The following is a 1086360-nucleotide window of genomic DNA, read 5'->3' on the forward strand; positions in this document are numbered from 1 at the left end:
AAATATTAAATGATTTTTCTGACTGCAATAAAAATTACATTCAATAAAGGTACTTTGAAGCATAGATTAAAAATTAATTGGAAATTGCATAACCTAATCCCAAAGAATGGGTGGGTTAAAGAACAAATCATAGAAACAATAATTTCATTAAAGATAATGACAACAACAAGACAATTTACCAAAATTTGTGGGATATAGCCAAAGCAGTACTTAGGGGAAAATTCATATCTCTAAATGCTTACATCAAAAAGATAAAGAGCAGATCAATGAATTGGGCATGCAACTAAAAAACCTAGAAAACCAACATTTTTTTTAAAAAACCTCCAAGTAAACACCAAAATAAAATTCTGAAAATCAAAGGAGAGATTAATAAAATTGAAAGTTTAAAAAAATCCAATGAACTAAAAAAGTGAAGCTAGGACATGGTTTTATGGGGGTGGGGGGGTGGACCTGATTAAATAGATAAATCATTGGCTAATTTGATTTTTTTAAAAGTAGAAAACAAAACTACCAGCATCACAAATGAAAAGGATGAATCTACAAAGAAGATGAAATCAAAGCAATTATCAGGAGATATTTTGCCCAGTTATATGCCAAAAAAAAAAACCACCAACAATCTAAATGAAATGGATGAATATTAACATTTTTAAATTGCTCAGATTAACAAAAGAGGAAATAAGATACTTAAATAACCTTATTTTAGAAAAAAAGAAATTGAAGAAATCATAGATAAGCTACATAAGAAAAAAGAAAGACCAGATATATTTACAAGTGAATTCTTTCAAACAATTAAATAACAAATACTACATAAACTAATTGAAAAAGAGGTAAACAAGGAGTCCTTCCAAATTCCTTTATAACACAAATGTAGTTTTGATACCTAAACCAGTGAGAACAAAAACCAAGAAAGAAAACTACAGACCAAAAACCAAGAAGAAAAACTATAGACCTATTTCCCTGATGAATTTTGATGCAAAAATAAATAAATAAAATTTAAAGGAGACTACAGCAATATATCACTGAGATCATACACTATGACTGGATGGGATTTATACCAGGAATGAAGAGCTGGTTCAATGATAGGAAAACTATAAGCATAACTGATCATATTTTTTAAAAAACCAAAAATCACATGATTATTTCAACAAATGCAGAAAAAGCTTTTGACAAAATACAACATCCATTCCTATAGTTTTTCTTAAAAGGATAAGCAGTATTTATTTAAAATCAAGAGCAAGCAATATCTACAATGGGGATCAATTAGAAGCCTTTCCAATAAGATCAGGAGTGAAAAAGGGATGTACATTATCATCATCATTATTTAATATTATGCTTGCTATAGTAATAAAACAAGAAAAAGAAGTTGAAGGAATAAGCAGAGGCAATGAGGAAATAAAACTATCATTTTTTGCTGATGATATATTGGTATATTTAGAGAACCCTAGAGAATCAGCTAAAAAACTAGTTGAAACAATTAACAACTTCAGCAAAGTTGCAGAATATAAAATAAGCCCACACAAATCATTAGCATTTCTATATATTGCCAACAAAATGTAAAAAGAAGAGATAGAAAGAAAAATTCCATTTAAAATAACTACAGATAGTAGAAAGTGCTTGGGAGTCTACTTGCCAAGACATGCACACAGGAATCATATGAATACAATTACAAAATGCTGTTCTCATAAATAAAGACAAAACTAAATAATTGGAAAAATATTGACAACTGAACAACAACAAAGAGATAGAGAGCTTGATCAATAGAACAGCTTAGGTACCCAATATACAGAAGTAAACGAACATAGCAATCTAGGTTTGTTTGGTTTGAGGTTTTTTGTTTTTTTCTTTTTTTTTGATAAACCAAAAGAACCCATCTGTTGGGGCTATTCAGAAAAAAAAAAAACTGCTGGGAAAACTAGAATGTAGAGTGGCAGAAACTAGGCATAGCCCGACATCTCATATTGTATATCAAGATAAGCTCAAAATAAGTAAGTGATTTAGACATAAAGGGTGTTATAAGCAAATTAATGGAGAGCAGGAAAGAAATTGCTTATCAAATCTATATATAGGGAAAGAGTTCATGATGAAAGAAGAGCTAGAGAGGTTCACAGGAGGTAAAATGGATAATTTTGATTATATAAAATTGAAAAGGTTTTGGACAAACAAAACCAAATGCAGCCAAAATCAGAGGAAAAACAGGAGACTGGGGAAAATTTTTGCAGAATGTTTCCCTGATAAAGGTCTTATCTCCAATAAGAGTCATTTCTCAAATAATAAATGGTCAAAGGATATGAACAGACTGTTTTCAGAGGAAGAAATCAAAACTATCAATAGTCGTCTGAAAAAATGCTCTAAATCACTAATCAGAGAAATGCAAACCAAAATAACTCTAAATTACCATCTCACACCAGATTGGCTAAGATGATTAAAAAGGGGGGCAGTTAGGTGGCACAGTGAGTAGAGCACCAGCCCTGGAGTCAGGAGGACCTGAGTTCAAATGCAGCCTCAGACACTTGACACATGTACTAGCTGTGTGACTTTGGGCAAGTCACTTAACCCCAATTGCCCTGCCAAAAAACAAACAAAAAAAACTGCAAAAAAATTGGAAAAAAATAAGATGATTAAAAAAAGGAAAATGACAAATGCTAGAAGGTATGTGAGAAAATGAGTATGCTGGGAGAGGATTCTGGGAAGATGGCCCAGTAGGTCAGAAAATTCCAAACTCTCAAAATTTTCCCCAACAAAAGAACAAAGTGCAAGTAAAAATAGATTAGAATAGAGGCACAACAAGGATCTTCCTGGGACAATTTAAGAAGATCTGAAGAAAAATACCAGGAGAAGGTTTGGTCCCAGGAAAGAGTAAACACCTTCAGGCTAGCATCTGCTTTAAGAACAGGTCACAATCCACTTAAACTACAAATGGAAAGCCCTGGGGTTAGTTGGTTTGAGAGGCTGCCTCTACCCTAACCCTAGGAACTTTCCCCCAGGATAGTGAAGGGAGTTTGGCTTCTGAGCCTGGGAAGATCAAGGGAACCTCTGATGACCAGGAATGCCAGACCCAGATGTGCTGATGATGGGGTGCTTGAGTGCTTGTGCTTGGACCCTAATTCTACCAGCCTCTGTTTGGGTGCCTGTGCCTGAACACAATTCCAAAACCACATCCAGTTCTAAAATAACATCTCTCTCTAGCCTCAAAATACTCTAACTCGAGGGCAGCATGCCCCAGCAACATACTTATCTCTACTCCTTTCACAGCAGGCAGCCCTGTGTACTGATAATTGGCTGTGCACTGAGTCATGACCATATTTACTACTTACTGACCTTATTGATATATATCCTAGATATAATCAAATGTATACTCTCTTACATTTTTGTTTAACAAGACATTTGATGAAAGCCACTTAGATATTCCCAGTCAGTCCTGACCACTAATTAAATTAGTGACGTTTCACAATCAAAACCACACCCCCTAGTAATCCCTCCTTGGGCTATTTCCCAGTGAACTCTGGGTAATGTGCCTGTGCAGTAGATTCAAAAAGTGCATGTTCCTTTAAGAACTGACCACCCTTTAACCACTCCCTAATCCCACCCCAAAACACCTAATTGACATGTTTCATCACTAAATCTCTTATAAAAGATCTTCTTGCACCCCTATAAGGTTGCAGGTTCCCTAAGAACTCTTGCCCGCTGTAAAGCATAATAAATCTTTGCCACCTTGACTTAAAGAATGCTTGAGATGGTGAATTCATTCCGGACAGCCCCGACCCTCTCCAGTACTCAGGTCCTTGAGGGGCACTCCCCTTCAACTGGGAACTCCAGTCCTGGGAACTTTAGTTTTGAGATTCCTGATTCCTTGGTTTTTCCCCCTCAACACTGAGAAGAGCAGGGGTGGAGTGGAAGGTGATGATAAGGGACCAGCACACAAGCCCCTGGCTGTGAGCACTTACAGGAGATTGGATGTTTGGCTTTGGTTCCAGGCTAGAGGAGAGAACTGAAGATCTGGGGCAAGAGGCACCATCCCCAATACCCCAGGTCTAGAGGTGATTACAAAAATTAAGTTATTAACACAAAAAATGCACAGGGAAAGGAGAAAGACTCCAAGCACAGAAGGCTATTATGGGAATAGAGACCAGTGTTAATCTTCAGAAGGGAATATTGAAGTAAAGAAACCCCTAAAGAGTATCATCAAATGGTCACCTGCTCAAAAAGAATTTATAGGAGTTCTTTAAAAAGACTTTAAAAATCAAATGACAGGGATGGAGGAAAAAGTTTTTAAAAAAAGAATAATCCAAGAAAAATGAGAATATGCCATTAATGCACTGTTGGTAAAGCTCTGAACTATCCAACCATTGTGGAAATCAATTTGGAACAATGCCTAAAAAGTTATTAAACCATGCAAACCTTTTAACCCAGCAATACCATTACTAGCACTATGCCCCAAAGAAAGAGGAAAAAGACCCATACGTACAAAAATATTATAGCAGCTCTTCTTATGGTAGCAAAGAATTGTCACAGGACAGTCTAGTTCCTTTACCTTTATAGAGATGGACAATGGAAACATCCTTGAACTCCTGGGGGCTAACTTGTCATATAACCTGGAAAATTTCAATGAAGTTTTATATGAGCAATGGACCACCTGGTTTGTAAATCTCAGCTGGCATAGAATCAGCACTAGGCTCTTTGCTGCACAAGAGGAGCCCAATGGCATTCAAAATCTCCCCTTCAGTTGGAAACTCTGCTAGAGAGGGAATGACTTTGACCTAAGATGTAGAGTCAATGGCTTCAGGTCTTTTGGGAACATTATGAAAGTATTCAGTCCACCTCTCCAGGATCATGTCTTTATCACTAACCAATGTGGCTCCACCAACAAGAAGTAGCTTTGGATTGTTACTAACATCTTAAAACTGCCTTCATAGTGAGCCAAGAATCCTCCATCTCTCTAAGCTTTGCTTGCACTTTGCTTTTGATGGAGTTAAATGTTACCTTCTTTGAGATGGATGAACTAACTATTCTCTTGGTAAACACTAAATGGTAAAAGCCTTTTAGAAGCTTCTGAATTTCCCCATCATTTTCATCATTTTCGTCAAACCAGTCCTGATGTTTGTGAGTGTTCTGTCCCAGATGAATAAATGTGGTGCTATACACCAAATCTCTGAAAGCTGCCTACTCCTTTGCTGCTCCACTGTTACCAACTGTGGGTTGGCTAAGTTTTCCTTCCAAGTTGCAATGAACTCTTCCCATTCAGAGAAGCACTCTAATCTTTTGACATTAAGTTTTCTGGTAGTCATCTTGCTTTGGGGCTGCTGCTTTTGTTGAATGTGAATATTTAGCTTGGAGAGGATAAGTCTATGATCAGTCCAGCACACTGTATCACACATCACCTTCATCACTCTCACACCTTTCTCTTCTCCTTACAACGACATAGTTGATTAAATGCCAATGTTTGTTGCAAGGGTGTATCCACAAAGATTCATTGTGTTTAGGTAAACAGAAGATACCAACAGAAGTGTTAGTGATGAGAAGGTCATGAAACACACAAGTCTTCAGTAGTAAGTGACCATTGCTGTTGCTGTTTTCCACTTGACTTCTCCCAAGGACTTCTTGCCATGTCTGTTAGTCTGTGCCTACTCTTGCATTGAAGTCACCTAGAATTATAAGTATGCCCTCTTTCAGTACATTGATGATAAGGGTCTCCAGGTCTTACTAAAATTTTTCTTTGACCCCATCGGGTTTCATCATGGTGGGAGCATACACATTGATAATGGTGGCATAGAGTTTTCCTGCAAGTGGCAATCACATTGTCATGAGCCTGTTATTCAGTCCTTTGGGGAGACATACAAGCTTGTTAAATAGATTAGTTTTGACTGCAAAACCTAAGCCAGTTTTATGGCACTCCCCTTCACTGTAGCCACTCTAGAAAAATGTGTATCTAGCTCCAGCTTCACTAAGCTGTTCTTCATTTGCCAGTTTTGTTTCCCTCAGTCTGCTATTTGGATATGATACCTTCTGGGTTCTCTTGCAACAAGAGCTATCCATCTTTAGGTCTACTGGATTTCATGTTGTCCATAAGCATGTGCACATTGCATGTACTGGTGGTGAGTGGAGTCATCTTTGCAGAAGTTTTTGTACATTTTTTTGTGTTTTAACCACTGGGTGGGATCCCCATCTGCCATGGGAAGCAGGCTAGGATTGGGTAAAGCAGACAATTTTTAGGGCACCTTTACTAGCCCCTTCATCATGCCAGGAAGTGAGTAGCATAGTCCTTAAAAGGCTGCTCAGACAACCAGGGGCTGCTGAATTCCACTGCTGCTTCCAATGAGAAGATTACCCTATGACCTAGGCTGCCTGTGTTCAGGGTTGTGACTACAGCTCCCAGTGTATCTGCACCTGCTACTTCATCACCTGCCTGTCAACACAGGACTTCGAGATAACTAAAAATGGTAAAATGGTATGGGCAAGATCTTTTGATGCATGCCTAAATTACATTTAAGCGAGGCAGAGTTGTGAAGTAGTCAGCCTCATTTTCTCTTCCAGAGTCAATACAGTCCAGTGGCAAGACAAAGTCAAGATGACTGGTGATGGCCTAGGATGCAGTGTGGACTTCAACGTCTTCAGTGTCCAACCAAGCTCTAAGCACCCCATAGTAACTGCTTCAGTCACCTTCATGGTTGTTGGAACAAATTGTTCTTATCTGTCCATTCCTCCAAAGAAGTCTTCACGTGCTTGGGGTAGACACCCTACTAATGTACAGAAGCGTTTGAGACTCTTTGGTTACCCTCAATCTGGCTTAGCCTGTCTGCTGAAATGGTTTACCTGGGTGTGGCTACTGTGGTGCTACAGCTTCTCAGAGCCACAGTTGCAAATTGGGTGGAGCAGGTGGACACCAAAGGTGGAAAGTAGCCCAGAAAAATGCTCAGCAGCAATCACAACAGAGGTACTAGTCTTCCCTGAACACACCCTATACCCCACCAATGTACTACAAGCACTATAAAAGCAGGGAGTGGTCCTGGAATGAAGGGAAGTTATATTTGCAACTCTGCTATGAACTAGCTATATGACCTTGGAAAATCCCGATAACCTCTTTGGACTTTATTTTCCTCATCAGTAGAATGAGGAAGAAGTATTCTAGAAGATCATTAAAGTTCCTTCTAATTCCAAAATTCTACAATCCTATGATTTTTTTTAAATTTATTTATTTATTTTTAGTTTACAACATTCAGTTCCACAAGCTTTTGAGTTCCAAATTTTCTCTCCCTCCCTCCCCTGCCTCCTCCCCTCCTCCCCAAGATGGCACACAATTTGATATAGGTTCTACATATATATTCACATTAAACATATTTTCACATTAGTCATCTTGCAAAAAAGAATTATAACCAATGGAATGAACTACAAGAAGAAACAAAACAAAAAAGAGAACAAATTGTATGCTTTGATCTGCATTCAGACTCCATAATTCTTTCTCTAGATGTGGATAGCATTTTCATCATGAGTCTTTTGGAGTTGTCTTAGAACCTCACATTGCTGAGAAGAGCCAAGTCTATCAAAGTCAGTCATCGCACAATGTTGCCGTTACTGTGTACAATATTCTCCTGGTTCTGCTTCCCTCACTCAGCATCAGTTCCTATAAGTCTTTCCAGGTTTTTCTGAAGTCCGTCTGCTCATCATTTCTTATAGCACAACAATATTCCATTACATTCATATAACACAACTTGTTCAGTCATTCCCCAATTGATGGGCATCCCCTCAATTTCCAATTTTTTGCCACCATAATGAAAGCTGCTATAAATATTTTTGTACACGTGGGTCCTTTTCCCATTTGTATGATCTCTTTGGGATACAGCCCTAGAAGTGATATTGCTGGGCTATGACTTTTTCTTAAGTTCCATGTATTTGTACTATTTGTGTTACTCATTGTATCTAGCTGACCCAAAGACATGTTTTATATTCTGTACAACCATTCACCAGGAAATCAGGGCCTACCCCATGCTAGGACTCTGCCTCTGGCCACTACATGTAGCACACTCCTATCTTCCCCTTCTTCACCTCTAGCCCCTTCCTCTTCTTGCTGAAGCTTTGGGAACAACGATCATTATAATGCTTTCATAACAATCACTGTCTCTGTCCTTGAAGAGCTTACATTCAAATTAGGGTAGAGTGGGAGAGATAATATGCATATAGAAAATTAAATACAAAATAGATACTAAGTAATTTCTGAGGAGTGGGCACAGGTCATATATTAGGAGCAGTTTGTTAACAATGGAAGAGGATTTCCAAAGGGCACAATGGAAAAGTGAGATAGTCAGGAGAGGGATCAAGCTGTGATAAATGTCTATAAGGGAATATGGAGTGGTGGCCAAGGAAAGGATTTTCAGCTTAAGTAGTTAATGACTCAAAATCACAAGGACTCTGAGTAAACATACAGGACAGTAAATTGCCATGCCTGTCATAGTTGTTGTTCAGTTATTTCAGTCATGTCTGACTCTTCATGACCCCATTTGGCATTTTCTTGGCAAAGATTCTGGACTGGTTTGCCATTTCCTTCTCCACATCATTTTACAGGTGAGGAACTGAGACAAGAAGATTTAAGTGACTTGCCCAAGGTCAGACAGCTAGTAAGTGTCTGAGGCTGCATTTGAACTCAAGTCTTCTGACTCCAGATCTGGTGCTCTATCCACTGTGCCACCTAGCTGCTCTTCATAGTAACAATGTTGATTTGATTACCAACAGAATCAAATCACCTATTCATCATGCCAGAATTTTTTTGCCCTATTAATCAAATTGGCAGCTCTTCAAAATGAAGAACTGCATAATTCGTGGATATTTGCTTTAATTCCTGAAGGATGTGTGATTTCATCAGTGTGGGTGCTTTGATGAAATGAATCAACAGATGGATGTAGTGGCCAAACAAATCTAATTTGATCTTATGTTACATTAAGAGGAGTATAGAATCCAGAAGGAGGGAAGTGATTGTCTTGCTACCTTTTGCTTTGGCCATACAATAGATAGGGCTTAAGTTTAGTCCTGGGTGTCACATTTTAGTTAGGACACTAATAATTAGAAATGTGTCCAGAGAAGGATAAGCAGGTTGGTGGGGGCACTCAAACCCAAACTACTTATAAAATCATAAACCTAGAGCTGGAAAGAATTGCAGAAGCCATGTAGCCCAATCCCTTCATTTTATCCCTGACACTCAGACAGATTTAGACTTGCCTAAGGTCGCACGTGCACCAAGCATTAGAGATGGGATTCTAGCATTTGTTTGAGAAACTTCAAATGTTCAGCCTAGTCAAGGGAAGATTGGAGGAAAAGGGAAAGGGCTGTATTCGAGATTAGGACTGTCATGTGGAAGAAAGCTAGGTTTGTTTTGTTTCCCCATCTTCCACCCCCGGGCAGAAGTGAAAAAAAATGGGTAAAAGTTAGAGATTTAGGCTTGATAAAAGGAAAACTTTTCCTAGTATTTTGAATTATCCAAAAGTGGAACAGACTGCTTCAGGAAGGATCAAATTTTCCTTTTACTGGAAATCTTCAAGCAAATTGGATGGTCAATTTTCTAGGATGGCATAGAAGGGATTCTAATTTTTAAATGCCGATTCTGTTCTAACAATCATGCCCCCACCCCCAACCCTGAAGTTTTCTCCAAGTTAAACATCCTCAGTTCTTTCAAATATTTCTTATGTAATATTTTTTCAAGATGCCCTCATCTGAACTTGTTTATCTGGAAATTTTCTCTTCCCCTTAAATATCATTAAATGTCTCTTAATCCATTCAATAAGTCTCAAGTCAAATATTTCCTTCCCAGGTCTCATAAGGAACATTCTATCCCTAGACAGAAACCTATAATGCCATTATCTTAATCCACAGTCTAGAATATCCTTCAGTGTCATCCCATGTAGTTCCCATAGCTTTCTCTTTCTCAAAATCATAGGATCATTGAATTTAGAGCCAGAAGGGGCCTTAGAATATAGGATGTTTGAATTGGGAGGAATCCTAGAGATCATACAGTTCTACCCTTGCATTTAAAAAAATTCTATGAACCTAAATATCAATTTAAATGTGAATATCTTAATATACTAATATAACAGAAAATAGGATTATATATTAAACTATGAACTACTGAATAATTCAAATGTATATTAAATTTAACATGATAGTTTAAAAAACCCTGCTGTTTTTCTGTATTCTCTTATGAACTCTTCTAATATTTTTGTATATTTTAATACTTCATTGATGCTTTTTTCATCTTTTTGTATCATAATCAATGCCCATCAACTCCTCCCCCAAAGTTCTGTCTTCTAATATATAAGTATAGTTAACCCACACATGCGCTATATTCATAAATGTATTTATCATCTGAATGTTAAGTCCATCATCTCTCTGTCAGTAGATAGGTAGCATGTTTCAGCATCAGTTTTATGAAATCGCAGTTGGTCACTGCATTAATTATAGTTCTTAAGTCTTTCAAAAAGTTTGTTCCTTTACATCATTGTAGTGGTACAAATTGTTCCCCCAGTCCTATTCACCTCACTCTGAGTCAGTTCTTTCAAATCTTCCCAGGTTTCTCTGAATTGGTCCTTTTTATCATTTTTACAATGTAATATTATTCCATTACATTCACATATGATAATTTCTTTAATAATTCCCCAATTGATAGACATATCTTTGGTTTTCAGTTCTTTCCTATAATAAAAAGTGCTGCTATAAACATTTTCCTACATATGGCTCCTTTCCCTTTATCTTTGACCTTATTGAGGTATGTATCTAATAATATATTGCTGAGTCAAAGGGTATATTGATATAGTAACGTTCTGCAATACCTTCATTTTGCAGATGAGTGAACTGCTACTTGTCACTCTCTTTACTTACAATCATTTGCAAAGTCTTGTTCATTCTACTTCCACAATGTTAATTGCATCCATCCTCTCCTTTCCACTCAAACTACAACCACTCTAATTCAGGTCTTTATTATCTCTTACCTATACAATTGCAGTAGCCTCCTAATTTGTTTTCCAGCCTTTCCTTGTTTTTTTTTTTTAATATTTTATTAATTATTTATTTCCTATGTTCTCTAGTGTTTTTAACATGAATGGGTACTGTATTTTGTCAAAAGCTTTTCCTGCGTCTATTGAGATAATCATATGATTTCTGTTGGTTTTGTTATTGATATGGTCAATTATGCTGACCTAATATTGATCCAGCCTTACATTCCAGGTATAAATCTCACCTGGTCATAGTTTATGATCCTTATGATATATTGCTGTAATCTCTCTGCAAGTATTTTATTTATAATTTTTGCAACCATATTCATTAGGGAAATTGGCCTATAGTTTTCTTTCTCTGTTTTTGTTCTTTCTGGTTTAGGTATCAGCACAATATTTTATCATAAAAGAGATTTGGCAGGACTCCTTCACCGATTTTTCCAAATAGTTTATATAGTATTGGAATTAATTGTTCTTTAAATGTTTGGTAAAATTCACTTGTGAACCCATCTGGTCCTGGAGATTTTTCCTTAGGGAGTTCATTGATGGTGTGTTCAATTTCTTCTTCTAAGATAGGGTTATTTATGTATTCTATTTTCTCTTTTGTCAATCCAGGCAATTTATAGTTTTGTAAATATTCATCGACTTCACTTAGATTTTCAGATTTACTGACATATAACTGGACAAAATAGCTCCTAATTATTGCTTTGATTTCCTCCTCATTGGTGGTGAATTCATGCTTTTCATTTTTAATATTGGAAATTTCATTTTCTTCTTTATTTTTAAAATCAAATTAGCCAATGGTTTATCTATCTTATTGGTTCCCCGCCCCCCCCCCCCCCATAAAACCAGCTGCTAGTTTTATTTGTTAGTTCAATAGTTTTCTTACTTTCAGTTTTATTAATCTCACCTTTGGTTTTCAGGATTTCCAATTTGGTGCTTAATAAGGGATTTTTAATCTATTCTTTTTCTAGTTTTTTTTAATTGCATGCCCAATTCATTGGTTTACTCTTTCTCTATTTTATTGATGTAAGAAGTTAGAGAAATAAAATTTTCCATAAATATTGCTTTGGTTGCATCCCACAAATTTTGGTATGTTGACTCATGTAATGCTGACAAGAGAATATTCTACAATGCATTGAATTGTTTTAGGTATGTGGCAGGTCCTCAATAAATACACATTGACTAACAAAAATAAATAAATAAATATTAGTATGTTGTCTCATTGTTATCATTCTCTTTAATGATATTGATTATTACTCTGATTTGTTCTTTGACCCACTTCTTTTTTAGGATTAGATTATTTAGGTTACAATTAATTTTTAATCTTTTCACTACACTTTGTTGAATGTAATTTTTATTGCATTATGGTCTTAAAAGGATGCATTTAATATTTCTGCCTTTCTACATTTGATTTTGAGGTTTTTGTGCTCTAATACATGGTCAACATTTGTGTGGGTGCCAGGTACCACTGAGAAAAAGATATATTCTTTTCTATCCCCATTCCAGAGGTCTGTCATATCTAACTTTTCTAAAAATTTTATTTACCTCCTTAACTTCTTTCTTATTTATTTTGTGCTTATACTTATCTAGTTCTTAGAAGGTAAAGGTGAGGTCCCCCATTAGTGTAGTTTTGCAGTTTATTTCTTTCTGTAACTCACTTAATTTCTCCTTTAAAAATCTGGATGCTGAGCTGTGGAAACCAGCCAGCGATCCAGACTGGGAGAAAGCTGGGCACCTGAAACTGGTGGAGATCCCCAGGCCTCCCAGCACAGGAGGGGAGTCTGTCGAAGCAACAAGAGGCAGTAGCACAACACCAGGGGCCATAAGACATATTCTCCTGAGGCTTACAGCCCAAAGGTTTGAAACTCGCCTTCTTGAACTTCCAGGAGGCATAATGGCTGGGTAAACTGCTCTCATCCCTCTCTCCCTCACTGACCCAGAAAATTCCTCGGGAAAAACCCTGGAATAGAGGAGAATGAAGTGGGGCTTCAGTAACCACCCAGTGGGAATTCCGGAGTCCCAGAAGGGTGGAGCCAGCAAGGGTCAACACCAGGAACCCAGATGTGCCTTTGTACAGCCAGGGGAAGTGGCAGACACGAGCACAGGCAACAGCTGAGACTACTGGCACTGGAAAGCATCCCCAGGGGAAGAGGAGACTTCCGGCTGCCAGACAACCCCTCCCCCCACACCTCAGGAAACCCAAGGCCATAATACACAAAGCCAGTAACTAGGCTCACAATTCCCAGAGCAAGAAACCTGGGACGGAGATCCCTGAGCCCCAAAAGCAGAAATCCACTGTAAAGCCAGGAAAAAGCTAACCAACACAAAGAACACAAAAAAACTGAGGACTATTAATTCTTTTTATGGAGACAGGGAAGATCAAAATACCAATTCGGAAGAGGACAGCATTGACACTATACACACATCTGATACCTCAAAAGGGAATGTGAACTGGTTTCAAGCCCAAAAAGCATTCCTGGAAGAGCTAAAGGAGGATTTTAAAAACCAAATTAGGGAGGTAAAAGAAAAAATGGAAAAAAAAAAACTACGGATGAGATCAAATCTTTAAAAAGTAAAATTGGTGAAATGACTAAGGAGATTCAGAATCTAAATAGAGAAAATCACACCATGAAAGGTAAAATCAACCAACTGGAAAAGGAGACTCAAAAGCAAAATGAAGACAGCAACTCATTAAAAATTAGAATTGAGAAAGTGGAAGCTAATAACTCTATGAGGCATCAAGAAGTAGTCAAACAAAATATAAAGAATGAAAAAATAGAAGAAAATGTGACATATCTCATTGGAAAAAAACTGACCTGGAAAATAGATCCAGGAAAGACAATTTAAGAATTATTGGTCTACCGGAAAGCCACGATGAAAAAAAGAGCCTGGACAGTATCTTTGAAAAAATTATCTAAGATAACTGCCCAGAGGTCCTAGAACCAGAGGGGAAAATAGTCATTGAAAGAATCGACCGATCATCCCCTGAAAGAGATCCCAAATTGAAAACTCCAAGAAATATTATAGCCAAATTTCAGAATTACAAAGCCAAGGAGAAAATACTGCAAGCAGCCAAAAAGAAGCAATTCAAATATTGTGAAACTACAGTCAGGATCATGCAGGATCTTTCAGCTTCTGCACTAAATGACAGGAAAAACTGGAATATGATATTCCAAAGGGCAAAGGAGCTTGGACTACAACCAAGGATCAACTACCCAGCAAAACCGAGCATAATTTTTCAGGCAAGGAGATGGACATTCAATGAAATAAGGGAATTCCAGACCTTCCTGATGAAAAGGCCAGAACTCAATGGAAAATTTTATCTTCAAATACAAAACTCAAGAGAGACATAAAGAGGTAAACGGAGGAAAAACCTCCATAAACCTTGATAGTCAATAAAGGCACATTGTTTACATCCTTATATAGGATTATATTGTTTTATATATGTTTCATATATATATATATATATATATATAATACATATATATGTCAATCTTGAGAATAGTACAGTTATTATGACAATTGAAAAGGATACACATAGACTGTGGGTGTCAGTATAAAATAACTGATATAATGATAAAAAAATTAAGAGATGTAAAGGGAGGGTTCTGGGAGAAGAGGTAAGGAGGTAGTCAAAAAGGGTAAATTACATCAAATGAAAAGGCCAAAAACACATTATAGTAGAGGGAAAGACATGAGAGAGTAGTATACAATCTTTACTCTTATCAGATTTGGTCCAAGAAGAGAATAACATACTCCGAAAAGTATAGAAATCAAATTTGTCTACAGGCAGTAGCAGGGGAAAGGGGAAAGAAAAGGGGAGGGGAGTGGTCAGAAGAGAGGGAAGAAGTAGCAAGGGGAAAAAGGTAAGATAAGGGAGGGAAATCAAGAGGGAGCGTAAATTGAGGAAGGTGGTGGTCAAAAGCAAAACTCTTTTGAGGAGTGGAAGGGAGAAGGGAGAAATAAAAGCATAAATGGGAGGGAGGAAACAGGATGGAGAGAAAGACAAAGCTTGTTATCATAACTGTGAACGTGAATGGGATGAACTCTCCCATAAAACAGAGGTGGGTAGCAGAATGGATTAAAACCCATAATCCAGGGGCAGCTAGATGGTGCAGTGAGTAGAGCACTGGCCCTGGAGTCAGGAGGACCTGAGTTCAAATCCAGCTTCAGACACTTGACACACTTACAAGCTGTGTGTCCTTGAGCAAGTCACTTAACCCCAATTGCCCTGCCTTCCCCCCTGCAAAAAAAAATTTAAAAAAACAAACAAACCCATAATCCTACAATATGTTGTTTACAAGAAACATATTTGAAACAGGGGGATACACACAGGGTAAAAGTAAAAGGATGGAGTAGAATATACTGAGGTTCAGCTAAAGTAAAAAAAGTAGGAGTAGCAATACTAATCTCAGACAAAGCAAAAGCAAACATAGATCTAATTAAAAGAGATAAGGAAGGACACTATATCCTGCTAAAAGGCACCATAGACAATGAAGCAATATCATTATTAAACATATATGCACCAAGTGGTGTAGCATGCAGATTCTTAGAGGAGAAGTTAAGGGAGTGACAGGAAGAAATAGACAGCAAAACCATACTAATGGGGGACCTCAACCTTCCCATCTCTGAACTTGATAAATCTAACCTCAAAATAAACAAGAAAGAAGTTAAGGAGGTGAATAGAATTTTAGAAAAGGCAGATATGACAGATCTCTGGAGAAAACTGAATGGAGATAAAAAGGAATATACTTTTTTCTCAGCGGTACGTGGCACATACTCAAAAACTGACCATGTACTAGGGCATAAAAATGTCACAGTCCAGTGCAGAAAAGCTGAAATAGTCAATGTATCCTTCTCAGATCATGACGTGATAAAAATTATTTGTAATAAAGGACCATGGAAAGAGGAACTAAAACTTAATTGGAAACTAAATAATCTAATTCTAAAGAATGAGTGGGCCAAAGAACAAATCAGAGAAACAATAACTTCATTCAAGAAAATGACAATAATGAGACAACATACCAAAACTTATGGGATGCAGCAAAAGCAATTCTTAGGGGAAGTTTTGTATCTCTAAATTCTTACATGAATAAAACAGATAAAAAGCAGATCAATGAAATGGGCATGCAACGAAAAAAACTAGGAAAAGAACTGAAAATCCCCAATTAGATACCAAATTAGAAATACTGAAAATCAAAGGAGAGATTAATAAAATAGAAATCAAGAAAACTATTGAACTAATAAATAAAACTAAGAGATGGTTTTATGAAAAAAACAATAAAATTGATAAACCTTTGGTCAACTTGATTAAAAAAAAGAAGAAAACCAAATTACCAGTATAAAAAATGAAAAAGGTGAATTCACCTCCAATGAAGAGGAAATTAAAACAATAATTAGGAATTATTTTGCCCAATTGTATGCCCATAAATTTGGTAACCTCAGGGAAATGGATGAATGTTTACAAAAATACAAATTTCCCATGTTAACAAAAGAGGAAGTTAATTACCTAAATAATCCCATCTCAGAAAAAGAAATTGAGCAAGCCATCAATGAACTCCCTAGGAAAAAATCTCCAGGGCCAGATGGCTTTACATGTGAATTCTATCAAACATTTAAAGAACAACTAATTCCCATACTTTATAGACTGTTTGGGAAAATAGGTGAAGAAGGAGTCCTGCCAAATTCTTTTACGACACAAATATGGTACTAATACCTAAACCAGGAAGAGTAAAAACAGAGAAAGAAAATCATAGACCAATTTCCCTAATGAATATTGATGCCAAAATTTTAAATAAAATATTAGCAAAAAGATTGCAGATAATTATTAGGAGAATAATACACTACAACCAGGTAGGATTTATTCCAGGAATGCAAGGCTGGTTCAATATTAGGAAAACTATCCGCATAACTGGCCACATCAATAACAAAACTAGAAGAAACCATATGATTATCTCAATAGATGTAGAAAAGGGTTTTGACAAAATACAACACCCATTCCTATTAAAAACACTAGAAAGCATAGGAATAAATGGAGTCTTCCTTAAAATTAAAAATAGCATCTACCTAAAACCATCAGCAAGCATTATATGTAATGGGGATAAGCTAGATGCATTCCCAATAAGATCCGGGGTGAAATAAGGATGTCCATTATCACCTCTATTATTCAATTTAGTACTAGAAATGTTAGCTTTAGCATTAGGAGAAGAAAAAGAAATTGAAGGAATTAGAATAGGCAAAGAAGAAACTAAATTATCACTTTTTGCAGATGATATGATGATTTACTTAGAGAATCTTAGAGATTCAAGTAAAAAACTACTTGAAATAATAAACAACTTTAGCAAAGTTGAAGGATATAAAATAAACCCACATAAATCCCCAGCATTCCTGTACATTACTAACAAAGCACAACAGCAAGAAATAGAAAGAGAAATTCCAGTTAAAGTTACTGTAGACAGTATAAAATATTTGGGAGTCTACCTGCCAAGATAAACCCAGGGCCTATATGAACACAATTATGAAATGCTTCTTACACAAATAAAGTCAGATCTAATTAAATGGAACAACATCAGTTGCTCGTGGTTAGGCCAAGCTAATATGATAAAAATGACAATTTTACCTAAATTAATTTACTTAGTCAGTGCCATACCAATCGAACTACCAAAAAATTATTTTACAGAGCTGGATAAAATAATAACAAAATTCATCTAGAAAAACAAGAAGTCCAGAATATCAAGGGAATTAATGAAAAGAAATGCTAAGGAAGGTGGTCTAGCCATACCAGCTATCAAACTGTACTATAAAGCAGCAGTCCTCAAAACTACTTGGTACTGGCTAAGAAATGGAGTGGTAGATCAGTGGAATAGGTTAGGTACACAAGACGCAGAAGTCACCAACTATAGCAATCGACTCTTTGATAAACCCAAAGAATCCCGCTTCTGGGTTCAGAATTCACTATTTCACAAAAACTGCCGGGAAAATTGGAAAATAGTATGGCAGAAACTGGGCATGGACCCATATCTTACACCATATACCAACATAAAGTCAAAATGGGTACATGATTTAGACAGATTTATGGGAAAGGGAAGAATTCATGACCCAAAAAGAGATAGAGAGCATTATAAAATGCACAGTGGGTAATTTTGATTATGCTAAACTGAGAAGTTTTTGCATAAGCAAAGCCAATGCAACAAAGATTAAGAGGGAAGCAGAAAATTGGGAGATAATCTTTACAACCAATGTCTCTGATAAAGTCCTCATATCTAAAATATACAGGGAACTTTCCTATAGAATAAAAGTCATTCTCCAATTGAGAAATGGTCAAAGGATATGAAGAGGCAGTTTTCAGAAAAAGAAATTAAAGATATCTATAAGCATATGAAAAAATGCTCTAAATCGCTATTGAGTAGAGAAATGCAAATCAAAATAACTCTTAGGTACCACATCTCTCCTGTCAGATTGGCTAACATGACAAAACAGGAAAATGATAAATGCTGGAGAGGATGTGGGAAAACTGGAACACTAATACATTGTTGGTGGAGTTGTGAACAGATCCAGCCATTTTGGAGAGCAGTTTGGAGCTGTACCCAAATGGCTATAAAGATGTGCAATAATGTAATGGAATACTATTGTGTTGTGGGAAATGGGGAGGATATAGACTTCACAATAACCTGGAAAGACCTACATGATCTGATGCTGAGTGAGAGGAGCAGAACCAGGAGAACACTGTACACAACCACAGACATATTGATTCTGTGATGACTAACCTTGATGGACTTGGCTCTCCTCAGCAATACAAGGCTCAGGGACCACTCCAAAGGACTCACGATGGAAAAAACTAGCTACATCCAGAGAAAGAACTGTGGAGTCTGAATGCAGATTGAGGCAAACTATTTGCTCTCTTTTTTTTCTTTTTTCTTTTGGTTTTGTTTCTTCTCTCTCATGATTCATTCCATTGGTCATAATTCTGCTTTGCAACTTGACTATTGTGTAAATAAGTTTAATGCAAAGGTTTATGTAGAATCTATATTGGACTACATGCCGTCTTGGGAATGAGAGGGGAGGGGAAGGAAGGGAAGAAAATTTGAAACCCAGGAACATATAGAGCCGGGTGTTGTGAACTAAAAATAAAAAAATCTAATTAAAAATATTTTGGATGCTATACCACTTGATGAATGTATGTTTAGAATTGATAGTACTTTATTGTCTATGGTACCTTTTAGCAAGATGTAGTTTTTTCCTTTTCTCTTTTATTTAGATCAGTTTTTGTTTTTTCTTTGTCTGAAATCATTATTGCTACCCCTGGTTTTGTTTTGTTTTGTTTTTTAGCTTCAGCTGAAGCATGATAGACTTTGTTCTAGCCCTTTACCTTTACTCTCTGTGTGTAGATCTCTGCTTCAAGTGTGTTTCTTGTAAACAACATATTGTGGGATTCTGGTTTTTAATTCATTCTATCTACTTCCATTTATTTTATGGGAGAGTTCATCCCATTATAATTCACAGTTATGATTACTGTGTATGTCCCTCCATCCTATTTTTTCCTCCTGTTTATCTTTCTCTCTCTCTTTTCACCCTTTCCCTCCTCACCAGTGTTTTGCTTCTGACCACCACCTCCCCCATTCTGCTCTCTCTTCTGTTAGTCTCCTCCCTCCATTTATTTAACTCCCTCCCCTCTTACTTCCCTATAGGGTAAGATAGATTTCTATTCCCAATTGATTGTGTTTGCTATTCCCTCTTTGAATCAATTTCAATGAGAGTAAGGTTCAAGTGATGCCCATTACCCACCCTCCCATCTTCCCCTTCACCGTAATAGGTCTTTTGTGCCTCTTCATGTGAGATAATTTATCCCAGTCTACCTCTCCTTTTCTCCTGTTCCACGTATAATCCTCTTTCTAACTCCCTTATACCTGCATCCTCTATCTATATATACTCCAAACTGCACTAATACAGTTCTTAAGAATTACAAGTATCATCTTCCCATGGAGGAATGTAAACAGTTTAACCTTACTGAATAACTTTTTTCTTTTCTGTTTAACTTTTTATGCTTCTCTTGAGTCTTGTATTTGAAAATCAAATTTTCTGTTCACCTCAGGTCTTTTCGTCAGGAATGTTTGAAAGTCCCCTATTTCACTGAATGATCATTTTTTTTCCCCTGAAGGACTATGCTTAGCTTCACCAGGTGGGTGACTCTTGGTTGTAGTCCTATCTCCTTTGCCTTCTGAAATATCATATTCCATGCCTTCCAATCCTTTAATAATGAAGCTGCTAAATCCTGTGTAATCCTGACTGTGTCTCCCTGATATTTAAATTGTTTCTTTTTAGCTGTTTATAGTATTTTCACATTGACCTAGGAATTCTGGAATTTGTCTATAACATTCCTAGGAGTTTTCATTTTATGATCTCTTTCCAGAAGTGATCAATGGATTCTTTTAATGTCTATTTACCCTCTTGTTCTAGGATATCAGGGCAGTTTTCTTTGATAATTTATTGAAATACTATGTCCAAGGCCTTTTTATTCACATAGTCCAACAATTCTTAAATTATCTCTTCTGGGTCTATTTTCTAGGCCAGTTGTTTTTACAATGAGGTATTTGACATTTTCTCCTATTTTTTCATTCTTTTGATTTTGTTTGATTGATTCTTGATGTCTCATAGAGTCTTTAGCTTCCCCTTGTCCAATTCTAAGTTTTAAGGAGTTATTTTCTTCAGTGAGCTTTTTTTACCTTCTTTTCCATTTGGCCAATTCTGCTTTTTAAGGAGCTGTTTTCTTCAGTAAATTTTTGTACCCCCTTTCCCATTTTTCATGCTTCCTTTATCAAGCTGTTGATTTTTTCATGATTCTCTTGCATCACTCTCATTTCTTTTCCCAATTTTTCTTCTACCTCTCTTATTTGATTTTTAAATTCCCTTTTAGTCTCCTAGGAGTTCTTCTGAGGCTTGAAACCAATTCACATTTTTCTTTGAGGCTTTGCATGTAGGCATTTTGACATTGTTGTCCTCCTCTGAGTTTGTGTCTTGATATTTCCTATCACCACAATAACTTTCTACAGTCAGGTGTTTTGTTGTTGTTGTTTGTCTACCTTTTCCAGCCCATTTCATTACTTTTAAAGTTGAGCTCTGCTCTTGGGGTGGAAGGGGCCCTTTTTGGCCCTGATTATTTTCCTGGTGATATGACTGTGCTATGCTGAGGCCTACAGGGGACCCTCATGCTCTGCCAGGACTATGGGGGTCTGCCTGTTCACCTGGTGCTGTGCTGAGGCACATGGGGGAAACTGATGATGTGCCAGAGCCATAGTCTGGTACTATACTGGGGCAGAAGGGTAAGGTGGGCAGTGGTTGATACTGTGTGGTACCATGGGGGTCTGGCAGTTCCCCTGGTGTTGCACTGAGGCTGGGGGGCTGTGTGCTGTGCCAGGGCTATGAAGGTCTGCCTGTTCACCTGTGCTGTGCTGAGCCAAGTGGAGGGAGGGGTTGTTGCTGCATTGGGAATGTGGAGGGGAGGGACCTTAGCCATTTGCCCACTGCTGCAACAGGGCCTCAGGACCTCAGTCACTGACCTGCACTGGGGCTATAGGTCTATCACTGGTTTGCTGGGGCAAGGCCTGCTGCTGGCTTGCTGGGATGCTGCCTGCCCTAGGCTGTGCTCCATTTTCACCCAAGTGAGATAGATCTTTCCTGCCAACCTTCCAAGTTGTCGTGGGCTAAAAAATAGTTTCACCCCATCTTTTTGTTGGTCTGACCATTCCAGAATTCATTTTGACATGCTATTTTATAGTCGTTTGGAGGTGAATATGGGAAAGTTGAGATGATATCCTGCTTACTCAGCCATCTTGGCTCTCAGAAGTCATTACAGCCTTTTTAATGCAACTTCCACACAGTTGCCAAAGTGATATTTCCAACAGACAGGTTTAACCATGTCATTGCTTGCCGTGGCCAAAAATCTATTGTCTATAGGATGAAATGCAAAGTCCTCTGTTTGACATTTAAAAGCCATTCCAATCTGGCTCTACTCTGCTTTAGCAGGCTTACTACATATCCCCCCCCCCCCTTTCCATACTCTAGAGTTCTGCTAGACTGGCCTGTTTTCTGTTCCTTGTGTAGCAAAGTTGAATTGATAACAGGAACCATCATGTGGATCATGCTCTGCGCTGCCATCCCTGGTTCCATGGCAGCTAGGAGGCCTGTTTATGGACATGTCTGACTCAGGGCTAAAGTCTTTGTACTCTGAGATAATGAAAACTCTTTTTACTGGCTTCAGAACTAGAAAAGTTGATGATTCAAAAGATGTATAAAAGGGAGCAACAGTCACCTCAGCTTCTCTCTTCCACTTTCCAGGGAGCCTCGTGTGAAGACTATTTCAAACTGCTTCCCAAGACAGGCACAGAGGAAAGAACAATTTGCCCTAATCCCTACCTCAGGCATCTGGGTGCTCTGCTATGTGGCTGTGAGCACAGAGCATCTACAATATATTTCCTTTCTAGGTGAGGCTAAATCTGGCTTTTGGCAGTCTTTTTTGTGCTTGTTCTTTCAAGAACTTAGGAAAATTAGTGCCTATCCTGAGATGGAAGTCCAGTTGTATGGCAAAGGGAGGGCAAGGAGTAGAGAGTCCTGGAAACTATTCCAAAGCTCTTTAGAGGACAACCACTAACAAGAAGATTAGCCCAAACCAGACTGTTTTTACCAGCAAAATAGTTGTTTAGACAGTGCAAAACTGATTTGAAATGTAAAATGTCTAGTTAGCAGTCCTGCAAACTGCTTTATGTTCTGATGGGGTTTAGATGTCAGTCTTAGCACAGATGATAATGATAGCTATAAGTTAAGTTACTGAATCCTATTTTAAGTTATTCTGTTAATGTGCATTATTGTTTAAGCTTAGCATTTCTTTTGCATGTAGAAATGAAAGACCCACCCCATATCTGATTTATATTATACTTTGAGTACTTTTCTACTCCTCCACTTGGGGGAAAACCAAGATGTGAGCCATGACCTAAGCTATAAGTAAATTTGTCCTATAAGTGTCGGGGTAGAGATTTAATGGGACAAAGAATTTGACAAAAGGATACCTAACCCCTCTAATTAGAGACCAGGATCCCCTGGGTCAGAACTTACACTGCATATCTGACTCCAGAACAGAGAGGCCCTAACCCCTCAGGCACAGCAGGAATTCCTAAAAGCTAGACTCATACAGGATAATCTATTTCCATGTCTTTTCACAAGTTGTCCCCAATTCTTGGAATTCAGTCCTTCATCCCTACCTCTTAGATTCCCTAATTTCCTTAAAAATTCAACTCAAGTATTACCCCTTATATAAAGCCTTTCCTGATTCCTCAGGTTGGTGGTAGTGCCCCTCCAACCCAAAACTGCTTCGAATTCATTTTTTAAAATTTGTTGTTTTATTTGTAGTTTACGACATTCATTTCCACGGGTTTGGGGGTTCCAAATTTTCTCTCCTTCCCTCTCCTCCTCCCTCCCCCCAAGATATACATGCCATTGTGGGTTCTACATTTATCTTCACATAGAACTTATTTACATAAACAAGAATTACAACCAATGGAATGAATCATGAGAGAGGAGAAACAAAACCAAAACAGAAAGAAAAGAAAAGAGAGCAAACAGTTTGCCTCAATCTGCATTCCAATTCCATAATTCTTTCTCTGGATGTGTATACCTTTTTTCATCATGAGTCTTTTGGAGCTGTCTTTGAACCTTGCACTGATGAGAAGAGTCAAGTCTATCAAAGTTAGTCCTTACAGATACCATGTGTCTGTAATTGCGTATAACAATCTCCTGGTTCGGCTCCCCTCACTCAGCATCAGTTCATATATGTCTTTCCAGGTTGTAACGAAGTCCATCTGTTCCTCATTTCTTATTGCACAACAGTATCCCATTACATTCATATACCACAGTTTGTTTAGCCATTCCCCAATTGGTGGGCATCCCCTTGATTTCCAATTCTTTACCACCACAAAGAGAGCTGCTATAAATATTTTTGTACATATGGGTCCATTTCCCACTTGTATGATCTCTTTGGGATATAGCCCTAGAAGTGGTATTGCTGGGTCAAAAGGTATGCACATTTTTATAGGTCTTTGGGCATAATTCCAAAATGCTCTTCACAATGGCTGGATCAGTTCACAACTCAACCAACAATGTAGCAATGTACTTTGAATTCATTCTGCATTAAATTATGTGTCATTTTGTTTCTCCATTAGAATATGAATATGAATTGTTTTGTTTTAGCTTTTGTATCCCTAAAGTCTAACACAATGTCTAGAACATAGTGGATGCTTAATAAATACTGCCTGATTAATAGAACCCTAGACCACAAATTAATATCAATAAGAAACTTATACACTCCAAATGCCTTATCATCCAAATTTGTAAAGAACATATTAATTGAATTACAAGAAGATATAGTCATACAAGAGTAATAGGAGACTTCAATACTTTAAAACTCCAAGACTCAATTTTGGATAAGTCCAAAAGAAAGATGAACAAAAGGGAAAACGTGGAACTGAACAAATTGCTGAAGAACTAGAGTTAAAAGATATGGCATCTGGTGGAGCCAAGATGGCAGCTGGAAAGCAGGGACTAGCTTAAGCTCTCCCCAATGTGGGCCATGCCAGGACCAACCGACTGGGAGCCGGGTGGAACAGGTGGTAGGGCCCTGAATCATTGAGCTGTGGCAGTTACCAGACTTCTCAACCCACAAAAGCCAAAGACAACAGAGAAGGTTAGTGCAAAAACTGCTAGCGTGAAAGGACTTGAGGAGGGAATAACATACACACCCAGTTGGGTATCTTACCCCACATGAAAGTAGGGGGAAGGGGATAAGAAAGGGGGGACGACAGAATGGAGGGCATATGGGGAAGAAGTAATCAAAAGCAAACACTTTTGAAAAGGGACAGGGTCAAGTGAGATAATTGAATAAAGAGGGGACAGGATAGGATGGAGGGAAGTATAGCTAGTCTTTCACAACATGACTATTTATGGGAGTGTTTTGCATAATGATACATGTGTGGCCTATGTTGAGTTGCTTGCCTTCTTAGTGAGTGTGGGGAGGGAAGAGAAGAGAGAATTTGGAATCCAAAGTTTTAAAAGAAGATACTCAAAAAAAGTTGGTTTTGCACGCAACTGGGAAATAAGATATACAGGCAATGGGGCACAGAAATCTATCTTGCCCTACAAGAAAGTAAGGGGAAAAGGGATGGGGGGGAGGGTGAGTGGGGTGACAGAAGGGAGGGCTGACTGGGGAACAGGGCAATCAGAACATATGCCATCTTGGAGTGGGGGGAGGGTAGAAATGGGGAGAAAATTTGTAACTCAACATCTTGTAGAAATCAATGCTGAAAACTAAAAAATATTAAATAATAAAGTATGGAATAAAAAAAGAGAAAAAGAAGTTTAGAAGCAGACAAAGATAAGCAGGACAATGCTGGTACTACTGTGTTAAATTTAATATTTACTTTAAAAAATAAGTGGTAACTATAGAAAGTCATGCTTTCGTATATAATCCTCTTTATTCACATTTGATGATGCTATCAAGTTTATAATTAAAAAATAAAATTTAAAAAGTATAAAAAAAGATATGGCATCTTCCAAATGGGACTGCTCAAGAATATACATATTTCTCAGTACTATTTGACATTTTTACTAAAAGTGACCATGTATTAAGGTACAGAGACGTTATAAACAAATATAAAAGGGAAGAAATAGTTTTATATCTTTTATAGACCAAACCATATTTAAGAGTCATTGGTTCAGGGACCACAAATAAAAGACAAAGACCCAAATAAAGACTTACCAATGAAATACTGTGCAATGAGTGGGTCAAAGAACAACTCTTAGAAATAATTAATAATTATGTGAAAGAAAATTATAATAACAAAACAACATTCCAAAATGTCTAGTGTGTAGCTAAAGAAGTCCTCAGGGGAAAAATAATATTTCTACAAGTGTACATTTAAAAATAGAGGACTAGCAAACTGATTATGAATTTTTAAAAATTAGAAAGACAACAAGTAAATAAACCCAAAATAAATGAAAAAGAGGACATCTTAATGAGTAGGGAGAAATAGATAAATTGTGGGGAAACCCATAGAAATGATAAATAAAACTTAAAGCTCATTCTTTGATAAGACTAACAAAATTGATAAACCTTTAGTTAATCTTATTTTTAAAAGAGGGAAGAAAAATCAAAACAATAAAATAACAAATGAATGATGTGATATCACAAAAAACTCAGAAGAAAGAAAAGGAATAATCAGAACATATTACGCATAGTTATGTGCTGACAAAACTGAGAACACAAAAGAAACAAAGGAATATCTTCAAAAACTATAAAATACTGAAACAATTAGAAGGCCAAATAAACATATTAAATAATCAACTCTCAGAAAAGGAAATAGATATAGCTACAGAGGAGGAAAAACAAACTCCTGGTCTTAATTGGTTCATAGGATAATTCTATCAAACCTTTAAAGAACAATTAGTCCCAATACTTCACAAATTATTCTCAAAAATTGAGAAAGAAGGTACCCTCCCAGAATCCTTTTATGAGATAAATATGGTCCTAATATCTAAACCAAAAAAAAGCCAAAACACAGAAGATATAGACTAATATAATTAATGGATATTGACTCAAAAATTTTAAACAAATTTCTGTCAAACACATTAGAGTGTTTATCAAAGAAATGATTCATTATGACTAAGTGGAATTTATACCAGGAATGTAAAGATGGTTCAACAACAATCAACATAAATTATCAAATTGTAACCCAAGTCCCAAGATTCATTGGTATAGGACTGTCTCCTCACTGGTGAAGATCAGTGCCTCCAGCCTACATGAAGAACTGGATGAAGTCTGAGAGATTAAAAGAGACGAGAGGTCCACTCTCTTTGAGCTCTCGAGTCTTTTCAAGTCTTTGGACCTTCTTTGCTCTTTTAGGAATCTCCTCAGGCTCTGTAATTGCTTTGGATGCTTCTGCCTTTCAACTTCAAGAGAGAAGACATATGATGCCAACTCCACTTCAGGTTGTTCCTTAAAGAACTAAAGAACAACTTAAATAGCTAGAGGAATATTCAGCACTCATGACTATTTTGTTGTTGTTGTTTAGTCATTTTCAGTCATGTCCAACTCTTCATGACCTTTTTTTGGAATTTTCTTGGCAAAGATACTGGAGTGGTTTGCCATTTTTTTTCTCCAGCTCATTTTACAGATGAGAAAACTGAAGAAAACAGGGTTAAGTGACTTGCTCAGAATCACACAGTTAGTAAGTGTCTGAGGCCAGATTTCAATTCAGGTCTTCTTGTCTCCAGGTTTGGCACTCTATCCACTGTACCACCTAGGTACATACCAATAAAATAAAAATGACAATACTTCCAAAGATAATTTCCATTTTTACTGCTACACTAATCAAGTTACAAAGGAGATACTTTATCAAACTTGATAAATTAATAACAAAATTCATCTGGAAAACAAAAATTTAGAATATCAAGGGTAATGATGAAAGGAAACAGGGACAAAAGGGGATTAACACTTTCAGGCCTCAAACCATATTATAAAGCAGCTGTCATCAAAAACATCTGATATTGGTTTAAAAAATAGAGAGAAATAGCAATGGAACAGACCAAAGGAGGGAGAGTCAGAAACAATGGAATTCAGTAACCCAGTATTTGATAAAATGGAAAACAAATTATGTAGGAAAAAACTCCTTATTTGATGAAGACTACTGGGAAAATTGGAAAGCAGTCTGGCAGAAATGAGGCTTAGGCCAATACCTTTCAACATATTCCACAACACTTTCTAAATGGATATGCAACCTTAATATTAAAGATCTACTATGAAAAAATTAGAAGAAAAACTGACCATATACTTCTTATTGCTATGGATAGAAGATACATTCTTAATCAAACAAGAGATCAAGGCAATTACAAAATAAAAATAGATAGCTTTGATTACATGGAACTGAAAAGCTTTTGCACAGACAAAATTAATGCCCCTAAAATTAGAAGGGAAGAGTTAGAATGGAGGGGGGGATCTTTAAATCAAATTGCTTTGATAAGGGTTTAATATACAAGATGTATAAACAGTACATGTATTCTATATGTATATATATGTATGTATTTGTATATGCATAGTATATATGTGTATGACTAATAGTCATTCCCTAATAGACAAGTGGTCAAAAAATATGAACAATTCTCAAGAGTATTGCAAAGTATTCACAATCACATGAAAGAATGCTCCAAATCACTAATAATAAGAGAAATGAAAAATTAAAACAACTCTGATGCTTCACCTCACACCCCATAAATTAGCAAAGATGACCAGACATGGCAATACTCAATGTTGGAGGGGTTGTGGAATGCTAAGTATATTAGTACATTGTTGTTGGAGCTGTGAAATGGTACAACCAATTTGGAAAGTCATTTTGAATTCTACAAATAAAGTCACTAGGGGCAGCTAGGTGGCTCAGTGAGTAGAGGCCTGACTGGCCCTGGAGTCAGGAGGACCTGAGTTCAAATCTGGCCTCAGACACTTGACACGCTTACTAGCTGTGTGACCTTGGGCAAGTTACTTAACCCCAATTGCCCTGTCTTTCCCCCTCCCTAAAAAAATAAATAAAAGATTGGATTTTAAAAAAAAAAGGGGGCAGCTAGGTGGTGCAGTGAGTAGAGCGCCAGCCCTGGAGTCAGGAGGACCTGAGTTCAAATCTGACCTCAGACACGTGACAAATGTACTAGCTGTGTGACCTTGGGCAAGTCACTTAACCCCAATTGCCCTGCCCCCCCAAAAGAAAACAAAAACCAAACCACAAATAAAGTCACTAAAATGTCCATACTTTTTGAATCAAAGACTCCATTACTGAGCTTATACTCCAAAGAAGGGATTGATAAGAAGTTCCTATACACACTAAAATATTTACAGCAGTACTTTTTGTAGTAATAAAAAACTGGAAATAAAATAGAGGTCCATTGATTGGGAAATGGCTAAACCAATTATGGTACATGAATGTAATGGAATATTAATGTGCTGTAAGAAATTATGTATGTGATGAATATTGAGAAGCATGGAAAGATCTACATGAACTGAAGCTGACTGAAGCAAGAAGAGGAAGGAAACAACATACACAATGACAACCACAGTGTAAATAGAAATAACTACACATCAAAATAAATCAAAAGTGAATGTAATAAAATAAAATTATAAAGATCAAGGATAACTTGAATGAAAAGATAGGAGAGGACACCCCTAACTCATCCCTTCATAGAAGTCGGAAGTCCTCAGATGTTACACAGTGCACATGTTTTAGGGCTCTTTTTTACTGTATCAATCAGTAAAAACTTATTAAAATAAAAACAAAAAGGATGTGAGAAAGAGAAATTAAAACCTAGAAAACAATGCTACAATAAAAAATGAAAACATTACAAAAATCAAATCAAAGGAGCAGAAAAATAGACATACTGGTCGCTTGGGATTTGTTAATGCAAAAAAATGTTTATTTTGTACCCATGATCTGCAAAGTGTTATGCTAAAGATTGAACACAATACTCCAGAGAGATACAATACTGCAGGAGGACAGTGAGGCAGCATGGCCTAATGAAAATAAGAGACGGCTTGGAATCAAAAGCCTGTGGTTGGATTTTACTAGTCAAATCATCTCTGGGTCACCCTTTCTTCATCTATAATTTGACTATTTGAAAATAATATGTTCATTACTTACATTAGAGGGCTGGTATAAGGAAAGTACTTTGTAAATTATATAATGCCATATATATGTGAATTATTGCTATTATTAAAATTATGGTGTTATAATTAATATTATTACAAAAATAAATGACAGTTTCTCCCATAAGAGTTCTTAACATTTTAGTAGAGGCAGCAATACGTCCACAAATGCCTGCAATACAAGGAAAAATGTCTAAATGTCTTAAGAGTGGTACAAACTAAATGTTATGGGGGCTACAAGGAGGGAAAGATGATTTCTGGCTGGAGGATCAGAAAAGGGTTCATGGAAGAAGTTTGAACTGGATCTTGAAGGATGAGAAGGCAAAAGATGGAAATATGGTGCAAAAAAAAACCCAGAAGAAATAATATGTGTGGCATATTGTTTTTTCTGAAGATGCATCAAGGTTGAAAGTTGCTGAGCATGCTTGGGTTGGGTGTGTGTCAAAGGAGGATGACAAAGATGGTGAGGGCAATGGGAACCATGTTATTCACAAATCAGTTAAAGGAGCTGGAAGTGTGTAGCACTATATAAAAAATGAGTAAGCTCAGGAAACATGATCTCTGGCATTAAGTATTTGAAGAACTGTCACATAGAAGAGGCATTAGATTTGTTCTGCTTATCCCCAATGAGCTGATCTAGGAACAACAGATGGCAGGAGCAAAAGCAGGGTTAGGCTGAATATCAGGAAATACTAGAGTAGAACCAAGGTGGAAGAAGTAAAGCTAAGCTCCCCCAATAGAATTCATCCACAAAGATCTAGAAAACATACCAGACCAAGTCCTGATTGAGAAATTTAAAAAACAAAAACAGTTTTTTACTATGAGTCATATTTCTAAGTCAAGGTCAGACTAGGAAAAGCTTGACCTAGTCATTCTCCCCAGAAGGACATGGAGTCCAGCCATACATAAAGTCTCAAGTCAGAAAGTATGCTAGAAGAACGGACCAAAAAAAAAAAAGAATCCTGCCATAAAGAGCTATTATGGTGCCAAACCCAGAAGAGGAGAATGACTTCAGAACATCTACAACCGAAGCTTCAAAGAAAAACACACTCTCAGCATAAGTCCAACCAGAATTCCTGGAAGAGATGAAGCAAAAGCAAAACAAAAAAATAAAAACAAAAACAAAAAATCTAATGATGGGAGCCATCCAAAAAAGAAGACTGCCTAAAAAACAAAAACAAACCAAAAAACACAGCGGTTTCAGAATCATCAGAGATTTTCAAATGGGATGACCCTTTATTGATTATGTTATAGAGGGAATTCATACTTCATCTATGAATTGGATTAGATCTCTGAGGTCTATTCTAACTCTGAAATTCTATGATTATTGGACCAGGAACTGTATGTCAAAAAGCAAAGATTTTAATTCTGGAAGAACAGTAATATAATAATATATATTAACTAGCAGTGCTAGAATCTATGTTGGGAGGGATTTCTATGTATGTGTATAGTATAGCATATAACACGTAGTAATATATAGAAGATACATATCTTCTATATATTACTATAGGCTATACTATGTATACAGTAATAAGAGAAATCATTCCCAACATAGATTCCAGCACTACTGGTAGGGGAGGGGCAACTTGCCTTGGGTTCTGTCCTCCTAGAATATATCTCATCACTCTAGCTCCTCACAATTGACTATTTTCTGACTGCTACTCCACCCCATCTCTGTAGCTGCTGTTCCTCTATGCTTCCATAACTGTTGTTTGATAGTCCTCCCTTCAACTGCTGCTTATCCACTGAAGTGTTGCCACTTGTGAAACAGAATTGACTGTTGGGCCTTCAGAGAACCTGTTCTCCTTCTTTCGTGAGAATACTTGCCCAAAATAAGCCCAAGATTAATAAATATATTTACAACTCATATATTTGTCAGAGTCCCCTGGGCCTTACTTACCCTAGGCAGGGCAGCCTGCTGGATAGACATTCAATGGAAAGCTGCAATCTTTTTCCACCTTTAGCCACAGGCTTGGCTGGATGGTACCATACACTCTTCAGCTGGATTGTTACTGTGCTCTTTTCAGCTACTATGATCTTTCAGGTAAGGCACCACTCTTCTTTAGGATTGGCAGAAGCTTCTACCTTTTGATTCCCTCAGCCTCAGCCTCAGCCTCAACTTTGAGATCTTCATCTCCAGGCAGTAGATGGAAAAAAGCATGGTATTTTTAAGGGACAATCTTCTTGACTCAAAAACATCTCCTCATTCCTCAATAAGCCATTCCATATTTCCTTAGGGTGATTAGTTTTAATTTAGTTATTTTCATTATCTAATATCATCTAATCATTTATGTAGATAGATGGCTAGGGAGAAAAGTCTGAATGCAGTCTATGACTGGGAGGCCAGTTCACAGTCTTGCTGGCCTCTTCATATGCAACTGAAGTCTCCCACTGCATCCAGGGCCATCTCCAGTCATCCTGATCTATATTTCACCACTGGACTCACATGGCTCCAGAGGAGAAAGTAAGGTTTGTGATCTTGCACAGCCCTCCCTTGCTTAAATCCAATTCATTTGCATGTCATGGCATCACCTCCCTGATGTCATGGTCTTCTTCAAGAATGAAAAACAAACAATAACCTATGTGAGTAGAAATAGGAGCTGCCCGATTGCGGACCCAATTGGAACTGGCCAGCTGAGCAACACAGCTCTTTCTCTCTTTCTCTTTTCCTTCCTTCCTTCACCCCCCCTCTCTCTATCTCCTTCTTTCTCTCTCTTTCTCTTCCCTCTGTTCATATAGGGTATCAATCCTTACCTGGGGGTGCTCTGCCCCAAGGAATGTAAATTTTGATTGCTGAAACCTATTTTTAACACCTTAAACCCAAATCACTCTGCTCTTATTGACTGACCAAAAATAGGTCCCAGGCCAAGCCCCAGTTGGTCACTGCTTGGGCCCAGATTGGCTCAGAGTGAATGTAAATGGCAATTATTTCTGTTTTGGCCAGAAACCCTGAGGGTCTTCCTCTCCTAGATTGGTTGGGTTTTTTTTTTTTTACTAGGTAAAGAGGCCACTCTGCCTCATTTCTTACCTAGCTTTAATCACTGAATAAGTATTACCTAAGTTAAATTGAGACCTGTTAAAAAGGCCAAGGTCTCCCATCGCATCCAGGGTCATCTCCAGTTATCCTGATCTATATCTGGCCACTGGACCCAGATAATTCTGGATGAGAAAGTGATGCTAGTGACTCTGCACAGCCCTCCCTCACTTAAATCCAATTCACTTGCATATTACGGAATCCCCTTCCTGACACCATGGTCCTCTTCAAAAACAAAGGACAAACAACAACAATATGTAGGAAATATTTAAGCCACCAAGCCTTGGTAACGTACGTCTGAAGGCTTTCCCTTTACGATGCAATGTCATGGTCTTTTAGTCGTAGCAGACTTTCCCCTTCCACTGTCTCACTAGGGTACCCCTTCTAACACCAGGTTGAAGTCAGAATACAAAGAGCTTTGAAGATTAAGTTTGGACTTCATTTTGTTAGGCCATGAATTTGTCTTGAAAGTTTTCGAACATGATGAAACAGGGAGCAGCGTGTAGGATGGGTTGAGGAAGGATTCTCTGTGCTAACGAATAGTGCTGCAGTCTTGCAGGCAGTAAAAGCTTAAACTAAGATGGTGGAAATGGAAGAGTAGAGGAAGGGGATGGGTACAAGAGGCATTGTAAAAGCAGGAAGAGTTGAAAGCCCTTGGTGACTTTTTGGGAGAAAGGGAGAGGAAAGAATCAAAGAGACACCAAAATATTGTACTGCCTGGACGGATTCAATTCAGATCAATAGACATTTGTTAATAGGGCCTACTATATGCCAGGCACTGTGCTAAGTGCTGAGACTACTTACAATATGATAAACCCAGATAAGGGAAAGGTAGAGGGAAGATGGCTTAGTCAGTATTCAGACTTTTCCCTAGATCAGACTACTTTGGGAGCACTGAAAATTTGTAGGTCCCCAATCTGTCCCTGAAATCCTGGAATAACATAATCAATGTCCCAAGAAGGCAACAACCAGGACAGTCCAGATCTTCCCTCCAGGAGAGTGGCAGAGCCCAGCCCTAACATAAAGGCTTAAGTCAGGAAGAAAAGAAGAAAAGGCAAACAAACAACAACAACAAAAAAGAACTCCATCATAATGAGCAGGGATGCTCAAGACTTAGACCCAAAAGAAGAACATGAATCCAAAACATCTACAAGCAATGCCTCAGATAAAAACATAGCTTGGGCACAAACTCAACAAGATTTCCTAGAAGAGATAAAGAAAGGGCTTTTAGAAAAAGGGCTTAAAATGTTTTTATAAATGACATGAAAGCACCTGAGGAAAAAGAAAATAAGTGAGAGCTATGGAAGAAAGAATTGAAAAGAGAGTTAACAGCTTCTCACAAGATGTACAAAAGCTTGCCCAGGCAATTAGAATGAAATTTAGAAAGAAAATTAGAATGGACCAAATTTAAGCCAATTACTTCATGAGGCAATAAGAAATAGTAAAACAAAATCAAAAAGGCTAAAAAAAAGAAGAAAATATAAGCTATCTCATAGTAAAAACAACTCATCTGGAAAATAGATAAAAGAGAAAAAAAAATTAAGAATCTTTGACCTGTATGAATGCTATGCCTCCAAAAAGCCTAGAGATCATATTTCAAGAAATCTTAAAATAAAACTTTCTAGATCTCTTAGAACCAGAAGGCAAAATAGAAATAGAATCTTCAAATCACCTCCTGAAAGAAACGCCCAAATGAAAACCCCCGGAACATCATCACCAAAATTCAGAACTTCTAGAAGGAAAAATATTGCAAGCAGACAGAGAAAAAGCAAATACCAAGAAACCACAGTCAGTATTACACATGATTTAACAGAGAACTTGCAATATGATATACCTGAAAGGAAAAAATAGGGGCTTATAGCCAAGAATAAGTTTCCCAGAAAAAAAAATGAATATAGTGTTACAGGAGAAAAAAATGGCTCTTTAATGAAACAGAGGACTTGCAAGCATTCCTGATGAAAATACCAGAGCTGTGAAGAAATTCTGAAGTTCAAACACAGGCATAAGAAGAACACACAAAAAAAATAAACATGAATGAGCAATGATAAAGGACTAAACCAGGATGAACTACCTACATACAAATGTGTGGTGATGATACATGTTTCACCTCTGAACCCTATCATCATCAGGGGTCATAGAGGGAGTCTAATTAGACAAAGCCTGGGAATGCTTCTGTTATGCTTTGATGAGCTTGACAAAAGAATGGAAAGAGAGGGGAGGAGGAATGGAGGAGGAATACACTGGCAGGAAAGGAAAGGAAGGTTAGGGAAGAGTATCTCATGAAATAAGGCCATACGAAGAGATATCTAAACAGAGAGGAGGGAATGGAAAGGAGTGGCTGACACTTGAAACTCATTTTTATCTGAACTGGTCAAAAGAAGGTCAAAACACCCAAATATTGTTGGGCATAGAAACACATTTCACTAAACAGGGAAATAGGATGGAATGGGGAGAAGTAGGAAGGGGGAATTAGAGGGAAGATAGAGTAACTGAGGAATTAGTCTTAAGCAAAACAAACAACAACAACAACCAAAAAAAACCAGAAAGTTTTTCTCCAAACTCAAACTCATAGTTCTTCCAGACTTTCCTATTTCTGTCAAGGGTACCCCCATCCTTCTAACCATTTTGGCTTTTCACAAGTCTTGACTCCTCATTCTCACTCTTGCTACATTACCAATCTGTTGCCAAATCCTATAATTTCTACCTCCACAAAATTTTTCTCACCTGTCTCCTTTCTACTCACACAGCCACCACCCTAGCTGGACTACTTCAATAATCTCCTAAGTGGTCTCCTTGCCTCAAGTCTTTCCCCTCTCTAACTCATCCTCTACATAGACACAAAAGGCTTTTCTTAAACTTTTCCTAAATGTGTCTCTTTTCTATTCAATAAACTCTAGTGGCTACCTGTTGATTCAAATATAAACTCCTTTGTTCACCATTTATAAACTTTTATAACCTGGACTCAACCTACTTTTCCAAACTTACACAGTATCCTTCCCCTTTCTGTTCTCTATAGTCCAGATAAATATTCTTTATATTGCTTCTACAAAAACACAATGTTACCATCCACTAAGACGAACCATGTAAAGAAGAGTTGATTCTTGCTGCTAAGTTGAAAAAAGAGATATTTCATTTTTGCTAATTTTTCTTTGCAATGTGATTTGTGAATATCTAACTATAAAGAAATATGACTCCAGACAAAGGGTGTTATGTTCATTGATCTTCAAAATGTGTTATTTGATTGTTACAAAACACCTGCTCTGGAGATCCTTTTCAAACCTACACTAGCACTGATCCCTAAGTCTCAAGTGGTTACACCTCCCTTAAGGTTCTTGAGGTAAATATGAGCAGCTTGGAAGGTACCAGGAAAGCATGGTGTCCCTAAAATCTAGAGAGGAGAAAGTATCAAACAGCATCAAAAATTGCAGAGATAAAGGAGAATGAGGATAGAGAAAAGGTCATTGGATTAGGCAACTAAGAAGTCATTGATAACTCTGGAGAGAACAGTTTCAGTGGGATAAGATTGGAAGCCAAACTGTAAGAGGTTAAGACAAGACAGCTTCTTAACTGAAGAACTAGGGTTCAAAGCCGGCCTCAGACACTTACTAGCTGTGTGACCTTGGGCAAGTCACTTAACCCTGTTTGCCTCAGTTCCTCATCTGTAAAATGAGCTGCAGAAGAAAATGGCAAACCACTCCAGTATCTTTGGTAAGAAAACTCCAAATAAGGTCACCAAGAGTGGACTGAAATGACTCAACAACAACAAAAGAAGAAAATTGGAGGAGAAAAAGTGAAAGCAGCTTTCTCAAGGAGTTTAGCTACAAAAAGCAGAAAAGTTATAGAACTATAGTTAGCAGTGATGGAAGGATCAAGTGATTTTCTTTGTCAGGATAGGGGAGACATGGGCATGTTTTCAGACAGAAGGGAAGAAACCACTAGATATAGGGAGAGATTAAAAACAAGTGATAGAGTGGGGATGACAGAGGGGTCAATCTGTTAAAGGAGACAGAATGGAATGGGATAACTTGAAAAAGTAGAGAGGTTAGTTTTGGTAAGGAGTGTGTGAGACAAGGATGAAGGAGCAGATAGTGGAAGAAGGCACCTGAGGAGATAAAGAGGAGGGGAGAAGAGGGAGCTCACTGAAAATGGCCTTAATTTTTTCCTGTAAAATATGAGGCAAGGTTCTCAGCAAAGACAATGGGGGAGGGAGAGACATGGGAGGTTTGGGGAGAGATGAAAAGGGTTGGAAGAGCCACTGTGGAGAGTGGGATTGTGGTTTGTGGTTCATGTTTCATTCTCCTAGAGGACCATGACATCAGGAAGGTGATGACATGACTGGAAAATCCAATTCATTTGGAGAGGGGGATAATGAGTTGATACGGGAGGTATAGTAGGTATAGTAGGATTGCCTAGTAGCAGTGAGGCCCCTTCCTGTTCAATGTGACTCCAGTTTATCCCGTAGTTTTCAGAGACATCTAAATTGATCAAAGACTTCATTACACTTAGTATAAAGCCTATGATTAGATATGATAGGTAGAAATATATTCTTAACTGACAAAGGTGTCAGGGCATAGCATCTTGTCAGTTATTTAATAAAAGCTAATAGTTTTGCCAAAAAAAAGTTTTTACATATATTATCTCATATAATCTTCACAATAACCCTATGAGGTAGATGCTATAATTATCCCCATTTCACAGATGAAGAAACTTAGAGTTAGTAGGCTAGTATATGTCTGACGCAGAATTTGAAGAAAGATCTTAACTGCCAAGTCCAATACTTTATTTATTGTACCACCTAGTGGACAAGTAGCGTAAGGGTGATTTCATTTATTAACTCAATCAGCCAATAACCTGATATTGTATTGTGTATATTTTGTTGAAAGTGGATTTTGGGGAGAGCACAACTGACTCCATTTTGTGCTTTATTTGCTGTTATTATATTTCTTTCTTTTTCCAGGTGATCCAGAAAGTACTGACAATCTCTTTCCGTACCTTTCTCCTCCCAATCACTTAGGGATAACAAAAGAAGACCTATTGGACTTTGAATATTTAGTGGAACTCACCAGCTTCCCTTTATCCTATCTAATTAGACAAGTACGTGGAGCTTAACAAATGTTAATTAAGTAACTGACTGATAAAGAAGATATTGTTTTCTCTGGTCAGGTGTAAATAGCTATGCTAATGACCTTTGTAAGTTTAAGCATCCTCTTTTCTTTTCCTAAAATGCCACCTTTTCCTGTCTACTGGACTACCTCTTACACAAAGCTGTTTTGTAAGCTTGCCTCCGTGCCCTACCAGATCTTTCTCAAACTTCTCTGGGTCACATACGCAGCCAGACACAGACAATCACATACACACATATGTACATATGTAGCGTTTATATATACACTATACTATATAGACACATACATATATAATATATATATATAATACATTATATATTATATATATGGGGGGAGAGAAAGAAAGAGAGAGGGAGGGGGAGAGAGAGAGAGAAAGAGAGAGAGAGTCAGTCTTTCTCATCTATATGTCGGCTGTGGAATTGTGAGACACTCATATCCATTACCCATTGATGAAGTATATCACACTCTTGAGTAGATAAATAAAATGCAGTGTACACGTCTGTCTGTATCCTGTGCTGTGCCTAGCAAGGACCCTGAAAAGTCTTGTAACACTTTCAGTTAAAAAAAAAAGAAATTAACCTGCTTGTCTAACTACATTGAATAATTATTATTTGCAAATCCACCCTGTGCCCCAGGATACATATAGGTGTTTTTCCCTAAAAATTATGAAGCATATTAATCACATTGCTCTCAATAAAATATTATTAACTAATCTATGATAATTTTAATACAGGCAAAATGGTGAGGTGTTTTTTGCCATTATTAAACTAAAGTTATTTTAAAAATCACTTATTTCATTTTCGTCTCAACCTTTTTTTCTGTTTTTGTTCATATTTTATAAGGTATACAACATAGCAATACAGTAATGCAAATATAGTTTTAAGTAAAAAACAGACATATATTGAGAGGTACCCAATTTTTTTTTCTTTTTAACAAATAGGTTGTATGCTTAAAAAAATTGGAAACCATTTTTAGATGCAATGGGGATAACTGCAAGTTTTTGAGTGAAATAGTCATACTTATGCACAAGGATGAAAATAAGGTAAAAATGTAAATGGCCATGAGTATCACCTCATTTTCCTTGTCTGCTCTACACTATTGCCTCTGCTCTAAAGATGAACAACTTAGACAATCAAATTCAATCCAATAAATATTTATTAATCATCTACTATGTATAAGGTGCTACATAAAGGTTAAACTTTTAAATATGCAGCAGAAAGTCTTGTTGGGTCTGATACATCCAGTTTTCTTCAAGAACCAATGGGTCTGGAGAGAAAGAGGTTTAGAAATAGTTTATTTTTCCTGATCCCTCCAACTAGGCATTTCTTCTATGACTCATAAAAAAGAAATTCCTACAAAAGCTTCTGGTAACCTGAACCTACTCTTGACTGTTGAAGGGGACTGACTTTTTAAGGTTATTAATCAATCAACCACATTTACTAAGTGCCTACTATGTGCCAGGCACTGTACGGGACATGGGAAACGCAAAGACAAAAGTGAAACAAATGGTCCCTGCCCTCAAAGAGCTTGAATTCTATCAAGGAAGACATGTTTATATAGAGACATATAAAGAGAGAGATAAGGAAACCTGGAAGAGGGATGGGGAAAGGTGAGCAGCCAGAGGGATCAGGAAAGGGTTTATGTAAAAGATAGTGCTTGAGCTGAGGTATGAAGGAAAATTGGGTTTCTAAGAACTAGAAGTGCGAAGGCGTGCACATCAAGAATGAGAGACAGCTAGTAGAGTGGAACAAAAACAGGAAATGGAGGGTCTTGTATGAGGAACAGCAGGAAAGCCAGTTTGGTTGGACCATAGGGTGCATGAAGGGGAATAATGTGTAATAGAAGGAAAAAGGTAGTTTATTATACATTACTACCCTTCATGTACTTTATGGTCCAGCCAAAACGGCTTTCTTGAGGTTCCTTACGTACAATATTTCACCTCTCTTCTATGTGACTTTGTATAGGCTAACCCTCATGCCTGGAATGCACTCGTCTCATCTCTGCCTAGGAGAATTTCTAGTTCCTTCATAGTTTAGTTCAAGTACACCTTCTAGACAGGGCTTTCCTTGATACCCCCAGTTGCTAGTATCCCATCACCCCCCAAATTATCTTTTTACTTTTATAATGTATCAATATTTATACATTTTTCTCTCCCAAGAGAATGTAAGCTCCTTAAGGGAAGGCTCATTTCATTTTTCCCTCTGAATTTCCAGTGCCTAGGCCAAGGTTTGATACACGGTAGGTTTTGGGAGGGGGGTAGCTAGATGGCTCAAGAGTGCTAGGCCTGGAGTCAGGAAGACCTCAGTTCAAATCCAACCTCAGAAACTTACTAGCCATGTGACCTAGGGCAAGTCACTTAAGCTCTGTTTGCCTTAATCTACTGGAGAAGGAAATGGCAAACCACTGCAGAATCTTTGCCAAGAAAACTTCATGGACAGTTTGGTGCATGGGACCATGAAGAGTCAGCCAAGGCTGAACAACAAGGTGTTTAGTAAATGCATATTGATTGACTGCACGTAGTCTGTGTTCAAGGATGCCTTATAAGACCTGGGATATATGAAGGTAAGGGTGCTAGGAGGCAAGGGAGGTAAGTGTTGGTAACTAGCACCTTTGTGGATTGCCAAATCCATTCTAAGACCTAAAGAACTAAGGCTAACCTAGGTTACTGGAGGTTCAGGGTAAGAAGGTCAAGGGAGCATAAGGAAAAAAAGCTACCTAAAGCTACCTCCTCCCCAACATAAGATACAGGATTCTCTCATAATACACATTTCTATAGTACTCTGAAGTTCATAAAGTGCCTTCCTCACAACAACCTTGTGTGGCAGGTAGGATAAATATAATTATTCCCATTTCACAAAGAAGGAAACCAAGTATTTAAGAGGTGAGGTGGCTTGCTCAAGGTTACACAGCTATTTACTGGGCAAAGCCGATACAAACCTAGGCCATCTGACTCCAAATTCAGTGCTCTTTCCACTGCACGAGGACACTAATAATAAGCTTAAGTGGTCCAGAGGAAGCTGGCCAGGATGTTGAAGGAACTGGAAAAGATTACATAGAAGAATGGTGGGAAGGAATTGTTTTTGTTTTTCAGCTTGGAAATGATTTGATGGAGGTGGGGGGTGGGGCATTGGGAGCAGAAGGGAAGAGAAGACGTGATGGCCACATTCAAATATTTGAAGGGACGTCGTGGGGAAAGGGATTAGACATGTTTTGCCTGGTCTCACAAGGCAGATTAGGAGCAATGGGTGGAAGTTGTAGAGGTAGATTTCAGCTCAATGTCAAGGAAAATAGATATAGTCATAATTCTCTCACTTTTTATTATGTTTTTTCTAATAGTATCAAAGATGGTTTAAGCAATAAAAAGTAAAGAGGGGATTGGGGTGGCATTTCTTTTTACTTGATGGCTAATTTATGGCTTTAAGTGAATGTCACTTCAACACTTTGTAGGAGAGCTGGTGTCTGTATGGAGGCCACAGGGAGCTCAGAATGAAGATGGGTTTTGAAGTCAATGTACTTATGTGGAGATGGGCAATGGCTGTGATGAGTGGGGTAAAGGTAATTGTGTGCGTGTGTGTGTTCATTCATATTATGCAAGGAGGTGAGAGTGGCATGTGCATAGTAGGCTGTTAGTGTTCAGAGGTCAAGGTCTGTGTTTGGAGGTGTGGGGTGTACAGGTGTAGGGAAGGGGCTGAGCTATGTATGGACAGTATTATGGGGGAAATCATGAGGTCAGTCTGTATGTAGGGAGGGTTGGCATATGGGCTCAGAATGGGTACTAGGTCTCTATTTGGGGTGATTAGAAGGTAGAAGGATGTAGATGCTGTGTGAGAGGGGATCAGTGGGCATACGGGGGCAGTGTAAGTGAATACTATATGTAGAGGTCAGTATATGTGAATGATTGTTATATGGGGAAGTGAGTGGGAGTGGGGAGGGTTCAGTGTACAGCCTGTGAGATGAGTCAGTGTAATTGTAGGTCAATCTTTGTGGGTAGGCACGGGTAGGTGGGAGGGGTCAGCACGTGTGGGTAGTTGATATATATGTTTGGGTCAGGGTATATGAGGAGTATGCATGTATGGAGGACAGTGGTATATATGGGGGTGAATATATGTGGGAGGCATTGGTATGTCTGTGAGTCACCTGGTAGGGGTGGTTAGTGTACACGATAGGGCTGTGTGTGAAGGCAGTGCAATTGGAGAGGGAGGGTAGAGCTACTGGAGTATACACACACACACATATAGATTCAATATGGGTATGGGTTGGTGTACATATGAAGGATATGAGTATGTATGTGGTGGCTCTATGTACAGGCAGAACACTGGTGTATGGAGAGAATCAGGACTTCAAATTGAAAAAGGAGAGCCTAGAGAAAGAAAACTGCTAGAGGAAGTAACTACAGTGTAGCTATTGAGATATATCCAACCTCACAGGAGACAAAAATATAAGAAAAGAGCCAGTGGTAAAACCAATGACTTCAAATGTCTATACAAAAATGCATAAAATTTAAGCAACAAGCAAGATGAACTAGACGATTCAGAAGAAGGATAGGTAGGATCCCATGTGAGAAATTTTTACAGGTCAAGTCAGCCAGAAATGGATGGGAAATTCTCAAAAATGAAATTAAGACATAAAGGAAAACAATTACAACAAGGAGGGAAGGTGGTAGTTGTCTGACAGGTGTCACATTAGTGTCACATTAGAGTCACACTGACTCACCCCACCTCACTATCCACTAATATTGATATACAGAAACCCCACCAATTTGTATTTTAAAAACATACATACAGAAGATGGAAGCATGGACAGAGAAATAGAAATATATACAAAATCATGGAACAATGGTGTAAGAATAGTGTCAGGGATGCTAAGGCTCAGAAGGAACTGAGGCTAATCAAGAAAGCTAAGGAGAACAAAAAGTATTTTTTTTCTTAAAGCTATATTGAAGAAAAGAGGGGATGATTCTTAGAAGAAGGTATAGGTCTGCTGTTCAGGGTTGATGGGACCAAAAGAACTGACAAGTGAGAAAGAAGAGTGCTCCTCAATTCTATCTTGCTTCTGTTTTCTCTGCCAAATAGAATGACCTGTTGACTAGAACAGACAGAACAAAATGGCTAATAGGGAGTTAATACCCAATGTAAGTAAAGAGACAGAAAAAGAACACCTAGCTGCCCTCAATGAATTCAGGTCAACTGGCTCAGATGATTATCTCCAGGGAAGTCAAAGAAGTGGCAGATATTATTGCTGAGCAACTGTCAGTGATATGTAAAAAGATCATGGAGAGCAGGAGAGGGACATCTGAGTTGGAGAGGGGCAAATGTTCTGATTCTTTAAAAAAGAAAAAGAAAGAAAAGGAGAATAAAGTTTGCAAATTATAGATCAGTGAGTTTCACTTTAATTCTTAAAAATGTTCTAGAATAAACTATTAAATAGATACTTAGTGAATATTTAGTAATGTAGGCTATGATCACAAAGAAACAGCATTATTTCATTCAGAACAAGCCAGGACAGAGTAATCTTACTTCCTTTTTTGACAAGGTTCCTAGGCTAGTAGAACAGGAAGGTGCTATAGAGTTTACTTGGAGATTAGCAAACTATTTGATTAAGCCTCTCATGCTATTCTTGTGGACAAGATAGTGAGATGTAGGGCTAGATAAAGTACAAATAGAGGGATTTTGAACTGGTTGCATTGTGGGACTCACAGTCAATGTTAACTTGGAAGGTTTTAAGTGGAGTGCCCCAGCAATCTGGCCCTGTGCCAATTAATTTTTTTTTAATTAAAAATGACTTGGATAAAGGCATAGATAGCATGTGTTGTGGAAGTTCTCTTCACAAATGGTTATTTTTGCAGATTACGAAAGACATGACTAATGAAGTAGAAGTCAAAATCAGACCCTAAAGGATCCTGACAGGCACTCATTAGAACACTGGGGTGGAAATTTAAGATAAAATTTAATAAGAACAAATACAAAAGTCTTACTCTTGGGTTCAAAAAAATCATCTTCACAGGTGCAAGATAAGGGAGGCATGGTTACACAGCAGTTTGCCTGAAAAAGATCTGGGAGATTTAGTGGGGTGCAAATCCAGCATATTAACAGTTCATTCAATAAACCTCATGGGATCCCTATCACAGGATCTCTATAAAATCCACTGTTTGGCTTTCAAAGGCCTTCATAACCTGATCCTTTCCTGTCTTTCCAGTCTTCTTACATCTCACTCCCCCTCACTTATTCTACAATCCACAGACATTAACCTACTTGCTATTTCTTGCACATTGACACTCTCATCTCCCCATTTCAGCATTTTCACTGGCAGTCCTCTATGTCTGACATGATTTCCCTCCACATCTCTACTTGCTAACTTCCTAGCTTCCTTTTGCAAAAAGTCCTTCTCAGTCCTTAATCATAGTGCTTTCCCTCCGAGATTACTCCCAATTTGTTCTGTATATATCTTATTTACACACCATTGCTTGTTGGTTGTCTTCTCATTATACTATGAGCCTGAGAGCAGGATTGTTTTTTGTCTTTCTTTTTATCTCCAACACTTATGTGGCAAATAGCAGGTGCTTAATAAATGTTAGGTGACTGTGTGATATGGTAGGCATACAAGCTATTTTTATCTTGGGTCTCATCAAGAAGCATGATCAGATGATATCTAGAGTACTGAGTTCAGTTGTGAACCCACAGCTTAACTTGTAACTTGTGTAGTACTCTCAGGAAATAGCAACTATGATGGAAAAAAAAAAGCCTTTCATGCAGGTTTCATGAGGATCAGTTGAAGGAATTAAGGGTATTTAGCCTGGAGAAGAAAAAACTTAAGGAATGACATAATAGCTGTCCAAGTATTTGAAGGGACACCGTGTAAAAGGATTAGACTTGTTCTCTTTGGCCCCACAGAGCAGAAGCAGAAGCAGAAGCAGTGGGGTTGTCACAGGTGACATGTGGGTGGGTGTGAAATTTCCTAACAAGCTATTCCAGAATGGAATGCACTGCCTCCTAGATCTGGTGTTAGAAGGCATTTCAGAGACCACCTTGTCCAATCCCTTCATTTTACATATGAGGAAACTGAGGCCAAGAGAGATCGTGACTTGCCCAAGGTCACAAGGGTAGCAAGCAACTTTGAACCAGGTCTACTGACCCAAGATTGACAGATCTCTTTCCATTTCCCACTCATTGGAGATCTTTAAGCAGAAGCTGGATGACACTTAGGAAGTTCACTGTGAAGGGTTTTCTTTTACCCTGAAGTTCTGTGATTCAGTGCACAGAATTAGGGTAGGAGTGAGGGGGAAAGAGTCATGTACATAGGGTATGTGTGTGAGATTCAGTGCACAGGATTAGTGTGGAAATGAGCTGTCTGCGTGTGTGTGTGTTCAGGGTGGTGTGTGTGTGTGTGTGTGTTCAGGGTGGGGTGCTACGTACTGTGTGTGTGTGTGTGTGTGTGTGTGTGTGTGTGTGTGTGTTCAGGGTGGGGTGCTACGTACAGGCAGCCCGGTCTGGTCCCCGACCGCTACTCTGAGATCTTGCCAGAACGCGCCTTTCTCCGAGCAGGTAGATGAGGGCGCGCTCCCCACGTACCTTAGAGCGTGCGCGCATGCGCGCTCTCCGACCCTCCCTTACTCCTTACCGCGACTGGTCTCTCTGCCCCGCCCCGTCCCTCCTCTTCCCGCGGCCCCTCCTCCTCTCCCCGCCCCTCCCCGCTGTGTACGTGTATGGTGGGGGTGTGTGTGAATGTGAGTAGAGGTGGACGTGAGAACAAACGCGTACGGTCCGCCTTCTCTCCGATAAATCCCTACCAGCCCCGCCCCTAGCCCCGCCCCCACCTCACTCCCACCCTCCCACCCCCACCGCGCTTGTCTCGGCTTCCCGGCCTCCCTCGTTCTCTCCTGCCGGAAGTGCCTGGAAAAGCTTCCGGGTGGGCACGGGTCTGAGGCAGCGGCGGCGGCGGCGGCTGCTGCTGGGGCGGTTGGAGGGGGGCAGCGGGGCCAAGCTGGGGCCAGTTCCCAACGGCTGAGGCGGAGGAGGGCGAGGGGAAAGGCTGCCGCAGGGCGAGGGAGCGATGTAAGAGGCCAACGCCCAGGTGAGGCCCGCTGGTCGGGTCGGGGGACGGGACCCTAAGATCCAGCCTTGCCGAGGCCTGGCCCGTCAGGAGTCGGTTGAAAGTTGGCTCGAGGCCCGGTCGGGGGTGGGGGTGGGTGTTGGAGCATGGGCTTGTCCCTGCGCCGGCCTTCGTGGCCGCCACTCTGCCGCGGACGCGGAGCCCAAGGTCCAGGCAGCGCCTGGCCCGGCTCGGCGAGTCTTGTCTGGGGGAAACGGGGCTGCCGCCCTCCGGTGGGGCAGGGACTAGGTGAGCCTGGGGCCCTCGGCGGCCTGAGAGCCTCTTGACTCAGCGGCCCTGACTCACAGGGGCCTCGCCCGGCGCGGCCTCTGTACACGGGCAGCCCCGGGTGGCGGCGAGAGCGCTGGGGGCTTCATTTTGGGGCTGTCACTGATTGGGCATGTGACCTTGTTCAAGTCACTTACAATCTCACCAACTTAGTTTCACTTAAAAAGTAAAAGTAGTTAAAAACGTCTCTGAGATTCCTTACGTCCCTAATGTTCGGTGATTTTGTCAGTTTTTGTGAGTTGTATGGATGTATGTTTGTGCATGTGCAGTGTACTTGCCTGAGAACGATAGGTAACATTTGTGCCTGTGTGTGTGCAATGTTTGTATGGGCATATTTCTTACATGGTAGAAGTTGCAGTGGGTTTAGAATTAGAAGATCTAAGTTCAGGTCCCACCTCCGCTTATTACTCCCTATCCGATCTTGGGCAAATCATTTCATTTACTAGCTTGGGTCTCAGTTTCCTCATCTGTAAGATATGAGAGATTGGCTAGGTGTTTTCCAAGGCCCAACTTTTACTACTGTGTAGAGGAGCCTCTTCCCACTAACTAAATCCATAAAGGGAAAGGGCCAGTTCAGGACTTCTGACCAGGAGAGCTTCATTTTGGGACACAAACTAGCTCTGTAGATACATAGGATGACAAACTTTGACCTACAGCCGAGCCTGAGAGCTGCACTGGAAAAAGAGCATTGTAAAAGTTACAAAGAGAAAATTTTCAAGCAGGCACGGGATTTTTCCTACCAAAAATATGGTTCAAGAGAATAGAAAAGATAGGGGTTAAAATGTTACTATGTAAATGTTATATACAGCCTGTACATAGTGGAAATCAGTCAATCAACTCTGGACTTGGAACCAGAAGACCTGATCTTGTATTCCAGAGCTTCCACTTACTAATAGTTTGACCCAGGATCAAGTCACTTCAGCTCCAAAACTGTTTCCTCATCTGGGTCAAATGGTAAAATGAATGCTTGCAGTAAACAATAGGGAGTGTTATGAAAAAAAAAAAGCACTTTGTAAATCTTAAGGCCTTAGAGAAATAAATTGGTACTATTCTTTTTTTCCTATGCAGCGCTTGGAAAGAGTCTAAGACATCATCTATAGAAATTTGAGATTTGAATTTAGTGCTGTGCTTTATGTTGATGGTCTTAATGTGGATTTGACTAAAACGATAAATCATGGCATTACTATTTTTAAACATTAATTTTCATTCGGTATACATATACTAAGTACCTATTGTGTACTGCATGCTGTTGCTCTCCTGGGAGATATGCAGAATTTAAGTTAGATATGGTCTCTGCCAGGTGGAGCTTACATTTTAATAGGATTATAAAACCCAAATGCAAGTGACTAATACACAATGGTACATGAGGATATTAAAGAGACAAAAAGTCTAAAGGAAAAAGTCTTTATGGACAGGAATATTTTAACATCCAACCAATAGAATACTATTATCCTGCCCCAAAAACTGTTTCTCGGAAAGAATACATACTTTTAAATTTATATAGTCTGTGCAATAATAATAACCTCAACTTTTTTAGCACATTAAGGCTTACCAAGTGCTCTCCTCAGAACCATGTGAGATTGGTAATGCCAGGTATTCCTGCCTTATTGTGTGCAGATGAAGAAACCCACTGTGTCCTCATACATAATTCTACTTTAAAGTATTACAAGTGTTGTCCTCACAACAACCCTATGTGATAGGTAGTGTAAGTATTATGATCTCCATTTGACAGATAAGAAGAATGAGTATCAGAGAGATTAAACTGCTTGCTTCATCTGTTAACTGTTGGAGCCAAGATTTGATGCTAGGTCTCCTGACTCCAAATCCAGCACTTTCCCCCAGACTGTGACTTTTCTGATGACTTGGTAGACCTAAGTCCTCAGTTTTTTTTGACAAATGTCACTGGGCGCAATAAATAGTTTAGGCAACCTGGAGTAACTTTTGACCATGGGTAATCAGTTTTAACCTCTCTCTTCCCCAATTGTAAGTTTCCTCCTCTGTGACATGGAAATACTACTACTTGCATCATTAACGTCATTCTGGGAAAGTGCTTTGCAAATGATAATGTGCTTTATGTAGAACTTTACTTCTATGAACTCAGAGCTGTCTCTGAACATGGAACATGTTCAGGAGGTGTGTTCCCTATCACTGGAAGACTTCAGGTGGCTTTTAAATAACATGTAGGAATATTATAGAAGGAATTCTTGTTCAGGTATAGGTTCCAGGGGTGGGGAACCTATAGCCTCAAGGCCACAATTAGCCCTTTGACTTGAATCTGAACTTCACAGAACAAATCTCGTTAATAAAAGGATTTGTCCTGTAAAACTTGGACTCAGAAGGCCGCACCCAGGGACCCAGCCACATGTTCCCCACCCCTGGGTTAGACTGTATTACTTCCAAGGTTTTTTTCAGATCTGAGGTTATGAAAAAGAAATGATCTTATGATTGATAAAACTATAATACCTCCATTTTCTTGAAAAGAACCTTTTGGAAGTTTGCTAACTTGCCATTACTTAATGACACAAATGTAGCTGTACCTTTGATAACCAAGGCATTAATTTTATTTTATGGTAAAATTGCAGTAATTAACTTCATTGAGTGCTTACTACTTACAAATATTTTTAAGTGGAAATTTTAAAGTATAATAGAATCATAGAATTTCAGAATGGAAAGAGACCTCAAAGATAATCCAATCTAATTTGTACCTGAACAGGAATTCTTTTTATACCCAAAAGTGGTTGGTCATCCAGCCTTTGCTTGAAGACCTCCAGTGAGAGGAAACCCATCTCTACCTGAAGCATTCCATTTTATTTCTGGACATTTATAATCATTAGGAAGTCTTTTCCTTACATCAAGCTTAAATCTTCCTTCAACTTCCACTTATTGCTCCTAATTCTACTCTTTGGGATATAGCAGAACAAGTATAATCCCTCTTCCAATTCTATAAGATACTTGAAGACCACTATTGTAAATATCAGTCTGTCCACTTATCCTCATGGCCTCATCTTCAGACCTCTCGCCATGAGATTATCCTTCTTTGGAAATCCTTAACTCCGTGTCTGTCTTAAAATATGGTGGTAGAATTGAACATCTATGTGGTATGACCAGGGATTAATACTGCAAGACAGTAACCTCCCTAGGTAGAAAAAATTTTTATCACCTTCGTGGGTAGTAAAAACCTGCTGCAGTTGTATCTTTTATAGACTTGCTATAGATTTGTTTTGTTGATGCCTTTTTTGAACATCATATTCATTTCTGAATGTACATCTCACTACCCCTATGATAGCTATATGTGAGGTGATGGGTCAGGCAGAGCTGGAAAAATCACAGGTGTAGTTTGAAAGATGCTGAATGCCATCTTATATAGTTTGAGGAGATTTGACTTCAAAATCATATATGGACATAATTTATTTTGAACAAACTTAGTATGTACAAAACCAGATTATAAAACAATCATTAGGTGCTTCTTTGTTTCACATGTTGCACTTAAAATGTGAAATAAAATTTTATTTTACAACTTTCGGTATCATGTTAAATAAGCAAAAAATCATATACTTGTTTATAGTCAGTACCTTTGTAAGATGTATTTTCAAAGCACTTAACTGTGAATCAAGACCTCGGTGGACTTAATGCAATTAAAACAAAGCCAAATTCTGCCTATAACTTCCCCTCCCACAGTCTTTTGGGATTCAATGTAAGAATTTTCTCTGTGTAGGAAATTTCAGTAAGGCTTTGTTTTCCCTGTGAAGGAAACTTTTAGGTTGAAAAATGGACCTTTTATTACCATAGTGACATTCAAAATGATTTATTTACTTCCTTACTATGGTAGGGAATAAGGACTTTGTTTTATGTTCTTTAATTTAAACTAGTAGTTGTTCTGAGGGAGCTATTCAGAAAGTCTTAATATCAGATACAGCACCTACAGTATTATATCAATTCCATAAACTTTTCTTTTTGAATCCTAATTGTGTTTACAAATGGAGATTTTATGATAGTGCCTGTGTCTTATGAAACAATGAAAAATTTCATCCCGATTTTACTTTATATACTTTGTATGGAGCTGTGGGTGTTATTTTCTCCATTCTTGTTTTTAGAGTTGATATTCCTGAGTTACATTTTATGTTTTGTTTATTTGAGGTAGCTAGGTGGCCCAATGGATAGAGCACTAGACCTTTCAGGAAGACTTGAGTTCAAATTCAGCCTCAGATGCTAGCTTTGTGACCCTGGACAAGTCACTTGACCTGTCTACCTCAGTTTCTTCATCTAGAATATTTATGAGGTAAGGATAAAATAAGATATTTATAAAGTGCTTTACTATTATTTAAAGAGCTATATAAATGCTATCATTATTATTTATAACTAAAATATTTCATTAATTTTTTCATAATGAATTAGGATGAGGAATATTAACAGGGATGTGGTCCTGAGAACAAAAGTATCACTTGAGATTTACAAATAGTATTATCTGGTAATCCTTTAGCACTTGAATTTTATAAGCAAAATCTTTTGCTGTTGATTTGAAATTCATGTTTGCAAGCATACATATTTTAAACTTCTGCAATCTGAAAATGTATATATAAAACCCTAAACTAAATCACATTTTCTCTTTAGTTTCTCATACATCACTGTCATTAAGTCCAATCTGAGAACCAGTACCTAGTATAGCTCCTCATATGTAGTCACGTATTTAATAGATATGTGTTGATTTTTAATTTGACACTTGGAATGTAGGACACATTTTTTCCTAAATCTTGAAGTTTTGGTAGAAGAAAGCTTATAAATACTTCCAAAATAACAGTTTGCACTTATTGTTTATTATTAAGGTTCAGCTAACCTAAAAAGCATTAAGAAAAGGAAAGAATGGAGCGCTTCATTTTGTGCATTGGACAAAAATTTATAACTAGGAATAAGTTTTATATGCCCTGATAATAGCCAGAGACCTGAAAACAATTTTTAAAAGGATGTGGTTTATGTTTCTACAAAAAAGCACAGGCAGAAATAGATAATAAAATTAACATAGGAACATAAACAGCACTAGGGGTACTTTTGAATTCTTTTCCTGACTACTTTTTTAGATCTTTAGTATTTTTATTGGTAATAAACATATGATAGATAACACCATTGTCTGTTTCAATGAAATTTGTTAAGTAACTGTCAGACATTTTTATTAGTGATAAATGGGGGCCTGTGATCTGTGCTGTTACATATGTCCACACTGGTGTAATCATAGAATCTCATAATTGGAAAGGACCTTGAGTCATCTAGTCCAACCAGTAAGCCCCTCCATACATAGCATGTTCAATGAGTAAACATTCAGTCACTATTTGACTTCTAATGATAGGAAACCTGCCACCTGCAGAACCAGTCCATTCCACTTTTGGACAGCTCTCATTGTTAAGTTTTTCTTGTATGGAGTTGAAATCTCTGAAAATTCCAGCCACTGCTTATTATGCCCTCTGGGGCTTCAAGAAGCACATTTCCAAGAACTGGTGAAGTATTAGCTGCAAAGCCCACTACCTCAGGGATAGTGCTTTACATGATTTAAGGTAACAAGATGCCAATATAGCATCCACATTTTTCTGTTATTTGTGTAAAATGGCTTCTGTTTCTCTTTCAGTTATTAAAAATAGCTATCAAAGTTTGTCCAGAGTCGCAGTCTTTTTGGTTTCAGCCCTATTCAAGAAGGCCTCTTCTAAAATTCATGGTTTAAAGCTAATTAAGATTTGTGGTAGATACTTAGACTTTGAACTTAATTGTTACTAGATCCTTTACCGAAGTTCTATCAAGATATTTCATTGTGGTATTGAGGTGACTCTGTGGTGGTGAGCTAGGTTGAGAGGTTTTATTTATTTATTTTTTTTGCCCCCTAGCAATTCTCAAAGATGAACTGCAAAAAAAAAAAAAAGATGGTCTGCTGGGTTTTGGGAACATTGCAATCTGCATTGGTAGAGGGAGGCAAGGACCTACAACAATGAAATTATAAATCCTTGAAGTGTTGGATGCTGATAGCTATGTGCCCTTTGAATTAGAATGTCACCATTTCCCTGGATTTTTTTTAAGTTTACTTTATTTAAAAACATTTTTTCATTTCACTGGCGATTAAACCTTTTGGTTAACTGGTGTTCTATTAAACAACGAAGAAGCTAACTAACATTGCCCAGGATATGTGTTCTCTAGACCAATACTATTGCTATTTTTGTACATTTCCCAGCAGTCTTTAGATAACTGATACTAATAAGCTTATGTTTGAAAATATAGCCTTGAGAATGACCATATAAAATTGTCATCTGTTGAAGTAAAGGCAAGCAATTTGTGGGTCAGTCAGAAGTTTGACAGTTCTGCTTATCTATTACACTGTTGCTTTCTTTGATGGGTTTCGTGGAAAGTTATATTTGTGGGTAAATTTGGAGTATGTAGCTTCAGATATGTGCTTGTGTTTCCTCAACCTAGTGATAAGGTAGGAACGAGGAAGGAAGGTAGGAAGGAGGGACTTGTGAGTATTTTGAAGTATGGGTGGGCCAATTTTGGGGTAGAGAGAGATAGGCAATTGCATACCACATATTGAACCATTAATGTCTTGTAAAATTTGACAATGGTGAAAATCACTTGTCTTGGAAACTACCATTCCAGAGTAATGTATAGATGTTTTATGTATAGATAATTTCCAGATTGAACTCACCAGACTCTACCCTTTTCATTCTATTTCTTCCCTCTTCTCACCCTCTGCCCTCAAATGTCAGGTCCTTCTCCTTCTGTATTTCTGTTCAAAGATATCACCATTCTCCTTGTTACTGAACTAGTCATTTAGATTCCTTCCTCTACCCCCACATTGAATCAGACAGCAAGGGGTTTTGACTCTGTCTCTGCAGTAGTTCTTATCAGCCTCTTTTCCTTTTAATCCTACTGCCAACACCTTCATTACCTTTGTATATTTCCATAAGCTGTGGAAGGGACCTTAGGAATTATCTCATCCTGTTTTTTCGTTTTACAAAAGAAGAAACTGAGGTCCAAAGATATAGTGACTCACCCAAGGAAATAAGGGGCAGAGTCAGCATTCCAACCCTGAACTTGGGGCTTGAAGTTCAGTACTGTTTTCATCATACTGTGCTCACTTACTGTTTTGCTAACTTATCAATTCAATTCAGTATGCATGTATTAAGCACCTATTCTGTGAATGGCCCTATTTTATCGTGGGGATACAAAGATGAAAAACCATGCAGTACTTGTCATGTCTTTAAGGATCTTTTAATGAGGGTCATGGAAAACTGACATTTTGTAACTCTTTGTGTAATATAAAGCTAATCCACAGCCATAGTAGAAAGAAGACACATATGCAAATAGTTGTGCAAATCAGAATAAGTGCATAGAAGAGTTTCAACAGAAGAGATGAGAGATTTGAGGGTAAGGTCAGATCACTTCTAGCTAAAGTAATGAGAATGACATTGTCAAGGGAGGACATGACACCTGAACTTGACTTTGAAAGAGCATGATTTCAGCTGGCAGAGATATAGAGGAAATCCCTTCTAGGCATGGAGAATGGCTTGGCAAAATCCTCAAAGACTGGAGAGGAGAAGACAAGATAGTGAGAACAGTTTGCTTAGTTTGGTTGGAATGTACTGTGTGTGAAGAAAGAGTGGTGTAAGATAAGACAAAAAAAGATGACTAGATCCAGATTATAGAGAGTTTTGAAAGCAAATTTAGATCCGATGTAAGGAAAAACTTTACCAGTTGGAGCTATCCAGAAGTAAAATAGGCTGCCTTTGAAGGAAAGTGGTTTCTTTTTGTCAAACCAAAGACTGAACTGACCATTTGTTGGCATTTATTAAATATCTAGTATGTGCCAGACACTGTACTAGGTGCTGTTGATACAAAGATAAAAGTGAAATAGTCCCTGCCTTCAAGGAGCTTACAAGGATGCTTTTGGGAGAGACATTATGTACATATATCAAATTATCTACAGTGTAATTTTTTGGGAAGAGGTACTAGTAACTTGGGAATTCAGGAAAGACTTCTTGTTGAAAGTGTCATTTGAGCCAAATCTTAAAGGAAGACAGGGATCCTGAAAGACAGAAGTGAGGGTCAAATGTATTCCAGAGATTGAGGACAATCCAGGCAGAGGCTAGAGACAAGAAATGGAATGTGATATATGAGAAACAGCAAAATGTCATTTATGAAGAACAGTTTAAAAGCCAGTTTGAAAGATGTTGTGAAGGTAGAATCAACACAACTTGTCAACAGATTGGATGTATGGGGTAGAAGAGATTAATGAGTTGAGGATGACACCTAGGTTTCATCATCCTGGATGACTAGGATATTGGTGTTCTCTAGTATAAGAGGAAAGTTATGAAGAATGAATGGCTTGGGAAAGAGAATGAATTGAGTTTTGGACATGTTGAATTTAAGATGTCCAATAGCCAATTGGAGATGTGTGTGGTCCTTGTGGAGGCATCTAGGTAGTACAGGTGGTAGACCCCTGGACTTTGAAGTCAGGAAGACCTGAGTTCAAATCTTGCTTCAGACACTTGCTAGTTGTGGCCCTAGACAAGTCACTTAATCCCTATCTGCCTCAGTCTCCTCCCAGGGTTGTTGTGAGGATAAAATGAGGTATTTGTAAAGTGCTTCGCAAATTTTAAAAAGCATTCTATAAAATGTTAGCTATTGTCGTTATTATTTGATGTGAAACTATAGGTTAGTGCTACATAAATAGATCTGAGAATCATCCACATAGAGATGGAAATTGAATCCTTGGGAAGCTGATGAGATAACCAAGCAAATGGTAGAGAGAGAAAAAAGAAGGGGACCCATGGACAAAGCCTTCAGGGACACCCATGGCTAGTGGGTGTGACCTGTACAAAGATCCAGCAAAGGAGACTGAGAAGGAATGGTTAGACAGGGAGGAGAACTAGGAGAGAGTAGTGTCATGAAATCTCAAGAGAAGAGAGTATCAAGGAGAAGAGGCTGCAGAGATGTCAAGAAGGATAAGGTTTGAGAAAAGACTTAGACCTGGCAATTAAGATATCCTTGGTAACTTTGTGGAGAACATTTTCAGTTGGATGATAAGGTCACAATCCAGACTGTAAATCGTTAAGAAGAGGGTAAGAGGAGAGTAAATGGAATTACTGGTTGTAGCTAGCTTTCTCAAAGAGTTTAACCACAAAATGGAGGCAAAATATAGGATGATAGCAGGAATGGATGGATCAAGGGAGGGTTTTTTGAAGATGGGAGAGACATGAGCTTGTTTGTAGAGAGTAGGGAAGTAGCCAGTAGACCAAAAGTAATTGGAGATTAGTGAATGTAAGGAGTGTCAAGGACGATACTGGCATTACAAATTTTGATGACTGGAAGGATGATGGTGCCCTTGACAAAAGATAGGGAAGTTTGTTAGGTAGTCACTTTTGGGGACAAGATCAGTACTATTTTGGAAATCTAGAGTTTGAGATACTTAGGGGAGATCCAAGTAGAAATGTCTTAAGAGGCAGTTGATGATGTGGGACTAGAACTCCAGAGACAAGTTCTGTATATGTACAAGAGAGAATCATTTGCACAGAGACGATAACTAAACCTGTGGGAGTTTATGAAAACTCCCCAAGTGAGACAGTGTAGAAAACAAAGAGAAAGAGGGACCAGGGCAGAACCTTGGGGTATACTCACAATTGGCATATGGAGAATGATCAAGCAGAGGAGATTGAAAAAGATTGGTCAAACAAAAAGAAGTAGAACTGAGAAAGATCAACATTGTGATAACCCAAGGAAGAGAGAGTATCCAGGAGGGAGAAGGTAGTCAGAAATATCAGATTCTTCAGAAAGGTCAAGATGGATAAGGGTTGACAAAAGGCCATTAGATTTGGTAAGTAAGAAGTCATTGGTGATGTTGGAGAACAGTTTAAATGGAGGATTGAGGAGTGAGTAAGAAAGGAAGGTAATGAAGAATTGTCTGAGATAGATTTTGTTTTGTTTTTAGGAGTTTGGCTGAGAAAAAGGAGAGAGATACAGCATGACAATTTGAGGGCATTGTCAAGATTTAGAGAGGTTTTAAAAAAATAATGAGGGAGATTTGAGTGTGTTTGTAAAGCAACGAGGATGGAACTAGTAGATATAGAGAGCTTGAAGATTAGAAGGGGGATGATTTTGAGGGCAGTCTGTTAGAGAATATGGGAGGGCATGGGATCAAGGAATCAGAGGGGTTGGCCTTGGTGAGAAAAAGAACTTGTTTGTTTTTCATTTTGAAGAGGACCAGAGACATCAGGGGGCGATATCTTGACTCCGTGGTGAATTGGATTTAAGTAAGGCAGAGTTGCACAGAGTCGTCAGCCTCTTCCAGAGTCATCACAGTCCAGTGGCAAAGACAAAAGTCAGGACCACTGACAGTGGATGCAGTGGATGACCTTGGCATCTTCTATGTCTGACCAAGCTCTGAGCATTCCATAGGGCCTACTTCAGCCACTTTCATGATTGTTGGAAGAAATTATTCTCATCTGTCCATTCGCCTGAGAGAAGTCTTCATGTGCTTGGGGTTGACACTTGCTAACTCACCAATGGGTTTGAGGCCCGTTGGTTACCCTAAACCTGGTTTAGCCTGTCTGCTTATATGGTTTACTGGGTTATGGCTGCTGTTCATGTTACAGCTTCTTGGAGCCATAGGTGAGAGTTGAGTGCCAGGTAGACACCAAAGGTGAATGGGCAACCCCAAAAAGGATTAGTCCTCGTTTACTACCCCATATACCCCGGAAAAAGAGCTAGCTATTCACTGGAGACTGGAGTAAAGGAATAGAATAGGGAAATAATATCAGGGAATTGTTAGATGTAGTGAAGAGAGGGAGCCCATGGCTAATGGACTCAGTTTTCTTGTTAAGGGAGGTCCTCAGCTAAGAGAGTGGGTGAGAGGTCCTGGTAATAGAGGCTTGAGGAAAGAAAAGATTTTTGATAACTTGTAGATCTGTGGTGAGTGGGAATAAGAAGCAATTAGGATGGAGTAAAAGGGTTATCGTTTTGCTGTGAGGACCTAGTTGAGATTAGATAACATAGGTTTGAAGTATACCTAATCATCTTGGTTGCCAGACTTTTCTAGCTCTGTTAATAGCACATGAAAAGGAGCAGAGGAAGGCAGATATCTAGGGGTTTGACAAAGCATGAATAGACAGGGAGTCAAGACTAAATGGTATTTTAGAGTTGAATGGGTTAACTAAAGGATCTGTGTACATACAGAAAAGTGAAGCCAGAACAGTGATGATAGCATAGAAAAGTATTTAGGACTGGAGTAATTAGAGCTTATGGTGAGGACAGTAGGTAGGTTTAGGAGGCATAGGGTATAGAGGAGATAGGATGATAACAGATTGTGATGGGCTAAAGGAATTTCAGAGTTATTGATCATGGAAGATGAACTCTTGTGGTACTGGCAAGATCAAAGTTGTTGTCATTTTTGTATGTAGTTGAGAGTGGAGGAATAAACTATGGGAACTGAGTGGATTAAGAAACAGGATGATTAGAGTGTTTTAGAGATCATCAACATGTGTGTTGATGTTCCTTAATATAAGGGCTTCTTGAGAAAGGAAAGAAAATGACTATGGAGCCAGTAAATAACAGATATCTATATTTTGATTGGGTCACTGGTGTCAGTAGAGAACCTCAAAGAAGGAGAGTTTGCTAGGTGACTTTGGCACTAGGAGAATCAGAAAGTGTCCATGGGGAATGAGTGTCTGAGTCTCATTTCAGGACCATTATATTGTGAAATATGAGATGAAGTACAACCAGTATTGCAGAGGGTGGACAGGGATACAGTATCAACCAGAAGATGGTAAGAGTACAAGAGGAAAAAGGTCAAAAAGGGAGGCAAAGTTTGTTAGTTACAGAACAGCTAGAACTAAAGTGGGGCATTGGAGGTGTCCTGTTAGGAATGGGGTTGAGAGATCAGGAAGTTTGAGTTGACCGTGTGTGGGGGCAGGGTGGGAATATACTCTTTGGCAATTAGATATTCATTGTCATCAGGGCTGGGAGAAATAAGGAAGGATAGGAGTTTAAAGTATGAGTAGATGGGAGCATCTCTGCTTATAATGCCCGGTAAGTCGGATTCTCTCTCTCTCTCTCTCTCTCTCTCTCTCTCTCTCTCTCTCTCTCTCTCTGTCACTCTCATTCTCTCACTCAGTTCTACCTTGCTGTCTCGGTGTTTCTGCAAGGATCATAGATCTTAGAGCTGGAAAAACCTTCCACTCAAAGTACGTCATGGCCCTTTTATTAGTTGGGTCCGTATAGTGTTGGACAAACCACTTCACCTCCCTAGGCCTTTAGTGTTTACATCTCTAGTATTGCTTTATCTGAAGGCTCTTCTCAATCATGATTGTCCTCTGCTTTGTAAATTTTCTTCTTAAAATATAGCAACCAGAACTGAACACAGTATTTCAGATGTTGTCTGACCAGGAGAGAGCTTGTGGCACTTTCATCTCCAGTTTCCTGGACCCTATAGCTCTCTTAAAGCAGCTTAAAATAACATTAGTATTTTTTATTTCTGTATCACACTGTTACCTCAGTTACTTGCAGTCTACTGAAACCCTTTTCTTCTTCAGATGAAGTGCTATCTTATACTTGTGATTTGTTCTTAGTAAATTTCATCTTAGTTTATTTGACTCACTGATCTTTTTGAATCTTGACACTATCATGTTGTACATTAGCCGTCTCTCTCAGCTTTGTGTCATTTTCAGACTTGACAAGGATACCATTTATTTCTTTATCTAAGTCATTAATAAGAATTTAAAACAACAGAAGGCCAAGCAACTCCAGTTCGCTTCACTGGAAAGCTCCCAAGTTGACATCAAATCATTAATAATTGATAACTCTTTGGGTCCAGGCACTAACCCATTTCTGAATTCTCCCAATTTTGATGTTGTCTAGTCCATGTCTAATCATCTTTTCTGCAAGAATTATATGATAGATAAAATATATTTGTAGCATTCCTCCCTTCTATCAGATTAGTAAACCTGTCAGAAAAAGGAAATGAGGTTAGTTTGACATGACCTCTGGATGAAGCCTTTTTTGCTTTGTGACAGTTGTTTCTTTTCTCATTAACCATACTTTGAATAATATAGTCAACTCACTGGCTTATGGTTTGCAGGTTCTACTTTCATCACTTTTTTGAAAATTGAGACAATATTTGTCATTCCTTTATTTTTTAGATGTCTTTGTACAATCTTTAGAAGCTTTCCTATTAATGACTCAGCAATTATATATCATAATTCTCTGATTAGCTGTTAGAAGATAAGCACTGAGGGCAGAGACTTTTACATAAACAGATAAAGCATTTATTAAGTGTTTATTGTGTCAGGCGCTGTGCCAAGTGCTGGGATTTTTTTTTCTTTTTCTCCTCAGTGCCAAAGTATAGTTCCTGGAACATAGTAAGCACTTAATGGTTGTTAAGTTTCCCAAGAATGTAGTTCATCTCTGCCTGTGACTGGATCTCATAAAGGATAGGTGATTGCTCTCATTATCTCCCTGTTAGCCATTTCTGTTCCCTCTTTTCCAATCTAAAGATCATTCTCCTTTGCCAGAGGGCACAGAAACAAAATAAGATTGTAATAGCTCTGCCCTCTCTCCATTTCCTGTCCTCCAGCCACCCTGAAGAGAGGGTCTTCTCTCTTCCTTTATTATCTTCTTTTCCCATCTTTGTTATCCTTCTTTTTCCTTGCCAATTTAAACACATTGTGAGCTGTTGCCCTCTTAAGCATTCCTAAAGGATCATGCCACTCATGTATTTATTCTCCATTATCTATCCTTGCTTCCAACCTCTCTTGTCTTTCAAAAATCTTAAAGTTGATTGAATTACCTGTACATCCATTTTAATCTTTTTAGACGTTTCCCCTTCTGCCTTCCCTTTTCCTCATCAGAATTTTTTCTCTTTGTATCTTTGAAATTCCATTACTGAGATTTTGCCATCCTTCCTGGCCTTACTACCCTCAGAGAATTTTTGATTATGGGATTCTACCTGTTCCTTCTTTGTGCACTGTTAAATTCATTCTCCTAGAATGTAGAATTGAAAGACTCATCGGGTAGAGGAGGTTACATTTAGAAATGAAAGTGATATAAAAGAATCAATACCATTTTTAATAAGCAAAAAAATCTACACTGCATTAAATCTTGCCTGACTTACTCTTTCTTCAATTCTACAATGGAGTGGTCACTTATCTCAAAGTTACAATCATCATTTCTACCCCAAGGAGCTAGTTTTTCAAAACTTCTTGGTGACAATCAAATCCAGAATAGAAGTTCTCCATATTGGTTCCTTTACTGTTTGAAGCATGAAGTTATCAATAAAGCAAATAAAGAAATTTTTAGCTGCTCTGCTTTTGGCAGAGAGAATTATGCTGAAAAATTGAAGTCCACCGTTATTATTATATTATGTCTCAGTGCCAGGCTTGTGATTTATTTCCTGCACTTCTCATCTTTTTCCTCTTGCTGGCCAGGTGGTCTGGACAGAATATAAGTTTGTAATGATATTCTTTCAGCTTCTGCCTCCACTGATACTTACCCAAATGCTTTCCAACATGCTCTTCCCACCTCCCACTCCCTTTCACACTACTATATATATCTTCTTAATATACATCCAGTGCTCCTTGACCCTTGCTCCTTTGTTTGTCCTGTTGCTTTTGAATAAGGCACAATTTTCCGGAAAAAAAAAACCATTCCAGGTATGGATCTTGTCCCTACCAAGTGTCTTGATAGAGGAGAGGTCAAATTTGCCTCTTTGGTTAGAATTTCTAGTTCATTTTGCTAATTACTCATACATTCTTCTTTGATGTATAGGCATCTTGAGGCCATGGGATTTCATTATTTGCTCCTTTTTTGGGTTTTGTGTTCTATGAATTTCTTGCTACTATTTTTCATTAATTTCACACATTTATTCAGCACCTGCTATGTCTAGTCAGTCAAATTGCATTTATCAAGTGCTTATTTGTACCATATACTGTCCTAAGCATTGGGGATACAAACAAAAGCAAAAACACAGTCCCTGCCCTCAAGGATGTCAAATTCTAAGGGAGGGACAAAATTTAAATAACCTTATACCAGATAAATAATCATGTAAAGGGAAGGTAATCTCCAGAGGGAAGGCACTAGGAAGGGGTAGGGAGAACTTGGAAAGGCTTCTAGCAGAAGGAGAGATTTGAGCTGACTCTTAAAGGAAGCTGAAGGTGAGGAGGGAGAGCATTCCAGGAATGAGGGACAGGCAGCAAAAGGCACAGAGTTGGGAGAGAGAGTATCCTGTGTAATGAATAGGAAGTAGGCCAATGATGCTGAATTGTAGAATATGTGAAGGGGGGAGTAAAGTGCAAGAAGGAAAATAGGAAAGGGCCTGGTTGTGAAGGGCTTTGCATTCCAAACAGGATTTTATAGGGATCCACTGGAGTGTATTGAGTGGGGAAAATGGTATATGATATGGTCAGACATGTGCTTTTGGAAAATACCTTGGCAGCTTAGGGGAGAATAGTCTCAGTGGGAAGATACTTGAGGCAGGGAAATCAACAGAAGACTATTGTAATAGTCTAGGTCGAAGGTGATGAGGGTCTGCCACCGGAGGTTTAGTTGTGTGAGTGGGAAGAAAGAGGCATAGGAAAGGTAAGACGTAACAATAATAATAATAATAGCTAACATTTATGTAGGGTGCAAGGCATTGTGGTAAGTGCTTTACAATTACTATCTTATTTGATCCTCACAACATTCCTGAGAAGTAGATGGTATTTATTATCCTCATTTTATAGATGAGGATACTAAGGCAAATAGAGGTTAAATAACTTGTCACACACTGGCTAAGTTATTTATATATAAATCTAAGAGTCATCTGCACTGAGATGATAATTTAACTTAATGAGATAACCAAGTGAGATAGTACGACTGAGGAGAGGGTCCAGGACCAGCCTTAAGACACACCCAGGATTTAGTGACCTGGATGAATTCTGGGAAGGAACTGTTAGATAGGTAGGAAGGAAAACCAGAAGAGGGCTGAGTGTCATGAAGATCTATAGAGAAGAGGGTGTGTGGGAGAAACAGGTGATCAGTAGTGTCACAGGCAACAGAGAGGTCAAGAAAGATGAGGATTGAGAAAAGGCTGACAGAGTAGTTTTAGTAGAATTATGAGTTCCAGATTGCAGAGAGTTCAGAAGTGAGTAAAGAAAGTAGAAGCACAGAATATAGACAGTTTAAGGGAAGAGAGGAGAAATACAGGATAGTGGCTAGTGGGGATGTTGGGATTAAGTGTTTTTTAAGGATGGGAGGTGGAAAGGGTTCATTTGTATGCAGTATGGAAGCAGTCAGTACCTGGGAAAAATTGTGGTGAGGATGATGATGAGGGGGTTGAACAGCCAGAGTGGGGTCAAGGATGCATGAAGGAAGGTTTTCCTTGGCAAAGAAAAAGGTTACCTCTTTGTGAGAGTCAGGTGAAGGAGGAGATAGTAGGGGAAGATGTCTGAATGATATGAGATGAGGAAAAGAGAAGAGGGAGCTCTTGAAAAATGGCCTTAGTTTTCTCTGTGAAGTATGAGGTTAAGTCTTCAGCAAGGGGGAGGTGGGTGGGAAGGGCTATGGGGAGGAAGACTTGAGGAGGAATGAAAAGGTTTGGAATAGCTGCTATAGTGTGTGTGATAGGGAATCAGGGAAATGTAAAAAGATTGCCTTACTGAAGCGAGAACCTAGTTGAGATTACGTTGTAGTCAACCTAGGCAAAGCACTACAACAGCAAAAAGGAAACTGTCCCTGACTTTCAAGTGCTTATATTCTTTTAGGAGGCAGCAATGATAAAAGTCAATACAAAATAAACATAAAGTAATTTCTGGGGGAGAGGTCAACAGCAGCTGAGAGGATCACCATAGGCCTCTTGTAAGAAGTGACACTTAAGCTGAGCCTTAAAGGAAGCTGGGAATTCTAGAAGTTGGAAGTGAGAAGGGAGTGATTCCAGACCTGCAGGATAGCCTTTACAGAATCTGGGACAGTAGAGGTGAAATGTGCTGTCTAGGGAGCAATGAATAGGTCTATGTGTCTGGAACATAGAATGTTTTTGTAAAGGAGCCTGGAAAATTAGCCTATTCTTCTCACAAATTGTAATGTCTATGCCTAGCTTGCTCGATATATGTAGACAATCCATTTCCTTTATATTTTCAGGTCCTTTTGACTAGATTTGCAAAATTGCAGGCAAATAGATAATTAGCAGCTCTTACTAGGTGCCTTCCATCCATCCTTGGCTGAGAGCTTATCATTTTCCTTCCTCATCTATAAAAAGAGGAAGCTGGACAAAAGCATCTCTTAGTGTACCTCCTTGTGCTTTTGAAGAAAGGAGCTTTGTTATATTTATCTTTGTAGCTTTCACAATACCTTGTATATAGTAGGTATATAATAAATTGTTGAATGATTGAATGAATAATAAATACAAAAGAAGCCTTTAATAAATGAATTCATATTTGCCATTTTGCATGGGTCAGGAGTGTGAGTGTGGGGGTGTTGGTTTGGTGAGTATCATTATTTGTCTGGGTTGCCAGCAGGAACCATAGGGGAGAGGTCAAGGACTGGCTGTTGCTAAATGTGAAAACTGCATTAAAAAAGGGCCTCATATCCAGTTAAGAAAAGTTCAGCTGCTTGATAAAATACTCTGTGACTTAATCTGCTAGCTGCCACATTGGCAGTGTTGCTATGAAGAACATGTGGTGTTTAACATTTGAACTAGTTTATTAATCTGGTTCCCAGATATTTTCTGATATAAAATAATGAGATACTTGGAAAAGAATCTTTTCACTGACGACATTTTCTTAAAGTTTAAAAAATATAAATCCGTGGATTTCAATTTAATATACCAGCTTCTCCTTCTGAAAATTTATACTTAAACAATGTAACTACTACCTAAATAACTAAAATGTTTTTGCAATACCTCACTTGACATGGGGATGACCTTGGGCTATTGCATAAATTGCTTTGCCTGCAGAGCACAAACTTTGGCAAAGCCCTACTAAGTCGAAAAGGCTTTGAGTATGTGTCTGACAATGAATCACAATTCTGTTGAACTGAGGAGCCATCTACTAAAGGTGTTGCAGGTGTTGTGCTCTGTGTCAGTAGAGAAAGTACCCACATCAGTATATGAAATCATGGATCTTTTTGAAGTAGTGAAGAAATACATATGTTAAGATGGATAAAACTGTACCTTGATACTTGATTCTACAAATATGAGATTTACGTAACAATAATCAGTAATAATTTAATAAACTAGTATTTTGGTGTCTTTTGACAATGTGAAATTTATTTCAGGTTTTGTCTGTCGGGTATTTATAATATATTATCTATTATGGTGTTATTCTGAATTATTGGGGAAGGTCTGATTTTTTTTAGTGGAAACTCCTGTGGCATGCCCAAAATACTGAATTTGGCAATTTCCATTTACTTACAATATGATTGCCAATAGTTAGATTGCCTATAAGTTATAGACAATAAAATGTAGATCCTAATAGTTACTTATATTCGTTATCCTTTGTTTAGACTTACTATTTAATATCAATTCGTGATAACTTCTGTAAGAATTGAGTTCATTTAATAAGGGGCAGCTGTATGAAAAAAAACACTGGACTAGTAGTCAGGAATATTCTGTATTAGCTCTGTCACCAACTTGCTCTGTGACTCTGGGCAAGGAACTTCATTGAGCTGCCTTAGTTTCTAGGCTCATTTTCCTTCACTGTAGAATGGAGAGGGCAGGTGAACTACATCAGTGGTGACAAAGTCAAATAGAAACAGGGTTCACTAAATTGTACATAAGGATTCCTACAGCCACATATTGACCTAGAAAACAACATATTGACGTTGTGTTTTGCTGCATTATTCATTTTGTAAAATATTTCCCAATTACATTTTAATTTGTTTCTGGATACACTCGGGAGTGTCTTGAGACCTTTGGATTAGATAATCACTAGTGTTCCTTCTAGGTCTGATTCTTTGGAAGAGGGATGAAATATTGAGTCTAAAATCATCTGAGCATTTTGACTTAGGGCAGCTATAGGATAAAAGATTTAATAAAATAATTAGATTTTTATGTAGACTTAGAATCCTGTCTTTTGAGAAATAATTTAGTTCAACCCCATATTTTGTAGATTTGTATCAGATTATGTGATTTTATTCATTGGAATACATTTAAGTAACATATATAGAAGGTTGGGAGAATTACTTCATCCTAAATAAGAAAAACGATGATCTAGAAAGGTCTTGGAAAACCAACCCCTTTTGCTTGATGATTGAAGATCATAGGATTTAGACCTGGTAGAGACTTTAGATATCCTCCAGTTCAGCTCCTTCATTTTATAGAGGAGGAAGCTAGGGCCCAAAGAGGTAAAGCGACCTGCCTGAGGTTATTAGTGTCATTTTTTTGTTATTTGCTGTGAACTAGAAATGTTTACTTTTTTCTCCTTCTCTGTAGTTTGTGACATGTGTGAAATATTGAACATGTTTTCTTTTTGAGTTGTCTTCAGAGCTTAATTGCCTAAATACAGTAAGACTGATTTACTATGTAAAGCAGAATCACTTAGAAGTACATAAGATTAGATATATGGGGAAATGACATGAATGTGTAGGGCTAGGAGCTATTCCTCTACAGAAAACTATTCAAAGGACATGAATGGTTTTCAAAAGAAGAATGACAAACTGTTAATGACTATATGCAGTCATACTCCAGAATCACTGAGAAGAGAATGTAAAAACAACACTAATATTTTATTTTATACTCAGCAAATCAGTAAAGGTGACAAAAAATGGTAATATTCTGTGTTGAAGAGGCTATAAAGGAAGACAGGCACATTAATAGTCTGTAGTTGGAGCTGTGAATTGGTCCAACTGTTCTGGAAACCTATGTGGAATTTTATGAGAGGAATAATTAATTCTCTTACTCTTTGACTCATCAGTCTCACTACTGGGCACATATCCTAAGAAAGTCAAAGACAAAAAGGTCCAATATATAGCACTATGTTCATAGCATCACTTATTGTGGTAGTAATGAACCGAAAGCAAAGTGAGTACTTACAATATTGGGGAACAGGTGAGCAAACTGCAGTTTATGAATATAATGGACTATTTTTATGCAGTAAGAAAGAACAAATATGAGGGATTCAGAGAAATATGGCAAGATTTATTTGAACTGATGCAAAGTGAAGTAAAACGAGAACATGATACTCAGCAACTGCAGTAATGTAAACAAAAAGAATACTTTAAGGAATTGAACTCTTGAGTAATTGTAATAGCTATTCTTAGCCTCAGAGAACCAGTAATGAAACCTTCCTCTCCACACAACAGAATAGGACTCCTGCCGCTGTGTAAATTGACAAGTCACCATATCAATCGTTGTTCATTAACTGTTTTTCTTTGTTACAGGGGAGAGTTTGATTCAGAAGGAGGAGTGGGGTAATATGTGCAGAAATGACTGATGTAAAAACAAAAGGCATCAATAATTTTTTTAAAGTAAAGAAGTGAATGAGGTTGTCAAAGGGGCCTGCCTTACTCCCTTGCTTTTCACTGGCCTTCTGTTCTTGTCCTTATAGGATCCAGAATATTAGTGTTAGAAGTTATTTAGTCCCACCTCATCCCTTGCACCTGCCAATGAATACTCATTTCTTCGTAGAGAGACTTTAGTGTGTATTAAACCAGGTCCCAGTAAACTTTGCTAAAAAGGCTCCAGGGCCCTAGACCAAGGGATTCCTAAATTTTGCCCTTCCTTCTCTCCAGACTCTGTCTCATTCTTACTGAAGGGCTAACTGATTCCTTTGTGGGTTATTTTCTATTAGAGGAAAAGATGTAATTTGTTAGAAAATAAAAGTGTACAGTCTGTTTCTTAGTGCTTTACATCTTCCCTCTCTCCCAGTAGATACAGGTAAACAGAAGAACCTGGGAAATAACACTAGATGTCTTCAGCTATTCCCAAGCGGTGATGTTTATTTTTTGCTCATTTTGGCAGGCCTTATTCAGTCCTATCATAGACTATGTCAGAATCTTAATCGCACCATATACATACATACACACATGTGCACATATATGTCAAGTGAGGAAAAGACAAAAACAAGCTGTTTACTCTGGTGGTACTTGGAGAAGGGCGGTGGTTTGGGTGACTTTGTGGGGTTTGAAGATGTTGAGTGACAAGGAGGCAGAGCAGATTTCTCACTAGCTCGGAATCAGTAATAATTTTTCTTTCTCTTGCAGTACTGAACTAGATCTGTAATGAGATGGAGTCTGGAGCCAGTTCTTTTCGAGTGGAATTTCCTGATTTTTCTAGCACCATTTTGCAGAAACTGAACCAGCAGAGACAACAAGGACAGTTATGTGATGTTTCCATTGTAGTCCAAGGACACCTTTTCAGGGCTCACAAGGCTGTTCTCGCGGCCAGCTCACCCTACTTCTGTGACCAGGTGCTACTGAAAAACAGCAGAAGAATAGTTTTGCCTGATGTCATGAATCCAAGGGTTTTTGAGAACATCCTTCTCTCTACTTACACAGGACGGCTAGTAATGCCTGCTTTGGAAATTGTCAGTTATCTGACAGCGGCCAGCTTCCTCCAGATGTGGCATGTGGTAGACAAATGCACTGAGGTTTTAGAAGGAAATCCTACAGTCCTTTGTCAAAAGCTAAATCATGGCAGTGATCATCAGTCACCCAGCAGCAGTAGCTACAATGGCCTAGTTGAAAACTTTGAGCTTGGTTCCAGCGGACACCCAGATTTCCCTAAAACCCAAGAACTGAGAGATGGAGAGAATGAAGAAGAGAGTTCTAAGGATGAATTGTCATCCCAGCTAACTGAACATGAATATCTTCCTAGCAACTCCTCAACGGAACATGATAGACTAAGTACTGAAATGACCAGTCAGGATGGTGAAGAAGGGGCCAGTGATAGTGCTGAGTATCATTATACAAGGCCCATGTATAGCAAGCCCAGCATCATGTCTCACAAACGTTGGATCCATGTGAAGCCGGAAAGATTTGAACAGGACTGTGAGGGTGTCGATGTGCATGCTGCTTATGACGAGCACCAGGTCACTGAATCAATCAATACTATTCAGACAGATCACTCTATCCAGTCTTCAGGGGTGGATGAGGATTTTCACATGGGTGAAAAAAAAGTTGAAGCTGAGTTTGATGAACAAGCTGATGAAAGTAATTACGACGAGCAGGTTGATTTCTATGGCTCTTCTATGGAAGAGTTTTCCGGAGAAAGAGCAGATGGGAATCTTAGTAGCCACAGACAGGATACGATTATAGCAGCAGGCTATAGTGATAGCATTGAAATGGTGACAGGCATTAAAGAAGAAACTTCCCACTTGGGATTCTCAGCTGCTGACAAGCTGTACCCTTGTCAGTGTGGGAAAAGCTTCACTCACAAGAGTCAGAGAGATCGGCATATGAGCATGCATCTTGGTCTTCGGCCTTATGGCTGTGGTGTCTGTGGTAAGAAATTCAAAATGAAACATCACCTTGTTGGCCACATGAAAATTCACACAGGCATAAAGCCATATGAGTGTAATATCTGTGGGAAACGATTTATGTGGCGGGACAGTTTTCACCGGCATGTGACTTCTTGTACCAAGTCATATGAAGCTGCAAAGGCTGAGCAAAATACTACTGATGTTAATTAAAAATAGGACATGGATTTTTTTTTAGTGGTGTGCACAAAAATAAACTATTATAATTATGCAAATTGTGTGCACAGATGATGTGTGGTACTTGCTATTATGAGACTAGCTTAAAAATTGGAGGATATTTCTGAAAGACTGTATGTAAGTAGGCCAATTTTTAAAGTCTAATTTCTCAAGTCAATATGCTTCAGTCCTGCCCTGAGAGTTCAGTCTCTGCTATCCCACCTCCCAGCTAACTTTTCAACCTTCAAGTCAGTTGTTATATAGGTGGGCTGTTTTTGTTTTATTTTGTTTTTAATGTAGCCACCTGCATTTAGTACTGGGCTGAAAATGTAAGGTTTTGGGTTGTTTTTTTTTTTCCCAGATAGTAACAACTTTTGGTCACTCATGACTTGGTCCTGTTAAAATGTTATTTTGCCTTTATTAATGAAACTTGGAGTAGACAATTTGTTTAGGTTAAATAGCTATCTCACCAAACAAATCCTCTGCTATGTAAAAAGCTCAAATGATACAGCTCCTAGAAGGAGAAATTAAGTAGAATTCTTTCGTTTTAAGTTTTATCTTTTTAAAAGCTATTTTAATTAAAACCATGAAGGAGGATGCAAAGTAGGTAACATTCTAACTTGGTTCAATAGTAATGTGGTACAAGCTTCATTTTTTTTGTTTGTGATACTACAGTAATGTATATCAAGTTCTTGATATAACCCACACAAGGTTTTATATTTTAGTATACTAAAGTTTAAAAAATTATATCTAGTTGTAATTCACTAGGTGTAGAACTAATTACCAGAAATTAGTATTTCTAATTGGCTTGATGTTCCAGTTTCCTGTTCATGTGAGTGACTGGAAGCTACCACTCCAGCAGAATTCCTAGGTGAGCTCTTCATATTGGACCTGCTGTGACCCTGATTATAAGTCCTACCTGCTGCTGCTCAGAGTTGTGGGCCTATTGCAAATAGTTGAGCTTTCTAATGAAAATCTGTCGCTCATAGGTAACAGGGAAGAAAAAATTACAGATAAAGCTTATAGTTAAGGAGCCCTTGTGTTTCAGGAGTTAGGTTTAATATAGCCCAGTAGCTATGAAGCCACAAAAGACTAGAAACAGAATGCAGCATGAGTGAGGCAGAGAAGAGGTGGTAACAAATTGTTTGGGTGACACATTGTGTTTTCTGATTCAGTGTCACCCAACTTGAGCATCGATACCTGTATGAAAGGAGGTGGTAGCTCTTGAAAACAAATAGATTCACAGGAGCCCATGGTGCAAGTCTTTTTAGGGAGCTGGAAAGTATTTCAGAATGGAAAAGAAGAAAAAAATCCTGATTTTAGTAGAGCAGTTTGGAGAGTCAAGCTCCCAAATTATACTGCTGCATAAATTAACAAGTCCACACATCTGTACATATAGAAAACAAGAAAGTGGCAATTCTGAGATTTTTTTTTCTCCCTACTAGTCTGATGTTTTGGACTGAAGACTGCTTTTCAGAAAAAAAATAAATCATATTCCGAATACTCGTAAGCTCTGTGATATACCTAGATTTCTTACTGGGGTGGGACAGGGTGCTATAATTATACTAACTTCTTTTGACTTACTGGTTGATTGTTTCCAAATTTTAAGTATAAATATTTTCATTTTGTAGGAAAAATAGCTTTTCTTTGGACTCTTAACTAAAATCTGGTTTTAAAAAATTGGCTTTGCACAAATAAGGTTGCCATTGCTGGCAATGGACTTGCTCAAACTGCTATCTCCTAGGAATTCAAGTTCTGAACACTGTATGCGGACAAAGGGAAAGTAGCTCACTCTTGTAATCAACGTAATTAACAGGGATCTACTCACTAACACTGTATCCTTCTCAATATAGAAAAGCACTTTGTATTTAAATCTCTTTATACATATGTTGTTTTTTAACCTAGAAACTATATATTACCTCCTGATTGATTGCCACATTAATACTGTTTCCTTAATATTGAAACATCTGCCAGTTGCCAGTCTTTTTCTTTGTTTACATGACTGGAATTGTGTAGAGGTGACTATACAATCCAACTCAATTCTTTCCTACTCTTTGAAGTGGTCCTAGTCCTTTTGTGTGATAAGAAATTGCTTTATGACTAATATTATTAATGATGTTGTGAAACAATTACTTCTGCCAAATAAATTCACCCTCTGCTGAGGTGTTAGCAAAGTATATTTCTTATCTAATTTGAAAGCTTTCCTTTAAAAAATTAGGTTGGGAAGTTTTTTAAGAGTTTGAGGTAGAAACTACAAATATAGGGAATGCCTGTCTTTCAACTGTTCATTTCAGCGAAACAGTCTTGTCTTGAATAATTTGAAGATTTTTTAGTCTCTTTCACTACTTTCTTATTTAATCTCCAAATCTTTATCCTGTGTCATCTCTGACATCAGTTTTTGCAAGGATTTAATGTTAACTGCATTTTACTTTCTTCAAATAAATTGGTACCTTTTGTAGGAGTCCTGATGTGTATACCAACTGCTAATTTATAATTCTTATTTTTAAATCCATGCCCAACTTGTCTGTTGTCCTATGCAGTTTATATAATATATTGGGTTTCGTTTAAAAAAACTGGTATGTGTAAGCAAATCAACCCCAGACACTCTTAGTGGGACCACTCTAATGCTGACCCCATTCAGATAGCACAAAATCTTCACCCAGCGTGAGTTGGGCTGGGGGAGAGGGATGGGGTCAGGAGGCAGGGAGAGGCTTGAAGAAGAATGCTTACTATATCTATTAAGAGAGAAATTTTGCAAACCTTACCTTTTCAAGATAAAATAATTCTATCCCCTTTGGAATCCTCTCTCAATTACCATCTTGGTGTTGAGGATGATTACCCTCTCTCTTTTTTTCTCTAGCCTCAGCATTGGTTTAGAAATATCTTTTTTCAAAATTATTGTGCAGAAGGGAGTGGGAGAGGTCACACTTAGCCTTCTGTAGATACAGTAGTGACATCATCCCCTTCAGTATCGACAGTTTTTGTTCAAGTCTTAGCTTGAGCTCTTTCCCTCATCCTGATTTTTTAAAAAAGGCTCCACTTAATGAGGACTGTGAATGTTACATGACATTATTAATGCTAGCACTTATATCATGCTTTTAATTTTAGAAGCACTGACAGGACATGAAAATCATCTACTTCATAAGGTAGATATCACCATTTTACAAAAAAAGGAACTGAGACAAAGGTTAAGTGCCTTTTCCCAAGGCCACCCTGGGATCATATGGAATTAACCTCAGGAGTTCTTGGGTCCCAGCCCTTTGATTCTGACTACTAGACCAGACCTTTCTCAGTTCCCTTCTTATGGTCACCAGTTCAGACTGAATAGAAAAGAATTTATAACTAATATCCCCTTGTTCCCCCTCCCCCAGTTTAGGGGCGACAACCAAGTTTTAAGGCTATTATTCTTGAAGAGCCCATTAGGATACTCCCCAAAACTCTATGGTCTAGTTCCTCTCTTCTATATGTGGTGTGCATTGCCAGGTACTTTGGAAGTGAAATTGGAACATGTGTACACAAGAACAACATTGATACCTTTTCTTCTCCTAGGGCAAGAGGTACTACAGACTACGTGTATAAAGATTGAATAGAGTTCAGATACTGCCAAATCAGGGTCTTAGTTTCATAAGGTCCATGTTTTGATGACTTGGGAGTAGTAAGGATTGAGACTAAGCCCATGCAGAATCTCCTCCAATATAATCTTAAGTGAATTTTATTTGACTTGTGCCACTAATATTTATTGAAGATGCTATATTGGGTTACTAACTCAGAAGGTTCCATCTTTATTCAGCGAAACCAGAGATTTTCTCTGAAAAGGCAAAGTATTTGCTACTTAACTATTTCAATGAATCTGTTTTTAATTTAGAATAACTATACTGAACAGTGCCCTGAGGGAAAATGCTGGAACACATTTCTTAAAATGTGATTTTTTTTTTTCCTTGCTTGAAGCTTGTGTCATATGTCAGTTGTTGCTGCTTTGTTTCCTTTTTTATAGGGTTTCCAATATTTCTTCCAGAAATTTACTTTTATTTATGCAAGTCAGGTGAATCTTCCTTGAGCTACAAACATAGTTTTATTCTAAGGAAATTGTCATTTAAGGTTGCATATCTTATTGATATTTTGTGAAATGTTATGCCTGTATTGCAAAGGTTGAATAGTTTTGTCTTTATATAATATTGCTGTCTTCACTGTACAGCATGGTTTTACTTAATTTAATGTTACTGTTTAATATTTTCTTCTTATAGAAGAGACCATGCCCTTTTGTATGACATGTTTTAATAAATGTTATCTGTCAACTTCGTAAAAGCTTTGTTTTCACTTTGGGTTGATTATCTTTGATCTGGTGTGCCTTCATTATTTTTCTGGTTTTTGCCATGTGTGGAAAAGTAAGATTCCTTTCAAAAGTGCCAAGTTGGTAGCAGTGTTGTAGAGAGGACAGCCTCTTCTCTCATCCTTAAAGACTACATAGGCTTCTGTCCTGTTGCCTCTTCCAGTTATTCCTGCCCCCTAACTTCTCTGCTGTAATCCCACCAGACACCTTTCCGTTCTGCCCAGACCCTGTGATACCTTTCATAGCCCAGTCCCACAAATCCCTTTTTCCCTACACATAATGCTTCTAAGTTCTGCTTACCCTCAGACCACTTATCCTTCTTAGAGGCAGCTGGTGGCAAATTGGATAGAGTGCTGGCCTGGAGTCAGGAAGACCTGAATTCAAATCAAGCCTCAGATACTAGCTATGTGACCCTGGGGAAGTTAGTTAACCTCTGTAAAATGAGGATAAGGTAGGTATCTGCCTTGCAAGGTTGTTGTGAGGATCAAATGAGATAATTAAAAATTGCTTAGCACAGTGCTTGGCACATGGTGGGTGCTATATAAATAATATATAAATGTTTATTCCCTTCCTTCTCCTTCCCTCTCAGCCTTGAACACTATGCTTCTCCCCTTATTTCAGCCCTCTGCCCTCACCTCTTATCGCCAAAAGCACTGTTCTTTAAATGTGGTTCAGACTGGTGAACCAGCAAATTATAGCACTGAGAGAGCCCTACTTCCCAGCAACAGCTCATTACAAGAGACACTGCTCATTTTAGACCTAAACTTATCATCATCCCACACAAACCTTCTGTTATCACTGTTGTTTGTTATAAACCTCTCCCCACCCCCTGAATTTTTAAATGGGCTCTAGATTTCCTGGGCTAGCTGTGCTGTGGATGGTAAAGATGGAACCTGGGCATATTTCCTCTTTCTTCTCTGGTCAGTGAATACCTTTTCCTGACCGGCAACACCACCTTCCTCTCTCTAGCTTTGTACCCTTTGCCATATCCTTTCTCTTCACATGCATTCCTCTACAAAGTAACATAATAGGATCCCCTTGTTAAGTGGGAGGAAGCTTCTGGATGCTTGGATATGTACATATTTTAAATCTACAGATATTTAAGTCCTTCCCGTGTATATGGCACTCTGTTAGGTCCTGGAGATACAAAGACAAAAAGAGTTCCTGTCCTTTAGGAGCTTACATTCTTCTAGGAGCTATGTACAGAGCTATAGTAGATACTAAGTATAAAATGAAGTAAATTCAGAAAGGAGAGTCCTAACACCCCAGGAGATTAAGAAGCTTTATGTAGAAAGGCAGCATTTGAGTTGTGCTTTGAAGGAAGCTAGGAATTCTGGGAGGTGGAGAGGGAGGGCATTCAGGTTATGCAGGAGTGATTCCATGGAATGTTGGGTACAGAGAGCAGCTGGCAGGCCAATTTTGCTTATATGGAGTGACCATAACAGGTCATAATGAGAAATAACACCGGAAAGGTAGGTGAAAAACCTGCCTTTTCCTTAGGTAATGGAAATCCCACCACTAATCTCCATCATAGTATGGAGCTGATCTATGGACTTGAAAATTTGACTGGCTGCCAGAGTGAAGCTCTGACAGTACCATCAAATCTAGAGAGGCTTCAGATACAGACCTGGTGATGGACTCTGGTTCCGTCATCCAAGGACAGATCTACAGCCTACGCTAAGTGCAGAGACTCATCACTAGAAGGTTGGTTGCCAGAAGAGGGATTTTTTTGGTGGGGGGTGGGGGGGTGGGAAGGGACACCACCTGGGGGAGGATGGTATATGTAATAATCTTACCAAAACTTTGTTCTTAGAAGGTTGTCTAGAGGGGCTTCATTCTGCATCAGTAGAGAGAATACACATGTATATAAATCACAGAACTTAAAGTAATATGTTAGCAGGAGCAAATGTATCAACTGCCTCTTACATTCAGCACATATATTTGTGCTCCAAGCTGGGATGAATACATTGAGATAGATAAGAACCCTGCCCTTGTGAGTTCTCAGTCTACTGTCAGAATAAAATACTATACAGCAGAGATAGCACAGAATTGCAGGATGAGTACATTAGAAAGGTATAAGCAAAAAGCATTATCTGGTCTGAAAGTTGCTAAGGCTACATATTCCCAGTAAATAATGGAAAAATGAGAATGTTGAGTGCAGAGGGAAAAGCGTAGTTTATTTAGGTGTCCTCAAGATTCTTGCAGTGATCACTTCACTTTCTGCCAACTGAGGTATGCCTTCATGAAATAAATCTCCCTTCCCAGAGGGTTAGTCACTCAGTAAAAGGCAGCATAAGCTTTTAAAGAGACCTTGAGAGTCATCTAACGCCTCACTTTACAAAGAGTCAGAAGAGATCCAAGAGATGGACTCCAGAACCAATATTTTCCTTGATTAACAATGCTATGGGCTAAGAGCTCACACAGCTCTCTACCTTGTACATAACACGGCAACTTAGCTAATAATAAAGTATGGGGGGGGGGCAACACAATGTAGTGAAAAGAGTACTGAATTTGGGATCAGAAGAACTGGATTCACATAACAAGCCCCTGTACTTAGACTCGAATAAATTGCTTCCCCTTTCTGGGCCTAGGTTTCCTTTACTGAAAAATGAGGGGATCTATTACAACCCTAAAATCTTATGATTCCTAATATAATTGCTCAGTCTATATCAGTAAAAAGTTTAATATTTAATTTGATTTTTATACATAAATGTTGTCAGAAGTTTCATTTGAAGACATGACATGGTTTCCCCAAAACTTATTTTTTCTAATGAATTCCCTCTGATTAGTTTGGGAAAGTTGACATTCTTAGACTTCGGATTTTTTAAAATGAGGATGAAATAACAAACTATGATACAGATGTATTGATTCGAGATATTTGAAGAAAAACAAGAACAGAAACATTCCAACAATAGTTTGTTGTTTTTTTTTTTTTTAATCACAAACTGGTTTGACTGGCCGTGCAAACTGGTCTTAGTCATTAGCCATTAGCCACTTGTATTTGATTCCATTTAAAATCTAGTATCACTTTTAACACACAGATGGATAAGCCAGCCTTGTACTGCAAAAATTCTAGAATGACGTAGTAGGAGAATTACAACTACCTTTTGAGGGAATATACAGGCAGTATGAAAATATGACAATTCAAGGGGAGAATTTTATGTGAGTATAGTATTTTTGAAATTAGTGGCATTTCATTTCTACTATAGTGGTTGAATACTATTTTTTCCTCTTGTAATATTCCAAACTGAGAAACAAATACTGAAGCTATTAAATGTATTTATAACTTAATAAGATATTAGTCACCCTCTAGGGCATGCTAGGCTGAGGCTTGCCTAAATTTTATAGTTAAACTGCCACTAATTGGGGCCATGGTCCCAGGGGGAGAGCCCTTCCTCTTAGAAGTGACCCTGTATGGCTAATTTGTAGGCAGCAGTGATCGAACCTTTAACAAGTTAAGTTTTATGTGAAGGTACCTTAGTGCCCAATTTCTGGAATAGAAAGTTTAAGAAATGAAGAAAATAAACTATTTCCATAAAACTAGGCAAGAATGGACGTGTTTTAAATAATGATAATATATGAATTTGGCAATGCTTATCCATTTTTTAAAAAATCTAGGTCATTATACAGCTTTTGTTATATTGAATAATATTAACAAATTGAGTTAGATCTTTGCTTCTCAGGGCTTTGGAAAGTGTCAGGACTGCATATTTGTAACAGTAGTCCAAAGTGGTCACTAAATGTGTTCAAGCAGAGGCTGGATGACCACTTTGATCATGGCTGCTTCTTCAAGCAAGGGCTTGGATTAGATGACCTTCATGATCCTTTCAGCTCTAAGATACTCTGATTTTATATCCCAAATCTTCCAGTTCAAATGTGTAGAGTAATGTGCTAGCTACTGGGGGAGATACAAAATTAAATCATAATCTCTCACCACCTGAAGTTGAGTCAAATAAAGGAATAGCATGTATACAGATAACTATAATATACAATGATTTGTGAGAAGTGCATTAGAGAGGTATAATTCAAAGCATTATTTGTGAGGTACAAGGAGCAGAATTCTTACTGACAGGATTGGAGAAGGTATTACTGAGGAAATGGCATGTGAGTTGGTCTTCGCATTTAGTACCTGGCACATAGTAGGCACTTAATGAATGTTGATTGATAGATGATTGCAAGGTTAGAATTCAATTGGTTAGAGAAAGAGATGGCTTTCTAGACATAGGGAACTACGGCATGGAAGTAGGAATAGAGTGTATTCAGAGGACAACAGAGCTTAGAGTGGTGTAATCTGAGATAAAACTAGGTAGGCTAGTACTAAATTGTGGAGGACCTTAAATGTCAGGTCAAAGAGTTTGTACTTAAACAATGTGAATTTTTTAGCAGAAAGGCGATTTGGCCAGATGTGTGCTCTAATTCAGGCAGTGCACTGAGGGATGTATTGGAGTGGTGTGACTGGAGGTAGGAAGACTTGTTAAGAAGTTATAGCAATGGTTCTGGCCCTGTGTCAGCAAGACTTGGATTTAGAGTGGTAGCAGTGAAACTAGAGATGGGAAGACAAGTGGGAACAGTGTTGAAGAGGTAGAATCAAGACAGTTTGATAGATGACTCGAGTAAATGGCAGGGCCACTTGAAAGAAAAGCAGAAAAAAGAAGAGCAGATTTGGGGAAATGATAAGCTCTGTTTTGGGCATGATGAGTTTGAAGTTGATTGTTCTAGTAGAGATTGCCTTGTCAGCAGTTGTAGAGGCGATGTGAGCTCTTACAAAGAATTGTCCTGTGTATTTCAGGATTTCCTCTGGTTTTTGAACCACGTGCTTTAAAGCCTTTCCTAGCTTATTTAGTAACTTTTCAGAGAAGTCAGGGATGACAAAACAGACTTGGGAGCCTTCTGTCTAGGAGTGGTAATTGAAGTTATTGGAGGGCATAAGATGGCCAAGAGAGACTATCATCAGTGGATGAAAAAAATTAGGAAATGCTACCAGAATTTAAATGGAAGGATTTAGAAATTCCAGGCACTTCAATAGTAAAACTTCAGACGTTAGTACTGAGTGAGCCTAAATTAGTTAAACATAGTATCATAATGGGAGGCAGTGTGGTTTGTGGAGAGAGTTCTGAATTTGGAGTCAAGACCTAAATTATAATCTCTGCTCTGGTGGTTATTAGCTGTGACCCTGGGCACAAGACTTGACCATTCTGAACCTCAGTTTCCTCACCATAAAATAGCTGTACCACTCACAAGGAGTTGCCGCAAACCTTTAAGCGGTATATAAATATAAGTTGCAACGAGCAAGTGAAATTTAAATAAAAATCTTTGATGGATCCTTATTTCATTGGTAGGTACTCCCCCCACTGATGCAAATCCCTGCCTCCTTTGCAATTCTTGTTCCTAGATTTCCTTAGACTATTCATTGGGCCACTCAAAGCACTTGCAGCCTTCCTGTGGTTTTGGAAGCCCACATCTCCAGGTTAGGTGTGCTTGCTAGACATTGTACCACTGGCATTTCTATCCGGAACCCAAGGTCTCTTCCATGTCACAATGAGAAATAGAAGGAGGTTAGTGATATTCACCTAAGCCTCCCCTTTCTAATTCAAAACATGTATGTTTTGAAGGGCACAGGGCCTGTATACTATAGGCCATGGTCAGCGAGCGTGACTGCTGTTTGGGTGTCTATCAGTTTTATAAAACTCTGCCTTCCAGAAGAATGTCCCCACTTGGGTATTGCTAGAATGTATTGGCATGTAAGAGTTAACAACACTGAGATAAGTATGGGTTATTTTGCCTAATTAAAAAAAAAGACTAAAGCTTTTTTTGTTTTTATATTTAGTGTATTGTTGGAATTAAGGTTGGATAATGGTTTACAATGAAGTCTTCCTCCCATGCCTTATTATGGGGGTGTCTCTGAGTTCTTAAAAATTAAACCAGCAGAGGACAGACTCAAGCAGATCCTAACAAATTGGAAGGGCCCAAGATGCACTGTGTGTCTGTTGTCTGAAGACCAGTCAACCAGCCAATTAGTAAGGATTTATTAAGTGCATGCTACATGCCAGGCAGGAGGCAGCAAGGTGGCTCAGTTGATAGAGCACTGGTTTTAGAGTCAGGAAGACCTGAGTTCAGATCTGGCCTCAGACACTAGCTGTGTGATCCTGGGCAAATCGCTCACCCTATGTTTGCCTTAATCCATTGGAGAAGGAAATAGCAAGCTACTCTGTTATCTTTGCCAAGAAAACCCCATGGATATTATTGTCTATGGGGTCATGAAGAGTTGAACATGACTGAACACCATTAACACAAACCACACATGCCAGGCAGGCACTGTGCTAAGACTGGGAATTCAAAGAAAGGCAAAAGACAGTCCCTGCCTTTGAAGAATTCATAATCTAATGGGGAAGATAATATACAATCAACTGTACAAATATACAGGAACTATACAGGAAAAAATACACAAATATACAGGAAAAATAAATAATCAAGACAAGGAAGGCACTAGAATTGAGAGGGAAAAGCTTCCTTGTAGAAGGTAGGACTTTAGCTGGGACTTGAAGGAAGCCAGGAGGCAGAGATGAGGAGGGGGATCATTGCAGTCCTTGGTGGGGCAGCAAGTGAATATGCCCAGAGCCAAGAGATGGAGTATCTCATTTGAGGAATAGTGAGGAGGCCAATGTCACTGGATTGAAAAGGATGTTATGTAAAATGTAAGAAGACTGGAAAGGGGTGCGTGTATATGGGAGGGGTATATTGTGGGGGGTGGTTATGATGGGCTTTGAATTCCAGAGGATTTTGTTGAAGGCAATAGGAAACCATTGGAGTTTATTGAGTAGGGAGGTTTGACATAGTTGGACCTGGGCTTTAGAAAAATCACTTCGCAGCTGAATGGAAGATGTGCTGGAGTGGGGAGAGACTTGGTAGGCAGACCAACCAGCTGGCTATTATGGTAATTCAGGCATGAGGAGATGAGGGCCTGCACCAGGGTGGTGGCAGTATCAGAGGAGAGGAGGGGGTATATTTTAGAGATGTTGCAAAGGTGAAATCAACAGGTCTTAGCAACAGATTGAATATGGGTTTGAGAGATAATGAGGAGTTGAGGGTGATGCCTAGGTTGCAAGCCTGGGGAACTAGGAGGATAGTGGTACCCTCACCAGCAATAGAGAAATTTAGAAAGTGGGGAGGGTTTAGGAAGAAAGGTAATGAGTTCAGTTTTGAACATATTGAGTTTAAGATTTCTACAGGACCTCCAGTTTGAGATTCTAATAGGCATTTGGAGATGTGAGAGTGGAGGTGAGCAGAGAGGATATGGCTAGATAAGTAGATTTGAGAATCATCAGTATAGAGATGGTGATTAAATTCATGGGAGGTGATGAAATCACCAAGTGGAGTTGTATAGAGGGAGAAGAGACGAGAACCCAGAAGAGGGAAACAGCCTTGGTTTGATGGCATTGCCCGGATGAAGATCTAGTAAAGCAGAGCAAAGAGCAGTCAGATAGGCAGGAAGAGAACCAGAAAAAGGGTGATTGGCAATGTCAGAGGCTGCAGAGAGGTCAAGAAGGATGAGGATTCAGAAAAGGCCATTAGATTTGGCAATTAAGAGATCACCGGTAACTTAGCCAAACTAAGTGCAGAGAGGCTCATCATCAGGAGGTTGGCTACCCAAGGGACGAATTTTCTTGGACACACTACTCATGGAACTCTATTAAGTAACAGAAAATTGAAATTGGCTACAGTATGGGGAGCATTAGCCCTCATGAAATTGTGGGTCTTTTAAAGTATTAAATAAAGGTTTACAATGTTAGCAGAAGAATACAAATCAGTATTTACTTTGGAAGTATTTCAGCCAAAATTTGAAAGGCGGAGTAATTTCAGCTGTAAAATTGTTACAAGTAGAATGAACCTCATAGAAAAAGAATATTAATAATTTGCATTTCTATAGTACTTTGAATGTTTTCTTTAAAACAATCCTGTGAGGTGTATGATATGTGCAGATATCATCCTTATTTTAGTTACGGGGAAACAATTTCAAAGAATTAGACTAGTAAGTGGCAGATTTTAATCTCAGGGCCATAGGTTTTAGAGTGGATATAGAATTAGAAATCATCTAATCCAGACTCAGCAGGCCAAATCTAGCCTGCCACCAGTATTTAAAAATGTAAGAACTATTCTTAACTCCTGGGCTGAACAAAAACAGGCCGCTGGCCAGATTTGGCCCTGAGTTATGGTTTGCCAACCTCCTGATCTAGTCTGATACCCTCATTTTATGGATGAGGAAATAAAGTGAGAGAAAGGAAGTGACTTGCCTCATATTTGCACCCTATCTACTGGCTTCTTGCCTATGCATGCGCCCAAGTCTCCTTTCTCTTTAAAAAACCCAAAAAACCAAAACACCAGAACCCTTCACTTGACCTTGCTGCCCCCCTCAAGGTGTTGTTTCATCTCTTTTCTCCCTTTCACTGCTAAACTCTAGAAAGTTTTTGCCTTTGCTTTCTCACTACCTGTTAATTTTCAGACCAGACCTCTTAAAGTTTGACTTCCAAAGCTGATGTTATTTTCACAGTCTTTATCCTCTGGCCTTTCTGTAGTTTTTAGCACCTCACCACCATTCCCCCACACTGCCCCCCCCCCCCCATACTTTCTCATCTCTTGGTGTCCTTATCACAACTTTCTTTTGGTTCTCCTAGTAGTCTTCCTATTTGTTCTAAGTCTCCTTTGCTGGATCATCATCCATTTCTTTTCTCCTAAGTATGAATATTGCTCAGGTTTCTGTCTTGAAACCTCTAATCATCTCTACATTTTCCTCCTTAGTGATGTCATCCGCTCCAGTGGATGTAATTCTTTTCTCTATATAAATGACTCTTGTGTCTTCATAGACAGCCCTAGAGTCCCTCTTGAACTCCATTCTCAACTGGAATCCAGTTGCCTTTTGCACATCTTTAGCTGGTTGTCCCACTGACACTTCAAACTCAGTTTTCCCCAAACCGAATTCATTATCTTTTCGCTAACTCTACTTCGTGTTCCCCTACTTCTATTGAGGGTACTATGGGCTTGTCAGTTCTATCTTAATGGCGTCTTTCATGTCTTCTTTCTCTGTATTCTTGTTGTTAATCACCCTAGTAAAGGCCTTCATCACTACTCATCTAGATTTTTAGAAATAACCCTACTTGTTCTCTCTGCCTTCGAGTGTTTTTTCTTCCCTTTCCAATACATCCTTCACATAGCCACCCAGATAATTTTGCATCAACCATATCGTGCCCTTGCTCAAAAACCTTCAGTGACTCCTTGTTGCTTCTCCTATAAAATACAGACTCCTTAGTTTATTTAAAACTCTTCATAGTCAAGCTCCAAGCTTTTTTTTCATCTTTATTATTCCCCATTAGGTACACTCTGTTTCAACTAAGCTAGATTATAAACTGTTCCGTAATCTCAATCTCAATGCTGTCTTTTGCTTATGCTCATTCATACAAGCCTGATGCCTGGAATCAATTCTTCCTCATTGCCACTTTTAAGATTCCTGTTATTTCTTCAAGCCTCAGCTCAATTGCCCTGGATTTTATAAATCCCTCTCTATCCATTGTACTCTACCTCTGCCAGCTGTCAGTGCTTCGTCCCTTTTCAGGAATTCCTATGATTCTATTCTTGATTTCTCCTTTGGTCCCATCACTTTCTACCCCATCTACTTCCCATGTGTGATAGTGAATCTATATCTCTATACGTCATCTATAATGTAAGCTTCTTGTTTTTGTCTTTCCATCCCTAGTGCCTATTCCAATGTTTTGCATTTAATTTTCATTTATTAACTATCTGTCAAATTGAATTGCTCAATATCACACAAATGACACATGTATCTGAGCCAAGGGTTTCCTGACTCTTAAATGCAGGGCTTTTTCCATTATACTTTTTCAATACATTTTTCTAAAAGACTCCCCAATAAGGTTTAGCTTGGACTATGAAATTTTTACACACCCTAAAACTGATTAGGTAAAGTATTTATAAAAATCAAATGCATGTGCTTCACTATTTAATATCTCTTTGGTTTCATAAATATGGGATCCTCTTCCAGTAGTCCGGATCTCAGTCATCTCTGCCTTCTCATCCTCTCTGCCTCTTTTCCACATCCTCCAGTCTGCCTAGTCCGTGCAATGAAGAGCAAAATTAAACTCCCATTTATGAAAAAGTTGTTGGAATTTACAAAGGAATCAGTTATGTTGAAATAGTTAATAAAACATTGAAAACAAAACACAAGTTCATGGACCTCAGCTTAAGAACCTCTACTTGAAGACATTTCTAAAAAGATGGTGAAAGTTCTACTGGTGACTGAAGTGCACAGGAATCACAGTATTTTGCCTTTGCAGTGATTGTTGCAGTTTTCACATAGTTGGATAAAGCATTGAATAAAGTACCATAGACAATGTTTAACCACCAATTTTGTAGGAGACTTTGAAACCAAATGTAATGATACGTGAAGAGCAGAGTTCTTAGCCATGAATTTCCTCTCCTGCTTAAGTTGTTGGTTTCTCTAATAATCAATATACACTGAGATTAACTGAAGGCTTTAACAACCAGGAGCCCCCCCCCCCCATTTGTTGCTTTCTGGCTTTTGGGTGAACTTCTTGTTGCCACAGCCAAAACATGAAAAGAGTTCTCCCTCAAAAATCATGCTCTTAGGTCCTGATCATTTATTACTCTCTTGTGTTCTCTGACTATAAGACTCTACTCCCTATAATTCTTCACAGTTCAAATATATAGCTAAATTTTGCCTACCTTAAACACTTAAAAATAATTTGGGATCTTGTTGGTGGAACCTACCTCTACCTACGCAGATTTCATCCCCTCACTATTGTGGCCCAGCTCATCTAGTAAAGAGTTTCTCTGCACTTAGATGGGCTAGTTTTCAAAAGAGGGAGTCTGTCAATAGACTCATTCTCTAAAACCTATCGAGCTTGGTAATAGGACCTGCCGGAACTTATATTCTGCTCACATATCCTTTGAGAATGCAAGTGCCATAGTGAGCCATTGGAAGAGAGCATTATATAATAGTAATAACTCATCTTCATGTAACACTTTATAGTTTTCAAAGAACTTTGCTTACCCTGGGAGGTAGTTAGGACAAGTGTTATTGTCCCATGAAGAAACAGGCTCATAGAAGTTGTGACTTGTCTAGAAACATTCATTTATTTCTGTTCCATAAATAGAATTTTTCAATCTTTGCTCACTTTTTGGCAAGAGGTATATTTTTGATAGTCCCTCTTCTTTATTACTCAGACATGAACTACAAGTGCACTTACTGTACTTTGGATTTCCCCAGTATTTCACATGAGGACTAAATGCCTATCAAAACAAAACCTACCCCTCCAGGAAATAGCCTTGAAGTAAAATGAAATCAATTTCTTTAGAGTCTCAGGCCCACTACTACTGCCTGTGTGACCTTGGACAAGTCACTGCCTGTCTCTGGACCTCAGGCTACTGATCTGTAAAATGAGAAGGTTGGACTGGACCTCCAGTGCCCATTCTGGCCCTTGTATTTTATCATTCTATAAAATCAATATCATAAAACCATCCTGGGTGAGTGCCTCAATAGCCAAACGATCAAAGGGAAAGGAAAATCATTCTCCTTGTTCAACTTCACGTTATGTGTTTTATGGGTGTTTGCCATTTAGACTGCCTTATAATCATTCAGTGCCTAGCACAGTACTACTTACACAATGGATGCTCTGCAAATATTGATTTATTATGATAAGAGGAAAGGCTCATGAAGCTCCACTTCCGCAATCAGAGTACCTGATTCACAGAATGCCAGAGCAAGAAAGGGCCTGAGAGGTCATCTTGAAGGGACCTGAGAGATCATCTAATCCAGGGTTTATTAAGCTGGGATGTGTGAACTTAATAATCCCATGTATTTTATGTTGAGTATTTAAAAACATTTTTTCTAAAGGAGAGGTTGTCTATGGGTTTTACCAGACTGCACAAAGAGTCCATGACCGAAAAAAAGGTTAAGGACCCTTGATCTAGTTCAACACCCTCATTTTACATATGAAGAAACTGGGGCTCAGAAAAAGTTAATCAGTTGTGGGGAAGTAACTGTGATGTAATAGAAAGTCCTAGACAGAAGACCTAGGTCAGAAGACCTCAGTTTGCATCCTACTCTGCCATTTACTAGCTGAGTGACCTTAGGTCAGTTGCTTATCATTCTCTGGAACCTCAGTATTTTCTTATGTAAAATCAAGGCAATAATCTTTGCATGACCTGCCACATAGGGTATTTGTCTTATAAAAAATGTAAGCTATTTATTGTTCTAATCAGATAAGGTCTTGCTTATTTTGGCTCCAGCACAGCCTTACTAAGTCATGAAAGAAACAAGGTTAGAAATCTAAAGTTGAAGGGAAAAGTATGTGTGTGTGTGCGTGCACATGCGCGAGTGAAATGCCAGTCCACGGAGTATACAGGAACATTCTTCTTTGGCTAAGAATTCCTACATATCTATATGGGGAATTAATTGAGAACTCCAGAATGCTTAACACTGAAATGTACAGAGTTAACCACTTCCTCTTATCCCCTAGGCAATTAGCAGCAGAGCCACAGCATTGCATCTTGGTGTCTTTTGGAAAGAGTACTGCATGTTTAGTTAGGACCTGACTTCAGATCTTGACTGCCATTTACTCTCTTCGAGGACTTGAGAGAGTTCCTACCTCCCCTGATCTGTTTCCTTCTTTGTAAAATGAGGGGGATGGTCTGGATGACCTCTTACAGCACTAAATTTATGATTTTATAAATCACAGAATTCCATCTCAGAGTTGAAATGGACTTCAGAGGGAACCTTGTGTAACTCCATCCTGAACAGCAGTAAAATTTGAGCATCTCTGGCAAGTGACTATGCAGTCTACTAGAACACCTCCAGCAACGGGGACTTAGTGTGTCCTGAAGTAACCCATTTGCCTTTTGGACAGCTCTCTTTGTTAGGATTCCTTATATGGAATTGAAATCTTTCTCCCTGCAACCTCTGTCAATGGTTTGTAGTTTTAACTTCTGGGACCAAGCAGAACAGACCTAATCTTTCTTCCATGTTATAGTTGTTTACATCTTAGAAGGTACTCCATTCCCTCCAGCTGTTCTTTGCATGACAAGATCTCCAGTTCCCTTACTGTCCTGGTTGCCTTTTTTTTTTAAATGAACTGTAGTTTGTCTGAATTACCAATGTTCTGACCAGGGTAGAAGACAGTGGGATTTTTCATCTCTCTATTATACTTTATACTTCAGATTATACCATTGACCCATACTGTACCTTCCTGGAGAGGAAAATCATACCATGGTATATTTCTGTGGTCTGACACTCCCCATTCCCACTTCCCATTCACTATTCCTACTTCCCTCTGATGATATAACAACAGTTTATATTCTATGGTGCCTTAAGCTTTATTCGGTGGGTTTCTCTACAACAAACTTGGTGAGGCAAATACTCTAAACTTTATATGCTCAATTTTACAAATGATGAAACTGAGGCTGAAAGAGATAAAATGACCTCTGTGGTACCTCCCAGCTCTGAAATTCCATTTTTTTGTGACTAGAACCATTATTGTTTAGTGGGGTGGTGCAGTGGATAGAATGCCAGGCCTGGAGTCAAGAAAACCTGAGTTCTAATCCAGCCTCAGACACTTACTTATCAGCCATGTGACCCAGGGAAAGTCATTTAACCTCTGTTTGCCACAGTCTCCTCATCTGTAAAATGGGGATAATAAATAGCACCTACTTCCCAGGGTTGTTGTGCAGATCAAAGAGGTAACAATTGTAAAGCGCTTCCCTAGTACTTGACACACAGTAGGCGCCATATAATTGTTAGCTGTGATTAGCTATTATTCTTCCATTTGCGTTTAACTAAGGAGCTGTTCAGGCAGGATGTGCACTCAGATCTCCTTGCCCTAGATCCTATGTTTTTGTACAATATGTTGAGTGGTTTCAGCATTTGTGAAGCTCTTTTGAAAACATATCAACAACCAAGGCCCGATCCATAGGCCTTCATACAACTGTCATAACTGTCATCTGCAAATTTAAGATAAGGAGCTGAATGTTTACTTTGAAAACAAAATATAGACCAGCTTTAGTGTATAATAGGTCACTCATCAGTAGTTCCATGGGAAAATCAATACTCACACCCACAGCAACACTGGTTTTCTACTTCACACTTCTTCCCTGCCCCCTTGAAAAACTGAAGCATATGGTAATGAGCTATATATTTTCTGTAATTGGTAAAATAAATTTAAAACACTGATTTAAAAAAAATTCAGTGCCTTCACTTTCTGATTCTCTTCTAAAAACTGCATTCTGATATTCCACAAAATTTTTTCCCTCCAACGTTATCGATGATTTCTTAAGTGCTAAATCTAATGGCTTCTTCTCAGCCCTCATTCTTAACTTCTGTTCAGAATCTGACACTGTTGAGCACCCTCTCCTCCTAGACATGCTCATTCTTCTCTCCTATCATGTCATCCCCCCATCCCTACCCCCAGACCCCAGTGGCTCCATAGTACCTCCAAGATCAAGTATAAAATCTTCTGGCTTTTAAAATTCTTCATAACCCAGCCCCTTACTCCCTTTCCAGTTTTCTTACACCTTCATGATACTTTGCAATCCAGTCCATCCCCAGACTTCTGGCATTTTCAGTGACAGTTTCTCCTGCCCAGTACTCTCTCCTTATCTCCACCTCCTGAATTATCTGGCTCTCCTTCAATTCTCAGCTAAAGTACTGTCTTCGCAAAGAAGTCTTTAATCTTAATGCCTTCCCTCCGAGACTACTCCTTATTTACCTTTACCTTTTATGTATCTTATTTGTACAAAGTTGTTTGCATGTTGTCTTCCCCATTAGATTGTGAGCTTCTTGGGAGCAAGGACTATTTTTTGCCTGGTTTTTTTTTTTTTTTGTATCCTTAGGGCTTAGTACAGTACCTGGCATAAGTAGTAGCACATAAATGCCAGTTGACTATCTGTCTGACCTACTCAGCTTTGTGGGATCTTCATTCATGTCATACCCATTAACTATGGTATACCTCAAAGTTCTATCCTGAGTCTTATTTACATTTCTCTCTCACTGGGTAATCTAATCAATTTTCATGGGTTCACTTACCATCTCTAAGCAGATGGCTATGTAGATCTTTATATCCAGCCCTAACTTCTCTCCTGAGCTTCAGGCCCATGTCACAAACTGCCTCTCGGACCTTTTGAATTGGATTTCCCATAGGCACCCCAAACCCATCATGTCTAAAACCAGAACTCTTTATTTTCCCTCCCCAACCCATCCCTTTCCCGAATTTCCCTATCATTGTCAAGGTTACCACCATCTTTTCAGTTACCTTGATTAGAAACTTTAGTGTCACTCTTGACTCCTCACTCTTACACACTAGATATCTCCAATCATTGACCGAATCTTATGATTTTTTTCTCCACAACTTCTCTCAGATATGTCCCTTTCTCTTCACTCACACAGTCTATGCTTTGGTCCAGGAGTCTATCACCTCTCATCTGGACTATTTTATTAGCTATCTAGTTGGTCTCCCTCCTACAAGTCTCTTCCCTATTCTAGTCCATCCTTTTCATATCCACTAGTCATTTTCTCAAAAACATGAGTCTGACTATGTCACTTCCTGAACAGTAAATTCTAATGGCTCCCTATTACCTCTAGGAGCAGATACAGACTTCTCCTGTGTTTGTCATTTAAAGCTCTCCACAACCTTGCCCCTTCCTGCCTTTATAGTCTTCTTGCACATAACTTCCCTTCCTATACTCTTTGGTCTAGTGATATTGACCTCCTTACCATATCTCATACATGATATGCTATCTCCTACCTCCATGCCATTACATTGTCTTTCCTCCAGACCTGGAATGTACTCCCTCTTCACTCCTTTCTCCTGGAGTCCCTGGTTTCCTTTAAGACTCAACGCAAGTGGTATTTTTTTTGCAGGAGAACTTTATTGATCCCTCCAGGAGCTAGTGCCATCCCCTCTAAGGTTACCTTGTGCCTACCCTCTATGCATCTTGTATATCCCCATAGATATACGCGTCACCCGGATTAGAATGTGAGCTCCTTGGGAAAAGAGACTTTCACTTTCACTTTCACATGCATAGTTTCAGTGCTTAGCTTCCAGTGTCTTTTAAAGGATGGATACCAGTTTTATCAAGGCGAACAACCACACCTTTATTCCTAAGGAGAAACTAGGGCTGTCCAGAAGTGGAGTAGAGTGCCTCAGGAAGTAATCGTTTCCTCTCCCTAGAGGATGAGTAAGCCAAGTAACCACTTATCAGGTATATTGAAAAGGGCCTCTGGTTCAGGTTTTAGATTAAACTAGAACTCAGAACTTTTGGCTCTGAGAATCTTTGATGGATGCAGTCAGAAGAGTCCCTTCTATTTGAAAGAATAAGCAGTCCTTTTGTTCTTATAGTGACCCTGCACATAATTGGGAAAGATAGCTGTTTTCACCTTAGAACTTATTTCTAAGTAATGACCTGTTTACCCCTTCTCTCAACATGGAGTTATGCCGTGCACTAGGTGAAATTTAATCACATCCTTAAAATACATTGTTTATGGCATAGGAACAAAATGATTGCTAACTTCATTTTGTAGGAACACCCCCCCCCACACACACACTTTTTTTTTTGGTGTGGAGAAGGGAAAGTTTCAGAAAAAAGTTTTTGGTTGGGTCCAGACCTGTCATTTGTTGGTGTAGTGAAATCCCAGTGAGGAAACTGATCCCTGCAAATCAGCAGTTCTTTTGCAATTTATAGTTTTTGAGAGCTGCCTGAGAAGTTGAGGTTAAGTAACATGTCCAGGGTCACATAACCGTTGTCAGAAGTTACACTCAAATGTAGATCTTCAAGACTCCAAGGCCAGCTCTCCATTCATAGTGTCTCTCTTGCAGAAGCTCTGAGTAGTGAATTCTACATCCCTTTGAGATGTATTTTTTCTGTTGTCCTCCTCTGGAGCCTCATATCTCATGGTGACATGAGTCACCTGGCATAGCTTTCAAGACACTCAGAGTTTCTGTAAGAGAGACACAATGGATGCAGGGCTGGCCTTGGAGTCTTGAAGACTTACACTCAAGTGGTCCTATGGAAAAACCATTGATAATAGTTCTTTTACCTTTTAGACATGCTAAAACTGTATTCAATATAGTTCAGGAGCCACTGTACAAAGTAGAAAACTTGTTCAGTTTGCTGAATTGTTCCTTGAGTAAAGAAAGCATTATTTAATGTAAACTGTTAGAGGTGGAAGGGACCATGGAATTGCAGAGCCAGAGAGAACCTTAAAGCTTAGAAAATTAGAACAACAGGGTGTCAGAGCAGGAGGAAAAAGATTTTTAGAACATAGAAAGTTTAAACTGGAAAGGATTTTAATAATGTAATGACAGTTAACCTTTGCCTTAAGTTTTTCAAAGCCTTAAACTATTCTTAGAACATAGAATGTCTTTTGAAATTATGTTAGAATACAAAATGTCTTTTGAAATAATTTAGCCCAGCTCCCTCATTTTTTTTGAAGCTTGGACTTATTATAGGAAACCTACCTTTGATTTCATTCAACAATTAAACAGATTTATTCAGTATCTCCCTTATACAAAATTCTGTGTACAGAAACTTAAACCAAAATGGCCCTTGACCTCATAGAGCTTGCATCTGACTGGGAAATTTGTGGGTAGACAGGTAAACATGAAGTAATGAGGAATGGTAAAAAAGCATTAACCATGGGGATGAAGGCAGGTTTCACATTGGCACATGTGGTGAGTGAGGTAGGAGGAGCAGTCAAGGGTGACTAAGGTTATGAACCTGAGTGATTGGGAGAAATCACAGCAGAAATAGGGAAAGTTTTTTTGGGCGGGGTGTTATGGGAACAAATGATAATTTCAGTTTTGAACCTGTTAAATTTAAGATGCCAGGAGATATCCAGCCTGCAGTTGACTCTATGGGCCTGGAATTCAAAAGGGAAGTTAAGGAAGGCTGTGTAGATTTGGTAGTCATTTGTGTGTAGATGATATTGAACCTATGGTAACTGATGAGATCCTTAAGGAGTGTAAAGTATGAATATATGGTCGAGGATGGCTTTGAAGAACACCCATGATAAAGGAGAAAAAAATAGATAGTAAACAAGTATGAGAGACTGAAAAGGGTCAATCAGGTAGGTAGGAAAACCAGGGAAGAGTAATGTCATTGAAATCAAGTGATGAGAGAAGTCCCAACAAATGGCTTCTATTTCCTCAATAAATTAGATGGTAAGTGATCCTACTTGGGAGTAAGGGGAGAAAAATCTATGTGCTTGAGGAGAGAGATTTGGAATATCTGCTGAAGGGAGTGGTGTAGAGAGAATCAAGAAAGAAAAAGGGTAGTTGTACAGTAGTGAGCATCCAATTGAGATTTGATAATATGAATTTGTAGTTGATAGCACAGTTGTATGTCTTCCTTTAGTTATGCTTAGTAGAACAGAAGTAGGAATTAAATGAAGTGGATGATAGGGGTTACCCAGGGAAGAAGATTGGCAGTTATCAAGAGAGAGATGTTCAAGACTGGAGGACAATGTTTAGTTAAACTAGTCAGCTATAGAATCAAGATTGTACAGGGTGCTCCTAAAGTCTGGACACATAGGCAAAAATGCATATTTTCAAGAAATGAAATGAATGAAATTTTCAAGAAATGAAATGAATGAAATTTTCAACATTTTATTTAATTGGAATATTAACAAATAACTTCTTCAATATGATTTCCATCATTTGTGATGCAAAGGTTGATGTGCTTTGCAAGATTCACATGAACTCAATGCAATAACTACACATTGCCGTCAATTTTAGCACATTCAGTCTTTATGCATTCAATCAAGTCTGTTGCATCTGTGGTTTTCATTGAGTACACCATCTCCTTTAGCATACCCCAGAAAAAGAAGTCAAGAGGGCTAAGGTCTGTTAATATTCCAAATATTTCAAAATATGCATTTTTGCCTGTGTGTCCAGACTTTAGGGACACCCAGAAGAATGGGAAGTGAGGCCAGAGCAGAGGTAATAAATTAGGAGAACAGAGGATGAGAAGGGACTGGATGTTGCAGAGAAAATAAAGAATAGGTTTAGGAGGAAAGGGTTATAAGGAGAAATGGAAGTAGAGAAGATCATAATTAAAAAAGGGAACTTCAGATTTTGAAATCATGAATGCTATCTCTGCATCCAGGTTTTCCTCCTATCCATCCATTTTTCACAAAGCTCAATGAGCTCACATTCTGGTGGGGGAGATGTCTACATCTATCTGTATATTTAAGGTACATAGAGGATAGACTCAAGATAACCTTAGAGGAGAAGCATCAGGTAAGAATTTGCTAATCATAGGGTGGAGAAAAAAGATTGAGGTTTATAGTCTTAAAGGTGGAGGCATCAGCTTCTATAGCTTCAGATAGTGAAGAACTAAGAGTGTAGGCAGCAGGAAGTTCTGCCCCCATTCTGTGATCAGTAGATACCTCTACATCAAGTAGAATTTACACTTGGTCAAGGCCATAGCCTCATCCCAAGATAAATCAGCAATGTGATGTGGTAGCCAAAAAAGTTAATGCAGTCTTAGGTTACAATCCGGTATAGTGGGAAGAGTGCCAGGCGTAATATCACAGGACCCAAGATTGAATCTGAATGCTATTTCGTGTTACTTATGTGACTCTGAACAAGTGACCCCTATGCATGCTTCCAGCTCCGGATCTATGGTCCTGTGAAGCATAGTGTCCAGAGTATTATATAAAAGGCTTGGTATTCCATTTTAGAAATGGCATTGAGTAACTAAAACATTCCCAGGAGAGGTCAGCCAGGATGATGAGAACACCAGAGACCAGGACTTCAGAGGATTGGTTGAAGGAATTTGGAATGTTTAACTCAGAAAAGTTGCAAGAGGAGCCATGATCACTGTCTTCAGGTATTTGAAGAGCCATTTTGTGGATTTGCTTGACCTCAAAGAGCACAACTAAGATCAGTGAGTGGAAGTTGAAAGGAGGAGAGGCAGATTTAGGTTTCATGTAGAGGAAGAAACTTCCTAACAGTCACTGCTGTGCAAGATGAGAGCGAGCTGCCTCAAGAGATAGTGAGTTCTTTCCAACCCTGGAAGTATTCAGAGTCTGGCTTACTACTTATTGAGGATGCTCCATAAGGACTTTCCTTTCAGGTGTTGGACCAGATGCTCCAGGGTTGAGGCTCCTTCCCGTTTTGATATTCTAGGAGTCTGTGTCCAGGAAGTGTAGTCTTCTTTCTATTGCATTAAGCTTGGTGATGAACTTAGATTTCCTTTTCCTCTGTCTGCTGTTCATGCAGCAGAATAAGTTCTTCTTTTCTTTTTATTTCTTTATTTATTTTCATATTGAAAATAAAGCTTTATAAATGTTCACTCCAAATCAAGTATCCTTAGTTTCTGTTGAAGTAACACCCTAATGAACATAATTACACTAGTTCTAATCCCAAAGTCATTTCCATGGTGTATCAAGAGATATAAAGTCAACAAGAATCTCTCAGAATAAATGAAACCATTTACAACAAACAGATTGAGTAGGACACATGATTCCTGCTGCTAACTGCCTCTGAGGTCCTAATGTCAAGGTCACTACAAACATTCAAAATGACATCACTATTATAGAAAATACTATTAACGATTGAGTCATTTCTCCAGTTATCAAAAGGGGAGGGGGGAGGAGACAAATGAGGGGGGAGTGGAGAATGATGGGGGGCATAAAGTACAGTGTGGCATCTGGATTCCATCTGGTCAAGTGCCAAGTTCACCAGTAGCCAAGGCAGGGACAATTCCATTTCAGCTTGTGCCAGCCCTCTGGGAATCGAAGAGCATGATCCTCCAAAAAAGTCTCTTCTGTTAGTTGTTCCAGAATGGTCAATGAGCCTGTAACTGAATTAGCATCTTCTTTTCTTTTTGAAAAAAGACTTATGTGGACTACAGCCAAAGAAAACCTTTATTTTCTTTCAATATTATAGATTATACAAGAATCATCATTGCCAGGACTGTGTTTCTTTTGGTCTTTTGCACTAGGACATGGGAATAAGCTTGATCTCTAAGGTTCCCTCTAGCATTTCTATTCTATGTTATAAATATATTATCTCTTATGATCCCTTTTCAATTCTATTATTCTTGCTTTGCAATTATTATCTCATTTGATCCTTACAACAACCCTGGGAGGTAGGTGGTATTATTACTCTCATTTTATAGTTGAGGAAATGGAGGCCAGGAGAGATCATGTGACTTGCCCAGGGTCACACAGCTAGTAAGTGTCCGAGGCCTGATTTGAACTCAGGTCTTCTGGACTCCAGGCCTGGAGCTCTATCCACTGTGCCATCTTAACTGCTATTCATCTCTCTCCCTCTCCCTCTCCACTTTACACAGGGAAGGAGTTCAGTATCTAAGAGCCTAGGGAAGCTTCTGGACAGCATGTGAAGACTTGTTTCCTGAGGTTTAGTCGGAACAAGCAAATACACACAAACAGCCCAACAGACCAAAGTGATGCAAGAACTGAAGCTCAAGTTGTCCTCTACTTTGACTACAGATTTCTCCCTGGTGGTCCAGACTGACAAAAGTGTGCTGAGATCAGGGGAAGGTCCAACAGGACCTCATAGCTCCCCCAGAGTAGTAAGATTGTAGCTGTGGGGCTTCTTCACCTGCATTTCTGGGAGAGGACAACAATAATGATAAAGATAATAATTCCCATTTCTGTAACGCCTTGGAATTTACAAAACACTTTACTCAAGCCTGTGAAGGAGGTAAGGCAGTATTAGATAAGGGTTAAGGAAGTTGTGCCTTGCCTATGGTTACACAGCTGGTTAATGTCACAAGAGGAATTTGAACCTTGGTTTCCTGACTCCAAGTCCACTAAACCAGGCTTGTTGGAATGAAATAGGAGAGCTCCCTTTGACTAAATGGAAAATTAACTTGGGGAAATGGAAAGGACCTCCAGGTGTTACTTATTGCATCTTCTCTGATGATGAGTGTTAAGATTACAAGGATGGAAAATTCATAGGATTGTTGAATTTAGAACTAACAGCTCTATCTGGTCCTATCATTTCTTTTATAGAAAACTAAGGCCCAGAAAGGGAAAAGGACTTGCTTAGTGTCACACAGGTATTAAGCAGGAGAGCCAAAATTCAAACTTATGTCCTCTTGACTCCAAATCCAGTTTTTCAGTGTCATAGAGTTACATTTACCAATATATCCCATCTTATTCAATACATTGCTTCGTATGCTCCAAATGAATAAATGTAAGAGGGAAGCAATTATGTAAAACTTTATTTTTGCAGACAAAAGGGATGCCCATCAGTTGGGAAATACATGAGCAAATTATGGCATGAGTATATAATAGAATATTATTGTGCTATAAGAAGCAATGAAATGGATGGGTTCAGAGAAACTTGGGAAGACTCTGTGAATGGATACAGAGTGGAGTGATCAGAACCAAGAGCACAATTTGTACAAGGATTGTAACACTGTAAAGTAAAACAATTTTGAAAAATTTAAGAACTCTGATTAACACAACTCTGGAGGACCAGTGATGAAGCATGCTTCCCACCTCTTGACAGAGATGTGATGGACAGAATGAGGCATACCTTTTCAGAAACATCCAACATGTGGGTTTGCTTCATGTCGGTGTTGGCACTGCTGCCACTAGCTCTGGAAGGGCTTGGGGGATGCAGAAGAATTGTTGAATTCTACAAAATTAGATGGTTTTACTTATTACTCAGCTGTTATGGCTCCTGTTAACAAACTAGCTCTCTCTATCCTATGGACACCTGTCATTTCTGTACTGGTGAAGAAAGCTGAGAGGAGACTCACACATGGTATCCCCAAGTTAGGGGATGTGAGGCTATTTATCAAAGTGAGAAGTTTTGCTAGCCAAAGACTTTGTCATTTAATTCAACTCAAATTTATTAAGCATCTGCTCCGTTCAGAGCTCAGTGCTGTTGCAATATTTTGATAAGGCATAGGCCCAGTCTAGTAAGGAAGATAAGAGACAAATACAGATAACTGTTACACAGCAACATTTGTATATTAGAAATGCAGAGTGCTTTGTGAAATTAAAGAAGGAGAGAGGTTTATCAACTGAGGAGATCAGGAGACTTTCTGGAGGAAGGGCCATGTGCATTAATTAGGCTTTAAATTAGACGTAAGGATTCTAGTGGTGGGATCTGAGAGGGGACAGGTCATATTATATACAGAGAGCAGCATGTGTATGTCACAGGAATGAATGGCAGAGATACCCCAGTTTGACAGGGGGCAGTAGTATGGCATAGAGATGGAAAGGCAAGGAAGTGGCAGCCACACTATGGAAGGATTTGCATAAAGAATTTGAACTTAAGAATTTCTGCCTGTTGAATTTTCTCTTTTCAGGGCTCAGTTCAGGGTGCCTCCTATTCCATGGAAGTCCCTTAAACTTTCCATCTTTACCGGCCCAAGTCTCCTTTTCAATGACAATGATAGCTAACATTTATGTAGCAGGCATTGCGCTAAGATTTGATCCTCCCAGCAGCTTTGGGAGGTAGGAGCTATTGTTACCTCCATTTTATAGGTGAGGAAACTGAGGTAAGCTGTGGTTAAGTGACATGTGAGGTCTGAATTTGACTTCCTGACTGCAGTCCCAGTGCTCTATCCCCTGAGCCACATAACTGGCCCTAATTCCTTAAAATTCGCCTAGCACTTTCCTTGCATCTCTCCGGTAGACTTACCTGTACACTTATCTCAACCTATCTACCTACACACACACACACACACACACACACACACACAGACATACACACACACATATCTATATCTATATATATATCTCCGTGTCCCGTCCCCCCCACGCTCCCACCCCCACCCCCCAGAACATTGTCTTCTTGATGACTGGGCACTCATGAGCTTGGTGAGACAGTATTTTCTGTTGTCCTGGGATCAGTCTAGGCAAGTTCAGAAGACCGTTGTCGTTAGCTTGGATGCAGTGTGATACATTTTTTCTGCCACAACTTTAGAAGACGCATCGTTGAAGTCAGAGAAGGGGTGATTTGGAGGAAGTATGCACACCAAATAAAATCACAGATCCTTGACACATAAGTAAAAAGTCTCCCTAGTGCTTAGGAAGCGCTTTGCACTTAATGCGTGTTGACTTTGACAAAATATAAACACAGGATCTTAAGACTAAGAGAAGTCCCCCTGAAATGTGGGGCCAGGAGGCTCCTTTGCTCTGTGGCGTCCCCGGGAGCTGTGACTGCTGCGGGAAAGGGTGCTACCCTGGGGCCACATGGAGAGCGCCCTAGAAGCCCGGGCACTTTCCTACTGCAGCTGGCGGGGCTGGCAGGGGTGCTGGGGAACTTGTTCCTACTCTTTCTAAGATCTGCAAAGGCCGGGCCCCTTCACAAGAGGAAAGGGAGGGCCACCGAGAGGCCAGGGCTCGGCGCCGCTCAGCAGAAGCAGGACTTGAACCCGAGTCTGAAGGCTCTGCTGGTGCCTCCGGGGTTCTCCGTCCAGGGAAGCAGGGCTGGAAGGAGCCTCGGGGGCCGGGAGTCAGACGTCCCGGAAAGTTTCAGCAACTTGCCCGAGGTGAAGGGCAATCGACCAGCGGAGCCGAGCCCGGAGACCCGGTCCTTGGACTCAAGAACCACTGTCTTGAGACTTGGGTTCGAATCCGGTCCCTGCCTCGTGAGGCTCTGGATACAGTTTCCTCGTCTTTAATAGGACGGGACCGCGGCCCCAAGGACTCGTTTCAGCATCTAGAACCCTGGTCTAGCCCGCGCTTCCGGGCCCCTGGGAACTTCGCCTCGCTTCGCCCCGCCCCTCCCTCCGGCCGGAAGCGGTGGCGCCCGAGGGGGCGGGGCTCAGGGGAAGCGCTTCCGGGTGGACGAGGGTCTGAGGCGGCGGTGGTGGCGGCGGCGGCGGCGGGAGCGGCTGGGACGGGCCCGGGGCCTGGCGGAGGTGGACGCCGAGGAAGCGATGTGAGAGGCCAGCGCCCAGGTGAGCCCCGCGAGCTCGGACAGATCGAGGCGGCCTCGGACCATGCCATTGGCCCGGCCGGGTTCTCCCGAGCTGGCGGGGACCCCCGGGGGCTCCGAACTGGCCGGCGGGGGTTCCGGGTCCGCCCCCGTCGAAGTGCGTCCCGGGCTCGGGTCTCCGGCTCAGCCCGTCCCCGGGGGAGGGAGGGTGAGGAGCCAGGACTCGAGCCTCTTCCCCAATTTGCCCCACTTCCTCGCCTGCTACAGCCGTCCGCGGGGCGGGGAGGGAGGATGGGGAAGAGCGGGCGCCCGTGTTCGGCCGGGGCCGGAGCCCGACGTGGGGAGCGATAGCCGAGAGCGGAGCAGAGATGGACCGGACCCAGACATTGAGGGAGAGGGTCAGGGAAGGCTTCTCGGAGGAGGTGGCACCGGGGCTGAGCCTGGGGGAAAGGGGAAGATGCTGAGAGGTGGAGAAGGACTTGTCCCGTTCGTGCAAAGGCGCGGAAGCAGGAGATGAGATGCGTTCGGGCAGTAGAGAAGAGTCTAGTTTGGCAGGAACCTAAATGGGAGAAGGGGAGTGGTATGAGGGAATAAGCCTGGAAAAGCAAGTTGGAGCCGGATTGTGGAGAGCCTCAAATGCTAAACTAAGGAGTTGTCGTTTTTACCCCAGAGGCTGCTTTATGTTCTGGAGCCGGGAACCTTCAGGGTCAGGCCTCTGCTTTAGGGTGATAGTGTGACACCTGTGTGAAGGACGGCTTTGAGACTAGAGGTGGGGAGACCAACTGAGTGGAGAGGAAGGTGGACTCGGGAGATGTTGTGGAGGTAGAATCTAAAAATACTGGCCACTGATTGTCAGTTCACAGTCCTCACTAGGCTTCTTGGTCTAGGGATCTGGGCTAATTTTGATGGCCGGTTTGTCCAAGGTGCCTAGAGACAGTTATCCAAGCGGGCAGCTGTTTACTTGAAAGGGGAAATCCAGCACTCTTCTCCTTTCCCGAGAAGTATTTAGACTTCCTGTGGGAAATTGATCCACAGAATCATCGATCTTTATAGATGGAAGGGACCTTTGAGAGCTTGTTCCATCCCATCATATTACAGATGGGGAAACTGAGGCCCAGAGAGGGGAAGTGACTTACTAATGTGTCAGAGTTGGGACTCAATTCCACGTTTTCTGATTGTCAGCCCGGTGTTTTTTTCCACCGTAGCATGCTTCTTCCCCCACCTCCCCAACCTTGTTAGGAATTCTGTTTGAAAGTAGCAAGAGTTGCTTGTTCTTACCCTACCCTGGTCAGGAGCTCTCAAATGAGACAGAGGTTTTTGTGATTATAATTTTAGGTTCTGCCAAAATCACTTCTGAAAACCAATGCAGTAATATATTAGCAACTTCTCTTTCTCCTTCTTCCCCACCTCCCCAGACTTATGCACAGATCAGGATGATTTATTGCCTACTAGATTTCTCACCTCAGTCACTTGCAGAGATGTTCTTTACTCCTGGCCTGGGTCACAGATATAACATATTCCCCAGAGATGAAAGTCATCCTGGTCATCTAACCCCCTGTTTTTACAAAGGTATAATTCTTTGTTATGAAAGACTGGAAGACCCATTTTATTACATATTAATTCCTTGCAGACTCAACCTGTGCTGAAGGTCAGTATGTTACATCTTTTGGCTGAATTGTCCAGGAGGTCATTACACCTTGATACTTTTTACTAAGTAAAAATGATCATATTCTTTCTCTGAGTAAAATCTGTCAGATTGGGTGTGTCTTGTCATGACTTTATATAATAACTTTCCCCCTGATATCAGTCTATCATTTTATTGTGAAGCCTACCCTTTGGGCATATACAGTGCCTAAAGGAATTGTAATGGGAGTTCTGGGTGCAGTTTAAAAGAGGTTGACATAGTGCAGCTAAGAATAATTGTGTAATTTTACTGAAGACAGTTGTACTGTGGACCCTTTGCAGTAATCACAAAAAATTCCCTAAAATCAGAGAATTCCAGATTGCTAGGGTTTGGTATTTTTACTCCCCTTCTGTACTTTGTTCCAGGACAGCTCTAAAACTAACTGTAGAAGCTAGAAATTTTGTTCTACACCTTGGTATCACCTTTTAATTCATCCTTGTCTTTCATCATTTATAGCAGTCTGTCTTGTCAGGTCTTTTTTGGAGGCAGAAATTAATCCTTCCTTTTTCCTTCTTGCCATAAGCCTTAGTCCAAATTCAGTCACTTCACGTCTGAATTTGTGTAACAACTTCTCAGAAGTTTTTATGTATACAACCTACCTTAATCTGGCCTACTTTGTGTATACAACCTACTCCTTAATCTGACTTTATAGAATGCCAGATTTTGTATAGTTAATTAGCAGGGATTTGTCAAAGTCCTACTTTGGCCATCACCAAATCTTTGTTTCCCTTCAAATCCTGGTACAGTTCTCTGTACACAGTAATAAAAATACCTGGCATTTACATAGCACTTTAAGGTTTGCAAGGAACTTGACAAATATCTCATTGGATCCTCACAATCCTGGGAAGGAGATGCTGTTTATTATGTCCATTTTTAGAAATGGAGAAACTGAGTTAGGCAGAGAGGTTCAGTGACTTGCCCACAGTCGCAGAGCTAGTGTTCTTCTATCCATTATGCTACCTAGGATCTTTTCTTTAGATTTTTTTTTTAACTATCAATTTGACAGACATCAATACACATGCACATTTCCATATGTAAAAAATGGAAAAATGTCATTAGGCTCTTAATTCATCCTTACTGAATGAGTGAATAAATGAATGGAAGTACTGTGCTACCTTCTGTGCCTGAGGTTTCTCATCTGTCAAGTGGGTATAATGATTGCACCTGCCTCACCTCACAGATTGTGAGGATCAAATGAAATAATAATGTACTTAAAACATTTAGCTATTACTAGGAGCTGCATTGTGGTATACAAAGTAGTGTAATATAATTCCTGCCTTCAAGAAGTTTACAGTCTAGTATTCGTGCAAAAAGATAATATTAACCAAGAGCCTATTAAAGTTTTATTTCCCAGTGCACCTTATTACACTGTCAAGTTTATTAAAGGAATTGAATGAGGTAATAAAATGAATGATACTGTAGTATAGTGGAGAGAGTAATGGACTTGGAATCAGAATTACCTGAGTTCAAGTCCTGGCTCTGACACTTTCTAGCTAGTTAGCTCATTTCCTTAACTGGGGCCTCAGTTTACTCTTCTGTAAAATGGAAATCATAGGCCTTTGTACTACCTACCTAATAAGAGTATTGTGGTGAAAACACTTTGTAAACCTTAAGACACTATAGAAATGTGAATTGTCAATATATGTGAAAATACGTGTAAGAGTATTCTTACTGCCTCTTAGATTTTGCTTATCTGGCTTTGCCCCTTCTGGAATTCTCTTTTTTCTTCTTCAGAGTTCCTTTAATCCCATGTATTCTTACTTAAGTCCCTTATTGAGTCCACATAAACTATCTCCCTTTTCTGATTAAAAGATCACCACCAGTATTATTCATTTTAAATCTGTTAAATATTTTGTGTGATATTATTTTCTAATTGTTTCATGTGTTCTTGTCTCAACTAGATTGGAAATCTTTTGAGAGTATATTTCTCCCATCACCTTACACAGTGATGGACACATAGTTGGAGCTTAAAAAATACCTATTGATTTTATTAGCAGACATTTTTAAGAGTTTAACTCCTTTCTTTTCTTCCCTTTGAAAGAAAAACTGCGACTATCGTTACATCTCTCTTGCCTGGTGTTGCCAGTGTTAATTCTTCTTCATCTGAGATCATGAGGCTATTTCTTCCAACTTTCACACTTTATGGCACAGTGAATGTTAAAATTAAGTGCTTGAGTTGGCTAAGTAAATCATTGTTATTCATAGTGTAGACTAGGCTTTTGAGGGATGGTCTGTCACTTCAACAAATGCCCACTAAATCCCTCATGTGCAAGGGAGGATACAGAGACAAAAACAAAATAACTTCTGCCTCCAAGGAACTCTGTTGCAACAGGATACAATACGGATACATATAGGTAAATACAAAGGATATATGAAATAACACCAAATAATTTTGAGAGAGAGTCCTGACGGTAGATCAGGGAAGGGGATGCCTGAGCTGTGCTCTGAGGTGGAGGTGAAAAGACTTCATTCCTGACATGGGGAACCATTTGGTCAAAGGCACAGAAACAGCATGTGGAATGTCATGGATAAGAACCACTAACAGTCCATTTTGACTGAAGGAGAGCAATAACACTGGAAGGGTAGGTAGGAGACAGATTGTGAAGGGCTTTAAATGCTTGGCTAAGGAGTATCTATTTTATTCTAGGAGCAATTGAAGATGGCTACAGGGGGATGTTTGTTCATTCATTTTAAGCTCTGAATAAAGAAAAATTTCCAAAAAATCAGAGCTGTGTAAAAATGGAATGAGATCTCTCGGAATGTCCTCATCACTGGACATCTTGAGCAGAGATTAGATGACTACAAATCAGGGCTGTTGTGCAAGAGTGGAGGGAGGAGCTCTGCTCAGGTAACAGACTAAAAGACTTCCCAGGTCTCTTTCAACTTTTGAAATTCTATGATTCAATAAAATGAGAGTATACTAAATACTACAAATTTTTTTAACCAAGTGACTTATTGGGAAAATATTTCCCTGTTTTTTCCTTTTTCCTATAATTCCAGCTAATACTTGATGAGTAGTTTTTGTGAGTCATAAATGTATGCCTGCCAAGGTATAGAGTAGATTGACTCTTGGAATACCTGGGCCTCTGCTTGTCTATGAAGGTATCATTTTTCACAAGTGTGTCTATGTATCAAGTAACCTGACAGAAACATTCAGTTTTAAAAACCTAGCATGTTGTTTTATTTAATTTTTTTTTATCAGTTTTCATTTTTGCCAAAGCTGATATCAGCCTGAGAATTTTGGATTGTTTGGAAACTCCTAATTGTGTTCCTTTAACGTTAATAGGATTTAGATCGGAAAAGGACCCCTTAGAGGTCCATCTATTTCAGTCTTCTCATTTTACCAAGGAGGAAACTGAAACCTAAACAGGTAAAGTGAGTTGTCCAAGGTCACACAGATACTAGCTAGGATTTAAACCTGGGTCTTCTGATTCTAAAGCCAGTGTTCTTTACACTACTATGATACTAGAAGCCACCTTAGAGATTATCTAGCCCAGTGTCTTTAGAAATTAATTTTAGTTTAATAAAAGTCATCTTTAATAGAAATCCACATTAATTTCTAGGGGGCATTGTCACCTAGTTGGTTCATATTCTTACTAGGTGAACAGCTAGTGAGTGAGCCTTTCTGGTCTTTTTGTCATCAGAGGAATGAGTGCCTTGCTATATTTGTTAAATCTAATGCCTCCTAAAATGCCAGCTGTCATAGGGAAGGGGAAAAAAAAAACTCTTAACACTTTTATTTTGAGCACTGAGTTGATGATCATTTAAGAAAGGACCTTTTTTTTTTTAACCTGAAGCAGGTATCACTATTTAGTGAAATAGATTTGTAAATTATAAATCATTTTTCCTGCCTCACTTTGATAATCATTCGTCTTTTCTTTATTATAAACACTGGGGGTTGGGGCAGGGGGAGGAGAATGTAGAGAGAGGAAGTGGTAGCAAACCATTTGAACTGTAACATATTAAAACTCCTTAATTTGGAATTTGTCAAAACAAGTCTTCTCTTTGTCCATGGGATACAACGAAACATCCTTAATATGAAAGCCACCAAACCTAGAAAAACTGATTGTTCAAAAATCCTGCATGTGAAACATTCCAGAGCACCACATTACTGTAATATTCCTTACCTCCCCAAGTCAGTTACAGTTTCTGGTCTTTCTTGTAGTCAGGAGTTTTAGAATATGACTTTTAAGGTCCACATTAATTTGAAAAATATTCCCTCTCTAAATTTCCAGTATTTCTGAACAGACCTGAAAAATGTTAACACCTTAGTAGAAAATATAACAGTTTGGATAAAAATGTTCTTTCAGGCGCACATGAATTAATGCAGTAAGAACTCTAGATTTGTTTTCTTTTAAATTAGGATAAGCTCTTCATGAATATCCATTACAGCATGCCATTTTATTTATTTTTTGCTGCATTTTGGGTTGGGCCGAATCAGATTGTTGTATGCAGCCCTGGTGGCAAACTGCTCCTTCTTTTTAACTCTATAAAGTATTTAGTTGCAATTTGTGACCACTCTATTTTGTTTGAGCTAGACTTAAGCAGAAATACATAGAAAAGTTATTTTTATACATTCGTTGGCTGCATGTATGATGCCTGACCGCGTGGACCCTTCTGTCTGGGGGCTTTTCTTTTTAAAATAAGCATTATGTGTAGGAATGAAGTTTTGGTCTCCTCATGTACAGAAATCATAATAGCTGACATTTTGATAGTACTTCAGTGTTTATAAAGTGCTGTAAAACCCATTATCTCATTTGATCTTCACAATGACCCTTTGATCGAGTTAACACAAATATTGAGAACAGTCCTTTGAGCAGAATATTTTGTATTACTAGATATATATCAGCAAATGAATGGAAGTCATCAGGTACATAATATAGGTTGCATATAATGAATACCTCTTGGCACCTTAAAAATGAGCTACCAAGTATATAATGCTACTTTTCATTATTATAAGTTTAATTGGAAATTTTTTTAATGAGGCATGGTATTTTCATGGCACAGATTAGAGCTTTTAAGTCCAGGTAAAATGGGTTAAGCCATCATGTATGCTTCTTATTGGTGAGAAGACAGCTGTAACTGCATTATCAAATCCATATAGGTAGCAGTGGAAGTTGGGTGTATTTAGAAAAGTGTCTTTGAGGTACTTTTTCTGAGGTGATTGCTGTTGTGTTTGAATAGCATTTTGTTTGATCTCAGGCCTGGGCTGCAAACTTCATTTTACATACTTTCCAACTTTCTCAGAAAATGCCTAAGAATTTCTGCTTACAAGTACATGTCTTAGGAAGCAAAGATGAGGAGTGATGAATTTCAAGGGTTTGGTGAGAGTGTAGGGAGCTCAGTTATATGGACTGCATCTAATCCAGGAATAGAAATGATGCATGGTATGATACAAAACAGTGAATTTGAAGTCAGCAGACCAGGTTCAAAGGTCGGCCTTACTACATGTTATCTCTTGTAACCACTTTTATCCCTGTACTTCAATTTTTGCTATACCTTATATATACTTAATAAACGTTTATTTAATTGAAATTGTAAAAGCAGATGTGCTCTAAGTTTCCTAACCAACTCTAAACCTTTAATAGGTGTAATTTTCTAAATTGAAAATGGCACAAATGAAGGAGAAAGAGGCAGAAGGGAGAATTTTGACAAAGACTTAATTTTGACTAACCTCCACTAAGATCTTTCTGTGGCATGGTAGTGAGTCTTGAAAGATGAGCCAATAAAGCTCAAGCTCTGGTAGAGTCTTCCTATCAGGAAAATCTTTGAATATGAGCCAGGTGGCAAAATGCATCTTTCATTAGTGGACTAGCCTAACTAAATGCAGAGAAGCTCATTACCAGACAATTAACTATTATTAGTAGATGAATTTTTTCAATATCAGCAACTTGTGTAACTCAACCAAATCGTGGATTGTCTAGTGAGTGGAAGGCTCACGTTGATGAAATTGTAAATCCTTGACGCTTGGAGGTATTCTTGACTAAAGAGAGTTTTGGACTCTTTGGCTTCATGGGGTAAGGGTTAGACAAAGATTTGGGAATGAGCCCAACTTCTCTTTATATTAAGAATTCAAAAGTGCCCTCTTTGGGGCATGGATGGAACTGAGTTTATGGTTGGTAAGGTAGATGGAAAAAGCAGCCTTATTACTTACTATTACTTCCCTTCACACACTCAGTAGTAGCTAAGCTGGCCTTTCTTTTTCTCATATATGACAATACCATCCATATCTGGAGTGCATTCTGTCCTTACCTGTACCTCTTAGAATTTTCCTTTAGAGCCCAGCTAAAGTGTCACTTTCTGCAGAAAGCTTTACCTAATCCCCCTAGCTACTAGCATTACCATATATGTATATGTGCATACACACACATATACACAAATATATGTGTAATTGTTGTTCCCCTGATTGACTGTAGGTTCCTTGAGAGCAAGAACTTTCTTTGGGAGTGGGGCATTTGTGTCCCCAGTATCTGGCACATTATAATATTTATTAAATGTTTAGTTAGCAAATGATTGATTGATTATAAAGAGTAGCAGGTTGGCCTACCTCCAGTTACGGTTCCCAGTTCCTCTGCATAATTTATAAATAATCTATATAGATTCCTCTCTCAGTGTAGTTGAGCTGATTGAAGCTCTCATTATTCTGCCCTTACCTTAACTGTAAGCTAGAGAGGCAGGGTAGCATAGTGTTAAAATGCTCTGTGGTCTTAGAAAGCTGAGATTTGAGTTCTAGCTCTAAAACTTAATAACTTTCTGACCTGGGGCAAATTTTAAAGTTGGAACCCCAGTTTTCTTCTGTAAAATGGGGATAATTACATGCACTACCTGCCTCATAGGGGTATTGAAAGGAAAGTACTTTGTGATCCTTAAAATGCCACAGAAATGAGTTTTTATTCATTATCATAATATTGAAGATCATATGGCTTTCCTTAACCCAAAAGGAGAATTTCACTCACCTCATTAAAGGTCATAAGTACAACCTATATATTACACCACATGTACAGGAACTAATGGAAAAACAAAATATTTTTAAAAATCAGAAAAAAAAATGAATTGAAAAAAAAACCTTATGACTCAGAGCTTACATAGGAAATTTTTAGTTCTTTAGAATGCTTAGGGAATGCAACTAATCTGATACCTAGTTAAACAAAAGTTAACACTTTTTGTTTAAACCCACATCAGAATTCCTTCTGAAATACCTGTATATTTTCTTTTCTTATTATAGAATATATTGAACATAATTTAATATTACTTTGTCATTTCTGGATCTTTTTCTTTTCAGTTATTTGAAGGGCTGTTATGTAGAGAGGAATGAGACTTGCTTTGCTTAGACCTAGAAGAAAAAGTGAGGACCAAGTGGGGTAAAATTTCAGAGACAGATTGCAGCAATTAAACGTAGTTGTTCAAAAGTGGAATGATTTGCCTTGGGACATACTGAATTATCTGTCACTGAAGGTCTTCAGGTAGAGACTAGATGACCACTTTTTAGGGGTGGTCTTGGCAGAATTCATGTTCAAATAGTAATACCTCTATGGTTCTGTCCATTTCTGACATTCTCTCCTCCACAATAATCAGACAACTAAAGTTATTAAGTGCTTATTTTGTGCCAAGCACTGGGCTAAAGCCTGGGGATACAAAGACAAAAAACAAACCACAAAATGGGCTTTGCCCTCAAGGCATTTTGTATTTTGTATTTTTTGTATTTTGTATTTTGTATTTTACAAAATGAATTCAAGGGCACTAGGTTGGGGAGGATGTTCTGAAAAGGCTTTAAGTAGAAGGTGAGTTGAGTCTTGAAGGAAACCAGGGATTCTAAGAGTCTGCCTCTTGGAGGTGAGGAAGGAAAGCATTTCAAGCATGGGGGAAAGCCAGCGTGTACAAAGGCACAGGGATGGGAAATGAAGGATCAGACATGCAGAAGAGCAAGTAAACCAGTGCAGCTGGATCAGATAGTGTGGAGAAGGGCAGAGTGTGTACCAAGACTGGAGAGATAGAAAGAAGTCAGGTTGTAAAAAGCTTTAAATGCCTAACAAAGAAATTTAAATTCGATCCTCAGGATATGGGGAGCCACTGGAGTTTGTTGAAGGGGGCGCAGCGTGTCCAGGCCTCTACTTTAGGAAAGGACTCCAGTGGTCATGGATGTTAGGATGGAATAGGAAGAGGCAGAGAGACCAAAAAGACTCCAGGCCAGAACTGGTGAGGGCCTGAACTAGGGCATTAGTGGAGACGGGGTTGTTTGTAAGAGATGTTGCAGAGATGAGATTTAAGACCTGATTAGTTCTATGAGATAAGTGAGAATGATAAGTCTAGGAATACACCAAGGTTTCAAATCAGGCAGACTAGGAACATGGTGGTACCCTTAACAAAGTGAAGTGTCTTGTTTGAGGAACAACGAGACCATTGTCACTGGATCACTGAGTAGTGGAGGAGAGTAAGTTCTAAGCAGACTGGAGAGGTAGGAGGGGACCAAGTTGGGAAGGGCTGTGAATGCCAAAAAGGAGAACTTGGTTTTGATTTTGGAGGTAATAAGGAGCTATTGGACTTTATTGAATAAGGGGATGACATGGGCAGGTCTGCATTGTAGGGAGAATGATTTGACAGTTTTGAGGAGGGATTATAGTGGAAAGAGAACTTGAGGCAGAGAGATCAACCAGCAGGCTGTTGTAACTGTGTTGGTGTCACGTGATGAGGCCTGCACCAGGGTGGTGGCGGTGTCAGAGGAGAGAAGGTGGAGTATTGGAGAGATATAAAGGTAACATTGCCAGGCCTTGATGACAGATTGGTTATGGGAAGTGAGAGAAAATGAGGAGTTAAGGATGGCAACCTGAGCCCTTGGGAGGATTATGGTGTCCTCAACAGTAATAATGAAGTTAAGAAAAGGGGAAGATCTGGGGGGAAAGATAAGTTAAGTTGTTGAGTATAAGATGTCTACTGGACATCTAGTTTGAAATAAGCAATTGGAGATGCAAGTCTGGGGGTGCCTGGATAGGTAGATCCAAGAATAAATCTTCAGCATAGAGATTATAATTGAATTCATGGGAGCTGGTAAGATAGCAAATATCTATTTTTAATAATATAGTGAAATAGTATTCTATAGAAGGCAAAGAGAAGAAGGCCTAGGACAGAGCCCTGGGGGATATCTACCTTTAAGCAGGTGTGACTTGGGTAAACATTCAGCAGAAGAGACTGAGGAGTGGTCAGACAGGTAGGAGGAGAACTAGGATAGAGTAGTGTCAAGGAGATCTAGAGAGCAGAAGGTATGAAGGAGAAGAGGGTGATGAATAATGTCAGAGGCTGCAGAGAGGTCAAGCAGGATGAGGATTGAGAAAAGTCTCTTAGATTTGGAAGTTAAGAGGTCATTGATAACTTTAGAGAGATTGTTTTGGTTGAATGATGATATTAGAAGCCAGACTATAGAGATTCAAGAAGAGAGAGGAATGAAAGGAAATGGAGCCACCTATTATACAGGGTGTCCCTAAAGTCTGGACACACAGGCAAAAATGCATATTTTGAAATATTTGGAATATTAACAGACTTTAGCCCCCCTTGACTTCTTTTTCTGGGGTATGCTAAAGGAGAAGGTGTACTCAATGAAAATCACAGAGGCAACAGACTTGATTGAACGCATAAAGACTGAATGTGCTAAAATTGACAGCAGTGTGTAGTTATTACATCAACTTCATGTGAATTTTGCAAAGCATATCAACTTTTGCATCACAAATGATGGAAACCATATTGAAAATGTTATTTGTTAACATCCCAATTAAATAAAATGTTGTTGAAAATTTGATTCATTTCAGTTCTTGAAAATATGCATTTTTGCCTGTGTCCAGACTTTAGGAACACCCTGTAGATAGCCTTCTCAAGAAGTTTAGCCACAAAAGGGAGGGTAGACATGGGGCTATAGCTAATGAGGATAGATGGATCAAGTGAATATTTTTTGAAGATAGGGATAACAGGCATTTTTGTAAATAGTAGGGAAGCAGCCAGTAAACAGGAAGAAATTGAAGAGTGAGAGAGTTGGGAGGATAGAGAGGGCAATCTGTTGGAGAAGACAGATGGAATAGGAAAACTCATACATGTAGAGGGGTTTGCCTTGGGTAGGAGAAGGGCTACTTCTTCATGTGAGACAAGAATGAAGGAGGACAGTAGTAGAAAACATCTGGTTTATGTGAGATGAAGAGGGAATTCTCTGCAAATGGCGTCAGTTTTTTTTTCAGTGAAATATGAGGCAAGGCCCTCAGCTGAGAAGGTGGAGGGAGAGGGAGCCATGGTGTTTTGAGGAGGGTTGACAGAGTTGGGAAGCACCACTGAGATGAATGGGATAGTGGGTTAATTAGGGAAGTATAAAAGTATTGCCTTGCCATAGTGAATGCCCAATTGAAACTACGCAACATAAATTTGTAGTGGACCCAGTCAGCACAGTTTCCCGATTTTCTTCAGCTTCATTCAGCAGCATATGAGTTTGAAGCAAAGGCAGCAGATGGGAGTCATCTAAGGCAGAGGCATTGCAGAGCAAGATACAATAAAGGGGGCAAGGGACTTACTTGAAAGAAAAGGACAGTATAGAGTTGCTGAAGTAGTTCACCATGGGGTCAGGTTGGGGAAGGGAGGAAAGTAGTAGTGCAAGGGTGATGTGATGGCTTTGGAAAGAATTGAGGGCTCAAGGGATTGGAGATAGGGAGAGAGCTTGAAGATTAGAAAGGGAGAAAGTAGGGGCAATCTGCTGAATAAGGCTACAAGGGATGGATCAAGGGTGCAAGTAGAGTGCCTAATATGGCTGGGTCAAAGAGTATAGGGACAAGAGTAATATGTAAGAAGATTGGAAAAGAAGGGCGGGGCCTGGTTATGAAGAGCCTTAAATGCCAAAAGGTAGAGTTTAAGTTTGATCGTTGAGGGAGTGGGAAATCACTGGAGTTGAGCTAGATGGTGACATGATCCGACCTACACTATAGGAAAAATACTTTGACAGCTGTGTGAGGGTGTTAGGAGTAGGGAGAGGCTTGAGGCAAGGAGACTAAATTGGGGAAGGAAGAAACATTACAACAGCCCAGAAAGAAGTGATGAGGACTAGGATTGTGACTGTGTTAGTGGAGAAAGGGGGAGACTATATGAAAGATGTTGCGAAGGTAAAAATTGCAATATTTTTTGCAATGGATTTGATACGTGAGGTTAAGTAAGAGTTAGTAGATGATGCTAACACTGAAATTTTGTGTCTTAGTCAGTGGTAAACTTCATAGTAATACGCAATTGGAAGAGGCAGGGTTTAGGGGAAAGTTTTGGACATGTCGAGTTTGAGGTAGCTGTGGGACACTATAGTACCTATGGGCAGCTAGGTGGCACAGCGGATAGAGTTCCAAGCCTGGAGTCAAGAAGACTTCTCTTCCTGAGTTCAAATCTGGGCTCAGACACTAGCTTGTATGATCCTGGGCAAGTCACTTAACCCTGTCTTCCTCAGTTGCCTCATCTGTAAAGTGAGCTGGAGAAGGTAATGACAAACCACTCCAGTATCTTTGCCAAGAAAACTCCTAAATGGGGTCATACAGAGTCGGACACAGCTGAAAACAACTGAACAACGGCAACAAAAGGGACATCTAGTTTGAGGTCCTTCCTAGCTATAAACCTTGTGATCCTATGAACCTATAACATCAAGTTAGGTATGTTGGGTATAAAAATTTGTGATAAATTGTGCCTCTTGGACCTATTAGTTTGATAGTGTGCTTAGAATTTAAAATATTAAGTGTAAGTTCACTACATTGGGACTTTAAAACCTTCTTGTTAAAGTGTTACTTGTTAGCAGGTTTAAGGGGAAAAAAAAACTTTGTATCTAATTTTCACTCTGAAAGGAAAGTGGTAATGTAAGCAATAGAGAAGAGAATTGTGACTTTCCATTCTCATTTTTACCAAAAAATGGAATACCTCCACTAGGTGTAAATGGTAATGTTTGGGTTTTTTGCTGAGGGTGCCATTCTCCTGAGAAGACAGGGAAAGGTGAGTTTTCGTTTCATTACCTGATTCCAGTGTCTCTCTATCCCATCTACATTGCACAGGACTCCAGATTCATCTTCTTAACACCCAGCTTTGAGCATGTTGCTCTTCTACTCAGAAACCTTCAGTGACTCTCCTTTGTCTTCTAAAATATGGGTAAACTATTGATCGTTTCTGGGTATTTCACCCAGTGCAATATGATGTAAAAAGTACTGGACTTGGAGTCAGGAGACCTGGGTTTGAGCCCTTGTACTAATACTGTCTTACCTGAATGAGTCTCATTGCTTGTTTGAACCTATTTCCTTAATTGTAAAATGGAAATAAGAATACTTATACTACATAATTCACAGCATTGTTATTAAGAAAGTAGTTGGGGGGGGGGAGCTAGGTGGCACAGTAAGTAGAGCACCGGCCTTGGAGTCAGGAGGACCTGAGTTCAAATCCAGCCTCAGACACTTGACACATTTACTAGCTGTGTGACCTTGGGCAAGTTTGCCAATTGCCCTGCCTTCCCCCCTCCAAAAAAAAAAAGAAAGTAGTTTGGAATTTTAAAAACACTGAATAAATGTGAGCTACAGTTAATTTTGATAATAGTATAATTGTTAATATCCTTTAGAATGGAATAGTGGAAAAGAGTATGAAGTTTAAATTCAGAAGACTTAGATTCGAGTCCCCTCCTCAACCCCTAGAAACAGTGTGTGTGTGAGTGTGTGTGTGTATAATATTGCGCAAGGTACCTCTTTGAGTTGAGTCTTTGAGACTTAACTTCCCCATATCTGAAATAGGAACAATCACACTTAACCTACCTACTTGGAAGAGTTATTACAGTTTATTGTGTCCATGTTTTTATTTACTGCACTATTGTTCCTACTTGTCTATAAGTTCCTGGAGAATGTTGTTCCTGTTATGTGTTCAATAATTATTTGAATGAATACATTTTCTCTTTTACTTCAGCTTTAGTTTTTTGGAGATAGGGTAACAGGAAAGATAGTACTACTGTGAAACTGTTCTTAATGGCCCTGAAGAAAACTAGATCTAAACAGAAATTTGACTGAAGCATGTTCAACCTGAATGGCTCCACTTAAACATGACATTTTCAAAGATGGATTTTACAGATTCTCAGATGTAGAAAGGACCCTAGAGATCATCTAATTTAATCCCTATCTGAGAGCGTGTCCCCTGTATAGTGTGCCTGACAAATGACACAGCTGCTTCTTACAGACCTTCAATGATAAGAAGCTCAGCGCCTCCTAAGGCAGCCCTTTCTACTTTTTAGAAACTTGAATTGTTGCAGACTTTTTCCTACTGTCGAGGTAAAGCCTTACTGCTGCAATTTTCACACATTGTTCATAGTTTGTTCCCTCAACAAATATTTATTTGTTGATCTCAGGAAAATCATTTAATCACCCCCCGCCCCCCCCCCCCAGTCTCATTTTCTTTACCTATAAAATGAGGGGATTGGACCAGATGATCTCATGTTCTTTTCAGTTTAGGGTCCATGATCCTATAATCTACCATGTTCTGGGTCTGCCTTTTATGGCCAATTTAATTATTCTTCAGCAGGACTGTCCTTCTTTATGTCCTAAGTCTTTTCTTCTCCAGACTAACTATTCCCAAGTACTTCACTTATCTTATGGCATGGTCTCCACTATTGTCACCATCCTGTCACCATACTCAAGCTTATGAATTTCTTCCTAAAATGTATTACTCAGAACTGAATATGGTGCTCTAGATGTGTTTTGATCAGTTAGTATAGTAGTACTGTTACCACCTTTGTTTTGGAAACTGCCTCTGGCCTGGAATATAGCCTAAGATCATGTTAAATTTTTGACTGTCATATCCTTCTGTTGATTCTTTGTGTTTAATGTACAAGATCATGTTGAATAGCAGCGTTTTACATGATTAATGTCAGTTAAATGAAGGTGATGTGATGGTTGTGCTATTTTATTTTAAAAATCTACAATGGTTAATCTGGAATCAAAACCTTGGGAAAGTTGGAACCATTAGAATTTTATCAATGGGTATAAACTGGAGAGAGCTACCCGAGGAGAACTAAAAGTTTAAATGAATGCTTGTGTTTTTTTTTTCTTGTTGAACAGGCCAAAGGCCAATGATGCTGCTAGTGCCGAAGTGGAGAGAATGGGGAAAAGGATGTGATTTGAGGAAGGCAGAAGAAGGAAAGTGGCAAGGGAGGAGAGAAGGTAAACAGCCATTTGAGGTAAATGAAGGAAAAGAGGGAAACTGAGGGGAAGCAAGAGAAGTCAGTATTGTATAAAACAATATATAGTGTACCTGGTACTATTTCAGGGGAGGGTATATTAGCAAGGCAATAAACATAACATTGATGATAACTGTGAAAATGCCTATGTAGTTCTGTATCGCAAATATGAGAACTCTCCAAAGGTAGAAGGAGTAAAACATTTATTCAGACACCAGAGGACCAAATCCCATAACCAGTAAGTCTAATGCATCATAGCAGCAACCAACTCCCAAAACCAATAAGCCCACTTTATCATAACAGCAAGGAACTTAATACACAATATCACAGCATGGAGCCTCACTATCCCATAGCCTTCCACCCCCCTGCTAGGGCCTTCCCATAAACACACACACTCATAGCACAGCACGTGTCTGTTCTTTCCCTCAGCTCTAACTGCTCCCTCCCAGCATTTCCTGTGACTCGCTTTCCTTTTATTCTCAGCAAGCTCCTCCCGTGACATGTGACTTAGGTTTCCTGTGATGTAAGCAGGTCACATGGCTTATTAATGGGTGGGAAAGATCTTCAGATCTAAATTGTCATTACAGAGCAGGGGAATGGGCTTTCTTGGGCAGTGAGGTGTGTATCAACTGGACACATTAAGCAAAGACCTTTCTATTTACTCTGTGGATGAGACAGCCTACTGGATCCTCACCATATTTGAAGCTGTTGAAATCAAGGTGGGAGCTGCCTTATCACAAGTAAATCCTTTGTCTTTATGGGCACTGATTAGACCCATTATAGCATTCACAGCCATATTACCAAAGTCTGTGGTGACTGCTGTCATGAAGTCCTAACCTGGCTTACATCTACCCCATGCTGAATCATCACTTTCCCCGTTCCTGGCGACAGATCCATGGAATGCATGAGCCACATAAATTATTATCATCAGTGTATTTGCAAATGAAGAGTAAAATAGAGAATGTACTGATGAGGTGGAAAAGAACAGCAGCAGAAGAGATAAAGCTGCATTTTCCTGTAAATGATAATAATTCATTTATAAACTATATTGCTATATATGTATACATGCATGTATGTATATGTACATATATATGTCTTTCAAAATAACTTATAAAAAGCAAGAGAATTAAAACTTAAACTTGTGTCAAACTAAAGAAAGATCAGTGATAATGATGTCTGTGCACATCTGTGTATGTTTTGAAGTGATCAAGAAGAGAAATATATTGATGTAAGAGTAAGGTTATGGGCACAGAGCTAGCAGAGGTCATAGAGATCATATAATCTTATTTGTGTTATGATATCAAGCTTCAGAAAGGACATTTGATGTATTACTCTCTATTTCAGGATTGTTGTGAAGAAAACAGTTTGTAAATTTGTAAACCTTAAAGCACTATCAAAATGCAAGTTACTATTTGGTGTTATGCATTTTGAAGTTCATCATAGCATTATAAGACAGAAAGACTATTGAACTTGAAGGCAGAAGACCTGTCTTTGAGCTTAGTCTTTGCCACTTCCTAGCTGCAGTCTTGTAAGATTAAGTCACTTAAACTTTCTGAGCCTCATTTTTGTTTTCTGTGATATGTGGATGATAATATTTGTCTTAACTCACAGAATTTAGTAAGCTGTAAACAACAATATAAATGTGAATGATAATAATTTCTTATTACTGTTATTGATAACTGGCTTCCTCCCTTCCTTCACAAGCAATGGAGCTAAAATGCAGCAAAATAATTTTGTTAATTAAAATAGCCAACGTTGTCTAGTCCCTGAGCAATCTGGTCACAGATAGTGTTGGCTATTGTAACCATATCCTTTCCTGGTAGGTTTTACTGACTCAGTGCTGCTAGTTAAGTAGAGTCTAGGAAGATAAGCTTATGGGGTCTAATGATTTGGTTGCTTGTAAAATTAACAGTCCAGTGAGTTGGAAAATATAAATTGCCCTGAAACTTGCAAAAGTTAGACTTGTTGCTTAAAAAGTATAAGGATGGACATGAGTATTTTTTTCCTTTTATTTGTGTCATTCTGTCTTTGTATATGCAGGGAAAGAATGTTTTAGAAGCATAAGTTTACTTGAGGATAGCAGACAACTCTCCAGCTCATCTTCATGAAGCTGAGTTAGCATCAGGTAATGTATTAATCATTTTCTTTCTTTTTTTCTTTCTTTCTTTCTCTTTTTTGGGGGGGGAGGAAATTGGGGTTAAGCGACTGGCCAAGGATCACATAGCTAGTAAGTGTCTGAGGCCACATTTGAACTCAGGTGCTCCTGACTCCATGGCCTCTATCCACTCTGCCACTTACCTGCCCCTTAATCATTTTCTCACTGGCCATTATTACCTCTTGTTAACTATGCTAATCAGTCACAGCCGTGATTTGAACTTTATAGAGGGACCTTATAGTAGTCATCTAATTCAACTCCTTTAATTTCACAGATGAAATGACTATGGAACGGTGTTCCTGAGGGAAAAAAATTAGCTATGATATGAACATCCAATAATTATACCTTTATTATATTGACCATAATACATTTTAAGGCAAATTGTGAACTATTTAAAAGCATGTTTGTTTACAAAGTTTTGAAGAAAATCATACCGGTGAACAGTAAGCATCATGGGTTTTTTTTAACAGTAGTTTCCGTACATATAGGAATTTTTTTTCTTCCCAAACTAATACATTTTTTCTTTAAATTTTTTTCAATTAACAAAAATCTTTTTTTTCTCTTTCCCCAGTGGGAAAAAAAAATAAAAACCACGTAACAAATACATAGTCAAGCAAAACAAATTCCTTCATTGTTCATTTCCAAAAAATAAATATTTCATTCTGTATTTTGAATTGATAACTTCTCTGTCAGGAGATGCGTAACATGCTTGATTTGTTCTCAGAAGTCATAGTTATTTATTGTGTTGAGAATTCTTAAGTTTTTCTAAGTTGTTTGATATTAGGGTTGTTGTTTTTTTTAGTCTAGCTTTTTTTTCTGTTTTTTTTTCCTGGTTCTGCTTATGTTACTCTGTACCAGTTCATACATACAAGTCTTTCCATCTTTCTCTGACAATTTCATCATTTTTTATGACTCAGTAGTATTCTGTTATAACATATACCATAATGTGTTCAGCCAGTTCTCATAAATCATTCTTAATGAGAAGACATTTGGTACTTGAATATCATGAAAACTTTTTTTTTCCCATGTTGATACAGAAGAAGAAGGAGTTGAAGTGCAGCTACATAACCCAGTAGTTTTCATTTTTCGTTTTTACATCTATCTTGAAGGTTTTTCTGTTTTGTTTTTAAAGACCCATTCATAATTAAAATATAAATGTTTGTTTTGTTAAAAATGAATGTGTTTGTTGAAGAAAAAATTCAGAATATTAGCTTGCTATTTTTGGTAACAAGGACAACCACAAGTGAGACAATATCATGTAGAAGATGGAAACGCACCCTTGAAATCAGGAGCAAACCTTTGCCAAATACTAGTTTTGCCACCCTGGTCAAGTCATTTAACCTCTCAGGGCCCCAAGAAGCTCTCTAGGGCTATAAGTTCCAGTTGAATGTCAGAGTTGTCTTGGTACAGGGTATTTTCTACACTTATGCAACCACAACTCTGCCTCCTACTCCTCCTAAAAGGTAATATATAAATAGTTGATATAGCTTAAAATAGCTGAAAGGGAACTTAGAAATCATCTAGCCGATCTCCATTTTACAGAGAAGGAAACTGAGACCCATGGATCTATGAAATTGATAATTACATAGCACCTGTCACATTTTCTTATCTGCTTTTACGAATAATCATAATAAAACTTCATGTTGTATTCTCTATTTAGCAAAATATTTTTCTCTTCATTTTCTCATTTTAGCCAGTAGTAACCCTAACACACCCATGACATAGCTAGGTATACCCACTTTACAGGTGAGGAATCCGAGGTCCATCAAGGTGAATTAACTTATCAGTCATGATACAGGTGTTGTCTTATAATTTGGGAGTCTTGTAACTGGTCTCGAGTGGTTTGTAGTATAGCGGCCTGTAGCCTTGTCTTTATCGGACAGTCAGCACAGCTTTATACCCTTTGGTGTGGGAAGTAGTATAAGATAACTGGCATAGATGCAGACAGTTCACGTTAACCTCAGGTTAAGCTTTGAGTTGGGTACTGTAGCGCAGGACTCCCGGGGAACACTCGTTCTAAACCATTCAGGAGAAGAGAACCTGGGCTTTGAGGAGACAACTTCAGGACTTTGTTTACAAAGCACCTTTCTCACAACAACCCTGTAAACTAGGAAATATTAGCAACTACTCAGGTTTCTGTGGTACTTTCTTTTACAAAGTTCTTTCCCCACAAACAATCCTGTAAAGTATGATATTGTTAAATATAATTATCCCCATTGTAGAAAACTGAGGCTGAGGGGAAGTAATTTGCCAAGATCCTGTAGCTTATAAATAGTGGAGCTAAGCCTCTGAGGGCCCTTTCAGCACTGAAATTTTATGTTTTCATGTTATTCTGTCTTTGAAAGAGAATCTTTTTATCTGATCAAAGAGGCATAAATTTGTCCATTAAAGTTAAAGGGAAACATCTGCTAAATTTAGATATGGAAAGGTTGGTGTAAAACTAGAGACATTGGACATCTGGGACATTTTCATTTTAATCCAAAGGAGTTGTATAGGTGACATTTCTGTAGGCTTCAGGACCAAAGCACGGAACAGCTTAATAATCGTAAACTAATGTAAAGAGTACCAAATTTCTATTTGTATTGATAGGACCAGATTTTAAATATCAGTTGCTTTTTACCACCTGTGTGACCTTAGGCAACTCACTTGCCTCCTTTAGACTTCATTGTAAAAATAATAGGGTTGGACTAAATTATTTATGAAGTCCCTTCCAGGGGACTGCCAGCCAAGGTGGCTGCCTGAACAGAGGCAGACTGCTCAGCTCCCACATACCATTGCAGCAAAAACTGGAAATTCACACTGGACCAAATAATGATTGAGAAATCCAGTGAGAAACTGTATTAAATTACTTTTTTAACCTCAAGAATGCCTAGAAATGTCAGCCAGAACACTATGGCCAGTAGGAAATGGAGCCACCAGTGCTGGCCAAAGCCAGTACTGGCAAACAAGTCACTATTATCCCAGTAAAACCAAAGAAATATGGTCTCCAAGGCTTTGTGTCCAGAGACAATAAGAAGGAAAGTTCCCCTGAGAAATCCCCAGGGTGGTTGGGAAGCCACCTGGAGTGGCAGCAATTGGCATGGTCAAGATTTGAAATTACTAGCATTCTGTCCTGAGATACTATAAAAGACCCCAAAGAGCCAGCATTCTGAACCTCAAAAAACCAGTGAGGCCTAACTCTAGAAGGTAGAGGTCAGCACAGACGACTCAAGTGAGACCAAGCCAAGCTGATCACCCACCCGTAAGTCCAGCAGGAGGCGGAACCTGACCCTGACTCACAGCCCAATTCAGGAAATAAAGTTGGAGAGATGAGTAAACCAAAGAATGTATAGCCCATTATAAAAAAAAAATTATTGTAGATCTGGAGATCCAGAAAAATTCTACGTAGGAGGAGAAAGTACCTATGTAACACCTCTAAGCAGACTCACAGACACACACAAAAAAAATGGATTTTCCACAAGGACTACATGAATACCTAGAAGAAAGGAAGTGAAGGATAAATTGTGAAATAATGCACTGGAGACAAGAATTAGAAGAAGAATAAATAGGAGAGAAAGCATTAAGCCTTTCTTAAGAAATGGAATCTCTGAAAATCAGAAGATATTAAAAAAAAATCAGTGACTTCAGAAATAGCTCAAAATCAAGTTTGGAAAAAAATGGAAGATTAAGGTAAATGCTTTTAAAAACAGATACCCTAGAGAACAGGTCAGATTGAGAATTTAAGAATCCTTGTATTCCTGAAAACCATGATTTTTTTTTTTTAGGCTTTGATATTATATTTTAAAATAATGTAAATGAAAACTAACTAGCTCTTTGGGGACAGTAGAGTAAAGCAAAGGTAGGAAGAATCCATCTGTCACCTCCTGAAAGAAAGCCTAAAATGAAAGGTCCTGGGAATGTCATAACCAAAATTCAGAGTACATATATCAAAGAAAAAAATACTACAAGCATCCATCCAGAAAGGGAGGAACACAGGGATTAAGCCTTAGTCACTAAGGTATTCCAATCAGGGTCACAGAAGACTTGGCAGCTTCTGCTCTAAATGAGAAGAGCTTGGAATATAATATCTTTTTATTTTTCTTTTTTTATAAATTTATTTATTTATTTTTAGTTTACCACACTCGGTTCTACATAATTTTGAGTTCCAGATTTTCTCCCCTCCCTCCCCCCTCCCTCTCCAAGACGGCATGGAATCTCATATAACTATCATGTATAACTTCGCGTTGAATTAATTTATACACTAGTCAAGTTGTGGAGAAGAATTATGACCAATGGAATGAATCATGAGAAAGAAGAAACAGATCCAAAAAAAAAAAACAACCCAAAAACAAAAACAAAAGAGAAGCAAAAAAGGCGAGCATGTAGTGCGCCTCAATCTGTATTCAAACTTCACAGTTCTTTCTCTGGATGAAGGTAGCATTCTCCATCGTGAGTCTCCTGGAGTTGTCCTTGCACCTTAGGTTGCTGAGAAGAGTGCAGTATGTCAGGGTTGGTCCTCACGGAATCCATATATCTGTGGCTGTGCACAACGTTCTCCTGGCTCTGCTCCGCTCACTCAGCATTATGTCGTGTAGGTTTTTCCAGGTTGTTATGAAGTCTGCATCATCCCCATTTCTTGTGGCACAATAGTATTCCATCACCTTCATATACCACAGCTTGTTCAACCATTCCCCAATTGATGGGCATCCCTTTGATTTCCAATTCTTGGCTACCGCAAAAAGAGCCGCTATAAATATCCTTGTACATATGGGTCCTTTTCCTGCTTGTGTGATTTCTTTGGGATACAACCCTAGAAGTGGTATTGCTGGGTCAAAGGGTACGAACATTTCTATAACCCTTTGGGCATAGTTCCAAACTGCTCTCCAAAATGGCTGGATCAGCTCACAACTCCACCAGCAATGCAACAATGTTCCAATTTCCCCACATCCTCTCCAGCATTTATCATTTTCCTGTTTTGTTATTTTAGCCAATCTTACAGGAGAGATGTGGTATCTAAGAGTTGTTTTGATTTGCATTTCTCTAATCAGTAGTGATCCAGATCATTTTTTCATATGCCTACAGATAGCTTTAATTTCTTCCTCTGAAAACTGCCTGTTCATATCCTTTGACCATTTCTCAATTGGGGAATGGCTTGTATTTGGAATATAATATCTTAAAGTCAAAAGATACAGGTTCACAACCAAAAATACCTTGGCCTGCAAGGCTGAGTATAATCCTACAGGAAGAAAAAATTGACCTTTAATGGAATAGAGGACTTTCAAGCATTTAAATGAAAAGATCAGATCTGTGTAAGAAATTTGAAATACAAATATAAGAGTCCAGAAAAACATAGATAAATTTATTTGAATAATCAGAAGGCTCTGTATGATGATGTAGAGCTAATATTTTTTTTAAATTAAGATTTTTTATTTTTAGTTTACAACACTCAGTTGCACATGATTTTGAGTTCCAGATTCTCCGCCCCCCCCAAAAGACAGCATGGAATCCAATATATCTTCTACATATAACTTCGCATTAAACTTACTTACACAGTAGTCAAGTTGTAAAGAAGAATTATGACCAACGGAATGAATCATGAGAAAGAAGAAACAAAACAAAAAAAGGAAGAAAAACAAGAGAGAAAAAAAAAACAAAAGAAAAAAAAGGAGAGCAAACAGTTTGCCTCAATCTGCATTTAGACTCCATAGTTCTTTCTCTGGATGTAGATAGCTCTCTCCATCATGAGTCCTTTGGAGTTGTCTTTGAACCTTGTATTGCTGAGAAGAGCCAAGTGTATCAAGGTTAGTCATCACAGAATCAATATATTTGTGGCTGTGTACAGTGTTCTCCTGGTTCTGTTCCCTTCACTCAGCATTATATCATGTAGGCTTTTCCAGGTTATTATGAAGTCCATATCTTCCCCATTTCTTATAGCACAGTGGGTAGTGAGGGAGTTAAATGAGAAGAACGGAGGTCCTGGGATGGCAAGGTAGACTAGTTCTGTTCTGCTTCATGTAAGAAAAGGAGCCACATCTTCCTCTGCACACTTTCTACTTCTTACTGTGCTTCATGTCCCCTGAGAGAAGGTTGCAAGGGACCCATATTCCATCTGCCCCAAAGTGATTTCCCCCTCAACTGAGTCTCCTCCTTCTTGCTATACTGCCTGGGGATTGGACTAATTTCCATCTGTACAAGTACAGAGCAACTTCTACCCTGTGCTAGTCCAGTATCCCAACTTTGATGCAGGGAACCTCCAGTGGAGAGTCCCAACCTTCCTTTGATATCAAGCCTTCCCTTTCTTGTACCTGTTCCTTGAAGGAAGCCAGAGGGGAAAATCAGTGAGGATTGGGACTTCCTTCTCCTGCTTCACCTTTTTCTTGCCTAATCTACACCCTTTAGAAGGAAGAGGAATAGTGAAATGTGGCCTTCCATCTGACCATCTGTCTTCCACCTCATATTATACTTGTCTCCAGCCTGATCTGTAGGGCGGAGGCGGGTTGTTTTTGACTTAATGATGAACATTCTCACACCTAGTCATATCCCACATATCCCAAATGATTCTGAACTCCCATAGATCATCTTCTAAACCCTATTCCCCATTCCTCACCTCTTGATTCCTTATTCTCATCCCCTTCCACTTTCCCACTCCAAAGTTAAAAAAAGAATCACCCACTCTTTCCACTATGTCCTCAGGAATGCCTGTTCCATAGGTAACAACCTTCTTTGTTCTAAATATTTTCCTCTCCCACACTTCCATCTACTAGCTGTTATTGAAACCTAGCTCCCTCCTAAACACAGTTTCCTTGGCCACCCTTTCTGTCTCTGGCTACACACCTTCCCTCATTCCCCTCAGCTGACTAGCCAAGGCCAGGGAGTTATAATACTCCTTGAGCTCCCTTTTGCCACTTTCAGGTTCTCTCTCTGCCTTCATCATTAAATAACTTATCCTCCTTTGAAGTTCATGCTGTTAGTCTCTACCACCAAATTAAAATCCTGGTAACTGTTGTCTACAGACCTCCAACTCACTCTCCTTCCTTACTCAGTGACTTCAGTATGTGGTTCACAATTTTCTGTCCTCCCTGACTCCTGCCGTTATGTTAAGGAACTTCAACATACATATTGACTCTCCCTCAGATACCTTAACCACTCAGTTCCTCAACCTGTTCATTTTTTATGACCTCCACCTCACCTTAGCCACACAAAAAGATGGTCATCCTCTTCCTCTTAACATCACCCACAAATATACTACCTCCCTGTTCCAGAATTCTGAAATCCCCTTATGTGGCCTAACATCTGACATAACCTATTGGCTTTTCACCTCTCCCTCTGCTTTTCTTTTCAAAAAGCTTGTTCTTCATCCGTAATGTGACCTCCAGTCCCTTGACCCCCTCAATTCTTTCTGAGGCCATCTCCCTTGCACTAGCCATTCTCTCCTCTTTTCTCCATCTCTATCCTTTGTTGAACCAATTCAACTTTACACTGTTCTGTTCTCTTGAATACATCCTTCTCCCACAGCATCTTTTCACCACTTATCCTCTGCAATACCTCAACCTTGGATCACTCCTACCTCTCTCCTATACATGTTTTGTTGAATGAAGGTAGAAAAAGAAATATAGGTGTTTTGAGTGGGTCCAGTATAAATCTATGTTACACAACCTCAAATGGACCCTCGCTGCTACTAGGCAATCCTATTACTCCTCTCTTTTCAACTTACTATCCCACTCTCCATGGTAGCTCTTCCAGACCTTTTTCATTCCTCCTGAAGCTATCTGTGTCTCCTCTCCCCTAGTTCTCTCAGTTAAGAACCTTACCTCATTTAAGAGAAAAAAAAAATTGAGACCATTCATTTTGAACTCCCTCTTTACCATCTCGTAGAACTTTTATGCCACATGTAACTTCTGCCACTATTTCTTTCACTATTGTCTCACATGATGAGGTGGCCTTATTCTTTACCAAAGCTAACTCCTCTACCTGACAGTTTCACCTTTGCAACACCTCTCAAATAAGACTTCTTCTCGTCTCTGACACTGTCACCACTCTGTTGCAGGCCCTCCTCATCTCATGCCTAGACCATTGCAATAGCCTGCTGGTTGGACTGTCTCCCTCAAGTCTTTCCCTACTCCAGTCCATCCTTCAGTCAGCCACCAAAGTTATTTTCCCAAAGCTCAGGCCTGACCATTTGCTCCCTAGTAAATGAACTCTTGTGGCTCCCTGTTATCCCTATGATCAAATACAAAATCCACTTTTTGGCATTCAAAGCCCTTCATAACCAACACATTACTCCCTGCCACAAACTCTTTGATCCAGTGACACTGAATGAACACACAGAAACACACAACAAAGTTTGGTAGAGAGTTGAGGGAGGATAATACCAGGGAAGGAACAGTTGGAACCAAAACAAATTTCCTGATCTGGAAAGGGGCATTAAAAGGAAAAAAGAAAAGCAAAGAGTTTGAATATAAAGAAGAGGGAAGGTATGATCATGAATTAAGGAATGGTTGCTGAATGGTAGTCTGTGAGTAATAAAATATTATTGTGCCAGAAGAAATGACCAAAAAAAAATATTTCAGAGAATCCTGTGTCGTGTGAATTAATACTTCAATATGGAGTATACAGAGCAAGGAAAACAATTCATTCAGTAAGAACAACATTGTAAAGAAAAACAACTTTAAAGACTCAAGAACTATGATCAATGCAATGACCATCACTCCAGGGGACTTAGAATGATGCATATTACCCTTTTCTGACAGAGAAATGATGGACTTAAGGTGCAGACAGAGACATGCTTTTTTGGACATGACTATTATATAGATTTGTTTTGCTCAATTATATTTATTTGCTTTACTTTTTTCTCTTCTCTTGGTTTTCAGTGAGGTTAGGGGACAGGACACAGAGAAGGTTAGCAATAGTGATGCCACAAAAAAGAGGGCCATTGAAACACTTTATAATCTACAGAAGAAAGCACAAATAAACAGGATAGTTTTGAAAATGTGTGTGAGATATGTATATAAAACCAAGCAGTATGAAAGTCACAATTTATGTTTTGTGTGTATGGAAGTACTCATTTTTTGGTGTTTTAAGTTCAGAATTTTTAAAACTTAAAAAATAATGAAGTCATTCCAATTCTAAATCTGAGTGTTCCATGATTCTCTTCTGGCTCTTGAATCTTATGATCCTATGAACAAAAGAATGTTCAGATATAGCTTATGTTAGAAGCATTAGTAGTTACCTGTCACACACTCACAAACTTATACCCATGCTATTTTTACCACGTGATGTAGAATGTAAATGGATTACAAGCCTCTCTGTCTATCACTCTTTCCCTCCCTCTCCCTCTTTTTCTCTCTAGATTACACTTCATGTCAGTAGAAATGGACAGCAGCAGTTTTATTCAGTTTGATGTGCCCGAGTACAGCAACACAGTTCTGAGCCAGTTAAATGAACTCCGCCTTCAAGGAAAACTGTGTGACATCATTGTGCATATTCAGGGCCAGCCATTCCGAGCCCACAAAGCCGTCCTTGCTGCCAGCTCTCCCTATTTTCGTGACCATTCAGCACTAAGTACCATGAGTGGCTTATCCATCTCAGTGATTAAGAATCCTAATGTCTTTGAACAGTTGCTCTCTTTCTGTTACACTGGAAGAATGTCCTTACAGCTGAAGGATGTTGTCAGTTTTCTCACTGCTGCTAGCTTTCTTCAGATGCAATGTGTCATTGACAAGTGCACACAGATCCTGGAGAGCATCCATTCAAAAATCAGCATTGGGGATGTTGACTCTGTTACCATTGGTGCTGATGAAAACTCAGAAAACCGCAATGGAGTTAAAGAGAGCAGCTTCTTTGCCAACCCAGTAGAGATCTCGCCTCCATATTGCTCTCAGGTGCGTCAGCCAACCACTGGCAATGATCTACGGATGGAGGCAACTCCGAGCAAATCTCTGCGTGGCCGCTTACAAGAAGAAGGCCACTCAGACCGAGGAAGCAGCGGGAGTGTCTCTGAGTATGAGATTCAGATAGAGGGTGACCATGAACAAGGGGACCTGATTGTGAGGGAGAGCCAGATCACAGAGGTAAAAGTGAAAATTGAGAAATCAGACCGACCCAGCTGTTCAGACAGTTCTTCCTTGGGTGATGATGGCTACCACACTGAGATGGTAGACGGTGAACAAGTGGTGGCAGTGAATGTAGGCTCCTATGGCTCTGTGTTACAGCATGCATACTCCTTTTCCCAAGTAGCCTCTCAGCCATCAAGTATATCAGAAACTTTTGGGAACCTGAGCAACTCCAGCCCATCCAGGTCTATGCTAAGTTGCTTCCGAGGGGGCCGGGCCCGCCAAAAGCGCCCCTCCTCTGTCCATCTGCACAGTGATCTGCAGAGTTTGGTGCAAGGGTCAGATAGTGAAGCTCTTGTGAGCAATCCTGGGTATGAGAGTAGCCCCCGGGAGAGGAGTGCACGAGGCCACTGGTATCCATACAATGAAAGGTTGATCTGCATTTACTGTGGAAAATCCTTTAACCAAAAGGGGAGCCTTGACCGGCATATGCGACTCCATATGGGAATTACCCCTTTCGTATGCAAGTTCTGCGGTAAAAAGTACACACGAAAGGACCAGTTGGAGTACCACATCCGTGGCCATACTGATGACAAGCCTTTCCGCTGTGAGATCTGTGGGAAGTGCTTTCCCTTCCAGGGAACACTTAACCAGCACCTGCGGAAAAATCACCCAGGTGTGGCCGAAGTCCGAAGTCGCATTGAGTCCCCAGAAAGAACAGATGCATATGCAGAACAGAAAATTGAGAATGATGCCTCCAACTCAGAGGTGGGGCTGGATTCCAGTATGGAAGTTCACACAGTGTCTAATGCCCCTGATTAACATGTTGAATAAGTGCAACCCAAACAAAGCACACTCATCAATGCATTTAAAAATTTTTTGCTGTAGGTAACTCTTAGCCCAGTTACTGACCTGACCACCTTGAAACCTAGTAGGTGCACAGTAAATTTTCCCAAGGTTTCTAGATAGCACACTTTGCCATTTTTGTTCTTTGCTTCCAAGGAGACTTGGGTATATGTGCGTTGAAAGAGTTTAGAATCCGAAAGGCCGAAAATACAGGGAAAACATGGGCTGATGCTATTCCTCTGGATGAATTACTTTAATCCCAATTCTGGCAGTAGCATAGCTAAGCCAACTGGGTTCACCCTACCTTTGCTACCCTGGGGCACATATTCTCTCTCTGTGTGCATGTAGGTTTCTATGCATGTGCATGGAGAGAGAATAGCATGTCCAGAAGATCTGATGATTACCTTTTAGAGTTGAAAATTACTTTTTTTGGTAGTTAGAAAATTTATACATATATATATATATATAATAAAGCATTTATTATATATATTACATATATACATTCTTAAATTTGCTTTTATTCTGGTTGAGGTGAATGTAAGAGGAATATGTAAGTTAATATAGTGTGTACAGGGCTTTTTGACTCTTAATCTCATCTCTGCCTAATATATTTTAAGACCTTGCTCCTTTATCCCTTGAAGAATGTTATTTGGTTTTCTTATATATTAATCATAGCATCCAAAAGTCAGCAAAGCAAATGATCCTGTTTTTTATAACTCCATAACAAACACATAAACCAAATGCCATAAATCTATTCAACTAGTTAGAATTGTTTGGAATTTTTGTTAGTTGTCCAGTAGGTAAGCTGGATGACATGTGGTGCTGCCCTTTTTTACACAGCTGTAATGTAATTATCCAACCCTAAAGTAACAGTGGTTTTAAATGTTTTTACTGGCCTAAGAATCTACCTTCATTTCGTACTGTAGAAATTTAAATACCAGGTAACTAAATCAAATCACTCTACAAGATGAGTTGCTACTCTCACTAAAGGAAGAGGGGGTTGTAACTCTGACTATATCTCCACACAGTGTTGATATATATATATATATACATATATATACATATATATATTTTTTGTTGTTGTTTTCTCCAAACAGCCAGTTCAGGTGCATAGTAACTTTCTATATTGCGGTTCCTTGTGAAACTGCGAACTTGGAAATTTGTACTTTTTGTAAAGATATATTCTACGGGAATCGCAAGCAATATGTCTATCTTGTGTGCTACACAAAGCCACAGTGGCTTCCCCATTCTTTCAGTGGCTAATCAGTGTTTCCTGCTTAAAGAAACCAACCATAAGAAACCCTCTTTAAGATACTTTGTGTGTGTCACCAAATATTTGTGTGTCACCCATTTTTGTTTTATGTGGTGCTACTTTTATGTTTAATATCAGTTAGGTCAGTATAATATAAAAAAATGTGAAACCTAATGGTGATAGTGAATTACAAAGCAACAGGTTTTTTTCCTCTCTCTTTTTAGTTTGCTTGAAAAAGAGACCTCAAAATCTTGTGCTGGCAAACACATTACTGTATAAGAACAGATGTGATCCCTATTTGAAGATTTTTTTTTAATTCATTAGGAAATGTTTTTAGTTCTCGACAGAGTGCTCATATGTGCTTATAGTGTACCAAAAGATGCTTTACACAAAAAAGTTGATTTGGTTTGGTACTGTCTATTCTGGTCAATTGAGAACGAGTCATAGTCATGAGCAGGGGCTCTGGAGGTTGCCACAAAGATGGCCAGCCTTCCGTAAGCTCCCTTCTGGAGCAGTAACTTAGCTCTGCAGACTTGCTGTGGAGAAGCTTCTCAGCTGAAAAAGAGTAAAATAATTTTAAAAAATGAGCTGTGATTTAGTTTACAGGATTACCAAAAAATAAAATATATATATATGTATGTATGTATACAAAAGGTATATATACATATGTTTGCTGGTTTGCAATGCTTTTGTGGCTCTTATAACTTAAATAGCGGGGTTTTTTTTTTATTTTTAAGAAAAAAAATTCAAGCCCTCGTACATAATGACCCCTTGTGGGGTGTGGCTGTGTGGTAGCTGCTTTCTTTAAACACAGTGTCTGCTAACCTTATAACCAGCTGCACTATGGATCAGTGTTACTACATACAGATTACACTATAAATCCAGCTGCTCCGGAGGAGTAGTTTTTAGCTAAATCGGGTATATAATATGCCTTTTTTCCTCTTAAAACTGCCTAAATAAGGGGTTTGTTCTCTCCATGAAGCACCTGTGTGACTCCTGTTAAAGCCTTGTGCCTCATGGGGAGACCGGACTCTTAAGTGTTTACCCAATTAAATACATTCTGGGGTTTCAGGTAAATGTTTGTGGTGTTTTTTCTTACATGAATGAATTTTTGTTTTGTTTTGTTTTTTAAAGAAATTAAATGCAAAAAAATTGTGTTTTGATACAACTAAGTATGTGACAAGAAATGGCCAAATCAAGGACACAGGAGGTTGGGCTCAGGGAACCCCCTTCTCCTTTCAGGCTTGGAACCCTTGAGTGGGCTTCCATAGCATTTGTGTGAACTAAGGCAAGTTAGGAGAGGGGAAGTTTGGGCGGCACCTTATACGTCCTGGCTCTTGTCATTGTGTCACAGTCTTAACCTTATTTAAATGGAGTTCTTTGTATTTGTAAATCTATTAAACTGGTTTGAGTTTACCAAAGAGTGACTTATCCAAAATTGTCTCTGACAAAAAATATATATATACATTGCTTTGATTGTACAGTTCAGGTTCAAAACATTGTAATGGGACTGTTAAGGGGCAGGAAATTGATTCATTTTCTCGATAATAATCATGATTCAACATTTTTGCAAGTTCCACTTGCCTCCCATTCATGTTGCTAACACTTTACCCTTTCCACTGCTAGCAGTGTTAAGAATGAATTCTCAAGCCATAACACAGTACTGTAACCACTCAGACACCTAGGCCAGCGTAGGGCTCCCTCAGTCTCTTGGAGCATTCCTAAAGTCACACTACCCAGTGTGAAGTCTGGTACAAGATGAACTTCCAATCTGGCAGCAGCAGTTAAATTGTGCCTTGTCACATGAGGATATGCCAGGGAGGGTTGTCGTGACCACAACCTAGACACATTGTCTACCCGAAGTTCATTTCATGTCTCTTCAAAGCAGAAATATGCTGAGTGGTAACTGCTTAAAGCAACTTTTTTTAAAAGTACAGTACCTATTTCTGTACAGTTTGGGGTTAACACAGTACTGTTTTACATTTCATTTATAACAGATGCAGAAGTCAATAAAATACTACAAGTGATATGTGAAATCTTTTAACAGTGAAATATATCCTGAATTCATATAGGCTTGTTCATAATTGAGTCTCTTCTTGAGCTACCTTTTTCAATAAATAGACAATGTGAAGACAGTGACAGCGTCCTTTTCTATATTTAACCTGTTATTACAAACTGTGAAAACAAAGACTTTTATACTTTTGCTAATGTTTGTGGTTTTAAACAGTTACTTTGGTTCTCCTAATCTGTTCTCTACCGTATCATTTCTATGAAACTTGTAAATACATTTAGAAATTATATTTGTAAATACAACATATTATATGTTTCATTTATTTTAGTGAGTGGAAAGACTCATGATTGGATTCTGCCTTTAATTTTTGTTGTATTAGCAGAAAGGATACTGTCAGTTCACTGTTAAGCAAAATATACTGTAGAACTAAATTGATTTCTAATATTCTTCCCAGGCATGAGTAGGAAACTCATGTTTTCCAAAAACATAACCAAGTCTTCACTTTGCTCATAGCCCAAATGGTAAGGCCTGTGTTATAATAATAATTAAAAAATAAGCCCAAAGCATGGGAAGAACTTGCAGAAATACAAAATAAGGGCTGGGTAAGGGAGGGTGAAAATTTATGTGAATGAGCTTTACTTTAAAGAAATCAGTGTATTTTATTTTAATAGCTTTTTATATTAGTTACTGTGATTCTTTTATTACGGTATTCTGAAAGGGTTTCCTGTGAAGCCTCCTGAAAGGGACTCAAATATGCAACACCGAATCTATTTTCCAAGGGAGTGTTCCCCTTGGATGGTGCTTCTAGACTGGTCAGGGTTATTTATTAAATTTTATATATGAAAAGTATTTGGGAATTGTGTAAATTCTTTATATAAATCTAGTTCATAAATCATAGATTTCATAATTGCTCAGTGCAACTGAACTAGAGGTTCAGGAAAGTCATTCACTTTGTTCCAAGTTTATAATGGCTATTGTGCATTTCTTACATATCTTGTTCAAAAAGTGCCAGTGTGGTTTAGCTGCCTCTACCCGATATGGGACTCCCCAGGCCAGGCAATGACCTGCTTTCTCAGGATTCTTGAATCTGTGTGAAGACTGCTTGGCCTAGCTGAAAGGGAGCCTGGGACGCCCCACACTGTCCCAGTATTTTGTTCAAGTGGAGCAATGAGCCTTGCTTAGGACCCCCTAAGCATCTTCCCTTGTGGCAGCCACAGTAAACAAACCTCTTGCTGTTCCTCCTCAACAAGAATGCTGTGAATTCAATCTTTGGATTTATGTCCAAGGCCTTGGTTGTTGCCCTGACTATATAGTAAGAGGTAAATTAAATTGATTTGTAATGAGAATAACCATTTATTAATGTGAAAAGCATCTCTGGCCACTTTCCTTGGTAGGGCTAACATTCTCCATTATAAATGGTGGAACAATCAGAATGATTTAACTCTCAGTGTCATTATCTTGCAATATAAACTGGTAACCTCACAAGTCCCCACTTCATCACTATGTGAAGTAATGAAGCTAGCTAAGCTGATGCTGTCAGGACAGTAACTTGCCATAAGGATTCTTTTATAAGCATGAATTTAAACTATTTATTCAAATGCTATTTTACTCTTGTACCCATTGGGTTTTAGATTTGTGACACGGATACTTCAGTGCTGCTTAATTTTGTTTGGATGAATTCTTGGTTCTTGCTTGTAAATGGCTTTTTTTTATGGTATCAATAAAGTCCATGGAAATTGCTGTTTGTAAATAAAAATTGCTTATAGAGCAAAAGTAGTGTGGGCTGACTTTTTATATTCCTCCTGATTGTCCCAAGTGTCATTTATTCTGACATCCATTCATTCAACAAACCTGTTTTAGATGCTGGCTAAAGAGGTAAGACAAGGTCCTTGTCCTTATGGAGCTTACACTCTGGTAGGAGGGTGGAGAGGGGACAAGCTGAGCTAAGAATGGTTTTTATATTTTAAAATATGATAAAACTTTAAACATGGAAAAGCCATTCGGGCAGCATTTGGGATTTGTTGGCTGACCCCTGGTGTAGTGGAAAGGGAAGGGAATGGGACAAGCATTTATATAGATACAATGTGCCAAGCATTTACGAATGTTTTACGAATACCTTATTTGATCCTCACAACAGCCCAATGATGTAGGTGCTATTATTATCTTCATTTTACTGTTGTGGAAACTGAGGCAGAGGCTAGATGACAAGCCCAGGATCAGTCACACAGCTAGTAAATATCTGAGGCCAGATTTGAACTCTGGTCTTCCTGACTCCAGACCCAGTGCTCTATCCGCTGTGCCACCAACGTTCAAACATGGAGCTAACACTAGCCTTGATTCTGGATGTGTCATTTCCATTCCATGATCCTGATTCAGTTTCCTTGCCTGCAGGGTAGAAGTACTATTGACATTTGTACTACTTAACTCATAGGCTTATCATGAAGGAGAGCAATTTTTAAGCATTAAAGTACTATAGAAACATGAGCTACTCATAAGGCATTCCATAAGAGTGTTTAGAGAAGTATAGAACAAAATGCATCTACTGGCACTGACACTTTGAAAGGCTTTGATTTTCTGAAGGTTAAACCATTGTCTAGGGTACAGAGAAGAGAAGCATGACCTACTGTTTGTCCTGCCATGATGTAGTAGAAAAGAGAACTGGTTATGAAATCAGAACAGTTTTCATCTTTGCTCTTTCAACTACCAGTTGTTTAACCAGCTATTTCCCCTTTCTGGGCCCCAGTTTCCTTGTATAAAGTGAGAATATTAAACTATTTCTTCCAGTTCTAGGTCCAATGACCTTAGTGTTTTGCAAAGTTTATTGATTGCCAAGGGTCTTGGCTTTACTTTGGCATGTATATTGGAGAGTTGGAGCATGGGCCTCCAGAGGACAACTAGTTCATCCCCCCATCATAGGGTCAAATCCTCTCCAGACAGAATAATGATCATTTTCCTCCAGTGGAGACTCTACTTATTTCATCTCAAGGTTCTGTGCCCCCTTATTGTCATTAATGTATAACCTGACACTCAGCCCCTGTGGGTACTTCACTTTTTATGTTGAGTGAGTGTACAGTCACTGATGATACACTGATAGACACACACATATATGCATCTATATACTATTTGAGAGAAATTTGTGAATGAATCAATATGTTTAAGGATCCAGCAAGACTAGTTACTACCAACAGAACTAGAAGCCCTGTTACACCTTAGTTTTTGTAAGTTGGTGTGACCAATAATAATAATGATTGATGGCCAACCTAGTGAAAAGCCTCTCCCAGGAGCTCAGCTAGTCCTCAGAGGACTATCCGTTTGCTAGATCTGTATGCAAATACCAGCTTGATTGAACTGGCCAACCGGTACATGGCCTGGGGCCAAAGATAAGATTTCACATAGACAGGAACATGGCAGCCCCAAAGAAGCAGAGTCCAGTGTATTCTGCTAGAGCGCTCAAAAAATCCTCCATCACTTCCGCACTATTGGAAGGCATTGGTGGAAGCGATTAGGGGAGTAAATGGGATCCAAGCTGCAGAGTTACAGTATGTGTGGAGCTTTAGAATGTATCATGGGATTTTTCTGCAGGTCAAACTTCATAATTCATTCCTGGGCTAAATATTGAAATTAGTTTATATTCCTTGAAATTTGTGACTGAGTGGGGTGGGAGTACCAAGCCAAGTTAAATGCTTCATACAAGCCACACATGGATACATTGAGTGCTATCTCTAAATGAATATAGCTTTATGATTGACTGTTAACCTATCAAATATTTTAAGGGAGTTAAATGGGTGTAACAACAATATTACTAGCGGCTGCTGTGGCTGTGCAAGGTCAACAACACCAGCACACAGGAGGGCTGCTAGCACAGGTTCTTCGATCTGCTTTTCTGAGGAAAGCAACTTTAAGGTTAGGTTTACAATCTCACTTTAATGAAACATACATATATCATTCACTTAGTTGAGGGGGAAAAGCCAGCACCCTGAACTTCAGATCAAATACAAACAGAAATTACTAACAGAAAATATAAACAGAGCAAATAACACGGATCAACAGATAGGCTTCTAGCTGTCTGACCAAAGTTATACATGCGTAGTTACCAGAGACACAACAACATCTGGGTTTTCAAAAACTGGGGAGGCGGGGTGCAGCACTCCTTAATGGCTACCCAGAGTCTCCACACTAGCACTCTTCCAATGAGTGAGCCCCAAACAAAATGCTAACTTCAGAGAGTCAGAGCGCTTCACACCTCTTGAGGGTTTCATACCTCTCATGACCTAACTAGCAAAGGGGTATGGGCCTTCTTACAAAGGCAAGACTCAATTGAAGGCACTTGATTGCCTTAGTGCTGAGAAGCCCTCCCAAACAAAAGACAACAAAAAGTCCCACTTTGCTTGCCCTTACAGTGTTTAGCACACCAAGCTTTGAGAATGCTTCTCTCATTCAGTGTAGTTCTTTAGTTAAGGTTATAGAGAACCTCTGAAAGAAGCATTGTGGAGTAATAGAGCAGAAGACAATCCAGGAGCCTGGGACTGAGTCGGCTCTGTCAGTGAATGGCTGAATGACCTTGGTCAGATCATTTTCCCTCTTAGGGTCTTGATCTCTCCATCTGTAAAATGGCATGTCAAAATAGAAGACCCCTGAAACCCTTTTCAGTTCTGATAGCCCATGTTCTAAGATGTCTTCCTAAAGTGGTAATGGGAAGACCTGGGTTCATTCACCTTCTATCTCTGACACTACCTATAAGTGACTTTGGGCAAGTCACGTAACATCCATGGGCCTCAGTTTCTTCATCTATAAAATGGGAGGATAGACTAGATCTAGCTCTATAATTCTATGATATAATGCTGACAATCTATGTTCTAAGGTATCTATCCTAAAATATTCCATGTTCTAGGGTCCAAAGAGCGGTCTACTTATGGCCACAAAACATTATTCTCTTGGTTTTGGGGTAATCTATAATGGTGATTCTTCTGAGGTTATGGTGTCCCATTATTTATAGACATATAGTATAGCTAGCTAGCATTTATACAGCGCTTTAAGGTTTGCAAAATGCTTTACATGTTATCTCACAACAACCTTATAGAGTAGGTGCTATGTTTTTTTTTTTCTTCCCATTTTACAAATGAAGAAGCTGAAGCTAAGAGAAGTTAAGTGACTTGCCCAGGGTCATACCGCTTATAAGTGTTCAAGGCTGGATTTGAACTCAGGTCTTCCTGACTCCTGGCCTAATGCTCTATCCACTGTGCCACATAGCTAGCTGCCCTCTCAAGGGAATAATCACTCAGACACTCAGTGGCATCTGTTATTTATCAGAATATCAGATCAGATCAAGATCTTCAAAAACTACAGATTAGAACTCATCCATGCTTGTTTATCTTCTATGATTCTTGGACATGTCCTCCCATAAGTTTGACACCACCAGGTCTACCCAATGTGCTAGAGGCCTTCCTCCAATTTGTCATTCCACAAGAATAGCACTGGTATTCAAGAGAAGAGCTTCTGTAGCAGCAAGCCGGTTAGAAGCATTGAAAGTGCTTCATGATTTCTTAGATGTTTTTTCAGCGTAATGTTCTCTTCCTACTCAGTTCTGGACCCAGTTCATTAATCATTGGTAGCATTTATCTGAGGCATGCACTAATAAACTGATTTGACACCTTGTGTAGTATAATGGAAAGGACATTGATGTAGAGTCACCTGACATGAGTCCAAATTTTGCCTTCACTGCCTATGTAACCTTGAACAATGATAATAGCTAGTATATCTACACTGCTTTAAGTTCTGCCAAGCACTTTACATATATTTTCTCATTTGAGCTTCACAATAAATTTGTGAGGAGCTGTTATTATCCCCATTTTACAGATGTTGAAACTAAGGCTGAGGGAGGTTAAGTGACTTGCCCGGAACCATAACTGACTCAGAAACACCCAGAGTTAGTGTTTCTGTGTTAGGATTTGAGCCCAGAGGTTCTCCTTGACTCCAAGTCCAACATTATCTACTGAGCCACTTAGCTGCCTCAAGGAAATTTCTTAACCTCTCCTTATCTGCAAAGTGAGAGGAGGTGGACTAGATTAGGGATTCTTCGCCTAGAACCTATGGACCATAGGTTGTGGGGGGGGGGTTGTCTATTAAATTAGATAAGAAAATAATGACATCTTTATTTTCACTCATCCCTAACTGAAATTTAGACTTTCCTTCAATTATAAACGCAGGCAACAAGCATCAACCTGCGAAGGCTTCACTAGACTTCCAAAGGGGTCCAGGACCCAAGATGGTGAAGGAAGTCTAGCCTGGATGATGTCTATGGTCACTTCTTACTCTAAATCCTATCAAATTGAGTTTCACATGCCATCATCTGGGCAACATGTGTCATTTATGCACTTTGGGTTATTTTCCCCCTCTGTAGTTTGGTAGGTAGATATCTTCAATTAGTCAGTAAACATTTATTAAGCACCTACTGTGTGCTGGGCACTCTACTAAGCACTGGAGAAACAAAGAAAGACAAAAGACAGTCCCTACCCTCAAGGGGCTCACAGTCTAATGAGGGAGACAACAAGCAAACAGCTATGTACAAGCAAGCTCCATACGGGAGTGATTGCTAATTTCATTGAGAATACTGAATGGGGTGTTCCAGGGATGGATGTAAACAGCCCAGTTTCATCCTTAGATAGCATTATCTGAAGAACCTTTCTGTCAATAGGGAGCCCCTCTTTGGGAGTTTTCTTATAGGACACCTTCCATGGTATAAGGCAAACACTTTGGGCTTTTGTTTTGTGCCTTGCCTTGATATTCAGTGGAGCTTGAACAAAATTACTTCCTGAAAATTGCCTTTTGTTTTCTGGGAGTCCCAGGTAAGGCAGGCTATAATAAGGGCAAGATAGAGACATTACCCATTGATCTCTTTGGGAAACTGATTATGATTAATCTTTTAACCCATCCCTTCCTTTCTCAAGTTGTTTGCTTTCAGCTTCAGATTCCTGGGACAATTCTGAGGTGTGCCTTCCTCTGCCTACCACTGCCCCCTTACTCCTTTCCTTTTTCTTCTCCACTGTTAAGATGTCATTTTTTTTCGCAGAGAGGGGATTAAAGGATCAGACTATCTCTAAGCATCTTTCAAATCTGTACCTTTCTCTCTATTGCCAACATTCTGTACAGTTACTCACGAACACCACCCACCTCCCCTCGGACTGTTGTAATAGTTTCCAACAGATCTGCCTTTTTTCTCAGACACGCATACGTCCCCTTCCAATTCATCTTTCTCATGCTTCCAGAATCATCTTTCTTAAGCTTAGATCTGGTCCTTTTACAGACCTGCTTAAAAATGCTCAGTGAATAAGCAACCACTAATTGCCAGGCACTGCACTAAGTTCTGGGGATACAAAGAAAGGCAAAAGACAGTTCCCTGCTCTTGAGAATTTCATTATCTAATGGTAAAGAAACCTTTCTGCTAGGTATTTAAGACCTTCCACAGTCTGACACTAACTGATCTTTACCTTTCTAGCCTTGCTACTCTCCTGTGTGCATCCTATGCTCTAGCCCAGGGGGTAGGGAACCTGCAGCCTTGAGACCACATGTGGCCCTCTAGGTTCTCAAGTGCAGCCCTTTGACTGAATTCAAACCTCACAGGACAAATCCCCTTAATAAAAGGATTTGCTCTGTAAAACAGACTCACTTAAAGGGCTGCACCGGAGGACCTAGAAGGCCATGTGGCCACCTTGAGGCTAGTTCAAATCAGTACTCATGTCTTTACCCTTTGTCTAGAATGTCCCTATTCCTCCTCTCCACCTATTGAATTCCTACTATTCTTTAAAGCCATACTCGAATGCTACCTTCTCCAGGGAGTCTTCCCTTTCCCCCTGGCCAATAATAACTTTCCCCACTTAGAACCACGACACTTTGCTTGGATCTCTTTTATAAACTTATGTTTTGAAATTAGTTCTGTATTTGTCACATCCTCCTAGACTATGACTGCTAGACTAGACTTCTACTAGACTTGGGGGAGGGGGCACAGAATATTTGTTTTTATCTAAACTATGACCCTCTCCCAGAGCTGAGCTCCAGCTCCACACAGAGCAGGCTTTTGGTGCATATTTATTGAATTGTACCAAAAGCTTAATGCTGACTCAGGAACTACATTTATCCCTTTTGTATGATAATAGACATTGGAAGGAAGGACTCATTCTCTTCTCTTTGCTGCTATTAACATTCACATCTCCTTGCAGGTCCATCTTCCTGCCCCTTCACGGGCTCCTCTCCTTAATCCATCCATTTTATTGGGAGCTCCTGCTCTCACTGAGAGTTGGGATACTTAGTTACTTTCATCCTAGAGGGGCTGCCTGCCTACCTGAACTGTCACCCTTGCAGCTCAAGAGGCTCGAGTGGGTTTGCTGGTTTTACACCACTTCCTTCCTATCCTTACAACATACCTACTTGTGCTTTCCCCCTTTCTTGTCCCCGCCCCCACCCTCATCACCCTTCATGGCCACTGTCTCTCTCCTCAGTGCCTACTTCTTTGCCAACCCCTATCCTGTTGCCAAATTTCTGGGCTCTGCACCATAACTCAGCTTTACAGATACTGCTGCTCTCAATCTTCTATTTAATTGACTATTTGTAGCACATTCTGATCTACAGTTGTCTCTGCTTAAATCTCTCTTCTGCTTTCTCTGTGAATTCATGAGGCAAATTCATCTTTTAAATCTATGTAGCATATTTAGGTGCTGGGCTTACTCTCCCAAACATAATTCCACTGGTGGGTTGGGGCCCCAAAGCAAGGAGGGTTTGGGGTGGGGTTAGGGAGGCTCTGAGGGACTTCAAAGTTCTTTTTTTTTGTATTCCATACTTCATTATTTAATATTTTTTAGTTTTCGGCATTGATTTCCACAAGATTTTGAGTTACAAATTTTCTCCCCATTTCTACCCTCCCCCCCCACTCCAAGATGGCATATATTCTGATTGCCCCATTCCCTAGTCAGCCCTCCCTTCTGTCACCCCATTCCCCCCCCCACATCCCTTTTCTGCTTACTTTCTTGTAGGGCAAGATAGATTTCTATGCCCCATTGCCTATATATCTTATTTCCCAGTTGCATGCAAAACCAACTTTTTTTGAGCATCTGCTTTTAAAACTTTGAGTTCCAAATTCTCTCCCTTCTTCACTTCCCACCCACTCTCCCTAAGAAGGCGAGCAATTCAACACAGGCCACACATGTATCATTACACAAAACACTCCCATAAGTGGTCATGTTGTGAAAGACTAACTATATTTCTCTCCATCCTATCCTGTCCCCCTTTAATCAGTTTTCTCCCTTGACCCTGTCCCTTTTCAAAAGTGTTTGCTTTTGATTACTTCTTCCCCCGTCTGCCCTCCCTTCTATCATCCTCCCTTTTTTATCCCCTTCCCCCTATTTTCAGGTGGGGTAAGATACCCAATTGAGTGTGTATGTTATTCCCTCCTCAAGTCAAATCCAATGAGAGCAAAATTCACTCATTCCCCCTCATCTGCCCCCTCTTTCCTTCTAACAGAACTACTTTTTCTTGCCACTTTTATGTGAGATAATTTACTCCATTCTATCTGTCCCTTTCTCCTTCTCTCAATATATTCCTCTCTCATCCCTTAATTTGATTTTATTTTTTTTAGCTATCATCCCTTCATATTCAACTCACCCTGTGCCCTCTATCTATATATATATGTATATTCCCTTCAACTACCCTAATACTGAGAAAAGTCTCATGAATTACACACATCATCTTTCCATGTAGGAATGTAAACAAAACAGTTCAACTTTAGTAAGTCCCTTATGATTTCTCTTTCTTGTTTACCTTTTCATGCTTCTCTTGCTTCTTGTGTTTAAAAGTCAGATTTTCTATTCAACTCTGGTCTTTTCACTGAGAAAGCTTGAAAGTCCTCTATTTTATTGAAAATCCATATTTTGCCTTGGAGCATGATACTCAGTTTTGCTGGGTAGGTGATTCTTGGTTTTAATCCTAACTCCTTTGACCATTGGAATATCATATTCCAAGCCATTTAATGTAGAAGCTGCTAGAGCTTGTGTTATCCTGATTGTGTTTCCACAATATTCAAATTGTTTCTTTCTGGCTGCTTGCAATATTTTCTCCTTGATCTGGGAGCTCTGGAACTTGGCAACAATATTCCTAGGAGTTTTCTTTTTGGGATCTTTATCAGGAGGCAATTGGTGGATTCTTTCGATTTCTTTTTTACCCTCTGGCTCTAGAATATCAGGGCAGTTTTCCCTGATAATTTCTTGAAAGGTGATGTCTAGGCTCTTTTTTTGATCATGGCTTTCAGGTAGTCCAGTAATTTTTCAGTGATCTCTCCTGGATCTATTTTCCAGGTCAGTGGTTTTTCCAATGAGATATTTCACATTGTCTTCCATTTTTTCATTCCTTTGGTTCTGTTTTATAATATCTTGATTTCTCATAAAGTCACTAACTTCCATTTGCTCCAATCTAATTTTTAAGGTAGTATTTTCTTCAGTGGTCTTTTGGACCTCCTTTTCTATTTGGCTAATTCTGCCTTTCAAGGCAATCTTCTCCTCATTGGCTTTTTGGAGCTCTTTTGACATTTGAGGTAGTCTATTTTTTAAGGTGTTATTTTCTTCAGTATTTTTTTGGGTCTCCTTTAGCAAGTCATTGACTTGTTTTTCATGATTTTCTTGCATCACTCTCATTTCTCTTTCTAATTTTTCCTCTACTTCCCTTACTTGCTTTTCTAAATCCTTTTTGAGCCCTTCCATGGCCTGAGACCAATTCATATTTTTCTTGGAGGCTTTTGATGTAGGCTCTTTGACTTTGTTGACTTCTTCTGGCTGTATGTTTTGATCTTGTTTGTCACCAAAAAAGATTCTAAAGTCTAAGTCTGAATCTGAGTCCGTTTTCACTGCCTGTTCATGTTCCCAGCCAACTACTTGACCCTTGAGCTTTTTGTCAGAGTATGACTGCTTGTAGAGTAGAGAGTACTTTGTCCCAAGCTTGAGGGGCTGAACTGCTGTTTTCAGAGCTACTTCTCCACAGCAAGCTCTGCCACACCAGTGCCCCTCTTCCCCCAAGAACTGCCAGCCAGGACCTGACTCAGATCCAAGCAGGCTTTGCACTCCTGCTCTAATCTGCCACTTAATTCCTCCCACCAGGTGGGCCTGGGCCCAGAAGCAACTGAAACTGGAGTTCTGGAAGCAGCCCCAGAGCTGCACCACCCCTGCCGCCCCCGGTGCTAGGGTCAACTGTGAACTCCTTTCACTCAGATCCAGCAGTTTTTCCACTATCCTGCTCTGTTGTCTTTCACATTTATGGGTTGAGAAGTCTGGTAACTGCCACAGCTCAATGATTCAGGGCCCTACCGCCTGTTCTGCCAGGCTCCTGGTCTGGTTGGTCCTGGCACAGCCAATTCTGGGCTGTGCTCCGCTCCACTCCTATCTCCATGTGATAGACCCTTCCCAGCGACCATCCAGGCTGTCCTGGGCTGGAGCCCTGCTTCCCTTTGCTATTTCATGGGTTCTGCAGTTCTAGAAATTGTTCAGGGCAGGGATTCTTGAGTTCATGGCCCTGATTAAGGTGGAGGGTGTGTGTGTGTGTATGTGTGTGTGTGTGTGTGTGTGCATGCGCGCTCGCGCGCGTGCACGCATGTGTATATCTTGGGAAGGCAAGTCTTGAGACTTGGCAGAGCATTTGTACAAAGTATGGAGTACTTCCTATGGCTGTTCCAAGATGGTTCTACTTTGTTCCTAGGGAGCTTAAGGAATGGACTACATTTCCCAGAGGATCCTGTTGCTCCCAGGGAAGAAGTTCCAGGGCACCTCAGTATGTGGTGGGAGATTTAGTTCCCCAGTTGGCCTGAGACAGGAACCTGACAAAAGAGTCATGGAAGAAACTAGCTCCATCCTGACTTAGCCCGGTGGCCAGCTCTACATCCTGCACTGCCAGATCATGTGGAAGAAAGTGGGACTTCAGGGATGAGGGAGGGGGCACTCTGGGGTTGGAGCTTGTCTCATAGAAGTGGCTGCTTGGTTAGACTCCAGGCCCATAGTGTTTGGGGTTTGCTCTTTCAACTTATCCCTTAGTGAGAGCGTAGGGGGTGGGGTAAGAGGAAGAGAGAGGATTTGGGACCACATTTATTCCTGAATATATTTGATTTGGAGTCTGGCATTTCCAAAAAAAGCCTGCAAGGCTATGGATACCACAAGCAATGATATTCAAAAGATCTTACGGAGGGAAGCTACAGGACTGGAGAAGGGTTAATGGCATCCAGGTCTTTAAGAAAAATAAGGAAAACGGATCTTGAAAACTCTAGGTCAATCAGATTGATTTTGATTTGGGGCAAAATCCTAGGAGGTGTTAATGTAGAGGTGATTATAGTAGGTCTAGAAAAGTAGGCAGCCATCACAAAGAACCATTATGACATCATCAAGAATGGATACGTTCTCTGCCCTTCCTGCAGCTGCTACCTGTTTCCTCCCTCGCTTCTTCCCTCCTTCTCTTTGAGATTCTCTGCTTTCTAGAGCTGGTCAACAGAGACTCTTTCAACAATGGCAGATGAGACCAGCAAACCTCACACCAGTCGTTGGAGAGGAGACTCAATCTTTGGGAAAATAATTCGCAAGGAAATCCCAGCCAACATAATTTTTGAGGATGACCAATGTCTTGCTTTCCACGACATTTGCCCCCAAGCCCCAACTCATTTCCTAGTGATTCCAAAGAAACCCATTATCCAGTTATCTGTAACGGAGGATGATGATGAAAGTCTTCTTGGACACTTGATAATTGTTGGCAAGAAATGTGCCAGTGCTCTGGGCCTGAAGAGGGGATACCGGATGGTAATCAATGAAGGTGCAGATGGGGGACAAACAGTCTTTCATATCCATCTCCATGTACTTGGAGGCCGTCAAATGAAATGGCCTCCTGGATAAATTGGCAGTATAAAGAAGAACTTCCCCTTATCTAGGCAGTAAGCAGGTTCACAACTTACAACATACTAAATTCAATGTACTTAACTGTTTTCTGTGAAATAGGAAATTGAGAAATCTCTTTATGATGTACACAATAAAAACACAGTTGACTTTTTAAAAAATCATGTCAGACTAATCTTACTTCCTTTTTGATAGGGTTTCTGAACTAGTAAGGTGGGAGAATGCTATAGAAATAGTTTAACTAGATTTTTTTTCATAATGTTTGATAAATCATCTCATGTGGCCTAGCCACTGATACAATTAGATGGATTTGGGACTGGGTATATGGTAATTCAATTTGAAAGGAGACCTCCAATGGAGGTCTTATGATTCTGTATGTGGTCCTACACTATTTAACATTTTTTATCAATGAATGACTTGAGTAAAGTTATAGATGATTTGCTGATCAAATTTGCAAATGACTACAAATCTGGGAGTAATAACTAACATGTTATGACAGTCAGGAACAACAACGACAAAAAAGAACTTGACAGACTAGAACACTGGGAGGAAATTAGTAAAATATGATTTGATAGCGATCAATGTAATATATACTTGGGTTAAAAAACTCATCTTCACAAAATGTGAGACGAGAGTGCTTAGTAAATGTGTGTTGACTGACTGACCAATAGCTACCTTCAAGTGTCTATGGCACTGTTGTGTAGAACAGGATTAGCTCTAGATGGCTCCCATCAGGAACAATGGTTGAAAATTGCAGAGGGAATTTTAGACTTATGGTCAGTTAGCCAGTTAACAAACATTTATTATGTGCTTATTATGCACTAGACATTGTGCTAAGGGCTGGGGATACAAAGAAGGACAAAACATGGTCCCTGACCTCAGGACGCTCCCATCCCAATGAAGAAGACAACATGCAAACAACTTTGTGTAAACAACATCAGGAAAAACTTCCTAACACTCAGAGTACGCCAAACGCTGCATGGGCTGTCACAGAAATGTAGAAGAAAAAACAAAAAGAACTGCTTTTGCATTTTAGCCAAATCTGTCAGAGACATATAACTTGATAAATGTGTAAGCATCTGCTTGGGGAGAAGTTCTGACCAACAAAATTCCTTCTGCTAAAACAGAAATGACTCCCACACTCCTTCCCCAACTCACATTTCATAGTAATTGGAGGGAGGGGAGATGAAGTTCTACAACCAGGATAAAAACAAAAAGACATTATTTAATTTGGGCTTTTTAGAATTACTAAGCAAAGAGACAAATGCTGAGGGCACCCTGGGAGAAGATGTCTTCTCAAAACTAATGACCTTAGTGACTGTCTTTAAGTCTGATCAATGGTAAATAAAAGGTATATTTGGTTAAATATCTCTCCCTTTGGTTCAAAAAAAAGATATTCCCACTTTCATCTTGATTCCCCTAAATTACTACTTATGATCTAGTTATGGGTTCAGCCTTCTTTGGGGAGTCAAATATGCACCCTATTTTGATGAAATATTTTACTTAAGGGAGATTCATTTGGCTCTTATTCAAGGGAGACTAAAGACTTGGAACTAGAATATTGGCAATATTGATTCTTAATCTTCATAGAATAACTGAGGTCTCAGCGTTGAAGGCTCCTATAGGAGGTGAGCTATAGTGAGTTCTCACTCATTGAAAGTCTTAACCCAAATGCTCTAGGACCACTTGTCAAGCATGGGGCGGGCAGGTGACACAGTGGACAGGGTGCTGGGCATGGAGTCAAGAAGACCCAAGCTCAAATCCAGTCACAGACAATGACTAGCTATGTAACCCTGGACAAGTCATTCACTAAACCTCTATTTGTCTCAGTTTCCTCAACTGTGAAATGAGAATAAAAACAGCACCTACCTCTCAGGGTAAATATTTTATCCCCCACCCCAATTACACGTAAAAACAATTTTTAACATCAATTTTGAAAACTTTTTGAGTTCTAAATTCTCTTCCTCCTTCTCTTGTTCCCACCCCCCACTGAGAAGACAAGAAATTTTATATAGTTTATACATATGCAATCATGCAAAACATATTTCTACATTAGTCATGTTGTGAAAGAAAACAGACAAAAAAACAAGAAAAAAAGAAAGTAAAGAAAAAGTATGCTTTTATCAGCATTCAGACACCACCAGCTCTTTCTATGAAGATGGATAGCATTTTTCATCATGATTCCTTCAGAACTGTCTTGCCTCATTGTGTTGCTGAGAAGAGCTAAGTCATTCACAGTTGATCATCATACAGAATTGCTGTTACTGTATACAATGTTCTCCTGGTTCTGCTCATTTAACCTTGCATTAGTTGCATTTCTCTAATAGTAAGTTAGAGCATTTTTTCTTATAAATATTGAGAGCTTTGATTACTTTGTCTGAAATCTGCTTGTTCATATCCTTTGATCATTTATCAACTGAGGAAGGACTCTTATTTCTATAAATTTGATTCACTTCTCTATATATTTTAGAAATGAAGTAGATCTTTGTCAGAAACTTGATGTAAATTTTTTTCACAGTTATGATTGCTAACTATGTATTTCCTTCCATCCTATTTTCCACATCTATCCTACTTTCTTTCTCCTTTCACCCTGTCCATTCTCAAACATGTTTTGTTTCTGACTTTTACCTCCCCCAAGCTGACCTCCTTTCTATCAGTGCCACTTTGACCCCCCTTCTCTTATCCCCTTCATCTCCCTTTTTTCCTGTATGGTAAGATAGATTTCTATACACAACTGAGTGTGTATATTATTCTATGTTTGAGTCAATTCTGATGAGAGTAAGGCTCCTTTGCTTCCCCCCCCCCACAACTCTCATCTTCTTCACTATAAAAGCTCTTTTGTTCCTCTTTTAGTCAGATAATTTATTCCATTCTCCTCTCCCTTTCCCCTTCTCCCAATGCATTCATATTTCTCACTCCTTAATTTAATTTTTTTAAGATAATCATCCCATCATATTCAACTCACACCTGTGCCCTCTGTCTATGTATATTCCTTCTAACTGCCCTAATAATGAGAAAGTTTTTAGCAATTACAAATAACATTTTCCCATGTAGGAATGTAAACAGTTTAAACCTTACTGAATATTTTATGATTTCTCTTTCCTGTTTCCTTTTTTATGCTTCTCTAGTTTTATATTTGAAAGTAAAATTTTCTATTCAGCTCTGAGCTTTTCATCAAGAATGTTTGAATGTCCTCTATTTCATTGAATATCCATTTTTTCCTCTGAAGGATTATACTCAGTTTTGCTGAATAGGTGATTTTTAGTTGTGATCCTATCTCTTTTTGCCCTCTATATCATATTCCAAACCATCCAATCCTTTTATGTAGAAGCTGCCAAATCTTGTGCTAACCTGACCATGGCTCCACGATATTAGAATTGTTTCTTTTTGACTGCTTGCAATAGATTCTCCTTGACCTGGGAGCTCTGGAATTTGGCTATAATATTCCTTGGGAGTTTTCATTTTGAGATCTGTTTCAGGAGGTGACCAGTGGATTCTTTCAATTTTTACCCTCTGGTTCTAGAATATCAGGGCAGTTTTCCTTGATAATTTCTTTTTTTTAATTATTTATTTAATATTTTTAGTTTTCAGCATTGATTTCCACAACATTTTGAATTACAAATTTTCTCCCCATTTCTACCCTCCCCCCACTCCAAGATGGCATATATTCTGATTGCCCCACTCCCCAGTCAGCCCTCCCTTCTGTCACCCCACTTCTCCCACCCCCCATCCCCTTTTCCCCTACTTTCTTGTAGGGCAAGATAGATTTCTATGCCCCATTGCCTGTATATCTTATTTCCCAGTTGCATGCAAAACAAGCCCTTGGATCGCTTAATGTAGAAGCTGCTAGATCTTGTGTTATCCTGATTGTGTTTCCACAATACTCAAATTGTTTCTTTCTGGCTGCTTGCAGTATTTGCTCCTTGATCTGGGAGCTCTGGAATTTGGCAACAATATTCCTAGGAGTTTTCTTTTTGGGATCTTTTTCAGGAGGTGATCGGTGGGTTCTTTCAGTTTCTATTTTACCCTCTGCTTCTAGAGTATCAGGGCAGTTCTCTTTGATAATTTCTTGAAAGATGGTATCTAGGCTCTTTTTTGATCATGGCTTTCAGGTAGTCCAATAATTTTTCAGTGATCTCTCCTGGATCTATTTTCCAGGTCAGTGGTTTTTCCAGTGAGATATTTCACATTGTCTTCCATTTTTTCATTCCTTTGGTTCTGTTTTATAATATCTTGATTTCTCATAAAGTCACTAGCTTCTACTTGCTCCAATCTAATTTTTAAGGTAGTATTTTCTTCAGTGGTCTTTTGGACCTCCTTTTCTATTTGGCTAATTCTGCCTTTCAAGGCATTCTTCTCCTCTTTGGCTTTTTGGAATTCTTTTGCCATTTGAGGTAGTCTATTTTTTAAGGTGTTATTTTCTTCAGTATTTTTTTGGGTCTCCTTTTGCAAGTCATTGACTTGTTTTTCATGATTTTCTTGCATCACTCTCATTTCTCTTTCTAATTTTTCCTCTACTTCCCTTACTTGCTTTTCTAAATCCTTTTTGAGCCCTTCCATGGCCTGAGACCAATTCATATTTTTCTTGGAGGCTTTTGATGTAGGCTCTTTGACTTTGTTGACTTCTTCTGGCTGTATGTTTTGATCTTGTTTGTCACCAAAAAAAGATTCCAAAGTCTGAGTCTGGATCTGAGTCCGTTTTCACTGCCTGTTCATGTTCCTAGCCAACTACTTGTCCCTTCAGCTTTTTGTCAGGGTACTACTGCTTGTAGAGTATAGAGTACTTTGTCCCAAGCTTGAGGGGCTGAACTGCTATTTTCAGAGCTACACAACAAGCTCTGCCACACCAGTGCTCCTTCTCCCCCAAGAACCGCCAACCAGGATTGTGGCCCAGATCCAGGCAGGGCAAAGCAGGCTTTGCACTCCTGCTCTAATCTGCTGCTTAATTCCTCCCATCGGGTGGGCCTGGGCCTGGAAGCAACTGAAGCCATAGTTCTGGACGCAGCCTCAGAGCTGAACCACCTCTGCTGCCCCTGGAGCAGTAGCCAACTGTGAATTCCTTTCACTCTGTCCCAGCAGCTTTTCCCACTAACCTTCTCTTTTGTCTTTGGCATTCGTGGGTTGAGAAGTCTGGTAACTGCCACAGCTCGCTGATTCAGGGTGCTACGCCTGTTCTGTCCTGCTCTTGGTCTGATTGGTCCTGCCAAGGGCCTCTCTGGGCTGTGCTCCACTCTGCTCCCAGCTCCGTGTGATAGACCCTTCCCAGCAACCATCCAGGCTGTCCTGGGCTGGAACCCTGCTTTCCTTTGCTATTTTGTGTATTCTGCAGCTCTAGAATTTGTTCAGAGCCATTTTTAATAGGTGTTTGGAGGGACCTGGGGGAGAGCTTAAGCAAGTCCTTGCTTTCCAGCTGCCATCTTGGCTCCACCCCCGATAATTTCTTGAAAGATTTTGTCTATGCTCTTTTTTGATCATGGCTTTCAGGTAATCCAATAATTCTTGAATTCTCTCTCCCAGATCTATTTTCCAGGTCAGTTGTTTTTCTAGTGAGACATTTCACATTTTCTTCTATTTTTTCATTCTTTTGATTTTGTTTTATTGTTTCCTAATGTTTCATAAAGTCATTAGCTTACACTTGCCCAGTTGTAATTTTTTAGGAATTACATTCTTCAGTGAGCTTTTGTGCTTTTTTTCCATTTGGCCAATTCTAATTTTTGAGGAAATCTTCTCTTCAGTGGATTTTTGTGCCTCTTTTGCCATTTGGCCTATTGTATTTCTTAAGGAGTTATTTTCTTCAGTATTTTTTTGTGCCTCTTTTACCAAGCTGTTCATTCTTTCTTGCATCACTTTCATTTCTTTTTCTCGTTTTCACTCTGCCTTTCTTATTTGATTTTTAAAATAATTTGTGAGCTCTTCTAGGGCCTGAGATCAATTCATATTTTTCTTTGAGATTTTGGATGTAGCAGTTTTGATTTTCTTGTTGTTTTCTTTTTTAATTAATTAATTTTTAGTTTTTAACATTCACTTCCTTAAGATTTTGAGTTCTAAATTTTCTCCCTTTCCTTCCTTTCCCCCTCCCCAAGATGGCGTGCAATCTATTACAGTTACAGTATCAACCTTTATATCCAAATCGTGTAGCCATTTTGACTTTATCTTGGCATATGGTATAAGATGTTGATCTATGCCTAGTTTCTGCCATACTGTATTCCAGTTTTCCCAGCAGTTTTGTTAAATAGTGAATTATTATCCCAGAAGCTGGAGTCTTTGGGTTTATCGAACAGTAGATTACTGTAGTCATTGATTATTGTGTCTTGTGTACCTAACCTATTCCACTGATCCATCACTCTGTTTCTTAGCCAGTACCATGTAGTTTTGATGACTGCTGCTTTATAATACAATTTAAGCTCTCATATGGCTAGGCCACCTTCCCTTCCATTTCTTTTTGTTAATTCCCTTGATATTCTGGACCTTTTGTTCTTCCAGATGAATTTTGTCATTATTTTGTCTAGCTCTATAAAATAATTTTTGGTAGTTTGACTGGTACGGCACTGAATAAGTAAATTAATTTAGATAGAATTGTCATTTTTGCTATATTAGCTCAGCCTATCCATGAGCAACCGATATTTTTCCAATTATTTAGATCTGACTCTATTTGTGTCAGAAGAATTTTGTAATTGTTTTCATGTAGTTCCTGGGTTTGTCTTGGCAAGTAGGGTCCCAAATATTTTATATTGTCTATAGTAACTTTAAATGGAATTTCTCTTTCTATCTCTTGCTGTTTGGGTTTCTTAGTAATATATAGAAGTGCTGATGATTTATGTGGGTTTATTTTATATCCTGCATCTTTGCTAAAGTTGTTTATTATTTCAAATAGTTTTTAGTTGATTCTCTAAGTATACCATCATATGATCTGCAAAGAATGATAACTTCATTTCTTCTTTGCCTTCCTTCATTTTCTTTTTCTTCTCTTATTTCTAAAGCTAACATTTCTAGTACTATATTGAATAACAATGGTGATAATGGACTATAACAACAGTGCTGCTAGCAGTTGCTGTGGAGGTGTAAGATCAGCGACAAGACCACCAACACCAGCAGATAGGAAGGCTGCTAGCACAGGTTCTTTGACCTGCTTTTCTAAGGAAAGCAACTTTAAGGGCTTTACAATCTCATTTTAATTAAACATACATATATCATTCACTTAGTTCAGGGGGAAAAGTCAGCACCCTGAACTTCAGAGAAAACACAAATGGAAATTACAAGTAGAAATTATATAAACAACACAATTCAGCAGACAGGGTTTCTGTCTGTTCATAGTGGTACATACATAGTTGCCAGAGAGAGAAGCACCAACATCTGGGTTTCAAAGCTGGGGTCTCCTTAACAGTTACCCAGAGTCTCATCTGGTCAAATCACAGGAATGCTCTTCAATGAGTGAGCCCCCAAAGCAAAATTCTAACCTCAGGGTATATATACACTTCTTCAGGGTCAGCCCACAGAGGGAGTCACAATCATGTGGCTCAAACTCATGTGACTTAGGCTTTCTTATGACCTAAGTAGGTCATCAAAGACTCTTTTTTTTTTGGAGGGGGGAGGACAGGACAATTGGGGTTAAGTTACTTGTCCAAGGTCACACAGCTAGTAAGTGTCAAGTGTCTGAGGCTGGATTTGAACTCAGGTCCTCCCGAATCCAGGGCTAGTGCTCTACTCACTGCACCACCTAGCTGCTCCCCCATCAAAGACTCTTGTTTCAATCAAAGACTCTTGATTCAAACAAAGGCACTTGATTACCTTAGTGCTGAGAAGCACTCTGAAAGAAAAAACAGCGAAAAGTCCCACTTGCTTGCCATTACATGGACATCCTTGTTTTACCTCTACTCTTACTGGAAATGCTTCTAGCTTGACCCCAACCTTGTTGCCTTTTTCTGAATTGTGTTTTAGTCTTCCCTGTCACCCCAGTAACTTTCTATAGTCAGGATATTTTTCTGCTGTTTACTTACATTTCCAGTCTATTTCTTGACTTTTAAGTCCATGCTAAAGTGGGGTTCTGCTTCTGGAGTGGAGGGGGCACTGTCCCAAGCTTCAGGTTTTTTGTGCAGTTGCTTTCAGAGATAATTATGGGGACCTGTAAGTTTGCAGTTCTTCCAAAGTGGTCTAGGGAAAGGTGTGTTTACTACTCTCCTGGCCTGTGCTCTGGTTTGTGAGTGACCCCAAATGCTATTTTCCACCCTGGAACTGTGACTAGGGTCCCTGCCCACTGTGGCTGCAAGCTCTGGTGTACTAGTACCCTTCCTTCCCTAGGGACTGAGGCCCAAGATTGCAACCCTGATCCAAGTATGGACAATGCAACTGAGTCCTGCCCCCAGTGATAGCAAACAGCCCCCTGTAATTTCCTTCTGACCAGTTGTATGTCCCCCTTACCATCTGTGGCCTGAGAGGTCCAGAAACTACCATTTCTGCCACTGATTCAGTTGTCCCCAAGGCCTGCTGCTGGTTTTCTGGGGTGGCCTGTGCTGGACCGCACTCCACACTCACCCTGTTACAACAGTCATTTTTTGCCATCCTTTTAAGTTGTTTTAGGCTGGAAAATTGTTTCACTCCATCCTTTTTGTGGGTTCTGCCGCTCTAGAATTTGTTTCGAGGTATTTTATAAAGTTGTTTGAAAGAGTTTTGGAGAGAGCTCAGGTGATTCCCTGCCTTTTCTCCACCATCTTGGTTCCACCTCTCCACCTCCCAGTGTAAATGGGGATAATTACAGCACCTACCTCCCTGGGTTGTTGTGAGGATCAAATGGCATAGTATTTGTAAAGGGCCTGGTACAATATAAATGTTTATTCCTTTTTCTTCCCTACTGTGTTGTCCTGGGGATTCCTTTTGGTTTTGAGTTGCACTAGTTGGCTGCTAGCTCCCTTCCAACCCTAAAATTCTGTGAGTCGATGAATCTCTGACTAGGTCATCTCTAGATTTAGATCTCTAGATCATCTCCAGTTCTAAACCTGTGACCTAAGTCCAGCCACTGGCCAGTCAAGAGTGTGTATGGCTCAATGTGACCCATTCTCACTACAGAAGAAATAGTTTCTATGTTAAGTTCACACAGCGAGTGGCATATAGTAGGTGCTTAATAAATATAAGCTGACTGACAGTTAAGAGTGTTACACCTGCTAGTGTGGTGGCATGTTCCTATACCTTCTGCTTCTGAGGAGGCTGAAAGATTGTTTGAGGTCAGGAGTTTGGTGTCCTCAGTAAGTCTGGCAACAATATGGTGATCCCTGGTCCAGACCAAAAATGGAGCAAGTCAAATCTTTAATGTTGGTCAGCAGTGGGATTAGGTCTTTGAGTGGCCACAGAGCTTCCAGATAGGGAGAGCCAGTCTTTAATAAAAACACCAATGTAACTAAACTACTCTTTTCAACTCTCTTATTTATGTTTGTAGTACCATTTTTCTTCCAGTTTTTCAAGTGAGAGATCCCTTTTTGACAACCACTCCCATTCTCTTAGTCTCAGTTTCTTTCTCTGTCAAATGAGAGGGTTGGATTATATAATCTCCAAGGCACCCTCCAGCTCTGATATTCTACAATTCTGAGTTTTTAGATTGGGATGACTTTGTCTTCCATTTGGAGCCAGTCCAGCTTCAAGATCCTTCAAAGCATATATGATTTCTGTGGTCTATTCCTTCAGTAAGTACTGATTGATGATTCTAGGCAACATCATAGAAGAGACAAAAGAACTAGGGCTTTTTGCGCTTTTCAGGGCCTCGTTTCCTTCCCTGAGAAAAGCAACTTCTTCATGGAAAATATTTGAATACTGATGTAACTCTAGTCCTAAAGCCCATTGCCATGGGATTCTCTCTTCACTGGGGGAGATAAATGCCTTGCCTCATGCTATGTGTGTATTTAGGGGTGGTAGTGGAGTTGAGGGGGCAGACAGGGGTAGGGATGGGAGGAGTGGAATTGTCCAAAGCAGAAGAGTTCTGGTCTCTCCAAGTCTCTCTAAGTGTCCTTTGATTGAGTTGACTGAGTTTCTTTGGGCTTTGGGTACTTCTGGCTGCCAGCTTTGAGAGAGAGAAAGCCAACCTCATTTCAATTTGCTGAAGGAAAAGATTCTGGGAAGAAGCCAACATGAGAGGAGCTGGCAGTCTTCATCATGTCCCTGTCCCCAGATTGCTACATTACCCCTTGAGTAAGATCTAGGACTCTAGGTTATCTTACTCCCAATGGGAAAGTTCCTTCTTTATATATTATCTGCCCATACATTCCTTTATGTGTACTTTCTCTAATTTCTGTTTTGTTACCATTTTGGAGAAATGGATTTTATGGATATGTTGTATATGCTCATTGCAGAACTGGTATTTTGTGGGAAAGGGGTCAAGCCTTGGCTGTAGATCTTGGGGTCCTCCTTTCTCCAGTAATGAAACATCAATCAGAAGTTAGATTAAACCTGAAAACCATATCCCCACCCTTGTGGGCCTAGACAGATACTATTTAAGGGAGCAGATAGAATTCTAGCCCAGAAGGAGAACCAAAGTGGCCAAGCTTCTGGCCCCAATCTCTTGCTTCCCCTCCTGGCAGGAAATAAAGTCTCAGAAGATTAGGGAGAGAAGGGACTAGACATGTTTTTTTCTGCTTCCCTTTGAGTCACACAATGACACTCCCATGCTATATGTAGGGGTCAGCCCTCAAAACATTAACCTCCCTTTGCCCCCAAGCCCCTGCTTCCTTGAAAACTTGAGTTCTGCAGAGCAGAATCATTTCACCTTCAATTTATTTACGGCTAAATTAAATAACTTTCCCAGAGTCACATAGTACTAGCTGTGTAATCTTCTGTAAGTCACTTTACCTTCCAGGGCCTCAGTTTCCACCTTTGTAAAACAGAAACCATACTTGTACTCTCTACCTCATAGAGTTGTTGTGAGAAAAGTGCCTTGTAGGGAGCAGCTAGGTGGCCCAGTGGATAGAGCACTGGGCCTGGGGTCCAGAAGACTTGAGTTCAAATTTGGTCTCAGACTCTTACTAGCTGTGTGACCCTGGGCAAATCATTTAACCCTGTTTGCCTCAGTTTCCTCATTTGTAAAATGAGCTGAAGAAGAAAATGGCAAACCACTCTGGTATCTTGGCCTAGAAAACCACAAATAAGGTCACAAAGAGTTGGACATGACTGAAAATGACTGAACAACAACAGTCTCAGCCATCACCACACCATGCCGCTTGTATGGCATCACTTCCGTCCTCTTCCTAATTTCTAAATCTCCTTTATATGTTGTGTCCCACCATTAGAATATAAGCACCTTGAGGACAGGGATTGATGGGCTTGTTTATGTCTGTGTTCCTAGCATGAAACACTGACAATGAATGAGACCTGGTTCAGCCATATAAATTAGAAATTTTACCCAACAAGGAGGGGAGATGGAGTCAGATTACTCTGAACACTGTTCCAACTGTGCAAAGCATAGCCACATACTTTAACAGGTTTCTGGATGAGTGTCACTGTCAACAAGGAAAATATCAACAATGACTAGAATGTTTTTCTGGGTTTGGTTTTGTCCTGGATCAGAGAGGAGAAATAGTTGCTGGTACACAGTGCTTTATAAACAATTTTGGTAGCTGACGTCACTAGGTCTTTTACTAATACAGTTCCTTGTTCAACATGGAATGGGTCTTGCTCTCTTTTCTCAACACAATGCTTGAGATACTAATACTAAGCACTTAATATATGCTTGCTCTATCTCTCTGTTATCTATTATGTGCAAGGAATTATCATTTTAATTGGAATCTAACATGGTTGTTTAATTCTCACTTGGAGGTAAATTGAGGTATATAAAAATCTCAACATTGGAAGGGAACTCACAGGCCATTTTATCTAATCTCTTTCTATGTAAGAATCCTTGTCTTCAACAAGCAAGGAAGTCCTGGCTCAATTTTATGCGTTCACCTCCTCATCCACTTGATGAGATTACAAGGCAGGGACCTTTGTGAGTAGGGCTACTCCCATGGACCTAAACTTGTGTTCTAACATCTTGCTGATAGGACACAAGGAAATTCTCTAACTGGTCCTCCATGACTTAGACTCCCTCTAAGGTGATTAGAAGCTGAGAATCAAGGGAGGCAGACCCTTGTCAGAAGTGATGCCCTTCCCCCATAGCCTATAAAGATGATCTGCGAAAAAGTTCAGCTTTGCTTTTTTTTTTTCTTACCCTTTCCCCTTCCTTGGACTTCCAGACACAAATACAGTAAAGGGTGTAGAATTTCTGCCTCTCCCACCTCCACCCCAGGAGCAGAAAGTGACAACTTGGAGTAGAAGCACAAGGGGAATGATTGCCCTAGTGAAACTGAGAGGGGAGCTCATGGATACTGACTTTCTGACTCCCTTCTGCCTCTCTCTTTCCATATTCTAGGAGCAATTCAGAGACTAGCATTCCTGAGAACAGTTATGACTGGCAAATTCTAGGTCAGCTGCTTGGTGCAATGCAAAGAGCATTTGACTCTGGGTTGATATTCAAATCTTGCCTTTGACATATATACACACATATATATGTGTGTGTATATGTGTGTATGTATGTGTATATGTGTGTGTATGTATGTATCTGTGTGTGTACATGTGTGTGTATATATGTGTGTACCTGTGTGTATATATGTATGTATATGTATATATGGGTGTGTATGTATGTATATATGTGTATGTATGTATATATGTATGTGTGTATATATGTGTCTATCTGTGTATGTATGTATATATGCATATTTGTGTGTGTATATATGTGTATCTGTGTATATATGCATATATTTGTATATATACGTGTGTATGTGTGTATATATGTGTATGTGTGTATGTATGTGTATGTGTGTGTATAGATATATGTGTATGTGAACCCAGAATCCCAGGGAAAGGGAGAGATAGAGAAGAGACATAGATACTATGATATATTTTGAATAGAGTAATACAATCATACAACCATCATATCATATCATATCATATCATATCATAGTAATAGATTTAGATCTAAAAGGAATTGTGGAGGTTATTGTGTCTAATTGGGAAATATCAAACACAATAAATAAAATACAATAAAACATAGGAAATGCTAATATGTAGTTTTCTAAGTCAATATGAAGCCTGAAGAGATCCTTATGTAGGGTTTAGTAGCACTTGGTTTTATTAGAGTTTAACACCACTGGAGTTGATTCCACCTAAGTGGAATCCACCATGCAGAATGGACTTTGGCAAAATAGATTTCAAAGATTTCAGATGAAAGATAGATAGGATTCCATGAACTAAAATGCTACTGGGGAAGTCAGCTCAGAAACTATGGGAGATACTCAAGATAAAAATTCTAAAGATCTGAAAAGAAACAATTGTCATGAAGGGGGGAAATGGGGTTTATTAGAATAGACCTATATGAATGCACAGGGTAATCGCCAACTAACTTATATTTTTAAAAGAAGCATAATGAAGGTAAAAGTAAGGCATGAATGTAAGAGTATGGTATGTTCCTGTAAAAATAGTGTTAGTGGAATCAACCACTATTCCAGAGGATTAATGATTAACTATGTTGCCCACCTCCTAATAGAGAGAGGACAGATGCAAGATGCAGAATGAGACATACATATTTGGACATGGACAATGTAATCATTTCTTTTGATTCACCATGCATATTTGTTACAGGAATTTATTTTTCTTTTGAAAATTTAAATTGGGGGCAAGAGGGAGAAAAACAAGTCTTTGTTAACTGAAAAATAAAATGAAGTGGAAAAAATTAAAATGTTGGGAGTGCTAAAAATCACAATGATTTGAAGCTAATTAGTGAGGGGAGATGAAGCCAACAAAAAGATATAGATATATATCATAGTAATACATTATGTATTATGTTATCTATAATACATAATACTATTTATTATTTAATATACCTGTGTAGTAGCACTTTTGATAACTGATGAGAGACAACAGAACTCCTTAGTTCTTATTTTGTTTCTGTTTCCTCAGTCGAGGAGAATGACTTTTGCCTTGGAGATGACAGAACAAAAGTGACTAACAGGGAATTGATACCCAGGACAAGTAAGGAGATAATAAGCACCGAGCTGCCCTTGATGAATCATCAGCATTGCTGTTTGAAAGACCATGGAGATCGGGAGAGACAGAGCAAGCCTGGACAAGAGTGAAAACAAAGTAGGGTGAGGGAAAATAGAATGGAATCTACACACTATAGGTCAGTCAGTCTGTCAACAAACTTTTTTTAGGTATTTACTATGTGCCAGGCACTGTGCTAAGTATTGGGCATACAAAGAAAGGCAGAAAACGGTCCTTATTTTCAAGAGGATTCTAATGGGGGAAACAGCAATAAGTAGGTATTTACACTGTATATATTTATATACATAGATATATGTACTTATATACATATATAACATATATATATACACAGAGAGAGAGAGAGAGAGAGAGAGAGAGAGAGAGAGAGATCTACTCAGGAGAGATAATGGTACAGAGACGTTTCAATTAGTACATTAGTAGCGAAGGAGATGGTAAAGGCCTGAGTACTGTAAGAATTTGACAATTCATGGAAAATTCAAGATGTGCCATAAGAAGAGAAAATGTTCCAATTCTCAAAAAAGGGAAGGAAATGGTTTTCAAACAATAGGTCAGTGATCTTGACTCTAATTCTTGGAAGAAGTCTAGAATGGTTAGTGAACATCTATAAAGGGAGCAGTGATTACATGAGCCCCCAGGATTAGAAAGATCCAAGTTCAAATCCAACTGTAGACACTTATTAATTGTGTGACTTTGAGTAAATTACTTAACTTCTGTTTGCTTCAGTTCCCTCACCTGCAAAATGAGAATAATTAAAAATACCCCATCTTACAGGGTTGTTGTGAAGATCAAATGATGTTTGTAAAGTAATTTGCATATTTGTAAAGTACTTTGCATAGTCTCTGGAACATAGTAAGTGCTTAATAAATGCTTGCTACCTTCCTGCATTCCCACCTTTCATCAAGAACAGGTCATGCTAGACCAACCTGATTTCCTCTTTTGAAGGATTACTAAACTAGTTGATGAGGGGAATGCTATGGCTATACTTCCCTAGATTTTAGCAAAAGTTTTGATAAACTATCTTATATTATTCCTGTGAAGAAGGTGAAGAAACATGGACTACATAATAATATGATGAGATTGATTCAAAAAAGGTTGGATAGTGGGAATCAAAGAGTAGGTGATGTTTTTAAGTGACTTGTATTGATAACTTTCGATTTTACAGTGCCCAGGTTCCTAATGTACATCTCCCCCCTTCCTGCTCCCAGAACAATATCCCATATTTGGAAGTATGTCAAACCCCACCCCTTTTGCCTCTTTAGGCTTCATATTGCAAAATAATATTAAAATGATACCCTTGGGGTAGAGCCAAGATGGCAAAGTAAAGGTAGAGACTTGCCTGAGCTCTCCAAAATTCCCCTCCAAAGAACATTAAAATAACATCTCAAAATGAATTCTGGAGTGGCAGAACCCACAAAAGGATGGAGTGAAACAGTTTCCCAGCCCATGACAACTTAGAACGTTGGTAAGAAAGGTCTGTCTCACTGGGGTGAGGGTGGAGTATAGTTCAGTGCAGGCTGTGCCAGCACAGGCCCCAGTGAACTGGCAGCAGGCCTTGGGGGCAACTGAATTGGTGGTGGTGGTTTCTAGAGTTCTCAGAATGCAAATGATATGGGGGTTGAACACATTGGCTTTCCTCCAAGATTGGAATGCTTTCCCTTTTCACAGCTGTCTCTTGGAATCCCTAGTTTCCTTTAAGACTCAATTCAGGTGGTACTTTCTGCAGTAGGCCTTTATTGATCCTCCCAGGAGCTAGTTCCATCCCCTCTAAGGTTGCCTTGTGTCTATCCTCTATGCATCTTGTATATACAGATAGATGTACGTGTCTCCCTCATTAGAATATGATCTCCTTGAGAGCAGAGACTTTCACTTTCAAATATGTATTTCCAGTGTTTAGCACATTACCTGGCACGTAGTAGTTGCTTAATAAATGCTTATTGGGTGATTCTATGTCTTTTTAAAAATGATACCAGTTTTATCATTGTAATGTTAATGGAATAGGAAGATCTTCCCCATCCATTAATAGGCCTATGTGACCACATGTGTTCAATCAATCACAGCTGTGATCCATCCTGAGTCACATAGATCCCATTGGGGGAGGAACTTGCCTAAGGAGGAGCTTGCCTAGGGGGAGGCTTGCTTACTGGGAGGCTTGCTTGTAGGAAGGCTTTCACACCTTTTGGTACAAAGCTAATTAGGCGCTGAGTCAGGAGGGTTGTGATGCCTTCTGGCTCTGAGTCTATTAGCCAAAAGTGTATATATATTCTGAGGTGAGATTTTGCTTTGAGGGCTTGCTTATGAGAAGGACCTTTTGATTCCCTGGACGGAACTCTGAGTAGCTGTTTGTTAAGAGCCCCCTGACTACTCAGATGCTAGTGCTCTCTTGATCCAGTGGTGTATGTACATGGCTGTATTACTTTGTTCAGACAGTTGGAACCCTATCTGTTGATCTCTGTGCTAATTTTTCTACTTGTATTTTCTCCACATTCAGGTGCTGACCTTTCCCCTGAACTAGTGAATGTGATTAAAGTAAGATTGTTGACCCCTTTAAAGTTTCTTTCCTTTAAAAAAGCAGATCAAAGAACCTGTGCTAGCAGGCCATCCTGGCTGTACCAGGGTGCTTGCTGTTACAATCATGTGGACACTCACTCCAATATTCCTAAAGAAAAGCTAGTGTTGTCCACAAGTGGAATAGAGTGCCTTAAGAGTTAATCATTTCCTTTCCCTAGAGGTCAAGTAAGTCAAGTAACCATTTGTCAGGTCTATTGAAAAGGGTACTCTGGCTCAGATTTTAGATTAGATTCAAACTCAGAACTTTTGGCTCTGAGTCTGATGGATGGAGTTAAGAGTCCCCTCTATTTGAAAGAATAAAGTCTTCTTTTTTCTTATAGTGACCTGGCACATGACATCAGTAATAGGGTAGGATGTCTATTTTCATTTATAATTTATTTCTAGGAAGGGGGTGGAGCCAATATGGCTGAGTAAAGGCAGGGTTTTGCCTGAGCTCTCCCAAATTTCTCTACAAGCAACATTAAAACAATGGCTCAAAACAAATTCTAGAGCAGCAGAACCAACAAAAGGATGGAGTGAAACAATTTTCTAGTCTAAGATAACTTAGAAGGTTGACAAGAAATGTCTGTCTCACTGACAGTAGAGTGCAGTCCAGCTCAGGCTGCACCCAGGAGCAACTGAATCAACAGTAGTGGTGGAAATTTCTGAGGGCAACTGCATCAACAATGGTGGTAGCAGCTTCTGGAGCTTTCAGCCCATAGATGGTAATGGGGTTGGAAAACTGGCCAGAAGGAGATTACAGTAGATCCTTTACTGGTACTGGATACAAGACTCTGTTGCATTGCACATACACTGTTCTGGGACACAGTCCAGGGCCAGGAGGAGGACTAGCAGGAGTAGGGACACTGGTCACAGTTCTAGGATGGGAAGGAGCTGGTAATTGCTCACAAGCCAGAGCACAGGCCAGAAGAGCAGTGACTACACCTCTCCTCAGATCATATCTCCTTAGGTCTGGAACTTACAGACCCCAAGAACTAGCTCTGAACACAAAAATATGAAAATCCTAAAGCTTGGGACAGTGATCCCTCCACCATAGCAGCAGAGCCCAACTTTAACATAAAGTTAAAAATCAAGAAAAAGGCTGGAAAAATGAGCAAACATCAAAAAAAGAACCTGATCATTGAGAGTTACTGTGGTGATGGGGAAGATGAAAACACAAACTCAGAAGAAGATGAGATCAAAGCAGCTATATGCAAATCCACAAAGAAAAATATAAATTGGTCTCAGGACATGGAAGAGCTCAAAAAGGATTTTAAAAATCAAATAAGAGAGGCACAGGAAAAATTGGGAAAAGAAATGAAAGTGATGCAAGAAAGAATCAACAGCTTGGTAAAGGAGGCACAAAAATACTGAAGAAAATAACACCTTAAAAAACAAAATAGGCACAATAGGTAAAAGAGGCACAAAAATCCACTGAAAAGAATACCTAAAAAGTATAATTGGCCAAATGGAAAAAGAGGTACAAAAGTAATTGGGCAAGTGGAAGCTGACTCCATGGGACATCAAGAAACAATAAAACAAAATCAAAAGAATGAAAAAAATGGAAGAAAATGTAGAATATAGCACTGGAAAAAAACAATTGACCTGGAAAACAGATCCAGGAGAGAGAATTTAAGAATTACTGGATTACCTGAAAGCCATGATCAAAAAAAAGAGCCTAGACATCATATTTCAAGAAATTATCAAGGAAAACTTCCCTGATATTCTAGAACCAGAGGGTAAAATAGAAATTGGAAGAATTCACCGGTCACCCCCTGAAAGAAATCCCAAAATGAAAACTCCCAAGGAATATCATAGCTGAATTCCAGAGCTCCCAGGTGAAGGAGAACATATTGCAAGAATCCAGAAAGAAACAACTCAAATATTGTGGAGCCACAGTTAGGATAACACAAGATTTAGCAACTTCTACATTAAAGGAGCAGAGGGATTGGAATATGCTATTCTGGAGGGCAAAGGATAATCTACCCAGCAAAACTGAGTATAATCCCTCTGGGGAAAATGGATATTTAATAAAATAGAGAACTTTCAAGAATTCCTGATGAAAAGACCAGAGCTGAATAGAAAATTTGACATTCAAACACAAGACTCAAGAGAAGCATGAAAAGGTAAATAGGAAAGAGAAATCATAAGGGATTCAATAAGATTAAACTATTTACATCCTACATGGGAAGATGATACTTGTAACTCCTAAGAACTCTCTCATTGTTAGAGCAGTTGGAAGGAATATACATAGACAGAGGGCACAGATATGAGTTGAATATGATAGGATGACTATATAAAAAATAAAAAAAATATAAGATGAATGCACTGGGAGAAGTGGAAGGGGAAAGGTAGAATGGGGCAAATTAAATGGAATGGGAATAGAAAGTAATATATCTTTTTTTCAGTGGTACATGATATCTATATACAAATTGACCATGTATGAGGGCATAAAGCCCTCACAACCAAATGTAGAAAAATAGAGATATTAAATGCATCCATTTCATAATAAAATTACATTCTATAAAGAGCTATGTGAACATAGATTAAAATTAATTGGAAACTAAATAATCTAATCTTAAAGAATGAATGGATCAAAGAACAAATCATAGAAGCAATCAATAATTTCATTTAAAAGAATGACAACAACTAGAAAACATATAAAAATTTATGGGTTGCAACCAAAGCAGTATTGAGGGGGAAAAAGTAGATCAATGAATTGAGCATACAACTTAAATTAGAAAAAGAAAAATTAAAAATATTCAGTTAAACATTAGAAATCCAGAGAATCAATGGAGAGATTAATAAAACTGAAAGTAAGAAAAACAATGAACTAATAAAACTGGTTTTATGAAAAAAAAAACAATAAAATAGATAAACCACTAAAAAATTTGATTTAAAAAAGAAAGAAAACCAAGTTACCAGTATCAAAAATGAAAAGAGTGAATGTACCACCAATGAAGATGAAATTTAAGCAACTATTAGGAGTTATTTTGTCAGTTATATGCCAATAAGTCTGACAATCTAAGCAGAATGGATGAAAATTTACAAAAGTATAAATTGCCCAGATTAACAGAAAAGGAAATAGAATACTTAAGTGACCCTATCTTAGAAAAAAAAAAGAAATTGAATAAGCCATCAATGAGCCCCCTAAGGAAAAATCCTCAGGCTCAATTGGAGTCACAAGTGGCTTGTACCAAACCTTTAAAGAACAACTAATTCCAGTACTATATAAATTACTTGGGAAAATAGGCAAAGAACTATTTCTTCCAAATTCTTTTTACAGCACAAATATGGTGCTGATAGTTAAACCAGGAAGAGCACAAATAGAGAAAGAAAACTATAGAGCCATTTCACTAATGAACATTGATGCAAAAAATCTTAAATAAAATACTAGCAGGGAGATTACAGCAATATAGCACAAAGATGATACACCATGACCAGGTGGGATTTATTCCAGGAATGTAGGGTTGGTTCAATATTAGGAAAACTGTCAGTATAATTGACCATGTTAATAACAAAACCAACAGAAATCATATTATTATCTCAATAGATGCAGAAAAACCTTTTGACAAAATACAACATTCATTCCTATTTAAAAAACACTAGAAAACATAGAAACAAATGGAGCTTTCCTTAAAATGATAAGTAGTATTTATCTAAAACCATCAGCAAGCATCATCTGTAATGGGGATTAGCTAGAAGACTTCCAAATACAATCATGGGTGAAGGAAGGGTTCCCATTATCACCATTTTTATTCAATAATGAACAAGAAATGTTAGCTATAGCAATAAGAGAAGAAAAAGAAATAGAAGGAATTAGAATAGGCAACAAGGAAACAAAACTATCACTTCTTGCAGATGATATGATGGTATACTTAGAGAATCCTAGAGAATCAACTAAAAAACTACTTGAAATAATAAACAACTTTAGCAAAAGTTGCAGGATATAAAATAAGCCCAGCAGCAAGAGATAGAAAGAGAAATTCCATTTAAAATATAAATAATTGGGAGTCTACCTACCAAAACAAACCCAGGAACTGTATGAACACAATTACAAAACACTTTTCACAGAAATAAAGTCAGATCTGAACAACTGGAAAACTATTAATCGCTCATGGGTAGACTAAGCCAAAATAATAAAAATGACAATTCTACCTAATCAAACTACCAAAAAAAATTTCATAGAGCAAGAAAAATAATAACAAAACTGGAAGAATAAAAGATCACAAATATCAAGGGAATTAATGAAAAAAATGTGCAGGAAGGTAGCCTAGCCATACCAGCTCTCAAACTATATTATAAAGAGGTAATCATCAGAATAGTCTGGTACTGGCTAAGAAATAGACTGGTGGATCAGTGGAATAGATTAGCTACACAATACACAGTAGTAAATGACCATAGTAATCAAGTGTTTGATAAACCCCAACATTGAAATTTTTGGGACAAGAACTCATTATTTGCCAAAAATTAGTGGGAAAACTAGAAAACAGGTTGGCACAAAGTAGGTATAGACCAACATCTCACACCATATACCAAGATAAAATCAAAATGGGTATGTGATTTAGACACAAAAGTGATACCATAAGCAAATTAAGGAAACAGGGAATAGTTTACTTGTCAGATCTATGGATAAGTGAAGAATTTTTGACCAAACAAGAGACAGAGAGTATTGCAAGGTGTAAAATGGCTAATTTTGATTATATTAAATTTAAAAGCTTTTGCAGAAACAAAACCAATGCAACTAATGTTAGAAGGAAAGCAGAAAGCTGGGAAAGAATGTCTTTAATAAAGGCTTTGTTTTTCAAATATATAGAGAAGGGAGTCAAATTTATAAGAATACAATTCATTGCCCAATTGATAAATGGTCAAAGGATATGAAGAGATATGAAGTTTTCAGATGAAGAAATCAAAGCTATCTATAGTCATATAAAAATGCTCTAAATCACCATTGATTAGAGAAATGCAAATTAAAACAACTCTGAGATATCACCTCACAGCTATCATATTGGCTAATATGACAAAAAAAGAAAATGATAAATGTTGGAAGGGATATGGGAAAATTGGGAGACTAATGTACTGTTGGTGGAATTGTGAACTGATCCAATCATTCTGGAAAGCAATTTGGAATTATGCCCAAAGGGCAATCAAACTGTCCATACCCTTTGCTCCAGCGATACCATCACTAGATCTTTATTCCAAAGAGATTTTTAAAAAAGAGAGAAAAGGACCTATTTGTACAAAAATATTTATAGCAGGTCTTTTTGTGGTGGCAAACAATTGGAAGTTGAGGAAGTCTATCAAATACAAAATGGCTGAACAAGTTGTGGTATATGATTATGATTGAATACTATTGTGCTATAAAAATGATGAGCAGTAGGCTTTCAGAAAAACCTGTAAAGACTTACATGAACAGAAGCAAAGTGAAGTGAGCAGAACCAGGAGAACATTGTACATAGTAACAGCAACATTATATGATGATCAGCCATGAATAACTTAGGTATTCCCAGAAATACAATGATCCAAGACACTTTCAAAGGATTCAGGATGAAAAATGCTATCCACCTCCAGAGAAAGAACTGATAGAGGCTGAATGCAGTTCAATGCATACCATTTTCCACAATTTTTGTGGGTTTTTTGGTCTATGTTTTCTTTTACAACATGACAATATGGAAATATGTTTTGCGTGATTGCACATATATAACCTATATAAAACTGCTTGCTATCTCAGGGAGGCAGGATAGAAGGAAGAGGGAGAGAATTTGGATCTCAAAATTTTTTTAAAAGAATGTTTGAATTGTTTTTACATGTAATTGATAAAAACAACAACATATTCTTTTAAAAAAGATAACACATTTGTCTGAAGTATTTGGTCCTAAATGAATGAAAAACCTGTATCTGTCTTCCTTTAACTATCAATTTCAAAACAATGTTGTGCCCTGAAATCTTTTCACATCATTCTTACCAAGGAACTAACTGTCCTCTATGAGGAGGATGAGTAAAAGTTTAAGAAGGGACTCAAAACTCCTGGAAAATGGATGAGAATGTTAACCAGATTTAGAGAGAGTAGGAACAACTAAATCTCATTAATGTCATTACCTATCTCTATGCTCGAATGGATTGTACAGTTTAAGAAAATGATTCTCCAGGATATGCTGACAATTAACTATTGTTCTGTTTAAAATCGACACTGTTGACTACTGTTCTGTTTCAAATATTTCTCATTGAACTTTCACCTGAGTTTTGTAACTATGTTTTATTTTATTGTAGAATTTTGTCTTTGTTTGGGAATACTATAAATTGTGGGTGAAAATAGCTTGTGGCAGAAACAGGTTTTCAAAGATAGGATGAATAGGATGAATATCTCTCTCTCTCTCTCTCTCTCTCTCTCTCTCTCTCTCTCTCTCTCTCTCTCTCTCCCTCCCTCTCTCTCTCCCTCCCTCTCTCTCTCTCTCTCTCTCTCTCTCTCTCTCTCTCTCTCTCTCTCTCTCTCTCTCCCTCTCTCTTCCCCCCACTCTCTCTCTCTCTCTCTCTTCCCTTTCTGTCTTGGATTTCACTTTCTAGGGATTGAGGCTTAAAATTAGAATAACTTAATGAATAAATTCCCTCTCTGGCAGACATGTGTTCATAATGCAGAGTTCAGGATTTTTCTTCCACACATAACAAATAAGGAAAAAAAGGGAAAAATAACCAGTTCAGCAAAACTAACTGACACATCAAAAAACTGTGACATTATTTGTAGTGTTCCATAACTATAATTCCTTTACTCTGCAAAGAAGGGAATGGGGATACCTTTTCATATTTTGGGGGGGATCAAGCTTGGTTATTAAATTTTTATTGCATTCCGTTTCAGTTGTTTTGTTGATGTTTTTCCATTTATATTTCTGTAGATTGGCTTCCTGCTTCTCCATACTCCTCTTTGCATTAGTTCAAAAATTTTCCTGCACTTCTCTATATTTACAATACAGTAATACTATATTACATTTCTATACCACAGCTTATTTAACCATTATGTGATTCATGGGTATCTATTTTGTTTCTAGTTTTTCTTACTTTGGAAAGGGCTGCAATAATAGGGTCTTTCTTTTTATGATTGTTGGGGCATATGACTAACAGTAGACTCTCTGAATCCTTAAAACATATGGACAATTTAAACATTTTCTTAATAAAATCTAATGCTCTTTTAGGAAGTATGATGAAATCCCATCATCAATTTTATGTAAATATAGAGCTGCTGGCTATTAACTAGCATAAGGACTAATCACATGACTAGAGGCCTATAGAAAGCTAGCTGGCTCTGCAGAGATTCTATTAAGGAATCAGTCCAGAGGAGAGTCATTTCTTATAGGCAAGACAGAATCTCTGAGAGCAAGAAACGAGCCAACTATGGAGGAAGAACACATTTTTTATTTTTATAACATTAATTTTTTAAAAAACGTTTTGAGTTTCAAATTTTCTCCCTCCTTCCCCTCCGTCCTCCCTAAGAGAGTAAGCAATTTGATACAGGTTATATATGTGCAATCATGTAAAATATATTTCCATGTTATTCATGTTGTGAAATAGAACAAAAGGAAAAAATTATGAAAAAAATAAAGAAAGGGAAAATAGTAAGCTTTGATCTGTATTCAGATTCCACCATTTCTTTCTTTGGATGTGGATAGCATGTTAGACCATGAGTCTTTTGGAATTGTCTTGAGTCATTGTATTGCTGAGAAGAGCTAAGTCAATCATAGTTGATCATTGCACAATGTTGCTGTTACTGTGCACAGTGTTCACTTGGAAGAACTCACTTTGCAAAAGAGAATTACCCTTCACCTTTTCCCTTGATCTTCTTCTAGATTCTAGTGGGAGGTGAGATTTCTGGGCCCTGCCCTTGGCGTCTTGCTGTGGACTAACATGGCCTTAAGAGATACTGCACTCAGGGGGAACAGGGCAAAGATACTGGGAGAAAAGATGTTGAGGCCTTGCAGTTCTGGAACTGTGAATTGCCATGATCAAATGTTCCCAAATGTGCTCTGTATAGACTTCATTTTCCATTGATGCTATTTATATTTTTGAGCAACTGTGGCTTATAGGGATATATTTTATTACTACTGTTCATGGAATGCATTTTAATAGATGGATTTTCTTTAGCAAATTGTGGCAAGTAGCTGACTATTAAAGGAGAATTCAATAATGGGGGTCCAGAAGTTATAATTTTAACAGTGAAGACACACAGAGTACCTTAGATCTAGAATAATTATTCTCTACAGTAACCAACACAAAATATAGAGCCGAGATGGTTATTCCAGAGTGAGGGGTACAACATATTGATACTTACAATAGAGTGTAGTGGAGAGAGAGCTGGATGTGGAGTCAATAAAGCTTCAGTTTCAATCTTGCCTCTGACTCTAGCTATGTGATGATGAACGAGTCATTTAACCTCTCTGTGCCTCAGTTTCCTTAATTGTAAAATAAAGAAGGTGTACTTAATGGCTTCTAAGTTCCTTACATCTCTAGCTGTTGTTTCCTTTAATATTACATTTTGTATGTCTTATTTTAATGTCTGTATCTTGTGAATGCACTGCCTGAGTGCTGGTCAGGCCTGCCTTATGCTTTGCCTCCATTGGGGCTACCTGATTGTTGGGCACTGATATGCTTGAGTGCTGAGATTGCCCTGTCTACTTCAGTGCCTTTATCAAGTTTCCTAGGCACTGGGCTGCCTAGGTGCTAGGTGTTCTGTGTTTACTTGGTCTAGCCTTGTTTCCTGATTATGGTTCATACTTTACCTTCTGGCTACTCAGGCTTCTCTCTTCTCTATGTCTTCTTGTGTAGTTCTGGACTGGATGAAAGAGGTTACAGCTATTTTTCTTTATCATTATTCCTTCTGGTGCATTTTTAGAGCTTTTCTGGGGGTGTTTGTAGGTGGTTTGATCTCCTCTAGGTCTCAACACACCACTATCTTCCCACAATTTTCTTCCACTGATGCACATCACAATCCACCCATGCTTTCTCTTCCTGTGCAATTCTATTTCATGTCCTTCCACAAATAATCTAGAGCAGATTTACCTCTTGGCTGGGTCATATCAATTTGATAAACATAATGATACTACCTAAATTAACACACACACACACACACACACACACACACACACACACACACATATATATATATACACATATATGCCACACCAATCATACTACCAAGGAAATACTTTATTACTATAATAACACAATATAAAGGCAATAAAATTCATCAAAATGAAGAAAAGACCAAGGATCTCAAGTGAGATAATGAAAAATCTTGGACAAATGAAAAAGAGCCTAATATTACCAGATCTCAACAATATTATGAAGTAATTATAAAAAGTGTTTGTTATCAGTTAAAAATAGAAATGTTCAAAGGAACAGATCTAGTAAGACTTAGAAACAGTGAAATATAATGTTCAATAAACCCATGAATATACACAGATTATTGGGATAAGCCTTATTTGACAATACTCTTGGGAAAACTTGAGAGAAGTCTGGCAAAAACTAGTTTCAGCTCAACATCTTTTACCACAAATTACAATAATCTCAAAATGGATACATGATTTCAATATAAAAGGTCACATATGTAGCAAAGGTGATCAGGAGAAGCTCTGCTCCATTTGATAATTCTCCCAAATCCACTTGATGAGATTATAGGTCATGGATTTTTTCCAGAAGGAGGTAACTGTCACGGAGCTGGATGTGCCCATGGGTGTCTTGCTCAGGAACCTGTGCACTGACTCCTTGCTGTGAGCACACAGTGAATACTTGATTGGCCCCAGTGAAGAGGACTGTCTTGATGATGATTGGCCACTGAGTGTCGAGGAGGTTGGACTCTTGTCAGAGGACTCTTCCCACTTTGAGGTCTCTAAGAGTGAGTTAAAGAAATATCCCTGTCTTCTTCTGGGATCTGTTCATATTCTTTCTCTCATTTATATATCCAGCAAAGATGGGAGGGAGGATATTTCTTATACCCTCAATCCCATCTCCCTAGTAGCAATGATGACTCAAAGCAGATACATTTAACAGTCAGAAGGGAGTTTGAGGTTCTAGTTTCTGGTACACTGAGTTCCTGACTGCCTTTTGCCTTTCTGTTTCCTTTCATGAGTATAAATTAAAAACTAGAAATAGTTCAAGGTGAACATTTACATTCTTGAGGGTTGCCTCATGCATAATCTGAAGTCAGAGAGTTCCAGAGTTGAATACCAGCTCCCCAGAAAAAGAATTTCACAAGAACATTGCAAAGGTTATGGTCAATAGGATCACCCCAAAGTTGAAGGACTGAAGCCATAAAATAAGGGCTGAAGAGATCTGGAACTTACCTATCTTCCATAACAATTTCTGTGAGTGTCTCAGTGCAGATCTGAGGTGAATATGAACTAGCTGTTCAGCAGCCTCACAAAGGCTCTTTACCTTCTGTGGGCAATACAATACGTCCTATGGGCTATCTAAATGTATCCTGTATTTTTCATGTGCCTTTGAGTACTTTGTGTCTTATGTAATTTCTATTGTAGAGGAAATAAAAGGGGTCCCAAACCAAAGTCTCTATTATACATTCAGCATCCTTGGGGGTGGAGGCCTTTTTTTTTTACCAAGCTTTAAGAAAATCCAAAAAAATAACAAATAGTGGAAAGGATATTGGCTCTGGTGTCAGATCCCATCTCAAACTTAATATTTCTATGACCTTGGACAAGTTGTTTAATTGTTGTGTAGCATTTGTTGTTCTGTAACATGACTAGATGTTATGTTTGGATTTATCTGTTTGGACTAGATGACCTCCTAGGTCTCTTACAGCTCTAAATTTATGATTCTATGACCCAAATTTTGCTTCAAAGATTTTCCTGGAAGAATCCATGTGGAGACATTAATAAACCAAAAAAGTGACCACTTTTGGATCAGCCCTTTGTAGGAAGTCCTTATAGGTACATCTTGAGGCCTTGTCAAGGTAAGGGGTAGTACAAAAAAATCAGAGAACGATGTAAGGAGATAGATTTCACAATTATGGTTGGAAATGAGGAGCTTGAGGTCATTGTAAAGATAAAAGACAGTTTGGGTAACATTTTAAAAGTTTTTTCATAAACATAGTCAGGGTAGTAACAATGAAAAACCTGTTAAACGGGAAAAACACTTCGCACTAATATTTCTGATAAAGGTCCTATATCTAAGCTATATAAGGAATTGATATAAATCTATAAGAGCAAATGCCATTCACTAACCGATAAGCAGTCAAAAGATATAGACAATTTTCAAGAGCTCAACCATGTGCGATAATGCTCCAAATCACTAATAAGAGAAATGCTAATTAAAACACCACTCAGGTTTCAGTTCATACCCATCAAATAGACAAAGACAATAAAAGACGAGTATGATAAATATTGTAGGGTCTGTGGGAAGATAGGGCATACTAATACACTGTTGATAGAGGTATGATTTAGTCCAACAATTCTGGAAGGTAATTTGGAATTATACTTAATAATTTAGTGAAATATCACTTAACTGTATATGTCACAATACCATACTAGGGATACAGCTCTAAGGAAGTTCAAGGCTAAGGAAGATGTCCCATATGTATAAAATTATAGCTGTACTTGTGTGGCAACAACAACAAAACAAACCCAGAAACAAAAAAGAGTCTATCAATTATGGAATGGCTGAAACGTTATATGAGTGTAATGGAATATTATTGTAATGTAAGGAATGTCAAATATGAAGACTTCAGAGAAACCTGAGAAAACTTATGATAAATGAGGTAAACCTAAGAGAACAATTTGCACATTGACCAAAATGATGTAAAGGAAAACAACACTGAAAGAAAGCAGATTTCAGATCAATGCAGTGACCAATCTTAGTTCTAGGGCACTGTTAGTAATACATGCCTCCTTCTTTCTAGCTGAGAGGTGATATGCAGTATAGCCACAGAATGAGTAATATGTTGAACTCCTGGTTTGGAGAGTGACACATATAGTAGGTGCCCAATAAAGATCTGTTAAATGGAATTGAAGGTGGCTAATGCATTGTTTTGTAAACCCCATACTTTTGTTACATGGGGGAGTCATGTGTTTGTTGTTTGTTTGTTTTGAGGGAGAAGAGTCATCAAGAAGTTAGATCATGTTTTAAAAATATGTAATTTTATTGGTAAAAATAAAGAAGAAATTAAAGGTTCATTTTAGAGTGCCCTTCCTGTGAGTCTTGATATTTTGTGAATGTTATTATAACACTGGACTGACAATCTGGTACCCCTCATTACTGACCCACATCCCTTTTTGGTCATGCATGTTACAGATGATATTGTCTACGCCACTTCTCATGTATAAACCATTTCTTTTTTCCAATTATTTATTTATTTATTTAATATTTTTAGTTTTCAGCATTGATTTCCACAAGAGTTTGAATTACAAATTTTTTCCCCATTTCTACCCCCCCCACTCCAATATGGCATATATTCTGATTGCCCTGTTCCCCAGTCAGCCTTCCCTTCTGTCACCCCACTCCCACCCATCCCCTTTTCCCTTACTTTCTTGTAGAGCAAGATAGATTTCTATGCCCCATTGCCTTTATATCTAATTTCCTAGTTGCATGTAAAAACTTTTTTTTAACATCTGCTTTTAAAACTTTGAGTTCCATATTCTCTCCCTTCTTCCCTCCCCACCCATCTTCCCTAATAAGGCAAGCAATTCAGCATAGGCCACATGTGTATCATTATGTAAAACCCTTCCACAATACTCATGTTGTGAAAGACTAACTATATTTTGCTCCTTCCTATCCTATCCCCCTTTATTCAATTTTCTCCCTTGACCCTGTCCCTTTTTGAAAGTGTTTGCTTTTGATTACCTCCTCCCCCTATCTGCCCTCCATTCTATTGTACCCCCTTTTTATCTCCTTCCTTCTTCTTTCCTGTGGGGTAAGATACCCAATTGAGTGTGTATGGTATTCCCTCCTCAGGTCAAATCCAATGAGAGCAAGATTCACTCATTCCCCCTCACCTGCCCCCTCTTTCCTTCCTATAGAAGTGCTTTATCTTGCCACTTTTATGTGAGATAATTTACCCCATTCTATCTCTCCCTTTCTCCCTCTCTGAATATATTCCTCTCTCATCCCTTAATTTGATTTTATTTTTTTAGAGATCATCCCTTCATATTCAACTCACCCTGTGCCCTCTGTCTATATATATATATATATATATATATACACATACACACATATATATTCATATATATATATATGTATATGTATATGTATATGTATATGTATATGTATATGTATATGTATATGTATATTCCCTTCAGCTACCTTAATACTGAGGTCTCATGAATTATACACATCATCTTTCCATGTAGGAAGGTAAACAAAACAGTTCAACTTTAGTAAGTCCCTTATGATTTCTCCTTCTTGTTTACCTTTTCATGCTTCCCTTGATTCTTATGTTTGAAAGTCAAATTTTCTATTCAACTCTGGTCTTTTCACTGAGAAAGCTTGAAAGTCCTCTATTTTATTGAAAATCCATATTTTGCCTTGGAGCATGATACTCAGTTGTGCTGGGTTGGTGATTCTTGGTTTTAATCCTAGCTCCATCGACCTCTGGAATATCATATTCCAAGCCCTTCAATCCCTTAACGTAGAAGCTGCTAGAGCTTGTGTTATCCTGATTGTGTTTCCACAATACTCAAATTGTTTCTTTCTGGCTGCTTGCAATATTTTCTTCTTGATCTGAGAGCCCCGAAATTTGGCGACAATATTCCTAGGAGTTTTCTTTTTGGGATCTTTTCAGGAGGCAATTGGTAGATTCTTTCAATTTCTATTTTACCCTCTGGCTCTAGAATATCAAGGCAGTTCTCCTTGATAATTTCTTGAAAGACAATATCTAGGATCTTTTTTTGGTCATGGCTTTCACGTAGTCCAATAATATTAAATTATCTCTCCTGGATCTATTTTCCAGGTCAGTGGTTTTTCCAATGAGATATTTGACATTGTCTTCCATTTTTTCATTCCTTTGGTTCTGTTTTATAATATCTTGATTTCTCATAAAGTCACTAGCTTCCACTTGCTACAATCTAATTTTTAAGGTAGCATTTACTTCAGTTGTCTTTTGGACCTCCCTTTCTATTTGGCTAATTCTACCTTCCTCATTGGCTTTTTGGAGCTCTTTTGCCATTTGAGTTAGTCTATTTTTTAAGGTGTTATTTTCTTCAGTATTTTTTTGGGTCTCCTTTAGCAAGTCATTGACTTGTTTTTCATGGTTTTCTCACATCACTCTCATTTCTCTTCCCAATTTTTCCTCTACTTCTCTAACTTGCTTTTCCACATCCTTTTTGAGCTCTTCCATGGCCTGAGACCAGTTCATGTTTTTTTGTGGAGGCTTTTGATGTAGGCTCTCTGACTTTGTTGACTTCTTCTGGCTGTATGTTTTGGTCTTCTTTGTCACCAAAGAAAGATTCCAAATTCTGAGTCTGAATCTGAGTCTGTTTTCACTGCCTGTTCATGTTCCCAGACAACTACTTGACCCTTGAGCTTTTTGTCAGGGTATGACTGCTTGTAGAGTAGAGAGTACTTTGTCCCAAGTTTGAGGGGCTGTGTTGTTGTTTTCCAAGCTATTTCTCCACAGCAAGCTCTGCCACACCAGCACTCCTCCTCCCCCAAGTACTGCCAGCCAGGACCTGACTCAGATCTAAGCAGGCTCTGCACTCCTGCTCTGATCTGCCACTTAATTCCTCCCACTAGGTGGGCCTGGGACCAGAAGCAACTGCAGCTGTAGCTCTGGAAGTGGCCTCAGAGCTGTACCACCTCTGCTGCCCCCAGGGTGCATACCATGAACTCCTGTCATTCTGTGCCCCACCCCCGCAGGTTTTTCCCACTAACCTTCTCTGTTTTCTTTGATGTTTGTGGGTTGAAAAGTCTGGTAACTGCCACAGCTCACTGATTCAGGCCGCTAAGACCTGTTCAGCCTGGTTCCCAGTCTGGTTGGTCTGGGCGTGGCACACACTGGGCTCTGCTCTGCTCCCAGCACAGTGCAATAGACCTTAGCTAGCAACCATCCAAGCTGTGCTGGGCTGGAGCCCTGCTTTCCTCTGCTATTTCGTGGTTTCTGCTTTTCTAGAATTTGTTCAGAGTCATTTTTATAGGTATTTGGAGGGAATTTTAGGTAAGTCCCTGCTTTCCAGCTGCCATCTTGGCTCCACCCCCCTATAAACCATTTCTAACAATGCTATAGCCCGCTTATCATTTTTATTCACCTGCAAGGATAAATAGGGCTCTTTCTCTTGAGAACTTTCCTTGGAGAGACTTTTAGTATTCCACCATTGATGAAATTAACATGCTATGTCCAAACAGAAATATCTGCTGAATTTCACCATTTATAGGAAATCTGTCTTCCATTTAGGTTTTGTACAGAGTATCATGACAATAACAAATACTTTTGCCATCTGTCTTTTTGTTTATCTCTTGCAAAATAACAATAGTTTTTAGCAAAAAAAATCTTTTTAGCGAACTAATGGGATATAAACTAAATCCACATAAATCATCAGCATTCCTATACAAAACAAAAAAAATCATGCAAGAAGAGATAGTAAGAGATATCTCATTTAAAATAGCTCTAGACATTATAAAATATCTGGGAGTACACCTGACAAAACAAACACAGGAACTATATAAACACAATTATAAAAAACCTTTTATACAAATAAAGTCAGATTTAAATACTTGGAGAAATATTATTTTTCATGGGTAGGTAGGGCTAATGTAAGAAAAATGATAATTTTACCTAAACTAATTAATGTATTCAATGCCATCCTAATTCAATTACCAAAAAATTGTCTTACTGAATTAGAGCAAATAATAACAAATTTCATTTGGAAGAATAAAATGTCAAGAATATCAAAGGAAATAATGACAAAAATGTAGAAGAAGGAGATTTAGCAGTACCAGACCTTAAACTATATTATAAGGCAGTAATTATTAAAACTACCTGGTAATGGCCAAGAAATAGAAGGGCAGATCAATAATACAAAATAAACATATAATTTGCAGCTCATATTTGATAAATGTAAAGACTGAAGACTTGGGGATATGAATATGGGATTTGAATTCTTAAATTCATTATTTGGTAAAAAGCTATTGGGAAAACTGGAAAGCAATGTGGTAGAAACTGGGCAAAGACCAATATCTTACATTTACCAAGATAAGGTCAATATGCACACATGACCTATATATAAAGAGAGATATTACAAGAAAATTTGAAGAATGTGGAATATATTACTTATCAGACTTATTGGTAGGCAAACAATTTATGAATAAACAAGAGATAGAGAGCAGAGTGAGGTATAAAATGGATAATTTTGATTACATTAAATTATAAACTTTATATAATAAAACAAATGTAGCCAAGATCAGAAGGAAAGCAGAAAATTGGGGGAAAATTTTTATAGACAGTGTCTCAGATAAAGTCTGATACCTCAGCTATATAAAGATTTTGTCAAATCTATAAGAATAATAGTCATTCCCCAATTGATAACTGGTCAAAGGATGTGAATAAACACTTTTTTGATGAAGAAATCAAAACAATTTATAGTCACATAAAATGCTCTAAATCATTACTGAAATGCACATTAAAATAACCTTGATATATCATTTTACACCTATCAGATTGGCTAAAATGATTGCAGGGGAAAGCAAAAAATGGGACACCAATTCATGGTTGGTAGAACTGTGAACTGATCTGACCATTTTAGAGAGCAATCTGGAATTATGCCCAGAAAGTCATTAAACTATACCTTTTGATCCAGTAATACCACTACTAGGTCTATTTCCAAAGATGATTAGGGGAAAAAAGAACCTATATGTTCTAAGATATTTATAGCAGTTCTCTTTGTGGTAGCTAAAAATGGGAAATCGTGGAGATGCCCATCAATTGGGGAATGGCTGATCAAGTTGTGGTATATGATAATGATGAAATACTACTGCACTATAAGAAATTATGAGCTAATCAATTTTAGAAAAAGATGGGTAGACTTGCACAAAATAATGAAGTGGTGTTTCCACAATCTGGCTCGCAGCTTCTGTGGGGGTGTAAGATCCACCCACAGCCAGCACCCGGAAAGCTGCCAACAGCACAGGTTCTTTGGATCTGCTTAACTAAGGAAAGCAAGGTGAAGGGGTTGGCAAGCTTACTTTAATTAAGCACACAAATATCATTCACTTAGTTCATGGGAAAAAGCCAGCACCCTGAACTTCAGAACAAAATACAAACAAATTACAAATATCAACAGACAGACCCAATACAATTCATAGTTACCAACATCTAGGTTCAGCCCAGGAGCTCAGAACAAGGGCTGGCCCAGAGTCACGCACCACCACTGCTGTGGCAAAGAGCTCCAAAGAACAAACAGCTAGCCCCTGGTTTTTATACCTTTTTCAGCGTCAGGGGTGAGTCACATATGCGACTCACCCACGTGACCTAGCATCGTCACAAAGAGGCGGACTTAAACCCATGGGGTCTAAAAGCCTCTGCTCTCCCAGACATGTAAACTAGGACCTCCCTGGAGTTATCCCCACTTTGGGCCCCACCTTAGTTGCCAATTCACACCCACATAGGTTTTACACCTCACAGGGGTTTGGGCCTGGGGCTTAGCACTTAGTAAGACTCAATGAAATACACTGAATTACTCAAAGCAAACAAAAGCCTAACTCTTCAAGGGCACTTGTTGAACTAAGTGCTAAGGAGCCCATTTTGCTTACCAACACAAGAGGGAAATGAGCAGAACCAAGAGAACATTGTATACGGTAACAGAAATATTGTCTTAAGAATAACTTTGAATGAATAAGTCATTTTGACTATTATAAATACCCAAATTAACTACAAAGGACCTATGAAAGAAAACACTATCTGCATCCAGAGAAATAATTGATAAATAGAAGTATGTATAGAATGATTTTACATATACACACATATTTGTGTCCAATGATAGCCATCTCTAGGGTGGGGGGAGGGAAGAAAAAAAGAATGTTGCATGATAACTTTACTATATATTTAAAAGGAATAGCAAGTTGTACATAATAGAGGTGCAGTTCTGTGTGCAATTATTTTTTTATTATAGTATGTTATGGAAATTCTTGTTTCATTTCATAAATTAAAAATAAAATAAAATAATTTTTTAAAAAAGTTCAGTTCTATTCACCTGGGATTGGGGAGGTACTATCCCAAGCTTCAGGCTTTTTTCTGCTGCTATTTTCAGAACCAGTTTCAAATCTCTTGGTGCTTCCAAGGTGGTGTGATCCAGGGAGAGGTGTGGCTACTGCTGTACTGGTCTGGGCTCTGGTCTTTACCCAGGAAGGACCTCTGGTCCCCTGTAGCCACAGGTACTAGCACTCTCTTTGCCTTGGAACTGCAACCAGGGCCTTTGCTCCCTTGTAACAGACCAGTAGCTGTCCTCTCCATCCTGGAACTATGACTCAGAATTGCATATTGATAATGGAATTGCCAATCAGTGCCAGCTGTACCTAATTCTAGGAAAGGATCTTCTGTAATTTCTTTCTGACCAGTTGTCTGCCTCCTTTCCTAGCTCTGGGCTGAGAGCTCCCAAAGTTGCTGTTTTTGTAGCCATTGCTGCTGCTGAGGAGTGTATGGGCTCTGGATAGACTTCCACTCTTGTGCCAAAAACTTCTGTGCTGACCTCCTAAGGGCCAGAAAATATCTCCCTCTGACTGTGTGAGTTGGCTGTGCCACTCCAAAATTTGATTTAAGTTGTTATTTTAAAGTTGTTTGGAGGAGGATGTTGAAAGAGTTCAGCTGGGTTGCCTCTAATCCACCATCTTGGCTCCTCTACCTCTGAAGGCATTTGTTGCTTGGGAAAGGTTTTATACCTTTTATTCTAAACTTTATTCACCTTCCTAGTCCTTCTTCTAAAGCTCTCATTTGTTTTTCAATTCCTTTCTTTAGCATTCTAATTTCACTTATATCATTTTCTTTTTTAAATTTTTTTCCTAATTGCAAATAAAAACAATTTTTAACATTCATTAAAAAATTTTGAGTTTCAAATTCTCTCCCTTCTTTCCTTCTTCCCCCCACCCCAAGATGTTAAGTAACTTGATATAGGTTATAGATGAGTGATCATGCAAAATATATTTCCATATTTGTCATATTGTGAAAGAAAACACAGACCAGAAAAAATCAAGTGAAAAATGGTATGCTTTGATTTGCATTCAGACTCCATAAGTTCTTTCTCGGGAGGTGGATAGCATATAACATCACTTTCAAGAGTTTTGTTTCATTTTTTCCAACAATTCTAGCTGACTTTGTGGCCAACCCATATTTTTTAACAGGCTCGTAGGTATTCTGGGATTATTCTCTTCTTCTGGGTTTCTGTCTTGGTAATCCCTGGCATCATGGTATCTCTTTATTTGGGGAGTCTTTTTTGTTAAATGATCCTTCTTGCTTTACTTTCTGAATTCAAACTTTGTGTTAGAGGCAGACTTTCTGAACTTCTGGAAGAAATATCAGGGCCTTGTATGGTACTGGTCTGTGTTATCTGGGACCCTGATTCTATATTCTTTGGGAATTGACTACTGTTTTCTTCAAGGGCCACCAGGGCACTTCAAACTAAAGAGCTGAAAGCTATCAGCAGATCCTAATTTGTCTGATCTAGAGGATGATCTGGTTGCTGCCCTCCTGGATTTTCCAGGATCTGGATCTTAGTTTGGGTCTAGGCAACACAACTACAGACTTGTCCCTGGGTGGAGCTCTAGTAGGAAGTTGCTATTGCCAGCCACTGTCAATTAGGTGGAAGGCTTTGCAGATTCAGAGTGACAGAGTTGGAGGCCTACCAAAAATATGGAATGCTTCAGAAATTTGCATGTCATCTTTGTGCCAGGGCCATACTAATCTTGTCTGTATCTTTCCAATTTTAGTATATGTGCTGTCAAAGCAAGTATCTTCACACTTTTATTAAGGATACCAGCTTTTCATGTGCAGGCCATTTTCATAAAGATTTTATAAAGATAAGAGAGTAGGCAAGGAGTCAGGAGTTATTGATGTCCTTTGGGTTGCCATTTTTGGTATTAGTGCTATCTGTGATTTTTTTCTTTTGGAAAGAAATTCCTCTCTTTTGGAATTTTCTCTTTTAGATATCTTCATTGCTAGGGTTTCTTCCCTTTTCCCTTCTGTCATGCCATATCATTAAAAAATCATAAATATAGCTAAAGTTGTCTCTGAAAGCCCTCACCACATACTTAACCATTGCTGTAACACTCACTCTTTGCCAAGTAGGGATTGTACCAGGACACCAGATACCATGGAGAGGCACACAGGCATATGCAATTCTCTGGCTGTCTTTCCATGGTTTAGCTCAGGGGTGGGGGGGAGGGGAAGAAGTATAAGGACACAGTCACTTCAGGGTCAGACAACAAAGTGCTGTTCTTCCTTCTCCAAACATTTTTTACCTGGTTCTTGTTCTACCTAAACCTAAATTAACTAAAGGCAAACAGGTTGTTCAGCCTAATTAAATCTACCAGCCTTTCCTCAGGATGGTGCAACAGACAAAGAAATGAACTTGCAGCTACAGCGATGAGTTCTCATCCCCACTCTGGGCCTTACTATTTTGTGTCCTTGGGCAAGTCATTTAATCTCTTATTTCATAGTATGTAAAATGGAATAGAACTAGATGACTTCTAAGATTCCATACAGCTTTAAATCTACATTTTTGTGTTTATTTTAAAACATTCCTAAACATGCTGCCCTGCGGGCATATGGACAGTGCATTACAGTCCTCTTCTGCTGCTATCCACCTCTCTGGTGCTGAACCAGGCAACTACGGTACTCTGATTTTCCATAAGTGCTATCCATGGTGCTTACTGCTGTCTCTTCTAAGAACCATATTAATACTTTTCATCTCTAATATTCTATGAATCTATAATGCTTAAGCATATCATGGAATACAGATTATAATCTCTAATTGTATCATGCTTGAAAACGCGGATTCATATGACCTTATACAAAAGTTTTATTTTCAGAATTCACTAGGCTGTATTGATGATCTTAGATCATTTTCTTGTCAATATTCACAACGTCCCTCCGTAAAATCCTACACTGATGTCTCTTCATGACATGGAAGTGATGCTGAGTTCTTGAGGACTATGCTTTAAATTCAGTACTGGTGACAGACAGGGCCAACTTTTTGAGGACTACGCTAGCTGAGAAGGGAGAAACTCATTACCAGCTGATTACCAGATTTGCTTAGTAGGTGGTACATTCTTAGGTCATACCAATCCATGAAAAAACAAAAATTTCCCATTTAGCTCTTGAGAGTAATATTTACCTGCTGAAGTTAGCATTTTATCATTAGGCCAACTCTAATAACTGTCATGTCACTAAATTGATAAAGTTCATACGCATCTAGATTTAATACTGAATAATATTCATTCACCAAACATTTACTGAACCACCTACAATAAAAAAGATCCATTGACCAATGATTCATTAAGCACCTACTATGTATCCAGATTCTGTGGGTACAGATACAAGAACAACCCATTTACTTCCCTCAAAGAGCTTATATTCTTCAAAACATTGTAATGGCCATTTTGAGAGATACAGTGAAGAACCCCTTCTTATAAGGGGTTTTCAATTTAGTGGGGAGGGGGAGATAATATATGCATAGAAATAAATATAACATGATGCTGAATATGAAAAGTACCACAAAATATGTATATTCCAAATACTATGAAAGAGATTAATTTTTTAATTGCAATAGCAGGCCTGGAAAAATTTCCTTCTTTAGACTTTTTATGACAGTAAAAAGAAGACTAGATCTGGAGGCAGGAGAACTGAACATGAATACCTGTTTTTACATTTATTATCTGTGTGATCTTCATGGGCAAATCACTTAATGTCTCTGACTTTCAATTTTCTTACCTGTCATATAAGGATAATTATACTTGAACCACATACCTCACAGATGGAAAGCATTTTGTAAACCTTAAAGTGCTATAGAAATGTAAGTTACCATTATTGCTTTTCCTAATTAAGAAATTATGCAGGAACTGGAAAACCATGAAAATGAATTTTTCCTTACCAGAGCAAGCTTCCCATCTTAGCCTGCATTACAAATATGTTATGTTAATATGATTTAAAGTTGATTCAATTATTTGCCCCAATTTCATATTCATAAATAAAATTCAAAATTACAGAAATTTATTTTGCTAAAATTATAAGCATATTATAGAAGAGAAATATAAGAAATAATTAAGCTTGTTTTAGTTAAATAAAACAACTTAAGTGTCTGTGGTTAAATGTAGGAAATATTGATCTCCTAATTCATTATAGCAAAAATATTCTTAAAATATCCCTAAATAACATTTTGATTTGGAGATAATTCACTTCTAATGGCTTTCATGGTTTGTAAAAAAATCAACAAACCCTTATTGAGCAGGTGCACACGTGCCTGCTATGTGCAAGACCCTGGACTACACACATCAATTTTCTGAGGTTGCACAATTTATCTCCAAACTCCTAATATATTGAAGTAAATCTCTGCTTTAAAATGTAGCTTTAAATACATCAATTCTAAAAATGAAATGATAAGAGTGGCTAGTATACAGTAAAAGACTGGAAATCAGGAAGCTACTACTGGTTATCATTAACAGTGTGATTATAGTCAAATCACTTCCTCTCTCTGGATCTTAATTTTCTCATGTATACAATTAATGGACTTGACTTGATTCATTCATTCAACACTCACTGGAGCATTTAAAAGTGCCTACTGTGTGTAAGGTACTGTTCTACTCTCTTAATGTACAGAGGTAGAATAGCTGACCACATATTCTCTTAAGAAATATTCAATTTATTGTCTGGCCATGGGAGATACCATGTATACAATTGAATAGGAAACAAGAAGCAATCCAGATGAAGTTTTCTGGGAAAATTTGAGGGGAAAAGAAATCACTTTTAGTTGAAAGCAAGAATTAGGGAATACTTTGTAGAGAAATTGGTTTTGAATGAAGAGAAAAATTTCAACAGGTAGCCATGGAGGGAGTCCATTTCAGACAGAAGGGACACTTTATACAGATACATGGAGGTGAGAGAGGACAGGACAAAACCTAGAAATAGGTAGAAGTCATACCTGACTGGAAGATAGATGAATGAAGGTGACTAGAATGAAACAGGTGTGGAAAGGCAGGTCTGAGCCAGATTATAGAGGGTTTAAAGCCACGGAGTTTGTATTTTATATTAGAGGCAATAGGGAGTCACCAAGCATTTTTAAACATGAGCAGACTTGGTTCAACTCATGTATTAGGCACATTAATGAGGTAACGGTGTTGAAAAAGCTGAAAGAATTGGACTTGTCTCTTGAAAATAGAAAAAAACAAACTTGAAAAATACTGCACTCTAATTCCTTTTGCTATAACTTAAGAACAGGATCAGAATTAAATTTTGGGGACAAAATTTTAGTTTTGAATATGGTGGGAGTTCAGTGCTTCTTAATTTTGATCATTCCTTTGAAAATTGCTGCAGGAAAACTTGTGCATAGTTGACCCCCAAATATGGGTGGCATAACTCCTTATCAAATCACCACCTTATCTGATTCATTGTCCTGGACCACTAGGCTACAAGCTTAAATAAAAATGATTCATTGTATTCTAAAGGTTTAAAAAACAGTATTTGTATAAAACCACTTTTTAAGGCAGTAGATATCAAGTCAGAAATATTAATTGCTGTTTCCATTAAAACTTTCTTTTGGGGAAAATACTCATCGTAATGATTCTTCATCCTCTGTAACTGGATTTTTAATGTAACATTTCATAAACATTATTTTTATTGTCAGATTATTGCCTTGTTTTAATATGATAGAGTGGAGGTAATTTTTTAAAAGGAAGATTGGAGAAGGGAGGAGCCTTCAGGCAGGAGACTAGGTTCAGAAGTTATTATAACAATCCAGATGAGAGGTGACGATAACCTAAACAGGGAGCTGGCTGTATGGGGGAAAAGAAGGATATGGATACAGGAGATTTGGGAGGTAGAATCATCAGAATTTGGCAAATAATTGTGAAGAAGAAGGAATAGTCAAAGATGACTTTAAGGTTATGGGTCTGGGTGCTGGTGATTCTTTCAATGGAAATAGAGAGGTTAGGGGAGGAGAAGATTTTTTGTTTTGCAAGGGGGAAATTAGTTCAGTTTTTAAAGGTCCCTTCCAACTAACTACACTCTTCAGAATCTATGATTTAACTGAATTGTGAAGATAATATATCCTGAGTGTGTCACATAAAATGCGTTTTTTAAAAGGAAATAACAAGGCAGAATAGTGTAGTAATAACGATAATGATGGCTTACATTTATATAGCACTTTTAACGTTTATGGGCCCCCTTCTCTTACCATCCCCACTTGATCTTAAGGGTAACCTTATCAGGCTCTAGAGATATTATTATCTCCCTATTACAGATGAGGAAATCGAGGCTCAGAGAAGTAGTTTGGAAGTGTTAGAAGCAGAATCTAAACCCAGGTCTTTCCTGACTCCAAGTTCAGCACTCTTTAACCTGCACCACACTGCTCTTCGCTGGAAAGAACGCTAGACTAGAAGTACAGACCAGTGGGAGTTCCAATCATGCCACGAACTTTCCGTTTGACCTTGGACAAGTCTCTCTCAAACCCCACGCCAACATAGTCTAAGTAATTTATAAAGTGTCTTGCAGTTTTTACATTTTATGGTCTAAGGTTCCTTACAACTCTGTCATTCTATGACTTCAGTTGATCCTAAGTAGGGAAGAAAATCGATTTGATTTAAATAAAGCCAGGCCACGGGGTCTAACGGGTGCAAGGCCTTTTCGAGGGATCTAGGAATCAGTGCAGAGCTGTTTCAAGGGAGGGAGTTTGGGGGGCCAGGCCAGCTTCCAAGTTGTACCAAGCGATGGCTGGCATGGAGATGCACTAGGAGGGAAGCGCTCAGCCCCACTCACTCACCCCTGGGCCTTTTACTGGCTTGCAGCTCCCGCTGTTGCGCACTGGGGGCTCGGCAGGGCTGATTTACCTATCCCCGCCCCTGCTCTAAGATGGTTGGTGAGAATGTCTAGCTTCGGGCAAGGATTGGCTGATGGTCTTGTCGCTCCGGCCCTGGAGCGGACGTTTCCCGCTGCGGCTGGGCTTGGGCTTCGGCTCTGCTCCCGCGGCTCCAGCGGCTCGGGCTAGGGCTCTGGCCGGGCTCGGGCCATCTCTGGCTGCAGGCGCTGCTGCCGCCAGCCCGCTGCTCTCGGCGTGGCCATGAGGAGACGGCGGCGGCCGCTGCGGCCTGTGTCAAGGTGACCGGCCGGGACTGCGGCGGCCCCGACCACGACAGCGGCCCCGACATTGACAGCGGGCCCCCGGGCCCAGTGCAGGAGAGCTGGGAGGTGAGATTCAGTCCTGGCTAAACCCGGGGCGGGGCAGGGTGGGGCCGGCAGAGGGGAGCTGGAGAGATGCAGGGGGCGGGGCCCGGCACTGCGCGAGGCCGGACCGCAGGTGCAGGGGGCGGGGCGGCTAGGGGTGTAGGAGGCTTCTCTCGGTGAGGGGCGGGGGATGCTGGGGGACCACAGAGGTGGCTGGCTATAGGTACAGGGGGTGGGGTGGCTATACGAGCAAAGGCGGACCTACAGGAGCAGGGGGTGGAATATCAATGAGAGCAGGAGGGCCCTACAGGTGTAAGGGCCGGGGTGGCAATAGGAACGGGAGGGCCTTACAGGTGTAGAGGGCAGGGCAGCTAGAAGTATGAGACCCTACAGGTGCAGGGGGTGGGGCTGATATAGTTAGAGGCGCTATGGGTGCAGGCTCGGGTGGTTATGGGAGTAAGAAGAGGAGGGGTCCTACAGGTGGGGGACGAGGGGTAGCTAGAAGTGCAGTGAGGATCCTGCTGGGACAGGGGACAGGGTGCCTCTAGGTGCAGAGAAGGTAAAGACTAAGGAGGAAAAAGAACCTTGTAGGTAGAGGAGGTGATATGGATGGAAGGAAGGAGACATACAGCTTATAAAGAAGAGGATAGAGTCTGTAGGAAAAGCACCCCAAGGAGACCTACGTGTTAGGGGGCAGTCTTGGGGTTCAGGGTCAGAGAATCAGGAGATACAGAATTCCAAACTAGATTTAACATTAGTATTTGGGTTCAATTACTTATTAGCTGAGTAACCCTGGGAAAGTCATTCACTTTTTTTTTGAGCCTTTTCTCGTGTATAAAATGAAGGGGTTGACTGGCTCTCTAAGGTTCCTTCCATTTCTAAACACTATAGTCATAAAGACATAACAAAGGCAGGCTTAGCAGGTGATACAGGTTCAGAGGACAGAGGAGATGTCTATAGGTACGGGGGGGGGTGGGACCTGGAGAGAGAGGGCCAACAAATGGTGGGTGGATGCCCATGCACAAGTTCTGGGGCAAGGGCATCAGACACATGACCACTGAGCATTCTTGCATCCTTATGTCCTATTTTTTAGGATGTAAGTTGTAAATTTGGCAGAGGGGCTTAGGTACCCCTTACTTCCTGAGCACTTCTTTGAGGGAACCAGGCTTTGGGGTCTCAGGTGTCAATCATGCAACCCTGTGCTTTAGCATCCTAGATATCCTGGGCTTCTGGATGAGGTGGTGTAGCTTTTTGCTACAATTTTTACCACTTACTACCTAGGGTAGCCCCCAAAGGGCTAAGAATGTGGTGATGATTCCTGAAATTCTGTTTTTGGATGGATTCCATTTAAATGGAAAGTAGCTTGTTTTCTGCCACCCTCTCCTCTCTGTTGGCAACTGCCTGCATAGCTAAGAGCCTAATCAAGGGTTAGAGTGGAAGGACACCTGCTGATGGCCTAGATCAAAATAAGGTTGAGGCTGAAGCCAAGAGAAAGCAAGAGGTAGAGTGAAAAGAAGAGTGGAGTCAGAGGACCAGGGTTTGAATCATGACTCTGTGTGACACAGGCAGGTCATTTAATTTCTCATCTGGAAGTGAAGACATCAGACTAGATGATAGCTAAGGTTCCTTACAGCACTAAATTCTATAAATGTTGGTTTTTGCACAGAGCAGTGGTTACATTAGAGAAGCATTTGTGCATTCAAGGAGTAGCTACTCAGCTACTGCTGAGCGTGGTAAACTGGTTTGATGGTTTCACATACCAGGTGTTTATTACAAACTAACTGCTGATATCCTTTCTTACTCTAAAAAGACAGAGGTAGTAGTCTGGTAGTGGAGAGAACACTGGCCTGGGCATCAGGAGACTTGGGGTCTATTCTAACTTCCCCTTCCTCTAACATGCTTGTGTGACCTTGGGAAGTGTCTTCCTTTTGGAGTTTCCATATCAAAAGAAGAGAGGTTTGATCCTTTCAGTTCTAAAATGACATATTTTGGCTACGTTTTCTGAGGTTGCCTGGATGGACTCAGACTTTGTGATTATTGTAATAACGAAATTCTGGAGTTGTAAGAACTCATCCACCTAATAGCACACTCCTACAGATAATGTCCCCAGGAATACGAGGGAAGAAAATACACAGAGAAATTGCTCAAATAAAAGTGCATTTTAGGGCCATACTACTCTGCCATGAGCAGTATACTTTCCTTTTCAAGACTGTCAGCTATAGTGTAAGGGCTAGTTTAGGAATCAGAACCTTGAGATTCCAGATCTCCCTTTTATTTATCTATTGACTGTAGGTGACCACAGAGTTGGAGAGAACCTGGTGTCCTAAATAACCAAATGCGGTTGGCAGCAGGTGTTGCCTTCCTGTTCCCAAAGTTCAACTGCCCTGATGTCTGTTCCCAAAGGTCAACTGCTCTGGTAGTGGTAACAGTATTTGACTATTCATAATCTATCTGCCTAGGGACTGTCATAGAAATTCTGTTCAACTTGCATCTGGCTATACTTGATCTTCAGGCATTTTAATTATTCATGTGATGGTAAAGCCCAGCACTGTATTGTATTCAGGAGTTCTATGGTAAGATGCTGATGGTAATGAAGAGGATGATTATGATTTGAGAAGCAGCCATTTGGGTAACCAGAGGAACTTACCTAAGAACGTAGCTCAGCCTGGATTGAGAGTAGGAGCTGGTTGAAACTGGAAAGACTATAGAAACTTCATCTAGATGTCAGGGAACTTCATCTGTACAAAACTGGTTTTAATACCTGTAAAGGCTGTTAACACCTGACACTAAGAAGTCAAATTTTATTTACTGACCTGTTCTTCTGATAGGCCAGAAGAAAAAGTTTCTTTCTTTTTTTAAAGGAGTTGGGGCATGTTGAAAGATAAATAAGGAAAGACCTTATCTTCAAAAATATCTTCCTGGGACATTCATGAACTTTTAGATATTTAGGATTAGAAGACACCATAGATTAATAGATTCACAGAGTCTGAGAGAGAAGGGTCCTGGTTGGGGAGGAGTATCTAATCCAGCCTGTACCTGAAAAGGAATCACAACTTGTATCACTCATAGTAGTCGTCTAACTTCCCCTTGAACACCACCACGGATAGGGAGCGATCATTTTATGAGGCTTTAAGTTCCACTCTTGGACCAATCAACTGAAAAACATTTGTTGAAAGATCTCTTTGTGGCATGGGACATAAAAGTGAAAACAAAACAATCTTTGTCCTCAGGGTCAAATAAAGTCAACAAGCATTCATCAAGATCTTATGTGCCAGGCACTGGAGTAAGTGCTAGGGTTACAAATAAAAGTAAAACAGTTCTTGCCCTCGAGGAGCTCACAGTCCAATAGGGAAGATAATGTGCAATAACTGTAAACAAACCGTATATATATATATATATATATGTATATGTGTGTGTGTGTGTGTGTATACATATATCTGTCTACACATACATATAAGAGAAAATTTAGAGGTGATCTCAGAGGGAAGGCACTAACATTAAAAGGGACTGGAAAAAGCAGATTGCTGAAGGTGAGATTTTAGTTGAGACCTGAAGGAAGCCAGGGAAGCTAGGAGTCAGGTTGAGAAGAAAGAAAGCATTCCAGGTTTTGGGGACAGCCAGTGAAAATTCCTGGTTCAGGAGACAGTGTCTTGTTGGAGGAATAGCAAGGAGATCAGTGTTTCTGGATTGTAGAGTACATGGATCAGAGTAACGTGTGAGAAGCCTGGAAAGATAGGAAGAGGCCATGTTATGGAGGACTTTAAAAGCCAAACAGAGGATTTTATATTTGATCCTGGAGGCAGTGGGGAGCCCCTGGAGTTTATTGAATAGGGGAATGACCATCAAGTCTGAACTTTAAGAAGATAACACTGATATCTGAATGAAGGATGGTACTGGGGTGTGGTCATTTGAGGCAGGGAGACCAACTGGCAGACTATTTCAATAGTACAGGCATGAGGTGATGAGGACCTATACCAGGGTGATGGCAGTGTTGGAGAAGAGAAGGGGGAATATACAAAATGTGTTGTGAAAGTAGAATAGGAACATGGCAACAGGTTGGATAAGGAAAGGGTAAAAGCATGAAGATTAGGGGATGATGACACCTAGGTTGCTAGTCTGGGTGACTGGGAGACTAGTACTGCCATAGCAGTAATAGGGAAGTTAGAAAAGCATGTGGTTTTCAGTGGAAAGATACTGAGTTCAGTCTTGTACATGTTGCATTTAAGATGTCTATGGGATGTCCAGTTGGAGATGGGAGCCCAGAGGTCAGGAGAGAGGGCTGGATAAACAGATCCGGGAATTTTCTATATAAGAGATGATTACTAAATCCATGGGAGCTGATGAGATGAAGCAAAATATAACTCTTATTTTTTGAGGAAAACAATATGTACATAAGTACAAAATATGTGCAGGGTAATTTGGGGATGATAGGTACAGCTAGGAAGGTGTTGAGAAACAAGTCATGTATGAGGTGGTTGACTTTTGAAAGAAACCAGCGATTCTTCAAGGCAGAGCTATTGAGGATGTTGTGAAGAAGGAATGTATTCCAAGCATGAAATGAAGTGTACATGAAGGATTATAGTATTTAATAACCCTGGAAAGATAGATTGGACCCAGATTGCGAAGGGTCCAACCTTACATGTTCCCCCCCTCCCCGAAGGAGGAGTTTGCATTCTATCCTAGAAATAATGAATGGGGAGCTACTGTACCTTTTTGAGTGAATTTGGCAGTTGTGAAGAAGAAGGACTGGACAGCGGGGAGACAGATAGGGGACCAGTTAAGAGGCTGTTACAGCAGTCTGGGCCAGAGGTGATTAGGAACCGAACTAAAGGAATTTTGGTGTGATTGGAGATACTAAGAATGATGGGCGCAGCTATAATTCTTATGAGTTTTTTTCTCACAACAATTTGAAATCTGCTTTTCCACAATTTTCAGCTCCTTTTACCAACCTGAAGTTTATGCCAACAAGCTCCTCTTTTATAGTATATATATAGTGGAATAAATAAATAATTTATAATATAAATACAGTGAATCAATAAAGTACAGTGGAAAGGGCATGGGATTTGGAGTATGAGGACATGACTTTGGATTCTCTGGTCTGCCATTTTGCTGCCTGTGTGACTTTCGGCAAGTCAGTTAACCTTTCTGAGCCCTAGTTTGCTAATCAGTAAAATGAGGGGGTGGAAGGTTGGATGCAAGGTTGTCTGCAGTCCTTTCCAGTTCTAAATCTGTGAGCCTCAGGTAGGCAGAAAACCTAGCAATCAGTAGTTCCTCATTGTGAATGGATTCAGTCAGATGCTTATTGTTTTCCATCTGGGATAAATCCCTGAAGGAATGGGGGAGTTAGTGAGTCATACCTTAGACCTAAAAGAAACCTTAAAGATAATAACTCAAATATGGGGTTTTACAGTTTATAAAGGGCTTCCTTAGACCAACCCTTTGAGGTAGATAATGCAAGCTGTATTATCATTCCAGGCCTGGGATTCCATCTCTGTAGGGAATTCCCTGCAAGTAAATTGCCTTTGCCAACTTAGTCTTAGAGAGTTGTTTGGGGTCACTGAGAGGTTGGCAGAACCTATTTTGTCACAAGCCTGTGAGTATTATCTTAGTCTTGTGAAGGAGGAAACTGAGGTCCACAAAGTAAAAGTGACTTGATTTAAGGAGGGTTATTTTACAGTCTGGGGCACTTCAGGGCAGCCTGAGAGGAACCAGTTGGGACAGAAGGAATGAGAAGGGAGATTGGAGGGGGATGGGGCAGGAGGGGGGTGATGTTGATAAAGACACATTTATATTTAACCATCATCAAGGCCCTGGACAAAACCAAATGGGCCTCCTGGAATTCCTTTGACATTTTTCTCTTCTGCTGCCTTTGGGCCTTACTCCAGATGGCTGTTCTGTAAACCCCTGAAAATTTTAAGCCCTCCTGATTAGTTCTTGCCTATAGTACAGTTTTTTTCTTTCACTTAAAAGACAACTACCCTGAAACTATGTTGAAATGTAATTGAATCTCGCAAATGTTTATTGACCCCTACTTTGTTTAGAGCAGTGTGGTGTCAAACAAATAGAAACCATACATGAGGATCCCTGAGGGTGCATACTGACTTAGAAAATGACATATTAACATTATCTATGTTTTATTGTATCTTTATTTCATTAAATATTTCCCAATTACATTTTAATCTGGTTGTGGCAGCACTCCTGCCTGTGGGCCGAGTCTTTGACATATCTGTTGGAGAGCACTGTCTTTGATACTTTAGATATAAAGTTTAGATAAGATATAGTCCCTGGCCTCATGAATCTCAAATACATAGCTAATATATGAAGATATATACATGAGTATTTTAAGGATGGTCAACAGGGAATAAGTGTGGTATTAAAGTCCTGATGCTATAGCCAATACCTTGAATCCTTGTATGGTGGAAAGAAAGGTCAGGTGCTAGCTAGGCTATGTCAAGAGTTGGAGTAATGGTAGGGATGTTATAGAGAATATTATTTCATTATGTATTATATAATATATGATAATTATGTAACATGGAATGTATTATATATAATAATTATATATTATAGTTGTTTTGCAAATGATGAAACTCAGAGCCAGAGGATGAAATAATCTTCCTAAGGTCACACAGCTAATAAATGGCAGGATTAAGCTTCAAGTTCAAGCCTCCTGCCCCCTGTTCTTTGTAAATCCATTTTTGATTGGTTCTCTAATCAGAACATTATAGTCATCCCTCTTTGGTTGTCTCAGTCATTCAGGGTTTCTTTATATAATAGTTACTGTCACATTCCTGTGCTTCCTTGAAAGAGTTTGTGTTGAAGACATGGTTTGTATACTATAGGCCTTCCCATTTAAACATCAAGAATTTTAGTATATTTTTTCTTTTGTTACCCTGATTGTAAAATGGAATATGTATTCCATATGTACTGGACCCATCATTTTATTGAATTGTTGTTGCTAGTCGTGTTCAACTCTTCGTGACCCTGTACGAGGTTTTCTTAGCAAAGATATTGGAGTGTTTTCCTATTTCCTTCTTCTGTGGGTTAAGGCAAACAGAGGTTAAATGACCTGCCCAGGGTCACAGAGCTAATAACTGTCTGAAGCTAGATTTGAATTCAGCTCTTCTTGCCTCCAGGCCCAGTGCTCTATCCACTAAACCACCTAACTGCCTTTTCTAGCTTGGTGTAGGACCTATTAAAGCTTGTGCTCCATTGGCATAGCTTTTGAGACCCTAGCTTCGCTGCTATACTATTGAGGCATCCATCAGAGGAGGACTTTAGTAGAAGTGAAGATTCACATGAGACATCTTGTCCAACTCAAGAAAGAATACCAATACTCCAAACATGCCTGAAAAGTCATGATCTGTCCTCCCCTTGAAGATGTGTATCTTTCTACTTGTCTAGACTATTTGATTTTGGACAGGTTAAGGAAATGTTTTCCTCATATCAAGCTAAAGTCTGCCTCACTACTACTCTCATCCACTGGTCTAAGTTCTACCTTCTCATGTTGTGCAGGACAAATATAATCACTTGTCTTCAGATATTTGAAGACAACTATCATGTGTCCCTAAAACCTTCACATATCCAGGCAAAATATCCCCTATGATTTTAATAGATCTAAATGGTTTCCAGTCCTGTCTGCCTTCTTGCCCTCGTTTGGACATGGAATTTTTTTTTCAGTGTATTTTGTAAAATGTGACAGTGTTTAATTCAGTCCTGCAGATGCCATCTAATGAGGGAACAGGACAAATATTCTCTGTCTCTGGATATTGTTATGCTTTTGTTAATGTAGCCCAAGATCACGATAGGGTTTTTGGCTACCATATCCCATTCATTACTCATATTGAATCTCCAGGTGTTTTTTACACACGGTGTAGCACATTTTACCCTTCCTTTTTAAAAAGCTCAAGTGTACACTAACTTTGGACTTATTACCTTTGGCTCATTGTTCTAATATATCCCGGATCCTAATTCTGTCATCCAATGTATTAGCTAGATCTGCTAGCTTTGCTGTCATTTGCAAATGTCAACAAGACTTTGGTGGGGACTAACTAAATAGTCAACTTATGATAATGTGTATTAATGTAGCACATGAATACTCCATCCACAAGTGTAGATTACAAACTATCTGAGTTACTATATAGTTTACTAATACTTTTTATCCCTCCATGGCTGGGTCTCTAACTTATCCAGGCTAGTATAAGGAAACACAGGAGCTACTCATGGACGTGGTCCCAGTCTGATCAGCATGGGAGTTCTGACCTGCTCCTTTTCTCATCTAGACTGGTTCACAATTATGCAGTCTTGTATGCTATCACTCCCCACTCCCATTCCCAGGGTCTCACCCAATGCCAAACTTAGTTTGGATGCCTGATTAGCTTAACCCAGTGCAGCTCTGAACTTCTGAACTCAGGCAGTCCACCAGCCTCAGCTTTTCTAGTAGCAAGGATTACAGGCATGTGTCGTCACCACGTTCAGCTATATAATCCTTTTCTACGTTTTCTCACAAACCCTCTGTGGAAGAGCTGCCCAATATACAAGACGCCTTTCTATGACTCTTTTAATATTTTGTGGCTTGATGATGAGCACTTGAAGTCTTTCTTTTTATTTCTTAGTTCATGATCAGCTCACCTTCTCTAGGCAGACTGATGCACTTCAGTCTCCTCAAGAGATTTATGATCTCATTGATACAGGTATTCTCTCCACAAATTCTATCACAGCTTCTTATCCATTTCCCACTATGAATGCCCTAAAATAATCCATTAAATATGCTAGGTTTTTCTTCTAGAGCTTGAGATACTCTGTAGGTACCAGTTCAGCATGCACAGTCCTTGTTTTAGCCCTTACTCTTACTAACAACCAGTCTACTTCCTTTTCCCAACATACAGCTCTTTGGTATCTTATGCTGTTCTTTATATGTAATTCATGAGAGTTGCAGACTATAATCACTGTGTCTATCCATTGCCCTTTGGATGACCCTCAATTTTGATTCCTCAAAGATTGTTGTATTCTATGATTCATATCATCAGGAGAATGTCGGTGTTTAAAAAGATGTGTTTTTGTTTAAGAGAGAAGCATGAGGTCATTGAAGATGCTGTGCCATTTCCAAATGCAGTCTTTCATGCTCTCTTCTTCCTAATTTCTGGGCACAGTTCAGTGTCAATCCATAGTATCTGTCCAAGATATATGTATACTGATGATCAAACACTATGGACTAGCTATCCAACTTGTATATTGTAGTCTGGTCAATAGACATTCTTCATCCACTGTGTGGATTTTTAAGTTTAACTCACATTGATTATGGACCTCATCTAAGAAGTTTTGAAATGTTTTGAGTTTTGTACAATCAGCCCAATGTAAACTGTAAAGAAGATCTGCCGGAGGACCTCACTGCCCATGAGGAACCCTCTTATATTTGGACTCTGCACTGAACATCTTCCATGACAATGATGAATACCTTTAGGAAACGTGTCTATTAAATCATAAAACAGAGGATTATGCAATGAGGTTGTATCTATTGAGGAATCTTTTATGATGGTAATATAACATGGGCAACACCTTTTCGAAGGAGAACCAAATCAAATGCTTTCTCATAGCAAACAACGAACAGTGAGATCTTGTAATTTCTGCCCTTTTGTGCAAATTTTATAGCTGTAAAGATGTGGTCTTCTATAGAATGTTGTTTGCAAAATTCTGACTATTTCCTTTTTGTATTTTCATAAAAGATAAATGTATAGATTATTCTTATAAAGATTACTGATTTTCGGCAGTAACATCTGTGATTTTTAAAAATTAAATTTTTTTCTTTCACATATCAGTCATATATAGCCCTAGTTATATTTCCTCCCCTTCCCAGGCAATCCTAGAGAATGCAGTGCAACAGAAATAATTGAAAATACCGAATAATAAAAAGTTATTTCTAACAACCTTTGAAGTTCTTCCCCTCAGCAGGTTTACTTTCCTTATTTGGATTTCATAGGCTGTTTTTTTAAATTGTGAAGGCATTGCCCTTTTGGGGAACATAGGGACAGGAGAATGATTAACTGTTTATGTGTAGTATGTTTTTTTTCTGTCTTCAAAAGTCTGTAGTAATTTTCTGAAACTTATTTTATAAAGATGTTAAACTAACTTTAGCAGTTTAGTGGTTTAAACTGGGAATCTCAACCCTTACCCCACATGAGGGATAGAGAGTGGGAGGCAGGTAGAAATATTATGTGGTTGATGGGAATGCAACTAGCAAGCGTCTGCTAAGAAAAATGCATTTAGATTGTGCTAATACAAATTTCCCTCTACCAGGTTGGATTTTATTAATTATACTTGCCTCATATATCACTAAAGTTGTTTCTAGCTCTTACTTCCCATGTCTTAGATTCTTCATTCCAGAATTGTTTAGTTGGGGTCTCCCTGAAGTCAAGGAAACCATTTCTTAAGACACCTTTCAATTTCATTGTTTCTTGTATGTTTAAACCTGAGTAAGTTATTTCAATTCTCTAAGCCTCAATTTCCAACATAGGAAATAGTGATCCTTGACCTATACACTTCATGGGATTTCTGTGAGGAAAGCATTTTGTAAACCATAAAGTGCTACTGAAATGTGAGAGTATTATTTCTGCAGCTAAATAAACTCTCCCCTCCCCCACTTAGGGCATCTTCTGTTGACTTCCTTATAGCTTGGGGCGGGGGTGACCCTGAGTTCTCATAGTCTATGTCAGCAGAACTCACTCTCTTTCAGGTTCTATCAAGATGGCAAAGCTTTGAGTATGGGACTGATAATGGACTTTGTCCTCTGAACAACAAACTAGCCTGCTTTGGAGAGGCTTGGCTTGTCACCAGGTTGTCCGCGGGGTGACGATTTTTTTCCCATAGCAACTTTCCTAGGCTATATGCCAGTTTCACTGGTGGAAGGAGTGCCCCACACCTATGAAACCACAGGTCAAATTAAATATTTAAGAAATAAACTTTTACTTCTTTTGGAAATGTATAGAAAGCTAATATTCCCTTGACCTAATTATCAGATTTGAATGAGAGCAATCATCAATCAAACATCATGTTATTCTCTTCTTTTGGCTTTTTTTTATTACACAGTTAAGACAATTAATTACTTGGGTATTCAAAACAAAATTAAAATTCCTGTAACCTTAGTGTTTAAGAGATTCTTTGAAAATGTTCTTATTAAGGATGAGGAGAGTATAATGAATTTGATTAAATTCTAATTTGGTAGGACCACATTAATTCTCATTTGCTCTTATTTGAGCCCGATAACTAGGTCAAGGGAATCTGAGCTTTCTCTACACTTCTGAACTTACGGAATGAATTTTTTGTTGTTGCTGTAAATAAATGAGTTATAAAAAAGAAAAACAAAAAGTACTTGGCAAAGTACATCAGAACTCGGTTTAAATTCTCATAGTTCCAATTCCTTTTATGGAGTAACAAATTTAATTGGAAAATCCTGAACTCTTATTTCTAAGATGCTTTTGGTGTTTTATCATTCCCAATGCTAGTTTTTCCAAAAGAGGTCATTGGTGTGCAATAGCCCACATGTCCCTGTGGAGGCCTGCTACTGAACCATCACTTATTGGCATAATGGGTGGGTATTGAAGTGGATTTTCATTGAGGAAAGGCTTTTGAAAAATGGATCCATTTCTCTGGGTTTTTGCCTTTGAGATTACAAATGAAGAAGATGAATTTTGGATTGTGAATAATGTGTAGCCAGGTTGAAACTATGAGATAGAAATATTTAGATCATCTGAAGGCATACGACTACCATTTGTTAAACCTCAAAGATATATTAATCATTGCAGAACATGGCAGTTTTCTGATCAGATGTATGATACCATGTGCAACTAAAATTCAGAATCATAGGGCTGGAAGGGACCTCAAAGGCCATTTAATCCAGTCTTTATATAATGCCATTTGATCTAATCTATATGTAAACAAAGTTCCTCTCTATAACACTCCCTTACAAATGGCCATCCAGCCTTTGCTTGAAGACCACTACCAAACATGCCTGAGGCCTTCCTTTGGATATTTTTATGCTTCTTAGGTTTTCTCTCTACTATGCCTTGTTCTTACTATATGACCAGGCCATTTCCTTTTCCAGTTGTATATTTGTATATATGCATGTTTAGACATATGCACACATGCATGTTCATAAGCACACATGGGTATATGTACATGTGTTATATGTTTTATATAAATATTTTTTATGTCTTTTATTCAATCTCTTGTGCATGAGACATCATTGGTAATATGATCTACACTTCCACCATGTATCTTTCTATTGCCCTTTTGGTCACCCGCAATTTTGACCTAGAAGGGTTTCATGATTCACAGCCATATAATATAGAAACATGGGCTCTTTCATAGGGAGCAGCTTGGGATCATTGAAAGAATTACACAATTTTCCCACTGTGATTAAACCTTCTCTTCTCCACCCATGTAATTCTGGGCTTGCCTTATTGTTTTGCCTGAGAGACTTGTCTAAGATACTGATTGACTAACTCATTGGACTTCCAGGTCATCTACATGCTAAAATCTGTACTATACACATTTTTCATCCACTTCATTTTCTTGTGTAGATAACTAGGCTGCTTTTTTGTTGCAGTAACAATAGATCTTATTAAGGAGACCCTAATAGTGTTCTAGGATTTGATGCAAAAAATATAATCTAATCTGCAAACAGGAGTATCTAGAACACTTATTTTCTCTAAGGAATTCCTCTGATGATATAATTGAACAAAATTTATCTCTCTATATTTATCTAACCCTTTAACTATCAAAGCATTTTATGATATCATTGTTGTATTCTTGCTTATATTGCAATATCTTTTTTTGTTCAAATTACTTTGAAACTTTGAGAGCTCTGCAGTCTCATCAATGCCAGTCCTCCTTCCACAGACTCAGGTTGCAGCCCCTCAGTGAGGTGAGGAGGCTACTAAGGTCCTTACGGACATAGATAACAATTATACAGACCAAAGAAGGCATGAAAAGGTTGTGATTTATAGGGTGTTACAAAAATCTTAGTGCCATTTTAAGCTTCTAAAGCTTACCCTGTATGCTTGTGGGGGGAAAAGTACCTAAATGAATGAGATTATAGATCTATTAAAGAGCACAAAAATACACTATTTCTTACTTGCAATCCATCACTGGTGTCACAGTGGAGCCTATTATATCTACCATATGTCTTTCCTTTGCCCTATGAGTTATTTGTCACTTTAGTTTTTCTGAGATTCTAAAATTGCTTTACATAATGGTAGCCATGTAACATTCTAGGAACACAGTGGCCTTGGAGACATGTGCTCTTGGAGTGGCAGTTTGAGGTTAGCAAAAAAAACCTAGTGATTTCAAGATAAGCAGTTTTCCAGATGTGATCCAGCCTGACTTCCTCTTGTGATATCCTGGGCACATAGACAATAGATTTTCTTGTAGTTCTGGGGAAATTATTCTTCTATGGATGAATTTATTAGCAATGGCTTCTTCTAGACTGTAGGATGGCAGAATAAGAAGCAATGGGTGGAAGTTGAAGAGGAACATATTTTGTTTTGAAATAAAGTGAAATTTCCTAACAATTTAGAAAGTCCAAAAACAAGCAACTTCTGTACCTAGGTCTTTTAAGTGTAGCCCAGGCTGAATTTAGGAGATGATCCTCATTCTTAGACTGCAGGATCCTGTTGATCAAGGAGCCTGTTTAAACAGATTAAAAATGCAGAGAGGAAATGGTTGAAACCAATATTATGTAGGAGTTCAGTGGGCCAAGGAAGGACAGAGCCTTGAGAAGCATCCATTTTGAGGACAGGAGAAGAGGAGCCAGCAAAAAGAAATGGAGAATATGAAAGTGATCTTAGAACCTGCAGTGATGGAGCTGGAAGGATGCTAGATCCTTGGAACAGGAAAGGCCCTTAGAGATGACCTCGCAGCTAGATCCATAGACCATTGTAGTCTAATAGCCTAATTCTGTGGATGAGGTGACTACAGGCCCAATAGGATGAAACCACTTCAAATGTTTAGTAAACAAATTGGAAGCTTTTTCTTTTATTTTGAATGTGTTTTTAATCACCTTTTTCCCTAGAAGAGATAAAGGCTATTTAGAAGAACTCCTCAGGAGTAGAAGTTAGTAACTGAAGGAAAATTGAGGGTGGCTATGAAGGAGCTGTTAAGGAACAATGGTGTTTAAAGCAGAATAAAAGCTCCATCTTTGTGGCAAAATGGGACATAAGGAGCTACTTGGTACAGTGGAAAGAATAGTGGTTCTGGAGTTCAAATTATGTATTTGATGTATGACCTTACTTGTTCAATGAGGCCTTAGTTTCCTCATCTGTAAAATGAGGAGGTTGGATAGGATGCCCTCTTAGGGCCATTGCAGCTCTCAGCCTATGGTCCCAATGCATTTGGGCAAGGAAAGTTGTGTCATGATGGTTTTGTAATTTTAAAAATGTTTCTTTTTGAGAAATGAGCTTGTTTTCTATTCAAGCCAATGTAGTTGATTAGGAGGGATTTAAGTTTGAGAATTTCCTGGGATGTGATGGTGTAACCTTGCTGAGATTCAGTTTTCTGATCTGAAAAATAGGGATAATAATATCTGCCTTGCTTTGAGGATCAAAGGATATATAATATATGTATGTGTGTATGTATACTTGTGTATGCACACACTGATACACTATATTTACATGCATGTATATATGTGTATATGTACGTATATGTAAATGTCAAGTCCTTTATTACCATGCTTAAAAAGAACCTCTATATCATCCCCCTCTAACTGTGAAAATTGTACCTTCTTCATGCCTTTTCACATACTCTTTGTGAACTTCTGTGACCAAGGAGAAAAACAAGGCTATCATCGCCTGGTGGCCAATCTTATGGTTACAGGTGTCTTCTAATTTAGCTAAGCAGATACTCCACAATTAACATATATTCCTTTGCTCAACCTTTCCGTATTGTTACGACCTTCCAGAACTGGTGCCCTTGCTGAAATTGCTTTTAAGAAACCAAGTTCCCCTCCATTCTTGGATGTGGCATCAGAGTAGGACTTTAATCAAGCTATGTTTTTATAACTCAATTCTCTTCATGTGAGATGGCATCAGATATGTTGCCAGTTACTAAACAAATCCTCTTCACCAAAAAGGAGTGGTTCTGGGAAGTTGTGTATTTCTCCTCATGGTTGCTTTCCATCCTCCTGAAAAGGGAATGTTGCAGGAGTTCCAGATCCAATGAGCAGAACCAAGAGAATGTTGTACACGGTAACAACAATATTGTTCTAAGAACAGCTTTGAAGGAAGGTACTACATGATACATGATAAATAGAAGTATGTATAGCATGGTTTTACACATATAAAAATAACATATATATATATAATATAACACACACACACATATATATATGTGTGTGTATATATATATATGTGTGTGTGTATATATATGTGTGTGTGTGTGTGTGTGTGTGTATATATATATATATATATATATATATATATATATATATATACAGCCTTCTCTAGGGCAGGGTGGGGAGGGAGGGAGGAAAAAAATAAAAAGTGCATAGCAAAGAACAAAAGAAAACTTAAAAGGAAGTATAGAAAAGCAGGGTAGCTCTAAAAATGATGTGTAGTATATATTACATAATTTTTCAAAAAAAGTAACAATGTGAAATGGAAATTCATGGTTTTATATTGAATCCTGTTTTTTGTTGTGCTGTGTACATGGAAATGTTCTTTTTTGGTCTTTTTGTATTTAAGTTCAAAATGAATAAAATAAAAAAGTTCCAGGTCCTCTGTGGTTCTTAGAGAATGGGTGACCTTCCATCTCTCAGTGCTAGCTCTTTGGGTAGCCATACTTGTCTCATTAGTATAATGGTATAATTAGTATGGATTTACCCAGGTAAAAATGGCCTTTGAGCTCCCATCTACCAGAATGATCCTGCCTCCTTCTTAGTCTACTATATTTTACTGAGCTTTAATTATTAATTATGTGACCTCGTTGTATGGAGTTGGCCACCCATAAAGAAAGGCCTGCTCTGCTGTCTAGAGGATCTTTTTTGTTATATAGATTCAATAAAAGGAATAAGCAGTACATAATATAACATTTGCCATGCTGTGGGCTGCCTTCCCACAGCTTCTAGAGCCAGGTTGACCTCAGGCAATATATAATAAGCATTCTCTGAGCCCAGCAGTTCTAGCAAAGATACAGTTCATCTGCTTTCTCCACAGAAGTGGTAAAAAGAGTGAAGGATGTACAACACAGCTCCCAAACTCTATTCAGTGTATGGTTTCTCCAAATTGGGGACCAATGTCCAGATCAAGGGCATAGAAAGAGTAGGAGCTGCAAACAACTTTTGATGACACCATGTTTTTGCTTACAGTTTAGTCAGGGACAGAAATCTCCAATCCTGTCTCTGACTGCTAATTCCAACCATCCTTTTGGCTTGTCCATCCCTAGTGGAATGCTGGGGTGTAGGTAGGGGGAAACCAGGCATGGAGAGAGATGCTATCCTACCTCACTGGCTTCTTTCCTTGTCTATCCCTTTCAGTCCTTGAGCTCTCCTTTGTCCTAATGTCCAAGTACATTAATTCCATCCAGGTCTCTTCTGACCAACACCCTAGTGTTCCTGCTCCCCGCTCAAGAGGAGGAGCTATAATTCAAGAGGGACAGGTAATATTCATACATTAGATCAATAAAGCATTTATTAAGCCTTTTCTCTATGCCAAAGACTATACTCAGTGCATTACATATGAGAACTATGCATAAAAGCTCTGGTCTTTTCAGTAGTTTGACTTGTATGTTGTATACTAACATTTCCAAGTGCAGCTAAAGGTCTGGTGAAAAGAATAACTTCAAAGATCCTGTTAAAGTTTAGCCAAGAGAAGATAGGATGGTAATCTTTAAATACTTAAAGGGTTGACCTGTGGAAGAGGGATTCCATTTGTTTTTGCTTAGCCCTGGAGAGGGTGAAGGGAAGAGATGCAGGGAGGCAGATTTCTAAGAGAGTCAGGGAGGCTCAACATAAGGAAAAACTTTCTACCTATAGCTGTCAAGTAATGGAATGGGTATCCTCTGGAGGCAGAGTTCCCTGTCATTGCAGGTCTTCGGATAGAGGCTGGCTTCTCCTTGTAAGGGAAGTTGTGGAGCTGATTCATACATTAAGCAGGAGTTTGACTTCACTCCAGATAGCTGAGGTCCATTCCCCATTCTGCAGTTCTGTGACTCTAGTATTCATTTAAAATATTTTACCGATGCTCTTTTTGTTGCTTTTTTTAGACAACTACCACTTTGCAGTTACCTCCCATGGTTTCCAGTCCCCAAATCAAGCTCTCCCTTGTCACAAAGAAAAACAGTTAAACAAAACAAGTCATCACAGCAGTAGTATATGACAGCATACAAAAATGACACACCTATAGTGCACCCCCTCTCTGAAGAGGAAGGAAATGTTTTTTTTCTCATTATTCCTCTGAAACCAAGATTGCATTACATGTATTATTTTGAAGTAAAAATTTAAAAAAAATAGTGATTTTGATTTGTTAATGTGACCATTGTGTTTATTGTTCATTTGATTCTGCCTACTTGCCCTTTGTATTAGTTCTTATAATTTTTTCATTTATTTCTTAAGGCACAATAATTATGACTCTTATATTTCTCATACTCTGAGGGAGATATTAGGACTCACAGGATTAAATCAGGGCTTGTTGATTCCTTGAGCCCACTCAGGTGAGCAGCATTCTCCTTGAGCTGGGAGAGTAGCCATCCATCTGAGTAGCTGAGCCAACTGGTATAGCAGCTATGGAATCCTTATCAGATTTTGACTCAGTCATTTACAAATGCTTGTCTTGCTGAGGACTCTAGTAGCAGTGGAGAATTTTGTGAACAGGAAACTGACTCCAGAGGGTAGGCAGGAACATTGCCTGCGAGACAAAATACTAGGGACACTCAGTCTGGTGGACAAGTTACTAGTGAGGTAGATTGACAGTTGAACTAAACAAATCAGAGTATATCCAGACCAGGATGTCAAGAGAACTGGAGACCATGCTGTATGAAGATCAGTTGAAGGAACTGGAAAGTTTAGCTTGGATAAGTATCTGAAAGACTATTATTTTTTTAAAAAAAGGATTAGATTTACTGTCTTGGGAAGAAGACAGAATTAGGAGCAATGAATGGAAAATGGAGAGAGGTTAATTTCATTTGGATAATGAAGACAGACAGCTGTCATTGTTTAACAATGGGACTAGTAGGGACACTGGATGGGGCACTCCCCATCACTGAAGCTCTTCAAACAGAGGCTAGATGATCATTTGTTGGGGATTTGATGTTAGGGGATTGTTAGGGGATTTCATGTTCGTGTATGAAATTCTGATTCTGGGGAAGTAAGCAATATCTGACTAATAGAAGAGCCATTTCAAAATCGAGATGAAGCCAAGCCAAGCAAGGAGGCAGTCAAGTCAACAAGAATTTATTAAACACCTCCAATTACCAGACACTGTGCTAAGCGCTGAACGTCATCAGTGATAACAACTGAAACAGATTGCCCCAATGGCTTTTTTGGGACATAAGGCACACTTGTATCAGCCAAGGTGTCTTTCCCTTCTCTAAGCCTTAACGATTTTAGGTTATCCCAGCTGATTGGAGTGGTCATGCCATACCCACATTCTTCTATTCCTATTCCCTACCTTTAGGCCCCTCCAGGCACATCACAAAGTATTTGCAGTCTGAATTCGGATAAAGGCATGTCTTCATGATCTAACAGAAGAGGTATTGGACAAAATGGGGAAACCTGATTTGAATGCCATTTCTATCATTAATGAACTGTGCCATTTGACCTCTCTCACTTTCAGTTTTCAAGTGCCATCACTGACAAATATTGGCCATGGGATCATGGGCAAATCACTTAGCTGCTCAGTGCTCTACGTAATTCTTTGAAGTGCTTAGTTACAGAGAAGGTGATAGCCTGTATTGGTAGAGGGAGTTTCTTCACCTGGGAGCTCCCTCTACCAATTAACTATCAGAAGGTTGATTTTTTTAACAGAAGGTTGACTCCTTATTGACTGTACGACAACCACCCTCTTGGCTTATCCATCCCTAGTGGAATGCTGGGGTGTAGGTAGGGGGAAACCAGGCATAGAGAGAGATGCTGTCCTCCCTCACTGGCTTCTCGCCTTGTCTGTCCCTTTTAGTCCTTTAACTCTCCTTTGTCCTGGCTACCTAGTACATTAATTCCATCCAGGTCTCTTCAGATCAACACCCTAGTGTTCCTGCTTCCCACTCAAGAGGAGGAGCTATAATTCAAGAGGCACAGGTTATTTGACAGGGAAATTGATGGCAGTTGGACATCAGGAAATGAGACAGATTATATGTTTTTTGTAAGCACATATTATTGTACATCTATATCCTTCCTTTTCTGTCTTCTTGCCTACATTTCTGGAACATCTATGCTCTTACCATTTAGAAACAACCTATTTGTAGCTTATCTCCTGGTAGAATAGATAGAGCTTTGGATCAAGAGTTGGGCGATTTGAGTATTAGTCCCAGCCTGGCCACTTACTCACTTTGTGACCTTGGGGAAAATCAGTCCTCCTTACTGAGCTTCAGTTTCCTCACCTATACAATAAAAGAGTTGGACTAAATGGTTTCTTAGTGCCTTTCTGCGTCTAATAATCTTTAGGCTAGCCTAGTTGTCTAAATTGGCCATCCTCTTCTAGAAATGGACTTTTTTCATTCTGGTTTAGAAGTGGGTGAGCCTGCTAGCTTCCTTCATTTTTAATATGTCAGAGAACATGTCTTGTGGGATAGGGATTACTTATGAGCTTTTAGAAAGTGAAGTGGTGATCACTGTGTCAGCACACAGTTAATTAAGAAGAGGTCATGCCAGACTACCACAATTGTGTTGAGGGACCTGGTCTACTTTTGTCTGTGTCTCCATCACTTGGCACAGTACCTAGAACGTTGTATATGCTTAATAAATACTTGTTGACTAATTGGTCCCTCCTTTTTTGATGGGATTATTTAGTTGGTACTTCAGGGGATTGCTTAACATATGTTAGAGCTGGATTTTAGCAAAGCATTTAACAAAGTCTGTCTTGCTGTCCTTGTGGACAAATTAGGGAGATGTGGCGTAGATGATAGTATGCTCGGGTTAATTTATCCTGATCAAATAATGTCAAGAAAGAGTGATCATTATTAGATAGATAATAAATCTAATGCTCTCTGTACTGTTTCACTCAACTTTTCTGTATCTATCATATATACTTGTGATTACCTTACTTGTGTTATGGGGGAATTAGCCAATGAGGACTCTGTCTGCTGCCAGTCTGTGTGAAGGCTTGGTGACCCCTGTTTCCAGTTGATGAGGGGATCTTTGGCTCTTTCAGACTTTCAAAGCTCACAAGGTCGTAATCTGATTAATTTTCTCTCTGGCACTCATTCATCTCATGGGAAGGGTGCAGGGAGGGAGAGAAAGAGGGAGAGGAAACAGCACCATGTTTTCATGGCCATATGACTGCTATGTGGGGAGATAAGGCATCTGGGGCAGCAACCATTGTAATTGCTACTACCTTTCCCTCCATCTGGAGGCCCACAACATTTCTTCTCTCGCCTTACTTGAAAGGAGACAGAGAAAAGAGTGAGAGTTTGTGGAGTTCAACATTTTGTATGCTTACTCAGTTCTAGCTCAATAGGTGGAACTAAAAACCTTTCTATCACCCCTCAGCAAGCTGACAGAAAACAAAACATCTGCACATGCTATGAATGATGGGGAGAAAGGGCCCCTCCATCCATATATATGTGGCATCAGGCTCACCAAGCCTGGATGGCTTGGCAGTGGCTAGAGCATATTGTACAGACTCTGAAGTCTGTGGCCCAGTCTTTCCTTTACACTTGTAAATACATATGTAGGATCACAGGATTTATCACTGGAAGGAGCCCAGTTCTCTATAAAAACCATTAAGACTGAGGCCCAGAGTCCTAATGTAACCTGCCCAAGGTCCAACCGGTCAAAATATTTTTCTTCTCACTGGTTGGAGTAAAGTAGTTATTGTTGCCTTTTCAAGAAGATTGTCTTAGAGACACTGCAGACATGGGGACAGGGAGTTAGAGATAGGGAGGAGTAGGCATGGTGCCTGGTATATAGTAGGTGCCTAATAAATGCTTGTTTCTTTCCCCCTTTCCTGTATTCTCAAAGCTATTGCTTGAATTGTTATAATATGCTTTCCATCTTTCCCATCTGCAATAGTCCTTCACACAGGTGCCACAATAAGCTGAGAAAGGTCTAAGCACAACTATGCATATATGTCATGCCTCTGCTCAGAAACATTCAGTGGTTTGTAAGCTTCTCGAGGGCAGGGACTGTCTTTTGCCTCTTTTTGTATCCCCTGCACTTAGCTCAGTGCCTGGCACATAGTAGGCACCTAATAGAAGTTTACTGGTTGATTGAGTGGTTGCGTTTTAAGCTCCTTAGCTTACTTTTTCAACTTGTTTTAATATGACCATAGCCTACATTATTTCATATGATTTTCTTCATTTCCATTCATTGTATATACTGCGCCAAATTAATTTCTAGCTGTTCTTGTTCTTGTCATGCTGTCTCTTGCCTCTACACTTGGGACACCTTCTCTCCTCATTTCTCATCTGTTGGGATCCTTTTTTTCCTTCAAGGTCTAGTTCTGGGGTTGCCTTTACTGATCTCTTATCTTTTGGGCCTCCCTGCTTTGCAGCTAAAGGTAATCTCTCATGAACTTTGCACAGAGTACTTTGTCTGGATTTCCCCTTAGCCTCTATCACATTCTGCCTTGGATGGATGGAAGGAAGGCAAGGAGAGGAATAAGCATTTATTAAGTACCTACTATGTGCCAGGTACTGTGCTAAGCATTTAAAAAATATTATCTCATTTAAAACTCATAACTCTTAGAGGAGGGTGTTATTATTACCATCATTTTACAGTAGAGGAAACTGAGTCAGACAGAGGTTACGTGACTTGCTCAGGGTTATAGCTAGTGTCTGATACTGAATCTGAACTCAGGCCTTCCTGACTCTAGACTCAGCACTCTATCCAACGCACCCCTTGTCTATCTCTAAATGACATTGATTATCGTATTTGTATCTATTCTAGTTAAACATCAGCTCCTTGAGGGCAGGGACTGGTTTTTGTATCCCCTGTGCCCAGCAAGGTGCCCTATCCACAGTGGATGCTTGATAAATGCCTGCTGAAGGGATATTACTACAAGAGAGCAACCCCTATGTGCATTAAAGAATTTATTCAGCTTCTCTTGAAATTCTCATCGCTAGACAATACTTAAAGTTTTCAGCTTTAGTTTACTAAACAAGTTATTTTACTAGCTTGACATATTCCTTTAGTAATCAGGATTATTATGTGGCTTTATTTCTTCCATCAGTTAAGAAGTTCTCATTATAGACAAATTTGTCCTTAATAAAATAATATTGATGTTTGGTAAATAACAAATTTCTGAAGTAACTAGCCAATTCACAGTCTGCTGGAGGAGGAGATGACTTGTTCATGTGAATAAATGGCTTATTTCTTTAGCACTTTGAGGTTTATAAAATATTTTTCTACAGTAATTCCAAGAAACCCGTAGGACAAATATTATACCCACTTTGCAGGTAAGGAAGGTAATAAAGTGATATTGTAGTTATACAGTAAATAGCAGAGCTGGGATTTGACTTCAGTCCTCTTGATTGCAGAATCAGGCTTTTTTAACTTCTATATAATGATCTTTAAACCTATGCATTCAGTATGAATAGTATTTGCAGATAGAAAGAAAATGGAAAATCTCCCTTTCCTTAAGGAATTTATCATCCAGAATCCCTTGGGCAGAGAAAATTCAAAGCGACAAGCGTTGAATTTTCATTGATACTGTTTGTTTTTATATCACCTTTATATATATATTTGGAAAATAGAAGAGTCATCCATTGTAACAAAGAATAAAAAAGAGGGGGAAGAAAACAATCTAGCAGAACTAACCTAAATGTCAGCCAAGTCTGACAGCATGTGGAATGTTCCCTCCCTACTCCGCCTCCCCCCTCCATGCCTCCCTCCTCTCAATCATTCTCCTACCTCTGCAAAGAAGGGGAGAAGGATCAAGCATGGGTATCATCATTACACATCATTCATTTTCATTGTCTTTTTGTTTTCCACTGACATCATTGTCCTGTATATCCCAGTAAACACTCATTAAATATGCACTATTTATAATACATTGAGCTTTGTGCTGGGATGGGAAAAACAAGAACAATCTCTCTTCTCAAAGAACCTGCATTCTACTGGAAGCTTCAACATAGGTATAGATAAATAGATACAAGATAATTTGAGGAAAGAGAGAGTATTAACAACTAGAGGAGTCAAGAAAGGCTTACCGAAGGAGGTTGAACCTCAAATAGATCCCTGAAGGAAGCTAAGGATTTTATGAGGAGGATGTGAATTTTGGGTTTGTGTAAAGGCTTGGCCAGTTGGCTGGAAGGTAGTGTAAAGTAAGTCTGAAAAGATAGATTAAAGTCAGCCAATAAAGGATTTTAAATACCAAGCTAAGGAGGCTGTATTGTCCTGGATGCAATAGGGAGCCACTGAAGACTTTTGAGGAGAGGAGAGACATGGTAAGACTTGTACTTTAGGAAGATTATTTTAGCAACTGTGTGGAAAATAAATAGAGGGGAAAGGAAGATAGTGGAAGCAGAGAACAAGGTTAATTATAAAAGTTAGGTAAGAATAGGATTTTCAGTATAGAACTGAAAGAAGTCTAAAAGTCTATATAATTGAAAACCCTCATCTTGTAGATAAGGAAACTAAGGCCAGGGGAGGTTAAGTGACTTTTCCAAGGTCACACAGGTAGTAAGTGATAGAAGGAGAATTTGAACCCAAGTGTTTTGACTCCAGAGCCAGTGATCTTGCCGTGGTACCATTAACTGATGAAGCAAGTCAACCCAAAGACAAGTATAGACATGCATTTATTTTACCCACAGGCACTACTACCGAAATGTTCTCTGATATTGATGAATTTCTCATTCAGTGTTATGAATTATATTGAGTAAGATTTCGATTTGATAGAGGAAAGACCTTCCAAAGAGTAACAGCTGTCCAAAGTTGAAGTGAGTTACCTTACGAGCTAATGAGTTCTTCATGCCTGGAGGTGTTCAAACAGAGGCTAGATTGAGATCCAGGGTATCGTAGAAGGAATTCCTGCTAGGGGTGCTATAGGACTCCAGATACAAATGAATGACTTGGTGTGAGCAGTCCTGGAGCAGTACAAAGTTACAAACTAGTAGAGGTCTAAAAAGCAACAACTGGTAACAGAGAGGCCATGTGGTACAATGGGAAGGGTGCTGAACTTGGAGTCGGAATCCCAGGGACTGATTCCTGGCTCTCCCACTTATATGTGACCTTGGACAAGCTATTTAACCTCCTGTATCATTTTTGAACAATATCCTTTTGGAGGCAGTAGATGACACAGTGGATAGAGTCCTAAGCCTGGATTTAGGAAGACCTGAGTTCAAATGTGACTGCAGATACTGATTAGCTGTGTGACTCTGGATGAGTTTGCCTCGGTTTCCTTATTTGTAAAATGAACTGGAGAAGGAAATGGTAAACTACTCTAGTATCTTTGCCAACAAAACTCCAAATGAGGTCACGAAGAGTAAAAGATGACTGAAAAACAATCTTTTATTTGACAATCCTGGGTTTCAGTTCTGTTCTAGTGTTTCTAGGTATGCATATACATATGCATACCTATTTGGCCTAATCTCTTTGATTATAGTCACTGCAATACTCTGATATGTCCGGTAATCCAAAAAAAAAAAAAGAAATTAAGTTAGTTTGATAAGATTCTCCTCACATCCCTGTGATATAATAGCTACATTTATTATCTCCATTTTACAATTGAGGAAAGCTAGGGCATCTAGGTGGCTCAGTGAATAGAGTGTCGGGCCTAGAGTCAGGAAGACTCATCTTCATGCCTTAGACAATTAGTAGCTGTGTGACCCTGGGTAAATCACTTAACCATGTTTGCCTCAGTTTTCTCATCTATAAAATGAACTGGAAAAGGAATTGGCAAAACACTCCAGTATTTTTGCCAAGAAAACCCCAAATGGGGTTATGAAGAGTCAGACGAAAATAACTAAACAACAACAACACAATTGAGGAAACTGAGATTTGGAGAGGTTAAGTGGTATATCCATGGTCACACAACAGAATCTGACAGAATTTGAAATCAAGTTTCCCTTGGCTCCAAGCCCAGCACTCTTCACTGTGCCCTATTGCTATCTCTTATCTTGAATCGGAAAATCTCTGTGACCAGACTCCAAAGTCATTGCACATACGGATGATTTGTTTTTCCCAGGTTATATATCAGTTATTGGGTAACCCAAGTGAATTTCACAATATCTGTACTACTAATACTTAATCACTGGAAAGAAGTAATTATTTCGTATGCTTGTTCGATTTTGTTTTCTCTTGAACTATTGTTTTCCACAGAAAGGAAGACAACCAATAGAATTGCAGAAAGAGGCCCGGAGAGAATAGCATTCATTAATTTATTATAACTGTTATTTAGTTCCCGATGTGTACAAAACATTGTGCTTGGTGGGGTGAGGATGCAGAATGTTGGTGGCAGGAGAGATGTTATGTAAAGTCAAGGGAAGAAAGTTCATTACTGATAAGGAGAGGTGGAATTAGTTGGGCTTTAAAGGAGGGGTAGGAATTCAGCAGGTAAAAGAGGACATTTCAGGCACAGGGAACAGTTTGAACAAAAGCAAGGAAGTAGGAAGGCACCTGCCATCTTCAGGGGGAATTCTGTTGTGTGGTCTGGCTACAGTAAATAGTACATGGAGGAGAGTAGTAAGAGAGAAATCTGGGCAGGCAGAGGAGTGCCAGATTGTAGAGGGCCTTCCATGCAAAGCAGAAGTATCTGCCCTGTTCTCCTGGAGAGGGATTTGAGCAGAGGAGAGACATGGCCAAATCTACGTGTAAGGAAGATTAGTGTGACGTCTATTTCCATGAGCTGGTACCTCTTCACCAAAGCGATAAATAATGATGTTTTGCTGACCTGTTTGCCAATTTTTCTGCAAAGAACAATCTCATTCAGTTAATGTTTTCTCAAATCCCTGTCTATACTGATGGCCACACTCCATGGGAGTATTGCAGAAAACACAGAAATATGGAGTTAGAGGAGCCTTTGAGATCGTCTTGGCCAGTGTCATTTTCCTGGGAGCTGAGGTCCCAAGAAAAGCAGTGACTGGCCCCAGATCACACAGCAAGTTAGTGACAGAGCCAGGATTGGAATTTGTCTCAAAGTCCAGTGTTCCCTCCATGAGGTCAGGATGTGTGATGATCTGCTGTTTTCCAGAGCATTTCTCTCTTGCTAATTCACAGTGACTGCCTAAGAAGATTGCTGAGGGGGCAGAGATCCTCTCCATTTCTTTTTTCCTGTCAGCAAGCAGCCATCACGGTTTCAACTACTCTCATCCCTCTCCATTCCTAGCACAGAAGAACAAAGCTGCCAAATGTCTCACCCAACCAAAACTACATCCTCCCAGAAAGAATGGAAAGAGGAGGGGAAAAAGGCATGGGTGACTCTTTTCTATTTAGTCTACCTCTGCACTGGCCGCTTTTACATTCTGCGTTGGTTGGGGAGAGGAGTGAGTTTGGATTCTGATGACTTGCGTTCAAGTCTTGGCTCCTCTACTGGCCCTGTGATCTGTACATTGCACTTTAACTCTATAGGCTCAGTTTCCCTCTTTATGTAATAAGAGAGTTAGACCAGATAATCTCAAAGGCCCTCTCTAACTCCAGATGCTTTATTACTTACATTTATAGTGAGCTTTGTGGTTTACAGAATACTTTATTATCTCATCTGATCCTCAAAATCCTGTGTAGTAAATGGCAGTGGTATTCTTTTCTCCTTCTTATAAAGCAGAAAAGTTTTCAAAGGGAGTACATAGTGAAAAGACCCCTGGCTTTAGAGGGACCTAGAATCATATATCTAGAGCTGATAGGGCCTTTAGAAGTCATTTGGTTCAATCCTCTCATTTTACTGTTGAGGAAACTGAGGCAGAAAGCAGTTAAGTGACTTGCCCAGGGTCACACAGCTAATAAGTATCTGAGGTCAAATTTGAACTCAAGTCTTCTTGACTCCAGGCCTAGCACTCTATCTACAGTACTATTTAGGTGAGGAACTAAGGAATTGGAGTCAGAGGGCCTGCGTTTGAATCCCACTTATAATATTTGTTACATCTGACTTTGGGCAAGGCACTTGAACTCTTTGGTCTTTCATTTTTCTCATCTGTAAAATGATGGGGGTGGTAGGGGGAATTGTATTAGAAGTCTCCTAAAGTCCCTTTTATATCTAGATCTGTAATACACTACTTCACAAAGTTTTCTTTAGACCAACTCTGTGAAGCTGAGAGTGAGAACATTGCTATTCCCATTTTGTTGAGGAAGAAACTGAGGCTCAGGGAGGAGGAAACTTGTAGACAACAAATGAACAACGAGTGAGCAGATTTCAGTATTGTCAAAGCAATTAAAAACACCACAAGCAGCAAGGTGGAACTGTGGTTAGAGCTCCAAGCCTGGAGTCAGGAAGACCAGGGTTCAAATGTGGCCTCAGACACTTAGGAACTGTGTGACTCTGGGCAAGTCACTTAACCTCTGCTTGGGAATAATAATCCCCTACTACCTCCTAAGATTGTTGTGAGTATAAAATGTGATGTTAATTGTAAAGCACTTACACAGTTGCTGGCACGTAGTAAGCACTATTTTCATTATGTATTCAAATGTCTAGCACAATGGCTTCCCCAAGTCAAACCTCACATTGTTTCTCTTAAAGTGCTTTTTAGATGTGTGTATCCTGCTTATTTTTATTACTTTAAAATAAAGCCATGCAGTTTGACAGAGCTACGCATTGTGGTTTTTCCTCTATGATCTTCTTCTAGAAGGATTTTCTTCTGGAAATACTGCCAGAGTTAATGACAGTCAGCATTCACCTCACTCATTCCTGCTGAATCATAAGTTATTATTTGTAACATACACTTTGGTACTTGATTATATTCAATTGATCATTTTACTATATGTTATTCTCAATCATTTCACATGGGTTTTTCCCCAAAAAAAATTTGTTTTAAATAAACTTCCTTAAGGACAAAAAAAAAAAGCCAGAAAGGAGGCTCGAGTCTTTCCAGAGAGCAGCAGGGGGCCTGCCGTGAACAGCAGTCTTCCGCTGGTTTCTGGGTCTTCTCACGGACTGCTTTTCTGCTATCAGAGGAGGATGGAGCTCTCTGTCATCCTCCTAAACCTGTGTTTCCTGGACTTAATTGGGCTTGGGATGCCAGTGAATTTGGGGACAGAAGTTTTGGGAATTCTTTTTGGGTGAGCTAGACTGAAGTTCTTGACCTAATCTGAAAAGGAGAGAGGAGAGGCTTCTATATATGTACATCACATGAAAAATAGCACCGCCTGTTAGGGGACTTGCAGCTTTCCAAGTGTAGGGAAATCCTTGTGTCTGTCTATCTCTTATTTTGATTTCTATCTCTTATCTCTATCACTCTATATTTTATGTCTACTTTTATCTAGCTTCTATCTCTATATATCTGTTTCTCTTGTCTCTTTTGCCACATCTCTTCTCTTTCTCTCGTTATATCTCATCTCTTTCTCTTACCATGTCTCATCTTTCTCTTGCTATTCCTCACCTCTTTCTCTTTTATCCTATATATCTCTTATTTGCACAAATTTCTCTCCTCTCCTCCTGTCTCTTCCCTCTCCCCCATCCCCTCTCCCCCAGAGGTATAGAGTGCTGGGCCTAGAATCAGGAAGATCCAAGTTCCAATCTGGTCTCAGACACTTCCCAGCTGTGTGACCATTTCTCCTCTGTTTGCCTCAATTCCTTCATCTGTAAAATGGGGATAATAATAGCACCTACCTCCAAAGGTTGTTATGAGGCTCAAAGGAGATAATACTTGTAAGGCATTTAGCACAGTGCATGATACATGGCAGGCACTTAATAAATGTCTCCCCCTTCTCTTTTATTATATATGATGTATTTAGCCTTAGAGTAACCTGAGTAACTCCACTTATTTGTTTCCTGAGGGGTCATTGGGTGAGTTGGAACTAGGGGCTCAGTTGTGCTGGGTTGGTGATTCTTGGTTTTAATTCTAGCTCCATTGACCTCCAGAATATCATATTCCAAGCCTGTTGATCCCTTAATGTAGAACCTGCTAGATCTTGTGTTATTCTGATTATGTTTCCACAATGCTCAAATTGTTTCTTTCTGGCTACTTGCAGCATTTTCTCCTTAATCTCGGAGCTCTGGAATTTGGTGACAATATTACTAGGAGTTTTCTTTTTGGGATCTTTGTCAGGAGGTGACCGGTGGATTCTTTCAATTTCTATTTTACCCTCTGGCTCTAGAATATCAGGACAATTCTCCTTGATAATTTCTTGAAAGATGATATCTATGCTCTTTTTTTGATCATGGCTTTCAGGTAGTCCAATAATTTTAAAATTATCTCTCCTGGATCTATTTTCCAGGTCAGTGGTTTTTCCAATGAGTGGTTTTTACTTTGGTTCTGTTTTATAATATCTTGGTTTCTCATAAAGTCAGTAGCTTCCACTTGCTCCAATCTAATTTTTAAGGTAGTATTTTCTTCCGTGGTCTTTTGGACCTCCTTTTCCATTTGGCTAATTCTGCCTTTCAAGGCATTCTTCTCCTCATTGGCTTTTTGGAGCTCTTTTGCCATTTGAGTTAGTCTATTTTTTAAGGTGTTATTTTCTTCAGTATTTTTTTGCGTCACCTTTAGCAAGTCATTGACTTGTTTTTCACGGTTTTCTCACATCACTCTCATTTCTCTTCCAAATTTTTCCTCTACTTCTCTAACTTGCTTTTCCAAATCCTTTATGAGCTCTTCCATGGCCTGAGACCAGTTCATGTTTTCTTGGGGGATTTTGATGTAGGCTCTTTGACTTTGTTGACTTCTTCAGGCTGTATGTTTTGGTCTTCTTTGTCACCAAAGAAAGATTCCAAAGTCTGAGTCTGAATCTGAGTCCGTTTTTGTTGCCTGGTCATGTTCCCAGCCAACTACTTGACCCTTGAGCTTTTTGTCAGAGTATGACTGCTTGTAGAGAGTACTTTGTCCTAAGCTTGAGGGAATGCACTGTTGTTTTCAGAGCTATTTCTATCCAGCAAGCTCTGCCATACCAGTGCTCCTCCTCCCCCAAGAACCACCAACCCAGATTGCAACTCAGATCTTAAGCAGGCTCTGCACTCCTGCTCTGATCTGCCACTTAATTCCTCCCACCAGGTGGGCCTGGGGCCAGAAGCAACTGTGGCTGTAGTTCTGTTCTCAGAGCTGTACCACCTCTGCTGCCCAGGGGGCAGGCAGTGGCCGAACCGCAAACTCCTTTCACTCTGTCCCTGCAGCTTTTCCCACTAACCTTCTGTGTTGTCTTTGGTGTTTGTAGGTTGAGAAGTCTGGTAACTGCCACAACTCACTGATTCAGGGTGCTAGGGCCTGTTCCACCCAGCTCTGGTCCTGGCGCGGCCCATGCTGGGCTCTGCTCTGCTCTCAGCTCCATGGGATAGACCCTTCCCTGCGACAATCCAGTCTTTCCTGGGTTGGAGCCCTGTTCTGTTATTTTGTGGGTTCTGCAGGTCTAGAATTTGTACAGAGCCGTTTTTATAGGTTTTTGGAGGGACCTGGGGTGGGGGAGCTCACACAAGTCCCTGCTGCCATCTTGGCTCCGCCCCCCACATACAGATTCTTATGAGAATCCTTAAATGGATCAACACAAATTTAAAATGTCAAGCTCCAACATCTTAACATGATATGATATGAGATAATCTTGGGTTTTCAAAGGCCACTTTAGTGGAATGCAAGTTCTATCATGGTAGAAAGATCATGAACACAGTTTTGGGGGCAAACAGTGCCTGCTTTATTTTAGGCTGGTTACTAATTGATTTGGTGACTAATTCTTTGTAATGGTAATCCACAAATCAAAGAAAAACACAAAATGATCCTAGGACAGTCCCATTGCTGTAGTGAAAGTGGCCGATTGGTAGATAAAGGGACAAAGAATCATGTAGTTCCTAGACAATTTATAAGCATTACTTAGAATGTTATAATTCAAATGTGAAGTCCTTGTAAAGAAGCAATAAGCTGACATATCACTAGAAGAGCTAAATCGTATATTGACATTCTTATTATAACTAAAACCAGAAGACATGAGAAATTTCAGCCTAAGAAAACAGGATAGATCGTAGATTCTCCTTGGAGAGGCAAATAAAGGAATTGGTAGAGTTGGTTTTTAACCATACATCCAAAGGCATTAAGAAATGTTACTTCATGAGGTAGTTGGTTGTTTTGCCTTATGGAGCTCATGATCGTAATAAAAAAAGACTACCATGAAGATAATTGTAGTTTTTGCGGCAACATCTGTCACAGAAGATGGGGTGTCAGAGAAATTCTGTGAAGGACTTAACAAGACCCTCTAATAGTAATTTGACAACAGTTATTAATGATCACAATAATAAGATCCTGTAATAAACATTTTTACACTTGCTTACTTCTATGCAAAGGTAGTCATAGGTACAATTGGTAAAGAATGTTGGAAGATGTAGCTCAGGATCAAGAGATAAAAGAAGACAAAGTTTTGTTGGTTACACAAAAGCCTTACGCCTATAAATCATCAATACTTTATACAGAGAATCTGGAAGACCAGTTATGCCAAACACCTCATGCTCTTATTGTATTTATATATAACATAAATTATAAAATTATATATATTATTTGAGTATATGTTTATTATACATTATAACATATAAATTATAAAAAATGAAATTGACTTAGCAGACAGAAAATATTTAGCTTCTGATATAGAAGTAATGTCCAAATTTACCAAATTACCTGTTAATGCAAAGATAAAACATCAATACTAATCTAAAAGAAAGGATAAAGCTGAGAAAAGATGTAATGTGCAATTTAGAAAAGGTTGTGATGATGAAAAAGGAAAAGTATCTAAAGAAACGGATCAACATAATGTGTCACCATTTCCTTTGGATGTTTCACCAATATAAAGTTATGGCCACAACAAGGAGGTCAAAAGAAACTTAAAAGTACCTTAGTCAGCAAGCAGTTGATTTCTTTGCCAACTGGAGAGACCTGAGAGTGAAGAGCAACACCCATTTAGAATATAAACTCGTTTTCACAGGTTCACAGAAGAAGGTGGTGGAAGATGATGGGTAATTATCTTATAAAATGAAGAGTAGTAAAGGGATAAATAAATTTACAGAGAGGTTGGCATGAAAATCAATTAAGCCAGATTATCCCCAAAGCATTTAAAAGTGAGATTGAAGTAGGATAGTGAAGATATTTAAAAAATGAAAAAAACTCTAAAAAAAACTATTTTCTCCACGAATGACAGTGGAATCTCCCTAATCTAAATATTAATGTCAAGTTCCACATGTGCTACATCAAGGAATAGAAGTGGCACTCAAACAAACACACCACAAGAACAGTTGGATCAGAGGAGCTATGTGTTGGAAGTGATACAATTTTGAGGGCATTGAGATATATGTGAAGGAAAGATTTCAATTTTTTTCAATGTCATGGACAGTAGGATGGTATTACTATTTAAAAGTGATTAAGAAGATATCAGCAACTATTGATCCATATTTTCTTGTCTTTACGAGAATCATCTATGGACCAAGGTTATCCCTGATGAAAACAGGAGAATAGAATAGTCAGCTTTTTACAAAATTATATCCTATATCAGACTGTATCTTTAGAGTTGCATTGAAAACTATAGAAAATGGATGTCACTGTGATGATTTGTTTCTTTAATATATAATCAAAGTTCCCCTGCCTTCTAAAATAAGTGTCTCCTATCTATATATTGCAATCTTTTAAGATTCTTCAATAGACTCAACAAGAGACCTTTATTAGATGACTTCTATGCCATAAAACAAGGAATGTATGTCTCCATTGTCATGGAGGCTGCTTAGCACACAGTCTAAATAGAAGAGGGATTCATTATAGATGATGAGATTCTGCAGATGTTAATCTTTGCAGATGGCATTGTGCTGTATTGTCTTGCATTAATATAGGACCTTTTAAAATATTGTTTGGGGATGAAGAAGAATTTGGCCTTATAATCCGTGCAAGAAAAACCAAGTGGATGAGGAATGACTAGTGTCTAAACCATTAGGTGAACAGCCTTTTGAATTGGTTCATCAGTATGTATCTCTTGGACATATACTGCAGTTGTACAGTGCAGTGCCTTGGAATGAATAGAAGCCTGAATTATGTTTTGAGAAATTATGTAGCTCTTTTGGTGACACTGAGGTTCTCTGTGAAATGAATCTACAATTTTTTAAACATCAATATTCTCTGGTGATGCAATACGACTTGGAATGATACAATAACAACAGGCATTCACAGCACATTTCATTAGAATAGGCACTCAGGGAAGTTTTAAAAAATTTATGGTAAACTTTTATTGAATATTGTATTAAATCACAAAGGAGGATTTTATTCAAACAAACAAAAGGAGCTTAAACAAACAAAACTAAATTTTATTTAAAGCATAAAATACTAAAAAAAATTTGGAGATAGTGTAAGCCTGGGCACAACTAAGTACACATATGATAACTTTTTTATAGTGCTTTAATGAATTCTTTTGAAAACAGTATGGCAGAGTGAACAGGGCTGGCCTTAGAGTCTGGGAGACTTGGCAAAATTTCTGCTTCTAACTTATATTGGCTGTGTGACTGTAGGCAAGTCATTTAACCTCTCAGTGCCCCAGATAACTGTTTGATGCTTATCTGCATCACTGCCCTGGAGTTATTACATCTGAAATTCCGGACGCTGATGACATCACAGGTCTAGATCAAGACACAGACACATAAATTTGCAAAGTACTTTACACATATTATCTCATTTGGCACTCACAACAATCCTATGAGGTAGGTAGACTATTATACTAATTTTACAGATGAGGGAACTAAGGCTCAGAAAAATCAAATAACTTGCCCAAAGTCTCAGAGTTAATGATTGTCAGTTAATAATTGAACTCAGATCTTCTTGGCTCCAACTTTGGCAAAGCCATCCATAACACTAAGCTACTTTTTTCATAACCTCAGAAGAGTGAAAGTTGTGGGCCATCTGAAGGGCAAAGGAGAAATGTGTAACAAGCATAAAGAGGTTGCAGTATATTACTAGTCTAGCACTGAGAAGCTACTTGATTGAGCTCACAGGGTTTGGGGCCCTTGCCCTTCCGTGTCTTGTACCTCACCATATGGTTTGGACAGGATTAGAAGCCAGGAAGCCTGCCTCTGGTGAGAAGGGATCTCTTGTCTCACACTTACTAGCTCATGAAATCCCCTACCCCAGTACCTCTTGAGAATAATTTTCCTTAAGGCCTTCCCAGAGAGAGAAGTAGTTAACAAAAATATTCCGTGTACAGTATGAATCAGATCTGTGTCAGGCACCTTATTCCCACTTACACAAGAAAGTCAAAATATTAAAAAAGAGATACTCCACAAGATTGTTTTAATAGAACAGGATTCAGTATTTTGACTAGTAAAATATGCTAAGAGACTGACACCTAAACTTCATCAGACCATAAAGCAATTTGCAAGATTGATAATTAAGAATCTCCAAGAGTGCTGGTCTAGTAGCTGGGGCCTCATTCCCTACTGTCATTTAATCTTGAGGAGATGGAACAACCTCCAGGCCTTTCAAATTTTCCAGATACTCATTTGGTTGAGATCAAGAAAGAACAAACACAAAGGGAGCAAAGGCATCTAGGGGCCCTGGCTTAAGTATGGCTCCTTAGTGGTGGATCATACATGGCCAGAAGCTGACCTCAAAGCTTCCAAGAGGTATACTAGAATGAGGAAGGGCAGTGCTGAACTCTTACTATACTCACTCATGAGAATACAGGTTAAAGACGGCATCAAAGAAATATGAAGGAAAAGGTGGGCTTATCATGTAGTAAGAGGGAGAATATGAGACAGCTTGCTGCATGGATACCCATATCATATTAACAAACCAGTGTAATTGGTGGACCCTCCATCCCCTCTTTACTCCCTCTGACCCCACCCCATTTATGGAAGGACATGGATAAGAATCGCATGCGAAGGTGTAGATTGGTTGTAATGCTCTCCTGGAGGGAATACCACATTAGTGAGATCAGAGATCCATTAATATAAGAGCAAATTAGCCACATTAAAACAGACAAATCAGATGACTGGAAATAGTGGAAAGTACACTGGATTTGGTATCTGTCCTTGCACAAGTAATTTCTCCTGTCTATTAAATAAAGTTTCTTTCTCTGTCAAATGAAGTGGCTGAATAAAATAATCTTAGTTGCATCCTGTGCTTCTAGGTCTGTAGCCTTTGAGGCTATCAATCACCCTTTTCTCCTTGATAATCTCTTCGCTCCAGGTTTTAATGACACTCCCTCCTGGTTCTCTTCTTATCTATTTGACTGTTCCCTCTCAGTTTCCTTGGCTAGATCTTTATCCACTTAGTTATCCCCAAGGGCTCTGTCCTGGGACCTTTTCTCTTCTCTCCATATTATTTCATCTGGTGATCTCATCAGCTCCCATGTATTAAGTTATCATCTCTATGCTAATGAGTCTCAAGTCTACTTATCCAGCCCTAACCTCTTTGGTGACCTTTAGTCCTGCATCTTCAGCTGCCTTTCATACATCTCAAACTGGATGTCTCGTAGGCATTTTAATCTCAACATGTCCAAAACTGAACTCATTATCTTTCCCCCCTCTTGCTAACTTTTCTAGTGTTGTGGACGGTGCCACCATCTTCCCAATCACCCAGGCGTGACTCCCTACTCTCTCTTACCCCTCCAATATCCAGTCTGTTGCCAGACTGGACTTTCCCTTCATAATATGTCTTGCATATGCCTCCTTCTCGCCTCTGACACTGCCACAACTCTGGGGCAGGTCCTTATAACCTCTTGCCCAGATTGTTGTAGTAGCCTGCCTCCTGGTTGGTCTCCCTGCCTTAAGTCTCTACCCTCTCCAGCCCATCCTTCACTTACCTGTCAAAGTGACCTTCCCAAAGTGCAAGTCTGTCCATGTCACACCCCTCCCACCCCATTCAATAAACTCCAGTGGCTGCCTGTCTCTTCCCGTATTAAATGTAAACCCCTGTTTGGCATCCAAAGAACTTTATAACCTGACCCTTTCCTACCTTTCCAATCATCTTACATGTTACTCCCCTTCATGTACTCTGCAGTTTAGTGATGCAGACTCCTTGTGATTTCTCACACCAGATGTCTCCTGATTCTGGGCATTTTCATCCTCTGTGCCCCATGCCTTCCTCCTCATTTCTGCCTTCTGGTTTCCTTCAAGTCTCAGCTAAAATCCAACCTTTCATAAGAAGTCTTTCCTGATCCCACTTAATTCTAATGCCTTCTCTCTGTTGACTATAAGTTATCTTCTATATAGCTCATTGCTACGTAGTTGTTTGTATGTCGTCTTTCCTATTAAATTGTGAGCTCCATGAAAGCAGGGACTGTATCTTGCCAGTGCTTAGCACAGTAGGTCCTTAATAAATGTTTATTGACTGGGTGAGTTAACCTTTAAAAATTTTTATTTCATGGATGAAGAAAAAGCTCCTTTGAGAGCTGTGAGTAACAGGGAAGAAAAATCACAACATTGTTTCAAGGTGTTTGACAACAATTTGTTTCAAATGACAATGTGGTCATTTGTTCTTAGCTTTCAAATTTAGACTAAGCAATTATCAGGTTCCCTAGAATTGTAGCACTTCATTGTGAGCTCTCTCTCCCTACTCCAGCCTGTTATGAGTTTTTATTTATTTAAAAAATTTTGTGACGTCCCTTATGAAAAAATGAGATCACAATAAGGTATCTCTGAATGGCAGATTTGCTGATTAGATTTTTTTTGCTCCCTTGGCTAATATTGAGTTAGTACCTTGCTCCCAGTGTTAGAAGGTGGATTGCTTTTTGTCGGTCTGATGAATATGAGATGGACCCTAAGAATTGTTATCACTTGCATTTCTCTAACTATTAATGATTTGAAGCATTTTCATGTGGCTACTTATAGCTTGGAGTTTTTTTTTTGAAACATTTATCAATCGGGGAATAACATTATAATTTAAATCACCTCCTTATGTATTTTGGAAATGAGACCTTTATCAAATAAACTCACTGCAGAGATGTTTCGTCTAAATATCTTAGCACAGACACACAATTGTGCCTTTTGTACTTTTTGTGTATCCTTCTAAACAACAATCCCCATATTTCATAGACTTAGGCAGTGCCAGAAGTAGAAGAGACTTTAACTTAGCTTTACAGCTGAGAAAATGGAGTCTTAGAGAGATAGAGTAATTTGTGTAAGGTTAGTAGCAGAGCTGAGAAGGAGGAGATATTGGCATTTAGGGTAGCTCTTCAACCCATATCAGTTATCTAATTCAGGTTGTTTGTTGCACTAGAAATGGTTCATTAACCCCATTAAAGCACTCCTTGGCAGTCAGGTGCCTGATGCCATAAGACTAGTCCCTGTGTCTTCTAAAAGCTCTGGGCTTCTTGCCTTGTCTCACATGGTTATCTCACACCCTTTTGAAACCTCGAAGTTGGAGGGGAGCTCAGAGCTCACCTTATCCAATTGGTGCCGGAGCAGGAGTATCCTCTACAACAGAGATGTCGGATGGTCTGCATATGGCTCCTAACACCTGAGTGTGATCTGAACCTGATTAAAATATAATTGAGAAATATTGAACAAAAGAAATAAAAATACAATAAAACATAGATAATAGCACATTTTTAAAACTAAGTCAGCCTGCACAGATGCTTCTGTACAGAATAATGGCCCCAATTTCTATTGGAGTTGGATGCAACATTTGTAACAAGTAGCTGTTCAGTTTTTAGTTATGGGGAGAGAACCTGCAACCTTCCAGGGCAGCCATTTTGCTTTCAGACAATTCTAATTAATAGGAAGTTTTTCCTTCTGCTCTCTTGGACCTAATCTGCCGTTGTTTCTAGTTCTGCCCTCTGGGGCCAAGCAGCATAAGACCTATCATTCTTCTCCTTAACAGCCTTTCTAATACTTGAAGACAATTTTCATGTGTCCCTCCCCCAACTCCTCTCTAGGCTCAACGTCAACAGATGGTTGAATCTAGTTATCTCCTACTTTTAAGGGCAGCTAGGTGGCACAGTGGATAGAGCACCAGGCGTGGAGCCAGGAAGACCCGAGTTCAGATCCGGCCTCAGACACTTACTAGCTGTCTGACCCTGGGCAGGTCACTTAACCTTGTTTGCCTCAGTTTCCTCATCTGTAAAATGAACTAGAAAAGGAAATGGCAAACCAGTCCAGAATCTTTGCCAAGAAAATGCCAAATGGGGTCATGAAGAGTCAGACAAGACTGAAACAACTCCACAGTAACAAAAATCTCTTTCTCTTAGAAGGCTCTCTCTCCTCATCTCCCCCTCTTAGAATCCCTGGCTTCCTTCAAGACAAAGCTCAAATTCCACCTTGTGTAAGAGGCTTTTCCTGGTTCCCCCAGCTGCTGATGCTTTTTCCTCCAAGGTTACCTTACATCTATTCTCTATGCTTGCATCTTGCATATGCCTATTTATGTACATTACAATGTAAACTCCTTGAGGGCAGGGACTGGCTTGCTCATTTGTATTTGTATCACTTTAGCGCAGTGTTTGACACAAAGCATAAATGAATGCTTATTGGTTAGGAGGAGGACTGAAAACTTTAAAATACTATATGAATGCTGCTCCTCTTGAGGCCAAAACAAGTTTTCCCTTCAGCTTCAAAAGATTCTATGATCTCATTGGTGTGAGTGTTCCCTCCACTGACTCAGATCCCAACCTCTCCGTGTCTCATTATATGACTTCAGGAGTTGTTGTGGCCAAAAAACATTTATCCCCTAGTGGCAAACCTTCTGGTGATAAGTTTCTCTGTACTCAGCCAGACTGACCTGAGGAGGAGAGACTCACAGTCCCTTGCCAGCCACATACTTGAAGCATTTCCAGTTGGAGGGTGTGCCAGAGGCCATATTCTATTGGCAGAGTCTTCAGGAACCCAGGGTTACCTCCAAACTTTGATTAGGCGTTATAACAGGATAATTGTTCAGTATACAAATTGGAGGGGCGGGGAGGATCCTATCTCTTAAAAAGAAGCCTCATCCCTGTTTGTGACACAGGGCTGAACTCGTAGCATCACTGCCTGGACTAGAGAGCGTTGGAAAGAGGCCAGTGAGTGAAAGAGGAGAAGACATGGGGAGAAGAGTTCAGAAGGATCATTTTATTCTTCTCCATAAACAAAACTTTGAAGGCTTGTGGAAATCCTACCTTATCTTCCAAGGGCCAGCTTAACTAACAGTGTGGTGTAACAGAAAGAGTACTGGTCAGAAGCAAAAAGCCTGCATTCAGGTGCCTATTCTGCCATTCGTTGCCTTTGTGACCTAGGGCAAGTCACATACCCTCTCTGAGTCTCAATTTCAGCCTCTGTACAGTTGGGGAGGTGGATTAGAATGATATCCAAAGTCTCTTCATGCCCCAAATATCAGATTTCTAAGGCTCCCTCCTTCACAACACTTTCCTTTGTTTCCTCCAGTTGGAAACATTTTCTTCCTTGTTCCTAACAGCAGTTTGTATCACTTATTAAATCAAATAGATTTTTCTGTGACAATCACAGTGGGGTCTCTCTCTTAGTCATTGCTGGCAAGATTCTTGCCAGAGTCCTCCTTTATAGGCTGATCCTTCGCCTGGAAGATGGTCATCTTCCTGAGAGCAAGTGTGGCTTCAGAAAGGGCAGAGGAACAGTCAATATGGTGTATGCTGCCTGACAACCCCAGGAGAAATGCCAGGAGTGGAAGAGAGATCTGCGCGCAATGTTTACAGAACTGACCAAGGCCTTTGATACTGTTAGTCGTGAGGGCTTATGGAAAATTATGTCAAAATCTGGTTGCCCAGAGAAGTTCATCAGCGTTGTACGTCAATTTTATGACAGCATGCTTGCCCTGGTTCTAGATAATGGACAATGCTCTCATGCCTTTCCAGTCACCAATGGAGTGGAACAAGGCTGTGTGCCTGCTCCCATGCTTTTTAGCATGAGGTTTTCCAGCCATGTTGTCAAATGCTTTCAGTAAGGATGAACACCACACCAAGGTCAGCTTCCGAACTGATGGTAAATTCTTCAACTTGAAAAGGCTACAAGCCAAGACCAAAGTGGAGAGAGTGTTGGTGCGTGATTTTCTGTTTGTGGATGATTGTGCACACAATGCAGCCTCTGAAAATGAGATGCAACAAAGTATGGATCAATTCTCTGCTGCCTGTGCTAATTTTGGCCTAAAAATTAACACCAAGAAAACTCAAGTGCTCCATCAGCCACCACCACACCATCCATACATGGAACCATCGGTTACAGCAAATGGAGAAGTTTTGAATGCTGTGGATAGGTTCATTTACCTTGGTAGTGTACTTTCCAGGGATGTACACATTGATAACGAGGTTGACACACTCATTGCCAGAGCTAGCTCAGTGTTTGGGAGGCTCCGAAGGAAAGTATGGGATAGAAGAGGTATTAGACTGACTACCAGACTGAAAGTCTACAGAGCCATAGTGCTGACCTCATTGTTGTATGCCTGTGAAACCTGGACAGTCTACCAGCACCATGCCAGGAAACTAAATCACTTCCATTCTAATTGTCTTAGGAAGATTCTGAAGATCACCTGGCAAGATAAGGTAACTGCCACTGAGGTCCTTACTCGAACTAAACTGCCAAGCATTCAAACTCTGCTTCAGAGAGCGCAACTCTGATGGGCTGGTCATGTTGTTCAAATGTGAAATGTACACTTGCCAAAAAGACTGTTTTATAAAGGAAAACTCACACAGGGCAAGTGTTCACATGGTGGTCAGAAGAAGCGATACAAGGAAACTCTCAAGGTCTCTCTTAAAAACTTGATTGTGTGACATAGGAGATACTGACACAGGACTGCTCAGCATGGTGTGCCCACATCAGAGAAGCTGCTGTGCTCTATGAGCAGAGCAGAATTGAAACAGTTCAAAGGAAATGCAGGATGTGCAAATTTAGATATCTGTCCCATGATAGTTTAGAGTATCTATTACATGGACTATTTGTGCCTGAGCTGTAGAGCACTGCGAGCAGCTATTGGTCTGATCAGCCACAGCTAGACACGTTGAAACTTGACTCTAGCATAGTGATGTCATCTTGGTCCTCTGTGAGAATGAAGGACAACAACCGCCAATCAAGCTCCACGAGGAGAGGGACTGTGTCCGATTTAAGCTTTGAGTATTTCTTACTGTTTTGCTGAATGAATGAATGAAGTAACCCTCTTCCTTATCTACATCCCTTAACTTAACATTGTTTGGTTCATTTTGAAAGCTTCAACTAACACACACATTTTTAGGAATACTTCATTTGCACAAAGTACCTGCTGTTCTCATGGGCCCAGTCTTATGCATCTGGATGGCTCAGACTCAGCAGCAATATTGGTGTGCGTGTGATGCTCTTCTTTTGCAATGTCTTTTGTCAGTTAGAACGTGACTAGCATGGCTATTGAGAAATGGTGTGGCATTTTCTAATAATGTTAAACTTTGTCAAAAGACCTATATTTGAACACTCAAATTATATGACCATGGACAAATCACTTAACCATAGGACCATAAAATTCTAGGGCTAGGAGAGACCCCTCACTTTACAGATGAGTTAACTGAGGCCTAGCATGAAAGAGTTGAGACTTGAATCCAGGTCTACTAATTTAAGTTGGGGTCTCTTTCCATTATACTACATTTTCTCTAAGGAGCTATACTGATCTTTTTCAGTCTATTTGTTATCTATAAAATGGCTGTAATAATCCTTTTACCATCTAATTTATAGGATTGTGATGAAATTTGCTTTGTAAACATTTAATGAAGTGATTATATCAAAACCATTCACCTCCATCAGCTCCAGGACAGGGAGCCCAGGGCCTTCCTATCTCTCACCCTAGCTTGCTACGGGAAATGGCCAGTGGGTCACAGGAAGACAGACCAGCACATCTGCCGCAACTGAGGAGAGCCACATAACATTTCTTTCCCCAGCCAACCCTCAGTGTCCAGTTCCCACCAGGATGCCCACTGTGTCCGCTAGATGCTTACCCCTCCCTCCCTCTGCCCGTAGTATTCTAAAACTCCCTTCTATTCTAACCCTTGATCTATTATCCTTTTTACAGGGTACCATCTTCCCTGACATTACTCCACAAGGTCTTCAGGGAGGGCCTTGCCATCCGCCCTGCCACTTATACTGCCTAGACACTACCCACGGAATCTCCTTGTCATGAGCTGAATGTAAATATGAATCCTGCTTTATTTGTTGTCTCCCTCAATTAGAATGCATACTTCTTGAAGCAGGGATTGACTCAATTTTCTGTTTGTGTCCCCAGCACTTAGCATAGTGCTTCACACAGAGTAAGCACTTAATGCTTTACTATTCCATTATCCATTGAGGGATCTATCAGATCGCTGGCATGGGTTCTCCTTCCTCTGGTACAGGTCACACCCACCCATACCTCATCCCATAGGATTCTTGTCCATTTCCTTCCACAAAAGTCAAGATCCTCAATATACCATGGATACCAGTGTAACTCTCAGGCTCTCCCTCTGCTCTCCTTCCCTCTCACTGTGTGACTGCCCTACTTCCTTTTGTGGTCAGATATACCCTTGGTGTCTTTTCTGTCATTTGACATTTTGATTCACTTGAAATTTTGATTCTGATGAAACCGCGGTATCACATGCTTAGTATGGTATCACATACACAGTATGGCTGCAACAGGGTTGATATAAGAAATATAAGTTGATATAAGTGAATGATAGCATATTGTGCAAGTTATTGGCAACACAGAGAAGCAGTATGATATAAAGGATGTAGAATCATCTTCAAAACTACAAAGTCCTGGATTCAAGTCTCACATCTGAGTGAGGTGACTTGGCCAAGTTCTTCCAAAGGATTTTATATGCATTATCTCATTTAATATTTGTAAAAGTCCTGTGATGTAGGCAGTACAACTATGATGATTCCCTCCTTCATATGGGAGGACATTGAGGCCAGGAGAAGGAATGTAACTTGCCCATGGTTACATAGATAGTAAGTATCAGAGCTCACATTTCAATCAAAGCTACCCTATTCTAGGCCAAGTGTCCTTTGCTTCTTGTCATGCTGCCTTCTGGATGGCTTCCCTAATAGCCACTCTGCCAAACCCATGGGCTCCCCTCCGCTCTGGGAAGATCATAGAATGTCAGAGTTGGAACAAACCTTTGACCATAGGATGTCAGATCATAGACTATTAGACCTGCAAGAGACTTTAGAGATCTATCTAGGCAACTCCTTTACTTAAAAGGATCAGATTGGTATATAAATTAATTTACTCTTGTATGTTGGATAGACTCATGAGCCCATTGAAAAATTGACCGGGATATGTAGAACATTATTTCAGTAGGAAAAGGTGTGCCATGTTTTAAATTCCAGACTCACTGTGGCACCTAAGATGTTTGTAACTTAGAGAATGCATATGTGGCTCCAAAAGAACAATCCAACATGTGCAACATTGAGGCCAATGGAATTATTGCTCTTTCTTTTATAGAACTTGCTGTTTTGAAAGAAACGTGCCCTAATCCTGCGCCTGGTGAATTGGCAATATGCACAGCAATGTAGATGAAAGGTAAGTTCACTTACTCTGAACTTGAAATCTAATCACTTTTCCTTTAGTTTTGCTTCTGTCATATTCAGGTAACCATATGAGCAGTAAGCTGAAAGCTGAACATTTGTGACCAGATATTACTGTTGTGATCCAGCTTGGGAGGCATTATAAATTTATTTGATGTATTTAACAATGTCATTCTTTTTTGATTCTGCATCCTGATATAAAGGAGACCCCTCAACTCTCATAAGCAATGCGAGCAGATCATAAGCCCTGGTGGATCCTACCAAAAAGAAAAAAGGCATTGAGTATGGGTGCAACTGTCTCCAAAGGACCAGGCTAGCTTGGTCTGGAGAGGATCCTGACCAGAAAACTTGTCACCATGGCATGACATTATTTTTTTGCCATAATAACACCTGAAATCATTTCCAAAGGTTTGGAATGGTTGGAATCAACATCATTCAGGGGAGAGGGATTGCTTATATAGATGAAACTTTAGATCTTTGAAATATTAAAGTATTTAAGGATGTATGTGATCATTATTGGGCTGTCTGGAAATTCAGCACAACTGATAAGTAGTACAAATAAGTGATTGTGACTAGTATTACTTTTATACAGACAGTCCAAATTCTTTGTTTTTTTCTTCTGTTAATTCTTCAGAACCTATAAAATGAATCACAGTTGAACACTTCCTTGAGATCATGTACAATTTAAACTTTAATTTCTCTCCCTACCCCTTCTTCCCCACATTCATTTGAATTCAGTAAGCATTTATTAAGCACCTACTTTATGCAAGGTATTGTGCTGGGGATACAGCTAAAGTAAAGACAACAAACCTCACCAATCAAAAGACACATATCCCGGATCTGACTTCCTAGTAGTAGGAGTTCCCTATCCCTTCCTCTTTCCATCTCTCCATTATGCCAATGACAATCTTCTTATTGCTGGTTGCCTCATATGTACTTATCCTCCTTAACGCATCACCTCAGAGGGTGTTTGAGCAGAAAATTCGGCTGGTTCCTACTTCATTCCTTGTGTAGCTTAGAAGGAGAGGCCAGTCCAAATGGTCCTGGGGCAGAAAGGGCAATAGATATAAGCAGACGGGGGTGCATGTGAGCATGCATGTGTATGTGCATGGGTGTGCTCAAATGCAGGCACAGGACAGAGATCTAGATCAAGCAGTAAAAATGGGACAAGGCAGGTGCATGGGGAGGAGAGAAGACACTTCTCACAGAAGGGGGGACATCTTTTTCCCCCTACCCTTTGTATTTTATTACTGAAATTCAACTCAACTCTTTATCTCCCCAACTGAAGGTAAAGTTCAGATGCAACATGAGTATCTGGAGCATCAGTATATCATATACAGTATAACATTAGAATGGTGCAAGCAAAATACATATACAATTTGTGCATTCCTTGACCTGTTTCCATAGCTCCCTGTAATCCTCAATCCTGCAGCTACAGGGCATGCCTGGAAGCAAGAGGAAGATGATGGGGAGGGGGATCTTTTCTAGGTTTGTTTTGAACTGGACAAGACCACGGGTAAATCACAGTTTGGTATTAGACTTAGTTTCAAGTGCTTCTCTCCACCACGAGCTAGCTGTGTGACCTTGAATTAATTGTGTCACCTCTCTCTACCTCAATTTCTTCATCTGTAAATTGGAGATTATAATATCTGTTTACCACACAAGGAAGTTTCCAGGTAAGTTTTTTAGGGACTATAGAAATGGGAGCTTATTATTGTCATTTCAGCTTGGGGAATAAGGCTATGTAGATGGGGACAGTTGGGTTGGGAACTGTATTGAGTAATTTCTTTGGCAACTTTTCCAGGGCAGGCATCCTCATCCCTAGCTACTCTCTTCCAAAGTTCTGTTTTCTGCAAGATGAAGAAAAAAAGGAAAAAAATCAGCAAAACTAGTCCATCAAAAAAATCTGATATTATATTAAATGTTCCATATCCATGAACCTCTGTAAATGTCTCTTCTTTGGAGCCAAATTTGTTCTTTTAAATTTTCTGACTTTCATTTTCCATTGCTTTATGATTGTTGTTCTTTCTGCTTATGTTATTGTAGTTCTTGTACATAATGTTTCCCTATTTCTGTTTATTTCACTTTGCAATAATTCATAGAAGTCTTTCCATGTTTCACAGCATTAATCGTATTCATTTCTTACCACATAGTAAAATTCAGTTACATTCAATTACATTCAGTGATTTAGCCTCCTCCCAAATCAATGGACATCTCCATTTTTTCTAGTTCTCTAATTACAACAAAGAAGGATGCTATAAATATTTTGATATTTATGGAGCTTTTTTTTTGGTTACCAACCTCCTGGAAGGGTATATGACTAGAAGTGAAATCTGGGTCAAAGGGTATGGACATTATAGGTACATTATTTGCAAAATTCTAAATTATTTTCCAGAATCATTATACTAGTTCACAGTTCTACCAGTAATATGTTAATTTGCCAATGTATTCAGTTTTAATAATTATGATCCATATACAGTGCCTCAGGTTTAAAGTACAAAATTAATAGTAATAATAAGCAGCAAGTTTACTGAATTTTTTTCTTATAACAATTGAGGAAACCTAGGCTTGGGGAGATAAAGAGATTTTATGCAAGATTATACAATGAAGAGGTATTGGAGACAATAGTAAATTAAATCACACATATTAAAAAATCTCACTGATGTCCTCTGATACTTCACTGTGTCACAGGGATGACTTTGTACTCTTTGAGGCTTTATCATTGGAGCACAGGCTCTGACAGGCCCTATTAAGGTGAAAAGCTTTGCTCTATCCTAGAAATTTTGGTATATTGTTTCATCATTATAATTTTCTTTGACATAATTTTTTGGGGGCAGCTAGGTGTTGCAGTGAGTACAGCACTAGCCCTGGAATCAGGAGGACCTGAGTTCAAATCTGGCCCCAGACCCTTGACACACTTACTAGCTGTGTGACCTTGGGCAAGTCACTTAACCCCATTTGCCCTGCCTTTCCCCCTCCAAAAAAATTAATTGTTTCTATGATTTGTTCTTTGACCCACTTGCTATTTAGAATTTCATTGTTAAGTCTCCATTTGAGTTCATGTCTTTTTTTTGTAGTTCCTTCCCAAATGACTTTAAAAAATTGCTTAATGGTCCCTAAAGGATGTATTTGCTATTTCTGCCTTTTTACATTTGTTCATAATATCTCTGTGCCCTGATATATTGTCAATTTTTGTAAAAGTTCCATATGGGTCTGAAAAATACATACATTCTTTTGCAGTCCCATTTAGAAGAAGCCATAAAGTTTATTAGCTCTAGTTTCTCCATCATTTTCTTCAGTTCCATATTTTCCCCTTTTGTTCAGTTTCTCCAACCTGAAAAAGAGACATTGAAGTCTACTATCACTATTGTGTTACTATGTATGTATTCCTGTTGTTCAATTAATGTGTCCCTTATGAATTTAGATGCTGAGGCATTTTAAGCATATAAGTTTTGTACTAATATTGGTTTGTAAACCTATGGTTCCTTTCAGCATAATGTATTTTACTTGTGTTATACTTTTTATTTTTTGTATGTTTGTTTTTTCTTTCTCAGATATGATTGCAACTCCTACTTTTTTGGATTCACTTTATGCAGAGTAAATTTTTTTCTTTCAACTCAGTATTAGTCCATGTCTGTCTTTTTTCTTTCAAATATGTTTCTCATAAGCAACAAATTGTGGGGTTTTGTTTTCTTATCTAATTTGTCATTCTTTTATTGGATTGTTTAATCCATTCACACTTAAAGTTATGAGGTAGGTTTATATTTTCCTCCAATTTGTCTCTAATATTGTTTTTTTAAAGTTATGACTCTTTTCCTTCTACTATAAACATAGTAGTATGTCTCAGACAGTTATTAGATGTATGATTGTGGGCAAGTCACTTAATCTTGTTACTTCAGTTTATTTCTCTTTAAATTGAGATAATAATAAGACCTATGTCTTGGTGTTGCTGAAAGGATAAAATGAGATAATATTTGTAAAGTACTCTGCAAACTTTACAGCACTATCTAAATACTAGCTGTTATTATTAATTACGTTCTTGGGTAATGAAAGAATTGACAGTGTGACTGCTGAGCCACTGTCAGTAACATTTGAAAAATTATGGGAAATGCAAGAGGTACCACAAGATAGGAGAAAGGCAAATGTCTCAATTTTTTAAAAAGAGAAGAGAACAGAGGCTGCAAACTTTAGACCAGTGACCTTGTCTTCTATTCCTGGGACAAATATAGAGCAGATTATTAAAGAGATAGTTGTGAATATCTAGGTAGGAAAGAGGTATTTACAAAGAGCCAGCATGACTTCATCAAGAGTAGGTCAGGGGCAGAGCCAAGATGGCAGCTGGAAAGCAGGGACTTGCCTAGGGCTTACCCCCAGGACCCTCCAAACACTGATAAAAAATGTCTCTGAACAAATTCTAGAACTGCAGAACCCACGAAATAACAGAGGGAAGCAGGGCTCCAGCCCAGGACAGCCTGGATGGTCGCTGGGTAAAGTCTATCTTGCACAGAGTTAGGAGTGGAGCGGGGCAGAGCCCAACATGGGCTGAGCCCAACATGGGCTGTGCCTGGACCAACCAGACCAGGAGCCGGTTGGAACAGGCCCTAGTGCCCTGAATCAGTGAGCTATGGCAGTTACCAGACTTCTCAATCCACAAACACCAAAGACAACACAGAAAGTTAGTGGGAAAAGCTGCAGGGACAGAGTGAAAGGAGTTGGTGGTTCAGCCACTGCCCTGGGGGCAGCAGAGGTGGTGCAGCTACATAACTACAGCTGCAGTTGCTTGCAGCCCCAGGACCACCTGGTGGGAGGAATTAAGTGGCAGATCAGAGCAGGAGTGCAGAGCCTGCTTAAGATCTGAGTCCAGTCCAGGTTGGCGGTTCTTGTGGGAGGAGGAGCGCTGGTGTGGCAGAGCTTGCTGTGGAGAAATAGCTTTGAAAACAACAGTGTATCCACTCAAGCTTGGGACAGAGTACTCTCTACAAGCAGTCATACCCTGACCAAAAACTCGAGGGTCAAGTAGTTGGCTGAGAATGTGAACAGGCAGTGAAAATGGACTCAGATTCAGACTCAGACTTTGGAATCTTTCTTTGGTGACAAAGAAGACCAAAATATACAGCCAGATGAAGTCAACAAAGTCAAAGAGACTACATCAAAAGCCTCCAAGAAAACATGAACTGGTCTCAGGCCATGGAAGAGCTCATAAAGGATTTGGAAAAGCAAGTTAGAGAAGTAGAGGAAAAATTTGGAAGAGAAATGAGAATGATGTGAGAAAACCATGAAAAACAAGTCAATGACTTGCTAAAGGAGACCCAAAAAATACTGAAGAAAACAACACCTTAAAAAATAGACTAACTTAAATGGCAAAAGAGCTCCAAAAAGCCAATGAGGAGAAGAATGCCTTGAAAGGCAGAATTAGCCAAATGGGAAAGGAGGTCCAAAAGACCACAGAAGAAAATACTACCTTAAAAATTAGATTGGAGCAAATGGAAGCTAGTGATTTTATGAGAAATCAAGATATTATAAAACAGAACCAAAGGAATGAAAAAGTGGAAGACAATGTCAAATATCTCATTGGAAAAACCACTGACCTGGAAAATAGATCCAGGAGAGATAATTTTAAAATTATTGGACTACCTGAAAGCCATGATCAAAAAAAGAGCATAGATATCATCTTTCAAGAAATTATCAAGGAGAACTGTCCTGATATTCTAGAGCCAGAGGGTAAAATAGAAATTGAAAGAATCCACCGGTCACCTCCTGACAAAGATCCCAAAAAGAAAACTCCTAGTAATATTGTCACCAAATTCCAGAGCTCCGAGATTAAGGAGAAAATGCTGCAAGTAGCCAGAAAGAAACAATTTGAGCATTGTGGAAACACAATCAGAATAACACAAGATCTAGCAGGTTCCACATTAAGGGATTGAAGGGCTTGGAATATGACATTCTGGAGGTGAATGGAGCTGGATGAAAACCAAGAATCACTTACCCAGCAAAACTGAGTGTCATGCTCCAAGGCAAAATATGGATTTTCAATAAAATAGAGGACTTTCAAGCTTTCTCAGTGAAAAGACCAGAGCTGAATAGAAAATTTGACTTTCAAACACAAGAATCCAGAGAAGCATGAAAAGGTGAACAAGATAGAGAAATCATAAGGCACTTACTAAAGTTGAACTGTTTTGTTTACATTCCTACATGGAAAGATGATGTGTATAATTCATGAGACCTGAGTATTAGGGTAGCTGAACGGAATATACATATATATATATATATATATATATATATATATATATATATGTGTGTGTGTGTATATATATGTATGTGTACATATATATACACACACACACATACACACACACAGAGGGCACAAGGCGAGTTGAATATGAAGGGGTGATATCTAAAAAAATAAAATCAAATTAAGGGATGAGAGAGGAATATATTAAGAGAGGGAGAAAGGGAGAGATAGAATGGGGTAAATTATCTCACATCAAAGTGGCAAGAAAAAGCAGTTCTGATGGGAGGGAAGAGGGGGCACATGAGGGGGAATGAGTAAATCTTGCTCTCATCGGATTTGACCTGAGGAGGGAATACCATACACACTCAATTGGGTATCTTACCCCACAGGAAAGAAGGAGGAAGGAGATCAAAAAGGGGGGACAATAGAAGGGGATACAGATAGGGGGAGGAGGTAATCAAAAGCAAACACTTTTGAAAAGGGACAGGGTCAAGGGAGAAAATTGGATAAAGGGAGACGGGATAGGATGGAAGGATATATAGTTAGCCTTTCACAACATGAGCATTGTGGAAGTGTTTTACATAATGATACACGTGTGACCTGTGTTGAATTGCTTGCCTTCCTAGGGAGGGTGGGTGGGGAGGGAAGAGCGGAGAGAATTTAGAACTCAAAGTTTTAAAAGAAGATGTTCAAAAAAGGTTTTTGCATGCAACTAGGAAATAAGATATACAGGCAATGGGACATAAACATCTGTCTTGCCCTACAAGAAAGTAGGGGAAAAGAGGATGGGTGGAGTGGGGTGACAGAAGGGAGGGCTGACTGGGGAACAGGGCAATCAGAATATATGCCATCTTGGAGTTGGGGGGAGGGTGGAAATGGGGAGAAAATTTGTAATTCAAACTCTTCTGAAAATTAATGCTGAAAACTAAAAATTTTAAATAAATAAACAAAAGAAAGCTGGCCCCTATGCTGGAGTAGCTATTCCTTAAGCATTTCATGACTGAAAAAAAACAGTAAAAAAAGAGTAGGTCATACAAATTAACCTCATTTCCTTTTTTTCCAGTTTTACTGAACTAATAGATGGGGAAATGCTTTGGATATAGATTCTAGCAGAGTCTTTGTCAAAATAATTTATGGAGAGATGTGGATTAGATGATAATACAACTAGGTGGATTAAGAACTGGCTGGATGGCTAGACTCAAAGAGTAGTCAACAATAGTGCAGGGTCAGCTTAGTGGGGAGTTTCTAATGGGCTACCTCAGGGATCTGTTCTCAGCCCATTGTATTTAACATTGATGACTTGGATAAAGGCATAGATGGCATGCTCATCAAATTTTATATAATACAAAGCTAGAAGGGATAAGATGGTGAATGAGAGTCAGTTTCCAAAGAGATCTTAAGAGATCAAAGCAATGGACTTAGTCTCATAAGATGAAGTTCAATAGGGATAAATTCAAAGTTTATTCTTGGGTACAAAAAATCAACTTCACCAGTGCAAGATGGAAGGAGGCATGGTTGGATAGCAGTTCTGAAAAAGAGATGGTGCTTTTAGTAGACTACAAAGCAGTGTGACATGGCAGTCAAAAAATGCCAGTGCAATCTTGGACTGTATTAAGAGAGGGATAGTTTCCAGAAATATAAAGGTGAAAGCCCCATTGTGCTCTGCCCTTATTAGACCTGATCTGGATTATTGTCTTCAGTTCTGAGTCCATGGTTTGAGAAAAACATTGATAAGTGTCCAGAGGAGGGCAATCAGGATGGTGAAGGGCCTTGATTCAGTCTTCTAAAAGGATCAATTAAAGGACCCAGGAATGTTTAATCTGGAGAAGAGATGACTCAAGGAGGGCATAAGAGCTGTCATAAAGTACAGTATTTGTAGGCGTGGAAGGCGTGGAAGAGAGATTGATTACATTTGTTCTATTTGGCCTCTGAGTAGAACTAGGAATAGGGGTGGAAATTTCAAAGAGACAAATTTAAGCTCGATTTCTGGAAAAATGTCCCGATTAGAGCTGTACAAAAGTTAAATGGGATACCTTGAAGCATGGTGGGATTCCCTTCCTTGGAAGTCTTCATGCAGAGGCTGGATGACCCTTTGCCAGGTGTGATATAGTGGGGATTCCTTTCATGTGCAAATTGCATTTGATTGCCACTGAAGTGCCTTGTAACTTTTAAATTCTGTGATTCTGTCTTCAAGCAGAGGCTGGGAGGCAATTTGGTGTCTTATGGTGGGGATTCCTTCTATAAGTATATTGGATGAGATGGTCCTTTTGAACTCTCAAATTCTGTGATTTTTTTCCATTCAGTTTTATTTGATTTTCAGTTCCATATTCTCTCCCTTTCCCACTCATTGAGAAAGCAAAAAATACAAATATGAAGTCATGCAAAACAAATTTCCACATTAGCCATGTTAAAAAATATAGAAAAAATATGTTTCAATATGCACCTGGAGTCCACTAGTTCTCTCTCTAGATGTGGATAGCATATTTTATCATGTGTTCTTTGGAAGAGTGGTATATCATTGTGTTGATCAGAGTTATTAAGTCTTTCACAGTTGAAGTTCTTTCCAATATTGCTGTTTCTATGTAAATTAGTTGTTCTCTTGGTTCTACTCACTTCTCTCTATCAGTTCATATAAATCTTCCCTTTTTCTGAAACCACCTCCCTCATGATTTCTTACAACACAATAGTGTTCCATCTCTGTGATGTTTTTCCAGAGTTGTGATATATGCTGGTGGGAACATGTATGTGAATGAAACCATGGATCCTTGAAATATCAGAGCAAAAAAGCAACTAGCCCCTCAGAAAATGCCAAATTTAAGAGAATTCTTGCACCTCAGTCTGCAGCTTGGCAAATTGGGACTTAGCAGCTTGGAAAAAATGAGAAACTCTACAAATGGTCATCAGTGAAAAGTGGGTTGCTTCAGCTAATTCCCCACGGATGTACTTTAGGAAATGTCAGCATGCTTGTACTAGTTTTACTTAGTAGGACTCAGCATTCACACTGGGACTGAGGATAATCATTTAGGTCAGTTGGCCAGCTACAAATACTTAGCCAGATTTATGCTGTGTGAATAGAAAAAGAAATTAACCTGAAGGGGCCAGGAGGGATGAGGACAACATAGCGCTCTAAAAAGAATTCCTGACTGAGAGCAAAAGTTGGGATTTATGCTTCCTATACTTACTAGCTGTCAATTCACTCCAAGCCTCAGCCTAGCCTTCTATTAAATGCAGACAGTGATGTACTGTCTCCCTCACAGGTAGCTCTGCTGTTTACTGCCTGTGTGACCTTGGGCAAAGAATTTAACCCATCTGAGCCTCAGTTTCTCACTTGTAAAATGAAAGGGTCTCACTAGATGGCTTCTAAGGTCCTTTCCAACTCTACTTCTGTGATCCTAGAATACCATGAGATAGTATATGTAAAGCACTTTCAAAGACTTTGGGGTTCAGAAAAGTGAACTGACATTTACAGTTTCCTCATCTGTAAAACGAGGACAATATTATTATTTGACCTGCCTCAGATTAAATTTAATATGTATAAAAAGTACATCGTAAACCTTAAAGAAATGTAAAATGCAAATTCTTATTACCAAGCTATTGTTCTTTTGGGGCAGCTAGGTGATGCAGTGAATAGCCTGCTGGGCCTGGAGTTGGAAGACTCCTCTTTGTGAGCTCAAATCTGGCCTTAGATACTCACTAGCTCTTTGACCCTGGGCAAGTAACTTAACCCTGTTTGTCTTAGTTCCTCATGTATAAAATGAACTGGAGAAGAAAATAGTAAACCACTCCAGTATCTTTGCCAAAAAAACTCCAAAACAAACAAAAAAAACCCCAAAAAGCCAAATGGAATCATGAAGAGTTGGACGTGACTGAAAAACGACTCAACAACAACATTATTCTTATGAATTTAAAAGTTAACGAATTTCAAGCTAATAGTCTTATGGATTTCTGTGTAGCCTTGGGAGGAAGTTTCCAGTACAGCCCCTATTCTGGTCAGCACTTTAATAAACAATATTTGATGAAGGCATAAATGCCATAGATAGCAAAGTTGCAAATTATATAAAGCTAGGAGGGATAGCTAACATATTAGATAATAGAGTCTGTATCCAGGCTAGAAAGGTGACCCAAATCTGATAAGATGAAATTTAATTGGGATAAAGTTAACATCTGGCACTTGGGCTCAAAAAATCAACGGGGCAGGATGGGAGGCTACACAATAGCTAGCTTATATGAAAGTAGTCTGGGGAATTTAGTGAGTTGCAGGTTCCATATTAGTTAACAGTAAGTTATGGCTACCCAAATGAATATCTTGGACTGCCTTGAGAGGCCTAGTGGTTGTCCTGCTCTTCTCTGTCAAAGCTAGACCATATCCAGGGTACTGTGTTCAGTTTTATGTGACAGAAGGAAGGACATTTTCAGAGAAGGGTAACCAGGATGGTCAGGGACTAGAATTCATGCCAAAGGAGGATCAGTTGAAGAAAGTAGTAGTGTTTTAGAGTTAGGTTATACCCTTTAAAGATTAAAAGAACCTACTTTAGACAATTAGATAAAAGGAAGTCCTTCTTCACATGGTAGATACTTTACCCCCAGGAGGTTGTGCATATTAAAGACATAATTGAGAGATACCAAATTGAGATAATAGTGGGAGCATTTGGCAGGAGAGTGGCCTTTACTGAGGCAGAGCCAATGCCACAGTGAATCTTTGTGGCCTTGACTAGTTACTGGTGGTGAAAAAAGATAAAGATCTCTTCCAGAAGCAGTTCAAAGACAGCCAGAAGGATAATGCCAAGCAGATTGCCTTTGCTGCCTTCAGGAATGGTGTTACGCCTTCGTGATAGGTCTTCAGAGTTAGCACCTCCAAGTAGGAAATCCTGTCCCTCCTTCCTTTCCATATTCTTCCCTACCCCTACCAATGAATGATTTTTGCTATCCTTCCCTGTGCTTTCTCATCTACTCTGAAAATTGTCTCCTATCATTATGTTTGCTCATTTCAGCATCCTTGTTTCCTTAGAATGCCTTCTGTCCGTTAAATTCCAGTGGTGATGGTTGTCAGCTTTTCTGGGTGGATCTCTAGGCTCCCACTTCTGGTTGGTTTTATGCCATTCAGGTAACCTTTTGGCAGAATGACATTCATTGCCATTGTAAAGAGTTTTTAAAAAACCAGTAAAGTCAGTGACCTTGAAAAAATGTGCATAAACCTATACACACACATCGGGGAAGGTTAAAAGCAATACATGTAGTATGTATAAGTGTCGTTAGGGAAATTTTGAGATTTTCCTAATCTGTTAAGAATGGACATAAGTGTGGATTACAGTTCTCTCCTGTAAGTCATTAATATTCTGCATTGGGAAGATAAACTCTAAGATACAACCCCTGTTCATGTGGACTTTATAATTTAAGAAGGAGATAAATCTCATAGGGCCATAGGATCATAAATGAAGAATTGGTAGGGACCTCAGAGGCCCTCTAGCCTAACACCTTCATTTTACCAAGGAATGTTAAGTGATTTGGCCATGGTCATACAAGTAGTAAATAACAGAGGTGGAATTTGGACCCATATCCTCTGACTTCAGAGTCATTTTCTTTCTACTGTACCATGTTGCCCCTAAAACTCCTATACAGATAAATGTAAGCTGATAATTGCAGCACAGAAGTGCGGATTTACCTTCTGAAGCCCCCTTAGAGTTACTTTGTGTTTACTTTTCTGAGTATCCATTTGAAGAATAGTCTGTCCTAGCCCCTGGTGTATTGAGGCACTCGCTCCTTTCAGTGCCCACTGACTGAACTTTTCATTGTTATTTCCTGAGTTCTGTATGCTACCCTGAGGCAGAGGGAGATGCCACTCAATCACCAAATGCCAAAGTCTGAGTTGGAAGAGAGCCTTAGTAGTATCTATTTTAATCCATAAATGAGCAGGAATTGCTTCTATAATATTCCCAATAAGAAGACATTTTTTGTATGACAATCCTTGAACATAGTATTTCAGAAATGGACTCACCAGAACAGAGTATAGGGAGCTTTCAGGTCCGTCATACTGTGGACTTTATCTCTTAATGCAACATAAGATCATGTCAGGGCAGAAGTGTCCTGTCTTTTGTGTCATGGAGAAGTTAGTGTCTTTCTCTGGGACCCCACTGGTCTGTGTGTGCTGGTGGGAGCTACACACAATTGGGACCATTTTGGGGTTTGTGACCCAGGAAGAAAATTTAATTTGAACATTAAATGACTCCTTAGAGTTAGTGGTACCAGATTAGCATGTATTGGGAAATGTTTAGCACAATAATAAAAATGTAATACAACATAGAAAATGTTAATTTGTGGTTTTATAAGCCATCATATATCTCTAGGGATCTGTTTTTTGTTTGAGTTTGACACCAGTGGTATAGAAGAAAGAGAATTGGACTAAGAGTCAAGAGTCCTAGGTTCAAGTCTAGACTTTCCCACTTACTAGCTACGTGAACTAATCTTTATGAACTTGTTCCTCAAAAGTTGGTGATGAGAATCTATGCAGTGTCTTTCTTACAGGATAGTTATAAGGATAAAAAACCCAGAAATATGAAAAGTACTACTACCTTACCCTTATCTACCAATAGGGGGAGGAGGTGATGGTGAGCATTGGAGGGTATAAATTTAACTTATTCTATTAGTTTTAAAAGATTTTATTTATCTATATTATATCTCCTTCATTTCTAAATATATCCCTTCTCCATCTCCTACCTAGAGAGTCATCTGACATTACACAAAAGGGGAAAAAATTCAGCAAAACCAATTAGTACATCAATTGGGTCAGATTGAAAATTGTGGTCAGTAACCCATAGCCCGTCACCTCTACGAAGAAAAGAGGAAGGTGCCTTTGTCTCTTCTTCAGGATGAGTTCATTCCTTATAATTACTCAGCATTCAGATTTTTAAAATTTTTGGGTTTTTTTCATTTACACTGTAGGTTTTGTATATATTGCTTTCTTGGTGCTGTTTACTTCATTTTGCAATGGTTCACATAAGTCTTCCTATGTTTCTCTGAATTCTTCATATTTGTCTCTTATGGCACAATAATACTCCATTATATTCATGTAGTACCATTTGTTAAACCATTATGCAATCAATGGGCATTCACTTTATTTCCACTTCTTGTTATTAAAAAGAATGATGCTATAAATATTTTAGTGTATTTGAAGCCTTCTTTCTCTGTTTAACCTCCTTGGGGTAGGCGCCTACTAGTGGCTAAAGGGTATAATGTTTTAGTCTCTTTCTTAGGATAATTCCAAAGCCAATTAAATTTAACAATCATTTTTGAAGTGCCACCAATGAGTACAATGAGACCCGCACTCAGTACAAGGAATATAAAGCTGAAAAATGACAGACTTTGTCCTTAAGAAATTTATAATCTAATAGCATGAATTTGAGATAGGCACAGATAAGTATGATATAAGATAGAATGTGATGGCAAAGGAGATATTTAGATGACTCATATACTTCATGTGGAGTTCATGAAGGGGAGTAATGTGAGAGATAGACAAGCATTTATCAAACACTCACCATGTTCCAGGTACTATGTGAAATCAAGCAAGATAGTCACTGCCTTCAAGGAGTTCATTATAATGGAAGAAGATGACAAAAAGATTATAGAGAATGAGAGAGGAGGGCACCCAAATGGGGATGGGGAGGAAACTGCAGGAAATTGTGTAGAGATTTGACCCAAACAAGGGGCCCCCTCAGTTAGGGGAGCCAGCAGTCTATGGCTGAGACAGTTAAAGAGTAGAGCCTCATGGTGAGGAGAGAGCAGAATGTAATGTGGAGGTCTGAACCCTGGTAAGGTAAGGCAAAAAGCTCACCAGTCAGGGGTAAGAGTGGAAAAAAGCTGGGCAGGCAGGTTGGAGCCAGATCATGGAGGGCCTTAAATAGGGTTATTGTCATAAGAGCATAGATTTAGAGATAGAACGACCTTTGAGGTCATTTAGACCAAATCCTTCATTTTACAGTTGAGAAGACTAAATGGCAGGCTAGGGAGTTTACCAAACCATCACACACTCAGCCATGGTAATCATGGCAGTGGGAAGGTTGTCATTATGGTTGGACATTCTGACCTTAATAATCCATACTTACTTATAACCCTTCATCTTCCTGTCAGGCAGAGGACCCCATCCTAGCTTTTTTTTTGTGTTGAGGTTGGCCCTGGGATGTAAACAGTTCAACAGACACAGGAAACCAAGAAAATCAACACTGAATTCTTTTTGAATAATGCTAATGTGTTCTCTATGCAGCCTTCAAAATGCTATGACAACAGGTGCAGAGTGAGTATCATGAAGGCCAGGGATCAATAGGGGCACACTGAGGAATGTTTTAAACTCAACATTTCCATTTTCAACTTAACCACTTACTGTGGTAAGACTGTCTACGTTCTTAGTATGCATAGATTGTTTAGAAAGTAGAGATTAGTTTAACTTTCAGGTTTTTTTTTTGAGTTGCCAACCCATATTGTAATCACAGACTTAAAGATATGCTTTTTAGATGTGGAGTTTTCCTCTCTGCACTCTCAGATTGTCACTCATGGATTCTTGAAGTACACAAGGAGAAGCTGGGGATGAGAAAAGGCTCTTGACAAGCTAGACTGTTGAATTGAATGTAATAAAATGAAGCTTAATATGGAAAAACGTATATTCCTATTCTTATGTGACTGGTTTTGGGGGGTTTTTTGGACCCCAAGTACGCTATAGGAGAGATTCAGCTAGACAAAAGGTTATGTGAAATAGACCTGGGGAGTTTAGTGCACTACAAATTCAAAATGAACCAACACTGTAATATAGTAAAAAAATGTATGTGACCTTAGGCTGCATTGAGAAGCTTAACATCCAGAAAGAGGAGATGATAGTTCAATTGTTGACTCTGCCCTCATCTGACCACATTTAGAAAATTCAATTTCAAGTCTTTGATTCTGGATACCACGTCTTAGGAAAGACTTTGATCAATTGGATTATGTCCAGAGATGGGCAACCAACTATCCATATCAGAATCTTTGGTGAGACCATTAAGGTACCTTAAATGATAATGATGTGATTAAGGAATCCTTCCTGAGTCAAGGGTACAATGCTTACCCCTGATCTGGCTCCTGTGTCTGCTGTAGGGTGGGATTGCCCTGTCATGTCTGGGATATGTGTGTCATTGCAGATGATCACATTCTAGTACATGACATCCTAGAAGATATCATTCATGAAGTGTTTGTGGGAATTTTAAGAGGGCCTTCTAGACTTTGCATGGCATCTCAATGACCACAGTGGTTTCCTAATGCAGTTTTCCCTCAACCCCATGGCTAGACTGGTCAGTTTAACTTGGTATATCTTATTAGGACCAATGCCCATGTTTGAAACCTCAAACAGACTTGAGGATAAGTAGGTCAGTCCTAAAAATGGTTTATTCCTGTTGGGAACATTCTCCAGAGGCAGTGTCTCTATATTAGCCAAAGCATCTCTGCCTCTTCCTGTCCGTATCCCCTCCTACCATATTCTGTCACTATATGCTTCCCCAGAATGATTTTTGCTGCCTGCCTGTCCTTCTGAGGGATCTGGGCTATGTGGCTCCTTGCTAGGCCCCCAACCCAGTATTTGTAATGCTTCCCTCTCTTATACCTTCTCTCTTGGAGGGCTCTCTCCTGAAACCCTTCCGTTGAGTCACATCGCCATTGCTCTGGCTACAGAGCCCTTTCCTGGGACCTGTACCTTCCAGGCCAAAGTACAGCCTGTGTACAGAGTACACAGAGGGATTTTTTAGCTACTTTTTCTTTGACATTAGGGGAGGGGTACTTCCCCAGGCTGGCATACAATTTTTGTGCCAGACATAGTGTGGGTCTGTTCCAACTTGTCCTGGGCTCAGTGTTTCAGGCTGCCATTTGGGCAGATGATCACATGCCAGTCAAGGACACCCTGAAGGATGTAATTCATGACAGTCACTGTTGGCCATAGAGATGAATTAGGAGTTGGTTCAGGGATAGTCATGGAGGAAAGTGGAAGAGGGCTCAAGGGCAGTCAAGTTGGATGGCCTCATATCTGTATGTGTTTGTTTTGTGTTTGTCTCTCCATTACAAAGCAAAAAATATATATACGTGTGTGTGTGTGTGTGTGTGTGTGTGTGTGTGTGTGTGATTCTCGGGTTAAAAAATAAATTCATGACATAAGCCCAGTATTTTATTTCTCTTTTACTAGTAGCTATAATTCATGAAGTAAGCGCAATATTCCTTTTTTTTCCTAATTAGTAGTTATAATTCTTCATTAACTTTTTCCAAGGCTCAAGATGTCTTTCTTTACTTACCTCTGCGTGTGCATATATTCTTCCCTTCTCTGACCTGTTCAAATGAGAGTGAAGTTGAAGTGTCAACTGCTCCCCCCTGTTCTTCCTCCTTGTTTACATGGACTTTTACTTGTGCACCTTGACTATGTGAGATATTTCCCCTAACCTTTCCTTCTCTTTTGTCCCCCACCATGGCACAATTCTCTTTTCCTCTCTTTTTATGCTATTTAAAAGATCATTAAGGCATAACACAACCACTCCTGGGCCTTCTGTCTAATTAGACTACTTCTGTAACCCCCGAAGGTGGTTGGGTTCAAAGGGAACACACATATTTTCTTTCCATATTAGATTGTAAACAGTTTATCTTTGTTTAGTTCCTTAAAGCTGTTTGCTCATGTTTACTGATTTGTTTCTCTTAACTCTTGTGTTTGAACTTCTCAGGTTATAGGCAGCTCTGATCTTTACATCAGGAATGTTTGGACAGCCTCTGTTTCATTAAAGGAACATTTTTTCCTACTGCATGATTAATACTATTCTCAGTTTTTCTGAGTAAGTTATTCTTGGTTATAAGCAGTGAGTAAGAGATGGCCCAGTTGTGTTCAGGTTTTTGTCAGGAAATGTGGGTTCAAATCCTGACTTTGATGAACCAGTGAACAAGTAATTTCACTTGAATTTTCTTTCCTCATCAATTAATAAGTATTTATTAAATGCGTACTGTGTACCAGAGCTAGGCTAGGTGCTAGGCTTACAAATACAAAGAATGGAATAATCTCCACCCTCAAGGCACTTACACTTCTATTAGGAGAGACATCAAGGACATTTTAAAGTGTTGAATAAATATGAGATAGTTAAGGAATGACAGTTAGGAGGATCAGTAAGGGCCTTCTCTACTTAGAGGAAATGATGGATTTCTTGGAGGATTTTTGAAGGAAATTAGGTATCCTATGAAGGGGAGGTGAAGAAGGAATGCATTCTAAGTATGGGGAACAACGAATGCAAAGATTAAGATAGAGTGCCATTTATGAGTAACACAAAGGTCGGCTTGCTTGAATTGTAGAGAATGAGAAAGGGTCTAATGCATTATGAGAATGGAAATATAGGTTAGGTCCTGTTTATGAAGGACCAGCCAGAAGAGTTTATATGGGATCCTAGAAGCAATGGGAAGCCACTGGAGCTTGTCAAGTAAGGGAGTGACAAGATCAAGGAAATGAAGGAAATCACTTTGGCAGCTGTATGGATGAAGAATTGAAGTTAGGAGAGACTTAATATAAGACCGCCAATTAGGGAACTTTTCAATAATCTAGGTTGGAGGTGATGAAGACCTGAACTAGGCATGTGAGTTTAGAGAAGGGGTTGAATATGAGAAGTATTGTAAAGACAGAAACAGCAAGATGTGGCAACTAATTGGGTATGTGGGGTGAGGGGGGATCAAGGACAACACAGGTTATGAACCTGGGGAAGTGGAAGATTAGTGGTGCCTTTCGTAGAAATAGGGGCAGTTAGTAGAGAGGTGAGTTTAAGGACAGAGATAATAAGTTCTGCTTTGGACATGTTGAGTTTGAAATGTCTGATAGGCAGTTTCTGATACGGACCTGGAGATTAGGAGAGAGAAACCAGGACTAAATGTGTAGATCTTTGAGTTATCTGCATAGGTATTATAACTGAGTGTATGGGAACTAACAAGGTCACTCAGAGAAAGTATAAATAAATAAAGAGAACGTTTCAGAACAGAGCTTTGGGGTATACTGTCACTTTGAGGAAGAATGGGCCAGCAAGGGAGACTGGAGAGGAATGATCAATGATCACAAAGGTAAGAGGAGAAAGGAAAAGAGAGAAAGAAAATTTATGAAGTGGAATTAATACTTGCAGTGTCTGTTCCATAGGGATATTGTGAGGTAAGGATACCTTCAAAGATTTTGAATATATGACTGTGTAAGGAAGCTGTAATTTTTTGTCAGTTTGGCAGACTCTTCATGTGAGAACTCTCTCCACTATTGCTAATTGTAACTTTGTTTAGGACTTAGATAACTTTGGGGAAGTGTTTGAGTCACATAAAGGTTAACCTCCTTGCTCGGAGTCATGCAACCCAGAAGAATTAAAGGCAGGATTTGAACTCAGATTTTCCTGACTCCACGCTTAGAACCTTTATAAACCTTAAAACAGTACATGAATGTGAATAATTCTGATGACAGTTGATTTGTGTATGAGAAGTGGTATAAAAGACATCAGGAACATATATGATCAGAAAAAGTGGGCCAATACTGAAAGAAAAATAAAAGTTAACATGGGTAGCCAGAGCACTACAATGCTGTCTCTGAAATTTTTTAAACCTTTAGTCCATTGGGTAAGATCTGTGGAGGATTTGCAGAAAAATTTAGGGGAAAAATGGGCAAAAATTCCATCAGTGTGTATATCAGAGGCAGACAGCATAGATGGACAGTGAGCCTGGGCCAGAGTTAAACAGGAGAATCTGTATTCCCAACCAACTAACTGATTTGGAGTTAGAAAATTCCTTTTAATTCCTATTAAATCTTGATTGTTAATCTGAATTTCCTGACGCTCTAGCCAACAAAGTACCCCCAGAGGTGGTGGTGGGAGGGGCCTGAGACTCCTCTCAGCTTCTATTTTTCCTGATAAATATACAAGTAAAAATAATTAAAATCTGCCTCCCTTCTTTGTAGGGGTGAGAGACTGTGAATGAGAAGCACTGAACACTATTAACATCATACCTGGTTGGTGTATTGGTTAATTTTACTGAACTTTTTTTTCCTTTTTGATTTAAGGAAGGGATACATGCACACACAAATGTGTGCATGTATGTACATGTATGTATACATGAACACATGTAATTTATAAATATATGTACAAACATATATAGATAGGTGAAGTAAAAACAAAATATATCAATTTTTAAAAAGCAAAAGAAGAGCAAAGACAAAAGGGTTAGATGAAATTCCCTGAGGTACATCATATTTTTAGTTTATGTCTTTGTCATACTAGAAACAGTTGCTGGCAGTTTATCATTTTGGCCAGCAGAAAAAAAAGATTCTCTCTACAAGGAGGACTTGGATTGAGACCTAGTTCTGAAACTGGTTAGTTGCATAGCCTAATTTCTCTCAACCTCACTTTCCTCAACTGTAAAACAAGGAAACAATAATTCTAATACCTTTCTCATATGATGATCTAAGGAAAATACTTTTTAATCCTTACAGTGTATAGAATTGTGAGCTAAACGATTTGCCGAAGATCTCTTGCAACACCTAAGACTCAATTGCAAACATACTATTCAAGACCGCCAGTGACTTTTTTTTTTGCCATGTCTAATGACCTTTTCTCCATCCTCTTGACCTTTCTTCTGTTTTTGACATTGTTGATTGTCTTTCATTCTGGAACCCTTTTCTGTCTTGCTTTCTGTGATGCTGCATTATCCTTCTCTCCCCCTCTCCCTCTAATTGTCCCTTTTTCCTTTTCTTTTGCTTTTCTTCCTTCTACCTCCTAACTATGGACATTTGCTGAGGCTCTGTTGCCAACTACCTGTCTTATCCTGTCCACAATAATGGTGCTTACAGTTCTGGGACTTAAGAACGTATCTGTGATCATTATTAACCATAAGAGTGACGTGGCCCTAGGTGTCCTAAAGAGTCTGGAATAAAAGAAGAGGCTAAATGCCAACAATAAAGGTCCACACAAGCCGTGGGCTTCATGTTAAAGAGCTCTCTGTGGTATTAGAAGCTTCATTGGAGTATCAGAGAGGAAGCATGGCAGAGGCAGGATAGTGGAATGGAAGAAACTATGAACTCAAGTTTGGGCCTCTATTTGAGTTCTGGCTCTGCCCTGTTTGGGGGTTGGAACTTGCTAGCCATGCGCAAGTACCTCTTTGAGCCTCAGTTTCCTCACATATAAACTGAGATAATCATTATATGACTACCTCACACGCTAGTGGGAAGACATTTATAAATATAATTGTAATATAAATTTATATAGGACTTTAACGTCTGCGAAGTGTTCTCTCTCTGAATACACACACACACACACACACACACCCTCACAGACTCATCTGATCCTTACAATAACCTCGGGAGGAGGTATGTATTGGCAATCAAGATGGGCTCTTAGCACTTATTCAACCAAGTGACCTTGAAGAGTTTGGCCTTTGTTTCCTTGATTAAATTAGGAGTCTTCGATGACCTCCTTGCCTCAAGGGAAAGCCTAGTTTACATGGGTTTGAGTGACATGTTTGTGACATCAGAGGCTTTTAGACCACGTGGGTTTAAGTTGCATTTTTGTGATGATTTTAGGTCACGTGGGTGAGTCACATGTGTGACTCACCTTTGACCCTGAACGTATATAAAACCAGAAGTTGGCTTTCTTTTTTCGGATCTCTGAGCCACAGCAGGAGTGGTGCGTAACTCTGGGCAAGCCATTGTTGTGAGCTCCCCGGCTTTGAAGAAACCCCAATGTTTGGACTTTGTTAAACTCTGGTAACTGTGCATTGAGATTTGAATCAGACAAGATCTGTCTGTTGATGTTTGTAATCTGTTTGTGTTTGCTTTGAAGTTCAGGGTGCTGGCTTTTTCCCCTGAACTAAGTGAATGATATTTGTATGCTGAATTAAAGTAAGATTGTTAACCCCTTAACATTGCTTTCTGGGCTTGCAGCATTCTGTGTGCTGGTTGTTGTTGGTTTTACACAGCCACAGAAGCTGCTAGCTGAATTGTTGCAACAAGGTACCATTATTATCACCACTATCATGGGGAAACTGAGGGTGAGAGATGTTCAGTGACTTCCCCAGGGTCACACAGCTGGTGAATGTCTGAAGTAGGATTTGAACTCAGGTTTTCCTGATTCCAAGTCCAGAACTCCGTCCACTTTGCCACCTAGCTGCCTTATTCTTTATTTAAACCAAGAGCTGATTGAAGGATCATAATATTTGGAACTTCAGATCACCAATACCCTCATTTTACAGAGGAGGAAACCGAATCCTGCAGAGGACAAGTGTTCAAGGCCACGCAGATAGCAAGCAATGTGGCAGAGATTTGAGCACAAGTATTCTGATTCCAAATACAGTACTCTTGTCATCTTAGTGGAGTTCTCTGTTCTGTGTTAAAGAATCAGTAATCTCAGGTCCCTCCCAGCTCTGATACTCTAAGACCGTTGATTTGAAATTTCAATAGTATTCCTACTCAAAGAGATGGACACTAGGTGGTGCTGCTGCACAAGACACCAACGGGCAGACACAGGCCTCACACTTGCTTGGGGCAAAGAGAGATTCCCTGCATAGGCTTCCAGACCCTACAAAGACCTTTCATCTGGTAACTGTGCTTTTCATCAGTGAGTCAACTGATCTTTTCTTGCATGAGTTATGTATGAATTTATTTGTAGTTCAGAAAATCCTAAGTACAAGGGCAGACAGATCTATATTTTATCCTGTTTCTATGTACCATTCTACCCTTCCTTCTAATCATTTTGAAGGGATGAGCTTCTTTTTTACCATTATCATCCCCTGCTTTCCCTCCCCCCTTCCCTCTTCTTCCTCTCCATCCGTTGTCAGTGTGAATCCATTGCCCTCTCCTGGTATAGACAGACCAGTTATGCTTGGGTTAAAAAAAAATCAAATACACAGGATGGGGGAGATATTGCACCATTTGTATGAAAAGGACATAGGGATTTTAGAGAAATGCAAGATCACTATAAGCTACCGGTAAGATAAAGAAATTTTTATTAAAAACTAATAAAATTTTAAGCTGTGTTCGTAGTAGTGTACATAATCAGGGGAGTGATCACATTTCTCTGTTTGGTTGGGCCACATCTGGGATATTGTGTGTAGTTCTGGTGTTACTTTTTAGGAGCAAAAATTGATAAGCTTCAAGAAGAGGGCAACCAGAAGGGGATCTGGAAGCCATGGTATAAAATTGTCAACTTAATAAAACTGAGCATGCTTAAAATATTTCAAGGGCTATCATATAGAGTAAAAGTTAGAGTTATTCTGTGTAGTTTCTTAGATCAGAACTCAGATGAATGGGCAGAAATTGTAGGGAAGGAAATTTTGGTTCAACACAATGAAGAATTTTCTAACAGCTGTTATAAGAAGAGGCAATGTGGCAAAGTAGATAGAGAGCTGGCCTTTGGAGTTAGAAAGACCTAGTTCACATCCTGCCCCTGACACATACTCTCTGTCTGATTCTGGGAAAGTCCCTTAACGTCTTGGTGCTCTAGGCAACCTCTCTGAGACTCTTAAGAAAATGTGCCAACCCTCACATGAAGAGGGTTTCCTCATCAAGAGTTCCCTAAATTACAAATCTATCCCTGGAGCTGTTAAAAGAGCAGGTATCTCTGAATGTAGTGAGTTTGCTGTCATCAAGTGGTATTTGAACAGAGGTGGAATGACCACCTGTGAAAAATTGCTTTGGAGAGAATTTCTGTGTTGGGTGGGAGGTTGGCAGCAACACTTAAAAAAAGAACTTACTGGAAGAAATGGGAAGTCAGTCTTGTCAGTCTTCTGGAGTTCAAACTTACTCCATTGTCAACAACTACAAGGCTCCTAGCTCAATGCCTGGCTTGGAATCACATACTGGGATAGACTTGGGTTAGATGGAAGTTTGTGAGCTGAGCCAGCATCAGGGTGGTCTCTCCCAACTCTGAGAGTGTATAATTCTGGGATGTAAGGTCTGGGGATTTATTCTTACAGCTTATGCCTAGTCCTGGCTTTTAATTTTGCATATCTGCTCTAGGGTCTCATTCTCCTGCTAACAGCAAATTCTCTTATGTTATCAGTCTGGAGAGGTAGTTTGAGCCTGTCTTGCTTGGTCTTCTCAAAATATAGGGTATCAGAGATGGAAGAGACCTTTGAGATCTTTTACTCTTATACTTACACCACCTCACCATTTTATAGCTGAGGAAATCTAGATCTGGAGAGGGAAAGTGATTTGTCTGAGTCCACACAAGTGTTGGAATTGAGACTTAGACCCAGATTTTCTAATTCCGAATACAGTCAGATTCCTACTCTCCCATAATGCCTCTCTAGAGTAGATATAAACTTGCCTTCCTAGATAAATCAAGCCCCATTTCCATTCCATCCTGAGTGGTAGGAGTCTGATGGGCTATAGACCTGGGATGCAGAGGGGATCCCTGGTGGTGTCATGCTCAGTAGAGGAGAGAATGCCTTCCACCATTTCTACCATCACAAAGATTGGTTGATTAAGAGTGGCATTTCTGCCACTCAGAGTCAGAAGAGACCTTAAAAAGCATGTAGTTCAACCCTCACCTGAGCAATAATCTCTATTACAGCATTCATGCGAAGTGACCATCCTACCTCTTCCTCAAGACTTCCAGGAACTTGGAACTCTTTGCTCTCTGGGGCAACTTAGCTTAGCTTTGATTGTGATCCTTGTCCTCTCTTCGCTCCTGTTCCCCATCCCAACCTCAAACATATACACATAGAGTTAATGACCAACTGGGAAAAAAGAATGTAGTGGAAAAGCAATTCTCATGATGTAAGTTGTTAAAAATGTGGCAGCAGTACCCGAACCACAAAACGATCCCACATCTCTTCCCAGCATCTCCCTGACAGAATTTACTCTTGCGTGTGTGGGCTTCATTGGGACAGAGGGAAATCCCATATGTGATTCTGGTTCATGTTCAGACCTGCAGAGTTTTTACTTCAAACTAGTAATGCTCAGAAATTTAAAAAAAATAATGGGAGACATGCGGCTACAGACATTGGTGGGAGAGGTGGCAGAATCACTTTTTCCTACCCTTGCACACATTGTTTCAAGGAAAATCCTCCAATCTACTGACATTCATTGCCAAGACAGAGAATTCAGACTAGGGTTTCAGACAAAGAGGGAAGTGGATTATATACACATGAGCAGTCTTACTGTTCTCAACAGGCTCGTTTTCATTTGGCCCTTTTTACATTTCTGTTCAGTTCTGGGAGGCAGTATTGTGTAGTGGAAAGAACATTGGGCTTGGAGTCAGAGACTCTGGCTTCTAGTCCTTCCTCTGCTTGTTACCAGCTATATGACCTTGAGTAAGTCACTTCTTCTCTTTTGGTCTTTGTTTCCCTGTCTGAAAAATGATATTTGATGAGATGATCTCAAAGTTCCCTTTCAGTTCTAAGTAATATTTTGTGATCCCATAGAAGAACAGCAAATATGGCTGAGGGGACCAGAAAGAGGATTCATACTACAAGGTACCTCTTTTCTACCATCACTGATCCATTTTTTTAGCTGACATTTATTTAGTGCTTTAGGGTTTACAAGATGTGTATACAAATTTTAGAATCCCATAGCTGGAAAATACCCTTGAAGTCAGGGGGTCCAACCCCTACCTGGATAGGGGTGCCTTCTGCAATATCCCCAATAAGTGATCAGCCACTCACTGAACATGTTCATTGATGGGGAGCTCCTGGCCTTCTCAAGATAATCCATTCTCTTGTTTGACAGCTATGTTATTAATATAATTATATTATAATATTAATATAATACAATAAAATTAATACAATATGATTCCTTATAGGTTATCATAATCAAGAAGTTAGGGTAATTGATTATATGAACAAGGAAAGAAGCAACTGCTACCAGTAGTCCTAAGGTGATGGGGGCAGGGAATAAACTTTTTTTCTTACTCTAAGGCAGCTTAAAAACATTCCTAGATAGTTCAGGCTTCTGGACTAGTGTTTCCTGCATGGGCTCATATGCTGTGACTGCAAAGTTGAGGATGTTAACAGGAAAAATGGGAGAGTTCCTTGTGGCAGAGCCGTGCTGTTCTGAGGAGTCTTCTTTTCCTGAGAGGTTTTCCCTGTGTATCTGGGTATCTGTTCACTTGTGAAAAGTCTTATGCATTAGGCTATGCTGCCTCTACTACCTGAGGCCTTAGACACAGGGAACACCAAAGGGTGAGGCAGTGAGAACTCTTTGGCATATGGTCAATGATGATTGCATCCTTGATAACACTTACAAGCCTTCCTTATTCCCTTGGGCATACCAGGTCATAGAACTGTGTTAATAATGAGTTGAAAGATGCCTGTGAACAAGTTTTACCCATGGATCCTAGCCCTTTGGGTCAAGCAGGAGAAGTCACCCAGATTAGTTGATTAGCACTGGGTGGGTTTTTGTTTGCTGTTGAGCCCTGTGTCTTGAAGTGAAAGACCCAGGATAGCTAGAGGGCTAAATATTCATTCCAGTGCTTGCCAATCTAGTAGTGACTTGGGAAATGCTTTTCTTCTGACATATGAATGATCTGTTATCTCTATAGACTCTCTGCTCTCGAACAACCTCCAGCATCCACTCCTGTTTTCCTGGCATGTATCACAGTCTGACTGCTTTCACAGGGAGGGCCTGGACACGTAAGCACATTTCAGGGATAAAATGCCATCACTCACTGTTGTATTTACCCTTTCCCCAGCTCCTTTTAAACCTTCTTTCCAGATGTTCAACATCAAAGCCCTTTCCCTCAGAGCTGAGGGAAAACAATAATAACTCACATTTCTACAATCCTTTGAAAGTTTACAAAAGTGATTTCTTCACAGCGGTTCTAAGAAGTCAGATCATGCAGTTCTTGTCAGCTCTTCAAGGTGAGGAAACTGAGGCCCGGCAAGGTGAAGTGCATGACTTGCTGATGCTCACACAGCTAGTAAATGTCAGAGTTGGGATATGGACCCAGAGCTTCTGAATCCATGTCTAGTGCTCTCCCTCCTACACCGTGCAGTCCAAGCAGTGGAATGTGGGACGTGGAACCTGGAGGCTGGGGCTGGGGCGCCATGATTTCCAAAGTGCCTCGGATGAAGATGGCCTTTTAGAGGAGCCACAGTACATGTATGAGAGGTCTCCGCAGTTAACGGTTTCTGATGTGATAGGCACAAAGGAGGCTTTCCATGGCTCGGATCAGCCACAGGGAGCTATTATGGTCATAGGCTGTGCTGGTGGAATTACAGGGTCTCCAGAATCAGGGAAAGTGAGAGTTTCACTGTTCTCTGTTCTCTTCACTGGAGAATTGTGCTCAGGTGTGGGCGCCGCAGCTTATGAAAGATATTCACAAACTGTAGAACATTCAGAGGAGGGTGACCAGCATGCTGAGGGGACCTTGAGATCACTATAAAGATCAACCGAAGGAAACAATCAATGAATATTTAGTAAGTGCTTACTATATTCCAGGCACTGTGTTAAGCACTGAGGATACAAATGGAGGAAGGAAAGAAAAAAAGGGGGGGGGGGGAGAGAGAGAGAGAGAGAGAGAGAGAGAGAGAGAGAGAGAGAGAGAGAGAGAGAGAGAGAGAGAGAGAGAATGAATGAGAATCCCTGCTTTTAAGGGGTTTTCAATTTAATGGGGGAAGACAACAGGCAATAAGAAGCTAAAAATCAAAGTGAGGAGGAAGGTACTGATGCTGGGGCAGAATGGAAAAGTCAGAGAATTTCCAAAGTAGTGTAGTCAGGTAAGAAATGAGGAGATGTTTTGAGCTGAGCTCTTCCTCATCTGTCCATCCATCTATCCATCCATCCATCCATTCATCTATCTATCGATCTCTCTGTCTCATCTGTCTGTCTGTCTATTTGGAGGTAATTGGGTTAAGTGACTTGCCCAGGGTCACATAGCTAGTAAGCATCTGAGGCAGTATTTGAACTCAGGTCCTCCTGACCCCAGGGCTAACCACTTCACCACCTAGCTGTCTCCCCCCACCTTCTCCTTTTAGGAATTTTTAGACTTGGGAAGAGAAAACTTAAGGGGTTTGCAGTCTTTATCTTAAGAAATATGAAGTGCTGTGAAGTGGTACGTCAGGATATATGTTTTCCCTGTTGGGTACTATTTCTCACTCAAAGTATATAGTGAGTATTAAAGAAATGTTAAATAACTATTCAGAGCATCATCTCTAGAATAAATAATTCAGCACTCCAAGGATGTGTCTTAAAGTTGATCTGAGATGAGATTACCAGAAATGTCTTCGAGTAGAGGAAAGTGCAGGGGGAGGGAACAAGCATTAATAAGCACCTACTATGTGCCAGACACAGTGCTAAGCACTTTACAAATATTATCTCATTTGATCCTTACAACAACCTGCAAGGTAGGTGCTATTATTATCACCCCTATTTAGCAGTTGACGAAATGGAGGCAGGCAAATGTTAAGTGACTTGCTCAGGGTCACAAAGCTAGTAAGTTTCTGAGGCTGGATTTGAATTCAGGTCTTCCTGACTCCAAGCCTGCCACTTGATCCACTACACCACCTCACTGCATATAATTTGGCTTCACTCATAACATGGTTTCATGGTATGAAGTAGGAACTAAGAGGCATCATGGTAGAACAGATGGCTGTCAGATTTGGTTTCAGGAAGACCTAGGTTCACATCCTGCCATAGATACTTGCTTAGGGTCACACAGTTAAGTATATCACTTAACCTTTCTGAGCCTCATTTTCCTCACCTGTAAACTGGCACCTATTGCACAGGGCTGTTGTGAGATAGTGTACTTCAATAAGAAGTGAAAAAATTTGAGCTATGGTGTCCATGGGTGGGAGTTTGTTTATAAAGTGCTTCACACAGTGCCTGGCACATAGGAGGTGCTCTGTAAACGCTAGCTGGTTGTTGTTGTCGTCCTCCTTGTCATCCCCCTCCTCTCCCTCCTCATTGTCCTCCTCCCCCTCTTCCTCAACTCCTCCTCCCCCTCCTCTTCCTTCTCCTCCTCCTCCACCTTCTTTTCCTTCCTTTCTGCTCCCCTCCGCCCCTTCCTTCTTCATTTTTTCTACTTATTAATTCATTTTAAAACTTCATGCATCGTGTGCAGAGTGGTGTGCTTGTTACTTGGAAAATATACAAAGTTTCTAGAGGACATGGTTTGTACCCTTGGGTTCTCATGTTGCGGGATAGGCGGGTGAGACACATTAACAGGTAACTTTGACACAATAGTACACATATATCAGAGAAGTACAAAACAAAGTGTTGAGAAATCTAAGAGGGAAGGCTGTTACTCACCAAGGAAAGCTTAGTAAACACTTAAATGCTTTTTTGTTTGTTCATACTCGCTCTCTTTCTCTCTGTCTCTCATTCTGAAGTACGTAGTATTAGAAGTAAATACGATTTTCTCTCAGGTGCTGTGTCTTACTCATTTTGATATTGTATATTGTGTCCAGCACAGGGCCTTGAACACAGAAAACAGCAAACACATTGTTGTTGAATGGAACTGAAAAATGCCAGCAGTATAAATTGATAGAGATAGATATACATACATACATATACACACATATATACTTATGTATCTACACACATATCACTTGTATGTATATATGTGTGTATGTATACATGTATGTGCGTATACACATATACATATTTATATTGAATGCGAGAGAGGTACCATTCCTGCCTCTTAGCAGTTCATCCTCCTCCAGGGCTGGGCCCTCTCTGGAAACTCAGGTCAATACTTCTTATGGGTGGGAGGTAGAACTTGTTTCCAGTTTGTGTTTTCAGTCAGGCAGGAAGATGAGCTCTTTATACTATTATTGCATGCTTTATACTATATAGTATAGTATGTACTATACCATATATTTAACACCAGCCAAACTGGACTGTTTTCTGTTCCCTATTCTAATCCCACCTTCTCTTGCCTCCATCCCTGGAATGGATTTCTCCCCTCTAACTGCCTTTCACTGAAATCTCTTTTTTTAGCACCCAAGTCAGATGCCGTATCCTCTATAAAGCCTTCCATGACATTCCCCTCTCCCCCTAAAGTGGTCTCTTCCCCCTTGTATTTCACACAGCATGTTGCTTAGAACTCTCCTTCCCAGTTACCTCACCCTCCTTTGCATCATCATTTGTGTTCTTAAAGCATGTTGTTTCTGGAGTCACAGCACCTGGATTTGAGTCATAAAGCTCTATTATTTGCTGCCTGTGTGACCTTGACAAGTGACTGGCCCTGTCTGGACCTCACTTTCCACTTTTGTAAAATGAAAAGGTTGGATTAGATGATCTCCAAGGCTCCAAGGTCCCGTCAGACTCTCATATTTTGTGTTTTATGGTCCTATGATCCTTAATCCCTCCTGTTCCTCTGCCCCCCACATACATGTTAGTTTGTAAGCTTCCATGTCTGGTCTATCTTTGTATATCCAGTGCTGGACATGAGCTATGGCAAGTAGCAGGTATTTAATAAATGCATTTTAAATTAAAGTTTTGAATTAACTGTAACTCCTGGTCTCGGTTTTCATAGAAATTATTTAGGCAGAAAGCATAGCAAATTTTAAAATCCTGCAGCTCTTATGTATAAGATGCAGGTCAACCCAGGGCTGGGAGCAGAATTGTTTCCAGGGACCTGAGGTACGTTCTGTATGTGTGTGAGGGTGGGGTGGGGGGTGGAGGGATGTTCCATGAGCTAGTATGCTATGTTGCTCCCCACTTCTATGATTTCTAGGGATTGGGGACTCTTCCTCCATGATTGTTTTCAGGTGCCAATTTCTGAGTGACCAAAATAAATGTGAAATATGCTTCATTATTCAAGGAAGGCCCTATGAGCTGTGACTAGAGTTTCTAGCCAGACATTTGAAGGTGACTGTAAGCCCCACATGTGATTCTTTTGGTATACCAAAACACATGAGCAGAGGACCTATGTAGGGATGAATGTCTTTATACTTATTCAGGGTCACCTCCTGTATTCCTGGGGTCATCTTTGTGCTCCTGATGTGGACTTCTTGTTGAGGAGATAATCCAAACCCAATGACCCAAGTCTTGATCATTGGTGCTCCTGGATGAACAAATGAGAATAGACTAGGGTTAGATGGAACCAAAGCTACAAACACTCTTAGAACAGAGAATGCCACTGCTAGAAAGGAACAATACAATGTAGAATGTCAGAACCGGAGGAAACCTTAGGGATCAAGTAGGCCAGGAATTCTTAACCTTATTTTGTGTCATGGGCCATTGTCTCCTGAAGTCTGTGGACACCTTCTCAGAATAATATTTTTAAATAATTGAAAGAAATGTTACATTTCAGTTAGTGGTTAGTGAAAATAAAGATGTATTTTTCCCCTCATCCAAGCTCATGAATTTCCTGAAGTCCATGGACCTTAGGTTAAGAACCTTAGACTTAGACCAGCCTCTTCATTTTACAGTTGAGAAAGCTGAGACCCAATGCGGGGGAGGCGGGGTGGGAGGGAGTGACTTCTTTAAGGAGACACTGCTGCTGGGTGGAAGGTATATGAATTAGCCCAGGTGAGGGGCTCCTTAGAAAGTAAGGAGGAAAATACTGAGGCACATGGAAAGCATGTTTCATCCTTTTTTGGCCTGCTAATGTTTAGCATGTGAAATACCATTTGTCTGAGCATTTCTATCCATAAATTAGGCATTTTTTTTTGTCTTTGGCCAGACATGCAGGAGTCGGATGAGAAACAAATGCTCTTTCCTCTCAGATTGGGCCATCTGTAGTACAGTTAACCAGTAACACACTGGAGTTGTCTGTCATCAGCTGCATCCTGTGGTTTGCGCCTAGAGGTGGGAGGGGGGCCAGGTCAGGCCAGGCCAGAAGAGGATGAGGAGAAGTTCCTTGTCCTTCTTTTCCTTGAAGAAAGGAAAAAAAGGAGACACGGCCTGGATTTCTCTCTTCTAAATGCTATTTTCAGGTAGTAAAGAGGCCCCAATATACTGACTTTGAGGCACAAGGCTCTCTTGGGAGACTTGGAACTGAGAAACCCTGAGAGATCACCTAGTTCAACTAGTACAGCAGAAAGCACGCTGGATGGGAAGCCAGGACGCTCGAGTTAAAATCGTGCTTTGGATGTGTTAGCTCTTGCCTAAGGTCAGGTCATTTTTACCAGCCTAGAGCCTCAGTTTCCTCATGTAGAAAATGGTAATAATAACAATCCTTGCACTGCCTTCCTCCCGAGGTTGTTGTGAGGAAAATGCCGTGTTTATGTGCTTCGTTATTCTCGTGATTCTACCAGACCTGTGGCATCAGCATAGAGCTCCCAGTGAGGAGCTCCCTCCCTGAATGCACATTGGCACGGGGTCTGCAGCTTGCAGCCTCAGAGAACTCCTTGTGACGTTGTTGTCATGATTGCAGCAGAGGAGACTGAGCAGGGAAACAGAACGAGTTACCTAAGGTCACAGAGCTAGAGCCAGAGCCCCAAGGCCCCTTCTGATGCCGCCTTTAGCAAGGGTCAGCAGAGCTAGTAAGCGGACTCCTAAGAGTTAAACATTTCTAAGCTTGGCACATCTCAAGGTGCTTTCACAACCATTGTGTGTGTGTGTGTGTGTGTGTGTGTGTGTGTGTGTGTAGGGGGGATACACATGCTTGCACATACATGCACATTTTTAAGCTCCTTGAGAACAGAAACTGTTTTTGCCTTTTTTCTTTGTATCCTAAGGATTTAGAGTAGTAATTGGCTTGTAGTAAGTGCTTAAAAATACTTTTTGGATGTTTATAGGGGAGGATGGGGACTAAAAGTCAGATTTTTCAAGTCCCAGGTTGTTGTTGCCTTCTACTCTTTTCTTCCCATCTCTGCCTCCCCCCAAGTTAAAAAAAAGCAGACCTTGATTTCTCCTCCTTTTTGAGAGAGCAGAAAGAAAGAGAAAAATCTGTGTGGTTTCATTCCCCTCCCCTTCATGGCCTCACAACAGTGTGAGAAAGCTTGTTTTAATGCCAGCCTCTGTGATCAGACACAACCAGAAAATAGACTCCTGGTAACCTTTTACCCACACACATGAGCTTGATTTCATGAATCATTAGTTAAGGAAGTGACTAATGCTGAGGGGATCCTTTCTGTTAAGGGGTAGACTCCTCCTGTGAGCTCTGGGCCCCTTCCTTGGAGAATCACCCTATGGGAAAGAGATCCTTTGCCCATCTATGAATATGTGTATGTCTTTGGCCATATGTGTGTGTTCATGTGTCAGTATATTTAAGTATGGGAGCATGTGTGAATGAATGCATGTCAATATGTGCACGTTAATGAAGCTGTATAATTGGGAAGTGTGAGGATATGTTTTTACATATACGAATGCATGTTCACATGTGCTTCCAAGAGCAGAGAGCGAGTCCATTTCCAGTCCTGATCCTATTTTTAACTAGTTCATTGTTATAGTGCCCTCTACTCTTGAAACATTTGTGCCTTTGTCCTATCTCTGCTCATGCTTTACCAAACGTCCCCCTGGTATGCAAGCATGTTGCTTAGATCCATTGTAAATATCCACTGATATTAGAGTGCATATAGGTGTATGCAAATGAAAGTGTGTGTGTGTGTGTGTGTGTGTGTGTGTGTGTGTTGAACTTAGACTTGGTGCAGTTTAGGTGTCTAGAAACACAACTGCCCAATGTAAGAAGTTCCATCTCTGAGGAGCAAGCCATCATGCCCCATCATCCAGTCCTACATTCCTTCCTTAGTATTAGCTGCCTAACTTCCTTTACTCCATCCTAAGGCCTTCTTCAGCCTCTCTCCCACTTACATCTCAGGATTCTTATATAGCCTGATGGCTCTGTGGATGGTAAACTCTTCGACTGTTTTTGCCAAGATGCTCTAGTGACTCTTTGGGTCCAAATTCCCCCTTCTTTTCCCCCTGAAAATTCTGTTTCTGGCCTATATATTGCTCTTAGTCATTGGCAAACAGCTGCCTTATTCCTGGAGGGGCCGTTAACTACAAGGTGGAGATTGAGCCAAAAGGCAAAATGTTGTGTTGGAAATACCACTGAACTTGGAGTTAGGAGAATGGGTGTGAGTCTTGGCTCTGATACTAGCTCTGCGATACTGGGCAAGTCCCTTCCCTCCTGTGACTCTCTAGAATGTTTGTATTGGGCACCTGATGACCTGAAGGTGTGATAAGGCAGTCAAAAAAAGCAAATGAAATCTTAGGCTGCATTAAGAGAGGGATAGGGTCCAGGACCAGGGAAGTGACAACTCTATCGTCTTCTGCCCTGATCAGAACACATCTGGAGTATTGTGTTTCATTTTGGGTGCCACATGTAAGGATGGACATTGACCAAACAGATGTCCACTGAAGATTTCTCATGACTCATGTGATATGGGAAATGATCCTGGCTTCTTTTTGATTTTTGAGTGTTTTGTTGATGCTTTAAAAAATGCTATTATTTCCTAATCACCATACTTGGATCCTAACATTAGTAGCAGAGATAGAAATGTCACTAAAGAGAATAAAGATAGGAAAAGAAGTTAAATTGGACCAAGAATATGCAGAGGAGATTCATGCCAGAGGTGATATGATTCTGATGGTATCCAAAGACCAACACACAGGGTTTCTAAAGGATGGGAAGATATCAAAGTGGAACAAACCCTCAGGTTTTATTAATACTTAATAATTAATACTTAAAATACCAATAACTATTACCACCAATAACACCTACTCTCCCATTTATACAAAATCTTCAAGAGTCTTCTATGTAAAAATTGAAGACATCCTTGGTGATGAGGGTATTAGTAGATGTGATAGGAGAAATATCTACCAGCATCCCCTACAACTTAAATAGCTATAACTTAATTAAGTTATAATTTAAATAGTTATTTTCCTTAAAAGGGATTGAAACTGTCCTTGAGGTTTGATTGGCTCAGACAACTATATCATTAAGGCAGAATTCAAGACTTCAAAGATAACCATGAATATGCCTGAATGGTCCAGAATTGCAGGATATAAGGAATTCTTTAAGTAGAAGGCAGAGGAGTTAAAGGATTTATTGAAACTCAAAAGTAGCAGACCCATGACCAGTGTCCCCAATTCGACATCCTGGCAATAACCTCTCAAAACCAGTATGCCCATCTCACAATAGTGACCAGGAGGCCACAGAAAAACATTATGGCAGCAAGCCAAGCCATACTGGTGCTTCCCCCCCCCCCCCCATGCCAGGGCCCTCCAGCAAGAAGACCACCCACTAGCCTCCAGCCCCTGCTCAGCACTCTCCGGTCTCCCCGAGGGTCAGTCCTGCCTTTTTGTAATGCCTGCCGCTGTCGCTTCCCCTGCAATCTCCAAGCTGTGCTCCAGCTAGCTGACTGCTTCCTCTCTCCTTCAGCTCTTAACTGCTCTCACCGACTGCCTCTCCAACTGCCTCTTAGCTCTGCTCCAACTGTTCAGCAAGCTCCTCCCACCACAGGCTTCATGTCATCATGTGGACCAGAATTCAGGCGCCTACCATTGGCTCCAGTCCTAGCCACTCCCCCCAGGACCCTGAGAGCCCCGCCCCAGAAGCCCACTCAAATGGGTGGGGAAGATCTTCCCATTCACTGGTTGCCTTTACAGCAACCAACATTCAGGGCATTGATATGGCTTCCCAGTCACCTGTACAGCCCTGAGGCTTCACTGAGGACAACCCATGGCAATACTTAGTCAAAGAAGCATCACTCAGTTGAATTAATGCTATACTCTTGGATGAATATCTTTCCCTTGCTCCGATTGTCTTTCCCCCACTATGGTTAAGTAAACCTCCTCTTTTTATTAACTCTAAATAGTAAGTGTCACATTTCATTCTGGTCTTTGACTTTAGATATCAGTCTGTCCTTGTCAGCCCTAACCCACTGCAGTAGGGAATGAGCAGTCTTTCCTAGATGATATTCAACATTAAACGACATCTTCAGCACATTAAATTAACTAAATGATGTGGAGAATGTAAGACCTCATTGTGTTTATTGTTTGTTAATTATGAAAAGCATTTGGTTTTGTAGAGCAAAGCACTATGTTACAACCTTCTTTACAGCAAGGTATCTCACATACATACGTCAAGATAATGTATAATTCTTTAGAATATGGAACAACAGAAATGACCCTGTCTAGTGACTAATTGATAATAAACATCAGGTGAGGACTAAAACATGGAGATATATACATGCCAAAGGTATTCATTACTGTGATAGAAGAAATCCAGTGCAAAGTCTCGCTTGAAGAGAGATACCAAGTAGATAACAAAGTCTTTCACATGCTTCTGTTTTTAAATGTCTTTAAGCCTTACTTAGGACATTGCAGAGCATCCTGGAAGAGATTCCTCAAAGGAGTATGGCCTGCCTATTTTTATAGAAATAACCAAGTGGATGAAAAACGTCTATTGCCCAGGTTTCAGCATGAATTTAGATAGATACTTTATGGAATTTGTCCAGTTTTATGGATATCTAGGACATTAGTACAGGTGAACAATGAACAGGGCCTAGAATTGAAAGGGAAGAAGATACTGGACTGAATTGCTTTTGGGAAACTGCATGGCTACTTTATTGACCCCACGCTTTTCAACAAAAGCAAAGGCCCATTAAGAAAAGACATCTGGGATTGCTATATGGCAGCAAGAAGTAAAACATCACTGTCTCCAAAGCACTAAAGATTAGTATCACATAGAAGGCAAGGGAGAAGCTTGTGGTAGGTATGAGCAGGCTTCAATACAGAACTGATGAAGAACTCCAAAGAATGGGAGTAAAGGATGTTATTGAGAAATTTCATTGCAGGAAGAAAAGATGGGCTGGTCATGTGACGAGAGTGAGAAATGACAGATGGACAACTGGAGTACTCTGCTGGTACCCTTGGGATGTTAAGAGAAGGTGAAGAAGGCCTCCAGCATTTTGGGTGGACCTCTTGTGGTGAAAGTAGAATAAGGCACACAATTTGGGCAGGCCTGTGGGTTGTGATCTGTCTTGTTGGAAGGAAGTCTCCAATCAATAAAATTACAGATCCACTTTACCATTATTTCCCAATGTCTTCCTTTACCTCTAATTAAATTCTTTTTTGAAACAATCCTCTTTCCCCCCAGAATCTTCCCTTAAAAAAAGAAGCAAATAGAAACTGAATTCCAGAAATGGGAAAAGGACTCAACTTCAGATAGCCAATAAGTGACAGTCGGGATTTGACCATAGGCCTTCTGATGTCAAATTCAGTGTTTCCCCCTATTACATCATAATTTTCTCAGGCCTTTCCTTTCTTGATTTCTCTGCAGCATTTGACACAAGTGACCATCCTTTACTGGATATTCTATTCTCTCTGAGGCTTTATATTGTTCTATCCTGGTTTTTTAACTACCTGTATTACTGCTCCTTGTCAGTTTCCTTTGGTGGATCATCATCCATTTTCTGCCCCTTAAGTGTAAGAGTCCCTGAGGATTCTGGATTATATCTTCTTCTCTTTCATCTCTAGTCTCTTTTTTTGGTGATCCTCTCCTCTCTGGTAGTTTTGATTAATCTCTCTCCTAAGCTTCAGTCTCACATCACCAATTGCCTGTCATACATTACATCCTGGATGTCCCATAGGTACCTCAAACTCAACATGTTTAAAACAGAATTTATTCTCTTTACCCATAAATGCATCCTTTCTCCAAAGTTCTCTGTTTTTGTTGAAATACAATTACCCAGTCACCCAGGTTCACAACTTTAGAGTCATCTTTGACTCTTTCCCTTTCTTTATTGTCCTCCCCCTGCCAATACGCATTTTAGTCACCAAATCTTGTCAGTTCTACCTCTACAACATATCTTGCATCTTCCCCTTTATCTCCATTCACATAACTATCCTAGTTAAGGCCTTCCCCACTTCTCTCCTGGATTATTGCAAGAGCTTCATAAGTGGATTCCTAGCTTCCATTCCAATCTCTCTCTAAGCCATCCTCTGAGCAGCTGCCAAAACAATCTTACTAATGCATGTCTGACCATGGACTCAGGACTCCTTAATAGCTCCCTGTTGCCTCCAGTATAAAATGTTCTTTTTTCTGCTTGGCATTCAAAGCCCTTTATAGTGTGGCCCCAGGCTGCATTTCTGGGTTTATTTCACCTGACTGTAGTTCCCATACTTCATGTTCCAGCCAAAATGACCTACTTTCCCAAAGTTAGCATTCAGTCTCCTGCCTGTGCCTTGGAACAGCCTTTTTTTCTGTGCCTAGAATCACTCCTTCTTTACCTTTCTTCTTAGAGCCCCTAGCTTCATTCAAAGCTTAAGTCATTTGCCATCCTTTTTGGGAGGCATTTCCTAACTCCCTCAGTTGTAAGCACTTTCTTCCTCCTCAAACTATTGATAGGGAGAGCTTGATGTTGTGAAACAGAGTCAGGAGTTGGGGTAGAGGGGGGCTGTTTTTGGAAGGACTTGATTAATGGAACTTGGTCATCTGGTAGATGAGAACATGAGATTAAGGAGATAGATTAGCCTTAATAAGAACGGCAAACTTTTCTGAAACTGGGGAGGGAGGAAGTTAGGCCTTGGGAAGTAGATGGGTGCGATAGAAGCACTAAAATGGTACTGATTCAAATTGATGGCAATGACTTATCCTATTCTCTGAGAAGAGAAGAAGAAACATACCTGCTTCCTTCTGGTAGAGAGATGGGGAACTATGGACATAGAATGTTATATTGCATATTCTGTAAGACAGAGACATTTTATCAGTGGGATTTTGCTCGAATTTGCTCTTGTTATGAGGGAATTTTTAATGGCAGAATATGTTGAATGATTGGAAAAAAGGGCAGAAATAGAAGTTATCAATTGGGATGAGGAACCAGATGGAATATTATATTGGAAGCACCTGTCTGTCATCATTCCCATTATTAAATTTATTTGATTAACTTGAAAAAGGAACATTAAAATTAGATAGGTTTTTTTAATTAGGTGGATTAAGTGATTGAAAACAGAAGGCAATTTCAGGCATGGTGGTGTACACCAGTAATCTCAGGTACTGGGAAGGTTGAGGCTGATGGATCTCTTGAGCTCATTAGTTCTTAGATGCCATGGGCTGTGAGGATTGAGTATCTGCACTAAGTTCACCATCAATATGTTGAGCCCCTGGGAGTGGGGCAGGGGTGGGGGAGTGGGAGTGGGACTGGTTGTCTAAAGAAGGCCAAGCCAACCCAGGTTAGAAATGGAGCAGGTCAGAGTTCCTGTGCTGATTGATACTAGGATCAGGCTCATGAGTAGGTAGATGGGGAGACCCAGTCTTAACAAAAAAGAAAAGAAAAGAAAAAGAAAGAAAGAAAGCAAAAGAAAAAAAGAGAAGGCTTAGAATAAGTCAATAAATAAACATTTATTAAGCACCTACCATGTGCCAGGTACTGTGCTAAGTGCTGAAATATACAGGGTGTCCCTAAAGTCTGAACACATAGGGGAAAAATGTGTATTTTGAAATATTTGGAATATTAATAGACCTTAGCCACCTTGACTTCTTTTTCTGGGGTATGCTAAAGAAGGTTTCCTCAATGAAAATCACAGAGGCAGCATACTTGATTGAATGCATAAAGAGTGAATGTGCTAAAATAGACGGCAATGTGGAGTTATTGCATCGAGTTCACATGGAATCTTGCAAAGCACATCAACTTTTGCATTGCAAATGATGGAAATCACATTGAAGATGTTATTTGTTAATATTCCAATTAAATAAAATGTTGTTGAAAATTTCATTCATTTCATTTCTTGAAAATATGCATTTTTGCCTATGTGTCCAGACTTAGGAACACCCTGTAGTTTTTTTGGAATTAAGTTAAAGACTCAGCAGAAGAGAAATTAGGGTTACTTTTCAGAGAGGGCCCAGGACAAGTTGAGAGACCATAGACTGTAGTGGGCTAGGTCTTGTAGTTTAAGACAGCCTTCTATTGAGAAAAGGCAGAAGAACAGAGCCTTCTTCTTAGGAGTATTTTGTTTCTGTTCTCTAGGAAATCCATGGTCTCACTGGAGTGGATGTTTCCTTCATGGATTGGAATCCCATTCCCTCCATTCCTTAAAGAGTTTCATTAGTAGCTGTAGCAAATACATACATACATCCCTGAGAGGTAAACATTCTGGCGGATGAGCCCCTCCACATTTAGATAGCTTAGTTCTCAGATGATAGATCTATTCATTGTGAAGCCTGTCATCAAATCTTTTCTGTCTTGTCCCTGCATTAAAAACCCAGTGTCAGCTCTATGCCACAAGAGGGGAGCAAAGGAATTATAATAAGACCAACTCAAACATCCCTAGTATTTTAAAGTTTACAAAGTACTCTCTTCACAAAATCCATGTTCATTTTACAAATGAGGAAACTTAGGATCAGAGAGGTAGCATAGTGATATGTCTAGCAAATCATAGAATCCTGGACCCTTAGATTTTGTAATATTGCAAAGAAGAAATTGAAACCCAGGGAACAGAAGTGGCTTGCCCAAGGTCAAATAGCTAGTGGTCAAGCTATGATTTGAAGCTTGGAATTATGACTCCAAGTGCAGTGGTTTGTTATTCATTCATTCACCTATCTGACTGTCTGTCTGTCTGCCTGTCTTTATACACTAAAGATAAAGTTGTATCTATAACTCAGGTTCCTTATGCCACCAGTTTATCGACCATGCCATGCTTTCTCTAGGCAAGGGACATAAAAAGAAGGTGGATGGATCTGTGAGCTCATGGTGGACCCCACTCATCACCATGTCACACATCAGTATTAACCTGGGACCTGCATAGAAGCAACTGGAACTAAGAGTCTGATGCTTTAGGGAGAATCAAGTTCAAAGTTATCTCCTTGAAACTCTTTGCCTTATGGCTCCCTAATTTGTTCAAAATTCCCCTGGTTCTGAATCTCCGCCTGTCATGTGCTTTTTGCATCTGCATTTGACCTCAGATCTTTGGTTCTACAGACACACCGTACCTATCTGGACTAACTTTTGTTCTGCTTAGTTCCCTTGGCCTTTATCTCCTACACCCTAGGCAGGGATTTAATTTCCTTCTGTCCAGTGCCTTTCTAATTACCAGCATGTGTTTCTCCTGCCATTGGCAAGACCTTAGAATGGGCACCAAAAACAAACTTAGAAATTTTGCCTACCTCTGTGCCTGCTTCCAATAGGTTTTTTGGAGATCAGTGGCAGGGGCTGACTTTTGGGACATCCTATATAGTGGAAAGAGCTCTGGTCTTGGAGTCATAGGACCTGAGTTTGAGACCTAACTCTGATACTTACTAGCTGTGTGATCCTGGGCGAGTGATTCCATTTTTTTTCTAGGCCTCAATTTCCTTATTTATCAAATGGTGGCAACACCTGTACTACCATCCTAACAGGATTATTGTAGGAAAAGCATTTTGTAAAATGTAAACTATTGTAGAAATGAATTAGTAGTCATAGCCCTTCACTCAAGTCCTTTGGTGCCTCAGCATGTATGTTTTGAGGTCATTTTACCCTTAGACCCTAAGCTCTAGAAAGTACAATCAACCTGGGAAAGTTTCCAGGATGGGCCTGGGTCATGTTTGTCTGTTGTCCAAAACCCAGCCAAGCTAAGTGAGTGGCTTACCACCAGTGGATAAGCCACCAGGGGATATGTTTTTCTGGCTACAAAAACTCGTGTAGACCCATCCACTAAGGTGCAGAGAGAGAGGCATGATTTACTTAAGTGGAAAGTGTATCTATATTGGTGGCATACAGAGTCTTGAGATATTTAAGCAATGAATAAATGAAGATAGTATTTTTGTGGACCTGCAAAAATTTGTGGTGGCCTGATGCCCATCCATAGACCATAGTTGGGAAACATGATCTCATGATTTTCGAGTTGGAAGTGAACTTGGGGCCATCTAGTTGAACAAAAATACTTTCTATAACAGCCCCACAAGGTCACCCATCTTCTAGTTTTTTTTTAACTAAATTTTATTTTATTTTCAGGTCCAAATTCTCTCTCCCACCCCTGCCATTGAGAAATCATGAAAAACAAACCCTTGCTACAAACATCTAGAGTCAAGGGAAAAAGCCCAACCCTGCCCCCTACTGTATGCCCCCCCCCAAAAAAAACCTTCCACATTGGCTATATCCAAAAACAAAAATAATATAAACCTCAATCTCCACTCTGAGTTTTTCCGCTGTCTGTTTGGAGATGAGTATCATGTTTCAACATGAGTCTTCTGGAATTGTGGTTGGTCATTTTGTGTATCAGTGTTCCTAAATCTTTCAAATTTGTTTGTCTTTTGTTGTTATTGTTGTTTATCCTTCCTTCTTGAAGAGGACCATGACATCAGGAAGGTGATACCATGATTTACAAGTGAATTGGATTTAAGTGAGGGAGGGTTGTGCAAAGTCACAGCCTCACTCCTCCGGAGCCATCTGGGTCCAGTGGCAAGATATAGATTAGGATGACTGGAGATGGCCCCAGATGCAGTGGGAGATCTTGGCCCTTTTAAACTAAGGTCTTTCCCAGGTCTCAGTTTGACTGAGGCAACGCCCATTCAGGGATTAAGGCTAGAAAAGAAATGAAGCAAAGAATGGCCTTTTTTTTTTATCTAGACAAAAAGAAAAATATCAGCCTGGGAGGGGAGCACTCTGAGTCCATCAACTGTCTATTTGGAGGTGGGTATCATGTTTCAACATGAGTCTTCTAGAATTGTGGTTGGTCATTTTTGTGTATCAGTATTCCTAAGTTTTTCCAAGTTGTTTGTCTTTTGTAATATTGTTGTTATTGTATACATTGTTCTCTCAGTTCTGCTCACTTCACTTCTCATCAGTTTATGTTGTCTCAGATTTTTCTGAAACCATCTCCCTCATTGTTTCTTAAAACAAAGTAGTATTCTACTGCATTCATTTACCATAATTTGCTCAGTTATCCCCTAAATAATGGACAATCCTTCAATTTCTAATTCTTTGTCACAACAAGTAGAGCAGCTATAAATATTTTTTGTACACATGGGTCCTTTTCCTCTTTCTTTGTTTATTTTGGGGTCTAGACCTAGTAATAGTATCACTGGGTCAAAGAGCATACTCAGTTTAATAGCTTTTGGGGGCATAGTTCTAAATAGCTTTCCAGAATGGTTGGATCAATTCATCACTCCACCAACAGTTCATTAATGTACCTGTTTTCCCACAGCTCCATAGCATTTGTCATTTTTCTTTTTTTGTCAGCTTTACCTATCTAATGAATATGAGATGTTACTTCAGAGTTCTTTTGCTTCTCATTTCTCTAATTATTAGTGAGTCTTCACTTTGGACTTTCCTCCCTTCCCCATTTTTAAGGGAACTGAACATAGGTGAGAGACCAAAGACCTGAGAGGAGACTTTTTGGATGCTTTACAGGGGTAGGACACTAGAGTATTGGCATATTCCACCAGAGGCTAACTAACTTATTTCCCAAGGGATGTCAGTAACTGGAAGCAAGGGTACAGTTTGAAGTGAAAGTTCTTAGACCAAAAGTTTTTGTTCTTTGAGGACCTGAAACAAGTTCCAAATAGCTAGTAGTAGAGGCATGCTGTAGCTGCATATGCTTTTAATTACATGGTCCGAGGATAAAAGAACCACCCTACCAAGTAGTGGGAGTTCCTGAATAAGGGTTCTAGAGAAAGAAGAACTTTTGAGCAGTGTCAGCTTCAGGTTGCCTCTCTAGCAACTTCAGGTTTAAATATTCTGGGACCCAGCTTTCTAGAGACTGAAGGGTGAGTACCTTGAGTAGCACCAACTTCTTGGGAAGAAGTGATCCTGGGAATACTAAGAGACATGGCCATGATATAGAAAGAGCTTAAGACCTAGTCTTTGCCTTCCATTATCACCATGAATCATCTGGATAGAGCTAGTAGGATGGGAAGGGGTTTGCCTCTCTAGAATCCCTTCCTTAGGCTACTACCATAAGGCTGATGGCCTATATTTAACTTTGGTGTAAAAGTAGGAATTGCCAGAATGTTGGGGGTTGCTTCTATAACCCATGAAATTTGATTTCCTTTTTTAAAGGCGTCCAAACCACAATATAACACTCTGAATTGGGGTACTACAGAGCATCCTGGTGGGAATATGGGACTCACTGAAGGAGGAGGAGAATTATACTGATTATTGGGGGTTATTGTAGGTACTTTATGTATTTTATACATTTTATACCTTATAAGAATTATTTTTTTTGAATATTGGCACAGGAGCTAGAGACCATTTCCCCCACATCTGTGGAGATGGAGAGACTTAAGCATGAACAATTTTCAAGCCATATTCTTTTTCCAGAGTTAAAACTATGGGGGCAAAATGAGTCAAAGATATATGAATTGAAGAACTACCCCATGATTGAACATGGCCTATGTAAATCCAGAGCTTAGAGATCCTGGACTATGGATTGAACCACATTGAGCTAAAAATTACCTCGATAGCTTTACTGCATTGACCCTAAGCCTGACTTCTCTGGCTAAGCAAGAGTCGTGTTCTGATCCTTTTTCCATTTGACAGTCCTTAACATACCTAAATGGACTAATTATGTAACCCAACTCCACAGATCTTCTCTTCTCCAACCTAAATATCCTCCTTTCCTTCGACGGATCCTTTTGTGGCCCACTTTCTCATCCCTTTAAGGCACCTTCTTTCTGCCCCTCTTGACCACACGTATTCCAATATGTTAATGGTCTTTCTAAAATGTGGTTCTGAGAACACAGGACACACAGGACAGTGGAATTAGTATCTTCTTTGTTTTGGATCCTTTCAGTTTACTCGAGAATTGTGAGGCTTCTGAGCATCTGTTTTTACTGGTCAAACTAACAAGACAGCTTGATGCTCACTAGCTAAGTAGCGGAGGGCAGTCTCTGTGAGCTTCATGTTCATCACTGATAAAATACAACTGTAAGACTCACATTGCCTTCCTTTCAGGACTTTTGTGAGGAAAGCGCTTAACAAAACTTTAGGATCCTCCAGAAGGTAGGTTACAATGAGTGCTCATAATAGTTAGCATTTAAATGATGCTTGAAGGTTTGCAAAACACTTTAAATGTGTTATTTCATTTGACCCTCACAACGATCCTGAGAGGTAGGTGCTATTGCTCCCATTTTACAGATGAGGAAAATGAGGCTGAGAGAGGTTAAATGGCTTGCTCCATGTCACAGAAATGTCTGAGGCACGATTTGAACTCAGATCTTCCTGATTCCAAGGCCAGCCATCTATCTGCTATGCCCCCTAACTGCCAAGAGGCTGATTGCTAAACCACAATGCTAGTTTGTCAAAGGGGCAGGTAGGTGGCACAGCAGATAGAGCGCTGGGCCTGAAGTCAGGAAGACACATCTTTCTGAGTTCAAATCTGGCCTCAGACGCTTACTGGCTGTGTGACCTTGGCCAAGTCACTTAACCCTCTTTGTATCAGTTTCCTCATCTATAAAGTGAGCTGGAGAAGGAAATGACAAATTATTCTAGTATCTTTGCCCCCCAAACCCAAATGGATTCATGAAGAATTGGACATGACTGAAATGACCCAACAGTGACAGTGGAAAAGATATACCTGCAAAAACCATAATAATAACAATTCAAAATTTTCTTTTATACCCAGATGCAGTGTAAATTGCATGAGATTTAGAGTCAGAAGGACCGAGCTCAATCTTGGCATTGTCACTTGCTGTGTTACTTCCCTTCTCAAGACATCAATTCCCTCCTCTGTAAAATGAGCAGGCTGGGCGAGGTGATTTCTAAGGTTGATACCAGATCCAAGGAATATAACTCCGGGGTGATGTGTGACCCATTACAAGATTAGTCTCATTCAATCCTTTGCTTTTCACCAAGGGTGTGTTCACTCAGAAGACCAAATCACTAAGTCACAAGGTTTCTTGGTGAATATAGAGTTGGAACAAAGAGAATTGGATATTCTTAAGGGATATTTCCATAAAGTCATGGTAGCCTGATAAATTTCCTTTTCCATTCTAGGGATATTTCTGTCTTAAAAGCCATAATCGGTTGTCTAGATGCATTGACACATTGTTACTCTTTGGTTCTTTTCTGAGATTCCATTCCGTTCTTCCCATTTACATTATCATTTACACGTACACGGCGCACATTCTAAGATTTCTAAGTGAATTTCACTTTAGTTCCATGTTGAGCTTTGAGTGATTATTGTTTTTATTATTATTGCTGTTCAGAAATGTCACTCTCAGATCAAAATGGGCTAACGGGATGGATGATAATGGTAACATTTCTCGAGTGCGTTAAATTTATGAAGCTCTTCCTTTACAATGACTCTATGAGGGTAGGTAGTGCACACAGTATTATCCCCATCTTACAGGTGAGGACATTGAGGTTCAGAGAGGTAAGGTGATTTACCCAACGTTATACAGCTAGGAAACTGCAAAACTAGGATGGTGTAGTAGTAGTAGTAGTAGTAGTAGTAGTAGCAGCAGCAGCAGCAGTAGCAGTAGTAGCAGTAGTAGTAGTAGTAGTAGTAGTAGTAGTAGTAGTAGCAGTAGTAGCAGCAGCAGCAGTAGCAGTAGTAGCAGTAGTAGTAGTAGTAGTAGTAGTAGTAGTAGCAGTAGTAGCAGCAGTAAGAGTAGTGGTGGTGATGGTACTACTACTACTATTATTACTGCTGCTACTACTCTACCAATAGTGATAATGATCATAATTGGCAATTATATATCGCTTTAAGGTTTGCAAAATGCTTTATAAATATCTCATTTAGTCCTTACAATAAACCCGGGAGGTTGGTGCTACTATTATCCTCACTTTATAGATGAGGAAACCAAGGCAAACAGGGTTAAGTGAACCTTCTCAGGATCACACAGCTAATAATTGTCTGGAGCCAGGTTTGAGCTCAGGAAGATGAGACTTCCTGACTCTAGGCCTGGCACTCTATCCACTGTGCCACCTAGCTGCCCTGAATCCTGAGTTTACAGATGAGGAAACTGAGGCTGAGAGAGGCTATGTAACTTTCCTTGGGTCACATAGTTAGTAAGTGTCTGAAGCTATGGTTCAACTCAGGTCTTCCTGACTCCCAAGTCCACTGCTTTACCCACTGTGCCAATTTCTTTTTTTTTTTAAGAACAAAACCGTTGTATTTCTGCTAGTAGGTACAGAGGATTTTGTAATACAGATGGATATTATGGATGGCAAATAATACAAATATACTTTATTGCGGAAAAAAGTTTACATAAGTAACAGGACACTTTGCTTAATCTTGTTAATCTTGCTTAATCATGTTACCAAACAAAAACAATGCCACTTTAAGCACAGACATCCTCTTCTTCAACGTGTATTTGGAGATGTGAAGACAGCACTTGGTTTTAAAAAAAAACCAAAAACCAAAATGACCTCATGTTAAGACCTGGTCACCTAAGTGCAAACAATGTAGAATGAATTCACCATACATAGTTCTGATACTACCTCTAGTAAATTTGTGGTGTCTCTGTGTTTTGAGAGCTATGGAACACATCCCTTTGCTCGCCCTCCTGGAAGGGCTGCTGTATCACAGTCTAGCTTGAGTTCTCGGCAGGCGGGACTGAAGAGGAATGTCAAACAAGTTTTACAAACCATTTAGAGTGAACTGCCAGTGTTCCCTTTTAGTTCATTAAGAAACAGGTAACAACAGAAAGACACTGCTTAGAAATTATTCTTCTCACTTTGGTGCAAATCTTTTTTGTTTTTATTTATGATTTATGCACTCGTCTGATTCATACACTTACAGTACAAACTCTAGTAACCTGCCGCAAAGCATTAAAGCACAATATGCCTATTATTCCTTAGGCATGTGCATTTTTCAAGTTTTAATATTTATTCTTCTACATCCAGACTGTGTCAGCCGTTCTTGAATATAAAAAAAATATAAATGGAGTAACTATATTCCAAAAATGCAAATGCTTATAACAACCATGTTACTAGGGGGAAGGGAATTTTCAGAAAAGGAAAAAAGCAAACAAGTTCACTTGGAGGGAATGTGGTTCACGTCTTTGGATTAAAAAATAAACAACAACACAAAACCCCCAAATTTTCCCCAGAGAAGTTGGTCATTATGGAATTTCCGCCAAAGGGACCTTAACAACCCCATTCCAATATTTAAAAATCTACAGCTAACAGGATGCCATTAACTGGCAATTAGCAGTCAGAAGAGAAAAGATGTCTGTAGATATATCTTGCAGCATAGCATCTTTAGCTATTGGTTGATCAATAAAAACCATTGGTACACCAGAAGTGCTATTAAAGATAAGGGTAGGGGAGAGGGCTTTCATGGCTAGGAAATTTTCTAACCAGTACATAAGTTCTAGGACATATCTCTTTCTCTTTATTTTTTTCAGTGTTAAAAATAACTGAATTTTAAAAAAAATCCTACAAGTAGATACAGTCACGATAGGAGGTTACATGGCAAGGACCACACCAAAAGAAAAGCATTAAGACAATGCTATTGGTTCAATAGTATTCCAAGAGGCTAGAAAACCTGTTAACTTTGAAAGCCCTAGTAAAATACTGCACTTGTTTATAAACCACCTACTTATAAGATTGTACTTTGAATCTTTTTTTCTTTTCATTTCCTCTTTTTTTTTGCATGTTACAAATGGAGAATTTCACATCCAGCCTTGAGTATTTTGCATTTCTTTGCCAATCTTGTAGCTGAGTATCTTGTTCCAGTCGATTTTGGTGCGTGTGACGGGAAGCTGCTGGCGCAAGGCCTTGAATGTGGTGTCTGATGTTGTCTGATAGTTCTCACTAATCGCGGTCTGATACTCATTTTCGGCATGTTCTATGATTTTAATAAATTCCTTGGCAGTTTGTAATCTTCAGTAACAGTTATTGAATCCTGTGACTAACCAACTGAACATTGCCATCTTCATGTAATGGACCTGAATCTTTAGCACTCCAACCACCTGAGCTGTAGATGTTGTGTTGGTAAACTTCCACTCTGATCTCCAACAACCATTCCAGAAGTTTTTAGGCTGAAACTGGTAACTCTCAACACAGGCAATAATAGTCTTCTGGCCACCTATAATTTTAGCATAAACAGTACAGAAGTCGTTGGAATAGTGATCTTTCGTATAGGCCTTTAATGCACTGTCACACGATTCCCTCCATGACTTCAGAGCTCCATCTATATCTTCAAGTTGGGGGGGGGGTCACTTGCTTCTTTCCGCAAGTGATCAAACTTAAAGAAAACTTTATTTCTTGGATCTAAAAATCTGCCACTACCCAGGTCACCATGTTCTGTAATTAAGACCTGGTCATCATATCCTTCTACCTTCACTGGAGTGAACTAATCCACATTATACTGTGCAAATGCATGAGCTGCCCCTTCCCTGAGAATATTGTCATTGTTAAGTAGTAACCAGACATCATGAAACACTTCATTAAATTCTCCTGGGGGAGCATGAGTGATGAGCTTGGCAGCTATGCATACCTTCTCCTCATCTGACACCCGATCCTCTAAGTCAGCCATCTTGGGCTGCTCTCTGTGCCAATTTCTTTAGTTCAAGTCTTCCTAGAACATGAGGTCTTGCCCCTTTTTGAGGGGTTCAGGCTTACCAAGAGAACCCACTTTATGGAGTACAAATAAGTCCTTTCCCCCTCCATGCTCAGCATTGAGAAATTTCCTCTCCTCCCTATCAACACCCTCCATCCCAATTTCTCTGCCTTTCCCTTGCTCAGCCAGCTCCATGATGAAATGGGCAGCAGCCTGGGGGAGTCTTTGTAGATACAGAAAGGGCAACCATAAGATGCATGGAGTTAATTCTGGTTGTGGGTGTATTCAAGCATCATAGGGAGGGATCTCTTCTGGTTATTCATACGTAACTTAGGAATAGTTTACTTAGTTTACATAATGGTTTCTCAGTGTTTAAGGGACTTAACTGAGGACTCCAGGTGAGAGTGGTACATATTAAGGTTTTGTAGTGGTCTGGAACCTTCAAGATCTAGTCCAACCCCCTCATTTTACTCATAAGGATACTAGAACTTAGGTCAAGCGACTTGCCCAAGTGATTATGGCTAATGTCAGAACTAGCATTCAAATTTAAGGCCGTTCATTCTGTTTCCAATATTCTCTCCATACCATGTTGAGCTGGTAGCTCAAGAACTGGAGAACTCCATGCCAGAGGAAAGTAGCTGGGAGCTAGGAGCTATTGGTAATTAAAATTACCTGAAAACTCAAATCTACCAGAGAAGGAACGGGGTGTGGCAATATGAGAAAGACTCTCATGGTAGACCATGCCAGGCTGAGTGGGAGCCCTAAAAAGGTTAATAATTTGGTGAACAAAAGTAGTACTGCCTGGTACTCTACTTATAGGTGGAGCTGTCTCTTATGGAATCTGGTGAAAGAAAAAACTGGAGTTCTCTAAGAGAGGAATCCCTCTTCTTTCCTTCTTCTCTCGTTCCCGCTCATATCCTTCTTATCCTCCCTCCCACACCTCTGTCTGTCTGTCTGTCTCTGTCTGGAGTTAGTTTTGGTTGTGGTTAGTGGAATATTCAGGCATCTTAGGGAGGGATCTCTTCTGGTTATTCATATTCATATTCTCTCCTTCTCCTTCCCTCCTCCTCTTTCTTCCCCCTCCTTTCCCTTCCACCTCCCCTCAAAAATTCAACTACTTTAAAGTAGTTTTTCTGTTTCATTTCAATCTACATGGTCTCCTTCAAGTTCTCTTACCCCAGACATGGGCTCTCTCCTTTATCAGCCTAACTTTTTTTTCAAGCCTTTGCTTTCTACATGAAGCTTTTCGTGAACCCCTAACTCTAGAAACCTGCTAGAACTCTGCTTTGGGTCCATGGCTTTTTCTGTCAATATTTATTTTTGGTCCCAGTCCATTTACAATATGCTGCCAAAATAATCCTTCTTGTTAAAAAATCTTCAATCACTCCCTATTGCCTTAAGATAAAATACAAATTCCTTTTTCCACCCCCCAGTTGAACTCTGTGCTATTTTGACAATGTTCTCATGCTACTTTTGAGTTGTACATTCTGTGTTCCAGCCCAAGTCCACCACTAGCTGTTCTCTGTTGTTTTTTGTGCTCTCCTTGTTCTGGATCTGCTCAGGCAGAGTCCTTCATGACTAAGATACATAGCCTTCATGAACCACATGTCAAAATCATTTCTATTCTTGAAAGCCCGGTTCAGGGGTCACCTTTTCCAAGAATGTTTCTCTGATGGGCTTACGTATTGTATCCCAACAGTGGGACATAAACTCCTCGAGGGCAGGAACTGCCTCACTTCTATATTTGAATTTTTGGTGCTTAGTGCATTGCCTGCACATTTTCCTTGTTGTTGTTCAGTCGTTCCAGTTGTGTTCAACTCTTCATGTTCCCATTTGGGGTTTTCTTCTCAAAGATACTGGAGTGCTTTGCCATTTCCTTCTCTAGCTCATTTTACAAATGAAGAAACTGAGGCAAACAGTGTCATGTGACTCGCCTAGGGTCACATAGCTATTAAATGTCTGAGGCCAAATTTGAACTCATGTCTTTCGGACTGCAGGACTGACATTCCTACACTGCACCACCTAGCTACCTCTTGCCTGCACATAGTAGATATTTAATAAATGCTTGTTGATTGATGCTCTCAGTTAAGCCTAATCTATCCTTCTTCTTTTTTTCTATGTCATTTTGTCTTGATACCGTCTTTCACCTCCTCATATTGTATTTTACAGGTTTCTTCGGGGCAGGGACTTTTATTTTTCATCTTTGTAGCTTCAGCCTAGATCAGTGGGTCTGATAAGCATTAAATCCTTGATAGGCAGGGGTTTAATGAATTGAATTGGGTTGAGTTAGGGTCCCCATCTGGCATCCTTCAGTCTAGTGCTCCTGCAGTTCAAGGACTTAAAAATACAAGATATCTTAAGTAATCTGTCCCCTCTTGATCCTGGAATAATACTTTTCTCATACCTCCCCTTATCATGGAGAAGAATGGTGATACAATGGGATGTTGGCCCAGAGTTTGAATCCTGGCTCTACCAGTCATAGACCTAGAGCTATAAGGACCTCAGAAGCTATCTAGTTCAATATTCTCATCTTTAAGATGAAGAGACTGAGGTCCAAGTGGCTTGCCCAAGGTCTCATAGGTAACGTCAGAGGTAGGATTTGAACCCAAGGCCACTGACTCTAAAGCCAATTCTTTTTTTCCATTGCATCATACCTGGGTGTCATTGAGCAAGTCACTTCTTTCTGGGCATCTCCTCTATAAAATGAGGTAGCAGGATTAGATAATTTCTGAGGCCCCTTCCAGCTCCAAATCTGTCACCAGTCTATTGCTGTTTATAGTATTATCTGTATTTGTGTCTTATTCCCTTCCTGGACTGAAAACTGCATGAGGAGGACTGTATCATAGTTAAATTTTATCTGCTGTGCTGCACACAGTAGGCATTTAAAAAGATGCTGAATTGAATTGAATGTACATCCTCATATGCCGTGCTGCTTTTTACACTGTATTATCTTACATTGCAGTTATCTCTCCATGTGTCAGTCATGTTGCACTACTGGACTGTGAGCTCCATGAGGTCAGGGCCATGCCTTATTGAAATTTTCTATTTCCCTTAGCACCAAACAGTTTTCTCTCTATACACAGTAGCGGGCAGAATGTTTTATAGGTTTTTTAAATAAATGTTTTTTATAGCATCTTATAAATGTTTTTTAAATTAGAAGGTCCCTCTAAGAGACCTGCTAATGATTTATACATGCGTATTATATAAATGAATGTTTATTACTACTGCTACTACTCCTATTCCTCCTCTTCCTCCTCTTCCTTCTTCTCCTCTTCTTCTTTTCTTCTCCTCTTCTTCTCCTCTTCTTCTTTTCTTCTTCTCCTCCTCCTCCTCTTCTTCTTCTTCTTCTTCTTCTTCTTCTTCTTCTTCTTCTTCTTCTTCTTCTTCTTCTTCTTCTTCTTCTTCTTCTTCTTCTTCTTCTTCTTCTCTTTTTTCCTCCTTCTCCTTCTTCTTGTTCCTATAATAACTTGAATCATGTGGGATTTCACCAAGCAGCGGGTTTTTGTTTGGCTCTTTAGCTTGTATAAGTTAGCAGGCATCTGTGTGCCAGGATTTGATGTGGCAGTTGAATAAAAGTCATTTATTTAGCCATCATGTTAATTGCAGGCTTTTTTGTCCCTTCCATTGAATTGATCCCAGGAATCCCAGAGTGTTTGCAGACATTGGCAGATGTGTATGTCAACTTTTGTAATAGGTCATTGCACAGATGAGCAGTAGTCCTGGTGTAGAGAAGTTTCCCTAGTCAGTTTTATGTTCACTTTCTAAGATTTTAGAGAATGGTTCAATGCCACATATTGTCACCACTAGAAATTATAGTGAGAGATCAGAATGAGTCACCCATATTTGACGTTGTCATAGCTCCAAGGCCTATAGATGCATTTTTGTATAATTTGAGGGTGAAGGAGGACAGGGCATGATGGGGCAGAGAGGTCTCAGTGAGGCTGAGAGCCAGGAAGACCCAAAGGGAGGAGTGAACTTGGTGAAGATTAGAGGTGCTAAAATATAGACCATGGCACCCCCCTGCCCCACCCTCACCCATTCCATGAACTTCAGTGACTTCCTATTGCCTGTAAGACCAAGTATAAATTCCTGTTTGGCATTTAAAGATCATCACGACCTGGCTCCTGTATGTCTTTCCAAGCTGCTTATAATTAATTCTCCTCTACATACTCTATGTTCTGGCCTTCTTGCTTTTTCTCAGGACACCAGACATTGCATTTCCATTCTCCCATGCTTTTGCAAAGGCCATCAATCACCTATGCTCAAATGCACTGCTTCCTCAGCTTCACCCCTTAGAATTCCTCAGCATAAGCAGCACCTTCTTTAGGCCTTTTTTGGTCCTTCCAGCTGCTAGTTTTTTTCCCCTCTAAGGTTACCTTGTGTCTGTTCTGTATATACCTATATATGTAAATGTTGCTTGTTTCATTAGAAGGCTCTTGAGAGAGAGGACTGTTTCTGATTTTTTTTTCTATCCTCAGCACTTGATATAGTATTTGGAACATAGGAAATGAATGCTTGATAAATGCTTGTTGATTGATTGATTGTGAAAATATGCTTAACCTGCCTTTCTTTTCCCGTATTTTCCTTTACCACTCATCTCTTTCTTTAACTTTTCCAGGAATTCTTGTTGGGTTTGTGTCCAATTAGCAATTTTCTTTTGAGGCTTTGCTTGTAGCTATTTTTACATTGTTGCCGTCTTGTGAGTCTATGATTTGGTCTTCCCTGCCACTGTAGTAGCTTTTTATGGTCAGGTTCTTTTGTTGTTGTTTGATCATTTTACCAGCCTCTTTCTTGACTTTGAACTTTATGTTAAAGTTGGACTCTGCTCACCTGGGGATGGGGAGGCATCTTCCCAAGCTTCAGGCTTTTTCATGCTGTTGTTTTTAGAGCTAGATCTGGGTGCCTACAAGTTTTCAGTTCTTCCAGTGTGGTGTGAACTGGGGAGAGGGGTACTCACAGCTCTCCAGGTCTGTGCTCTAGTCTTTACCCAGGAAGGGTCTCTTTTCCCCTGGAGCTGCAAGCACTAACTCTCTTCTTGGCCCTAGAGCTGTGACCAGGTCCCTTGCTATTTTGTAACTGACCCCAGACTCTCCTCTTCACCCTGGGACCGTGACCCTATGGGCAATAGAGATGCCAATCAGTGCCAGCAAAGGGTCCTCCGTAATCTCTTTCTGATCAGTTGTTCCACTCCCTCTCTGAGCTGAGAGCTCTGGAAGCTGGTGCTGCTGCTGCTGCTGCCGCCGCTGCCACAGCCACAGTTGCCTACAAGGCCTACTGCTGGTGCTTTTACTGAGTGAGCTCTGGGAGGGCCTCTACCCCCATGTCACAGACCTCTCCTGCTAGCCTCCTAAGTTGTCTTAGGATAGAAAACATCTCACTCAAACCTTTTGTTGACTCTGCAGCTCCAAAATTTGATTTGAAGCATTATTTTAAATTTGTTTGAAGGGGAATGTTGGGAGAGTTTAGCTGGGTTGCTGCCTCTACTTCACCATCTTGGCTCTACCTGTCAATGATGCCTTAATTGTCAAATGCAATAGTCTTTTCTTAATCCTCTACCTTCTTGGCTGCTCTATTGACCATCATCTCTTAAATACTCTCTCCTTTCTGGGTTTTCGTGACATTACTCTCTCCTGGCTCTTCTACTTGTCTGACTATTCTTTCTCCCTTTCTTCTGATTGCTTGTCATCCATGGATCCTCTTCTTTTCTCTCTCTCCACTCTTTTTTTTGGAAATTTCACCAACTCCCATGAGCTCAAATATCATTGTCATGTAGATTCATTCCAAATCTGTATATCCAGCTTCAATGTCTCCCTTGTGTTTCAGGCCTGCATCATAGATTGCCTTGTGGACATTTCAAACTGGATATTCTAGAGACACCTCAAACTCAATATGTCCAAAGCTAAACTTGTCTTTCTCTCAAACCCTCCCCTGTTCAACATTTCCTTATTTCTGTCAAAGGTACCGCCATCCTTCCAGTTTCCCAGGTTCAGAACCTCAGTATTATCCTCAGCTTTTTACTTTCTCTCCTCCCATGTATCTGATCAGTTGCCACATCTGGCCATTTCTGCCTCTATATGATCTCTCTCACCTTACTCCTTTCTATTTCCCCAGGTAATAAACCTCCCACCTAGATTATTGTAACAGCTTCCTAATTGGTCTCCATGCCTTAAGACCCCTCCCATTCCAGTCTATCTCACACCCTGCTGCCAAAGGAGTTTTCCTTCAATACAGATCTAATGATGTCACTCTTCTACTTCAACCCTAATGATTCTCTGTTGTCCCCAGGATAAAATAGAAACTCCTTTGTTCAGTTTTAAAGTCCTTCACAACCTGCCCCCAGCCTATTTTTCTGGCCTCATTGAATATTACACTACCTCTCCCCATCCTCAGTCCTGCTCTGTGATCCAGCTAAGTGGGCAATCTCTCAGTTCTTCATAGGCAGCTCCCCATTGCTCTTCTCCACACCTTGGCACTGCCCATTCCCCTTCTGTGCAAGGCTCAGCTTCATCATCTCTGTTTCACAGAGTCCCTCTCTTCCTTCAAGACACTGCTCAGGTGCTACCTTCTACATGAAGCCTTTCTCGAGGCCCCTTCTCAGTTGCTTGTACCCTCCCTTCCTTCCAAACTACAGTGTATTTAACTACCTAGTCTTTATTCCCTATATTCAATATAAATGTATACAGGAACTTGTCTCCTCCATTAGAAGTTAAGCTCCATGCAGCCAGAGATTGTTGCATTATTTGTATTTCTATCCCCAACACCAAGCCTGGGAGTGCCTGGTACACAGAAGGCACTTAATAAGTGCTTGTTGAATGTGCTAGTGAATAACTGTTCACTGTAACTGCTTTGATCTACAGATTTCCTTTTCAGTGACAGACGTCTTCAATACTATGCCTTTGGGAAGGGGTGTGTGTGTGTGTGTGTGTGTGTGTGTGTGTGTGTGTTTGTGTGTGTGTAGGAGGAAGGCCTTCAAAGCAAGTTTTCATGATCTTGTTTGCCTTCCAGGAATCCTCCCTGCATTTTGTGTCACCAGCTGAGGTGGCCCTGACACCCCCTCTGAGGCCTGGAGAGAGCATGTATAAACGGAATGGCCTGATGGCCAATGTTCTGGTCACCTCCGCGACTCCCCAGGTAGGATGCTGGGTGGGGGAGGTAACAGGTTGGGGGAGGCAGTGGGGCAGCCATACCTGCTGAGCAGTGCCAGCTTACTTTGGCCTCAGAGGGACTCCCTGCTGCCAGGGGACATGCTTGGCTGCTACCTCCTGAACAGAGTTGTGTTTGACTGCAGGTCCCGATGAATGCTGTCATTCTAAGTGTTCAGGCTTCCTCCCACCCCCACCCCCACCCCCACGGGAGCCTGCCACTGCTGGGCTGTGGACAGTTGTTATATTTGAGGGACAGTCTTAAATAAATCAAGCCTTGACTTTCAGTGTATTTTTTGAAGTCGCTCATTTCAAATTAAAATAAATATTCACAACTTGTCCAATGTCACGAATGCCATGTTCCATTGAGTTGGTACGAAATGATTGGCACTTATCCAAAGAAACTCTCTGAAGGCCCTGGCCATTTCAGAACACACTAATGATTGTAAATAAGTAGCACATTCCAAAATAGATTGTGATCTCAACTGGCCTCATCTGGTGATTTCCCCTTCCTGATGCTTAAAGGCCTGGAACATGAGTGCCCTGCCCACAGAGTGACCCATGCCAGTGCCACCGTGGCATCAGCCCTGGGTACTCCCATTGTCCATCTGTTACAGTCTGACTGTTGCCCAGAAATGCTTAGGGGGTATTGTGGTCGCCGAAGTTCTCTGGGGTCAGCACCCCAGGCCACGCATGTTGTGCAGCAAGTATTCCAAACTTGTAAAACTCTCATAGAACCCTGACCCTTCCCACTCCCCTACATTCTTCTGATTCTGCCTCAGCATCACCATATTCATCCATCACTTCAGCCCTGGCACTTACATCTTGGTAGTATCCTCCGCCCCTGGGGCCCTCTCTCTGATTGGAGGTGTTGAGTTAAGAAGGGCTCCCAGGTTAGCCTTCTCTTCATTTCCCGCCAAGCTGTACACTTCTGGACTTCTCCATCATGCCCCTTCACCAGGTGCCTCCTCCACCTACAACCCCATCCTCAGCTTCCTTCTATGTTTTCCTCCCTGTTAGAATGTAAGTTTCTTGAGGCCAGGGATCGTCTTTCTTTTTGCTTGCATTTGTATTCGCAATACTTAACTCAGTGCCTGGCATATAGTAAGGGCTTAATAAATGCTTGTTGATTGATTGACTGATTGACTTAAGCAGGACGATGCTAATGCCTCCTTAAGATAGCCCTTCAAATATTTGAAGACAACTGTCATATCCTCTGAAACCAAGTGTTCTTAACTTTTTTGTGTGTGTTGGGGCCCCTTCACCAGTCTGGTGATATCTATGGACCCCTTCTCAGAATAGTTTTTTGAATGCATAAAATATATAGGATTACAAAAGAAACTGATTATACTGAAATATAGTTATAAAAATAATTTAGAAAAAACCAAGGTTATAGACCCCAGGTTAAGAATTTCTACTATATTCTAGGTTAAATAGCCATAGTTCCCATCAAATAATCCTCTAGTTCCTTTGCTATCCTGGTCACCCTCCTTTGGAGACATGACAGTTTGTCATTGTTTTTCCTAAAATGTTTCCAGGATTATACACAGTATTCCACTTGTGGTCTGATCAGGGTAGAGGACAATGGGACTGTCACCTTCCTTGCTTTGGACCTTAGTCATTTCTGGTTGCTTGTACGTGGCTACTTGAAATAATCAAGCAGTTTCTCAAGAAATTAGCAAGTTAAAAAACCTTTTTCGTGTTATTTCCCATCTGGATTCATTTTTTATCCTTCTCCCTCTCTCTCTCTCCCCCTCCCTCCTTCCCTCCCTTCCTCTCTCCCTCTCCCCACCCCCCTCCCTCTCTCCCTCTTCCGTTTTCCCTCTCCCTCCCCCCCATCTGAGCTGAGTATGGCCCTTAGCATTTGCATAGGAAGCTTGGTAAGTAAGCACACTCTGGTTCTAATAGAATTGCTGAAAATTCATCATCATCACCACTTTCAGATCTCAGAGTCTCTCCTGGTCTCAGCCCTTAAAGGTTTTCAGTGGTTCTGGAATGACTAATAGGAGGCAGTTATACAGCGAGTCCTGAGGAAAGTCCTCGACTAGGTGTCAGGAACCTTGAGTTCAAAGTCTTGGCTCCTCTGCGAAGTTGCTGTGTGATTGTGGAGAAAACTACCTACTCTCTTGGGGTTCCACCTCCTGTGATTCTATGACTGTACATTATTTGGAGCTGGAAAGCAGTAGTGGTGACTCGAACACAGGTCTAACCTTTCTCACCCAGTCTGCTGTTTGTTTGCCTTGTACCAGGCACCTGTATTGTGGTGGTTTACAAATACACTGGTATATTTAACACTAGAACTTGATTCCTTCCAAGGAGCTGACTCCTTTTAGGTTGTAGCTTGTCAGCTCAGGATTCTCTTTCACATAAATTATCTAAAATACATTTGCAGTCAAAGCAGTTTGTTTTTTGTCCAGAATAACTTTAACTTTTGGAGTTCAGAATATTCTATTCAGTATAAGGCATACGGTATTTCCATATTGGAGGTCCATTAGAAGTTTGCTAAGGTAAATCAGCACAACTCAGTTTAAGTAACCTTAAAGTACTGCATGGAGGTTAGATTTATGATCTAAAAAAGGACCCTGAACAAAAGGTCACTTATCATGAGATCAAAGAGTTTAGAATTGGAAGGGACTTCAGAAGTCATATAATCAATTTCCTTTGTCTTACAGAAGAAGAAACTGAGGCTCAGAGAGATTAAGTGACTTGCCCGAGGTCACATAGGTAGCAGATAGCAGAGGTGGGATTTTTAAGACAATTTAAAAAATTTAATTTATTTTATTTGGAATTTAAGAAGTAAAACAAGCATTTCCATAACATAGTAGAATAGAAAAAAGATGATTGTACATGAAACTGTTCCAGAGAAAGAACTGATAAATAGGAGTATGTGTAGAATGGTTTTACATACATACATATGTATGTGTGTGCATATGTGCGCATGTATGTGTGTGTGTGTGTGTGTGTGTGTGCATACACACATATTTGTTTCTAATGGTAGCCATCTCTAGGTTGGGGGAGAGGGAGGAAAAAGGAGGAAAAAGAAAGTTATGTAACAACTTTATTATATGTTTAAATGGAATAGCAAGTTGTACATAATAAATTTGCAGAGGTTGGATTTAAATCTAGGCTCTTGAACAAGCTAATGAATAAAAATAGGAGTTTGAAACAAGGTCTTTAAAAAAGCAGAGGTAAGGGGAAGGGAAAATAAAAGTAAAATGATATACAAACTTTTTAGGATTGGAGAAAATTGAATTATGCTTCTCCAGTAGAATGGCATTTTGGGAGTTCTGCCTGGCAGTTTCTTCCTTCAGCTGTAGCATAGACACACTGCTAATTCTTAATATTGTTTTGTGGAATCCATGGAAATTATAATCGTTTTTGACATGCAAGTCCTTCTTCACTCATGTTTCTCATTTGAAAAATGAGGGGGTGGGAGGAGATGAACTGTAAGGACCCTTCCAATTGTAATATTCTGTTTTATGTCCTAAGATACCCTCTATCTCTAACATTTGTTCTTCTAAGGCTCCTTCTAGCTTCAACATTCTATTTTTTCCTCATCTAACATTCTGCGTTCTAGAGTTGATCACATCTCTTGTATTTAGCAACTTAATGGGATGATACAGATGGAAAAAATGTTTAGAAAGCATTGGTTGAGTAAGAAAACCCATGGCAAGCAGAAGGCAAGAAGAAGAAAGCAATGAATAGGGAAGCATCCCAGAGAAATTTTGAAGCCAAGTCAGCCTGAAACCTGGAAAGGATTTGAGATCCCCTAAAGGTGGAATAGGTTGCCTCAGGAGGTAGTTGTTCCCCTTTCAAAAGAGTTCTTGAAGCAATAGGTAGAGAGATGACCATTTATTGAAGATATTGTAGAAGGGAGCCTTGTCTAGGTGTGGATTGGAATACATGGTCTAAGTCCCTTCCAATTGTGAGACTCAGTGATCCACATCAAAGAGCTATTAAGGCTTAGTGATGTTAAATATTAGGCTTTGGCTACTAAAGCAGAGTTTAGAATATATTGCTCTAAAAATTCCCTGTTTCATAAATTAAAAAAAAACATTTCAACACCATTTTTAGTGTCAAAATTATATTTTAAGAAGTTAATTTTTATTTTTGTATTAAGTTTCAGTTTTTTAAAATAGAGTTTAAATTAATAGCTAGGTGATGCAGTGGATAGAGCACTGGGCCTGGAGTTAGGAAGACTCATCTTCCTGAGTTCAAATCTGATCTCAGATACTTATTAGCTATGGGACACCAGACAGGTCACTTAACCTTGTTTGCCTCAATTTCTTCATCTATAAAATGAGCTGGAGAAGGAAATGTCAAACTACTCCAATGTCTTTGCCAACAAAACCCCAAATAGGGTCATGAAGAGTTGGGCATGACTGAAAATGACTGAACGACAACAACAAAAGGAAACATCCTGGTGTGGGGGAAAAGGACACTCCATGTGGAGTCAGAGATGTGGGTTTAAGCCCCAGTTTTGCTATTTACTACCTATATATGCTTCAGTAAGTTAACCTGTTGGACCTTCTGTTTCCTCCTCTATACAGTAATGAATTTGGACTAATAGGTTATCTCTAAGGTCTCTTCCAGCTTTGAGTTCTATTATCCTAGGTGGATAAGGGCAATATTGCCATGGCACACTACTGCCACCTGGTGGCACTGTACCAGAATTGTAGGAGCAATATTTTGGGAAATGAATAAACTGTGTACAGTTTAATCCTGCAAACCAATTAGGAAGTGAAAATATTTCTCACACTGTCCACACTGTAACCTATCAGGCAGAGTCATTAAGATCAGACTAACAACAGCCCTAATCAACAAACCATTTAACACTTTCTCCCTCATATATATGGACTGAAGCCAGATATATAGATCACAATTCTGCAACATCTCAAAGTGCTTTATCACGACAACCCCATGAGGGAAAGAATGCAAGTGTCACTGTATCTTTTTGCAGAATAGGGAAGTGAGACTAAGAGGTTAATGGACTTGGCTAAAATTGCACAGTCAGTAAGTATAAAAGCTGGGGTTAAAACCTACATCTCTGACTCTGTTCTTTTAACCACCATATCATTCTACTTTTTCTGTGCCATCCATAAGATCCCACTTTGGGGTGAGGTAAGAGGCAAACAAACATGAACTACATACCTTTATTGTATACTCGTTGTGGGAATGTTGGAGACAGTATTCTTTTTCAGATATGGAGCTAACTAGATGCCTTCTAAAATAATTGATAACGACAATAACAACAGTGGCTGGCATTTATGTAGCACTTTAAGGTTTTCAAAACACAAATATTATCTTATTTGACTCTCATAACAAATCTCAGAGGTAGGCGCTGTTATTATCATTCCCTATCTCACAGATGAGGAAACAGGCTGAGATAGGCTAATAACTTGTCCAGGGTCACACAACTAGAAAGTTTCTGAAGGCGGATTTGAATCCAGGTATTTCTGGCTCCAGATCCAGCACTCTATCGCCTGAGCCACCTAGCTGACTTCTGAGATCTCTTCACTCTGTGAGTCCGGTTCCAAGAATCAAATGTTGGAGCTTTCAGAGATTTTAGTGATAATTGAATACAACCATCACCTCCATTTCATAGATGAAAAAACTGAGCCCCAGTGAAGTGATTTTGTCCCAAGGTGACACAAGCCAGTGACTGAAAGAGCTTGGGACTAAAACCAAGGTCAAACAACCTTTGTATTAACTCGTGCTGTGTTTCATACACCACATTGAAGAGGCCATTTCCATAGGTTGGGTCTATTTCTCAGATGGTTGAGACAATGCGGAAATTATATAGCAAGAGATAGAACTTGGAGGTTGCCATTCTGTTCTGTGGTAGCAGTTGGAGTGGGGAAGGGTATGAGAGATTTGAAGGGGAGACGAATAACTAGGAAAGCATGACATGACTTCTAGGAACATTGAAAGAGTAACCTGCTTGGAAAATTCACTAACCACAAAGGCTGTCTGTGAGACTAATGCAAGAATCTTTGGCAAAGATTACAGATTTGAGGGAAAATTTATGAGATGCAATGCTAATGCTAAAGGGATCTTATAACACAGAACACTAGAGTTAGAAGGGCCCTTGTAACATAGACAATCAGAGGTAAGACCTTGGAATGCAAAATATTAGAACACAGACTATAAGATGGGCAGTACAGTTATTATACCCATTTAACAGATGAAATTATAGACCATCAGAACTCAGAAGAGCTTCAGAACATAGAATTTTAAAAGACAGAGCATAGATTTTTCTGAATTGTATGAGGCATTAGAACACAGAATATTAGAATAGGGAGCAAAGAGTGTTAGAAATGAAAGAGGACTTTGGAACATGGAATGTTAGAAACAAAAGAAGCCTTGGACCATAGAATGTTAGAACATAGAATATAGAAGGGACCTCAGTACAAAAAACTCCCTTCCATCATTGATAGAAAAAGAATTACTTGTCTTAATGCCCTAGTCATTAAAGTCTTTATTGCCTCAGTGGTAAGCATCCTTTTTTAAATACAGTGGGTTCATTTTTTTGGTGATACAAGGCTATTGAAACTCACTGGCTTCAGCTGCTGTCCACATCTCTAACCTCACATTTCTCGGCTGTTGACTGTTGGGTTTTCTTGCTAACTTGAATACACTGTAGTCTCCAGTAAGCCTGCACACTTTTTTTTCCAAATGCTGCCATTTTGGAAAGAGTGAAGCAAGAAGGAATAAATGCAAGCAAATCCCCTAAGTCCCAATCCAGACTGGTGAGGTTAATGGAAACCTCACCAAAGCCACCCTCCGAGTTAGGAGGAATGAAGCCATTTATTAATTGGAGCCTTCCCTTTGGGAGAGGAGAGATAAAAAAGGCTGCTCCCAAGGATGGTGTGAGTAATGCCCCAAGATCCCCACAACTGTGGGTTCTGGGCAGGCAGCATTTGAGATTTCAACCCAATATTTTATAGGAAACTCTGTTTATTTGAATCTATTCACAGTATTCACAGTACTCCTATTAATCTAAGCTATTCTAATAAAGATAGCTTTCACTCAGGGCTCCCTAACCAATGTGCTACACCTCCTTTTGCCAACAAACAGGCTTTTAATTTCAAGAGAGAGCTTTTTCTTGCCACATAAATGCCTATTTCTAACAGTAACTTTCCTTGTGTTTTGTGTAACATTTTCCAGACTGATTTCAAGTTTAAATACAACACACACACAAAAAGATTTAAGCCAGGCCCTATTTGACAGATATAAAGTTACTAATCCTTTCCCAAGGCTTCCAGACAGTTTCCCCGCTTTTGGAGAATAGGAGGAAGCCACTTGTATCAGTTGGGCCACAGAATCATAAAATGTCAGAACTGGAAAGGACTTTAAGCCTTAGAAGGATGCAACATGGTGTAGTGGAAAATATAAAGGATGTGGATTCAATGGACCTGAATTGAGAATCTTGGCTCTACTTTTTTTAACCTCTGTGACCTAAGGCAGGCCTTCATTTTTCTTGTTTGTGAAATGAGGTGTTGGACTGGATGATAAGCTCTCAAATCCTCTAATTCCTGTGAATGTTAGGATACTATGTGAGAGCTGGAAGGGATTTTTAGAACATAGAATGTTAAAGCATAGTATGTTAAGAGTGGCAAAGGATGTGAGACCATGAGATAGCAGAGCTGGAAGGGACCTTGGAGGGTATCCAGTCCAACCAGTCTGTTTTAAGAATGGGGAAATTGAGACCCAGAGAGATGAAGTCATGCTGCTAGTAAGGGACAAAGCTGGGATCCAAACCCAGGTCTTAGGCCTTTGGATCAGATGCTCTTTCTACTACAACAGGCATCAAATACAACATCTCCTCCCTTAGTGGCTCGAGTCCAGGAGAGCTAAGAAATTGCTGATTTGGGGGGTACCTTCCATACCAAGAAACTTTAGTCTTGTCTCTTTCCCTTCTGCAGGGCAGCAGCAGCTCAGATTCTCTGGAAGGACGGAGCTGTGACTACGCCAGTAAGAGCTATGATGCCGTTGTGTTTGATGTGTTGAAAGTGACTCCTGAGGAGTTTGCTGTAAGTAGAACTTAACTCGTCCTAGGGGATGTGTGATATTTGGGGGGTGGGTGGATATGGGAAAGATCATTAGATGATGCTATATTATTTTAAGAACAGCTCACATTTCTATAGAGCTTTAAGGTTTACAAAGCACTTTTCTCACAACTATCATGTGAATTAGATAGCACTGATATTAAGGTCCTCATCTTACATAGTAGAAAACCCAACAAGCTTATGTTACTTAGCCACAGACATACAGATAGTGTCAGAACTGGAATTTGATTCTAGGTAGCCCAATTTTCAAGCCCAGTACTCTTTGAGCCCCCATTTTTGTGCTCTCTTTATGTTAATGAGTTACTATATATATTTCCTTGACAACATTAACTAGCTAATACATTTTTAAGAGTTGTAATTAAAAAAACAACTATGGTGTTACACCTTTCTCTGCAGATAAGGTACCAATAGTATCATAAAATAATTTCAGAGCTGGAATCTAATCCAACCTGTATCTGAACAGGAATCCCTTCAATGACACCCCAGGCATCTAAAGGAAGTCTAATAATTATACTTTTGAACACCTCTAATTGTAAAGAAGTTTTTCTTTTTACATCAAGCTCAAATCTACCCCTCTGCAACTTCACCCATTGTGCCTGGTCCAGCCCTCTGGGGCCAAGCAGAACATGTGGAATCACTCTGCTATGTGGAATTCCTTCAAATACTTGAAGATAGTAGTCATTCCCTTCCTTCTCTTAAGCCTTCTCTTCCCTAGGATAAATATCCCTAGTTCCTTCTCTGATGCTCCTGTGACACATGGTATCTGGTCCCTTCACCATCTTGGTTGCTTTTCTCTTGATATCAACTTGGAGTCCCTCTCCTTCCACCAGAATCCTTCTCCCAGTGTCCTGAACCAGTGGTCTTCTCGGAACTTCATACACAGTGCTCCATATGTGGCCTGACAAGGGGAGAGGATATTGGCACCACCCCATTGCTAGCCCTGCATATTATGCTTCTCCTAATGTAATTCAAGATAGTATTTGAATTTTTAGTTGCCATGTCCCAGTCTTTACCCATATTGAGCTTGTGGACCCACTAAAACACCAAGATATTTTGCATATGATATTTTGTTTCTCTCTTTTTCCTCATCTTGTACTTGATATTCATTTTTAGAACCCAAGAACAAGACTTTACATTTTCAAAAGTTATTAAATTTTATTTTATATTATTAGATTCAGTACAACAATCTGGCCGTCATCCAAATATTAGCTGCCTCACTTAGTCTCATGTATTATGTCATTTGAAAAACACATATATAAGGCACTTTGAAAACCTTAAAATGTTTTATCAATACTATTTTTACTATTACTGTGATGGTGGTGATGATGATGATGTCATCTTTGCCTTTATCCAAGTCACTGAGGAAATTGTTGACTAGCACAGGGCCAAGGACAGATCATTGGTTTGCTCCTCACAAAGGCTTACCAAGTTGCCATGGACCCTTCTGATAGCAACTTTTTATAAATGATCTTTCATCAAATTTCAAATAGGAATAAGAATAATAACTGACATTTCTCTAGTGTTTTAAACTTTTCAGTGTGCTTTATTTTCTCCCTTGGATTTGCCTACCATTAACATCATTTTGTCCATAGATAGCAAGAGAGGCTTCATCAAAGATGTAGCTGAAATTAGGTATATGATGTCTCCACCATTCCCCTCATCTCCCTGTTTGGGAACTGTGTCAAAAAGGAAGTGAGATCATTCTGGCAGTGTGGTGCAGGAAGAGAGTGATGCATTTGGAGTGAGAAGATTTGCATTTGAATCCCAACTCTGCCACTTGTGTGACCATGGCAAAGTTACTTAATTAACTTGGTCCTCATTTTCCTCATTTGTAAAATGAAGGGGTTGAATTGGATGAGCTCTAAGTTTACTTTGAACTCTGAATCTATGAGGCTATAATCCTATGACCTGTCGGTGGAGCCATTGGTTATTAGTGATCACCACTACTTCTCTTGCTGCAAATACTGATAAATCATCTCTTTGATAGATATGATCTAGAATTTTGCTAAGAATTGAAGTCAAGCTCACTGACCCAAATATAGGAGACTCAACCTTCTTTCTCTTTTTGAAAACTGGGATGATGTTTTCCTGGTTCTAATCTTATGGCATTTTTCCTATTCTCCACAGTTTTTCAAAGATCACTTAATGATGCCTCAGTGATCACATGATCCAGGCTTTTCTTCTGGGCCTGATGTCTTGAAATTCATTGGTGACAACTAGGTGCTATCTTACCATCGTATATTCAATTTCAACTTTCTAGTCATCACTTTTTGTTCAATCCTCAGTCTGGCTATCATTCTCCTTGATAGAAAAATAGAAACAAAATAAGAGTTGAGTAATTTTGTCTTATTTCCACCATCTATTCGCATCATCTCGTCCACCACCTCAAGTAGTATTTCTATGTCTCCTTTAATCATCCTCTTATCTTCAACATAGCAGTTTTTTAAAAAAAATCCTTTTCATGGTCCTTAGCATTTACAGTGAGGCTCAGTTCTTTCCAATCTCTTTTCTCTCTGTCTCTGTCTCTCTGTCTCTCTCTCTCTCTGTCTCTCTCTCTCTCTCTCTCTCTCTCTCTCTCTGTCTCTCTCTCTCTCTTTCTTTCTTCCCTCTCTCTCCCTTTTCCTCTTTCTTTAGACCTCATCCCACTACTGATCAGCACAGAGGTTTTGACCTGCTGTGTTTCAGACCTGGGCTCCTTAGACAACCTAGTGGTTCCTTTCTCCTGTAGGCTCATTATATCAATACCTAACTTAGTTCAGACACCAATCAGCACAGCCCATTGCAGCTCAGAACCTTTGAGGTTAAGAGATCCACCAGCCTCAGCCTCCCCAACAGTTACGATTACGAGTGTATACCACCATGCCCAATTTCCTGTCATTGTTCATGTGGGACCGTTCCACTCTTCTATGACAATAACTAACATCTTTATAAAGTTTGCAAAGCATTTTACATATATCTCATTTGATTTGATCTTCACAAAACCTTGTGATACAGGCATTGTTATTATCCCTATTATACAGATCAGTAAATTGAGTCTAAGAGAGATTGAGACATGACCAAACCACTCAGCTAGAAAGTATTTGAAGTGGTATTCAAATTCAGATCCTTTTATCTCCAAGACTGGCTCCTTACCCACAATGCCATCTAATTACATCTTTTATATTTGCCTCTGTATGTACACATTTATTTTCCATACCTATCTTAAAAGTCTAAATTAGTTGTTGAGTTCCCTGTGCATCCTCATTGGTTCCTTTAGATAGTTCCCTCTTTTCTTTTTCATTTGTGTTCATGACATTAAAATTTCCTTCTTGAGGGCTTTCCATTATTCTTGCGCTGTTTCCCCATAAGATTTTAGCCAAGAGAATTCTCCTATCTCTCCTTTTTTAAGAAAGCGTTTGCAACGCACTCCCCTGAAATCTAAGGCATATATCTGCCTATGCCTAATTTTCTGCTCTTCTGTCATCCAAGATAGAGTGGCTATGTCCTTGTAAGATTTCATCATTTCTACTATAGTGACCAGTTCCTTCTTCCTGGTCAGAATCATATTCAAAATAGAATTCCCTTCATCATTTCCTGCACTGTTTGAAGAATGAAATTATCATTTAGACGAGTCAGGGGTTTGGCGAGAAGCTCCAACAGATGTCTGGCTAGCTGACGTCTTCCATCAGTGTGGTATTTTTCCTTTGTGCCAAATTTGTGATCTGTTTCTTATTTTCCCTCTTTGTCAAGGTGTCCTGTAATATATTCTTACAACAAGATTCCTTCTGGTTTTGTCTTCATTGGATCCCCACCCAAATGTTCTCTACTATGCTACCTTTCTGGTTCCTAGATTTCTTTCAATGGATGCTTCTATGGCATAAAATGTAATAGCTTGAAAATACCATTGAAGATGTTCTCAGCCCATAGAAGAGAATCAAGTGTCAACAGTGTGAGATAGGCTAGACCTAGTGGGTGTCTCAATCCAGAACGAGTTCAACTCTTGACTCTGTACTCAGAATTTACTCTGGGGCCATGCCGTTGTTGGCCAGAAGTTGAAAATGATCTCAGTCGGCAGTGTGCTGGCAAATGTTTAACAATGAGATCTCCAAGGGAAAAAAAGTTTGCACAGCATAGTTTTAAATTTAATCTACATTATTAATATTTTCTTTATCACTTTCTTAAGTCTAGACACTAAACAAAAACAACAAATCAAGCCCTGATTTGTACTGTTTGCTGATTTCCGAGGTGTAAATTTTCACACTGAAAATCTAACAATCATCTCTCATGGGGCAGTATGAGTTGTTTCTAGCACACTCCTAGTCTCAGTGATCTGTTGGATCAGTTTAGGCCTTTTGGTGCACATGTGCTTGTTGACGTGTATATATGTGCAAATACATTCCTTTGCATACATCCAATATCAATTTTATTGTGCTTAGGGCCAGTCTCTTGCCTTTCCATGAATACACACATTTAGACACATATGTATATGTACCCTCCAGTCAGCCTACTGAAGACTGTCATAGAATCTTAGATCTAGACCTGGAAGGAACCTCAGAGGTCCAACCTTCTCCTTTTACAGATGAACAAACTGACTCTTTGCATTGTACTAGGACCCATCCTGGAGAGAGGTTGGATTAATGGCAGATATCCCAAAGCCAGTAGATCTAGTGTTGGGTTTAGAAAATGAATTTTCTCTTTGGTTACTCAAGGTCCCCAGAGGCATTCATACCTGCGCCAGAGTTTCTTTTCTTCATCTTATGCAGTTGCTCACAATTCTGTCCTGCCCTTCATTTAATTTTATTTCTTCGTCTGTTCATTCATTCATTGGTATTTATCCATTAATTATTTAATCTCTTCAATCTCCCTAGCTCAATTAAGCTGGAAGTACAGTAACTACTTATGGACTTGACCTCACCGCTCATCAGCAAAGAAGCTTTGCCCTGTTCTGTTTGTCCTGCTTACCACATCGGTGTTTGATGTAGTGTAGACACCTGAGTAACTGTAGCTTTGAACCCTTGAGCTTAAGAGATCCACTAGCTTCAGTCTCCCACAATAGCTAGGATTACACTTGTGTTCTACCATGTCCAGCTGCCTGATGACTTTGTAACTGATTGTTGACTCAGTGGGTGATTATGGATGGGCTACCTAACTTCTCTGAGTCTTAGTTTGTTTGCTGTGAAATGAGAGTCCTAGATCAAATATTTTGGCTCTGACAATCTTTGAGTGGAGCCCTCTTACTCAGTCCAGATATATCTGGAAGATGAATGGGCAATTATAGTGCTGACATTTTATACTTGGGCAGTTTTTTGAAGATCTTTAAAATTATTCATGATATAACTCATCTAATTAGATCCAGCCAATTTTCTAGACTGCTGAGATTGTTTGAACCCTAACTTTAGCATATTAGCTATCCCTCTCTGCCCTCTGCAAATTTGCTAAGCATGTCCTCTATGCCTTTATCAAAGTTATTAATTTTTTTAAGTTCATACCTTTCTTCCCAGTAACCACCATCCTATATCTTTTGGCTTCCCTGTGAAATGTTGAGGCAAAAAAAATCCCTAATGATTTTTGCTCAACCATGCTGTTTTTATCTATTCCTTTTTTCAAGAGGTGGTGGTGGTGTAGGGAGAGACATATGAGGAAAGGTCTCCTTTGTGGTTTCCAATATCAACTCCCTGTTTTATTTCCGGCCTGAAATCCAAGGATAGGCATGAATAGTAGTTTCTGCCAGCTCTCAGTCTGTGGGCTTGGGCCAGCTAATCCATCATATGGCTGGCCACTGGGAGGAGACTGAGGAACAAAGCGGAGAGAGAGCAAGTACTCCTGGCAGAATTGAAAGTGTCTGGCAGAACATTGGTTCTTTTCCTCTCTGAGGATGTACACAGCCTATGCCCATGTCCAGAGAGGGGGAAGTAATGACAAAAGTGATGAAAAATATTTCTGAGATGACTTTATTCTAGTTTGAAGTCCTTCATCAGCATGGCACAGTGCATTAGAAAGAGTGCTGGACTTAGCCTTAGGAAGATCTGGTTTCAACTCTCTGAGACTTAGCTTTTTGAGCTGTAAAATGGGGGTAACAATACTTGTACTACCTATTTCCCAGGACTGTTATGAGGAAAGTGTTGGGTAAACCTTAAAGCGCTATATAAATGTGAGTTACTGCATATCTGAAAAGTAGAGGCAATAATACTTATGCACAGGTAGGATTTATATCAGATTGTGATGATCAGGCTGTGATGTGGTAGAGAGGGCTCTGAAGTTAGGACACTCAGGTTTGTTTCCCCAGGTCAACTGTATGACCTTGAAGCAAGTGGCTGCATCTCTCTGAACCTCTCTTTCTCCCTCTGTAAAATAAGGGGGTTGGGCTAGATGATCTCAGAGGTCCCTTTCAGTTCTAGCAGAATGAGATTCTACGAAATGAATGCTTCTAGCAAGCGTCATATAAATGCTGGAAGCTTGGGATGGCACGGTGGACTTGGAATCAGGAAGACGTGGGTTTAAATCCTTCCTCAAACCCATGTTAGCTATATGATCTTGGGTAAGTTGCTTAACCTGTATCTGTCTCAGTTTCCTCATTTGTAAGATGAGGATAATAATAGCACCTACTTCCCAGGGTCACTGTGAGGATCACATGAGATAATATTTGGAAAGCATTTTGCAGACCTTAAAGCGCTATGCAATTACTGTTGTTATTATTAAATGATCATTTATATGATCGTTCTCTAGAATTTTAGCTAATTATTAATATGAGGCTATAGAATGCTACAGATGGATAAGAGCAGTGCAGGGTTTTTTTATTGTAGAGGGAGGGTGGTGTCTTGGAAAGAATGCTGATCTTGGAGTCAAACTATTTGGCTCTGACTCCCAACTGTGCTATTTACTAGCTTGTGTGAATTTGGGTGAGTCATGTCTCTTCTCTGAATCTCAGTTTACTCACTGATGCTGTTTTGTACCCCCGACTTCAACTGGTTATTGTGAAAAAAGAACATTAGTCTGATCAAGTTCAAGTCCAAAGCCATATGATGACTTCCGCTAACTTGGAGGCCTGTGCTCCTCGAGACATTGCTATTGAGTTGGCTGCCTTGTCCTACCTGGATTCCTGGACGCATGGAACCTCATGGCTTAGGCTCCTGGGCCAGACAGGAGACTACACCCCCTGCAGCTAGAGTGGAAATGAGTTAGTGAAAAGACCTAAGGCTCAGGCTTGTTTTTTTTAGGGCCACCTGGCCTAAGGGATGGGGGGAAGGAGTTGACCCTCAGGCCCTCTCCTCTTACTACATGGTGAGTAAAACAGCCCTGCCCTCTCAGATATGAATGTAACAAAAGCCACTACAGGTGCTGAGTCAGACTGTTTTAAAGATGCCAACAGTTCTGGCTACATATCCAATGGAAAAGTCTGCTTCCAACCATTAGGCCAACACAGGATGTCCACATGCGCTCCATGTGCTCCAGTCCTTTCATCTCCTGAAAGTTGGTCCAGTGTCTTCTATGTGGATGACAGCATGTTTGGTGGTCTAGGCATGCCCTGAACCCCCATTACACTCAAAGGGTTATAAAAAAAGTACTAAAAGCACCCTTTTCTCTGGTGCTTTAAGGTTTACAAAATTCTTTTCTCTCAACAACCTAAGCTATAGATAATGCAACTATTATTATCCCTTTCTTATAGATTAGGAAACTGAGACTGAGAGAAAGTGACTTGCCTGAGGTTAGAAAGTGAGCAAGCATTGGAGCCAGGACCAGAACCCATGTCTTCTAACTTATAGTCCAGCATTCATCCATAATATATAAATTGGAACTATGGCTTGCCTTTTTCAGGTCTCAGATTCAGAGATTGTGGCTCTGGGTCCCATTATATCTTCATACCTGCATGTCGGGTTTTACAAAGTCAGCAAAACAGCCAGTTTCCAATGCTTCTGATCTTACTTAGTGCCTTTCTTTAGATTAATCTCATATGATTTTCCTCAGATTCCTTTCTATTCCTTGAACTATCGTTGTCATGAGCTATCCATGTCAGCACTTCTCATACCCCCTTGGCCCCTTTCAGAGGTGACTCATCATAGAAGTCTTTATTTCGTCCTCTTTCTATTCCTTCCCCATCTCCCCTGGCTCTGAAACTTTGACCACTGTAGGTTGTTTCCTCTGTCCTTAGCAACACATTGTGTGTTACCATTGCACGGGCTTTAGATTCCTCCAAGAACCTTGTGCTTAGTTAGCTGGATGCTCCCAGAGAAACTGACACCCCACTGCATGGAGCTGTGTTCATAGGTCTCTGAAGAATGTCATTTTCTATGATACTTTGGTATCTGATAGCAGGGATATGTATTGGCAGCCATAGTTTGGAAAATAAAGGAAGGTCTGGTAGCTCTACCCTGGGTAGTCAGTGACATGTTCCTGTTGAATAAAGCTTTTCTTTGGCATTCAATCATAATAATAATACTAATAATAGCTATCATTTATATTACTCTTTATAATAATTATAATAGCTGACATCTGAATAGAACTTTACATATATTAACTCATTTGAACCTAACAGTATCTCTGTGAGGTTGTTAACATTGGTATTATCTCTGTTTTACAGATAAGGAAACTGAGGTGCATAGAGGTTAAAGAATTTGTCCACAGTCACACTCAGAGAATGTGAGAAACAGGCTTTGAAAATAGGTGTTCCTGACTCCCAAGTCTATCCATTAGGCCATAAGTTCCCAAAGTGGGCAATACCACTCCCTGGAGGGGAGTGAAATGATCCAGAGGGGGCAGTAGTAGCCTTGGGTGCAATTGGAGGGCACTGAATAAAAATAAGGGGGTGGTGGAAGCATAAAGAAAGAGGAAAAGATCAGAACTTTTTGAAAAACCATTCATATATGTTTCATCTGTTGTGCAACAGAGTTAAAGTCATAGTGATTTCATTATTTTCCAAATAAACATACAAAATGCAAATTATAACCCATCAGTGGGTCAAGTCCACCAACAGGTCTTATCAAGCAAGTGTTGGCAGGTGAGTGTGTCATGCATTGTTGGGAAGTCCAGCATGCAGGAATATGTGTGTGTAATGCCTTGTTTACAATGTGGCACTATATGATTACATGATATAATACTGTGTTAATTAAAATTTCAATGCAGGAAAAACCCCACAAATTTACAACAAATTATTAAATTTGTTGTCTGTCTCTGTGATATGCATGTTGCCTTAGAGCATGAAGTGTATGCTAACCTGACTCTTTTTTTGTTACAGAGCCAGATTACGCTCATGGATATCCCAGTATTCAAAGCTATACAGCCAGAGGTATGTTCTTCATGCTAAAAGAGTAATATTCATATGTTTTGAGGTTTTTACAGGGAAACTTGTTTTTGATTAGCTCTTAAGATTATTGATTAAAAGCCTTGTACTTCAAAAACCTATAGTTTCATCAGTGTGGGTATACCCACCTGCATCCCTTTCACGTTAGTAGTTGACCATTATGAATTACTCTCTATATATTTTTGTAGATGTATTAAATAAACATACATATGTGTTGTCTCCCTCAACTAGGTTGTAAGCACCTGAAGAACAGGAATTATTTCACATTTGTCTTTGTATCTCCAGCACCGAGCACAGTGTCTGATACATAGTACCATAGGTTTTTAATAAATGGTTGTTGATCAATTATGTCTGAAAAAGATCTCATCCTCTGGTGATTTAATCTTTCTACACTTGGCTGGACTAGGCCTCAGACAGTGGTCACAATAGTTTGTCTTTGAGCCTATGCTTAAATCCTTTTCATCTTGCTCAGATCTACTAGAACTTGTACCTTCAGCCTGTGAGAGCTCAGTATCCTCCTTTGCCACAAGGAAGTGTCAAAAGAGGAAATCACGGAAGATGTGCCATGGTGGTCTCAGAGTCTTTCTTGACATCTCCATGAATGTCATGTCATTAACTTAAGGCTGGGTTGGGTACGGTAGCTGAGGGAGGCCCGGCATAGCCACATTCTAATTGGGGCCGAGGAGATGTGCTGAACTCCACAGGGAAGAGAACTCTTGTCTGGGATTTCACCTTTCTGGGGCTGGGAATCTGCTGCAGACAAGGCAAGAAGAGTCCAGCATAAGTAGGGGTATTTGGCCAGACACTTGCATATCACCACCTCTTTTCCATAGTTTTACTTATTAAAATCATTCCTCGTTCTTTATTAGTAGAGGTAATCACTGTGATTGTGGGACGTATTTTGGAAGAACTTTCTCCCAAAAGAAAACGTTCTTTCATAGTTCATCTAGATTATCAGGGTTTTCTTTAGTTCCACTTTTGGAACTTTTGATTCAACCCATTAACAAAATTTCCCAAGTACACACAGTAAGCTTGATGCCTCATCAAATGTCAAGGTTCTGCAAAAGACAATACTCATTCTCTTTCCACTGTTTCTCTTCTGAGTCTCTTCAAAACATAAAAAAAATTCCTAGAAATACATATACAGTTCTAGATTTGAATTAATGAAATCAACTACACAAGCATAGAAGGAGCAGGTGGTGAGGCTAGATGTGTGTGTGTGTGTGTCTGTGTGTGTGTGTGTGTGTGTGTGTGTGTGTGTGTTGAAAGATCTGGGGATGTGAGCAGACTCAAAAATCAGTAAGTCAATGTGTGATATAGCAGCCAGAAAAGCTACTGTGATCTCATACTATATTAAGAGAAGGATTAAGGTCCAGACTCCAGGAAGTGTTAGTCCTGCTGCTCTAGGCTCTGATAAGACCACATTTATAATATTGTATTCAGCTCTGACTCCCATATTCTTGAAAGGATATTAACAAACTGTAACGTGTCCAGAATAGGGCAACAAGAAAAGGAAGAGTACAGCAGACCAGGCAAGATGAGGGTACGATGTTTATCCTGAAAAAGCAAAATCTTAGGAGGGGAGTGTGACCATTTCCTCTGAATATTTGAAGGGAGATTATGGGAAAGATTATAGAAACTGAACTAGAATGAATCTTATTCTCTTGTTCAGCCCCTTCATTTTATAGGTAGGCAAGTTGAGACCTAGAAATGTGATTTGACTTACCCAGATTTACAAAGGTAACTCTTAAAGGCAGCAGAGCTAGGTGTTGAACACAGATCCTCACTCCCGATTCAGTGGTTTTACCCAATATGTTGTGCTGCCCCCAATTCAATTAAATTCAATAGGTATTGTCAGCATGAGTATTTACAGTGGGATTAGGTTTATTTTTCTTGGCTCAAGAAAAACAACCAGAAATCCCAGAGAACTATTTTGGAGCTCAGTATAGGGAGATATATCCTAACATCATTAGTCCCTGGAAGTCTTCAAGCAAATCTGGTTAAGCATTAGTTCTTTAACAAGTGTCAGAGTAAATAGAGTGGGGATTCTGGCTCCCAAAGGGGTAGGACTAGATGGGCTCCAATATTCTTTCTAGCTTTGAGATTCCATGACTATGGTTCTATGTCCAGGAATTGAGAACTAATGATCTTTGAGTTTAGGGCTTACATTTTTGCCTATTTTCTTTTTTAATAGACTGATGACTCAAATTATTTGGAAAGATAGGCTTATATTTTAACATGATGCCAGACTAAGTGTTTTGGTCGTCCATGAATTTATAATTCATTTGTTTTTCTTAAGATTAAGCTTGAAACAGTGGGAAGAGCACTGGATCTGAAGTCGGAGGGCCTGGGTTAAAATCCCATTTCCACCACTTGTGACCTGTGTGATCTAGTGAAAGTACCCTAACATATCTGGACTTTAATTTCCTTGCCTGTAAAATGAAAGGTTTAGACTCAGTGACCTCTAAGATCACTTCTGGTTCTAAATTAATGATTCTACACAGCAATCTCCTGCGGCCTTTTAGAGACTGAGAAAGAAATTTCCTGTTACTCATTTTACAGTTGTTATTAATACATATTTGTATTGCACTTTAAGGATTACAAGTCATTTTCCTCCAAACAACCCCAGGAGATAGGTCATTCAAGGATTATTATTCTATTTTACAGATTAGAAAACTGAGGCTTGAAATGGTTAAGAGGCAGTTGGACAGTGTCTTGGCAATAATCTAGTCCAATCTCCCACGGATTAATTCTCAGAATTAGAAATACAACATCCAGTTACTCTTAGGCTCATGTCTATGGGGAAGATTAATTTGTTTTTTTATGGTACATGTCCGCAGTAATTCTGCAATTCAAAGTGTAGTTATGAAATGTTTTGTTCTTATGCCCACAGTTAGCAAGCACAATTCTCTAACAATGGGCTGGAAGTTGAGTTCCCAGCCTTGGTCTGGAGAAGGTCTCTCTCTTGTGTAGTTCCCATTGTACTCTCATGTCCCAAACAAAGAGACACTAGACCATATAAGGACAGGATTAACCATAGATGTTTATGAAAAATTACATTAAATCCAGCAATTGTATTCTTTAACAAAATAAAAACACACTCACAATTAAATGGAAGTAAGGCAGGGATGGGAAAGGGACCAAGTTTATATCTTTCAACACTCCTGCTACTGAAGTGAGTTCGCATGATTACACACAGTCATACAGCTCCCAATTTGTCTATTCAGAAGTCATCACTCATGGCTTTGAAGGGGGGAGCTGCAGATGAGACAAACACTGGCCGTTGCCATCATCATACTGTTGCCATGGGATGGCTGCCCCCTCTCTTTTCTCCTCTCCTCTCCTCATTCTCCTCCAGAGTCCCCCAAATGCTAGCCCATTTATTGAAATTTTTTTGTGTGAAATTTTTTGTGTATTGAAATTTTCTTTTATGTGAGGCTTAGTTTTGCACTAGTATTTTTTCTTTCCAAATTGGGAAGAACTACAGATCCCAGGGTGTTTGTAGCCAAACTGTCCCTTGCCAGAGATTGTCATAGAAGGTATCTTCATTCAGTCTAGTCTCTAGAATATTTTTTATAATTTTCCCAGTGTTTTCTCAATCATCCTTTTAGTGTTAAGCATGCTAGCCTGACCCAGTTTACAGATTTGGTGGGCAATGTCCAGGCTGTTGCCTTTGCTGATGGTTAATCATTAGCTCTTCTCTTGAGAGCATTTGGTAGACAAGAAGGGAGGTACTTTCTTTTTTTCCATCCTTTTTTTTGGAGGGGGGAAGGCAGGGCAATTGGAGTTAAGTGACTTGCCCAAGTTCACACAGCTAGTAAGTGTGTCACGTGTCCGAGGCTGGATTTGAACTGGGATCCTCCTGACTCCAGGGCCGGTGCTCTACTCACTGCGCCACCTAGCTGCCCCAGGGAGGTACTTTCTAGAAGTTCTTGCCTCATGGAGCAGACTGTAGCCATTTTCATTGTTTCAGAACCTATAGGGTATAGCAACATATAGATCCTGCCAGGACATTGCTGGACACATCTGTCATAGTCATATAAGACACAACTAAAAAGATAGAGTTGTAACAGCTATTTAAATAGCCCTCACCACCGTTAGTTTATCTAGACGATCCATTGGGTTTTAGTGCTGAATGCTTAGTAGACTCAGTAAATTTGTTGATTTGGCTTGTGTTTACAGATTAATAGTGTTATATTATACAGTAGAATCTTAACCAGTTGTCCAGGATGTTGTTATAGTGTATCTCCAGTTCTCACATGGATTGGACTAGATGGAAAGATCCACAGAAGACACATGATTGAACCCCACCTCTGCAACTTGCGTGTCCCTGGGCAAATAAATTTACAAATGAGTCCTCAGTTTCCTTTCTCCTTTTATAAAAGAGGGTTTTGGACTAGATGATCTCTCAAGTTCCTTCTAGCTCTAAATCCCATCATCTTATTAGTGTGTGACCTTGGTACAGTCATATGCCCTTTCTAAACCTCAGCTTCCTCAACTACTAACTGAAAAGGTTGAATCAGGTAATTGTAAGATCACACATTTATATCTAGAAGGGACCTTAGAGGCCATCTGGTCCAGAGGATCTTCACTTTTTTTGTGTGTCATGGACCCCTTTGGCAGTCTAGTGATGCCTATGAAGTCTTGCTCAGAATAATGTTTTTAAATGCATAAATAAAATATATAGGATCACAAAGGAAACCAATTATATTGAAATAGTTATGAATATATTAAAATAAAAACAAGTTTATGGATCCCACATTAAAAACCCTTGACCTAGTCCAACCTTCTCATTTTACAGATAGGGAAACTGATCCTGAAGGGTTAAATGATTTGCACTTAACAAAGGTTAAGCCAGGATTTGAACTGAGGTCCTCTTACTCCAAATCTAGTACCATTTCCACTGCTCTACTCTGTCTTTCTCCCCAAAAAGCAACTGTCTTTGGCATTAGCTGTAGGGTCCCTGGAAGCCCTAATGACCAATAAATATATAACCAATGAGGTCCCTTCCAGCTTTAATATTTTATGCTTTAATGTTTAAAACCACTTCCTTCATCTTCTCCCTCAGAAGAACAGCACCTGACTCCCCTTTGAAACTTCTTCAATTCCACTGTGACACCATCATCAACTAGTCCTAAACTGAGACTTCTTAAGTCCCAATTCCTGCTAGGGCTATTATTTGGTTCCCTTTCTGCACATCTTCTCTACCTCCTTTCCCTACCACCAAGGTGGGCTTATCAGTTATTTCCTACGAGCACATTAGGGAGGGTGTGTTCCACATAGCTTGGGAGGGCCATGACCTCGGGCAGGAAGCACAACCGAGGACGGTTAATGGACTATATTTAAAGCAGGGTTCCGAAGATGTGATTTTGATGGAGTGAGAATTACTGAGAGGGTCTGTTTTTCCGCTCAGCCACGTTCCTGCCAGCAGCCAGGGTTCAGCTGGTCAGCACCATCCTTTAAAGATGAAAATTTATGATGCTCATCACTACCTGAGAATGGAAATGTTGTCTGACACGATGGCGGCTCTTTTTGACGTGCCAGGGGCCTGCCCCATTTCAAGAGCTATAAGAACAAAAACATAAGACTTGGAGGAAGCCATGCAGACGATGAGTTCAGGGTTGGCAGAGAGTAAGGAAAATGCAAGTATGCAAACACCACACTGTAGCTGCCCAATTCTCTGGTGACTGAAACAAGTGACTAATTTTATCGGGACTTGGCGGGTTAACAGATACAGAGGCAGTGTAATTGCTCACAGCTGTGTCTAATTTCCACATTGTGTGAAATTCCCGATGGCATGGGTTCCAGGGTGCCTCGGTCACTACTAGCATAGCAGGGTCTCACTGCGTGGGAAGGATAGACTAGAGGGGAGCAAGGAGCAAAGGGGAGAAGGCCTGTTAGGAGGTGATTACAGTAGGCCAGGCAGGTGAAAATGAGAGGTTGTAATAAGATGGAGGATAGATAACCAGAGAAATCATGGAGAATGATAACAATAATTCCTGTTTCTGTCGTGACTTAAGGTCTCCAAAGTAATTTCCTTATAGCAGATGTGTGAAGTCAGTGGTATTACCATTACTTCCCCCATTTTATAGAAGAGGAAACTGAGGCTGAGAGGGTTAAAGGGTATTAGGCCAACTCATGAAGACAGTAGTTTTTAGGATTTGAACCCAAGTCTTCTGACTCCAGGCTATGTATTCTTTCCATGCCACTGTGCTGCTCGAATGTTTCTTGGTTATTCTAGAGCTGTGTGATGACTTCAGTCTAATGAAGTTCATAGGAAACTTAATAGTGAAGTCTTCTGAGGGAGTGCTAGGGAGGGGGCAAGATTTGTCCAATTTGGTATCATGTCTTTCCTTTTCCCTGGAACATTAACCATCAAATAAATTCACAATTACGTAGAATTCCCAGGGTGTGGAACTAAATCCATCACGTTTCAGAGTTGAGTTTAAAATGTCAGAACTGTTTGTATCATTAATGTTGAGGTCGTTGAATTACTTCAAGAAAAAACTGTTTTTAGAATGGGCTTAAAGTCAGACAGCAGTGTCTGCTCACTTCCTGGCAGGGGATCCATGAGTACACAGCACTCAGCAGCATACAGACCTTCACTGCCTCTGTAGCCAAACTCCTCCAGCCTCTACAAAGAGAACACAGTGATTTCCGACACCTATGGTGCCTGGCATTCTCAGGGAGAGAAGAGGTATGGAAGCCAGTGGTCAAAAGGTAGATGAACTAACAGGTTACTTCTGTATGCTTTGCACATAGTAGGTGCTTAAAGAATGTATACTGAATTGAAAACTCAATGGTGTATTCCCAGTAGATATCCAGTAAATATTTGTTGATCCAAATTCACCAAGCATTTATTAAGCATCTGCTGAATATAAGAACACTGTGGTAGGTACTGAGAGAGATATAAAGAGTAGCTGAGTCCATTCCCTCATGGAGCTCATAGCCTAATGAGGAGATATGTTACTAATTTTGATAACTGATTCATAATAAAAGCTCTAGAGAATGTATATGTCATTATATAGCTCTCGTGCCTATGTGAGGTCTGAAGGGATAGGTTGTAACTGATTAGGATCATCAGGGAAGCTTTATGTAAGAGATGGCATTTGAGTTGAATATTAAAGGATATAGATGTAGAAGGAGGAGAAAGCCATTTTAAACATAGAGAAAAGAATGTGTACAGAGAATGGCAAGTAGTTCAGTTATCTGAGATATAGAGTCTCTATAGGGGAAGAAAAAGCTGAAAAGGTGGAGAAGGAGATTTTGAGTAGTAGGCAACAGAGTTTGACTTTTATTCTGTGCATAAGAAACACTAGCATTGCATCTTGTGAAGGAAACATTACCAGAGGAAGAGAGGAAGACTTTCCACCATTGGATTCCCCTATTGATAAGGTCCTATTTGTTCCTGATGTTGAATTACTTGGTAGTGCTATATACTTAGGTAGCGAGAACTTTCTTTTCTGGATCTCCAGATCCAGAACCATTTTGAATGAATCACAACTGTCTGTTAGATAAAGAGACCAAAGGATAGAAAGAAGGACTGGTTAGACCAGTGGGAGAAGAACCAAGAGAGAATGGTGTTGCTGAGGCCAAGAGAGTATCCAGGAGGGAGGGAATAGTTGACTTTGTTTTTAAAATTTGCTGTTTTTATGAGGCATTCTAGCTTTTATTGCCCTCCACTGCACACAGAATGAAAGTCCATGCTGCCTCTTTGGATCTCCTGCTCTGATGGTAAAGGATGCCTTCACTAATAAATCTAGAGTGCAGTGTACCATTCTGAGAGCCACATTTTAGGGAGGAATGTGACAGACTGAAGCGTGTCCAGTGAAAGGTGAACCAGAATATAGAAGGAAACTGAAACTACGAGTGAGGATCTTTTGAAGTAATAGGGCCTTCTTATTCTGGAAGAGAGAAGATGAAGGAGCCATGATTATTGTCTTGAAGTATCTGAAGGGCCTTCAAATTGAAGAAGGGTTAGATTCACTCTAATTGACCCTGATGGGCAGAGTAGGGAGCAATGGAGGGATGTTTCAGAGAGGGGGATACAAGGAAAAAATCCCTTATAACAACAGCTATTCAAAAATGGAATGGACTTCTTTGGGTAGTGGTGGGTTCCCAGTCACTGAAGGCTTTCTTTTTTAAATTTTTTGGATATTTTAGTTTTAGTTTACAGCACTCAGTTCCATAAGTTTTTGAATTCCAAATTTTCTTCCCCTCCCTCCCCTCCCCACTATCCCCTAAGATAACATGGAATCTGATATATGTTTTACATATACCTTCACATTGAACTTATTTACACAATAGTCAAGTTGTAAAGAAGAATTATGACCAATGGAATGAATCATGAGAAAGAAGAAACAAAACCAAAAAAGAAGAGAAGAAAAGAGAGAGAGCACATAGTTTGCCTCCATCTGCATGCAGACTCCATAATTCTTTCTCTGGATGTAGATAGCTCTTTCCATCATGAGTCCTCTGGAGCTATCTTTGAACCTTGTATTACTGAGAAGAGCCAAGTCTATCAGAGTTAGTCATGGCAGAAGCAATATGTCTGTGGTTGTGTACAATGTTCTCCTGGTTCTGCTCCCCTCACTCACCATCATATCATGTAGGTCTTTCCAGGTTATTAATGAAGTCCATATGTTCCCCATTTCTTATAGCACAATAGTATTCCATTACATTCATAAACTGCAGCTTGTTTAGCCATTCCCCAATTGATGGACATCGCCTTGATTTCCAGTTCTTTGCCACCACAAAAAGAGCTGCAATAAATATTTTTGTATATATGGGTCCCTTTCCCACTTGTCTGATTTCTTTGGGATACAGTGAAGGCCTTCTAGTAGAGCTAGATAGCTATTTGTCATGGATATTGTAGAAGTGATTCTTGCTTAAACAGGGGTTGAATGATATGACCCAAATATGCTTTCTAGCTCTGATAGTCTGTTTCAATATGTTTACTTCATATATCATTTCCCAGAATGGTCATTTCACAATTACATTGTATTCAGATCATTACCCAACCTTCCCTTAACATTGAAAACAAAAAACAAACACTCCACAGTAACATCATTTGGACCATGTGACTGAAACCACCTCAGCTGTCTTCAGCATTCATTTCAGCTGACTCCACCCCATTCAGTTTATATCAACTATGCCATTACCCCCCTGGCTCAGAAATATATCTTAATTTATTGGAATGTTCCTGTGGTACTTGCAGCCTCCAGTAACATCATTTTGCCTAACATTATGCTTACACAGAACCAATTAATGACATTGGGATGAGGATGGGGTGGGGTACTGGGGTGGGGGGGCAGTCCCTGTTAGGACAGGAAGTATTCCTCTTGAATGGTAATTGTCCCATCTGTTCATGAACCCTGCCAAGCTTTGCAGGGTAGGCAGGCAAGGGGAGAGGATCTATGCTTAGAGAAAAAGACCTAGTTGAAAAAATGTTTGGCAAAAAAACAAGAGTTTCCCAAAAGCTTCTGAGGAATTTCTATTTTAATCCTTCATTATAGCTCTGACCCAAGGACAGTTGGCCTTTGTTTGAATGTTTTGGGTGTTTAACTTAGACTGATGAGTTAAAAGAATGGAAATTTTGACTATCATTTTTTGTAGTTAATGCTTACTGTGCTAATGACCTGTTCTCAGTACAACAGGCCTCAGGCTCCCACAGCAGGAGAGCTCACATGTCCCAGGAAACCTTGTTCTGCACCACCCTTAGAGTCCATCAGGCAGCCTACCATTCAGACCACCTACCCTAGCAAGTTAGAGAGAAAATGCTGAAACTGACCATGGTATTGGTGAGGCCAATCTTCTCCAACCTGGCTACTGGAACTTAGAGATGTAATATGACACCATAGAAAATCAGACTACCTATAGTCAAGTGTCTTGGGTTTGAAACCTGTTTCTGTCATTATCATTGTGATAGTGGGCGAGTCATTTGTGCAGTGGAAAGAGGGCTGTCCCTGGAATCAGGAAGACTTGAGTTTAAATCCAGTCTTAGATACTTACTAGCTGTGTGACCCAAGGCAAGTCCCTTCATTTTTGTTTGCCTTGGTTTCCCCAACTGTAAACTGGAGATAACAATAGCATCTACCTCCCAGGGTTGTTGTGAGGATCAAATGAGATAATATTTGTAAAGTGCTTAGCACAGTGCCTGGCACATAGCAGGCACTAGAAAAAATGTTCACTATTATTCTTATCATTATCTGTCATGAACCTCAGTTACCACATCTGCAAAATGGGAATGATAATAATCACACTATCTGCTTCATAATGTAGGAATTGGAGGGGGTATTGTGAAAACCAAATCAGATAATATATGCAACCATGATATGTTACACCAGTGCTTAAAAGTTATTTGGCAAGCTTTCACAGGAGTGATTTGGCTTAAGGGAAGTAATAGTTTGGGCCATTGGCAATGCTGACACAGCAGAGAGAGGAGGATGTTGCTCCCATGAAAGTGCAGTGTTAGAGGCAGGGAAATGGAGCAAGACAAACTGTCCTTTCCCTGTTGCCCAATGCTCCACTGTGTGCTGTATTCTCCTTGGTGGTGACTTTTCCTATTTTAAAACCTTGCCATCAATTTATTTTTACATCTCCTGCCTTGCTCTTGAATTTGGTTAAACTCTAGCTTGACCCCAGGGAGCATCCCCATTGACTGTCTAGCATCATGATAGATCATTCTCATGCTCAAACTCCAGTGGCTCCCTATTATCTTTGGGGTCAAATACAAACTCCTCCATGTGGCATTTAAAGCTCTTTACAACCTGGTTGCCACGTACTTTTCCTGCCTACATTCCTCACCTTCACACACTCTAAGATCTAGGCAAATGGGCCTTGATATTCCTCACATATAACACTCCATCTCCAGTCTCCCTGCCTTGGCACAGACTGTTCTCCATGCTTGCAATGCTCTCCTTCCTCACTACCACCTCTAAGAATCAGTAGTTTCCTTTAAATCTCAGCTCAAGGGCAATCTTCTGTTTGAGGATTTTTCTAATCATTCTAGCTACTAGTGGCTGCCAGCCACCAATTACCTTGTATTGTAGTATTTGTTTTAGGTATAATTATATGTATGCATGTTGTCTCCCATGATAGAATGTACACTCCTTGTGGATGGGGACTGTTTCATTTATGTCTTTATATCTATTGCCACGTACAGGGTGGCATGTGTCAGTTGTTGTGTTTATCCTTCATTCTCAAGGAGGACTATGACATCAGGGAGATGATGACATGACTTGCAGTTGACTTTGATATGAGTGAGGGAGGGCTATGCAAGGTTCTCCTCCAGAGCCATCTGGGTGCAGTGACCAGATATTCATCAGGGCAACCAGAGATGGCCCAGGATGCAATGGGAGACCCTGGCCCTTTTAGGCTAAGGTCTCTTCAGGTTCTCTCTCTGAGTGCAGTAAAGCCCATTCAGTGAATAGGCCTCTTTCAGAAGTGAGTCAAAAGATGGCCCCTTGAATTAGAAAAAAAAATCTAACTGGGAAGGGAAAGACCCTCAGAGTTGTTGGCCAAAAGAGAAACAGTTCCTATTTACATTCACTCTGAGCCAGGAGGGCCCAAAAATAGCCATTAAGTGGTGCTTGGGCAGGGACCTATTGTCTAGTCTATGAGCTCCACAGTGAAATAGGCTTAAGGTTTGGTATATGAGAAAGAAGTCTAGCCAGTAAACCTCAAGTTAATGAGGCAGCTTTTGGCCATCAAAATTTATCTGCTTTGGAGAAGAGAAGGACAAGGAGAGGGAGAGGGAGAAGCCGAGCTGAGTTATGCGACTGGCTGGGTCCCCATTCAGGCAGCTTGGACTACACACAGGTTGTATTTTCCTTCATTCTCGAAGAGGACTATGACATCAGAGAGATGATGACGTGACTTGCAGTTGACTTTGATTTGAGTGAGGGAGGGCTGTGAAAGGTCACCAGCCTCACTTTCTCCTCCAGAGCCATCTGGGTCCAGTAGCCAGATATTCATCACAGGGTGGCATGTGTCAGACACAGAAAATGCTTGATAAATATTTGTTGGTTGGTTGATGATAATTTGGACCATAACCTTTCTTCTTGGCAATATTGTTTAGTTAACTCCAATCACCACCATCTTGCCTCCTTTCCCTCTTGCCCTTCTGGTTGATAGGGGTTTAATAGTAATTCATGTATTTAGTTCATGTTAGGCTCTTAGCATTTAGAACTGGAAGAGTCTTTAAGAGATCATCTTGTCCAATACCTTCATTTTTATAGATTAGAGGAAGGGAGAAGAAACTTACCCAAAGGCTAAATGCCTAGAAAGTAGCCCAGCTTAGTCTTCCATCTCCACATCTAGCAAGCTTTTTGTTTTGTAATATAGTCTCAAGGCTCAACCTTTTAAATCTTCTCTAAAAGATTTGGCTCAGAAATAAAAGGCTCCGTTCCTGTCTCAGTTGCACAAGGTAGTGTGTTCAGTGCAGTTCTCAGTTTGAATTTCTATAGCCAATCTCTGTACTTTAGGACTCTGAAGATGCCTATCCCATCCACCTACCCATCTACCCAGAGGCTCACCTTGTTCAATGGACACCCTATGCTTTGGAGTTGTGAATTTTACACAACCATGTTCCTTGGGCCTCATTTTCCACTTCTGTAAAAAGAGGGGATTGGTCTACACATTCTCTAATAGCCCTTCCAGTTCTAATACTCTACGTTTTAAGGTCTCTTCTGGTTCTGATATTGTCAAGTCCTCTGCCCCTTTGACCTTTTGTATAGCTGCTGTGTAACTGCTGACAGATCAGGCATTCCCGAGAGCGGAGATCAGGTCTGGAGATGCTTCACAGACCCTGTTTATCTCTGATTCTCCCAGGAGAAGTGCTTGGCCCTGGGAGAAGCAAAGAAAAATTTGCCTGCAGGAATTAATTTGCAAAGAAAATGTTAGTTACTGTGACATTATTTAAAAAAAAAACACTATCTTCCTAGACACAGACCCGTTTTGTTTGCTTGGTCTTTGTTTAAAAAATGTTAACAGCAAAAGTAATAAATAACCTACATTTCTATATTTCATCAAGAGATACAAAATAATTTTCTCACAACAACTAAGCAGCACAATTATTATTATCCCTGTTTTATCGAGAAGGAAATTGAGACTCAGAGGGGAAAGATTATAGCCCAGGATCAAATAGTTCATCAATATTAGAGCTGAGACTCAAACCCAGGTCTCTGGACTCAAAGACCAGGTTTTTTTTTCCAATCCTTTTGTCCCTGGCCCCAGTTTCCCTGGACTTCCCAGCCATGGAAAATGGGAATTCTTGAAGGGTAACTGATTGTCTTAATATAGCTCAAGTGAGATTTGGTATTCCAGGTATGGAGTGTGGTTAGAGGGGTGGGGGACAGGGGGGTAGGTGGAGGGGTATGCCTGGGGAATTGGTAATTGGCTGATATCCAAACTTCCTACAGTCAAGAAAAGGGTCTCAGCCCATAGGCCTTTCTTTGGCAGGGTAACTCAGGGGATTTTGGCTTCCCTCAGTTTCTTCTTTTAGCTGAGGCTACTGAGGATCTTAAAGTAATGTGGTGAGTATGTACTGCTGTTCAATTTGGGAATATGCTCAGGGGAGGGAAGTGTATCAGGAACCCAGGGTTTCTTGAGCAGACTCAGTGTATGGGGCCATGTAGGAGCCACCGGGATGTACTCTCTGACGTTGGAATAAGTCTGTGATGGTGAGTGTACATGGTATGTATGACATATTATTAACAGATATAAAAGATAGTAGATAGGTGACTCCTTCAGAGCTATTATTGGCTCAGGTTCAGACCAGCCCTGGAAGCCCTGGAACCTCAGGAAGGCAAACAGGCTCATCCCCCATCATCTAGGAATGTAGGTTCTCAATTTACTCTGGGCATTTCTGCAGTTTGAAAGATGTTTAGTCATATGGTGCATATATACATGGTCCCAGGTATGGCATTTGAGGCCTTCTGGAATGAAGGCATGAACCTAGGCATAGCATGGTGAATGGGGTCAGGAGATCTGAGTTCTGATTTTGGCTTTGTCAATAATTTGCAGTGTGATCTTGGGCAAGGTTTTCTTCCTCCCTAGGCCTCAGTCTCTCAGTCTCAAAATGAGGGAGTTGTACTAAATGATTTCCTAAAGTGCCTTCTAATGTTCCTTGATTTTTACCTCAATCAATTGAAAGCCCCACAGTTTATAGTTTTTCCCCCAAAGAATGTCAGTGTTTGAAAAACAAACCGCAAACGAGTTCTTCTTCCATATAGTTGTCAACTGAACATGTGAAATACAAAAGGACTAAAAATGATGGATGAGAGACGTCAAGGTTATTATGTACCAGTGACTTCTTATCCACAAAATCAAGAAAAATTCAGCCAGCCATTTGTTTATTTTAATCTTAGGTAAAAACTGAAGTCCCCCCTTCTGCCACTACCCTAGTTTAGTTCACTGCTAGAATATTTTAATAGTTTTTCAATTGACCTTTCCCTCCCTCCTCTCCCCTACTCCATATATTCTATAATTACCCACCCCCCTTCGAATACTTCACCAGTTTCCCCAACAGTCTGTTCTGATGGCGTATTCCCCTACTGAAAAACCTCCAGTGATTCCCAGTAATTACATGCTGAATAAAGTATAAGCTTTTGACTCTGGTATTCCAAGTTCATCTTGGCTCCAAAATACCTGCCCAGCCTTCTATCAAACTATTCCCCTGCATGTACTCTTATGTTCTTGCCAAACTGAGTTATTCTCCATTCCCTCTTCACTTCCTAACCTCTCTTTCCTCTTTTCCTTTGTTACCTACAGTTTCTGGAATGGACTCTCTCATACTTTCTGCCACTCCTGTATCCATCTGTTGATGTCCCACCATTCTTTTAAGACCCAAATTATAGTCTACCTTTTCCATGAAGCCTTTCCAGTCTCCCCAGCTAAAAGTGATTTTTATCTCTTCATATTTTTAGACCTCTGAACTTTGTCTAAACCTCCCCCATTCCTATTCACCCTTCCATCATAGTTGTCTGTAAATTTATTCCTCTCCCAATTGAAAGATAAGCACCTTGAGAGAAAGGTCTTTGTCATCTCTCTCATTGTATTCTCAACCTTTAACACAATATAGAAGGCACTGCCATCCTTTGTTCAGGCCCTTTTAACTCCCCTCCCCTGCCTTGTATATAAACTCATTTCTCTTATCCCCCTGGATATTCATATATCTCTGTAGGCAGGATATTATCAACTTCATTTTCCAGTTGATGAAACTTTGATCTAGGGAATCATCCTATTTATCCTATCTAAAGATAAATAATGACTTACCTAAGGGCATATACCTGGCAAGTGGCAGAGCCAGAACCTTAATGTAGGTTGTTTTATTCCCACCTCTAGGCTCTTTCCATTAGGCTTATGCTACTTCTCTGGCATTTGATCAATTACCCAGTAATACCCATTTCCCCAGAGTTTTAATGCTTATAGGGCATTATCTTTTACAAAAACTCTGTGAGGTAGATTATGTGAGTATTATTTTACCCTCCCTACAGGAAGGGAAACTGAGGTTCTGAGGAGTTAAGTGATAAGATCATAAGAGTTTAGGGTTGGAAAGAATTTTAGAGAAAAGCGAATCCATCCTGAGGAAACAGAGGCCCAGAGAGGAAAAGTGACATAAGGTCCTAAGGTACCTGGTCAAAAAATACTAGATTTAGGATTCCAAATCCAGGCTTCCTGACTTCAGGACCATCCATCTTTCTCTATTTTTTTGGAGGAGGAGGATGTTGTGAAAGGTCCTCTGTTCTCAAAAGGAGGAGCAAGAAAATCCATGCGACAATAGATGGCTGCCAACATTTCAAGGATTTGGATTTAGGAGAGACTTGACTCTAAAGCCCACCTTCAGGACTTACTAGTTGTATGCCTATAGGAAAGTCCCCTCAACTCTTTTGTCTTTTTTTTCTTTCTCATCTATAAAGCAAAGATAGCATTTTCATTTCTTAATTCAAGCAGTGATATTATGAGAGGAACACATTGCAAACCTTAAAGCACCACAAAATTTTACTATTATTATTATTTTCACAACCCTCATATGTGAGTCATGTAACCAACCTAGAATGATCTTTATTTTGCAGCAAAAGACCCTGTGTTGTGATCCCTGCCAGGAACCAGAGCAGGGATTGTGTTTCAACCCCAGTTCCTTCCCTAGAGGGTTGGGGATAAGGGCGTAAGTGGTAAAACCTACTTATGGGGAAGCCCAAAGTCTGAAAGAAGTGGATTTGGGGATGGGCCTTTCCAGGCATGGTTGAAGAGTGGAAAAAGAATCAACAAATACTGAGGGGACTCAGATTCTAGGCAAGCCAACTCTATCTGAGCCCAGGTTTTATGTAGAATCAGAAACCTGTGCCTGATAAAAATGTATATGCTCCCCAGCTTTCATGATTTTTTTTCTTAGTTTCCTAGTAAAAACTCCTTCTGAAAAACTCCAACCTTCTTTCAGCTGAAACTAAAAAAATTCCTACTTTGGGGTCAGTTTCAGAGGGGACATGGTACAGAAAAATTAGTGCGCCTCTGAACAGAAGCAGATTATCCAGTGGGTGCATTAAGTATTTTCCTAGTGTTATTTTGAATTTCTCTTTTTGGGGGGGTGGGTAGAGCATTTTCCCTTTTATGGATGGGGGCAAGGGGAAGAGATGGTAGCATGGAAACCAAAGCAGTGGCTTCTCGTAAGAGTGGAAGAGAGGGAAGCATGGCAGAGTGACAGAATGCTGAACTTGAGTCAGGAAGATCTGGGTTTTGTGGCAGGTGAAAGGTGAATGACTGAGGGAAAAAAGGTTTGATCTTCTGAGCATATGGATTTCTTAAGCAGTGCATGGTAATTGCCCAACAAACCAGGACCAGACCTCCTCAACATAGGCCTGGACCTAGAATATAGGAGGAGACAAACTTTTATACATTAAAACAATAAATAAGGCCAATTAATTAAAAGGAAACAATACAACATTAGGTAATCTGATTTCTAATTGGAGGAAAGATTAAGAATTTTTCCAAGTTGGGAGGGGAAGACTAAATAGGTATAATTCCCTGATTTCAGAAAAAGAGGTGTCCCATTTCTCTCAAGTGTCTATAATTAATCAGAAGAGCATGGAAACAATAACTGACTGATCACTATGGGGCCAGTTTTCAGCTCAAGATGTACAATTGTGAGAACACCCTTTGCATCAATCTTTGGATCAAACCCTGGTTAGAATAACCTAGATCCTTAGTTAAGGGTCTCTAAGCAGCAGGGAGAGGTGGCCTTGTTTCTCAGTCATGCAGGCTGAGTTCAAACAATGTAATAAGGTTTTCTCACAAGACAGAAATTGGACTAGATCCATAACTGAGTTAAAACTAAACTAGTTACAGAAATGAGTCACAAGATGGAGTCAATGTGATTCCCTCAATTTCTACAATTAACTACTAGGTGTGCTAATCTCTTCAATTCCCTCAGTTTGAAGCCTACCTCAGACATTTACTGTCTGTGTGACCCTGGGTCGTTCACTTAAAATGTGTGGGCCTTAGTGTACCCCTTTGAAAAACGAGGGTATTGGACTTGATCACCACTAAGGTCTTTTCCTGATCAAAATCTCTGATTATGATCTGCCTGACACTTGAACCAGGTGAGCACCAAGTACGAAGCAACTGATTGATGCATTGATTTGGGATCCAGACTCACCACATCAATCACACATGATGAGTTTTTATTTTGCATGTGCAGCCGGACAGGGAAACTGAGGGTAGGGATAGAAGGGCATTGGTTAGGATTGGATCAGAAGGGTTAGGAAGGGGACAGGAACCCTCAATACACACTCAAGAAAGTAAGGACTAGGAAGAAAATGGTGGTGAAGGAGAATGGTCTATTTCCTTGTTTCTGAGGGGTGCTTCTTTAAAAAAAATTTTTTTGGGGGTAAAACAGGGAGGGTACTTTCTATTACTGCTCTTGCTAGTGTTGTTGGCTAGATCAGTTGATAGAGGAGTGGCATAAGCACACCAGGATGTTATTATCATCAGTTTAATTTCTTATCAGTGGGAAAGTTCCCTAAATGCTCTTGTTTGCGGATGACTATGCTGATTGCATTTAGCTCTGAGAAACTCAAAGGTCTCATGAAAGATATATAGTCATTCAAGAGAGATCAGGTTATCAATCCGGGTTGAACTCAGCTCTAGCTGGCTGCAGGCCCAATGCTCTATCCGCTGCACACCTAGCTGCCTAAGTGTAAGAGGCCTGCCCTTAGGGGCAGTGGCTTCAGACTAGGGACTAGGGCAGAGAGAGGCCTGAGGCTATGTACTGAGCAAGAAACAGGAATAGAAGCAAATAACAGCCATATGACTTTTAACCCAGGGCAGGGTCTTAGATTCAGTCTGTAACCCAATCTGAGGCCTGCAGCTAACTGACCTTGGCAGAGAGCTCAGACCAAGGGGAGACTGCAGTTCTGTCACTAACCCTGAAGAACTTTCCAGCTAGCTGACAGGGACTAAGTTCAACAAGAGTCTGTCGGACCTCCAATCAGAGGCAAGCCTATACTTGGGTTACACAGACCCAAACCCGGATGAGAAGTTGTCAAAACTCAAACCAGAAAGAAAGCCATCAGACTTTTCTTTAGATCACACTGATTTGAGTGCACTGAAAGTTTACAGGTCCCTGGTCTGGGCCATTCCTTTGATCTGTAAAGAATATTATACTCAACACCCAGAGAAATCAGCAACAGAACCCCAGAAAATGCTAATCTGTGCCCCCAAAGGTGCAGACATTCCTTCCAGAAGTACACAGAGTCAGGCCCTAACATAAAGTCCCAGGCTGGGAAGTAAGGCTTGATGTCAGGAAGTATGAAGAATGAGTAAACAAAAACAAAAAACATAACAATAACAAGACTCCCACCATAAAAAGCTATTAGAGAAAGAAGGGCGCTCAAGACACTAACCCATAAGAAGGCGCTATCTCCAGAATATCTATAAGCAAAGTAATAAAACCAAAAAAACCTCAAAAAAACCAAACAACTCACAGTCTGTACATGAGGTCAATTAGAATTCATGGGGAAAAATGAAGCAGGAGGTTTTTTTTTAATGTTAAAAGATAATTTTAGAAATGAATTGAGGGCATCAGAGGAAAGAGATGAGAGTGATGGAGGAAACACTTAGAAAGAGAATTAACTGGGTAATACAAGAGGTACAAAATGGACCAAATGGAAATTAATGAGTCCATGAGACAACAAGAAATATTAAATTCAAAAGACTCAAAAAGAGAAGAAAATAAGAGATAAATTAAAAATCTTTGGATTAGGCAGAACCAAGATGGTAGAGTAGCAGGAAGAAATATAACTAAGATCCTCCAGCATAACTCCTTCACAAAATGCACCAGACCAAGTCCTGATTGAAATATTCAAGAAAAACTCACAGTGAGTCATATTTTCAGAAGATTTCACCACAGGAAGACAAACAGGAAGGTCTGTGGACACTGAGGATGGGGGTCTTTGTCAGGGCACAGTGTATAGAGCATTTCAGTGCACTAGGACTAAAAGACTGGGCCCAACTACAATATGGGGGACCACAGCCTAGTGTAGGGCATAAGAACGGGGACCAAAGGAAAGTTCTGTCTTTTGTTAATCAGTTCCTCTCAGCAAAACAATGATCCAAGATAAGTACAAAAGACTCATAATAGAAAATGCTATCCATATCCAGAGAAAAAAACTGATGGATTCTGAATGCAGATTGAAGCATACTATTTTCACTTCATTTTTTTCATGGTTTTTTCTCTTTTGGTCTGTTTCTCCTTTCACAACATGACTAATGTGGAAATATGTTTTAATTGATTGCACACATATAATCTATATAAAATTGCCTACAATAGGAAGATGGGAGGGGAGGGAGGGAGAAAAATTAGAATTGGGTCTGTGGAACATTTCTGTAGACTTGTCCCTTTAATAGACCTAAGTTCTAATAGACCAGGAGAGGAACTTGAAGAGGAGAGAGGAGGAGTGCAGGGATCAGATTTTTTTCCCCTGAATCAAATCATTTGCACCACAGAAGTCCCCAAGAAGACAAAAACTGATCTCAGACACTCCCCTAAGAAGTGCCAAGAGCACAACCCTAACAAATATCTGAAATCAGGAAGCAAGCTAGAAAAACGAGCAAACAAAAACAGATTCTCACCAAAAAGAGCTATTATAGTGACAAGGTTACTCAAGACACAAACCCAGAAGAAAAAAATGACTCCCAAGTGCTTACAAGCAGAACTGCTGTCTGCCCAGGCTGCTCAGTCAGTATGGGCAGCACTGGGGCTGGACTTTGCATGCAGCTGGAGCCCAGGAGGAGCTGTGCCACCATTATCTGGAATGTTTTGACGTGAAGGTATCAGCTGTGACACATATTTAAAAAGAAATTTTTGTGGTTGAAGATGCAAGTGCTTAATCTGCTACGATTATGATCTTTGTGCGTCTTGTTATGAAAGTGGTGAAGCAACAAGGCATGCAACTGACGGTATGCAGTGTATGCTAATGAGGGTAGATTTTTTTTTCCATCTCAGTATTATTTTATTTTTCTCCAATTACACGTAAAGATAGTTTTTCAAAATTCATTTTTGTAAAATTTTGAGTTCTAAATTTTTCTCCTTTCCTCCCTCTCCTTCCCCCCTCCCCAAGATGGCAAGCAATCTGATATAGGTTATATATGTGCAATTATGTTAAACATATTTCCACATTAGTCATGTTGGGAAAGAAGAATCAGAACAAAAGGAAAAAAAACCAGTATAAAGAAAAAGAGAGAGAAGAAGAACATAGTATGCTTTGATCTGCATTCAGACTCCATAGTTCTTTCTATGGATGTGGATAGCATTTTCCATCTTTAGAATTGTCTTGGAACATTGTGTTGCTGAGAAGAACTAAGTCTATCATTAATCATCGTATATTTTTAAAAAAATCATTCTTTATTAATTTAATTTTTTAGTTTTCAGCATTAATTTTCACAAGAGTTTGAATTACAAATTTTCTCCCCATTTCTACCCTCCCCCCACTCCAAGATGGTATATATTCTGATTGCCCCATTCCCCAGTCGACCCTCCCTTCTGTTACCCCACTCCCCCCATTCCATTTTCCCTTACTTTCTTGTAGGGCAAGATAGATTTTTATGCCCCATTGCCTGTATATCTTATTTCCTAGTTGCATGCAAAAAATTTTTTTTGAACATCTGCTTTTAAAACTTTGAGTTCCAAATTCCCTCCCCTCTTCCCTCCCCACCTACCTTCCCTAAGAAGGCAAGCAATTCTACATAGGTCACATGATACACATGCAAACCCCTTCCTAATACTCGTATTGTGAAAGACTAACTATATCTTGCTCCTTCCTATCCTATCCCCCTTGATCCAGTTTTCTCCCTTGACCCTGTCCCTTTTCAAAAGTGTTTGCTTTTGCTTACCTCCTCCCCCTATCTGCCCTCCCTTCTATTGTTCCCCCTTTTTTATCTCCTTCCTCCTTCTTTCCTGTGGGGTAAGATACCCAATTGAGTGTGTATGGTATTCCCTCCTCAGGTCAAATCCAATGAGAGCAAGATTCACTCATTCCCCCTCACCTACCCCCTCTTCCCTCCCAACAGAACTGCTTTTACTTGCCACTTTTATGTGAGATAATTTACCCCATTCTATCTCTCCCTTTCTCCCTCTCTCAATATATTCCTCTCTCATCCCTTAATTTTATTTTATTTTTTTTAGATATCATCCCTTCATATTCAACTCACCCTGTGCCCTCTGTCTATATATATGTATATGTGTACATATATGTATATATATATATATACATATATATGTATGTATATTCCCTTCAGCTACCCTAATATTGAGATCTCATGAATTATACACATCATCTTTCCATGTAGGAATGTAAACAAAACAGTTCAACTTTAGTGATTTCTCTTTCTTGATTACCTTTTCGTGCTTCTCTTGATTCTTGTGTTTAAAAGTCAAATTTTCTATTCAGCTCTGGTCTTTTCACTGAGAAAGCTTGCAAGTCCTCTATTTTATTGAAAGTTCATATTTTGCCTTGGAGCACAATACTCAGTTTTGCTGGGTAGGTGATTCTTGGTTTTAATCCTAGCTCCATTGACCTCTAGAATATCATATTCCAAGTCCTTCAATCCCTTAATGTGGAAGCTGCTAGATCTTGTATTATTCTGATTGTGTTTCCACAATACTCAAATTGTTTTTCTCTGGCTGCTTGCAGTATTTTCTCCAGTATTTTCTCCTTGATCTGGGAGCTCTGGAATTTGGTGACAATATTACTAGGAGTTTTCTTTTTGGGATCTTTGTCAGGAGGTGACCGGTGGATTCTTTCAATTTCTATTTTACCCGCTGGATCTAGAATATCAGGACAGTTCTCCTTTATAATTTCTTGAAAGACAATATCTAGGCTCTTTTTTTGATCATGGCTTCAGGTAGTCCAATAATTTTTAAATTCTCTCTCCTGGATCTATTTTCCAGGTCAGTGGTTTTTCCAACGAGATATTTCACATTGTCTTCCACTTTTTCATTCCTTTGGTTCTGTTTTATAATATCTTGATTTCTCATCAAGTCACTAGCTTCCACTTGCTCCAATCTAATTTTTAAGGTAGTATTTTCTTCCGTGGTCTTTTGGACCTCCTTTTCCATTTGGCTAATTCTTTCTTCCAAGGCATTCTTCTCCTCATTGGCTTTTTGGAGCTCTTTTGCCATTTGAGTTAGTCTATTTTTAAGGTGTTGTTTTCTTCAGTATTTTTTGGGTCTCCTTTAGCAAGTCATTGACTTGTTTTTCATGATTTTCTTGCATCATTCTCATTTCTCTTCCCAATTTTTCCTCTACTTCTCTAACTTGCTTTTCCAAATCCTTTTTGAGCTCTTCCATGCCCTGAGACCAGTTCATGTTTTTCTTGGAGGCTTTTGATGTAGGCTCTTTGACTTTGTTCACTTCTTCTGTCTGTATGTTTTGGTCTTTGTCACCAAAGAAAGATTCCAAAGTCTGAGTCTGAATCTGAGTGTGTTTTCGCTGCCTGGCCATGTTCCCAGCCAACTACTTGAGCCTTGGGTTTTTGGTCAGGGTATGACTGCTTGTAGAGTAGAGAGTACTTTGTTCCAAGCTTGAGGGGATGCGCTGTTGTTTTCAGAGCTATTTCTACACAGCCAGCTCTGCCACACCAACACTCCTCCTCCCCCAAGAACCGCCAAGCCGGATCGTGACTCAGATCTGAAGCAGGCTCTGCAGTCCTGCTCTGATCCACCACTTAATTCCTCCCCCCAGGTGGGCCTGGGGCCAGAAGCAACTACATCTGTGGTTCTGTAGCTGCACCACCTCTGCTGCCCCCCGCCCCCGTGTGGTGGCCAAACCGCAAACTCCTTTCACTCTGTCCCCGCAGCTTTTCCCAGTAACCTTCCCTGTTGTCTCTGGTGTTTGTGGGTTGAGAAGTCTGGTAACTGACGCAGCTCACTAATTCAGGATGCTATGGCCTGTTCTACCAAGCTCCTGGTCTGGTTGGTCCAAGCGTATCCCACGCTGGGCTCTGCTCTGCTCAGCTCCCAGCTCCATGAGTGATAGACTTTACCCAGTGACCATCCAGGCTGTCCTGGGCTGGAGCCCTGCTTCCCTCTGCAATTTCATGGGTTCTGCAGTTCTGGAATTTGTTCAGAGCCATTTTTTTTGTAGGTTTTGGAGGGACTTGGTGGGGAGCTCACGCAAGTCCCTGCTTTCCAGCTGCCATCTTGGCTCCACCCTCCAAAAATCGTACAGTGTTGCTGTTACTGTGTACAATTCTTCTGGTTCTGCTCACTTTACTTAGCATCAGTTCATATAAGTCTTTCCAGGTTTTTCTGCAATCTACCTGCTCATCATTTCTTATAGCACAATAATATTCCATTGTGTTCATATACCACAACTTGTTTAGCCATTCCTGAGCTGATGGGTATTCCCTCAATTTCCAATTCTTTGCCACCATAAAAAGAACTGCTATAAATATTTTTGTGCACATGGGTTCTTTTCCATTCCATCTCTTTGGGATACCAACTTAGCAGTGGTATTGTTGGATCAAAGGGTATGACAGTTTTATAGCCCTTTGGGCATAGTTCCAAATTGCTCTCCAAAATGGTTGGATGAGTTCCCAACTCCACCAGTAATGCACTAGTATTCCAATTTTCCCACATCTTCTCCAACATTTATCATTTTTCTTTTCTGCCACATTAGCCATTCTGATACGCATGAGGTGGTACCTCAGAGTTGTTTGAATTTGCATTCTTCTAATCAATAGTGATTTAGAGCATTTTTATATGATTATAGGTAGTTTTAATTTCTTCATCTGAAAACTGCCTATTCATATTCTTTGACCATTTATCAATTGGGGAATGGCTTATATTCTTATAAATTTGACTCAGTTTGCTATATATTTTAGAAATCAGGCCTTTATTAGAGACACTGGCAGTAAAAATTATTTCCTAGTTTTCTGCTTTCCTTCTAATCTTGGTTGCCTTGGTTTTGTTTGTACAAAAACTTTTTAATTTAATGTAATCAGAATTATCCATTTTACATTTTATAATGTTCTATATCTCTTGCTGGTCATAAATTCTTCCCTTCTCCATAGATCTGACAGGTAAGCTATTCCTTGCTTTCCTAATTTGCTTATGGTATAATCCTTTATGTCTATATTATGTACCCACTTTGACCTTATCTTAACAAGGATAGATTTTGATTTGTAATATGGTTGAGAAGCTTTCTCAGTAAAGTAGACCAAGTCTTCTACTCACCTCATCATGAAAAAATGGGTTTTATGGAAACGTCTCTTCAAGAACATGTTGCTTCTGAACATGCAGAAACAACAGAGATGATTTGTTTAATCTGTGTAGCACTACCTGGTGGAGATTCTAATCATGTTTGATGACAAAGTTATTATAGCTCACACTTGAACACAGAGCCAGCCATAGAGATTGAGCAGAATCAAATACAGTTTGGATTCTATGTAGAATGTTTCAGCCTGGCTGAAGATTAAGAAGTAGATAAAACATGCATTTTACTAGCAATTCTAATGGTGGGATTTCTTCTGACAGAGTTGATTTTCTCCAAGCAATAGGAAACCATGGATTCTTTTTTTTCTTGGTTATCAGGAGTGAGATGTTCTGTACAAGGACAATTCAATTCCTCTGGGCCCTCAGCTTCTCAGTTGCAACAGCTTCAGGTACAGCGAGAATGAAAACATATGTAGGCAGCACAGTGACAAATGGATATGGCCCATAGTGTAAGCAGGCACACAAATACAACCAACCTCTCCTTTGCAATTACACCAGCAACAGCAACAGCCAACATCAAAACAGAAAACAGCAAACTGTTCAGAATCCTCTATTTTTTCCTATGAGGTTAGGGATCCCAAGGTGCCAGAAATGGAATATAAGTCAATGGAAAGTAAGCAGGCAGAGAGCATGGCCTTTTTTTTGTCCAAGAGCTTCTCCTGTCCACTTTGATGTGTGAAGGGAGTTCCTCTTCAGATGGGGATGAATGGGGAGGAGTGTTGAGGAGATTGCAAATTTTGGTGCTTTGGGCTGTGTGGATATTATGCCTTTAGATGTTGCTTTAGAAGTCCTAGATTTTAAAGCAAATGTACCTTTACTACCTCCTCTTGGATGACATCCCAATTCACAGACAATATCCTCTGTGGTATATTTGCCAATGAAAGTAAACAACTCTCTTGGGTTTGTTTTGCATATTATAATTTCATGTCTGTCACTCTTGTTAAATTGTTTACATTCAGAGTAAGAGAGAAAAATATGTATTTGTCACTCATCTCCACTAAACAGTTTTTTAGTTCTAGCAGATCAATGTAGGTAGCAGGGCAGGGAGTGATTTCTGCTTCTTGTATCTTGACATACAAAAGACTCCTAATATTATACATTCAAACAGAAGATGAAAATTGAACTCTCTAATGAATATCAAAGAATAAAAACTTCTTGGATGGTTTACCTTAAAGAAGGAGCATATAAATAAATGTATATATACGTACACAGGTGTATATGTTTATATGTATATATACCCATGCATATGTATGTATATATACATACATTTACATATACACATGTATATGTATGTATATATAGATACATATATCTACATATACACACATCCATATAAACATATACATCATCCTCTACTATACTGAATTAGGGTAGTTGGGTGACCCAGTGGACAGAGCACTGGACCAGGACGTGGAAAGTCCTGGGTTAAAATCTGGCCTCAGATACTTGCTAGCTGTGTGACTCTGGGCACATCATTTAACCTTTGTTTATCTCAATTGCTTCTGTTATAAAATGAGGATAATAATAGCATCTATCTCCCAGGGAAACTGTGAGGATAAAATTATATTATCTTTGTAAAGGACTTAGTGCCTGGCACATAGTGTCCGCTAAATATTGCCTACTGGTAAATGAAAGTACTAGATGAAAGAAATAAGAGCCATGGAAAAATGTTTTGGAAAGAGAATTATCATCTTGGAAGAAGAGGCACAAAATCTTAAGCAACAAACAAACTCCTTGAAAATTAGAATGGACTTAATAGAACCTAATAATTCCATAAGATAAAAAGAAATATTAAAACAGTCAAAAGACTGAAAAAAATAGAAAGTGTAAGTTATTGCAAAAACAACTGATCTGGAAAACATACAGAAGAGATGTAAATTTAAGAATGATTGGATTATCTAAGATCTATGACTAAGAAAGAGCCTAGACATTATATTTCAATAAATTATAAAAGCAAACCACCAATATCTCTCGGAACCAGAGGGAAAGTAAAAATCATAAGAATCTACTGGTTATCTCTTGAAAGAAATCCATAAATGAAACTCCTAGGAATGTTATAGCAAAAGTCCAGAGCTTCTAGATCAAAGAAAAATTACTACTGGTATCTAGAAAGAAAGAGTTCAAAGAACCATGGAACCACAGGGAAGGTCACACGCGATTTAGAAGCCAGCATTATAAAGAAGTGGGCAGCTTATAATACAATATTCTAGAAGACAAAAGATTACAAGTTACAACCAAGAATAACTTATTCTTTATATCCAGCAAAACTGAGAATAGTACTACAGAGGAGAAAATGGACCTTTTTTTTTTTTAAAATAAAGGACTTACAAGCATTCCTGATGAATATATCAATTGAGTAGAAACTTTGAAGTGCAGACACAGGAAACAAGGGAAACATATAAACCCGAGTGAGCAATCACAAGAGTCTAAACAGCATTAACTGCTTATGTTCTAATATGGGAAGTTGATGCATCTCCTTAGTACTCCATCACTATCAGATAATAGAGATGTCTGGTTTTTACACACAGTAAGGGCCAGAGTCATGAGAAAAATGGAAATGACTAGTGAGGACAATAAACCATTAACACCTCAAGTATCTAAGTGGCTGTGGGGTGAAGAAGGTAGAGTGGACTTGGTGCCATGCACTTTGTATGACATTGGATAAATTTCTCAACTTCTTTGAACCTCAGTTTTTCCTTTGTAAAATGTAACACCTGTACTACATACCCATCTACACACGATTGTGATGAGGAAAGTACTTTGTAGTACCTTAAAGAACTGTTAAAATATGATTTATTAACATCATACAGATCAGGATTCTGGCTACAACAGTTCTTATTTAAATTTTTTTTCATATTTGTTGTGAACTTAATTTTCAACAAATATAAATATACAAATGTATACAAAAATAATGAAAGGGGTTTGCATAAGAAATTGTGAGCTTTTGATATATGGAGTTTGTTTTAAAGATGCATATACACAAAATATTATATATGTATGCATTGTTTACATATGTGTATTTATATATACATATATATAATATAACATGTAATATATGCTGTTGTTCAGCCATTTTTTAGTCGTGTATGACTCTTTGTGACCCCATTTGGGGGTTTATTGGGAAAGATATTGAAGTGGTTTGCCATTTCTTTCTCCAGCTCATTTTAGAGATGAGGAAACAGGGCAAACAAGGTTAAGTAATTTGCCCAGGGTCACAAAGCTAGTAAGTGTCTGAGGCTGGATTTGAACTCAGGAAGATGAGTCTTCCTGACTCCAGGTCTGGCATTCTATCCACTGTGCCACCTAGCTGCCTACATGTAATACATACATACGAACACACACACACACACACACACACACACACACACACACACCATTTAACAAGGTAGTAACAAAAGTGCTATATTTACGTCCCCTTCGCTTTTTGTTTCCCATTCTTATAATATTTAAACATTTATAAAATATTCTTCTCTCAACAACTAGGTGAGGTAGGAAATACAAGTATTATTATCCCTACTTACAGATCAGGAAACTAAGCCTTAGCAAGGTGAAGCAATTCCCAAGGTCACATAGTTTGCAAGCATTGGAGGCTGGTCTTAAGTGCAGGTGTCCTGATTCTAAGACCAGTGTTCTTTCTACTAAACCATTATGTCTCCAGTCTTGTTAATCCAGAATAGCCTCGAACTTGTATCAAAACATTTTGCTTTTCAAAGGGTGTTGCTAGAGCCAGTTCAAACCAGCTCAGGAGAGCTAATTATGAAATTTTAATGTGAGCATCTACACCTGAGAAATTGACAAATACTACAAATCAGGGCTTGATTTATTGGGATCTTTTTGCTTGTCCAGACTTGCGAAAGTGATGGAGAATATATTAATAATGTAGATTGAACTTTAAAATGTGTCCTCCCTACCTTTTTTGCCCCAAGAACCAGCTGTTAAACATTTCCCAGTGTGCCACTTCTTATGAACAAGAAGCAGCTCTTTGACATAAAGACATAATTAAAATATTGCCCCAAAGATCCAACGATTACCCAATATTCTTATGAATAGTCAATTCACCAAAGATTACACCTGGTACGCTGCGACTGGTTAATTGGACAAAGATTATACTCGATGCACTGTGATTGGTTGGTTTATTAACTTGAAGGAATGTGTGCACTTATTACTTGGCAGTGGCGCTAAAGCTGAACTGCTCATCAAGAAGGCCAAAATTGTAGGGAAAATGACAGAGAAAGGAGACAGAAAAAAAGAAAAAAATCAGAAAGAATAGAGTGTCAGATGGTAGAAATGGTGTTAGAGATGAATAGATTTACTGCTGTCAAGTAGTGATAAGGTGATGGGGATGGCAGCAGTGGACATTCTAATGTATAAGGAGACTGGGACCCTGGTATTAGTAAAGGGAAGGGCATTCAGGGGCTGTAGTCTGCAATTTTGTGTATAGCATGTAGTATGTATAGTTTTATTTTTATTGTGAACTTACTCTTTAACACATATAAACATTTCATTACACAAAAAAGAGAGGGGTTTGCATAAGAAATTGTTTCTGTTATGTACAGTTTGTTTTAAAGATGCATATACACAAAAAGACAGAGAAAGTTTGTATCTTTTTTAGTGCCTAACATAGTGCATAGCAAGCAGTAAGTGTTCATCAATGTTTGCTATCTGTACAGTTGTCAAATTACAAAGATGTGTGAAAATAAGTCTAGAAACTGGGACCAGTACTTCCAAACTAGGGCAGTCCACCAACCTCCCTCCACTGGGGCCAGGGATGTCCCAGTTCCTTCAAAGTAGAACTGAGAAAGGGCAGGGGAGAGATGTAGCCAGTAATATCACCACAGGGAGATTTGGGTTTGATGGTCGTTAGGTCATGGCAGAAAGAGGGATCTGTGATAGTCTGTTCCTTTAGTAGTAAGGCTGATGAAAAAAGGGACAAGGCTAGAAAAAACAGGGGTTTTTCTGAAGGATAATAAGAAATAAGACATATACATAGCATTTTACAATAAGGTGATCCTCAATTATCAATAAAAAGTTAAAATATAGAATCAGAGATGCTTTTTTTTTAGATCTAAAAGTACCTGAACAGAATTCCCTCTACAAGGTCTCCAGCAAGTAGACATGTATGATCTGTTGAAGATCTCCAGTTGCAGGGAACACATTACCTCGTAAAACCTAGTCCACTTTTGGACAGTTCTAATGATTAGTTTTATTATATTGAGCTGAAATCTGCCTCGGTATAACTTCTGTCTATTACTCTTAGCTTTATCCCATGAAAACAAATTGAACAAGTCTGTTACCTGTTCTACTGGCAATCCTTCAGGTATACAAAGGCAATGATCACAAAATCTCCTATGTCTTTTCTTTTCCAGGCTGAACATCCCCTACTTCCTTCCACTGAACCTCATACAATATGGCTTCCAGTCCACTCAGCATCCTGATCACCTTCCTCCAGATATTCCATAACTTGTTAATGTTATTCTGAAAAATATTCCCAACACAAAGCATGGAGGGCATGCCCATTTAAAATTGCTGTTGATCTGAATTGTCAACACCTCCTGAGTTCTAATGACCCTGATGGAGGAGGACCAGGGCACTTTGTCCGGGGCAGAGAAAAATTAAATGGATCCAAAGTCTATTTGGTTAGTATTTCTCCTCCAAACTGTTGCAAAGCAAAGCTAAACAATTGATATGAAAGTCAAAAATTTTACTGTTCTTTTGTTGGTGTTATCCAAGAAACAATTTTTTTTCCACTAAAGGGAGAACCAATTCCACATATAAAAATTCAAATGTTCATCACTAGCCCATGAGGAATGTATAAATGATTCCCAGCAATAAATGGCAAGTTTACTTTAAACCATTTACAGAATTCTTTAGGATTCCTAAAAATTATTACCAGAACTAAACAAAGTTCAAAGTACACCACTACTAAAGTGGTGTAGCCAGGGCAGAAAACAGCGAGACTCTTGTTCTTTAGAAGAAAGTTTTAAGAATGCAGGGAAGTAAGTAATCATGGAAAGAAAGCTTAATATATATTAAAAAACTTAAAGTAAAGCATTTTGGTTCAAAGTGCTACGCTTCAGTTATTAATCAGGTATTAATATCACTTATCTAGAATATCTCCTTCCCCAGTAATGCAGGATAACCAGCCAGCACAGCACTACCTCATGGCTTAAAATACTATAAAAGGTGACTGTATAAAAGACTATAAAAGGTGACTATAAAATGATTGGACTGCTAGGTGGTATAGTGGAATAGAGTGCTGGACCTGGAGTCAGGAAGACCTGAGTTCAAATCCAGCCTTAAGCACTTACCAGCTGTGTGACCCTGGGCAAGTTACTCATCTACAAAATGAAGATAATAATAACACCTACTTCCCAGGGCTGTTGTGAGGACAAAATAAGATAACATTTATAAAGAACTTTGAAAACCTTACAATGTTTATAAATTCTAGTTATCATAATCACCATCATTCTTTTTCAGTTGGAGCTTGTCGTGAACTCGGGCTCTCTAGGTGGGTGCCTAAAGCTAGGAAGATTATGAAGCTGGTAAAAGAGATAAGCCTTCTCAGGAGTAGGCAGGATTCCTCATCTTTTTCATAGGTCAGTCATTTCACCACTACCTATGCTCAAGACATGCCATAGTTAACAATTTCCAGTACTTTCTATAAAGGGCGTGTTTGGAGGACTTGCACCCAGAGAACAAATCAATCAATCAGTAAGCTTTTATTAAGCACCTTCTATGTGCCAGGCATTGTACAGGGCACTAAAGATAAAAGACAATGACATCGTCTCTGCTCTCAAGGAGATCACAATCTATTGGGGATGAGACAATGTGCATATGTATAAGTTTATATAGAATAAATACAAAATAAGCACAAGGAAATTTAGGGAGGGCATTAGCAGATAGAAGAAATCAGGAAAGGTTTCATGGAGAAGATGGCGCCTAAGCTGAATCTTGAAGAGTGTAAGGGTATCTATGTGGGTGGAGGTGAGGGGAAGTTCATGGGAGATAGCCAGTAAAGGCCTTTCTAAATGACCATCAAGAGGTAATATGTTATGGGGGATCTAGTATTGGATTTGGAGTTGGAGGGTCTGGGTGCCAGTTTCAGCTCTACTATGCTCTACTACTGTTCTTTGTGACTTTGGGCAAATCCTTTAATCCTGCTGCGAATTTAGTTTTCTTATCACTAAAAAGAGAGATCTGGAAGTGATGATCTCTAAAATCTCTTCTAACTCTAACACTCTGAGTCTATGTTCTTTCTTTTCCAATATCGACTTGCAAAAAAGTCTCATCTTGCCTGTGTTCCATAGAGAGCTCTTATGGTGCAGTGGGTAGACAGACTTAGGATCAGGAATCTCTGGGTTCAGATTCCATGTCTGATACTTGATCTATAACTATGGACCAATCATTTAATCTCTCTGAGCCTCAGTTTCCCTGTCAATAAAATGGGGATAATAAAACCTGTAGTACTTGCTTTACAGGGTCATTATCAGGAGTAAATGAGATGGTACTTGTGAAGTACTCTGCCAACTTTAAAATGCTATATATATAGATGTCAGTTATTATTGTAAGATTTGTAAGATCTTATTGAACTTTATCAATTCTTTTTATGATGTAGTACCAAGAATACAGTATTACAGTCAAGAGGCTTAGTTTCTGCTGCTAAGTTATCGTGTGACCTTGGTCAAGTAACTTCCCCTTTCTAGACCTCTGGTTTTGCAAATGTAAAATAAGGAACCTCTGACATCTCTTTTGGTACTAATGTTCTATGAACGTTCTGAGATACGAGAACTTTACTCGTGAAGACCATACATACAACAACAGGTAACCTGTGCTCTGTTGGGAGTAAAAACGTTTACGCCATAGGTCCAGAATGTTAATTGTTTCCTGTTACTGCATTCCCTTTTCATTCAAGGGCAATTTTCTGTGTCTAGAGTTGGATACCTTTCCCAATAAAAACCTTCTTCTCTTAAACTCAAGATAGTTTTTTTTTAAAGTTTATTAGAATTAAATGTTGAATAATTTCTGTCTGTTTTCCTACAGTGGATGCTTCACCAGGCCATAGAGGTGACCCTGGGTTTTCTAAGGTTCTACCAGTGGAATGAGTAACTCCCTATTACCTCCAAGATTAAATATAGAGTCCTCTAGTTGGCTTTTTGAGCTCTTCATTATGTGGTTCTTTCTTCCCTCTCTAGTTTTCTTACATCTTAACCTCCTCCCTATGCTCTGGAATCTAGTGACGTGGGCCTCCTTTCTGTTCCTTTTACAAGATACTCCATCTTCCAACTCTGTATTTTCACTGACTGTCCCTTTGCCTGGAATTATCTCTCTTCTCTATCTCCTGGCTTCCTTTGATTTCTTTCATGTCTCAGCTAAAACTCATCATCTGCAAAAGTTTTTCTAATTCTTTCTACATTTTGTTTGAATATACTGTTTGTACTTTGTCTCCTTCATTAGACTGTGAGTTCCTTGACAGCTCCTTTGAGGGGGTGTGTTTGTTACTTTATATCCTCAGCATTTAACATGGTACCTGGAATATAATAAGTACTCAAAAATGCTAGTTGACTTGACTAACAAGCAAGCCTTACCAAGGAGAAAGGCTTCCAAGAACAAACTCAGAGACAGACTATGTGCCTAGTCTACAGACCCATTCGACTAACTCTACTTCATCACCAGAGGGTTGACCAGTAGGCTGACATTTTTTCAACCATAGCAATTCATTAAACTAGCTACTAAGATGTGGAGGGCCCTACATTCTGCATTAATGGAGGAAGAATGTAAATTTTTGAAGTATTTAAGTAAATACATAGATCTTATTGATATTTGCAGTCAGGCTGGTAGATCCCAACTTATTTTCATGCCTCTTTGTAACTTGACAGTTGAACAGATTTCCCCCACCCCAAATGTTTGAAAAATAAATAGTTTTATTTTTTATGAGATTTTCTATGCCAAGATTTAGACTGAATGTCTGGTTATAAAAATTTGTTTTATGTAATGGAAAGGTTCACAGTCCTCTGTGTACCTCAGAGGGGCATTGGCAAACACCTCCTTTGTGTAAATACTTGGGTTTGCTTGATCAAAGTATTAGATCCAAATGTAAGGAAAAACCAGATCGTTTTATGATTCATGCAATATAAGCACCAACATGGTCAGAAATTCGCTTGTATTCTCTTGTAATTACAAACATTCCCATTTGTTTGCCTTCTGACTAGACTAAAATACAGCAAGATATTAGAAATTCAATGACAAGTTTGAGTCATATGGGTTTAGAAATCCTAAAGAATTCTGTAAATAATGGTTCAAAGTAAACTTGCTATTTATTGCTGGGGATCATGTGTGCATTCCTCATATACTGGTGATCAACATTTGAATTTTCATATGTGGACCAGTTTTCTCTTTAGTGGAAAAAATGTTTCTTGGATGAAACTGACAAAAGAGCAGCAAAATCTTTTACTTTTATATTAGTTGTTTAGCATTGCTTTGTGACAGTTTGGGAGAGAAATACTAACCAAATAGATTGGACTCATTTCATTTTTCTCTGTCCCAGACAGAGTGTCCTGGTCCTCCTCTGTCAGGGTCACTAGAACTGAGGAGGTGTTGTCAATTCAGTTTAAGCATCATTTTAATTGGGCATACCCCGCCCCTCCCCCCCCCCCCCCGTCCCCCATGCTTTGTGTTGAGGATACAAAGATAGATACAATTCGGTCCCTGTTCTCAAAAGGCTTATGTGTTACAAATTAATATGCTACAGGGTCGAATGCAATGGAGGCAAAGGAGACATTCAGACCAACTGTTCCACGAAAATTTGAGAAGGGGGAGAATGTTTTAAACTGGGGGGAATCAGGAAAGTTCTTGTTGATGAAGTAGTGCTTGAACTAGTCCTTAGAGGCAAAGACAGGCAGAGATGAAGCAGGAGTTCATTCCTGGCATGGAGAACCCCCAAATGAACGCACTGAGGTGATAGAGGACCAGGAGTGTGCTGGAGCCTCCCCAAACCAGCTTGTAAGAGTGATTGTTCAACTTTGAGTTTGAGCATTTACACTTCGGAAATCAGCAAATGCTACAAATCAGGGCAGGATTTATTGTTTTGTTGATTGTCTAGACTTCAGAAAGTAACAGGGAAAATGTTAATAATATAGGTTAACCTTAAAAGTGCTTTTTTTTCTTCAAAAAGCCAGTTGTTAAAAATTTTATGAACACACCTTGAGAGGTCAGTATGTAAATGGGAGCCCTTGGTATAAAAGTTTATGAAGGCAAGTAGTGTGAGAAGTTAGTTTGCAGACTGAAAGTGGAGGATCAGATTATGACTCCAGATTCTCAAGGTTGTAACAATTGATGACCTTGTTGAATAGAGTCATCACTGGCCAATTCTTTGGCATCTTACTCCAGGCAAAATGGTAAGGCAAACAAGATTTTTTGGGATATATTCAATACAGGGGAACACACACGATGAACATATAGCAGAAGCCCCCCAGGAATGCTGGGTCCCATATAATTGAACTGCTTTGTTTGCCACAGAGTCTCCCTTGACTTTCTTGTTCTTCATCTTGTCAAAACAATTATTCCTGCATCTATCATAAGAGCAGGTTTTGAAAGACTAGACCAGAAGGTCTATTTCCCCTTGTATTATCTGCTGCCTGAAGGCAATTACAGGAAGAAGAGAGATTGATGCTTCTCTCAGAGCCATTGACAGCAAGTACTGCTTTCTTGCTCCCATAACTCAGCTTTCCTGTCCTCTGACTGTGATAACACCCTAACCTTTAGAAGAAAGGCCTACCTCCTCATCTCACCTGTTCTTAGTTCTATCATAGACATGCATTGTCCAATTAATATAACAGGGTAACTTTATGGTATATTTAGCTATGCCTTGCCTGGAGCCTCAGACCTGTCCTGGTTGCTATTGAAGTCAAGAACATGAGAATCCATTTCGTTTTGTATGGTTGACATAGTTCTCACTGAACATTGCTAATTGGTATGATATGTCACATAGTGGTATAACAGGTCTGGAAGTGGTAAATGACTTGTCCAAGGTAACACAGCTTATTATTTTTGGGCACATTTGGGACTCAAACTTAGGTCTTCTGAGGACTTTTGACTTCAAATCTAGAGATTATTCTAACAAACAAAATGGTTTAACCAGTAGGGGTGGCGGTGTCCTTTGGCAGGGATAATTTGGTCACATGAGCAATATAATATTATGTTTAAATCAATCAGATTTGTGACATTCCCTAAGTGATTTTTAATTTATTTTGTCTCATGATTTGTAAATAATCATTTTTTGCAACTTATGTTATTATGTATGCCTGTTTTAATGGAGTGAGGTGAGGAGCCTTGGACTGGAATCTAGGATCTACATCTTACTAGTCATGTGATCGTGAGCAAATCACTTAATTCATTTGTTCTATTTCCTCTTCTGTGAAATGGGGCTAATGCTTACCTAATAGAACTATTGGGAGCAGAGTTCTTTAAGAAAGTGATATAATAACAAGATGGATAGAGCTCCATACCTGGAGTCAGGAAGACTCATCTTCTTGGGTTCAAATATGGCCTCAGACACTTACTAGCTGTGTAACCCTGGGGAATTCACTTAACCCCCTTTGCTTCAGTTTCCACATCTGTAAAATAAGCTAGAGAACAAATATCAAATTAATATTTTTGCCAAGAAAACCCCAAAAGGGGTCATAAAGAATCAGACACAATTGAAAATGACTGAACAACAATTTCATTTTTCTCTGTCCCAGACAGAGTGTCCTGGTCCTCCTCTGTCAGGGTCACTAGAACTCAGGAGGTGTTGTCAATTCAGTTTAAGCACCATTTTAATTGGGCATGCCCCACCCCAACCGTCCCCCATTTACATACTGACTTCTTAGCAAGGTGTGTTCATAAAATTTTTAACAACTGGCTTTTTGAAGAAAAAAAAGCACTTTTAAGGTTAACCTATATTATTAACATTATCCCCGTTACTTTCTGAAGTCTAGACAATCAACAAAACAAGAGCTATTATTATGAAATCATTCTGAAGTACCTTTGACCTGCTTGGGAACCCGCCCAGGGTAGGTGGGCCCTTAGAACCCTCTTAGGCCAGTCTGGCCCACCATGGCTGCAGTTCTTATATCTCTCATCACTGTCTCCTCATCACCATAGTAGTCACAATTATTGCCTCACAGAGGAGACTTGTTTGTGCCTCTTTCATGCACTTAACCATGAAATGCGATGTATTTTGGTTATCTATGTTTAGATCTTATTCCCCACTACTAAACTATGAAGTTCCAGGAGGGCCCGGGCTTATCTAAACTTTGTATGTTCCCCAGACCATGGAAATAAGCCCTGCACACAGTTGGCATTTAAAATATTTGTTATCTTCAAATGGTAATTTTGATACCATTAAAACAAAACAAAACAACAACAAACAACTATTAACCTGACTCTCTACACTGTCTTAGAATAATCTCCTTTAGAACAGGCCTACATGTACTGATCACACCAGGTTTGCTAAGGTTCAGTTTTCCCTTATAGAACAAGGAAGAATGTAATTGAAAAATGCATTTGTGATAGCTTACTTTCCCACAGGACATCTGCAACTATTATCAGATGGTCAGAATGTAAAAACAACTCATGTCATCTGTTCCACTGTGCAATAATCCCTGGAATGTATCAGAAATTGGCTTTACTTTCTAAAGAATTTAGTATCTCTAGGGACTAGCAACTTGTTATCAGAAAGCAAATTATTAGGGGGAACAGAGGACAGGAGGACTTCTTTTTTCAATGTAAAATGTTGAATAATAATATCCTGGTGAATGACTCAATTCAACAAGTATTGTTAGAGCGTTATGGCAGGATGCAGAACAAATTGAAGACATTGTCTCTTCTCTCTAGGAGCTTATAGTCTAGTTTTGTTTGTTTAAGCGTTCAGTGATCCTACCATTTATTATAGATTCCATGGGCTTCCTTGATATAGAAATGAGAATTATGGGCTCTGGTTCTCAACATCCCCTTCACAAATTGTCCCCAAGTCTGATATTGTCTAAGAGGAAGTGGGGCAAATAATGACAGGATTGGTGAGCAGTAGCTATTGCTACAAAACACTATGAAATCTTTGGTTTCATATAATCAATCCGCAAGTACATGAATGACCACTTGGCACCTGTCATGATGCTTTCAGTGAATCTCTTTCTTAGAAGAGAAAGCTAAGGAGATGGAGGAATGCCACTCCACTGTCTTGGTTATCAGGAAGAATGTAGTATTCCTTTAAAAAAATCAAAGAGTGTGTGTGTGTGTGTGTGTGTGTGTGTGTGTGTGTGAAGATCTGAAGATGCAGAAGGGAATCCTGGCCTGTGACAGGAGGTAGAGACTGCAGGGATATGACACAGAGGAGAAAGAGAAGAAAGAAGAATACACCCTTGGAGCTAAGCAGCAGAGGCAGGGACTGGACCCTATGCTTGTCTTCCAAGGAATAATGTGGTACAGTTGAGAGGGATTGTGCAGTAAGGGTCAGAGGGAGACTCAGAGAGGGGTAGGGGTAGTTACTGACTCCTAATCGAAAGGTGCTGAGGGAGCTATTTGTTGAACTGATAACAGCAAGGAAAGATCTGCCCAGGGTATATATGTGGGATGTGAGAGAAATCTTACCAAGATCTGCCAGATTAAATGACTTCTATCCACTTTTCAGGATTCAAATAGTCACAGATGATAGTGCCAGAAAGAATTAGAGAGGGATGCTAAAGATGATGAAGTCTTGGCCAATAAACCTTATCGGCAGGTTGTATTTTCTCACTGTGGCTGACTGGAGGCAAAGGCTTTGGAAAAGAAAGACTGAGGAAATGAGCAGCTTAAAGGTTAATAATTTAAGAAGATAAATGGTTCCTGAGAATGAGATTTGGATTTTTGGACCAAGGTTTCAAATATAAGAAATCATGTGCTTCTGGCTATTAGAAAGTAAACTTCTTGAGGGTAGGGGCTGTTTTTGTCTTTCTTTGTATCCTGAGTTCTTAGAGTAGTACCCGGCATTGTAATGCCAGTGCAATACCCATAGCAGCTGCTATGAATATGCATACCTATTTCCAGAGTAGATTTGCAAAATACTATAAACTCTCTTCTTCAAAGGCAAAACCAAAATATTTATTTGGAACACCACTATTAGGATACCAGGAGGTGACATTTAGCAAGCTTCTCATCGCCAATCCAGGGACTGCCAACATTTTAAGAATTCTTTCTATTAAGCCTCACTACAAACAAGTTCCCCTAGGCAAAATTTCTTCCTCTGCCGGCTCATGCTCCCTTCTCTCTCTCAGCTCTGCCTCACTCTCACTCTCTGCTCTGCCTCTCTCCCCAACATTTCTATTTCAGTTAATGCTCTTTTTCCCTTGGCCAAGCTCCTCCCACTCTTTTCCTCTTGGGCAAGCTCCTCCCACTCTTTTCCTCTTGGGCAAGCTCCTCCCACTCTTTTCCCCTTGGGCAAGCTCCTCCCACTCTTTTTCCATTGGTCAAGTTCCTCCCACAACAGGTTCCACGTGACTCAGGCTCCATGTGACTCAGTATGTAACACAGCTGTGAGCTAGGCCAGAGCTCAAAGCAGGTCACCTAGGCCTGTTACTGGACAGGGGAAGATCTTCCTATTCCATTAACACTACAGGCATATAGTAAGTATTTAATCAGTTTTTAATGATGGATTGACTGGCCAGAAATATGGTGTGCCTAGTAAGGGCCGGTAAGAATGTGTTTGTGTGCAAGTTTGTAAATCTAGGCAAAATCACTTTAAACTAAAAAAGGAATGCCAGCTGAGGCTGCAAGGCTTGGGCCCTTCCCCATAACCACTAGTGTTACATGGCACAGAGTTGAAAGGGCTAGCGGAAAAATCAACAATACATGAGTGATCCTGGTCTCAGACTCTTGTTCACTGCATGACCCTGGGCAAGTTACTTAACAATTTACTCAAATCTAAAATGGGGATAATAATGGCACCTAACTTCCAAGGTTGTTATGAGGATCAAATGAGATAATCTTTGTAAAGTGTTTACCTTAGTACCTGATGTATAGTAGGCTCTTAATAATTCCTCCCTCCCTCCCTCCTCCTTCCTCACTTCCTTCCCTCCTTCCTCCTTCCCTTTATCTTTTCCTCCCTCCCTCCCTTCCTCTTCCTTCCTCCTTTCCTTCCCTCCTCCCTCCTTCCCTTTATCTTTTCCTACCTCCCTCCTCCCTCTCTCCCTTCTTCCTCCCTCCCTCCCTCCCTGCCTTCCTTCCTTCCTTCCTTCCTTCCTTCCTCCCTTCCTTCCTTCCTTCCTTCCTTCCTTCCTTCCTTCCTTTATTCCTTTCTTCCTTCCACCAAGTATAATATGGGAGAGGCATAGTTAGACAGCAGTTATCCGAAGCAGAAGTGGAGTGAAGAATAGGTTGTCTGAAAAAAGGCCTAGAGGTTTTAGTTAACTGTAAACTCAGTATGAGTTACTAGCATGATAGAGTAGCCTGAAAGCAGTATGGCTGGAGGCAGTGTATTGTATTGGATGGAGAGTCGACCCCAAAGCCAGGAGACCTGGTTCAAGTTCCATCTCTGGCATACACCGACTGTGTGACCCCAGGCAGCTTTTACTGTTCCGGGAAGCTCTCAAAAGCTGTAAGTTGCAGAGAAAATGCCAATTTGCTTTGGCAGAGGGCTTTTCTCTAACTAGCAGTTCCCTGTACTAATGAAATCACAAGTGCATTTTCTCATCCCTAAGCTAAATAGGAGTCAATAGCATGATATGACAGCCCAAAATGCTAACGTGGTCTTTACCTGTATTAAGAGAAAGACAACTAGACACCTTCCCCAGTAGGCCAGTGCCTTCCCTCTAATATTAACTTCTACTTCCATGATCTTGTTTGTCCAATTTTCTCTCCCCTGTTAGAATGTGAACTCCTTATATTTGCCTTTCTTTGAATTGCACAGTGCCTGATACACAGTAATTGCTTAATAAATGCTTATTTGTTGACTGTACCCTATACTGATCTCACCAAATCAAAAATTCTGTGTTCAGTACATGTGTTAGAGGTGGACTTGAACCTATGTCTTCCTGCTCAAGGTCAGCTCTCTATCCTCGTTACCTGCTACCTCTCATTTCCCCCTCTCCCTAAACATACACACACGCATGCACACATGCACATATACATGAATGGGTAAGAACACTGTCAGTTCCTTCATTTTTAGGTAGGAGTACAGTTTTAGGAAATTTCAGGATAACTCAGTAAATTTACAGTGCTTAGCACAGTGCCTAGAACACAATGGGTGCATAATAAAATACTTATTGACTGATTATTCATTGATGTTATTGCATTTGGGAAGCAACTGGTACAGTGGAAAGCACCCTAGACAAAGTGTTAAGAGACAAAATCACAGGATTTCCGAGTGGGGAGAGACCTCAGGGGCCACCTAGTCCTGCCTGAACATGAAGAAGACTTCTCTGCGACATACCCAAGGTCTCTTCCAATCTTTACCTGAAGTCCTTAAATGAGGGGGGGCCCACTACCTATCTAAACAGCCCATTCTAAGATTGGAGAAGTCTAAGAAGTTTTTTCTTTATATTGAGCCTACATTTAGCCCTTTGGAACTCATTCTGCTTTCTAGGGACACAAAGACAACGTCTGATCCCTCTCCTGCAGTACTTATCATTGGCTCTTCTTTGGGGCATCCAGAACTGAAAACAATATTCCAGCCAGGTCAGCTGGTACACATCTGTAAACCTACATCTAGGAGAGACTGAGGCTGACTGATCTCTTGAACTTGAGAATTTTCAGCTGCAGTGGGCCATGCCAACATTCACACTAAATTGGTAAGCCCATGGAGTGGGGAAGGGAGAGGAGGAGGGAACACCAGTGTGCCTAAGGAGGGGAGATCCAACTGAGACTGGAGATGAAGTAGGTCAAAGTTCCTGTGCCACTATGTTGTTGGAATGAGCCCAATGTGCTTCTAGCCTGGGGGAGATGGGGAGATTGAGTTAAAAAAAATCCTTCTTCTCCCTCTGCATGTGATCTAACTAGGGTAGAATATAATAGGTTTGCAGTTCAAGATTGTGTTAGTTTTGTTTGTTTAGTTTTAGCTGCCATATAACACTGTTGACTCACATTGGACTTGTGATCCACTATGATTCTCTTGACTTATACTGTACTTCTGATCCATAGATCCATTTCAAACAATGCTTTCTAGCCATCCTTCCTCTATTTTGTTCTTAGGAAATTAGTTTTTGGAATCAAGATGTAAGACTTTATATTTACCAATATTGAATGTCACTAGTATAGTATGTGCACTGGTATTTAATAGTTATGGGGAAATTGGGAAATTATCTTAAACTTTCTGAAGGCAGTAGCACTAGATAATTTCTGTGGTTCCTTCCTGCTACAACAGGGCTATGCAAAATGTGGCACTGTGGGCTGCATCCCGCAGTGTGATTTGTGCAGCCCACCTACAAGCATAGAAATTTACATAAATTCTTTAGTAAACAAAGTTGAGCTACTGGAGAGCTCTCACTAAAATGGCAAATCAAAATATATTGTCTATTGTCTCAATAAAAACCTAAGACAGGACTATAATATTCAGTGTTCTAAGGTTCTTTCCAGCTCTAATGTTCTGTGTTCTAAGCTACTTTCTAGCTGTAGCAAACTTGCTACAAATCTTTATGGAATGCAGAGTCATAGAATAACCTTCTTCCCTTCCTTCTGCTTCAAGTATCTTTCATGGGCCGAGATAATGTTAGGTATACTGAGAGGCAGTAGGGTGTAATAGAGAGAACACTGTCCAGAGAAGCAAGAGACATGATTTTGATACAGCTCAGTTGTTCCACTTCCTCTCCATACCCCACCACACCTTCCCCTCCTCTCTCATAGAAGTTAAAATTTTCAAGACAGATTGTTTTGTTTTTGACTTTATATCCCTAGTATCTAGTCCAATGCCATAAGTCATAGGTGCTTAACAAAAGTTTGTAGGATTTAATCGTGAAATATTTGACCTGAAGAAAAGACGACTTGAGGGATCTTCAAATATTTTAAGGGCTCACACTTGGAAGAGGAGGCTAGACTTGTTCTGCTGGACTCAGAATGGTGGACCTAGGAACAATGAGTAGAAATTGCAAAGAGATGAGTTTAGGTTATTATAAGGAAAATTTTTCTCATAGTTAGAGTTGTATGAAAGTGGAATAAGTTTCCTCAAGAGGTAATGAGTTCTTCATTCATAGAGGTATTCAAGTGGAGGCTGGATGGCCAGTTGAAAATATCGTAGGGACTTGTGCCTTAGGTATGATATGAGCTAGATGGACTCTAGAGTTCTGTGCAGAGAGAGCATTCTGTCATGAACATCTGGAAGACTTCTTATAGGTTTTCTTACATCTTTCAGTCTTCCTCAGTCCAACTCTGCCTTTCTTTATATCCCGCCAAAACACCTTGAGAAGGAAAATCGTTAAAGTGGCTGAAAAGCTGAAGGGGAAAGTCTTACTTAATAGAACTTTTATAGAGAGTCAGATGTTTGTGTTCTATTTTCATAGCCTTTGGTATGAAAGCCTACAAAGCATCTCCTGTACAAGTCAGAGCTGCAGTGTGTTTGCCTCTGGATTTCTTTGGAGTTTCACTCTATCTATAACAGGGCTTCTTAACCTTTTTGGTATAACCCCTTTGGCAGTCTGAGGGACTCTATGGGCCCCTTCTCAGAATAATGCTTTTAAGTGCATAACAGAAAACATATAGGATTATAAAGGAAACGAATTATTTTGAAATAAAGTTATAAAAACATGAAATAAAGCAAAACAAATTAGGTATGATGACATATACTTATTATCTCTGCTTCTGGGGGAGGCTGAGGCTTGTGGCTCACTTTACTCTGGGAGTTCTGAACTGTAGTACCACTAAAACCAATTGGATGTCCGCACTAAGTTTGGCACCAATATAGTGATCCTGACTGGTGGAGGCTGCCTAAGGAAGGGCAGGCTGGAAATGGAGCAGATCAAAGCTTCCATGCCAGTCAGCAGTGGGTTAGGTCCTGGAGTGGCCTCTATACTTCCAGCCAAGGCAAGACAGGGAAACCCAGTCTTAAAACACACACACACACACACACACACACACACGTACCAAGTTCACAGACCCCAAGTTAAGAATTAATTATCTATGTTAACTAGTCTAGTTCCTTCCAACCCTTGGTGCCTGATCTTCTAAATCATGACCTGTGTTCTCAGCCGTGCCATAGACCTGGAAGAATCCTCTTCTTAGCCAGGTGGAGGGGATGGGCACTTTAGTCAGGGAGGGGTGATATGGATAGAATAATCCCTTTGTCAGTAATTCATAGGTTCATAGAATGTTGGAGTTGCAAGGGACTCTAGAGGTCATTTACTCTAATTCCCATATTTTATACAGTAGGAAAGTTCTGAGGCCTTATATAAATAGCTATTAAGTGTCAGAACTAGGATTTAAGAACAGGTCTTTTGACTCCAACTCTTGCTTTTCATTTCTTTGGTCCTTCTTTGACCATTGGCTGAGTTTCTTGCCTTGTACTGTTTCCCTAGTGGCTGCATCTTTGGAGTTTCACTCTATCTATAAGAGGGCTTCTTAACCTTTTTGGTATAACCCCTTTGGCAGTCTGAGGGACTCTATGGGCCCCTTCTCAGAATAATGCTCTTACATGAACTCCCAAATATCAAATGCCTACCTCCTCAGCTCCCTGCTGGTCTTCTGCTCTACCACAATTGAATTGGTACCTGGGATCTTGGATGCTTTTTGCAACTTGGGTAATTGCTCATATGCTCTTATCCTTTGGATTTCTTGATTTAGCAGTTGAAGATCTCCGTATTTCATTGATGTCCTAATGCCTTTGTCCTCATCCTTTGCCTAATTGACTTTTGGCCTACTTATTATTCCCCAAACCCAGAATCCTATCTCCTACATCTCTTCACACAGTGCCCCCCCCCACCATGACTAGAATTTACTTCCTTCCCACTCCTGCCTCTTAGAATCCCTTGTTTCCATGAAGTCTTAGGTATGTGCTACTTTTCTGGGAATCCTTTATTGATTCCCCTTGTGGTTAGTACTCCAGTTTCTCAAATTATCTTTTGTTTACTTATTTGAGTACATATTGCATCACCCTAGTAGGATTTAAGGTGCTTGAAAGCATAGATTGTTTTTCATTTTGCTGTTTTATCCTCAATGTCTTGCACATATTACAGACTTAGGAAATACTTGTTGAGTTGAAGGAGGGAGTGAATAATGTACAAGTTATTTTAGATAGATATATGTTAAAAGTTTTTTTAAAAGCTACATTAGTTGTAAACATAATTTTCACTCTGTAATTCAAGTTAAGTCCCCAATAAATTAATTATATATTGAAAAAGACTACAGGGAAAGGTAAAGTCAAGAATGAGCTTACACATTAAAAAATAAAAGGATTTTTCAAGCTATGTTTGGAACCCGAAGAGCAAAAAAGGAATAGGGTCACTGCTCCAGCAAAGAGAATGTCATGTGAACAGATGAGAGGGTGAAGGCAGAGAACTAACTACTCAATTTCTGTTTTGTTTCTGTTTTCTATAACACAGAATAGTGAAATTTGAAAGATCAGAACAGATAACACAAAGAAGAAATGAAAGTCTCCAATAGATGAGAAAATGGTTAAATTAGGTGGTGGAAGGAAGAAAAGGAGTCAGTGTAGAAGATAGAGACATATCTTGACATGTAGTGACTGGAGGTTAAAGTAGGACATAGTCATATTGAAATCTAGATGTTACTGGATTATAACATTCAGTTGGGAATCCCATGCCCTCAGAATGATCAGAGTGAGTCTATAATGCATTTTCCCATTTGTTTTCCTCCTGGTATTGACCCAGTTGTAGATTTCTTAGAGGATGGGGTTGGTGTAAATTTTTCCTTGAGTTAGTCTATCAAAATGGGGATCCACAGACTGTAGCTTTCTTAGGGTAATGCTGTTGAATGTCATTATAAAGTTGAAGATGCTAATTTTCTCTTGTTATTTTAAAATTATTTGTTACAAAATTAAATAGTAACAGAGTTGTAGAATCAATGAATGTTAGGAGTAGAAGAACATAGACTGTTAGGACAAAGAACACAGTTTGTCAGAACTGGAAGGGACCTTAAAATATAGAACGCTAGGATGTTAGAGTTGTAAGATACCTTATGTTGGAATGTGAGAAAATAAAACATAGAATGTGAGAGCAGGAAGCCTTTAATTTTGCAGAAGGGAAAACTGATGTCCTGAGCAGTTTTGTGATTTTCCCAAGACCATATGACTAACAAGCTACAGAATCAGGGTTCTAGCTCCAGTTTTCTGATTCCAAATTGCATATTCTTTCTACTATGCCAGAGCCTTAACTGGAATTTTGTCACCAGGGAAAAAAGAATAAAAATGTTTCCTTAAAATCAGCTTTGTAATTCATGAAGAAGACAAAAAGAAAATAATACAAGAAGTGATGAAGACAGCTTTGGTTGAAGGAGAATTAGTTGCTATGTTGGTTTACAGATGGCTGTTAACAATGTGTACCATCTGGAAGCTTCCCATTTTAACTAATTGTTCTTGTTAACTAGGTACTAAGTGAAGTTGTTTCCACACTGTCAAAGGAATGCTCTGGCTGCCAACTCACAAATGTAATAACTTTTTAAGTTTCACAGTCTTTAAAAATCATTATTTTAATTTTTCCTCTCTAAGTTTTGATGTCCTAGAGCAAAGCCCTGCTACTTCTCCCCTAACCTAATCTTCTCTCGTTTCCATTCTTACCAAATCATTCAATAAAATTTTCATTAATAACAATAAATCCTTTAATAATTGAACTTTAACAAATACCTATAACACTATTTGGTTACTTTTCTTTATGTAATAACAATGATAACAATAGCTGGCATTTATATAGCACCTAGTAGGTGCTTATCTAGCACCTGCTATGTGCCAAGCATGTGTACTAAGCATTTTATAAATATTATCTCATTTAATCCTCACAATAACTCTGGGAGGTAGGTGCTTTTATTATCCCTCTTTTACAGATGAGGACACTGAGGCAAATAGAGATTAAAATTACTTGCCTAGGGACATAAAGTGAGTAAATGTCTGAGGCTGGACTTGAATTCAAGTTTTACTAATTCCAGGCACAGGGCTCTATCTACTGTACCAAGTGGCTGCCTATGTGTCCCATTCATTATTTTTGTTCCCCTTTTATGTTTGGCTATATATTTTTTTCATTGTATAAAATACTATTCGATATGTTTGTTGTTTTTCTGATTCTGATTTCTTTGCTTCATATTGTTTCATAAAAATATTCCCAGATTCCTTTTATTCCACATATTTATTGTCTTACAGGATTCCATTACATTGAAGTACTGTAAATTTATTCAGCCATTCTCTGATTTTTAGGTATTAAGATTTTTACAGGTTTTTTCTTACAATGAAAATAAAATGTTGGTATAAACATCTTAGAAAAGGTAATTTTTTGTTTTTTGCTTGATAATGTTTTTTGACTATAATGGGATTATTGGGATATAATTTTTTTTAACTTTTGCGTATACTACCATATTTCTCTCCAAAACCTGCAGTTATACCAATTTGCAATTCTATTAACAATGTCTAATTTAAGCTACTTTTCCACAACTCTTCCAGCATTGAGTTTTTTTTTCCATTTTTATTTATTTATTTTTGCCCTATTGGATATGAAATAATTCTTCAGAGTTGTCTTATTTGCATTTCCTTGATCCCCCTTCAACATTGACTATTTCTATCTTTTTTATCATGTTTATAAATTTGATGGATATGAAGTGAAAACTCATATTTGTTTTAATTTTCATTTTTCCTATTATTAGTGATTCAGTGCAATCTTTCATATGGCCACGGATAGCTTATAATTCTTTAGAAAACTGTTCCTATCCTTTAACTGCTTCTCTTTTGGAGAATGGCTGTATTTTTTTTTTTTTGCTGTTTTTTTTCAAAATGGAGCCCAGAATGGCTGTATTTTATGTTTTAGATGCCAAATTTTTGTTGGCTACATTTTCTATAAATATTTTTTTCAGTCTGTTAATTTTTTCATCTAAATATATATGCAAATATATGTATTTGTTCTACACATTTATTTTTACTTTTATGTAATCTATTCCACCTTGTCTCCTATAATTTCTTCAATAGATGCAAATGCATCTCCTCCCCAAAGTTAAGAGAAATGCAATTCCTTTTTCTTCTGCCTCTTTTATGGTTTTTTATCATGTTTACTCTGTGATCCAGTTAGATGTGAGTTTGTATTGTTAGATAATTTCTAAGGGCTTTTAAAATTCTAAATTCTGTGATTTGATGAAGAAGATCAGGCTCAGAGGCTAATCGACTGTCCCAGAGTCACATGGCTAGAACATTACAGTGTTATGGAAAAAATACTGGACCTGAAGCTAGGAGATGTGGGTTCAAATATTAGCTTAGACAAATTCTAACAATGTGACCATGCATACTTTTTTTGAACCTCAGTTTCCCAACCTGTCAAATGGGGACAAAAATCCTTATATTCCCTACTTCTCAGATTTGTTCTCAGGAAAGCATTTTGTTGAGCTTAAAGCACTATAGGAATGGGATTTATTAATATAGCAATAAGAAAGTCTAATAACATGCTATAGGCAGGTAAACTGTCAGTTGACCTTAGAGATTCTAGTCCCTAAGGAAATTTGGCAGAAATAAAGCAGTACCTGATGTTGGAGTAATAGAATAATAGAGACACAAGAATACATGTGTGTGTGTGTGTGTGTGTGTGTGTGTGTGTGTAAGAAACAGACTAGTTAATGGTTTGAGGTGGGTAGGGGATTTAATGACCATAAAACAGGCCACAAAATAATAGCATAGCTAGCAATCAATAGAACTGACTTAATGTTGCGCCATCTTAGCTATGGGGAGCCCATGGGTCCTTATATCTTTCCTACCTAGGAGCTGGATTGGTCCCAGAGCCTGCCACAGTCCTGTCTGTGGGAAGAATGGGGTAGGGGTGGGGAGATAGACAACCAGGTCAGTCATTACAATATGAGGAATGGACTCGGGTTTTGGCATCCATCTACTCCTGAACCCTTTGGATTTTGGGGCTTTTACACCCATCTTGAAACTCACGTACACACACCTCTGTGTGTGTATATGTATGTGTATATATGTATACATATGCACACACATACACACATCTATCTCTTTAATGTATTTAAAGCTAAAGCTTAAAAATGCATCAACTTTTGGGACATCTTGTATTGTCTCCCCCAATTAGAGTGTGAATTCCTTGAGTACAGGGACCATCTTTTTTTCCTCCCCTCTCTGTCATCAGTGCTTGGCACATAATAAGCAGTTATTTTATTCATTCGCTCATCATCAATAGTGGAAGCAGGATGAATTTTCTCTTGTAGTCCTACCTATATCCATGTTACACTGGCCAAAAAAATGGGCCAACCAGTCGTAGACCTTTCTTCTCCAAGAATCCCTATCCTCTTCCACACAGAGAGCAAAGACTATCAGTCATAGCATCCTAGAATCTTAGAATGTTAAAGCTGGAAGGCACCTCAAAACAAGAAATGTCACAATATTACAGTAACATATAAGCTTCTCGAGAAAAAGGACTCATTAACTTTTTTCTTTTTGTCTCTAGCAATAGACTTGGCATGTAGTAGGCATTTAATAAATGCTTATTGGTTGACTAACACAGGATGTAGAATATTAGAGCTAGAAGGGTGATTAGAAAATAAAATCTTAGAACATAAAGCCTAAATGGTTAGAATTGGAAGGGATCTTAGAAAGTTGAATGTCAGAGTGAAAAGAGGTCCTTGAATAAAGTGTTAGGACAAAGAATACAGAGTATATGACTTGGAAGGAACCTTAGAACATAAAGCACAGACCTATAGCTCTGAAATGACGTTGAAGACTATCTAGTACACCCTTAGGTCATGTGTCTGGGTCCCTTGAGGGTATGAACTTGGCCACTGGAAGGTCATGAGGATGAAGCATGTGGCCTGACAGCTGTGCAGATAATCCAGCAGCTACTACAATGATTGCACAAGGTTCAGACTCCCAGAACTGTGGCTTAAGATAGTCTGAGTGAAAAGACTGAGTCCTCAATCAGGAAGCATCACTTGACAGGGATGGGGGAGGTGCGAGTTAGGATGAGGATATTTCTTCCAAAGAAGAAATACTACATAATCCAAATTTTTTCTTTTAAAAACATTTCTGCGAGTTTTCAAGTGAGTGATTCATTTCAGGAGGACTTTAGCATTGGCTTAAGAAAAGAAAAAGAGACATCCAGCTTTCTGCCTGAGAGAGATTTTACTTTTATTGACAAAACTCTGTTTTCCAGAAAGGAAAAGCTCATGTAGTTCCATATACTTGGCAAGAACAGGGTCAGGGTAAGCCCTGCCCATGGGCAAAGGGGTTTTTTGTTTCCAGCCTCCAACCTTTCAGGACTCAAAGAGATCTTGAGAAATAGTGTACGAGTAGGGAGAGGAGTTGAGCAGACTGATCTTCTGTCCCCAACCCCTTCAGATGATCCAGAATGAGTTTTCTGCTGGGAGTAGTGAGGTGGGGGTATGGATGAAAAAAGGAAGGGTAGTTATAGAAAATACACCCTAGAGGAGCTTTCCCAGTAGCCATGTGGCTGAGGGTTCCAAGGTAGGCCCTGCAGGGACTTTCTGCCAGAGACTGAAGGAAGCCTGTTGCCTCCCTGCTTCTGGGATCACTTAGGAAGCCTCACCCAAGGTTGGTTTCTAGCACTGGAGGGCAGACTGATGAGGTGAATTCATTAAGATGATATCTTGTGGGGATAAGTATAAAGACCTATGTATTGAAAAATCAATTGTACAAATATAGAATAGGAGAGATGTAACGAGACAGCATTTTGTATCAAAAAAGCAGGGGGCTTTTAGTGAACTGCACACTCAGTAAGAGAAAGCAGCGTGACATGGGAGCCCAAAAAGCTGTTGTGATATTAAACTGTATTGAGAGAAATGGTTTTCATGATAATAATGACTAGAACTTATATAGAGCTTTAAGCTTTACAAAGTTTTTTTTTTTTTTGTGTGTGTGTTACCTTATTTAGTTCTAACAACAATGCTTTGAGGTAGATACTATCATTGTCCCTGTTTTACGTATGAGTAAACCGAAGCTAACAGAGGTTAAAAGTAACTGTCCCAGAATTAGATATGTAGGTAGTTAAGTGTCTGCTCTATGCCAGGTACTATGCTAAGTACTGGGGATACAAAAAGAGTCAAAAAGAGAGTCCCTGCCCCCAAGGAGCTCACAATCTAACGGGGGAGACAGTAACCAAACAAATACACACTACAAACAAGCTATATACGGGCTAGGGAGGCAAAAATTAAAAGAGGAAGCCACAGCAGAATTAATAGGAGTTGGAAAAGGCTTCCTATAGAAGATGAGATTTTAGCTGGGACTTAGAGTAAGTTAGGGAAGCCAGTAAGTAGGCAGAGATGAGGAGGGAGAACGTGGGGAACAGCCAGAGAAAATGCCTGGAATGAAGGGATAAAGTGTCTTGTTTGTGGAACAGCAAAGAAGCCAGTGTCACTGGATTGTAAGGTGTAAAAAGACTGGAAAGCCAGGAGGGGACTAAGTAATGAGGGGCCTTGAATGCTAAGCAGAAGGTTTTATATTTAATCCTGGAAGCTATAGGAAGCCACGAGAGTTTGAGTAGGGGGCTGTGTGATGTGGTATAACAATTAAGGAATAAATTGTCTGGGTCGTCAATGGTAGAAGATCACTTATTGGGGATTTAGTAGAAAGGTTGGGTTGGGTTGGGTTGATGACCTTCCAGTTCTTAGATTCTTTGATTTCACAGGGGTATCCTGTTCTGAGAAGAACAGCATCCATGAAGATCTATGGAAGATCCCCAGCTGCTTGCTTGGATTCATAATTAATTGTAGGATTGAATGGAAGGTGCATGGGAAAGAAAAGATAGAAAGCAGGAGGAGATGAGGTGAATGGTGCTGGTAGATAAAGCCCCAAATGGGCTATATTAATGAGTGGGTTCTCAATTATAAATTCAACTCAACAACTCAAAAAATATCCAGCACCTGCTGTGTGCAAAGCTGGGGAAGATAAAAAAAGTTTAGCCAAGTTGCAGCCCCTGCCCTCATGGAGCTCACAGTTAGTGTAGTTTATTGTCTAATGTAAAAATCATCTTCCCTTGGTATGGACTTTATCCTAAGTCTTAGACACGGATGGCTCACATCGGTAACAAGGTAATAAAGCCCTGTAGTGTTCTCAGAAAGAAAACATTCAATATCAAGAGTTCTCTAATCTGTGTTTAAGTGTTTGGGGTTTCTGAAGTGTTTGGTGAATCCAAATGGAATTAGGGTTTTATTTAGATCTTTCTCAGGGAATTAAATGCCACAATTTGTCAAGAAAAGACTAAACCACCAAAGAAAACATTTAATTGCAAGGAAAATGTCCCCTCCCCCAAATACTGTCATCCTAGGAAATATCAGTAAACTCCTGCTCTGTTTCAGTTAAAAAAGGGGAGGGGATGTTGGGAGCCAGGTCCTCTCCCAGGTCTTGCATTCCTTTTATTTTTTTAACTGTGGCCCCGTGGACAATATATTTAGGTCAGCATTTACTGAATTAATTTAACCAGAGAACACTTTGTGTTTTGAAAATATATTGAAGGAACTCATCAGTGTTACTCTTAGTGGGGTGGGGGTGTTAGGAGGAGACTTTGGAATTAACGGGGGCCAGAGACAGTTTGGAACAAAAATGAGAAAAAGTAAGTTCATTTTTCCATGGTCAATATATACTGCATATAGTAAATGTAAACCTTATACCAGAAATTCTCATTGTATTAAGGGCCCTGGTAAACTTTAAGGAAATTTCTTCTCTTTTGGTTTGTTGCTCCTACACAGGAAATTTGGGGAAATACAGTTGTGATGCCTGATGCCTCCCCACCACCCCCACCCTCCACCCTAGTATGCTGAGATAGAGTCATCAGTTCACAATATCATTAAATAAAATTTTATTAAAATGAAAGGGCAAAGGATATGTGTGTGTGGTGGGGGCGGGGGATGGGGGGAGGGCTAGAAATGGTTGAATGAACAACAATCAGCCCCAAAGACCTCTCTAAGCTAGACTTATTTTCAGTTTTGTGTGTGAGGACTCTTCTCTCCTTAACCCCTAAATCCTGTTTTGGCCCATAGCCGCCTGTTATTCCTGTTGAGGGAGGGGTTGGGATTGCCTCTCTTCCCTTCCACCTCCTGACATTCTTTATGACTCTCCCCAGGGTTCTCCAGGTTTTTCAGTGACATCTCCCCTGTGTAAAACAAAGGTAAAGCCTCCAATTCTGAGGGCCACCTTCCCCCCCTCCTCTTTCTCTCTCTTTCCACTCCTACTGTACACTTTGCCAAAAATGGACTGTTTCTCTCCCCTGTTCTCTCCCTACCAGTCTTCATCTGTTGAAAGTTCTCTCTTCAAGGCTCAGCTGAGGTGCCATCTCTTCCATGAAACCATCTTTGATTTCCCCATTTGGAAATGCTTTCTACCCTCCTCAAATTTCTTATAGCACTTTTTGGCTCTTCCTTCTTAATTTTTGCCCTTTGTTGCATTGGTCTGAATAGAGGTTGTAAACTCTGAAATGTGATCTTTTTGAAAGGAAGAATATCTATCTATCTATCTATCTACAGACATATATACACACACATATGTATATGAATATATACATACACACATGTATGTATATATGTATGTACGTAGAGGATATGATCACCTGGTTTGAATTAATGAGCTTAAAGGAGGAGGTCTTCAATCTACCTTTGAAGGTATACATATCATCTCATTAAGATGATTGGAGACCTCTCGTTGATGTAGTATTTATGGCACCCTTGGCTTAGGTACTTTTTGACCTGTTGTCATTTCATTGACAATTATTTGCTTGAGCCAGGGCTGTGATAGATCTGAGCCACTGGACTAGGACCTGTAAAAGGGAAAAGACAGATCTTCCAAATATTCAAGATCCAAAGAGAGCTGAGCACAGATAGAACAGAGTGGAGTTGGATCCATCAGAGAGCAGAAGCCTTCTTATCCAAACATTTGCCCTTCAGGGAAATGCTCTGTATTAGACATGGCAGTGACTGGAGGTGGTGGGAGAACATTGAGTTCCTGGGTCCAAACCCCTAGAGAGAAGAGGAGGAATTTGCTCCAGACAACACTGAGTTCTTGGTCCCAGTCTTCTGGAGAGAAGAAGATAAAATTAAGGAACCAAGTTTACGGCCCTTAAGCTAAGCAAGCAGCAAAGGACTGACATGTTGTGGAGGAGCAAACCTGGACCTTGTATTTCACTACTGACAAGAGTTTACAGGTCTGATAAAAAGGGGTTGGGTTGGGTTGATTGATCACTAGCAATCCTAACTAAAAGAGTCCGTTTCAGGGTACCTGGAAACCTTAGGGTAAAGTCTGGAGGGCTGTATAGGTCCCTAGAGGAGATGGGGTTCACTGAAGGTTGAAGTTATATCTTTATCAGCCTGATAGCCCTTTTAGGAGTAGGACTCATTAGAGAGGGAGGAAGAGTTATCTTGACTCTTTGTAGTCCTTTGTGAGTCCTTTGTAGGCATGTTGCATTTTCTGTGAGGTGAAATAAAGGCTGTCCTATTACTGATATATGTTATTAACTCAAGTGCTTGTGTGGGAACTTTTTTTACATCTCTAGAGACCTAGACATTAGATCCCAGTTGATATCTGGCATGGGGGTAAAACAAAGATAAATGTTGAGATTCCTATAACACTGGACAGGGGCACTGGCAAAAAAGTGATTTTTGAGAAGCCCCTAAGATTGAAACTGATCCATGTAAACCCAGAATTTATATTCTGGGCCACAGATTACTTACTTAAATACTTAACACTCACACAACACAACACACACACACACACAATTATAGATTATTCACAGTTTTTTATACAAGATAGACTTGGGATATGGTAGGTAGAATGTGGTCAATATTCAGTACAAACTAGTAGTTATTTGTTTATCTGTTTTGTCTTCTTTTTGATTGGTAAACTACTTGACAAGAGTGTCTCTATCTTATTTGTGTATGTACCAAAAACACCCCCACTATAGGCATTTGTATTGGTTGTTGAAAGTACTCCATTCAGCATTTTGATTTGAAAGCATTGACTAGGATGCCCAGGATGTCCCTAAAAGATTCAATAGAATAGACATTTTTTAAGAAGTCTTACCATCTTTTGTTTTTATATGACAAGATGCCAAAGGAAACCAATTATGTTGAAATATATTTATCAAAAGGTTAAAAAAAATTCATGGACCCCTTTTACTCCATCCTTTGGGGATCTATAGACCTTAGGTTAAGAATACCTGGTCTAGATTATCTCAAAGGAACCTTCCAGCTCTTAATCCTATAATTTTATTAAACTCATTTGCTCAAGGTTGAACAGCCAGTGAACAGCCAGGCCAGGACTCAAATACAGGGTGCCTGACTCCAAGGCTAGCATATTTGCCACTAGACCACAAGGTATTTTTGCAGATTAGGCCATGTACTACAGGAACATTTTAAAATTTCCTTCCCCTGGGTTCAAATCTCTGCTCTGCAGTTGTTTATTGCTCCTAGGACCTCAGGCATGCTACTGTCCCTCTCTGGGCCTCAATTTCCAACTTGTAAAATAAGAGGGTTGGACTAGATGACCTGTAAGGCCTCTGTTCCAGCTCCAGATCCTGAGCGAGGGTGTGCATGGTGTAATCTTGTGTTTCCTGTGTGGGAAGCTCATTCCTTTGGGAAACAGGGCTGGCCATGCCTTTCTTTACTCCTAGCTTTCTTTGAGGTATCACGCTTCTTTGTAACAGAGAAGGATTACTTCACATGGGGGCACCGCCGGCCACTAGTAGATTTTTTTTTTCAATTGGCTTTTGTTGCATGGTGACAGCTGTTTCTAATATGTGCATAGTTGAAAAAGCATTTGGGATTGGGGGAGTAATACTCTGGGAGAATTGCATCATCTGCAAGAACTCTAAATCTATAACTTCTGAGAGCAGCTCATAATTACGGGATTTGTTGAAACAGTAGCGGCTTTGAAGGTCTTGCTTTTCTATAGGAACTAATTTGACTGATAGCAATGGAAGATGAATTGCATTGATGCACTCGACTTTATCTTTCATGAGGCCCACATTAGGGCTGACTTCACAGGAGGTGAGTATTTCCAGACATTTGACTCAAAACAGTTGTCCTGAAACATTGCTCTCTGTCTGGCCAAGTGATTCACAGCCTTTGTGGATTTTTAACTCACCATTGTGACAAATACATTGCCCCATCCCTGCCGCCTCTCCAAAAGGCCATGATGTATATTTATTTTAAAAGTTAAAGTGAATTAGAATTAATTTTGTTTAAAAAATTTCACAACATCCCAAGGGAAAATTGGAGACATACTGAGGCATCACCAAACTACGTTTACAAATCATAAGAGACTTCCTAGGACCATAGTCTTTAGAGCTGGAAGGGACTTTAGAAATAATATAATAAATCTAGTATAACCCTTTCATTTTAATAAATACTTATTGAATTTTGCCAGATAGCCACTTGTTAAATATGTTAGAGTGGAGATTCCTTTTATGTATAGATTGGACTAGATGTCCACTAGGGCCCCTTCTGATTCCGAATTGTGTTATATTGAATTTTTTGAATATAGATGATTATATTGAATTTTCAGATAAGGAAGCTAAGGCTCAGAGAGAGGAAATGAGTCATCCAAGATCACATGACCAGGTGGCAGTTGGGAGGGATAACTGATAGATTGAATAATAGACTGACAATCCAAAAAGATCTCAATAAGCCAGAACAGTGGACCAAATCTGAAAGAGATAAACATCAAAGTTTATACTTAGGCTAAAAAATCTATTATACAAGAACAGAAAATTTTCCCTTGGATTTCCTGCCAGCACCTCAAATTCAAAGGATCTGGAACCATACTCATCATCAGTTTCACTCTCAAAAAGATCACAATCCCTCTACCCAAGTTCCCTATCTCTGTTAATGGCACTTCATTTCCTTAATCATAAAGTGAGAACTTCAGAGACAGTTTTAACTTCTTCCTCTTCCTTTTCTTTTCCATACCTAATCAGTTGATAAATCCTTTCCGGTTTATCTCCTCAGTAGTATCTCTCACATAGATCCCCTCTATTCTTCACTCAGGTGGCCACTGCCCTAGGTGATGTTTTTAATATCTTTTCTCTGTCCATGTCACTCACATGCTTAAGTGGCTCTCTTTAATTAGAGAATAAAATTAGAATTTCTAGATGTTTCTAGATTTTAGAATTTCTAGTAAAAGTTGGAAATCTAAAATAGATACAAACTCCTCTGTTGAACATTACAGCTCCTCGTCATATGGCTCCCTCTTACCTTTTTAGACTTAAATACATTATTTTCTTTCATGTACTCTACAGTTTAACCAAAATGACCTAATTGTCCCTCACACATGATGAGCCAAAATGTACTTCACATATGACAGAAGTTAAGTGCCTTGTCCAAGGTCACACATTTAGTGTCTGAGGATAGATTTGAACTCAAGACTCCAGACCCATCGGTCTATCATTTTGCCATTTAGCTGCTGCAGATTTGGTAATTAGGAGGCTTCTGATAACCTTTGAGAGTAGTGGGGATAGAGCTGCATTGCTAGGGATGGAAGAGTGAGAGAATGGTACAAATTGCTCTTTGAAGAAATTTGCCAGTGGAAAGGGGAGAGCAATAGGAGGGAATAAAAGGGTCAAGGGAAGCATTGTCATGTATGTAGATGATGGAAAGGTGTTCACGGAGAAGAGGAAATTAAAAATATAAGAGAGATGATTGTTGGAGCTAGTTTCAGAAGAACATTGGTTGAGATTGTCTCGATGATAAAAATAGAGACAGCCAATGAGCTTTGGGAGGAGAGAATGGGTGGAGTCTGAGAAGTTTTGAGGTATAAAGATAAGGAACTGCAGGAGCTCATCTTGGACCTTAGTCTTTGCAGGGAGTGAAGTTATTTTATGACAGTGTAAGGGATGGGAAAGAGGTTGGGGGAAGGGATAGAGAAGAAAGTTGAAAAAAGGCTGAATAAGAATTCTTAAAACCTCTGTGTGGGGATTTCTGCCTTGCCTCCCACACTCATACAGAGCTCAATCCTTCTATAATTTAATAAATATTCAAGAGTTAATAAAAATTCAAGAGTTGCTGTTGTCAGGAAATTCATTATCTTGTGTATAACCTGTTGAAGACAAGTCTATGCAACAGATCTATAGCCAATGCCTTTCCAGTTCGGTAGGATCCACTAAGGCTTGAGGTTTACTGGCATTGCCCAGAGTCACTCCTATGCCACAAGGAGGCACCAGGGGAGTAGTATCAGCTGCTGCCGATGGCCAACATTTTTATAGTATTTTAAGGTTTACAAAGCACCTGTCTCACAACAAGCCTGAGGGATAGGTAATGCAGGTCTTACCCTCATTTTATAGTTGAAGAAACTAGGGATAGAAAGGGTAAAGTAAATTGCCCAGGGGTACATGGCTAATAAGCATCCGAACCAGGATTTGAATCCTGGTTTCTAATAACTACAACTCTGGTGATTTTGGAAATGAAATATACAGATGATCAGGGATGAGAACCAGCTGAGGTTAAGCAATGTGGATTGATAATAGCCAAAAATGAGTGTGGTTTTGTAACTTTTTGCAGCATTTTCTAGCAGCCTTTGAGTAGAATCTCTCTGGGTCTCAGTTTCCTCATCTTTAAAATGGGCAGGGGGGTTTGAACTTGATTTCTGAGATCTCTGAGGTTCCTTCCAACTCTACAAATAGGTCCTGATTGGTGTGAATAATTAATCCCATGAAATGGTCATATGTATTCACATTTTCATTATTAAAGTTGTAATTATGTAACATTAGGTAATTGGTTCCATTCCAATGGAAATATGCAGTACAGACCTGAATAGTGTGACCACATCAATGGATTCATTATTCATACTAATCAGGATCTAGCTCCATCTATGATCTTTTGATAACTCTAGGTACTAAAGATTGGATTACCCAGGTGGGAGCAATTGAAGAAGGTCAAAGGAATGAGAGATTCCAGGGCTTTGATGAACAGGTTGAAATGGCTATCCCTGTAGTCAAGATGGTGTTGGTAAGAGAAGTCAGAGAAGAGCAGTTGGATTGGAAGAGTAGGGAGAGAGTCAAGGGACTAAAGATCATAATAATGATTAATAAAAGGCTCAAGAAGAGTGAGGCAATGGATAGGTGCAAGAATTAGAGACTGTGAATAGAAAGAATTTCAGACTTGATATCATAGAATTGCAGAATCTTGAGGGAGAACTGATCTGAAAAGTCATCTTGACTAATGCTTCACTGAGTGGGAATCCCTTCTACAACATCTTTGACAGCTGGTCACCAGACTTCTGTTTGAAGGTCTCATATGGTGAGGAACTCGCAGCCTATGGAGGAAAACTGCTTTGGACTGCTGTCATTGTTAATAAATTTTTTTTCCTTTTATGACAAAATGTATCCCTCTGTACCTTTTACCCATTGCCTTCTGGGACCAAGAAAAAATAAGAGTAATATTTTTCCACGTTATAGTCCTTAAAATATTGAAGATAATAAGAGATGAAAAAGAAATTGAAGGGATTGGAATAGGCAAAGAAGAAACTAAATTATCACTTTTTGCAGGTGATGTGATGATTTGCTTAGAGAATCCTAGAGAATCAAGTAAAAACTACTTGAAATAATAAACAACATTAGCAAAGTTGCAGGATATAAAATAAACCCACATAAATCCTCAGCATTCCTATACATTACTAACAAAGCCCAACAGCAAGAGATAGAAAGAGAAATTCCATTTAAATTACTGTAGACACTATAAAATATTTGGGAGTCTCCCTGCCAAGACAAACCCAGGGCCTATATGAACACAATTATGAAACATTTTTCACACAAATAAAGTCAGATCTAAATAAACAGAAAAACATCAGTTGCTCGTGGTTAGGCTGAGCTAATATAATAAAAAGGACAATTGTACCTAAAATTAATTTACTTATTCAGTGTCATACCAATCAAACTACCAAAAATTATTTTACAGAGCTGGATAAAATAATAACAAAATTTATCTGGAAGAACAAAAGGTCCAGAATATCAAGGGAATTAATGAAAAGAAATGCTAGGGAAAGCTGCCTAGCCATACCAGATATTAAACTATAAAGCAGCAGTCATCAAAACTACTTGGTACTGTCTAAGAAACAGAGTGGTGGGTCAGTGGAATAGGTTAGGTACATAAGATGCAGGAGTCACCAACTATAGCAATGTGCTCTTTGATAAACCCAAAAAATCTAACTTCTGGGCTAAGAATTCACTATGTCACAAAACTGCTGGGAAAATTGGAAAATGGTTTGACAGAAACTGGGCATAGACCAATATCTTACACCATATACCAAAATAAAGTCAAAATGCATCCATGATTTAGGAATAAAGGCTGATACTATAAGCAGTTTGGGAGAGCAAGGAATAGTTTACCTATCAGATTTATGGGAAAGGGAAGAATTCAAGACCCAACAAGAGATAGAGAGCATTACAAAATGCAAAATGGATAATTTTGATTATGTTAAGTTGAAAAGTTTTTGTATAAACAAAGCCAATGCAACAAAGATTAGGAGGGAAGCAGAAAATTGGGAGAAAATCTTTATAACCAGTGTCTCTGATAAAGGTCTCATATCTAAAATGTACAGGGAACTGAGCCAAATTTATAGGAATACAAGTCATTCCCCAATTGAGAAATGGTCAAAGTATATGAACAGGAAATTTTCAGAGGAAGAAATTAAAGATATCTATAGGCATATGAAAAAATACCCTGAATCACTATTGATTAGAGGAATGCAAATCAAAACAACTCCTGTCAGATTGGCTAACATGACAAAACAGGAAAATGATAAATGCTGGAGAGGATATGGGAAAATTGGAACACTGTCACATTGTTGGTGGAGTTGTGAACTGATCTAGCCATTCTGGAGAGCAAATTGGAACTATGCCCAAAGGGCTATAAAATGTGCATACTGTTTGACCCAGCAATACCACTTCTAGGGTTATATCCCAAAAAGATCACACAAGTAGGAAAGGGACCCCTGTGTACAAAAATATTTATAGCAGCTCATTTTGTGGTAGCAAAGAATTGGAAATCAAGGGGGTGCCCATCAATTGGGGAATGGCTGAACAAGTTGTGGTATATGAATGTAATGGAATACTATTGTGCTATAAGAAATGGGGAACATACAAACTTCATAATAACCTGGAAAGACCTACATGATATAATGATGAGTGAGGGGAGCAGAACCAGGAGAACATTGTACACAACCACAGATATGTTGATTCTGTGATGACTAACTTTGATAGACTTGGCTCTCCTCAGCAATACAAGGCTCAAAGACAGCTCCAAAGGACTAATGATGGAAAAAGCTATCTACATCCAGAGAAAGAACTGTGGAGTCTGAATGCAGATTGAGGCAAACATTTGCTCTCTTTTTTTTTCTCTCTCTTTCTTTTGGTTTTGTTTCTTCTTTCTCATGATTCATTCCATTGGTCATAATTCTTCTTTACAACTTGACTATTGTGTAAATAAGTTTAATGTGAAGGTATATGTAGAATGGGAAGGGGGAGGGAGGGGAAGAAAATTTGGAATTCAAAAACTTGTGGAAGTGAGTGTTATAAATTAAAAATAAAAATCTTAATAAAAATGTTGAAGATAATTCTATTTCTTAAGTTTTCTCCATGCTACGTATCCCTAGTTTCTTCTACTAATTTTTGTATGTTATATCAGGGACTTGTAGAACTGAAAACAAGCCTCTAAATTTGATGTTACCAGGGAAGAGTGTAGCGGGACTATCATTGTCTCTTGTGAATAGTGTGCTTCTATTAAGAAAGCCAAACCACATTCCTTTTTTTTGTTTGTTTTGGCTGCCATATTAAATCATTAAATTGTATTGAGTTTTCATGCCACTAAGAAAACCCCAATTTTTTTTTCACAATAGCATAGGGATAGAACTTTTGAGGGGGAGTGAGGTCTGAGATATGCTCCTGAGTGGCTGAATTTCTGTGAGTATGGAAATAATTGAAGTTGAGGAGGAACACCAACTGTGTGGATAGGGAATTAGAAAGACTTTGAGTGGGCATTAACATTGTTAAGGAGGTTGATGGTAGATAGGATTGAGGAGACTGTGAGCCAAGTGTTGAATTCTTTGAGGAGGGAGGGAGAGTGGCCTGGAACTCAGCAGATGTTGGGACAAAAATAAGGAGATGTTGTTCTGATCTCTTGGAATCAACATCAAAAGAGTAAAATTTGGTCAATGGTCTAAAAATGGCAAGGGGAAACAAAGAGTATGCTAACCCTTGTCTTTCCCTGGCAATAGAAAATGGGGTGAAGGAGCAGCCTCCTCGAAAATCTTTCTGGGGTTGTTAAGGATGTAGTGTCCTTAGGGGTTTCTAGGCCATGTTCCTGCCAGATGGAGTGGATTGCAGAGGCTGCCAATGGGCTAAGGGAAATCCACTTATTTCAAACATCTACTCTCCCCAAAGTGTTAAATAAATAAAGGCTTATTGTGTACATGGTATGTATAGTTTTTAAAGTATTGATTCAAATTATACCTTTTTTAAAAAATAGATTTTGTTTTTCTTTTTTCATCACATAGATATCCCAATGTATCTTTTTCTGTCCCCCTTCCCAGAGATGGCCCTTATGATAAGTAATTTTTAAGAGAAAAAATTAATAAAGTTGATCAATACATTGAAAAAAAACTGATGTACTGTTCGTTATATTAATATTGGTTATTATAATGTGTTGAGTGTACTCATTAAAGTTTTCATCCTTCACTGCCTCCTCCTCCCCTTCCCCCAATCAGGACACTGTTCAAGCAGTAGTGGTACCTTCCTAAAAAGCATTAAAGTCTCGTTGTCTTTGACTAATGAAGATTTAGTTCAGGCATTGGTGATATCTCCTTTATAAGGTACAAATTCTTTATCTTGTCTAGGGCTGCCCCAGTGATACTACCACATCAAGAATGATTGAATGACTCATAGGCAGTTCATTTGCCTTGTATGCAGCCTTAGGGATAATTGAATCAAAAGGGATAGAAAGAGACAAAGCGACAGCTGGGAAGTCAGATACTCACAGTTAGCACACATACAGACCCAGCCAGGTTTCTTGGGCGGGGGAGCGGGAAGCGTACATAGCCATGAGGTTCCATCAGGTGCTATGTTCTCTTGGGATCCATATATTACATCAGGGAAGTCTGTGGCCCCCAAGAAAAGGAGGAATGTGCACAGCCCCAGAAATAGAAGTAGCAGAGGAGTATCCAAGAGTTCCTGGCTAAGCTAGGAGCTGCAGAAGTGAGATTTAGCAGTAAGAGAGAGTAGTTGGAGTCAGAAGATCTGAATTCTGAAACCTATTAGTTGTGTTACTGTGGGCAAGTTCTTAACTTCTTTGAGACCCATTTTTTTCATCTGTGAAAAGGGGATGATGTTACTTGGGTTACTTTCCTCAGAACTGCAAGGAGAGAACTTTCTAAACCTTACAATTCTACAGACAAGTAAGCTATCAATGTTATCATTATTATATTACCATAGTTTAGGACTTGCTATTTACCAGGTGGCTGATCACCAGATTCCAAGTCTAGTAACTCGAGGAAATAAATGACTTCTCCTGTCCTAGCCTTGGAAATCCAAATTTACAAAATGTCAGCAAACCTCAGGAGTGTCACCCTCTCCAGGAAGCTTTCCTGAATTCATTTGGTTGGTAATAAATTTCACTCTTAGATCCCACTTAGCTGTTTCTTTTGCCTCTCTAACCCACTTCTCATGTAATACATACTGATTACTAAGTTCATATCTTATCCCCGCACTGGATTGTGAAGTACCTTATGGCAGGGACTTTACAACCTTTGAATCTTCCTTGCACCTTGATGATTGTTCTTCATATAATAGGGTAAAAAAATTGTAGCAATTAAAACAGTTGTTTCATCATATAAGTTAATTTGCTTCCCAAATATACAAAATTCAAGGGGAAAATCCTTTTTTGGGAAGGGTACCAGAAACAGGAAGCTATTGGAAGAATTATTCCATAATCTTTGTCATGGACATAATTTTTACTTTCACTTCAGACATGGTCTTCTTCTGAATTTAGGTAAACAACAGCACTTACCAAAGCAAAAGCAATACATTAATAATGGGAATCTACTGCCTTAAATATAGTATGTGTTCAAAGAGTCACCAAACAGTGCATAGGGAAACAATTGAATCTCCAAAACTCATGTAATATGTTGTGATTTAAAAAATATATATAAGTTTTCAGTACTGTAGCTCATTATGTTGTCTGTCTCAGTTAATGTACCTTGATTGGTTTTTTAAACAAGACTGTTATAGTTCAGATAGGGGATTCAACAATGTGCCTTATTAACTTATGTCACAAATAAAGAGAGAAAGACACTTTGTTAATAGATCCCATCCCCCGCTCCCAAACAAGCAAAAGTCCTTGTCCATGAAGAGCAAAGTCTGACATCTCCCGATAGAATTTAATATTGTTCAGGTAAAGCATAGCACCAAACATACTTTCTATTCTACTCCAAATGAGCAACAGAAAGCCTATTTTGAAGACAGAAAAGGAGAAAAGGAAAACTCAAGCGATACTGATTCTTTTCTTCCATTCTTCAAGCCAGTTTCCTGTAACAAGATGTGAAGGAGATTGATTAAACTCAGGACAGAACATTTTCCAGAGCTGGTATGATGAAATAAATTGTGAAGAAATAAACGGTTACAAAAGAAAAACACAATTATTATTACCACTTGGCAGTTTATAAGTGGAGATTTACAATGAAAATAAAGGTGGTTGTGAAGAAGGTTTTAACAGAATTGTAAACTGTGGGAGGTTAAGAGTGCAATGTCAATCTCCTCCCTACTCAGAAATCTTCCATGGCTCCCTATCGCCTCTAGGCACATTTCTTGGGCTGGTATTTAAATCCCTCCGCAATCTGGCTCCCACCTTTCCAGTTATATTTCATACATTCTTTTTCACATATTGTTTTGGGCAAACTGGCCTGATGTTAGTCACATACAACATTCCATTTTCTAACTCTCTGCCCTTAAGTGACTCCTTCCCTTGTCTGATCTGCTTTCCCTTTTCATATCCATCCTTTGTGTTATTGTTTTTTTTTTTCAGTCATTCGGTTGTGTCCGACTCTACAGTCTGACTTTTGTCCATGGAATTTTCTTGGCAAAGATACTAGAATGGTTTGCCCTTTCCTTCTCCTGTGTACTCTCATTTAGGGGTTAAGTGACTTGCCCAGGGTCACACAGATAATTAGTATCTGAGGCTGGATCTGAACTCGGATCTTAATCTGAGTGGACTCGTTAGCCTCCTTCAGAGCACAGCTCAAGTACCGTCTCTTACCTGAGGCCCTTCCTGATTCCTCCAGTTAGTATCTCTTCCACTTGAAATTACTTCACATTTTCTTGTGTACAAGTTGGATCCCCCTTTTGATAGAGGGTAAGCTCCATGAGGATAGGGGCTATTTCATTTCTGCCTTTGTATTCGGTGCTTAATAAGGCTGAATTGAACCTGGATGACAGAAATCATTGCTATGCCTCCATACTCCCTGTAGGCTGGACTGGACAAGTAGGGGAGCTTCACGTGGCAAGATGACCTGGAATTCTATTTACACCAGTTTCTCCCCATTGATCTCTTCTGCCTGGTCTCAGAAGGGCTCCGTTGTGTGCGTATTTACCCTGGTCCTCTCTGCTGGTTGGGCAACAGCTTGTTCTTGAATGTTGTTTTCTTTTGTTTTCATTTCTGGAATGCTATTCTGCCCAGAAGGCTCAAGCACCCCCTTCCAAAGTGCTGTTTGTTTTCTTTCCTCTTCTTGTTGCTGCAGCAACTTCCCCACCTGGACTTCCAGTTCCAGACTCTCCCCAACAGCTTTGCATTCTAAGTTCTGATGCCTCTGGCTTCTTGGCCTCCAGTTTCAGAGCTCATATTGCTGGATGACTGTGAAGAGGTGCTTCCTGGGGGAGTCTTGATTTCTCTCTTCCATGGAGGATCCAGCTTTTGTTCCTGCTTTTATCAAGTCATTTCTGAGCCTGGTCAGTGGTTCCTTCAGTTTCTTTTTCCTTTTTAGTACTTTTATTTATATCTTTTTTTATAGCACCTACATGTCCCAATGGAGCCTTCTTTTCACTCCTTCCCAAAGAGCAATCCCTTGTAACCAAAAAGAAAAAAAAGCAATTCATCAAAAGTAACCAACATATCAAAAGATTGTAGCATCATATGCTGTGTTCCACACCTAAAGTCCCCCATCTCTGTAACAAAGAAAGGGAAGTGCCTTCTCCAGTGCCTCCTTCAGGGCCAAGCTTTTGTAGGATATTTTGTAGTAGATGCTTTTAATTGTTTTTGTTGAAGTTTTTTCACTTATATACTGTTGGAATCATTGTACGTCACAATGTGTTTTCCTGGTTCTGCTTACTTCACTTCCTTCAGTTTCTAATGTCGGCTTTGATACCATGTCACGTAAAGCCTGTCACTCCTGAGTCTACTGTAGTGCCGTGGTTTCCTCCTGAATTATTTTTTTAAAGTGTTATTGATGCTTTTCTTTTGTATGTTGCCATAGTAATCCTGCTCAATGTGAAAAGTCCTGGGTTCAGATCCCAGAACAGCCCCTAAGATGTTACCTATGGCTCAGAGAGCCCCCTCTCATAAAAAGCTTTGGCTCTGGGGCCCCAAGGACCAAATATATCCTGAGGGAGGCCAAAGCAGGGGGTGGAGGGCAAAAGGAAAATTAAGATCATTACCTTTACCCTAGGGTAGTGCAAGGGAAATCTTTAAAGCAAAGTTTAGGTATGCTCATGTCTAGGCTCTCCCCCCCAAATTGGGTAACAGGTTTTCTTAGAGAAAAAAAGTAATCTGCATAAAAGACAGGCATCAGGTATGTACTGCAACTTGTTTAGCCATTCACCAATTTGATGGACATCCCCTAATTGTCCAATTCTTTGCCGCCACAAAAAAGCTGCTAGAAATATTTTTGTCCATATAAGGCTGTTTCCTTTTTTGATCTCTGGGATACAGACCTAGTAGTCATATTGCTGGGTCAGAGACTATGCACAGTTTTATTACCCAATGGGCATAGTTCCAAATTGTTCTCCAGAGTCATTGAACTTGTTCACAACGCCACCAACTTTTATTTATCCCATCAACTGAAAATATCGAAAACACAAAAGAATCATAAGCACACATAACCCATCACATACATTCTACTGTCTGAGAAGGTAAAGACAATGTTGTGGGACTGCTAATTAGTACAGGTCTGAGATGAAAGGGAAACATCTATCTGAGCAGCTTCGAAAGTGCGGGTCTTGTGGCCAGCAAGGGCAGGACTCAGGCTTCCTCAGTTCTTTCAGCTTCAGCTTCAGCATCTTCCTGGCGGGAGCCCTTTTTCCCCTCCAAGAAATGCTACTCTGGTGGGAATTATCTCCCTTTGGGCAGCCAGTACCCAACTCATAGACTTTCAGCCTCTTGAATGGGTAAGGTAACTGCCAGGGCAGTTTCTCAGTGTTGCTGTGTACTCAGGAAGAAAACAAAAAGCAGAAAAGGATGGCCAAAGATACATGCTCCCGTGTGTTTTGTCTGCCATTGCCTCTGGGGGAGGGAAATAAATTCATTCCTCACTCCTTCTTGAAAGTCCAGGGAGAGAAAGCGGTGGAAGAGTCCCCAAAGAGAGAGATTCTTCTTAGTTCTTTTTCTTGCCCATTCAGTGGGATGCCCTTCTGACCATGTAGCCAATCACCTTTGATACAACTCTTGCCACTGGTGACCAATCAGGAGTTGCTACATCATCTCAACAAGGTCCTTGTTCCGCAGACCAGAACATGTCACTCTTTAGAGACTATGGCTCTTTACTTTTTAACATCATTGTCATTTCTGGGTGTATTCCTTCCTCCTCATACCCCTTGTAAGAAAAACACAAGGCAGCTCAACAAAACCACACACATCAAGTACATCTGACAGTGCATGCAGTATTCCACACTAATAGAATTCCCTCCATCCTCAACAAACAAATAGATGCCTTTCCCGGACCATTATGATTAGAATTCAGTTTTGTTTATTGTTCTCATTTCCAGGATTGGAATTGTATGTATTTTTCTGGTTCAATTTCACTTTGCATCAGTTCATACAAGTCTTCTCGTGTTTCCATGAATTTCTCCCTTTCATTGTTTCTTATGGAGCAATAACATACATACGTGACTTTGTTTAGTCGTACTTCCCATCAGTGGGCACCCGCTTTGTTCCAGCTCTTTGCTACCACAAAAAATTTCGACCTGATTACTTCTAGATCATTATGCAGTAGCTTTAGCTAGAAATGTAGTTTTGATATTTATTTTTTCTTCCATTAGCTCTTGATTTTGCTACAAAAAAGCCTAGAGAAAATTTCCCTGTTGCTATGCTTTTTTTCCACTGAGCAATTTGGATGAGGAATGCAATCCTTATCTGTTTTTTTGTGTGGCCATGATGGAAATTCTCAAGGCCTGTTTTGATTTTTAAAATTTGATTCTCAAGTCCTCTTTTGATTTCCATTGCCTTGCTGCTTTTCACTAACATCTGAGGAAAAGAATAGAGGAATAGGAGATGGGTAATTCTGCTGGAAAGTAAATCTCTGTTTTGGAATAGGAGGAAGATTTCTCTGATGTTCTATCCTAAAGACCAAGTTTTTGCTGTTGCTGATTAAAGGGTTTTGGAGGCAGTATGGTACAGGGAAAAGACTGCTGATTTTGGATTTCAGGGACCTGAGTTCAAATCCTGTCTCTGGGAGTGGATAGCATTTTCATCATGAATCCTTCTGAATTGTCTTGGATCATTATATCAATCAGAGTAGTCTTTCACAGTTGAGCATCATTACAATATTGTTGTTATTGTGTAAAGTGATCTTCTGGTTCTGTTCACTTCACTTTGTATCAGTTTGTATAGGTCTTTCCAGGTTTTGTGGGAACCATCCCCCTTGTCATTTCTTATAGCACAATAGTATTCCATCATACTCATATACCACAAATTACTTATCCATTCCCCAATTGATGGACATCTCCTTTGTTATCAAGTTCTTTGGCACCACAAAAAGCACTGCTATAAATATTTTCATCCATGTTGGTCCTTTTCCTTTTTCTTTGATCTCTGGGATACAGACCTAGTCATGGTATTTCTGGGTTTGAATGTCAGATTTTCTATTTAGCTCTGATCTTTTCATCAGGAATATTTGAAAGTCTTCTATTTCATTAAATATCCATTCCCCTCCCCGCCTCCCGAAGGATGATGCTCAGTTTTGCTGATTAAGTTATTCTCAGTTGTAATACTAGCTTCTTTGTTTTCCAGAATATCATTTTCTAAGCCCCCTAGTTCTTTAACATGGAAGCTGCTAAATCTTGTGTGATCCCAACTATACCTCCACAATCTTTGACTTGTTTTTTTCTGTCTGCTTCCAATATTTTCTCCTTGACTTGGGAGCTCTGGAATTTGGCTATAATATTCCTGGGAATTTTCATTTTAGTATCTCTTTCAGGAGGTGATAATTGAATTCTTTCAGTTTGTATTTTACTCTCTGGACCTAAGATATCAGGACAATTTTCTTTTATGATTTCTTAAAATATGATTTTATTGTGGTTTTCAGGTAGTCCAATAATTCTTAAATTATAACTCCTTCATTTATTTTCTGACAAGATAGTTGGCATTTTCTTCTATTGTTCCCCATTCTTTTGACTTTATTTTGTTGTTTCTTTATGTCTCATGGAGTCTTTAGCTTTTATTTGGCCAATTCTAATTTCTAAGGGATGATTTTCTTCTGTGAACTTTTGTACATCCTTTTCCATTTGGCTTATTCTGCTTTTTAAGGAGTTCTTTGAGGCTTTGCTTATAGCTGTTTTCATGTTGTTGTCTTCTTCTGAGTTTGTGTCTTGGCTTTCCCTACTACTGTAGTGGATTTTTGGGGTCAAGTTTTGTTGTTGTTTGTTCATTTTCCCAGCCTATTTCTTGACTGAACTTTAGGTTAGAGTTGGGCTTTGCTCTTCTGGCGTTGGAGGGGCACTGTCCCAAGCATTAGGCTTTTTCATGCTGCTGTTTTTAGAACTAATCTGCAGGTTTTCAGTGCTTCCAAGATGGTTTGATCCAGGGAGAAGTATGATCATTGCTGTCCTTGTCTGTACTGTGGCCTTTACCCAGGAAGAGTCCCTCCTTCCCTACAGCCATAAGTGCTAGTGCTTCTCTTGCACTTGATATGGGGACCAGTCTCCCTCTTCCCTTGTGACTGCTTATAAGCCCAACTCTCCATCCTGGAACTGTGACCCAGAGTTGCCGAAAAGCTCCCAGTCCTATATCCAGTCTCTTTCTGACAAGTTCTCTGGCCCCCTTCCTGTCTCTGAGCTGAGAGCTCCTGAAGCTGCTGCCGCTACTGTCACAACTACCTCCAAGGCCTACAGCTGGTGCTGTCTCTACCTGGGCTCCAGGGCAGCCCCCACCCTGTGTCACAGACCTCCCCTGCTGATGGCCCAAGTTGTCTTGGGCTGGAAAAATGTCTCACCCTGACCTTTTGTTGGCTCTGTCACTCCAGAATTCCTGTTTTGAACATGTTGAATTTGAGATATAGGACAATAATTCATCAGCTGATCACACTAATTGTTTGGAAGTTATTTCTTAAGTTAAGCCAGAATCAACCTCCCTGAAATTCATTAATACATAAAGGGGCCTTAGAGATCATCTACTCCTATTTCCTTACCTACTGGAACTAGCCAGGTCAGCCCTGTACATATCTGAAGACAACTGTCAAGCTCCATTTGAATCTTCTCTTCTCTAATCTGAACATCCCTAGTTCCTTCAACTGTTATTCATATGACAGTTGCATATTTCCTCAAAATCCTGGTTGCTCCTCTCTGGATACCCCTTTATCCCTCACAAAGTGGCACTTCAGTTCTGTAACTGAACATGATACTTCAGATGTGGTTTCAATGGGCAGATTATAGTGTTATATCATCTCCCTTCTTCTGGATAACTTATTGCTATTAACAGCCCAAGATCACTTTTTTCTACTAAAATCCTCCTCACAATGATGGTGTGAATAGGACTAGCATTTATCATGCCCAGCTTCTTCCCCCACAATATGGGGAGGCTTTAACAAAGAGAAGACAATGCTGCCCTAGGACCTGATTGTCCCTGGCTTCCCTGATGCAGCTTTCTGGTCCTCTAAGGGCCAGAGGAGTAAAGTGCTGTTGTTTCCTTGTTGCATATCCTTGCTGTTAGGGCAAAGTAAACCTCCTATGTTAAAGTTTAGTAACTTCCAAGTGTTTCATTTCATCCCAACATTGAGCCTGAACTAAGAGTATCTTGATGTTAATCACTTCTCTGTTGTTGTTCAAACAGTTCAGTCATGTCCTACTCTTCATGACCCCATATGGAGTTTTCTCAGCAAAGATATTCAAGTGGTTTGCCATTTCCCTCTGTAGCTCATTTTATAGACTAGGAAACTGAGGCAAATAGGGTTAAGTAACTTGCCCAGGGTCATACAGCTAGAAAGTGTCTGAGGCTGGATTTGAACTCATTCTTCTTGACTCCAGACCTAGCACTTTGTCCACTATACCACATAGCTGCCCCAGATTCTGTCATACATCATTTAAATTATTCTTCTGAGCTGCAGGTCATCCACAGATTTGATGTCTGCCATATTTGTCTTCCTGCAGATTATTGATTTAGTGTGTCTGAGCATTGGGGGTGTGCCTGGGGTTTGGTAAAGAAATAGACTGAAGGGGATAGTGGAGAGGTTCAGAAAGGTAGGAGATAAATCAGGAGTGTGTGGAAAACAGGGAAGCCAGAGGAGGAGAGTTCAAAGAGGGAGGTAGTTAGGGGAGAATGAAGTAATTGGATTCTATAATTCAAAGCAGATTTTTGGCACCTTTGAAAGTATAGTTTTAGTAGAGAGGGTGGGGATAGAAACCAGAGAGCAAAGGGTTATTAATGAGTGAAACATGTAGTAGTGTATAAACAAAAGACACTAACTTTGGATTCAGAGGACCTAGGATTGAATCCTGGCTTTGCCCCATCTGGGGTGTAATGGAAAAGCATTAGATTCTGTGTAACCTCGGGCCAATTAACTAACTTCTCTGAGTCTCAGTTTCTTCTTCTAAAAAATGATGAGGTTGGACTAGAGGATCATTAAGGTCTGTTTCTACTTTTAAATTCTGTGATGAAAGAACAGAGGCAGAGGAAGTAAGTTGTTGGAGAGCTTTGGCTATGAAAGGAAGGAGAGAAATAGAATAGACGTTTTCTCAAGAGAAGGAGACCCAAGGCAAAAGGGTATGCAGAGGAAGGGTACAAATGTATTAATGAGGACCCTCAGGAGTTGATAACAGGTAGGATCTGGGACAAGAATGGAGGTTAGCTTTGGAAAGTAGGGTGGCTGCTGCCTCCTCTCAGACTGGGGAGAAGGAAGACAGCATGGATACTAAAAGTAACTGAACAACATCATCATCTAAAGCGACAAGACTAATTTTTGAAACAAATTGATGAGAAATAGTTCTTTTAAAATACTTTATTGTTTGCCCCAATTACAAGTTAAAATAAACTTTACATTCTTTTTTTTTAAAGTTTTGACTTCCAAATTCTATCCCTCTCTCCTTTCCTCTCTTCCCTCTCCCTCTCTGAGACAGTAAGCAAGTCAGTACAGGTTATACATGTGCAATCATGTAAAACATTTCCATATTAGTGATTTTGTAAAAAAAGACTTGAACAAAAAAAAGAATGTAAGTGACGAAGAAAGAAGAACACTATGTTTCAGTCTGTATTTAGACAACATTTGTTGTATTTAGACAATCCAGTTCTTTCTCTGGAGGCAGAGAACATATTTCATCATGAGACCTTTGGGATTGTCTTGGATCATTGCATTGCTGAGAATAGCTAAGTCATTCAGAGTTTTTCATCATACAGTATTGTTGTTACCCTATGTAGTGTTCTCCTGGTTTTGCTTCCTTCACTTTGCATCAGTTTATGTAAGTCTTTACAGGTTTGAGAAATAGTTCTTGAATAATAATTTCCATGTGCGTTTATTCTTTAGAACTTAAAAAGCATCCAACATAGATTAGTCTTCTTTGAGTTTCACAACTATCTTAGGGATGGTTAGAGGTAGAAAGTACAAGGATTATCTTCCCCGTTGTACAGATGAGAAGACTGAGGATCCAAGAGAGGAAGTCTTTTGTCTGAAGTCAGCTGGCTATTATAGTGAAGAACTACTGGGACTCAGAGCCAAGACCAGTGCTATTACACTACAGCTGCTGCTGCTCTAGACATGTTTTTGGAAACTGCCTCAGAGTCCATGAATAAGCCAAACAAGGAAATCATTCTCATTAGGGAAGGCGAAAGGAACACGCATTTATTAAGCAAAGTATGTACCAGGTACTGTGCTAAGCACTTTGTACATAATATCTCATCTCTGGGAAGTGGGTGCTATTATTATCTCCATTTTACAGATGAGGAAACTGAGGCAGACAGCGGTGACTTGCTTAGGATCTGTAACAATAAGGCAATAAAAACAATGTAGATGATAATTGTCAAAATGCCTATGTGGTTCTGTATCGCAAAGTATACGAGACTCTCCACGTAGAAAGTAGAAGAAGTGAACCATTTATTCAGACACCAGAGAACCAGATCCCACAAGCCATTTATCCAGTTTATCACAGCAGTAAAACATTCCACACACAATATCACCTGGAGCCTCGCCATCCCCAAACCTCTCTGACCCCCTGCTGGGGTCTTCCCAAAGACAAACTCACAGTACAGCTAAGTCAGCCTGTTCAGTTCTAACCACCACGAGGGCAGCCATTAGCAGCCATCACATCTCTCTCTCTCTCTTAGCATTTCCTGTGACATAACTTCTTTTTCCTGTCAGGAAGCTTCTCCCACCGCATGTGTCTTAGGCTTCCTGTGACATAAGCAGGTCACACGTCCTATTAATGGGTAAGAAAGATCTTCAAATCCAAATTGCTACTACAGGTTCACGCAGCTGCTAAGTATATAAGGTCAGATTTGTACATAGGCCTCCTCGACTCTGGCCCAGCAGTCTGCCCACTACTCCCCTGTGCTGCCTCATTACTTTCCCAGACTCTGTTTGGGCCTTCCACAAGTGTGGTCCAGCCTGACTATCCTCCTGATTCCCCAGATTTGGCTCCAAATGACTTTTAAAAAATTAATTCTAAGAATCATATGACCCTCCACTCCCTCAAAAAGGGAGAGAATTGCCAACATGGAGAGTATTTCAAAGAAAGTATTGCAGGATTTAGGAGCAATCACAGAGGAATCAGTACGGGGCTGCAAACAGAGTTCTGGATTTGGAGTCAGGAGGCATTGGTTCAAATTCTTTAACAAGGAGTTGTATGGCCCTGTGCTAGTCGCTCAATCTCACCAAGCCTCAGTTTTTTCATCTGCAAAATGGGAGTCATAATAATTGTGCTACTTAGCCTGCAGGGCTATTGTAAGGAAAATGCCTTCTCACCTTTAAAATTCTAGAGAAGTGGGAGTGATTATTGTTAGAAGATTTCCAAATGTGTTGTTAGTGGAGGTGGCTGGGGGGGGGTGGCTAACATTTTTGGAATAAGCGTATGAGTAGTCTTTCTTAATCCTAGTTAGTGCCTCCCCTCTTATCTCCCACTCTATCCTGTCTATAGCTTTTTTGAACATAGTGGTTTGCATGTTCCCTCTCTTCACTTAGATTGTGAGCTCCTTTACAGCAGGGACGTTTTTTTGCCTTTCTTTGTATACCATGCACTTAGCACAGGGCCTGGCACATAGTAGGATGCTTAATAAATGCTTATTGATTGATTATATGACCTCCCAAGGAGACTACTTTGAACTGGAAAACATGGTTTTGATGGATGTTTTAGTTTGTTGAAGACTTAATTCTGTTTCTTCACAGTCACACATTGTGGTTCCCTCCCTCCCATCCCCCATTGTCTGCCACCAGCTCCTAAGGATCCTCCTTTCAAAATATCTCTTCCTCACCTTTGTCTTTTTTCTTCCTGTTTTCAGCGTCACAAACCCCTGTCACCTAATTCTAGGATTGTTGTAGCAGCCTCTCACCTTCAACCTCTCCTTTCTCAGTCTTTTAGTCATTTACTGCCAGATTAATGGTCAGCAGCTCTCCACTTCCTCCCGTCTATAGCATGAAGATGTTCTTAAAAGAATCCTGAAATTGTAGCCAAGACTGAGCTGGGTTTGAATCCTGCCTCTGACATGCATTGGTTGTGTGACTATGGGCCAGTCCCTCGACTTCCATGACTTTCCATTTCCCCATCTGTGAAATGGGGAAAATAACCATTCAACAAGTATTGCCTAGAAATGTGCCGGCTCTGGGGGATACATACAAGTACAAGAATGAAACGATCCCTACAGGCAGGGTGCTTACATTCCGATAGGAAAGAAAAGAAAAACACTTTAAGTATACAAAGCACAAGTGCAAAGAGAACCAATACAAAGAAATGCAAAGTGGTAGATTAGGAGAGCATTTGAGAGGGAGGGCACTAGTGTTTGGGAGAATCAGGAAAGGCTGAATATGCCTGCAGTAATTTTGTTGGGGTTTTTTTGTTGTTTATTTTTTGGGAAACCATCAGGGTCGAGTGACTTGCCTAGGGTCACACAGCTAGTAAGTATCTGAGGCTGGGTTTGAATCCAGATCTTCCTAACTCTAGAGCCGGTGCTCTATCTACCTCGACACCTAGCCGCCGCATGTACCTGTAGTAATCACCTCGTAGGATGGTTGTATGATCCAAAGGCAAGGATAGATATAAAATGACTTGTAACCTTAAGGTGCTATACATTTCAGCCGTTACCATCATCATCATCATTACTGTTTGCTGCTTCCCTCGCTCTCTTTCCCCCAACTGGGAATTCTTGTTTGCTAAACTGACGTTGTTTCTTCACATATTTGGTTTTTCTCCTTCTATCAGGGCCAAGTATGATTCCTCCCCTCCCCTCCAAGGGCAGAGTTGCCAACATGGCAACTTCTTTTTTTTCCTACTTAATAGTATTTTATGTTTTCCAATTACGTGTAAAGGTGGTTTTCAACATTCATTTTATAAGATTTTGAGTTCCAAATTTTTTTCTCCCTCCCTCCCTTCTCCCCTCCTTAAGATGGCAAGCAATCTGATATAGGCTATACATGTACAATCGTATTAAACATATTTCCACATTAGTCATGTTGTGAAAGAAGAATCAGAACAAAATGAAAAAAAAACCATGAAAAAGAAAAAAAAGAGAAAATAGCATGTTTCAATCTGCATTCAGACTCCATAGTTCTTTCTCTGAATGTGGATAACATTTTCCATCCTGAGTCTTTTGGAATTGTCTGAGAAGAGCTAAATCTATCAAAGCTAATCATGGCACCGTGTTGCAGTTATTTGTGTACGGTGTTCTCCTGGATCTGCTCAGTTCACCCAGCATCAGTTCAACATTCAGCAACTTCTTGAGGCCTCCTCTGACTTCTCTAGGCCATTAAAGGTGCCCTCCCCAGATTCCTCTAGCATTAGGCCTCATCACTTTCTCTCAGGATGACTACTCCTAGTACCTTATCACTCTCTACAGCTAGTCCCAGATTCATGGTATCTCAGAGATGGAAGGTCTTCACTAACCCATACCTGAGCAGAAATCTTCTTTACTACCCAACAGACATTGTAAACCAGTATTCAATTAAACCTTAAGATTTAGCTCTGAAGGGCCTCTTGGCAACCACCCAGTTCACAGGTTCTCAAAGAGTAGTTCAGGGTTCCCAGGTGGTTCCCGAGGCCTTTTCAGGGGGTCCACAAGGTCAAAACTATTTTCATGATAATGCTGATATGTTTTAATTTCCAATATGGGAAGTAGCTGTGAGGTCTGTGAACCTGTTTTTAAAAAATATTTTTATAACTATTTCCACGTAACTACTTATCTTTGTAATCCTATGTATTTCATTTGATTCACTTATTCAAAGAAGGGGACATCATAGATGTGACCCATCAAAACAAAACATCCTTAATTATTTTTATGATTGTAAAGGGGTCCTGAGGCCAAAAAGTCTCAGAACCACCGATCTAGTCCAATACCCATAATATATAGTTGAGGAAACTGGTTCCAAAAGAAGGAAGTGACTTGAATAAGGTCACCTGGGTAGTGAAGAAAGGACTCATCATTGTCAGCATTGGTGGAGGCATCGTCATCATCATCACTCACGTTCATAAAGTGCTATGAGATCTGCAAAGTGCTTTTCATGCATTGTCTCATTGATCCCCATGACAAACTTGTGAGGAAGGTGCTGTTGTTATCCTCAGAGATGTGAAATGCCTTAACCAAGGTGACAAGGCTGGCAGGTGTCTGAGACGAATTTGCGTCTAGGTATCCTTGACCTGGAGTCCAGGACTTTATCCTACCCCTAGGTTCCCACTGAAGCTCTAATGCTTGTTGACTGGCGAACAGAAGTCAAGCCACTTCCTCTCCCTGTGCCTCCGTAATGGAATTGCTGGACTTCTCTTACAGGATTGTGGCGAGGACAGCACTTTATAGGTGGTGCAGTGGATAGAGGGCTGGACCTGGTGTCAGGAAGACCTGAGTTCAAATGTGACCTCAGACATTTACTAGCTGTGTGACCCTGGGACAGTCACTTGACCTTTGTCTGCCACAGTTTCCTCATGTGTAAAATGGGGTTAATAATGGCACCCATCTTCCAGGGTTGTTGTGAGGATCAAATGAGATGATCTTCGTAAAGTACTTTGTGAAAAACTTAAAGTGCTATGTAAATGCTGGCTGTTATTATAAGTGTACTACGGAAATGGGAGTTATTTAATGGTTCCACAGTCCTAGGAGAGGCTCAGTAAACATTTACTAATGGATTGAGGAATTAAATATTGGTTCTCTGTTTGACATTCCATCCCTATTGTTTATTTTCTTGACTGGATGCTGGTCATTTCTAGCTTTTTTTTATTTTCCCTTCCTCTATTTCTTACTTTTGTCTATTCCAGAGGTTTTTAGCCCAAGGTTTGTGAATTTGTTTTTAATATTTTTATAGCTATTTCTGTGTAACTACTTTTCTTTGTAATCCTATGTATTTCATTTTATTCATTTAAAAACATTATTCTAAGAAGGGGACATCATTTTAATCAGCCTATTAAATGGGTCCATGACACAACATGGGTTAAGACCCCCTTTCTAAGTATCTTTATCAAAGTCACCTTCCTCATCATCTGTGGTGGCTTCTTCCTCCTTTCTTCCTCAAAGCCTCAAAACTGATGGATGTTCATCCTCCTCCAGATAGCCTTTCAACAACAGGTGTGGAGTCAGGGACCCTGGCTTTAACTCCTGACTCACTTAGCACCTGTGTTACTCTGGGCTTTACCCTTGTGAGTTCTAATCTCTTCAAATATAAAACAAGGGAGTTTGATGAGGTGATGTCTAAAGTCATTTTCAGTTCTAAATCTTAAGATCCAAAATCAGTCCTCCTTTTTGGGCCTCAGTTGCCTCATATGTGAGAAGTTGGATTAAATTATCTCTTAGTTACCTTCAAATCTAAATTCTGTGATCTCATGATCCATAACTTCCCCAGCATGGGCACTAGAACATCTTTTACTTTCATTACTCTCATTTCTGTCCCACTGCCATGTAGCCTGCCTTTGTGTGTAGTCATGTCCATCTGTTTGCCTTCTCCTATGCAAGTTCTTTTCTCTGGCATCTAAGAGATTCTGGCCCCCAATACCCTCCCTTTTGCCATTCATTAGAGTACTGCCCACCCACCCTTCAAGACCATGTGAAGTCTATTCACGCAGTTTGCTTTACTTAGTAGAATAATGGCGAGATTCATACTTAACGCCACAGCCTGTTCACTTCCTGGGGCATTTATATAACTTCCACATATCAGTCTTCAGTCCACCTATTCCTTCCCTGTATTGTTCATCAGGGAAAACGCTCAGCAAAGAACACATTGAAAAATATTTCCTTTCCAGATGGGAAGTCTCCCGGGTGCTCTTTTCTTCCCACTCACTGGGAAAAATTGGAGTAGCATTCTCGAGGACATCCTGCTGGAATTGAGCTAGCTACCCCAGGAATAATGGCCCTTCTCAAGCACTGGGGTGGCCATGGAAGGTAGGAACCAAAGCAATTCTTTGTAATAGAATGAAGGCAGGAATCTGTTCCTAGCAGAGATTTATGTTGGAAGCCAGCTTTGGGTTCCATTTACTCTCTAAGTCACCTTAGTTTGTAACCATCTCCTGTCTGCGTCCTTTAGAGTTAGGAAGATTTTCAGTGAAGGGCACAACCTGGAGAGTCAATCCAACTCAATTTAACAAACATTATTCAAGCACCTAGTGTAGGGAAGGCATTTTATTAGATAGATGTCACATGAACCCTGATTACAAGGAGCTCACAATCTATCTTTTATTAGCCAATAAAGGAAAGTTGTGGGTTGGACAGGATGATGTCAAAGGTCCCCTTTCAGCTCTAATATTCTCATAGTAGCCAGCATGGTTTCAGATTTGCAAGGAGCTTTACGTAAACCATCTCACAACAACCCTGGGAGTTAGGTGGTATTATTACCCCCATTTTGCAGAAAAGGAAGCTGAGGCTAAAAGAGGTTAAGTGACTTCCTCAGAATCATATAGCTAGTAAGTATCTGAGGCAGGATTTGAATTTAGATCTTTCTGACAAGTCCAGTACTCTATTCACCACACCACCTAGCTATCATATATGTTTTATATTCTATCTGATAGCATTTTATGTTTGTAGACTGTCAGCATTGAAAAGGACCTCAGATGTCATCCAGTTCAGTCCTTACCTGAATGAGGGTCTTGTCTACAATGTCCCTGACTAGTGGACATTGCTTTAACACTTTCAGTGATAGGGGAATGGCTTCCTTTCAGAGTAGCTCATTCTACTTTCTGACAGCTCTGATGGACTCTTTTCCCTTCATACTGAGCCATAATCTGCCTCTCTGGACCTTCTACCCAATGCTTTTCATCCTGTTCCCCACAACCAAGTAAACATGTCTGATGTCAGCCTTCCAAATATTTGAAGACAACAATCATTGTCTCTCATTCTTCTCTTCTCCAGTTGTTGAGTCATTTCAGCGAAGATACTGGATTACTTTGCCATTTCCTTCTTCAGCTCATTTTACAGGTGAGGAAACTGAGGCAACTAGCCTTGCACAGTGTCACACATCTAGTAATTGTCTGAGGCCAGGTTTGAACTCAAGAAGATGAGTCTTCCTGATTCTAAGCCCAGTGCTCTATATACACTGCCACCTAGCTGCCCTTCTCCAGATTAAATATTAAAATACCATTACATTGTAAACTCCCTGTGGGAAGGGATTGTCTTTTGCCTCTTTATTTCTCCAGTGCTTTGCACAGTGCCTGCCGCATAGTAGGCACTTAATTTTATTTGTATTGTTTGTTGATTGTTTATAATCAGTGTTTATTGACTGACCAAACATCCCCAATTCCTTCAACCAGTCCTTGTAGGATGGTTCCTCGGATATTTTCTGGCTTATTGGTGACCTTCTTACATGATGCTGCCCACAAATGGACTCAGTAACCCAGAGGTGGTTACTGAACTGGCCAAGGCAGAGGACAGCAGGACTTTTACCATCTTTATTGTGGGTGCTATGCTTGTATTAATGCAGCCTAAGATGGAATTGGCTTTTTTAGTTACCATATCACACTGTTCCACTAAATCCCCTTGGTTTTTTTTTTCCCCACAGTGCTGACAGTTTATGTCTGCTGTTAAAGGTCCCTTCCGACTCTGACATTGTGTTGTGTGCTTTAATGTTCTCATTCTAAGGGCACATCCAGCTCTTTCCTTTCCCGTTTCCTTTCACTGCTGCCATTTTTCAGAGGCTGTGAGAACACAACGACTCTTGGCTTTTAGCTTCACTTTCCATCTTTGTGTAATTATCACGATAGTAATAAGGGCACCAGATTTAGAATCAAAAGATCTGGTTTCAAGTCCTGGCTCTGACTCTTACAAGCTGTATGGCCATTGGAAAATCCTAAGGCTCAGTTTCCTCACCTGTAAAATGGGAATAATTCTTGCACAGCCTGCTTCGCAGGGGTTATTGTGAGGAAGGTAAAATGTAAGTTATTGTTCAAGGCTAAAAGAGAGAAAAGTAGGAAAGGAAGTAGGACAAAGAAGTTAGTATTCTTTGGTGCTACTGTGAAAAGTCCTGGTCAGATGATTTTGAGTTGGCAGATTGTTTTGCGACAGACTAAAAGGAAACCAAGTTGTATGTAATTGTACAGTCAATCATTCAACTAGCATTTATTAAGCACCTACAATATCCCAGACACTGTTCTAAGGGCTTGAGGCAAAAAACGGTCCCTGCTCTCATAGTCCAATGACTCATAGCCATTAGAATCTCATAGTCTAATGGAGGAGAAAATATGAAATCAGCTCTTTATAAATTAGATATATGCATTATATATATACACATGTATGTGTATGCATATACATATGCATATATATATATATATATATACACACACACACACGCACACACAAACAGGATAACTATGGAGAGTCTTAGAGAGAAGGCACTAAACAGGGATGGGGAACCTGTGGTCTGAAGGCCACATGTGGCCCTCTAGGTTCTCAAGTACATCCATTTGACTGAATCCAAACTTCACAGAACAAATCCCCTTAATGAAAGGATTAATGTAATACTTGAACTCAGTCAAAAGGCCACACCCAAGGACCTAGAAGGCCACATGTGGCCATGAGACCACAGGTTCCCTACCCCTGCTAAGATGAAAGAACTCTGGGAAAGTCTTCTTGCAAAAGGTGAGACTTAAGGTGAGACCTAAAAGAATCCAAGAAAGCTAGGAGGCAGAGAAGGGGAGAGAGAGCATTCCAGATGCCATAGAAAATGTTTGGCGTTGGGAGATGGAGCATCATGTACCAGGAGGAGTGAGGGGGGCCAGTATCATTGAATCAGAGAGTACCTGGAATGGAGTGAATTGTAATAAGATTGGAATATGAGAGATGTTACAAGAGTAGAAATGGCAAGACTTGACAACTGATTGAATATAGGAGGTTAAAGAGAGTGAAAGGTCGAGAATGACATCTAGGTTGTGAGCCTGGGTAACTGGGAAGATGGCGTTACCTTTGATAACAATAGGCAAACTATGAAGAGAGATGAGTTGGAGGGAGAAGATAATTAGTTCAACTTGGGGCATGTTGAGCTTAAGATGTCTAAGGGACATCTAGTTTAAGATGTCTAATAGGCAGTTGGAGAAACAAGACTGAATTTTAGGAGAGAAATTAGGGCTGGACAAGTAGACATCTTCTCTCATTAGAGAGATGGGGGACCCTAGGTGGAGAATTTTGCCTACTTTTCAGATGCAGGCACAGAAATGGTTGGTTTTGTTTAACCATGTTTCTTTAATTATGAAATTGAGCTCATTGCTGAGGTATTTGTGGAATATCTGGAAATGATGGATGTAAAAATAGGAAAAATCAACAAACTTATTTTAAAATATATAAATAAATCATATAATCCCAAATTCTAAGCTTCAGACCCCATAGACCACATCTCCTAGGTTCCTCTTTGTGAGAGGCTGTTAAGCTGAGCACCATTTTATTTCTTTAGCCTATGAAATCTTATGTAAAGAAGTTCTGCTGGCAGCTCTCTCATTTTAGTGATTTGGAAAAAGGAAGACATTGGCTTAAAGCTGCTTGTATGGTAAACCAAATATCTAACATCGGAACAAAATAATCGTATTGTTGAGAGGGCAACCAGGGCAACCGTTCAGCATCTATGAAAATAAAGGTTTCTAGCGTAGGGGTGTCCATTTCTTTCCAAGGCTATCCATTTTGTATTTAGACAGCTTTCTTTGGAAGCTTTTTCTTATTTCAAGCCTGAATCTTTTTCTCTGTGGTTTCCATCCATTACTATTATTTCTGATCTCTAGGGCCAAGCAGAATAAGACTCATCCTTCTTCCATATAATATCTCTTTAAATAATTGAAGACAACTATGTTATTTACCATAAGTCCTCTCTTTCTATAAGCTGAGGCAAAACATCTTCAGTTGATTCTCATATGGCAGGAACTTGGCCTTTCTCAATCCTGGTTGCCCTCTTCTAGACAGATTTTAGCTTCTTCCTAAAGTGTGAGACCCAGAACTGAGCACAGGATTCCACGTGTGATTTGACCAGAGCAGCAAATACAGTGGGGCTATCACCTTCCTAGTCTTTGACAAGATCCATATGTTAATGTAGCCTAAGATAACACTGGGCAGCTAGGTGGCGCCGTGGATAGAATCTGGACCTAGAAGTCAGGAAGACCTAACTTAAAATCTGGTCTCGTACTCTTGCTGACTGTGTGATGCTGGGCAAGTCAGTGTTTGCCTCAGTTTCCTCATCTGTAAAATGAGCTGGAGAAAGAAATAGCAAACCAGTATCTTCGTCAAGAAAGCCCCAGATAGGGTCATGAGAAGTTGCACATGACTGAACAAGATAACATTAGCTTTTCAGTTGCTGTATCATGGTGTTTACTTATTTTGAGTTCGTAGTCTACTGAATCTACCTCACTCATCTTGTACTTATGAAATTGGCTTATTGAATTCAAGTTTAAGACTTTATATTTGTCTGTATTAAATTTCATCTTGTAGTTAGTATTTGGCCAAGTATTTCAGCCTATTGAGATCTTTTTGAATCATGAGTTTGTCATCTAATGTGTTAGCTACCTCTTTGTCATCTATAAATTTTATAAGCCTCTCATTTATGTCTTCATTCAAATTTATTGATAAAAATGTTAAATAACACAGGGCCAAGTATAGATCTCTGGGGCACTCTACTAGAGACTATCTTCCAAGCTAACATTGAGCCATTAGTAACTACTCTTTGGATCTAATTATTAAACCCACTCAGAGCCCCTTCAACTGTTCTATTGCCTAGTTCATATCTTTCTTATCCATAAAAAGTACACGAGAGACTGTCAAATGTCTTGCTAAAATCCAGGTAAACTATAAATTTTGTTTCCTGACCTACCAGCCTAATTACCATGGTCAAAAAAGAAACTGAGGTTTGCCTGGCATGACTTATCCTTGATGAATTCAAATTTTCTCTACAGCATCTCATTTACTCCCTATGATCTTTCAAATGTCACTGACACTATTCAGCAATCATGTACATCAATTATTTCAATGCTCTGGAATATAATTTGTCTGTGCCTGGTGACATGAAATCATCAAGGGCAGCTATATACTGTCTTAATATCTCCATGCCTCTCTTGAATTTCAGCTCCCTTTAATACATTTTTGTTTTGGCTTTCTGATCCAAATATGATTCTCTTTGGCAGAGAAAAAAAGTCAAAAAAATCAAATTAAGTGGCTACACCTTCTCTTTGTGAAATCCATTATTATTGTCATGTCTACCATGAGCTATGGTCCTGTCCGTTCTCGGATCTGTCTCTGTTCCCTAACGTAGCTTAAACTCTTTTTTTTGTTAGTGTCCTTAGCATTCCTTGTTAGCTTTATTTCATTCTGAATAATGGTTTCTTGGAATTATTCTTGTACAATTTTATTCTAGAATATATGTAATTATTCTTTTGTAATCATCTTGTTAGTTAGCCTTTCTTCCATTTTCTCTCCCTTCCTTCCTTTCTCTCTCTCTCCTCCCTTTCCTTTCTTTTCTTCACTTTCCTTCCTATCTTTATTTTAATTTCTTTTTGATTCGTTGGTGAATTTGTTTTTGGCACATCAACCAGTTGCCAGGAAACATCCAAATAAAGCCCCTACAAAATACATTCTTTAAAAACAGTTAAGCCAAGTTATCTAATAGTATGATTGTGATTGATAACATATGTATGTTAAAAATCTAATCAATGAGTCACTTTTGCATACACATTGATCTTTTTGAACAACTCTCCACCCCATTTCTCTTTGTTGGAAATATTTTCTTTTGGTTATTAGTATTTCATTCTTGAGAGCTTGCCATCCCCTCTAGAACTTTGGTCCTTGGAATCCCACCTATTCTTTCTCTGAACTTTTTGAAATCTTTAAAACTATCTAGAATACCTACCAGATTATGGCCATCTTTACCTTCTTTCACTATCAGCATTCTAAAATGATCACTTCTCACTAAGGTTCCCGTCATTTCTATTTCAGAAGCCAATTCCTCCATGTTGGTGAGAATCAAATCCTGAAAAGTAACTCCCCTTTATTGGTTCCTCCAACTATTAAATAATTAAATTATTATTAAGGCAAGACAAGAGGCTCTGTTTTGAACAGATAGTGAGTCCCAACTGGTGTCTAGATAATTTGAAGTTCCCTATTACTTACATATGAGGCTTAGGGTCTGTCTCCTAAAGTCCTCATTTATTTCTTCTTTCTGTCCACATGACCTGCACTGCACTCTGTTGACAATATTCATGCTGTTTCTGCTTCTGTGGAACTTTATCTGAGCATTCTCCACTGTATTTCCCCCACTGGGTTCCTGGATTTCTTTACATAAATATGTCTTCTTAACATACAGTGCTCCCTCCACACCCTGTAACTATCTTCTCTTCCTTTTGAATGAAGCATCTTTCCAAAATCATATCCCAAGAGCAAATAAAAATATATTTGTCTGAAATCTTGCAAATCCAATCAAAAGAGATTTAACCTGAAAAGAAGAAAAAGGAAATTGCCAACATAACTCTCCCAAGTTTGATAGCATGGAGCAGTAGTTTCCAAAGAGAGGGCTATGGCCTGGTTCTAAGGTGTATGTGATTGACTGAATGATGAGAAGATGAGTCATACCCTCCCTTCCACACAAAAGCCAATAGTATGGCTTATCTACAGTATATTTTCACATACTCTTACTTCTGTCACTCCTCTCCTTTCATTCCACTGTGCAAGTTCTCAATCTTCCCCCTTATGAGATGGATGTTGACCAGTAAGAGCAATAATAACCTAATTGCTGCTTGGACATTCACAGTAACAGCTGTGCAGGTGCCACTGGGAAAACAGCTCCCATAGACCCTTGGTACTCTGATCACCTCAAAGCTGGGGGCAGAATCCCTTCAGACATTGGGAACTCTGAAGTAGTGACCAGTGAGTAATAGCCACACATCTCCCCTTTTTATTCTAGAAGGAACAGTGACTTCCACAGGATAAATAGGCATTGGGTTGAGATCTTCATTGTAGATCTCAGTACATTATCCTCAATGCCAGGCATAGGACTCACCACATAGTAGGCATCAAATGAATGTTAGTTGAATTGAAAGTAGCTTATGTGATGATCTAACCCACCTCGTCCTCCAAATAACAGGGATCACTCCTTCTTTCTCATTCAATTTTAAAGACTTAGCAATTGTCAAAATTTAGCCCCCCTCAGAAAGGTTTCCCTCCCATGTATGAAGTCACTGACTGAGACACTCAGCAACCAAACCTGGATTAAAGGTTAAATACTCCTTGGAATTTTTGAATTTATGTGAATTAATTCAGTCGGTGAACTTATGTCTTTGTGTTTTCTAGGAGTTAGCCAGCTGTGGATGGAGCAAGAAAGAGAAACACAGCCTCGCCCCTAATATTGTGGCCTTTACCAGGAGGTTTAATCAGGTAAGGAATAGAAGGAATAGAAGAATGTGATTTCCTGGCTGCCTAGACTTTATTTGCTGGCTCAGATCTGTCCTCATCAGTGGCTTCCTTTTGGTATCTGCTGCCTCATTCCAGTACTGCTAAAAATAGATTTTGACCTTGGTGTGATGGGAAATAGATTGCTAGACTTTAGGAGCTGGTGCTGGAAGGGACCTTAAAAAGCTAGTCTAATACCTTTATTTTAAAGATGAAGAAACTGAAGCTCAGGGGTTTACTGACTTCTTAAGGCTATATTAAAGACCGTTCTTCACCTTTACCTGTGAGGAACCTCCATTAATGTCCTTCTCTGATACCTCCTGATGGCACAGAAGTGATCCTGGAGGCTCTGCCTATGAGAATGAAAGTTCTGGCAAGACCTCTCCAGGTAGAAAGGATTCACGTGTGGAATAAAGTTAGACCAAGTGACTGGCATGTGAGGACCAGCCTAGCTATTTGGGGAAGCTCATCACAAGAAGGTTGGTCCTCTGGAGGGATATTTTATTGGTCTTAGCAACTTAGGAAGCTATCTACTGAGGTTGCATTTGATGTCAACAAAGAAATGGATGAAAACAATGAATCCTAGAACTAAGTCAACTTCTGGGAAGAGACTCTGGTATAATGGCCCAAACCTGATACTGTGTAAACTTAGCAATGTCCACCCATGCTGTTGTTTTTTAGGTGTTTTGCCAGCAAGGTGTGATAGATAGAGAGTGCTGGACACGGAGCCTGGAAAATGTGGATTCAAATCCTGCCTTTGTCTCTACTGGCTGTATGACCCTGGACAGGCTCTTGGAGCCTTAGTTGTTTCATCTGTAAAATGAGGGTAACGGTGATGCTTACCTCCCAGGTCGTGAGGCTCAAACGAGTTAATATATGTAAAGCACTTTGGATGTGAATGTTAGGTATTGTTATTGCTATTGCATTTATTTCCTTTTGTTTTCATAGTTTATAACCAGGGTGATGACCTTACCATTAGACATTCTGTATGACCAACCGGCTGAGTTCAAGTTTTGGCTTCCCCTAGGGCCCTCAGCCTCTCCAGCTGCTCATGAGCAGTAGGAAATGCCTAACCCTGGAGATCATTCTTGCTCGGTCCCTTCTTTGTTGCTCTCCAGCCTTAAGGATACCGTATGAGATCCATGTAACCAATTGATTGTGTGGGATTAAAGCTGCCCAGTCCTCAATGTGATAGAGAGAGAAGGGCTAGGTTGGTTTCAAATAACTACAGTTAGACCTATTATCAAAAGAAATCCACCTAGAGTGACTCAGATGCCTTTTGTCCCTCTTTTGACATGCTTTTTCTTCCCTTTCAACCAAGTTTGGCTTTAAAAGCAACAAAAAAACAGATGTGCAAAATTACTGCAAATTCTAAGGGGATTTGCATTATTTTCAAGAAAGATATTTGACTTAATGCCAAGCCATTTGCCACCTCTGGCCAGCTGCACAGCTCTGTATAGAGAGAGCAGTCACAGAGTATGCTACAGTCAGCATTGCACCAAGATGCCAGCTTCATTTGGTTGTCATTGAGAGTTTCTTTTTTGAACAAATGTACGGTGTTACCATCAGTATTCATTCTATAAACAAGTATGGATGGCATATTAGGATATGGAATCCCTGGTGCCTGAGGAGGGAATGGGACCGGTTAGAAGCCAGTGTTTAGGCTCCAATCAACAGGGCACTGGAGGAGGGTAGCTGTGGTTCAAGTGTGATCTGAGAGAATAAGCAGGATGCCATGCTGAGTCAAACCAGAGTTCACGGGATAACCTGATCCAAAGGCCAGACAAGAGGCAGAAACAGGAGTTCTTAGCAGTGGAAGCTGGGGAAACCACCATGGAGCCAGGGAGGACACAGTATAAAAGAGAGCAGTGGCATTTGTAGGATAACAGCTTTGTCTCCATTCAGGATACCATGATGGTAGCATGCTAGACATGATACCTCCTTGCTTTATAGCATCAACAATATTTTTGTTCTAGAAACTGCTTATAAAACATATTAAAATACAGTCCAGCTCTGACATATATATTAATTCTTTGGAAGAATGAAATATTCATTTGATTTATTTCATGGCAAATCTGAATCAAATCTGGGACATGACAGAACTGAAATTCCAAAAGATTTTAACCAGATAGAACAATGAGATGACTCTAATAAAGTGAATTTTAATAGGCATAAGTGTAAAGTCCTACACAAGGATTCAAAAAAGTCATCTGTACAAATGTAAGATGAGAAAGGCATGGCTAGAGTGTAGTTTATGTTAAAAAATGACACTTGGAGAGAAGGGCTGCTGTACTGCAAGCTCAGTATACATCGAGTGATGTTGAATATCACTAATTGGTGCTGGGGCTGCATTGAAAAAGGCAGTGCTGGCAGAACAAAGGAGGTACCACCTTGGCTACACTGTAGCAGACAATCCCTGAAATACCGTGTTTGTACATAGGTTCCTCAAATATTGACAACCTGAATCAACCAATAAGCATTTAGTCAGCTCCTATTATGTGGCCAGCACTGTGCTGGGTGCTGAAGATGCCAGTGCAAAGAATGAAACAAGCCCTGATCTCAAGAAGCTTCTATCCTAACAGGGAAGACAAGTACAGATATAAGTATATGCTGAATAAATATTAAGCAAAGAGACTAGGGCAACCAGGGAGATTGGGGGAGGGCCACCAGGATATTGATAGGATTGGAGGCTGTGCCATTCAAAGACAGGTCAGAGTACCTGGGAATATTTACCTTGTAAAAGAAAAGATCTGATTGGACTCTGTCTCATGCAGAAGATGGATTAAGGTTGTTTGGTTTCTCTCCAGAGAGCAGAATTAAAAACAACGAACAGAAATTTGTAGAGGCCAAGCTTAGCTCAAGATAAGGAAAAGTTAATTGAACTGTCCAGGATCTAAATGGCTATCTTTAGGAGGTAATGAGTTTCATACACACACACACACACACACACACACACACACACACAGATGTGCATGCATATGTACATTCAAGTACTGTAGGCATGTATATGTATACATGTATGTATGTGCATGTGTATACATGTATGTATATATGAAATGTACTGCCTCCCAAGGATAACCACATATGTGTGTATGTGTGTTTGCATGTGTATATGCAAGCATTTACATATATACACATATATACATATTTACACACACACGTATATATTTAAATAAGCATTTAATAGGCACCTATGCTAAGTGCTGTAGAAATATTGAACCCTCACAATATCCATGGGAGGTAGATGCTCTTATTATCTCTGTTTTACAGGTGAGGAAACTGAGGCAGACAGAGATTAAATGATTTGCCTGTTGTATCATAGATAGTAAATGTCTGAGGTCACATTTGAACTCAGATCTTCCTGACTCGAGGCCCACCATTCTTCTAATATATCACTAAGCTTCCTTATCACTGGAGGTATTCTAGCAGAAACTAGATGACCACTTGTCAAGGTTGCTTTACAGGTGATCCCAATTCAGGTATATGCAGATAACTTCTGAGGTGTCCTTCATCTCCGAGATTCTACTTTGGGGTTTTTGTTGAAAAATGACATCAGTTCAGTACTGAGAGCAATGAAATTGCATTATATGGTAGCTTGAATGGCCTGGAACCCTAGAATGTCAGCATTGTCAGGGTACTTAGAATTAATTTAGTCCAGGGATTTGTAACTTCTTTTGTGTCCTGGGCCCCTTTAGCAGTCCGGTGAAGCCTAGGAACACTTCTCAGAATCATGGATTTTTGCCTTGCATTCATAATGAAAGGAAATGCCAAACCTCCTTAATAGAGGTTAGTGAAAATAAAGATGCAATTTTTTTCCCACCCAGTTTCATAGACACCCTGAAATGTATCCAAATTCTTAAAGGTGTGTAGACTAACCTCAGGTTAAGAACCCCTGGTCTAGGAGAATGTGTGAAGGAAGAAGAAGAAGAGAGAAATGTTTTTGTGTGTATGTCTGTAGGACCTAACATAGTGTCTTAAACACAGAGGGCATTTAACAACGGTCACTTGAATTGAATCAACTCCAAACTCTTTATTTTATAGATGAGAAGACTGAGGCCCTTTGGGCAGGGTCATAGAGCAGGGTAATGTAAATCTAAGAAGACCAAATTTTGAGTCATTTAAGCATCAGCTTTGTGTGACAATGTATGTAACATTTTAGTATACCCACCTCTAAAATGAACAGAGGGTGTGTACTACATCCTCTCTCCTCCAGGGCCAAAGCTGGTCATTATAATTACTCAGCATATAGTTTCATTTCATTGTTCTTTTCACTTACATTATTATCCCTTTATTTTACACAGAAGGTTCTGTGACTTGCCTCATCACACAGGTCATGAATCAGAGCAGAATCTCAAACTTAGATCTTCTGAGGGAGGCCTATTCTATGCTTTTGTCTTCATTATTCAATAAGAATTTTCAGAACTTTGAGCAAGATTCAATGTGACATCTAAAATGCTGGGTATAGCCAATCTCCAATAAATATGTGGTCAAAGGAGAATAGCATATTATTACAGTCAGATGAAAGAAAACTCCAATTACTAATTACAAATCAAAATTACTCTTGAGTTTTCACCTTATACCCAGAAAATGGGCAAAGATGACCAAAGATGGAAATAGTCAATGGGGAAAGCTTGTGGAAAGGTAAGAACACTAATGCATTAATTGTGGAGTGATGAATTGATCCAACTGGACTGGAAAAAAAATTTAAATTATGCAAGGAAAGTGATTTAAATATCCAACCCTGTTGACTCAGAGATCCTAGTACTTAGCATGTACACTAAGGAAATAAGGCAAGCCTTGTGTATTTATATGTAGCATCTTTTTAAACAGCAAAGAATTGGAAGCAAAATAGATGCCCACTGGCCAGGGAATGGCTAATGATACAGTAGTATATAATGCTATAATGAGTATTAATGCTTCATATGAAACAATAAATATAGAGAAGAATGGGAAAACTTATGTGAACCAATGTAAAGTAATCTGAAACAAGAAAACAATATTCAGTTTTTACAACAATGTAAATGGAAAAATAATACAAACTAAATGTCTGAAACTGAATATTGTTAAATTATATTAAACAAGTGTGAGCCCAAAGAAGAAATGTAAGACAGCACCTCCCTCCTCTCTTCTTTTTAGAGATGGTGACTAATGGGTATGAGACAGCAAAGATGAGCAGACTGATATGTTTAGTTTTGCTGAACTGTTTTTTTCCCTACTTTTTATGCGTTGTTATAAAGGATGACTTTCTGGGAGAAGCATAAGTACAATAGGAAATGTAAGTGATATAAAAACAAAAGACATAAATAAAAATTTATTTTAAAATGTGTTGGGTATCAGCTTCTTACAACAACAAAACCTAAGCAATCGTTATTGTTTCAGTCGTGTCCTACTCTTTGTGACCCTGTTTGGGGTTTTCTTGGCAAAGATACTAGAGTGGTTTGCCATTTCCTTCTGCAGCTCATTTTACAGATGAGGAAATGGAGGCAACCAGGCTTAAATGACTTGCTCAGGGTCACGCAGCTAGTATGTACAAGAGGCCAGCTTTGAACTCAGGAAGATGAGGCTTCCTTACTCTAGGCCCAGCGTTCTATTCACTAGTTGCCCCAAAACCATGACATTTATGTAACTGTTAACTGGTCTATGTTTTCTGCTTGGAACCTGCTTTTGTAATTATATGTGTGTATATGTGTATGTACATGTATATATACATGCACATACATATATTTTATATACATAATATATAACACACATACATATGTATGTGTGTATATCTCTATATCTATAAATATTTAAGAAATCTAGTGAGAAACTATAGTGAGTAACTCCATCTACCCCAGAGCTACACAGAAAGTCATCCAGCAGCCCGGGGTAGCCAGCAAAGCCAATGGCAACACAAGGAAACAAACTGCAGTTTCCCAATAGGACCAGAGGCAGACACTTGTAGCCTTCAAGGCTCTGTATCTGGCAGCAACAGGAGCAGAGAGCTCCTCTAAGAAATCACCAGCATGGTCAGAAACCCACAGCAAGGACTTGGAAGACACTAGGAACAGGAACAAATAATGCCCAAACAGCAGCTCTCAGACCAGGGCACCCCTGGCACAAGTCTTTGGCACCTTGTCCTTTTCCATCATAGAGAGTCCTGAAGCTCAAGTACTCTGAAACCCAAAGATCCAGGGAGGAACACTGGTGACTCAGGCAGAGACCAAGCAAGGCCCAGGCCAACCACCCCACCCTAAAATGTCACAGGGGCAAAGGTTGGCTCTGGCCCAAAGCCTCAATTCACAGGCTAAAATTAGAGGGATGAATGAACGGAATAAGATAAATTCACTATAAAGGATTATAAGAGATCCAGAGATACCTCCTTAAGTCAACCTGGAAGGAAATCTATTTTAAAAAGAGAATATATAAAGAATATAAGGGAAAAATAACTCCATAGCAATTTTAAGTGGTGAATCAAAGGAAAATACAAGAGCAAAGCACTGATGATTTTATCGGTAGAGATGCCACATTTTCTGACACTGCACCCTAAGGACCGCAGGACCTTTCCCTCTCACCTAGAGCAGAAACCTTCCATGTATGTTGTCTCCTCAATAGAATGTGAGCTCCTTGAAAGCAGGGACTGTCTTACTTTTCTCTTTGTATGTCTAGTGCTTTGCACATAGTAGGTGCTTAATAAATGTCTTATTCATTCATAAATCAATGCTTTACTCATTCTTAGTTTTTCCTATTTTGGTCATCATGCATTTCATAAATAAATACTTTAATCATTCTTAGTTGTTCTTTCTATGGTCATCATTCCCAGTGGAGAGGGGCCAACTTTTTAAACATACAACTTCTGTAATACTCTCCTACGTAGGTCTAGTCCCCCAGCTGGGTACTTGTACCCACTCAGGTTGGGCATCCCCAGATGACAACTTGCTCTTCCTCTTCAGGGTTCTAGGAGTAACCCTGATGGGCTGTGTTTCCAAAAGTCTCACTCAAAAGCCTCCATTCCATTACCAGTCAGCCAGACTTTAACTATCTTTTTCAAAGGCAGTAGGCGGTATAGTAAAAGCAGTAAATCAGAGCACATTCTTCCCCCTGCATGCATGAGGTCCCTGGAGGAAGTTAGTTTTGTTGTTCAGTTTTTCGTTTTTGTCCAACTCTTCATGACCCCATAGACCGCAACACACCAGCCCTTCTGTCCTTCGCTATTTTTTGAAGTCTGTGCAAGTTCATGTTCATTGTTTCTGTGGCACTATCTATCCATCTCATCTTCTGCCGCCCCATCTCCTTTTGCCTTCAATCTTTCCCAGCATCAGGGTCTTTTCTAATGAGTCCCATCTTCTCATTGTGTAGCCAAAGTATTTAAGCTTCAGTTTCAATATTTGACCTTCTAGTGAATAGCCGGAATTAATTTCTTTAAGTATTGACTGATTTTGATCTCCTTGCTGTACAAGGGCCTCTCAAATGTCTTCTTCAGCACCATAACTCAAAAGCATCAATTCTTATAGGCCCATTATCATAACCATATATTACTGCTGGAAAATCTATAGCTTTGACATACAGACTTTAGCTGGCAAGGTAACGTCTCTGCTTTTTAGTATGCTGTCCAGATTTGACATAGCTTTCATCCCAAGGAGCAAGTATCTTTCACCCTCTGCCCTGATTTTTGAGCCCAGGAATATAAAATCTGACAGGGCTTCCATTTCTTCTCCTTTTATTTGCCAGGAAGTGATGGGACCAGTTGCCAAGATCTTAGGTTGTTTGATGTTAAGCTTCAAACCAACTTTTATACTTATTTTTCACCCTCAATCAAAAGGCTTCTTAATTCCTCTTCACTTTTCTGCTATCAGAGTGGTATCATCTGCATATCTAAGATTGTTGATGTTTCTCTCAGCAACCTTAATTCCAGCTTTTGATTCATCCAGCCTGGGATTTCTCATGATGTACTCTGCATATGAACTCAAACTTAAAATACAATGGTAGTGAGGTACACATGTAGAAAATGTGTAAGACAGAAGAATGCTTCCCAACTCTGGGTTCTTTCTCCCCTTCTAGAGTCCTCATGAAGTTTCTCTTCACAGTAACTCTATGATTGGCTCCAACGATCAGTGCCTTTCTAGTGTCCATATCTGGAATTCTCTTTACCACAAGGAATCACCTTCCCTGAAGTTTTTTATTTCTTTGGGTTGTTGTCTTTCTGCATCTGTGACTGTCTGTACTCTCTCTTTCTCTGTTTAAAGCTGGATGTTTTTTCTGTTACTAATCCTGTCTCTCCAATAATATGATAAATGGGGGCAGGGGGAATATGACACTCACTTTAGCCCCATTCTCTCTCCTCCCCCTGCTGACTTCTGAAACATTTGTTAGGAATCCTCCACCGTTTGACTAATTTGCTGCTGGACAATCAACTGCTGAAATTCTTCTCCTATTTAAAGTTCCGTAGGGACAGGTTAGCTTGTTTGGTTAGCCAATCATACCATTCCCTTCTTGATTTAATTAAAGAGGAGTTCACACCTCATAAAGAGATCCCACAGGGTGCAAACCATCTTGTTCACACATTTAAAACTTCATCAAGACCTTACACTGATTACATTAGCTAAGCTGAGGAAAAATCACATTTCTCCCCCCTTACCCCACTTATACTTCAATGATAGCTGAGCCTGAATCTCATCTTCAAGTCATAGTAACAACAACTCACATTTGTATAGCCATTTTGTGGCTATAATGCATTTCACACAATATTATTTTACTTGGGATTCACATTAATACTATGAGGTAGGCAGGGCAAATAATACCATCTCCATTTTACAGAGGGCTAAACTGAGGCTGGGGAAGGTTAAGCAGTTGTCCAAGGTCACACATTTAATAAACAGAGGAACTAGATCTTAGACCTAGTTTTTCTGAACCTAAGGTTAATAGTTTTCCTACTGTTCCTTGCTGCTAGCTGGCTTTCATTGTGCCCTCAGAGTTGTGCTATAGATTAACAAATTTTTCAAATTGCATTTAAAGCTTCTTGGGCTGAATCGAATGGTGGAAATCCAAGATCATAAGCTGTCAGTATTGGGAAGCTTGACTAGGAGCTGAGAGATTTTGAGTCCATTCAAGTTCTTGCAGTTAACTAGAGTAAACTTAGGTGAGTCATTCTCCCTCTATGAGTCTTTGTTTCCCTATTTGTAAGGTGGAGGTAGTGGCACTTTTTCAAACTTCTTCACAGAGTTCTTCTTTTGAACCTGAAAGCCATTATAGAAAAGTAAACTCTTATTTTGGGTAAGTCACTTTCTTCCTCTAGGCTTTGTTTTTTTCCCATGTTAAATGAGTCAGTAGAAATAGATGGTCAAATAATTACAGGACTGAAAGGGACCTGAGAGGACACCTAGTCCAGCTTGTACCTGCTTAGGAATTCCTTCTTCAATATAATGGATAATCTAGTATATGGCAAATGAATATCTAATATACTAAAAGAAGACTTTAGTGACAGGGAACTCACTACCTACTGAGACAACCCATTCCATTTTTAGAGAGCTGTCCTTGCTAGAAAGATCCACAAAGTCTCTTTCAGCTCCAGCATTCTGTGTTCTGTGTTCTAATATTCTTAGTTCTAAGGTTCAGCCTAGCTCTAACCTTCTATGTTCTAGCAATCTATGAATGAAAGTATGAATGAATGAACAAATATTTATTAAGCAATTACTGTATATGAGGTTTTGTGCTAGGAGCTGTAGATATTCATAAAAGTGAAACAATCTCTACCCTCAAGGTAGAGTCCAGTAGAGGGATACCACACATGGGGAAAGTGAGGGTCAGGGAAGGGAGTTTTGGTCTGGGCATTCACAGGCAATAGGCATTTAGTCTTAGGTCAGATCATTGTCACATTCTCTCACAATAGCAATGATAGCGTTAACGTCTGTGGTGGAAGGGCAACCAGCAAGATGGCTACAATGAGGAGGCCCTTCTTTCTTTGGGGATGACTAGATAGAATGTGAAGTATGGTCTGGTGTCAACTAGATATGATGGGCTAAGTGAGTTTTTACCCATCCATTCATGCCAACCAGGATAGATAGTGCCAAAGCTGAGTGGATTAACCACTCCATAGTAGGGGTTGTGGGGATTGGTTTCTTGAGATCTGGGTCTAGAGGGTTACTTTTCTTGGTAGGTACCATATAAATGCTTATTCCTTTCCCCTTTCCCCAATAGTTTGGCTAAGTTTTTATTTATTCCTCCACTAGTAGCTGAGAACCCCAGGGCAATTTACCAGAGCTGAAAGAATTAACTTCCCTGCCCACCCTACCCCCTGAGGTTCTGAAATCTCTTATCACTCTAAAATCCTGTTCTGTGTTCTATGTTTTAACATGGTATGATTTTTATGAACTGGCATTCAGTGAGTGGTTCCTGTTTGTGTCCCTTTTCTAGGCTGGATTTGTAGTGAATGAAACAGTGGGAGATAAGGTTGGAAAAGTAGGTTACAGCTAGATTGTAGAGGGCTTAAAAGGCTTGGCTAAGAAAATTATATTTTATTCTTTAGGCAGTGGGGAGCCTCTGAGGATTTCTGAGCAGCAGAGTGATATGACCAGAGTGGTGAGTTAGGAAGATTATTACTATGGCAGCACATGGTGAATAGATTGAAGGGGGAGAGATTAGAGGCATAGTCTCTAATATTGACCAGTTGTCATGTGGAAGACAGATTAAACCTGTTCTGTTAGGCCTCAGAGGGCACCACCAGAACTGGACCGATGAGTGAGTAAGTTACAGAGAGACATTTTAAGCTCCACATAGAGAAAACCTTTGGAGAAAAGAACAGGATTTGGATTCAATAAGTCTTTCTTTTAAACTCTGCCTCTGCTTCTTATTAGCTTTGTGATCATGAATATGTGATTTAGCCTACCTGGTTTCCTCATCTGTGAAATGAGAAAGCTGATTTATATAATCTCTAAGGTCCTTTCCAATTTCAACATTCTATTTTCTTTTTTAAAAATAAATTTTTATTTCTATCTTTGGTTTTTTCACTATCTAGATATTACTCCAACCTCTCTCCCTTCCCTAACAATTCTATTTTCTAAGAACTCTCCCATTTCTAAAATTCTCTGCTCTTTGTTCTAACATTCTCTGTTCTCAGGTTCCTTCTAAATAGAACAATTTTATTCTAAGGTCCCCTTTGGCGCTCATATTCTGTATTCTAGTATCTGTTCCAGTTCTAACATTCTACATTCTTTGGTATCTTTTATCGCTAATATACAGTGGAAACATATGATCTCAGAGTTGAAAGGGACCAGTGGGGTTAGTAGTTCTACTTCTGCCCCAAGCAGGAATTCCCTCTGCAATGAGGGGAACAGAAGTGAAGGGCAGGGTGTTCTCAGCCCAACCATTCCTAGTATCTCTCTGGATAGTCATCTGGCAAGTCTTCTGTGATGACCTCCACGCTATGAAGCCTAATGGGATGCTTTTCTGTTTGTCTCTGACTCTCCAGGTCAGTTTTTGGGTTGTGCGGGAGATTCTGACAGCACAGACTTTAAAAATAAGGGCGGAAATCCTGAGCCATTTTGTGAAGATAGCAAAGGTAAGTCATCCCTTCCTGATGCATTATTGTCATCTCTTCGCTCAGACTCAAGGGAGTTTGGGTTCACTTTGCATTGGTTTTTACTTTGATGAATGGCTTTCATTTTGATAAATGCTGTGGCTTGTCATTTCGAGTTTCTTTGGTTTCTGGCCTCTAGAAGTGTCTGCTGTGCCCTGCAGTCCTTCATGACTGAACCTCAGATTGTGTGGCTAAGAGTCTGTTGTTACCATGAAAAACAGACACTGCTGCAGCAGTTCATGTACAAAAGAATTCTGTCATGTTCATTCACAAGGACTGTTTGTGTTCAGCATGATTTCCTGATTGGTTCCCTAATAACCTTATAATGTTCCTTTTACCTCTGTTGTTTTTTTCTCTCTTCCTCTGCTTCTATCTTCTTCTGCCTCTCTTCTACTTAAGTAAACTTGAGAAATATTCATTGATAACCATGGGATGTAGTAGAAAGAGTAGGATTTTGAACTTAGAAGAACTGAACTGAGTTCTGGCCCTATCATTTACAAGGTATGTGACTCCAGGCAAGGTACTTTATCCCTCAGAGGTCTTAATTTTCTTCTTTGTAAAATGTGCATACTAATATTTGCACTGCCTCATAGGATTGTATGAGAGAAGTCTTCTGTAATCATAGTAATAATGATGATGATGATAACAATTAATAATAACCAAAATCCAACCCATAATCCATTGGGTAAGGGAGGTTTGCCAAGCAAGACTCTTCGGCAGAAGAGACTTAATATACTCTGAGAACATAAAAATAGTTATGAGAGTGGTGCTTATCATGTTCTGGCACATAAGGTATCAAGAGGTACTAGAACAAATCAGAAATACAACATAACAATAATCTATCTGCTGCAAATAGTGCAGGGTGAATGGTACTGTGTACTACAGTAGACAAACCACAAGTGCATATGAAATGGGCTGAATTTATATGAATACTTTTGTTATGCAACAGGCCTCTCTTCCTACCCAAATTGGAAACAGATCCTACCAGTTACAGGCAAGGGCTTCATACTGATATAAGGGCTTCATACCTATAGAATCCTCAGTGTCAAGCTATACAATAATGTATTAGTGACCAGTGCAGGGCAATGATAAGAAAAACCCTATTCCCAATTCTATATTAAGTGAAATAAGAAATTATATTGAAAAGCTATTACAATCTGAGGAGAGAAAAGCTGAAGAATCGGAGGTGACTGAAAATGTTCGCTTAATGTAAATTGTTTCATTATTAGGTAATCATGAAACAAATGATAAAAAAAACCCAATGCCAGTGTCTTAAATGATTTTTGACAATGAGATGGACAGACTGACTGGAATTTTAAAGAGCCATTTTCAAGTGACATCAATTAGCAAACCAACTATGCCAAAACAGAGCATTTCACAAAATTGGGATTTGCTGTAACTATTATGAATTGATTCTCCTACAACATTTGAAGGAGAATATAAAAACATTTCAGGACCTGCACACGAGAGCGTATGTAAAAGTTCTTTCTATGGCAAAAGTCACAGGAGAACAGTTGGAATTGTCAATGAATATTCTCCATAAGAATTACAGGTATTCTTCACCATGGCAGAAGCAACTTTAGAAACCTACTAAAGATCTACAGAAAGTCATTTGAAGATGACATCAATATTTAGCTGGCACAGTTGGAAACTTGAAAGACATATCACTCAACGAAAGGTAACACAAATGTAACTTGTGGAACAGAATCCAGAAAACAAAAAGATATCAGCAATTCTAGATTCCTTTAATTAGTTATTGAAAGAAAAGTCAAGAGGTTAAGGCAATACAAGGAGTCAAAACTGTGCAAAGCACAAAATATATGGTGGCAAGGAGTCCAACACAATGGAAGAGCCCGTTGGATCAAATGAGAAAGATACAGCTTGAATACAATTAATATAATGAACTACAGAACACTTTCAGCAATGCAGATGACTGAAATTCTGGCTTTCCTGTAACTATGAAGTACTGGAGCTGGATTAAGCGAATTATTATTGGCTTAACACTTCACAGAGGTGCATGAAATGCTAGGAAAACATTGTACCAGCTTCCTTTATGAGGCAAACCTGTCACATCTTTCTTACCTCACAAGAGGCATCGCACCTATTACCAAATGATGAGAACATCAGTGACCCTTTCTGATATAGGCCAACCTGGTGTTCATGTTTTTTATACAAGGCATTCACTGATTGTATCACTTTTTAAAGATCCATAAACACTTACAAGAAAGCAATATTTTGCCCAAGAAGAAAAAAATGTGTGTGCCAAAAATTCCTAGAGGTGTAAGGACAAATTTATTGTGAAGTCAGCAATTATTGAACAAGCCACATTAAAGCACTAGGAAATTTATTCTGCTTTTATTGATTATCATAAAACCTTTGACTCCATTTCATAAAATGTAAACTTCCTTAAAAGTTTATTTTAAATAGATTTTAATTATCTCTTTTCTTTTTATATCATCTGGATGTACTTATAGCAAATGATTTTTGTAAAAGGAAGAAGAGAAAAAAAATTAGTAAAACAAATCAACAAATGGAAAAAAAAGATCTGATATGGAATGCTGTGTTCCATAGCTGTGGCTTCTAATCTCTGCCACAGTTACCTTCTCATATCTCTTCTTTGGATTGAGCCTCATTCCTTATGATTATAATTTTATATCACTCAGTGTTGACATCTTGTGATTGTTATTTTTTTTTCTTTGCATCAATGTAGTCATTATATAATTGCTTTCCTGGCTCTGCTTACTTCACTTTGCATCTGTTCATGTAGCTCTTTTCCATGTGTCTGTGCATTCATCATATCTGACATTTCTTACAGCTCAGTGACATTACATTACGTTCTTGTGCCACAGTTTGTTTCTCTAGCCAATAGACCCAAATCTAGTAAAAATACTAGAGTATCTATCTCCACATGGAAAACTTCCTTATTTAAAAAACACTACCAATAAAATAAATATCAAAAACAATTGATATAAAATGGATTATTTCTCAGAGAGGCACATTATCAGAGAAATTTATTATGGTTCTATGTAGCTTTAAACCAATTATTGTCTTTCCAAACAAAGTGTTTCAAGTTAGAGATGGAGTTGAATAAAAACATTTTATCAGTCACTTTATTTATATGGATGAAATTGAGTCAGGTGGATCCACAGAAGAACCCTTGAAACATGTTCATCTTATGTAATCTTTCTCTAATGATATAAAAATATCATTTGGACCTGACAAGTATGTAATTCTGAATGTAAACCAAGGAAAGATAGACAATGAAGGCTTTGGGCTTCTAGAAAAGTCAAATTAAACCAATGAATAAAGGCAATATGTACAGATATCTGCAGCTCCTCCAGATAAGACACATCCAGCATAAAGATAACATGGAAAAAGCTGTGGCTGTATGTTAAGAAACTTCCTAGCATCTCATAATCAGATCTCAAGAGGAAAAGTACTTGTTTAAAGCAGTTAATATTTATTAAGCACTGACTAAGGGACAGGTATTGTGCTAAGGGCAAAACCACAACCCATGCCTCTGTGAGTTCACATTTTAGTAGAGGAGGCAACATGCAAACAATTATATACATACAGTACTTATACGGGGTGAATGAAAGAGGAGACACTAACAATTGTGGGGATCAAGAAAGGCCTTTTGCAAAAGGCGAGTTTTAAAGGAAGCCAGGGAAGTGAGGAGGTGAGGAGGGAAAGACTTCCGGGCATGGAGTTAATGAAAAGGCATGGAGTATTGTATGCTGGAAAGAGCAAGAAGGCCAGTATTGCTGTGTCATAGAATATGTGAAATTGGGTAAAGTTTAAGAAGACTGGAAAGGTAGGAAGGGGCCAAGTGTGAACGGCTTTAAAAGTCAGAGAGAGAGTTTATATTTATTTGATCTGAGGGTGGTGAGTCACTGGATTTACTGAGGGGGCAGGGGAATGTCATGGTTAGACTTGTACTATAGGACAATTACTTTGGCAGCTGAATGGAAGAGGGACTAGAATGAGAAGAGACTTGGGGAGAGGAAAGCAGCCAGAAAAGGTTACTCTAGGAGCTAGGAGTGAGATGACAAGGGCTTATACCTTGGGGTGTGTGTGTGTGTGTGTGTGTGTGTGTGTGTGTGTGTGTGTAGAAAAGGAGATGTACACAAAAGATGTTGAGAGCACAGAAATAACAGGGCCCAGTAACAGGCTGATTTGTGTGGTATGTGAGGAGCAGAGCATGAGACCTAGGTTTTGAGCCTGGATGACTGAGAGGATAGGAAAGTTAGGGAAGAGGGGAAAGAGAAAGATCATGAGTTTGGTTTTAGATATATTGAGTTTAAGATATCTACAGAACGTGTAGTTTGAGTCGTCCAAGAGGCAGTTGGTCATGTGAAACTGGAGGTGGGAAGGAAGGTTAGATCTGGATAAATAGATCCAAGAATCATTTATATAGCAATAATTGAAACTTATGGGAACTGAGCAGATCACCAAACACGACTGAATAGAGGGGAAAGAGAAGAGGTCCAAGGACACAATAGAATGAATAAAATTACAAAGGAAACTGTTTATGTTAAAATACAATTTCAAATTGTATTTTTAAAATATATTTTTTAAAATTTCTGGGACTCCAGGTTAAGAACCCCTGATCTAGAAGGTGCCCAACCAAAACCATGTAAAATGTTAATGAAACACAGGGCTCATTACTCTATGGCATCTGCAGAAAGATTATCACTTCCTCAATATAAAGGAGAAAGAGTGATGATAGATGTTCTCAAAGCACATGACAAACAGACGAAAATTTACAGAAATACTTTTGGACAATCAGACCTCTCTTCATAAATAATAAAGGCTGACAATGGTTATTCACAAATGGATTTGTTAGAATTACCCAAAATTCATTTATCTCTGGATAGAGCCTATGAAAGATCTAAGCTCCAAGAATGGAATCAACAGGCACTCCAAGGGTGAAATCTACATGAATTCAACTAAAATATGTTAATTAGTTGAATTCTTGTGAATGAATTAAACCTCATTCTTAAATGAAGTATCTAACAAAGAGCTGAGTCTGTAGATTCATCTATAGAAATGAAAAAGAAGAAATATTATGGTGATTCAGAATCAGGTTATTGCCACTAGAAATACATAGAAATTATCCTTAATGGTCCTGAACTTACTGATCAATGAAGATTATGAAGCAAAATGGTGGAAACTGCAGCTGTAGGTTACAAAGATTTTATATTTATCAGATACCTAGAAAGACACAATTAGATGGTTAGAACTATACATTAGTAGCTCACAGTCTCCATTAAGCTAATCTTTATAAGCTAAGATAACAAATATCCATGCTATAAATACAAATCCATAAAATATCCTTGAGAATTAAACAAATAAATTGTACTAGGACTAGAGCATAATTATAGGCAGAACCATTGCCTTCAGCTGCCTGAACATAAGATTGATTCATACAAATTTAAGTACAATGTTTTTAAATAAATGTCACCTTACTAAATCCTTATTATTTCCAAACTGCATGTAATGAAAATCTTTCAAAACAGAGAGATCTCGTAGAAAAAATTAAAACCATATGGAAAGAAGATGAAGTATGTGTCATTCTTAGCATCCAGTTTACTATTAAAGTTGTCACAAAGATGTTTTCAGTGGGTCGACAGAAGATGAATTTACATCCTAATACTCTTATTTGCAAAAATTTACAGATTTTATCCACTTGCACAATAATCCACAAAACATTAACTATAGGTGAATAATGACAGGTTACAACTGTATCTTGTAAAATTGCTGTCTGAACTTTGTCAAAAAAGATGGAAACGAGATAATAATAACACTAATAGTGAGGTAACAGTGACAATGATGGTAAAATAAAATAAAATAAGAAGGTGATAACATTGAAAAAGATGAGATGAACAAGATAGTAATAGCTCTCATTTCTGTGGACTTGGAGGTTTACAAAGCGCTTTCCTTCAATACCTCTGGGAGATTGTTAGTGGAAGTAATTGGTGCTACTTAAATGACTATGATAAGCCAGAAGATACTCAGACAAAAGCTAGAGCAAAAGGCAGAACCGTTCAGACACATACTACAGGCATCATTCAATTTGCTACCAAAAACTCATTTATTTAACAAACTTGTGTTAAGGCTTATGTTGAAGAAATAATGAGAGAATAATAAAATACTAGGATACAAAGAAATATGATATTATAGGGTATAGATAAGTACTTCAGGGCAGCTAGGTGGTGCAGTGGATAGACCACTAGGATTGGAATCCGGAAGACTTGTCTTCATGAGTTTAAATCTGGCCTCAGACACTTACTAGCTATGTGACCCTGAGAAAGTCACTTAACCCTCTTTGCCTCAGTTTCTCACCTGTAAATTCAGCTAGAGAAGAAAATGGAGAGCCAGTCCAATATCTCTGCCAAGAAAACTTCAAATGGAGTCATAGAGAGTCAGATAGGACTGAAAAAAACCTGACTTAAGTAGTTAAGGACTTCAGGCATTCTCAAGTGTGAAAGATCAGTGGAGCCGAGCAGTCAGGACTTGAGTTGGGCCCCAAACTGTAAATAAGGATTTGGACAAGTGGAAAAGAGTGGGTAAAGCATCCATGTGTTATATCCAAAAGTATTAGTGGGATTCTGGTAGACAATGCTGGCCCTAGACCAACATACATACTGACTTGTTGTAGGCAACCATAACTAATTCTAGTTTATTAACATAGAATCATTCCAAGGAGTTGCTGGGTGTATCATCCTGAAATATAAAGCTTGGTAATGGTAAACAAAAAGTCTCCATGCTCTTTAACTCATCTTCCATCTAGCTGCCAAAATCGTCTCCTGAAAGCACTAATCTAACCACATCAGTTCCATGATCAAGAAACTAATGGTTCCCTATTGCTCCCTGGACAAGGCACATACTCATCAACTTCTCATTTAAAGCCCTTCACAATCTGGTTCCAGCCCAAGTTTCTGGGCTTATTGAACTTTATTAGTCCTTGTCATAGGCTCTATTTTCTGTTAAACTGACCTGTTTGCTTCCAAGTTAACATTCTGTCTCCCACCTCCCCTTTTTTTACACAGGCTACCCTCTATATCTGAAATGTACTCTCTCCTCATCTCTGCTTTATAGTATCCCAGCCCAGCTAAGTGCATAGAGGCTGATTACTGGGAGGATAGCCAACCAAGAGAGGATTTTTACTTTTTGACAATAGCAACTCTCTAAGACTGAATTTCAGTCTATGGCTGTGAAAGGAATATCCACAGCCATAAAATCATATATCCTTGAAATACTGGAATTAATTCAGCTTAAAGGTTTTGATAACTAGAAAGATTCTGTCCTACGTCTGAATTTTTCAGTATGGATGTTGTGCTAAGTTTGACTACCCCTCCCCTACCTCCTGCCCTTCCCCCACCAACCCAGTTTATCTAACATTGAAATGAATCCAAAATATTCTCTGTAGCCTCAGACATGGCATAAAGAAATAGGACAAAATGTTTAGTGAAATGGGGTATTGTGTTGTCAGCTGAAACGTATTACTGCATTTTAATAAAATGTTTCCTTAGGCATTCCTATCATTTACTGAATGTTTTGGTAACCAGAGACAACTCATGTTAGTATTTTTGGCATAATGAGAATATTTGTTTTTAAAATTCTAGTATCATACTGTTCAAACTTGTTTAAAAGGAAAACAATAGTATTATAAGAATCTAGCTATATTCTTCATAGGAAAAATAGACTTCTATCCAGTACTTTGAATCATTAGCTCATGACATTCTAAAAATGTGGGAATAGAAGCTTATTTTGCAATAATTTGGGGGCAGTGGTGTTTTCTATAGATTTCCTAGAAATGTAGTCTCTCTGTGAGTTTTTGTTCATTTTAACTGAATTTTGGAAAAAGGACATTTGGCAATATTTTATGAGATGTAGCATTTTTAGTTATGTTGTTTTAGCAAAAAAGAAGTAACCTATTTTATGGGTTTTTTTTTTCAGAAACTTCTGGAGCTCAACAATCTTCATTCTCTCATGTCTGTGGTATCAGCATTACAGAGTGCACCCATCTTCAGACTGACAAAAACATGGGCTGTAAGTTAATCCTCATGTTTCCATTTCTTTCTTGGGGTGGGGGAGGGATAAGTGATTCCTTTTTGCTTAATAATCACAAAATGAGACATAACTTTCTTTGTGAGTGGGCAAATCACTTAACCTCTCTGGGCCTTCCAGCTCTGACACTTTATGTTCCAAGGTTCTTTCCAACTCTAACATTCTGTGTACTAAGATCCTATCTTGTTATCTTCTTGTTTTAGAATTCAGTGTTTTCAGAACCCTTCAGATTATGATTGAAAGTACTTTTTGGCTTTACCATTGTGTGGTCTGTGATTTTACTGGAAGTCAAAAAGTGATTATTGATTACTGTCCTATTGACAGGGATGCCATTCTCCCCACCCTCGCCCATGATTTATGTAAATCAAGAAGCCCAGAGGACTGAGTTATTTTTCTAAAATCTGGAATGCTGGCGGTCAGCAATTTTATGAGGGCCCTGTGCTCTGGCCCTGTGTTTGTTTTCAAGAGTCTTTTCAAAGAAATCTATGATATTAATGAAGAGGAGTAGGGACTTTTGAGCAGGAAGTCCAGTGGTTAAATATTGTATATAGCACAAAAGGCAGTCAGTTTCAAATGGATAATTTAATTTCAATAGCATTTATTAAGTACTTACTATGTACAAGGTCCTGTAGTAAGGTCTGAGGAAGGGATACAAAGATGAAAAGCAACATATGCCAATGCCTTCAGGAACCTTATAGTCTAAAGGGGGGAGAAGTGTGTCATGTACACTGTTGAATATGATATGAGGCAGAATGCTGAGAGATAGAGACACAATGTCAAAGAAGAGATAGAAGAAAAGACAAATAGGAGTTTTAGAGTCTAGGAATATGGCTAGGAAATCTATAGGGAGTAGGCAGGGGTGGAGACATGTGGGAAGGCTTTAGTAAGGAAATGACAGTTAACCATGACCTTGAAGTGAAAGATAGATATCAACAGAAAGAAATGAAGATGAAGTATGTTCCAGTCATAGTAGATGGACCATGTAAATTCTTGGAGGTGAGAGGGCACTATGAGGTCAGGGAAAAGTGAGTAGCCTGATTTGGCAAGAACAGACAGTGCTGGGAAAAGGTAGAATAGAGCTGGAATGTGACATGACCAGAAACTTTTGTGTTATATACAGACAACAAAGAGCTACTGATTGTCTTGGGGAAGGGGGTTACCATAGTCAGATATCTGCATTAGGCTTTTTACTGTGGCAGCTATATGAAGAATGGATTGTAAAAGGGCAAGAATGGAAAAAGAGAGAGTAGGTAAAAGGTTGTTAAAATAGTCCAGGGGAGAAGTGAATGCCTGACCTAGGTAGGATGGGTGAGTAGGGAAGAGGATGTCAAAAAGTGGAATTCTGCCAATGGAGAGTTGACAGGATTTTGCAAATTATTGGAAGGGGGAGTGAAGCAAAGGGAAAGAGGAGAGTCAAAGGTGATTCCAAGGCCAGGTCATAATGAGGGCAAAGAACAGGTTTGGGAGAGATGATGTTATGGGAGAGGTAGAAGGACAAGAACTTGGAGCGGGAATCTCATGGTTATATAATTGAAACTGCAGTTAGTGTTCTGTTATGAACAGATTTTAAAGTATTTAAAATCTTTCCCCCACATAATTTAGCATAACACTAGGAATAGAAAAAGATAATTTTTGTCCTTTTAATGGTCATCTCATCATCCAAGCTGTAACCTTGCCTTAATTTGTTTTAATTCTGAACTTAGCCAATACAAATTAAATTAGTATTTCCATATATGAAATGGAACAGAAAAGAACTATTATACCTGAAACTATAAATTTCTTTTATGCACAGCTTGCTTTTCCTTTTAAGGATATGATAAATTCAACATATGACTATCAAAAATGTCCTGTTTGTGTTTCCTTCTAGCCTTCCTTCTGTTCTTTTCTGTACAGTAAAAGTGATTTAATGACCATCTTTACTCTCTTTTGGGAGGGGGGAGAGGGGTGGACAGCCCTATCACTATCCACCACCCAACTAAAAAAGAAGAAAAAAACCCTTGTAACAAATATGCATAGTCAAGCAGAATAAATTCATATATTGGCCATATCCAAAAGTGTATGTCTCATTCCATACCTGGAGCCTGCCACCTCTCTGTTGTCAGGAGGTGGGTAGCTTGTGATCTTTTGGAACCGTTGTTGGGCTTGTATTCATAGGATCATAAGATATTAAATTCGGAAGGAACAATAAAGATTATCTAGTCCTGTAGCCTTGAGGCCACATGGGGCCCTCTGAGTCCTCAAGGTTTTACAGAACAAATCCTTTTATTAGGGGATTTGTTCTATGAAATTTGGATTCAGTCAAAGGGCTGCACTTGAGGACCTAAAGGGCCACATGCGGCCTCAAAGCTGCAGGTTCCCCACCCCTCATCTCGTCTAAATCTCTCATTTTACAGTTTCCTTCAAACTGACAACCAGAGAGAGAAAGTGATTTGCTTGTGGTCACATAGCTAGTAAATAGTAGAACTGACAACAGAGAGGTGGTGGGCTTCAGGTATGGAATGAGATATGCACTTTTAGACATGACCAATATGGGAATTTATTCTGCTTGACCTTCAGTGTTGTTTTTCTCCTGCAATGTTGTTGGTATTATATAAATTGTTCTGGTTCTGCTCATTCCATCTACCTCAGTTCATACAAGTCTTCCCAGGTTTTTCTAAAACTGTCCTTTTCATAATTTCTTATAGTATAATATTCTATTATATTCATACACCCTATTTTTTTCAACCATTCCTTAATTGATAGGCACCACCTTAGATTCCAGTTGTTTGCTGTCACAAAAGGAACTGCTATGTATTTTTTCTACATATGGGTCCTTTCTCTCTTTCTTTGATTTCATTAGGATGTAGATCTGGTTATGATATAACAGGGACAAAGGGCATGCATAGTGGAATGACTTGTTGAGTATAGCTCCAAAGTCTTCATAGCCAGTCTAAGTGAGTTTATGTTTCTGATCATGTGAAATCTTTACGTATCCATAGGATCATGAGATTTTTATATTTAGAAGGAACATTAAAGATTATCTAGTCTAAACCTCTTATTTTACAGTTTCTTTAAAGCTGATGAGAGAGGGAAAGTGATTTGCTTGTGGTCCCATAGCTAGTAAGTAGCAGAACTGTGATTTGAGCCTCTTTACAACAGACTGAGTACTTTTTCCATTGAACCAAATGTTTCTATAAGTTATTTCAACTAAATTCAATTAGATAAAAATATAATAATAATAATTGCTAGCATTTATATATACCATTTTAAGGTTTGCAAAGCACATTACACAATCTCATTTTATCCTCACAACAACCCTGGGGTGTAGGGGCTATCATTATCCCCATTTTATAGATTTGGAATCTAATGCAAACAAGGTTAAGTAGCTTCCCTGGGCTGACACACCTAGTAAGTAACTGTATCAGCAAGGCAATAAACACAACATCCATGATAATCGTGAATATGCCTATGTACTTCTGTATCGCAAAATATGAGAGACTCTCCATATAGAAGGTACAAGAAATAAAACATTTATTCATACACCAGATAACCAGATTCCATAACCAAGCAACCAACTCCCACAGCCAGTAGGCCCACTTTATCATAATAACAAGGAACTTAAAACACAGTATCAGAGCATGGAGCCTTGCCATCCCAAAACCATCTGCCCCCCTACTGGGGCCTCCCCACAATCACTCACTCAGCACAGCACAGCACGTTTGCTCTTTCCCTTAGGTCTAACTGTCGTAACTGCTCTCTCAGCGTTTCCTATGACACAATTTCCTTTTCCTCTCAGCAAGCTCCTCCCACCACATGTGACTTAGGCTTCCTGTGATGTACTCAGGTCACACAATCTATTAATGGGTGGGAAAGATCTTCAAATCTAAATTGCTATTACAATATCTGAAACTGGATTTGAAGTCATGCCTTCCTGAGTGCAGGTCTAGTGCTCTAAACATTGTGCTATCTAGCTACCTCTAATTCACACCTGGCTTTGTGTATGAGAATCTTATATAAGGTCTAGGGATAAAAAAGATAAAAATGATACAGTCGCTGCCCTTAAGGAGCTTTTGGAGGGAGAATATAGCATGTGCACTGATAAGTACATAGATAAGCAAATGCAAAGTTTATAAAAAATAAATTACAGGATGGAAAAAGCCTTGGTGTGAATTAGAGGTAGCTAGATTGATGGAAAAAACATTCGGTAGGGATCTGCAAACTACAGCCCACTGGCCAAATCCAGCCCTCTGTCTGTTTTTATATGGCCTGTGAACTAAAAAACGACTTTTACATCTTAAAATAAAGTTGTATTTTAAGATGTAAAAACCATTCTTAGTTCAAAAGATGTATAAAAACAAGTGGCAGGTTAGATTGGGCCTTCAGGCCATAGTTTGTCAACTTCTGACCTATAGGAATGACAAGATCCTAAACAGAGATAGATTGGGCTTAACAAACAATGTTTAGAATATATTTACCTGATCACCTGCAAAACTAATTAGAAGCGCTTTAAATCAGAAAAGATGATGGAGAGAGTATCTACAACAAAGGAAAAATAATAGCTATTGAGTCATTCCCAGTGCCTGGCACATAGTAGGTACTTAATAAATGTTTAATGATTGATTGATTCATAGGAGATAATATCCAAGAAAGAAGCCAGCAATAAGACTCGTGGCTTCAAATGTATATACCCAAATGCGCAAAGTATATTCAACAAGCAAGATGAAAAGGCACTCCTAATGATACAAGGGGGCAAATTTGATCTCATAAATATCATTGAGACTGGATGGGAGGAAACTATGACTAGAATACGGCTCTGAAAGGGTATAAGTTACTTAAAAGAAGCATGATACATAAAAGGGAGAGAGAGCAGGGCAGCATTGTATATTAAGAAGATGTATTCATTTGTAGAAATCCAAGAACCAGAAAGGGGAAGCATGGTAAAGAGAATATAGGTGAACATCAACAGAGGGAGAAGTGATTTTGTCATCAAATTACTACAGACCACCTGGAAAGAAAGAGGAAAATAATTGAATAGTTCTGAGCAGGATTATAAACCTGGCATCTGATATGTTACTGATGAGGCAGGATACCATGGTCACAGGGGATTTCAGTTCCAGGACATCTGCTGGGGCTTGCACTGCCAAAAGCAGAACCACTAATGATTTCCTTAATGATCATTTGTTTCATCCTTCAAAAGGTGGAGCAATCAATAAGAGGTGACACCATCAATAGAGGAGTGGAACATTACTCAAGAAGACCTAAGTTCAAACTGTGCTTATTACAATGCCTGGCACATAGTAGGCACTTCAATGCTAGTGGACTGACTGTGTGACTCTGGGCAAGTTACTTTAGCACTGTCACCTTCTGTTTCCTCATCTGTAAGAGGGTTGTAAACCATACAGTGCTATATAAATGCTAGCTATTATTATCAATGTCAGTAGCAGCGATAACAACAATAGTGAGCTCTCACTGAAAGGGAGGATCTGGCTGGTGGGGAAGAAATGATGGGAACCGTGGGGGGAAGGGAATACTGCCTCTTACGGTTTGTGGGAGAAGCGAGGAAAGGTGGAATCTTAGATGTGAGGAGAGGAGTTCAGAGGAAGCGTAGATAGGATTCCATGGTCCTAAATTCTACAGGAGAACTCAGCTCAGCTCCAGCTAGATGGGGTAATTTCAAGAATAAACTTTGGGAAACACCAAAGGAAACATTTCCAATGAAAAGAAAAAAAGGAAATTCTCTGAAGAGACTAAGGTAGATGTACAGACAATTCATTAGCTGACTAATTATTTTTAAAATATATGTACTTAAGGAGAAAGCAAGGGCAAGTAACAAAAGATGAATACAAAGCTGTGGCATGATCCTGTAAGAATAACATCAGAAGTGCTAAAGCCCAGGGTGAGCTCAGGCTGGCAAAGCAAGAGAAGGATAACAAAAAGTTGTTTGTTTTTTTAAGCTACACTGGTGAAAGACAAAGATCAAAGAAGGAACAGGACTGCTGTTTAGAGTGGATGATAATTGATGAGAGAGAAAGCACAGCTGGTCAATTATTATTTTATTTTTGTTTTCTATTCCAAGGAGATTGGCCTTCAGACTAGAAAGGACAGAACAAAAGTGGCTAATAAGAGGCTGAGACCCAGTAGAAATAAGGAGATAGTAAGAGAACACTTAGTTGTCCTTGATGGATTCCAGGTCAGTTGGCCCAGATAAAATATATCCCTGGAGAAATGAAAGAATTGGCATATGAGATTGCTGAGCCATGTAATCATAATCAGCGTAATCTGAAAGATCACAGGGAATGGGAGAGAGGTTTGCAGGACTGGAGAAGGGCAAATGTCCCAATTCTTAAAAAAGGGAAGAGAATTATGTCTGCAAGTTATAGGCCAGTGTGCTTGATTTCAATTTATGCTTGATTTCAATTCCAGGGATAATTCTAGAATAACCTATTAAAGAGCTGCATTTGTGAACACATAGAATGGGAAGCAGTATTCATAAAGAGCCGGCTTGGGCTCATGCAAAACAGAGACATGTGTCCTAGATAAAGTGGTGCTTTCAGGTCAGAGGCATCATTCCACTATGGTTATATTTGAAGTTCTACAGGTAGGAGGTTTCCTCATGGGCTGCAAGGCTGATGTTTACTTTGTAGCAGGCTTTTTTCCCCCAAGGACTGCACTACTAATGAAGATCATCTTATGGATTGGGCTTGACCTTGTGTTGCTTAGAATCCATGCAAACATTGAGCAGGTTATCTTTCCGGAGTCCATAGACCATGGTCATGAGGTCTGGGAACAGCAGACCTCATCCTCATTGAGCTATGGCCTGTGGGGCCTGGCTTCTCTGTAGATCTTCAGAGGTGCTAAGGAAGCCTGCATTCTAAAATGGTAGCAAAGTCCAAAATGGATCATTTTAATGACATACAATTTAAAAGGTTTTGCACAAACAAAACCAATGCAACTAAAATCAGAAGCAAAACAGTTAACTGGAAAAAATATCTTTGTAGCAAGTTTCTTTGATAAAAGTCCTACTTTCTAAGACAAATAAGGAATTTATTCAAATTTATAAGGAAAAGAGCCATTCCCCAATTGATAAGTAGTCAAAGGATATAGACAGTTTTGTAAGGAAGCAATCCAAACTATCAACAACGACGTGAAAAAAATACTCCAATCACTAATAAAAAAAGTGCAAATTAAAGCAATTCTGAAGTTCCACCTCATACCCACCAGATTGGAAAAGTTGACAAAAAAGGAAAATGACAAATGTTGGAGGGACTGCATTTAAAACAGATACATTAATTAATGCACTGTTGGTGGAGCTATGAATTGGTCCAGTTATTCTGGAAAATGAATTTGGAATTTTGCATATCATTATGCTGTGCATGCCCTTTAACCTAGCTATAACATTACTAGGCCTATATCCCAATGAGATTTTAAAAATTCTTTTAGTCTTAAAAATGGCTAAAAATACATGTAAAAATACTTATAACAGCTCATTTTGTTATAGCAAGGAGGTAGAAACTAAGAGAGTGTTCACCGTTTGTGAGGAATGACTGAATAAATTATGGTATATGAGTGTAATGCTGTTCCTAGACAAAGTGGCACATGTGGGCATGATTAGTGTGGGAATTTGTTTTGTTTGGCTATCCACACTTGTTTAAAGGGTTTTCTTTTTTCTTTTTTTCAATGGGGGAAAAGTGAGAAGAAGAGAAAATAAATGCTCATTAGTTGAAAAAGCAAAACAAAATGAAAGTTGCATTGAAAAAAAGAAAGTCACTTAAACTTCCCGGTCCTCACATTCTTTATCTCTAAAATGAGATTAGACTAGGTAGCCTCTGAGGTCCTTTCCTTTTTAAGATATATGAAAGTTATGAAGCATCTCATGCTGTTCTTGTAGAAAATATTGAGATATGGTCTGGATGATAGAAGAGTTAGGTGAATTCAGAACTGATTAACAGGCTGGACTTAAGGAGAATTCATTAAGAATTTAACATCAGTTTAGAAAGAAGTCTCCATCTTAGTCCCCCATAGATCTGTGCTTAGCACTGTGTTGTTTTAACACTTTTAAAAATCAATTGCTTAGATAAAGGCAGAGGTGGCATGCTTATCATGTTTATAGAGGACATAAAACTGGGAGGAATAGTTAACACACTGGATGAGAGAATCAAGATGCCAAAAGCTCTTCACAAGCCAGAACGTTAGGGTACAAATAATAAGATATAATTCTATAGTGATAAATATGAATTTATTCACATGGGTTAAAATCACTTTTACAAGTATAATATAAGAGAGGCATCTTTAGATAGCTATTGGTCTGAAAAAGACTTGGGGATTTTAATAGAATAAAAGCTAAATATGAGGCAATAGTGTAATATGTTGGGCAAAAATGCTAGTGTGAACTTGGGCTGCCTTAAAAGTGGTATATATTCCAGGAGGTGCAGCTAGGTAGCACAATGGATTGAATGTTGGGACTGGAGTTAGGAAGACCTGAGTTTAAATCTGGCCTCAGACACTAGCTGTGTGGCCCTGATCAAGTCACTTACCCCTGTTTGCCTCAGTTTCCTAATCTGTAAAATGAGCTGAAGAAGGAAATGGCAAACCAGTATCTTTGACAAGAAAACTCTATGAAGAGTCGGACACAACTGAAAGCTAAACAACCACAAAAATATTCTAGGAATAAGGAAATAAAAGTCCTTTTGCACACTAGGTTGGTCAGGCAATATCTGTAATATTATATCCAGTTGTGCATGCCACAGTTTAGTCTAACAATTACAAGTATTGCTGGGCCCAGGGGCTGGGGTGTTGTGCCTTCTTCCTTTCCACCAAGGGACTTTTCTCCAAAACTGCATATGGTCTGATTTCAATCCTGGGGAAGCCTAGCTTCTAATAAAAGGAGTTAGATTCCTTTTCTCAAACTCTTCAGTCTGTTACACCCTACTATTGTTCTCTAGGGGAAAAACTAATTAAAGCTTAGCTTTGGTTCATATTAAGTGTCTCAATCTATATTGTAAATCAGGTGTAGGGCAGGTTTTTATTTCCTATACACACAAAAGAAATGCTAAACACAAAAAGCTCTTACAAATCTCTATGAACAGAAAGTCTTAAAACAGGATTCAGTAACTTAAAACTACTGTTATATTCTCACAGGAGGTTGAAAATTAAACCTCATCAGAAAATGTAACAGTTTACTGAGCCTGTTGAATAGAAATCATTGCATTTCACCTTGCTTCTGCATCATCTCCTCGGAGTCTCTTTCCACTGGTCAGCTGGGCCAGGCTTGCATTCTTTCTCTTGTCTGCGGTTACCTTCTCTGATACAGAGACTTGCCCTACTACCAGTCAGTTCCACCCAATGGACCCAGGGCCTCTAGACCTTTCTAACTCACAGGGTCACCTCCAAGCCAAGACATGCCCATTTTCACACTGATGTTTGGTCATCTATTCTCAGCAAAGAAATACAAAATAAAGGAGGCAGCCAGATGTTCAGGCTCATGCTTGCCCTGTTGAGTCCTTCTGTGATTGTCATATGACTAAGACAGAGTAATGGTAACCAGTCCTCTCCCCCATGCCTCTAGTGATAGGGTCAAAGGGTACTCACATGCTCTGCATCCAAAAAGAAGAATAAACTCAGAATAAATCATTCCCTTTTAAAGTCCTGTTGAGCCAGCTGAATTTCCTTCTGGTGGCCAGTAAGGCCACCTAAACCATTAACGCCCAAATGCCCTTTAGCACTGAGCTACTATGGCCAGTTAGAAGCAGTCAGGGCTTCATTTTCCGCAAAGCATCAGAGCGAGGAGGCAAGAAATCTCTGAATGCTCTGTGCAACCCCAGGTTACCTCAGGAGTTATTCTGATGAACTGGAGAGTCATCAGAAAAGGGAAACTTAGCAGAAAAGGACCCTGAGTCTGTGCCATAGTTGGATCATTTAAAAGTACTGGAGTTGTTTAGCTTGGAGAAGACGAAACTGACCGTAGATACTTTCAAGTATTGAAAGTGCTGTTGGGGGCGGAGTCAAGATGGCACCTGGAAAGCAGGGACTTGCTTAAGCTCTCCCCCAAATCCCTCCAAACACCTGTAAAAATGGCTCTGAATAAATTCTAGAGCTGCAGAACCCACAAAATAGCAGATGGAAACAGGTCGCCAGCTCAGGAGAGCCTGGATGGTCGCTGGGAAGGGTCTATTGCACGGTGCTGACAGCGGAGGGCAGCCCAGCTGGGCTGGGACAGACCAGACCCAGAATCAGCCAGCTGGAACAGGCCTTGGGGCCATGAAACAGTGAGCTGTGCCAGTTACCAGATTTCTCAATCCACAAATGCCAAAGAACAGGTTAGGGGGAAACTGTGGGATCGAGTTCAGAGCAGTCGGGCCGCCAGCTCTGGGGGTAGAGGAGGTGGTACAGCGGGGGCGGTAGCAACAGCAGGAAGCTCCTGAGGCTGCTTCCAGAACTCCAGTGTCAGCTGCTTCCTGAGTCCCCGGCTCACATGGTGGGAGAAATCTAGCAGGGGATCAGAGGAGGAGTGCAAGGAGCACTTTGTGGGCACAAAGGCAGATTCTCTTGCTGTGCTCTGCTTGGATCTGTATTGCGGTCTTGGTTGGCAGCTCTTGGGGGAGTAGGAGTGCTGCTGGGACAGAGCCTGGGATGATGGTAGAGTAGAAGTAGCTCTGAAAACAGCAGTAGTTGGACCCTAAAGCTTGGGACAAAATACTCTCTACTCTACAAGCAGTCATATCCTGACAAAAAGCTCAAGGGTCAAGTAGTTGGCTGAGAACATGAACAGGCAGTGAAAATGAACTCAGATTCAAACTTAGACCCAAACTCAAACTCTAGATTTCTTTTTTGGTGACAAAGAAGATCAAAACATACAGCCAGAAGAAGTCAACAAAGTCAAAGAGCCTACATCAAAACCTCCAAGAAAATATTAATTGGACTCAGACCATGGAAGAGCTCAATAAGGATTTTGCAAAAACAAGTAAGAGAAGTAGAGGAAAAATTGGGAAGAGAAATGAAAGTGATGCAAGAAAACCATGAAAAACAAGTCAATGACTTGCTAAAGGAGACCTAAAAATACTGAAGAAAATAACACCTTAAAAATAGAATAACTCAAATGGCAAAAGAGCTCCAAAAAGCAAATGAGGGGAAGAATGCCTTGAAAGGCAAAATTAGCCAAGTGGAAAAGGAGATCCAAAAGACCACTGAAGAAAATACCACCATAAAAATTAGATTGGAGCAAGTGGAAGCTAGTGACTTTATGAGAAACCAAGATATTATAAAACAGAACCAAAGGAGTGAAAAAAATGGAAGACAATGTGAAATATCTCATTGGAAAAACCACTGACCTGGAAAATAGATCCAGCAGAGATAATTTAAAAATTATTGGACTACCTGAAAGCCATGATCAAAAAAGAGCCTAGACATCATCTTTCAAGAAATTGCCAAGGAAAACTGCTCTGATATTCTAGAACAAGAGGGTAAAATAGAAATTGAAAGACTCCACTGATCACCTCTTGAAAAAGATCCCCAAAAGAAAACTCCTAGAAATAATGTCACCAAATTCCAGAGTTTCTAGGTCAAGGAGAAAATACTGCAAGCAGCCAGAAAGAATCAATTTGAATATTGTGGAAACACAATCAGGATAATACAAGCTCTAGCAGCTTTTACATTAAGGGATCAAAGGGTTTGAATATGATATTCAGGAGGTCAAAGGAGCTAGGGTTAAAACCAAGAATCACCTACTCAGCAAAACTGAGTATAATGCTCCAAGGCAAAATATGGATTTTCAATAAAATAGAGGACTTTCAAGCTTTCTCAGTGAAAAGACCAGAGCTGAATAGAAAATTTGACTTTCAAACACAGGAATCAAGAGAAGCATGAAAAGGTAAACAAAAGAGAAATCATAAGAGACTTACTAAGTTGAACTGTTATGTTTACATTCCTACATGGAAAGATGATGTATGTAATTCATGAGACCTTTCTCAGTATTAGGGGAGTTGAAGGGAATATAGACAGAGGGCACAGGATGAGTTGAATATGAAGGGATGATATCTAAAAAAATGAAATAAATTTAAGGGTTGAGAGAGGAATATATTGAGAGATGGAGAAAGGGAGAGATAGAATGGGGTAAATTATCTCACATAAAAGTGGCAAGAAAAAGCAGTTCTGTTGGAAGGGAAGAGGGGGCAGGTGAGGGGGAATGAGTGAATCATACTCTCATCGGATCCAACTTGAGGAGGGAATAACATACACACTCAATTGGGTATCTTACTCCACAGGAAGGTAAGGGGAAGGGGATAAAAAAGGGTGGATGATAGAAGGGAGGGCAGATAGGGGGAGGAGGTAATCAAAAGCAAACACTTTTGAAAAGGGACAGGGTTAAGGGAGAAAATTTAATAAAGGGGGACAGGATAGGCTGGAAGGAAATATTGTTAGCCTTTCACAACATGAGCAAAGTGGAAGTGTTTTACATAATGATACATGTGTGATCTATGTTGAATTGCTTGCCTTCCTAGGGAGGGTAGGTGGGAAGAGAAGAGGGGAGAGAATTTGGAACTCAAAGTTTTAAAAGCAGATGCTTAAAAAAATTTTTAAAATTGTTTTTTGCATGCAGCTGGGAAACAAGATATATAGGGAATGGGGCATAGAAATCTATCCTGCCCCACAAGCAAGTAAAGGGAAAGGGGATTGGGTAGTGGGGGAAAGAGGTGACGGCTGACTGGGGAACAAGGCAGTCAGAATATATGCCATCTTGGAATGGGGGGGAGGGTAGAAATGGGGAGAAAATTTGTAACTCAAAATCTTGTGGAAATCAGTGTTGAAAACTAAAATATTAAATAAAAAAAAGCAGAACAAAACAAAAAAAGAAAAGGTGCTGTCATGTGGAAGAGGGATTAGATTATCTGTTTTGTCTCAGAGGAATGAACCATAGCAATGGGTCAGCTGGTTGGTTGTTGTCCTTCCTTCTTGAAAAGCACCAAAATGACATTACTATGCTAGTCAAGTTTCAATATGTCTGACTGACTGATAAGATCAATACGAGCTTGGAATGCTCTACCACAGGTCGGGCACAAATAGTCCATGTGAACATTTTGGGTGGATACTCTAAATTTGTACATCCTGCATTTCCTTTGACCTGTTTCAATTCTCCTTTGCTCATAGAGCACAGCACCTTCTCTGATATGGGTCCACCACATTGAATGGTCTTGTGCCAGTGTCTTTCATGTCCCCCAATCAATTCCAAAGTTCTTGAGGGAGACCTTGAGAGTGTCCTTGTATCACTTCTTCTGACCACCATGTGAATGTTTGCCCTGTGTGAGTTCTCCGTAGAATAGTCTTTTTGGCAAGCATACATTTTGCATTCGAACGACGTGGCCAGCCCAGCAGAATTGCACTCTCTGAAGCAGAGTTTGAATGCTTTGCAGTTTAGTTCAAGTAAGGACCTCAGTGTCTGGTGCCTTATCCTGCCAGGTGATCTTCAGAATCTTCCTGAGACAATTCAAAAGGAAGCACTTTAGTTTCCTAGCGTGGTGCTTGTAGACTGTTCAGGTTCCACGGGCTTACAACAATGAGGTCAGCACCATAGCTCCGTAGACCTTCAGTTTGGTAATCAGTCTGATACTTCTTCTCTCTCCTATTTTCATTTGGAGCCTCCCAAACACTGAGCTAGCTCTGGCAATGTGTGTATCAGCCCCATTATCAATGTGTACATCCCTAGAAAGTACACTACCAAGGTAAAGTTACAAAAAAGACAATTTAAGCTTTGATGTACAGAAAAGCTTTCTAATAATTAGAGCTATCTGACAGTGGAATGGGCTACTTTGGGAGGTGGAGGACTCCCCCTCAATGAAGGTCTTCAAGCAGAGTCTGCATGTATGTTGATTGGAAATATAAAAATGGGCTTTTCATTCAAGTGTTGATTGAACTAGATGGCCACTAAAAACCTTTCCAACTTTAAAATTCTGATTCTTTGATTTGGCAGCACTGAACAGAGCACCCACAGTGATGCACTCACAGATGCACTGGAGTATAATACTGGGTCTTACATGTGAGTCAGTCTCATTGAAAATCATGAAGAAGAATCAGTTCTTCAATGAGAAATTTGCCTTGCTCATGCTTGGACTGGAATGATTGGTGAATCCATTCACTGCCAAATTCTTTAAAGGAGAAGCCAGCAGATTATCTTGGACAGGACAAATTCATTGTTTCCCCAGATGAAATCACTTTGGGTTTTTTGGTGTCCACGGAATTCTACAATCACAGAATATTGTAACAGCGGTAGAAGGGACTCTAGAATACAGAATGTTAGAATTTAAAGGGACCTTTAAAGCATAGAATGGTAGATTTGAAAGGATTTTAGAATCAATCAATAAACACTTATTAAGTGCCTACTCTATGCCAGTCACTGTGCTAAGATCTGGAGATACAAATAGAGGCAAAAGGCACACTCCCTCAAGGAGCTTACAATCAATTATAATCCAATTGTTGTTCCTCCTTTGTTTTTGAAGAGAACAAATGACATCACTAGGGTGATTTGCCAGTTGCACAAAGTTGTCAGCCTTACTCTGTATATATCAAGGGAATCCCAAAAAAGCAGGAGTTGAAATCATGCTATCAGACAAAGCAAAAACAAATGTTCATAACATAAAAAAGAGATAAGCAAGGAAACCACATTATGCTGAAAGGAACTATGGATGACAAACCAATATCAATATTAAACTTGAATCCTCCAAATCTTAGCATCCAGTTTCATAAAGGAAAAATTAACTGAACTATAAGAAGACATAAATAGTAGTAATACAGCAGTTGGAAGAGAGTTCTATATACCTCTCTCACTTTTAAAAAAATTCTATGTCTATTTTTAAATGTGTTACTTGTATACAACAAATGTTGAGTCTCAATGTTGGAAGGAACTTTAGAATACAATGTTAAAGGTGGACTTTCTCACATTGAACTTTGTTCTCAACTCTTTCCTGTGTGCTTATTGTATGTTAATTTGAATTGTATTAGTGCGTGTGTCAATCAATCCACAAGCATTTACGAAGCGTATTTTATATGTCAGACACTTTGGTACTGGGAATACAAGTAGAAGGTATGAAACAATTTTTACAGGCAAGGAGTTTATATTCTAATGGGGAAGAAATGAAAAATATATAGCATAAATATAAAGGTAATAAATACAAGTATATATGTATGTGTATATCTATGTATATACTTCATATATGTATCTATATATTTATAAGTATATATACTTCATATATATGCAGTTAAATACAGGATAGCTTGAGAAAGACAGCATTAGCAGCTGAGGAGCAGGAAAGGCTTTATGTATAAGATGACCCTTGAGCTGCATTTTTAAGGAAGAAAAGGACTTTCTGAGGGGAAGTAAGGAGGGAGTGCAAAGACTGAAAGCTCTGAGAAGGCCAGAATCATATTTTATCTAAATATTGTATTACCTTTTATATCTAGTAGAGGGCTCTGGTCATAGATGGTGCTTAGTAAATGGACATTGGATTGAGTTAAGTTATTGTGTTGGTTAAACAAATAAATGTAGAAAGAAAAAGTTAGGAAGGACACTGACAAGCTGGATCACGTCTAGAAGACTGACCAGGTTAGTAAGAGGATTATAGTTGCTGTTATAGTCAACTTAAGGACAAGAAGGAAAGATTGCTGTCTTTCCTTCAGGTATTTGAAAGGCTATCCTGCGTAAGAAGGATTGAATTTTTTTCTTCTTGGTCTTACTATGCAAAACTAGGAACTATAGGGAGAGAGATTTAAACTCAGAGTAAGGAAAAATTGCCTAAGAATCAATCAGAAATGTCTGTAACTGGAATGGGCTTGGGAAGTAGTGAGTTCCCTGTCCATAAAGGTCTTTAAGGGGAGGCTGGAAGACCATTCGTCAAACATAGAGTGGAGAAGATTGCTGCTCAGGTATGGATTGATTTCAGAAATCTCTTCTACCTCTGAGATACTATGAAGTATCACTATGAAGTATGTGGTCACAGCCACAGTGTGGGCTCCAATTACTTAAAGCAGATGTAAAGCAGAAACCATGAAACCCAGCCTGGCAGTTATATCTGAAAATGCTAGTCTCTTTGCGACTAAATGGTGCTCTGTACTTTGGGGAAATCAGTGTCCCTGACAGTACATCATGGTTCTTTGATCAGCTTAGGTGAAGAAAATAACCACCCTGACTTCAACATATTGAGTCACTCTAGAACCAAATCTCCATGACATTCCCCTATAAAACATCCATACTAATGTTGAATTGTACTTGTGGCTGTCATAAGTCCCCAGCCAATCTGAATCATTTGCAAAGAACTGAAATATAGAGTTTTTGGAAGGAGTACAAGGTCATATTTTCTAGCAAGGACAAAAGTATGGCTAAGAGCCCCACAGCTGCATGAGCCCATCAGATGCATCCTGCTTCTGGAATGTGCATGCCGGGCAGGGTTCAGCCTTTTCAGTGTTAGAAGGTGGAGTGTTTATTACCCTCTGGAGTTCAGGGAATCATGACTTATATAGAAATGAATGCAGCTATTGAGGGCCTTCTGCATCATTCATTAACATAAGCAGTCAGACTTCGGTCATGTACAATTTTGTGCACTTTTGTGAAACCAGTGTGTTTCAAACTCATTTATTCAGTAGATACCTCTCTTTTCTCTTCTGGTCATTTCCCTCTCCTCATACTCCGTTGGCTTGTATGATCCCTCTTCTCAAAATGTTAGGATTGCTGCACCATTGAGAAAGGGGATAAGAATCACAGTAAACATATTTCAGAAACAATGATCTATCTTTCAAATACTATTCTTTCTACTCATGATTTCTCAGATGAATTTATCTAGCCCTAACCTCTCTCCTGACTTTGAGTATCCTATCTCCAACTACCCATTGGACATCTTCAATGAGATGTCTTATAGACATCTTAAATTCATCATGTCCCGAACTGAAGTCATTATCTTGTCCCCAAACCTTTTCTTCTTCCTAACTTTTCTGTTACTGTTGAGGGTATCGCCATTGTCCCTGTCCCTCAGCCTCACAATCTAGGTGTCATTCTCAGCCTACCACTCTCTCACATACCCTTGTATCCAATCAATTGCCAAGTCTTGTAACCTCTATCTGAAGGAAGCTAGGGAATCCAGGAGGCAGAGATGAGTTGGAAGAAAATTCCAAGTATGGAGGATAACCAGTATAAATGCCCAGAATTGTGAGATAAACTATCTTGTTTGAGGAGCAGCAAGGAGGTCAGTGCCACTCAGTCACAAAGTACTTGGAGGGGTGTAATGTGTAAAAAGACTGGAAAGGTAGGAAGGAACCAGGTCATGAAGAGCTTTACATCTTCTAGTATTTGAAGGGCTATGGTGGGAAAGAGAGATTAGGCTCATTCTGCCTGATCACAGAGTGTTGAACTAGGAGAGGGGGACATCATAGAGAAGAGGATTTCTGCTTGAAGTAAGGAAAGGCTTCTTGGCTATGAGAGCAAAACCAAAGTTGAGTGAGAATTCTCTGTCACTGGAGGCTTTCAGGTAGTGGTTGATGACCTCTTGTCAGAGGCTGCTGAGGTGGGGATCCCTAGTCAGGGGAGCACTGGACTTGAGAATGTCTGAGGATTGTTCTGCTTCTGAGATGCTGTGATTCAAGGGAGAGAAATCAATTGGGAGATGTGTTGCCATAAGGAAACTAGAGGTCTATTTTTTCAACTCTGAAATAAGATTCTCTTCAAAATCAGCATGGTTTAGTAAGTGTCAAAAGAACTTGTTAAAAATTAGAATATTTTCTTAAATTAATATGGATAGACATTTTTTAAACTACAAATTAAAATGATATACCAGAAGCAAGAGCAATGTGCTAAAATTAACACCTCTTCCTGGCTAAAAACAAAAGAAACAAAGTTATTTTTTCCCTCTTTGGTTAATTTTAAACCAATTTGAGATGGAAAAGTTGATCTGAGTACATGATTTAAAAGATAATTGTTAGCAAGACTTTTGGAGTTGGAAAGAGATTTTACCGAAATTGCAGGAAGTTAGAGACTTCTTCCCTGGGCTAACATTTCACTCTTTGGGCTCTGGTTCAGCCTCAGTTTATGATTCTTGCATCTTAGCTTCTGCTTTCCTGATGTTTTTGATACGAGTAAGGTTTGGATAGGAAACATTCACATCTACACAGTACTTTAGATTTTAAAAAGCATTTTTTAAAAATTTATACAATCTCATTCGATCTTGACACCATTTTACAGATGAAGAAGACGATGTTTAAGAGTCATCCAAAAAGAATTTAGGAGATTTTACGACTAACGAAACTGAGACTCAGAGAGAAGAAACGACTTGCCTGAATTCACACAGTTAATACATGGCAAAATTGGGATAGAAACCCCAGGTCTTCTGCCTCCAAGGCCAGTGGTCTTTGCATTTTACCATACTGACTCACCAAGTGTCCTTTGAGGTTCTTAAAATTCTGAAGTTCCATAGAACTTGTGCAATATCCGAAATCATAGGAAGGAATCCACCATTTTCTAGCCACAAGTTAGCTCCATGACAGTGTAAAAAGTTAATAGGTAATTGTCATAACTGACCAGACCTGGTCCCAAAGAGAGCAACAGGAGCAGGTAGAGTGATGGAGGCACCTAAGGAGGTCATAACAGCTAGGCAGAAAAAGTTCTGGAAGGGTCTGAGATTAAGCAAAAGGTTGCTATCTAGGTTAGGAGCTGTAGTTTAGAAGCAAGACTCTGTACTTCACTTCAGTTTCTTTTCTTACATTAATTATTTTATTTAAAATTAATTTTATTGTTATCTTTTGTCTTTATATTATCAAAATTTCTCCTGGTCATCTCATCCTTTCCCTGAAAGCTATCCCATATAACAAAGACTATTTTTAAAGAAAAAGAGAAAAAGAATAAACAAAACAACCTAATATATTGAAAAAGTCTGAAAACATATGCAATGCTTTGTACACATGGACCTCCCACCTCTGCAAAGAAGGGAAATGGAGGCAATGGTGTGCTGGTAAATATTTAACAACTAGCTCTCTAAAAAAAATGTACCCACAACACACTTTTAACTATAATCTACATAATTCACATTTTCTGCTTCACTTTTTTTTTAGTTTTTTTAATTTTCTTTTTTTTTTAAATTTATTTATTTAACATTTAGTTTTCAGCATTGATTTACACAAGAGTTTGAATTACAAATTTTCTCCCCCTTTCTACCCTCCCCCCCACTCCAAGATGGCGTATATTCTGGTTGCCCTGTTCCCCAGTCAGCCCTCCCTTCTGTCACCCCACTCCCCTCCCATCCCCTTTTCCCTTCCTTTCTTGTAGGGCAAGATAAATTTCTACACCCCATTGCCTGTGCATCTTATTTTCTAGTTGCATACAAAAACTTTTTTTTTGTTTTTGAACATCTGTTTTTGAAACTTTGAGTTCCAAATTCTCTCCCCTCTTCCCTTCCCATCCACCCTCCTTAAGAAGGCAAGCAATTCAACATAGGCCACATGTGTATCATTATGTATAACCCTTCCACAATACTCATGTTGTGAAAGACTAACTATATTTTGCTCCTTCCCAACCCATCCCCCTTTATTGAATTTTCTCCCTTGACCCTGTCCCTTTTCCAAAGTGTTTGTTTTGATTACCTCCACCTCCATCTGCCCTCCCCTCCATCATCCCCCCCCTTTTTATCTTCTTCCCTCTTCTTTCCTGTGGGGTAAGATACCCAATTGAGTATGTATGGTATTCCCTCCTCAGGCCAAATTTGATGACAGCAAGATTCACTCATTCCCCCCTCACCTGCCCTCTCCCCTCCTCCCACAGAACTGCTTCCTCTTGCCACCTTTATGCGAGATAATCTACTCCATTCTATCTCTCCCTATCTCCCTCTCTCAGTATGTTCCTCTCTCATTCCTTAATTTGATTTTATTTCTTATAGATATCTTCCCTTCATCTTCAACTCACCCTGTGTCTGCTCTCTTTTACATATACATATATATACACATATATACATATATATACATATATACACACACATATATACACATAGATATATACATACATACACATTCACTTATATATATACATAAACATATATATATATATATATATATATATATATATGCATATTCCCTTCAGCTACTTTAATACTGAGATCTCATGAATCATACATGTCCTCTTTCCATGTAGGAATGTAAACAAAACAGTTCAACTTTAGTAAGTCCCTTATGATTTCTCTTTCTTGTTTACCTTTTCATGTTTCTCTTGATTCTTGTGTTTCAAAGTCAAATTTTCTATTCAGTTCTGGTCTTTTCACTGAGAAAGCTTGAAAGTCCTCTATTTTATTGAAAATCCATATTTTGCCTTGGAGCATGATACTCAGTTTTGCTGGGTAGATGATTCTAGGTTTTAATCCTAGCTCCATTGACCTCCGGAATATCGTATTCCAAGCCCTTCGATCTCTTAATGTAGAAGCTGCCAGATCTTGGGTTATTCTGATTGTGTTTCCACAATACTCAAATTGTTTCTTTCTGGCTGCTTGCAGTATTTTCTCCTTGATCTGGGAGCTCTGGAATTTGGTGACATTATTCCTAGGAGATTTCTTTTTGGGATCTATTTGAGGAAACGATCAGTGGATTCTTTCAATTTCTATTTTGCCCTGTGGCTCTAGAATATCAGGGCAGTTTTCCTTGATAATTTCTTGAAAGATGATATCTAGGCTCTTTTTTTGATCATGGCTTTCAGGTAGTCCAATAATTTTAAAATTATCTCTCCTGGATCTATTTTCCAGGTCAGTGGTTTTTCCAATGAGATATTTGACATTGTCTTCCATTTTTTCATTCCTTTGGTTCTGTTTTATAATATCTTGATTTCTCATAAAGTCACTAGCTTCTACTTGCTCCAATCTAATTTTTAAGGTAGTATTTTCTTCAGTGGTCCATTGGACCTCCTTTTCCATTTGACTGATTCTGCCTTTCAAGGCATTCTTCTCCTCATTGGCTTTTTGGAGCTCTTTTGCCATTTGAGTTATTCTATTTTTTAAGGTGTTGTTTTCTTCAGTGTATTTTTCCGTATTTTTTTGGGTCTCCTTTAGCAAGTCATTGACTTGTTTTTCATGGTTTTCTCGCATCCTTCTCATTTCTCTTCCCAATTTTTCCTCTACTTCTCTAACTTGCTTTTCCAAATCCTTTTTGAGCTCTTCCATGGCCTGGGACCAGTTCACGTTTTTCTTGGAGGCTTTTGGTGTAGGCTCTTACACTTTGTTAACTTCTTCTGGCTGTATGTTTTGGTCTTCTTTGTCACCAAAGAAAGAATGCAAAGTCTGAGACTGAATCTGGGTGCATTTTCGCTGCCTGGCCATATTCCCAACCAACTAACTTGACCCTTGAGTTTTTCAGTGGGGTATGACTGCTTGTTGACTATAGAGTTCTATGTTCCACATTTGGGAGGGATGTGCCAGCTCTGCCACACCAGCACACCTCCTTCCCCAAGAACCCCCAACCTGGGCTGGGCTTAGATCTTCAGCAGGCTGTGCACTCCTGCTCTGATCCACCACTTAATTCCTCCCACCAGGTGGGCCTGGGGCCGGAAGCAACAGCAGCTGTAGCTGCCCCACCTCTGCTGCCTCGGGGGCGGCGGCCGAACCGCAAATTCCTTCCACTCCGGCAGGTTTTCCCACTAACCTTCTCCTCTGTCTTTGGTGTTTGTGGGTTGAGAAGTCTCGTAACTGCCGCAGCTCACTGATTCAGGGCGCTAGGGCCCACTCCGCCCGGTTCCTGGTCTGGTTAGTCCGAGCTGCTCATGCTGGGCTCTGCTCTGCTCCGCTCCCAGCTCCCAGCTCCTAGCTCCGTGTGGGATAGACCTCACCCAGAGACCATCCAGGCTGTCCTGGGCTGGAGCCCTGCTTCCCTCTGCTGTTTTGTGGGTTTCTGCAGTTCTAGAATTGGTTCAGAGCCATTTTTTATAGATTTTTGGAGGGACTCAGTGGGGAGCTCATGCTAGTCCCTGCTTTCCAGCTGCCATCTTGGCTCTGCCCCCAGAAGTCTATTATTCTGCTTCACTTTTTAAAGTCTGGACAATCATCCAAATTTTTAATTGGGATTAATTAATTAAGCCTTTTTTTTTTTTAGCATTTTACAGATTTAGGTTCTCAAGCTGGTTAGAGATGGTTCCAGGATATCCCTGGGTAAAAGTATCTTCTCTTACCTCTTATTTAGGATTCAATTAAATTTCAGTTCAGTATTTCTTTATGTTAAAAGAGGCAGCTTGGCTGAGTAGATAGAGCACTGGACTTGGAATCAGGGAGACCTGAGTCTGAATCTTGTTTCAGTTACCTACTCGTTGTGTGATACTGAGAAAGTCATTGAAGCTCTCTGAGCATGGGGATAATTCTGTGGTTGTTTTGAGGACTAAATAAGGCAACATTTATAAATCACTTTGCAAACCTTAAAATGCTACATACATATTCCATTTGTTGCTGTTATGGGTCAGTTGGGCAAAGAGGCAGGAAGAACTGGAGGACTATCTCCTCTAGTTGGTAAGTTGGGAGAGGCGCTATGGAGGTGATACCCAAACTGAGTCTGGATAAAAGCTGGGGAGGAAATGAGACAGTTCATCAGAGGACATCAACAACATTGACCTTAGGGAATAACTAATAGTCTAGATTGGCTGGAATATGGAGCATGTGAAGGGGAGTGTAACCCAAAACCAGAAATGGCAGAGCCTTGAATTCCAGGGGTGGGGAGGAGTTCTATTTTATCCTTTACACTATGGGGACCCATTAAAGGTTTCTGAGCAAAGAAGTGACGTGATAGGAGGATTGTTCTGGCAGCATTTGCAGAATAGATTGCAGGGAGGAAATGCTTGAGAGAGCTGAGGTCCCTGGTCCAGGCAAGAGAAGGCAAGAGGCCATTACTGAGTGGTGGCAATGAGAGTGGAGAAAAGGGAGATATGTGAATGATATTAAGCAGGTAAATGGCCAGGAGATGTCAGCTGATTGGATGGGAAGGTAGCAGTGAGGGAGAGGAAAGTGTCAAAGGTGATGCTTCCAAAGGCTTATGTTTGGATGCTCTTCCCAATCCTGACATAGAGGGACCTCCCATTATCAGCTCCAGTGTGTAGCACAGAGCCTGCCACATAGTAAGCAGTTAAATGTTTGTTGACTGACTGACTGGCTTTCTCCCTTCCTTGGCCAAACATTGTATCACTCCAGGGGCCCAATGTATAGATAACAAAGTTTCTTCAGTGTGCCCTAGAGCTTGTTCCTCTTCTGTGCATATCCATTTAATAACTTTAGATAATGACTTGACTTAAATCTTCTACCTCCCAAATTCCATGAGTGCCTCCGGAATCTAACTTACACGTGTAGCCTCACTTACTTAATAATGAAGTCCATTTTTTTTCCATCAGGTATCACAGCTGGCAAATGTACATATTGCAGATTGATCAGTGACTAATATTTGACTGGAAATAGTTTAGGGGTTAAGGTAAGGCATCCCAACCCCAAGTCTCTAGCTGTGAGCCTCAAACTACCAACCAAATTCTGGATACAGTTTCTACCACTCATGTTTCTTAGATCTGTCACTGTTTAATGAAGCCGTAGTGCTTTAGAAATTGAACTTGAAGCCAGAAAACCTGGCTGGAAGCCCTAGCTTTGCTGATCACACTTGACCTCTCAGGACCTCTTATTTGTAAAATGGATGTAGTCATACTTGCTATACCTGCCTCCTAGAGTTGTCCTGAGGAGCACATGAGATAACAGATTTAAAACACAAAATAAATGTCAGCTACTATATTTATTATGAAAGGAAAATAATGGATTTATTATTAATAATGTTATTAGCTATGTGATGCTGGGCTTGTCACAACTTTTCTGAACCTCAGTTTCCTCATCTTTAAAATGTAGGGTTTACATTTGATCTCGTAAGTCCCTGCCAGCTCTAGCTCCCATGACTGACTTGGAATTTAGATATTGTTATTATTATTGCACAATCCTTAAATCCTAGATTTGCAAAAGATCTCAGAGGTCATTTAATCCAACTTCTATGTAAAATAGGGGTCCCTTCTACATTATAAGGGCAGCTAAGTGGTGCAGTAAATAGGATGCCCAGCCTGGAATGAGGAAGACCTGGGTTCAAATCCAGCCCCAGACACTTACTAGCTGTGTGATCCTGTGCAGGTTGCTTACCTCTGTTTGCCTCAGTTTCCTTATCTGCAAAATGAGCTAGAGAAGGACAAATCACTCCAGCATCTTTGCCAAGAAACCCCCAACGGATCATGGAGAATCAGACACAACTGAAACAACTAAACAACAACCTTTACATTATCTAATTTTGCCTACCATGATCAGGAGCATACTGTCCATGCATCCCAGAACACTTTTGGATAGTTCTAATTGTGACAAAACTCTTTCTGTGACTTTCTTCCTAGTTTTGCTCTTTAGGACCAAACAAAAAAGTCTGTTCTTCAACAAGACAGACTTTCAGATACTTGTAGATAGTCTTCATGTCTTCCCTTCCCCAAGCTAAGGATTCCTGAGTCTTTTCACCTGATCTGCCTGTGACATGATTTCAAGTTCCTTTTCCAATCTGATCACCCTTATCAGGATAGGCTTTAGTTTGTCAATTTCTTCCCTAAAATATGGCACCCAGAATCAAATTCAAAACATTTACAAATATTATCTCATTTTCTCCCCAAAAATAGCCTTGGAAAGTAGGTGCTACTTGTTATCTCTATTTTAACAAAGGAAGAAACTGAGGCAGACAAGGCTAAGTGACTTGCCCAGGGTCACATGATGAAACAGTAAGGCAATAATAACAATGTAGGTGATAATTGTCAAAATGCCTATGTAGTTCTGTATTGCAAAGTATACGAGACTCTCCACATAGAAGGCAGAAGAAGTGAACCATTTATTCAGACACCAGAGAACCAGATCCCACAAGCCATTTATCCAGTCTATCACAGCAGTAAAACATTCCACACACAATATAATAACCTGGAGTCGTGCCATCCCAAAACCTCTCTGACCCCCTTGCTGGGATCTTCCCCCAAACAAACTCACAGCACAGCTAAGTCAGCCTGTTCAGTTCTAACAATCTCGAGGGCAGCCATTAGCAGCCGTAACATCTTTCTCTCTCTCAGCATTTCCTGTGACATAACTTCTCTTTCCTGTCCGGAAGCCCCTCCTACCACATATGTGATAGGCTTCCTGTGATATAAGCAGGTCGCGTGGCCTATTAAACGGTGGGAAAGCTCTTCAAATCCAAATTGCTACTACACATGATAAGTGTCCGAGTCAGAATTTGAACTCAAGTCCTCCCGAATCCAGGGACAGTTCTCTAGCCACTGCACCACCTAGCTGCTGCTATCCTTTTCGTTGGCAAAGTGCTTTCACATCCATTCTGTATATATTGTTAACCACGTTTTACAGATTTTGAAGCTTGAGGGTTAGAAAAATGAAACAACTTCCTCAAGTTCCCATAATTCTGTGGAAGAGTTGGGTTTGAACCCAGATCTCTTGGCATGCCCAATCCCCTTTCCCATTCCAGTTCTCATTACACACCATTCTGAAAATACAGAAATATCATCAAAGTAGATCTAATGTAGAAAATAACTAAAATAGGATGTTGAGATATTATTGTAGAAGTGTATTTTTATTGACATAGTTGATTTTTATCCAGCTGTTACAGTATTTGGAGAGAATATTGGAACATTCCTCTACCCATTAAATATGATATGTTTATATACCAGTGGAAATAGTTTTCTTTGCTTAGAAGTATTAATGTAAAATGTTTTAGAAGGCTAAATTATACAAATTTCCTGAAATAATATATAATTTCAGAAATTAATTAAATTTCTTTTCTGATGACTGTCCCAAACTTACATATGATTTCCAAGTGATGGAACACTTCTGGAGGAAGTCATAAAATTACTTTTACTGAGACCACTGCAAATTTACTCTCCATCTTCAACTTAGTTCTCAATATTGCATGTCTTTTTAATTATTTCTGACTCTCTTTCATACTCCTCACAGCAGCTGTTCTTAACCATCTCTAAACCCTTTACTATATGCAATTGACCTCCTAAATCTCTTTACCTCGCAGCTGCTCCTGTCTTCTTTCCCTCTAGTCTCAGAAGATGATCCTTCAGGGCTCTTCTTTGTTAAGGCTACCCACCATCACCTTTTGCTCTTCATACCACCTATTCCCACCTTCTCTGGCATCTTGCTTAATCCATTCTTTCTGTCTCTCCTGACTCTTTTCTTGTTGCATACAAAACATATGTAGGTATTCCCAATCCTAAAAATCCTTCCCTTGACGATGCTATCTCCTCAAGATATCATCTCCTCTTTTTCCTTATTCTCTTAGATGCTGGTCACTGTCTCCATTTCCTCAATACCTATTCACTCCTCATCCTTGATCCCCTCACCAGCCTAATATGGCTACTACTCTGGCTACTACTGAGACTGTCCTCTTCAGAGTCACCAATGAACCATCCAATCATGCATATCCAATGACCTTTTCTCAGTCTTCATCCTCCTTGACTCTCTCTGTAGCATTTGATAGTTGACCAATCTTTATTCCTTGATACTCTGAAGCTCTTCCTGATCCCCACCACCACCACCAGTTGTTAGTAAGTCAATCCTTAATATTCACCTGTGTAACATTTGGGACTTCCAGCATTTGCATGATTTTATTAGTAACTTAATTTTCATTTTTGTGTTGGCAACCATGCACATTTGCAATTATGCACAGCAGAAAAAAATGAGAGGCTCAACGTGCACAAGCTTGTGGAGCTACTGGTTATTCTCCTAGGATGGCTTGGCATAATGGACCAACTAGCTTGAGACATCTAGGCTGTTGATCCCATTTTTTATAGCAGCCTCAAGGTTAAATGTCAGCTCACCTCTGCTGTGCTCCCGTACTCAGAGACCCTTAAGGATCTCAAACAGCACATGAAGCAGATGGATTATTTCAAGCTGGTGTGTCCTTCATTATTTCCAATGTCATCCACCAGCCATGAAGGACAGAATGTTGGAGGTGGTGTTGAAACCTTGCCACTCTTGGCATCTCCCAATAGCAGTGTCTAAAGTCCCAACAATCTCTCCTTGGTTTTCAGAAGGCAGTCAAGGCACAGAGGTTTCTAGTAGCATAGTATATTAGGTATATAGTAGCATATAGTATATAGTAGCATAGTATATCCCTCACACCACCATCTGACCCAGTGGAAGGTAAGATTCATATTAAAAATGTTTTGGTTTTAAGAATTTTATTTGCTGTACAGTATTTATAATATTGTAGATTTCATGTGTTATGAAAGGTAATTATTGTCTGGAAACAATTTTTTAATTCAGACATTAGCACAGAAGGTCACAATATTCTAGGGAATTACTAATGAGAAAAAGTGTTTTGCATGTTACCAATTTTATTTTGTGTACTGCATTTCATGGGTTATTTTATGGCTACGATGTTAGGAAAAGTGCATATTATCAGAGTTAATGTTTTATTATAAATAATTTTATACAGAAAAGTATATTTTCAGGAATCTCTAGTGAAAGATTGCAGTTTTTGGTGGATGTGGGAACCTAACCCACTATTTCTCATAGGTTCAATGTATCAACATTTGTATTTTTGACTTTCAAGCTGTTTTCTAAGAATGTTACTTCCATGAAAGCTGAGGATTTATTATATTCTCTCCCTTCTGAAATTACTATATATTTTCTTCTCTGTCTCTCTCTCTGTCTCTCTCTGTCTCTCTGTCTGTCTGTCTGTCTGTCTCTCTCTCTCTGCCTCTCTTTGTCTCTCTGTCTCTCTCTCTGTCTCTGTCTGTCTCCCCCCCCCCCCAAGTAAAACGACAGGTTCTTGAAGGCAAGAACTGTTGTTTCCTTTTTTTAATCTTTGCATCTCGGGATTTTTCACAGTGCCTTGTACATTGTAGATGTCTAATAAAGCATTATTTAATTAATTGGAATTGAATCTGTGATGCTTTCCTGCTCTTTTCTAGTTTTCCTACATGTCTAACCCTTCCTTCTTGCTCTCCTTCACTGACTCATTTTCTTTCTCCTGTCCCAAGCATAGTTGTCCTTCAGGGCTTTGTACTTTACCTTTTCTTCCTTTCTCTTCCTTTCCTACGTTCTCCTTCTTGGTGATACCATCCATTTCCATTACTTCAATTATCCTCCTTATTTGCAGATGACTCCCAAATCAATACCTCTAGTTCTGATTTCTCCTTCAGTTCTCTTGTGTGGTAGACATCTCTACCTGGATGTCCTGTTTCAAATCAAACAATACACCAACAAATGTTTGTTAAGCACTTACTATGTGCTAGACTACTCATTGAAAGGACAAATACTGAAGCTAAAGATTAAATAGTTTGGCCACATAGTGAGAATTTGGGACTCACTGGAAAAGACCCTGATGTTGGGAAAGATTGAAGGCAAAAGGAGAAGGGGACAGCAGAGGATGAGATGGAGAGATGTCATGGAAGCAATGAACACGAGCTTGGACAGACTTTGGGAGATAGTGGAGAATAGAAGGGCCTGGCATGCTATAGCCCATGGAGTCATGAAAAGTTGGACATGACTGAACAAGTGAACAACAATGTGCCTGACACCTTTCAGGAAAGAGGGCTAGATTTTGAGTCAGTAGTGCGAGGTTGCTGACTCCTACTTTTATTCTGTGTAATTTTGGGCAAGTAACTTAACCTCCCTAGCCTCAATTTCCTCATCTGTAAAATGAGAAGGATAACTCACATGGTCTTGTGGCTCCTTCCAGCTCTAAATTATAAGTAGCTGGCTTGTATAATGGATAGACTACTTTGTTTCAGGTGGTGAAGACTGATTTCAAATCTGTCTCAGATACTTCCAAATCATGTAACCTCTCTCAGCTTCAGTTTTCTCATCTATAAAATGGGAATAATAGAGGTGTCACAAAAATTTAATGAGATGTCATATGTAAAGTGCTTCTCAAACCTTAAGGTACTATTTTTATGTTACCTATTGTTGTTGTTCGGCTGAATTTTTAAAAAATCCTATAATCAGGGCAAGAAGAAAGAATTCATTTAAACAGCTCATTGCCTTCAGGCATGAGAGCATAGCTTTATCTGGAACATTCAGTAATTAATTTATGATTTTGAAATTCAGAGCTAAACAGATTTTTATACATCTTCTAGTCTAGCCCCCTCTTATTTTGGATATGAGGAAATCAAGTCTCATAGACTTCCCATTCCTATATGCTAGCTTTCTAGGTTTGTAAAGGAGAACACTCTAATTGTTCACAGTCTCATTGAAGTGGCAAGATTAACATACATAAAAGAATCTTAGAAGCTATTAACTCCAAGCCCCTAATTTTATAGGTGAGTGTATTGAGGTCCAGAGAGATGAAGTACCTTGCCCCTGTGCTATTTGACATTTTTACCAATGACTTGAATAAAGGTATAGAATAAGAATCCAAGAGGTTCTTGACAAGCTAGGCTGAATCTAATAAGATTAAATTCAATAGAGGCAAATGCAAATAGTCTTGCACTTGGATACAAAAGAGTCAACTTCACAATAATAAGATGAAGAAGGCATGGATAGAAAGCAGCTGTCCTGATAAAGATCTGAGGTTTATAGTGGACCACAAAATTAATATACATTATCCAGCCTGAAAAATATGATGCAATCTTCTGCTGTTTTTAGAAACATAGCTTTTAGGAAGAGGTAGGTGATATAGCCCTATTGTACTCATCAGGCCTTATTTCGAGTGTTTGTGTTCAGTTCTGGGAGCCACGGTTTAAGAAGGACATTGATAGGCTAGAGTATAGGTGTAAAACTTGAGACCCCAGTACAGCCAGAACCAGATTACAATGCAATTGGGAAACATTTAGCAAAATAAATGATAAATATAATACAACATAAATAATGTTAATTTGTAATTTTCTAAATCAGTCTATGGCAGTCAGGATCCATTTCTTTTTGAATTTGACACCACTGAGCTAGAGTGTCCAGAAGAGGCCAACCATAATGGCAAAGGGCCTTGAGTCCAAAACATAAGAATCAATTGAAGCAACCGGCATGTTTAACCTGTAGAAGAGAAGATGGTGGCAGTTGGGGGCAGGGTGTTTTCTATTATTTGAAAGGCCGTGATGTAGAGATTACACTTGTTCTCTCTGCCCCTAGAGGACAGAACTAAGAGCTAAGTTTCAGAAAGGCAAATTTAGGCTTGGTATAAGGAAAAACATTCTTTTTTTTGGCATTTTTTTAAAATTTATTTAACATATTTAGTTTTCAGCATTGATTTTCAGAAGAGTTTGAATTACAAATTTTCTCCCCATTTCTACCCTCCCACCCACTCCAAGATGACATATATCCTGGTTGCCCTGTTCCCCAGTCAGCACTCCCCTCTGTCACCCCACTTCCCTCCCATCCCCTTTTCCCTTCCTTTCTTGTAGGGCAAGATAAATTTCTACACCCCATTGTCTGTGTATCTTATTTTCTAGTTGCATGCAAAAACATTTTTGTTTGTTTTTGAACATCTGTTTTTAAAACTTTGAGTTCCAAATTCTCTCCCCTCTTCCCTTCCCACCCACCCTCCCTAAGAAGTCAAGCAATTCAACATAGGCCACATGTGTATCATTATGTATAACCCTTCCACAATACTCATGTTGTGAAAGACTCACTATATTTTGCTCCTTCCTAACCTATCCCCCTTTATTGAATTTTCTCCCTTGACCCTGTCCCCTTTCGAAAGTGTTTGTTTTTGACTACCTCCACCCCCATCAGCCCTCCCCTCCATCATCCCCCCCATTTATTTTTATCTTCTTCCCTCTTCTTTCCTGTGGGGTAAGATTCCCCATTGGGTATGTATGGTATTCCCTCCTTAGGCCAAATCTGATGACAGCAATGTTCACTCATTCCCCCCTCATCCACCCTCTCCCCTCCTCCCACAGAACTGCTTGCTCTTGCCTCCTTTATGCGAGATAATCCACCCCATTCTATCTCTCCTTATCTCCCTCTCTCAGTATGTTCCTCTCTCATCCCTTAATTTGATTTTATTTCTTAAGGATATCTTCCCTTCATCTTCAACTCACCCTGTGTCCTCTCTCTTTCTCTCTCCCTCTCTCTCTCTCTCTCTCTCTCTCTCTCTCTCTCTCTCTATATATATATATATATATATATATATATATATACATATAGATATATACATACATACACATTCACCCATATATATATACATAAACATACATGTATGCATATTCCCTTCAGCTACCCTAATACTGAGGTCTCATGAATCATATTCATCATGTTTCCATGTAGGAATGTCAACAAAACAGTTCACCTTTAGTAAGTTCCTTGCAATTTCTTTTTCTTGTTCTTTTTCTTGATTACCTTTTCATGTTTCTCTTGATTCTTGTGTTTGAAAGTCAAATTTTCTATTCAGTTCCGGTCTTTTCACTGAGAAAGCTTGAAAGTCCTCTATTTTATTGAAAATCCATATTTTGCCTTGGAGTATGATACTCAGTTTTGCTGGGTAGGTGATTCTAGGTTTTAATCCTAGCTCCATTGACCTCCAGAATATCGTATTCCAAGCCCTTCAATCTCTTAATGTAGAGGCTGCCAGATCTTGGGTTATTCTGATTGGATTTCCACAATACTCAAATTGTTTCTTTCTGGCTGCTTGCAGTATTTTCTCCTTGATCTGGGAGCTCTGGAATTTGGCGACAATATTCCTGGGAGATTTCTTTTTGGGATCTATTTGAGGAAACGATCAGTGGATTCTTTCAATTTCTATTTTGCCCTGTGGCTCTAGAATATCAGGGCAGTTCTCCTTGATAATTTCTTGAAAGATGATAGCTAGGCTCTTTTTTTGATCATGGCTTTCAGGTAGTCCAATAATTTTTAAATTCTCTCTCCTGGATCTATTTTCCAGGTCAGTGGTTTTTCCAATGAGATATTTGACATTGTCTTCCATTTTTTCATTCCTTTGGTTCTGTTTTATAATATCTTGATTTCTCATAAAGTCACTAGCTTCCACTTGCTCCAATGTAATTTTTAAGGTAGTATTTTCTTCAGTGGTCTTTTGGACCTCCTTTTCCATTTGGCTAATTCTGCCTTTCAAGGCATTCTTCTCCTCATTGGCTTTTTGGAGCTCTTTTGCCATTTGAGTTAGTCTGTTTTTCAAGGTGTTGTTTTCTTCAGTGTATTTTTCCGTATTTTTTTGGGTCTCCTTTAGCAAGTCATTGACTTGTTTTTCATGGTTTTCTCGCATCCTTCTCATTTCTTTTCCCAATTTTTCCTCTACTTCTCTAATTTGCTTTTCCAAATCCTTTTTGAGCTCTTCCATGGCCTGGGACCAGTTCATGTTTTTCTTGGAGGTTTCTGTTATAGGCTCTTTGACTTTATTAATTTCTTCTGTCTGTATGTTTTGGTCTTCTTTGTCAGCAAAGAAAGAATGGAAAGTCTGAGACTGAATCTGGGTGCATTTTTGCTGCCTGGCCATATTCCCAGCCAACTAACTTGACCTTTGAGTTTTTCAGTGGGGTATGACTGCTTGTAGACTACAGAGTTCTATGTTCCACGTTTGGGGGGGAGGTACCAGCTCTGCCACACCAGCACTGCTCCTTCCCCAAGAACCCCCAACCGGAACTGGGCTTAGATCTTCAGCAGGCTGTGTACCCCTGCTCTGATCCGCCGCTTAATTCCTCCCACCAGGTGGGCCTGGAGCCGGAAGCAGCAACAGCCGTAGCTATCCCACCTCCGCTGCCCCAGGGGCTGGAAGCCGAACCACGAACTCCTTCCACTCCCACAGCTTTTCCCACTAACCTTCTCCTCTGTCTTTGGTGTTTGTGGGTTGAGAAGTCTTGTAACTGCTGCAGCTCACTGATTCAGGGCACTAGGGCATGCTCTGCCCGGTTGCTGGTCTTGTTGGTCCGCGGTGCTCATGCTGGGCTCTGCTCCACTCCTTTCCCAGCTCCCAGCTCCGTGTGGGATAGACCTCACCCAGAGACCATCCAGGCTGTCCTGGGCTGGAGCCCTGCTTCCCTCTGCTGTTTTGTGGGTTCTGCCATTCTAGAATTGGTTCAGAGCCATTTTTTATAAGTTTTTGGAGGGACTCGGTATGGAGCTCACGCTATTCCCTGCTTACCAGCTGCCATCTTGGCTCCGCCCCCAAGGAAAAACATTCTAACAATTTGAGTTGTCCAAAAATGGAATGGGTTGCCTTGAGAAATGATGGGTTACCTCTCCTTGGAGGTCTCCAAAGGGAAGCTAAACAACCATTTGTTGAGGAGATCATGGGGATATTTTTAGAATATGAGTTGGGCTTCCAGCCACTGAGGTCCCTTCTCTCTCTCAAATTCTATGATTCTATGACATGCCTAAGGTTCCACAAGTAGTAATCCATGTCCTGCGACTCCAAAGCTAGTTCTCTTTCTTCTTTCTTCTACATCATACTCTCTCAACAAAGGACAGATAATAAGTGCTGTAGGAGGTCAGAGAAGGGAGGAATCAGTGCGAGCTTGCTTGGTCAGGGTAGAGGGACCTTAATGATAGACTGAAGAATTCATGAGTCAGTAGAGAATAATTGAAAGGTTTTGAACAGATAGATTATACTATCAAAGCAGTGATTTCAGAAGATTAATTTGGTGGTCATGTTTATAATGGTTTGGAAGTAGAGAACATGGAGAGAGGAAAAGGCTACAGGTAGGGAATAATCGAATCATAAAATGTTGGGGTTGGAGGGGACCTTAGAACATTGAGTAGTTGAGTTGAATGGGACAGCAGAAATCACCAAGTTCAATTTTTTTTTCATTTAGCAATGAGAAAACTGATTTCCAGCGATAGGAATTAACTTTATGAGGTCAAATAGAACCTGGGTCTTCAGAGCCCTTTGTTGGAAGACAACTTAAATAACTCAGGTGTGAAACATCACCTTCCACATTCATGGCTCTTCTGGTCATTAACATTCATGGAGTTTACTGTGCCTTAAAGCAGTAATGTCAAACACAAATGGAAACGGGAGCCATTAAATCATACATAAGGATCTCTGCAGGTTGGGTATTAACTTAGAAAGCCACATGTTTATACATTTCCTTCTTTTTTTTATTAACATATCAACACGTTAAAATCAGATAGGAACTACATTTCAGTCTGGTTCAGGCTACACTTGGGAGTGGTGCAGGCTGCATGTGCTTATTGGGCTGCATATTTGACACAATTGCCTTAAAGGACATGGCCAGCTGAGATAGTACAGTAGTAAAGCAGTGAACCCAGGCTTAGGAGGCTACCCAGCAGCTATAGCCAATAGCCCCTAAGGAGAACACCTGATTACTTCCATGAAGTAAGGAGGGGCAAGGATTTCGCTGCTGGTGTTTGGAGGCATCTTGATCAAACTGTCCTTGTAGAATAGTCTTGGGAGGACAGAAAGTGGAGCTGAGGAATTTAGATTTCCTTAAGTTTATTTCATTTTCTGCCTTTCTTTCTGTGCTCTGAATATCCCACTAAGGCAGTGATTTCCAGACTTTATGTAGCAATGCCACTTCTTTATATTAAAAAATATTGCCATCCCATTTTCATAAAACTATCTATGAAAATAATTTTCTTGGCTCTTACATTATATAGTAGAAAGCTCCCCATGGAGTCAAAGTATATGTGTTGAGTTCCATGGACAGTGTGCCAATATACCCTCTGCTGCATTTGTAACGATAGCGATTATTAAACTTACTGTAAAAATAGCAAGTCACAGATAGTTTGTTGATCGATAAACTCTTTATAATCTTCATATTTATAACTTATAAATAATAACCATTAATAATACTGTGATAGGTGAGTTTGAAAATTTCTCTTTTGAAAAGTTTCTCTAAATGGGGAATATTGATTACATTGCTACTTAAAATTCTTTTTCAACTTCTAATTGAAATATCATTTATAACAGCTTAAGAGCTATCATTATAATGGAGGAGAAACAGCCATTCACATTAAAGGATATAAATGGCTGTAAAATTTTGATAGAGTTCTAGTCCTCGAGTCGGAAAGACTTGAATTCAAATCTAGCCTTAAACATTTCCTAGCTGTGTGACCTTGGGTAAGTCATTTAACCTCTGCCTCAGTTTCTTCATCTGTATAATGAGGATAATAGTAGCACCTACCTGCTGGAGTTATTGGAATATTTGTAAAGCCCTTTGTAAACCTTAAAATGATATATGAATACTAGCTATTATTATTATTATTATCAACATTATCATTATTACTACTCACCTGAGGCCAAAATATAATTACATATTCAAATGCTTGTTTTAGTCTGTTATCAAGACATATTCATTAATCATTCTTTTTTTTAATTCACTTATTTATTTAAATTTAAATTTATTTATTTAACATATTTAGTTTTTAGCATTGATTTTCAGAAGAGTTTGAATTACAATTTTTCTCCCCATTTCTACCCTCCCACCCACTCCAAGATGGCATATATTCTGGTTGCCCTGTTCCCCAGTCAGCCCTCCCCTCTATCACCCCACTCCCCTCCCATCCCCTTTTTCCTTCCTTTCTTGTAGGGCAAGATAAATTTCTACACCCCATTGCCTGTGTATCTTATTTTCTAGTTGCATGCAAAAACTTTTTTTTTGTTTTTGAACGTTTGTTTTTAAAACTTTGAATTCCAAATTCTCTCCCCTCTTCCCTTCCCACCCACCCTCCCTAAGAAGTCAAACAATTCAACATAGGACACATGTGTATCATTATGTATAACCCTTCCACAGTACTCATGTTGTGAAAAACTAACTATATTTTTCCCCTTCCCAACCCATCTCGCTTTATTGAATTTTCTCCCTTGACCCTGTCCCCTTTCAAAAGTGTTTGTTTTTGATTACTTCCACCCCCATCTGCCCTCCTCTCCATCATCCCCCCTTTTTTATCTTCCTCCCTCTTCTTTCCTGTGGGGTAAGATACCCAATTGCATATGTATGGTATTCCCTCCTCAGGCCAAATCTGATGAGAGCAAGGTTCACTCATCCCCCCCTCACCTGCCCTCTCCCCTCCTCCCACAGAACTGCTTCCTCTTGCCACCTTTATGCGAGATAATCCACTCCATTCTATCTCTCCCTATCTCCCTCTCTCAGTATGTTCCTCTCTCATTCCTTAATTTGATTTTATTTCTTATAGATATCTTCCCTTCATCTTCAACTCACCCTGTGTCTGCTCTCTTATACATATATATATACATATATATACATATATACACACATAGATATACACATAGATATATACATACATACACATTCACTTATATATATACATAAACATATATATATGCATATTCCCTTCAGCTACTTTAATACTGAGATCTCATGAATCATACATGTCCTCTTTCCATGTAGGAATGTAAACAAAACAGTTCACCTTTAGTAAGTCCCTTGCAATTTCTGTTTCTTGATTACGTTTTCATGCTTCTCTTGATTCTTGTGTTTGAAAGTCAAATTTTCTATTCAGTTCTGGTCTTTTCACTGAGAAAGCTTGAAAGTCCTCTATTTTATTGAAAATCCATATTTTGCCTTGGAGTATGATACTCAGTTTTGCTGGGTAGGTGATTCTAGGTTTCAATCCTAGCTCCATTGACCTCTGGAATATCGTATTCCAAGCCCTTTGATCTCTTAATGTAGAAGCTGCTAGATCTTAGGTTATTCTGATTGTGTTTCCACAATACTCAAATTGTTTCTTTCTGGCTGCTTGCAGTATTTTCTCCTTGATCTGGGAGCTCTGGAATTTGTCGACAATATTCCTAGATTTCTTTTTGGGATCTATTTGGGGAGGCGATCGATGGATTCTTTCAATTTCTATTTTGCCCTGTGGCTCTAGAATATCAGGGCAGTTCTCCTTGATAATTTCTTGAAAGATGATATCTAGGTTCTTTTTTGATCATGGCTTTCAGGTAGTCCAATAATTTTTAAATTCTCTCTCCTGGATCTATTTTCCAGGTCAGTGGTTTTTCCAATGAGATATTTGACATTGTCTTCCATTTTTTCATTCCTTTGGTTCTGTTTTATAATATCTTGATTTCTCATAAAGTCACTAGCTTCCACTTGCTCCAATGTAATTTTTAAGGTAGTATTTTCTTCAGTGGTCTTTTGGACCTCCTTTTCCATTTGGCTAATTCTGCCTTTCAAGGCATTCTTCTCCTCATTGGCTTTTTGGAGCTCTTTTGCCATTTGAGTTAGTCTATTTTTAAGGCGTTGTTTCCTTCAGTGTATTTTTCAGTATATTTTTGGGTCTCCTTTAGCAAGTCATTGACTTGTTTTTCATAGTTTTCTCGCATCCTTCTCATTTCTCTTCCCAATTTTTCCTCTACTTCTCTAACTTGCTTTTCCAAATCCTTTTTGAGCTCTTCCATGGCCTGGGACCAATTCATGTTTTTCTTGGAGGTTTCTGTTGTAGGCTCTTTGACTTTGTTAACTTCTTCTGTCTGTATGTTTTGGTCTTCTTTGTCACCAAAGAAAGAATGCAAAGTCTGAGACTGAATCTGGGTGCATTTTTGCTGCCTGGCCATATTCCCAGCCAACTAACTTGACCTTTGAGTTTTTCAGCGGGGTATGACTGCTTGTAGACTACAGAGTTCTATGTTCCACGTTTGGGGGGAATGTGCCAGCTCTGCCACACCAGCACTGCTCCTTCCCCAAGAACCCCCAACCCGGACTAGGCTTAGATCTTCAGCAGGCTGTGCACTCCTGCTCTGATCCACCACTTACTTCCTCCCACCAGGTGGGCCTGGGGCCAGAGGCAACAGTAGCTGTAGCTGCCCCACCTCTGCTGCCCCTGGGGCTGGAAGCTGAACCACGAACTCCTTCCACTCCCACAGCTTTCCCCACTAACCTTCTCTACTGTCTTTGGTGTTTGTGGGTTGAGAAGTCTGGTAACTGCTGCAGCTCACTGATTTAGGGCGCTGGGGCCTGCTCCGCCCCGCCCCTGGTCTGGTTGGTCCGCGGTGCTCACGCTGGGCTCTGCTCTGCTCCGCTCCCGGCTCCCAGCTCTGTGTGGGATAGACCTCACCCAGAGACCATCCAGGCTGTCCTGGGCTGGAGCCCTGCTTCCCTCTGCTGTTTTGTGGGTTCTGCAGTTCTAGAAGTGGTTCAGAGCCATTTTTTTATAGGTTTTTGGAGGGACTCGTCAGGGAGCTCATGCTGGTCTCTGCTTTCCGGTTGCCATCTTGCCATTAATCATTCTTGTTCCACTGGAATAAGATCAAATGTGCTCTATTTTCCATAGCAAATGGTGTTCTTATCCATTCCTACTTAGAAACATTTAGGACTTTAAAATAAAATGAGAATTGTTTCTTTAGGTCATTCAAGTGATAAATAAGTCTTCACTTTCTTCTATGTCATTTGAAAGGTGGGTAATTTCAAAATTGAGAAAAATATTTTTAAACTTTATTATCTGTAGCTCTAAGTTTTTCATAAATTCAATCATCTTATCCTTCCAAATTACAGTATGAATTTGAAGACTTTGAATTGGTTTATTTAGAGTATCAAGTTTTTTACTGCACTTACTTTACTCAATATACAAAGAACAAAAAAAGTAATTGTATATGAAACTGTGAACTTCTATTACATAGTTTGTTTTTTAAGTGTGCATTAAATTAACCTGAGAGTAACAAAACTGCCCTGCTAGATATGTTCCCTTCTGAATTTCCTTCTTTATTTTTCTGGGCATTTCTAATGTTTCTTTGAAGCTTTTTTCTTCCTTTTTTCATCAGTATTACTACCCAAGCCATTCCTCCAAATGCCTGCCAAATAGCAGTCCTCTCTTTTAATGAATAATAAGTCTGCATTTCATTCTGACATAAATTAAACTCTGCCAAGGTAGAGTCCAATGATTCTACCACACTATATTATTTTCATTGAACAAGCCATCAATTTCATTGAAAATTTCTCTTGACGTGGCATTGCTATAAAGAGATTTTCAAAGTAACAAATCTTCCCTAATAACAGTTTCCACCATATATTGCATATTTGATGAGCATGTTTAACTACATCAATTGCTTCATTCACTTACACAATAAAACAAGAAGATTTTAGTTTCCCAATTAATTGATAACAAAGGTCTTCAGAGTGGGTAATTCCCCTTCTTGCCATATAACCTGCAAGTAGAACCATTCAAAGCTGATTTGCCTATAACTAGTCATCATTTTAAACATATTTCAGCTTCAGGTAGCACTGACATTTTTTCCTTTTGAGTGATGCTTTTTTGCCTAGTAATTTTAAAAGCAATCTTATATACTATGTAAGCAATCCTATTATGTAACAGACTTTTAAAAGTTTCTTTTTATTTATTAATAGTATTTTATTTTCTTTAGAAAATTTGTCTTGCCTTGCCGACATATTCAGCACAAACACTTTAAAGATATTTCTATTCATCAGGTTTCTTACTCTACCAATAAATGTTCTTATAAAACAAACGCAACTGCATTTCCTCTTCATCAGTAACAGTAATTGTGAATCCCAGTGATAAATATGGACTCTCAATTTAGACTTTTTATTATGTGTTTTTGATGTCATGATTAAAGTAATTAATAGCAGAAAGGCCAGGGTCACCTACTGCATCCTGGGCCATTGTCAGTCTTCTTGACCTTTGTCTAGCCACTAGACTTGGATGACTAGAGGAGAGAGGGAGGCTGACTACTTTGTGAAACTCTGCCTTGCTTATATCCAATTCACCCACAAGTCAAGACATCACACCTCCTTGTCATTGGTCCTCTTCAGAAACAAAACACAAACAAACAACAATGTAAACAGCCTTTGCTACATTTATTTGTTCTAATTTGAATTGTTTAGGCATATTTTCTCTTCAAAACAGTTATATATGTATTTATCTCAGAGGGATATTATTTTACTTTTTAAAAGTAGAGATGACAAATAATTTAAGAAAATGAAACTTAAATTTAACTGCTAAAATGTCAATTGATTACTTATTGGATTACTTATTCTTAACAACATATAATTGTATTTAGAAATCAGATGATTATATTGTACTTATGGAAATGTTGTAAAATATATCAGATATCTTGGTACATTGACTTCTGCAAAAAAATTATTCAACTTCTGGTTTACTCACTTTACATTCAAATGCGCTAAGCAGTTCAACAACACCCTTCATCTGTGTGTCATGATCCTGCACCCATTGGTGACAGTGGCAGATGGTGCCTTTATTGAGATCCAGCAAACACTGACTCAAATTTAACCTTGTTGGCAAAAACTGTATTAAATAATTGCTGTGCTTTATTCACTGTGAGTTGGAGTAAATTTGCAGTGTTAGTCTCACTTTTGTTAACTTTGATTTGAACTTGGTTTTCATCAGGAAAAAAGTGGATTTATTTATCTGGGAGTTATATTCAAAAATATTCAGTCACTTTGGCCATTGCTCCTTGTTTTCCCTCTTCTGGAGTGCTGTGCCGCACAGTTTAGAGGACTCTGACCTAGGAGGATTTGTGTGCTGGGCCTTAGGTCCCAGCTGCCCCAAATGTTGGGAATAGGGAATATACCAAAGGGACTTGGCTGTGATGAATTGCCATCATAAGGTCAGCAAAGGCTTGTTCTTTTGAGTCATTTCCTTTCTCTTGCCTATCCTGGTTTACAGAAGGAGTCTTGGCCTATGCCCTATTTCTGGCAGCTTGTAGCTTTTCCAAAAGAAGGTATTAATTTGCCTTCTTAATCCTCCTAATTAGCTGCTGGAATGTTTTAACTACCCAATTCCTTTTTATGAGGAAGAATTTGGCTTTTGATTCCCAATGACTTTTTTCTAATTTCAGCAGAGGCCTTAAAATCAATCAGCTTTTTCTGATCAAAAGTGTATGCATATTTTCCTATCCAAATAAGAAACAAAAAAAAGGGGAAGAGTTAAGTTACATAATTTCCCCTAAGTCCGTGAAGCAGTGTGATGGGGTGGGAAGAGTGTTAGATTTGAAACTGTAGAATCATGGAACTGGAAAGAACCTCAGAAGCCCTATATTCCAACCCCCTCATTTTGTAGATAAGGAAACTGAGACCCAGGGAGTGAAATGATTTTTCCAAGGTTATACACATAAGTGTCAGAGGACCTTTTAAACCAGGGTCTCTGACTCCAGAGCCCGTATTCTTTCTACTATTCCAGAACTTGGATTTGAATCCCAGGTCTGCTTTTTAGTAATTATATGACCTTACATAATTTACTTCCCCTTCCTAAGAACTACTCATTTGTAAAATAGAGATAATATTTCCTGTTCAACTGATTTCACAGAGTTGTTTTGAGCAACTGCTGAGATTATAGAATCATAATAAGTGCAAAAGTTCTTTGAAAAATTGTAAAGTGTGCTATACAAACATCACCTATTATATACAGGTTTACTCATGTTGCCTATTCAATTAAATCTAAGTTTTGTTTAGCATTTGTGGCCTCTGTAATACAGTCTCAACTATCTTTTTAGTCTATTTCATACTAAGTTGCTTCACGATTCTCTCACACATGCAACAGTGACTAACTTTCTAGCACCTTATACCTCTATAATAATAACCATCATAATTATATTATTATTACTTAATGTTTCACTGGATCTGTCAGGTCATTAATATGTAATCTTTCCAGTGGTACAAATCACGACCAAGCCATATCTTTTCATCTCATTTAAACTCATATTCATGGTATGTGAATTCTCTATGGGTTTTCAGCCAATATCCTAGGGACCTTCCTTTTGACCTCTCGGCATTATTTGGGCATCATTGCAGCATGTGGGCTTTCTCTTATCTTTTGTTCACTCTCTTAATGGCTGGTCCATTGCCTTTGCTGGACATAACATTTCTTTGATGATTTCTTTTATCCTGCTTCATGAATACAATTCATTATGACTTATAATAGTCTTCAGCCTATTTACTCTTAACATGTTTCTCCTTTGCTCTTATGGGTGGCCTATAATTTTGATTCCTTGGAGATTGGGGTAGTCTTTGACTTGTAGCTATGTTGTATCACTTTAAGAGCACTAATGTTTAAAAAGATGGAATTTTGTTTCAGGGAGAGGTTTGGAAACATTGAAAATGCTGTGCAGTTCCCTAGATGAAATTGAGTCATTTCCCTCATGCTTTTGCTTTAAGTTTCTTAACCTTCCTGGGTCTCCCTTTGCTCATCTCTAAAATGAGAGGGTTGATCCTAGATGGCCTCTGAGGACCATTCTAACTTTATAGATCAGTAATCTGATCTTCCTATTGATAATGTGATCTTATTCAGTTCTGGGCTCAGTTACATACTGAGCCCAGATGTATGTATTATGGACCAACTATCAGCATATTATCACTACATATGATGATCTGGAAAACAGATATTCTTCATCCACTTCCCCCCAATCCCCGGATGAATAGTTAGACTGAACTCTCAAATGATTTTGGATCTCATTTAGGAGGCTTTGAAATGTTCTAAGGTTTTATGCAATTAACATAATTTCATTCACAGGGAACAATTTGTAGGACCTGATTATCTATAGGAAATTCCCCTTCTGTATGAAACCTCTTCCAGTGACATTAATAAATGTGTCCAGCATAATCACCTTTTTGTTTTTATGCCTTATTTGATATTAAGAATCAAGTAAGGCATTAACTATCAGAAAATATCAGAGCTATCTCTGGTATTGTATCTATCAAGGGACCTTATGCTTTGGAGATTCCTTGTTAGAAGAAAGCCTTTAAGTCTTCCTTTTAATCAAGTGCTTTCTATAGTCAATAAAGAATACATATAATGTAATTTTGCATTCTCTGTACCTTTCAGCCAACTGTATGATGTCAAGATGTGGTATATTGCGGGCAATTATCGACAAAAGCCTACTTGTTCCCTTTTAATGTCTTTATCAAGGATGACTTCAATGCAAGAATAAATTATTCTCATATCCTTAGAGATGAGAAAGTAGGCACATGGATCAAAAGAGACTGATATCTTCTTGATTACCTCTTTAGTAGTAATAACATCTGTAATTTTTTTCAATCATTGTGTCTTTCTTTCAAATATTATGAGAATTAATTATTTGATGCCTTCAAAATTGCATCATCTTTGCACGGACCTCTTACATCAGTATGTTGTTTGGTTCAGGCACTCTTTCCATATTTTCTAAGTGTTATTTCTGCTTCTTCATATAGCAAAATAGGGCCTGTGATCTTAAGAGTCTGAATGTGGTTGGTTCCACCAACATCACAGCAAAACTATTTTTTGTTGTAAAAATCTTGACAGTTTCCATTTCCACCCATTTTATTCTCCTTTCAGTTTCATCTTTAGTGCTGTCAGGGTAATGTGACTTAATTAGATTTCATCCTCGAATACTTTGGGAATGACCCGGCTCAGTTGGGACCCATGCCAAAATTTCTATAAGCTCATTTTCCTTCTACCACTCTTCACTGTTTGATTAGCCAACACTGCTTATAATCTTTTCTTGTTATAATCTTTTATGTTAGTTCATATTCTAAACTGGTGTTGTCATATCTCTCAGCTTGGTGAGAAAATCAGTTGTTTGCTTAAGAAATTTCTAGTCCCTTTTGATCTCCTGATTGTGGCAATTGCTTTGCATGGGTTAAACTTTTGTAGGAAATGGTGCTAATTAAAACTGATATCTGTTGGGTTTTTTAAAAATCCATTTCCCTCTGCTCTGTATGGATAGGTCATTTAAATAGTTTAGGTTAAAGCTGTTTTAATTCTATGCTGTATCTTCTTCCCATTTTTATTCTTTCCTAATTTAGTACTGCTTTTGATCTTTAACAGTTCGATATTCCAGTGGTCCAGCTGGACAGCTAATGTCACAGACAGCTAATTCAGAAATGACTTGGTAACCAGATGCTTCCTATCTGTTTTCATTTTCTAATGATGTTATTTTTCACTTGCCATGTCCAGAAGCTCCTAACTTTTCTTTCTGAAAAGTATTCGTGATACATAGGTATAAGGCTTCTGTGAGTTCTAAAAGCCAGCATGTTGCAAAATGCCTGGCATATAATAGGTACTTAGTAAATGTTTATTGGGTAGCTAGGTGGCACAGTGGATAGAATGCCAAGCCCAGAGTTCAAATCCAGCCTCAGACACTTACTAGCTGTGTGACCTCGAGCAAGACATTTAACCCTATTTGCCTCAGTTTTCTCATCTGTAAAATAAGCTGAAAAATGAAATGGCAAACCACTCCAGTATCTTTGCCAAGAAAACCCCAAAAGGGGGTCATGAAGAATCAGATACAATTGAAAAATGACTAAAGTGACAACAAAATGTTTATTGACTGACTAAAAACTTTGGGCTCTTTTGATCATGAGAAGCAATATTATAAAGTAAACAGAACACAGGACTCAGAGTGGTGAGGATCAGGACCTGTCTTAGTCACTTACTAGCTGTATGACCCTAAGTAAGCCTGTGGAAAGGGTCATACTCAATGACTTCTAAGTTCTCTTTCAACTTTGAATCTATGATCCTATGATTCTTGATCCTGAACCATATCTTCCATCATGTTGTCCTTCCCCATGCACAGCTCTGCATTGAAGTCAGTCAGTCAATAAAGATTTATTAAGTGCTTACTGCGTGCCAGCACTAGAGATACAAACAGAAAAAAGAAACATAGCCCCTGCCCTCAAAAAACTTATAATCTAATGTGGAAAGACAGTACACAGAGGAAAATGGAAAGTAGTAGGAAGGGGGTGGGGAGAGACTAGGTACCCTTCAAGGAGGCAAAGAAGTCCAAAATGAGAACAACAACATGCGAAATGAGATCTCTAAGGTGTTGTCTGTCCTGTCCCTTCTCCTTAAATCGAGTTTATGGCTTTGCCCTCCAATCACAGGGGCAGAGGCTACTGATGAGGTGTGAATTACAAGATTGACTGGATCTTGCCAAATGACGAGATTTCCCAAGGAGGAGTTTGCTGGGGCATGATAGAGAAGTCAAAGAAATCCAGAATGAGTGCAGCCAGGTAGAAAATGAAGACATGACTGACATACCAGGTATTAAAACATAGGTTGATTTAACCAATTGATCAGTTCTCAGTAGCCTTCTATGTTCCAGGCACTGTGCTAAGTGTTGGGGATCCAAAGAAAAAAATGAAATAGTCTCTGCCTTCAGGGAGTTTATCATGTATATGCTTACATAAGTATATACGAAATATATACAAAGGAATTAGAGCAGCTATGTGGCACATGGGATAGAGCTCCAGGCCTGAAGTCAGAAAGATTCATCTTCACGAATTCAAATCTGGCCTCAGAAACTTACTAGCTGTGTGACCTTGGGCAAATCACTTAGCCCTGTTTGCCTCAGTTTTCTCATTTGTAAAATGAACTGTAGAAGGGAATGGCAAACCACTCCAGTATCTCTGCCAAGAAAACCCCAAATGGGTTCATGAAGAGTTAGACATGACTAAAACAACTAAATGACAATGTACAAGGGATTTAAGGAGAGAAGACACAAGGGGGAGAGAGGTGAGAAAAAGAGCTTCATTTTGATGGTGGCAACATCTCAGTCTGAAGGAAACCAGATATTTGGGGAAGTGGATGTGAGGAAAGAGTGTAGTGCCAGCATGACCAGTTTTTAGAGTGCAAATAGGAGAATGATGCATAAGAATTTAATTTGGAGGGTCTTATCAAGTTCTTTAAGGTTTCTCTACATCCTCATTCTTTGCAATAGATATTGGCACATATGTTATTTTCAGGGTGGTCTTTTTTTGCTTGTGCTCATCTTAAGCACTGCAGCTTAAGCAGTGGTCATGGGATGATCGCATATCCCATGAAGGGATGTTTCTTGTTGTCTTTGGATGCACAATAAAAGCAACTCCACTGACTCCTCTATTCGCCTCTCTAAGGAGAATCCATGAGTCATTTTTCTCTTTAACTATGACTTCCTTATTTATATCTTCTGGTTTCATTTATAGCAAGATGTCAGTAGTGATGTGATTTACTTCCTCCGGTAGTATATTGACTCACTGGTCGTTGGATCTCAAATTTAGAGGACCAACAGTTAAGTTCATGCTTAGACAGTCTTCAGACCTATGGTTCTTGGCACCCTCAGGTCTATTTTTTCCACTAATCTGTCCACATTGGTGCAGAAGCAGAAAGGGGCCCACATAGGATTCAGGGCTTGGCTCTTGAAAACCTTCTAGTCCAGTGGTGTCAAACTCAAATAGAAATGGGGGCCATTAACCTTGCATAAGGATCCCTGCAGGCCACATATTGCCTTAGAAAACCATGCATGTTTATATATTTCCTTTTAAATGAATACATCAACTTATCAAAATCAGATAGGAGTTATATTTTCATCTGGTTCAGGTCACACGCAGTGTGTTTGACACTTCTGTTCAAGCACAAACCTCTTATTTTACACATGAAGAAACCAAGGCCCAGAGAATGGAAGAGACTTGAAAAAGGTTGTATAGCTAGTAAATGGCAGAATGAAGATTGAAACGCTGATCTTTTGACTCCAAACCCATTGTGCTTTCCATCACGTATAACCCACATACACCATAAAAGACTCTCTTTTATAAAGCAAGATTCTAGATGTTTTTATAGCCAGCCACATGCTCCTGGCAGAAATCACATCTTTCTTAGAGGTCTGAGCCCCCATATTGTTCTTAACAAAACACATTTGAACAGAATGTAACATTTTTCGGAGTTATACAGTGTGGTTTTATTTCATTTTGGTGAGTTTTTTTTCACAGCAATGAAAACAATTTTTACAAATGAGCAAAACAAGACCTAGAAATTCAGTGAATTGAAGTCACTGAAGATCAGTCCACGTGCTCAGATTTGTAGCATTTTTGCTGTGCCTGCTGGGTGAGTGGCCAGTGGTCTCTGACTGGACAGCCACCACAGAAATCCCTCTGCTGTCCTCTGAGTGAACGTTTCAAGGTGATTTATCATCTGCTAGTTGAGCTATGCAAATATTTTTATTTGTGGAATACTGATAGAGATTTTCTTAAAATAGACGTGGGTCAAATTCCATTTCCTCATTTGAAAGAACATATAGCAAACCCATTGACGTTGTACTTTCTCTATGGAAAAACTTTTGGCAAGAAAGCAGCTGAGTTCGGCAGTTGGAATCAGCCCATCTGGGAGGGTCTGTAACTGAAATGAGAGGAGCACATTCAGAGAGTCTCTGGATTTCTCGTGGAAAAAGTCTTCACTGCACGTGTACCACAGTCTTTGGTTAAGGCTGACGCCTCACTGCATTCTGTGTCAGTGCTCTACATGTACTTTTGACACACATTCTTGTTAACCCTTCTAAGACTCAACGGCAGTCATTTGATCTGAGGATCCTGCTTCATTTAGGAAACTCTCGAATCGGAGTCAGGCAGGACTTGGCGGCTCATTAACGGCTGCTGTTTTGTGGTTATGGCTTCTAAACTCAACTCATTCAGTGGCGTCTAGTTTGAAGGTAACCGGATCTCCCAGTGCTGAGCTAAGACTTCTTTCAAGACATAGAATGACAGCCATAAAGCACCTCCAGTTTGCTGTGGAATTTTAACTGTTAAGACTTTGTTATCAAAATATGCCTGAGTAAGGGAGCCTGGATGATGGTCCCACCGAGGGAAGGACCTGCAGACTAGAAAGGGGATGATAGCAGGTTAGCTGAAAGAGTCTATTTCAGCTACTAAGCTTGTGCCAAGTTCACTGAGTAATGTGAGCCCATGGGCTCATAGCTTTCTTCACCCCTAAATCAGCTGGGCCCCAACACTCCCATGTACTGGGGCAGGATGCCCTGCAGTGGCATGTTGGGGAGATTGCCAAGGAGGAAGAAAGGAGAAAAGGGACCGGTCCTTGGAGAAGAATAATTCCTTTCTCCTCCCTTCCCATCCTACATTCTTCCCTGGTTGGTGGCAGTAGAAAGTTACTCAAAGCAAGTAGAAGGGAAACCAAGCTGGGGTCTAATTTGTTCAAAGGTGCTCTGCCTATTCAGTGATGATGCCGTAAGTCAACAAGCATCTGTTAAGTATTTGCTATGTGTCACACATTGTGCTAACGGCTAGGGGACTGAGGGACCATATACCACAAAAAATTCAAGGCTAAGCAACATGAGTTTCTGGGAATAGCACACATAGAATGGAAATCAAGAGATTTGCTCTCTAGGCCTTAGACAAATGGGCCATTACCATTCAAATGAACCTTCAAGATGATCCAATAAAATCTACCCCACCCCACCTCCTACCCCCATTCTACAGATGAGAAAACTGAAGCTCAGGGCAGGTGTGAAGGGATTTGTTCAAGGTCATACAGTCATAGAGCCAGGAATAGAACTCATATCTTAGGGATATTCAGTAGAACACTTTTTGCATTATATTATTCTAATTCTTTAAACTTCTCTAGTTTTCTCTGCTGTAAAATGTGGGTTAATAATATAGCCCTTTTTACCTCATGATGTTATAATGATTCTGTTGTGAGGAAAAAATAAAGAAGTGCATTCTGAGCATTTAAAAGTATGCATTCTCAGTTTTCTGATAGGTGTTCATCTTCATTAACAGATGCAGAGTCCAGAGCAAGGACTCTCTTTTGGGACATGGACCATCTTGATAGTCTGTTGAAAATTATGGACCCCTCCTCAGAATAACATTGTAAAATGATTGAAGGAAACACTTACTTTCAATTAGAGATTAGTGGAAATAAGGATATATTCTATTTTCATCCAAGTTCATGAACTCCTTTAAATCTTTCCATGGCCTCTGAATTAAGAACTCCAGTCTAGATCAAGGGAGGTAATAGACAGTCCTACTATTTGAGGGGCCCTGATTGGACCACATCTAGAGTATTTTGTTTATGGGTACCATGTTTTTTAATAAGGACACTGACAAGCTAGAGGGTGACCAAGATGGTGGGGGTAGAGGAAGAAGGTAGAAATCAAGTTGTATCAGTAGAAGAAACCAGGCATATTTAGCCTAAAGAAGGGAAGACTCAGGAGAGATATATAAAACCAGATATATAAAACTCATTTAGAACAAAAGACCATAGTAGCAAGTATTACTTATACAACTAATAGCTTTCTTCAAGGATTTTAAGGAAAGTTACGTAGCAGCAGGATTAGGTTTGTTTTGCTTGGCTCTGAAGGTCAACACTAGGAATGATGGGTGGGAGTTACAGAGCAGCAGATTTCAACTCATCATAAGAAATAAGTTTCTATCAATTCCAGTAGTTCCAAAAATGGAGGTCATTAAGCTGGATGGCCTCTCGATGGGAAATGTCATAGAGAGGATTCCACTTCAGGTATGAGTTGGATTGGAAGAATGCTGAGAGAACTTTTGACTCTGATATTTGGTGATTCAATGTGAAACATTGGCAGAATTCTGGGCAGTGCATCCATCTCATATTGTTTCCCAGAAGCAAAAAGTCGTGGAATTAGAAATGATCTCAAAAGATATCTTCTGTACTCTCTCACCAAGCACAATAGCTAACTGTGCTATCTACCAACCTGATTTTTCTATAGTAACCAGGTAACCAACATGTATAGTGGAAGCAAACTAGAATTAGAGGTCCTGGGTTTGACCACCTGAGTGACCTTATGTAAATTATTTAATATCTCTCGACCTCAGATATTAATATCTGAAAAACGAGAGACATGGGCTCGACTCCAGCTCCACATCTCTGATTGTATTTACCTGTGATCGTCCTCATACTTCCTGGACTCTAGAGGCTCAGCTACTTGGACATCCAGTCCAGGGTACAGGACTTAGTTTGGGTCATCTGGTAAACTGATCTCTACCTCCTTCCTTCCACCAACTAGGTACCCCAGAGAAAGATATAGTGATGGTTGCTGTGGATGAAGAGAGTAAATTTGGTATCCTATAGCTGGGTTTCCCCAAGCTAGTCATTGTCTAGCATCTAAATTTTTCTTACAAGTAGGCCACATGATCAGAAATTCATGGTGCTAACAGGTTATATATGTTTTTATTGATAATCAAGATGGAGTGAATGATGAGTTTTTATTCTAATAATTCTTCCTGGTCTGGAGGGGACCCTGGGCTCTAAGACTCTATGCTAGCAGAGCACAAACTATGACCTCTCAGCTGTCAAGCTAGTCTTCCTAAAGTGTAGGTCTGACCATATCACCCCTCTGTTCAATAAACTCCAGTGGCTCCCTATCACATCCAGGATCAAATGTCAGATCCTCTTTTTGACATTCCAAGGTCTTCACAACCTGTCTTTCCTGTCTTTCCAGGCCTAGACCTTATTCCCTAATCCTAGCATCCAAGCCGCTCTCCCACATACTCCAGATTCCTTGCCATTCCTCACATAAAATACTCCATTCCCAGACTCTTGGTATTTGTACTGGCTGTTCCCCATGACAGAAATACTTGCTCTCCTCATCTCCATCTCCTGGCTTCCCTGGCTTCCTTCAAGTCTCAGCTAAAATCCCACTGTTTTCAAGAAGCTTTTACTGGTACTGCTTGACATTAGTGTCTTCCTGCAAAGATTAACTCCAATTTATCCCGTATAATGTCTTGTTTGTGCATGGTTGTTTACATGTTGTCTCCCTCATTAGACTTGAGGGCAGGGACTGTCTTTTGAGTTTCTTTCTATTCCTAATACTTAACATAGTACTTGACACATAAGAGACATCTAGTAAGTGTTTGTTATTTGATTAATGCACAGCTCCACCAACAATGCATTACTGTGCCTGTCTTTCCAGTCATTCCAACATGGATTATTCTAATCTTCTATCCTCTTTATCAGTTTGCAGGGTATGTGTTGAAACCTTAGGGTTGTTCTAATTTTCATTTTTCTTATTATTAGTGATTTTTTTCATATGATTGTTAATAGTTTATAATTCTTTTGAGATTTGTTTATTCTTACCCTTTAGCCATTTATCTATTAGGAAATTACTTTTGGTCTTAAATATTTTTGTTAGTCTATATGTCTTGGACCTGTCTTCTGTTCTTGAGTCTGCCTTGGTTTTTTGTCTGTCACCCCATTTCTTCCTTGACTGAGGTTCTCTCTTCTCTAATTCAATTCAGCCAAAATTTAAAAAGCACCTACTGTGTACAAAGCCCTGTGCTGGGCATTAGGGAAAAGAAGAAAAAATACCTGTCCTCTTGGAACTCTTAGTTAAGTAGAGGAATGTACCACATTCATAGTTAAGAGAAAAAAAATACATGCTATGTGCATTAGAGGTGCTATGTGAAGTTGGATAACTGCCACTTTATACCAGAAAACCCTGATGTCAAAGACCTACTTTCTTGTAACAGTTGCCTATTCCCATATTCCCTTTGCCATCCCAAAGCTTCTTTATTTAGAAGCCCAAGTCCTCTCCTAATGTCTTGTTTGGAACAATCTGGGGTCCAATAATCTGAATAATTGTAGTAGTCTTAAAATGACAGATATATGTCAATGAAAGAACATAACATGTGTAAAATCAGTGGGATGGAGTGGTGAGTGAGCAAAGTAATTCAGCTATTCATACTTACCACATACTCCATCCACTATACGCACACATACACACACCCCACCCCTTATGCATTGTCTAAATAAGATCTCTTACATAAACATTTTCTGTCTCCTGTGGGAAGCTATAATAGAAGGATCTATAATTCCCTTTTTAAGCCTAAACTCATAGGCAAAGAGAATGCTCTGACAAAATATGTCTGTTAAATCTCTCTCCCTTTTCTCCTGGGATTCTTTCTCCACAGCCACTTCCTCCATTGTATTTGCCTGTGGTTAACACTATTTATAAGGAGAAAAGAAACATTTAAAACCAAGAAAGGTAAACAGACAACCTCCTTCAGTGCCCTTGCCACCCTCCCCATCCCAACCCTCTTGCCTAGTGAGTAAGTCTTCAGGATCCTAAAGGAGAGTCCTAAGAGAGAATGGAAAGTCAGAATCCCTGCATTGGGCTCTCCAATCTAGTGGGGTTGCAGCCACACAGAATCTGTGTTCTCCAGGATACTCCAGAAACATGAAGGACCCACATAACTTCATTCTTGCTTTCCTTTGTGGCAGCTGCTTACGCCCATGCTTTTCCTCACCTAGTTTCATTTGCATGGCTCCTCACAGCATTCCCTTCTCCAGCTCCATCTCCACAGTAGTTCCTTCTTAATTCTACTTTCTGCTTGGACCCACTCTAACTGCTCTATCTTTTTAGGGCCACCCAGAGGTGTGGCCAGTGACTTTTTGGCCAATGCTTAGGCCTCCTTTTAAATCAATCAAGGAATTTGTTCACATTTCATAAAGAGTTGAGCTAGTTCCAGTTTTTACAATTGGTTTAACACCTCCTTATTGGCCCCCTGACTTATGAATGGATCCTGGTCTTCAGATACTCTCTCTCGTACATACAGAAAAACTTATGAAGCAATGAGGAACAAGGAAAGCTCATCACTTAAGAACAATTCACACAGGACAGACTATTTACAAATAAGTTGATATTTTGAAGGCTGTGTCACCTCACTGATTTGGATACTTTGAAGTTACAGCAGTGCGGAATATTGCTATCTATGCCTTCTCACCTTTTACAGCTCTCATCCAAGTTCTCCTGGAAATCTTACACAAGGGCTCCACCCTACATCCTGGGGGGTGGGGGGGTGAGGTGGGGTGGCATGCTAGGATGGGAAGGGTAGAGGTTTCCTGAAGAGAAATCTCTTTGTGTTTCATGGGTACCAGATGGAACATGTGGGCTAGCCATCTGTCATCCCTCACTTGCACTACAATATTTGTCCACTTCCTTTTTTGGACAGATCTCTTGCTATTGATTTCCTTTATGTCTTCACATGTGGAATAAAAAACAAATAACAGACAAACAAAAAAACCCCAATACTTTTCAAGTATATAAAGGCAAGATAGGTCAGAAGGGGACACATTGAATTAAGTATTATTATTTTATTCAGCTCAGTGAATTGAAAAAGAAGCTATTTTATACTAAGGCTTATGTAGAATTTAGTAAGACAGGGTCTCTGCCCTCATGAAACTTAAAAATACATTGGGGGATGCAGCACTGTTATAATACACAATACAAGGTGTCCCACTTGTTTGAAACTTTTGGGACATCTTGTTTTGCATGATAAATGTTTATAATATACATGCTATTTTGCCCAAGAAAAATTATTATGTTCAAAACTTGTCTCATAGCCTATATCTTGTCATAATGGTAAAACTCTTATTTCCGCAGCTGTTTAAGGTTTATGAGCTGTTTTCCTCCCAACAAGCCTGAGAGGCACCTAGTGAAAATAGTATTATCTCCATTTTACAGATCAGGAAACTGGGTCCCCAGATGCTTAGCAAAGTGCCTTGCACATAGTAGGAAATTAATTAATGCCATTTGATTGATTGAAGTTACTTGTCATTCAAAGTCATAAGTAGAAGAATCAGCATTCGAACCCCAGAATTCTGACTGTACATGTAGAGTGTTCTTTGCATTATGCTATGTGTATCTCCTAATTTGCCAGCGCTATCCCTAAAAAGGGTCCCTAAATTCTAACAGTATTGACTTGGACAGCAAGACTCTACTCTTAGGCAGCTCTCAATCTCTACATACCACTTTTTGGGCATTATAACCCTCATCTTGCTTCTCCTTTAGAGAGTATGTGTGTCCAGGGACCTTCTCACAGGAATTAGACTGAACCCAGAAATATTCATAGAATCTCATAGCTGGAACGTAACTAATTCAGATAGGAGGTAGTTCCACCATTATCTAAATTGGGTCACCCCTCCACATGCTTCTGCTTATCCAGCTTTTGCTGAAGAACTCAAGAAGGAAGAATCCACTACTTCCTCAGGGAGCCCATTTCACTTTAAAGATGAAGAACCCTTCCTATGCTGCCAGCCCCATCCTCCACACCCCTCTAACTCTATAACTCTTCAAAGAGTAATCAAATCAATAAATCAACATGACCATTCCTGGAAAGAATGTGTCAAAACCATTGGCTCCACTCACATTCCTGTGACTGCCCAGATCAACTCTTGCCTTGACCACTTTCCAACAACTCTGTTAAAATAGCCTTACCTACATTGAGCTTAAATCTGCCTCTCAGACACTTCCATAGGCTCAACTAGCACAGGGCAACTGGTGTTTTGGCTCAGGTTGCCTACATGAGGGACTAAAATTCCTTGCCATGGTGACCACTTCCCCTGTGCTTCTCCTGGAAATCTCTGCCAGCCTACTATCCTCATGGAACCATTGTCAGGCACCTTTCTCCCAAAACCCCATAGGGACTCGAGCTAGACTCTTTGGGGAGTTGTAGGATCATAGAGTTCGATCTGGAAGAGATTTTGGAGGTTTTCTAGTACAGAAATGTCAAACATGCCCCAGCAATGCTCCTGGGTTTGCAGGAATCAAATTAAAATGTAATTGGATAAATAAAAATGCAATAGAACATGGATAATCTTAGCATCTAATTTTCTAAATCAATATGGGGTCCTCTTATGTACAAGTTAGTAGCTTCCTGTTTCTATTTTAGTTCGATATCACTGTTCTAGTCCAGCCTTCTCATTTTATAGATGAGGAAGCTGAGGCCTAAAGAAATAAAGTAAGGGTCTTATATCATTCTAGATCATATGTGACAGAGTTGAAATCTGAAACCAGGTCCTCTGACTCCAAATCCAGAGCTCTTTTCATTATATCAAATGGCCTATGTCCACTCCCCTTCCATGGCAAGTGTACTTGTTGCTAAACTGTCCTCTGAATTGCCACTGCCGGGGATCCCTGACCTTCCCCTCAACTTAATATGCCTCAGGAACAGGAATTCCTAGCTGAAACTCTGCCAACTTCCACTCACTGGTCTTAGTTCTTCTATATGACACCATGCAGTTCAGGTCAAATTCTTCTTTCACGACACAGCTTTTTAAATTATCGAAGACAATTGTCATATTCTTGAAGAAACCTAGCCCCTCACAGCCTGGCCTCTTTCTACCTTTCCAGTGACACTAACCTTCTTGCAGTTCTCACACCTGACAAACCTCATGCTGACTCCCTCTATTTTCCTTTTTTCCACTTAATAATATTTTATTTTTTTCCCAATTACATGTAAAGATAGTTGTCAGCCTTCATTTTTGTAAGATGTTGAGTTCCGATTTTTCTCCCTCCCTTCCCTTTTCCCTTCCCAAGACAGCAAGCAATCTGAAATAGGCTGTACATGTATAATCATTTTAAACATATTTCTACATTAGTCATGTTGTGAAAGAAGAATCAGAACAAAAGGGGACAAACCATGAGAAAGAAAAAACAAAAACAAAAAAGGGAAAATAGTATATTTCAATCTGTATTTAGGTTCCATAGTTCTTTCCCTACATGTGGACAGCATTTCCCATCAGGAATCTTTTGGCATTGTCTTGGTTTATTGTATTGCTGAGAAGACCTAAGTCTATTATAGTTGATCATCATACAATGTTGCTGTTACTGTATACAATGTTCTCCTGTTTCTGCTCGCTTCACTCATCATCAGTTCACATCAGTCTTTTCAGGTTTTTCTGAAATCTGCCTGCTCATTTCTTATAACACAATAGTATTCCATTGCATTCATATGCCATAGCTTATTCAGCCATTCCCCAACTGATAGTGATCCCCTTAATTTACAATTCTTCACCACCACAACAGTGCTATAAGTATTTTTGTACATGTTGGGTCCTTTCCGCCTTTTTTATCTCTTTGGGATACAGACCTTGACTCCCTCTGTTTTCACTGGCTGTCCCCCATACTTAGAATGTTCTTTCTCACACCCACCTTCTGGAATCCTTGACTTCCCTCAAGACTCAGTGTTTTCCTTAATTGATAAATGGTCAAGTGATATGAACAGGGAGTTTTCAGAGGAATAAATTAAAGCTATGTATAGTCACATAAAAATGCTCTAAATCAATATTGATTAGAGAAATGCAAATTGAATGCAAAAAATGCAAATTAAAACAACTCTGAGGTACCACCTCACACCTATCTGATTGGCTGATGTGACAAAAAAGGAAGATAATAAATGTTGGAGAAGTAGGAAAATTGGAACACTTATGCTTTGTTGGTGGAGTTGTGAATTGATCCAGCCATTCTGGAGAGCAGTTCGGATCTATGCCTAAAGGGCTATAAAATTGTGCATACCCTTTGATGCAGCAATACCACTATTAGGTCTGTATTCAAAATCTTATAAAAGTAAATATTGAAAACTATCTTTACATGTAATTGGAAAAAATAAAATACTATTAAATGGGGGGAAAAGACTCAATGCTAATCCTACATTTTGCAAGAAGCTTTTTCCAGTTCCTACCCACCCATTGCACCCAGTGTAAATCTGTTACCTCCCATGTACACTGTATTTATTTTTCATGTGCATAGTTGTTGTTGTGTTGTCTCTTCTACTGGAATGTGAGCTTCTTGAGGGCAGGGACCACGTTTTTTGCTTTTCTTTGTATGTCCCAGGGTTTAACATAGTGCCCTATACATAGTAAATGTGTAATAAATGTTTATTGACTGATGGTGAATGTCTGCCTCTTTCTCAGTTGAAGAATTGTGGAATATGCATGAATTAGCAGTTATGTCTCACTTCCTGCTCAAATAAAGTCTTGTGGACAGGGATCACTTTCTTGTAGAAGGAAAGAAAAGGGAGACGTAAACAAACCAAGGGTCCCTTGAACCTCTTACCGAATTTCCTGGGATTAGCAGAGAAACGTTTGTAGATAGGGTTCTTTGACTAGAGTAATTAGTGCTGGTAACAGAAGGAAAGTTTCCAGTGGCACCTTGTAAGATTAAACAGCTAGAGAATTGTGTCAGCCTCAGAACTTTAGATAATCAGTGTGCCCGAGATAAGACCAAGAGCCCTATTCAGGATAAGAAAAGTTTCTGAGTGAATTGGACTCAATCTTAGAAATAATATCAGAGTTAAATTAAGCAGTGCTTGATAATAGTTGAAGTTCAGTGAGTAAGGTACTAAATTGTACCTTATTTCAATGAATCCATAATCTCATTGGTATGGATACTTTTTCCTGTAGTAAGGACCAAAACCTATCCATGGCTTCTCATCCTCTGTGGATCATATTCATGTCTCCTCCATACATCTTCAATAGAGTATTCAACTAAGATTCTAGGATCCTTCTTTTTCTTCTTTTCTTTTCTAATTTTTTTACCTTTATTATATATTATTACTATTTGGGCATAGCTCTACAAAACATTTTCCCATCTAATCCCTTTACACATTGCATTCATAAATAAAATATTTTGCATACAGTTAAATATCACTTACTGACCCAGTGATTAGCATTCCAGTATCATTTAACCAGCTAATATCAATTTATTTTTACAATGTGATATTTACTTAGAAGATGTAACTAGAGTGAGAATTATACCTCATTCTCCGCCTCTACCACCCCTGCCCCTGAGAAGAGTGGACTCAAACTGAAAGGTTACAGTAAAACATTCTTCCTGCCATCTTTACATATGAATGTTGTGTAAACACTGAATGAATTACTCTCTCTTGTTTGGCTTTATCTGTTCTTGCCTGAGCTGGATCCCAAAGGTCACTCATCCAGCTCACCTGCTGGCCAATTCTGGTATGAAGTCATTCACCAATATTGCTTTACCTATGAGCAGGAGAAAACAAAGCTGCTGTGTATTCATGATCATGTGTAAGTCTGGATGGCAAAAATAGGCTATTGGTACTGCTACAACCTCTCTCCTCACTCAGAGGCCAACAGAAGTCCTTGCCTCAATCACCACCAGGGAAGAAAAAGAGACTGAATAGCCCCTGTGGGAGATTTTTTTTTAATGCATATTCAGTTTTGGCTTTGCTACCAATAAAGAAGCCTTTCTTCACCATATAGTCATCTGCTACCCACAAACTCTACCCCTCTTCCTGCCCCATACTTCTCATCAGACTCCTCTCTAAAACCTTTAGCACTTACATGTCAACTAGCTTCCAGTCTTGTGTCCCTCCCCACCTCCCCCGCTCAGAGCAGCCCACAGGAGTTTGATGTTCCCCTCCAAATTCAGTGGGTCCCTGCCCCGGGACAATCCCCAATGCCATAATGGCCTCTGGGAACCAGATCCATTCCATTTCCTTTCCCCCTCCACCCTACTCCCTACCCCTTAACTCCAACCCTGGGCCTTCTCCAGCACAAGCATGGCATGCCAACTTTCTGATCAGGCTCTCATGTTGTTTATTTCTCCTACATGCTCTGAGACAAGCCTCTTGGGTCCTTATAGGACAAAGCATCACCACCTGCCATCAAGTTGAACCCTACCCTACAGGTAGACATAAACAATCCAGTCAACTGAACTGAATCTAATCAACCACTGATACTCTATATTTCCTGCTCAGTGGTTATTATACTCCCATCATAGTTATTGTTAGCCTGTGGATACCAATGAACAAAGCTGTTCCCCAATCCCAACTCACCTTCTTCGCCTATGCACCTCAACCACCCCTTCCCTCTGCCAAGTTTCTGCTCCAAATTGCTCCTTCTATTGTGCCCTTTGGCAAATTCCATAATGAACAAATTTTCTTTCATCTTAAACTTCTTACTTTCTCTCTTCTTCCATATTGTGGCCTCTCTGAGATCTGGCTTCTCTTGATCTTGCCATTTCCCCTCCCACCCTCTCTGTAACTGGCTAATCTTTTATCTCCTCCCTGCCTCCAATTCATTGGCGATAGTAGGAAAGTGGGAATACCACTTACTCCTCATTGCAACTTCTCTACCTTCCTAAACAACCTCTCCTCCTTTGAGGTTTATGCTATCCAGATCTATCACCCTAACCAAGTCCTGGTAGCTCTCCCCTTACGGGACATTTGCCTTTATTTCTCCATAATTAAGTTCAGTGCCAACACTGCAGCCTTTCTTCACCACCTCCTGTCCTTGTAGTTTCTTTTATGATTTCTTGAAATAGAGCACTGGAAAACAAGACTTTGATAAAGCCCATTGGGATTCAAATAGAACTACTTGGCCATGTCTTCACCCCAAATCACTCTGGTTCTCACTGGTTAATCAGTAATATATCCCAGCCTAAGCCTCACTTGGTCATTGTTTGGGTTTTGATGGCTCAGCATGAGTATAAATAGCAATTTTTTTTGAGTAGACAAACTAGGCCAGCTTTTGCCCCATTTCTTACCTAGCCTTAAGTCAATGAATGGGTGTCGCCTCAGACAAACTGAGACCTCAGAAAGACCTTAGCTTAAAAAGGTCAAGGTCTCCCACTGCATCTGGGGTCATCTACAGTTGTATTGATCTGTGTCTTGCCACTAGACTCAGATTACCCTAAAGGAGAGAGTGAGGCTGATGACTTTGCAGAGCTCTGCCTCAATTAAATCCAATTCACTTGCAAGTCAAGACATAACACTCCTGATGTTATTGGTCCTCTTTGAGAACAAAGGACAAACAACTAGGGGACTTCAACATACATATTGTTCAGGTGGGGTGTTTTTTGCATTTAATTGTATTTTTTTTCAAATTATACGTAAAGATAGTTTTCAGCATTGAGTTTCAAATTTTTCTCTCTCCCTTCCCTCTTCCCTTCCCAAGACAGCAAGCAATCTGATATAAGCTATACACGTGTAATCATTTTACACATATTTCCACATTAGTCATGTTGCGAAAGAAGAATCAGAACAAAAGGGAGAAACCACGAGAAAGAAAAAAACAAAAAAAGTGAAAATAGTATACTTTGATATGCATTCAGACTCCATAGTTCTTTCTCTGGATGTGGATAGCATTTTCTATCACAAGTCTTTTGGAATTGTCTTGGATAACTGTATTACTGAGAAGATCTAAGTCTGTCGTAGTTGATCATCACACAACAACATACATATTCTTGCTCCCTCAAATTCCTAGTTCCTTAGTCTCTTTAATTCCCATGATTTACTCCTCCATTCTACTTCAGTGACACATAGAGAGGGTCACATCTTTGATCTTGCCATCACCCTCAAATGTTCCATGTCTTTGTTCACAAACTGTGAAATTCCTTTACTTGCCGATAATCTTTTATAATTCCATCATTCCTTATATCTTATGACCTATAACCCTGCTCTTTATCCTCATTGTGATACTTATTACTCCACCTCTAAATTCTTTTCTAAGCCATAAACCAAGCAATGACTATATTCTCTTCCCTTCCATATTTTGACTTCTCGGTGAACCAATTCAATTTTATGCTGCACCCATTCTGGAATCTCTTGCCCCCTTTTCCTGTGCTGATCATGTTTTGTCAAACCCTGTAATGTTAATGGAATAGGAAGATCTTCCCCATCCATTAATATATTAGGCTTATGTGACCACATGTGTTCAATCACGGATGGTTTGAACTCCAGCCCAGCTGTGATAAGATCCTGAGTCACATAGAGCCCATTGGGGGAGGAACTTGCCCAAAGGAGGAGCTTGCTTACTGGGTGGCTTGCTTGTAGAAAATCTTTCTCACCTTTTGATACTAATCTAATTAGGCACTGAGTTATGAGGGTTGTGATGCCTTCTGGCTCTGAGCCTATCAGCCAAAAGGGTATATATATTTTAAGGTACAATTTTGCTTTGGGCATTCACTTATGAGAGGGATCTTTTGATTCCCTGGATGGGACTCCTAGTAGCCATTTGTTAAGAGCCCCTTAACTACTCAGATGTTGTTGATGCTCTCCCCCATCTGGTGGTGTATGTAGGTGGTTGCATTACTCAGACAGCTGGAGCTCTATCTGTTGATCTTTGTGCTAATTTCTCTGCTTGTATTTTCTCTGTATTTTCTCCACATTCGGGGTGCTGATCTTTCCCCTGAACTAGTGAATGTAATTAAAAGAAGATTATTGACCCCTTTAAAAAGGCATCTTTCCTTTAAAAGCAGATCAAAGAACCTGTGCTAGCAGGCCATCCTGGATGTGTCAGGGTATTTGCTCTTACAAACCCCAATACTAAATTTCTCTTACAAACTTGGGTATTTGGACCTGGGAATAATCTAGATAGAGATAATAATTGAACCCATAGGAACTGGTAAAATAACAAATGAAATAATATAGAGACAAAAAAGTAGGCCCAGGACACATCCTTCAGGGACATTCATGGTTAGAGGACATGACATGACATGACATGACATGATATGACATGACATGACATGGATAATGAACTAACAAAGAAGACTGAGAAGGAGGGGTCAGACAGGTAGGAAGAGAATCAGAAAAGGGTAGTGACACAAAAACCTAGAGAGGAGAATTGCTCTAGAAGAAGGTGACCAACAGTGTCAAATACTGCCCAGAGATTAAGAAAGATGATGACTGAGGAAAGGTCATCAAATTGATCGATTAGGAGAACACTGGTAACTTTGGAGAGGGTGCTTTCTGTTAAATAAGGAGGTGGGAGGCTAGACTACAGGACATTTAGAAGAGACTGTGAAGGGAGGAAATGGAGATACCTGGTAAAAACAACTTTCTTAAGTAGCTTACACACAAATGTGAGAAGAAACATAGGATGATTGCTAGCAAGGAAGGTAGGCTCAAATGAGTATTTGATTCCAAATCCCAATCCTAGATTACCCCAACCTACTATCTTCGTAACTATTCACATACTGCTGAACAGAGCCAGAGAAGATCAAGAAACCATGATGATTGGCTCTACAACAAACTTATGTGTAGTATTTAATTTCAATCAGGCCCTCACTGAATCAAGATAAATATCCTATTTCCTACAATAAGCTGTTCTAAACCATCTTGTCTCTCCTTAAATCTCCCATAACACCCCTCCCCTGCCCTCTCAGCCAAAGATTTTGTCTCATACATCACCAAAATTAAGGCCATTTGTTGAGAGCTCTCCCCATCATTCATGTATCTTCCCCCCCCCCCCATAGCTAATCCTTCGCTCTAGGCTCTGGCAAGGGGAGGTGGCCCTTCTCCTTGCCATAGCCAACCCCTTTACATGCACCCTTGATCCCACTCCCTCCAGGTTCTATAGAAGATGGACAGCATCACCATTCCTACTCTCTCTTATCTTCAATATTTCCCTATCTATTGGCTCCTTCCCTACTTCTGTATTATGAAGGCAGAATTTATGATTTCAAAGAGAATCTCATATATGTCTGAAAGGTTCGGAACCACAGGATATAAGGAATTCTCTAGGTAGAAGGCAGAAGAACTAAAGCATGTATTTAAACTCCATAGTAACAGACCAATAAACCAGCATCCCCATTTTGATATTTTGATCAAAAGCTTCCAGGCCCAATAAGTCCGCCTCACAAGAGTAACCAGGAGACCACAGAGAAGCATGATGGTATAAAGCAAAATCATGTACATGCTTCCCCTCTACGGTAAGAAGATTACCCATTGGTCACAAGTCCTTGCTCAGCACTCCTTGCTCTGCACATGGGTCAGCTCTGCTACCAGCAGCTCCTACGTCAGCTTCGGCTGTAGGCATCTCTGGCTCCAACCGGAAAAGGAAAAGGAGTCTTCAAGCCGTCTTCTCCCCTCTTATAGAGTTTTTGACATCATCAAGCACTGCTGCCTGAATGACCCAGGGCAATTGGTTCTTGAGTTGGCCCCTTCCCCTAGGTTAACACCCAATAGGGCGTGGCTCTGGAGTCCAGGAGCTCCCCTCAGCCAGCCCCATGACTCATCACACAGGAAGTTCTCTGCTCACAGGCATGAGTCTCTGGGCTTCCTGCCCCGGAAGAGGTCACACAGGAAGTTCTCTGCTCCCAGGCATGGCCCAGCAAGGCTCAATGAGATAAACTGAGTCACTCAAAGAAAACAAAGGCCACTCTGGCCACAACTTCCTACAAACACACTCATTTCAGTCCCATCTTTTTAAAACTACATGGCAATGACATAGAAACTATTTCGAAGAGGGAACCCATGATGGGTACTTTAGAAACTTTAATTCCATGAGGAATACAGATATCAAAGAAGTAATAAGCATAGGAGGTATAAACCAAAGAATCAAAGGAAAAGAAAAATTATAAAGAGGATAAGGGGAAATATCTTTTTTAAAAAATTTTTTAATTTATTTTTTATTTTTAGTTTGCAACACTCAGTTCCACAAGTTTTTGACTTCCGAATTTTCTCCCCCTCCTTCTTCTTTCCCCTCCCCACAAGACTGTGTGTAATCCGATGTAGGTTCTACATATACCTTTGCATTAAACTTATTTCCATAATAGTCAAGTTGCAAAGAAGAATTACAACCAATGGAATGAATCATGAGAAAGAAGAAACAAAACCAAAAAAGAAGGAAAAAAAGAGCAAATCATTTGCCTCAATCTGCATTCAGACTCACTTTTTCTGAATGTGGATAGCTTTTTCCATTATGAGTCTTTTGGCGCTATGTTTGAATCTTGTATTGCTGAGAAGAGCCAAGTCTACCAAAGTGAGCCAAGTCTATCACAGATACCGTGTGTCTGTAATCATGTATAATGTTCTCCTGGTTCTACTCCCCTCACTCAGCATCAGATCACATAAGTCTTTCCAGGTTATTATGAAGTCCATCTGCTCCTCATTTCTTATAGCAAAATAGTATTCCATAACAACCATATACCACAACTTACTTAGTTATTCCCCAATTGATGGGAATTCCCTTGATTTCCAATTCTTTGCCATCACAAAAAGAGCTGCTATAAATATTTTTGTACATAGGAGTCTCTTTCCCACTTGTGTGATCTCTTTGGGATACAGCCCTAGAAGTGGTATTGTTGAGTCAAAAGATAAACACTTTTTGTAGCCCTTTGGACACAGTTCCAAATTGCTCTCCAGAATGGCTAGATCCATTCACAACTACACCAACAATGTAACAGTGTTCCAATTTTCCCACATCTTCTCCAGAACTTATGATTTTGCTGTTTTGTCATGTTGGCCAATCTGACAGGAGAGATGTGGTACCTAAGAGTTGTTTTGATTTGCATTTCTCTACTCAATAGTGATTTAGAGCATTTGGAAAAATCTTTTTAAAAATGTGCAGATAATAAAATTAAAAAATAAAACAAATTGAATGGGATGAGAGGAAGAAGGATTTTACTTGATCATTTAAGAAAAAAGAGTAGAAGAATTAGATAACTGTATAAAAGGAAGAAAGAAAAAGGAAAATGTATTACTTTTGATAAGTGGGAGGCTTGCAGGTGAAGGGAAGAGAGCCAGTGAGAATACAGGTGACTAAAGAAGATTAATCTAAAATAACCAAAGAGACAAAGTACTGTATTTACAGGAGGAGAAGAAAAAATCCTCATTCATAAAAACTTCTTTAAAACCTGGCAGACTGGGGCGGGGGGGGGGGGAGAAGATATATTCTTAACCAAACAAGAAATAGAAACAATTATAAAAAATAAAGTCAGTAACTCTTGGTTATATAAAATTGAAAAGCTTCTGTACAAACCAAATTAATGTATGTAGGTTAAGAATGGAAGTAGTCAAATAGGAAAACTATTTGTATCACATTTCTTTGATAAAGTTTTGGCTTCCAAGATAAATAATTAACACATACATATATACATATGTATGTATGTGTATATGTATTATATTGTATATATGTGGGTGTGTATGTGTATATATATATATATATATATATATATATATATATATATACATACATACAACACACACAATTTCTCAAAAGAAGAATGACAAACTTTTAGTGAACATATTGAAGAATATTCCAAATCACTATTAAGAGAATTGCGCTGAGGCCTCACCTTACACCCTGCAAATTGGTAGAGATAATAAAAGATGCAGTGGTCATTGTTGGAGGGGCTATGGGAAGGTAGGCATACCAGTGCATTGTTGGTGCAGCTATGAAGTACAGCCATTTTGGAAAGCAATTTGGAATCAAGCAAATAAATATCTAAACATAAGCAAAATAGTAACAACAATGTATTGTTTGTTTCTCTGTGTCCTCTGATCTTTTTGTCTATATAATCAGCAACTTTAGTTGCCTTTATGTAAGTGCTATAGTGCCCTGTACTGGGAGTAAAAAGACATAGGTTCAAGTCCTGGTTCTGCTACTTAGCAGCTGTGTGACCTTGGACAAGTTGCTTCTTCTCTCTGGTCCTCTGAATGTTTTAGTTACTTAATTTGCCCAGAGATTCCATTACTAGCCTTATACCTCAAGGAAGCCCTTGATAAGAAGGAAGTCCCCATATACACTAATTAGTATTTTGGGATAGCAGCATTATTGTGACAGGAATGAATTGGTGATATAGTAAATGCTCATCAGTTGGGGCATGACTAAACAAATTGTCATACGTAGATATAGTAGAATATTACTGTAATATAAAAAATGATGAATGTGATGAATTGTTTTTAACCTGTAATTGGGGAAAATAAGATATTATATGAAATGTTAGGAAGAAAATAAAAGAGAATGTATACAAAATGGTCCAAAAATGAACAGGGCTATTATAACATTAAAAGACATGAAAAGAGGTTAACATCAGCATAATTGATTAATACATCGAAAAAGTCTGAAAAATGTGCTATGTACTACACTTGTGGACATCCCACTTTTGCAAAGGAATAGGGATGTGGGTGTCTTCTCACATCTTTTCTTTTGAGTCATACTTATTTTCTGTGACTTTACAACATTCACTGTTAATTTTTTTATGGTTGTATTTTCCATTTACATTGTTGTAGTCATTGTATATATGGTTTTCTTGCTTCTTTATTTACTCTACTATGCATCAGTTAATGTAGATTGTTCTATGCTTCTCTGTATTCATCACCTCACACCCTGAAAATTGGTTTATTTTTCCTTTTAGCAAATTGAAAATAGTTTGAAGTTATGATTCCATGTATGAATTTGTTTATTTTTATTTTTGTCATTTCTTTGGTGTTGAAGTTTATTAATTTTATAATAAAAATCATTTAAAAATTAAAGATGCTATTTGAGAATTGATAGGAGGTTGATAGCCTCTGAGAACTGGAAGGGGCCTTAGAGATAATTTAGTCTAATCTCTTCATTTTATTGAGAGTAAATATTAATTAATTAGCCAATTAATTAATTAATTAATTATTGAGCAACTCAGAGGGGTGAGGTGACTTTCTGAAGGTCACACAACCCAGGTAGGAGCCAAACCCAGATCTTTTGAAGCAAAGCCCATTTCTGTGTCACAGTCTAGCTAGGTCCCAATTAATGGAAATAATGAATCCTCTGGAGTGGCCACATAAATTGGAATTCTTGCTGCTATTCAAAGTTATAATTTTGTAAAATATGGTCATTTGTTCCAGTTTGGTGGAAATATGCCATGCGAATTGAAATAATACAACTACTTCATAGGATTCCCTATTCACACTAATTGGGATCTAGCTGTATCCAAGGAAGAGGAAATTCAAGTCAGGCTACCAATTGTCCCATTTCTGTGTGAAGTATTATTTTATGAAGGAAAAATTTAATAGTATTCAGGTGAGGGTGGGAAAGAAATTGACATAGAAAATATTTCGTCGCATGCTCTGTGACAACTTTTGCTTCCTTTTGTCTACCAACTGTGATTTTGCTCTCTTCACACTGTTGAATTGTTCTCTCTCTCTTTGCCCCAGCTTTTGAATCGAAAAGACAAGACCACTTTTGAGAAGCTGGATTACTTGATGTCTAAGGAAGATAATTATAAGAGGACTCGAGAGTATATCCGAAGCCTGAAGATGGTCCCCAGTATTCCGTATTTAGGTAGGTGGCTAGGAATAGACTCTTTCTGCTTGAAGAAACATGTTCAGATTTCTATGAAATGTCTTGTAGTTTCTGATTCTCAAATTTTCAAGTGCTGTACCATGAATGTGCGAGGTGAATAAGACCATGGACTAGCTGAACTTCTTCCTCAGGGAAAGTGAAGCTGCTGGTATGGTTCAAATGATAGTCCTTCTGGGAGTAGGCTTTGGGGAGGTCTTTTCTCTGTATTGGTCCTGAAAATAAAATGTCATTCTGTGTAATGAAGTGCAATAGGAAAAAGAGGACCCTGCTTTGAATTATGGCTTTGTCATGTACTAGCTGTGCAACTCTGGGAAAGTCATATTACCTCTGTGGGTTTTTTCAGCTATAAAGTGATTAGGTTCGGCTCATAATCTCTTAAGTCCTTCCTAGTGTTTATATTCTATGATTCTGCAATACAGACTCTCATTCTTTCCATGCCTGCCCCCAGAGCTCCTGGGAAATTGAACTTTTCATCAGCACTTGGAAGGAGAAACCTTGTTGTTCAAATTAATTTATCAAATAATTATCAAGTATCTACTATATGCAAGACACTATGCTAATATCTGTGTGTGTGTGTGTGTGTGTGTGTGTGTGTAAATAGGCACATATCTAGATACTAAGACAAAAATGAAGCAGTTCTTGCCCTAAGTGAACTTATAGTCTACTGAGGATATATAATGTACACACAAATAAGTAAATATAAAATATTTCAAGGGGAAATGCTAATGATTTTGAGGACCAGGAAAGGTCTATTGTAGGAGCTGATACTTGAACTAAGCTTTGAAGGAAGCTAAGAGTCAGAGGAAGGAAGGAGTATTTTCCAGGTATGGGGAGTGGGGAACAGAGCTTTTGTGCAAAGGCCCAGAGACGGAAATAGAATGTCATGGATAAGGGACATTTTGACTGAAACAGAAAATATATGCAGGGAAGCAATATGAAAGTAGACTGGACAGGTTGGTGGAAGCAAGACTGTAAAGGGTTTTAAATGTCCGAAATAAGGATTTTATGTTGTATCCTAGAAGAAAGAGAGCTAGAGAAGATTTCTGAGTAGTAGGGTGACACGGTCATAATCAGTGTTTAGGATGATCAAGTTGGCAGTTGTCTGGATAATGAATTAAAGGTAGAAGGGACTGGAGGCAGAGAAACCAATTAAGAAACCATTGCTATGATCCTGGTGGGAAGCGACGAGGTTTGAATTTGGGTAGGGGCTTGGTGAGTGGAGAGAAGAGGACAAATGCCATAAATGTCATGAAGGTAGGATCAGTAAGAACCTGGAGCTGATTGATTAGAAAAATGGTGGAGGGTAGGGCGGGAATCAAAGGATAGGGAAGTGTAAAGGATGACTCCAAAGTTGTGAATTTGGATGACTGGAAGAATGGTGGTGCTTTCAACAGAAATGTGGCAGTTTTGAGTAGGATTTGGGAGGAAATGTAATGACTTCTGTCTTGAATCTGTTGATTTTGATATTCTTCCAGGATGCCTAGAAAGAGATGTCCAGTGAGCAGTTGGCAACATGCGATGAAATCCAGTAGAGAGACTAGGGATGGATTTGAGTCTTCTACATAGGGATGATTGTTGAAGCCATGAGATCATCAATAGAATGTGAAGAGAAGAGAAGGGAGCCTAGAACAGATCCATAAGGGATACCCACACTTTCCTTTTGTACCTTTGTTTATAGCTGACACAGTCAGCCAGGTCTTTCTCATTTGTACTTTCTGAGGCTGTTTATTGCCAGGGCTTCTGGGCAGAGAATGAGGGGCAGAGGAAGGGGTTGCCTGAACAAGCTTCAGAGGAAAAGGCCAAAGCACACAGTTTCTAACTACCAAAAAAGAGAAGCACTAAGAAGTGATGTGATGTAAGGAAAGAGCATTGAACTTGGGGCCACAGGGCCTGGGTTCCAGTTCAGGTTCTGCCTCTGAACATTGATGTAACTTTATGCAAATTACTCTGGGGCTCAGTTTCCTTCTCTGTAAATTGAGGAGCTTGGACTAAGCACCTAAGTGGTACAGTAGATAGAGTGCTGGCCTTAGACTTGAATTCAAGTCCTGTCAAAGACACTAGTTGTGCATCCCTAGGCAAGTTATTTAATTTTTCTAAGCCTCAGTGTCCCTAATCTGTAAAGTGGGGGTAATAGTAGCACTAACCTCACAAGATTGTTTCAAAGATCAAGTGAGATAATATATGTAGAGCACTTCACAAACTTTAAAGTGCTACATAAATGTTTACTATCACCATCATCATCATTATTATTGGACTAAGCAATTTCTAAGGTCCTTTCTAGCTCTAAAACTATTATTACCAGTGTTATCAGTAATATTAGCTCATATTCCTATAACAATATGGATCTCATTCCTATAACAATAATTTATTTTTATTTTTAATAATAATTTTTATAATAGAGCAATTTAAAGCAAAGCTTTTCCTTTACAACTCTGGGAGGTAGTACCCCTAAAGAGACTTGCAGCTCTAAAATTCCATGATTGGTCTTTCCTTAAAGTGACTTCTATTTTAATCATTTCATTTTGTAGATTTTGAGAAAATTAAATATTCCTGAATCTTAATAACCTGAAATAAAAAACAGTAACATCTCCTTTGGCCTAGAAGACACTCCTTGGCGTCTGCACTGTCCCATCTGCTAATGTGCTTACAGCTGAAAGGCCTCTTTAGTTTCTGTCTTCTCCTGTTTCCAGAATTTTTAGTTATACTGGTGGCAGCAACTGGATCTGGTGACCAAAGGTAAAGTCATTCACTCTGTGATTTCATCAGGAGGTGAGGCCAAGCTTTCCATTAGCTCATATAAGGTACGATTGTTCAGCTTCACACTGACTAGTGAGGTAGAGGCAACTCAAATAAGAAAGAATCAGAGCAGAACAAACAGGGACTGTGAAATGAGAGTGTTTTTATGTTTTCTCCTCCTGGGACACCCTTGGGGTAGATGCTTCAATTGCTCCAAAAGCCCTTTAAGAATAAATACTTCCTTAAGCAGTTCAGATTAAAGCTCTTCCTTATGTTCCTGTCCTGTGCTATTTCCTGTCCTGTGTCTTTCCACATAGCTTTCACTGAGAGAGAATCCACTCAACATGGTAGATGATCATCCTCTATCTCTTTTAATATCATGGGTGTATGGGAGATCCTTGAATAGAAAAAGCCCTGGCTCAGTAGTCAGAAGGCCTGGGCTCAAACCTCACCTCTAATGCTACTTGTGTGACCTTTGGCCACTCATAACTTCAAGTCTCAGTTTCCTCATCTGTGAAATGGGGTGAAGATTGGGGCAAGCTGACTCAGAAGCCTCTTCCAGCTCTAGAGGTACCAGATGAGCACTCTCTTGAAGCACAGAATTTTAGAGTTGGACCTGATTTTAGATCTCATCTTGCCAGCCTCACAGCTAAACAGGAATCCCCTCCCTCTGTAGTCTTCCTGACATAAATGATCAGCTGTTCTCTGCTGGAGAAACCCTAGGGAAGGAGAAGTCACCACCTCCCAAGGCAGTCTACTCCACTTTTGGACAGCTCTCATTGTTAGGAAGTTTTTCCTTAACATTGAGCCAAAAATCTGTCTTTCTTCGGTTTCTACCCATTGCTCCTAATGCTGCCCTGTGGGTCCAAGCATGATAACTCAAATGTCTCTTCCTGATCAGTGCTTAAAAGTAAGGTAAAATGATGTAGACAGGGAAGAACATTCTTGGTGCGCTACCTCTTGGTGCCCTGGTGGGGGTTCCTCTGTATGGACAACCTGTCCAACTGGGGAGAGTGGTTTCAATAAACTTTTCCTCTTGAAAGAATGTTTCTCCCTCCCACCCCACCTCCCTTGAAAGGATGTGTTTATCTAAAGAGGAGAAGTTACATAATTCCTGGAAAAGCACATTATAGGAAAAAATGCCTGAAACTTGACCATTCCTTTTTCCCTTGGCAGAGTTTCCTCTGCCGCTCTTCATTTTCTCTTAAATTATACTTGGGGAACAGCAACTGGCCTCACTTAGATTTTTCATGCTGGGTTGGTCAGCCTCACCAGCAGAGTTCAAAAGCTACTTGAGCTGTATATTTCTAGGGCTTGTGTTTTGGTCACAATTAAAAAAAAACTTCCATGGAAAGTGCCTGAATAGCAAACTTTCCAAAGGGAACGTGTCTTTTCTTGCCTGTAAGGAAGCTTTCCCATGTTGTGCAGTTAGGAGGGTGTTCCTAGCCCAGGAAGCAAGAGGCTGGGTTCATTTTTCCACATGCTCCAGAGCCTGTTGGCTCCACGTTTCTGTGTGCAGGCCACGTGCTCATAGTCCTCTTGCAACATAGCTTGAAAAACATGGGAGTGCAGGCACGTTTTTTAAAAAAAACAGACTCCCTTTGTAATTGAGGTATCTTCCAAGTTGCTTCAAAACAGTGGAGTCCTTGAAAAAGACTGTTTTGATCATTAATGACTAGTTTCCTCATTCATGTAGCAAAGGTACATTTAGAACTTCCTGTATACAAGGCACCATGGGGAATGAAAATGTGAAGAAGAAACAATTTCAGTCTTCAAGAAGCTTTTAGTTTTTTTAGGGGAGCTGACAAGAACAACTAGAATGCAAATTAGAGTTTCATAAGTATAGAAGAGGAGTGAAAAGTGCTATTAGAGCCCATAATAGAGAGTTCACTTCCTTCTCCCTGGGAGGATCAAAGAAGGCTTTGTGGAAGAAGAACCTGAGCTGGGTCTTGAAAGATATGTAGGACCCAGTCCTCCAAAAAGGAAAATTATTAGAGACTCACAGGATTTAGAATAATAGGAGCCTTATAAATATATAGTCTGACCCTTTCATTTTTAAAAATTAATTGATAGATTGATTTTTAGTTTTCAGCATTCATTTCCACAAGATTTTGAGTTCTAACTTTTCTCCCCTTCCCTTTCCCACCTCCCCAAGACAGCGTGCAATCTGATATAGGTTATACGTATACATTCATATTAAACATTTTTTTCACATTAGTCATGTTATAAAGAATAATTAGAACAAATGAGAGAACTGTTCATTTTATAGATAAGAAAACTGAGACCCAGAGATGTTAATTAACTTGCTTAAAATCACAAAGGTTATAAACAAAATAGCTGAGATTCAGACCCAGCTTGTGTGATTCAAAATCCAGTGGACAGGGAGTAGATAATAGAAAGAAACATTTGGCTAGAATCTACAGTTGGGGAAAGCTAATTATTGAGATGAGAATGGAAAGATAGAATGGAAGCACCCTATGGAAGCACTCCCAATAGAAGGCCCTAAAGTCCAGGCTCTAGAGTTTGGAGTTTTTTTTATTCAAGAAATGATGGGGAGCCATTGAATGATTTTGAGTAGAGGAATGACATGATCAGAACTATGAATTGGAAGATTAGTCTGGCAATATTTTAGAATGGGATCAAGTGGGAGATACTGGAGGCAAGGAGACCTATTAGAAATTATTGCAATAGTTCTAGGCAAGAGATAATGACCTTGTGAAAGAAGATGAAGGTATACAAGAATAGAGAGAAAGGGTTAGATATAAGAGATACTACAACATATTAGGTGTGAGACAAGGGAAAAGGAGAAGGGTGACTTTGAGGTTGTATTCTTGGTTACAAGAGGAGGAGAATATGATGATGCCATTAATAAAGTAGAGAAATGTGGTGAAATGGCCCCTGCTCCATTACTAGAAGGGCCAAATAGGGCATATTCTGAACATGCTGTAGCTATAAGGATTTTTTACTTGCAATTATGGCAAAAGAATGCAGTCTTCAGGGTCATCTTCTCACCCCCAGGGCTATGACTCATGGTGTGATAGGGAAGTAATTAGAATAAGGAATGGCCTGGTGCCAGTAAAGAGTCTGGTCAGGATCTAGATCCCAGATGTCTCGGAAGACTTCTGGTCAATTAAATTTTTAAAAATCTTTATTAAGCAACTACTATACGTTCAGTTCTAGGAATAAAAAGACGAAAATATACATCCTTTTCCCTCAGGGAGATTACAGTCTAACAGGGGAATATAGCAATGTACATCTGTAGGTATCATAGATATAGATTATAATAGGGACAAAGGAGAGATCAGACAAAGGACTTCAGAAAAATTTGAAGAGAAGGAGTTCATTCTCCTCTGAGACAACAGCTCTGAAACTTTTTGGTCTCAAGAGTCTTTTGCATTCTTAAAAGATTATGGAGGATAACCTTCCCCCCCTTCAAAGAGCTTTTGTTTATGTATGTAATATCTATCATGATTTACTGTTATTAGAAATAAAAAATTTCTTTGTATTATTATGAAAATAGTTTTTACCTCACAGACCCCCTGAAAGGGGCTTGAGGACCCCCAAGGGTCCCCATTACTGCAATCTAGGAACTATTATTCTGAGAAGATCAAAGAAGGCCTAATTGTGGAGGTGACACCTAAGATTTCAAGATGGAATCTGTAAGGTTCTAGGCTTTGTTCTCTGTCAGCCAAGGCAGGACACTCCTGGCCTTGGACATTCCCTTACATTCTGCCTAGGAGTGGTAGAAACTCTGTAGGCCTAGATATGCTATGTTGTAGCCAGGACCCTGTAGGCTTTGTTTTCATTTTAAGTTCCATTATGACTTGGCCAACTTGTAAGGACTGATAGTAAAAACCAAAATCCCTGCCCTGGGTTCATATTTATCAGTATCCCAGATTGAAATGTTTCTTTGTACTTTGTGGGTAGACCTACATACCTCCCAGGAGATTTGTACTCACTCACCTTAGGCTCCAGGATCACCAGGACAGCCAACTCTACTTGAGATATTTAATGAAAACCCATAGGAACTGTGGGCCATTTTTAACAAATGCCACCCATTCTTCCCGACCTACCTCTACAGTCCCTCTAAACCATGTCAGATGAGCCTCGCCTTAGCCTGTCTGTCGCTCTTCCCTGGACTTCCGCAGGATCTAGAATCGGAAGACTTCTCTTTTAAGAAAAGCGCTCAGCATAGTCTTCTCATTTACCACCAGCTACACTGCTTTTGGACACCTTTGGACTTCTCCATCATGCTTTCCTTCCCCAGGAAACTTGCTCTTTGGAAATCTCGTTTTCCTGCAAGATTGAATCTGCTGGGCACTCCCATTTTATCAGTGACCTCTCCCTCTCTGATTGGACCCTGTAACTGGAGGACAGGACCATGGGCTTCAGGGCCTCTGTTTCAGAAATGGGCACAGCACAGTCTTCTCCCCTTTCCTACAAGCCACAATGTTTTTGGACATCTCCATCACCTTCCCTCACACCAGAACCCCTTACCTCCTCCCCACCCACACTTTTGCATTTCCTTTTATCTTCCTCCATTAGATTGTAAGCCCTTTAAAGCCAAGGACTATCTTTTTTATTTTTACTTGTATTCATATCCCCAGTGCTTGGCATAGTGCCTGGCACATAGAAGACACTCAATGAATGTTTATTGATTGACTGACTGAGGAACTGTGTTTGAATTCTGGGTGTTCATACTTGCTAACTATGTAACCATGAGCAGGGCCCTTGCCCTCTCTGGGCCTATTTCTTCCTCTTTAAAAAGGCATTGAACTGATGACCTGAAATTTTATAACCCAATAGCAAGAGTTTCTTGGGATCTTATAATGATGACTGACTCCCTGCTGTAGTTTTGGGAAAGGAAATGTGATTCTCATTCCTGATGTGACTCATTAAACATTTACACTGTGCTAGGTGCTGGAGAATTTACAACATTTTCATAAGGCATAGTCCCTCCTGGGGTTTACAGTCTCGTGCAGATTTATGCCACATAGATAATTGAGTTGAATAAACATTTATTATGGGCCTATTGTTTTAAGAGCTGTGTTAGGATCTAGGGGAAATATACAATTTATATAACATTTATAGTAACCTAGGTTGATCTAGTGATCTAGTTGATCAGGTTTGTAGAGTACTTTCCTCACAGCAATCCTTTGAAATAGGTAGTGTGAGCTCCCCATTTTACAGATTAGGAAACTGAAACAGAGAGGATGAATGACATGTGGTTACTATAAGTATTGGAGCCTGTTCTGGAGTCCAGGGCCCAACTCCAAGTCTAGCACCCTTCCCAGTGTACCATGCTGCACATACTTCACAAAGGAGTTGGCGTTTGACCCAGACCTGTTGGCAGGTGAATAGTTCTTGCATGGCTGAGTTGTGACATATGGCTCATGAATAAACTTGTGTTCAGAAGCTCTGCCATTGTGTGAGTCACTTTCTTATGTGATATTTGTGGGGTGTTTGCCATGGCTACAATAGATTTAGAGACCTCTGGCAATTTTATTGGTGCTCATGTTTCTAGGGCTAAAACATCTTTGTACAAGACAAGGGCAGTCATATTGTTTAAGGGGTCAGAAAGGACCCTTTTGTCGCAAGAATGTCTTATAACAAGAGGACATCCTGGCCTTGAATTTGAAAGGTCCTTAGAATTCTATTCCTCCACTTTCATGGCCTTTCCATTCTCTGGAATCAGGGCTGCATCTTCTACCAGGGAACCTACCTTTCCTACTATCTGTAGGCCTGTTCTTGGGGGGCAGGGAGAGGGGATTTTAGAAGCCTGTTTAGAGTAATAGTACTCATCCAATGTAGCCCCAGTGCAGCATCAGCAAATTAAAGGGCCTTTTTATTTTACTGACAAATTGCATAGATTTCCAAGATCCACTATCCATGTCACCTGTACAGCTATCTAGTAGATCTTATTCTTAGGTTGTGAGTATCATTGGATGCACGTACATGTCTGAGCTGGAGCTAAAGGGCCTCTAGGGGTAACTCTTCCAGAAGAGAGTCCTTCATACCTCCACTTTCGCAGCCAGGATACTTATTTGTATTTTCATATGACCTGGATGGGGGGGCAGGGGGAGAGGGGGTAGTCTGAGCAGACTATAAGCTTAATATGAGCCAAAAGTGAGATATCAGCTACAAAAATGAATTTGGTTTTGGACTTCATTTATAATAACATAGTGTCCAAAAGGGAAATAATAGTTCTACTATATTCTGCCCTTATCAAGATATTATCTAGAGTACTATGTTTAGAAGTGGGCATCACGTCTTAAGAAGGGCATTGATAATCTGGAGAGTGTTAAGAAGAAAGTGATTATGATGGTAAGGGGATTGGAAACTTTGACCTATAAGGATAAGTTGAAGGAAATGGGGATGTTTAGTCTGGAGAAGATGGAATTTGGAGGCAGGGGATCATCACAATGGCTTTCAAGTATTTAAAGAGCTACTTATTCTGCTGGGTTAGGCAGAACTCATTGCAATGGGTAGATGAGGAGAGTTGCCTTTTGATGTCATGTAAGGAAACATTTCATAGCAATTTAAATGTCTCTGAAATAGAGAGGGCTACCTTGGGAGAAAATGGGCTCCACCTTGTTAGAGGTCTCCACATGAAGCCACACTTGGTGGGTGTATTATAGTGGAGATTCTTGTCCAGGCAGGGATTAGACTGAGGGACCTATGGTTTCTTTCCGCTCTGAGGTGCTAAGATTCTTTGAAGAAGCATCTAGAATCCTAGGGCACCTGGGCCAGAGCAAAGGTGCCACAGTACTTCATACCTAGGGAAACTTTTCAGATCATCTTCTTGAAAAGTTCACACACATCTTGCTTCTTTTAATGATCACATTTCATCTGATTTAATACCAGTAGACTTCCTCTACATTGCTATCTCATTTCCTGTTTTTATTTGAAGAAGATCTCATAGGTTAAGCATTGAGAATGACTTTAAAAATAATAAGGCACTATGTGAATACATCAAAATAGCATTTGTGGATTTTTATTGCAGATTTGTGTCATTACAAGGATAATTTGGGAATATATTAAAAACCCTACTTTTTATATATACAAACACATGCTACATCAGACATCACTTTAATACACATCATACATTTTTTTGAGAAATACTGAGGTAATAAGGGGAACAGGCACACACACATGTATGTACAGTATATAATAAGGCATGGGGATCTCACAGATTTATTGTGTGATACGGTGAACTGCCAAGAGCTTCCCTAATTGTTAGCCCATCATATTATTTTGTTTTGCAACATGTCCTATGATAACATTAAGCTGGAAAATTACGTCAGCTGGCAAGATTGATAGGGTCAAGGTTCTGTAAGGTAGTTGTGCCCTTCACAAACAAATTGGCAAATTCTATATTGGGTAGGTCAGGCAAATTAACTGAATGGTCCTGTTCCTGATGACGTAGCTTTCTCGGAGTTAAGTGATCTTGTATCTAGAGATCAGGCATCAGTGTTTTGTTAATATTGTCCATTGGTGTTCAAGATCTGGTGGATTAGTTTTTGGTCTGGAGCCATTTTCTGTCTTAAATGTCTAGATACTGACTGAACTTAGATACAGCATATGGTGGAAGATGTAGGCTGTTATTTGTGTGAAGGTTGAAATGATGTATTTGCCAAGCTATGAATGAAAATTCACTCGAGCTATAGAGTAGGTGGTTAAGATTATAACACTGACTGACTCCTTTTCTGACCAGAAGCCTGGGCCCCAGTCCACTTCCTGCTCAGGGGCTTAGGAGTCCTAAGATCTCATTCTGAAAGAATTCCTTGACCAGAAGGTACTACTAAGAGGAGAAAGATGGAGGCTGTATGGTTATAAGGAATAGAAAAATATAGTTAAGGACAGTAGTAGTTATTGAAGAGGGGGAAAGATCTGTGCCTTATCATGCTGAAAGAATAGAGAGATACTGAGGATGCGACAAGGAAATGGAAGGTGAAATGGAAGTGTAGAAATGGAAAGAAAGTCCCTGAAACTTGGTTGAATACCAACAGGATGCCTGGACAGAGAAAGCTGGGAATCTGCTGTATCTGAGACATTAATACTAAGGATGATTCCAAGAACCAATGAATCATAGTCTCAGAATTGTAAGGGACTTCAGAGGTCATTTAGTGCAATGAGTGTCTTTGAATGGTGGACACACATTCGCTTGTTGGACTATTCAAGTGCATCCTTTCTCAATTTGAGATAATGAAGCATAAATTGAGTTTAATCTCACTGGTAGCCGATTGGTGGTTTGTCGAGTGCTGTACGCTGTTTCAAAGGAGACCATTTCCTGTGACGAGGATAATTGACCAGTTTGTAATAGCTCAAACACTTGAGAACTGAAACCATGCATGTATATGTATGTATACATATACACTTGTGTAACAGTGTATGTTAAATCATACACTAATGTAAAATAAAAATATTCTGCTGTTATATGTTCCAAGTATTGAGAGCTAATTCCTTAGAAAAGCTATCTGCAGTCTTACCCTTTTCCTCTTCTGTCTATAAGAACGGGCTACATTAGTTGCTTCCTGGCATGAAGAAAGGTCTCACAGGCAGAGAATACTGCATCATTTGAATTCAGTTATCTGTGGCAATGGTTTATGAAAATTGGATGCAGCAACAAGTCCTTGCTTCCTTGTAACAAACCTCAAAGACCTGGAATTCCAGGCTACAGAAGAGATGATTTCTGGAGAGTTTGCTCAGCTTTTGCTCAGGATGGGTGGTGGCAGATGGGAGTCCAAAGTTTGAAGAGAGAAGCTTCTTTTAATGGAACGTGTTGGGATTTGGTCTAATCATCATCACCACTTTCTTAAGAGAATAAGACCCTCCTCGGAATTCAGCCCAATAGACTCCATCCTGATAGCGACTGCGATAATGTCCTCCTCGATACCAAACCCCATTGAGATTGGAGTGGGCACAGGCATTGTACCACCAGCCTCCTTTCTGGTAGTGAGCACAATTTCCTGGAGGAAAAGCAGAAAATAAGTGAGGCTTACCCACAAAGAGGAGTGTATTTAGCCCAGTTGCCCTCCTCTATGTGTAATGAGGCACACTCTTGAATTAAATTAGCAAAGAGTATTCCTGGCAGAAAGAAAAAAGGCAAATTCTCCTACCCTAGCATAAACATGAAGCATTCTTCCCGGCTTCACAGAGACATGGGAAGGCCCCCTCGAAATGATTCAGGAAAGGTAGTTTTATTATTTCTTGAGGATGAATGCTCGGAATACAAAGATGAATAATAATGCAAGGAGTTTATAGTCCAATAGCAGGATATGACGGGTACGCAAGGAAGTGAACTATGAAGGAGAATGTGATGGAGCAAAAGAGAGCTCCAAAGAGAGTTATCCAGGGAAGTCAGAGGAGGTGCCAGCTGGAGAGTCAGGTGAGCATTTACAGAAATGGGGGTGAAGACTTGAACAGGCAGAGAGGAGGAGGGAGTATGTTTAGATTTGGAACCCAATGAGACCTTGGAAGCCTTCTAGTCCAGCTCCTTTATTTTACAGATGTGGAACTGATGCTCACACAGTTTTATGCCTTATCCAAGATTATACAGGTTTTAAGTGGCAGAGCTGGGATTAGAACCCAGTTCGTCTGACTGGAAATCTAGTTCTTTTCTCACTATACTATGCTGCTGGTCCTGGCTTGGGGAAGAGCTTGGGTGAATGCAGGTATGAGAGGGCAGGTCAAGAATGGGGAAAATTACTAGTCTACTTCAGCTATAATCAAAGGGATATAAGCACATTCATAGGTAGAAGCTTTTGCATTTTGTATCACTGGTGCTTTGCACAATGCCTGGCATGTGGTAGGCGCTTACTAAATTATTATTGATTTATTAGTTGATATTAAATGTCTGAAGGGAAGTAATCAAATGATATCTATTTAACAAATATTTCTGAGTGCATGCATTATGTGGAGTTGGTTTTTGGGAAAGTACAAAATTTAGATCAAATGTGGACCCTGATTTCATGGATCTTAACCAAGGGACAAGACAATACCAATACAGATAACTATAATATATACATGCATTTGAAATTTACAAAGCAAAGTACTTTGGGGAAAGGTTCTAAGGGGGAAGGATGTTCTTCAGGTCAGTGAGTGGGGATCAGGAGATGCTTTGTGGAGGAAGTAGCATTTGAATCAGGTTTTAATGAATGGGCAGGAATTCAGTAAAGAGGGAGAGGGGAAAGATGTGGAGGTTAAAAATATCAGAGAGTATAAAAGGGAGAAAGCAGAATCTTGTTTGGCTAGAGTGTAGAGTAGAAGTGTCACTCAAAGGCCACAAAACTCTCAAGTGTGGCCAGACAATATAAATAACGTTAACTTGTGGTTTTCTAAGTCAATATGCAGCCCACAGGGATCTATTTCTATACAAGTTTGACAGCATTGGTGTAGAGTACAAGAGGTAAATAATATGAGGTAAGGTAGGGGGACAAGAGATAGGGAGGGCATTCTTGAATGTCAGGCAGAGGAGAGTGAACTTTACTCAGTAGGCAATGAGTCACTGAAGATTTTGAATCAGGACTAGTACGACCAGTTCTATACATAAGAAAGATCATTCTGGCACTGGTATGACGAATGCAGAATGACCTAGTAGGCGGTTGTAGCAGCAGACCAAACAAATACTAATAAGGCCCCTGTACCAGGGAAATGTCAATGGGAATAGAAAGGAGGGGATCAATGGGACAGATGTTGCATAATTGGAATCAACAGGACTTGTTAACTGACTGGATGAAAGGGGTAAGGAAAAGATAAAGGCTGAAGGTAGCCCTGAAATCACAAACTTTGAAGACCAGGGAAATGGTGCCGTTAATGGAAATAGCCAAATAAGAAGAACAGTGTGGTTTTATTTATCTTGTCAAACACTTCCCAATTACATTTTAATCTGTTGAAAACTACACGGGGGAGTTCTGCTGACTGCTGAAGGTGAGTTTGGCCCCTCTACTCTACAGTATCCCTGAGAAATGATCTTTCAGTCTCTGAACACTTCCATCATGGGGGAGCTCACTACTTCATGAGGTAGCCCATTTTATGGCACTAAAGCTCTGACTATTAGAAAGTGTTTCCTTACATTGAGCTAATATCTGTCTACCTGTAACTTCTGCCCATTAGTCCTGCTTCTTCTTTCTGAGGCTACATAGCTCTTCCATATGTTGGTCTTTCTGCTGTTCGAAGTCAGGGATCATATTTGCACCCCACATTGTCCTAAATCTTTTCTCCTCGACTCCATAGGCTATATATCATATGGAATAAGTAACTTATTTCAGATTTTCTTCTTCCCATGGCTACTGTAGCCTTAATCACCCTCGCCTATGTAGAGGTATTGCTATGGTTTCCCCATTTCAAAGAGAGGAGTCCACCAGCAGGTACCTCCAACCCACCCTGCCTCCAATGTAAGCATCTGCCTGAGTGTAGTCTTTCATGGCTCCTCTAGCTCTTCCTGGCACTTATAAATGATCCCTTTCAGGAGGATCATGACATCACCAAATGTGGAGCTGGAAGGAATTTGAGGTCACCTGGCCCAACCCCCTCATTTTGTGGAAGAAGAGACTGAATTGATAGCCCAATGGCTTTATAATTGGCAGTCCAGCTGTGTATGGAAATAGATGGTTCTACCAAAACCTGCAGTGAAGCACTATTTGTGGCCCCTCATACCTGCGTAGACATCATGGTCTCTATCCAGGGTGGTGAACTGCTTCCCGTTGTGCCAGGTGAAGGAGTCGCCAGCATTGCCATTATACCGCCCCAGTCTCAACTTGTAATATTCACTTTCTGGCTCCAGGCGGAAGCTTGCGTATTCTGCAAAGACTTTCCGACCAGACCAGTCTTCCATTGTTACAAGCAATTTGTAGTTGGCTTGGTTTGTGAGCCAATAAATGTTCTCTAGACCCAGCCAATACTCTCCATCGATGTTACCGAATCCTTGCTGTAAAGAAAGAGACAGCATTACTGTATGTAGTCAGGGGGACCTGTCATGTCTGGTAAAATGGCTGACCCACTCTTTGGCAGTGCTTGTGAAAAGATACTGAATGCTTTGGACTTATTTCCTCTTCCACAAATTAGTAGATTTCCTGCTTTTGAAGGTAATTCCCTGAAGCTGTCACCATAGGTTAAGTACATACAGGCAGCCTAATGAAGGGTTAGTCAAGAAGACTATGCTCTCCTTTCCCACATAGTCTCTCCCTTCCCTACCTCCCCCCCTCAGCCTTCTTTACTGTTTTAGCTCTCAGAGTGGATGGGGTCCAAAGGAATTATGCAGATTCAGTCTTGGTACTCCCAGGTCTGATAACCCTCTTAGTTATTGTTGTTCAGTTGTTTCAGTTGTGTCCAACTCTTCATGACCCCACTTGGGGTTTTCTTGGTAAAGATACTAGAGTAGTTTGCCATTTCCTTCTCCAGCTCATTTTACAGATGAGGAAACTGAGGCAAACAGGGTTAAGTGACTTGCCTAGGGTCACAGAGCTAATAAGTGTCTGAGGCCAGTTTTGAACTCAATTCTTCCCTACTCCAGACCCTCCAGTTAGTGCCATTGTATCCAACACCTGCCCCTCAGTGGTGATCCTTGGAGCTCTGGGCAGATTCAAATAACTGTAGTTATATAACCAGGAAAAGAGAATTGTTTATTTACTTCCCTCATCTAGGGGAGATCAATAGAGCTGCCCAAAAGTGAAATGAGGAGAAACTGTATGATACAACAACAACAAAAAGCACTGACTCTGGAGTAGGGATGTGCTGATTTAACAACCAGCTCTCCTGGGGTGGGGGAGAGGACATATACATAACACACTTATAAATTTAAGCTGCATTATTATCATCATTCCTCACTTTTTTGAGTTCAGTCAATCAACAAAACAATAAATCAAGTCCTGATTTGTAGCTTTTGCTTATTTTCAAGGTGTAAATGCTCACACTGAAATTTTAACAATCAGCTTTTTATTACAGCTGGCTCTAGTACGTTGCTGACCTGGAATCAGAGAACCTGAGTCTGAATCCTGCTCTTGTATGAACTTTGGGAAAGTTATTTAATCCACCTGGGCTTCTGGTACCTCATCTGTAAAATGAGAGAGTAAACTTTGAGGTCCATTGGAGCTCTAAAGCTATGGTCCTGTTATACTGGCTTAGGATGTAGTGAGTTCCCCTTTGCTGGAGTGTTTTTAAAGGGAATCTGGGTGAAGCCTTTCCAAGGATATTGTACAAGGGATTCCTACCTCGGTAAGAGTTGGATCAAATGACCTCCAAGGTTGTATCTATTCTGAGATCTGTGATCTGTGCAATATATTCAACATGTTCATCCAAGGATAAGGCACACAAAAATAGAAAACAAGATTCCTGCCCTCCAGGACACCACAGTTTAATGTGGAGGCACTGTGGTATGCTGAATAGAACACTGGATCTGGAATCAGGAGGCTCTGGGTTCAAATTCTGCATCAGACCCTCAATAACTGTGTGGTTTTCCCTTATCTTTAAAATGGGGATAATAATAGCACCTACCTTAAAGGATTACCTAGAGGATCAAATGAGATAATGTATATAAAGTCCTTTACACACCATAAACTGCTATATAATTGTTAGTTATTAGGGGAGGTCAGATTTGTTACTAAAAAAATTTGTTTAAATTTGAAATTTTGTGTAGGGCCAGCTTTGAGAATAGTTGGCATTCAATGAAGGAGGGGATCATTGTGGGCTGGAGTTAATAGGGAAAGCTTAATGGAAGAGGTTTTACCTGAGCTGGGATCAGAAGGGGTTTGACTGGGGGAGTAGAACTGTAGGTAAGGGGACAGATATAATGGAAAGCACAGAGAACTTGTGTTCATGGGACGATGAGTAGATAAACCAACTACAGTTAAAAGTTTGAGTTGGGTAATAAGATTAGAGAGGTAATAATGAATGGCATTCTGTTTCTGTAGCACTCTAAGGTTTACAATATACAGGGTACCCCAAAAGTCTTCATGCTGTTTTAAATTATTAAAGCCTCAACATTTAAGCTTAAATTTTAAATTATTTTTGGACTGTAGAAGAGACCTTATTTCACTCAACAGAACTAAACAAAATAGAAAATGCAACAGAGGTTTTGGGAGGGGCAGAGCCAAGATGGCAGCTGGAAAGCAGGGACTAGCATGAGCTCCCTGCCGAGTCCCTCCAAAAACCTATAAAAAATGGCTCTGAACCAATTCTAGAACTGCAGAACCCACAAAAGAGCAGAGGGAAGCAGGGCCCCAGCCCAGAACAGCCCGGATGGTCTCTGGGTGAGGTCTACCCTGCAAGGAGCTGGGAGGGGAGCGGAGTGGAGCAGAGCAGGGCCCAGCATGGGCGGCACAGACCAACCAGACCAGGAGCCAGGAGGAGCGTGCCCTAGCACTCTGAATCAGTGAGCTGCAGCAGTTACCAGACTTCTCAACCCACAAACACCAAAGACAACAGAGAAGGTTAGTGGGAAAAGCTGTGGGAGTGGAAGGGGTTCGGCTTCCAGCCCCGGGGGCAGCGGAGGTGGGGCAGCTACAGGTGCTGTTGCTTCCGGCCCCAGGCTCACCTGGTGGGAGGAATTAAGTGGCGGATCAGAGCAGGAGTGCACAGCCTGCTGAAGATCTAAGCCCAGTCCTGGTTGGGGGTTCTTGGGGAAGGAGGTGTGCTGGGGTGGCAGAGCTGGCGCATCCCCCCAAGCATGGAACATAGAACCCTTTAGCCTACAAGCAGTCATACCCCACTGAAAAACTCAAGGGTCAAGTTAGTTGGTTGGGAATATGGCCAGGCAGTGAAAATGTACCCAGATTCAGTCTCAGACTCTGGAATCCTTCTTTGGTGACAAAGAAGACCAAAACATACAGCCAAAAAGTCAACAAAGTCAAAGAGCCTACAACAAAAGCCTCCAAGAAAAACATGAACTGGTCTCAGGCCATGGAAGAGCTCAAAAAGGATTTGGAAAAGCAAGTTAGAGAAGGAGAGGAAAAATTGGGAAGAGAAATGAGAAGGATGTGAGAAAACCACGAAAAACAAGTCAATGATTTGCTAAAGGAGACCCAAAAAAATTGCTGAAAAATACACTGAAGAAAACAACACCTTAAAAATAGACTAACTCAAATGGCAAAAGAGCTCCAAAAAGCCAATGAGGAGAAGAATGCCTTGAAAGGCAGAATTAGCCAAATGGAAAAGGAGGTCCAAAAGACCACTGAAGAAAATACTACCTTAAAAATTAGATTGGAGCAAGTGGAAGCTAGTGACTTTATGAGAAATCAAGATATTATAAAACAGAACCAAAGGAATGAAAAAATGGAAGACAATGTCAAATATCTCATTGGAAAAAACACTGACCTGGAAAATAGATCCAGGAGAGATAATTTAAAAACTATTGGACTACCTGAAAGCCATGATCAAAAAAAGAGCCTAGATATCATCTTTCAAGAAATTATCAAGGAGAACTGCCCTGATATTCTAGAGCCACAGGGCAAAATAGAAATTGAAAGAATCCATCGATCGCCTCCTCAAATAGATCTCAAAAAGAAATCTCCTAGGAATATTGTCGCCAAATTCCAGAGCTCCCAGATCAAGGAGAAAATACTGCAAGCAGCCAGAAAGAAACAATTTGAGTATTGTGGAAACACAATCAGAATAACCCAAGGTCTAGCAGCTTCTGCATTAAGAGATCGAAGGACTTGAAATATGATATTCCAGAGGTCAATGGAGCTAGGATTAAAACCTAGAATCACCTACCCAGCAAAATTGAGTATCATGCTCCAAGGCAAAATATGGATTTTCAATAAAATAGAGAACTTTCAAGCTTTCTCAGTGAAAAGACCAGAACTGAATAGAAAATTTGACTTTCAAACACAAGAATCAAGAGAAGCATGAAAAGGTAGTCAAGAAAAAGAATTTGCAAGGGACTTACTAAAGTTGAACTGTTTTGTTTACATTCCTACATGGAAAGATGATGTGTATGATTCATGAGACCTCAGTATTAGGGTAGCTGAAGGGAATATTCATATATATATATGTTTATGTATATATATATGTATATGTGAGTGTGTATGTATGTATATATGTATGTGTGTGTGTGTGTGTGTATATATATATATATATATATATATATAGAGAGAGAGAGAGAGAGAGAGAGAGAGAGGAGAGAAAGAGAGAGGGCACAGGGTGAGGTGAAGATGAAGGGAGGATATCTAAAAGAAATAAAATCAAATTAAGGGATGAGAGAGGAATATATTGAGAGAGGGAGATGGGGAGAGATAGAATGGGGTAAATTATCTCACATAAAAGTGGCAAGAAAAAGCAGTTCTGTAGGAAGGGAAGAGAAGTCAGGTGAGGGGGAATGAGTGAATCTTGCTCTCATCAAATTTGGCCTGAAGGGGAAATACCATACATACTCAATTGGGTAACTTACCCCACAGGAAAAAAGGAGGAAGAAGAAGAGAAAAAAAAGGGGGATGATAGAAGGGAGGGAAGATGGGGGTGGAGGTAATCAAAAACAAACACTTTCGAAAGGGGACAGGGTCAAGGGAGAAAATTCAATAAAGGGGGATAGGTTAGGAAGGAGCAAAATATAGTGAGTCTTTCACAACATGAGTATTGTGGAAAGGTTATACATAATGATATACATGTGGCCTATGTTGAATTGCTTGACTTCTTAGGGAGGGTGAATGGGAAGGGAAGAGGGGAGAGAATTTGGAACTCAAAGTTTTAAAAACAGATGTTCAAAAACAAAAAAAAAGTTTTTGCATGCAACTAGAAAATAAGACACACAGGCAATGGGGCGTAGAAATTTATCTTGCCCTACAAGAAAGAAAAGGAAAAGGGGATGGGAGGGGAGTGGGGTGACAGAAGGGAGGGCTGCCTGGGGAACAGGGCAACCAGAATATATGCCATCTTGGAGTGGGGGGGAGGGTAGGAATGGGGAGAAAATTTGTAATTCAAACTCTTGTGAAAATCAATGCTGAAAACTAAATATATTAAATAAAAAAAGAATATCCTCAATGAAGTAATAAAAATTATTAATTTTATTAATTCTCAAAAAAAAGAAAATGCAACAGAAAACACAAACTACAAAGGACTGATGCCCAAGACTAAAAAGCTTAAATTTATTTAAATTTAAATGTTTAAGCTTTAATAGCTTAAAACAGCACTAAGACTTTTGGGACTTTTTTATTTTCCCTTCAACAACCTCGTGCAATAGATACCATCAAGATTCTTGTCCCCATTTCACAGATGGAGTAAGTGAGATTGAGAATGGGGAAGTGACTTGCTCACAGCCCTGCACCTTACAATTGTAGGAGCCAATATAGGAATACAGCTCTTTTTAGTCCAAGATTAGTGCTCTTCTGCTTGTAGGACATTGATAGGTGGGAAGAAAACTTTTGGCTTAGTTAAGATGGGGTGTGTAAGCAGGGCTTGGGATCATAGATGCAGATGGAGGGGTGATTTTTCTTGCCTAGGGAAATCCCTTTATTTGCCCTCTGGATCCCATCCACTCCATACTTCCTAAAATTGTCCCCATTGCCATCCTCCCAGTTACTGAGGTCTCCAGCTTCAGTGTCATCTCTGATTCTTCACTTTCACTCACCCTATGTAGTTAGTCTGTTGCCAAATACTGTCATTTATACCTCCCCGACATCTGTGTTCTCTTCTCCCTACCCATGTAGCCACAGCCCTAGGGCAGAGATTCATCACCTCTTGCCTGTACTGTTGTGATAGACTTTTGACTCTTTCCTCTGCCTCAAGTCTCTTTCCACAACAATTTATCCTCTACTCAGCTGCCAAGATAATTTTTTTTAAAGTGTAGGTCTGGTTATGTAATCTTCCCAGCTCAAACAGCTTCAGTGGCTCCCTATTACATCAAGAATCAAATATAAACTTCTCTTGGGCATTTTAAACTCCTCTTGCATAGTCTCTTCCTATGGCCTTCTTATGCTTCCCACTCTCCCTGCACTTTACGATTCAGCTTTGTTGGCCTATTGGCAGGTCCTCAGACACCACATTCCATCTCCCATCCCCATGCTTTTGCCCTGGCTGTGTCCCATGCCTGGAATGCTCTGTATCCTCACTTCTGCCTCCTGGTTTCTCTGGATTCCTTCAATACTCAGCTCAAATGCTACCTTCTACAGGAGGCCTTTCTGAGTTTCCCCAATTACTAATGGCTTCCCCTTTGAAATTACCCTCTCTCTGTTCCCTATCTGTCTTGTGTATACCCAGCTATTTACATGTTGTCTTCTTCTATTTGGATGTGAGCTCCTTGTGGAGAGGAAAGAGGGAGGAGAGAGACTGTTTTTGCCTCTTTCTGTATCTCTCCCCTGTGCCTAGTTCAGAGCGTGGCAGATAGTAAATATTTAAATGCTTATTGACTACTGGCTAACTCCTATCTCTAGAGCAGGAAGGGACCTCTGACAACATCTAAGTCCAACATCTTTATTTTATGGATAAGAAAACTGAGGCCCAGAGAGGGTAAGTGACTTGTCCAAAGTCACTCAGTTGGTGTGAGGAGTGGGAGTTGAATCTGCCAGGAGTTGTGTCAGGAGGAGAGAGATTAGCACTGAGGTGGTTATGGTAGCAATCTAGAGACCAAGGTGGTAGCAGGAAGGAGCTAGAAGAAGGGACAGATACAAGATAGGATGTTTTGATGGAAAATTTGACAGGACTCTAAGGAGGTGTGGTGTGGTTTTGGGAGCACTGGATTTGTCATCAAATGAGATCAAGAGCTGGCTCTGCTACTTACTAGTCATGTGACCATAGGAAAGTCCTTTTAATTCTGTGGGCCTCAGTTTCTTCCTCTATAAAATGAGGGGATTAAACTAGATGATCTCCAAGGTCCTCTTTAAGTTAAAATTCTGTGATTTTGGTTTTTCTCCTGGGCAACTGGAAGGAAGGTACTTACTAACAGAGATGACAGGCATCATAGTATAGTGGATGGGGCACTGGAGTCAGGAAGATATGGATTCAAATCCCATCTTTAGAATACTTCCTGCCTCAGTTTATCATCTACAGAGTGGAGGGGTTGAACTTGAGAGCCTCTAAAGTCCCCCTGGCTCTAACTATAATCCTATGATTCTGTGAGATAGGGAATTTGAGAGGGAAGCTGCTTTGGGGGAAAGGAGGACTAGTGTGGTTTCAGATATGCTGAGTTTGAGATGATGGCAAGAAATCTGTAGGAGGAGGAAATAAGAGCAGGGGGCCAATGACTAAGCCCTGGGGGATGCCTAGAGTTGGATGGAAAGAAGAGGAGCCAGCAAAGAAAAAAGAGAACTGTCAAAGAGGTTGAAAGAGAACTCATCCAGTATACTAAAGGGAAGCCAAGGGAAGAGGGAATTTCAAGCAGGAGGGTATGGTCAACTGCCAAATCCTGGAAAGAGATTGAGAAGAAAGAGAGTAGCATGACCATCGGATTTGGCAAGGATCATTGCCAACCTTCAAGAAAGCAATTTCTGGAAGCCAGAATGAAGGGAATTAATAAGGGACAGAGTGGGATGCTTTGGAGGCAATAGGAATATGCACGGGTTTGAGAACTTTGGTGATGGAAAGAAAAAAAAATAGGATGGTGGCTCAGAGGTGGGGGAAAGGAAGCTGCATGATTAAATCAAAGTTGTTATTTCGTTCAAGATGGGGAGACCTCTGAGCTGATATGCTGTGTTATAGCAAAGAAATACTATGTTACAGCAATCATGACAATAGAATATAATCATCTATAATCAGTCCCTGAGTTATTTTCCAGTAAGAAGGGAAGAAGATGAGGGAAGAAGTATTTAAGGTGAATCTGTGATGGTAGATGAAAGAGAGGAGAGAAGCCTCCAGCTTGTAGAAACTTCAGTCAGAAACTTCAGCAGTTTCTGACTAACCTGGTATGTGAAGGAGCAGCCTGGAAATCTCAGTAATTAGAGTAGATGCCGTTGGTCTAGTAAAAGTATGGGCTTTTCTAGTAGAAGCAACTCTTTGAGTCTTCACCTAGACCTTAGAATGGAGGACTTTCATATACTCAGGGAAGGAATAAGAGGTTCCAACACCTATGGTTGGATGTGAAACTATTTTCTAGGGCTAGAACTCAGAGATGGAAATACAGGTATTTCACATACACAGGGCTTAGAGCAAGGATTTTTGCCCTGCTCAGGGCTGACAAAAGGGGTATTTCCCATGCTCTGGGTTGGTAGTAAGGATATTTTTCCATACCTGGGGATAGAAAGGAGGTTATGTTTCACAACAGGGATGGAAATAAAGATTTTTTCCCGTATATGGGGATGGAATCAAGGGTATTTTCCATGCCCAAGATTGGGGTGAGAGTATTTCCACACCTAGGGCTAGGAGTGAAAATTTTTCTCACATCCAGTATTGGGGGTAAAGGTATTTCCTACAAACCAGAAATAAATTCCAATTTCACCACATGAGACTTGTAAGGACAAAGATTGAGTGACTCTGGGCTTCTATTAGAGATTTAAGAGGCTCACAAGAATAAGATAGTTCCTAGTGGAAGGTGTTTTTAGAGACAGTATTATCATGAACCTCCTCATTAGATTTATATCTTAGCTCCTTTGTCATTCTTGACCTTCATGCTGAAAATATCTTTGCAGGTAACATTTAACAAAGCAAGTTTTTTTTCTGAACAGATATTATCCTTCTTTCAATGAGAAGTTTTTCCTTCAAAATCAGTAGAGTTCAAGGGGTTTTTGTCAAGTTAACAAGTCAAAAGCATTTATGAAGCACTTACTATGTGTCAGACACTATACAAAGTGCTAAGGATATAAGGAAAGGAAGAAATAATCCCTATTCCCAAGGAGCTTACCTTATAATGGAGAAAGATATGTAAATGACTAGGTATATACAAGTTATATCCAGGTTAAATGGAAGGTAAGTTTAGAGGGAAGGAGCTAATTAGTGCATGTGTTTGGGGAAGAGAATAGAGCAGGCTTCTTGAATCAGGTGGGATTTGAGCTGAGTCTTGAAGGGAGTCAGGGAGGCCAGGAGGCAAAAACAATCAGAGAGAGTGAGCATTCCAGGTATAGAGGACAGACAATGAAAAGATACAGTCAGAAGATGCAGTGTCATGGGGAGGAAATTGTAATAAAACTGGAAAAGTACAAAGGGACCAAGTTATGAAGGACTTTTTGATTTCATATTTGATCCTGGGAGTGATAGGGAGCCCCTGCAGTTTGTTAAGTGAGACAAAAAAGATGAATGTCCCTGGCTCTTACCTTATAAGTCTCCCAATTCCGGAAAAAGTTGACAGATCCATCAAGTCGTCTCTGTATAACAGTCCAGCCACCAGGGTCATGTCTCTGGTCACACCAAACCTGCATAAGTCGATTAGTATTTTCAGGCTTCACAAGATAGATGGAACTGGTGTCATGGCCATCCTCCAGTGCCTGAAGACAGTCTCTCCATGGGCCTGTATGAGTAAAAACATGCTGGTCTATCATAGAGTAACCAAGGATGATCATAAATGTCACTACCTGTGACTACCTGTCTAATCTCCAGCCCCAACAGAAACTCTCTCTGGAGCTATCCTGCTTTGTGCTGAACTACAAAAGAGGCCAGGGTGTGTAGCTTCAGAGAAACCAGGTATTTTTATCCCACCTAGAACAATACCTCTAGACTCAACCACCTGAAAAATGCCTTAAGTCACTTGAGTTAATCTTACCCTGGAACTCCTACCATGATCAAACTGTCTTGATTGTTCAGTGAATGAGTATAAACTCAACCAGCTTACTATATCTATCTGGCCCCAGACCACCAGAAGAGAACATGCTTTCCATTTCATACCACCATCCACCTTGCCACCACAAATGTACCCTCCTCTTTGCTATTCACCTTCTGTTCTGGTCTTGAAAATCAAATCAATACTACCATATTAATATTGTTCCTGAAAAGGGTATGTCATTTGACTACCCTATGGCTCAACCTACCATCCTTGTGATTGTCCAGACCCTCCCTTCCTTAAGTATCCCTCCCATACATGTGTTATTTCCCCCACCTCATCTCTCCCCATAGAATGCAGGTACTTGAATGCATCTTGAGGGTAGGTACTATCTCATTTTTATATCTGTATCCCTAGTGCTTAGCACAGTGCCTGGCACTTAATAAGTCCTTAATAAATGCTTTTTCATTCATTTTTCAATCATTAGTTTTTCTACCTTTCATAGCACACACAGCCATTGTCCTAAAGAAACACTTTATAAACCTTAAAGAACTCTATAAATATATGTTGTTCTTACTATTACTATTCCTAGTAAAACTCTCTCTGGAAGGGAACTTCCTTTGGCTTTAGCCTTATTTCATACCCCCAAGTTCCTCATCTGTTTACTTATTTGGCACTTCACATGGCATGTACTTTAATGCACTCTGCTCATTCATTGGCTGACTCTGGCTGCCTTCCCAGGCTCCTGATGGAACTGGAGACATGGCAATGAGGCTGCTGTTTCCTCACAAAATGTCAGCAGACAGTATTGATTTTTCTGTCCCATGATCCCAATTCTTATTTGCTGTCCTCCTCATAATAAATTCTAAGAAATGGGTGGTAGAAGCCATCTTAAACATGTTACTGGCAGAGAAGAATCTTCCTGTTCTGTGTCCATGGTGGGAGGGAACCCAGGGAGATCCTCCATAGAGAATGGAAGTCAGTGGGTGAGGGTATGGCATAAGTTTAAAGTGTGAATGTGGGATGACTCCACTGCCATTGTATGGCACTAAAGATGGGCGAAACTGAGCATTGCAGGTATATCTGATAGAATATGTCAGTGAAAATGTCAAAAAACTATGGAGAAAACTATTTTAAAAGCCCTCCCAAATTAAAAAAACCCAAATCATCCCCATCCAATTAGTTTTGTATTAGATTTTTTTTAATGAAAAGATTTGTGGTTTTCTCCCCAGCATATAAATTATTATAAAGATGATCTCAGTTTGTCCAAAAAACAAGTTTATTATTTTTGTTTGCCCAGTTCACTTCAGTAAGCACCTACTATGTGCCAGGTGTTGTATAAAGACAAAAATAAAGCCAACTCTGCTCTCTTCCTTATGATGTCATTTTTTTCACTCAGTCCCTCATGTTCTCCACCTGGTAGTTATTTTTGACTCTTCTTTTTCCCACCTTTCTCCTATCTAATCTGTCTCTAAGCTATATTAATTCTATCTCTATAATATCTCCTATATCTATCCCCTTCTCTCAGCTCCCACTGCTAACACCCCGAACTGTAACTAGGGTCAGGCAACTAGACCTTCCCCATGTGCCAGCATGAAAGGGGTTGAGCACTTTCTTCTGATGGCCGTCCAGAGTCCACCAGCTCTGAGCTTTGTGGTTCACTGGATCCACACCCCTGTAGGGACTGATGGTAAGAAAGTAGGGCAGAGTGAGGTCACAAGTTGACAGAAGACAGGGAAGATGGAGTGGCAACAGGCTGCCCCCCTCTCTAGTCACAACTGCATAGATATTCACACACTACTGCTTCCCATTCATTTCTTCTCCCCTAGTTGCTTTCTTCATGTGCCACCCCCTTCTCCTCCTAACCAATCCTGATTGTTCTCTGCCCTAATATATCTCTACCCCCAACCCACAAATCTTGCTGTTACTCAGGTACAGGTTATCATTACTAAATACCTGAGGTATTTTAATAGGGTCTTAAAATATCTGCTTCTATTCTCTAGTCCTATTCCAATTCATTCTGCTACAATAATCTTCCTTATAAGTCTGATAATCCTTCTCCTTAGCTCAAAAACCTCAGCGACTCTTTAGTCACTACTGAGTAAAGTTTAGACTTCCTTGCTTACACATTCAAGCCCCTCCACAATCTGATGACTCTCCCCATCCTCTCTAGCCTTATCTCATGTTGTTCCTTGCTAAGCCCCGTGGACTACCCTCTGATCCCCAGACATTCCCCGTGTGTTTCTACCTTCCTATCTTTGCTCACATTATTCCCTAGGCATGGAATGTCCACCCTCCCCTCCTTTCCATGTTGAATTCCTGTTCATCTTTTAAAGTACAACTTAGAAGACACCTCCTTTAGAGAGCCCTTCCTAAGCATTACCCCCACAAATAATAATAGCTCCCATTTATAGAGTACACTAACGCTGAAATGGTGCTGCAACCTTTCCATTGGAACTCACCTAACACTCACATAGCACTTTCTTTTGTAATCCTATGATGTATTTGGGTATTAGGGAAGGGAAGAAAATAAACATTTATACAAAACCTACTAAGAATTGTCAATGTTGATGTCTTATTCTCTACCACTAAACTTGTTCCTTGTGCATAAAGACTATGTCTTATCTAAACTTCATCTCTCCCAGTGCCTAGCCCAGTGCTGTTGAATTCTTTGATTCTGACTAATAATATGTTTCCAGTTCATGACAGCCAACAAAAGATATCATGATCTGTTAGGTTACATTAAAAGAAATTGAGTGTCTGGTACAGGGAACATGATTCTGCTCATACAAGACCTTATCTGGAGTGTTACATTTGGTTTGAGTTCCATATTTTATGAAGGACATTGACAAACTAAAGCATATTTTGAAAAAAGCAACCAAGATGGGGAGCAAAACTGAAAACCTGTCCTGTGACAACTGGAGGAACTGGCATCTAAGTGGTACAGTGACGAGAGTGCTGGACCTGACTCAGGAAGACTTGAGTTAAAATCTAGCTTCAGACACTTACTAGCCCTGGGCAAGTCACTTAACCTCTGTCTGCCTCATTTTCCCCATCTGTAAAGTGGGTCTATTAATAGCACCTACTTCCCTGGGCTGTTCTGAAGAGAAAATGACATAATATTTATTCATAAAGTGCTTTGAAAACCTTAATGCTTTATAAATACTAGTTGTTGTTATGTTTAGCCTGGAGGAAAGAAAATTTAGGGAAGGAATGGTAATTATATTTTAGTATCTGGAAGGCCATTACATAGAAGACAAACTAGACATGATCTGGTTGGCTCCCAAGGTCAGAACTCGGAGCAATGGATGGAAGCTGCAGCAAGACAGCTACTAGTTTGATATAAGACAAAGATTCCTAATAGCACCAGCTGCCCCAAGTGCAGTGGGCTGCCCCAGAAGATTCTAAGCTCTTATCTCCAGAGGTCTTCAGGCCAAGAATGGATGGGCCACTTGTTAGGGATGCTCTGGAGGGGATTCCTGCTTTGAGGCATATGAAACTAGATGACTGGGAGTTTCTGTGATTCTGTGAAGAAGCACCATTTTTTTAAAGAAAGGATTTAACATATTTGAAGTGGCTGGAATATTTGCCATGCAATTTCTGCCAGGCAGAATACTAGATTAGTAAGATGTGTTCGCTTTGAAAGGGTATTAATTGCACTGAGGTTCAGTGGAGTTTTTAAGACCATGAAAAAATATTGAAATAATTTTTAAAAACTACAATAAATTTTTGTTAATGAAGCAGAATTTGAAATGTGCAGTAGGCAAACCTTTTCCTTTGGAAAACTCCAAACAGCCCCGCCAGCGCTGACTTTGGCTTGCCTTCTAGAGGGTAATTTAGAACTGAGCCCTTTGCCAACAATAACACTGGCATACAGAATGATAATGGAAGGAGAAGCCTAAGCCGACAGCCCAGACATTGGCTTTTTCACACGGATATTTGAAGGCTGGCTATATTAAGACTATATTTAGACTTTGTGGACAACTTATGGTATAACCTGACCCAAGTGAAAGGAAGTATACCCACCATTACTAGGTGGGACATAAGCTTGACTCTGAATATAATTGAACCTTCCCTGCCATTATGGGGGCTTTGAATGCAGACACTTGGTTATATTTTCCAGCCACAGGCTGGGGTAAAATATCTTTGTATAGTGGGGTTTATTAAAGGTGAGCCTAGTCAGTTAACAGCTTAGTTGAGTTCCCGTGTGCAATTCTGAAAGTACCCTTAATCATTCGTATCCCCTTCATCTTCCTTAATTAATATTAATTATTTTTTTAATTTGTGGAATAAAATAAACGTTTTCATATCATATAATAAAAAGATGATTGCACATGAAACTGCACATCTGCTAAGCACAATTTGCTGTTTCTTTCAAATATACAACAAAATTATTAGGCATATTTTGTTTTTTTCCTTCCCTCTTCCCCACCCCCCAATCCTAGCTATGGCTGTTATTAGACCCAAATAAGTATATACATATACATATATATATATATATACATATATGTAAAATTATTCTTATCAGTGCTTTCTCTGGATGCAGATAGTATCTTTCTTCATATGTCTTTTTTATAGTTATTTTAGGACTTTTAGAGGGGTGGGTAAAATAAGGAATTAATATTAATTAAATGTTTGTAGTTCACAAGGCTTTTTGGCTGGACACCAGGAGAGATACAAAGGTTTTATAAGATGCATTTCTTGCCCTCATGGAGGTTATAGTTCAGAAAGGAGATTTTTAAAAATTGATATACTTTGGCTACAAGGACATACAGCTTATACTCAATACTCGAATGGATCTGTGATTTCTTCAGTAAAGGTACTCTCTCCTCTCTGTTCTGCTCCACCCAGCCATACAACTCTTGCTCATGATCTCCTATAAGTTTGCCAAAGAAGATCTACCCAGCGTACTAAAGGTCTTCCTCTCTTGTCCCAACCTAATGAGGGCACCACCAATCCAGCTTACCAGCTATCCATTATTTCTCATTGTTCCCACAAAACCAACCCATCCTCTTTTTCATTCATGCAGCCCATTGTATAATATATTACAAATCTATAGATATTTTATAATGTGGCATACAAAATTATATAATTGAATTAGACTTATCTAAACAAGTTACTCATAAGTACTCATAAGGAGAGGAGAGGAGAGGAGAAGAGAGGGTGTCTAGGGACACTCATCCGGACCGTTCGACATGAAAACCAGTGCGGAGTGGGAGGAAAAGAAATGGGCATGGGGAAATTGAAAATGGAGCTCTATGCCCCACCTCTGACATGTACTGGTTGTGAGACTTGGGCAGGTCGTCTAACCTCTCAGTGCCCCAAAGCTGCTCTCCAGAATCTAATTTGAACAGTTTCATATCTACGTTGGTAGAATAAGTTCCTCCCAACAAGTTTCCTACATAAATAAAATCATTGATCTGGTTGGTTTTGTTTGTTTGTTTTGCTTTGGATTGTTTTATTTTTTTTTTTTAAGAATAAGTCAAGGAAAAAACAAAGTAATGTATGAGCTCCAAAGGGGAGAGGTCATTTCTAGCTAGTGGTTAGGGAGGGATCAGAGAAGGCTTCCTGGAGGATGTGATATTTTAGCTGGACTTAAATAAGGATAGGCAAGAATTCAGTCTTCATAAAATAAAAACCCAATTAAACTCCTCAGTTTCATCTTTCTAAAAGGGGCGAGTGAGGGAATCTGTTTGCTCACTGTTCGTCAGATGACTTCACCTCTCCAGGCCTTAGTCTCTTAGTCTGTAAATGGAATGAGTTGGACCACATAACTGAAATGGCTCACATGCATTTACTGTTTAAGGGTCACACAAACACTTTCTTCAGAATAACTCAGTTTCATTATCTGGAAAATGAAAGTGTGGAACTAGATGGTTTCCAGCTCTAAATCTGTGATCCCAGGAACTTGGGGAGGTACAAGCAGTGATGAGGAAATTAAAGCTGAGAGGCCAATTAAGTGTCAGAAACTGCTGTGAAATTCATATCTCCTAACTCCATATCTGTAATTATTTCCCTCCGACAACACTGTTCTTGAGATCCTGTTACTAACATAATATAAATCTGTTTTTCTTAACTCAAATCCCTAATTCCTGTGATGACAGATTTGGTAGGAAGAGTCTCTGAGTCTTACTGTCCCCTTCTAGACTTCCTTATATGTGATTTTGGAGGAAAAAAACTCTTTAGACAAGAGTCCATGGGAATTGGACAGAGGTCTCCAGGGGGCATATCCTTAGTGTTCTAGGAAGCTCCACATGTAGAAATAGTGTTTGGGGTTTCTGGAGCAAAAGTTTTACCTTCTTTTGGGTCATGAACTCCTTTGGCAGTCTGGTGGTCTATAGACTTCTTAGAATAATGCTTTTAAATAATTGTAGGAAATACTGAATTTCGGTAAGAAGTTAGTAAAAAATAAAGACTATTTTTCACATTCGAGTTAACAGACCCTCTGAAATCTAACTTCAGACCCCAAGTTAAGATCCCCTAGTCTAGAACACGGGTGGGGAACCTGTGGCCTTGAAGCCATATGTGGCCTTCTAGGTCCTTGGGTGCAGCCTTTTGACTTAGTTTGTTTTACAGAACAAATCTTTTTATTCAGAGGAGTTGTTCTGTGAAGTTTGGATTCAGTCAAAGGGCCGCACTTGAGGACCTAGAGGACCACGTGTGGCCTTGAGGCCACAAGTTTCTCATCCCTGGTCTAGAGGGAGAATAGCATTTGGGGATGGGAAGGAGAGGAGGTGCCTGCCTGCTTGACAAAAATGCTTAGTACCTTAGGTACCTGAAAGGCAATGTACAAAAAACTATCTTCCTGGCCCTGTAAACATTTCCACATTCTACATTTCCCCCCACCTATTCCTTCAGTGCAGAGGGGTAGAAAAAGTGAACTTGCTTGTTTCTGCCCCTATATCAGTTGGGAGTCCTGGCTCCCAAAGAGGCCAGTTTCCCCTTCTCTGGCCAGCCCGGGGACTTGTTCTGCCCATATGCTGATAATAGAGCTCTCTTTCTTTTCCATTTATTTTACTGTGTTAAGCGAGGAGGCAGCTGGCCTCTTCCTCCTTTCTGATCCCCTCAGCACTCAATTCAATCATATTTACTTTGCTTCAGCAAAAATACTGCCAGGCCTAAGGGAAAGAAAAGCATGTCCCTTCTGAGTCCTCAGCTCCCTCTTACTGTTACTGCTCAGACCACAAGATGTGCTTTGAGCTCTTCAGTTAAACTTGGTTTTTATTTGGGCTTCTGAAGGGGAGGAAAGTAAGTGAAAAAATTTGCTAAACAAGACTTCTTTGGTCTTTCTGATTCCTGCTCTAGCCCTGTGGGATTTTTACAACCGTGTAAAATGTAAATGTGGATGACCAACATAAAAATGTTAATGGTCTAGACATCCACAGGCTTTTGATAGAGCCTTCTACAGCTTTAGCATATTGGCTTTGAGAGGATTTCTGTCGCTTATGGATTTTATTTTATTATGGCAATTACTGCTCCCTCTAATGCTGGCCTCCCTTAATGCTTCAGCATAGTATGGTAGGTGCCCTGGTCTCTCAAGGGCCAGGCTAAATGAGTGTAAAACCTTGCAGGTTCCACCAAAGGTGAAAGTATGAGCCCACCAATAGACTGCATGTGTGTCATCCAAGGACCACACTATGTGTGGAGAGACACACCACTAACAGATTTGCCAGGGATTGATGAATATTTTTGGCCACAGAAACTCATGCCTTCTAAGTTGCTATTGATGAAGCAAGGCAATGTGGCGTGGTAGGTGGAGTCATGAACTTATAGTAACAACAACCTGGGCTCAAATCCTGTCTCTGACACATACTAATTGCATGACCCTAGACAAGTTATTTAGTCTTTCTGAGTGTCAGTTTTCTCATCTGTAAAATGAGGCAGTTGAACTAGATGGCCTTTGGAGTTCCTTCCAGCTCTTAATCTCTGATCTGGAGTCTTGGAGCTTATGTTAGTTTCTGGATGATAAGACACATTTTAGCCTCAGAAACTAATGAAGAACCTAGGTCTATTACAATATAGAAGAGGCAGGAGTGAGAATTGTATAGGAGAAAGTGCACTGGGCCTGAAGTTAGAAAACTTGGATCCAAGTCTCTCAGTTCTTTCACTTCCTGGCTGGTGGTCTGGCACAAATCGTATTTCCTCTTTAGGCCTTAGTTTCCTTATTTATGAAATGAGGCTGGGCTCATGCAGGAGCTGTTCCCCTTCTTTGTGTCAGCCTGGTGAACCCTATGAATTCCTTCTCAGGATGATGTTTTTTGATGCAAAATAAATATGTAGCATAAAGGAAATCAACCTACTGAAATAAAGATGATTTTTTTTCTCCATTTAAGTTCACAGCATCCCCCCTGAAATCTATCCACAGACCCCCTGGGCTAGATAATTCTTAAGGTCTCTTCCAACTCTGAGATAGATATTAGATGTGATCAGCTTCAGTGGAGGGAGCATTCAGATTAAAGAAGTCACAGATCCTTCACATACAGTACAATTACTCTTCACTAATATGTGTCTGTGTGAAAATGTGTGTGCATGTATGTAGTGGGGGGGAGGCAACATGGAATAGTGGATAGAGAGCTGGACTCCAAGCCAGGAGTATTGCTTTGAGTCCTTCTTTTGACCTGTACCATCTATGTGGCTCTGGGCAAGTCACGTAGCTTCTTGGTGATCTAGGAAACTCTCTAGGATTATTAGATGCCAAATTACATTGGTAGAGAAGGTTTCTTCATTAAAAGTATCTTATACTAATGAAATCATGAGTCCTTTATATAACATGTATATATGTACACAAATATATATAGTATACCACATATATAATTTCATATACATAGGTAATTCTTTGGTTGCTAGCATCCATATTATACTTTTTGAAAAACTAGGGTGTTTTATTTTTTAGATCTTTAGATGTGTGCTTTTATTTAGCAGATTCATTAGTTCTCCATGTGTTCTTGGGAACCTGACAGCTCTTGGTAGGGCAGATTTCCAAACAACCAAAATAGTAACAAACTCTTTGAATCTCAGGATTGTGGGATTTAGAGCTGGACACTCAATATCATTTAGTCCAATTCTCTTATTTTACAGTGGAAGTAATTGAGTTGTAGAAAGGGAAAGTGATAAGCCCAAGATTGTAAGTGACAGAGCTGGGCTTGTAGGTAGATATTGGACTCCAATACTATCTTTCCACTAGAGCAAGATGCCTTAATTTCAGCTGTGGTGAAAAGCATTTTTAAATTAAAAAAGAGGAATTTCAGGCCAAAAAACTAGAAAACAAATATGGAATCATAAAAATAAGTTGCAAATTCAATATCAGAGTAAAGTCAAACTCTTTGCCCTTTTGTCATGTTTAAACTTAAAATACAATGATGTCACCATACAAGCCTGTGAGGGAATGCAGTCACATTCTAGCTCATCATCAAATTGGGGGTGACTTGATGAGTAAGAATTAGGTTGAAAGCTATCAGCATCTGAGCAGAAGAAAAGGTTAAATGGTCACATGATGAGGACGTAGAATCAATACAACTGGAGACACTGGTACCTTCCAGAATTTAAAAACAAAAAAGGATAAGTGAAGGGCCTCTAGGGAGTGAGGTAGATTCTTTCTGGATGACTTATAGGGAAACTTGATAAGAATGGCATAGAATGAGGTGTGGCTAGTTTGAATGTATGCATTCATGGGTCCACAAAGAGAATATCCACACTGATGAAATCACACATTGATCCAAATATCAAAGCAAACAGCAAAAGCTTCAACTTTGCTGAATCACAGAATCTCAAAGTTAAAGAGGATCTGACTTGGCACAACCTGACTTGGCATATTTGAATGAGAGTTCCCTCAAAAAGATCCCTGACAAATGTTCATGCTGCCCTTACATGAAGGTCTCCAGTGATGAAGAAGTTTTTTTATATCTTGATGAAGCCTATTCCACTCTTAGCCCACCATAACTGTTAGGGATTATTTTCTTTCCCTTATGTTTAACTGAAATCTGCATCTTTTCATCTTTCATCCATTGCTCCTAGTTCTGGCCTTTAGGACTAAGGAGAATAATCTTCTAATACTTCTTTCATATGACAGTAGTTAAAGTACTCAAAAACAATGATCATTGTGCCTTTCTTCCTTTCTCTCCTTCTTCTTCCCCAGCTTCTCTTTATTTTCTTCTTTAGGCTGAATAGTCCCAATTTATTTACCCAATTCTTATATGGCCTGGTCTCCAATCCCTCCACCATCTTGGTTGCCCTTATCCAAATGTGCTCAAGGTTGTTACTGTCCTTTCTAAAATGTGACACTTAGAAATCACTCCTCCTACCTTATACTGTGTTTTCCCTTTTCTTTTCAAATGACCTTCTCCTGCCTCTCCACCCCCAACTCTCTACCATTTCCCTTGAAAATCATGGCCAGTGTGAAAGGAAACACTTAAAGCTATGAATCACAGAAGCACCAGATGTATTTCAGTAGGAAATTCCAGGTCCAGTTTCGGCAGCTAGTCAATTCTCTGTTACTAGGAAAGTTTTACAGTGTGAGCACAGAAAGTATTCCCTTTAGAAAAAAAAAGGTCTTTCCACTCTCTCCAGGTTATAAGGTATGATGAGGTGTTCCTTTCAAAAATGTTTGTTCTTCAACATGAAAACAATCAGCAAGGACTTAAGTCAAATGATGATGACTAGTATCATTTTGGATGCTTTGTAAGGATATGAGTAATACTGTCTCAAAAGAATCTAGAAGTAATAGGCAAGAAACCACAGGTACAGGTGGTGTTCTCTAAAATAGAACAAATTATTTCCCTGCCCCTCCCCCAAACCCACTCCTTTCTAAATTCTCCGTTTGTCTTAAGGAACCACCATCTTTTCAGTTCTTAGATTCATTCCTGACACATCATTCTTCCTTATCCCTCAAATCCAATCAGTTGTCAAGTCTAGATTATTCTACATCCAAACATTTTCTTGGATCTATTTTCTTTCTACTCAGCTAGCCACTATCCTAGTTCAGGTGTTTATCACCTCTTGTAGGAATTAATGCAATATCCTCCTAATTGACCTCCCTGCTTCATCTATCCCCTTTCCAATCCAGCCTCCATATTGCTGTTGAGTGATATTCCTAAAGCATGATATGACTAAGTTATTTCACTGCTCAAAAAGCTGCAGTGGTTATAGTGATGCCTCTAGAATCAAATACGGACTCCTGTCTTTGGTATTTCCATCTAGGAATGTAATATACGTAACAAGGGCTAGCAAAACTTTTTTGGTTGGAGTCTTAAAAATGAGCATCAGATGGACTTTAAACTGAAAAATGGAGAAGAATGTATACCAACCAAGTTAGATACTATAGAAAGTAGTTAGATGGGAGGGAAAATTAATAGTGATGCCCAGAAAGTTAGAGGAGAAAAATGCATAAAAGGAACTAGCACAATAAAAGTCCAAAATATCAAATGTTTATTCACAAATACACAACTTATGAATAATAAGCAAATGAACTAGAGATCCTAGTGAAAGGAAGAAAATGTAGCCTCCTAGTTATCACTGAAATTTGGTAGGATGAAAGCCATAACTTAAATAAAAAATAAAACATATCCAAAAGAGACAGGATAAGTAAAACAAACGTGTGTGTGTGTGTGTGTGTGTGTGTGTGTGTGTGTGTGTAGTGATGCAGAGTAGCATTGAATATTAAAAAGATATATGAGGAAATCTAAGAACCAGAGAGGGGAAGGATAGTTGAGAGTATTTGGAGAAGATAAATGGAGGCAAAACAAGCAATATTTTCATTGGAATATATTACAGATCTCTTGGACAGAAAGAGGAAACATATGAGTTTGGGAAAGAGATTATAATCCTGCACAGAGGTATAATATAATAGTTATGGGGCACTTCAATTATGTAGGCATCTGTTAGAGCTCTCTCACCCTGCCAAAAACAGAGAAGCTAATAATTCCTTGACTTGTCTTAATAACGGTTTCATCTTTCAAAAGGTAGAGGAAGCACTGAAGCAAACTTTTTTTCTAGATCTGATTCTCATCCATGAGGAAGAACTTGTTGCTGAGGTGGAAATGATGTGAACCATGTGGGAAAAGTGACCGCTGCATCTTATAATTTGTGATAGAACATAAGAAGAAAGCCAGTCATAGCCTGATATGCAGAACAGGCTTTCAGAGTGTACTTTTTTCAAAGAACTCCAGAAAAGGGTAGATAGAAACCCAGAGACTAAAAATCTACAAAGGAAGTCCACCCACATGGAACAGAAGGTTCCCAATTATGAAATCCCGCATATAAAAAGAGAAACCATTCCCATGAGGAGAAAAATAAAGAGTTTTTAAAAAGATTAATGTCTATGCACAAGGAACTCCCTGACCAATTTAAATTTTAAAAAGAAATATCCAGAAGAGGAAAGCAATGGAAGTTAATGGAGGATGAATGCAAAAAGCATGGCATGATCCTGTAAGAATAAGTTAAGACTGGCAAGAACAACAAAAAATGTATTTTAGGAGTTTCAAAAAAGAGAACATATCACCGCTTTCACCAGCGAGGAAGACATGGATTAGTTGAGACGTACACCATTGGAGAGATTGCCTACATCATTCAGATATCAAAGTATCCTCAGAATTTCATTCTTGTGAGATTCCCATCCCTCTTGGGTTGACTTTCCCTATATAATTTAAATCCTTTCTCAGAATCTTGTGAAATTTGCTTCCCAAAAATCTAGGACACACATCAGGCTATTCTTGCTTTCTTCTCTTCTGTCACAAACTCTTAAGGTAGAGAGGTCCCAACATTTCCAACCCATCTACCAATATTTTATTATCCGATAAAGTCACAGTAGTGGACAGTGAGATGGAGTGGAAAGATCAGTGTGCTCTGGGCAGCTAAAGTCCTGATCAAAAGCACAGAGCCAGGAATGTGCAGGCTACAGTTTGAGGATGGACAGTAGTTCTAGCTCCCTGGAGTATAGAGTACATAGAAAAGAAAATGAGAGAAGAATAGAAGAGGAAGGCAAGGCCAGACTGTGAAGGGCTTTGGATGAGATTTCAAACTGAGGAAGCAATAGAGAGTGACTTTCAAGAGTTTTGAGCAGAGAAGGGATACGTACGACCTGATCTATGCATAAAGAAGATTAGTCTGGCAGCCTGTAAAGGATGTATTGAAAGGAGAAGAAAGTAGAGGCAGCAGACCTGTTTGAATTGCTACTCTCTTAATTTGAGGTTGAGTTTCTAGGATGTTTATGGTTTCTATGTCCATGGTTTATTAATCCATAGAAATTCAAATACGCTACATATTATTTCTGTTTAGCATTCTGAGTACAACACTGTGAGATTGAGACCCAAAGAGTCATCTTTAATTGCTTTTTCTCAACCTGGACTGCTCTTTTATAGTAGAGTACACCAGAGAGTCGTCTATGGCCCTACGCTATGTAGCATGTTTATTGGTGACTTTGAGACAATACAGTGCAGCGGAAAGATGCTAGATTTGGAATCAGAGGACTTCAGTTAAACTCTCAGCCCTTTTTTGAATCCCAACCCAGTTTGCTACCTGTGTGACCTTGGACAGGTCACTTAACACTGAACAGAAACAAACATTTATTAAGTGTCTACTATGTTCCAGACACTGTGTTAGGTGCTGAGGATATTTTTTAAAATAGTGCCTATCCTCAAAAAGCTTACATTCTATTGGGCCTCTCTCGGCCTCAGTTTCTTCATCTGAGGTAAAAATAGGGGGGTGACATTGGATTACCTCTAAGGCTTTACAGCTCTAAATCTATGATCTTTTAATTTTGTGAAGGCAGAGGTGCCATGCTTATCAGATTTCCAGATGACACCGTTTGTAGCAATTCATCTCTATTGGTTTGGGGTTTCTCTCCATTTTCCTCTGTTTTTATTTTGTGGCCCTGAGTCCTTGGGGAAGGTAATCAGAGATTTTCAGTCTCTTTTCTGTGTTTTTTTGGGTGTCTGTATGGGAGTCTGTGATCAGGTGACCTTCTGCCCTGGAGTCAGCGACTCAGGGCACATGGGTCTAGTTTTCCACAAGTGACCTTAATCTCCTGTCACTGAGGAAAAATATCTAGTGGTCAGCATGTTAAAAGAGAGAGCACTATTCAGCAGGAAGCCTGACCCCATCTGGGACCCTATCATCTTCCCATCTTCTACTACAGTATTTGTTTTTTAGTTGTTTCAGTCATGTCCAACTCTTTGTAACCCCATTTGGGGTTTTATTGGCAAAGATTCTGAAGTGGTTTGACATCTTCTTCTCTGGCTCATTTTACAGATGTGAAACTGAGGCAAACAAGGTTAAGTCATTTGCCCAGGGTCACATAGCTAGTAAGTGTCTGAGGCAAGATTTGAACTCAAGAAGAGGATCCTTCCTGACTTCAGGTCTGGCACTCTAGCTTCTGTGCCACCTAGAGTATTTACTTGAGAAAATTGAGTGTTCCTGCATAGAAAGAAAGGGAGAGGTACCAGGTTGTTTATGGTTAGGAGGCAAAATGATCTACAACTGGGACTGTTTCCACATGTCAGTGGGGACCTAACCTGATGGAACCTCCGTAACCCACATTAGAGTTTCTTCCTCCTACAGGTCTGCCCTCTCTCTTGCTAGGTATCATGGTGCTTATTTCACGGCTGAATAAACTCAGTAATAGGATCCCATCAATTCTGTTGATCAATCTAAGCAAACATTTTTCCCAGAAAGTAGAGTTTGTGGCTGCGTCTGACATCCTCTTCTGCTGCCTTGCCATGGAGGTGACTTTAGGTTCTCAAAGCATGGCAGGGCTGGCAGGGCCTACCAAGCTGAAAGGACTTTGAGATGGGGACAGAAGTGGACTTTGTGTTTTGCATTTGAGAACTGGCCTAGGTCAATACAGCGGTTCATTGCTAGAAGGTTGGCTGCTAGGCTACAAATTCTTTTGGTTTTGGGAAGACCGTCGGCTAGCTAGAGCAGCTAGAATATAAACTCCATTCAGGCAGGCACCAGGGGACCAGAGCTTTGATTTCAATTGTAAAGAGAACCGCTGGGTGAGGAAACTCCCTCTACCAATGACATAGCTTGCCACCTTCTCTGCTACTTAGAGAATTGTAGAGAGCATTGAGAGGTTAAGTAACTTGCCCAGGGGTTCAGAGCCAGTATGTGTCAGGTAGGATTTAAATCCAGTTCCTTTTGATTTCAGCCTGGCTCTCTGTCTAATTCACCTTGCCCACTTGTGCTCTATATTTGGTGAATTAGAGTGAGTGATAGGATCGTTAGGCATTAGAGCTGTAAGGGACCTAGAAAACTGGTACTATATAATTGGTACTATATAATAAAAATAAATAAAAATATGAAGAAACTGAGGCACAGAAAGGTTAATTGATTTGCCAAAAGGTCACACTGGGGTTTGAATCCAGGTTTTCTGACTCAAAATCCAGTGTTTGTCTCATTACACCCTTTTAATTTTCCAGATGTGGAGGATTGCTCTTTGTATTGGGGGGTGGGAGAGGGAGGGAGGGGGAGAGAGAGAGAGACAGAGAGACAGAGAGGAAGGGAGGGAGGGAGGGAGGGAGAGACAGAGAGACAGAGATAGAAAGAGAGAGTCAGAGAGAAACAGGGAAAGAGAGACAGAGAGAGACAGGCACAGAGACAGACAGAGAGACAGACAGAGAGAAAGAGACAGATCTCACGCCCAATTAAAGCCCAGCTCCTTTAAGGATTGGAATAAATGTATGCAGTATATGACTTTCAGCTCTTTGGGATAAAGCAATGAAAACCTTTTTTGTGTGACAGAACTGCTCTTCTTTCTTGTTCCCTTCTTATTTGCACTCAGTAGAGAAAGCATTCAATTTACATTTTTTAAAATTTTCAACAAGAATGTAATTCGTACAATGACCCTGTGGTTTCCTCATGACAACTCTCGTTGGCCGGAGTATGACAGGACCATGTAACCTTAGGTTAGCACCTTGAACTCCAAGCCCTTTGGCAGGCAGACCAATGTAAGAATGATGAAGGAATTGAATTTGCTTTTTATGTAACTGAGTAGCAAAATAAATATATGAGATAACATTTGGCTTCCTGCCTTTGCCTGAAGCAGCTGGACTTATTTTTTTAAAAAAAGAAAAAGAAACTGTCTTTATTCCACTGGGTGGTTTCTTGTTTTGTTTTGTTTTGTTTTGTTTGGGTCTTTTTTTTTTAACAGTTATATACACAGCTGTATGACTCCTGCTGTCATTATTGGGGATTTGTGCAGACTCATAGTCAAAAGTAAGTGAATACTTCTGAGTATTACCTATTCAAGAGGAAGCCTGTTATTACAGAAAGAGCCCTGGGAGCCTGGCGACCCAAGTTCTGGTCCCACCTCCACCACCTTTAATAAGAGCACCTTCACCATGTAGCGTAGCTCTAATCCATCCTATTTGTGCCTTTTTTGTACATAGTTGTTTACATATTGTTGAGAGAAGGGATTGTTTTTTGCATTTCTTTGTATCACCAGAATTGTGCCTGGCACATAGTAGGTGCTTAATAAGTGCTTATTTCCTGACTGATTAAGCAATCAGGTATCTATGACATTCGAGTACATGATTGCCCCTCTTTATGTTTCACTCAGCTTCTTTATCTCCAGCACAAATGGGTTGGAACCAGGTGATCTCTGAGTTTCCTTCCCTCTCCTGTATCCTGTGGTTCTTGGGTGCTGTAAAAGTATCGCAGTTCTGAGAGTGAGAGCCTCATGGAGGAAAAAGTATAAAGGAAACATGGCAGATGTGACTTCAAAAGAATGAGAGTGACTCATGGGCCACACCCATGCAGAAATCAATCTTATTGTTTTACTGTTTTTTATTTTTTAATTTTAGCCCAGACTTGTGCTTGAGAGTCAGGAAAAACGAAACTAAAATCCCATCCTCTGGCATTTACTATGTGACCTTATGCATGTCATTTAACTGCTTTCAGACTCATTGTTCTTATCTGTAAAACTGTTGTGGGGCGGGGAGTAGCTGGGGGGGAAGGGGCAGAGCAGTGATAATACCTGTAGCACCTAAGTCAGTGGGTCAAATGAGATAACATGTGAAGTACGCTGTAAACTTCAAAGTATAATGTTAATCTTAGTTGTTGTTCTTATTTTGTCCATCTGGGAAAACTCTGAAAGTGGAAACTTCTTCCACTGAGCACACTGGCAATTCATCTGTGATGTATAGTCTTACAGAATTACTAGAGAAACCGAGAAGCTAAGGCATGTGCCTAGGATCACACAGTACTGAACCCAAGTCTTCCTGGCTTTTAAGCTGCCCTTTTATGTTCTTTGCCATGCTGTATCTCATCAAAGAAAAACATCTAATTTCATTGTCACAAGGAATCGCTGACAATGCACAATATGGTTTTGCTCTCCTGGCTATGGGAAAACCTTTAGGGAAAAACTTAACCTAGAGTATGGGCCTTTAGCCTACATGAAAGAGCTGGAAAGCAGCCTTTGCTTCAGTCCTGGTAGCTTTCACACACCTGTAGGCTGGCTGGAGACATGCTTTTTATATTGGGGTTTGGAGGCATTGTTTTCCAATGGAAATATATTACATGAATCATCTGAAATATTTTCTGGGACTTTCTACAGCATGGGGGAATTTGTAAACTTTGAGCCCTCTATTTTCTACCTTTCCTGTGGACCATTAATGGATTTTTTTCTGTACCAGGGTATCCAATATTGCGCATTCCTTTGTAAGCTGGTTAGACCAGTGGAATTATAGGAAGACTAGGTTAGTCCGTGTGTGTATGTGTGTGTGTGTGTGTGTGTGTGTGTGTGTGTGTGCATGTGTGTGTAGTGAACCTATGATTTTATTGATGCAAGGAGCTACCATGGAGAAACTTAATTCTACCAATATAAACTGTCATCTTCTCTTCAATTTACAGTCTTAGACATTTACCTGAAACACCGAGAGGTTAAACAACTTACTTAGAGCCATGCAACTCCAGCTAGCTAGCTAGCTATCCATCATTTATAGGACCATCATTTATAGGACTCCAGTTAGAAATCTTTTTGGGTATAAGGCAGTATTGACAGGTTAGAGTAGATAAAAGTAGAGAAGCCACAGGTGTTCAAGTCCCAGGCCTGACATTGGCAAGCTGTGTGACATTGAAAAAGTTACTCTTTTGGACCCCAGTTTCCATATCTGTAAAAATGAGTCTTCAGATTCCTTTCAGCTCTGATATTTTATGTTCTGTAGTCCCTCTCAGATCTATTGTACCATTCTGTACTCTGTTACCTCCCTCCCATCTCCAATAGTTTGTTTTCTAAGGTCCCTTCTGCTTCTGACATTTATTCATTTATGTTCAAATGTCCCTTCCAGCACTAATATAGTTCTCTAATGTCCATTTCGGTCTTGACAGTCTATGTTCTGAGGTCCCAATGCTAGCCTTCCTGGAGTCTGTGGTCACCTTTTGCAAGATCGAACATTTCTTCTATAGCAATTATTTCCTTATCATTGAAGTCCAGACCATACCCATATGATTAGGTTCTACTGCAAAGCTGGTTGCAAGTCCTTTGTTCAGAATTTGGAATGTATTTTCTGTAGACATATGGTTCTAGAGATGGATGACTCACCTCCCAGGCCAGGCCCCAAAAGACAACATAACTCATAACTTGAGAGTCTTAATAGCCTTTCTTCAATTATACTTCTTCATATAAACCTCTTTTTATGGGAAAAGAAATTTTGGATTCCAATTTAGGATGTCAGAAACATGCCATCTTATACTTCAGTTTATATCCCAGCTATCTCAGAGAAGTGATTCAAGCCTCAGCCCTTTGTTAATTCTCTACACTTGTATAAGGGAAGACAACTTTACATTTATCTTAGAGCTCATAATTTATATTTTATGATATATTAATATTTTTACATCTATATAAGGAAAGTCAGCTCTCTACATTTATCTCACAGAATGATCATGATTTACATTTTTTGGTGTTTTAAGATTTACAAAGAGTTTGTGGTTTGTTTTTTTTTTAATCACCAACGGCTAATGAATGCACAGCTAATAAGTGTTAGGGTCAGGCTTCAAACCCAAGTATCTTGACTCCAAGTATAATGTCATTTTCATCATACCACAACATAGTCTAAATTTAGATGGTTTAAATTCACTTGTTTGGGAATAAAGGGCAGTATTCCTTCTCACCTGCCCAATGATACTGAATTTGAAAGAAAACTGAATTTAGAGTCAGAAGAGTTAAGTTTGAATCTCTTCTATTAGCTGTGTGTTCTTTGATGATTCTCTTCCTCTCTGTAGTAGGCAGCTAGATGGTGCAACAGATAGAGTGCTGTGTTTGGAGATAGGAAAGCCTGAATTCAATTCAGTCTCAGATACTTCCTAGGTGTATAACCCTGGGCAAGTACCTTAAACTCTGCCTGCCTCAGTTTCCTCAAGTATAAAATGGGGATAATAATAGCACCTATCTCCCAGAGTTATTGTGAAGGTCAAATGAGATAATATTTGTAAAACACTTTGCACAGTGCCTGGCACATAGGTGCACAATAAATGCTCTTCCCTTCCCCAGATCTCAGTTTCCTTATCGGCAAAATGAGGGGGTCATTGGATTCTATGATCTCTAAAGTTCCTCCTCCCTAACACTGTATTAATGAGTCTCTGTGTTTTCTTCTCTGAGGGAGAGGGTGGTAGATGTTAATAAATCACGGGCTGCATGAATTAGTAAGTAACTTGTTTATATGTCAGCTAGTTGACTTACAAAGAAATTGGGTAACATGTGTCCTGAGGTAGGGATTGGTGAGGGTGAGGCAAGTGATGGGATAGGAGCTAACATGTGCATTGAAAAAGCAAGCACACAGTTTACAGAAACAGGAAAAATCCCCCCAAATATTTTCCCATATATCTTCATTGGTAGTAGGAGGATATCTGTTGGCTTTGTGGCCAGACTGTCCACCAGCTAGTGGCTTACCGGCCCACACTCTTCCCCTCAGTTATGGGAAAGGACAGGAACAGAAAGTAATTCCTATGTCTGGTATTAAACATAAAGTTCCATCAGGGCTCATGGGTTTTCGTAATGAGAAAGTCATTAATTCTGCCTATTAAAGTGAAATTAGGAATACAGTGTAACCTAGCAGCAACACTAAACCTTTTTTTTTCCTAATTTTCCCCAGGTTGTATTGGCCAGATTCTCTTCCTGTAGGGAACCAGCAGCCCCTACCCACAGATTTGGCCTCTACTCAAAGTTAACCAGTTCATTTTGATTTTAATTGATCTGCCTAACTTTATTTGAGCAGCAGCCAAGTTTGGTTGACTGCTTTATGTCTGTGATATCAAGATGATTTAAGATCAAAGAATGTTAGATATGGAAAGGATTTTGCAAACCCCACCCCCCCAATTTATAAATGGGGAAACTATGGTCCAATGAGAGGAAATTACTTTCCCTAGTTTTCAAAAATAGGAAAAGTAACCTTTTGTTGTTTTTTTTACTTTTTTCTACCTTTTGGTTCTGTTTGGAATGATTGCCACTGGTCATGATTGTCTGACAATGGCATATTTGTGTGTTTGCTTGGTCCTAACACCAGCCCTTGCTGGCATATAATTCCTCTTTGCCCTTTTACCCGTCCCCTTTGACTAGGCTTATATCTTTACTGAGAACCACATGGTATTTTAGGATTTTAAAGCTGGAAGAAACCTTAAAAAATAATTTTAATCTAACCTCATTTTGCAGATATGGAAACTGAGGCTGAAGAATTGCTGATGGCTACTAATGAGTGGTAGAATAGGGACTCATATCCAGACCCTCTGACTCCAAGTTCCAGTACTTGGAAATTCTATTAAGCCTCACAGTTTCTCTGTTGTAACATTTCTTCATCAGCCCAAATACTGATCATGTTAAGACTTTATCCTGAACGTTGTTTGTTTTTTTAGAGTGGACGTACTTGAATGAGGGCTAGAAAAAGTTGCCCAAAGTGGAATGGAGTACCCCATAAGGTGGTGAGTTTCCCATCACTTGAAGTTGTTGGGAATTCTATAAAGGAAATTCCTGCTCTGAGTACGGGGTCGGGCAGGGTGTCCTCTGATATCTCCTCCAACTCTGAGGTTCTGTTAACATCTCTTAGAAGTAGAAGAATAGGATTGTTCCTTTTGTTCCTTCAAAGAGACTATTTCACTATTTGACTGGAAGTGCTACTATGGTAACTGAACAATGGATGCAACAGATTTGTAAGTTCCATGAGAACAGGTACTTAGGGAGTTTGGGCTGGGAGACAGCTTAAAGACAGAGTGTCCCAAAAGTCTTAGTGCAGTTTTAACCTTGAATAACTAAAGAACTGTACTGACTTTTGGGACACCCTGTCTTATCTACAGCTAAAATAACTCCCTGATTTTGCAGGTTGAGAAAACTGAAGCCCTGAGAGGAAAAAAAAAACTTTCTTAAGACCACATAGGTAGTAAGTAGCAAAACTGGGTTCCAAATGAGCTCTTACCTTTGAATCACCTTCCCAATGTCCCAAGAACCTAGCATAATGTACATTAACAGGTGCTTAACAAATATTTGTCTAATTGAGTCATATCGAAGAGCTCTCTGGGGAAGAAATATGACAAATCTACAGACTAAAAGCATAGAATAACAGTTATCAGAGCTGGAAGGGACTTTATGAGTTTTCTCATCCAAATTTTTCATTTTAAAATGAAGTTAAGTGACTCGACTGAGGTCACACAATCAATAAATGATGAGAAGTGGAACTCAAATATGAGGCCTTCTGGTTCCCATTCCAGGGTCTCATTAAGGTTTATAAATAAAAGCAAATGTCCAAGAGACTCTTGCTTAGGGCTATAGTTTTACTCTGGTGAAAGTGAATGAACTCTATATACACAGGAGATTCTGACTGCACATGTTAGGAGAAAAGGGGGCTGGGAGAGAATGGAAAGCATGACCATGATTCTGGCTTAGGAGCAGAACGAGACAAAGAGAGGCAAGCGCCAACAGAGAGTTATCAGAAACAAGTTCGATAAGAGTTTTGTGTTTTCTTGGCTGGGGAGAGAAACAGTGGATCTTGTGCCTCCGGGGGCAGTCGCTGCCTCTAACTGAAAGATGATCCTCTCGTTCCTGTTGGCTAATCCTGATACCACCAAAGGAAAGTCAGCCTTTGTCTGCTGCTGCGTTCCTCAGGCATGAGGGCTTTCTTGCCTTTTGTCTGTTGTGTTTCTATGGCTCTGAGCTGTTTATAAGGCAGTGGGAGAGAAACAGAGGGATCAGACAATGCTGGGGGAGGAAGAGTAAAAGAGGAAGACCCTGCTGGCAGGTCTGAAGGACCATAGAGTTGACAAGCTCCAGGCAGCCGGGGGAGTGAGGGTTGGGGGAGGGTGTTACTGGAGACTATGGCCCAATAACTAGAACTTGAAACTCTCTAGCTGTGAATAGAAAAGGAACTAGGTTTGAAGGATAGAGACCCATATTCAAGTCCCTAGCTGTGAGACATTGGACAACTCACTTTCCATTCTTTCTCTGTAAAACGAGGGTTTCAGATTAGATTAGGGGGTCTGAACCTTGTCTATGGCCTCAGCCACTTTGGCAGCCTAGTGAAGCTTGTGGACCAGCCGTGCTTCTCAGAAGCATGTTTTTAAACAATTAAAGGAAATGCTAAATATTAGTTAGAGGTTAGTGAAAATTATTTTTCCCATCCAAGCTCACAGATTCCCCCTAAATTTACCCACAGACTGCTTTCTGCATGAAACCCCAGGTAAAGAAATCCTCAATTAGATTCATCTCTTCCAGCCCTAACATTTTAAGAATGACTGTTGAGAGATGTCTAACCACTCATTGAGTAAAGAAGTAGGGAGGCTCACCCTTCGGTATCAAGAAAGCGAGCGGGAGAATTTTCACACCGTGGCATTTTGGACTCTATCTTTCTATGGGGCCATTGCAGTACTTGGCTTGGGTCAGCTGGATCTAAGGAGAATGGGTCCTTGTGTTAGGCTGTGTATGTATTAGTCAGCTTCCTCTGTCCTCACTTGGAAATAGTGTTCCTTATAGCCTTCAATTCTCTTTTCGTCTACATACATTAGTTCATTTAACTGAAGGGATCATAGGATTATAGATTTAGAACTGGAAAGGACTTCAGTAGCCATCAACGAGATGAGGAAACTGAGAAACAGAGAAAATAAATAACTTACCAAGAGTCACACTGTTTGAATCCTGTGCCCCTGTCTACTATGTACACTGCCTTTTAATTCCATTCAGTTCGATTCCATCCAGCAAATATTTATTAAACGCCTACCACTACTACTACTACTACTACTACTACTACTACTACTACTACTACTACTACTAACACTTTAAAGTTTGCAGAGTGCTTTACAAATATTACCTCATTTTATCTTCACAACACGGGAGAGAGATACTATGATTGTCGCCATTTTATTATGCCCTGTGCCAAGTGTTGGGAAGCTTCCTTAAGAAGTTTATGTTTTCCTAGGGTGGGAGGTACTACACAGACATAACTGTAAAACAAGGTACTGTGTGATGAGGCAGAGGAGAAATTCAGACCAAGTGCTCTAGGAAAATTTGGGTGGGGCAAAAACCACTTTCAGTGAGTTGCAGAGATTAGTAACATGCATGGGAGATGTGGTAGATGAGCTGAGAATTGGAGGAGGAGAAATGACTCAGGTACAAAGGGTGATCTGTACAAATATTAAAAGGTAGGAGAGAGCAGGCCAACTCAAGATGGCAGACTACCTTGTGGTAACTGTCCAGGGAGACTGGAAGGTAGAGTATGGGAAGAAAAGCAGAATGAAATCACATTGGAAAAATTGGTTGGAGCTAGGCTGTAGAAGGCCTTAAATAATAGTGCTGGACTTGGAATCAGAAGAACCGGGTTCCAATTCTCATTCTGCCACAACCTATCTGCATGACATTGGGTAAGTTGCTTACTTAACCTCTCTAGTCCTGACTTTTCTCAAATGTAAAATGAAACAATTGTAATTGATGAACTCAGCGGTCTATAGTCCATCTAGAAGGACTAAAATACCTTTGTTTATGCAAGGTTGAAGAGTTTATATTTTATCCATTATACAACGAGGAGCCCTTGAAGGCTCTTTTTTTTCCTCAGGCTTTAATTCACTGATACTTTTCCAGAGGATGGGTTGCACCAGGCAGCTGAGTGATGGAAAGGTCCCCAGGGGCTGAAGCTCTTGTTTCCATCCAGCCTCTCCTCTCTACCCCTCCTTTGCCTACTCACACCACCTGTTAGCAGGATCATAGAGTAGGTGGGAAAGCAACACGGCGTAGTTGGAAAGAGGATCCGATTTAAGAGTCAGAGGGACCTCACCAGGAAGTAGCATGGTACAGGAGGAAAGAGCGGCAACTTGAGCCTAAGGACCTGAGTTCAGATCCAGCCTGTGACACTGCCTTGTGTGGCCTCACACAAGCCTCTTCCCTTCCCTCGGCCTCCATTTCTTCATCCATGAAATGAAGGTGTTCATAAATTTAGTGCTTAGAGGGATCTCAGAAGCTATTTTCTCCAGCCCCATCATTTTAGAGATGAGAAACCCGAAGGCCAGGGTGGTTGGGTCATGCAGATAGTAAGCATTAGAGGCAGACGGCCTCCAAGGTTGATCCTTTGCTCTCTAGATCTAATACCCTAATGACCTAAGTTTGAATTTCAGTTCTATCACTGACTGCCCATATCACCTTAGGCAATTTGCTTTTCCCTCAGTTTCCCCATCTGTAAAAATAAGTAGGTTAGATTAGATGGCCTCTGAGGTTCTTTGCAGCTCTCATTCTATGCTCCTACAAGTGTTTTGTTAGAAACCCTCCCTTTTCTCCCTTTCAGTGTCTCCTCCTTCCTGGATCACTATCTCTCTACAATTAATCTCCACAATCTTCTTCACTAAGATTTTAGCCTTAAGATGACAGTAGCTTATCCGAAAAAGATCTGGAGGATTTAGTGGACTCCAAGCTCACCCTTGAAGGGTCTTGAGGAGGAGGGTAGTGTGATCAGAACTCTACGTTAGGAAGATTATCTTGATGGCTGTAAAGAGTGAAAAAAGCCTAGAAGCAGGGAGATCAGTTTTGTGCTCAATGACCCTGGTCATTTCAGTTCAAACCTTAAATTCACTGGCAAAGTGGAAAGCATGCTGGCCTTCAAGTCAGGAGAACTGGGTTGAAATCCCAGCTCAGATACCTATTAGCTGCATGATCCTGGACAAGTCACTTAAAGTTTCAGATCTTCAGTTTGTTGACCTGTAAGATGGTGATAAAAATATGTGTACTATCCACCTGACAGGGTTGATGTCAGGAAAGCACACTGTAAACCTTAATGTGTAGACATGTGAATTGCTATTGTTCAGTGTACTTGTACATATTTGAATTGAGATTTCATTGTGGCCACTTTGAAACAAAGGTAGGGGAAAACCTGGTCAGCAAGATCAAACTGAGCCCTACATGTTCCCACCCTTAACCCCCCAGCCCACCCCCAGCCTGCAGACTTTTAGAGGGAGCCGCGCCCCAGCACAAAGACAGCCCATTGCCAGTGTGAGTTGCAGCAATGTGGCAATTATACATTCAAACACAACTCCTGCTGTCTTCAGTGGGACCTTTCCCCTGTTACTTTTCTTGTTTTCTCCATCCATCCCACTACTTCTCTTTTCAGGTTAAGACGTAATAGTGAACTAGCATCTTTGCTCTTTCTTCTTAAATATTAAAAAAAAATCAGAAAAAAATCTACATAGTCAAAGTTTCCCATGTATTTATTGCTTACTTTAGGTAATAGATCTGTGCATAAAAAGTAATCTATACATCAAAATATATGTGAAATCCAGGCAAGTTCCATTACTGTTTTATGGTGTTTTCTGATGTGAGTAACCACTTATATAATCTGATTTACAAAGTCAGTGTTATATCATGAGTTTTCTTAAAGCAAGGTATTTAACACTTGCACAGAAAGGCAAAATAATGCAGCGAGATGAAACTGGATCAGGGTGCAGAAGATTCCTCGTTTTCCACTAACTCCCTGGTAACTGGTAAAGTCAATCAATTCTTCTGATTCATGGCAGGGGTTGGGGGCAGGGCAGAGTGGTAGTGGTGAGTATCAAGTTGTATTAGATGGTCTCCAATGCCCCTTCTAGCCTTAATAGATCATGTTCTATTTTCAAACATCCTATGTCTAATTCCCTTTCAGCCCTAACAGTTTGTATTGGGGCTTTTTTGAGATTCTGTGTGCTAACATTCTGTATTTCAAGGTCCATTCTGTGTTCTAAGTTCCCTTTCAATTCTAATATTCTTTGTTCTGTCTTCTAACTCTAACATACTGTGGAAAAACCTTTTTGTTGTTTTGCTTTCTTACCTAGATAACACAGGCTACCAGAAACCAATACGGTCTCTCTGATATTCCTAGAGACTAACTTTTTAAAATAGGACCATTAGGAGGGAGGGAAAAGAGGACAGACTTTAGTTTTTCTTCCTTTCTTCTTCTCTCCTTTCCTCTTCTCCCTCCTCTCATTTTTCTTCCCTTCTCATTCATATCCATTCCTCTTCCTTCTCCTTTTCTCCTCTACCCTTCCTTACCTTCTTCTCCTCTCCTTATTGCCACCTTTTTCCTTCCCTGCTATCCCTTCTCTTGCCCCCTCCCCTCTCATATTGCTCCAGCGAAACTCACTGTCCCTGGATCATTGCTTCACCCAATGTCTTTTATGGAACTAGAATGACATTAGATGGAATATTTCTGTTTCCAGAAAAATTATATATTTCAGAGTTGAATATTGAAGAAGTCATCACCAAAAATGTATTGACATTTTAAGATGCCCAGAAGAAATTAATTTGATATAGTCTTAGAGTGATTAATTCTATCTTCCTTTGTCATACTTATTCAAAATAGACATTTTAAGCCTATAGATAAAATCAAGTTCTTTTGAACTTGATTGAACTTGAAACAATTTTTAAAAAGTTCTCTTTACTGGTTTTATGTTTTCAATACTGTTCTAAAAATATTTCCTTTCTCATAAATTTTATGGGACAGAATGATATAGTAGAAAGATTAAGATATATGGAATTAGAAAAACTGGGTTTGGAGCTCTACTCCTTCACTTACTAGTCATGGAACCTTGAGTAAATCACTTAACCTCTCTGAGATTCTGTGACAAATCAGGATAATGATGCTTGTACTGTTTACCTCATGTAACTTGTGGGAAAAGCACCTGGTAACTTTTAAATGCCATGGAAATATGAGTTATTACTTATCTTTTTTGTATCAAATTATAGAATTTAGAACTAAACTAAACTTTAGGGATCACATGGTTTTCAAAGTGTGGCCAATTGACCCCTTGATTTCTCCAAGACCCTTTAGGGGGTCTACAAGGTCATCACTATTTTCATAACAATACTAAGATGTTACTGCCTATTAAAATACTTCTGCCTTTATCTGAGGCCAGGTTTTCTTCATATATTTGAACAAACTTATCACAAAAAATTGAATGCAGAAGCAGATATGACCAGCCAGATATCTTCTGTTAAACCAGAAATTAAAGAGATTTGGAAAAATGTGTAAAACAATGCCACTCTTCTCAGTAAATTTCTTTTGTTTTGGAAAATATAGGTTTTTAAAAAATGTTATTTACTTTATCATGTAATGGGTTTATTATTGTTTTAAATGAATAAATGATTATTTAAACACAGTTTTGATTTCTAATAAAGTATCAGTAGATATAATCCACATAAACAAAAGCTCTTTGGGATCCTCAATGATTTTTAAGAGTGTAAAGAGGTCCTGAGACCAAAAAATTTTAGAGCTGCTGATCTAATCTCATCCCTTCATCTTACAAATGAGGAAATTGAAACCCAGAACAGTTGCATGACTTTCCCAAGGTTACCCAAGTGAAAAATTAAAAGGGAGGAGAGCCAGAAATTATACCTAGTTCTTCTTACTCCTAATTCAGTACTACCTATGCCATACCATACCATGTTAAATGATTGCCAGTGACAGCATAAAAATGTATTGATCCTTCTATTTTTAGAGTAGATGTTCCTAAAGAAATCTTTGTGGTTGACTATGAAGAAAGAGTGACTTACCAGAAGGTTTATCAGTTGAGGTTGGGATGCCGGTGACTGTAGGCATTGTGGGAAGAGTCGGGGGAAGCACCTTCAAATTCTGATCACTCTGAATCTCATTGGTGGAAATCTGGTTGATGATCCGATTGTAAGTGGGGGGTTGATAGACTCGGTTTGGTGGTGGTGGAGGCGGCGGCTGCGGGATGGGCCTGGCGGCCGGCATCCTCTGACAGTGTTCTTCTAGCTGAGCAATGATGGTGGACTGGTTGTTGGCCAGAGTGGCTAAATGCTGGTACTTGTGCTCCAGGTCCTTATATTTGTTGGCGAGCTGCAGCATGTCAGCCGTTTGGTTGAGTATCTTATTCTCAAGCTGGGAGAGCTCTAATGCATTGTCCCGTTTGCGAATGATTTCATGCAACAGCTGCATGTAGAGCTGCGTGACCCGAGAGTTCATGTTGCGGCTCTCCTTCCGTAACAGCTTGACTTCGTTGACTATCCCACCATCCACTTCCACCAGTTGCTGCAAACTCTCAATCTGTCTCTTCTGCTTTAGAAGCTCATTGTTCAGTAGCTCTAGTTCTTGCTTGTGTACACGGTTTTCAAGCTGAATCTCAGGTTCCTTGGAATTGACACAGATGGCCCCAGTGACTCTCTGCTGTGGCACAATAAATGTGTAGGTGCATTTGTCCTGAGAGTCGCTGGCTCTCTTATACCTGTTCAGATAAACGAATTCTTGTTCCCTTCCATCTTCACTGCTTCCTAAGTCATCGGCTTTGCCAGCAGCAGCTCCTACTAAAGCAGCCAGGACCACGCAGGCCAGTCTCATTGTGTTCATGGTCCTTTAGAAGTGTTTATCTCCTGTCAATGAAATCTGAGAAAACCTGGAAGTGAGCAGAGATACAAGATTATATATAGATCACCTTCCTTCTGTAGAGTCAAAAGCACTTTTTAATTATGGTAGTAGAAAGCATGTTGGACCTAGAGCCAGGAGACCTAGGTTCAAGCCTACTTATCTTTTAAAAAATCTTAAATTAGTAGCTTATTATAACAGTTTGTATTATTACCTTATCATATGACACTCACTAGCGCTTTCTGTAAATTTCAGTTTCCTCCTCTATAAAATATTTGAACTACCCACTGCATAACGGTATGGTAAAGAAAGTGCATCATAAATCTTAAAGCACGCCAAAGTGAATGGAGTTCTTAATAATAATAACTAGCAATAACTAAATTTAAAATGCAAATATTTTGTGTTTGCGAAGTATTTATATTTAATCCTTTGAGATGGTTTCCTTTGTCTCAAATTTTTCAACTATAAAACTGGGATAACTATAAATGGAGGTACTATTATTATCTCTGTTTTATAGATGAGGAAACCAGGGGCCAGAGAGGTTAAATGATTTGTCCAAGGTTACACACATAATGAGGATGAGGAAGGGCTCAAACCCAGGTTTTTGATCCCTAATCCCGGACTATTTCCTCCACACTACCACTGTAAGCAACACTATGCCACAGGAAGAAATAGACATTTTAGACAAGCCTTGGTCTCTGCCCTAATAGGGTTTATTATTTCACAGGGGGATAAACCACAAACACGGTTAGTTATAGTATACAATATTACATGATAAGGGCCTCCAAGAGGGACAAAATGAAAGTGTGGAGGAAGAGGGAAAAGGCTGTTACGCGTTCTCTGACTTTTCTATCCTTTTATACAGTCTAGATGTATGGTATTTTAATCTACTGTCACCACCTTGCTAAGGGGAGAGAAGACTCTAAGGTTGGAGATAGCCCCTCTATTGGCATCTGTTTGCTTAAAGAACAAAATAAATGGGGGCAGCTAGGTGGTCCAATGGATACAGCACCAACCCTGGAGTCAGGAGGACCCAAGTTCAAATATGTCCTCACACTTGCTAGCTGTGTGACTGACCCTGAGCAAATCACTTAACCCTGATTGCCTCTAAGAAAAAAAAGCACAAAAGAAATGGTTCTTTGGAGCTATCTATTTTCACATTTTAAAGAGTTTAAATTTTAAAACAAAACTATCTTTTCCCATATTTAGAACTTTTTTATTTGCAAAGGTTGTCTTGGGCCTAAATACAAATAGCAGCGATTCCCATTTCTAAGGCACTTTCCTCAGAACCACCCCTGGAGATAAGCAGTACAAGGCTTCTTATCCCCCTTTTTACAGATGAGGCAGTTGAGTCTCAGGGAAATGCTACGTCTTGCCCGAGGTCATGTAGCTAGTAAGTAGAGGGGAGATTGATACCCATGTCTCCTGATTCCCAAGTCCAGCTTTCTTTCCATAGTACCACGTTGCTAAGATAAGAATAATGACAATAACGAAAATTCGCATTTATAACACATCAAGACGTATGAAATGCTTTCCTCACAAGAATATAGTGTGATGTATTGGAGAGAGAATGGGCCTTAGAGATAGGTAGATGACACAGCGGATAGAGCTCTAGACCCAAAGTCAGGAAGACCTGAGCTCAAATCTATCCTCAGATACTTACTAGGTGTGTGACCCTGGACAAGTCACTTAACTTCTGTTTGCCTCAGTTTCCTCAATTGCAAAATGGAGATAATAATAGCACCCACCTCTCAGGGCTGTTGCAAGGATCAAATAAAAAAATTTATAAAGTACTCAGCAAAGTGCTTGGCATAGACTAAGTGCTATATAAATGTTGGCGATTATTACTGTTATTATGCAGTTCTTTGGTGCCTGGGCGACTCTCTAAGTTGCAGAATGCTTGTCCGCGTTGTTAGAGAGAATTGCATCAATGAGACTTCCCCACAACAGAACGACAGCCCTAAAATATTCAATGTTACTGATGTCAGTGGGGAAATAGTCAAGTGCAAAGTGTTATTTGAATAATTGCTTTCCTCCCAGCTCCTTCATTAATAGTAATAGCTGAAATTTATGTATCGCTAGAGGGTTTACACGCACACTCACAAAGCACTTTACAATCACCCTGTGAGGTAGGTGCTACGTGTATTGTTATTTCCCATTTTACAGATGAGAAAACTGAGGTTCAGAGAAGTTAGAAACTTGTAGCGAATGTCAGGAGTAGGATTTGAACACAGGTGTATCCTGACCCCAAATCCAGCATTCTTTCCACTACCTCATACTGTCTCATAAAAACAATCAGAACTCAGAGTCAATCTCAGGCGGTGGCCAAGACATCTCATAACTGGTGTTTCATTTGGAGAACTTACCCCCGGGCAGAGAATGACACACAGCTCGTTAAACAGGGCAACCGAGCTCTGTTGCTAGGCCAGGAAACCCCTCAACCCCATCTGCCTGTCTGCCTCACCCACTGGTAGTCATCATTCACTTAAGGGAAGGGCTGATTTCCAAACTTTCTCTTGTTTTATCCTATGGGAAAAATATACTGGGGCTTGGAGGGAAAAGTAACTTTTCCCAGTGTCACACAGTTTAATGGCAGAGCTGGAGTTTGCACCCATATCCTGAGCTCTGGTTCATGTGTACTAAGGTGCACAAGACACTTTGATTTTGAAGTCCAGAAGGGTTTACAACAATTATTTTTTTCAACTCTTCTTAGGTACTTTTCCTGCGTATCTGAGGGCTTTTTCCCCCAGGGGCAATCCCCAATTATAAAATGTCCTTTGTTTTTCTTTTCTCCTATTGACTCTAGGACTAGGATTAGTGTGTCCTATGCTATTAGAGCTTGCAACTGCACTAAGGCTTGGGACACCCTTCATAGGATCTTCTTATTGATCCATCTCCAATGGCATTGGACTTTTTATTTGCAATGATGCTAGTGATAGCATTACTTCTGAACCTCCATTCTCATTGTAATGTTGCTGATGGACGATGCTGGGTAGCAGCATCTTCTCCAGGGACAGGAAATTTGGGATACGTTCACCTAGGATAATTTGGTGTGCTACTCAGAGCTCCAGGTAGATCTGACCAGAGTTTTCCTCATCTCTTCCTCTTCTAATTCTGCTACATAAGTCACAATTCCTGAGCAGCAGAGTTTCCTTTGATGAGCCACATGTACCACATAGATGTTGCAGGTAGGCAAAGACCCAAGAGCAACATCTGAGCTAAACCATTCCTCCCAGCCTCAACTAATTCATTCCACTTTAAAAAAACATTTTAATTAATTATGTATTTAAAACATTTTTTCTTTTTAGACTTTGAGTTCCAAATTTTCTCCCTCCATTCCCTCCCACACCCACTGAGAAGGCAAGCAATATATCCAAATTATACATATGAAATTATGCAAAATGTATTTCCATGTTAGCCATTATTTTAAAAAACAAGAAAAATAAAGAATGTGAGAAAAATACACTTCATTCTGCCCTCAGAGTTCATCAGTTTTCTCTCTGGAGGTGGATATGAGTCCTTTGAAATTGCGTTGGATCATTGTATTAATCAGAGTAGCCAGTCCTTTTGTGACTGATCATCATTACAACATTGCTATTACTGTGTACTATAATCTCCCAGTTCTTCTCATGTCACTTTGCATCAATTCATATAGGTCTTGCCATGTTTTTTTCTGAAACTACCTCCTTGTCATTTCTTATGGAATAACAGTACTCCATCACAATCATATGCTACAACTTCTTTAGCCATTCCCCAGATGATGAGCATCCCCTTAATTTCCAATTCTTTGCCACCAAAAAAAGAGCTGCTATAAATATTTTTGTACATACAGATCCTTTTCCTTTTCTTAATCTCTTCGTGATACAGGCCTAGTAGTGGTATTGCTTGATCAAAGAATATGCACAGTTTTAAAGCCCAATGAACCTAGTTCCAAATTGTTCTCCAGAATAGTTGGACCAGTTCATTATTTCACCAGCAATTTATTAGTGTACCTATTTTCTCCTCATCCCCTCTAGCATTTATTGTTTTTTATATTTTTATTATATTATATATTATTTTTAATAGGCATGAGGTGGTACCTCCGATTTGTTTAAATTTGCCTTTCTCTAATCAATAGTGATTTAGAGCATTTTTCATATGATTACAAATAGTTTTGATTTCTTCTGAAAACTGCCTGTTTATATCCTTTGACCATTTATCAATTGGGAAATTGCTCTTACTTTTATTTTTTTTAATTTTTATTTTCTTGGAGGGGGGAAGAGAGGGCAATTGGGGTTAAGTGACTTGCCCAAGGTTACACAGCTAGTAAGTGTGTCAAGTGTCAGAGGTCGGATTTTAATTCAGGTCCTCCTGACTCCAGGGCCGGTGCTCTACTCACTGCACCTCCTAGCTGCCCCAGCTCTTTCTTTTATAAATATGACTCAATTCTGTGCTCACTCTGTGCTTGAGAAATGATGCCTTTGTCAGAGAAACTTGCTATAAAAATTGTTGCTATTACTTCATTGTCTATGATATCTTTTATCATAATGTAGCTTCTCTGATTATCTCTTTTAATTAGATTTATTTTTGCTTTTGCTTTGTCTGGAATAATGATTGCTACCCATACCTTTTTTCCTTCAGATGAAGCACATTCTGTTTTAGCCCTTTATATTCCATTTAATCTCACCATCATGAATAGGTTAGTTCACTCTCTGGGTCTTTCCCTCAGTGTCTGTTACACAAAAGCCCTTCTCATTTTCTGGCTTCCCTAAATATACTGCTAGAAGTACCATGCAGTCCCCTAGCATGCTTCCACCATTCATGGCAGTCCCAAAGAACTGAAGGTATGCCTGGAAAATATTCCACATTCATGAGAATGTGCTAACATGTGAAGATCCTCAACTAGAAATAAGAAAACAATCTAGGAGGTGGTATAGTAAGAATAAGTATTAATATTAGAGGAAGAATGGAGGACTATGGGCATAGAAGCAGAATAGGGTGATTTGTGCAGTACTGTGGTCAGGCAGGAAAATTGTAACACCACCCCCCCTTTCTGACCACCCTTTAAACACATATCCTATCCAACTCTTTTCTTCTCAGTTCTTTCAACTGATCCTGTTATGACACAGTTTCCAATTCTCTTGCCATCATGGCTGTTCCCCTTAGACACACCATGGGTTATCAAAATAGTTTCTTAAATATGGTGGCTAGGACCAAAGACAATGCTCCAACTGTACTTTGGCCGATGCAGAAAGTAGCAGTATTCTCTCCTTCCTCGTTACAGACATTGGGCTTCTGTTACTGCAGCCTAAGATCGCATTAGACAATAGGCCTGGGAGGTAGATACTAACGGTACTTTCCCATTTTTATAGATTAGAAAATTGAGACTCAGGGCTGAAGTGGTTTGCCTGTGGTCACACAGTTGGTAAGTATCCAAAATGATATGGGCGTCCCTGCTCTGTCCACTAGACCAATGGTGGCAAAGTAATAGGAATAGGGCCACTAAATGAGCAACATATCAACTTAGAAAAGCAGATATTTACATTGTCTCTGTTCTATTGTGTTTTTACTTATTTTATTAAATATTTCTCAATTGTATTTTAATCTGGTCCAGTTGCACCAAGAAGTGTTATAGGCTGGGTTTGTCATGTCTGTAACTAGGCCATGATGCTCCTTTTAATAAGGAGAGTCAATGGATGGAAGCCCAGTTGCTACAGTAGTTGCCCTGAGATATTAAAAGGAGCCAAGAAAGGCCTTCACGAGATTGGGCTGGCTGATCCTCCATGGAGGATTTACGGAAAGACTTGGAAAAGAACCATCCAGGATGTAAAGTTGTAAAAGGGTTGCAATCTGCACCTGTGCAGGGAGTGCTCACACCGATGAGATCACAGCTTGGTATGAGTATAGCTGAATTTAACACTACACAAGCCAACCTTGTAAGTGCTTTTACAAATATCTCATTTGATAACTAACCAAGTATGGGTTAGAGTATATGTCCTCAGAGGTTCCTTCTCTCTGAAATCCCAATTGTATAAGGAACATTCTTTGCACATCAACATCTGTCCTCTGCTTTAAGGTCTCTGCAAATGGAGAACTCACTAATACCTTAGATGACTCCAATTTAGAACATCTATAATTGATATGAAATTTTCCTTACCCCTAAATCCAAATCTGTATTTTTACAACCACATTGCTTCTAGTTTTGCCCTTTGAAGCCAAGCAGAATAAGCCTAATCCTCTTTCACAAGATAGGTCTTCAAATAATTAAAATCTGAGTTCTTGTCCTCCACAATATCTTCTCGCTTTCCCCAGATCCTTCCAATGATCTTTGAGACAGAATAAAAAGACTTAGTTAAGTCAAGATAACTATGTCTCTGCTAATTTTCTACAAAGTCAAAAGTTTTAACAAAGGAGGAAATGCAATTCTAGATGCCACGTTTTAGAAAAGATATTGATAAGCTTTACCATGTGTAGACCATATCATACGAAAATCAGTTGAAGAACCTGAGAATATTTTACCTGGAGTATAGAAGACTTTGGGGTGGGGGCAGCATGATCACTGTTCTCAAGTGTTTGAAGGGATGTCATTTAGAAAAAGGATTAGACATGCTTTGCTTAGCCCCAGAGGGCTAATAGTGTGTGGAAATTTCAGAAAGGCAGACTTTGGCTCAAGGTAAGGAAAAACTTCCTCAGAATCAGATATGCCCCAAAATGAAATGGGTTGCCTCAGGAGAAACCTCAGCCCAGCGTTTCCATGGAGGTTCCTTCACAGGAGCCTGGATAACCACTTGTTGAGGATGTCATAGGGATGTCCTGTGTGGGTATTGAGTTGGACTAAAAGCCACCAACATCCCTTCCAACTTTGAGATTTTCCTGCACTGAAATTTATCTGACACTTACCAGTGAGAGACTGTTTTCACCAGGATGAGCTCTTCCTCACATCCCCACCCACGCCCAATACAAACCCAGCTTGGCACAGTTCCAGAGGGATTGCTTCTGTGTTTTCTAACAAGTCTCTATTGACAGCTATTTAACCATCCTCTGACAGTTTGCAAATTGAGCTGCTAATGATTCACTATTGAATTTCTTTTTTTTTTTTTTTGAGACTGGGTCTCCCTTCACACCCACACTAGAAGTTCAGCAGCCATTTATTGGCCCTATCCTACTGCTGTGCTAAGTACAGAAGATTTTGTCTGCTCTGTTTCCAGCCTGGACCGTATTGACCCTCCATAGAGAGTCTGGTGCATTCTGCTGTAAGGGCAAGCAAAGTGGGACATTTTACTGTTTTTTTTTCCTTTGGAGTGCTTCTTAGCACTAAGGCAACCAAGTGCCTTTGATTAAGCCTTGCTTTGTTTGTAGGAAGGCCCAGACCCTTTTGCCAATTAGGTCATGAGAGATATGAAGTCCTCGAGAGGGGAAAGGTCTCTGACCCTTAAGAAGTATATATATACTCTGAGGTTAGCATTTTGTTTGGGGCTCATTCATTGGAAGAGGGTTGGTGTGAAGACTCTGGGTAGCTGTTAAGGAGCCCTCCCTGGCTTTGAAAACCCAGATGTTGATGCTTCTCTCTCTGGTAACTGTATGTATTGCTATAGTTAAAGGATTAGGAGCCTGTCTACTGGTTTGTGTTTATTTGCTCTGTTTATATAATGTATGCTTGTAATTTGTTTGTATACTCTCTGAAGTTCAGGGTGCTGGCTTTTTCCACTGAGCTAAGTGAATGATATATGTATGTTTAATTAAAGTGAGATTATAATCTCACACCAAATTAAAGTTGCTTTCCTTAGAAAAGCAGATCAAAGAACCTGTGCTAGCAGCCCTCCTGTGTGCTGGTGTTACACAGCCACAGCAGCGGCAAGTAGCATCATTGTTACATTTGCTCCCAAGGTTTTACCATATTGATACCAGATCCAGTGAGGATAACCTATTGGCTTTTAGTCCTACTGGAGCTCAGAACTCCTGAGCTTAAGAGATCCACCAGCCTCAGCCTTCCCTCATAGCAGAGATCACAGGTATGTGCCACCATGCCCTCAAAGACTCTTTTCTGAAACATCATCTTCACTTACATCCTTCTTTCTCTGCTCTTCTAACTCACCCTCCATCCATAGGGGGTCATTTCTCTTCTTCACACATCTTTACGTAGCTTCTGGTGCCTTTATGAAATAGCTTCTGCAAGATTTTATCTCCATGAATAGATCGCCTTGTCTAATACCTAACTGTTTATCTCATTATCTGGGCTTACATTGAATAAAACTGCAGGATCTGGGAGATAGTGTCATGCAGTGTAAAGAGTCCAGGCTCTGGAGCCAGAGGACCTGGATTCAAACCCTTCCTCTTACACTACCTGTATAACCTTGGGCTTGCTTGGGCTTTGGTTTCCTCTTCTGTAAAATAAAGGGCTTAGACTAGAAATCCCTTCTAGCTCTAAGTCTATCTAGCTCAATGCCTGCCTATTAAGAAACCCCCTACAACTTCCCTGAAGCGTTGCCATCTAGCCTCTGCCTAAAGCTTTCCAGTGATGGGAAACTCACACCCTCTTGAGGTAACCCATTCCATTTTGGGAAAGCAGTATAGCATAGTAGATAGAGTTCTAGACTTGGAGTCAGAAAGGCCTGGGTTCAAATTCTGCCTCCGACTGTATGACCCTAGACAAGCACTTATCCTCTCTTGGCCTCAGTTCCTCATTTCTAAAATGTGGGAGTTGAACTAGACAGTCTCTATGGTCCCTTCCAGCTCTAAACCTATAATCCAATGAATTCTGATTATTAGAAAGTTTTCCTATACATTGAGCCAAAGTCAACTTCTCTATAAACTCTCACCTATTGGTCTTATGTCACCACCACAGGGCCAAGTGCATCAAATATTTCCATGCTTTCAGCATTGGAAAGTAGCATTGACTTTTACTCATTGGCCATTTTAGCATGATAGTTGAAGTAAAATAGGCTGAAACATGCCAGCCCCTCCTGAGCCTGATGGGGGAATTTCTTCTTCACCCCCGAGGCCTGCGCTTCTCTTCTCCCAAAGTGGTTCTGTTTGAGGAGCAATTCTCTTGATTGTTCGCCTGGGCATAAAGCCAGTCTTCACCTGGTGCGATTTCTTACCATCCCCGAAGGCCGAAGCTGGGCAATGTTTCAAGACTTTGGCAGGAGAGTTGGCCGCTGCTCGGCCTTTGGCTTACTCATCTGCCTGTTCCTGTAGCGGCTCCAGACTTCCTTGAGGTCCTTCTCTTAGTGGCTGAAAGCGGCCAAACGCTTTGTCCAGTGAGCGCCCAGTGGGAAATCTGGATGAACTATTTCCCCAAATCTGTTTGAATTATTGTTAAGAAATAGCCTTTTTTTGGTGCTATACTGTACTTGATGGACGGTCACCTATGGCATTATCAGTATACCTTTGTTGCCATACAGAAGGTCTCTTGGAACAGAGACATACAGTGGGGATTTGTGTTTCAGTTACCTCGATACTTCAAGATCTTTGATTTCTGCTGCCGCTCCTTCTACCAGTGAAGATGGCAACCCCTCCATGCCTCAGTGGCTCATTTAGGGAGTTGCTCTGGCTAAAAAAATATCAGGAGTCCGGTCAGTTCTCTGGAGATAAGCACCCTCTCTGTGCTAAGGCCATGCTAGCCCAGCCAACCCTCAGGTGGCAGGCGCATGATCTTTAGTCAGACCCACTCTCAAAGGCTCTTCTACTTGCTAGAACCTGCCAGAGATTGTCTTCCATGGGCAAAGAGTTCTGGGTCCCAGAGTCATTCCCTCACTCAATGAGGAATTGATAAGAGACATCAGGTGGGTATATTTCAAAGGATATTTTAATATTGGTCAAGATTCCAGGTATATATGTTGAAGACTCCTGGTTATTGTTCAATAACTAAATGAAATGAATCCCAAAAATACTCTGCCAAGTTAATCATCCTGGTTGATTCTTGTCTTAAAAGGTTGGTTGTTCTCAATGGCTAATAATGAGTGTATTTACTTCTATCCTCTTAATATTTATTTGGTGAATTGTGTCTCAAGGGAAGTAATTTAATAACATCCCCATCATCTTATGAGTGGAGAGAAAGTCAACTTTCATGGAAAAGATTTTTTTTTCTGATTTCTACCCCCCCAAAATGTTAAATAAATAAAAACAAATCAAAATATTTTCCTTGGCTCTTAATATTGAAGCAATAGAGTCTTAAATTGCTTTTCCACATCGTGCTGTTAGAAGTTTCCATTCTGCACAAACTTTCTTTGTTTGCTTCCTCAAAATCAAGTACATTTTGACAAATTCTCATGACTGTGTTTAAACACTTAAATGAGATTTCCATAGGTCTTAGGCATCATACAGCCCCAAATGGAATGTCTCTGAGCTCATGGATTGGCCTGTGGCATGACCTCACTGCAGGGAGATGTTGCCATATTTTGTGGGTCTCTACATTCCCTCGAAGGATCATGTTGCAGGCAACACTGTGTGAAAGGACTTTAATAATTTGGGAGGAAAAAGGCCATGTTGGGGCTTAGGTGGGAAGAAGAAACTCACACACCAGGCTAAGGAGAGTCTAAATGAGGAATTTGGACCTCATTTAGACCTTTAAATCCTGGGAACTGTGAATGTTGAACTCTGTCTTAACTCAGTCCTCATACCATAGCTTAGCAAGGGGCAAGGTAATTTCCAAAAGCTAAAAGCACCAAAACCTATGTCCAAATAGTGGTAGGAAAGCAAAGAGAATTTAGGCCAGACAAAAGAAGCCCTCTCTGTTTTTAGTGTCCTTGAAAATTGGGGCAGAATTTTCTTAGTCTGTACTGCATCCCTGCCTCTGGAGCTCTCATAGTCAGCTGTCAAGAAACTGGCCAATCTTCAAAGCCACTTGGAGTCCAAGCTCTATGATGCTTGACCAGTGGACCACTATGGCAAACTCAGGGGAGCTGCATTCTGCTTAATCAACATGATGCCCTTACTGACTATCATTGCTGCATATCCTTCCTCTGCTATGGCTAAGCAGACCCCTTTTTGTTAACTGTTAGATGTTTCTTTACAATCTCTAATCTAAACTGCTGGAGGACCCAGCAACTGTTGGCAATGCTGTATGGTGAACAGAGTGATGGACTTGGGAGCCAGGGAGATCTATATTCAAATCTTGACTCAGAGGCTTGCCAGTTTTGTGATACTCTGGACAAATCATTCCCCCCCCGCTCTAAGCCTCAGTTTCCTCATCTGTAAAATGATTTCTAATGTCACTTCCAACTCCAAATTTTGGATCCTATAATCCCATACTTGTAAGAACATGGGAAAAGGCTTTGCATTGGCTTTTCAGAGAGAAAAGAGGCTCCTGGGTAGTATTTACTTCAGGGTGTTGGCAGAATGGGGTAGTGAGAGGATGAAAACACAAAAGTTGTAGTCCTAGCATTATCACCGATTCACTGTGTGACCTTGGGCACTCACTTCCTCTACTCTGTTTACTGCCTTCCCTGGTTTCCTTTAAGTCCCAACTAAAATCCCACCTTCTACAGGGAGCCTTCCCCAATGCTTCTTAATTCTAAGGACTTCCCTCTGTTATTTCTTCCCTACTTTATCCTGTATATGGCTTGTTTGGTATATATTTGTTGTCTCCCCATAAAATTGAACGCTCCTTGAGGGCTGAGGGCAAGGATTGTCTTTTGCCTCTTTTTGAATCTTTAGTGTAGTACCTAGCATACAATAGGTGCTCAGTTAATGTTTATCAATTAATTTATTTCACTTTTCTGAGCTTTATTTTGCTCATCTTTATAATGGGCACAACCAATTCTTATGCTACCCACTTCATAAGCTGTTGAAGGAAAAGCAGTAAATAAGATATGACTTTGGGTCCCAGTGTGGAAAAAGGGGAGGCACCCCTGACATGTATATTCCATATACTTTTAAGATTGTTGTTGTTCACTCATTTCAGTCGTGTCCAATTCATCGTGACCCCATTTGGGATTTTCTTGGCAGACATAATGGAGTGGTTTGCCATTTCCTTCTCCATGTATTTTAAAGATAAAATTCAACAATTATTTTGCTTGGCTTGTAATTATATAGTGGAAGGATCACTGGATGAACGACCTAAGTTCAAATCCTGGCTCTTCTGCTTTCTAGCTGTGCAACTTTGCACAAGTCACTTAACCTCTGGGCCCAGAAATAAGGAAATTGATTTTGGTGATCTACAAGGTCCCTTCCGTCTCTGTACCTTACGATCCAGTAATGGGGTTGATGGTACATGAACGGTAAGGGTTAACACTGTTAATGAGAACCCAGAGATCTGCAACGGTCACCAAATTAGATGTTGGTTATCTAAAATTGGCAGGGTCTTCCAAAACAGTATGTTATTCTGTCATCAGGTTCAGTGCAAGGTGGGGGTCCCCCAAACTGATAGGATGGTGAGAAAGTGACTAGGATTCAGTACAGAAGGAAGAGACCTGGAAGGTCATAGCTCACCACAAATTTGGAATAAGGGTATCGTCCGGACTGTTTGGGAACATAATTGAGACAGTAATGCAAGGAGTTGCTTTCTTTTCTTGAGAACTTAAATAATGACACATTTTGATAGCACTCTACAACTCACAAAGGCATTTCTTTTTTATAAGTAAAAAAATTAATTTTAATTAAATTTATAAATAAGGAGTTGATGACATCTTTAATCAATTCTTTCAAAGTTCTGCTACAGGGCATTTCTTAAAGCAACCGTGTGAGGGCTCATAATGCAGAGATTATTATTCTTGTTTTGCAAATAGGGAGACTGAAATTCAGAGAAGGCAGTGACTTGTGTGTGACTACACAGCTAGTAAGTGGGGATATTGATGACAGAAAATGATGACCTCTGACTCTAAAGCCAATGCTGTTTCTACTATAATATGCTACCTCCCTAGTGTATCCCTGAGCCTTGCATTTCAGATATAATATAGAGGAAGAACATTGTGCTGGAACCATGAGACCTAGAGTCGAGTCTCAGTTCTGCCAGTAATGGTGGAGTATGGGACTTTGGGCAGGTCACTTCTCTGCTGAGGTCTTATTTCCCTAAATGTAAAACAAGAGAGTGGACTAGATAATCTTTAAGGTTCCTCCCACCACACAAGTCTGTGGTTCCTTTAACTGATTTTCTATACAGAGTATCATCTAAGAGGACCATAGAATAGTGGCCAGGAGAGCTATGGACCTTACATGGCAGTAACCTGAAAACAGGGAACCATATGGTCATCCCTCCAGTATGCGTACATGGGGGCAAGAGGGGAGATGAGGCTGATGTTCTATGCCCTCAAACAAACCTTTGCACAGGGATTTCTTAGCCCTCCATCCTTGTCTTACCTCTGGAGCCACTAAGAGGATATCTCAGTGTGTGTGTGTGACTGTGTCTGTGTCTGTGTCTCTCTCACAGACACACACACACACACAAACACACACACACACGTGTAGCTAGGTGGTATGATGGATAGAGTTCCAGGCCTGAAGTCAAGAAAACCTGGATTCAGATCCAAACTCAGACACTTCACTAGCTCTGTGGCCCCAGGTAAAGTCACTTAACTTCTGTGTGCCTCAGTTTCCTCAACTATAAAATGGGGATAATGATAGCACCCACCTTGTGGGGTTGTGGTGAGAATCAAATGAGAAAACAATTGTAAAGCTCTTAGCCCAGTGCCTAATACATAGTAAGTGCTATATAAATGTTAGTTTTTAATTACTGTAGCCATATCTATATACATATATTTGTATACATAATTATAATATACACATATTGTGATGTGTGCATATGGTATTGACATACATATATGATATATATGTGGATATACACACATATATTCTGTACTATTTGCTTTACCACAGACATATAGACATCGCTGTTTTGGGGTGCTGGGAATAATAACCAACTTGGGCAATGCACATACTACCATAAAAAGTCATTCATTTAATCAGAGGCATTTGTTAAATCCCTGCTATGTATAGAGTCCTGGGGGAGGCACAGATTATAGGTAAGATGTAGTCTGTGCATTCATGGAGCTTATAATTTAGTAGAGGTATAGGACACAAACTCCTATGGTTCTGTCCAACAATATACCATAAGTGCTATAGGGAGGTGTAAACAAAGGGTTATAGGAAGTCCAAGAAGTCTTTACTGAATGAGAAAATGGCAGAAATCTTCAAGAAATGAATAGACTTTGTGTCAGGCTTTTAAAAATGAATTTGAATTGAATTGAAAGAGGAACTGAATAAGCAAAGAAGAGAAAGGAGGACATTCCAGAAACAGAAAAACACAGTGTTCCCTCTGTCTACAATGCCAGCCCCATTTGGGGCTCTGTGTTATGAGCAGGCCCAGAGGTGCTAGCATGAGACATGGAGGGATACATTTTACCATTTTGCTCCAACGTTCCCTACTTGGCAGCAGCTGAGTACTAATGTAATAGCTAGTGACTAAGGAGTGGTTTAATAGTGTTGTTTGGTGATGTCATCTAAGAATATTTAGTCTCTCTGAGTTTATGCCGATGGTTTTGCTGTAAGTGGGAAGGAAAGAGCTTTAGCCAATCTGAGCCTCCATCCTTTCTACATGTGCCCATTGTGAACTTAGGATGGGTCTTGCTTAGTTGATTGAAGAGTCCCTGTGAGAGTGTTAAATGATAAAGCTTAAGATATTCTCCCCTCCAAATAGATAAATAAACCATGGGACATTCATGTAATGGAATATTATAAAGCCATTAAGATGGTTGTGTGTGAGCTAAACAAAGAAATCTGGAAAGACCTTTGTGAAATAATGCCAAGTGAAAAAAAGAAAACCAGAAAAATGGAGTACACCCTTAACTCTAATTGTAGGGGAAAAAGTGAATGAGGATAAATGAGGTGTGTGCGTGTGGAGGGTGGGGGGAGATTAAGAGACTGAGAAAAGTGAATAAATATAAATGTGCATGGTTATTAACCATGTATAATTATTTCTAGTGATATTAAATATTTTTAATAAAACCTTTAGTTTAAAAATATTTCCCCCTCCTAGGGGTATCAACATATCAATAGGGAGCTACTGGTTTCTGCTCACCTTCTTTTCTCATACTTCTTTACAGATGGTGGGAGGTGGAGGGACCCTTGGCTCCTAGAACTGTCAAGTCCTACTCAAATGAGCAGGCTTTGAATATAAGCCCAGTAAGAGCCTGTGTGCCTATCAGCTGAGGAACAGGATGAATAAGGATAGGGTCTCATCTCCAGAGGGTTGGCCACCAGAGAGTGAAATGTTGGCTATAGCCAAACAGTTTGCTGAGGCAAGAAGGGGCTTTGATCTGTACTAATAGAGAGAGTGCCCACCCCAAGGAAATAACAGACCTTTTGAAGTATGAAAGAATGAAGTCTTCAAGATGCAAAAGAATAACTCTCTTTGGCAGAAATTCAAGTCTGATTTCACTAGGGAAGAACATTTGTTTGTAGTCCAAAGGTGGTCAACCAGAAATAATGAGTGTTCCTGATGAAATACCCCTCTCTGCAGCAAAACTGTTGCAGATAATGGGATAATGGAGTAACTGGAATCATTTGGGCATCATTCATAAGAGCAATTCCTCTACCCACTATGAACCTCACTTTCCACATCATTACAATAAGGATTTTAGATAATATAACCTCTAAAGCTTCCACCAGCTCCAAATCCTATGAAGAAAGAGAAGACATGGTTTTCAGCTGAATAAAATTTATTGTGTAGTGTCTGATTTCTGGTTTTCTGTTACATTTGGTCTGATTTTGTCACTAATTATGCCTCTGAGGGGTTTCGTATTGTTCGAGCAGGGCATGATATGAATTATGAAGCATTGTTTACAGATCTTACAGACAAAATGTAGTCTTTAGTGCATGGGGAATAAATGAAAGAATGAATGTAAATGAATGAATTTTGCTTTGACAGAATTGTCTTTCTCTGAAAAGATACCTCATTATTTTTCCCTGCTGAATATATGCAAAATCTCTCTTTCTTCCATGATACTGTGGTCTCCATAATGTCCTTTCAAAAAACCCGGTTTCCATTGCCCAAGGAAGAGATGCAAGGTGGTTCTACTAAACATTCATAGAATTACAGAGTTGGAAAAGAACTCAAAAATTGTCAGTTAGTCCAACCTATACCTGACCAAGTATTCCTTCTGAAACATTCCTGACAAGTGGTTCTGCTTGTGGGGAGCTCACCACCTCATGAAGCAGTTTATTATACTTTTGGACAGTTCTGATTGATTAACTGATTCATTCATTTCTCCTAAAAGCATTTATTTATTAAGCACATATTGTGTGTGTTGAGAACTCTGTGCAGGGATCTGAAAGAGATACAAAGATGAGGGTAGCTGTTTTCATGGAATCCATAGTCTGTTGGGGGGAATCCAGTCCACCCAACACAGAGTAGGAAGGCGCCCCCAGGCAGAAATTTCTATTAGAGAAACAAAGAAACTGCATTGTTTGTGGGACTCCAAAATGTAGTTAATTTAAAGTAGACTTTTAAAATTAAGTTCTTTATATCTTTTAATTAAAATAATTAAGCAAAAAAGTCCTTTTAAGTCCTATAATTATTCTCTCTTGAGAGGCAAAGTGGTATAGTAGATAAAGGGCCAGCCTTAGAGTCCAGAAAACTCAGTTTTAGGTCTTGCCTCTGACACATACCACCTGTATGACTATAGGCAAATTGTTTAATCTTTCATCATCCACAGACAACTCTCTAAATCTAGAAATTAGAGATGAGTTGGTGATCTATATCAGTGAAGGGGGTTTGCATACCAGGAGTCCTCTATATAAACATACACATACACATATGTACATATTCCATCTGGGCATTTCACAATTATGATTATAGGACTCCCCGCAGTTAAATGGTTCATACGTGATACCTATGTGACCTTAACAAGTTCTACCTCGCTCTATGCCTCAGTTTCCTCATCTGTAAAAGGAAAGCCTTGGACTAGATGGTCTCTAAGATTCCCTCCAGCTTCTAATCCTATGATCCTGTGAACTTCTCTGGCTTTGTTGGGCTCACTGGGTACTAGCGAGTTAGGGTCATGAGCTTTACAGCTGCGAAGGGACATGAAGAGATCACCTAGTCTAAACCCTCCTTTTATAGAGGGGAAACTCTGGCCAAGGCAGAGAAAGTGAATCTCTCAGCAAATAAGTAGCACCCTGGAGAGTTGAAGCCAAGTCCCTTGACTGATCCCACCACACCAAGCTACTTTTCCCTGCCAGCCCCTTGCTTCTTTTTCCCCTTTTTCTCTTGTTAAAACTAATATTAACAACTCACATTTCTATAGGTCTTCATAAAGCACTTTCCTACCCTACCCCCTGCGAGATAGGTAGTACACAAGTTATTATTCCCATTCTAGCAATAAGGAAACTGAGGGTTAGCTTTGGAAAGGTGTTTGCCCTAGATCGTGCAACTAATAAATAGCCGAGCCGGGATTCAAGCCCAGGTGCACTGACTGAAAATCCAGGGCTCTTTCCACAGCACCGCATTAATGTGGTAATGAGACTTTCTGAAACTGCCCTTCCCAGAATAACCCCAGATGACACAGTCTCCAGCTGTCCCCCTGTCCCTCTTGCAGTTTCTAATTTTTTTTCTTAATTAGCTACTACTAAAGCAGCTTATTTCTTGAAAACCATTAATTGTGAGAAGAAAAACAGGCAAGATAGCTGCCCATGTCCAGAGAACTCTACTGGTGTAGTATGCTGGGGATTTTTGGATGAATTGGATATTTGGATAAAATTGGATGAATTTGGTGGATTCTTCAGAATACATTCAACAACTGATCCCCTAGGAAATGTTTCTGCCTTTTTTTTTTTGAAACTTGATCTAAAACAAGTTAGGTGACCTGGGGTTCAAATACAAGCTCAGTCATTTATCCTCTGTATGACTCTAAGCAATTCATTTCCCCCTTAGAGACTCACTGAACTGGATCTTTAGGGTCTACCGCATCTCCAACATTCTAGGTCATGTCAGACTCTGATATTGTCCCTTCTAGTATTCTGTCTTCCAAGATCCTTTTCAGCTCTAACATCCTGTGTTCTAAAGTCACTTCCAATTCAACATCCTGTGATGCAAAGCCTACTGAGTAGCTGAATGTTAGGTGCCTTCTGTAGATTAAATGTTTAACATTTGTTGAAGTGAACCACAGGCATGAAGTTCTCCTCTAGGGAGGAACTTCTGGAGAAGACTTTGTACTGGAAAGTGGATGCCACATGGCTGTTATCTGCCGTGTTGATTAATCGCTGAATGGAAGTGCTGCACACATTGAAAAGATGTGTTTGGGGTAGAAAAGAGGCTAGAATTATACCTAGTACTTCCTGCCATGAATCAGTATGCTGGCTGTGATTTGTTACCGGAATTCTGTGGGGGTGACCATTGATTGGGCTGCTTCCCAAAACAAAGTGACTGAATATATTGGGAGTCCTTATAAAAATGGGTCTCTTTTTCCCCCTAAATAGCTGAATCGGTCCGAGATGGGGGAGGGGGGAAAGCTCTTCTTAGTCTTCGGAAAGTATTCAGATCCCATCTCCTTCTGTGCATTTAGGGTTAGGATTATCCCCTTGCAGAGGGGATAGGTTAATGTGTGGTAGACGGCAAAAAGAAGATGCAGAGAGAAGATAGGGAAAAACAGAGGGAAGGGCAGGATCACAAAATATTAGAGCTGGAAGGGGATCTTATAGAATCATAGACATTCCACATCAGAACTGAAATGGATATTGGAGACATCATGTAGTCTAACTCCCCTATTCTATAGATGACAAAGCTGAGGTCCAGAAAAGGGGAGTGACTTGTCCAAGATGTCAAAGCCAGTAAGTGAGCTGGCTTGAAGCGAGTCCTTTGTGGCACTAAGACCACTGAGCTTCCATTCCACCACCACTTTTCACCAGACCACAAACATAGACTGCTCAAGGTGAAGAGGTCTTAGCAATCTTTGATCCCAGGATCGAGAGTTTGAAGGATCTCTAGAAAACATCTAACTCTCTCCAGAAAAGATCTAACCCTCTCATCTTACAGCAGGAGAAAGTGAAGAGCTCTTTGGAGATGTTCTGTTTTGAAACAGTATCTGGCGCTGGGAGATTTCAAAAGCTTTTCTGGCTCCAGTGCGTTCTGTTGTCTCATTTTCAAGCATGTTGAGCAGAGGATAGGACCTCCCCTGTTTACTGCTCACATACAGTAGCTTCTGGATGGGGACACAAGGACATTTCCCAGATAGCATCTTTGGGCTAGGCTTTCTTGGGATATGTAGTCAGCAGAGTTTGACCAATGAGTCAGTGGGCAAAAACTCCATGTTTTCTCTGAGTGCTTCAATCTAGGGAAGCCCTTACTAGTGGCCCCTTCTTTGAAGCCAATCACCTTGGAAGAGAATGTGGAAAGAGTTTGCTCAGCTTTCCCAAGTGGGTTTTGTTTGCAAGAATTCAGAGCTTGTCTGGGGATTCGCTTTTAAAATAGTAAGTTTGATACTGAGGATAAGCAGAGCCCTCCTGCCAGCCTTTGTCTTGTCTTGTGCCTCACCCCCACCTTATCTTTGCCTTTCCCTCCCCACAACCCCTCACCCCACACATATCCAGCTTTTCCACAGTAGCCAGCTCTGTACCTGGAGTTGAAGTTTGCTCCAGAATATTCTCTAGCAGACAAAACAGAGTTGAACCTTTATTGGGAAACACTAGAAATCAGCCACAGGTGTCAATTCACATTTTAAGCTCTAAGAGCAATTATTAAGCACCTACTGTGTGCAAGACCCTGTGCTTGATTGTGGGTATGATAGCTTTCATGTGCTCTGGGTTCAGAAAGGCTTCAGAAGTTATCCCCATCACCCCCTGAGCATTTCCTTTGCACACCTACACCTAACATTGTAAAGGGGATGCATCACCTTCTCCACTTTGTTTCAGGACAACTGTTTGCTCCCTTAGGGGGTTGCTCCACTTTCTCAATTTGCTAAAGTGCCTTCACAGAACCATGAAACGTTAGAGCTGGAAGGGACCTTAGACTTCATCAGGTCCGACCCCTTTACTATACAGATGAGTAAACTGAGGCTCAGAGAGAAGTAGCTTGAAGACAATGTCAGTATCAGAGCTAGAGGGTAGGGGACTTTGAGACTGAACCAGGCCTTCTAATTCTAAGTCCTTTGCACCTAAGGTTGCACTACACTGCTTCTCGTACCTGGTAAGAGTTTCATGTTTCCCTCCCTCTCCTTCCCTCCCCCCTTCCCTCCCCAGAATGTTGACTGAAGTCAGTCTTGCCTAGCTGTGGTCCCAAATGGGGAGCGGAGCAAAATCATCCCCAGGACCCCCCACCCTGCCTCAGTAAGTTAGCATCCTAGGAGCCCCAAGCCCCTCTGGCCACCCTTGCTGCTACTTACCTACTTTCCTCCTGCTTGGCTGCCTTATGCCACTTCAAACTTTTCACATGCTTTTTCTCCAAGGATTTCGTTATGGGAGGGCTTCCCCCATGGTCCCTGGCACCTCCCTGGAATGCTGGATCAGACTGGTGGCCCAGGAGGGAGTACTTTGCAACCACCCGGGGATCCTGGAGCTAGAGGCAGGGCGGGGAGGGTCCAAGAAAGGATTTTTTAAAGCCAAAACCTGGAGTCTCCTTGCTCAGGTGGCCGTCCTTTATCCCAGAAGTGTCCTGTGTTGCACTGGACTGGAAGCCTTCGGCCCCATGCCCTGGGCCTGGGGGTGGTAGTGGGGCTGCCCTGGGGCCAGACTCAGCACTTCTGGACTAAGGCTTTGAATCCATCCTTGGGGCAAGGCTAAAGCAGCCTCATTTGAACTTCAGCTCCTTTGTGGAGGATTTACATGCCGGAGGAAAGGGAAAAAAAAAAGACGTTTGGTAAAGCATGCGGCAAGCAGGCCGCTCCTGGTTGGTTCAAGTCACATTTCTCCACCCACCCATGCAAGAAAGAGGAGCCAGAGAGTGGGGCTGAGGGCGTCCCCTTAGCCACAGACCTGGAGCCTGCCGGCTTGGGCAGAAGTTTAACTGGGTGATGTCACAACTCCCTACAAGCTTTCTCAACGCCTCTGGCCTGCAGGAGACCGCCTCCTGGCCCGGCTGGGACTGAAAGCACTATCCCAGCCACCACTTCCCCCACCCCTCATCTCCTGTTAGCCCCCGGCTTGCTCCCCCCCTCCCTCCTTCCCCCCTCCTCCCCTCCCTTCCCCTAAAGCTCCCAGCTGCTCCCCCCTCTCCCTTTCCTGCCTTCCCCCAGCTTCTTGGCAGACAGCATTACACCGCACCCGGCCTCCCGCCCCCCTCCCTCTCCAGCCCAGCCCCCATCATTGGCAGCAGCTTTAGCAACACTCTCTCCTGGATAGCAAAAGGGACAAATGGCTCACAAAGCTCTCACCAACTAGCTCATAATAAGCTCGGTTCAATAGAGGGCAGGAGTTGGGGGGCGGGGGAAGAGTTTACCCTTTGGCTTATGTAATGTGTTTGGATTTTGCTACATTTTTCTCCAGCTGTTTTTGCAACGGTTCTATATTAATGGTACTTTGGGCCAGGGTACTCTCCTTTTTGAGAGCAAGCTGGAAATCTGAGACCAGGTCTGAGCTGATCCTTAGTAAAAATGCCATTGCAAGCATTAGTTCTTTGTCATCCAGCTCAGAGTCGTGCGAAGAGTAAGACTGTCACAGGAGGGAGTAAGGATATCAGGTTCCCACTGTACTCACCAGCTGTGGGACTATGGTCCAATCATTTCACCTCTCTAGGCCTCAGTTTCCTCTCCTGAAAAATGGGGATGGTAATATTTACTCTAACAGCTTCCCAGAGTCATGGAGAAAGTGTTACCATCATACAACCATGACCCAGAAAAGTGGACACGACTCACTCCTGAGCTAGGTGGTGGTGGCAGAGGTGTGTTGCCTTAGGACCCCTATCGCCCAGAGACTTCAGTGTTTTGTGAGTTAACTGGCATAGGTACTCCTGCTGCCAGCAAAGCCACCAGGCAAATCATCATCTACTTCATGTCCTTGGAGATCAAGATTCTTAACTTATTTTTTTGTTTGTTTCATGGACCCCTTCTCAGAATAATGTATCTAAATACATAAAATACATAGGATTATTGAGGAAATCAATTATATTGAAATACAGCTATCAAGATGTTAAAAACAAAAGATAAACAAAAATAGTTCATAGACCCTAGGTTAGCAATCCCTACCTTTGATGATTCTATAGCTTGCCGTGGTCAAAAGAGATCATCTTCTGCTGACCAGCCTTCCGCTCACGCTTACCTAGACTGGTCCTTGAAAGACAAACATACTGGCCGTCCCTGGGCCATACTCCAAGTCTCTCCAGCTTGATTGGACCCGTCAGAGCTTCAAGGACCCAAAATTATCTAGAGAAGAAAGATCATGGACACAAATAACTATAATATTAGGTGGCATGAGGAGTAAAGTTGGGGAACTGGTAGCCCCAGTAGCCAGGAAAGGGATTAGGGGTAGGCTATGCATCCTACCTTGGTGTATCCTAGGATGAAGAATCTGAAAGGCAGCAGGAGAACCCTTAGCCATACGAAGGGACTAGGGGCTGTGTTGTAGCAATTGTGGGAGCTGGTAAGTATTCCTCAAGAGTGCTGAGAAAGTTAGCAGGTAAGGCAGCGTGGTACAATAGTAATATATGGTCAATGGATTTGGAGTTGGACAATCTGTGTTCAAATCCTGGCTCCTCCACTTATACCTGTGTGACCTTAGGAAAATCACCTAACCTCTCTGGGCTTCAGTGTCCTCATCTGCAAAATCAGGGGGTTGGACTAGATGGCCTCTAAAGTGCCTTCCAGCTGTAAATTCTATGCATTTTACATTTTTCAGCATGGCTAGTGTGAGGATTTGTTTTGTTTGACTATATGTATTTGTTACCAGAGTTTTGTTTTTATTTCTTTTTTCCCAGTGAGGAGAAAAAGTTGAAGGATGAGAAAATAAACACTTGTTAACTGAAAAAAATTTTAGTTTAAAAAATCCTATGATCTTATGAGTTTGCAGGTAAGAAGTGGGGCATCACTGTTGGGTCCTCGAGAGAACATTTTCCCCCAATTTCAGTTAGAGAGTTCCCCATTTTTCTGTGCTGAATGCCTAGAAGATAGGACAATATAAAGTTCATGAGTTAATACAGCAAAAAAATTAATAATACCCTGGTAACCCACCTTTTGGGGATGAGCCTCTCCATCCCTAGCTGGTCCTCAGTCAACAGACACATGGTCCATCATCAAACCATCTTCTAAGCTTTTCTGGTTTGGAAGAAACCTATCTAAGCATGTGGTTCCTCTGCACAAATTTCGAGAGCTTGGGGTGCGGTGGTGTCCCCTCCACAAAATAGTCAAAGGGGTACTATACAAATGACCCTGGAGAACAGCAGAGAATGATCTCTGCTCCCTGTGCTGGGCACTCTAGGGGTGGTTACTGGCTTTTCCACAAATCCTGTTTGTATCATCTCAAGACCCTGTGAATGAACATGAGGGGAACAGATGATGGGATGTGGCATTAGAAATGATAAGAGAATAAAACCTCTAGTAGTTATCCCAAATTAGGGACAATCATCAATCAATTAACAAGCATTGGCTAAGTACATATAACCGTATTTCCCCATGTATAATGTTGGGGCCTGAAATTTGAAAAAAAAATGTATTATATAAAGTTTTTGAACTCAAGTTTTATTCATCTGCTCGTAGCTTTCAGGCATCTTTTGGACAAGTCTGGTGCATGTACACATGCTTAGTCCATTCCGTTTCATGAACCTGAAGCACCAATTGTGTTCTCCTTTGAAATCAATGACTTCTTTTTCATCAGCAATTCTTCTTGCCTCATGCTGAACCATCTTTGTGGGCACAGAAATTCCAATTGCCATTTGTTCCTCAATCCATATCTTCAATTCCCTCTCTAAATCAGGCCATTTTGCTGACTTGCCTCTCATGGCCTTCTTCTCCTGTGGCATTTTCAGTAGGGTTTCTTCTTCCCATAGCCAGTCTCAGATTGTTTTCTCAGTTGGAGGAGGACTAAACTTAGGTTCAGCAGCACGATTTCCATTCACTTTTGCAAACTGGATCACTTTTAACTTGAATTCAGCACTGTACGAAAATCTTTTCTGAGCCATTTCTGGGCAGAACACGGCAAAACGTAACCTAATATACTGGTAACAAATGTGAAACAATGAGCACAAAGACAACAAATGTGAAAAAGCAGGAAATACAAGTAAAAAAAATCTACAACCACTGTATAATACGCACCTAGTTTTTAGACCCCAAATTTTTTTGAAAAAGGGTGTGTCTTACACATGGGGAAATATGCTATCTCCCAGGCACGCACTGTACTATACTTTGGAGATACAAAGAAAGGCAAAACCACAAAAACATGTAACAACACTAATATGTGACAATATGTTTGCAGTATAGCCACATTTCTCCGCCACTGTAGGTGAAACGCAAGCAAACTACACTCAACAGTAAACATTTATTAAGCATCATCTATGTGCAAGAAACTATGCTAACCACTGGGCAGGTAGAGATTAAAAAATAAAATAAAATAAAAGACCCAATCCCTGCTCTCAAGGAGCTTACATTCTATGTGGAGGGTTAAGGACATTACACAGAGAAGTATAATGCCAGCTTTATGTTGGAGCAAAGGAAATTTGCAGTGAGAGAGAAAGGACATTTTCAGCAGAGAGGATAAGGGAAGGCTTCACAGAGAAGCTTGCATTTGAACTGAACCTTGAAGGAAGACAAGGACTCAAAGGCAGAGAAGGGGATTCTTCCCAGGCATGGGGGCAGAACCTTCATGAATTCATAGAGGAGGTGGGAGAGAAAATAGCAAATTCAGGAACAAGTAGCCCAGCTTGGCTAGAGTATAAAATGTGTAAGGGATTAATCTGAAATAAATCTGGGAAAGCAGGATGGAGTCAAGTTATGGAGGCCTTAAATGACAGGTTAAGGAATTTGTGTTATACAATTGGGAGGCTTTGAAGGTTTTTGAGTAGAGGGGTCACATGGTCAGACATGTATCTGCATGGTTATTTGGGGAGTTCCTTTGGAATAATACTAGGCTACATGTTGCTTGACATTTTATGCATGGATTAGGAGTGTGTTTGTTTTTTTTTTAATCCATACCAGGATTCTAATCTAAGACCTGTGGCTTACTAGCTATGTGGCTGTGACCAAACAAATCAACCTCTCTGAATTTGTTTCTTCATCTGCAAAATTGGGAGAATAATCTTTGGGCTTCCAACTGCATGTGTCTATTGCCAGAGAAGTGCTGAAAGCCCTCTTTTATCTCGTTTTTGGGCTTTCTGTTTTTGTTTGTTTGTTTGTTTGTTTGTTTTGCAAGGCAATTGGGGTTAAGTGATTTGCTCAGGGTCACACAAGTAGTAAGCTTCAAGTGTTTTGGGCTGGATTTGAACTCAGGTTGTCCTGACTCCAGGACCAGTACTCTATCCACTGTGCTGCCTAGCTGCCCCAGGGGCTTTCTGTTTTAAGGATCAAAATGGAAAATCTCTTGGTAGACAGGAATTCTTTTTGGCCTGCTGCTTTGGCCAGAGTGGAATTATTTTTCTACCCAGGGCTCAAGGAGTTTCTGGTTCACCGAAAAGTATTGGGTAGGGACTTCCTATCTCTGTAGGAATTAGCGCTGGAAGGGACTTTTAATTCAATTCAACAAAACATTTATTCAGTGCCTATCATGTTGAAAAACATTGCATTTCACATCACACTAAGGGTTTATGGGACCTTGGAGATCCTCTTTCCAGCTCTCTCATTGTATAGGTAAGGAGAGTGAAGCAGCATGGAGCAGTAGGAAGGCCTGGATCTCAAGTCAGAGGACCTGTGTTCAAATCCCAGGTCTGCAGTTTGCTAACCACATGGCTCTCTGTCCACATTCTGGCATCAGCCTATCTTTCTAGCCAAGTGACTGACTTTCGGGAAATTACTTAGTCTCACTGACCTTCACTTTCTTCATCTGTAAAATGAGACTTTGGACTCAGTGACCTCTAACGTCCTTCCAGCTTTAAATTTCTGATGCTGAGACTCAGGGAGGGGAAAAGACTTGACCAACATCTCGTAGATCATAGGTAGAAGAGCCAGCATGCAAACCAAGGCCCTATGACTTTTTGTTTGCCCTCCATGGTGCAACGGGACCTTTCAGCCTCTTTCTCATATAGAGGAACAAAGAGTCTGTAGGAGATGACATAGACCTCTGAGCACCAAGAAAGAGGTTAAGGAAGAAAAGAAGAAAGGAAGAAAAGGTGGGAGGATAGATGGAAGGAAGAGGGGAGAGATGGAAGGGAGGGGAGAGAAAAAAAAGGAAGGAGAGAGGGAAAGGAAGGAGGGAAGGAGCAAGGGAGGAAGGGCTGGAGGAAGGCAGGGAAGAAGAAAAGAAGGAAGAAAGAAAATCTTAAGTACCTACTACATGCCAGGCACTGTGCTAAGGGCTTTACAAATATTATCACATTGGATCCTCACAGCAACCCTGTGAGGTAGGTGCTATTATCCCCATTTTACAGGTGAGGAAACTAAGGCAAAGAGTTTAAGTGACTTACCCTGGGTCACGCAGCTAATAAGTGTCTCAGGCCAGATTTGAACTTAGATCTTTCTGACTCCAAGCATAGAGCTCCATTCATTTATGTCAAATAGCTACCTAAACAGATAGATAAAGCATTTTTTAAGTGCTTGCTATGTGATAGGCAATGTGCTAAGGGCTTGGAATACAAATTCAGACAAAACTAAAGACAGTCCCTGCCTTCAAGGGGCTTACATTCAAATAGGGAAGGACAGAAGTGATAAGTGAGGAAGAGGAGGCACCTGGGGTGGGGAGAAGGGAAGTCCAGAAGTTGTCAGGAGGTCTGGGCTAAACTAGATTAGAGGGAGCATGGCTGCCATGGGTGTGTCCTTAAATGGTGATGCTGTTAGTCAGGGGAGTCAAAGGCATTACCAGTATGACAAAGCTGCTAAGAAGTTGGGAAGTGATCTGGAGAGTAATAGGCTGAGCTGAGTTTGGAAATCAAAGCTAACCCACTCAAAAGTTTGGGATGAAGTTAACAAGACAAACAGACCAGGACCCCTTGCCCCACTCCACAGTTAGTTTTCATCTGTAAATCACATCTGCAAAACAAAAAAAAATATGAAAAAATGATTTAAAATGATTTAAAAATAAATATAAATATAAAATAAATATAATGAATATAAAACAAAAATAAAAAGTAAAAATAAAACATTTCTAGCCCCGGGGGTAGAGTAAGTTATTGTTTTTATGAGCTGTGATTATTTTTTACCATTATCAATGGCTTTATTCGAATTTTGAAGCAACTTTATAATCTTGGGGTCCAGCTCAGCTTTCTCCCAAGTCAGCTAGCCTAGCTAGTTAGTTCTCCCTTTTTACACTCTATTTTTCCCTCGTGCATCTTTCCTGGAATCCACATTTAACTTTGCTTCACCTCAGACAAGTGATGGAGCTCTCGTGTAGAACACAGAAATGCTTTCCAGGCCAACGCTGGTCATGCCGGAACAGTCACGCTTACCTCAGTTTGGCAAAATCTCCTCAAAGGCTGTGAACAATGAGGCTGCCACTAAACATGTAATTTGTTCAGACCTCCCTCCTCCCCCAGTGGGAGGTGATGAGGCCATTAAGGTGGCACGCGGCCCATTCTGACCAAGACACCAAGAGAAGTAGCTCGAGACTTTTTGCATCCTGATATTGACAGATAGTGATTTAGTGAACTTGCCACCAGAGCATGGGAGTTTTCTTCTTAGCACAGAATTCTTGCAGCTGCCAAGTCAGTACAAATTGTCACTGAACTTCAACCCAGAGAGCAGAGAATGTTAAAGCTGCAAGGAACCTTAGAAAAGTAGAGCTCATCTTTTCCAAACCCGTCATCATTTAGAGGAGGAAACTGAAGTCCCAGAGAAGGGAAGTGACTTGCTCAGGGTCACACCAGTGGTAAGGCTGGGATCAGAGCCATAACTAGGGTGGGGCAGCTAGAGCTTTTCCCCAGAGTGCTGAATTTTAAAGGGCACTTAAAGCACTTGCTGTCCTTCAGCAATGTAGAAACAATGGAGTTTAACACACTTCCTTCCTTTGGCAGCCGACTGCACACCTACTTACCTGATTAAATATCCTTTCTAAAGCCTCACAAGTAGTTGTCCAGTCTCTGCATCACGATTTCCAGTGAGGGCAAACCCACTACCTTCTGAGGCAGCTCTTTCCATGTATGTTCAGTGTTAATTATTAGGAATTTTCTCCTTGCAATGAACAAAAGTCTGTCTCTGTCTTAATTTCTACCCACTGAAACTGTACCTTCCTTAATACGGGGATACTTTGTTCTCTATGAGATCAAGGAGAAAGTATTATCCCCCTGCCATGTGACATAAAAGACAGTAGTCTTCATCAACATTACAACTTACATGTTATTTGAAGGTGTTTGTCACCTCTACACTTTAAGCCCCTTGAATTCCCACTGGCAAGAGTTTGTGAGAGGGAATTAACAAGGGTGGAACAGGATAAGCCAGCACAGATGGGTTGTGATTTGCATCATTGTGGGGAATACCTACAATGATGAAATACAGAAATGTTGAATCTTTTGGAGTTTCACTCCATATTTGGAGATGCAGCGAGGTCCTGATTAGTGTAAATAATGAAATCCCATGAAGTAGTTGTATTATTTGAGTCCATACTGCATTAAGCCAGAACCAATTACCAGATTTTACCTAATTTTACTTTGAATAATGTAAATTTGAATACCTACATGAATGCGAATACTTCAAGGGATTCGCTATTCTCACTAAGTGGTACCTAACTGTAAAATGCTTAAAATACAAATTGGGAGAAATAACATCGGTTAATATGAATGAATTTTGATAAAAACATCAATGATCATGTCAGGTCTTTTCCTACTCTGATAGTACAGAGAGGCTTAGAATGCAGTAAAATATTGACACCTGAAGGAGGAGTTGGGAGAGAAATAAAGTCTCACTAAACGGACTGAATATCATAGGATCATAGGTTACAGAGAGAGAAGAGATCTCAGAGATCAGTCTGTCAAAGAGTATTTATTAAGTGCTTAATTTGTGCCAGGCACTGAGCTAAGCACTGGTTATAAAAGGAAGGCAAAAACCATCCCTGCCCTCACAGAGCATACATTCCTATGAGGAAGAAAACGGTTTCTTCACCTGATCCTTTGACACAGATATCTTTTAAGGCTGTGTTCTTGGCCCTCTTCCCCTCTTCTCCTCTTCCCTCCCTTCTCCTCTCTTCATCTTCCTTTCCTTCTCCTCCCATCTCTTCCCCTCAATTTCCCTCCCTCCTCCTCCTCTTCTCCTTAAAATCAGCATGTCCAAAACCAAAACCATCATCTCTTCCCCATATTGATCTACCTTCTGACATTACTGTTGTTATCTGTGGTACCAACATTGTTTATCTCAAATGTTTATAATCTTGGGTGGTAATATGGACTTACGTGGACTATTAGAATTGCATCCTAATAGGTCTTTACCACTTTTACTCTCTCCCACTCCAGTCTATCCACTGCTCCCTAGTACCTGTCAAGAAAAAACGTAACCTCTTTTGTTAGGCATTTAGAACTCTCCATAATCTGGCATTGACCTACCTTGCTAATCATGTCTCATATTGTTCTCCTCTATGTTCTATGCTTTAACCAAACCGGATTATTTTTCTCTCTGTCCATTCAGTATAGCCCATGCTCTCTAGCCTCTGTGCCATGCCTAGAAATCCCTCAAGGGCCGTTGAATTTCTATCCATCCTTTAAAGCCCAGCTCACATGCCACTTCCTCAAGAAAACCATTCCTCACTCCCAATTAGCAATGGCTTTGGCCTTACCCCTAAACCTCACATCATGCTTTATTTGAACGTCTCTCATGTATGAATCATATAATATTGTATATTTGGATAGAGCCATGGAATTGAAGTCCAGAAAACCTGAGTCCAAATCCCAACTCATATTTACTAACTATGTGGCTGTACGGCCTTGGTTTCCTTATCTGTAAAATATGGATAACAATAGGATTTAGTTCACAGGGTTGTAAAGAACCAATGAGATCATACATATATTTATGTAGCACCTACTATGTGCCGGGCACTGTGCTAAGCTCTTTACAATTATTATCCCATTGGATCTTCACAACAATCCTGGGAGGCAGGTGCTGTTATTATCCCTATTTTACAGATGGGGAAACTGAGGCAGACAGCGGTAGGTGCTGCTATTATCCCTATTTTACAGATGAGCAAACTGATACCAACAGAGGTTAAAGGACTTGCTGGGGATTACACAGCTAGTTAGTGTCTGAGGTTGGATTTGAACTTAGGTCGTCCTGACTCCAGGCCTGCTGCTCTATCCACTGTACCACCCTGCTACTCTAAAATATGTCAAGCCTACTATGTGTCCAGCATTGTACTAGATATTAGAATACAAAGATAAAAAAATGAAACAGAGCAGTCAGTAGGGGGAGACAAAATGTATATATGTGTTTATACAAATATATGCATATGTTTTATATATATATTCATATATACCTATAGTTTTATATATGATCATATTACATTATATATCTACATGTATACATTATATTATACAAAAGTACGATCTATAAAAAATAAATATGAGATAAATTTTTGAGGGGGGGAGGAGGTCAGCAGCATCTGGTTGGGACCAAGAAGAGCTTCGTGAAAGGGTATTGCTTGAGAGCTTTTGAGGAAACAAAGGATATTTTAAAAGGTGGCAGCGTGGAGAGAGTATATTCCAGGCAAGAAAGACAGCCACTTCAAGGACACAATAATAGTAGATGAAGAGTCTTGTGTGAGGGACAGCAAAAATCCCATTTGATTAAACAGTGGGGTACTTGAAGGGAAGTAAAATATACTAAGTCTGGAAAGGAGAGTTGGAGGTCCTTTGTAAAGCACATCAAATGCCAAACAGAGAAATGTGACCTTAGATGTAATAAGGAGCTCCTGGAGTTGATTGAATAGTGGAATCACATTGTCAGACCGGTGCTTTAGGAATTTCACATTTGCAGCTTTGAGGATGAAGGGTTAGAGGGCAGATTCCATTTTCAAGAGACACATACAGGTGATCAAGGGAAGGGCTGATAATGGAGGATAAAGACAAAAAAATAATGCTTTTCTTAAGTGTCATGAAGTCTAAAGCTTGAGCAGAGACTAGTAAAGAAAGTTACTGCCTCCCAAAAAGAGGATTTTAATTGTATTGGGGGGGAATAGTATAAAAGAAGGGTAAGTCCCACTACTCAGACTGTATGTGATAAAAATAATGAAAAATAGAGAGAAGGCAGAATCACTCAATTCACATTTTACTCGTTTTCTGCCAAGAAGACCTCTCTTTCAACTAGAAATAACAATAAGGATTTACTAAATGTCTATTATGTGCCAGGAACTCTGCTAGGCTTTTGGGCTGCAGACAAAAATGAAGTAATTTTCATTCTCAAGAAACTTGCTTTTCTATCTGAGGAGATAACATGTATATAAGTGGGAGGTAAAATTTTGGTGGGTGAGCACTAATAGCTTGTGGGATCAAGAAAGGCTTCACATAAAAGGTGTTGATTGACCAGAGTTTTGAAGGAAAGGAGAGAGTCTGAGAGTCAGAGGTAAAGAGGGAATGCATTCCAGCCATGGGGGACGGCCAATGGAATGACATAGATGTTTCATGGGCAATTGAAACCAAGATAAGTAAGGGAATGGTAAGAGAGCTCCTGGCTACTCCCCAGACTTCCTCCATCATACCCCAGGAGCCTCTTCATCCTGAAGCTCACTCCAGCCCTGGAATTCACACACTGAAAGGATGTTCTTCCCTGGTGCCTCGCCCTCTAGTTGCACAGCTCCTTTGAGAACTTCTATTTAAGGAGAGTATCCAAGCCAGCCAAATCTCACTCTTCTCCAGACTGCACTCCAGACTTTCTGTACCACAGGGCTGTCCATTTTACAGATGAGGAAACTGAGTCAAACAGGATTAAGTGGCTTGCTCAGGGTCACACAGCTAGTAAGTGTCTGAGGTTGGATTTGAACTCATGTCTTCCTGACTCCAGGTCTGGTGCTCTATCCACTTCACCACCTAGCTGCCCTGCAATAGTCTAGGACTGGGCTGTCCAAAATGCGGCCCGCAGGCCACATGCAGCCCACAGTGTGATTTATGAGGCCCACCTACAAGCAAAGAAATTTACGTAAATGCTTTAGTAAACGAAGCTGAGCTATGCAGAGCTCTCACTAAAATGGCAAATCAAAATATATTGTCTATGGTTTCAATATACCTAAGGTTGGACAGCCCTGCTTTACCACACTCCAGGCCAATACCTTCTACTTCCCTCCTTTTCATCTTTTTTTTCTTGGGTCATCTTCTCCCACTAGAATTTAAGTTCCCTGAGAAAAGAGGTTGTCTTTCTGCTTAGATTTGTATTCCCAACACTTAGTAAAGAATCTGGCACATAGTAAGCTTTTAATAAATGAATATTGACTGACTAACGGCTACCCTTGAAGAATTCTGGTTGCTTGGCCTAGTCTAACGATATTCCAGGATGCTAAGGTAATTGGTGAATGTGTTTGCTACACCAGTCTTTGAATGTTCAAAGAATTTATATGCATAGAAATGAGAGTTGTATGCATGGAAACTGATGAGATCGAGAGAGAGAGACAGAGAGACAGAGAGACAGAGACAGGGAGGGAGACAGAGAGAGAGAGAAAGAGACACAGAGAGAGAGAAAGAGACAGGGAGAGAGAGAGGGAGACAGAGAGACACAGAGAAAGAGGAGAGAAAAGGAGAGAGGAAGGAAGGAAGGAAAGACTGAAGGAAGGAAGGAAGGAAGGAAGGAAGGAAGGAAGGAAAGGAAAGGAAGGAAGGAAAGAAGGAAGGAAGGAAGGAAGGAAGGAAGGAAGGAAGGAAGGAAGGAAGGAAGGAAGGAAGGAAGGAAGGAAGGAAGGAAGGAAGGAAGGAAAACCCAGGCCAGAGTCCTGTGTTACCTCTACAGGTAGGGGATGGGGTATGGATAATGATCCTACAAAGAAGACTGAAAAGAAATGATCAGATAAGTAGGAGATGAACCAGGAGAGAGCAGTTGCACTAAAACTTAAGAGGGTTAAAATGTAGAGCTGTCTAAGAATGGGATAAACTGCCTCAAAAAGGAGTCCATTGTGGAGGCTGAATATCTTAATACATTGTCTTTCCTCAAAAAAAAATCCTTCCTATTGGAGGTTTTTAGACAAAACCTGAGGTGCCATGGAAGAGATTCCTGGTCAGGAACAGGTAGGATCGGATGCTCTCCAGACTCAGATTCAGAGCTCAGACTGTTGGATTAACTATGACTACAGTAGCTCCCTGTTGCCTCTAGAAGAAAATAGAAACTCTGGCATTTAAAGTTCCTCATAGTCTACGTCTACTCTATCTTTCCAGACTCATTTCACTTTACTCTCCCTAACACACTTTATATTCCAGACAAATTGCTGTACTTGCTGATCCCCAAACCCAACATGTCACCTCCTGCCTCTGTGCTTTTGCAAAGACCATTTCCTGAAAATTCTCTGCCTCTTCATCTCTGCCCTTTGGAGCATAAGCTGATTCCCCCATTGTTAGTGTTCTCCCTTACAATGATTTCCTTTGTGTGTGTGTGTGTGTGTGTGTATGCATATACACACATACATACATATACATATATATGTGTGTATGTATATATACATATATATGTATATATACATGTATTTATATTTATATTTATATTTATATTTATATTTATATTCCCTGAGCTGGATATATGCTGTTTCCCCTCAGTAGCATGTAAGCTCTGTGAGAGGAAGAACTGTCTTCACTTTTGTTTTTTGAATCTCCAGCACTTAACACAGTGCTTGGGACATAATAAGTACTCAACAAATGCTTTTTCATTCATTTGTTCATTATCTAGTTCCACTTCTTCATTTTATTGAGCATAAAACAGGGCTCCAAGAAGCAAAAACGATTGTCTAACATAATTACTAGCAGAGCTGGGATTCAAACCGAGGTCCTCTGACTCCAAATTCAGTGTTTCCCCCATACTGGACACAGTTTTCAGCACTTTATTCTTTTAATATTTGAGTGCCTTCCTTTTAATTTTCCCATGCAAGTGACTTTAGTGTGTGACTTAGTCCCCTGGAATGAATTTCCCTTGAGCTCTAGCCTGAAGGCTGTGGGCAAAATAGGTTGGATAGCTTCTGCCTAAGAAGGGAATGCGTTCCTGTTTCTACTCTGCCTGATCCTGTGTTTGGCATGTGGAAGACTTGATTGGCTTCAGCAGCTAAAGAATCTGGACTAAAGACCAGTATTAGTGACTACAGCTGGTCACCAAGGAACCAAACAAAGCCAGAGGGTCAGGAGAGCTTAGCTTTCTGTGGAAACCATGAAAAGGAGAAGACAGTTGTTTCAGCAGCCAGAATGACTTGGAAGGTCCCTGCTGATTGTGTCATAAAGCATTCCATATCCTTGCCTAAGAATTAATGAACAGCTGCCAGATGCCATCTCTCTTCCCCCTTGGACATAATACTGATTGGATCCAATGCCTTCTTCTCGGCCTCTTGTATCATTCATTCAAAAACCATTTATTAGAAGAGTCAGGGCAGCATGATGTAGTGTAAAGCAGGGGTGGGGTACCTGTGGTCATATGTGGCCCTCTAGCTCCTCAAGGGTGGCCCTTCGATGGAATCCAAACTTCACAGAACAAATCCCCTTAATAAAAGGATTTGTTCTGTAAAACTTGCACTCAGTCAAAGGGCTGCACCCAAGGACCTAAAAGGCCACATGTGGCCTCGAGGCTGCAAGTTCCCCACCCCTGGTATAAAGAGTACCAAACTTGGGATAAGGAAACCTGGCATTTGGGTCTCTAAAAGCAGTACCAATCCAATCCACCAAGGCTTTGCCCTAGTGTACTGACATCCAGGGAGATATACTTCTTCCCCAAGTGCTGTTTACTTTTCACAACAGTCTAGAGATCATAGCCTCCCAATACCTCTTAGCCTTCCCCTAGCCTAAAGTGTATACCAACATCTTGTTTCTACCTCTAGGGTCTTATTGTCATAGTATCCCTCTCCCATGAATCTTCCCCCTATGAATCCCTCATTTTCTTGTAGGGGCACAACTGGGTCTCTATGGGGTGGGGCTCCCCACTTTTTTCATGCAACAACACCCATGGTCAGATGACCCCTGTGCTGCCATTGCCATCCTCCCCCAACATGGGACTGCCCTCTGTGCCATTAACCTCACCAGTCTCCCAACTTATCCTTGTAAGGGCAGGTCTCTGTGGAGCAGGGCTCCCCACTTATATATGGAGTAGGACCTATGGTAGGATGATCTCTATGCTGCCATTGTCACCATCCCAACACAGGACTGTCTTCTGTGCCTTCACCCCCTGCTTTACCAACTGCAGGTCACATTCAGTCATTTTAAGTCTTAGAGTGTTGCCCGAGGATCATATTAGTTGTGACTTGATAGATACACAGCTGATAAGAATCAGAGACAGGATTTGAAGCTAGGTATTCTCAACTCCAGGTCAACACTTTCTACACTATACCAGACTGCCTCTCTGTTGTACACATATCAACTTAAAAACAAAGAAAGGCCTCCAAAATTTTGGTTGGATTGGATGGATCCTTTGTTGTTGTTCAGACCAGGGGTAGGGAACCTGAGGCCTCAAGTTCCACATGAGGCCTTCTAGGTTCTTGAGTGAGGTCTTTTGGCTGAGTCCAAGTTTTACAGAACAAATCCTTTTATTAAGAGGATCTGTTCTGTGAAGTTTGGATTCAGTCAAAGGGCTGCACTTGAGGACCTAGAGGGCCACATGTGGCCTTGAGGCTACAGATTCCCCACCCCTGGCTCAGACATTTCAATTGTGTCTGACTCTCCATGACCCCCTTTGGAGTTTTCTTGGTAGAGATACTGGAATGGTTTGCCATTTCCTTCTCCAGTTCATTTTACAGATGAGGAAATTAGACAGAGTTAAATGACTTGCCTAGGGTCACACAGCTAATAAGCATCGGAGGCTGGATTTGAACTCAGGAAGAAGATTCTTCCTGTCTTCAGGCCAGGTGCTCTGTCCACTGTGCCACTTGGCTGCCCTCAGGTGATCCTTGGATTTTTTCAAACACACAGACAAGAAAAGCACACAGGATGAGAGGGCATGGAGGGGTTGCAATGTGCACTGGGAGAGGGCATATTCACATTAGTAAGATCACAGATCCATTGAAGAACTATTCTGTCTTCTAGATGGGAAGGAACATTGTGGCTTTCAATATGGCATCGCCAGGATCCCTGTACTTACAGTCATAGAACTTCAGCAACAGATTCACGTGGGGAGCTCCATGGTGACACATGCTTATTTTGCAGTGCGGAAGATACATTTTATTTCCACTGGTCATCTAGCTGGCAAAAAAGCTGTTCCAAGTCACCTGTTTCTGACTCACATTCGGGACTGATTAGTTCTAAACGTCAAAGCAAGCTGACATTCAGAGACGCAGATCTTTCCAGGAAACAATTTGCATCCTATATGATATTTTCCTTTTCTATTATCCAACATTTTGTTGTTGAAGTAAATTTCTTGGTGTCTTGCTCCAAAAAGCTGTTAGCAGCCATTGGTCCAGCCTCATCGTGCTGATCACCCTGCTATTGACCCAGTCTAGCTTATCTATGTTCTTCCTAAAAGGGGGCACCCAAAACTGTACTTCATACAGCGGCCCTGGCAGCTCCATTTTCTTCATATTGCGCTTCTATTTGTACAGCTCAAAATGATGCTGGCTTTGTTGGCTACCATAACACTATACTGACTCATATTCATCTGGTAATCCACCAAAAACTTCTTGTTCTTTTCCACATGAATGGTTTGTCTGGCCGCTTCTCATCCCTCTTATACTTGTGCAATTTATTTTTTTAACCCAAGTGCTGAACTTTGCATTTAAAACATGAGGTTTAGTGATAGAATTTCAGGAAGGGCATAGATAAGTTGTCCAGAGGAGGGCGACCTTGGTGGGAAAATGTCTCTAGATCTTTTATGTGAGGATTGGTTGAAGGAACCAGGGATGTTTAGCCTAGAGAAGAAAAGGCTTAGAGAGCTGTCTTCAAGGACCTGAAAGTCTGATATGTTAGACTGTTCTTGGCCCCAACTGGTAGAATTTGGAGCAATAAGTGGAAACTGCAGAGAAGCAAATTTAATCTTAATTTGTGAAAGTGCCAACATTTAAATCTATAGAATGGGCTGCCTTGGGAGGTAATGGGTCCCCTCCACCCCAGTAGTGTTCAAGCAGCATGACCATTTGAAGGGTATGTTATAGAGAACAGTCATGATCAGGAACAGTATGGACTAGGTGGCTCTGAGGCAGAGCTTTAACTCTGCTGGCAAGAAAGGTACCCTCAGAATAGCTTTTTAAGACAAATTCAGGTAGGAAGGAAGAGACCTCAGACCTTGGGATACAAGTCCCCATTGGGCAAAAGACCCTGGAACATTGCTTAGTGAGTGGGAGAGAGAGACCTCAGATTGTTCTTTCAAGGCAGCTTTTGGGTTGGCCACTACTGGGCTGGAAAGGAACTCACACATAGTGTAGGAAAATCACAGGATCTCATCTCAGTTGAATGATGCCAGTCTTTACCTGCACTGAGTCAGGGGTGGCTTTTGTGTGAAGTTAGCCCATTTTAGATTCCTTGGTCTGTGTTCCAAGATGTCAGGTGAGTAGCCAGCCAAGATAGTCTCTGATCTGTGTACCTTGCTGGGGAAGGTATTATGAGTCAGGTCCGTAGGCCTGACTGCATGACATAGTTGGGGTACAGTGAGCATTGTCTACTTTAGGTACAATTTTACTAGGGGAGGGGTGACCCATTCCTCAAGGAGATCGGTCTCATCATTACTCAATGAATAGGAAGCTGAAGAGTAAAGTGGGGAGAGGATAGAGATGGTGGACTGAAGATGTGGTGGCATAATTTCTCTTGACCCCAGGAAGTGGCAAGAACGTGCTAGCAGTAGATGGGCCCTGAGAGAACAGCACAACAATAGGAGGATTGTAAAGGGTGGTGGCCCAGGAGAGGAATTGGAATAATCACACCATAGATACAATGGCTATGCACAGGGCTGGCAGAGAAATATGGAGTACAAGGATGGTGGATTGTAGAGTCACCAGGGAAAAGGAAGCATGTTTGCTAGGTATCAGTTCCCCATCCAATCCATTAGTTATTTCTACTTGCTAAAGAAATAGAAGTGCTCTCAGCCTTCTTTCAATTACAGTCTCCTGGGTAAAAGTTGCATTTACCCTCCTCTACTCAGGGCTCTTCCTTGATTCCTTTTCAGTTCTGAGATTCTGCATCCTGGAAAGATGACTTGATTTGGAGTAGAGGATATGGCTTTTCATTCTGTCTGTTATTACTTTCAGTGTGACTTTGAGCAAGTCACCTTCTGTTGGTTAACACAGCCTCCTCATCTGTAAAATGAAGAAGCTGAACTCGGTGGTCTCTAAGTCCCCTTTTGGCTTTAAACACTATGATAACTTTCGTTTTAATTGATTTGGCTTAGGCTATTGAGATCTTTTTGGATTCTCAATCTGTTTTCTAAAGTATGTCAAAATTTTTTATTGTATTTTCTGGATGACACCATCTGTCATCAGAGATGAACAGATCTGAATGCCCATTTTCCTTTCCCCAGAAAGCCTGTCCCTTATGTGGCTGGTGCTCCTGCTGCTTTTAGTTTGTGAAGTGAGGGTTCCATTGTTCAGGGCTATGATGTTGCATTTCAGAAAACTCAGAATCTGGATCTTGAGAGCTGGATGTCGTTAGGGTTTCTTGTATTCTTGAACTTTCTTGCTCTCCCATGATAAGGGAGAGGACCCAGCCAGAGAACCTGTTTCTTTTTCTAAGTGTTTGGCTGATAATCTTAGGTATGGAGTACTAAACATTCTGTTCTCTAGGCCAGAGCTTCTTAAAGTAGGGACCAGGGTATGTCCCCAGGAGGTGTGTGACCAACCAATCCAAGGGTGGGATCATAGCTTTAACTCAACCCTACCTGCAGTAGCCAATTAGGGGCTTGTCTTCCTTACAGCTACACCTAATGTTTTTCACCCACTATTTCCCAACACTTTCCCACTCTCCTAACCACCCCCTTTCTGTCTTTGCATTGGCTACTCAGAGCAGTTTATAACCCAATAACCACTTGGGCTCCCAGAACAGCAGCTGCCATCAGGAAAATCTTCACCCTATTCCCAGTACATCTTGGAGGGAGCACTTGGTGGTGGTGTTGGGGGGCAATGACCAGTGAGTAAGAGTTTTGCCCTCTCTACCACTCCCCTTATTTTGTTTTGGGATGGACAGTATCATAGTAGTAGCTATATATTCTTTTTTATTATTTGGTTTTTTTTTTTTTAGTTTACAACACTCAGTTCTACATAATTTTGAGTTCCAGATTTTCCTCCCTCCCTCCCCCTCTCCCTCCCCAAGACGGCATGGAATCCCATATAACTTCCACGTATAACTTCGCATTGAATTAATTTACACAGTAGTCAAGTTGTGGAGAAGAATCGTGACCAAAGGAATGAATCATGAGAAAGAAGAAACAGAACAAAAAAAAACCCAACCCAAAAACAAAAACAAAAGAGAGAAAAAAAAGGTGGGGGGGAAGGCGAGCATGAAGTGTGCCTCAATCTGCATTCATACTTCATAGTTCTTTCTCTGGATGTAGATAGCATTCTCCAGCGTGAGTCCTTTGGAGTTGTCTTTGCACCTCGTGTTGCTGAGAAGAGCAAAGTCTGTCAGGGTTAGTCCTCACAGAATCCATATATCTGTGGTTGTGTATAATGTGCTCCTGTCTCTGCTCTGCTCACTCAGCATTATGTCGTATAGGTTTTTTCAGGTTGTTATGGAGTCCGTATCATCCCCATTTCTTACAGCACAATAGTATTCCATTACCTTCATATACCACAGCTTGTTCAGCCATTCCCCCATTGATGGGCATCCCTTTGATTTCCAATTCTTAGCTACCACAAAAAGTGCCGCTATAAACATTTTTGTATGTGTGGGTCCTTTTCCCACTTGTGTGATCTCTTTGGGATACAACCCTAGAAGTGGTATTGCTGGGTCAAAGGGTATGAACATTTTCATAGCCCTTTGGGCATAGTTCCAAATTGCTCTCCAAAATGGCTGGATCAGTTCACAACTCCACCAGCAATGTAACAATGTTCCGATTTTCCTACATCCTCTCCAGCATTTATCATTTTCCTGTTTTTAGGCAATCTGACAGGAGAGATGTGGTATCTAAGAGTTGTTTTGATTTGCATTTTGAGCATTTTTTCATATGCCTATAGATATCTTTAATTTCTTCCTCTGAAAACTGCCTGTTCATATCCTTTGACCATTTCTCAATTGGGGAATGCTATACATTCTTTATAAATAAATAATTATTCATATTTTCAGGCTATATGTTCAAAAATCTTTTATTAATTGTGGTATAATCGAAAAATTTGGAGACCACTGCTCTACACCAATGTCCCTAGCCAGGGACTAATTCCAGAGGGATTTGTGGGGCCAAGGAATGAAAGAGACAGCTTATAGCCTCAAAGTGATTTGTCAGCCCAGCACTTCCCATTGATGTTTCTTCAAAACACCAACTATACCTCTCTGTGAAAATGAGTGGCAATCTAGTGCATAAGAGGGGAGCCAAAGATGTGTATGACCTATGGGGGTTAACCCACCTATGACATGCCCAGAGCATACAGAGGCTGAGATACCTTCAGGTCAACACTCCCATCCTTCATCAGGCTCATGAGAAACACTGAGTTCTCATATAAAACCAAACCAAGTTTGTCATATGGTTTGAGTTAAAGCTAGAATACTGAATCGCACCTCAGTTGTTATTGTCTGAGCATTGTGTAAATTTGCTTCTCGGGGCTAATGGATGATGGGAACCAGGATGAATCCTATAAAGTGCACTGGATTTGGAGTCAGAAGACGTGGTTCAAATCCTAGCTCTGTTACGTACTGCCCCTCTGGGCCTCAATTCCTCATCCATTAAATGGGAGATTGGGCTTCATGATTTCTAAGGTCCCTTCCAACTCTAAATTAGTGATCTTATGACCCATATGCATAACTGGAAAGTGAAGTTGACTTTTCAGTTTCTCTCCAAAGACTCAACCCTATCTTTCCAGGGATTACTTTGTGTTTTGAAACACAAGACAATGGGACTAGCCAGCAGGAGTGTACTGTCACTTAGATCCAGGAGGCCAACTCTCAAAAGTACTCTCACTTAAAGGTCTTTTGGCAGTTTCTGTACTTGTGGATCCAGTTCATGTCAATGAAGGTGTAAAATCTTTAGATCACTTCAGAAATTTGAACTGTACCTATATCATGAATATCAGAGTGAATTGTGGTGGTGGAATAATACTGGAATTGGAGTCAGAAAACCTGGATTCTAAATCCAGCTCTGATATTCCAGCTCTCTCTTTGGATATACCACTCTGATAATTATTGCATAATAACAACTGTTTCATCTTTCTATATAATAAGATTTTGCAAACAAATTCATATTCTAAACCAGTGTTGTTGTTGGCTTCAGTATCTCTTCACTTGGCAAATGTCAAGAGTTTTGTTGTCTCCTTGTTGTGACAGTTAACTTATATTAATTAAACTGTATATTATAGTCTTTCTTCTATACACATCCCATTTTTCAGTAGATTAGGTTGTGGTTGTTTTCATTGTATGACATATCTTTTTCTCATTTTTATTCTCTTTTTTAGATTTGCATAATTTTATTTTTTGCTCTAACAAATCATAGATCTGATTGTACATAAGATAGCTGCTTCAGAAATGACCCCCATATCTGTAACTAGTCATTTCCTATCTGTTAAAGTATAATCAGTTTCATTGTTTCTGATATTATTCAGTGGTTTCTATGGACCATAGATGAAATCTCATCTTATCTTGCCTGGATCTCCATTTCACTTTGCATTGTACATCTTTCCCAGTTCCCTCCTTTCAGCTTCCTTTTATCCATTATCTTCCTCCATTAGAATGTAAGCTCCTTGAGGGTCAGGAATTGTCTTCCTTGCTTATTTGTATCCCCAGAACTATGGCTCTTGACCCATAGCAAACACTTAAGAAATGTTATCTCTGTCTCTATCTCTGTCTGTCTGTTTCTCTTTTTCTCTCTTACCTTTTTCTGTAATTCTCTCTCTCACCTTTCTAGATATGTAGGTCAAAGGTTTCTACATAGAGTACAAGTTATTGGCTTCTTTATTCCTATATAGTTTCCAATATAGTTCTCACCATCTTCACCTTTGCCTTGAAGTCACCAAGTATGAAAATATATGTTGATTTAATTTAGAAATTCTCATTGAGTTCTTTAGAGAATATGTCTACTTTTTATCCCTTGTAACAAATACAGGTACATAAACTTCGTTTATTTTCAAAAGTGAGCTTTTTGCAAATACCTAGCACAATCAATCATTCAATCAATCAACATTTATTAAGTGCCTGCTATGTGCCAAGTACTATGTGCCCAGCTAAATTTTGAGGATACAAAAAGAGGCATATGACAGTCCCTGCCCTCAAGGAGCTTACAGTCTAATGGGGGAGAAACCATACAAAGAAACACATACAAAGCAAGTTATATACAGGATAAATAGGAAATAATTAACAGAGGGAAAGCAATATGAGATGCCCAGGTGTCTCATAAAATGATTTCCCTTTGGGAGCGTGATACAGCCAATTACACCAACTACTTCATTTGTTTCTCCAAGGAGGAATCTATGAATCATCCTTCTTCCATTTAGCCACAGCTTCCTTCTGTTTTCTGGTTTTGTTTACAGTAAAACTATAAAGATTAATACAATTTATTTCCTTCTGTACATTGGTCATTGGACAACGCTTTTACTTCTTGAGAACTACCAGCTCGGTTATAACACTTATAGACAGTCTAAAAACTGTAGGATTCTTCTCCCTCATTGCACCTTCCTCCACCATCACTGTTGGGAGCAGGAACAGAGATAAATAAAGAACTGGAGGCCATTTCCTATTTTTCTTTGTTCCATAAAAAGCTCCCTGAGTCTGTTTTGGGGACCTTACTAGAAACTTTTTCCAACATGGTAGACCCTACCAGAGCATGCACTCTCCATGCCACTATGAGGCATTGGAGTAAGACTTTGGGGAGCACAGAAAACACACGACTGGTAATGATGAATTATATTGATAGAATGCTCTGTAACTTGCAAAGTATTTTCCTTCTTCCCATCTGAGGGAGGTAGTCCAAATGTTATTCTCATTTTATGGATGAGGAAACTGAAACTCAGAAAAATAAAGTGACATTTTTGCAGTCATATAGCTAGTGAATGTCAAAGCCAGGACTGGAATCCAACTTCCCTTCTTCCTAGCCCAGCTTTCTTTTCACAAAACCACACTGCCTCTCATTCCCTCTTTATTTGGAGAATCATGGGTGAAAAATATTTGTTTTGTTTTTAAGCAACATTTGAGTGATGGCAAAACCTCATTAACTTAAATTGCAAAGTATGAGAAAAAATGAATTTGGAATTAAAGCAGTTTGGATCCACAGATCCAAAGCGCAACGGGACATCCAGTGGACTGGTCCCATGCTGTGGGATCCAAGCTGTTGGCTTCCTGAGGCCTGGCAGTGATATTTAATGAACATTCCACAACAGTTTCATGCCAGGTACTTCTCAGAGTCCTGTCTCGATACAATTTACAACTGAAAGTCAAAGCAACATGTGTGAATGTGACTCAGAAATAAATAAAACTATCCCCCCAAGACCAAACATTAGCTGGAGTCACAGGACTAAAGGCTGTAGAAGTTGGACCAGACCATTCCAAGTGAAGTCATCATAACAACTCCCATTTCTTCAAGATTTACAGAGCACTTTCATCACAACAGTCCTTTGAGGAAGTGAGTGCAAGTATTATAATCCCTATTAAACAGATGAGAAAACTGAGGCCCAGAACAATTAAATCACCTGCCTACAGTCACGTATCCAGGACTCAGCCCGCTCTTGGACACATATGTTTTGGTGACCATTAAGAACATCATCATTCTGCCCCTAAATAAGATGTTCATACCATGAAATGAAAAGTGAAAATGAGGCAGAAATAAGAAAATTTGGAAAGAAGGAGTTGCGGTCAACTTGGTGTTGAGAAAAAGGACAATTGGTGAGCAAGTATTTGTCAACATTTCTTCATCATTTTCTTGGGAGATGTCATGAAAGCACCCTCCATTCCCAAGATAGAAGTTTCATAAGTTAAGAAATGGAAGAGACCACAAGAGTCATGTAGCCCAAACCCTTCATTTTACAGATGAGGAAACTGAGGCCAAAATGTTCTGTCATTTTTAACTCTCTTAGCACTTTGTATCATGCATTCAGCACTTCTCTTCCACTACCTTTGTATCTTATTGTGAAACAGCATGCTGGCCTTGGAGTAACCTAAGTTAAAATTCAGCCTGACACTGACTGAATATGCTTGGCCAGGTCCCTGCTCCCTTTCTTGGCCTCAGTTTTTCCAACAATAAAATCAGGATAATTTTGTAGATGCTTTCTATTCATTAGATTGTAAGCTCCTTGAGGGCAAGAATTGTCTATTGCCTCTTTCTGTATCCCCAAAGCTTAGTACAGTGCCTGGCACATAGTAGATGCTTAATAAATGTTTACTGAGTGAAGGAATGAATGAAAGGGGCTTATAGTGAGGAAAGCATTCTGTAAACCTTAGAGTGCCACGGTAATGTTTTCCACTTTTGACTGATGGAAGCCAGTCCACAAAGATGAAAACTGACAGAGTCCCTGACCTCCTGGTGTTTATGGAGGAAGGGGTTGGGAATAAAGCATGTGCCCACCTATAGAGGATATGAGTAAAGCAGAGGACCAGCCACTCCTTTGAGAATCACCAACTCAAAATCAGAATCCTAGAATGTTAACAGCTGGAGAGGATGAGGTGAAGCGACTCTAAGTCATACTGATAGTGAGCATCGTGGCTAAGACCCAAACCTAGATCTGGTAATTTTAAGTTCAGAGATCTTTAATATTTTACAAAGAAGGGACTAGCTTTCAACTAAGGGTTCTTGGAGTTGAATCAGAGGGTTCACGGAAGAGGTAGTACCTGAACTGGCTTTTAAAGAAAGAGTTCAGTAGTGAAGGATGTGGAGAGAGGGTATTGCAGACGTGGGAAAGAGCCTGTATGAATGAACACAAGTGGGACTGGAATAGAGGACTAAGCCAGATTAGTGTTAAAAGTAAAAGTACATGAAACAAGAAAGGAAAAGTAGGTTGGATTCAGATTGCAGAAGTTTTGAAATGCCGGGCTAAGAGGTGCATATTTTGTCCCATAGGCCAGTAATTCCTAACTTTTGACCATAGAATCAATTCAACTTCAATTCAATAAGTATTTATTAAACACCTACTGTGCACCAGGCCCTCTGCTAAACTCCTGAAGATACAAATAAGAAAATGACAATCCCTCCCCTCAAGGAGCTTACGACCTAATGAAAGAAGAAGACAACTCACCAAAGGAAGCTGGAAAGCAGAGTCAGGGTGGAGGGAACACCAGGGAGTGTGTGGTGAGAGGGCATCTGGTTCTGTCCTCTATAAAGGAAAGCTTTGGGTGGTATTTTGTGCTCTGCCCCCTGGCCCACCAATCAGAGGGGAGATGAGGCTGAGGGAGTTGGGAAGGTGTTTAATATGCCCGAGGCTGTTGTGATTAACAAAATGCAATTCCATTTAAAATGTTACTGAATCCATAGTACCTTTTTGTCAACATTTTTTTTCTCAATCAGTAGGTTTTAATCATGCAACAAAGAATGGGAAAGTAGTTTGTTGTTGATGCATAAAAGGTTAGGAAACATTACTGTAGGGAATAGGGAGCCACTAAAGGTTTATGAGCAGGAGAGTAGCCCAGGGAGACCGGTCAATCCATTAGATTATTATGGCAGCTATTCGAAGAATGAAATGGAAAAAGGGCTATCCTTTAAGATTATGGTCTCTATAGTATCAGACAGATACCTTCATGTGGACACAGACAGCTGGAGAAATCCATTAAAATAGACTAGGAATAGAAAGGGAAACATAGTTCTCATGTACCAAACAAAGATGATCTCTATTCCCCTGGAACTGAAGAGAGTACCTAATGCAAGCCTTCCACACCCAGTGACTGCAAGGGTCCTAGCCTCTCTCATGCATGCTTGAGAACCTAGAGACAAAGATTAAGATGTTTTCAAGCATGTAGCTGTTATATTGTCCATCATTTTTGTATATTGGAGACTTCAGATGTCCGAATGCATAAGACTCTCCTAGTGATGCATACTACCCAAAGGGAACCCCATCACAGGCACATACCCCAAAACCAAACAGCCGCCTCAAAGCAATACTACTTTGACACAAAGAATTTTTATCTGACCCTCCTAATCTCACTCTGGCACAATCAACTTTATAGATACAGTTGAAAAACAGCCGGTTTAAGAACTGCAGTCCAGAAGCCTGAACTCTCCCTGCTTTTAGAGGCTGTATTCAGGCAGCTTTCAGGTAGTAGAGAAGTTGATTTAACCTCTTTTTGTCTCATGGACCCTTTTGATAGTCTGCTGAAGCCTGGGCACCTTTCTCAGAGCCACGTTTTTAAGTGACTGAGGGAAATGCTCAATTTCAATCAGAGATTAATGAAAATAAAGAAATAATTTTTCCCATCCAACTTCATGGGCTCCCCTGATAGAACCCTTGGGGGGGTCTGTGGACCCCAGGTTAAGAACCCCTTGGTTAGAGCCTTCATCAGATCTATTGATAGCAGCTGCTGCCTTACTATTTCCACAATTCAACTAGCTGGCTTCCATGATGACAGCAGCAACCAGGAGAGTGACATGAGAAGGAGAAAGGAGAGCTCAAGTTGATCCAGAATTCAAGATGATGCCTCAATGATGTCAACATCTAATAAATCATGTTCAGGAACTCTAGCCTGAGGGGACAGTATATATTTCTGTAAATGAAAATGGGTACATTTTTTGTCACTAAGGAAATCAGGGGCATAGTATAGGAAGAACTTCCTACTTGTATGTCCATAAACCTAAACTGAACCCCCTCCTCCATACCCAGTCTTTGCCTGGGTCTGCTGTGAGGAAAGGAGAGTTGCTGACAGGCAGCCTGCCCTCACAGAGTTCATAGTCTGGTTATTTATGCATCCCAGATCACAAGGAAGGTCTTCCTTATATCCTAATCCTAGCTACGGATATGTGTGTATGAATGTGAATCTTCAATGGTTGGATCATCATGTCCCCAGAGACAAAGGGACAGAAAATAGAATAAGTAAAAGACAAGTTGTACCTCAGTATGGAAAGGGAAGAGACAAGTCAGAAAAAAGGGAGAGAAGCCAGATATGGGTGAGTTTGGGCCAGGAGTTAGGGGAGGCCAGTGTGAAAATCAAGACTTCTTTTAAAGGATGGAAGCCTGATAAGAACAAGCTCAAGGATATTTCTAGGAGTGGGATGAAGGGAGTGGTACCACTTGGGGTGGATGGGGGGTCAGTGTCAGAGGGAACTGTGAATATAATCCAGATGGAATTTGAGGACAAGGTAAAGCCTGGAAGAAAGCAGATGAAAAACTTGTAGCTTCCTCAGTGATGGTGGGACCTGGGAGGGAAGACTCTAAGGATAGACTGTTGGTAATTTTAAGCAGGACTGAACTAATAAGGGGAATCAGGCTTCTCAAGGAGCTAGGAGAGAGAATAAGCTGTACTTAGAATGGATGAGTTCAAGGGACAGAATGAATCCAGTACCAAGGAAATCCCTAGAGAGTCTTATCTCTGAAAACAGACAAAGAGGAACTGTGTAACCCTACCGTGCACCTGTTTGTATGTAGTTTGAATCCTGAAATGCTAGAGGTGACATAATATAATGCAAAGGACACTGGCCTTAAAGTCAGGAAATTTGAGTTCAAATCTCAGCTCTACCATATATGATCCCTGTGACACTGGACAACTGACTTCAACATTCTGAGCCTCAGTTTCCTCAACTATGAATCAGATGTTCTGATCTTTGTATTAACTACCTCACAGTGCTGTGGGGAAGAGAATGCTCTTGAGAAGTTTAAAGTGTTTTAGAAATGGAATATATTAGATCAGTGGTATCAAACTCAAATAGAAACAGAGGCCATTAAACCAGACATAAAGATCCCTGTGGGCAGCATACTGACTTAGAAAACCACCTAGTAACATTATCTATGTTCTGTTGTATTTTTATTTATTTTGTTAAATATTTTTCAAGTACATTTTAATCTGGTTTGGTCCCATTCAAAAGTGTTGTGCCCCAGTGTGTTTGACATGTTGATATTAGGTTATATATCAGATATCATGGTTGTTATCCTTCATTCTGAAAGAGGACCAAAATGATATCACTATGTTGGGGTCAAGATGGAGCGTGTCTGATTGTAGCTGATCAGACCGATATGACCTTGGAACACTCTACCATAGGTCCATATGAACATTTGTGGAGATATCTCTAAATTTTCAGATTTCATGTTTCTTTTGAGCTTTACTGCAATTCTGCCTTGCTCACAGAGTACAGCACCTTCTTGGATGTGAGCACACTATGCTGGGTGGTCCTGTGCTGGTGTCTCCCGTGTCTCACAATCAATTGCAAAGGTTTTTTTAGAGAGACCTTGAGAGGGTCCTTGTATTGCTTCTTCAGAACTCCATTCGAGAGCCTGCCTTGTGTGAGTTCTCCATGAAGTAGTCTTTTAGGCAAAGGTACATTTGGCATTTGAACAATGTGGAGCTGCACTCTCCGCAGTAGAATTGGAGTGATTGACAATACAACTTGAGAAAGGACCTCAGTGTCTGGTACCTTATGTTGCCGGACGATCTTCAGAATCTTCCTAAGACAATTCAGACAGGAGCGATTCCATTTCCTGGCATGGCACTGGTAGACTGTCCAGGTTTCACAGGCATACAACAATGAGGTCATCCAACAGCCCTTAGATATCATACAATGACAGAAAAAAAGAGGAAAGGAATAAGACAACTTAGAGATCATTTAATCCAAACCCCTCATTTTAAAGATGAGAAAACAGAAGCACAGAGTAATGGAATTACTTGTTCAAGAAGTAAAGCAGCTGAGCAAGGGTCAAACCCAAATCCTCTAACTCCTAACCCCACTTTTTCCCACCATACCACAAGACAGTGAAGAGATGGCCAGCCTGGCTTGAGCAGAGAAAGAGCGCTTCTAGACGAAGTTTGTGGGGAGATGACACCAGACTGAGAAGAGTTACAATAACATAATTATATCAAAGCCATTGATTATTCCATTAGTTCTACTATTCTACAATATAGATACTGGATCAGGACTGGCCAGGTTGGCTGATGGGTTTAGCAGTGCTAGAATGGTAGCCAGATCTCGCTCCCTCCCCTTGGTGGCGGTGGTATGACAGTGTGTTCTTCTCTGTCTCTCTCTGTCTCTCTCTCTGTCTCTCTCTGTCTCTCTGTCTGTCTCTCTCTGTCTCTCTCTCTGTCTCTCTCTCTGTCTCTCTCTCTTTCCCTCTCTCCCTCTCTCCCTCTCCCTCTCTCTCTCTCTCTCTCCCTCTTTCTCTCCTCTCCTCTCCTCTCCTCTTCTCTGTCTCTCTCTCTGTCTCTCTCTCTTTCCCTCTCTCCCTCTCTCCCTCTCTCTCTCTCTCTCTCTCCCTCTTTCTCTCCTCTCCTCTCCTCTTCTCTCTCCCTCTCTCTCTCTCTCCCTCTTTCTCTCCTCTCCCTCTCTCTCCTCTCCTCTCCTCTCCTCTCCTCTCCTCTCCTCTCCTCTCCTCTCCTCCTCTCCTCTCTCTCTCCTTTCTCTCTTCTCTCTCTTCTCTTCTCTTCTCTTCTCTTCTCTTCTCTTCTCTTCTCTTCTCTTCTCTTCTCTCTCTATCTCTCTCACTCACTCTCTCTCTCTCTCTCCCTCTCTCTCTCCCTCTCCCTCTCCCTCTCCCTCTCTTTCCCTCTCTCCCTCTCCCTCTCCCTCTCTTTCCCTCTCTCCCTCTCCCTCTCCCTCTGCTCCCCCGCAGGTGAGCTTAGCATGTCTTCTCTCTTAGGTCATCCCTGTCCTTACAGTCATTTTCAACAAACATATATTAAGCACTTAGAGTGCAAGGCATTGTTCTGACTCAGCTGGGGAAATGAAGACAAAAATAAAATCATTCCTGCTGGCAAGAAGCTTACATTCTACCACGAGGGGAATACAATCTGTATAAAGTGAATAAACTCAAAGTACAGGCAAAATAATACCAAATAATTTCCAGAGGAAAGAGTGCTGTTCCCATGGGAATCAGAATTCCCAGAGATTCTATGATAAGGGGGTGAGGAGGGAGTAGATTTCAGACTTGGGGGTGGAGGAAGTATTTATGCAAAGTCTCAGAGGCAGGAGATGGAATGTCATATACACGGAGAACAGATAGAGGGATAGTTTGATGGATCAGTGTTTAAAGGGGAATAATTTTAAATGAGTGGAAAAATAGAGAGAAGCAAGATTGTGGAGGGCTTTAAAGCTAGGCTAAGAATTTAGATTTTTACCTAAAGGCAACAAGAAGTCATTGAAGACTTTTGAGTCATGGGTGACATGGTCAGATCTGTGTTTTAGAAATATCAGTTTGGCAGATACGTAGAGAATGGATTGGAGAGGAGAGAGGTTGGAAGTGGGGAAACAGGTCAGGAAGCTATTACAGTAATTCAGGTGAGAGGTGATGAGGGTTTATTTAGAGGAGAAGCTATGTGAGAGGGGAGACAGAATAGAGAAGATGCAAAGGATTTTGTGGAGATAGAATTGACAAGACTTGGCACCTGAATGTGTTTGAGCGCTAAGGGCAAGGATGACTTCAAGGCTGTAAACCAGTGTAACTGGAAACATGGTTGTTTCGTTGATTCAACAGAGGGAAGTACATAGGATAAATGAGTTTTGGGGAAAACATAATGAGATTCATTTGGGACACATAGAAGCCAGCAGAGACTTAAAGTGTAGACTACTTGAGAGACAGATCTGGGTGGAGATGTCCAGAAGGCAGCTGCTGATTTGGACTGGACAGACCTTCACTAAGTAGCAGTTATGTGTTAGGTACTTTGGAGGATATAAAGAAGCAGACCTTGCACTCTATAGTTTGTAGTTTTATAAATCTCTCCCCTCTCAAGTACATCCTTCACATACTGCCTGAGTAATTTTCCTTATGCCCAAGTGATTTTCTCAAGGTTAGATGGCTAGATAAGTCTCAGAATCAGCCCTGGCGACTTAGAGTTCAGTTTATTCCCAGCACCCCACAATGCCTCTCAAAGTAAAAAAAAATTCTCCAGGATGTTTTTTAAAGGCCATAACTTTTCTTTCTCCTAATGAATCAAGTTAACAAGGGCAAGAAACTGAAAATGTGTATCTCGTTCTCATGACCACCCTGCACTGCTCCTCAGCCAAGGAAATAAAAGTGTTTAACTATACTGCTATCTAACCCATATCTTATCCACAAGCAGCATGAAGACATGGCTGTCATATGCCTTGTTGAATTCAGGTATGCTTTGTCTACAATTATTTTAAACTGCCAGTCTAGTTACCCTGTCAGAAATGGGAAGGAAACTAGACTGACATGACCTGTTCCTGAAGAAGCCAAGCTGGCTCTTGGCAGTCATTACTTCCATTTGTAAATGCTCACAAACTAAACTCGAATTCTGCCGGGAATCAGCCAAGCTTACCTACCAGTCTAGAGTTTATAGACTCTACTTTCTCTCATCTTTTAAGAATAGAATATTTGCCTGTCTCCAGTTCTGTGACACTTCTCTCGTTCTCCTCAGTTCCTCAGTTTTCAAAGGTCACTGATGACGGCTCACCAGTTACATCATTTTGGGATGTAATGACACCCTGGGATGTTGTTTGTCTGGAACCGGTGACTTGAACTTATTAAATGCACGACCAAAGCTTTCTGGTATGCTGTTCCCAGTCTTTGATTCTTTCCTCTTCTTCAGCCTCCTACCAAGCATCTCCTTTCATTCAGAGTCTCTCTTTTGTTCATTGTGATCTTTTTGTCAGTCCTCTTTAGTCCCCTGTCTCATGCCTTGTCAATAAATCTAATCATACTTTCTGTTTCCTCACTGAGTCAACTTAAGGAGCCTACCAAGGCTGAAGCTTCTGTATCATCCCCACAGAGTGAATACCCAAGGCCTATGCCATTTAAAAAATAATTAATTAATTTTTAGTTTTCAACATCCATTTTTATAAGATTTTGAGTTCTAAATTTTCTTCCCTCCCTTCCTCTCCCCCCTCCCCAAAATGGCATGCAATCAGATATAGGCTATATGTATAATCATATTCAGTATATTTCCACATTAGTCATGTTGTGAAAGAAGAATCAAGCCTATGCCATTTTTAACTAAAATAAGTGTTAGGTAATATCAGGGCATAATTATAATCAAATGGACTTAGTAACTGTTTAGATGTGGAAGGATAAGTAATGGAAAAAGCCAACTCTTACACCAAGACTTCAAACATGGGTCAAGAAAATCAGAAGTAAGAGAAGTTTTGGGGGGAAAGCAAGTTTATTTTTTGATACATTGAAGATGAGGTTGAGGGCAGCTAGGTGGCGCAGTGAATAGAGTACCGGCCCTGGAGTCAGGAGGACCTGAGTTCAAATCCAGCCTCAGACACTTGATACACTTACTAGCTGTGTGACCTTGGGCAAGTCACTTAATCCCAATTGCCCTGCCTTACCTCCTCCAAAAAAAAAACATTGAAGATGAGGTGTTGATAGGGCATACAGGTAGAGATACTCATCAGACAGTTGAAAATACAAGACTGGAATCATGAGAAGATACTGGAGGATAAAGATATAGATTGTCTGCATAGAGGTGTTAGTAAAAGCTATGGGAGTAGAAGAGACATCAAGAGGAAAGTGTAGAGAATAAATAGAAGAGGGTCAAAAAAAGAACTTTAGAGAATTCTATCATTTGGGGGCTGGGGAAAAGAAGACAGAAAAAGAACAGAGAGGTAAAGTGTATGGTCACAGAACGCAAAGGAAGGAAAAATATATATAATGAGAGGGAATTTCAACAGTGTCAGATGCTTTAGAGATATCAAGGAGAATGAAAACCTAAAAAAAGACCATTGACCATAGAGAGGCTATCAGTGACCCTTGAGAAGACAGTTTCAGAAACTAGTGGAAGCTTCAAGTATAAACAATTTTTTTTCAAGAAGTTTGGAAGAGGAAGGAAGGAGAGAACAGCTTATATCCCTTAAGCTGAAGCCCAAGCATTACTGGCTCTAGTTTATGTATGAAAAAACAGAGACTTAGAAAAAGGAAAGGATTTGACCATTATCAAAAATAGCTTGTTAAGTGGCAGGGTTGGGAATCAAACTCAGCTCCTCTACCTCTTGGCTGAGTTTCTCCTCTCACTTCCCCGTTTCTGCAATATCTCTATTTTCTTTTTATCCAAGAACCTTCCAGAAGCCCAATTTCAGCCTTAGTGCTTAGCCTAGAACTGACTAGAAAAAGGAAAATATTTCCAAGTATTTGCCTTTGCAAAGCAGCTCTCTCCTCTTGGTGACATATATCTTGTTTTATTATCTGCTCAATCTGGATTCTCTTCATAGACTATTAGTAATGATGGTGTGATCCAGCAGCAAAACGTTCGTCCTTGGGTATTTGGGCAAAGTCCAGGGCAGTGCTAACCGTGCAATATATTTAGTCGTATGAAAACCAAGTAATGCTTGTTGGTCCCTGTGGTTGTAACCAAATGCCCAGTCTGTGAAGGCATAGGAGAAATAAAGTGGTCAGAGGGCAAGATGAAAATGTCGATAGTGATAATAATAACAATAACAACCACAATCAATCTCTCACATTTTTATAGTGCTTTAAGATTTATGAAGCACTTTGCTCTTCACAGCAACTCTGTGAAGTAGGCAGCAGAAGTATGGTCATACCCATTTTATAGACGAGGAAGGTGGTCCGTGGAAGGGGGAAATGGCTTACACACAGATTTATACAAAGCTAGGAAATATCAAGCCTGGGACCTGAGCTCAGTTCTTCTGACAAAGTTCTCTTCTTATGTGTATTTATATAACATTTTACATTATTATGGAAAGGAATCAGTTCCATTACACATAAGGCCCTTGGAAGGGAGATTATGAAATTATGCCTAACATAACAGAAATAGTCTTAAGCTCTCTTTTTCACTTCTTATCTTGCCTTCTCAGGTCTCTATACCTTTGCTCCCACTGATAGCCATGTCTTCACTGGACTTCCCTGGAAGTCTTTAACTTTCTTTAAGGCTCAACTCAAGTATCATCTCCATAAGGAAACCCTCTTTTCCTTCCCTCAGTGAAAAAAGCAGTCTTTTCCTCTACAAAATTCTCAGAGCTTTGCCTGTACTTTTGTTTACTTCTGTCATTCTCTTCTGTTTTAGTTATTTGTGAACATGGATTTGGAATCAGAAGACTCGAGTCTGAATCCCTGCTCTGTTACTTCCTTTGTGATCTTGGGCAACTTACTTAATGAACGTCAGTTTTCTCATTCAAAAATTTGAGAGTTGGACTAAATTATATTTAAGGTTCTTTTCTAGCTTTAAGTCCCTTCTGGCATTGTACTTCATATTTAGTAATTGGTAAATTTTTCTTGAGATGAATTTAAATTGAATTGATATTATAGTCAGGGTATCTGCTCCATCACTATCTAGTTGTGTGACTTTGGATGTCACTTTTCCCTCTGGTGCTACCTTTCCTCACCTATATTTAAATTTCTATTTTGCTGCATGGTTTGGGTTTTTTTGTTTGTTTGTTTTTCAAGGTTTCTATGCACATGGTAAATTTTTGTAAAGGTGCCATAAACAGCTAGGAAATGCACATATTCATTTTCTGTTCCCATTCAGGAATCATGACAGACCAATCATCACCTAACTTTTCTAAAATTCTATTCAGATTTTTAATGTCTTTGTTGTTTACTTTTTTGGATTTATCTAGGTCTGAAAGAAAGTCATTGAGTCTCTAATTATTATAGTTTCCTGTCAATTCTCTTTGATTTGTCTTTTCATTAGTTTTCCCTTAAATATCTATTTTCCATGCCATTTAGTCTATATATACTAAGTATTGATATTATGTTATTGCCTGTGGTACCCGTAAGTATAAATCATTTCCCTATTTATCTGTTTTAACTATGTCTATTCTTAGTGTTGTTTGAGATTATGATTGCTACCCCATTCTTTATGCCTGAAGCATAATAATTTCTGCTATAGCACCTCATTTTAATAGTATCAGCCATTATGCTTAAATATGTTCCTTATCAACAACATATTGTTGGATTCTACTTTCTGATCCATTGGGTTATCCTCCTTTGTTTTACAGGCAAATTTATTCCATTCATGTTTGTGGTGTATGGCTGTTAATTGTTAAGTGTACAATTGTTAAAGTGTATTTTGCTCCATTGTATCAGCTGACTTTTTCCTCTCTTGCTCCCCATCCCTTGCTTATAAAGAAAAAGGTGTTAAAAAAAGAAGGAATGCAACAAACACTAGTAATATATAATTGAAATGCTCTTCTTCCATTCCACTACCCCTCATCAATTCCTCTCACCCAAACACCAGTCATTGGTTCTTAGCCTGTCTTTATATCCTTTTAATTCTCTCTCCATTATCTACCTTGTTAAGTTCTGTGACTATTACTTCCTGAACTCTTCCCTCTCTTAATTATTCCTCTCTGTCCCTACCTATTTCCATATTGAGTTTAATGTATTTCTAGACCAAATGTGTGTGTGTGTATGTGTGTGTGTATGTGTGTGTGTGTGTTTTAGGTTCACATAAGAGGTTTGTAAGGCTTACGACACACCACTCTACCCACCTTTTTCCCACATTGATCCACTCTTCTTGCGTAACTCAGTTATGAGAAATAGTAAGTTTCACTCCCTTAACCCAGTGAATTCTTTTTCTTTCCCTCTTCTTTTCTCTCTTAAGACCATAAAAACAAAACAAAAAAATCTACTCCCAGGCCCTTTGTCTCATTTAATTCCCTCTTAACCATTGAAAATCTTAGACTTCTGAAGGAACATATGCTCCCCATTAGAATGTCAGCACATCATCATCATCATCATCATCATCATCATCATGATTTTCTTTCTAAGTACTTAAATGTATTTACCTTTCTAGATTTCTCTTGACTTCTGTGTTTTCATTTCAAAGTTTCTATTCAGCTCTGGTCTTTTCATCAGAAATGCTCAAAACACCTCTATTTCATTACAAATCCCCTTTCCCCCAATAGTATCATACTCAGTTTTGCAGTTATTATTAATTGTAAATCTTTATCTTTTGCCTTTTGGAATTTTATATTCTAAGATTTCTTCTCTTTTATGGTAGTAGCTACCAAGACTTGTGTGATCCTGTTGTTCCTTGGTATTTTTGAAATCAACCAAAGGTTGCTTACAATATTTTTTTTCTTTAAAACTCTGGATTTTGGCTATGGCATTCCTAAGAGTTTTAACTTTGAGGTTTCTTTACAGAGTGCTTAGTGGGTTTGCTCTGTTTTCACACTGTCCTTTGATTCTAATAGATAATGGGCAATGTACAATTCTGACTTTCTGAAATGTGCTATCTAGGCATTTTTGTAATGATTTTCAGAGAATATGATGACTCTTAAATTATTTCTTATTGGCCTCTCTTCTAAATCAGTCACTTTTTACAGTAAATACCTTACATTTTCTCCTGCTTTGTCAGTATTTGTGCTAATATTTCTTGTTCCATGGGGGTCATTGATTTCCATTTTGTCCATTGTAGGTTTCCAGGAGTTTGCTACCTGGATAGGATCTTGCACCCTCTGCTCTAAGTTTTGTTCTAATTCTCCTAATTCTTTTCTCTAGACCCTTTATTTCACTTACAGGTTTTTTTTAAACTCTTCATTTCTTCTAGATATTCTTGTATTCCTAATAGCCAAAATGTTATTTTTCTTTGAACTTCTTATAGTTGTTATGAAGTCATTTTATTCTTCTGGGTTTGTCACTTGATCATCTTTTCATAATGTTTAGTGTCTTCTTCTGTTTATCCATATCCATCATTACTGATTTGAGACTGTGTGCCAATGTACTCCTGCATATTTGGATGTTGTGGTTTGGACCTAATTGGTCCTGACCTATATTTCCTTGGTTCCTGTTGATAGCTTCCATTTATCCTAGTGTGTTTGTGTTTAGAACGCTAACACGTTTTAGTCCCCCAGGGATCATCCAAGTTTATAGTATGGCAGTATCCAGACCCCTTTGAACCATCTTAGGGCAGAGAACTTAGGCTTCTAATCGCCTTGTAGCTTTTTGTCCAAGCACTTGAATCTTCTTGTCACTAGGCTTCAGGTACCCCTGGAGTGTCTCTAGTCTCTCCTCATAGGCTTCTAGCTTGTTTACCTGAACTCACATTGACTGTTTATTTGGGACCCCTTTCTGAATGCCAAAAGGCTTCTGGATATCCTTTTGTGCAATGTGGGGCCAATTGAGGGTGATAACTATAGTTGCTCTTTGGATTTCTTAAGCATTGTTCAACATTGTTCTCTTTTTAGAGGTTTGCTTGAATAGCTATGTGAAAGGTGGGCTCCTCTACTATAATTTGTGTGGCTCTATTAACTGAAAGTCCACTTCTTCTTTCTTTATCTGCAAAACTAGCTTTGTAAGCTTCCTCTCAGTCCTAGAATTTCTTGAGCTAATTAATTCTTTGGTCAATCCAAAAGAATAGGGATCATAGGACTTGGGCCTATAGGTGACCTTAGAAGTTGATACATTTACTTTTTTATCAGGCACACTCCTGCAGCAGGGTAGAAACAGCTGAAGTTTACACCTGAAGTCTGCAAGAAGAGTTAAGAATAGGAAGCTTCCAGGTGACATGGTTCCTCTCTGATCTTCTCCCTATAGCTACATTGAGGATGAGTTATTCCCTCTACCCCACCCCTCAGATGGCTGCCTTCCCAACCAATTAAGAGCACTTCTACTGAGGTCTTTTCCCCCATGGGGGCAGTTTCCAGAGATCTTCCCTCCCAATGGACTGTTTGTCTTTTTTCTTGTATCATTTCACTTGATGGATTTTGTAGTTAATTTACAAGACATTTTCAGACTGCTGTCCCTGATCTGGTTTATGTTGCTTACCTTGAGCTCGACAATGGCTAATTATGGCTCTGGTGCCAGGATTCAAACCCCAGTCTTCTAACTCAAAATTTAGGATTCTTTTCACCATAGTACACTGAATATTTTATGAATATACTATTCAGAGAAAAGGCACTTTCCAGAGCAGTTTGATTCTTCATTTTGTCCTTTTAGAAAGAGCACTAACTCCAGAGTCAAAGGACCTGAGTTCAAATTCTGCCTCTTACACTACCTGTGTGACATTCCATAAATCATTTAATTTCTTGGGGCTTCTGTTTCCTTAACTGTAAAATGAATGGGTTGGATAAGATGTACTCCAAGGTCCCTTCCAGCTCTAAATCTGTTATCCTCTGATTCTTTGACCTAACATGTCTCCATGCATCAGACTCACTGACTACAATTCTCACTGGTTACAATTCTCTGTAGGGTGCATGCACATGCACACACACATACATACATACATACACACACACACACACACTCACATACACATTCACACAACAGTTATATTTAGATTTAACACTGCTCTGCTAGGGAAGTAAGGGCAAACTAACAATCTCCCCTTGGAAAAAGCCCTTTTATTCTAAAGCAGAAACAGAGGCTTAAAATCAAATAATATCCCAGGCTATTGGTCTTCCTTGTGAATTTAAAATCATGGGTCAGCTTTATGTCACCATGAGGACAGTCTTATTTCCACTCCTCTTTGCCAGGTCTTGCTATAACAGGCCAGATTTAGCCAAAACAATATTCATCATGCTTGGAAAAAGTTTCTTGATGGAATACTGATGTAGGGTAGAGTCAGCCTACATGTGATAACCATTTCCCCCCTCTGGATCTAACACACAGCCCTCAGTCCTTTACTCATCTGCCAATCCTCTCCCTTCCCAGAGAGTCATGAGTTTGGGCCACCTTCTTTTTCATTCCCAGAGAGCATTTTAGCAACATAAGATGCAACCCTCCCCTCCCCCATTTAAAAAAAAAAGCACCAGGGGGGAAAAAAAAACTTCCTGTTCACTTCTAAACCTAAATTCAGTCCATCTCATCTCCGTGCCTGCAGAAGCATTTTGTAAACAGAATGCTTCGGCAGAGACATTGCTGGAAGGGGAGAATCCCAGCTGACAAACCAGACATTTCTATTTTAGTCCTGTTTTTTTTCTTCCCTGTAGGTTTGTAGGGAGTGTAGTCTATGTCCCATGTGCAGCCCAGGGCATAATCAGCAAGTTGATTTTAAGTTGCTTTCATGGTAAAAAGAGCACTGCCCTGGGAATCAGAGCTGGGTTCTAGGCCTGGCTCTTTCCATGACTAGTTCTGTGATCTTGAGCAAACTTCCCCTCACTGAGCATGATTTTTCTCTTACACAGTAAAGGTATTGGGCTAGATGGTATCTAAGATCCCATCCAGTCCTTCTATACTATGCTCAATGTTCTATCATTCTGGGTTTTTATAAACATTCTATATTCTAAGGTTACTTCCAGTTTGAAAATTCATTGTTCCATGATCCAACATTCTGTCTGCAAAGTTCTCCTAATTCTTACATATGTATACTAAGATCCTTTGCATTGCTAACATTCTCTATTCTAAGGTCACAACCTTCTGGTTGTAACAGCCTATGTTCCTGATTCTCTTCTAGCTCTAACAATCTATGTGCTAAGGTCCCTTCTAGCTCCAACATATGTACACACACACATACACATACATACACACACAAACACATATATACACATGTGCATACATGCATACACATGCATGTATATACACATATACATAGACACGTATGTGTCTATACATATACATATATAATATACATGCATGTATATGTCTTTATGTATATGTGTGAGTGTATGTGATCATATATATATAAAACTTGTTTTTTAATATTACTTGTTTCATGTTTTCTATGCTTAGCTTTTTTAATAGATTTCCTTTTAAAACTTGTAGAAGATGTGAAAGCATATATACACACAAAAACATACCTACATACACATATGTATGTAATATACCCTCATAGTATACTCACATATATGTGATTAGGGCTCTTTCTGCCATACCACACTGCAGTAGTCTGATTTCTCAGTTTGGACCTTTTGGAAAAAGAACTGACTCCAGAGTCCAAGGACTTGAGTTCAAATTCTGCCTTTGATGCTTCCTGTGTGACTATAAGCATGTCATTTAATTTCCCAAGACCTTAGTTTTCTTGACTATAAAATGAAAGGGCTGAACAAGATGTATACATACACACATATGTACATATATATGTATAGATGTGTGTGTGTGTATATGTGTGTGTGTGTGTGTGTATATATATATATATATATATATATATATATATATATATATGTATCTCACAGAATTTGCCAGCTTTAACATTTTGTGATTTCTTAGGCATAGAGATGTCTATGTATACGCACATATAGATATACATATACGCATATATAATCACAGAATAAAATCATGTTTCTGATAAAGCTTGTAATCCCTGCCCACACCCTTTCCACTTTTCATGGAGGAGACAGACAGTACGCCTTGGTAGCCACTTTGTCAATACTGTTGTCATGTATTCCAGGACCTTCACTTTCCTATGTGAATGATGTGATTCAGTAAATAAGGACAGGCGCAGCATATAAGAAAGAATGTATTCAGTGAAGTCAGTTTATGGGCACCATGAAAACAGAACCTTGGCTCCTGCCTGCCTTTAGGTTAGAGAAAGACAGGGATGCTGGGGTGGGGAGGGGGATCCATCCTGAGACAGTCTGCATCCAAACCACTCTGCACAGACAGGCTGTCTCTTGTTTCTAAAGCTCCAAAGAGGAGAAGATGCCTCAGCTTCTTTTGGTTATGGCAGTGAAACCAATTTAAAACCTATGTTCACAAAGCCCTGATCAAATGTGGTTTAGAAATGTTCTGTGGGAAGAGATACAGGCCCTCTGAGGAAATTATTTCTGGGAAGGCCCCTGTCAAAGGCAGCTTGTGGACCCAAGTTGTGCCCAAGATACGAGTTGTAATTAAATGCATTTTTTAAAATTCAAGAATTCCCTCTCTGCTTTGCAAAGGTGGGGACTGTGGGTGCAAGGTATTGCTTAGATTGTCAAACTGTTGATGTGTTGGTGAATTTGACTGAATTGGTTTTTTCCCTTGTCCTTTTTAAGATCTTCGTTTCAAGGGATGACTCTGTGTAGAAGCAAGAGGTAGGTGGACATAAAGGTGATGTAAACCCCAAAGATATCAACAATTTTTATAAATTGAGACATTTTTTCATAGAGTTCTCCACCTCATAGTGTTTCAGAGATCACCAAGAGCTACTGCCCTGCAATTCCATCCACCAATTCTTTCATTACCCTGAGATCTAGATTGTCCAGGCCTTCTGATTTGATCTCATTAGGGAAATTAGTAGCTTCTCACTAAAATAAATGTGGGGGGAGGAAGCACAAGGAGGGTCTCTTGCTGTATTCTAAAAAGGAATAAAATGAAAAGTTATGTCCATATGATTAGAGAGAGCTTTCTACAGAGATGAGTGCCCTGTCTACAGCATCATGCCTCTATGTGACTGTTTCTTAGTCTTTCTTTATCCTGCTTTGAAACCTCCTAAGGGAACTGAGACCTGTGGGGTGACTTTAGCAGCAGACAGTGAAAGAAGGTAGTCACAAGAATATTTCTTAAGTTACCACACTTGGCAGCTTTGAGACACTGGGAAGGCTTCTGGAGCCAACTTGGCCTAAAGTCCTGGAGCCATGTTGCACTCCCAGTAGAGAATTGACTCCAAGATAGGATCCCAGGTGATTTAGAAAATTGCATTCTAATCAAAGTTTAGTACTGAGATTAGAGATAGGACAAACTGATGGATAATAGTTAAAGTGAGAAAGGCACCAAATTGTACCTTGGTGTTTATTTTAAGACTTGTTTTTTTTAAGATTTTTTTTATGTCTGCTATGATTAGTTGTTTCAATAGATTTCTTTTTAAAACTCATAAAAGATGAGAAAGCAAGCAAATACCCACCTGTAAGCTTCTGACTTAAATCTGGTAGTTGAGCCCATGTAAATCAAAGCACATGGTGGCAGCATACCCTACATTTCAAATCTCTGATGTCCTCAGCATAGTACTACATCCACTGACGCCATTCAATTAAACCAACATTTACTGAGTACCTACTATGTGCAAAGCACAGTGTGAGGATCTGGAAATGCAGGGACAAAAACAGATCCTGCCTTCAAGTGATTTAGGTTCTACCAGGGGAGGGGTTGAGTTATAGCATGTATATGGAGAAATAAATGCAAGATATTGGGGAAGGGACAAAGACAGACAGACAGAGACAGACAGACAGAGACAGAGCCACAGAAAGACAGAGACAGACAGAGTGAAAGAGACACAGAGAGAGAGCGAGTGCTAACTATTGGATATATGAGAAAAAGCTTCATACAGGAGATGGCACTTGGGGACAACCTGTCCCAAGGCACAGGAATGGGAGATGAGATGAATACTGAGTTTTAGGAACACCTTTATGGCCAGTTTGGCTAGAACAGAAAATATATGAAGTGTAATAATATGAAATAAACCTGGAAAAGTATATGGGAGGTAGCTTGTGGAGAACTTGAAATGGCAGGCTGAGGAGTTTCTATTTTGTCTTACAGACAGTGGGAGCCACTGAAGATTTTTGAGCAAACTAGTGGCATGGATAAAGCCACAGGCAAGAGAGAGAATAGTCAGGGATGATACCAAAGCTGCCAGTGGAATCATGGTGGTGCCCTCAACCAGAAATGGCAAAGTTTGGTGGGGGATGACAGGGGTTAAGGGGAAGAGAGTAAGTTCCATTTTGGAATATGTTGAGTTTGTAATGTCATTGGGAAATTCAGGTGGAAAGTTCAATAGGAAGTTGATGATATTTGACTGGAATTCAGAAAAAAAGATTAAAGATAAATGTATAGGTTTGGAAATCATCTGTATAGAGATAATTGTTTGGAATCCCAACCCCTCCTTGACTTAATGGCACATAGTAGGTACTCAATAAATATTGGTTGAATTGAATGGCTTCAACGTATTCAGTAGTCACACTGAAGATATCATGAGCTGGTATATCAAGGTTGCAGAGAAATGTTTGTGCCTGTCCTCACTAAACCAAGATGGTTCTCAGACAACATATGAACAATCTATTGTCTCAGTCTTTGTTCAAAGCTCTGCAAGTTGGTTGGACCTGCTAGAGTTTGTACGCAGCTAATAGAGCCCTTAAGAGTCCAGGATCACCTCCATGTCATAAAGAGGGATGAGAGTGGAACATGAGTGGAAGAATACACCTAATTACAACAAAATTACCTAAAGGACTAGTTGGAGAAGAAAAATGTTTAAGTGCTGTCTAAAGAAACTTGAAGTGATAAAGTGATGGCCAGTGTGTCCGCTACTCACAGTTAGTGGCATTCCAATGTCTCATAATGTTACGTAGAATCATTAGATCATAGCATTTGGAGCTGGAGGAGATTTGAAAGATCTTTTTGTTCAACCCCCTCGAGGGCATCTTCTAACTCCAAAACCTGTGACCTCTCATGCTGCTTTATTAACTACATACTTCAGAATTCTTCTATTTTTCCCCTCTGGTTTGTTCATTCCATTTGGTTCCAACATCCAGGAGAATACTGTAAGATGTTACATGGGGGTGGGAAAGGGAACTTCCATCCCAAGACAAGTTCCAACCCTACTTCCAAAATTCCTTTGCCTAGGCTTGTACTCCCTAGAGCAAGGTTTAGCCCAAAGGTGGGTCACCCCGTCTTTGTGCTGACATGAAATATACCTGGGTGGAAGAAGTAGGAGGTAATTTGTCACATAACTATGACTACATGGGAGAAACTTGGGGGAGCAAGCATTGTCAGCTGTCTCTCTTCTTTGGATTGGGGCTGACTTAGCAGCCATTTGTGCATGTCCCTGAAAGTCAATCATCAGGGAACAAGCTCTCTTCTTTCTAACCCTTCAGTCAAAATCCTTTGTTTCTGTCCACATCATTTATGATGAGGAGTTTGTGCCACACCCTATCCTTGGAAACCAATTAATCCTTTCTTTGGCCCTCATTAGCTACCTCAAGCTGCACTCAATCTCTACTCCTTTTAGAGTCAATGATTTTGGATTCTTTCTTAATCTTCCTACTGCCTTTCCCATTCTCAGTAGGACTAACAGATTGTGTTTATCCATGTATTGGGCAAATCCAGCTATTTCAAGCCAAATGCTATTGGGGAGATAGTACAGAAGGGGAGTGAGAATGAAGCATCTACCCCAAACCAACAACATACTTGAGAAAGGGCTTATCACCTTTCTTTCCCTGAATATACCTGAAATATGTTCATCATCCTCATCCTGGACATGCCTGAGATGGATACTCATTCATCATCCTGTCTTTAGGCACATCTGAAATGGGCTCTGAGATTCTAGCTATGTATATGCTTAAGACAAGTTTATCTTCCTCTCTGAGATAGTACACTTCACTTTCTCTGGACATACAAAAGAAGGGCTCATCACTCTTTCCCTGAGGGTAAGAAAATACGCTTGAAACAGGGTCACAACATTCTACCTAGACAATACTGAAATAGGTTGATAGCTTTCTCTCTGCTTACTCAAGACAGGATTATCATGCTTTCCTGAGAGTTAATAAATGAGTCTGTACATATCTTTGGAGCATTCAGCATTTGATCTATTCATCATATTGATTTGAGGTACATTGTTTTCCCATGGTATCTAGGCAGAGAAATAACTAGGTGGCACAGTGGATAGAGTGCTAGACCTGGAGTCAGGAAGACCTGAGTTTAAATCTGTCATCAGACACTAACTAGACCTTGGGCAAATCATATAACCTCTGTCTGCCTCAGTTTCCTTAGTTGTAAAATGGAGATAATAATAGCATCTATCTCTTGAGGTTGTTGTAAGAATCAAATGAGATAATGTTTGTAAAGTGCTCAGGACAGTGCCTGGCAAATAGTGGGTGCTTAATAAATGCTTGTTTCCTTTTTGCCTTTCTTTCCACATCCAATGAATTTTTCATATAGTTTATATAAAATCAGAATCCCATTTTAACTATTATATGACTCCAAATTATCTCTTCAACATAATCTCCCACTCCCTGGGCCTCTCACATGAAATACTATAAGATGAAAGAACAACTAAATAGTCTCTGGGCACATTCTATGCTTTTTCTGCCCCTAGATAATTGTTCAAAGAATTCTTCTCCGTACCTGGAATTCTACCTACCAGTTCTATCTGTCCAAATCCTATACATTCTTCCATCACCTACTCTATGCATCCTTCTCTTATTCAGCAGGATGTTACCCCTTCTCACTCTGAACTTTCTCACAAATTTGTTCATGTAATAGGAGGTCCTACTCAACAGAGGAACCTTTCACTATTTGTATTTGGTGGTGAGCTATTTTAGGTAACCATAACTATGGAACTATGTATGATCTTAGTTCTTATTTCAGGGTATAGAGACTAGACCAGGTCTTAAATCAAATAGCAAAGTATTTTATTGAGACATATTGTAAAGTAACTAACAAGGGAAAAGCAAGCAGTAGAATTATTTCCAGTCTTCTTTACACAAATGGGCAAAACCCCCTGAGATGCTATAATTTAATATTCCCTAATGCCCCAGTTTATCATGGGAAGGACACAATTGCTTTATTTGGAGACAAAGGAAACTAAAGTTTCAGTACCATCTGCCTTGGTCATGTCTCTGCCTGTCACTTTAACCCCAGCAGCTGGGAATATGAAAGAGCATCTCAGGGCAAGCATTTCTCCTCTGCTCATTCCAGGGTTGTCAGTATTCTCTGTAACTTCTAGATTCAGTGGCATCATGAACATCTTACTCCCTGTGGATAATTTTTCCCTTGTTCCAAACACACCTTCATTTGTTTCCTTTCTCTACAAACTGACCATTCTGCTTTTCAAACCTCCCACCTCTCAGAAGACTCTCCAACAATCAGAAACCTTGCCTCATGATAAAACTGTTCTGCCCCAAATATGCCACCTGTTTGGTAATGAGTTCTGAAGAGTTTTCACAATGAACCCCAGGCATCATGGATCATTAAATATTAGAGATTTGTATTCTCAGTCATGCATACTGTACTCATATCTATTATTGTACTTCAGAGTTTACCTTATATCTTAGTTATCTATTAATCAATAAACTCTGTGAGGATAACTAGATACCTCAGTGGATAGAGCACTGGCCTTGGAATCAGGAAGGCTCATGTTCATGAGTCCAAATATGGTCTCAGATGCTTACTAGCTGTGTTGCCCTGGGTAAGTCACTTAACCCTGTTTGCCTCCATTTCTCATTTGTAAAATGAGCTGGAGAAGGAAATGGCAAACCACTCCAGTGTCTTTGTCGAGAAAACCCCAAAATGGGATCACAAAAAGGACATGATTGAAACAACTTAATAACAACAAAACTCCGTGAGAGCAGAGACAATATCTTCTTCTTTATGGTCCCCAAAGTGCTCAGTATAGATAATAAGTACACAATAAATATTTGTTGAACAGTTAAATGAACAGGTGACTTATTGATTTGAACAATGAGTGTCTCAGAGACCCAGAAACTTTAAGTATATACTTTATTTTACTACTAGATGGCAGTCTTTAGTGGCTTGTCAGAAATGTTGTGGCTTATAGACTATTCTGTGGTAATTAGTCCACCTTATTGGCTAACTGGTGGAAAACTGAGCTAACAAAATCTTAGAGTTTGACTGAAGTGAGATATATTGGGTGAGGACAGAAAGGAGAGCAATTTCAGAAAAACACGCCTACCCAAAGATTCTTGGAAAGGAATAGGAAGTCAGACCTGGTCACCTGGTTATATCATTGGTTTATGTGATTGACATCATGGAGTTTCATAGTTACATCAGAACTTATCAAAGTGAGTTCACTAGGCTGATTCACCAACAACTTTAGACAACCTTATTGTAGGTAAAGAAGAGGCTGTTACATGAACACTAATGAGGGATTTCCTTTTGGGAAGTTCTAAAATGTTTCACCATTCATTGTGATGTGGTAGAAAGAATACTAGGTTTAGAGTCAGAAGACTGGATATAAGTTCTGACTCCATTATATATATATATACATATATATATATATATATATACATATATATATATATATATATATATATATATATATATATATATATATATATATATATATATCTAAGTAGTCTGGGGCAAGATGTTTTCCGTCTCTGGCACTCAGTTTCCCTGTCAGCAGATGATGCACATTGGACTAGAGAGTCTCTAAGGTCCCTTCTAAGAGCCTATGATTCTAAATCAGCAAGTTTCCATTTAGCAGATGATGTAGTTTACATATTGTTGGCCAAAGTCATGCATATGGCCTCCTGGGAAGGCCTTTTGGTTCCATTCTTGGACCTTAGGTATTTCATTGAGTCCATCCAGAGATAAGCCACTTTTGATTACATTCAACAAATCTCATGGTGTTTATCAGTTTTGATTATTGCTCTGTAAAGTGGTATCTGTTTGTTAAAAAACAAAAATTCCTATAAATTCCTGTTTGTCATATTAATTTTACAAATGTCTATCAAGCTTTTTTAAGCAAGGAAATGTTCACCTTTTTATAGCTGTCTTAGGTCAATGGACCTGATTTCCCTAATATTATACAGGTTTAACTAGGATACTTTTCAAATCTGTTATGATACATTTTCAAGTTCCAAAAATTCATTAAAACTTGTATTTTATAGCTGTTAATTGCTTTAAATGCATTCTTCCCATTTAGCTTTGATATCAGGATGTTAATAAATCTTTTAATGTATTCAGCCACCATCTTCTCTTAGGTTTCTTAGATGCCTTATAAGTCCTGTCTGGAGAAGACTAAGGTATTTGTAGGTATTTCCTTCACCCATTGGTTTAACGAGACCTCTGAATTAAAGTTCCAAGCATTCAGGCTCTATCTGAGCACCAATGGAGCATTTTCCTCTTGGGAAATTTCAAAAAGTTCCAATGCTCAGTGTGCTGAGATAGAAAGATTTGAGTCCTGGGTACATTAAGGACTTCTCTTCTATTGAATTCAAATGATATTTTGATTTCATTGGAGAAAGATTCCGCAGATGAAGTAGCTATTTAGTGTGTCTTTTGGTAGCACCGTCCAGCTTGATCTTACGTTGGTTGGTATTTCCTTACTTTGCCATTGTCCTCTTCCCTCCCTCACTAATTACACGGACCATGCTTTTAAATTTACAAGGCACTTGCACATCCATGTTCTCATTTGATCTTTGCAATTACTCAAAGAGGTGGGGGGCTGGGGGAAGGATGGATTATCACCCCCATTTTGCAGGAAGGAAACTGAAGCCAAAAAGGTTTCAGTCCCTAACACATCGTAGACACTTAATAACCATTTGTCAATAACCATTTTGGGCAGCTAGGTGGCACAGTGGATAGAGTGCTGGGCTTGGAGTCAAGTAGATTCATCTTCCTGATTTCGAATAAGGCCTCAGACACTTACTAGCTGTGTGACCCTGGGCAAGTCACTTAACCCTGTTTGCCTCAGTTTCCTCATCTGGAAAATGGGCTGGATGATGCAACGGCAAATTGCTCCAGTATCTTTGCCAAGAAAACCCCAAATGGAGTCATGAAGAGTAGGACATGACTGAAATTACCATACAACAACAAAAAAACCATTTGTCAAATTGTCTGTGTGGTATAGTGAACAGAATGCAAGGTTTGGAGTTTAAGGACCTGTGTTTGAAACTTAACTATAGGACTGGTTGTGTTGTATTGGACAAGCCACATGTACTCTTTGGGCCACAATTTTCTCATGTGTAGAAATGAGGGTGTTGGATGAGATGATCTCCAAGGTCCATTCTCACACTAAATTCTATAATATTTTAACTAAATTGCTCATAGTTGGTCAGTGGCTGAGCCAAGATTGGAACCCAAGTCCCTAGGGCTCTTCCTGCTGCCCCAAATTACAGCACTGAGGGTTAATAATAAGCCTGGCTGATGGCCAGCACTGTGATCTATGACATTTTGATTATGTTGAACCTGATGTTTAGAATGACTTCTTTCTTGAGTTAGGGAAGTAAACAAAGGCTTGAGAAAAAGGGCAAAGATAAAAATTCCCAGTAATACTAGTTACTAGTTTCCATACTAGATTATGTATGGGTGGGGTGCGGTGGGGGTAGACACACTGTGGGGGATGCTGCTATGCCTTTGAAGGTTTGCTGATTTTCTTTCCCTGCTACTTGAAATGGTAAATATCAAATGCAAAGCCCGAAACTAAATCTCAGTAATTAGAAAGAAGTTTTATTTTACTTAAAAGGTTTCAAGAGAGGAAAAAACCATAGAGACTCAGAACTTCTATAAATAGACTTGGCGGTTAGCCTGATTTTGTCCAGAGAGGTTGCAGTAAAGACTGCAGATTTTATACCAATTATGTTTCTGTCTGATTTCACTTCTTAAAGCCATCTGAAGCTGAAACTGCTCTGTGGACTTTATCCTTTGTGACAGAGTCATGACTTTGTGCCTACGACTGTGGCATGGAAGGCCTCCCTCAGTTGCACAGAGAGAGACTGACATGACCTGTTTGGGAGAGAGACAGAGACCGGAAGACAACACAAAGTGGCTGCTGCTGGAGGGGGCCGGCTACCCTCCTCCTCCAGAGGGAGAGGGTCATTTGGTACTTTCCTAGTTAAACTGACCTTACAACCTAGAGCTCAAGAATAATTAGTTGTTTCTTCTCACCTGGCATCAAGAAGCCTGATGATTTGGAGAGTGAAAGTAGAGTGATAACTTTGAAAGCAATCCTTTGAGGGAGGGACCTGAATGAGGACTTGAAGCCACCACCACTACCACTCCCAACCTTCAAAGTATTATTTTAGAGCTGAAAGAGGCCCTAGGAATCATCTAGTTCAAATCTTTGATTTTAGAGAGGAGGAAACTGAGGGCCCAGCAATGCAAAGTAGGTTGCACATGGTCAGAGAGGAAAGTTCATTCAATTCTTACTGAAATAGAGGCTGGCCTGAGGTGGAACCCAATGGAAACCAAATCTCATAGACTTATGGACTGTCAGACGTGGAAGAGACCTTAGAGACCACCTTGTCTAGCCCCCCATTTTATGGAGAAGGAAACAGAGACCCAGAATTAGGGTCAGAACAGGTACCAGGTTCTCCTTCCTTCCAGTCTAGAGTTCTTTCAGGAAGGTTGTTGAAATTTGGCTTCCCTGGTGGGGTGAGGGGGTGAGGAGAGGAAGGAGAAGGATGGACTAAGGCCTCCCTGATTTCATCTATGCAAGGGAGTATCTCTTCTATCTTTCAAAGAAGAGCCAGATCCCAAGCTCACCACCTCCTCTGGAAAAGCAGGAGGGCAAATCTTCCAGAGAAAGAGAAGGCCCAGGAATGGGAAGAGGCAGAGCAATTCATAGGAAGGCATGGCTCTCCTACAGGGACTAAGAAGCTTTCTGCCTTACCTGACCTCAGATACACTCCTCTCCACTATCCTAGGCCCTAGGCTATAGAGAACTCCTGGGCCTGAGCAGCTCACCTTTAAAGTAGGCAGCCCTCAGTTTCTAGACTATGGGAAAGTTTAGAAAATTGAGGAGAATAAAAGAAGGTCTGCGGGATTAGAGTATGAGGCGGTATTCTCAGGAATGCACAGTGCATTACCAGGGGGGGTCTCAGAGGTGCTGTCTCCCTTACCTCAGTTCCCTTCTTATCTAAAGGGACTCCACCTCTAGGTAGGGGAAAGAGAGAACTTCCCATGGGAGACATTCTAGGCTTCTGATTCCCCAGCTGCACCCTATTGCCAGGTGGTGAGATCTGTTATGAGAAGACCACTAAGGAGTCACCGCTATTGTGCTGGGTCAGGACTCAGCCTCTCTTCCTACCCATTGGATGACCCAGATTTTGGTCCCTCTAGCCTCAGAAATGACCCAAGAAACCCTGGGAAACAATCAAGCTGTCCCTCCAGTGAGAAGCCTGCCTCTGCTCCCACCCTCACCATCTAGTCATCTGTTCTTCTTGGCCATTGTCACACTGCAGCTTTCCTACCAGGCATCCTCACTGTAATCTCCTTGCCAATTCCTTCTTCCTTTAAACACACTTTTGATGCCTTTTATTTCCGTATCACCTTTATTTTCAAATATCTTCATCCCCACTCCATCTGGCAACCAAATGTAACAAAGGATAAAAAAGAAAGTGGGAATGTGGGGAGCTCAGGAGAACTAACTAAAACATAACCCGAGCAGAACATAGTGTTCCACAGCTAAAGTTTCCCCTCTTCCCCCAATTCCTCTGCCAAGAAGGAAGAGAGGTATGTTTTTTTTTTATTTCTTCTCTAGGGCCGAACTTGGTATTATGTTATAATTACATAGCATTTAGCTTTGTAGTATCATAGAGCTAGAGCTGGAGGGGACCTCAGAAGCAATCTGGTCCCAACACCTCATTTTTCAGTTGAGGAAGCTGAGGTGAAAGCAAATTAAGTGACTTATCCAAGGTCTCATCGGTAACAAACATGAACGATGAGATTTGAATCCAGGTCCTCCTCCAAGAGGCAGGGAGTGCTCTTTCCACTGTACCTCTCTGGTATTTACATTGTGCCATTGAATAGATTGTTTTCCTGGTTCCATTTGCTGCACACAGCATCAGTTCCTGTAAATCATCCCAGGCTTCTCGAATTTTTCATATTCATTGTTTCTTGCAACATAGTAATATTTCATTACATTCATACACCGCAGTTTGTTTAGGCATTCCCCCAACTGGTAATTATCTGCTTTGTTTCCATTTCTTTGCTGCCACAAAGGTTCTGTTATTAATATTTTGGTTTATATGGGACTTTTTTCTGTTTGATCTCCTTAGGATATGTGCGTAGCAGTGGGATTATACTGCCGTCTTCCTTAGAAGAATATAGTTATTTGACTGCAGCTCTTTAAACTTCCTGTCCTGGGGCAAATGTGCCACCACCCACCCTGCCCCGTAGGTTGTTGTTCCTGGCCCCTTTTTTGATTACAGTTCTGCCACAATGCCTATTTGAAGGTGAGACCTGTGGTGAAAGACCAAAGGCAAGAGGACATTATAATGAAGCAAAGGGGCTGCTTATCACAGAGTAAGACCAGGCAAGGGCAGAGGCAGAGGCAGAGGCAGGAGGCATACTAGAGGTCTAAGAATGTAGGTTGGCTATGTCGAAGATTGGGGGTTCAAACGAGTACAAAATGTAAGCAGGGTCCATCAGGCATAAGTATATTTCTAAATGTGTTTAAGCTCATATAAGAATATTTTCCAATATGACTGTCTCTTTACAGTGAGTCTATCAGTAATCTTTTGAGCCTGACCTACTATTTGTCCTTGTCCCTCTCTATCTTCTGCATGAGCTTCAGCTATGGACAGCTCCTACCCACTACTGGCTTTTTCTGCAATGAGAAACAGCTAAGTTAACACGATTGCAGCCAATGATATATTTACAAAATATAAAAGTTAGAAGGAACCTCAAAGGCCAAGAAGTCCAAACCATACTTGAACAAGCATCCCCTCTATAGCATGATAGCAAGTGGTCATCCAGACTTTGACAGTAGACCTCCAGTAAAGAGTCTTCACCCTACTGAGGCAGCCCATTTCACTTTTGGATAACTTAAATTATTAGAAAGTGTTTTCCTATATCGAAACTACATCTGAGACCTTGCAACTTGCAGTCATTAGTCAATCACTGTGAAAAACACTATCCTAAGTACTAGGGATACAAAGAAAGGTAAGAATACCTTGTAAAGTAAGGAGCAGTCAACATTTGTTAAGATGGGATAAAGGGGGATCACCTGTGCATGTAGAAGTGTTTGCCTTGGTAAGAAGATCCATCTAGCTCTTTACTGAGACAGGGGTGAAGGAGGAGATAATAAGGGTAGGCATCTGAGTGATATAAGATGAAGAAGAGCGGAGAAGAAAGAGCCCTTGGCAAATGGTATCAATTTTTGAGTGAAATATGAAGCAAGGTTCTCAGCTGAGAAGATGTTAGTAAGTGGCGCCATGGGAGATTTAAGGAGGAAAGAAAAGATTTGTAAAAGCTGCTGTGGTGAATGGGATGGTGAAATGATTAGATGAGTGTAAAAAATGCATTTATAACATGTAAATAACTAGATATGTACAAGATATACACAGAACAGATGGAAGGTGACTTTAGATGAGAACTTTCTGACTTTTCAAGGGATTAGAAAAAGCCTCTTGAAGAAGATGACATTGGCACTGATTCTTGAAGGAAGCCAGGGAAACTCAGAGACACAGAGGATGAGGGAGACCTCTATGGGACAGGCAGTGACCAGTGCAAAAGCACAGAGATAGAATGTCATGTGTGAGGCATAGCTCACAGGCTGGCATAGCTGGACTGGTAGAATGTGCGAAGAAGAATAAAGTATGAGAAGACTGGAAAGGTACAAAGATCCCAGACTGTGAAGAGTTTTAGATACCAAAGAAAAGACTTTGTGTTTGATCCTAGAGATAATAGGAAGTATTGGAGTTTATTGAGTAATAAGGTAATGTGATCAGACCTATGCTTTAGGAAAATCACATTGGTAGATGGGTAGATGATGAATTAGAGTAGGGGGATACTTTAGATATGGATACAAGTAAGAAGGTTATTGCAATAATATAAGTGAGTTGTGATGAGGGCCTGAGATAGGATTGTGTGACTGGGGAGAGAGTTGTAAAGGTAGAAATGACAAGATTGACAACTAATTGGATATGTGAGGTGAGTGAGCAGTTGAGGATGATTTCATAGCTGAAAGCCTTAATGACTGGGAGGATTGTGGTATCCTAAACAGTTATAGGTGAGTTGAGAAGAGGGGTCTTAGAAATGTTGAGTTTGTGATACCCACAGGATATACAATTTGAGATGGTCAAAAGGAAGTTAGAGATGCAAGACCAGTGCTCAGGAGAAGGACTAGGGCTGGATAAATAGAACTGTGAATTATGTAAATAGAGCAAATAACTGAACCCATGGGAGCTGATGAAATCATCAAGATGGAGTTTAGAGAGGAAAGGGGGGCCATGACAGAGCCTTGGGGGACACTCATGATCCTACTTTTGTCCTCTACACCAAGCTGAACATGTCTAATCATTCCCAATGGATGTATTTCCCTTCAACATCTTGAAGACAGATATCATGTTCCTCCCAGGATTTTTCTCTTTTTTAGTGACTCACCATTTCCTTTATTTGTACACAATAGTGACTAATCATAGCCTGGCTGAGAAAAAAAATAGTAGTTAAGGGTTTAAACAAGTCCTTCCATCCTGAAACATCTATTTTGAAGTCTTGGGATTAGTAGCTTTGGCCCCAGATTGGTGGACTTGGCAGGTTTGGGGTCAGTAGGCTTTGCAGCCTTGGAATCACTGGGCTTGATCAGCTTAGAATTAGATTGGGTAGCCTTGGGATCAGATTCGCTAACCTTGGCTTCAGATTTTGCTGCTTTGAGGTCAGACTTGACAGCCTTAGAATCAGACTTGGTGAACTTGGTGTCAGACTTGGTGGCTTTGGAGAACTTGGTGTCAGATTTGGTAGCCTTGGGGCCAGGCTTACTGACCCTGGTGTTACACTTGGTGACACTTGGGGTGGGCTTGACAGCCTTGGGGTCAGTGGTTCTGGAAAACTTAGAATTGGGCTTCATGATCCTGGGGCCTGGGCATTTGGTGCCAGCCCTAGGGCCTGGATGCTTGGTGGACATCTCAGTCCTTGTGTGCTAGGCATTGGCCCTGGGGATCTTAGGCCTAAGGAATTTGACCTTGGAGGCCTTGGTACTCAAGTCCTTGATGGACTCTGTTCAGGTCTGGATGGCTTTGGCATTGCATCTTCTGCAGCCCCTTCCTGTTGTGTTTCTTGGCAAAGTGCATGTTTCTCAGAAACTTAGAGTCACTGCTTTCAGATAGTTGTATCTCTGTGACCTAGATTTCTTGATGTCATTTCTGTGCCATTTTTGTGATTAGTTGTGGGTGGTATTGTTCTTGGGCTTAGCCATCTTTACACTGCTGGCTGTGCTAACAGGCACTCCATGGATTAGAAGAGACATAGAAGAGAGAGACACCCCCTTTCCCCCAACCTCAGGATTTTTAAAGGCCAAACATCCCATCTGTAACATGGAATTTAAGTTATTAACAAAAATCTCTCTATTACCATTGATTACTTTCTCATGGAGTATTCCTTTATCAAAGCCAGCACCACATTTACTGTGAAAATATTTTATAGTGAGATTAAATGCAATCAGAGTCAAGCAGCAAACATATATGAAAGAATTTTTAAAAGCAAAACAAAGTCGTTTCAATGCCAAAACATACCATCCCACTCTATGGGCCATTCCTGGAACTGAGAGCCATAGAAAAACTATAATAGGTAGGGGGTTGGAGGGTGAAAACCCCATAGTATGGGTCTGACTGATAGTGCAGTTTTCTGAGCCCTTGAGAAAGTTCACTCACATATTTGAGATCTTTTTTTAAACGTTATTTAAGATTTTGAACACTGGAGTTTTAACTGCATTTGTTAGTAGTGGCCAACAGGGACAGGGTTCTGAGCAGTATCCAGTGGGAAAGACATGGCATAGAGACCTACCTTCTCTGTACTATAGCAGAGGTGTTAGAAATGTCCAGTGAGCCTCAAACACCCCAGTCTAGGTGCAAGAGCCAGGATCAAGCTAAGCTCATCCTGTTGTGGTACAAGTAATATGTGCATGTCCTTTAGCAACATGAGAGATGATCTGGACTGACACAAACCCCTGTGAACATCCACACACGTACCACAATGATAACATAAGTGGAGGAAATGTGACAGACAACAAAGAGATCAGGTATATATTAGGCCTCCATGCATCACAGCCTCTACTGGTCTCTTCCTCTGAATTCACTCCATTGTCTCCTACCAACATGCTTTCTCAACCATGAAGCATGAATCCCTAGTTAGTATAAATTGGTCTGTGCTCACCACCAAACTTCCCATATTCCAACAACTTTCTGACCGTAGCAGAATAAGGTCTTGGGGATATCCTTAAATATTCTGGTGGAAATTTTGGTACTATTATATGCTCCAAATAGTAGGGAGAGTAGCAGAGGAAGCTCTGCCAACCCTCCTCCCTCTCCCACCCCCCACATGCACATGACTATATACAATGTCCTAATTTAACACAGTGGGTGGAGGGCAGAGTGAGCATTCCATTCATTCTAGCTGGCCTGCCGCATTATACCAGTACCAGTATCCAGTGGAGGGGGGATTGGGGTGGATAGGGAAAGAGCTGAGCAATATGTCCATCCTTAGGGACAAGTTGCTGCCCCTGCTTAGATCCTTGCCGCACCCATGGTGACTTATCTACCCAGGTTCCTTTATTTCAAGCCAATTCCACCCTAATTGACAGGGCAGTGAGGCATAGTATGTGAGAGGGAGCAAAAGAAAAGGCTGGCAGTTATTGTGCATTATAGCATTTAGTGACAACATTGATGCTCAGCTTCTTTGGTGCCAGGGCATTCAGGACTTCAGAGGGAGGGTCATGTTCCTCACTCAATTAGTCACCAAGACACACTGATTCTTTCTTCCTAAGGTCTTTTTCATTTTCCACTTTCTTTTCCATTCCCATTGATAATACTAGCTTGTTTTTATTATTTCTCTCATAGATCAATAGAATAGTCTGATTGGTTTTCCCTGCTCCAGGCTGGTAAAGTAGGGAAAGAACTATATTTGGAGCTAGAGGACATAGGTTCTACTCCTGGCTCTGTTACTTGCTACCAATGTGAACTTACTCAAGCCACTTCTTTCATTTGTACCTGTTTCCTCAGCTATAAAATGGAAATGTTAAATGAAATTATCCTTTTTTTTTTTTTTTTACAAAAAAGCCTATCCCAGCTCTAAATATATGATCCCATACAATGTATCCTGAAAAGGCTGTCATATTAAACTTCAAGAAACAAAACTCTGTTCCCTTCCTACCCAACAACTTTCAATGGTTCCTTAGTGCCTAAAGGATAAAGTTGAAACTCTTTAGCCTGGCATTTAAGGCTCTCTAAAATATGATTCTGAAGAACCTTCTCATCATACACTATTTTTCATCTTGTAGCCTATATGCCAGCCAAACTATTTTTATCCCTCTTCCCCCAAAAACTACCGCAGTGTCTCACCTTTGTCTATGCTGCTCTTCTCTCTGAGGTGCCATCTTTTTTTTCTCCCTACCTAATTTGATTCCTATTTACTCTTTAAGCTGTAGATTTAGTCCTCCATGTCTTGCTAACCTAATCCACAATGAGTTTTCGTTTCTCTGTATTTGTGCGGTCCCATAAATGAATGATCCATCTTGTCCTGCATTCTTGTGTTGTTTGGCTTTCCATGGGTACATGTTAGGTCTCCCAAGTAAATAGTAAGTTCCCCAAGGAAATGTCTTCTGTTACCCCCATATTATAGCTTAATACACACAGGTCAATAAATGTTTCTTTTTTAAAAAATTAGTATTTATTTTTTCCAATTACATGTAAAAAGAGTTTTCCACATTTGCTTTTATAATATTTTGAGTTCCGAATTTTTTCTCCTTCCCTTCCTCCTCTCTCCCCCGCCCCAAGACAGTAATATGATATAGGTTATACATGTACAATGATGTTATACATATTTCCACATTAGTCAAGAAGAATCAGGACAAAATGGAAAAAACCACAAGAAAGAAAGAACAAAGAAAGTGAAAATAGTATTCTTCCATCTGCATTCAGATTCCATCGTTCTTTCTCTGGATGTGGTTAGCATTTTCCATCATGAGTCTTTTGGAATTGTCTTAGATCTTTGCATTACTGAGGAGAGCTAAGTCTATCATAGTTAATCATCATACAATGTTGCTGTTGCAGTGTACATGTATTCTTTGGTTCTGCTCACTTCACTCAGCATCAGTTCATCTAGGTCTTTCCAGATTTTTCTGAAATCCATCTGCTCATTATTTCTCATAGAACAATAATATTCCATTACATTCATATACCACAACTTGTTTAGCCCCACTTGATGGGCATCCCCTCAATTTCTAATTCTTGGCCACCACAAAAAGAGCTGCTACAAAAATTTTTGTACATGTGGTCTTTTTCCTCTTTTTATGATCTCTTTGGATTACATATCTAGTAGTAGCATTGCTGGATCGAAGGATATGCACAATTTTATAGCCCTAGTTCCAAATTGCTGTCCAGAATGGTTGGATCAGTTTGCAAACTCCACCAACAATGCATTAATGTTCCAATTTTCCCACATCTTCTCCAACATTTAACATTTGGCTTTTCTGTCTTATTAGCCAATCTAATGTGTGTGAGGTGGTACCTCAAAGTTGTTTTAATTTGCATTTCTCTAATCAATAGTGATTTAGAGCATTTTTTCATATGACCATAGATAGCTTTAATTTCTTCATCTGAAAAGTGCCTGTTCATATCCTTGGGCCATTTAGCAATTGACGAATGACTTGTATTCTTATAAATGTGACTTAGTTCCCTATATATTTTAAAAATGAGGCCTTTAGGGGCAGCTAGGTGGCACAGTGAGTAGAGCACTGGCCCTGGAGTCAGGAGGACCTGAGTTCAAATCCAGCCTCAGACACTTGACACGTACTAGCTGTGTGACCTTGGGCAAGTCACTTAACCCAAATTTCCCCTAACAAAAAGCAAAAAAAAAATGAGGCCTTTATCAGAAACACTGGCTGTAAAAATTTGTTTTCCAGTTTTCTGATTTTCTTCTAATCTTGGTTGCATCGATTTTGTTTGTGCAAAAACTATTTAATGTAATTGAAGTTATCCATTTTGTATTTTATAATGTTCTCTACCTCTTGTTTGTTCATAAATTCTTCCCTTCTCCATAGATCTGACAGGTAACCTATTCCTTGTTCTCCTAATTTGCTTATGGCACCATCCATTATGGATAAATCATGTACCCATTTTAACCTTATTTTGGTATAGGGTGCAAGAAGTTAGTCTATGCCTAGTTTATGCCATACTATTTTCCAGTTTTCCTAACAATTTTTGTCAAATAGTGAGTTCTTATCCCAGAAGCTGAGGTCTTTGGGCTTATCAAACAGTAGATTATTATAGTCATTTACTACTGTGTCTTATGTACGTAATCTATTCCACTGATCCAGCACTCTATTTCTTAGCCAGTACCAAATAGTTTTGATGATTGCCACTTTATAATACAGTTTTAGATCTGGTTATGGCTAGGCCACCTTCCTTTGCATTTTTTTTTCATTAATTCCCTTGATATTCTTGACCTTTTGTTCTTCCAGATAAATTTTGTTATTATTTCTTTCCAGCCCTATAAAATAATTTTGGTAGTTTGATTGATATAGCACTGAATAAGTAAATTAATTTAGGTAGAATTATCATTTTTGTTATATTAGCTCAGCCTACCCATGAACAATTGATATTTTTCCAGTTGTTTAGATCTGACTTTTCAATAAATGTTGCTTTGTTGATTTGACTAACCATCAAATATCTATTTGACTGTCATCTGCTACACCTCTTGCTAAGATGTAGAGAGTACTCCTACTCAATAATTCAGTAATTCAATCTAACCAACAATATTTATTAAATAGCCATAACTATTTTCAGAGATAGCGTGGGTACTGATATCAATATATATGAGGTACTATGTGTACATATGTATACCATATGTATGTATATGTGTGTGTGTTTCACAGAAAAAAAAAACACAAGATGAGAAGATGGGTTGTGATCTGCACTGGCAGAGGAAAGACTCCTACTAATCCATCAGAGTTCTGTTACTGATGCTTCTGCTACTGCTGTTGTTACTATTACTACTACTACTACAAATAAGTAGTCCATAGGGCCTGACAGTGAGAGAAATAGAATCTTCAAATAAGACACAATCCCTTCTCTCGTGTAGTATCCAGCCTAGTAGGAGAAAGGAAGCATGGGGTGGCCATATAATTGGTGAGGCTTTGGAGTCAGAGAACCTAGATCTGCCTCTTTCTGCCTCTGAGACCTTGGGCAAGTCCCTGGGGAACATCCCTGAGCATCCAGGAGCCTTAGTTTCTTAATTTACAAAATGAAAGACTCGAAGTGATCAAAGGTCCCTTCCAGTTCTAAAGCTATGATCCTCTGACATATAAGGTTTCTCACAGCTCTCAGTATATGATTCTGTGGTACACAGGTGACCAACACATAGGAAATATATTAAAGTGTTCTTTTTCAATTCTGGGAGAGAAGATTATTACCAGTGAGGTGGGGCTGGGAGGATTAAAGGAAAAGGCGGCATTTGGCTTGGTCTTTAAGTGACTGGTAGGCAGTAAACATGTAAAGAGGGCTAGAGAAAAGATTTCAGGGAGAGAGGACAGCATGAACAATGGCATGGTGGTAGGAAAGTACAGGATATGTTCAAGTAGGTGACACAGAGGGGTCCAATTTGACTGAAGTATAGAGCAGATGCCCAGGTAAAGGTTGGACTATGTGACCTCTGTGGTTCCTTTCAACCCTGAGCTTCCACAATCCTGTCATACTCTGAATCCAGCCAGTTGGCCTGGCAAGCTATATTGGCCTCCAGTGTTAGATTAGGACTATCTTGGGTTTAGATTCTAATGTTCTGTGGCTTGTGCGTTCTGTGTTTTGTGCATGTATTTTACAGATGCATTCAGCAGACATGTATTCAGCATCTCTTATGTGTTGAGCAATGTACTAGGCATTAAGGGAAGATACAAAATTAGCATAAGACAGTCACTGTCCTCATGTTTACAGTCTAGTGGGGGGGGTATACAATGATATATAAGTGTAATTGATGTGGACGCTAAGCTACAAACAGATTGTGATCTGCATGAATTGAGACGGTTGGAAAACCCAAGAAACCCTTGATGCATTAATGGCATTCAAGGATAACTAGGGATTCAGAAGAAAGAGAAAGAAAGAAAGAAAAAGAAAAAGAGAGAGAGAGAGAGAGAGAGAGAGAGAGAGAGAGAGAGAGAGAGAGAGAGAGAAAGGAAGGAAGGAAGGAAGGAAGGAAGGAAGGAAGGAAGGAAGGAAGGAAGGAAGAAAGAAAGAGAAAGAAAAAGAAAGAAAGAAAGAAAGAAAGAAAGAAAGAAAGAAAGAAAGAAAGAAAGAAAGAAAGAGAAAGAAAGACAAGAAGGAAGACAGGAAGGAAGGAAGACAAGAAGGAAGACAGGAAGGAAGAAAGACAGGAAGGAAGGAGAGAGAAAGGAAGGAAGGAGATAGATAGATAGATAGGAAGAGAGATAGGCATTTCAGGCATAGGGATCTGTGTGAACAAAGGTGCAGAAGTGGGGAAGCAGAGAGTGTGTTCAAGAAACATAGGGTAGTCTAGTTAGGTTAGGGTATAATATATTGAGGGGAGTAAAATGAAATAAGATAGAAAAGGTAGATTGGATCAAGATTGTGTAGGGTCTTAAATGCCAGAATAAGGAGTTTACATTATATTAATTAGTGAGGAATTGTTGGACGCATTTGAGCAGAGAACTGATGGAAGATTATTTTGGCAGCTTGTATGAAGAACAGACTGGACAGAGGTGAGAGTGGACTCAGGGACTGTGGTTAGGAGACTATGACAGTACTAGAGGCAAGAGGTATTGAGGGCCTACACTAGGCTGGGAGCAGTGTGGATGGCAAGGAGGGGATAGATTTTAGAACTATAGGAGGGACAAAAATTAAAAATACTCTGCACCCAATTGGATATGGAGATGGAGGAGATGGGTGTTTGGTTGACTGGGAAGTTGATTTTGCAATCAAAAGTAATAAGGATGCTTCTTTATGGAAGAAGGGCATGAATTCAGTTATGGACATGCTGAATTTGAAGTGCTGAAGGGACATCCAGCTGGACATTCCAGTAAGTACCTGCAGGTACCTTGTAGATGCAAGATTGGAATTTCGGTGAGGGCTGAAGATATAGATTTGATTGGTATCTGCATTGATCACTGAAACCAAGGGATTGGGGAAGTCTTCTCAGGCAGGAGCGGGAGTGGGGAGAGAGGGAGGAGGAGGAAAGAGAGAGAGAGAGAGAGAGAGAGAGAGAGAGAGAGAGAGAGAGAGAGAGAGAGAGAGAGAGAGAGAAGGGCCAAGCACAGAGCCTTATGGGATGGTGACAGGAAGAGGAAGATGAGTAAGCAGAGGAGACTGAGGAAGGGTCAAATGGGTTAGAAAAAGAACCAGGGGACGCTGAGAAATGAGAAAGCCTTAGAAAACCAAAACAGAAGGAGGGCCTAACAATGTCTATTGCTATTCAAAGACAAAGGATGAGGACTGAGAAAATGGATTTTGCAATTGAGAGGTCATTGGTGACCTTGGAAACAGCAATATTAGTGGGGCCAGAAGCCAAATACTAAGGGTTTAAGGAATGAGGAGTGAGTAGATAATGAGGTGGTCAAAGTAGAGAATGCAGACTAGTCTCTTTAGAAGCTAAACAATGAAAGGAAAGAGAAAAAGAGGATGATAGTTTAAAGAGTTAGCAGTCAAGGGGATTTTTGTTGTCTGTTCTAGGATATTAGCCAGCAGTGGGTGGGGGAGTGGGGGTTAACAGGGAAGGAGAATTTGAAGGGGAGAGACTGGAGAGAGGGAATGATAGAGCAAAGAAGGGGTAAGCGTTGCTAAGGAGAAGGTCTGTGTCATCCCCTTGAGACACAGAGAGAGGAGAGGGCAGATGGAGACTTAAGTCTTTAGGTATGGAGGTTAGGAAATGAGAGAACTCCTAACAGACAGCAGAATCTTAGGTCCTCTGCCTAGAGAAGAAATGGGGCCAGAGTTCAAAATCACGGAGCTGAAGCAGTTATGAGTGACAGGGAAATCCAAGAGGCAAGCATCCTTTAGCTGAGAGAACATGGAGACAGAGCCAGTGGGAGCTGAGGAAGTTGAGGAACTGAGAAGTCAGGATGAATAAGATTGAAGTCACCTAGAATTAACCAATCAACAAGCACTTATTAAGTGCCTACTGTGACCACTACTATGATGGCTAGGCTTGGATAAAGAAAAAAAGACTGTGGGAAGGTGCCGAATTCCTTAAATGAGGTTGAAGGACAGTAGAAGGCTGGATCAGAAGAGGGTAATATAGCTAGAAGGTATAGATTTCATCAGAGGAGAGGGGGCTGAATGATCATAGAAGAGCAAGAGTCTGGAAGTGACTCTAGGGAGCAAGGAGGATGCTGTGAGTCCAGGACCTTGAGAGGAGGAGCAGCTGGTGCTGGAGAGCCTGGTAAGGGTGGATGGGGTGTTGTCAGGGTGGAGCCAGGTTTCAGTGAGAATACAGAGGTAGGAGCCTAAGAGGAAGTAATGGTGATAAAGCTGCAGACACAGCAAGAGGTCGGTGCAGCTGGGGGAGCAATCACATGCTGGTAGTTGCAAGGTCCTGGGTCCAGCCTGATTCAAAGCTCCATTTGAAAAGTTACTGGAAAATACGTCCTTCCTCAGCCCCCATCCCTTGGCAAAATGAGTTTGCAACCATAGCAACAGCAACAGATAATGAGAGCAACAAATCTGTCCTATGCTGGAAAGAAATGTGTTTATCATCATTTAAAATGAGGAAAATAGCATTTCCTCTGGCTCTGGGGCCCTATTGGAGGGGTCATCATCCTCCTACCGCTTTAGACAGATGGGAGACTGATGTGATACTAGCTCTGGGTCAGTGAGGGCCAGGCCTGGGAACAGGCCTGAGCCCTGTCTTCTCACAGTGTGGTAGCTACAGGAGCAGCCCCTCCCAAAAAGCCTCCCCTTATCCATCTGGTCCAGGGCATTTCTTGAGCCTGTTGTCAGTTAAGGGGGAAGTTGAGGCAATGGAATGGTGATTACTTTGGGAAGAGAATGCCATGATTCCAAGGGTGAAACTGACATTTTTGAGGTCAGAAGGAAAAAGAAGTCAGTCAATAAACATTTATTAAGCACCTACTATGTGCCAGAAAGTAAGGGTGCTGTTACACCTTACTAGAGTTTACAACTTGTATTGCTAATTGTGTTTACAAAGCATTTTCTGGTGAGGTAGGTAACGTAAGGATCCTTATGCCCCTTTTATAGATGAGGAAACTGAGGCCCATAAAGGTAAATAATATTATGCCTCTTATTTTTAAAGCATTCTAAAGCATCACAGTATTTACCCCACCCCATCTCTGAGCATTTGTAAAATAGATGTAATTATTTTTTCACTATTTATCTCACAAGGTAGCTTCCTAACTGGTCTTCCTTCACGTTCCCCTGCCAACACACCCCCATTCCGTCTTATATAGACTGCCAAGTCAGATTTCCTTAAACACTACTTTTAACATGGCATTCCCCTGCTCAGTAACATTTAATGACTCCCTGTTCTGTCTCTAATCAAATCTAATCTGGCTTCCAAAGCCCTCTGTAATCTAGCCAAGTGTCCTTACCCTGGGATCTGTGAACCTTTCTTTGAAATGTTTAGATTACTTTATTTTAGTGCAGTTGTTTTCCATTGTAAGTCCACAGATTTTATTTCATACATTTTAAAATGTCATCCTGAGAAGATGTCCACAGACCTCACCCAACTGCCAAAGGGGTCCATGACACAAAAAAAAAGTTAAGAAGACTTGGACTAGCTTCACCTTGCCTTTCTAGCCTTACTGCCCACCATGACCAAACACGTACCCACTGTTCTCATCAGGCCAACTTCTCCACTCTCTTATGAATATGCAATGTGTAGTCCTTCCTCTCTACCTTTATTTATTGCCTTTGTCTAAAGTGTCCTTCCCTCCCTCCTCAACCTATCCCAATCTACTTATCCTTTAGGTTGTTGCTGTTGTGTTTGTCTTTCATTCTTGAAGAGGACAATGACATCAGGGAGATGATGACATAACTTGCAGTTGACTTTGATTTGAGTGAGGGCGGGCTGTGCAAGGTCACCAGCCTCACTTTCTCCTCCAAAGTCATTTGGGTCCAGTGGCCAGATTTTCATCAAGATGACTGGAGATGGCCCAGGATGCAATGGGATGCCTGGCCCTTTTAGTCCAAGGTCTTTTCAGGTTCTCATTTTGAGTGAGGTAACACCCATTCAGTGAATAGGCCTCATTAAGAAGTGAGTCAAGGGATGACCCCTTTAGTAAAAAAAAAATCAAACTGGGGGGGGGAAGACCCTCAGGGTTGATGGCAAAAAGAGAAACATTTACTATTTACATTCACTCTAAGCCAGGAGGGCCCAAAAAATAGCCATTAAGTGATGCTTGGGCCAGGGACCTATTGTTGTCCAATGTATGAGCTCCAGAGTGAAATAGGTTTCAGGCTTGCTCTTTGAGAAAGAGATCTAGCCAGCAAACCCAAAGTTAAGTAGGCAGCTCACAGCCATCACAATTTACCTTCCTTTGGAGAGAAAAGGCAGAGGCAGAGGTGCCTTTAATGCCTAGATCAAATTCCACTTCTTCCATGAAGCTTTCCCTTATCCTTTCTAGCCCCACAAACATCTCTCTCCATCCTCCGGGCTTCTACAGGTCTCAGTGTCTGTACCTTTCTTTGGGTCTGGAGAAGATCTGAGATATATCCATGAGGTAATAAGACAGATTATGTTCTGTGTCTTATAAAATCAGTCTCATTGCTTATTAACTACAACCCCTCATACTGCCTTAGTGCCACGAATTCATGTGCCTATGGTGCTTCCAAGTTAACAAAATGCTTTCCTCACATAATAACCCTGTGAGGTAGGTAATATAAATAAATATTATTCTTGTACTATAGATAAGAAAACTGAGGCCCAGAGAAATGGTCACATAGGTAGTAGCTCCTTGAGAGCAAGAACTGGTTTGGGTTTGGTTTTTTTGTTTTTTTTTGGGGGGGGGGAGTATTTTTGTCTTTTTTCCTTTGTATCCCCAGAGCTTAGCACAGTATCTGGCTAGTATAGCTGAGTAGACACTTAATAAATGCTTGCTTGTTTGACTAGTATGTGTTAGAACCAAGATTGAATGAACCCAGGTTTCTCCTGGCCCCAAGTCCAACAATCTAATACCATAGAATGCCTTTTATTATCAGTTTATTTTTCATGGGTATAGATCTGATCTCCTCAACTAGCCATAAGATCCATGGAGGGCAAAGATTATCTCTTTGAACCCCAGGATGGTAAAAGGATTTGAAACTATGGCATATAAGGGGTAGGTGAGGGAACTAAAGATGTATAACCTTTAGAAGAGATAACTTAGGGACCCTGTATTGGCTTTTCTCTAAGCAATTGAAAGGTTACCATTTGGGATAGAAATAAGGCTTGAAGGTTTTAATAATACATGAAGAAAAATTAAGCTGTTCCAAAGTGGAATGAGCTATTTTGGAGGAGTTTCCATATTCCAGGAGGTCTTCAAGCACCAGATGACCACTTTTCTAGGATACCATAGAGAGGACTGTAGAACAGAAGGTTAATTATGAGTTGGACCATTGGGCCTTTGCAGTCCCTTACCACTATGTACTTCAAAAAATTAGGATTTGTCACTAAATAGGCATCAAGGGAGGGAACCAAAATGGCAGAACCGTGGTCACAGACAGAAACAAAAGCCGAGTGTAGTGGGTCAACTGTAGGACAATACTAAAAGGAATAAAGCAGGCTGAGTAAAGCAGGTGAATGGCAAACAAAACAACAGAGAATGGAGAAGGCAGAGGCCAAAGCTAGGAAGAAGTTAAAAGAAATCACATGAAGTTAGGCAACACTAAAGACAAATTTTGAAGTAACAAGGAAGCACTGGTCTGTGTTTCCTTTTGAACAGAGAAGTAGGACATGGGGACCATACTTAAAATAATTGTAGCTCATATTTCTATCAGTGTTTAGATTTTTAAAGCATATTATCCCCATTTTACAGATCAGGAAGCTGTGCCTAGGTCACACTTCTGATAACTATCTGAGTCAGGTCCCAAACCTAGGTCTTCTGACTCCAAGTCCAGTATTTTTTACATCAGGGCTGTCCAAAATGCAGCCCATGGGCTGCATGCAGGCCTGCAGTATGATTTATGTGGCCTGCCTACAAGCATAGAAATTTACATAAATGCTTTAGCAAATGAAGCCAAGCTACCGCAGAACTCTCACTAAAATGACAAATCAAAATATATTGTCTATTGCTTCAATAAAAACCTAAGGTTGGACAGCCCTGCTTTACATGACAGCATGCTGCCTTACCCAGTGTCTTAAAAGATACCACATGGGAAGCCAAAGTCCTGATACTTCTCTAGGTGTTTTGGTGTTAGATGAGGTTATCTCTAGAATTGTTTTTGACCCTGAGATTCTGTGATTCTACAAAAGTATATTAGCGTCAATATTTACTAATTTTTTTTGCAATTCACACCAGTAAGTCCTACACAACCAGAGTTCATTGCTGTGCTTACTGGCTGCCATTTTGGTTCCCTCCCTCAATGCCTATTTACTCTGCCTATGTCCCATTGTCATCTCCAGCTCCACCTAGCTTCTCTTAAGTACTTCCTCATAACCCCATCCATGGCTGTGGCAGCTGGCTCTTCACCCAGCACCTGCCTCTAAACTAAAGATTCTCCTTTTCTTCCATGTTTCCAACCTTCTCATGCCTTAGCAAACTTATAATTCTGGTGATTTTACCAACTTCCATAGCAATTCAAATAATTCTAAGCATCTACTATTTGTTCTTTATGCTAAGTGCTAGATGATGAGCCTCTCTGCTAAGTCCTGAATGACAAACATGCAATCTGACATCAGGTTTGTACTTGAAGCCTTCCTGATCTAGCCTGTAGCTAGCCAGGCACTTCTCAGCTGAGGTCACAGGGGCTAGTGTAAATGACTGCTAGTAAGCCTCATCAAGACATAATAGGCTTGGTAATTTTGCTAGTTAGGCACTTCACATTTCACCTTTATGGAGTGCTGCAGTGCAGTTCTCTCTCTCTCCCTCTCTCTCTCTCTCTCTCTTTCTCTCTCTCTCTCTCTCTCTCTCTCTCTCTCTCTCTCTCTCTCTCTCTCTCTCTCTCTCCCTCTCTCTCTCTCTCTCCCTCTCTCTCTCCCTCTCTCTCTCTCCAGTTCTTTCCTTGGCAGTAGTCTGCTGCAGCTGTTGCTGAAATTGTACCCAAATATTCCAGTAGCCACTGCAGCCACTGCCTTACTGGCTTCCCAGGATATTATTACCTTCTGAAACTCCCAAGATCACCTGGACTTATCCATCTCGAGGTAGCTGCTTAGTTACCTAGTAGGGGAAGGAAACACAAGAAAAGAGAGGTGGCCCCATGCCAAGCACAGGCTTACCTACTTAGGATATACAGTTATCCCTTCCACATCATGGGGGTTAGGGGCATAGTGCCCCTGTAATCTGGAAAATCTTTGTAAAATGTTTTGGCCCTTCCTTCATACCAGAGAAGAAGTCTAAATTATTATGGTATTAAAAGATAAAAATATGTTGATATCATATAATGCCATGCATTATTTTGTGCATTTCTGAGTTTCTAAACTTTTTCTGTGTTATCTGCTGGCCTTTGTACATTGTCTGCAGCTTCTGCAAAACTTCCCCAAAATTCCCATTTAATTTCTCATACTGACCCATGATATATCAAAACCATGATGGGAAAAGTCACAGTGTTTAAGGGATAACTGTATTCTCACAGCTGTTTAGGGCCAAGGAGTAGATAAGGCTTCTACTGTTCCTCTACTTGACTCTACCAGACTTATCTCTGAATTGATCAGACTGTTAGAATCCAGAAAGGAACAAAATGCCTGTACATGTTCCAAAAGGGAGAGGATACCCAAAGGGAATCTGCTACCCTAGCTTGGCAGTATTTCCAGAGCTTTTGCTCCCTTGGCATCACAGGGTCATTTCCATTCCTTCATTAGGCACTGGAGAGAAACATTAACACAAAGAGCTAAGACAGAGCTATCTATAATTTCTATGTGGTTGCTCTTATCAGTGCTTTACATTTTCATTTACTCTGTCATGTGAGGATGAGAGTAGAGACAGGAGCATAACTTTGGGGGTCTTGTGGAACAACATGGTTGCATTTTGGCTTTCTCTTTGAGCTATGTGCTTATGAAGATGCCATTAGATACTCCAAGACACATATTGAATTTGACTTGACACAATATATTATTAAAGTCTAAAACCCATTAAAGTCTAAGCAACTTCTCCATCAGTCTCTACATGAAGATTTTTATCCCTGGAATTCACAAAAAGCATCATCTAGATTTCCCCAGACCCCAAAAACCTCCTCAGTGAATATTTTCTGACTCTGAGCTAATCTTCAGAGAATGGTGTTTTGGGTTTCACAGACTGCTGACTACAGAATTTGTGGCTTTTATTGGTTAATAGCAAATTGCTAAGTTGACTTCTTTTGCCTTCCTCAGTTTAAACTAGAGTGGTACAACCTCACAGATTTTATGTGGAAAAAATGCTAATGAAGCAAAGTTTCTGGAAATCTAAACCATATTTTTGTCTCTCCTGGTTTTCTTACTCACATATTGATGTGTATATTTCTACACTTCTGAAGTTGTAGGCTACATGATTTCACCCACATGGGCACTCCCTCCACAGACACAGAACACAACTCCCTCCATGCCTTTGCAGATGTCTTAATGAGGTCCTGTATTTAGCCACCCTCCCAGTGCCACTCCTCTTCTCCTCCCCCAAAAAGAAAAATCACCTCCCTGTGCTAAGGCTCCTGTGAAGAAGCTTCCTGCATCTAGCTAAGCTGGTCTTTGAATTGAAACTCTTCGGTGATGGGAAATTCATGACCTCATGAATTAACCCATTCCACTTTCAGACATCTCTCGGTATTAAGGCTTTCTTTTCCCTGTATGTGGACTCTATAGCCAACTTTCTGTTTTCTGGGGCCAAGAGATCAAGCCTAATCCATCCTTTACAAAGTCCTTCCAATAATTGAAATGATCATATCCATGGAGAAGCAGCATGGTGTGGTGGAAAGAGCCTTGGATCCTGGGTCAGTTACCATTTTGGTAACTTACTACCTGTGAGACTTTAGGTAGTTCACTTAAACCCCTTGTACCACAGTTTCATGATCTATGAATGAAGGGATTGAATTAGATGGCCTCAGAGGTCCCTTTCAACTCTAGATTTGTGATCCTGTGTGATCTCTATCCCATTCAACAGGCTAAACATCCCCAGGTCTTTAATATAGCATAATCACCAGCCTTCCCATTATCCTTTGGGCACTCTCCATCTTGGCAGTGTCCTTCCTAAATTAAGGAACCCAGAACTGAACATGATACTCTAGATGTGGTCTCATTAGGGTTTTAATAGGGGTTAGAACAGCCTGGTTCTAAACTTATATCCATTCTATAGGGTGGTCAAAAAATACCCTTGCTTTCAAGAAAGGTCATTTGAGAAACTTATCTCCATTTTGAGCATAGTTTGAATTCAGCTTGAACTTTACTCTCTGGCTAATCTTGGTGCTGTGGGTACTTTAATATAAGTCCTGATATCCCCACCATTGCCTTCTACAATCTAGCCTCCTAATTCATCAAGATCTCCAAGTCCCATAAGTCCCATTTTCACTCCATTTCAGCTGCCAGCACCAATAACTATGCCACCTTTTATGATGCTGAACTCTGATCATAGTTTCCTATCCTTGTCTCTCTCTTGACTTGAATCTCCTAAACTTATTCTCAATTCTCACTGCCACCTCCAGTTCTTCTACCCTTCCTAGTTTTCCCTGTCCATCATCCCTGCTCTGGACTCATTTTTCCTTCTTTCATGGTCTTGACCCTATAATTAACCAATTCAACCATGCATTGCCCTCTACTCATCCCCTTGCCCTACTATTCATGCCCAACCCCAGGGCTGGATCCTTCATCACCTTTCTCAACTCACACTGATAAGGTATAGACCTGGAGGCAGCCACACCACCATGCTAACTGGATGCACTGTACATTCATGTCATGTAATTTTAACTGGAACCTCACTGCTGAATGGCAAAGCTTACTATCTATCATATTTCCCTCAACAATTATTCCAAGCTTTCTCTGCTCAGGCATCAAGTGCTATGTATTCCTTGCCTCCTCTACACATATCCTTGAATGTCCTTGCCTTGTACATTAAAATTAAAATCACCCATTTTGAGTTCTCTCATCTCCCCTACTCTTCTGTCTGAAGACCCCTCAACATTTTCATTTGTCATCTCCTTCTTTGTTCTTAAATCTTCAGAACAGGTGGCCCTTTGTCTTGGAGAGGCCCTTGATTGTACAGTCGATTACATCTTCTTCCACAGGAGCTTGCTTCATTGATTCTCTCTTTCTCTAATCTTCGGTCTCTACCTTTCTGCTCTCTTCCTTGATGCCTTCAAACATCAGGCATGTTCAGGTCTACCCTTTCCTGATATCTCCTCAAGCTATCACCCTTTATCTCTCTTCCCATCTACTGCCAAACTCCCAGAAAGACTCATCTACCTTTGCTGCCTCTATTTCTACCCTCAGAATCACAGAATTTTAAAATGATAAGGAAATCTTAGGGGACATCTAGTCTAAACCATTCTGAATAAGCATTTTCTCCACATCACACCTGACAAGTGACAGGCTTTCCTTTGACACCTCGAGTGAAGGGCGACCCACTACCTCTCTGGTACCTAATTCCACTTTTGGACAGCTCAAATTCAGGATTTCATGGGGTCCATGGATGAGGAAAAATTACATTTTTATTTTCACTAACCTTTAATTGAAAAAATTAGCATTTCCTTTAGTTATTTAAAACATTTTTTCCAAGCAAACGTCCATAGACTTCCCCAGACTGCCAAAGGGGTTTGTGACACAACAAAACATTAAGAACCTCTAATGTAGAGGAGAGAATACTAGACATAGTATCAAGAGACCTGGCTTAAAATCCTGTCTTTGACACTTGCTAGCTGTGTGACTTATTGCTACTCAACTCGAACCTTGGTTTCCTCATTTGTCAGATAGAGATGATATTCCTTTTATTCTCTCTCATACAGTAGTTGGGGAGAATGTACTTTTTTTAAAAGTCTGAGTTATTACTATTACATACACTATTTCAAACTTATTCCCTCAGTGAACACTGTTTGTGCCTCTAGGAAGGACCACCACAAAGCATGCTGGGAAATAGAGACCCCAAGCATACCGGTGCCATGGAGCATGATGCTGCAGTCCAGAGCTAACAATTGCAGGCCTTCCCTCCAAGGGGTCAAAGCCCCTTGGCTGTATTTTCCTTTCTCCAAAACAGAAAAGGCTTTGCTTTGGTAAATACAGCCCTTTCGATGTGGGTAGTCTTCTGAAAAGCTGAGGCAAGTTTTCCATACTTATAGATGACCCCTAATTGCTAAGGCTTATTATCTCATAGTGTGTTACATTGTCTCCTGTGGGTAATGAATACAATGAACACTGTCTTATTGCTGTCCATTTGCTTTGCTGAAAGACTGGGCTCAGTGTGGTTGGAAGATAATCTGAGAGTGTTAGTGGGAATGGAAAAGGCTATTGAAGCAGCTACCCATGAGCTCACCCCTTGGCCAGCCTCCTGGTAGCTTCAGATGTTAGGGGAGTCTTTTTTTTTTTTGCACAGTAGCACATGTATGAGCCAGAATTGGAAAGCCCAACTCTGAGACCGGCTCTGAGAGTGTTTGCTTTGGCACTCAGGCTGACTTGCTTCTTCTACCCCAGGCTACGTAGGTTCCTAAGGCTGTCGTTTGGGGAATTATTTTGCATTTCCTCTTGGTGATGTTAACAGATCCTTTGGAAGGCAGTTATGCCACTCACTAAAATATATGTATTTAGCTCTGAGACACAAGACCATCAAGCATGTCCCCTATCCAAGAGCTGTTGAGTGGAAAATGGGAGCGTTTCTTGGATTCCACAGCTTTTAAAAACTGGGCAGAAGAATTCCATCACTGTTAGAATCATAGATTGTCAGAAGCAGACAGGGACCTTAGGATATAGAACGTTAGAGGTGAAAGGGCCCTTAGGCCATAGAATGCAATAACATAAGCTACTCAAGCTGGAAGGAACCTTAGCAATCATCTTGTCCACCCCACTCTTCTTATAGAAACCTCGTCATATGTGGAGAACTTGGGATATTTAGTCTGGAAAAGAGAAAACTTAGGGCTAGCATGATTTATGCCTTCAAATCTTTGAAGGACTGTTATGTGAAGACAGATTAAATGTGCTAGAGCACATTTGGCCCTAGAAGACAGAAGTAGGGACAAGGGTGGGGGAAGAGGGAGTTGCAGAGAGGCAAGATTTGGCTGAATTCAAAGAAAAGTTCTTAATAACCAAAACTGTCCACAAAATAATTAGGTGGTACACTGAATAGAATGCTGGACTTGGAGTCAGGAAGTCCTGGGTTTGAATCCTGCCTCAGATGTTTACTAGTAGTGTAGCCATGGGCAACTCACTTAACTCCTTAGCCTCAGTTACCTCATCTGTAAAATGGGGGTGATAATAATAGCAACTGTCTCCCAGGGTTGTTGTATAAATCAAATGAGATAGTATATATGTAAAATGTTTTACAAAGCTAAAAGTGCTTTATAACTGCTAGCTATTAAAGGTCACGTGTTCTGCCTCAGGAGCTGGTAAGTTTCTTGTTTTTGTAGTTCTTCAGACAGTTGCCAGATATACAATTCAACACTTTTAAAGCATCTTTTCTGTGCAGAGTACCATTGAAGATGTTCTGAAGGGGACTCCTGCCCAAGTAAGGGTTAAATTGGGTTACCTTTGAGGGTCCTTCTATCCTTGAGACCCTCAAGGTTCTGTGCAGTTTCAGGACCAGGAATCGTACCCTGCTCTCCTGAACTCCTGTAATGCCATGCTCTTTCTCCTACAACATGACTCCTCTTACAATATCCAAAGAATGACTCTTCAATGTCAGGTTAGGGAAATGGCTCAAATTATCTCCTTAAAAATCTTCCTTCTTTAACTTTTTAATGTTAAACTGCCAGCCCTTTACAAGCTAAGATAGGAATTTTTCTTCCCATTGGATCTGTCTCCACTCCTGATTTCTGAGAACACAGGCCTCCTGGTTTGGGGCCGCAGGATTGAGTGTATGTTTAGAGTTAATGTTGCATGTCATACATGAGACTGAAGTCAACTAAGAAGGCTGTAAAATGAAACAGGGAAGAAAATACTGGGTTTGGGATTTGAGGCTCCTTGTAGTATTGTCAGAGCAAAGCAAAAAGAAAAGTCTTCTGGCAATAAAGATACCTTTGGAGAAGCCAAGGCCCAGAGAAAGGAATTGACTTGCCCAAGGTCACATAGCCTGGTAAGAACCCAAAGTTGAATCCCAGTCTCCTGGATCCACATCTAGCATTCATGAAAGCAAAATAAAATCTGAAAAATCCATTTCCAAATCTATTCCTTCTTCATTTTTGATTGCATTTTGAGCACACAGGGGATGTGTTAGTGAATGTCATGTATGCTTCCATTTCTATAGTTTTTTATGGTATATAAACACCTTCCTCATAGTAACTCACAACACCCTTGCCAGGTAAAAAGTACAAATGATAGTAGCCGCACTTTACAGAGAAAGAGATTGGGGCCCAAAGAAAACAAGTGAATTATCTAAAGGTCATATAATTATTAAATCTCAGACACAGGATTTGAACCCAGGTCTTCTGACTCAAGTTCAGTGCCCTTATCATAGTGCTACATTGCCTGAAACGTTTGCTTGTAAAAGGACTTAATAGAAATAACTTCTGAATTTAGCCAGAGATCTGAAATCAAGATTCTAGAAGATCAGAACTGGTTTGGGTAAAAAATGGGTTGAGAACTATAAATTTATATGGTTATATAATTATAATATGTATAATTATAAATATAATAAGAACTGTCTTATATAGTACTATTATTATTTTCATTTTATAGGTGAGGAAACTAAGGCTGAGAGGTTAAGTGACTTCCATAATGTCATATAGTTAGCAAGTATCTGAGACAAGATTTGAACTCAGTTCCTCCCAACTCCAAGTCCAGCACTCTGTCCATTACACCATGCTGCTTCTGCATAAACTAGAAGGAAAGCAGGAGTACGTTAGCTTGTGGAGGTCCTTCTCTTTGGCTTGGGCTGTGAGATAAGAACATTGGCTGGGCTTGGTGGTTCAAAGATGCATCTGTAGTTTAGAAGCCAGTATCCTATAACAGAAAGAGTTCAGGATTTGGATTCAGAAGACCTAAATTCAAATGTCATTCCTGGGCTATCATTGACTTGACTTTTCCTGTTATGATGGATGGCTTTGGTTTCAACTTAGTGTAGCGTCGTATGGATTTCAAAGAAGAAACATTCATTACATGTGAAGTTTCTTTTCTGTAGCCTGAAACCTATACCACAAAAGTGATAGCCCCACCATCTTTCTCCGTGGTCAGACCATACCTGGAGTATCATGGTCAATTCTGTGTTCCATGTTTTAGGAACATAAATGTTGAGCTAGAGTCTGTCTACAGGAAAGTGACCAGAATGGAAAGAGGGCTAGAGACCTTATCATTTGAGGATGGGTTGAAAGAACAGTTGGTTTTTAGCCTAGAGTAGGAAAGACCTAGCAGCTGGGAGGCATAGTGGATAGAGTGTCACACCTGGAGTCAGGAAGACTCATGTTCCTGAGTTTAAGTCTGGCCTCAGACCCTTAGTAGCTTGTGGCCCTGAGCAAGTCACGTAACCCTATTTGCCTCGGTCTCCTCATCTGTAAAATATGCTGGAGAAGGAAATGGCAAATCATTCCAGTATCCCTGTCAAGAAGACCCCATATGGGGTCAGGAAGAATTGGCCGTGACTGAACAACAACAACAAACAAAGACCTAGGAAGGGCTTAGGATTGTGGATTTAAACCTGAAACATCATCTTCTCCAACCTTCTCACTTTACAGAGAAGGAATACGAGTCTCAAAGTAGTTGTGATTCATCCAAGGTGACACAGATGACAAGTCACAAAGCATTCAGACCCAGGTCCTCTGACCCCAAATCCAATGATCTTTCCACTACCCCACACTGCCACTAGGATGACTCCTTCCAGTTTTCCATAGAGTCTTAGACCCTTAGAGCTAGAAAGGAATTAAGAAATTGTCTACTCCAACTGCTCATTTTAAAGATGAGGAAATTGAGGCCCACATCTCTTGACCAAGGTCATGTGATTAATGAGTGGTAAAGGCAGAATTCAAGTCCAAGTTTTCTAACTCCCAGCTCACAGTTCTTTCCATTCTAGCATGTTGCCAGACTATCATACAGAAGAAGGATTAGGCTTTTTCTGCTTCTTGGCCCTAGAGGAAAGAACTAGAATCAAGAGGCAGTTTTTGGCTGGCTATAAGGAAACTCTTCCTAATAAGTGGAGCTATCACAAAATGCAGTGGGCTAGCTTGGGAGGTAGTGAGCTCCCCTACTAAGGAAGTTGTCAAGCAGTCCTTGATGACCCTTATATGGTATGTTACAGGAGGAATCCTTAATCAAGCACAGATGGGATTTGATGCCTCTGAGGTAGGCCCCTTCTAGTTCTGAGATTCTGTATTTGTGTGTGTGTTAACAAGAAGTAGCTTTAACTACAGCTGTCTCTCTTGGTCCTCCTATGCTAATTGTGTGCTAAAGTGAATAGGGGCTATTTTCCCCCTTTTGAAAACAACCATTTTTATTGACACTTCTCTCTTTTTATTTAGAATTGATCGGGGCAGTTTGTGTGTGAGAAAGCCACTCAACCATAGCTCTCTAAGCCAGCAGCCTTCATTTCAAAAATCAGAAATGGATTGCTATTGCAGGACAAGGGAACATGGAAAATGTCTTTTATCCCATACTTCTGTAAAGGAAAAGAAAATTAGAGATAGAGACACAAATTAAAATGGAGAGAGACAGAAAGAGGTAGAGACAGAGAGGCCGAGAGACAGAGAGAAGAGAGAGAGAATGGAAAGTTTAATATGGAAATGTGGCAAAAATTTATGCTGTGCAAGTTTTTTGTTTTTTTTTCCTCTCTACACAGCAGAATTTTCCTTATTAAATAGATAACTGTGTGAGAAAAACCAAAACCAGACCACGGAGCTAAATGAGACAGGAGAGGATGTGGCAAGAACAGTCATGCGTGACTCTCAGGGCCTGTGGCAAATGCACGATGCCAGACATGGGACTTGGGGTTTGCTCTGCAAAGCCCGGGAGCTTTAGGCTGAAAAGAGATACTGTCCTCTTCTCCCAGCATGCCATAGAGCAGGGCTCCCAGAGGAGGTGTTGTGCCCTGTCTGAATGATAGCCACCTCTCTTGCCAGCCCAGAGCTACACGTTTCTCTGTCCAGGGAGCTTGTTGGAGCGGTTTGTGGCTATGCAGTGCTGTAGGGACCCTCCCTGTACTTATTTCACTGTTGGTTTGGGTTTGGCACAAGCACTTTTCTCTCTCTCTCTCTCTCTGTTTCCAGTCAGTCTGGGAAGGTTTTCTTTAACTGAGCTGAAGCAGGAGCTGCACATTCATTCCCTCATGCTGGCTGTTTCCATTCCTGGGTCTCCATCTTCGTCTTGCTTCCTGCACATGGGACTGCCACATGCCAGCTAACTGAACCAACCATGGTAGAGGGTCATAGGATAATAGGTTGTTGAGCTAGAAGGGACTTTTGAGACCATCTAGTACAACTCCTTTATTTTATAGGACATGAAGGGAAAGGGCCATTGTCTTGCTCCATGTCCCAAGCTAATAGGTAGAAAATCTAGAACTCAAACCCAGATCCTCTGATTCTGAAGCTAGGTCTCTTTCCAACATAGAAGAGAAGAAATGCTGTGTGTATCTGGGAGCTGAGAGATAGGGGACAGATAAGACTGGTGGGAAGAAAGACAGGAGTAACAAGTGTCACTGTTGACTCTTTCTGAGGGTCTTGGGGGATCAAGCTCCAGGTGGGTTTAAGAGGGACAAGATGAATAAGTGTATCCAATAAGAAACCACCTAATTAGGACTAAATAGGTTTCCTTTGACATACTTTCATCACCTGTGTCCTTGAGTACCATGTGTATCAGGTATATCTAACAGTTGAAAACCTTGCTGGAGAAGGGGAATGGGGAGTCTCCTACAGGTGTGGAACTTTGTCTATTGTCAGAGTTTTTCAATGTATTAATTGGTTTTGCTGATTTTTTTCCTCTTCCTCTTTTTCTTTCTTCTTTTTAAAAAATATCTGTTTTAAGGGAGGGAGGAATTCAGGGAGAAATTTGAGCTGTATTAAGGACAAAAAATGTCAATAAAATTATTTTTTAAGCACCACTGCTAAGCCCAAGGGGTTGGGGCTGTGTGCCCACTCTTTCTCTACTAAGGGGCCCATTAGCTCTGGCATAGGTTCAGTCCAGGGAGAGCCTGGCCTCTAATGGGAGGGGTCAGGCTCTTTTTCACACACCCTTTGGCTCATTATAAGCCCACTCCAATAGCCCTGGAGGGAATATTATTTAGAGGTCTAGTTCTTATTTAAAGTCTCCTCCCAAAGGGAGAGTAGAAAGGAATCCAGTGTACAATATGAATTGGGTATTGGGTAGGTATTTATTTCCTACACACAAAAGAAATGCTAAACATGAAGCACTCACAAGTACGTTCACTGACAGACTTAAGATAGGATAGAGTGATTTAGCTTAGTGTTAATTTGGGAAATTGAGTCTTAGCCTCATCAGTATGTAAAGTGTTTTGCAGGACTGCTGACTAAGCATTGTTCCATTACACCTCACTTCTGTACTGTGTCTTCAAAATCTATGTCTTCAAGTCAGCCAGGCCAGGTCTTGAGCTCTTCCTCTTGTCAGTTGAAATCCTCCCTATGATCAGCCACCTCTAAGCAAGAGATTCTTTTGAATTCACAAATGTAGACATGGACATCTCAAGATCAATGTTTAGTCACCTGTGTTCAGTAAAGAGACACAGATTAGACGAGGCATCCAGGGCTCTGAGATCCAGTCTCAGGCTTGCTTAGGTAGGACATATGCTTTAGCTGACATATGCACTCACAAATATGGTGGGGGAAAAAGCAAGCTGCTCTCCCCCCACCCACCCACCTCCAATCTATAATGGAAAGTCCCAGAGATACAAGATGCCACCTAGAAGATCAAAAGAAAAGGACCAGGGGGCAAATTCACTCCCTTTTTAAAGGCTTACTGAGTCATCAGCTCTTCCTGCTCAGGGACCTATAAGGAGATTATTTCTTCAATCTGCAAAGCACCCAAGGGTCAGTTGGAAGCAGACAGAGAAGCTCTGTTCATTCTCTGTGAAACTGGTTAAATGGGATTTGCTCCTCCTCTTCTTGCAGATAAACTATACTAGACAGTATGCTCAGCCCTGTAGAAGAGTGTGATGGAGAAGGGAAAGAGAGGGAGCAGAGGCTTAGGAATGGAGCCCCAAGGTACACAACAGTCTGGATTCAGGGTCCACAGTCAAAGTGTGGCAGAAAATTGTGCTGGGAGCAGATGAAGGGAAAGCCCAGCCCTCTGAGCCAGGGATTCTATTCTTCAGAGCATTGATTTTAAGGTGTTGTTTGTTTAAAATCCTATAGGAAAGAGCATAAACTCTTTATGCGATTCTTGCCATTATAGTGATAGCACCCTCACCTCAAAGCCTATGCTCCCTCTCACTTTGTACTAGGCAAGACAGCACTCGGCAGATTTTTCCCTGACCACTAGTCTCCTGTCTGCAATTGCCTTCATTATATCTCCACCTGGATGTTCCTTCAGCACCTCGATCGACATGTTAAAAGTGGGATTCCTCCTCCTCCTTCTACCCCTGCCTTTCTACCCAACTTCCCTCTTTCCATCTAGGGTACCAGGTACCATCGTCTTTCCAATCAGCCAGGCTCAGAAACTCTATGTCCTCTATCACCTACTCTCCCCTCCATTCAGTGCGCCTTTTACTCTTTCAGTCCTTTCTAACACCACTTAGTTCAGGCCCTCCTTACCTCTCCACTAGATTATTATAAAGCCTCCCAGTCAGGGTCTCTGTCTCCAGGTTCTTTTCTCTCAAATCCATCTTTCAAAAATTGCTTAAGTCATCTTCTTAACCTGCAGCTCAGGACAGGCCACTCCCTTGCTCAGAAATCTTCAGTGACACCTTATTGCCTACAAGATAAAAGGCAAACTCCTTACTGCAGCACTAAAAACCTTTCACGACTCATCTTGAGCCACTCTGTCCAGTCTTAGCTCCATAGTAATCCCATTCAATACTTGGCATTCCAGCTAAACTGGACAGCTGGTGTTTCCCAAATTTTATTCTTCCTTCTCCCAGCTCTGTGTATTCATTGACCTCCATGCCTAGAATGAATGCTTTTCCACCACATATCTGCCTGTTAAAAATCTTCCTTTAAGACCTAGCTCAGGTACCACTGATTCCATGAAACCTTCTCCAATTGCCTCCATTCTAAACCACCATTCTAAACAACCACACCCCTTGTATTCTGGTCATCAGCCTTAACAGAACTTCAAAAATGAAAAAAAAAGGTGGGGAAGAGACTAAATGAGATATGCATGTATATATATATATATAATATATATACAGATATATATATATATAGTTATACATACACACACACACATCTACATGTCCACATATATCTTAGAGCAGGGCTGTCCAAAATGCAGCCACAGAGCTCTCACCAAAATGGCAAATCAAAATATATTGTCTGTTGTTTCAATAGAAACCTAAGGTTGGACAGCCCTGTCTTAGAGTATTTCGAATTTCTTTTTTGCCTCTCACTTTCTGCTTTGCATCATACTTGGGCACCTCAACTCCACCCCACCCAAAAGAGTGTAAGCACCTAGAGGACATGGACTGTACCATTTTCCTCTTTTGGGCATGCAGCGTGGGGCCTAGGACATAACTAGTGGTTAACAAATATTTGTTGAATTAAATGTATGTGGACAGATCCTTTTATGATCGAATCTGATGAAAAAGGAAATTAATCAAGGGACTGGTCTGTTGGATTTTTCACAGCATGTTTGGAAAACATTGTGTAAACAGAAGCTACCCTAAGTGGACTCCAGAACCTGTGAGGAAGGAGTGATGGACCTCCAAGGCCCAGTTTGGTGGAGGGAGGAGGGAGGCTAAGGGAGGAAGAAGAAACTTGAAGGGATGTTTTGAGGGAAAAGGAGCAGGGGCTGTATAGTTCCTGGGGCACACTTGGCTGGGAGCATAGAAGGAATTGCCTCTGTTCTCATCTGTTTCAGCAAAGTCAACAGAAGGATACCATCTGGCTAAGGGACATCTCTGTAAACAGAAAAACAAACCCCAAAATATCTCCTGGCCTTTACCAATCCATGAGGTGACTGCCAACCCTATTACTGAGCCTGATGCAACAGGCCCACCCAAGTGTGATGGCAATCAAAAGGCCCGCATCTGGTGCCACTTTTCTCCTCAGTAATGTAAAAACAGACTTCTGAGCCCAGCTAGAGGTACTAGGACTCACTAGTGGCAGTCACTTGGGTGGCATGAATTTAGGATACCAAATGTATCCCTTGCCTACTTTTCACAGTGCCTACAATGTCACCATTATAGCTCCATAAAAGGACAGCAAGGTGGTAGTGCAGTGGATAGAATACCATGCTGGAGTCAGAAAGACTCATTTTCCTGAGTTCAAATCTGGCCTCAGATATTTACTGGCTGTGTGACTCTAGGCAAGTCACTTAACCCTGTTTGCCTTAGTTTCCTCATCTGTAAAATGAGCCAGAGAAGGAAATGGCAACCCACTCTAGTATCTTTGCCAAGAAAACGCCAAATGGGGTCACAAACAGACACAGCAGAAAAATGACTGAACTGAAGCTCCAAAACAAACTTGAGGGCCCAATATTAGGCAAAAAATATTTATACATCATAATTTGTTGTTGTCATTCAGTTAGGTTCAACTCTTCATGACCCTGTGGACCATACTGTCCATGGGGTTTTCTTGACAAAGATAGTGGAGTGGTTTGCCATTTCCTTCTCCAATGGATTAAGGCAAACAGGTTAAGTGACTTGCCCAAGGTCACACAGTTCCTATCTGAGTCCAGCTTTGATCTCAGGTCTTCCTGACTCTAGGCATAGTGCTCTATCCCCCGATCCACCTAGCTGTCTCCCATAAATCATAATAGCTGGCACATATAGCACTTCAAGATTTATAAAGTACTTTACAGACATTATTTTATCTATTCCAGTAATGAGCCTGTGAGGGCTTGTTACTGTTTTACAGACGAATAAGCTGATTTTCGGCAAGGCTAAGTGACTTGCCAAGGGTCAAACAGCTACTAAGTGTAGAAAGGAGCGTTAAACCTCAGGTCTTTCTGAGTCTATCTATCTCCAGCACTCTGTCTACTTTCTTTGCTACCTCTTATGAAGCATTTTCTGTGTGTGTAAAATACTGTGCTCAGTGCCGAGGAAGAAACAATTTAAATCAGACCCATTTCCTGTCCTGGGATGAAATAGAAGTAGCAGTGCATTTGAAGGCAACTGGATTGATAACTTTGGTAAATTGTACTGTTTGGAAACTAGCCTTCCGATTCTTTCTGCACTGGTATGTGCTTTGTGGGGCATCCTAACAATTAAGCCCCAAGTACTGACAGAGATAAACTCGTGTGCACAAACACACCATGCACCAGTTAGCAAGGCTTTATAACCTGAGCTCCATGGACCCCTCAGGGCTCCATGTATGGATTTCAGAGGGTTTGTAAACTTGAATAGGAAAAAAAATACATTACATTTTAATTTTTAATAACCTCTAACTGAAATGTAACATTTCCTTCAATTATGTAAAAGCATTATTCTGAGAAGGTGTCCACAGGCTTTACCAGGATGTCAAATGACTGCATGATACAAAAAAAGTTAAGAATTCATGCCACAAGAGGCTACGACCCAGTAAGCTCTCTGCCTCCACCAGCACGCATTCTGCTCTGCCCACTCAAAATATACACCCAAGGCAACTGTTCCCTTTCCCTTTCCCCTTCCTTTTCCTTTCCTTTTCCTTTCCCATTCCTTTTCCTTTCCTTTTCCCCTCCCCTCCTTTCCTCCCCTCCCCTTCCCCTTTCTCTTCCTCTTCCCCTTCCCCTTTCCTTTCCCATTCCTTTTCCTTTCCTTTTCCCCTCCCCTCCATTCTTCCCGCTCCCCTCCCCTCCCCCTTCCCCTTCCTCTTCCTCTTCCCCTTCCCCCTTCCTTTTCCTTCTCCTTTTCCTCTCCTCACCTCTCTTTTCCTTTCCTACTATAGCACTAACTACAGCCAGGGAAGCTTCCAATATCCCCTTTCTCCATTTTCTCACAACCTGAACACTTCCTGATGCCCCTAAGTAATCACCCCAGCTGGAATTCTGATTTCATGTTCACCTTCTAGGCACCATCTACAGAAAGAAGGGAACAGGATTTATTAAGTACTTACTATGTGCCAGAGACTCTGCTAAGTACTTTACAAATAGCATCTCATTTGATCGTCACAACAACTCTGTGAGGTAGGTGCTATTATGATCCCTGTTTTACAGATGAGAAAACTGAGGCAGATAGGTTAAGTGGCTTGCTTAGGGTCACACAGCTAGTACATGTTGGAAGGTAGATTTTCATTCAGATCTCCCTGACTCCAAGTCTAGCACTCTATCCAGTGTGCCATCTAGCTTCCTCATAAAGAGAAAATAAGGAGTGAGATCTTCCTGGATAAGTGGCAACCAATACATCTCTCTCATGTTTCCCATCCTGTATTATCCCAGTCTCCTGACACCAGGAACCAAACAAAAAATGGGCTGTTCTGACTATTGTACACCAGCACCAACCGAATGCAGCTCAAACCTAATTCAAAGAAATTCTCTTCTTTAAACGAGGTACAAGGAGAGTCTCCAATTTCAGCCATGGTACGTGGCCCCAGATATATTCTATCACTCCAACCATGTTGGTCTATCCTCCCCTTGCCCATCGCATGTGAACAAAATGGTACAATTCTTCATGTTAGCCTGCCCTGGCTACTAACCGCCACTGTCGGAGAGAAGTGGACTTTTGCCGAAAGACCAAACAAGCTTCTCAGTGACTCACGGGCTGAATTTCAGTTTAAAGTCTGTACTAACAGATGGTGAATCTATATTTCATCTGTACATAAGGTTTCCTCTATGTTCTCTTTTTTTCAGTTTTGAAGTTCCATTAAGGTTATAGAAGATGCTTTGATAATTTGTAGATTTTTTCCATTTAGTTGACTCAGTTTTGTTTCTATTGATATTAATTTTACTAATAGCTATGGCTGAGCATATTAGACTGAGTATAGTCTATGCTATTTACTTCCCACTGTCCTTTCCAAAAAAAACAAACAAACAAAAAATAGGACCAAAAAAATCCCTGGCTCATATAAAACTCAAACATGGAGTAGTATGAATATTGTTTCATTGCATCCTTATGTCTATTTTTCCTTTAAAAGTGATATCATTTTAGGTCAAGGATTAAAAAACCTCTCTCGGGGTGGCCAACAGGGATAGGATACTTAGAAGCAGAGAGGCCAATGTGACAAGAAGTATCTGAAATCTGATTGGCAGAAAGATGAATAGAAGTAGGATATGGTGAGAATTGGCTGGAAATTGGAGTTCTACTAAAGACTATCCCATGACAGTAATTGAGCATGGTTGAACAAGATAGTTATCATAAGACAAAACCCATGACCACCTAGTAGGGCAGACAGTGTGGCAAACAAGCAGCTTGCTGTGCCAGTTCACTGTGATAGTTTGTCACAAGAAAGCCAGGGACTGAGGATGTCACTTCCAGCAAGCGTGGAGGCCAAAGTAGAGTTTTCCATTCGATCCAAAGGAAGTGTGATATGTTTATATTTTGCCAAGGTCAAGGAATAAATAGCTCCAGACACTCAAAATGATGAAATTTTTTTGCCTACAATAACCTAGGAGGCAGTCTACCAAAATTTGGGGCTGGGAAGGGTTGTGTTCTATATTTAGTAGAGTCTCCATACTGATCAAGCATAAGTCTTTCTGAAACATTGAGGGAGATATTTGATGCAAGAGCTCTTTTCTAGAGCATGATACTCCAGGCATACAGAAGAGGATAGTACCATCACACCTTGGGCTATGGCATAACCTCTGACCTTTGCTCTGAGCATAGGGAAGCCAGATGGAAGTGAAACTGGTCATTGAAAGATTGACATTGTGGATTCTCAATGGTTAATCTCCTTGCTTCTAATTCATATGCCCTTACCCACTTCTGGGCTTTTTCATGGACTACTTCTGCATATTTTTGCATTCCCAGTTCTGGGCTTTTGCATAGACATACTACAATTTATGTCCAAATCTCTATCTGTTCAAATCCTTATTTTCATCTAAGGCCTCACTCAGGTGCCACATACTCCAGGAAGCCTTCCCTGGCCAGGGAAAATATTCTCTTTCCTTACCCAGAACTCTTTGTTTGAATCTCTCCTTTGCCTCCATCCTAGTCTTGATATCAGTCATGTCTGACTCTTTGTGACCCCATTTGGGGTTTTCTTGTCAAAGATACTGGAATGGTTTGTCATTTCCTTCTCTAGCTCACTTTACAGATGAGGAAACTGAGGTAACCAGGTTGAAGTGACTTGTGCAGGGTCACAGCTAGGAAGTGTCTGAGGTCAGATTTGAATTCAGAAAGAAGAATCTTCCTGACCCTAGGCCTGGTGTTCCACCTAGCTGCACCACCTAGTTGCCCCTATCCTAGACTCACATCATATTTATTCATGTGCTTGTTGTATGCTGAGTATTAGACTGTAAACTCCTTTTGAGCAGACTAATTGTTTTCATCTTTGTAATCTAGCACCCAGAACAGGGCATATAGTAGGTACTCAACAGATGTTTCTTAAATTTTCTGTTTAAAAAATTGTGCCTCCCTTCCTCCTCCCCACCTAGCTGCCCCAGTTTGCTGTAGCCTTCTCTGGCAAGGAGGCATTCTGAGGCAACATGGTCTAAAGCCTTTAGATCTTAGGAAGAAGAAGGTCACTCTCCCATGACAATGACAGCCTTTAGTGTCAGAATTTTTCTGGGAAGACAACTTTACAGAATCACTCATTTTAACAGATGGGGAATAAAGGCCCCAAGAAAAGTGACTTGCCCAAGGTCACAGAGGCAGCAAGTGGCAGAGCTGGGATTCCAACCCGATCCCCTGTGCTTTTTCCTCTACATCATGCTAGCTTCAAATTGCCCAGGATCATTCAAAGGGGGGCGGGAGCCAGAGCTTGAACCCAAATCTCCTGCATCCAAGTGCATTGCATTTCCCCCCAGAGCACTCTGCCTCCTTTCTTTGGCAGCTGTGGGATGTGCGAGATGGTCTTTCCAGATGGCACTGGTAGGTAGTTGAGCTGTTGGCTGCAAGATAAAAGGAAAAGACAGTGAAGAAAAGGTGTAAATCTTTCAACTTAAATGTCTCAAAAATGAGGCTTCTACTCTAGAGAAAACATTTCCAATCCTGAAAAATGGAGAAGTTTGGCAGCACCAGAAGGAAAGGAAGTCAGGCCTGCTTGGATGACAAGTGCTAACATATGCTTCTCTAATTTAACGGTTTCCCATTACTGTGGTCAGTTCATTTAAAAGCAGATGAATGACTCATAGATTGCAGAATCATGATCTTCCCATCAATTAGAGGTAGACATTGAGGACAGTTTGCAGGGAAGTGGGAGCCTTGTTAGAGGTAGTTACAAAATCTTAATGTTGTTTGATTTCAGCCTGTTCAGGAATAAGAGAAGCAAATAAAGGAGAAGTGGGTGGTGGTAGTGGAAGAGGAGGAAGAGAAAAAGGCAGAGAGGGGGGAGGAGGAAAAAAGGAAGAGGAGAAGGAAAAAGGGGAAGAGGAGGAGGAGAAGTTGGTGGTGGTAGAGGAGGAGGAGGAGTAAGACGGGTAGGAGGAGGAGGAAGAGGAGACATGGAAGGAGGAAGGGGAGGAAGAAGAAGAGGAAGAGAAGGAAGAGGAAAAGTTGGTAGTAGTAGTGGAGGAGGGGAAGAAGAAAGAGGAAGAGGAAGAGAAAGAGAAAGAGGAGGAAGAAAAGAAAAGGACTTCCATTGTCATCTAGCCTGAATGGTATCTGAACAAAAGGTGGCCAGAAGAAGTAATAAAGGAAAGGGTGGGGTGGGAAAGGGAGGAGAGAGACAAAGAGAAAGAGGGTGGGAAAGAGGAAGAAGGAAAGAAAGACAGAGACAAGAGAGAGTTAGCTTGTCCAGACAGGGATCTACCCAAAGCCCCCTAGGGGACACTAGTTACATACAGCTTATTGACTTTCTGTCATACTCTCCACAGTAGCTATTTCAGAGCTTCTCTTCTCCTTAAGCCTCCTTTACCACTTCCTTCTCCATCTCCCTCTCAGTAAATTACCACAACTCCTACTTCCCTGAAAAAAAAGTTTAATTATTATCTCTATGCAGTGACTCACAGATCTTTATATCCAGTGCCCATCTAGCCTCTGAACTTCAGTCCCATATCACCACCACCTATCGGATATTTCAAAGTCAATGTTCTGAAGACATCTCAAACTTAACGTGTTCAAAACAGAATTCATTATCTTTCCTCCCAAACCTACTCTTCTATCAAACTTTCCTATTTCTGTTAAAGGTTCCACAATTTTTCCAGATGCCCAGGTTCATAACCTTCAATCTATCTTCAATTCTGCAGCTAGGTGGCGCAGTGGATAGTCTGGGCTTAGAATCTTCTTCATGAGTTCAAATCCAGCCTCAGACTCTTAATACTAGCTGTGTGACTCTGGGCAAATCACTTAACCATGTTTGCCTCAATTTCCAAATGAGCTGGAAAAGAAAATGGCAAACAGCTCCAGTATCTTTGCCAAGAAAACTCCAAAATGGAGTCACAATGAGCTGAACAACACTGAAACAACTGAATAACAAAAAGAACCCGAAAAAACAAAAACAAAAAGCCCTCCTCATTCTCCCTCACCCCAAATATCCAATCAGTTGTCAAAATTTTGCCATTTCTATCACAACACCTGATCTTTTTTCTTTGCTCAGCCACTACCACATAGCTGAACTCAGGCTCTCGTCATTCTTTCTCCTACATTATTTCAGTGGCTACCTAATAGATCTCTTTGCCCCAACTTTCTCCCTGCTCCAGTTTATCCTCCATACAGCTACCAAACTGATATCCTTTAAACGTATATCTAACCATGGTTCTCCTCCTACTAGTCTGACTGCTTCCTCTCGATCTCCTCTGCTTGATCATCATCTTGAACGCAGCTCCAGACTCTGTACTAGAACTTTTGTTCCCCTCTGTCTTTGTTTCCTTGTTGATCTCATTAGCTTTCATGTAATTATCAATTATCAACTCTATGCAGATGGCTTCCAAATACATATCTTCAACTCTCTCCTGAGCTCCAGTCCAGCATTAGCCCTTCCCCACTGGACATCTCCACCTGGATTTCCTGTAAATATCTCTAATTCCAAATTTCTAAAATCCAGCTCCCAAGCCATCTCTGTTCCATACTTCCCTGCCTCTTTCATTAATAACAGCACCCTTCTGATCATATAAATTCACTGTTTGGAGTCAACTTTGATCCTTCCTCTCTTTCAGTGCCCATGTGCATTCAGTTGTTAAGCTTCTTCCATTATTCCCCCTCAGTCTGTTGTTGTTGTTCTCTAGTCTTTTCAGTTTTACCTGACTCTCCATGACCCCATTTGGGTCACGTGACACCATTTTGTGACACCCCACTTGCTTTCCTTAGCAAAGATACTGGAGTGGTTTGCCATTCCCTTCTTCAGCTAGTTTTACAGATGAAGAAACTGAGGCAAACAGGGTTAACTGACTTGCTTAGGGTCACACAGCCACTAAGTGTGTGAGGCCACATTTGAACTCAGGAAGATGAGTCTTCCTGCCTCCAAGCCCTCAGTCTTTTGTATCTATGTAAGTCTCTCCAATTACATAGACTTTATCCTAGTCCAAGCCTTCATCACCTCTTGATTGGACCATTGTAAAAACCTCCTAATTGTTTTCCCAGCTTCCATTCTGTCTCTCACCAATCAACACTCTACACAGACACCAAATTTGGATTCCTAAAAAACAAGTATGATTACATCATTCTTCTAATGAAAAATCTTCCTATGGCTCTCTCTTATCTCTAGGTTAAAATGCAAAATTCTTGGCCTAGAATTCAAAACCCTCCACCACCTGGCTCCCCCTCATACTTTTCCAGTCTCTTTTCATATCGGCCCCCCTTTGCACACTCTGTGTTCTAGTCAAACTAGACTGCTAACTATTCCCCATACATGACATTTTCCCACTTCTGTGCTTTTGCAGATGGTTTCCCACATCTGAAATATACTCACCCCTTATTTCAACCTCACAGAAGTTCCTTCAAAGCCCAGCTCAGGGGGCACTCCCCTCTCCCTTTCTCAGCTGAAATCCCTCTACTTCTTGAAATTACTTTGCATTTCCTCACCTGTGTACATGTTGTATTTCCTAATAGAATGTAAGCTCATTGAGGGCAGGGAATGTTACATTTTGGCCTGGTAAACCCTGGACTAACCCAGTGCTTTGCATATAGTAGATACTGAATAAATGTTTAGTGAAATGAATTCAGCACCCAGTCTTTGCTTGTAAACCTCCAATGAGTAGCAAACCATTGCCTCCAAGAGCAGCCTATCGACCCTCACCCAAATGCTGTCCACCATGTTCCCTGCCCCTCTTAATTCCCACATGTCCTCGCATAAATGTATCTCTTTCTAGAGTTAGTATCTCTAGTCCATCTTGCTTGTCGTCCATGCGTAGAGCATCTGTGTACAGAAACCTGAGGCAATGAGATTTAACTGCCTCATTTTGAGGACTTAAACTCCTGTCAACTTCTGGATATCTCCACTGTTATTTTTCTTCCTACATTTTAACTACTATGGTATCTACCATGGCAGATGCATAGGCAGGATATATGTCTTGCCCAGCCTGTTTTTCAGGCTTTTAGATTTGTAAGATTCCAGGAATTTATAATAATAATAATACATCACATTTTATAGTATTTTGAGCTTCACCAAGTGTTTTCTCACAACAAGCCTATGAGAGGAATCGTATGACTATTATGATTCCCATTTTACAGATAAGAAATCTAAGGATCAAAGAGGATAAATGGCTTCCCCATGGTCACATAGCCAGTAAGTGTCAGAAGTGGGAGCTGAACAGAGGCCTTCTGAGGCCAAGTCCTCTCTACCATACCACACTATCTTTCAGTCTAGTAGGGGAGATTTATCATAAACAAATGAGAATGGTACTTGGGAGAATGTGATAGGAGCAAAAGAGAGATCCAGACAAAGTAGTCTATGAACACTTGAGGAAGCAAATGGTGTCTGGTACTTGGCTGGAGAAAGGGTGGTCATGTAGTTGGTCATGTCCTGAAAAAAAAAAGTGACAGTGGCACCATGTTGCACAAAGAAGATAGCACCATGTAGTTGAAAGGGCACTAAATTTTGAGTCAGAGGGCCTACGTTCAAATCCCGGTTCTTCTGTGTGACTTTTTGTGACCTTAGCTAAATCACTTCCCCTCTATCGTCCTTAGTTTCTAACTTAAAAAATTAGGGGGTTTAAATAAATCCCTAAACAGTTCTAAATCTCATGATCTTACAGCAATGAGCTTTGAATCTCTTCTGGGTTAAGGCAAATCCAATAAGCTTGACTTGAAGATAAAAAGAAGGCATGTAAAGGGTGGGGTAGACTTGAATCTGTTTGATGCTGTTTGTAGGCAATAAGGAAAGAGCCAATAAATAGAGAGAGATTGAAGTGGGCAATGGTGGGGTAAGATTGAGGCACAAGTAGACAGGATGGCTTTCTCGGGGAGAAGGGCCACCTCTTCCTCAGAGGAAGCAGTGGAGGAAGAAAGAATGAAGATTTACAGGGGTTTTAGGTGTACAGAGTGTAGGAGATGAGGGAACTTGAGATCAATAGCCTCAATTCTCTCAGAAAAGTAGAAGGTTAGGACATCTGCCTATCAACACAGAGAGAAATTTGGGGGTAGCTTTGGGAGCTCAGGGAGTAAAGAAAAGATTTGCCACAGCTGCTGTGGGGAGGGTGATAATCAGGAAGGAATAAAAGAATTGCCAAGTAGCTGTTGAACCTTGATAATTTAAATTTGTGGTGGACCAGCTGGCACATTGGTGGGACTTCCTTCAGCAGTTTAGGGGAGAAAGGAAGAAGGTGAATACTGTGGGTGAGGATTGTCACATCATGACCAGTGGTTCAGCTGTTGGATAAGGGCACTGATTCTGGTATTCCTTTTCCAAAAAGGGGGAAGGAAAGGAAGAGAAAAGCATTTATATAGTGCCTACTATATGCCAGGCTAAGTGCTAAGTGCTTTTTTTTTTACAAATATCATCTCATTTAATCTTCACAACAACCCTGCAAGGTAGGTGCTATTGTTATCTCTTTTACAGTTGAGGAAAATGAGGCAAACAGAACACTTGCCTGAGGTCACCCAGTTAGTATCTACAAAATCTGGGGGATGACATTGACAGGGATTTCTGGGCAGAGATCTGAGCCCCCAGGGATCAGACTATATGTACATGTGGTACTAGTCCTGTAGCTGTGTCGCACAATGGCAGATATCACACAGATAGAGTATATACTTGGCTGTCTGTCAGGCCTGGTGTTTGGGCCTAGTCCTTTGGGCAGTCAGACTGATGTCTGAGGCCTTGACCCCAAGACACACTTCATCTCTACAACTAGTAGACCAGACTAATTTTTCACCATTGAATGTTCATTCATTTATCAAATATTCATTGAGTCTGTTACGTGCAGGGCTACATAGCATAAGTAGTGATCTGTGTTAAGTGTTATGGGAGAAGTATAATCTAAGTGCTAAAGGAGTTCAGAAGAAAGAGAGAAGGATTACTCCTGGCTAGGAGGGTGTAGGGGAGGAGAGGTTCAGGGAACTATTTGTTGACATCTAACCTGGGCCTTGAAGGATAGGTTGAATTTTGACAAGTGTAGATGAAAAGAAAGGCATCCAAAGCAAAGGGAAGAGTATGATTAAAGTATGATTAAAGCCCCTTACATAGGTAAGAATAAAGGTTACCAGGAATCATGAACCAGACAGATAAGGATATAGTACATGAAGGGGAGTAGTGTGAGAAAAGATAGGGTAGATTAGGATCACATTGCAGAGAGCCTGGAATGACAGGTGGAGTTTGGACTTTATCTCATGGGCTCACCTGACAGTGAGGAACCACTAAACATCTTTGCTCAGGGGGATTCTGTGATCAAATCTCTGATTCTAAAATATCACCCTGACAGGAGGTCACAGGAGAGGAATCAGTGGGAGATCTGACGGTGAAGTGACATAGTCATTTGTCAATGTTTTAATCAATTCTGTTTCCCTCACCCTTACCTGGGCAAATGTTTTTAAAGATTCCAGACCCAAATCCCTACCCATTTCCTATGGCTGCCTTCTTCTCAGGGGCAGGGACCTGTCACCAGACACCACAAGTGAGGAGTGTCAAAATGGCACCACTAAAGACCAGTGGGATAAAATGCCTGAACTCAAGTTGGCTGGATAAAAAGAACTCCAGCCAGTTTGCTTCTCCAGTCCCATGGATTTTTTTCCCTGCTCCCTCCTGGTTGCTACCATTGTGCTTCTTTCTTCATCCCAGACTTCTTTCTTCCCAAGGGGTCTAAAGTATGAGATATAGTTTCCACCTCTCTCTTCTTCTATCTCTGATGATGACTCCTACCCTGTACCTTTCCTGAGTGGTTTAGTTATCTCTGAACCATCCTCCCAACCAGGCAACTGAGCACAGAAATTTTTCTCAGAAAATGGTTGTTGAATGAACCCAATGAAGATCAGATTTTAAAGGAATAAATGTCAAGTCTTACATTGGGGATCAAATAATCAGCAGGACTCAACGGTATAGCATTGCAGCCAAAAAACATTAATGCCCTCCTAGACTGCATTAAAAAATGATAATGTCTAGGAAAATGAAGGTAATCATCCTTCTGTCTTATAACCTGGTCCAGCCCCATCTGGCTGTATTATACCCCCATCTGGGGTATTTCATTCCTTCTGGGGAACCACATTTTTGGCACAACGTTGACAAGCTGGAGTGCATCTAGGAAAACCAGGATGATGAGAGAGATGGTGTATCGTTGTCATATGAGGACTGATTGAAGAAATTCATCCTCAGTTTTAACCTGAAAAAGAACAGCTGTAGGGAAAACCTAAGGGCTGTTATGTGGAAGAAGGATTCTTTAACTTGTTCTGCCTGCCCCCAGAGGACAGAACCAGAAGCAAGGGGTAGTAATAGTAGAGAAGCAGATTTCAGCTCAAAATGAGGAAAAACATCCCAACAATGACATCTATCCAAATATGGAATGGGCTGCTTTAGTAGACCATGAATTCTCCACCTCTGGGAGTCATTAAGGGGAGCCTGGATGACCAACCATTTGTCAGAGATATTAATAAGATGTCAAATTTCTGTAGTAGTTCAATGTTTTCAGGCAGGCTCTCTCACAACAACCTTGTTAGGCAGGGAGTACAGGTATACAGGTATTGTTATCTTCATTATATGATAACACATTGATTTAGTACTTTAAAGTGTACAAAGCACTATATATATGTATGTATGTATGTACATATGACACATATATAGGTGTGGTCTTGCATACTTTAAAGTACTATATACATGGTTCTGCATACTTTAAAGTGCTAAATCAACATTATATGCTAATATTTATGCATTTCTACATAAATTATATGCACAATATTAAAATTTACACATATATATTTTAAATTTCAATGGATATTCCCAACAGCCTTATAAGCGCTATAGGTATTATTAAACCCATTTTACAGATATGGAGATTGGGGTCCATCAACACTGAGATAATAAATGAAACAGATGAGGGAACTGAGACCCAGAGAAACAAACTGATTTAGCTCTGTTCATATAGCTATTAAGTGTTAGAGCCGGGATAAAAACCTTGGTCTCCAGATCCCAAATCAAATTCTATCTCTACTCTCTAATGCTTACTCTCCTGTATGGGTTTGGATGTTTTGACAGAGATTCTATGATTCTTTGAATGGCTTCCCCACCCCATCACCAATCCTGCCATCCCCAAAAAAATGTGTCTTCCCCCTATAGGATTTTACTATTGCCCCTTATTAAAACACAGGTCTTCCAAAAGGGACAACTTATTAAACTATTATCAGTCACTCAGTCCTTGGTGTGAGTTTAGTAACTTCTCCCCAGCATCATAGATAGCAAGAGAGAAGACTTTGATTGGGAGAAAGGAGGACCAAGAGCAAAAATACTGCCTGAGTGAGAGGCAAGGTGCCTCTAAGGGGCAAGATGAAGCTAGGTTGGTCTTCAGATGACAGATACAACCTATCATCCTGAAGCCTTTTTACCTTGATAGAGGCTGCCCAGAGCTTCTATTTCCCCGGCAAACCTTCAAAAAGCAGGCTTATCTTCATGCCACAATGAGATCACAGAAGAGGTGGGCAGGGTAGGTACCTTTCTGGTCTATTCATGGGTACAGAATTTGTTAGATAAAGAGGACTGACTGTGTTGATACTCCCCCAAACCCCTGCATGGTGAATTCTTTCCACTCAGTGTTTCCAAATTGGATTATGCTTTAATTTCTGCCAAAACTAGTTACCAGTTTACAATCTGTTCTGTCTGGTTCACATTAGGTGAATCTGGTTTCTTTGAAGCCTGTTGCCCCTGTTTGTATTTCTGTCCTAATTCATGTCATTAATCACTCACCTGCACTGTTTTTTACTTCAGAAGGAGGGCAGATGTGGGCTGTGGACATGATGTCCTCACATGAGATCTGGCCAAGAAGCTGTGTGGACACAGAGGTCCCTGCAGAAAAAACGGGAGCCCCGCCTTGGAATTTTCCAGGCATCCTATATAGTACATAACACATACACACACACACACACACACACACACACACAAACAAACAGCAGAAAAACACATTTGTGGCTTTGTGCCGTTATGACATGTCATTTGCATGTGCCTATATAGACTATGCAAAGGGCAGTTGGCACTACTTTTCAGTTATATAATACCAGAAGCAAGCTACTTCTTCATCCTATTAACTCATGAAAAATAGTTCTGGGCTACTTTAATAATAACATAGCAGAGACTAAGGAGCACAAGTATCCCTCTTTTACAGAAGAGGGAACTGAGGCTTGGAGGCTTAGAGACATGAAGTGATTTGCCCAAGTTCACACAGCAATTAAGCATAAGAAACAGGTTAGGGACCTGGGTGTCCCGATTCTAAGTCCACTTACTCTCATGTTGTTCCTCCAACAATGGTTCACAAATGAAAGAGTTAGCCGTCTAGTGTTGACTTAAAGACCCTCAATGTCAGGGAACTCACTATCTTTCAAGGCAGACCATTCCATTTTTAACGTTAGGAAGTTCTTCCCTATGTTGAGCCAAAGTCTGCCTCACCATAACTTTCAGCCAGGTGCCCTATTTTTTTTCATTCTGGGATGCAAAAGAATTAATCTCTTTTAAAGACAACCTTTGAAATTTGAAAGCAGCTATCATTCCTCTGCAAAGTCTTCTATTTTCTAGGCTGTATACCCCCAATTCCTTTAGTCAATCCAACCCCAACCCGTTTTTTCATTCCCTCACCAACCTTGTCACTTTCCCTGGATGAGCTAAAGCTTTTCAGTATTCTTCCTAAATCAAACAGAATAGTTTAAATGGGGTCTGACAAGCTTAGAGTAAGAGAGAATTATCACCTCCCTCATTTCCCAAATTATTACTTATGCTAACTAAGCCAGCAATAAAATTTTTATCTTTTTGGCTACCATATCATACTGATGCAAGACAGGATGGCATAGTGGATAGAGGGCCAGCTCTGGAGTCAGGAAATCTTTATTTCAAGTCCTGATTCTGATAGAAACTACCTGGGTGACCGTAGACAAGTCATTTTACATCTATATGCCGAAAGCAACTCTCTTAGACACTGAGTTACAGATGAGTTTCTAATCTGCATTGGTGGAGGGAATGTTCACTCTGGGAGTTGTTAGGTCTGGATTATTTTTAATGTGCAAGGTACTGTGATAGATTCTGGAGACACAAAGACCAAAAGCAAAAACCAACCCATGTCTTCAAAGAGCTTATGTTATACTGGATGGATGCAATACACACAAAGATAAGCAAATACAAAACATATGCAAAGTTATTCAAAGTAATTTTAAAAGGATAAGAATACTAACTAGGAGGATGAAGAAAGGCATCATGTAGGAGGTAGCACCTGGGCTGTGTTGTAAAGGGAGCCAGAGATGCTAAGAGGTGGATGTAAAGATGGAATATATCCCAGACGTGGGAGACCACATATGATAAACATACCATCTATGGCTTAAGCCATATTAATTATTAACCAAAACTCTTTGAGTTCAGTTATTCATTTGGTTCTGAATTCACCTAACTGTATTTATTACTGTTTGGTCCACATCTCTCCATCTTTCCCACAAGGATACCATGAGAGTCCCTGGCAAAAGTCTTGCTGAAATAGAAATGTGCTATGTCTTTAGCATTCCCCTATTCTACCAGTCTATTAATTCTATCACATAAGGAAATGAGGTTAGTCTGGCATGATTTGTTCTTAATGAACCCATGCTGGCTCATAACAATCACAGCTTTTCTTTATATGTGCTCAGAAACCATCTGTTTAATAATCTATTCCAGAATCTTGCCAAGAATTGACATTAAGCTCACCAGCTAATGGTTCACAGTATTTACCACCTTCCCCTCTTTGCAAACTAAGACAGTGTTTGCCAGCACCCATTTCACGGGGCCTCCCCCAAAGGCCACAGCTTCTCATAGAACACTGACAGTGGTTCAGCATTACATCTATAAGATTTTTGAGTACCCAAGAATATAATTAGTCCAGGCCAGCTGATATGAATTAACTGAAGGTAGCTAGGTGCTGTCTTACTATGTGCTTGCTTATCTCAGCTTTCAGTTCCCTATTAAACATTTTCTTCATTGTGCTTCCAATCTTGAGATCCTGCTCCTCTTTTATTCAACTAGATTTTGTTAAGCATTTATTGTGTGCCAAACACTGTGCTAAATGGTTGCCATACAAAGAAAAACAAAACAGTACCTGCCCTCAAGGAACATACACTCTATTTAGGAGGAAATAACATGTACTCATATTAGAAAATACAAAATGTAGTCAATGTAAATAGGGAGTAATTTCCATGGGGACCATGCTAGCAACAAAATAAGTGCTTTAATAAATGCCAGCTGGCTGAATGACAGTCCCAACCAAATTGTCATATACCATTAAGTGCCACCCATGATCTACAAATATGTAGATACTTGTCCCTTCCTATTCCAATGATCCATCCCTTACTGGCCTACCTTTCCCGTTGTCATACGGTCTGTTATATTCTGCATATGTACAGCTATCCCATGTTTTCCTCACCTTTGAGGTTGGAAAACCCCCTCATTGAATGGTCCTAAAGCTGAGCATTGGTCCCATTTCCTTTTCCTCTTACATCCTTTGTCCCCACTGCATATCTGTTCAGATCATACCATGTAACATCTTCAGCTTCTTTTCAAAGGTGGGATTTTTAAGTCATTCTGGGACTGCTCCCTTGCTATGAATCTTGAGATTAGGTTTCTATAAACAATCAGTTCTCAGATAATCAGCATACACTTCTTTCGTATCTTTTATCTTTGTTTGACTGTTTTCAAGTCAGAGAAACTCCCTCCATCCAAACTTGAGATCCTATGTCTCCTAAAAACACTGGGATGATCCAAATTGGGGACCCCTCTCAGCATAAATCTCTCTTTCTTCATTTTCCCAGGGGGCCCCTGGAGGTGCCCAGCTGCTTTCCTTTTGCAGCCACCACCTGTTACTGCTCCTACTCAGGGATTCTATCCTCCCATGACCCACTGCAGATGAAAATGCCATCTCCCAATTTCCCCTTTAATCTTATGCCCCTGGAACAAACATAAAACTATGAAGTTTTCTTCTAGTAAAGGAGAAATAAATGGAGCAAAAATTCTCCTCCTAATCTACCCATACACACACAAACATACATATATATGCCCCCTTCTCTTCTTTCACTTCGACTCTGGAGAAATACTATGGTGCATATAGGCCAAATAGGTCTTCAGGTGCACAAAAAGTCATTTAATCTACATTTAAAATAAGATAAAGTAGCATATATACTTACATTTGGAAAGAAAACAAGACCTGGGTTATCCGGGGAATACATTCACAGAAACTGGGCAGGGGGCATGGCATGAGGTACTGGAGAGGGCTTTTGAGTAAGGAGTGAGAAAAATCAGAACTCTCTGGGACTGGATGGAACTTGAAAAACCCATAAGCTCCTCCACTCCTCCATTAGCCAAAGGGTGATGAAGATGAGGCCAAATGGGTTTTCTGTCCTCTTCTCTCACTTCTTGTCAATCACCATTCTCAGTCCCACCACCATAGCGTCATCTTTGGACAGTTCCCCAGGTGACAAGAAAGCTGGGAATTAGGTAAGGCTGGGGAAAGATGATCAATCAACCAATAAAAAATCAAATGTGTACTATATGCCAGGCATTTACTTAACATTGGAGATAAAAAGAAAGGCAAAAACAGTCACTGCCTTCAGGAAGCTCACATTCCAATGGAAGAGACAAAATTACTGGTTATATACATGAGACAAAAAGAAAAGTGGAAGTCAGTCTCAGAGAGGAAGGCATTAGCAGTAGTGAGGAACTAGGAAAGGCCTCCTACAGAAAGTAGGATTTAAGCTGAGTCTTATAGGAAGCCAAGGAGAAATAGGTAAGGGGGTAGGGCCTTCCAGGCATGGGGGACAGTCAGTGCAAAGGGTCAGAGATGGGAAATGGAGTATCACATGTGAAGACCAGCAAGTAGGGCAGTACAGCTGAATAGTCAAATATGGGGGGAAAGGGCATTTAAGAATCTTGGAAAAGTAGGAAGACAGCAGGTTGTGAAGAGTTTTAAATGCCAAAAAGAGAACTTGTATTTATCCCGGAGGTAATAGGGAATGACTAATATTTCTCAAGGAAGTTGGGAGAAAGAGGGTGACCAGGTCATACCTGTGTTTTAGGAAAGCACTTTGACAGCTGAGTGGGAAGATATATTGCAACAGTAAGAGACTTATAAAAGGGAGAAAAATTAGAAGCCTATTGCAATAGTCCAGTTGAGAGGTAAGGAGAATTTAAACCAGGATGATGCTGCATAAATTGCGAGATGGGGACATATGTGAGAGGTGTTGTGAAGGTAGAAACAATAAGATTTAGCAATGATTTGGATACATTTGGTAAGTGATAATGAATAATTGAAAATGACAAGCTGTGAGGCTGGGTGACTGGGAGGATGGCAGCATTGTCATTCCTAATAGGGAAGTGGAGAAGAGGGCAAGATTTGGGGAAGGATGGATGATGAGTTCCATTTTTGAAATGCTGAGTTTGATGCTTGTGAGACATCTAGTTTGAGGCTGTTCAGGGCTGCCACATCCAATCAGTGGAGAAAGGGAAGGTACAGAACAGAAGGGAGAGAAATCCAAAGAAATAATAGTGGTGAGGGAAGAAATAGTCCTGTGATTACCAGCTGGTCCTAGATGGCTGCTAATATGTAAGGGAAACATGCATACATACATACACACACATGTGGAGAGAGAGAGAGAGAGAGAGAGAGAGAAAGAGAGAGAGAGAGAGAGAAACTGTATATATTCAAGACAGCCTGTCTTTATACAATGACATCCTTGAACTGAAAACCATGGTTATCAATCTATAGCACTTACTGAATTTCGCCAGGCTCCTAATTTATCTACACCATAAAATGAGACAGAGTTGGGTATAAAGCCATATCCAAGGGTTCCCTGGCTCCTAACTCTCAGTGCTCCCTTAATGATCTTAGTTGGACTAGGTAATATCTAAGGTCCTTTCTGGAGCTATAAATCCACTGTCAAAAGTCCCTTCCAGCTGAGAGAAGGTATGTATAAAACTTTATAAACTTCAAGTACTGTATGTCAGCTGTCATCATGATTATTCCACATTCTATGAAGAATTATATTAAAAGTCATGCTACTGGCTGATCGTCAATAGAGACTTTGCTTTTTTTCCTATCAGTAGTGGTCCATTTATGTTGATACGTGCCAACTCTCTGGTACAAACACCTTTGGAGTTCTGGCCTTGCATTTGGGGGATAGCTGGTAAAGATTAGGGATTTAGGTTATGGCCTGGGAGCAGAGCAGTAAATGGTGAATTACTCTAGACATTTAAGAATCTAGATGGTCTTGAGTGTTTGTGGGAGTTTTATTTGCTTATCAGAGAAATAGGCCCGGAATGGGGGTTAGTCTGTTTGTATTCACTTCACTGCTTGAAAGATCCTAGATTTGATCTGTGTGGGTACGTACTCCCTCCACAGAGGCAGCTCACAGCCTCTTAGTAGGCTGTCTTCATGAGTTACTGCAGCCAAAAGAATTCATCACCCAATGGCCAACCCTCTGGTGTTTATCCTCTCTCCATTTAGCTCGTCTGGTTGTTGGATGACAGATGCAGTCTGTTGCCAGGCCTATACTCAAATCTTTTCCATCTTGGTAGGAACAAACAGAGCCTCTGTTGTCTCTTCTGGTCTAGTCTTAAGAAACCCAAGGTCACCACCAAAGAATGATTAGTAGCATCTCAATTGAGGAACCCACATCATTCACAGAAATTCAAAGTTTTCTTCGGGAATTACAGTTATATATGAGTCTCTGTGTGTTTGTATGAAGGGGAGAAGTGAGACAGGAGTTTGAGGGCCAACGGTTGAAATCCTCAATATCCAGTCAGAAATAAAGTAATGCAAAGAGGAAGAGAAATTGGAATGATTCCCTTCTCCCCACCCCCCCACCTCTAGACTGAGCTGCTGGGAACCTCTTAGCTTCTTGCTTTGTGACCTGGAATTATGGGTGCTTTTCTGAGAAACAGAAAGCCCCTCCAGGCTGTACTGTGTCCTTGCAGTCTTTCTTCACAGTGAAATGGGTACTTGCCCCTTCCCTAGAGGAACTCCAAACCAAGCTGGCTTGTGGGTAGAGTCATGGCCCAACAATGCCAGCACCATTAACAAGCTTGGGCACATCCCAAGGAAGGTGATCAGGATGGAATGGGTGCTGAAGACTGTACCATCCAAACATGAGTTGAAGGAACTGGGATTTGTTTAGCTTGGAAAAGAAAAGACTTTAGAGAGATACAGTATATCTGACTTTGAATACTTGAAAGGCATCATATAGAATCAGGCTTACACTTCTTTTGATTGGCTCCAGAACTACAGCCAGTGGGTCCAAGGGGCAGAGAAGTATATTTCAGCTTGATATAAGGAAAAACTTCCAAGAGTAGAATGGGGTGAAATGATGGGTAACGAGTTCTCATACCACTTATATATGAAAACTGTAGCTAGAAAACCACTTTTCAGAAATATTATAGAATGTGCTCACAGTTCAGATAGGGATAAGACTAGAATAAAACTACATATCTAGCCCTAGACTCTTTCCTAACCTCTAATCCTGTACCACCGACTGCTTTTTGGACATCTAGAGCTAGATTCCAATATATTTCACACTCAACATGCCCAAAATATAACTCATTATCCGACTCTCCAAACTATCCCCTCTTCCTAATTTCGCTATTACTGTTGAAGGCTCTGCCACCCACTCAGTCACTTAAGCTCACAACCTCCATGTTATCCTTAACTGCATACTTCTACTCACCCCACATATCTAATCCATTGCCAAATTTCATTATTTCTACCTTCCCAACATCCCTCTTATACATCCTCTTCTCTCAACTCCCATAGCTGCTATCTTCAATCAGGCCCTCATGACCTCCCACCTGGAGTATTAAATAGCCTTCACATTGGCCTTCCTGCCTCTTCTCTTTCTACTCCAAATCATTATCTATTGAGCTGACAAAATGATTTTCCTAAAGCATAGATGTCACCTTTCCCTACTCAATAAACTTCAGTCACTGACTATTACCTCTATGATCAAATATAAAAGTCCCTCTGTTTGGCATAAAAAAGCTCTTCATACAACCACTTGTCCAGTTTTATTACACTTAATTCTCCTCTACATACTCCATCATTAAGTTAACTGCCCTGCTACTTCTTGTTTCTCTCATACAACATTCCATTTCCCATCTCTGCACAAAGCCTGTAATGTTCTTCTTCTTTACATAAGCCTCTTAGCTTCTCTGGCTTCCTCCAAGGCTTAAGCCAAATTTCACTTTCTGCAATACTTCTACTGGTAGCAGCTTCCCTCTGAGATTTCCTTTCATCTATGCTCTGTGTCTTATGTATGTTTGTAGCCATTTTCATGTTCTCTCTCTCATTAGAATATGAGCTCATGTGAAAGCAAAGATTGTGTTTGCCTTTATCTGTATTCCCAGCACAGTGACTTCAATGTACTGGAAGCTTGACTGAATGACTGACTGAAGATGTCTACGGCTCCTTCCAGCTTTGATATTCTGCACTTTCATATTGCTCTGGTTATAGATTCACATCCTAGCCATGTTCTCCCTTAGCAAAGAGAATAGCCTCCTTTTCTTTAGAAACAGGAATAAAAGAGAACATGTAAAGTCTTAGAAGAATTATCAACTCTGGAGTACAGCAGGAAGATGATAGCAGATGGACTCTGTTTTCCAACTAAAATAGGAATCAAGGACTTCTACTGGGGGTGAAGGGGGTGGAGGGAAGGAGGAATTAAAAAAGAAAGTTTGTAATAGCCTTTAAGGAGGGTGGAATAGAGTCAATCAGAGAAGAACAAAAGTTTTCCTGTGCAACAGTGAGGACTCAGTTGAGAATGTAGCATGTAGTAGACCCAGTCAGTATGGTGGTATGACACGTCCAACTTTCAAAGACAAAAAATAGAAATTTTTATTGACAGTGTGAGAAGCTGTTCAAATTTCTTAATAAATAAAAAAGTACATCAGTACAATATTTAAGACACCATCTTGCACCCATCAAATTGGCATAAATGGCAAAAAAAAGATAAAAATCCAGTGCTGATAGAGCTATAGAAATCTAGACACTCCCCTACATTATTGATGGAACTCTTAAAATTGCAATTTTTGGAAAACAAGCTGGCAATATATAAGTAGAAGTCACAAAACTGATGATCCTATTGCTTGGATTATATTCTAAATATATTACTAGAAGAACAAAAAAGGACCCCAAAATGATCAAAGAAAGAGGAAAAGGATAGATATATACAAAAATATTTATAGCAGCTCTTTTTTATGGTAGCAAAGAACTAGAAAATAAGGAGGGGCCCATCAGTTGGAGAATGGCTAAACAAATTATGGTACAGTATAATGAAATACTGTTGTGTTTTAAGAAATGATGAAGGGGATGGTTTCAGAGAAACTTAGAAAGACTTGGATGAAGTGATACAGAGTAAAGTGAGCAGAATAAGGAGAATGACTCATACAAAAACAAAACTTTAAAGACAAACGACTTTAAAAGACCTTAGAATTCTGACTTATGCAATAATTAACCACAATCCAGAGAACTCTGGATGACACATTACTACTTCCCTCCTGACAGAGAGATGATGGAATTGGGGTACAGACTGAGATGCATTTTTTCCCGGACATGACCAATACAGGAATTTATATTGCTTGGCTATGTATATTTCTTACAAAGGTTTTGTTTTTCTTTTTTTTCATACAGAGGGAGATGGAAGAAAGGAAGAAATAGATTTTGTTCATTTAAAAACAATATTTTTTTAACTGAACAAAAAAGTCTACCTCTGCAAAATACGTATTTGTTTTTCAGTCAGTTTAGTTGTATCCAACTCTTCCTGACCCCATTTGAATATTTTCTTGGCAAAGATACTGGAGTGGTTTGCCATTTCCTTTTCCAGCCCATTTTATAGGAGAGAAACTGAGGCAAGCAGAGTTAAATGACTTGCCCAGGGTCACATAGCTAGTAAGTGTATAAAACCAGATTTGAACTCAGAAAGTCCTCCTTACTTCAGTCCTGGCACTCTATCTACTGTACCACCTGGCTACCCTAAATGATATTGATGATGATTTGTTGTTTAGGTATGCCTGACTCTTTGTGACCCCATTTGGGTTTTTCTTGGCAAAGATACTGCAGTGATTTGCTATTTCCTTTTCCATTTCATTTTACAGAGGAGGAATCTGAAGCAGACAGGGTTTAGTGACTTGCTCAGGGTCACACAGCAAGTAAGTGTCCGAGGCTGGATTTGAACTCAGGTCTTTTTGACTCCAGGCCTGGCACTCTATCCACTGTGCCACTTAGATGCCCCCCAAAATACATATAGTTGCTTTATTTATAATAATGAAAATGAGGACAATATCTAATGATTGGGGAATAACTGATTAAATTATGGTATATCTATATAATAGAGAATTGTGATGCTATAAAGAGGACACATATGAAGAATCCAAGGGAATAGAAAAAGAATCATGTGGAAATGGTGTCTTAGGAGAGGCAGGATAGCACAGGGCAAAGTGAACTGACTCCAAAGTCAGGGGATTTGAGTTCAAATCCAATCTCTGATGAAGGGGCTGGACCAGATGATCTCAGAGGTTACTTCTAGCTTTATGAGTCTGTGATCTATATAACGATACAAAGGGCAGTTTACACTATATTGTTTTAAAAAAATAAAAGACCATAGAGTTTTGTTAGGATACAGATGGTACAGGAATGATAGTAATAATCACTGACATTTATTTACTAAGATTCACAAAGCATTTTACATACATTGACTCACTTTATACATAGACCACATGTATCTTTATTTTGTTAAGCAGAAGCTATTTTTTAATCAAAATGTCAATATTTCACATTTTGTTTTTTTATTTGGAGACTTGCCCTATATTTTATTTTATTGCCAGGATGTGTTATGGATGTTAAGTATATAATAACTCAATAAGAAAGGTATCATCAGGGAATCATGTGTGACTAGAAAAGTACATAGGTTGGTCAGGGGTCAAGCATGAAGCATTAGAGATATACATCATAAGTGCCTCACTGGTATCTGTGAAATAGTAAAGGATGTCAAGGAAGGCATCCAGCATGTTGGATAGCTCCACTATGGAGGATTTTAGGGAAAGTCATAGACAAGAATCACATTGGACAAGAAGGTGTGTAGGGGAACTCACACATTGCTGAAATCACAAATCCATTGACCTATCAAAGGAGTCTATGTAGTATCAGTATGTCAGCACCTTGAGGGAATGGACTATATCATGTCCAGATTTGGATATATGCCCCACTGTACCCAACACAAGGCTTTGCATATTTTAGGTATTCAATAAATACTTGTTGAATGAGCAAACAAGTGAATGAATGAGTGAGTGATTCTGACATTCAAACTCCAAAAAATGTTGTACTTTTACATAAATTTAGCAAAGCCTAGGCAATAAATCAATTTTCATGGGTTGATGAAATTTCCTGACATTTCTCAGTTGGGTCCAAGCTCAATTTTTTCACTTCAAACTTAATAAACTTAAAATTTGGTCAACATTTTTAGCAGGTGTTGATTTTTAGTGCTGCCTAGATACTTGTCTTGCAGTTGACCAGTTTATGGACAAAATGAGAACTGGCCATTAGAACTGAAGTCCCAGTCCTCCCATAACATTTGAACCATGTCATGCATGCATTTTAGAACTGTTGGGCAGGGAGGGGGGAGGGAGGAAGACAGGCAAGGAAAGTTTGTTTGCTTCTATTTCTGTCCATAATGTCATTTCCCTTTGCACTGAAGGTAGCTCACTTCATGTTCTTATTTTGGCTGTCATTTCAGGAATTTATCTTCTGGATTTAATCTACATTGATTCTGCATACCCAGCTTCAGGAAGCATCATGGAAAATGAACAAAGATCTAATCAGATGAACAATATTCTGCGAATAATAGCTGATTTACAAGTCTCCTGTAGCTATGGTTAGTAATTTAATATATCAAAACAGTAGCCTCTTTTCTCCAGAACAGTCCAGTAAAAAGTTTGTCCAGAAATCTTTAGGTCCCATAACCACTTTCTTCTTCTTCATCATCATTATCACTACTCATATTTCTATAAAGCTCTAAGGTTTACAAAGCACTTTCCCTACAACAATTCTGTGAGGGAGAGAATACCCCCATTTTACAGATGAGGGAATTGAGGTACTAGGATCATATACATAATAAATGGCAAAGCTAGGATTTGAACTCAAGCAGGTCTCCTGAATCCCAGTCAAATATACATCTCTCCTCATTTCCCCACCCAATATAAATCTTCATTTTAATAATGGAAACAGATGCTGTAGGAATTCATAAAAAAAGCCAAGAAGAAGTTACTGCTGCCAGTTTCACTCCTCTGCTTCCTTCCATGGTTATATCCATGACATCATGGAACATAGAGACATTGCAGTTCAGTGGAAAGAGAACTAGATTTGGAGACAGAAAACCCAGATTGGAATCTTGGCTCACCCCTTGCTAGATATATAACCTTTTGTTCTCCAGGCCCCCGTTTCCCTACCTGAAAGTGAGGGGGTTGGATATATGATTGCTAAGGTCTAACCCAGAGGTGAAGTTCATGGGAAGTGATTGTCTTCCAAATAGCAGAACTTGGTCTGCCTCTCCCTTCTTACCTCACCATAGCAACCACCAGTGAAGTGTTTGGACCCAAGCTTAGTGGGTGTTTGAACCAGTGTATCCATTTCCCCAACATCCCAGATGTTATTCTATTAACATTTGATATCTTGTTCTAGAGGACTTTAGTTAGACACAAAATAATCCAAGAATATGTGTCTGGAAGTAAAGAATGAGGGGAAAGACTTGATTTAACTCATATTAAGAGCCATGCTGGGATCTCCAAACTTCATTTGAGATTTAGGAAATAAACTGACCCATCTGAGGAACATTACTTAGGGAAACTGGCAAGGCAGGCACCAGTCCTGCTGTCCTTCCTCTGGTCATTCATCTGGAGTGTTGTGGTCAGCTCTGGTGCCACATTTTAGAATGGGCATTGACAAACTGGAATTAGTCCAGGGGGTGTGAAAGGACAGGAAACCTTACCGTAGGTAAACTGGTTAAAACAATGAAGGTTAGTTAGTCTGGAGGAAAGAAGGCTTAGGAGAGACATGATGTCTTTCTTCAGATTCCGAAGGGCTGTAATGGAGAAGATTAGAACTTGCTCTGTTTGATTCCAAAGAGAACAGGTCTTTGGAAATTGTGGAAAGGCAGATTTCCATTCATTATAATTGTTAGAAAAGCCTTTCTAACAATTAGAGTGCTCCAAAAGCAGACAGAAAGGCCCTGGAGGAAGGGGGAGGAGGACTTCAAGTGAAAGCTAGATGAATACTTCTCAGGAATTTTACAGGGGATTTCCACTTAGGTAGTGATTGGACTCCTTTCCCTCTGAGATCCAGTATGTCTTTAAGAGTCTATGATTCCATGATCACTTTGGTGCAATAGAAACCTAGCCTTCATTTTCCTTCAAGAAACTTACTCATAGCTTCTTTTCCTATATAACTTTCCTATTTTAAAACTTATTAATAGAATCCTACCTTTTTATAAATGGAATATGCACAGCCTCATGGGATCATAGAATGTTAGAGCTGGAAGGGCCCCTGCAACATTAGAGGATTAGAACATGGAACATACAAGGCTAGAGTTAGAAAGGGCCTTAAGACATAGAATGTTAGAACACAAAAATAGAATGTTGGAGCTGGAAAGGACAGGATTGCAGAGTCCCAGAATGTCAGTAAAATCATTCTTGAAGGTCATCTAGTCCAATCTCTGCCTGCGCAGGAATCCCCTTAATAATTTTAGTTTGCTTCACAACATGATATATCCCTAGCAAAACCCAATAATAATGATATTAATTAATTTGGATTTATATAGCAACTTTACCTACTCCCTACTGTTAAGCCTAATAACCTCTTTATTTGGTTATTTGTTTTTAGTTAGTGCCAGAATTGTTTTTGGAAGAATCTTTAATTTTAAAAAGCAATTAAGGATGTGAGCTTTTAAAATTGATTGTGGGGGAGGAGGCATGGAGGTTGAGGTAGGGCAGGGGTATGATGGGTATGCAGCTCTCTGCAAAAAAATGTACACACAACACCCTTGAAGTTAGATCTCTATTATTAACCTTTTATCCATCCCTTTCTTAGGTCTAGTCAATCAGCAAAGCAATAAATCAAGCCCTGATTTGTAGAGTTTGTCCATTTCCAAGATGTAAATGCTTGCACCAAAAATTTAGCGATCAGGGTCTCCTGAGATCTTTCAAGCTGCTTTCAATACACTCCTAATAGAGGGCCCCAGCCAGTGCTTTCATTAGCAGAACGAACTCCTGGTGGGGAAACTCCCCTTCCCAATGCTGATTGACACCTGCTCTGTAATTTAGCCTTAGGGACTTGCCTGACTCTAACATTAGAAAATTCTGGGTACAAGAAGAAAATTAGCAAATGAGGAATGTAGTGTTGAGTATGGTGCTTAAGTCTAATGTGAAGACTCTGAGGAGAAGCCTGCAAGAGGTAGGGGAGGACCTAGATTATATAATAAGCATAGATCCCAAAGAGTGGTTGTTGCCTTCCCTATGAAGGCCGTCAAATTGGACAGTTAAACTAAAGTTATATGGCTCATGTTTATTCTTCAATTCAGAGGATCACTATGATTGCCTGAGAAATGGATTCAGTACAGCCTGTGCCAGCAAGAAAATACAAAACTCTCAGTCCTTTGAAGCAAATGTTCTAAACAGCAGCATTTTCAATACCAGGACTTTGGGGACAAGTTTTATTTAATTTTTTTAAATAAACAAATAGTCCAATAGTGAAGTTGTTGAGATCTCTAAAAATAACACTGTATATCTGGTCCCAAAGCATTTTTATACCCATTGTCTTATTTGTCTCTCAGCAGCCCTGTGAAATAGCTATTTCCAATCCCATTGTCCCCATTTGACAGAGTAGGGGAAGAAGGAAAGTAACAGCTTACTATGCACTGGTACCATTCTGAGTGCTCCACAGATATCAGAACAACCCTGGGTGCCACTATTATTATCCCCATTTTACAGAGGAGAAACTGAGGCAGACAGAAGTTAAATGACTTGCCCAGGGTCACATAGCTAGTACGTGTCGAAGGCCAGATTTGAACTCAGGTCTTTCTGACTCCAGGCTCAACATTGTAGCCACTGGGTTAAAATGAAGCTCAGAACTAAGGTGATTTTCTTGTAGCTAATAACTGATGGGGCTGAACACAGGGCTCGTGAGTCATTCAGTCAGTCAATAAACATTTCTGATGCACCTACCATTCCTGCTATGTACCAGGCATTCTCTAAGTGCTGGGGATATAAAGAAAAGCCAAACATATTCCCTGCCCTCAAGGAGTCCAAGTCTGGTATCCTTTCCAGTACAATATACCGCCCTTTGCCCAAGACTGTAGTCCCTAGCTTTGGTGACATATTTCAACGTTAATTGCAAAGGTGTCTCTAATGAGTCATTTCAGTCATGGCTGAGTCCCTGTGACCCCATTTGGGGTTTTCTTGGCAAGGATACTGAGTAGTTTGATATTTCCTTCTCCAACTCATTTTACAGATGAGAAAACTGAAGCAAACAAGGTCAAGTGACTTGCCCAGGGTCACACAGCCAGTAAGTGTCCGAGGCTGGATTCGAACTTACAAAGAGAATTCTAGGCCCAGAGCTCTATCTACTGTGCCACCTAGCTGCCCCAAAGATATCTCCATAGCTAGTAAATAGCAAAAACTTGAAGATTTTTTAATTGGTAAATTGACTTGTTTTTTTTAAATGTATGATTATAACTTATTTTTAGAAAGTATGTCCTTGGCTTTTTTATTTGATAATTCATTAAAGAGTACTTTTCATTGATCCCAATCAATAGTGTCCCCTAAATGGTCTTTCCTGTGTCTCAGAAAGCAAATAAGAGTGAATCTATACCAGTTAGGTATAGACCTGGGCCTCAGTCCCTCCCCAGACCTCCTTTTTTTGTCCACTTAATAGTATATTATCTTTTCCGATTATGTATAAAGATAGTTTTCAACATTCACTTTTATAAGATTTTGAGTTCCAAATTCTTTTTCCCTCCCTCTCTTTCCCCCTCCCCAAGACAGCAAGCAATCTGATATAGGCTATACGTGTAGAATCATATTAAACATATTTCTACCTTAGTCATGTTGTGAAAGAAGAATCAGAACTAAAGAGAAAAAACACGAGAAAGAAAAAAACAAAAACAAAAAAAGAAAGAAAACAGTCTGCTTCGATCTGCATTCACACTCCGGAGTTCTTTCTCTGCATGTGGATGGCATTGTCCATCACGAGTCTTTTGGAGCTGTCTTAGATCCTTGCGTCGCTGAGAAGAGCGGAGTCAGTCATAGTTGATCACCACACACTGTTGCTGTTGCTGTGTACAATGTTCTCCTGGTTCTGCTCACGTCACTCAGCATCCGTTCATGTAAGCCCAGACCTCCTTTCAAGGACATATCCCCAAAGATGAGGTACCTGTGCATACAGTTCACAAGTATAGGGTGGCAGAAATGGGGCTAGGCACTGTGCCAAGCACTTTGCAAATATTAACTCGATTGATTCTCATGACAACCATGTAAGGTAGGTGCTGTTCTTATCCCCTTCTTACAGTTGAGGAAACAGAGACAGGCAGAGGTTAAGTGAATTGTCCAGGATGACACATCTAGGAAGTATCTGAGACTAGATTTGAGCTTAGGTCCTCCTGACTCCAAGGCCCAGCTCCATAGCCACTGAGCTACCTAGTTGCCTGACAATATACAATCAACACAAGTCAACAGTGTGATATGGCAGCTAAAAATATGATGTCATTTTAATCTGTCCCAGTAGAAGCCAAGTGGTCATGTCCCACTGACCAATGCCCTGGACAGGCATTGTCTCTGCCTCTGCCGGGTATCATGGTCAGTTCTTTGCCCCATATCTTAGGAAGGACATGGATGAGCTGGAGCTCATCCAGAAGAGGTGACCAACTTAAGGAGAGAACCAGAGCCCAGGACATGTGGAAGATCTAGAAGTCTAGGCTGAAAACTTGGGAGCTCTGCCACCTGGGGGACCTTGAGCAAGTCACAACACCCTACTTGAGCCCCAATTTCCTCATCTGTCAAATTAGAGGGAGGATTAAGTGACTTCTCAAGTCTCTTCCTGCTAAATCCAAGGATCCTATGAACAGGGGATTTTTAGCCTAGATTAGAGGAAATGAAAATGAGTATGGCATAGTGCAGCGGTATCCAATTCAAATAGAAACATATACCTGCCACACAGTGACTTAGAAAACCACAAATTAACATTATCTATGGCATATTGAATTTTTGTTTATTAAACATTTTCTAATGATATTTTAATCTAGTTCAGTCTTAGGGAATGGCCTTGAGTTTTACACCTCTGGTATAGTAGATAGAGAACTAGCCTTGAAAACTGGAAGACCTGGAAGTCCCAATTCTGACACATACTGGCAGTGTGATCCTCAGAGCAAGTCACTTACCTCCTCTGTATTCTAGGTGATTCTCTATTATCTTTTTTTAACCACTAGGTAATCATTTAAAATTTAATTGAATTTTTTTAAATTCATAAACATTTATTTTCTCTTTCACACCCTCAACTCTTCCACCATTTAAAATGACAAAAATAAAATCCTCATAATAAATATCCATTGTCTAAGACTGTAAGTTCTAGAGAAGGTGCTGGCCTACAATGGAAAAAGGAGGTTTCTTGCCCAGGAAGGAGTTCCCTTTAACACTGAAATTTCCCATTCAGTGAGTATTCACTAAGGGAAAGCTTAGGGGTGATATGATCGCTGTCTTTTAAGTATTTGAATCATCATATGGAAGAAGGATCAGAATCACTCTTCTAGGCAAAAGAGAGCAGAATCATGGGCAATGATATAGAGATACAGATTTTAATTTCATTAAGAAAAAACTTCCCAGCAATAAAAGCTGTCCAAACGTGACATAAGCTATCTCAGGAGATATTAGGCTCCCCATCACTGGGAATCTTCAAGCGGACTGATGACCACTTAATGGACTTATTAGAGCAAGGATGCCTGTTTAGTTATGATCACATGATTACGTGAACTCTGGGGCCCCTTACAGTGCTGAGATTCTTGCATTCTGTGAATCACTGCTGGGGCCCTGGTCTTAAATGTACTGGCAGCATTCAGGGTGCCATACCAAGATGATGTCATAGATAGAAAAATCTCCTGATTCTTCTGTGGTTGACCCATTGGTGGATGAGTCCTGACCTCTTGTTCCTATTGAAAAATATGGAGCTTGGGGCAGCTAGGTGGTGCAATGAGTGGAGCACTGGCCCTGGAGTCAGGAGGACCTGAATTCAAATCCAGCCTCAGACACTTGACACACTAGCTGTGTGACCTTGGGCAAGTCACTTAACCCCAATTGCCCTGCCTCCTCCCCCTCCAAAAAGCCAAAAAAAAACCATGGAGGTTGATTCACCCAGAACTTAGAGTCCATCTACAACCAACTTCATGGATAAGGGGAATGCTAATTGCCTCAGGATAAGGTGACTGTGTCCAGTGGAATCAGCCCCGCAGGGGAGAAATCTTGGGCTAATAAGAGATACTTTTTCCCTAAAATGGGGATCTTGAATAGCTCTCCTTCTGATACCAAAGATGCCAAAAAATGGACATGGAGAGAGCTAAGAGAATACTGACAGGTAAACACCTAAAACTGCTACCACAGACTCAGCATAGCTGCAAGTGAACTCATTTCTCATCCTCCCTCTACCCCACACCACCTGCCATGTTTTCTGCTTTTGGTGACAGCGTTCCATCCTCCCAAGCGTTCCCTCAAGACCTCCAACTCATCTTTGACTCTGTCCTCTCCCCACCCCCAACCAATCAACTGCCAAATTCTGTTGTTTCTATCTCTGAAATATCTCCTGCATCCATCATCTGTTCTACCCTCCTATTGCTACCACACTAGTTCAGGTTTCATTTCTCCTTCCTGGACTATTATAAGAGCTTCCTAATTGGACTTCATTTCTCTGCTCCATCCCCTCTATAGTCTACCCTCCACACTTCTTCCAGAGTCATTTTCCTATTATGTTGTATATGTCTCTCCTCTCCTCAGAAACTGTAAGTGAACCATTCTCTACCAAATAAAGTTGCTGATCCTGGTGTTTAATGCCCTTCACAATCTGGGTCAAACCAACTTTATCCCATGTTGCTTCCCTGATTGTGTTGTACATAGCAGACTAGGAAGACAGACCATAGAGGGAATAGATTAAGGGCATGAAGTCCAATTAGGAACAACCAAATAGATTACTTTGCATCTTTCGTTATTATTCCTCCCTTTTTCCTCTCCATGCCATAGTGGCTTCCCACTACTACTACCTCCTACTCCCCATTATGAATCTTTCTCATTTCAGGTCCTTCCCTTCCTTTAAGCCCCTACGCAGATACTACCTGCACATGGAACCAACCTTCCTCCCTACCCTTCCTCTTTAGCTTTCTATCATCCCATGTGAAAATTATCTATCCTCCAGTTTCTGATAGGACTATTACTTTTATACATGTTCTTGTTTCAACAATCTGGCCAGCAGCTGCTGTGGGGGTGAAAAACCAACACAAGCCCTACAATGAGAACACTGCAAGCCCAGGTCCTTTTCATCTGCTTTACTAAGGAAAGCAACGTTAAGGGGTTAACAATCTTACTTTAATCCAGCATACAAACATCATTCACTTAGTTCAGGGGAAAAAGCCAGCACCCTGAACTTCAGAGAAAATACAAACAAATTACAAACATCAACAGACAGACCTTGGCTGATTCAAATCTCAATGCACAGTTACCAGAGTTTAACAAAGTCCGAACATCCGGGCTTACAAGCTGGACACCGCCAAGAGTGAGAGCCCCTAAGCAAATAGCTCTGTTCTCTCTTTTTATGCACTCTTTAGCCGTCATCAAACATCATCTGAGTGACCAGAGGTTAAGCTCTTATTATTGGCTCTGGTCTTAGCAACTCCCCTTAGGACCTTGAGGGTTTCATGCCCACATAGGCTTAGCACCTAATAGATAGGGGTTTGGGCCTGGGGCTTAGCACCTAATAAGATTCAATCAAAGACACCCAACTTGATTGATATTACAGTTCTTCACTCAATTTGATAGTAACCTCCTTGAGGGCAAGGATTGTGTCATTCTTTTTCTTTGTGTCTCTACAGCAGCTTTCATAGAGCTTTGTTCACAGTAGACACTTAAACTACTTGCTCAAGGAATTGAGTCAAATTTTGTTTTTGAAATGAATGATTTTTCTCTGATTTTTACAGATCACCTCATAACATTACCACATGTGCAAAAGTATTTGAAGTCTGTTCGCTATATTGAGGAGCTTCAGAAGTTTGTTGAAGATGACAATTACAAGTAAGTCAGACTCAGATAGAAGATGGCCAGGCTGGATCTTTGTGTCAGGGGGATGGCTCCCCAGGACTGGAGAGATTCCGCTGCAATCCAAAACTACCTTTCAGTTCTTACATGGGGGTAGCTTCAAACCAAGGGGTCCCCAAATGAGCAACCATATATATGGTCTAACAAGTCTGAAAAGATGGAAAGCAGACACTCTAAACTACTCTAAACTCTAAACATTTGGTTGCTTTGTCATCAAATAATTTTCTTTCATGATTTAAGGTTTTAGGTGGTGGGAGGCAGGGAGCTTACTATACTGATCTCATTGGGTGATACTGCTCAGGATTTAGTCTCTAAACCCACTTCAAAATGTCTAATTGGGTAACACAGCTTGGGATATCTCACTGGGTGACGGACACATCTTGGTTTGTTTCATTCAGTGAAATGACTCAAGATGTCCACCTTGAGTATTGGGGGATACGTACTTGAGGTTATCCCATTGGGGTCACCTTGTGATTTCTCACCAAGTGACGTGGTTTGAGATGTTTCATTGGCTAGCATGCCTTAGATCATCCAGTGCTATAAAACTGCATGTCTGTTCTGTGCTCTGCCTTGACTGGGTGTCCCATTGGCTAACAAACCTTAGTCTGTCTCATTTCATGATATACTTCGGGTCTTCTCACTGGGTGAGGTATGTTGACAGGTCTCATTGGATGAGACATTGGATGGTCTTTGAGAAGTCTCTGTTGTCTGGGATTTACAATGATAGGATTGCTTATCTAGTGAACTATATGTGCTTTGATGAAGCATTAGAAGAAATAGTGTGTAATGGGGGAGGTGGCTCTGAAAAGTAAGTGTTTAAGTTAGCAAAAAGATAGAGTGAGGGAAAGAAAGAAAAGAAAAGCAGGATTGGAGTGAGATCAGAAGAGGAATAAAAGAAAGGGGAAAGGAGCCGGATAAACAAGGAGAAAAAGGTAACTCTTCTCAATTCAGTCTTGCTTAGCTCCATGAAAGGAAAAGAAACTGAGAGTTCTTGTTAATGGCATATGTGACTAAGAAGTCTTGTAACCATAGAGTTTCAGAGCTGGAAATATCCTTAGAGCAAGAAAAATCTCCTACCCACTACACAAATTCCCCACTACAAAATTCTTAATAGCTTCTGCTTTGACACCTGAAGGGGTGGGGAACTCATTACCACTGATGTGCAGCTCTAATTGTTAGACTGTTCTGTGTGGTAATGAGAAGCAGCATGGTGTGGTAGAAGGAGCCCTGGATTTATAGAACACCTGGGTTCAAATTCTAGGTCTGACATTTGCTAGTTGTATAAGTCTGGGCAAGTCACTTATCCTCTGTGAGCCTCAGTTTTCTTATGTGTTAAATGGGAATAATGATATTTGTAATGCTTACCTCACAGAGTTGTAAGGTCAGGGCTTTGCAAATGTCAAAATACTGTACATGGGTTACTAATATGGAATCTGCCTATCTATGTGATTGCCTTTCCTTGTGTGAGTTAAAATGCACTTTCCCTATCCTCCCCCCACCCTGCCACACACACACACACACACACACACACACACACAAAGGTTTCTTGCTTTCAACATTCACAGCCCAGTCTGCCTCTTTTGCCAATGTATTTTAAGTCTCAAAAAACTACAGTAATGAACTATGGTACACAGTTGGATGGACAGTCCATAGAGCTGCTCAATCAATGCATAGATCTTGGCTGGATATTCAAAATGGACAATGAATTGGACCTAGAATTGAATAGGAGGAAGAAAGTATACCAGATTGCATTTGAGAAATTGTGCATGACTTTTTTTTAAAATAGCTCAAGCTTCTTCTTGAATGAAAGGACCATCTTTTTAATACCAATATTCTTCTCCTGTGATGCAATATGACTGTGAATCATGTAATAACTGTCTCCAAAGCATTACAGTTGCAGATCACTACTCCAAAGACAATGCTTGTATTGTGTTTGTCCTTCATTTTCAAAGAGGACCATGATATCAGGGAAATGAGACGACTTGCGGTTGACTTTTATTTGAGTGAGGGAGGGCTGTGCAAGGTCACCAGCCTCACTTTCTCCTCTAGAGCCATCTGGGTCCCGTGGCCTGATATTGATCAGGACGACTGGAGATGGCCCAGGATGCAATGGGAGACCCTGGCCCTTTTAGGCTAAGGCTTTACATGTACTCACTTAGAATGAAGTAAGGCCCATTCAGTGAATAGGCCTCTTTAAGAAGTGAGTCAAGGGATGGCCCCTTTAATCAGAGAAAAAGAAGAAAAAATCAAGCTGGGAGAGGGAGAGCCTCAGGGTTGCTGTTTCAAAGAGAAACAGTTACCATTGACATTTCACTCTAAGGCAAGAGGTCCCAAAATACAGCTATTAAGTGGAACTTGGGCAGGGACCTATTGTGGTCCAATCTATGAGCTTCAGAGTGAACTGGATTTAAGGTTTTGAGAGAGAGAGAGAGAGAGAGAGAGAGAGAGAGAGAGAGAGAGAGAGAGAGAGAAAAGAAAAAGAAAGAGGCAATGGAGAGATGCATGGTAGGGGTAGCACATTACCAGCAAAAAACTGGGTGCCAGAAGATGTATTATCAAAAAGAAGCCCAACTGGAACAGGAGGAGGTCTGGTCATGTAACACAAGGAAGAGGTGACAGATGATTAGATCACAACTCTAGAGCTGGGAGGGACTTTGGAGGCCATCCACTTCAACCCCCTCATTTAAAGATGAGGAAGCTAAAGCCCAGTGAGGTTAAAGGATTTGCCAAAGGTCACCCAGGCAGTAAATGTCAACGAGGGGATTTGAACCTGGATCCTCTGACTTTTGAGCCAGTGCTCTTTCAGTTTGTGTCCGTGGTGTCCATGTAATCTCAAAAAATCTAAAACAATGCCACTAGCACATAGGTTGAATCCCCTGTCGTCGATTATGGGAGAACAAGGACAAGAAATGCCCAGTAATTTGCTAGACCAGCTCCCCTTCAAATTTTCTTGGGAATTCCACTTATCAAAATTACAAAGGAGCTAGGTGAGGCTAGGATTGGGGGGGGTGCCTTTTCAATCTCTATAATGCCCATTTGCCATTGAAATTAACTTGGGGAGCAAGACTGAAAGCATTAGATAGAGTTGGAGTAGCTGGTGACCTTTGCCCTACTTTCCCCAAGAACCAGAATTGTCTCACCTCCTACATGAGTATTATGACCCCATTTTATAGATTAAAAAAATAAAGCTGAAATTCCATAGAGTGATTTGCCCAAGATCATATAGCTAATCAGTATCAGAGCTAGAATCTGAAACCACATCTTCTGACTCTAGGACAAATATTCTTTCTATTCAACTTCTAACATTAAAATTCCCTAATCTACCCATCCTAACAAGATTGCTTCCAGGAGAGAAACCGTTCCTGTCAACTGCAACCTCTTTCTCATTCCATTAATATAAGTAACATTCAAATAGCCCTGATATTTTACGAGGTCCACAATCTCTTTGCAAGATGTGATTATAAAAAACCTTATCTTTGCATTTTATAATATACCAGTGGTAAGGGTCCTTTTCTGAAAAGTTTATTTGTGAGTAGGAGGACTTATAATATAATATTTTATCATTGGTCTAACATCGTAATTCTAAGAGCACAGATCTTAAATAACTTAAAATCTTCAATGACACCCTAGTGTGTGCTGAATAAAATGTAAATGTAAACTCCTGACTCTGTCATTCAAGGCCTTCCATAATGTAACTCAGTCTGTCTATCCAGCCTTATTTCATACTGTTCCCCTTCATATAGTCTGTGTTTTGTCAAGCCGGATGTTATTCTGTCTTTCATTCTTGTTCTACCTTTTCTTATCTCCATACCTTTGCCCCCCCCCCACACACACACACCAGCCTGATCTGAACTCCTAAGCATGTCCATCCACTGAATTACTTTGCTTCCTGGAAGATCCAGCCTAGCTGCCTCCCCCTTCAGGAAGCCCTCCCGAAAATTCCAACTGCACTCTCTCAGTAATTGGAATCTCTAATTTATGCCAGCACTTTGCCTAGACCTCTCCTTGGGGCTTATCTCACTTTTTCTTAAATGATGGTCATTTACATACATACATACATCTTCTTCCTCTTGAGATTTTTTTCTTATTAGAGTGTAAGTTTATTGAAACCTGTGCTATCTTTGGGTTCCCAGTACTTAGTCAGATGCATTATGCATTTAGGTGCTTAATAAATGTTGGTTGGCTTAAATTGAATTCAATTATAATTGCTCCTCAATCATTGTCTGGCACATTGGTAAAGACAGAGTCATCGAGACATTATTTCATTCCAAATCCTAGTTAATTTATTTTCCTGGCTTCTGAATGCAAACTGTGAAGCTTGCTGGAACATTTTTGTGCACAAAATTCATGTGGTAACAAAAAAACAAAGATTCATGTGGTGTTAGTGTGAGGATGTATGTGACAGTGAGGATGTATATGTATGAGAATGTTAAGTTGTAGGTGTGTGATAATGTCGGGGCATGTGTGTATATGTATGTGTGTGTCAGATTACGAGGATATGTGTGTGAAAATATGAGAATATATGTGTAGGTATGTGTTATGAGAATGTGAAGGTACATGTGAAAGGGTGAAAATCTGAGGAGAGGTGTGTGTGTGTGTGTGAGTGTGTGCATGCTCGAGTATGTGTATGAGGGAGAGTGAATGAGGGTATATGCGCATGTGAGAGTGTGAGGCTATATGTGTGTGCACATGAATGAACATGTGTAGTGTGTGTGTGAGATAGTTGTGGTAACAAGCTGAGGTTGCATATTGGCTTGCAGAATAGTTTTGTGGTAGCTCCCAGTTTTTAGTTACTCTGAACTCTTGTCAGAACTTTCTTTTTCACATGAAATTTTCCATGTGTGATCTCTGCCCCAAGCTGGATTGGTTGGAATCCAAGTGGCCTTTGGTCAGTTTGAATATAGGCTCAGGTTGCTTCTTGCTCTTTAATTGTTTGTGATAGAATCATGGAAGGAGAATCAGGAGGTATTAGAGCTGCAGCTGCCTGAAGACAAAGAACATTAAAGCTAAAAGGGCATTTGAAGATCATCAAGTCCAGTATCATTAGGCTACAGAAAAGGAAGCTGACACCTTGGAAATGGAACTGATGTCCCTGAAGTTGCACTGGGAATAAGGCAGTGAGTCCGTGGACCCAGCCCATAGTGGATTCTTAGGCTGGGTATATGAGGAGGGCAGACACATAAGAGAAACGGACACAGGCTGTCACAGGGGGCTCCAGATCAGTTCTTAATAGGCAATTCCTACATTCTCACCTCTAAAGCAAAAATGCTTTTGGAGAGGAGTTTTGCCTGAGGCAGCCCTGAAGAATGAGGCTTATGTCTGCATGTGTCTGAGCTAAGAGCAAGAGGCAAGGGAAAGCACACTGGATCTGGAGTTGGGCCCGAGTTCAAATCCCAGCTCTGCTATTTATTATTAGTATGACCTTGAGCAAGTTAGTTAACCTTTCTGGGCTTCAGTTGCCTCCTCTGTAAAATTAGAAGGGCAGCCATGATGACCTCGAGGGCCTCTTATAGCTCTAGATCTGTGATCTTACCTCCAAGATAACTCTTAGGTCTTTGGGGCAAGTGAGTTGTTCATGGGCCAGTTTGGTTCTCAGTGAAATACAACTGAGTCATATGTAGTTTGTGGGAGCTAGAAAGAGCCTTAAACATCATCAGGTCCAACTTCTTAATTTTATAAATGAGAAAACTGAATTCTTAAATGGGAAAATGGCTTCCTGAAGGTCAGACAGCTAATAAATGGCAAAGACCTTGGATTCGCCTCTCAGGGTCTGTTTCTTCATCTATAAAATGAGGTATTAAACTAGATCTCTGAGGTACTAAACCTCAGAGTTGGTTGGAAGAGCTCTCAGAGCCCATATGGCCCAACATGGACCTGAATATAAATCCCCTTTACAATATCCCTGACAACTTCCGGCCTCTGCCTGAAAACCGCTAGCACAGTCTTTTGAGGGGCCCATTGTACTTGTAGACATCACTTATCGTGAGGGTTTTTTTTCCTTATGCTGAGCCAAAATCTATAACCCTGTAATTTCCTCTCATTGCTCCTATTTCTGTCTTCTGGGGCCAAGCAGAACAAATCTAATCCCTTATAATTGCCTTTCAAATACTCAAATACAGAGAGTGATTATGAACCTCTTTCCCCTCCCCCAACCCCCACCCCTGTTTTCTCTTTAAAGAATGCTATAGGACTTAGAGCTGGAGGAGACTCTAGAGACCAACTAGTACATTTTACAGACAAACTGTGCTCCAGGAAGGTGAAGTCTTGTGCTCATGCGGGAGGCTGTGTGGCATGATGCTGAGTGGAAAGTCAAGGAGACTTGGATTCAAATCACAATTCTGACAGTTACTAGCTGTGTGATGGAGACAGAGACAGAGGGAGACAGTGAGAGAGAGACACACACACAGAAAGACAGAGACAGAGAAAAAAAGAGAGATGAAGAAGAAGAGAAGCCTAGGGAACACTCAGAATTAGAGATGATATAGTTGATGATCTCATCCTGAAAACTGAGAGGGGTCAGCCAGACAGGAGGAAAACCAGGAGAGATAGGATCATGAAAGGCCAGAGACAGTCTCCAGAAATCGGTGATGGTCAGAAGTGTCAAATGCAACAGAGAGGGCAAGAAGAAAGAGAACTGAGAAAAGACTATTGGATGACACAAGACACAAATGGCTAGCCATTTAACAGCTCTGAGCCTTATTTTCCTCATTTGCAAAATGGGCATAATACCTATTATATCCTCTTATAGGGGTCCTCTTATGAGGACCAACAAAATAATGCATGTAAAGGGCTTTGTCAACTTTGATGCATTATATAAGCATCAACTGTCATCATCATCATCATCATCGTCATCATCATCATCACCCTTTGTAACTTTAAGCACAGCTGATCATCCACCAGTCCATGGCTGCACTGACTCAATGAACTGTCCTTCTAGCTGTACGGTGTAATACTTCTTGTTGCTGCTGGTCCTTCATTCTCAAAAAGGAATGACATCATGAGGGTGATGTGTTGAATTGTGCATGAATTGGATTTGAGTGAGGCAGAGCTACACAAAATTGTCAGCCTCACTTTCTCCTCCAGAGTCATTAGAGTCCAGTGGCAGAACAAACGTCAAGACAATTGGAGATGGTCCGGGATGCAATGGGTGACCTTGGCCTTTTTAAACTAAGGTCTTTCCCAGGTCTCAGTTTATCTGAGGCAACACTCACTCAGTGATTAAGGGTTAGTAAGAGTTGAGACAAAAGATGGCCTATTTTGCCATCACAGGAGAATTAGTCTGGGAGGGGAAGACCCTCGAGGCTTCTAGCCAGAACAGAAAACAGTTGCTTTATGGGTAATATGTGAGTAGCTAGATTGGTTTCTAATGAATGATTATAGATTACATTAAGGTAACTCTATAATGTTCTGGGATTCTATGCAGTGGGTATGAGGCCAAGTGTGTACCTGGCAGTTATTTCCTCTTAGAGAGAATTTCACATACAGGGAACCCCAGACAGCTCTGGTTGATTACAGCAGCCATAACTGCCACTGAGAAGCTAGTTCAACAAAAAAAAAAGGCATTTACTATTCCTGGAAAGGGCACCCCACTGTGCAAATGTTCCCCACTTACATTCTTGGATAAGATATTCCATTCATGTGACAATGTTAAGGTTCCATGGACAGTAGTTTTTCATTAGCTCTAATATCCTTTCAAAGAAAAGAAGGAAAATGTCTATAAATACTTTTTACCATGAGCTAATCCTTGGACATATTGCAAACCATGAGTCACTACTATTTAAATGTTGAAGGATGTTTAAAAATCCCAAGCGTTGATTCTGAACAATAATGTTTGCCTGTATTTTCATGAGGGATTTTTGTTTTGTTTAATGTGGGAAACCCACCCACCGAGGACACATTCATTTTCTTCCCCGCAGCTTACTGGGTCTGTGTTTTGGGGAGTTTGATTGCAAGGAAAGGGGGAAAAAAATCAAAGGTCTGAGTGGAAAGAACAGGGTGGGGCTTTCTGGTGAACAGAACAGAGGCAGATTCTTGTGGCTCACCCCAAAGAAACCCCCCAGCCTCGTATTTTGCCCCAAGTACTAGTGATTCCTGCAAAGGGGCATTTATGTAGATGACAGAGTAGCCTCTGTCTATGGCTCCCTCCCCAGCTCAGGGACAGTTTTTTGTGGGGGTGGTGAGGGCAGGGGTCAGCACAATGGAATATTAGAAGATCTCTAGGCAGTAAAAGGTAAAGTGAAAGAGCAACTGAGCTGAGTCAGGACACTCAGGTTCCAAGCTTATCTCTGATGCTTTAGAGAGAGGTGACCATAATAAGCGAGTCACAACCTCTCCAGGCTGTAGTTTTCCTCTCCGTCAAATGGGAATAATGTCATGTTTACCTCCCTCACCTATGGTGAGAAAGCATTGAGAATGCCCTAAAGTGCTATAGAAATGGGAGTTGCCCTGGCTCAGAGCGTCCATCATGTGGAACCTGTTAAGTTAAAGCAAACCAAATACCAATAGAATGTCACAGTTGGAAGGGACAGGATCACGGAATTTCGGAGTTAGAAAAAAGGGACCTCAATGGCCACATAGTCTGACCTGTAGCTGAAAAAGAATACACTTTGTAAAACACTTAACAAGTGGAGATAAAGTCTTTTTTTAAGACTACCAGCGACAGGGAACTCACTACCTTCCAAGAAAGCTCATAGCATTTTTGGATAGCTCTGATTTTTAAGTCCCTGTTTGCATCTCTCTTCTGGAAGTTTTAGCCTCCTGGTGCCAGATAGATTAAATCTCACTCAAAGAAAGAACCTGAAAAGACCTTAGCCTGAAAGAGTCAGGGTCTCACAATGCATCCTGGGCCATCTCCAGTAGCCCTAGTGAATATCAGGGAATATGTATTTATTAAGCACCTACTGTGTGTCAGGCACTGTGCTAAGCACTTTACAAATAATAACTCATTTGACTCTCACAATAGCTCTGGGAGGAGGTTGGTACTATTATGATCTCCATTTTAGAGTTTAGGAAACAGTCCGAGATGAAGTGACTTGCCCAGGGTCACATAACTAGCAAGTGTTTAAAGCTGAACTTGAACTCGGGTCTTCTTGACTCCAGGCTCAGCACTCTCTCCACTGTGTCATCTCAATGTTTCTAAGTGGCAACTTAGTCATGTAGTTTTCAGCAAGTCACTTAATCTCTCTGAGCAATGGCAAACTGGGCATTAATATACAATAACATATCACCTCATTTAGGGTTGTTTTGAGGAAGGTGCTTTGAAAACTGTAGCACACTATCCAACATTATTCTAGCTCTGCCTTTGCCTTGCAACTCCAAATCCGTGACCTCCAAGCCCTCAACCCCCATCACCCCTGCAATGACTACACTCTTCCCCCCTCCCCATCTTGTCCACTTGGGCTACTAGTTCAACTCTATACTTCTCTTGAGTATAGAGTTCTCTCCCTTCTCTCGAGTCGCTTGTGCCCATACCATATGGCTAATCTTGCTCTGCCAAGCCTTAGCCATGGATCCTTCCCACCATCTGCTCCTTTTACTCCTACACACGTGAAGCTAAACAAAGCAGGAGAAAATCATGCAACTCTACTGATTGGGTCCACTACAGTGTCCTCTAACACTACCACCTCGCTGGTGCAGACCTTCATCTCCTCATAGTGGGACTGCAGCAGCCTGTTGGTTTGGTTTCCCCACCACAAATCTCTCCCCACTACAGTCTGCCCACCATGGAGCTGTCAAAATGATTTTCCTAAAGTACATGTCTAACTATGTCATGTTCTCTCTCTCTCTCTCTCCCCAAATTCCAGAGGCTCTCTATCACCTTTAGGATCAAATATAAAATACTCTGTTTGGCACCCAAAACCTTTTATAACCTACCCTCCCTCCCTTTCCAATTTTCTTATACCTTTATTCCTTTCCATGTACTCTGCAATCCAGTGATACTGGTCTCCTTGCTGTTCCATCTTTCACCTCCAGGCATTTTCACTAGCTGTCCCCCATGCCTAGACTTCCTTCAAGTACTAGCCAAAATCTCACCTTCTGCAAACAGCCTTTCCCAATCCCTCTTTTTTAATATTTATTTTATTCTGAACTTGAAATAAAATAAGCATTTCCATAACATAGTAGAATAGAAAAAATTTTATTGCACATGAAACTGCAAATCTATTATGTATAACTTGCTATTCTTTTTAAATATATAATAAAGTTATCATGTAACTTTCTTTTCTTCCCTTTTTTTCTTTCCTTCCCTCCCCCACCCTGAGATCGCTACCATTAGACACAAATATGTGTGTATATCTGTATACATACACACTTATGTAAAACCATAGTATAGATACTTCTTTTTGTCAGTTCTTTCTCTAGATGTAGATAGCATCTTCCTTCATCGGCCCTTTATAGTTTATTTGGATATTTATGATAGTCAAAATGACTTAGTCGCTCAAAGTTGTTCTTAAAACAGTATTGCTGTTACTGGTTCTGCTCATTTTGCTCTTTATTATTTCATACAAATCTTTCATGTTTTTCTAAAATCTTCGAGCTCATCATTTTTAATAGTATAGTAATATTCCATCATGATCATATGTCACAACTTGTTCAGCCATTCCCCAGTTAGTCCTTCTTAATTCTAATGCTTTCCCTTCTGCTGCTCAGTTACTTTCTTGCTTTCCTCCCCATTAGATTATTAGCCCCTTGAGGGCAAGGAACTGCATTTTATCTTTCTTTGTATCTTTGTGTCCCCAGTGCTTAGCACAGTGTCTGGCACACAGTAGGTACTTAAGACATTTTTGGTGACTGACTGCCTATCATTAATAGTATTGTTAGTGTTATTTAGAGAAGGGAAAGATGTGGGCTGGAGAAATGACTTGAGATGGTCTTTGAAGGGTTTGGCCAGATGAAAAAGAGGAGGGGAAGTCATTTCAAGAACATTCATTCGTTCATTTGAGAAACACCTAGTAAGAGATGAAGCTATGACATGCAAGTAAATTGGATTTAAGTGAGGGAGGGCTATGCAAAGACACCAGCTTCACTTTCTCCTCTGGAGCCATCTGGGTCCAGTACCCAGACATAGCTCAGGATGACTGGAGATGGCCCTGGATACGTTGGAAGACCTTGGCCTTTTGAAGCTAAAGTCTTTAAGAAATGGGTTGAAGTAAAAGGAGGACCCAAGAGACCACCATGGTTTTTAGGGACAATAAGGAGGACACTTAATAAAGAGGCAGGCAAGGATTACCTCAAGGAGCAGTAGGAGATGAGTCTGTAGTGGGGGGCCAGATTATAGAGGGCCATGGAATCCAGGCATAGGAATCTGGATTTGAATCTGTAGGTCAGGACCACCCCTGGGATAGCATGAGACCATAAGAATAGTAAAAAGATGCCTGGGTGTGAAGCCAGGTGACCTTGCTTCAGCTCTCAGCTCCCAATTCTTACTAGCTAGATGACCCTAGTCAAGGCACTTCCCCTCCACCCTATGCCTCAGTTTCCTTATTTATAAAATGGGGGTAATGATACTTTGCTAGCTAACCCCACAAGGTTGTGGTGAAGACAGTGTTTCACAAACCTCAAGAGGCAATAGAAATGGAACTTGTGAATTCCTTTCAGCCCTGTGCCTCGTTTTGCTAATGTAGTTGAAGATCAGGTATCACTTCTGGCATTATCGTTGCAGCTGAATAGGAAAGGATAGGAAGTGTAAGAAGGCTGAAGGGGACACTGGCAAGCCCCAGAGCCTGGAAAAAGTCCCAGCAGCTTCAATTAGAGGAGCCATATCCCCTCTGCACAGGACAACATGTGTGCTTATGGAGTCTGTATGCATCCTAGCCCTGTCATAGCAGAAGTCACAGGAGAAGGGGCTCCCAGGATAGGGGAACACCTAAGGAGGGAAATTGTGAGGTAGCCCTCTCTTGTAACCTCATCTCTTCCAAAAAGAGGGGCAATAAGGGATAAGTGCTGCTGGCTTACTTTCTAATTTTCTCATGGAGTTACCTACTTTACCTGGCTTAGAGAAAGATAAAATGAGGGAAGGTAGAGGACATGATCCCTAAGGTCCCTTTCAGCTCTAATGTTTAGAATCCTAAGATAAGATTTTCCCCAAATCCTCTTTACTCATGATTTCCATCTTCAGTTCAATGCACACTTATTAAGCCCCTACTGTATACCCTGCGTTTGGTGTTAGGTGACACAGAGGTGAAAAACAGTATAGCCCCTGACCTTGAGGAGCTTCACTTTAATAAGCAGATATGACATTTATACAGATGTGTTATAATTGAAGACAGGGAGTGAAAGGAGGGATCCACAATACCCATGGGAAATGTGCCAAGGGAGGGAACGTCTTTGGTGGAGGAGGTAGCATCTCAACAGGCAAAGATGAAGGAGAAGGAGCCTTCCGGGAAAAGGAATAGTTGGTCAAAAGTCATGAGGTTGGGTAATAGCAAGAAAAATTTAGGGAATAGGTAGAACTGTTTGACTGGAACATGGAGTGAGAGAAAGGGAGTGAAATAAAAATAAGGCTGGAAGAGAAAGTTAGAATCAGATGGAGGAAGGCAGGCAGCTTTTTCCTGAAATGCAGCTGACTTATAGTTTGCTCACTACAGGGTGGGAGCTCTCCTGACTCCTGCTTCTCCCTTTCCCCTCTAATTTGTGTATAAAGTTGCTTGAACTAAACCTGGCCACGCTGTCACCTGGGGCCTGAGAGCTGAAAGCCCAGAGGTGAGGTGCTTGCAGGGTCTTGGCATCCTTTGTGGCTGTTAAAGCTTGGCTGGAGGGAAGGGTGTGGTTTGGTGTCCCAGGCCAAGGGAAAGTTTCTTCTTCCACCCTAAGGAGCCCTGGATAACTGCCTCTGCTCCTCTGGCTCTGTGTGTTAAGGGGAAATGATTGCGGTGTCTGCTTGAGAAATCCTACAGAGTTGTTGTCGACAGCCTCATGCCCACACAGTTGACAATTATCTATCTAAGAAAGACCTATTGACTCCTTGGAACGTAAGCAGAGATTGAATGATTGGGCCATTGGAAAGAACCTCCCTGCTTCCCCTTTCCCCACCCTTCCCCACCCCAAAATGACTCCTTGTACTAACTGCTGCACAGATGGCTCCTATAAGTTGAGACAGTACTTCCAGAATAACCTTGGACTTCTCTGATGCATTGGCTTCAATTTGCCCATAGGAGCATACCCAGGCAGACTACAGATTCTGGATTCTTGTGTAAAACTCTCACAACAAAAATTCATCACTTCCCACAGGCTGGCTCTGTCTTCTGAATGGCTTTGCCATTTCTATAACCAACATAGAAGTCCTCCCTTTCCCAGGCACAAAACCTTGAAATAACAGAGTAGTAGTATTTCAAATCAGGAAACTGGAACCCACAGAAATGACCTAGTATGTACAGTGGAGACTTGGATTGAAGTTGTTGTTGTGTGTGTTTGTCCTTCGTTCTCAAAGAGGACCATGACATCGAGAAAATGATGACATAACTTGCAGTTGACTTTGATTTGAGTAAGAGAGGGCTGTGCAAGGCCACCAGCCTCATTTCCTCTCCAGAGCCATCTGAGTCCAGTGGCCTGATACTCACCAGGATGACTAGAGATGGCCCAGGATGCATTGTGGGACCCTGGCCCTTCCAGGCTAAGGTCTTTTCAGTTTCTCACTTTGAGTGAGGTAACACCCATTCACTGAATAGGCCTCTTTAAGAAGTTAATCAAGGGATGGCCGCTTTAATCAAGAACTCAAAAAAAAAATATGAAATCAAACTGGGAGAGGAAGACCCTCAGGGTTCCTGGCCAAAAGAGAAGGAGTTACCTCACTCAAAGTAAGACCCTTTTTCCTTTTTTTAAAATTGAGCTCTGCACCCAGGGTGGAAGCGGCACTTTCTCAGGCTTCTTGTTCCAATGGCTGCAGGCCCTAGCAGCTTACCTGGTGCTAAAGGTGGGATCCTAGTGGTAGTATCTGATGTGTGCTGAGGCCCAGTGAGATATTTCTTCATTTCCTGGGATTACACAGAAGCACATGGAAGTCCTTCGTTCTCGAAGAGGATCATGACATCAGGGAGATGATGACATGACTTACAGTTGAATTGGATTTGAATGAGGGAGGGCCGTGCAGTCACCAGCCTCACTTTCTCCTCCAGAGTCATCTGGGTGCAGTGGTGAGATATAGATCAGGATGACTGGAGATGACCCAGGATACAGTGGGAGACCCTGGCCCTTTTAGGCTAAGGTCTTTTCAAGTTCTCACTTTGAGTGAGGTAACGCCCATTCAATGAACAGGCCTCTTTAAGAAGTGAGTCAAGGAATGGTTCCTTTAATAAAAAAAAATCAAACTGGGAGGGGAAGACCCTCAAGGTTGCTGGCAAAAAGAGAAATAGTTACCCTTTATATTCACTCTGAGCCAGGAGGGCCCAAAAATAACCATTAAGTGGTGCTTGGGAAGGGACCTATTGTTGTTCAGTCAATGAGAGCCAGAGTGAATTGGGTTTAAGGCCTGGTCTTCGAGAAAGAAATCTGGGCAGTAAACCCCAAGTTAACTAGGTAGGTTTTGGCCATCAAAATTTGCCTTCCTTTGGGCAGAACTCCCTCAGGTAAGGGCATGATATGAGGGGAGAGGAGAGGGAGAGGGAAAGAGAGGAGAAGAGAGGGGAAGAGAGGAGACGACGAGACTGAAAAGACCTCTGTTTGGCCAGAGCTTTGCTAAGACACATGGAGGTCTGGCCACTGGAGGATGCCTGTTTGCCCAGGATGGTGGTTCTTAGCTGGAGTCTGCCAGTTCCTGGCTATGCTAAGCCACATTGGGGGTGGGGGGAGAGGGGGGAAGGACAAGGGGGGTATCCTGGTATTGCTGTTTGCCTGCTCCTGGGACTCAAGACCTCCCACTGGTTTGCTGAGGTGGAGCTTGATGTTGGTTTTCTGGGATGCTTCCTGACCTGGAATGCACTCTTCCCTTACCCAAGTAAAATGGATCTTTCTTGCCAATCTTCCAAGTTTCTTGGGCTAAAAAATTGTTTCACCCTATCTTTTTGCTGGTTCTGCTATTCCAGGATTTGTTTTGTGGCGCTATTTTATGGTTGTTTGGAGGTGAATATGGAAGAGTTACAGCAATTTATTGCTTACTCTGCCATTTTTGGCTCCCAGAAGTACCTTATCACTAATGTGCTATTGATGGAAATGTGAACTGATCCAACCACTCTGGAAAACAATTTCAAATTATGCTAAAAAAAAAATCAATAAACTGTTCCTACCTTTTAATCCAGTGATATCACAATTAGGCAATTAGCCCAATGAATAATAATAATAATAATAGTTAGCATTTATATAACACCTACTATGTGCTAAGCACTCTTCTGAGTGCTTTATAAATGTTATCTCATGTGATTCTCATAGCAACCTTGGGAGGTAGGTGCTATTATTATCCCAATTTTACAAGTGAGGAAAGTGAGGCAAACAGAATTTAAGTGACTTACCCAGGGTCACACAGCTAATAAGTGTCTGAAGTGAGTTTTGAACCCCTGTCTTCCTGGCTCCAAGGCCCAGTTCTCTATCCATTGTGCCACACAGTTGCAAGGCTCCTTGGATTCATAAATATTTATAGTAGCACTTTCTGTTGCAGCAAATAACGGGAAGGGAAGTGGGTGTTCCCCATTTATTGGAGAATGACTGAATAAATTGTAGTATGTGGATTAAATGCAATATTTTGCCATGAGAAACAACGGTTATAATTAAGTTGTTATAATTAAGTTTTTAAAATTTTGGAAGATTTGTTTGAATTTATCCAGAGGATAAAATAGGTAGACCCAGAAGAACAATTTACATGATAACCAGGTCAATGTAAGGGAAAACAACACTGAATGACTTTAAAACTCTTATCAATGCAGTGACCAATCTTGACTTCCTAGGACTAAGGATGAAGCAGGCCTCCTTCCTCTCAGTAGAGAGGTGGTACACTATAGATGTGGTGGGAGGCACCCATTTTTAGGCATAGCCAGTATGTTGTTTGGTTTGATTCATATTACTTACTTTTTATAAAGTAGGGGTGGAGGTCGTGTGCAGCAGAGAAGTCATTGGGAAGTCACAGTGATGTTAAAAAAAAGAACACCAATGAAACACTTAAAAAAATTTTCACTTGACCTTACTATCCCCTTAAGCTATCATCCTATCTCTCTCCCCCCACCTTCCATAGAGAAGCTTCTAAAAACTAAAACTTGTCTAAGGTCTCTCCCCCTACTTTCCTCTCTCATAGAGTCTAGCTTCTAACCTCATCACTCATTGGAAACTGTTGTGGCCCAAATTACCACTGATCCCGTAATTATCAAAGGTAGCAGCCTTTTCTCAGTGCTTATCCTTCTCGACCTCTTTATAGTATTTGACCCTATTGATCATCCTTTTCTCCTGGTGACTCTCTCTTCCCTGGGTTTTCATGATATTGTTCTCTCTTGGTTCTCCTCTCTGTCTATCCATTTCTTCTTAGTCTTTTTGCTGGATCATCGTCCATATCTTGCCCCTTATGTATAGATGTATCCCAGAGCTTTTTCCTGGATCCTTTTCTCTCTCTAGATTTTATCAGTGATCATTTCGATATAAATGACACCCAGATCTACATAGACAGTCCTATTCTGTCTCTTGATCCCCAGCTACATATCACCAGTGTCTAATAGACATGTTCAACTGATCATACCAAAGCACCTCAAACTCAAAATGTCTGGTTTCCTTTTCTTTTTTTTTTTGGAGGGGAGAAGGCAAGGCAATTGGGGTTAAGCGACTTGCCCAAGGTCACACAGCTAGTAAGTGTAACGTGTGTAAGACCGGATTTGAACTCAGGTCCTCCTGAGTCCAGAGCCAGTGCTTCCCTCCCCCCACTTTTTTTTTCTTTTCCTTTCTTTTTTTCAAAATGTCTAAAACATTTCTTTCTTTTTTTTCGAAATGTAGAAAACAGAATTCATTAAACTGCCCTCAGAACCTTTTCCCTTTCCTTAAATTCTCTGTTTTTAAGGGCACTCATTCTCACCACCTACTTTCCTAATCAGGAAGTCATCATTGGCTCTTTTGTTTCCCTCACTATCCATGTCCAGTGAATTGTCAAATCTTGTGTCCAGCTCTCACATGCAGCCTTTTCTCTCCAGTCGCATGAACGCTACATTCACTCAGAACCTCATCACTTCTCCTCTGTACAATTAAGAGGCAATAGCTTCTTCATGGAGGTCCCTGCCTCAAGTCTCTCTCTTCTCCATTTTATCCTCCATACTACTGCTAAATCTCTGCTCAAGAAGGTCCAGTGGCCCCCTGCTGCTTCCAGAATAAAATACAAACTCTTCTGTTTGTTATGTAATGTCTTTCACAATCTTTCAGGGTAATTACACTAGCCATTCTTTTAATAATTCATTGTAGAATTTTTCTGGAAATCAGTATCAAGTTCATTAGCCTATAGTTTAAATATATTCTCTTCCCTTTTGGGGAAAATGTGGACATTGGTCCTAATCATTTCCTATAGCACCTTTCCCCTTCTGAGATCATTGACAGTGGTTCACCAATCACATTTGAGTGAGTTGAAAGAAAACAAAAGCCCTTTCGCTGCATTTGAAAGATGGCAAACAGGGACTTAAGGCCTCAGAGCACATTGGCAGTAGGATCAGCTCCCCATGTCTTTTCTTGCTTTTTGTTTGAGTTTTGCATGATTTGCTCTGGGTTCGTCCAATGGGATTTGACCTACCAGGAACTGGTCCTCTCTTTCTATCTTTTAAGAGAGCAGAGATTTCCTAGGAATTTTCACTGGGCTGTGAGTTACAAGAGTGACCAAGATTGATTTAGATCATCACTAAAGGAGTTGTCTATAGTGATACATGCCTCCAGGCTTTGATGACTAACACATCCCTAACAGTGTCTCCTGATCCCCTTCCCTTTCTCTCATTTAAGGAATGGCCATGGAGAGAGGAAACAATATCTGATATTCTTTTTCCAAGGAATTCATGCCAGTAGTAAACAGGACAGGGCCAAAGACAGAGCCCTGTGGCACTTCACTAAGCCATCTCCACAGATGATGTAAATTAATTAAACAATGTTCTTTAGATCAGCTTGTTCAACCAAGTGTAAGTCCACCTAACTTTATACTATAATCTCTCCCATTTCCCCATCTTATATATAAGGACCCAATGAAAGACTTGGTTAAATAACTTGCTGAAATCAAGAAACCTTATGTCTGTGGCATACCCTTCATTTGATCAATTCAGTAATTCAATAACTATTTACTACTTGTCTGCTATGCAGAAAACAGGAGAGATAGAAGCACAGCTACAACGTAGGCCTTTGCTTTCAGTCAAGGGACCCAATTGTACAAATGATTATGCAATAAATGTAAAGAAGACCAGTCACAGTACTATAAGAAATTTTTTGAAGAAGAGATCAGTTTTACCTGGGGGAAGGGTGTTGTTAGAAAAGAGTTCATGGAGGAGGTAGCACCTGTGTTGAGCCTTAAGGAAGGGAGGGATGGACAGAAACAGATGAGGAACCCATGCTGGCTTTTAGTCAACATTTTTCAGTGGTTACAAACCATCCTATGAGGCTGTACCTACTTGCTCATCAACCCTTCCAGTTCATTTTGTATCTATTTAATCATAGAATTTCAGATTTGGAAGGGACCTCAGTGGCCATCAAGGCCAACTTGAATAGAAATGCATGTAACAAGCAGCCTAGAATTTGGCCAAAGATCAATGTCTGAAAATGTCCAGGGATTTTGGTGGACTGAAGATTTGGAGCAAGTTACCAGAGTGTCATGACAGACAAAAAAGGCTAACAGGCTCCTAAGCTATGTTAATAGATGTCTCATGTCCAGGATGAGGGAAATAACAATCCACAGTTACTCCACCCTAGTTAGATCACATCTGTCTGAGTGGGTTCAGTTCCAGTACATTTTAGGGAAGACAATTATACACTGGAATGTATCTAGAGTAAGAGTTCTTAACCTGAGACCCATGAACATTTTTTTTAAATCATGTGACTGTTTCAATATCATTGGTTTCTTTTGTAATTCTATGCATTTTATTTTATGCATTTAAAATATTATTATAAGAAGGCTTCTCTATAGGCTTCACCAGACTGCCAGAGGGGTCCATTTCACAAAACTAAAAAGGTTAAGAACTCTTGATCTAGGGGATGTCTAGGTGATCAAGAAGACTGGAAATCATGCCATGCAAACATTATTTGAAGGAACTGGGGACATTTAGCCTGGAGAAGAAAGGAGATAGTAGCTATCTTCAAACATTTAAAAGGCTGTCATATGGAAGAGAGATTAATTTTGTTTTGCTTCATCAATAACAGTGAAAGTTGAAGAGACAGTTTTAGACTTAATGTAAAAAAAACCCATTTTTAATAATTACAATTGTCCAAAAATGGAATGGATAGCCTCAAAAGATAGTGGACTTCTTCCCTTGAGGCCTTCAAGAAAAGGGATTCCTGTCAAGGTATGGGGTCAAACTAAATTACCTTTGAGGCTCCTTCAAACTGAGAGTTTGTAATCATGTATCAAACTCTGGTTTAAACCTCCAAACAGCCAATCAGTAAATGCTGTCATTTCTTTCTTTGACTCTCCTGAATTCACCTCCTTCCTCTTCATTCCCTCTGCTACAATCCTAAGTCTGAGGCCATATTATCTCATGCTCTCACACTGGAAGAGAGACTTCTCATCTGGCCCCTGACACCAGGATTTAAATCCCTGCTCTGATAGTTGGGAGGTATCATGGGGTGGTGGAAAGTTCTAGATTTGGAGTCAAAGAACTTGGGTTCAAATCTTGCCTCTGCTGTTTTCTACTTATGTGACCTTTGGTGAATCACTTAATATCCCTGGGCCTCAGTTCTTCAAATGCTAAATGAAGGACTTAGAAAAGATTTCCTTGAAGGTCCCTTCCTTCTCTAAATATATGATCTCATGATCCTCCTTGCTCTTTGGACAAGACACTTTCCCTCCCTAGGCCTCCTAGGATCCTAGATTTAGAGCTGGAAGAGACCTTAGAAGTCATCTAGACCAAACCCCTTCCCCCTTTGTCTTTATAGATGAGGACACTGAAACCCAGAAAGATGAAGTTTCCTCATCTGTAAGGTGAAGGGTTAAAGAATAGTAGTAGCAACAGCTTTGGGAGCTATCATCCCAGAGACAGTAAGGGGGTCAGACAACTGGTCAGGAAGATACTACCGGCGACCCTCTGCTGGCACTAGGTGCAGCTCACACTGATTAGCAACTCTATTGCTCATATGCAGTTCTGGATTGCAGTTACAGAATGGAGAGGAGTACTTGTGGTCAGTCACAAGGGAACAGGGGCCTTGGTTGAAGCTCCAAGGCAAAGAGGAGCACTAGCACTTGTGACTTCAGGGGAGCAAGGGCCCTTCCTGATAAAGACCAGAGCACAGGCCGTGGGAGCAGTGACTGTGCTTCTCCCCACATCACACCACTTGGGAGTTCCAAAAACTTGCAGACTCCCAGAACTAGCTCTGAAAACAACAGCACAAAAAAGCCAAAAGTTTGGGACAATGCCACTCCATCCCCAGGTGAGAAAGGCCAAAATTTAACATAAAATTCAAAGTCAAGAAATAGGCTGGGAAAATTAGTAAACGACAATAAAAAAGAACTTGAGGGCGGAGCCAAGATGGTGGCTGGAAAGCAGAGACTTGCTTAAGGTCTCCCCCAGGTCCCTCCAAACACCTATAAAAATGTCTCTGAACAAATTCTAGAGCTGCAGAACCCACAAAATACCAGAGGGAAGCAGGGCTCCAGCTCAGGACAGCCTGGATGGTTGCTGGCAAGGGAGGGTTGACTGGGGAATGGGGCAATCAGAATATATCTTGGAGTAGGGGGAGGATAGAAATGGGGAGAAAATTTGTAATTCAAAATCTTGTGGAAATCAATGCTGAAAACTAAAAATAAATAAATATATAAATGTAAATTTTTAAAAAAGACAAAAAGAAAAAGAAAAAAAAAGAACTCGACCATAAAAAGCTACTATGGTGGTAGTCTAAGACTAAGACTCAAACTCTGAAAAAAATAGCAATGTGAAAAAGCTACAACCTAAGCCCTGAAGAAAAATTCTAATTGGACCCAAGCCCAACAACAATTTCTATAAGAGTTAAAGAAAGAGATAAGAGTGTCCAAGGAGAAATTGGTAAAAGAAATGAGGGCAATGAAAGAAAATTATGAAGAATATTAATTGCTTGTTAAAAGAGTCAAAAGATAATACTGAAAAAATATCTCAAAAAGCAGAATTGGCCTAAAGGTAAAAGAGGCACAAAAATTCACTGAAGAAAAGAATTCCTTAAAAAACAGAATTGGCCAAATGGAAAAGGACATACAAAAGCTCATTGAAGAAAATAATTCCTTGAAAATTAGAATTGGGCAAGTGGAATCTGATGACTCTATGAGATATCAAGAAACAATAAAACAAAACCAAAAAATGGGAAATAATAGTAGAAAATGTGAATACCTCATCAGAAAAACAACTGACCTGGGAAAATAGATGAAGGAGAGATAATTTAAGAATCATTTTGCTACCTGAAAGCCATGATAAAAAAGACAGAGCCTGAACATCATATTTCAAGAAACTGTAAAGGAAAACTACCTTGATACCTTAGATCCAGAGGATAAAGTGGAAATTAAAAGAATCCATCAATCACCTCCTGAAAGAGATCTCCAAATGAGAACTCCCAGATACATAATAGCCAACCTTGTTTCTCAAATACATAGGGAACTGAGTGAAATTTACAAAAATAAAGGGCATTCCCCAGGTCATCAAGTCATATATACAAGAAATATAAAAGGCAGCCTTTAGGAGAAGAAATCAAAGCTATCTATAGTCATATAAAAATTCTCTGTAATAACTATTGATTAAAGAAATGCAAATTACAACTGGGATACCACCTTAAACCTATCAAAAATGACAAATGCTGAAGAAGTTGAAGGAAAATAGGTACATACACACACACACATATACACATATACACAAAAACTGTTGGTAGAACTATGAACTAGTCCAATCATTCTGGGGAATAATTTGGAACTATACCCAAAGGGCTATAAAACTGTATATTCCCTTTGACCTAGAAATATCACTACTAGGTCTGTAAAAGAGATCAAAGGAAAAGGAAAAGGACATACATGTACAGAAATATCCATAGCAGCTCTTTTTGTGGTGGTCAATAATTAGAAATTGAGGGGATGCTCATCAGTTGGGGAAATGGCTGAACAGGTTGTAGTATATGATTGTGATGGGAGTACTACTGTGCTATAAAAAATGATGAGGGGGTAGTTTCAGGGGAAAAAATGGGAAGACCTATATGAACTGATGCAAAGTGAAATGAGAACTAGGAGACCATTGTGCACGGTAACAGCAATGGTGTAGTGATGATCAACTGTGAAAAATGTGGCTACTCTGATTAATATAATGATCCAAGATAATTCAAAAGGACTCATGATGAAAAAATGCTATCCATATCCAGAGAGAGGACCGATGAACTCTGAGTGCAATTTGAAGTATAACTTTTTTGCTTTCTTTATTTTTAGGGGGGTTGCTTTTTTGTGATACAGCTAATTTGAAAATATTTTGCATGATTTTACAAGTATAATAATGTCATTTTGTTTGCCTTCTCAATGAGTAGGGAGGGTGGTAGGGAGGAAGGGAGAGAATTTGGTACTCAAAATTTTAAAAGAAAAGAATGTTAAAAACAAAAAAATTTGTTTTTAAAAAAAGCAAACTGAAAAAATGATTTAGATTAGATCAGAAATTCTTATTTTCAAGGGTCTGTGATCTTGAATAGGAAAAACTGTGTCTTTATTTCTTCTACTAGCCTTTTGGTTTCTTTAGCAATCCTATTTATTTTATTTTATGCATTTAAAAACAGTATTCTGAAAAGGAGTTTGAAGGCTTCATTAGGTTGTCAAAGGGATCCATGACTCAAAAATGGCTAAAAATATCCAAGCTAAATATCTAAGTCACCTTACTAATTTGAATCCTATGACCTATGATCTTATGCAGAGCTAATGCTGATCAGTCTCTACATTTACCAGGAGACCTGTACTTGGCTGCCAGAGGTAAAAGATCTCAGGCAAAAGCCCTTCAGAGCTACACAGAGCTATCTGAGTGTGCCCATTGCCTGGGCTTGGACCTGAGTCCAGTACCTTACCACCCATCATCTGGTTTGCTTGTTCCTTCAGTGTCTCGATTTTCACTGCTGTCTTCTGTATAACTTATATGCTGCCCACTTCCCACCTTGTATCTTGAACTCTGAGGCCCCAGTCTGCTTAGCATTACTCAGTCTCTGCTTACTTCTGCAAAAAAACCACCCTGCTTTTGTGGTCAACATTCTCAATTTCTCATCAGAGTCTAGAGCACTTCTGGCCTTCCCCTCCCTAATCCAGCAGATATATGCTGCTGTGCTGAATTTACCACCTCCCATTACTTGCATCCTGAGGCACAAGAACCAACACTGGTTTTCTGTTATTTGTAGGTTCAAGTCTAAACTCCTCAGCCTGCTATTTAAAATGTTTCTTTGCCTGTCACCACCTTCCTTAGCCTGCCCCATTACCCTTGAGCATGAACTCCTTATATCAAACAGGTTGTCCTCACTATCCCTATACCCTACACTATATTAATCCTGCCGTGACCTACATCTCTCTAGTTTCTACACTCCATTCATTCATAAAATCATAGAAGGCCAAAGGTGGAAAGTGAAGATTAGAACAGCAAGGGTTAGTGCAAATTGAGTAAAACACACTGACTCCATCTTGTAACCCAGTTTTGGAGCTAGCTCAGTTCCCTTTCTATCCAATTATAGATCTAGTCCAACTTCTGTCTTGTGAGGAAACTTTACTCAATTGTGAGAATTGTTAGAAAACCCTATTGCATTGTTTGGATCTAGCCTTACATGGGTAGGAATCTGAACCACCTCCACCTGATGCTTAGAGACCCTTAACTAAGGACCTAGGTTATGCTGACCAGAAACCCAGTCAGAGCCAAAGACTGATATTAGGAATTTTCTCACAATTATACATTTCACGTAACCCATCTGAAAACTGACTCTGTACAGGTCAACCAGTTATTGTTCCCATGTTCTTTTGATTGAATATAGATAGACACTTGGTGGGAGTAGGACACCTCTTTTTTCTGATTTCAGGGAATTGCACCTGTTTGTTCTCTCTGTCACAATTTGGAAAGTCCTCAATCTTTCCTCCAATTAGAAATCCGGTTACTTAATTTTGTATTCTGGTTGTTTTCATTAATTGGCCTTATTTGATTAATTTTTTTAATGTATAAAAATCTGTCTCTGACTGGATTCAGGGTCCAGTGCCAAAGCTTAGGGGCCTGGTCCCAATTTGTTGAGCAGTTGGCATGCATTACTTAATAGATCGCCAGGCTTGGAAGCTTGAACCTTTGTTTCCTCGGTCATTTCATCTTTCACTCACCACAAAAGGACATCAGAAACCATCTAGTCCAATTCCTTCATTTTTATAGCAAGGACATTGAGGCATCTGGAAGGGAAGTGACTTAGCCAGCATCATCCTGGTAAATGGTAAAGACAGAACTGGAGCTCAGGTTTTCTAACTCTAAGCCCAATGTCAAGTCCTGTTCTCCTGTGAAGCCTTCCCTGAGTAGCCCTACCCCTGACATGACACCACACAGCCTTTTTCTTCCTGAATGTTTATAGAGTGGTTATAGTCTATGCCCCCACATTATAGCACTCAGTTATGCATTGTCAGGTTTTCCAGGGGGTTCTGCACAAATACTTTGTCTTCTCAACATGATCCCCGCCCTCTACTTATTATTGTATACCTTGTAGAATCACTACAGTGAGACACTCAGGAGTTGATTGCTTGTTGACTGTACTTTGTCACATGGAAAAAGCTTTGTGTTAAAAAGGTTTGTATTTGTTTGCTGAAGTAATGAGCTGTAATCATCCTTCAGCAAACGAGAGGATATTATCATCTTCCCTAGCAATTTTTAATCCTTGATAGTGGAGGGAGAGGAGTCTCAGAGTTTCCTTCTTTAACAAGAGACTAATCAGTTCCACTTAGGTTTCTCAGTGCCCACCACCCAAAACCAGTCTGGGCTAATTCTCATCAGTGGCCACTGCTTCTACCACCTCCATTCTCCAACTTCTTTCTGTAACTCACAGCAGATTCATGCAGAGTGGAGCCCTTCCCAGGGTCAGTATTCTTCCACACCCAGCTTCAGGGCACATCTCCCTTGTGCCAATGAGTAATCTTAACCCGGAGAGAGATACATAACTCATACAAAGTTCAAATTGTGGGAAGATTTCCAGACAGTGTAGGGAAGGAGGTCCTTGGGTACATGATCCTGTATAACCATCCCAGCTTCATAATCACATAATGTTTATATTTTATTTTGTACTCAGCTCACTGATAAAGCTCCTTGCAAGCTCCTTGAAAGCAAGAAAGTTTCATTTTTTTGAAATGTGTATCCCTAGCTCCTAGCACAGTGTCTTACATGTATTAGGTGCTTAGTAAGTAATGAGGTCTAATCAGATCACAAGCGGAGTACAAGTCCCCAGTTCTGGCCAACAGAGCCACAAACTAATTCAGGCTAGGATGGGAGTGACAGCTAATGAATTTTAAAAGGGGGAAAAACAGTTCCAGTTTTGAAATTGCTTTCACATTGTTCCACCTTTCAGGCTAGCTGGTCTCTTTACTGTCCTTGAAATAAATTTGAAATCAATAGTGTTTTTATTTTGTTTTTTGAAAGAAAATATTAGTACTATTATTTCCTACCCATCCTATACTGTCCTCTCGGTTATAAGCTAGGTAAATTCAGCTCCACCTCCACTGAGTGTAGACAATTGGTGGATGTAGTCCTGGTCATGTCACTTGTAAGACCGATTAGATACTCCTACAGGTCTAGATTTCTAGTTTTCTATATCTGAATCTATAGACTGACTAGTGTGACTGAATCAGGATGGTGAAGGGCAAACTTGGTCTGGTACGTCAGCCCTAGGTGGGAGCAGGAGAACATAAGTTGCTCAAGGAAGTTGGGTTAAGTTGGACAGTCATCTCTTCCAAAATGCCACATGTACTGACTCCTGCTCTAGGACTGACCTTTATTCTTGCAAAGGGACAGTATGCTTTGGGACCCACCTCATATCATTTGGTCATCCAACAGGCATTTTATTAAGCATTGTTGTTAGTTTAGCTATATTAAGTAAAGGTACTGTACTAAGTGCTGGTCATACAAAGAAAGGTATAAACAAAGTCACTGTCCTCATGGAGCTCATATTCTAATAAGGGAGATAAACTGCAAATAACTAAATATGTAGGAGAGTCTTTGTGTAGATGCAAGGTAACCTCAGAGGAAAGGCACAAGCAGCTAGTGGGTAGGGAAGGGGTAGGGCAGAAAAGGCCTCTGGCAGAGGCTGAGGGAAGCCAGGGAAACTAGAATCAGACTAACATGAAGAGGGAGAGTGGTCCTCCTATGGGGGAAAGGAGTACAGCATCAGGAGATAACATGTGCCCTGTGTGAGGAATAGCAGGTAGATCAGTGCAGCTGGATCACGGAGTTTGTAAGTCAGTCATTCAATAAACATTTATTAAGTGCCTCCTATGTGTCAGGCACTGTGCTAAGTCCTGAGGATTTTAAGAAAAATAAAAGATACTTCCCTAATTAGAATGCAAGTCCTTTGACTACAACTTTTGCTCTCTTTGCTGCTATACCAAATTACCTCATTACTGACTATCCCATCCCACCCCCACACAGTTTTATATGTATGAAGTAAAGCCTCAAAGTTTATTTAATTTACCTTTCCTATATTATTATTAGTTACATAGAACATTCTTTCATATGATTGTTGGTACTTTATAATTCTTCTGAAAGTTATTTTTAAAAAGTCCTTTGGCCACATATATTGATAAATAGCCTAGTCTTAAAATTTGCACCAATTAACTATGTATCTTGCTATTCAAACTTTTGTTATGGATACTTGATGCAAATAATTTCCATTTCAACAGTTTGTCTTTTTCTTTTGGTTGATTGATTGGTTGCATTCTTTTTATTTAATAAAAATTATTCTACCTTTGTTTTCATATATTTTCTTTTTTGGTTATAAATCTTCCCCCCTAATCATAGACATAAAAGGTATATTTTTCCATTCTCCTATTTTTTAAATGAAATGACCTTTCAAGTTTAGATTACTTAACCAATTGGAGTTTATTGTGGTATTTAGTATAAAATGTTGGTCTAAACCTTTTTCCTGCCGAACTACTTTCTAGTTTTCCCAGCAGTCCAAATAGGGAGTTCTTCCTCCAGTAGTTTATATTCTTAGTTTTCATTAGCACACTTGATTTGTTCATTTGTTTCTAGGTCTTGCTTATCTAATCCATTCCCCATCTTAAAATTCTTTTAGATAGCCAAGATTTCTTACAACAGATTAGCTTATTTTCAAGATATCATTGCTCAGCCCAAGTTCCATTTCTAGGCTGAAGAAAATCTAGAATAGCGCAAAGAGCATTACATATAGAGCCAAAGAAACTGGCCATATGTCCCAGCTCTGCCATTTACTAGCTGTTTGACCTTGAATAAATTACTTCCCCTCTCAGAGCCTGTTTTATTATCTATAAAATAAAGGAGCTGGAATGAAAAATCTTTGAAGTCTCTCCTAGCTCTAAAAGTCTGTGTTTGAAGATCCTGTCTTAGGGCCTTTCCAACTCTGGCATTCTATGTTCCAAGGTCTCTTCTAATTCTAAGTGTGTGTTCTAAGGTCCTTTCCAAATCTAAGTCTATTTTCTAAGGGTTCTTTTAATTCTATCTATCTCACTATCTGGGAAAACACTTTCCATAACACTTGTAGAAGTGAAAAAAGAGGAGGGTAGGATTTTTTTAATGTCCTGAAAAGTTTTGCTGATATTTTCCCCTTTCTTCCTATTTTTCTTTTAAATTTTGTTTTAAGAAATGGCTCTTTGGGAGTGAGGAAGGGGAGGGATTCAGGGGAATATTTAGGTCATATAAAAGGAAAATATGTCAATAATTTTTTTTAAAAAAAGAAATTTACTTAAATGTGAACAATGCCTTAAACCCTGACTTCTTTTGCATAAGTGAAAAGTCTGTTGATATATTCACAACTAATTGCCCAATATACATATCATTAATATGAATCAAACCTGGAGACAAGGGGACAGTATGCTCAGAGATTCTTCCTTATGTCTTGTTTTCCCCTTCTCACTGTGCCAGTTCATGGCCAAATGTACTGGCTGGTTAACAAGGCTTTCATTTTAAGCCAGGCTCCACCTCAGAGATGCTTAACCTTTTTTGTGTCATGTACCCCTTGAGCAATCTGGTAAAACCTATGGACCCATTCTCAAGATAATATTTTAAATGCATAAAATGAAATATGTAAGATTACAAATGAAACCAATTATATAGAGATAACTTTTCAAAAGTTTAAAGACTATAGGTAAAAGAACTCCAGTTGCCCCTACTTCCACTTAATAGGAGCCCTCCACTGCACTGGACATATGCCAAAATTTTTTCTCTACAGTCCGTCAGGACTTCCTCTAGCCCTTTGCCCTCCCTGTTTTGGATCTTGACCTACATATTCCTTGTCCCAATCTGGTAACTTGGTCTTCATACCCAGGCTGCTACTTCTATTTGAATCTTGGGCCTTGATTTTCATGTTCCTGCCTTTGAACTGAAGCAGACCCAGATAAATCCTGTGAGAGCCCCTCTCTCTGTTGTTTATCTGGCTTAGCTTCTTCCTTTCTTCACCTTGGGACTTCACAGTAAATTAGGTCCTGACTTCCCTATTACTTATTTTTTATTTTATTTTTAATTTATGGCAGAAAACAAGCATTTCCATAATATTAGCAGAAAAAGGTTGCACATGAAATTGCAAATCTATTATGTACAATTTGCTATTCCTTTTAAATATATAATAAAGTTACCATGTAAACTTATTTTTCCCCTGTTTTTAATTCTTCCTCTACCCCACCCAGGGATGGCTACCATTAGACACAAATATATCTATATATGTACATATCTATATCTATGTTTATATAGATATATGCAAGCACACCTACATTCACATGCAAAATCATTCAATACATACTTCTGTTTATCAGTTCTTTTTCTGGATGCAGATAGCATCTTCCTTCATATGTCCTTTATAGTTAATTTGGGTATTCATAATAGTCAAAATGATCTAGTCGCTCAAAGTTGTTCTCAAAACAATATTGCTATCATAATTGTGTACAACATGCTCTCGATTCTTCTCATTTCACTCTTCATTATTTCATACAAGTTTATCCATATTTTTCTATGATCAACAAGCTCATCATTTCTTACAGTAGTATTTCAATATTTTAAGACTCCATGGTTTCCTTGGCATGAAGGCTTCCTCTACCTATACAGATCCTGACCCCTTCCACACATTAAAAAACAATCTTTGGAATTAATTTGGCCAAAAAAGTAAACAGATAGTGACTAAACCTGTCAGAAAAGGGACAGTCTATTGCTGGATCTTTACTTAAAGACCTTTAATTGATCAACACATATTAAGTGCCAACTATGTGCCAAGCACTATGCTGGGCCCTGGGGATACAAAGATGAAGGGGAAATAGTCCTTGCCCTCAAGAAACTTGCATTCTATTGGAAGAGATAAAACACTCAAAAATACTTAAAAATAAATATGAGGTAATTTGGATCATGAGAAAGACACTAGCAGCTGTCGTAATCAAGAGAAGCTTCTTATAACAGATGTTGCTTGAGCTGAATTTTGAAGAAAATTAGGGATTCTAGCAAGTGGAGGTAAGGAGGGAGGGCATTCCAGGCATGGGAGATAGAAAAGGCAGGAAAATGCATGAAGATGGGAGATGATAAGTTGTGTGTCAGAAACAGCAAGGTCAGTTTAGCCGGACCTAAGTCCACAAAGGGGAGTAGTGTATATAATAAGGCTAGAAAGGTAGGTTAGGGCCAGGTGGTCAGACAGCAAGTATCTATTAAGCACTTACCATGTGCCAGCCACTATGCCAGACAGTGAGGGTATGCAAAAAAGGCTAAAACAATTCCTGTTTTGGGGGAGTTCACACTTTAATGGAGAAGACTGCATGGATACAGGTAGGTTCGTACAAGATGTAAGCATAGCAGTTGGAAGGCAGTCTCTAAGGGGAAAGTACTAGCAGCTGGAGAACTGGGAATGCCCTCTTGCAGAAAGGGTAGATTTGAGCTAAATCTTAGAGGAAGCTAAGAAAAGTCAGAAGCATAGGCGAGGAGAGAGATATTCCAGGTCTGGGGGACATCCAGTGCAAATGCATGGAGATAGAAGGTGAAGTGTTGAGTAAAGACCAGCAAGTAAGCCTATATAGCTGGATCATAGAGGAACAACAAGGAAGCCGGTTTGGCTGAACAATAAAATTTGGGAAGGGGAGGAATGTATAAAGTTGAAAACGTTGGTTTTGCCCAGGTTAAAACAAAACAGAGGAGCTTATATTTGATCCTAGAGGCAATAGGGAATTGGAGTTTATTGAGTAGGGCAGTGATGAGGTGTATTTTAGAAAGCCAAGTGGTTAGAACACTGAATTTAAAATCCAAGAGACTTGTGTTCAAATCCACTTTCAGATACTTGCTAGCAGTGTTAAACTAGGCCTAACTTCTGTCTGACTCAGTTTCCTCAATGGTAAAATGGGGATAATCTAAACACCTACCTCCAAGGATTGTTATGCGAATCAAATGAGATAATATTGGTAAAGAGCTTTGTAGACCTGAAAGCTATATTAATGCTACCTATTAGTAGTAACAGTTCAACATTTATTAAATGCCTATTATGTACAAGGCATTGTACTAGCTAGTCACTGAGAGTACAAAGACAAAATACATCAAATAAAAATACCTGTATTTTACATGATTAGATAATGTGAAAGGTGAATTCCAAAGAGCACTGTTACATACAGATGTATATTATATAATTATATAATATGCAGATACACATAATATACATATGCATATGTATATTATGTGTGGTCTATATGTATGTATTTCATTTCCCTGTTCCTCTGGAAGGTTCTAGTCTGTTTGAAAGGGTTTTGGGGCTGCCCAGTTTTAGCATCCCAATCTTTCAAGGACCTGCAGTCTCATCTGCAGTCTTTCCTCCACTGATATAGATCCTGACCTCTCCATTACTTACCAGATAAATTTCACAACTGCTTATGGCCAAAAATTTCTTATACTATAGCCAACCAACTGGTAAGCAGCCTTCAGTAAATGACTTTTATGTTTGTATAGAAATAATCAATCAAACTTTAAAAAAATAAAAATAGTAAGACTCCTGTTTAAAACTAACTAGACTTCCTGGGCACATTCGTTTGACCATCCGTACTTCTGAAGAGACCATGAATCTTCTCTATGAACAGAGGAGTGAACCAAAGAGAACTAGAGCTGTCCCAAATTGGAGTGAGCTGCCACATAAGTTGTGAGTTCTCCATCACTCTTGGCATTCAAGGGGAAGATGAATGACTTAAATGACTTATCATCAGGGATGGTGTAGAAGTGGTTGCTGTTGGATTACATGCCCTCCAAAACCAAGGACTTCTTTTAACTCCAAATTTTGCTTCCAGTTCTTTTCTGGACTTAGTAGAGCTCACACTGATCTAGAAAAAATCCTGTTTTTCAGGTTGTCTCTGAGAATTGAACCAGGAAGCTGTTCTCCCCGACTGGTGTCTTCAAAGGAGGACCTCGCAGGTATCTTAAAAGTTACTCTGATTGTTTTAAGTTGTGGACAGATCTGAGGTGGCCTGGCTCCATGAGTAGATGATAAAACTGTGCCTAATGAATAGTTGAATAAACAACCAGCCAAGTAGCCTGAACAGAAGAACAGAGTGGCCTTGGTAACAGAGATTTGGCTAACAGCTCAGCTTCCTCAAATCACAGCCCAGTTCCCCCCTGGCCCCCACAATCATAGCACAATTTCAGGAGGCAGCCCCTTGATCAAATGGGTCACATCCTGGATGGATCTGGGCAGAATGGCTTTCTTGGGCAGAGACCTGGAAGAACACTTACAAAGGTCCAAGATCATCCAGAGTGTCCCTGCCCAATACCCTAGAGAGGAGAGGCACAAAACAGGGCTGGTTCTACAAGGGGAGCAGAGGGAAGGTCTGTAGGAACTCAGTTTAAAGCATTTCTGAAGTCAACTGTAGGCAGGGGAAAGGGACATTGAACATCAGGAAGCTTCTCAGTGGCTTCTTAAAGCCTTCTAACCCAGAGGCTACCAGTTGATTGAATCTTCACATTTGCCACTAAGGCTCCTTAGCCTATGGCTATCTCCTCCACATTGCCTAAATATTTTCATTTAGCCACTATTCTGAAGTTGTACCAATTAGAAGTTCATTTGGGCAAACAAGTGTCCTCTTTTAAAATTCAAATACCTGTAAGAAATTTCAAAGAAGACACAAACTGCTGCCTTTGCTGGAAATGAGTTATATCTCGATTTCAACATGTTTTAAGATAACATTTTGTAAAAAATGCAGTAATTCAATTGGGAGAGGCATACCCAGTGATTCAACTGTCAGTTGGCCATGAGCCTAGGTGATCTTGAGGTAGGAGCTATTTAAGGTTGATAAATAAGAACAGAAATTGGGGAAGTGAATCAAGAGGAGTACAGGATTTCAAACAGAGAAAAGTAGTTTCAGTCTTTGACTAAGAAATGGAAGAAAAGGATACTATACTACAAAGCTAAAAGGTAAATCAAGGAAGCAATAATATGGTACCCATGAATACACAACTTTGAGGGATTAAAAAATACTTTGGGTTGAGTTGGAATGGGGGTGAGGGGGTTGTAGACTTGCACTTTCCTCACTGAAGTGAACTCAAAGTGGGGAAACTCCCTATGCTCCTGCAGATCAGCAACTCGTCTATAAGGTATAGTCTTAAGGAAGTGGTTGGGCCACTGAGAAGTTAAATGATTCACCTATGGTCACATGGCTGGTAGAAGTCAGAGGCAAGACTTGAATCCTGCTCATTCTGACTCCAAGATCAGATCTCCATCCATGTTGCTGCTCTGCCTCACTAATAATAATATCACTAGCTCATAATTACATAGTGGTTTAGACTTTAAAAAGTGCTTACTTTCTTTGCAACAACCATTTGAGGTGGCTAGTGCAAGTATTGTCTCTGTGTTACAGAAGAAAATTGAGGCTCAGAGAGTTTGAGTGATTTGCCAACAGCCATTCATGTTCATAGCAAGTTGGTAATAGATGAAGGATAGGAACCAGTGTTCTTTCCAATATCCTAAAAAATTCACTGACACTGCATTGAAGAAAAAATAATCCTGGGTGCCAGATGGACCAAGTAGCAACAAATCTTTGGCACACATGAGCAGTCATAACCTAAAGGAGTTAGGTGGGATTAACAAAAGTTATTAGGCCAGACAAGCATCAAATCAAAGCAAGGAAGTCTTTAAACACTAGAAGAACCATACCAGTCTATTGATAGAAAAATTCACTTCGTCCTTCATGGTATTATTAAAATTCTGGTTCTTCTAGTTAATACCTACAAGGTAGCAGGCACTATGGCAGGTGCTGGAGATGTGAAATCAAAAATGAAATAGTCCCTGTCATCAAGGAGTTTTCATTCTCTCAGTGGAGACAAAATGTACCCATATAAATATATGCAAAACCAACACAAGGTGGATTCAGGGGGAGGCAGTAGGAGCTAGGGCTAGCATTTAAGCTGAGCTTTGAAGGAGACTAGAGACCCTAAGAGGTAAGAAGGCAACAGAGAGTACCAAAAGACTGCTTCTGGATAAAGGTAAGGGGTTGGGGGCAGCAGAGCAACTTTTCCCAAATAAGCATGTTATTTCCCAAATAACTTTTCCCACAGCATGGGAGTTCACCAAGAAGGAGGAAGCTGTGGAATTCTGAGTCAACACATTGGAACCTACAAGAAACCTACCTAGGGAGAGAAGTTGGACTCCCAGGCTAGGCTTTAAGTCAGACTAGCAAGGGATATTGAGTACAGGAGCTCTTGGCAATACCCACTAATACTTCAATGCTCGAAAGGACCTGTGATTTCACTTATGGCAGTATTCTCTTCAGTGATGTAGATTGCAAACTATTCATGATACCCATCTTATACAGCTCCCATGGCTTCCTGTAAGTTTGGCACTGCTGCATCCATCATACTGAGTATCTTCCTCAAGTTCTAGTGCCATGGCAAGGATGCCAGTAGAGCTTATGAGTTAAACCTCACTCTTATTACATGACAGGCCTATCATTTAGTTCAGATATTTTTCTCTGATGACATCCTTTACTCCACTTCTCCTGCATAATCCCTTGTATTGTACCAGTGTATAGCTCTCTTCTACCAACTATGTGCTTCTCCATTCCCCTTTGGATGAGTCTCAATTTTAGTTCTCCACACTAGGCTTCCACAGCTGGCAGGCACACAGTAGCACCAGAAACATGTTTTTATTTTTAAAATATGGGGCTTTGTTTCAGAGGGAAGTTTGGGGGGTCATCAGAAGAACATTTCAGTGTCTCAAAAACGGTCCAACCTGTGCTCCTCTGCTTATTCACTTCTATTCATTGGAATGCCCAGGATAAATATTTGGGAATAGAGAATCCTTAAACTGATCACAACACATGCTCCAAAAATCCGTTTCAGAGGATGAAGGGATAAGAAATTCTATGGAGAACTTAAAGCACTCTAAATTAAAACAATATATATTTCAATACCTGCTGACTGCAGGGTAAAATTGAGACTAGATGAGGGCAGCAAAAAATATGTTGGGAAATATGGTTTGGGAGTAAGGAATAAGAGAAGTCAGACATTTGTAGATGCTAATGAAGCTTCAGGCTTTTTTTTATCATGAATGCTTTCTTCAAAAAAAGAATCAGGAGGCACTGCGTATGGCAACCACCAAATAACACAAACAATGAATTAAGCTATATTTAAGCAGAAAGGAAATGACTCATTACTCATGTACTATGTCAGAATGTAAGCTCCTTGAAGATGGGACTGTTTTCATTTTTCTCTTTGTTTCTTCAGTGCATAGAACAGAGCCTGGAACATAGAATTTATTGTTGTTAGGTCATTTCAGTTGTGTCCAATTCTTCATGACCCTATTTGGGATTTTCTTGGCAGAGATACTGGAGTAGTTTGCCATTTCCTTCTCCAGGGAACATAGAAAGCACTTCATAAATGCCTCTTGATTAGAACGTGGAGTTCATTCCTGAATCAGCTGTGTGATCTAAAGCAAAGATTAAAATTAATACAAAATTAAAATGAAAAAAGATATGATGTACAGCTAACCATGATCTGAACTATTTAAACAAATTATTTATATGAGGAAAACAAGGAAATGGATTGAGGAAAGGATACCTAAACTGATTTTAACATTCCATACGGAAGTTTAACTAAGTCAATTGCCAGAACAAGAAGACCAAGAGAGCCTAAAAACTACTTTATATAGCAAACACTGGACCTTTTTGCCAAGGAGAAAGATATGTCATCCAAGGGCAACACTGGTTTATAATATAACTCACTTGTAAAATCTTAAAGTGAAGAACAACAGAAGATTATGAGGAGTTTCACCTTATAAAACATTAAGAATCAGTGGTAGGAAAAAACAGTTTAAAGAAAGCTTGGCAAAAGTCATAATGAGGACATTTAAGGATGAAACTGGAAGGAAAATAGACAAAAGATAGAAACGATCTGTAAGGATTTTTATGACAGATTCTTAACACCATTGAGGAGAGTAGAGCCACCACATTTGGACTCTAACATCCCAGTCCTGGATGTGTTTTTTGACTAAATGGAAATGACATTGAAGGACAAAGGGTTGGGAAAAGTTTCTGGAATAGGCCAAGTATATATCAAAAGAATTCAAGGCTGGAAGTGAAAGCATTTGGGGTTTTGTTTTGGGGGTTTTTTGTATTTTTTTAAGGAATTAAGGGTTCAAATCTGAAACTTTCTGAAGCAAGAGAAGAAACCAAAGATGTAGAAAAGACTTAAACTTTATTATTGGAGGAAAAGGTAACTGGAAGAACATTAGTAACTACTAATTACTTTCTTACCTAAATAAAATTCTTTATGGAAAAATTTATACTGCATGGAGGGCATCTTTGATTTGAAGGAAACAGGTATGCTTTTGCAAATAGTATTCCACAATATACCACATCTTTCCCATCCAACAATTGACTGAAAGATATAGAAAATACAAGATCCCATTCTTTTGGGATCCTCCATGGCCCCAGAGGATCCATTTTGGATGATTCCCAAATCATCATGTCCTTTATGTATGGGATCTAATGTTATCATCATGCAAACCAGCCAGTAGAGAGCTAGGAGTGTATTAATACATCATGAATGGGATCCTGGGTCATAGCCTCCTAGGGAGGAAAAAGGAAGATTCTGAGCGAGGCCAACATTTTACAAAGAGGACACTTGCTACCTATGTGACCTTGGTCAAGTTTCTTATTGACCTTTCTGGACCTCTTTTCCCTCATCTTTAAAATGAGCAGGTTGGTCTAGATGATCTAGGGCTGTATCCCAAAGAGATCATACAAGTGGGAAAAGGACTTGTATATACAAAAATAGCTATAGCAGCTCTTTTTGTGGTAGAAAAGAATTGGAAATCAAGGGGATGCCCATCAATTGGGGAATGGCTAAACAAGTTGTGGTATATGAATGTAATGGAATACTATTGTGCTATAAGGAATTAGGAACAGATGGACTGCATAATAACCTGGAAAGACTTACACGATCTGATGCTAAGTGAGGGGAGCAGAACCAGAAGACCGTTACACACGATTGCTGACACACAGTATCTGTGATGACTAACTTTGATAGACTTGTCTCTTCTCAGTAATGCAAGGTTCTAAGACAGCTCCGAAAGACTCATGATGGAAAAAAACTATCCGCACCCAGAAAAAGAATTGTAGAGTCTGAATGCAGATTGAGGCGAACTATTTGCTCTCTTTTTTTCTGCTTTGGTTTTGTTTCTTCTTTCTCATGGTTCATTCCATTGATTACAATTCTTCTTTACAACTTGACTATTGTGAAAATAAGTTTAATGTGAAGATATATGTAGAACCTATGTCAGATTACATGGAGGGAGGAGGGAGGAGAGGAAGAGGGAGAAAATTTGGAACTCAAAAGCTTGTGGAACTGAGTGTTGTAAACTAAAAATAAAAAATAAATTAAAAAAAGTTGGTCTAGATGACCTCTCAGGTCCCTTGTAGCTCTAGATTGATGGCCCCCAGATACGTCCAGCTCTAAATTCATAGGTTTTCACATGCGACTTTATAGGTAGAAGACCATCAAGGGACTATAGCCATGATATGGAGGAGCAAAAAGTCTGAACTTTTCTCTCTCTTGCTGCCATGAGTTATTTGGACAGTGCAGGTCTGATGAGAAAGGGGTTATCTCGCTATCAACCCCAAGTTGGTTTTTCTTCTGGAGAGAGTCTATCTCTAGAGTGAAAGTGGGACTCACCAGAGTATCAGGAGGCTGACTGTCAACCCCAAATTTATTTCCATTCCAAAGAAAGTCTAAAACCAAGGTACTGTGGAACTTAGTGATTAAACAGGGGCCTGGGGAAATCTGGGGATCATCAGGAAGAGAAAAGAATTGTTTATGGGCTACTATGAGTCTTTTATGTGACTCTATATTTTCTGCGAAGTAAATTGTTTATGGTTCACTGAATCCTTTATATCTTTCCTATGTTTCCTGTGGGGTGAAATAAAAACTACTATGTACCTGATTATATGTGTGTATAGAGAGATAGACAGATATGATAGATATAGATTTTGCCTTGAGTGTTTGCCCAAAAGCTAGATTCCCTTTTTCTCTACCTCAGTGAGGATCTGCACACAAGTTATATTTGAATAATAATAACAGCTAACATTTATTTACCACTTACATTGTACCAGGCGCTAGTCTAAGTGCTTTACAGATATTATCTCATTTGATCCTTACAACAACCCTGCAAGGTGGGTGCTATTGTTCTCATTTTACAGATGGAGAAACTGAGGCAAACAGATTAAATAACTTGCCCAGAGTCACACAACTAGAAAATGTCAGAGGCTGAATTTGAACTCGGGTCCTCCTGACTCCAAGCTTGCACCTCTATCCACTGCACTAACCTAGCTGCCCCTAAACTACATTGAACTATATTCAAACTCAAAGCCTAAACTCAAAATGAGCTGAAGCTAATAAGGAAAACTAAGGACAACAATAACAGTAAAGCCGTTGTTGTTTTTTAAAATTAATTAAAATCCAAGCATTATGACACATACCTGTAATCCCACCTGCGAAAGTGCCAGCTACCTGAAACTGGCAGATAACTGAAGCTCAGGGGTTCTAAACTACACTGGGCTGTGTAGATTGGTTGTCAACTTGAAGTTCATCATCAATATGGTGAACACAGAGGAGCTCAGGGAACTACCAGGCTATTTAACCAGACCAGAATGGAAATGGAGTAGAATTAATCTCTTTTGTTGATCAGTATTGGGATTAGGCCTGTGACTGGTAGGCCAAGATATATGTGTGTATGTATGTATGTGTGTGCTCTGTGTATACATACATATATACATATATATATATGTGTCTGTATGTGTGTCTGTGTGTGTGTATGTGGAGAGAGAGGGAGGGAGGGAGGAAGATCAAAGAAAGGATAGTATCACACAGTGGGGGATGATGGGAATGACAAGAGAGAATGCAGAACTGCTTATTTATGATTTTGCTTCTCTTTTCTCTGACAAAGGAGAAGGACATTTGAGCTTGAAATAAAAGAATCTAGGATGGGAGTTGGCAAACAGAGTTGATAACAAGAGATATTAAGAGATCACCTAGTTGTCCTCTGGCCTAAATGACCTAGTGAGAGGATTTATAGATATGATTTCTGATCCTATATAAAAGATCATTGAGAGTGGGGCACAGTGTCATGGGACTGGAGAAGAACAAATGTCCTACTTTTCAAAACAAGGAAGAGAAAACTATAGGGTTATATTATTCCTGGGAACATTCCAGAGCTGATCATCAAAGAAATGGTTAGTTATCATCCAGAAAAGTAGTGATATAAGGAGATACCGTATGTCAATAGGAGTAAATCCTATCAGATTAAAGTTGTTACCTTTTTTCCCCAGGATTACTAAATTAGTGGATCTGGTGAACTCACTATGGATATTCCCATCCATTTTAGAAAAAGCTTACTTTTTAATAGTCTCATATTATCCTTATGGAAAAATGGAGAGATGCGGCCTCCAACAATAATACAATTAGATGGATTCATAATTGGATGAATGGCTATATTCAAAGAGTGGTTGTTAATGGTTCGATTTCTACTTGTCAGGAAGTTTCCAGTGGAGTGCCCCAGGGATGTAAGCCTTGAACTTATCAAATGTGCAGATGGTACAAAGCTTGGGCTCGGAGAGGGGTATAGTTAACACAATGGATGACAGACAGATAAAAAAAGATCTTGACAGGGTATTGCATTACATTGAATCTAATAAAATGAAATTTAATAAGGACAGCTTGATTCAAAAAGTCTGCTGTGCAAGTAAAAGATGAGGGAAGCATGGTTAGACAGCAGTTTATATGAATAAGGTCTTGGGATTTTAAGGGGCTTGTAAACTCTGTATGAGTTAGTAGTGTGGTGTAGCACCCCCAGAAAGCCAATTGGTCTTGGTCTGCATTAAGAGAGGAATAAAGAGGTGAGCGACCCTCGTGTTGTACTCTGCTCCAGTCAGGCAATTTCTGAAGTAATATACTTAGTTCTGGGTGCCACAGTTTAGAAAGAACATTGATAAGCTAGAGATTCTAGAGGAAGAAAGCAGGATAGTAAAGGGACATGAGTTCTTATCATATGAAGGTTAGTAGAAGGAGCTAGGTACATTTAGCCCAGAGAAGAGAAGACTTAAAAGGGACATGATAGCTGTGCTCAAGTTTTGAAGGATTGTCATGTAGAAAAGGGATTAGGTTTGTTCAAGGTGGGAGACCACAGAACTCACCACCTGGGTTATCAGGAAGAAGTCAAAGCCTGTGGGGATGGAACTGTACACCTGGACTGATTAAGCTGGCTAGACCCAAACATGAAAAGAGAGGGTAGCACAGGGCAGGCTCATTAGCAAGACCCAGTTCAGCTAGAGTTTGGTTAGAGAGGCACATGAGAAGTGAAAAGAACACTGAACTTGTGTTGAATTTGAGTCATGGGACCTGAGTTCGAAGCAAGACTCTGTCATTTCATACCCATCTAACCATGGGCACTTAACCTCTCTGGCCTTCATTTTCTTCATCTGTAAAATGAAAGGGTCAAACTGGATAACCTCTAAGGTTCCTTCCAATTCTGAATCTATGATCTTACAATGCTCAGACTCACCTGCACATCTGTTAGTAGAGAAGATAATGTGACAAAGTCTAAGGGACTTAGGTGATGTCACAGTGTTTATTTAGTTAAAATTAATAAACATTAAGTGCCTGCTATGTGCCAGACATTTGGCTAGGCACTGGAAATATAAAGACAAAAATGAAATCATCCCTGACCTCAGAGCGCTTATATCTCCCCAGAAGGGGAAAGAAAAACAACATATTTGTTTTAAGTGCATGTGGATGCAATTGTGATTGGTCCCTTTCAAATTCATTTCAACATATTGCTGAATTCGTGGTAACTTTTGTTGTTGTGTTTGTCCTTCGTTTTCGAAGAGGACCATGGCATCAGAGAAATGATGACATGACTCGCAGTTGGCTTTTATTTGAGTGAGGGATGGCTGTTCTAGGTCACCAGCCTCAACTTCTCCTCCAGAGCCATCTGGGTTCAGTGGCCAGATATTCATCAAGACGACTGAAGATGGTCCAGGATATAATGGGAGACCCTGGCCCTTTTAGGCTAAGGCTTTTTCAGGTACCCACTTAGAGTAAGGTAATGCCCATTTAGTGAATAGGCCTCTTTAAGAAGTGAGTCCAGGGATGGCCCCCTTAATTAGAAGAAAGAAAAAAAAATAAAGCTCTGAGTGGAAGACCCTCAGGGTTGCAGTTCCAAAGAGAAACAGTTACCTTTGACATACCTTTGACTCTAAGCCAGGAGGGCCCAAAATACAGTGATTAAATGGAGCTTGGGCAGGGACCTGTTGTGGTCTAATCTATGAGCTTCAGAGTGAACTGGGTTTAAGGTTTTGTGAAAGAAGAGAAAAGAGAGAGAGAGAGAGAGAGAGAGGGAGGGAGGGAGAGAGAGAGAGAGAGAGAGAGAGAGAGAGAGAGAGAGAGAGAGAGAGAGAGAGAGAGAGAGAGAGAGAGAGAGAGAGAGAGAGAGAGAGAGAGAGAGAGAGAGAGAAACTAAGAAACAAACAAACAAACCTAGCCAGTAAAGCCCAGTTTAAGTGGGCAGCTTCTGGCCATCAAAATTTACCTTCATTTGGAGAAAAGAAGAAGGAGAGGGAGAGGGAGAGGATTTAACAACCATTACAAGTCCCTGAGCCTGTCCCTTAGCTATTAATGCCTTCCCTTACAAAACGCAAAAAAACTAACAAAAATTGTTTTATTTCATATATGTGTGTGTATATATATATGTATATGTAAATATATATATATATATATATATATATATATATATATATATATATATATATATATATATATATATATATATATATAACATACCTACATACTGTCTCTCCCAATAAAATGTACGGTCCCTAAGGCCAGGGACTGTTTCATTTCTGTCACAGTGCTTGACACATAATAGACATTTAATAGATGTTTGATTTATTGATTGAACTACTATCACGAGAATCCCTGAAGTTGTTTTATGTTAAAAGGGGTCCTCATACCCCAAAATTGGGTGCCACTAATGTAATCTAACCCCTTCATTTTACAGAAGAGTAAACTGGGGCCCAGAAAGATGAAATGACTTGCCCAAGGTCACAGAGCCAAGATTAGCACTCAAACACTCAGACCCCCAAAACAACCCTCTTTCCCTTATGCCATGCCCCTTGCTAAGGCCCTCATATGATTCCCCTTTACATGAGTATTCCCAGCACTAGTTTGAATAGAAGTAGTGACAATGACTATTACAGCTGAAATATAGGTGAGACTATGCCAACCATTGTTTGAATTGGAGATGGATGCGTACACTCAAGTCATATGTTCAGTTTCTTATTTGTCATTCTCAAACAAGCCAGGGCCACAACTGGCAGGCCCCACTTGGCTAGCAAGCCTGTTGAAGCATCAGCTGCTGAAGCCAAAGCCAGAGACAAAAACAAACAGTAAACTTATAATTCTTCACTAACCCCTTCTTCCCAAGAATGCGCATGAGCCTCTTCCCATCCAGTTCCTCTTCATCCCTTCCCTCTATCCTACTCCTAAAACTCCCTCTATCTACAGATCAGAGCATAACTCTAAGACAAGCAAGCATTCTAAGGTTTCTGTTGACTAAAGGATAAAGGTGTTTCTTTTTTCCTTAGGGGAAAAGATCTTGGCAACCTGTACAGGGTGCTAGCTCTTCCTCAGCCAATTCAACATTTGTTGAAGCAAAAGGAATCCCAGGGCTACTTGGGGATCTGTGGTTTCTCTAAAGGCATATCCTTAGACTTTGTATTTTTTTTCTTGCCCATACCTGCCCACTTACTCTAATTCTCCAGCCATTTTTAATCTTTTGTCTACCATAACACTAAACATCCTTAATGGGCATACCTCTATGGTGTCTGGGCCATTGAGAATAACACTGGCTCTTGGTTTTTAAATAAATACTCTCTATTATGTTAAGGAAAAAGACTGTTCTTAATTGTTAAGGTGTTTATTTTAATCCTAAGTGGATGTGTAAATTTATGGCCTAGTAGAAGTAGTGCCAGACTGGAAGTCAAGATCAACCAATCAAAAAATATCTATTACATTCCTGCTATGTACCAGGGATTGTGCTAGATACTAGCAATATAAGTACAAAGAATCCTTACCTTCAACAAGCTTACATTCTAATGAGGGAAACATACTTGGGTTCAAGTACACTAACTCTGCATACCTGAGCGAGCCAATTATATCCTCCCTAAGTCTCAGTTTCTTCATCTGTAAAATGAGGATAATAATATTTGTACTTCTTACCTCACAGGGTTGTTGCAAAGAAAATATTTTGTGAATGTGACTCCAATTCAACTAAGTCCTTACACTTTGCAAGGCACCATTCTATAGCTTTGGTGACATAAAGATGAAAAATGATCCTGACCTCAGGTTACAATCTGCTAAAATTAATTTCTATAAAATTTGTTGGAATCTATTGATATGACCATGTGATTTTGTATTATTTTCCTGTTGATATGATGAATTATATTAATCATTTTCTTTCTATTAAATCCTTGTCTTCTCTGGATCAACCAATATTGCATATAATCCCTTTGATCCATGGCTGCCATATATTTGCTATAATTTTTTTAAGATTTTTGGATCTATATTCAAAAGTGAAATTAGTCTATAATTTTCTTTTTCATTATGTCTTTGTCAGGTTTTTGAAATCATTTCTATATTTGTCTCATAAAAAGAATTTGGCAGAATATCATCTTGTTTTCGTTTAGAAACAGTAGAATGTACAGACCTCTCAATTTACTAAAGCAATTAGTAGCACTAAAAACAGTTCATTACTCAAGAATTAATAATTCATAATTCAAGACTAATAACTGTTATGCATTTTCTTCCAACTAAAGTGGCAAAAATACTATTTCTCACTTTTAATGAAAAAAATCAGTTAAAATGCTCTGATAATTCAAAAGAGCTGTGATTTTATTAATGTGACTTCTCTCTGGTGATACAGATTCCAGCTCTGCTATGTTTCATGAATTACCATGACCTAAAAATTCATCACCTAGTGATAAATTTATTCATAGGGTCATAGGTTTTAAGCTGGAAACAACCTTAGAGGCCACCTAGTCTGACCTCTTCATTTTCTAGTTGTTGAAACCGAGGATCAATAGAAGAGCCAGGATTGGAACTCAGGTCCTCTGACTCCAAATCCAGTGTTTTTTTCCACTATCCCAGGCTGCTTTACCCTCAGGCCTGTCCTCGAACAACACATGCATAATTTGTGGTGAGGCCTGTACTCAAAAGTTGTTCTAGCTTGTTGTGACCCACCAGAGATTATACTGTGGTGGCATGACCTGTCAGGATGGATACAGAGATAACACCACTCCACAGGGGTAGAGCCTTTGTAGTAAGACTAGATTAGATTCAATCTAGAATCTTAGATTCAATCATCTAGCTATCCATTTATCCACCCATCATTCAATCGTTTAATATTTAGAATGCCTATTACTTTGCATTGTCTGAGTTCCTCTTTCTACAGAGTACTGTACTTAGTTAACAACTACCTACTTGGTGCTATTATGCTTGGGCTTTAATGTCCCAGTTGATTTTCATGGTTGTAGTTGTGTTTGTCCTTCATTCTCGAAGACGACCATGACATCAGGGAAGTGATGACATAACTCACAGTTGTCTTTGATTTGATTGAGGGCAGGCTGTGCAAGGTCACCACCCTCGCTTTTTCCTTTAGAGCCATCTGGGTCCAGTGGCCTGATATTCACCAGGATGACTGGAGATGGCCCAGGATGCATTGGGAGTCCCTCTTTTCATGGTTACTGATTCAAGTTTGGCTATGTCTACACTGACCTTTGCTGCCACCAGCTGTTTTTAGAGCTTTAGTAAGGTTTAAAGTCATAGCCTCAGGTAATATGATGCAATGGAAGGAATACTGGATCTGGAGTTAGAGAAGATGGAGGACTTCTCCCACAACTTCTAGGGCACCCAGGACAGCCATCGCTTCATTTCCTACCCAGCTGTACTACTCTGGTTTCTAGGCCGTCATGCCCCAGGAACTTTATTATTCTGCAAGATCACGTCAGCCCTAGAACTCACACCTCATTGGTATTGCTTGCCCCTATGGCCCCTTCCTCTAATTGAAGAGCTCTTCCTAGAGGCTCCATTTAAGGAGGGTATCCAAGTCATCCAACTCTTCACTGCCCACTTCACTGCCCACCCAGCTACACACCTCTGGACTTTTTCATCATGCCCCATGATGGTACCTCCCCTTACCCTTTTCAGTTTCCTTTTGCGTATGCTGCGACCCCAGGCAGAATACTCTTCTACTTTTCTATACCCCCACATCCTTCGCTGGGTGGGTGAGTGAGTTAGAATTGAGATCTTCTGCTTGCTGCCATGGATTCAGTCAATAAATACTAAGCATCTACTATGTGTCAGGCACTATGCCAAGTGCTGGGGGTACAAAAAGAAGCAAAAGATAGTCCCTGCCTTCAAGGAGCTCACAATCTAATGGGGAGACAACATGAAAATAAATATATACAAGGCATATTATGTACAGGATAAAATAGGAAGTAATTAACAGAGGGAAGGCACTGGAATTAAGAGGAGGTGGAGAAGGCATCCAGTTAAAGGAGAGATTTTAGTTGGGACTTAAAGAAAGAGAAGGAGGTCAGTACGTTAAGCAAAGTGGGGAGAGCATTCCAGGAATGAGAGTATAGCCAAAGAAAATGCCTAGGGCTTAAAGATGAATTATCTTGTTCATGGAACAGCCAGAGGCCAGTGTCAGTGAATTGGAGAGTATGTGTTGGGTACTAATGTGTAAGAAGACTGGAAAGGTAGGAGAGGCTAGGTTATGAAGGGCTTTGGATGCCAAACAGAGCATTTTGTAATTGACCCTAGAGGCAATAAGGAGCTACTGGAGTTTATTGAATAGGTGGGTGACATGATCACACCTGACAGGAGGATGGATTAGAGTGGCCAGAGGCTTGAGGCAGGCTGACTCACCATCAGGTTAGGGCAATAATCCAGGTGTGGGGTAATGAAAGCTTGCACCAGAGTGGTGGCAAAGTCAGAGGAGAGAAGAAAGCATATTCAAGAAATGTTGCAAAGGTGAAATCGTCAGGAGTTGGCAACAACTTGGATATGGGGGATGAGAGATAGTGAGGAATCCAGGATGACTCCTAAGGGATGAGGTGAGAGCAGAGGCAGGGTGTCCAGGCAGAAACTAGCAGCAGGAAGGAAACTGCCGAGGGGATCCAAGAGCACAAGCCAGAGTCATAATCCCACAATCTCAGGTATGAGGCTATGCTGCCAGATAGTGGGAGTTGGTAGAGGAGGAGGTGTTGAGTGTGTTTAGGATTAAGGATGAGCCTTTCCTGCTGTTAATTTATCTGTTAGCTTGTTAGACTTCTTAGTTTCTTGGCCTATGGAAACAGCTTTACCCCTTGCACATAATTCTCCCATGGGGGAGTTTTGAGAGTAGGTGACGCCTGGAGAAAATATCTGGTCCTCCTTCCTGTTGGTCATGTCTGTCTTTCACCTTTAAATATATGATCCGATTTCTCTTACTGTATCCTTTTTAGAGATTATGTTGTCTTCGATCAACCTATATAGCACTTTGTTTTCATCCATAATGCCTATATCTTACATGCATTGACCTATCTTGCAGCACACTGTAAAATTCTTCATAGAATTTCCCTATCTCTTTCATCTCTGTAGCAGATGTTGGCACATAAGCTACAGTAATCTCCATAGTGACCTTTTTTTTGGCTTATGCATGTTACAAGTGCTGCAAGGGAAGAAAGCCAAGTGTCACAAAATCACAGGACTTGAACATTGGAAGAGATGTTGGCAGCCATTTAGTCCATCCCAGGTGCAAAAGGAATTTCTATTATAAAATACCTGACAAGTGGTCACCCAGGCCTCCAAGGAGGGGAAGCTCATCTCCTCTCAAGGCAGCTCATTCCACTTTTATACAACACTAACTGTAGGAAGTATTTCCTGACATCAAGTTTATAGTTAGTTGCCTCATCACAGCTTCCACCCATTGTATCTGATTGTGTCCTTTGGGACCAAATGGGATCAGTATGATCCCTTCTTCACCTGACAGTTCTTTAAGTACCTGAATACAACTATCATGTTCTCCCTAAGTCTTCTCTTACCCAGGGTAAACACGCCCAGTTCCTGTAAATGATCCTCAGATGTCACGGACTCAATACCTTTTGCAATCCCGGCTGTCCTTCTTTGGACCCTTTCTAATTTGCCGACTTCTTTCTTAACCTGTGGTATCAAGATATCGCCACAACACCCTACATGAGGACTGATGAGGGCAGCACACAGTAGGACTCTCAATTCTCTATCCTGAGATTAATAATGCAGCCCAAGATAGCGTTAGCTTTTTGGACTACTCTATCATACTGTTGGTTCATATTGAGCTTGTGGTCTCCTAAGACCCCAGATTTTTTTTCAGAATAATTGCTGTCTAGCCAAGCCTTTACCCCCATATACTGGTGAAGCTGACTTCTTGGTACTCAAATATAAGACCTTATATTTATCCTTATTGAATTTCATCTTTTCAGATTCAGCCCATTGCTCTAGCTTAGCAGTTCTTAACCTTTTTTATCACGGACCCCTTGGGCAGACTCCTGAAGCCTATGGATCCCTTCTTAGAGTAGTGTTTTTAATACATAAAATTATAGACATAGTATTACAAATGGAAGCAATTATGTTGAAATACAGTTATCAAAATATTTTTAAAAAACCACTGTTAAACCTGAAAATTTGGTTGAAGGAAACAACAGAGCTAGATGATAGAAAAATCCATGTTGTTTATTATTTTTCCCTTAAAGCATAGCTAAGCTATCTTACTTGTACGTACAAGGAGTCAGAGCATAAACTCTGGCTGCCTGAACAAAGCAATGAGAAAACTTATATACGTTATTTTAGCAGAGCTAGCAAGCCTGTATTACCTCATTTTTTATGACCCCCATGTATGTTTAACCATTATACAAGAAGAGGATTTCCCTTAATGAATAGGGTTGTAAAGAATGTTGACAAAAGTCAGTTGAAACTACAGCCCAGCATCTCTGTGTCTCATTACGTTCCATAACATAGTATATACCTGTAGAGTATTAAGCAAGGTAATCTCTCTTGGGCTTAGGGTCTCATGCTTTAATGACTATCAGGGGTAAGAATGTCCTTAGGTCAGTCTGATCTGGCCTTGTTGACAGAGGTAAGGATATTTCCTGAGCAGACTTTTAAAGAAGCCCAGGTCCTGGATCTTCATCCAGTTACTCATTAATTCAGGCTCTGGGTCTGGTTGAAATTAGAAATGATATAAAATAGTATAATATTTTCCACACCACTAATAACCAATAATCTTTGCTATCCTGTCAAATGTCTTTTTGTGAGGCAGCTAAGTGGTGCAGTAGATAGAACACCAGGCCTAGAGTCAGGAAGACCTGAGTTCAAATCCAGCCTCAGACACTTCTAACTGTGTGACCCTAGGCAAGTCATTTAACCTCGTTTGCCTCAGTTTTCTCATCTGTAAAATGAACTGGAGAAGGAAATGGCAAACCACTCTAGTATCTTTGCCAAGAAAACCCCAAATAGGGCACAAGGAGTTGGACATGACTGAAAAACAACTTACTACAACAACTTTTTGGATCCTTACTCCAGTATGTTATATATCACTCCTAGCTTTGTGTCATTTGCAAATTTGATGACTGCCTCATCTATTTTCTTATGCAAGTCATGTATAAAAACATTAGACAGTACAACACCAAGCATAGATCCCTGGAATACTCCACTGGAGACTTCTTGACTTTGGGCCAGTTTCTGAGTCTGGCCATCTAGTTTTTTCTGAATCTATTTAATTATACCGTTGTCTGGTCCACATCTCTCCATCTTCTCCATAGAAACAGTGTTAACTACTTTATCAAAAGTATCCGCTGAAATCAGTTCCTTTATTGCCTCTGAGCACACTATAAAATCAAGTCCTGAACCTTTCCAAGAAGAACCCAGAAACCATTTTTCTTTTTAGCTGCAACTTCCTCTTGTGTTCTGCTACAAGAAGGTTCTGATGTGTTTCAGTTCCTCCAGTAATATATTAACTCCTTGGTCATAAGATCGAGATCTCACATAAATAATGCCAATGGTTAAAGTTTATAGATTATGTAAAAGCTATAATTCTTAATCCCTATGTCCCCTTTTTTGCCACTCTGCAACCAGAAGGTGGGGGATAGGGGAGGGAACACATCCAACTGTGTTGCATTTTATATTTTTCTTTGTTTCACAGTTTGCCACAGGCAACGAATTCATCACATAGTAGCCAACCAATGTACTTATGGAGAGCCTCCCTACATTCAACTAAACTGATTCTCAGACAACAGATGCAGTATGTCACTAGAACCATGCTCAAAGCTTTTCCAAACATCTAGGATTTGCTAAAGATTATGCTATACTGGCATGGCTTTTAAGAACCCAGAGTCATCTCTATGCTATGATGAAGTAGGGCTTTTGTGGAACTTCAAATACATTTATTTGGTCTTGTACATAATATTTATCTGTAGTTGTGTTATCTTATGAGAGAAAGGATTGAATCTTACCTAAACTTTGTGTCTGCCCCAGCACCAGATGCAGAGATTTGTTGTCATCCAAAGATACCTGCATTATATCCCTCCTTGTTAGTCCTGAGACTGACGTGACTGTGATACAGATATACTCCTTGCCCATGTTTGCCATGATTTTATTTTCCTGCCTGTCTTCTTTCTGGTTCCTTTGGACAAGTAACCAGCCTATCTGCCTGGGTGGCAGATTCCCTTTGTCTTGTCTCCTCTGATTTATACTCTACTAGCTTCCTCAGTTCACTACACTGACACTCCCAATTATCACTAGATCCCTGTCTCAATACTTCAACCTTCAATTTCTTTCACATCTGCATCACATAATTGCATTGTATTGAGACTATAGTCAATTAAAATCCCTAGATCTTTTTCACATGAATAGCCTTTCATAGCATTGTCAACCTATCCTATACTTGGGCATTTTTCTTAATGTAAATACAGCAGCTGTGGTTAAAAGAGCCCTGGCCCTGGGAGTTATAAAACCTGAGTTCCAATCCTGGCTCTGATATTTACTGTGTGAGCCTGCATAATCACTTACCTGAGCCTCAGTTTTCTCATTTTTAAAATGAAGAAATATCAGCACCATTTGTCTCACCTTTTAAACCTTAAAGCTTTAAAAAATATGTGACCTGTTATTGATATTGTTCCTATTAAAGTCCTTTTTGCTGGTTGTGGATTCTGACTCTGGTCCATTGTGTTAGCTGTTTCTTCTCCTTGCTTCATGTCATTCGCAAATTTGATGAGCACATTATCTATGTCTTAATCTAAGTCATTGATAAAATGTTAAATGACAAATATATTGTCAAATATATCTCACATTTATTCATCTTGTTCATAAACATTCATTCAGTGAATATTCATTGAGTGTCCATGTTATGACCATAAGGCCCCAATCTAGATATTGTAGGAGCTACAGAAAAGTAAAACACAGTGCTTATCTATATGATACTTCCTAATAGGAAAGGCATACCATGTACACAGATACTTATAATACAAAATAGAATTTGAAAATGCAGCAGGAGAGGTGTGAAAAGCTTTGTGAATTCAGAGGAAATAAATTAGAATTATCTGAAAAGATCTAGAAAACCTTTGTGGAAGAAGTGACATTTTAATTGGGCATTGAAATATGGGTAGGAAGTTGACCTGAGGACAAAAAAAAAGGAAGATTGGACATTGCTGTACATTGTGGGGTGTATTCAAGAAATAGTCAATCGGGTGAATGAACAAGTAGGAAACGTGACTAGAAAAATAGGTTATATCCAAATCAAAGACAACTTTGTTCAACCAAAGGAGCATGGGCCTTATTTGAAAAGTAATGTGAAATCAGTGAAAGGAGTGACATTAATAGAACTACATATTAAAAATTCACCTGGCAGGAATATATAAACAGTATAGTCACACAAGCAATTCTAAAGAAGTTAAACCAGAGTGCTGGGATGGGAGACAGAAAGGATGAAGAGAACGGATATCAATGAGGTAGCACTGACAGGAATTGGCTACTGATTTCTGTTATATGAGGGTGAGTGAGAGAGGGGAGAATTTCGAAGTTAAAAGTAACCTTCTAGGTCATTTAGTCTCATTCCTACTGATTGGGGGAGGGGTGATAGGAGGGAAAGGTGCTAGGGCCAAAAATAGCCAACCTAAAAGAACATAGTTGGGTCTGAGGCTGACCCAACTATGAGTGAGATCTCAACAATCAAGACAGCTCATCTCTGAGGTGAGAATTCCAAAGATTTTTCAGGTCATGGCTTCTATAGATCAAGTGGCAATATGCAGCACCATCAGAAGTAATAACAGCAGCAGGAGTGGAGGCAGGTTGGAAAAAGGCCAAGGTGAAATGGTGAGGCTTGGTGCAGGCTTGATAGAATTAGGTCTTACCAATCATGACACTAGAATAGATAGTAGGTAAGCTTCAGCCAAAATGGGTATTGAGTGGCATTATGCCCTCAGTTTTTTTATATTGTCTGCAGTTATTTTATTTTTTTAATTGGATTTTTTATTTTTCATTTACAACACTTAGTTCTACATGTTCTTGAGTTTCAAATTGTCTTCCCTTCCCTCCCCTCCGCCCTCCCCCTCCCCAAGACGGCATGCAGTCCAATATAGATTCTACATAAACCTTCACATTAAACTTATTTATACAACAGTCAAGTTGCACAGAAGAATTATGACCAATGGAATGAATCATGAGAGAGAAGAAACAAAACCAAAAAAGAAGAGGAAGAAAAAGAGAGCAAATAGTTTGCCTCAATCTGCATTCAAACTCCACAGTTCTTTCTCTGGATGTAGCTCGCTTTTCCATCATGAGTCCTTTGGAGCTGTCTTTGAGCCTTGTATTGCTGAGGAGAGCCAAGTCTATCAAAGTTAGTCATCACAGAATCCATATATCTGTGGTTGTATCCAATGTTCTCCTGGTTCTGCTCCTCTCACTCAGCACCATATCATGTAGGTCTTTCCAGGTTATTATGAAGTCCATATCTTCCCCATTTCTTATAGCACAATAGTATTCCATTACATTCATATACCACAACTTGTTCAGCCATTCCCCCATTGATGGGCATCCCCTTGATTTCCAATTCTTTGCCACCACAAAAAGAGCTGCTATAAATATTTTTGTACATACATGTCCCTTTCCCACTTGTGTGATCTCTTTGGGATATAGCCCTAGAAGTGGTATTGCTGGGTCAAAGGGTATGCACATTTTTATAGCCCTTTGATGCCCTCACTTTTTTGCAGATGCAAAATCTAACCAATCAGCAAGTATAGAAAAACTCAGATAAAGACTGAAGGAAGCCCTAGGTCATAAGACTATTTTCAAACTAGGAAGGACCTTGGTTCACAACCTGCAAATCATCCCCAGCTCCTCACTTCCATTCGCCTCCCACATGTAATCAGTTACCAAGTTTCATTAATTCTACTTCCATGCTGTCACATCCTACAGTCGTTTCAAACTCAACATTTCCAAAATAGAATTGATCATCTTTGCCACAATAAAACTTAGCTTTCCTTGTGACTTCTCTGTTTTTTCTCAAGGGCAACAACATCCTTCCAGTCATGTATGTTCGCAATCTTGGAGTCATCCTGAATTTCTTAGTCTCTCTCCCTTTTCCCCATAGCCAATCAAGTATTAAATCTTGTAAATTCTACCTCTATCTCTCAAATCGATTCCCAACTTTATGCTCACATGGCCTCTACCATTTTTAAGCTCTTACTGCCTCCCACCTAGACTATTGCTATCAACTCTCAATCAGACTCCCTTCATCCATTGTTTCTCCTTCCAAACCATCACAGCTGCCAAATGGTTATTCCTAAAGTTCATTTCTTAAAATGTTCCTTCCCTGATCAAGAAGCTTCTATGTCCCCTGTTGCTTCTAAGGGTAAATATATACTCCTCTGTTTGGCATTTCTAGATGGATTTCACATTACTCCCCTCATGTGCTCTATATTACAATCAAAGTGGCCCATTAGACATTCCATCTCCTGCCTTGGTATTTTTGAAAAGATTAGCTATCTCCCATATGTAGAATGCTTTCCTTCCTGATTTTCTCTCCTTGGGATACCTAGCTCCCTTCAATGTTTAAATCAGCATCTACCTCCTACAAGGGGTGGTCGCCTGACATTTCAGTTTTCAGTTCTTTCCCTATCACAACATATTTTGTATTCATTTTGTGTTTGTCTGTTTTTGCATGTTCTCTAACAGTTAAATATAAACTCTTTAAGACACAAAGAACTCTTTTGGTTTTGCCTTTGTATCCCCACACCTATCATAGTACCTGACATGTAATAAGCCTGCTGCTTAATAAAGTGTTTGTCAAATTGAATTGATGAAGAGGCCTTAGAAATCACCTAGTTCAATTCTCTCATTTTATAGATAAGGAAACGGTAACTCATAGAGACAAAGTAGATTGTCCAGGGTTACACAGTGAATAAGTAACAGAACCAGGATTGGAATCCAGGTTTTCCAGCCCCAAAACTATTGATCCTCCTACTACATGACAGTGTGTCCTCAAGTAAACCAATTCTATCTACTCTGCAATGGAAGCTTCATTGATCTTCACCTTAACCCTATTGCATGATCCCCTGTATATGAAATCCCAGGCCTATTTATCAACCACGAATCAACAGATACATTTCAGAGCTTCTTGTTAGTGATCTTCAGACTGCTGGTTGCTTGCTCACTTTATAGTAACTGCCTTGGCATGTTGTTTACATTACACTTACATCAGTGTCACTTATGCTTGAGTTATTAGGAGCATTTTATTAGCACAGCAAGGAGGGCAGTGCAGCTGGAGTGTAGGGGTAGGAAAGCAGTAGTTGTGGTAGATAACATTGAGGATGTTACCACTCCTTCTACGCTGGAGAGCTTCCTTTGGGAAACTAGTATAGCCATATGGTTCTTGGAGAGAGAAGATTGGTAGGACGTTTGTTGTTGCAAAACAGTGAGAATTAAGGAGTCAAGAGTTCCTGACTGTCTTTTTATGTCAGTAGGTATGTTTCTCTCGTGCTATGAGCATTTTCTTGGGGATTTTCTGAGATGGGCTGTGTTGTCAAGCTATCTGAAAGTTTGTTGTTGTTTGTTTCAGTCATATCTAACTCTTCATTACCCCATTTAGAGTTTTTACAGATGAGGAACTGAGGCAAACAGGTTAAGTGACTTGCCCAGGGTCACACAGCTGGTAAGTGCCTGAGGATGGATTTTGAACTGAGGTCTTCTTGACTCCAGGACCTGTGCGCTATCCAGTACACCACTTAGCTGCCCCATCTAAATCTTCAGGGACTAATAATACCAAGCAAACTTGTCTGTGATGAATCAGTGTCAAAAATCCAGTAAAAGCTGTGTCCTCAATGGTGTACACTCTCTGAGTCATTCCCTCCCTTTTAGGACATGTTTATAATGGAGGTGACAGAACCCTGACACCCTTTGGCAGGGATTTGGGCTCAGTCCCTGTGGACTTTGGATATTTACCCAGGAACTGCTACAGACTCCAACAGGCAAAGACACAGGGAGATTTTGCTATGTTGGGAGCGAGTAGATGAGGGCAGTTAAGGGAGTTAACTGTGAATATTATGTTCCAGTGTACGAATGAGTTAGATGAGATAGCCACTGAGGTCCTTTCTACCTCTCAACTTCTGTTATTCCATGGTTCTGTGAATGGTCTCATTTGGGGAGTCTGAACTAGTTGATCTCTAAAGTCCCTTCAGTTCTATAGCCTAGGGTCCTGTAATCACCTTAGGAAAGAAGGAAGGAAGGAAAGAAAGAAAAAAGGCAAGAAAGTAGTCAGGAAGGGAGGCAGAAAGGCAAGAAGGAAAAAGGAAAGAAGTAAAGGAAGGAGGAAGGAAGGAAGGAAGAAAGAAAAAAGATTTATTAAGCACCTACTATGTGCCAGGAACTGTACTAAGTGCTTTCCAAATATCTCATTTGATCCTCCCGACAACCCTGGGGATTAGGTACCATTCGTAGGGAGTGAGGTCTTAGGTTGAAAGCTTGAAGTCCTTGGTTTGGAATAAAAGGTTGGAAGATTGAGGAGAGAAGGTCTGGTCTGGAACAAGCACTGTTAAGAATACAAGAATAAATCAATTTTTTGGTCCTGTGGTTTCATTGGTGTAACAACTCCAGCCTCCACCAAAGCAAATCAGCAACTGTTTTGAAACTTACATTCTTAGAGAGCTGCCTGGGACCGAGAAGAGAAGTGATTGGCCCAGGATAACACAGCCAGTATGTCAGAGGCAGGTCTTGAACCCAATACTTCATGACTCTGAGACTATCTACCCACTACCAAATGCTGCCTCTTGAATTGATGAGACAAATACAACAATTGTGGTATGGCAGTAATGTGGACCCAGATGAGGTTAAGCAATATGCATTTGTATTAGATGAAATCAGCATGATTTCATGACCTTATCCAGCAGTGTTCAGTTATTTAGGGGCAGAAGCAGAGAAAACATATGGTGGGGGCTACCCAGGGTTGCAGATTAGCAGGACAAGAATTATGAAAGGTCATGGGGGTAAAGGATTCTAGAAAAATGGTAAGCACACAAATGAAATGTCTACCCATTTGGGTCCTGGCTGGGGAGGGAGGCAAGACAAGGTAGAGAAGGGGTGATGGAGCAAGAAAATAAGAAAGGATTCAAAGACTAGACAAGATGATGATGATTGAGGATAAGTTCAGTAATACTGAGAGAATAAGGAAGGACAGGAATTTGGTCACAAGAGCTACTAGTAAGAATGACAGTTGACTGAGTATGTTGTTTCCATATACTCTGGCAAGTGTGGAGAATTTTGGTGAAGACTAGAGAGATTATATGACATTTGTCTTTCTCCCATAGTAAAGCAGTTTTTGTCTATGTTCAAAGTTCAAAGGCTGGTTTCCTTCCGTGGAGAAAAGATAAAGAAGCTTGAAGAATGCCTCTCCACTCTCCAGATTATCAGGGAGAATGAAGTGTTTCTTAAATGGTAGAAGAAAAATCTTAAGAGGCAGAGGGTAAACCTGGATGTGTGTCAGGAGATTGGAGGGTACAATGATGTAGCACAGAGGAGAAAAAGAAGAAGGCCCATTAAAGGTACTTAATAGATAGGAGGCTTTCCTCAGTCTCAAAGAGGAGAGTGCTGGACCACCAGAGGATGAAGCAGCTGCTTTATCTTTCGGTGAATGATAGATAATCTACAATGAACTGTGGATCCATGGGAACTGAGGTTATAGTTGGAAAGAGGAATTTTAAAATTCAGAACCCTGGGGATGTAGTCATTTCAAGTGTTGATACCTAAGGCATAGGTATGCCATTGGATGGCTAAAGTACAATGGCAATGGAAGTTATTGGAGTTGATGATTTGTGAGGTCATAGAAAGGACATCAGCATGTACATTAAAGGAGCTTAGGATATTTCCGCCCTCGCATCTAATCAGTTGCCAAATTGTGTCATCTCCCTCCATAATATTTTCTCCCATCCTTCTTCTCATTTCTTTTTTATTTCCACTTCATAGCATTTTATTTTTTCCAATTACATGTAAAGATAGTTTTCAACATTCACTTTTATGAGATTTTGAGTTCCAAATATTTTCTCCCTCCTTCCTTTCCCCCTTCCCCAAAACAGCATGCAATCTGATATAAGCTATACATGTACAAACATATTTCCACATTATTCATGTTGTGAAAGAAGAATCAGAACAAAAGGGAAAAATGATGAGAAAGAAAAAAAAGCAAAAGAAAGAGAAAATAGCATGCTTCAATCTGCATTGATATTCCAGAGTTCTTTCTCTGGAGGTGGATAGCATTTTCCATCCTGAGTCTTTTGGAATTGTTTTAGATCACTGTATTGCTGAAAAGAGCTAAGTTTATCAAAGTTGATCACTGCACAGTGTTGCTGTTACTTTGTACAATATTCTCCTAGTTCTGCTCACTTCAATCAGCATCAGTTCATGCAAGTCTTTCCAGGCTTTTCTGAAGTCCTCCTGCTCCTCATTTCTTATAGCACAATAGTATTCCATTACATTCATATACCACAACTTGTTCAGCCATTCTCCGATTGATGGGCATCCCCTCAATCTTCTTTTTATTTCCCTTCACACTGCCATTACCTTTGGTCAAGCCCTTATTACCTCTATCCTGGACTACTATCATAATCCTAACAGATCTCTTTTCCTCTGGTTCTTCCCCTTCTCTGATTCTTCCTACACATAATTGCCAGGTTAATCTTCTTCGTCGTCATCATCGTTGTTGTTGAGCCATTTCAGACTCTTCATGACCCCTTTTGAAGTTTTCTTGGCAAAGATACTGGACTGGTTTTGTCATTTCCTTCTCCAGCTCATTTTCCAAATAAGAAAACTGAGGCAAACAGGGTTAAGTGACTCGCCCAGGGTCACACAGTAAGTGTCTGAGGCCAGATTTGAACTCAGGTCTTCTGCCTCAGGTCCAGCACTCTATCCACTGAGCCACCCAGTACTACCCTGCTTTAAAAAATATCCAATATCCCTAGGGTAAAATACAAGCCCTTTAACCTGCCATTTAAGTTCCTCCACAGTCTGGATCTTACTTACCACACCAGTTTTATCTTGTATTAAACCCCTCTCTGCACTCTACATTCCAACCACATTGGACGGCTGCTAGCCAGTCTCCAATCTTGTCTTACCCTTTCCTGCCTCCTTGCATCCGCACATTCCTGGAGTACGTGTAAGGTGCTTAACAAACACTTGTTGGATTGAATTGAGCTGAATGACAACCAGGAATTGAATGGAGACAAAAACTGTGAACCAGGTATTGAAACCATTGAGGAAGGAGGGAGAGTGTCCTACAGGTCAATTGATTATGCTGTCAAAGATGGTGAGAGGCTGGCATGATCTGACAGCACGAACCTCAAATCTCAAAGGAGGAGACGTTTTTCAATGACGGCAGCCAGGGCGGTAGCTTGTCAGCATCCTCCCTTTGAAGGTGATATGTTTTTATGGTGGCAACATGCAAAACCACTCCCCCTCCTCACTTTGGGACATCAGTATTGCTGTAGGGTAAAAAATAAATGTTTAAGGAAAAGGCCAGGGACCTAAGATTTTGTTTATAAGAGAGAAGGGCTCTAAAGGAATATTTGAATGGGGTAGGAGACGGGCCAAAGGCTAGTTTGAACCTAGAAAGACAGGGCTTCATTGGATAAGGAAAAAAAGACAGAAGTAGGGAGAGGATGGAAAGAGAGACATAGGTTGTTAGGTATTTATTCAAGATAACAGGAATTCAGAAAACCTCATAGTAGAAAGTGGTTTAATATAAGGAAGTAGGCTCATATTAGAAAGTGTACGTTAGCCAAAAGGGATGGATAGAGAATGTGACCAGGCAGAATTGAGTTAATGGATGAACTTTTGGAAAGGGTCCCAAAAGAATGTTGGTGACAGGGAGGATGATATGATCATCTGGGTCTCCATATCCTTCCCTCACAGAAGAGCATTTCCATAATAGCTGCCAACAAACATTCAGGCCAACCAGACCAGCATCATAGCCTGGATTGTGACTTTGGAATATATCAGTTTTCATTGGAACTTAGGAGAATTCTCAGGATGCTGTGGCCTGATTTTCTGTCCTCGGATCATCTCTTCTTCCCTATGAAGCTGTCATTCCCTGCTCTGCTCCTCTCCCCAAGTAGATCTCAGAACAGAGGAAGCTCCTATGTCTCTATAGCACTTACATAAAGCATAAAAGTCCTGTGAGAGAAATAATTCAGTTATTATCCTCATTTTACAGATGAGATGAGGAGGAGACTGAGGCTCAGAGACACTGTGACTTGCTCATAGTCATTCAGTGAATAAGTGTCTAAATCAGAACTTGGACCCAGGCCTTCAAATCTTGACAGCACAACACATGCTTGTCATATACTGGGAAGCATCTCTGAACTGTCCGTGCAGTGAGTCACACAGTCAGCTGCCTTTGCCACATACCTCAAGATGAGCTTGCCCTGATCAGACCTTAGAGCTAGAGGTGGGGTCTGGTCCAGTCTGCTTCTTCCGATGACAACCCCCATCCTGTACCCCAAACCCAATGTAATCAGCTCAAGCCTTTCCAGGGACTCAGGGAGCACTTCTGTGACCTTCGAGGGACATAGCAACAGCTAGAACAACCTTATTCCTCAGACCTGTAAAGACACAGGCAGGGAAACCTCCATACCACCTATTGTATACTCTCAGTGCATCCTATGGATCTGTGTTTAAGGAATGTTGTGGTAACTGTAGGTAAATCACAGGCTTTTCTGTCTTTTCCATGGGTGAGTGTGAGTATGAATGCTCTTTCCCAGTGGAGACCCTCAGTTTGAATCCTGCCACTGATACTTAAAACCTTTTTGACCTAAGTCAAATCACAGCCTCTCTGGGCCTGTCTGTAAAATGAGAGGGGTGGGCTAGGCAAGATACCTCTTAACATTCTTCTCTTAGCTGTAAATGTTATGATCCTGTGACTAGAGGTCTCTGGCATTAGAGAAGAACAAGATGCAATTATAAGCTGAAGTCCAAGCCAGAGGAGAGAAGAGAGAGGGAAGGAGGAAATTTGGAAAGAATTCTGGACAGAAGTGACTTGGACTGCTAAAGAGTGCTTGAGCAGCCAGGGGAGTAAGCTCATCTCAGCCCAGGAGGCTGAAGGACATTCCAGACTTCTCAGAGAATCGGGCAAGAGAATTAAGTGCTGTCAGTTGACTAGAATATAAACAGATTCACTCAGATTCCTAAACCCTCAGAGCTGGAAGAGGCCACCTCACCTTCTTTTACATAAAACAAAGGGGATTGTACCATGTGTGTAGTTCTAAAGCTGCAAGTCTTGCCCCTAGTACTCCTGGTACATGAGCAGGAATGCCCTCCGCAGTACCCCAGCATCTTTTGCTGGGAGATTTCCAGAAAAAGCTCATTCTACTTTTGGCTAGCAGTAATGGAGAGGAAGTTCTTCACTGCATTGGGAAATCTGCCTTTTTGTACCTTTTACCCATCAGTACTAGTTTTCTTTACTGGAGTCAAACCCAACAAGTCTTCATTATCTCTCAGTTACTTGAAGGCAGCTATCCTGTTCCTTTAGACTTGGAACCAGAAAAACTAAGTTCAGTTCTTAGATCTGACTGCGACCTTAGGCAAGTTCAACAAACAATTATTAACAAACCAGGCTCTTTGATAGCAGGGATTGTTTTGTTTCTGTCTTTGTGTCCCCAGTAAATAATGCAGTATGTGGTACACAGTAGGTGCTTAAATGCTATTGAATATAAATTCCTTCCCTAGACCTCTCTTCATGAGGCTCCAGGTCCTTCAACCAATTTATACAACTAAAGGAAATCATTAAAGATGTGTCTCTGAAGCAGCACTAAGCAGTTCTTGGAACTAATCTTACATGCTTCTGATTGCCCAGTCCTAATAATCCCTCCCATTAGTGCTTAAATCATTTTTCCCTTGTATTGTCTTTGTGTGAGTCTTGTTTCACTGAGCCCCTGAGATAGGTAGGGCGCTGGGCCTAATTCTTAGGGAGTCTGTGCCAATGTTACGCTCAGTACCTGTGTAATGAAACCATCTGTATAGCTCTCAAGAAGACCAAGTGTATATTGATTTCATACTAACAATGCTTTGAGAGCAATGAGCCACTGCTCTTAAGGACTATCCTTAAACAAAGACTTTCATTGCCCATTCATTGACAGCCCTATTCTTACAGCCTTGCCAGCTTAGTGGGAACTACTTCTTGCTTTGCTGACATAGCCTTTGAGAACCCAGAGTCATTTCTATACTATAAGGAGGCACTCTAGTACAGAAGGGAGAAGAGAAGGGAAAGGAAGGGAGAGAATAAGCAGCTATATAGCCCCTACTATGTCTCAGGCCCTGTACTAAGGGCTTTTTGCAAATAGTATCTCATATGATCCTCACAACAGCCCTGCAAGGTAGGTACTGTTATTATCCCCATTTTCCAATTGAGAAAACAGAGGCAGACAATGGTTACTGACTTGCCCAAGATCCCGAAGCCAGTCAGTGCCTGAGGTCACATTTGACTCCAAGCTCAATGCTCTATCCACTGAGTCACCAGCGGCCTCTGAAATAAGAGGGACTAAGTTCCTAAGTCTTTGGTCACCCTTTCCTCTCTGCCTAGAATGCCCTACCCACCCACTCACCCCCATCTCCACCTATCCATTTGCTTCTAAGCCTTCAATGCCGGACTCAAATGGAGGTGTCTCCTCAATTAAGCCTTCCCTGATATCCTCAGCCAAAAGTGATCATTCCTCCCTCTGAGCTTCCTAACTCCTGCTTATAGGCTTGTTTCTTTGTTAAATTTCTTTCTATGTTCATAAGCAACATAATTTGCCCAAAATGCAGAAAACTTTCCAATTAGCTCACCCCCATTCTGAATTAGGGATTGGGGGTAAGCTTTCCATCTCTCAGTCCAAAATTGTGCACTTACAGGCTTGAAGAGAAATCAATAAATGATCATGGACTTTAGTGGCATTATCAAATAGCATAAAAGCATTGAACAAAAGGAGCATGACACAAAAAGTTTGTTGTTGGTGGTGCTGTTCAGTCATGTCTGACTCTTTGTGATGCCATGGACTGTAGCACGCCAGGCCCTTCTGCCCTCTACTGTCTCCCGAAATCTGTCCAAGCTCATGTTCATTGCTTCCATGGCACTTCATCTCATGCTCTGATGGCCTCTTTTCCTTTTGCCTTCAGGCTACAATATGACTTGAAGTCTTGGGTTAGAACAATGCTTCCTTCCCCACCCACCCCACCCCCTTCCTTCCCATGGATCAGAGGGAGAAATGGGAAGAAAAATGAACAACTGGGGGCAGGGGTGGGAGCTGTTCCTGGGAAGCAGGGAGGCCCAGGAGAGAGATGAGCTGTGGGCTGGAGGTGTGCTTCACTCTTACCAATGGCCATGGCTGTTGATTCCTAGTCAGCCTTCTGCTCCTCCTGCCAGCCCTAATCATCACCTTTTTCAACTCCTAGTCTTTTTTCTGCCATTCTCAGCTTTCTGTTGAAGGACCAGGGCCAACATGCGCATCCCAATTTCCCTGCTGGGCTTGAATGCACACAGACACGGCCACACTTCATCCTTCTCTGAATTTCTGAGGGATTTCTCCTTAGAACAGGGGTTCTTAACCTAGAGTCCACAGCTTTATTTTTTACTATTTTGATAATGCTGTTTCTTTATCACTGGTTTCCTTTGTAATCCTACTTTATGGATTGTGTTTTATGCATTTAAAATTTATTCTAAGACGGGAAGGGGGGGAGAGCAGGCATTTATTAAGTACCTACTATGTGCCAGGCACTGTGCTAAGTGCTTTACAAATATTATTTCATTTGATCCTTACTACAACCCTGTGAGGTAAGTTATTATCCTCATTTTACAGTTGAGTAAACTGAGACAAAGGTAAGGATTTATCTAGCTAGTAAGTATCTGAGGCTAGATTTGAACTCAGGTCTTGACTGCACCATCTAACTGACTCTAGAAGAGGTCCATGGGTTTCAGCAGACTTCCAAAAGGGTCTCTGACTCAAAAAAAGGATAATACCCCCTGACCTAGAAGAAGTTCTTTCAAGGTTAAAAAAAAACCAACAAATAAACAAAACCTAAAAAATTAAGAAATTCTGATAATACCACTGTATACCAATGTGCCCACATTTCCAACCACCACATCTACATTGTATTGATTTCATTGTCTGTGGGAGAGACAATCTCCCACCAGGATTACAAAATTGTATATGTGTCTTGTAAAGATTTACCCTTGTAAAGAGAGCTTGTAAAGATATAGTTTACACAGCTCTTTCCTTACGCCCTTCTTTGTGCAGGAGGTAGAACAAGGAATACTATGTCCATTTTATAGATGAGCAACCTGAAGCCTGGAGATAATCTGCTCCACGGGTAGGACTAATTGTTATTGGAGATGCTAACACTCCAACTCTGGTCTTCTGACTCAAGTGCTGGTCTCTTCCCTCTTTGGCATGTCGCCACTCTATGAAGCCACTTAGTTTGTAGGAGAGGCTAAGTAAATATCAGTTGAATAAATGAATGAGTGAATGGATGAATTTCAACTGAATAAACATTTATTAAGTATCTATGCAAGACCCTGTGTGTATGAAAGTCTCTAAGGCCTTGGGAGCAGCAGTAAAGGCAGGTTCACTACCAGAGGGACTCATCTGTAAGTCCCATGAACCCATGTCATTGATCTTAGGGATGTAGAGAGCCCTCCTCCTTACCATATGTCCCATGAAGGCATCGAGTGTTTTCCTGGAACAAGGCCTGGGGCCTTTCAAAATCAGACCCTGGTGGGGCCTCTGGCTAATTCTACACCCACCTCCTCACACAATCAAGGTGGGCACCAAGCCTTCCTTGTCAATGCCAACAGCTGGGTAGATTCAGTGCTGCTGGCCTGGCTGAAACCAAGAACAGACCCACTGTACTTGATTCATTGACTCATAAACTATGAGAACTGGAAAAGGCCTTAATTTATATACTTCAGGCATCTTTGAATTTATTAGTGGGGATACTCTCTCCACTAATGAATCTCTGCTCCTTAGTAGATAGATCTTAATGGTTTACCATAGCCAGAAGTACTTATCCCCTGATAGCCATCTCTGAGTCTCTCCATGATTTGCCACGTTGGCCTTCAAAGGACAGGTGGACAAATCCATGGCCAAACATGAAGTCTTTCCATCTCTAAGTGACCAGTAAGAGTTTGTGGGACAGCCTTGGAGAAGCATGAGTCACCTCCAAACTCTATCAAGTCTATCTCTGTGGCTGGACAGTGTGTAGATTAAAAATAAAAATGGACCATCACCATTGAGATACACACACACACACACACACACTTACACACACATATGTATTACATATATATAATTTTTAGATCATAACATGCAGTCATAAAGTTGTCAAAGAAAAACTGAATTGAGAAAATAGAACAATCATTTTGGTTATAAGATAAACTACAAGGAACTTGAAAAAAATCTGATAATCAGAAGATGGAATAAGAATCTTGAAAATAATCCATTTTTTTCCCCCAATGACATGAAAATAGCTGTCTCAAGTATTAACTGTGACAATAGCAGGTTCCAGCGAAGGGTGTGGATGGTGGAAATGGGCAGAGAGAGTAAAGAGAGATGTTGGTGCCAGGCCCAAGGAAGTGGCTTGTTAATGGCCGTGGAAATTCCAGAGGCTATTGTCATTTATTACTTGGAATGAATCCCTCACCCACAGATGTTACTCTGGCTCAGAACCTGAGTAGGGTGGTGAGCAGAAAAAGCACAGCTGTCAGTTCAAATGGTTTGAAGTCTAAATGTAGCTGGGCTTCTGCTGGTTAATTGGCTGGCCTCCTCACACCTTAGGTTGGTATGCACTGACCCTTGAGGATCCTAGGCATATGCTTGCCTTGGGGACTCCTAGACACTGGCTCATAGGCACATGCTAACCTCGGGGACATCTAATTACGTGCTGTTCTTGGGGCTCCCATGGTATATACATACTAACCTTAGGAACTTCTAGGAACATAGGGGTCCCATTGCTTATCTTGGGTGCCACTAGATCTATATTGCTGGCCTTGGTGACCCATAAGCTTATATCAATCAGTCCATTGATTAGCATCTATTTAGTGTCTACTATGAGCTAGGTGCTGGGGGATATGCATACAAAAGTAAACTATTTCCGGTCCTCAAGGATCTTATATTCCAGGAGAGTGTACTTGCTAATGTTGGGCTCCCCTAGATACGACCTAACTTTGAGGATCCCTAAGTACTAAGTACTAACATTGGGAGCCCTAAAGCAGTATGTCTTTACTGAATTAGATGTCCCCCTAGGCACATACTTAGCTTGCCTATTTGGAAATCAGTCTGGATCTGCTGGCCTAGTAACTCACTTGTGTGTTTCCCCACAGTGTTCCAAACCCCTGACTTCTGCCTTAGAAGCAGGATGTGATTTTTTTTTTCATTGATCACTGGAGAGAGACTATGAGTATATGTCTGGACAGTTTCAGACACATTAACCCATCGGCCCAGCTTCCAGCAAGGAACTTCATGTGACAAAACTTCCTCAGTGTTCCTGCCGTGTCAGCTCCGAGGTATCCAGCAGCTGGAGCTGGGGAGCAGGGGATAAGGATGAGTGCTCTGGAGAAGTCTTTCACCAAGACCTTGCCACGTGGAATGAGCTACGTGGCAGGAGCAGGAGTCCTGCTCTCCCAGCAAAATAGCAAATGCATCCCTTAAAGCAAGAGAAAACCTGGAGGCCCCTCCCCGGGAGAATTTGAGAACAGTATTTGCATTTTCTCCCACCTATCACTGTGCTATGCATAGGATTCTCTGGGATAAGACACATAGGAGAAGTTTTTTTGACAGGAGTTTTGTTTTATTGTATCCCCCAGGCAGCTGCCAAACAGAGGCTTCCCAGGCCTTTGCCAGCTCTCTAGTGGAAGGAGAGCAGGCCAGAGAGAATCTGTTTGAGGCCTGCCTTTGGTGCTTATTCTCTGTGTGACCGAAGGCCTCAGTTTCCTCCATTTTAAAATGAGGAAGTTGCACTATTTTATCTTCCAGGGCTTTCCAGCTCTAACATGTTCTGATTTCTCAAGCAAATACAAGATGGCCCTTCCAAAGGCTGATTTCTGGGCTCTAGCATACCCCACCCACACTGCAATGCTGTAGGACAACCCCCACCCACCCACCTGGTGCACCAATAGATTGTTCTCACTACCATACAAAGGTTGAGAGTAGTTGAGAGGAGCTACAAGCCCTCAGGCTGACTTCTCCCAGAACTTGTCACAGGCTCTGAACATTAAACAGGCCCATTTAGTTGCCCCCTTCTGTCATCTTCACTCCCCTACCAGGCAATAGGCCCCTTCTTTAGGCCCAGCCCTGAGATTCACTGTCCTCTCCTCTATATAGGACCCAGGAGAGGTAGATGGTGTAGAGTGCTGGCCTCAGTGTTTTTGAGATGTAGATTTGAATCCCAACTGTGATCTTCACGCCCTCTCCTGTCCACCTCTGCCAGCTTGTTCTTTATGAGCTACACTCCAGCTTTGTCCCTGTGCCTTATTGGCTGCCCTCCATGCCTGGAATGCTCTCCCTCCTCATCTCCTCATCTCTGCCTCTTGAAATCCCTACTTCCCTTCAAGATGTGGCTTAAATGCTGCCTTTTACAGGAAGCTGTGCCTGAATTCACATACATACACACTCTCCCCACCCCCAATCTCTCTCTCTCTCTCTCTCTCTCTCTCTCTCTCTCTCTCTCTCTCTCTCTCTCTCTCTTTCTCTCTCTTTCTCCCTCTTTCTCTCCTTCCCTCTCTCTCTTCCCCTCTCTCTCTCCTTCTTTCTCTCCCTTCCTCTCTCTCTCTCTCTCTCTCTCTCTCTCTCTCTCTCTCTCTCTCTCCCTCTCTTCTCTCTCCTCTCTTTCTCTCTTCTCTCTCTCTCTCCCCCTCTCCCTCTCTCTCTCACCTCTCTCCTAACTAGCTGCCAAATCTACCTTGCATTTCTTTTGCTAGATTCTCTACACTCATACATGCACATATTTTCTCTCCCTCTAAATACAAGCTCCTTTAGGGCAGAAACTGTTTTACCTTTTTCTTTCTCTCTACAGTGCTTAGCACAGCTCCCTAGATAGCAGGCACCTAATAAATATTTGTTGACTGATTGACTACTCGATGTGTGACCCTGGGCAAGTTACACCAGCTGTCTGGGTATGAGTGTCCTTATCACCAGGGAGGATGATCTTGACACTAATGACACACCTGCTCCATAGAGAAGGGATGAGGACTAGAGCTGGGCCTAGGATTTCACCCTTACAGGGAACTCCCAGATGAAGAAGCTTCCTCTACCGATGCAGGGCAGCATCTTCTCAACACCCTATACCTGAGAGTTGCCAGAACACTTAAGAAATGAAGAGACTTGTCATCTGGTCAAGCACCTCATATGGGGCAGGGGCTGGACGTAAGCCCAGGGCTTCCTGACTCCAAGGCCAGCTCTCTGTATCCACGATGCCACACTACCATGCTTCCCACGATGGGGGTGGCAAGGGAATAAAACATGCATAAAAACAAACAGTTCTAATAATGCTGGCTAGCATTCATATACACTTTGAGGTTTGCAAAGAGCTTTACAAATATCATTCCACTTTATCCTCACAATAACCCTGGGAGGTAGAGGTCCTATTATTATCCTCATTTCAAAGATGAGGAAACCAAGGCAGTGACTCACCCAGGATCATACAGCTAAGTGTGATCTGAGGACAGATTTTAAATCTGTTCTCTCCAACTTTAGGCCTAGCACTCCATCTACTGCATCGCCTAGCTGCTGACTTAATACAGATATTAATAATTTAAAATAACATCAAAAGGAGAGAATGCTTCTCTGTTGTAAGGAAAGAAGGTATAAACCATAAAATTCTACATCTAGTAACTGACTCTGATCTCACCATCAGTCTTCCAGAGCAAGGCTGGTTACATTCCCCCTTAGGATTCTAAGGGTTCCTCTGAGGAGTTGAAGGAATCTTTCTCTAGTGATATTAGCTTGAACCTTCCAGTTCCCCCCAACACCCACTATTAGCTACTAGTGACTAGATCCCAGTTCCATTTAGCCAGTGAATAGCAAGTAGCTTTTACAAAGGGGAATTTACTTTGAAGATATAACAAATAATTAATTATTTTTTTAAAAAGAAGATATAGCAAGAATGGGAAGTATAACCATTTCCCCCAGTCACCTGAGAGGCCTACTCTCCCCTAAACCACCTCAGTCCCTGACTAGAGTCAGCTCAGACTTAATGCAGTTTCTCCATAGCACTGCTCTCACCAACCTCATGTTCAAATGCAACATCACCCAGTGAGTCTCAGTTTTCACTGGGCTAAGTTCTAAAGGTCACTTCTAACTCTTTAGGGCATAGGCTGGCTACAATACTCAGCACAGACTCCAGGAGGGAGTGCTCCTTTACCTAAAATTAGGAAGAATAAATGCAAGGAGGGAAAGGACAGGGGGCTGTATCGCCAGACTACATGGAGGTCTCAGATGGGAAGGGCCTAATGCTTCTCTCCTTACAGCACTTTTTCTCCCTTCTCTCACTGGAATGCAGCCAGGCAGAAAGTCAGAGGGGAGAGAACTAGACTGGTGGCTAATGACTGCTAAATGTACCCCAATTTTGGCCACACTGCCAATCAAAGAGGCTCCTCTTTGCCATAGCTAGCAGACCAGATCCAGTTACCTTGTAGGGATTTGCATCAGCCAAACCTTCTTAAACCTGCTCACCAACCCCATTGCAAATAGAAACAGGAACTATTATTAGTAGAGGTACAGCTCAGACCTCTCCAACCCTGGGCTTTGTCCACGTGAATAATATGCAACATAGGGATCTGTGGACCCTTCCTCATTTCTCTGGAGTTGACTCTCTTCTACCTACTGATCTCTTGGCTTAGCCTGCTTTTCTAATTCAGTTCACATAGTAAGTACCTGCTATGTGCAGAGGCTTATCCTAGGTTCCTTGGGGAAATAGATATAGACTTTAGATAAGGTTTTATTCCTGCCAACATCACACTTACAGTCTACTGGGGAATAAGGCAAAGAGGTAATTATAATACAGAGTGATGCGTGATCAAAAGCATTAACAGAATACAAAGTGTTACAAGAGGCCAGATGGGGAAAGTCATTACTGGCCTGGAGGTTCAGGGAAGGCTCCCTGGAGAAGGTAGCATTTGAATTGGGTTTTAAAAAATGTGAAGGAATGTTGCTGAGATATCATCAGAGAAATATAGAACTGGAAAAGGGAACACTCAGAGCAGGAAGGGAATTCAGAGGCCATCTAGTCTACCCACACCTGATCAATAACCCAACTAAAGCTCATCTAACCCTTGCTTGAAGCCTTCCAATGGAGAGGGACCACTACCTTCTAACAGCCTGATCTACAGTGGGGATGGCTCTGATCATTGGGAAATCTTTCCTCACATTAAATCTCAGTTGCTCTCTGCTACTTTTCTGCTCTGTTCCCTGCTGCTAGTTTTCCCTCCCCTCTTTCAGGCCAAGCAGAACAAATGTAATTCCTGTTCCATATTAAGAGCATTCAAATTCTTGAAAACAGCTATCATGTCTCCTCCTGAGTCTTCTTTTCTTCAGGCTAAATATCCCCAACCTCCCTGAATAGATCCCTCCTTTATATGTTCTTCATTCCTCCCACAAACCTATGTCCATTCCCTCTGCTGCTTGTCTATGTCACTCCAAAAATGTGCTGCTGAAGCCCTGTGACTAAATCCAGAGTTCTTTCCACCACCCCATGCGGCTCCATCAGTGCCCAAGGGATGGTGGAGATGGAAGAAAGGTGGAAAATGAGAAAATATAGTCCTTCTCTCCTTCAGGCTGGGTGCCAAATGAGTTTACTCTTTTCCATATTTATGATCATTTTACTGGAGATGCTATGCTTGGCTCCAGACAGAGCATTAATTAATGTATGCCCCCCATTGATTACTGTAGCCAAGCCCTACCCAGTGTAGGAGTGGGGGAGGGGGGAAAAGAAGGGCACAGAGTGAGCAGAGGAAGGGTGTGGGTCTGCCCTACCCCATTCTATACTAGCAGGATGTCAGTGAGAATGAATAGGTAAGTTTAGATCCCTTTGGGAATCATCTCTCTGCCATGGGGTGATGTCATCTTCATGGCTCTTTGACTATTTCAGATGAAAATTTTCCATGTAAACACTAAGCCTGCCCTCTGGACAGACGGATGTGCAGTTTGTTTGAAGAGTTGTCCAGGCAACAAGTGGAGAGCTCGTGGCTGCAGATGTTTGCAGCCTGGGGCAGCAGGAGCAGAGGACCCAGGGATGAGGAAGAGGAGAAGCAGCAGCCATTTATTTCAGCCTGCTTTCTTGATGATGCTTTTGCCAGGTCTGTGGGGACAATAGCAAGAAGCTCTGTGCATCAGGGTGCGGAGACTCCCCAGGAGTAGGAACCATGCTTTGTGGTTGTCTGGCAGCTGCCTTCACCTTTTTCTGTTATTCTTTAGAAATGTAACTGGAGCTCAAAATCATCTTGTGAGGTTTCAGACCGTTACAAGACAAGTGACCCTGAGCCACTCGTTTGGTTTCCCTGAGCCTCAGTGGCCTCATCTGTAAAATGGGAGTAATACAACAATGCAGTTCATTCACTACCAACCTCACGGGGTCGTGGTGAGTAAAGCACTCTGAATCCTAAAGCAATACGGAATAGGAGTTCTGATTGCTTAGTCCATGTTCTGGGACTTGCCTCATGTAAAGAATATGGTAAAGTGCAAATGGAAAAAAAATGTATTTGGAGGCTAGAGACCTCTGCTGCTTACAAACTAGGGGACCTGAAGAAAGTGGTTTCCCTTCTTTGTACCTCAGTTTTTCTTCTGTAAAATGAGGGTGCTGAATTGGATAATATCCAATCCATCAACAATCAGGCACATTTTTAGGAGCTGGAAACACGCATGCCAGATAGATAAGAAGAGAAAAATTCTGTGTATGTTAGATGGCTGAGTCAGAGGTGAGGAGGGGGTGCATTCCAGGGAGGTGGGATGGCCAGTGCAAAGGCACAAAGACAGGGCTTAGGGAGGAACAGAGAGAAGTCTAGCGTAGTGGATTTTGGGAGTGAAGGCAGAAAAGTAATGTCCAATGAGGCTGCAAAGAGAGGTTTGGGTAAGGTTGCAAAAGGCTTTGAAAACTAACTAGAGAAAGGGAGCAGGGACTGTGCCTATGAGTTCACTGGAATAGAGAATTTCTAAATGAGGAAACTCCCTCCACCACTGCAAGCTGGTGCCTAGGTTAAGTGACTTGCACTGAGTGACATAGCCAGTATGAATCAGAGGCAAAGTTTACACCCAGGATCCACTAGGCCATGGTGTTGGCAATCAAAATGGGCTCTTAGCACTCAGTTCAACCAAGTGCCCTTGTAGAGTTTGGCCTTTGTTTTCTTGATTAGATTGGGGTCCTTGGTGACCTCCTTGCCCCGGGGGAGGCCTAGTTTACATGGGTTGGAGTGACATGTTTGGGACATCAGAGGCTTTTAGACCATGTCAGTTTAAGTTGCCTCTTTGTGGCAATTTTAGGTCACGTGGGTGAGTCACATGTGTCTCACCCTTGACCCTGAAAAAGATATAAAACCAGGGGTTGGCTTTCTCTTTCTTGGAGCTCTGAGCCACAGGAGGAGTGGCACGTGACTCTGGGCCAGCCGTTGTCGAGCTCCCCGGTCTGTGAACTCAGATGTTGATGCTTTTTGGTAACTATAAATTGTGATTTGGTCTGTTTCTAATGTATCTTTGTATTTGTATTTGCTCTGAAGTTCAGGGTGCTGGCTTTTTCCCCTGAACTAAGTGAGTGGTATTTGTATGCTGGATTAAAGTAAACTTGCCAACCCCTTAATGTTGCTTTCCTTAGTAAAGCAGATCAAAAGAACCTGTGCTAGCAGCGTTCTTGTTGTTGGGCTTGTGTTGGTCTTTCACCCCCACAACAGCTGCTAGCCAAATTGTTGAAACGGACGTGCTACCATTCTAAAAATAAACATTCTATATATTTTATCCTACAGGCAATAGAGAGCTATCATAGTTGATTGAGTATGGGCATGGCATGGTTGGACCTAAGCTTAAGAAAAATCACTTTGGCAACAAAGTGTAAGAAATATTGGAATAGAGTGTGGGGCAGCTAGGTGGTGCAGTGAATAGAGCAAAGAGAGGTTGGGATTCCAGAGCCCTGGAATCAGGAGGACTTAAATTCAAAGCCAGTCTGACATTTACTAGCTATGTGACACTGGTAAGTCACAATCCTGACAAGAAGAAGAGGGAGGAGGAGGAGGAAGAGGAAGAGGAGGAGAGGAGGAGGAGGAGGAAGAAAAAGTAGTAGTAGTAGTAGAGTAGAAAAAGACTTGAGGCAAGGAAACCAATTGGGATGCTATTCCAATAACCTAAGCAAGAAATGATGAAAGCCTAAACTAAGGTAATAGGTGAATAGAAAGAAAGTATCAGATGCAAAAGATGTGGAAGTAGGAAAGACAAGGTTTAGAAATTAACTACATATGTGATCGTGTGGAGTTCAGGATAATACTAAGGTTAGGATCTTGAGAACTTAGAAGCATGGTGTTTTCTTAGAAATAGTGAAATTTGAAAAGAAAGATGAGTTCTGTTTTAGACACATTGAATTTGAGATGTCTCCAGGGTATCCAGTTTGAAAGGTCCAATAAGACAGTTGGTGATGCTTGACTGAAGCTCAGGGGAGAAGGATGAGTCATCTGTATGAAGATGAAAATTAAATCCATGTGAGCTGATGAGGTTACCAAAAGGAAGTGTGTAGAAAAAGAAGAGAACAGAGCCTAGAATGGGACCTAGGAGAAGACTCTGGGGAATACCCAATGTTATAGATGATGAGCCAGTAAAGGAGAAGGAGAAGAAGGATCAGCCTGACAGGTTGAAAGAGAACTCAGAGAGATTAGGGATACAAAAATTCAGGTTAAAATCCAGGAGGAGAGGGTGATCTACAATGTCGAGTGCAACAGTTAGGTTAGAAGGTAAAGGCCATCAGATTTAGCAATTAAAAGATCATTAGTAATTTTGTAGAGAATAGTTTCAGTTGGGTGAGGAGGTCAAAGCCCAGTTACAAAGGATTGAAAACTACAAGTGAGAGGCAGCTAGGTGGCTTAGTGAGTAGAGCACTGGCCCTGGAGTCAGGGGGACCTGAGTTCAAATCCAGCCTCAGACACTTGACACTCAAAAGCTTTGTGACCTTGGACAAGTCACTTAACCCCCCCAATCTCTCACCAAAAAAAAAGAGAGAGACAATGTAGATTTAAAATGGCTAGTTATTGGCTTGAGATTAGAAAGGGAGGAAAGTGAAGTCAGAATGGGGGAAATGGTCTGAGAAGAGATTGGAGGTCTTAATGAGGACAAAGAACAGATTCAGGAGGGGTAAGGCATATGGAGAAATGGAATGATTGAAGGTTATGGTCAGATAAAGGAATATCAGAGTTTCTAATTAAAACTTCCAAGTCTACAATTCTCTGGTCTATGAATAATTGCACTACTGACCTCAAAGAGTCACTGTGAGGAAAGCACTTTTAAAACCCTTAAAATGAGTTGTTGTTTTAACTGTTTGCTGTTTATTTTGCATAAAAAGCAGAAAGACCTCTGGTCTTACTGGACTCAAACCCTAACTTTCACACTTCCTGGGACCTTGCGCAAGTGTCACTTGAACTTTCTGAGCCTCAGTTTATTTTCCTGACAAATAAGGATAGTAATCTATGCCCAACCCACCCTCAAAGGTGATTGGGAAGAAAGTACTTTGTAAACCTTATGGGGCTATAGAAGTAGCAGCTAGTCTGTTGTTACTTGTTTGGGACTGGAGAGCCAAGGAGATCATACAGGCATGTTATTTTATTTCTTTGGCTGTGCAGTATCCCCCCACCTACTGAACAATGTTGGGGGAAGAGGTCACCATTGGGGGTAGAGAGGGAGAGTCACTGGTTCATCCTTGGAAAAGGGATAGGGAAGATCGTAGGAAACCATAGGACATAGGGCCAAAAAGAACCTTTGAGGCCTGCTGGTGCCCAACACAGCAGGTACTTTAATTGAATCAAGTCTCACTGCCTCATTTTATAACCAAGAAAGCTGAAGTAAGAGAGAGCAGGTGATTTGCCCACAGTGACACAGACCAAATAAGTAGCAGTCAGAATTCAAAGCCAAGTCCTCTCATTTCAAATTCGTTCGTCTTTCCATTATGCTTTCCACACTTCATTCTGAAGCTACACAGCCTCTTAGGAGGAACTTAAATGAACCCATCAGCTATCAGTCTGCCTGCTGCCCAAACTCAGCTGGCCAGTTAAAGAGGCTGACCGGAATCTCCAGTTCCTGGCTTCCTGGGTTGTAATAACTTTATACTTCTCTCTTTGCATGTTTGTAGATTGCTGCCGTCTCCCTGGACATGAGCAAAATCTTTGTGGAAAATCATAACTACTTTGAAAAAAGTAATGCCCTAATGAGAGGAACAGGTGGCAGTGATATTTTAGGGCACATTAAGAAAGGGAGAGGCAGGTAGGCCTTTTGCTGGCAGGATTAGACAGATAGCAGTGAATAGGAGAATGGTGGACAGTCATGGGATCATAGGATTCAGAACTAAAAAAGACCTCAGCAATCATGTAATACCTCTTGTCTTATAGATGGTGAACTTGGAGTCATAAATAACATGGGACAATTCAGGCTTTGCCCCAGGATGCTGACACGGAGTTGGGATGGGGAGTAGGAAGGCATGAGAGAAGAGACAATCCTTCCATATTGCTATAACCCTTCCATCTAAAGATCCTTTGCTGGCCCTGTGCTACCCAGCGTAGTCTTTCCCTCTGTCTAGGTCCTGGCCCCCTGATCCACTCCGAGTACCACCAAGGGTCATGTCACTGTCATACCTCTATTCTGGGGCTTGCCTTAGTGTGACTAGTCCTGCATTACAATACCAGGCCTAGGGACTTACATAATATAACATGGTTTGCCTGTGATGGGCAGCAGTGACTGCGATGACCACAAAGATAGCAATGATAGCATACTCTGGCCTCCTCATGAGGACCTTCAGAGTCTCTGTCTCTCCCAATCCACCACCAACTGAAATTTTCCAGGTGTCAAAAGTTGATAATTATACTTATAGGTGAACTTAATTCTGAAAGATTAAGTGGGTTTGCTTGAAGTCTTACAAATAGTAAGTGGAAGAAACATGAATTCAAACTTAGGTCTCTAACTTTAAATTTACTTCTTAAGATACTGTGTATATGGGAGTTGTTTTTCAGTGCATCAACAAAACGTCAGATTCTCCTTCAAATGATCATATTGGGAAGAAGGGTGCTTCTTACATTGTATCTACCATTATTTCCATTTCCAGAATCCTCGGTGGGGGTTGGCCTTCTGAGCCCACATACCATTCTATGCAGTGTCCCCTGTGATAGTGGATCTTTGTCCTCTAAGGGCGAATTTGATTTTGAGAACCAGTGAAAAGTCATTTGGAGACAAGTTTGAGGGGTCAGGATTATGATCAAGCTAGGTCATATGATTTGGAGTCAGAGATGAAAAGAGTCTACAGATCTGTTAGAATGATGTCTTTGAACAATTCATAAACAGACTCTAAGGGCCACTCCCAAAAAGAAGAGCATCACTAAAATATTCTGAGGCAGCCTCATTGAGAAAGCCATATGGTCTCTTTAGCAGAAGACTATGAAAAATAACACTCATTTAGATTATAAATTCTGGGAGTTTTGTCTTTTTAAAAAAGCATCATCAGACATAATACTTTTTTAACCAAGCCTTCTAAAGGATCCAGTTCTGGGCATTGGGCTTTCCTGAGCATCATCAGCTTTCCAAGGTAGCGGCTTCCCCTTGGAGGGGGTCCAAGAGATTTTAAGCCTTAAGCCCCAAAGACTTTCCATTTTCATTATTTTCTATATCTTCTTTCATCATTGAAGTCCTCAATCAAATACTAGCTTAGCCTATTAAAATATCAACTTATCTTGGAGCAGCTATCCTTTGAGGATACTCCATTGAAAACCACAGGTATGGCCCCAGAAACAGCATCACACATTCCACCCATACCTGCATGGAAACTGAGTACTCATTGGTCAATTATACAATCCCAGGCTCCCCCTCAACCAATCAGGACATCTCCAGATTATATAATGAGTTTGGGATGTGCCACTCATATTATTACATAAGTGTTTAGACAGGGAGGGGGATGTTGGAACCACTAGCCACTTGTCTGATCCTTTGCAACAATAAGGACCAGACAGTGGTAATCCCATGCTCTCCCCAAGGGATCTGCATTCCACAGAACACCGGAGGACACTTGACAGAAATGCCAGGTCAACAGTATTTACTAAGTGCCTACTTATGTGCCAGGCAATGCGTAGTTTCCTTAAAGTTCTCAGAGAACTGGTTATCACTAAACCTTGAGCCCTGACCTTTTTTGGGGGATGTCAGTGCTCGTCTTCTTAGTCTAGGGGTTTGCTTGCTCTGTGTGGATTTATCTAAAAGACACTCAGATCAGGTTCCTCCCACAGGGAAAAACAACCCCACCCTTTTCCCTATCTACTGAGTTTCAAGAAAATAACATTAGAATGGCATAATGGATTCAATAATACAAGCATAACTCAACTGCATATAGTTCTTTACTCATTAAACACATAGAAGGAAAAGGAGTTTAACTGTTCGAGGATGACCCTTTTAGACTTTGCTAAATTTGGGGGATGTAAGCACAGTGAGGTTCTGGTAAATGTTTAACTGCTGGCTTTCTCCAAAAAAAAAAAACATATGCACAGCACACTTTAAAGCTTAATCTGCATTATTAACATTTTCTCCACTACTTCCTCAAGTCTAGACAACCTCCAGAATAATGAACCAAGCCCTGATTTGTAGCATTCACCCAATTCTGAGTTGTAAATGTTCACGATGAAATTTAATAATCAGCTCTTCCAAGCTGTTTGAGCTACCTCCTATACACCACTCACTATATAAACAATCCAGATATTAAAATAACTGTGTCACCACAGCTCTTTCCAAAATTGATATCTATAGGCGTGCTCCAAACTCAAGAGTTGCAAGAACCTAGCTGAGGTGATAGTGACCTCCCACATAGCTGTTTCATAGGACCTAGCAAGTAGTCCCTAGAGATATTGGGAAAGGCTTCCATTAGAGGGTGGGATTTTACCTGGGACTTGAAGGAAGCCAAGAAATCCAGCAGGCAGAGATGAGGAGGGAGAGGGTTCCAGGCATGGCAGACAGCCAATGAAAGTGCACTTTCCAGAGATGATTCAACTGTACCATACTTCGATGGGTTAGATGACTTGTCCCAAAGTCACAAAACTATCCCAGCCAGGATTCTAGGATTGATTTCAAGGACCCCTTCCACTTTACTGCCTTATTTGTCCCATCTCACAAGGGTCATTCATTATTCCCTAGTAAATGACTCTCCAAGATCTAAAAATAAAGGGAAGAATAGCTTTGCATTCTTTCACGGGTCTCCAGAAACCATCACAGCTGCCACAGAATAGAGGTCCAAGTACAAACTCATATCCCTAAAACCCACTTGTGTAATTGTTGCTCCTCTCAGTCCCAACTGTTTTAAACCAGATATGTAGCAAACAGCTTGAGAAGAGACTTAGAGAGACAGTAAGTCTCTGAACCTTCAAACCTTTGAAGGTCTATGATGGTGGAGGAGGGAATAGACTTTTTCTTTCCTTGGTCTCAAAGGGAAAAATGAATCATAACAGAGTGAAAGTTTTGGAGAGGCAAATTCTACTTCTCTTCAATATAAGAAAGTTGTCCCTAATAACCAGAGATGTCATGAAGAGAAATATGCCAATCGCCTCGAAGTGAGGGTGAATTCCCCATCACTGGACTGGGTTACCTCAGGACATGATGACTTCTCAATCTCTGGAGATGTTTAAGCATACAACAGGAATGTGGCAAAGGAAATGTCTGTTGTAGAGAGGGGTTGAACTAAGTGGCTTCCGAGGTACCTTTCATCTTTGAGATTCTGGTATTCTTTAAAATATCGAAAGAATTATTCTAGAGCAGACCTAAACAATTTGGCAGTAGGTAGGGGCCAAAATGAAAATAGGCTAAACTTCTTCAGGTGGCAGGTTGGTTAAGCTAGAGACAGAGTGACGATGGTTGTTTGCCACAAGTCATGTGGCAAACAGGAGAGTGTGCAGTGGCAACAATACATTTTTCACTGGCCACCAGAAGTTCTTTGATGGGCTGCTTGCTGTATGTTGTATAGGTCTGTTCTATAAAACTCAGTTGCCATGTGTGAAGAAGAAAAAGCAGCTTAAGGAATGTCATGGATTTCATTTTCCCCCTGTATGTTATGTTTAGTTTATACAAATGAAATCATCTTTTCCATGAGAGCAAAAAGCATGAAGAACATTGACCCCAGTGAGGGCAGTGTTTTCTCTCAATTAGCAATAATGCAGGTGCCTTGGAATGAAGGAGGATGCAGCCAGATATTGTTAAAGCTACCCCACATCATTTAGCTAACTAATGTTCTTTCTGGAATTATCCTTCCCCCAGCACACAAGGAACAAGACAAGGATAAGTGGAAAAAGCTATACCCTTTATCTAATCTTCTTACCCTAGAACAGTGTTCTCCCAACTTTTTTAATCATGCACCCAATCAGCATTTATTTTCTGGGGTAAGGGATTTTCCCACCAGCACCTGTGCAACTGCTGCTGTGGGTGCTCAGGTTGGAGTTACATTATAACTGCCATAAAGGGCAGATGCATGGCTCAGAAGGAAAGCAATTGGGAGCTAAGAGGGTAGAAGGAGGGTATATTGGAGAAAATGGGTAGTAGATGTGTCCATGTTGAAGACAAACCCTATTATTGGCTTTTGCAGGTGCAATGGCACCCAACCCATATTCCCACTGTCCAATTGGTTGATCATATACTCCTTGGGGTCATATGGTGGCCCCTCAAGGATCTGGCCCCTGCTTTCAAGATCGGTATCCTAGTGGACTGGGAGTGCTCCCAGCTTTAGTGTCCAGATTTCTAAGCCCAAGAGGGACTGGATATTTCCAGCACAGGATTGATGAGCAGCATTCAGAATCATAGGATAGTAGAACAAGAAGACCTTAGAGATCTTGTCCAACCTACTCATTGTACAGATAGTGAAACTGAGAGAGGGGAGTAACTTGCCCAGGGACACATGGCAAAGCCAGAACCTGAGCTTAGGGCTCTTCATTCCCAGTGGTGATTTTTTCACTGTGTCATGCTATTCTTTAGTGGTGGGTAAACAGAAAGGACATTTAGTTAAGATAAATGAGGATAGCTTTGAGGAGGGGCCATTTCACATCATATCCTCTTGGTTTACAGGTTGGAGGGGTAAAAAGAAAGGAGAGTTCATTGACCAGATGGTGATAGTATTTGGATGGATCTATGATTTCCTTCACATGAGTACCCCCTTTATCAATTCAGATCCCAGTCCTTCCACATTCCTCATCCTATGCCATTCTTGTTCAAGGCTCTCTGTAAATCTTCCATAGCAAATACACCCATTGTATCAGAAAATTTCCTCTCCTTCTTTTAGAGTTTGCTATTGAAGAATTAACTCAGTTGTGTATTTCTCTGGCTTAGCCAAGGCATTTCCTATTACTTGTATACACAAGGGGAGAACTGAATGGGCCTTGGGCATGCAAAGTTTTCAGTTAGTAGTTACTGCAGAGGCCATTTAGTCTAGTCACCTTATCTTACATATGAGAGAACTAAGTCCCAGGTAGGCTAAGCATTGATGAAGTACTTGCTGTATGCCAGGCACTGTTAAGAGATTTACAAATATTATCTCATAACACAACAACCCTATGAGATAGGCGCTATCGTTATCTTCATTTATGGATGAGGAAACCGAAGCAGATAGAGGTTAAGTGATTTGCCCAGGATGACACAGCTAATAAGTATCTGAGGCCGAATTTGAACTCAGATCTTCCTGACTCTAACCTAGCATATCCATTGAGCCTCTTAGCTGTCTCCACAGGGGACAGTCTATGATCTGGCTTCCTAAATTCAGGAATCTTCTGTGTTAGGCTGGGCTATGTCTAAATATGCCTAGCATATCCATTAAACCTCCTAGCTGTCTCCATGGTCTATGCTCTGGCTTCCTAAATTCAAGAATCCTCTGTGTTAGGCTGGGCTGTGTCTTAAAGGTAGGCCCTCAATGTCCATTACACTTGTGGGTGGGAGAAGGGAAGGGACCAATACAAGACAGATTGTAATAGACAACAGTCTAGGGCCCCGAACTTAGGAAAAGAACATACAGGTGGATTGACACTAATGTCCAGAGGTGAGGGTGTAATCCTGGCCCCAGAAACTGGGAGCTGCATTCGAATGAGACAAAGGAAGTGATTTGTTATATGGAAAATTGAGACTGTTCTTGTACTTGTGCCTGGAGGTGAGAGTTGGCTAACTGGAAAGGGGTCCAGGTTGGGGCAAGGTAGGGCCAAATTCTTCCCCAAAACAGGTGAGCCCAGTGGGTAACAGAATGAGAAGAGAGCCAAGAAAGCTAGATGAAGACAGATGGGTGGTGAGATCAATATCCTATTCTCAGAGCTTTCCCCTTGGGACAGAAAATCAGAGGCCTCATTGTTTCCTTTGGACATCTACACATGATGAGGATTTTCTCAAATGTTTATCCAAAGTGGTTTTCAAATGTAACAGAATATTATTGTGTAGTAAGAATGATGAATATGAAGGATTCAAAGAAACTTGTGGAGTGATATAAGTTAGCATCAAAAGAACAATGTGCCTGATGACTATAACTGTGCAAATTGAAGCCAATAAAGGTTCTTGAGAACAGACAATGAAATACACCTCCCTGCAGTATATGATGAATAAAGTGGTCACTGTATCACGTAGTTTGGCTTCATTGTTTTTCTTTGTCACAAGGGAAGTTCTAATTTGAAGGGGTGGATTTTATTTCCCCAAAAATGCCTTGAGATAAAGGCAAAAAGTGTCAATAAATGTATTTTTAAAGTTTGTTCAGGGAATCTGGTTTTGACAGGGATCCTTTGTATCAGAAACACTCTTCATCTTTAATCATTTATATGCAGAGTCTGTTGGAGCTCCCTGCAATCATTTTCTTACTTTTCTAGGCAGCCAGAACTCTTTCTTCTGCATCATGTGCTGGTTACTAGAGAGAAGTATAATGAAGCCCAGCTCTTTTCTTCAGCATATCTCTTTTCCCTCTAGAGATCTGAGGGGCTCATGTGATCCAATAAAAACAGCTAAAGTAGTACTCATTTAGTCATTATTCATGGAAAAATGAGTGCACTCCTTGGGGATGGTCCTAATCCATGGTCAGTTTTTCCAAAGGCCCGTGCCCCTAGGCAGTGTGGGCTGTGTCATCAGTATCTCATTGGAACCTTGTTATTATCAAACACACATTGAGAAATAACAAAAGCCAGACCAGCCAAATGACTGAAGTTGAAATGGGTATGATCGGATTGTGTCTCCTAGAAAAGAGACAGAACTTGGGCTCCCGGGGGGAAGCCAATGGGAGGACAGGGGAGGGACAATGAAGACCTTCTGAAGCAGAGCCTGTTGGCAGGAAGGCAGATGGCACTTTGACTCTCAGCTAGATAGATGTTCTTAAGGTAGAGGGGAGGAAGAAGGTCATAGCCCAGCTGTTGTCCTCCAGGGCACTTGAATGGCTTAGTGAAAAGAACAGGATTTGGAACCAGAGGACTGTCTGTGGCTTGAATACTGCTTCTGCTGCTTCTATCTGCGTAACTTTGGTTAAGGCTCTTTCCCTTTCTGAACCTCGATTTCCTCATCTGTAAAAATGAATGAATTGGACTAGATAGAGGACTAGGAAGGATAAAGTTTCTTTCCAATTATAAATCTCCTAAGTCCTATAAAGAACTTGGACTGAAAGATCAGCTTTGAAATTAGGCCAAGGGAGGTGATGCTTAGCTGTCTTAATTGGTTAACTCCTTCTGGAACTTTGAGGAGTTGATCATGAAAAAGCCTATTAAAAAAGAGAAGGGATTGTAAGAGACTTGTGTAGCCAGAGACTGTTTCATCTGTCTGTTTCCTACCTTCAATATCCCACTCAAATTCCACCTCCTCCAATCAGGCTTCCCTGACTACAGTATCAGATCAAGACCATCAGGAGCCACTAGGCACACCAAGATTTGAAGAGTTGGGAGGTGAGGGGAGTCTGTCATAATTCATAATGTTATGAAATTTTTAGAATTATGATACCATGGCTTTATTTTAAAATGTGTCCATTTTTAATATAGGGGTAGGTACTAGTTCTGTAATTTCATTGAAATACGCCAAATCCATAAATTTGCTCTACCAATGCGTCTTTAGCACCTTCTCTACAGCTTAGTCTTTGAGAGTTACCTAGAACACTGAGGTTCTCGGTATACCTAGAATTAACTTCCTATATGACCTAGGGCAAGTTGTTTTGCCTCTCTGTGAGCCTCAGATTCCTTATTTGTAAAAAGAGAAGTTAGACTGAATGATATTTCCCTTCTAAATCCAGTGATCCTTTCTAGCGCTAATATTCAGTGACTCTGGGATTACTCATTTCAAGTCATGAGATTTAGAGCTTGATGCCATTTCAGAAATCAGTCTAGTCTAATCCCCTTCATTTTATACAGGAAGAAACAGAGACTCGGGAAGGTCACATAGGTAGTAGATGGTAAAGCCGGTATTTAAGTGACCTGCCCAGGGTCATATATCAGTATGTGTCAGAGGTGGGATTTTAAGTTCGATCTTTCCTGGCCAGCTTTAGAGCCACTGTGCTATGTTGCCTGTCTCTGCCTGGCACATACTAAGTATTTAATAGATGCTTGTTCACTGTTTTTAAAATATGGTACAGGCTCTGGGGCTACTCCCCCATACCATACTCACATTGGTAGGCTGGATCCCCAGAGGGCAGCTTCTATATCTCCTCTTAGGGGTCTAAGGGTAGCCCTGAAGGGTTTGAGGTGATGGTTTTCCGATGCTATAACTCACAAGACCCCACTTGTGTACTTCTCCCACTGACTATCGGTGATACAACCAATCAGCCAGATTTAATTGGTTTACGGTATTTACTATGATGAGATAGTTGGGATAAAATAGCCCTCAGAAAGACTGCGATATGCTCTCTTACACGTAAATACATAGACTAGGAAAAAGTAAGCTGAAGCTCAGAAAGCACATGTGGCAAAGGAGGAGCTCCTGGTTGCTGGAACACCTTTCTTTTCCTTCATGGGATATAAATGAAGTACTCCTTAGACATGGTGGAACTTTTCTGTAAGACTCTTTGTAGAACCTTGAATCTGTCTTTCCTTTACTCTGTGTACTTCATACTCTGCCAGGGATGCTTCCCAGGGGATGCTTCCAGGATACAGATAAGAAGTCTAAATCCTCTGGTCCTCCAAAGTACATGAGGTCTTTTTCTGGCCAGGGTGTTGGCGGGGTGGGGTGACACAAAGTTAGAAACCAGGGCACTTTTTTTCCATCTCCAAGCAATTCCTTCTCTGGGGCTTCACAGAAGATATCCACCTGTCTAGCCATTCACACCATACTTCTGCAACATTACTCCAATTTATCCAGTTGCTTTCAAGGATTTTCTGTACTTAATCTAAAATAACTTAAGAGTTCAGTGTGTAGCATCTTATCACTTACTTTAAATGAGATGAGATAATTGATCAGCACTCTATGACTGCATTATTATTTATGTTGTAGATAGAATACTTTATTATATTACAAATAGAATTAAAAATGGAAAATAGGCTTATTCTATTATTTTCTTTGTAGCCTTTTATTACTTATTTTTAAGACTGATATATAAAAATAAACTTATTACTGTTCTATTTTTTAGAACATAAAAAACTATAAACCTGTGAAAGAAACTGGATTCAGAAAATACATACAATTGTCTTGCCTGTTGATGGAAATTCTTATGAATCTGTAAATCAAAGGACAGGAACTTGAGAAAGTTTGTCAACTATTAAATGAAAGAAAAAGCTTGAACAATGATGCATTGGTGTTGAGAATAGAATTTAAAATAAAGTTATTGGAGAGAACAGATTCTTAATTAATAAAGAGCCACTCTGAGATAATTTTGTGGATTTGTTTGAAGAAACCAGTATAATCCTTCTTCCAATTTCATTTTTCTCCCCTTTCATGTTGTACTTCTCCACAAGTTCCCTTCTAGACTTGTCCTTTGCAAGTGTTTTAAAAGTTGTTTTTGTTTATTTTATTAAATATTTCCTATTTATGTGTTAAAAGATTATTTAACAATTTTTTTAAATTTTAAGTTCCAAATTCTCTCCCTTCCTCCCATCCATCCCCTCTCCTTGAGAAGGCAAGCAATTTGATATCAATTATAAATGTGAAGTCATATTTCCACATCAGCCATGTTGCAAAACACAAAATAAAACAAAATTAAAGAAAGTTTTTTTTAAAAAAAAAGTATGCTTTAATCTGCATTCAGAGTTCATTAGTTTTCTCTCTGGATGTGGATAGCATTTTTCATCATGAGTCCTTTGGATCGTTGGGTCTTGGATCATTGTCTTGATCAGAGTAACTGTCTTTCAGAGTTGATGAACCTCATGGTAATGATGTTACCATGTACCATGTTCCTTTGCAAGCATTTTGGAATCCTGTTCTTAATCCCATCCTGGTTGTCTTTCCCTAATTTAATTGGTAGAGAAGTTTAAGGAACAGTTTCCTGGGTGGGACAGAGACCAAGACTGACTCTCTGATTTCCATAATCTCCCCCCGCCAACATACACACACACTCCAGGCTGTAAAAGGGATAACCTCCCTGGAAGCTGTACCCTAATTGCTAATGCCTCCAATTGCTTACATTCATGTTTTCTAATGACTCTCAAATAATCTCGCTAGGGTTTTAACTACTTCATTCAATATTCATTCAACAAACATTTATAAAATGCCTATTATAAATAATGCACTGTGTTAAGCACCAGACTTAACTATTGATTAAGATGTTTGCTGAGTTTAGAATCATGGAAAGTCAAAGGAGGAAAGCACTTTAGGGATTATGTGTGTGAACCCTCTCATGTTACCAAAGAAGAACCTAAGGGAAAATAAATGGCTATCCTGAGGCTGCACTGGGAATCCATGGATAGAACCTAAAGTTACAATTCAGGTTATCTGATTCCCCATCTAATGTCATTCGCACTACAATGTGATATTTCTCAAGTGTATTCCATATTTTTAGAGGACTTTTGAGGTAGCTGGCGGCCACACTCCTCCCTACAAGAAATGACCCCTTACATTCCCTGCCCCCCTTAGAAGTGAATGAATGAATGGCATGCTGAGAGTTGTTCTCTCTAGGCCGGGGGTGGAGATCCTGCAGCCTTGAGGCCACATGTGGCCTTCTAGATCCTTAGCAAAAATTGTTCTGTAAAATTTGGATTCAGTCAAAAGGTTGCACTTAAAGATCTAGAAGGCCACATGTGGCTTCAAGGCTCCAGGTTCCCCACCCCTGCTCTAGGCAATGTGGAATAATAGAATGATCCCTGGACCAGGGCAGTCAAGGAAATCTGCATCTGAGCACTGACTATATGACCTAGAACAAGTTGTTCTGCCTCTCTGGGAGCCTCAGTTTCCTTATTTGTAAAAAGAGGGCTTAGACTGGATGATATTCCCCTTCTAAATCTAATGATCCTTACTAGCTCTAACATGCAGGGATTTAGAGCTTGATGCCATTTCAGAAATCAGTCTAGTCTAAGGCCCTTCATTTTATACATGAAGAAACAGGATTAGGAAGGTCATACAGGTAGTGGGTGATAGAGCTAGGATTCAAACGCAATTTTCCAGCCCTAAATGCGGAGCTCTTTCCACTATCTCAGGAGGAAGAGGATGCATTTACTACTTCAAGAGTTTTGCCACGGGTCACACAATAACAGGAAGGAATCAGTGACCAAGAAGGGCCAGAAACCATAGAGGGGAACACCCCCTTCTGTTTACATTTAAAAAGACAAAATCCTCCCTTGTTCCTGACACCTCTGAGGGAGCATCTGTTTCCAGTGTGGGTCTTTCAGTTCAGGATCATCTGGGAGCAGAAATGCATGTTGACCTTTAAGAAAAGGCTTTCACTGAGCCCAGCATGCCAGAGTGACTCACTCTGCAGGAGTGCTAAGCACCAGCCTCGCGCGTTGTTGTAGACGTGATAAACAAATCAAGTAACACAGCCCATATGGTTGATTCACTTATTAAAAACTTTGTGGAAAACAAAAACAAACTCCAAACGTTTTGAATTCTGCTCTTTTTTTTTTCATTTTGGAGGTGGCAGGAATGTGACTTCCCTGACCTACAATAACTTTGGGGGGGGGGGGGGTGCTAATAAGTGACCCAGGCCCAGCTCCTTCCTCTAGGACCTTGGTTTGGGAGCCACATTAGCAGCCTCTATTCATTCTCATTTTTTCAGGTGTGTGCAACAACTAAGTCTCCCCCAGATTTGGGGTGAGGAAAGGTACATGCAAACTTCCATCCAAGAGCAGCAGTCACTCCTTCCTACTCTGAACTCCAACACTTCTAGGAAAGTTACAATTTCAGTATATGTTAGCAATGGGTATGGAGATAGAGGAACTATCTGACTAACTAATCTAAGCCATACAGGAGAGTTGAATTCAGGGGCTCCCCCTATGTAGGCTGACTTACAAACATCTTTCAGTGTTAGTGTGCCCTTATTAGACCTGCCCATTTTTTTTGCAAGGTCCACAGTGGAGTATGTGGAGGAGTTGTAACAACAATCATTTCAGATTGCAATGTTTTGAGACCTACTGAAAACCTAGCAAATTACAACATGGTGGCTAGAATCAGACGCTTGCTATCTTTCATAAACTAATAGACAACAAATCCCAGGACAAGAAATACAGACCTCAGAACATCTTTGAGGATTTGACAAATACTGGAGCATGTTTGTAGCCAAAAACTGTTATCCCCAATCGCCTGCACATAACATGAATCGTTAAGAATTTAAGAACATTTCTACTAGATGTCATTGTGCCAAACATTCATCATCTTCAATCTATGTGGAACAAAAAGCTTTCAAAATATAGAGACCTAGTGGAGGAAATCAAAACCATATGGGAGCAGGATGAGGTAGATATCGTCTCTGTTGTCCTGCCTACTCCTGGAGCTGTCCCCAAGAGGTTTTCATTGAGCCCACAGAAAATGAGTTTACAACCTAACCCTTTCATTCAATTACAAAAATCAGTTACTTTGTATCCTTGTATAATAATAGCACACAGAACATTAAATCTAAAAGGATGAGAGCAGAAAAGCTATTTGTCCCATTACTGTCTGAATTCCATCAAAGAAGATGAGAAGAAAACATCGTTACAATTCACATTTCTGTAGCCCATACAAGGCTTGCCAAGTGCTTTTACATGCATTGTCTCGTTTGGTCTTCACAGCATCCCCGTAAGTTGTACTATCATTATCATCATTATTATTATTAATTATCATCATACCTAGTTTATAGTTGAATAAATTTAAGCCTGGAAACATCAAGTGACTTATCCATAGTCACATAACTAGTAAGTGTCAGAGTTGAGATCTGAACCCAGGTCTTCTTGATTCCACATCCAGCACTCTATCTAGTGTGCTACATAGCCTTTTGGAATACCAGGGAATACATTCCAGTCATAGGGACCATAGAGTTCAAAGGCTCAAATATAGTGATTTATATTTTTTCCCACCTTCATTGGTGTTGTATCTGACCCTAGTTACTACACATTTTGGAGAGGCACTCTGAGTCATACGTTATAGACTTGAAGCTTTAAGGGACCTCAAAGGTCATTTAGTCTGACCAATTCATTTTGCAGATGAGGAAACTGAAGCCTATAAAAATCAAGTGACTTATCCAAGGTCACGCAGGTGATGTGTCAGAACCAGGATTTTAACTCGGGTCCTTGAGAGAAAAATTCATTACGCTATATGCTATACCGCACTGCCTCTGTCTCATAGTCTTTTACGTGACTCACAGTTAAGTTCTGCTAATGCTGCCCTGGAGCGAGGATGGAAGGGTATGGTCATGAGTCATACTTTCTCCATCTGTAAAATGGGCGAAATAAATCATTGCACTATTTACGTCACAAGGTTGTTTAGAGGAAGGAACTTTGTAAGTGTTCAAGCATTATGCAAATGAGCATTGATGACAACATGTCTTAGAAATATTCAGCCTGAGAGCTGCCTGTTTTCTTCTCCATCACTAAGACCAGTTCCCCATCACAGGGGCAGTTTGCCCAACAGTAAGTATTTTTATGGTAGTAATCACAACACTGTGTGTTCTCTCTTCTTGCTTCCTCTTCACCCCAGGTCCGTCCTCCCATAACTTTGTTCAGAGAATGACCCTCTTGAGCCAGATAGAGATGCCCACACAGTTCTCACTCTCTATGTGCCAGGTTTGGCCACAGAATTCAGATTCCCTGGCAGTCACAGGTTAAGAAACCCTATGGGCTTTCCATATGCTTTATAATAGGTAATCTGCCCTTTGAGTCGCTATGTCAATAAACAGGAATTTTCAACCTTAAGACTATGGTATTTGGATATGGAAAGGACCTCAGAGGTGATCTGGTCCAACCTCCTCATTTTGCAGATAAGAAACTGAGTCTCAGAAAAGTGAAGTGACTTACCCAAGGTCCTGCAGTAAATAAGTAGCAGGGCCAGGATCCAAACCTCCATCTTCTAACACCAAATCCATTGCTCTTCCCATGAGTTTCCATTTTCCCAAGGGCCAAGAGCAAGACCATTTTTCACTCCCCCATTTGAGTGCCAGAAATGTGTGGTGTTCAAGTCATCTGGGATGAAGCTGATAATCATTTGCTCAGATCCAGACCTTAATCGAGATCTCATCTCTTATTCATCAAGCCAGAAACAAAACAGAACCTGACTGTGCAGAAATAAGGGGACTAGATGGATGAGACTGTCGGTCTCGATTGGTCTCACTGTAGCTAACTATGGACAGGGTACTTTGTAAGAGTGTAGATGAGTTGGGTCATTGTGGGTCATCCAAGTTGTGTTCTGATTTTTTAAAAAGTGTCTGTGTTTCCTACTGTAGTGGAGTTAATGTTTTTGGTGGGATTTCATCAGAAATTTGTGAGGAAGATTGGGAGATGACTTCTTTAGCCCTGGTGCTCTACTACCTTTTCCATGAAATAACCAATTTTAATAGATATTTTCAGGCTGAGTATAAAATATTCTCCCCCTTCAAGGATGAAAATCTGCATCTGAGTCTAGACCTTTTCCTGAAGGACTACAGAATCACAGATAGGGAGCTAGAAGGGACTTCAAAAAGCATCTAGTCGAGCCCCTCCATTTGACAGATGAGGAAACTGAGGACCAAGAGGCTAAATAATTTGATCACGGCTACATGGGTAGTAAGAATCAGAGGTAGGATTTGAACCTAGGTCCCCTACTCCAGAGCCAGTGCTTCTTCCACTGGACCACACTGCTTAGAATCCTTGGCTGGAGGGTAGGAGGAGAGAGGAGAGCGGAAGGGCAAGAGTTTGTTCCGTGCGGTTTTGTGCTACCAGAAGCATTGCCTTCCCTACAAGGATTCCCTACAAACCCAGAGGGGGGCAGCATTATTATGCCCGCATGTTGACCCCTATGATACAAAGTCTGTAGAAAATCCAGGAAACAACTTCCTAGTTTTATGGGCAAAAGGAACTGCTGAATGAGAATAGCATCCAGTGTGCTCTGTAGCACTGCTGACCTGACTGGCTTCCTGACTGGGGCAAGGGAAGGAAAGAAGAGTCATTCATTCATTCATTCATGCATTCATGCATTCATTCATTCTCAGAACCCTGAGTTAGAATGGATCTCAGACAATATGTAGTTCAATTCATACCTCACTGAGAATCCCCTCTGTGTCCTCCCCAGTGAGTGATCAAACAGCCTTTGCTTAAATTCCTCTCATTAGAGGGGACTCAGTACCTCCTGAGGGAATCTATTCCACTTTGAAATGGATCCGTTTTCCTTGAATCAAAATCCCGCTCAGCAATTTCCACCCAGTACCCCTAATTCTACTTTCCAAAGCTAAGCAAAACAAATCAACCCCCCCATTCCACATAATACAATAAATCTTCAAATACTTAAAGACAACTACTACATCCTATCCACTGCCTCAAGCCTCGACAACCCCCCAAAAAAATTATCAGGCACCCACTGTGTGTACATACTACACTTGGCACTGAGAAAGAGATTTAAAATTTAGATAGGACATAAGCCCTGCCCTCATGGAGCTTCTAGGCTAATAGGAGGACAAAAATACTTATAACTGTAATGAACAGCATTGCAATCATGTCACAAAACAAAGTACTATATGAGGTTTAAACAATAAGGTCGCTACTGGCCAGGAGTGGAAGGGAGCTCACATGGGAGGTGGTGTTTGAGTAAGGCTGCACAAGAATTGCAAGACCTTGCTATCAGGGAAGCCACTGGGAAATTGAATCTTAGCACCGAGGCCAGAGATTCAATGACAAAACATTTTTTGGATCATTAGTACGGCTGAAGAGATTTTCGTTTTTCTTGGTCCAATATTGATATTTAATAAAGTGTTTATATTACAATGGGCTTGTCCAACCAGTTGTGAACATATGTTTGCTTGGATACTACCCCTGTCAGCAGGCCTGAAAGCGGGTTATGGCTTCCAGTGTTATGCTTTGGCAAATCCATCTACTGTAAAAGAGCCAGTCCTTTGGGTGGGGATTTTTCAAAGACTCTGTGGAGGAAGTTTGGGGCATTAATTTCTTTATCTATGATACCTTACCACCTACTCTGTGAAATAGCTGGTCTCAGGTAATACTTCCTAGGCCTCAGTCAGGTCTGAGAGCCTGCCTCTATCCACATGTAACTAACAGAGCCCACCTCATGATCTGTCAGAAATTGTTTTTGTTTTTGTTTTCCTGTCAAGACTTGTAATTTCATTCATGTTGAGAATACTGACTGTGGAAGAAATGTCCATTACTAATAGAGACCATTATCTGGTCGGCCAGTTATAAGTCTTAGAGAACTGCCTGTGGCACTAATCAGGCAATACCCAGTCAATATGTGTCAGATATAGGACTTCACCCCAGCTCTGTCTGACACCGAGCCTGCTTTCTATCCTGTAGCCATACTACTTCTCATCAGGCATGGGAAGGAAGTTAAAGTTTCCATAGCTAGTCCCTCTCCCCACTGAGAGTTTCAGCATCTGATGTGCCCTGGGCTCAGGTTGGTCCTAAGAGGATCCTAGAAAGCAGAAACTGTTTAGAGCCAAGAGGACACTTCCCCTTTATCTGAGATGCCACATGTGCCTATGAGGATGTTATTGCTAACCATCTCTACTCTGTCCTCAGGTCCCTCAGCTGTGTCAGGTGCCATGAGGTTCAGCCGGAGACCAACCTGTCCAGATACTTCGATTGCTGCCAGCCTCCCCACGCCTCCTGTTCCACGTCACAGGAAGAGCCACAGCTTGGGAAACAAGTGGGTGACAGCTCCAAACTGGTCTTTGAAGTTAATTGCAAAACCCCTCGGATTAAGCAGCTTGCACCCATCGAATATTATCCTTTTCTGCTTTTTTCCCACTGACTTTTAGTGATTTCTTATAAGGGTTCTTAACCTGGGGTCTATGAACTTTTTTATGAAAATTTCTTGATTATTCAATATTTTATTTATTTTTTCAATATCTGTTTTATTTTATCCATTGAAAAACATCATTGTGAGAAGTAGGTTTTGCAAGATCGCCAAAGGGGTCCATGACACACAGACAGGTTAAGAAGCCATGCTCTAGGATTTCCTTACAGTTCCTGACTCCTCAGAAGCTCATGCATGTTCTCATCACAGACCAGGAAAATAGACCACAGGATTTAGAGCTAGAAGGGCCCTCAGGAGTCATCTTTCTCCCTTTTTTTTAAAAGATGAGAAAACTGAGGCCCAGAAAGAGGAAGGAAGAGGTTTTTAGTAACTGAGCTGGAATTTGCACCCAGGTCGCCTGACTCTAAATCTTGAGCTCTTTCTATAACAGAGGGCCTGGAGGTCTGCAGAATGGTTTGGATATGTTTGTAATGGATACTGTGATGCTAGTATTCATTAACCATTCTAAAGAGCCCAGGATCTCCCCTTGGGAATTCCTCTTGATACTCTCACACCTTCCTCTGCTATGAGCTCACTGCAGTGAGGGGTTGAAGGATGTTTAGCCAATCCTCAAAAGAAGGTTAACTCCTAGCCTTAGCTGTAGCTTCTGGCCTTAGCAATATCCCTACCTGGCTTAGTAAAAATAATCTGGTTCAGAGATGTGCAACTTAGACTCCATAGACCTTGTAGAATATTAGAGTTAGAAAAGGCCCTCAGGAACCTGTGGGTTCACCTACCAGAAGCCAAACCTTCGTATCGGATCCATCAAGTTTCAAGCCTGTCTCAGTTCTTCAGTAGTTTATTTATTCATTCATTCAATAAAAATGGGAAGGTCCAATACGCCGTACTAGAGATGCAAAAGAAAAAAATAACAATCCTCAACCTTGGGGAGCTGCCTGTCTGCTAGGGAGACTACAACATGCTAGGAAGGCATCACCTGGAGCTCAAAGCCAGCCTGCCTCTCCTTGTACTAAGAGCTCCACCGTGCTCTATAGGGTCTGGAAATAGTACTGAAGAAGCGCTATCAGCCTTCATCTGCAGGATTTAGGCCGCTGTCCAGGCCAGAAAGTGCTCTCAGGCAGCCTTTATCAGCAGAAGTGGTAAACAAGACGGGAAGCACCTTCATCGGTCACCAGGAGCATCCTAGGGTTTAGAGCTGAAAGGGACCAGAGGATTCTAAGCTCATTAGGACCAAAAAAAAATGAGATTCAGAATTGGCAGGAATCACCTGGTTCATTGGATGGTAGGATATAAGGGAACTTAAAGATCATCTCACTCAAACCCCTCATTTGACAGATAAGGAAGCCGAAACCCAAAAAGGATCAGTGACCTGCCCAAGTAATACCAGAGACTGTGTTTGTAGTAGTGCTGAAACTTGAACCCAGACCCTCTGAAGTCAAATCCAGTGCTCTTTCCACTATATCCAGTTCAAATTGACAAAGATCTCTACTTCAACTTTGTCATTTTGCAAATGAGGAAACAGAGGTCCAGGCAGGTGAAACAACTTAATAGCAGATAGCATTTGTACGGCACTTTAAAGTTGGCAAAGTGCTTTCACATATCATCCCAGTTGATCCTTACAACCCTGTAGTTTAAGTGCTATTATTAGCCCCATTTTACAGACAAGGAAACTGAGGTGGAGAGAGGTTAGCTGTTTTGCCCAGGGTTACATAGCTAGTGTCTGAGGCAGGATTTGAACTCAGGTCTTTCCGACTCCAAATCCAGCCCTCTATCACTGTATCACCTCGCTACCTCCGACCTGTACAATGTCACACATGTATTAAGTAGCAAAGCCAGGATGCACGCCCATGTCCTCCAACTCCAAATCATAGCAATTAGAGCTAGAAGGTACAACTAGGTCCCGATTAATGCAAATAATGACTCCTCTGAAGTAGTTACAATCTGCACTTCACACAGGCTGGGACTGATGACCACATGTCACATGATCATAGCTTTAAATGATGCGAATTTGGGCCACTTCAGGGGAAATTCCCTCTCTGTACTAATTGGGACCTAGCTATTTCTTAAAAGTGGTTCAGTCTAATCCCCAGGATTCAAACCCACGTCCTATAATCCCACATCGTAGCACTGTGGAGCTAGGAGGTACCTCAAAGGTGACCTAGTTTAGCCCCATCCTTTTACAGAGTAGATTGAGGCCCAGCTAGGAGAATCGACTTGCCTTAGGTCACACATGAGTTAAGCAGCAAAGCTAGAATTCAAACCCACACCTTCTCACTCCAAATCACAGGAATAAGAGCAAGAAGCTACCTTGGAAATGACCTAGTCTAGTCACAGGGAAGAGATGGGACTTGTCCAAGGTCCTACAAGGAGTAAGGAGAAGATTGGAGTTGAAACCCAAGCCCTTTGACTGGGCTCTTCCCACTATCAGGAAAGGTCCCTGTGGCTTCTAGGCCCTGGGTACCTGGACAGATCTGCAGCAGAGACCAGAGAGAGGACTGGATGGTGATAACGTAGATGCCTAAGGGCTTCTGCCTTTTTTCTCCCTTTCCAGTATGATGTGTCAGTTCAGTGTAGTTGAGAGTAAAAGTGCAACGTTCCCATCGGAGAGACCTCGTCACCTGCTGGATGACAGTGTTCTAGAGCCCCACAGTCCAGGCAGGGGCCAGGGCCGGGGCCTGCCCCTCACCTCCTCCGCTGTCACCAATGGACTCTCCTTAGGTAAGACTCCCCCGGCCTGGGGGCAGGCGGGACGCAAACTGTTTGCTCCGTGTCTGTCTCTGTGTGTCGCTGTGGAAAGCACAATGATGCCTGTCCCTTCAGCCAAGCTCAGTCTCCCAGCCCCAAAGATGTGTCCCTTAGGGAGCATTCTGGTGCCCCTTAGCACCTCCTGCCTCACCCTGGGCCTGGGCCCAGGCAGCCCATGAGGCTGTTCTGCGACCTCCTTCCTGAGCCTTTCCCCTCCTGCCTGATGTGTTCATCTGGGCCCTTGCTAGGTACACATGCTTTAGTCAGAGCAGAAGTTATATTGCCAATAATCAAAACTAAAAATGTACTGGCCATAAGCCAGTAGCTTGTTAAGAAGGAAATGGCTTCTATGATATCAGCCATGCTAGTCAGATGCCAAAGAGTTGGCAACCCTAGGGAGGAACCATTGATGGTCTTAGAGAAATCACTTCTCAGAGGGAGCAGCAACAGCAGGAGATGGCCAGACTCCCCAGAGAGCACTGGGCTGAGTTCACAGATTCAGCCATCAGTAAAGCCCAGCCTACCAGCCACTGTCCATTCTTTGGGATCCTTACTCAAGCTTCTGTCCCTCACCAGGGATGTAGGCGACAAACTGTTATTATTCTAAGCAGAAGTTCTTAGCGTCCTCAGCAGGGGCTAGAATACTTACCAGCCTCAAAATTCTACCCCAAGAAACTGCCTAAGACCTCAGAGCACAGTCTAAGCCAGAGGAAATCTCAGGAGTGCCCCATGCAAAGACAAGGAGGAAGATGTCCCTGGGGCACTTTGAGCTCCCTTATTGGCATCTGTTCGAGTTTTACTTATATAAGAAAAATTTGGATTCAAGTTAACAAGCATTTATTAAGCTTTTACTATATGCCAGGCATTGTGCTAAATATTGGGGATGCAAAGAAAGGCAAAAATAGTCCCTGCCCTCAAAGAGCCAACAATCTGATGATCTAATTTAGAGAAAGAGTCTTCAAGCCAAATGGACTTTTTCTGAACCTGCCCCTAGAAGGTGGCCATTGTGCCAATGGAAAGGAAACTGCATATTGAGAGGGTGGGGATCAGGCCTGAGAGCAGAGTGGAGAGGGTGTCTAGATAGTAGCTGACTGGAGTCTGTGGCCTAAGAACTGGGTGAGGACTGTGTGGGTTCCGGATTCAGGCCAGGGGCCAGATGCCCAGGCAGAGGTGGTTTGATTCTGATGACAGAACCCTCCATTCAGAGCCTGCCAAGGGAATGTGAATTAGATGCATCATAACTGAAGCATCATTTGCTTTAAACAAGTGACCATCTTTTAGCTGTTTTTTCTCCTTCCTTGTCCCTGCTGCTTCTATAATCTGTGTACGTGCCCGCCTGTCTGTCTATCTGTCTGTTTCTGCCTTCTACCCTCCCTCAGTGACCCAGCCCTCTGGTGAATAACTTCTTGCCCCAGGCAGGCAGTTTGAATCTGGGTGGTGACAGACCCAGGAGTTCATGGGCTGAGAGCTGAGGGAGGTCTGTCTAGGGTACAGTGGGAATCTAAGGTCTGATCAGATATGTAAGCACCCCAAGTTACCATATCACATAATTCTGTTTGTCCTAAAAACTTCTTCACAGAAAGGAATCAGATCCCATTGGCAGGGCTCTAGAGCCCTCGTTACCATTCATTCCAAGGAATAGAGCCTGTTCACAGATACAATCTGGCACACAGGAGCTAAAATATCACCCCCACAAATATGTGCTCTATGAGCTGCATATTGTCACAGTGAGGCTCCCTCTAATCTAATATAAGCCAAGAAGGTCCCTTCTTAGTAGTCTCTATAATTGTATTAAATTGAGAAAGAATGAGTTGCCATTTTTTGAAAGTCCAATTAATTGATATAAAATATGTTATCTTTTTTGCCCACTTCAGTACTTCTGCAATCTATGATTTGATTGCCTTAGTGTGGTTACCTCCTCGTCTCCTACAGACCCCAACCCACCATGCCACAGAGGACTATCTTCATTAGTTGTCATGGCTAGACCCTCTGATAAGTCACTCTAGGTTCAGCTAAGGCTGGTCCTCGGAAGGCAGACACAGTCTCTCACTGGCTAATATTCAAATATTTTTCAGCTTGACAAGACCTACCAGAGCTTGTTCTCTACTGGCCTAATCCTTTGAGAACCTAACCCAAAAAGATGGCAACATCATTTGATGCTGCTGCCATCGAGCATCAAAGGACAAGATGTTTTATTTTAAAGACCAGAAAACATGTTGTGGGAGCATCCCCTCCCCACCAATCTACTCAAAGGGAGTGTGAAGAGGAATGGGATTGAGAAGCCATGGTTTCCTCTTGTCTGCCCCGACCTGTGGGTCCTGTTTTCAAACAAGGTTAGGATTCTGAATATGATTAGTAACAGGGCCTCTTGATTGACCATGTCCAAGTTGTAATCATTGAAACAGAGAATATTCAAAGCTTAGTCTTGGGTTTCAGAAACTCCAAGCCAAGGCAGAGAATGGGTGATGGAGGGGGGTGCTGATGCTTAGTCACAGAGGACCCTGAGAGGATGCTTAGGGTGAGCAAGTAGAATCTGAACTAGAGACAAACAAGACTTTCCCCAATAAACAACCTTCTAAGTTTAGTTAAAGGCCTAGACTTGCCATTAAATGTAAGAAAGGGAAGCCCTAGAGGAAAAGACTATATGCAGTGCAATACATTAACTACATTGCTTTCCTTATCCCTTCTTCTGAAGAAGTCTTTTAAGTGGTTTTCAATGTAAAGATGAAATATCCTATTATCTTCAGTGTTATTTCTAGGCTGCTATACCATGAATCCCCCCAAAGAAAAGTCACATGACATTTTAGTCTGGCTCTGATTCCTTGGGCTCTAAACAAGGACTTATGCCTCCAAGAGCCATTGTGGGGACCACTCTTCCCATGCCTGTCCTGTGTTCCTTTCTCTGCCTCTGACTTTCCTCTTTTTCTCTCTCCTTCTCCTTCCCCCCTGTCTCTCTCTTTCTGTCTTCCTCCCTCTTTCTCTCCCTCTCTGCTTTCCTCCCTTCTCATTTTTCTCTCTTCTCCTCTTCTTTTCCTCTTCTGATATTTCACCCATCCCTTTCTACCTTATCCCTAATCTAAGCCCAGAGTCCCCAGCAGTCCCACAGAATGAGAAGGAAGACAAGAACTTTGAGCCAAACAGGAGTATCTTGTAGTTCTTTCTGGAGTCACCTTCTTTACAAGTCTGCCCTAAGAATCACATCCAAATGTCCTCCCTACACCCCTATACTTTGTCAGCATTGGGGAAGTCCTAGAAGTGGCACAGCCAAATGTGAGGAGGGTCCTTGTCACAAAGGCATGACAACTAGCTGAAAAGTTTTCAGATTGAGACTTGAGCTCCAGGCCAGGCACTGTGTTATAGTGCCCTCTACCCAGAAGACTTGCCACTGCAAGGGCAGAGGATATGGCTCCCATCAACCTTGTGCCGTTTCCTCCATCCCTATTGCCTTAGCTTAGTGATCTCACTCAGTGGCTGCTAGAACCTAAGATTTTAAATAGCAGCCAGGGTAAATCAGGTCAAGCAAATATAACATTATCAAGGGTTATGATGTATTTAAGTCTTGACTCTATCCTTGCCAACCCAGGTGAGGCTCTTCTTCACCTGAGATATTAAGCTCCTACAACCTCTGACTAAGGCTTGTTTAAAAGAATGGGGAAGGGCTCAGATATTGTTGTCAAGAACACAGCTGTTGGTGACTTTGCTGACACAAAGTCATCACTTTCCAACCTTTTGCTTAAGACCTCAGGCAGCCCAATGCAGAGTCCAATATCCAAGACTTTTTTCAGGGACACACACAGGAAAGCTTTCTTAGGTAAACAGAATCCCCAGACTCTACTTTGACATGAATTGGCCAAGGTCTCTTGCTGTCCTGTCCCTCTTTCCAATAAAATAACTTCTATAACCAGAGCATGAGGGATAGTTCATTAAATACATTCACAGAGATCTGAGATATTCTCTACTTTTACATGTTTCCTATAGGTAACCTCAAGATAAGAGCAAGGTTAGTATTCTCAGCAAAATTATTGCCAGTAGCTACTGCCCTGTGTTCCCATAATGAAAATGACCTGTGTCCTTGATTGTGTCAATCCAAATGTCCCCTCACACTCAGCCCTCTAGGGAATTAAATCAGGAAATTAAAAAGGCATACATGTCCCCAACCCATGCTGATGAGTAGATGAACCCCAAGAGGAAGGATCCAATTGTATATTACTACTCACCATTGGCAGATTTTTTGGACAGATCTAGTGCCCCCAATGCTGGAAATACTAAGGGGGAAAATGAGAATATATGACCCAGGCATCACTCCACCTGCCTTCTGGGCACAGAGGGAGGTTTTAAAGGAAGAGCAACAGGAGAAAACAGAAAAAAGCAATCAAATCCACTGTTCCTCATTCCCACCCTCACTGTCACCAACCCCAAAAAAAGTATGTGACTTCTAAACACTTCTCTAGAATTTAACAGGATGAATCTAGAACTCTGGAGCTTCTCCTGCCCTGCCTGGAGCATCTTCCTTTAGAATCCCCAGGGCCAGAGCATTATCACCGGCTGTGATGTGAAATGTTCATTTACCTATGTTCCTTTTCTAGGCAGTAGTGAAAGCTCAGAGTTTAGTGAAGAGCTGTCTTCAGGGCTGGAAAGGTGAGTGTGGGTTGAACACCCTGAGCTTCCCTCAGTCCCACCAGCAGTGACCTTCCTGTCTCCTTGGCCTGCCTTTAGGAACAGCATGGAACAGCCATGTGTGTGCAGTATACCTACGGAATAGCTCTCAGGACTGAAGAACGGTGCAAAATATCTTGAAAGCCATTAGCAGGGCTTCAAAAACTCAGCCAAGTGCCTGTCTGTATGACTGTGTTCTCCCTAGGGGTCAGCACTTGGAACCAGAGATGAGGGTTCCTGGGAAGTGAATGGAGATGTTTGGTACAGTGCAAAGAGAACAGGTTTTGAAGACAGAGGGCTTCCTCCCTCTGGCATTTGCTACCTATGTAACTTCCCAGAAGCCAGGCTTCTAGGAAGTAAACAGGGGACAAAATGGAGAGCAGGATTTCCAGGATTGTTCAAGGGAAGAGGAGATGAAAACAAGAAATTCCATCTCTTTTGGATCAAGGCTTAGTTGGCATCCCCAGATCTGTTGGCAGGAACGTATCCCAGAGTGTCTTGGATTACTCTAGGGAGAATGAATCACCACTCCAAGGGAGGCAGGCTCCAAAGACCACCTGCCTTTCTCTGGTGAGCCCAGTCCCCTTTGAGAGCCTGGCTTTTATTGTTTCTCCTGCCTGGGGCAAAAATTCACAAAGCTCCCAAAGCAGAAGTCTCCCAAGACAAGCCCTGAAATCTTTGCAACTTAGGTCCAACTCACAGCTGGTAACGGGGAAGGTCCTCAGGAAGCTTCAGGGAAGAACTAGGCCCAAGCCTCAGTTCCACTAACAACAGAAGGTTCTGCAAATGGAAATCTTTCCCAAGACCAGTATATTACTCCTGGTGATCACTATTCCCTCCAGCTCGTAAGGGAGGCAGAGTATTTATACTCACAAGGTTAGAGAGTCCCACTTGCCTCTGCTCTGGTCAGAACACACACAGAGCAATACTGTGCTCAGTTCTGGGTGCTACCTTTTAGGAATGACCCTGGCAATGTGGTGCAGTGACAAGAATACTGGTTCTGGAGTCAGAGGACCTCACTGGGCCTCAGTTTCTTCATCTGTAAAATGAATTCAATGGACACCAGGGCCCCTTTCTGCTCTAAATCTATGGCCCTGTTCTATCTGGAAAATATCCAAAGGAAAGAAATCACAATAGCGTAAAGGCCTGGATTCCAGGGTGAAGGAACTGGGGATGTTTCACCTGCAGGAAAGAAGATGTAAGGAGGAGAGTTGGGGAAGATACAAATTGTCTGTAAGTCTTATGAAAGGCTGTCATGCAATAAAGAGAGTCTTTTTGTTCTGCCCATCTAAGAGGACAGAAATGACAACAATGGATAGAAATTGCAGAGACAGGTTTTGGCTATCAAAAGGGCTGACAAGAGAGATAAGCATAACACCATTAGTACCTGAGCAGTATTTTCCAGATGCTGATGCAAAGCTTCAAATCATGAAGTGCCAATGAACCAAAATGAAAACCCAAAGGATAATGGGAGGACACATGGTGGGTGGAAGCAGGCTGAAGCATGTTACCAATGAAAACTTGCCCCTGACAAGTGATATGTGTTTGTCCCAGACAATGCCAACGTGGCAGAGTAAGGGAGGGGGTGGGGCTGGCTCACTGTAGCCATAAAAGAACGTCAGTTAAGGCTGGGGCCCTCATGAGAATTAACCACCACCTTTCATCCTAATATACCTTTGGCTTTAGAAGTGAGATGTTGAACTTTGTTTCTCACCTCCTGCCTCACCACCTCCCTACTTAGCATTCTAGAGCTCATTGGCTGGGCCCAATAAAGCCCAGGTTATTTTTTAAGATATTGACTCAGACCATTGCCTCTTTCACCCAGGAGCCTCTTTCCCTAAGACTCAGGTGCTTTCCTGTTGATGCTCACTCGTAGGCCAGGAATATATAGAACCTTGAAAGAACATCATCAAGGATGTGTATTCCTGGAAAAGAAGTTGAACCAATTATTTAATGAAAATGAGAAATAAAAGATAGCTTAGGTAGAGCATTGGTTCTTCTGAGATATGAAATGAAACAAAGGAAGGCCTCCAGAATGGAGGGTGGAAATTCTATGGAAGATTATAGAAACACATCGGCAAGAATTATGTAGAATTAGAAATGTAATCTGAACTTGTATCTATGAAGTAGATTTATACCCAAATTCATAGTAATTCTGCTCTTAGAAAGGTAGTTATGAAATGGCTTAATGTTATACCCTCAGAGAGCAAAACTCTCTAACAGTGGGTTGGGGGTTGAGCTCCCAGCCCTGCATTAGGAAAAGTACCTCTTTCCTACGCAGCTCCCAATATACCTTCATACCACAAACAAAGGCTCGTCTGGAAACACAACAACAAGGTTGACCGCAGTTGTTTATGAGAAACAATGCATAATCCAGCAAATGTTTTCTTTAACAGAATAAATTTAAGAAATAGGCAAATGAAAATAATGTTCTTCTCTCTGACCTCTGAGCATAGCACTAGGTACATGCTGCTTTCCCTCACACACCCATATACCAAATGACTGAGCCTCCTACATCACTGAGAAGACACAGAGGCCATGTGCCATGGAATCCCTCAGCTCCTCCCCACCATTTCTCAAACCATCATTCCTTCTTTTCCTCATTCCTTCTGGGCTCAGAAGTAGAATCTTCCCCTCCTACTGACCATAATAAATCCCACTACCTGCAATCTTCATCCCATTTCCTCCAAGACCTTGCTCCATCATCATCCTCACTTCCTCACACATCTTAAACCTCTCCTTTGTCACTGATTTCTTCCCATCTGTCTATGATTGTGTTCATATTACCCCAATTCTGATAAGCCTTCCTCTGATTCTTCTTGAAAAATCATCTCAATTTTTTTTTAAAAAATGGGAAAATGAGTACAAAGTCTGCCAGCTACAGGCTAGTGATCTTGCCTCTGATTCCTGGGAAATTTTTAGAATGTGTCATTAAAGAAATGATTAGTAAACACCTAAAAAGAGAAGTAATGAGTATAAAAATCTGCTATGACTTTATCAATAACAGGCCAGCCAGCCTTATTTTATATGCTTTTTTGACAAGGTCACAAAAATAGTAGATATTATATAGTTTATGCAGATTTTTGCAAAGCATTTGAAAAAAGTATCTCATACTATTCTTGTGGGAAAGATGAGCAGACGTGAACTAAACAACAATACAATTACACAGATTCAGAAGTGATTAGTTGGCTGCGTTCTAAAAGGGCTCCGGCTTTAATTGACTTCATGTCAACTTGACAGTTACCCTCCAGGGGAGTACACCAATGACCTGTGGGTTGGCCCTGTACTGGCTAACATTTGTATAAATAATTTGGATAAAATCATGAATCACTCAATCAACAAACATTTATTAAGCACATGCTACCATATTGCTGGGACAGTGCAAAATGCTGAGGATACAAAGACAAAAGTGAAATAGAATTCAATCTCAAGGAGTTTAAATTCTATTAGGGGAGACAACGTGTACATGTTTATGTATGTGTGTGTTACACATAGATATATACACATTATATATACATATATACATTTATGCATGTGTAATATACACACACATATACCTATATATATGCATATTTACACACATATTACACATATGTAGGGGTGTATATGTGCATATTGCATATATACATTTCTATAATAGATGCAAGATGATGGACAAGTGCCAATAGCTAGTAGCATCATGTAGAAGGGGGACTTGAACCTCTAAGTCTTGAAGGAAATTAGGAATTCTGAAATGTGGAGGTGGGAAGGAAAAAAATGGGAAATGTTTTACATAGATGGCATGATCACCAAATTTTCAGATGACACATCAGAATGGGATAGTTAACAGACTGGCTAGAGCATTCAGTGAAAAAAGGAAAATTAAATCAAATAAATATCAACTCTTACACTTGCTTCAAAAAATCAGCTTGACAAAGTTTTTCTGATAAAATCTCATATCAAGATACATAGGAACTGATTTAAATTTATAAAATTAAGAGCAGCAATTTCTCAGTAGAGAAATAATCAAAAAGATATAAAGAGGCAGTTTTCAAAGGAAATCCAAGCTATCAATAACTATCTGGAGGGAAAATGCTCCAAATCACTAATATTTAGAGAAATGCACATTTAAGTATCTTTGAGATTCAACTTTATATTCTTCAGATTGACAAAGATGCCAAAAGAGGAAAAATGACAAATGGTGGAGGGGCCATAGGAAAATAGGCACACTAAGGTGGTACTATGTTGGTGGTGCTATGAATTGATCCAGTCAGTCTGGAAAGGAATTTGGAACTACAGCCAAAAAGTTACTAAACCCTTTGACCGAGCTATACTACTACTAGGGCTATGCTCCAAGAAAATGGAAAAGAACCTATATGTACCAAAAAAAATATTGACAGTAGCTCTCTTCATAATAACAAAAAACTGTGAGTTAGGGGACACTAATCTACTAGAGAATGGCAAAGCATGGTATGTGAATGTAATGGAATATTAGTGTACTATAAGAAATCACAAAGTAGACAGTTTCAGAGGAAACTAGAAAGACTTCTGTGAACTGATGCAGAGTGAAGTGAGCAAAACTAGGAGAACTATTTATACAATTACAACTTTCTAGAGAAAAATGACTTTAAGGACTTTAAAATTCTCATGATTAAACAACGAGTTCAGAGGACCAGAAATGAAACCCATCCACCTCCTGACCAGGGGTGATGGACTTAAATAAAAACTGTGACTTGCATTTTTAGATATGGCTAATGTAGCAATTTGTTTTGCTGGACTATGCATGTTTATTACAAGGGTTTTATTTTTCAGGGGGTTTTATTATTTATATTTACTTAGAAAGTAATGGAAGAAGGATAATAAATGCTTGTAAAAATTTTTTAATAACTCTACAAGTACAGGATGAGAGGAGGCATAGTTACATAGCAATTTGTCTGAAAAAGTTCTGGTAATTTTAGGGGACTACAAACTCATTATGAGTCATCAGTATGATGTGGCAGCCAAAAAAAGCTAATGTGATCTTGGTTTGCATTAAGAGGTATAGCTTCTGGCTTCTAGTAATGAGGATGTGATATTCCTTCTTTAGGCAGATGCCTTGAATGGACTCCCTGGAGTATTGCATTTAGTTCTGGGCACCACAGGTTAAGGAGAACGTTGATAACCTAGAGATTGTGCCCTAGGGAAGGACCAATAAAAGGTTGAAAGCCTTAGCTCCATGTCATACCAAGATCAATTAAGGAACAAGGGATGTTTAACCTAGAGGAAAGAACACTGCAGGGAGGAGAGGTAGGAAGAAGTAGAAGGTGGAACATGACAAGTATATTCAAGTATATGAAGGATTGTCATGTGGAAGAGGGATTATTCTGTTTGGCTCCAGAGGGCAGAACCAGGAGTAATGGGTAGGAGTTAGAAAGAGGCAAGTCTATGCTTGATGTCAGGAAAAACTGCCCTAATAACCAGAGCTATCTAAAAATGGAATGGTTTGCTGTGGGAGATGGTGGGTTTCCCCTCACCGGAGGTCCTCAAGCAGAGCCTGAATGGCCACTTGCTGGGCAGTTTTTAATGGGTATTCCTTTGGAGTATGCGTGGACTAGATGGCCATTGAGGTCCCTTCCCACTCTAAATTCTGAGATTATGTGCTTATCTCCCATCCATCTAACTATCTCATCTCTTTCCTCCCTTTCACTGCTAAACTTCTGGGCAGGGGGAATATCTCCAATAACGCCTCTAACTCCTCACTGCCTACTTTCTCCTCGACACCTTGCAGTCCAGCTTTAGCATCCACAATTAATCAAACTACTCTCTCAAACAACTCCCAAATACAATGGCCCCTCTTTAGTTCTTGTGCTCCTAGGTGGCACAGGAGGTAGAACCCCCAACCTGGAGTCAGGAAGACCTGAATTCAATTCCAACTGCAGACACTTAGTAGCTGGGTGACACTGGATAAGTCATTTAACTTCTCTCAGCCTCATCTGTAAAATGGGGATAATAATTGCACCTACCACCCAAGGTTACGAGGCTCAAATGAGATATTTGTAAAGCACTTTGCAAACCTGAAAACATTATATAAAAATAAGCAATTATTGACATCTCTGTAGCTTTTTATGCTATAGACCACCCCATTCTAATACATAATCTCTTCTTTCTTGGCCTCAAAGCCTTGTACTCTCCTGGGTCTCCTCCCTGACTAGTCCTTCTTTCCCTGCTTTATTGCTTTTTCATGCTCTTCCCAGTCCCTTAATGTGGATGTTCCTTAATTGTTTGCCCTTGATCTTCTCTGTGCCTTCTTACTTGGCAATCTCACTCAATCCCATGGCCTCAACTACCATCTCTATGTGGATGACTCTCAAATCTGTAATTCCAGTTCTGCCTACAGGACAGCTCCACCTAGATGTCCCATCAGCAACATAAAGTCAACATGTCTAAAACTCCAAGCTCTATCTTCTCCTCTAAATCGTCTTTCTTCCATCTTCATTGTTTCTATCTGTGGCACCTCCATTCAGCCCATGTCCCCACATTTGTAAGTTTGAATTGTTCTCTCCCTCGCCTCTCATATCCAACCAGCCACCAGTTCTGTTGAAACATCTCTGAAATATCTCTCCAATCCAAGCCCTCCCCTCTATTCCCACTGTAACCATCCCTGATTCCACTCTTCATGGATTATTGCAATAACTTTCTTTCAGGTCTTTCTGCCTTGACTCCCTCTCTTCTAATTTAGCCTTCATGCTGCTAGAAGAATAATCTTTCCCTTACATAGATACGGACATGTCCCTGCCCTGCTTCAGAATCTCCAGGAGCTCCTTATTGCCTACCAAGTAAAGAGCCCTCTAACTGGTATTTAAGGGTCTTCATAACCTGATGTCATCCTACTTTTTCAGCCTTGTCTCAAAGTGGTGCTTTCCACACATTCTGGGCTCCAGACAAACTGGACTATTCTTGGTCTTCCCCTCCCTGCAGTCTTCCCTTCCCTATGACATGAATTAATCTCACTCCCCCCGCACATTTTTTAAAGTTGTTCCTTACATTTGGAGAGGCTTCCATTGAACTATGAATTCCCATCAATCCAAAGCAAATGGAGTTATCTTCCAGGAGATTTTCCAGTTTCCAGCCTCCTCCCTCCCCAACAACATTTCCCCTTACATTTAATGTAGCACTTTGTTCTTTGTTTTGTAACTCTCTAAAGCACTTGATTTGTCATCTATTTGATATATAACAGTGGACTGTGTTGGTGTCTCATCCCCATACTTGACTGAAAGCTTCTTCAGGTCAGAAATAGTGTCATCTAAAATTTGTCTCCCTCAACACAGAACACTGTGTTCTGTATGCATGAGAGATTTAATTGTTTGTTTTATTTTTTGTAAACATTAGAGAGGGGGGTGGGGAGAAGAGACATGGAGAGACTAGGAGAAGAGAGAGAGATGAAAAGAAGTAGGAAGGGAAGGGAAGGAAGGAAAAATGAAAAGAAGAGGAAGGGGAAAATGAAAAGGGGGAAAGGAAAAAAGGAGAGGAGGGAAAAGGGGTAGGCAATTCTCTTAAATGAAGACATTTTATCCAGGATCAGAATAGAATAGTGAAAAAGGGTCTGGACTTAGAGTTAAGATTCCTGAGTGGTTCAAGTTGGGTAAAAAAAAAAATTACTAACTGTGTGACTTTGGATAAGTCACATCTCTAAGCCTCTGTTTCCTCATCTATAAAATTTGCATAATGGTACTTGTACTCCCTACCTCACAGGATTATTTTTGAAGATCAGTAGAAAGAACCCTAGACTTTGAGACAGTATATCAGGTTTCAAGTCCTGGCTCTGTGACTTACTAGGTATGTGACCATGGTAAGCCAATTTCCCTATCTGAGCCTCAGTTTCCTCATATGAAAAATGAGGATGATGCTATCTGCACTCCCTACTTCACAGGGTTATTGTAAGGAAAGTCTTTTTCAAAACCTCATGCAATGGAAATGTGAACATTACCTATGATCCCTAATATAAACACTTGAGACCATATTTTACTAGGACTCTCACAGGTAAACTTGGGCAAATGGCTTCTTAGTTTACCATCTGAGGTAGGAGGGCTGATATTTAAGAGAGGTCAAAAGGTTTCAATGATAAACATTAATAAGACACAGCCAAATAAGGAAAATTATATTTAAATGATTGAAGGAAATCTGTTAGCACTGTGGACAAGATTTAGCACCTTCCTCTGTAAAAATGGCGGACTTGGTGGCACTAGATGATCTCTGTGCTTTCTTCTTGCCCTAATGTTCAATGAAGCTGAAAGCAACACAATTAACCATTTTCTAGAATGAGAATGGAAGTATCTCCAAATGACCTAGCAATTTGTAGAACCCTACTATAAGAGCCTGCTGATCCAGTCTCTCTGCTCTAGTGCATAGGGTGCTGGTTTGGTCATGGGAGATCTAACACTTTTAGTGACAGGTGTGGTGGAGCCATCTTGTCATAGCTCCCAAGAGCCAGCTGTTCAATTTTCTGTATGGATATTTACACCTCAGACATCAGCAAATGCTACAATTCAGGGCTTGATTTAAGATTGTGATGGAGAAATGTACATAATGCAGATCAAGCTTCAATAAACATTTATTAAGAACCTACTATGTGCCAGACGCTATGCTAAGCACTGGGGATCCAAAAAGAGGCAAAAGATAGTCCCTGCTCTCATAGAACTTACAATGTAATGGGTGTCATATGTATGTTTTTTTTCCTGTAGAGCTGGGAGTTAAACATGTACTAAAACAGTCCTGTGTGATCCTGAATAATCAACTTAGCTTCTCTGAGCCTCAGTTTCTTCATCTGTAAATGGAGAAAAATATTGTACCTCACAGGGCCATTAGTATCAAATGAGATAATAAATATCAGGTACTTTGCAAACCTTATAGCTATATATGAATGTCAGCTATCATCGTCATCATCATCATCATCATCATATTATCATTTTTATTAGGCCCAACTATAATCTCTATGGATCAATTTTAGAATGTATCTTTTAAAATGAATTTCCTTCAATTAATAGGTATAAGAAGACACCCTCCTCTCTAATTTGTAGTGGGGGACTGTAGGTGTGAAGTACTGAATATCACTGATTTTGGATTTGGTTATGTTGGTTAGTTTTGCTAAACTGGTCTTTTTTTCCTCCTTTTTCTTATAAAGTATGGTTCTCTGAGTGGGGGTGGGAATGGGGAAAATAGATTTGGAAAGTTGATGTGAAAATGAAAGGTATCAATAAAAAGTTAAAATAAATAAATAAAACTTAATTCAATTTGCTGCTCCCAGAGCTGTAAGTGGGAAACAGGCTTCCCTAGGTGTGTTGCTTACTTAACAGAGCCACAAAGTTGTGAAAGAGGAATGCCAGTGTCTTTCCGATGCATTCAGTACGGGGTCTTTCCCCTTGATTTACGTCCCTAGAATTGTAATAGTAGGATATTAAAACCAAATCCATTTCCATTTGTCAACAGGGGTCGACTCTATGCTACCTTGGGACCCAATTGGCGGGTTCCAGTTCGGAACTCTCCAAGGACCCGGAGCTGTGTCTACAGGTAAAGGTTGCAGGAAGTGGGAGATTCTCCATCTAACCACTTATTTACCCAATACCTTATGTGTCAGTCAGTCACTTGAGGACTCCCCTGTTCTGGGCCTTGGTAGTTGCCATGAACACTAGTGCCGGTCTGTGTGCCTGAAAGTTATCTACACTGCAGGGGAGACAGTGAGAGCCACTTGGCTTCACACCTTGATTTTTTACTAGATCTCTAAGTTTCCCAGTATCTCTAAATCCTGAGATTAAATGGATCTGTGTGGTTGGGGGGAGATGATATAAGATGGCAAGGGTGGGGCGGGGAGGATGGTCCCTAGAAACAGCTGAGATAATTCATGGGAAAAACATTGCTAACCAGTCCTGGAAGTTTACAATGAGATTCTTCCTCTCTTTGGTCTCCTTTCCCCCTGTTTTTTTACCTATGCTTTGCCTGCCCCCTCTGGGCTTTCCCTGCAAACTGAGGCCTCTGTTCTTTCCAGGCCGGTTCACTAAGAAGGTTTCAATAGCAGGCTGCCCAGGAAACTCCAAGAATAACCTAGGGAGGCTGGGTGGGAGAATGTGAAAGTCTGAAAGTGGAGGAAGGCCTGAGCATGAGTCAAGAGACCATATTCTCACCAACCCTGTGGTCAGGTCACTGTCCCAGGGAGCTGTGAGCTTCAGATAGCCTCGTTCCAAGATTGGGATAAGTCAACCCCACAGTCCTCATTGCTTGGAGCTGGAACTCTTACAAAGATCAACCAAAGACTACTTTCCAGGAGTTTCTGCTCCATTGCTTCAGGTTTACAAAGAACCTGCTAAAGTTCTTTGCCTGGGTTACATATCCCCTGAACAAATAGCACCTACCTCCCAGCATTGTTGTGAGGATCCAGTGAGATAAGATGGAGGATAAATGTTTTGCAATCTTTAAAGTACTATGTAAATGCTAGCTATTATTTTTGTTCTTGCTAACAAAGGCTCATTGTTGGACACCACTGGCTACATAGATATAACTGGAATCACTTAAAATCTTAAGTTCTTATTGTAAAAGTGAGATTAGAGTAGTGACTCTCCCTATCTACCTGACAGGGAGGACTTTTGAGAGATGCTCAGAGGTTCCTACAAGGATGGACTGTCTCTCATCCTCCCTGTGGAGAAATCTTGATAATTCCCTCTCATCAGTCCCACAGGGCCATGCAGCTGTGCACTGGGGAACTCAGCGGGGGTCATCACCATGGAGGGACCTTTGAAAAGGAAAACATTACTCAAGGAAGGACGAAAGCCTGCGGTAAGTGCAAACCTACTATGGGAACAAGCGTCTGCCTCTAAAAGTGGCTTCTGACTCTCACTCTGCCTCAGGATCCTCATGTTCCCTCACTCCAGAGAACAAGATAATTGTGACAAGGATGCCCTAAGTTTTCCTCAGGCTTGGGCTCCACCAGCCCCCTCAAGTTACCTTTAACCATGTGCTTCAACAATCCAGCTAGCAGCTGCTGTGAGGGTGTAAAGCCAAAAACAACCAGCTCACAGAACACTGCAAGCCCCGGTCCTTTTCATCTGCTTTACTAAGGAAAGCAACGTTAAGGGGTTAACAATCTTACTTTAATCCAGCATACAAATAACATCCACCTAGTTCAGGGGAAAAAGCCAGCACCCTGAATTACAGACTACCTATACAATACAATTCGTAGTTATCAACATCTGAGTCATCAGCCAGGGAGCTCATTACAAGGGCTGGCCCAGAGGCACATCTCACTCTTGCTGTGGCTAAAAGCTCCGAGAGAGAACCCTAACATCTGCACTTACATATCCTGTTCAGGCCCCTGAAGGCCCCAACCTCACCCAGGCTGGGCATGGAAAAGTTCCCCAGCCCCAATATCACATCAGATACAAATCAATCAGTGGCTCCCAATTGTCTCAGTACTGAGAAATACAAAAACATCCCATTTTATCTGCCCCATTCAAGCAAAGGCCAGAATCGTTAAAGGTCAACAGCTAAAAGTCCCACCTTAATTATTATTACACCCAGTTGGTGGCCATAAAATATTGTGGGTTTCCTGCTCATCACATGAAGTCTCTCAAGGATCCAAATTACACCTTTGTTATCCCACTGCTTACTACAGTGTTTGGGCCTATAGTATGTGCTTAATAAATACTTGTTGACTACTGGTTCAGTAGGTTGTGAATATTGCCTTTAGGGAAGAGATAATTAAATAAAAGGATAATAACGTTTGTGTAAGCTATTCCTCTTGGCTAGAATGCACTCCCTCCTACTCTTAGTTCAGGTATTACCTCCTCCATATCCTCCATTACCTTCCTTGATGTCCCCAATTGATAGCACTAACTCCATCTTTAATTACTTTGTAGAGTACTTATCTGTAACAATATGGTCTTCCACCAATACAAAGCAACTAGGCATATTAGCAAAGCAGCTAGGCAATGCACAGGATAGAGTACCAGGCCTGGAGTCAGGAAGACTCAACTCATCTTCCTAAGTTCTATTCTGGCCTCAAACACTAGATATATGACCCTGGGCTAATCATTTAACCCTTTTTGCCTCAGTTTCTTCATCTGTAAAAATAAGCTGGAGAAGGAAATGGCAAACCACTTCAGTGTCTTTGCCAAGAAAACCCCAAATGGGGTCACAAAGAGCCAGACATGACTAAATAACAAAAACAAAAGGTGGGTTATTGGATAGAGTCCTGGGCTTAAAGTCAGGAAGACCTGAGTCCAAATGTGACGTCTTATAAGCTCTTTGAGGGTAAGTCCTATTACATTTTTTACTGCAATAAGCACAGTGCCTTATACATGGCAGGTGCATAATAAATGTTCATTTAACCTATTTACAATACCCTTCTTGAAGAGTATCATTCCCAGGCATGACACGTCACCTTCTTTGCCTTCAGAAAGAGGTGGGTATCAGGTCATGCAGAACAGTAAAGAAATCCTTTCCAAGCTCTGCTCTGATTTTAAACAGTGCTTAGAATGTGGTGGTCTAGCAGTGTCAGGATCCTGTAGCCCAGGCACATGTAAGAGATGCATCAAGAAGGGGTCAGAAAATGTTGCCACATTTTGTTGTACTTTGTACCTAAGATTTCAGGCAATTCGATCAATGCAAAAGACTTCCCAGGGACACATGGCTCAGAGAAGCACAAACACAGACACATGGAAAAGCCACCCAAGTAATGATCCCCTCCTAGGACTCTCCTCAGATCCTAGGATCTCCTCCTCAGCTCTGCCACAGCTAGGTCTCACCTGGCCCTCTTGCTCCCCCTCCTGTCGGTCCAGTAAGTGCTGCTGCTACAGTGTAAAGGCCAATTTCTTATCACCAACCCAGAAACCTTGCCTCTCTTTCTGCTTCTTTCTATAGTGGAAAAGAAGCTTTAGAGTTGGAGGCAGATTGTTGTCCCCATTAAGGCTATTAGGTTCCAATGTACGACCCTCCATTTCCCCTAGACTGGTATGACTGGGGACTCTTTGATAATGTCATAGATGAGATAAATCACACGAATGGTTTTTAATCCTTGATGTTATGGGCTAGGTCTGGATACACAAAATAGCATAGGTCCAGCTATCCTTATACCCACATATATTCTTCTCTGGAGTAAACTTCAGCCTGACTTTCTGCTGGATTTCTATGAGTCATGTATTTTAGAATGGGACTGTCAGCCTTCTGTATGTCAATTTGCCGTAGCCCTTTTTCATTTAATTCAATTTTACTTTTTTTCACTTAATTACTAGTATTGCAATAGTCATATTTATTACTATTATTCATTACAGATGTTCTATATTTTAGCTGTATCCTGAGGCAAATGAGCTTTTGTGGGCTATCCTGGAAACCTAACCACTATTTGCTTCTTTTTCCCTCAATTTTGTTTTCAAATTTAAAATAACAAACAAACCAGTATGAAACAATATCCACAACTATTTACAACTTTTTATAATGTTAACAATAACAACTTTCCCACTATTCTCTTCTATATCCCCTTTCCTCTCTTATGTATATTTCCCCCCTGTATTTACAAATACAGGTACACATCCACACATATTTCTTACTTAATCATGAGAAGGCCATTAAAGGGAGTCATCAGAATCAGGAAATGGTAGTTTCTTTGCGAGTGCCGAGGCTCTAACTAGGAGGAAAAAACGGCTTTTCAATTGCTCTATTTGGCATTTATCTCCTCTATTGGAACACTGGGATGCCCCAATAAAAAATAAATACTTAATTGCAATACCTCAAGGCCATGTGATTTCATCACAGTGTGTGGTCCCTCCTTTGATACAGGTCCCAAGCCTGCCACATCTTATTAAATGATATTTTTCAATTGTTAAAGCCCAAGACTCTGTAAACATCATTTTAGTAATGAGTAGCTCTAAGCTCATCTGTGCTGGTTTCCAGATGACAAACAGTTTATCACCAAACCTGTCCTCAAAAACTTTCCAATTAATTCGGGCCCATGTGAGATTACTCCCAACAGGCATTTGAGAAGCCAGGGTCACCACCACACCACAGTGAGGCACTGGAGGACTTTGGAGGAGGAAAACATGTCTAAATAAGTATGAATAAATAAAACCAGATACTTTAAAATAAACTTTTAAAATAGTTAAACTGTAAAAGACCCAAAGTAAAGCCCAACATATCCCTAAGGAGGTCAATAATGAAAAGAAAGGCATAAAAATATTCATAAAGGCACTTTTTGTTTAAGCAAAGAACTAGAAACAAAGTAGATGCCCATAGTTTAAGGAATAGGTAACAAATTGTGGTCCATGGATATAATGAAATCTTACAAGAAATAATAATAATGAAGAATTTGAAGAAGCATGAGAAGACATATGAACTTAGAGTGAAATGAATAGAACTAGGAAAGTGACGTACCCAATGACTAAAATAATATAAATGAAAAGAACAAAGAAAAATCCAAACTGTATAATTAATTGTAACAAACAAGCTTGGCCCCAGAGAAAAGATAAGAATATATAACTTCCTTCTTTCAAGAAATGGGAGATTATGAACATGTAAGTGCATATTGTCAGACTAATGTGTGGCTAAACTGCTTTGTTTTTCTCTTTTTTATTCTTTACTAATAGAAATTGTTCATTTGTAAGGGAGGGAAATAGAAATTTAAATGACATAAAAATTAAATATATTAATAATTTTAAAATAAAGCCCATCCTCTAGGATAAAAAAGAATGAGGAATACAAGAAATCCCAGAATCTTAGAGTTGGAAGGGGTCTCATTGGTCACATAGTCAAACCATCTACTTAATGAAGGAATCCTCTCTACCATATCCATCCAGCTGATGATTATAAAGTCTCTTCCTGATGACCTACAGCATTCACTACTGCTTAAAGCAGACTATTTTAATTTGAGTAATCTCTGATTACTAGGAACATTCCTGAATAGAGATGCAGTCTGCATCCCTATAGCTTCCAATATTTCTCTTTATTCTACTCTCTGGAAATAAGTAGCTTTGGATAATATTTAACTCAGAGTCCTGAAAGAGTGTGTCAGTATGGCCACCACCGTCACCGATTTTTAAAAAAAAAAAAATTATAGAAAATGGGAAAGGTTTCAAAGGACTGGCAAGTCCTGATTTTCAAAAAGAAAAAGAAGGTAGATTCTGCCTTACTTATTAAGAGGATGATTTGTCAGTATTCAGAAAGGTAAGTAGTGATCACTGTGAGTCATTTTGCATCTCCTAAGTACAGGTCATGTTGGATTAGCTTCATTTCCTTTTCTGATACAGTTATTAGACTAGCAGATTAGGGAAAGGCCACAGTCATCGCATACCTGGATTTCATCAAAGCATTATACATACAGTCTTTCATAATAACCTTGTGGACAAGATAGAGAAATGCGAGTTGGATGATAATACAATTAGATGGATTAGTGGTTGGTTGAATAACCAAACCCAGAGTGATGTTGGGTGGATTAATATAAACCCTGGTAGAGATCTCTAGTAGCACACTATAGGGTTATGTCCTTGACTCTGTTCTTGTCAATATTCAGTGACTTTGAAGATAAGACAATAAAGGGCTTGCTTATCACATCTGCCAATAATATAAAGCTGGGAGTGGTAACTAACATATCATTTTACATAATCAGTTTCCAGAAAGATCTTGATAGATTCAAAATATGGGCTAAAACTAAGGGGAAATTTCATAGGGAAAAAATAAATCCCAGCTTCTTTCAACTGATCCGTGTGTAACCTCATCAGACATTTTAATGGAAGGGGTGCTAAAATTTGGAGTCAGAGCAGTTGAGTTCTACTGCTCAGTCCACTACTTACTAGTTTGGGGACTTCAGGCAGGTTCAAAACTCAGAGAAGTTTTTTTTCCATATATAAAATTAAGAGCTTGGACTAGATGATCTCCAAAACAGATTTTGGCTCAATATGAGGAAATACTTCTCAATAATATTGACTGCCTTGGAAGGGAGTGATTTACTAATAGCTAAAGGAGCTCCTCAAGTGGAGCTTGGACTCAGTAAGATAAGTCTTCCTGACTCTAGGCCCAGAACTCTATCCACCGCACCACCTAGGTGCCCCTCACAAAGAAGACTGAGGTCAGAGCAAATGAGACTCTCTAGGCAAAGGCTAGGAAAAACTTGAGGAAGGGGAGATGATCTTCAACTTCAGGGTCAGGTTCTTCAGGAATATAAAGAAATAGGATTGCCGTATACCTGTTGAGATGGGGGAATTGGCCTAAATCTCTCTCTAATGGTTCATTTCCCCACCCACCCACTCTTTTATGCTTTGATCTCAGAAATATCCATTACTATGCTTTTCTTTTTTCTTTTCTTTTCTTTCTTTTCTTTTCTTTTCTTTTCTTTTCTTTCTTTTCTTTCTTTCTTTTCTTTTCTTTTCTTTTCTCTTCTTTTCTTGGTGAGGCAATCGGGGTTAAGTTGCTTGCCCAGGAGCATATAGGTAATAAGTGTCAAGTGTCTGAGGTCAGATTTGAACTCAGGTTCTCCTGACTCCTGGACTGGTACTCTATTCACTGGGCCATGTAGCTGCCCCTCCATTACTACTCTTAAACTTCTTGGGGCAGGAAGAGGGGTAGGGAGAAGAGGCAATTCAATTTTTAACTGTATTATTCTCTTTCTCCTACTGCCACGAGCAACACTTTGCTTACCATCTCAGAATTTCAATCTGTAAAAGTCAGAAGAAAATTTAGACATCCTCTCATTCAACCGTCTCCTCTATAGTCTCTCCAACAAATTGTCTTCCAGTCTTTAATGGGAGACTCCTAGTGAGAGGAGACTCACCACATTTCCTGAGGTGACTCATTCTGTTTGGGTTGCTGTAATTATTAAGGAGTTTTTCCTTACATTTTATCCCTCTCTGAAACTTTTACCCAATGCTCCTATGTAGTTCTGTCTTCTGGAGCCAGGAAGAATAAGTCTTACACGTAATAATTCATCAAATACTTGAAGATAGTTATCATGTTCCCCATAGGTTCTCTCTTCCTCAGGCTCAATATCTCTTAATTTCTTAAGCCAGTCTTCATATTGCGTGATCTTAAGGCCCTTTGCTATCCTGGATGACATTATCTTCCTCTAGATACTTTCCAGAATATCAGTCTCCTCTCTAAAATATGGTACCCAGAACTCCTCCTAATACTACAAGTGTGGTCTGACCAAAGCAGAGCACAGTGGAAATAATATTTCCCTTTTACTGGACTCTACTTCTCTTTTCAATGCAACCTAAAATTACATTACTTCTTTGGCTACAATATCAAATTGCTGGCTCTTGTTGAACATGTAGATCCTTAAAAACCCCAGGTCTTTTATAGATGAACGCTATCTAGCCATGCCTTTCCCATCTTGCACTCGTGAAATCGATTTTTTTAAAACTCTCTTATAATCCTATTCTCTTTTTGCCCATGTGGAGTTTGTTCAGAGCCAGTTATAATGACTTCTTCATTGGGTTTGCCTTGGAGCAGCAACAAAGGCCCCCACTCAGGGCTTTCCCTGGCACAGAAGCAACAACCACTGAAGAAGAGCAGACGTAATATGGCCAAGTTAAGCCACTTCATCTGGCAGGGGAAAAAGGAAAAAACCTTGTCTCACCCCCTTCCCTACCTACAGCAGGGGAGGAGAGGAACATTTCTGAAATTTCCAACCCAAGATATTTTGGGGCAGAAGGCCAAGTGAAAAAGGGAATCAGGTCCACCATTCCAAGGTTCCAGAAATACTAAGAGAGAAGAATAAAAACAAATAAAAACAAAATACCAGACACAATAGTAAGAAAGTTAAAACTGGCACAATGAAGAAATTAAAGAAAAAAGTCTGACTCGAAAGTTACAGAATTCTGTAGTAAAGGAAAAGCAAAGAACAAAACTAGTGCAGAAATGCAGACTGTAAAAATACCAGGGAAGATGCAAGGGGGACTGGAGGATTTAAAAGATTAGAGAGAACTCAGAGAGAGGAATATAAAGAAGATTTGAATACAGTGACAACAACCAAAAAAAAAAACTATGGGGAAAAAATGTTAAAATATTTTATGAAAATATAAAGTAATGTAGAATTTAAGATGTGAGTGGAAGCTGAAGAAAGTAGAAGGGATACAGTTAAACAAAGATAAGTATGGTACATTGGAAAGAGTTTGGAATTTGGAGTCCTCAGATTTGGGTTCAAAATTCGGCCCTGCCATTTAAGACCTGTTAATTAATAATGCCTATGTGACCTTGGCAAGTCATATAACCTCTATGGTTCTTAAAATTCTTCAACTATAAAATGACCTCAGAGGTCCAACCCATTTCTAAATCCTATGAATCATGTCCATAATAACAATTATCTTTGTTGCTTTCTCCACGTTTTGTTGAATGAAATTCAGGATCATGGATCCTCAGACTTGAAAGGGAACCTCAGAGCGATCTTCTCCAAGCTATAGCTGAATGAAAATTCCCAGTATAAATAAAATGGAAAGTTGTCTTCCAGCCTTTGCTACATAGAAGACCTTGAGTGAAGGGGAACAAATTGTATCCCATGGCAACCCATTCTGTGTTTTGATATATCTAATTTTGTGTGCATGTAATAGCTGAGGGGAGTGATAAATTTTATTTTATCAACAGATATATGTGTTCAATCATATGGATCAGAAGCCAAAGAAAGATAATACAAACAAATTAATGAACAAAACCAATGTCAACAAAATAACAAAGTTCCAAACAGGACCAGTCAAAAAACAAAACAAACCAGCCAAGACCCTGTAAGCAATTAAGCAAAACTGCATGGGAGGGTGAGCAAGATACATACAAGAACCTTTTCCTATTTATTGATTAATAATTTTTAAAAAGACCATGAATATTAACTTTAATCAAGTAGCAACGTTATCCATTGTATGTCCCTTGAGTTTCTGTTGTCATGTGATATATTTCTTTCCATAGTGAAAGTAATTAAGAGGTAAATAGGATATTGAACTCAGAGTCAAAGAGACTTGGATTCAAATTCTACCTCTGGCACCAACTCTGATAATGGACAAGTAACTTAATCTCTCTTAAACCTCAGTTCAATTATCTGTAAATTGGGTAAAATAAAACCTTTAATATCCCCCACAGGATGATTGTGAGGCTTAAATGATAGTATATATAAGGTGTTTTTGCAAACTTCATAGCACTAAATAAATATCAGGGAAAAAGCTAATGAATATATAAGAATGGGAGGGGTCAATTTAGTCAGTCAAACATCCCACCCACTAAGGCTGATATCTTTATCTGGTGAGCACGCCTCTCAAAAGAAGCAGTCAGAAGTGCAAGCAAGATCTAGGCACTTCCTTTGGATCAATTAATCAATCAAAAGGTGTTCAGCCAGGTGCAGCAGGAAGTCACTTCTGATTGGCGGAGGGGCTTGGTCACAGCTTATGAGACGTATGTAAAACTAGTGAGCTAGTGTGGAACTGAGAATTCCCACTTCTGGCAGCAGAAAGGACAGGGTGACTTCAGCCAAGACCCTGAGAGAGAATCACTCGGGGTGAGAGAAAGGGGAAGGGAGAGGAGATCCCTAGCCTCAGTTTCCTTTCCCTCCCATCCTTGACTAGAGAAAGACATTGTAAACTACAGAAGGCTGGACTATTTGGACTTTGTCATTATCATCTTAGCAGGGTCTCCAGAACTACAGGGATTTGTGGTAGCGTCTTCGTTGGGAGACAAGGGCAAACTGGACACACTTCAAAATTCTACAAGGAGTCCAGCAGAAAAGCTATACCAGCCATTCTGAAAGTAGGGTCCAGGAACATCTAGGGGTTCCTGACACTCTTTGGGGGCATCCATGAGGTCAAAACTATTTTCATAATAATACTAAGACATTTTAATTTCTAATACAGCAAATAATGATTGACATAATCCATATAAACAAAAGCACCCCGGGGGAGGGCTTTCCCCAATAATTTTTAAGAGCATAAAGGAAAGTTTGAGAACCATTGACCTACATCATGCCTAAAGAGAACTTCATGGGTATCCCAGGAAGAGAATACATGGCATAGCAGAGGGAATTCTGGGCTTGGAGTCAGAAAGGCCTGAGTTCCAATCTCACTTCAGACACTTACTAGCTGTGTAACCTTGGGCAAGTCACTTCATCTCTATCTGCCTCAGTTTACTCCACTGAAAAATATTAAGAATAACAGCCCCTACCTTTCAGGATTGTTGTGAGGATTAAATGAGCCAGTAATTGTAAAGTACTTAGCACAGTGCATGGCACATAGTAGGTACTATATAAATGTTGGCTATTATGACACAGTAGAGGAGGAAGAAGAGGAGGACTAGGAAGAGAAAAGGAGAAGAAGAAGGAGGAGAAAAGGACTTCTAGCAACCAGGAGCTGAGTTATCCCCTCACCACTAATCTTGAACCTACATTCCCCTGAATTTTGTATGTAACCCAGGATTATGTGGGCATATCTAATTTGACTAATGGAGGTGCCCTTGAGAAGCCTGGGTAGCATAGCCAGATTGACTGAAATGGAGGCCTCTTTGTCCCCTACCACATGGATGGGGATAGCCTCCTTCTGATTGGCTGCCTGTATCTTTAAAACCAGTGGCTCCTTTCAGCCACCCTCTTTCTGTTACCATATGAATAAATACCCCCTCTTGACTAATTTATATCAACCAGTAATCATGAGGGTAAGCACACTGGTAGGAATATATGAGCTCTAATAACATTAGAAAAACAACCCCCAACCCCTAAAGGCTACCCCTAGAACCCTAAGAGGAGACACAGTAGCCACCTGCTTTCTGGGAACCCAAGCTGCCCCAGCAAGTAGAGGTTGGGAGAGTATCCCCAGAGTCTGTGCTAAACAGAAACTATTCTGTTGCTTCTTTTTCCATTCTGTTTCACACCCTGTCTTCCCATATTTACATTCTTCATATTCATAATTCCTTATCAGTGCTCTCGCTCCAGAATGAGCTCACTCCTGAGCTGCGGTACAATTAGTATTTAACAAAGAGTAGAAAATCAGAGCTGGGGGAATGGGGAGGGGTGCGGGGCTCAGAAGATCAACAGAAAGAAATGCAAGATACAGGAAAGTTTTAGGAAATAATTACATGACTTTAATTGGCACTTAATAGCATTTTAAGGCTTGCAAAACCATTCATATTTTATCTCACATACTGCTCATAAGCAATAACTATGTCCAAAAAAGAGACCTGGTCAAAGCTAAGAGTATAACCACATCGACTGCATAACACGAGCACGAGGTCACAGGTTCAATAATCATGGGTTCAATACCCAATGAACATCGGGATATTGAGACAGACATAAAGAATGCCAATTTGCTGGGTGCCCAGGAATATGTGAGCTTTTCAAGGCCAGTTGTGTGGAGCTATTCCACCACCACCACCACCCCTCCAGTTCCTTCAGCTGCTGCACCCATCCTCCATTAACTGCCATAGTAACCAAAGAACCGACATGGGCAGGCACAGATCTGTGGGCAGGAGCACCCTGTTGTTGTTGTTGTTTATTTCCCAAAAGCAGAGGGAGAACTGTGCCCTTGCAAAGATTATCAGAAGCTGAGAGCAGTTATCACCAGCCGATGTTACCTGCTTTCTTCAATTTCTCACTTTCTCAGGAAGTTCAGGGGACCCAAATCTACACCAAGCTCTGACTTCATGCCCATTAAGTGCTTAGATCCTTCCACAGGGTGGCAAAGCATTAGTGAAGTCAGTGGGGCAATTGTAATCATAATAGGGAGACACATGAAGTAGAGAAGATATTGGTGTTAAAAACCGAAGATCTGGATTAAAATCCTACCTCAGATAATTACTGGCTGTGTGATCCTAGGCAAGTCATACTCTCCTTGTGCCTTGGTTTCCTAATCAGCAAAATGAAAATAATACTATCTGTAGTACCTATATCACAAAGTTGCTATGATCAAATGAGATAATATAGGTAAAGCACATGGGAAACGTTAAAATGCCACATAAATGTCAATCATTATAAAGGTCTTGTAATATTAGCCATCCTATGGCAGGCTCAGACATGGTGGGACCCCCTGAAGTGGGAAGTGCGAAAGATAGCAGCACGACCTGCTTGGGTTATTCTCCATCCAAGCCAAAACTGCTTATAGGTCTTACATTGACTTTCCTTGTTTCTGTACAACCACAATTAACCCGTCCAAGATTATCAGAGAAGAGAAACAAGGTTCCCTCAACTCTCAGATGGCAACCTCCTAGGGGCAGGGTAGTAATCTTGGAATCACTCCCAAAGTGTACATTTCTGGGCGGGAGGGGTGTGGGGAGTTGTGAGGGGAGTAATAGAGCATGATCAAGGTCAAATCTTAATAAAATGCCAAAGGAATACTGACATCACATGCTTCCTGACCATCATTGCCCAGAGACCGGAACAATCACAATAACAACGCAGAATGATCAGTGAAAGCAACACACCTGACCACTGTGAAGATGCTGTGTGGCCACGCCTGAGAGTCCTGCCTGGCTTAGTCTCTGCAATCACAGAACTCTGTCAACAAGATTCACAAACTACAGTAGTGTTATACACCTTGCTTTCTTCTTTTAAGGAGAGGTGATATGGAATATTGAGATTCACTATCATATAGTGGATAAGACCCTGGACTCACAGTTAAGAGACCAGCCAGAATTCATTACACCAACACAGATCTCAACAGTTCTATGATTTAGTAGCTAAGAGACTAAATAACTTGCCTAAAGTCATAGAGCTAGAAAGTGTCAGAGGCAGAAATTGAACTCAGGGCTTTCAGATTCTAAGCTCAGTGGTCAAGCCATTTTTCCATGCTATCTCTGAAATCTTTGATAACTCCTTATTTTGCCTCTCAGAAAAAATACAACCTCATTGACCTTGTATCAAAAACCCTCTACATCCTGGCTCCCACCTACCTTTCTAGAATAATTTCATAGTTTTCCTCTTCATATCCCCAAACAGAGAGAGCTGGGCTCCTACAAAGATTATCAGCAACTGAAAGCAATTATTGCCAGTCGGTGTTACCTGCCTTCTTCAATTTCTGACTTCCCCAGGAAGGTCAGGGGACCCAAATCTACACCAACCCTTCCCGTTCATGCCCATTAAGTGCTTAGATCCTTCTCCCCTGTGTTTCAACTAAATCAGTCTGCTAACTGTTCTCCAAACTGGGCATTCAGTCTTCTATCTTCATGCCATCACAACAACTGTCCCCCATTTCTAGGGTAATTAATCGCTTCTCACCACTCCAAGCTTCCTTTGAGGTTCAGCTAAGGTTCCTTCTCCAAAATAAAGCCTTTCCCAATATCCCCAGGTTGTCAATTCTCTCTCCGCCTTGAAATGTATTTATATGTGTGCATATTGGCTCCCCTTAGTACAACTAAGTCCCTTGAGAGCAGAAAATTTGTCTTTGTTAGAGTGTGAGGGGCGCCATCCCCAGTATCTAGCACCCTGCCTGTGCATACCATTGTTTGATTTTTTTTTATTGCTGTGAATTTATTGATATAGGTAAGTAACTTATTCCAGCATTACAGATTTGTACCTTCTTGGAGATGTCCAATCTTACAGAGTTGCCTGAGGCACTGAGAAGGTTAAGTGACTCACCTAGGGTCACACAACCAATATTTGTCAGAGGTGGGCCTTAAACCCAGGTTGTCCTGACTCTGAGCCCTTCTCTCTACCCACTATCTAATGCTACCTTTCATCATGATCATTGAATTTCTTAATCAAATTTCTCTTTATTCCATTTCATCTTATTCAATTCAACCATCATTCCTTCTCCATAACACGCCATCTCCCATCTTCCTACCTTTGTACAAGCTCTCTGCCATGTCTTGAAATGCTTTCCTTCCTCCCCCCTGCCTCTTAGAATCCCTAAAGTTCAGGCAAATTGCCGACTCCTTCATGAGGTTTTTTCTAATCCACTCACCCCAACTACTAGTGCCTCCCCTAGAATATTGCTTTGTCTTAATCTTGTACATATTTTGTATTTAGTTACATGTGTGTACATTGTTTCCACCAATAGAATCTAAACTCTTCAGAGTCAAGAACCGATCCATTTTTATCTTTTCATCCCACCCCCATCCTCAGCACCTTTCACATAATGGGCACATTTGTATCAATACTTGTTGCTTGCTTGATCCCACCAACCTTCAGGCAGACTTGTCTGGAGGTTCATCTAAAGTCTTCCTTATTTCCTGCTCAGACTATAACAAAGAACCTGCCCCAATGTCCCCTGCTCCCGTCCACCCAAAGGACAAATTACTCCTAAATCACAGGACTACAGACACTGTCTAAACTCATCCAGGCAGTTTTTCATCTTTGGGTCCATTTCTGTTCTCCATTCATGTTATCTTTCTGGCGCTGGTGACTAGCAGAACATATCCTCCTCTATCTCCCTTAATCTCCATCAAGATCATATTACACGCCTTGAATGAATTTTTCATTTCACATCCAGTTTGTTTTATCAAGGTCTGTCTCTGAGCTAATCACCTTGGCTACCCTCTGCAGCTTGGGAGCACAGTACTTGCATCTATAAAAAGAAAATATCTGACGGGTTGCCCATCAAACATAATTTCATTCTTTTTTCTAGCCAGAGATACAAAATAAGGCTTCTAAGTTAGCCATGAAAAGTTTTGGGGAAATTGTGGTCCACCATCAAACTTTTTTGTGAATGTAAGTTCGTCACAGTTCTGGTCAACCTCACCCTGATTATAGGATCACAGATCTTTAAGACACTTGCTCACATTTCCCCTTTTTCAAGGTTTCAGCTTTCCAACTCCATTAGGATGGGAGGGAGACTGCGCTTCAGAAAGTCACAGCTTCCAAGGGCTCAAGGAGGCAGATATTGGGGGATTTCTGTCCACCAGCAGACACCAGTAGTCAATATTTTACCTCATGTTATTAAAAGGAATTGGTTATGGGAGCTGGTATAGAAGGAGAAAGGAGAAGGGAATTTGGTTTTCCTCCCCAGCTACTTCAGATTATCACGAAAAGTAAACAGCAAATAACAGAGGTATAAATCTACATTGGCAAAGTACAAGGATTGTCTCTAAGCCATCCCTTTATAAGGTGTAAAGAAGTACCCTGATTGAATTAGAAGAGTAATTGATCCATTGGCTGGGAGGAGATTGGCCATGCCCCTGGAGACCTTTTAAAAACTAACCCTGTGAGCCCTGGAGGTAGTCAAATAGTTTAAGGGTTAGAGACTTCAAGGTATTGAAGGTGGGGGTCAGTTTTGTAGAGTGTGATCCCTGTGCACAACAAGGGGGAGAAGATTTCCTCTCCTCCCTTCCATCAGCCATGGTACCTAGCAACTATCTAATTAGTGGATGATTCCCACATTCAACAGGGAGCAGTTTAGAGAGCCACAGAATTCAAGGGATAAAGCAAAGACACATACTCTCCAGACAACAGATGCAGGCAACATCCATAGCAGGAAACAGCTTCAAGGAGCAAGACTTCTGGCAGCAAAGAAGAGAGCTAACTACAGCTTTGAGAAAGAATTAGCTCTGGCATTTGGCTAGGGCAGCTAGGTGGTGAAGTAAATAATGTGCCAGGCCTGGAGTTAGGAAGACTCATCTTCCTGAGTTCAAATCTGGCCTCAGATAATTCCTATCTGTGTGACCCTCAGCAAGTCACTTAACTCTGCCTCAGTTTCCTCATCTGTAATATGAGCTGAAGAAGGAATGGCAAACTACTTCAGTATCTTTGATAAGAAAACCCCAAATAGGGTCATGAAGAGCCAGATACAGCTAAAAAGTGACTGGACAATTTGAGAGTTAAGCTGTGTAAAAGAGTACATCCAGGGAGCCCAGCTGAGCAACCCAACCAGCAGAGACCTTGTATCTAGAGGGAAACAGCATGAGGACTTTATAAGGAAAGAAGGCTCTGTAGTACTGGTGATGAGTTGCTTTGGCTACATATATTTCCTAGAGTAACATAGGTTACTCTAAGTATTTACTTTACCCCCCCCCAAGTCTATGTGTTTATGGAAAAGTGAGCCCCAAGCTTTGGGGGGCTGTGTTGTATTCATACCATACTATCTTAATAAATGCCTTTACTTAGATATAACTGTTTCTGACTGTACTACGTTACTAGATACTATGTTTAGCGGTATCTGTTTGAGCCCTCATTCCAGTATGTTGGTTCCTCTCCTCAGCCCCACTGTTAGTCATCAATAACTAGTATTCCAGTTCCATTTAACTAATTAATATCAATTAGTTTTTACAAAGAGATATTTATTTCAAAGATATGGCAAGTATAAATATTACCCCCCCTGCCAATAGGTGGAGGGGATGGCAATACCCTCCCTTATACCACCTTGGTCCCTGGAGAGAGTGGACTCAGACTTGTTGTAGCAACTGGATAGTATTGGTCCCAACAAGTTCACATCTAAACATAGGATTTCTGTGGAATGAGTCCTCTTCTCAGCTATTGCTGAGTTGGGTCCTAAAAAACACTCCTTGTTCCTTGGAGCCCCAAATTTGGTCTGACTACAAAACCCAGCATGAACTCAATTCCTTGACCCCTGGACTCTAGTACTCTGACCTTTCAAAACTCACAAGGTCATACCTTTCATATTAATCTCCTTCACCCAAAATGAAAGAACAAACACTGAGGCAAAGACCCAAGGTGCATTTTCACAGGGCCAAATGTCAGCCTTGCACAAGGAGGGCCTGAGTCCTCTCCTCTAACATCACTGGGTCTCACCAGATACTGTCAACCAGGGAGAAATCACAGGAAGAGAAGAGGCCAAACCAGAAGAAATAATCAAGTGTCTACTCAGTCAATGCTTTTCGAACATACCCCAAAGATTCTCAAAAAGGCTCCTCCTCACTACGTGGTTAACAGACTAGACCATGTTCCTGAGTGTCAACACATGCTCCAGCCCCTCTCCAAGGTACTTCAGTTGCATTCTGTCATGAGTTTCCCATGGCTCTCAGGCTTCCATGTAGAAAAGTCCATCATTATCACTCTGGGCATGCTCATAAAGACAGAGCTTAGTAACCAGCAACCTCCTCTTATATGTAAAATACTAAAATTAGTAAAACGAGGAAGAGAGTTCTAAAATGAACCAGTCTAAAATAAAAAAATCAAATAATCCACAAAGTCACTACCCAAGGATTAAACTCCTGGATGTAAAAGTAGATTCTTAATAAGCAATTAATATTTATGCTTATAATCATTATTCTGAAAGAGAAGGCATTCAGCCAGACTCCTTTTATGAGATAAATATGATCCTGATACCCAAACCAATGAAGGATAAAACAGAAAGGAAACTATAGACCAATCTTATTAAGAAATGTTGATGCAAAACATTTACATAAAATCTTAGCAAAACAACTGTAGTAATGTGTCCAAAAGATTATTCCCTATTTTCAAATTAGATTTATACTTGGAATATAAGAAACATCAGCAAAACAATTAGTATAGTTATTCAACTTGGGAGTTAATGATTTCATTAATATGGGGGATTCCCTCTACCAGTACAGATCAGCAACTGCTGGGCAATTTATCCTCTTAGTTGCCTGGGCCCTGAGAAGTTCAGTAACTTGCCTAGAGTCATAGGGTAACAGTATTTGTCAAAGATGAACCATATCAATAAACAGAAAAATTCATCAAAATAAACCATTCATTTATGTTTTTAAAAAACCCTAAAGGAAAAAAGTATAGACATAGAAGGGCCATTTCTAACTATTAGCAAAAAAAGGAAAAAATATATGTGCATATATACACATACATATATGTGTACAAATGTAGTAATATATTCAAAAGGTTATTCTCTATTTTCCAATTAGATTTATACATATACATACATGTACATAGTATATATAAATTATACACCTATTTATACATATGTACAGGTGCATATATACACATATATACATTTAGACTTGTATATATGTTATATATAAATTTATATATAATATGTATAGATATATAAATCTAATTTGAAAATAGGGAATAATCTTTTAGATATATTACTACCATTGTGTTACTATAGTTGTGTTCCTTCTCTTTCATATACACATATGTTTGCGTGTATGGGTATATAATATATATATAGATATATACACAAACATATGTATACATATATGTATGTATATCTATACATGTGAATGAACATGTACATATATACACATATCTACACACAAGTGTATATCATTATAGGTATGTGTATATATACATGTACATATAGATAATCAAGTGATTTCAGGTAGGGAAAGAGGGTCAGGCATCTTTGGAGAGCTAGCATGTGTATGAATATAGGCACAGAAAGGAGAGGATAGGGTAAAAACAGGTCAAAATTGAATACAGGGGAAAAGAGAGAAAGAAGGTGAAGGAGACAGTAGGTGCAAATTAGAAAAGACTAAGTTGAGAGAGGCCCTATTATGTAATATAATTTCTAATTGGGTAAAAGATTGGGAATTTCCAAGTTGGGAGGGGGAGAGTGAACAGGTACAGTTTCCTGAAACCAGAAAATGAGGTGTTCCACACCCCCAAGTATCTGTATACAATCAAAGGAACATGGAAACAATAATTGATTGATCAGTATGGTGCCAGTTTTCAGATAAGACATATGGGTTGCTTGAGATGTGCAAATGTGAGAAAACTGATCTTTGGATCTGACCAGGTTTCTGATCAGCATAACTTAGGTCCTTGGTTAAGGGTCTCTAAATAGGAGATAGAGGTGATTCAACTTCCCCACCACACATGGCTAGGTTCAAACGATGTTCCTAAAATCTGGACACATAGGCAATGAATGAAATTTTCAACAACATTTTATTTAATTGGAATATTAACAGACATTAACCCCCTTGGCTTCTTTTTCTGGGGTATGCTAAAGGAGAAGGTACATTCAATGAAAATCACAGATGCAACACACTTGATCGAATGCATAAAGAGTAAATATGCTAAAATTGACTGCAATGTGGACTTAATGCATTGAGTTCACGTGAATCTTGCAAAGCGCATCAACCTTTGCATCACAAATGATGGAAATCATATTGAAGATGTTATTTGTTAATATTCCAATTAAATAAAATGTTGTTGAAAATGTCATTCATTTCATTTCTTGAAAATATGCATTTTTGCCTATGTGTCCAGACTTTAGGAACACCCTGAACAATAAGGTTTTCTCCTAATTCCCACAAGAGAATAAAGTTTCTCACAAGACAGAAATTTGACTAGACCCATAACTGGATAGAAAGTGAACTTAGCTAGCTCCAGAGTCACAAGAGGAGTCTATGTGATTCACTCAACTCCCACTACCACTGGCTACTCCAATCTCCTCAATTCCTTCAGCAGGGAAGAACCAAAGGTCCTGAACCTAGGGGCTTGATCTGAGAAAGAAACACTCTGTCCCATCTTATCCTTGGGTGGTGATGGTATTTTAAATGGACAAGAGGGTAAGACCGGGACGGGGCAAAGAACTCCCCTTTCCATTTTATTACTGCATGGATTTTATTTTCCCTTCCAATTTCCAAATGGCATTATATAAGAATTCATATGTGTATATGTAAATGTATGCTTATTACATATGTGTGTTTATCAATGTAGTGATACGGCTGGATATAGGTACGTAGATATCTTTTGACACTAGCCATGTGACCATGAGACAATAACTTGACCTCTCTAAGTCTCAGTTTTCTCATCTCCAAAATAAGGGTAAGATTCCCATTACCTTTCTGACAAGGAGATTTTGAGTTCACCTCATAAATTTTACATTGCTATTCAATTTTACATTGCTGTTCAGTTGTTCGGTTAACTATTCATGACCCTGTGGACCATAGCACACTAATACTGTCCATGGGGTTTTCTTGGCAAAGATACTAGAGTGATTTTGCCATTTCTTTCTCCAGCGGATTAAGGCAAACAGAGATTAAGTGACTTGCTCGGGATCATAGAACTAATAAGTATCTAAAGCTGGATTTGAATTTAGATCTTCCTGACTCCAGGCCCAGTGCTCTATCCATTGAGCTACCTAGCTGACTGCTACTACTCTTACTCTACTACTACTAGTCAGTCAGTCAGCCAACAAATATTTATTAAGCATCTGCTATGCACAAGACACTATGCCAAGTGCTGAGGACTCAAAGAAAAGCAAAACCATGCCCTCAAGGAGCTCACATTCTAATGGGAGAGACAACATGCAAACAATTGTGTACATACAAGAGTATTTGGAAGACAATCTCAGAGGAAAGACACTGGCAGTGGAGGTGACCAAGAAAGGTCTTCTGTAGAAGGTGGAGTTTGACCTAAGTCTACTTAAATCACTATTTATATATGAGTTATTATCGCTGTTATTATTTATAATAAGGTAATTACTGTTTATTGCTTATTTTTCATCTTTGCTCATTTTCTCTTTCCAGCTTTCCTCATGGTCTAGGTACTGGGTGACATTATCAGGATCAACTCTCCTGTACTTTGGAGCAAAGTCCTTAAGGGGTACTGACAGAAAACATGTAAGTAACAAACGAGTTGCATTTTAAAGATGTCTCAAGGCTAAAGATTCCAAGATTGGAAATGTCAGAAGATGGATGCAGGGACTGAAGTTTCCAAAGGTGCTAATGAATTAATTATTAAAGTGCCACACCAGGTCAGAGCTATGAAGCAACGGAGGTCAATAAAACCAGATTATTGGTAGTCAAAGTCATAATGGGTCCAATTAAATATTTTGGGATTTGAAATTGAAAAAGCTTTCAGTTCTGTCTGAATGAGGACATGGGAGAATAGAAGGGACAGGAGGATTGCTGAGTGAAATTTCAAAAGTGAGCACCTCACGAGTGATTTAGCCTCATGAGATAAATTTAGTCTCATATGCTTTTTGATGTTGTTTCTCTTTTTATTTGCCTCCCTAATTAGACTGTAAGCTCCCTGAGAGTGCAGAATACAACATAAGCACCTCCATATCACTCACAGCATGTTGAACATGGCAGAGGTTCAATAGTAATACATAACTATGGAAGTATATGGCTGAAAAGTAAGTCTTTGGAGTTGAGGTATATAAGGATAACACGTTAGAAGAGTTATCAACACAGATCGTAAAATCCCTGAGAATGGTCTTAGGAATATAGATTTTGAGCTGGAGGAAACCTTAAAAGTCATCTAGTCCAACCCTTTCATTTTAAAGACAAGGAAACTGAGATCTATTAAATGATCTGCCCAAGATCGCCATTTAGCTAGTAACAGAGCAGTGTTTGGACCCGGTCCTTTATATCCAAACGCATCATTCTCTCAACCACACTACACTCTCTCCCTTCCTATATAATTCCTGATATTGCTGGTTCTCTTTCCCTATGCATATGCTTTCTCCCTTATTAGATCTATGAGATCACAGGGTATGTCTTAGGCACCTCTCTATCTCACAAGGCATCTTGAACCTAGCAGAAGCTCAGGAGTTAATTTTAAATTGTCAATATGTTCATTCTGATGACAGAACCAGGTACAAAAGTCATTGAAGAAGTTGGGAGAGTAACCTAGGGGTTGATAAATAATGGCCACAAAGATGGGGGAATAAATTATTAATAAACTGTGTGGACTTTGACAGTTGGCGAGATATGTATTTGCTCTCTGGTTCCATTACTGTGTTTGGTCTCTTCCAGTATAAATCCACACCTGGAAAAAAAGTCTCTATTGTTGGATGGATGGTACAGTTACCTGATGATCCTGAGCATCCTGATATTTTCCAGTTGAATAACCCTGACAAAGGTATGAAGACTGGAAAATGCTCTCCTGTTTTTTTCTTTGAATGGTCTCCGTTTCATTCAACAGTGATTGTCAGCAAATATTTTGTCATTCAAAAGCATTCGGTCAACAGATGTTTACTGATCACCTACTATGTATACTGGGCAAGGTACTATAGGATTAAAAAAGCAATAAGATATTCTGGTCAAGTTTGAATACAAAGGATATGGACAAAGTTAATCTAACTACAGGGTTCATTAAGGGATATATAAACACTGTGGATATACTCATCCAAGGGTACAAAATTGCATAGATACATGTGCTTCATTGCTAACTACTCTGTCCCCATCTTTTCCAATCTAGGAGAATTAACCTATACATGTGAACCGTTCCTAGAAGCTTGGATCTATTTAGACAATAATAGCCTGACTAGCAGGTAGCCCACACGTTTTAGAGGCCTCTCGAATTAGACAAGGGCTCTAGAAGCCCCTTCAAATGCACTGATCTTGAAACGATTAGATAAGGTTAAACACAGCAATTGGTAGAATTCCTTTGGAGTCATTCAGGAACTACATTCATAGATGCTCATCACTTATAGGATCACAGGGCTAGAAGGAGCCTTGGAGACTCTAGTCTAATTATATATATAAGGAAACTGAGGCCCAGAGAAGCTTGAACTGAACCCAATTCCTCCCATTACAGAGCCAGTGTTCTTTCCACAATAACTGTCTCAGTCTGCCTTCTTCTCTGGGCAAAGAGGTTGATGGTTCAATAACTAACAGAAGGGTAGATTTCATAAATTTTACTGCATAAGGGAAAGATGAGCCGCCAGGAACCTCTGACTTGAGCCAGAAGGAGCATTAGAGATTATCTCATCCAATTTTCTTATTTTACAGAAAATTAAATGAAAACCCTGAAATGTGATTTTCTCATTCTTACACAAGTGAATCATTGTACCTCTTAAATATTTACAGTTGGTTCTCTGTAAAAAAAAAGCCCTTGCAAAGAAAAGACAGCTACATAATCCAGAGCCTTTTACAATTGTTAGACAAGCCTGGAAACTCAAACCTGAGAGCCCCTGTTCTCCAAAGTATTCAATCCTTTGTTCAGATGAATATGGAATCAACCTTGCAAGTCTTCATTAGTTGAAAATAGTAATAATGGTGCAAATATATGAACATTATTAATTTAAAGCAGATATTCACATTTGAGATCTCTCTTCTGGACATGTAACATAGATGGTGTCTATTATCCTGCTGCTAATGTTATTCTTCATATCTGGACATGTGATGGCAGCTCAATGAAAAGTTAGAGCCTTACTGACTTGATTTCCACCTATAGGTCTGGCCTTTTGGAGAGGGTTGGCTGTGACTATATCATACAGCCAAAACCAGCCTGACTTGGCTTTTGAAGTTTAGTGTTGCTGTCTCTAGAAATGTTGATTCCTGAGAAGAGGTTCAGAGCCATGGAGCCATCAAACCAAGTTTAGAGGAGCTTCACAATACAGGAAAAAATTTTATAAAGGGAGTGATCAGCTCTAAAAAATGATTGCTGTGGGAACTAACAGAAACTAAAAGATTGTGTTAAGGGGTTGTTCAGTCATTTTCAGTCTATCTGATTCTTTGTGGCCCCATTTAGGGTTTTCTTGTCAGAGATACTGGAGTAGTTTGCCATTTCCTTCCCTAGCTCACTTTACAGATGAGGGAACTGAGGCAAACAGGGTTAAGTGACTTGCCCAGGGTCACACAGATCGTAAGTGTTTGGGACCAAATTTGAACTCAGGAAGATGAGTCCTCCTGACTCCAGGCCCAGCACTCTATCTACTTTCCCACCTAGTTGCCCATATTAAGGGGATGACCCCATAAAGATGCCTGGTGATTGACAGTGTATACCATTGTGTGCACATGGAGGAAACTGAGGTTTTTTTACCACATAAGGGCACGCCAGGGAAGGAACTGTCAACATATTGGGACAGAGAAAGTACAAATGTGCATGCGTAGATGGGGGAAAGGGAAGCAGTAGAAGTCAAGCAACTGAAAAGCATTATTATCAGTTGAATCATCCCCCTCTCTTGTCAAGGCAGTGCCCTGAATATCATTAGCGGACAAAGCTTAATTCTAGAGATCTAACCCAGTCACCTGCCTCTCTACAAGCTCTCTCGAGACCATGGAAACCAGGGACCTTCTGGCCTACAGCATTGGGGATCTTCCCCTATTGTCCACCTATGTATCTGTCTCCCGCAGAACAAACCCAATCAGGGAAAGGTCTAGAAAGGTATGCAGCCTCTGTGTTTCCATGGAGAGCAGGAATCCATTAGGATATTTGTTTGTATCAATGGATAACATGAGGAAACTGGAAGCTGGCCCGATTTGGTGAGATGAGGAACATAATGAAAAGCTGGACCCCAGTGGGGTACATTTGGCTCAAGTCTAAGAGAATGAATCTGAGGACTCCATCAGTACTGCACCTAGGGATAAAGGAATAATCCTGACATTCAGATCCAGACTGGAAGGGGCAAGGAAGGTCTGTGGCCCTGCCTCTCTTTTCTATGAACTTTTCCCATCCTCGCTAGATTCTTTGGTTTCCCTCAAGTCCCAGCTAGTACCCCACCTTCTATAAGAAGCCTTTCCTGATCCCTCAGTTATCTCCTCTTTATCCTGTCCGTAGTTTGTTTGTTCATGTTTGTTTGAACATTAGTTCCTCCACTAGACTGGGAGTTTCTTGAGATCTGGGACTATCTTTTGCCTTTGTATCCTCAGCACTTGGCAGTGCCTGGCACATAGTAGGTGCTTAATAAATGTTTATTGACTGCCTGACTGACCGAGTCACTTCATTTTTCTATCTAGGCACTTAGGTTATCTAGCTCCATCTGTAACTTTATTTTAATTTTAACTTTGAGACCTTTATGTTTGACCCTTTCCTAACCTGACAACTTCTTTAACATGGTAGGCAATGTTTACAAGTTTCAGACTGGCTCCAGATTGCACGCAATACTGTGGCACAAGCACTTGGATGATGCATGTAAAAGCAACAGGCCTCAGGTAAGGTCAATAGGGTTTTCTTTTGTACCTCATTGGCTTCCCGCAAGTTCTAGACAAGGACAACCTTTGGGAGTCAGTCATTACCAAGACCCTCTATGTTCCTAGAGCATGCTAGCTGTGATACTGTGAATGTGGAAGTGGAAGGTACCTTAGAACAAAGAATTTTAAAGCAGAAGAGACCTTTAGAACACGGGATGTTTAGAACATTAGAACACAAAAAAAGAATAGAGAAAGAAGGGAACCACTGAACATAGAATTCTAGAGTTAGAGGTGATTTTAGGATATTAGAACATAGAACATAGTGAATGAATTTTCAGGATTATCTCTCCAATCCAACCCCATTATTTTAAAAAAGAGGAAATTGTAGCCCAGAGGTAGTAAGGAGGAGGAAACTGGGATTTATACCCAGCTTCAGAGTTCTTTCCAGGTCATAGTTCTTGGCTCTTTCTATGTGACACTTTCCAGAACGAAGCTAAAATCTATACTAGTGAGTCCTAGATTTGGAGTGTGCACACCTGGATTTGAATCCTAACTCTGCTATTTACTATTTGAACAAGCCCAGAAGATTTTATTTCCTAGGCCTTTCATCCTCTTTATCTTCTTTAAAATGAGGTGGTTGGACTGGTTGATATCTAAAGTCCCTGACAGCTATAAATCCGTTAATAGGATAATCATTTCCTCTTTCCAGAAGGGAAGGCCTACAATGGGAAGTGGCTGGTTGCAGGTCAAAATCAGAATCCTATCTCAGCCATATTAAGTCGTTTCAATGTCTTTGTCCTTTTGTGATTAGACAGATAGATGATCATCAGGTCAGTGTGTGTGCTAGCAGCATAGGGATGAAGCTACAGCCTCCGTCATCCCAAACATTTATATATTTTGACAAATTTTGATGGTGTTTGTATCTAGGTCTTTCAAAGAATCTACATCAGAGGTTTTTAACCTTTTTGGTGACATATAGACCCTTTGACAGTCTGGTGAAGCCTATGGGCCCCTTCTCAGAATAATTTTTTTTCTAAAAAAATTCATCATTGAAGGAAATGCTAAATTTTGGTTTGAGGAAGATTAGTGAAAATAAAAATGTAATTTTTTTCCCATACAAGTTCTAAGAACCTATGAAATCTATCAGTGATTTCAGGTGGGGATTGGGGAAGGAGGTGCAAACCTCAGGTTAAGAACCCATGATCCATATTGGTATCTATTTCTGCTGCTTACACCTTAGTGCTCAGGTCATCCATAGGCTTAGGTCAAACCTATGCCTAAGCAAAATAGAAAAGAAGTACTGGTTGTTGTAGTGGGGGAGGGGGGACAGTCTTTCAAATTATCTTCAGAGATGTTCTCCTACCTATTCTGTCTTGCTATCTACCAACTTTGAAATGTTCTCTATCTAGCTTCTCAGATAATGTAGAAAATAACAGTGGAAAAATTATTCAGAAGCGAAGTGGCCCCAGCCTTCAGACTCCTAGCAGAATAGTTAAAAAACCCAAAGGAGATTTTTTTTTAAATCTGTTTTGAATAATCTCCAGAAATGAAGTCTCCATCCTAGCTTTTCATATTTGAAAAATTCATCTGATAAACAATGCTCACTCTACCATTGCTGCTGGTCTCTTTGTCTTGATGGCTTCTGAGGTTCCTTGCAAGTCAGAGAGTCTGGGATCAAAATCTTGTGCATCCCAGGCCAGGTGAGGTTTCCTCAGACTCTATTACTAGTATCATACACTTGTCGATCTTTAAGGTTCCCAGTACTGAGAGGACAAAATGGCATATTGGGTAGAGTACTGCACTTGGAATCAGGAAGACCTGAGTTTGAATCCTGCCTCAAGCCCTTACTAGCTGTGTGACATTGCACAAGTCATTTAACTTGTTTTATCACCTATACAATGCAGATGATAATAGTACCACTTCATTAGACAATTGTGATTTGGAACATTTTTTTGGCTTATAGATAGTCTTGGTTACTTCCATTAAGAACTACTTGTTCATATCCTTCAACCATTTATCAATTGACGAATGGCTCTTAGTCTTATAAATTTGAATCAATTCCTTACATATTTTGGAAATGAGACTTCTATGAGAGAAATCTGCTGCAAAGAGTTTTCTCTCCCAGTTAACTGCTTCCTTTCTAATCTTAGTTGTGTTGGGTTTGTTTGTGCAAAAAGTTTTTAACTTTATGAAATTAAAATTTTCCATTTTATTTTCTGTGATCCTCTTTATTTCTTGAAGTCACTTCCTTCCGTGTTTCCTATTATTAATACTTTAACAGTCATCTACCCCTGTGGTCAAATCATGCCAAGAATAACTCTCTGTGTCATACAATCCAACTTCTGAAGAATGAACTTATCATTAAAGCAGCTTGAGACTATAAAATTCTTTGCTTTTGGCAGAAGAATATGAATCGTATCGATTGTCTTTTCCCCCAAAACCTTCCCTGTTCTGAACTCCCCTGTTCCTACTTTGGGCACCACCATTTTCCCAGTTACCCAAGCTTGAAACCTTGGTATTTTCTTCTATTCCTCTTTTACACTCACCCCACATATCCAGTTATTGTCAAGTCTTATTATTTTTATTCCCACACATATACACATATACATATGCACACATATACATATGTGTGTGTAGGTGTCCCCCATACCTGGAATGCTGTCTCTACTGACCTCTCTGGCTTCCTTTCAGTTCCAACTAAAATTGCATCTTCTACTGGAAGCCTTCCTCAACCCCCTCTTAATTCCAGTGCCTTCCCTCTGTTAATTATCTCCTATTTATCCTATATATTGCTTGGTATATATTTGTTTGCATATTATCTCTCCCATTAGATTAAAGCTCTTTGAAGGCAGTGACTGACTTTTTCCTTTTTTTCTGTTTCTACAGCTCTTAGCACAGTATCTGGCATTTAGTAGGTACTTAATAAATTGTGTGTACATACACATACATATATACATATATAAATGTGGTTATATATGCCTGTATACACATACATACCTTATAAGTATATGTTTTTATTTATATCTTTATCTATCTAAATGTAGGTATCTCTTTCTCTTCACTCACTCAGTTGCCACCCCTGTGCAGTCTCTTATCACTCATAGTTGGACCATTAAAACAGACTCTGGTTAATTTCCTTGCCTCCAGTCTCTCCCCACTCCAATCCATATACCTAACTGTCAAGTGATTTTCTATGATTCAGCAACACTGGCCTCCTTGCCTTGAACATAGCACTCCATCTCCTGACTCTGAGCCTTTTACTTAGCTGTATCCTCATCCTTGGTATGTTCTTCTTCCTCATCTCCTACGCCTGGCTTCCCTGACTTCCTTCAACACTCAGCTGAAATCCCACCTTCTGAAAGAAGCCCTCCCCTCCTCTCCCCCTTAGTGCCTTCTCTCTGAGATTATCTCCATTTACATTCTATACAACTTCTATATGCATTTATTTGCATGATGTCTCCCTCATTGGAATATGAGCTTCTTGAAGGCAAGAACCATGTTTTTGCTTTTCTTTGTCACTTAATACGTGCTTATTCACTGACTGACAAGTAAAAGTCTCCCGGCACTGCTATTTCATACATACCCCCATGCCAGGTTCCTGATGTTAGCTGAATAACATCCGTATCCTTCTTCTATAGAGGTGGTGACAATATCACTTCTGTTTTTCCTTTAATAGATCTTCATCCAAAGGTTATCCATCCTACTTCCTTCCTTAAGTTTCTAGATTTCCTCACATGGCTGTATCTTCTTCATATAGAATGCTACTCTGCTCTTGTGTATTCTATTTGGAGCACTGCCATTTGGAAGAAAGACTTTTTGTTTAACCTTGGAAGGCAGAAAAATAAACAGTGGTTCGAAGTTTTCAGGTTTCAGAAAGACAAATTTTATCTTGATGTGAAAAATACTTCCCTAATAATCAGTATTTTCCAAAAGGAAAATGCACTGTTTCTGAAAGAGTCCTTAATTTTGTTTTATTTTATTGATCAAGGATCCCTTTGGCAACTTGGTAAAGCCTTTTAGAATGATATTTTTAAATGAATAAAATAAATACATCAGATTATTAAAAAGTTATTATATTGATAAACATTTATCAATTTTTTTTAAAGTTCACGGCCCTCCAGCTAAGCATCCCTGTGAGATAGTGGTTCTGTCTCATTAGAAGGTTGTGGGCTAAAAATGGATGATCACTTCACCTCTGGGATATAATTAAAGGGGATTCTAGCTCAGTTATGGATCAGAACAAAGGCCTTTTGAGACTCGTTCTAGCTCTGAGATCTTAAGAAACCTCATAATCCTTTCTTCAATAGACCAAGACTTACATAATGATGCACTTTTTTTCAGGTACCTACTAACCTTATGTCATTCGAATAAGCAGCTGCACAATGCTTGGTGTGACACAAAAGTGCCAAACTGCAGGATGGAGGAAAACGACACATACACACAATTAGAGAAGATCATTCTTCGGGCGCCGGCTGCCAGATAGTATCATACCCACACTCAGCTGTGCAACTTCAAAGTGATTCTGATGAGCGCATGAGTGTCCCATGCAGTGACTTCCTCATTCCTACTAGCTATAAGAAACCATTGAACTCTTCTGCAGGACCCACAGATCCTGGGCTAACTTGTGGCCACCAATAACCCTGGACAATTGTTGGACCATAGACTGGGCATCCCATCCTTTGCCTGTCCTTTTATAAACAGTCCTTTTTATGGTGAAGCTGCTTTCTGTGACTGAAGAACATTTAGCCCATGTTGGGTTTTCAATTCTTTCTAATGCACAAAGACAACAGGCAGTCGTTCACTTGCTGCAAAGTGTCCATTAGAGTAGACGTCATGGAACAACATTTTTATAACCTAAGTGCACTGAGTTGCTTAGCAATGTGGCTGCCTCTGATTTTGTATAACAACACACACACATACACACACATACACACACACCCAAGACATTTCCACCATGTGTGAGCTATTTGGGAAACATGTATTTTGGCACCAGATTTGCAACCTAACTCACTTCATTTGGTTGGAAGGAGCTGCTTTTTGGCTTACGTTACGACACTGTCCAGGTAAGGTAAGAGTTCATCACTGGAGGTCTTTGAGCTGTTGCACTGTATAGAGGGGATTGTTATTCAGGTATCGAGTTGGACAAGATGCCCCCTGCGGTCCCTTCCAACTCTGAGGTTCTGTGATTCTTTGCTCATCAAGGTTTTAATTCATTTTGGTTTGATGTTCCCCTTGGGTTCTCTAACTATACACAATTAATGCCTTAAATCGCATATGGTTTTCTTTGACTATGGGTGCTATTCCTCTGCAAAGCCTGCTCCCTGGGGCATCTCACACTCCCTCTGACTTGGTGTCCATGGAGCCTTATTATTGTCAGGTCTTCCAAGTCAGGGCCCAGCCCCAGAAAATGAGCTGTCTTTTGACCCATTCCCTTTCCTGTGGTCTGGGGGCACTTTGGGGTTCACCTTTACTTTGCCTTTGTGCTAAAAAAGGAGTTCTAAAAGCTATTCTCCAACTGTCCCAGTGTGGCTGAGGCTTTGGGGAGATGGAAGGCAGCTGTGGAGAGGCTGGAAAGGAGAGTCAAAGGAGTAGCCCTTGGGGTGACAACAGAGGTGGGCCTTTTTCCCAGCAGGGCCACCTTGGCCCCTGTTGGGCTAAACATCTTGCTCACCCATCTCCACTGCCATAGTTGATGTGTTTGGGGTTTCAATTAGTCAGGGCTGCTAAATGACACTGAGACCTGCCTGGGATCTCCCGGAATCCTGCCTACCAAGTATTCCAAAGTAGCACTGGGAAATCTATAGACCCACTATTCTGAGGACCCATGAGGCAGTAAGCCCAGAATAAAGGCAACGGGGGCCTGAAGCCTCCACTAGGTCATGGGATGATAAACCGAGCCCTCTGTTAGGGGAACTATTCCCATCACAGGACAGATTTTTTTGACCTATAAGATATCTCCTTTGGTCTAATTTAATTTTTTTTATTCATTCATTGAATATGTATTGAACTTATTGCATGAGAGGACCTTTGTCAAGCTCTAGGGATATACAAGATGAATGAGATATGATATTTTCCTGTCCACCAGGACCATGCAGCCTAGTAGGGGTGTTGAAATATGCTTTAATTCGATAAGTAGATTTTTAAAAATTTTAAATCTAAATTGTTTACTGTCTCCATGGTGAGTTTTTGAAAGGTTAGTTTTCTAAATGTCTGTGTCAGTCTTGTTAAAGACACCCTTAAATGGCTTTTTAAAATGTAATGAAATTTCTGCAACTTTTATAAGGGGTAAAGTTGAATAGGTTTAAAGTACAAGGCTGTCGACAGATTGTGAATGTGTGTGTTCCTCATGGAGTGCACACAGAGAAGCGTGGTCAAGAAGAAGGGGGATTGGAAAGCATGCCATGCAAGAACTGGTTGAAGGACTTTGGGGTCATTTTGAGGGACTGTCTGAAGAAGAGAAGACATAGCAGGTACACAATGGCTATCTCCATGTGGGCTGTCATATGGGTGAAAAAACTGACTGATTTTTCTGGGGCCTAGAGAGCAGACCTATGAGAAATGGGTGTAAATGTCAGAGAAATAGAAAAACTTCTCAACAATAAGAGCTTTCCAGAAGTGGAATAGGTTTCCCCAGGAGGCCATGAATTCTAGAGCATTGAAGGTCTTTACACAGAGATAGGATGCCCCCCTTCAGAAGATGTTGTCTATAGGATTCTTGCTTCAGGTTTGGGCTGTGCTGTGTAACCTCTGAAGTACCTTCTAGCGATGAGATTTCCATGATTCTCTATCCAGTCTAAGTGCAGAGAGGGTCGTGACTAGAAGGTGGGACACCAGCTAATTAGTGTATGGGTCTGCGCATTTGTACAAATTATCTTTATTATGTGATAATAATATAAAGCACTTCGCAAACCTTAAAACACCATATAAATGCTAGCTATTATTATTAAGAAATGAAGAGCTGACATCCATATCAGTGAAGGAAAAGTACACATTAATGAAATACTATCCATTGGAATATTGAATGCTTCAAGGATCCATTTCTTTGTCTTATGAGGTCTGTGCCTAGCACAATACTTGACACATAGAAGGCATTTACAAGAGAAGAAAATAAGCACTTATTAAGCACCTATTATGTGCTAGGCATGGTACTAAGTGCTTTACAAAAACTCTCATTTAATCTTTTTTTAATAAATGTTTATTGAATTGAATCTGTGTCCTCATCGGTGCAGATATACTCTCTCTAATGGTACAGATTACAATCCAGCTGTGCCTTCTCATATAAACTCCCTGAGGTGAGGGACCACTTTGGTTTTGTTTTTAATTCCCCAGCAACTAGGATAACACCTGGTACACAGAGGGAATAAGGAAAGGACCAGGGCCTGGCATAGGGAACTCTTTATGAGAAAACACCTTCTACCAGTACACATTAGCACCTTCTGTGTAATTCATAGTCTTGGAGAGCTACCAAGAGCACTAAGAAGTGACTTGCCCAGGGTCACACAGTCAGATGTGCCAGATGTAGGACTCAAACACAGATATTCCTCACTCAAAGATAGGCTTTCAATCCACTATGCCAAAGTACCTCAATAAAAAAAGAGGCCAAAGACAATCCCTGCTCTCAAGAAGCTTACAATGTAATGGGGGAGACAGAGCAAGCAAATATATACACACAAGCTATATATAGGATAAATAGGAAATAATTAACAGAGGAAAGGCACTAAAACTAAAAGGAGTAGGGAAAGGCTTCCTGCAGAAAGTGGGGTTTTAGGAGGGACCTGAAGGAAAATACAGTGATAAAGAGGGAGACCATTCCAGGCTTAGGGGACAACCAGATAAAATGCCCAGAACTGATCGATGGAGGGTCTTAGAAGGCACTTAACAAATGCGGATTGATTAATCCTGAGTGATTCTTATCCAAGTGCACCAATAAGTCCTCTTTAAAAGATCTAAATGCCTTCCTCTAGGTCTCACTACCTGAGCAGCCCACCTCATTTTCTGACCCTATGTTTCCTGGATGATATCCACAAAAATGATATTGTTCAAACATCACCATTAGTGTATACTACAGCCTATTTAAACTCAACATTCATGTTTCCGTTATTTTGGGAGTGACCTGGGATTGATTCTTCAGAAATTACAGTATTCTTTGGTTCCCTACCATATAGCTTCACCAGAAGAATATCAGTATTAAAAAGATAAGGTTTTGTATCAAAGAGCATCTTAGACTCATTGAAAGCACAGTAGAATTCCCAAATCCAACCCAGCCTGCTCTCTTCTTCCCTTACAATTCTGGACCCAGTTCGATGTCCATGTGTAGTGCTTATCTGAGCTATATGATACTGATTGACTAACACAATGAACTGTTCATCAATGACAAGTCAGAATTTGGACAGTGGGCATTCTTTATCCATTTGTTGATGTTTTCTGTGTGGAAAATTAAACTGCTCTATTTTGAGTGGTCTTTGATCTCACCGAAGAAGTATTATAATAGCTTGGAACCTGATACAAACAGCACAGTGTTATCTGCAAACATATGGAGGAGACCTCAAGATCTATAGCAAATCCCTCTTTCATTTGAATTCTGCATAGGACAGCTTCCATAACACTGGTAGAACCTTTGGTAAGCACGTATCTCCCTGTTTTCTGCCTCTTTTAATGCTGGTAATTGGAGAATCCTTGAACAAAATTGGATCTGTATATGAAACTATTAATGAATTCTGTGTGATTTTAACATATCCATTGGAGATACCTTTTGGGAGAAGAGCTCTTAAGGTTGCTTTACTCTACCGAATCAAATGATTTTTACAACATCAATAAATAGTATGATCCTATATTCTCTATACTTTTCATTCAATTCTGTGGCTGTGAAGTTGAAATCTGCTATAGAAAATCATTTGGGAAAACCTGCCTGTTCTCTTCTCATATTCCCATCAAATATCGTTTTTGATACATGGATAGGTCATTCTCATGAAGTGAAAACTGAGTATATGAACCAAGAGTTTTTCACAGATCAATTGTCTTTTTTGGTAACAACACTGTTCATAATTTTTCCCAATCATTTGGTATCTTCCCCTTTTTCAGTTATTTTTAAAATCAATCACTCAGTGCTTTCAAAATAATGTTGCCCCCAGCATGGATTTCTTCTATGTGTGGCTAGTCTCCTATAGTTGTTTGTCCCATCTTTAGCTTCTTTAGGGCCATCCTACTTCCTTGTATAGCCTATCAGGAATTAAGATAATAGAGTCAAAATCTAATGGCTCCAAAGTTGTCAATTATATTTTTAAAATAGTTTGTTGTAGAAATGCTAACAAATCTGTTGTAATTTTTATCCATTTTCTTTCTTGTAGCTTCATCTTTAAACACTCTTCAAATATTCTAGCTTAGTTTAACTTACTTAAGTTCAATAAACATTTACTAAGAACTATGTGCAAGACAGTGTGCTAGCCATTAGGAATACAAAACCAAAAATGAAACATCTCTATTATTAGGAAACTTACATTATATTGGGTCTCATGCCAAATTTTCTTCAGATGTGTTTTCCGCTCTAGTTCTTTTTATTTTTTTTGTAAGGGGGTGCTGCTTATGTTCTTCCACTCTCCTCCTTCATGTGATTTCACAAATGGGTTTACATTCTATGCTAGTGTTGCCTTTATAAGCAGTGTCTCTACATTGTGGTGAGATCACATATCTGCTGACCAATGTGTTTCTGGACTCTCTTGACCTCATTGTGAAAATTGTTTAACATAATGAGCATAAGCAAAAAAAAGTTTTCACAGGGCATGGTAATAGTCAATAGCAATGTCTTTTCCTTTATCTATTTCCCTTTCTTTTGCCTCAATAGTTTGTTTGAATAGGTCAGGCTAAAGCTGAGGTATTTGCACAGAGTATCTCCTTCTCACCTTTATCTTTTTTTAAATTTGATATTGATGGCCTAATTGCACATAGAAAACTGGTTCAAAAAACAATCCCACAGGTAACCACTTGTTTCCTGTCCTTTAAGATATGATCTTAAATATAGATATTCATTTTTGTAATATTTGTTGCTTACCATGTCTAATTCCTTCAGACTCTTAAGGGAAATACTCATGTTACACAGTTGTGAGACTTCTGTATAGTCTACATGCTTTTAGTCTTATTCATTTAATAATCCTGAACCGTATTGCCCAACATATGTTCACTGACCTCCACAGTGACCACTTGAAGTCACCAAGTCCCAATATTAGTCTTATTTGAAGGATTTTGCTACATTCTACATTGAACTTTTCCACAACTTTATCCTTTGCACCAGATAATGGTGATAACCTGCATTTCTCTTCATGGTGGTCTTTTTGCCTCTGCTCATCACAAGCACTTCAAGATGAGATAGCCAAGAGTCTAAAGAAATGACACTGTTTATTGTCGTTGGGCATAGGATGAAACCAATTCCAACTCCTTTATTTACCTAGCCCAGGGGAAGCTGTGAGCCATCCCCCTGTTAAGTAGCCAATTTCATACATCTTCTGATTTTATTTATAGTAAGAGTATAAATATTGATATTGTTTAATAGCTAGAATTTATATATCATTCTACAATTTGCAAATGGCTTTACATTTGTTATCTCCAAAAGTGTATCTGACCTAAGGATCTTACACTTAGAACACCAGTAGTTAAATTTATTTTTCAAAATGGTTTGAAACCTGTCATTTTTATCACCTCCTGATCCTCTTCCCACTATTCTGCCTCCATCATTACAGAAATGAAAGAGGGTCACATAGAACCATTGTATTTTTCTTGGTTTCATGGGCTGCTATGACTAAAGAATTCATCACCTAGTGACCAACCAGCTATAGGCAAGCCTCTTAACTAGACTTTCACTTGAATGCAGGCATGGTGTGCTCTTCGAAAGTCACACTTGAGTGCTTCATCATAGTGTGCAGGTTCTTAGAGATCATACCAGGGGTTCATAAGCTCTGCTTGAAACATGACAAGAAGAAATCATGTAGATGGATACAGGAGGAGAGACTTCTGAACTCACAGAAGTTATGCCCCACACATTTTCAATTTATTCAATCTGTTTACAATGTAATGGGCAAGTTCCTTTTTTTTACGTAAAACAATGTGTGTGAGTGAATTGATGATAAGGTTATAAAAATTCCGAAAGTAATCAGTCCATCAGTCAATCAATGAACATTTATCAAATGCCACTATTCACGGCACAGTATGCTAGGCACTAGAGCTAAGAAGATAAAAATCAATCAGCACTTAAGGAGTTTGTATTCTACTGGGAAGACAACCTGTACATACAAAATAAAGCATTCATATATGTGTACATCCCAAATAAACACATCATACTTACATGAAATAGAAATGGTTTTTACAAAGGAATTTAATTTTGTTTATTGAAATTCTCATCCTGGGATCCTAACATGGGCCAGCATGTAGGAAATAATCATTACACATTTGCTAATCAACCATTACTAAATTCCATTTCTAAATGTGTTCTTGAGAAAGTAATGGAATCTCACAATTAGAAGGGAATTCAGAGGTATCTATCTGGCTCCAAATGACACCTGACCAGACATCCACCTGACAGCAATGCCTAAAAGTAGTCATCTAGCCTCTACTTGAACACACTAGTGACAGGGGACTCACTACCACCAGAAGCAGTCAGCCCACTCTCAAACAGTTTTGTTTGTTAAGAAGTTTTCCCTTTCCCTTGAATTGTGTAGTTCTTTATATTGAGCTGAAATCTGGCTCTCCATTCCATCTACCCTTTGCTCTGACTTCTGCTCTGTGAAGCCAAGCAAAACCAACCTAATCCTACTTTTCAACCACAGAGGAACTGTGATATAGTAGAAAGACACCCTGGATCTAAGTGCTGAGCCTTCAACTTATTGTCTCTATTGGACCCTAGGCCTCAGTTACCTCAACTATAAAAGGAGGGGGTTGATTCAATGACTTATAAAATCCCTTCCAACTCTAAATTCATGATCGCATGAAAATCGTTTTAAATATTTGATGACAGTGATTTTGTTCCCCCAAGCCTTCTCTTCTCCAGGCCAAATTTTATTTCTACTTCCTTCAACCAGTCTTTGAATGGCCTAGCATCTCTAGTTCCCTCGCTTATCCAGGTACTGTGGAGGGCATTAAAATATACCCATTAAGAGTTAGCAGTCTCCCTGGGGAAGTCAGCCATACCTACCTGAAAAATCAACTGTTAATGAATTTGTTATTTAGTCATTTTCAGTCATCTCCGACTCTTTATGACCCAATTTAGGGTTTTCTTGAAAGGGATACTAGAATGATTTGTCATTTTCTTCTCCAGCTCATTTTACCGGTGAGGAAACTGAGGCAAATGGGGTTAAGTGACTTGCCCAGAGTTACAGCTAATAAGAATCTGAGACTAGAATTGAACTCAGGTCTTCCTGACTCCAGGCCCCATACTCTGTCCACTGTGCCACCTCACTGCCTCGATTGATAAATATCTGATTGATGAATACCCAAGGACAGTAATCATATGTCATGAGAGGTAGCATGGTGTAGAGGATAGGGCATTACGCTTGGAGTCAGGGAGGTCTATGTTTAGCTCACCAGCTAACTAGCTTTGTGACCTTGGAAAGTCATTTAAATTCTCCATGATTCAGTTTCCTAATTTGTAAAATAGGCAGATTGGACTCGATGGCCTCTAAGGTCCCTTCCAGCTCTTAAAAAAAAACTAACTAAATCTATATCATCCTTCGTAGTTTTGATGCCTTTGTGAGAGGAAATCTTGTTACTTTCTCATGAAATCCCATGGCTTCCTTTCTACTGATCTTAAAAGATTAAGTACAACCAAAGCTCAGAAATTCAGACTATGCTCATCCCAAATTAATCAAAGTTCCCATGAACACTGGGAGTTGTGCCAAAAGTTGCCTTTGCTAAGCAAAGCTTTTCTTAATTTATGAGGAAGGTTATGGGAGTAAAGCTTGAACTATCTGAAGGAACAAACCATCTTCAGCATCCCCAAGCATTTTAGAAGTGCCCATTTGCATACCAGTAATTGACATGCTATTTACCAATCTTTCTTATCAATATTCGATGGTCCTCTCTCTACTTGTTAACAGTTTTTTAACCTCCTTTGCATTGCTATATGAATTGGAAAGTTTATCAAACTCCACCTTTTCTCTAAGGCAAGGAAATGTGGGATACTCTCAATCTCCACTGCTCTGAATCCAAATAGAAAAGCAGCTAAAATATGGTGTCAAGAATATTGGATTGAGGAGTTAGGAGACCTGAATTGTGGTTCCAGCTCAGCCACTAACTCAGTGTTACCTTGGATAAGTCACATGACCCCTCCGGGTTGCAGTTTCTTCATCTATAAAGTGAGCTGCTTGGATCAAATGATCTTTAAAATACTTTCCTACCTTAACAATCTGTGTGCCAACATTCTTTGTTCTAAGGTCCTTTGCAGTCCTAAAATTCCATGTTCTACTTTACCATTTTGTGTTCTAAGATTCCTTCCACTCAAAGATTCCATGAAAGCCAAAAGCTTAATATAAGATGACCTTTCAGAAAGAGCAAGATTTTGAACAAATTCACTTGGAAGATGAGGGGCAGCACCCTTAGACTAGGAGTCAGAAGGCCTGAGTTCTGGTCTTGACCAGCTACTTACTTGGTGTATGACTGTAAGCAAATTAGTTTCCCCTCTCTGCCTCACTTTTCTCATCTGCAAAGTGGGAATAAACATACCTGCCTTGTCTACCTCACATGGCAGCGGTGAGGAACAAATGAAATAATGGATACGAAAATGCTTTACAACCAGGAAACCCTTCTATAAATGTTTGTTAATGTTGTCGTGGAGAGAGAAGAAGCCAGACTCTGCCTGCCTCACGGGGTTATTGTGAGGGAAGAAAGCACTTTGTAAAATGTTAAAAGTGCTCTATAGTGGTGAACTAGAGTTTGCTAGTGTTGTTATTACAATGATGTCCCATTCCATTCTCAGTTCCATTCTCAACAGTAACAAAGGAGGCCTGTTGATACGGTCTCTGATCTATTATGTGTCCTAATGATTTCCTTGGCAGAGAGTGCAGGATAGTGGGTAGACAGCCAGCCTTGGAGTCAAGAAGGCTCAGGTTCAAGTACTGCCCCTTACACATACAATCTTTGTGACCATGGGCAAGTCATGTGACTTCCTGGTGTCCCAGGAGACTAAGATTATAAATTACAGACAAGTTGCTGATGTGCTTCTGTGGAGGGAGTTTCCATACCAGGATTTCCCCCACACTGATGAAATCACTGGTCTGGGTCAAAAATTAAAAATGATTTTTCTTAGGCAAATATAATTAGATGGACTAAATGACCTCTAAGGTCCCTTTCAACTGTAACATTCTATGTTCTAACATTCTATGTTCTAACATTCTATGTTCTAAGAACCCTTCCAGCTTGAACACTCTATGTTTTAACAGTCTATATTCTAAAGTCCTTTCCAACTTGAAGATTCTGTTAAGTCCTTAACTGCAGTATTATCCATTTACTTTCCCCTGAGCACTAGGGGAGGCGAATCAGAGTGTGCTGGATGGATTGAAGAAAACAAGTCTGGAAATGTAATATTGGTATTGGACAATCCGCCAATGAGATAGTCGGAACTTGACCGTATGTCACTGGAAAAAAAAAAAGGATACTGAAACTAACATGCTGTGCAACGTTTCTGTATTTTAACACATCTCTGGTTTGTCAGTGCTTATAAGATCTTGAAGCTAACATTCCTGCCATGTACAGACATGTGTATATTCTTCCAAATACATCCTGTAGATGCCACAAGCATAAACACTAGAATGAGAAATTGTTGCATGATTTTATGTCTGAAAAGCAAGTCTGAGCCTTCTATAGGGAAGAGATTCTGTAATTTGAGATCAGTCGTCCTGAGTCTGGCTGGGCTGTGCGCCCGATTCGGCCTTGGAAGGACTCCAGGCCCTGAGTTGTCAATATCACCACCTAAGCTCTCCTGTGGTAATAGAAGCTGATCCCGAAGGGAGGACTCCCACCATGTGGGTTGCCAGACTGAAGGACCGCAGGATCCACAATCCATGATGGCGTTTTGTTTGGGAAATGGTCTTTTTATGCTTCCAGAAATCCATTATTTCCCAAATTATATTTGTATAGCTACTTTCATAGTAGGACCACGAATCATTCTCTCATCTCCCTTCCACTTCCCTGAGGCTCCCTTCCATTTCCACCAAGTCTCACAGTCATGAGGTACCATTTTACAGATGGGTTAAAAAAATGGACATGAAAAGGTGACATGATTGATAGAAACCCACTAGAAGTGGATTCCAAATTCCTGAAGCCCTGTTACCAGCAGATGATACTAAAAAACTACAAAAACATTCTTTTGGATCTATAAAATCTTGTAGCAACTCCTAAGCCTCCACATAGAGTGATTCTCTTTGAAATAATGATTGTTCCAAAAGCATTGTAATACTTTTGCTGTATAACATTAGGCTGAGAATTAATAAGACCTGGGTTTCAGTTCTGATTCTATCATTAAATTCTTACAGAGCCATGCACAAGTCATTTTAGCCCTCTGTATCTCAGATTCCTCATCTGTTAAGTGTGGCAGTTTGGCTAGATAATCTCTAATACTCCTTCCGGCTGACATTGTCCTGAGACTATACTACTCTATGAATTCTATGAATCATCATGGCTGTGTTTATCTGCCATGACAAAACACATGTATCCTTCCTACCAACAATGGTAGAAATTCTGTGCATGTCCTCACAAGAGAAATCAGCATCCTTGTAGATGCATAGAATATCTGAACTTAAAGGAAACCTTCTTGGAGATCCTCTAGTCCATCCAATGCACCCATATTTACAGATGAAGAAACTGAGACTCAGGTGACACAGCTTACCCAAAGTGACAAATCTAGGAAGTAAGAGAGTCGTGATATGAACCCAGTTTTCACAATTCCAGTTTTAGTACCCTGTACCAATCTATACCCCTCAAATAATGACATATTGGTACCTCAGTGATTTGAATCAGACAGGGTCTTAAATAATTGTTTCTTCGCCTTAGCTAAGATTAGATTGGGAAATAGTGCATAGGAGTTCTCTGCAGCAGTGAAATCTGTTACCCTGTGCACCAGCCAAGACTAGCAGCATCGACAACACAAAGGGAATCCAAGACCAAGCAGGATGGGAACATCATTAGTACTTATCTCATCGTTTCTAAAAGAATCCCATACTGTTAAGTACAAGTCAAGTGCGAGGGAGTATGGTAGCAGCGGCTGCTTTCTTCAGTGTCAAGCATCTGGCACTTCTGCTGTGAATTCACAGCCTCTATGCAAATGATATTGCATATCAGGCCTATGGATAAAATAAAAGTGTTCCCCAACTAAGCAAGGAGTATGACCGTAATGTATTCTAGGTCAGTTTTATAAAGGCCCACCTGGTTATCCATTCTCAGAATGACTTTTTCAAATGATTGATGACTGTGCCAGAGAAGAAATGGTTATATGTGTATTCATGTTGCATAATCTCCTATGAATTTAGTGCCAAAATGCATGGTTTTCCACTTAGCATACAAGCATCATGTAGATGGTATTTTTCATGTTCCTACCTACTCCTCATAGTAAGTTGTAAATTAGTTTCTATATTTTAATTGGTTTCTTGTGAAAATGGTTGCACTGTTCAGGATTGTCTTTTCCAGCAGATCACTGCATGCCATTGGTGGAATGCCTTTCTACAACCCTTGTGAATTGTCTCACCCATAATAACCTCTGAACTTTAACCCTGTGTGGGAGGCATCTTTTGGTTTTGGTGAAGTATTTTGTTACCTCAGTCTTGTATTCAAGTTGCTGTATTTTTTCAGCTTGTTACATTGATAATGATTGTTCCACTAATTAAACATTTTAATGTAAAAAAAACCCTTTGTCTTGGAATTCAATATGTTTTCTCCTGAAAGTTCCTGAATTTATTAACATTGCCCTCCACTTTCCTCAACATGGCATGGCCCTACACTCATTCATTCAATGATAGTGCTATTACTGTGTGCAGACTGGGGTGATGCAAAGGAGGGGGGAGGATTAACATTTATATAGCACCTACTGTTTGCCATGCACTGTGTTAATTACTTCATAAATATTATCTAATTTGATCCTCAAAACAATCCTGAGACTGGTGCTGTTATTAACCTCATTGTATAGTTAAGGAAACTGAAGCAAGATTAAGGGGTTTGCTCAGAGTCACACAGTTACCAAGGGTCTTAGTTCAGATCTTCCCAAGTCCAGGCCCAGTGCTCTGTCCATGGAGCCACCTGGCTGCCTCACCTCCAGCTGAGAAGATGAGTAAGATACAGTGCCTGCCCTTGGGAACCCTCTAGGTTCGTAGAAACAGCAGGGTGATGATGCTAACAACTACAGCAGCATAAAATGTGGTGAATGCCATCAGAGAGATGCAAAGCACCATATGCGGATCGCTGGGAAGGATCTGGGGAAGCAAAGATTAAAAGATTTGGTCACTGACATCAAGTCTTCATAGGATTGTCATGGAAAAGGGGAATTAGGTCTGTTCTGCTTAGTCTCAGAGGGCAGAAAAAGGGGCACTCGGGTACAGCTGGCACCAGCCTCAGCTGATGAATGCTAAATTTTCAGTGTGAGCATTTACACTTCAGAAATCAGTAAGCTACAAACCAAGGCTTGATTTATTGTTTTGTTGATTGTCAAAACTTAAGAAAGTGCTAGAGAAAATGTGAAGAATGAAGATTAAACTTCAAAGTATGTCCTGATACAGTACTTTTTTTTATGAAGAGCCAGTTGTTAAACATTTACCAGCATACCCCTGCATAAGTGGAAAATGCAGAGACTGAGATTTTGGCTAACTATTAGGATCAAAGATGACCAAAAGCAGAATGAACTGCCTCATGAGGTAGGGAGCTCCACCTCACAGGATACTGTCAAGTAATAGTTGAATGAGCATCCATTGAGATATTATAGAAAAGACCCCTACTGAGTTATGGAGAAGATTAAATAGCCTCTAAAGTCCCTTACCAATATTAAGATTTGTGATTGAGAAGAGGAAAAGATTATTTTTGCCTAGGGAATCAGTGATAGCTTTAAGGAAGAGGTGGTCTTCAAGGAGCCTTAGAAAATGCATAGGGTTTTTTTCTTTTTCTTTTTTTTGTATAGGATTTTAATAAGTGTAGACTGTATGAAGGGCATTTGATGCTAAGATCAATCAATGAGTAAGCATTTATTACGTACTTACTATGTGCCAAGCACTGTGGTAAACTCCGTGCATGCAAAGAAAAGCAAAAACAGTTCCTGCCTTCAAGGAATTTACATTCTAATAAAGGAGTCAACATATAGATATAGACATAGACATAATCATAGACATAGACATAGAAATATGGATATACATAATGCATACAGAGTAAAAGAAAGGTAACCTTAGAAGGGAAGGCATTAGCAACTCTGGACACCAAGAAAGGTCTCTTACAAAAAATGGCATTTGAGTTGGGCCTTGAAGGAACCCAGGGATTCTCAGAGGAGGGAGGAGAAACAGCATTTCAGGTATGAGGTACAATCAGTGCAAAGGCATAAAGAAGGGGGACGAAGCCACATGTGTGAGGAACCACAAGTGGGCCAATATAGCTGGACCTTAAAGTGCATCAAGGTGGAGTAATATGTAAAAAGATAATTAGAAGGGGGTATTATGAAGAGCTTTAAGTGACAAAGAAAAGATAAGGGGAAAAAGAGAGAAGGGGAAAAAAGAGAAAAGAGGAAAAGAAGGGGAGCAAGGCTAGAACCTTGAGGAACATCCACATTTCAAGAATAACAGAAAGAAGAGACTGGAGAAAGCAATACAACCCAGCTCCCTCTAACCACCACAACCACCCCAACAAAAATCTAAGAAAAGCATCACTCAGTAATGGTCAGGAAATTCAAGTACAGAAACACAACTTCCTATCTCAGAGAGCAGGAATATGACTTGGACTTAGGAGGGGACCTGAAGTTAGACATGGAGCTGCCCTACAGCTATTTCCTAGGAAAAGCATGGAGGGCAGAATCTAACCATGCAAGGAGTTAGAACGAGAGGCAGCCCGAAGCGGTATTGTTCTAACCTAAGAGCTGGGTTGTTAATCCTACTTGGACTGAGAAGGAGATCTGCAGCTGGGGTCAGGGCTGATCTGTGCATGTGTTTCAGGGCAAGTGGGGGGGGGGGTCTAGGTTTTAACAGATGCAGCTTAGACATGGCCTGAGCCTGTGTACTGGGAAGGAGCAAAAACACATATGAGTAACAGCTGTGTAGCACGGAATGCTAAGTAAGGTCACAGATTCAGACCTCAACATAGCGTGTGGTCTAGAGATGCATAACTGGGTCAGAGAACTCAGACCAAAGTTGAGCTAGCAGTTTTGTTGCTCTGAATCTGCACAGCCTTCTAGACAGCTGAATGAATGTATTAGAGTGGAGGTAGTGAAGGAATTATGGGTAGGTAGGGTGAAGCAAAGCAAGAAGCAGTCTACTGGAATTCCAACCAGAGACAAGGCCACACTTGTGTTGCCCAAACCCGAACTGGTATCAGGAGCTTACAAAGCTCAGATCAGGAGGGTGATGACCTGACTTCACCTTAGAGCAGATATCTTAGAGCACACTGAAGATCTACAGGTCCCCTGCTTGAGCTTCCCCTGAGATCCTTTAAGAACACAGCCCTCACCAGAGAAAGCAGCAATAGGACCCCAGAGAATATAAAACAGGACCAAATGAGGCCCCAGAATTCCCTCCAGAAGTGTACAGAGCCCGAAAGATAGCCTTTATCCCATTAGAATTTAAGATCATTGAGGGTAGAGACCATCTTCTTGTTTGCATTTACAGCACTTAGCACAGTGCCTGGCACATAGTAGAAGCTTAATAAATGTGTGTTGCCTGTCTGCACAGATAAAAAGCATTATGACAATGGGGTTTGGTGGTTTGGGGGGTGTGGTTCTTAAATAAAACCCCAAATGGGATACTGTGGTATTGATAGCTGTCATGCCCCCTTGAAACTTATGTTTTATCTACCTCCACTGGAGAATTCTCAAAATCTATGCTTGGAAAGTGCCACTTCTACAATCATTCACAATTCCCCAAGGACAGAACTCACAAACATACTCATCCATCTTAGAAACAGCAGTGGCATGAGTGATGCAAATAAGGAGGAGCTTAAAGGATTGTTATGTCCTATTCTTGATGAAACCCGGCCCTATGTGATTGATGCTTTCTTGTCTAGCTATTCACTGGCCAGCCTTTTAATAATCCTTTCATAAATAGTCAAAGAATGTGAACAGGAAATTTTCAAAGGAAGAAATCCAAGCTACCAACAACTGTACAAAAATATTTCAAATCACTAATAATTAGAAAAATGCAAATTTCAGCAATTCACATCCATCAAAGTGGTAAAGATGACAAAAGAGGAAAATGACAAATGTTGGAGGAGCTGCAGGAAAACAGACAAACTAATGCACAGTAGAGCTATGAATTTGTGTAGCAATCCTGGAAAACAATTTGGAATTATTCCCCCAAAGTCATTAAACTATGCCTACCCTTTGATGAGGCAATAGCACTACTAAGTATATACCCCAAAGAGAAGAAAGAGAAAAATGTACGAAGATATTTATAATAGCTCTTTTAATTGTAGAAAAAATGGAAACTAAGGGCTTGCCTACTAACTGGTGAATGACTAAACAAATACTGGAATATGAATGTAATGTTATTGCACCATAAGAAATGATGAAATGGACAGTTTCAGAGGAAATTGGGAAGACTTCTATGAACTGATACAGAGTGAAGTGAGTAGAACTAGGAGAATAATTTATACAATGACAACATTATAAAGAAAAAAATTTTGAAATACCATAGAAATCTGATCACTGCAGTGACAAACCACCATTTCAGAGATCTAAAGATGAAGCATGCTACCTACCTCCAAATAGCTGATGAACTTAAAATACAAAAACAAACATATATTGGACCTAGCTAGTGTGGAAGTTTATTTTGTCTGACTACGCATATTTTATGAGGGTTTCTTTATTTTTTTTAATTGTTCAATGGAGGGGGTTAGTAGTGAGAGGTAGAGAAAACAAATGCTTGTCAATCTGAAAAAAAATAATTAAACTGGGAGAAATTAATAGATTCAAAATAATAATGATACTTTTTAAAATTTCTAAAACTTTGCCAGTTTACATAATCCAGTATGTTCCCTTTTTTGAATATTGGGCAATTATTCCACAATCCTACTATCAGTGTCTCCATGATCTTCAAAAGATTTTTAACAATGGATCAACCATTGCATCTGTCAGTTTGATTACTATAGAATGGACCAAATGACTTGAACTCATCAAAGTCAATGAGATTGTTTCTTACTATCTTCTTACTTATCTTCTGTATTAATTTCCTATTAGCCATTTGTCTTCTGCCACTTTTTAGACCAGCAGTCATTCTCATTGGCAGAGAAAACAGAAGCAAAATAAAGAGATAGCTCCGCCATCTCTTCATTATCTGCCTTCATCACCATCCCATCTACTTCTGGCAGTTTTTCCTGACACCAAACTACATTTGCCCCTTTGTTACTTCCGCCCTTTGCTCCTGCTTCTTTCCTCTGGATACAAGTAGAATAATTGTAATCGCTCTTCTATGTGCCATCTCCCTCAGATACTTGAAGAGAGTTATCATGTCTCCCCAAGTCTTCTCTCTTAAACATGCTCAGTTCCTTCATGGACCCAAGGTTCTTCACCAGGTTGCCCTCCTCTGGGCAACCTCCAGTTTAGTAATGTCCTCCCTAAACTATGGTGCCCAGAACTGAATTCCATATTCCTGATGAGGGCAGAGGACTTTACCACTCACCTGATATTCCCAGAAGCTTTGCCTCTCTTTGTGCATCCCAAAGTGGCATTAACAATTATGGCTGTTGCATCACACTGCTGACTAGGAGCAGTCCACTAAAACCCCCAGACCTTTTTCAGAACAACTTCTGTCTGACTCTGTCACCTCCACCTCATATTTATCTTTGTACCCAAGACTAAGACCTCACATTTAACCCTGCAGAATTTCCTCTTATTATATTTAGTCCAATGTTCTGGTTTATCATGAGGCAGTTTGTGGCACAATGAATAGATCTCTGGTCCTGGAATCAGGAAGACTTGGTCTTCTGGTAATTAGGGTGAGACTTTTTTGTTTTCTCTTGTAGAATGCTAAAGTAATCAAGTACCTTTGATGAGTCTTGTCTTTCAAATATAATGGTGTAATATCAATTAAGTTGGGTGTCTGATTGAGTCTTATTAGGTACTAAACCCCAGGCCCAAACCCCTATCTACTAGGTACTATGCCTATGTGGGCATGAAGCCCTCAAGGTCCTAAAGGGAGTTGCAAAGACCAGAGCCAACAGTAGGAGTCTGAGTTCTGGTCTCTCAGATGACATTTGATGACGGCTAAAGAGTGTATAAAAAGAGAGAACAGAACTATTTGCAAAGGGCTCTCACTCTTGGCAGTGTGCTGATGTGGAGACTCTGGGCAGCTGTACTTAAGAGCCCTCCAGCTTCTAAACCTGGATATCCAGACTTTGTTAAACTCTGGTAACTATGCATTGAGATTTGAATCACACCAGGTCTGTCTGTTGATGTTTGTAATTTGTTTGTATTTGCTCTGAAGTTCAGGGTGCTAGCTTTTCCCCCTGAACTATGATATTTGTATGCTGGATTAAAGTAAGATTGTTAACCCCTTAACATTGCTTTCCTCAGTAAAGCAGATCAAAAGAACCTGGGCTTGCAGCATTCCTGTGGTTGGGCTTGTGTTGGTTTTTCACCCCGACAGCAGCTGCTAGCCAGATTGTTACAACAAATGGCAAGCAAAGTGGACTTTTTGTTGTCTTTTGTTTCTTTGATTGAATCAAGAGTCTTTGACCTGCCTAAGAAACAAGAAAGCCTAGTTCCCATAGGTTTGAGTCCCAGGGTTGTAATGCCCTCTGACCCTGAAGAAGTGTCACATGGTTTTGAGATGCATGGTTGTGACACCCTCTGACCCTGAGAAGGGTATATAAGATCTGAGGTCAGCGTTTTGTTTTGGAGCTGTCACTCACTGGAAGAGTGTCGTGTGATTTGACCAGACAAGACTCTGGGTAGCTGTTGTTAAGAGCCCCATGGCTTTGAAAATCCAGGTGTTGGTGCTTCTCTTTTTGGTAACTATGTATGTGATGTCTTGATCAGACAAAGCCTGTCTGTTGATCTATTTGTAGTTCCTGTTTGTATTTGCTCTGAAGTTCACGGTGCTAACTTTCCCCCCTGAACTAAGTGAATGATATATGTATGCTTAATTAAACTGAGATTGTTAACCCCTTAAAGTTGCTTTCCATAGAAAAGCAGATCAAAGAACATGTGCTAGCAGCCCTCCTGTGTGCCCTTGCTGTGGGTCTTGTTATGTGTCTTTCACCTCCACAGCAGCTGCGAGCAACATTGTTTTTACACTTGGGTTCAAATCTGGTCTTTGACACTACCTATATGACCCTGGAAAGTCACTTAACCTCTGTTTGGCCCAGTTTGTAATGAGGATTAACTAAGACAACATTTGTAAAAGCACTTAGCATAGTTCTTTTCAGTAGTAGGCACTAGATAAATGCTTATTCCTTCCTTCATGAGCTTTTAGAATCCTGATGATACACACCCAGTGTGTTAATTATCCTTCCCAGCTTGGTGTCATCTTCAAACTTGATGAGCATAACATCCATGCTTTTATCTAAGTCCTCAGTAAAGGAAATGAGATGAGTCTGTCATGGCCTATTTTTAATAAAGGTTTGCCAGCCCTTTTTAATTACTGTTTCCCTTTCTAGATATTTAGTCTTTAATGATCTGTCCTAGAATTTTCCCAAGAGTCAAAGAAAAGCTCACTGGCCTATATTTTGTGGACTCTGTGTTTTAATTTTTAGTCTTTGAAAAAGTATCCCTTCTCACCATCAAGAATAACCCCCTACTTGTGCTTCCAATCCCAATCTCCCTCTCCTCATTCTTCTTCTAGGCTTCAGGCACACGGCTACCACCTTGGTTCCTACCCTCATTGCGGCTCCTCTGAATTATCTTAATAGTCTCTTTTTAAAAAAGGACTTACTTATTTAATATCATTCTGATTGGTGTCTCTGCTTCTAGACCCCCCCTACCCCTTATTTCTTCTCTAAACAAATGGCAAAATGATCTTGTTAAGACATAGATCTCACCGTGTTGGATTCCCCTCCATTTTAGGATATGGGCTTTCAGAGAACAAGAACTGCCTAGTTTTTAATCTCCATATTCCCAGTGCCAGGCACACAGTGGGTGCTTAATATGTGCTTGTTGAATTTAAATTGATGTAATTGCCATGATCTTTAATGTCTCCCTAATGCCCTAGGATGAAATGCAAACTTCTGAGTCTATTATTGAAAGCCTTTCACATTTTGGCTACACAATACCTTTCCAGGCTTATGGAATATTCTTCTCCTTCCTGCATTGTAGTATTGTATGCTCCTGCCAAATTAGACTACTAGCTATTCACCAAGCTTGTCGTTCAATAGTTTATTGTTGTCATCGTTGTTCAGTCATTGCAGACTCTTTGTAATCCCTTTGGGGGTTTTCTTGGCAGAGATCTGGAGTGGTTTGACATTTCCTTCTCCAGCTCATTTTGTAGATGAAGAAACTGAGGCCAACAGGGTAAAGTAAATTGCTCAGGGTCACACAGCTAGTAAGTATGGAAGTGTACTAAGGACAGATTTGAACACACGAAGATGAGTCTTCCTGACCCCAGGTCCAGCGCTCTATCTAGTGCACAGAAGGTGCAGTGGATAGAATGCTGGGCCTAGAGTCAGGAATATCTGGGTTCCAATTCGGCCTCAGATACTTACTGGCTGTGTGACCCTGGGCAAGTCACTCAACTTTATAAAATGAGCTCAATAAGGAGATGGCAAACCACTCCAGTATCCTTGACAAGAAAACTCCAAAAAGAGTTGCAAGAGGAAGGCATGATTGAAAAAAAAATGACTCTTTAATAGTCATTCCTCTTCCTCCATACAGACCAAATACTTGTATAACAGGTGATGAACAAGATATTAATAAAGCTGACTTTCCTCCTTCTTGCAAACCACATGTGCATGATTCAGTTCTGATAGGGGGTTGGAGCTTTGGAGTTTAGAAACTGTCTGCTGCTTACAGCCTTGTATGACTTAGCATTGAAAGGATTTGATACTTTAGTGTGACATTGCATCTAGGTGGCAGTTGGGGGCAGCGAGGTGGCACAGTAGATAGAGTGCCAGGCTTGGAGTCAGGAAGACTCATCTTCCTGAATTCAGATCTGGCCTCAGACACAGCTATGTGACCCTCAGCCAGTTGCTTCACCCTGTTTCCCTCAGTTTCCTCAACTATAAAATGAACTGGAGAAGAAAATGGCAAACCACGCCAATATTTTTGCCAAGAAAACCCCAAATGGGGTCAGGGAGAGTTTAACATAGCTGAAAAAGAACTGAATAACAGCAATGGTATGGCAAACCATATGTGGTCCCCAGGCCTCAGTAGGTGAGTGGAATGCTGCATCAATTAAGAAGAAGAGATTGCTTCTGGCTTGTTGTCTTCTTTTAATTCTCCAAAGTGGCAAGTAACCCCTCTGTCACTAGAATTCCCATGAGAAGATAGGAGGATGGGTGGTACCCCCTCTTTTACTCTCATCCCATGGCTACTTCCAAAAGGGATATGTAGTCAGTAAGATGAGCTTGTCTATACCTGGGCCCCTGAATAACTTTTCCACTTTGTATTTCTTTTCCTGATTAGGTGACCAAACATTATTGTTGATGGACATGTTCAAACCTGGATATGACCTTTTGTGTTCAGAGGTCCTGGGTCCATTGGGTGAAGCATCTGGTGGAAAGGAGAGTTTCTTCGTTGGAGAAAATAACCTCAGGTGGAAGATGTAGTCCAGGAGTTGTTTGGACAGTGCAGAGCTGAGGTGAAACATGAAATACCAATTTAGCAAACCCATAAACTATTCTGGTGTTCATGATTTAACCTCTTAGAAGAAGTTAAAGCAGTAATTATAACTTACAAGTTACCTGATCCTGTTTTGTAGTTATTTTGCCAATGAACACCTGTGTTTTGTAGGTGCCATTTCTTTTATATATAGGAATTAAATACTTGTACTATACCTCAATCAATCAACCAACAAATATTTATTGTTTAAATAATGCTTTCATGAGTGGAGTCAAGGTGGCTGAGAAGAGGTAGGAAGTCACATGAACTCTCCCAAATTCCTCTCCAAACAACTTTAAAATAATACATCAAATCAAATTTTGGAGCAGAAAAGCAAACAAAAGATTGGGGTGAAACAATTTTCCAGCCCAAGACAACTTAGAAAGTCAGCAGGAAAGGTCTGTCACATTGGGGTGCAGGGGTTGGGCCCAGACCACAGTGGAGGTTGCATTTTAGCAATGGTAGCAGCAGGCCTTTGGAAGTGGCCGCAACAATGGTAGTGGCAGCTTCAAGGTCTCTCAGCCCAGAGATAGTAAGGGGGTCAGACAACTGATCAGAAAGAGATTACAGGGAACCCTTTACTGGCACTGGGAGCAGGACTCTGTTCCATTGCCCATACAAAGTTATAGGTTGCATTTCTAGGGCAAAGATGATCAGTAGTACTTATAGCCTGAGGGGAGCAGGAGCCTTGGTCAAAGTTCCAAAGCAAAAAATTGGCCAAATGAAAAAAGAGTGCTTATAGTAGCTCACAAGAGAGTAGGGGGCCTAGCCTCACCTTTAAGGCAGAAAGGACCAATACTGCTTAAGGCCACAGGAGAAAAAGGGCCCAAATCACAGTTCCAGGGCACTTGCAGCTTCAGGGGAACAATGTCCTTTCCTGGGTAAATACCAGATCATAGTCCAAGAAATATCATACCAATGTGGAAGCACCAAAAATTTACAGGACACCCCACACACACACACACAGAACTAGCTCTGAAAAGAGGAGCACAAAAAACCTGAACCTTATGACAGAGCTTCCCCACCCCAAGGTGAGCAGAACCTAACTTTAACATAAAGTTAAAAGTCAAGAAATAGGCTGGGGGAAGAAAGATCATACCACCTTGGAAGTACAGGCCTCCAGAACTAGCTCGGAACACAACAACATGAAAAACATGAAGTTTGGGACAGTAGCCCTTCCATCCCAGTAACAGAGCCCAACTTTAACATGTGAAGTTAAAAGTTAAGAAATATGCTCGAAAAATGAGCAAACAACAAAAAAAGAACCTGACCATAGAAAGTCACTGTGGTGACAGGGAAGATGAAAACACAAACTCAGAAGAAGACACAATGTCAAAACAGCTACATGCAAAGCCTCAGAGAAAAATGTGAATTGGCCTTTCCCTCCCCTCCCCCCCCCCAAAAAAAAGAACTCCTAGAAGAGGTCAATAAGGATTTTTAAAATCAAAAGAGAAGTAGAGGAAAAATTGGAGAGGAGGGGGTGAGAGTGGTGCAAGAGTCAACAGCTTGGTAAAGGATGCACACGTACACACACACACATACACACACACACACACACACACACACACAAATACTGAAGAAAACAATACCTTAAAAAACAGAATAGGCCAAATGGTAAAAAAGCACAAAAAGCAACTGAAGGGCAGAGTTTCTCTAAAAAGTAGAATTGGTCAAATGGTAAAAGAGGAACAAAAGTCACTGAAGAAAATAATTCCTTAAAAATTAGAATTGGGCAAGTAGAAGCTTATGACTCCATGAGACATCAAGAGACAACAAAACAAAATCAAAAGACTTTAAAAAGGTGAAATATGAAATATTCCATTAGAAAAACAACTGACCTTGAACATAGATTGAGGAGAGAGAAATTAATAATTTTTGGACTACCTGTAGTAGCAATTAGATTTGAAGATCTTTCTCATCCATTAATAGGCCATGTGACCTGCTTACTTCACAGAAAACCTAAGACACATGTGGTGAGAGGAGCTTCCTGACAGGAAAAGGAAATTATGTCACAGGAAATGGAGAGAGAGAGAGAGAGCAGTTATGACTGCTAATGGCTGCTAATGGCTGCCCTTGGGATTGTTAGAACTGAACAGGCTGACTTAGCTGTACTGTGAGTTTGTTTTGGGAAAGACCCCAGCAAGGGGTCAGAGAGGTTTTGGGATGGTAAGGTTCCAGGTTGTTATATTGTGTGTGGAATGTTTTACTGCTGTGATAGACTGGATAAATGGCTTGTGGGATATGGTTCTTTGGTGTCTAAATAAATGGTTTACTTCCACCTTCTTTGTGGAGAGTCTGGTATACTTTGCAATACAGAACTACATAGGCATTTTGACAGTTATCATCTATATTGTTATTATTGCCTTACTGTTGCACTACCTTAAAGCCATGATAAAAAAAGAGAAGGAGTGGGGAGAGAGAGAGAGAGAGAGAGAGAGAGAGAGAGAGAGCGCCTAAACATCACATTTCAAGAAATTACCAAGGAAAACTGCCAGAATATCCCACAGACAAAGGGTAAAATAGAAATTGAAGGAATCCACTAATCACCTCTTGAAATAGATCTCAAAATGAAAACTCCCAGAAATATGATAGCCAAATTCCAGAATTCCCAGGTCGAAGAGAAAGTATTGCAAGCAGCAAGAAAGAAACAATTTGAATATCATGGAGCCACAGTCATGATAACACAAGATTCAGCAGCTTCTACATTAAAGTTTCAGAGGGCTTGAAATATGATATTCTGAAAAGCAAAGGAGCTAGGATTACAACCAAGAATCACTTACCCAGAAAAACTGAGTATAATCCTTCAAAGAGAAAATTGGATGTTTAATGAAATAGAAGAGTTTCAAATGTTCCTCATGAAAAGACTAGAGCTGAATAGAAAATTTGACTTTTAAATACAAAATTCAAGAGAAGCATAAAAAAGTAAACAGGAAAGATTCAACAGGAAGGATTTCAATAAGGTGAAACCGGTTACATTATACATGGGAAGATAATATGTGTAACTCCTAAAAACGTTATTATTTATCATCAGGTACTTAGGAGTATACATAGACAGAGGGCACAGGGTGAATTGACTAGGATGAGATATACAAAAAAAATAAAATTAAGGGGTGATGAAGAGGCATGCCTGGGAGAAGTGGGAAGGGAGAGGTAGAATGAGGTAAATTATGTCACGTAAAAAAGGTGTGAAAGAGCTTTCAGAGTGGAAGATAAGAGGTAGTAAGCAACACATGAACCTTACTCTCATTAGAATTGGCTCACAGAGGGAATAACATACACACTCAGTTGGGTATAGAAATATATCTTACCCTATAGGGAAGTGGGAGGGGAAGGGAATAAGAGAAGAGGAGGGGGGAGTAATAGAAGGGAACATGGATTAGAGGAGGCAGTGGTTAGAAGCAAACCACTTTTAAGGAGGGTCTGGGTAAAAGGGAAGAGAGAGAGAGGAGAGAAAAGGATAAATGTGGGTGGGTAGAAGTAGGATGGAGAGAATTACACAGTTAGTAGTCATAACTATTAATGTGAATGGAATGAAGTCACCCATAAAATGGAAGTAGATAACAGAGTGGATTAAAAACCAGAATCTTAAAATATATTGTTTACAAGGAACACATTTGAAGCAGAGAGACACACAGAGTAAAGGTAAGGAGTTGGAACAGGGCAGCTTTGAAAATGATGTGTAGTATTTATTACATAGTTTTTCAAAAAAAGCAAACAGTGTGAAATGGAATTTGTGGTTTTATGTTCAATCCTCTTCTTATGTTATGCTGTGCACATGGAAATGTTCTTTTTTTCTTTTTATATTTAGTTCAAAATAATAAAAAAAATTATAAATTCACAACCAAATGTAGAAAAGCTAAAGTATTAAATGTTTCCTTTTGACCATAATTTAATAAAAATTACATTCAATAAAGGGCTATAGAAACATAGATTAAAAAGTAATTGGAAATTAAATAATCTCATCCTAAAGAATGAGTGAATCAAAGAACAAATCATAAAAACAATAATTTCATTAAAGAGAATGATAACAATGAGACAACATACCAAAATTTATGGGATGCAGCTAAAACAGTACTTAAGGGAGATTTTATATCTCTAAACACTTACCTCAAAAAAGCAGAGGAAGAGCACATAAGTGAATTGGCTATGCAACCAAAAAAACTAGAAAAAGAACAATTAAAAATCCCCAATTAAAAACTAAATTGAAGGTCCTAAAAAATCAAAGGAGGGATTGATAAAATTGAAAGTAAGAAAATCATTGTACTAGTAAATAAAACTAAAAACTAATTTTATGTGGAAAAACAATAAAATAGCTAAACCATTGGGTAATTTGATTTTAAAAAAAGAAGAAAACCAAATTACCAGTCTCAAAAATAAAAAGGGTGTATTCACCATCAATGAAGATGAAATTAAAGCAATTATCAGGAGCTATTTTGCCCAATTATATGCCACTAAATTTAACAATCTAAGTGAAAGGGATGAATATTTGCAAAAATATAAATTGCCTGTATTAACAAAAGAGGAAATAGAATATCTAAATAGACCTATTTTAGAAAAAGAAATTGAACAATCCATCAATGAGTTCCCTATAAAAAATTACCAAGACCAGATGGATTCACAAGTCAATTCTACCAAACATTTAAAGAATAATTAATTCCAGTACTATATAAACTATTTGGAAAAATAGGCAAAGAAGGAGTCCTAGAAAATTCCTTTTATGGTGGTGATACCTAAACCAGGAAGAGCAAAAACAGAGAAAGAAAAGTGTAGACCAAAACTTTTTACATAAAATACTAGCAAGGAGATCACTGCACTATATCACAAAGATGATACAATACTATGACCAAATGGGATTTATACCAGAAAAGTAGGGTTGGTTCAGTATTAGGAAAGCTAGCAGCATAATTGACCATATCGATAGCAAAATCAACAAACATCATATAATCATCTCAATAGATGCAGGAAAAGCTTTTAACAAAACATAATATTCATTCTTATTAAAAACACTAGAAAACCTAGAAATAAATGGTGGTTGTTGTTGTTTAGTCATTTTCAGTCATGTCGACTCTTTGTGACCTTTCTTGGCAGAGATACTAGAGTGGTTTGCTATTTCCTTCTCCAGTTCATTTTACATTTGAGGAAACTGAAGCAAACAGGATTAAGTGATTAGCCCAGGCTCACACAGCTAATAAATGTCTGAGTCCATATTTGAACTCAGGTCTTCCTGACTCCAGGCCTGGCTCTCTATCCACTATGCCACCCACATGCCCCCAAGGCATAATTGGAGCTTTCCTTAAAATGATAAGTAGTATCTATCTAACACCATCAGCAAGCATTATCTGTAATGGAAATAAGCTAGAAGCCTTCTCAATATGATCAGGGGTGAAGCAAAGGTGTCCATTATCACCAATGTTATTCAATGTTGTGCTAGAAATGCTAGTTATAGCAGTAAGAGAAGAACAAGATATTGAAAAAATTAGACATTGAGGAAACAAACTATCACTTTGCAGATGATATGATGGTATACTTAGAAAATCCTAGAGAATCAACTAAAAATTAGTTGAAAAAGCTGACAATTTAAACAAAGTTGAAGAATATAAAATAAACCCAATAAATCATCAGTATTTCTACATATTACCAACAAAGTCCAACAGCAAGAGATAGAAAGAGAAATTCTATTTAAAATAATTGCAGACAATATAAAATATTTGGGAGTCTACCTGCCAAGACAAACCCAAGAACTATATGAACACAATTACAAACACTTTTCACACAAATAAAGTCAGATCTAAGCAATTGGAGAAATATCAATTGCTCATGGGCAGGCCAAGCCAATATAATAGAAATGACAATCGTACCTAAATTAATTTACTTATTCAGTGCTATGCCCACCAAACCACCAAAAAATTATTTTATAGAGCTAGAAAAAATAATAGCAAAATTCATCTGGAAGAACAAAATGTCAAGAATATCAAGGGAATCAATGAAAAATGTGAAGGAAGGTGGCTGAGCCATGCCAAATTTCAAATATTATTGCAAAGTAATAAACACGAAAACAATCTGGTATTGGCTAAAAGATAGAATGATGGATCAATGAAATAGATTAGGTACACAATACACAGTAGGTAAATGACCATCGAAATCTAGTGTTTGATAAACCCAAAGATCCAAGCTTTTGGAAAAAAAATCACTATTTAATAAAAATTGCTGAGAAAACTGGAAAGCACTTTCGGAGAAACTAGGCATAGACCAACATCTCACACTACATAACAACATAAGGTCAAAACAGGTATATGATTCTAACATAGAGAGTGATATCATAAGCAAATTAGGGGAGCATGGAAAATTTTACCTGTCAGATCTATGGATAAGGGAAGAATTTATGACTACACAAGAGATAGAGAATATTATAAGATATGAAATTGATCATTTTGATTACATTAAATTTAAAAGTTTTTGCACAAACAAAACTGATGTGGCCAACTTAGAAGGAAAGTAAGAAACTGGGGGAAATTTTTTTTCAGCAAATTTCTCTGATAAAGGCCTACCATTTCTCAAATATATAGAAAACTGAATCAAATTTACAAGAATAGGGGGCGGAGCCAAGATGGCGGCTGGTAAGCACGGACTAGAGTGAGCTCCGTACTCGAGTCCCTCCAAAAACCTATAAAAATGGCTCTGAACCAATTCTAGAACGGCAGAACCCACAGAACAGCAGAGGGAAGCAGGGCTCCAGCCCAGGACAGCCCGGATAGTCTCTGGGTGAGCTCTATTCCACACGGAGCTGGGAGCTGGGAGCTGGGAGCTGGGAACGGAGTGGAGCAGAGCCCAGCCTGAGCGGCGTGGACGATCCAGTCCAGAAGCCGGGCGGAGGGGGCCCTAGCGCCCTGAATACGTGAGCAGTTACCAGACCCCTCGACCCACAAACACCAAAGACTGCGGAGAAGGTTAGTGGGAAAAGCTGCGGGAGTGGAAGGAGTTCGCGGTTCGGATTCCAGCCCCGGGGGCAGCGGAGGTGGGGCAGCTACAGCTGTTGTTACTTCCGGCTCCAGGCCCACCTGGTGGGGGGAATTAAGTGGCGGATCACAGCAGGGGTGCACAGCCTGCCGAAGATCTGAGCCCAGTCTGGACTGGGGGTCCTTGGGGAGGGAGGAGTGCGGCTCTGACAGAGCTGGCACCTCCCCCCCAAACGTAGAACATAGAACTCTGTAATCTACAAGCAGTCATACCCCACTGAAAAACTCAAGGGTCAAGTTAGTTGGTTGGGAATATGGCCAGGACGGGAAAACGCGCCCAGATTCAGTCTCAGACTTTGGATTCTTTCTTTGGTGACAAAGAAGACCAAAACATACAGCCTAAAGAAGACAGCAAAGTCATAGAGCCTACAACCAAAGCCTCCAAGAAAAACATGAACTGGCCCCAGACCATAGAAGAACTCAAAAAGGATTTGGAAAAGCAAGTTAGAGAAGTAGAGGAAAAATTGGGAAGAGAAATAAGAAGGATGCGAGAAAACCATGAAAAACAAGTCAATGACTTGCTAAAGGAGACCCCAAAAAAATCCTGAAAAATACACTGAAGAAAACAACACCTTACAAAATAGACTAACTCAAATGGCAAAAGAGCTCCAAAAAGCCAATGAGGAGAAGAATTCCTTGAAAGGCAGAATTAGCCAAATGGAAAAGGAGGTCCAAAAGACCACTGAAGAAAATACTACTTTAAAAATTAGATTGGAGCAAGTGGAAGCTAGTGACTTTATGAGAAATCAGGATATTATAAAACAGAACCAGAGGAATGAAAAAATGGAAGACAATGTGAAATATCTCCTTGGAAAAACCACTGACCTGGAAAATAGATCCAGGAGAGATAATTTAAAAATTATTGGACTACCTGAAAGCCATGATCAAAAAAAGAGCCTAGATACCATCTTTCAGGAAATTATCAAGGAGAACTGCCCTGATATTCTAGAGCCACAGGGCAAAATAGAAATTGAAAGAATCCATCGATCGCCTCCGCAAATAGATCCCAAAAAGAAATCTCCTAGGAATATTGTTGCCAAATTCCAGAGCTCCCAAATCAAGGAGAAAATACTGCAAGCAGCCAGAAAGAAACAATTTGAATATTGTGGAAACCCAATCAGAATAACCCAAGATCTGGCAGCTTCTACATTAAGAGATCGAAGGGCTTGGAATGCGATATTCCGGAGGTCAATGGAGCTAGGATTAAAACCTAGAATCACCTACCCAGCAAAACTAAGTATCATGTTCCAAGGCAAAATATGGACTTTCAATAAAATGGAGGACTTTCAAGCTTTCTCAGTGAAAAGACCAGAACTGAATAGAAAATTTGACTTTCAAACACAAGAATCAAGAGAAGCATGAAAAGGTAATCAAGAAACGGAAATTGCAAGGGACTTACTAAAGTTGAACTGTTTTGTTTACATTCCTACATGGAAAGATGATGAGTATGATTCATGAGACCTCAGTATTAGGGTAGTTGAAGGGAATATGCATATATATATATGCATATATATGTTTATGTATATATATAAGTGAATGTGTATGTATGCATGTATCTATGTGTATATGTATGTATGTGTATGTATGTGTATATATATATATATATGTAAAAGAGAGAGAGCAGACACAGGGTGAGTTGAGGATGAAGGGAAGATAGCTAAAAGAAATAAAATGAAATTAAGGGATGAGAGAGTAACTTACTGAGAGAGGGAGATAGGGAGAGATAGAATGGGGTGGATTATCTCCCATAAAGGTGGCAAGAGGAAGCAGTTCTAGGAGAGGAGGGGAGTGGGCAGGTGAGGGGGGAATGAGTGAACCTTGCTCTCATCAGATTTGGCCTGAGGGGGAATACCATACATACTCAGTTGGGTATCTTACCCCACAGGAAAGAAGAGGGAGGAAGATAAAAAAAAAATAAAAGGCAGGGGGATGATGGAGTGGAGGGCAGATGGGGGTGGAGGTAATCAAAACAAACACTTTGGAAAGGGGACAGGGTCAAGGAAGAAAATTCAATAAAGCGGGATGGGTTGGGAAGGAGCAAAATGTAGTTAGCCTTTCACAACATGAATATTGTGGAAGGGTTATACATAATAATACATGTGTGGCCTAGGTTGAATTGCTCAACTTCTTAGGGAGGGTGGGTGGGAAGGGAAGAGGGAAGGGAATTTGGAACTCAAAGTTTTAAAATCAGATGTTCAAAAACAAAAAAACTTTTTGTATGCAACTAAAAAATAAGATACACAGGCAATGGGGCGTAGAAATTTATCTTCCCCTACAAGAAAGGAAGGGAAAAGGGGATGAGAGGGGAGGGGGGTGATAGAGGGGAGGGCTGACTGGGGAACAGGGCAACCAGAATATACGCCATCTTGGAGTGGGGGGGGGAGGGCAGAAATGGGGAGAAAATTTGTAATCCAAACTGTTGTGAAAATCAATGCTGAAAACCAAATATGTTAAATAAATAAATTGCATTAAAAAAAATAAATAAACAAAAAAAATTTTATAAGAATACAGGTCAAAGGATGTGAACAGGCAGTTTTCAGAAGAAGAAATCAAAGCTATATAGATAGCTATATAGATAGTCATATGAAAATATGCTCTAAATCACCATTAATAAGAGAAACGCAAATTAAAACAACTATAAGATACCACCTCACACCTATCAGATTGGCTAATATGGCAGAAAAGGAAAATGACAAATGTTGGAAGTGATATGGAAAATTTGGGACACTATGCATTGTTGGTGGAATTGTGAACTGATTCATCCATTCTGGAGAATAATTTAGAACTATGCCCAAAGTGCTTATGAAACTGCCCAAAGCCTTTGACCTAGCAATACCACTGCTAGGTTTGTATCCCAAAGCAATTAAATGAAAAGGAAAAGGAAAAGCACTTATATGTACAAAAATATTTATAGCAGCTCTTTTTGTATTGAAAACTGATGGAATGCCCATCAATTGGGAGAATGGCTGAACAAATTGTGGTATATGATGATGATGGAATACTATTGTACTATAAGAAATGATGAGCAGGATGGTTTCAGAAAAACCTGGAAAGATTTATATGACCTGATGCAAAGTGAAGTGAGCAGAACCAGGATATCATTGTACACTAATACCAATATTGTACAATGATCAATTGTTGATGACTTGGCTATTCTGATCAATACAGTGGTCCAAGACAATGCTATCCATCTCCAGAAAAAGAACTGATGGAATCTGAATGCAGATCTAAGCATACTTTTTAAAATTTTATTTTTCTTTTTTTTAATCTGTTCTCTCTTGCAAGATGTCTGAAATGGAAATATATTTTGCATGACTTTACATATATAATCTATATCAAATTGCTTGCCCTCTCAAGGAGGGGGAAGAAGACAAAAGGAGAGAGAGAATTTGGAAGTCAAAATTTCTTAAAATGATGTTAATATTGTTTATATGTGATTGAGAAATATTTAATGAAATAAATAAAAATATATTGGAGAAAAATAAATGTAAAATAAATAAATAATGTCTACAATGTACCTGGCACTGTATGATACCTGATGTATATCACGTTTGGGGTACTTTTCTACTTTCCCTTCTCTTGGAGGAAAACCCTTGATATAAGTCACGACCTAAGTTTTACCCATGACATCAGAGTAGTAGGGGACATACTGATCCAAAAAGTGTGAGGAAAAAGCCTTCTCCTTTTCTCATTAGAGACCAGACTCTCCAAGTAATCAAACCTAGTCCTGAGGGCTCCATGGATCCTTAGGTCTAGAGCAGATGGGCCTGACCCTTTAGTGGAGAAGGGCACAGCATCCATATCCACCTGAGCCCAGAAGCAATTGTGTTGGACCTTGCAAACAGTCCCCCCCTCACTTCTATCTCTTAGAATCCTTGGGTTTATTCAAGGTTAAGCTCAGGTACTCTTCAGTGAAGCCTTTCCTGAACTCCCCAGTTCACAGAATCTCACAATTCGAATGAACCTCAGAGGACATCTGCTTAAGTTAGTACCTGAACAAGAATCCTCTCTACAACATGCCAAACAAATAGTCATCTTGCCTCTACGTGAATGCTTCTAGTGATCCAGTGATGGGGACCGGTAGCACATTCCACTTTTGGATAGCTCTAATTTTTAGCAAGTTTTCCTTACATCAAGCAGAAATCCGCCTCTTTACAACTTCCAGACATTGCTCCTAGTTCTGTCCTCTAGGACTAGAAGAACAAAATTAAATTTTCTTCCACATAATAGCCTTTCACAAACTTGTTAGTAACAATCACATTCTCCCTGTGTCTTCTATTTGTTCCAGGTTAAACATCCTTGGTTCCTTCAACTGATGCTTGCATGATATGTTCTTGGATCCTCTCAATATTCTCCTGGTCACACTCTGTTGGACACATTCAAACATACCAATGCCTTCCCTAAAATGTGGCACCTAGGAATGAATATAGCTCTCTATACTCCCTCTATACTTCAGATATGGCCTGACCAAGGAGGAATATGGCAGAATTCTTACCTCCATACATTATATCTATTTTCATGGAGCCTAAGATAGCGCTAGTTGTTTTGGGTGCCATGATTCATACTGAACTTGCAGTCCACTAAAACCCTCAGATCTTTCTGCTTTTAAACAGAATCATAGTCTAGTCCTCTACCTCCATCTTAATTTGTGGAGTTGGTTATTTTTAACTGAAATATAGAAGTTTACATTTGTCCCTGTCAAATACCTTATTTGATTTTGTCAGTCAGACCTATGTGCAATGTCTGGTGCTTGGTTTGTAGCACCTGGGTGAGAGGTACGCACTATGTTTTGCTCTAACAAATTACATGGGTCATAATTCCCTCCTACCTTTCTGATCTCTGCCCCATAGCAAGATGCTGTTTCCCCTTTGGCAAGGAAATAATATAACACATACTTATGTACGTATGTATGTATGTATGTATGTATGTATGTATGTATGCATGTACGTATGTATGCATGCATGTATGTAGGTATATGTGTATGTATATGATTACATATGTGTATGTGTGTATGCATATTTGTGTGTAGATATACATGTGTGTATACATACATATATACATGCATGTGTGTGTGTGTGTGTGTGTGTGTATATATATATATCTTTCCTTAGTAAAGCAGCTAAAAGAACCTGCGCTACCAGCCATCCTGGGTATACCAGTGTGGTTGATATTACAGCTGTACATTCCCTACTCTCTTGAAACTTACAGTCTAGTTGGGAGAAAGCCACATTATATTATAAGTGCATTAGATCTATTCAAACACAAGAATATGTGAGGTATGAGAGGGAAGATCATTTCTGTGCGGGAAGATCATTTCTGTGCCAAAAGATCAGGCAAGGCTTCCTGGAAGAGGTGCCGTTTGGGTTGAGTTCTAATGAATAAGTAGGAATCTAAGAGCAGAAGAGGCAGAAGGAGGAGATTACAGGCATAGAGAACAGTATGGAAAAAGGGAGGTAGAATTTTCTTGGGTTAACTCTTCTCAAATCTGTTTCCTATCCAGTAGACTTTTCCTTTGATTTGGAAAATGGTACCACAGGATTTCCCAGAATTCATGTGTATCAGTGGTGCAGGTTGAGGGTTTATTTTGCGGATTTCCCAGGTGAGACCAGAGCTAGTACAACAGTATTAGCATCCCACACTGGCTCACATTCTGCTTTCTGTAATAAAACAGAAAGCGGGCTGTCACTTTCTTGATTAATTAACCTACAAGGAGATGTAATATACAATTTTTCCACCAGGTGGTGCTACACTCAAGTCACCAACCTAGTGCTTTCATCTGTGTATGTACAATGCATTTTCACAGGCCTTCTTAAGGCTCCACTAGCATTACCATTCCCCTCCAGAGCATCCTCAGCCTACAAACTCTTCACCCACCTCTCCACCTCACCACACTGAGATCACAAGGCTCCTTGTGATGTAGCAAAGGCTGATCTCAGATTTAGCAGTGGTCCTAGGAAATGAAACACCAGCTCCAATTTCTTTTTTAAAGTGAACCATCCATAAACTCAAGAGTCCCCATCCCTGACGTGGGAAATCTCCTGTCAAACAAGCTCATTCCTAAGACCTGGACAATTGAGTTGCAGTGACAACGTAGTTTATTAAAACACAGTAAAGTAAAATCAATCAATCAATAAGCATTCATTAAGCACCTATTAATTATGTGCCGGGCACCGTGCTAAGCTCTGAGGACACAAAGAGAGGCAAAAGATGGTGCCTGCCTTGGAAGAGCTCACAAGCTAATCTCACCTTTGACATTTCCTAACTATTACTTTGAGTAAGTCACTCCATGTTTCTGAGTGGCAGTTTCTTCATCTTTTAGAACAAAATAATGTCTATAGCACTTATTTCCCAGGGCTATTGTAAGGATTAAATTAGAACACAGCGTAACTTCTTTTTTTTGCGTCAGGGACCCTTCCCCTTTTAGCAGTCTGGGAAAGCCTACAGACCTCTTCTCAGAATGCCGTTTTAAATGCATAAAAGAAAATACATAGGATTACAAAGGAAACAAATTACCCTGAAGTACAATTTTTAAATAGTGTTTTTAAAACAAGTTTACAGACCCCTGGATAAGAGCCCTTGATTAGATAATATATGTTCAGCACTTGGCAAACCTTAAAGCTCTTTCAATGTGCGCTATTATTACTCAGATATGTCACACGGACGTGACACTTGTCCTTGGAGACTGCTTTTCAGGGACCAGATGAGCTTCCAAAAGAGCAGTTAGCCATAGACGCTCAAGTGGGCCGATTTTTCCCCTCCATTTTGATCCTCTAGCCCTTTACACTTTTTATATTTGATGTTTATTAGGAAATCTCTCTCTGGTTATTCTTCTACACAAATATTTTAATGGAACTTACTTGGGGCCTTGTCTTCTGATTCTTCTTTCCCCTCCCCTATCAGGCAATTTTTCTTTTTGTGCATGGCAAGCCACTGAGTATTTAATCACAAACAAATCTTCTGCTGTCAGTTCTCTTCTGGAAAAACAGCAGTCTTCCTGGGCAAGATTATTAAATAACTGTCTGGTATTGGGCTGGCATAATGGAGTTTAGAGCCAACAGTACAAAATTAATTTTTATAAAATGTCTGCTCTCCCAGAAAAGATGGAAAACAACTTTTAATATTTTGCAAAATTTTAAATTAATGCAAACCAGCTTCCTTTCATGGGGGAAGACAGTAATCACATTAGTTTTGCTTTCAGAAAGTTATAATGAGAAACAATATGCCCATTGTCTGTTCTCCAGAACTGTTGGTCTAAAGACAGATGGACAATGACAAACAGAAGGATGTAGAAAGATTAGAGACCCTTTGATCCATACAATGAGACTCATTTCTACTTTTTTAAAGAAAAAAAACAATTGCAAAATGCACATATGTAGTTTTGTAGGCATATTTATGTAAAATGTTTGTCCAATGTATATGACTGCATGAGCAGCACAGATAGCCATCTTCTGAGTTAGGAAGCCCCAGGTTCAAGTTCTAACTGTGACAAAGACAGGCTGTATAACACTAGGCAAGACATTAAACCTCTCAATGACCCTAAACAACTCTAAAACTACATGTTGAGGAGTATTGGAAATATTTACATTGGTAGAGTGAATTTACTCATTCAAAGCTCTCTATACCAATTAAATAACAAGTGTGGACTTTAAAAAAAAAGTCTGATGTGTGCCAGGCACTGTGCTAAGTACTAGGGATGCAAAGAAAGGCAAAAAATAGCCTCTGCTCTCAAGGAGCTCACAGCCTAATGGGGAAACAACTACGTACAAACAAAATATATATAGGATAAATTGGAAAGAACCACAGAGGCAAGGCACTAAGATTAAGGAGGACTGTTGTTTGTTGTTTAGTCATTTTTTGGTGTCATCCTACTCTTTATGACCCTATTTGGGGTTTTCTTGTCAAAAATACTGGAGTAGTTTGGCACTCCAGTTCATCTTACAGATGAGGAAACTGAAAAAAAAAACAAGATTAAGTGACTTGCCCACGGTCATACAGATGAGAAGTGTCTGAGGTCAGATTTGAACTCAGAAAGACAAAAGTCTGCCTGATTCTAGGCCCAGAACTCTAACCATTGTGCCACCTAGCTGCCCTTAAGAAGAACTAGGAAAGACATTTTTGCAAAGGGTGGGACTTTAGCTGAGACTTGAAGGAAACCAGGAAAGATAGGAGGCAGAGGCAGGGATGAGAAGGAGAAAGTTCCAAACATGATGGACAGCCAGCTATGATTCACTAATGACGCTAATTCACTAATCACAGCCTCAACATGTTTGAGTATTGTAGATTTAAAGCTGGATGGGATGCTAGAGGTTGTCTAATTCAACCCCCTTATTTTACAGCTAAGGATACTTAGGACCAGACACACACAGGTAGCCAGTAGTAGAATCAAGAGTTAGAACTAGGGCTGACCCCATATCCAGGGCTCTTTCCTCAGCAGCTGCTTCTTTATGAGTTGCTGAGGCCAAAAAAGTGTCATCCCTTTCAACAATTTACTGATGAGTTGTTATAACCTTATCTGGACCAAGTTCTTTAAATGACAGAAACCAAGTCCATTGCCGTTTGATACCTGAAGCTTTTCTGGTTTTTTTGGTTGGTATACTACATTTTTCATGGTCAACTTCCAGCAACTTCCATCAATGATAAAAGTCAGTATGATTAATGCAAAAAGTAGCAGTATAATATGGTGGATTGGGTGTTCAGGCTGGAGCCAAGAAGACCTGGGTTCAAATCTCATCTAAGCACTTACTAGTTCTGTCCCCTCTGAGAAAGTTGTCTAACCTCTCTGTGCCTCAGCTTCCTCATCTTTAAAATGTGGGAGTTGGACTTGATGATTTCTGACATCCCTTCCAGTTCTAGGTCTTTGATCCAAATCTGATCATCTTTTCTCAGTCTTTATCTTTTTGGACCTCTCTACTGCATTTGATACTGTTGACTGCTTTCTCCTCCTAGATACTCTCTTCTTGCCTTTCAGAAAACTACCTTCTCCTGGCTCCTACCTATCTGACTCCTCCTCAGTCTCTTTTGCTGACTCAAAATCCATATCTCACCCCCTAAATGTAGTATTCTCCCAAAACCTTTTCTTGGGGCCTCTCCTTTCTTTTCTATTTCTCTCATTTTTTTCTTTTAAATTTATTTATTTTTAATTTACAACGTTCAGTTCCACAAGTTACAAATTTTCTCTCCTTCCCTCTCCTCCCCCCTCCCCACCCAAGATGGCATGCAATTCGATATAGGTTCTACATATACCTTAACACTAAACATATTTTCATAATTGTCAAGTTGTAAAGAAGAATTATAACCAATGGGATGAACCACAAGAAAGATGAAACAAAACAGAAACAAGAAAAAGAGAGAGAGCAAATGGTTTGCTTCAATCTGCATTCAGACTCCGTAATTCTTTCTCTGGATGTGGATAGCTTTTCCTATCATGAGTCTTTTGGAGTTGTCTTAGAACCTTACATTGCTGAGAAGAGACAAGTCTATCAAAGATAGTCATCACAGATACAATGTATGTAATGTTCTCCTGGTTCTGCTCCCCTCACTCAGCATCAGTTCATATAGGTCTTTCCAGGTTATTATGAAGTCCATCTGCTCCTCATTTCTTATAGCACAACAGTATTCCATTACATTCATATACCACATCTTGTTAAGCTATTCCCCAACTGATGGACATGTCCTTGATTTGCAATTCTTTGCCACCACAAAAAGAGCTGCTATAAATATTTTTGTACATATGAGTCCTTTTCCCACTTGTATGATCTCTTTGGGATATAGCCCTAGCCTATTTCTCTCTTATTGAATTCATCAACTCCTTTGGATTTATCATCTCTACGTAGATGACTCACAGATCTATATAACCTACTTCAGTTTCCCCTCCAAGTTTCAGCCCCATGTCACCAACTAGCTATTGAATATCCCCAAATTAGATGTCCTTTAAACAACTCAAATTCAACATGTTCAAAATAGAATTTATTGTCTCCCCCTCCCCCAACTCACCCTTCTTCCAAACTTCCCTATTTCTGTGGAAAACACCATCATTCTTCTAATATCCCTTGGCATTATCTTCAATGCCTCATTTTTCCTTGCCCCACACATCCAACCAGTTGACAAATCTTCTCATTTCTACCTTGACATTGCCTGCATTTGACCCTTCTCCCTCCTCACACAACCGCTACCTTAACTCAACTCCTTATCACTTCCCAATGGTGATAAGGTCTTCTATTTGGTCTCTCTACCTCAAATACCTGAATCCACATAGCTACCAAATTGTAGATCTGAACATTTCCCCAGCTCAGTAAATGCCAATGTCTCTTTGTTGTGTGTAGGATAAAATATGAACTCCTCTGTTTGACTTTTAAAGCTCTTTATAATCGAGAACCAACCTATCTTTCCAGCTTCCTTATATATTATTCCCCTTCCTACATCCTACAATCCAGTTAAACTGACCCAGTCTTTGTTCTTCACATACAGCTTTTCCATTGTGCTGGCCATCTCTTCACCTTTGTGTTTGCCATCCAACATACCTACTCAGCACTCCTTCCTCATGTTTGCCTCAAAGAATCTCTCTCTTCTTGCAAGATACAACTCAAATATCTTCTAAATGAAGCTTGTTGTGATCCTCCCAACTGTTAGTGTCTTCCCTAACTACTTTTATTTAATAACCTTATAGTTATTTTATATTTATTTGAATTATACTTTTGTATTAATATTTTTATATATACATATATGTACATAGATATGTAGAGATAATATATACACATATAGATATATATAGAGAGATGTATATATATATAAATTTATAATATATGCCCATAGCATCATAATTTCCTTGAGAGTAGGGAATATTGATATGGATTGAGGAATTTGGGGTGTGGGAGAGAGGGTATTTTTAATTTGCCCAGTGGTTGGGGGAGAATGGTGGAAAGGACAGATTAATTTTTTAAAAATACTTGTTACTTGAAAAGGTTTTCAAATATCTTTAAGTATTGGTAAAAAGAAAGTAAGGTTTATTTTGTTCTTTGTATTTCTTTACCCAGTACCTAGCAATGGTATCTGGCACACAGTAGACCCTTAGTAAATGCTTATTGATTTTTCAATTTTTTAATGTGCTAAAAAGTAACCATCTAAAACCAGAGGTAGCATTATTTTAATGGATAAACACTGGAAGCTTTTCAGGCAAGACTAAAGTATAAGTTTCTTGAAAGCAGGACTGTTATCACTTTCTATTTGTATCCCCAGAACTTAGCACAGTGCCTGGCACAAAATAAGCTCTTAATAGATTCTCATCAATTTTGGCTGATTAATTGATCTTTGTCTTTGTGTCTACCAATTTAGGTGCTAATTGTATGTTCCTTGAATCAAATTAAACTGAACACTAGTTGGGCATACAAGAGAACCAATAGTCTCCTTTTTCTTTTTAATCTGAATTTTTTGTAAGAAAAAGAAAAAAAAATAGCTTTATTTTATACTACTTTATAATAATTGTTTCCCTATTCGTGCTCGTTGTCCTTCTTTTATATGCATTTTCCCAACCTACATACAAATGCGCACATATTTATTTTTTTTTCCCTGGTAAGAATTCAGGCTAAGCTAAAGCAGCCTTTCATTTGCAGGGGAGATGCTCTCGTCCATTCCCATCTAACTCTAATTTCTGCCAATCAAGATTTAAGTCAATATGAATTTGTCAAATGCCCAGACTACAACATGCCGCTGGATGGACAGTCTATTGAATTAGTCTATCAATACATATATATCAGAGAGTACTAGAGTTGAACAGTGATGAACAAGGCCCAAAACTGAATAGGAAGAGGAGCCAGGAACAGATCACATTTGGGATGGCATTCTTTGGTTTCAATGAGCGTATCCTCCTCATGCCTACCAAAAAAAAATCTCTTTAACCATCCCCAGTGGTTAAAGAGATATAGCCATGAGCTAAGGAACATCATTATCTTGGAAGACCCAAAATTACAATTAACCCGAAGACTACCGGAAAGATACATGTTAGGTGTAAGAGATCTATAGCATGTTACCTGAATTGCAGACAGGAGATAATGTCAAAGGAAACACTGAGGATGTATCTGACTAGAAAAGAAGGTGACCTGGTGAGGTGGTGAGAAAAGGCAACACATTATAATCCGCGTTCCTTAAAATTCTATTTTCATATGGACTTGGGTTTTAACATAGGGGATTTGGAGATGGTTATAACTATCTTACCTAGCTTAAGCCCCCATCTCAATTTCAAACTGGGAATGTCTAAAGTCAATTTTGAGCCTGGATATACAGTTAGAGTCAGAACAAGAGTCAAGAGACATTTATTAAGGACCTAGTATGTGCTAGGCACTGTGCTAAGTGCTAGGATTAAAAAGAATGCATGACAGTCCCTACCCTCAAGGAGTTCATGATCTAATTGGAGAAGACAACACATAAAAAGAAGCTGAAAAGTTGGGGAGGAGGTTATCCAGTTTGAGGGAACATGATAAGATCCTGCAACTGAGTTGGGAAATGATCTGGGGAGGTAAGAATTTGTGATTCGATTTCATCTTGCAGAATGATGAGTTTCTGGTATTTCTGAAGTTCAAGAAAGCAGTCAGGTGGGACATAATGAAGTGAATTCCCTAGGTGCCCTCCTCAAGCTGAGTATCTGAGCGGAGCTTCCAAATGTCTACCTCCCACCTGGGAGGTAGGGGTTTCAGGGACAGGGAGTGATAAGGAAGTATTTCAGTGCTGATTTCATCTTTCATCTAGTCCCTGTCAGTTCTATATCCACATACTCACAGACCGAGTTTAATCTTGGTGCTCTAAAAAGAGGGGTCAGGCACTTTCTCACACTCTCTAACTTATGCCCCTACCCAGGAGCCCTAGGGAAAATTACTTAAAGGGTCTTCCCAAAAGGAGAAGAAAAAAGTTACTCATTGTACAGCGTATATCAGGTATAGGACAGTTGCTTATTTCCTCTATACAAAAGACTCACAAGCACATGTTGACAGAAAAACTTACATGCAACAGTAGCAGCATAGCTTTTGTTAGACTCCTATGTAGGTTGAGGCTTAGAGATCAGAACATTAAATAGTTTGTGGGACTGCTAAATAAGACTTTTACATTTTATCTTGGCTCTGTACTATCCAACCAGATCCAGGTCCATTTTTTCTAGCAAGCCAGACCATGGATTGGGCTCATTCTCCTGTTGGTAGTTATCCTCTCTGAGGTATTCACCTCCATCTGAAAAACCCAGGTCCTCCTGAACTCTCAAACACATAAGGCTACCTCTAAGGCTGGACACATCCTCCTTGGTTCCATTGTTCAGTCACTTAGCTCAGGGAAACAGGCACAAAGCAAAAAAAAAAAGGCAGATGGAGGCCCAAGGGCCAAGCTCTCCTCATCTACAATTCTACATCCCCAGTTCTACGGGCCACATGTGAATAGTTTGGCATTTCTCCCAGGAAGCTAGAAAAGCAATAACTCTTTCCCATACCTCACGGGAAACCCAGGGATGCCAAGCTACTTGCCACATATACCAGAGATAAGAAGAAAGAAGTAGAAAACAGAAGCTCTGTTTCTTTTTTAACTACTGGCAACTGGGGAGATGAAAGAAGGGAGAGGAAGGAAAGTGACCAAGGACCACCCAGGGTCTGAGGTGCCATCCAAAGTGCCACGCCCTTTCAGTACTGAGCCACATGTTTCACCAGACATGTCTAGTGTGCAAGCTCAATACCACATGGGGTGTATTCTAATACAACCACTAAGCCCTTTCAGAATTGAATCACGTTTCTCCAGTATTGGGGGGAGAGGGCTCCTGCATACTCTCCACAGAATGGCCCCTATGTAGGTTCACCCCCACGACACTCTATGGAGTGTAACACCTGCTACATTAGTACAGGGCTTCTAGCCTAGAGAGGGTCATGGGACAAGCCAGGTTCCATAGGAGATACAGTTAGGAAGAAGAGCTTGAGAAATTTAAATCTGGGACTAGATCATTTTCTTTCATTCACATTCTAATGACCTCCATCTGATATGTTTTTTGTATTTTTTTATACTTAAAAATTTTTTCTCACTGTTGAACATAGTGTATATTTTGAACCCAAGTTGCTAAGCAAGCTCAAGTCTAAGTAAGGTTATAAGGCTCTGGACCTCAAGTTCATATTCAGTGATGGAAAAGTTAAGAAGGAAATATGAGATGAAAGCCTTTTGATGCCAAAGACAAAGCTCTTCTGTATCAGTTCCAAGGAAGAGCAGGAGTCTCTAGGAAACTGGCTGAAGGCAGAGAAGCCAAAATCCCCAGTGAGTCAGCCAATGCAAATGCATGTGGTCCACTATATCCAGCCTGTTCCAGATTCCAGACTGTTTCACATCTCATCCACAATCATCTCATCCTGCTCCTTGCCATTCATCTGCTCAGAACCACCAGAACTTCTGAGACTACTCCCTTGTTCACCTGTTTGATGAGTCAGCCAGCATCACTATACATGGCTTACTATATATCTAGCCAGACCCAGACCTCAGGTCATGCTTCATTTCATCCAACTCATCACCTCCCATCATCTCTTGGATATTAATACCTCCCCATACCTCCCTTTCTACCTTTTTCTGTGGAAACAGCAATCAACCAAATCAATACTGCCATTGCTTCTGGAAAAGATTTCTATGACTGCTCATCATCCTTGCAAATTTCCAAGTCAATACACCTTTTCCTGGACCATATTCTCTTCCTGGTGCCATCTCTCCCTTCTAGATTGTAAGTTCCTTGAGGACAGAGACTTATTTCCATATTTGTATTCTCAATGCTAAGCATAATACTTAGCACTGCTTAGTAAACATTTTCCATTCAGTCACTCAGATGGTTGAGGAGGTGCAGCACAGAAGGATATACAGCACAGCACACATACTAAGTTATAGCTGTAGTCCACTTGAAAACGTGCTGTTGCCCAACATTCAATCACACTAAATGCGCTCCCACCTTCACCCTTTCACTGAGTTATGTATCCTAGCAGCTTTAAGGGTTGATGTCAGTAAATAATGGCATAATGTCCCAACAAGCCACTGTCCTTGCATTAGTGAGAAAGTACTTTAGCCTTCCAGATACCATTTTTACAGGTTAAGGTAATCTTAAGCTTCATTAAAAGAAGTGTGATGTCCATAGCAAAGGAGGTGACAGTTCTGTTTGTCCTCTGCTCCAATTAAACTACATCTGAAGTATCTTGTATGGTTCCTTTTTCAGGGCTTTATAACATAATTTTATATATTGTTGATGCTTTCTTTTTGTTATATAGCATTCATTTCACAATATATCCTTCCCCTGCCCAGTGAACCATCCCTTGTAACAAAGATTTTTTAAAAGAGAGGAAAAAATAAAAGAGGCAAAACCAACCAACTTATCAACCATATCTGATAGGAGATACCTTTCTAAACTCAAGCTTGGTCATTCTAATTACATATTGTTTGGTTTCATTTTACTGTCCTCCCTGTTTACATTGTTGTAATTATTAAATATATTGTTTTTCTGGTTTTGTTCATATAAGTTTCTGCTTCTCTGAATTCTTCATATCCTTACAAGGCAGTAATAATCTATTAAGTTCATGTACCACATCTTATTTAGCCATTCTTCATTTAATGAGCTTTTATTTGGTTTCTTTTTCTGTGTTTTTATTTTTTTTCAAGAATCATGGATTTGTTTTTCTCCCTTCCTCCCTCTTCTCCACTGCCCCCAGAAAATAATATAAAACCTTTGTAACAAATACACATAGTCAACCTAAAAAAGTTCTAATATTGGCTTTGCCAAAAATGGGAGTCCATCACTTATGTCATGACGGAGGTAGTATTCCTTATCATTGATCCTCAGAACCATGCTTGATAATTGTGTTTATCAGCATTCTTTTCATAATTCTTCATTCTCTCTTTGCAATATTGATGTTACTATAGTTTAAATTATTCTCTTGGCTCTGCTCACTTCACTCTGTATCAATTAATAAAGTCTTCACAGGTTTTCCTGAAACCGGCTCTTTCTTCATTTCTCTTATAGCACAATAGTATTCCATTACTTACATACTATGTGTATAATATAGATTTATATACCATAATTTGTTCATTCATTCTACAATTGGTGGGTATGCTTCTACTTTCAAGTCCTTTGTCACTACAAAAAAGCTGCTCTATTTTTGTACATATGGGGCCTTTCCTCTTTCTTCAATTTCTTTGGAATATAGGCCCAGTAGTGAAACCATTGGGTCAAAAGACATGCACAGTTTAGTAACTTAAGGAATATAGCTCCAAGTTGCTTTCCAGAATGGTTGTAGCAATTGTGACAATGGTTGTACCAATTCAAAGCCCTACCAGCATGTACCTTGTTGAAGTCTCTCCAACAATTGTTTCCTTTTTATCAACTTTGCCAATCTGATGGATGCAAGCTAGAACCCAAGAGTTGCTTTAATTTGCATTTTTCTAATTAATAATGATTGATTAGGAGCATCTTTCATATAGTTATGGATAGCCTATATTTCTTTCCTTTGGAACCACCTATTCATCCAGACTAGATCTAAGCACCGCATCCCTGTAGGGACATTGACAAACTGAAGCGATATTCTGAGGAGGACAACCAGGTTGGTGAAGAGACTTGAAAATCCTGCCTATACAAGGACTGGTTGAAAGAATAGGGAGTGTTTAGCCTCTTGAAAAAAGATTTAGAGGAGACACGATCTCTGTCAGTTGTGACACTGTGTTTTCTACGCTCTGCTTCCACTCTAACTTGCCATTATTCCGTGTATGCTCTAAGGTCCCTTCCAGCTCTGAAATTCTCTGTTTTAAAGTCCCTACTAAATGTGACTGCCTGGGTTCCAAAGTCCCTTCCAGCTCTAACATTCTACGTTCTAAGGTCCCTTTCAGGGCTATCACTGTGTTCTAACGTCCCTTCTAGCTCCAACATTCCATGTCCGAATCAGCTTTAAAATTCTATTTCCACGATCCTTTCCAGTGCTAACATTCGGGGATCACAGGAGTCTGCAATGGCTAAACAACGCCCCTTCTCCTCCAATGGACTACAAGTTCCAGCGTGCACTGTGCGGACAGAGTCCTGGCGGAGGGGGCCGGACCATGTGGACAGAGAACCAATCACTCATCAAGTGAGGGACGAGGGCCGGCCTCCACAGGCTCCGATTGGCTGGAAGGTTGTGGGGCGGGGCCAGAGCGCGGCTGCTGGCGGCGGGGGGCCCGGCCTGAGGTAGCGGACCAAGCGAGTGGAGGCACTGCGCCGCCACTGCAGGCCCTGCCCCAGCTCCCGATGGCTGCCACCCCACGGGAGCGGGGAGTTTAAGCGCTCTCTTACCCTGCAAGCCGCCCTCATGGAGGAACCGAGCGGCCTCTACCTGACATCCACCCGCCTGCTGAGCCTCACCCAGCGGTAACGCGAGCCGAGAGGGGCGGGGCTTGGGGGCGGGGCTGGTAGGGAGGGGCCAGGAGGGGCGGGGCAGAGTGAAGGGGCGGGGTTCTCCCCCCTGTCCCAGGCTGCAGGGCCTCCTGCTTCCAGCTCTCCCTCTTTTCTATTCTGGCGTTCAGGGCTTGCTTGTTTGCTGCCTTTCCTCATTCCGTGGCCTTCATTCTGAGCTGCCCTTCCTGCTCTTATCTGCAGCCTGGGGGAGCTCCATAGCAAGGGTTGTTAACCTGGGGTCTGTGAACTTGTGGGAATATTTTTGTATGTAAGTATTTGAGTGTACTTGGTTTCCTTTGCACGGTTTGGTAAATCCATCTTTTCCAACCTTGTCTCACACTGCCCTACACATGCTCTCCATCCCAGCTGGACAACTTGTATCACGTTCCTTAACCTGGAGTCCGTGAACTTTAAAAAAAAAAGTATTTAGATAACTGTGTATCACTGTCATTGATTTCCTTTGTAATCCTGTATGTTTTATTTTATGCATTTAGCAGCATTATTCTGAGGATTTCATAGGCTTCATCAGACTGCCAAAGGGGTCTGTGACACACAAAAAAGGTTAAGAACCCCAGCCCTAGAGGATCTCTGAGGTCATTTGCAACTATAAAATCATCATTTAAGATTTAAAATTAGAAGGGATCATAGAGATTGTGAGGGGGTGAGGAGGTGGGGAGAGGGGCTAGCCATTCCATGTCCTTCTGAGGCCCCCAGAGAGGAGACAAATTGGCCAAGGTCATATAGACAGTAAGTGGCTGAGCTGGAAGTCGAGTCCCATTCCTCTGACTCCAAATCTAGCATCCTTTCCACTATGATGCACTGCCTCCTGGAACACAACCAGGGCTTTCCTGCTGCTGTCTTTTTGTTTATGCTGCACCCTCTGCCTGGAATATATTCTGCATCTCTCTTAATCTTTTAAACTCCAACCCAAGTCTTCCCTGATCCCCTTAATAGGTATTGAATGACCTTCCCCTTCAGACCTCACATAACCCTTTGCTTTGTGCTTCTATGAGGCACTTACCATGTAATGTGCGTTGTGGATTATGTTTCTATCTTATTCCCCTGCAGAAGCGGTGGCCCATAGATTAGAGAGCTGGCCTTTCAACCAGGAAGACCTGGGTTCTAGGACCTCTGCTGTTAACATACTGTATGATCCCAAGCAAGTCACCAAACCTTTCAATGTTTTAGGCAACTTTCTAAGACTATAAAGTGCAGAGAAGCTGCCAATCTGCACTGGTACAAGGAGTTCCCTATACCAATGTAATCAATCACAGGCCACAGTCAATATCTCCCTGCTACACTGTGAGCTTCATGAAGGCAGGGACTCTTATCTAAATTTTATATCTTTCCCCAATGCCTAGTCATTGCTTTATACACAATAAATGCTTAATAATTATTTGCTGAACTTCCTTACCATGTTTTTTTGATAGGCAGCCCCCTGTTGTAGTGTGAAGCTGTCCTGTTAACGATTTTCAGCTGCCTAGGTTGGGGGTGGGAGTGGGAGAAAGACTTGTGAAACCTAGAACCCGTGGTAAGTCTCTTCCAAGCTGGGCTACTTCCAGGAAATTACTTTTACATCTTGTGCCAATTTTTCTGCAAAATGGGGATAACAAATATAAAACATAGTCAGGTAGGACTTGTTAAAGAAAAAAAAATCCACAGGGCACTTAATACAGTACACGCCACTAATAAGAGTTTGTGATAAGCTTGAGGTTGAATGAGATAATATAGCAACATCTCTAATTGAAGTTCCCCTAATTAAAAATTGACAGAGATTGGTTGAAAAAGAGTTTGTATAGTAAACCCTTCATTAATAGTGCACATTGATGGGTAGTTACAGTAGCTTTTGATATAAATAAATAATAAGATTATAGGAAAACTTTCTAAAATCCTTAGAGGAACACATTTAAAAGCACCTTCATGTGTCTTATATCCACTGAAGCAGCTGGTGTGCTGATTGTGAATATCTTTATCTATTAGAGTCTTAAGGATTGCCATTGACCAATGCTTTTCATTTATCTAGTTCAAGTTAAAATATGTTCTTTACATTAATACTTTGAAAAATCAGGGACTTTCCAATGTAGGTTATAAACCCTTAAAACCTCCTTAGACTGAAAAATTCACCTGATGGCCAACTTCTCCATGGACTCATCATTCCCATTTCTGGGCAACTAGATAGCAAGGAGTGTCTGTAGGTACCAGCCCATTTTTGGCCTCTCCTCTAAGCCTTACTAACTTAGTGTAAGATGTCCTCCAGTAGCATATAACCCTTGGGAACCCACAGTCATCTCCACAATATGATGAGCCACTGGAGGAGGACTTTGTGATTTTTACTATTAAATTTTGTTTCTTTAAACATTCTATAATTCAGACATTTCTTCCTACCTCTCCTTTAGTCTAAATTAGAGATGTTTTATTATACATGTGAAAAACTAGCTCTTTTGAGGAGAGATGCCTCAAGTTATATCTTATTAATGGTCTTTCCTGGGGCACTGAGAGGTTAGACTTACCCAGGGTCACAGAGGCAGTATGTACCAGAGATAGTAACTGAACTTAACTCTTCCTCTTTGCAAGACCAGCTCCTCCATCCACAATACCAATACTGCTCTCTAAGACTTTATGATTCAGAGTAGGTGCTGATCAGCTTTGGTAGAGGGCCAGCTAAGGAGTAGAGTGGAAAGATCACTGGGCCTGGGGTCAGAAAGGCCCAAGTCTGAATCCAGCCTCAGACACTTATGAGCCGTATGGCCCTGGGCTAGGCACCTACCCTCTTCCAGCTTCAGTATTCTTGCCTGTAAGATGGAGATTGTAATAGCACCTACCTCCCAGGGTTGTTGTGAGGACCAAATGAGGTCATTTTTGTAAAGTGCTTTGCAAACCTTAAAGTGCTATATGAATATGGGCTATGAGCTTCCTCTTCAGGTGTCCCTAGACCAGTGAAAGGGGAAAGGAAAAGTGTGGTCCAAATCCCCCCTAAATCTTACCAAGTAGTACTTGCTAAGTTAACTCCCAGAACCCTAAAGGAGCTCACTTCGATTCTGTAACAGGTGACACGCAGACAAAATCAGGACTAGATGGAGCAATGATAACAATTCACATTTCTAGAACCCTTTAAGGTCTGCAAAGTGCTTTCCGAACAATTCGAGCTCGATAGTTAAACAAGCATTGTTTTCTTCATTTTGCAAATAAGGAAACATACTCTGGGAGGCCAAGCAGTTTGTTTATACTCATGCAGCCAATATCAGAGGCAGGATTCCAACCCAGGTCCCCTAACTTCGTATCCACTCAGCAGCATACGTATGTTCATTTAACAGGTGAGGAGACTGAGGCTGAGAAAAGCCAAGTGATTGTGGCCAGAATCACAAAGCTAATAGACATCAGGGCTCCAGGTAGAACCAAGATCTCCTGACTGGTATTGTAGAAAGTTGGTGAAGTCGTTGCCATGAGACCTGAATTCAAATTCTGGCTCTGCCCCTTTCTATGTGTGTAACCTTGGGCAAGCCACTTAACTTTTATGGGCTCATTCCCCTCATCACTAAATGAGAGGGTTGGGCTACATCTCCTCTGAGATCCCTTCCTGCTCCAGATCCCTGGTCCCATGAATGGTATTCTTCCCACTCTGCCAGTGTGCACTGCCTCACATTGGCTTTCTGCTTGGATTCAGCTAGTATATAGGAAGGGTCAGAACTCGTCTTTGATCTCCAAAGAACATAGGATCTTTTCTTCCCCCTTCATCCTTACACTAAGGAATCTCAATTCAGTAATTCAGTCCAACAGTAAATGAATACTGTGTGCAAGGAAAACAAGAGATTTGATTTCCTTTAGGGACCCCTTAGTACTGTTTCTAGAACACTTTGACTTCGCCTGGGGTAGGTGAGGAACCAAAAGTAGTTTGGTTTCTTTAGGATCCTTAGAATTTAGTATCATCCTCCCTAATCTGCCTTCCCTAAGACTATTTCTCTTGAATAGAACCGATAGATCTATCCCAACAGACCCAAATATACCGGACTTGACTGAATTCCAACTGACTCTTGTTAATGATAATACTAATAATAGAGAGGCACTATGGCATAATGGATAGAAGACCTGCGAAGTGAAAAAGCCCTGGGTCCTGCCTCTGATAGTTGCTGTGTGGTTGTCAGGCAACAAGCATTTATTAAGCACTTACTGCATGCTAGTCAGTGTACATAACCTGTCTGTGCCCACAGGCATTGATGACATCACAGGGCTGGACTTTAGGCCCTAATAATGATTCTATGTCTGTGGCTTCAGGGATCTATTATTTTGTCAGTGTGAATGCCAGTGGAGATCACAGCCCCTTTGTGAGTTAGTAGACAATCTTTGAGTTTTACTGTAGCCAAATTGCCATTTGGTGTTGACCTTCTGACCTAAGCCTGGCTAATTTTTACTTGCCAGACATTCAGTGCATTACTATGCCATATTCGAAGACCTTTTCTTTAGGTCAGATTTAGCACAACTTGCATTCCCTGGCTATCTACACCATAATGAGTCATCAACAGAAAGTTTTGGTCAAAAAATGCTAAAAATAACAGATGAGAAGATGCTTCATAGCATTACATACGTGATCTCATTTGATGGTGCAGCTAGCTTTGCTATCTTGATTCCCTGTGATGGTGTCTCATTTCACTGAGGGTGAGCCAGCCATAAAGTAATAATTGGAAAGTAAGGGAAATACTGAATTGCAAAATAAAGTAAAATTTTATTGTTGTTGTTGTTCAGTCATATCAGTCTTGTCTGACTTTTCGTGATCCCATTTTGGGTTTTCTTGGCAAAGATACTGGAATGGTTTGCCATTTCTTTCTCCAGTTCATTTTGCAGATGAGGAAATTAAGGCAAACAGAGTTAAGTGACTCACCCAGGATCACACAGCTAGTAAGTATTTGAGGCCAAATTTGAACTCAGGTCTTCCTGACTCCAGGCCCAGCACTCCATCCACTGTGCCACCTAGCTGCCCCAAAGTAAATGGGGTATCCTAAATGCCTGGAAAAAAATTAATAAAAATCAATGAGTTGTAAATTCCCTTATTACCTATTTTGGACATTCTAGAATTGGAATGGGAATTGAATCATTTGAGTTCTTAAGAGAGAGCAACATTTGTAAAATAAGATAGCAATAAGAAATTTTAAATGACTAAAATTTAAATTCTGTCTTTCAGTTCAAACAGTTTTATAATCCCCAAGATAGTGAGGTTGATAGGTACTTGTGAATTTCTATGGTGCATATAACTCATCTTGGAAATGTTTTTGATATAAACTGTCAAAAGTTAGAGATGGAAAAAAAAAGTTGCTGGAGATGTTTCCTATCAATGCCCAATAACAGAAATTTTGATTCTTAACTTTGGTGTGAGAGATTTGTTGTGTTAAAACTGTAGGGTAAGGTGAATTTTTTGGTTTATCCCAGGGGTGGGGAACCTGCGGCCTTCTAGGTCCTTGGGCATGGCCTTTTGTCTGAGAACCTAGAGGGCCACACGTGGCCTTGAGGCCACAGGTTCCCTACCCCTGGTTTATCCTTTCAGACTTCACTTCCCTTCCTCAATTAAGAATTGTCAATATTTGGTCAGTCTTGTAACTCTAAATCTTCTTGTGCAGGAAAACAGTTCCTTTTTTGAGAGGCAACATGATGTTGTAGAAAGAGTGTTGGACTTAGAGTCAGGAGACCTGGGTTTGAATTCGACCTCTGCTGCTTACCAGCTGTGTATGATGGATGAGTTACTTAAATCTCAGAGCCTTAATTTTCTCATCTGTAAATGGTGATAGTATAATTGTACTGATTCCCTCACAGGGTTTCTGGGAGGGAAGTACTTTGTGAACCTTAAAGTATTATACAAATATTAGTTCTTTCCAGTCTTACCTAGAGTCCTAATATTTAATTGAGATAGATTTGGCTGAGACAGGGCAGAAGATAACCCACTCATGGTTGCCTTGTAGTTTTAACAGTTCATTAACAACAATTATTGATCCTCCTCTATTCTGGCTCATGAACGGAAGGAGAGTTGGGTAGACTACTCTGGCTCCCCACTCTTCCTAGGGACAAATGTACTATATGACTTATTCACCTTTGAACAGGAGTTGCTAGCTTATAGGTCAGGCAATGTCCAGGTAAATCACTTTGGATACCCTTGAGAGGATTCCCAGCTTGAGAAGCGTGGCTTTGTTCAATAGTTGTCTAATCTTTCACTGTGGTTGGTTACGAAGGCTGTATCTTGGGTACCCACACCCAGGTACCTTATCCAGTAGCAGAGGCAGCATGATGAACCGAAACAAACAGAATCCCGGCTTAAAGACCCAGCTTTGGGATTTAAAAGCCATGTAATCTTGTTCAAGTCATTTTTTCTCTCTTGGTCTTGGTCTCCTCCTTTGTAAAATGAGTGGGTTGGACTAAATGACCTCTGTAGCTCCTCCTTTTATGTTGACATTATGTGATTCTATGAACATTCTGCAAATACTGATTATTGATGAAATTTGAGACTTTAAATTGTGGTTTTAAATTTTAATTTTAAATAATTTTGGTTTGTTTTTAAGTTAATTTGTTTTTGTACATCCTGCTTAGGCATTGGAAGTTGGCATTTTTGGGTTTTGGGGTTCAGTTCTACCTAAAGTTAGTAGTTCCTTCTGGATAGGAAATATTTGTCTCTCTTATTTTCTTAGGCTCATTTTCTTAGAAGGCTATATTTTAGTTTAGGGAAGCAATGACATGATAAATTTTTAGAAAATCTCTCAAGAACATAGTGTGATCTTAAAAACATATGGTGTATACCAATGCTTGAATCTGCCATCATTCCTTAGGATCTGGGTCCAAATCCACTAAGCTCTAGAATCATTGATTCTCTGTTGATTTGCTTTTCACTTTTGCTGAGTAGTCAGACCATTGGTTCATCTGCTTTGGTTTTTGCCCTCGTTGTTGGCTGTTTATGGACCTGTAAAATTGTCTGTTACTTGAGCTAACCCACATGATGTTCATAATCCTTATTACATGATCTTCCTGGCATCTTTTTACATGAGTTTACCTCTGGTATATCAGTCACTCCTGGGTGCCTATGGAGTTCATTTGTCACATAGTCCTCTCCAGAGGGTTTGTCTATTGTTCTTTGCTTTCATTCTAAAAGGTTTCCAAAGTCATACCTCATTAATATTGCCCCAGAAGAGCAACTGTTTCATGAGACATTTCATCATGACAGTTATCTTCCAAATATTAATGTTTGATTTTGATACTTTGAAGAATTTGTAATTTAATCAGTCTGGGTCCCACCTCCATTGAGGCAGATGTCAGCTGAGCAGACAGTCTTAAGGAGCTGTGGCCAAACAACTGATTATTTGATGTTGCTGAGTCTCTCCAAATGGAGCTAGGTTGATTTTCAGATAGCAGTATCTGTCTCTGGGCTCTTATTTGAAGCTTTTCCAGCTGGGTAGGACATGCCTAAGTTTATGCTCTATGGCAAATGGTTTTTCAATAGAAAATTAATACTTTATTTTAGGATAAACGTAATTTAATCAATAATTTTACATTCATCCTATGGAGGGCTGTTATAAATAGACTGCATGTTGATATACTTGAAGTCAGAAGTCCAGGGCAATAGTTCTGACTCCCCAGTTTACTAGCTTTGTGATCTTGGGCAAATTGGATTCTACATGTTTGTCATATTTCGAAATGATTATAGGAAATATTATGAAGGGATTGGAATAGAGGGATGGAGTAGGTTCTTAAAATTTAGTGATCATTTAAAGAGTAGCCTGGATCATTTTTCCCAATCACCCAAAGACAGCCTGCTTGGGACTTGCCATCTTTTTATCATTTGCCTTGTTTTAAAAAGTTAAGTATATTATAAATCCAGAGCAGACTTTACCTATTACACCTGTACTTTTTTTTTTACATTTGTACTTTCAAACACATGCTCACAATGATGGAGCATGGGGCAGTCTTAGAACAAATGCATTTTCAAATATTTAGCCAGAGATGTCTCTGAAAGACCTTCTCATGACAGACTCACTTCTTACTAGAACACTGCCCTTTTACCATTTTGAGATGTTGCCAGGGACACAGAGACAAAGAGACACTTTATCTCCCAGCTACTTCTGCATTTACTGTTCTTACTAGTTGACATACTAAGGTAGAGACCCAGAGATACCATTTCAGGAAAATTTCTCTCAGGAAATTCAGACAATGCAGTGGTACTCTACCTACACCCTTATATATTCATCTGGGTCCTATTCTTGCTTACACCAAATCACTTCTAAGTTTCACATTTGGCAAGCTTGGGTAAATCCAGCACTGGTAAGGAGCCCTCCTTTAATATCCAGGATAAGCCTGCTTTCCCCCAGTCTTGGTGCTGACCACAGTATTTACTAGCCCTAGCCATGGTGCTGATTGCTTAAGCAACCACAGTGATGACTAATATTACCATACTCACAGTGAGTTCTACAAAGTGGTAAATTTCTTCTTTCTGTGTCCCTCATTCCTTGTGAATTCTCTTGATAAGATAAAAGAACAGCTTTGCTGCTGGGGATCTTGTGACCCTCTCCTTCATTTATATATTCTCTTTTTTAGAGTTCAGGTTGGACAGATAAATGGCAAGCAGTGATGGTTAAGCTTTACAGTGATTATAAGATTAAGTGGCAGGGGTCTTTCCTGAGACACAGAGCAAATCGAAACCTCTCTGAGTCCTGGTTCCCTCATAAGCTAAGTGGAAATAATAGGGAGATTATTGGCAATACTGATTTAAATAATCACATCAATGACTGCTACCAGAACTTAAAGGACACCACTATATTAAAGACAGAGATTATTTAAGGTAAGTTTATAGAAATAAAAATATTTCTAAATCACTTATTGGGGCTTTTTCCACTTTATCCAAATTCAGAATTTTACACTTGTTTTGTGCGGATATTTATTTAGTGTTATAGTATCAATCAGCACAATTCCTTCATTGCAGCAATTTATGTTTTTATCTTTTGAGTAAAAAGTACTTAATCACTAGAGGATTGACCACCAAGTGACAGATTTTGGGGGGGCCACAGCAATTAATGAAATCATGTACTAAGATGTGGAAGAGTACCTGCACTGATGAATCCTTGAAGTATTGAAGAAATGCTGAAAAATACAGATCTTTAGATGAAGAGATTTAAAAAAAAACCACCTTATCAGTGAATAGGCCACTCATGTTGACTCTTTGGTATTACCTTCAAAATATGTTCACTTTGGTGAGTCGCGTGGGACTTCATTGTTATATATTGTTAGCCTCTTGAAAAAAGGTTTTGGAGACTGTCCCAAAGTTAGGAATGTCGGTTTGGTATGATGGACAGAGCACTGGTCATTCCAGTGCTGGCTCAGGCATTTACTCTGAATGACCCCGGGCAAGTCACAGCTTTTCTGGCCTCAGTTTTTTTCATCTTTCAAGTGGACATAATTGCACTAACCCTTGCATTGTTTCTTGTGAAGTACAGGCTTAAAGTGTTGTGTGAATAGGAGTTAGTGTTTGGTAAGGCACCTTGACTTAGATCCCAGAGACCTACAGTGACCATTGTATACGAACAGTCTATTCAAAACCTCCACTCCTCAGGCTGCCTGCATTGTTCTTTACCCCAGCTTTTCAGCAAAAGACTTTGTCTAATATTTTGCTGATAAAATTTTGGCTGTCTGTCATAAGTTCCTTTTCCCTATTTCTATTTCAATTCAATTCACTTAATATTTATTAAACAACTACTGTGTGCCAGGCACTGTATTAAGTGCTAGGGATACAAACAAGAAAATGAAAGTCAGTCCCTGCCCTCAAGGAACTTATGATCTAATGGGAGAAGACACAAAAGGAAGCAGAAAAATGGGGGTTAGGGAGGACCATTAGGGAATCCCCAATGTGGGGGCATGCTGTCCCATGGAGTGGAGTCCAACCAAGCAGAGCTGCATTTCCGTATCTCCTATTCTTTCAATACTATCACCATTATTTCTTCCTTTACCCCAGGTTTGAGGTAAAGTGACTAAGAAGTGGCTCTTCCTTTGGCCAACACCAACCACTCTACTCATGTCCTTGATCCCATCTCCTCTTGTGTCCACCATGAAATTACCCCTTACATCATGCCCCTTTTCTCCCTAATTTTCAATCTTCCTTACCAATTGGTTCTTCTGCTACCTATAAATGTAACCATATCTCCTTCATGTTAAAAATAAGCCCGTCCCTTGGGCCCAGCATCCCCTCAAACAACCTCCATATATTTCTTCTTCCTTTCATAGTTAAACTCTTAGAAAAAGCTACTTTTTCACCATGTCTCCACTTTCACATATTCATTTCTCAATTTCTTGAAATATGACTCCCTTGCCACCACTCAGCTGAACTGCTTGCTCCCAGGTTACCAGTCATCTCTTTATTGCTAAGTCTAATGGCCTTTTCTTAACCTTCTTGCCATTTTTGCAGTGTTTGCCACTGTTGACCACCCCTTCCTTCTAGATACTCACTCCTAGGTTTTTGTTACATTGTTCTGTCTTGGTTTTCCTCCTACCCATCTGTCTTATCCTTCTCGGTTTCCTTTATTGAATCATCATCTATATCCCATCCCCTACATATGGTCTCTGTCCTGGACCCTAGCCCCTCCCTACAGTCTTTCTTGGTGACTCCATTAACTTCTACGGGTTCAACTTTGCTCTGTACTGATGACTCCCACATCTACATATCTAGCCCCCATCCTTGCCCAAGCACGAATCTTCTAGCTCATTCTCTACACAAGACCTTCATCTCCTGCCTCCCTGTCTTTCTATGGGCTGCCACCCCATATCTGAAACATTCTCTTCCTCACCTTCACCTCTTGAAACACCCTTTGTTGTTGCTGTTTAGTTATTTGAATTGTGTCCAACTCTTCATGACCCCATTTGGAGTTTTCTTGGCAAAGATACTGGAGTGGTTTGCCATTTCCTTCTCCAACTCATTTTACAGATATGGAAACTGAGGCAAACAACATTAAGTGACTTGCCCAGGGTCACACAGCTAGTAAGCAAGCATCTGAGGCCAAGTTTCAACTCAGTTCTTCCTGACTCCACTGTGCCACCCTTTGAAAGGGTAGCCACTGGCTACCCTTTGAAACACCCAGCTTCTTTCGAAATTCAGGTCAAGAGCTGCCTCTATACAAGAGGCATTTCCTGATTCATCTAATTGTTAGGGTTCTTCCTCACTAGAAATGCCTTTTTAAATATTTTGTATTTACTAATCTTTTTACATGTTCCACACTAGCAGCATGAAGGCTCCTTGAAGGCAAGAACTGCTTCAGCTTTGTCTTTAGATCCCTTGACCCTAGCATAGTGTCTGGCACATCGTAGACAGTTAATAAATATTTCTTGAACTGAATGGAATTGGAGAGATTGTTTTTATTAGACTTGACAGCAGATCATATTAATTGTAGGAATGCTCTTATATGAAACAGGAAATATAGAAAGAATACTGGTTTTGGAGTCAGAGGACCTGGGATTGGATTCCAGCTCAGCCTGTGCAAAACTCACTTTTCCCTCTGGCTTGGGATGAGGAGGGTGCTTTGTGGCTTGGTGCCACAGAAAGTGAGTTTTTTAACTTCAATCCAGCAAACATTTATCAAGCACCTACTGCATGCAAGACATGTGCCAGGCTAGGGATGCAAAAATAACAAACAAAAAAATCCCTACTCCCAAGAATATTACGCTCTGATAGAGTTTTTTTATTATAATTACAATCTGGAGGGGCAGGGCAGAATTGTTACTGCCTGAAAAAACAGAATTAGCCTATAGATGGATCTCACAAGGGCCTACTTAAGTCAGCTTTGTATAGTTGGTGAAGTTTGTTCTTAGCACTGCCCCAGAGCAGTGATTAACCATCCCCTACAATTGAATTCAATTTAATGAGCATTTATTAAGTGCCAGGCACTGTGCCAGTATCCTGTGATGCAAAGACAAAAATGAAAACATTCCCTGCCCTCTAAGAGTTTACATTCTACTAAGGAGAAGAAAAAAAAACACGCAAATAAATAAATATAAAATACGTACAGTGTAATTTCAAGTGTAAAGCAGCACAAAGAATGGGGGGAAGGGATAATAGAGAAAGGGCTCTTAGAGAAGGTAGCATTGGAGCTGAGCCTTGGGGTGGTGCCAAGAGATGGCTGTGAGGAGGAAGAGCATTCCAGGCTCGGGGATACCCTGTGTAAAGTCACAGAGCCTGAAGGAAGACTATCATCTACCAGCAACAGCAAATAGAACAGTTGGACTGGAATCGAAAATGCCCAAGGGAAAATAAACGCAGTGAGTGCAGACCGTTGTTTGCAGCCACAATGTGAAGGGCCTTAGGTGGAGCCCCACCTAATTGCAGAGCCCAGTCAGCCACGGGTCCTGCCCCCATGCTGCACTAGCTGCTGAGGACATTTATGACACTATAATCCTTGAGACTTCCCAGACAGCCCTATATCTTATCCTTTCAGGGCCAGACCTTCTCTGCCTTACCCTAATCTGATAAACTGATCTGTGCTCATGCTCTAATGGAATAAAGCTAGAGGAAAAGCTTCAGGCTATCCCAGGTAACCTTCCGTTTTCCATAATCATCTCCTCCAAATGATGTTTATGTTGGGAAATTGAGGCCAACGTTAAGGGAGGGTAGCACTCCCTAGGGCCAGTGGAGAATGTGGCTAAGACAGGTGGGGCCTAGTAGCAGCAGGTTTCATTCACAGCAGGTGGAAGAGCTCTCCTCTCCACCTGTGAGTCAGGTTGGCCCGGTGCCTGGCTTTGCTACAACCCATTATATAACAAGCTCAACTTACAGTGTGGGTCATGTAGTCAACAAAGTCTTCAGATAAATCAGGTGCTAAACAAATGGTTCCACAGATAAACTAGGAAGTGACAATACACATGACCAAAGAAGTTACAATGGTACTTTACCAGATCATCTGGGAAGGAAGCTCCTGTATTACAAAGTCTTTCACAAATAAAAGCTCCCTAAATCAGGCAAAGTAGAGCTATGTATCTCCTGGCACTGAATCATTGTGGTGGCGAAAAAAATCATCTAGTGGCCAGTTCTAGTGGTGAGACACGATTCTGTCTGCCTGCCAGCTAATACTAGAAATCTTTTCTGCTTTTTAGAACTTGCCAGGGCTGGTGCTTCACTAGCATAGACTTCTGGAACTCAGAATCATATCTGTACCAGGAGGCTGACAGACAGGAGATGGACCTTCTGAGAATTGACTAGGCATTTTTTTTTGAGGGAAGAAGGCATGGCAATTGGGGTTAAATGACTTGCCCAAGGTCACGCAGCCAGTAAGTGTGTTAAGTGTCTGAGGCCGCATTTGAACTCAGGTCCTCCTGACTCCAGGGCCGGTGCTGTACTCACCGTGCTACCTAGCTGCCCCCGACATTTTTGAGATATTAAAAGAACTGAAGGAAGGACTAGCATTTAGTGAGTCCTTCTAGGCAGCTAGGTAGCAAAGTGACTAGAGTACTGGGCCTGGAATCAAGGAGACCTGAGTTCAAATCCTGCCTCAGACATTAATTACTTGTGGTCCTCTGGGCAAATCACTTAGCCTCCATTTGCCTCAGTTTCCTCAACTGTAAGAAAAGTTTAACAGAACCAATCTTGCAGGATTGTTGTGAGGATCAAATAAGATAATATTTGTAAAGTATGTAGCAAAGTGCCTGGCACATAGTGGATGCTTAAAAAATGTTTATTCCCCTCCTTTCCCCTTTTATTTGTTTATACAAAACATGCACATTCCTATTGGATCACAAGCCTTAAAAATTTGAACACAGCTTTCCTCTCTAGCATCTAGTTTTCTTTCCGTTTCCTGTTTTCTCCAACCCTGTGCAAGCTAACTACATTTGTTGATTGGCCCAGTGATTATACTTTCCTGTGAATTAATTTCTGTATTTCACTGTAACCTGCCTTTACATTTTAATTAAGACAATTATGGAATGTTTTCTTCCCCCTCCCTCAGAAATGCAAAGCTTAGTGTATAGTAGAGAGAGCAGAACTGAGAAATCAGTCAGAGTTCCCATAGAATCTTTTCCTCCTCTGTAAATGTCTTGTTCATCTGGGAAGACCTAGCAGGGGCTACTTCAGCCACAGGTGTTCAAGGTCTTTTTTTGGAGCTACTAGAAGTAGAGAAGCCTGAGAACCTTGTGGCCAACTTCTTCCAAGATCTGTCCTTTCCTAGCTTAGGTTCACTTGCAAGCCCCTTCAGTTTCCACACTTGTCCTATACCCAAGTCACATTTCCTGCCCAACTTCCCTTAACCATAACCCAGTCCTTTCCCTTTTCTAGCCTTCCTTCACTCTTTGCCTCAGTATTCAAAAATAGATTTTTATGTTTTCTGGCACATTCAAAGTTATTTTAGTAAGCATTTAATTATATTTTTATATCGTAATTCTCTCCCACCTCTTATCTTTCCCTGTGTATTTTGCTCTGGCAGTGGCATCTATGACAAATTAATAAGATCATAGGATTTAGAGCCTGAACAGACCTTAGAGATCATCTAGGTCATTAGTTTCCAAACTTTTTGATTACACACCCCCATCAATAAAAAGATTCTGGATGCACCTCCAATATGTGTGTATTTACTTATTTATGAATTATATACATCTCACTGTACTAACAATTATGAAAATTATAAAATTATGCAAAATAGAATTTTTAAGTATATGAGATAAGAATAAAATACTATTTGATCCTAAAGGCAATAGGGAGCCATTGCAGTTTATTAAATAGAGGTGTGTCATGATCAGACCTACATTTTAGGAAAATCACTTGGCAGTTGAGTGGAGGATAGATTGGAGTGAGGAGATTAGGAAGTTGTTGTAGTAGTCCAGATCAGAGGTGATACCGGCCAGAATTATAGTTATGACTTTGTGAATAGAGAAAGGACAGAGGAGAGAGAGATTGTGGAAGCAGAAATAACAAGGTTAGGCAACTGGTTGGATATGTAAGGTGAAGGAGATTGAAAAGTCAAAGATAACGCCAAGGTTTCACTAATGATGACAACCTGGGTAACTGGAAGGATGGTGCTACCCTCAGGAGAAATAGGGAAGTTCAGAAGATGAAGGGGTCTTGGAGGAAAGACAATGTAATGAAGTCTGCAATGTATACTGCCATCCATCCATGCATTCCTGATCATTCTGTTTAACTGACTGTGCTCTCTCCAAAATTAAAAGAAGGAAGTTTTGATCTTACTCACTGAGCTCCAAAGACCACCGTCTTAAGAGTTCCCGTTAGCCACAAGGTGATCTGTGAGGCATAGGATGGGAGAGGGGGAGATTTCCCAATGGCCTCATGCTGCTATGAGTGCCTGGGTAGCAGCTAGGTTATAATGTAAGGGGTCAGCACAAGTTGACCAGAAGGAGAGGTTGGGGGCTTACAGAATGGAGGGAGGGAACTGCTGGGGGTAGTGTTAGAAGATAAGGGTGTGTTTGCATTGGAAACAATCCCCACAACTGGCTCTCATGAGGAGGGTGAGATGCAGCCTATCTTCCCACCTTGTGATTGATCACACACTCCTTTGGGTCAATCTGTGGTCCCCTCCATGTGAAATCATGGCTCCCAAGGATGGACTACTAATCTAGTCCAGTCCCTTCATTTTGCAAATGAGGAAACCGAGTCTTAGACAGGTTAAGTGACATGCTTGAGGTAATGAATTTGGGGTTGGAGAACCTGGATTCAAAACTCAGCTCTGCTGAATATTCCCTGTTTGACTTCAAACATATCATTTGACCTCTCTAGGTCTCAGTTTCCTCATTTGTAAATAAGAGTGTTTGGCTTTATAATCACTAAGCTCCTTCCAGCTTCAGATCTGACCTACAGGTAGTAAGAAACAGAACGAGACTTAAAAGTAATAAGTAGTTGAGTCTGTAAAGTCATCTCACCCCAAGACCGGGCCCCTTTCCACTGGGCCCTCGTACAAAAGAGACCATATTGTCCTAAGGTGAAGATTCTGAAGAAGACAGACAGAGATGTGATCCATAGTATGAGAAAGAAATTAGATTTCATGACAATGCCAAGCACTCAGTGAAGAATTAGAACACAGATAAAAAGAGAAAACCTAAGAGGAAAAAGAAGGCTGTCTTCAAAGATTTGAAAGTTGAAAGTCAGGCAGGACATAAGGAGCTGGTTGTAAAATTCAGAACAGCCCAGTGTGCCTGGTTCGGACTTGTAGAGCAGTGGAAACTCCCACATAGGGTTTTCAGATGGAATGGAATGCTAAGGGGCCGAAAAATGTATAGAGCAGGGAAGACTGGGCAGGATTGACAGAAAGGGGTGACGGAGGGAGGTTTCCTCATCTCCTTTGTTGTCTCTGGAAGTAGGAAGATTACGTGGGTGACCTCTGCTAGACAGCTCCCATACCACCTTCAGTACAGAAACTGAGGGAATGAAAAGGTTAAATTTCTCCTCCAAGATGAATTCAGCCAGCCCTGTGAAATGGTGGCAGCAGAATGCCATCAGACTCTCTAATCTTATTTCTATCACGCTGACTTTCTTGGAGCCCATCAAGCAGTGTGCTGGCCAAGAGATCCAGTTCAATGTATGATGAACGTCCCAGTCGCTTTCTTCCTGAATATGGCAAAAGGGCAGTAATTTAGAAAACATAGCCTGCTCTTTAAGAAAGGATGAAAGGGTACTAAATGCACTTTTCTTTATATCAGATTTAGGATATTTTGGATTATATGTTAAAATGTCATCATTGTGTCATTTTATTTTTGTATTTCATTCTAGTTGTTTAAATCTATGGCTTTATACCAATAGAAAAATCCTTAAAGTAAAATTGCATGGTTTCTGTTAGTGTATCTCAGCTCATTTCATGGGGAGTGATTGGGATTGTAGATATAATAGGAAAGAGAATAAATGCCTTTTGTGTCCAAGGTACAAAGACATTTACTGTTTCGCCTTTTGTTTTAATTTATTCTTCAATGAAATGTATGTGATTTGTCATATCTGAACTAAGGTTTTTCTTTCTATTTGGGGAATACTAATTTCTGCTGTGCAAGAAACTCTCCCTAATAGATCTCCAAATTGAATACTAGATTTTCTGTTAGTCCTTCTAGTCCTTTGTGCTGGGACATTGATCTCTTAAATTAAAAGAGATGGGCCTATCTATAGTGGTTTCTGAAGGTGTTTTGTTTTGAGTTTAAGTTTAGCAGTAAAATAATATGTTCCTTTATTTGTTGAATATTTAAGACAATTAGAAGAGACTCTCCTGAATGGAAGTTAATTGCAGCATACAAAATGGTTGCAGATTTGCTTCAGCTGTTTCATGACATGCATCAGGGTTACTGCAGGGTTTCTCTTCCCATTGCTTATAAACAGAAAGCTCTCAAATGCAATTATAAACCACCAGTAGCCGTCTTGGAAATCTCAATCGATCGCAAATGGCTAAATATTTAATTTCCTCATTGTCTGCCCTTCCAGGGATGGCTTGAGCATTTTATTTTCTTTGAGGCTAACATGAAAGCCAGTCTCTGCAATGGCTGCTGGAGATTGTGTGTGTTGCAAGGAGGCTCCCCTGCAGTGATGAGCTCAAACCTTGTTCAGTAGGAGCTCTTTTTTGCAAATGGTGGTAGATTTTTGCAGAAGATTTGTGGCCAGAGAGCTATGTATAATACTGATGAAGCATTTTTGTTCCAGCTCCGTCTCAGAAGACCTAGGTTGCCGACGAGGGGAATTCAGTAGAAAACATTATGGATCTGTGGAGCTGGTAAGTTTATAGCCTATTCAGTGCTAACAGATTGTTTTACATTTTGTTAAAATCACGACGCTCATCAGATCTTGCTTGTATATTTACTAATTCTGTAATACTATGGTCATAGTATGAAGATTGGATTGGGAAAAATCAGAGTGCCGAAGCGGCTTTGACAATTACATCATCTTAATCTTTTTCTTTTGTTACACACTTTTAACCTCACATCTCTGTTGATTTGTTTAAAAAAAAAAAGATTGCACTTTAATCTTTTTCATGACAGATTTTGAAAAATTGGTACCAACTGCAAATAACTCCTGGGTAAAATAATTTTTGACTGAAAGAGAAATAGTTTCCATAATATATTGTTAATAGACTGCTTCAATTTGTTAAGGTTAGAATATGGATTGCTTTTCTGAAGGAAAAAAAGTGTTGGTTAAAACAGGATAAATGTGTTGATTACAGACCTCTACAATGAAAATATATACTTTTTTCCACCAAGGTATTAGTGTTTTATTTGAAAATTTTTAAGCAGCATTTTACATATTAGAAGAAGAACAGCCACCAGTATTTCAGAGATAAATATAACCAGGATTTTACATTGCAAAAAAGCATGAATAAATGTTTAGGAAAGTGTGTTTCTCAATCGTGTTGATAAGCAATCGTTTTGTGAATATTAGATACTCCCTTTATATTTTTAAAATTTAAGAAATGAGTTATTTCGATCTCATTTATTTTCATATTGCCACCCATTAATTTAAAAGGCTTTGTGAAGCAAACTTTCTTTTTGACAGATTGAAGTATGAATTTGTCAGAGATGTGTAATTACTAAGGCTTTTTCTGTGTCTGATTCATCAGATATTTTTTAAATGCTTCTTGTGTATCAAGCACTATACTAGGTGCTGGAGGGGATATAGAAGACAAAAGATGACCTTTGTCCTCAGGGAGCTTATAATCTAGTTAGAAAAATAAGGTGTATTATTCATTCCATATTATGTTTCATGTAGTATCATCAAGTGCAAGGATGTGATATAGATTGTAGGTGCATAATAAATTGGAGAAAAGAGTTCTTTGTGGGGCAGGATTAGTCAGGGAAGGTTAATTAAGAATTGGAAGTTGAGCCAACCTTGAAAGATGTGTAAATTTGGATTGATAGTGAGGAAGGACAAGGCATGGAGGTAGCAATGATCATGGTATGTTCAGGGGACGGTAAGGAGAAAACAAGCAGCAGTTGCACAGTGGGGAGAAATGAGAATAAAGCATGACAGAATCTGGGTTAAAGAGAACCTCTGAGGCCGACCTGTGCCCAGACAAGAATGCCCAGCCACCAGATCCACACCTGCCATTTATCGAACTTGTGTCTAGCCCACATCTCTCCAAATTGTCCACTCTGACAGAAAGAAGGGCTTTGTCAAATGCTTTGCTCAAATCTTGGTAGACTGTCTTTATAGTGTCCCTCTGATCCAGTAACCCTGTTAAAAAAAGGAAATGAGGTTAGTCTGGCATGACCTAATCATGATGAAGTCATGCTGGCTCTTTGTGGAAAGACAGAGTGGATATTGTGGTGGAGGGATACTGCACCTGGAAGCAAGAACATTCGAGTTCTAATACTGGCTCCGACACTTGGTAACAGTGTGGCCTTGGGCAGCCCAATCAACAAGCATTTATTAAGCACCCACTGTGTGTCCAGCCCTGTGCTAAACACTGAAGGTACAAAGAAAAAAATAAAAGTCCCTGCCACCAAGAATCTTACATTTTGTCAAGTGAACATAGATGAATAACATGCATATGCATGTGTGCATATATGTAAATAAATATAAATATGTACACAGAAATCAATTGTAGGGTAATTTCAGGGGTTGAGAGAGAGGCACTAGCTGCTGGGGGAGGATCAGAAAAGGCATCATTTGGGAGGTGGCATTTGAACAGAGTATTTGGAGAAAGCCAGAGGTTCATGAGACAGAGATGAGAAGGGGGTGCACTTCAGGCAAGAGAGACATCCTGTGCAAAGGCCTGGAGGCAGGAAACGTAGAATGTCATCGATGAGGAACAACAGATAGGTTAGTTTGCAAGAATACAGAATAGTATGCGAAGAACCAAGAAATGTTGGCTAGAACCAGATTGTGAAGTGCTTTAAATACCAAACAGAGGAGTTTGTATTTTATCCTAGAAGCTTTTTTAGTGGCAAATAATATAGTCAGACCTGCGCTTTAGGAATGTGCCCCATGATGGGGCAATTATAGGTGTTTAATAAATTGGAGAAAAGAGATTTTGGGGGTGAGTTGTACCCGGTGATGTCTTTTCATGTCCAGGCACTGACAGCACTGTTCAGGAGACAACTGCAAACTGAGAATTTATAAAAGTCAAATTGAAACATTTCCAACATGTGACTGTCTGCATTGGGGGTGGGAAGATGTCCTTAACTCACAGAATTACAAAATTCTGAGTCAGAGGGGCCTCCAACCCAGCCTGGGAAATGGAAAAGGAATCCCCTCTCCAACATATCAGATGAATGGGTTTCTAGCTTTTACATGAAGACCACCAATGAGGTGGAACCCTCTGTTTCCCAAGATAACCCATTCCAATTTGGAATAGTTCCAATTGTAAGGAAATTTTTTTCAGGCATCAAGCCTAAACTTGTCTTTTTGCAACTTCTATCCTTTGCTTCTAGTTCTGCCCCTTGAATCCAAACTGAGCAAATCAACTAGGTAGTACCACAATGGAGTCAGGAAGTCCTAAGTTCAAATGCAGCCTCAGACACTTACTAACTGTGTGACCTTTAGCAAGGCAAACCCTGTTTCCCTCAGTTTCCTCAATTGTAAAATTGGGATAATAAAGGAATCTACCTCCCAGGGTTGCTGTGAGGATCAAATCACAGAATATTTGTAAAGTGCTCAGCACAGCGCCTGGCACATAGTAGGCTTCATATAAATGTTTATTCCCTCTGCCTTTTCCCCCTCATTCATGCGACAGCCCTTCAAATAATAGACAGTTATCATGTCCTTACTGAGTCTTTTCTTCCTCAGACTAAATAGCTTCTGTTTATTTTTGTCCTCATAACAGTCCTGAAACAGTCCTCCATAATTGTCCTAAACAGTCCCTGTTTATTATTGTTCATTATTATCGCCTGCTATCATTGTCCTCATTTTAAAGTTGAAGAAACTGAGTCAGACAGATGTGAAATGACTTGCCCAGGGTCAGACAGCTAGTCAATGGCTAAAGTCACATTTGAACTGAAGTTCTTCTTGACTTCATGTCTGGAGCTCTATCCACTGTGCCACCTGGCTACCTTTTTTTTTAAATGAAACAATATAGTAATTTTTATTTAGGACAAGGATAAACAGTAAAGTAATAGAACTCAATCACAGCCAGTGTTCTTTGTGAGCGCCGCCTCATTCTCTTTCCCCTCAGAGCAGGAACTGTCCCAGTTCCTTTAATTGATCCTCATATGGCATGAACCAAAGGCTTTCAGAATCTTGATTGCCTTCTTTTGGACACTCTCCAGCTTATCCTGCCTTAAAAGGTAGCATCCAAAACTCCAGAAGTGGTCTGACCAGGGCCAAGTACAGGGGCACTATTGTCTTCTTTTTCCTGCATTCTGTGCCTTTTCTTAAGGCAGCATTAGATCACATTCACTTTCTTAGCTCTCAGATCAGTGTTGACTCATATTAAACTTGCAATCCATTTAAGTCACCAGATCTTTTTCAAATAAATTACCATCTAAGCGTGCCTTTCCATCTTGCACTTGTGAAATTTGATTTTTTTTAACCCAATAGTAAGACTTGACTTATTCAGCCTAACCTCACCATTCCTCCTGACTTCCATATTTCTGTTGAGGGAATCACTATCCTTCCAGTCAACCAGCTTTAAAATCATCCTTGTCTTTTCACTTACACTCACCATTCCCCTCCCTATGTCCAATCATTTGCAAATTCTTATCAATTCTATCTCTATAACATCTCTTAAATGTTTGTCCTTCCCTTCACTCACACCAGCCTAACCCAGGCACTCATGTCCTGGATGACTAATGAGTCCCCCTATATCCAGCTTTTTTCCACTCCAGTCCATCCATCACACAGTAGCCAAATTCCTCAAGCATGGGTCTGACTATTATCAGACTTGCCCTCCTCAAGAAGTTTCCGTGGCTTCTTATTGTCTTGCAGATAAAATACAAACTTACTTGTTTGACATTTGAAGTCTCTCACAATCTGTTGTCAAGCTATCGTTCCAGACTCGTGTTGAACTTTCAGTCTATCAAAATGATGATGCCTCCTCTCTCTTGCACTCAGTGCTTCAGCCAAACGGGCCTACTTGCAATTCACATCTCTCTCGACCTTCCATCTCTCACCTGTGTCTTTGTACTGGTTATCTCTGGTGTCCGAACTTCTCTCCCTCCTTATCTTGGCTGCTTGGAATCTCTAGCTCCCTTCAAGGCTTGACTCTAGGGCCATCTCTTATGAGAGTCCTTTTCTGATTCCCCCAGTTGTTAGTACTTCTTCCACCCCAAAATTAATTTGCATGCTTTATATTTACTTATCTGTGTGCAGAGTTTATACCCTAGTAGAATGTAAGATGTATAAAGACAGCAACTGTTTCATTTTTGTCTTTGTATTTCCATCACCTAGCACAGTGCCTCACACATATTAGGCACTTAATAAATGCTTTTTTAATTGACATATTGAATCATGCCTATTATATTTCATCTTATTCAATTTGGACTAGTGTTTTAGCCTGCCAAAATCCTTTTGGATCCTGATTCTGTCAGCTTGTATGTTGGCTATCCCTTCCAACTTTGGGTTATCCATAAATCTGATAAATGTGTTATCAGTGACTTTATCCAAGTCATGGATAAAATTGTTAAATGATCCAAAGCCAAGTACAGAGTCTTGGGGCACTCCACTGTAGACCTTCTCTCAAGTTTGATATAAAACCATTAGTTTCTACTATGGATCTGGCTATTCAACCCAGTTCCAAATCCACCTAATTATACTATTGGATAGCTCATATTTTCCACAAGAATAGCATGAATGAGAGACTTTGCTGAAATGTAGCAAAACTATGTGTATAGTTTTTCTTTGATTTGCTAGTCTGGTAAACCTGTTTAAAACCATGTTCAAAAAAGGAAAGATATTTAGTTTGGCCTAACCTTTTTTGGGGAAGCCATACAGGCTTTTTAGAATACCACTTCCCTTTTCTAGAGTTCCACTAAGCATCACTTTAATAATGCTTTCTAGAATTTTGCCAGGTATTGAAATCAAGCTCCCTGGCCCATAGTTTGCAAGCTCTGTTCATTTCCATTTTCTGAAAAATTGGGACATTTATTTTGTTCCGGTCCTGTGGGTACCTCTCAAGTTCTTCACAACCTTTCAGAGATCACTGGCAGTGGCTCAGCATCCATATATACCAGTTTCTTAAGCACCCAAGGATGTAGTTGGTGATTGGAATTCATAAGGGGAGGCTGGGTACTCTCTTAATATCTCCTATTTTGCCTTGTGTATCAGTTCCCTGTTAGCCATTTTCGTTCTGCCCTTTCCAGTCTAAAGATCCTTTTCTTTGACAGAAAAAACAAACAAAATAAAAATTGATAAATAACAAATAAAAATAAATGTAGAGTTACCATTGTCCCAACCACCCCAAGCAATGGTTTTATCCATTCTTTGATCTTATTTTCTCCAGGTAAGCTTAAACCAAATCAATCCACCCTTTTGGTTATTCTTAGCTTTCCTGTATAACCTCAATTCCATTTTTAATTGCAGTACTCCTGACACTTCTTACAGGACCATGCCATGCTTTTATATTCATCTTTTGCTGTCTTATCTTGCTTCCATCTTCTGTACATGTCTTTAAAATCTTAAAATCTAAATTTGTTGGTGAGTACTCTGTACATCAAAATTACTCTATTTTAAAAATTCTATTTTTTATTCTTAACTTTAGAAATAAAACAAACATTTCCATAATAAAGTGGGATAGAAACACAGAAGATTGCACTTGAAATTGCAGATTCATTATGTACAACTTGCTATTCCTTTCAAATAGACAACAAAGTTTTCATGTAACTTTTTCTCCTCTTTTCTCCTGCCCCAAACTTTGAGATGGCTACTATTAGACACAAATGTGTCTAATAGTGTGCGCGCGCGCACACACACACACTTTTCAGTTCTTTTTCTGGATTCAAACAACATCTTAATAAGATCTTTGTGGTTAATTTGGGTGTTTATAATAGTCAGAATGACTTAGTTGCTCAAAGTTGTTCTTAAAACAATGCTACTATTACTGTATAAAATGTTGTCTTGGTTCTACTCATTTTACTCTTCATTATTTCGTGGAGGTCTCTCCATGCTTTTCTAGAACCATTGAGCTCGTCATTCTTATAGCAGAGTAATATTCCATTATGAACATATACTACAATTTGTTTAGCCATTTCCCAGTGTCCAGTTCTTTGTCACCACAAAGAGAGCTGTTATAAATATTTTAGAATACATAGGTTCTTTTCCATCTGCCCTAATCATCTTGGGAAACAGACTTAATAGTGGTATTGCTGGGTCAAAGGGTATAGGCAGCTTAATAATTTTGGGGGCATAGTTTCAAATCTCTTTCCAAAATGGTTGGATTAGTTTACAATTCCACCAATAATGAATTTTAAGGTCCTAATTTTTCCACGTCCCCTCCAACATTTGTCACTTTCCCCTTCTATCATTTTAGCCAATCTGATAGGTATAAAATGATATCTCAAGGTTGTTTTAATTTGCATTTCTCTAATCAGTAATGATTTAGATCATTTTTCATATGGCTATAAATTGTTTTGATTTCTTCATTGGAAAACTGCATGTTCATATCCTTTGGTCATTTATCAATTGGGGAATGACTCACATTCCTATGGATTCGACAAAGTTCTTTGTATATTTGAGATATGAGACCTTTATCTGAGGAACTGTCTATAAAATTTTTTACCAGTTTTCTGCTTTCCTTATGAACTTGGCTACATTTGTTTTATTTATACAAACCCTTTTTAATTTAATGAAATCAAAATTATCCACTTTATATCTCACAACATTCTCTATTTCTTGTTTGTTCATAAATTTTTCACCTATACGTAAGTCTGATAGGTACTATGTTCCACGTTCTTCAGGTTTTCTCATGTCTCCCTTTATATCTAGGTCATATATCCATGTTGACCTTATCTTGATAGATTGTGCAAGATATTAGTCTATGCCCAATTTCTGCCAAACTACCTTCCAGCTTTCCCAACACTTCTTACCAAATAATGAAATCTTATCCCCAAAACTTAAGTCTTTACACTTGTCAAACACGGGGTTACTATATTCGTTTGCTGTTGTAAATTGCATGTCAAGTCTGTTCCGTTGATCTACCTTTCTGCTTCTTAGCCAGTACCAGATAGTTTTGATAATTACTTCCTTATAATATAGTTTAAGATCTGGTACTGCTAAACCTCCTTCCTTTACTTTTTTCCCCCATTACTTCCTTTGATAGTCTTGATCTTTTGTTCTTCCAAATGAACTTTGTTATTATTTGTTCTAGTTCTGTAAAATAAATTTTTGGTAATTTATTTGGGATGGCATTGAATAAATAGATGGATTTTGGTAAAATTGTCACTTTTATTATATTGGCCCTGCCTACCCATGAACAATTAATATTTCTCCATTTACTTAAATCTTATTTTTTTGTGTACAAAGTTTTTCATGGTTTTGTTCATATGGATCCTGGGTTTGTTTTGGTGGGTGTATTCCCAGGTATTTTATACTGCCTAGAGTTATTTTAAATGGTGTATCTCTAACTATCTCTTCCTGCAAGATCCTGTTGGTGGTATATAGGATTGCTGATGATTTATGTGAATTTATTTTATATCTTGCTACTTTGCTGAAATCATGAATTATTTCAGTTAACTTTTTAGTTGAGTCTTTAGGATTTTCCAAGTATATCATCATATTATCTGCAAAAAAAGAAATACTTTTATTATCTCATTGTCTACTCTGATTCCTTCTATTTCTTTTCCTTATCTTATTGCTAGTGCTTGGATTTCCAATACAACATTAAATAATATTGGTGACAGTGGGTATCCTTGTTTCACACCTGATCTTACTGGGAAAGTTTCTAACTTATCCCCATTACAAATAATGCTTGCTAATGATTTCAGGTAAATGCTTCTTATCAATTTAAGGAAAAGTCTATTTATGCCTATACTCTCCAATGTTTTTAATAGAAATGAGTATTCTACTTTATCAAATGCTTTTTCTGCATCTATTGATATTATTGTGATTTTTGTTTCTTTTGTTATTAATATAATCAATTATGTTAATAGTTTTCCTTATGTTAAACCATCCCTGCATTCCTGCTATGAATCCCTCTTGGTCATAATTTATAATCGTTGTAATATATTATTGTATAACCCTGCTTTTCCTTGTTCTACCCACTCCTCTAGGGGTCTCTCCCTTTTTCTTCCCCCCACCCTCCTAAATTTTAATCTACACACCCTTCTAAACCACCCCCCTTATCCTGTTCCCTCATCCTCTTATTTTTTAAACAAATTTAGAAGACTTTTATACACTTCTAGATGTATATGTGCCCTGTTTAACGCAGATCTGCTGAGCATCGGGTTCCAGCACTACCAGCCCTCTGCCCCCACCTGCTTCCTCTGTATCAGTTCTTCCTCTCATGCCTCATTTATATGAGATAATTGCTCTTTTCACTTTTTTATACACAGTTTTGCTTTTTAGAATCACCACATCACTATCAGCTCATCCCCAGTTTTTCTTTTGAACTAACCAATTACTAATGACAGTTTTAAAAATATGGTTTACATTTCCTCATTGGAATTGTTACCTTGTGACTTCAAAATTTCATTCTTGACAGCTTCCCATCTCTCCTAGGCTGACTTCCTCTGTGCCTATCTTTCCTCTGAGCCCTTTGAAATCTGAACTCCCAATATCTAAGATACTATCAGACTATTCCTGGCTTCTCCTACCTTCTCTGTCACAGATTCAAAGATGGAGCAGTTACTTTCTCTGAGATTCCCATCCTTTCCATCCGAACAATCATTCCTTCCCTATTGGTGAGAATTTATTAATAGAATTTTTCTTTGTAAGTTCTCTACGTTTTGAGTAAATTATTAGCTGTCTTGAGTTTTGTCTTTATCTGATATCTGGATAGTTCAAGTCCCCCATCACTTCTGTACTTCTGTACTATCAGGCTTCCATATCAAAATTTCATCTCTCTCCTAAACTCTTCATCTATTTTCTCTTTGGCTCCAGGTGATTTGTAGAATACTTCTATGACAGCACTGCTTGTTTCATTCTGTATTGACCTTTCCTCAAATGCTTTTCAATATATCTCCAGCCTCTTGTCCCTAAATTTCCCCAGAAGAATATATCTTCTTAATATTACAGTACTATCATACTTCATCTCCCCTTACCTATCTTATTTCTTTTACCTGAAGTATAACCTTTCCAAGCCATATTCTATTTGTGGATCTTATCTCATCATGTTTTTGTGATATCCATGAGATTAAATTGGCCTCCTTGTATTAGTCTTAATCTTGATTATTAGGCTTTAATTAGTCACAATGATATTTTATGAAAAGTCTGTGTGTCATAATATGGACAATAGATATTCTTCATTCACTTGGCTTTTCTTGCATGGATAGTCAGGACAAACTCTTTTGAGTAGTTATAGATCTCTTCCAGGAGACTCTTCAGTGTTCCAAGACTTGATACAACTAGCACAATGTCTTTTACAAACAGGAGCTTTTGGAAGCCTCTAGTCTATAGGGAATCACTCTTCAACTTAGCCTGCACTGGATCACCATATTTTTGAGCATACATCTGTCTCCCTGTTTGTTTCACTGATTGCTTATGATTAAAAGGTTATTAAACAAGGCTTTCTGTTGTTATTTTCATAGAATTTCTAATGATTTTGATGTATGGATATGAAGAAAAGAGCCTTTAAGATGACATTGCTCTAGCCAAATGCTTTTTCATAATTAAGAAATAATAATCATTATAAAAGTTGGGGGCTTTGGGTGTGGAGCATTACATATAATGTTAAACTTTTTTGATGTGTTGGTTAATTTTGCTGAACTGTTTTTTCTCCTCTTTTAAAAATTCTTTGTTTATTCTTTCCTCTCTAGAAGGGGATAGAGAGAGAGAGACATTGGGAAATGTAGTGATATAAAAGCAAAAGATTGACCATAGGCCAGTCACGTAAGCTTCCAATGTACCAGTCAGCTGTCTAAGAATGTTAGTGTTAGATGAGCTGCTGATCTGAATTTCCATGCTAGGAGTAGCTTATACTGGTGGAATTTAAATCCTGTTTCTCACTTTAGATACACACAAATACAGCACACACTGTATTTGGAAAAGTTATTTTGTCATTGGATAAGAATGGGCTGTAGTAATACAATAGGCCTACCATGCACGTGGTATTGAAAATCCACAGACCTTTCACGTGCCTCACTCACTTGGTATTGAAGGGATGCATGGCTCATTCTAACACATCTCATAGAGTGTGGCACATAATGGGTGCTTAATAGATGTTTGGTAACTTGATTTACTTCCTTTGGTGGTCCTCAACTGGGAGGCCTTTAAAGACAAAATTGGGATTAAGGAGTAGAATCTACAGAGAAACAAGTTTAGGTTGATGTAAGAAAAAAAAAACCTCCTCATCAGAACTATCCAAAAGTGAAATGGGATAGCTCATGAGGTGGCAAGTCCCACCTCACCAGAGGTTTTCATGGTTGGAGGGCTATTTGCTGAATACATCATAGAAGGATTCCTTCAGATGTGGGTTGGACTACAGCTCCCTTCTGACTGAAATTCTCTGTAGCTACCCGAAACTATAGTCTCTTTTTCTCAGGAGATGCAGCCAGCATCAGCTTAGATTTCATGGTCAGATGCCTCACAGTCCAGGTGCCCACAGGCCAGTGACCTTTTGGCCAAATAGCTTCACTGCACCACTGTGGAGCTAAGTTCTTATTGTCTTCCTGGAGTCCAGGCTAACGCCCAGTTATCCTCTCAGACACTGCACTGGCGCATCACTCATTTGTCAACATCGCTCATGCCAAGTTCGTTGAATATCCTTTTTGGGACAGTGCTGCACAGTTGTGTGACCTTCCACTGATAGGCCCTAGCCAATCAGCATTGGGGTTTGGGGCAAGGGAAAGGGGAAATTCCTGGGTAGGTGTTTCCCGTGGGCCAAAATGAACATTTGAATATTATAAGCACAGCTGCAGCAGGATATTTGTGATAAGCATTGAGTATATCGCAAACCTGTTTACTTTGTTTATCTAACATAGTTTGTGTTTTCCCAAGGTAGTACCAGAGGAGCATAGGTAGCATCTTTGTCTTCCAGGTGCATACCTTAAGAGAATTTGTTCTTTAGGTCTGTGTTGAAGCCAGCATTTGTTTGTGTACGTGTCTTATCCTATCTATATTTTAAAGTCCCTAGAAGGCAAGAATGGTGTCTTTCTCATCCTCTTGTCGCATCTCCATTGTGATCTTTTCTATTTGTTGCATATGGTAGGTGTTCAATACATAACATTGAATGGATATGAATAAATGAAGATCAGTAAATAGAAATTTGGTAGATATGACTTTTTATTTTGGTAATTTATATTTTTTTAGGTTTGGCAACTCAGTACTTATAGAAGCTATTTATTTGTAGAAGCTTTCTGATACTTTCCCTAAAATTAGGGTATATCCTCATCAGATGAACAGTGGTTTTAGTCTGAATGATAAGTACATCCTTTTGTCAGAAATCTAGATAAGACCGTTTTCCTTTCATTGTCCTTTAAAAAAATCAAATTATATCACTAAAGCTACTTCCACACCTAGATCATGTGTTCCTTTGAAAACCAAACTCTTTACTAAGAAAACAGCTAGGCATAGCAACATTTTAAAACAGTAGGCAAGTCACTTAAGCTCTGTTTGCCTCAGTTTCCTCCCCTGTGAAATGAGGATCATAACAATACCTATTTCCCAGGGCTGTGGAGAGGATCAAATGAGATAATATTTGTAAAGTGCTTAGCATAGTTCCTGGCATATAGTAGGTGCTTAATAAATGCTTGTTTCCTTCTCCTCTTTGGAAAGATGATCCAGAATGATATGACATGATAAGGCAACGTGGTAGAATGGAAAAAAAGAATAGAGCTGACGATAGGGCTTGAATTTGAATCTTGGGTCTACCGCTTGCTCCCTTCTGATCTGTAGCAAGTCCCTTCACTTCTGTGATCATCAGCTTCCTCATCTGGATTAGATTGAGTCTAAGTTCCCTTTCAGCACTAAATTCCTATAATTAGAGGAAATGTTCAACAAACACGTAGGTAGAGGTTGGCAGTTTTCTCACGAATATTTAGCTATTACTTACTGCTGTTTAATCCAACCCTGGTTTTATCCCAGCCTTTTATTATAGTAAAATGCTTCTTGCTCATTCACCCCAAATCCCTCAGCTTTGATTGGAAGTCAGCAGTCAGAGACAGCACAGTCGGCTCTGCCCAGGCTATGTTTATAGTTCTGAGGCTTCTTTTGTTTCATGTCATTATGAGCTAACGGTTCTTGACTGTTTTATTCAAGGCACTGTGCTAGGCAGGGAGGGAGCTAAAGGCATATGGAATAATGGTATTCACCTCCAAGAAGCTTTGGCTACTCAGGGAGATGATCTAATACATAAATAGGCAAATAACAATACAAGGTAGCTTATGTTGGCCATCTCACTTCATTTGGCAATAAATGCTCTAAGAACTGAAAGGAGCAGAGTCCTTTGAAGGCTGGGAAGGTCAGAGAAAGTTTCACGGGGATAGTAAGACTTGAACTAGGCCTTAAAGAATAGATAGGATATAGGCAAGGAGAAATGAAGGAAGAGGGTGTTCCAGGTAAGAGAGCTGTCACAAACAAAGATGCAGAGTCAGTAATGTGTGCGGCGTGTTTGGGTGACAATAAGTAAACTAGTTAGTTAGACTTTAGTTGAGTGGTTGGTTTAGAGAAGCAGTTATTTGCAGATGTAGATAGAGGCTGAATTGTGGGAGGCCTTGCATGTTACATCAGGAGTTTGTTCCAAATTTGTTAAGCAGTAAGCTTAAGTACAAAATGATGTTTTAGGAGAATTAATCTGACAAAGAGTGCTTATGATAGATTAGAGGAGGGAACACCAATTAGAAGGATATTCTAATAGTCCAGTCGTGGGGAGATGAGGGCCTAGTTTTTGACAGAGTGAGTAGAAAGAAAAAGAGAATTTCCAGAGATATTATGAAGGAAGATTCAACAAACCTAGGACAAAGTCAGGGCTGGGGTGGGGGAAGGGAGAGAATCAAGTATGACCAAGTTTAAAACCTGAGTCATGTCATTTATAGAAATAAGCAAAGTGAGAAAGGTTGTAGTTTTGGAGAAAAGTTGAGGTTTTTTTAAACATTTTGAGTTTGAGTTGCTTGGGAAACAATATTAAATTAAAGAAACTGAGGCAAACACACCACCGGTTTGGACTCGAGAGTCATCCATAAAGGTGGTAGTTAAAAAATATATAGATAGAGGCAGTGTAATTTAGTGAGTGGATAGAGAACTGGGGTGGGAGCCAGTAGGGGCTGAGTTCAAGTCCCATCCCTGACACATACTGGCTCTGTGACTCTGGGCAAGTCACTTAACCACTCAGTGCTCTAGGCAACTCTCTAAGACTTGAAGTTAAAGGGAAGGTAATCACCTACATTGGTAGAAGGTTTCCTTATTACCAAAGAAACCATAGTTTCCTATAGCATAGTTCTTTAGAAGTAATTTTTTTTAAAGAATAAAGCAATATATAAATAGATTCCTTACTTTAGTTTAAACATTAAATTCAGCAATTAAAATTTTAAAATACTTTTTTTTTCAATTTTTTTTTGGAAAATAATTTTTAAGATTTTTCTCTTCAAGTTTCCCAGTCTTATTTAGGGTTTTGTCATATCTTTTTACAATCGTATGAAAATTGTTATAATTGGTATAAGAAGTTGTGTACCTTTAATGTGGAAGCCTTGAATTAAAGTGAATTGAAAGTCATTTTTGGCATATGCCTGCTAATTAGACAAGTTTATGGAAACAAACCATAGTTTGTATGTTACAAAGCATATTGTACACTCTAAATTGGAAGAAAAGAAGATTGAGGAAGAGGAAAAATGGCAAATCTTGAGTCAGCAGTTTAAAGCTAATGATCAATACTGATTTGCCAAACCACATCTTCCTTCATCACTCACCATCATCCAAGATTGAATCATACTTTTGCCTTGAAGATTGTGTGTAATTACAGGCTGTAGCTACAGCTAAAATACAATCTGCCTAATTTGGAAAGGAATTTTCTTAAGCCATCTTAAACTGAATAACCCAATATGGCTTTCTAATAATACAACTATAAGTCTTGATTTCATGCCAGCCAGTGACTGGACATTTGGCTTTCGTTTTCACAGCTTGGATTTGTAGCGGGCCAATTTCTTTTTTTTGACCATCCACGGCTTTGCATTTACTTAGATGAAAATTATGTTAACAATATTGTTAGAAGGAAAATATTGCTGTGATAATACATTTGGTTCAAATTTAGATCTTTTATCATTGTACCTTTCTCATTTTTGTTTCAGACATTCCCTGCCCTTTGACGTGGCTCATTTTAATACTTCCAGTGCAAATAGTAAATCCCTCCTCTAGTAGCAAAACTTAATGAAAATATTTTTTGTATATTAGTACAATCATGGCCCTTGCCTAGGTTCCCTGAAGGATATATACTTCAAGGTAAGTATAAATAGACGATTGCCTGGTTAGCTGGTAGAACTCCCTTTAAAAACTGCCAGGCCCTATCCTTTATCTCCCGTTCTTGAATTTTGATACTTAGACATGTTGAGCTAAAAGCAAGTGTCAGGAAGCAGGGACTGCCTGCCTAATTTTAACCCTTTGTTTTTCCCAGCTTATTTCCAGCGATGCTGATGGAGCCATACAAAGGGCTGGAAGATTCAGAGTGGAAAATGGCTCTTCAGATGAGGTAAGGGAATATATTCAATGCCCATTTTTTTTAACCATGCACATTAAGCTTCTATGACACAGTGATGAGCCATTTGTGGAGCTCACAATCCACATACTTACTATTTATCAAGGCACAAGCCATTTTATTAAGTGCTAGGCCCTGGGGATACAAAAACAAAAATGAATAATCCCAGGCCACAAGGGTTACATTCCAACAGGATAGATGGCATGCCCACATATAAGTATCTACAAAACAGTTACAAAGTCATCTTGTGGGGAGGGGAGACCCTTGGAGTTGGGGGCAGGGGAACAAGTAGAGGGGGAACCAGGAACAAGGCCTCATGTAGAAAAGTGCCATTTGAGGTAAGTCCTGAAGCAAGACTAAAAGGAAGCGGTGAAGAGGTAAAGCATTCCAGGCACAGGGGGATAACCACTGCAAAAGCTTAGAGATGGGAGATAATGTGTCTTATGTAAGGAACCATAAGAAGGCCGAAATGGTTAGATCAAAAAGCATGGCGTGAGGAACATATGATGTGTAAGAAGGTTAGTCATGGAGGAGGGGGGAGGGCAGGGAAGCAGCTAGGTAATCCAGTGGATAGAGCATTGGTCCTAGATTCAGGAAGACCTGAGTTCAAATCTGGCCTCAGACACTTGATACTTACTAGCAGTATGACTCTGGGCAAGTCACTTAACCCAAATTGCCTCTCCCCCAAAAAAAAAAAGTTTAGTAGGGTAGGTGGGGCCAGGTGGTAAAAAGCCTTAAATGCCAAACAGGGCAGTTTTTATTTGATCCTAGAAGTAAGAGGAAGCCACAGGAGTTAATTGGGTGGGTGGGGAGAATAACTTTAGGAAGTATGTATATGGAGGATGAATTGGAAAGACAAAAGCCTTGATGCAGGGAAACCAGTTAGGAAAACTATTATAATAGTTCAGGTGAGAGGTGATGAACCAAGGTGGTGGCAGTGTGAGTAGAGAGAAGGGGACATATTACAAGATGTTATGGGGGTAGAAACAAGATTTAGCAATGTATGGGATGTATGAGGTGAGGAGTAAATGGCAACACTGAGATTGCAAAGCTAGGCAACTAGAAGGATGGTGGTTCCCTTGACAGTAATAGGAAATTTGGAAGAAGAGAAGAGAGTTTGGGGGGAAGGTAGGGAGAGGAGGTATGGAAAATGGACATGTTGAGTTTGAAATGCCTGTGGGACATCCAGTTTAAAATGTCTAATAGGTCACTGGTGATTCAGAAGAGAGACTAGGGCTCAATATGTAGATCAGGAGTCATCTGGGTAAAGATATTAAGTAAACCAATAGGAAATGATGATGTCACCAAGTGAGACTATAGAGAGAAAAGACAAGAAGACACAGGACAGAGCCGGGGAGACATCCTCAGTTGGGGGTATGACATGAATAATGAGCCAGCAGAGGAAACTGAGAAGAAGACAGGAGGAGGAGAACCAGGAGGGAGCAATGTCCCCAGACATTGTAGACCCCAGAGAGTAGAGAGATTATCCAGGAGAAAAGAGTAGCCAACAGTATCAGATACCACCCAGAGATAAAGAAGGAAGACTATGGAAGATAAGGCAGTGGTTGGCAAACTACAACCTGAGTGGGATTTATGGATAAACCGTGGCCCAGGGCTTCAGTGCATTTCCATAGAGATTCATGCATCATCCCTGAAGGAAGCGTTAAGACAAAGTTGTAATGAATTGTACTGATATCATAAGCCATCCTTTGTGTATCGGCAGCTTTTCTACTCCACTTGGGTGGTGTAAAAGTGAATATCTGAAGTATTACAAGATAGAGACCCAGGAGAATGTTCTCCCAACAACAGAGGAGAAATGTACAAAGGTGTGTGTGTGTGTGTGTGTGTGTGTGTGTGTGTGTGTGTATGTGTGTGTGTGTGTGTAAAACAGACCTTTTTCACTGACAGTGGCAAATTCTGCCTCCTATTATCAAGCAGATTGGCTGCTCTTATTCTGATATGTGCTACATAGGTAGTTTAACAAGCCCAGAAAAGATAAGAAGAAAAAGCACTGAGATCCATATACCCACAAACATAGTATGTTATAGCCTTTATTAAACCAGCGCTGTTGATAACAATAAAAATAATTGACATTTACATAGTATTTTCTGGTTTCCAAAGCACTTTGCCTAAGGTATCTCATCTGATCCCCATAGCACTTAGAACAGAACACAGTGCCTGGCACATAGGATGCACTTAATAATGCTTCTTGGCTTGACCTTATGAGGTGGAGAGGGCTAGGATTACTATCTTCATTTTGCAAATGAGGAAACTGAGGCTCAGGGAGGTTTAAGTGACATGCCCAAGATCACACAGCTAGTAAGTGGCAGAGCTAGAATTTGAATCCAAGTCTCCTGAATATGAATCAATTGCTCCTTTCACTGCACCAGTTGCCCCAATAACTTTTAACTTGTCTTCAGCATTTTCCATGGAAAGTGTTCAATATAAGTAAGATTTCCATGTGGTTAAACTTATTCTTTTGCAGTCTGATAAAACCTATGGGCCCCTTTTCAGAATAAATTAAAGGAAATTTAATTAAAGGAAATGCTCTTTTTAAGTTAGAGGTTAGTGAAAATACAGGTGCTTCTTTTTTTGCCACTCAAGTTATGAGATCCCCCACAATTTATCCATGGACTCCGGCCCCAGGTTAAGAACCCTTGCTTTAAACAAAGCTGCTTTTAAAAAAAATAGATTTTTTAAATTTTTATTTGAGTTCCAAATTTTCTTCCCCTTCTTCCCCTCCCCGCAACAAGACGGCATGGAATCCAATACATGTTCTACTTATACCTTCACACTAAACTTATTTACACAATAGTCAAGTTATAAAGAAGAATCATGACCAATGGAATGAATCATGCATGAGAAAGAAGAGGCAAAACCAAAAAAGAAGAGAAAGAAAAAGAGCCTCAATCTGTATTCAGACTCCGTAGTTCTTTCTCTGGATGTAGATAGCTCTTTCCATCATGAGTCCTTTGGAGCTAACAAAGCTGCTTTTATTTTCACTGTTTTAGATGGAAATCTTTCTGAAATGCCTTGCACACACCCCTTTCTTTCTAAAGGTAGAATGTCTCTTGGGCATTAATTCTTTCTTGATGATTCAGGTTTATCATTCTTATCAAAAACTTCAGTTTTTCTTTCTTGCCTGCCCTGAGGCTCATGCTATTGAGCTCTGCAGGGCTTTTTGACCCTAAATTAAAGGACCTCAGACTGCTGTGGTTTTGAGTTATGTTTGCTTTTTAGAATTTATTTTGTTTCTTTACCCACAATGAAGCTGGCAGCTGACCGTTCCACTGTGAGCCATGAGTGCCTGTTGCTAGTGGCTGCATCCCTGCCCTAAGTGGTTACTTCTTTTCTGAGGTGCCCCAGAAAACCAGTTACCCAAACTTGTTAGAACTGTGACTAAAATAAGAATGAACAGACTTGGAGAGAGCCTTGGGGAGGTTTTCAATAAATAAGCCCATATCTTAGTACGTAAAACAAAGGTAACATTCTGGAGTGCAGAGAACAGTAGTCTTAAAGAAGATTGAATTTGAATCTTGGCTCTGCAGTTTATTAACTATGTGACCCTGGATGAGTCCCATAAGTTTCCTCATCTGTAAATAGGGGTACAATGTCTGTACTCCCTGCTTTGGAGGGCTTCTGTGAAGAAAACACTTTGTAGGTCAGGAAGTGCTATAGAAATGTGAGTTGTTATGATCTGTCTCTGGGTTTAGAGCTGGAAGGGAACTTAGCAGTAATCCAGTCCAACCACCTCATTAATAGAGAAAGAAACTGAGACCCAGGAGATAACTCCTAAATGAGCAAAGCTTTAAGTGCATCCTGGGCAGAGGCCTTTACTCTTTTCCTTCTCAGTTCTTAAAACAAGGGAAGAGATAGAAGGAACCTCAGAGCTCATTTAGTCTTTTGAATAAGAATCCTCTCAGTAATACTCCTTCTGGAAGACCTCAAGGAAAGGAGAGCTCAGTACCTCTCAAGAAAATCCAATCAATCCATCAGCAAGTATTTATTAATATTTATTAAGCCCATTCTTCTTTTGGACTGCTCTAACTGATCTTCATTATATTTAACTGAAATCTGCCTTGATGGAGCTTTTAGCAGTTGGTCTTAGTTCTATTTTCTGGACCCAAGACAAATATGCTTAATTCTTCTTCCACATGACAGCCCTAGACAGAGTAAGAAAGAGGGTAATAGGGAAACTCACTCTCTCTATAACTGTATTCTACATACCTTATAATAATATCATTATGTTATATAGTGATGTTATATCATTTCTCTAGTTTTGAAATGCCTCCGTTTCTTTGCATCTGTCCTGCCAACCAGAAATCAGGTCTTGGCCCAATCAGCTCCTGTCATCCCCTCAGTCTGCTCAATTTTGGCATCCCTTAGATTCCCCCAGATCCTGATGTGTTAGAAAGAGCCCTGGACTCTGTTAACCAGGATGCCTGAGACTAAAATTCCAGCTCTGCTATTTAATAGCTCTGTGATGTAATATTAATCTTGTCATTCCTACCTCCACAACATCTCTCATATTCAATACCTTCTCACTAAAATATGCAGCTGCTGTCTTAGTTCAGGCCCTCACAGGGACTATTGCAATAGCCTTCTAATTGGTCTCTCTGTCTTGGGTATCCTCCCACTACAAAATGATTTTCCTAAAGCAGAGATGTCACTCCCCTATTAAGTATACTCTTTGTTGTTCGGTTGTTTCAGTGGTGTTGGACGTCTTGTGAGCTCATCTGGGGTTTTCTTGGCAAAGATACTGGGGTGGTTTGCCATTTCCTTCTCCAGCTCTTTTTACAGATGAGAAAACTGAGGCAAACAGGGTTAAGTGACTTGCCTATGGTCACATGTCTAGTGAGTGGTTGAGACGAGATCTGAATGCAGGTCTTCCTGATTCCAGGCCTGGCACTCTATCCACTGCACCACCCAGCTGCCCCAAGAAGAAGGAGAGATCTCAGCCTTCCTCTAAGTCAACCCTTATCTGGAAAAGAATCCAGACCATAATCCATCTGACAATAGGTCATCCAGCCTTTGCTTGTAGACCTCCAGTGAAGGAGAACCCAGTACCTCCCAGGCAGCCCATTCCATTCTTGCAAATTTCCAATTATTTGGAATTTTTCCCTGACATCAAGCCTAAGTTTGTCTCTTCACAACTTACCCTCATTGCACCTAGTTCTGCCCTCTGAGACCAAGCAGAAAAAGTCTTAATTCCTCTTCTTTGTGACTGCCAGTGGGATACTTGAAGACAGCTGTCACGTCACCCCTGAGTCTTCTCTTCTACAAGATAAACATCTGCAATTCTTTCATCTGATCTACAGATAGTATGGACGTGAGGTCCTTCAGCATTATGGTTATCTTCCTTTTGCATGGCAGTCAGGTAGCTCAGTGGAGAGAGTTGTAGGCCTGAAGTCATGAATACACAAGTTCAAATCCTTCCTCAGACACTTACTTGCTGTGTGACCTTAGGGAAATCACTTGATTGCTCCCCATCTCAGTTTCTTCATCTGTAAAATGGGGATATTTATATCACCTACCTCCCAGGATTATTGTGAGCATAAAATGAAATAATATTTGTAAAGCATATGTAAATTTTAAAGCACTAGATAAATGCTGTTATCATCATCATCTTCATTATTCTCTTAACTTACCAATGTCTTTCCTGAACCATAGTGATCCAAACTGAACATAATGTTCCAAATGTCTGACCAGGGCAGCTTTGGTACTTGTAACTTCTGTGAACTTGGGCAATTATGCTTACCTCCTTGGGCCTCGGTTTCCTAATTTGTAAATGAGAGAATTGGACTTGATGATGTCTGAGGTATCTTGCAGCTGTAGATCTGTGATTCTGGGATCCTGTAATTACATAATATTTAAAGTAGCTCCTAGCCCTAAATCATGTGGTCTATGAATGTGCCTGTGAGTGCACATAGCTACTCAGTATGTACAGCTACTCAGATGTACAGCTACTCAGTAAATGCTTATTGAGAATTTGCAGAGGGGGATTTGAAGGTCACACTCAATACATAGAGTAGAAGCACTAGGCCAGAGAGAGACTAGAAGCCGGTACTTAGGATACACAATGACATTGTACTTTAAGGTTTACAAAGCTCTTTTCACAGAACAACCCACTGAGGTATATAGTCCAAGTATGATTATTCCCATTTCACAGGTTGGGGAACTGAGGTTCAAATAGGCTAAGAGACTTGCCTGTAGTCACATGGTGTTTAAGGGCAGGAATCTGACCCCAGACCTCCTGACTCCAAGCCCAGCACTTTCAACCACGCTACAGCTCCACACAGGTCACCATAAATTTTCAGTGGAACAAGGGCTAACAATTTTTGATCCTACTTTTGAAAAAATGTTTTCCTATCATTTCTCTGTTGTTTTCACTTAAACATCCTGCTTGTTTACTCCAGGTTGTGTTTACTCTTTCTGAATAAGTTTCTAATGGCATCATTTTGCTCCATTTCAGAATGCTCCTGACTTGCCAGGTATCTGGCGTAGAACAGATGTGCACCTGGAAAACCCAGAGTATCATACCAGATGGTATTTCAAGTATTTCTTAGGACAAGGTAAGGATGTTGCTTTAGAAAAATGGACATTTGAACTGACTTAAGATGTCATAAAAGCTTTGATGTTATAATTTATGCAAACCTACAGTATATGCAGAGATTAAACTCAATCAGTTTGGTGCATCTGAAACAATTTAGAACACTGACTTCAAGGTTAAAGATGAACTTTATAAAATTAAAGGTTCCTTTCAGAAGTGCAGGGGGAAAAAGACCACTTACGTGAATCTTAACCAGTTATTTTTGCACTGGAAATGAAGGGGCAAAAGGTAGATTGAGTAGTTGGAAAGACAGGATGGAAATTCACTGTTGAAAAAAAAAAAGACTGTTAAAGAGTCCATAGAATTGAGTACCACATGTAGTGCAGCATATTCTGTGTGTACTTTGTGCGTTGTTTCTCCTTGATAAACAGTAAACAGAATGCTCAATGAGATCATAGATGGGAATGAGTGAAGCTGGAGTTGATACTAGTGAGGGGCATGTGTGAATGCAGAGGAAGAGCCTGTGGGAGGGGCTGAGATTAAAGATAGAGGGAGTAGGAAATGAAGGAATCATCACAAGGCCAAAAAGATTAGGAGACCAGAGAAAGGGAGAGGGTGTAGCTGACTGCTTAGGGATGTTCCTTTAATTCTTTCATGCCCCCAGGGTGTTGTTTGGGGCATAAAGTAGCAGCTGGTTACATATTCTCTTAATACTGAAGAAATCAGCAATTTAAGAAATGGCTTAACTTCCTACCAGAGAACAGATTGCAAACACAGAACCAGACTCTGTGAGTCACTAACTCCCCACTGGCTATCAAATAAAGTAGAAAAATCTATCTTCTGGCGTTCAAGACATGGTATGGCTCCAAGCTTTCTACCAGTCCAGCCTTCACTCAGAACTTCCCTTCTGTATTCCTGCCAAAATGGACTACATTCCATACCCCTGTTCTTGTCCTGCTCTCTCACCTCTCTGCCTGCACTCATACCATCCCCTCTGCTTCCCTCCTTCCTACCTGCCCACCCCGTTTCCAACTGTTGGAAGGCTCTCCCTGCCTTTAAGCAACAACTCAGATGGCTCCTCCTCTGTGAAGCCTTCCCTGACACCCCTGTCTCTACTAAATAAAAGTTATCTTTCCCCACTTCGTATTTCTCAGACCTGAATCTCCCCATGGCCTTTATCTCACTCCTTTGTGTCATACCAGTTATTTGTGTATGTGCCCTTCCCAATTGATTGAATTACAAGCTCCTAGAGAGAAAGGTATATGTTATATCTGTCTTTGTGCCTTGAATACTGTTTATGCTTAATTAATGTTTCTTGAACTGAAATTGTTTTATGGGAAGATTTGAACAAGAATTACATAGAATGAGAAGGTCTGAATGGGTTGGGCTTTCTTTCCATCAATAGAGGAAAGTATCAGTTAGCATGCACCATGAAGAGTTCACAAATCTATTGAAGAACTAAAGACACATGATAGACTAAATACCAAAAGAAGAGAATATAATGCAAATCTGGTACCTGCCTTCAAAGAATATATTGAAGGTGTCATCAAGGTTTGAAGAACACTCATAGTTGCTTAACCTTTCTGCAGAAAAAGTTGAATATTTTTAATTTGCGAGAAAATTGGATTAGTAGAAACTAATTAAAATGCAGTGGAGTAGTAAAGGTATTAGAATAATGAATAGATTAAAAATGAAGGAGTCAGGGTGGGGGCTATAGCGGGGCAAGCAATGGATGGCCAGCCTGAGGCCTGGCCTCTGAGCCCGGCTCTACCACCAGCCAGATTTGTAACCTTAACCTCTCTTAGTAAGTATGCCCCCTAACCTCTCAGCCTCATTTTCTTCATTTATAAGTGACTTGTAATGGTCCCTTTTAGATCTAAAAATTTTATGATTTCAATTAATTTTCTTGCCAGATAAAGGATGATTCAGAGTTAGGGAAAAGAGGTAGAAAAGTTGTAGTAAAAGAAGTTAGCATGAAACCTGTCTTCTCCTGATGTTTGACAGCATTCAGGTATGAAGAGAGCAGATTGGTTTGTGGGAGAGCCTTAATTCACAGGATAGTGGAATAAGAAAGAGCAAATTGTAACTGCAATTCTGAATACATTTCTTTTCCAGTCCATCAGAATTACGTTGGCACTGACATAGAGAAGAGCCCTTTCTTTCTGTCTGTAGCGCTTTCTGACCAGAACAATCAACGTGTCCCTCAATACCGGGCAATTCTCTGGCGAAAAACAGTAAGTGTTCAACCAAATGGTTGAAGTCTAAGTTGTACCCTCAGTTTTACAGTATTTTTCAAAATGTGACTTCTTACATTCATTCAACAAGTATTTATTGAATGCCTCTATGTACTGTAAAACAAACAAGCAAACAAACAAAAAAAAACCCATGCTATGCACTAGGAATAATGCCCTTCCCAGAAGGAGTTTAGAATCAGATTGTCACAGTGGCTCAGATAGGAACTTAAGTACCTTTGTGTAAAGGCCTTTGACCTTTCCTACAAGATAGTGCTGCCCAGAACTGGAGCTCAGTTGTAGACTACTATTTCTAATTCTTGTGAGGCTAGTACAACTGGTAGCTACCTCACACAGTCTAGAAATGCAGAAGCATAGTCTTAGAACTGGAAAGAATCTCCGAGGCCATTCCATTGACTTTGCAGATGAGGACACTGGGGACCAGACTTCATGGGCTCTAGGGGGTTGATTGTTGTGTGTGTGTGTGTGTGTGTGTGTGTGTGTGTGTGTGTGTGAGAGAGAGAGAGAGAGAAAGAGAAAGAGAGAGAGAGAGAGAGAGAGAGAGAGAGAGAAAGAGAGGATATGAGAGCATTTATTAAGTGTTACTCTCTGCAAGGCATTGTGTTACAAACTGGGAATACATATATAAGCAAGCCCATCCACCCCTGCCCTTAAGAAGCTTAGATTCTAATGAGGGGAAATGACCAAAAAAAGGATGGTGGAAGTGGAAAGCATTGGCTATATGTAGGCATCAGCATAGCATGTGGGTCTGAGCCCCAGAAAAATAGGGCAAAACTCATTTATCAGAGTTGGGGAGGCCAGTATCACAGAGGTCCTGGGTTCCAGCAAGATAAGGTAAAAATTCATCTTCCAGACAAGGGTCCATGGTAAGAGGGAGATACAGACAACAGCCAGAGAGAAAATGGCATTGTTCTTAGTGTACATCAGTGAAACTGGCAGCTTATCAGAGTAACATTGTCTCTGGCGAAGGTACCCATTAGAAAATGACATCAGTTCATCAATGGAAAAGACTTATTGAATAATCATAGTGGATCAGCGGGTGGATCAGCTGAGATGTGATTAGATTCCTAAGGGGCAGGACATTGAAAAATGAAATGAATGTGACTGTGAGATGTAGCCAGACCCCCCAAGCCACACATGAAAATTAGTCCCTGTTATTTATAAAGCATGCAGATAGTTCTCCTCACCTACTTGAATTTGAACAATCATATTTATGCAGTCAGAACAGTTGCATACATGTAGTTGTTAAAATTCAAGTTGGTGACATAACTGCATGCAGCTTTTTACCTTGATCTCTTTGGAAACAAGTTATAGTCAAAGATAAAGAATATTAGACATGAAAAAACCCCAGTGATCATCTGATCAAATTGTTTAGCTGTTTCAAGGAATCTGTAATCATGTTTGCATGGGCAGTCTCTTCACGAGAGCAGATCACAGCTGTCCATATCTTCTCATTCTCATTCATTGTAATTCTTGTCCATATCCTTCTATATAATCTCTATAAAAGAGCATCTCTCCAGCACACTAGAGGCCTTCCTTTGGATCTTTTAGTATTTCCCAGATAACAGTGTGACTCTCCAGGCTATTATCCCTCACTTCCGTTACATGACCTACTCATCATTTCTTCTGGTCATACGTATCCTTGATGCTGTCTTTTATGTCACTCCTCATCCCGAAGTCATCATCGACATATTTTGTAGGTTGTTCACGCCCACCAAACATCTACAAAGTGCCCCTTGTTATGTTCCGTGGTTTACCACCGTATAGCACCAGTATTAAAAAGACGGGCTTTTGTGACAGAGAGCAGCTTTCACTGAAAATGCTTGCAGTTTCTCTAATGTAGTTCAGCCAGTTCTGTTCTTCCTGAAGTAGGGCAGAAATGGAGGTCATGGAGTTGAGGAAGTTGCTAGGTCTTCATCGTGAATATTGAAGTCCCTGAGGATGAGGGCAAAGAAGACTGTGTGATTCAGGTACAGAAGGCATTACAAGTGCTGGAAGAATACACTGAAGATCAGTAAATAATAGCAACTAGCATGGGGATAGAGTGGTATAAGTTTATTACATGAGCCTCAAAAGAGGAAGTAGAGGAATGGACTAGAGCCTTAATTAGGAAGTAAAGACTATTCCCATCCCTCCTGGCTTTGTGAGTGAAGAAAAGACAGGGGGAAGGGGGAGAGTAGACTTAATGTAATAAGAGAGTAACCTCCAATGGGGGGAGTTACAGAGGATGTGGTAATCTCAGAGGAGAAAGAAATTTTCATTAAATCAAGAAATTGGAAGTTATGTTGGTTGAACAGTTTGCAGATGTAGGAGAGTTACTGAGAGTTACTGGGATTTTCCCAAGGACAGATTGAATGAGCTAACCAGGGGTGAGTTGGAATGGAGATGCCGTGGGATAGAATAGGGTTGATAAGAATAAAGATGAGAGGATGGGAAGCTGCTTGAACCTAAGGCAGTGAGACTGGTTAATCAGGCTTGGAGAGCCAGTACTGTAGGAGGCTGTGTTCTCTTGGTAAAACCAACTGACAGAGGTCATTGGTAAATTAGTAAAACTAAATGACAGAGGAATTAGAGTTAATCTACATCAGAAATAGAAACAGAATTTCAAATTTTGCCTGGCTACCACAGTAATTCTTCAAAAACAAGAACCATTAAGTGAACCCACAACATGCTATATAAATGGGAGCTACTATTACTTTTTTCTGTTTTTATACAACTTATTTTGGCATGAGCTCACCTATTTATTTTATGGGTGTGTCTTTCGTTTTTCTAATGAGATTCTAAACCCCTTGAGAGAAGAGTCTGATTCTTAAAATACTTAGGAGATGCTCAATAAATTACTTTTTGAACTGAATCTTAGCATGCAAAAGAGAAGAGGGGGAAAATTTGTATTGTTGAGTGCTCACTCCTTGCAAGGCATAAGAAGGTAGCGACCGGTTTAAAAGACAAACATGATTGTGGAAACTTTGGGGAAGTTATAGGTAGTGGAAGGCTTCTTTTCAGAACTGTTTTAGATATCAGGATGGGGAGTGAGCTGCCCAGGGATTCTCAATCAATCAGTAAGAAAATGAAGGAGTTAGAAGCAGAAATGATAACAGCATGAACAAGCTGTTGGAGAAGTGCTCTTGGGCCTTACGCTCTCTCTCACAGCTGAATCCTTCAAGGTATTTAAGGATTGCTTGAGCAAACCCCTTAGTGGCAGTTTTCTGTGAAATGTGGAGGGGGAGCTGAAATGAAAATGAAAATGACGCTCACATTGAAGCTTTCTTTGCTTGTCTACCTACCAAGGCCCCTTGGGCATCTTTGCCAGGTGTCAGAGCACCTATGGGCTTTGTTTCTCTGCAGGGTTGCATTTAATTTAATCTTTGTTCTGACAAGGAAAATATGACTGCTCTTTGTCACTTAACGGGAGAGACCTTGTTTGCCCTTCTGAGAGTTTTCTGCTTTCCCTCTTTCCCTTCTCTCCTTGTGGCCCAGCTAAAATTAAAAAAAAAAAAAGAAAAGGAAAAAAATTATACGGTAGTGTAAGAGTGCTGACCTGCATGAAAACTCCACAATATCAGTATCAAAAATTGTCATAATTCAAGGGAACCATGTGATACACAAGCAGAGAACACTGAGCAGCTCAATGCCAGGATTGGGAGGGAGGAATGTGAACATGATGCTGGGAGATTACAGCAGTGTTTCTGCCCACTCTGTGCAGCTGTTATATGTAACAGAGGAAGAGGCAATGGACCCATTGCTGATGTATGAAACACTGGCCTCTTCCAATTTTCCCACCTAATGTGACTGCTCCTTGTCACACTCAGGTCTTCACTAACTCATCTTCCTCCTCCCACCCCTAAAGCATTGATGTCCTCTAAAGTAGTGTACTTAAACCTTTTTTCTCTCTCTCTCAGAAATCTCACACCCTCCCGTGACTTCAGTTACCACATGTCTTCATATGATGTCCAACTCTATATATTTACCTATGATCTGTCATTGTGATCCAGCCTTGAATTTGCAATTGCCCTCTGAACATCTCCTTTAGCGTCTCAAACTCAGAATATCGTAAACTGAACTTTAATCTTCTTCCCTAAATCTGCCCCTCCTCACAACTTCCCTGTTTCTGTTGATAGTACCATCATCCTCCCATAATCCTATGTTCTTTTTGGCTCCTTCTGCTCCCTCACCCTCAACATCCAGTCTGTTGCCAAGTCGTATTGATTCTACCTTTGAAATACTGCTCCTTCCTCTCTATTTCACTGTTACCACCCTGCTTCAAAATTTTATTAATTCTCCCCTGAACTATTGTAATAACCTCCTAACTTTTTTCCCTGCCTCTACTTTCTTCCCTTTCTAATCCATATTTCACATAGAACAGTCATACTTCAATCCAGTAGATCTTTATTGACCAGCTATTACATACAGGACACTAGAACATAAAGCTAAAAATTAAAATTACTGTTCACAAGGAGCTTAAATTCTGTCAGAGAATACAACATGTACCCAGGTAAGCAAATATAGGATTGATTCAAAGTGACTCCAGGAGGTAGAGAATAATGATAACTGGGAAAATCAAGAGAAGCCTTTTGTGGGCAATCACACCTGAGCCATGCGTGGAAGGAAGTTAGGGATTCTGAGAGGCAAAAATAAAGAAGTACATTGGTGCATTCTAATACATGGGACATCCTGGGTAAAGACGCAGAGATGGAATGTCTTATGTGAGGAACAGCTGGTTTGATGAAAGCAGAAAGTGCAGAAGGGAGAGTAATAGGAAACAGGACTGGAAAGGTAGTTGGGAGCTGTAGTGTGAAGGCCTATAAATGCCAGGCTCTGAATTTTGTATTTTGTCCTAGAGGTAACAGGGAGTCAATGAAGGTTTTTTTGGTAGGAAAATGATGTGGTTGGATCTGTGTTTTAAGAATATTGGTTGGGTAGCTGTAGGATGGTTTGGAGAGGAAAGAGGCTATTGGTGGGGGAGACCAATTAACAGGTTATTAAAATAGACCAGATCAGGAGTGATGAAGACCATGCAAGTTAAGAGAAAGTTTTGTATACAAGAGGTATTGTGAAGGTAGAAGCAGTAAGGCTTGGCAACTAACTGGATGGGTGGAGGAAGTGCTAAGGGAGAGGGAAGAGTCCAGAATGACTCCAAGGTTGTGAACCTGGTTGACTGGGAAAATGGTGATACCTTCAACAAAATTAGGTAAGTTTGGAGGAAGAATAGATTTGGGGGGAAACGCAATGAATTCCATTTTGAAATGTTGCGCTTGAGGTACCAACAGGACATCTCCAAATGTCCATCAGGGAGTTAATTAAATGGGACCAGAAATCAAGAAATAGATTGGGGCCGAACGTACACAGTTGAGAGTCATCTCAAATGACTGTTACTTTGTTGAATCCTTGCCGGTCTATCTAAGCCAGCTCTTCATTCTATAGTTGGGGAAACTGAGGTCCAGAGTAGAGAAGGATCTTGTCCAACTAGGAAGAGCTGAGTACTACAAAGCTGATATTTGAACTCAAATCATCCTGTCACTCCTATGTTCAACCACCTTCTGTGGTTTTCTGTTGCCATAGGATAAAACACAAACTCTTAGCTCAGGTATCTCTTCCTATGAGAAGTTTTCCTGATTCTTGTAGCTGTTAACTCAGTCTCCCTCCTCCAGTTATCTTGCAGCTCTTTATCTCTTTACTTGACGCATCTCCCAGATCTTCAGGGAAGGATTTAATAATTGTTTTTGTCTTTTGTTTCCCCTTCATGTTGCCGTAAAAAGCGCTTCTTGTTACCGTTGGTATTTCAGCACCTCCATGGTTTTGCTCTGACCTTCTCATACTTAATTCACACTATTCTTCTTCATATCTACTTTACTTTTTAGTGAAACTGGCCTGCTGCCCTACCATGCCCTTTCTACTTCCATACATTCAAGTAGGCTTCCCTCCCTCATCCCAAACTTGAATCATGCATCCTCCTCTTCCCTGTCAAAAATTTCTTCTTACCTCAGGTGCCTCCTTTTCCATGATCCCTCGCAACTGAAAGTAATTTATTCTTCCTCAAATTTTCTAAGGATACTTTGACTCAAATCTCTTCTTTGCTGTTATCACATTTGACCTTGTATTTTGCTTATTTGCATACAGATATGTCTTTTATTAGATTGGGGGCAGGAACTGTTGCCATTTGAATGTGGGACCTTAATCACTGTTTATTGAATTTAAGTTTGAGGCATCGCAGTGTAGCTACAGTAGTTTGAGGCCCCAGTGGCAGTTTTCCTTGGGTGTTTGTTCTTGGGCCCTACTGGAACTTCTTCCCTGAGTCTCATCGTTGTCCTCTGGACAGATAACATGCTTTTGATGTTGCATTGCAAAACTGCCTCCAGGTTTACAACCAGGAAGAGCCCAGGCAGAGGCTGTGATGTGTCTTGGTATTTTCACCTTCAGTAAAAGCTGTTTACTTGATCAGCACCTTCCAAGACTATATCTATCCTTGAAAGTTATTTGTTATTGGGGGCTAATAATGTAACAGCCTAGAGCATAGAATATGAAAACAAGGAATATAAAATATGAGCATTAGAAGAAACATTGGAAATCATTTAGTTGTAAGACCACAGAATTTTCGAACTAGAAGGGTCTTAGAGGTCATATAGTTCAACACTTTGACTTTACAAATGAGAAAACAGGACCACAAAGATGAAATGACTTGTCAAAGACTACACAGAGAGTTAAGTGGCAGAGCCTCTTGAATATAGGTCTTTTTACTCCAGAACCATTATTCTTTTCACCACATGACACTGCCTTTTCCTGGCCCTTGATTTTATAGAAGATTAAATTGAGAATGTGAGACTCTGACTCAGCCAAATCAATCATTGATGTCTCTTTTTCTGCCACCAATGTATCCTTTAACAGAACCTCAGAGTTGGAAGGGACCTCAGAGGCCATTACAGGCCAATTCAAACCTGACCAAGAATAATTTCTACAATGTCCCCAACAAGTGGCCATCCATCCATAGCTCAGAACCTAGAGAGGGGAAGCCCACTGCCCTCCAAAACAACCCATTCCCTGTGTTCCAGTGCTAGTTCTGCCTTCTGGTGCCAAAATCCCTGACTTACATCAACTATTGTACCCCTGAATGTGTTGATGGCCATGACTCTGGAGATCTTTTTAGACCTTGATTATAGTGTGTCTTCTGTAATGGGGCTGATCAGGGGCTACCCCTGATCAGCCCCATTATACTTGCAAAGTTAAACTCTGTAAGATAACTATAAATTTTGCTCTAGAGAGTTATATAATGGTGACCTTTGGCATATAGACTACAGGGAAATTCTTAGTAATGAACATTCTAATACATTCTATGTAAGAAAAATAGAATCCTTAGCCATATTTCTAAACATATTAGGCATTCAGTTTTTCATGTAAAGATGAGTACAAGGGATTTGAAGATACACACAGACCTTGCAACTTCTAGAAGAAAGAGGGGAAAAGGAGGTAGAACACAAGAAGAACAGGGCTCAGCCTCCATTTTTCTATTTAACTCAGGATAAAGGAAGGCTGGGAGCAAAGCCAAGAAGCTGCTTCCTCATGGAAGAGAAAGCAGCTCCTAGAAGTGACTTTTTGTCACCCAGCAGAAGAAAAGAGAGACTGGAAGAAAGGTCAAGAACCAAACTGCAAAAGCTGTGCATAATACTCCTGGTCAAGCTAGGTCACATGCTATTAGTCACATGCCCCACAGTTATGGCCCAAAGCTATACTTCTGCCCCACTTTAAGACTGATAGTGCCTTTTCTTGCCAGCTCAGCTGCTAGAAGGAGGCAGTTTGGATCAAGTGAAATCTGACAGCATTATATGAAGAGAAAATCATTTCTCTGTCTAATCCCCTTGAATCAGTGGGAATCACATTGTTGAACCAAGAAAGTCCTATTCCTTTTGAAAATGGTAATTCATTACCTCTTTCCCAGGATCCCTTAGGGAACATTCCTGTATTGACTGGTGCCTGGTAGAGGAGGGACATGTATTTCTACCAGCTCTTCTCCATAGCTGCAGAATAGCAGTTCCTAGCCATGATACCAGCAAGGAGGGCAAAGCTGGGGGCCCTCCATAACAAGGCTGAACAAGTCTAATTCTGCTTCCATGTGACAACCCTTCAAATACTTGACTATAGCAATCATGTCGTTTTCTTAGAACATAGAATGCTGGAGCAGGAATAGATCTTAGCCTTTCATTTTGTAGAAGAGGAAACAATTTCAGAGAGGTAGTCATTTGTCCACCACTAGAATAAAGGAGTATTAAGTCTTACTCTTAAGTCCAGTGCTCTTTTCATTATACCATACTGTGAATTAGGAGGCCACTGAGATAGTCACTAATTAACCTCAAATATAGTGCACATTATTTCCAGCATGGAGACCAAAATATTCCATTGAGTACTGAAATATTACATGTAAATAAATAACTGCATTTATGATGCTGTCAGGATGTCCAATAGTCACAGAAACCACCCTCCTTCCTTATACCTATTTTCCCTATACCTAGACTGTCCCAGGCTCAGAGGCCCTGATATTCTCCACCCTGTTGGTCCTGCTGGTAGGTTTCTACTGGTCAACACCAGGTTCACCAGCACCACTACCGCAAGGTAGAATTTAGGAGAGAGTGGGTTTCTCAAGTCTTTACTTCTGAGGTTGAGGAATTGACTTTAGAGTCCAATATTGGAGGCAAAAACCTTGTCAATAGGGTTACTGTGACTGAAGAAATCACATTTGACATTATGTCATTTCTTCTCAAGAGTCAGTGGCTACAATCACAGGTCCTGAGTGAAGATGCAGCATGCCAGTCAAATCCTAAAGTGAAACAAGTGGCTCCCTGTCCCCAAGAGTTGGAGCCTATATCCAGGGACCTGTCTAAGAGTCCTAAACTTCAGACCAAACCCCTTTCTATAGCATTGTTCACAGAAAATGAATAAAAAAATTTCCCTCTAAATAGAGTTGGGTATCATCAACTTGAGTATCATTATTTTATGACTTGTTCTGGAAGGGAGGAAGGAAAGAAAGAAGGAAGGAAAGAAGGAAGGAAGGAATGAGAGAGAGAGAGAGAGAGAGAGAGAGAGAGAGAGAGAGAGGAAAAGAAGACATTTATCTTGGTGTAAATATAGATTTAGAACTGGAAGGCACTTTAGAGTCCAACCTCCTCATTTTTCAGATGAAGAACCTGAGACCCAGAAACTTAAGTGAATTGCTCAAGGTCACAGAGGCAGTAAGTGGCAGAACCAAGATTCAAACCGAGGTCCTCAGACTTCACATTCTTTCCCTATACTCTACAGCCTCTCTTATATAGAAGGAATTGACTACTTGATAATGTCTTTTTTTCTTTTATACTTAGAGATTTTTACCCTTTTTATACTAGTTTCAAATCCCTATTATGCCTGTTGCCCTAGTAAGTATAACTACGTGTGAAACTCAGGTTTATCCCATCTCTTTGTCCCTGGCTTGTTTACTCCTGCCTCTTGGTTGCTAGATCCCTTTCTGCCCTTATTTTGCATAATGTTACCTATGGACCAAACTATCCATCTTCTTCATGCGATGAAGCTTATCCTGGTCTCCTAAATCAATGATATTCGAATTGGGGGCTTGTTTGGAGATCGACTTAACCCAGATTGGGTGTGATCAACCAGTAGAAGGGTAGGAAAACTAGGTGAATCCTACCCTTGCCTCAGTAGCCAACTGTAGGACTCGTTTTCCAATACAACCACACTTAGCCTTGTCTCTCCTTCTCCCTACTCACATATTGCCAACCCAAATTCAAACCTTAATTATCTCACACCTGGACTATTGCACTATCTTCCTAGGTATTCTCCCTGTTTCCAGTCTATGCTCCATACGGCTCACTCATTTTCTTTAAGCACAGATCAAACTATGTCACTCCCCTTGTCAAAAACCCCAGCAGCTCCCTAGTGACTTTAGGATCAAATATTTCATTCTTATCCTTTGTCAGTTCCTATTTCTGTCAATTTTATAATATACATAATTATTAGTACGTGTGTTTAATTTCTAATAAGTAAATATACACATACGCAAGGAAGGGAAGGTGCTCAAATTTTTTTTCACTGATAGGGGTGTATAATCAAAAAGGTTTGGAGATGACTGCCTAGATTCAGAGTGACCATTTGTTGCTGGGATACCTAGAGCTCTGTTCTTTTATTGCACTTGGTTGGGGTGAATTTCCTCCTGTTAGTTTGTTATTGCTTCTCTCCTGAAGTGTGATGTCAGTAATAATAAATACTATGTTACGTCACGTGAGTTTTTTGGTAAATAAACATGATAATATAGTGAATGAATCAAGACATTAAGCAGTGAACATTTTGGTAACATCCAGAGTATTTCCTAGCGCCATTAAGTTAATTTTGCTTTTATTTTTTGCTATTAGTTTTGTGTCTTATAAAACAATTCTTTTACAGCATTAATTTTTACATTATCATCATCATCACATGAAAAGCCATTTTTGTGTATTGTCACCATAAAGACCCAATTCTATCCTCCTTTGCTTAGTTTGGCCACCAGATGGCAGCATGAGGCTTTTTATTCCACAGCAAGCTGTCTCCCTTAAAACCCTGCCAGAGCCTCGACTTGTTTGTGTTCTTCCTTTCCCAGGATGCCCTTTTAAGTGGTGATCAGGAGGACCAAGCAAGGATTACTCTTTCTAATCAAGAAACTATTAACAAAACTTAACTATAGATTTGATTGCTAAGTTTCCCTCTAGTTCTGAAATCCTGTCTGCCCTACGTTCATCAAATACACTTACAGGCAAAGTATTTGTAAAGAATATTACCTTTCCAAATCCCATATGGTTTATCTGTCACTTTCATTACTCTCTGTTTATATGTTATTCCCTCAAAATACAAAAATTAGAAATTTATAGTCCCCATTTTTGCATGTTCTGCAGCAATCTCTAAATCATTCTACAGGTAGCTACTCTGCCCTTTCCAAGTCCCCTTTAGGTGTTGTCTTCCCACCTTAGAGGGTAAGCTCCTTGAGGGCTGGGATTGTCTTATTTGTTTGTATTTGTATCCCAATCATTTAATAAATGCTTGATTTATGTCTATATATATTTTTAAATGATCTGCATAGAGATGATACAATGGGAGAGCTGGTGAGGTTACTGAGACAGCACATAGAAAAGAGTGCTTATGACAGAGGTTTAGGGAACATCCACAGCTAGGGGCCGTGATGTGGATAATGAGCCAGCAAAGGAGAGTGAGGAGTGTTCAGATGGAGAGCCAGGAAAGAACAGTGTCACGTAGGCAAGGAATCAATAAATAGGGAGAGGCTGAAGATGAGAGAGAGAGAGATGAAGGATGCAGTCTCTTGGAGAAAATGAGAGGGTAGGGTAGGGGCTCAAGTACCCATGTGCCTGGCCTTAGCAAGAAGAGCCACCTATTTGTCAGAGACTGGTGGAAAGGAAGAGATAGTGGCAGATGATGTCAAGAGGTTTTGAGATAAAGACAATGGGAGAAGTGGGAAAGTCACATGACCTCCATTTTCTCAAAAAAGTAAGCAATGAGGTCCTCAGCTGGGGGAAGGGGGAGGGAAGAAGGTATGGGAGGCTTAAGTAGGAATGAGAGGATTTGATATAGCTTCTTGTGAAGAGTAAGAAGGAATCGGTTAAGAAAGAATAAGACTGCTTTGCTATAGTAAGGGTCCAGTTGAGGTTGAATAACTTGAATTTATGAGAATCAGCAAAGTTTTGAGATTTCTTCCAAATGAATTTAGTAGTTTGGAAGTAGGATGGAAGAAGCAGATGGTGGGAGTAATCTAGAGCTGAGGTTTGACAAGAGATAGATAGCGAGGATAAGAGGGAAAAGGAATCAAGAACGGAGGACAGTGTAGAATTGAAATGGTTCATTACGCGTTAAGTTTAGAGAGGAAGGAAGGTGAAGCCAGAGACCAGCAATAGCTTGAGAAAGTACCAAGGGGTGGTGGGATGGCAGGTCAAAGCATAGGCTTTGGAGAGATGAAGAATAGGGAGAGGTAGAATGAGAGGCAGTTGTGGTCAGATCAAGAACGTCAGTGTCTAATTAGGGAAGTGGAATATTAATGGAGAATGGTGAGATCTAGTGTGACCAACCTCATCCCTCCCTGTGTGTGGCTAAGGAGGAGTGAAAGAGTAGGGCATGGGATTTAAAGAGGCTGAAGAAATGAGAGGTGAGGGAGTTAGAGGGAGCCTCTGTGTGAATATTAAAGTCCTCTAATATAAGGACCAGGAGTTGGGGAGGAGGGAAGATGGTAAGCCAGGGGCTGAATTCCTTCAGAAGGGAAGAGAAAATGGCCTGGCATTTGGGTTAGAGATACAGATTTACTTGCAACTTTCTGTGTGACCTTGGGCAAGTCACTTGACTTTTCTAGGACTCAGTTTCTTTGTCTGCAAAATGAAGATATTAGACTAAATAATCTTCTATTATATGAGACTTTGAGTACTGGAGGGTGAGTCTTAGTAGCTTTCTTACCCAGCTTAATCAAAACACATCAGGTTTTTCCCTTCTCCTTTCTTGCCTAGTTTTGTGGCAAAATAACCAAAGTTTCTGAAGCCAACCTTGAACTAGTGAGTGGTCAACTGTTAACAGAATAACAGGCTGGTAGTCCACAGTGCCCAGCCAGCATGCAGTCTATCCCCAAAGAGTGGAAGCACCTTGTGTCAGCCACAAGCTTGTGATATTATTTATGATGGCCAGCTCACTTTGTCTCACCCTCCTAGGCTACTAGAAAAGCCTGTAAGTTTTAAGGAACTTCAAAACTCCATCTTTTCAGTCCCAGGCATGGGTATGTCAAAACCTTGACTAACTCAAAACAGGGTTTTTCAGGGTATGAAATTTCAATTAGAGGTTGACTGGGTTTCAACAGACAGAGTATTAGTGAGCCATAGGCTGTGTAGCATGGGTCTCCAAGATTACAGAATCACAGAATTGGAGAATTGGAAAGAACCTCAGAGGCCATCAACTCCAACCCCTACACAAAGGACTCTCATTTCAGTATGCCAAATTAGTGGCTTTTGCATAAAGTTTTCCAAGGACAGAGGAACACATCACTTGTCAAAGCAGCCCAGTCCAATTCTGAACAGCTCTAGTTGGTAGGAAGATTTTACTAACATCAAGCCTAAATAGGCCTTTTTTGCAACTTCTGCCCATTGCTTCTGGTTCTCCCGATTCTCCTGTTCTGGGTCAAACAAAATAATTCTAATCCTTCCTCCTCTTAGCCTTTCACATACTTACTTTTTTCTCTTAGCTTCCAAGATTTCTATCCTGACCACCCTGAATCTTTTCTTCTCCAGGCTAAACGTGCCCTGTTCCTCCAAATAGTCCTCATTAACATGCACTCAGTGCCCTTCATTATCTTGTTTTGACCCACATTAGATGTCCTCCAGCTTACCAGTGTCCTTAAACCATGGCATCCAGAACTGTGCATGATACATCAGGTGAAGTCTGAGGCTGGGAGCTCTGTCTCTCTTAATGGAGCTTATTGTGAGCTGAGCCTGACTCAGGCCAACTCCCTGGTAGTTTAGGTCTGAAAATGGCATAAAATGAGACACTCATCATCTAACAGTTAACAGAAGGAGTTTGATTTGACCTTGAAGGGGAAGGGATATTCAGACCAGAGAAGGGATGGTCACCCAAAGTATTGCCTTGGTTCAGCTGAGTGCTGCTCTCTTTGTGCTGGTATTGGTCATCCTGTTAGTCTGAGGTCAGAAGTATGTGGGAGAAGCTCCAGCACTTTTTGTCCAGGTGACCAGGAAGCTATAGCTATGACCTGAGTCTTAATGTCCCCAGCCAATTAAATCTGGAGGATATGTGCAATATCTTTTAAGGAAAAATGAGCCTGACTTGCATGTGTGTGTATGGTGGGGGGTGAGGGAAGGAGGAGGAGGAAGGGTCCAGAAGCCTTAGGATATTACTTCTACCACATAAGCAAAGATCACATCAGTGTTTTTGGCTGCACATCACGTCACTGAGTCCACTAAAACCCCCAGATGTTTTTTCAGAGAAACTACTTTATTTTTTATTTTGTTTTCTTAATTTAATTTTATTTTCAGCTCTAAATTCTCTCCTTCCCACCATCTTCTTTCCCCTCAATGAGAAAGCAAAAACAAAAGAAAACAAAAAACATTACAAGAGAAGCTACTTTCTGATGATGACTCCACCATATTGGACTTTACCCTTTTCTCTATTGAATTGTTAGGTTAGATCTGTTAGATCTATTGTTAGACTCGACCAAATTCTCTAGCCTGTCAAGTTCTTTTGGATTCTGACTATCCAGGGCCTAGATAACCCCACTCCCACCCCCGTCCTCCATATCATTTATAAAATTGTTAGATGACACAGGGCCAAGCATAAAGCATAGGTCCTTGTAGAACTACACTGTAAAGATACTTTATGTCACATTAATATTGAATTATTAATAACTGCTCTTTGAGTCTGGCCATCCAACTAGTCCTAAATCTATCTTCTCTATAAAAATATTACGAGATATCTTAACAAAAGCTTTTCTTGAAAATCTAGGTAAACTATATCATCATCATTTCCCCGCATGTACTAGTTTAGTAATCCTTTCAAAAAAGGAATCAAGTTAGTTTGGTGTGACATGATACAAGTAGAAACAAGGAAGGAAGAGAACAGAGAGGTTCAGAGAAAGCAGTTCAAAGGAAGGGAAATCAGAGAGTTCCACAAGCAAAGGAGGAGAACAGGAAATGGAGTCGTATAGACGTGGGCACTGCTGAGGAGAGACTAAGATAGTGTGTGGGAACAGTGCATGGGAAGTGTCACAGTGGACTCAAGGGAGCCACATCCCTAGAGAGGTTCCTGGCTAGGGAGCTCACTGAGATCGTGATAGAAACAAAGCAGTATGGTATAACATAGATAGATAGATAGACAAACAACATTCTATAGCATATACTGTGTGCCAGGCACTGTGCTGAACACTTTACAAATTCAGTTGATCCTCACAACAACCCTGTGAAGTATTTTTTCCATTTTTGGGGGGATGGGGGAAGGCAAGGCAATTGGGATTAGGTGACTTGCCCAAGGTCACACAGCTAGTGTCAAGTGTCTGAGGCCAGATTTGAACTCAGGTCCTCTTGACTCCAGGGCCAGTGCTCTACTCAGTGTGCCACCTAGCTGCCCCTGTTTCCCCTATTTTACAAATGAGGAAACTTTGGCAGATAGAGGTGAGATGACCCGCCCAAGGTCTCACAGCTAGTAAGTGTCTGAGGTCAGATTTGACCTCAGGTCTTCTTACTTCAGGCCTAATGTTCTATCTGCTTTGCCACCAAGCTGCTTAGTATAGAGTAGTGAATTCATCTAGTAGTGAATAAAGTGCAGAAATTGGATGTAAAGAGACTGGAGTTAGAATCCTGGATCTTACATTGCTAGTAGTTAAACCTCAGTTTCTTCCATTTCTAAAATAGGACTAATATTTGTACTACACAGCAGGCCTGTTGTAAGGAAAGATCTTTATAAACTTTAAAATACTATAGAATGGGAATTTTGTTATTATTGCTGCTGTTATTACAATTGCCATTTAGGGAGGTGTATAGTCAAAGATCCTTGTGCCTGGGTGTCTTGGCAAGTCTTTTGCAGGTGATTTCTTGTTCCTTTTTCTTTGTTGTTTGTGTAACAAAATTATCTCTGATAGCTGTACTGTGCTCAAGGGGAGGATGTCTGACAAAGATTTTCTTCTGGGATTATAGGGAGGGGTTCCTAATGAAAAAAAAATCTTATCTCCCCTGCCTCTAATTAGCTTTGCCCTTTGTGCATTAGAGCTCTCTACCTTTTTAACAATACCAATTCTTTTTATTTATTCAGGTTTCTTAATAGTGAGATATTCTACAAGTTTACCCATTCACTGTTAGAAGTATTAGAGGCTCTGTGTGTGTGTGTGTGTGTGTGTGTTTAAATCAAATCTTCATTTCAACTACATCCTCTTTTTAGTAGTATTTAAAACAATTTTAATATTTTTTAAAAAATTAATCTGTCTCTCCTACTGCCACCTCCAACTGAGCAAATATAAAAATAAACCCCTGAAATTAAGCCCTCACTACATAGCTGCATAGTTCAACAAAGCAAGTTCCTACACTGGCCCTGTCTAAAAATATGTGTCTTTCTGAATTTTAAACGTATCACCTCGGGAGATGAGCGGTCTGTTTCGTCTTCATCATTTTGGACTCATGCGTTATCATCATTGATCAGAATTTTAAAGTCCTTGAAAGTTGTTTTCTCTATGATGTTATCATTGTATAAATTATTCTCCTAATTCTTCTCACTTGGCTCTTCATTAGCTCATCAAGGTCTTCTCAGTTTCCTCTAAAACTGTTGTAGAGTACTCTAATGCAAAGGTATAACATATTGGACTAGAAGGATCTTCTTTTTCGTCAGTATTGAATTGAAGACATTTTTAATACCTATCAGGAGCTGCTGCTGAGCAAGCTTCATGATAGTGATTGAAGACTCACCCGAGTTTGAAAAGCAGTTGGAAGGGTGAGGGGAAAATGGTGTGTCTAAAATGATTCTGCTCAAAACAAGGAGAAAATTTAATGTAATAACAACATTGTAAAGACAAACAACTTTTATAAACTCAAGAATTCTTATCAACAAAATGACCAACCACAGTTCCAAAGGAGCTACGATAAAACACGTTCCCCACCTCCTGACAGGGGAGATGGACGCAGGATGAAGATGGAAACATATTTTTTGGAACAAGGCTTGTGCTAATGCTTGACTATGCATATTTGTTACGAAGATTTTATGCTTTTTTTTAATGAGGGGTACGATGGAACTGGAAAGGAGAAAAATTCTTTTGCTAATTTAAAAAAGAGATTAATTTTTTAAATAAAGAAAAAAAGTTCTTGCTCAGCTGATGTCAGAATTCTGTAGAAACGAGCCAAGATCAAGAACCAGACTAATGAGTAGTGGAGCTGAAAGTCTGGATGGAGGTGGGATGGCCAAAGGAGAGACAGAGGCAAAAATCAGGAATCACAATAGGATCTAAAAGGGAGCTAGAGAGTAACAAGGTATAGAGTTTAGGTGGTGCTGATTTAGTGCACAGCACTGGCCCAAGCTAGAACAGCTTACTTCTATTTGACACACTCATTTAGGCTATAGTCTCGTGTTTGTTGTTCAGTCGTTTCCATCGTGTCTGACTCTTCATTACCCCATTTGGGCTTTTCTTGGCAAAGATCCTGGAGTGGTTTGCCTTCTCCAGCTTGGTTTACAGATGAGGAAACTGAGGCAAATAGGGTTAAGTGACTTACCCAGGGTCACATAGCTAGCAAATGTCTGAGGCCAGATTTGAACTCAGGTTTTCCTGAATCCAGGCCTGGCGCTCTATCCACTGTGCCACCTAGCTGCCCAACAACAACAAACTCAGTTCATAGCACTGGCTCAAGCTAGAACAGGAGTTATTTCTATCTGACACACTCATTTGGGCTATAGATTCATATGTTTCTATGCCCCTCTGCATATGACTTCCCTACCCAACACTTTCTTCTGAAGTTCCTTAAGCTGAAGAGTTCTTCTCTCACCTGTCCCTTGCCCCATTTTTGTTTTGTTTTGTTATGTTTTCCCATGGCAATTGCTAAGTTTATTTGGTCTTGAATGGTTCTAGATACTCTATGGCTAGAGGGTCATGAGTAAAGGTGTGCCAAGAAGGAACATAAGCATTCAAAGGATCAAGAGTCAGTCAGTTTATTACTCATGGACATAAATTTGTATGTGATTTTCTCAGCCTACAGTCCCCACAGGCTGGCTTGGACATACAGTGGAATATATGCCCCAACCAAGAGCCCAAATTTCTCAGGTTTTGTAATAGCAATTTAGATATGAAGGTCTTTCCCACCCATTAATAGACCATGTGATCTGCTTACATCACAGGAAACCTAAGTCACATGTGGTGGGAGGAGCTTACTGAGAGGAAAAAGGAAGATGTGTCAAGGAAATTCTGAGAGCGCAGTTATGGCTGTTAATGGCAGAGCTGAGGGAAAGAGAGCCGACCTGTGATAGCTGTACTATAAGTTTTGATTGTTTTTTAGTAAGGCCCCCAGCAGGAGGCAGAGAGGTTTTGGGATGCTGAAGCTCCATACTGTGATATTATGTATTGCATTCTTTGCTGCTGTGATGGATTGGGCAGATGGCTTACAGGATCTGGTTCTCTGTTGTCTGAATAAATGGTTTACTTCTACCTTCTATGTGGAGAGTCTCGTATACTTTGTGATACAGGACTACATAGGCATTTTGACAATTATCATCTATATTGTTCTTATTGCCTTACTAATACAGGTCTCAGCCATTATATCTTATTGTTGTTGATGGAGAGATAGATTCACAGGGACTGAAGGGAAGGGGACCTTAGGAGCAGTCAATTAATGGGTGGTATGGACTTCAACCCTTCCCCCCTTATGAACCACAAGGATACTTGATTCATAAAGTTTACTAACCTTACATACCTGTTTTAGATGAAGTTTGCTAAACTGATAGTTTGTTCACCTTGCATTTCAAGCTCTAAATGTAGTTGACAAAGCCAGTTGTTGAGTTCATATGAACTTCCCAGTATACAACTGGGTCAATCAGAGGTCAGACATGGAATCACTTATGTATACTAGGGCTTACAAATAGGCCAGTACTCACACCTGGGACAGTGATGCTGTCTTCATTAACTTTACATTTTGAAATACATTTAAACATAAAATAGAATTTAACTACCAATAAGTATAACTGAACTGAATTTTTAGATAAACACCAGGATATTGTCAAAACAACAACATTAAGCACCTACCATGTGCTGGAGAAATAAAGAAAGAAAAACAGTATCTGCCTTCAAGGTACTTACAATTTAGTGGGGGAGATGATGTGAAAATACTAATGTATAAAAACAAATATATGCAGATTAAAGTAGAAATAATTTCAGAGAGAAGGCATTTAAGACAAGGAAAGTCCTGTAGAAGGTGGGATTTTAGCTGAAACTTGAAGAAAGCCAGGGAAGCCAGAGATGGAGACAAGGATATATAGAATGTATACATCAAAATGAGCATTTCTACTTCAATGTAGTTCCCTTTTCCAATGCTATGATTTCTCAAAACATGTTCCAGCTAGTATTTTGGAATTGTTTTCAGAAATGGTTTATGACCCAAATGATAAAATATCTCTGCTTTTTAGTCATAACTCATTTTTATAAAAATAGAAATAATTTATACTTATAACATTGTAAGATTTACAAAGCATTTGATGATAATAAACTTGTTAGGTATAGAGCAGGCATTATTATCCCCATTATAATAGATGGAAGAACTGATGCTTAGAACAGTTAAGTGACTTCCCCTTGATCACACAACTATTAAAGGCAATAGCCCAGATTCAAACCCAGGTCTCCTGATGCCAAGTTCAATGTTTTTTTAATAAAAATTTATTTAATATTTTGTTTTTCCCACTTATATGTAAAAAACAGTTTTAACATGCATTTTTAAAACTTTGAGTTCTAAATTCTCTCCCTTCCTCCCTCCCCACACCCATTGAGAAGGCAAGCAATTGAACATAGGTTATACACGTGTAGTCGTGTAAAACATTTCCATATTAGTCATGTTGTAAAAGAAAACATAGACCAAAAAAAAAACCTCAAGAAAACTAAAGAAAGTATTTTTAAAAGTATAATTCAATCTGTATTCAGACACCATCACTTCTCTCTCTAGATGTGGGTAGCATTTGTCATCATGATAAGTTCTACAGAATTTCCTTAGATCATTGTATTGCTGAGAATAGCTAAGTCATTCACAGCTGATCATCTCAGAATGTTGCTGTTACTTTGGACATGTACATTTCACTTTGGATTAGCTCATGTAAGTCTTTCCAGGTTTTTCTGAGAGCATCGTGCTCATTTCTTATAGCACAATAGTACTTTGTCACAATCACAAAACACTATTTGTTCAATTGATGGATATTACCTCAATCTCCAGTTCTTAAGATCTGCTATAAATGTTTTTGTACATATAAGTCCTTTTCCTTCTTTTTTTTAACTTTTTTTGGATGCAGACCTAGTATTGGTATTGCTGGGTCAAAGGGCATGCAGGGTTTTATAGGCCTTTGGGCATAGTTCCAAATTGCTGTACAGAATGGTTGAATCAGTTCACAACTCCACCAACAATGCATACAAGTCTCATTTTTCCCATTTCCCATTCTCTCCAACATTTGTCATTTTCCTTTTCCCTCTTATTAACCAGTCTAATACCTATGAGGTAGTACCTCAGAATAGTTTTAATTTAAATTTCTTGGGGGCGGAGCCAAGATGGCAACTGGAAAGCAGGGACTTGCCTAGGGCTCTCCCCCAGCACCCTCCAAACACCCATAAAAATGGCTCTGAACAAATTCTAGAACTGCAGAACCCAGAAATAGCAGAGGGAAGCAGGGCTCCAGCCCAGGACAGCCTGGATGGTCACTGGGTAAGGTCTATTGCATACGGAGCTGGGAGTGGGGCAGAGCAGAGCCCAGTGTGGGCTGTGCCAGGACCAACCAGACCGGGAGCCAGGCAGAACAGGGCCTAGCGCCTTGAATCAGTGAGCTGCAGCAGTTACCAGACTATTGAACCCACAAACACCAAAGAAAACAGAGAAGGTTAGTGGGAAAAGCTGCAGGGACAGAGTGAAAGCAGTTTGCGATTCAGCCACTGCCCTGGGGGCAGTGGAGGTGGGGCAGCTACAGAACTACAGCTGCAGTTGCTTCCAGCCCCAGGCCCACCTGGTGGGAGGAATTAAGTGGCAGATCAGAGCAGGAGTACACAGCCTGTTTAAGATCTGAGTCCAGTCTGGGCTGGCAGTTCTTGGTTGGGGGGGGCAGCAGGGGAAGGAGCACTGGTGTAGCAGAGCTTGCTGTGTAGAAGTTGCTCTGAAAACAACAGCACATCCCCTCAAGCTTGGACCAAAGTACTCTCTACTCTATAAGCAATTATACCCTGATGAAAAACTCAAGGGTCAAGTAGTTGGCTGGGAACATGGCCAGGCAGCTAAAAAGGACGCAGATTCAGACTCAGACTTTGGAATCTTTCTATGGTGACAAAGAAGGCCAAAACATACAGCCAGAAGAAGTCAACAAAGTCAAAAAGCCTACAACAAAAGCCTCCAGGAAAAACATGAACTGGTCTCAGGCCATGGAAGAGCTCAAAAAGGATTTGGAAAAGCAAGTTAGAGAAGTAGAGGAAAAATTGGGAAGAGAAATGAGAAGGATGTGAGAAAACCATGAAAAACAAGTCAATGACTTGCTAAAGGAGAACCAAAAAATACTGAAGAAAATAACACCTTAAAAAATAGACTAACTCAAATGTCAAAAGAGCTCGAAAAAGCCAATGAGGAGAAGAATGCCTTGAAAGGCAGAATTAGCCAAATGGAAATGGAGGTCCAAAAGACCACTGAAGAAAATACTACCTTAAAAATTAGATTGGAGCAAGTGGAAGCTAGTGACTTGATGAGAAATCAAGATATTATAAAACAGAACCAAAGGAATGAAAAAGTGGAAGACATTGTGGAATATCTCATTGGAAAAACCACTGACCTGGAAAATAGATCCAGGAGAGATAATTTAAAAATTATTGGACTACCTGAAAGCCATGATCAAAAAAAAGAGCCTAGATATCATCTTTGAAGAAATTTTCAAGGAGAACTGCCCTGATATTCTAGAGCCAGAGGGTAAAATAGAAATTGAAAAAATCTACCAATCACCTCCTGAAAAAGATCCCAAAAAGAAAACTCCTAGGAATATTGTCACCAAATTCCAGAGCTCCCAGATCAAGGACAAAATACTGCAAGCAACCAGAAAGAAACAATTTGAGTATTGTGGAAACACAATCAGAAAAACACAAGATCTAGCAGCTTCTACATTAAAGGATCAAAGGGCTTGGAATACGATATTCTGGAGGTCAATGGAGCTAGGATTAAAACCAAGAATCACCTACCCAGCAAAACTGAGTATCATGCTCCAAGGCAAAATATGGAATTTCAATAAAATAGAGGACTTTCAAGCTTTCTCAGTGAAAAGACCAGAGCTGAATAGAAAATTTGACTTTCAAACACAAGAATCAAGAGAAGCATGAAAAGGTAAACAAGAAAGAGAAATCATAAGGAACTTAATAAAGTTGAACTTTTTGTTTACATTCCTACATGGAAAGATGATGTGTATAATTCATGAGACCTCAGTATTAGGGTAGCTGAAGGGAATATATATGGAGAGAGAGACAGAGGGCACAGGGTGAGTTGAATATGAAGGGATGGTATTTAAAAAAAATAAAATCAAATTAAGGGATGAGAGAGGAATATATTGAGAGAGGGAGAAAGGGAGAGATAGAATGGGGTAAATTATCTCACATAAAAGTGGCAAAAAAAAAAGCAGTTCTATTGGGAGGGAAGAGGGGGCAGGTGAGGGGGAATGAGTGAATCTTGCTCTCATCAGATTTGACCTGAGGAGGGAATAACATACACACTCAGTTGGGTATCTTACCCCACAGGAAAGAAGGAGGAAGGAGATAAAAAAGGGGGGATGATAGAAGGGAGGGCAGATAGGGAGAGGAGGCAAACACTTTTGAAAAGGGACAGGGTCAAGGGAGAAAATTGAATAAAGGGGGATAGGATAGGAAGGAGCAAAATATAGATAGTCTTTCACAACATGAGTATTGTGGAAGGGTTTTGCGTAATGATACACATGTAACCTATGTGGAATTGCTTGCCTTCTTAAGGAGGGTGGGTGGGGAGGGAAGAGGGGAGAGAATTTGGAACTCAAAGTTTTAAAAGAAGATGTTGAAAAAAAAAGTTTTTGCGTGCAAGTAGGAAATTAGATATACAGGCAATGGGGCATAGAAATCTATCTTGCCCTACAAGAAAGTAAGGGGAAAGGGGATGGGGGGGAGTGGGGTGACAGAAGGGAGGGCTGACTGGGGAACGGGGCAATCAGAATATATGCCATCTTGGAGTGGGGGGGAGGGTAGAAATGGGGAGAAAATTTGTAATTCAAACTCTTGTAAAAATTAATGCTGAAAACTAAAAATATTAAATAAATAAATAATGATTTTTAATAAATTTACATAGTGAGAGTATTTTTTTCATATGGCTATAGATAGCTTTGATTACTTCATCTGAAAACTGTTCATATCTTTTGATCATTTAGCAATTGAAGAGTGGCTCTTTCAATGTTCTTTTCATTTTTCTTTTAAAAAAAAAAGGTAATTTTTGCCTGTTACTGAAAATAAAATTCATTTTTAAGGGATAAAGAAGTGGAACCAATGAAGTCAATTAGAAGAATATGCCACAGTCACTTAAGGCTTTCAGAAGGGACATTCCAAAAATATTTTGTGTAATGATAGTATCTGAGGTCTCTTGTAGCTTTAATCATAACAAAATATGTAATTGTATACATTCCAATATGTTGTTTTTAAATAGCAAAATAAAGACCTTACCTAATGATCATCTTCATATAAATTAATTTCTTCTTGGCATCAGAATGACTTTTGCCAACATAGTGTTTAGTCTCATTGATTGGGGCATTTTTCATGGCTTAATGGAAGATAGGGCTAACAAAGTCAAAGGACAAGTCACCAATATGCTTCGGTTCAACAGTCACTTTACCTCTTTAACCATCACTATTTTCTTTCATATAATTATTATTTCTATGACTTCTTCTTTGATTTGCTCATTATTTAGAATTTTATTAAGTCTCCATCTCAGTCTCTGTCTTTCATTTGTTCTTCCCGAACTGACTAATATATCTGTGTTTTATGGTCTGTAAAGGATGTATTTACTATTTCTGCCTTTTTATATTTATCTGTAACATTTCTTTGCCTTAATATAGTCAATTCTTCTACAAGTTCCATGTGGTACTGAGAAAAATATGTGTGTGTGTGTGTGTGTGTGTGTGTGTGTGTGTGTGTATATATATATATATATACATACACACACACATATACATATGTATATATATACATATATATGTATATACATATATATGCATGTATATATATTTTCGCAAACCCATTTAGAAGAGGTCTCTTTTAGTTCTAGTTTCTCAAGTATTTGTTGAATTCTTTTGTTTTTCTTCATGTTAGATTTATCTAAAACTGAGAGACATTAAAAATCTACTGTTATTATTGTATTACTTTCTGGGTCTTCTTGTAATTCAGTTAATTTTTGCCTTTTTGAATTTAGGTGGAGAATATAAGTTTAGTATTGATATTGGCTTATTGTTTGGTTCCTTTCAACATATTGTAATTTCCTCATTTATCTCTTTTAATGTGAATTTATGTTTTATCTAATAGTGTGGATATGTTTGGATGCATCCAATGCATAGTAAATTTTGTTGCATTTCCTCATTTTTCTTCTGTATATGTCTTTGCTTTTTAGGTATGTTTTTGTAAGGAACAGATTGTAGGATTTTGTTTTCTTACCCACTCTGTCACTCTTATTCATTGGATTGATTAATATATTTACATTTGAAATTATAAGAATTTGGTTTACATTTTCCTCCATTTTTCTCTAATATTTTTTCTGAATTGGATTTTTTTTTTTTGGCTCTTCTTCCAATTTGAAGACAACACACTGTCTCTTCGGTTATTCTTGTTTAGACTACTTTAAGAAAACTCTGTTCCCATACACTGTCTTTCCCTCTCTCCCCCATTTATCACTACTTTCCTTAATTTTAGAGTTTTACTCAACTTATTAACTTCTTTTCATTTCTTGCTTTTAGCTAGCTACTTAATTCTTCCCTTCTTTCTTCTTTCCCAGTTAAATACATAAATAAAACCTCCCTTCTTCTACTCCCCTTCAACTACTTTTTTTTTTTTTGGTTAGGGACCTTTTTTTAAAATTTTCATTGCCTTTTTCAAAAAAAAATGATTTCTTTCCCTTTCACTTCATTAATTCTCTTCCCTTTATGTCTACTCTAGACATATTTATTCTTTGATTTATCGTACTTATACTTATTTCTTTTTTAGTCTCTTTTCTTCATGGAATTAAAGTTTCTAAAGTACCTATGTTGCATTCTATCTTGTAAATGGTTTCTGTGTCGTTGCCTTGTAGATCTTGTTCAACTGTCCCCTTTTTATCTCTAAGTATCACTCTTAGAAGTATCAATTCCTTCCAGAACTAGAGAGGATAGAAGTATTGCTCCATGATAGAAATTTTCCTGTGTCCTAATTATGCAGTTCACTACCACTCCCTGCCATTCCCATGATAATTTTCCTTCCTATTTGCCATGAAATTTCCTCTCTGGGTTGCCTGCAAGAGCCCCAGTTTGCTTTTTTCTGAATCAGGATGCTGTCCATGGAGGTACAACTTTCTCAGAGTTGTAGCTTTTCTGTTTTGCTTTGTTTTTTTTTTTTAACACCAAGTATCTGCAGATTATGTCCATTGTATGGTCCCTATCACCCATTATAGAAGATCCTTCTCCCCCCATGGGAGTGTTCTCCAGCAGGACCCCCTCCAGACTGCTGCCTTTATCTCTGTTCTGTCTCCTTCCTTTGTAGCCCCACCCATTCTCCCATAGCCCCTCTTCTAGGTGTTACTTCTTTTCACTGTTTACTGTTAACCTGATTAGGGTCCATTGCCCATCCCAGTGTATAGAGATCACATTTATTAAACATTTACTACGTGCCAGGGACTGTGCTAAGTACTGTGAATGCATACATAAGCAAAAAGAGACCACCTCTGACACCACATAAACAAAGCAAACTGAAAAGGAGTAGGGGGACAAGAGGGAGCTTGAGTATTTCCTCAAATGGAAAGTCTGAAGATTTTACCACATTCCCAGTTCTCTAGATGTCTCCACCTCCACCCCAGGAGCCTTCTAACTCTCGAATAGTAATGATGATGATAGGTAGCATTTATAGAGTACTTTAAGATTTGCAAAGCACTTTGCATTGATTATCTCTTTTGATCCTCACAACGATCCTGTGAGGAAGGTGCTATTATTATCCCCATTTTGCAGATGAGGAAATTAAGGCACAAAGTAGTTAAGTGACTTGTCCAGGGTAACACAGCAGGTAAGTTCCTAAGGCGGTATTTGAACTCAAGTCTTCTGACTCCAAATCCAGCACTCTATTGACTGCTCCATTTAGGTGCCTTAGATACCTCTGCCCCTGTCCTCTGATTGGTGACTGACTTTCCAGAACCTCCATTTAAGGAAGTGTCCAAGCTAGCCACACTCCTTTCTCAGCTCCACTTCTAACTTCTGACTATTTAATAAACTCTAGGCGCTCCCTATCACCTCCACCATAGACTATAAAATTCTCTGTTTGACATACAAAGCCCTTCCTATCTGGCTCCCTCCTTCCTTTTTAGTCCAGGTCTCAGTGACATTGGCCTCTTCTCCATCTCCCATTTCTGTGCATTCTCACTGGCTTTCCATCATACCTGGAATTCTTTCCCTCCTGATCTCCACTTCCAGGCTCCCTTGGCTTTCTTCAAGTCTCTGCTAAGATCCCACTTTCTGCAAAATCACCTTCCATGCTAATGCCTTCCCCCAGAGGTACCTAGATTGCACAATGGATAGAGTGCTAAGCCTAGAGTTAGGAAGACCTGAGTTCAAATCAGGTTTTAGGCACTTACTAGCTGTATAACCCTGGGCAAGCCACTTAGCTTCTATTTGCCTTAGGTTCCTCAGGTGTAAAATGGGGATTAAAATAATAACTACCTCCCAAAGTTGTTTTGAGACTCATGTGAGATAATATTTATAAAGTGTTTAGCACAATGCCTGGAACATAGTAGGCATTTAATAAATGCTTGTTTCCTTCCTTGTTTATTTTATCCAGTTTATCCTGTATATATGTTTTATTTGTACATAGTTGTTTGTATGCTGTACCCCTCTCCCCCATTAGATTAGGAGCTCCTTGAAAGCAGGAATGTTTGCCTTTCTTTGTATCTCTAGTACTTAGCACAATGCCTGGAACATAGTAGGCACTTAATAAATGTTTGTTGATTTGACTTAGAGTTTGACTATAAAAATAGAGAACCATAGGATATCAAGGTCAAGTGAAGATTTTTTTAAGCATGGAGAGAATTGAGGATGCTTGTAGGTAGCAGGAAGGAGCCAGTAGATGGACAGAGAAAGTAAAAATGAAAGCAAAAATTGGTGAGGGACTGTAGGTGTGGAACACTATATAAGCTATTAGATTTAGTCAATGCGCTGGTTAATTTTGCTGAACGATTTTTTATCCTCTTTTATTCTTTGTTCTGAGGGATGACTTTTGGGGTGGAGAGAACTATATTGGGAAATAAAAGTAATGTAAAAACAAAAGATACCAAGAACATGTTTGATTTTTATTTAAATTGGAGACCAGAGGGGATGATTGTGGAGTGAGCTGCGGGAAGAGACATGAGGGGTGGATTCAAGGGTATAAGTAGAAAATTTGACTTTGGTGAAAAGATGCATTATTGTCAGAGACTGAAGCACAGGGGGTGAGGGTGGGAAATGATGTTAAAGGGTTTTGAGATGTAAAATAGAGGAAAAGAGCGAGCTCCTGGTGAATGGCATCAATTTTCTCAATAATGTATGAGGCACAAGGTCATCTGCTGAGAAAGGAGGAGGGAGTACTGTGGGAGGCTTAAAAAGAATAGAAAAAATTGGGAACAGCCTCTGTAGGGAGTTCATGGAGAATCAATTAAGGAAGAATAAAATGATGCCTTGATTCAGCAAGGACACAGTTTAGATAACAAAAAGATTGAGTGGACTTAGGATGGTTGTGTGACTTAGTCCAGCACTATATGGCATGCAGCCTGTAAAAGTGGAAAAAGCAGATAGTGGGGGTAATTCTGGGATGATGCTTGGCAAAGCCAGAGTGATGAAAGAGGTCAAGAGTTTTGAACGTGGAAGACAGTATACAGTTGAACTTGTTAAATAAGGGTTCAAGATTGGGACAGCCAAAATAGGAGTTATGGCCATGGAAAGTATTGAGGGATGGAGAAATTAGAAGTCACAGTTTGGACAAAGAATAGTTTTAGAAGAGTGAGTCGTAGAGAAAAATAGAAGGAAAGGAGTTTAAGGTCAGACAAGATAATTTTAGAGTACTTGAGCATAGAAGGCAACACTTATGGGGGATAATTAGATTAAGTATATGACCATCCATGTGCAACTGAACTGATGCGAAAATGTAGGTCATGGGAGTTGAGGAGGTTAATAAACTGGGAGATTAAGGTATTTGAAAGTAGACTGGGGTCTTCAAGCTTATGGGCTGGGATGGAGAGGAAGAGGATGACTTTGAGCAGGTACTGAAGAAGTTGAGAAGAGGCTGGGGAAAGGGAATGGGCATTCGTATAGTGCTTCAGGCACTGTGCTTGGTGCATTTTGGTTTTTTACAAATATTATCTCATTTTGATCCTCAAAACAACCCTTCGAGGTAGGTGCTATTATTATTCTCATTTTTCAGTTGAGGAAACTGAGGCAAGCAAAGGTTAAGTGATTTGCCCAGGATTATGCAGCTAGTAAGTGTCTGAGACTGGATTTCAACTCAGGTCTTCCAGGCCCAGCACTCTAGCCACTTTGCTACCTAGCTGCCTAGGAGGAGCCACTAAATGCTAGAGTCCTTCTTCCAGTTCTTTTAATATTTCAAAAATGCCAACTCAACTCTCAGACTGTCCATCTCCTGTCTGTCATCCTCCTGGTATGGACATGACTCTGAGCTCCAGAAGTCTATGGGAGTGAAGCACCCATGACTTGAGGGCTGGTAGATAACTGCCACCAGGATCTGGATATGATGATCTGGGCGGAGCAATTTCAAAGGAGCATAGATTGCTCAGTGACAATGGTAGTGAGGTGGTCTGGAAGCGGCAAGAAGTATGCCTGCTCCTCCTTCTGGCCCTGTGTTTCAAAGACCATGAGAGAAGGTGCTCCCAGATGAGTAGATGAAAAAGAAAGGTCAAAGATGCAGTATTTCCTTGGGGGGAGCTGGGAGCCAGGTCTCCATGAGTCCAAAAGATGGAAGGAGTGCAGGAGGAAAAGATCAACTCTAGAATAAAGGGAAACTGGTAAACAATAGAATTGGCAGCTAGAAGGCACAGAGGAAGGGAAGGGTAACACTGTTTGGAGACTTGGGAGGGATAGGGCTGAGTTAGGATGGGAATAGAAACAAGGAATGGTGCCAGGGAAAGAACATTTTTCACATAGATATCCAGTAGTTGTGTATCATTGGGATTAGAAAGTCCAAAGTGAGTTTACTAAACTTCCCCAGGGGAAATACACAATACAATGGGCATGAAATGATAATTCATAGGAAAAGCCCCCTGCACATATGATCCCTGCCAGTGATTTGGCCATAAAGAAGTCTTAACTAGTGTGTGTGAGCTATCTCTGTCTCTCTCTCTTTCTCTCTCTGTCTCTCCTCTTCCTCCTCCTCCTTCCTCTTCTGTCCCTATTTCCCTCTCCCTCTCTCTCTTTCTTTCTTACCTTTTTTCCTCTCTCCCTTTCTCTCTTTTCTTCCCTCTCTCTGATCCAAATATCTGCCTTTGGAATCATAAAACATATTCTTTCTAGTTCTTCTCTTCTATATACGTATGAACCCCTTTGAAAAGAAATGAGAAATCTTGGGCCATGGCATCCTCAGTATCCTAAAGACTGCCCTCTCCCTCTGCCTGCCCCCCACCTCTCTCTCTGTGTTTCTCTCTGTCTGTCCCGGTCTCTCGGTCTTTCTGTATGTTTGTCTGTCTGACTCTCTCCCTCTCCTTTTCCCTATCTCTCTCCTTGTGTTTAAGAAATTGCTGACAAAGAAATGAAAGTGTGTTAGAATTTGGTATTTGAAAACAAATTTTTTTCATTGTTAAAATAAAAAACAATTATAAATGTATTATATCCCAGGTAAAGTTTGTGTATGTGTACATACATATATATTACATATACAGGTATGTATGTATGTATGTATGTGTATTCCAAATACATTTTATAATCAAGTCCTGAGGAGTATATTTCTGGAGATCATTGGGCAATAGGTAATTAGATAGCCCAAATGGCTTGGACATTTATTTGCTTTGTGTGATGGACACAGGGAATAAGGAATAGATTAGCTTCTTGTTTCTTTACCCAAACTGCCTTATTGTCTAATTAAAATATCTGCCTTTAGAATCATAAAAGCATATGCCTTCTAGTTCTTTTCTTCCACATATGTATGTACCCTTTTGAAAAGAAATAAGAACTCTTGAGCCATGGGATTTTCAGTATCTCCATTTCTGTATTTCATTTCTGTGAGACTCAGGCACTGGGAATTCCAGACAGCAAGGGAGGGCTTTAAATGAGAAACAACTAGTTTGGCTTCATCCTGTGTTGGTGTTTTATCTTTACAGGGTACCCAGAAAATATGCCTCCCCTACAGTCCCACAAAGACACTCTCAGTGAAATCCATTTTAAGGTGAGTACTCACAAATGAAAAAAAAAGTTACCAGAAGTTTTCAGTTCTTCTTTATATTCTTCTTCCTCTTCTTCTGTCCCTGTTTCCCTCTCCCTTGCCTGTTTCCTGCTTTTCCTTTCTCCCTTTCTTTCTCTTCCTCACCCTCTCTGATCCAAATATCTGCCTTTGGAATCATAAAAGCATATGCCTTCTAGCTCTTCTCTTCTATATATGTATATATGTATATATATATATATATATGTGTGTGTGTGTGTGTGTGTGTGTGTGTGTATATGTATATATATATATATATATGGTATATCTATATATGAACCCCACTTTGAAAAGAAATGAGACATTTTGAGGCATGGCATCCTCAGTATCTTAAGGACTGCCCTCTCCCTCTACCCCCCCACCTCTCTCTCTGTCTCTGTCTCTCTGTGTGTATGCTCTGTCTGTCTGTCTCAGTATCTGTCTTTCTGTATGTTTGTCTGACTTTCCCTTTCCCTCTCCTCTTATCTCTCTCCTTGTGTTTAAGAAATTTCTGGCAAAGAAATGAAAATGTGGTATCTAGTGGTAACTCTGTTACTACTTTCTTATTCGTATATATTTTAAAGTAAATGCTGTATTTGCTGGTATATTTCTGTCCTTGTACTTTCTCAGGCACTGCTACCAATATATTGCAGCTCAGTTTGGAGTCTGGAAAGGCCTAGTTTTCAATGCTATTTCCCATACGTAGCTAGTTGTGTGATATCCCCTTAAACTATAGTTTCCTCATGAAAAAAATGGAAACGATAAGATTAGTAATAACAGTAGCTCACATTTACATAGTGTTTTAAGGTTTACAAAATGCTTTCCACGTATGTGGGTGTGTTAGCTCATTTGATCCCCACAACAATGTGGTGAGGTAGGTGCTGTTTTTATGCCCATTTTATAAACGAGGAAGCCGAAGCATAGAGAGTGACTTGCCCAGAGTCACACAGCTATTATGTGTCTAAGGCAGAATTCAAACTCAGGTCTTCCTGATTCCAACTCCCACACTCTATCTACTTCACTACCTACCTATTTAATAGTACTTCCTTCACAGGGTAGCTATAAAAGCAAATGAGAGAATGTTTGTTTTTAAAACATTTTGCAGACCTTACAGGTCTATATGAAAGTCAGCTAAATAGAGTAATAGAATTCCAGGGTTAGAAGGAAACTTAGAGGTCGTCATTGTTGTTTTTGTTGTTCAGTTGTTTTAGACGTGTCCATATATGAAGAGCTGGACACGTCTAAAACAACTGAACAACTAGATTCCTAGTTGGGGAGGCTTTGCTACCCCCTTCTCAGGGGCTGGGAGTAGAGGCAGGATTATTATTAGTCAGGTGAAGAATATGCTTGAGATTTTTTAAATAGATTTCACTTACACATATATTTTCAATGGATAACTCCAGAAATTCATGTCACAGAAGACAAATATACTGAAGACTTAGTGCTTGGATCAACTTTGGATTAGGATGAAACAGGAGGGGGCTGGAAGTTAGGAAGGATGGTTTCCCTATAGAATCCAAATGAACTCTTAATGGATCATGTTGGCAGAGGAGACAGGTGTACTCCCACATAGTTACTAGACAACCCAGCATGTCATAGTCACTTCAGTTCAGAAGACACTTACTAAATGGATGTAGCATATTAGATATTGTGGGTACGAAGGCGGTAATGAAACATCATTATAGCATCATTAAATTAGCAAATGTACTGTTTCCTGGTTCTCCAGATAACATTCCTTGGACAAAGGTAGTTTGAGGTAGTAGGGCAGATGTACACAAATGTAATCATCTTATTAAGACCCCTCCACCAAACCCTGCATTCCTGTCCCCAATCTGTGTTTGGGGCAACTCCTTTAACTCCAAATTCACCAAGAACCTTAGAATTGGAAGGGACTAGAATGGTCATCTAGACCAACTCCTGCTGAAAGCAGGAATCTGCTCTTCAGCACCCTTGGTATCACCTGGCCTCTGCTCCATTGGGGAAGTTCAACCTTTGCAGGAAGACTGTTTCACTTCTGGACAACCCTAACTCTTAGGAAGTTATTGTGTTGAATTGATTTATGCCTTTCTGAAATTTCCACCTGTTGGTTTTGTCTTCTGGGCATAAAGCAGACTAAATCCACTCTCTATTTGATTTGACATTCTTCCAGATATTGGGCAAGGTACAGAGCAGCTACCATCTCTTTCTTGACACTGTACTTTTAAATAGCACAGCCTAAGATCATATTAGATTTTATGGCTTCTATGCCGCACAATTGACTCATACTGAACTTGAAGCCCACTTTCATACAAACTCCAATTTCACTATGTCTCTCCCATTTTGTATGTGTGCAGTTTAATTTTTAAAACCAAGTATGGGATTTTGTATTTTTCTCTATTAAATTTCATCTTAATTAGGTTTGTTCCATTTTTCTGTACTATAAAAATCTTCTGGGCTCTGGATTCAGCTTGTCAGTTATTCTTTCTAATTTTATGTCATCAGCAAATTTGAGTACACTAAGTTAATGGCAGAGCCTAGATTAGAATTCATGTCTTCTCAGTTCTAGTTGATTTCCTCTAACTATGAATCCATCTGGCTGGGGCTCTGCCCTGCCTAACAAGGACCCAATGTGCTTCTAATCTCCATATCCTCATGTCTTGTCAAAAGTATATGAGAATAGACATGACAGTCAACACATTCACAAAGCCTAATGCTAATTTCCTCATCTTCACATTTCTCAGCCCCATAAGTGGGCCTTTTAATTATCTTAAGATGACAGATTTAGAGCTGGAAAGTCTTCTACAGGGTGTCCCTAAAGTCTGGACACATAGGCAAAAATACATATTTGGAATATTAACAGACCTTAGCCCCCTTGACTTCTTTTTCTGGGGTATGCTAAAGAAGAAGGTGTACTCAATGAAAATCACAGATGCAACACACTTGATTGAACGTATAAAGAGTGAATGTGCTAAAAATCAATGGCAATGTGGAGTTATTGCATCAAGTTTACATGAATCTTGCAAAGAGCATCAACCTTTGCATCACAAATGATGGAAGTCATATTGAAGATTTTATTTGTTAATATTCCAATTAAATAAAATGTTGTTGAAAATTTCACTCATTTCATTTCTTAAAAATATGCATTTTTGCCTATGTGTCCAGACTTAGGAACACCCCCACATTTTATAGATGAAAAAACTGATTCCAAGAGAAATGAGTCTTACAACATCATACAGACAGTAAGTGGGAGATCTAGGCTTCAAATATAGTCCCCTAACTCCAGATCCAAGGCTTTTTCCATTGTTTCATGCATCCTTTGACTTTTTCCTAAGTCTTGGTCTTCCTGGTGGTAAGATTAAAGGACAATGACACTCTTTTATATTCAGCCTCTGTTATCTTCCTTTACTGTTATCTTTTGTGTGTGCTTTAAAAAAAATGAGCTCATCACAGAACTCCCTGTAAGCCACTTCAATCTCTTTAGATACTTTTTCCCTTTTTTTCTCATCAGAATTATTTGCATTTGTGTCATCAGGATTTCAGACTTCGGAATCTTTACCCAGATCATTGGAGATTCATGTCATAGTATCTTAACTGTCTTTAACCTAAATTCTTTCAAATCTCACAGAATCACTGGTATGTGACAATGAAAAACATCCAGTCCAATCAGTCAATCAGCAAGTATTCATTAAGTGCTTACTATGTGCCAGGCACTCAGCTAAGTGCTTTGCAGACAAACGAGCATAAACGATCCTTGTCCTCAAAGAGCTATCATTTTATTGGAGGAGAAAGCATATAAATCAGACATACAAGATAAATACAGAGTAGAAGGAAGGTAACCTTAGAAGAGGTGGCACTAGCCACTGGGGACAGGGAAAGCATCCTGGCAGAAATGGCATTTGAATTGCCTTGAAGTCAAGGATTCTAAAGTAGGAACCTAAGAGAGAGGGCATTCCAAACTAGGGTAAAAGCCCAGTCCATACTTGAATAAGAATCTCCTCTCCTATATTCCCCAAAACTAATTATTTTAACAATATTTTATTTTTTCCAATCACATGTAAAGACAATCTTTAACAAACACTGTCCTTCCCTCCCCCTCCTCCCCCTCCCACCCATTCTCCCTCTCTGACATGGTAAACAGTTTTATATAGATTATAAAATGTTTATAAAATTAAAACAAAACATGTTTCCATATTAGTCATGTTATAAAAGAAGACTCAGACAAAAAAAAAACATGAAAAAAAAAGTGAAATGGTGTACTTCAGTCCTCATTGACTCCATCAGTTCTTTCTCTAGATGTGGGTAGCATTTTACATCATGAGTCCTTTGGAACTCTCTTGGATCATTATATGGTTGAGAAGAGCTGTTATTTACAGTTGATCGTCCAGTATTGCTATTACTGTGTACAGTGTTCTCCTGGTTCTATTCACGTCACGTTACACAACCATCAGTTCATGTAGATCTTTCCAGGTTTCTCTGAAACCATCCTGCTTATCATTCCTTATAGCACAATAGTACTCCTTCACAGACATATAGTACAACTTGTTCAGCCATTCCCCAATTGATGGGCATCCCCTCAATTTCCAGTTCTTTGCCACCACAGAAAGAGCTGCTGTAAATATTTTTGTACATGTAGGTCCTTTTGTACGTGTAGGTCCTTTTCCCTTTTTTTAAAAAATCTCTTTGGGTTATAGACCTAGTCATGGTATTAGTATGCACAGTTTTATAGCCCTTTGGGCATAGTTCCAAATTACTTTCCAGAATGATTAGATCAGTCCACAATTCCACCAACAGTATATTAGTGTCCTAATTTTCCCACATCCCCTCTAACATGTATTATTTTCCTTTTCTGTCATATTAAGCAATTTAATAGGTGTGAGGTGGCCAAAAAGTAATTATCGAAAGTCCACTTAGATACCTACACTTCATGGCAAGCCCCTACCTCTCAAGGAAGCCCATGGCACTTTGGGGCATCTCTAATTCTTAGAAAGTGTTTTCCTTACCTCAGATATAAACCTGATACTCTAACATTCATACATGGCTCTATCCTCAGAGGTCAAATTCTCTTCCACATGATAGTTGTCAGGTCTTCACTAAGTTTTCTTTTCTCTAAACCACCCATTCCCAATTCATCTGGTCAGTCCTCGTGTGTCAGAGTGTCCAGTCCCCTCACCGTGGTGCAGTTCCTTATGTATAACAAGTGCTCATTAAATGTTTATTGAGCTGAATGCTGGTTGCTGTCTTCTGGACATGTTCCACCTTGTCCTTACTTCCAGAGCTCAACACAGTATTCCAGAAGTGGACTGACCAGGGAAAAGACCACAGATGGGATTGTTATCTCTCGTAGGCTAAGTTCAATTCCCATTTTAATGTAGCCTAAGGTAACATAAGCTTTTTTGGCTGTCCTATCACACTCTGCACATACTGAGTTCTAAAATCCCCAGATCTTTTTATCATATAGTTTGAATTTATACCAGTACAATAAATTCTTTCCATTCAAGTGTAAGAATTTGTACTTATCACTACTAGATTGTATCTTAACCAATTTAGCCCACTACTGTGGCCTGTTGAGATGTTTTTCAGACTTGGACTTTGTAGCTATTTCTAGACCATATTGCCTTAACTCCAGCTGTCATCCCCACTAGAAATTTGAACTCTGTCCTTGGAACTACCCAGGGCCCTGATAAGTGAGAATTTTGTCTTATCTTGCCTAGATCCAGGCCTTTACCTCACTTCCTGGCCATCTCCAGACCACGCTGCCCCATGTGTATACCACTAACACCACCCATAAGGCAGAGAGTATCTTGCTCATATGTATATACCCAGCAATTAACACTCTATCTGGCATATAATAAGTGCTTAATAAATGCTTTTTCTATCTACCTATCTATTCATCTGTCTATCACCTAGTATGCTAGCTATCTTCTCTAGCATCTTACCTTTCACAAATTTGATAAAAATGCGATCTGTGTCTTTATCTAGTTCATTCATGTAAATATTAAACAACACAGCTCAAAGGCAGATCCTTTGGGTCTCTACTGGAGGCCTACCTCTTAGATAACACTAATGTGTTAGTGAATACTCTGAGCTTGGTTAGCCAAGCAGTTCTGAATCAACCTAAATGTACTCTCTTGTAGCTCACATCTCTCCATCTTGTCTACAGTAGCAATAGGAAAGACTTCACCAGATACTCTGCCAAGAAAAAAAGTATTTTTATCTATTCCATTCCCTTTTGTCTATCCTATCAAAAAAAATGAAATGACATTAGTCTGACGTGACCTGTTTTTGACGAAGCCATGTTAGTTCTTGGTGATCACTGCTGCTCTTTCTAGTCACAAACTTTAACTTTGATATTTTAAAATTTTGGCAGAAATCAAAATCAATATCACTAGTCTATAGTTTAAAGATTCCACCTTCTTCCTTTCTTAAAAACCTAAAATTTGCTCTTCTCCAATGCTGAAGCATCTCTCTAGTTCTACTCAGTCTTTCAAGTATAACTGACAGTTACCCAGCAGTCACATATACAACTAGGTACTCTCTTACCATCTCCTCAGTTAGCCTTGGTTTCAGCTCCTGTTAACCACTTTGATCTGTCTTTCACCAGTTTACTTTCCTAACTGCTAGAGTTTGAGATACATTGTAGCCAGCGTTTCCTACCTTAGCTCTCTAAGATCTTGTGGTCAGCACATCCTAACAAAGTTAGGGTTTCCATCATTGCCATTTTACCAAGTTCTTTTTTACTGGTTAAAATAGTAACTGTGATACCAGCAAAAGCTTTTCCAAACCAATATAACTGGTCCTTCCTAGGAAAGAGAGAGAAAAAACTCAGGTACCTGTCACACCTTTCCCTTCTTAGCTCTATCTTAGTCCTGCTGCTACTACTCAAGAGTTCCTAGGATATCAACAATTCACCCCTAACTCTTGAAATTGTAGCATCTACTGGCTCTTAATTTCCCTAGAAAAAGGATGTACAAACTTTATGATTTGTTACAACCTGTGATATTGTAGCAGTGGACATGTATTACAGAAAAAAGGAAAATATGTACAGTATCACAGGTAAAGTAATGCCTTCCAAACCTCAAACTACTAGCATGAAGATTAGGACATGTTATTGGAATAAGTAGTTAAAATGTCATCCATGTGTTCTAGTCTGCATGCAGTTTTCTGATTGCTCTAAAAGTTCTCTTCTTCAATTTGTTATCATTTTATCTATTTGGTAAGACTTGGAGAAGTTGGAGTTTAAGAGACCTGCCCAGGGTCACACAATTTGTGTTCCTTCCCTTGTCTCCTTAAATACAGCTTCCTTAGATAAACCTTTAACCACTGCTTAAAGAATTTTACCATATAGTTAACAATCTAGTTACAGATTAATTTATATAGTTTTTGAACTGAAAATCTGCAGCTAAATTAGGTATGGCTAGAGAAAATTCTTTTTAAATGTACATTCCTGAATTATATAGTACCAAGTAAAATGAAGGAACAGGGCAACAGGGTGGCCCAGTGGATAGAGTGATGGACTTGGAATCAGGAAGACTCATCCTCGTGAGTTCAAATCTGTTCCCAGGCACTTACTACCTGTGTCACCCTGGACAAGTAACTTAATCCTGTTCGCCTCAGTTTCCTCATCTATAAAATGAGTTGGAGAAGGAAATAGCAAACCACTCCAGTATCCTTGCTAAAGAAAACCCCAAATGGGGTCATGAAGAGTCAGACACTGCTGACATGACTAAACAACAACAAGAACGAGGGAAAGATTTTATTTTTGTTAACTTAAAACTTTAAATGAAAGGAAATATTCAATATAAATGCCTCTACTACATTTCAGTCCCTTGTATTTATTTTAGACTTAGAAAAAACCGTAGAGATTATCTAGTCCACAATCTTCATTTTATAAATGAGGAAATAATCTCACAGAGATTATATTAAAAAGACTCTCTTAAGACAGCCTTACCTGAAGCAGTCTTTTGGACTAGGAGTTGCTGGAGACAATGGTTGAAGATCTTAATTTCAATTAACTTTGCTACTGGTTGCCTACAGTACTCAGTCACTGTTTTACTAAATGAGACTGAATCTCAGGTTAACAACTGCCTGAAGCTCCAGCTCATTCCTTGTCTCCCTCCTTCTTATGTACCTTTATACTATAAATATAATAGAAGTCATAACAAACAAATAAAATATGGAATTGTAATCCAAGTAAAACTATAAATTCTAAACTCTTTGTTATTATTTATTAATAATAATGTAAACTTTAACAGAAAATAATTATAGTTTTATTTATTCTTCGTCCTCTTGTGATCTTTTCCATGTGGTTACAAAGTTTTGTTGCCATTTTTTTAAACAGAGGTTATGTATGTAGTTTTTCTAATTCTTCTATCCTCTGTCACTTTGTGCATTTTTCCATAATTCATTTTTTCACATCATTTCTTATGGCACAAAGATGCTCTATTATATTGGTCTATCACAATTTCTTCAGCCATTCCCTAATTGTTGGTTGTTTCCAGTTTTTCTACTGTTAAAAATAAAGTGGCTGTGAATATTTTTACATGTAAAAAGTCCCCTTTTCCTTTTAATAATATATTTAAGATATAGTTCCTGCATTAGGATTACTGGGTCAAAAGATATTATCAGTTTTGCACGTCTTACAGTATATTGTCAAATTACTCTACCAATAAAACCCCCATCCCACCAACAGTGCAATATAGTGTTCATTTTTCCACAATGCTTATGACATTTAGTAGTATTATTTCTGGCTAATTTTGGTATCTTAAATTTCATTTTATCAGCATATCTTTGCACCCTTATTTTAGAATAATACCATTAGGAAAACATTGAGAAAGAGATGATGTGACTTAAAATATTACAACTTTTTGCTAGATATTCCAGGTCCTTGTACAGACTTATTTTCTTAAGGCTAATTCACCTCATCTGAGAAAGAGTAAATTGCTACTATTGCTTAAAGTTCTATCACATTGCATTGAAGTTCATTCTTTCCCTTTTATTTCAGTGCCATGAATCTGGACAAGTTTGAAAAAGGCCCCAGGGAAATTTTTCATCCTGAGATACAGAAGGTAAAAGAAAACTTTATAGTTTTTAGAATTGGTGTATGAAATATATGGAACATATATGCTTAAAAGGAGCATTGTTGGCTTGAGAATTATCTTTTTTAACTGAAAAATGATGTTGAATTACATGAGACAAATGAGACTAATTCATTAATTAAATGTTTATTGCTTCCACTAAAGTCCTACTTTGATGCCTTTTTGAGTATAGAGGTGAATCTCTTGATCTCAGAGAAGGACAGGAAATGATCAGAGATTTAAAGATGACTCCTAGGTAGGACATCTAGGGTAGAGAAGGCAGTTGTCACTTGCTTACAGGCTAAAACCACAAGAGAAGACTCACCTGGGAATGGGGGTCGAAGATACACAAATTCTGATACATGGGGACAAACCTAATGCTAAGAACTGGAGGCAAGGGATTCTAGAAGAACTGAGACATCTATAGCCTTGCCAATCTACATCCATTGACAAGAACTAGTCTAACCTCTAGCCAAGACAGGACTGGATTTATTGAATCAAAAGATAATATTTTTAAAGTAGGGATGCATATGAAGGTGATGTCAAAACAAATGACAATTTTTTTTAAATAGAGGATGATAAAGGTAAAAAAGGATGATATAAGAAAAAAATAAGGCCTGCTTCCCTCCCAGTTCATGGACATTGGGTCTGGCAAATAAACCTTTGTAAATCTCTCCTTTGATTTATTACTCTAACCTTCTTCAGTATATCTCCTTGTAGTGCTATTAATAATGCAGAACACCAAAAACAATTCAGAATATCTAAAAGGAGGGTTATACACTCTTCTTAGGGAGCAAGACAAGACTAAGTAGAAGGTAAAGTCTTGTATTATCTCCTGTGGACCATGTGGGTGTTTAAGGTATAGAAAAGAAAGGTGGTGGCAGCTAGAAACCTAAAGTTGATATCAAGGAACTATGTCCTAGAACTTTCAGATAAAAGAATTATGGTCCAATGATGATGGGCCCCATGACATCACTGAGCATATCAGAAAACTAGCACAGCATATTTGTTTTGCATCTTCAGCCTTAAAGAGTACATTCATTTCTTTAAAAGTACCCCTACAACTTATATACATAACCTAGTAAGGTTGCAAGCTGTATTCCTTCTCAGATAAAAGATGGTAGATCTCATTTGAAACTCATCATAAATTTCCATACTTTTTATATTTTAAAAAACTCTTCTCAAAATAGTTAAAACTTAAGCCACTTTAAACAACACTACATTTAAAGTTTACCCTTTATGTCACTTTAAAAATTACAATTACAAATGCAAAAAAAAAGTCTTTCCCCTAGTCTAATCAGCCTTTATTCCCTTTTTTAATCTTCTACTTTGCTTCCAAGAAAGATACTTGGCTGTTTTCACCCACCTCCGCTTTAGTTTCAACTCTTGTCAGTCCTTTCCTTTCCTATTCCCCTTGCCATGTTAACTTAGCCCTCAGCTATAGGTATGGGCACTGTAGGTCAAGGTATCATTGATGATCTGCTCTCTTCTATACCCATTTCTGAGGATAGTTCTCCCAGTTAATTTCTGATCTGCACAATTATCTTTACCTCTTATTCTCCTTTCCAAGAAGAGAGAAAGATGCAAGCAATACTTCTATGCAACTTGGAGAAAGCATCCATCTTATATCAGTCAGTTATAGTCCAAGGCTTCTTGACCTTTTTTGTGTCATGGATCCCTTTGGTAGTCTGGTGAAGCCCATAGACCCTTTCTCAGAATAATGTTTTTCAAATAATTGAAAGAAATTCTAAATTTCAATTAGAGGTTAATGAAAATAAAGGCATAATTTTTTAACGAAGTTCACAGACCCCTCAACAAAATCTATTCATGAATGGTCCATAGACTCCAGGTGAAGAACCACTGTTCTAGTGAAAGGAAGTTTCTGCCTATAGCTTTTGTTCTTCTCTTTTGAGAAGCTTTACCTAATGTATCTGTTCTTGGTTGTTGTTGTTTTTTAACTTAAAATATTCGGACTTTAGTACCATTATTACTAATAACCAATGAAATAATATCATTATCATCTGCATAAAGTATAATCACAAACCCTTCTTTCCTTTCAGCAGCTGGCTTCAAATACAAGGGGAAATGTATTAGAAAGTCACCATGTCAAAACTGAATAGAAAATAAATTTCACTGAAAGGTCTGGCCTTGTCTTTTATATCTAGTTCTGGGCACCTTTCTATGAAGGACCTTGACAAGCCAGAGTGCATCCAAAGGAGCACTAGGGAGAGCCTGGAAGCCAGGAAGATAATGAAAGCTCATTTGATAATATTTAGGTGTGAAGAGAAGACTTAAGGAGAAAGATAATTATTAGCTTTAAGTATTTGAAGGGCTGCCATAGGACACAGAGATTAGACTTGTTCCGTTGCATCCAAAGCAAAAAAAAACTAGGAATAATGGGGGGAGGGGAAATTACAAAGAACCAAAACTGGACTTAATCTAAGGAAAAACTGAGGCAGTAACAAGACAAGAGGGAAACAGAAGAAAGCAGAAGAAATGATAAGTGTCAGGAAGCTGGATATCTAGGTAAGACTTTAAATCTTAGCTAAAGGTATATCTTTATATTAGAGTTTTGGAGGAATCTACTAATTACAAATCAAAGCCAGCTGAGTAATGTAGTGTCAGATTGGGGAGAAAAGACTAGTCGAGTCCCAGAATGGGTGCAGTCAACCTACAGACAGACAGACAGACAGACTTGCTCAGGGACTACCAGTAAGTGTGCCCTAGCAGGACAAATAGGCAGGGCCCACCAGCAGCTTGTCATGGGAATTAGCCACAGGAGCTGTAGATATAAAAGAGAGGGCAAGGAGAAACTGACATCAGTTTGCAGAGAGCATGCTGTATGTCCTTCTGCAAGTGACAAGTCATAGCAATTTGGTGACATAGTGAGAAGGAAATTGTATATGTAGTCAGAGGACTTGAGTTAGAATTCTTACTCTACAGCTTACAGCCAATGTGACCTCAAACAAGTCACTTAATCTCTTTAGCCCTCAGTTTCTTCATCTATAAAATTGAGGTATTGTTCTAGAGGAGCCCTAAGGTCTTTTCCAGGTCTAATATCCTATGATCCTATGAAATACTCTAAGTACAAAATATAGGCTAGCAGAAATTGGGCTGGAGGAATTCCTTATTTTCCAGGTTTTCAGGTAGAATAAAGTATTCCTTGAAATGATGAAAGAACTACTTGAAAAGGAAACCAAAGAAGAAAAAAAGATCTCGAGGCATATCTTAGTCTTTATGAGGAATATAAGGGACAACTTCTTAATAATTACAGCTGTCTCTAAATGGAAAGGGCTTCCTTGGAAGGAAGTGAGTTCTCGATTACTAAAGACATTCAAGCATAGAGTGGATGAATATTTTAGAGATGTTAAGGTAAAAGTGAAACTTGGTGACTCTAAGATCCTTTCTTTCAGGGTCTCACAATCTCTACCTGGGAGGGTTCTATGACCTCTAATAGAGATATATCCAAAAAGACAGGAAATAGCTACAAGGATGTTATCAGGATGTAGTTGTCACTGACCTTGTGACCCAGATTCCTCATTGCCCAAGCCCTTTAGTATTCTCTGTGTCCAAGACTTAATACTTAACACACAGTATACAGCATTTCAACTATAGTTAACTTTCAGATAAGCAAGCATGTTGAGCCCTTGTTTTAGACAACTTCCCAGCAGAATGGAGTATTTTACTGTAGGAATGCATCCCAAGATGAATGACTAATATAAAGAACTTTGGTCTTAGAGTTAAAAGATGACCTATGTTTGGGTCCCAGCTCTGATACTTATTAACTCTGTGGTCTTGAGCATGTCTTACCCTCAATATCATTCATAAAATGAGCATAATAATTTTTGTGTTAACCATCTCTAGGATTATTGTAAAAAGAAAGTGCTTTATAAATCTGTTGTGGTTGTTGTCCATTCGTTTCAGTCATGTCCAACTCTTTGTGATCTCATATGGGGTTTTCTTGACAAAGGTACTGGAGAAGTTTGCCATTTACTTCTCCAGCTCATTTTAAAGATGAGGAACTAAGGCAAACAGGGTTAAGTGACTTGCCCAGAGTCACACAGCTAGTAAGTGTCTGAGGCTGGATTTGAACTCAGGAAGATGATGTTTCCTGACTTCAGACCCGGAGTTCTATCCACTGTGCCACCCAGCTACCCCTTGTAAATGTTACAGTCCTGTATAAAAAAGTAAGTTATTAGTAATAACAGTAACAGTGAATTATAGGCAGGTCTTTATTTGTAAAATTGGAGCTCATCTCCCCTTTCAAAAAGTCAAAGTGGGGACAAAAATTAACCATCACAGCCACCTGATTTAAAATCCACCCCCAACAGCCATAAGGATGCTACTTACTAAGTGTAACTTTCTCATCCACTTACTTTCATTCCCATTATTTCTTGTTAACTTCTTCAGGTCTGCAATGCCTTTTCTTACATTCTGGAAGAACCTTCATTGGCTTTACTTTCCTACTTTTTTTTTTTAGTTGGAGGCATGTAGTCCCCATTGTGTTTGTTCCCAATTGTTTCTGTGTTATCTACTTAGGGTGTTTCTAGATGAAGGACTCAGCAAAAGATTTTTAAAAGAAACACGCTGCTCTATAACCTGAGTGTTGTAGATTAAAGGGTTAACCTCTTACATATGTGAGACAATCAAATAGTTTTCTTGTGTGTAATCACATTATTATTACTTGATGGCTTGGCTTGGGTACTCCCTCTACCGGTGCACGTGGCAACTCGCCCCTGCCTTCTGGTAACGAAGTTTTTGTTGATGTCTTTCCGTTCCTCCATTAAGGCTCCACCCAAACTGCTGGTACCCCTTCTCTGGTTCCTTTAGGCTTTGTACTCATGACTAAAGTGAAAAGCTAGAGTGATGACATTATATCTGCTTTAATCTTCACGCCTTTCAGGAGTATTGCTGCTATGGGTTTTGTTTTGGTTTGTTTTTGTTACTTCTGGATTTGAGGCTGTTCATATGGTTGTTGATTTAGAATTCTAACCACCAGATTTCTGGGTTGCTCTTTATTACCAAGATGTTTGCTACTTAATATCTTGATCATTCACTACAGAGCCATCTATTCATTTTTAGTGAATGCTGGAAAATACAATCTTTCAGCTCCTGGCAGAAAATATCAAGTCATGTTCAAGGTTAGTGAGCCTTGGTAGTCCCATCTGCCTCTTATCTTACTATCCTAGTATAGCAGAAGGATCATTGGAATTGGAGTTAGAAGATCTCACATGAGACCCAGAAATGTGCCTGAAAAGAGCCTTGGATTTGGGGTCAGAAGACCTGGGTTTGGATCACAGCATTGCCACTGACTGGCTCTGTTGACTATGGACAAGTGGTTTCATTTCCCTGAATCTCAGTTTCCTCATCTGTAAAATGAGGGGATTGAACTAAATGACCACTGAAGTCCTTCCTACTTTGACTCTATAAGCCACGCTCTACTATTTACCAGTTGTGCCACCCTGAGAAACTGACCCTGCTCTGAGCTCGTTTCCTATTGTTAAGACCCAATAATAATACTTCTTTTTTTGTCCCAATAATACTTCTTTTTTTTTTTGGCCCTAATACTCACTTTGTCTTGTCTCTATTCTAGTTTGTAATCTGCCTCTTGTTGCTTCATGTTACAGAACCTGTGTGGTAAAAAAAAAAAAATCAGTTAAAATGCTATTCAGATTTCTTTCTAAGAAAAAAAATAATTTTCTCTGAATCTTAGATTCTGTTAAGAGAAACTAGCAAAGTGATCATGTCTTCTTTGAGTTTATAATAGCAAAGAAAGGAAGAACTATGGAGTAGTCAGATAGGTACCTTAGATTGTAATAAAGTGGATTCCAAAATGTTAAGAGAAAAAAATTGGTGCAACTCTGTGGCCAAAAACCCAAAAAGGGTATATACCTCAAGAAAAATGAGTGGTTATAAAAAAAAGTTTTTAGTAGAATCACAGAATTAGAAAGGACTTTAGAGGTCATTTAGTCCAACCTATACCTAAGCAGGAATTTCTCAGCTTAAATTCTAACTCCTCCATGAAGCCTTCTTGGATAATTTCTGATCCACACCAATTCTTCCATAATATGTGCCACTTGTTTTTACAATTATACTCTTTACTCCAATCCAGTAAGCATTTAGTAAGTACCTGTTGTGTCTAAGGGACTGTACTGGGTGGTAGGGATACTAAGACAAAACAAAAAGCAGTCTGGCCTCAGGGAGCTAATAATCTACTAGAGAGATGGTTCATAACACCTAAGTATACCAATGATAATTTGAGGAGGAAGAAGAGTGTGCTAACAAACTAATGGGATCATAGACATAGAGTTGGCTTGTACCTCAGAGATCAGATAATCCAAACCCCTCAGTGAGGGAGGTTAGGTAATTAACCCAAGGTTACAGAGAAAGTTAGCATGAGAAACAGAATTTGAACCCAGGTCCTCCGACTCCAGAGCCACTGAGTGTTTCTTCCATTGATCAAAGAAGACTTCATGTAGGAAACGGCACATGAGCTGAGCTTTGAAGGAGCTTAGGAATTTCAGGAGGCAGAGGTAATAAGGAAGGATTCTAGGTAGAATGCATAACATATCTGAAGGCATGCAGAGAGGATATGGAATGCCAAGGCATTATTTGGCTCTGATTGTTCCACATTGCATTTTTGTTTCTACAAGGATAGATTGTATTGTCACAATTTATGCTGATAAAGAAGAGGAGGCATGTAAAGAAACTTATAAAGGTACACAGAAAACTTCCTGAGGAGCTCAGATTCACAAAAGACATGGACAAAAATAGAGAGAAGGGAATATGACTACATATGATCACAAAAAATTGTCGTGGACCTGTCAAAAGGCCAGTAAAAAGAAAGGCTTTTGAAGCCTAGAATAAATTGAGGCTTGTGAAAAAAAATTGCTAAAAGACATCAATCAAAAAGGTTTATTTGCTTTTTAAGCTATCTTTGGAGCCAGATGACGAACAAGGAAGAGATGAACAGTTCACTGGTTAAGGATGATGATATAATGTTAATCAATAGCAGATTAGAAAGCAGACCTACATAACTTTTACTTAATTTTCATCATCTTTATCAAGGACAATAATCGTCAAACTGAGAAAGGCAGAAATATTATTAAGAGAACAATTAAACCTAAAGTAAAGGAGAAGAGAGTAAGAAAGCGAGAAGCCACTTTTAAAAAATTCATTATCCCAGACTTAGATAAATTATACTCCTAGGACATCAAACTTGGAACTGCTACTACCAAACTACTATCAAATTGGGAAAATGCCAGCCTGGGGAAATTATATATGCTCATACTTGTCGTTCTACTAGTGTTGGCCTTTGGTGGTCCTGTAACATATGGGTACACATCTTGTGCCCTGACATTATAAGAGATGTTCTCAGTGTTCATTTAAAGCATAACTGCGTATAACTTTTTCTTCATCTTCATTAGCTTTCCCAACATCCTCCTCACATACATAGCCAACTCTCTCAGGCATATGGTCATTTACTCAGTCTCATCCCAGAACACCACTGTAATTTAAAACATTTCCAATTTTATATATTGGATAAAATAGTCCTAGTTTTACGTATTAATAAGAATTCCTTCTTAAATATGAGAAATCATCAATGTAATTTTTTTAGTCCATGGTATTCCACAAAGTTATTGATTTTTAAAAATGTTGAACAGAATAGGGCTAAAGAAGAAAGCCCTACTAATATATTTTTAGGCTGTATTAGTACAGGTGTCTTGATTTAAATGAACTCTCTATCGTGGTCAGGCTGCTCTAGAACAGGGTTGCTTAAACTTTTTCTGCTCATGACACTTTCAGCACTTTTTTTGTGGCTTGCTACCCACAGTTTAAGAAGTGCTGCTCTAGAACATTGTTTTTTATCTCATTTTAAGAGGGAATTTGAGAAACTAGAGTGAATTCAGAAAAAGGTGACCAGGATGTTGAAAGATCTCGAAGAGATCTGGAGAGGTTGCCTCTAAGTACTGAGAAATTTTAAATGAAATAATTTTTTGTTAAAGAGAATCTATCTTTATATTTAAAGGTTAGAAAAGGATGCTGATTTTTCAATTTTAGGCCAGCACTTACTCCATTTCTACTGTCAACCACTTCTTGAAATTTAAGGGCCAGCCACACCACAGAAACAAATTAATCCCTAAAGTGCTAGAACTACAAAACAAAAATCAGGAAGTGATAGTTTTGTGAAAACCTATCTGACTCAGGAGCTGAAAGGCAGATTTGACCACCTTGTCTTACAAATAAAAATCTCTTTCCTGGACTGTGTACACATTGTGACTATACAGGCATAACCATCATTACAGGTCCTGAATTATGGAGTATTCATTATTCGAACTAGATTGAAAGTTTTTTGAGTGATAGGTGCTCCCTCACCAGCCCAAAAGTAAAACTGTAAAATAGCTGTGGCCAGACTATTCCAGGCCTAAAGCTTACCCAGTGGCACTGGACATTTGATAATGCTGAGCCTTGTTCCATAAGTAATCTCTAAGAAACTCAAAGGTAGGAAATGGACAGTGAAATCACTCCCTTTTTTTGTAATGCCAGATTAATAGAAGCATTCTTTTTCCAAAACGAAAGCCTTGGTTGGAAAAGATTTTATTTTATTGTCTTAATTCACTGGAACTAATTAGAAAATGCCCACATGGGGGCAGCATCAGTTAGTACAAGGAGAAGAAAATGTCTGTATTCCTGCCACCAGCCTACCATCTACTCTGTTTGGTTCCTGCCATTCATCCCATTGTTTGCTCTACCTAAACCCTCTACCATCATCTTCCTAATAGTTCCTTTGCCTGTCTGGGAAGTCCTAGCTGTGAAGTGTTTTGTCATGTGATTTCCACTTTTCCAGAAGGTCTATATTTGTTTGTTTGTTTGTTTTACACAAATAGCCATTCTAGGATTTGTCTTATTTGACATACAGACTTCAATATGAATTAAGCTGCAGCAAGGAAAAGAGCAGATGATTCCCAGAACAAAGAACCTTGGCAAGGACTCCTTTTTTTGACCTGAAATTGAATAGTATTTAGAAAACCAATTTTCATATGATATTAATAATTTACAGAGAAATATAGAAAAATTGATTAAACTGAGTGAATTAGCTTAGCTTCAAAAAAGTAAAAACATTATCTTTGAAAATGAACATTAATTGTTTTTGATGTTTTTAACAGGACTTACTGGTTCTTGAAGAACAAGAGGTAAGTGTAACCTCATTTGTGGGGCCTTCTAATTGCTGTAGATACATTTGTTCAACATATGGGTCGCCCTTCCATGGTGCTGACAAGTACAGCTCTTGCTTTTTGGAGTGATCATTTATTTTAGCAGAAATTGCTGATTGCATACCCAGAAGCATGTATCTCTAAAACTTCTCATTAAGGGTTTCTAAGGGCAGTTTTAGCTTTTGCTTGTGGCTAGGCACTAGAAAACTTTGGGGGAAAACCTAGTAATTTTTCCATTTACATCTTATACACCTGGTATGATTAGTTGACATGAGTGAATTTGTCTATGTGAATACTATATATATTTATTCAAGTATTTTTACCCTCTAGCTTCATAACTTTGAGAAGGAAATATGATTTTTCCCTTCATTTGTTTTTCTTTTATGAGGGAATGATTTGATTGAAACACCAGCTATAATGAAGTAGAAAGTGTGGTCAGAGCTAGCAAAGACCAAAGTTTGAATCTAAGCTCTGCTACTTAACTGTGTGTCAATGGATAAATCAGTTCCATTGTCTGGGACTCCATTTTGTGATGCCTAATATGAAAGAGATTGGACTAGATTATTTCTAATCTTCCTCCTAAATCTGTAAGCTGTGAAATCTTGTATATTGAAAGTAAAAATGGAAGCAACCAGGTGTTGCAACGAATGGAGTACTGGACCTGAAGTCAGAGAGACCTGAGTTCAAATTGTCTCATATACTCCCTAGCTGTGTGACCTTGGGCATGTCACTTAACCTTAAAAAATAAAAAATAAAAGAAAGTAAAAATGCTTATCATTAAGAACCTTCAGAGGCTCCCAGGATTACTGCTATCTCTATAGTACTTGGTTTTTATTTAATCACATAATCCCACATTGTTTGAATAGTAAAATATCTTTCAGAGAATATATTGAGTAAAGTGTGAGAATTATGCTAATGAAAGCATTTTTATATACTCATACTTTTCATTTACTTCCTTTATATAATCATAGATGTGTTCCAAATTTTTTTAAGTTGCTTTCAAGATATAAACAGAAAAATAATGAGTCACAGCAATAAATTGTTTAAACAATTATAAGAAGGAACAGGGGACTTCAAAAAAAAAAAGGAAAGGATCAAAGAGAAAGTTATGACTTTAAACCAAGCAATGTGCTCCAACTTCCAGAATGTTCCAGAAATCATCAGTAATAAAACTATGGAAAGGAAGAGAAAGAAAAAAATGGCATGTAGTACAACTCCCAAAATGCATCTCACTTCACTCTCCCCATGTTCCTTCCTGGGAGTGAAGCCTATTTCAACTTAATTTAGTAGAACAAACATTTATTAAGGACCTATTCCAAAGATACAGGCTCTGCCTTCAAGGAACTTATAGTCTGGTTGGGGAATGGGTAAGTTTTTAAATAACTGATAAAATGAGAATAAGGAAAGTACAAAGGTCCAGGCAAAGTATTAGGAGACATTTGAGGAGTGAGAGGACAGTTTGACTTAGGAAAGGAGCTGTCATTGTCACCAGAGCTTCATTTTTACTTGTGAAGTGAGATGACTCTAACTTTCACAGTACAGTTTGTATCTGTGCCATGCTAATTAAGAGGCAGAGTAATATGGCAAAAAAAAGGTCCTGTGATTAGAATTAATAGAATAGAGGGTTTAGGTAGAGCAAACAATGGGACGAATGGCAGGAACCAAATAGAATTAATTGAATTCCAGATCTGACACTTATCTGTGTAACCCTCAATAAGTTTCCTAATCTTAATTTCTCTATCTGTAAAATGAAGATACTAATATTTACTCTACAGATCTGTAAGGTTGTTTTCAAGAAATGTTTTATAAATTTTAAAGCTTTAAAGAAATATTATTTTCCCCAAAAATTAAAAATTAGAACTAAAAAGTTTGATACAAGTGAGTCTCCTTACAAATATATATAATATATATATGTGTGTGTGTGTGTGTGTAGATATGTGTGTATATATATATGTACATATACATATATGTTCCATATTTTATAATTTCTACATCAGTGAACATATGTAAATTGAGTCACTAAAGTAGATCCTGAAGAAGCTAATGCAGGATTCTAAAGAATTCAGTCATTTTATCAGTGCCTCCACTGGATTGGATTGGATTGGAGATCATCCTTGTGTTTGTCCTTGTATTATATGTTTGGCTATTGAATTGACTCTTCTGTCACCTGAGACAGCAGTGTGGTACACATGAAAGAGCACTGGACTAAGGTCAGATGACAGGAGTGCAAGAATTTACAGCTGAAAAGCAACTTATGCCAAGCCCTTCACAGAGAAGTTAGTTGACTGCCCAAGGTGACCCAGATAGTGAGTAGCAGAGTATGTATTTGAATGCTGTTTCTCTACCTATTCTATTTTTGTTACACCACAAGTCTGACATCTCTTGCTCTCCTGGACTCCAGTTAAATCATTTCTAAGATGAGGGTGTTAAAATAGATGATCTTTCACTCAGTTCACTTCCAAATAGCAGTCTATAAATCTGTCATTACTAAATCACTCTATATTTATCGCTAGTCTAAGGCTCTTTTGTCTGAGGATCTGGGTGCCCCTAAAAGCATTACAGGTAAACTTCTACTCTCCACATCCTCCAAATCCCTTTGTTGTGGTATAATTGTGTTAATAAATACATTGAGAGGTCCTGCTGTCTAGGAATTATATTTCTGTCTGAAATAGTGCTGATAAGAGCATTTCTTTAACAAATGTTGATTAAACTCTTCGGAAGACACTGCTACTGTGAAAGGACTAGCGGCCTTTGTTCTGGGAGCTTGTGATCTTCACTGAGAGAGCTGCATGGTAGAGTGGGGAGAGCACTGGACTTTGGATTCAAGTTAAAGCTTTAACACTTAGATAACTTTGTAACTGCTGTGAATCAGCTCTGTATCTTTGGGCAAGTCATTTAGCTGCTTTGGGCCTCAGTGTTCTTATCTGTAAATTGAGAGGCTTAGACTGGATGATCTCTCAGGTCCTATCCAATTCTAAGTCTATGATATCCTATGTGTATAATAACAATGGCTAATGTAACACTGTGAAGCTATCACAAAGGAAAATATTTCTTCAAAAGGGATAATCATAAATATACAAACTCACTCCCCACCAACACATGGGAGGCTTAATTCTCTTCCTCTTTTGCATGACCTCAGTCACTGGGGAGGGGAAGGGGATCAGATTCACAGTTTAGCTTGGTTCCCATAGATCACAATCCCAGGACCAAGTCCCAGCACCAAGACCCCCTCTCCAGTGGTGGGATTCAGCCAGTTCGCACCAGTTTGGTAGAACCCATACCTAATTTTAAGCTGAGTTCAGGAACCAGTTGTTAGTGGAGGCAGAACCTGCGCCCTCCAAGTCAGCAGCGGGGGCGATGCCTCTGCTTCCTTCCATGGAGAACCAATTATTAATTCATTTGGATCCCACCACTGCCCCCCTCCTTCTTGAGTCCCAGGTACCCTGGCTTCTCAGGGCTTCCATGCTCAAATGGCTAGCTGCAGCACCACCTGCAGACAATCCAGGCTCAAAGGTCACCATGGTTTAAACTCCTGGTCCTAGGAAAAATCACCTCCAGCATCTGAAACTGAGGACAAGCAACACAGAACAGAAACAGGAGAAGGGCAAGGCCCTTCTCACTGGTTCAGTTCATAGCATCCACACTAGGCTCAGCAGCTAGGAGGACAGCCAAAAAGATAGCAGAGAGAGCAAACAGCTCAGCTACACTAACTTTAAAGACCATTCACAGTGAAACTAGATATGCTTAAAGCTGAGTTACACCAACATGTATATAGCTTTATGTGCCAGGCACTGTGCTAAGTACTTTACAACTACCTCATTTCATCCTCCCAACAACCCCAGGAGGTAGACGCTATTATTATCCCTACTCAAAGATGAGGAAACTGAGGTAAACAGAGATTAAGTGACTTGCACAGAATCACACAACTATAAGTGTCTGAAGCTGAATTGGAACTCAGGTTGTCCTGACCTTAGGCCCAATACTACTCCACCTGGCAGTATGGAAGGTATAATGTGTAAAAGAGAGTAGGATAAGGTTGAAAGAGAGTTGTTGGTATATTGGAGTCATAGTGTGGAGGGCCTTAAATATCACTATATATGGAGGGTGTTTTAAAATTAAATTAGTTTAACTTGTGGCAAGTTAGCGAAGCAGTGGCAAGCCAGTGAAGGTTTTTTTTAGTGTATATTGGGTAGAGGATGAAAGAAATACAGGATCAGGAACAAGGTGTCATTGTGCAATGGAAAGAGCAAGAAGACCTAACTTCAGATCCTTGTTCTGCCACGTACTACCTAATATAACTTATGGTAAGTTATTTGGGCCTCAGTTTCCTCATCTATAAAATAAAGGGGGTGGCCTGATGACTTCAAAGTTCCCTCATAGCTATTTTTTTCCTGGTTTCTTTGGCAGGGCAATCGGGATTAAGTGCCTTGCCCAAGGTCACACAGCTGGTACATGTGTCAAGTGTCTGAGGCCAGATTTGAACTCAGGTCCTCCTGACTCCAGGGCCAGTGCTGTACTCACTGCACCACCTAGCTGCCCCCCTCATAGCTATTAACCTGTGATTCTTTGTATGTTAGAAATAATACTGTACCATCAGTGTACAGGATACATTGGAAAGGAGAGAGCCTGCAGTCTGGGAAGTCAGTTAAGTGGTCCTTTTAATAGTCTAAGTGAGAGGTATTAGGACCTGAACTGGTGTGGTGGCAGTGGTAGTAGAAAGGAAGGGCCAAGTGAAAGAGGTATTTAAAAGCTAATGCCTCACCATCAATGCAGTTTGAGCGTCAGGGTTGATAGAGAGGATCAGGAGGTCGTTGGCTGCTGCCAGTACCTCTAAGAAAGTGTGCCATTTGATGTAAGGAAAATATTTCCTAGCAATCTACAAGATCCAAAAACAGAATGGATTGCCTCAGAAAGTACAGGTTTTGCCTTCACTAACTATCATCAACAAACAACGATTTAAAGATATTTTCCTTACAATCCATTACGGAAATAGGAGCTACACGTATGTAACACACAGTCGCAAATTCCTCAAGCTCTGAATATCAGATATATTAGGGACTAGAGAGATAGCCTAGGAGTTACTGGACTCAACAAGAAAGGTGAAGAAAGACTCTGGCTGCCATAATTCAAAAATTGTGCAAGAAAATTTCCCAAAAATACAGACATCAAAGAAGAGATTTCAAATTGATGGGATCCACAGTATGCTAACAGGGGTTCAACTCGTCCAAATATATTGCCTTTAAATTCTAAGACTACAGTGACAAGGTAATAGGAGATGATTTTAGAGGGATCCAAAAAAAATCTAATACATATATACCAAATTGAACAGGGTTTTTCAGTCAAGATAAAGACTAACAAAATAAATTGTGATGTAATATAAAAAAATCAAGGAAAATAGGACTTAACCCCCAAATCCCAGAAAAAAATGAGCATAATTTAAGACATCACAGAAGTTTCAGCAATTTATAGACAAGCAACCCAGCCTTGGAGTGATTTTTGATGTGCAAGTACACTAATAATGTCACCAAGGTAAAAGCATCCTTTACAACTACGAATGACTAATGACTCCCTGTAAACTCTGTAGAGGAATAATTAAATAAAAGTAGTGTTGTTTTAGTCAACTTCTTTCTCAGTATAATCACTTGATGGCAGTGGGGGTGGGGCTGTGAATGGGAGTGAGGAGGAGACATCAAAACACCAGAGATAGTGGTTTAACATCTATATCAGTGTTGTCACAATGAGGTGCATCAATGGTGTCTATTTCAGCATAAGTTCCGCAGTAGGAAAGCAAGCCAGTCATATGTTGTTTTTATTAACTAAATGGAACAAGTGGGTTTGAGGAGGAAAATTTTTAAAACAAAAATAAAAGACAAATAGTAAAAGGATTGATGAGAAAAAATAACTTTGTTATGGGTATCTCAAAGGAAGAAAAAAAAAAGGAAAAAATAGAAGTGTGGAAAGGGAGAGGTAGATAATCCCAGAGTGATACTCCTGTGTCAAATAAGGAAGAAGGTCCAGAAGTTAAATTTTTGAAAATCTTATAGAAGTAATATTATAAAAATATAAGAACTGTTTATTATGTGTGTATGCTTTAAAATTGGAATAGTATTCATACTCATGAAATTAGATGGATTATTGTCCTTGTTTAGATAGATAATAGGACATAATATGATATAGGAAGAAAAACCAAATTTAATGGTTGTAATATTGAATGTAGATAGATTGAATTCCATAGTAATAAGAACTAGTATCTGAATAGATTAAAAACACAACTCCAACTGTATTTTGTCTACATGGAATACACTTAACACTAACACATACAAATTTAAAATTAGAGGAAGAACTAAAGTATACAGTGCTTCAGCTCACGCCAAAGAATGAAGAGTTGGAATCATGACTGGAATCAGACAAAACTGAATTCAAATTAGAAAGCATTAAGAGGAATAAACGAGAACTACGTCATATTTTCATGTATTGATAAAGAAAGAATTTCAATATCATCTCATAACGAACAGCAAAGCAACTGATTTTTTTAAAGTTACATGAATTACCAAAAAAAACCCCAAGATTAGAAAAAGACAGATAGTTGGAGATTTAAGTACCCCACTAACAGACTAATGTTTCTACCAAAAAGACCTAAATAATGCTGAAAAGAAATGGATTTGGTAAGAATTTGGAAATAGCTAAACAATAGAAGTAGGGAAATATACTTTTTATTCAGATATATACCTGGAACATGCACAAAGAAAAGATCATGTTCTAAGTACACAGAAATGATAAATTTAGAAAGATACAACTTTAAACACCACATTTAGAGGCCACAATGTAGTTAAAATAGTAATTAGACCTCACTCTTCTGCTCTGCCTCCGTATACCAAAATCTTCCTCATTCTAAGGCTATGGGAAACCATATGGATACTGTTGGGTGATCATGGCAGGGTCTGGAAGGAAGGTTTAATGACCAAAGAAATCTATGTTCAGAAGAACCTCAAGGTTAGCCATTTCTGTAGGAGACTTTCCAGAGTCACAGACTGAGATATCATCACCAGAGCAGTGCCATTCTGATATCTGGGTTACAAGAGTGGGCTATATGGGAAGGATACTTGAAAAGGCACTCTGGTAGACATAGCAGATTACAAGGCAAAGGACTTTTGAATCAAATACAGTCAGAAATCTATCAGAACTTTGAAGAAGGGAAGGAGCAATGCATGAAGGCTCATCTTAACTGCCAGCTAAACCTTTTGAGACCTTGCTGGCCCAGAATGGGAAGCAAGGCCTTCATCATGGGGAACCAGATCTCTTACTGATGACAACCTGCTGGACCTACTGGTGATTCACCAGCTCCTGGCCTCCAGCACTTGGATGCCTGCCACTTATTCTCTGCCTAGAAGAGCCAGCTTTTTTCCCCAACCTCAAATCCTTCCTGGCCTCTCCCCAGCATATTTCTCTCCTCATCAATGATGAAACCAGGGCCTGGCCTGGTTTCTCTCAGAAAGTAAAGATTTTCTAAAATACAGTAGTGATCAACAGGAAATAGGATCAAAATAGCTAGACCTAAATGAATATCGATTATCAAAGAACAAATTATTAAAAACAATAACAATTATGCTTAAGATAATATCACATTTTGTGGGATGCAACTAAAGAATTCTTAGAGACAAATGTATATATCTGAATGACAAGGGAGAAAAAGATCATGAATTATTGATCCAGAGTTGGAAGGAGCCCCAAACTCAACATGTCCAAAATAGAACTTAGCTTCCCCCGAAAACCTATATCTCTTCCAAACTTCCCTATTTCTGTCAAAGTCTTCACCATTCTTCCAGTCATATCCTCCATGTCATACTAGCCTCCTCACTCTCCCTAACCCCAGTCAGCTGCCAAATTATTTGGTTTCTACATCCTTTGCTTTCAATCCCTTCTCTTTACTCATACAAGCCACCCCGTTAGTTCAGGCCCCCATTTCTGCTCACCTGGAATATTATTGCAACAACTTCCTAATTGCTCTGTCTCTCTTACCGCTCCAGTCTATCATCCACACAGCTGCCAAGATGATTTTCTTTAACTGCGTATCCGACCATGTCTTTAGCCTATTCACTAAATGCCAGTGACTTCCTGTTGATTCTAGAATAAAAATAAACTTTAACTTTTGAAGTCCTTCATAACCTGGACCCAACTTATCTTTCCAACCTCATTCATTACCTCCATTCCCACACTCTGAGATCCTGCCAAACTCCCTCTCACTTCTGTGTACCATTGCTCTTGCCATCCCCCAAGCCTGAAATGCACTTGTCTCCTCACCTGTACCTCAGAGAATCCTTTTCTTTCAAGATCCCATACAACCTCCACCTTCTATATGAAGCCTTTTCTGATCTGGACGACTTCTCCATTTAACTTCCTCATATTTAACTACCTTGTATTTATTTGCATTTGTTCTCCTTATGCTTATATATTTACATGTGAACATATTGGCTCTCTCATTAGAACATAAACTCCTTAAGAATAGGAATTATTTCATTCTTTGTATTTGTCTCTCAGGTTCTAACAGAGTGCCTGGCACATAATAGACACTTAATGTTTACTGATCAATTGACCTTAGAGGTCATCCAATTTAAATGATTGAATTGAATTTGTAGTTTAAAAATTAGAAACTGAGCAGTATTTGGGATATAATAGGCACATTATAAATGTTTGTTGATTGATTGATGGGACTGCAGGATCAGACTAATTCACAAGTTATTTCTCCCAAACATTCAGAGTAAATAATCCCTATACCGTATATAGAACATTTTCAAATATAAAGCTTGTGTTCTATTTGGTACTTTCTAAGTGGCAAGTATGGTCTTGATGTCCAAACTACCTTTGATTAGAGCAGAGAAAGAAATCTATAGACTAACTCAGATGCATAGATATTAATACTGATATAAAAATATAAATAAAACACTGGGAAATAATATACAGTGATATATCAAAAATACTGTTCATCATGATCAAGTAGGATGTATACCAAATATGCAAATATGATTCACTATTAGAGAAATAAGCATAATGAATCATATCAATAATAAAAAATCATATAATTTTACATGAAACTGGGAAGAATAGCTAATACATTGGATGACAGGATCCAAAAAGGTCTCGAAAGATTGGGCTAGACCTAATAGGAAGAAATAAAATACTGATAAATTCACAGTCTCAAAGTTTAGTTCCTGGTTAATACTGTCCTATACCTTGTCCAGTATACTCAGCTTCTGCTACATAACCCTAAAACTGTTCGTTTAGGGCCGCGTAAAACTATTTACTAAATCATCTGGCTTTTGGTGGTCTATAATACAGGAGGAAGCTGGGTGGAGACCTGCAATCTCTGTACCTAAGCCAAGAAGGATTAACCATGAGGGAGAAGGGAGAGGGAAGGCCCTGAAGGACTCCTAGAGCCTCTAGAACTAGAGGGACCCTAGATTTTATTGTGGACTTCAGCATGATACACTACTGATTGTAGTGTACTTGCGAAGCAAGAGGGCATGCTTGATTTCCTATGCCACCAACACATACATAGCACATGTCACATATTCTGTTATTCAACCCATCTTTTGACTGTATGAACCATTTTGACTGGAGAGAGTATGGCATGGTCTCTTTTTGCAGTAACTGCTATAAATATTAATATATGTATTTGTCTATCAATAGCATGTTATCTATTTGAAGACCATCTAGGTCTTAGAAAAATTCTTGCAGTTATGCCACCAGGAAAATCTTTACAGAAGGGGAAATTGGTGTGGCTTACCACAAAAACCTCAAGATTGTATCTTAAATCTATACCTTTAATACTCCCTCCAACTTCTGGCTCTCACTGAGACCTAGCTGCCTTCTGATGGTATGGCACCTCTAGCCATCCTTTCTAGCAATGACCTTACTTTCACTCACAACCTCCATCTCACTGGTCATAGTGGGGGTGTCAGAATACTCCTGGCTTCCCACTGCCACTTCTAGACTCTCCCTCTGCCATCACTCAGTGACCTCTCTTCCCTTGAGGTTCATTCAATCTAAATTTATCACCCAATGATAAAACAGCCTGGTAGCTGCTATCTACCTACCCACAGGACACTCTCCGTCTTTTGTCAGTGAGTTCAGTGCTAGGCTCATGGGCTTTTCCTCCACCTCAACTGCTGCCTTATACTATAGGATTTCAGCATATATATTGATATTCCTTCAATACCCTAACTTCCCAGCTCCTCACTCTAATAACTAGGAGGGGCATAGATTTTGACTTGACTTTCAGCCATGACTCACTGGCCAATACCCAAGTCATTCTTGCTCCAGATCTACTTGTCATCCACCAATAGTCTCCATTCCTTGGGCCTGACTTTCCTCTTGTGAACAAGACAACAAATACTTAGGATCCTAAGATCCAGATCTAGGAGGGACTTTAGAGGTCATCTGGTCTAACCTATGCATGAACAGAAATCCCCTCTACAGTTTCCGTAAGTGGTCATCCAGCCTCTCCTTAAAGACCTCCAGCAAATGCACCATTTGGCAAAGCAGCACATTCTGTTTGGAAACATCTTGTCAGAAAGTTTTAAAATGTAAATTAGATAACCTGCCTCTCTGAAATTCCCCTTGGACCTACTATCCTTCTGGATGCATGCCACCAGGTCACAAAGGAACTGGGAAACATCATTCAGGCAACATGGTACAGTAGAAAGAGTACTGGCTGATGGGATACTACTGTGCTATAAGAAATGACGAGCTGATTGATTTTGGAAAAACATGGAAAGACTCACATGAAATAAAAGTTAAATTGACAGAACCAAGAGAACATTATATGCAGTAAAAGCAATATCATTTGAAAAATAATTGTGCAAGATCAAATTATTCTGAATATTATAAATACTCAAATCAACCACAATAGACCTATGAAGGAATATGCTTCCCACCTCCAGAGAAAGAACTGATAAATAGAAGTATGCATAGTGTGGTTTCACATATATTAATAAATCTGTGTCATATGGTGACCTCCTCTAGGATAGGTTGGGGAGAGGGAGAAGGAGACAGTTAAGAAGTTAAAATATAACAAAAAATAAATTAATTTTTTAAAAAGGGCATTGGCACTAGAGTCAGAGGACTTGGGTTCAGATCCATCCTCTGATGTATCTTGGATGTGTTGCTTGGATTAGATGGCCTCTGATGTCCCTTCAAGCTGTATATTGATAATCCTGTGATCCTACTCAAAGGGTCTGCCCTATAATATCTGCAATTTCTATAGCTCTTCAAGGTTTATAAAGCACTTTTCTCAAAACAACCTGGTAATGTAGGCAGTGCAGGGATCATCATCCCCATTTTCCAGATTAGGACTATGAAGCCAAGCAAGATTAATTGAATTGCTCAGTGTCACACGGCTAGTATTGGAGCAATGACCCCAGGTCTTATGACTCCAAATCTAATGTTCTTACCACTACACAATGTGTGCTTATATTGTTGTCCTATTGAATTAGTATTCTATTTCTATACAAAGTACAACATTTTGTAATCATTTGTGCTCTTAGGGCAAAAGTAATAAACACTTCAGTTCCTATCTTTGTTCTAAAATGTTGTCTTTGTATTTTTAAGGGCTGTGTAAATTTCAAGTTTGGGATTCTTTATGCCAAAGATGGGCAACTCACTGATGATGAAATGTTCAGTAATGGTGAGTCCAGCCATAACTTTTACTTTCCAGGAGTTAAAATCAGTCATCTGTTCTGGTTACACAATTTTAGCAACCTCCATCTCTTCAGTTTTAAGGATTTTTGCAGAGAGGCAGCTATCAATAATAATATTTGTAAAGTTCATGATCCCAAGTCTCTAACCCAAAGCTCGCCACTACTTTGTGCAGGAGTAGAAGAATCTGCTACTCTATAACATGTGTAGCAGTGGTACAGATTTGCTTCATGACTTCAGAAGGTCAGGGGAATGGGGAAATGAGCTCATAATAATAGACTTGCCCTTGCATTCAAATAATTTGCATGACAAAAACATTTATCCAAAGGAAATTAGTGGAGCTCTGCTGCTTCTGCAAAATCAGTATGTATAGTAGTATATTGATCTATGATCTCCTTAAAGTAGGCACCCCCTCTACTGATACAGATAGACTGCCATCTAGCCACAAACTCATCCTGGGCAATTCTTGTCCATAACTTTCCCTAAATCCCCCCATAGAGGATCTGCCTAACATGCCAGAGACCTTTCTCTAGTTCTTTTAATATTTCATGATGCTTAGACTCTCTAGCTGTTATTATAGCATTCTCAAAAACTGACCAACCTGCCTTCTTTCTTGTCACAGATAGGAACCAAGAACATTGTGGGCTCTGGAATTCCTGCTCCATGACTGACCCACTTCCCTTCATTTTAGATATCTTCCCCTCATGCACCTCCCATTCCCTACTGATGGAGACTTGGCTTCCCCTAAGTGACACTGCCTCCTTGTCTGTCCTCTCCAGGCCAAGCTCTACCTTTTCTCATACCCCACTTCATACCACTTCCATAAAGGGAGTCAGGCTGCTTCTTGTGCCCACTGCCACTTCCACCCTCTTTCAGCTTCCCTTCCTGTGCTCCATGGTCTAGCAGACCACGGAGTTAGCAAACCATGGTCTCGTAGCCAAACCCAGGCCTTGCCTGTTTGTGTGGCTGTTGAGCTAAGAATAGTTTTTACATTTTAAAATAAGATTTTATTTATGTCTTAAGCAAAAAAAAAAAAACCACAATTTTAACTGGAGAGGCGATGCAAAAACAGACAGCACACCATCTTGCCCTTTGTCTATAGTTGGCCAATCCTTGGTCTAAATAAACTGGCAGCCTTGCAGTGCTTCACACAGCACTCCATGTTGCATCTCCATGCCTTTTTACTGGCTATGCTCATGGCTGGAATGCTCTCATTCCTTTCATCCCCCCATAGTATCCCTTACAACCTTCAAGACTCAGCTCAAGTACCACCTTATACCTAAAGCCTTTCCTGATTCCCCCAACTGCCAAGTCTTCCTTCCCTAAAGTACTTTGTATCTATTTTGTATTTATTCTGTGTCTGTGTGTGTTGTCTTTCCCCAAAAGAAAGTAAGCTCCTTAAGGGAAGGGACATTTTCAGTTTCGTGGTGGTATTCTCAGCCCCCAACACGTTATCTATAAGCATCTAAGTACATGAATGCTTATTGATTAAACAGAAATTATTTAATAACAATATCTGTTAGCCATGTAATATTTTGTTTAATTGGTTGGCATAGTTCTAAAACTTCTCTTATGTATTCCCTTTCCATGATGAAAGTTACAATATGCTTTCCACTTCAGTTCAGCAAATTCAGTTGCTTGCTTTCAATTCAGTGAGTGCTTGCTTTGGGCAGAACACTGTGCTAAGCACTGAAGGATATACAAAGTTAAGATCAGATCTAGTCCTTACCGTCATGGATCTCATATGCCAAACATATAACACATACATAGATAACTATGATACTTAATACATGATAACTATATGAGGCCCAGAACAAAGCACTATTTGAAGTTCCTGAGACTATGGCCTTTCCTAGCAGGGAGGCTGCCCAAGGAGAAGGAATGTGAATTTCACATTTTACTTACCAGTAGTGTACTATTGCCATGTGTCAATTTTCAGGTTTCCCTTAGGAAATGAAAACTGTGAATCAACATGTTGTCACCTGGCCTCCGATTTGGATGATTTTCCTAATGCTTGATTTCTTCTTTCTTCAGAAACTGGCAGTGAAGCTTTTCAAAAATTAGTCAATCTTTTGGGTGACACAATAACACTAAAAGGCTGGACAGGGTATCGAGGAGGTCTGGACACCAAAAGTAAGATTTCCAGTGGTTGTGATTCCATGTTTACATTGACATCTCTCAGAAATAACCTGGCCAGTATTTGACCAGAAACTCTAGTGGGAGGAGTAATAACCGTGTGAATGTGATTGGAAGAAAGTCATGAAGTCAGTGGTTTCTGAACATCATGGCCATAGAAATACTGATTATATGTACATCGTGACAGCGTTGTGCTTTGTGAACACAAATCAGTCCCAGTACCTTGGAATTATTGTAATGATAGTAATGATGATAATACTAATTTCCTCTTTTTATATAGTCCTTGCGACTTTTGAAAGTATCTTCACTTCCTTTATCTCATTTGGTCCTGACAGTAATCTGGTATAATTAAATAGACACAGTTATTGTTACACTCCGTTGATGGATGAGGAATTGACATACAAAAGAGGGGCGAAGTAGCCTTCTTGAGGCATATAGGGAGTCGCTTAATCATGGCAGGGAGGTGACCCTAAATTCTTGAAGACTGCAAATGAAATTCAAACTCGGACAGGCTCTTCCAGGTTAGAAGGGCCATGGACATTAGGTCTGCCATCAGAGAGCTAAGTAACCACTAGAGGGTTGGCCACCAAGTGATGATTTTTTAAGGGGGTGGGGGGCTGCACCCACTCACAAAACAATTCATGAAGACTGTCTACTAAGGTGTGAAGGAGTATAGTTTAATCTACCTTAGTGGAGGAAGTACCCACCAGTGAAATCACTGATCCATCATATATTGGAGTGCATAGTGAGTGATCTGGGGGAGCTGGGATAAAGCCTGTGCCCCTGCTTGTCAAGGATGTGTTTCTATGCCTTTAAACTATGTGTACTTGTAATGAGCCCAGTTGTTTATAAGCATATGATTTCCATTGTAGCTTTTTGCTTCTTTGCAACATCACATGCTCTGTTTTTATTAACAGTATAACCATCTTTAAGCACCTTTCATCTGGCCAGGCTACCAGGAACTGAGCAATATAGCATTCTCTTTTTAACCAAAAAACTGATCTCCACTCCCAGGGAAGATGGAAACCAGAAAGACAGACACAGAGAGCAAGCAAGCAGTGGTAGCTTTTTCTTGGGCTGGAGCTTTTCTTTAGTTTGGCAGTTGAAGTCGTCCAGGTCTTCAGTGTGATGTGGAAGCCTGCAAAATGGAGAAAGGAGCAGAGCCACAAGAAGAACCAAATAGTCCAGAATGGTAGAAACAGAAAGGACCTCAGATACACCCTAGTGTCCCACCCTCATTTTATAAACAAGGAAACCAAGGCCCATAAAGTCACAATTACTTGCCCAAGATCACACAGCTAGTAAATAGCAGAGCCAGGACTCAAACCCAGTTTTCTGACTACAAGTCCAATGCTCTTCCCACTACACCACACTGCCTGAATCACATATTTTATTTCTGAATTTCCAGGATACCAGACACACCCATAATCAAATGTAAGTACAAAATTAAATTCCCAAAACAAGTATAACTTAGTTTTAAATTATTCCTTTTGGATTATCCTTGCTAATCCTTCCACCCACTTACTAATGTAGATAATCAAGTGTTGTCTGTATGAATGTAGACATGTAATGTGTGCAAACACATCTGCAAAGACATCTAGCTGTCTGATACTACTACCCTGGTCCACAAAATAAAAATTTCCAACAGACTTTACGTATTTTGTTCACCAAATGTATCTTCCTATTTTTACAGATGACACTACAGGACTGTATTCTGTGTATACTGTGTACCAAGGACATGAGATTATGTTTCATGTTTCCACCATGTTACCATACTCTAAAGAGAACAAACAGCAAGTGAGTATGATGTCATCATCATCATAATAAAAACTCACATTTACAGAGCACTTTCAGTTTTACAAGGGATTTTTCTTATAAAAAGGTGTGAGTTAGGTGGTAAAATTGTTAGACCCATTTTGCAGATGAGGAAGTGGATTCTCAAAAAGAATATGTCTTGCAGACCTTAACACTGAGGAGCAGATCCAGTATTCAAGCATAGGTTTTCTAACTGTACCACCAGCGCCCCTTCCACTAGGCTTTACAGCCTCCTATAGGCTGTTTTAGAAATGTAAAAGTCATGTATCCTAAAGATAATGATAACTATGATAAAAATAGCTAATGTTTTTATAGCACTTATTCTGTGCCAGGACCTGTACTAACTACTTTACTGTGATGTCCCATTTTATCTGCACAACAACCCTGGGAGGTAGATGCTCTTATTATCCACATTTTACAGCTGAGGAAACGGAGGTAAACTGAGGTTAAGTGACTTGCCCAAGGTCACACACCTCTGAGTGTTCAAGGACAGTTTTGAACTTAGGTCTTTCTGACTCCAGGCTTGATGCTTTATCTACTGTACCACCTAAAGGTGTGTTGTTCTGGTCTTTAAAGCCTTAATATACAGTGGAATTAGAAACTGCCCTCTCCTTAGATATCATCCTGAAATCTCGTATCAAGTAATCCGTCAACCAGCAAGCATTTATTAAGTGCTTATAATATGCCAGGCACTGGGCTAAGTGCTGGAACTTGTGTTAGTCATCCATAGATATTCACTTTTACAGATTCATGGACGATTATCCTCATTGCTACCAACCACTGCCAATTTTTTCCTACTTTTAACAATAAAATTTATGTAACAAAGTTTATGAAAAATTTTCTTAACGAATTCTGGTACTTAAAATGATGGAGTTTCTATGTCTCATGTTAAGTATAGAGAAAATGTTTCTTTTGCCTCAAAATGGATTTTAGTTATCTTTTTTCTCATTCTTTCAATGACTCTACCACATAGTAATATCCAGGAAATAAAACCAATGGCTACAAATAGTGTCCTTCCAAGGAAGGAATTAGGATTTTCAATATTGTGTCAGAGTGTGCTAAGTAAGCCCTGGCAAAACCATAGACACAAAGTGATCCCTCCCTCCTTGCCCTAGGGGGTCTAGCAGTGTCAGTTAGCATGGCATACCACATACACATCATATGTGCACATACATAGTCATTTGCTAATGGCCTTCAAAGGAAAAATTTTAATTTTCTCTAGGATTTCTGATTTTTATGTTGAGTTTTTCATTTGATTCCTTTAAAAAAAGAAAAGATTTGAAGAACTTACCATTAATAGATAACATGGGGGAAGGGCAGCTAGAGATCTAGAGAATCTAGCTAGAGATCTGGGGGAAATTGGAATCTTCATTCTGCTTGTCTTCAATTGTGAGACATTCGTATTTTTGTGTGCAGACATTGGGGAATTTGTTTTGTTTGATTGTATGTATTTGTTACATGAAATTTGTTTTTATTCTTTGTTTTAATGCAGTGGGAGTAAGAGTGAAAGAAAATAAATTTCTGTTAATTTTTTTAAAAACAGGTTGGGGGTGCTATACATGTAAAGCGTTTCATGAACATTCAAATAAACTTACTGTCTTATTAGTTCTTTTGACCTCTTATGAAGCAGGAGAAATCTGTAAGTGAAAATGTGAATGTGAAAATGTGGGGAAAATAAACCACATACCCAGTGAAACTGAAAGTGTGAAAATGAAAAAAAAAAAGAAATTCCTTGCAAAAAGTGGGATAAGAGGACTTTTCCCCCTTGTTTAGGAAAGCTTTATATACTTTATTTGGGGTGCAGTATTTTCCCCCTAAATCTACGTAATATGTCATTGTCCTTATTTATAGGTTGAAAGAAAGCGCCATATTGGAAATGATATTGTCACCATTGTGTTCCAGGAAGGAGAAGAATCTTCTCCAGCATTCAAGCCTTCCATGATCCGCTCTCATTTTACACGTATCCTCTGCCATTCCTAAAATTTAATTATTGAATGCCATCTGCTTAGTGGATTATTTTAATGCAGCATGCATACAGAATGAACTTGATTTTGTATTTCTAGATTCATAAACTGACTGTTTTAGTTACTTCTCTTTAACTTTTTTTTTAACTTTAGTTACTTCTCTTCCCAATTATGGAGTTTTATACACTTCAAAGAATACAAAAAACTTTGTTCTTAGAGAATACTTGAGCTTTGAAAACTTTTTCTTCCCTAGGGATTTTCTAAAACTACTGCAATATTAAAACTACTATGATACTAACGGCTTACCATCCATCAGGTAGTACATGAAGAAGCTGAGTGGCAGACAGTAGATCCTTTAAGATGTTTGTCAGAGGTAGAATGTTACCAGCCTGTAAGATAAAAGGCCAAATTCATTTTCCATGTTCACAGTTAAGTCCTTTCTATAGCCTCTATAAAGCCATATCTTGTAATCTTGAAAAATGACAAAGATGGGGCGGAGCCAAGATGGCAGCTGAAAAGCAGGGACTAGTGTGAGCTCCCTGCCAAGTCCCTCCAAAAACCTATAAAAAATGGCTCTGAACCAATTCTAGAACTGCAGAACCCACAAAATAGCAGAGGGAATCAGGGCTCCAGCCCAGGGCAGCCTGGATGGTCTCTGGGTGAGGTCTATCCCGCAGGGAGCTGGGAGCAGAGTGGAGCGAAGCAGAGCCCAGTGTGGGCGGCGCAGACCAACCAGACCAGGAGCTGGGCGGAGTGTGCCCTAGCGCCCTGAATCAGTTAGCTGCGGCAGTTACCGGACTTCTCAACCCACAAACACCAAAGACAACAGAGAAGGTTAGTGGGAAAAGCTGCGGGAGTGGAAGGAGTTCGCAGTTCGGCTACCACCCGGGGGCAGCAGAGGTGGGGCAGCTACAGAACTAGAGCTGCAGTTGCTTCTGGCCCCAGGCCCACCTGGTGGGAGGAATTAAGTGGCAGATCAGAGCAGGAGTGCAGAGCCTGCTGAAGATCTAAGTCCAGTCCAGGTTGGGGGTTCTTGAGGAAGGAGGAGTGCTGGTGTGGCAGAGCTGGCGCATCCCCCCAAGCTTGGAACAAAGAACTCTTTAGTCTACAAGCAGTCATACCCCACTGGAAAACTCAAGGGTCAAGTTAGTTGTTTGGAAATATGGCCAGGCAGCAAAAACGCACCCAGATTCAGTCTCAGACTTTGGAATCTTACTTTGGTGACAAAGAAGACCAAAACATACAGCCAGAAGAAGTCAACAAAGTCAAAGAGCCTACAACAAAAGCCTCCAAGAAAAACATGAACTGGTCCCAGGCCATGGAAGAGCTCAAAAAGGATTTGGAAAAGCAAGTTAGAGAAGTAGAGGAAAAATTGGGAAGAGAAATGAGAAGGATGCGAGAAAACCATGAAAAACAAGTCAATGACTTGCTAAAGGAGACCCAAAAAATGCTGAAAAATACACTGAAGAAAACAACACCTTAAAAAATAGACTAACTCAAATGGCAAAAGAACTCCAAAAAGCCAATGAGGAGAAGAATGCCTTGAAAGGCAGAATTAGCCAAATGGAAAAGGAGGTCCAAAAGACCACTGAAGAAAATACTACCTTAAAAATTAGATTGGAGCAAGTGGAAGCTAGTGGCTTGATGAGAAATCAAGATATTATAAAACAGAACCAAAGGAATGAAAAAATGGAAGACAATGGATGATAGAAGGGAGGGCAGATGGGGGTGGAGGTAATCAAAAACAACACTTTCGAAAGGGGACAGGGTCAAGGGAGAAAATTCGATAAAGGGGGATAGGTTAGGAAGGAGCAAAATATAGTTAGTCTTTCACAACATGAGTATTGTGGAAGGGTTATACATAATGATACACATGTGGCCTGTGTTGAATTGCTTGACTTCTTAGGGAGGGTGGGTGGGAAGGGAAGAGGGGAGAGAATTTGGAACTCAAAGTTTTAAAAACAGACGTTCAAAAACAAAAAAAAAAGTTTTTGCATGCAACTAGAAAGTAAGATACACAGGCAATGGAGCATGTAAATTTACCTTTCCCTACAAGAAAGAAAGGGAAAAGTGGATGGGAGGGGAGTGGGGTGACAGAAGGGAGGGCTGACTGAGGAACAGGGCAACCAGAATACATGCCATCTTGGAGTGGGGGGAGGGTAGAAATGGGGAGAAAATTTGTAATTCAAACTCTTGTGAAAATCAATGCTGAAAACTAAATATATTAAATTTTTAAAAAGAAAGAAAAATGACAAAGATAATTTTACTTTTTCTTCCCTTCTCTCTCACTCCAATTTTGGAGCATTCATAGCTTCATTTACCCAGAGATGCAAAACTTTAAGACAGTTAGCTTCATAGAACCGCATAGCTAGATTGTGTTGCTCTGTAAAACTTAGAATAAGTCTATACAAACGATACACTGCGTATTTGGGTATGTATGCCTTAGCTTGAGATCATGCCATATCTAAGGTACTAAAAGAAAGCTCTATGCAGAATGTATTCTTTTTTTGTTTAAACACATTCCTTGGAGCACCAAATACAAAAATTTCTTGTGCTTCTTATGCTTGTTACTGTGTTTGCCACAATTGTGGCAAACTGCATTATATATTTTCATTTACTCGTTTAATCAGTTTAATGGCATAGCATTCATCTTTTACAAAGTTGAAAAGTATATTTATTCACATTGTTTCACCTTCCTCATGATGTCTTTGCTCTAGAATGTGGTAGGATAGAAGATAGGATAATTATGCAGTCGTCTGAGTCCTGTTCCCTCAGACCTCAGACGTACCTCCATTTAGTAAAGTCATGTTATTCACTGAGTTATTTAGCAGTCGATGGCAAAATTAACTGAAATTTAACCCAGAATTCCTTCCTTCAGCAGTTTCACTTCATAGGTACTCTGTGCAAGAGGAGGCAAGGAGAGGGAGATAGCTTGCAAATGATTGAAACCAAATAGTTACATTTATTAATATTCCTTTCAAGCTCCATTGGTCCAGGGAAAGAAGGGCCAAGCAGCTGTTGCAAACTCAGCTCACTCCAGGCATCTTAACCATCAGCAGTGTAGTCAAGACATCAGAATATTGAGAGCCTTAGTTCAGGAGAAAGAAGAAGAGATGAGGTAAAAGATTAGAGAAAACAAGTGACTGCTGACCAGGTCTTCCTTCCAAATGCCCCGTAATATTTTGTTTGTTTTAGCAAAGCCAAAGTTTGTTCAACATGATGAAGCCTCCCTTTTATTAGGATTCACTGTTTAACCCTATGTAGATACTTTTGTCAGTCTCTAACTTCATGAGGTTGGGTATTGCCTTCCCCTTTTACAGATGCCACCCACTCCACACCTGGGCATTTCTTGCCCATCTCTTTTCTATAAATATTATAGAAGAACCAGAGACCTTCTTCTAACCTTTTTCTGCTTCAGTTCTCATGGCATATTAGTTAATACATTCAGTTCTCTTGATACATGGTACATTTAAAATGCCAGCATTAAATTATTTGTAAACTGTCCCAGAAACACTTGACTTTTTGCACCTTCTGAACCTTTTCCTGCTCTTCTACCATAACTGCAGAAGAGAACCGCAGGACAAGGAGTACCTTTGGATTTTTATCATTTTTATAGGTCACCATCACCAAAAACCTTAGGACCTATGATCAATCAATCATCTAAGGATGAGTCTCTCTGGAATTTCCTAGGCTAGTGCTCAGAGAACAGAAACAGTTGATCACTGAGCAAAACCTTTCCAACTTGGTAACAAAGCCTGTCAGATATTTTGTGACACTGCCATAGCCTCAGAAGACCTGGTAGAGGATTCCATCAAAGTATGATGATTCTGGGAATGCTATTATAAAGCAAGATGGAGGGAAGGGGAGTTGGGGTGGAAGGAGTTATGAAGGAAATGCATTTTTCTTAATTTCCTACTTGAAATGTGAGCAAATATAGGCATTGTAGTATATTTAGGATTTTATTGTTCTTTGAGGGATCCCATCTCTTTCATAGCTTTGTTTCCATTCATCCCAGCTGTTTTTTTTTTCCTTTTTCAGAGCTCAGCTCAGGAACTGCCTTCCACATGCTACCCAAGCTTTTTATTCCTCTACCCCAAAATTAACTTGTATTTATTTTGTATCAATTTTGTGTGTTTATATGCATACAGCTGATTCCCCCAACAAAATGTAAACTCCTTGAGAATAGGAATAATTTCATTTTTGTCTTTGTGTCCAAAGTACCTGGCACATAATATTTGATTAACAAATGCTTGTTGGTTGATCTATTGACAGTATGGTTCCTATCAAGAAACTTCATTAGTATTTCTTTTCTGATAGATTAAGACATTATAAACTCCTTACACAAAGAATGAGTCTAATCAAAGTTGATGTAGCAACCTAACAATCTTGTTTCTTTAGACCACTGATTTCCTCCCTCTGTTTGAAAAAAATTGCTATCATGGCTCAAGTGTGTGAAGATTGAATTATATGAAGGGCTAGGCAGAATAGCAGTACTATTGCAGTGTCTATTCCTTTTTCTCATCAGCAGAGTGATTTTTCTAAGAACAAACTTGTTATTACCACTTAAAATCGCTGATTAATTTCTTTAACTGACATGGCAGATATTTTTGCCTTAGTGAGGTATAATCAACAAAATGACAACTTCAGGTAGGTTATAAGGTTAACCAAATTATTTGCTTTGTGTCTTACACTTACTCTTGAAGCTAACATTGCCTTTAATCAAATTCTTGCTATTAAAATTTCTTAAGCCGTTGATTGAATTCATACTGTATTGATTACTTTTATTTGGAATAGCCACCAAAGTATAGTGGCTTTTGATTAGGGTCATCATCTTTTTGGGAAAGAGAAGTTTGTTGAAGGCAGTCCTTTACAGCCTCATTCAGTGCTCCAGATCTCGGACACAAAGCGTTTGTGTTTCAAGAGATTGCTGCACATCATAATGAGGAGAAGTTTGACTTAGCTAGAGTTGGCTTTCCCTTCTCCACGGTGTATCCTTGTTGCCTTCAGGGATGGAGACCCTTCAGCCTCAAGGCCAAATGTGACCCTCTAGGTGCTCAAGTGCAGCTCTTCAACTGAATCCAAACTTCATGGAGCAAATCTTCTTAATTAAAGGATTTGTTCCATAAAACTTGGACTCAGCCAAAAGGCTGCGCCTTAAGGACCTGGAAGGCCACGTGTGGCCTCCAGTTCCCCACCCCCTAAGGGCCTTAGCCTTTCGTTCAACCATTTCAAATTCTTTAAGGAGCTTTGATTTTGACTGGATGGCTTGGTGATGCTTCACTGATGCAGATCACACCTACCTCCTCTTAAACTTTGAGTAGACAGTCTAATTAGTTACTGTAGCCAAAGTAAATCATCACCTCATGGCCTGGGGATGAGCTTTACTAATTTACCTCAGTTAAACCTCAGATGATAGACACAGGATTTATATTTGGACCCACACTTGAAGCCTTTCTACCTCAGTAGGAGCTGTCTAAGGTTGTTTCATGCCACAGCCAGAGAATCCAGTCATCTCCCCCCCCTAGATGAAGTATCAGAGGAAAACATTACAAAAAGCTTATCATATTAAACCAACAATATGTATTGAACACATAGGCTGCATGGCATTGTCTTAGCAACACTAGCGCAGTCTTGTATATGGTAGGTTGAATTGAACTGAATTGTCATTTGCCCAATGGATGGAACCACTAAATGTGGTTGTCAGGTGGGATAGGAAATAGAGGTATTCTCAAGGCCCCACACAAAGCATAATTTATACAAGTCACATAGAAAGAAGGATGTTGAACTAATTAGTGGTGTGAAACAGTATGTTGTAGTAGAAAACATGCTAGTCTTGGAGGCTGAAGACTTGGATTTGAATCTTGCTCCCTTATTTACACTCTACCCAACCTCTGACAAGTCTGTGAGACTTAATTTCCTCCTCTATAAAACAGAAACAATCATCCTTTTACTAGTTCATTAGTAGAGTTGCAAGGAAAATAATTTGTAAACCAGAAAGCTCTATATGATGTGAGTTGGGTTTTTTTGGACATAACAAATTCTGGTGTGTATAGTCAGTGCTTTAGAGAAAAGAGGTCCAATTAATTATAAAATGTTCTTTCCATAGGCTGAAAATATTTTCAGAAGAAAGTGTGCCCCTTTTTGGCCCGCCCTTGCCATCCCCACCTGTGTTTACAGATCACCAGGAATTCAGGGACTTTTTGCTAGTGAAATGTAAGTTTCTTTTTTGAGGTCCTTTTGGAAGCCTTATTTGGTCTAGGTCACAATGTATTTTGCCATTTTACCTCATGAGACTTCACAAGGAAACTTCATCTCTCTTATGCCCCTCCATGCATTGTAAAAACTTTTTGTAAAGTAGTTTTAATTTTCTGCTACTGTTCTGTGGGTGTTTTGCTGACTGCTTACCCATTGTCCTACCCATACAGAGCATCTGACCTCTCCACCTCTCCATTTACCTCTTCTCTGCCCTCTGTTCATCAAGCCATGCACCTCTCTTTACACTTTGTCCTCTGGTTTGTCCATCTCTGTGTTTTTGCTTTGGTTTATCACTGTTTTTGTGAATATATGTGTGGCCTTGGCAGGGGGACAGGGCTTAGGGAATTGTGTGAGAAGGTCGTGATTAAGTTTGAGGTTGTGAGCAGTTCCTTACTGGGACCTGAATCAAGATAAACCAACGTGAATGGTTATTTGTCAGTGGTAGACAGAGATTGATTCTACTTACAGACAGATCTTCTGAATTACATACTGTATTTATTGTTATATATTTCCCTTTGTGTATTTTGCCCTACCTCCCCTTCTTAAAAGGCAGACTTGTGACATTTCTCCACATACACAATTTTTTTCCTGATAGACTGCCTAACATTGCATCTTGGGGCTTAAAGAAAAGTTTGGATCATAAGCTTTAGACTTTGAAGGGACCTTAGAAATCATTCAGTCCAACCCCTTTATTTTACAGAGGATGACGTTGGGGCTTAAAAAAGATAAGAAACTCATCCAAGATCCCCAAGTTATGAGAACAGAGTTTTAGGATGATGGACCCAGGCCCGCTGACTTCAAAGCCAATGTTCTTTCCACTATTCCACCTTGCCAGCCCATTTGAGAATGTTCTTACCAAGCCTCTAGAACTTCCACTAGGAATTTTTACTCTTTCAGTATCAAAACTAGAGAGTTTTCCTGAATAATTTGGAATCATTCTCTTATTCATCATTCTCTTTTTCCACACTTAATCCTTCCCTAGTCAATCTCTCAGTTTGCAGTAGTTTCCTACTGGTCACCCAGCATCCAGTCTCTCCCCACTCCCCTCCATCCTCTATACGTGTACCAAATTGATATTCCTAAAGCACAGGTCTGTCATACCCTTACTCAAGAAACTTCCATGACTCCCTGTTTCCTCTTAAAAGTACAAACTCTTCTGTTTGGCATGTAAAGCCTTTCACAATGTGATTCCAGTCTCTCTTTCCAGACCAGTCATACATTACTCCCCATTATATACTCTATGCTTCAACCAAACTAGCTTTGCTGTTCCCCATATAGGATTTTCCATATCCTGCCTCCATGCTTTTGCACAGTCTGTCTCCCATGCCTGGAATGTTCTCAGTCCTCACCTCTGTCTTCTAGAACCACCCCCTCTAATCTAGTCTACGTATTTCAGTACATTTTCGATAAAAATTGAAGCAAGAAAACTTTAGAACATATGTATGATCTATAAATTAAAATGTTAATACTATGGGAGTTTATAATTTTTGATTCTTGGGAAATCTACACAGTTAATAAGATTGGCATCTACTTTCTGTCTATGGGGCAGCTAAAACTGGGACAAGTGACAGTTCTTCCAGATTACTTATCTCAGACCTATTCCTTAAAGAAGAGGTCACCCAAAAGAGAGAAAGTAGTTTTTAAAAAATCTTTACTTTTATAAAAGTGGCATTCACAATACATGGTATTTGCAGCAAACTTCCACCTATCCAGAATCCTAAGAGAATGAGTCCTTTTGGGTAGTTGAATATTCCAAATAACTGCACTTTGCTACCAGATTGAGCTTCCTACAATGTACCACCTTGTGCGGTCTCTCTACCCATTCTATCTTCCACTAACATCTTTGGTGACTTTAAGATCCACATTGATAATCCTTCTAAACTTGTAGTTCCTCAACCTCAATTAACTCCAATAGCCTTTATATCTTTCTACCACAGATAACCACTTAAATAGTCATATCATCGACCTCACCAACATTTGAAATTGCTCCACCTCTAATATCTTCTACAATGTTTAGTCCTTCCACCTCTACCACTGCTTCAGTCTTAGATAAAGTTGAGTTTAATCCTTGTTATGATCTCTGTTTCTTCAATATCTTTGCATTTTTCTAGTCCAACACTCTTGTTTTTGTTTCTTTTACTTCTTTACCTGCCTGGACCTCACACTTAGCTATTTCAGTAAGTGTTCACTACAGCCTTCCACCTTATCACCCCTTTGACCTACTATGTCAGATCATGCTTATTCTCAATCTTGGGTTATCCTCACCTATTTTGCTGACATTCCTGAAATGCTGATGGTGGAAGTCATGGAGCACCAGTGATGTTAACTGATACATAGTCAAGTTACTGAACTCCTTGCAGCCCTTGCCTGTTTTTCTACAATCCTTTTATTCATTTTTCAATGACTCCTTAGTGTATTTCCCCTAGTTCCTGTTTTAATTATTTTCTTCAGTCATCTCTCCCCGTCCCACTGCTGGCCTGTGCCATACTCTTAGCAGATTACCTCACCTCTTACTTTCCTAGAGAGACCGAAGCTACCTAACATGGGCACCTTCAGACCTTCTCTTCCCCACCTCAAAACTTCTCTGTCCTGACACATGATCTTTTTCTCTCTTCCCATCAAGTTCCTTGGCTTATAATATGGAGACTCTACCTTCATCCTTTTTTCAAACATTCAGATATTCATGTCTTCTGTCCTGTGACACTCTTCCAGTTTTCTAAGTATTATCTCTCAGATAACTCTTATAGCAATTCAGCAATCACATCTACCAGTTCCTTTAGTGCCCTGGGATGTAGTTCATCCAGGCCTGGTATTTTGAATGCATCAAAGGAAGCAGGTACTGTCTCACAATCTCTTCATTTATGTTTGATTTCAGTTCCCTTGTAACCACTTCCCCCCTTGCCTTTCCAGTTTTAAGATCATTCCCCTTGATAGAGAAAACAGAAGTAAAATAGGCAGTGAGTAGTTCTGCTTTCTGAAAATCATCTTCTGTCATTATCTCAGCCATTCTAAATAGCAGTATTATCCTTTATTTTATCTTTCCCTTACCCCCAATTTCATTTTTAAGGCCCGCTACATTGTGATTGGCATTCATGACTGTTAACTGGAGATCATAATACCAACTCTGCTGAGCTTACAGGGCTTTTCTGAGGCTCAAATGAAATTATGCTTCTGAAAGCTCTTTGGAAACTCAAAAGTGGCATACACAAACATAAGGTGGTATTAATTGGCTGATGTTTGTCAATTATTGGGTTATTTTTATATAAAATGCTCTTAAGCCAAGTTTCCCTGCCTGTGTTTGCACAAGTGATTTTTTTAAACCAAAATGTAGAATTTTATGACATTAATTTCTGTACCTTAGGGGCCTATGGTTTTATTTTGTAATCCCTCTACACCAGAGTAAACTGTGTGAATGTTTTGGCTGAAAAAAAAAGTCACCAACAAATAACCAGTCTTATGACAATAAATATCTATGCACTTAGCTTAGCTGATATTCAGATAACATGGGGTTTCTGGGCTGATACTTGAAGCCTTTCCAGCCCATTTGGAACTAACAGAGCTTTTGCTTCACTGGTATAGCCTTCAAAAGCCCAGCATCATTGCCACACCAAGATGAGGCATCAAAGAAAGATTTTAGTGGAGGAAAATTTTACATTTAGTTCCATTAAGGTTCATCTTGTTAACTTGGTCCCTTTCAGTAATGACTGAGTACTACAAGGAAGAAAACTAATATTTGTTATTAGATATAATTTTTGTGTTCCATGAATTTACAATATTATAAGAAAAGTGGTATATTAAAGGTATGGCTCCTAGAAGGAAGAGTAATATCATTGAATTAGAGGTAGTTAATTGGGGAAAACTTCCTAAAGGAGGCAATCTTTTTCTGTATTTGTGTTGTATCCTTCAATAGAATGTAAGCTCCTTGAGGGCAGGGAGATTTTTGTTTTTTTTTTTTTATCCCCAGCACTTAAACCAGTGTCTTGCACATATTAGGCACTTAAATGTTTGTGGGAGTTTTTTGAGTATTTAATTTCTAATTTAGTGTTTTTGCATTCCCTTTTAAATTTGTAATATTTTAGTAATTAACGGTGAAAAAGCTACCTTGGAAACTCCAACATTTGCCCAGAAACGACAGAGAACTCTGGATATGTTGATTCGATCTTTATATCAGGATCTGATGCCAGATCTGCACAAGGTAACACATGGATCCTCACCTTCTTATAGGAACTGAGGTAGTTGAACAGAACTTCAGAAAGAGGAATCCAAGCAAAGGAGTTCTGATTTAGCAAAGTTGAATAGCTGCCTTCATTGAACAATGGCTGTAAGAGGCATAGAATTATCTACATGCTATCAGTAAGGTAATGTGTATTTTGTGATAAGTAGTTCTCAAATGAATTTGTGATCACATCAGTGTGGATGTTCCTGCCAGTGATGTATACAGGAAACTATCCTATTTCTATGTAGGATATGTACTATGTAGGAAACTATGTACTATTTCTCCAACTCCTCCCATAAGTTCACCATAGATATTCAATGTATTATGGAGTTTTCTTATTTTCTCCAGACTTTGCAAGAGAGCAGTGGAATACATGGCCTGTCAGTTATACCTCACTTTTGCCATATATCCAGCCCATCTTTTTAAAAAATTATTATTATATACTTTATTGATGATTTATTTTATTCTGTTTTTTTCTTCACACTGCAGCCTGCTCATACCCACCATGTACTTATCCATTGCCCTTTGAGTGACATGCATTAATTCTGTAACTGTAGTGTTCCATAGGCCACAGACATACAACAACCAGCAGAATATTGTTATTAAAAAGGTAGACCTTTGTTTCTGACAGAAATTTTGGGTCATTAAAGGAGTTTTACAATTTCCCAAAGGCAATCCAACCTACTCTTCTATTCAGTTATGGGCCCAACTCACCCATTTGCACTGTCTGTCCGAAACATTTATACTAATGGCTGAATTCTGTACATTTTCCATACCACTACATATTATAACCTGAATCATAAACATTCTTAATTCACTTAGTTTTGCCTGTGTGGATAGTTAAGCTAAACTCTTTTGAATGGTTATGGCTCTAGAGTGTGCTAGGACTCCAGATAACTAGCACAATATCACCTACAAACACAAACAGAAGCATCTCCAGTTCCTTATCATCTATAGGGAATATTTGTTTTATTTGACCATATTTATTTAACATCATTTGACATGCTAGCTCTCCATAACAGTGGAAAATACTTTTGCTAGCATACATCTCCTTATTTTTCCCTTATTTGATACTCACAAATCATAATTGTGTTCAGTATAAATTCATATAATTTATGTTTTAAGGATGAGAGCCTATGAAAAATAGGATAGGATTTAAAGTTGGAAAAGATTTGAAGATCCATGGTGTATTGGAAAGAATACTGAACTTGAAGTCAGGAGACTAGTGTCAAAGCCTGTTGTTCAGTTGTTTTAGCTGTGCCCAATTCTTTATGAGCCCTTTTGGGATTTTCTTAGTAAAGGTACTGCAGTGATTTGTCATTTCCTTCTCCAGCTCATTTTACAGATGAGGAACTGAAGCAAACAGGGTTAAGTAACTTGCCCAGGGTCACACAGCTAGTAAGTGTCTTAGGCTAGATTTTAACTTAGGTCCTCCTGACTCCAGAGCCAGGACTCTATCCACTGTGCCACCTAGCTCCCCTCTCAAAACCTGACTCTGACATGGTGTAAAGATGGGTGATTTACTTCCCTTCTCTCATCCTGCATTTGCTCATCTATAAAATGAAGATAATATTTGTATTACTTAATTTACAGGGTTGTTTTTTAGAGAGGACTTTGTAAACCTAGAAATGTGAATCATTACTATTAGATAGTTCCATTCTTGGTGGTTGCATTGCTTAGGGACAGAGCTTAGGGTCTGGTCCTAGGTCTGCTAATAATACTGACAATTCAGAGGAAATAAGCAGAGACCTAAGACAAGACCTTAGAATAATATCCTCAGTTAGTCATTATAGCATCGTGGGTTTAGAGCTGGAATGAACCTTAGGGATCATGTGGTCCAATCCCCTCCCTATATAGATAAGGAGAAGTATGGGCCAGAGAAGGTAAGTCATTTACTCAAGGTCACACAGATACTAAGGTAGCAGAAACTGAATGCAGACCTCTGCCTTTTGACCCCGAAATCTGTGCTCTTCCCCCCACCACCACCACACTGCTGCACTGACTTGTTTCCTTTTATTTAGAACATGCTTAATAGACGATCTTTTAGTGATGTCTTACCAGAGTCACCCAAGTCTGCCCGGAAGAAAGAGGAAGCCCGTCAGGCAGAGTTTGTTAGAATCGGTCAGGTAAGTTTCATTTCAAAATGACTTCTACATCAAGGCAATCTCTTCAAACTGAATATTCCAAAATGTCTGAAATTTTAGTGGGTTTTTAAGGCTCACATAAAATGGTACAGGCCATCGAAGTGGGTCCCCTTGGGATTACTGTAGGTGGTATGGTAAGATAGGCTTCAAAAATCATATCCGATACCAGCAATGTTGCATCTAATAGCTTGGGTACTATATATGTGAAATGTATATCATGGTTTTATTACATATACATGTAGAGGGACTGTTATTAATGGGAGATGAGTATATAGTGGATATAGTACTTAAGTAGTAGTAATAATAATTCCTATTTCCCTAAGACTTTAAAGTTTACAAAACACTTTCCTCAGTATCATCTCAAGTTATTATATCATCCTATAACTCTCCCTTCTTCCACTTCTAAACTTCCAAAAAGGTATAGCACACACTTACTGCTTATATTTCTTTACCACACATTCATACTTCAATCCTTCAGTCTGATTTCTATTCCCAAAACTTCATGGAAACTACTCTCTCCAAGGTAGCCATTGGCCTCCAAGCTGCTAAATCCAATAACCCTTTCTCAGTTTTTATCCTTGTTGGTCTTGCCATGGTATTTGACATTGTTAGCTCCTTCCTTCTTGACATTCTTTCTTCCTTTCGCTTTGTTAACTCTGTTCTTCCCGGTTCATCTACCTATCTATCTGACTATTCCTTCCTTTCCATCACTGGTTCATGAGTGTAACCCTAAGGCTCTGTCCTAGGCTTCCTCTCTTTTCTCTCTACACTCGGTAATCTCATAAGCTCCCATGTATTCAGTCATCTCTACGCAGATGACATCCAGATCTGTATAACTAACCTTTCTCTCTCCTTCACTCCAGCCCCATATTACCAGATGGCTATTAGACATTTCAAACAAGATGTCCTATAGACATCTCAAATGCAATGCATCCAAAATAGAATTCATTATCTTTTTTTTTTTGGAGGGGAGAAGGCAGGGCAATTGGGGTTAAGTGACTTGCCCAAGGTCACATAGCTAGTAAGTGTGTCAAGTGTCTGAGGCCGGATTTGAGCTCAGGTCCTCTTGACTCCAGGGCTGGTGCTCTACTCACTGCACCACCTAGCTGCCCCAAATTCATTTCAACCCCAGATCCACCCCTCTTCCTAACTTCATTTTTATTTTTCTGCCCAAAGCACCAAAATCCTTCTGGTGATTTATGTTCACAACTTCAAAGTCATCCTTGACCTCCCCATTTCCAATCAAGCATAAAGTCTTCTGTCTGTACAATATCTCTCACTTCTGTCCCCTTACCTCCACTCACATGGCTGCGGCTCTAGTTCACACTCTCATCACCTTTAGCCTATTGACATAACTTCTTAATCAGTATCCCCACCTCTCTCCCCCATCTCTAGTCCATCCTCCACCCAGATGCCAAAGGGACAGTCCTAAAATGTAAATCTAAATATGTCAATTCCTTGCTCAGAAAGTTCCAGTGGCTCCCTCTTTCTTCTCAGATAAGATATAAACTCCTCTGTTTGGCATTCACAGTCTGGTTTGGTTTACCTTTGCAGACTTACTACACAGTACTCACCTTCACACACTCTAGGCCCAGCCAATTTGGACTTCTTTCCTATTGTCCATATCTGTTCTCCCACATTCCACCTCTCTTCCCATGAGTCTGTCCTCCATGCCTAGAATGCACTCCATCATCACCTCCACCGCCTAGATTCCCTCAAAGCATCCCTCAAAGCACAATTCAGCCATCACCTCCCTATATGAGAGCTTTTCTGATCTCGCCCCCCCCAGCTACAAGGACACCCCCCTCCAAATTACCTTTTATGCATTTTGTGTGTATTTTCTATATATTTGTATGTGTGTATGTATATTGTTTGCCCCAATAAAATGTAAGGTCTTTAGTACCTAGCACATAGTAGGCATTTCATAAATGTTGATTAATTGATCACTTAAAGCTTAATCTTCAGCATCTTTTTCTTCTCTATTTTCTCACTTTTAGATCTCATGGGCTCCCATGGATTCAGTTATCACCTCTCTACCAGTGATTCTTAAATCTACATATCTAATACAATCTACAGTCTACAGTCCAGTAGAATGTAAGCTGTTTGAGGCCAGACACTATTTTTTTTTACTTCTGTCTCTGTATCCCTAGCTTAGCCTAGCACCTAGCATAGTGTCTTACACATAGTTGGCTTCACTGAAGTGAATCCACCTCCCAACTTCTCCCCAGAGCTCCAGTCCCATATCTCCAGCTGCCTGATAAATACCTTCACCGGACGGACTCACCAGCACCTCAAATTTAACATGTTCAATACTGAATTCCTCCTCCTCCTCCTGGCAGAAACTTGGCCCTCCCCCAGCTTCTTGGCTTTATTTGAGCCACCATGCTCATAGGCACCCAGATTCAAAACCTCAGTGTCATTTTTTACTCTCCTTTCTCCCTCACCTTCCACATCTAGCTAGAAGTCAAGTCCTGTCACTCCTCCTTCCTTTCCATTTCTTGTATCCATCCCAACCTTCTCCACTCATACTTCAACTGCCTTAGATCAGGCCCTCATCATCTCTCACCTACACTGGTATAATAGTCTCCTAATATAATAGGATATAATAGGATAGCCTCCTGTCTACAGTTTAATGAGTTCTCTGCTTCTTGACTCTACCCCAACCAGTTGAGTGACATATTTCACATAACTGCTCAACATACTATCATCTTGGTACATATTCTAACTCTGTTATACCCTGCTTTAAAACCTTCAGCATCTACCTGTGGCTCATAGAAGATTTCTGTGCTTGACATTCAAGGTCATTGACAGCCAGGCTCCAATACACTTTCCCAGGCCAATTTCATACTTCTATTATACTTTTAAGTTTCAACCAAATTAGACTGCTAATTATTTCCATAGTCCATCCTGCCACCTCTTGCCTTCATGCATCTGCACAGATACAGGGGAGATGACTCTCTTCACATCCTTGAGAATTGAATCCCTCCTTTTCCTTCAAGGTCCAGCTCACATGCCACCCCATTCATGAGGTCATCTTTGCTTCTCTGAGCTAAAAGTAATCTTTCCCTCAAACCTAAGCCAAGCTCTAGATTGCCGCTTTCCTTCTATCACACTCTAATGTTTTAATGCTTATTTGATGATCATCATGTAGATCCTCCGGTCCATAGCATGCTTCTTGAGGACAGTGACTACCTTTTCTTCATCTTTGTACCTTCAGCACAGAGCACAATACCTTTCAGGTAGTCGGCACATAATAAACATTTGTTGGATTGAGAGGCACCAATGTATTCATGAATGTAGATTGATTGAAATATTTGAGTTATGTTATGATACATTGTAAAGAGATCATGAGTATTTAAAACTTGCTAGAAAATAGCTGTGTTATCCAGATTCACTAAGAGAACAGTACAGGGCACTGGAGTACTGGAGCCTAAAATTACCCATCTTCTTATGATGAATCAGTATAGTGGAAAGGGCACTGGACTTGGAAGACACCAGATTTATGACCTTGGGCAAATTAGTTAAGCCTCGGTTTCCTCTTCTGTAGAAAGAGAATAATAATATTTGCACCACCTCCCTCAAAGAGTTGTTAGGAAAGTTAAAGTGAGGTGATGGCTATGAAAGTGCTTTGTTGAACTAAAAAGCACCGTGTAAATGTCAGCTGTTGTCATTGTTCGACTGATAGCTGTTTATCCTTCTCTCACTAAACTGAATATGAATACGCCTTAAATGAGCTATCTATCCTGTTAAGGCGCTGAAACTGAAAACCATCGTGAGAGGGGATGCTCCAACTAGCTTGGCAACTTCAGGTCTCTGTAAAAAAGAGGTGAGTTGATAATATTTTCATGCTCATCTGCAGATGTACATTGTGCACATTGAAATTATTCAGGGAAATGAAATTTCTGCTGGGGTGGAGGACAAAGATGTCCCTGACACACGATTAGAAACAGTTCAGAAATCATACTGCCTAGAGGTCAAATGAACCATCAGAGGCAATTCAAACTCTCTGTTTCAACCTTTAGCTGCTAGTCTCCTATATGCTTTTCTCATATGTCCCAGTTAGTCTTCCTGTGGCCTTCCTAGACAGAGTTTATCAGAGCACTCTGTCTGGACTTCTGAAAACTTAGCACACCCTGCCTTGCGGCACAGTTATTTTTATTCATGTCTTATCCCCACCAACAGACTGTAAATTCCTGGAAGGCTGGGATTGTTTTATTTGCCCTAGCACCTAATACCAGGATTTTCACAAAGGGGAAGCACTTAATAAATGTTTATTGGCATGAAGCAAACACCCTTCTTAAGTCACTCCCCTCCTTAAGAACCTTCCCTGGCTTTCTTTTGCTTGTTACATCCAGACTTCAGACTCTAATAAATACAGGAAATTCTTTCAGTTTGAGTTGCCTCTTATCTGCATGTGCCTTTGGATACTAAAGCATAACCGAGCTCTCAAAACAACTGGACCTGGATTAGTGCTGAGAGAATCATGTTGTCAGTTCCTGGGGAGCCCTCATTTTGTGAGCTAGTCACATAAGCTGTCAATATTTGGACTTGGCCAAGGGAAGCTAAGTCTTAGCTTGTGTATTAAGGATACAACATGGTCTAAGGAGTAAAAATAAATGAGCTGAGTTTTTACCTCATGGCCTCATTGAAATCCTCCTCTACTAGTTGATAACAACTTAGCCATAAAAAAATGAATTAAACTTTCATTAGAAGCAGGCACTGCCTTTACTGGAGAGCAGTTCTGTAGCTTCTTTCTTCTACCATCCAATCCCTATCTTCATCAGAAGACCAATCCAAAAAGGGCATCTTGCCAATCAGTGGGTTCTTCTTCAATGTTTGGCATTTGCCTCTGACTTTACATAGGAAAAATTGCTTTATTTTTATGAAAATACCTCCACCCTGCGGCCTAATGATAATATGCAGTAGGCCCTCGGTGGCCACTTCATTTTTATTGCTATAAAAGTACGAACACAAACACACACAAGCATCCCATAGTTTTTACACATCAGGAAGTCATTCTCAGACATCAGTGGTTCAATGAAAGAAAGAACAAAGATACAGCATTACATTTTGGTTGGGGTAATCAAGGTCATCTCAAACTTGGACACTTCAGAACCTAAAAGAAGTTAATTACCCCCCAAAAAATCATTAACATTGTCAAAGCCTCTGAACAACTATGATATAATTTGACCCGTTCCTCCCATCATATATAAGACTAAAGGTAGGTATAGTGGCAACATGAGAAATGGTGCTTTCTGAAATGAAATTGAGTGTCCAACTTAAGAAGAACAGTCTACACAGTTCAAATATTCTATTTGAAAGAATGTAGGTATTTTCATGGGCCCTTTCCTATAAGCATTGCTAATTTTCTCTTTTAGATTTTGTAATGTTAAGTCGCTCAAGAAGCAGTTTTATTTAAATAGAATCAACCTCATGTGTGATGTATGATTTGATATTTTTGCTGAATCAGCAACACAGGAGGCAGACTTTTCTTTTTACACAAATAATAATAATAGCTAACATTTATATAGTGCCTTAAGATTTGCGAAGCACTATATATTCACTCTCATTTAATACAAAGCTGTGGGGTATCATTAAGTGAAAGCCAAACATCTTTTCATCTCCCCCTGAAAATGTACATCAATTGATGCAACTTCAAGGGGAAAAAGAAACTATAACTTCACAGAGTCAATTTCTGTAACATTTTGATTACAAAATGGGTTATATCAACAATATAGGAAGACATATTTCACTGTCACAGAAACATGTTAATAGATTTCTTCTGATGAATTAATTGAAGGGAGATTTTGCTCCTAAAGAAAATCAATAAATTCCTAATCCTTTTTAAATCTTGAAGTGTTCAATAAGGGCATCTGTGTTACTGTTTCAGCCATGGTACTGAACGTTTCCATTGACAAGCCGTGGTTTGGTTTTTCGGGTGCACTTACTGTTCAATGCTTGTATTGTCTCGTAGCCTTGGGAGTCCCAGTGTTTCTGCAGTAATTTTCCTCATGAAGCTGTATGCGCAGATTCCTGGGGCCAGGCCTTGCTGGTCTCTACAGATGCTGGCGTCTTGCTAGTAGATGGTTAGTGAGTAGTCGCTCCTATAAATGTCTATATTTGTGTAACAGAATTTCTGACAATGATGAATGTGATTCATTTTAGGCTATTAAACTACTCTGTACCATAGTGAGGTTAGCATAGAATTAAATGCAATATAGTGGAAAGAACCCTGGCCCTGAAGTCAGAGAGTGAAGTTCAAGTCTCTACTCTGTCTCTCACTGTGTGATCTTGAGCAAATCATTTAACCAGTGGTCAGGAGACCCAAGTTTGAATTTTGGCTCTGCTTTTTGCTACCTGTGTGACCTTAGGTAAATCATTCCACCTTTCTGGGCCTCAATTTCCTTACCTGTAAAATTAAATTGATTAAATGACTCTGGATTTAACTTTCAGGTCTAACTTATTATGAAATTCTATAAATTCTCATTTTCTTGTTTAAAATTGTTTTATTTTGGGAGTAATATGAGGAAATCACAGCTGAAATGGTTAAAAAAAAAAAAAACACCAGCTAATGCATATGTAACCTTTATGTCAGAGGCCCTCACGACATGAAAGATCCAGATACACTTCAGGAAGATTTCTGACTTCTCTCATTACCTCCCACTCCTTATTCTCCACCACTCCCTGCACTGGAAACCTAGAAAAATCAGTAACTTCCCCTCAGTAGCACAGAGTTCACAATATCAAAGAAAAAGGAAAGTAAAGCTCCAATCCTAATCATGTCACTCACACCTCCCCCCGCCAAACACACACCACCATATTGGATAAACTCTAGTAGTTCCCTGTCACCTCTAGGATTAAATAAAAAATCCTTTGTTTGGCATTCCAAGCCCTTCATAACCTAGCCCAGCCCAATGTTTCCAGTCTTCTCATACTTCCCCAAGTACCCTTAGATGCAGTGACGTTGGCCTTCTCGCTGTTCCTGGCACAAGATACTCCATCTCTCATTTTCACTACCAACATTTTCCCAAGCTGTCTCCCAAGCCTGGAATACCCTCCCTCCTCATCTCAGCCTCATGGCTACCCTGGCTTCCCTCAAGTCCTAGCTAAAACCCCACCTTCTACAGGGCTTTCCCTCATCCTTCTTAATTTTAGTCCCTCCAGGGACTGTTTTTGGCCTTTCTTTGTATGTCCGGTGCTTAGCAAGGTGCCTGGCACATAGTAGACACTTAACAATTGCTTATTTATTGACTCAGAAAATTTTGGAAAACAGATCAAAACTTCCTAGTGAGCAACCGTTCCTCAAAGATCTGTGTAAACTCCCAGTCACAGTCTGGAATAGACGTGTTCCTTTCCCTTAGCCTGGTGAGCGTAACTCTCTGGTAGTTTCTCAGTTCTACCAGCAGGTGTCACCAGGCACTGTCATTGCTATGGCTCCTGTGGTATTGTGAGCTAGCATTGTGAATCTCCATTGTCTTTTAACCTGGATGTCTTCACCAGCAGTGGGAGACCTTGGCCCTTTTAAGCTAAGATTTTTTCAGGTTCTCATTTTGAGTGAGGCAACACCCATTCAGTGAATAGGCCTCATTAAGAAGTGAGTCAAGGGATGGCCCCTTTAATTAAAAAAAAAAATCAAACTGGGAGAGGAAGACCCTCAGGGGTGCTGGCCAAAAGAGAAACAGTTACTATTTACATTTACTCTCAGACTAGAGGGCCCAAAAAATAACCATTAAGTAGTGCTTGGGCAGGGACCTACTGTTGTCCAATCAATGAGATCCAGAGTGAATTGGATTTGAAGCTTGGTCTTGGAGAAATAAATCTAGCCAGTAAACCCCAAGTTAACTAGGTAGCTTTCAACTAGATGGCCTGGAGGAGAAAATGAGGCTGGTGACCTTGCACAGCCCTCCCTCACTCAAATCAAAGTCAATTACAAGTCATGTCATCATCTCCCTGATGTCATGGTCCTCTTCGAGAAAGGACAAACTACATCTTTGCCAGCACGGAAGGGAAAATCTCCAGTTGTTATTGTTTGGCAGAAGACTGGAGTTACTGCTCTTAGGAAGAAGGGTCAAACACAGAGCCAACAGAACTAAATTAAAATGTAATTGAGAAATATTTGACAGAATAAATAAAATACAATAGAATTTAGATAATAGTAATATGTGGTTTTCTACATCCTTCTATAGCCTCAGAGATCCTTATGCCCTGTATAGTGGCCCCTGTTTCTCTTTGAGTTTGGTGTCACTGCTCGAAGGGAATCCCTATCATTCTTGTCCGCTTATTGAAACCATTCCCCCTCATCACTGTTCCTACCTGCACCTGGCCACACTGGTTGTTGTTTGTTCTCAAAGAGGACCAAGATAACATCACTATGCTAGAGTCAAGTTTCAGTGTGTCTGACTGTGGCTGATCAGACCAAATATGAGGTCAGAATGTTCTACAACAGGTGTGGCACAAATAGTCCATGTGCAAATTTGGGGTGGATTCTCTAAATTTGCTCATCTTGCATTTCTTTTGAGCGATTTCAATTCTGCTTCTCTCATAGAGCACAGCACCTGTTCTGATATGGGCACACCATACTGAGTAGTCCTGTGCCAGTCACATCTGTCCACACTACATCTTGCCCAAAGAGCAAATTTCCCATCATCCTCCAGCTTCCAGAGGGGACTCTAATTCTAGGTTTAGGCAGTAGTCTTCCACTCTGGAAAACATTCCTCACTTATTTATGAACTTCCTGATCTTCTAAAATAACTGAATGGAATTGCTTAAATCTAAGATGTCAGTCAACAGCCTATGTTAGTTGCCAGCTAAGCATGGTATGGGAACCATACTTCTTCCAATCCTCAGTTCTCCGTGCCCTCTACTCCTACCATCCCCACAGACACCAGATATTTTGAAAGGAGAAACTGTGGGAAAGAACAAAGAACCAACTATGCATCAAATATCTGATTACTCAGAAAATGGAATATTTTTAGTGAGGTATCGGCAAAGAGGGTAATGAACCGAAAAGTCAAGAAGTATATATTAAGCACTTACTATGTGCTTTGCTAAATACAAGCAAAAATGCCCTCAAGGAGCTATATCCTATTAGGGGAAGAAAGCACACAAAAGGCAGCCAAAAAGAGAAGGAGGTAGCCATATGGGGTGGAGGGGACATGATGTTGAAGTCTGGAAAGTCTAAATCACAGTTGAGAAAGAAATGAAGGTTAGCCAATTTAGGCCCACACACACAAACACTAAATGGAGACATCAGGAGGAACTCACTAAAGGCAGAAGGGGGCCTAGATGTTCTAGATTTTAGAGGTATAATGTATAGTTAGAAAGTCTAGGAATGCCTGCTTGCGTTCTAGGCTTACCTGAGATACGTACTATATAACTATCCCTGGGCAAGTTATTTAACTTCTTGATGACCCCCAGACAACCCTTTAAGACCATAAATTGAGCTATTAAGCTGCTTTCATAGAGAGAATTTCCTCACAAAGAGTTCCCTACACCAATCAAATCACAAGTCCACACAAACCAAAAGAAGTCTGCTGGTAGAGCTCTTCAGTGACCAGAGATTTTAGCTGAAACCAACAGATACATTAAATCATTGTCTCAGAGACTGCCTTGCCCTCCTTTAAATTTTTGTATAACTTTCCATATCCTGAATAATGTTATGTTTCTGAAAGAAGGATCCAGAATCTTAGAAGCCCCATTCATGAGGATTATGGAAACAAGCAGGTTTGCAACAGGGCAAGAGTACTTAAAGAAAAACATTTAGTGTTTGTATAGTACTCCCATGTATGATAGGGAGGTATAACATTGCCTCATATGTTGCAGTGCAGGTACTTTGATAGCTTCTACCCTGTTTTCAATCCAGTGCCATTCCCTACAATTAAAACTGCAGAGAGATTGGCACCAAGAGCATGAGTTCACCTCTTCCCGTACATGATATAAGATGGACCGTCTGCTTAGGCATAATCTGGTGGCAAAGTATAATCTGCCATCTTGAGGATCATGCCTGTCAACTACAATGATATATCCCCGACCAATAGTTGATGAGCAAAAGCAATACTTTTAGAGAGAGACTATTTGACAATAAGAATGTGCCAGAAAACAAAATTTGATTGATATTTTCTTCTGAAAAAATGTTAAATCTTAAAAAGGATTTTTTCCAGAGCCAACAGTTTTATTTATATTATCCCCAAACTTAAAATCCTGAAGAAGTGTATACTCTTTAAAAATCTAGTTTTGGAGTAGGTTAGCTCTTGTTTCTAATATATGGCCAACATTTAAGTGGGAGTATTTGATAATGGTGATCTCCTATATCTCGTCAAGATTTACAAAGTATTATCAACAGTCCTGTGATATAGGTAGTGCAGAGATTGCTGTTTCTATTTGACAGATGAAGAAAGTGATACCCAGAGAAGTGAAGTGTCTTCAAGGGTCACACAACAAATAAATGTAGGAGCCAGTGTATGAACTCAAGTTTCATCGTTCTAAGTGTAATATTCTTTCCATAATACCACACTGCCATTTGCTATTGAGGCCATGTATTCAAAAATTATAGTTAATGATGACTTCAAAATGTTGCAGTTAGGCCACATATGTGCAATTAATGATCAACTTTAACTTCAGTAGAAACTTCCTAAAACATTGTGGTCAGGGGACAACACCTACAGTCTAGGTTTTTTGTGTTATAATAGGCTGTTAATAATGTACACTATCATGTATGTGAGGGCTGTGATTTATAATACATGAAGGTGCCTTATAGGAGGACTAATGGTAGTTCTGTCCTTATTTACAATAGGTTAAATTTTAGTATCTATTTCAGTGGCATATCTATTTCCAAATGCTAAATTCCTGAGAATTTATGAATTTTCATTTCATTAATTTTAGAAAATACGAAGTGATCACAGTATTTTAATCCTGATTAATTTAGGAGAAAATAATAAACATCCCTATATTTCTTTTTTTGTTCATATTAATAGAATCATAGAATTTTGGAATGGAAGACTATCAAGTTGATGTAGTTTAACTTCTTCATTTTGCTGATGAGGAAACTGAGGCCCAAGGAGATTAAACAATCTGTCCAGGGTCATAACCAGTAAGTGGCAGAGCTAGGAATAGAGCCCCACCCTCCGAGGCTCCGACGAGACTAAACACTGTCTAGGATCATAACTAGTGAGGAACAGAGCTGCCTCTAGATCTCTGTTCTTATTTCCAGCCACAGCCCTATGCCTGCTACACCCTGCATATAAACTACTAAATCAACTGAAGCCTCATTGGTGATTGTAAATATCCCCTAAAACAAACTTGAAAATAACCATCATTCCAGGACAAGTAATTTATGTTAAGCCAGTGGCAAAAATGCTCATTTCATTTATTTATTATTCTAATTTCCTGAAGAAAAGTATTGGTAAATTGTACCTGGTTTCCTTCACATCAAATATTTATACATGTATTTGAATTGCTTCTAAGTTTTAGCCTATATACAGTTCAATCAAAGATAACCTCTAATAGTTCTCTTCTGATCAGATATAAAAATTAAATTTGTCTTTCATTCCCACCCTCACACACCCATAAATATCATTTAATGCTTCTTGTATCTTTCTTATGTAACTAGAATTAGAGACTTGTGTCTTACAAGTCTAAGAATTATCTTGACTTGCCAATAAAAAATTACTTTCTTCCAAATTAGAGGGCATTGCTAAATAGGAATTGTCTAAATGCGTAGACCAAAGCATAAATATAGGCATTCTTACTCTCTTCACATGCCTGCTACAAAATCATGCTTTCCTGTTTTCTCATATCCAGCAGCAACAAAGCAGGATGAATCTCAATGATACGCTTTTAGCTTGTAGTGTCTTATAATTCCTTCCTCATTTTTTGCTTGTCTTTATTGTACAAATTGTTTCAGCCCATGAATCTACCGATGTTATTTTGAGCAAGTTCCGTATTTCACTGTCCCATTTACACCAGTTTCATTAACAGATTTACATACTTGATGTATTTGCCACAAAGCTATTTTTGCCCAAGATCATTTTGTAGTTCATGAGTAGCAAAAACTACTTTCAGGGAAGTCTGAAATCTGATTAAGTGTGACACAACCATTCCTACTTTTTCTTATTTACTGAAAAATGTATTCTAAAATGTATGTATTCATGAAATAGATTGCTGAAAGATATTATCCTACATGACCAGGGTAGCCTGGTTCATTTTTCCCATAAACTTAATTTTTTCAACCATTTCCGTATACAGTTTTTAGCCACATGAAAAAAGATTTTCAGTATAGAATACATCCTTGCTACACATGCAGGCTTTTTGTAACATTAAAATGTTATTTAATGATCTATATAAATTGTTATATAACATTTCTTTAGAGTGACTTTTTTCTCATTCACCCCATGATTATACAAAAGATAGAAACACAATGCCTTTTCCCCTAAAATCCTCCACCAAGTAATGATGTAATTGTTCAGCCAAGCCAGTTAATAGAAGACATTAACTGAACTCCAGTAACACATTGCTCCAGTGAGAGAGGAAATGTACTGCAGAATCCTGAGATGACACTTTTCTTTCAGAAAAGATGCTCCAGAGGAGGTGTCTCAAGTGATCTCTGAGAAATTCCTTATCTTGTGAGAGGTAAAGGCAGACAGCAGAGGGGAGTGACTAGCAGAAGAAGAGACACTAGTGGACTACAATCAGGTTCATAATATTTCACCTAATAATTATAACTGAGGAAAGTCCAGAGACTAATCAGAACTAAGAAGGCTACGAGCATGACTGACACCAGATCTCAATAAGACTGCTATAAATGTTCTAAAATTATATGGCAGTGGAAGGTGAAGGTATTTTTCATGATTCTGACAGCTTCATCTCTGTCCCTCTCTCAGAAATATTCCTAACTTTTCTAAATAGGAATAAACAGCAGTCTTTTAATGAAAATTTTGAATGCAGTGGGGAAAGAGAGTGAGAGAGAAAAGGAAGGAAGGAAGAGAGAGAAAGAAAAGGAAGCTTCAAAGGAAGGAAAGGAGAGAGGAAGGAAGGAAATAGAAAAAATAATAAGGAAAAGTGAAAATATAATGGCAAAAAAGTAACTTTCTATGTGGAATGTTTATAGCATTCTAGATCTTTTCTAGATTCTAGATGTTCTGTTCTAGATCTCATTTAAGGTTGGGACAAATTTTCTTCCTTATGAAATTGATTTAATAATCCTTCCTCTCCTCTGTGCACTTGTGGAGGACACATGTAACTAATAGACACTTAGAACAGCAACAAATACTCTAAAGGAAATCCTGATTGAAGTAAGTGTAGGCAAAGAATCATATAATCTCAGAGTTGGAAGGGAATTCGGAGATTATTTAGGCACACCTGCGCCTGAGCAGAAATCCGCTCTGCAACATCCCTGATAAGTCATCATCTAATCTGAGCTTCTCCCCAAACAGTACATTCTACTTGGGAATATCTCAAAATGTTTTCTCCAGGGCTTCTTAAATTTTTTCCACTCGTGACCCCTTCAGCACTTCTTAACTGTAGGTTGCAACCCATATGGAGTCCTAACGTCTGCCTCTCCCTAGTTCCCATTTCTGCCCTATAGGGCCAAGCAAAACAAATCTGCTGTCTCTGTGACACAACAATTCTTCAGATATTTAAAGATAGCTGTCATGTACCACAAAATCTATTCATCCTGGTTACCCTCTTTTGAACCTACTGTACCTTGTCAATATTCTTCCTAAAATATAGCATTTAAAATTAAGCATAGTATTCCAAATGTGATTTACTAGGGCCCTTCTGGATATGATGGTTTTATTAATGCAGACTAGATAACATTAGAGGCAGAGCTGGCCTTAAAGTCAGGGAGACCTGGTTCAACTGGTGCCTTTTGACAACATACCATGTAAATGTGAGACAAGTAAAACACCTTGGAATGTGACTCAGGGCAATCTCTCAACTCTCAGTGTTCCAAGCCACTCTCTAAGATTACCATTTTCAGCACTGGTAGAAGGTAAGACTCATTCAGAGATCCCCATCAACAATCACAAGTCCCAACTAAAAGAAAAAAACGTTAGTTTTGGGGGTTCCCATGTCATACTCTTGATTTATATTGAGCTTACAGATCATGAAAACCTCTGGCTCTTTTTTTCAGAAACTTCTCTTTATACATATTTCCCCATATTGAACTACTGATTTTTAAAAATACAAGTAAAGGACTTCTCAATTATCCTACTAAACTTTATTCATTAGATTCAGCCCTTAAGGTAGCCATAATCTATATTCTTCTTAAACATTTTTGTTAACTTGCCTTTTCTGTTACTTGCTCATTTTAATTGATGTTTCTTCTGCTCTTTCCATTTTTTTGTTTGTTGGTTTTTTTAAATGTTTATTGTTGCAGGATAGAGTAAAATATTTTGAATTCCCATACAGAATAGTTGAGGTTCAAAAGTAGTATATTTTGGAATGGTGCATCTATGTGAAATGTAAGAGAAAAAAAAATGTTTACCACATTGAGAGGGAGGCAGTATGGTATCATAGAAAGAGTACTAGATTCAGAGCAGACTTGGGTATCCAACCTATCTCTACCCCTTACTAATGTAGTACAGCCTGACACATTGTCTCCTTTTTGATTAACCTTGTAAAAGTCCCTTCCTCTCCCCAGCCCTCAGTTTCCTCATACATTAAATGAGGAAGTTGGACTAGATGACCTCTATGGTCCTCCCAACTCTAACTCTATGATCCTAAGTCAAAATTCTTAGAAAGGAACCTTTTATTTTCAAGTATAGTTACAGCTCCACAAAATTTTGCCCTAACCAACCATTCACAATACTTACGGACAAAATATTCTAAGATTCTTTGATTTTATTGATGTGGGTTCTCACTCTTCAGGTGGATCCTAGCACCTCCATGCATTAGTAAGCAGTTTTATAAGTTGCGGTGGCTAAAAGATTGCTTCTAATGATGGCCAGTCTTCTAGTAATGAGCCTATCCACATTTGCCTAGGATTATCTGTATATGATAATACATCACTTGGCTTATGCTTAAAATTTTTCCAGTTTCGTTATGCCTAACAGAGTTTGCAATCCATTGACATTACAAAGGTAACTTTGTGCACTCAAGGCTACCTGCATTCTGTGATAAGATATTGGAGAGAGGGCTTTACAATAAAATGTTACTAAAACATAACCAACTCCACTATAATGTTGTTCAGCCTGACACATGAGACTCAAACTGGACAGCTGGTGATATGAGCTAGCATTTGAGCCCCTCATGGCATTAATTGCCATATAGAACTAACTGCCACCGCTATAACATTATTTCGTCTAAACTCATGTTTTCACAGCATCAATTAATGATGTTATACAAAATCTTATTATATTGTATTTTTTTAAAAAATAAAAAAAGGAAAATTCTAAAACGACCATCTTGCCTTGCTTTTTTTTTCATTTTCAGACCTTTGGTATAAGGAGGACCAGAATTAAATTCTTAATTTGGTAGATATTACTTTCTCTTTGGTTAGCTTTGAGAAAACATTAATTGCCCACATCTAGGTGCCAGTGTAGCTCACTGTGCATTGATGGACCCCTCGGGGGAGGAAGCACCTACCTTCCATCCAAAATAAGGAGAGCAAAGCAATGGTCTTGCTGTACAGACCTGTGAAAGCTTTGGCAAGAGAAACTCATCTCCTTCCTTGACTAGAAAGACAAGTAACATTAAAATAAGCTGCAGACACAGTGTAGAGTATTTAACAAGCCTAAGCCATGTTTATAGGATTGAATCAACTGTTTTCTTTTTCAGATGGCCAGCCAGTAGTACCAGTATTTGACAAAACTCTGCAAGTGAAGCAGATACATGTACTTGAATCATTGGACCTACTAATTACCAGAGCAGACAAAGGTAGTATTCCTTATTAATCCTTTATTATAGAAGAAAATGGAACAGCTCTTTTTCTAAGTTTTAAATTAAAGCTAATATCTGCTGTCTGGGAATAGCATTTGGTACAGAGAGTACTGACCTAAAGCATCAATTATTGGTGTAATTTATGCTTCTTTCCTCCCTCCCTCCCTCCCTCTTTTCCTTCTTTCCCTTCCTTTTCTCCCTTCTCTTTCCTTTCTTTCCTTCCTTCCTTCCTTTTCTTCCTTTCTTCTTTCCTTCCATTCCTTCTTTCTTTCCTTTCTTTCCTTATTTCCCTCACTCTCTCCTTCCCTTCTTTCCCTCCTTTTCTCTCTCCTTCCTTTCCTTCCTTACTTCTTCCCTCTTTCCCTTCTTTTTCATTCCTTCTTTCCCTCTCTCCATATCTTCCTTCCTTCCTTCTTTCCCTTACTGTCTTCCTTCTGTCCTTCCTTCCTTCCTCTCTCCCTTCCTTCCACAAGCCCCAGTGTTCTAGCTAAAGAAGCAGTACATATTGAAATGGCATATCTATGTGAAACCCAAAGGAAGAAATTAAATTTCACTACCTTTAAACCATCATCTCACACTGTATACCAAGATAAGCTCAAAATGAGTACATGATTTAGACATAAAAGATTGGGGAACATGGAAAAAATTACTTGACAGATCTGTGGATAAAAGAGGAGTTCATGATCAAATAAGAGAGGTAGAAAAGGTCACAGGAAGTAAAATGGATAATTTTGATTACATTAAATTAATGTCTTTGCATAAACAAAACCAATTCACCCAAAATTAGAAGGAAAGCAGGAAACTGGGAGGAAAATTTTACAACAAGTCCTTTTGGCAAAGGTCTCATTTCTCAAATATATAGGGAACTGAACCAACTTTATAAAAATAAGGGCCATTTCCCAATTGATAAAATGGTCAAAGAAATATGAACAGGCAGTTTTTCAGATGAAGAAATCAAAGCTATCTATAGGCATATGAAGAAATTCTCTAAATCACTATTGATTAGACAAATGCAAATTAAAAGAATTCTGAGGTATCACCACATACCCATCAGATTGGCTAATATGACAGAAAAGGAAAATGATAAATGCTGGAGGGGATGTGGAAAAATAGGGACAGTAACGCACTGTTGCTGGAGTTGTAAACTGGTCTGACCATTCTGGAGAACAATTTGGAACTGTTCCCAAAGTGGTATAAAGCTGCACATATCTGAAAGATCAAGAAAAAGGAAAAAACTCATATGTACAAAAATATTTATAGCAATGTTATTGTAATGGCAAAGAATATGAAAATGAGAGGATGCCCATTAACTTGGGAATGGCTGAACAAGTTGTGGTTTATGAATGTGATGAAATACTGTTGTGTTATAAGAAATGATGAAGGGGTTTTAGAAAAACCTGTGAATGAACTGATATAAAATGAAGTGGAACTAGAACATTGTACACAGTGACAGCAATATTGCAGTGATGATCAGCTGTGAAAGACTTAGCTACTCTGAACAATACAGTGATCCAAGACAATCCTAAAAGATTTGTGATGAAAAATGCTATCCACCTCAAAAGAGAGAGCTGAAGAGCTCTAAGTACAGATTGAAGTAAATTTTCTTTTGCTTTATTTTTCTTGCTTTTTTTCTTTTGCAACATGGCTAATGTGGGAACATATTTCCTATGACTATATATGTGTGTGTGTGTGTGCATGTGTGTGTATATGTATATGTGTGTGTGTGTATATATATATATATACATATATATAAAATGTGTATCATATTTCTTGCCTTCTCAATGGGTGGTGAAGGGGCAGGAGGAAGAGAGGATTCTGAACTGAAAATAAGAATTTTTAAATAGAATAAAAATAAATTTTGCCCCCTTGGGAGGGAGGCAGTATGGTTCCATAGAAAGAGAACTAGATTCAGAGTGAGGACTTGGGTATAAATCTAGTCTCTGACAATGAATCCTTCCTTCTTTCTTTCCTTTCTTCCTTCTTCAGGACCAAGTTTTGGGTCCAAGGGAAGTAAGGAGATAGAAAAAGAGAAAGATATAGTCCCTGCCATCAAGGAGCCTATAATCAAGTAAAAATAAGTAAGATCTATATAAGTAATTGCTATATTACCAATTAATCAAAAAACATTTATTAGATACCTACTGTATGCAGGCATTATGCTATACAAAATAGCATGTGGTACATACCATAAGAATGGTATAGACCAAAAGATATTGATGTTCAGAGTAAATAAAGATCATTTCCAAATGAACAGCCAGAAAGTACTTGAATAGAGATTTAATCAATTCCTATACCTTTTTCAGGAAGGCTGGTGATCAAGGAACCCTTCCTGAAAGATATTGAACTTGATTAAGTCTTCTATTCAAAGAAGACTGATTATGACTTTGATCCATGTGAGACTAAGGACTTCAAATTAGGAGATTGTCATGATAGCATTTCTTAATAGTTTATAACACAACCAAGGCCTTAGTGCTATATGAGGATGTCACTTCTACAAGCAAAGGTAAAAGAGGCAGTGTGATAACTGGCAGAAAGAAGGGTCCTTAGATGTAATAGGTACCAGATAGCACCTACAATCAGGATCACTGGGGCCCAGGGAGGGAAGAGAATTGAGGAGGAAGGGGGAACAAAAGTTAAGTCCTCCAGGGCTTGGAGCAAAGCAGAGATGAAAAGCAACTACCAGTCAACACAAGCCCACAGCAAGGATTCTGATGCGTAGACTCAGACATAAAGAGACTGGGGAGATGGATCTTGACCCCTAAAGTCTCTTCCAGCCCTAGCTTTATTAATACGCCAGCTGTTAGTGCCCTTCCCACCCCCAAAAATTATCTTGTATTTTTAGTAGATATTCATTTATATACAGAATGTGAGCTCCTCAAAGGCAGGGACTCTTTAATGTTTTTTCTTTCAATCCCAGGCTCCTGACACATAATAGGTGTTTAATTGATTGATGATTGATTGATCATATGATCATTAAGAACCCCCAGCTCTAAAACCTATGATCCTGTAAAAAGAAAACTGTTCCAACAGGAGGATACATCGGGAACAAAGGCATGGAGATAGGAAAGGGTGAAACGTGTATAGGGACTACTGAGTAGTTCATCTTTCCCAAGGTATATGTGTAGAGTAATAATGGGAGATGTGACTGGAAAGGTACGTTGGGGCCAGATCATAGAAGGCTACGAATGCCAGTTTAAAAATTCTAAATTGAATTGATTCAGCAGTGGAAAGCTACTTAAGTTTTACACATATATATAGATCACAGAGGGCCATGAATGCCAGTTTAAAAAGTCCTCTGTGACTTTCAGGATACAGAATGATATATATATATACACACATACATATATACATACATATATATAAAATTATATTTTATTCTCCCTCCAGTTTCACCCACATATACACACTTTAAAAAGAAAAAGAAAACCCTTATAAAAATATGTATAGACATGCAAAACAAATTTCCCTATTGGCCATATCCAAAAACACGTATCATTCTGTACCCTGAATCCATCATTTCTCTGTCAAGAGATGAGTAGCATTCTCCATCATCAGTTCCTTACAATCATGCTTCATTTACTCCAATATGTTGTGTGCCTTGTTATCCCACTGATCAATTTGCCTACTTTTTAACCAACACCAAATCATTTTGATGATTGCTATTTTCTGGTAAATAGTTTGAAATCTGCTACTTCTCTTTTATTTTTCAGCATTTCCCTTGAGATTCTTTACCTTTTATTTCTTCAAATTCTTATGTTGTGAGGATCAAGGAAATTGATGTATACAAAATGCTTTGCAGATCTTAAAGGGCTTGTTAAATGTTTCATTTTTAACTAGCATTATTGGCCTGTGAGCTCAAATTCAGTTCCTTGAAAGATAATGACCGTAGCACCCGGCTCATATGGCTTCTGTAAAGCTTAAGTGAAATAGTGTATGTAAGTCCCTTAGCAAACCTTGAAGCACTACATGAATATCAGTTGTTATTTTTATTACTATTACCCAAGGATATAGTTCATCTGGACTAGATAACTTGAACGAGGACATTTAAATAAAGGCCTTTTTTATCTTAGCTATCAACTCCCTATCAGCCATATTTGCTCTGACCTTTCCAGTCCAAAGACTTGGTAAAGAAAACAGAAGGAAAATAAGAATTGAGCATTTGTGTTTTCTATCTGTATTTAGTTATCATCATCCCATTGTCCCAAAACAGCCATCCTCTTCCTTCTGTGATCTTCTTTCCTCAGCATAGCTAAAAGAAACCTTTTTGTTTTCCTTATCTTTCCATGCCAACCTAAGGTTATTTGAGTTTTATACTCATGACACCATCCTTATGTTGTGGTTTGGGGTGCTGTAACAATAAGGCAATAAAAACAATGTAGATGTCAAAATGCCTATGTAGTTCTGTATCGCAAAGTACATGAGACTCTCCACATAGAAGGTAGAAGAAGTAAACCATTTATTCAGACACCAGAGAACCATATCCCATAACCAAATGCTCAGCTCCCACAGCTAGTCAGTCCACTTCATCATAACAGCAGAGAACCCAAAACATTCCATACAGAATATCACAACATGGAGCCTCACCATCCCAAAACCTCCCTGACCCCCTGCTGGGGTCTTTTCAAAACAAACTCACAGTACAGCTAAGTCAGCCTGTTCAGTTCTAACAATCACGAGGGTGGCCATTATAGCCATTAGTAACCATAACCCCCCCCCCCCCTCTCTCTCTTTCTCTTTCTCTCTCAGAGAGAGAGATCATTTATTTTAACTTGTATGAACAGGAATTCACTCTACAGTATCTCTCTCTCTCTCAGCATTTTCTGTGACATAACTTCCTTTTCCTGTCAGGAAGCTCCTCCTACCATGTAACTTAGGCTTCCTATGATGTAAGTAGGTCACATGGCCTATTAATGGGTGGGAAAGATCTTCAAATCTAATTGCTACTACAGGTGCTAGGAAGCCCGAAATGCAAGGGTACAGAGCTGGTCTGCCTCGAAAGAATTTGCCCAATCAAGCTTTTTCAATCAGAGTAATGAGGTTTTATTATATACAGATTGGGCAGGCAAGATTCTAAGAATCTGCACAATTTAATGGGGGTAAGATTGGTACTTTTATACAGAAAAAGACTGAGGAAAGATCTGAATGAGATTAAGGAGATTAAGCAGAAAGAAACAGGGCCTAGCAGTGCCAGATCTCAAAGCAGTAAACATCAAAATTATCTTGTGCTACTTAAGAAATAGAGAGAGAAACCAATAGAAAGGATTAGGTACATAATATAGAGCAGCATACAAACATATTTTCTTAGAGTTTTATAAACACAAAGACACCCAACAACTGGGGCAAAGACTTACTATTCAAAAAACACTGCTGAAAAAACCAGAGAACATTGGTAGAAATTCAGTATATACCAACATCTAACACCATATGCCAAGATAAGCTCCAAATGGATTCGTGACTCAGACACAAAAGGTGACGTCATAAATAAATTAGAGAATGAAGGAACAAATTATCTTTCAGATTTGTGAATAGGGGAACAGTTCATCACCAGACAAGGGATAGAGAAGGGTCATAGAGGATAAAAGGGACAGTTTTGATTATATAAAAATAAAATTTTTCCACAAAAAAAAAATCAGTGCAGCTGAAATTAGAAGGGAAGAAGGTAACTGAAGGAAAAATCTTTGCAGGAAGTTTCTCTGATAAGGACCTCATTTCCAAGATATATTAGGAACTGATTCAAATTTATAAAAATAAGAGCCATTCCCCAGTTGTTAAGTAGTCAAAAGATGTGAATAGCCAGTTTTCTAAGAAAGAAATCTAAGCTATCTCTAGCCATATTAAAATTGTTCCAAATTACTAATAATTAGAGAATGCAAATTAAAGCAACTCTGAGGTTCTAACTCACATCCATCCAATTGGCAAAGTTTAGCAAAAAAAAAAAAGGAAAAAGATGAAAATGTTGGAGGAGTTATGGAAAAATAGGCATATTGATGTACTGCTGGTGGAACTTTGAAAATGGTCCAGCCATTCTGGAAAGCAATTTAGAACTATGCCCAAAAAGTCACTGAACTGTGCATACTACCCTTTGTCCCCTGGATATCTATATCTCAAAGAAATCTCAAAGGCCTATATCTCAAAGAAATCAAAGAAAGAGCAACAGGGTTCATATAAAAAATATTTATAGCAGTTTTTTTCTAGTGGCAAAGACCTGGAAATTAAGGGTCTACTCATCAATTGGGGAATGGCAAAATAAAGTATATTATATGAATGGTATATGAATATAGAACACTATTGTGCTGCAAGCAATAATGAAAGGAACAGTTGCAGAGAAACCTGAGAAGGCTTGTATGAACTGATGGAGAGTGAAGTGAGCAGAACCAAGAGAACAGTAACATTATAAAGACAACTTTGAAAGGCTCAAGAATTCTCATCAACACAATCATTAACCTTGATTCCAGAGGACTAATGATGAAGCATACTACCCACATCCTAACAGAGATTTTGGACTCAAGGTGCAGAATGAGAGATATTTTTTTGGATATGGGAATTTTTTTTGCTTGACTGTGCTCGTTTGTTACAACCATTTTGTTTTCCTCTTTTTTTAATGATTAAGAAAGGTAGAAGGGAGAGAAAACAGATTTTTGTTCAGAAAAAAAATGTTAAATTTTTTAAATGAAGGGATTTATACAAGATCTCTGAGGTCCCTTCTAGCTCCAAATCTTATGATGCCATGAAAAAGAGAAAAGGTAAAGAAACAGCTTTGTGTATAGAAGACATTGGTTTATTCTAGAAAATTTCTAGATTTGATTTATTCAGGAAAACAGAGTTTAGTGCTCTAACATAACATTATCTCAAAGACCATTGTCTCTTCTCATCTTAGTTTCCTTATCTATAAACTAGGGATAATATCCATCTCTTTGCATGTATATATATGTATATATATATATACATATATATGTATGTATGTGTACATACACGTATATGTGTATCTTTAGTGTTTTGTGAAATGTTAGAAAAATTAACATTAGAAGTCATTAAGACTGAGTTAAAATTGTTAGCATTTCTTAGGGTAAAGCCATAGGTGTTTTCTAAGTACAAAATATTTTTTTTAAATGAACAAGTACAGTTTAAAATAATAATAATGCTACCTGGCATGTATACATATATATACGTATATAGTACATTAAAGTTTGCAAAGTACTTTACAAAAACCATCTCATTTGAAAACCGAAACAACTCTAAGTAGGTATTATCACCATTTTTCAGTTGAGGAAATAAGTTCAAAGCAGTTTCAGTGACCCTGGTCACAGTTAATTTATCAAAGGCAAGATCTTCCTTCTGAATTCAAGCCTAGCACTTTTATCATCTATGCCTCAGTGTGATGTGTTAGAAGTATAATGTAATAGTTGAAAGTATGTTCTCAGTCATTCAGTACTTACGAATAAGTGCCATCAGTGTGCCCTTAGGTTCAAAAAATCAGCTGCATAAAAGTAAGGGATGGGGGAAAACAGCAAGATGGCAGTTCATGTGAAAACTACCTGAGGGTCTAGTAGATTGTAAGCTCTTTATGGTAAACCACATTACCTGGAAGTCAAAACAGACAGTGTAACCTTAGGCTGTGTTAACAGAAGTATAATGTCCAAAACATAGGAGATGCCAGTCCTATTGTCCTCTGCCCAGGTCATAACATATCTGTTAAGTGCCTACCATGTACAAGGCACAATTGTAAGAATTAGAGATGCCAAAATAGATATGACACAAGCCTTGTTTTCAAGAAGTGTATTCTCTAATGGAGTAAAAGATGTATACGCAAATAACTATAACACAGAGGAATTAAATTATAGGTTAATAGGCAGATCCAGCAAGGAACTATGAAAAATTCAAGAAATCACTTTTATGTAGAGGGATGAGGGTTAGGCTTCATGGAGGAAATAGCCTCTGATTTGGTGAAGAAAAGACAAAACTAAAACAAAGACTGAATCTAGATGGGGTTGAGGAGGCTGTTGCAGATGGCATGAATAAAGGCAGAGAGAGAGAAGTAAGTATGACAGTGGGTATAAGTTGCAGGGAAATAGATGATGTCATTATAATATAGGGATTTAACAGTAAGAGTATAGCAGTTCCCAAGACTGATATTGCACCTCATTCCCCAACACTGGATCTCAAAGATTTTTAAGAGGACAATGGATAATATCTCATAATAGAGAACTATTAAGACAGGATGAGCAGAAGCCATCATCGCAGCTGGCATGCCTGTTGTCTTTATGTTTAACCACAGAATGCACCATGGGCACAGAAACATAAATATCACTTTGAAATGAGAGATGGGTCCAAGCAGGGAAAGGTGGAGACCGCATCTATTGTAAAGAAGAATTAGATGCAGAAGACAGTGAAGCAATTAAGTGTTTGCCAAGAGCCTTAACAATTCCCTCTTTTTATTACTGCGTATGATTTTACAATAGCTTTTGTTCTCATGTGGGAGATAATTTTGGAGATCTGTCTTTTAACTGTTTCTCCATTATTTAACTTGGTCTTCTTTGTGCATTTGATGTGTGATTTTGTCATTTGAAGTGATAAATTCCTGAAGATAGCTGATTTAGTGAAGAGCAAAGTGACATCCCCATAAATCCAGAGTTCAATTCAGTAAACATTTATTAAATTCCTGTTATGTTCAAGATACTGGAGACAAAGAGACAAAAACAAACCAAAAACAATGCCTGCCCTTCAAAAGCTTATATTATCATCCACACCAAAGACTGTCCCCTTCTTCTCTTAAAAAAAAATTAAAAATCAGAAGTTTTCTTGGCAAGCATGGAATCGGAGAAAAGGCAGCATAATATAGTGGAGATAGCCCTGGGTTAAATACCAGGAGACCGGGGTTCAAGAATTGGTCTTCCAGCTAGGCAAAATGAAGGGACTAGACAGACCTCCAGAATTTCTTAGCAGGATTCCTCTCAAGTCACATTGCTTTCCTTTACACTTAGTTACAAATATGAAAGTTTATTCATTTTGGTATTTAGTCAGAATGTTCATTGATTTGGGGAAAACATTGCAGTTATTATCTTATTATTTATGTTTTAAGTACCTTCACCTTTATTCTTTTAACAGGGAAAGATGCTCGCCTCTTTGTCTTCAGGCTAAGCACTGTGAGGAAAGACATGGAGGGAAAGCAGATAGTGAAGAGCAAGTATGACTGTAGAGAAAATAAACTTGAGAAAACAAAAGGTGACTTGGTTCTTACTGTTGTTTTTAAGTAGTGGCTTATTTCTTTTTTGTTGATTTATTCCCCCATCCCACCCCCACCCCTGCCCCGTGTAAATTCTGTTATATAAAGTGAAAGTGACTTAAAGTTTAGGCTTTGATTTATTTTCATCCCAGTACAACAAAAATTCAGTTCAATTTGCTAACCCTTTACTAAGCACCTGCTATGTGCCAGGCACTGTGCTAAGCACTGGGGATACAAAACAAAAAGGCAAAAGAAAGCACGTGCACTGCTCACAATCTAACATGCAAATAAAATGTATATACAGCAAACTATATACAAGATAAATAGAAACTAATTTAAAAAGGGAAAGCACTGGAATTAAGAGGGGCTGGGGAAGGCATCCTGTAAAAGGTGGGATTTTAGTCGGGACTTAGAGGAAATCAGGGAGATCAGTAGACGGAGAAGAGAAAGGAAGCATGTTCCAGACATGGAGGACAGCCAGAGAAAATCCCGGGAGCTGAGACATGGAGTGTCTGGTTTGTTTGTCTACTGTCACTGGATCAAACAGTATGTGTTCAGTTAAGAAGACTGAAAAGGTAGGAGGGGGCCAGGTTATGAAGGGCTTTGAATACCAAACAGAGCATTTTGTACTTGATCCTGAAGGTAATAGGGAACCACTGGAGTTTACTGAATGGGGTGGGGGGTGGGGGACGGTTTACATGATTGGACTTGTGTTTTAAGAAAATCATTTTAGTGGCTGAATGAACAATGGATTGGAGTGGGAAGAGCCATGAGGCAGGCAGCAGAATATTGTAATTAGGCCAAGTATAAAGTGATAAGGTCCTGTACTACAGTGGTGGCAGTATATGTTCAGCTTTTAGTTATTAAGCAAACATTAAGTGCCTTTTGTGTGTAGTACATTGCTGAAGGTGGCAGAAATACAATGTTTAGATAAGATAAAGTTCCTTCCTCCGTGTAATTTATTGTCCAGTGGGGGGGGGGGGCGGAATAATACACAATAATACACAATATCATATGATAAATGCACCAAAGTGTTTTGAAACAAGATCCTACCTAAGATCTGAGGGGGAAAGTTGTTACCACTGGGAACAAACAGAGGCAGTTTTGTGTAGGAAGCAGCATTTTAAAGAGTGAGTAGGAGTGTGTATGAAGAGAAAAGAGGATATTTAGGGCCCAAGGAGTGGTAGGAGGAATATCATGGAGGTAACAAAGCATGAAGTATGTTTAAGGGGCCTAAGGCAATCTTTTTTTGGCTGAAATATAGTGTATGGGTGCATGGAGGGGAATTATATGAGATAAGGCTGGAAAAGGAGGGTAATACCATGTTGTGGATAGCCTTGAATAACTTTAAATTCCCACAAGGAATTTGAACATAGGCAATAGGGAAGCACGAAATATTTTTGAGCAACAGAATGATGTGACCAGATTTTTGCATAAAAGAAACTAGAAGAACATGTTGGGGGCAGTAGAAAATATCTAGTGAGAAGAATATGTTCTTCTAGCAAGAATTTGGAAGAAAGCACCAAACATCTTTAGTGGTTACAGTAGAAATATAAAGTGAGGAAGTTTTTTCAAACTTAGCTTATAAAGCAATGGTTACATTAATTTAATAAACAAACTACTTTGCTCATAACTTATGGGAGAGTTAGAAGAAAATTGATTTCTCACAAGAATCTAAAAATTGCTTATAAAATATAATTTTGGGTTTCGTTGCAATTTATTTATCTCTACAGGTTGCCATTTGTATGCCATTAACACTCATCACAGCAGTGAATTGAGGATTATTGTTGCAATTCGCAACAAGCTGCTTCTTATCACAAGGAAACACAATAAGCAAAGTGGTTTAACCAGTCTCCCATTGTTATGCTCGTTGTCAGAATCACCTGTTGAAGAATTCCAGTACATCAGGGTTTGTCTTCTTTTTTTTTTTTTTTTAACAAATTTTACCTTGATTTAGACCATCTGTGTCATATCCTGGATAGTGGAGGCCATTTCCTTTTACCCAACAAAATCTGGCTTGGGGATCGTTCCCAGTTGTAGAGAACGAACTGGGAAAGCTAACTCCCTTGATGTTCTGGACACCTCTGAGGGATCCTGGAAGGTGGTATTTCCCTCATTACATCTGACTTCCTGAAAGGCTGGGAGCCATATCTCAGTCTCCTTCAAGCTTTCAGAAATATTTCATCCAAAAAGAACTATAGAACATGAAATCCAGAAGAAATCTTAAATCTTATTTTGTGCAACTTTACCGTTCTGCAGGTGAGAAAACAGGTCCAGCATCAGACCTCAAGTTAGCTACAGAAGTAGGCTTTGAGACTAGACCAGTGCTCTTTCCTTTGTACCTCAGTGTCTCTGTATATGGGGAGTCACTATAGAGCATAAATGTCAAACATTGGGACTACTGAGTATGGCCTGAACCAGATTAAAATGTCATTGGAAAATATTTAACAAAAGAAATAAAAATATGACAGAACATACATGATGTTAATATGTGGTTTTCTAAATCAGTATACTGCCTTCATTGATCCTTGTGTCTGGACTTAGTGGCTCCCATTTCTATTGGCGTTTGATACCATTGTTGTAGAAGGAAGCCTACATGGGGAAAAGGTTGGCTTAGATAACTTCTGAGGTCCCAGGTTAAAAGTTTTCTGACTTGCTACATGTCACAGAGCTTCAAATAGAACAGGAGTGGGGAACCTGCAGCCTCAAGGCCACATATGGCCCACTAGGTCATCAAGTGAGGATATTCAACTGAATCCAAACTTCACAGAACAGATCTCTTTAATAAAAAGATTTGTTCTGTAAAACTTGGACTTAGTCAAAAGGCCACACCCAAGGTCCTAGAAGGCCACATGTGGCCTCAAGGCTGAAGGTTCCCCACCCCTGGAATAGACCCAGGTCTCCTAACTCCCATCCCAGGGCTTTTCCCACTATTCCACATTGCCTTAAAGCTGCCCATTCTTTTTCATTCTTGAGATCCTCTCTACCCCTACTTTAGAAATTAGGTGGTATTAAATTGCATGGAAGTTGAAACCCTGAACACTGGATTTGAAGGCATCATTAATTGGAACAAGAATCAATTTATCTTATTTTTGCTTAGTTAAAGTTAGAGCCTTTTGCATTTAGTATATAAAGTTATGCTAATGAGCAAATTAGGACATGAGGCATGGCAGTTTTACATTGAATCAATTTTATAAAATTCATAACCTCTGCATCCTTTGGGTAGCTAGTGTCCTGAGAACAGGTTATGGAAACGTGAAGATCAAATAAAGTCACTGACCACTTAGACATATCACCATTTTCATTGCAAGCCCAATGTTATAAAAGAGCTTTGGGAGGGTAGCATACTTATGAGAGAGGGTAACAGGACAGCTTCTCTCTATCCTGACCATTTTCTAACTTATCCTCATTGGTGATCCAGGAGATCTGTTTGTCTGATCCCCCTGTGGTGATGACATTGGTGGATGGGCCAACTGAAGAGAATGACAATCTGATTTGTGTGGCATATCGGCATCAGTTTGATTTGGTGAATGAGAGCACGGGAGAGTCTTTCAGATTGCACCATGTGGATGCCAACAGGGTAAGTTCATAGTAGCATGACCAGCAACAATGAAAGAAAACCGTCATTTGTTATATGTTCTTACCGGGTGTTATGATCACTTGTGTCTTATTTTCAAAATAAAATGTACCTATAGTTATATCTATATCATCATTTTTGATGATTTTCTGAACCTTCTCTGGCCATTTATTCCATCTGAGTATAAATGAAAATGGAGGTTCCCATATTGGAAAGAAAAACAACAAATCCAATAACTGAATCCTTATGGGGATTCCAGAGAAGCAAGCAGTTAGAGTTCTTCTCCCTTCTAGCCTCAGAACTAATACAACTGACTGACTCCAGGAGGGCTTAGGTGCTCCAAAGATAGTGAAAGGACAGCGCAGGAATCTGCCCTGAAATCCGGATAAATCTCAGCAGTTCAGGGCTGCTAATAAAGAGTATTTGAGGATCCCTACATATCTCATGGACTCCACTGTCAGTGCCTGAACTACCAGCAAGAACTCTGCTGACAAATTGGTGTTCATTATCTCTCTATGCCATTTCAAAGTATGATCCAGGGAACACTTAGGGCCCCTGAAACCCTTTCACGGGCTCTGGGGGACAAAACTGTTTTCATAATAATACTAGGATATTTTCTTTTCTAATGTGGTAATACCAATAGATGTAACCCACATAAACAAAAGCTCTTTGGCAGGCCCTCAATCACTGTTAAAGTAGAAAAGGGTCCTGAGACAAAAAGTTTGAGAACTGCTAATCTGTACAATTCCTTGGGTCCTATAGCTGAAGAGAAGGCTGGGGATTATAGTAGGTTCAAATGCAATTAATGAAGAGTACTTAAGGTGTGTGCTATTGATTGGTGAAGAATAGTTAACCATCGGTGGTGACCTCAAATTGGATATTTTTTAGTTCTAGCTTATGGTATCAGTTGCTTGGGTTCTTTCAACTGAGAATACCATTTTATCTCTGTGAAGGAGGGTAAAAAAGCTGACATTTGTCATCACTTAATAATGTTTGCAAGATAAACAGTGGACCTGTACCTACCATTCAGATAAGCTACCACCAGGCAGCCAGTGGTAGCCATGGTTTTGCCTTATGATATGAATATATGAGGTTTCCTATATGCTTTGTTAATTAAGTCAGCAACTTTAGCATTATTTTCTTTGATTATCCTTTTTCTATAAAATGTCTAAGTATTATATTGACTAGAATTACTAATTATAATGAACAGTAATATATAATAAGAAACAATAAATAATAAATAGAAAACTGTTATATTTTGGTAGATAACACAGCTTAGAGCAAGATTTTTTTAATGCAAAAACCTAGGTCCATTTAGTCACCTTTCTCTCTAAATTTTGATTGTTATCATTTACTCTTTAGTCTAACCCTGATACTTCCCTGACCCTTAATAGAACAAACTTGTTCTGAATCTCCTCTCTTAGAAATAGAACGTCCAACAGCTTGTTTCCCTGCCTCAGGCAGCTCTGGGTACCTTGCAGGCAGCTTTGATGTAACTCTTGATTGCTCTCCCTAAAAAGAATTTTACTCTCTTATTCATAACTTATTAAATAATAGTCCCAGTTTGCCCTTTCATGTTCCTTCCTGCTTTGTGGCTCAGCATAAATGGAAAGAAGAGTCACATGGCAGCATGAAATCAATGGTCTGTGAAAAAACACATCATGATCTTTTTTTTCCCAACTAGCTTCTCAGCCATAACCTGCCTTTTCTGCCTGAGAAGTCCTTCAGCTTCTCCCAGCTCCTTTCTGATTAGTAAAATGTTTAACTACACATGACTAGTGGCCTCAACCCCCATACAAGATTGACTAACTCTGCTCTTCTTTGTACTCATTTCCCCAGAACACATTTTTAAATATATTCATACAAAACATAAAACTTATAAAGATAATGAAGTGATTTCTCCACAAGAGAGAGATACAAATTTTAAAAGTCAGTACGTATTTTTTAAGTGCTTATGGGCACAGAGCACTGTACTCAACAGTCAGGTACAGTCCCTACCTTTAGAACTTATATTCTAATGGGGGGATAAGACACAAACACAAAATACACAGTAACACTTAAGTGATAAGCATTAGAGAAGTACAAAAATATCCTTCATGAGAGAATTTATTTTTATTTGTTAAATTAATTTTTACTAATCTTTTATTATAGACAGAAAAGGGGAGAGGCAGCTTCTAAGGAGGTGGCATTTGATTTGAGTTTTATAGGTGGGGTAAAGCTTAACAGGTGAAAAAGATTGAGGAAGGACATTGAAGACATGGAGAGCACAGATGTGGGAAAGCACATTTGGGAGGGAGTCCAATTTGATGGAGAAATAAAAGATAAATCTGGAAAAGTAGGGTGACCCCAAATTATGGAGCCTGAACTAGACTTGAATGTGAGGCAAAATAATCTGGATTTGACTCAGGAGGTCATAGGAAGCCAATGACGATTTTTGATCTGAAAGATGAGACGACCAGATCTATGTATGAGTAATATTATACTGGCAGTAATGTGAAAGATAGTTTGGAGCAGAAAAGAATGGAGGTGGAAAGACTGGTAGGTGTCCTTGTAGTAATCCAAATGAAAAGTGGCAATGGGAATAGAAGAGGGGATCAATGTAAGAGATATTGTAGACATGGGATTGACAGGACTTGGACTAGGAGAGGCCTAGTTGAGAAAAGAGTCAAAAATAACTCCAAGATTTAGAAAAAGCAACACTTGAAGAATGGTGGTGCCACTGAATGGAAAAAGAAAATGGTGTCATGAAGGCACTTCCAACTAGGTTTTATAATGGATCTCCCCTGAACTAGAAAGAAAAACAAGAAGCCTTAATATCCATTTCAACCAACTAACCAATGATTACTGTTGAGCAGTAATATGTGCCTTTTACTGAATTGGGTGCTGGGAGTGTGAGAGAAGTATAAGACATGGTCCAAACCCATAAGGAGGTTAAAGTTAAGTTGGGGAGATGTGCACTCACATGAAAAAAATAGTTAACAAATATGGCATGTAGTCAAATGTCAAATTGTGCAGGTTAGAAGGTTTTTTAAATGCAAATATCTAGATACCTTTCTGTCAAAATCTTCAACTGTAATTAATTACCTGTTAGAAACATGGAGATCTGAACTTGGTCCTCCCTTAGGCTTTGGTAGTATTAGCTTATAAATCAGAAATTGGAAAATATAACAGAACATACAGGTTGCTACTTGTATGGCCTAGGCAGTGATTACCTACCTAGGCAGGAATTAAAGAATAGAGAGTTTAATATAGGCTGATGATGTCAAGGAAACCTTTGTAGAGGAGGTGAACTTAGGAGTGGTTAATAAATAATTTCCATCCTCACTTTTGCTTTTGCCATTCCCTCAGTCTGGTATACCCTTTCCCAAAGTCTCCCTAATGAAAATCCTTCAAGGTCCCATAAAGACAGTGGTGGTACATTGGAAAGAGCACTCAGGGCTCACATCTCAGTTCTAGCACTTTCTTAGGTAAGACACTTAACTTTCAAAGCCTCAGTTTCCTTCTCTATGAAAATGGAGATAGTAATGCCTGCACTGTATCCATCACTGAACTGTTGTGACAAACAAATCAGGAAAAAGTGAAAAAAATTCACGGAAAGCCCTTTATAAAATTATACAGTGCTACGTAAATGGCAGTTATTGTTATTATTCCTATCATTATCATCATTATAAATGTCACATCTACCAATGAAGCCTTGGAAGCTCCCTGAGAACAAGGACTATATTTATGCCAATATCTAGCATGGGTTATTAGGCAATTAATAAAGGGTTAGTGAATGAATGAATTTTCCAAATTGTAGTGATTTCTCCTTCGATCCAAATTCCTATAGCTCTTTGTCTCTTATGGAATTGTCTTATTCTGCCTTAGGTTATAATTATTTGTCTATATTACTATTAAGACCCTTATTATAGGTGTAGGTATGTTCATATGTGTGCATATATGTTCTATTAACCTTATAAGAAGAGTCAATATGACACAGCAATTACAGGGCCAGACTTAAAGTTAGGAAGACCTTGTCTTAAGACCTGCCTCTAACACCTACTACATCTGAACTCCCCAGAAGCTTGGAGGAAATAGAGAAAAGAGCAGAGGTTTAAGGATTAATCCTTGAAAGACACAGATAAATTTGAAAGAAAGAAGTCACTGAAGGAGACAAAAGAATGGTCAGAGACATGAGAAGAGAGTTTCAAAAAGAGAATGATCGAAAGACTCAGGTGCTATTGAGTGGTGAAGGAAGATCAGTGTTTGTCTAAAAGGAGGTCATTGGTGGCCTTAGAGGCATTATGATAGAGTAGTAATAATGGAAATCAGATTACAGGGAGTTAGAAGGCAACAAGTAGTTAGGAAAAAGAGATAGCAGTTTTAACTAACCAACTAACCGTTCATTTGGAGGCGGCGGTGGTGGGGGCGGGGGGGGGGGGGGCGGGTGGTGGAGCAGAAAAAGCCCTGCCTCCATTCAAGTTACACAAAGAAAAGGAGTGTGTAATAGCATAATAGCTATAAAGGACAAGAAAGTTCTGGAGAAAAAGGTGGAACTAGTGGAACAGATAAGAGAGTGGCATGAACAAGGCTCCTTGAAAATCTGGAAAGGATGGGATTGAAAACCCAGGTGGAGGAAAGAAAGAAAAACACTTCTTCTGAACCAGGTGGGAAGGAAGGAAGAAGAAATCAATATAAAGGCAGATCTATTGCAATGAAGATCTATCTTTGCTTCAAGTCTTTTCCATCAGTGTTTTCTAATCACTACCCATTCACATAGACCCAGGAGATGTTTCCAGATAGTAGTGAACTCATTCCTCCCTGAGTTTCTATAATGCAAAGGGCCAGCTGCAGGTATTAATGGCCACACTAAGCATCTCACTGATTCAAAAAATCTTTTCAGTAGTGTCAGTATTCAGTCTGCCCACTACCCTTGCCCATTATCATTACAGGTTAATTTTGTTGCAGCTATTGATGTGTACGAAGATGGGGAAGCTGGCCTGCTGCTGTGTTACAACTGTAAGTGTTGTTTCATTCCTAAAATATTTAAATGTGTTAGACTTGTTCTTTTTAAGTCGTATAAAGGCTTAATTAAGGGAGTTAGCCATAGTACTTAACTAAATGCATCATTTCCATTTACATATATTGTACCTCAAATTTCTTGCCCAGGTATGGCTACAATATGATAATTGCCCAGCTGTGTCAGTCTGCACAGCCTCTTTTTCTTTCTCTGACAGTGGTACCAAAGAATGTTCTGGAAGCTAGTGTTGTATTGCCCTCCATGGCATTATCTTCCAAAGATAAGAATATACTCCTGTTTCTCATTAGCAACCTGTGCCATGTTATCTAAACCTTTCTTGAAATAAAGTGTGGGTGTGTTATGATGTGGTGTGTGTGGGTGTGGGGTGTGTGTGTGTGTGTGTGTGTGTGTGTGTGTGTGTGAGAGATAGACCATTTAAAAAGAAAAATACAAACTATTCATTTGCAGAAAAAAAAAAAAGCAAAGGAGTCCTGCCTGAGTTGCTATTATAATACACTATCACACACTTATATAGTACTATAAGATTTACAAAGTACTTTCCTCACAACACTCTATAAAGCAGAAAATAGAAAGATCATTCTTCTCATTTTAAAGATAAGGAAATTGAGGCTCAGAAAAATGAAAGAACTTGCCCACAGTCTCATAATTAGAAGATATCAGAGGTTGGACTTGGAATTAGGGCATGTGACTCCCAGGTCCAATGCTGTCTTCCGTTGTTCCGGATTGCCTCTCGTAAAACTTCTTCCCACTGGAAATACCTGTTTACAAAAGGGGAACAAAGATTTCTCCAAATGTAAACTGGTTCCTCCTGTTTCCCAGTCATTGCTTTTACAGTGTTATGGGATAGTTGTTTGATTTCTTATTTTTTAATTTCTTGTAAGATTTTTAGACATTTAAATAAACTTTATTATTTTGACTTTGGCATTTTGTCTTTATTGTGAAGTCACCAGGGCAAATAATTGTCAGAGTACTTCCACTGATAAACTGATTTTGATTTTTTTTTCTTTTAGGTACCTGCAGAGGATGGGAAGGGAGGGAAGAATTGACAGGGAAAGGAAAAACAATGAAAAGTAGAAAGTTAGGGCAGGGCTTTTCCCTGAAATAAAATCAGATGTTATTCATTTAAATCAAATTGTTTTATTTAAAATCTTTTTATAAATTTAAAAAAAATTATATACTAGCAGAGTTCATGACAGATACATTAAAAATGCAAATATTATTTTGGAATAGTTGTTATAACTTTTTATAGTATTTGGAACAATACAGTAACAAAGATTTTTAGAAATTTTTTCTAAATAGTGCATTGGTATATATGAGGCTATATGATATAGTGGAAACAATGCTAGATTTGGAATCAAAAGACCTGGTCTACTGAGTCCAGTATTATTGCTTAAACCTACAAGGTCTTGGGTAAGTAATGGAAACTCTCTGGGCCTCAGTTTCTTCATGTGTAAAGTGAGATTAGATTACCTGTAAGGTCCCTTCTGACTTGAACTCCTGATCCCACTTTTCTCTTTTTCTTATTAATATTCTTAATACTCATTACTAAGATCCATCTGTAACTGTTGAAAGCTGACTATGACACAGGGATCCTCTAGTTACTTAGCAAGAATTAAGCTAGAATAAATTTCAGGGTCAAGAATGAAATATAATTGCTGACAAGATTTCACTAAAAATCACACCGTTGAATTGATGAAAGACCTAACCACCTAGATTCATCAGAAATTTTTGAAATGCTAGTCTATTTAACTGCAGTAAATTCTTCCTTAGCTAAAGAGAGAAGCTTTTGTGTCATCATTTAAAAGGAGAAACTGTCTAAAAACTGGGAAAGATAGAAAAATTCATCCTTCTGTTCCAGGTTTCAAATATATAGGAAAAAGAAGGTGAAGACTGAACTGCACACACATGCCAAAAAAAAAGTTATTCTAAGTATTTCATGTTAACTTTGCTGAAATATTTTTGGAGCTGCAGGTGGGAAAGCTGTTTTAGTTGATTTTTAAAGCACATCTTAAATTTTAAAGTAAAACAATGCAATTATTACAGTTCAAAATTTAAAATATATTCTTTTTTATTAAAAATAGGTATATACTTGTTGGTGAAGTCAAATGTAGAGCATACATAAGGTTTAGTTAAGACAATTTAAATATTTTTATTGGCTTCCTAATTATAGGTGAGATAAACTAACCCCAAATATTCCTGAATTCAACAGATAATAATTTGTATCCTAAAAACTTTATGCCTCATAGAGACAGATCTAGAAGAGACCTTAGAGGTCATTGAGTCAAACTCCTTCATTTTGTAGATGAGGAAACTGAGGCTCAGAAAGGTTAAATGACTTGCCCAAGGTCATTCAATTAGTAAGAAGCAGAACTAAAAATTAAACTCAAGTACTCTAACCCCAAATCCCTTGTTCTTTCCACTCCATAAACATTTGCTTCAGTTAACTTTGGTAAATAAAAAAAAATTATGTTTTGTTTACTTACCTTCTTTATAGATGCTACTGAACCCCTAATTATCCCTATGTTCTTAAAAGTATAGTACAGTAATAACTCATTTATCTGGAGGTTTCTGGTAACATCCAGTATTAAGATAAGGTCTACAGTAGAAGTCAAAATAAGAGAGAATAAGTTTTAGAAGAGAGAGTAATGGTGAGAATTCTTATGTCCTGCACATCCAGTCCTTGGGAAGGACTGGCCATAGGCCACAGTGGAGAGGTGCCCGTGGTCTGGGTATAACACTTTCCTGGTCGTAGAAGTGGGGATAAAAGGGTCAACAGAGAAGTTCCAGTGCAAATGAAACTTGGGCACACCTATTAATCTTAGGATAGTATAAACCAGGTAAACATATCAGTTATCTGGAAGGAAGAAGAAGGTGCTGCCAGAGACTGAAGATGACTCAAAACCAGAGATTCACAACAATATCTGGAGGGTCAGCATTGGAAGCTGCAAGGGTCTGATGCCAGGAGACAGAAGAGGATAGATAAGGAAGATGGAGTGAATTTGTCACACACACACACACACACACACACACACACACACACTACACACACACATGTAAATTTTAAGCTTGTCTAGGTCTTGGCCAGCTCCGTTCTCCCAACTTGTTCAAATCCCTTGTCATCTGAAAAGTTGCTTTTGCCATCACTGTCATCTTTGTCCTTGGTGGAAGCTGTGAGTGTCTTGCATATGTTACTATCAGCTGTAGCACTTGTTACTCTTATTTTCATTAACCTCCATGGAATTTAGAGAGTCATCTATATAGTATTCCTCCTCACAGAGAACCCCCTCATTTGTGATAGTGGGGTGGGATACCGTCATTAGAAGGCCTTCTTCTCTTTGGGAGAATGGCTAGTTTAATTGATGAGATGGCTTCTAGATTCTCTCCTTATCTGAATCCTTTTGTCCTAGAGTTATCTCCTATATTTGAGTTTCCTGGTATATAGTAGGTACATCATAAATGTTTGTTGGTTAACTTGATTATATTTATGGGAGTCAAGGATTTCATTTACTAGTAATTCTTCCTGCCCACTTACTATACTGGTGGTGGGAGTGAGTTGGGAGGGTACAGGTCCTGTTCCCACTAGAGTAGGGACACACATAGAGGAAAGGAGCTATCATTGGTAAGCCATTGGGTTAACTACTTGGACCATGGAAAAAGAGCCCTATCAACTCAATTCATTAGTTTCTTTGCTGATCTGTTAACACACAGTTTCTCTGCCAAACGTGGTATCCAATTTCAAAAGGCTTCTTAGGTTCAATTGGTATTTTCTCTCTCCATGTAGACTTCTTTGCCTTTACTCAGCCTATCTTAAAAGTAAGTCTCTGCTACCTCCATCTCCCTCAGGAACTGGCATTTTGATGTAAGAGGTAAGCACTGGAAAGAACTAAGGATGAAAACCAGTTTGGTGTCATGGCTCAATGTCAAGGAGATAACCAAGTTTTCGTAGCATCATTCTGTAGTGGTCAGAAGTGCAACCAACTATCCTGGTGGTAAGAATTGCAACAACAGAAGTACTACTCTAATGTCCTGTTGATTCTCTCAGATTGACTATTTAATGGTGGGCTTTGGATTCTGGTAGGTTGTCACGACAAGCAAAGTGGGATTTTTTGCTGTTTTTTCTTTTGGAGTGCTTCTCAGCACTAAGGCAAGCAAGTGCCTTTGATTGAGTCTTGCCTTTGTTTCAATCAAAAGTCTTTTATTGAATCAAGAGTCCTTGATGACCTGCTTGAGTCACAAGAAAGCCTAAGTCACATGAGTTTGGGTCGCATGGTTGTGATGCCCTCTGACCCTGAAGAAGCGCATATATACTCTGAGGTTAGCATTTTGCTTTGGGGGCTCACTCATTGGAAGAGTATTCATGTGATTTGGCCAGACAAGACTCTGGGTAGCTGTTAAGGAACTCCCTGGCTTTGAAAATCCAAATTTTGGTGCTTCTCTCTCTGGTAACTATGTATGTATTGCTGTGGACAGTTAGAAGCCCTGTCTGCTGATTTGCATTATTTGCTCTGATTATATAATTTCTGCTTGTAATTTCTGTTTGTGTTTTCTCTGAAGTTCAGGGTGCTGACTCTTTCCCCTGAACTAAGTGAATGATATATGTATGTTTAATTAAAGTGACATTGTAAACCCCTTAAAGTTGCTTTCCTTAGAAAAGCAGGTCAAAGAACTTGTGCTAGCAGCCCTCCTGTGTGCTGGTGTTGTTGGTCTTGTTGTTGGTCTTACCCTCCACGGCAGCTGCTAGCAGCATTGGTGTTACATCCGTCTGTGAATTTTAGGCATTCTGGAGATCTTTTGGCTAATGCTGTATGATCCATCCCTTGCTTAGTACTCAGGGAAGACACAACTTGTTCCCAGGATAACTGGATATTATTGCATGGCACAAATGCATGTTGCATCCCAGCCATGATCCCCTTTGAGAATTTACACTCCAATATCAGAAATACAGAATCTGTGAATTCAAAGAACCTTAGCAACCATCTAGTTCAATCCACATACAAAAATAATTTTCCCTATATCATACCTGACAAATGGTTTTCCATCAAGTTCTATAGGGATATTTTTAGAATGACTGAGGCAGAAAAATTATATTTGATTGGGCAGTTCATTTAGTCCTAGGCCAATTCTAGTTTTTTTTTAAAAGAGAGGATCAATTCACCTCTTTCTCCACTGAAGCTTCAGTACTGTTTGTTAAGAAAAGAAAGAGTCCTAGTCATTGGAACACGATGCAGTATTTGACAATAATTATTGGGAAAATTAGGAAGCAGTCTGGCAGACTAGATATAGAATATCTCACACCATATACCAAGACAAGCTCCTGTTGGGTATGTGATTTAGACATAGTGACCTAAACAAATTAGAGGACCATGGAAGAAATTACCGGATCTATGGATAGAAGAAGAGTTCATAACCAAACAAGAGATAGAAAGGTTCACAGGAGGTGAAATGGACAATTTTGATTACATAAAATTTAAACAGTTTGTCCAAAACCAAAATTGTTTCAGCAAAATTAGAAGAGAACGAAATGGGGAAGGGAGGGCATCTTTGCAGCAAATTTCTCTGATAGAGGTCTAGTTTCTAAGATATATAGGGAACTAATTCAAACTTATAAAAATAAAAACCATTCCCCAATTGATAAATGAATATCAAAGGATATGAACAGGCAGTTTTCTGAGGAAGAAATTCAAGGTATCAATAGCCTTATAAAAAAATGTTCTAAATCACTAATGATTAGCGAAATGAAAATTAAGCAACTTTGAGGTACTACTTCACACCCATCAGATTGGCAAAGTTGACAAAAAAGGAAAATGGCATGCTAGAGGGCCTATGGGAAAACAATTGTTCTAATGTACTGTTTGTTAGTAGAATTGTAAACTGGTCTAGCCATTCTGGAAAGTTGGAACTATGCATGCATAGACTGTGCATACACTTTAACTCAGGGATAGCACTACTAGATCTATACCCTAAAGAGATCAAAGGAAGAGGAAAAGGACCCATATGTACAAAAATATTTATAGCATCTCTTTCGTTTGTGGCAAGGAATTGGAAACTAGGAGGGGTGCCCATCAATTGGGCAATGGCTATACAAGTTATATTACATGAATTGTGCTCTAAGAAATGATGAAGGGAATGGTTTCAGAGAAACTTAGGAAGACTTGTATGAACTGATGCAGTGAAATGAGCAGAACCAGAATGATTTATACAATAACAATAAGGTTATAAAGATAAATAACTTTGAAATATATAGGAATTCTGAATATTACAATGACCAACAACAATTCCAGAATATTCATGATGAGACGTGCTACATGATAGACTCAAAGTGCAGATTAAGGAATATTTTTTGACAATTGAAATTTGTTTTGCTTGATTGTACATGTTTATAATGGGCTTTATTTTTCTTGCTTTCTCAGTGAGTATGGGGGAGAGGAAGTAGGAGGAAAAGAATACAAACCTAAAAATAAAATAAAATTTGAATTAAAAAAAGAAGACAATTATGCCATTGGAGTTTTTGTGTAAGAGAGTAACATAGTCAAACCTGCGCTTTAGAAAATTCACTTGGGTAGCTATGCAGAGGATAGATTGAAGAGAAAAGACTGAGGGAGGAGGATTGAAGAGAATATGATGTCTATTGATCTTTTGAGGCACATAGACCTATTAGGAGGTTACTGTCATAGTCTAAGTGAGAATTGATAAAGTCCTGAGGGGTAGTGACCATGTGAGTAGAGAAAGCGATGAATTCAAGAGAAATTGGATCAAAATGACTAGAAAACTGATTGGATATATGTGGAGTGAGCAAGAGAAGAGTTAAGGATGACTCCTGAGTTACAAAGCTGGAACACTGGAAGGGTGGTGGTATCCCAGAACAGACATAAATAAGTTAGGAAGACAAGTGGGTTTGGGTGGAAAGATAATGAATTCTGATTTGGATATGTTGCGTTTGAGATGCCAATGAGACATCAAGTTTGAAATGTGCAACAAGGATTTGGGGAGGCAAGACTAGAGCTCAGGAGAGAGAATAATGCCAGTTATATAGATCTGCAAGTCGTTTATACCAAGATGATAATTAAACTCATAGAAGTTCATGAGGTCTCATAAAGAGAAAAGAGACCTAAGTCAGAGCCTTGAGGGTACAGCCACAATTGCCAGAAAAAGACACCAAGGAGTAGCAGTCAAATGGATGGAAAAAGAACCAAGAGAATGGTGTCATGGAAACCAAAAGAAGAGAGAGTAGTCAACAATGTAAAATAGAGGTTGGGAAGGATGAAGATCAATAAAAGCAATAATATTTGGCAGTTGAGAAATCACTGATAACTTGGGAGAGAACAGTTTTAGTTAATTGGTGAAGTAAGAGGCCATGAAGAAACTATGGAAGAAGCTATGTCTTGTCAAAGCTACATTTGAGGTGCTCAGGTATCATGGGTGGCAATGCATTCCTATCTACATCTATCATAAGAACCTAGGGCATCTTTAAACTGCCTGGCAGCTCCACCAATGCCAGATCTACTGTATGTACTTTTTAACACATTCATCTTACTATTAGATAAATTCCGTGCCAAAAACCAGTTTGGACAGCTAAACGATCAGGCCACTTCAACAGTCCCTTCCTTAGGTCATAAACCTTGAAGCCACTAAAACTTGACTAAAGAGCTACTTACTTCATTCCACTAGTGGCAAGCATGATAAACATTCTAGTTCTTTGCAGCTTTAAATCTTTTCTTTATCCTATACATTCATCCCAGTGAGGCTTGGTACACAATATTTCATCTCTGCCACGAAGCCCCATGGCAGGCCACATGGATCTGTTTAAGAACATCACGATTTTGGGTAGCTACAAGTGCAATATGTCTATTTTAAACAAGTTGTGCTGGTCCTGGCCAAGGACTCTTATGGGAAGGCAACAAGTCTCTTGTAATTTATGCCAACTCCCCAAAGCAGCAATGATGCTGGATTTTGTCAAGGACCTGCCCCCATCCCAGGAATATGATGACTTTATGGTAGTGATAGATATCCTATCCAAAATGAATTGCTTCCTTCTCCTCTATGTTGGACCTTCCTCTAAATGAGGCCTCCTGCCTATATCTTAATTTTTTTGATTCTGCAGTCACCTCTTCCACATCTCTTCCAACTGGGGTCCACAGTTTATCTGTCAATTCGGCAGGCATACAAAGTACATGAATTACATCCTTGAGCTGTGTCTAAGGTGCAGTACTTTCTATCATCAAAGTGATTGGTCATCTTAACTGCTCAGTATTGAATTTTATTAAAAGCAACAGGGTTCATTCATCCATCCAAATTATGTCTTTTTATGTGAATTATGCTATGCATCCCTATCTTATATGCACTTATTCTGCATACCCTACTCCACTGGGGTCAAATTCAAATAAAAATGGGGGACCACTAAACTGTATATAAGAATTCCTGCAGGCCCCATATTGATTTAGAAAACCACATGTTAACATTACCTGTGTTTTATTGTACTTTTATTTATTTTGTTAAATATTTCCCTATTATATTTTAATCTGATTCTCAGCTACATTCAGGGATGTTATAGGTCACAAGTCTTATACCTCTGTTCCATAGTCTATACAGAGTCTAGCTGAGCAAGTTGGTGGCAGCTCTGACCAACTTGCAGTATACTCTACAAGCAACCAAAACAGACAAATGGAACACTATCTCCAGGAAACCTTTAGGTGTAAAGGATCAAGTCTGGCTATCCTCCTGGAACTTAATTACCAATGGACCTTAACACTTCTTAGAAATTGATAGAAAAGATGATAGGTCCCTTCTCTACCACTCAGTGGTAAACCCCGTTGCCTGCCACCTTGGATTATTCTCACAACATATCCACTCTCTTCCATTGATCTTTACTGTGACAGGCTCACTTCAACGCCAAACTACATCAGTCACTTTCTCTACCCTCAACAACAATGGACAGAAAAGGGAAGTAAATAGTTTAAAATATCCTAGACTGACAGAGGCAATGTGGCCCATGACCAGTACCTAGTAGATTGGTAAAGTTAGGAGTCCAGAAAAAGCATAGGAGAACATACAACATGTATGTCTTCCTACCCCATCCCACCTTTAGTTCCAAAAAGTATTAATAAGATCATAGAATTTAGAACTTGAAGTGAGATTAGTTCAGTCCTCTCTTTTTACATACGAGGAAATGGAGACCCAGAGAGAAATTACTAGTCCAAATTAATACAATTAGTAAACTCTACAGGGAGGAATGATGTTTTGGCCCATAGCACCGCCAACATAGTGGAGCAAAGAGTGGTTTATGTTGACCAGACCAGCCCATGTAGCAGAATGATACAGAGACATGGCTAGCATGCCACCTTCATAAAATAATATTATATTGGGCAATAAAGTCATATGAGACAAATCTATTTTGTTAGCACCTATACTACTTCTCTTTGAAATGTGTTCTCTGTGACTCCACGCTGCCTTCTTTGACTTTAGACAGACATCTGGTCCAAATACCATTCTCATTCCTGTACCCTTTTGGATTTGGTATCCTAGTGAACTCAGGCTGAAACCGCATGGTATCTGGGCCCTTTTTTTGGTCACATTGTAGATCATGTCAATTTTCTTCTCCAAGAGTACCCTACCTTTAGTCCCTATAAACCTCCCTTAATCATGGGCATGCATAATTCTCCTGCCCTGTATGGTGCAGGAATTTGATCATGGCATGGCCAAACTTATTCCCTTCCTGCCTCTGTGATTCAGCTGCCCTGCTTTGCCCATAGAATTAACAGTACTCTCTCTTCATACAATTGTGTTATAAGAAATAATGAAGGGGATGGTTTCAGTGAAACCTAGGAAGATTTGTATGAACTGTTGCAGAATGAAGTAAGCAAAAGCAAGAGAACAATTTATACAATAACATTATTGTAAAGACCAAGAATTTTGAGAGATTTTAGAACTTGAATCAACACAATGACCATCCACAATTCCAGAGGACTCAAAATGAAACATGTTACCACACTTCCTGATAGAGAGATGATAGACTCAGAGTATATACTGAGACATATTTTTTTAAATGGCCCATGGGGGAATTTGTTTGCTTGATTATACATGTTTTTAACAGGGGTTTAATCTTTCTCTTCTCAATTAAGAATAGGTGATGGGGAGGTGGGAGGGAAAAAAGGTAGATTTTCATTGACTGAAAAGAAAATTTAATTTAAAAAAAATCCAAAAAAAAATTATCCCTTCTAAGGCCCATTCTTTTCCCATAGCTTTTCTCCCTTCCCCTAAGGGACTTCAACACAGGCCTCTGCATGTATCCCTAGGAAGGCTAGCTAATTAGTGCTTGAGAATAGCTATTTTCTATTGGTAAGCCCCATCCAATCTACATGTTTCCCCTGTCTAGGTAAGATGAACCATCCCATATTTGTAAATTTCTTGGTTTTTAGCTGAAATTGTGTAGATTATGACCTTTGTGCCCTTTCCACTGATTTTTTTTCCAGAGGCTAATATTTATTTTTTAAAGCATTTGACTTGCATGACATGTAGCCACAAAGTTTGCCTAGACAAGCTGTCTCTCAGAATTATGCAAGAATCCAAGACAGGTACTACTAGAGAGATCTTTTATCAGCACTCTGTTAAATATTAACATTAAGCAAGATGTGCAAAAGAAATCTGTATATTCACCAAAGTCTTTTTTTTAACCAGTTCATGAAAAATTCTTCATAACATCCAAATAAAACAATAATTTCATATTGATGGCAGTGGTTTCCACATGTTTCTATTTATAGATAACATTATAATATTATATCAAGCTCAAAAATGCTAATAACCTCCCAGTGAAATCCACAGTTCCAAAGAGCTCTCTTACTATATATGCTGGAAAAACAAGGTGGTTGAGAAACAGATATTACCAGACTATAACCCATAGTTGGGTGTGCCATCCATCAGATTAGAATATCAATATATGTATCTTGTACAAACAATTAAAATGGATAATGAACTGGGCCCAGGTTGAGCAAAAGGTGGTGAGCAGTTCGGATCACTTCTTTAATTATGATAAACGACTTATTGCTCTGATCATTCATGCTAACATTCTAGTGATGCTATACTCTATACATAATGAAGCATGATCTGTGAGAACTAAAACGAGACCTAACCCCAAAAGCAGTGTTAGCAGGCTACAATATGTATCACACAACAGCTTCTGATGTAGCATTGCAAACATCATGTAGAAAAGGTTAGCCTGTCGCATAAAGAAAATAAAGACAAAGGATGAATACCACAAATGGTACATCAGTACCTGTGAAATATTAAAAGGCAGCTGGGTGACATTGTAGAGCTTCTAATGGGAATCAGGAAATCCTGAGTTTAAATCCTGCCTCAGATACATCCTAGCTGTGTGATCCTGGAGAAGTCCATTAGCCTCTTTTAGCCTCAGTTTCTACATCTGTAAAATGAACAACTCTGCCTCACAGAGTTTTTGTGAGGATTAAATAAGATAATATATGTAAAGTGCTCTCCAAACCTTAAAGCACTATGTAAATGTAGGTGCTGTTCTTATCAAAGAAGAAAGCAGCCCACACATTTGGTAGTTCCTCTTTGGAGAGTTTATAGGAAAACATGGGCAAGAACTGTCCAGGCTAGGAATCCAAGAAGGTGGAGAAGGACTCAGACAAAAGGAGAAAGACTGAAAGAGCAGGAGCAGGAGCAATACTTGAGCTGAAGGAAGAGCTTGAAAAAGTTGCTAAAGACAAGGGAAAAGAAGCCAGAGATAACCGGCAGACTGCAATGAGGTAAGAAGTGCTAACTCAGGAGAAGACTTCTGTGAGTGGAAAAGGAGGCTGGAGAACATCACAGATTTGACATAGTCATATTGGAGTAGTAATGAGGACTTCAGTCATTGAGACAATTTGCTAGAGCTCACCATTTATCCAAAGGATCGAGTCACTTTTGGACTTAGCTTAATGATGATTTTATCTTTCAAAAGGTGAAGGAACTAATGAAGGAAATTAATATTCTGGACCCAAGTCTCACCAACAAAAAGTGTTGGGGGGAAGGAAGGGGGACAATGAGAACTTTGTGGAGAAGTGACCACTCCTTCTTAGAATTTATGATAAAAAAGAGTAAAGTCCATAGTGCTTGGAATTGGCAGCGTGACTGCTGAGCCACTATCAGAAATATTTCGGAAAAGGCAAAGTTCTAGAACATATCATTAAGGACATAATTTGTGAGCACTTAGAAAGGGAAGCAGTAGTCACTAAAATATAATAATAATGATGATGGTGATAGCATTGACATACTGCTCTAAGTTTTGCAAAGAATGTTAAAAATACTGCCTCATTTTTATCCTTACAAAAAAATTTGAGAGAAAAAAAATTTGAGAGGTAGGTTCTGTTGTTTTACAGATGAGTAAATTGGCTGAGAGAGGTTATGTGATTTGCCCAACATCAAAAAGCTAGTATCTGAGGCTGGATTTCCTAACTCCAGGCCCAGCACTCTATCTGCTGCGCTACCTAGCTGCCTCTAAAAGCCAGCCTGGCTTCAATAAGACCAAGTCATGCCAGACTAAACTAGTTTCTTTTTCATCAGGGTAACTAGGATAAAATTAGATAATATTTGCTAAGTACTCAGCAATGTCATAGTAGGTACTATCTAAATGTTAGCTATCATCATCATCATTATTACTATTATTATTATTAAACTGGAGAGGGAGTTGATGCAATAGAGATCAAGCCTTGGGGTCAGGAGGTCTTGAGCTTTAAATTCTACTTAACCTGTGACACTGGGTAAGTCAGTTTACCCTTCAGTGTTCCTAGCAGCTCTCTAAGATTCTAAGGTACAGAAAGAACAATTGCTCATCTGCCTTGGTAGCAAGAATCTCCTCACTGAAATCACAGGTCAAGACTAAAAAAAATACTAGTAGATTATAGGAATACTTTAGATTGTGGCAGAGCATTTGAGTCTTCCATGCTTTGCTTGTGGCTAGATATTAACAAAGTTAGGTGTACTTGGAACTGATTAAAATATTGTATTCCAAGGATTAGTCATTAATATGATGATATCATTTTGAGAAAGATCTCTATTGAACAGCATGTTACCAGAATCTCTGCTTGGCCATGTGGATAAAGGACATAAATAACAGGCTTGTGAAATTTGCAGATGACATAAAGTTTAGGAGGATAGCTAACTTTTCAGGTGATAGAGTGTAGATTCTAACAGTCCAAAAGAATTTATGGAGTATCTACTATGTGCCAGACTCTGTGTTAAGCAAAAAGAGGCAAAAGACAATCAATTGCTGCCCTTGACTTCACAATCTAATGAGTAAGACAACAAGTAAATATATACAAACAAGCTATATACAAGATCATTAGGAAGTGATTAAAAGAGAAAAGTCACTAGAATTAAGAGGTGTTGGGGAAGACTTCCTGTAGAAGATGGGATTTTAGTTGGAACTTAAAGGAAGCCAGTAAGTTGAGATGAGGAAGGAGAGCATTCTAGTCATAGGGGAGAGACAGAGAAAAAGCCTGGAACTGAGAGATAGAGTGTCTCGTTTATGGAGCAGCAAGGAGGCCAGAGTATTAAAGAAGACATAGTGGAGAGTAAAGTGTAAGAAAACCAGAAAGGTGAGGGGGTAGGGAGGCTAGGTTATGAAGGGCTTTGAATGCCAAACAGAGGATTCAGTTATATTATTTTGTTATTTTATCCTGGAGGTGATAGGGAACAACTGGAGTTTATTGGAAAAGGGAAGTGACATGGTGGGACCTGCTAGAACAGTCTAGAAATATGGGCTTAATAAAATAAGATGAAATTTGATAGGAATAAGTATAGAGTACTATACTTGAGTTCAAGAAATCAACTTCACACATACAGAGTGGAAGAGGTATGGCAAGACAGAATCACAGAATGTGAGAGTTGAAAAGTATCTCAATGGCCAATCTAGTCTAACCCATAAAAGAAAGAAATCTCCATTCAGCAACTAGAACATACCTGACAAATGGTCATCCAACTTCCGAAGAGGGAAAAGCCACTACCTCTTGAGGCAAGAGTTTCTCCAAAAAACATCTGGTGATGTCAGTGGATTGTAATCTCAATATGAGGTCAACAGTGCTAAATGATAGCCAAAATTGTTACTAGTTCCACTATGTTCTGCCCTGGGAAATACCATGTGTGGAGTGACATATTCAGTTCTGGATACCACATTTTAAGACAAACATAGATAAGGTGGATGCGTCCAGAAGATGGCAACTAGCATGGTGAAAGCATTGGAGAACATATGCCATATGAGGATCAGATGTTGTATGAGGATCAAATGAAGAACCTAGGGATGTTTAGCTTGGAGGAGAGAAGATCATGTGACATGATAATTGTCTTTAGATATTTGAAGGGTTGACATGTGGCTAGAGCTCTTTAAAGTTACAGTGAGATAGATTTATGTTTCATGTAAGGAATAATATTTTTAATAATTAAAACTATCAAAAAGGGGAATGGACTTTCTTGGGAAGTAGTAGATTCCCTCTTGTTTGGGAGTCTTCAAACAAAAGCTGGATGGTCACTTGTTGAGAATGTTAGAGAAGAACTTTTTGTTCAAGTATGAATTGGAGTAGATGGCCACTGAAGCCCCTTCCAGCTCTTAGATTTTGTGATTCTGTATCGCAGAACTATATAGGGATAGCCTCATAGATCAGTACTGACTATATTGCTTTCACTGTATAAATATACTCATATATGCTGGCCACAAGAGGGTTTGCTTGAGTGTAATGACCGTACTTTGCTACTTCCCACCTTTTTAACTCATCTGTGTTGGTTTTCTTAAGGACCAAGAGTCCTTATTTTCAAATGATTTTGATGATAAATAATAAGGTGATTCTACAAACTATGGGATGATGAGTTTGACATTGTTTCTGATCAGGGTCTAAAATGGATTATTAATTTGGATGGTTTGTAACTTAGAAGTCAAGTTAACAAGCATTTATTCAGCACCTACTGTGTGGCAGGCACTGTTCTTAGGGCCACAGAGATCATTATGAGCCAACATAGGTTCATTAAGAAGGCAAGCAAAAGTAACTCCATTTTCTATTTTGACAGGATTGCTGGGTTGATAGAGCAAGAAAATGCTATAAATATAATATGTCTAGATTTCAGCAAGCCATCTGAAGGATGTAGGGGAATGATAATACATTTCAGTGAATTGGTAGCTTGTTGAACAGGTGTAATGAAAGTGTTAAGTAACAGACTGATGTCATTCTAGAAAGAAGGCTCCAATAGAATTCTACAGAGCTCTTTCATTGGCCTTATTCTCTCCAACATTTTTGCCAGTGACTTACATAAAAATACAGATTATCTTGATCAAATTTATGAAAGTCAGGAAGCTGGAAGAAATAGACAATAGGGAGGGTGTCCCAAAAGTCTTAGTAAACTAAAAACTAGTAATAGTAACAACTCATATTTCTATGACTTCCTCTATGTGTTAGTAGTTAGGCACTATGCTAAGCACTTTACAAATATTAACTCATTTGATCTTCACAACAACTCTGTGAGGTAGGGTGCTACTATTTTACAGTTGAGAAAACTGAAGCAAGCAGAGGTTTATGTGACTTGCCCAGGGTCACACAATTAGTAAGTATCTGAGGCCATTTTTGAACTCAGGGCTTCCTGACCCCAAGCCCAGTACTCTATCCACTGCACCACCTTGCTGCCTGCAGTAAGACTTTTGGGATGCCCAATATTGGATGGCAAAACAGAGGTATAAAGAGAACTCAATGGTTTGAAAGAATTAGCTAATTGAATAAGCTAAAATTTAATAGGAATTCATAGAACCAAAGTTCCAAAAATTAACTACATAAGTATTTGATGAGAGGCACTATGGTATAGTGGATAGAGAGCTGGCCTCAGAATCAGGAAGACCTGAGTTCAAATCCCATCTCTGACACATACTGGCTGTATGACAGTAGCTGGGCAAATCACTTAACCCTTTCTTTTCCCAAGTAACTCTCTAGGATTACAAATTATAGAACAGGTGAAATCTGTATTGGTAGAAGGAATTTGCTCACGTATATCAGTGAAATCACAGGTCCAGTAAGATATTTATGTATGTATGTATGTATGTATGTAAATATATGTGTTTATTTATGCATGTGTAAAAAGGAAAAAAAAGAGAAGCCTGAAGGTTATGGTGCTCTATAATCTTAATATGATTCAGCAGTGTGATATAGCAGGCAAAAAAATTAATATTAAGATCCATGAATAGAAGTCCTGTGTTTAAAAGTGGAAGCTGAACGTTCCTCTGTAATCTGTATACATATGGAATATTGTTTTCCTTCCAAAGCACAGCATTTTAAGGAAGGCTGTTGAAAAGACAGCTACTAACCATGTGTTTAATCAGCTGAAGAAACTAGGGGTGTTTGTCCTGGGGGGAAGGGAAAGTTTGAGGCAGAGGGAGCAGAGATATGATCAGTCTCTTCAGGTATTTGAAGCCCAATCATATAAGAATTCTATCTATTCTTCTTGGACACAGTGGTGGAATTTACAGGGAGATTAGATTTCAGCCTCAGAGCCTTATGAAGATTCTCTTAGTATTTCAGAGCATCCATCTTTTCTCCTTTACTCACAGTAAATAACTAGCCCACCTCCTTTTCAAGTCATATATGTCCATAATGAAATTCATTAATTTGCTTTTCAGTCTGGATAACCTACACAATATCAAATAAAACAAAGAACAAAAAAGTATAATGTCCTACTTCACTCCGCACCCTCAAACTACTGAGCCAAATAACTGATTCTGGATTTAGTTCTTATGCTAAGGAGGCACACAAGGAAGTTGTTCAGTGATAGTCCTATGGCCAAATCCACTCTGATCTTTGTACCTAAATTCCCCTATAGCTGGGTCGCTTACCTTGTACTTAAGTTCCCCAGAAATTGAGTTCCTACTTTTTCCCAGAATCCTCTCAGTGCCTAGGTTTCCCGCCTTCTACTCCACCCTCTCTGGTAACTGTTTCCTGATACTGAATCCCAGTTGCTTCATGACTCCTAATACCAGTCCACTCACCACCATCCATACTTTACCACCTGCTTGGATTTTAGACTCAGTTTGGACCTTTGGTTTTTTAACATTTGTCTGCCATTTCCTTCCTGTCCCAGGACTGAACTGTCAGTTTTGACATCCCTACATGCTCACTCCTAGAATTTTCAGATGATACAAAGACCCTGGCCTTGCTCCCGTATTCAGAACTATAGCCTTCAGAGAGCCTGAACCCTTGGTCCCAAGCTTTCACATCACTGCTCAAGGCTAGCTGTGACCAAATGATATCTTGTCACTTCTCCCTTTAACCCTCCCATGTAGCTGTTTCACTTCTCTTTCTCAGCAAATAAGTCAAAGCAACACAGTACAGTGGAAAGCAGGCTAGATCTGGAATCAGAGAACCTGGGTTTAAATCTTGGCTCTGTCACTTACTATCCATATGGCCTTAAGAAAGTCACTAAAACTCTCTGGGCCTCAGTTTCCTCAACTGTAAAATGGGGCAAGAGGGTTTTAGACTAGAAGACCTTAAAGATTCCTTCCATCTCTAAATCTATGATCCTATCAAAATACTAGGGTTTGAATACCACATTAACCTAAGTCTCCATATGTCTGACCAAATTTTCCTGAATTTCTCTGATCTGATTCTTCCTTCTTCCTCAGAGAATCCCAGCCCCTGGTCCTAACCTTGTCTTCTAGAGCAACCTCATTCTATTCATTGGTTCTCAGCCTTTTATAGTAGAGCCATGTGATAGTATTGTGTCTACCCTCCAGTTGTTAATATTCACAGTATTAACATTCTTTCCGGGTAAATGACCCAGAAGACTTAGCAACCTCATGATTTAAAGTAGCCAGTCTCCTTTTTTTCCTCCAATGAAACTAACCTGTATTAAAGTGCATATATCACAATAAATAAGCAAAGGTTTGTTTCTCCCTACCTCCTAGGGACATTTAATGAAAAAAAACCCTGCCAACTTAAATAGCCTCTGGGGGTATCACTGTTTTCAGGCAGTAAGTACCAAACTAAGGATACATCAGCTAGTGTAGTATAGCAGTGTGTGTGCGTTATGGAGGAAGAATTCTCTACAGTATAAGTCTATAAAGTACTATTACAACAGTGTAAAGTATAATGTGATGTAATTTTTAATTAGAAAGTCAGAGTTTTTGCATTCAAATAGGTAGCATCTTTAAAGTAGTTACCCTGAAAAATCATATGCTTCCTCCAATGATAATGCCATTGCTCAAAGCCTTTTTTTGAAATTTCTTCATTTTTAAGGAGAGATAACACATAGAGTTCTGGACTTGGAGTCAGGAAGACCCTGTTCAAATCCTAGACATTCACTGTCTGGGTGACCCCAAGCAAGTCACTTAAAGTCTCTTGGCCTCTATTTCTAATCTGTAAAATGAGGGATTTTTTTTTTCATTTTTGTCTTTGTGTCCTTAATGCCAACACAGTTCCTGGCATATCAGAGGCACTTAATAAATGCTTGATAAAGGAATGAATGAACACAGTCTAAGCAATGTTTCCCCGTGCTGAAGCCAGTCTCTTTTAGTGATGCTTGCCAACCTATACTTTAGAGGATACCAGTGAATCAAATTCTCCTAGGTTTGAACAAAATAAGAAATTTTAGATTACTCTTTTATGTAGGCCATAGGCTCTCTTAAAATAAAACCCTAATTGACTGGAAAATCCTACATCCTGGCCTTTTCCTGCCATTTATATCTTCTTATACCTTACAATACTCCTCACCTCCCCAATGCTCTGTGCTCCAATGACACTGGCCTTCTGTCTGTTCCTTGCACAAGACACCCCATCTCCTGGGTTGGGTTACTTTCCCTCATTGTTTTCCATGCCTGGAAGGGTCCCCCACCCCATCATCTTCACCTCCCTGACTTTAAGTCTCAGCTAAAGTCCCACCTTCAGCAACAACAACAAAAAACTTTTCCTAGTCCTCCTTAATTTTAGTGCCTTCTCTCTGAGATTTTCTCCAATTCATCATGTTTATGTCTTGTTTGTACGTGGTTGTTTGCACGTCATCTCCCTCGTTAGATTGTAAGATGTTTGAGGGCAGGGAATTTTTTTTTTTGCTTTGTATCCCCAGCATTTAGCACAGTACCTGAGAGATACATGCTCAGCACTTAATAAATGTTTGTTGTTGTTGGTTGTTATACAACTTATCACACTTACAGAATACAAGGTTAATACATATACAAAGAATTTTTTTTTCTGACTGTTTCTAGAGCAGTTCAGAACTATCAACTTACCTGAGGATCATAAAGCTGTTCTGTAAATAGCAGACAATTGTTGAATTGTTCCTGAGGAAACAGGGTTAGTTGATCTTACCTAGAGATTAGGGTGTTATATAGAATATTAGATATTAGTATAGGGTATTTAATGAGAAGCTAAGCCAAAATGCAGGTACTATACTGGACTTGTAGTCTTCTTGCAATGTTAAAAAAAAATAAGCATTTTTGAAAGTTGTTTGTGCCTGGATTTTTTTAATCAACTATCAACAAAGGAGAAAATTGTAGCCTAATTTTATATTTATAGAAGTGTCATATCTTATGGTAATAACAAAGACGAGTTTATAAACTCAGAGTCAGCCCTTGCCCAAAATATTATAGAACAGATTTTCAAAATGATGAAATGGAAGTGGTATCTACTTTTCCATAATGTATTTCTGGAAACTTAAATCTAAAGTGAGTCATCACGGTAAAGAACAAAAGGTATGATTTGCCAATAGTCAGGAAGTGACTATATATTTGGCCACAGAAGCAGCATGATAATTAGGACTTATATTCCTGATTTTTAAAAAATTTAACATCACATAAATCATAGATATGATTTATAGTGATTCAGGAATAAGAAACAAGAGAGTCCAAAGACTTGTAAAAGGAAGGAAAGAAGGAAGGAAGAAAAAGGAACAAGAGAGAAGGGAAGGAAGAGCTTTTATTAAAAGCTTACTGTGTGCCAGGCACTGTACTAAGTGCTAGAAATACAGAAGCAAGAAAGCAAGACAAAATACGTACATAAAAGTAGAGTATATAAAAAATGCCTCGTTAAAATAAGACACACAGAGGAATAATTTGTAGAGATGGTATATCAGAGCATGGGCGTGTATGTGTGTGTGTGAATACATACGTACATATGTATATGCATATTTCCTGTGTTTTTTTTTTATTTTTTTTAAATTTGTTTATTTATTTTTAGTTTACCTCACACGGTTCTACATAATTTTGAGTTCCAGATTTTCTCCCCTCCCTCCCCCCTCCCTCCCCAAGACGGCCTGGAATCTTATATAACTACCATGTATAACTTCACATTGAATTAATTTATACACTAGTCAAGTTGTGGAGAAGAGTTATGACCAATGGAATGAATCATGAGAAAGAAGAGACAAAACCAAAAAAAAAAAAACCCAAAAACAAAAACAAAAGAGAAGCAAAAAAGGTGAGTATGTAGTGCGCCTCAATCTGTATTCAAACTTCACAGTTCTTTCTCTGGATGAAGATAGCATTCTCCATCGTGAGTCCCCTGGAATTGTCCTTGCACCTTACGTTGCTGAGAAGAGCGCAGTATGTCAGGGTTGGTCCTCACGGAATCCATATATCTGTGGTTGTGTACAATGTTCTCCTGGCTCTGCTCTGCTCACTCAGCATTATGTCGTGTAGGTTTTTCCAGGTTGTTACGAAGTCTGTATCATCCCCATTTCTTATGGCACAATAGTATTCCATTACCTTCATATACCACAGCTTGTTCAGCCATTCCCCAATTGATGGGCATCCCTTTGATTTCCAATTCTTGGCTACCACAAAAAGAGCCGCTATAAATATCCTTGTACATATGGGTCCTTTTCCTGCTTGTGTGATTTCTTTGGGATACAACCCTAGAAGTGGTATTGCTGGGTCAAAGGGTATGAACATTTTTATAGCCCTTTGGGCATAGTTCCAAATTGCTCTCCAAAATGGCTGGATCAGCTCACAACTCCACCAGCAATGTAACAATGTTCCAATTTCCCCACATCCTTTCCAGCATTTATCATTTTCCTGTTTTGTTATTTTAGCCAATCTGACAGGAGAGATGTGGTATCTAAGAGTTGTTTTGATTTGCATTTCTCTAATCAGTAGTGATCCAGAGCATTTTTTCATATGCCTATAGATAGCTTTAATTTCTTCCTCTGAAAACTGCCTGTTCATATCCTTTGACCATTTCTCAATTGGGGAATGGCTTGTGTTCCTATATATTTGGCTCAGTTCCCTGTATATTTTAGAAATGAGGCCTTTATCAGAGATACTAAAAAGCAGATGTAGCAATCCTAATCTCAGACAAAGCAAAAGTAAAGATAGATTTAATTAAAAGAGATAAGGAAGGACATTATATCCTGCTAAAAGGCACCATAAACAATGAAGCAATATCATTGCTTAACATATATGCGCCAAGTGGTAAGGCATACAAATTCTTAGAGGAGAGATTAAGGGAGTTGCAGGAAGAAATAGACAGCAAAACTATAATATTGGGAGACCTCAACCTCCCCCTTTCTGAACTTGATAAATCTAACCTCAAAATAAATAAGAAAAAAGTTAAGGAGGTAAACAGAATTTTAGAAAAGGCAGATATGATAGACCTCTGGAGAAAACTGAATGGGGATAAAAAGGAATATACTTTCTTCTCAAAAGTACATGGCACATACTCAAAAATTGACCATGTACTAGGGCATAAAAACCTCACAATCCAGTGCAGAAAAGCAGAAGTAGTCGAAGCATCCTTTTCAGATCATGATGCAATAAGAATCATTTTTAATAAAGAACCATGGAAAAATAAGCTAAAAACTAATTGGAAACTAAATAATTTAATTCTAAAGAATGAGTGGGCCAAAGAACAAATCAGAGAAACAATAACTTCATTCAAGAGAATGACAATAATGAAACAACATACCAAAACTTATGGGATGCAGCAAAAGCAGTTCTTAGGAGAAGTTTTATATCCCTAAATGCCTACATGAATAAAATAGGGAAAAAGGAGATCAATGATCTGGGCATTTCCTGTGTTTTTAATATGTGTATGTGTATGTGCATGTGTATGTATATATATATATATGGCACTGGACTATATACACACTCATATGTGACACTAGAAATGGATAATGAATTGGACCCAAAATTGAACAGGAAGAGTATATGCTTGGAAAATTGTGTAGTGCTTTTAATGACCTTGAGCTTCTCCTTGAAACATAAGTATTCTTCCTATGATAATATATGGCTATAAGTCATGTTCTCCAAAAACTTAAAGTTGCCAGAAGTGAGCATAAAAGTAAGTATAAAAGATATCACCAAACAAATGAATGTCCAGAAAAGGAGGTGGGCTGGGAATGTAAGATGAGCAAGGGAAAACCAGTGAACAGCCTTGATGTCTCATTGGTATCCACACAAGGCCCCCAAGAAGAATGCTCCCAGCATGGCGAACAGATACCAAATAGTGGATTTGGGGGAGAACATAGAAAAGAATCAGATGCATCGATGATTGCAATCTGTACTCCTGGAGAGAACAGCAAGGAGAGGGGCTAAACCTATGATCTCATTGAAATAGAGAAGTCCCAGATGAAGAATCTTCATCTGCCAATCCTGGTCAGCACTTTCTCTGCAGCTTCTAGTCTTAGAGAGTTGCCTAGAGCATTGGAGAAGTTAAGTAACTAACCAAGGTTACACTAGTACCCAGGTCTTCCCTGCTCCAAAGCCAGCTCTCTGTCCACTATGCCACCCTGCCTCATGTTTAATGATATATAATAAAAACACAAATTCAAGTAGAAACCTCTGTAATAATTGAAAAGGATAAAATTATATTCCAAGGCATAGAAGTTTAGAGGTAGAGGGGATCATTAGAGATTATTTAGTCTAATCGCCTTATTTTATTATAGTTAAAGAAACAAGCCCAGAGAGAGCAAAGTCAGTTGCCTCAAGGTCACTTGCCATTTAGTGCCAAAATTGAAAACAGACCCCAGATATGCCCAGTGCTCTTTCATATCACACCAAGGCCTTCTTTAGAAAAGCACTCCAAGTTCAAGTACATCTGTACTTTGTACAGTGATTACAAAAAGGGCCCCAGTTCAGCACACACACAAAAAAAAAAATACAATTTTTCTGTATCAAAAATTTGGCCTATCTAAAACTTACTGTGCTAACTGATTTAAATAGTAGTAACAGGCTTATCTTACACTTTGAAGAGTTTTTGGGAAATGATTTCTATATGGCTGTTTCTAGAAGCTATGGGGGGAACTTTGAACTAATAACTTCTTTTTCTCTTGAAAAATGTGTAACAAGCTAATATGTTCATTATCATCTTTCAATTTTCTTCAAAGAAAGAGCCATGAAGAGTATTACTAAGAGCATATTAGTTTTAAGGTGTTAGCAAGAACATCTTTGTCTTTACTCTCACATTCCATCAAAAAAAAAAAAACCACCAGTAGGATCAAAGTGTGAGTACAAGCTAAAGATCAGGTGGACTTATCAGTAATATACAAGTAATTGAAATACTTCAGATACTGCTGATAAGCCAAAACACTCTGATTACCATGAAAAGAAGTCAGATAACCACTTGCTGGAGGGTGAGAGAACCCTTTGGCAGAAGGCCTTTGATGCAATCATTGGTATTACAGGAGGTCACAATTGTATACCCTTCATTCCACCTTTTGGGAAAAGAGACAAAGGATGCAAAAGCAAAATGTCAAAGGAACATTTTGAAGAAGGAAAACTTTGTGTGGATGTGTGTATGTATGCATACATATGTATATATATATATACTATATATATATATATTTATATGTATAAATACTGGGAATAACAACCTTTTTTTGATGACTCAGTGTCATCATGAACATCAGCTATAATAGTAGAGATATACATACGTTTCCACATCAACAGGATGAATTTTTTCTGCCCACAGAAACTCAGAAAGATCATCTCCTAAGGTATAAAGGAGTTTTAATCTATGTTAATGAAAGAGGTACTGTCCACAGTGAAGTCATGAGTCTTTGAAGGTTTTTTTGGGGGGGAGGGTTATTTATCCTAACAGGAGAAAGTACATAATACAGTTTAGAATGTTTGCTACTTAAATCACTACAATTATTTTTAATTTGAGTCTTTAAAGAGTTAACGTTCAGCAAATAAAGTCACATGAAATAATTAATTTCTAGATGATGCTAGAGAAATATGGCATTACTACATTGTACTTTTTTAAATAGAAGCACAGCTGCTTCAAGCTGTGAAGAATATGTATTAAGAGTATATTAGACAATTTTCAAAGTTTTTATAGAAAATGTAATTTTCCTGTTTAGTGATTTAAACACAACTGAACAAAATACAGCTGCTTGTGACCCAAGGCCACTGCATACAAGTTAGGGAACATATCAGCTACTACATACAGTAACTAGCTACCTGTGATGAGCAATGTTGCTTGCTTTGGAAGTCAAATGTTAGCAGTTCAGATCTTCAAGAAAATATTTTTTCATTTCTTTAGTCAACCTCACAAAATAGAGATTTTTTAAAAAGAATCATAGGAAACCCACTGTATTACCCATTTCAAATTAAAGAATAAACAAGGCTCTTTGCGTGGTTGAGATGCAATGTGAGTCATTTGGCCATATGAATGTGGCATAGTCAAAAAGATATATGCTTGTTAATTGGAGCTAAAATTGAAGCTGTTAATAAACTGCTTGTGTCCCCAAGTATTTCACCAGTTCAAGAGATTTGTGATTTTGTTGGCATGGACATTCCCAATAATATCAATTGTAACCCCTCCATACTCCACATTCCTAGGCAGTCTTTCTCAAGATGCAACGACCAAAAAATTGCATTTCTTAGTGGCCAGCCCTCTGGTAAAGAGATGTCCCCAAGTACCATACCCAAAAGCCATCCCCACCCCCTACTCAAAAAAATGAAAGCATATTCTAATTTTATTAAGAAAAATTATAAAGTTCTACTTTTTAATGTACAATAATATGCTGGTTTCCATCTTACCATGGCAGGATTTTAAAAGCATAGGAGATAACATGAACACATTTAAACAGGATTCTTCTGCCTTTTTTCCAAGTGGGCACCTCTTCCTCATAAAAGAACTATAATGATATTTTCTATCTAGGGCACATTTCTTCTGAACGGTCTTCCTAAGTCTTTGGGACCTTATGGTTTCACTATTGCTTGTGTCAGCTTTATCTAGGGAATTTCAAGAAATGGGCCATGATGGGCCCGTTACGAAAGGTTGTAAAGTTTGCAATTTTATTTGATGCCGCTGGTCATAATGTTGCCTTTGTAAAAATAAGCATTTTTTTCTTCTGTTACAGATAGCTGCAATTATAAAAAGGTGTGTCCTTTTAATGGTGGCTCTCCTTTGATCCAACCCTCAGCATCAGATTTCCACTTTAGTTGGAACCAGGTTCCTTATGCTGTTGGTAAGAAAAAAACTGCATCACAGTGAGCTCTTTGGAGCATTTCTAAATGTCTTAACATCATATACGAACTCACTTATTGGTTTAGTGATTATATGACTCCCAAAAAGGATGAGAAGGGAAATCAGGAATTCTTTCAATGGAGCCTGTCCTACAGGCCTTCTCATCTTTTAGTCCTCTCTTTCCTTTGGCCTTAGTTCTTCCTAGTTGCCATAGCATTTAGTGTCTACATTTTAAGGAATTTTCCTCACTTGTTAATCATTCAAGCTATTTAACCTTGCTACTCAGTAAAACCAGGAGGTTGGACTAGAGGTCCTTTCAGCTCCAAAATTCTGTGACTTATTAAGTGCCTGTTGTTTGCAGAACACTATTAAACACTGGAGGAAATACAGTTAGAAAGTGTAGTATCTGCCTTCATGGTATTTACAGTCTAGTGGGGATGTGACAAATATTATAGTACAAATTCATAAAGGTAAGAGCGGGGTGATGGGGGCTCAGGGATGGCTTCAGCAGAAGGGACATTTGAACTGGGCTGTAAACAGTGGATAGTAATTCAACAAGCAGAGGGAGAAGGCCATTCCAATGAGAGAGAACAGCGTTAGCAAAGGCACAGAGGCAGGAAAGCACGGGACATGTCTGGGGGACAGTGACTAGCCTGGTATGGCTCCAGGATAGAAGGGGTAGATATTGTACAGAACCTTAAACCTTAAGTGCTAGACAAAGGCATTGGGTCTTCATCCTAAGTGAAGTTGGATATTTCCTCTCATCACTTTAGATCTAGGTTTTCCAGAATTTCTGAAATTAGAGTACTATGCCCATAGGTGATCCACAGCAAGACTTATATTTCAGTTAAAGATCCATATAAGAACTATGAATTTTCTACTGAATTTTGTCTCACAAAAATAGAGCTCTATATTAAAACATCAGAACAAACTATTACGGACAAAGTTGAAACTGAAGAGAAAGGGACAAAGGTTAAAACTGGAACAAGAGATGAATCCAACAGATGCTATAAAGGAGTGCCGTCAAACTTAGATAGAAACAGGATGTAAGGATCCTTGTGAGCCACATATTGACTTAGTAACATTATCTATGTTCTATTGTATTTTTATTTATTTTGTTAAATATTTTTCAATTATATATTGAGCTAGTTTCAGCAGCACTCTGGAAGGTGCAGGTCTGTGTGCTGACACCTCTGCTATATAGGGAATTTGGCATGATTGGTGACAAATTGGATACAAGAGATGAAAGAGAAAAAGAAGTTAAAAACAGCTATAAATCTTCAAGCCTGAGTGACAGAATGTTGTTGTTGGGATGGAAGGGGAGTTCATTTAAGAGGAAAGATAAGTTCTAGTACAGATGTGGTGAGTTTGAAGTAAAGGCAGAATACTCTAAAGCCATTTGCAGAGTGAAGCCCAGGCAAGAGATGGCACAAAAGCTGGGCATCAGAGAAGTGATAGCTAAAGTCATAAAAATGAATACTCTTTCAAGGGAGGGAGGGAGAGAGAGATCATAAATAAAAGAAGAGACCAAGAATAATTAGAGGATAGAAGCAGTGGGAACAGAGGAGTGTTCAGAGGCACAGGGGGAGAACCAGGAGGAAATTTCAGGAAGGAAAAAGTGGTCAACAGTGTTAAATGCTGTAAAATCATCTCGAAAAATGAGAACAGAGAAAAGGCTCAGAGTGTTGGGAAAGAGTAGAGTCAGAGGTGACCCTCAAGGAAGCCGTCACTGTGAATGAATGATGAAGAAAGGGAGATCGTGAATGGAAATCCATTCAGGCAACTAAAGGAGGGAGAGGTAGGCCAGAGGGGCCAGGATGGCTAAGAGAAAGTGTGTTGAGTATTTGAAGATAAGGAAGACCCATGCATGTCTGACACAGCAGGTGCCACTGGCTTAGGAAGTTAAGTCAAGGAAAAAGTGAAGGAGTCTTTGGAAAAGGATGGTGGTCTAAGCATAGTGCTCAACTTTAGAGACAAAAGGGAGCCATTGGTGAGTATCCAGAGGTCAAAGCCAGAAATCTAGGAGGGAACAGAGAAAGGGATCTACAGTGGCAAATGTTACCTGATCAGGCTAATAGCGAGAGTTCCAAGGTGGATGGAGGAGAAGGGAAAAGAATGGAGGGCATGTTCATATGAACAATCATTTGCTTCAGACAAAGAATTAGCCCAGGGCAGCATCATTTTATTTTGGTCAAGTGCTAGGCACACATCAGTACAACACAGTTGTAGTATTTTAGTGGGGGGGGGGGGCCAGGTCAGTAGAGAATAAGAAATTAAAGATGCTAGAGATAGTACTTAGGAGAACAAAGTCCCTCAAGAGTCAGAAAGGAATATGATGAAGAGCACAGGCGGGAAGGCAAAAGAAATAGGATTCCTGTTCATTTTTCTCTTGAAGATGTTCGGTATCTATCCTATGGGCATTCATGTAGGCCATCTCCCATTTTTGAAGTACACTCCCACCACATCCCCATCTGTTGAAATTCCTATCTTCCTTCAAAGCCCATCTCAAGTATGTCCTCCTCCATGAAGTCCTGTCTGCTCTTCCCAGCTGAAACTCATTTTTTCCTACTTACATTTTCCTAGACCCCTTTGTCTGTATCTCACCTTTATCCCTCTCACATTCTTCTGTGTCATACTTATCTATATATGTCAGATTATAATCTAACTGTGTCCTTCTTTATCGCTGTAGCCCCATAAGAAGTATACACCCTGACACATAGTTGAAACTTTGTAAATGTTTGTTGAGTTGAATTTTAATTGTTCTACATCTGATAAACAATTCTTTTGCCACCACCTAGACAACTGTATTCCTGGTGGATAAATAATCCTTATCTATGACAGAAATCACAGTAGAAATGATATCACTCTTCATCATAGTGAAACCAATGTATTTGTAACTCATGCCTATTGCTACCTTGCAGTGTGTGCTTTTCCATACATTCTGGCCTTTACTACTGATTCCATCGAGATCCGCTTAGTGGTGAATGGAAACTTAGTCCATACAGCTGTTGTGCCTCAACTTCAGCTTGTGGCTTCAAGGGTAAGTAGAACTGGGGCCTCTGTCTAAAAGACTTTAATGCAATGTACTTTTGATATTCCATACATGAATTACCAGACAAAAGGAGAGGAACTAAGTCACTTAGAATAAAATGTTTATCATTATACCCCTATAGTCAAGTTTTTAAGAATTTAAATTCAACACATGTATTAAAATTTAAGAAAGGAGGAAAAAGTTCAAATAATAAAGTGTGTTGGTTAGGTACTTAAAAAACAGGAGTCTGTGGCTGACCCCTATGCCCATAGCGGGTAGAGCACTGTATTAGATGTTCCAAGGGATAAAAAGAAATAGAAGAGACAGTCCCTAAATCCAGTTACATGTTGGCACTGAGATGGTTTGATCAAAACAAGCTATGGGATTCAAACCAGACTGTCCTTGTGGAATAACTGCATTCGGAGATTTTTCATGGACCAGCGCTTGGTCTTACAGCCTTGTATTTTAGAAACTTGATGATGTTATCAGTTCACCTGGGTGATGAGATTTTGGGGAATCTCCTTATTCTGACCAAGCAATACTGGTTTGTAAACCATAATGCCAACTTATTAGCCAACAGTGGGAGCTATTTACCTGACTCAAGAATGGGTATCAATCACCTTCACAGAATATGTCCAGTCTGTAATTTGATTTCCTGTATGGACCTACCCCAAGTACAGAATTAGAGCCAAAGGAATTGGGAATTTTTAGAGCTATTTCCATTGAGTTTAAAGAATTGCCCTTCACCAGGCTATCTAAATAAGCAACACTGCCAATGAAGAACCAGAGAACTTACCTTCCTGAAGAATAGGGAAAATACTTTCAGATTCCTCACTCTCCTTTTTCAATATTCTTTATCAGTCATTATAAGTTTCTGTTCCCACAACAGTACATACAGTTCTGCTTTACATTAAAATTGACCAAATTTTATATGGACATCCCTGATAAAATGTGTAAATTATCCCTAATTTTCAAGCCATCATTTAGAGTAGGTTTTTTCCTGTGACAGTTTCTACATATGGTTGATACCATCTCTTTATATGAATATTTGTTAGCCCAATCATAATGACTCTTCCTAACCTTGTCTCCAGATTCTAGACTCCCTCTGTGGAGCCTTCAGCCCTCTATATAGTGGCTATAGCACATGCAAAAACAAACAAACCAACAAACCTAGAGGGTAGAGGTAATTATGTGATGGTGTCACACAGAAGTTCTAACGAGATACAGTCTGAAAAACTATTATCATGAGTTGTGGAGACAATCAAGAAAATAGCGTGAAGATGTCATTTGAGTTTCCAGGGTTTAAACATACCCAGATAACAACAGTAATAATAGCTAGCGTTTATATAGCACTTTAGGTTTCACAAAGCTCTGTACATGTTATTTTATTTCGTCCTCACCACAAAATTATAACCTAAATTTTACAGATGAGAAAATTGAGATTAGGAAATGTTAAGTGATTTTCCCAGGGTCACACAGCTAGTCAGTGTCTGAGGCAAAATTTGAATTTGGATCTTCTTGACTCCAAGCCCTGTGATTTATTGACTGTGCCACGCAGCTGTCCCACATAGATTAGTAGGGAAGAGGCTGGGTGACGTTATTCTGGGTTGGAAAAAAAAAACCAACACAAACTAAGGCCCAAAAAAGGGAACAAAAAGCCTATTGAAATCCTTCTTTGTAAGTCCTTCTTCCTCCAAAAAGCCTTCCTTGAACTTCTCCTCCACCCCAGGGGAAGCTGCTCTTTACCACCTCAGATTCTCCATTGTGCCTGGATCTTTCCTTTGCATCTCTCACATTCTACCAATTATGCCATTTGTGTACAGTGCTAGGAGATCGTCAGCTCCTCTTTTTATCCCTGGTGCCCAGCACGTAACCTTGCACATAGTAGGTTCTTAAGAAGTGTGTGCTGAATTGACTTGACCATGGTGAGGGAACAAGCCTGGCTGGAACAGAGAGGGTAACGGGAGTGCCAAGAAAGATGAGGTTACACAGATGTGGGAGAGGAATAAAGGAGAGCCTCCCTGGAATGTGAGACAGCTCCATGAACCTGTGCTCTTTCTTTCCAGTCAGACATATACTTCAAAGCCGCAGCAGCAGTGAACGGCGCGTCCAGCAGCAGTTCTAAGGATGCCAGTGCCCACAATTCTCCTCAGACACCCACAGGCCGGGAGACTCCAGTGTTTCCTTCTTCCCTGGGGGAAGGTGAAGTCCGGTTTTTCCAATTATGCTAGCTTGTAACTATTTTACAAAAATGGATAGCCTTTAAAAAATATGATACTTTCCTCACTGCCGTAAGCTCCTCAGGCCAAGTCACTACAGATTAGAAATGGAAAAAGCCACAGTTCCAAGAATTCTGAACATGAAAGGAGATCCGGTTTCAAATCCCTGCCCTGCCACACTATTTGTTTGACTTTGGACAAATCATTTCACTGGTCCAGGCCTCATTTTCTTTATCTGTAAAATGAGGGATTTAGACAAAGTGTTCTCTATGAACACTTTCAGCTCTAATATCTTATTGTCCCTATTTGGGTGGGGGAGAAGATTTTACCAATATAGGATAAAGAAATTCTCTCAACTATTGTAGGTCAGTGACTATTTTGCCTCTTATGGTCTTTTTTCCCCCTCTTATGGTCTTAAAGAGTTATCTAGAGCACTGAGGTTAAATGACTTGCCCAAGGTCACACAGTCACTTTCTTGAGGGTAAGGACTGTCTTTTGTCTCTTTTTGCATCCCTAGAGCTTAGCACGGGTCCCAGCACAAATGTTTACTGACTGACAGTGCTTGTGGCAAGACTTGAACCCAGATCTTCCTGACCCCAAGGCAGGCTGTCTATTCACTACACCCATTCTACCTTTCTCTACTGTCTTGTGATCCTAAAATGTAATAAGTAGCTGGGAAAGATGTTCTCCCTCCCCCTCCTCACTCAAATCTACTGGGGATGTATCGCTGCATGTAAAGAAACCATATTTCCCTATCATTCATTGAATCCTTCCAGGATTAGGAAATACTGAGTGAAATGGAACAGAACTTTCAGTAAGGGATCATAGGACCCCTGGCAGTTCACCCTATCATTCCTGTCCTACTCCGGCTGCAAAGTTTTTATTCCTATGAAATGAGGTTACAGCAAACACCAACAACAGAATTTGAAGGGAAAAGATGAATAGATGTCACAGAGAAGTTGAAATGAGAGTGGAGAGCAGAGGAGTATATCTGAAACAGGGAGGGGTTGCAATGCTCATGGTGGTATGTGTTCGTGGGTGTAGTGGGGAAGGAGAGATCATGAGTGGTAATATAGGCTGATTGTATTGTCTCTGGGTCTTTTAAAATAACAACAGCAAAAACCCCATGAATTGACACAGAGTTTCAACCTCCTCTAACAGCTGCATTCCTGAGCAGTTTATAGTAGATAGGATACATAAATTGTTGCCCCAGTTTGTCAAACTTGGATGTCACGCTATGGATGACCCTCTTCAACAGTGATAAAATAAATGCTTTCAAGTACATGGGATTGAGCTAAATTTTAAAAGAATTTAAAAATTGAAAAGCATCCTAAGATGCTAATTGTGGTCATTTTCCTTCTTACTTTTACAGACAAACAATTATTAAATGAACTGAGTGTTACGGTTTTTGCTAACCATATTGATTTTACAGCCATAAAAGTCAAACCAAAACATTTCTCTAGATAGGATAAATGAGGCATCTCTCCAGGTGTTTTCTATCACATCTAACTTATTTGGTGCTATTCCCAACAACTCTGCTAACTAGCTAGTTTTTTAAGTCTTTAATACCTAATATCAAATTATGCTAGTATTCAGTGACCAGCATATAAGGGAAGAAAAGCATATACCCCAGAGGAGACAGAACCAGAAAGAGCCATGCCTTCCTTTTTGCTATCCCATGTTTTTAACCATATATGTTATAGTGAGGAAATATCACTGGATTGGATCTAAAAGCAGAAAATTAAATACTAGCCTTTGTGTGACCAAGAGCAAGTCCCTTAACCCTATTGGGCTTTGGTTTGTGTGTCCTATCCTCATCTTTCACTGTAAGATCATTGAGAATGGGGATCATATCATATCTAAACAAATATATGCTTTTTTAATGTGTTGTTGAATCTAGTCAGGGACAGCATCTAGATGTGGGTAAGGGAATACTCTCTTCCACTGACCTCCTGGAAAAAAATATTCTTATTAACTCCTACCTCCTTTCTTTTATGGTCAGGAACCACAGAATAAGGCCAGGTTGGTCTAAAGTTCAGGTTCAGTTATATGAAATGGGAGTTCTTGGTGAGGTGACTGTTAGCTGCTTGGCAGAGACACCAGTATTGGTGATGTACCAGGGGCTGTTGAGAAAGGAGCCTTGGGGAAGGGTACTGTCTATATTTGGGGAGGAGGAGTGGGGGAGAGATAGGGAAGGAAGAAAGATGGTATGAAGACCAAGTCAGTCCATCCAACTGGCTGGGACAAAAGTGGTCCACTTTCTCCATTGCTGGGGCATGGGAGCAGAGTAGAAAAAAAATGGAAAAACAGAGAAGTCCCCCAAGACAACTGCTCTAAAATAATCAACTCTGCCTGTCAAAGTGAATCTTTCCATTCTAAATGTGTGCATAGGCATGTATGTATGTGTGTATGTGTTTGTGTATATGTGAATATGTATATACGTGTGTGTATATTTATACACACACATACATACACATATATTCTCCCTACCATCTTCAGTGTTCTTAACCGCCTGCAAATTAATTATACAGGGAATGAGTTAAAGCTATCTCATGGAGCTTTATCATTATGTACTACAAATATCTGTAAGTGTGGTGGCTGTATATTAAGAACGCCTTCAATTGTGTAAAAAAATAAAAAGCTGGGACCTGTTATTAAACTCACATTTGACCTATCCCTGTAAGGATTGCAGAATGTTTTGCTCACAATAGCCCTTCTAAGACAATGTGGATATTATCTCCATTTTACAGATAAGAAAATTGAAGTTCAAAAGTTAAAGTAATCTGACTATGGTCTCACAGTAAAAGTCAGAGAATCATAAGTTGGACTGAAAGGGGCCTTGGAGTTCATCTGGCCCAACCCCCCATTTCCTTATTTCAGATGAAGAAATTGAAGCCAAGAAGGTAGATGGCTTGCTCAAAATCATGTAAGAAATGGGAGGCCAGGAATTTGAACCCAGCACTCTTTCCATTCTGCCATGTTGTAACTCTTCCAACTGTATCATCATGTTTTGATCCTTGTAGGGCCACAGATTTTATCCCTGGCCTTACTTGGATTCCTGACAAAACGTGTGCCTTTGGTCCTAGACGGTATGGGTGATTTAGTAATTCAGGTCATTTTCATTTTGGAAGAACAGCATTGTATGTCTCTGAACATTGGAGTCTCAAAACATATGTTCAGGGTGTGGGAGCCAAAACTAAACATTTTTGTTGAGTATGTCTGCCAGGCGGGCACTAAACTTTAGCTTTGGCTTTAGATAGTCTTAATAAGGAGAAATGTACAGTCTCATTCTTATCTTCAAAATATCAACTATATAAGAAAAGAATCAAGGAGACATAGCTAAAAAAATTCATATGGAAAAGACTAGAAGCGCAGTACAAGTTGATAGTATGATATGTCCAGCTATTCTTAGACCACCTGAATAGAACTCTAAAGTCATAGAATCCTATCACATCCTCTTTGAGTTGGAAGGAACCTTAGAAGTAGTAGATCTATCCCACTCCTACCTGAGGCACCTTCTGTTATCCCTGATAAGTGGCCCTCTAGAGTTCTTTGTTCTGGGCACAGGAGCAACAACAACACAAGGAACCCACCTTTGACCAGTTTCATGTCAGAGAATAGGAAAAAGTGCCTGGGAGTATGGAATTTTTCAATAAGAGCGTCTCCTAGCTCTTTTTTATCTTAGGGCAACGGCAACAAAATCCCTAAAAAGGCTGCTATAAACCTAACACAGGAAACAGTCTGCCACTACTAAGGGGCTTCAACCTATAGTCTTGGCCCCTAGAGAAGGCAACATATACCAATGAATTGAAGTTATAGAGAGGCAAATTTTGGCTTAGCCTAAGTAGCAACTTCCCATTGGTCATTTTTTGATCTGTCCTTCCCAGGCCAAAGATCCTTCTTCTTGGCAGGAAAAAAAAAGAAATAACAGAAGAAAAACAAGAAATTAGCACTTTCATCTGTTACACTCCCCTCCATAGCAAGCAGTGACCCCATTTCTTCTTTAATCCTCTTTTCCCCGATAGATTTTTAAAAAGACCTTTTTTCTTGTCCTTTCTTTCCCAATCTTAACAAATTCAGAGCTTGTGTATTCATCCTGTTTTCCTGAATTTAAATCCATTTTTCTGTATTTGACTTCTTAAAATTTAGGTTGGTTTATAAGTTCTCAATGTGTCTAGGCCAGCTCTAGGTGGCATAGCGGATAGAGGGCCTGGCCTGGAGTCAGGAAGACTCATCTAGCTGTGTGACCCTGGGCAAGTCACTAAACCCTGTTTGCTTTAATTTCCTCATTTGCAAAATGATCTGGAGAAGGAAATGGCAAAAACTCCAGTATATTTGCCAAGAAAACTCCAAATATGGTCATGAAGAGTCAGAGAGGACTAATCAACTAAACAACTGCTAAAATTTAGGTTGCATGTCAGACTATGCCTGGTTTCCTCTGGATTTCCAGAATATTAATTTCTCTGGCTGGTTTTTCTACCTTTTAAGAAATGAAATTATAATTAAGACAAACCAAGAAATTACTAGTTCTGCCTTCGACAAAGAGAGCCTCAGTTGGTGTCCAAATAATTAAAGTCTTCCATCACTACTAGAAGATGCCTCTGTCCTAGGTTTGTGATCTGTTTTCTCATTTATCCCTTCTTTCTATCCATGTAGACTTTGACATAATCTGATAACACTATAGCTTCTTTCTCTTTCTGTTGCTCTTCATATAAATGATCTCCACCATTCTCATTTCTGGATTTCCTCTCAGGAATACATCTTTTTCATATACACTGCTACTTTTCCTACCAATAGTACCTTTCCTTCTACAGAAGTTATAGCCTTCAAGCTCCAAATTTGAGTTATAGGTCTCATCTTATGATATCTCTGTGATACCTATGAAGGAAAATGTGCTTCTTTGTTTTAGGATCTCTAGGTCATCTTGCTTGTTGACTATATTTTGTGCATTTGTATATAAACACCTGAGGCCATGGGTTTTACTGATGGCTTCTTTCTTGATTTTGTCATGTCTCTATTGCTATTCTTCTTTCAAAATTGCTATTTCTCTTTATGGTGTCTAACTTGTTGCCTATCATAGACAATTTATTCCTCCTCTTTTCTTTAAATTTGCTCCTAGGCAAATTCCTTCTTTCTAGTTTCATCTCTAGCCAGGAGCCTATCATTCTTATATTTTAAACCTTGGTCTAGAAAAAAACATTCCATTCCCAAATATCATCACCTTAACCAATTGTCCACTTCCCAAGTTCATCTCAATGCCTCAACAAAACCTTCTCTGATGACTTTAAACAATGATGTCTCTTTTCTGTGACTTTCTACTGAAGTTTTAGTTTAGCACTTAATCATTTTTTGTTTCATGTGTTTTAGTCTTGTTTTGCCAACTAAATTGTAAGCTATAGCACTTGAATTCAAAAAACCAATTGTATAAGCATAGGATGGGTTAGACTTGGTAGACAAGAGTTCATATGAAAAAAGACTTGGCGATTTTAATGGACTACATGCATATTTCTTAGTATAGTAGCTCAGGGATGCTATGGAATCCCTCTCCCCCCCAAAAATGGCAAACATGATTTCAGACTGTATTAATATATAAATATAATGATGAGAATGAGGTAGCAAATAGTACTATTGTGTCCTGCCCACATCGGAGCACATGTGAAATACTGTACCATTTCTAGTTGTTCTCTAGATGGAAGGCAACCAGGATGGTGAAGGAATTCATCGTGTGAGAATCAACTAAACATAGGGGGTCTTAACAAAAGGTTTGTGAATTTGGTGTGTGTGTGTGTGTGTGTGTGTGTGTGTGTGTGTGTGTTTCAATATAATTGGTTTCCTTTGTAATATTATGTCATTATTTAGCAGGGCAGCTACAAAGTACAATGGATAGAGTGGTAGGCTTGGAATCAGAAAGACTAAATCCAGTATCAGCCATTAACTAGCTATGTTGTCCTGGGCAAGTCAGGTAGCTTCTGTCGGCCTTAGTTTTCTCACCTGTAAAATGAGGATAAGAATAACTTCTATCTCACAGGGTTGTTGTGAAGATCAAATGAATTAGCATGTAGAGCATTTTGCAAACATAAAGCACTATATAAATGGTAGCTATTATTATGATTATTTATCTTATGTGTTAAAAACATTATTCTGAGAAGGGACCCCACCCCCCAGACTGCCCAAAGGGTCCAAGACATGAGAAAAAGGTTAAGAATCTCTGGCCTAGAGGATCTCTGAAGGTGTTTAGACTGGAGGAAAGAAGACTTAGAAGGGATATACTAATTCTCTTCAAATATTTGAAGGATTATTGTGTGGGAAGTTGATTGGATTTGTTCTTCTTGGCCAGGATGATAAGGAAGCTCAAAACCAAGTCATGTGAGCCTCAGTTGAAAGATACAGGTCCTGGAGTCAGGAGGACTGGAGTTCAAATCTAGCCTCAGACACTTGACACACTTACTGTGTGACTTTGGGCAAGTCACTTAACCCCAATTGCCCTGCCTTCCCCCCCTCCAAAAAAAAAAAGAACTGGAGATGTTTATCCTGAAGGAGAGAATTTTGGGGAAACATGGTAGTTGTCCTCAAGTATTTAAAGGTTTTTAGTGTCTAAGCAGGATTAGGTTTGTTTTAGGACTAATTGTTCATAAGATGCAGGAGAGCAGATTTCAGTGCAATATGGTAAACTTCCTGATGAACAGAGGTGTATACACATTTGACAAGCTTCCTTGAGATCCCCATCCCCTTAAATAGAAGGAATTGACCACTTTTGAGGGATTCCTGTACAGGGAGAGGTAACTTCCAATGTTAAGATTCTATGAGGGGCAGCTAAGTGGGCGCAGTGAGTAGAGCACCGGCCCTGCAGTCAGGAGGACCTGAGTTCAAATCTGGCCTCAGACACTTGACACACTTACTAACTGTGTGACCTTGGGCAAGTCACTTAACCCCAACTGCCCTGCCTGCAAAAAAAAAAAGTTAAGATTCTATGAATCTATGTTTCCAGATTCTATGAATCTATGTTTCCTTCGGTATAGCTGTGTATCTCCCCACATTACTTGATGCATGTAGGCTCTCAACTACTTGTTGAAGAATTCATTAAACCATACTTCCTTTGTTCACTAGTCAGGTTTCCTATTTAAAAGAATCCTGGCTAGTTTAGGAAATATAGTAAGTGGGGCAGCTAGGTGGTACAGTATATAGAACACCAGGCCTGGAGTCAGGAGGACCTGAGTTTAAATTAGGCCTGTGTGACCCTGGGCAAGTCACTTAACCCTGATTGCTGCCCCCCCCCCCCAAAAAAGTAAGCTGTTTATATATTCCAGTCTGCAGAATGGCTGGTAGCCCAGTGTAAGCCACTTTTTCACTGGACCAGCTCTGTGACACAGAAGAGGAGTCTCAGGCTTCAAGCTATAGCAAAGTACTAAAGCAAGTAGGAATGAAGATATCACTAGAACCAGGAGAATCAGCATAGTCACCATAGGCACAATGTTTTACAAGGGATCCTACCCTACCAGAATAAGACTTCTAGGCAATTACTTTGAAAGAAAGCAAGAGGGGGGAAAAAAAGGAAGAGACCAAAGACCAAAGTGGCTTGCTAACATATTTGCCATTCTTCCTATGCACTCTCATCAAGCCGCATGTTTCTTGTTTTATTTCCCCTTAAAGACTGCCATTGAAATCTAAGTGTATCTGCATAAAAATGTGAGGTAGATAATTTCCTAGCACCCCACATCCATAAAATTGACAAAATAATAATAGTGTCAGTAGGAATATGTGGCTAAGGACATAGAAGATTCCTAACAGAAGCACGTTTAAACATGCTTAACAGTACACTTAAGTGTACTGTTTAGTCAACTGGGAGGTCTGTAGGCCAAAAAACTGGGCTTGGGAACATGTCCAGAATCCCAGTCCTTCACCAGTAGAACCCACACAGCCTCACTCTTGTGACCCCCCAGGGTAAAGGACAAGTATGCACCCTGTGACCACAGCAGCATAGAAACTTGGGTGTCAGTGCTAGAAGGGAGAGCAGGCTTGGTTAAAAGCAACTGTTGAGCAGGAAATGCCTGCGCAAGCTAGTCTTCTCATGACCTGGGAGTGTGAATTCTATTGATCCTAGTTGATCCTCTTTTATCTACAAAGTTTGACCTTCTTTGTTGACTTCAATTCCTGATTATCCTCTTGATGTCTTCCCATTAAGTGATCTGAGGCAACCAAATTTGGGGATCCTAGTTTTTCCTGAACAGTTTCAGGCAGTGGCAAGATCATGTTGTTGACCTAGGCTATGATCCTGTTGGCATGCTGACATTTGGAAGCAGTATGGCAAAGTCAAAAGATCTGGCTTCTGGAGTTCAAATTACCTCGCCTTCCCCTTCTCTTCCCCCCTCTCCCACCCCATCATCAATACTTAATAGCTGTGTGATCTTTGGGCAAGATACTTAGCCTCTCTGGACCTGTTTCCACATATATAAAATATGGGAGTTGGATTAGAGGGTTTCTGAGGTCCCCTCCAGCTCTAGGTGATGGTGCTATGCTCCACTATCACTATCCTTTGGAACCTGATTCATTACGCACAGTTCTTCAGTTGTTCTTATCATTCTTTCAGATACTCTAAAGGAAAAAGCCAGAATAGCCCACTAAGAAGAAAATAATTCCCTGAAGAACTGTGATAGGAGCAAGATTCCTGTTACTCCCTGGGGTAATCTTGTTGGGCTAAATGGATTGTCTACCGAAAATACCACTAAAAGAAAACCGAGATACCATGAACAACTCTCCTTTTTTACTATCATGCCACTCAAGACTCAGAAGATAATTATAATATTAATAATGATATTCTTTCTTTTAAATATTTAGCCCATGGAGTGTGTATTTTCCTGAAGTGTTGTTCATTTAAAATATATATTTACTGAAATCTCTGTTTGTTTTTCCTAATTACATTTTAGGTGATGTTCCATGTAAAAACTTATACAAGATTCCTCTCAGAAACCTTGTTGGCAGAAGCATTGAGCGACCTCTCAAGTCACCCTTAGTACCCAAGGTCATCACGACCCCAACGTCAGTGGGGATTGGCATAGCAGCCATTCCTGTCACTCACTCTTTATCCCTGTCTCGGATGGAAATTAAAGAAATAGCAAGTAGGACACGAAGAGAACTACTGGGTAATTTCCTGTGGATTTGTAGCATCTTTATTTTAAAATCTACCAGTGATTTTTTTTTTACATCAGTCATCCTTCTGTGAATAAAGGGTGAAAAGGTAAATTTCTCTAATCAGAAAGCTGGTTTAATTCATCTCAGTAAATATTTACTAAACACCTTCTATGCACAAGTCACTGTACACTGGTGAAACAAAGACAAAAATAAGACAGTCCTGCCCTCAAGTATCTTACCTTCTCCTGGGGAGGCACAGCATGTTCACAGAGAAGTAAATACAACATAGTTTGGAGGCTATGAGGAGAGAACACTAACGGGATGTAAAGGAAAGAGCTCTAGATGTGGAGTCAAAGGACCTGGATTTGAATCCAGGCTGGTTCACCCAAGGTCACCTCATGACTTTAGACAGGTCGCTCAACCTCCCTGAGTCTGCCTTGTTCTCAGGGGTAGAACGAGGCTTTTACCCTAGATAACCTGTCTGGGTCTCTCTTTCTTCCTCATCTGTACAGTTAGAAAGCTGGTCTTAGTGACCACGAAGGTTCCTTCAGGCTCTAGAGCAATGATCTTCTAATGATCATTTGATCAAGGAAGACCATCCAGAGATAGCACCTGAGTTGAGACTTGAAAGCCCATAAGGCTCCCAAGAGGAAGACAATTAAAAAGGGCTGCACTCCAGGCCTGGGAAAACAGTCAGAGGTTAGGACTTGACTGTCTGGTTTAGGGAGCAGCAGCCAGGAGTCCAGTTTGTCACAAACGTTGAGTGGGCAGAAGGGAGAATATGAAATGAGGCTGGAAAGGCAGGATGAAGCCAAATTATGGAGGCCCTACACACAGAGGGAGCCAGGGGAGGTTTTTAAATAGAAGAGTGATAGGGCTAAGTCTGTGCCCTTCAAAGATGATTTTGGCAGCTATGAGGTGGGTGATTGGAGGGAGGGACAGTGTGAAAACAAGGACACCAGTTAAGTTGTTTCAACAGTCCAGGTCATAAAACCACAGATTCAGAGCTCAAGAGAGCCCTAAAGGCCATCAAGGCCAACTCTCTAATCTTACAAAGAAGGAAGGAACTGAGATCCAGAAAGGTTATGTGACTCATCTGAGGTTATAGAGCAGAGCTGGGATTCAAACTCAGGTTCCAAGTCCAATATTATCCACTGTATCATGCTGTCTGTCTACCAAGCATCAGGTGATAAGTACATGAAATAAGGTCATGGCTATGTGTGTGGAGAGAAGGGGGTAGCTGCAAGAGAAGTGATGAATTTGGAATCAATGATATGTATCAACTGATTGGAGATGGGAAGGGGTGAGGGAAAGGAAAGAATCAAGGATGACTTTAGGGTTACATATTTGGCATTAGTACCCTCAAAAGCAATAAGGGACTTTGAAGAAAACGTTGGATTCAGAAAAGAAGATGATGAGTCTTGCTTTGGAACCTTTAGGTCTGATATACAAATGACTCATCCAGGTAGAAGTATCCAGCAGGCAATTGATATTTCATGCTTGTTAAATTAAATGCAGGAAGGCCTAAGTTCAGAGCAAAGATAAGGGCTGGATGCCCAGGATAGAACCTTGGGGTAGGAAATTAATAATAATCCAGCAAACAAGACTGAGAAGGAGTGGTCAGGCTGGTAGAAGAAAATCCAGGAGAAAGTAATAGCATGGAATACAAGGGAGAAAGAAGAGGCCATCATTAGTGTCCAAAGCTGAAGACACATTAAAGAGCATGTGGATTGAGAAAAGGCAACCAAGCTTAGCAGTTAAGAGCTCATTGTTAACCTTTGAGAGAACAGTTTTAATAAAGTGTTGGGAACAGAAGCAAGACTAGACTGCAAGGATTGTGAAGCAAGTGGTGAGGAAGAGAAGTTGATAAGTGTAGGTGACTCTTTCTAGCAGTTTGGCAGTCAAAGGGAGAAGAGATACCCTTCTGAGGGTAGGGGGAAAGTCAAGTGAAAGGTGTGGTTTGTTTGTTTTTTTAAATAAGAGGAATACTTCACCAGGCTTATAGGCCTTGGGGAAGTAGGTAGTAAATAAGGAGAGTTTGGAGATAAGAGAGACCTAGACCTAGAAAAATATATGAATGGTGGGGTAGGCTCCCAGAGAGGAAGTGGGAGTGTATTGAGGGCACAAAGGTTTAGGCTTTGGTAAATAGAAAAGTCATTTTCTCCTCAAAGATAGCAACAAAGAAGTGGAGGATTGGTAAAGGTATAGAAGGTGAAGAAGGGGAGTTGAGGGAGCCCATTAGATGGCCTGTTTTCTCAGTCAAGATCATTTGGATGGGGGGGAGGGGTGGTGCCTCAGGTACTTGATAAGAGAAGATTTGGAATAGCTGGATTGGGATCCCCAGAGCAGAAGGTGAATCAGGAGGGAATATGGCCCAGTAGAGATTAGATAACATTGACTCCTATTGGCAGTACAGCCACACCAGAGAGACAAGAAGACTTTTAGCTGGAGAAACAAAGGATGGGCTGGACCTAAATGGCAGGATGACAAAGGGTCGAGGCATTCAAGGGTGGAGCACAATGTATAATTGAATTGGTTAATTATTGCTTTAAGGCTGTTGAGGTAGGAAAGTAAGACCAGAAGAACCAGAAGCTGTGTGGAATGACTAAAGGTGACTGAGAGGATGAAGAGTAGAAGAATATGGCCAGGGAGAAATGAATGGATAACAAATAATGATCAGAAAAGGATATTTCGAAGTCCAAAATCATGGAGCTTCTACTATTTATGTTGATAGCAAGATAGATGGGTAGCTGTGGTGAGGAAAAGATGTAGAAATTAAAGAGGTGAATGAACTGGGGTGGGGGAGACATGTTTGAGGCGATATCAACGTGTATATTGAAGTCTCCAAGTATGAGAGAAATGGTTAGAGAGGAGAGGAGGACTGTGAGACCCAGGTACTGAACCTTGTAAGAAAGAAATAGCTTGGAAGCCAATAGATTTAGAGCCATAAGTCTCTGGAGTGAATGTTAGAGGTGGATGCAGTTAACCATGAAGGAAGGATACAAAGTAATAACAGAAGAATGGGCTTGAGACAGCCACAGGAAGCAAAGTATATGCCCGTTCCTTCTTCTGGCCCAGTGTTTTGGAGAGTAAAGAACAACTAACTCTAAAGAAGGTGGCCAGGGATGCAGTTTCTTCTGGAGAAAGCTGTATGAGAACAAGAAGATGGGAAGAACGTGAAAGGAGAAGTTCTAGGATGAAGGAAAACTTGTTAATAATGTGGTGGATGTTCTAGGGACTACAATAAAAGGAAAAGGCATGGGAGTGGTAGAGTTGAGACTGGATAGAGACGAGAATGTTAGAGAGGTATTTTTGCCAGCAAACAGTAACTCTCAAGCGCAAGCATTAGGGGAGCAGGAGAAAACAGGAGCCAGAAAATAAAGGGAAGTACCAACTGCTTGGGAACCCTTCCCATGAAAATGTTGTGTGGAAGGACTGTTGAATTGGTTGAGGCAAAGAAGGGGCATCAGTATTCTCAGCATAGTCTTTCTTCAAACACAGGAGAGTTGGGGAGGTGGGCAGTGAAGAAGACAGGGAAAATGCCTGGGTCACTGGGTCTGGTTCAAGTTCTGGGCTGGGTGACTATGATCTGGCCTTGGCAGCTCTGGGCCAGGTAGCCTGGACCCGGATTAGGTAACTCTGTTACTGAACATCTAGACTTTTATGATTATGAAAGGAGAGAAGAGAGAGAAGCAGTGGAATATTTGCCAATGATAATGACAGCCCACAATGTTGTCTGGTGAAGGCATCCTTCAATCTTGGACTAATATAGCTATGCTTTTCCTTTCCTTTGTGGTAAGGTGAAAAGGGAGAATGGAGCAATGAAACGCCTGTGAATGTATATGAGGGCCTGCAGAGTTGTTTTGGCAATATTTTAAAGATAATTAAGTCTCCCTAGCTCTTACTCAGGCAAGCCACTTAGGAGCCAATGACCTGTCATTCTTCTAATACACAAGTACTAATCAGAGAAAATCAAATGTTATTTGTCAACTCCGTAGTCGTTGGCCTGGGTTCTGATCAAGGATCCTGTTGTAACCCTGATCCTGAGAATATTTCTGTGTTCCTCTGAACTAATCTTTTCCCCCTGGGTCTAGGCCTCTCCGATGAAGTAGGACCCAGGTCTGAAGGAGCACCAAAGCAGAAAACAACATCCCGAAAGCAGCTAGAAGGGGAGCCCAAGCAGGGAGCAGTGAGGTCAACAAGCAGCGACAGGTAACCTGATACTCTGGGCCAGTCCAATGATTTAGTATTGGGATTAGAATGAAATAAGGCACTCATGGACCTTAAAATGCAACAACAATGTTACTTAAATGATACAATTCCTAAAGTTAAAAATCAATCGAACATTTGTCAAGCTCTTACTCTGTGTGCCAGGTGATGTACTAGGTTCTAGGGACAAAAAAAACACATAAATGAAACATTTCCTATTTGCAAGGATACTAATTCAAGTCTAACTCTATTCCCCTCTACCTCCACATTCACCATGGCAACTGGGCAGGCTAGGTCAGAAAGGCATTCCGTGTCTGAGTCTGGATTTGAACTCAGGTCTTCCTGACTCCAGGCCTGGTGCTCTATCTAGCTGCCCAAGACATTAATTAAATACCTACTATGTGCTTGGTGCTGGGGACACCAATGCAAAAATAAAAACCAAGGAGCTCACGTGCTGGGATATAGAGACACAAGCCACAAGACTTGACAACTGACTGCATGTGACAAGTGGAATAGAGGAAAGAGTTCTGGATGAATCTGAGATTGTGAGCCTGGGTTATGGTAGGATGATACTTCCTTCAACAGAAATAGGGAAGTTTGGAGGAGGGGTTGGTTTAGCAGGGGAAAAAAATGTTTCATTTGGGGTATGTGGAGTTTGAGATTCCAATAGCACATCTGGGTGAGATACCCATGCTGCACAGGAGAGAGATAAAAGCGAGATATATGTAGTTTTAGAGTCATCTGCATTGAGATGGTAATTCAAGCCACCAGAGCTGATGAGAGGGTATCAGTCACTAAGGAGGAAGTGTCTACTAGGTATCAAGGCACTACACTAGGTACTGGTGATAGAAAGAAAGGCAAAAGATAGTCCCTTACAGTCTAACAAGGCAAACAACATGAAAACAACTACATACAAACAAGATACATACAAGATAAATTGAAGATAATCAACAGAGAGAGGGTACTCACATTAAGGGGGAGTAAGGAAAGGCTTCCTGTAGAAGATGGGATTTTAGATGGGACTTGAAGGAAGTCAGGGAGACCATGAGGCCAAGATGAGGAGGGAGAGCATTTCAGGCCTGGGGGACAGCCAATGAAAATGCACAGACCCTGAAGGGGGAAAGGCTTGTGCAAGGAGCAGCAAGGAGAGTGTCACTGGACCACTGTGATAGGGGAGAGGGAGGTAAGACTGAAAGGAGAAGAGGCTAGGTTGTGAAGTTTTCTGAATGCCAAATGGAGGACTTTATATTTAATCTTGTAGGTGATAGAGAAAAGACTTGAAGGAGGGTGAACAATTAGCAGACTGTTAACAGTAGTTCAGATTTGAGATGGTGAGGAACTATACCAGCATGTTGGCAGTGTCAGCCAGAAGGGAGCATATGCAAGAGGTATTATGAGGGTAAAATCTACAGGACTTGGCAACAGATTGGATGGGGGTGGGAGAGAGGTGGTGAGAGAGTGGGAAATCAAAGACGTAGAGAAAGGAGACAATTCTTCCCATTCTTAGATTCTGTGAATTTTAGATTCTGTGAGTCATCAAAGATGACTGATGTTTTGAACCTGAATGACTGGGAAGATAGCATCGCCATAAACAGAATTAGGAAAGTTAGAAAAAGTGGTAAGTTTCCAGGGGACAAACAATATATTCTGTTTTGATCATGCAAAATTTAAGATGTTGGCAGGAGGATATCTAGGTGGCAACCTCCAAACTTTCAGTTGGAAATGGAGAATTTGAGCCCATAAGACAAATCAGGGCTGAATAAGTAAATTTGTAAGTCTTCTATTGGATGGAATCTATAGTTCACAAAAGAATAAGTATATATACCCAATTAAAGCAAAAGTAATTTTACTTAGAGTGATTGGTACAATAAAAAGACAAGGTGCCCAGGCAAAGGATATTTGTTATTAACGCATCACCAGATACTCTTGAGTAAGATGAACAGAAATTGCCTCCTTCCCCACCCCACCTCTTACCACCCTGGTGCTGGGGCCAGTATTTCTGCATCTAGCATACACAACCTTTATTCTTTATTCTCACATTTTATGCAAAAACTGAAGATCTCAGCCTTTTGGGGGATGGAGAAGAATAGTGGAAGGAAGGTATAGTCTCCAGTATACTGCTAAAGCACACCAAGGGACATCATCCAATCACTGTGTAATGGTTAAGTGTCTTAGAACAATGACAGTTACTGACCAAGTGTTATATAAGCATTTCATATCTTAGGATGTAATTCGTCATATGGGAAGCCTCCTTGGGTTAACTGTCTCTTCCTATTCTAATGTCCTGTCCCAGGATATTCTCTACTGATGTTATGTTTTTATGAAGTCAGAGATCAATCAACAAGTATGTATTAAGAGTCTACTAAGTGCCAGGAACTGTGCTAAGTATTAGAGATACAAAGAAAGGCAAAAAACACCACCATCACCAGCAAAAAAAAAACAAAAACAAACAAACAAACAAAAAAAACAAGAACCCAGTCCCTCCACTCAGAGAGTCTAATGGAAAGAAGAAGGAAGAAGATGAGGGGAATATAGACATGGCTTTTACAGTAGAAAGAAAGGGATATGAAGGGCCTCATGTTGTATGGCTTCAGTCTTCTTAGTAAAATAGGAGGCAAGTTCATCTGAGAAAAAGGACTGTGGAAGTAGAGTTGAGGACAAAAAAAAAAGAGAGTAGAAGGTCTGGAATAACTACTGGAGAATCAATCCAGGATTAACAGGAGTAACAAGGGTCGGGTTAAAGTTAGATACAATCAGTATGTTATGGACTTGGTGTGATCACATGACTTCACCCTGAAGTGATTACTGAGATGAAGTGGATCCATGGGCGGAAAAAGCAAATTATAAGGTGACCTAGAGTTAAGGATTTATAAGACAGAAACAGACAAGTACCTGGTTAGAGAAAAAGAGATTGCAGGTTCATGGTAGGGATTCAAAGGTAGAGGACTGTGTGTGGTTTAAGTGTCTGACTATAGAATCAAGACTGTGAAGGGAGTAAAGTGAAGCCTGAAGAGGGATAGTGGATGGCGAGAACAAAGAGGGATTGAGGGGCAGGAGGTCAAGATGAATTTGATGAATAGATTCATGAGAAGTGAAGTGGGAGAAATAGAACAGGAAATTGTGATCAGAGAAAATGATTTCAGAGATCAGAACCTTGGATGTGGAGCTATAATTAGCGGTGTTGAGGTGAACAAGCCTGCGAATGGCCAGGCTGGTGAAGATGGCATTCATGAAAGTCAAAGAGGGTGAAGAATTGACTGGACCAAGGTATTAGATGTAAACTCCAGAATCTATTATTATGAAACTTAACAAATATTTATTAAGTGCTATATGCAACAGTATTAAGTGCTGTGTGTAGCAGTATTCCCAAATCTGTAAATTTCAATGTGTTAGGACAGTACAATGTCTGAACACCCTAAAAATTCACATTTTTTTCAAGTTAACTAACATGGGACTTTACCGGCAGTCTGCAAGCCACTCTGCTCATTACTGGAAATTAAAAAAAAATAAGACCTAGACTCTGTTCTCAAAGAGCTAATAATCTAATAAAGAGGGAAAGATAGGTATACAATTAACTATAATACATGGGAGTATGGAATAAATGCAAAGGAAAGGTCCAGATAAATTACTATGAAAAACCTGAGGAAGGAAATATCATTCCTTCTTAGTCAGAGATATAGATATTGATAGCTATCCACAAGGGTAGAGATGTTGAGTAGCTCACAGAGTGACCAATAGCCCTGTCTCTAAAGTACATTCAAAACTATCCTTTCAGTGGTCAAAGGATATTCATATTAGTTTTCAGGAGAATAAAAGCAAATTATCAACAATTATACAAAATATTGCTTCAAATCACTAATAATGAGAAATCTAAATTAAAAGAACTCTGAGGTTTCACCTCATACCCATCAATTTGCCCAAAATGATAAAAAAATAGAAACCATCAATGTTGGAAAGGCTACAGAAAGATAAGCACCTACTGTGTGCTAGGCATTGTGCTAAGTGCTTCACAAATATCTCGATTGATCCTCACAACAATCTTGTAAGATAGGTGCTATTGCTATCGCCACCATTTTACAGCTGAGGAAAATGAGCAAAGGTTGAATGACTTGCCCAGGGTCACACAGCTAATCAACGTCTGAGGCTGGATCTGAACTCAGGTCCTCTTATCTCTAGGCCTAGCACTTTGTCCGCTGTGTCCACTTTGTCACTGCCTCTAAAGTCACCAAATTGTTTATACTCTTTTACCTGACATCCCACACGTGCCCCAAGCAGGACAATGACAGAAAGGTCCTATATATAACAAAATATCCATAGTAACATTCTTTGTGATAACAAAAAGAAAGGGAAAAATAGCCAAGCTGATGGCCCTGGGGTGGAAGCAGTCAAACTGTCAGTTCTGGTGGCTGTGAATCTGTGGGTCAACTTTGTTTCTACCCCCTCCTACAACCCCAGTCTAGTTCCCCTCTCTTGAAATCTGCCTAATGGATCTATCTCAGACTTTGCTCCTGGCTTTGTCCCTGACTACTTTGGCCTGGCTGCCTCCTTTATTTCTTCCTCTTACCGCAACAAGGAATCTGCTCTGTGACCCAGAAATGGGTATCTCTCCAGTTAGTTACTACTGTAGCAGCTACTACCTCCACAGCTACACACCTTCACCTCTCTGATCAAGAACCTTCATGATCGAGAACCTTCCATGAAGTTGACTGGCCCCGACACATGAATGGTAACCAGTTTCCATGGAACTCCTTCCTGTGCATCCTGACTATGTGCACCCAGGAATACCTGCTTGGGTGGTATACAATTCGTGTCATAACACTTCAGTCATTGGTCTTGCAAGACTTAAACTATAATTACCTAAGATGTATGATGACCTCAGGTCAGGAATAGGTTAATCTCTGTGTGAGAGAGCATGCACAGTATGCGCTTGTGTCAAGGACCTCACTTGGGCCTGCTACAGCCCTTGTGCATGCTCCAACGGCCAAGGGTGAAGAACCCAACTGCATAAAGATAGGATGTGGGAGGCATGGGCAGACCACAGTTTATCTGAAAAACAGTCTAGGGGTTTTAGTGTACTAGAAGTTCAGTATGTCACATGACAGCTAATTTTTAACTGCATTAAGGGAAGTGTCCTGCTATACTCTGTCCAGGTTAGAGCCCTTCTGGGTTTGTGGGCAGCTCTGGACAGCTTATTTTAGGAGGATCAGTGATAAATTGGAACAAGTACATTTCCCAAGGCAACACATTCCACTTTTGGATAGTTCTAATAGTTAGGAAGTTTTTCCTTACCCTGAGCCTAAATCTAACTCAGAGCTGGTAGGTTCCATCATTGCTAAGCCACTGTCCACCCCTCCCCTGCATCTTTGTGGCTGAGTAAAGGGGTGGAAGAACATGGAACAGTCATAAACATTGGATCTCAGTGCAGATCTTCTCTAAAATTATTCCATGTGACCTCCTGCATAATCGTGGCATATACATCAGACTGTTACGAGGTCAGTGTCGTTTATGGACTGGACCCTACTTGGCACACTTCCAGAGCTGGTTGGGCTGGTGAAACAGTGAGGCATAGTGTGTACTCCTGGACTTGGACTCATAAAACCAGATTCACATGCTACATCTGACACTAGTGTAAGCATGGACAAGTCAGTTAACTGTTCTAGGCCTCAGTTTCCTTTTGTAAATGGGGATACTGTAGTAGCTACCTCATAGGGTCATTGTGAGATTCAAACGAAAGAATGTATGTAAAGTACGTGAATGTCTTAAATTCAGTGTCAATGACAGCAATTATTATAGAATTGGATGAGGAAAAAAAATTGATTTCTTAACATGGCAATTTTAAGACAGCAGTCCCCCACTCCATCGTGCCCCAATGAGGAAGCTAAAAGCTACCTTAACCCAATCACTTATTTTGCACAGTAATTTTTCTCTCTTTTCTTATAGGATCCTATCAGGCTCTTTTGAAAGACCTGTTTTTGAAGACAGCTCTGATGGGCGTCTCCTTTCTACAAGTTCAGATCCTGATACTCTGGCCACTAGAGAGGAGAGTCCACCCTCTGGAAGCCCATTTCAGCTCACAGCTTCCTTTGATGAAGATTTTATTGACTTGAAGTAAAGACAATCTTAACCATATTTGCCATCTTTATTTTTCTTACAGCAGTTTATACTCTCTAGGAAAGTTTTGACACCACTTCCTGAGGAAAATCGGTCATTGATCTATTGGACCAACTGTTCTGCATATTAGGCCAGTTTGGGTAACTCTTCAACATTTGGTGCCATCTTGAGCCTTGCTTTCCCAGTTCAAGTACCATCAGCCCCTCTTGGAATAAAGGTGGTAGATTTCATTGAGGTTTTAGATTGAAACTTTTAATAAAATAAAAGTATTCATTCTTCTTTACCTCAAACCTCTTATATTTGAAATACTTAGATAATTATTTTTCATTACAATTCTAATTTATTTCACGTTATAAGTATTTCGTAGAAATATTTTATAAAGAAGTCATTTGATTTTATTACAGATAAGGATTTTCTTTAGCTTTGCTTCCTGTAACCAAGAAATCCTGCTCCTATTGATAACTCAGTTTCGCTGTGATGAGATATAAAGAAGATTTGTGGTTACACAAAGGTGTGACCAGTTGTTTTCCTGTTCTGCTAGTTCTGTACCCACTCTTTAGAGGGAAGCTGATTGGCTGAATTTCAGAGGTAGCCTTCCTGATATGCAGAAGAATGAGAATTTGTTGAAAACAAGAGACACTATGATTTCCTTCCTTTAGTGTCCTTGTCTTTTATGTTAGATTTATTTTTATTTTTAAATCAGAATGTCACAAAAAACACCTGTCATCTTGAAATATTGTGCATATTTTCTTGTCTTTTCACGAACTGCCACCCAAAAGGTGGACCTGCCACTTATGCATGCAAAGATGTATAACTTTGTCATTCCTCCCTAGCTTAGCATAAGAGGTTAAGAACAATTTGGGGCTGGGCTGTTATAACAAATTTCATGGTGAAATTTCAGCCTTTTACCTTGGAAGACTGCATTATAATGTAGAGGTGGAGTTAAAATATACATGAGCTTTTTGGTTATAAAAGTTTGATGATTCCCTCTTGACCCTCCCCACTACCCAGTGCTCTCTCCCCTTAGTTCTCCAATTCTGTTGGCAGATTTCTCTCATTTCCCATCAAGCACAGTCTTACAACCCTTTGATTTCAGTACATCCGATTACTTTCCCTTTTTTGTGCATGTGGAGCTTTGCTATTCACCTATATCGTGAGTGATATAGTCTATACCACACTGAACCTAGCTCTAAAGGGTGATTTCCTACTTTATATATTGATTCAATGAAACGTAACAGGTCAGTGATTTTACAGTTTTTATAGTTCAGGCTATGACAGTGTTTTTTTTTAGCCCACTAACCTGTGAGATACAGCCTTAATATAAAAACAGAAAGGAAACATGCAACATCAATACTGTCTCCCTAGTTTGCATACTATGGATTACTTGGAAAGGTTCTTACCTCTGCATGATGAGCTCAGTATTAAACCTCAGAAGAAAGGCCAGATTTTTGTTTGGCAGAGGATGAATGATGGTTGAAAAGAATCATTTCAAAGGCAAGACCAAGGAGAAGAGTTCTTTTACTTAGGCATCGATTCAGCCTGAAAGCCAAAATAGGATCTGATCCATTAGCTCTTGGAGCATTTATACTCCAAAGGTATCCCATCATTTTCTGTTCACCTCCCCTACTCCTATTTTATATCATAGTTTTTAAAAACTATTTTCTAAACATGATAAGCTTGTTTTTGTCTTCTTCATCCTGTCATTTTTCCTACTTTGGCTTCTCCTCATTCTGATATGTAAGAACGAGCAATTGCTAAAGGTTGTTTCCATGGAGGGATCATAAGCGTCAGATGAGCCAGAGTATTTGAGAAGGAGTCACAAATTCAAAGAAGCATTTAGCAATCAGAGAGAAGTACACAAGGGGGAGGGAAGTTGAGCGTAATGCAGAGGAAGAAAACCAGAAGGAGGCCACCATACACGTGATAAGCTGTTTTCATCCCTAGCCATTTTCACACAGTGAAGATTACAGACACAAGAACCATAAGGAGCTACCAAAAAAAAAAAAAAAACTTGGAATAGATACTTTAAGCTATAGTAATAGCTAACATAATAAATTGAGATTGTTTTATTTCCAGTATCTAAGAGAAGAATTTAATATGTCTTTATTTTAAGAATCCATTATTTCATCCTTGTGGTTCTCCCTGCATCAATGCAGATTGTTACCCCTCATACTGCAAAACCAACCTGAAGAGTTCTTTTTATTTGGGCTTCAGTTCAGCCTGAAAGCCAATATAGCAACTGATCCATTAGCTCTTGTAATTGCTGTGGCCAAAAACATTCCTCAATTAATGGCCAACCCCTGGTGCTGAGCCTCTCTCCCATCAGTTTGGCTGGTCCTATATCTGTTGCTGGGCCCTTAAGAAACGCCTTTCCAACTTGGAAGGACATTTCTAGATGGCAGAGTTTTCTAAAATCCAGCATCACCTGCACACCATGATGAGAGAGGTTTTAGTGGCAGGAAGAAGGAAATAGACAGCATTAAACATAATTTCTAATTAATGTGCCAAGAAGACAACAGGTGATCAAAAACAAAAATTTTCGTAGCACTTGGTCACCTAAATTCAATTGTGTGTGAATAATCATAAAATTACTAAGTGCTGCACAAGGGCTGTAGTTTTAGGCTACAGGTTCTGGATGGTTCTTTTCTTTGTTATAAAGCACTGAAAAATCTGAAGCTCAGTAACTCAGGTGAATTTCCATTTTTCATAAAATTATTTACCTGTGGTATACCTGTTATTACTACACACATGGTGTGTCAAATTACTATCTTTAAATATGCAGTACTCGGAGTTTTGCAATATAAAGTAGATAATATTTCTGGTCATGTTTCTAAAATAAAGAATTTTGAAGATATGTTGAAATTCACCTCAGTTACTTACTCCATGTAAGTTACTAAAAAAAAAAAAAACCAGGAGCTTTTATAAATGAAAGCATGTGTCTAATTAGATCTTTCAGGGGGGAAATTTTTTTTGTCATTTGTTACCATATGATTTAGCTTGGAAAGAAATTAGAGAAACTGTAAGGGGAATAGGGGTAGTTGAATGATGATTAAAATATGATTCATATTATCTAATATACTACAACTGAAAACTAGACCTACTATAGAATATCATTTTTGCCTACCTTGAATATTGATCTACCATGTACATTGATTGTAAAAGAATTAAGAGAGGAAATTTGATCTAAGTGGTACTATATTCATTAACAGAATTATTACTGGAGGAGGCAGTATGGCACAGTGGAAAGGGTACTGGATTTTGGAGTCAGAGGACATAGGTTCAAATCTTGACCCTGCTAACTTTCTACCTTTGTGACCTTGGGCAAGTCATTTAATCTCTCCAGATCTGTTCCCTTTTATATGAAACAGTGAGGTTAAATCAGATGACCTCTAAGGGCTCTCCCAGCTCTAAATCTATGAATTTATGAATTAGGGGCATGACTGATCCAGAATATAATCTATGTGTATAAAACTTTCCTGGACATGAGACATTTGATAAAGTAGATAAGCTTAGGAAATGTAAGATGAGTGATAGTACAATTACATTGATATGAAGCTGGTACAACAACCATCTCCAAAATGTATTAAAGTCAATCTCAGAAAGACGATTCTAGTGTTGTGCCTCAGGGCTCCAGCCTCAGCCTTGGCCTAGTCAATATTTGTTTCAGAAATTTGGATGAAGACATAGAAGACATACTTGTTGAATATTCAGGTGGCACAAAGTTCAGAGGGGGATGGCCATTATGATGTGTGACAGAATCAAGTCCGAAAGCATCTCAGCAGTCTGAGCCAACACCAAGAAGATGAAACATAACAGGGTACAGAATTCAGTTCTCAAGATGTGTGGGGGGAACAAAGGAAGATACTAAATACTTGGGAAAAAAAAAGACTTTACTTTTTAAATGAATAGGAAAACACCTAATAACCGCCAACCCAAACGCCTATTTTCCTTCTACAAAAATTTCCTGAGAACAATCCACATACTAACTAACAGCATTGTGGATGAAGGTTTGAGGAGGGAAGAGCCAGGCTTTCACAAATGACATTCTACCACACAACACCTCTTTATAGTCACATAAGTGACTGAAAGGTGTACAGTATACAAAATCCCACCGTGATTATCGTTTGGTGACTATGATATAAAAGCTTTTGTTCACTGGAGCAAAATTTAAAGGCTTTCCTCCAACATGGTATCTCCCATACGTACATCATACAAGACTGCTGAAAGGATTAACTATTTGACTATAAGTATTAAGCAGGACATTAAAAAATAGGAAGATATAATTACCAAAAAGTGTTGGCCACTGTCACAGAGGCTGTCTAGGGCAAATTCAATGGAAGATACTGAAGTCCTCTGGATACTCCTTTTTGCAGATTATAATATGCTGACTTCATCAAACTCCAGAACATTGCAGAGCCTCCTAAACTCAGAAGAGTTCATCTTAACTAGACACAGAAAATAAACTAAGTCGAAGAAAAAGGATTCCTTTTGTTCAAACCATGATATGCAGTTGGATGGAAAGCCTTATAGAAGTGATCCATCGGTACATATGGACAGAGACTGAGCATGGACAAGAATGCCGGCCTAGAATTGAACCAGAGGCATAGAGAAAGCTGGATCACCTCTGGGAAAACATGAGCACTTGTGCGCGCGCGCACACACACACACACACACACACTTCTCCCAGAAACAAAGGCCCATCTTTTTAACATCAGTATTCCTCTCGTGATACTGTTTGAGTCATGGAATATCACTCTCCAAAGAATTAATACTGCAGATGACCCAACATAAAATGAAAAGGCACATGGAAAGCATGAATAGGCTATGTCACATCACTGGCAAAAATTACAAGTAGAAGCAAGAAGAAGTCATCAGAGAGATGGATGAACAGAAAAAGAGGAGAGCTCATCATGTAACAAGAGTAATTATTAATTAATGGACTGCCTGCAAGCCTACATGAAATCAAGAGATTTATTCCAGCCCTTTGGGGAAACCCCTCTGTGGAAGATTTATAGAAGGGCATGGACAAAGGTCGCACCAGATGAGAAAGTATGAATGGGCTGCAATCTCCCTTTGGAAGGAGTGCCAACATTAATGAGAACATGTATCCATCAAAGTAAAACTAAATGTATAAAGATTGGTTAGTGAAATGCGGTTGGATGGACAACCTAGAGTACAGGAAAAGGGACACCTAACTTCACAGTGATGTATGGGCAAAAGACCTGGGGTTTTACTTAGTCATAAATTCAGTTTGAGCCAAAGGCATGATCTGACTACTTTAAAAAACTATTACAATCTTATACTTCAGTACTTGAAAAGATCCATCATGTCATTAGTTTTGGCAGGTGGAACAAATTCATCACCTGGTGGCCCACCTTCTGGTGCCAAACCTCTCCCAATGTAAGTAGGCTCATGCTCAGCTGAAAGACACACCATCAGTCCCCCAAGCCCGTAACCAAAGCATTTCTAGCCTAGTAGGATGTGCGAGAGCTTGTAGTCTCCTGGCAGAGCTTTTGAGATCTCGGGATAACCTCCACACCACACTGAGGTATTGGAGAAATCCTGTGGTGGAAGACCATAATATCAGGCAGCATTTATGGAGGTATACAGGGTGTCCCAAAAGTCTTAGTGCAGTTCTAAACTTTTAACAACTTAAAGCTATAATAAGACTTTTGGAAATATCCTGTATTATCTAGGTCAAGGGATAGAATAATCCCCTATTATCCTATGTTGCATCTAGAGGATTGGGTTCAGTTTGGGACACCATATTTTAAGAGACACTGACAAGATTGAGGGTAGTCAGAATAATGAAGGATCTGAAACCATTTCCTAAGAAGAATGGTCATGGGAACTGAGGCAGAGGATGGAACAAGAAAGTTGTATTCAAATATTTGAAGGGCTGTCATATGGAAGACACAAGCTTGTCCTGTGTTGGTCCAATGGGCAGGAAAAGGACTAATGGAATGCAGATTTCAACTCATAGTAAGTAAAAATTTTCTAACAGTAAGAGCCCTCAATAAAAAGCGATGAACTCTCCATCACTGGAAATGTTCGTAGAGAGCCTTGTTCTGCCATCTGACAAGGATACTGCAAAATGGAGGCAGTATGGGGGAGGCAGCATGATTTTGTAGAAAGAGCACTGCATTTGAAGTCAGAAAATCTGGGCTGAATCCCAACTCTGCTTACTTGCTGCATGACTTTGAGCAAGTTACTTCCCTTCCGAGATCTGGCCTTAACCTACCTAGTGTTAAGTCCCACTATTCCAAAGCAAGACAGACACTCTGGTTCAGCCACTCTTTAATTGCCATTCCCAGAATGTGCACTGTGCTTTCTTGCTGTTGAACTTTTACTCTTCTTGAAGTACTCTCCCACCTCCTAATTTCTACCTAATAAAATCCAACCCAATGTTCAAGGCTTTAGTTCCAATGCCACCTCCTCAACAATGCATGACCCAGTCCAGCCTGAAGTGATCCCTGCATCCTCTGCACTCCTAAAGCACTTAATTAGTACTACTCATAAGGCACTTCCCACATGCTGCCTGATATTATAAGTACTTCTGTTTGTGTCTTATTTCCCCTACTATATTTGAAACTTCTGAGGGCTGGTACCATTTTTGTACAACTTTTTATCTCTCAGTGCACTGCACATAGCCACCCATTAAGTATTTTTTGAATGAGTGAATGAATGTGATCTCTTTCAGCTTTAAAATTCCGTGACTTTTAATTCTTCTAATCTGAAGCAAAGAATTTTGTGTTAGCCTGCTACAGTCTTAGAAACCATATGGGTCCTATTTCCAGCCTTGCAATTTCACTGTGACATTTATCAGCACACTCATGAAGAATGGTCTCTTTGGTAAGGAGTTTAGACATAGTAGTATTTACATTGTCCTTAAATGATGCATCAGAAAGCATTAAAATCTTTCCAAGATTTCAGAAGGTATTATAGTTAGAGGTGGAAAGGTTTGTCAAGCCAAATCTTTAAATAAACTCAGCCTGTGTCAGTATTGGGAGTTTCTTTATTGTCCCCATGTATCCCCAGAATTCTCATACCTGACTTTCCCTAGGGTCTTTCTTCTCATAAGAAAACCCAGCAAGAGTGTCAGCAGTCTTTATGAAGACTAAGGTCTCAAGATAGCTTGGACTCCTAGAAAGACCAAGAATGAGCATCATCATATTTTAACACCAGATCTAACAGGAATTTTTCTATGTGACCTTGGATAAATCCTTTTACTTCTCTTAGCTTTAGTTTCCTTATCTGTAAGATGTGGAAGATAATACTTGGGCTATCTGCTTCACAGGGCTTTTGTGAGCAAAGTGCTTTGTAAACCTTAAAGTGCCATAGAAATAACTGTTCAGTTTGGTTAATCTACCTGGAATATAGTTTCCTTATCTGTTACAATAAGGATTGTTACTTACATTGCTCTAGCACAGGGCTCCTTAACCTTTGTTGGGTCAGGGACCTCTTCGGCAGTCCATGGTTTTAAATGCATAAAATAAAATACATAAGATTACAAAGGAAACCAAAGGTTAGTGAAAATGAGGATATAATTTTTTCATATACATCTTCGCAGACCCCCTGAAATCCATCCTGAGGTCTGGAGACCCCAGGTTAAGAACTGTTGATCTAGCACCACAGGGTTTACGAATCTCTTTAATCGTAAACACCCTATGAAATAAGATGATGAAAATCAGAGATGACTTACTCAACTTAATAATGAAGCCAAGATTTGAATTACATCTCCTAACCCCAAGTCCAGTACTCTTTCCCCTCTTGGACCCTCACCTACCTCATAATTATGTTAAAGAGAGCTAAACTCTGTATCTGCCTCCCCCACTCCCGCCTAGGACCTAGCACAGGGCTACCCACAGATGCTCAATTAATATTTGTTGAAATGAATCAACTTTAGATATATGTTCAAGTAGTTTGAAAAATCAAAAGCTCTAAAAATATGTAAGGCATTATTATTCTCACAGTATCATTACCATCAAAGAAGGAGGAACAAAAGGAAGGGAATAGCCTATGACTTAGATGGAACCAAGCTCAGTCAAACATTGTCCAATCCAGCTGGGCACACCTTCCTTGAAGAGGAAGCTAAAAACAGCTTGGCATTTTTCTAAATCTACTGAGATTGAAAGAATGTTCACTTTTTTTTGGATTTATATAGTTCACCCTTTCTTCTCTACCCTTTTTGGTTATTCTGAGAACTCAGTTATTTTGCCACTTGGATTAAGTGTAGACACGGCAGAAATTTATTTGGCAAGAAAATTAATGTAGTTGGGTGGAAAGAGCATTAATTTAGCATCTTAAGTGGTAGGTTCCACTCCCAGGTTTGGTTCCCTACTTACTGGTAGAGGGCAAACCAGTTTCCTCACATATATGAAGTAGGAGCATATAGAGGAGATTTGACTAGATGAAATTTAAGGCTTCTTATAGCTTTAAAGGTCCTACAAATTAAGATACCAGTAAATTTGTCTTCCCTAAGAGAAATAAATCCAAAAATTGGAGTATCCTCCACCAGCTCAACATCTCCTACCCTAATGATTCCCTAGTAATATTTCACAGGAATGATTTGTATTTAGTCTGTACTTGCTCACCTCCTGCATGCCAATTTCTTTAAATGAGAAAAAAAAAGAATTATAGACAGTTCTTGCTTTATGCAAATTCACATTATGCAAACTCTACTTTATGTAAAGAATTCTGAAAGAAATCCACATTCAAAAAACCCCAAAACAAACCTATGTTAACTTTACTGTACAGAACTGTGCTCTCTTCTCTCCTGCTCCTTGGCTCTGTACTCTGGGGCCTCCCTTCCCACCCACCAAAAAGAAAAACTCCAAGTGAAAGAAGAATGAATTTACAGAAAGACCACCCCCACTGCTGTCAGGATGGGGGCCTAGCTTGAGATCTCTCCTGCTGAGTAAGGAGACCTTTGCCCCACACTGCCCACCAATCCTTGTGTCTGCCCTACCCTGCATATCTGCCTTCTGTTTGTGCTTTAGTACCATGTATCTGTCTCCATGGTTCTGACCAGGCCCTCATAAGGCTGGCCTTGGCCCTTTGTGTTTCTCTTCCTGCTCTCAATTCTCTGTCTCCAGTTCCCACCCTTCACAAGTGCTAGGCCCCCTTCCTGCCTCCCTACTTTCTGTCCTCCACAGGCAAATTCGTATTCTGTAAAAATCATTTTACATAGAGGTCTGTGGAACTGTCCACTTATATAAAGCAAGAACTGTCTGTATTTAGTGTTGACTTAGTGCCTTTCAATAGGGCATTTAAATCCCAAATTCAAGTATCTCTGGGAAACAGAAGTTTTTAGGGTCCTGGATGGGGACTGAAATGTGGAATCTTAGGTGCTAGAATCCAGGGCAATGGACACCATGTTTTGGGGAAGATATTGACAAACTAGAGTATATCTGAAAGGAAGGCAACCAAGATGTTGAGAAGACTTTAAATTGTGCTGCATGAGGATAGGTGGGAGGAACTGAGATTATTTCATCTGGAAAAGAGCAGACTTAGCCAGGATATCATCACTATCCTAGTGTGCTTGAAATGCTACCATAGAAAAGAGGGATTGGGCTTCTTCTGTGTAGCTGCAGAGGGCAAAACAAGAAGCAGTAATTGTAAGGGGGGCAGTTAGGCCTAACGTAAGGAAAAATTTCTTGTCACTTAGATTGGCTTCCCCATTACTATAGTCTTCAAGTGAAACCCAAATGATGTTCTGTGAACTAGTTCAGTTGTTTTCATTTAGTGTTGAGAGTTTTGTAGGTGTGTTGGAACAGGAGTGGGGGGGGGAAGAGAAAATTGAAGGAGGCGCCTTTGTTTCGCAGTTGTATATGCCGCTTTGAGGCCATGATTAGTATTTCTGCATTATTTTATTTGCAGGATCTGTAGTAAAGTGTAATAGGCTATGGTAAGAGAGACGACAAGGGACCATCACTCTACCAGAACAAAGTGAACCTCCTCCTGGGCCTAATCACTCTACCAGAACAAAGTGAACCTCCTCCTGGGCCTAGGCTTGGATTTGCAGGATCACAGTATGCCTTTACTGCTAGGCCATTTACCACATTGCCATGAATGCTGCTGCTATTGCAACTTCGAGGGACTATCTGATTTCCCCAAAAGGTCGTTTGAACTAGGCAGCTTGGTATTGATTTACTGACAATTTGTTCCAGACCCCTTTCAGTCCATGTCATGGACGTCTTAAGTTTCTAAAAGACTCCACATCTATCTCATAGGTATAAGCTGCAAATGCAAAAGAAGACAGCTCTGGCTACAGCAGCAGACTGGGAGCACCACAGTTGTACTTGTACTCCAGGCAGGCTTCCAATGGTCCAGGGGCATGGGAGGTTCTAAGCTACTGGTGTTAAACTCACATAGAAAAGGGGCCCCCCAATCCATACATAAGGATCTCTGTGGACTATGTATTGACTTAGTTTTAAAATGTGATATTAGCTATGCTTTATTGTACTTGTATTTATTTTTGCCCAGCCAGGAAGAAAGCAACTGGCTCAGTCTTAGCGCCTTTTGGAGAGGGGAAGGCAAAGCAATTGGGGTTAAGTGACTTGCCCAAGGTCACACAGCTAGTAAATGTGTTAAGTGTCTGATGCCAGATTTGAACTCAGGTCCTCCTGACTCCAGAGCCGGTGCTCTACTCACTGCACCACCTAGCTTCCCCTTTACCACCAGACAATCAGACAATCCAAGAAGGTTCCTTGCTGAGCAAACTGGGCATGCTCAAAACCTGATTACATATGCTAAATGTTTTTTCAATTACAGTTTCATCTCCCCAAACTGGAGAGTGTTGGGTATATGGGTAGGACACCTCTGTCCTAAAGGTACCACAGTGTGGTATCAAATGAACCAATCTGGGAGTCAGGAAATTGGAGGATCATAGATCTAGAAAAGATCTCAGGCCATTTAGTCCTCATTTTACAGATGAGAAAACTGAAGCCCTGGGAGGTTAAGTAATTTGCACAAAGTCACACGAGTTGTAAATGCTAGAGGCAAGAGCTGAACCCAGGCCTTCTGACTCCTTCCACTATACTATGCTGCCACCCAACTAGGTTCTCATCCTGGCTCTTGACTGAACTTGCTCTGTGATCTTGAGCAAATCACTTACCTTTTCGGAGACTCAATTTCATCCGTAAAATGAAGAGGTTGGGCTGGATAATAACCGGCCCTTTATAATATTTTACATACATTATCTTCTTCAATTCTCACAACAACTCTGTGAGATATGTGCTACAAATACCATTTTACAGAGGAGGTAACAGACTCAAAGAAGTTGTGGCTTTCCCAGCATCACACAGCTAGTGAATGAGGCAAGATTTGAACTCAGGCCTTCCTGGTTTCTACACCGTGCTGCCTTAGATGATCTCTAGCCCATTCCTACTTTAAGTTCAATGTGTCTATAAATTTTACAACCCTTCCTAAAGTCTTTTTAAGCTCCCAAGATATAAGGTTTGGCCTCAGCTCTTGCTGAGTGGGTGTAAAAACATCTGTAAGATTAGTTTGTGCCCAAATGTGTTACCTTCTAGAGCAAAATAGACCTTCTTTAAACAGACATTCCTCTGCCACCAGAATGAGTGTAGGTGGTTCCTTCCCGCTACAGAACTACTTAGAAAAGCAGGCCATAGACAGGCAGTTTCACTGTCCACTGGATTCCTGAAGGAGATGGACTTCCTTTGAAAAGAAAGGGACTGGAAATGAAAGTAAATCTTAATTTCCCATAGATATTTACAGAGGTGTTTCTTTGTGTGTTCATCCTTCTGATCCTGCAGAATTACTGTGAATGTTTAAGCTGCTAGTGTATGACCTGTCACTGTCCTCGAGCATCCTCTAAAGATGTTCCCTTTGATGAATGGATTCCCTTAAAAGACACACCCACACACTTCTGTTTAATTTTTTTAACTGGGTATCCTTATCTCACCCAGGCTGGGAGGGCAGTGGCTACTCATGGCTGGTCCATTTCCTTTACTTAATTTACCTGAGAGCTCTTGCCTCCTCCAGGAGGTTCACCACTCCAATGCGGGACTTTTTTCCGACACTAGTTTGGCTTAGACCTCCGCCACTCAGAATTCCCAAACTCAAGAGATCTATCGGCCCCGCCCCTGGCAGCAGAGATACACGCGGGCACCAACGCGCCAGGGTCCCCCTCCCCCCTTTGAAGACAGTTTCTTTTATCGAAGCTGTGGTAGTGGAAGAAGCAATGGATTTGCAGTCAGAGAATCTAGTCAAAATCCCAGCTTTGCTACTTACTAGCTGTGTGATCTTAGGAAAGTCACTTCCTTTATACCGACCTCAGTTCCTTCACTGGTGAGATGAAGGGAATGGACTAGATCTTTAGATCCTTTCTAGCTCTAACCTCCTACGAATAGCTCCTGCGTCCAGGCAGGTCAGTGGGGGGAAGGAAACATCTCTGAGGCAGCTCTATCCTTGGTCTCTAATTGCGTCTACTTGGAAAAAGGGGGCCCCTTTAAAGGAGGGTAGTTGTGGTGGTGGGAGAGGTGTTAAAAATAAAATATTTTGTCCACTCGTGTCATGTAGGGCTCTCTCCCTGTTCGTTTTATTTCCCAGGCTCCTCTTCCCGGAGCCTTGTGCTGCCTAGCCCTTACTTACCAAGCCTGTGCTGTGAGGCTGTGGCTCAGTTTCCCTCTGTGCTGTCTATCAAGGGACGAACCACCAAATGTCTTAAATCCACTTTGTATCGCATTGTTTTTCGTGCCAAGTCCGTATGTGCTGTGACTCCGTGTATGACCGCTCAGCTCCGTTGGCCATGGCCTGGATGGCTCTTGTGTCTCTCCTCACCCTGCTCCCACCCCATACCCCGAAATAAAGTACAGGATTTGACTGGCATTCCGTGTTTGAGTCTGACTCTGTCTGTGCCTCACACTCAGTCATCTCCGGGCGGTCAGCCTGCCCCAAGGAAAGGAGTCCAAAGGCCCCGCCCCGCGTATGCCGCGCCCCCTGCCCGATCAGAACCGGTCTGGTGGGTCATAGCTCCTCCCACTACACTGACCACGCCTTTCCCCGCCCTTCCCCCAGCCCTAAACAGAGGAGGAGGGATCCGACTCCGCCCCCTGCACCATGAGCCCGCCCCCACGCCCGCTTAGGCCTGAAGGGGATACACGCTCCGCCCACTTCCACCCTGCTCGAGAGGTTCCGCCCCCATGCCGGGACGCCGGGCTCCAGGGCCGGAGTCGGCTGGGGTAGAACCTGGCCCCACCACTGCGGCCTCAGCTCCCTGGAGTTGTGGCTGCAGGTGATAGCAGCTAGGTGGGCGCCATGGAATCCGACGCGACGCAGCCGCTGCTGGGCAAAGTGGGCCCGAGGTCCAGGTTAGAGGAGCTGGGCCAGAAGTGAGCCGGGGCAGGGGCGATTTGGGAAACCAGACTGGGGGTGGGGGGCTCCCGGGGCTGAGCGGGGCAGCTGCGGCCGCAGCGATCCCGTCCCTCACCTGCACTATCCCGCAGCTCCCGCCGGCCCTGGGGCCTCTTTCTGGCAGCCTTCGCCGCCACCTTGGGCCCTCTCAGCTCTGGCTTCGTCCTGGGCTACAGCTCCCCCGCCATCCCGAGCCTGCGGAGAACCGGACCCGAGCCACTCCAACTGGACGATGACGAGGCCTCCTGGTTCGGGGTAAGACCCCTACCCCCAAACCTGCTCCTGACCAGCTCCCACCTCCCCAGACCAAACGCTCCCCCTTCCCCCAGTCCTATGCTTCTCTTTGCTCCCGGCCCCGTCCTCAGCTTCTCCTCAGCTCCGTCCAGGACCCCCACCCCTATTTCTTCCCTCGCCTTCCCAGGAGCTGTCCCTTCTTCACACTCCTCCCTCAGCATTCCCCCCTTCAACAGGTAACCTTTCCCTGGTCCTGCAACTCCTCTCACCCTAAGCATATCTCCCAGGATCTGCCCTCTCCCACCAACCCCTCAACTCCCAGCAGAGGCCCCATTGCCCAACACATACCCTCCTGTTGCGAAAAATCTTAGACCATAAGTTCATATCTTATCTGAACTTTGTATGTTCCTCGGCTCCTAAAAAAGTGCTCTGCCCAAGGTTGATGGTTAATAAAATCAACTTTTCCATTTTTTTTAAACATGTGAATCAGCTCTGGTAACAGAGGCTGAAATTATCTGAAATCAAATGGAATTACAAAGATAAACCTGCATTGAAGACTTACTGTGCATTCCAAAGTTGAATATAAAGTTATTTTTGACTTATCCACTATGAGGAATTATCATAACCACTTATGGACTTCGTAAGAAGACCCTTATGTTTATTCTTCTTATTTTCCCACCCAAACACTGTTCTTAATGATTTAAGTGGTTTAATTTTTTTGTCTTCTTCTGAGTAGTCTCTGGTGACTATTGGAGCTGCTCTAGGAGGTGTGCTAGGTGGCTGGCTGGTAGACAAGGCTGGAAGGAAACTGACCCTGATGCTCTGCACAGTGCCTTTTGTTGGTGGCTTCACCCTGGTGATTGGGGCCCAGAACATATGGATGCTGTATGGGGGTCGCCTTCTGACTGGTCTGGCTAGTGGAGTCACTTCCCTTGTTGTCCCAGTGAGTCACATGTTAATCTCATCATCTGAAATAGTTTGGAAGAAAAGTAAGAAAACAAAACCTTTTCCCCTTGGAGGTGAAGTTGGGGAGAATTTCCGCTTCCTGGTGCAAATTTGACTGTTTCAAAGGCCAAACTAGTTAAGTAAATAGTAATAAGAAATTGCTTTCTGGAAAACACTTGGATACATCACAGGAATAGAGATTTTAAAACACTTGTGCCCTTGAATAATCTGGCAATAGAATGGCAATATATGGATAATGGTTATGGCCCAATTTAGTCTGGTTCACACAGTCGGGTGGCCCAGACTTGGAAAGAATAGCATTGTCATTTCAGATTACTTTAAAACTATCTGTTCACATTTATTACATGAAAGATCAGTATCACCCTGCTTGCAAGATTTTCTGGTCCTAAACCAGAACCACCGGTCCTTGGTCTCATTCTGGCCAGGTTCAGAGTCTTATACTGAACTGAACTTGTAAAAGTTTACTAGGATAAAACACACAGGTCATTATTTTAGAGCTGGAAAAGGGAATTTTGAGATCATGTAGTCGAGGGGTCAGCAAACTATGGTCTGGTCCTTGCTGTTTATTTTTATTCCTACCTGTTCTTGCGCAGGCCTTCAAGCTAAGAACAATTATTTAAATGATTTTTTAAAACTTTTATTGTTTTTAAAAATCTAAAAAGCGTTCTTTTAAAAAGCTAAAAAGCATTTAAAAATCTGAAAAGCTGAACACGAACTGGAGGCTGGGTGGATCTGGCTGTAGTTTGCTAACCCCTTATCTAGTAGGAATGAGGAAAACTAGGGCCAGGAGGCAAATCCACTTGCCTGTGTTTGCCCAACTAGTGACAGAACCACCATTTGAACCCAGGTCTTCTGACTCAAAATCTTAATACTACATCAGCTACTTCTTCTCTCAAACTTGATTATAATTCCGCCTTAGACTTTCTTATCCACTCCTATCTCCTTAAGCATTACAGGCTGGGATTTTTTTGGTTTGTTTCAGCCTGGGACTATGATGTCATTATCATTAGGGATAGAGAATTCCCTCTGTCTTGATCAGAGCAGCAACCATTCTACATAGTTGCCTGGGGGTACCAGAGGGGTTAAATGATAGACATCATGTTTCTGAAGTCAGATTTAATACATAACTCTGGACTTAAAATTAGAAAAAAAAAACTGGAGTTTGAAATCTGCCTCAATATCCTTATCTGTAAAATGCATATAGTGATAGTGCCTACTACCCAGAGTTGTTGTAAAGATAAAATGAGACAAGGTATATAAAGCGCTTGCAAATTTTAAAGCATGATATACTGTCAGGTATTACTAGAACCTCCTTTTTCTTGTCTCGTAGGCAATTCATCTTGAAAAAGTCAGGATTTACAGAAATTAAATCACAATTTGGATTCAACTTGATTTTTTTTTAGAGTAACACGTACCTTCTTGTTTACCAGCAGTCTTCAAAAATATGAAGGGTTGTCATATGGAAGAGAAATTTACATTTGTCCTCCTTGATCCCAGAGGATAAAACTAGGAATAATGCATATGAGTTTTAGAAAGGAGGCTTTCATCTCATTGTTAGGAAAGACTTTCTAATAATTAGTTATCCAAAAGGTAAATAAGCTTCACCTCCAAATGAAATTGGGAAGTAGGTAGCTAGGTGGTATAGTGGGTAGAGCACAGGCTTTGCAATCAGGATGGTCTGAGTTTGAATTCAGCCCAACACTTTTATTAGCTATGTGACACTGGGCAAGTCATTTAGCTTCTGCCTGTCTTATTTTCTTCATTTGTAAAATGAGGATGATAACAGCACCTACTTTACCGGGTTGTTGTAAGAATCAAATGAGTTAACATATATATGTAAAGCACTTTGTAAAACTTAAAGCACTATATTACATGCTAAGCTGTTATTATGGTTGTTTTTATTATTATTATTATTATCATTATTCCTAGTGGGTTCTGCCCATTGTGGGTCTTCGAAAAAAGACTGGATGACCACTTATTAGTAGAGACTAATTCTTAGCTTCTTGGTCATTTTAGGTTGAAATAGGACAGTCAGTCAACAAGCATTTATTTATTAAGCACCTACATATGTCAGGCACTATGCTAAGTGTTGGGGATATAAAGAAAGGCTCAACAAAACCTCTGCCTTCAGGGAGCTCACTTTCCAATGCCGGAGGCAACATGCAAATGACTTGGTAGCCCCTGGAGTTATCCCTTCCAACTAGATCCTTTGTGATTCTGGTATGATTTTTAATGTGTTTTCCACAGTTGAGGGGGGGGGCTTCATAAATAGGGGTTACAGAGTATGCTTTTAAAGCAGTGGGATATTATCTTTTTTCAGATGAATTTCATAGCTACAGCAAAAAAAACCTGATAACTTGCTTATTTTATTTACTTTCTTTGTTCAAAATTCTACACAAATGTGAGCTGAGTTATCGAATTGGTGTATGTAGGAAATGCAACTACTATTTAAAAGTTGGATTGTTTCTTTTTTTATTTTAGAACCTGGCCAGAATTTGTTTAAACATAAAGCTGGGTGTGCTGGGAAATACTTAAATAGCAGGCTTTCCAGAAAAAATCAATGCACGATAGTTTTAAATTTAATCTGAATTATTACATTTCTCCATTGCTTTAAGTTCAGATAATCAACAAAACAATAAGTCAAGCTCTGATTTGTAGTATTTGCTCATTTATGAGGTAAAAACGCTCAGCTTTCATCAGGTTTCAGTTGACTCTGGGACACTCCTGCTTGTCCCCACAGGGATTCAAAAAACCAGAGGATCCTGATGTTGGTTCTCAGGTTCCACTCCAGAAGAGTCAAAGGCTTGGGGGGCTCTGGAGGGGAGGAGTGGTTATGGGTTGGTTTCTTCATTTTCTCATGGTCCTTTTGGTTGATGCTTGATAATTTGGGATTGCCCTAATAGTCTTTATTTCTTAGGAGGGGAGGGAGGATAATAATGAAATAAGTTTATATGTTTCAGTCTATAAAATTGTTTTTAAAACAGGCTAACAACAATAATCTTTTTGTTAGAAGTTGTTACTCCAGTACTAGAGACTTAACTTTTAGAATCCTATATGATTCAGTTCCAGAGGACTCATGGTGAAAAACATGCTACCTGTGTCAAGATAGAGACCTGAGGACTCAATGCAGAATGAGGCATATTTGTTTTGGACATGGCCAATACAGAAATTTGTTTTTCTTGACTGTACATATTTCTAACAGGGTTTTGTTTTGCTTGTTTTCTTATTGAGGCAAGAGTGGGACAATAAAGTAAAATTGTATTTAAAAAATAAAATAATTTTTTAAAAATACAAGTGATATGATTGCCAGGCATGGATGCATGTACTGAAAATCCCTGCTGCTAGAGAGGCTGAGGCTGTTGGATATCTTGACTTTGGGAGTTCTGAGCTGCCATAGCACTAAATGGCCAATTAGGCGGCTCTATCAATATGGTAGGTCCCCAGGAGCTCAGGGCCACCAGCCTGAAGATGGGTGAACCAGCCTAGGTAAGAAAAATGGAGCCGGTTAAAGCTTCCATGCCAGTTGGGATTGGGCCTGTGAGTAGCTGCTGCACTCCCAGCCTGAGAGATAGGGAAATTCCATCCCAAAATAAATAACAATAATAATTAAAAAATAAATAACTGACAGACTGTAGTTGCAGAATAAGATATACATTTTCAGATTAACTGATGTATCATTTTGTTTTGTTTGACTGTCCTTATTTGTTATAGAAGGGGACTAATGTTTAAGGTTAGGTGGAAAGGGTAATGATCGAGATGCAAAAAAAGAAAGAGAAAGGTTCAGTGAATCATTTTGAAAAAAAGAAAAAAAGAGGCTAGGAGTTTTAGAAAGAAATATAGATAAGTGTTGGTATTATTATGTTAAATTTACCATTTAGTTTTTCAAAGAAATAATCTGTACATAATATATAATAGAGTTTCATGGTTTCCTATCTAATCTTTCTGTTCTTTGTATATGGAGATACATTAGTTGATGCTTATTAATTTCAATAAACATGGAAAAAAACTTAAAGGAAACTATGTGTGCAAATTATATTCAGAATTCCACCTACTTTGCATTAGTAGTTATTCACTTTTAATGCTTTCTGGGATACACAGGTCTATATTGCTGAAATATCTTACCCAGAAATCCGAGGACTGCTTGGCTCTTGTGTGCAGCTGATGGTCGTCATTGGGATCCTTGGAGCATATGTTGCAGGTACAGTTATCTGACCGTTAGCCATGAAAAAGCCTTAAAATTGTGTTGTACTTTTCAAAACGTTGTCACCAGATCCCTTAGCAATAATTCTCATCTCTTTAGAATTCTTAAGATTTACACCGTGCTTCATTCCACCAAGAAGTCAAGTGACATTTTAAGACCATGGGATATAGAGCTGAGAAGACCTTAGACATCATTTAGTCCAACTCTCACCTTTTATAGAGGAGGAAACAGAGACCCCTAGAGCTAAAAGGACTTGTTTAGGGTCCCAGAGGCACTCTTTCAGCAATGCCACATTGATCCTCAGAACAGCCTGGTGAGGTTGGAAGGGCAGGTATTATAATCCCCATTTTACAAATGAAGAAACTCAGGTTCAGACCATGGACTAAAAATTCGTGGCTCATTGTCCCCAAGTCCTGTGTTTTTCCACTATACCACCTTGTCTGTCCTATGCCAAGGGGGATGGTTGGGTTTTGTGGGCTGAATGGTAGTAGGCTTATTAGGTGGTTGCAGTAGGCCTAGCCATGAAGGTACTAGGGAAGGAAACTGAATGTCCCGTTTCTCTTTGGTGTGTGGACTAAAGGAATAAATCAGAAAAGTCAGGATTGTATGACAAAAATTTTTTGGAGACAATCGGGGTTAAGTGACTTGCCCAGGGCCACACAACTAGTAAGCGTTTGAGACCGAAATGGAACTCAGGTCCTCCTGACTCCAGGGTCAGTGCTTTACCCACTGCGTCATCTAGTTACCCTATAGATTATATGGGATTCTTGAGGTAGCATTGTTCTCAGAAGCATTCTTTATGCCTTCCCCTATCCTGTTCTTCCATCTCCTCCCCTCCACAGGGCTGGGGCTAGACTGGTGTTGGCTCGCCCTGCTGGGCTGTGTCCCACCTGTCTTCATGCTGCTGCTCATGTGTTTCATGCCTGAAACCCCAAGGTTCTTGCTGATTAAGCATAAGGAGCATGAAGCAGGGGCTGCAATCAGATTTCTGTGGGGGATAGATCAGGAGCAGGAAGCAGAAGAAGAGGAAGGCAGTGATATGGATCAGGTAAGGAGGTTGAAATTTATGCTCTGTTTCTGGTTAGCACTAAAAAGTTTCTTTATAATAGCTTCCCTTTCCATAGCACTGCTAGGTTTACAAAACATTTTTGCAAACAACTTGCCCTATAAGGTAAGTAATGCATGTATCATCAATCCCCATTGGAGAGAGAGACAGTGAGTGTTTTGGAGCCAGGACTCAAGCCAGAGCTTCTGTCTAAAAGCCCTCTCACTGTGCTGTCATACCATGCAGGCTTTTCACAAAAAAAAGGTCAGAACTGGGAGAGACCTTAGAGATTATCCAGTCCACCCCTTTTTCACACATGAAGAAACTGAGATCCATAGAGGTCCAAAGACTTGCCTAGGGTCATACAGCTAATAAGAGTAACAGCAGAATTTGAAACTCGGTCACCACTCCAAAGTGACACAGTATGTATACCACCAGCATGTGTGGGGTCGTGTAAATAATCCCACCGATATAACCATCTTTTCCTTTGTTCATAACAGATCCTCTCCCTGCCCATTACCTCCTGTGGAAGTCCTAGGAACCCTAACCAATGATCTTCAGTGATAATGAATGGGACTCACCCTCCCTATACTTTTCTGACCAAAACTAGCACAGTAGCAGAACTTTGGGGACCAAAGAGTGTTTTATTAAGCTCTGTAACTATAATGCTGAGGGAAAGATGAGTGCTTCATTAACATTTATCTGTTTGGTTACTAAAAAGTATTGCTAACCAAAAAGTCTGGGACGTAAACTTAGAGGGAAGTCAGATCATTGAGGCTGCTAAAAACAGGAAACCTTCGTCTAACAGAGGCTGGGTTTACCAGACACATGGTGAGAAAACCGGAGTTTTCATAAAGATTTTGTGCAGACTCAGCCTTTACTCATGAATGGAGAATCCATACTAATTACCTCATAAGGCAGCCAGTTCAACTTTTTGACAATTCTGACTTCTATGGAGCTGAAGTTTTCATTCTTATAACTTCCTCATGCTGCCATTTAGCGTGAATAGATCTCATCCCTCTTCCACATGATAATAGCTATCATGGCCCTAAAAAGTCTTCTTCTCCAGGCTAAACTCCCCAACTTCCTTCATCAGATAAATCCTCATGGCTTAACTACCAGTCCCATCAGTGTCTTTCCTGCAACAGAACATAGTATTCCAGATAGGGTCTGAGCAGGGCAGAGGAAACAGCAAGAAGAAATCAGACTAACTGAACTAGCACTTCAGCCCAAAGGTCACTGCTTGCTTGGTGGGTGTTATTTTGACCACATTTCAATATCAAGTATCTTCTTTTTTTGTGACCACCACACCCCACCCCACCCCAAAAGTGACAAACCATATAATTTAGTGGAAAAACAGCTTTCCCTCCTGCCATTGGGAGTCTTTAGAGTGAGCCTGGATTGTGGCTCCACCAGCTTGCTAATATGACTGACAACTCTTTTCATTCTTCATATCCTCAGTTTCTTCATCTTTTTCCTATAAGGGCACTGAAACAGATGGTCTTCCAACAGTGATCTCAAACTTAGATGGAAATGGGGACCATAAATCCATACAAAAGGATCACTTCAGGCTACATATTAACTTAGTTTTAAAACGTGATATTATCTACATCTTATTGTATTTTTATTTATTTAATAAAGTATTTCCCAATTACATTTTGATCTGGTTCAGGTGCACTCAGGAGTGTTGGGGGCTGCATGTTTGACAGCTCTGGTCTTCATGGTCCCTTACAAGTCTAAAATTCTTATTTTTAATGTAATATTAAGTGAAAATGCCTATTTCTGAAACAGGGATTTCATCTGGCAAGGTTGAAGAATCCAGCAGTTTACAAGCCGTTTCTCATCGGTGTGTCTCTGATGGCTTTCCAGCAGTTCTCAGGGATCAATGCGATGATGTTTTATGCAGAGACAATTTTTGAACAAGCCAACTTTAAGGTAGAAGTTGACCTGATGAGCTTGGTTGATTTACTGTGATCTTTCTCTAAAATATCCTTGTTGGTCAGTGGAGGTGGTACTTGTGACAGGCTCTTGAATATTCTGTAGAAATGTTACATCCTTTGTTATGAAAATCTCTCCAAATTTGCTCTTTCTTGGAGATGTTAATGCCCTGGATCCTCTGTCTCCTGTCCAGGACAGTAGCCTTGCCTCAGTCATTGTGGGGGTCCTGCAAGTGGTCTTCACCGCCATAGCTGCCCTTGTCATGGACAGAGCCGGCCGGAAGATACTTCTGTTGCTATCAGGTGAGATGAACACAGTCCCAGGCCTTACCAGCCTCTGTAAGGAAATGAAATCAGTTGCGCTAGAATTCTCAGAACACTTGGCATCTCAGTCTTTGGATCAGTGTTGATGGACCAGATTGGGGACCCTTATGGTCAAAGAGAACTAATTGTCTGATCTTATAGACTCAGAACTTTCAGGATCTTTCCCATTTATGAGTTTGGACCTAAGCCTAGGGATCCTTTCTCAGTTCTACACAAGAGAGGCAAGGCCTTGCTGTGGCCAACCTTAGAGATATAGAGAGTGGGATGTAAGTTTTATTAGCTCTAAAGCAAGGTTTCTTAACTTTTTTTGTGTCCTGGACCCCATTGGCTCCTCAGAATAGTACAATAATAATCAATAATCAATAAATATTTATTTTTATTAATTAATTTTTATTTTTCAGCATTTACTTCCACAAGATTTTGAGTTCCAAATTTTCTTCCCATCTCTCCCCTCCCCCCACCCCAAGGTGGTGGGTCACCCCTTTGTCCAATCTGCCTCCCTTCTGTTACTGCCTCACCCTTCTCTTATCCCCTTCCCTTCTATTTTCCTGTGGGGCAAGACAGATTTGTATACTCCATTGCCTGTATATCTTATTTCCCAGTTGCATGTAAAAACAATTTTTAACATTCGTTTTTAACTTTGAGTTCCACATTCTCTCCCTTCCTCCCTCCCCACCTACCCTCATTGAGAAGGCAAGTAGTTTGATATAAGTTATACATATGTAAGTCATGCAAAACACTTCCATAACAGTCATGTTGTGAAAGACTAACCATATTTCCCTCCATCCTGTCCTGCCCTCCATTTATTCTATTCTCTCCTTTGACCTGTCCCGCCTCAGAAGTGTTTGCTTCTGATTACCCCCTCCACCAATCTGCCATCTCTTCTATCATCCTCCCCTCTCTTACCCTCTTCCCCCCTGTTTCCCTGTAGGGTAAGATAGATATCCATACCCAATTGAGTGTGTATGTTATTCCCCTCTTAAGCCAAATCCAATGAGAGTAAGGTTCACTCATTCCCTTTCACCTCCCCCCTCTTTGCCTCCATTGTAAAAGCTGGCTCTTGTCTCTTTTATGTGAAATGATTTGCTACATTCTATCTCTCCCTTTCTCCTTCTCCCAGTAGGTTCCTCTCTCACCCCTTAATTGTAATAAACATTTATTAAGCCCCTATGTGCCAGGCACTCTGCTAAGCCCTGGGGATTCCAATAAAGAAAGAAAAAGACAGCTCCTGCCTTCAAGAAGCTTACAATCTAACACATTTAATACATAAAATTACAAAGGAAACCAATTATATTGAAATACAGTTGTTAAGATATTTAAAAAGCAAGTTCACAGATTCCAGGTTAAGAACACCTGCTTTAAAATTTTCCAGGCTGATTAAGGTGTAAGTTCCTCTAAGAGAACCCAGAACCCTGACTCATGGGTTATGGGGCAGCTAGGTGATGCAGGAGATAAAGCCCTGGGCCCAGAGTCAGGAAGGCTTGAGTTCAAGTCATTTGACCCCAGACACTTGCTAGCTGTGTGACCCTGGGCAAGTCACTTAACCGCCATCTACCTCAGGTTCCTCAACTTTAAAACAGGGATAATAGTAGCGCCTATCTATGTGCCCAGGTGGTTGTGAGCATCAAATGGGATAGTATTTGTAAAAACACATGGCACAGTGCCTGGCACATAGGTAGTACAATAGAAATACTTGTTTCCTTTCTAATGGGTCCAAGCAGCTCATAACATTAAAGGAAATGACACCAGCTTGCATTTTATAGCAATTTAAGATTTCAGAGCATTTTCCTTACAACAGTCCTATGAAGTAAATGTTACAGGTGTTATCTCTCTTTCTAGAAATGAGGAAACAAACTTGGATTTCCCTCACTGGATATCCAATCCCTATCCCTGTTTTAACACTTGCTCTGTGGAAGAGAATCATTTAACAATGTTCTGTACCCACCCACAAATCTGGAGGTGCTTGATTAGCTTAGATGTTTGGGTCACCACCCAGGGTCTTTCCCTCAAAGCTATCTGCTCCAGAATAAAGGCCACACCTTTAATGCGAGGGTTGGCAGTAAGACACCTAGCCCTAACTCTGTGGATCTCATGATCCCCTTTCCTGTACCAACTCCTATTGGTGAGTGATATGAAGAGCTCAGTCACAAGGAATCTTATCTCCCTGTGGCAGGATAAACTTCTCTCGTCTTGAAGCAACAATGATAGCTTATACACGTACAACCACAAGAAAAAAACGAGAAAAGCATGAAGAATAGCTCTGCTGGAGTCTTGCTCTGTCACAGCTTTGTTTTATTTTTGTTTTTTTCAAAGGGCTTCTGACCCAGGCCCAGACTTCTTTCTATTGATTGTTCTCTTCCCCCTGCAGGTGCTATCATGGCCGTGAGCTGCATGCTGTTTGGTATCTACTTTAAAATTTCTCTTCAGAGTCCTAACAACTCTTCGAATCCTGACCTCCTCACATATTTGAATCCAGAGTCTGTAGGAGACAACTCTGGACTGCCATGGCTAGCTGTGTTTAGCATGGCATTCTTCCTCATAGGTAAGAGGGTGTCAGATGGTTCTTTGTGAGGGTCTGACAGGGTGGCCTTGTCAGGCTGTAATTACTATCCTGACTTTCACCCATCTTTTCTCCATGTAGACTCTGACCCTTCTATGCCATCTAAATGTTCTTCATGACCTGCTATTGGAAAATTTCATCTGCCTACGGCCAACTTTACGCTATGGTTTTGGTGATCTTCTATTTCTTTGCAATTTCAGGTTTTTCTCTAGGCTGGGGTCCTATCCCCTGGTTGCTGATGTCTGAAATATTCCCCCTCCAAGTCAAGGGGCTGGCCAGTGGTGTTTGTGTACTCACCAGCTGGATCATGGCCTTTCTGGTGACAAAAGAATTCAGTAGCCTCATGGTAAGACCCTCCTGTGACCTGGGGGCGGGCTTTTACTTCTTCTTGTGATAGAAAAAGAAAAAAGAAAAACATACATTAAAGTATCCAAATTCTATAGTAGTTTATTGTGATTTCAAAGTGCAGCAAACATAATGTCATATGTATATGACACAGAACCTGGCCATAATCACATGAGACAGTAGAAGGGTACAGGGAACAAGAATGTGGTCAGGTAGGTGGAAGAAGCAAGGGGAAGATCCTTGTTTTGCACCTTGGCATTCTAATCTTTTGCACCAGTCCCCATTTGTAAGGTATATATCAGTAGCAATGCATTCTGGTCACTTGCCTAAGTTTGGTATTTGGAATTTCGGAGGCATTTTGCTATGAAATACTATAAATAACGGTTAGACTCCCAGGACTACCTACAAAAACCTGATCACCTGGTAATGTAACTGAAATACTCCTAAGTGCATTCTCCTAAGGTCTGGGTAGCATCAACAGTCATTAATATTGAGGAAAGCAATTTGTAAGCCTTGAAGTGCTAGGTAAATGTGAATTGCTATTATCTTTTTTAAAAATTTTTTATCATGATTGGGTCCACTCTCAATTAGTCATGGATAACTGGGCCCTTACCACTGTACTGTAACCATCTGACTGATTCCCTGTCACACTCCTCACAACCTTCTCCCCCAGCATTTCCATTTAGTTTTTTGGATCTAGTGTTCAAATTTTATTTTGTTTTTCTTCTATTTTTAGCATTCCCTGACACTAGCCCACTCTCAATAGATGGCTTCACTTCTTTATTAAGAACAAGGCTACCCAAAAGGATCTCCTTCAACATTATCCCCATACCCCTAAATCTCTGACATTTTCTTCTTTCACAGGGCTAAGCGACCTTCCTCCACCTATGACCTCAATGCCATTCTTTCCTATCTTCTCCTAGATTCATTCCCTCATCCTCATGCAGCTTCAATTTCTCCCTCTCCTGGCTTCTGCCTCTACTTGCTGCTCAGATCTTCCCTTTTCTTAAAAAAAAAAAAGTCTCATCCCTGCTACCTCCTACTCAAATTCTCCTCTTTCCTCCCCTTGACTACAAAAATTCTAGAAGGTAAAAAGTCATCAACCTCCAGGCTGCTTCCTAGGGGTCCATGTGTCTGCTGGTCATTTACCCTACATAAAACCAGTTTCCTAGCCACTAAAGGGCAACTGCCTCTCTATGACCCTCTTCTTCTATCTTCTACTATGTGGCTAAAATACTTCAGACTCACTTAGAATCAGCAGGCATTGTGTGCCTGGTATGTGCAGCCAGCTCTCCTCAGAGGGACAGTCACAGCCTGCAGAGAAGAGGGTTTCTTACTAAGGATGTTAATAGATAACATACTAAGTATGTTAATAGATTTCATTAACATTTCATTAACATACTACATATGGTAATAGATTTCTACTGTAGGGAGGGAAAGGTACTAAACCTTCCCATGTCCTGCTACCTAAGAGTTTAAATTGTTGGCCCTAGAGTTTGTGTTTTCTTTTTAAACTATGAGTTTTCTTTTTGTTTGCAGGGTGTTCTGACTCCATATGGAACGTTCTGGCTTTTCTCTTCCTTTTGTGCCCTCAATGTCATTTTCACATTATTCTTTGTTCCTGAAACAAAGGGAAAGACTTTAGAGCAAATTGAAGCTCATTTTCAAGGAAGGTGATGACCTTCGGACTGAGAGTGTCCTTGCCAAGCAAGGGAAGATTACCTGATCATAATGAAAGAATGGTGATTTGAACATGGGATTCTTCTATATCTCCCAATATGCATAAGCTCTCTCCAGAACTCTCAGGCCTTATCTGGAACTGAGAGACACAATACAGAATACGTGTGAAAACAAGTTTTTAATTGCTGCTAAATCTAGTCCAGGTAGATTTTTTCCCCCACAAACCATCTCCACAGTGGCCCAAGTGGTCTCATTCTTGAACAGGTTTTAGCCCAGTTATATGGGGTGGGGTCTAAGGTTCCTGTTGAAGTACATTCCCATTTAATTGGAATGGGGGGAGAGGAAAAACTACAGGAACCTTGAAATCTTAGCATTGGTCTCTTTTATCCATGTATTTTCCTTTGAAGAAGGAAAGAGATGAGAATCAATTATTATAACCATATTCCTCTCTTCAGACTAGCAAAGAAAGTGATATAGGAGGTGATTCCTGTCCTGATGATTTTTATCTTTGGCAATAATCTAATCAAGAACTATGTCTGTTTTCCTCAAATAAAATTTTTATTCTGAAAATCAGGTGGCAGCACTGCATTTCATGGGATATGGTAAAAATGAGGGAGTTGTGGGTAAGACCTTCCCAAAACACCTGGTAGCCTTACTATGTCCTGAGGAAGCCCTTTGGATAATGCATATCATTGTTAATGAAATCTCTAAAGCTTGTCCATTGATTCTAACTCTGCCCTCTGGGGCTAAGCAAAATCAGTTTAATCTCTCTTCCTGTGACAGCCTTTCTAATATTTGGAGACTGCTAACAAAAAAGAATTAGTAAAGGAAAGAAAATTTTTTTCATATTAAATCAAAATCTAATATGGTATATGATAGAGTACTTACTACGTACCAGGTACTGTGCTAAGCCCTGGAAGTACAACTACAAGTGAGGCCACCCCTGCCCTCAAGGAACTTACCTTCTAATGGGAGAAGAAAACACATAAAGGGGAGCAGGAAATGGAGGGAGGAGAGAGGAATGGCATGGCATGAAGAGGGAAGTAGAGGCTTTGATCCTAGCAAGATAAGGGGAATGTTTCTCAAACAGACCAAGATGGTTCAAAGTTCTGGTGGAGAGGAGGAGATAATGACAAGGAAGTAGAGAGATGGGAGTAGGGAATTGTAAAGAAAGACTTAAAATAATATTGGAGCAACATATGAAAAAAGTCGATTTTAAAGTTCTGATCTTACTACCTGTCCTAAGTTTATCCCTCTTTTCCATCATGGACAATTCTGGTTTACTATAGTGCCTGATGCCCTGGTTTCTTTTCATTCATTGTATTTGGTCCTATGTGCAATTTTTTAAAAAAAGGTCTAAAAATACAAGTGGGGGAATGTTTCAATCTTCCTATAAGATGATCTATATATGATGGAACAAGCTTTGAAAATTGGGTGACTTTTATGCCTAATTACTTGCCAATATATTTCCTTTTTTGGAAATAATGGGAGTGTTGAAAGGGTCAGGTAAGACTCAGGGGAAAATGGTATGTGAGATGACTGGAACTATAAATTGGAAGCACCAGATAAGATATGTAAATGCCACTTAGAGGGTTCTCAGGCACAACCCTAAGCTAGGAACGCTCTTCTAGAAAAAAATCAGTTTTCAACATATAACTGCTTACTTCAGCCAGGCTCAACTTTTTAAAGCAAAGGAACTTTGGCCTTCTCAAAGACAAAAGTAATTTGAACCCGTAGGTTGCAGGGACTTGCAGTTTCTGTTATTTTAGTCCTTTTAGCTCAGTTAGCATAGTCAACAGTGATGCCAACCAGTGAGAGAACTGCTCACCAGGCTCCCCAATGTTGTCTGTATTTTTCATTGTTAGGCAAGTTATTTCCTTGACAAAGTTAGGCTACCCTGATTCAACTCTTTTTAAAAAGAAGAAAAAAGTTGTATTTTATCTAGAAAGTCTTATGCCAATGTGACACCTTTCACCAGATTATTATTGAATATTCAGGTCATTTATAAGGGACACCCTCAGATAAAATTTCATTATAATGCCTTCCTAAATCTGAATTTAAAGTCATATTCCTCTCATGCTATCCCCAGTATGAGCTGGATGAAGTTTTAATGATGTTTCTCTTTGTAACCATATTCATGAATTCTTTCCAGGTGGTAGAAATTGTGACTACAGCAACAACTAGTGCTGAGAAGGCACAAACTCAAGATGTGAGTTCTTTAAAAAGTGATGATACTTTGGAAAACCATTAATCATTTACATCAATTTAGTTCAAGGGTTGTTGTTCAGTCATTTCAGTCATGTCCAACTTTTCATGACCCCATTTGGGGCTTTCTTGGCAGATAGGCTAGGGTGGTTTACTATTTTCTTCTCCAGCTCATTTTACAGATGAGGAAACTGAGGCAAACAAGGTTAAGTAACTCATCCAGGGTCACACAGCTTGTGTAAGGCCAAATTTGAACTCAGGAAGAGAAATCTTTCTGACTCCAGAGCCAGCGCTCTATCCACTGCACTATCTAGCAAATAAAGAAAATTCCATTTCATACCAGAACAAGATTTTGGTTGTTTCTTTTTTCTTCTTGGGCAACTCAAGAATATTCTTCCTCTTTTAGGTCCATGAAGAGATAGAGTTTAAAATAAGAATCTGAGTCTGGCCTTTCGACCAGTTCCAAATTAACCTACCTGGACACCTATCCAGCCATAGCTCCCTTTTCCATAAAATACCAATAGGGAATTTGTCAGATGCCTCACTAAAATAGCACAATATATCTAGAACATTCTTAATCTGCCAGCCTAGTACACCTGTCAAAAATGGAAATGTCAATCTAGCAAGATAATGGTCACCACTTCCTTGCCTCTTAACTATTCCTTTAATCATTTACTCTTAAGTTTTGATAGGAAACAAAGCCAATCAAGCCACTGGCCTTGAGATTACTGGCTCCATTCTCTTCCCTCTAAAAAAAATCAGGAAGACGTTTGCCCTTTTCTACTCCTTTGGGACCCCCCCCCCATGGACACAATTTTTCAAAGATCACTAACATTGGCTCAGCAATCACATCTGCCTGGGATGTAGTAATTAATAATAATAGCTACCATTTATATAGTGCTTTAAAGTTTGCAAAGCTCTTTATAAATATTATTTTATCTTCACAACAACCCTGGGAACATTATCCCCATTTTACAGGTGAGATAACTGAGGCAGACAGGTTAAGTGCCTTGTAGTTGTTATTCAGTTGTTTTCAGTCATGTCCAATTCTTTATGATCCCATTTTTGGAGTTTTCTTGGGAATGATACTGGAGCAGTTTGCTTTTTCTTCAACTCATTTTACAGATGAGGAAACTGAGGCAAACAGGGTTAAGTGGCTTGCCAGGGTCACACAGCTAGTAAGTGTCTGAGGCCAGATTTGAATTCAGGAACAGGAGTCATCTCTGAGTCCAGGCCCTGTATTCTATCTACTGTGCCACCTTGCATAGGGTCATACTAGTAAGTATCTGAGGCAGGGTTTAAACTCCAAGTCTAACACCCTATTCACCATGCCGCCTATCTGCCTAGTTCATTTGAGACAGGTAACAATTTTTTTTGGAGGAGGAAAGGCAGGGCATTTGGGGTTAAGTGACTTGCCCAAGGTCACATAGCTAGCAAGCGTGTCGTGTCTGAGATCAGATCTGAACTTAGGTCCTCCCGACTCCAGGGCCAGTGCTCTACTCACTGCACCACCTAGCTGCCCCCAGGTAACAATTCTTCAAGGGCAGCTAGGTTCTTATTATTTCCCTTCTTATTTTGTGTAACAATTTGTGGATGATACAATGCTTGGAGGAATAACTAACTCATCTGACAATAAAAATATTTCCATAAACTTAGAACGAGGGACCAAAAAATACTTATGATAAAATTTTAATAAGGACAGATGTAAAGTTTTACACTTTGGTTCAATAATCAGAGGCATAAATACACAATGAGTTAAGCAATAGTCTCAGTTTCATCTTCTGTACATATGTGACTGGGCAAATGAATTAATTATATCATGCTTTACATATTGTTACATGCTGTCCTCACAATAGCCCTATGAATGGTGATGTCAATAAAAATCATCCCCAATTTGCAAAGGAAGAAACTGGGAAGAGGTTTTCCTAAGTTCACATAGCTAGTAAGTAACAACAGTTGAAATGCTAACCCTCATCTCCTGACTCCAAATCCAAGCTTCATTCTCCAAAACCACTGGGAAATACAGTTAATGTTTACATTACCTACCTCAAAGGGTTGTTCTGAGGCTCAGATGCAAAGGTCTATGTATACAAATGGACGTACATCATGTGTGCCGGTTTGTATTCACTGTTATGCACCCCGCAGTTTATTTGATTCTCAGAACGCTGAGTCCCTTCATAAGATGCTATCCTGATGCTTCATGGGAGTGGAAGTGACCTAAGCTCTCAAAGGCTAGGACAGCACAGTGCAAGTTCTGGCAGGTTCTATCACACTAGGAAGGCTGGATCAAGTACAACTCTGGCAAACAGACTGGTTCTTCTTTCAGAGGACCAGCCTAGCTAGGTATAAAGAGCCTCATACCAGTGAGCTGGCCTCTTGGTAGTCAATCAACTATTATTTATTAAGCAGGCGCTATACCAGACAAAAGTAAAAATGAAACTCCCTGCCCTCAAGGAGCTCACACTCTATCAGGAGAATCAATATGCATATAGCCTATATCATACAAGTCTTTGTGCAGTTTTAAGCTTTAATAACTTCAGAAGCATAAATGCTACAAACTTAGCAGAAGACATCATTTGAAGAATTGATCATTTGAATTTCCTTCACACTTAATTTTGTGAATTTGGAATAGCAAAATTTTTATTTTAACTTTAACAAGCTAGGGATCCCTGTCTTCATGCATTGCACGTGCATTACAGTCAATGGATGGCACTATCTCAAACCAGTGCATAATAGTGGGATGGTCACTTCAAATCATCTGAGGTACATTTAGCAGATGTTTTTCTTTGGGAGTAGACTCAAAACTGTCACGTATGCAACACAACCTTGTTCTTTGGAGGCTCTTACGGCTAGGATTACAAATGTGATCTTTTCAGTTACAAAGTGGCAAAGTTCAAAAATAGACTAGAGGGATATATATCATAAGATGGTGGTTATGTTGAATTTTAATAAGAACCATATGATTATTTTAAATCTTAAATAACCTTTAAAAGTGAGGTTTTTTTAAAGTATGTAGCATTTATGCTTCTGAAGTTATTAAATCTTAAAACTGCCCTAAGACTTTGGGATACTTTGTATATAAGCGTAAAGGCAGCTGCCAAGCCTGAAGTCAGGAGGACCTGAAATCAAATTTGGTCTCAGACACTTACTACTTGAGTGACCCTGTGGCAAGTCATTTAACCCTGTTTGCCAAAAAATGAGCTGGAAAAGGAAATGACAAATCATTCTAGCATCTTTGCCAAGAAAACCCCAAATGGGGGGAAGAAGAGTTGGACATGATTGAACCACAACATATACAGGCATATACAGAATCAATGTAAAAAATATTAAGTGGTTTAGGGAAGGAAGTCACTAGAAGTTGGGGAGAAGGTTCAGGAAAGGTTTCAGGGAGAAGATGGTGTGTGAGGTTAGTTCTGAAGGGATTCTGAAAGAATGAGGTAATTGGGGAAGAGCTTTTGAGGGTTGAGAAACACCTAATGCAAAAACGCACAATATAATCAAGAGACAGGAAGAGTAAGAAGGCTGGTATTGCTAGACCACAAAGTCATCAGAGAGCAATGCAAAATGAGGCTGGAAAGGGAGGTTGGGACCAGATTGTGAAGGACTTTAAAAAGCCAGAGAGGTTTATTTTTTGTCCCAGTGGCCATAGGGATCCATCAGGATTGACTGAGTATAAAAGGTAATGCAGTCCAGACCTATGGTTTAAGAGAATCACTTCAGGAGCTGTGAGGAGGATGGATTCTAGCAGGGGAAAACTTAAGGCCAATTAGGGGAGGCTGAACTGCTTCATTCAAGGCTAAAGGAGATGGGGACCTAAACTAACGTGGGGGGAGGCTTTGTGTTCTCTGCCAGGCAGCTAATGCTAGGTAGGTTTGGATTTGCACAGTGACCACCACCAAGGAGAACACAAAGAGAAGAAAGCTTTCATTGGCCAGCTGGATGTTATTAGTTTGCACTTATTCCCCAAGGCATCTCAGCACCTGTCATTTCTCAGTGTTCATGGAAGAAGTAATTGGAGGCATGAATGACCTAGAACTGTTCTATCTAGATGACCTCGTTGTCTTTCTAAGAGTAGTGGAAGATAAGAGAGGAGGATTATTCTATGCATTTTTGTTACAAAGGTCTTGTGGGGGGGGGCTCTTTAAAGGGGGACATGGGAAAGAAGTATTTTTGTTATTGACTGAAAAAAATAAAATAAACAAAGAAGATAATTATTGAAGGATTTTTTAAAAATGTTTAAAGAACAGAAAAGAACAGAAGGAAAGCCAGAAAGGATGCAGAGAAGAAAGACAACTTTGAAAGCTGCACATTGTATACACACACATATACATATATTTGTGTGTATATATATATATACATATATACATACATACATATATGTATGTATATATAGTAAGCTGTCTATAATAGATTAGTTGTTTCACATCCAATCCTCTTTTCTGTACTATATATATATATATATATATGTATATATATATATATATATATATATATATATATGTATATATATATATGCAAAAATGTTAATTTTATTTGGTATTAAGTTCAATTTTTTAAAAAATAGAGAAAGACTATTGAAAGTTGATTTGGATAAAGGCTGCTGATTTGAGTGTCAATTGACATGAACCAGTTTTGCAGAGACTCTGTCAAGTGTGTGGGCATCATAATATCTCATCACTGATGCTGACTGCTGGATCAGAACCAGGAGAACATTGTACACAGTAATAGCAACATTGCGGCATGTCAATTATGACTGACTTAGCTCTTCCCAGCAATAGAATGTTTCAAGACATTTCCAGGTGGTAGAAATTGTGACTACAGCAACATTTCCAAAAGACTCACGATGGAAAATGCTATCTATATCCAGAGAAAGAACTACCGGGTCTGCGTGCAGAACAAAGCAGACTATTTTCACTTCCTTTATTTTTTGTAACTTTTTCTTTTTGTTCTGTTTTTTCTTTCACAACATGACTAATAGGGAAATATGTTTTACATGATTGCACATATATAACCTATATCAAATTGCTTACCATCTTCATAGCGAGGACAGAGAGGAGGGAGGGAAGGAGGAAATTTGGAACTTGAAATTTTATTTAAAGATGAATGTTAAAAATTACATGTAATTGGAAAAAATAAAATATTATTTAAAAGAACACATGATATCTCATCAAGGAATGAACATTAACCTTGAGAAGACTGAAATACTTAATTGTCCATGTCTGAAGAGTTTTTGAGGTCTAAGACTAGTTTAGGTTTTGGTGGCTATTATCACAAATTTATTTTAAGAACTATGCTGCTGGCAGGGGAGGTGGTCCCTTCCTTAGTCAGCATGAGCAGCAGAGCAACTGAGACCCTGGGGGGGGAGGGGGCAAAGGGACAAGGAAGAAAATGAGACTTGCAGGGACCAGCGAGTTAACCAGTTCACCTTATTATCAAGGATCTGGGAGAGACATTCTAGACTGTTAGATCACTGACCAATTATTCAAGGAGAAATGTTATTTTGTGAAAGAATTTAAGAGAAAGGGGGCCCTTGAGAAGTGAAAGTTCTTGAGAATTTGAGGGATGTGATCCTGGAGACAAATGAATAGATTCTACCCAAATGTAAGAAACAATACAGGACCAGCCAAGCCAGGCACCCCAAAGATTGTAAGCATCCTGCCATTTAGTCCCTAAACTTCAGCAGAAGGAGAAGGAAGAAAGCTTCATAATTACCACTTCTTATTCAGTCACATATGATTCTTCATGATCCCATTTAGGGTTTCTTCAAAGAGATAGTGAGTGGTTTGCCATTTCCTTCTCTAGTTCATTTTACAGATGAGGAAATTGAGGCAAACAAGGTGAAATGAGGAAACTGAGGCAAACAGGGTGAAATGACTTGCCCAGGCTCACACATCTACTAAGTGTCTGAGACCACATTTGAACTCAAGAAGATAAGTCTCTAGGCCTGGCACTCTCTCTACTTTGCCACCTAGCCGCTCTTGATTAGTGAAAAACGTTACATAACCCAATGGGAAGATTTCATGAAAAGAGCAACACAACAAACAGGCTGCAATAGACGGAAAGCAAAAAAAAAAAAAAAGACCCAGAGTGCCTTAAAGAATAATATGCTGAGATGGAGAAAAACCTTGCTAAATTTTTATCTTTTTGAGAATTTGAATAACAACAGCAACATAAAAGCGTATCTCTCCTTGCAAAACAAACAAAATACCAGATTTATTTGTACTCTGTCACAAGTTTAGCAATAAGTTTTGGTGACAATGTTTTATCAAAAAGCTGATAATAAAGGTAACCTGATAGAGTTCAGATTTAATGTTCATTATAAAAAGAAAAGAGTTCCAACTTTAAGTACCTCTGTATAATTTATTTAAGTGGGAGAGTAGGAAGAAGAATGGAATGACTTGATTCTTAGACCATCAGAAGTTTCTGTCTCTCCATGCCCCCTGAGCAGATAAGAAAATTTGTCCCTGCCATACTTGAACTGAGCACAATCAGCCCCAACCTCCAGCTTTCTATACTCTGGAGCATGCCGTTAACACTATTAATAAAAGATTTGTAGAGGTAAAACCAGATATTTTCCCAAATGCAGAGAGCTCCCCTTCCCACACTTCCAGGGTTGCAGTTTTTAGTACAAAAGAAGTCTCTATGGAAAACTGCTAGCAGGGACTTCGACAGTAAATGGGACTTTTGCTGCCATCCTCCCTTCCAGTACAGCTTTGTGTTAGGCCTAGCAAGGGGGAAGGCAGAGCTGGAGAGAAGCCAGTTTCATTGGGAAGCAGAAACTCTGACATGAAGAACATGATTACCACATCTCTCAGGGCTATGAGAGGCCTAGTTGGAGGGGGAGACACTAGGGTATCTGGGGGAGGCAAAGTACAGAAGTAGAGGCTGTGTGATATGTGCTTGGCACTTTAGTGCTTATGGCATTAACAGAAGATTCCATCCTATGGGCTACTAGCCTCCTCTAGCACTTTATATGTGAAACATGTGTTTTCATCTACATTGTTGATTGAAAATATTGGACAAAACAGGATAAAGTATAGAGCTCTTCAGAACAACACCATAGAAGCTTTTCTCCAGAAATGATCAGTTGATCACATTCTTTGGGCATAGTATTTAACCAACTAAAAACATACCTAGTATTTCCATCCAAGATGGGTACCCGAATGGAGGAGATGGCCTGGCTCCCAGCTAACTACTCCAGGAAACCTAAAAATATCACCAGAAAGCCAGTGAGAATATATAGTAAGTGACTTTATCCATCTCAGTACAGCACAATAAGTCAGCCAGAAGTTCACGGGCTGCCAGGAAAATCAGCACCAGCAGACAAGCAAACAAGATGTAAACCTTCTAATGTGATCAGAAATCAGTCAGAGGCACCTATAATCTACCAGCTGCTGTATCCAGAAGTAGCCAAGAAAGGAGAGCTCCCATAAGAAAGACCTAGGGTGGCTAGAAACCCACAGCATGGACTTTGGAAGCAAACAGGAGGGAACAGTAGCAACAAGTCTGAGTACAGTAGTGTTCAGACCAGAACACCCCAGATCTCTGGGTCTGAGCTTTGAGGTCCTATGGTATCATAGAAGGCCTTAAGTTCCAACTGAAGCTCAAAGATCCAAGGTCCAGGGAGGGGGAGGCACCAGTGTTTGCTAGTCCTCTTAGCAAAGACCTATTGCAGGAGATGAAGGCCAGCACAGGAACCCAAGGTCCCAACTCCTAGACTGAGACCATCCCACCTAAAGCAAAGCATAAGGCAGGGCCTGGTCCTAGCAGTAAGTGGTAATTCAGGAACTAGGTCTAGAGAGATAAGTAAATAGAAGATTTATTCTGTAAACATTTACTCCAAATCCAAAGATATTCAGAAATCCAACTCCATAACACTGAAAGCAGAACTAAAAAAGGGAAAAAAAATGAATTTTCCACAAGGTCTACATTAATATACAGAAGAAATTAAGAAAAAAATAAAATAAAAGATTTTGAGGAAACAACAGGAAAGTGAATAAATAACTTAAAACAGAAAGTGGTAACTTTACCCAAGTAATAATAAACTCCCTGAAAATTGTAATGGATCAAACAGAAAGCAATTATTTTATGAGAAAATTAGAATAATTAGAACAGAGCTAGACAAAATAACCAAAAAATAGAGTTAACAAAAATAGAGTATAACCAAAAAGTTAAAGACTTGAATAGAATTTTAGAAAATTTCGATATTAGAAATCTTTGGCAATTATTGAATGGAGATAGAAATGAGTATACATATTTCTTAGCTATACACCTTTACAAAAATCAACCATGTATTAGGACATATAATCTCACAAAGAAATGCAAAAATGT

The 1086360-nt window shown here is 39.8% G+C and overlaps 7 protein-coding genes, 1 non-coding gene and 3 pseudogenes across 11 annotated transcripts; 8 read left to right on the forward strand and 3 right to left on the reverse strand.

Annotated features, from left to right (window-relative positions):
* Positions 1-45586: 45586 nt before the first annotated feature.
* Positions 45587-73169, forward strand: ZBTB43 (zinc finger and BTB domain containing 43). The gene is made up of 2 exons (XM_036751093.1): positions 45587-45933; positions 67438-73169. The coding sequence occupies exon 2, from the start codon at positions 67461-67463 to the stop codon at positions 68862-68864; it is 1404 nt and encodes a 467-aa protein (XP_036606988.1). The 5' UTR covers positions 45587-45933; positions 67438-67460; the 3' UTR covers positions 68865-73169.
* Positions 73170-98116: 24947 nt separating this feature from the next.
* ZBTB34 (zinc finger and BTB domain containing 34) lies at positions 98117-128921 on the forward strand. Of its 2 annotated transcripts, none has more exons than XM_036751535.1 (4): positions 98117-98166; positions 113916-114034; positions 116075-116159; positions 125518-128921. In XM_036751535.1, the coding sequence occupies exon 4, from the start codon at positions 125528-125530 to the stop codon at positions 127040-127042; it is 1515 nt and encodes a 504-aa protein (XP_036607430.1). In that variant the 5' UTR covers positions 98117-98166; positions 113916-114034; positions 116075-116159; positions 125518-125527; the 3' UTR covers positions 127043-128921. The 2 variants fall into 2 exon arrangements, with proteins under 2 accessions (XP_036607430.1, XP_036607431.1); XM_036751536.1 differs by having other exon boundaries at positions 113916-114017.
* A 13824-nt stretch (positions 128922-142745) lies between these two features.
* LOC118844843 (histidine triad nucleotide-binding protein 1-like) lies at positions 142746-143389 on the forward strand. Its single transcript, XM_036752842.1, has one exon. The coding sequence runs from the start codon at positions 142860-142862 to the stop codon at positions 143238-143240; it is 381 nt and encodes a 126-aa protein (XP_036608737.1). The 5' UTR covers positions 142746-142859; the 3' UTR covers positions 143241-143389.
* Positions 143390-179691: 36302 nt separating this feature from the next.
* Positions 179692-179794, reverse strand: LOC118845118. Its single transcript, XR_005010002.1, has one exon. It is a non-coding gene; the product is annotated as a U6 spliceosomal RNA (small nuclear RNA).
* A 47655-nt stretch (positions 179795-227449) lies between these two features.
* On the forward strand, positions 227450-800712 carry RALGPS1 (Ral GEF with PH domain and SH3 binding motif 1). The gene is made up of 21 exons (XM_036750307.1): positions 227450-227539; positions 228832-228909; positions 284462-284587; positions 292524-292631; positions 301879-301929; positions 388205-388288; positions 399750-399839; positions 407820-407912; positions 474241-474367; positions 653037-653174; positions 661524-661617; positions 693262-693329; positions 752299-752425; positions 755088-755254; positions 759868-759919; positions 769382-769462; positions 770617-770722; positions 790238-790330; positions 791471-791576; positions 794502-794593; positions 798914-800712. The coding sequence occupies exons 3-21, from the start codon at positions 284531-284533 to the stop codon at positions 798941-798943; spliced, it is 1764 nt and encodes a 587-aa protein (XP_036606202.1). The 5' UTR covers positions 227450-227539; positions 228832-228909; positions 284462-284530; the 3' UTR covers positions 798944-800712.
* On the reverse strand, positions 276537-277432 carry LOC118842960 (annotated as a pseudogene).
* LOC118841187 lies at positions 322257-327551 on the forward strand (annotated as a pseudogene).
* Positions 484093-548394, reverse strand: ANGPTL2 (angiopoietin like 2). 2 transcript variants are annotated; one of them, XM_036750308.1, is made up of 5 exons: positions 547846-548394; positions 526723-527582; positions 498301-498494; positions 488783-489053; positions 484093-486093 (listed from the first exon to the last, which is right to left on the reverse strand). In XM_036750308.1, the coding sequence occupies exons 2-5, from the start codon at positions 527534-527536 to the stop codon at positions 485894-485896; spliced, it is 1479 nt and encodes a 492-aa protein (XP_036606203.1). In that variant the 5' UTR covers positions 527537-527582; positions 547846-548394; the 3' UTR covers positions 484093-485893. The 2 variants fall into 2 exon arrangements, with proteins under 2 accessions (XP_036606203.1, XP_036606204.1); XM_036750309.1 differs by lacking the exon at positions 547846-548394 and adding an exon at positions 536350-536369.
* A 61810-nt stretch (positions 800713-862522) lies between the features above and the next one.
* On the forward strand, positions 862523-1050129 carry GARNL3 (GTPase activating Rap/RanGAP domain like 3). The gene is made up of 28 exons (XM_036750526.1): positions 862523-862666; positions 877580-877654; positions 884133-884232; positions 886326-886444; positions 916762-916826; positions 925819-925882; positions 935059-935085; positions 946714-946789; positions 948835-948933; positions 950630-950733; positions 952603-952711; positions 957317-957362; positions 958822-958928; positions 963050-963165; positions 965208-965312; positions 969082-969156; positions 971305-971416; positions 981108-981206; positions 990315-990431; positions 992166-992341; positions 993854-994012; positions 998941-999007; positions 1024350-1024457; positions 1027378-1027496; positions 1029554-1029689; positions 1038631-1038846; positions 1042930-1043047; positions 1048985-1050129. Exons 1-28 carry the CDS (start codon positions 862523-862525, stop codon positions 1049154-1049156), a joined length of 3030 nt encoding a protein of 1009 aa, XP_036606421.1. The 3' UTR covers positions 1049157-1050129.
* A 12196-nt stretch (positions 1050130-1062325) lies between these two features.
* SLC2A8 (solute carrier family 2 member 8) lies at positions 1062326-1076388 on the forward strand. Of its 2 annotated transcripts, none has more exons than XM_036752745.1 (10): positions 1062326-1062510; positions 1062625-1062787; positions 1063503-1063709; positions 1067831-1067930; positions 1068776-1068981; positions 1070770-1070913; positions 1071110-1071218; positions 1073608-1073781; positions 1074000-1074145; positions 1075684-1076388. In XM_036752745.1, the coding sequence occupies exons 1-10, from the start codon at positions 1062437-1062439 to the stop codon at positions 1075819-1075821; spliced, it is 1461 nt and encodes a 486-aa protein (XP_036608640.1). In that variant the 5' UTR covers positions 1062326-1062436; the 3' UTR covers positions 1075822-1076388. The 2 variants fall into 2 exon arrangements, with proteins under 2 accessions (XP_036608640.1, XP_036608641.1); XM_036752746.1 differs by having other exon boundaries at positions 1062326-1062489.
* Positions 1076389-1077308: 920 nt separating this feature from the next.
* LOC118842218 lies at positions 1077309-1084177 on the forward strand (annotated as a pseudogene).
* Positions 1084178-1086360: the final 2183 nt, after the last annotated feature.

Source organism: Trichosurus vulpecula, chromosome 3 (assembly GCF_011100635.1).
Source record: "Trichosurus vulpecula isolate mTriVul1 chromosome 3, mTriVul1.pri, whole genome shotgun sequence".
NCBI classification, from domain to species: domain Eukaryota; kingdom Metazoa; phylum Chordata; class Mammalia; order Diprotodontia; family Phalangeridae; genus Trichosurus; species Trichosurus vulpecula.

What these genes read in the sequence shown, in the direction of transcription:
- ZBTB34 (XM_036751535.1), top strand. Translation starts at nt 125,528, where the DNA reads ATGTCAGTAGAAATGGACAGCAGCAGTTTTATTCAGTTTGATGTGCCC.
- RALGPS1 (XM_036750307.1), top strand. Translation starts at nt 284,531, where the DNA reads ATGTATAAACGGAATGGCCTGATGGCCAATGTTCTGGTCACCTCCGCG. An exon ending in GGGGTACTGACAGAAAACAT is followed by an intron (nt 790,331 to 791,470) that starts GTAAGTAACAAA and finishes GGTCTCTTCCAG; the next exon opens with TATAAATCCACACCTGGAAA. An exon ending in GTTGAATAACCCTGACAAAG is followed by an intron (nt 791,577 to 794,501) that starts GTATGAAGACTG and finishes TTAACATGGTAG; the next exon opens with GCAATGTTTACAAGTTTCAG.
- GARNL3 (XM_036750526.1), top strand. Translation starts at nt 862,523, where the DNA reads ATGGTGGTAGATTTTTGCAGAAGATTTGTGGCCAGAGAGCTATGTATA. An exon ending in AGTTTGTTAGAATCGGTCAG is followed by an intron (nt 965,313 to 969,081) that starts GTAAGTTTCATT and finishes TATCCTGTTAAG; the next exon opens with GCGCTGAAACTGAAAACCAT. An exon ending in AATTACCAGAGCAGACAAAG is followed by an intron (nt 981,207 to 990,314) that starts GTAGTATTCCTT and finishes TTCTTTTAACAG; the next exon opens with GGAAAGATGCTCGCCTCTTT.
- SLC2A8 (XM_036752745.1), top strand. Translation starts at nt 1,062,437, where the DNA reads ATGGAATCCGACGCGACGCAGCCGCTGCTGGGCAAAGTGGGCCCGAGG. An exon ending in AAGGCAGTGATATGGATCAG is followed by an intron (nt 1,068,982 to 1,070,769) that starts GTAAGGAGGTTG and finishes TTTCTGAAACAG; the next exon opens with GGATTTCATCTGGCAAGGTT. An exon ending in TTGAACAAGCCAACTTTAAG is followed by an intron (nt 1,070,914 to 1,071,109) that starts GTAGAAGTTGAC and finishes TCTCCTGTCCAG; the next exon opens with GACAGTAGCCTTGCCTCAGT.
- LOC118844843 (XM_036752842.1), top strand. Translation starts at nt 142,860, where the DNA reads ATGGCAGATGAGACCAGCAAACCTCACACCAGTCGTTGGAGAGGAGAC.
- ANGPTL2 (XM_036750308.1), bottom strand. Translation starts at nt 527,536, where the DNA reads ATGAACACAATGAGACTGGCCTGCGTGGTCCTGGCTGCTTTAGTAGGA. An exon ending in CTCAACTGATAAACCTTCTG is followed by an intron (nt 498,495 to 526,722) that starts GTAAGTCACTCT and finishes TTACTCATACAG; the next exon opens with GCCCATGGAGAGACTGTCTT. An exon ending in AGACCATGATGTCTACGCAG is followed by an intron (nt 486,094 to 488,782) that starts GTATGAGGGGCC and finishes CTTTTCCTCCAG; the next exon opens with GAAATTGTGCTCACTACCAG.
- ZBTB43 (XM_036751093.1), top strand. Translation starts at nt 67,461, where the DNA reads ATGGAGTCTGGAGCCAGTTCTTTTCGAGTGGAATTTCCTGATTTTTCT.